This window comes from Ranitomeya imitator, chromosome 6 (assembly GCF_032444005.1).
Source record: "Ranitomeya imitator isolate aRanImi1 chromosome 6, aRanImi1.pri, whole genome shotgun sequence".
In the NCBI taxonomy this organism is placed as follows: domain Eukaryota; kingdom Metazoa; phylum Chordata; class Amphibia; order Anura; family Dendrobatidae; genus Ranitomeya; species Ranitomeya imitator.
In genome coordinates, this window is record NC_091287.1 from 476,496,484 (window position 1) to 477,627,238 (window position 1,130,755).

Consider the following 1,130,755-nt stretch of genomic DNA (forward strand, 5'->3'; position numbering starts at 1 on the left):
TAAAACTTAACATTTAATATGTATACCTCTAAAATTATGTGTACTTTAAAAACAATTTGGTGCTCATGTTTAACCGTGCACTAGACAAGAAAAATGGCATGATCTCACCCAATTGCTGTCTCTCTTCTTGTTATAGATTCTTGTGCTTATTGAGAGCACGGCGTGGGACGGAGACCAATAAACCTTTTCCAATGGGGGGGAGAAAAAAGATATAGGTGGGGGGGGAAGGGTTTGAAGCTATCTTCCCTGTCGTGCCCCGTGTATAAGACTCCCGCCCTCTTGGGAAGAGAAAGAGGACATATCATCCAGGGTGGTTATACTAACTAAAGGGCTTCACTAAGTAGGCTCAAACTTGGGGACTGCCCTTGTTAGGGCGGGAGTCTTATACACGGGGCACGACAGGGAAGATAGCTTCAAACCCTTCCCCCCCCCCTACCTATATCTTTTTTTTCCCCCCCATTGGAAAAGGTTTATTGGTCTCCGTCCCACGCCGTGCTCTCAATAAGCACAAGAATCTATAACAAGAAGAGAGACAGCAATTGGGTGAGATCATGCCATTTTTCTTGTCTAGTGCATGGTTAAACATGAGCACCAAATTGTTTTTAAAGTACACATAATTTTAGAGGTATACATATTAAATGTTAAGTTTTAGAGTCTAGTGGCTGGCTATGCTGGGTTGTTAGTTAAAAGTGGTCAGACGTGATTAGGAACGATACATTCTGTTTTTTTCTTTTTTCCTGCTGAATTCATATATTGATAAACGTTTTTGGCCTGATACCGGCCTGCCAGATGACAGCTGTTGCGATGTATATGGCTGCTGCGGATCATCTCCCTCCGCTTCTGAGCTACTGGCAGCGGCACCCTCTTCCCCCAATGGCTGCCAATCTGTGTCAACAACTGGGTCATCTATCACCTCCTCTTCAATGTCATGTGCAACTTTCTCTGTGTCACCGTGTAAGGTGCTATAGCGTTCTTGACAGGGCACCATAGTCTCATCAGGGTCAGATTCTGGCTCAGTACACTGCGAGGGCAATGTAGTGATCTGAGTCAATGGAACAGCATAGTAATCTGGCTGTGGCTGTGCATCAGTGCACTCCATGTCCGATTCATCTTGTAATGGGCAGTTAACAATTTCCCTTTCTAACCCAGGCGCGGTATGTGTAAAGAGCTCCTTGGAGTAACCTGTAGTGTCGCCTGACGCATCCTTCACTTTTGGCTTAGTTGAAGAACACAAGGAAACTTCTTGTTCCTGACCGGGAGCATCCACTGATGACTCGCTGCTTTTATATTTGGAACTTTCTGAAGAAGGGCTAAAAGAGCTAGAGGCTGAGTCAGCAAGGAAAGCCAAAACTTTTTACTGCTGCTCCGGCTTTAAAAGCTGTTTTTCTACTCCCAGATAAGGGAGCCTTCGAGGCCTTGTGTAGCCAGACGATGAAGCTGGCTCAACACCTCCAGCCTTAGGTGCTATTGTGCTTTTGCCACTACCACCAGATGCACCACCACCACCATCAGTACCAGCTGGCAACCACCGCCCACGGCCTCTTCCACCAGACTTCCTCATTTTTTGGAACATCTAACCAAAATAACAACCGTTATATGGTACTGTAAAACAAGGTAGAAGGTGTATATAAACTTGTTGAGAATTTAAATCTCCCTTTTTGTTTTGGGATACTGAACCAAAACTCAGGCCCTGTACATAAAACAACACAATGTAAGTGGCAGAAAGTGGCTGGCTGATATGCGACAAACTAATAGGACAGAAGTATATCCACTTTGTGAGAATTTGAATTCCCTTTTTTTTTGGGAGACTGAACCAAAACTCAGGCACAGTGTATATAACAACGCAATCTAAGTGGCAGAAAGTGGCTGGCTGATATACGGCAAACAAACAGGAATGAAGTATATCCACTTTGTGAGAATTTGAATCTCACTTTTTTTGGGAGACTGAACCAAAACTGAGGCCCAGTGTATATAACAACACAATGTAAGTGGCAGAAAGTGGCTGGCTGATATACGACAAACTAACAGGACAGAAGTATATCCACTTTGTGAGAATTTGAATTTCACTTTTTTGGGGGGAGACTGAACCAAAACTCAGGCCCAGTGTATATAACAATGCAATCTAAGTGGCAGAAAGTGGCTGGCTGATATACGGCAAACAAACAGGAATGAAGTATATCCACTTTGTGAGAATTTGAATCTCACTTTTTTTTGGGCGACTGAACCAAAACTCATATAAAGTAAGCTGCGGAGACAACATCACGTGTTTCTCAACGCAAGCAATGAATAGCCAGGCCTTTCCCCGGGAAGGAACAACCACGGGAAGGGCAGCATCCAATAAAGGAAAACATCCAATAAAGGAAAACCACCTATGCCAAGCATGGTATCCATCCACAGACAGCTGTTTCGGGGTTTTTGCCCCTCATCAGTGTGGAGTAGGAAACTGGCTATTAGGAGCAGTGCCTAGTAAAAGGCTGTGAAGGTACAGATGAATGACCTCGGGGAGACCAAAACATCCAACACCGCGGAGACACCATCACGTGTTTCTCAACGCAGTGATCCAGAATACAAAACTCAGGCCCAGTGTATATAACAAGGCAATCTAAGTGGCAGAAAGTGGCTGGCTGATATACGACAAACTAACAGGACAGAAGTATATCCACTTTGTGAGAATTTGAATCTCACTTTTTTGGGGGGAGACTGAACCAAAACTCAGGCCCAGTGTATATAACAACACAATGTAAGTGGCAGAAAGTGGCTGGCTGACATACGATAAACTAACAGGAATGACGTATTTCCACTTTGTGAGAATTTGAATCTCACAAAGTTTGGGGAGACTGAACCAAAACTCAGGCCCAGTGCATAAAACAACACAATGTAAGTGGCAGAAAGTGGCTGGAAGATATATGAAAAAATACAAGGCCTGTAGTACAATTTCAATCTCCCTACAATTATCTCAGGAAAAGTATGGCAGCAATAAAAAGGACTGCTGCACACAAAAGTGTAGACAAATAAACTAGATAACTGTGCAGAAAGGAGCAACAGGATTTTTGCTTTTAAAAAAGCAGTTGGTTTGCACAGCAGCGTGCAAACAGCAATGCAGCTATCAGGGAGCCTTATAAGGTAGCCTAAGCCTAATAAGCTACAGAGCTGATGCACAAAAATATAGCCTCCACTGTCCCTGCAAAAAAATGGTGGTGTTGGATAGTGGAAATCGCTACAGCACAAGCAGTTTCGGGGGTTAATCTTCCCTCCCTAACTATATCCCTTCTTCTGATGAAGCTGCAGCAACCTCTCCCTATGCTAAGATCGGCAGAAGTAAGATGGCGGTCGGCGTCCACACCCCTTTATAGCCCCCTGTGACACCGCAGAAAGCAAGCCAATCACTGTCATGCCCTTCTCTAAGATGGTGGGGACCGAGACCTATGTCATCACGCTGCCCACACTCTGCGTCCTCCTTCATTGGCTGAAAAATGGCGCTGAAAGCGTCATACAAAATGCGACTTTGGAGTGAAGATCGCCGACCTCATGGCTGATCCCACACTAGGATCGGGTCGGGTTTCACGAAACCCGACTTTGCCGAAAGTCGGCGATTTTTGAATTTGTCCGATCCGTTTCGCTCAACCCTAGCATGTACAACTCAATCACTGTCCATTCATTCCCACAGTGGCTGCCCTTGTTTTTTTCTGGAAGCTCCAAAGAAAATGAATGGATCTGCGGTGAGATATCTCTTCATTTTAAAATGGGGATAAGTTTACTATCAACAATAAAACTTCCTCATTCTTCCAATCATGCAGTTTCTAATGGTCAGACCTAAGCGATCACCTATACTGTGGAGCCCATGGATCAGTGATAACTTGTTTTAACCAAAGAACCCCATTAACCCCTTCACACCCGGAGCTTTTTTCGGTTTCATTTTTTGCTCCCCTTTTTCCAGAGCCATACATTTTTTATTTTTCTATCAATATGGCCATGTGAGGGCTTATTTTTTGCAGGACGAGTTGTACTTTTGAAAGGTACCATTGGTTTTACCATGTCGTGTAACAAAAAACAGGAAAAAAATTCCAAGTGCGATGAAATTGCAAAAAAAGTGCAATCCCACACTTGTTTTTTGTTTGGCTTTTTTGCTAGGTTAATTAAATGCGAAAACTGACCAGCCATTATGATTCTCCGAGTCATTACAAGTTCATAGACACCAAAAATGTCTAGATTCTCTTTTAATTAAATGTAAAAAAAAATCCAAAGTTTGCAAAAAAAAAAAAAAAAAAATTGAGCAATTTTTCGTTACCCGTAGCGTCTCCATTTTTCGTGATCTGTGGTCGGGTGAGGGCTTATTTTCTGCATGCTGAACTGATGTTTTTAATTATACCACTTTTGTGCAGATATGTTCGTTTGATCGCTCGTTATTGCATTTTAATGCAATGTCGCGGCGACCAAAGAAACGTAATTTTGGGGTTTCGATTTTTTTTTCTTGCTACACCTTTTAGCGATCAGATTAATCCTTTTTTTAATTGATAGATCGGGCGATTCTGAACGCAGCGATAACAAATATGTGTAGGTTTCAATTTTTTCATTGTTTCAGTTTTATTGGGGCGAAAGGAGGGTGATTTGAACTTTTATATTTTTTTAGATTTTTAACCCCTTTCTGTTATTGGACGTACTATTCCGTCCATGTGGGGTGGGCCTTAATTCCCAAGGATGGAATAGTACATCCAGCGCGATCGGCCACGCTCACGGGGGGAGCGCGGCCGATCGCGGCCGGGTGTCAGCTGCCTATCGCAGCTGACATCTGGCACTATGTGCAAGGAGCGGTCACGGACCGCCCCCAACACATTAACCCCCGGCACACCGCGATCAAACATGATCGCGGTGTGCCGGTGGTATAGGGAAGCATCGCGCAGGGAGTGGGCTCCCTGCGGGCTTCCCTGAGACCCCCGCAGCAACGCGATGTGATCGCGTTGCTGCGAGGGTCTCTTACCTTCCTTCCTTGCTGCAGACCCGGATCCAAAATGGCCGCGGCATCCGGGTCCTGCAGGGAGGGAGGTGGCTTACCAAGTGCCTGCTCAGAGCTGGCGCTTGGTAAGCCTGCAGCGCTGTAAGTCAGATCGCTGATCTGATAGAGTGCTGTGCAAACTGTCAGATCAGCGATCTGTGATGTTGCCCCCTGGGACAAAGTAAAAAAGTAAAAAAAAAAATGTCCACATGTGTAAAAAAAAATTAAAAAAAATTCCTAAATAAAGAAAAAAATATATATATTATTCCCATAAATACATTTCTTTATCTAAATAAAGAAAAAACCAAACAATGAAAGTACACATATTTAGTATCGCCGCATCAGTAACGACCCAACCTATAAAACTGTCCCACTAGTTAACCCCTTCAGTAAACACCGTAAAAAAAAAAAAAACGGGGCAAAAAACAACGCTTTATTATCATACCGCCAAACAAAAAGTGGAATAACACACGATCAAAAATACAGATATAAATAACCATGGTACCGCTGAAAATGTCATCTTGTCCCGCAAAAAACGAGCCACCATACAGCATCATCAGCGAAAAAATAAAAAAGTTATAGTCCTCAGAATAAAGCGATGCAAAAATAATTATATTTTCTATAAAATAGTTTTTATCGTATAAAAGCGCCAAAACATAAAAAAATATAAATGAGGTATCGCTGTAATCGTACTGACCCGTAGAATAAAACTGCTTAATCAATTTTACCAAACGCGGAACGGTATAAATGCCTTCCCCAAAAGAAATTCATAAATAGCTGGTTTTTGGTCATTCTGCCTCACAAAAATCGGAATAAAAAGCGATCAAAAAATGTCACGTGCCCGAAAATGTTACCAATAAAAACGTCAACTCATCCCGCAAAAAACAAGACCTCACATGACTCTGTGGACTCAAATATGGAAAAATTATAGCTCTCAAAATGTGGTAACGCAAAAAATTTTTTTTGCAATAAAAAGCGCGTGATGGCTGCAAATCATAAAAATCCGCTATAAAAGTAAATCAAAACCCGCTTCATCACCCCCTTAGCTAGGGAAAAGTTAAAAAATTTAAAAAATGTATTTATTTCCATTTTCCCATTAGGGTTAGGGTTAGGCCGGGGACACACACAACGTATAAAAAAACGGTCTGTTTTTGACGGACGAGAATCGCACAAATGTTCCCAAAACAGTGATCCGTGTGCAGTGCGAGGATGCGATTTTCTCGCATCAAATGATCCGTGTGACATCCATGTGACATCCGTATGGCATCCGTATGGTGAGATTTTCTCACACACTTGCAAAATGAGCAAATAATGGCTGAGCCATTCCTGTCACCTGCCCAATGCCTGAGAATTTCTCGCAAGTCACACTGATGGTCCGTGTGCTGTGCTATTTTTTCTCACCCCCATAGACTTTCATTGGCGATTCTCGGCCGAGAAACGCTGACAATCGCAGCATGCTGCGATTTCACTCGGATCCTGAATACGGCCGAGAAAATATCGGATGATGGGAGCTGCCCCATAGATTAACATTGGGACGAGTGCTATGCGATTTTTTATCGCATTGCACTCGTCCGTATTACGGTCTAGTGTGACCCCGGCCTTAGGGCTAGGGTTAGGGTTGGGGTTAGGGCTAGGGTTGGGGTTAGGGCTAGGGTTAGGGCTAGGGTTAGGGCTAGGGTTAGGGCTAGGGTTAGGGTTAGGGCTAGGGTTAAGGCTAGGGTTAGGGCTATGGTTAGGGTTGGGGCTAGGGTTAAGGCTACAGTTAGGGTTGGGGCTAAAGTTAGGTTTAGGGTTGGGGCTAAAGTTAGGGTTAGGGTTTGGATTATATTTACGGTTGGGAATAGGGTTGGGATTAGGGTTAGGGGTGTGTCTGGGTTAGAGGTGTGGTTAGGGTTACCGTTGGGATTAGGGTTAGGGGTGTGTTTGGATTAGGGTTTCTGTTATAATTGGGGGGTTTCCACTCTTTAGGCACATCAGGGGCTCTCCAAACGCGACATGGCGTCCGATCTCAATTCCAGCCAATTCTGCGTTGAAAAAGTAAAACAGTGCTCCTTCCCTTCCGAGCTCTCCCGTGTGCCCAAATAGGAGTTTAACCCAACATATGGGGTATCAGCATACTCAAGACAAATTGGACAACAACTTTTGGGGTCCAATTTCTCCTGATACCCTTGGGAAAATACAAAACTGGGGGCTAAAAAATAATTGTTGTGGGAAAAAAAATATTTTTTATTTTCACGGCTCTGCGTTATAAACTGTAGTGAAACACTTGGGGTCTCAAAGTTCTCACAACATGTCTAGATAAGTTCCTTGGGTGATCTAGTTTCCAATATGGTGTCACTTGTGGGGGGTTTCTACTGTTTAAGTACATTAGGGGCTCTGCAAACGCAATGTGACGCATGCAGACCATACCATCTAAGTCTGCATTCCAAATGGCGCTCCTTCCCTTCCGAGCCCTACCATGCGCCCAAACGGTGGTTCCCCCCACATATGGGGTATCAGTGTACTCAGGACAAATTGGACACAACTTTTAGGGTCCAATTTTTCCTGTTACCCTCGGAAAAATACAAAACTGGGGGGTAAAACATAATTTTTGTGGGAAAAAATGTTTGTTTTATTTTTACGGTTCTGCATTATAAACTTCTGTGAAGCACTTGGTGGGTCAAAGTGCTCACCACACCTCTAGATAAGTTCCTTAGGGGGTCTACTTTTCAAAATGGTGTTACTTGTGGGAGTTTTCGATGTTTAGGCACATCAGTGGCTCTCCTAATGCAACATGGCGTCCCATCTCAATTCCTGTCAATTTTGCATTGAAAAGTCAAACAGTGCTCCTTCCCTTCCGAGCTCTCCCATGCACCTAAACAGTGGTTTACCCCCAGATATGGGGTATGAGCGTACTCAGGACAAATTGTACAACAACTTTTTTGTCCAATTTCTTCTCTTACCCTTGGGAAATAAAAAATTGGGGGCGAAAAGATAATTTTTGTGAAAAAATATGATTTTTTATTTTTACGGTTCTGCATTATAAACTTCTGTGAAGCACTTGGTGGGTCAAAGTGCTCACCACACCTCTAGATAAGTTCATTAGGGGGTCTACTTTCCAAAATGGTGTCACTTGTGGGGGGTTTCAATGTTTAGGCACATCAGGGGCTCTCCAAACGCAACATGGCGTCCTGTTATGAAAGGCAATTCAGTACTACAATGGACATAGCGGTCAGAGCACATACAGTGATCTGACAATAACCCAAAATCATAGAACGAGCTCTGAGACGTGGGAACTCTGCAGACCGCATTCCCTAATCCTCTCCAAACAACACTAGAGGCAGCCATGGATTGCGCCTAACTCTGCCTAGGCAACTCGGCACAGCCTGAGAAACTAACTAGCCTGAAGATAGAAAATAAGCCTACCTTGCCTCAGAGAAATACCCCAAAGGAAAAGGCAGCCCCCCACATATAATGACTGTGAGTTAAGATGAAAAGACAAACGTAGAGATGAAATAGATTTAGCAAAGTGAGGCCCGACTTTCTTAACAGATCGAGGATAGAAAAGGTAACTTTGCGGTCTACACAAAACCCTAAAGAAAACCACGCAAAGGGGGAAAAAAGACCCTCCGTACCGAACTAACGGCACGGAGGTACACCCTTTGCGTCCCAGAGCTTCCAGCAACAAATTAGACAAGCTGGACAGAAAAAATAGCAAACAAATAGCAAAGAAGAACTTAGCTATGCAGAGCAGCAGGCCACAGGAATGATCCAGGGAAGAGCAAGTCCAACACTGGAACATTGACAGGAAGCCAGGATCAAAGCATTAGGTGGAGTTAAGTAGAGAAGCACCTAACGACTTCACCAGATCACCTGTGGGAGGAAACTCAGAAGCCGCAGTACCACTTCGCTCCACCAACAGACGCTCACAGAGAGAATCAGCCGAAGTACCACTTGTGACCACAGGAGGGAGCTCTGCCACAGAATTCACAACAGTACCCCCCCCTTGAGGAGGGGTCACCAAACCCCCAACAGAGCCCCCAGGCCGACCAGGATGAGCCACATGAAAGGCACGAACAAGATCGGGAGCATGGACATCAGAGGCAAAAACCCAGGAATTATCTTCCTGAGCATATCCCTTCCATTTAACCAGATACTGGAGTTTCCGTCTAGAAACACGAGAATCCAAAATCTTCTCCACAATATACTCCAATTCCCCCTACACCGAAACCGGGGCAGGAGGATCAACAGATGGAACCATAGGTGCCACGTATCTCCGCAACAATGACCTATGGAATACGTTATGTATGGAAAAAGAATCTGGAAGGGTCAGACGAAAAGACACAGGATTAAGAACCTCAGAAATCCTATACGGACCAATGAAACGAGGTTTAAACTTAGGAGAGGAAACCTTCATAGGAATATGACGAGAAGATAACCAAACCAGATCCCCAACACGAAGTCGGGGACCCACACGGCGTCTGCGATTAGCGAAACATTGAGCCTTCTCCTGGGACAAGGTCAAATTGTCCACTACATGAGTCCAAATCTGCTGCAACCTGTCCACCACAGTATCCACACCAGGACAGTCCGAAGACTCAACCTGTCCTGAAGAGAAATGAGGATGGAACCCAGAATTGCAGAAAAATGGCGAAACCAAGGTAGCCGAGCTGGCCCGATTATTAAGGGCGAACTCAGCCAAAGGCAAAAAGGACACCCAGTCATCCTGATCGGCAGAAACAAAGCATCTCAGATATGTTTCCAAGGTCTGATTGGTTCGTTCGGTCTGGCCATTAGTCTGAGGATGGAAAGCCGAGGAAAAAGACAAGTCAATGCCCATCCTACCACAAAAGGCTCGCCAAAACCTTGAAACAAACTGGGAACCTCTGTCAGAAACGATATTCTCTGGAATGCCATGTAAACGAACCACATGCTGGAAGAACAATGGCACCAAATCAGAGGAGGAAGGCAATTTAGACAAGGGTACCAGATGGACCATCTTAGAAAAGCGATCACAGACCACCCAAATGACTGACATCTTTTGAGAAACGGGAAGATCAGAAATAAAATCCATAGAGATATGTGTCCCAGGCCTCTTCGGGACCGGCAAGGGCAAAAGCAACCCACTTGCACGAGAACAGCAGGGCTTAGCCCGAGCACAAATCCCACAGGACTGCACAAAAACACGCACATCCCGCGACAGAGACGGCCACCAAAAGGATCTAGCCACCAACTCTCTGGTACCAAAGATTCCAGGATGACCAGCCAACACCGAACAATGAACCTCAGAGATAACTTTATTGGTCCACCTATCAGGGACAAACAGTCTCTCCGCTGGACAACGATCAGGTTTATTAGCCTGAAATTTTTGCAGCACCCGCCGCAAATCAGGGGAGATGGCAGACACAATTACTCCTTCCTTGAGGATACCCGCCGGCTCAGACAAACCCGGAGAGTCGGGCACAAAACTCCTAGACAGAGCATCCGCCTTCACATTTTTAGAGCCCGGAAGGTACGAAATCACAAAGTCAAAACGGGCAAAAAACAGCGACCAACGAGCCTGTCTAGGATTCAATCGCTTAGCAGACTCAAGATAAGTCAAGTTCTTATGATCAGTCAATACCACCACGCGATGCTTAGCTCCTTCAAGCCAATGACGCCACTCCTCGAATGCCCACTTCATGGCCAGCAACTCTCGGTTGCCCACATCATAATTTCGCTCAGCAGGTGAAAACTTCCTGGGAAAAAAAACGCATGGTTTCATCACTGAGCAATCAGAACCTCTCTGCGACAAAACAGCCCCTGCTCCAATCTCAGAAGCATCAACCTCGACCTGGAACGGAAGAGAAACATCTGGTTGACACAACACAGGAGCAGAAGAAAAACGACGCTTCAAGTCTTGAAAAGCTTCCACAGCAGCAGAAGACCAATTGACCAAATCAGCACCCTTCTTGGTCAAATCGGTCAATGGTTTGGCAATACTAGAAAAATTGCAGATGAAGCGACGATAAAAATTAGCAAAGCCCAGGAACTTTTGCAGACTTTTCAGAGATGTCGGCTGAGTCCAATCATGGATGGCTTGGACCTTAACAGGATCCATCTCGATAGTAGAAGGGAAAAAGATGAACCCCAAAAATGAAACCTTCTGCACACCAAAGAGACACTTTGATCCCTTCACAAACAAAGAATTAGCACGCAGGACCTGAAAAACTGTTCTGACCTGCTTCACATGAGACTCCCAATCATCCGAGAAGATCAAAATGTCATCCAAGTACACAATCAGGAATTTATCCAGGTACTCTCGGAAGATGTCATGCATAAAGGACTGAAACACTGATGGAGCATTGGCAAGTCCGAATGGCATCACTAGATACTCAAAATGACCCTCGGGCATATTAAATGCAGTTTTCCATTCATCTCCTCGCCTGATTCGCACCAGATTATACGCACCACGAAGATCTATCTTGGTGAACCAACTAGCCCCCTTAATCCGAGCAAACAAATCAGATAACAATGGCAAGGGGTACTGAAATTTAACCGTGATCTTATTTAGAAGGCGGTAATCTATACAAGGTCTCAGCGAACCATCCTTCTTGGCTACAAAAAAGAACCCTGCTCCTAATGGTGACGATGACGGGCGAATATGCCCCTTCTCCAGGGATTCCTTCACATAACTGCGCATAGCGGCGTGCTCAGGCACGGATAAATTAAACAGTCGACCTTTTGGGAATTTACTACCAGGAATCAAATTGATAGCACAGGAACGGACCGAAACGCGCGTTGGGGCGGGCACTCACCCCCCCTGGTTCTCCCACTACTATTTGCGTTATGTAAGTACTTGGTAACCATTTGTACTGTCGGCTAGGTTTATTGCATGGTGGCACATATTGGTTTATGGAGGATCAGTAGGACTTGGGCATTAACCCTTGAGGTCGGGGTCTATCTAAAATAAGAGTAGTATTAGAGTCACGCTATATATAGCTTTACTAATAGGTGGATATCTCCACATTACCTATCTGTGACTATCTATCCTGATTTGGACATATACGAGCCCACGCTGGAAAAATCCCGTTAAAATTAGGAGGGGGGATATGCAGTACGGGCCCATGTCCCTCTGATCGGAGGTACATATGTACCATTCCTTGGCCGTTTACAGGTTACAGCATGCTATTTGGTGCTTTATATGTGGTGGGTTGACTGGTGGGGGGTGGGGCCCCTGGTGTTATTATATTGTTCTCAGTGTGACTTCTATACACCTGATTTTGTCTCTTTGTGTATTTTAAAGTTTCTAATAAAGGATTTATACTTTTTATAGTGGACTTGTACATCATCTTTTCCCTATGGGAATTAACGTTGTAGTTTATGGATGTGTCCGTAATATAGGGTCTCCACATGGGATATTTAAATTATAAAAAGATTTCATATACATCTAAAAATATCTTAATGTCCCGTAATATGTGGTATAGTTGTCTATTAGTGATTTCGATAGTAGAAGGGAAAAAGATGAACCCCAAAAATGAAACCTTCTGCACACCAAAGAGACACTTTGATCCCTTCACAAACAAAGAATTAGCACGCAGGACCTGAAAAACTGTTCTGACCTGCTTCACATGAGACTCCCAATCATCCGAGAAGATCAAAATGTCATCCAAGTACACAATCAGGAATTTATCCAGGTACTCTCGGAAGATGTCATGCATAAAGGACTGAAACACTGATGGAGCATTGGCAAGTCCGAATGGCATCACTAGATACTCAAAATGACCCTCGGGCATATTAAATGCAGTTTTCCATTCATCTCCTCGCCTGATTCGCACCAGATTATACGCACCACGAAGATCTATCTTGGTGAACCAACTAGCCCCCTTAATCCGAGCAAACAAATCAGATAACAATGGCAAGGGGTACTGAAATTTAACCGTGATCTTATTTAGAAGGCGGTAATCTATACAAGGTCTCAGCGAACCATCCTTCTTGGCTACAAAAAAGAACCCTGCTCCTAATGGTGACGATGACGGGCGAATATGCCCCTTCTCCAGGGATTCCTTCACATAACTGCGCATAGCGGCGTGCTCAGGCACGGATAAATTAAACAGTCGACCTTTTGAGAATTTACTACCAGGAATCAAATTGATAGCACAATCACAATCCCTATGCGGAGGTAGGGCATCGGACTTGGGCTCATCAAATACATCCCGGTAATCAGACAAGAACTCTGGAACCTCAGAAGGGGTGGATGACGAAATTGACAGAAATGGAACATCACCATGTACCCCCTGACAACCCCAGCTGGACACCGACATGGATTTCCAATCTAATACTGGATTATGGGCTTGTAGCCATGGCAACCCCAACACGACCACATCATGCAGATTATGCAACACCAGAAAGCGAATAACCTCCTGATGTGCAGGAGCCATGCACATGGTCAGCTGGGTCCAGTATTGAGGCTTATTCTTGGCCAAAGGCGTGGCATCAATTCCTCTCAATGGAATAGGACACTGCAAGGGCTCTAAGAGAAACCCACAACGCTTAGCATACTCCAAGTCCATCAAATTCAGGGCAGCGCCTGAATCCACAAATGCCATGACAGAATACGATGACAAAGAGCAGATCAAGGTAACGGACAGAAGAAATTTTGACTGTACCGTACCAATGGTGGCAGACCTAGCGAACCGCTTGGTGCGCTTAGGACAATCAGAGATAGCATGAGTGGAATCACCACAGTAGAAACACAGCCCATTCAGACGTCTGTGTTCTTGCCGTTTAACTCTGGTCAAAGTCCTATCGCACTGCATAGGCTCAGGTTTAAGCTCAGGTAATACCGCCAAATGGTGCACAGATTTACGCTCACGCAAGCGTCGACCGATCTGAATGGCCAAAGACATAGACTCATTCAAACCAGCAGGCATAGGAAATCCCACCATGACATCCTTAAGGGCTTCAGAGAGACCCTTTCTGAACATAGCTGCCAGCGCAGATTCATTCCATTGAGTGAGCACGGACCACTTTCTAAATTTCTGACAATATACCTCTATCTCATCCTGACCCTGACAAAGAGCCAGCAAATTTTTCTCTGCCTGATCCACTGAATTAGGTTCATCGTACAGCAATCCGAGCGCCAGGAAAAACGCATCGATATTACTCAATGCAGGATCTCCCGGCGCAAGAGAAAATGCCCAGTCCTGAGGGTCGCCGCGCAAAAAAGAAATAACAATCAAAACCTGTTGAACTGGATCACCAGAGGAGCGAGGTTTCAAGGCCAGAAATAATTTACAATTATTTTTGAAACTCAGAAACTTAGTTCTATCTCCAAAAAACAAATCAGGAATAGGAATTCTTGGTTCCAACATAGCTTTCTGATCAATAGTGTCTTGAATCTTTTGTACTCTTGCCGAGAGCTGATCCACAAATGAAGACAGACTTCTAATGTCCATCGCTACACCTGTGTACTGAACCACCCAAATGTCTAGGGGAAAAAAAAAGGCAAAACACAGTGCAAAGAAAAAAAAATGGTCTCAGAACTTCTTTTTTCCCTCTATTGAGAATCATTAGTACTTTTGGCTTCCTGTACTGTTATGAAAGGCAATTCAGTACTACAATGGACATAGCGGTCAGAGCACATACAGTGATCTGACAATAACCCAAAATCATAGAACGAGCTCTGAGACGTGGGAACTCTGCAGACCGCAATCCCTAATCCTCTCCAAACAACACTAGAGGCAGCCGTGGATTGCGCCTAACTCTGCCTAGGCAACTCGGCACAGCCTGAGAAACTAACTAGCCTGAAGATAGAAAATAAGCCTACCTTGCCTCAGAGAAATACCCCAAAGGAAAAGGCAGCCCCCCACATATAATGACTGTGAGTTAAGATGAAAAGACAAACGTAGAGATGAAATAGATTCAGCAAAGTGAGGCCCGACTTTCTTAACAGATCGAGGATAGAAAAGGTAACTTTGCGGTCTACACAAAACCCTAAAGAAAACCACGCAAAGGGGGCAAAAAAACCCTCCGTACCGAACTAACGGCACGGAGGTGCACCCTTTGCGTCCCAGAGCTTCCAGCAACAAATTAGACAAGCTGGACAGAAAAAATAGCAAACAAATAGCAAAGAAGAACTTAGCTATGCAGAGCAGCAGGCCACAGGAATGATCCAGGGAAGAGCAAGTCCAACACTGGAACATTGACAGGAAGCCAGGATCAAAGCATTAGGTGGAGTTAAGTAGAGAAGCACCTAACGACCTCACCAGATCACCTGTGGGAGGAAACTCAGAAGCCGCAGTACCATTTCCCTCCACCAACAGAAGCTCACAGAGAGAATCAGCCGAAGTACCACTTGTGACCACAGGAGGGAGCTCTGCCACAGAATTCACAACAGCGTCCCATCTCAATTCCAGTCAATTTTGCATTGAAAAGTCAAATGGCGCTCCTTCGCTTCCGAGCTCTGTCATGCGCCAAAACAGTGGTTTACCCCCACATATGGGGTATCGGCGTACTCAGGACAAATTGTACAACATCTTTTGGGGTCCACTTTCTCCTTTTACCCTTGGTAAAATAAAACAAATTGGAGCTGAATTAAGTTTTTTTGTGAAAAAAAGTTAAATGTTCATTTATATTTAAACATTCCAAAAATTCCTGTGAAACACCTGAAGGGTTAATAAAGTTTTTGAATGTGGTTTTGAGCACCTTGAGGGTGCAGTTTTTAGAATGGTGTCACACTTGGGTATTTTCTATCATATAGACCCCTCAAACTGACTTCAAATGTGGTCCCTAAAAAAAAATGGTGTTGTAAAAATGGGAAATTGCTGGTCAACTTTTAACCCTTATAACTCCCTAACAAAAAAAAATTTTGGTTCCAAAATTGTGCTGATGTAAAGTAGACATGTGCGAAATGTTACTTATTAAGTATTTTGTGTGACATATCTCTGTGATTTAATTGCATAAATATTCAAAGTTAGAAAATTGCAAAATTTTCAAAATTTTCGCCAAATTTCAGTTTTTTTCACAAATAAACTCAGGTAATATCAAAGAAATTTTACCAATATCATGAAGTACAATATGTCACGAGAAAACAGTGTCAGAATCACTGGGATCCGTTGAAGCATTCCAGAGTAATAACCTCATAAAGGGACAGTGGTCAGAATTGTAAAAATTGGCCTTGTCATTAACGTGCAAACCACCCTTGGGGGTAAAGGGGTTAAACATTTTTATTTTTTTTTTGGCATGCTTCAATAGCCTCCATGGGAAGCTAGAAGCATCCACTACTCGATCACCTCTGCTACATAGAGGTGATGCACAGATCACCTCTATGCAGCAGAATTACAGGCTTGCTATGAGAGCCGACCACAGGGTGGCGCTCACAGCAATCAGCCATCACCAAGAATAGAGGTCTCGAGGAGGCCTCTGGTTGTGATAGCAATGCCCAGATGACCCCCGATCACGTGACGGGGTCAGCAGTGCGCGTACTCCCGGCCGCGCGGTCGGCAGTGCTTGATAAATGCCGCTGTCAGCATTTGACAGCGGCATTTAACTAGTAAAATGGGATCATGATTCCACTCGCGCCCTTTGTGAGCACATGTCAGCTGTTGAAAACAGCTGACATGTCGTGGCTTTGAGGTGGGCTCACCATCGGAGCCCACCTCAAAGCGGGGGATACTGCCAGCTGACATACCATTCCGTCAGCTGGCAGAAAGGGGTTAATGTAAAATACCGTAATTATTAGTGATGAGCGAGTATACTCTTTACTCGGGTTTCCCCGAGCATGCTCGGGTGGTCCCCAAGTATTTTGGCGTGCACGGATATTTAGTTTTCGTCACTGCAGCTGCATGATTTGCGGCTGATAGACAGGCTAAATACATGTGGAGATTCCCTATCAAACAGACAACCTCCACATGTATTCAGGCTCTCTAGCAGTCGCAAATCATGCAGATGCAGTGATTAAAACTAAATCTCCGAGCATGCCAAAATACTAGGAGACCACCCGAGCATGCTCGGGGAAACCCGAGTAACGAGTATACTCTCTCATCAATAGTAATTATACATCCCAGTTATGGGGGAGCATATTAGATGTGCAGGACCCGCCTGTGTTTTCCAGCCGATGCTCCACTATATTCAGGATAACTACTGACAGATATTTGCATATAGCTGTAGGGTGGGCCCCTAGCAATGTTGGACTGGGGTGACAAGGGCCCACCAATAATATTGACTTTGGGGGGCCCACTTTTCACCTGCATGCAAATATTATACTACTTTCGCTCACAAATTTACCTATATCTCTATATAATAATAAACTGGGTAGTGTGGTTAATGAATGATGAGATGCTGTTTTTTTCTGTACAGAGTGAATCAAATGAATTATGCCAAGTACTGCCCATACAGTGGGGTTGGGGGCCCAGATCTACACAGGGGTCCATAGGGGGATTCCCTTCCCCTGTTACCCTGTGGGCCAGTCCAAGCCTGGCCCCTATAGTCCATTCCCCTGGTGGGCCCCAGACACCCCAGTCCGACCCTGAGTGTACAGTACAATCACAGCAGGAGCCCACAGGATAGAAGAGATGGATTATACTAGCAGTAAATTCAAATAGAATAGGCAGATATATAGATGTCTGTGACAAATACAATTAGTACAGTGAGTGTGCAGCTTACAGTACATGAATTTAATGAATATACTGCAGATGAATTGCTGACTTTTCTGATATGTATCTACCGTATGTAATATATACAGTACACATCTCTACTATCCGTCGGCTCCTGCAGTGATTGTACTGTACACTGCAGATGAATTGCCGGCTTTTCTTCTATATATCTACAGTACGTAATATGTGTGTGTCACTGATATATATATGTATATATATATATATATATATATATATACATACAGTATATATATATACAGTATATATATATATATATATATATATATATATGTGCGTGATGCCCCAGGGTCCAGGCCAGAAGGGGGAGCTCTTAACCCGGATTAAGGGGAACTTCCCTATATTCTGGTCTGGAGGGAAAGGAAGTCAGTCAGTCTGTCAGAGGAGGCAGGAGAAGAGAGCAGTCAGACCTTGAGTGTCAGAAACACTGAAGGGGCCGTGTAGCCAGAGTTGCTGCAGCTCCTGGAGAAAGAGAACACAGAAGGAAAGGGCAGTTTGTAGAAAGTGTGCAGGAGAGCAAAGCACAGGAGAGAGACACCAGGGGAGGACAGCTGCGACTGGGCTGCCTCCCTGAAGAGTGCAAATACCGGTAGCCGGAAAACTGAGGTTGTATCGGACTCTAGGAGGCACAGCAGAAATTGGCAGGACAACTGGATTATAAATCACCTGTCTGCCTTAATACCCAGGAGACACAGTGGCACATAGAGCCCGGGTTCTGATAGAGACCCTATAAAAAGGCTCAAGTCACCTGTCATACGGGTTTGTATCCTAACCTATATGGAGGACAGAGAGAACTGTGATGACCTTATCAGAAGCCATAGGCAGTAAGGGACTACAACACCACCGTGCTTTGAGGAAGGCTTTCATCTCCACCTGGTAAAGGGGACTCTGGATTCTCTTCCAAGCCGGCCGGACCCTGCCTGTACCTGTGATCTGGTGCTCTGGACTGCAGTTGTCTGAAGCTACAGTAAACCAGGTAAAGAGACTGCAAACTACACACATCTACACACAGGAGCCCTGGGGACCTACTTCACCTGTGGGAAGTTATACCATCTAGCTGCCATACCATCACCCCAAAGGACCCCTTTAAGCAGCGTTGGTCCCTACTGACCAAATACCACAAATGGCGTCACGAACAAACTTTATTCTCAAAACCCCTTTAAAGACCATCCGTTTAACATGGGCACCCAGGGCCACGGACCGGGTCGCCGCCACTGTGACATTCCCCTTTGAGCCGATCGGACACGGTACCGAGTACCCCACGGCCCTGGTGGGCAACTCATATATATATATATATATATTCTATGTGTATATATCTATTCTATTCTAACCTGTCAGTGTGATTTTACTGTACATGGCACATGAATTGCTGCTTTTCAAAGAACATCGGGCATAAAAATCAGACAGCACTCACATGGTCTGAGTGCTGAGCGATTATTTCTCGCACCCGTAGGCTTGCATTAGCGAGTCTTGGTGACATTCGCAGCATGCTGCGTTTTTACACGCATGCAGAATATGGCTGAGAAAATAAACGCTGATGTGAGCTGCCCCATAGATGAACACTGGGCCGAGTGCTATGCGATGTTTCTCGCATAGCACTCGCCCTTATTCTACAGTAGTGTGACGCCGGCCTTCATCAGCCGCTCCTGCGCTGTAAATAAATAATTCCCTCAGATTTTTCATAACCTGCTAGGCAAAACTCACAGATGGGGCTACAACCCTCAGCAAGGCTGGTTAGCAAGAATAGAGGGGTCCCTTCACCGTATTTTTTAAAGAAATAATTTTAAAAAATGGCATAAGGTCCCCCCCATTTTTGTCAACCAGCCTTGCTAAAGCAGACAGCTGGGGGCTGGTATTCTCAGGCTGGTAAGGGGCCATGGATATTGCCCCCCCTGTCTAAAAATAGCAGCCCGCAGCCACCCAGAAAAGGCACATCTATTAGATGCGCCAATTCTGGTGCTCTGCCTGGCTCTTCCCACTTGCCCTGTAGCTGTGGCAAGTGGGGTTCATATTTGTGGGGTTGATGTCACATTTGTATTGTCAGGTGACATCAAGCCCATGGATTAGTAATTGAGAGGCGTCTATAATACACCTATCCATTGCAAATCCTATAGTTGTATGGTACATAAAGACACAGCCAGAATAAAGTCCTTTAGTAGAAATAAGACTAAACACAATTTTCTATTTTATTTAAAAATAACAAACACAGTTATACTTACCTAACGCCTGTTCCACTGAAGCCCTCATTCTCCTCCTTACTGCTGATAATATCTCTCCAAATCCCAGTCCTTCTCACCACATCCCCACAGTCACTTCTACTTCCCATCCGCAATCTGTCACAAATTTCCACAACCTTTCTAACCTTATACCCATTTACTCAGTCCCTGCTGCCCCAGTCCCTCTAACAGGAGCTCTATGGAACGCTTGCTCTGTCTGCAACAAACTTTCATATATTCATGATCTTTTCATCACTAACAAACTTTCCTTCTTCGGTATCAGAGAAACCTGTCTCACCCCCTCTGACACAGCCTCTCCAGCTGCACTTTCTTATGGGGGACTCCATTTTTTGACACAGCCCGCTCCAGCAGCAAGCATGATGGAGGAGTTGTTTTTTTCCTGGCGGATAACTGCTTCTTTATCCCAATTCCACTGCAACCCTCTGTTACTCTCCCTTTTTTTGAGGTACATTTTGTGCGCATTTATCCCCTCTCCAACCTCCAACTGGTTGGTTAATTAGCTCCCCCCAAGGGCCAGTCATCACATTTTTTGACCACTTTACCACATTGTATGTCATGGTTTAAAGGGAATCTGTCACTTCATTTTTCGCATAAATGCTGCGGCCACCGCCATTAGGGGCTTATCTACAGCATTCTGTAATGCTGTAGATAAGCCCCCGATGTAACCTGAAAGATAAGAAAAACAAGTTAGATTATACTCACCCAGGGGCGGTCCGGTGTGGTCCGGGTCCGATGAGTGTCGCAGGTCTGGGCCCGGCGCCTCCCATCTTCATGCGATGATGTCCTCTTCCTTGCTTCTTTCGCGGCTCCTGCGCACGCGTAATTCTCTGCCCTGTTGAGGGCAGAGCAAAGTACTGCAGTACGCAGGTGCCGGGAAAGGTCAGAGAGGCCCGGCGCCTCCACACTGCAGTACTTTACGCTGCCCTCAACAGGGCAAATCAGTACGCCTGCGCAGGAGCCGCGACAGAAGCAAGGAAAAGGACATCATCGCATGAAAATGGGAGGCGCCAGACCTAGACCTGCGACACTCATCGGACCCGGACCACACCGGACCGCCCCTCGGTGAGTATAATCTAACTTGTTTTTCTTATCTTTCAGGTTACATCAGGGGCTTATCTACATTATTATTATTATTATTATTATTATTTATTGTTATAGCGCCATTTATTCCATGGCGCTTTACATGTGAGGGGTATACATAATAAAAACAAGTTCAATAATCTTAAACAATACAAGTCATAACTGGTACAGGAGGAGTGAGGACCCTGCCTGCGAAGGCTCACAATCTACAAGGGATGGGTGAGAATACAGTAGGTGAGGATAAAGCTGGTCATGCAGCGGTTTGGTCGATCGGTGGTTACTGCAGGTTGTAGGCTTGTTGGAAGAGGTGGGTCTTCAGGTTCTTTTTGAAGGTTTCGATGGTAGGCGAGAGTCTGATGTGTTGTGGTAGAGGGTTCCAGAGTAGGGGTGATACGTGGGAGAAATCTTGTATACGATTGTGGGAAGAGGAGATAAGAGGGGAGTAGAAAAGGAGATCTTGTGAGGATCGGAGGTTGCATGTAGGTAAGTACCGGGAGACAAGGTCACAGATGTATGGAGGAGATAGGTTGTGGATGGCTTTGTACGTCATGGTTAGGGTTTTGTACCCGAGTCTCTGGGCAATGGGGAGCCAGTGAAGGGATTGACAGAGGGGAGAGGCCGGGGAATAGCGGGGGGACAGGTGGATTAGTCGGGCAGCAGAGTTTAGAATAGATTGGAGAGGTGCGAGAGTGTTAGAGGGGAGGCCACAGAGCAGGAGGTTGCAGTAGTCAAGGCGAGAGATGATGAGGGCATGGACTAGGGTTTTTGCAGATTCTTGGTTGAGGAATGAACGGATTCGTGAAATATTTTTGAGTTGAAGTCGGCAGGAAGTGGAAAGGGCTTGGATATGTGGTTTGAAGGAGAGATCAGCGTCAAGGATTACCCCGAGGCAGCGACCTTGTGGGACTGGGGAGAGTGGGCAGCCATTTACTGTAATGGATAGGTTCGTTGGGGGGGGTCGTGTGAGATGGGGGAAAGATGATAAATTCTGTTTTGTCCATGTTAAGTTTCAGAAATCTAACGGAGAAAGAACCTTTAGGGTATGTGCAAACGCTGCGTAAAATGCTGCGAATCCGCAGCTCCGGGTCCGCAGCAGTTTCCCATGAGTTTACAGTTCAATCTAAACCTATGGGAAACAAAAAACGCTGTGCACATGCTGCGGAAAAAAACGCGTGGAAATGCAGCGGTTAACATTCCGCAGCATGTCACTTGTTTCTGCGGATTCCGCAGCGGTTTTACAGCTGCTCCAATAGAAAACCGCAGTTGTAAAACCACAGTGAAATCCACAGAAAAAACACGGTAAATCCGCGATAAATCCGCAGCGGTTTTGCACTGCAGATTTATCAAATCCGTTGCGGAAAAATCCGCAGTGGACCAGAATATGTGTGAACATAGCCTTAAAGAAACTGTTCCTACTGTTGCCTTAAAGTTTATACACTGTGTGCAGAATTATTAGGCAAGTTGTATTTTAACCCCTTCGCGCCACGCGCCATACTAGTACTGCGCTGCCGGCACTGCATTTGTGCCAGCAGCAGTACTAGTACGGCGCACCGATCACCGCGGTCTCGCGCTGAGCGCCGCGGTGATCGGGTGCGGGTGTCAGCTGTATATGACAGCTGACACCACGCAGCAATGCCCACGATCGGCGCTATCGGCGATCACGGGCATTTAACCCCTCTGATGCCGCTGTCAGTAGTGACAGCGGCATAGAGGGGGATCGCGCAGGGACAGGGGCTCCCTGCGCTCTCCCACCGGAGCAACGCAATGAGATCGCGTTGCTCCGGTGACCCGGAAGGAGTCCCCGGATCCAAGATGGCCGCCGGACTCCTTCCGGGTCATGAAATGACCTGGCTAGCCGGCGCCTGCTAAGAGCAGGCGCTGGAAAGCCAGCTAAACTGCCTGTCAGATCGTTGATCTGACACTGTGCTATGCACAGTGTCAGATCAACGATCTGATCTAATACAGAGATGTCCCACCCTGGGACAATGGTAGAAAGTTAAAAAAAAAAAAAAATAGAATGTGTAAAAAAAAATTAAAAAAAATCCCCAAATAAAAAAAAAAAAACATTTCCCAATAAATCCATTTATTTATGTAAATTTAAAAAAAAACAATAAATGTACACATATTTGGTATTGCCGCGTCCGTAACGACCCGCTCTATAAAGCTATCCCACTAGTTAACCCCTTCAGTGAACACCGCAAAAAAAATAAATAAAAAACAAGGCAAAAAACATTGCTTTATTATCATACAGGCGAACAAAAAGTGGAATAACACGCAATCAAAACGACGGATATAAATAACCATGGTACCGCTGAAAACGTCATCTTGTCCCGCAAAAAAAAGCCACCATACAGCATCATCAGCAGAAAAATAAAAAAGTTATAGCTCTCAGAATAATGCGATGCAAAAACAATTATTTTTTTATATAAAATAGTTTTTATTGTGTAAAAGCGCCAAAACATAAAAAAAATTACATAAATGAGGTATCGCTGTAATCGTACTGACCTGAAGAATAAAACTGCTTTATCCATTTTACCACACGTGGAACGGTATAAACGCCCCCCCTAAAAGAAATTCAGGAATTGCTGGTTTTTGTTCATTCCGCCTCCCAAAAATCGGAATAAAAAGCGATCAAAAAATGTCATCTGGCCGAAAATGTTACCAATAAAAACGTCAACTCGTCCCGCAAAAAAACAAGATCTCACATGACTCTGTGGGCCAAACTATGGATAAATTATAGCTCTCAAAATGTGGTGATGCAAAAACTATTTTTTGCAATAAAAAGCGTCTTTTAGTGTGTGACAGCTGCCAACCCTAAAAATCCGCCAAAAAAACGCTATAAAAGTAAATCAAACCCCCCTTCATCACCCCCTTAGTTAGGGAAAAATAATAAAATGTAAAAAAATGTATTTATTTCCATTTTCCCATTAGGGTTAGGGTTAGGGCTAGGGTTAGGGCTAGGGCTAGGGTTAGGGCTAGGGTTAGGGCTAGGGTTAGGGCTAGGGTTAGGGTTAGGGCTACGGTTAGGGTTGGGGTTAGGGTTTCAGTTATAATTGGGGGTTTCCACTGTTTAGGCACATCAGGGGCTCTCCAAACGCGACATGGCGTCCGATCTCAATTCCAGCCAATTCTGCTTTGAAAAAGTAAAACAATGCTCCTTCCCTTCCGAGTTCTCCTGTGTGCCCAAACAGTGGTTCCCCCCAACATATGGGGTATCAGCGTTCTCAGGACAAGTTGGACAACAACTTTTGGGGTCCAATTTGTCCTGTTACCCTTGGGAAAATAAAAACATAGGGGATAAAATATCATTTTCGTGGAAAAAAAATATTTTTTATTTTCACGGCTCTGCGTTATAAACTGTAGTGAAACATTTGTTGGTTCAAAGCTCTCACAACACATCTAGATAAGTTCCTTGGGGGGTCTAGTTTCCAATATGGGGTCACTTGTGGTGGGTTTCTACTGTTTAGGTACATCAGGGGCTCTGCAAATGCAACATGACACCTGCAGTCCATTCCATCTAAGTCTGCATTTCAAATGGTGCTCCTTCCCTTCCGAGCTCTGCCATGCACTCAAACGGTGGTTCCCCCCCACATGTGGGGTATCAGCGTACTCAGGACAAATTGGACAATAACATTTGTGGTCCAATTTCTCCTGCTACCCTTGGGGAAAAAAAAATTGCAGGCTAAAACATCATTTTGTGGAAAGAAAAAAATGATTTTTTTAATTTTCACAATGCTACATTCTAAACAATTGGGGGTTAAAAGTGCTCACCACACATCTAGATAAGTTCCTTAGGGGGTCTTCTTTCCAAAATGGGGTCACTTGTGGGGGGTTTCCACTGTTCAGGCACGTCAGGGGCTCTCCAAATGCGACATGGCGTCCGATCTCAATTCCAGCCAATTTTGCATTGAAAAGTCAAATGGCACTCCTTCCCTTCCGAGCTTTGCCATGCACTCAAACAGTGGTTTATCCCCATATATGAAGTATCGGCGTACTCAGGACAAATTGCACAACAACTTTTGGGGTCCAAATTATCCTGTTACCTTTGGGAAAATAAAAAATTTGGGGCAAAAAGATCATTTTTTGTGAAAATTAATATAAAAATTTTTTTACGGCTCTACATTATAAACTTCTGTGAAGCTCTTGGAGGTTCAAAGTGCTCACCACACATCTAGATTAGTTCCTTAGGGGGTCTACTTTCCAAAATGGTGTCACTTGTGGGGGTTTCCACTGTTTAGGCACATCAGGGGCTCTCCAATCGTGACATGGGCTCCGATCTCAATTCCAGCAAATCCTGCATTGAAAAGTCAAATGGCGCTCCTTCCCTTCCGAGCTCTGCCATGTGCCCAAACAGTGGTTTACCCCCACATATAGGGTATCGGCGTACTCAGGACAAATTGTACAACGACTTTTGTGGTCCAATTTCTCCTGTTACCCTTGGTAAAATGAAACAAATTGGACCTGAAGTAAAAATTTTGTGAAAAAAAAGTTAAATGTTCCATTTTTTTAAACATTCAAAAAATTCCTGTGAAGCACCTGAAGGGTTAATAAACTTTTTGAATGTGGTTTTGTGTACCTTGAGGGGTGCAGTTTTTAGAATGTTGTCACTTTTGGGCATTTTCTGTCATATAGACCCCTCAAAGTCACTTCAAGTGTGAGGTGGTCCGTAAAAAAATGGTTTTGCAAATTTTGTTGCAAAAATGAGAAATCGCTGGTCAACTTTTAACCCATATAACGTCCTAACAAAAAAAAATTATGTTTCCAAAATTGTGCTGATGTAAAGCAGACATGTGGGAAATGTTGTTTATTAACTATATTATGTGATATAACTCTCTAATTTAAGGGCATAAAAACTAAGAGTTTGAAAATTGCTAAATTTTCATAATTTCCGACAAATTTTTGTTTTTTTCACAAATAAATGCAAGTCATATCGAAGAAGTTTTACCACTTTCATGAAGTACAATATGTCACGAGAAAACAGTGTCAGAATCACCAGGATCCGTTGAAGCGTTTCAGAGTTATGACCTCATAAATTGACAGTGGTCAGAATTGTAAAAATTGGCCCTGTCACTTAGGTGAAAACAGGCTTTGGGGTGAAGGGGTTAAAGGATTATTTTTATTATTGATCAACAACTATGTTCTCAATCAACCCAAAAGATTCGTAAATATCAAAGCTTAATATTTTTGGAAGTTGGAGTGGGTTTTTTTTTTATTTGGCTATCTTAGGAGGATATCTGTTTGTGCAGGTGACTAGTACTGTGCTGAATTATTAGGCAACTTAATAAAAACCAAATATATTCCCATCTCACTTGTTTATTTTCCCCAGGTAAACCAATATAACTGCACAAAATTTAGAAATAATCATTTCTGACTTCCAAATTAAAACCCCCCAAAATTAGTGACCAATATAGCCACCTTTCTTTACGATGACACTCAACAGCCTTCCATCCATAGATTCTGTCAGTTGCTTGATCTGTTTACGATCAACATTGCGTGCAGCAGCCACCATAGCCTCCCAGACACTGTTCCGAGAGGTGTACTGTTTTCCCTCCCTGTAGATCTCACATTTTATGAGGGACCACAGGTTCTCTATGGGGTTCAGATCAGGTTAACAAGGGGGCCATGTCATTATTTTTTTTTCTTTGAGACCTTTACTGGCCAGCCAAGCTGTGGAGTAGTTGGAGGCATGTGATGGAGCATTGTCCTGCATGAAAATTATGTTGTTCTTGAACGATACCGACTTCTTCCTGTACCACTGCTTGAAGAAGTTGTCTTCCAGAAACTGGCAGTAGGTCTGGGAATTGAGCTTCACTCCATCCTCACCCTGAAATGGTCCCACAAGTTCATCTTTGATAATACCAGCCCATACCAGTACCCCACCTCTACCTTGCTGGCGTCTGAGTCGGAGTGGAGATCTCTGCCCTTTACTGATCCAGCCTCTGGCCCATCCATCTGGACCATCAAGAGTCACTCTCATTTCATCAGTCCATAAAGCCTTTGAAAAGTCAGTCTTAAGATATTTCTTGGACCAGTCTTAACGTTACATCTTATGTTTCTTGTTCAAAGGTGGTCATTTTTCAGCCTTTTTTACCTTGGCCATGTCCCTAAGTATCGCACACCTTGTGCTTTTTGTTACTCCAGTAACGTTGCAGCTCTGAAATATGGCAACACAGGTGAAAAATGGCATCTTAGCAGCTTCACACTTGATTTTCCTCAATTCATGGGCAGTTATTTTGCGTCTTTTTTGCCCAACACGCTTCTTGCGACCCTGTTGGCTATTTGCCATGAAACGCTTGATTGTTCAGTGATCACGCTTCAAATGTTTGGCAATTTCAAGACTGCTGCTTCCCTCTGCAAGACATCTCACAATTTTGGACTTTCAGAGCCCGTCAAATCTCTCTTCTGACCCATTTTGCCAAAGGAAAGGAAGTTGCCTAATAATTAAGCACACCTTATATAGGGTTTTGATGTCATTAGACAACACCCCTCCTCACAGAGATGCACATCACCTGATTTACTTAATTGATAGTTGGCTCTCAAGCCTGAACAGCTGGGAGTAGGACAACATGAATAAAAAGTATCATGTGATCAAAATACAACTTGCCTAATAATTCTGCACATAGGGTATTTGTTTACAGAGACCGGAAGAAAAACCCATTTGGCGTGGCAGAACCTCGGGTCTGGTACATGCCTTGTAGCCTGCCCAAGACCTACATTGGGGGATAGCAAAAATGGGTCCCCCGAATCGTTGCTGCTGTTCAAAAATGTTATTAATAGACTTGAATATTAACTGCACAATTAAATGCACTACCTCCGTATAAAGAATGTTAAAATTGTTGCACTTTTAAGATAGTGAAAATTCTTAGCAGAGAGCTGATATAGTGCATGTTTGATTGTATAAAATATTAAAGTGAGAGTTTCATAGTATAGTATGTATCAGATAGGTAAAAATATGTAGTCAGAGAAGTTACCCTGTAAGATAAATAGATAGTGTTTTGTATGCAAGATAGGAAAAGAATAGTGTTGAACACTTTTGAGTAGGAAGTAGCAAATGAAAGTAAAGCTGGAAAATGAGGATAGTCACCGTTACATAGTATTAAAAGTTATTTATAAATTTTGTAAATATCTTTTGCAACGTTCAAGCATCAATTACCTCCCATAAAGGGTAGATCAAGTTAACCTGTTGCATGCATGCCAAAAATGTTTTCTATATCTTTTGATAACCTGTTATTGTTGTTTCCTTTTCCCAGTCTGGGAGTACTGGATTTAATGGGGGGGGAGTGTGATGCCCCAGGGTCCTGGTCGTCACAGTGTCATTGCTTTCCTCACAAGGAGAGTGATGTCACACTTGGAAGCGATGAAAGATCTCTTTAACAGGTAATCACCTTACACACAATGTGTTTACACTCCAGGCCAGAAGGGGGAGCTTTGAACCCGGATTAAGGGGAACTTCCTTATATTGTGGTCTGGAGGGAAAGGAAGTCAGTCAGTCTGTCAGAGGACAGAGAAGAGAGCAGTCAGACCTTGAGTGTCAGAAAGAGTGAATGGGCCTGCAGAGTTGCTGCAGCTCCTGGAGAAAGAATACAGAAGGAAAGGACAGTTTGTAGAAAGTGTGCAGGAGAGGAAAGCACAGAAGAGAGACACCAGGGGAGGACAGCTGCGACTGGGCTACCTCCCTGGAGAGCGCAGATACCGGTAGCCGGAAGACCGAGGTTGTGTCGGACTCTAGAAGGCACAGCAGAAACCAGGACAGCTGGATTATAAATCCAGTGGACAGACATTGAGGGATTCTGGTTAGTAGGGAGGTGATATCTGGTCCAGAGATGTAGATCTGTGTGTCATCAGCATAGAGGTGATACTGAAAGCCATGAGATTCTATGAGCTGTCCCAGGTCAAAGGTGTAAATGGAGAAGAGCAGGGGCCCAAGGACTGAGCCTTGTGGGACTCCGACATATAGGGGGCGAGGTGAGGAGGTGGTGTGTGAGTGGGAGATGCTGAATGTCCGGTCTGTTAGGTATGATGAGATCCAGGATAGGGCCAAGTCTGTGATGCCAAGGGATGAGGGGGTCTGTAATAATAGGGAATGGTCCACTGTGTCATAGGCAGCCGACAGGTCGAGGAGGAGGAGGACAGAGTAGTGTTGCTTGCTCTTGGCGGTTAAGAGGTCATTGGTGACCTTAGTTAGGGCAGTTTCAGTAGAATGGTGTGACCGGAAGCCAGATTGTAAGCGGTCAAAGAGGGAGCAAGAAGAGAGATGGGAGGACAGTTCAAGGTAAACGTGTTGTTCCAGTAGTTTGGAGGCATAAGGGAGAAGTGATATAGGGCGATAGCTAGATACAGAGGATGGGTCAAGAGAGGGCTTTTTGAGGATAGGTGTGATGGAGGCATGTTTAAAGCTTGAGGGGAAAACACCAGTTGTTAGTGATAGGTTGAAGAGATGGGTTAGGGTTGGGATGAAGACTGTGGTGAGGTTTGGGATGAGGTGGGATGGGAGCGGGTCAAGTGCACAGGTGGTGATGACATCATGACAGAATGAAGCAGATAAGCCCTTAATGGCGGTGGCCACAGCTTATATACGAAAATGAAGTGACAGATTCCCTTTAAGGAGGTTTTGAGCTGTCAAATTACCAAATTTATTTTTCCTGCGGATGCTGTATGAGAAATAAGGAAATAATATAATACAATATATAATGTGTTTCTACTTTTATGTTGATTTTGCATGATGTTCCTTTAAAGACATAAGTTATAAAACAAACTTTACTCCAATGTACCCTTAACCTTAAATTTTACTGCACAACCTATAAACTTGTGACCGGCCATGACTATGTCTGGCCCCTGTTTATTGGCCTTGTATACACAAAAGGTACAAGCATAATCAAGTCATTTCGTATATATATTTTTAAAACTCTTCTGTTCTTACCGAAGCAATAAAATGTTTGAATAAAGTTGTAAAAATGAGTTAAAATGTTTGTTATTGCTAAATAGTGATTATGGATCTGAGTTTAACTTTTGAAATGTGTTTAGCTTGAATATATTCTTTCCTAATTATTGCATTGAACACCTTTGCAGGCAACACGACACCCCTGAAGTGCAGCTCACAGTCAGTCGCAACCATCTCATCCTCTTCCTTCATTCGCTCCTGGACGTCTCGATCCACCTCAAGTTGCAGCTCCAGCTTGCTCTTTCTGTCACGTCCCTTCCCACAGATGAATGGGTTCGAGCTTGCGTCGAGCCATTTTTAAAGACACCTGATGCTCAGGCCCTGCTGTGGCACATGTTTCACTGCAAAACAAACAATGCCTATAGAGGAGGCGCAGCCTTTGCATGGGCCTTTCGGAGCCCGCCTCCACATGGTCAGCGTTCTCGCCACCATGGGAGCCTGAGGAAGGCTGGCCAGGCGATGTTCCAAGCAGCGTCTACTGGCCACACCACCCTGGATACATCCGATCTCAAAAGTAATGCAGGGCTGGGCATGGACACTACTTGGATGGGAGACCTCCTGGGAACACCAAGTGCTGTAGACCGTTTTGATGACATTTTGCCCCCTTGCCCAACTCGGCTAGTATGGAGCGGCGCCTTGCCAGACACCGACCTTACGTAACCTAGAGGTTGGAAGCCCCAAGCCCCACAAGGCCTCTGAGACTGTTTGCAGCTAAGGACGCTACCCTGCCGCCTCCTCGCATGCCTCACTCCGAGTAATCTGCCGTGGCTAGGAGTGCTTATTGACCCCGCAGTCCGCCTTCTGGAAATGATGACATTATAAGCATCCTGGACTGTGAAAGGGCCAGACTTTCAGCAGGCGCCCAGGAGATGATTTTTAGAGGCCGGTCGGCAGCAGTAACGTCTTTTTCTGCAAAGAAGCTTGTGTAACTAACCCAATCAGATGGCTGCCCAGGACCCATATTCAGGGCTAGGAAGGAGCGGGAGGGAGTTGGGGGTGTTTTCCTGCTAAGGCACAGAAATAGTCGTAATAAGACAGACAGGAGAGTCTGACGCATGGTGGCGCTGAGGCTGCAGGGGCAAATAAGGAGGTGTGGCCACGTGCAAGCATATGTGCATGCTCGCTTGTGTGTGAGTGCGCGCTTCCTAGGTGTGGCATGCTGCAGACAGTCATAGGGGTTGTTCCCTTTCATTATAAGTTCCTCCCAGCTTGCAGGCTATTAGAAAGCAACAAACCGCCCTGTTCTCACCCTACCTGGGTCCAAGGCTGCCACTAGAAATTTCGGGGCCCTATACTGGCAAAATTTTTGGGGCCCCCTTGAGACTCCGCCCAGGCTCCACAACAGCCCCGCCTCCACCCCTCGAACTGTCCACAGTCCCACCGCTCTCTCTTGAAAAAACTCCACTTCTCACCTATCACACATTAACAGTTCCCATCACCAGATCACACATATAGCTGGCAGCTTTTGTTTTGGCCAAAAGATTTTTTAAGCCGCCACCATAACACGGTAAACACTTTTGGCCGGGCCCTACTCTACTGTAACCCACTAAATATTTGTTAAAATATGCAATACAATTTAGGTATATGTTTATTTATTTTTCAATTTTTAAAATGACCAATAATATCACATACATTGAACAAATACCGCTACACCATGACCAGACCACATATTGCCACCAGTGACCGAATAATATCACATACAAGGAACAAATACCACCGCGCCATGACCAGACCACATATTACCACCACAAAGTGACCAAATAGCACATACAAGGGACAAATACCGAAACACCATGTCCAGACCACATATTACCGCCACATAGTGACTGAATACTACAATACTGATCAGTAATTTAAAAAAAATACAATACTATCACCATAAGTGCCATTATACACAGGAGATCTGTACTTAGTATGCAGTGTCTGTGTACAGGTAATACATTGATCACTGGTGACATTATACACAGGAGCTCTGTATATAATATACAGTGTATAATGTCAGTGTATAGGTAACACACTGACTCACCAGTGACGTCTCTAGGTGAAGTCCTTCATCTTTGTTTTTCATCTTTCATCCAGCACAGACCGCCATCACTTCTTCCAGCCAAGGCTCGTCTCTGCAGGAAATAACAGTTATCTCAAGCTCTACTTGCAGAACACATTTATTAATTTTTCCCAACTTCTACATTACACCACATGAAGAATAAAAGGCGACATAGTATCACTCTACACAGTAACCAGACCGCCCCCTATTTGAAACAGTATACTCAAAAAATAAAATAAATACATCACTGCAGTAATAATATCCCTTAATTAGCCCCTATGGTAATAATATTCCCCATCCTAGCCTCCGTGTGTCTCATTCCTGGCTTCAGTCATATGTTCTCCCATCCTGCCCTCATGAGTATCCATTCTGCCCCATATGATCTCCCCTTCCTGCCCCATCTGTCTCCATCGTATCCATCCTGCCCCATGATCCTGCCCCATCTGTCTCCAATCCTGCCCTATCTGTCTCCAATCCTGCCCCCAGTGTCTCCAAACATGCCCCCATGTCTTTCATGCTGCCCCGTGTCTCCAATCATGCCCTGTATCTCCATTCTGTCCGTGTCTCCAATCATGCCCGTATCTCCATTCTGCCCCCTATGTCTCGAGTCATGCCCCCATGTCTGCAATCCTACCCAGTGTCTCCAATCATGCCCTGTGTCTCCATTCTGCCCCATCTGTTTCCAGTCCTGCCCCGTCTGTCTCTAATCCTGCCCCATCTGTCTCCAATCCTGCCCCAGTGTCTCCAGTCATGCCCCCAGAGTCTCGTCATGACCCCAGTGTCTCTAGTCATGCCCCCAGTGTCTTCAGTCATGTCTCCAATCATGCCCCGTATCTCGCATTCTGCCCCATGTCCACTATTTTGCCCCATGTCCAGCATTCTGCCCCAATGTCCACCATTCTGCCCCATGTCCACCATTCCACCCCCATGTCCAGCATTCTTCCCCCATGTCCAGCATTCTGCCTCCATGTCCAGCATTCTGCCCCATGTCCACCATTCTGCCCCCATGTCCACCATTCTGCCCCATGTCCACCATTCTGCCCCATGTCCACCATTCTGCCCCCATGTCCACCATTCTGTCCCCATGTCCAGCATTCTGCCCCATGTCCAGCATTCTGCCCCCATGTCCACCATTCTGCCTCCATGTCCACCATTCTGCCCCCATGTCCAGCATTCTCCCCTCTTGTCCAGCATTCTGCCCCATGTCCAGCATTCTGCGCCCCATGTCAGCATTCTGCCCCCATGTCCACCATTCTGCCCCATGTCCAGCATTCTGCCTCCATGTCCACCATTCTGCCCCCATGTCCAGCATTCTGCCCCCATGTCCAGCATTCTGCCCCCATGTCCACCATTCTGCTCCATGTCCAGCATTCTGCCCCATGTCCACCATTCTGCCCCCATGTCCACCATTCTGCCCCATGTCCAGCATTCTGCCCCCATGTCCAGCAGTCTGCACCCATGTCCAGCATTCTCCCCCCATGTCCACCATTCTGCCCCATGTCCAGCATTCTGCCCCCATGTCCAGCATTCTGCCCCCATGTCCAGCATTCTGCCTCCATGTTCACCATTCTGCCCCATGTCCACCATTCTGCCCCCATGTCAAGCATTCTGCCCCCATGTCCACCATTCTGCCCCATGTCCAGCATTCTGCCCCATTTCCAACATTCTGCCCCCCGTGTCCAGCATTCTGTCCCATGTCCAACATTCTGCCCCCCGTGTCCAGCATTCTGTCCCCATGTCTCACAGTCTGCCCAGGGCCCTCCCGGATCTCCGCTCTCAAGAAAAAAAAAATTAAACAGTTCTTCTAACCTGGCTGTGCTCCTGCGGCGGACGAAGCTCCCTCCATGCAACTGAAGCCCGCACTCGCCGGCGACTGACAATGACATCAGATGCCGGCGATATGCAAGCTGCGGCTGACGTCAGCTGCCAGACTCCGATTGACTGGCGGCTGTTAACTATTGACGTGCGAGCCCGCACATCAATAGCTTAAAAACTGTTGCAGCAATGCTAAGGGCCCGGTTTAGCATGCCGGTAGGGGGCCAGTGAGCAGATGAGAAGGGGCCCAATGCAGGCCCCCTCTGCCCACTGGGCCCCATACGCCAGTCAGGGCAGCAATGCCCTGATGGCGCCCCTGTCCCGGTCCACCGGGGGGTCTCAGCGCTGCTCTAGGTCTATGGCAGCCGATCAGTGAGCTCAGCAGTTCTGAGGGGGGCGTCCTGCCTACAAACCCTTTAAGGGAGCCAGCAAAAAAGTGAAGTGAAAGGAAAGCACAAAAAGGCCTCTTGCTGAGCACTGTACAGGACAGGGCAGCCAGACTGCAAAGCAGAAATGCAGCAAGTAAGAGGCCTGTTTCTGCCTACTGCCACACCACCCTGAACATGCCTGATCTCGGAAAGTAAGGAAGGTCAGGCCTGGTTAGTACTTGGATGGACGACCACCTGGGAATACCAGGTGCTGTAGGCATTTGCTTTTTCCTACATACCTCCAGCAGGGATCACTCTCCTCTATGCCTTTTTTCCATTCCCTTTCACAAGGACACTCATGCCTCTTTCTTCTTTACATTTGCTTTCACTATTGCGCTATTTCATCCTTGCAAAATGCCAGCATCCTTCTCATCACCGTGGGCCTCCAGCATTGTTGCTTATTTACTTTTAATACTAGGCTTCTTTTCAACAGGACCAGCGCCTCCTGCGGGCTTGGAAGCAACAGCTGGCAACCTGGTGGCCAGTTTACAGGCAGAAGCAAACAGAACACCTTTGCAGGCAACACGACCCCCTGAAGAGCAGCTCACAGTCACAACATCAGTCACAGTCACAGTTGCAACATCTTACTCTCTTCCTTCATTCGCACCTGGACGTCTCGATCCGCCTCAAGTTGCGGCTCCAGCTGGCTCTTTCTGTCACGTTCCCCCCAGATGAATGGTTTAGCCTGCAGGAGACCCTGCATCGAGCCATTTTTAAAGACACCTGATGCTCAGGCCCTGCTGCGGCGGGTGTTTCACTGCAAAACAAACAACGCCTATAGTGGCAGCCTAGCCTTTGCATGGGCCCTTCGGACCCGACTCCACATGGTCAGAGTTCTTGCCACCATGCGAGCCTGAGGAAGGCTGGCCAGTCGATGGGCCAAGCAGCATCTACTGTGCACACCACCCTGGATACGCTTGATCTCGGAAGCAAAGCAAGGCTGGGCTTGGACAGTACTTGGAAGGGAGACCTCCTGGGAACACCAAGTGCTGCAGACCGTTTTGATGACATTTTGCCCCCTTTCCCAGTTCGGCTAGTATAGAGCGGCGCCTTGCCAGACACCGACCTTACATAACCTGTGCTCCTGCAACCCTCAACCTACTGTCTCCTTCCCCATAATCCTGTAGAATGTAAGCCCGCAAGGGCAGGGTCCTCGCCCCTCTGTATCAGTCCGTCATTGTTAGTTTGTTTACTGTATGTGATATTTGTAACTTGTATGTAACCCCTTCTCATGTACAGCACCATGGAATCAATGGTGCTATATAAATAAATAATAATAATAATAATAATAACCTAGAGGCTGGAAGCCCCAAACCCCACAAGGCCTCTGAGACTGCCGCTAAGGACGCTACCCTGCCGCCTCCTCGCATGCCTCACACCGAGATCCCTGCTGTGGCTAGGAGTGCTTATTGATCCCGCAGCCTGCCTTCTGGAAATGATGGCGTTATAAACATCCCGGACCGTGAAGGGGGCAGATTTTCAGCGGGAGCCCCAGGGATGATTTTTAGAATCTAACCGGCCGGCCGGCATCAGTAACGTCTTTTTCTGCAAAGAAGCTTGTGTAACTAACCCAATCAGATGGCTACCCGGGACCGAAATTCAGGGCTAGGAAGGAGCGGGAGGGAATTGGGGGGTGTTTTCCTGCTAAGGCACAGAAATAATCATAAGAAGAAGAAGAGAGTCTGACGCATGGTGGCGCTGAGCCTGCAGGGGCAAATAGGTGTGGCCACATGCAAGCATATGTGCGTGCTCGCTTGCGTGTGAGTGTGCGCTTCCTAGTTGTGGCGCGCTGCAGACAGTCAAAGGGGTTGTTCCCTTTCAATAAAAGTTCATCCCAGCTTGCAGGCTATTAGAAAGCAACCAACCACCCTGTACTCACCCTACCCGGGTCCACCAGAGGGTCTCAGCGCTGCTCTAGGTCTGTGGCATTAGCTGCGACGCTGACGTCACGTCGGCAGCCGATCAGTGAGCTCAGCGGCTCTGAGCAGGGTGTTCTGCCTACAAACACTTTAAGGGAGACAGCAAAAAAGTGAAGAGAAAGGAAAGCACAAAAGGGCCTCTTGCTGAGCACTGGACAGGGCAGCCAGACGGCAAAGTAGAAAAGCAGCAAGTGAGAGGCCTGTCTCTGCCTACAGCCACACCACCCTGAACACGCCCGATCTCGCCTGATCTTGGAAGCTAAGCATGGTCAGGCCTAGTCTTGGATGGGAGACTGCCTGGGAATACCAGGTGCTGTAGGCTTTTGTTTTTCCTTCCTTCCACCAGCAGGGGTCACTCTCCTCTATGCCTTTTTTCCATTCCCTTTCACAAGGGCACACATGCTTCTTTTTTCTTTTCATTTGCTTTCACTCTTGTGCTGTTCCATCCTTGCAAAATGCCAGCATCCTTCTCATCACCGTGGGCCTCCAGCATTGTTGCTTATTTACTTTTAATACTAGGCTTTTTTTCAACAGGAGCAGCGCCTCCTGCGGGCTTGGAAGCAACCGCCGGCAACCCGGCGGCCAGTTTACAGGTCAAAGCAAGCAGAACACCTTTGCAGGCAACACGACCCCCTGAAGAGCAGCTCACAGTCACTCGCAACCATCTCGCCCTCTTCCTTCATTCACTCCTGGACGTCTCGATCCATCTTAAGTTGCGGCTCCAGCTGGCTCTTTCTGTCACCTCCCCCCCAGATGAATGGTTTAGGCTATATTCACACTTTGCGGATTTTTCTGCGGATCCGCAGCGGATTTGACCGCTGCGGATCCGCAGCAGTTTCCCATGAGTTTACAGAACAATGTAAACCTATGGGAAACAAAAAACGCAGTGCACATGCTGCGGAAAAAACCGCGCGGAAACGCTGCGGATTACATTCCGCAGCATGTCACTTCTTTTCTGCGGATTTTCACCTGCTCCAATAGAAAACTGCAGATGAAAATCCGCAGAAGAAAACGCAGTAAAAAACGCGATAAATCCGCAGTAAAAACCGCAACGGGTTTTCACTGCGGATTTTGGAAATCTGCTGCGGAAAAATCCGCAGTGGAATCTGCAAAGTGTGAACATAGCCTAAGCCTGCAGGAGACCCATCGTTGAGCCATTTTTAAAGACACCTAATGCTCAGGCCCTGCTGCCGCGGGTGTTTCACTGCAAAACAAGCAACTCCTATAATGGCAGCCCAGCCTTTGCATTGGCCCTTCGGAGCCCGCCTCCACATGGTCAGAGTTCTCACCACCATGCAAGCCTGAGGAAGGCTGGTCAGTCGATGGGCCAAGCAGCGTCTACTGGCCACACCACCCTGGATATGCCCGATCTCGTCTGATCTCGGAAGCAAAGCAGGGCTGGGCTTGGACAGTACTTGAATGGGAGACCTCCTGGGAACACCAGGTTCTGTAGACTGTTTTGATGACATTTTGCCCCCTTGCTCAGCTCGGCTAGTATAGAGCGGCGCCTTGCCAGACACTGACCTTACATAACCTAGAGGCTGGAAGCCCCAAACCCCACAAGGCCTCTGAGACTGCCGCTAAGGACGCTTCCCTGCCGCTTCCTCGCATGCCTCACACCGAGATCCCTGCCGTGGCTAGGAGTGCTTATTAACCCCGCAGCCTGCCTTCTGGAAATGATGGCGTTATAAGCATCCCGGACCGTGAAGGGGGCAGATTTTCAGCGGGCGCCCCGGGGATGATTTTTAGAGGCTGGCCGGCCGGCAGGCAGCAGTGACGTCTTTTTCTGCAAAGAAGCTTGTGTAACTAACCCTATCAGATGCCTACCCAGGACCCAAATTCAGGGCTGCGGAGGAGCGGGAGGGAATTGGGGGGTGTTTTCCTGCTAAGGCACAGAAATAATCTTAAGAAGAAGAAAAAACAAGAGAGTCTGACGCATGGTGGCGCTGAGGCTGCAGGGGCAAATAGGTGTGGCCACATGCAAGCATATGTGTGTGCTCGCTTGCGTGTGAGTTTGCGCTTCCTAGTTGTGGCGCGCTGCAGACGGTCAAAGGGGTTGTTCCCTTTCAATAAAAGTTCATCCCAGCTTGCAGAATATAAGAAAGCAACAAACCACCCTGTACTCAACCTACCCGGGTCCACCGGAGGGTCTCAGCGCTGCTCTAGGTCTGTGGCATTAGCTGCGAAGCTGGCATCACGTCGGCAGCCGATCAGTGAGCTCAGCGGCTCTGAGCAGGGCGTTCTGCCTACAATCCCCTTAAGGGAGACAGCAAAAAAGTGAAGAGAAAGAAAAGCACAAAAGGGCCTCTTGCTGAGCACTGGACAGGACAGCCAGACTGCAGAGTAGAAAAGCAGCAAGTGAGAGGGCTGACTCTGTCTACAGCCACACCACCCTGAACCTGCCTGATCTCGGAAACTAAGCAGGGTCAGGCCTGGTTAGTACTTGGATGGGAGACCGCTTGGGAATACCAGGTGCTGTAGGCTTTTGTTTTTCCTTCCTTCCACCAGCAGGGGTCACTCTCCTCTATGCCTTTTTTCCATTCCCTTTCACAAGGGCACACATGCTTTTTCAATTTGCTTTCACTCTTGTGCTGTTCCATCCTTGCAAAATGCCAGCATCCTTCTCATCACCGTGGGCCTCCAGCATTGTTGCTTATTTACTTTTAATACTAGGCTTCTTTTCAACAGGACCAGCGCCTCCTGCGGGCTTGGAAGCAACCGCCGACAACCTGGTGGCCAGTTTACAGTTCAAAGCAAGCAGAACACCTTTGCAGGCAACACGACCCCCTGAAGAGCAGCTCACAGTCACTCGCAACCATCTCACCCTCTTCCTTCATTCGCTCCTGGATGTCTCGATCCGCCTCAAGTTTCGGCTCCAGCTGGCTTTTTCTGTCACTTCCCCCACAGATGAATGATTTAGCCTGCAGGAGACCCTGCGTCGAGCCAGTTTTAAAGACACCTAATGCTCAGGCCCTGCTGCCGCGGGTGTTTCACTGCAAAACAAGCAACGCCTATAGTGGCAGCCCAGCCTTTGCATGGGCCCTTCGGAGCCTGCCTCCACATGGTCAGAGTTCTCACCACCACGCGAGCCTGAGGAAGGCTGGCCAGTCGATGGACCAAGCAGTGTCTACTGGCCACACCACCCTGGATACGCCTGATCTCGGAAGCAAAGCAGGGCTGGGCTTGGACAGTACTTGGATGGGAGACCTCCTGGGAACACCAGGAGCTGTAGACCGTTTTGATGACATTTTGCCCCCTTGCTCAGCTCGGCTAGTATAGAGCGGTGCCTTGCCAAAGACCGACCTTACATAACCTAGAGGCTAGATGCCCCAAGCCCCACAAGGCCTCTGAGACTGCAGCTAAGGACGCTACCCTGCCGCCTCCTCGCATGCCTCACACCGAGATCCCTGCCGTGGCTAGGAGTGCTCATTGACCCCGCAGCCTGCCTTCTGGAAATGATGGCGTTATAAACATCCCGGACTGTGAAGGGGGCAGATTTTCAGCGGCTGCCCCGGGGATGATTTTTAGAGGCCGGCCGGCAGCAGTAATGTCTTTTTCTGCAAAGAAGCTTGTGTAACTAACCCAATCAGATGGCTACCCAGGATCCAAATTCAGGGCTGGGAAGGAGCGGGAGGGAATTGGGGGGTGGTTTCCTGCTAAGGCACAGAAATAATCATAAGAAGAAGAAAAAACAAGAGAGTCTGACGCATGGTGGCGCTGAGCCTGCAGGGGCAAATAGGTGTGGCCACATGCAAGCATATGTGCGTGCTCGCTTGCGTGTGAGTGTGCGCTTCCTAGTTGTGGCGCGCTGCAGACAGTCAAAGGGGTTGTTCCCTTTCAATAAAAGTTCATCCCAGCTTGCAGGCTATTAGAAAGCAACAAACCACCCTGTACTCACCCTACCCGGTTCCACCAGAGGGTCTCAGCGCTGCTCTAGGTCTGTGGCATTAGCTGCGACGCTGACGTCACGTCAGCAGCCGATCAGTGAGCTCAGCAGCTCTGAGCAGGGCGTTCTACCTACAAACCCTTTAAGGGAGACAGCAAAAAAGTGAAGAGAAAGGAAAGCACAAAAGGGCCTCTTAGGCTACGTTCAGATTAGCGTTTCCCGACGCTGCGTCGGGAAACGCAGCGGCGACGCACGCGTCATGCGCCCCTATGTTTAACATGGGGGACGCATGCGTTTTTCTTGTTGCGTTTTCCGACACGTGCGTCGTTTTTGACGCTAGCGTCGGACGCAACAAAATGCAACAAGTTGCATTTTTCTTGCGTCCGATTTTCGTCAAAAAACGACGCACGCTTCGCAAAAAGCAGCGTTTTTGCGTGCGTCGTGCGTTGCGTCGCCGACGCAGCGGCGCGCAACGCTAATCTGAACGTAGCCTTACTCAGCACTGGACAGGGCAGCCAGACTGCAAAGTAGAAAAGCAGCAAGTGAGAGGTCTGTCTCTGCCTACGGCCACACCACTCTGAACACGCCCGATCTCGTCTGATCTCAGAAGCAAAGCAGAGTCAGGCCCGGTTAGTACTTGGATGGGAGACCGCCTGGGAATACCAGGTGCTGTAGGCTTTTGTTTTTCCTTCCTTCCACCAGCAGGGGTCACTCTCCTCTATGCCTTTTTTCCATTCCCTTTCACAAGGGCACACATGCTTTTTTCATTTGCTTTCACTCTTGCGCTGTTCCATCCTTGCAAAATGCCAGCATCCTTCTCATCACCGTGCGCCTCCAGCATTGTTGCTTATTTACTTTTAATACTAGGCTTCTTTTCAACAGGACCAGCGCCTCCTGCGGGCTTGGAAGCAACCGCCGGCAACCTGGTGGCCAGTTTACAGGTCAAAGCAAGCAGAACACCTTTGCAGGCAACATGACCCCCCGAAGAGCAGCTCACAGTCACTCACAACCATCTCACCCTCTTCCTTCATTCGCTCCTGGACGTCTCGATCCGCCTCAAGTTGCGGCTCCAGCTGGCTCTTTCTGTCACTTCCCCCCCAGATGAATGGTTTAGCCTGCAGGAGACCCTGCATCGAGCCATTTTTAAAGACACCTGATGCTCAGGCCCTGCTACGGCGGGTGTTTCACTGCAAAACACACAACGCCTATAGTCGCAGCCCAGCCTTTGAATGGGCCCTTCGGAGCCCGACTCCACATGGTCAGAGTTCTCGCCACCACGCGAGCCTGAGGAAGGCTGGCCAGTCGATGGGCCAAACAGTGTCTACTGGCCACACCACCCTGGATACACCCGATCTCGGAAGCAAAGCAGGGCTGGGCTTGGACAGTACTTGGATGGGAGACCTCCAGGGAACACCAGGTGCTGTAGACTGTTTTGATGACATTTTGCCCCCTTGCTCAGCTCGGCTAGTATAGAGCGGTGCCTTGCAAGAGACCGACTTTACATAACCTAGAGGCTGGATGCCCCAAGCCCCACAAGGCCTCTGAGACTGCAGCTAAGGACGCTACCCTGCCGCCTCCTCGCATGCCTCACACCGAGATCCCTGCCGTGGCTAGGAGTGCTCATTGACCCCGCAGCCTGCCTTCTGGAAATGATGGCGTTATAAACATCCCGGACTGTGAAGGGGGCAGATTTTCAGCAGGCGCCCCGGGGATGATTTTTAGAGGCCGGCCGGCAGCAGTAATGTCTTTTTCTGCAAAGAAGCTTGTGTAACTAACCCAATCAGATGGCTACCCAGGATCCAAATTCAGGGCTGGGAAGGAGCGGGAGGGAATTGGGGGGTGTTTTCCTGCTGAGGCACAGAAATAATCATAAGAAGAAGAAAAAACAAGAGAGTCTGACGCATGGTGGCGCTGAGCCTGCAGGGGCAAATAGGTGTGGCCACATGCAAGCATATGTGCGTGCTCGCTTGCGTGTGAGTGTGCGCTTCCTAGTTGTGGCGCGCTGCAGACAGTCAAAGGGGTTGTTCCCTTTCAATAAAAGTTCATCCCAGCTTGCAGGCTATTAGAAAGCAACAAACCACCCTGTACTCACCCTACCCGGGTCCACCAGAGGGTCTCAGCGCTGCTCTAGGTCTGTGGCATTAGCTGCGACGCTGACGTCACGTCGGCAGCCGATCAGTGAGCTCAGCAGCTCTGAGCAGGGCGTTCTGCCTACAAACCCTTTAAGGGAGACAGCAAAAAAGTGAAGAGAAAGGAAAGCACAAAAGGGCCTCTTACTCAGCACTGGACAGGGCAGCCAGACTGCAGAGTAGAAAAGCAGCAAGTGAGAGGCCTGTCTCTGTCTATGGCCACACCACTCTGAACACGCCCGATCTAGTCTGATCTTGGAAGCTAAGCAGGGTCAGGCCTGGTTAGTACTTGGATGGGAGACCGCCTGGGAATACCAGGTGATGTAGGCTTTTGTTTTTCCTTCCTTCCACCAGCAGGGGTCACTCTCCTCTATGCCTTTTTTCCATTCCCTTTCACAAGGGCACACATGCTTTTTTCATTTGCTTTCACTCTTGAGCTGTTCCATCCTTGCAAAATGCCAGCATCCTTCTCATCACCGTGGGCCTCCAGCATTGTTGCTTATTTACTTTTAATACTAGGCTTCTTTTCAACAGGACCAGCGCCTCCTGCGGGCTTGGAAGCAACCGCCGGCAACCTGGTGGCCATTTTATAGGTCAAAGCAAGCAGAACACCTTTGCAGGCAACATGACCCCCCCGAAGAGCAGCTCACAGTCACTCACAACCATCTCACCCTCTTCCTTCATTCGCTCCTGGACGTCTCGATCCGCCTCAAGTTTCGGCTCCAGCTGGCTCTTTCTGTCACTTCCCCCACAGATGAATGGTTTAGCCTGCAGGAGACCCTGCATCGAGCCATTTTTAAAGACACCTGATGCTCAGGCCCTGCTGCGGCGGGTGTTTCACTGCAAAACAAGCAACGCCTATAGTGGCAGCCCAGCCTTTGCATGGGCCCTTCGGAGCCCGCCTCCACATGGTCAGAGTTCTCGCCACCACGCGAGCCTGAGGAAGGCTGGCCAGTTGATGGGCCAAGCAGTGTCTACTGGCCACACCACCCTGGATACACCCGGTCTCGGAAGCAAAGCAGGGCTGGGCTTGGACAGTACTTGGATGGGAGACCTCCTGGGAACACCAGGTGCTGTAGACTGTTTTGATGACATTTTGCCCCCTTGCTCAGCTCAGCTAGTATAGAGCGGTGCCTTGCCAGAGACCGACCTTACATAACCTAGAGGCTGGATGCCCCAAGCCCCACAAGGCCTCTGAGACTGCAGCTAAGGACGCTACCCTGCCGCCTCCTCACATGCCTCACACCGAGATCCCTGCCGTGGCTAGGAGTGCTCATTGACCCCGCAGCCTGCCTTCTGGAAATGATGGCGTTATAAACATCCCGGACTGTGAAGGGGGCAGATTTTCAGCAGGCGCCCCGGGGATGATTTTTAGAGGCCGGCCGGCAGCAGTAATGTCTTTTTCTGCAAAGAAGCTTGTGTAACTAACCCAATCAGATGGCTACCCAGGATCCAAATTCAGGGCTGGGAAGGAGCGGGAGGGAATTGGGGGGTGTTTTCCTGCTGAGGCACAGAAATAATCATAAGAAGAAGAAAAAACAAGAGAGTCTGACGCATGGTGGCGCTGAGCCTGCAGGGGCAAATAGGTGTGGCCACATGCAAGCATATGTGCGTGCTCGCTTGCGTGTGAGTGTGCGCTTCCTAGTTGTGGCGCGCTGCAGACAGTCAAAGGGGTTGTTCCCTTTCAATAAAAGTTCATCCCAGCTTGCAGGCTATTAGAAAGCAACAAACCACCCTGTACTCACCCTACCCGGGTCCACCAGAGGGTCTCAGCGCTGCTCTAGGTCTGTGGCATTAGCTGCGACGCTGACGTCACATCGGCAGCCAATCAGTGAGCTCAGCAGCTCTGAGCAGGGCGTTCTGCCTACAAACCCTTTAAGGGAGACAGCAAAAAAAGTGAAGAGAAAGGAAAGCACAAAAGGGCCTCTTACTCAGCACTGGACAGGGCAGCCAGGCTGCAAAGTAGAAAAGCAGCAAGTGAGAGGCCTGTCTCCGCCTACGGCCACACCACTCTGAACACGCCCGATCTTGTCTGATCTCGGAAGCTAAGCAGAGTCAGGCCTGGTTAGTACTTGGATGGGAGACCGCCTGGGAATACCAGGTGCTGTAGGCTTTTGTTTTTCCTTCCTTCCACCAGCAGGGGTCACTCTCCTCTATGCCTTTTTTCCATTCCCTTTCACAAGGGCACACATGCTTTTTTCATTTGCTTTCACTCTTGCGCTGTTCCATCCTTGCAAAATGCCAGCATCCTTCTCATCACCGTGGGCCTCCAGCATTGTTGCTTATTTACTTTTAATACTAGGCTTCTTTTCAACAGGACCAGCGCCTCCTGCGGGCTTGGAAGCAACCGCCGGCAACCTGGTGGCCAGTTTACAGGTCAAAGCAAGCAGAACACCTTTGCAGGCAACATGAGCCCCCGAAGAGCAGCTCACAGTCACTCACAACCATCTCACCCTCTTCCTTCATTCGCTCCTGGACGTCTCGATCCGCCTCAAGTTGCGGCTCCAGCTGGCTCTTTCTGTCACTTCCCCCCGAGATGAATGGTTTAGCCTGCAGGAGACCCTGCATCGAGCCATTTTTAAAGACACCTGATGTTCTGTCCCCACATGAGGCGAATGGAGGTGTGGTTGATTAATAAGTGTTGTGAGAGAGAAACGTACCTCCGTATTTCTTCGATGTGAGGCAGACAGGACCAATGCTGCTCAGCGTCTGAAGAGATGATGCACTCCAGGGATTGTGTAATCCAGACTTGTTTATTTTGTAGATCTGGACATACAGCGTATAACTGGTAATACAGAACTTCTCCAGAAATGCAGGGTAGACAGGGTACAGTAAGATGTAGCACCAAGTGTGTCTGCAAGTGTGAGCAGCATGAGAGAGTGGTCGAAAGACTGATGCCTTCCTAAGCCCAGTTCAAAAGCACGTCCTCTCACAACAGAAAGTAAACTGGAAATGGCTGCCAGAGGAAGAGAAGATTTGACCCCTGAACCGGATGTAAGACATGCCCACAAGAAATACATGAAAAACAAGCTGCCATACAGAAAAAGGCCATTGGGTGGCAGCAGAGTAAAATATAACAACATACATGGAAACTGAGGAATATACATGGAACAGCACACTCCCCGTCTGAAATTCCGTAAGGGATTTCACTATATCAATGTCCTTAAAAAGTCCAACAACCTAGAAAATGAAACCAAACATGCATGTAATGCAATAATAACTTTAAACAAGACATTAAGTCAGTTCCTGAGATAATTCAATGGAAAACCCATCTTCGGATCAGAGAAGCCGCACTAGGCCAAACTATCTCTGACCCACTGTAATCCAATGGACAAATAGTAGTGCAGTGTTCTGTTCATAGTTTATCCTACCGGAATGTCCTTGATAGTGAGTATTTTTTGGCAGACGTGCCAACCATGACAGTCTTTGTCTCCATGTGGCTTGTGATAAGATCTCGCAATGTGGACTAACCTTGCAATAGTCTTAATGAGTTTCATCCAATTGGAGAAGCGTTTGAAGCACTGGCAACCGAGGGTGGAGGTTGGTTTTGCATTCGTGGCCAGAGCACTGACCTCGGAGCGGACTTCTGGATCATCGTCCGGATCCTGGATGCTGAAGAATTCCTGAACACATTCACTTCCCTTCTGTTCCAGCAGAAACTTTGGACCTGAAAGCCAAGAAGAGTTAGCAAAGGAATTTATAGACATAGGTCTAGTGGCATGGTCGGCTGGATTAAGTTCAGATGGGATATAGTGCCACTGTTCAGGTTTGGAAGACCTTCTTATTCTCTCAATGCGGTTACTGACGTACACGTAGAAGCGCCTTGTTTGGTGTAGATGTAACCTAAGACAACTTTACTGTCACTGTAGTATTGTACGTCATCTATGTGAGTGTCCAGCTCATGCTGAATAAAGTCTGCGAGTTCTACTGCAAGCACAGCCCCACAGAGTTCCAGCCTGGGAATAGTGTGGTCAGGCTTGGGAGCCAACTAAGCTTTGCCGAAAACGAACCCAACATGATCTTGATTGTCAGATCCCGTTACCTTCAGGTAGACAACAGCTGCAATTGCCTCCGTGGATGCATCCGAGAACACATGGAATTCTGTCCTAGTGCTAGCAGCAAGTGAGATTCCAGCGTAGCATCTCGTTATATGGATTTTATCCAAGGCACACAAAGACTGCTTCCAGGTTTCCCATTTTGGTTCCTTATCAGGAGGTAGAGGGGTATCCCAGTCCTTGACAGTTTCAGACAGCTGTCTCAGAAGGGATTTACCTTGTATGGTAATTGGTGCTACGAATCCCAGTGGGTCATACAGGCTATTTACCACTGACAGGACACCACGTTTAGTGAATGGTTTGTCTGCACAGTTGATTTGGAATCCGAAGGTGTCGGCTGACAGGTTCCACCTCAGGCCTAAGCTTCTCTGCACAGGCGGACGGTCTGGTCCCAGGTCTATGTCCTTGAATCCAGGTGCGTGGTCGCTTGACTCAAAGGCTCTCATGACAGCTGGGCTGTTTGAAGCAATTTTGTGCAGTCTAAGCTTAGCTCGGTACAGCATATGTTGGGTCCTTTTGAGTAGGTCGATTGCAGCTTCTTCTGTAGGTAGAGATTTTAGTCCATCATCTACGTAGAAGTCTTTCTCTACAAAGTCTCTGGCATCTGTTCCATACTCGGACTCTCCTTCTTGTGCGGTTCTCCGCAGGCCATATGTTGCCACAGCGGGTGAAGGGCTGTTCCCGAATACGTGCACCCGCATGCGATACTCCACCATCTCTTTGCTGGGGTCATTGTCCTTGTACCACAGGAACCTGAGGAAATTCCTGTGGTCCTCTCGGACTATGAAACAGTGGAACATCTGTTCAATGTCGGCGGTGATGGCAATGGGCTCTTTCCTGAACCTCATCAACACTCCTACTAAGTTGTTTGTCAGATTAGGACCTGTGAGGAGGACATCATTGAGAGATACGCCTTGATGTTTGGCGCTTGAATCAAAGACAACTCTAATTTGTTTAGGTTTCTTCGGGTGATATACTCCAAATGAGGGTAGGTACCAGCACTCCTCATTTTCCTTTAAGGGAGACGCTGGCTCCGCATGGTTGTTATGGAATATTTTGCCCATAAAGGTGACAATGTGTTCTTTCATCTCCGGTTTATTGCTTAGCGTGCGCTGGAGAGAGTTAAATCTGGACAAGGCTTGTTCACGATTGTTCGGGAGCCTTACCCTGGTAGCTCGGAAGGGTAAGGGGAAAACCCAGTGATTGGTTTCGTCCTTAAGGAACTCATTGTCCATTATCCTGACAAATTCCTTGTCTTCCATAGATGGGGCTACTTTGTTGTCATCCTTAGTGGTATGAAACACCAATTTTCCCAAGTCGTCTGCATAGGGAGAAGGGATAACATCAGGCAGCTCTACGGAATCTGGAAGCTTTTCCTTCACCTCATAGTGATGAGGACATGGTTTGCAGAAGGTAGTGCGCCCGTCTCGGCGTACATACGTCTTAAAGGAGTAGACTCCTGTTTGGTCCAAGCATACATTTCCTATGACTACCCACCCCAAGTCAAGTCTCTGGGCGTAGGGGGCGTAGTCAGGACCATTACACTGTTGGCGGACCTTATGTATCCTCAAATTGTCTCTGCCGAGCAGAAGTAGGATTTCAGCATCTGTGTCCAAAGGTGGGATAACGCTGGCTAGGTGCCTTAAGTGTGGTTGGTGGAAAGCAGCTTCCGGGGTAGGGATCTCATCCCTTTGGTCTGGTATTTGATCGCATTCAATTAGCGTAGGTAGGGGTATTTCTACGTCTTCATTGACAGGAGAAGCGATGAAACCTTGTGCTCTTCTGCCGCTAGTCTCTATGCGCCCCGAGCAAGTATTCAGAGTGTAGGGCGTTGCTGGTCCCTTGATTCTAAAGGCTTCAAAGAACTTAGGTCCAGCTAGGGATCGATTGCTCTGATCGTCAATGATGGCATACATTTTTACAGCCTTCTCTGGTTGCCCTTCTGGATAGACTCTGATTAGGCATATCCTGGCACAGCATTTAGCACTTTGATTCTCCCCACATACCTCTGAGCATGAGCAGGACACAGCTGTGGTGGACTTGGCGTGATTCTGTGGCTCCCCGCCATGGTTTGTAGCGGGACTAGAGGTAACTGCAACTGCTGTTTCGCCGGTGACTGAGCCTGGGTGCAAGGCTGATGGGTGTCTGTCGCTATGACACTCTTCACACTTAGTGGCAGATTTACAGTCCTTGGCCATGTGTTCTGATGAAGCGCAGCACTTGAAACATACCCCAAGTTCGTTGAGGATTTTCTTGCGCTCCTGCATGGTTTTGGACCTGAAGCCTCTACATTTGTTCAGTGAGTGTGGTTTTTTGTGAATGGGACACTCACAATTTAAAGACTTATCCCTCGACGGAATAGTGTACTGCTTGTCGGCAGGTACTGCAGGTGATGGCAGGTTAGTTTTTCTGACGCTTACACTGTTCCTTGAGTCCTTGCGTCTATCTGCAACGCTTTCATACCTTGATGAAGGTGTTGCTGGAGCTGCAGTGTTAGACTCCAGGAAGTCGAGGCTAGGGTCGTTCCTCATTTGGGCTTGTTCGTCAATGAACTTGCAGAACTGAATGAACGGAGGAAAGGTGACGTCATGTGACCTTTTATACCTGGAGACACACACTGCCCACTTCTCTTGCAGACTATGTGGCAGCTTTGAGACGATTGGGTTCACCCAATGGGCAGTGTCCAGGTAGCACAGTCCTGACAGACGAGGGTCTCTTTTAGCAAGTTCCAGCTCCATAAGCAGATCACTTAAGTCCAGAAGCTTGTGGGCTTCCTTAAGGTTGATCCTTGGAACGTTCTGCAGTCTCTTGAATAGGGACTTTTCTATGGCTTCAGCGCTGCCGTAGGTTCTTTCAAGTCTCTGCCAGGCCGCAGCGAGACCTGCTTCAGCTTGCCCCACATAGACGGTCCTAAGACTCTTGATATGGTTTGTGGATTCAGGACCCAACCATTTTACCATGAGGTCGAGCTCCTGCTCCGCGGATAGGTTGAGATCAGCAATGGCGGCCTTGAAGGTTGCTTTCCAGGCTCTGTAGTTCTCTGCACGGTCGTCAAATTTTGAGAGGCTAGTGCTGATTAGCTCCCTGCTCACCATGAACCTGGCAAACTCGGACATGTCTGATCCTTCACTCCTTGTTACCATATTAGCTTGTGGTGCCCCTCGGGCGTATAAGCTGTGTGGCGTGGAAGGGTGAATTGTTCCCGGGTAGAATGATGTCGCTGCAGGGTTGAGCTGTGGTTTAACCTCTAGAGATTCCGATGACTGCTGCTTGAACTGTGGAGGCGGGCTGGAGTGTGCCTTGTGGTCGTCTTGCGATGATGATTGCTCCTGAGGGGGTACATCACGACGTTGGTCTTGGGTCTCTGTAGGGGCTGTGGGCGATACTGGCACCATAGGTTGGGCTGACTTGGACGTTTCCGCAATGTTGGGTTGAACGTCACTGGAGAAGGTGTGCGCTGCAGGTATCTGTTTCTGCACGTAGTCTCTGGTACGAACAGCTGGGTCGTCTTCTTCCTGTGGTGGCAGGCAAATTGGGTCGAGGTTTTGCTTCAATGCTTGCTCGAGTATTTTTACTTCGGCTAATGCAATTTCTTCCTCCATTTCTGTTTGAAGAATCCTTGCTTGAGCCTCTGCTTCTGTTTGAAGAATCTTTGCTCGAGCCTCTGCTTCTGCTCTCTTCGCTTCTGCTTCTGTTTGAAGAATCTTTGCTCGAGCCTCTGCTTCTGCTCTCTTCGCTTCTGCTTCTGTTTGAAGAATCTTTGCTCGAGCCTCTGCTTCTGCTTTCTTTTCGGTGTATAAACGTCTTAGTTTGGACCGCTCTGCATTTAAACGGGCCTCTAGGATTCTGTCCCTGAGGGCTGAAGTTCTTGAGCAGGATGATTTGTATGACCGAGCAGAGTGTTTAGACGAGGCTGACCTGTGCGATCTAGTTTCTTGCAGATGGGTGATACGAAGCTCCGCTTTATCTTTGGCGTCTTGCACGGCGGCGTCCCTTTCTCTGTCTGTGGAATCTGCCTTGCTTAACTCTGATAGGGCTTCGTCGATTTTAGATTCTTTTAGGAAGGCAGCATACTTTGTGGACAGTCTCTTGTATCTGCCGTGGGCCACGTCTAGCTGTCTTATAGTGTCCTGTAAACCCGCTGCATCATTTTTGTGGCGTTGGACGCTTGACATAAGGGAGGTGACTCGTTCCCATAGGTCATTAAGGTTGTCATTGAACTCATCCCTTGTGGAATGGTAATTCTCGAGGACCTTTAATGTTGGCTTGATGGAACGTACTGGTCGTGCATCTGGGTCTGCTGCAGAAGCAGGCTCTGCGTCCTGATCTTCATAATGGACAGTATCAGGTTGTATTTGCTCTGTTTCAGCATTGGGGAACTGCGTAAGGTCCTTTTCGGCCATTTTGATTTAAGGTGCGCTGTCCCTTTAAGAAACTGAACCTTTGAATTGGGTGCTGGAAATTGCGGTGCAGCTTAGTTGCGACCCCCTGATAAGATTCCCAAGGTGTTGTTGGAGAATTGTGGGGTTCTGCGGTCCGACGATCTGCAGCAGTGCGGTATAATACACAGAGAGTCTTTATGTACAATGCAGTCTGAGGTGATGCTGCAGGAGATTTCTTAGCAGAGCAGGGCTGCAGTATGTGAGCGGGCAGAGAGCGGGCACGTGAATAGTGATATAAGGGTGATTCTGGCCGGGCTTCAAGGCAGTCTTTTGACTGTTCTGTCCCCACATGAGGCGAATGGAGGTGTGGTTGATTAATAAGTGTTGTGAGAGAGAAACGTACCTCCGTATTTCTTCGATGTGAGGCAGACAGGACCAATGCTGCTCAGCGTCCAGAGAGATGATGCACTCCAGGGATTGTGTAATCCAGACTTGTTTATTTTGTAGATCTGGACATACAGCGTATAACTGGTAATACAGAACTTCTCCAGAAATGCAGGGTAGACAGGGTACAGTAAGATGTAGCACCAAGTGTGTCTGCAAGTGTGAGCAGTATGAGAGAGTGGTCGAAAGACTGATGCCTTCTTAAACCCAGTTCAAAAGCACGTCCTCTCACAACAGAAAGTAAACTGGAAATGGCTGCCAGAGGAAGAGAAGATTTGACCCCTGAACCGGATGTAAGACATGCCCACAAGAAATACATGAAAAACAAGCTGCCATACAGAAAAAGGCCATTGGGTGGCAGCAGAGTAAAATATAACAACATACATGGAAACTGAGGAATATACATGGAACAGCACACCTGATGCTCAGGCCCTGCAGCGGCGGGTGTTTCACTGCAAAACAAACAACGCCTATAATGGCAGCCCAGCCTTGGCATGGGCCCTTCGGAGCCCACCTCCACATGGTCAGAGTTCTCGCCACCACGCGAGCCTGAGGAAGGCTGGCCAGTCGATGGGCCAAGCAGTGTCTACTGGCCACACCACCCTGGATACGCCCAATCTCGTCTGATCTCGGAAGCAAAGCAGGGCTGGGCTTGGACAGTACTTGGGTGAGAGACCTCCAGGGAACACCAGGTGCTGTAGACCGTTTTGATGACATTTTGCCCCCTTGCTCAGCTCAGCTAGTATAGAGCGGTGCCTTGCCAGAGACCGACCTTACATAACCTAGAGGCTGGATGCCCCAAGCCCCACAAGGCCTCTGAGACTGCAGCTAAGGACGCTACCCTGCTGCCTCCTCGCATGCCTCACACCGAGATCCCTGCCGTGGCTAGGAGTGCTCATTGACCCCGCAGCCTGCCTTCTGGAAATGATGGCGTTATAAACATCACGGACTGTGAAGGGGGCAGATTTTCAGCAGGCGCCCCGGGGATGATTTTTAGAGGCCGGCCGGCAGCAGTAATGTCTTTTTCTGCAAAGAAGCTTGTGTAACTAACCCAATCAGATGGCTACCCAGGATCCAAATTCAGGGCTGGGAAGGAGCGGGAGGGAATTGGGGGGTGTTTTCCTGCTGAGGCACAGAAATAATCATAAGAAGAAGAAAAAACAAGAGAGTCTGACGCATGGTGGCGCTGAGCCTGCAGGGGCAAATAGGTGTGGCCACATGCAAGCATATGTGCGTGCTCGCTTGCGTGTGAGTGTGCGCTTCCTAGTTGTGGCGCGCTGCAGACAGTCAAAGGGGTTGTTCCCTTTCAATAAAAGTTCATCCCAGCTTGCAGGCTATTAGAAAGCAACAAACCACCCTGTACTCACCCTACCCGGGTCCACCAGAGGGTCTCAGCGCTGCTCTAGGTCTGTGGCATTAGCTGCGACGCTGACGTCACGTCGGCAGCCGATCAGTGAGCTCAGCAGCTCTGAGCAGGGCGTTCTGCCTACAAACCCTTTAAGGGAGACAGCAAAAAAGTGAAGAGAAAGGAAAGCACAAAAGGGCCTCTTACTCAGCACTGGACAGGGCAGCCAGACTGCAAAGTAGAAAAGCAGCAAGTGAGAGGCCTGTCTCTGCCTACGGCCACACCACTCTGAACACGCCCGATCTCGTCTGATCTCGGAAGCTAAGCAGAGTCAGGCCTGGTTAGTACTTGGATGGGAGACCGCCTGGGAATACCAGGTGCTGTAGGCTTTTGTTTTTCCTTCCTTCCACCAGCAGGGGTCACTCTCCTCTATGCCTTTTTTCCATTCCCTTTTACAAGGGCACACATGCTTTTTTCATTTGCTTTCACTCTTGCGCTGTTCCATCCTTGCAAAATGCCAGCATCCTTCTCATCACCGTGGGCCTCCAGCATTGTTGCTTATTTACTTTTAATACTAGGCTTCTTTTCAACAGGACCAGCGCCTCCTGCGGGCTTGGAAGCAACCGCCGGCAACCTGGTGGCCATTTTATAGGTCAAAGCAAGCAGAACACCTTTGCAGGCAACATGACCCCCCGAAGAGCAGCTCACAGTCACTCACAACCATCTCACCCTCTTCCTTCATTCGCTCCTGGACGTCTCGATCCGCCTCAAGTTGCGGCTCCAGCTGGCTCTTTCTGTCACTTCCCCCCCAGATGAATGGTTTAGCCTGCAGGAGACCCTGCATCGAGCCATTTTTAAAGACACCTGATGCTCAGGCCCTGCTGCGGCGGGTGTTTCACTGCAAAACAAACAACGCCTATAGTGGCAGCCCAGCCTTTGCATGGGCCCTTCGGAGCCCGCCTCCACATGGTCAGAGTTCTCGCCACCACGCGAGTCTGAGGAAGGCTGGCCTATCGATGGGCCAAGCAGTGCCTACTGGCCACACCACCCTGGATACGCCTGATCTCGGAAGCAAAGCAGGGTTAGGCTTGGACAGTACTTGGATGGGAGACCTCCAGGGAACACCAGGTGCTGTAGACCGCTTTGATGACATTTTGCCCCCTTGCTCAGCTCGGCTAGTATGGAGCGGTGCCTTGCCAGAGACCGACCTTACATAACCTAGAGGCTGGATGCCCCAAGCCCCACAAGGCCTCTGAGACTGCAGCTAAGGACGCTACCCTGCCGCCTCCTCGCATGCCTCACACCGAGATCCCTGCCGTGGCTAGGAGTGCTCATTGACCCCGCAGCCTGCCTTCTGGAAATGATGGCGTTATAAACATCCCGGACTGTGAAGGGGGCAAATTTTCAGCAGGCGCCCCGGGGATGATTTTTAGAGGCTGGCCGGCCGGCCGGCAGCAGTAATGTCTCTTTCTGCAAAGAAGCTTGTGTAACTAACCCAATCAGATGGCTACCCAGGATCCAAATTCAGGGCTGGGAAGGAGCGGGAGGGAATTGGGGGGTGTTTTCCTGCTGAGGCACAGAAATAATCATAAGAAGAAGAAAAAACAAGAGAGTCTGACGCATGGTGGCGCTGAGCCTGCAGGGGCAAATAGGTGTGGCCACATGCAAGCATATGTGCGTGCTCGCTTGCGTGTGAGTGTGCGCTTCCTAGTTGTGGCGCGCTGCAGACAGTCAAAGGGGTTGTTCCCTTTCAATAAAAGTTCATCCCAGCTTGCAGGCTATTAGAAAGCAACAAACCACCCTGTACTCACCCTACCCGGGTACACCAGAAGGTCTCAGCGCTGCTCTAGGTCTGTGGCATTAGCTGCGACGCTGACGTCACGTCGGCAGCCGATCAGTGAGCTCAGCAGCTCTGAGCAGGGCGTTCTGCCTACAAACCCTTTAAGGGAGACAGCAAAAAAGTGAAGAGAAAGGAAAGCACAAAAGGGCCTCTTACTCAGCACTGGACAGGGCAGCCAGACTGCAAAGTAGAAAAGCAGCAAGTGAGAGGCCTGTCTCTGCCTACGGCCACACCACTCTGAACACGCCCGATCTTGTCTGATCTCGGAAGCTAAGCAGAGTCAGGCCTGGTTAGTACTTGGATGGGAGACCGCCTGGGAATACCAGGTGCTTTTGTTTTTCCTTCCTTCCACCAGCAGGGGTCACTCTCCTCTATGCCTTTTTTCCATTCCCTTTCACAAGGGCACACATGCTTTTTTCATTTGCTTTCACTCTTGCGCTGTTCCATCCTTGCAAAATGCCAGCATCCTTCTCATCACCGTGGGCCTCCAGCATTGTTGCTTATTTACTTTTAATACTAGGCTTCTTTTCAACAGGACCAGCGCCTCCTGCGGGCTTCGAAGCAACCGCCGGCAACCTGGTGGCCATTTTATAGGTCAAAGCAAGCAGAACACCTTTGCAGGCAACATGAGCCCCCGAAGAGCAGCTCACAGTCACTCACAACCATCTCACCCTCTTCCTTCATTCGCTCCTGGACGTCTCGATCCGCCTCAAGTTTCGGCTCCAGCTGGCTCTTTCTGTCACTTCCCCCCCAGATGAATGGTTTAGCCTGCAGGAGACCCTGCATCGAGCCATTTTTAAAGACACCTGATGCTCAGGCCCTGCTGCGGCGGGTGTTTCACTGCAAAACAAACAACGCCTATAGTGGCAGCCCAGCCTTTGCATGGGCCCTTTGGAGCCCGCCTCCACATGGTCAGAGTTCTCGCCACCACGCGAGCCTGAGGAAGGCTGGCCAATCGATGGGCCAAGCAGTGTCTACTGGCCACACCACCCTGGATACGCCCGATCTCGGAAGCAAAGCAGGGTTAGGCTTGGACAGTACTTGGATGGGAGACCTCCAGGGAACACCAGGTGCTGTAGACCGTTTTGATGACATTTTGCCCCCTTGCTCAGCTCGGCTAGTATAGAGCGGTGCCTTGCCAGAGACCGACCTTACATAACCTAGAGGCTGGATGCCCCAAGCCCCACAAGGCCTCTGAGACTGCAGCTAAGGACGCTACCCTGCCGCCTCCTCGCATGCCTCACACCGAGATCCCTGCCGTGGCTAGGAGTGCTCATTGACCCCGCAGCCTGCCTTCTGGAAATTATGGCGTTATAAACATCCCGGACTGTGAAGGGGGCAGATTTTTAGAGGCTGGCCGGCCGGCCGGCCGGCAGCAGTAATGTCTTTTTCTGCAAAGAAGCTTGTGTAACTAACCCAATCAGATGGCTACCCAGGATCCAAATTCAGGGCTGGGAAGGAGCGGGAGGGAATTGGGGGGTGTTTTCCTGCTGAGGCACAGAAATAATCATAAGAAGAAGAAAAAACAAGAGAGTCTGATGCATGGTGGCGCTGAGCCTGCAGGGGCAAATAGGTGTGGCCACATGCAAGCATATGTGCGTGCTCGCTTGCGTGTGAGTGTGCGCTTCCTAGTTGTGGCGCGCTGCAGACAGTCAAAGGGGTTGTTCCCTTTCAATAAAAGTTCATCCCAGCTTGCAGGCTATTAGAAAGCAACAAACCACCCTGTACTCACCCTACCCGGGTCCACCAGAGGGTCTCAGCGCTGCTCTAGGTCTGTGGCATTAGCTGCGACGCTGACGTCACGTCGGCAGCCGATCAGTGAGCTCAGCAGCTCTGAGCAGGGCGTTCTGCCTACAAACCCTTTAAGGGAGACAGCAAAAAAGTGAAGAGAAAGGAAAGCACAAAAGGGCCTCTTACTCAGCACTGGACAGGGCAGCCAGACTGCAAAGTAGAAAAGCAGCAAGTGAGAGGCCTGTCTCTGCCTACGGCCACACCACTCTGAACACGCCCGATCTCGTCTGATCTTGGAAGCTAAGCAGAGTCAGGCCTGGTTAGTACTTGGATGGGAGACCGCCTGGGAATACCAGGTGCTGTAGGCTTTTGTTTTTCCTTCCTTCCACCAGCAGGGGTCACTCTCCTCTATGCCTTTTTTCCATTCCCTTTCACAAGGGCACACATGCTTTTTTCATTTGCTTTCACTCTTGCGCTGTTCCATCCTTGCAAAATGCCAGCATCCTTCTCATCACCGTGGGCCTCCAGCATTGTTGCTTATTTACTTTTAATACTAGGCTTCTTTTCAACAGGACCAGCGCCTCCTGCGGGCTTGGAAGCAACCGCCGGCAACCTGGTGGCCAGTTTACAGGTCAAAGCAAGCAGAACACCTTTGCAGGCAACATGAGCCCCCGAAGAGCAGCTCACAGTCACTCACAACCATCTCAACCTCTTCCTTCATTCGCTCCTGGACGTCTCGATCCGCCTCAAGTTGCGGCTCCAGCTGGCTCTTTCTGTCACTTCCCCCCCAGATGAATGGTTTAGCCTGCAGGAGACCCTGCATTGAGCCATTTTTAAAGACACCTGATGCTCAGGCCCTGCTGCGGCGGGTGTTTCACTGCAAAACAAACAACGCCTATAATGGCAGCCCAGCCTTGGCATGGGCCCTACGGAGCCCGCCTCCACATGGTCAGAGTTCTCGCCACCACGCGAGCCTGAGGAAGGCTGGCCAGTCGATGGGCCAAGCAGTGTCTACTGGCCACACCACCCTGGATACGCCCGATCTCGGAAGCAAAGCAGGGTTGGGCTTGGACAGTACTTGGATGGGAGACCTCCAGGGAACACCAGGTGCTGTAGACCGTTTTGATGACATTTTGCCCCCTTGCTCAGCTCGGCTAGTATAGAGCGGTGCCTTGCCAGAGACCGACCTTACATAACCTAGAGGCTGGATGCCCCAAGCCCCACAAGGCCTCTGAGACTGCAGCTAAGAACGCTACCCTGCCGCCTCCTCGCATGCCTCACACCGAGATCCCTGCCGTGGCTAGGAGTGCTCATTGACCCCGCAGCCTGCCTTCTGGAAATGATGGCGTTATAAACATCCCGGACTGTGAAGGGGGCAGATTTTCAGCAGGCGCCCCGGGGATGATTTTTAGAGGCTGGCCGGCCGGGCGGCCGGCCGGCCGGCAGCAGTAATGTCTTTTTCTGCAAAGAAGCTTGTGTAACTAACCCAATCAGATGGCTACCCAGGATCCAAATTCAGGGCTGGGAAGGAGCGGGAGGGAATTGGGGGGTGTTTTCCTGCTGAGGCACAGAAATAATCATAAGAAGAAGAAAAAACAAGAGAGTCTGACGCATGGTGGCGCTGAGCCTGCAGGGGCAAATAGGTGTGGCCACATGCAAGCATATGTGCGTGCTCGCTTGCGTGTGAGTGTGCGCTTCCTAGTTGTGGCGCGCTGCAGACAGTCAAAGGGGTTGTTCCCTTTCAATAAAAGTTCATCCCAGCTTGCAGGCTATTAGAAAGCAACAAACCACCCTGTACTCACCCTACCCGGGTCCACCAGAGGGTCTCAGCGCTGCTCTAGGTTTGTGGCATTAGCTGCGACGCTGACGTCACGTCGGCAGCCGATCAGTGAGCTCAGCAGCTCTGAGCAGGGCGTTCTGCCTACAAACCCTTTAAGGGAGACAGCAAAAAAGTGAAGAGAAAGGAAAGCACAAAAGGGCCTCTTACTCAGCACTGGACAGGGCAGCCAGACTGCAAAGTAGAAAAGCAGCAAGTGAGAGGCCTGTCTCTGCCTACGGCCACACCACTCTGAACACGCCCGATCTCGTCTGAACACGCCCGATCTCGTCTGATCTCAGAAGCTAAGCAGAGTCAGGCCTGGTTAGTACTTGGATGGGAGACCGCCTGGGAATACCAGGTGCTGTAGGCTTTTGTTTTTCCTTCCTTCCACCAGCAGGGGTCACTCTCCTCTATGCCTTTTTTCCATTCCCTTTCACAAGGGCACACATGCTTTTTTCATTTGCTTTCACTCTTGCGCTGTTCCATCCTTGCAAAATGCCAGCATCCTTCTCATCACCGTGGGCCTCCAACATTGTTGCTTATTTACTTTTAATACTAGGCTTCTTTTCAACAGGACCAGCGCCTCCTGCGGGCTTGGAAGCAACCGCCGGCAACCTGGTGGCCATTTTATAGGTCAAAGCAAGCAGAACACCTTTGCAGGCAACATGACCCCCCGAAGAGCAGCTCACAGTCACTCACAACCATCTCACCCTCTTTCTTCATTCGCTCCTGGACGTCTCGATCCGCCTCAAGTTGCGGCTCCAGCTGGCTCTTTCTGTCACTTCCCCCCCAGATGAATGGTTTAGCCTGCAGGAGACCCTGCATCGAGCCATTTTTAAAGACACCTGATGCTCAGGCCCTGCTGCGGCGGGTGTTTCACTGCAAAACAAACAACGCCTATAGTGGCAGCCCAGCCTTTGCATGGGCCCTTCGGAGCCCGCCTCCACATGGTCAGAGTTCTCGCCACCACGCGAGCCTGAGGAAGGCTGGCCAATCGATGGGCCAAGCAGTGTCTACTGGCCACACCACCCTGGATACGCCCGATCTCGTCTGATCTCGGAAGCAAAGCAGGGCTGGGCTTGGACAGTACTTGGATGGGAGACCTCCAGGGAACACCAGGTGCTGTAGACTGTTTTGATGACATTTTGCCCCCTTGCTCAGCTCGGCTAGTATAGAGCGGTGCCTTGCCAGAGACCGACCTTACATAACCTAGAGGCTGGATGCCCCAAGCCCCACAAGGCCTCTGAGACTGCAGCTAAGGACGCTACCCTGCCGCCTCCTCGCATGCCTCACACCGAGATCCCTGCCGTGGCTAGGAGTGCTCATTGACCCCGCAGCCTGCCTTCTGGAAATGATGGCGTTATAAACATCCCGGACTGTGAAGGGGGCAGATTTTTAGAGGCTGGCCGGCCGGCCGGCAGCAGTAATGTCTTTTCTGCAAAGAAGCTTGTGTAACTAACCCAATCAGATGGCTACCCAGGATCCAAATTCAGGGCTGGGAAGGAGCGGGAGGGAATTGGGGGGTGTTTTCCTGCTGAGGCACAGAAATAATCATAAGAAGAAGAAAAAACAAGAGAGTCTGACGCATGGTGGCGCTGAGCCTGCAGGGGCAAATAGGTGTGGCCACATGCAAGCATATGTGCGTGCTCGCTTGCGTGTGAGTGTGCGCTTCCTAGTTGTGGCGCGCTGCAGACAGTCAAAGGGGTTGTTCCCTTTCAATAAAAGTTCATCCCAGCTTGCAGGCTATTAGAAAGCAACAAACCACCCTGTACTCACCCTACCCGGGTCCACCAGAGGGTCTCAGCGCTGCTCTAGGTCTGTGGCATTAGCTGCGACGCTGACGTCACGTCGGCAGCCGATCAGTGAGCTCAGCAGCTCTGAGCAGGGCGTTCTGCCTACAAACCCTTTAAGGGAGACAGCAAAAAAGTGAAGAGAAAGGAAAACACAAAAGGGCCTCTTACTCAGCACTGGACAGGGCAGCCAGACTGCAAAGTAGAAAAGCAGCAAGTGAGAGGCCTGTCTCTGCCTACGGCCACACCACTCTGAACACGCCCGATCTCGTCTGAACATGCCCGATCTCGTCTGATCTCAGAGTCAGGCCTGGTTAGTACTTGGATGGGAGACCGCCTGGGAATACCAGGTGCTGTAGGCTTTTGTTTTTCCTTCCTTCCACCAGCAGGGGTCACTCTCCTCTATGCCTTTTTTCCATTCCCTTTCACAAGGGCACACATGCTTTTTTCATTTGCTTTCACTCTTGCGCTGTTCCATCCTTGCAAAATGCCAGCATCCTTCTCATCACCGTGGGCCTCCAGCATTGTTGCTTATTTACTTTTAATACTAGGCTTCTTTTCAACAGGACCAGCGCCTCCTGCGGGCTTGGAAGCAACCGCCGGCAACCTGCTGGCCATTTTATAGGTCAAAGCAAGCAGAACACCTTTGCAGGCAACATGACCCCCCGAAGAGCAGCTCACAGTCACTCACAACCATCTCACCCTCTTCCTTCATTCGCTCCTGGACGTCTCGATCCGCCTCAAGTTGCGGCTCCAGCTGGCTCTTTCTGTCACTTCCCCCCCAGATGAATGGTTTAGCCTGCAGGAGACCCTGCATCGAGCCATTTTTAAAGACACCTGATGCTCAGGCCCTGCTGCGGCGGGTGTTTCACTGCAAAACAAACAACGCCTATAGTGGCAGCCCAGCCTTTGCATGGGCCCTTCGGAGCCCGCCTCCACATGGTCAGAGTTCTCGCCACCACGCGAGCCTGAGGAAGGCTGGCCAATCGATGGGCCAAGCAGTGTCTACTGGCCACACCATCCTGGATACGCCCGATCTCGGAAGCAAAGCAGGGTTGGGCTTGGACAGTACTTGGATGGGAGACCTCCAGGGAACACCAGGTGCTGTAGACCGTTTTGATGACATTTTGCCCCCTTGCTCAGCTCGGCTAGTATAGAGCGGTGCCTTGCCAGAGACCGACCTTACATAACCTAGAGGCTGGATGCCCCAAGCCCCACAAGGCCTCTGAGACTGCAGCTAAGGACGCTACCCTGCCGCCTCCTCGCATGCCTCACACCGAGATCCCTGCCGTGGCTAGGAGTGCTCATTGACCCCGCAGCCTGCCTTCTGGAAATGATGGCGTTATAAACATCCCGGACTGTGAAGGGGGCAGATTTTTAGAGGCTGGCCGGCCGGCCGGCAGCAGTAATGTCTTTTCTGCAAAGAAGCTTGTGTAACTAACCCAATCAGATGGCTACCCAGGATCCAAATTCAGGGCTGGGAAGGAGCGGGAGGGAATTGGGGGGTGTTTTCCTGCTGAGGCACAGAAATAATCATAAGAAGAAGAAAAAACAAGAGAGTCTGACGCATGGTGGCGCTGAGCCTGCAGGGGCAAATAGGTGTGGCCACATGCAAGCATATGTGCGTGCTCGCTTGCGTGTGAGTGTGCGCTTCCTAGTTGTGGCGCGCTGCAGACAGTCAAAGGGGTTGTTCCCTTTCAATAAAAGTTCATCCCAGCTTGCAGGCTATTAGAAAGCAACAAACCACCCTGTACTCACCCTACCCGGGTCCACCAGAGGGTCTCAGCGCTGCTCTAGGTCTGTGGCATTAGCTGCGACGCTGACGTCACGTCGGCAGCCGATCAGTGAGCTCAGCAGCTCTGAGCAGGGCGTTCTGCCTACAAACCCTTTAAGGGAGACAGCAAAAAAGTGAAGAGAAAGGAAAGCACAAAAGGGCCTCTTACTCAGCACTGGACAGGGCAGCCAGACTGCAAAGTAGAAAAGCAGCAAGTGAGAGGCCTGTCTCTGCCTACGGCCACACCACTCTGAACACGCCCGATCTCGTCTGATCTCGGAAGCTAAGCAGAGTCAGGCCTGGTTAGTACTTGGATGGGAGACCGCCTGGGAATACCAGGTGCTTTTGTTTTTCCTTCCTTCCACCAGCAGGGGTCACTCTCCTCTATCCCTTTTTTCCATTCCCTTTCACAAGGGCACACATGCTTTTTTCATTTGCTTTCACTCTTGCGCTGTTCCATCCTTGCAAAATGCCAGCATCCTTCTCATCACCGTGGGCCTCCAGCATTGTTGCTTATTTACTTTTAATACTAGGCTTCTTTTCAACAGGACCAGCGCCTCCTGCGGGCTTGGAAGCAACCGCCGGCAACCTGGTGGCCAGTTTACAGGTCAAAACAAGCAGAACACCTTTGCAGGCAACATGAGCCCCCGAAGAGCAGCTCACAGTCACTCACAACCATCTCACCCTCTTCCTTCATTCGCTCCTGGACGTCTCGATCCGCCTCAAGTTGCGGCTCCAGCTGGCTCTTTCTGTCACTTCCCCCCCAGATGAATGGTTTAGCCTGCAGGAGACCCTGCATTGAGCCATTTTTAAAGACACCTGATGCTCAGGCCCTGCTGCGGCGGGTGTTTCACTGCAAAACAAGCAACGCCTATAGTGGCAGCCCAGCCTTTGCATGGGCCCTTCGGAGCCCGCCTCCACATGGTCAGAGTTCTCGCCACCACGCGAGCCTGAGGAAGGCTGGCCAGTCGATGGGCCAAGCAGTGTCTACTGGCCACACCACCCTGGATACACCCGATCTCGGAAGCAAAGCAGGGCTGGGCTTGGACAGTACTTGGATGGGAGACCTCCTGGGAACACCAGGTGCTGTAGACCGTTTTGATGACATTTTGCCCCCTTGCTCAGCTCGGCTAGTATAGAGCGGTGCCTTGCCAGAGACCGACCTTACATAACCTAGAGGCTGGATGCCCCAAGCCCCACAAGGCCTCTGAGACTGCAGCTAAGGACGCTACCCTGCCGCCTCCTCGCATGCCTCACACCGAGATCCCTGCCGTGGCTAGGAGTGCTCATTGACCCCGCAGCCTGCCTTCTGGAAATGATGGCGTTATAAACATCCCGGACTGTGAAGGGGGCAGATTTTCAGCAGGCGCCCCGGGGATGATTTTTAGAGGCTGGCCGGCCGGCCGGCAGCAGTAATGTCTTTTTCTGCAAAGAAGCTTGTGTAACTAACCCAATCAGATGGCTACCCAGGATCCAAATTCAGGGCTGGGAAGGAGCGGGAGGGAATTGGGGGGTGTTTTCCTGCTGAGGCACAGAAATAATCATAAGAAGAAAAAACAAGAGAGTCTGACGCATGGTGGCGCTGAGCCTGCAGGGGCAAATAGGTGTGGCCACATGCAAGCATATGTGCGTGCTCGCTTGCGTGTGAGTGTGCGCTTCCTAGTTGTGGCGCGCTGCAGACAGTCAAAGGGGTTGTTCCCTTTCAATAAAAGTTCATCCCAGCTTGCAGGCTATTAGAAAGCAACAAACCACCCTGTACTCACCCTACCCGGGTCCACCAGAGGGTCTCAGCGCTGCTCTAGGTCTGTGGCATTAGCTGCGACGCTGACGTCACGTCGGCAGCCGATCAGTGAGCTCAGCAGCTCTGAGCAGGGCGTTCTGCCTACAAACCCTTTAAGGGAGACAGCAAAAAAGTGAAGAGAAAGGAAAGCACAAAAGGGCCTCTTACTCAGCACTGGACAGGGCAGCCAGACTGCAAAGTAGAAAAGCAGCAAGTGAGAGGCCTGTCTCTGCCTATGGCCACACCACTCTGAACACGCCCGATCTCGTCTGAACACGCCCGATCTCGTCTGATCTCGGAAGCTAAGCAGAGTCAGGCCTGGTTAGTACTTGGATGGGAGACCGCCTGGGAATACCAGGTGCTGTAGGCTTTTGTTTTTCCTTCCTTCCACCAGCAGGGGTCACTCTCCTCTATGCCTTTTTTCCATTCCCTTTCACAAGGGCACACATGCTTTTTTCATTTGCTTTCACTCTTGCGCTGTTCCATCCTTGCAAAATGCCAGCATCCTTCTCATCACCGTGGGCCTCCAGCATTGTTGCTTATTTACTTTTAATACTAGGCTTCTTTTCAACAGGACCAGCGCCTCCTGCGGGCTTGGAAGCAACCGCCGGCAACCTGGTGGCCATTTTATAGGTCAAAGCAAGCAGAACACCTTTGCAGGCAACATGACCCCCCGAAGAGCAGCTCACAGTCACTCACAACCATCTCACCCTCTTCCTTCATTCGCTCCTGGACGTCTCGATCCGCCTCAAGTTGCGGCTCCAGCTGGCTCTTTCTGTCACTTCCCCCCCAGATGAATGGTTTAGCCTGCAGGAGACCCTGCATCGAGCCATTTTTAAAGACACCTGATGCTCAGGCCCTGCTGCGGCGGGTGTTTCACTGCAAAACAAACAACGCCTATAGTGGCAGCCCAGCCTTTGCATGGGCCCTTCGGAGCCCGCCTCCACATGGTCAGAGTTCTCGCCACCACGCGAGCCTGAGGAAGGCTGGCCAATCGATGGGCCAAGCAGTGTCTACTGGCCACACCATCCTGGATACGCCCGATCTCGGAAGCAAAGCAGGGTTGGGCTTGGACAGTACTTGGATGGGAGACCTCCAGGGAACACCAGGTGCTGTAGACCGTTTTGATGACATTTTGCCCCCTTGCTCAGCTCGGCTAGTATAGAGCGGTGCCTTGCCAGAGACCGACCTTACATAACCTAGAGGCTGGATGCCCCAAGCCCCACAAGGCCTCTGAGACTGCAGCTAAGGACGCTACCCTGCCGCCTCCTCGCATGCCTCACACCGAGATCCCTGCCGTGGCTAGGAGTGCTCATTGACCCCGCAGCCTGCCTTCTGGAAATGATGGCGTTATAAACATCCCGGACTGTGAAGGGGGCAGATTTTCAGCAGGCGCCCCGGGGATGATTTTTAGAGGCTGGCCGGCCGGCCGGCAGCAGTAATGTCTTTTTCTGCAAAGAAGCTTGTGTAACTAACCCAATCAGATGGCTACCCAGGATCCAAATTCAGGGCTGGGAAGGAGCGGGAGGGAATTGGGGGGTGTTTTCCTGCTGAGGCACAGAAATAATCATAAGAAGAAGAAAAAACAAGAGAGTCTGACGCATGGTGGCGCTGAGCCTGCAGGGGCAAATAGGTGTGGCCACATGCAAGCATATGTGCGTGCTCGCTTGCGTGTGAGTGTGCGCTTACTAGTTGTGGCGCGCTGCAGACAGTCAAAGGGGTTGTTCCCTTTCAATAAAAGTTCATCCCAGCTTGCAGGCTATTAGAAAGCAACAAACCACCCTGTACTCACCCTACCCGGGTCCACCAGAGGGTCTCAGCGCTGCTCTAGGTCTGTGGCATTAGCTGCGACGCTGACGTCACGTCGGCAGCCGATCAGTGAGCTCAGCAGCTCTGAGCAGGGCGTTCTGCCTACAAACCCTTTAAGGGAGACAGCAAAAAAGTGAAGAGAAAGGAAAGCACAAAAGGGCCTCTTACTCAGCACTGGACAGGGCAGCCAGACTGCAAAGTAGAAAAGCAGCAAGTGAGAGGCCTGTCTCTGCCTACGGCCACACCACTCTGAACACGCCCGATCTCGTCTGAACACGCCCGATCTCGTCTGATCTTGGAAGCTAAGCAGAGTCAGGCCTGGTTAGTACTTGGATGGGAGACCGCCTGGGAATACCAGGTGCTGTAGGCTTTTGTTTTTCCTTCCTTCCACCAGCAGGGGTCACTCTCCTCTATGCCTTTTTTCCATTCCCTTTCACAAGGGCACACATGCTTTTTTCATTTGCTTTCACTCTTGCGCTGTTCCATCCTTGCAAAATGCCAGCATCCTTCTCATCACCGTGGGCCTCCAGCATTGTTGCTTATTTACTTTTAATATTAGGCTTCTTTTCAACAGGACCAGCGCCTCCTGCGGGCTTGGAAGCAACCGCCGGCAACCTGGTGGCCATTTTATAGGTCAAAGCAAGCAGAACACCTTTGCAGACAACATGACCCCCCGAAGAGCAGCTCACAGTCACTCACAACCATCTCACCCTCTTCCTTCATTCGCTCCTGGACGTCTCGTTCCGCCTCAAGTTGCGGCTCCAGCTGGCTCTTTCTGTCACTTCCCCCCCAGATGAATGGTTTAGCCTGCAGGAGACCCTGCATCGAGCCATTTTTAAAGACACCTGATGCTCAGGCCCTGCTGCGGCGGGTGTTTCACTGCAAAACAAACAACGCCTATAGTGGCAGCCCAGCCTTTGCATGGGCCCTTCGGAGCCCGCCTCCACATGGTCAGAGTTCTCGCCACCACGCGAGCCTGAGGAAGGCTGGCCAATCGATGGGCCAAGCAGTGTCTACTGGCCACACCATCCTGGATACGCCCGATCTCGGAAGCAAAGCAGGGTTGGGCTTGGACAGTACTTGGATGGGAGACCTCCAGGGAACACCAGGTGCTGTAGACCGTTTTGATGACATTTTGCCCCCTTGCTCAGCTCGGCTAGTATAGAGCGGTGCCTTGCCAGAGACCGACCTTACATAACCTAGAGGCTGGATGCCCCAAGCCCCACAAGGCCTCTGAGACTGCAGCTAAGGACGCTACCCTGCCGCCTCCTCGCATGCCTCACACCGAGATCCCTGCCGTGGCTAGGAGTGCTCATTGACCCCGCAGCCTGCCTTCTGGAAATGATGGCGTTATAAACATCCCGGACTGTGAAGGGGGCAGATTTTCAGCAGGCGCCCCGGGGATGATTTTTAGAGGCTGGCCGGCCGGCCGGCAGCAGTAATGTCTTTTTCTGCAAAGAAGCTTGTGTAACTAACCCAATCAGATGGCTACCCAGGATCCAAATTCAGGGCTGGGAAGGAGCGGGAGGGAATTGGGGGGTGTTTTCCTGCTGAGGCACAGAAATAATCATAAGAAGAAGAAAAAACAAGAGAGTCTGACGCATGGTGGCGCTGAGCCTGCAGGGGCAAATAGGTGTGGCCACATGCAAGCATATGTGCGTGCTCGCTTGCGTGTGAGTGTGCGCTTCCTAGTTGTGGCGCGCTGCAGACAGTCAAAGGGGTTGTTCCCTTTCAATAAAAGTTCATCCCAGCTTGCAGGCTATTAGAAAGCAACAAACCACCCTGTACTCACCCTACCCGGGTCCACCAGAGGGTCTCAGCGCTGCTCTAGGACTGTGGCATTAGCTGCGACGCTGACGTCACGTCGGCAGCCGATCAGTGAGCTCAGCAGCTCTGAGCAGGGCGTTCTGCCTACAAACCCTTTAAGGGAGACAGCAAAAAAGTGAAGAGAAAGGAAAGCACAAAAGGGCCTCTTACTCAGCACTGGACAGGGCAGCCAGACTGCAAAGTAGAAAAGCAGCAAGTGAGAGGCCTGTCTCTGCCTACGGCCACACCACTCTGAACACGCCCGATCTCGTCTGATCTCGGAAGCTAAGCAGAGTCAGGCCTGGTTAGTACTTGGATGGGAGACCGCCTGGGAATACCAGGTGCTGTAGGCTTTTGTTTTTCCTTCCTTCCACCAGCAGGGGTCACTCTCCTCTATGCCTTTTTTCCATTCCCTTTCACAAGGGCACACATGCTTTTTTCATTTGCTTTCACTCTTGCGCTGTTCCATCCTTGCAAAATGCCAGCATCCTTCTCATCACCGTGGGCCTCCAGCATTGTTGCTTATTTACTTTTAATACTAGGCTTCTTTTCAACAGGACCAGCGCCTCCTGCGGGCTTGGAAGCAACCGCCGGCAACCTGGTGGCCATTTTATAGGTCAAAGCAAGCAGAACACCTTTGCAGGCAACATGACCCCCCGAAGAGCAGCTCACAGTCACTCACAACCATCTCACCCTCTTCCTTCATTCGCTCCTGGACGTCTCGATCCGCCTCAAGTTGCGGCTCCAGCTGGCTCTTTCTGTCACTTCCCCCCCAGATGAATGGTTTAGCCTGCAGGAGACCCTGCATCGAGCCATTTTTAAAGACACCTGATGCTCAGGCCCTGCTGCGGCGGGTGTTTCACTGCAAAACAAACAACGCCTATAGTGGCAGCCCAGCCTTTGCATGGGCCCTTCGGAGCCCGCCTCCACATGGTCAGAGTTCTCGCCACCACGCGAGCCTGAGGAAGGCTGGCCAATCGATGGGCCAAGCAGTGTCTACTGGCCATACCACCCTGGATACGCCCGATCTCGGAAGCAAAGCAGGGTTGGGCTTGGACAGTACTTGGATGGGAGACCTCCAGGGAACACCAGGTGCTGTAGACCGTTTTGATGACATTTTGCCCCCTTGCTCAGCTCGGCTAGTATAGAGCGGTGCCTTGCCAGAGACCGACCTTACATAACCTAGAGGCTGGATGCCCCAAGCCCCACAAGGCCTCTGAGACTGCAGCTAAGGACGCTACCCTGCCGCCTCCTCGCATGCCTCACACCGAGATCCCTGCCGTGGCTAGGAGTGCTCATTGACCCCGCAGCCTGCCTTCTGGAAATGATGGCGTTATAAACATCCCGGACTGTGAAGGGGGCAGATTTTCAGCAGGCGCCCCGGGGATGATTTTTAGAGGCTGGCCGGCCGGCCGGCCGGCAGCAGTAATGTCTTTTTCTGCAAAGAAGCTTGTGTAACTAACCCAATCAGATGGCTACCCAGGATCCAAATTCAGGGCTGGGAAGGAGCGGGAGGGAATTGGGGGGTGTTTTCCTGCTGAGGCACAGAAATAATCATAAGAAGAAGAAAAAACAAGAGAGTCTGACGCATGGTGGCGCTGAGCCTGCAGGGGCAAATAGGTGTGGCCACATGCAAGCATATGTGCGTGCTCGCTTGCGTGTGAGTGTGCGCTTCCTAGTTGTGGCGCGCTGCAGACAGTCAAAGGGGTTGTTCCCTTTCAATAAAAGTTCATCCCAGCTTGCAGGCTATTAGAAAGCAACAAACCACCCTGTACTCACCCTACCCGGGTCCACCAGAGGGTCTCAGCGCTGCTCTAGTTCTGTGGCATTAGCTGCGACGCTGACGTCACGTCGGCAGCCGATCAGTGAGCTCAGCAGCTCTGAGCAGGGCGTTCTGCCTACAAACCCTTTAAGGGAGACAGCAAAAAAGTGAAGAGAAAGGAAAGCACAAAAGGGCCTCTTACTCAGCACTGGACAGGGCAGCCAGACTGCAAAGTAGAAAAGCAGCAAGTGAGAGGCCTGTCTCTGCCTACGGCCACACCACTCTGAACACGTCTGATCTCGGAAGCTAAGCAGAGTCAGGCCTGGTTAGTACTTGAATGGGAGACCGCCTGGGAATACCAGGTGCTGTAGGCTTTTGTTTTTCCTTCCTTCCTCCAGCAGGGGTCACTCTCCTCTATGCCTTTTTTCCATTCCCTTTCACAAGGGCACACATGCTTTTTTCATTTGCTTTCACTCTTGCGCTGTTCCATCCTTGCAAAATGCCAGCATCCTTCTCATCACCGTGGGCCTCCAGCATTGTTGCTTATTTACTTTTAATACTAGGCTTCTTTTCAACAGGACCAGCGCCTCCTGCGGGCTTGGAAGCAACCGCCGGCAACCTGGTGGCCATTTTAGAGGTCAAAGCAAGCAGAACACCTTTGCAGGCAACATGACCCCCCGAAGAGCAGCTCACAGTCACTCACAACCGTCTCACCCTCTTCCTTCATTCGCTCCTGGACGTCTCGATCCGCCTCAAGTTTCGGCTCCAGTTGGCTTTTTCTGTCACTTCCCCCACAGATGAATGGTTTAGCCTGCAGGAGACCCTGCATCGAGCCATTTTTAAAGACACCTGATGCTCAGGCCCTGCTGCGGCGGGTGTTTCACTGCAAAAGAAGCAACGCCTATAGTGGCAGCCCAGCCTTTGCATGGGCCCTTCGGAGCCCGCCTCCACATGGTCAGAGTTCTCGCCACCACGCGAGCCTGAGGAAGGCTGGCCAGTCGATGGGCCAAGCAGTGTCTACTGGCCACACCCCCCTGGATACGCCCGATCTCGGAAGCAAAGCAGGGTTGGGCTTGGACAGTACTTGGATGGGAGACCTCCAGGGAACACCAGGTGCTGTAGACCGTTTTGATGACATTTTGCCCCCTTGCTCAGCTCGGCTAGTATAGAGCGGTGCCTTGCCAGAGACCGACCTTACATAACCTAGAGGCTGGATGCCCCAAGCCCCACAAGGCCTCTGAGACTGCAGCTAAGGACGCTACCCTGCCGCCTCCTCGCATGCCTCACACCGAGATCCCTGCCGTGGCTAGGAGTGCTCATTGACCCCGCAGCCTGCCTTCTGGAAATGATGGCGTTATAAACATCCCGGACTGTGAAGGGGCAGATTTTCAGCAGGCGCCCCGGGGATGATTTTTAGAGGCTGGCCGGCCGGCCGGCCGGCAGCAGTAATGTCTTTTTCTGCAAAGAAGCTTGTGTAACTAACCCAATCAGATGGCTACCCAGGATCCAAATTCAGGGCTGGGAAGGAGCGGGAGGGAATTGGGGGGTGTTTTCCTGCTGAGGCACAGAAATAATCATAAGAAGAAGAAAAAACAAGAGAGTCTGACGCATGGTGGCGCTGAGCCTGCAGGGGCAAATAGGTGTGGCCACATGCAAGCATATGTGCGTGCTCGCTTGCGTGTGAGTGTGCGCTTCCTAGTTGTGGCGCGCTGCAGACAGTCAAAGGGGTTGTTCCCTTTCAATAAAAGTTCATCCCAGCTTGCAGGCTATTAGAAAGCAACAAACCACCCTGTACTCACCCTACCCGGGTCCACCAGAGGGTCTCAGCGCTGCTCTAGGTCTGTGGCATTAGCTGCGACGCTGACGTCACGTCGGCAGCCGATCAGTGAGCTCAGCAGCTCTGAGCAGGGCGTTCTGCCTACAAACCCTTTAAGGGAGACAGCAAAAAAGTGAAGAGAAAGGAAAGCACAAAAGGGCCTCTTACTCAGCACTGGACAGGGCAGCCAGACTGCAAAGTAGAAAAGCAGCAAGTGAGAGGCCTGTCTCTGCCTACGGCCACACCACTCTGAACACGCCCGATCTCGTCTGATCTCGGAAGCTAAGCAGAGTCAGGCCTGGTTAGTACTTGGATGGGAGACCGCCTGGGAATACCAGGTGCTGTAGGCTTTTGTTTTTCCTTCCTTCCACCAGCAGGGGTCACTCTCCTCTATGCCTTTTTTCCATTCCCTTTCACAAGGGCACACATGCTTTTTTCATTTGCTTTCACTCTTGCGCTGTTCCATCCTTGCAAAATGCCAGCATCCTTCTCATCACCGTGGGCCTCCAGCATTGTTGCTTATTTACTTTTAATACTAGGCTTCTTTTCAACAGGACCAGCGCCTCCTGCGGGCTTGGAAGCAACCGCCGGCAACCTGGTGGCCATTTTATAGGTCAAAGGAAGCAGAACACCTTTGCAGGCAACATGACCCCCCGAAGAGCAGCTCACAGTCACTCACAACCATCTCACCCTCTTCCTTCATTCGCTCCTGGACGTCTCGATCCGCCTCAAGTTGCGGCTCCAGCTGGCTCTTTCTGTCACTTCCCCCCCAGATGAATGGTTTAGCCTGCAGGAGACCCTGCATCGAGCCATTTTTAAAGACACCTGATGCTCAGGCCCTGCTGCGGCGGGTGTTTCACTGCAAAACAAACAACGCCTATAATGGCAGCCCAGCCTTGGCATGGGCCCTACGGAGCCCGCCTCCACATGGTCAGAGTTCTCGCCACCACGCGAGCCTGAGGAAGGCTGGCCAGTCGATGGGCCAAGCAGTGTCTACTGGCCACACCACCCTGGATACGCCCGATCTCGTCTGATCTCGGAAGCAAAGCAGGGCAGGGCTTGGACAGTACTTGGATGGGAGACCTCCAGGGAACACCAGGTGCTGTAGACTGTTTTGATGACATTTTGCCCCCTTGCTCAGCTCGGCTAGTATAGAGCGGTGCCTTGCCAGAGACCGACCTTACATAACCTAGAGGCTGGATGCCCCAAGCCCCACAAGGCCTCTGAGACTGCAGCTAAGGACGCTACCCTGCCGCCTCCTCGCATGCCTCACACCGAGATCCCTGCCGTGGCTAGGAGTGCTCATTGACCCCGCAGCCTGCCTTCTGGAAATGATGGCGTTATAAACATCCCGGACTGTGAAGGGGGCAGATTTTCAGCAGGCGCCCCGGGGATGATTTTTAGAGGCTGGCCGGCCGGCCGGCAGCAGTAATGTCTTTTTCTGCAAAGAAGCTTGTGTAACTAACCCAATCAGATGGCTACCCAGGATCCAAATTCAGGGCTGGGAGGGAATTGGGGGGTGTTTTCCTGCTGAGGCACAGAAATAATCATAAGAAGAAGAAAAAACAAGAGAGTCTGACGCATGGTGGCGCTGAGCCTGCAGGGGCAAATAGGTGTGGCCACATGCAAGCATATGTGCGTGCTCGCTTGCGTGTGAGTGTGCGCTTCCTAGTTGTGGCGCGCTGCAGACAGTCAAAGGGGTTGTTCCCTTTCAATAAAAGTTCATCCCAGCTTGCAGGCTATTAGAAAGCAACAAACCACCCTGTACTCACCCTACCCGGGTCCACCAGAGGGTCTCAGCGCTGCTCTAGGTCTGTGGCATTAGCTGCGACGCTGACGTCACGTCGGCAGCCGATCAGTGAGCTCAGCAGCTCTGAGCAGGGCGTTCTGCCTACAAACCCTTTAAGGGAGACAGCAAAAAAGTGAAGAGAAAGGAAAGCACAAAAGGGCCTCTTACTCAGCACTGGACAGGGCAGCCAGACTGCAAAGTAGAAAAGCAGCAAGTGAGAGGCCTGTCTCTGCCTACGGCCACACCACTCTGAACACGCCCGATCTCGTCTGATCTCGGAAGCTAAGCAGAGTCAGGCCTGGTTAGTACTTGGATGGGAGACCGCCTGGGAATACCAGGTGCTGTAGGCTTTTGTTTTTCCTTCCTTCCACCAGCAGGGGTCACTCTCCTCTATGCCTTTTTTCCATTCCCTTTCACAAGGGCACACATGCTTTTTTCATTTGCTTTCACTCTTGCGCTGTTCCATCCTTGCAAAATGCCAGCATCCTTCTCATCACCGTGGGCCTCCAGCATTGTTGCTTATTTACTTTTAATACTAGGCTTCTTTTCAACAGGACCAGCGCCTCCTGCGGGCTTGGAAGCAACCGCCGGCAACCTGGTGGCCATTTTATAGGTCAAAGCAAGCAGAACACCTTTGCAGGGAACATGAGCCCCCGAAGAGCAGCTCACAGTCACTCACAACCATCTCACCCTCTTCCTTCATTCGCTCCTGGACGTCTCGATCCGCCTCAAGTTGCGGCTCCAGCTGGCTCTTTCTGTCACTTCCCCCCCAGATGAATGGTTTAGCCTGCAGGAGACCCTGCATTGAGCCATTTTTAAAGACACCTGATGCTCAGGCCCTGCTGCGGCGGGTGTTTCACTGCAAAACAAACAACGCCTATAATGGCAGCCCAGCCTTGGCATGGGCCCTACGGAGCCCGCCTCCACATGGTCAGAGTTCTCGCCACCACGCGAGCCTGAGGAAGGCTGGCCAGTCGATGGGCCAAGCAGTGTCTACTGGCCACACCACCCTGGATACGCCCGATCTCGTCTGATCTCGGAAGCAAAGCAGGGCAGGGCTTGGACAGTACTTGGATGGGAGACCTCCAGGGAACACCAGGTGCTGTAGACTGTTTTGATGACATTTTGCCCCCTTGCTCAGCTCGGCTAGTATAGAGCGGTGCCTTGCCAGAGACCGACCTTACATAACCTAGAGGCTGGATGCCCCAAGCCCCACAAGGCCTCTGAGACTGCAGCTAAGGACGCTACCCTGCCGCCTCCTCGCATGCCTCACACCGAGATCCCTGCCGTGGCTAGGAGTGCTCATTGACCCCGCAGCCTGCCTTCTGGAAATGATGGCGTTATAAACATCCCGGACTGTGAAGGGGGCAGATTTTCAGCAGGCGCCCCGGGGATGATTTTTAGAGGCTGGCCGGCCGGCCGGCCGGCAGCAGTAATGTCTTTTTCTGCAAAGAAGCTTGTGTAACTAACCCAATCAGATGGCTACCCAGGATCCAAATTCAGGGCTGGGAGGGAATTGGGGGGTGTTTTCCTGCTGAGGCACAGAAATAATCATAAGAAGAAGAAAAAACAAGAGAGTCTGACGCATGGTGGCGCTGAGCCTGCAGGGGCAAATAGGTGTGGCCACATGCAAGCATATGTGCGTGCTCGCTTGCGTGTGAGTGTGCGCTTCCTAGTTGTGGCGCGCTGCAGACAGTCAAAGGGGTTGTTCCCTTTCAATAAAAGTTCATCCCAGCTTGCAGGCTATTAGAAAGCAACAAACCACCCTGTACTCACCCTACCCGAGTCCACCAGAGGGTCTCAGCGCTGCTCTAGGTCTGTGGCATTAGCTGCGACGCTGACGTCACGTCGGCAGCCGATCAGTGAGCTCAGCAGCTCTGAGCAGGGCGTTCTGCCTACAAACCCTTTAAGGGAGACAGCAAAAAAGTGAAGAGAAAGGAAAGCACAAAAGGGCCTCTTACTCAGCACTGGACAGGGCAGCCAGACTGCAAAGTAGAAAAGCAGCAAGTGAGAGGCCTGTCTCTGCCTACGGCCACACCACTCTGAACACGCCCGATCTCGTCTGATCTCGGAAGCTAAGCAGAGTCAGGCCTGGTTAGTACTTGGATGGGAGACCGCCTGGGAATACCAGGTGCTGTAGGCTTTTGTTTTTCCTTCCTTCCACCAGCAGGGGTCACTCTCCTCTATGCCTTTTTTCCATTCCCTTTCACAAGGGCACACATGCTTTTTTCATTTGCTTTCACTCTTGCGCTGTTCCATCCTTGCAAAATGCCAGCATCCTTCTCATCACCGTGGGCCTCCAGCATTGTTGCTTATTTACTTTTAATACTAGGCTTCTTTTCAACAGGACCAGGGCCTCCTGCGGGCTTGGAAGCAACCGCCGGCAACCTGGTGGCCATTTTATAGGTCAAAGCAAGCAGAACACCTTTGCAGGCAACATGACCCCCCGAAGAGCAGCTCACAGTCACTCACAACCATCTCACCCTCTTCCTTCATTCGCTCCTGGACGTCTCGATCCGCCTCAAGTTGCGGCTCCAGCTGGCTCTTTCTGTCACTTCCCGCCCAGATGAATGGTTTAGCCTGCAGGAGACCCTGCATCGAGCCATTTTTAAAGACACCTGATGCTCAGGCCCTGCTGCGGCGGGTGTTTCACTGCAAAACAAACAACGCCTATAGTGGCAGCCCAGCCTTTGCATGGGCCCTTCGGAGCCCGCCTCCACATGGTCAGAGTTCTCGCCACCACGCGAGCCTGAGGAAGGCTGGCCAATCGATGGGCCAAGCAGTGTCTACTGGCCACACCACCCTGGATACGCCCGATCTCGGAAGCAAAGCAGGGTTGGGCTTGGACAGTACTTGGATGGGAGACCTCCAGGGAACACCAGGTGCTGTAGACAGTTTTGATGACATTTTGCCCCCTTGCTCAGCTCGGCTAGTATAGAGCGGTGCCTTGCCAGAGACCGACCTTACATAACCTAGAGGCTGGATGCCCCAAGCCCCACAAGGCCTCTGAGACTGCAGCTAAGGACGCTACCCTGCCGCCTCCTCGCATGCCTCACACCGAGATCCCTGCCGTGGCTAGGAGTGCTCATTGACCCCGCAGCCTGCCTTCTGGAAATGATGGCGTTATAAACATCCCGGACTGTGAAGGGGGCAGATTTTCAGCAGGCGCCCCGGGGATGATTTTTAGAGGCTGGCCGGCCGGCCGGCCGGCAGCAGTAATGTCTTTTTCTGCAAAGAAGCTTGTGTAACTAACCCAATCAGATGGCTACCCAGGATCCAAATTCAGGGCTGGGAAGGAGCGGGAGGGAATTGGGGGGTGTTTTCCTGCTGAGGCACAGAAATAATCATAAGAAGAAGAAAAAACAAGAGAGTCTGACGCATGGTGGCGCTGAGCCTGCAGGGGCAAATAGGTGTGGCCACATGCAAGCATATGTGCGTGCTCGCTTGCGTGTGAGTGTGCGCTTCCTAGTTGTGGCGCGCTGCAGACAGTCAAAGGGGTTGTTCCCTTTCAATAAAAGTTCATCCCAGCTTGCAGGCTATTAGAAAGCAACAAACCACCCTGTACTCACCCTACCCGGGTCCACCAGAGGGTCTCAGCGCTGCTCTAGGTCTGTGGCATTAGCTGCGACGCTGACGTCACGTCGGCAGCCGATCAGTGAGCTCAGCAGCTCTGAGCAGGGCGTTCTGCCTACAAACCCTTTAAGGGAGACAGCAAAAAAGTGAAGAGAAAGGAAAGCACAAAAGGGCCTCTTACTCAGCACTGGACAGGGCAGCCAGACTGCAAAGTAGAAAAGCAGCAAGTGAGAGGCCTGTCTCTGCCTACGGCCACACCACTCTGAACACGCCCGATCTCGTCTGATCTCGGAAGCTAAGCAGAGTCAGGCCTGGTTAGTACTTGGATGGGAGACCGCCTGGGAATACCAGGTGCTGTAGGCTTTTGTTTTTCCTTCCTTCCACCAGCAGGGGTCACTCTCCTCTATGCCTTTTTTCCATTCCCTTTCACAAGGGCACACATGCTTTTTTCATTTGCTTTCACTCTTGCGCTGTTCCATCCTTGCAAAATGCCAGCATCCTTCTCATCACCGTGGGCCTCCAGCATTGTTGCTTATTTACTTTTAATACTAGGCTTCTTTTCAACAGGACCAGCGCCTCCTGCGGGCTTGGAAGCAACCGCCGGCAACCTGGTGGCCATTTTATAGGTCAAAGCAAGCAGAACACCTTTGCAGGGAACATGAGCCCCCGAAGAGCAGCTCACAGTCACTCACAACCATCTCACCCTCTTCCTTCATTCGCTCCTGGACGTCTCGATCCGCCTCAAGTTGCGGCTCCAGCTGGCTCTTTCTGTCACTTCCCCCCCAGATGAATGGTTTAGCCTGCAGGAGACCCTGCATTGAGCCATTTTTAAAGACACCTGATGCTCAGGCCCTGCTGCGGCGGGTGTTTCACTGCAAAACAAACAACGCCTATAATGGCAGCCCAGCCTTGGCATGGGCCCTACGGAGCCCGCCTCCACATGGTCAGAGTTCTCGCCACCACGCGAGCCTGAGGAAGGCTGGCCAGTCGATGGGCCAAGCAGTGTCTACTGGCCACACCACCCTGGATACGCCCGATCTCGTCTGATCTCGGAAGCAAAGCAGGGCAGGGCTTGGACAGTACTTGGATGGGAGACCTCCAGGGAACACCAGGTGCTGTAGACTGTTTTGATGACATTTTGCCCCCTTGCTCAGCTCGGCTAGTATAGAGCGGTGCCTTGCCAGAGACCGACCTTACATAACCTAGAGGCTGGATGCCCCAAGCCCCACAAGGCCTCTGAGACTGCAGCTAAGGACGCTACCCTGCCGCCTCCTCGCATGCCTCACACCGAGATCCCTGCCGTGGCTAGGAGTGCTCATTGACCCCGCAGCCTGCCTTCTGGAAATGATGGCGTTATAAACATCCCGGACTGTGAAGGGGGCAGATTTTCAGCAGGCGCCCCGGGGATGATTTTTAGAGGCTGGCCGGCCGGCCGGCCGGCAGCAGTAATGTCTTTTTCTGCAAAGAAGCTTGTGTAACTAACCCAATCAGATGGCTACCCAGGATCCAAATTCAGGGCTGGGAGGGAATTGGGGGGTGTTTTCCTGCTGAGGCACAGAAATAATCATAAGAAGAAGAAAAAACAAGAGAGTCTGACGCATGGTGGCGCTGAGCCTGCAGGGGCAAATAGGTGTGGCCACATGCAAGCATATGTGCGTGCTCGCTTGCGTGTGAGTGTGCGCTTCCTAGTTGTGGCGCGCTGCAGACAGTCAAAGGGGTTGTTCCCTTTCAATAAAAGTTCATCCCAGCTTGCAGGCTATTAGAAAGCAACAAACCACCCTGTACTCACCCTACCCGAGTCCACCAGAGGGTCTCAGCGCTGCTCTAGGTCTGTGGCATTAGCTGCGACGCTGACGTCACGTCGGCAGCCGATCAGTGAGCTCAGCAGCTCTGAGCAGGGCGTTCTGCCTACAAACCCTTTAAGGGAGACAGCAAAAAAGTGAAGAGAAAGGAAAGCACAAAAGGGCCTCTTACTCAGCACTGGACAGGGCAGCCAGACTGCAAAGTAGAAAAGCAGCAAGTGAGAGGCCTGTCTCTGCCTACGGCCACACCACTCTGAACACGCCCGATCTCGTCTGATCTCGGAAGCTAAGCAGAGTCAGGCCTGGTTAGTACTTGGATGGGAGACCGCCTGGGAATACCAGGTGCTGTAGGCTTTTGTTTTTCCTTCCTTCCACCAGCAGGGGTCACTCTCCTCTATGCCTTTTTTCCATTCCCTTTCACAAGGGCACACATGCTTTTTTCATTTGCTTTCACTCTTGCGCTGTTCCATCCTTGCAAAATGCCAGCATCCTTCTCATCACCGTGGGCCTCCAGCATTGTTGCTTATTTACTTTTAATACTAGGCTTCTTTTCAACAGGACCAGGGCCTCCTGCGGGCTTGGAAGCAACCGCCGGCAACCTGGTGGCCATTTTATAGGTCAAAGCAAGCAGAACACCTTTGCAGGCAACATGACCCCCCGAAGAGCAGCTCACAGTCACTCACAACCATCTCACCCTCTTCCTTCATTCGCTCCTGGACGTCTCGATCCGCCTCAAGTTGCGGCTCCAGCTGGCTCTTTCTGTCACTTCCCGCCCAGATGAATGGTTTAGCCTGCAGGAGACCCTGCATCGAGCCATTTTTAAAGACACCTGATGCTCAGGCCCTGCTGCGGCGGGTGTTTCACTGCAAAACAAACAACGCCTATAGTGGCAGCCCAGCCTTTGCATGGGCCCTTCGGAGCCCGCCTCCACATGGTCAGAGTTCTCGCCACCACGCGAGCCTGAGGAAGGCTGGCCAATCGATGGGCCAAGCAGTGTCTACTGGCCACACCACCCTGGATACGCCCGATCTCGGAAGCAAAGCAGGGTTGGGCTTGGACAGTACTTGGATGGGAGACCTCCAGGGAACACCAGGTGCTGTAGACAGTTTTGATGACATTTTGCCCCCTTGCTCAGCTCGGCTAGTATAGAGCGGTGCCTTGCCAGAGACCGACCTTACATAACCTAGAGGCTGGATGCCCCAAGCCCCACAAGGCCTCTGAGACTGCAGCTAAGGACGCTACCCTGCCGCCTCCTCGCATGCCTCACACCGAGATCCCTGCCGTGGCTAGGAGTGCTCATTGACCCCGCAGCCTGCCTTCTGGAAATGATGGCGTTATAAACATCCCGGACTGTGAAGGGGGCAGATTTTCAGCAGGCGCCCCGGGGATGATTTTTAGAGGCTGGCCGGCCGGCCGGCCGGCAGCAGTAATGTCTTTTTCTGCAAAGAAGCTTGTGTAACTAACCCAATCAGATGGCTACCCAGGATCCAAATTCAGGGCTGGGAAGGAGCGGGAGGGAATTGGGGGGTGTTTTCCTGCTGAGGCACAGAAATAATCATAAGAAGAAGAAAAAACAAGAGAGTCTGACGCATGGTGGCGCTGAGCCTGCAGGGGCAAATAGGTGTGGCCACATGCAAGCATATGTGCGTGCTCGCTTGCGTGTGAGTGTGCGCTTCCTAGTTGTGGCGCGCTGCAGACAGTCAAAGGGGTTGTTCCCTTTCAATAAAAGTTCATCCCAGCTTGCAGGCTATTAGAAAGCAACAAACCACCCTGTACTCACCCTACCCGGGTCCACCAGAGGGTCTCAGCGCTGCTCTAGGTCTGTGGCATTAGCTGCGACGCTGACGTCACGTCGGCAGCCGATCAGTGAGCTCAGCAGCTCTGAGCAGGGCGTTCTGCCTACAAACCCTTTAAGGGAGACAGCAAAAAAGTGAAGAGAAAGGAAAGCACAAAAGGGCCTCTTACTCAGCACTGGACAGGGCAGCCAGACTGCAAAGTAGAAAAGCAGCAAGTGAGAGGCCTGTCTCTGCCTACGGCCACACCACTCTGAACACGCCCGATCTCGTCTGATCTCGGAAGCTAAGCAGAGTCAGGCATGGTTAGTACTTGGATGGGAGACCGCCTGGGAATACCAGGTGCTGTAGGCTTTTGTTTTTCCTTCCTTCCACCAGCAGGGGTCACTCTCCTCTATGCCTTTTTTCCATTCCCTTTCACAAGGGCACACATGCTTTTTTCATTTGCTTTCACTCTTGCGCTGTTCCATCCTTGCAAAATGCCAGCATCCTTCTCATCACCGTGGGCCTCCAGCATTGTTGCTTATTTACTTTTAATACTAGGCTTCTTTTCAACAGGACCAGCGCCTCCTGCGGGCTTGGAAGCAACCGCCGGCAACCTGGTGGCCATTTTATAGGTCAAAGGAAGCAGAACACCTTTGCAGGCAACATGACCCCCCGAAGAGCAGCTCACAGTCACTCACAACCATCTCACCCTCTTCCTTCATTCGCTCCTGGACGTCTCGATCCGCCTCAAGTTGCGGCTCCAGCTGGCTCTTTCTGTCACTTCCCCCCCAGATGAATGGTTTAGCCTGCAGGAGACCCTGCATCGAGCCATTTTTAAAGACACCTGATGCTCAGGCCCTGCTGCGGCGGGTGTTTCACTGCAAAACAAACAACGCCTATAATGGCAGCCCAGCCTTGGCATGGGCCCTACGGAGCCCGCCTCCACATGGTCAGAGTTCTCGCCACCACGCGAGCCTGAGGAAGGCTGGCCAGTCGATGGGCCAAGCAATGTCTACTGGCCACACCACCCTGGATACGCCCGATCTCGTCTGATCTCGGAAGCAAAGCAGGGCAGGGCTTGGACAGTACTTGGATGGGAGACCTCCAGGGAACACCAGGTGCTGTAGACTGTTTTGATGACATTTTGCCCCCTTGCTCAGCTCGGCTAGTATAGAGCGGTGCCTTGCCAGAGACCGACCTTACATAACCTAGAGGCTGGATGCCCCAAGCCCCACAAGGCCTCTGAGACTGCAGCTAAGGACGCTACCCTGCCGCCTCCTCGCATGCCTCACACCGAGATCCCTGCCGTGGCTAGGAGTGCTCATTGACCCCGCAGCCTGCCTTCTGGAAATGATGGCGTTATAAACATCCCGGACTGTGAAGGGGGCAGATTTTCAGCAGGCGCCCCGGGGATGATTTTTAGAGGCTGGCCGGCCGGCCGGCCGGCAGCAGTAATGTCTTTTTCTGCAAAGAAGCTTGTGTAACTAACCCAATCAGATGGCTACCCAGGATCCAAATTCAGGGCTGGGAGGGAATTGGGGGGTGTTTTCCTGCTGAGGCACAGAAATAATCATAAGAAGAAGAAAAAACAAGAGAGTCTGACGCATGGTGGCGCTGAGCCTGCAGGGGCAAATAGGTGTGGCCACATGCAAGCATATGTGCGTGCTCGCTTGCGTGTGAGTGTGCGCTTCCTAGTTGTGGCGCGCTGCAGACAGTCAAAGGGGTTGTTCCCTTTCAATAAAAGTTCATCCCAGCTTGCAGGCTATTAGAAAGCAACAAACCACCCTGTACTCACCCTACCCGGGTCCACCAGAGGGTCTCAGCGCTGCTCTAGGTCTGTGGCATTAGCTGCGACGCTGACGTCACGTCGGCAGCCGATCAGTGAGCTCAGCAGCTCTGAGCAGGGCGTTCTGCCTACAAACCCTTTAAGGGAGACAGCAAAAAAGTGAAGAGAAAGGAAAGCACAAAAGGGCCTCTTACTCAGCACTGGACAGGGCAGCCAGACTGCAAAGTAGAAAAGCAGCAAGTGAGAGGCCTGTCTCTGCCTACGGCCACACCACTCTGAACACGCCCGATCTTGTCTGATCTCGGAAGCTAAGCAGAGTCAGGCCTGGTTAGTACTTGGATGGGAGACCGCCTGGGAATACCAGGTGCTTTTGTTTTTCCTTCCTTCCACCAGCAGGGGTCACTCTCCTCTATGCCTTTTTTCCATTCCCTTTCACAAGGGCACACATGCTTTTTTCATTTGCTTTCACTCTTGCGCTGTTCCATCCTTGCAAAATGCCAGCATCCTTCTCATCACCGTGGGCCTCCAGCATTGTTGCTTATTTACTTTTAATACTAGGCTTCTTTTCAACAGGACCAGCGCCTCCTGCGGGCTTGGAAGCAACCGCCGGCAACCTGGTGGCCATTTTATAGGTCAAAGCAAGCAGAACACCTTTGCAGGGAACATGAGCCCCCGAAGAGCAGCTCACAGTCACTCACAACCATCTCACCCTCTTCCTTCATTCGCTCCTGGACGTCTCGATCCGCCTCAAGTTGCGGCTCCAGCTGGCTCTTTCTGTCACTTCCCCCCCAGATGAATGGTTTAGCCTGCAGGAGACCCTGCATTGAGCCATTTTTAAAGACACCTGATGCTCAGGCCCTGCTGCGGCGGGTGTTTCACTGCAAAACAAACAACGCCTATAATGGCAGCCCAGCCTTGGCATGGGCCCTACGGAGCCCGCCTCCACATGGTCAGAGTTCTCGCCACCACGCGAGCCTGAGGAAGGCTGGCCAGTCGATGGGCCAAGCAGTGTCTACTGGCCACACCACCCTGGATACGCCCGATCTCGTCTGATCTCGGAAGCAAAGCAGGGCAGGGCTTGGACAGTACTTGGATGGGAGACCTCCAGGGAACACCAGGTGCTGTAGACTGTTTTGATGACATTTTGCCCCCTTGCTCAGCTCGGCTAGTATAGAGCGGTGCCTTGCCAGAGACCGACCTTACATAACCTAGAGGCTGGATGCCCCAAGCCCCACAAGGCCTCTGAGACTGCAGCTAAGGACGCTACCCTGCCGCCTCCTCGCATGCCTCACACCGAGATCCCTGCCGTGGCTAGGAGTGCTCATTGACCCCGCAGCCTGCCTTCTGGAAATGATGGCGTTATAAACATCCCGGACTGTGAAGGGGGCAGATTTTCAGCAGGCGCCCCGGGGATGATTTTTAGAGGCTGGCCGGCCGGCCGGCCGGCAGCAGTAATGTCTTTTTCTGCAAAGAAGCTTGTGTAACTAACCCAATCAGATGGCTACCCAGGATCCAAATTCAGGGCTGGGAGGGAATTGGGGGGTGTTTTCCTGCTGAGGCACAGAAATAATCATAAGAAGAAGAAAAAACAAGAGAGTCTGACGCATGGTGGCGCTGAGCCTGCAGGGGCAAATAGGTGTGGCCACATGCAAGCATATGTGCGTGCTCGCTTGCGTGTGAGTGTGCGCTTCCTAGTTGTGGCGCGCTGCAGACAGTCAAAGGGGTTGTTCCCTTTCAATAAAAGTTCATCCCAGCTTGCAGGCTATTAGAAAGCAACAAACCACCCTGTACTCACCCTACCCGAGTCCACCAGAGGGTCTCAGCGCTGCTCTAGGTCTGTGGCATTAGCTGCGACGCTGACGTCACGTCGGCAGCCGATCAGTGAGCTCAGCAGCTCTGAGCAGGGCGTTCTGCCTACAAACCCTTTAAGGGAGACAGCAAAAAAGTGAAGAGAAAGGAAAGCACAAAAGGGCCTCTTACTCAGCACTGGACAGGGCAGCCAGACTGCAAAGTAGAAAAGCAGCAAGTGAGAGGCCTGTCTCTGCCTACGGCCACACCACTCTGAACACGCCCGATCTCGTCTGATCTCGGAAGCTAAGCAGAGTCAGGCCTGGTTAGTACTTGGATGGGAGACCGCCTGGGAATACCAGGTGCTGTAGGCTTTTGTTTTTCCTTCCTTCCACCAGCAGGGGTCACTCTCCTCTATGCCTTTTTTCCATTCCCTTTCACAAGGGCACACATGCTTTTTTCATTTGCTTTCACTCTTGCGCTGTTCCATCCTTGCAAAATGCCAGCATCCTTCTCATCACCGTGGGCCTCCAGCATTGTTGCTTATTTACTTTTAATACTAGGCTTCTTTTCAACAGGACCAGGGCCTCCTGCGGGCTTGGAAGCAACCGCCGGCAACCTGGTGGCCATTTTATAGGTCAAAGCAAGCAGAACACCTTTGCAGGCAACATGACCCCCCGAAGAGCAGCTCACAGTCACTCACAACCATCTCACCCTCTTCCTTCATTCGCTCCTGGACGTCTCGATCCGCCTCAAGTTGCGGCTCCAGCTGGCTCTTTCTGTCACTTCCCGCCCAGATGAATGGTTTAGCCTGCAGGAGACCCTGCATCGAGCCATTTTTAAAGACACCTGATGCTCAGGCCCTGCTGCGGCGGGTGTTTCACTGCAAAACAAACAACGCCTATAGTGGCAGCCCAGCCTTTGCATGGGCCCTTCGGAGCCCGCCTCCACATGGTCAGAGTTCTCGCCACCACGCGAGCCTGAGGAAGGCTGGCCAATCGATGGGCCAAGCAGTGTCTACTGGCCACACCACCCTGGATACGCCCGATCTCGGAAGCAAAGCAGGGTTGGGCTTGGACAGTACTTGGATGGGAGACCTCCAGGGAACACCAGGTGCTGTAGACAGTTTTGATGACATTTTGCCCCCTTGCTCAGCTCGGCTAGTATAGAGCGGTGCCTTGCCAGAGACCGACCTTACATAACCTAGAGGCTGGATGCCCCAAGCCCCACAAGGCCTCTGAGACTGCAGCTAAGGACGCTACCCTGCCGCCTCCTCGCATGCCTCACACCGAGATCCCTGCCGTGGCTAGGAGTGCTCATTGACCCCGCAGCCTGCCTTCTGGAAATGATGGCGTTATAAACATCCCGGACTGTGAAGGGGGCAGATTTTCAGCAGGCGCCCCGGGGATGATTTTTAGAGGCTGGCCGGCCGGCCGGCCGGCAGCAGTAATGTCTTTTTCTGCAAAGAAGCTTGTGTAACTAACCCAATCAGATGGCTACCCAGGATCCAAATTCAGGGCTGGGAAGGAGCGGGAGGGAATTGGGGGGTGTTTTCCTGCTGAGGCACAGAAATAATCATAAGAAGAAGAAAAAACAAGAGAGTCTGACGCATGGTGGCGCTGAGCCTGCAGGGGCAAATAGGTGTGGCCACATGCAAGCATATGTGCGTGCTCGCTTGCGTGTGAGTGTGCGCTTCCTAGTTGTGGCGCGCTGCAGACAGTCAAAGGGGTTGTTCCCTTTCAATAAAAGTTCATCCCAGCTTGCAGGCTATTAGAAAGCAACAAACCACCCTGTACTCACCCTACCCGGGTCCACCAGAGGGTCTCAGCGCTGCTCTAGGTCTGTGGCATTAGCTGCGACGCTGACGTCACGTCGGCAGCCGATCAGTGAGCTCAGCAGCTCTGAGCAGGGCGTTCTGCCTACAAACCCTTTAAGGGAGACAGCAAAAAAGTGAAGAGAAAGGAAAGCACAAAAGGGCCTCTTACTCAGCACTGGACAGGGCAGCCAGACTGCAAAGTAGAAAAGCAGCAAGTGAGAGGCCTGTCTCTGCCTACGGCCACACCACTCTGAACACGCCCGATCTCGTCTGATCTCGGAAGCTAAGCAGAGTCAGGCCTGGTTAGTACTTGGATGGGAGACCGCCTGGGAATACCAGGTGCTGTAGGCTTTTGTTTTTCCTTCCTTCCACCAGCAGGGGTCACTCTCCTCTATGCCTTTTTTCCATTCCCTTTCACAAGGGCACACATGCTTTTTTCATTTGCTTTCACTCTTGCGCTGTTCCATCCTTGCAAAATGCCAGCATCCTTCTCATCACCGTGGGCCTCCAGCATTGTTGCTTATTTACTTTTAATACTAGGCTTCTTTTCAACAGGACCAGCGCCTCCTGCGGGCTTGGAAGCAACCGCCGGCAACCTGGTGGCCATTTTATAGGTCAAAGCAAGCAGAACACCTTTGCAGGGAACATGAGCCCCCGAAGAGCAGCTCACAGTCACTCACAACCATCTCACCCTCTTCCTTCATTCGCTCCTGGACGTCTCGATCCGCCTCAAGTTGCGGCTCCAGCTGGCTCTTTCTGTCACTTCCCCCCCAGATGAATGGTTTAGCCTGCAGGAGACCCTGCATTGAGCCATTTTTAAAGACACCTGATGCTCAGGCCCTGCTGCGGCGGGTGTTTCACTGCAAAACAAACAACGCCTATAATGGCAGCCCAGCCTTGGCATGGGCCCTACGGAGCCCGCCTCCACATGGTCAGAGTTCTCGCCACCACGCGAGCCTGAGGAAGGCTGGCCAGTCGATGGGCCAAGCAGTGTCTACTGGCCACACCACCCTGGATACGCCCGATCTCGTCTGATCTCGGAAGCAAAGCAGGGCAGGGCTTGGACAGTACTTGGATGGGAGACCTCCAGGGAACACCAGGTGCTGTAGACTGTTTTGATGACATTTTGCCCCCTTGCTCAGCTCGGCTAGTATAGAGCGGTGCCTTGCCAGAGACCGACCTTACATAACCTAGAGGCTGGATGCCCCAAGCCCCACAAGGCCTCTGAGACTGCAGCTAAGGACGCTACCCTGCCGCCTCCTCGCATGCCTCACACCGAGATCCCTGCCGTGGCTAGGAGTGCTCATTGACCCCGCAGCCTGCCTTCTGGAAATGATGGCGTTATAAACATCCCGGACTGTGAAGGGGGCAGATTTTCAGCAGGCGCCCCGGGGATGATTTTTAGAGGCTGGCCGGCCGGCCGGCCGGCAGCAGTAATGTCTTTTTCTGCAAAGAAGCTTGTGTAACTAACCCAATCAGATGGCTACCCAGGATCCAAATTCAGGGCTGGGAGGGAATTGGGGGGTGTTTTCCTGCTGAGGCACAGAAATAATCATAAGAAGAAGAAAAAACAAGAGAGTCTGACGCATGGTGGCGCTGAGCCTGCAGGGGCAAATAGGTGTGGCCACATGCAAGCATATGTGCGTGCTCGCTTGCGTGTGAGTGTGCGCTTCCTAGTTGTGGCGCGCTGCAGACAGTCAAAGGGGTTGTTCCCTTTCAATAAAAGTTCATCCCAGCTTGCAGGCTATTAGAAAGCAACAAACCACCCTGTACTCACCCTACCCGAGTCCACCAGAGGGTCTCAGCGCTGCTCTAGGTCTGTGGCATTAGCTGCGACGCTGACGTCACGTCGGCAGCCGATCAGTGAGCTCAGCAGCTCTGAGCAGGGCGTTCTGCCTACAAACCCTTTAAGGGAGACAGCAAAAAAGTGAAGAGAAAGGAAAGCACAAAAGGGCCTCTTACTCAGCACTGGACAGGGCAGCCAGACTGCAAAGTAGAAAAGCAGCAAGTGAGAGGCCTGTCTCTGCCTACGGCCACACCACTCTGAACACGCCCGATCTCGTCTGATCTCGGAAGCTAAGCAGAGTCAGGCCTGGTTAGTACTTGGATGGGAGACCGCCTGGGAATACCAGGTGCTGTAGGCTTTTGTTTTTCCTTCCTTCCACCAGCAGGGGTCACTCTCCTCTATGCCTTTTTTCCATTCCCTTTCACAAGGGCACACATGCTTTTTTCATTTGCTTTCACTCTTGCGCTGTTCCATCCTTGCAAAATGCCAGCATCCTTCTCATCACCGTGGGCCTCCAGCATTGTTGCTTATTTACTTTTAATACTAGGCTTCTTTTCAACAGGACCAGGGCCTCCTGCGGGCTTGGAAGCAACCGCCGGCAACCTGGTGGCCATTTTATAGGTCAAAGCAAGCAGAACACCTTTGCAGGCAACATGACCCCCCGAAGAGCAGCTCACAGTCACTCACAACCATCTCACCCTCTTCCTTCATTCGCTCCTGGACGTCTCGATCCGCCTCAAGTTGCGGCTCCAGCTGGCTCTTTCTGTCACTTCCCGCCCAGATGAATGGTTTAGCCTGCAGGAGACCCTGCATCGAGCCATTTTTAAAGACACCTGATGCTCAGGCCCTGCTGCGGCGGGTGTTTCACTGCAAAACAAACAACGCCTATAGTGGCAGCCCAGCCTTTGCATGGGCCCTTCGGAGCCCGCCTCCACATGGTCAGAGTTCTCGCCACCACGCGAGCCTGAGGAAGGCTGGCCAATCGATGGGCCAAGCAGTGTCTACTGGCCACACCACCCTGGATACGCCCGATCTCGGAAGCAAAGCAGGGTTGGGCTTGGACAGTACTTGGATGGGAGACCTCCAGGGAACACCAGGTGCTGTAGACAGTTTTGATGACATTTTGCCCCCTTGCTCAGCTCGGCTAGTATAGAGCGGTGCCTTGCCAGAGACCGACCTTACATAACCTAGAGGCTGGATGCCCCAAGCCCCACAAGGCCTCTGAGACTGCAGCTAAGGACGCTACCCTGCCGCCTCCTCGCATGCCTCACACCGAGATCCCTGCCGTGGCTAGGAGTGCTCATTGACCCCGCAGCCTGCCTTCTGGAAATGATGGCGTTATAAACATCCCGGACTGTGAAGGGGGCAGATTTTCAGCAGGCGCCCCGGGGATGATTTTTAGAGGCTGGCCGGCCGGCCGGCCGGCAGCAGTAATGTCTTTTTCTGCAAAGAAGCTTGTGTAACTAACCCAATCAGATGGCTACCCAGGATCCAAATTCAGGGCTGGGAAGGAGCGGGAGGGAATTGGGGGGTGTTTTCCTGCTGAGGCACAGAAATAATCATAAGAAGAAGAAAAAACAAGAGAGTCTGACGCATGGTGGCGCTGAGCCTGCAGGGGCAAATAGGTGTGGCCACATGCAAGCATATGTGCGTGCTCGCTTGCGTGTGAGTGTGCGCTTCCTAGTTGTGGCGCGCTGCAGACAGTCAAAGGGGTTGTTCCCTTTCAATAAAAGTTCATCCCAGCTTGCAGGCTATTAGAAAGCAACAAACCACCCTGTACTCACCCTACCCGGGTCCACCAGAGGGTCTCAGCGCTGCTCTAGGTCTGTGGCATTAGCTGCGACGCTGACGTCACGTCGGCAGCCGATCAGTGAGCTCAGCAGCTCTGAGCAGGGCGTTCTGCCTACAAACCCTTTAAGGGAGACAGCAAAAAAGTGAAGAGAAAGGAAAGCACAAAAGGGCCTCTTACTCAGCACTGGACAGGGCAGCCAGACTGCAAAGTAGAAAAGCAGCAAGTGAGAGGCCTGTCTCTGCCTACGGCCACACCACTCTGAACACGCCCGATCTCGTCTGATCTCGGAAGCTAAGCAGAGTCAGGCCTGGTTAGTACTTGGATGGGAGACCGCCTGGGAATACCAGGTGCTGTAGGCTTTTGTTTTTCCTTCCTTCCACCAGCAGGGGTCACTCTCCTCTATGCCTTTTTTCCATTCCCTTTCACAAGGGCACACATGCTTTTTTCATTTGCTTTCACTCTTGCGCTGTTCCATCCTTGCAAAATGCCAGCATCCTTCTCATCACCGTGGGCCTCCAGCATTGTTGCTTATTTACTTTTAATACTAGGCTTCTTTTCAACAGGACCAGCGCCTCCTGCGGGCTTGGAAGCAACCGCCGGCAACCTGGTGGCCATTTTATAGGTCAAAGGAAGCAGAACACCTTTGCAGGCAACATGACCCCCCGAAGAGCAGCTCACAGTCACTCACAACCATCTCACCCTCTTCCTTCATTCGCTCCTGGACGTCTCGATCCGCCTCAAGTTGCGGCTCCAGCTGGCTCTTTCTGTCACTTCCCCCCCAGATGAATGGTTTAGCCTGCAGGAGACCCTGCATCGAGCCATTTTTAAAGACACCTGATGCTCAGGCCCTGCTGCGGCGGGTGTTTCACTGCAAAACAAACAACGCCTATAATGGCAGCCCAGCCTTGGCATGGGCCCTACGGAGCCCGCCTCCACATGGTCAGAGTTCTCGCCACCACGCGAGCCTGAGGAAGGCTGGCCAGTCGATGGGCCAAGCAATGTCTACTGGCCACACCACCCTGGATACGCCCGATCTCGTCTGATCTCGGAAGCAAAGCAGGGCAGGGCTTGGACAGTACTTGGATGGGAGACCTCCAGGGAACACCAGGTGCTGTAGACTGTTTTGATGACATTTTGCCCCCTTGCTCAGCTCGGCTAGTATAGAGCGGTGCCTTGCCAGAGACCGACCTTACATAACCTAGAGGCTGGATGCCCCAAGCCCCACAAGGCCTCTGAGACTGCAGCTAAGGACGCTACCCTGCCGCCTCCTCGCATGCCTCACACCGAGATCCCTGCCGTGGCTAGGAGTGCTCATTGACCCCGCAGCCTGCCTTCTGGAAATGATGGCGTTATAAACATCCCGGACTGTGAAGGGGGCAGATTTTCAGCAGGCGCCCCGGGGATGATTTTTAGAGGCTGGCCGGCCGGCCGGCCGGCAGCAGTAATGTCTTTTTCTGCAAAGAAGCTTGTGTAACTAACCCAATCAGATGGCTACCCAGGATCCAAATTCAGGGCTGGGAGGGAATTGGGGGGTGTTTTCCTGCTGAGGCACAGAAATAATCATAAGAAGAAGAAAAAACAAGAGAGTCTGACGCATGGTGGCGCTGAGCCTGCAGGGGCAAATAGGTGTGGCCACATGCAAGCATATGTGCGTGCTCGCTTGCGTGTGAGTGTGCGCTTCCTAGTTGTGGCGCGCTGCAGACAGTCAAAGGGGTTGTTCCCTTTCAATAAAAGTTCATCCCAGCTTGCAGGCTATTAGAAAGCAACAAACCACCCTGTACTCACCCTACCCGGGTCCACCAGAGGGTCTCAGCGCTGCTCTAGGTCTGTGGCATTAGCTGCGACGCTGACGTCACGTCGGCAGCCGATCAGTGAGCTCAGCAGCTCTGAGCAGGGCGTTCTGCCTACAAACCCTTTAAGGGAGACAGCAAAAAAGTGAAGAGAAAGGAAAGCACAAAAGGGCCTCTTACTCAGCACTGGACAGGGCAGCCAGACTGCAAAGTAGAAAAGCAGCAAGTGAGAGGCCTGTCTCTGCCTACGGCCACACCACTCTGAACACGCCCGATCTTGTCTGATCTCGGAAGCTAAGCAGAGTCAGGCCTGGTTAGTACTTGGATGGGAGACCGCCTGGGAATACCAGGTGCTTTTGTTTTTCCTTCCTTCCACCAGCAGGGGTCACTCTCCTCTATGCCTTTTTTCCATTCCCTTTCACAAGGGCACACATGCTTTTTTCATTTGCTTTCACTCTTGCGCTGTTCCATCCTTGCAAAATGCCAGCATCCTTCTCATCACCGTGGGCCTCCAGCATTGTTGCTTATTTACTTTTAATACTAGGCTTCTTTTCAACAGGACCAGCGCCTCCTGCGGGCTTGGAAGCAACCGCCGGCAACCTGGTGGCCATTTTATAGGTCAAAGCAAGCAGAACACCTTTGCAGGGAACATGAGCCCCCGAAGAGCAGCTCACAGTCACTCACAACCATCTCACCCTCTTCCTTCATTCGCTCCTGGACGTCTCGATCCGCCTCAAGTTGCGGCTCCAGCTGGCTCTTTCTGTCACTTCCCCCCCAGATGAATGGTTTAGCCTGCAGGAGACCCTGCATTGAGCCATTTTTAAAGACACCTGATGCTCAGGCCCTGCTGCGGCGGGTGTTTCACTGCAAAACAAACAACGCCTATAATGGCAGCCCAGCCTTGGCATGGGCCCTACGGAGCCCGCCTCCACATGGTCAGAGTTCTCGCCACCACGCGAGCCTGAGGAAGGCTGGCCAGTCGATGGGCCAAGCAGTGTCTACTGGCCACACCACCCTGGATACGCCCGATCTCGTCTGATCTCGGAAGCAAAGCAGGGCAGGGCTTGGACAGTACTTGGATGGGAGACCTCCAGGGAACACCAGGTGCTGTAGACTGTTTTGATGACATTTTGCCCCCTTGCTCAGCTCGGCTAGTATAGAGCGGTGCCTTGCCAGAGACCGACCTTACATAACCTAGAGGCTGGATGCCCCAAGCCCCACAAGGCCTCTGAGACTGCAGCTAAGGACGCTACCCTGCCGCCTCCTCGCATGCCTCACACCGAGATCCCTGCCGTGGCTAGGAGTGCTCATTGACCCCGCAGCCTGCCTTCTGGAAATGATGGCGTTATAAACATCCCGGACTGTGAAGGGGGCAGATTTTCAGCAGGCGCCCCGGGGATGATTTTTAGAGGCTGGCCGGCCGGCCGGCCGGCAGCAGTAATGTCTTTTTCTGCAAAGAAGCTTGTGTAACTAACCCAATCAGATGGCTACCCAGGATCCAAATTCAGGGCTGGGAGGGAATTGGGGGGTGTTTTCCTGCTGAGGCACAGAAATAATCATAAGAAGAAGAAAAAACAAGAGAGTCTGACGCATGGTGGCGCTGAGCCTGCAGGGGCAAATAGGTGTGGCCACATGCAAGCATATGTGCGTGCTCGCTTGCGTGTGAGTGTGCGCTTCCTAGTTGTGGCGCGCTGCAGACAGTCAAAGGGGTTGTTCCCTTTCAATAAAAGTTCATCCCAGCTTGCAGGCTATTAGAAAGCAACAAACCACCCTGTACTCACCCTACCCGAGTCCACCAGAGGGTCTCAGCGCTGCTCTAGGTCTGTGGCATTAGCTGCGACGCTGACGTCACGTCGGCAGCCGATCAGTGAGCTCAGCAGCTCTGAGCAGGGCGTTCTGCCTACAAACCCTTTAAGGGAGACAGCAAAAAAGTGAAGAGAAAGGAAAGCACAAAAGGGCCTCTTACTCAGCACTGGACAGGGCAGCCAGACTGCAAAGTAGAAAAGCAGCAAGTGAGAGGCCTGTCTCTGCCTACGGCCACACCACTCTGAACACGCCCGATCTCGTCTGATCTCGGAAGCTAAGCAGAGTCAGGCCTGGTTAGTACTTGGATGGGAGACCGCCTGGGAATACCAGGTGCTGTAGGCTTTTGTTTTTCCTTCCTTCCACCAGCAGGGGTCACTCTCCTCTATGCCTTTTTTCCATTCCCTTTCACAAGGGCACACATGCTTTTTTCATTTGCTTTCACTCTTGCGCTGTTCCATCCTTGCAAAATGCCAGCATCCTTCTCATCACCGTGGGCCTCCAGCATTGTTGCTTATTTACTTTTAATACTAGGCTTCTTTTCAACAGGACCAGGGCCTCCTGCGGGCTTGGAAGCAACCGCCGGCAACCTGGTGGCCATTTTATAGGTCAAAGCAAGCAGAACACCTTTGCAGGCAACATGACCCCCCGAAGAGCAGCTCACAGTCACTCACAACCATCTCACCCTCTTCCTTCATTCGCTCCTGGACGTCTCGATCCGCCTCAAGTTGCGGCTCCAGCTGGCTCTTTCTGTCACTTCCCGCCCAGATGAATGGTTTAGCCTGCAGGAGACCCTGCATCGAGCCATTTTTAAAGACACCTGATGCTCAGGCCCTGCTGCGGCGGGTGTTTCACTGCAAAACAAACAACGCCTATAGTGGCAGCCCAGCCTTTGCATGGGCCCTTCGGAGCCCGCCTCCACATGGTCAGAGTTCTCGCCACCACGCGAGCCTGAGGAAGGCTGGCCAATCGATGGGCCAAGCAGTGTCTACTGGCCACACCACCCTGGATACGCCCGATCTCGGAAGCAAAGCAGGGTTGGGCTTGGACAGTACTTGGATGGGAGACCTCCAGGGAACACCAGGTGCTGTAGACAGTTTTGATGACATTTTGCCCCCTTGCTCAGCTCGGCTAGTATAGAGCGGTGCCTTGCCAGAGACCGACCTTACATAACCTAGAGGCTGGATGCCCCAAGCCCCACAAGGCCTCTGAGACTGCAGCTAAGGACGCTACCCTGCCGCCTCCTCGCATGCCTCACACCGAGATCCCTGCCGTGGCTAGGAGTGCTCATTGACCCCGCAGCCTGCCTTCTGGAAATGATGGCGTTATAAACATCCCGGACTGTGAAGGGGGCAGATTTTCAGCAGGCGCCCCGGGGATGATTTTTAGAGGCTGGCCGGCCGGCCGGCCGGCAGCAGTAATGTCTTTTTCTGCAAAGAAGCTTGTGTAACTAACCCAATCAGATGGCTACCCAGGATCCAAATTCAGGGCTGGGAAGGAGCGGGAGGGAATTGGGGGGTGTTTTCCTGCTGAGGCACAGAAATAATCATAAGAAGAAGAAAAAACAAGAGAGTCTGACGCATGGTGGCGCTGAGCCTGCAGGGGCAAATAGGTGTGGCCACATGCAAGCATATGTGCGTGCTCGCTTGCGTGTGAGTGTGCGCTTCCTAGTTGTGGCGCGCTGCAGACAGTCAAAGGGGTTGTTCCCTTTCAATAAAAGTTCATCCCAGCTTGCAGGCTATTAGAAAGCAACAAACCACCCTGTACTCACCCTACCCGGGTCCACCAGAGGGTCTCAGCGCTGCTCTAGGTCTGTGGCATTAGCTGCGACGCTGACGTCACGTCGGCAGCCGATCAGTGAGCTCAGCAGCTCTGAGCAGGGCGTTCTGCCTACAAACCCTTTAAGGGAGACAGCAAAAAAGTGAAGAGAAAGGAAAGCACAAAAGGGCCTCTTACTCAGCACTGGACAGGGCAGCCAGACTGCAAAGTAGAAAAGCAGCAAGTGAGAGGCCTGTCTCTGCCTACGGCCACACCACTCTGAACACGCCCGATCTCGTCTGATCTCGGAAGCTAAGCAGAGTCAGGCCTGGTTAGTACTTGGATGGGAGACCGCCTGGGAATACCAGGTGCTGTAGGCTTTTGTTTTTCCTTCCTTCCACCAGCAGGGGTCACTCTCCTCTATGCCTTTTTTCCATTCCCTTTCACAAGGGCACACATGCTTTTTTCATTTGCTTTCACTCTTGCGCTGTTCCATCCTTGCAAAATGCCAGCATCCTTCTCATCACCGTGGGCCTCCAGCATTGTTGCTTATTTACTTTTAATACTAGGCTTCTTTTCAACAGGACCAGCGCCTCCTGCGGGCTTGGAAGCAACCGCCGGCAACCTGGTGGCCATTTTATAGGTCAAAGGAAGCAGAACACCTTTGCAGGCAACATGACCCCCCGAAGAGCAGCTCACAGTCACTCACAACCATCTCACCCTCTTCCTTCATTCGCTCCTGGACGTCTCGATCCGCCTCAAGTTGCGGCTCCAGCTGGCTCTTTCTGTCACTTCCCCCCCAGATGAATGGTTTAGCCTGCAGGAGACCCTGCATCGAGCCATTTTTAAAGACACCTGATGCTCAGGCCCTGCTGCGGCGGGTGTTTCACTGCAAAACAAACAACGCCTATAATGGCAGCCCAGCCTTGGCATGGGCCCTACGGAGCCCGCCTCCACATGGTCAGAGTTCTCGCCACCACGCGAGCCTGAGGAAGGCTGGCCAGTCGATGGGCCAAGCAGTGTCTACTGGCCACACCACCCTGGATACGCCCGATCTCGTCTGATCTCGGAAGCAAAGCAGGGCAGGGCTTGGACAGTACTTGGATGGGAGACCTCCAGGGAACACCAGGTGCTGTAGACTGTTTTGATGACATTTTGCCCCCTTGCTCAGCTCGGCTAGTATAGAGCGGTGCCTTGCCAGAGACCGACCTTACATAACCTAGAGGCTGGATGCCCCAAGCCCCACAAGGCCTCTGAGACTGCAGCTAAGGACGCTACCCTGCCGCCTCCTCGCATGCCTCACACCGAGATCCCTGCCGTGGCTAGGAGTGCTCATTGACCCCGCAGCCTGCCTTCTGGAAATGATGGCGTTATAAACATCCCGGACTGTGAAGGGGGCAGATTTTCAGCAGGCGCCCCGGGGATGATTTTTAGAGGCTGGCCGGCCGGCCGGCAGCAGTAATGTCTTTTTCTGCAAAGAAGCTTGTGTAACTAACCCAATCAGATGGCTACCCAGGATCCAAATTCAGGGCTGGGAGGGAATTGGGGGGTGTTTTCCTGCTGAGGCACAGAAATAATCATAAGAAGAAGAAAAAACAAGAGAGTCTGACGCATGGTGGCGCTGAGCCTGCAGGGGCAAATAGGTGTGGCCACATGCAAGCATATGTGCGTGCTCGCTTGCGTGTGAGTGTGCGCTTCCTAGTTGTGGCGCGCTGCAGACAGTCAAAGGGGTTGTTCCCTTTCAATAAAAGTTCATCCCAGCTTGCAGGCTATTAGAAAGCAACAAACCACCCTGTACTCACCCTACCCGGGTCCACCAGAGGGTCTCAGCGCTGCTCTAGGTCTGTGGCATTAGCTGCGACGCTGACGTCACGTCGGCAGCCGATCAGTGAGCTCAGCAGCTCTGAGCAGGGCGTTCTGCCTACAAACCCTTTAAGGGAGACAGCAAAAAAGTGAAGAGAAAGGAAAGCACAAAAGGGCCTCTTACTCAGCACTGGACAGGGCAGCCAGACTGCAAAGTAGAAAAGCAGCAAGTGAGAGGCCTGTCTCTGCCTACGGCCACACCACTCTGAACACGCCCGATCTCGTCTGATCTCGGAAGCTAAGCAGAGTCAGGCCTGGTTAGTACTTGGATGGGAGACCGCCTGGGAATACCAGGTGCTGTAGGCTTTTGTTTTTCCTTCCTTCCACCAGCAGGGGTCACTCTCCTCTATGCCTTTTTTCCATTCCCTTTCACAAGGGCACACATGCTTTTTTCATTTGCTTTCACTCTTGCGCTGTTCCATCCTTGCAAAATGCCAGCATCCTTCTCATCACCGTGGGCCTCCAGCATTGTTGCTTATTTACTTTTAATACTAGGCTTCTTTTCAACAGGACCAGCGCCTCCTGCGGGCTTGGAAGCAACCGCCGGCAACCTGGTGGCCATTTTATAGGTCAAAGCAAGCAGAACACCTTTGCAGGGAACATGAGCCCCCGAAGAGCAGCTCACAGTCACTCACAACCATCTCACCCTCTTCCTTCATTCGCTCCTGGACGTCTCGATCCGCCTCAAGTTGCGGCTCCAGCTGGCTCTTTCTGTCACTTCCCCCCCAGATGAATGGTTTAGCCTGCAGGAGACCCTGCATTGAGCCATTTTTAAAGACACCTGATGCTCAGGCCCTGCTGCGGCGGGTGTTTCACTGCAAAACAAACAACGCCTATAATGGCAGCCCAGCCTTGGCATGGGCCCTACGGAGCCCGCCTCCACATGGTCAGAGTTCTCGCCACCACGCGAGCCTGAGGAAGGCTGGCCAGTCGATGGGCCAAGCAGTGTCTACTGGCCACACCACCCTGGATACGCCCGATCTCGTCTGATCTCGGAAGCAAAGCAGGGCAGGGCTTGGACAGTACTTGGATGGGAGACCTCCAGGGAACACCAGGTGCTGTAGACTGTTTTGATGACATTTTGCCCCCTTGCTCAGCTCGGCTAGTATAGAGCGGTGCCTTGCCAGAGACCGACCTTACATAACCTAGAGGCTGGATGCCCCAAGCCCCACAAGGCCTCTGAGACTGCAGCTAAGGACGCTACCCTGCCGCCTCCTCGCATGCCTCACACCGAGATCCCTGCCGTGGCTAGGAGTGCTCATTGACCCCGCAGCCTGCCTTCTGGAAATGATGGCGTTATAAACATCCCGGACTGTGAAGGGGGCAGATTTTCAGCAGGCGCCCCGGGGATGATTTTTAGAGGCTGGCCGGCCGCCCGGCCGGCAGCAGTAATGTCTTTTTCTGCAAAGAAGCTTGTGTAACTAACCCAATCAGATGGCTACCCAGGATCCAAATTCAGGGCTGGGAGGGAATTGGGGGGTGTTTTCCTGCTGAGGCACAGAAATAATCATAAGAAGAAGAAAAAACAAGAGAGTCTGATGCATGGTGGCGCTGAGCCTGCAGGGGCAAATAGGTGTGGCCACATGCAAGCATATGTGCGTGCTCGCTTGCGTGTGAGTGTGCGCTTCCTAGTTGTGGCGCGCTGCAGACAGTCAAAGGGGTTGTTCCCTTTCAATAAAAGTTCATCCCAGCTTGCAGGCTATTAGAAAGCAACAAACCACCCTGTACTCACCCTACCCGAGTCCACCAGAGGGTCTCAGCGCTGCTCTAGGTCTGTGGCATTAGCTGCGACGCTGACGTCACGTCGGCAGCCGATCAGTGAGCTCAGCAGCTCTGAGCAGGGCGTTCTGCCTACAAACCCTTTAAGGGAGACAGCAAAAAAGTGAAGAGAAAGGAAAGCACAAAAGGGCCTCTTACTCAGCACTGGACAGGGCAGCCAGACTGCAAAGTAGAAAAGCAGCAAGTGAGAGGCCTGTCTCTGCCTACGGCCACACCACTCTGAACACGCCCGATCTCGTCTGATCTCGGAAGCTAAGCAGAGTCAGGCCTGGTTAGTACTTGGATGGGAGACCGCCTGGGAATACCAGGTGCTGTAGGCTTTTGTTTTTCCTTCCTTCCACCAGCAGGGGTCACTCTCCTCTATGCCTTTTTTCCATTCCCTTTCACAAGGGCACACATGCTTTTTTCATTTGCTTTCACTCTTGCGCTGTTCCATCCTTGCAAAATGCCAGCATCCTTCTCATCACCGTGGGCCTCCAGCATTGTTGCTTATTTACTTTTAATACTAGGCTTCTTTTCAACAGGACCAGCGCCTCCTGCGGGCTTGGAAGCAACCGCCGGCAACCTGGTGGCCATTTTATAGGTCAAAGCAAGCAGAACACCTTTGCAGGCAACATGACCCCCCGAAGAGCAGCTCACAGTCACTCACAACCATCTCACCCTCTTCCTTCATTCGCTCCTGGACGTCTCGATCCGCCTCAAGTTGCGGCTCCAGCTGGCTCTTTCTGTCACTTCCCGCCCAGATGAATGGTTTAGCCTGCAGGAGACCCTGCATCGAGCCATTTTTAAAGACACCTGATGCTCAGGCCCTGCTGCGGCGGGTGTTTCACTGCAAAACAAACAACGCCTATAGTGGCAGCCCAGCCTTTGCATGGGCCCTTCGGAGCCCGCCTCCACATGGTCAGAGTTCTCGCCACCACGCGAGCCTGAGGAAGGCTGGCCAATCGATGGGCCAAGCAGTGTCTACTGGCCACACCACCCTGGATACGCCCGATCTCGGAAGCAAAGCAGGGTTGGGCTTGGACAGTACTTGGATGGGAGACCTCCAGGGAACACCAGGTGCTGTAGACAGTTTTGATGACATTTTGCCCCCTTGCTCAGCTCGGCTAGTATAGAGCGGTGCCTTGCCAGAGACCGACCTTACATAACCTAGAGGCTGGATGCCCCAAGCCCCACAAGGCCTCTGAGACTGCAGCTAAGGACGCTACCCTGCCGCCTCCTCGCATGCCTCACACCGAGATCCCTGCCGTGGCTAGGAGTGCTCATTGACCCCGCAGCCTGCCTTCTGGAAATGATGGCGTTATAAACATCCCGGACTGTGAAGGGGGCAGATTTTCAGCAGGCGCCCCGGGGATGATTTTTAGAGGCTGGCCGGCCGGCCGGCAGCAGTAATGTCTTTTTCTGCAAAGAAGCTTGTGTAACTAACCCAATCAGATGGCTACCCAGGATCCAAATTCAGGGCTGGGAAGGAGCGGGAGGGAATTGGGGGGTGTTTTCCTGCTGAGGCACAGAAATAATCATAAGAAGAAGAAAAAACAAGAGAGTCTGACGCATGGTGGCGCTGAGCCTGCAGGGGCAAATAGGTGTGGCCACATGCAAGCATATGTGCGTGCTCGCTTGCGTGTGAGTGTGCGCTTCCTAGTTGTGGCGCGCTGCAGACAGTCAAAGGGGTTGTTCCCTTTCAATAAAAGTTCATCCCAGCTTGCAGGCTATTAGAAAGCAACAAACCACCCTGTACTCACCCTACCCGGGTCCACCAGAGGGTCTCAGCGCTGCTCTAGGTCTGTGGCATTAGCTGCGACGCTGACGTCACGTCGGCAGCCGATCAGTGAGCTCAGCAGCTCTGAGCAGGGCGTTCTGCCTACAAACCCTTTAAGGGAGACAGCAAAAAAGTGAAGAGAAAGGAAAGCACAAAAGGGCCTCTTACTCAGCACTGGACAGGGCAGCCAGACTGCAAAGTAGAAAAGCAGCAAGTGAGAGGCCTGTCTCTGCCTACGGCCACACCACTCTGAACACGCCCGATCTCGTCTGATCTCGGAAGCTAAGCAGAGTCAGGCCTGGTTAGTACTTGGATGGGAGACCGCCTGGGAATACCAGGTGCTGTAGGCTTTTGTTTTTCCTTCCTTCCACCAGCAGGGGTCACTCTCCTCTATGCCTTTTTTCCATTCCCTTTCACAAGGGCACACATGCTTTTTTCATTTGCTTTCACTCTTGCGCTGTTCCATCCTTGCAAAATGCCAGCATCCTTCTCATCACCGTGGGCCTCCAGCATTGTTGCTTATTTACTTTTAATACTAGGCTTCTTTTCAACAGGACCAGCGCCTCCTGCGGGCTTGGAAGCAACCGCCGGCAACCTGGTGGCCATTTTATAGGTCAAAGGAAGCAGAACACCTTTGCAGGCAACATGACCCCCCGAAGAGCAGCTCACAGTCACTCACAACCATCTCACCCTCTTCCTTCATTCGCTCCTGGACGTCTCGATCCGCCTCAAGTTGCGGCTCCAGCTGGCTCTTTCTGTCACTTCCCCCCCAGATGAATGGTTTAGCCTGCAGGAGACCCTGCATCGAGCCATTTTTAAAGACACCTGATGCTCAGGCCCTGCTGCGGCGGGTGTTTCACTGCAAAACAAACAACGCCTATAATGGCAGCCCAGCCTTGGCATGGGCCCTACGGAGCCCGCCTCCACATGGTCAGAGTTCTCGCCACCACGCGAGCCTGAGGAAGGCTGGCCAGTCGATGGGCCAAGCAGTGTCTACTGGCCACACCACCCTGGATACGCCCGATCTCGTCTGATCTCGGAAGCAAAGCAGGGCAGGGCTTGGACAGTACTTGGATGGGAGACCTCCAGGGAACACCAGGTGCTGTAGACTGTTTTGATGACATTTTGCCCCCTTGCTCAGCTCGGCTAGTATAGAGCGGTGCCTTGCCAGAGACCGACCTTACATAACCTAGAGGCTGGATGCCCCAAGCCCCACAAGGCCTCTGAGACTGCAGCTAAGGACGCTACCCTGCCGCCTCCTCGCATGCCTCACACCGAGATCCCTGCCGTGGCTAGGAGTGCTCATTGACCCCGCAGCCTGCCTTCTGGAAATGATGGCGTTATAAACATCCCGGACTGTGAAGGGGGCAGATTTTCAGCAGGCGCCCCGGGGATGATTTTTAGAGGCTGGCCGGCCGGCCGGCAGCAGTAATGTCTTTTTCTGCAAAGAAGCTTGTGTAACTAACCCAATCAGATGGCTACCCAGGATCCAAATTCAGGGCTGGGAGGGAATTGGGGGGTGTTTTCCTGCTGAGGCACAGAAATAATCATAAGAAGAAGAAAAAACAAGAGAGTCTGACGCATGGTGGCGCTGAGCCTGCAGGGGCAAATAGGTGTGGCCACATGCAAGCATATGTGCGTGCTCGCTTGCGTGTGAGTGTGCGCTTCCTAGTTGTGGCGCGCTGCAGACAGTCAAAGGGGTTGTTCCCTTTCAATAAAAGTTCATCCCAGCTTGCAGGCTATTAGAAAGCAACAAACCACCCTGTACTCACCCTACCCGGGTCCACCAGAGGGTCTCAGCGCTGCTCTAGGTCTGTGGCATTAGCTGCGACGCTGACGTCACGTCGGCAGCCGATCAGTGAGCTCAGCAGCTCTGAGCAGGGCGTTCTGCCTACAAACCCTTTAAGGGAGACAGCAAAAAAGTGAAGAGAAAGGAAAGCACAAAAGGGCCTCTTACTCAGCACTGGACAGGGCAGCCAGACTGCAAAGTAGAAAAGCAGCAAGAGAGAGGCCTGTCTCTGCCTACGGCCACACCACTCTGAACACGCCCGATCTCGTCTGATCTCGGAAGCTAAGCAGAGTCAGGCCTGGTTAGTACTTGGATGGGAGACCGCCTGGGAATACCAGGTGCTGTAGGCTTTTGTTTTTCCTTCCTTCCACCAGCAGGGGTCACTCTCCTCTATGCCTTTTTTCCATTCCCTTTCACAAGGGCACACATGCTTTTTTCATTTGCTTTCACTCTTGCGCTGTTCCATCCTTGCAAAATGCCAGCATCCTTCTCATCACCGTGGGCCTCCAGCATTGTTGCTTATTTACTTTTAATACTAGGCTTCTTTTCAACAGGACCAGCGCCTCCTGCGGGCTTGGAAGCAACCGCCGGCAACCTGGTGGCCATTTTATAGGTCAAAGCAAGCAGAACACCTTTGCAGGCAACATGACCCCCCGAAGAGCAGCTCACAGTCACTCACAACCATCTCACCCTCTTCCTTCATTCGCTCCTGGACGTCTCGATCCGCCTCAAGTTGCGGCTCCAGCTGGCTCTTTCTGTCACTTCCCCCCCAGATGAATGGTTTAGCCTGCAGGAGACCCTGCATCGAGCCATTTTTAAAGACACCTGATGCTCAGGCCCTGCTGCGGCGGGTGTTTCACTGCAAAACAAACAACGCCTATAATGGCAGCCCAGCCTTGGCATGGGCCCTACGGAGCCCGCCTCCACATGGTCAGAGTTCTCGCCACCACGCGAGCCTGAGGAAGGCTGGCCAGTCGATGGGCCAAGCAGTGTCTACTGGCCACACCACCCTGGATACGCCCGATCTCGTCTGATCTCGGAAGCAAAGCAGGGCAGGGCTTGGACAGTACTTGGATGGGAGACCTCCAGGGAACACCAGGTGCTGTAGACTGTTTTGATGACATTTTGCCCCCTTGCTCAGCTCGGCTAGTATAGAGCGGTGCCTTGCCAGAGACCGACCTTACATAACCTAGAGGCTGGATGCCCCAAGCCCCACAAGGCCTCTGAGACTGCAGCTAAGGACGCTACCCTGCCGCCTCCTCGCATGCCTCACACCGAGATCCCTGCCGTGGCTAGGAGTGCTCATTGACCCCGCAGCCTGCCTTCTGGAAATGATGGCGTTATAAACATCCCGGACTGTGAAGGGGGCAGATTTTCAGCAGGCGCCCCGGGGATGATTTTTAGAGGCTGGCCGGCCGGCCGGCCGGCAGCAGTAATGTCTTTTTCTGCAAAGAAGCTTGTGTAACTAACCCAATCAGATGGCTACCCAGGATCCAAATTCAGGGCTGGGAGGGAATTGGGGGGTGTTTTCCTGCTGAGGCACAGAAATAATCATAAGAAGAAGAAAAAACAAGAGAGTCTGACGCATGGTGGCGCTGAGCCTGCAGGGGCAAATAGGTGTGGCCACATGCAAGCATATGTGCGTGCTCGCTTGCGTGTGAGTGTGCGCTTCCTAGTTGTGGCGCGCTGCAGACAGTCAAAGGGGTTGTTCCCTTTCAATAAAAGTTCATCCCAGCTTGCAGGCTATTAGAAAGCAACAAACCACCCTGTACTCACCCTACCCGGGTCCACCAGAGGGTCTCAGCGCTGCTCTAGGTCTGTGGCATTAGCTGCGACGCTGACGTCACGTCGGCAGCCGATCAGTGAGCTCAGCAGCTCTGAGCAGGGCGTTCTGCCTACAAACCCTTTAAGGGAGACAGCAAAAAAGTGAAGAGAAAGGAAAGCACAAAAGGGCCTCTTACTCAGCACTGGACAGGGCAGCCAGACTGCAAAGTAGAAAAGCAGCAAGTGAGAGGCCTGTCTCTGCCTACGGCCACACCACTCTGAACACGCCTGATCTCGGAAGCTAAGCAGAGTCAGGCCTGGTTAGTACTTGGATGGGAGACCGCCTGGGAATACCAGGTGCTGTAGGCTTTTGTTTTTCCTTCCTTCCACCAGCAGGGGTCACTCTCCTCTATGCCTTTTTTCCATTCCCTTTCACAAGGGCACACATGCTTTTTTCATTTGCTTTCACTCTTGCGCTGTTCCATCCTTGCAAAATGCCAGCATCCTTCTCATCACCGTGGGCCTCCAGCATTGTTGCTTATTTACTTTTAATACTAGGCTTCTTTTCAACAGGACCAGCGCCTCCTGCGGGCTTGGAAGCAACCGCCGGCAACCTGGTGGCCATTTTATAGGTCAAAGCAAGCAGAACACCTTTGCAGGGAACATGAGCCCCCGAAGAGCAGCTCACAGTCACTCACAACCATCTCACCCTCTTCCTTCATTCGCTCCTGGACGTCTCGATCCGCCTCAAGTTGCGGCTCCAGCTGGCTCTTTCTGTCACTTCCCCCCCAGATGAATGGTTTAGCCTGCAGGAGACCCTGCATTGAGCCATTTTTAAAGACACCTGATGCTCAGGCCCTGCTGCGGCGGGTGTTTCACTGCAAAACAAACAACGCCTATAATGGCAGCCCAGCCTTGGCATGGGCCCTACGGAGCCCGCCTCCACATGGTCAGAGTTCTCGCCACCACGCGAGCCTGAGGAAGGCTGGCCAGTCGATGGGCCAAGCAGTGTCTACTGGCCACACCACCCTGGATACGCCCGATCTCGTCTGATCTCGGAAGCAAAGCAGGGCAGGGCTTGGACAGTACTTGGATGGGAGACCTCCAGGGAACACCAGGTGCTGTAGACTGTTTTGATGACATTTTGCCCCCTTGCTCAGCTCGGCTAGTATAGAGCGGTGCCTTGCCAGAGACCGACCTTACATAACCTAGAGGCTGGATGCCCCAAGCCCCACAAGGCCTCTGAGACTGCAGCTAAGGACGCTACCCTGCCGCCTCCTCGCATGCCTCACACCGAGATCCCTGCCGTGGCTAGGAGTGCTCATTGACCCCGCAGCCTGCCTTCTGGAAATGATGGCGTTATAAACATCCCGGACTGTGAAGGGGGCAGATTTTCAGCAGGCGCCCCGGGGATGATTTTTAGAGGCTGGCCGGCCGGCCGGCCGGCAGCAGTAATGTCTTTTTCTGCAAAGAAGCTTGTGTAACTAACCCAATCAGATGGCTACCCAGGATCCAAATTCAGGGCTGGGAGGGAATTGGGGGGTGTTTTCCTGCTGAGGCACAGAAATAATCATAAGAAGAAGAAAAAACAAGAGAGTCTGACGCATGGTGGCGCTGAGCCTGCAGGGGCAAATAGGTGTGGCCACATGCAAGCATATGTGCGTGCTCGCTTGCGTGTGAGTGTGCGCTTCCTAGTTGTGGCGCGCTGCAGACAGTCAAAGGGGTTGTTCCCTTTCAATAAAAGTTCATCCCAGCTTGCAGGCTATTAGAAAGCAACAAACCACCCTGTACTCACCCTACCCGAGTCCACCAGAGGGTCTCAGCGCTGCTCTAGGTCTGTGGCATTAGCTGCGACGCTGACGTCACGTCGGCAGCCGATCAGTGAGCTCAGCAGCTCTGAGCAGGGCGTTCTGCCTACAAACCCTTTAAGGGAGACAGCAAAAAAGTGAAGAGAAAGGAAAGCACAAAAGGGCCTCTTACTCAGCACTGGACAGGGCAGCCAGACTGCAAAGTAGAAAAGCAGCAAGTGAGAGGCCTGTCTCTGCCTACGGCCACACCACTCTGAACACGCCCGATCTCGTCTGATCTCGGAAGCTAAGCAGAGTCAGGCCTGGTTAGTACTTGGATGGGAGACCGCCTGGGAATACCAGGTGCTGTAGGCTTTTGTTTTTCCTTCCTTCCACCAGCAGGGGTCACTCTCCTCTATGCCTTTTTTCCATTCCCTTTCACAAGGGCACACATGCTTTTTTCATTTGCTTTCACTCTTGCGCTGTTCCATCCTTGCAAAATGCCAGCATCCTTCTCATCACCGTGGGCCTCCAGCATTGTTGCTTATTTACTTTTAATACTAGGCTTCTTTTCAACAGGACCAGGGCCTCCTGCGGGCTTGGAAGCAACCGCCGGCAACCTGGTGGCCATTTTATAGGTCAAAGCAAGCAGAACACCTTTGCAGGCAACATGACCCCCCGAAGAGCAGCTCACAGTCACTCACAACCATCTCACCCTCTTCCTTCATTCGCTCCTGGACGTCTCGATCCGCCTCAAGTTGCGGCTCCAGCTGGCTCTTTCTGTCACTTCCCGCCCAGATGAATGGTTTAGCCTGCAGGAGACCCTGCATCGAGCCATTTTTAAAGACACCTGATGCTCAGGCCCTGCTGCGGCGGGTGTTTCACTGCAAAACAAACAACGCCTATAGTGGCAGCCCAGCCTTTGCATGGGCCCTTCGGAGCCCGCCTCCACATGGTCAGAGTTCTCGCCACCACGCGAGCCTGAGGAAGGCTGGCCAATCGATGGGCCAAGCAGTGTCTACTGGCCACACCACCCTGGATACGCCCGATCTCGGAAGCAAAGCAGGGTTGGGCTTGGACAGTACTTGGATGGGAGACCTCCAGGGAACACCAGGTGCTGTAGACAGTTTTGATGACATTTTGCCCCCTTGCTCAGCTCGGCTAGTATAGAGCGGTGCCTTGCCAGAGACCGACCTTACATAACCTAGAGGCTGGATGCCCCAAGCCCCACAAGGCCTCTGAGACTGCAGCTAAGGACGCTACCCTGCCGCCTCCTCGCATGCCTCACACCGAGACCCGCAGCCTGCCTTCTGGAAATGATGGCGTTATAAACATCCCGGACTGTGAAGGGGGCAGATTTTCAGCAGGCGCCCCGGGGATGATTTTTAGAGGCTGGCCGGCCGGCCGGCCGGCAGCAGTAATGTCTTTTTCTGCAAAGAAGCTTGTGTAACTAACCCAATCAGATGGCTACCCAGGATCCAAATTCAGGGCTGGGAGGGAATTGGGGGGTGTTTTCCTGCTGAGGCACAGAAATAATCATAAGAAGAAGAAAAAACAAGAGAGTCTGACGCATGGTGGCGCTGAGCCTGCAGGGGCAAATAGGTGTGGCCACATGCAAGCATATGTGCGTGCTCGCTTGCGTGTGAGTGTGCGCTTCCTAGTTGTGGCGCGCTGCAGACAGTCAAAGGGGTTGTTCCCTTTCAATAAAAGTTCATCCCAGCTTGCAGGCTATTAGAAAGCAACAAACCACCCTGTACTCACCCTACCCGGGTCCACCAGAGGGTCTCAGCGCTGCTCTAGGTCTGTGGCATTAGCTGCGACGCTGACGTCACGTCGGCAGCCGATCAGTGAGCTCAGCAGCTCTGAGCAGGGCGTTCTGCCTACAAACCCTTTAAGGGAGACAGCAAAAAAGTGAAGAGAAAGGAAAGCACAAAAGGGCCTCTTACTCAGCACTGGACAGGGCAGCCAGACTGCAAAGTAGAAAAGCAGCAAGTGAGAGGCCTGTCTCTGCCTACGGCCACACCACTCTGAACACGCCCGATCTCGTCTGATCTCGGAAGCAAAGCAGGGTTGGGCTTGGACAGTACTTGGATGGGAGACCTCCAGGGAACACCAGGTGCTGTAGACAGTTTTGATGACATTTTGCCCCCTTGCTCAGCTCGGCTAGTATAGAGCGGTGCCTTGCCAGAGACCGACCTTACATAACCTAGAGGCTGGATGCCCCAAGCCCCACAAGGCCTCTGAGACTGCAGCTAAGGACGCTACCCTGCCGCCTCCTCGCATGCCTCACACCGAGACCCGCAGCCTGCCTTCTGGAAATGATGGCGTTATAAACATCCCGGACTGTGAAGGGGGCAGATTTTCAGCAGGCGCCCCGGGGATGATTTTTAGAGGCTGGCCGGCCGGCCGGCCGGCAGCAGTAATGTCTTTTTCTGCAAAGAAGCTTGTGTAACTAACCCAATCAGATGGCTACCCAGGATCCAAATTCAGGGCTGGGAGGGAATTGGGGGGTGTTTTCCTGCTGAGGCACAGAAATAATCATAAGAAGAAGAAAAAACAAGAGAGTCTGACGCATGGTGGCGCTGAGCCTGCAGGGGCAAATAGGTGTGGCCACATGCAAGCATATGTGCGTGCTCGCTTGCGTGTGAGTGTGCGCTTCCTAGTTGTGGCGCGCTGCAGACAGTCAAAGGGGTTGTTCCCTTTCAATAAAAGTTCATCCCAGCTTGCAGGCTATTAGAAAGCAACAAACCACCCTGTACTCACCCTACCCGGGTCCACCAGAGGGTCTCAGCGCTGCTCTAGGTCTGTGGCATTAGCTGCGACGCTGACGTCACGTCGGCAGCCGATCAGTGAGCTCAGCAGCTCTGAGCAGGGCGTTCTGCCTACAAACCCTTTAAGGGAGACAGCAAAAAAGTGAAGAGAAAGGAAAGCACAAAAGGGCCTCTTACTCAGCACTGGACAGGGCAGCCAGACTGCAAAGTAGAAAAGCAGCAAGTGAGAGGCCTGTCTCTGCCTACGGCCACACCACTCTGAACACGCCCGATCTCGTCTGATCTCGGAAGCTAAGCAGAGTAAGGCCTGGTTAGTACTTGGATGGGAGACCGCCTGGGAATACCAGGTGCTGTAGGCTTTTGTTTTTCCTTCCTTCCACCAGCAGGGGTCACTCTCCTCTATGCCTTTTTTCCATTCCCTTTCACAAGGGCACACATGCTTTTTTTCATTTGCTTTCACTCTTGCGCTGTTCCATCCTTGCAAAATGCCAGCATCCTTCTCATCACCGTGGGCCTCCAGCATTGTTGCTTATTTACTTTTAATACTAGGCTTCTTTTCAACAGGACCAGGGCCTCCTGCGGGCTTGGAAGCAACCGCCGGCAACCTGGTGGCCATTTTATAGGTCAAAGCAAGCAGAACACCTTTGCAGGCAACATGACCCCCCGAAGAGCAGCTCACAGTCACTCACAACCATCTCACCCTCTTCCTTCATTCGCTCCTGGACGTCTCGATCCGCCTCAAGTTGCGGCTCCAGCTGGCTCTTTCTGTCACTTCCCGCCCAGATGAATGGTTTAGCCTGCAGGAGACCCTGCATCGAGCCATTTTTAAAGACACCTGATGCTCAGGCCCTGCTGCGGCGGGTGTTTCACTGCAAAACAAACAACGCCTATAGTGGCAGCCCAGCCTTTGCATGGGCCCTTCGGAGCCCGCCTCCACATGGTCAGAGTTCTCGCCACCACGCGAGCCTGAGGAAGGCTGGCCAATCGATGGGCCAAGCAGTGTCTACTGGCCACACCACCCTGGTTACGCCCGATCTCGGAAGCAAAGCAGGGTTGGGCTTGGACAGTACTTGAATGGGAGACCTCCAGGGAACACCAGGTGCTGTAGACAGTTTTGATGACATTTTGCCCCCTTGCTCAGCTCGGCTAGTATAGAGCGGTGCCTTGCCAGAGACCGACCTTACATAACCTAGAGGCTGGATGCCCCAAGCCCCACAAGGCCTCTGAGACTGCAGCTAAGGACGCTACCCTGCCGCCTCCTCGCATGCCTCACACCGAGATCCCTGCCGTGGCTAGGAGTGCTCATTGACCCCGCAGCCTGCCTTCTGGAAATGATGGCGTTATAAACATCCCGGACTGTGAAGGGGGCAGATTTTCAGCAGGCGCCCCGGGGATGATTTTTAGAGGCTGGCCGGCCGGCCGGCAGCAGTAATGTCTTTTTCTGCAAAGAAGCTTGTGTAACTAACCCAATCAGATGGCTACCCAGGATCCAAATTCAGGGCTGGGAAGGAGCGGGAGGGAATTGGGGGGTGTTTTCCTGCTGAGGCACAGAAATAATCATAAGAAGAAGAAAAAACAAGAGAGTCTGACGCATGGTGGCGCTGAGCCTGCAGGGGCAAATAGGTGTGGCCACATGCAAGCATATGTGCGTGCTCGCTTGCGTGTGAGTGTGCGCTTCCTAGTTGTGGCGCGCTGCAGACAGTCAAAGGGGTTGTTCCCTTTCAATAAAAGTTCATCCCAGCTTGCAGGCTATTAGAAAGCAACAAACCACCCTGTACTCACCCTACCCGGGTCCACCAGAGGGTCTCAGCGCTGCTCTAGGTCTGTGGCATTAGCTGCGACGCTGACGTCACGTCGGCAGCCGATCAGTGAGCTCAGCAGCTCTGAGCAGGGCGTTCTGCCTACAAACCCTTTAAGGGAGACAGCAAAAAAGTGAAGAGAAAGGAAAGCACAAAAGGGCCTCTTACTCAGCACTGGACAGGGCAGCCAGACTGCAAAGTAGAAAAGCAGCAAGTGAGAGGCCTGTCTCTGCCTACGGCCACACCACTCTGAACACGTCTGATCTCGGAAGCTAAGCAGAGTCAGGCCTGGTTAGTACTTGGATGGGAGACCGCCTGGGAATACCAGGTGCTGTAGGCTTTTGTTTTTCCTTCCTTCCACCAGCAGGGGTCACTCTCCTCTATGCCTTTTTTCCATTCCCTTTCACAAGGGCACACATGCTTTTTTCATTTGCTTTCACTCTTGCGCTGTTCCATCCTTGCAAAATGCCAGCATCCTTCTCATCACCGTGGGCCTCCAGCATTGTTGCTTATTTACTTTTAATACTAGGCTTCTTTTCAACAGGACCAGCGCCTCCTGCGGGCTTGGAAGCAACCGCCGGCAACCTGGTGGCCATTTTATAGGTCAAAGCAAGCAGAACACCTTTGCAGGCAACATGAGCCCCCGAAGAGCAGCTCACAGTCACTCACAACCATCTCACCCTCTTCCTTCATTCGCTCCTGGACGTCTCGATCCGCCTCAAGTTGCGGCTCCAGCTGGCTCTTTCTGTCACTTCCCCCCCAGATGAATGGTTTAGCCTGCAGGAGACCCTGCATCGAGCCATTTTTAAAGACACCTGATGCTCAGGCCCTGCTGCGGCGGGTGTTTCACTGCAAAACCAACAACGCCTATAGTGGCAGCCCAGCCTTTGCATGGGCCCTTCGGAGCCCGCCTCCACATGGTCAGAGTTCTCGCCACCACGCGAGCCTGAGGAAGGCTGGCCAGTCGATGGGCCAAGCAGTGTCTACTGGCCACACCACCCTGGATACGCCCGATCTCGTCTGATCTCGGAAGCAAAGCAGGGCTGGGCTTGGACAGTACTTGGATGGGAGACCTCCAGGGAACACCAGGTGCTGTAGACTGTTTTGATGACATTTTGCCCCCTTGCTCAGCTCGGCTAGTATAGAGCGGTGCCTTGCCAGAGACCGACCTTACATAACCTAGAGGCTGGATGCCCCAAGCCCCACAAGGCCTCTGAGACTGCAGCTAAGGACGCTACCCTGCCGCCTCCTCGCATGCCTCACACCGAGATCCCTGCCGTGGCTAGGAGTGCTCATTAACCCCGCAGCCTGCCTTCTGGAAATGATGGCGTTATAAACATCCCGGACTGTGAAGGGGGCAGATTTTCAGCAGGCGCCCCGGGGATGATTTTTAGAGGCTGGCCGGCCGGCCGGCCGGCAGCAGTAATGTCTTTTTCTGCAAAGAAGCTTGTGTAACTAACCCAATCAGATGGCTACCCAGGATCCAAATTCAGGGCTGGGAGGGAATTGGGGGGTGTTTTCCTGCTGAGGCACAGAAATAATCATAAGAAGAAGAAAAAACAAGAGAGTCTGACGCATGGTGGCGCTGAGCCTGCAGGGGCAAATAGGTGTGGCCACATGCAAGCATATGTGCGTGCTCGCTTGCGTGTGAGTGTGCGCTTCCTAGTTGTGGCGCGCTGCAGACAGTCAAAGGGGTTGTTCCCTTTCAATAAAAGTTCATCCCAGCTTGCAGGCTATTAGAAAGCAACAAACCACCCTGTACTCACCCTACCCGAGTCCACCAGAGGGTCTCAGCGCTGCTCTAGGTCTGTGGCATTAGCTGCGACGCTGACGTCACGTCGGCAGCCGATCAGTGAGCTCAGCAGCTCTGAGCAGGGCGTTCTGCCTACAAACCCTTTAAGGGAGACAGCAAAAAAGTGAAGAGAAAGGAAAGCACAAAAGGGCCTCTTACTCAGCACTGGACAGGGCAGCCAGACTGCAAAGTAGAAAAGCAGCAAGTGAGAGGCCTGTCTCTGCCTACGGCCACACCACTCTGAACACGCCCGATCTCGTCTGATCTCGGAAGCTAAGCAGAGTCAGGCCTGGTTAGTACTTGGATGGGAGACCGCCTGGGAATACCAGGTGCTGTAGGCTTTTGTTTTTCCTTCCTTCCACCAGCAGGGGTCACTCTCCTCTATGCCTTTTTTCCATTCCCTTTCACAAGGGCACACATGCTTTTTTCATTTGCTTTCACACTTGCGCTGTTCCATCCTTGCAAAATGCCAGCATCCTTCTCATCACCGTGGGCCTCCAGCATTGTTGCTTATTTACTTTTAATACTAGGCTTCTTTTCAACAGGACCAGCGCCTCCTGCGGGCTTGGAAGCAACCGCCGGCAACCTGGTGGCCATTTTATAGGTCAAAGCAAGCAGAACACCTTTGCAGGCAACATGAGCCCCCGAAGAGCAGCTCACAGTCACTCACAATCATCTCACCCTCTTCCTTCATTCGCTCCTGGACGTCTCGATCCGCCTCAAGTTGCGGCTCCAGCTGGCTCTTTCTGTCACTTTCCCCCCAGATGAATGGTTTAGCCTGCAGGAGACCCTGCATCGAGCCATTTTTAAAGACACCTGATGCTCAGGCCCTGCTGCGGCGGGTGTTTCACTGCAAAACCAACAACGCCTATAGTGGCAGCCCAGCCTTTGCATGGGCCCTACGGAGCCCGCCTCCACATGGTCAGAGTTCTCGCCACCACGCGAGCCTGAGGAAGGCTGGCCAGTCGATGGGCCAAGTAGTGTCTACTGGCCACACCACCCTGGATACGCCTGATCTTGTCTGATCTCGGAAGCAAAGCAGGGCTGGGCTTGGACAGTACTTGGATGGGAGACCTCCAGGGAACACCAGGTGCTGTAGACTGTTTTGATGACATTTTGCCCCCTTGCTCAGCTCGGCTAGTATAGAGCGGTGCCTTGCCAGAGACCGACCTTACATAACCTAGAGGCTGGATGCCCCAAGCCCCACAAGGCCTCTGAGACTGCAGCTAAGGACGCTACCCTGCCGCCTCCTCGCATGCCTCACACCGAGATCCCTGCCGTGGCTAGGAGTGCTCATTGACCCCGCAGCCTGCCTTCTGGAAATGATGGCGTTATAAACATCCCGGACTGTGAAGGGGGCAGATTTTCAGCAGGCGCCCCGGGGATGATTTTTAGAGGCTGGCCGGCCGGCCGGCCGGCAGCAGTAATGTCTTTTTCTGCAAAGAAGCTTGTGTAACTAACCCAATCAGATGGCTACCCAGGATCCAAATTCAGGGCTGGGAGGGAATTGGGGGGTGTTTTCCTGCTGAGGCACAGAAATAATCATAAGAAGAAGAAAAAACAAGAGAGTCTGACGCATGGTGGCGCTGAGCCTGCAGGGGCAAATAGGTGTGGCCACATGCAAGCATATGTGCGTGCTCGCTTGCGTGTGAGTGTGCGCTTCCTAGTTGTGGCGCGCTGCAGACAGTCAAAGGGGTTGTTCCCTTTCAATAAAAGTTCATCCCAGCTTGCAGGCTATTAGAAAGCAACAAACCACCCTGTACTCACCCTACCCGGGTCCACCAGAGGGTCTCAGCGCTGCTCTAGGTCTGTGGCATTAGCTGCGACGCTGATGTCACGTCGGCAGCCGATCAGTGAGCTCAGCAGCAATGAGCAGGGCGTTCTGCCTACAAACCCTTTAAGGGAGACAGCAAAAAAGTGAAGAGAAAGGAAAGCACAAAAGGGCCTCTTACTCAGCACTGGACAGGGCAGCCAGACTGCAAAGTAGAAAAGCAGCAAGTGAGAGGCCTGTCTCTGCCTACGGCCACACCACTCTGAACACGCCCGATCTCGTCTGATCTCGGAAGCTAAGCAGAGTCAGGCCTGGTTAGTACTTGGATGGGAGACCGCCTGGGAATACCAGGTGCTGTAGGCTTTTGTTTTTCCTTCCTTCCACCAGCAGGGGTCACTCTCCTCTATGCCTTTTTTCCATTCCCTTTCACAAGGGCACACATGCTTTTTTCATTTGCTTTCACACTTGCGCTGTTCCATCCTTGCAAAATGCCAGCATCCTTCTCATCACCGTGGGCCTCCAGCATTGTTGCTTATTTACTTTTAATACTAGGCTTCTTTTCAACAGGACCAGCTCCTCCTGCGGGCTTGGAAGCAACCGCCGGCAACCTGGTGGCCATTTTATAGGTCAAAGCAAGCAGAACACCTTTGCAGGCAACATGACCCCCCGAAGAGCAGCTCACAGTCACTCACAATCATCTCACCCTCTTCCTTCATTCGCTCCTGGACGTCTCGATCCGCCTCAAGTTGCGGCTCCAGCTGGCTCTTTCTGTCACTTTCCCCCCAGATGAATGGTTTAGCCTGCAGGAGACCCTGCATCGAGCCATTTTTAAAGACACCTGATGCTCAGGCCCTGCTGCGGCGGGTGTTTCACTGCAAAACCAACAACGCCTACAGTGGCAGCCCAGCCTTTGCATGGGCCCTTCGGAGCCCGCCTCCACATGGTCAGAGTTCTCGCCACCACGCGAGCCTGAGGATGGCTGGCCAGTCGATGGGCCAAGCAGTGTCTACTGGCCATACCACCCTGGATACGCCTGATCTTGTCTGATCTCGGAAGCAAAGCAGGGCTGGGCTTGGACAGTACTTGGATGGGAGACCTCCTGGGAACACCAGGTGCTGTAGACTGTTTTGATGACATTTTGCCCCCTTGCTCAGCTCAGCTAGTATAGAGCGGTGCCTTGCCAGAGACCGACCTTACATAACCTAGAGGCTGGATGCCCCAAGCCCCACAAGGCCTCTGAGACTGCAGCTAAGGACGCTACCCTGCCGCCTCCTCGCATGCCTCACACCGAGATCCCTGCCGTGGCTAGGAGTGCTCATTGACCCCGCAGCCTGCCTTCTGGAAATGATGGCGTTATAAACATCCCGGACTGTGAAGGGGGCAGATTTTCAGCAGGCGCCCCGGGGATGATTTTTAGAGGCTGGCCGGCCGGCCGGCAGCAGTAATATCTTTTTCTGCAAAGAAGCTTGTGTAACTAACCCAATCAGATGGCTACCCAGGATCCAAATTCAGGGCTGGGAAGGAGCGGGAGGGAATTGGGGGGTGTTTTCCTGCTGAGGCACAGAAATAATCATAAGAAGAAGAAAAAACAAGAGAGTCTGACGCATGGTGGCGCTGAGCCTGCAGGGGCAAATAGGTGTGGCCACATGCAAGCATATGTGCGTGCTCGCTTGCGTGTGAGTGTGCGCTTCCTAGTTGTGGCGCGCTGCAGACAGTCAAAGGGGTTGTTCCCTTTCAATAAAAGTTCATCCCAGCTTGCAGGCTATTAGAAAGCAACAAACCACCCTGTACTCACCCTACCCGGGTCCACCAGAGGGTCTCAGCGCTGCTCTAGGTCTGTGGCATTAGCTGCGACGCTGACGTCACGTCGGCAGCCGATCAGTGAGCTCAGCAGCTCTGAGCAGGGCGTTCTGCCTACAAACCCTTTAAGGGAGACAGCAAAAAAGTGAAGAGAAAGGAAAGCACAAAAGGGCCTCTTACTCAGCACTGGACAGGGCAGCCAGACTGCAAAGTAGAAAAGCAGCAAGTGAGAGGCCTGTCTCTGCCTACGGCCACACCACTCTGAACACGCCCGATCTCGTCTGATCTCGGAAGCTAAGCAGAGTCAGGCCTGGTTAGTACTTGGATGGGAGACCGCCTGGGAATACCATGTGCTGTAGGCTTTTGTTTTTCCTTCCTTCCACCAGCAGGGGTCACTCTCCTCTATGCCTTTTTTCCATTCCCTTTCACAAGGGCACACATGCTTTTTTCATTTGCTTTCACTCTTGCGCTGTTCCATCCTTGCAAAATGCCAGCATCCTTCTCATCACCGTGGGCCTCCAGCATTGTTGCTTATTTACTTTTAATACTAGGCTTCTTTTCAACAGGACCAGCTCCTCCTGCGGGCTTGGAAGCAACCGCCGGCAACCTGGTGGCCATTTTATAGGTCAAAGCAAGCAGAACACCTTTGCAGGGAACATGAGCCCCCGAAGAGCAGCTCACAGTCACTCACAACCATCTCACCCTCTTCCTTCATTCGCTCCTGGACGTCTCGATCCGCCTCAAGTTGCGGCTCCAGCTGGCTCTTTCTGTCACTTCCCCCCCAGATGAATGGTTTAGCCTGCAGGAGACCCTGCATTGAGCCATTTTTAAAGACACCTGATGCTCAGGCCCTGCTGCGGCGGGTGTTTCACTGCAAAACAAACAACGCCTATAATGGCAGCCCAGCCTTGGCATGGGCCCTACGGAGCCCGCCTCCACATGGTCAGAGTTCTCGCCACCACGCGAGCCTGAGGAAGGCTGGCCAGTCGATGGGCCAAGCAGTGTCTACTGGCCACACCACCCTGGATACGCCCGATCTCGTCTGATCTCGGAAGCAAAGCAGGGCTGGGCTTGGACAGTACTTGGATGGGAGACCTCCAGGGAACACCAGGTGCTGTAGACCGTTTTGATGACATTTTGCCCCCTTGCTCAGCTCGGCTAGTATAGAGCGGTGCCTTGCCAGAGACCGACCTTACATAACCTAGAGGCTGGATGCCCCAAGCCCCACAAGGCCTCTGAGACTGCAGCTAAGGACGCTACCCTGCCGCCTCCTCGCATGCCTCACACCGAGATCCCTGCCGTGGCTAGGAGTGCTCATTGACCCCGCAGCCTGCCTTCTGGAAATGATGGCGTTATAAACATCCCGGACTGTGAAGGGGGCAGATTTTCAGCAGGCGCCCCGGGGATGATTTTTAGAGGCTGGCCGGCCGGCCGGCAGCAGTAATGTCTTTTTCTGCAAAGAAGCTTGTGTAACTAACCCAATCAGATGGCTACCCAGGATCCAAATTCAGGGCTGGGAAGGAGCGGGAGGGAATTGGGGGGTGTTTTCCTGCTGAGGCACAGAAATAATCATAAGAAGAAGAAAAAACAAGAGAGTCTGACGCATGGTGGCGCTGAGCCTGCAGGGGCAAATAGGTGTGGCCACATGCAAGCATATGTGCGTGCTCGCTTGCGTGTGAGGTTGCGCTTCCTAGTTGTGGCGCGCTGCAGACAGTCAAAGGGGTTGTTCCCTTTCAATAAAAGTTCATCCCAGCTTGCAGGCTATTAGAAAGCAACAAACCACCCTGTACTCACCCTACCCGGGTCCACCAGAGGGTCTCAGCGCTGCTCTAGGTCTGTGGCATTAGCTGCGACGCTGACGTCACGTCGGCAGCCGATCAGTGAGCTCAGCAGCTCTGAGCAGGGCGTTCTGCCTACAAACCCTTTAAGGGAGACAGCAAAAAAGTGAAGAGAAAGGAAAGCACAAAAGGGCCTCTTACTCAGCACTGGACAGGGCAGCCAGACTGCAAAGTAGAAAAGCAGCAAGTGAGAGGCCTGTTTCTGCCTACGGCCACACCACTCTGAACACGCCCGATCTCGTCTGATCTCGGAAGCTAAGCAGAGTCAGGCCTGGTTAGTACTTGGATGGGAGACCGCCTGGGAATACCAGGTGCTGTAGGCTTTTGTTTTTCCTTCCTTCCACCAGCAGGGGTCACTCTCCTCTATGCCTTTTTTCCATTCCCTTTCACAAGGGCACACATGCTTTTTTCATTTGCTTTCACTCTTGCGCTGTTCCATCCTTGCAAAATGCCAGCATCCTTCTCATCACCGTGGGCCTCCAGCATTGTTGCTTATTTACTTTTAATACTAGGCTTCTTTTCAACAGGACCAGCGCCTCCTGCGGGCTTGGAAGCAACCGCCGGCAACCTGGTGGCCATTTTATAGGTCAAAGCAAGCAGAACACCTTTGCAGGCAACATGAGCCCCCGAAGAGCAGCTCACAGTCACTCACAACCATCTCACCCTCTTCCTTCATTCGCTCCTGGACGTCTCGATCCGCCTCAAGTTGCGGCTCCAGCTGGCTCTTTCTGTCACTTCCCCCCCAGATGAATGGTTTAGCCTGCAGGAGACCCTGCATTGAGCCATTTTTAAAGACACCTGATGCTCAGGCCCTGCTGCGGCGGGTGTTTCACTGCAAAACAAACAACGCCTATAATGGCAGCCCAGCCTTGGCATGGGCCCTACGGAGCCCGCCTCCACATGGTCAGAGTTCTCGCCACCACGCGAGCCTGAGGAAGGCTGGCCAGTCGATGGGCCAAGCAGTGTCTACTGGCCACACCACCCTGGATACGCCCGATCTCGTCTGATCTCGGAAGCAAAGCAGGGCTGGGCTTGGACAGTACTTGGATGGGAGACCTCCAGGGAACACCAGGTGCTGTAGACTGTTTTGATGACATTTTGCCCCCTTGCTCAGCTCGGCTAGTATAGAGCGGTGCCTTGCCAGAGACCGACCTTACATAACCTAGAGGCTGGATGCCCCAAGCCCCACAAGGCCTCTGAGACTGCAGCTAAGGACGCTACCCTGCCGCCTCCTCGCATGCCTCACACCGAGATCCCTGCCGTGGCTAGGAGTGCTCATTGACCCCGCAGCCTGCCTTCTGGAAATGATGGCGTTATAAACATCCCGGACTGTGAAGGGGGCAGATTTTCAGCAGGCGCCCCGGGGATGATTTTTAGAGGCTGGCCGGCCGGCCGGCAGCAGTAATGTCTTTTTCTGCAAAGAAGCTTGTGTAACTAACCCAATCAGATGGCTACCCAGGATCCAAATTCAGGGCTGGGAAGGAGCGGGAGGGAATTGGGGGGTGTTTTCCTGCTGAGGCACAGAAATAATCATAAGAAGAAGAAAAAACAAGAGAGTCTGACGCATGGTGGCGCTGAGCCTGCAGGGGCAAATAGGTGTGGCCACATGCAAGCATATGTGCGTGCTCGCTTGCGTGTGAGTGTGCGCTTCCTAGTTGTGGCGCGCTGCAGACAGTCAAAGGGGTTGTTCCCTTTCAATAAAAGTTCATCCCAGCTTGCAGGCTATTAGAAAGCAACAAACCACCCTGTACTCACCCTACCCGGGTCCACCAGAGGGTCTCAGCGCTGCTCTAGGTCTGTGGCATTAGCTGCGACGCTGACGTCACGTCGGCAGCCGATCAGTGAGCTCAGCAGCTCTGAGCAGGGCGTTCTGCCTACAAACCCTTTAAGGGAGACAGCAAAAAAGTGAAGAGAAAGGAAAGCACAAAAGGGCCTCTTACTCAGCACTGGACAGGGCAGCCAGACTGCAAAGTAGAAAAGCAGCAAGTGAGAGGCCTGTCTCTGCCTACGGCCACACCACTCTGAACACGTCTGATCTCGGAAGCTAAGCAGAGTCAGGCCTGGTTAGTACTTGGATGGGAGACCGCCTGGGAATACCAGGTGCTGTAGGCTTTTGTTTTTCCTTCCTTCCACCAGCAGGGGTCACTCTCCTCTATGCCTTTTTTCCATTCCCTTTCACAAGGGCACACATGCTTTTTTCATTTGCTTTCACTCTTGCGCTGTTCCATCCTTGCAAAATGCCAGCATCCTTCTCATCACCGTGGGCCTCCAGCATTGTTGCTTATTTACTTTTAATACTAGGCTTCTTTTCAACAGGACCAGCGCCTCCTGCGGGCTTGGAAGCAACCGCCGGCAACCTGGTGGCCATTTTATAGGTCAAAGCAAGCAGAACACCTTTGCAGGCAACATGAGCCCCCGAAGAGCAGCTCACAGTCACTCACAACCATCTCACCCTCTTCCTTCATTCGCTCCTGGACGTCTCGATCCGCCTCAAGTTGCGGCTCCAGCTGGCTCTTTCTGTCACTTCCCCCCCAGATGAATGGTTTAGCCTGCAGGAGACCCTGCATCGAGCCATTTTTAAAGACACCTGATGCTCAGGCCCTGCTGCGGCGGGTGTTTCACTGCAAAACCAACAACGCCTATAGTGGCAGCCCAGCCTTTGCATGGGCCCTTCGGAGCCCGCCTCCACATGGTCAGAGTTCTCGCCACCACGCGAGCCTGAGGAAGGCTGGCCAGTCGATGGGCCAAGCAGTGTCTACTGGCCACACCACCCTGGATACGCCCGATCTCGTCTGATCTCGGAAGCAAAGCAGGGCTGGGCTTGGACAGTACTTGGATGGGAGACCTCCAGGGAACACCAGGTGCTGTAGACTGTTTTGATGACATTTTGCCCCCTTGCTCAGCTCGGCTAGTATAGAGCGGTGCCTTGCCAGAGACCGACCTTACATAACCTAGAGGCTGGATGCCCCAAGCCCCACAAGGCCTCTGAGACTGCAGCTAAGGACGCTACCCTGCCGCCTCCTCGCATGCCTCACACCGAGATCCCTGCCGTGGCTAGGAGTGCTCATTAACCCCGCAGCCTGCCTTCTGGAAATGATGGCGTTATAAACATCCCGGACTGTGAAGGGGGCAGATTTTCAGCAGGCGCCCCGGGGATGATTTTTAGAGGCTGGCCGGCCGGCCGGCCGGCAGCAGTAATGTCTTTTTCTGCAAAGAAGCTTGTGTAACTAACCCAATCAGATGGCTACCCAGGATCCAAATTCAGGGCTGGGAGGGAATTGGGGGGTGTTTTCCTGCTGAGGCACAGAAATAATCATAAGAAGAAGAAAAAACAAGAGAGTCTGACGCATGGTGGCGCTGAGCCTGCAGGGGCAAATAGGTGTGGCCACATGCAAGCATATGTGCGTGCTCGCTTGCGTGTGAGTGTGCGCTTCCTAGTTGTGGCGCGCTGCAGACAGTCAAAGGGGTTGTTCCCTTTCAATAAAAGTTCATCCCAGCTTGCAGGCTATTAGAAAGCAACAAACCACCCTGTACTCACCCTACCCGAGTCCACCAGAGGGTCTCAGCGCTGCTCTAGGTCTGTGGCATTAGCTGCGACGCTGACGTCACGTCGGCAGCCGATCAGTGAGCTCAGCAGCTCTGAGCAGGGCGTTCTGCCTACAAACCCTTTAAGGGAGACAGCAAAAAAGTGAAGAGAAAGGAAAGCACAAAAGGGCCTCTTACTCAGCACTGGACAGGGCAGCCAGACTGCAAAGTAGAAAAGCAGCAAGTGAGAGGCCTGTCTCTGCCTACGGCCACACCACTCTGAACACGCCCGATCTCGTCTGATCTCGGAAGCTAAGCAGAGTCAGGCCTGGTTAGTACTTGGATGGGAGACCGCCTGGGAATACCAGGTGCTGTAGGCTTTTGTTTTTCCTTCCTTCCACCAGCAGGGGTCACTCTCCTCTATGCCTTTTTTCCATTCCCTTTCACAAGGGCACACATGCTTTTTTCATTTGCTTTCACACTTGCGCTGTTCCATCCTTGCAAAATGCCAGCATCCTTCTCATCACCGTGGGCCTCCAGCATTGTTGCTTATTTACTTTTAATACTAGGCTTCTTTTCAACAGGACCAGCGCCTCCTGCGGGCTTGGAAGCAACCGCCGGCAACCTGGTGGCCATTTTATAGGTCAAAGCAAGCAGAACACCTTTGCAGGCAACATGAGCCCCCGAAGAGCAGCTCACAGTCACTCACAATCATCTCACCCTCTTCCTTCATTCGCTCCTGGACGTCTCGATCCGCCTCAAGTTGCGGCTCCAGCTGGCTCTTTCTGTCACTTTCCCCCCAGATGAATGGTTTAGCCTGCAGGAGACCCTGCATCGAGCCATTTTTAAAGACACCTGATGCTCAGGCCCTGCTGCGGCGGGTGTTTCACTGCAAAACCAACAACGCCTATAGTGGCAGCCCAGCCTTTGCATGGGCCCTTCGGAGCCCGCCTCCACATGGTCAGAGTTCTCGCCACCACGCGAGCCTGAGGAAGGCTGGCCAGTCGATGGGCCAAGTAGTGTCTACTGGCCACACCACCCTGGATACGCCTGATTTTGTCTGATCTCGGAAGCAAAGCAGGGCTGGGCTTGGACAGTACTTGGATGGGAGACCTCCAGGGAACACCAGGTGCTGTAGACTGTTTTGATGACATTTTGCCCCCTTGCTCAGCTCGGCTAGTATAGAGCGGTGCCTTGCCAGAGACCGACCTTACATAACCTAGAGGCTGGATGCCCCAAGCCCCACAAGGCCTCTGAGACTGCAGCTAAGGACGCTACCCTGCCGCCTCCTCGCATGCCTCACACCGAGATCCCTGCCGTGGCTAGGAGTGCTCATTGACCCCGCAGCCTGCCTTCTGGAAATGATGGCGTTATAAACATCCCGGACTGTGAAGGGGGCAGATTTTCAGCAGGCGCCCCGGGGATGATTTTTAGAGGCTGGCCGGCCGGCCGGCAGCAGTAATGTCTTTTTCTGCAAAGAAGCTTGTGTAACTAACCCAATCAGATGGCTACCCAGGATCCAAATTCAGGGCTGGGAGGGAATTGGGGGGTGTTTTCCTGCTGAGGCACAGAAATAATCATAAGAAGAAGAAAAAACAAGAGAGTCTGACGCATGGTGGCGCTGAGCCTGCAGGGGCAAATAGGTGTGGCCACATGCAAGCATATGTGCGTGCTCGCTTGCGTGTGAGTGTGCGCTTCCTAGTTGTGGCGCGCTGCAGACAGTCAAAGGGGTTGTTCCCTTTCAATAAAAGTTCATCCCAGCTTGCAGGCTATTAGAAAGCAACAAACCACCCTGTACTCACCCTACCCGGGTCCACCAGAGGGTCTCAGCGCTGCTCTAGGTCTGTGGCATTAGCTGCGACGCTGATGTCACGTCGGCAGCCGATCAGTGAGCTCAGCAGCAATGAGCAGGGCGTTCTGCCTACAAACCCTTTAAGGGAGACAGCAAAAAAGTGAAGAGAAAGGAAAGCACAAAAGGGCCTCTTACTCAGCACTGGACAGGGCAGCCAGACTGCAAAGTAGAAAAGCAGCAAGTGAGAGGCCTGTCTCTGCCTACGGCCACACCACTCTGAACACGCCCGATCTCGTCTGATCTCGGAAGCTAAGCAGAGTCAGGCCTGGTTAGTACTTGGATGGGAGACCGCCTGGGAATACCAGGTGCTGTAGGCTTTTGTTTTTCCTTCCTTCCACCAGCAGGGGTCACTCTCCTCTATGCCTTTTTTCCATTCCCTTTCACAAGGGCACACATGCTTTTTTCATTTGCTTTCACACTTGCGCTGTTCCATCCTTGCAAAATGCCAGCATCCTTCTCATCACCGTGGGCCTCCAGCATTGTTGCTTATTTACTTTTAATACTAGGCTTCTTTTCAACAGGACCAGCGCCTCCTGCGGGCTTGGAAGCAACCGCCGGCAACCTGGTGGCCATTTTATAGGTCAAAGCAAGCAGAACACCTTTGCAGGCAACATGACCCCCCGAAGAGCAGCTCACAGTCACTCACAATCATCTCACCCTCTTCCTTCATTCGCTCCTGGACGTCTCGATCCGCCTCAAGTTGCGGCTCCAGCTGGCTCTTTCTGTCACTTTCCCCCCAGATGAATGGTTTAGCCTGCAGGAGACCCTGCATCGAGCCATTTTTAAAGACACCTGATGCTCAGGCCCTGCTGCGGCGGGTGTTTCACTGCAAAACCAACAACGCCTACAGTGGCAGCCCAGCCTTTGCATGGGCCCTTCGGAGCCCGCCTCCACATGGTCAGAGTTCTCGCCACCACGCGAGCCTGAGGATGGCTGGCCAGTCGATGGGCCAAGCAGTGTCTACTGGCCATACCACCCTGGATACGCCTGATCTTGTCTGATCTCGGAAGCAAAGCAGGGCTGGGCTTGGACAGTACTTGGATGGGAGACCTCCTGGGAACACCAGGTGCTGTAGACTGTTTTGATGACATTTTGCCCCCTTGCTCAGCTCAGCTAGTATAGAGCGGTGCCTTGCCAGAGACCGACCTTACATAACCTAGAGGCTGGATGCCCCAAGCCCCACAAGGCCTCTGAGACTGCAGCTAAGGACGCTACCCTGCCGCCTCCTCGCATGCCTCACACCGAGATCCCTGCCGTGGCTAGGAGTGCTCATTGACCCCGCAGCCTGCCTTCTGGAAATGATGGCGTTATAAACATCCCGGACTGTGAAGGGGGCAGATTTTCAGCAGGCGCCCCGGGGATGATTTTTAGAGGCTGGCCGGCCGGCCGGCAGCAGTAATATCTTTTTCTGCAAAGAAGCTTGTGTAACTAACCCAATCAGATGGCTACCCAGGATCCAAATTCAGGGCTGGGAAGGAGCGGGAGGGAATTGGGGGGTGTTTTCCTGCTGAGGCACAGAAATAATCATAAGAAGAAGAAAAAACAAGAGAGTCTGACGCATGGTGGCGCTGAGCCTGCAGGGGCAAATAGGTGTGGCCACATGCAAGCATATGTGCGTGCTCGCTTGCGTGTGAGTGTGCGCTTCCTAGTTGTGGCGCGCTGCAGACAGTCAAAGGGGTTGTTCCCTTTCAATAAAAGTTCATCCCAGCTTGCAGGCTATTAGAAAGCAACAAACCACCCTGTACTCACCCTACCCGGGTCCACCAGAGGGTCTCAGCGCTGCTCTAGGTCTGTGGCATTAGCTGCGACGCTGACGTCACGTCGGCAGCCGATCAGTGAGCTCAGCAGCTCTGAGCAGGGCGTTCTGCCTACAAACCCTTTAAGGGAGACAGCAAAAAAGTGAAGAGAAAGGAAAGCACAAAAGGGCCTCTTACTCAGCACTGGACAGGGCAGCCAGACTGCAAAGTAGAAAAGCAGCAAGTGAGAGGCCTGTCTCTGCCTACGGCCACACCACTCTGAACACGCCCGATCTCGTCTGATCTCGGAAGCTAAGCAGAGTCAGGCCTGGTTAGTACTTGGATGGGAGACCGCCTGGGAATACCAGGTGCTTTAGGCTTTTGTTTTTCCTTCCTTCCACCAGCAGGGGTCACTCTCCTCTATGCCTTTTTTCCATTCCCTTTCACAAGGGCACACATGCTTTTTTCATTTGCTTTCACTCTTGCGCTGTTCCATCCTTGCAAAATGCCAGCATCCTTCTCATCACCGTGGGCCTCCAGCATTGTTGCTTATTTACTTTTAATACTAGGCTTCTTTTCAACAGGACCAGCTCCTCCTGCGGGCTTGGAAGCAACCGCCGGCAACCTGGTGGCCATTTTATAGGTCAAAGCAAGCAGAACACCTTTGCAGGGAACATGAGCCCCCGAAGAGCAGCTCACAGTCACTCACAACCATCTCACCCTCTTCCTTCATTCGCTCCTGGACGTCTCGATCCGCCTCAAGTTGCGGCTCCAGCTGGCTCTTTCTGTCACTTCCCCCCCAGATGAATGGTTTAGCCTGCAGGAGACCCTGCATTGAGCCATTTTTAAAGACACCTGATGCTCAGGCCCTGCTGCGGCGGGTGTTTCACTGCAAAACAAACAACGCCTATAATGGCAGCCCAGCCTTGGCATGGGCCCTACGGAGCCCGCCTCCACATGGTCAGAGTTCTCGCCACCACGCGAGCCTGAGGAAGGCTGGCCAGTCGATGGGCCAAGCAGTGTCTACTGGCCACACCACCCTGGATACGCCCGATCTCGTCTGATCTCGGAAGCAAAGCAGGGCTGGGCTTGGACAGTACTTGGATGGGAGACCTCCAGGGAACACCAGGTGCTGTAGACCGTTTTGATGACATTTTGCCCCCTTGCTCAGCTCGGCTAGTATAGAGCGGTGCCTTGCCAGAGACCGACCTTACATAACCTAGAGGCTGGATGCCCCAAGCCCCACAAGGCCTCTGAGACTGCAGCTAAGGACGCTACCCTGCCGCCTCCTCGCATGCCTCACACCGAGATCCCTGCCGTGGCTAGGAGTGCTCATTGACCCCGCAGCCTGCCTTCTGGAAATGATGGCGTTATAAACATCCCGGACTGTGAAGGGGGCAGATTTTCAGCAGGCGCCCCGGGGATGATTTTTAGAGGCTGGCCGGCCGGCCGGCAGCAGTAATGTCTTTTTCTGCAAAGAAGCTTGTGTAACTAACCCAATCAGATGGCTACCCAGGATCCAAATTCAGGGCTGGGAAGGAGCGGGAGGGAATTGGGGGGTGTTTTCCTGCTGAGGCACAGAAATAATCATAAGAAGAAGAAAAAACAAGAGAGTCTGACGCATGGTGGCGCTGAGCCTGCAGGGGCAAATAGGTGTGGCCACATGCAAGCATATGTGCGTGCTCGCTTGCGTGTGAGGTTGCGCTTCCTAGTTGTGGCGCGCTGCAGACAGTCAAAGGGGTTGTTCCCTTTCAATAAAAGTTCATCCCAGCTTGCAGGCTATTAGAAAGCAACAAACCACCCTGTACTCACCCTACCCGGGTCCACCAGAGGGTCTCAGCGCTGCTCTAGGTCTGTGGCATTAGCTGCGACGCTGACGTCACGTCGGCAGCCGATCAGTGAGCTCAGCAGCTCTGAGCAGGGCGTTCTGCCTACAAACCCTTTAAGGGAGACAGCAAAAAAGTGAAGAGAAAGGAAAGCACAAAAGGGCCTCTTACTCAGCACTGGACAGGGCAGCCAGACTGCAAAGTAGAAAAGCAGCAAGTGAGAGGCCTGTCTCTGCCTACGGCCACACCACTCTGAACACGCCCGATCTCGTCTGATCTCGGAAGCTAAGCAGAGTCAGGCCTGGTTAGTACTTGGATGGGAGACCGCCTGGGAATACCAGGTGCTGTAGGCTTTTGTTTTTCCTTCCTTCCACCAGCAGGGGTCACTCTCCTCTATGCCTTTTTTCCATTCCCTTTCACAAGGGCACACATGCTTTTTTCATTTGCTTTCACTCTTGCGCTGTTCCATCCTTGCAAAATGCCAGCATCCTTCTCATCACCGTGGGCCTCCAGCATTGTTGCTTATTTACTTTTAATACTAGGCTTCTTTTCAACAGGACCAGCGCCTCCTGCGGGCTTGGAAGCAACCGCCGGCAACCTGGTGGCCATTTTATAGGTCAAAGCAAGCAGAACACCTTTGCAGGCAACATGAGCCCCCGAAGAGCAGCTCACAGTCACTCACAACCATCTCACCCTCTTCCTTCATTCGCTCCTGGACGTCTCGATCCGCCTCAAGTTGCGGCTCCAGCTGGCTCTTTCTGTCACTTCCCCCCCAGATGAATGGTTTAGCCTGCAGGAGACCCTGCATTGAGCCATTTTTAAAGACACCTGATGCTCAGGCCCTGCTGCGGCGGGTGTTTCACTGCAAAACAAACAACGCCTATAATGGCAGCCCAGCCTTGGCATGGGCCCTACGGAGCCCGCCTCCACATGGTCAGAGTTCTCGCCACCACGCGAGCCTGAGGAAGGCTGGCCAGTCGATGGGCCAAGCAGTGTCTACTGGCCACACCACCCTGGATACGCCCGATCTCGTCTGATCTCGGAAGCAAAGCAGGGCTGGGCTTGGACAGTACTTGGATGGGAGACCTCCAGGGAACACCAGGTGCTGTAGACTGTTTTGATGACATTTTGCCCCCTTGCTCAGCTCGGCTAGTATAGAGCGGTGCCTTGCCAGAGACCGACCTTACATAACCTAGAGGCTGGATGCCCCAAGCCCCACAAGGCCTCTGAGACTGCAGCTAAGGACGCTACCCTGCCGCCTCCTCGCATGCCTCACACCGAGATCCCTGCCGTGGCTAGGAGTGCTCATTGACCCCGCAGCCTGCCTTCTGGAAATGATGGCGTTATAAACATCCCGGACTGTGAAGGGGGCAGATTTTCAGCAGGCGCCCCGGGGATGATTTTTAGAGGCTGGCCGGCCGGCAGCAGTAATGTCTTTTTCTGCAAAGAAGCTTGTGTAACTAACCCAATCAGATGGCTACCCAGGATCCAAATTCAGGGCTGGGAGGGAATTGGGGGGTGTTTTCCTGCTGAGGCACAGAAATAATCATAAGAAGAAGAAAAAACAAGAGAGTCTGACGCATGGTGGCGCTGAGCCTGCAGGGGCAAATAGGTGTGGCCACATGCAAGCATATGTGCGTGCTCGCTTGCGTGTGAGTGTGCGCTTCCTAGTTGTGGCGCGCTGCAGACAGTCAAAGGGGTTGTTCCCTTTCAATAAAAGTTCATCCCAGCTTGCAGGCTATTAGAAAGCAACAAACCACCCTGTACTCACCCTACCCGGGTCCACCAGAGGGTCTCAGCGCTGCTCTAGGTCTGTGGCATTAGCTGCGACGCTGATGTCACGTCGGCAGCCGATCAGTGAGCTCAGCAGCAATGAGCAGGGCGTTCTGCCTACAAACCCTTTAAGGGAGACAGCAAAAAAGTGAAGAGAAAGGAAAGCACAAAAGGGCCTCTTACTCAGCACTGGACAGGGCAGCCAGACTGCAAAGTAGAAAAGCAGCAAGTGAGAGGCCTGTCTCTGCCTACGGCCACACCACTCTGAACACGCCCGATCTCGTCTGATCTCGGAAGCTAAGCAGAGTCAAGCCTGGTTAGTACTTGGATGGGAGACCGCCTGGGAATACCAGGTGCTGTAGGCTTTTGTTTTTCCTTCCTTCCACCAGCAGGGGTCACTCTCCTCTATGCCTTTTTTCCATTCCCTTTCACAAGGGCACACATGCTTTTTTCATTTGCTTTCACACTTGCGCTGTTCCATCCTTGCAAAATGCCAGCATCCTTCTCATCACCGTGGGCCTCCAGCATTGTTGCTTATTTACTTTTAATACTAGGCTTCTTTTCAACAGGACCAGCGCCTCCTGCGGGCTTGGAAGCAACCGCCGGCAACCTGGTGGCCATTTTATAGGTCAAAGCAAGCAGAACACCTTTGCAGGCAACATGACCCCCCGAAGAGCAGCTCACAGTCACTCACAATCATCTCACCCTCTTCCTTCATTCGCTCCTGGACGTCTCGATCCGCCTCAAGTTGCGGCTCCAGCTGGCTCTTTCTGTCACTTTCCCCCCAGATGAATGGTTTAGCCTGCAGGAGACCCTGCATCGAGCCATTTTTAAAGACACCTGATGCTCAGGCCCTGCTGCGGCGGGTGTTTCACTGCAAAACAAACAACGCCTATAATGGCAGCCCAGCCTTGGCATGGGCCCTACGGAGCCCGCCTCCACATGGTCAGAGTTCTCGCCACCACGCGAGCCTGAGGAAGGCTGGCCAGTCGATGGGCCAAGCAGTGTCTACTGGCCACACCACCCTGGATACGCCCGATCTCGTCTGATCTCGGAAGCAAAGCAGGGCTGGGCTTGGACAGTACTTGGATGGGAGACCTCCAGGGAACACCAGGTGCTGTAGACCGTTTTGATGACATTTTGCCCCCTTGCTCAGCTCGGCTAGTATAGAGCGGTGCCTTGCCAGAGACCGACCTTACATAACCTAGAGGCTGGATGCCCCAAGCCCCACAAGGCCTCTGAGACTGCAGCTAAGGACGCTACCCTGCCGCCTCCTCGCATGCCTCACACCGAGATCCCTGCCGTGGCTAGGAGTGCTCATTGACCCCGCAGCCTGCCTTCTGGAAATGATGGCGTTATAAACATCCCGGACTGTGAAGGGGGCAGATTTTCAGCAGGCGCCCCGGGGATGATTTTTAGAGGCTGGCCGGCCGGCCGGCAGCAGTAATGTCTTTTTCTGCAAAGAAGCTTGTGTAACTAACCCAATCAGATGGCTACCCAGGATCCAAATTCAGGGCTGGGAAGGAGCGGGAGGGAATTGGGGGGTGTTTTCCTGCTGAGGCACAGAAATAATCATAAGAAGAAGAAAAAACAAGAGAGTCTGACGCATGGTGGCGCTGAGCCTGCAGGGGCAAATAGGTGTGGCCACATGCAAGCATATGTGCGTGCTCGCTTGCGTGTGAGGTTGCGCTTCCTAGTTGTGGCGCGCTGCAGACAGTCAAAGGGGTTGTTCCCTTTCAATAAAAGTTCATCCCAGCTTGCAGGCTATTAGAAAGCAACAAACCACCCTGTACTCACCCTACCCGGGTCCACCAGAGGGTCTCAGCGCTGCTCTAGGTCTGTGGCATTAGCTGCGACGCTGACGTCACGTCGGCAGCCGATCAGTGAGCTCAGCAGCTCTGAGCAGGGCGTTCTGCCTACAAACCCTTTAAAGGAGACAGCAAAAAAGTGAAGAGAAAGGAAAGCACAAAAGGGCCTCTTACTCAGCACTGGACAGGGCAGCCAGACTGCAAAGTAGAAAAGCAGCAAGTGAGAGGCCTGTCTCTGCCTACGGCCACACCACTCTGAACACGCCCGATCTCGTCTGATCTCGGAAGCTAAGCAGAGTCAGGCCTGGTTAGTACTTGGATGGGAGACCGCCTGGGAATACCAGGTGCTGTAGGCTTTTGTTTTTCCTTCCTTCCACCAGCAGGGGTCACTCTCCTCTATGCCTTTTTTCCATTCCCTTTCACAAGGGCACACATGCTTTTTTCATTTGCTTTCACTCTTGCGCTGTTCCATCCTTGCAAAATGCCAGCATCCTTCTCATCACCGTGGGCCTCCAGCATTGTTGCTTATTTACTTTTAATACTAGGCTTCTTTTCAACAGGACCAGCGCCTCCTGCGGGCTTGGAAGCAACCGCCGGCAACCTGGTGGCCATTTTATAGGTCAAAGCAAGCAGAACACCTTTGCAGGCAACATGAGCCCCCGAAGAGCAGCTCACAGTCACTCACAACCATCTCACCCTCTTCCTTCATTCGCTCCTGGACGTCTCGATCCGCCTCAAGTTGCGGCTCCAGCTGGCTCTTTCTGTCACTTCCCCCCCAGATGAATGGTTTAGCCTGCAGGAGACCCTGCATTGAGCCATTTTTAAAGACACCTGATGCTCAGGCCCTGCTGCGGCGGGTGTTTCACTGCAAAACAAACAACGCCTATAATGGCAGCCCAGCCTTGGCATGGGCCCTACGGAGCCCGCCTCCACATGGTCAGAGTTCTCGCCACCACGCGAGCCTGAGGAAGGCTGGCCAGTCGATGGGCCAAGCAGTGTCTACTGGCCACACCACCCTGGATACGCCCGATCTCGTCTGATCTCGGAAGCAAAGCAGGGCTGGGCTTGGACAGTACTTGGATGGGAGACCTCCAGGGAACACCAGGTGCTGTAGACTGTTTTGATGACATTTTGCCCCCTTGCTCAGCTCGGCTAGTATAGAGCGGTGCCTTGCCAGAGACCGACCTTACATAACCTAGAGGCTGGATGCCCCAAGCCCCACAAGGCCTCTGAGACTGCAGCTAAGGACGCTACCCTGCCGCCTCCTCGCATGCCTCACACCGAGATCCCTGCCGTGGCTAGGAGTGCTCATTGACCCCGCAGCCTGCCTTCTGGAAATGATGGCGTTATAAACATCCCGGACTGTGAAGGGGGCAGATTTTCAGCAGGCGCCCCGGGGATGATTTTTAGAGGCTGGCCGGCCGGCAGCAGTAATGTCTTTTTCTGCAAAGAAGCTTGTGTAACTAACCCAATCAGATGGCTACCCAGGATCCAAATTCAGGGCTGGGAGGGAATTGGGGGGTGTTTTCCTGCTGAGGCACAGAAATAATCATAAGAAGAAGAAAAAACAAGAGAGTCTGACGCATGGTGGCGCTGAGCCTGCAGGGGCAAATAGGTGTGGCCACATGCAAGCATATGTGCGTGCTCGCTTGCGTGTGAGTGTGCGCTTCCTAGTTGTGGCGCGCTGCAGACAGTCAAAGGGGTTGTTCCCTTTCAATAAAAGTTCATCCCAGCTTGCAGGCTATTAGAAAGCAACAAACCACCCTGTACTCACCCTACCCGGGTCCACCAGAGGGTCTCAGCGCTGCTCTAGGTCTGTGGCATTAGCTGCGACGCTGATGTCACGTCGGCAGCCGATCAGTGAGCTCAGCAGCAATGAGCAGGGCGTTCTGCCTACAAACCCTTTAAGGGAGACAGCAAAAAAGTGAAGAGAAAGGAAAGCACAAAAGGGCCTCTTACTCAGCACTGGACAGGGCAGCCAGACTGCAAAGTAGAAAAGCAGCAAGTGAGAGGCCTGTCTCTGCCTACGGCCACACCACTCTGAACACGCCCGATCTCGTCTGATCTCGGAAGCTAAGCAGAGTCAGGCCTGGTTAGTACTTGGATGGGAGACCGCCTGGGAATACCAGGTGCTGTAGGCTTTTGTTTTTCCTTCCTTCCACCAGCAGGGGTCACTCTCCTCTATGCCTTTTTTCCATTCCCTTTCACAAGGGCACACATGCTTTTTTCATTTGCTTTCACACTTGCGCTGTTCCATCCTTGCAAAATGCCAGCATCCTTCTCATCACCGTGGGCCTCCAGCATTGTTGCTTATTTACTTTTAATACTAGGCTTCTTTTCAACAGGACCAGCGCCTCCTGCGGGCTTGGAAGCAACCGCCGGCAACCTGGTGGCCATTTTATAGGTCAAAGCAAGCAGAACACCTTTGCAGGCAACATGACCCCCCGAAGAGCAGCTCACAGTCACTCACAATCATCTCACCCTCTTCCTTCATTCGCTCCTGGACGTCTCGATCCGCCTCAAGTTGCGGCTCCAGCTGGCTCTTTCTGTCACTTTCCCCCCAGATGAATGGTTTAGCCTGCAGGAGACCCTGCATCGAGCCATTTTTAAAGACACCTGATGCTCAGGCCCTGCTGCGGCGGGTGTTTCACTGCAAAACCAACAACGCCTATAGTGGCAGCCCAGCCTTTGCATGGGCCCTTCGGAGCCCGCCTCCACATGGTCAGAGTTCTCGCCACCACGCGAGCCTGAGGAAGGCTGGCCAGTCGATGGGCCAAGCAGTGTCTACTGGCCATACCACCCTGGATACGCCTGATCTTGTCTGATCTCGGAAGCAAAGCAGGGCTGGGCTTGGACAGTACTTGGATGGGAGACCTCCTGGGAACACCAGGTGCTGTAGACTGTTTTGATGACATTTTGCCCCCTTGCTCAGCTCAGCTAGTATAGAGCGGTGCCTTGCCAGAGACCGACCTTACATAACCTAGAGGCTGGATGCCCCAAGCCCCACAAGGCCTCTGAGACTGCAGCTAAGGACGCTACCCTGCCGCCTCCTCGCATGCCTCACACCGAGATCCCTGCCGTGGCTAGGAGTGCTCATTGACCCCGCAGCCTGCCTTCTGGAAATGATGGCGTTATAAACATCCCGGACTGTGAAGGGGGCAGATTTTCAGCAGGCGCCCCGGGGATGATTTTTAGAGGCTGGCCGGCCGGCCGGCAGCAGTAATGTCTTTTTCTGCAAAGAAGCTTGTGTAACTAACCCAATCAGATGGCTACCCAGGATCCAAATTCAGGGCTGGGAAGGAGCGGGAGGGAATTGGGGGGTGTTTTCCTGCTGAGGCACAGAAATAATCATAAGAAGAAGAAAAAACAAGAGAGTCTGACGCATGGTGGCGCTGAGCCTGCAGGGGCAAATAGGTGTGGCCACATGCAAGCATATGTGCGTGCTCGCTTGCGTGTGAGTGTGCGCTTCCTAGTTGTGGCGCGCTGCAGACAGTCAAAGGGGTTGTTCCCTTTCAATAAAAGTTCATCCCAGCTTGCAGGCTATTAGAAAGCAACAAACCACCCTGTACTCACCCTACCCGGGTCCACCAGAGGGTCTCAGCGCTGCTCTAGGTCTGTGGCATTAGCTGCGACGCTGACGTCACGTCGGCAGCCGATCAGTGAGCTCAGCAGCTCTGAGCAGGGCGTTCTGCCTACAAACCCTTTAAGGGAGACAGCAAAAAAGTGAAGAGAAAGGAAAGCACAAAAGGGCCTCTTACTCAGCACTGGACTGGGCAGCCAGACTGCAAAGTAGAAAAGCAGCAAGTGAGAGACCTGTCTCTGCCTAAGGCCACACCACTCTGAACACGCCCGATCTCGTCTGATCTCGGAAGCTAAGCAGAGTCAGGCCTGGTTAGTACTTGGATGGGAGACCGCCTGGGAATACCAGGTGCTGTAGGCTTTTGTTTTTCCTTCCTTCCACCAGCAGGGGTCACTCTCCTCTATGCCTTTTTTCCATTCCCTTTCACAAGGGCACACATGCTTTTTTCATTTGCTTTCACTCTTGCGCTGTTCCATCCTTGCAAAATGCCAGCATCCTTCTCATCACCGTGGGCCTCCAGCATTGTTGCTTATTTACTTTTAATACTAGGCTTCTTTTCAACAGGACCAGCGCCTCCTGCGGGCTTGGAAGCAACCGCCGGCAACCTGGTGGCCATTTTATAGGTCAAAGCAAGCAGAACACCTTTGCAGGCAACATGACCCCCCGAAGAGCAGCTCACAGTCACTCACAATCATCTCACCCTCTTCCTTCATTCGCTCCTGGACGTCTCGATCCGCCTCAAGTTGCGGCTCCAGCTGGCTCTTTCTGTCACTTTCCCCCCAGATGAATGGTTTAGCCTGCAGGAGACCCTGCATCGAGCCATTTTTAAAGACACCTGATGCTCAGGCCCTGCTGCGGCGGGTGTTTCACTGCAAAACCAACAACGCCTATAGTGGCAGCCCAGCCTTTGCATGGGCCCTTCGGAGCCCGCCTCCACATGGTCAGAGTTCTCGCCACCACGCGAGCCTGAGGAAGGCTGGCCAGTCGATGGGCCAAGCAGTGTCTACTGGCCATACCACCCTGGATACGCCTGATCTTGTCTGATCTCGGAAGCAAAGCAGGGCTGGGCTTGGACAGTACTTGGATGGGAGACCTCCTGGGAACACCAGGTGCTGTAGACTGTTTTGATGACATTTTGCCCCCTTGCTCAGCTCAGCTAGTATAGAGCGGTGCCTTGCCAGAGACCGACCTTACATAACCTAGAGGCTGGATGCCCCAAGCCCCACAAGGCCTCTGAGACTGCAGCTAAGGACGCTACCCTGCCGCCTCCTCGCATGCCTCACACCGAGATCCCTGCCGTGGCTAGGAGTGCTCATTGACCCCGCAGCCTGCCTTCTGGAAATGATGGCGTTATAAACATCCCGGACTGTGAAGGGGGCAGATTTTCAGCAGGCGCCCCGGGGATGATTTTTAGAGGCTGGCCGGCCGGCCGGCAGCAGTAATATCTTTTTCTGCAAAGAAGCTTGTGTAACTAACCCAATCAGATGGCTACCCAGGATCCAAATTCAGGGCTGGGAAGGAGCGGGAGGGAATTGGGGGGTGTTTTCCTGCTGAGGCACAGAAATAATCATAAGAAGAAGAAAAAACAAGAGAGTCTGACGCATGGTGGCGCTGAGCCTGCAGGGGCAAATAGGTGTGGCCACATGCAAGCATATGTGCGTGCTCGCTTGCGTGTGAGTGTGCGCTTCCTAGTTGTGGCGCGCTGCAGACAGTCAAAGGGGTTGTTCCCTTTCAATAAAAGTTCATCCCAGCTTGCAGGCTATTAGAAAGCAACAAACCACCCTGTACTCACCCTACCCGGGTCCACCAGAGGGTCTCAGCGCTGCTCTAGGTCTGTTCTGTGGCATTAGCTGCGACGCTGATGTCACGTCGGCAGCCGATCAGTGAGCTCAGCAGCAATGAGCAGGGCGTTCTGCCTACAAACCCTTTAAGGGAGACAGCAAAAAAGTGAAGAGAAAGGAAAGCACAAAAGGGCCTCTTACTCAGCACTGGACAGGGCAGCCAGACTGCAAAGTAGAAAAGCAGCAAGTGAGAGGCCTGTCTCTGCCTACGGCCACACCACTCTGAACATGCCCGATCTCGTCTGATCTCGGAAGCTAAGCAGAGTCAGGCCTGGTTAGTACTTGGATGGGAGACCGCCTGGGAATACCAGGTGCTGTAGGCTTTTGTTTTTCCTTCCTTCCACCAGCAGGGGTCACTCTCCTCTATGCCTTTTTTCCATTCCCTTTCACAAGGGCACACATGCTTTTTTCATTTGCTTTCACTCTTGCGCTGTTCCATCCTTGCAAAATGCCAGCATCCTTCTCATCACCGTGGGCCTCCAGCATTGTTGCTTATTTACTTTTAATACTAGGCTTCTTTTCAACAGGACCAGCGCCTCCTGCGGGCTTGGAAGCAACCGCCGGCAACCTGGTGGCCATTTTATAGGTCAAAGCAAGCAGAACACCTTTGCAGGCAACATGACCCCCCGAAGAGCAGCTCACAGTCACTCACAATCATCTCACCCTCTTCCTTCATTCGCTCCTGGACGTCTCGATCCGCCTCAAGTTGCGGCTCCAGCTGGCTCTTTCTGTCACTTTCCCCCCAGATGAATGGTTTAGCCTGCAGGAGACCCTGCATCGAGCCATTTTTAAAGACACCTGATGCTCAGGCCCTGCTGCGGCGGGTGTTTCACTGCAAAACCAACAACGCCTATAGTGGCAGCCCAGCCTTTGCATGGGCCCTTCGGAGCCCGCCTCCACATGGTCAGAGTTCTCGCCACCACGCGAGCCTGAGGAAGGCTGGCCAGTCGATGGGCCAAGCAGTGTCTACTGGCCATACCACCCTGGATACGCCTGATCTTGTCTGATCTCGGAAGCAAAGCAGGGCTGGGCTTGGACAGTACTTGGATGGGAGACCTCCTGGGAACACCAGGTGCTGTAGACTGTTTTGATGACATTTTGCCCCCTTGCTCAGCTCAGCTAGTATAGAGCGGTGCCTTGCCAGAGACCGACCTTACATAACCTAGAGGCTGGATGCCCCAAGCCCCACAAGGCCTCTGAGACTGCAGCTAAGGACGCTACCCTGCCGCCTCCTCGCATGCCTCACACCGAGATCCCTGCCGTGGCTAGGAGTGCTCATTGACCCCGCAGCCTGCCTTCTGGAAATGATGGCGTTATAAACATCCCGGACTGTGAAGGGGGCAGATTTTCAGCAGGCGCCCCGGGGATGATTTTTAGAGGCTGGCCGGCCGGCCGGCAGCAGTAATATCTTTTTCTGCAAAGAAGCTTGTGTAACTAACCCAATCAGATGGCTACCCAGGATCCAAATTCAGGGCTGGGAAGGAGCGGGAGGGAATTGGGGGGTGTTTTCCTGCTGAGGCACAGAAATAATCATAAGAAGAAGAAAAAACAAGAGAGTCTGACGCATGGTGGCGCTGAGCCTGCAGGGGCAAATAGGTGTGGCCACATGCAAGCATATGTGCGTGCTCGCTTGCGTGTGAGTGTGCGCTTCCTAGTTGTGGCGCGCTGCAGACAGTCAAAGGGGTTGTTCCCTTTCAATAAAAGTTCATCCCAGCTTGCAGGCTATTAGAAAGCAACAAACCACCCTGTACTCACCCTACCCGGGTCCACCAGAGGGTCTCAGCGCTGCTCTAGGTCTGTGGCATTAGCTGCGACGCTGACGTCACGTCGGCAGCCGATCAGTGAGCTCAGCAGCTCTGAGCAGGGCGTTCTGCCTACAAACCCTTTAAGGGAGACAGCAAAAAAGTGAAGAGAAAGGAAAGCACAAAAGGGCCTCTTACTCAGCACTGGACAGGGCAGCCAGACTGCAAAGTAGAAAAGCAGCAAGTGAGAGGCCTGTCTCTGCCTACGGCCACACCACTCTGAACACGCCCGATCTCATCTGATCTCGGAAGCTAAGCAGAGTCAGGCCTGGTTAGTACTTGGATGGGAGACCGCCTGGGAATACCAGGTGCTGTAGGCTTTTGTTTTTCCTTCCTTCCACCAGCAGGGGTCACTCTCCTCTATGCCTTTTTTCCATTCCCTTTCACAAGGGCACACATGCTTTTTTCATTTGCTTTCACTCTTGCGCTGTTCCATCCTTGCAAAATGCCAGCATCCTTCTCATCACCGTGGGCCTCCAGCATTGTTGCTTATTTACTTTTAATACTAGGCTTCTTTTCAACAGGACCAGCGCCTCCTGCGGGCTTGGAAGCAACCGCCGGCAACCTGGTGGCCATTTTATAGGTCAAAGCAAGCAGAACACCTTTGCAGGCAACATGAGCCCCCGAAGAGCAGCTCACAGTCACTCACAACCATCTCACCCTCTTCCTTCATTCGCTCCTGGACGTCTCGATCCGCCTCAAGTTGCGGCTCCAGCTGGCTCTTTCTGTCACTTCCCCCCCAGATGAATGGTTTAGCCTGCAGGAGACCCTGCATTGAGCCATTTTTAAAGACACCTGATGCTCAGGCCCTGCTGCGGCGGGTGTTTCACTGCAAAACAAACAACGCCTATAATGGCAGCCCAGCCTTGGCATGGGCCCTACGGAGCCCGCCTCCACATGGTCAGAGTTCTCGCCACCACGCGAGCCTGAGGAAGGCTGGCCAGTCGATGGGCCAAGCAGTGTCTACTGGCCACACCACCCTGGATACGCCCGATCTCGTCTGATCTCGGAAGCAAAGCAGGGCTGGGCTTGGACAGTACTTGGATGGGAGACCTCCAGGGAACACCAGGTGCTGTAGACTGTTTTGATGACATTTTGCCCCCTTGCTCAGCTCGGCTAGTATAGAGCGGTGCCTTGCCAGAGACCGACCTTACATAACCTAGAGGCTGGATGCCCCAAGCCCCACAAGGCCTCTGAGACTGCAGCAAAGGACGCTACCCTGCCGCCTCCTCGCATGCCTCACACCGAGATCCCTGCCGTGGCTAGGAGTGCTCATTGACCCCGCAGCCTGCCTTCTGGAAATGATGGCGTTATAAACATCCCGGACTGTGAAGGGGGCAGATTTTCAGCAGGCGCCCCGGGGATGATTTTTAGAGGCTGGCCGGCCGGCCGGCCGGCAGCAGTAATGTCTTTTTCTGCAAAGAAGCTTGTGTAACTAACCCAATCAGATGGCTACCCAGGATCCAAATTCAGGGCTGGGAAGGAATTGGGGGGTGTTTTCCTGCTGAGGCACAGAAATAATCATAAGAAGAAGAAAAAACAAGAGAGTCTGACGCATGGTGGCGCTGAGCCTGCAGGGGCAAATAGGTGTGGCCACATGCAAGCATATGTGCGTGCTCGCTTGCGTGTGAGTGTGCGCTTCCTAGTTGTGGCGCGCTGCAGACAGTCAAAGGGGTTGTTCCCTTTCAATAAAAGTTCATCCCAGCTTGCAGGCTATTAGAAAGCAACAAACCACCCTGTACTCACCCTACCCGGGTCCACCAGAGGGTCTCAGCGCTGCTCTAGGTCTGTGGCATTAGCTGCGACGCTGACGTCACGTCGGCAGCCGATCAGTGAGCTCAGCAGCTCTGAGCAGGGCGTTCTGCCTACAAACCCTTTAAGGGAGACAGCAAAAAAGTGAAGAGAAAGGAAAGCACAAAAGGGCCTCTTACTCAGCACTGGACAGGGCAGCCAGACTGCAAAGTAGAAAAGCAGCAAGTGAGAGGCCTGTCTCTGCCTACGGCCACACCACTCTGAACACGCCCGATCTCGTCTGATCTCGGAAGCTAAGCAGAGTCAGGCCTGGTTAGTACTTGGATGGGAGACCGCCTGGGAATACCAGGCTTTTGTTTTTCCTTCCTTCCACCAGCAGGGGTCACTCTCCTCTATGCCTTTTTTCCATTCCCTTTCACAAGGGCACACATGCTTTTTTCATTTGCTTTCACTCTTGCGCTGTTCCATCCTTGCAAAATGCCAGCATCCTTCTCATCACCGTGGGCCTCCAGCATTGTTGCTTATTTACTTTTAATACTAGGCTTCTTTTCAACAGGACCAGCGCCTCCTGCGGGCTTGGAAGCAACCGCCGGCAACCTGGTGGCCATTTTATAGGTCAAAGCAAGCAGAACACCTTTGCAGGGAACATGAGCCCCCGAAGAGCAGCTCACAGTCACTCACAACCATCTCACCCTCTTCCTTCATTCGCTCCTGGACGTCTCGATCCGCCTCAAGTTGCGGCTCCAGCTGGCTCTTTCTGTCACTTCCCCCCCAGATGAATGGTTTAGCCTGCAGGAGACCCTGCATTGAGCCATTTTTAAAGACACCTGATGCTCAGGCCCTGCTGCGGCGGGTGTTTCACTGCAAAACAAACAACGCCTATAATGGCAGCCCAGCCTTGGCATGGGCCCTACGGAGCCCGCCTCCACATGGTCAGAGTTCTCGCCACCACGCGAGCCTGAGGAAGGCTGGCCAGTCGATGGGCCAAGCAGTGTCTACTGGCCACACCACCCTGGATACGCCCGATCTCGTCTGATCTCGGAAGCAAAGCAGGGCTGGGCTTGGACAGTAGTTGGATGGGAGACCTCCAGGGAACACCAGGTGCTGTAGACTGTTTTGATGACATTTTGCCCCCTTGCTCAGCTCGGCTAGTATAGAGCGGTGCCTTGCCAGAGACCGACCTTACATAACCTAGAGGCTGGATGCCCCAAGCCCCACAAGGCCTCTGAGACTGCAGCTAAGGACGCTACCCTGCCGCCTCCTCGCATGCCTCACACCGAGATCCCTGCCGTGGCTAGGAGTGCTCATTGACCCCGCAGCCTGCCTTCTGGAAATGATGGCGTTATAAACATCCCGGACTGTGAAGGGGGCAGATTTTCAGCAGGCGCCCCGGGGATGATTTTTAGAGGCTGGCCGGCCGGCCGGCAGCAGTAATGTCTTTTTCTGCAAAGAAGCTTGTGTAACTAACCCAATCAGATGGCTACCCAGGATCCAAATTCAGGGCTGGGAGGGAATTGGGGGGTGTTTTCCTGCTGAGGCACAGAAATAATCATAAGAAGAAGAAAAAACAAGAGAGTCTGACGCATGGTGGCGCTGAGCCTGCAGGGGCAAATAGGTGTGGCCACATGCAAGCATATGTGCGTGCTCGCTTGCGTGTGAGTGTGCGCTTCCTAGTTGTGGCGCGCTGCAGACAGCAAAGGGGTTGTTCCCTTTCAATAAAAGTTCATCCCAGCTTGCAGGCTATTAGAAAGCAACAAACCACCCTGTACTCACCCTACCCGGGTCCACCAGAGGGTCTCAGCGCTGCTCTAGGTCTGTGGCATTAGCTGCGACGCTGACGTCACGTCGGCAGCCGATCAGTGAGCTCAGCAGCTCTGAGCAGGGCGTTCTGCCTACAAACCCTTTAAGGGAGACAGCAAAAAAGTGAAGAGAAAGGAAAGCACAAAAGGGCCTCTTACTCAGCACTGGACAGGGCAGCCAGACTGCAAAGTAGAAAAGCAGCAAGTGAGAGGCCTGTCTCTGCCTACGGCCACACCACTCTGAACACGCCCGATCTCGTCTGATCTCGGAAGCTAAGCAGAGTCAGGCCTGGTTAGTACTTGGATGGGAGACCGCCTGGGAATACCAGGTGCTGTAGGCTTTTGTTTTTCCTTCCTTCCACCAGCAGGGGTCACTCTCCTCTATGCCTTTTTTCCATTCCCTTTCACAAGGGCACACATGCTTTTTTCATTTGCTTTCACTCTTGCGCTGTTCCATCCTTGCAAAATGCCAGCATCCTTCTCATCACCGTGGGCCTCCAGCATTGTTGCTTATTTACTTTTAATACTAGGCTTCTTTTCAACAGGACCAGCGCCTCCTGCGGGCTTGGAAGCAACCGCCGGCAACCTGGTGGCCATTTTATAGGTCAAAGCAAGCAGAACACCTTTGCAGGGAACATGAGCCCCCGAAGAGCAGCTCACAGTCACTCACAACCATCTCACCCTCTTCCTTCATTCGCTCCTGGACGTCTCGATCCGCCTCAAGTTGCGGCTCCAGCTGGCTCTTTCTGTCACTTCCCCCCCAGATGAATGGTTTAGCCTGCAGGAGACCCTGCATTGAGCCATTTTTAAAGACACCTGATGCTCAGGCCCTGCTGCGGCGGGTGTTTCACTGCAAAACAAACAACGCCTATAATGGCAGCCCAGCCTTGGCATGGGCCCTACGGAGCCCGCCTCCACATGGTCAGAGTTCTCGCCACCACGCGAGCCTGAGGAAGGCTGGCCAGTCGATGGGCCAAGCAGTGTCTACTGGCCACACCACCCTGGATACGCCCGATCTCGTCTGATCTCGGAAGCAAAGCAGGGCTGGGCTTGGACAGTACTTGGATGGGAGACCTCCAGGGAACACCAGGTGCTGTAGACTGTTTTGATGACATTTTGCCCCCTTGCTCAGCTCGGCTAGTATAGAGCGGTGCCTTGCCAGAGACCGACCTTACATAACCTAGAGGCTGGATGCCCCAAGCCCCACAAGGCCTCTGAGACTGCAGCTAAGGACGCTACCCTGCCGCCTCCTCGCATGCCTCACACCGAGATCCCTGCCGTGGCTAGGAGTGCTCATTGACCCCGCAGCCTGCCTTCTGGAAATGATGGCGTTATAAACATCCCGGACTGTGAAGGGGGCAGATTTTCAGCAGGCGCCCCGGGGATGATTTTTAGAGGCTGGCCGGCCGGCCGGCAGCAGTAATGTCTTTTTCTGCAAAGAAGCTTGTGTAACTAACCCAATCAGATGGCTACCCAGGATCCAAATTCAGGGCTGGGAGGGAATTGGGGGGTGTTTTCCTGCTGAGGCACAGAAATAATCATAAGAAGAAGAAAAAACAAGAGAGTCTGACGCATGGTGGCGCTGAGCCTGCAGGGGCAAATAGGTGTGGCCACATGCAAGCATATGTGCGTGCTCGCTTGCGTGTGAGTGTGCGCTTCCTAGTTGTGGCGCGCTGCAGACAGTCAAAGGGGTTGTTCCCTTTCAATAAAAGTTCATCCCAGCTTGCAGGCTATTAGAAAGCAACAAACCACCCTGTACTCACCCTACCCGGGTCCACCAGAGGGTCTCAGCGCTGCTCTAGGTCTGTGGCATTAGCTGCGACGCTGACGTCACGTCGGCAGCCGATCAGTGAGCTCAGCAGCTCTGAGCAGGGCGTTCTGCCTACAAACCCTTTAAGGGAGACAGCAAAAAAGTGAAGAGAAAGGAAAGCACAAAAGGGCCTCTTACTCAGCACTGGACAGGGCAGCCAGACTGCAAAGTAGAAAAGCAGCAAGTGAGAGGCCTGTCTCTGCCTACGGCCACACCACTCTGAACACGCCCGATCTCGTCTGATCTCGGAAGCTAAGCAGAGTCAGGCCTGGTTAGTACTTGGATGGGAGACCGCCTGGGAATACCAGGTGCTGTAGGCTTTTGTTTTTCCTTCCTTCCACCAGCAGGGGTCACTCTCCTCTATGCCTTTTTTCCATTCCCTTTCACAAGGGCACACATGCTTTTTTCATTTGCTTTCACTCTTGCGCTGTTCCATCCTTGCAAAATGCCAGCATCCTTCTCATCACCGTGGGCCTCCAGCATTGTTGCTTATTTACTTTTAATACTAGGCTTCTTTTCAACAGGACCAGCGCCTCCTGCGGGCTTGGAAGCAACCGCCGGCAACCTGGTGGCCATTTTATAGGTCAAAGCAAGCAGAACACCTTTGCAGGGAACATGAGCCCCCGAAGAGCAGCTCACAGTCACTCACAACCATCTCACCCTCTTCCTTCATTCGCTCCTGGACGTCTCGATCCGCCTCAAGTTGCGGCTCCAGCTGGCTCTTTCTGTCACTTCCCCCCCAGATGAATGGTTTAGCCTGCAGGAGACCCTGCATTGAGCCATTTTTAAAGACACCTGATGCTCAGGCCCTGCTGCGGCGGGTGTTTCACTGCAAAACAAACAACGCCTATAATGGCAGCCCAGCCTTGGCATGGGCCCTACGGAGCCCGCCTCCACATGGTCAGAGTTCTCGCCACCACGCGAGCCTGAGGAAGGCTGGCCAGTCGATGGGCCAAGCAGTGTCTACTGGCCACACCACCCTGGATACGCCCGATCTCGTCTGATCTCGGAAGCAAAGCAGGGCTGGGCTTGGACAGTACTTGGATGGGAGACCTCCAGGGAACACCAGGTGCTGTAGACTGTTTTGATGACATTTTGCCCCCTTGCTCAGCTCGGCTAGTATAGAGCGGTGCCTTGCCAGAGACCGACCTTACATAACCTAGAGGCTGGATGCCCCAAGCCCCACAAGGCCTCTGAGACTGCAGCTAAGGACGCTACCCTGCCGCCTCCTCGCATGCCTCACACCGAGATCCCTGCCGTGGCTAGGAGTGCTCATTGACCCCGCAGCCTGCCTTCTGGAAATGATGGCGTTATAAACATCCCGGACTGTGAAGGGGGCAGATTTTCAGCAGGCGCCCCGGGGATGATTTTTAGAGGCTGGCCGGCCGGCCGGCAGCAGTAATGTCTTTTTCTGCAAAGAAGCTTGTGTAACTAACCCAATCAGATGGCTACCCAGGATCCAAATTCAGGGCTGGGAGGGAATTGGGGGGTGTTTTCCTGCTGAGGCACAGAAATAATCATAAGAAGAAGAAAAAACAAGAGAGTCTGACGCATGGTGGCGCTGAGCCTGCAGGGGCAAATAGGTGTGGCCACATGCAAGCATATGTGCGTGCTCGCTTGCGTGTGAGTGTGCGCTTCCTAGTTGTGGCGCGCTGCAGACAGTCAAAGGGGTTGTTCCCTTTCAATAAAAGTTCATCCCAGCTTGCAGGCTATTAGAAAGCAACAAACCACCCTGTACTCACCCTACCCGGGTCCACCAGAGGGTCTCAGCGCTGCTCTAGGTCTGTGGCATTAGCTGCGACGCTGACGTCACGTCGGCAGCCGATCAGTGAGCTCAGCAGCTCTGAGCAGGGCGTTCTGCCTACAAACCCTTTAAGGGAGACAGCAAAAAAGTGAAGAGAAAGGAAAGCACAAAAGGGCCTCTTACTCAGCACTGGACAGGGCAGCCAGACTGCAAAGTAGAAAAGCAGCAAGTGAGAGGCCTGTCTCTGCCTACGGCCACACCACTCTGAACACGCCCGATCTCGTCTGATCTCGGAAGCTAAGCAGAGTCAGGCCTGGTTAGTACTTGGATGGGAGACCGCCTGGGAATACCAGGTGCTGTAGGCTTTTGTTTTTCCTTCCTTCCACCAGCAGGGGTCACTCTCCTCTATGCCTTTTTTCCATTCCCTTTCACAAGGGCACACATGCTTTTTTCATTTGCTTTCACTCTTGCGCTGTTCCATCCTTGCAAAATGCCAGCATCCTTCTCATCACCGTGGGCCTCCAGCATTGTTGCTTATTTACTTTTAATACTAGGCTTCTTTTCAACAGGACCAGCGCCTCCTGCGGGCTTGGAAGCAACCGCCGGCAACCTGGTGGCCATTTTATAGGTCAAAGCAAGCAGAACACCTTTGCAGGGAACATGAGCCCCCGAAGAGCAGCTCACAGTCACTCACAACCATCTCACCCTCTTCCTTCATTCGCTCCTGGACGTCTCGATCCGCCTCAAGTTGCGGCTCCAGCTGGCTCTTTCTGTCACTTCCCCCCCCAGATGAATGGTTTAGCCTGCAGGAGACCCTGCATTGAGCCATTTTTAAAGACACCTGATGCTCAGGCCCTGCTGCGGCGGGTGTTTCACTGCAAAACAAACAACGCCTATAATGGCAGCCCAGCCTTGGCATGGGCCCTACGGAGCCCGCCTCCACATGGTCAGAGTTCTCGCCACCACGCGAGCCTGAGGAAGGCTGGCCAGTCGATGGGCCAAGCAGTGTCTACTGGCCACACCACCCTGGATACGCCCGATCTCGTCTGATCTCGGAAGCAAAGCAGGGCTGGGCTTGGACAGTACTTGGATGGGAGACCTCCAGGGAACACCAGGTGCTGTAGACTGTTTTGATGACATTTTGCCCCCTTGCTCAGCTCGGCTAGTATAGAGCGGTGCCTTGCCAGAGACCGACCTTACATAACCTAGAGGCTGGATGCCCCAAGCCCCACAAGGCCTCTGAGACTGCAGCTAAGGACGCTACCCTGCCGCCTCCTCGCATGCCTCACACCGAGATCCCTGCCGTGGCTAGGAGTGCTCATTGACCCCGCAGCCTGCCTTCTGGAAATGATGGCGTTATAAACATCCCGGACTGTGAAGGGGGCAGATTTTCAGCAGGCGCCCCGGGGATGATTTTTAGAGGCTGGCCGGCCGGCCGGCCGGCAGCAGTAATGTCTTTTTCTGCAAAGAAGCTTGTGTAACTAACCCAATCAGATGGCTACCCAGGATCCAAATTCAGGGCTGGGAGGGAATTGGGGGGTGTTTTCCTGCTGAGGCACAGAAATAATCATAAGAAGAAGAAAAAACAAGAGAGTCTGACGCATGGTGGCGCTGAGCCTGCAGGGGCAAATAGGTGTGGCCACATGCAAGCATATGTGCGTGCTCGCTTGCGTGTGAGTGTGCGCTTCCTAGTTGTGGCGCGCTGCAGACAGTCAAAGGGGTTGTTCCCTTTCAATAAAAGTTCATCCCAGCTTGCAGGCTATTAGAAAGCAACAAACCACCCTGTACTCACCCTACCCGGGTCCACCAGAGGGTCTCAGCGCTGCTCTAGGTCTGTGGCATTAGCTGCGACGCTGACGTCACGTCGGCAGCCGATCAGTGAGCTCAGCAGCTCTGAGCAGGGCGTTCTGCCTACAAACCCTTTAAGGGAGACAGCAAAAAAGTGAAGAGAAAGGAAAGCACAAAAGGGCCTCTTACTCAGCACTGGACAGGGCAGCCAGACTGCAAAGTAGAAAAGCAGCAAGTGAGAGGCCTGTCTCTGCCTACGGCCACACCACTCTGAACACGCCCGATCTCGTCTGATCTCGGAAGCTAAGCAGAGTCAGGCCTGGTTAGTACTTGGATGGGAGACCGCCTGGGAATACCAGGTGCTGTAGGCTTTTGTTTTTCCTTCCTTCCACCAGCAGGGGTCACTCTCCTCTATGCCTTTTTTCCATTCCCTTTCACAAGGGCACACATGCTTTTTTCATTTGCTTTCACTCTTGCGCTGTTCCATCCTTGCAAAATGCCAGCATCCTTCTCATCACCGTGGGCCTCCAGCATTGTTGCTTATTTACTTTTAATACTAGGCTTCTTTTCAACAGGACCAGGGCCTCCTGCGGGCTTGGAAGCAACCGCCGGCAACCTGGTGGCCATTTTATAGGTCAAAGCAAGCAGAACACCTTTGCAGGCAACATGACCCCCCGAAGAGCAGCTCACAGTCACTCACAACCATCTCACCCTCTTCCTTCATTCGCTCCTGGACGTCTCGATCCGCCTCAAGTTGCGGCTCCAGCTGGCTCTTTCTGTCACTTCCCGCCCAGATGAATGGTTTAGCCTGCAGGAGACCCTGCATCGAGCCATTTTTAAAGACACCTGATGCTCAGGCCCTGCTGCGGCGGGTGTTTCACTGCAAAACAAACAACGCCTATAGTGGCAGCCCAGCCTTTGCATGGGCCCTTTGGAGCCCGCCTCCACATGGTCAGAGTTCTCGCCACCACGCGAGCCTGAGGAAGGCTGGCCAATCGATGGGCCAAGCAGTGTCTACTGGCCACACCACCCTGGATACGCCCGATCTCGGAAGCAAAGCAGGGTTGGGCTTGGACAGTACTTGGATGGGAGACCTCCAGGGAACACCAGGTGCTGTAGACCGTTTTGATGACATTTTGCCCCCTTGCTCAGCTCGGCTAGTATAGAGCGGTGCCTTGCCAGAGACCGACCTTACATAACCTAGAGGCTGGATGCCCCAAGCCCCACAAGGCCTCTGAGACTGCAGCTAAGGACGCTACCCTGCCGCCTCCTCGCATGCCTCACACCGAGATCCCTGCCGTGGCTAGGAGTGCTCATTGACCCCGCAGCCTGCCTTCTGGAAATGATGGCGTTATAAACATCCCGGACTGTGAAGGGGGCAGATTTTCAGCAGGCGCCCCGGGGATGATTTTTAGAGGCTGGCCGGCCGGCCGGCCGGCAGCAGTAATGTCTTTTTCTGCAAAGAAGCTTGTGTAACTAACCCAATCAGATGGCTACCCAGGATCCAAATTCAGGGCTGGGAAGGAGCGGGAGGGAATTGGGGGGTGTTTTCCTGCTGAGGCACAGAAATAATCATAAGAAGAAGAAAAAACAAGAGAGTCTGACGCATGGTGGCGCTGAGCCTGCAGGGGCAAATAGGTGTGGCCACATGCAAGCATATGTGCGTGCTCGCTTGCGTGTGAGGTTGCGCTTCCTAGTTGTGGCGCGCTGCAGACAGTCAAAGGGGTTGTTCCCTTTCAATAAAAGTTCATCCCAGCTTGCAGGCTATTAGAAAGCAACAAACCACCCTGTACTCACCCTACCCGGGTCCACCAGAGGGTCTCAGCGCTGCTCTAGGTCTGTGGCATTAGCTGCGACGCTGACGTCACGTCGGCAGCCGATCAGTGAGCTCAGCAGCTCTGAGCAGGGCGTTCTGCCTACAAACCCTTTAAGGGAGACAGCAAAAAAGTGAAGAGAAAGGAAAGCACAAAAGGGCCTCTTACTCAGCACTGGACAGGGCAGCCAGACTGCAAAGTAGAAAAGCAGCAAGTGAGAGGCCTGTCTCTGCCTACGGCCACACCACTCTGAACACGCCCGATCTCGTCTGATCTCGGAAGCTAAGCAGAGTCAGGCCTGGTTAGTACTTGGATGGGAGACCGCCTGGGAATACCAGGTGCTGTAGGCTTTTGTTTTTCCTTCCTTCCACCAGCAGGGGTCACTCTCCTCTATGCCTTTTTTCCATTCCCTTTCACAAGGGCACACATGCTTTTTTCATTTGCTTTCACTCTTGCGCTGTTCCATCCTTGCAAAATGCCAGCATCCTTCTCATCACCGTGGGCCTCCAGCATTGTTGCTTATTTACTTTTAATACTAGGCTTCTTTTCAACAGGACCAGCGCCTCCTGCGGGCTTGGAAGCAACCGCCGGCAACCTGGTGGCCATTTTATAGGTCAAAGCAAGCAGAACACCTTTGCAGGCAACATGAGCCCCCGAAGAGCAGCTCACAGTCACTCACAACCATCTCACCCTCTTCCTTCATTCGCTCCTGGACGTCTCGATCCGCCTCAAGTTGCGGCTCCAGCTGGCTCTTTCTGTCACTTCCCCCCCAGATGAATGGTTTAGCCTGCAGGAGACCCTGCATTGAGCCATTTTTAAAGACACCTGATGCTCAGGCCCTGCTGCGGCGGGTGTTTCACTGCAAAACAAACAACGCCTATAATGGCAGCCCAGCCTTGGCATGGGCCCTACGGAGCCCGCCTCCACATGGTCAGAGTTCTCGCCACCACGCGAGCCTGAGGAAGGCTGGCCAGTCGATGGGCCAAGCAGTGTCTACTGGCCACACCACCCTGGATACGCCCGATCTCGTCTGATCTCGGAAGCAAAGCAGGGCTGGGCTTGGACAGTACTTGGATGGGAGACCTCCAGGGAACACCAGGTGCTGTAGACTGTTTTGATGACATTTTGCCCCCTTGCTCAGCTCGGCTAGTATAGAGCGGTGCCTTGCCAGAGACCGACCTTACATAACCTAGAGGCTGGATGCCCCAAGCCCCACAAGGCCTCTGAGACTGCAGCTAAGGACGCTACCCTGCCGCCTCCTCGCATGCCTCACACCGAGATCCCTGTCGTGGCTAGGAGTGCTCATTGACCCCGCAGCCTGCCTTCTGGAAATGATGGCGTTATAAACATCCCGGACTGTGAAGGGGGCAGATTTTCAGCAGGCGCCCCGGGGATGATTTTTAGAGGCTGGCCGGCCGGCCGGCAGCAGTAATGTCTTTTTCTGCAAAGAAGCTTGTGTAACTAACCCAATCAGATGGCTACCCAGGATCCAAATTCAGGGCTGGGAAGGAATTGGGGGGTGTTTTCCTGCTGAGGCACAGAAATAATCATAAGAAGAAGAAAAAACAAGAGAGTCTGACGCATGGTGGCGCTGAGCCTGCAGGGGCAAATAGGTGTGGCCACATGCAAGCATATGTGCGTGCTCGCTTGCGTGTGAGTGTGCGCTTCCTAGTTGTGGCGCGCTGCAGACAGTCAAAGGGGTTGTTCCCTTTCAATAAAAGTTCATCCCAGCTTGCAGGCTATTAGAAAGCAACAAACCACCCTGTACTCACCCTACCCGGGTCCACCAGAGGGTCTCAGCGCTGCTCTAGGTCTGTGGCATTAGCTGCGACGCTGACGTCACGTCGGCAGCCGATCAGTGAGCTCAGCAGCTCTGAGCAGGGCGTTCTGCCTACAAACCCTTTAAGGGAGACAGCAAAAAAGTGAAGAGAAAGGAAAGCACAAAAGGGCCTCTTACTCAGCACTGGACAGGGCAGCCAGACTGCAAAGTAGAAAAGCAGCAAGTGAGAGGCCTGTCTCTGCCTACGGCCACACCACTCTGAACACGCCCGATCTCGTCTGATCTCGGAAGCTAAGCAGAGTCAGGCCTGGTTAGTACTTGGATGGGAGACCGCCTGGGAATACCAGGTGCTGTAGGCTTTTGTTTTTCCTTCCTTCCACCAGCAGGGGTCACTCTCCTCTATGCCTTTTTTCCATTCCCTTTCACAAGGGCACACATGCTTTTTTCATTTGCTTTCACTCTTGCGCTGTTCCATCCTTGCAAAATGCCAGCATCCTTCTCATCACCGTGGGCCTCCAGCATTGTTGCTTATTTACTTTTAATACTAGGCTTCTTTTCAACAGGACCAGCGCCTCCTGCGGGCTTGGAAGCAACCGCCGGCAACCTGGTGGCCATTTTATAGGTCAAAGCAAGCAGAACACCTTTGCAGGGAACATGAGCCCCCGAAGAGCAGCTCACAGTCACTCACAACCATCTCACCCTCTTCCTTCATTCGCTCCTGGACGTCTCGATCCGCCTCAAGTTGCGGCTCCAGCTGGCTCTTTCTGTCACTTCCCCCCCAGATGAATGGTTTAGCCTGCAGGAGACCCTGCATTGAGCCATTTTTAAAGACACCTGATGCTCAGGCCCTGCTGCGGCGGGTGTTTCACTGCAAAACAAACAACGCCTATAATGGCAGCCCAGCCTTGGCATGGGCCCTACGGAGCCCGCCTCCACATGGTCAGAGTTCTCGCCACCACGCGAGCCTGAGGAAGGCTGGCCAGTCGATGGGCCAAGCAGTGTCTACTGGCCACACCACCCTGGATACGCCCGATCTCGTCTGATCTCGGAAGCAAAGCAGGGCTGGGCTTGGACAGTACTTGGATGGGAGACCTCCAGGGAACACCAGGTGCTGTAGACTGTTTTGATGACATTTTGCCCCCTTGCTCAGCTCGGCTAGTATAGAGCGGTGCCTTGCCAGAGACCGACCTTACATAACCTAGAGGCTGGATGCCCCAAGCCCCACAAGGCCTCTGAGACTGCAGCTAAGGACGCTACCCTGCCGCCTCCTCGCATGCCTCACACCGAGATCCCTGCCGTGGCTAGGAGTGCTCATTGACCCCGCAGCCTGCCTTCTGGAAATGATGGCGTTATAAACATCCCGGACTGTGAAGGGGGCAGATTTTCAGCAGGCGCCCCGGGGATGATTTTTAGAGGCTGGCCGGCCGGCCGGCAGCAGTAATGTCTTTTTCTGCAAAGAAGCTTGTGTAACTAACCCAATCAGATGGCTACCCAGGATCCAAATTCAGGGCTGGGAGGGAATTGGGGGGTGTTTTCCTGCTGAGGCACAGAAATAATCATAAGAAGAAGAAAAAACAAGAGAGTCTGACGCATGGTGGCGCTGAGCCTGCAGGGGCAAATAGGTGTGGCCACATGCAAGCATATGTGCGTGCTCGCTTGCGTGTGAGTGTGCGCTTCCTAGTTGTGGCGCGCTGCAGACAGTCAAAGGGGTTGTTCCCTTTCAATAAAAGTTCATCCCAGCTTGCAGGCTATTAGAAAGCAACAAACCACCCTGTACTCACCCTACCCGGGTCCACCAGAGGGTCTCAGCGCTGCTCTAGGTCTGTGGCATTAGCTGCGACGCTGACGTCACGTCGGCAGCCGATCAGTGAGCTCAGCAGCAATGAGCAGGGCGTTCTGCCTACAAACCCTTTAAGGGAGACAGCAAAAAAGTGAAGAGAAAGGAAAGCACAAAAGGGCCTCTTACTCAGCACTGGACAGGGCAGCCAGACTGCAAAGTAGAAAAGCAGCAAGTGAGAGGCCTGTCTCTGCCTACGGCCACACCACTCTGAACACGCCCGATCTCGTCTGATCTCGGAAGCTAAGCAGAGTCAGGCCTGGTTAGTACTTGGATGGGAGACCGCCTGGGAATACCAGGTGCTGTAGGCTTTTGTTTTTCCTTCCTTCCACCAGCAGGGGTCACTCTCCTCTATGCCTTTTTTCCATTCCCTTTCACAAGGGCACACATGCTTTTTTCATTTGCTTTCACTCTTGCGCTGTTCCATCCTTGCAAAATGCCAGCATCCTTCTCATCACCGTGGGCCTCCAGCATTGTTGCTTATTTACTTTTAATACTAGGCTTCTTTTCAACAGGACCAGCGCCTCCTGCGGGCTTGGAAGCAACCGCCGGCAACCTGGTGGCCATTTTATAGGTCAAAGCAAGCAGAACACCTTTGCAGGGAACATGAGCCCCCGAAGAGCAGCTCACAGTCACTCACAACCATCTCACCCTCTTCCTTCATTCGCTCCTGGACGTCTCGATCCGCCTCAAGTTGCGGCTCCAGCTGGCTCTTTCTGTCACTTCCCCCCCCAGATGAATGGTTTAGCCTGCAGGAGACCCTGCATTGAGCCATTTTTAAAGACACCTGATGCTCAGGCCCTGCTGCGGCGGGTGTTTCACTGCAAAACAAACAACGCCTATAATGGCAGCCCAGCCTTGGCATGGGCCCTACGGAGCCCGCCTCCACATGGTCAGAGTTCTCGCCACCACGCGAGCCTGAGGAAGGCTGGCCAGTCGATGGGCCAAGCAGTGTCTACTGGCCACACCACCCTGGATACGCCCGATCTCGTCTGATCTCGGAAGCAAAGCAGGGCTGGGCTTGGACAGTACTTGGATGGGAGACCTCCAGGGAACACCAGGTGCTGTAGACTGTTTTGATGACATTTTGCCCCCTTGCTCAGCTCGGCTAGTATAGAGCGGTGCCTTGCCAGAGACCGACCTTACATAACCTAGAGGCTGGATGCCCCAAGCCCCACAAGGCCTCTGAGACTGCAGCTAAGGACGCTACCCTGCCGCCTCCTCGCATGCCTCACACCGAGATCCCTGCCGTGGCTAGGAGTGCTCATTGACCCCGCAGCCTGCCTTCTGGAAATGATGGCGTTATAAACATCCCGGACTGTGAAGGGGGCAGATTTTCAGCAGGCGCCCCGGGGATGATTTTTAGAGGCTGGCCGGCCGGCCGGCAGCAGTAATGTCTTTTTCTGCAAAGAAGCTTGTGTAACTAACCCAATCAGATGGCTACCCAGGATCCAAATTCAGGGCTGGGAGGGAATTGGGGGGTGTTTTCCTGCTGAGGCACAGAAATAATCATAAGAAGAAGAAAAAACAAGAGAGTCTGACGCATGGTGGCGCTGAGCCTGCAGGGGCAAATAGGTGTGGCCACATGCAAGCATATGTGCGTGCTCGCTTGCGTGTGAGTGTGCGCTTCCTAGTTGTGGCGCGCTGCAGACAGTCAAAGGGGTTGTTCCCTTTCAATAAAAGTTCATCCCAGCTTGCAGGCTATTAGAAAGCAACAAACCACCCTGTACTCACCCTACCCGGGTCCACCAGAGGGTCTCAGCGCTGCTCTAGGTCTGTGGCATTAGCTGCGACGCTGACGTCACGTCGGCAGCCGATCAGTGAGCTCAGCAGCTCTGAGCAGGGCGTTCTGCCTACAAACCCTTTAAGGGAGACAGCAAAAAAGTGAAGAGAAAGGAAAGCACAAAAGGGCCTCTTACTCAGCACTGGACAGGGCAGCCAGACTGCAAAGTAGAAAAGCAGCAAGTGAGAGGCCTGTCTCTGCCTACGGCCACACCACTCTGAACACGCCCGATCTCGTCTGATCTCGGAAGCTAAGCAGAGTCAGGCCTGGTTAGTACTTGGATGGGAGACCGCCTGGGAATACCAGGTGCTGTAGGCTTTTGTTTTTCCTTCCTTCCACCAGCAGGGGTCACTCTCCTCTATGCCTTTTTTCCATTCCCTTTCACAAGGGCACACATGCTTTTTTCATTTGCTTTCACTCTTGCGCTGTTCCATCCTTGCAAAATGCCAGCATCCTTCTCATCACCGTGGGCCTCCAGCATTGTTGCTTATTTACTTTTAATACTAGGCTTCTTTTCAACAGGACCAGGGCCTCCTGCGGGCTTGGAAGCAACCGCCGGCAACCTGGTGGCCATTTTATAGGTCAAAGCAAGCAGAACACCTTTGCAGGCAACATGACCCCCCGAAGAGCAGCTCACAGTCACTCACAACCATCTCACCCTCTTCCTTCATTCGCTCCTGGACGTCTCGATCCGCCTCAAGTTGCGGCTCCAGCTGGCTCTTTCTGTCACTTCCCGCCCAGATGAATGGTTTAGCCTGCAGGAGACCCTGCATCGAGCCATTTTTAAAGACACCTGATGCTCAGGCCCTGCTGCGGCGGGTGTTTCACTGCAAAACAAACAACGCCTATAGTGGCAGCCCAGCCTTTGCATGGGCCCTTTGGAGTCCGCCTCCACATGGTCAGAGTTCTCGCCACCACGCGAGCCTGAGGAAGGCTGGCCAATCGATGGGCCAAGCAGTGTCTACTGGCCACACCACCCTGGATACGCCCGATCTCGGAAGCAAAGCAGGGTTGGGCTTGGACAGTACTTGGATGGGAGACCTCCAGGGAACACCAGGTGCTGTAGACCGTTTTGATGACATTTTGCCCCCTTGCTCAGCTCGGCTAGTATAGAGCGGTGCCTTGCCAGAGACCGACCTTACATAACCTAGAGGCTGGATGCCCCAAGCCCCACAAGGCCTCTGAGACTGCAGCTAAGGACGCTACCCTGCCGCCTCCTCGCATGCCTCACACCGAGATCCCTGCCGTGGCTAGGAGTGCTCATTGACCCCGCAGCCTGCCTTCTGGAAATGATGGCGTTATAAACATCCCGGACTGTGAAGGGGGCAGATTTTCAGCAGGCGCCCCGGGGATGATTTTTAGAGGCTGGCCGGCCGGCCGGCCGGCAGCAGTAATGTCTTTTTCTGCAAAGAAGCTTGTGTAACTAACCCAATCAGATGGCTACCCAGGATCCAAATTCAGGGCTGGGAAGGAGCGGGAGGGAATTGGGGGGTGTTTTCCTGCTGAGGCACAGAAATAATCATAAGAAGAAGAAAAAACAAGAGAGTCTGACGCATGGTGGCGCTGAGCCTGCAGGGGCAAATAGGTGTGGCCACATGCAAGCATATGTGCGTGCTCGCTTGCGTGTGAGGTTGCGCTTCCTAGTTGTGGCGCGCTGCAGACAGTCAAAGGGGTTGTTCCCTTTCAATAAAAGTTCATCCCAGCTTGCAGGCTATTAGAAAGCAACAAACCACCCTGTACTCACCCTACCCGGGTCCACCAGAGGGTCTCAGCGCTGCTCTAGGTCTGTGGCATTAGCTGCGACGCTGACGTCACGTCGGCAGCCGATCAGTGAGCTCAGCAGCTCTGAGCAGGGCGTTCTGCCTACAAACCCTTTAAGGGAGACAGCAAAAAAGTGAAGAGAAAGGAAAGCACAAAAGGGCCTCTTACTCAGCACTGGACAGGGCAGCCAGACTGCAAAGTAGAAAAGCAGCAAGTGAGAGGCCTGTCTCTGCCTACGGCCACACCACTCTGAACACGCCCGATCTCGTCTGATCTCGGAAGCTAAGCAGAGTCAGGCCTGGTTAGTACTTGGATGGGAGACCGCCTGGGAGTACCAGGTGCTGTAGGCTTTTGTTTTTCCTTCCTTCCACCAGCAGGGGTCACTCTCCTCTATGCCTTTTTTCCATTCCCTTTCACAAGGGCACACATGCTTTTTTCATTTGCTTTCACTCTTGCGCTGTTCCATCCTTGCAAAATGCCAGCATCCTTCTCATCACCGTGGGCCTCCAGCATTGTTGCTTATTTACTTTTAATACTAGGCTTCTTTTCAACAGGACCAGCGCCTCCTGCGGGCTTGGAAGCAACCGCCGGCAACCTGGTGGCCATTTTATAGGTCAAAGCAAGCAGAACACCTTTGCAGGCAACATGAGCCCCCGAAGAGCAGCTCACAGTCACTCACAACCATCTCACCCTCTTCCTTCATTCGCTCCTGGACGTCTCGATCCGCCTCAAGTTGCGGCTCCAGCTGGCTCTTTCTGTCACTTCCCCCCCAGATGAATGGTTTAGCCTGCAGGAGACCCTGCATTGAGCCATTTTTAAAGACACCTGATGCTCAGGCCCTGCTGCGGCGGGTGTTTCACTGCAAAACAAACAACGCCTATAATGGCAGCCCAGCCTTGGCATGGGCCCTACGGAGCCCGCCTCCACATGGTCAGAGTTCTCGCCACCACGCGAGCCTGAGGAAGGCTGGCCAGTCGATGGGCCAAGCAGTGTCTACTGGCCACACCACCCTGGATACGCCCGATCTCGTCTGATCTCGGAAGCAAAGCAGGGCTGGGCTTGGACAGTACTTGGATGGGAGACCTCCAGGGAACACCAGGTGCTGTAGACTGTTTTGATGACATTTTGCCCCCTTGCTCAGCTCGGCTAGTATAGAGCGGTGCCTTGCCAGAGACCGACCTTACATAACCTAGAGGCTGGATGCCCCAAGCCCCACAAGGCCTCTGAGACTGCAGCTAAGGACGCTACCCTGCCGCCTCCTCGCATGCCTCACACCGAGATCCCTGTCGTGGCTAGGAGTGCTCATTGACCCCGCAGCCTGCCTTCTGGAAATGATGGCGTTATAAACATCCCGGACTGTGAAGGGGGCAGATTTTCAGCAGGCGCCCCGGGGATGATTTTTAGAGGCTGGCCGGCCGGCCGGCAGCAGTAATGTCTTTTTCTGCAAAGAAGCTTGTGTAACTAACCCAATCAGATGGCTACCCAGGATCCAAATTCAGGGCTGGGAAGGAATTGGGGGGTGTTTTCCTGCTGAGGCACAGAAATAATCATAAGAAGAAGAAAAAACAAGAGAGTCTGACGCATGGTGGCGCTGAGCCTGCAGGGGCAAATAGGTGTGGCCACATGCAAGCATATGTGCGTGCTCGCTTGCGTGTGAGTGTGCGCTTCCTAGTTGTGGCGCGCTGCAGACAGTCAAAGGGGTTGTTCCCTTTCAATAAAAGTTCATCCCAGCTTGCAGGCTATTAGAAAGCAACAAACCACCCTGTACTCACCCTACCCGGGTCCACCAGAGGGTCTCAGCGCTGCTCTAGGTCTGTGGCATTAGCTGCGACGCTGACGTCACGTCGGCAGCCGATCAGTGAGCTCAGCAGCTCTGAGCAGGGCGTTCTGCCTACAAACCCTTTAAGGGAGACAGCAAAAAAGTGAAGAGAAAGGAAAGCACAAAAGGGCCTCTTACTCAGCACTGGACAGGGCAGCCAGACTGCAAAGTAGAAAAGCAGCAAGTGAGAGGCCTGTCTCTGCCTACGGCCACACCACTCTGAACACGCCCGATCTCGTCTGATCTCGGAAGCTAAGCAGAGTCAGGCCTGGTTAGTACTTGGATGGGAGACCGCCTGGGAATACCAGGTGCTGTAGGCTTTTGTTTTTCCTTCCTTCCACCAGCAGGGGTCACTCTCCTCTATGCCTTTTTTCCATTCCCTTTCACAAGGGCACACATGCTTTTTTCATTTGCTTTCACTCTTGCGCTGTTCCATCCTTGCAAAATGCCAGCATCCTTCTCATCACCGTGGGCCTCCAGCATTGTTGCTTATTTACTTTTAATACTAGGCTTCTTTTCAACAGGACCAGCGCCTCCTGCGGGCTTGGAAGCAACCGCCGGCAACCTGGTGGCCATTTTATAGGTCAAAGCAAGCAGAACACCTTTGCAGGGAACATGAGCCCCCGAAGAGCAGCTCACAGTCACTCACAACCATCTCACCCTCTTCCTTCATTCGCTCCTGGACGTCTCGATCCGCCTCAAGTTGCGGCTCCAGCTGGCTCTTTCTGTCACTTCCCCCCCAGATGAATGGTTTAGCCTGCAGGAGACCCTGCATTGAGCCATTTTTAAAGACACCTGATGCTCAGGCCCTGCTGCGGCGGGTGTTTCACTGCAAAACAAACAACGCCTATAATGGCAGCCCAGCCTTGGCATGGGCCCTACGGAGCCCGCCTCCACATGGTCAGAGTTCTCGCCACCACGCGAGCCTGAGGAAGGCTGGCCAGTCGATGGGCCAAGCAGTGTCTACTGGCCACACCACCCTGGATACGCCCGATCTCGTCTGATCTCGGAAGCAAAGCAGGGCTGGGCTTGGACAGTACTTGGATGGGAGACCTCCAGGGAACACCAGGTGCTGTAGACTGTTTTGATGACATTTTGCCCCCTTGCTCAGCTCGGCTAGTATAGAGCGGTGCCTTGCCAGAGACCGACCTTACATAACCTAGAGGCTGGATGCCCCAAGCCCCACAAGGCCTCTGAGACTGCAGCTAAGGACGCTACCCTGCCGCCTCCTCGCATGCCTCACACCGAGATCCCTGCCGTGGCTAGGAGTGCTCATTGACCCCGCAGCCTGCCTTCTGGAAATGATGGCGTTATAAACATCCCGGACTGTGAAGGGGGCAGATTTTCAGCAGGCGCCCCGGGGATGATTTTTAGAGGCTGGCCGGCCGGCAGCAGTAATGTCTTTTTCTGCAAAGAAGCTTGTGTAACTAACCCAATCAGATGGCTACCCAGGATCCAAATTCAGGGCTGGGAAGGAGCGGGAGGGAATTGGGGGGTGTTTTCCTGCTGAGGCACAGAAATAATCATAAGAAGAAGAAAAAACAAGAGAGTCTGACGCATGGTGGCGCTGAGCCTGCAGGGGCAAATAGGTGTGGCCACATGCAAGCATATGTGCGTGCTCGCTTGCGTGTGAGTGTGCGCTTCCTAGTTGTGGCGCGCTGCAGACAGTCAAAGGGGTTGTTCCCTTTCAATAAAAGTTCATCCCAGCTTGCAGGCTATTAGAAAGCAACAAACCACCCTGTACTCACCCTACCCGGGTCCACCAGAGGGTCTCAGCGCTGCTCTAGGTCTGTGGCATTAGCTGCGACGCTGACGTCACGTCGGCAGCCGATCAGTGAGCTCAGCAGCTCTGAGCAGGGCGTTCTGCCTACAAACCCTTTAAGGGAGACAGCAAAAAAGTGAAGAGAAAGGAAAGCACAAAAGGGCCTCTTACTCAGCACTGGACAGGGCAGCCAGACTGCAAAGTAGAAAAGCAGCAAGTGAGAGGCCTGTCTCTGCCTACGGCCACACCACTCTGAACACGCCCGATCTCGTCTGATCTCGGAAGCTAAGCAGAGTCAGGCCTGGTTAGTACTTGGATGGGAGACCGCCTGGGAATACCAGGTGCTGTAGGCTTTTGTTTTTCCTTCCTTCCACCAGCAGGGGTCACTCTCCTCTATGCCTTTTTTCCATTCCCTTTCACAAGGGCACACATGCTTTTTTCATTTGCTTTCACTCTTGCGCTGTTCCATCCTTGCAAAATGCCAGCATCCTTCTCATCACCGTGGGCCTCCAGCATTGTTGCTTATTTACTTTTAATACTAGGCTTCTTTTCAACAGGACCAGCGCCTCCTGCGGGCTTGGAAGCAACCGCCGGCAACCTGGTGGCCATTTTATAGGTCAAAGCAAGCAGAACACCTTTGCAGGGAACATGAGCCCCCGAAGAGCAGCTCACAGTCACTCACAACCATCTCACCCTCTTCCTTCATTCGCTCCTGGACGTCTCGATCCGCCTCAAGTTGCGGCTCCAGCTGGCTCTTTCTGTCACTTCCCCCCCCAGATGAATGGTTTAGCCTGCAGGAGACCCTGCATTGAGCCATTTTTAAAGACACCTGATGCTCAGGCCCTGCTGCGGCGGGTGTTTCACTGCAAAACAAACAACGCCTATAATGGCAGCCCAGCCTTGGCATGGGCCCTACGGAGCCCGCCTCCACATGGTCAGAGTTCTCGCCACCACGCGAGCCTGAGGAAGGCTGGCCAGTCGATGGGCCAAGCAGTGTCTACTGGCCACACCACCCTGGATACGCCCGATCTCGTCTGATCTCGGAAGCAAAGCAGGGCTGGGCTTGGACAGTACTTGGATGGGAGACCTCCAGGGAACACCAGGTGCTGTAGACTGTTTTGATGACATTTTGCCCCCTTGCTCAGCTCGGCTAGTATAGAGCGGTGCCTTGCCAGAGACCGACCTTACATAACCTAGAGGCTGGATGCCCCAAGCCCCACAAGGCCTCTGAGACTGCAGCTAAGGACGCTACCCTGCCGCCTCCTCGCATGCCTCACACCGAGATCCCTGCCGTGGCTAGGAGTGCTCATTGACCCCGCAGCCTGCCTTCTGGAAATGATGGCGTTATAAACATCCCGGACTGTGAAGGGGGCAGATTTTCAGCAGGCGCCCCGGGGATGATTTTTAGAGGCTGGCCGGCCGGCCGGCCGGCAGCAGTAATGTCTTTTTCTGCAAAGAAGCTTGTGTAACTAACCCAATCAGATGGCTACCCAGGATCCAAATTCAGGGCTGGGAGGGAATTGGGGGGTGTTTTCCTGCTGAGGCACAGAAATAATCATAAGAAGAAGAAAAAACAAGAGAGTCTGACGCATGGTGGCGCTGAGCCTGCAGGGGCAAATAGGTGTGGCCACATGCAAGCATATGTGCGTGCTCGCTTGCGTGTGAGTGTGCGCTTCCTAGTTGTGGCGCGCTGCAGACAGTCAAAGGGGTTGTTCCCTTTCAATAAAAGTTCATCCCAGCTTGCAGGCTATTAGAAAGCAACAAACCACCCTGTACTCACCCTACCCGGGTCCACCAGAGGGTCTCAGCGCTGCTCTAGGTCTGTGGCATTAGCTGCGACGCTGACGTCACGTCGGCAGCCGATCAGTGAGCTCAGCAGCTCTGAGCAGGGCGTTCTGCCTACAAACCCTTTAAGGGAGACAGCAAAAAAGTGAAGAGAAAGGAAAGCACAAAAGGGCCTCTTACTCAGCACTGGACAGGGCAGCCAGACTGCAAAGTAGAAAAGCAGCAAGTGAGAGGCCTGTCTCTGCCTACGGCCACACCACTCTGAACACGCCCGATCTCGTCTGATCTCGGAAGCTAAGCAGAGTCAGGCCTGGTTAGTACTTGGATGGGAGACCGCCTGGGAATACCAGGTGCTGTAGGCTTTTGTTTTTCCTTCCTTCCACCAGCAGGGGTCACTCTCCTCTATGCCTTTTTTCCATTCCCTTTCACAAGGGCACACATGCTTTTTTCATTTGCTTTCACTCTTGCGCTGTTCCATCCTTGCAAAATGCCAGCATCCTTCTCATCACCGTGGGCCTCCAGCATTGTTGCTTATTTACTTTTAATACTAGGCTTCTTTTCAACAGGACCAGGGCCTCCTGCGGGCTTGGAAGCAACCGCCGGCAACCTGGTGGCCATTTTATAGGTCAAAGCAAGCAGAACACCTTTGCAGGCAACATGACCCCCCGAAGAGCAGCTCACAGTCACTCACAACCATCTCACCCTCTTCCTTCATTCGCTCCTGGACGTCTCGATCCGCCTCAAGTTGCGGCTCCAGCTGGCTCTTTCTGTCACTTCCCGCCCAGATGAATGGTTTAGCCTGCAGGAGACCCTGCATCGAGCCATTTTTAAAGACACCTGATGCTCAGGCCCTGCTGCGGCGGGTGTTTCACTGCAAAACAAACAACGCCTATAGTGGCAGCCCAGCCTTTGCATGGGCCCTTTGGAGCCCGCCTCCACATGGTCAGAGTTCTCGCCACCACGCGAGCCTGAGGAAGGCTGGCCAATCGATGGGCCAAGCAGTGTCTACTGGCCACACCACCCTGGATACGCCCGATCTCGGAAGCAAAGCAGGGTTGGGCTTGGACAGTACTTGGATGGGAGACCTCCAGGGAACACCAGGTGCTGTAGACCGTTTTGATGACATTTTGCCCCCTTGCTCAGCTCGGCTAGTATAGAGCGGTGCCTTGCCAGAGACCGACCTTACATAACCTAGAGGCTGGATGCCCCAAGCCCCACAAGGCCTCTGAGACTGCAGCTAAGGACGCTACCCTGCCGCCTCCTCGCATGCCTCACACCGAGATCCCTGCCGTGGCTAGGAGTGCTCATTGACCCCGCAGCCTGCCTTCTGGAAATGATGGCGTTATAAACATCCCGGACTGTGAAGGGGGCAGATTTTCAGCAGGCGCCCCGGGGATGATTTTTAGAGGCTGGCCGGCCGGCCGGCCGGCAGCAGTAATGTCTTTTTCTGCAAAGAAGCTTGTGTAACTAACCCAATCAGATGGCTACCCAGGATCCAAATTCAGGGCTGGGAAGGAGCGGGAGGGAATTGGGGGGTGTTTTCCTGCTGAGGCACAGAAATAATCATAAGAAGAAGAAAAAACAAGAGAGTCTGACGCATGGTGGCGCTGAGCCTGCAGGGGCAAATAGGTGTGGCCACATGCAAGCATATGTGCGTGCTCGCTTGCGTGTGAGGTTGCGCTTCCTAGTTGTGGCGCGCTGCAGACAGTCAAAGGGGTTGTTCCCTTTCAATAAAAGTTCATCCCAGCTTGCAGGCTATTAGAAAGCAACAAACCACCCTGTACTCACCCTACCCGGGTCCACCAGAGGGTCTCAGCGCTGCTCTAGGTCTGTGGCATTAGCTGCGACGCTGACGTCACGTCGGCAGCCGATCAGTGAGCTCAGCAGCTCTGAGCAGGGCGTTCTGCCTACAAACCCTTTAAGGGAGACAGCAAAAAAGTGAAGAGAAAGGAAAGCACAAAAGGGCCTCTTACTCAGCACTGGACAGGGCAGCCAGACTGCAAAGTAGAAAAGCAGCAAGTGAGAGGCCTGTCTCTGCCTACGGCCACACCACTCTGAACACGCCCGATCTCGTCTGATCTCGGAAGCTAAGCAGAGTCAGGCCTGGTTAGTACTTGGATGGGAGACCGCCTGGGAATACCAGGTGCTGTAGGCTTTTGTTTTTCCTTCCTTCCACCAGCAGGGGTCACTCTCCTCTATGCCTTTTTTCCATTCCCTTTCACAAGGGCACACATGCTTTTTTCATTTGCTTTCACTCTTGCGCTGTTCCATCCTTGCAAAATGCCAGCATCCTTCTCATCACCGTGGGCCTCCAGCATTGTTGCTTATTTACTTTTAATACTAGGCTTCTTTTCAACAGGACCAGCGCCTCCTGCGGGCTTGGAAGCAACCGCCGGCAACCTGGTGGCCATTTTATAGGTCAAAGCAAGCAGAACACCTTTGCAGGCAACATGAGCCCCCGAAGAGCAGCTCACAGTCACTCACAACCATCTCACCCTCTTCCTTCATTCGCTCCTGGACGTCTCGATCCGCCTCAAGTTGCGGCTCCAGCTGGCTCTTTCTGTCACTTCCCCCCCAGATGAATGGTTTAGCCTGCAGGAGACCCTGCATTGAGCCATTTTTAAAGACACCTGATGCTCAGGCCCTGCTGCGGCGGGTGTTTCACTGCAAAACAAACAACGCCTATAATGGCAGCCCAGCCTTGGCATGGGCCCTACGGAGCCCGCCTCCACATGGTCAGAGTTCTCGCCACCACGCGAGCCTGAGGAAGGCTGGCCAGTCGATGGGCCAAGCAGTGTCTACTGGCCACACCACCCTGGATACGCCCGATCTCGTCTGATCTCGGAAGCAAAGCAGGGCTGGGCTTGGACAGTACTTGGATGGGAGACCTCCAGGGAACACCAGGTGCTGTAGACTGTTTTGATGACATTTTGCCCCCTTGCTCAGCTCGGCTAGTATAGAGCGGTGCCTTGCCAGAGACCGACCTTACATAACCTAGAGGCTGGATGCCCCAAGCCCCACAAGGCCTCTGAGACTGCAGCTAAGGACGCTACCCTGCCGCCTCCTCGCATGCCTCACACCGAGATCCCTGTCGTGGCTAGGAGTGCTCATTGACCCCGCAGCCTGCCTTCTGGAAATGATGGCGTTATAAACATCCCGGACTGTGAAGGGGGCAGATTTTCAGCAGGCGCCCCGGGGATGATTTTTAGAGGCTGGCCGGCCGGCCGGCAGCAGTAATGTCTTTTTCTGCAAAGAAGCTTGTGTAACTAACCCAATCAGATGGCTACCCAGGATCCAAATTCAGGGCTGGGAAGGAATTGGGGGGTGTTTTCCTGCTGAGGCACAGAAATAATCATAAGAAGAAGAAAAAACAAGAGAGTCTGACGCATGGTGGCGCTGAGCCTGCAGGGGCAAATAGGTGTGGCCACATGCAAGCATATGTGCGTGCTCGCTTGCGTGTGAGTGTGCGCTTCCTAGTTGTGGCGCGCTGCAGACAGTCAAAGGGGTTGTTCCCTTTCAATAAAAGTTCATCCCAGCTTGCAGGCTATTAGAAAGCAACAAACCACCCTGTACTCACCCTACCCGGGTCCACCAGAGGGTCTCAGCGCTGCTCTAGGTCTGTGGCATTAGCTGCGACGCTGACGTCACGTCGGCAGCCGATCAGTGAGCTCAGCAGCTCTGAGCAGGGCGTTCTGCCTACAAACCCTTTAAGGGAGACAGCAAAAAAGTGAAGAGAAAGGAAAGCACAAAAGGGCCTCTTACTCAGCACTGGACAGGGCAGCCAGACTGCAAAGTAGAAAAGCAGCAAGTGAGAGGCCTGTCTCTGCCTACGGCCACACCACTCTGAACACGCCCGATCTCGTCTGATCTCGGAAGCTAAGCAGAGTCAGGCCTGGTTAGTACTTGGATGGGAGACCGCCTGGGAATACCAGGTGCTGTAGGCTTTTGTTTTTCCTTCCTTCCACCAGCAGGGGTCACTCTCCTCTATGCCTTTTTTCCATTCCCTTTCACAAGGGCACACATGCTTTTTTCATTTGCTTTCACTCTTGCGCTGTTCCATCCTTGCAAAATGCCAGCATCCTTCTCATCACCGTGGGCCTCCAGCATTGTTGCTTATTTACTTTTAATACTAGGCTTCTTTTCAACAGGACCAGCGCCTCCTGCGGGCTTGGAAGCAACCGCCGGCAACCTGGTGGCCATTTTATAGGTCAAAGCAAGCAGAACACCTTTGCAGGGAACATGAGCCCCCGAAGAGCAGCTCACAGTCACTCACAACCATCTCACCCTCTTCCTTCATTCGCTCCTGGACGTCTCGATCCGCCTCAAGTTGCGGCTCCAGCTGGCTCTTTCTGTCACTTCCCCCCCAGATGAATGGTTTAGCCTGCAGGAGACCCTGCATTGAGCCATTTTTAAAGACACCTGATGCTCAGGCCCTGCTGCGGCGGGTGTTTCACTGCAAAACAAACAACGCCTATAATGGCAGCCCAGCCTTGGCATGGGCCCTACGGAGCCCGCCTCCACATGGTCAGAGTTCTCGCCACCACGCGAGCCTGAGGAAGGCTGGCCAGTCGATGGGCCAAGCAGTGTCTACTGGCCACACCACCCTGGATACGCCCGATCTCGTCTGATCTCGGAAGCAAAGCAGGGCTGGGCTTGGACAGTACTTGGATGGGAGACCTCCAGGGAACACCAGGTGCTGTAGACTGTTTTGATGACATTTTGCCCCCTTGCTCAGCTCGGCTAGTATAGAGCGGTGCCTTGCCAGAGACCGACCTTACATAACCTAGAGGCTGGATGCCCCAAGCCCCACAAGGCCTCTGAGACTGCAGCTAAGGACGCTACCCTGCCGCCTCCTCGCATGCCTCACACCGAGATCCCTGCCGTGGCTAGGAGTGCTCATTGACCCCGCAGCCTGCCTTCTGGAAATGATGGCGTTATAAACATCCCGGACTGTGAAGGGGGCAGATTTTCAGCAGGCGCCCCGGGGATGATTTTTAGAGGCTGGCCGGCCGGCCGGCAGCAGTAATGTCTTTTTCTGCAAAGAAGCTTGTGTAACTAACCCAATCAGATGGCTACCCAGGATCCAAATTCAGGGCTGGGAGGGAATTGGGGGGTGTTTTCCTGCTGAGGCACAGAAATAATCATAAGAAGAAGAAAAAACAAGAGAGTCTGACGCATGGTGGCGCTGAGCCTGCAGGGGCAAATAGGTGTGGCCACATGCAAGCATATGTGCGTGCTCGCTTGCGTGTGAGTGTGCGCTTCCTAGTTGTGGCGCGCTGCAGACAGTCAAAGGGGTTGTTCCCTTTCAATAAAAGTTCATCCCAGCTTGCAGGCTATTAGAAAGCAACAAACCACCCTGTACTCACCCTACCCGGGTCCACCAGAGGGTCTCAGCGCTGCTCTAGGTCTGTGGCATTAGCTGCGACGCTGACGTCACGTCGGCAGCCGATCAGTGAGCTCAGCAGCAATGAGCAGGGCGTTCTGCCTACAAACCCTTTAAGGGAGACAGCAAAAAAGTGAAGAGAAAGGAAAGCACAAAAGGGCCTCTTACTCAGCACTGGACAGGGCAGCCAGACTGCAAAGTAGAAAAGCAGCAAGTGAGAGGCCTGTCTCTGCCTACGGCCACACCACTCTGAACACGCCCGATCTCGTCTGATCTCGGAAGCTAAGCAGAGTCAGGCCTGGTTAGTACTTGGATGGGAGACCGCCTGGGAATACCAGGTGCTGTAGGCTTTTGTTTTTCCTTCCTTCCACCAGCAGGGGTCACTCTCCTCTATGCCTTTTTTCCATTCCCTTTCACAAGGGCACACATGCTTTTTTCATTTGCTTTCACTCTTGCGCTGTTCCATCCTTGCAAAATGCCAGCATCCTTCTCATCACCGTGGGCCTCCAGCATTGTTGCTTATTTACTTTTAATACTAGGCTTCTTTTCAACAGGACCAGCGCCTCCTGCGGGCTTGGAAGCAACCGCCGGCAACCTGGTGGCCATTTTATAGGTCAAAGCAAGCAGAACACCTTTGCAGGGAACATGAGCCCCCGAAGAGCAGCTCACAGTCACTCACAACCATCTCACCCTCTTCCTTCATTCGCTCCTGGACGTCTCGATCCGCCTCAAGTTGCGGCTCCAGCTGGCTCTTTCTGTCACTTCCCCCCCCAGATGAATGGTTTAGCCTGCAGGAGACCCTGCATTGAGCCATTTTTAAAGACACCTGATGCTCAGGCCCTGCTGCGGCGGGTGTTTCACTGCAAAACAAACAACGCCTATAATGGCAGCCCAGCCTTGGCATGGGCCCTACGGAGCCCGCCTCCACATGGTCAGAGTTCTCGCCACCACGCGAGCCTGAGGAAGGCTGGCCAGTCGATGGGCCAAGCAGTGTCTACTGGCCACACCACCCTGGATACGCCCGATCTCGTCTGATCTCGGAAGCAAAGCAGGGCTGGGCTTGGACAGTACTTGGATGGGAGACCTCCAGGGAACACCAGGTGCTGTAGACTGTTTTGATGACATTTTGCCCCCTTGCTCAGCTCGGCTAGTATAGAGCGGTGCCTTGCCAGAGACCGACCTTACATAACCTAGAGGCTGGATGCCCCAAGCCCCACAAGGCCTCTGAGACTGCAGCTAAGGACGCTACCCTGCCGCCTCCTCGCATGCCTCACACCGAGATCCCTGCCGTGGCTAGGAGTGCTCATTGACCCCGCAGCCTGCCTTCTGGAAATGATGGCGTTATAAACATCCCGGACTGTGAAGGGGGCAGATTTTCAGCAGGCGCCCCGGGGATGATTTTTAGAGGCTGGCCGGCCGGCCGGCAGCAGTAATGTCTTTTTCTGCAAAGAAGCTTGTGTAACTAACCCAATCAGATGGCTACCCAGGATCCAAATTCAGGGCTGGGAGGGAATTGGGGGGTGTTTTCCTGCTGAGGCACAGAAATAATCATAAGAAGAAGAAAAAACAAGAGAGTCTGACGCATGGTGGCGCTGAGCCTGCAGGGGCAAATAGGTGTGGCCACATGCAAGCATATGTGCGTGCTCGCTTGCGTGTGAGTGTGCGCTTCCTAGTTGTGGCGCGCTGCAGACAGTCAAAGGGGTTGTTCCCTTTCAATAAAAGTTCATCCCAGCTTGCAGGCTATTAGAAAGCAACAAACCACCCTGTACTCACCCTACCCGGGTCCACCAGAGGGTCTCAGCGCTGCTCTAGGTCTGTGGCATTAGCTGCGACGCTGACGTCACGTCGGCAGCCGATCAGTGAGCTCAGCAGCTCTGAGCAGGGCGTTCTGCCTACAAACCCTTTAAGGGAGACAGCAAAAAAGTGAAGAGAAAGGAAAGCACAAAAGGGCCTCTTACTCAGCACTGGACAGGGCAGCCAGACTGCAAAGTAGAAAAGCAGCAAGTGAGAGGCCTGTCTCTGCCTACGGCCACACCACTCTGAACACGCCCGATCTCGTCTGATCTCGGAAGCTAAGCAGAGTCAGGCCTGGTTAGTACTTGGATGGGAGACCGCCTGGGAATACCAGGTGCTGTAGGCTTTTGTTTTTCCTTCCTTCCACCAGCAGGGGTCACTCTCCTCTATGCCTTTTTTCCATTCCCTTTCACAAGGGCACACATGCTTTTTTCATTTGCTTTCACTCTTGCGCTGTTCCATCCTTGCAAAATGCCAGCATCCTTCTCATCACCGTGGGCCTCCAGCATTGTTGCTTATTTACTTTTAATACTAGGCTTCTTTTCAACAGGACCAGGGCCTCCTGCGGGCTTGGAAGCAACCGCCGGCAACCTGGTGGCCATTTTATAGGTCAAAGCAAGCAGAACACCTTTGCAGGCAACATGACCCCCCGAAGAGCAGCTCACAGTCACTCACAACCATCTCACCCTCTTCCTTCATTCGCTCCTGGACGTCTCGATCCGCCTCAAGTTGCGGCTCCAGCTGGCTCTTTCTGTCACTTCCCGCCCAGATGAATGGTTTAGCCTGCAGGAGACCCTGCATCGAGCCATTTTTAAAGACACCTGATGCTCAGGCCCTGCTGCGGCGGGTGTTTCACTGCAAAACAAACAACGCCTATAGTGGCAGCCCAGCCTTTGCATGGGCCCTTTGGAGTCCGCCTCCACATGGTCAGAGTTCTCGCCACCACGCGAGCCTGAGGAAGGCTGGCCAATCGATGGGCCAAGCAGTGTCTACTGGCCACACCACCCTGGATACGCCCGATCTCGGAAGCAAAGCAGGGTTGGGCTTGGACAGTACTTGGATGGGAGACCTCCAGGGAACACCAGGTGCTGTAGACCGTTTTGATGACATTTTGCCCCCTTGCTCAGCTCGGCTAGTATAGAGCGGTGCCTTGCCAGAGACCGACCTTACATAACCTAGAGGCTGGATGCCCCAAGCCCCACAAGGCCTCTGAGACTGCAGCTAAGGACGCTACCCTGCCGCCTCCTCGCATGCCTCACACCGAGATCCCTGCCGTGGCTAGGAGTGCTCATTGACCCCGCAGCCTGCCTTCTGGAAATGATGGCGTTATAAACATCCCGGACTGTGAAGGGGGCAGATTTTCAGCAGGCGCCCCGGGGATGATTTTTAGAGGCTGGCCGGCCGGCCGGCCGGCAGCAGTAATGTCTTTTTCTGCAAAGAAGCTTGTGTAACTAACCCAATCAGATGGCTACCCAGGATCCAAATTCAGGGCTGGGAAGGAGCGGGAGGGAATTGGGGGGTGTTTTCCTGCTGAGGCACAGAAATAATCATAAGAAGAAGAAAAAACAAGAGAGTCTGACGCATGGTGGCGCTGAGCCTGCAGGGGCAAATAGGTGTGGCCACATGCAAGCATATGTGCGTGCTCGCTTGCGTGTGAGGTTGCGCTTCCTAGTTGTGGCGCGCTGCAGACAGTCAAAGGGGTTGTTCCCTTTCAATAAAAGTTCATCCCAGCTTGCAGGCTATTAGAAAGCAACAAACCACCCTGTACTCACCCTACCCGGGTCCACCAGAGGGTCTCAGCGCTGCTCTAGGTCTGTGGCATTAGCTGCGACGCTGACGTCACGTCGGCAGCCGATCAGTGAGCTCAGCAGCTCTGAGCAGGGCGTTCTGCCTACAAACCCTTTAAGGGAGACAGCAAAAAAGTGAAGAGAAAGGAAAGCACAAAAGGGCCTCTTACTCAGCACTGGACAGGGCAGCCAGACTGCAAAGTAGAAAAGCAGCAAGTGAGAGGCCTGTCTCTGCCTACAGCCACACCACTCTGAACACGCCCGATCTCGTCTGATCTCGGAAGCTAAGCAGAGTCAGGCCTGGTTAGTACTTGGATGGGAGACCGCCTGGGAGTACCAGGTGCTGTAGGCTTTTGTTTTTCCTTCCTTCCACCAGCAGGGGTCACTCTCCTCTATGCCTTTTTTCCATTCCCTTTCACAAGGGCACACATGCTTTTTTCATTTGCTTTCACTCTTGCGCTGTTCCATCCTTGCAAAATGCCAGCATCCTTCTCATCACCGTGGGCCTCCAGCATTGTTGCTTATTTACTTTTAATACTAGGCTTCTTTTCAACAGGACCAGCGCCTCCTGCGGGCTTGGAAGCAACCGCCGGCAACCTGGTGGCCATTTTATAGGTCAAAGCAAGCAGAACACCTTTGCAGGCAACATGAGCCCCCGAAGAGCAGCTCACAGTCACTCACAACCATCTCACCCTCTTCCTTCATTCGCTCCTGGACGTCTCGATCCGCCTCAAGTTGCGGCTCCAGCTGGCTCTTTCTGTCACTTCCCCCCCAGATGAATGGTTTAGCCTGCAGGAGACCCTGCATTGAGCCATTTTTAAAGACACCTGATGCTCAGGCCCTGCTGCGGCGGGTGTTTCACTGCAAAACAAACAACGCCTATAATGGCAGCCCAGCCTTGGCATGGGCCCTACGGAGCCCGCCTCCACATGGTCAGAGTTCTCGCCACCACGCGAGCCTGAGGAAGGCTGGCCAGTCGATGGGCCAAGCAGTGTCTACTGGCCACACCACCCTGGATACGCCCGATCTCGTCTGATCTCGGAAGCAAAGCAGGGCTGGGCTTGGACAGTACTTGGATGGGAGACCTCCAGGGAACACCAGGTGCTGTAGACTGTTTTGATGACATTTTGCCCCCTTGCTCAGCTCGGCTAGTATAGAGCGGTGCCTTGCCAGAGACCGACCTTACATAACCTAGAGGCTGGATGCCCCAAGCCCCACAAGGCCTCTGAGACTGCAGCTAAGGACGCTACCCTGCCGCCTCCTCGCATGCCTCACACCGAGATCCCTGTCGTGGCTAGGAGTGCTCATTGACCCCGCAGCCTGCCTTCTGGAAATGATGGCGTTATAAACATCCCGGACTGTGAAGGGGGCAGATTTTCAGCAGGCGCCCCGGGGATGATTTTTAGAGGCTGGCCGGCCGGCCGGCAGCAGTAATGTCTTTTTCTGCAAAGAAGCTTGTGTAACTAACCCAATCAGATGGCTACCCAGGATCCAAATTCAGGGCTGGGAAGGAATTGGGGGGTGTTTTCCTGCTGAGGCACAGAAATAATCATAAGAAGAAGAAAAAACAAGAGAGTCTGACGCATGGTGGCGCTGAGCCTGCAGGGGCAAATAGGTGTGGCCACATGCAAGCATATGTGCGTGCTCGCTTGCGTGTGAGGTTGCGCTTCCTAGTTGTGGCGCGCTGCAGACAGTCAAAGGGGTTGTTCCCTTTCAATAAAAGTTCATCCCAGCTTGCAGGCTATTAGAAAGCAACAAACCACCCTGTACTCACCCTACCCGGGTCCACCAGAGGGTCTCAGCGCTGCTCTAGGTCTGTGGCATTAGCTGCGACGCTGACGTCACGTCGGCAGCCGATCAGTGAGCTCAGCAGCTCTGAGCAGGGCGTTCTGCCTACAAACCCTTTAAGGGAGACAGCAAAAAAGTGAAGAGAAAGGAAAGCACAAAAGGGCCTCTTACTCAGCACTGGACAGGGCAGCCAGACTGCAAAGTAGAAAAGCAGCAAGTGAGAGGCCTGTCTCTGCCTATGGCCACACCACTCTGAACACGCCCGATCTCGTCTGATCTCGGAAGCTAAGCAGAGTCAGGCCTGGTTAGTACTTGGATGGGAGACCGCCTGGGAATACCAGGTGCTGTAGGCTTTTGTTTTTCCTTCCTTCCACCAGCAGGGGTCACTCTCCTCTATGCCTTTTTTCCATTCCCTTTCACAAGGGCACACATGCTTTTTTCATTTGCTTTCACTCTTGCGCTGTTCCATCCTTGCAAAATGCCAGCATCCTTCTCATCACCGTGGGCCTCCAGCATTGTTGCTTATTTACTTTTAATACTAGGCTTCTTTTCAACAGGACCAGCGCCTCCTGCGGGCTTGGAAGCAACCGCCGGCAACCTGGTGGCCATTTTATAGGTCAAAGCAAGCAGAACACCTTTGCAGGCAACATGAGCCCCCGAAGAGCAGCTCACAGTCACTCACAACCATCTCACCCTCTTCCTTCATTCGCTCCTGGACGTCTCGATCCGCCTCAAGTTGCGGCTCCAGCTGGCTCTTTCTGTCACTTCCCCCCCAGATGAATGGTTTAGCCTGCAGGAGACCCTGCATTGAGCCATTTTTAAAGACACCTGATGCTCAGGCCCTGCTGCGGCGGGTGTTTCACTGCAAAACAAACAACGCCTATAATGGCAGCCCAGCCTTGGCATGGGCCCTACGGAGCCCGCCTCCACATGGTCAGAGTTCTCGCCACCACGCGAGCCTGAGGAAGGCTGGCCAGTCGATGGACCAAGCAGTGTCTACTGGCCACACCACCCTGGATACGCCCGATCTCGTCTGATCTCGGAAGCAAAGCAGGGCTGGGCTTGGACAGTACTTGGATGGGAGACCTCCAGGGAACACCAGGTGCTGTAGACTGTTTTGATGACATTTTGCCCCCTTGCTCAGCTCGGCTAGTATAGAGCGGTGCCTTGCCAGAGACCGACCTTACATAACCTAGAGGCTGGATGCCCCAAGCCCCACAAGGCCTCTGAGACTGCAGCTAAGGACGCTACCCTGCCGCCTCCTCGCATGCCTCACACCGAGATCCCTGTCGTGGCTAGGAGTGCTCATTGACCCCGCAGCCTGCCTTCTGGAAATGATGGCGTTATAAACATCCCGGACTGTGAAGGGGGCAGATTTTCAGCAGGCGCCCCGGGGATGATTTTTAGAGGCTGGCCGGCCGGCCGGCAGCAGTAATGTCTTTTTCTGCAAAGAAGCTTGTGTAACTAACCCAATCAGATGGCTACCCAGGATCCAAATTCAGGGCTGGGAAGGAATTGGGGGGTGTTTTCCTGCTGAGGCACAGAAATAATCATAAGAAGAAGAAAAAACAAGAGAGTCTGACGCATGGTGGCGCTGAGCCTGCAGGGGCAAATAGGTGTGGCCACATGCAAGCATATGTGCGTGCTCGCTTGCGTGTGAGTGTGCGCTTCCTAGTTGTGGCGCGCTGCAGACAGTCAAAGGGGTTGTTCCCTTTCAATAAAAGTTCATCCCAGCTTGCAGGCTATTAGAAAGCAACAAACCACCCTGTACTCACCCTACCCGGGTCCACCAGAGGGTCTCAGCGCTGCTCTAGGTCTGTGGCATTAGCTGCGACGCTGACGTCACGTCGGCAGCCGATCAGTGAGCTCAGCAGCTCTGAGCAGGGCGTTCTGCCTACAAACCCTTTAAGGGAGACAGCAAAAAAGTGAAGAGAAAGGAAAGCACAAAAGGGCCTCTTACTCAGCACTGGACAGGGCAGCCAGACTGCAAAGTAGAAAAGCAGCAAGTGAGAGGCCTGTCTCTGCCTACGGCCACACCACTCTGAACACGCCCGATCTCGTCTGATCTCGGAAGCTAAGCAGAGTCAGGCCTGGTTAGTACTTGGATGGGAGACCGCCTGGGAATACCAGGTGCTGTAGGCTTTTGTTTTTCCTTCCTTCCACCAGCAGGGGTCACTCTCCTCTATGCCTTTTTTCCATTCCCTTTCACAAGGGCACACATGCTTTTTTCATTTGCTTTCACTCTTGCGCTGTTCCATCCTTGCAAAATGCCAGCATCCTTCTCATCACCGTGGGCCTCCAGCATTGTTGCTTATTTACTTTTAATACTAGGCTTCTTTTCAACAGGACCAGCGCCTCCTGCGGGCTTGGAAGCAACCGCCGGCAACCTGGTGGCCATTTTATAGGTCAAAGCAAGCAGAACACCTTTGCAGGCAACATGAGCCCCCGAAGAGCAGCTCACAGTCACTCACAACCATCTCACCCTCTTCCTTCATTCGCTCCTGGACGTCTCGATCCGCCTCAAGTTGCGGCTCCAGCTGGCTCTTTCTGTCACTTCCCCCCCAGATGAATGGTTTAGCCTGCAGGAGACCCTGCATTGAGCCATTTTTAAAGACACCTGATGCTCAGGCCCTGCTGCGGCGGGTGTTTCACTGCAAAACAAACAACGCCTATAATGGCAGCCCAGCCTTGGCATGGGCCCTACGGAGCCCGCCTCCACATGGTCAGAGTTCTCGCCACCACGCGAGCCTGAGGAAGGCTGGCCAGTCGATGGGCCAAGCAGTGTCTACTGGCCACACCACCCTGGATACGCCCGATCTCGTCTGATCTCGGAAGCAAAGCAGGGCTGGGCTTGGGCAGTACTTGGATGGGAGACCTCCAGGGAACACCAGGTGCTGTAGACTGTTTTGATGACATTTTGCCCCCTTGCTCAGCTCGGCTAGTATAGAGCGGTGCCTTGCCAGAGACCGACCTTACATAACCTAGAGGCTGGATGCCCCAAGCCCCACAAGGCCTCTGAGACTGCAGCTAAGGACGCTACCCTGCCGCCTCCTCGCATGCCTCACACCGAGATCCCTGTCGTGGCTAGGAGTGCTCATTGACCCCGCAGCCTGCCTTCTGGAAATGATGGCGTTATAAACATCCCGGACTGTGAAGGGGGCAGATTTTCAGCAGGCGCCCCGGGGATGATTTTTAGAGGCTGGCCGGCCGGCCGGCAGCAGTAATGTCTTTTTCTGCAAAGAAGCTTGTGTAACTAACCCAATCAGATGGCTACCCAGGATCCAAATTCAGGGCTGGGAAGGAATTGGGGGGTGTTTTCCTGCTGAGGCACAGAAATAATCATAAGAAGAAGAAAAAACAAGAGAGTCTGACGCATGGTGGCGCTGAGCCTGCAGGGGCAAATAGGTGTGGCCACATGCAAGCATATGTGCGTGCTCGCTTGCGTGTGAGTGTGCGCTTCCTAGTTGTGGCGCGCTGCAGACAGTCAAAGGGGTTGTTCCCTTTCAATAAAAGTTCATCCCAGCTTGCAGGCTATTAGAAAGCAACAAACCACCCTGTACTCACCCTACCCGGGTCCACCAGAGGGTCTCAGCGCTGCTCTAGGTCTGTGGCATTAGCTGCGACGCTGACGTCACGTCGGCAGCCGATCAGTGAGCTCAGCAGCTCTGAGCAGGGCGTTCTGCCTACAAACCCTTTAAGGGAGACAGCAAAAAAGTGAAGAGAAAGGAAAGCACAAAAGGGCCTCTTACTCAGCACTGGACAGGGCAGCCAGACTGCAAAGTAGAAAAGCAGCAAGTGAGAGGCCTGTCTCTGCCTACGGCCACACCACTCTGAACACGCCCGATCTCGTCTGATCTCGGAAGCTAAGCAGAGTCAGGCCTGGTTAGTACTTGGATGGGAGACCGCCTGGGAATACCAGGTGCTGTAGGCTTTTGTTTTTCCTTCCTTCCACCAGCAGGGGTCACTCTCCTCTATGCCTTTTTTCCATTCCCTTTCACAAGGGCACACATGCTTTTTTCATTTGCTTTCACTCTTGCGCTGTTCCATCCTTGCAAAATGCCAGCATCCTTCTCATCACCGTGGGCCTCCAGCATTGTTGCTTATTTACTTTTAATACTAGGCTTCTTTTCAACAGGACCAGCGCCTCCTGCGGGCTTGGAAGCAACCGCCGGCAACCTGGTGGCCATTTTATAGGTCAAAGCAAGCAGAACACCTTTGCAGGCAACATGAGCCCCCGAAGAGCAGCTCACAGTCACTCACAACCATCTCACCCTCTTCCTTCATTCGCTCCTGGACGTCTCGATCCGCCTCAAGTTGCGGCTCCAGCTGGCTCTTTCTGTCACTTCCCCCCCAGATGAATGGTTTAGCCTGCAGGAGACCCTGCATTGAGCCATTTTTAAAGACACCTGATGCTCAGGCCCTGCTGCGGCGGGTGTTTCACTGCAAAACAAACAACGCCTATAATGGCAGCCCAGCCTTGGCATGGGCCCTACGGAGCCCGCCTCCACATGGTCAGAGTTCTCGCCACCACGCGAGCCTGAGGAAGGCTGGCCAGTCGATGGGCCAAGCAGTGTCTACTGGCCACACCACCCTGGATACGCCCGATCTCGTCTGATCTCGGAAGCAAAGCAGGGCTGGGCTTGGACAGTACTTGGATGGGAGACCACCAGGTGCTGTAGACTGTTTTGATGACATTTTGCCCCCTTGCTCAGCTCGGCTAGTATAGAGCGGTGCCTTGCCAGAGACCGACCTTACATAACCTAGAGGCTGGATGCCCCAAGCCCCACAAGGCCTCTGAGACTGCAGCTAAGGACGCTACCCTGCCGCCTCCTCGCATGCCTCACACCGAGATCCCTGTCGTGGCTAGGAGTGCTCATTGACCCCGCAGCCTGCCTTCTGGAAATGATGGCGTTATAAACATCCCGGACTGTGAAGGGGGCAGATTTTCAGCAGGCGCCCCGGGGATGATTTTTAGAGGCTGGCCGGCCGGCCGGCCGGCAGCAGTAATGTCTTTTTCTGCAAAGAAGCTTGTGTAACTAACCCAATCAGATGGCTACCCAGGATCCAAATTCAGGGCTGGGAAGGAATTGGGGGGTGTTTTCCTGCTGAGGCACAGAAATAATCATAAGAAGAAGAAAAAACAAGAGAGTCTGACGCATGGTGGCGCTGAGCCTGCAGGGGCAAATAGGTGTGGCCACATGCAAGCATATGTGCGTGCTCGCTTGCGTGTGAGGTTGCGCTTCCTAGTTGTGGCGCGCTGCAGACAGTCAAAGGGGTTGTTCCCTTTCAATAAAAGTTCATCCCAGCTTGCAGGCTATTAGAAAGCAACAAACCACCCTGTACTCACCCTACCCGGGTCCACCAGAGGGTCTCAGCGCTGCTCTAGGTCTGTGGCATTAGCTGCGACGCTGACGTCACGTCGGCAGCCGATCAGTGAGCTCAGCAGCTCTGAGCAGGGCGTTCTGCCTACAAACCCTTTAAGGGAGACAGCAAAAAAGTGAAGAGAAAGGAAAGCACAAAAGGGCCTCTTACTCAGCACTGGACAGGGCAGCCAGACTGCAAAGTAGAAAAGCAGCAAGTGAGAGGCCTGTCTCTGCCTACGGCCACACCACTCTGAACACGCCCGATCTCGTCTGATCTCAGAGTCAGGCCTGGTTAGTATTTGGATGGGAGACCGCCTGGGAATACCAGGTGCTGTAGGCTTTTGTTTTTCCTTCCTTCCACCAGCAGGGGTCACTCTCCTCTATGCCTTTTTTCCATTCCCTTTCACAAGGGCACACATGCTTTTTTCATTTGCTTTCACTCTTGCGCTGTTCCATCCTTGCAAAATGCCAGCATCCTTCTCATCACCGTGGGCCTCCAGCATTGTTGCTTATTTACTTTTAATACTAGGCTTCTTTTCAACAGGACCAGCGCCTCCTGCGGGCTTGGAAGCAACCGCCGGCAACCTGGTGGCCATTTTATAGGTCAAAGCAAGCAGAACACCTTTGCAGGCAACATGACCCCCCGAAGAGCAGCTCACAGTCACTCACAACTGTCTCACCCTCTTCCTTCATTCGCTCCTGGACGTCTCGATCCGCCTCAAGTTTCGGCTCCAGCTGGCTTTTTCTGTCACTTCCCCCACAGATGAATGGTTTAGCCTGCAGGAGACCCTGCATCGAGCCATTTTTAAAGACACCTGATGCTCAGGCCCTGCTGCGGCGGGTGTTTCACTGCAAAACAAGCAACGCCTATAGTGGCAGCCCAGCCTTTGCATGGGCCCTTCGGAGCCCGCCTCCACATGGTCAGAGTTCTCGCCACCACGCGAGCCTGAGGAAGGCTGGTCAATCGATGGGCCAAGCAGTGTCTACTGGCCACACCACCCTGGATACGCCCGATCTCGGAAGCAAAGCAGGGTTGGGCTTGGACAGTACTTGGATGGGAGACCTCCAGGGAACACCAGGTGCTGTAGACCGTTTTGATGACATTTTGCCCCCTTGCTCAGCTCGGCTAGTATAGAGCGGTGCCTTGCCAGAGACCGACCTTACATAACCTAGAGGCTGGATGCCCCAAGCCCCACAAGGCCTCTGAGACTGCAGCTAAGGACGCTACCCTGCCGCCTCCTCGCATGCCTCACACCGAGATCCCTGCCGTGGCTAGGAGTGCTCATTGACCCCGCAGCCTGCCTTCTGGAAATGATGGCGTTATAAACATCCCGGACTGTGAAGGGGGCAGATTTTCAGCAGGCGCCCCGGGGATGATTTTTAGAGGCTGGCCGGCCGGCCGGCCGGCAGCAGTAATGTCTTTTTCTGCAAAGAAGCTTGTGTAACTAACCCAATCAGATGGCTACCCAGGATTCAAATTCAGGGCTGGGAAGGAGCGGGAGGGAATTGGGGGGTGTTTTCCTGCTGAGGCACAGAAATAATCATAAGAAGAAGAAAAAACAAGAGAGTCTGACGCATGGTGGCGCTGAGCCTGCAGGGGCAAATAGGTGTGGCCACATGCAAGCATATGTGCGTGCTCGCTTGCGTGTGAGTGTGCGCTTCCTAGTTGTGGCGCGCTGCAGACAGTCAAAGGGGTTGTTCCCTTTCAATAAAAGTTCATCCCAGCTTGCAGGCTATTAGAAAGCAACAAACCACCCTGTACTCACCCTACCCGGGTCCACCAGAGGGTCTCAGCGCTGCTCTAGGTCTGTGGCATTAGCTGCGACGCTGACGTCACGTCGGCAGCCGATCAGTGAGCTCAGCAGCTCTGAGCAGGGCGTTCTGCCTACAAACCCTTTAAGGGAGACAGCAAAAAAGTGAAGAGAAAGGAAAGCACAAAAGGGCCTCTTACTCAGCACTGGACAGGGCAGCCAGACTGCAAAGTAGAAAAGCAGCAAGTGAGAGGCCTGTCTCTGCCTACGGCCACACCACTCTGAACACGCCCGATCTCGTCTGATCTCGGAAGCTAAGCAGAGTCAGGCCTGGTTAGTACTTGGATGGGAGACCGCCTGGGAATACCAGGTGCTGTAGGCTTTTGTTTTTCCTTCCTTCCACCAGCAGGGGTCACTCTCCTCTATGCCTTTTTTCCATTCCCTTTCACAAGGGCACACATGCTTTTTTCATTTGCTTTCACTCTTGCGCTGTTCCATCCTTGCAAAATGCCAGCATCCTTCTCATCACCGTGGGCCTCCAGCATTGTTGCTTATTTACTTTTAATACTAGGCTTCTTTTCAACAGGACCAGGGCCTCCTGCGGGCTTGGAAGCAACCGCCGGCAACCTGGTGGCCATTTTATAGGTCAAAGCAAGCAGAACACCTTTGCAGGCAACATGACCCCCCGAAGAGCAGCTCACAGTCACTCACAACCATCTCACCCTCTTCCTTGATTCGCTCCTGGACGTCTCGATCCGCCTCAAGTTGCGGCTCCAGCTGGCTCTTTCTGTCACTTCCCCCCGAGATGAATGGTTTAGCCTGCAGGAGACCCTGCATCGAGCCATTTTTAAAGACACCTGATGCTCAGGCCCTGCTGCGGCGGGTGTTTCACTGCAAAACAAGCAACGCCTATAGTGGCAGCCCAGCCTTTGCATGGGCCCTTCGGAGCCCGCCTCCACATAGTCAGAGTTCTCACCACCACGCGAGCCTGAGGAAGGCCGGCCAGTTGATGGGTCAAGCAGTGTCTACTGGCCACACCACCCTGGATACACCCGATCTTGGAAGCAAAGCAGGGCTGGGCTTGGACAGTACTTGGATGGGAGACCTCCTGGGAACACCAGGTGCTGTAGACTGTTTTGATGACATTTTGCCCCCTTGCTCAGCTCAGCTAGTATAGAGCGGTGCCTTGCCAGAGACCGACCTTACATAACCTAGAGGCTGGATGCCCCAAGCCCCACAAGGCCTCTGAGACTGCAGCTAAGGACGCTACCCTGCCGCCTCCTCGCATGCCTCACACCGAGATCCCTGCCGTGGCTAGGAGTGCTCATTGACCCCGCAGCCTGCCTTCTGGAAATGATGGCGTTATAAACATCCCGGACTGTGAAGGGGGCAGATTTTCAGCAGGCGCCCCGGGGATGATTTTTAGAGGCTGGCCGGCCGGCCGGCAGCAGTAATGTCTTTTTCTGCAAAGAAGCTTGTGTAACTAACCCAATCAGATGGCTACCCAGGATCCAAATTCAGGGCTGGGAAGGAGCGGGAGGGAATTGGGGGGTGTTTTCCTGCTGAGGCACAGAAATAATCATAAGAAGAAGAAAAAACAAGAGAGTCTGACGCATGGTGGCGCTGAGCCTGCAGGGGCAAATAGGTGTGGCCACATGCAAGCATATGTGCGTGCTCGCTTGCGTGTGAGTGTGCGCTTCCTAGTTGTGGCGCGCTGCAGACAGTCAAAGGGGTTGTTCCCTTTCAATAAAAGTTCATCCCAGCTTGCAGGCTATTAGAAAGCAACAAACCACCCTGTACTCACCCTACCCGGGTCCACCAGAGGGTCTCAGCGCTGCTCTAGGTCTGTGGCATTAGCTGCGACGCTGACGTCACGTCGGCAGCCGATCAGTGAGCTCAGCAGCTCTGAGCAGGGCGTTCTGCCTACAAACCCTTTAAGGGAGACAGCAAAAAAGTGAAGAGAAAGGAAAGCACAAAAGGGCCTCTTACTCAGCACTGGACAGGGCAGCCAGACTGCAAAGTAGAAAAGCAGCAAGTGAGAGGCCTGTCTCTGCCTACGGCCACACCACTCTGAACACGCCCGATCTCGTCTGATCTCGGAAGCTAAGCAGAGTCAGGCCTGGTTAGTACTTGGATGGGAGACCGCCTGGGAATACCAGGTGCTGTAGGCTTTTGTTTTTCCTTCCTTCCACCAGCAGGGGTCACTCTCCTCTATGCCTTTTTTCCATTCCCTTTCACAAGGGCACACATGCTTTTTTCATTTGCTTTCACTCTTGCGCTGTTCCATCCTTGCAAAATGCCAGCATCCTTCTCATCACCGTGGGCCTCCAGCATTGTTGCTTATTTACTTTTAATACTAGGCTTCTTTTCAACAGGACCAGGGCCTCCTGCGGGCTTGGAAGCAACCGCCGGCAACCTGGTGGCCATTTTATAGGTCAAAGCAAGCAGAACACCTTTGCAGGCAACATGACCCCCCGAAGAGCAGCTCACAGTCACTCACAACCATCTCACCCTCTTCCTTGATTCGCTCCTGGACGTCTCGATCCGCCTCAAGTTGCGGCTCCAGCTGGCTCTTTCTGTCACTTCCCCCCCAGATGAATGGTTTAGCCTGCAGGAGACCCTGCATCGAGCCATTTTTAAAGACACCTGATGCTCAGGCCCTGCTGCGGCGGGTGTTTCACTGCAAAACAAGCAACGCCTATAGTGGCAGCCCAGCCTTTGCATGGGCCCTTCGGAGCCCGCCTCCACATGGTCAGAGTTCTCACCACCACGCGAGCCTGAGGAAGGCCGGCCAGTTGATGGGTCAAGCAGTGTCTACTGGCCACACCACCCTGGATACACCCGATCTTGGAAGCAAAGCAGGGCTGGGCTTGGACAGTACTTGGATGGGAGACCTCCTGGGAACACCAGGTGCTGTAGACTGTTTTGATGACATTTTGCCCCCTTGCTCAGCTCAGCTAGTATAGAGCGGTGCCTTGCCAGAGACCGACCTTACATAACCTAGAGGCTGGATGCCCCAAGCCCCACAAGGCCTCTGAGACTGCAGCTAAGGACGCTACCCTGCCGCCTCCTCGCATGCCTCACACCGAGATCCCTGCCGTGGCTAGGAGTGCTCATTGACCCCGCAGCCTGCCTTCTGGAAATGATGGCGTTATAAACATCCCGGACTGTGAAGGGGGCAGATTTTCAGCAGGCGCCCCGGGGATGATTTTTAGAGGCTGGCCGGCCGGCAGCAGTAATGTCTTTTTCTGCAAAGAAGCTTGTGTAACTAACCCAATCAGATGGCTACCCAGGATCCAAATTCAGGGCTGGGAAGGAGCGGGAGGGAATTGGGGGGTGTTTTCCTGCTGAGGCACAGAAATAATCATAAGAAGAAGAAAAAACAAGAGAGTCTGACGCATGGTGGCGCTGAGCCTGCAGGGGCAAATTGGTGTGGCCACATGCAAGCATATGTGCGTGCTCGCTTGCGTGTGAGTGTGCGCTTCCTAGTTGTGGCGCGCTGCAGACAGTCAAAGGGGTTGTTCCCTTTCAATAAAAGTTCATCCCAGCTTGCAGGCTATTAGAAAGCAACAAACCACCCTGTACTCACCCTACCCGGGTCCACCAGAGGGTCTCAGCGCTGCTCTAGGTCTGTGGCATTAGCTGCGACGCTGACGTCACGTCGGCAGCCGATCAGTGAGCTCAACAGCTCTGAGCAGGGCGTTCTGCCTACAAACCCTTTAAGGGAGACAGCAAAAAAGTGAAGAGAAAGGAAAGCACAAAAGGGCCTCTTACTCAGCACTGGACAGGGCAGCCAGACTGCAAAGTAGAAAAGCAGCAAGTGAGAGGCCTGTCTCTGCCTACGGCCACACCACTCTGAACACGCCCGATCTCGTCTGATCTCGGAAGCTAAGCAGAGTCAGGCCTGGTTAGTACTTGGATGGGAGACCACCTGGGAATACCAGGTGCTGTAGGCTTTTGTTTTTCCTTCCTTCCACCAGCAGGGGTCACTCTCCTCTATGCCTTTTTTCCATTCCCTTTCACAAGGGCACACATGCTTTTTTCATTTGCTTTCACTCTTGCGCTGTTCCATCCTTGCAAAATGCCAGCATCCTTCTCATCACCGTGGGCCTCCAGCATTGTTGCTTATTTACTTTTAATACTAGGCTTCTTTTCAACAGGACCAGGGCCTCCTGCGGGCTTGGAAGCAACCGCCGGCAACCTGGTGGCCATTTTATAGGTCAAAGCAAGCAGAACACCTTTGCAGGCAACATGACCCCCCGAAGAGCAGCTCACAGTCACTCACAACCATCTCACCCTCTTCCTTCATTCGCTCCTGGACGTCTCGATCCGCCTCAAGTTGCGGCTCCAGCTGGCTCTTTCTGTCACTTCCCCCCCAGATGAATGGTTTAGCCTGCAGGAGACCCTGCATCGAGCCATTTTTAAAGACACCTGATGCTCAGGCCCTGCTGCGGCGGGTGTTTCACTGCAAAACAAGCAACGCCTATAGTGGCAGCCCAGCCTTTGCATGGGCCCTTCGGAGCCCGCCTCCACATGGTCAGAGTTCTCACCACCACGCGAGCCTGAGGAAGGCCGGCCAGTTGATGGGTCAAGCAGTGTCTACTGGCCACACCACCCTGGATACACCCGATCTTGGAAGCAAAGCAGGGCTGGGCTTGGACAGTACTTGGATGGGAGACCTCCTGGGAACACCAGGTGCTGTAGACTGTTTTGATGACATTTTGCCCCCTTGCTCAGCTCAGCTAGTATAGAGCGGTGCCTTGCCAGAGACCGACCTTACATAACCTAGAGGCTGGATGCCCCAAGCCCCACAAGGCCTCTGAGACTGCAGCTAAGGACGCTACCCTGCCGCCTCCTCGCATGCCTCACACCGAGATCCCTGCCGTGGCTAGGAGTGCTCATTGACCCCGCAGCCTGCCTTCTGGAAATGATGGCGTTATAAACATCCCGGACTGTGAAGGGGGCAGATTTTCAGCAGGCGCCCCGGGGATGATTTTTAGAGGCTGGCCGGCCGGCAGCAGTAATGTCTTTTTCTGCAAAGAAGCTTGTGTAACTAACCCAATCAGATGGCTACCCAGGATCCAAATTCAGGGCTGGGAAGGAGCGGGAGGGAATTGGGGGGTGTTTTCCTGCTGAGGCACAGAAATAATCATAAGAAGAAGAAAAAACAAGAGAGTCTGACGCATGGTGGCGCTGAGCCTGCAGGGGCAAATTGGTGTGGCCACATGCAAGCATATGTGCGTGCTCGCTTGCGTGTGAGTGTGCGCTTCCTAGTTGTGGCGCGCTGCAGACAGTCAAAGGGGTTGTTCCCTTTCAATAAAAGTTCATCCCAGCTTGCAGGCTATTAGAAAGCAACAAACCACCCTGTACTCACCCTACCCGGGTCCACCAGAGGGTCTCAGCGCTGCTCTAGGTCTGTGGCATTAGCTGCGACGCTGACGTCACGTCGGCAGCCGATCAGTGAGCTCAGCAGCTCTGAGCAGGGCGTTCTGCCTACAAACCCTTTAAGGGAGACAGCAAAAAAGTGAAGAGAAAGGAAAGCACAAAAGGGCCTCTTACTCAGCACTGGACAGGGCAGCCAGACTGCAAAGTAGAAAAGCAGCAAGTGAGAGGCCTGTCTCTGCCTACGGCCACACCACTCTGAACACGCCCGATCTCGTCTGATCTCGGAAGCTAAGCAGAGTCAGGCCTGGTTAGTACTTGGATGGGAGACCGCCTGGGAATACCAGGTGCTGTAGGCTTTTGTTTTTCCTTCCTTCCACCAGCAGGGGTCACTCTCCTCTATGCCTTTTTTCCATTCCCTTTCACAAGGGCACACATGCTTTTTTCATTTGCTTTCACTCTTGCGCTGTTCCATCCTTGCAAAATGCCAGCATCCTTCTCATCACCGTGGGCCTCCAGCATTGTTGCTTATTTACTTTTAATACTAGGCTTCTTTTCAACAGGACCAGCGCCTCCTGCGGGCTTGGAAGCAACCGCCGGCAACCTGGTGGCCATTTTATAGGTCAAAGGAAGCAGAACACCTTTGCAGGCAACATGACCCCCCGAAGAGCAGCTCACAGTCACTCACAACCATCTCACCCTCTTCCTTCATTCGCTCCTGGACGTCTCGATCCGCCTCAAGTTGCGGCTCCAGCTGGCTCTTTCTGTCACTTCCCCCCCAGATGAATGGTTTAGCCTGCAGGAGACCCTGCATCGAGCCATTTTTAAAGACACCTGATGCTCAGGCCCTGCTGCGGCGGGTGTTTCACTGCAAAACAAGCAACGCCTATAGTGGCAGCCCAGCCTTTGCATGGGCCCTTCGGAGCCCGCCTCCACATGGTCAGAGTTCTCGCCACCACGCGAGCCTGAGGAAGGCCGGCCAGTCGATGGGCCAAGCAGTGTCTACTGGCCACACCACCCTGGATACACCCGATCTCGGAAGCAAAGCAGGGCTGGGCTTGGACAGTACTTGGATGGGAGACCTCCTGGGAACACCAGGTGCTGTAGACCGTTTTGATGACATTTTGCCCCCTTGCTCAGCTCAGCTAGTATAGAGCGGTGCCTTGCCAGAGACCGACCTTACATAACCTAGAGGCTGGATGCCCCAAGCCCCACAAGGCCTCTGAGACTGCAGCTAAGGACGCTACCCTGCCGCCTCCTCGCATGCCTCACACCGAGATCCCTGCCGTGGCTAGGAGTGCTCATTGACCCCGCAGCCTGCCTTCTGGAAATGATGGCGTTATAAACATCCCGGACTGTGAAGGGGGCAGATTTTCAGCAGGCGCCCCGGGGATGATTTTTAGAGGCTGGCCGGCAGCAGTAATGTCTTTTTCTGCAAAGAAGCTTGTGTAACTAACCCAATCAGATGGCTACCCAGGATCCAAATTCAGGGCTGGGAAGGAGCGGGAGGGAATTGGGGGGTGTTTTCCTGCTGAGGCACAGAAATAATCATAAGAAGAAGAAAAAACAAGAGAGTCTGACGCATGGTGGCGCTGAGCCTGCAGGGGCAAATTGGTGTGGCCACATGCAAGCATATGTGCGTGCTCGCTTGCGTGTGAGTGTGCGCTTCCTAGTTGTGGCGCGCTGCAGACAGTCAAAGGGGTTGTTCCCTTTCAATAAAAGTTCATCCCAGCTTGCAGGCTATTAGAAAGCAACAAACCACCCTGTACTCACCCTACCCGGGTCCACCAGAGGGTCTCAGCGCTGCTCTAGGTCTGTGGCATTAGCTGCGACGCTGACGTCACGTCGGCAGCCGATCAGTGAGCTCAGCAGCTCTGAGCAGGGCGTTCTGCCTACAAACCCTTTAAGGGAGACAGCAAAAAAGTGAAGAGAAAGGAAAGCACAAAAGGGCCTCTTACTCAGCACTGGACAGGGCAGCCAGACTGCAAAGTAGAAAAGCAGCAAGTGAGAGGCCTGTCTCTGCCTACGGCCACACCACTCTGAACACGCCCGATCTCGTCTGATCTCGGAAGCTAAGCAGAGTCAGGCCTGGTTAGTACTTGGATGGGAGACCGCCTGGGAATACCAGGTGCTGTAGGCTTTTGTTTTTCCTTCCTTCCACCAGCAGGGGTCACTCTCCTCTATGCCTTTTTTCCATTCCCTTTCACAAGGGCACACATGCTTTTTTCATTTGCTTTCACTCTTGCGCTGTTCCATCCTTGCAAAATGCCAGCATCCTTCTCATCACCGTGGGCCTCCAGCATTGTTGCTTATTTACTTTTAATACTAGGCTTCTTTTCAACAGGACCAGGGCCTCCTGCGGGCTTGGAAGCAACCGCCGGCAACCTGGTGGCCATTTTATAGGTCAAAGGAAGCAGAACACCTTTGCAGGCAACATGACCCCCCGAAGAGCAGCTCACAGTCACTCACAACCATCTCACCCTCTTCCTTCATTCGCTCCTGGACGTCTCGATCCGCCTCAAGTTGCGGCTCCAGCTGGCTCTTTCTGTCACTTCCCCCCCAGATGAATGGTTTAGCCTGCAGGAGACCCTGCATCGAGCCATTTTTAAAGACACCTGATGCTCAGGCCCTGCTGCGGCGGGTGTTTCACTGCAAAACAAGCAACGCCTATAGTGGCAGCCCAGCCTTTGCATGGGCCCTTCGGAGCCCGCCTCCACATGGTCAGAGTTCTCGCCACCACGCGAGCCTGAGGAAGGCCGGCCAGTCGATGGGCCAAGCAGTGTCTACTGGCCACACCACCCTGGATACACCCGATCTCGGAAGCAAAGCAGGGCTGGGCTTGGACAGTACTTGGATGGGAGACCTCCTGGGAACACCAGGTGCTGTAGACTGTTTTGATGACATTTTGCCCCCTTGCTCAGCTCAGCTAGTATAGAGCGGTGCCTTGCCAGAGACCGACCTTACATAACCTAGAGGCTGGATGCCCCAAGCCCCACAAGGCCTCTGAGACTGCAGCTAAGGACGCTACCCTGCCGCCTCCTCGCATGCCTCACACCGAGATCCCTGCCGTGGCTAGGAGTGCTCATTGACCCCGCAGCCTGCCTTCTGGAAATGATGGCGTTATAAACATCCCGGACTGTGAAGGGGGCAGATTTTCAGCAGGCGCCCCGGGGATGATTTTTAGAGGCTGGCCGGCCGGCCGGCCGGCAGCAGTAATGTCTTTTTCTGCAAAGAAGCTTGTGTAACTAACCCAATCAGATGGCTACCCAGGATCCAAATTCAGGGCTGGGAAGGAGCGGGAGGGAATTGGGGGGTGTTTTCCTGCTGAGGCACAGAAATAATCATAAGAAGAAGAAAAAACAAGAGAGTCTGACGCATGGTGGCGCTGAGCCTGCAGGGGCAAATTGGTGTGGCCACATGCAAGCATATGTGCGTGCTCGCTTGCGTGTGAGTGTGCGCTTCCTAGTTGTGGCGCGCTGCAGACAGTCAAAGGGGTTGTTCCCTTTCAATAAAAGTTCATCCCAGCTTGCAGGCTATTAGAAAGCAACAAACCACCCTGTACTCACCCTACCCGGGTCCACCAGAGGGTCTCAGCGCTGCTCTAGGTCTGTGGCATTAGCTGCGACGCTGACGTCACGTCGGCAGCCGATCAGTGAGCTCAGCAGCTCTGAGCAGGGCGTTCTGCCTACAAACCCTTTAAGGGAGACAGCAAAAAAGTGAAGAGAAAGGAAAGCACAAAAGGGCCTCTTACTCAGCACTGGACAGGGCAGCCAGACTGCAAAGTAGAAAAGCAGCAAGTGAGAGGCCTGTCTCTGCCTACGGCCACACCACTCTGAACACGCCCGATCTCGTCTGATCTCGGAAGCTAAGCAGAGTCAGGCCTGGTTAGTACTTGGATGGGAGACCGCCTGGGAATACCAGGTGCTGTAGGCTTTTGTTTTTCCTTCCTTCCACCAGCAGGGGTCACTCTCCTCTATGCCTTTTTTCCATTCCCTTTCACAAGGGCACACATGCTTTTTTCATTTGCTTTCACTCTTGCGCTGTTCCATCCTTGCAAAATGCCAGCATCCTTCTCATCACCGTGGGCCTCCAGCATTGTTGCTTATTTACTTTTAATACTAGGCTTCTTTTCAACAGGACCAGCGCCTCCTGCGGGCTTGGAAGCAACCGCCGGCAACCTGGTGGCCATTTTATAGGTCAAAGGAAGCAGAACACCTTTGCAGGCAACATGACCCCCCGAAGAGCAGCTCACAGTCACTCACAACCATCTCACCCTCTTCCTTCATTCGCTCCTGGACGTCTCGATCCGCCTCAAGTTGCGGCTCCAGCTGGCTCTTTCTGTCACTTCCCCCCCAGATGAATGGTTTAGCCTGCAGGAGACCCTGCATCGAGCCATTTTTAAAGACACCTGATGCTCAGGCCCTGCTGCGGCGGGTGTTTCACTGCAAAACAAGCAACGCCTATAGTGGCAGCCCAGCCTTTGCATGGGCCCTTCGGAGCCCGCCTCCACATGGTCAGAGTTCTCGCCACCACGCGAGCCTGAGGAAGGCCGGCCAGTCGATGGGTCAAGCAGTGTCTACTGGCCACACCACCCTGGATACACCCGATCTCGGAAGCAAAGCAGGGCTGGGCTTGGACAGTACTTGGATGGGAGACCTCCTGGGAACACCAGGTGCTGTAGACCGTTTTGATGACATTTTGCCCCCTTGCTCAGCTCAGCTAGTATAGAGCGGTGCCTTGCCAGAGACCGACCTTACATAACCTAGAGGCTGGATGCCCCAAGCCCCACAAAGCCTCTGAGACTGCAGCTAAGGACGCTACCCTGCCGCCTCCTCGCATGCCTCACACCGAGATCCCTGCCGTGGCTAGGAGTGCTCATTGACCCCGCAGCCTGCCTTCTGGAAATGATGGCGTTATAAACATCCCGGACTGTGAAGGGGGCAGATTTTCAGCAGGCGCCCCGGGGATGATTTTTAGAGGCTGGCCGGCCGGCCGGCCGGCCGGCAGCAGTAATGTCTTTTTCTGCAAAGAAGCTTGTGTAACTAACCCAATCAGATGGCTACCCAGGATCCAAATTCAGGGCTGGGAAGGAGCGGGAGGGAATTGGGGGGTGTTTTCCTGCTGAGGCACAGAAATAATCATAAGAAGAAGAAAAAACAAGAGAGTCTGACGCATGGTGGCGCTGAGCCTGCAGGGGCAAATTGGTGTGGCCACATGCAAGCATATGTGCGTGCTCGCTTGCGTGTGAGTGTGCGCTTCCTAGTTGTGGCGCGCTGCAGACAGTCAAAGGGGTTGTTCCCTTTCAATAAAAGTTCATCCCAGCTTGCAGGCTATTAGAAAGCAACAAACCACCCTGTACTCACCCTACCCGGGTCCACCAGAGGGTCTCAGCGCTGCTCTAGGTCTGTGGCATTAGCTGCGACGCTGACGTCACGTCGGCAGCCGATCAGTGAGCTCAGCAGCTCTGAGCAGGGCGTTCTGCCTACAAACCCTTTAAGGGAGACAGCAAAAAAGTGAAGAGAAAGGAAAGCACAAAAGGGCCTCTTACTCAGCACTGGACAGGGCAGCCAGACTGCAAAGTAGAAAAGCAGCAAGTGAGAGGCTTGTCTCTGCCTACGGCCACACCACTCTGAACACGCCTGATCTCGGAAGCTAAGCAGAGTCAGGCCTGGTTAGTACTTGGATGGGAGACCGCCTGGGAATACCAGGTGCTGTAGGCTTTTGTTTTTCCTTCCTTCCACCAGCAGGGGTCACTCTCCTCTATGCCTTTTTTCCATTCCCTTTCACAAGGGCACACATGCTTTTTTCATTTGCTTTCACTCTTGCGCTGTTCCATCCTTGCAAAATGCCAGCATCCTTCTCATCACCGTGGGCCTCCAGCATTGTTGCTTATTTACTTTTAATACTAGGCTTCTTTTCAACAGGACCAGCGCCTCCTGCGGGCTTGGAAGCAACCGCCGGCAACCTGGTGGCCATTTTATAGGTCAAAGCAAGCAGAACACCTTTGCAGGCAACATGACCCCCCGAAGAGCAGCTCACAGTCACTCACAACCGTCTCACCCTCTTCCTTCATTCGCTCCTGGACGTCTCGATCCGCCTCAAGTTTCGGCTCCAGCTGGCTTTTTCTGTCACTTCCCCCACAGATGAATGGTTTAGCCTGCAGGAGACCCTGCATCGAGCCATTTTTAAAGACACCTGATGCTCAGGCCCTGCTGCGGCGGGTGTTTCACTGCAAAACAAGCAACGCCTATAGTGGCAGCCCAGCCTTTGCATGGGCCCTTCGGAGCCCGCCTCCACATGGTCAGAGTTCTCGCCACCAAGCGAGCCTGAGGAAGGCTGGCCAATCGATGGGCCAAGCAGTGTCTACTGGCCACACCACCCTGGATACGCCCGATCTCGGAAGCAAACCAGGGTTGGGCTTGGACAGTACTTGGATGGGAGACCTCCAGGGAACACCAGGTGCTGTAGACCGTTTTGATGACATTTTGCCCCCTTGCTCAGCTCGGCTAGTATAGAGCGGTGCCTTGCCAGAGACCGACCTTACATAACCTAGAGGCTGGATGCCCCAAGCCCCACAAGGCCTCTGAGACTGCAGCTAAGGACGCTACCCTGCCGCCTCCTCGCATGCCTCACACCGAGATCCCTGCCGTGGCTAGGAGTGCTCATTGACCCCGCAGCCTGCCTTCTGGAAATGATGGCGTTATAAACATCCCGGACTGTGAAGGGGGCAGATTTTCAGCAGGCGCCCCGGGGATGATTTTTAGAGGCTGGCCGGCCGGCCGGCCGGCCGGCAGCAGTAATGTCTTTTTCTGCAAAGAAGCTTGTGTAACTAACCCAATCAGATGGCTACCCAGGATCCAAATTCAGGGCTGGGAAGGAGCGGGAGGGAATTGGGGGGTGTTTTCCTGCTGAGGCACAGAAATAATCATAAGAAGAAGAAAAAACAAGAGAGTCTGACGCATGGTGGCGCTGAGCCTGCAGGGGCAAATTGGTGTGGCCACATGCAAGCATATGTGCGTGCTCGCTTGCGTGTGAGTGTGCGCTTCCTAGTTGTGGCGCGCTGCAGACAGTCAAAGGGGTTGTTCCCTTTCAATAAAAGTTCATCCCAGCTTGCAGGCTATTAGAAAGCAACAAACCACCCTGTACTCACCCTACCCGGGTCCACCAGAGGGTCTCAGCGCTGCTCTAGGTCTGTGGCATTAGCTGCGACGCTGACGTCACGTCGGCAGCCGATCAGTGAGCTCAGCAGCTCTGAGCAGGGCGTTCTGCCTACAAACCCTTTAAGGGAGACAGCAAAAAAGTGAAGAGAAAGGAAAGCACAAAAGGGCCTCTTACTCAGCACTGGACAGGGCAGCCAGACTGCAAAGTAGAAAAGTAGCAAGTGAGAGGCTTGTCTCTGCCTACGGCCACACCACTCTGAACACGCCCGATCTCGTCTGATCTCGGAAGCTAAGCAGAGTCAGGCCTGGTTAGTACTTGGATGGGAGACCGCCTGGGAATACCAGGTGCTGTAGGCTTTTGTTTTTCCTTGTCACTCCTTTTCTTTGTCACTCTCCTCTATGCCTTTTTTCCATTCCCTTTCACAAGGGCACACATGCTTTTTTCATTTGCTTTCACTCTTGCGCTGTTCCATCCTTGCAAAATGCCAGCATCCTTCTCATCACCGTGGGCCTCCAGCATTGTTGCTTATTTACTTTTAATACTAGGCTTCTTTTCAACAGGACCAGGGCCTCCTGCGGGCTTCGAAGCAACCGCCGGCAACCTGGTGGCCATTTTATAGGTCAAAGCAAGCAGAACACCTTTGCAGGCAACATGACCCCCCGAAGAGCAGCTCACAGTCACTCACAACCATCTCACCCTCTTCCTTCATTCGCTCCTGGACGTCTCGATCCGCCTCAAGTTGCGGCTCCAGCTGGCTCTTTCTGTCACTTCCCCCCCAGATGAATGGTTTAGCCTGCAGGAGACCCTGCATCGAGCCATTTTTAAAGACACCTGATGCTCAGGCCCTGCTGCGGCGGGTGTTTCACTGCAAAACAAGCAACGCCTATAGTGGCAGCCCAGCCTTTGCATGGGCCCTTCGGAGCCCGCCTCCACATGGTCAGAGTTCTCGCCACCACGCGAGCCTGAGGAAGGCCGGCCAGTCGATGGGTCAAGCAGTGTCTACTGGCCACACCACCCTGGATACACCCGATCTCGGAAGCAAAGCAGGGCTGGGCTTGGACAGTACTTGGATGGGAGACCTCCTGGGAACACCAGGTGCTGTAGACCGTTTTGATGACATTTTGCCCCCTTGCTCAGCTCAGCTAGTATAGAGCGGTGCCTTGCCAGAGACCGACCTTACATAACCTAGAGGCTGGATGCCCCAAGCCCCACAAAGCCTCTGAGACTGCAGCTAAGGACGCTACCCTGCCGCCTCCTCGCATGCCTCACACCGAGATCCCTGCCGTGGCTAGGAGTGCTCATTGACCCCGCAGCCTGCCTTCTGGAAATGATGGCGTTATAAACATCCCGGACTGAGAAGGGGGCAGATTTTCAGCAGGCGCCCCGGGGATGATTTTTAGAGGCTGGCCGGCCGGCAGCAGTAATGTCTTTTTCTGCAAAGAAGCTTGTGTAACTAACCCAATCAGATGGCTACCCAGGATCCAAATTCAGGGCTGGGAAGGAGCGGGAGGGAATTGGGGGGTGTTTTCCTGCTGAGGCACAGAAATAATCATAAGAAGAAGAAAAAACAAGAGAGTCTGACGCATGGTGGCGCTGAGCCTGCAGGGGCAAATTGGTGTGGCCACATGCAAGCATATGTGCGTGCTCGCTTGCGTGTGAGTGTGCGCTTCCTAGTTGTGGCGCGCTGCAGACAGTCAAAGGGGTTGTTCCCTTTCAATAAAAGTTCATCCCAGCTTGCAGGCTATTAGAAAGCAACAAACCACCCTGTACTCACCCTACCCGGGTCCACCAGAGGGTCTCAGCGCTGCTCTAGGTCTGTGGCATTAGCTGCGACGCTGACGTCACATCGGCAGCCGATCAGTGAGCTCAGCAGCTCTGAGCAGGGCGTTCTGCCTACAAACCCTTTAAGGGAGACAGCAAAAAAGTGAAGAGAAAGGAAAGCACAAAAGGGCCTCTTACTCAGCACTGGACAGGGCAGCCAGACTGCAAAGTAGAAAAGCAGCAAGTGAGAGGCTTGTCTCTGCCTACGGCCACACCACTCTGAACACGCCCGATCTCGTCTGATCTCAGAGTCAGGCCTGGTTAGTACTTGGATGGGAGACCGCCTGGGAATACCAGGTGCTGTAGGCTTTTGTTTTTCCTTCCTTCCACCAGCAGGGGTCACTCTCCTCTATGCCTTTTTTCCATTCCCTTTCACAAGGGCACACATGCTTTTTTCATTTGCTTTCACTCTTGCGCTGTTCCATCCTTGCAAAATGCCAGCATCCTTCTCATCACCGTGGGCCTCCAGCATTGTTGCTTATTTACTTTTAATACTAGGCTTCTTTTCAACAGGACCAGCGCCTCCTGCGGGCTTGGAAGCAACCGCCGGCAACCTGGTGGCCATTTTATAGGTCAAAGCAAGCAGAACACCTTTGCAGGCAACATGACCCCCCGAAGAGCAGCTCACAGTCACTCACAACCATCTCACCCTCTTCCTTCATTCGCTCCTGGACGTCTCGATCCGCCTCAAGTTGCGGCTCCAGCTGGCTCTTTCTGTCACTTCCCCCCCAGATGAATGGTTTAGCCTGCAGGAGACCCTGCATCGAGCCATTTTTAAAGACACCTGATGCTCAGGCCCTGCTGCGGCGGGTGTTTCACTGCAAAACAAGCAACGCCTATAGTGGCAGCCCAGCCTTTGCATGGGCCCTTCGGAGCCCGCCTCCACATGGTCAGAGTTCTCGCCACCACGCGAGCCTGAGGAAGGCCGGCCAGTCGATGGGTCAAGCAGTGTCTACTGGCCACACCACCCTGGATACACCCGATCTCGGAAGCAAAGCAGGGCTGGGCTTGGACAGTACTTGGATGGGAGACCTCCTGGGAACACCAGGTGCTGTAGACCGTTTTGATGACATTTTGCCCCCTTGCTCAGCTCAGCTAGTATAGAGCGGTGCCTTGCCAGAGACCGACCTTACATAACCTAGAGGCTGGATGCCCCAAGCCCCACAAGGCCTCTGAGACTGCAGCTAAGGACGCTACCCTGCCGCCTCCTCGCATGCCTCACACCGAGATCCCTGCCGTGGCTAGGAGTGCTCATTGACCCCGCAGCCTGCCTTCTGGAAATGATGGTGTTATAAACATCCCGGACTGTGAAGGGGGCAGATTTTCAGCAGGCTCCCCGGGGATGATTTTTAGAGGCTGGCCGGCCGGCCGGCAGCAGTAATGTCTTTTTCTGCAAAGAAGCTTGTGTAACTAACCCAATCAGATGGCTTCCCAGGATCCAAATTCAGGGCTGGGAAGGAGCGGGAGGGAATTGGGGGGTGTTTTCCTGCTGAGGCACAGAAATAATCATAAGAAGAAGAAAAAACAAGAGAGTCTGACGCATGGTGGCGCTGAGCCTGCAGGGGCAAATAGGTGTGGCCACATGCAAGCATATGTGCGTGCTCGCTTGCGTGTGAGTGTGCGCTTCCTAGTTGTGGCGCGCTGCAGACAGTCAAAGGGGTTGTTCCCTTTCAATAAAAGTTCATCCCAGCTTGCAGGCTATTAGAAAGCAACAAACCACCCTGTACTCACCCTACCCGGGTCCACCAGAGGGTCTCAGCGCTGCTCTAGGTCTGTGGCATTAGCTGCGACGCTGACGTCACGTCGGCAGCCGATCAGTGAGCTCAGCAGCTCTGAGCAGGGCGTTCTGCCTACAAACCCTTTAAGGGAGACAGCAAAAAAGTGAAGAGAAAGGAAAGCACAAAAGGGCCTCTTACTCAGCACTGGACAGGGCAGCCAGACTGCAAAGTAGAAAAGCAGCAAGTGAGAGGCTTGTCTCTGCCTACGGCCACACCACTCTGAACACGCCTGATCTCGGAAGCTAAGCAGAGTCAGGCCTGGTTAGTACTTGGATGGGAGACCGCCTGGGAATACCAGGTGCTGTAGGCTTTTGTTTTTCCTTCCTTCCACCAGCAGGGGTCACTCTCCTCTATGCCTTTTTTCCATTCCCTTTCACAAGGGCACACATGCTTTTTTCATTTGCTTTCACTCTTGCGCTGTTCCATCCTTGCAAAATGCCAGCATCCTTCTCATCACCGTGGGCCTCCAGCATTGTTGCTTATTTACTTTTAATACTAGGCTTCTTTTCAACAGGACCAGCGCCTCCTGCGGGCTTGGAAGCAACCGCCGGCAACCTGGTGGCCATTTTATAGGTCAAAGCAAGCAGAACACCTTTGCAGGCAACATGACCCCCCGAAGAGCAGCTCACAGTCACTCACAACCGTCTCACCCTCTTCCTTCATTCGCTCCTGGACGTCTCGATCCGCCTCAAGTTTCGGCTCCAGCTGGCTTTTTCTGTCACTTCCCCCACAGATGAATGGTTTAGCCTGCAGGAGACCCTGCATCGAGCCATTTTTAAAGACACCTGATGCTCAGGCCCTGCTGCGGCGGGTGTTTCACTGCAAAACAAGCAACGCCTATAGTGGCAGCCCAGCCTTTGCATGGGCCCTTCGGAGCCCGCCTCCACATGGTCAGAGTTCTCGCCACCAAGCGAGCCTGAGGAAGGCTGGCCTATCGATGGGCCAAGCAGTGTCTACTGGCCACACCACCCTGGATACGCCCGATCTCGGAAGCAAAGCAGGGTTGGGCTTGGACAGTACTTGGATGGGAGACCTCCAGGGAACACCAGGTGCTGTAGACAGTTTTGATGACATTTTGCCCCCTTGCTCAGCTCGGCTAGTATAGAGCGGTGCCTTGCCAGAGACCGACCTTACATAACCTAGAGGCTGGATGCCCCAAGCCCCACAAGGCCTCTGAGACTGCAGCTAAGGACGCTACCCTGCCGCCTCCTCGCATGCCTCACACCGAGATCCCTGCCGTGGCTAGGAGTGCTCATTGACCCCGCAGCCTGCCTTCTGGAAATGATGGCGTTATAAACATCCCGGACTGTGAAGGGGGCAGATTTTCAGCAGGCGCCCCGGGGATGATTTTTAGAGGCTGGCCGGCCGGCCGGCCGGCCGGCAGCAGTAATGTCTTTTTCTGCAAAGAAGCTTGTGTAACTAACCCAATCAGATGGCTACCCAGGATCCAAATTCAGGGCTGGGAAGGAGCGGGAGGGAATTGGGGGGTGTTTTCCTGCTGAGGCACAGAAATAATCATAAGAAGAAGAAAAAACAAGAGAGTCTGATGCATGGTGGCGCTGAGCCTGCAGGGGCAAATTGGTGTGGCCACATGCAAGCATATGTGCGTGCTCGCTTGCGTGTGAGTGTGCGCTTCCTAGTTGTGGCGCGCTGCAGACAGTCAAAGGGGTTGTTCCCTTTCAATAAAAGTTCATCCCAGCTTGCAGGCTATTAGAAAGCAACAAACCACCCTGTACTCACCCTATCCGGGTCCACCAGAGGGTCTCAGCGCTGCTCTAGGTCTGTGGCATTAGCTGCGACGCTGACGTCACGTCGGCAGCCGATCAGTGAGCTCAGCAGCTCTGAGCAGGGCGTTCTGCCTACAAACCCTTTAAGGGAGACAGCAAAAAAGTGAAGAGAAAGGAAAGCACAAAAGGGCCTCTTACTCAGCACTGGACAGGGCAGCCAGACTGCAAAGTAGAAAAGCAGCAAGTGAGAGGCCTGTCTCTGCCTACAGCCACACCACTCTGAACACGCCCGATCTCGTCTGATCTCGGAAGCTAAGCAGAGTCAGGCCTGGTTAGTACTTGGATGGGAGACCGCCTGGGAATACCAGGTGCTGTAGGCTTTTGTTTTTCCTTCCTTCCACCAGCAGGGGTCACTCTCCTCTATGCCTTTTTTCCATTCCCTTTCACAAGGGCACACATGCTTTTTTCATTTGCTTTCACTCTTGCGCTGTTCCATCCTTGCAAAATGCCAGCATCCTTCTCATCACCGTGGGCCTCCAGCATTGTTGCTTATTTACTTTTAATACTAGGCTTCTTTTCAACAGGACCAGGGCCTCCTGCGGGCTTCGAAGCAACCGCCGGCAACCTGGTGGCCATTTTATAGGTCAAAGCAAGCAGAACACCTTTGCAGGCAACATGACCCCCCGAAGAGCAGCTCACAGTCACTCACAACCATCTCACCCTCTTCCTTCATTCGCTCCTGGACGTCTCGATCCGCCTCAAGTTGCGGCTCCAGCTGGCTCTTTCTGTCACTTCCCCCCCAGATGAATGGTTTAGCCTGCAGGAGACCCTGCATCGAGCCATTTTTAAAGACACCTGATGCTCAGGCCCTGCTGCGGCGGGTGTTTCACTGCAAAACAAGCAACGCCTATAGTGGCAGCCCAGCCTTTGCATGGGCCCTTCGGAGCACGCCTCCACATGGTCAGAGTTCTCGCCACCACGCGAGCCTGAGGAAGGCCGGCCAGTCGATGGGCCAAGCAGTGTCTACTGGCCACACCACCCTGGATACACCCGATCTCGGAAGCAAAGCAGGGCTGGGCTTGGACAGTACTTGGATGGGAGACCTCCTGGGAACACCAGGTGCTGTAGACCGTTTTGATGACATTTTGCCCCCTTGCTCAGCTCAGCTAGTATAGAGCGGTGCCTTGCCAGAGACCGACCTTACAAAACCTAGAGGCTGGATGCCCCAAGCCCCACAAGGCCTCTGAGACTGCAGCTAAGGACGCTACCCTGCCGCCTCCTCGCATGCCTCACACCGAGATCCCTGCCGTGGCTAGGAGTGCTCATTGACCCCGCAGCCTGCCTTCTGGAAATGATGGCGTTATAAACATCCCGGACTGTGAAGGGGGCAGATTTTCAGCAGGCGCCCCGGGGATGATTTTTAGAGGCTGGCCGGCCGGCCGGCAGCAGTAATGTCTTTTTCTGCAAAGAAGCTTGTGTAACTAACCCAATCAGATGGCTACCCAGGATCCAAATTCAGGGCTGGGAAGGAGCGGGAGGGAATTGGGGGGTGTTTTCCTGCTGAGGCACAGAAATAATCATAAGAAGAAGAAAAAACAAGAGAGTCTGACGCATGGTGGCGCTGAGCCTGCAGGGGCAAATTGGTGTGGCCACATGCAAGCATATGTGCGTGCTCGCTTGCGTGTGAGTGTGCGCTTCCTAGTTGTGGCGCGCTGCAGACAGTCAAAGGGGTTGTTCCCTTTCAATAAAAGTTCATCCCAGCTTGCAGGCTATTAGAAAGCAACAAACCACCCTGTACTCACCCTACCCGGGTCCACCAGAGGGTCTCAGCGCTGCTCTAGGTCTGTGGCATTAGCTGCGACGCTGACGTCACGTCGGCAGCCGATCAGTGAGCTCAGCAGCTCTGAGCAGGGCGTTCTGCCTACAAACCCTTTAAGGGAGACAGCAAAAAAGTGAAGAGAAAGGAAAGCACAAAAGGGCCTCTTACTCAGCACTGGACAGGGCAGCCAGACTGCAAAGTAGAAAAGCAGCAAGTGAGAGGCCTGTCTCTGCCTACGGCCACACCACTCTGAACACGCCCGATCTCGTCTGATCTCGGAAGCTAAGCAGAGTCAGGCCTGGTTAGTACTTGGATGGGAGACCGCCTGGGAATACCAGGTGCTGTAGGCTTTTGTTTTTCCTTCCTTCCACCAGCAGGGGTCACTCTCCTCTATGCCTTTTTTCCATTCCCTTTCACAAGGGCACACATGCTTTTTTCATTTGCTTTCACTCTTGCGCTGTTCCATCCTTGCAAAATGCCAGCATCCTTCTCATCACCGTGGGCCTCCAGCATTGTTGCTTATTTACTTTTAATACTAGGCTTCTTTTCAACAGGACCAGCGCCTCCTGCGGGCTTGGAAGCAACCGCCGGCAACCTGGTGGCCATTTTATAGGTCAAAGCAAGCAGAACACCTTTGCAGGCAACATGAGCCCCCGAAGAGCAGCTCACAGTCACTCACAACCATCTCACCCTCTTCCTTCATTCGCTCCTGGACGTCTCGATCCGCCTCAAGTTGCGGCTCCAGCTGGCTCTTTCTGTCACTTCCCCCCCAGATGAATGGTTTAGCCTGCAGGAGACCCTGCATTGAGCCATTTTTAAAGACACCTGATGCTCAGGCCCTGCTGCGGCGGGTGTTTCACTGCAAAACAAACAACGCCTATAATGGCAGCCCAGCCTTGGCATGGGCCCTACGGAGCCCGCCTCCACATGGTCAGAGTTCTCGCCACCACGCGAGCCTGAGGAAGGCTGGCCAGTCGATGGGCCAAGCAGTGTCTACTGGCCACACCACCCTGGATACGCCCGATCTCGTCTGATCTCGGAAGCAAAGCAGGGCTGGGCTTGGACAGTACTTGGATGGGAGACCTCCAGGGAACACCAGGTGCTGTAGACTGTTTTGATGACATTTTGCCCCCTTGCTCAGCTCGGCTAGTATAGAGCGGTGCCTTGCCAGAGACCGACCTTACATAACCTAGAGGCTGGATGCCCCAAGCCCCACAAGGCCTCTGAGACTGCAGCTAAGGACGCTACCCTGCCGCCTCCTCGCATGCCTCACACCGAGATCCCTGCCGTGGCTAGGAGTGCTCATTGACCCCGCAGCCTGCCTTCTGGAAATGATGGCGTTATAAACATCCCGGACTGTGAAGGGGGCAGATTTTCAGCAGGCGCCCCGGGGATGATTTTTAGAGGCTGGCCGGCCGGCCGGCAGCAGTAATGTCTTTTTCTGCAAAGAAGCTTGTGTAACTAACCCAATCAGATGGCTACCCAGGATCCAAATTCAGGGCTGGGAGGGAATTGGGGGGTGTTTTCCTGCTGAGGCACAGAAATAATCATAAGAAGAAGAAAAAACAAGAGAGTCTGACGCATGGTGGCGCTGAGCCTGCAGGGGCAAATAGGTGTGGCCACATGCAAGCATATGTGCGTGCTCGCTTGCGTGTGAGTGTGCGCTTCCTAGTTGTGGCGCGCTGCAGACAGTCAAAGGGGTTGTTCCCTTTCAATAAAAGTTCATCCCAGCTTGCAGGCTATTAGAAAGCAACAAACCACCCTGTACTCACCCTACCCGGGTCCACCAGAGGGTCTCAGCGCTGCTCTAGGTCTGTGGCATTAGCTGCGACGCTGACGTCACGTCGGCAGCCGATCAGTGAGCTCAGCAGCTCTGAGCAGGGCGTTCTGCCTACAAACCCTTTAAGGGAGACAGCAAAAAAGTGAAGAGAAAGGAAAGCACAAAAGGGCCTCTTACTCAGCACTGGACAGGGCAGCCAGACTGCAAAGTAGAAAAGCAGCAAGTGAGAGGCCTGTCTCTGCCTACGGCCACACCACTCTGAACACGCCCGATCTCGTCTGATCTCGGAAGCTAAGCAGAGTCAGGCCTGGTTAGTACTTGGATGGGAGACCGCCTGGGAATACCAGGTGCTGTAGGCTTTTGTTTTTCCTTCCTTCCACCAGCAGGGGTCACTCTCCTCTATGCCTTTTTTCCATTCCCTTTCACAAGGGCACACATGCTTTTTTCATTTGCTTTCACTCTTGCGCTGTTCCATCCTTGCAAAATGCCAGCATCCTTCTCATCACCGTGGGCCTCCAGCATTGTTGCTTATTTACTTTTAATACTAGGCTTCTTTTCAACAGGACCAGCGCCTCCTGCGGGCTTGGAAGCAACCGCCGGCAACCTGGTGGCCATTTTATAGGTCAAAGCAAGCAGAACACCTTTGCAGGCAACATGACCCCCCGAAGAGCAGCTCACAGTCACTCACAACCATCTCACCCTCTTCCTTCATTCGCTCCTGGACGTCTCGATCCGCCTCAAGTTGCGGCTCCAGCTGGCTCTTTCTGTCACTTCCCGCCCAGATGAATGGTTTAGCCTGCAGGAGACCCTGCATCGAGCCATTTTTAAAGACACCTGATGCTCAGGCCCTGCTGCGGCGGGTGTTTCACTGCAAAACAAACAACGCCTATAGTGGCAGCCCAGCCTTTGCATGGGCCCTTTGGAGCCCGCCTCCACATGGTCAGAGTTCTCGCCACCACGCGAGCCTGAGGAAGGCTGGCCAATCGATGGGCCAAGCAGTGTCTACTGGCCACACCACCCTGGATACGCCCGATCTCGGAAGCAAAGCAGGGTTGGGCTTGGACAGTACTTGGATGGGAGACCTCCAGGGAACACCAGGTGCTGTAGACCGTTTTGATGACATTTTGCCCCCTTGCTCAGCTCGGCTAGTATAGAGCGGTGCCTTGCCAGAGACCGACCTTACATAACCTAGAGGCTGGATGCCCCAAGCCCCACAAGGCCTCTGAGACTGCAGCTAAGGACGCTACCCTGCCGCCTCCTCGCATGCCTCACACCGAGATCCCTGCCGTGGCTAGGAGTGCTCATTGACCCCGCAGCCTGCCTTCTGGAAATGATGGCGTTATAAACATCCCGGACTGTGAAGGGGGCAGATTTTCAGCAGGCGCCCCGGGGATGATTTTTAGAGGCTGGCCGGCCGGCCGGCCGGCAGCAGTAATGTCTTTTTCTGCAAAGAAGCTTGTGTAACTAACCCAATCAGATGGCTACCCAGGATCCAAATTCAGGGCTGGGAAGGAGCGGGAGGGAATTGGGGGGTGTTTTCCTGCTGAGGCACAGAAATAATCATAAGAAGAAGAAAAAACAAGAGAGTCTGACGCATGGTGGCGCTGAGCCTGCAGGGGCAAATAGGTGTGGCCACATGCAAGCATATGTGCGTGCTCGCTTGCGTGTGAGGTTGCGCTTCCTAGTTGTGGCGCGCTGCAGACAGTCAAAGGGGTTGTTCCCTTTCAATAAAAGTTCATCCCAGCTTGCAGGCTATTAGAAAGCAACAAACCACCCTGTACTCACCCTACCCGGGTCCACCAGAGGGTCTCAGCGCTGCTCTAGGTCTGTGGCATTAGCTGCGACGCTGACGTCACGTCGGCAGCCGATCAGTGAGCTCAGCAGCTCTGAGCAGGGCGTTCTGCCTACAAACCCTTTAAGGGAGACAGCAAAAAAGTGAAGAGAAAGGAAAGCACAAAAGGGCCTCTTACTCAGCACTGGACAGGGCAGCCAGACTGCAAAGTAGAAAAGTAGCAAGTGAGAGGCTTGTCTCTGCCTACGGCCACACCACTCTGAACACGCCCGATCTCGTCTGATCTCAGAGTCAGGCCTGGTTAGTACTTGGATGGGAGACCGCCTGGGAATACCAGGTGCTGTAGGCTTTTGTTTTTCCTTCCTTCCACCAGCAGGGGTCACTCTCCTCTATGCCTTTTTTCCATTCCCTTTCACAAGGGCACACATGCTTTTTTCATTTGCTTTCACTCTTGCGCTGTTCCATCCTTGCAAAATGCCAGCATCCTTCTCATCACCGTGGGCCTCCAGCATTGTTGCTTATTTACTTTTAATACTAGGCTTCTTTTCAACAGGACCAGCGCCTCCTGCGGGCTTGGAAGCAACCGCCGGCAACCTGGTGGCCATTTTATAGGTCAAAGCAAGCAGAACACCTTTGCAGGCAACATGACCCCCCGAAGAGCAGCTCACAGTCACTCACAACCATCTCACCCTCTTCCTTCATTCGCTCCTGGACGTCTCGATCCGCCTCAAGTTGCGGCTCCAGCTGGCTCTTTCTGTCACTTCCCCCCCAGATGAATGGTTTAGCCTGCAGGAGACCCTGCATCGAGCCATTTTTAAAGACACCTGATGCTCAGGCCCTGCTGCGGCGGGTGTTTCACTGCAAAACAAGCAACGCCTATAGTGGCAGCCCAGCCTTTGCATGGGCCCTTCGGAGCCCGCCTCCACATGGTCAGAGTTCTCGCCACCACGCGAGCCTGAGGAAGGCCGGCCAGTCGATGGGTCAAGCAGTGTCTACTGGCCACACCACCCTGGATACACCCGATCTCGGAAGCAAAGCAGGGCTGGGCTTGGACAGTACTTGGATGGGAGACCTCCTGGGAACACCAGGTGCTGTAGACCGTTTTGATGACATTTTGCCCCCTTGCTCAGCTCAGCTAGTATAGAGCGGTGCCTTGCCAGAGACCGACCTTACATAACCTAGAGGCTGGATGCCCCAAGCCCCACAAGGCCTCTGAGACTGCAGCTAAGGACGCTACCCTGCCGCCTCCTCGCATGCCTCACACCGAGATCCCTGCCGTGGCTAGGAGTGCTCATTGACCCCGCAGCCTGCCTTCTGGAAATGATGGTGTTATAAACATCCCGGACTGTGAAGGGGGCAGATTTTCAGCAGGCTCCCCGGGGATGATTTTTAGAGGCTGGCCGGCCGGCCGGCAGCAGTAATGTCTTTTTCTGCAAAGAAGCTTGTGTAACTAACCCAATCAGATGGCTTCCCAGGATCCAAATTCAGGGCTGGGAAGGAGCGGGAGGGAATTGGGGGGTGTTTTCCTGCTGAGGCACAGAAATAATCATAAGAAGAAGAAAAAACAAGAGAGTCTGACGCATGGTGGCGCTGAGCCTGCAGGGGCAAATAGGTGTGGCCACATGCAAGCATATGTGCGTGCTCGCTTGCGTGTGAGTGTGCGCTTCCTAGTTGTGGCGCGCTGCAGACAGTCAAAGGGGTTGTTCCCTTTCAATAAAAGTTCATCCCAGCTTGCAGGCTATTAGAAAGCAACAAACCACCCTGTACTCACCCTACCCGGGTCCACCAGAGGGTCTCAGCGCTGCTCTAGGTCTGTGGCATTAGCTGCGACGCTGACGTCACGTCGGCAGCCGATCAGTGAGCTCAGCAGCTCTGAGCAGGGCGTTCTGCCTACAAACCCTTTAAGGGAGACAGCAAAAAAGTGAAGAGAAAGGAAAGCACAAAAGGGCCTCTTACTCAGCACTGGACAGGGCAGCCAGACTGCAAAGTAGAAAAGCAGCAAGTGAGAGGCTTGTCTCTGCCTACGGCCACACCACTCTGAACACGCCTGATCTCGGAAGCTAAGCAGAGTCAGGCCTGGTTAGTACTTGGATGGGAGACCGCCTGGGAATACCAGGTGCTGTAGGCTTTTGTTTTTCCTTCCTTCCACCAGCAGGGGTCACTCTCCTCTATGCCTTTTTTCCATTCCCTTTCACAAGGGCACACATGCTTTTTTCATTTGCTTTCACTCTTGCGCTGTTCCATCCTTGCAAAATGCCAGCATCCTTCTCATCACCGTGGGCCTCCAGCATTGTTGCTTATTTACTTTTAATACTAGGCTTCTTTTCAACAGGACCAGCGCCTCCTGCGGGCTTGGAAGCAACCGCCGGCAACCTGGTGGCCATTTTATAGGTCAAAGCAAGCAGAACACCTTTGCAGGCAACATGACCCCCCGAAGAGCAGCTCACAGTCACTCACAACCGTCTCACCCTCTTCCTTCATTCGCTCCTGGACGTCTCGATCCGCCTCAAGTTTCGGCTCCAGCTGGCTTTTTCTGTCACTTCCCCCACAGATGAATGGTTTAGCCTGCAGGAGACCCTGCATCGAGCCATTTTTAAAGACACCTGATGCTCAGGCCCTGCTGCGGCGGGTGTTTCACTGCAAAACAAGCAACGCCTATAGTGGCAGCCCAGCCTTTGCATGGGCCCTTCGGAGCCCGCCTCCACATGGTCAGAGTTCTCGCCACCAAGCGAGCCTGAGGAAGGCTGGCCTATCGATGGGCCAAGCAGTGTCTACTGGCCACACCACCCTGGATACGCCCGATCTCGGAAGCAAAGCAGGGTTGGGCTTGGACAGTACTTGGATGGGAGACCTCCAGGGAACACCAGGTGCTGTAGACAGTTTTGATGACATTTTGCCCCCTTGCTCAGCTCGGCTAGTATAGAGCGGTGCCTTGCCAGAGACCGACCTTACATAACCTAGAGGCTGGATGCCCCAAGCCCCACAAGGCCTCTGAGACTGCAGCTAAGGACGCTACCCTGCCGCCTCCTCGCATGCCTCACACCGAGATCCCTGCCGTGGCTAGGAGTGCTCATTGACCCCGCAGCCTGCCTTCTGGAAATGATGGCGTTATAAACATCCCGGACTGTGAAGGGGGCAGATTTTCAGCAGGCGCCCCGGGGATGATTTTTAGAGGCTGGCCGGCCGGCCGGCCGGCCGGCAGCAGTAATGTCTTTTTCTGCAAAGAAGCTTGTGTAACTAACCCAATCAGATGGCTACCCAGGATCCAAATTCAGGGCTGGGAAGGAGCGGGAGGGAATTGGGGGGTGTTTTCCTGCTGAGGCACAGAAATAATCATAAGAAGAAGAAAAAACAAGAGAGTCTGATGCATGGTGGCGCTGAGCCTGCAGGGGCAAATTGGTGTGGCCACATGCAAGCATATGTGCGTGCTCGCTTGCGTGTGAGTGTGCGCTTCCTAGTTGTGGCGCGCTGCAGACAGTCAAAGGGGTTGTTCCCTTTCAATAAAAGTTCATCCCAGCTTGCAGGCTATTAGAAAGCAACAAACCACCCTGTACTCACCCTATCCGGGTCCACCAGAGGGTCTCAGCGCTGCTCTAGGTCTGTGGCATTAGCTGCGACGCTGACGTCACGTCGGCAGCCGATCAGTGAGCTCAGCAGCTCTGAGCAGGGCGTTCTGCCTACAAACCCTTTAAGGGAGACAGCAAAAAAGTGAAGAGAAAGGAAAGCACAAAAGGGCCTCTTACTCAGCACTGGACAGGGCAGCCAGACTGCAAAGTAGAAAAGCAGCAAGTGAGAGGCCTGTCTCTGCCTACAGCCACACCACTCTGAACACGCCCGATCTCGTCTGATCTCGGAAGCTAAGCAGAGTCAGGCCTGGTTAGTACTTGGATGGGAGACCGCCTGGGAATACCAGGTGCTGTAGGCTTTTGTTTTTCCTTCCTTCCACCAGCAGGGGTCACTCTCCTCTATGCCTTTTTTCCATTCCCTTTCACAAGGGCACACATGCTTTTTTCATTTGCTTTCACTCTTGCGCTGTTCCATCCTTGCAAAATGCCAGCATCCTTCTCATCACCGTGGGCCTCCAGCATTGTTGCTTATTTACTTTTAATACTAGGCTTCTTTTCAACAGGACCAGGGCCTCCTGCGGGCTTCGAAGCAACCGCCGGCAACCTGGTGGCCATTTTATAGGTCAAAGCAAGCAGAACACCTTTGCAGGCAACATGACCCCCCGAAGAGCAGCTCACAGTCACTCACAACCATCTCACCCTCTTCCTTCATTCGCTCCTGGACGTCTCGATCCGCCTCAAGTTGCGGCTCCAGCTGGCTCTTTCTGTCACTTCCCCCCCAGATGAATGGTTTAGCCTGCAGGAGACCCTGCATCGAGCCATTTTTAAAGACACCTGATGCTCAGGCCCTGCTGCGGCGGGTGTTTCACTGCAAAACAAGCAACGCCTATAGTGGCAGCCCAGCCTTTGCATGGGCCCTTCGGAGCACGCCTCCACATGGTCAGAGTTCTCGCCACCACGCGAGCCTGAGGAAGGCCGGCCAGTCGATGGGCCAAGCAGTGTCTACTGGCCACACCACCCTGGATACACCCGATCTCGGAAGCAAAGCAGGGCTGGGCTTGGACAGTACTTGGATGGGAGACCTCCTGGGAACACCAGGTGCTGTAGACCGTTTTGATGACATTTTGCCCCCTTGCTCAGCTCAGCTAGTATAGAGCGGTGCCTTGCCAGAGACCGACCTTACAAAACCTAGAGGCTGGATGCCCCAAGCCCCACAAGGCCTCTGAGACTGCAGCTAAGGACGCTACCCTGCCGCCTCCTCGCATGCCTCACACCGAGATCCCTGCCGTGGCTAGGAGTGCTCATTGACCCCGCAGCCTGCCTTCTGGAAATGATGGCGTTATAAACATCCCGGACTGTGAAGGGGGCAGATTTTCAGCAGGCGCCCCGGGGATGATTTTTAGAGGCTGGCCGGCCGGCCGGCAGCAGTAATGTCTTTTTCTGCAAAGAAGCTTGTGTAACTAACCCAATCAGATGGCTACCCAGGATCCAAATTCAGGGCTGGGAAGGAGCGGGAGGGAATTGGGGGGTGTTTTCCTGCTGAGGCACAGAAATAATCATAAGAAGAAGAAAAAACAAGAGAGTCTGACGCATGGTGGCGCTGAGCCTGCAGGGGCAAATTGGTGTGGCCACATGCAAGCATATGTGCGTGCTCGCTTGCGTGTGAGTGTGCGCTTCCTAGTTGTGGCGCGCTGCAGACAGTCAAAGGGGTTGTTCCCTTTCAATAAAAGTTCATCCCAGCTTGCAGGCTATTAGAAAGCAACAAACCACCCTGTACTCACCCTACCCGGGTCCACCAGAGGGTCTCAGCGCTGCTCTAGGTCTGTGGCATTAGCTGCGACGCTGACGTCACGTCGGCAGCCGATCAGTGAGCTCAGCAGCTCTGAGCAGGGCGTTCTGCCTACAAACCCTTTAAGGGAGACAGCAAAAAAGTGAAGAGAAAGGAAAGCACAAAAGGGCCTCTTACTCAGCACTGGACAGGGCAGCCAGACTGCAAAGTAGAAAAGCAGCAAGTGAGAGGCCTGTCTCTGCCTACGGCCACACCACTCTGAACATGCCCGATCTCGTCTGATCTCGGAAGCTAAGCAGAGTCAGGCCTGGTTAGTACTTGGATGGGAGACCGCCTGGGAATACCAGGTGCTGTAGGCTTTTGTTTTTCCTTCCTTCCACCAGCAGGGGTCACTCTCCTCTATGCCTTTTTTCCATTCCCTTTCACAAGGGCACACATGCTTTTTTCATTTGCTTTCACTCTTGCGCTGTTCCATCCTTGCAAAATGCCAGCATCCTTCTCATCACCGTGGGCCTCCAGCATTGTTGCTTATTTACTTTTAATACTAGGCTTCTTTTCAACAGGACCAGGGCCTCCTGCGGGCTTGGAAGCAACCGCCGGCAACCTGGTGGCCATTTTATAGGTCAAAGCAAGCAGAACACCTTTGCAGGCAACATGACCCCCCGAAGAGCAGCTCACAGTCACTCACAACCATCTCACCCTCTTCCTTCATTCGCTCCTGGACGTCTCGATCCGCCTCAAGTTGCGGCTCCAGCTGGCTCTTTCTGTCACTTCCCCCCCAGATGAATGGTTTAGCCTGCAGGAGACCCTGCATCGAGCCATTTTTAAAGACACCTGATGCTCAGGCCCTGCTGCGGCGGGTGTTTCACTGCAAAACAAACAACGCCTATAGTGGCAGCCCAGCCTTTGCATGGGCCCTTCGGAGCACGCCTCCACATGGTCAGAGTTCTCGCCACCACGCGAGCCTGAGGAAGGCTGGCCTATCGATGGGCCAAGCAGTGTCTACTGGCCACACCACCCTGGATACGCCCGATCTCGGAAGCAAAGCAGGGTTGGGCTTGGACAGTACTTGGATGGGAGACCTCCAGGGAACACCAGGTGCTGTAGACCGTTTTGATGACATTTTTCCCCCTTGCTCAGCTCGGCTAGTATAGAGCGGTGCCTTGCCAGAGACCGACCTTACATAACCTAGAGGCTGGATGCCCCAAGCCCCACAAGGCCTCTGAGACTGCAGCTAAGGACGCTACCCTGCCGCCTCCTCGCATGCCTCACACCGAGATCCCTGCCGTGGCTAGGAGTGCTCATTGACCCCGCAGCCTGCCTTCTGGAAATGATGGCGTTATAAACATCCCGGACTGTGAAGGGGGCAGATTTTCAGCAGGCGCCCCGGGGATGATTTTTAGAGGCTGGCCGGCCGGCCGGCCGGCCGGCCGGCAGCAGTAATGTCTTTTTCTGCAAAGAAGCTTGTGTAACTAACCCAATCAGATGGCTACCCAGGATCCAAATTCAGGGCTGGGAAGGAGCGGGAGGGAATTGGGGGGTGTTTTCCTGCTGAGGCACAGAAATAATCATAAGAAGAAGAAAAAACAAGAGAGTCTGACGCATGGTGGCGCTGAGCCTGCAGGGGCAAATAGGTGTGGCCACATGCAAGCATATGTGCGTGCTCGCTTGCGTGTGAGGTTGCGCTTCCTAGTTGTGGCGCGCTGCAGACAGTCAAAGGGGTTGTTCCCTTTCAATAAAAGTTCATCCCAGCTTGCAGGCTATTAGAAAGCAACAAACCACCCTGTACTCACCCTACCCGGGTCCACCAGAGGGTCTCAGCGCTGCTCTAGGTCTGTGGCATTAGCTGCGACGCTGACGTCACGTCGGCAGCCGATCAGTGAGCTCAGCAGCTCTGAGCAGGGCGTTCTGCCTACAAACCCTTTAAGGGAGACAGCAAAAAAGTGAAGAGAAAGGAAAGCACAAAAGGGCCTCTTACTCAGCACTGGACAGGGCAGCCAGACTGCAAAGTAGAAAAGCAGCAAGTGAGAGGCCTGTCTCTGCCTACGGCCACACCACTCTGAACACGCCCGATCTCGTCTGATCTCGGAAGCTAAGCAGAGTCAGGCCTGGTTAGTACTTGGATGGGAGACCGCCTGGGAATACCAGGTGCTGTAGGCTTTTGTTTTTCCTTCCTTCCACCAGCAGGGGTCACTCTCCTCTATGCCTTTTTTCCATTCCCTTTCACAAGGGCACACATGCTTTTTTCATTTGCTTTCACTCTTGCGCTGTTCCATCCTTGCAAAATGCCAGCATCCTTCTCATCACCGTGGGCCTCCAGCATTGTTGCTTATTTACTTTTAATACTAGGCTTCTTTTCAACAGGACCAGCGCCTCCTGCGGGCTTGGAAGCAACCGCCGGCAACCTGGTGGCCATTTTATAGGTCAAAGCAAGCAGAACACCTTTGCAGGCAACATGAGCCCCCGAAGAGCAGCTCACAGTCACTCACAACCATCTCACCCTCTTCCTTCATTCGCTCCTGGACGTCTCGATCCGCCTCAAGTTGCGGCTCCAGCTGGCTCTTTCTGTCACTTCCCCCCCAGATGAATGGTTTAGCCTGCAGGAGACCCTGCATTGAGCCATTTTTAAAGACACCTGATGCTCAGGCCCTGCTGCGGCGGGTGTTTCACTGCAAAACAAACAACGCCTATAATGGCAGCCCAGCCTTGGCATGGGCCCTACGGAGCCCGCCTCCACATGGTCAGAGTTCTCGCCACCACGCGAGCCTGAGGAAGGCTGGCCAGTCGATGGGCCAAGCAGTGTCTACTGGCCACACCACCCTGGATACGCCCGATCTCGTCTGATCTCGGAAGCAAAGCAGGGCTGGGCTTGGACAGTACTTGGATGGGAGACCTCCAGGGAACACCAGGTGCTGTAGACTGTTTTGATGACATTTTGCCCCCTTGCTCAGCTCGGCTAGTATAGAGCGGTGCCTTGCCAGAGACCGACCTTACATAACCTAGAGGCTGGATGCCCCAAGCCCCACAAGGCCTCTGAGACTGCAGCTAAGGACGCTACCCTGCCGCCTCCTCGCATGCCTCACACCGAGATCCCTGCCGTGGCTAGGAGTGCTCATTGACCCCGCAGCCTGCCTTCTGGAAATGATGGCGTTATAAACATCCCGGACTGTGAAGGGGGCAGATTTTCAGCAGGCGCCCCGGGGATGATTTTTAGAGGCTGGCCGGCCGGCCGGCAGCAGTAATGTCTTTTTCTGCAAAGAAGCTTGTGTAACTAACCCAATCAGATGGCTACCCAGGATCCAAATTCAGGGCTGGGAGGGAATTGGGGGGTGTTTTCCTGCTGAGGCACAGAAATAATCATAAGAAGAAGAAAAAACAAGAGAGTCTGACGCATGGTGGCGCTGAGCCTGCAGGGGCAAATAGGTGTGGCCACATGCAAGCATATGTGCGTGCTCGCTTGCGTGTGAGTGTGCGCTTCCTAGTTGTGGCGCGCTGCAGACAGTCAAAGGGGTTGTTCCCTTTCAATAAAAGTTCATCCCAGCTTGCAGGCTATTAGAAAGCAACAAACCACCCTGTACTCACCCTACCCGGGTCCACCAGAGGGTCTCAGCGCTGCTCTAGGTCTGTGGCATTAGCTGCGACGCTGACGTCACGTCGGCAGCCGATCAGTGAGCTCAGCAGCTCTGAGCAGGGCGTTCTGCCTACAAACCCTTTAAGGGAGACAGCAAAAAAGTGAAGAGAAAGGAAAGCACAAAAGGGCCTCTTACTCAGCACTGGACAGGGCAGCCAGACTGCAAAGTAGAAAAGCAGCAAGTGAGAGGCCTGTCTCTGCCTACGGCCACACCACTCTGAACACGCCCGATCTCGTCTGATCTCGGAAGCTAAGCAGAGTCAGGCCTGGTTAGTACTTGGATGGGAGACCGCCTGGGAATACCAGGTGCTGTAGGCTTTTGTTTTTCCTTCCTTCCACCAGCAGGGGTCACTCTCCTCTATGCCTTTTTTCCATTCCCTTTCACAAGGGCACACATGCTTTTTTCATTTGCTTTCACTCTTGCGCTGTTCCATCCTTGCAAAATGCCAGCATCCTTCTCATCACCGTGGGCCTCCAGCATTGTTGCTTATTTACTTTTAATACTAGGCTTCTTTTCAACAGGACCAGCGCCTCCTGCGGGCTTGGAAGCAACCGCCGGCAACCTGGTGGCCATTTTATAGGTCAAAGCAAGCAGAACACCTTTGCAGGCAACATGACCCCCCGAAGAGCAGCTCACAGTCACTCACAACCATCTCACCCTCTTCCTTCATTCGCTCCTGGACGTCTCGATCCGCCTCAAGTTGCGGCTCCAGCTGGCTCTTTCTGTCACTTCCCGCCCAGATGAATGGTTTAGCCTGCAGGAGACCCTGCATCGAGCCATTTTTAAAGACACCTGATGCTCAGGCCCTGCTGCGGCGGGTGTTTCACTGCAAAACAAACAACGCCTATAGTGGCAGCCCAGCCTTTGCATGGGCCCTTTGGAGCCCGCCTCCACATGGTCAGAGTTCTCGCCACCACGCGAGCCTGAGGAAGGCTGGCCAATCAATGGGCCAAGCAGTGTCTACTGGCCACACCACCCTGGATACGCCAGATCTCGGAAGCAAAGCAGGGTTGGGCTTGGACAGTACTTGGATGGGAGACCTCCAGGGAACACCAGGTGCTGTAGACCGTTTTGATGACATTTTGCCCCCTTGCTCAGCTCGGCTAGTATAGAGCGGTGCCTTGCCAGAGACCGACCTTACATAACCTAGAGGCTGGATGCCCCAAGCCCCACAAGGCCTCTGAGACTGCAGCTAAGGACGCTACCCTGCCGCCTCCTCGCATGCCTCACACCGAGATCCCTGCCGTGGCTAGGAGTGCTCATTGACCCCGCAGCCTGCCTTCTGGAAATGATGGCGTTATAAACATCCCGGACTGTGAAGGGGGCAGATTTTCAGCAGGCGCCCCGGGGATGATTTTTAGAGGCTGGCCGGCCGGCCGGCCGGCAGCAGTAATGTCTTTTTCTGCAAAGAAGCTTGTGTAACTAACCCAATCAGATGGCTACCCAGGATCCAAATTCAGGGCTGGGAAGGAGCGGGAGGGAATTGGGGGGTGTTTTCCTGCTGAGGCACAGAAATAATCATAAGAAGAAGAAAAAACAAGAGAGTCTGACGCATGGTGGCGCTGAGCCTGCAGGGGCAAATAGGTGTGGCCACATGCAAGCATATGTGCGTGCTCGCTTGCGTGTGAGGTTGCGCTTCCTAGTTGTGGCGCGCTGCAGACAGTCAAAGGGGTTGTTCCCTTTCAATAAAAGTTCATCCCAGCTTGCAGGCTATTAGAAAGCAACAAACCACCCTGTACTCACCCTACCCGGGTCCACCAGAGGGTCTCAGCGCTGCTCTAGGTCTGTGGCATTAGCTGCGACGCTGACGTCACGTCGGCAGCCGATCAGTGAGCTCAGCAGCTCTGAGCAGGGCGTTCTGCCTACAAACCCTTTAAGGGAGACAGCAAAAAAGTGAAGAGAAAGGAAAGCACAAAAGGGCCTCTTACTCAGCACTGGACAGGGCAGCCAGACTGCAAAGTAGAAAAGCAGCAAGTGAGAGGCCTGTCTCTGCCTATGGCCACACCACTCTGAACACGCCCGATCTCGTCTGATCTCGGAAGCTAAGCAGAGTCAGGCCTGGTTAGTACTTGGATGGGAGACCGCCTGGGAATACCAGGTGCTGTAGGCTTTTGTTTTTCCTTCCTTCCACCAGCAGGGGTCACTCTCCTCTATGCCTTTTTTCCATTCCCTTTCACAAGGGCACACATGCTTTTTTCATTTGCTTTCACTCTTGCGCTGTTCCATCCTTGCAAAATGCCAGCATCCTTCTCATCACCGTGGGCCTCCAGCATTGTTGCTTATTTACTTTTAATACTAGGCTTCTTTTCAACAGGACCAGCGCCTCCTGCGGGCTTGGAAGCAACCGCCGGCAACCTGGTGGCCATTTTATAGGTCAAAGCAAGCAGAACACCTTTGCAGGCAACATGAGCCCCCGAAGAGCAGCTCACAGTCACTCACAACCATCTCACCCTCTTCCTTCATTCGCTCCTGGACGTCTCGATCCGCCTCAAGTTGCGGCTCCAGCTGGCTCTTTCTGTCACTTCCCCCCCAGATGAATGGTTTAGCCTGCAGGAGACCCTGCATTGAGCCATTTTTAAAGACACCTGATGCTCAGGCCCTGCTGCGGCGGGTGTTTCACTGCAAAACAAACAACGCCTATAATGGCAGCCCAGCCTTGGCATGGGCCCTACGGAGCCCGCCTCCACATGGTCAGAGTTCTCGCCACCACGCGAGCCTGAGGAAGGCTGGCCAGTCGATGGACCAAGCAGTGTCTACTGGCCACACCACCCTGGATACGCCCGATCTCGTCTGATCTCGGAAGCAAAGCAGGGCTGGGCTTGGACAGTACTTGGATGGGAGACCTCCAGGGAACACCAGGTGCTGTAGACTGTTTTGATGACATTTTGCCCCCTTGCTCAGCTCGGCTAGTATAGAGCGGTGCCTTGCCAGAGACCGACCTTACATAACCTAGAGGCTGGATGCCCCAAGCCCCACAAGGCCTCTGAGACTGCAGCTAAGGACGCTACCCTGCCGCCTCCTCGCATGCCTCACACCGAGATCCCTGTCGTGGCTAGGAGTGCTCATTGACCCCGCAGCCTGCCTTCTGGAAATGATGGCGTTATAAACATCCCGGACTGTGAAGGGGGCAGATTTTCAGCAGGCGCCCCGGGGATGATTTTTAGAGGCTGGCCGGCCGGCCGGCAGCAGTAATGTCTTTTTCTGCAAAGAAGCTTGTGTAACTAACCCAATCAGATGGCTACCCAGGATCCAAATTCAGGGCTGGGAAGGAATTGGGGGGTGTTTTCCTGCTGAGGCACAGAAATAATCATAAGAAGAAGAAAAAACAAGAGAGTCTGACGCATGGTGGCGCTGAGCCTGCAGGGGCAAATAGGTGTGGCCACATGCAAGCATATGTGCGTGCTCGCTTGCGTGTGAGTGTGCGCTTCCTAGTTGTGGCGCGCTGCAGACAGTCAAAGGGGTTGTTCCCTTTCAATAAAAGTTCATCCCAGCTTGCAGGCTATTAGAAAGCAACAAACCACCCTGTACTCACCCTACCCGGGTCCACCAGAGGGTCTCAGCGCTGCTCTAGGTCTGTGGCATTAGCTGCGACGCTGACGTCACGTCGGCAGCCGATCAGTGAGCTCAGCAGCTCTGAGCAGGGCGTTCTGCCTACAAACCCTTTAAGGGAGACAGCAAAAAAGTGAAGAGAAAGGAAAGCACAAAAGGGCCTCTTACTCAGCACTGGACAGGGCAGCCAGACTGCAAAGTAGAAAAGCAGCAAGTGAGAGGCCTGTCTCTGCCTACGGCCACACCACTCTGAACACGCCCGATCTCGTCTGATCTCGGAAGCTAAGCAGAGTCAGGCCTGGTTAGTACTTGGATGGGAGACCGCCTGGGAATACCAGGTGCTGTAGGCTTTTGTTTTTCCTTCCTTCCACCAGCAGGGGTCACTCTCCTCTATGCCTTTTTTCCATTCCCTTTCACAAGGGCACACATGCTTTTTTCATTTGCTTTCACTCTTGCGCTGTTCCATCCTTGCAAAATGCCAGCATCCTTCTCATCACCGTGGGCCTCCAGCATTGTTGCTTATTTACTTTTAATACTAGGCTTCTTTTCAACAGGACCAGCGCCTCCTGCGGGCTTGGAAGCAACCGCCGGCAACCTGGTGGCCATTTTATAGGTCAAAGCAAGCAGAACACCTTTGCAGGCAACATGAGCCCCCGAAGAGCAGCTCACAGTCACTCACAACCATCTCACCCTCTTCCTTCATTCGCTCCTGGACGTCTCGATCCGCCTCAAGTTGCGGCTCCAGCTGGCTCTTTCTGTCACTTCCCCCCCAGATGAATGGTTTAGCCTGCAGGAGACCCTGCATTGAGCCATTTTTAAAGACACCTGATGCTCAGGCCCTGCTGCGGCGGGTGTTTCACTGCAAAACAAACAACGCCTATAATGGCAGCCCAGCCTTGGCATGGGCCCTACGGAGCCCGCCTCCACATGGTCAGAGTTCTCGCCACCACGCGAGCCTGAGGAAGGCTGGCCAGTCGATGGGCCAAGCAGTGTCTACTGGCCACACCACCCTGGATACGCCCGATCTCGTCTGATCTCGGAAGCAAAGCAGGGCTGGGCTTGGACAGTACTTGGATGGGAGACCACCAGGTGCTGTAGACTGTTTTGATGACATTTTGCCCCCTTGCTCAGCTCGGCTAGTATAGAGCGGTGCCTTGCCAGAGACCGACCTTACATAACCTAGAGGCTGGATGCCCCAAGCCCCACAAGGCCTCTGAGACTGCAGCTAAGGACGCTACCCTGCCGCCTCCTCGCATGCCTCACACCGAGATCCCTGTCGTGGCTAGGAGTGCTCATTGACCCCGCAGCCTGCCTTCTGGAAATGATGGCGTTATAAACATCCCGGACTGTGAAGGGGGCAGATTTTCAGCAGGCGCCCCGGGGATGATTTTTAGAGGCTGGCCGGCCGGCCGGCCGGCAGCAGTAATGTCTTTTTCTGCAAAGAAGCTTGTGTAACTAACCCAATCAGATGGCTACCCAGGATCCAAATTCAGGGCTGGGAAGGAATTGGGGGGTGTTTTCCTGCTGAGGCACAGAAATAATCATAAGAAGAAGAAAAAACAAGAGAGTCTGACGCATGGTGGCGCTGAGCCTGCAGGGGCAAATAGGTGTGGCCACATGCAAGCATATGTGCGTGCTCGCTTGCGTGTGAGGTTGCGCTTCCTAGTTGTGGCGCGCTGCAGACAGTCAAAGGGGTTGTTCCCTTTCAATAAAAGTTCATCCCAGCTTGCAGGCTATTAGAAAGCAACAAACCACCCTGTACTCACCCTACCCGGGTCCACCAGAGGGTCTCAGCGCTGCTCTAGGTCTGTGGCATTAGCTGCGACGCTGACGTCACGTCGGCAGCCGATCAGTGAGCTCAGCAGCTCTGAGCAGGGCGTTCTGCCTACAAACCCTTTAAGGGAGACAGCAAAAAAGTGAAGAGAAAGGAAAGCACAAAAGGGCCTCTTACTCAGCACTGGACAGGGCAGCCAGACTGCAAAGTAGAAAAGCAGCAAGTGAGAGGCCTGTCTCTGCCTACGGCCACACCACTCTGAACACGCCCGATCTCGTCTGATCTCAGAGTCAGGCCTGGTTAGTATTTGGATGGGAGACCGCCTGGGAATACCAGGTGCTGTAGGCTTTTGTTTTTCCTTCCTTCCACCAGCAGGGGTCACTCTCCTCTATGCCTTTTTTCCATTCCCTTTCACAAGGGCACACATGCTTTTTTCATTTGCTTTCACTCTTGCGCTGTTCCATCCTTGCAAAATGCCAGCATCCTTCTCATCACCGTGGGCCTCCAGCATTGTTGCTTATTTACTTTTAATACTAGGCTTCTTTTCAACAGGACCAGCGCCTCCTGCGGGCTTGGAAGCAACCGCCGGCAACCTGGTGGCCATTTTATAGGTCAAAGCAAGCAGAACACCTTTGCAGGCAACATGACCCCCCGAAGAGCAGCTCACAGTCACTCACAACTGTCTCACCCTCTTCCTTCATTCGCTCCTGGACGTCTCGATCCGCCTCAAGTTTCGGCTCCAGCTGGCTTTTTCTGTCACTTCCCCCACAGATGAATGGTTTAGCCTGCAGGAGACCCTGCATCGAGCCATTTTTAAAGACACCTGATGCTCAGGCCCTGCTGCGGCGGGTGTTTCACTGCAAAACAAGCAACGCCTATAGTGGCAGCCCAGCCTTTGCATGGGCCCTTCGGAGCCCGCCTCCACATGGTCAGAGTTCTCGCCACCACGCGAGCCTGAGGAAGGCTGGTCAATCGATGGGCCAAGCAGTGTCTACTGGCCACACCACCCTGGATACGCCCGATCTCGGAAGCAAAGCAGGGTTGGGCTTGGACAGTACTTGGATGGGAGACCTCCAGGGAACACCAGGTGCTGTAGACCGTTTTGATGACATTTTGCCCCCTTGCTCAGCTCGGCTAGTATAGAGCGGTGCCTTGCCAGAGACCGACCTTACATAACCTAGAGGCTGGATGCCCCAAGCCCCACAAGGCCTCTGAGACTGCAGCTAAGGACGCTACCCTGCCGCCTCCTCGCATGCCTCACACCGAGATCCCTGCCGTGGCTAGGAGTGCTCATTGACCCCGCAGCCTGCCTTCTGGAAATGATGGCGTTATAAACATCCCGGACTGTGAAGGGGGCAGATTTTCAGCAGGCGCCCCGGGGATGATTTTTAGAGGCTGGCCGGCCGGCCGGCCGGCAGCAGTAATGTCTTTTTCTGCAAAGAAGCTTGTGTAACTAACCCAATCAGATGGCTACCCAGGATTCAAATTCAGGGCTGGGAAGGAGCGGGAGGGAATTGGGGGGTGTTTTCCTGCTGAGGCACAGAAATAATCATAAGAAGAAGAAAAAACAAGAGAGTCTGACGCATGGTGGCGCTGAGCCTGCAGGGGCAAATAGGTGTGGCCACATGCAAGCATATGTGCGTGCTCGCTTGCGTGTGAGTGTGCGCTTCCTAGTTGTGGCGCGCTGCAGACAGTCAAAGGGGTTGTTCCCTTTCAATAAAAGTTCATCCCAGCTTGCAGGCTATTAGAAAGCAACAAACCACCCTGTACTCACCCTACCCGGGTCCACCAGAGGGTCTCAGCGCTGCTCTAGGTCTGTGGCATTAGCTGCGACGCTGACGTCACGTCGGCAGCCGATCAGTGAGCTCAGCAGCTCTGAGCAGGGCGTTCTGCCTACAAACCCTTTAAGGGAGACAGCAAAAAAGTGAAGAGAAAGGAAAGCACAAAAGGGCCTCTTACTCAGCACTGGACAGGGCAGCCAGACTGCAAAGTAGAAAAGCAGCAAGTGAGAGGCCTGTCTCTGCCTACGGCCACACCACTCTGAACACGCCCGATCTCGTCTGATCTCGGAAGCTAAGCAGAGTCAGGCCTGGTTAGTACTTGGATGGGAGACCGCCTGGGAATACCAGGTGCTGTAGGCTTTTGTTTTTCCTTCCTTCCACCAGCAGGGGTCACTCTCCTCTATGCCTTTTTTCCATTCCCTTTCACAAGGGCACACATGCTTTTTTCATTTGCTTTCACTCTTGCGCTGTTCCATCCTTGCAAAATGCCAGCATCCTTCTCATCACCGTGGGCCTCCAGCATTGTTGCTTATTTACTTTTAATACTAGGCTTCTTTTCAACAGGACCAGGGCCTCCTGCGGGCTTGGAAGCAACCGCCGGCAACCTGGTGGCCATTTTATAGGTCAAAGCAAGCAGAACACCTTTGCAGGCAACATGACCCCCCGAAGAGCAGCTCACAGTCACTCACAACCATCTCACCCTCTTCCTTGATTCGCTCCTGGACGTCTCGATCCGCCTCAAGTTGCGGCTCCAGCTGGCTCTTTCTGTCACTTCCCCCCCAGATGAATGGTTTAGCCTGCAGGAGACCCTGCATCGAGCCATTTTTAAAGACACCTGATGCTCAGGCCCTGCTGCGGCGGGTGTTTCACTGCAAAACAAGCAACGCCTATAGTGGCAGCCCAGCCTTTGCATGGGCCCTTCGGAGCCCGCCTCCACATGGTCAGAGTTCTCACCACCACGCGAGCCTGAGGAAGGCCGGCCAGTTGATGGGTCAAGCAGTGTCTACTGGCCACACCACCCTGGATACACCCGATCTTGGAAGCAAAGCAGGGCTGGGCTTGGACAGTACTTGGATGGGAGACCTCCTGGGAACACCAGGTGCTGTAGACTGTTTTGATGACATTTTGCCCCCTTGCTCAGCTCAGCTAGTATAGAGCGGTGCCTTGCCAGAGACCGACCTTACATAACCTAGAGGCTGGATGCCCCAAGCCCCACAAGGCCTCTGAGACTGCAGCTAAGGACGCTACCCTGCCGCCTCCTCGCATGCCTCACACCGAGATCCCTGCCGTGGCTAGGAGTGCTCATTGACCCCGCAGCCTGCCTTCTGGAAATGATGGCGTTATAAACATCCCGGACTGTGAAGGGGGCAGATTTTCAGCAGGCGCCCCGGGGATGATTTTTAGAGGCTGGCCGGCCGGCAGCAGTAATGTCTTTTTCTGCAAAGAAGCTTGTGTAACTAACCCAATCAGATGGCTACCCAGGATCCAAATTCAGGGCTGGGAAGGAGCGGGAGGGAATTGGGGGGTGTTTTCCTGCTGAGGCACAGAAATAATCATAAGAAGAAGAAAAAACAAGAGAGTCTGACGCATGGTGGCGCTGAGCCTGCAGGGGCAAATAGGTGTGGCCACATGCAAGCATATGTGCGTGCTCGCTTGCGTGTGAGTGTGCGCTTCCTAGTTGTGGCGCGCTGCAGACAGTCAAAGGGGTTGTTCCCTTTCAATAAAAGTTCATCCCAGCTTGCAGGCTATTAGAAAGCAACAAACCACCCTGTACTCACCCTACCCGGGTCCACCAGAGGGTCTCAGCGCTGCTCTAGGTCTGTGGCATTAGCTGCGACGCTGACGTCACGTCGGCAGCCGATCAGTGAGCTCAGCAGCTCTGAGCAGGGCGTTCTGCCTACAAACCCTTTAAGGGAGACAGCAAAAAAGTGAAGAGAAAGGAAAGCACAAAAGGGCCTCTTACTCAGCACTGGACAGGGCAGCCAGACTGCAAAGTAGAAAAGCAGCAAGTGAGAGGCCTGTCTCTGCCTACGGCCACACCACTCTGAACACGCCCGATCTCGTCTGATCTCGGAAGCTAAGCAGAGTCAGGCCTGGTTAGTACTTGGATGGGAGACCGCCTGGGAATACCAGGTGCTGTAGGCTTTTGTTTTTCCTTCCTTCCACCAGCAGGGGTCACTCTCCTCTATGCCTTTTTTCCATTCCCTTTCACAAGGGCACACATGCTTTTTTCATTTGCTTTCACTCTTGCGCTGTTCCATCCTTGCAAAATGCCAGCATCCTTCTCATCACCGTGGGCCTCCAGCATTGTTGCTTATTTACTTTTAATACTAGGCTTCTTTTCAACAGGACCAGGGCCTCCTGCGGGCTTGGAAGCAACCGCCGGCAACCTGGTGGCCATTTTATAGGTCAAAGCAAGCAGAACACCTTTGCAGGCAACATGACCCCCCGAAGAGCAGCTCACAGTCACTCACAACCATCTCACCCTCTTCCTTGATTCGCTCCTGGACGTCTCGATCCGCCTCAAGTTGCGGCTCCAGCTGGCTCTTTCTGTCACTTCCCCCCCAGATGAATGGTTTAGCCTGCAGGAGACCCTGCATCGAGCCATTTTTAAAGACACCTGATGCTCAGGCCCTGCTGCGGCGGGTGTTTCACTGCAAAACAAGCAACGCCTATAGTGGCAGCCCAGCCTTTGCATGGGCCCTTCGGAGCCCGCCTCCACATGGTCAGAGTTCTCACCACCACGCGAGCCTGAGGAAGGCCGGCCAGTTGATGGGTCAAGCAGTGTCTACTGGCCACACCACCCTGGATACACCCGATCTTGGAAGCAAAGCAGGGCTGGGCTTGGACAGTACTTGGATGGGAGACCTCCTGGGAACACCAGGTGCTGTAGACTGTTTTGATGACATTTTGCCCCCTTGCTCAGCTCAGCTAGTATAGAGCGGTGCCTTGCCAGAGACCGACCTTACATAACCTAGAGGCTGGATGCCCCAAGCCCCACAAGGCCTCTGAGACTGCAGCTAAGGACGCTACCCTGCCGCCTCCTCGCATGCCTCACACCGAGATCCCTGCCGTGGCTAGGAGTGCTCATTGACCCCGCAGCCTGCCTTCTGGAAATGATGGCGTTATAAACATCCCGGACTGTGAAGGGGGCAGATTTTCAGCAGGCGCCCCGGGGATGATTTTTAGAGGCTGGCCGGCCGGCAGCAGTAATGTCTTTTTCTGCAAAGAAGCTTGTGTAACTAACCCAATCAGATGGCTACCCAGGATCCAAATTCAGGGCTGGGAAGGAGCGGGAGGGAATTGGGGGGTGTTTTCCTGCTGAGGCACAGAAATAATCATAAGAAGAAGAAAAAACAAGAGAGTCTGACGCATGGTGGCGCTGAGCCTGCAGGGGCAAATTGGTGTGGCCACATGCAAGCATATGTGCGTGCTCGCTTGCGTGTGAGTGTGCGCTTCCTAGTTGTGGCGCGCTGCAGACAGTCAAAGGGGTTGTTCCCTTTCAATAAAAGTTCATCCCAGCTTGCAGGCTATTAGAAAGCAACAAACCACCCTGTACTCACCCTACCCGGGTCCACCAGAGGGTCTCAGCGCTGCTCTAGGTCTGTGGCATTAGCTGCGACGCTGACGTCACGTCGGCAGCCGATCAGTGAGCTCAACAGCTCTGAGCAGGGCGTTCTGCCTACAAACCCTTTAAGGGAGACAGCAAAAAAGTGAAGAGAAAGGAAAGCACAAAAGGGCCTCTTACTCAGCACTGGACAGGGCAGCCAGACTGCAAAGTAGAAAAGCAGCAAGTGAGAGGCCTGTCTCTGCCTACGGCCACACCACTCTGAACACGCCCGATCTCGTCTGATCTCGGAAGCTAAGCAGAGTCAGGCCTGGTTAGTACTCGGATGGGAGACCACCTGGGAATACCAGGTGCTGTAGGCTTTTGTTTTTCCTTCCTTCCACCAGCAGGGGTCACTCTCCTCTATGCCTTTTTTCCATTCCCTTTCACAAGGGCACACATGCTTTTTTCATTTGCTTTCACTCTTGCGCTGTTCCATCCTTGCAAAATGCCAGCATCCTTCTCATCACCGTGGGCCTCCAGCATTGTTGCTTATTTACTTTTAATACTAGGCTTCTTTTCAACAGGACCAGGGCCTCCTGCGGGCTTGGAAGCAACCGCCGGCAACCTGGTGGCCATTTTATAGGTCAAAGCAAGCAGAACACCTTTGCAGGCAACATGACCCCCCGAAGAGCAGCTCACAGTCACTCACAACCATCTCACCCTCTTCCTTCATTCGCTCCTGGACGTCTCGATCCGCCTCAAGTTGCGGCTCCAGCTGGCTCTTTCTGTCACTTCCCCCCCAGATGAATGGTTTAGCCTGCAGGAGACCCTGCATCGAGCCATTTTTAAAGACACCTGATGCTCAGGCCCTGCTGCGGCGGGTGTTTCACTGCAAAACAAGCAACGCCTATAGTGGCAGCCCAGCCTTTGCATGGGCCCTTCGGAGCCCGCCTCCACATGGTCAGAGTTCTCACCACCACGCGAGCCTGAGGAAGGCCGGCCAGTTGATGGGTCAAGCAGTGTCTACTGGCCACACCACCCTGGATACACCCGATCTTGGAAGCAAAGCAGGGCTGGGCTTGGACAGTACTTGGATGGGAGACCTCCTGGGAACACCAGGTGCTGTAGACTGTTTTGATGACATTTTGCCCCCTTGCTCAGCTCAGCTAGTATAGAGCGGTGCCTTGCCAGAGACCGACCTTACATAACCTAGAGGCTGGATGCCCCAAGCCCCACAAGGCCTCTGAGACTGCAGCTAAGGACGCTACCCTGCCGCCTCCTCGCATGCCTCACACCGAGATCCCTGCCGTGGCTAGGAGTGCTCATTGACCCCGCAGCCTGCCTTCTGGAAATGATGGCGTTATAAACATCCCGGACTGTGAAGGGGGCAGATTTTCAGCAGGCGCCCCGGGGATGATTTTTAGAGGCTGGCCGGCCGGCAGCAGTAATGTCTTTTTCTGCAAAGAAGCTTGTGTAACTAACCCAATCAGATGGCTACCCAGGATCCAAATTCAGGGCTGGGAAGGAGCGGGAGGGAATTGGGGGGTGTTTTCCTGCTGAGGCACAGAAATAATCATAAGAAGAAGAAAAAACAAGAGAGTCTGACGCATGGTGGCGCTGAGCCTGCAGGGGCAAATTGGTGTGGCCACATGCAAGCATATGTGCGTGCTCGCTTGCGTGTGAGTGTGCGCTTCCTAGTTGTGGCGCGCTGCAGACAGTCAAAGGGGTTGTTCCCTTTCAATAAAAGTTCATCCCAGCTTGCAGGCTATTAGAAAGCAACAAACCACCCTGTACTCACCCTACCCGGGTCCACCAGAGGGTCTCAGCGCTGCTCTAGGTCTGTGGCATTAGCTGCGACGCTGACGTCACGTCGGCAGCCGATCAGTGAGCTCAGCAGCTCTGAGCAGGGCGTTCTGCCTACAAACCCTTTAAGGGAGACAGCAAAAAAGTGAAGAGAAAGGAAAGCACAAAAGGGCCTCTTACTCAGCACTGGACAGGGCAGCCAGACTGCAAAGTAGAAAAGCAGCAAGTGAGAGGCCTGTCTCTGCCTACGGCCACACCACTCTGAACACGCCCGATCTCGTCTGATCTCGGAAGCTAAGCAGAGTCAGGCCTGGTTAGTACTTGGATGGGAGACCGCCTGGGAATACCAGGTGCTGTAGGCTTTTGTTTTTCCTTCCTTCCACCAGCAGGGGTCACTCTCCTCTATGCCTTTTTTCCATTCCCTTTCACAAGGGCACACATGCTTTTTTCATTTGCTTTCACTCTTGCGCTGTTCCATCCTTGCAAAATGCCAGCATCCTTCTCATCACCGTGGGCCTCCAGCATTGTTGCTTATTTACTTTTAATACTAGGCTTCTTTTCAACAGGACCAGCGCCTCCTGCGGGCTTGGAAGCAACCGCCGGCAACCTGGTGGCCATTTTATAGGTCAAAGGAAGCAGAACACCTTTGCAGGCAACATGACCCCCCGAAGAGCAGCTCACAGTCACTCACAACCATCTCACCCTCTTCCTTCATTCGCTCCTGGACGTCTCGATCCGCCTCAAGTTGCGGCTCCAGCTGGCTCTTTCTGTCACTTCCCCCCCAGATGAATGGTTTAGCCTGCAGGAGACCCTGCATCGAGCCATTTTTAAAGACACCTGATGCTCAGGCCCTGCTGCGGCGGGTGTTTCACTGCAAAACAAGCAACGCCTATAGTGGCAGCCCAGCCTTTGCATGGGCCCTTCGGAGCCCGCCTCCACATGGTCAGAGTTCTCGCCACCACGCGAGCCTGAGGAAGGCCGGCCAGTCGATGGGCCAAGCAGTGTCTACTGGCCACACCACCCTGGATACACCCGATCTCGGAAGCAAAGCAGGGCTGGGCTTGGACAGTACTTGGATGGGAGACCTCCTGGGAACACCAGGTGCTGTAGACCGTTTTGATGACATTTTGCCCCCTTGCTCAGCTCAGCTAGTATAGAGCGGTGCCTTGCCAGAGACCGACCTTACATAACCTAGAGGCTGGATGCCCCAAGCCCCACAAGGCCTCTGAGACTGCAGCTAAGGACGCTACCCTGCCGCCTCCTCGCATGCCTCACACCGAGATCCCTGCCGTGGCTAGGAGTGCTCATTGACCCCGCAGCCTGCCTTCTGGAAATGATGGCGTTATAAACATCCCGGACTGTGAAGGGGGCAGATTTTCAGCAGGCGCCCCGGGGATGATTTTTAGAGGCTGGCCGGCCGGCCGGCCGGCAGCAGTAATGTCTTTTTCTGCAAAGAAGCTTGTGTAACTAACCCAATCAGATGGCTACCCAGGATCCAAATTCAGGGCTGGGAAGGAGCGGGAGGGAATTGGGGGGTGTTTTCCTGCTGAGGCACAGAAATAATCATAAGAAGAAGAAAAAACAAGAGAGTCTGACGCATGGTGGCGCTGAGCCTGCAGGGGCAAATTGGTGTGGCCACATGCAAGCATATGTGCGTGCTCGCTTGCGTGTGAGTGTGCGCTTCCTAGTTGTGGCGCGCTGCAGACAGTCAAAGGGGTTGTTCCCTTTCAATAAAAGTTCATCCCAGCTTGCAGGCTATTAGAAAGCAACAAACCACCCTGTACTCACCCTACCCGGGTCCACCAGAGGGTCTCAGCGCTGCTCTAGGTCTGTGGCATTAGCTGCGACGCTGACGTCACGTCGGCAGCCGATCAGTGAGCTCAGCAGCTCTGAGCAGGGCGTTCTGCCTACAAACCCTTTAAGGGAGACAGCAAAAAAGTGAAGAGAAAGGAAAGCACAAAAGGGCCTCTTACTCAGCACTGGACAGGGCAGCCAGACTGCAAAGTAGAAAAGCAGCAAGTGAGAGGCCTGTCTCTGCCTACGGCCACACCACTCTGAACACGCCCGATCTCGTCTGATCTCGGAAGCTAAGCAGAGTCAGGCCTGGTTAGTACTTGGATGGGAGACCGCCTGGGAATACCAGGTGCTGTAGGCTTTTGTTTTTCCTTCCTTCCACCAGCAGGGGTCACTCTCCTCTATGCCTTTTTTCCATTCCCTTTCACAAGGGCACACATGCTTTTTTCATTTGCTTTCACTCTTGCGCTGTTCCATCCTTGCAAAATGCCAGCATCCTTCTCATCACCGTGGGCCTCCAGCATTGTTGCTTATTTACTTTTAATACTAGGCTTCTTTTCAACAGGACCAGGGCCTCCTGCGGGCTTGGAAGCAACCGCCGGCAACCTGGTGGCCATTTTATAGGTCAAAGCAAGCAGAACACCTTTGCAGGCAACATGACCCCCCGAAGAGCAGCTCACAGTCACTCACAACCATCTCACCCTCTTCCTTCATTCGCTCCTGGACGTCTCGATCCGCCTCAAGTTGCGGCTCCAGCTGGCTCTTTCTGTCACTTCCCCCCCAGATGAATGGTTTAGCCTGCAGGAGACCCTGCATCGAGCCATTTTTAAAGACACCTGATGCTCAGGCCCTGCTGCGGCGGGTGTTTCACTGCAAAACAAGCAACGCCTATAGTGGCAGCCCAGCCTTTGCATGGGCCCTTCGGAGCCCGCCTCCACATGGTCAGAGTTCTCACCACCACGCGAGCCTGAGGAAGGCCGGCCAGTCGATGGGCCAAGCAGTGTCTACTGGCCACACCACCCTGGATACACCCGATCTTGGAAGCAAAGCAGGGCTGGGCTTGGACAGTACTTGGATGGGAGACCTCCTGGGAACACCAGGTGCTGTAGACCGTTTTGATGACATTTTGCCCCCTTGCTCAGCTCAGCTAGTATAGAGCGGTGCCTTGCCAGAGACCGACCTTACATAACCTAGAGGCTGGATGCCCCAAGCCCCACAAGGCCTCTGAGACTGCAGCTAAGGACGCTACCCTGCCGCCTCCTCGCATGCCTCACACCGAGATCCCTGCCGTGGCTAGGAGTGCTCATTGACCCCGCAGCCTGCCTTCTGGAAATGATGGCGTTATAAACATCCCGGACTGTGAAGGGGGCAGATTTTCAGCAGGCGCCCCGGGGATGATTTTTAGAGGCTGGCCGGCCGGCAGCAGTAATGTCTTTTTCTGCAAAGAAGCTTGTGTAACTAACCCAATCAGATGGCTACCCAGGATCCAAATTCAGGGCTGGGAAGGAGCGGGAGGGAATTGGGGGGTGTTTTCCTGCTGAGGCACAGAAATAATCATAAGAAGAAGAAAAAACAAGAGAGTCTGACGCATGGTGGCGCTGAGCCTGCAGGGGCAAATTGGTGTGGCCACATGCAAGCATATGTGCGTGCTCGCTTGCGTGTGAGTGTGCGCTTCCTAGTTGTGGCGCGCTGCAGACAGTCAAAGGGGTTGTTCCCTTTCAATAAAAGTTCATCCCAGCTTGCAGGCTATTAGAAAGCAACAAACCACCCTGTACTCACCCTACCCGGGTCCACCAGAGGGTCTCAGCGCTGCTCTAGGTCTGTGGCATTAGCTGCGACGCTGACGTCACGTCGGCAGCCGATCAGTGAGCTCAGCAGCTCTGAGCAGGGCGTTCTGCCTACAAACCCTTTAAGGGAGACAGCAAAAAAGTGAAGAGAAAGGAAAGCACAAAAGGGCCTCTTACTCAGCACTGGACAGGGCAGCCAGACTGCAAAGTAGAAAAGCAGCAAGTGAGAGGCCTGTCTCTGCCTACGGCCACACCACTCTGAACACGCCCGATCTCGTCTGATCTCGGAAGCTAAGCAGAGTCAGGCCTGGTTAGTACTTGGATGGGAGACCGCCTGGGAATACCAGGTGCTGTAGGCTTTTGTTTTTCCTTCCTTCCACCAGCAGGGGTCACTCTCCTCTATGCCTTTTTTCCATTCCCTTTCACAAGGGCACACATGCTTTTTTCATTTGCTTTCACTCTTGCGCTGTTCCATCCTTGCAAAATGCCAGCATCCTTCTCATCACCGTGGGCCTCCAGCATTGTTGCTTATTTACTTTTAATACTAGGCTTCTTTTCAACAGGACCAGCGCCTCCTGCGGGCTTGGAAGCAACCGCCGGCAACCTGGTGGCCATTTTATAGGTCAAAGGAAGCAGAACACCTTTGCAGGCAACATGACCCCCCGAAGAGCAGCTCACAGTCACTCACAACCATCTCACCCTCTTCCTTCATTCGCTCCTGGACGTCTCGATCCGCCTCAAGTTGCGGCTCCAGCTGGCTCTTTCTGTCACTTCCCCCCCAGATGAATGGTTTAGCCTGCAGGAGACCCTGCATTGAGCCATTTTTAAAGACACCTGATGCTCAGGCCCTGCTGCGGCGGGTGTTTCACTGCAAAACAAGCAACGCCTATAGTGGCAGCCCAGCCTTTGCATGGGCCCTTCGGAGCCCGCCTCCACATGGTCAGAGTTCTCGCCACCACGCGAGCCTGAGGAAGGCCGGCCAGTCGATGGGTCAAGCAGTGTCTACTGGCCACACCACCCTGGATACACCCGATCTCGGAAGCAAAGCAGGGCTGGGCTTGGACAGTACTTGGATGGGAGACCTCCTGGGAACACCAGGTGCTGTAGACTGTTTTGATGACATTTTGCCCCCTTGCTCAGCTCAGCTAGTATAGAGCGGTGCCTTGCCAGAGACCGACCTTACATAACCTAGAGGCTGGATGCCCCAAGCCCCACAAAGCCTCTGAGACTGCAGCTAAGGACGCTACCCTGCCGCCTCCTCGCATGCCTCACACCGAGATCCCTGCCGTGGCTAGGAGTGCTCATTGACCCCGCAGCCTGCCTTCTGGAAATGATGGCGTTATAAACATCCCGGACTGTGAAGGGGGCAGATTTTCAGCAGGCGCCCCGGGGATGATTTTTAGAGGCTGGCCGGCCGGCCGGCAGCAGTAATGTCTTTTTCTGCAAAGAAGCTTGTGTAACTAACCCAATCAGATGGCTACCCAGGATCCAAATTCAGGGCTGGGAAGGAGCGGGAGGGAATTGGGGGGTGTTTTCCTGCTGAGGCACAGAAATAATCATAAGAAGAAGAAAAAACAAGAGAGTCTGACGCATGGTGGCGCTGAGCCTGCAGGGGCAAATTGGTGTGGCCACATGCAAGCATATGTGCGTGCTCGCTTGCGTGTGAGTGTGCGCTTCCTAGTTGTGGCGCGCTGCAGACAGTCAAAGGGGTTGTTCCCTTTCAATAAAAGTTCATCCCAGCTTGCAGGCTATTAGAAAGCAACAAACCACCCTGTACTCACCCTACCCGGGTCCACCAGAGGGTCTCAGCGCTGCTCTAGGTCTGTGGCATTAGCTGCGACGCTGACGTCACGTCGGCAGCCGATCAGTGAGCTCAGCAGCTCTGAGCAGGGCGTTCTGCCTACAAACCCTTTAAGGGAGACAGCAAAAAAGTGAAGAGAAAGGAAAGCACAAAAGGGCCTCTTACTCAGCACTGGACAGGGCAGCCAGACTGCAAAGTAGAAAAGCAGCAAGTGAGAGGCTTGTCTCTGCCTACGGCCACACCACTCTGAACACGCCTGATCTCGGAAGCTAAGCAGAGTCAGGCCTGGTTAGTACTTGGATGGGAGACCGCCTGGGAATACCAGGTGCTGTAGGCTTTTGTTTTTCCTTCCTTCCACCAGCAGGGGTCACTCTCCTCTATGCCTTTTTTCCATTCCCTTTCACAAGGGCACACATGCTTTTTTCATTTGCTTTCACTCTTGCGCTGTTCCATCCTTGCAAAATGCCAGCATCCTTCTCATCACCGTGGGCCTCCAGCATTGTTGCTTATTTACTTTTAATACTAGGCTTCTTTTCAACAGGACCAGCGCCTCCTGCGGGCTTGGAAGCAACCGCCGGCAACCTGGTGGCCATTTTATAGGTCAAAGCAAGCAGAACACCTTTGCAGGCAACATGACCCCCCGAAGAGCAGCTCACAGTCACTCACAACCGTCTCACCCTCTTCCTTCATTCGCTCCTGGACGTCTCGATCCGCCTCAAGTTTCGGCTCCAGCTGGCTTTTTCTGTCACTTCCCCCACAGATGAATGGTTTAGCCTGCAGGAGACCCTGCATCGAGCCATTTTTAAAGACACCTGATGCTCAGGCCCTGCTGCGGCGGGTGTTTCACTGCAAAACAAGCAACGCCTATAGTGGCAGCCCAGCCTTTGCATGGGCCCTTCGGAGCCCGCCTCCACATGGTCAGAGTTCTCGCCACCAAGCGAGCCTGAGGAAGGCTGGCCAATCGATGGGCCAAGCAGTGTCTACTGGCCACACCACCCTGGATACGCCCGATCTCGGAAGCAAACCAGGGTTGGGCTTGGACAGTACTTGGATGGGAGACCTCCAGGGAACACCAGGTGCTGTAGACCGTTTTGATGACATTTTGCCCCCTTGCTCAGCTCGGCTAGTATAGAGCGGTGCCTTGCCAGAGACCGACCTTACATAACCTAGAGGCTGGATGCCCCAAGCCCCACAAGGCCTCTGAGACTGCAGCTAAGGACGCTACCCTGCCGCCTCCTCGCATGCCTCACACCGAGATCCCTGCCGTGGCTAGGAGTGCTCATTGACCCCGCAGCCTGCCTTCTGGAAATGATGGCGTTATAAACATCCCGGACTGTGAAGGGGGCAGATTTTCAGCAGGCGCCCCGGGGATGATTTTTAGAGGCTGGCCGGCCGGCCGGCCGGCCGGCAGCAGTAATGTCTTTTTCTGCAAAGAAGCTTGTGTAACTAACCCAATCAGATGGCTACCCAGGATCCAAATTCAGGGCTGGGAAGGAGCGGGAGGGAATTGGGGGGTGTTTTCCTGCTGAGGCACAGAAATAATCATAAGAAGAAGAAAAAACAAGAGAGTCTGACGCATGGTGGCGCTGAGCCTGCAGGGGCAAATAGGTGTGGCCACATGCAAGCATATGTGCGTGCTCGCTTGCGTGTGAGTGTGCGCTTCCTAGTTGTGGCGCGCTGCAGACAGTCAAAGGGGTTGTTCCCTTTCAATAAAAGTTCATCCCAGCTTGCAGGCTATTAGAAAGCAACAAACCACCCTGTACTCACCCTACCCGGGTCCACCAGAGGGTCTCAGCGCTGCTCTAGGTCTGTGGCATTAGCTGCGACGCTGACGTCACGTCGGCAGCCGATCAGTGAGCTCAGCAGCTCTGAGCAGGGCGTTCTGCCTACAAACCCTTTAAGGGAGACAGCAAAAAAGTGAAGAGAAAGGAAAGCACAAAAGGGCCTCTTACTCAGCACTGGACAGGGCAGCCAGACTGCAAAGTAGAAAAGTAGCAAGTGAGAGGCTTGTCTCTGCCTACGGCCACACCACTCTGAACACGCCCGATCTCGTCTGATCTCGGAAGCTAAGCAGAGTCAGGCCTGGTTAGTACTTGGATGGGAGACCGCCTGGGAATACCAGGTGCTGTAGGCTTTTGTTTTTCCTTGTCACTCCTTTTCTTTGTCACTCTCCTCTATGCCTTTTTTCCATTCCCTTTCACAAGGGCACACATGCTTTTTTCATTTGCTTTCACTCTTGCGCTGTTCCATCCTTGCAAAATGCCAGCATCCTTCTCATCACCGTGGGCCTCCAGCATTGTTGCTTATTTACTTTTAATACTAGGCTTCTTTTCAACAGGACCAGGGCCTCCTGCGGGCTTCGAAGCAACCGCCGGCAACCTGGTGGCCATTTTATAGGTCAAAGCAAGCAGAACACCTTTGCAGGCAACATGACCCCCCGAAGAGCAGCTCACAGTCACTCACAACCATCTCACCCTCTTCCTTCATTCGCTCCTGGACGTCTCGATCCGCCTCAAGTTGCGGCTCCAGCTGGCTCTTTCTGTCACTTCCCCCCCAGATGAATGGTTTAGCCTGCAGGAGACCCTGCATCGAGCCATTTTTAAAGACACCTGATGCTCAGGCCCTGCTGCGGCGGGTGTTTCACTGCAAAACAAGCAACGCCTATAGTGGCAGCCCAGCCTTTGCATGGGCCCTTCGGAGCCCGCCTCCACATGGTCAGAGTTCTCGCCACCACGCGAGCCTGAGGAAGGCCGGCCAGTCGATGGGTCAAGCAGTGTCTACTGGCCACACCACCCTGGATACACCCGATCTCGGAAGCAAAGCAGGGCTGGGCTTGGACAGTACTTGGATGGGAGACCTCCTGGGAACACCAGGTGCTGTAGACCGTTTTGATGACATTTTGCCCCCTTGCTCAGCTCAGCTAGTATAGAGCGGTGCCTTGCCAGAGACCGACCTTACATAACCTAGAGGCTGGATGCCCCAAGCCCCACAAAGCCTCTGAGACTGCAGCTAAGGACGCTACCCTGCCGCCTCCTCGCATGCCTCACACCGAGATCCCTGCCGTGGCTAGGAGTGCTCATTGACCCCGCAGCCTGCCTTCTGGAAATGATGGCGTTATAAACATCCCGGACTGAGAAGGGGGCAGATTTTCAGCAGGCGCCCCGGGGATGATTTTTAGAGGCTGGCCGGCCGGCAGCAGTAATGTCTTTTTCTGCAAAGAAGCTTGTGTAACTAACCCAATCAGATGGCTACCCAGGATCCAAATTCAGGGCTGGGAAGGAGCGGGAGGGAATTGGGGGGTGTTTTCCTGCTGAGGCACAGAAATAATCATAAGAAGAAGAAAAAACAAGAGAGTCTGACGCATGGTGGCGCTGAGCCTGCAGGGGCAAATTGGTGTGGCCACATGCAAGCATATGTGCGTGCTCGCTTGCGTGTGAGTGTGCGCTTCCTAGTTGTGGCGCGCTGCAGACAGTCAAAGGGGTTGTTCCCTTTCAATAAAAGTTCATCCCAGCTTGCAGGCTATTAGAAAGCAACAAACCACCCTGTACTCACCCTACCCGGGTCCACCAGAGGGTCTCAGCGCTGCTCTAGGTCTGTGGCATTAGCTGCGACGCTGACGTCACATCGGCAGCCGATCAGTGAGCTCAGCAGCTCTGAGCAGGGCGTTCTGCCTACAAACCCTTTAAGGGAGACAGCAAAAAAGTGAAGAGAAAGGAAAGCACAAAAGGGCCTCTTACTCAGCACTGGACAGGGCAGCCAGACTGCAAAGTAGAAAAGCAGCAAGTGAGAGGCCTGTCTCTGCCTACGGCCACACCACTCTGAACACGCCCGATCTCGTCTGATCTCAGAGTCAGGCCTGGTTAGTACTTGGATGGGAGACCGCCTGGGAATACCAGGTGCTGTAGGCTTTTGTTTTTCCTTCCTTCCACCAGCAGGGGTCACTCTCCTCTATGCCTTTTTTCCATTCCCTTTCACAAGGGCACACATGCTTTTTTCATTTGCTTTCACTCTTGCGCTGTTCCATCCTTGCAAAATGCCAGCATCCTTCTCATCACCGTGGGCCTCCAGCATTGTTGCTTATTTACTTTTAATACTAGGCTTCTTTTCAACAGGACCAGCGCCTCCTGCGGGCTTGGAAGCAACCGCCGGCAACCTGGTGGCCATTTTATAGGTCAAAGCAAGCAGAACACCTTTGCAGGCAACATGACCCCCCGAAGAGCAGCTCACAGTCACTCACAACCATCTCACCCTCTTCCTTCATTCGCTCCTGGACGTCTCGATCCGCCTCAAGTTGCGGCTCCAGCTGGCTCTTTCTGTCACTTCCCCCCCAGATGAATGGTTTAGCCTGCAGGAGACCCTGCATCGAGCCATTTTTAAAGACACCTGATGCTCAGGCCCTGCTGCGGCGGGTGTTTCACTGCAAAACAAGCAACGCCTATAGTGGCAGCCCAGCCTTTGCATGGGCCCTTCGGAGCCCGCCTCCACATGGTCAGAGTTCTCGCCACCACGCGAGCCTGAGGAAGGCCGGCCAGTCGATGGGTCAAGCAGTGTCTACTGGCCACACCACCCTGGATACACCCGATCTCGGAAGCAAAGCAGGGCTGGGCTTGGACAGTACTTGGATGGGAGACCTCCTGGGAACACCAGGTGCTGTAGACCGTTTTGATGACATTTTGCCCCCTTGCTCAGCTCAGCTAGTATAGAGCGGTGCCTTGCCAGAGACCGACCTTACATAACCTAGAGGCTGGATGCCCCAAGCCCCACAAGTCCTCTGAGACTGCAGCTAAGGACGCTACCCTGCCGCCTCCTCGCATGCCTCACACCGAGATCCCTGCCGTGGCTAGGAGTGCTCATTGACCCCGCAGCCTGCCTTCTGGAAATGATGGTGTTATAAACATCCCGGACTGTGAAGGGGGCAGATTTTCAGCAGGCTCCCCGGGGATGATTTTTAGAGGCTGGCCGGCCGGCCGGCAGCAGTAATGTCTTTTTCTGCAAAGAAGCTTGTGTAACTAACCCAATCAGATGGCTTCCCAGGATCCAAATTCAGGGCTGGGAAGGAGCGGGAGGGAATTGGGGGGTGTTTTCCTGCTGAGGCACAGAAATAATCATAAGAAGAAGAAAAAACAAGAGAGTCTGACGCATGGTGGCGCTGAGCCTGCAGGGGCAAATAGGTGTGGCCACATGCAAGCATATGTGCGTGCTCGCTTGCGTGTGAGTGTGCGCTTCCTAGTTGTGGCGCGCTGCAGACAGTCAAAGGGGTTGTTCCCTTTCAATAAAAGTTCATCCCAGCTTGCAGGCTATTAGAAAGCAACAAACCACCCTGTACTCACCCTACCCGGGTCCACCAGAGGGTCTCAGCGCTGCTCTAGGTCTGTGGCATTAGCTGCGACGCTGACGTCACGTCGGCAGCCGATCAGTGAGCTCAGCAGCTCTGAGCAGGGCGTTCTGCCTACAAACCCTTTAAGGGAGACAGCAAAAAAGTGAAGAGAAAGGAAAGCACAAAAGGGCCTCTTACTCAGCACTGGACAGGGCAGCCAGACTGCAAAGTAGAAAAGCAGCAAGTGAGAGGCTTGTCTCTGCCTACGGCCACACCACTCTGAACACGCCTGATCTCGGAAGCTAAGCAGAGTCAGGCCTGGTTAGTACTTGGATGGGAGACCGCCTGGGAATACCAGGTGCTGTAGGCTTTTGTTTTTCCTTCCTTCCACCAGCAGGGGTCACTCTCCTCTATGCCTTTTTTCCATTCCCTTTCACAAGGGCACACATGCTTTTTTCATTTGCTTTCACTCTTGCGCTGTTCCATCCTTGCAAAATGCCAGCATCCTTCTCATCACCGTGGGCCTCCAGCATTGTTGCTTATTTACTTTTAATACTAGGCTTCTTTTCAACAGGACCAGCGCCTCCTGCGGGCTTGGAAGCAACCGCCGGCAACCTGGTGGCCATTTTATAGGTCAAAGCAAGCAGAACACCTTTGCAGGCAACATGACCCCCCGAAGAGCAGCTCACAGTCACTCACAACCGTCTCACCCTCTTCCTTCATTCGCTCCTGGACGTCTCGATCCGCCTCAAGTTTCGGCTCCAGCTGGCTTTTTCTGTCACTTCCCCCACAGATGAATGGTTTAGCCTGCAGGAGACCCTGCATCGAGCCATTTTTAAAGACACCTGATGCTCAGGCCCTGCTGCGGCGGGTGTTTCACTGCAAAACAAGCAACGCCTATAGTGGCAGCCCAGCCTTTGCATGGGCCCTTCGGAGCCCGCCTCCACATGGTCAGAGTTCTCGCCACCAAGCGAGCCTGAGGAAGGCTGGCCTATCGATGGGCCAAGCAGTGTCTACTGGCCACACCACCCTGGATACGCCCGATCTCGGAAGCAAAGCAGGGTTGGGCTTGGACAGTACTTGGATGGGAGACCTCCAGGGAACACCAGGTGCTGTAGACAGTTTTGATGACATTTTGCCCCCTTGCTCAGCTCGGCTAGTATAGAGCGGTGCCTTGCCAGAGACCGACCTTACATAACCTAGAGGCTGGATGCCCCAAGCCCCACAAGGCCTCTGAGACTGCAGCTAAGGACGCTACCCTGCCGCCTCCTCGCATGCCTCACACCGAGATCCCTGCCGTGGCTAGGAGTGCTCATTGACCCCGCAGCCTGCCTTCTGGAAATGATGGCGTTATAAACATCCCGGACTGTGAAGGGGGCAGATTTTCAGCAGGCGCCCCGGGGATGATTTTTAGAGGCTGGCCGGCCGGCCGGCCGGCCGGCAGCAGTAATGTCTTTTTCTGCAAAGAAGCTTGTGTAACTAACCCAATCAGATGGCTACCCAGGATCCAAATTCAGGGCTGGGAAGGAGCGGGAGGGAATTGGGGGGTGTTTTCCTGCTGAGGCACAGAAATAATCATAAGAAGAAGAAAAAACAAGAGAGTCTGATGCATGGTGGCGCTGAGCCTGCAGGGGCAAATTGGTGTGGCCACATGCAAGCATATGTGCGTGCTCGCTTGCGTGTGAGTGTGCGCTTCCTAGTTGTGGCGCGCTGCAGACAGTCAAAGGGGTTGTTCCCTTTCAATAAAAGTTCATCCCAGCTTGCAGGCTATTAGAAAGCAACAAACCACCCTGTACTCACCCTATCCGGGTCCACCAGAGGGTCTCAGCGCTGCTCTAGGTCTGTGGCATTAGCTGCGACGCTGACGTCACGTCGGCAGCCGATCAGTGAGCTCAGCAGCTCTGAGCAGGGCGTTCTGCCTACAAACCCTTTAAGGGAGACAGCAAAAAAGTGAAGAGAAAGGAAAGCACAAAAGGGCCTCTTACTCAGCACTGGACAGGGCAGCCAGACTGCAAAGTAGAAAAGCAGCAAGTGAGAGGCCTGTCTCTGCCTACAGCCACACCACTCTGAACACGCCCGATCTCGTCTGATCTCGGAAGCTAAGCAGAGTCAGGCCTGGTTAGTATTTGGATGGGAGACCGCCTGGGAATACCAGGTGCTGTAGGCTTTTGTTTTTCCTTCCTTCCACCAGCAGGGGTCACTCTCCTCTATGCCTTTTTTCCATTCCCTTTCACAAGGGCACACATGCTTTTTTCATTTGCTTTCACTCTTGCGCTGTTCCATCCTTGCAAAATGCCAGCATCCTTCTCATCACCGTGGGCCTCCAGCATTGTTGCTTATTTACTTTTAATACTAGGCTTCTTTTCAACAGGACCAGGGCCTCCTGCGGGCTTCGAAGCAACCGCCGGCAACCTGGTGGCCATTTTATAGGTCAAAGCAAGCAGAACACCTTTGCAGGCAACATGACCCCCCGAAGAGCAGCTCACAGTCACTCACAACCATCTCACCCTCTTCCTTCATTCGCTCCTGGACGTCTCGATCCGCCTCAAGTTGCGGCTCCAGCTGGCTCTTTCTGTCACTTCCCCCCCAGATGAATGGTTTAGCCTGCAGGAGACCCTGCATCGAGCCATTTTTAAAGACACCTGATGCTCAGGCCCTGCTGCGGCGGGTGTTTCACTGCAAAACAAGCAACGCCTATAGTGGCAGCCCAGCCTTTGCATGGGCCCTTCGGAGCACGCCTCCACATGGTCAGAGTTCTCGCCACCACGCGAGCCTGAGGAAGGCCGGCCAGTCGATGGGCCAAGCAGTGTCTACTGGCCACACCACCCTGGATACACCCGATCTCGGAAGCAAAGCAGGGCTGGGCTTGGACAGTACTTGGATGGGAGACCTCCTGGGAACACCAGGTGCTGTAGACCGTTTTGATGACATTTTGCCCCCTTGCTCAGCTCAGCTAGTATAGAGCGGTGCCTTGCCAGAGACCGACCTTACAAAACCTAGAGGCTGGATGCCCCAAGCCCCACAAGGCCTCTGAGACTGCAGCTAAGGACGCTACCCTGCCGCCTCCTCGCATGCCTCACACCGAGATCCCTGCCGTGGCTAGGAGTGCTCATTGACCCCGCAGCCTGCCTTCTGGAAATGATGGCGTTATAAACATCCCGGACTGTGAAGGGGGCAGATTTTCAGCAGGCGCCCCGGGGATGATTTTTAGAGGCTGGCCGGCCGGCCGGCAGCAGTAATGTCTTTTTCTGCAAAGAAGCTTGTGTAACTAACCCAATCAGATGGCTACCCAGGATCCAAATTCAGGGCTGGGAAGGAGCGGGAGGGAATTGGGGGGTGTTTTCCTGCTGAGGCACAGAAATAATCATAAGAAGAAGAAAAAACAAGAGAGTCTGACGCATGGTGGCGCTGAGCCTGCAGGGGCAAATTGGTGTGGCCACATGCAAGCATATGTGCGTGCTCGCTTGCGTGTGAGTGTGCGCTTCCTAGTTGTGGCGCGCTGCAGACAGTCAAAGGGGTTGTTCCCTTTCAATAAAAGTTCATCCCAGCTTGCAGGCTATTAGAAAGCAACAAACCACCCTGTACTCACCCTACCCGGGTCCACCAGAGGGTCTCAGCGCTGCTCTAGGTCTGTGGCATTAGCTGCGACGCTGACGTCACGTCGGCAGCCGATCAGTGAGCTCAGCAGCTCTGAGCAGGGCGTTCTGCCTACAAACCCTTTAAGGGAGACAGCAAAAAAGTGAAGAGAAAGGAAAGCACAAAAGGGCCTCTTACTCAGCACTGGACAGGGCAGCCAGACTGCAAAGTAGAAAAGCAGCAAGTGAGAGGCCTGTCTCTGCCTACGGCCACACCACTCTGAACATGCCCGATCTCGTCTGATCTCGGAAGCTAAGCAGAGTCAGGCCTGGTTAGTACTTGGATGGGAGACCGCCTGGGAATACCAGGTGCTGTAGGCTTTTGTTTTTCCTTCCTTCCACCAGCAGGGGTCACTCTCCTCTATGCCTTTTTTCCATTCCCTTTCACAAGGGCACACATGCTTTTTTCATTTGCTTTCACTCTTGCGCTGTTCCATCCTTGCAAAATGCCAGCATCCTTCTCATCACCGTGGGCCTCCAGCATTGTTGCTTATTTACTTTTAATACTAGGCTTCTTTTCAACAGGACCAGGGCCTCCTGCGGGCTTGGAAGCAACCGCCGGCAACCTGGTGGCCATTTTATAGGTCAAAGCAAGCAGAACACCTTTGCAGGCAACATGACCCCCCGAAGAGCAGCTCACAGTCACTCACAACCATCTCACCCTCTTCCTTCATTCGCTCCTGGACGTCTCGATCCGCCTCAAGTTGCGGCTCCAGCTGGCTCTTTCTGTCACTTCCCCCCCAGATGAATGGTTTAGCCTGCAGGAGACCCTGCATCGAGCCATTTTTAAAGACACCTGATGCTCAGGCCCTGCTGCGGCGGGTGTTTCACTGCAAAACAAACAACGCCTATAGTGGCAGCCCAGCCTTTGCATGGGCCCTTCGGAGCACGCCTCCACATGGTCAGAGTTCTCGCCACCACGCGAGCCTGAGGAAGGCTGGCCTATCGATGGGCCAAGCAGTGTCTACTGGCCACACCACCCTGGATACGCCCGATCTCGGAAGCAAAGCAGGGTTGGGCTTGGACAGTACTTGGATGGGAGACCTCCAGGGAACACCAGGTGCTGTAGACCGTTTTGATGACATTTTTCCCCCTTGCTCAGCTCGGCTAGTATAGAGCGGTGCCTTGCCAGAGACCGACCTTACATAACCTAGAGGCTGGATGCCCCAAGCCCCACAAGGCCTCTGAGACTGCAGCTAAGGACGCTACCCTGCCGCCTCCTCGCATGCCTCACACCGAGATCCCTGCCGTGGCTAGGAGTGCTCATTGACCCCGCAGCCTGCCTTCTGGAAATGATGGCGTTATAAACATCCCGGACTGTGAAGGGGGCAGATTTTCAGCAGGCGCCCCGGGGATGACTTTTAGAGGCTGGCCGGCCGGCCGGCCGGCCGGCCGGCAGCAGTAATGTCTTTTTCTGCAAAGAAGCTTGTGTAACTAACCCAATCAGATGGCTACCCAGGATCCAAATTCAGGGCTGGGAAGGAGCGGGAGGGAATTGGGGGGTGTTTTCCTGCTGAGGCACAGAAATAATCATAAGAAGAAGAAAAAACAAGAGAGTCTGACGCATGGTGGCGCTGAGCCTGCAGGGGCAAATAGGTGTGGCCACATGCAAGCATATGTGCGTGCTCGCTTGCGTGTGAGTGTGCGCTTCCTAGTTGTGGCGCGCTGCAGACAGTCAAAGGGGTTGTTCCCTTTCAATAAAAGTTCATCCCAGCTTGCAGGCTATTAGAAAGCAACAAACCACCCTGTACTCACCCTACCCGGGTCCACCAGAGGGTCTCAGCGCTGCTCTAGGTCTGTGGCATTAGCTGCGACGCTGACGTCACGTCGGCAGCCGATCAGTGAGCTCAGCAGCTCTGAGCAGGGCGTTCTGCCTACAAACCCTTTAAGGGAGACAGCAAAAAAGTGAAGAGAAAGGAAAGCACAAAAGGGCCTCTTACTCAGCACTGGACAGGGCAGCCAGACTGCAAAGTAGAAAAGCAGCAAGTGAGAGGCTTGTCTCCGCCTACAGCCACACCACTCTGAACACGCCCGATCTCGTCTGATCTCGGAAGCTAAACAGAGTCAGGCCTGGTTAGTACTTGGATGGGAGACCGCCTGGGAATACCAGGTGCTGTAGGCTTTTGTTTTTCCTTCCTTCCACCAGCAGGGGTCACTCTCCTCTATGCCTTTTTTCCATTCCCTTTCACAAGGGCACACATGCTTTTTTCATTTGCTTTCACTCATGCGCTGTTCCATCCTTGCAAAATGCCAGCATCCTTCTCATCACCGTGGGCCTCCAGCATTGTTGCTTATTTACTTTTAATACTAGGCTTCTTTTCAACAGGACCAGGGCCTCCTGCGGGCTTGGAAGCAACCGCTGGCAACCTGGTGGCCATTTTATAGGTCAAAGCAAGCAGAACACCTTTGCAGGCAACATGACCCCCCGAAGAGCAGCTCACAGTCACTCACAACCATCTCACCCTCTTCCTTCATTCGCTCCTGGACGTCTCGATCCGCCTCAAGTTGCGGCTCCAGCTGGCTCTTTCTGTCACTTCCCCCCCAGATGAATGGTTTAGCCTGCAGGAGACCCTGCATCGAGCCATTTTTAAAGACACCTGATGCTCAGGCCCTGCTGCGGCGGGTGTTTCACTGCAAAACAAACAACGCCTATAGTGGCAGCCCAGCCTTTGCATGGGCCCTTCGGAGCCCGCCTCCACATGGTCAGAGTTCTCGCCACCACGCGAGCCTGAGGAAGGCTGGCCAATCGATGGGCCAAGCAGTGTCTACTGGCCACACCACCCTGGATACGCCCGATCTCGGAAGCAAAGCAGGGTTGGGCTTGGACAGTACTTGGATGGGAGACCTCCAGGGAACACCAGGTGCTGTAGACCGCTTTGATGACATTTTGCCCCCTTGCTCAGCTCGGCTAGTATAGAGCGGTGCCTTGCCAGAGACCGACCTTACATAACCTAGAGGCTGGATGCCCCAAGCCCCACAAGGCCTCTGAGACTGCAGCTAAGGACGCTACCCTGCCGCCTCCTCGCATGCCTCACACCGAGATCCCTGCCGTGGCTAGGAGTGCTCATTGACCCCGCAGCCTGCCTTCTGGAAATGATGGCGTTATAAACATCCCGGACTGTGAAGGGGGCAGATTTTCAGCAGGCGCCCCGGGGATGATTTTTAGAGGCTGGCCGGCCGGCCGGCAGCATTAATGTCTTTTTCTGCAAAGAAGCTTGTGTAACTAACCCAATCAGATGGCTACCCAGGATCCAAATTCAGGGCTGGGAAGGAGCGGGAGGGAATTGGGGGGTGTTTTTTCCTGCTGAGGCACAGAAATAATCATAAGAAGAAGAAAAAACAAGAGAGTCTGACGCATGGTGGCGCTGAGCCTGCAGGGGCAAATAGGTGTGGCCACATGCAAGCATATGTGCGTGCTCGCTTGCGTGTGAGTGTGCGCTTCCTAGTTGTGGCGCGCTGCAGACAGTCAAAGGGGTTGTTCCCTTTCAATAAAAGTTCATCCCAGCTTGCAGGCTATTAGAAAGCAACAAACCACCCTGTACTCACCCTACCCGAGTCCACCAGAGGGTCTCAGCGCTGCTCTAGGTCTGTGGCATTAGCTGCGACGCTGACGTCACGTCGGCAGCCGATCAGTGAGCTCAGCAGCTCTGAGCAGGGCGTTCTGCCTACAAACCCTTTAAGGGAGACAGCAAAAAAGTGAAGAGAAAGGAAAGCACAAAAGGGCCTCTTACTCAGCACTGGACAGGGCAGCCAGACTGCAAAGTAGAAAAGCAGCAAGTGAGAGGCCTGTCTCTGCCTACGGCCACACCACTCTGAACACGCCCGATCTCGTCTGATCTCGGAAGCTAAGCAGAGTCAGGCCTGGTTAGTACTTGGATGGGAGACCGCCTGGGAATACCAGGTGCTGTAGGCTTTTGTTTTTCCTTCCTTCCACCAGCAGGGGTCACTCTCCTCTATGCCTTTTTTCCATTCCCTTTCACAAGGGCACACATGCTTTTTTCATTTGCTTTCACTCTTGCGCTGTTCCATCCTTGCAAAATGCCAGCATCCTTCTCATCACCGTGGGCCTCCAGCATTGTTGCTTATTTACTTTTAATACTAGGCTTCTTTTCAACAGGACCAGCGCCTCCTGCGGGCTTGGAAGCAACCGCCGGCAACCTGGTGGCCAGTTTACAGGTCAAAGCAAGCAGAACACCTTTGCAGGCAACATGAGCCCCCGAAGAGCAGCTCACAGTCACTCACAACCATCTCACCCTCTTCCTTCATTCGCTCCTGGACGTCTCGATCCGCCTCAAGTTGCGGCTCCAGCTGGCTCTTTCTGTCACTTCCCCCCCAGATGAATGATTAAGCCTGCAGGAGACCCTGCATTGAGCCATTTTTAAAGACACCTGATGCTCAGGCCCTGCTGCGGCGGGTGTTTCACTGCAAAACAAACAACGCCTATAATGGCAGCCCAGCCTTGGCATGGGCCCTACGGAGCCCGCCTCCACATGGTCAGAGTTCTCGCCACCACGCGAGCCTGAGGAAGGCTGGCCAGTCGATGGGCCAAGCAGTGTCTACTGGCCACACCACCCTGGATACGCCCGATCTCGTCTGATCTCGGAAGCAAAGCAGGGCTGGGCTTGGACAGTACTTGGATGGGAGACCTCCAGGGAACAACAGGTGCTGTAGACTGTTTTGATGACATTTTGCCCCCTTGCTCAGCTCGGCTAGTATAGAGCGGTGCCTTGCCAGAGACCGACCTTACATAACCTAGAGGCTGGATGCCCCAAGCCCCACAAGGCCTCTGAGACTGCAGCTAAGGACGCTACCCTGCCGCCTCCTCGCATGCCTCACACCGAGATCCCTGCCGTGGCTAGGAGTGCTCATTGACCCCGCAGCCTGCCTTCTGGAAATGATGGCGTTATAAACATCCCGGACTGTGAAGGGGGCAGATTTTCAGCAGGCGCCCCGGGGATGATTTTTAGAGGCTGGCCGGCCGGCCGGCCGGCAGCAGTAATGTCTTTTTCTGCAAAGAAGCTTGTGTAACTAACCCAATCAGATGGCTACCCAGGATCCAAATTCAGGGCTGGGAAGGAGCGGGAGGGAATTGGGGGGTGTTTTCCTGCTGAGGCACAGAAATAATCATAAGAAGAAGAAAAAACAAGAGAGTCTGACGCATGGTGGCGCTGAGCCTGCAGGGGCAAATAGGTGTGGCCACATGCAAGCATATGTGCGTGCTCGCTTGCGTGTGAGTGTGCGCTTCCTAGTTGTGGCGCGCTGCAGACAGTCAAAGGGGTTGTTCCCTTTCAATAAAAGTTCATCCCAGCTTGCAGGCTATTAGAAAGCAACAAACCACCCTGTACTCACCCTACCCGGGTCCACCAGAGGGTCTCAGCGCTGCTCTAGGTCTGTGGCATTAGCTGCGACGCTGACGTCACGTCGGCAGCCGATCAGTGAGCTCAGCAGCTCTGAGCAGGGCGTTCTGCCTACAAACCCTTTAAGGGAGACAGCAAAAAAGTGAAGAGAAAGGAAAGCACAAAAGGGCCTCTTACTCAGCACTGGACAGGGCAGCCAGACTGCAAAGTAGAAAAGCAGCAAGTGAGAGGCTTGTCTCCGCCTACAGCCACACCACTCTGAACACGCCCGATCTCATCTGATCTCGGAAGCTAAACAGATTCAGGCCTGGTTAGTACTTGGATGGGAGACCGCCTGGGAATACCAGGTGCTGTAGGCTTTTGTTTTTCCTTCCTTCCACCAGCAGGGGTCACTCTCCTCTATGCCTTTTTTCCATTCCCTTTCACAAGGGCACACATGCTTTTTTCATTTGCTTTCACTCATGCGCTGTTCCATCCTTGCAAAATGCCAGCATCCTTCTCATCACCGTGGGCCTCCAGCATTGTTGCTTATTTACTTTTAATACTAGGCTTCTTTTCAACAGGACCAGGGCCTCCTGCGGGCTTGGAAGCAACCGCTGGCAACCTGGTGGCCATTTTATAGGTCAAAGCAAGCAGAACACCTTTGCAGGCAACATGACCCCCCGAAGAGCAGCTCACAGTCACTCACAACCATCTCACCCTCTTCCTTCATTCGCTCCTGGACGTCTCGATCCGCCTCAAGTTGCGGCTCCAGCTGGCTCTTTCTGTCACTTCCCCCCCAGATGAATGGTTTAGCCTGCAGGAGACCCTGCATCGAGCCATTTTTAAAGACACCTGATGCTCAGGCCCTGCTGCGGCGGGTGTTTCACTGCAAAACAAACAACGCCTATAGTGGCAGCCCAGCCTTTGCATGGGTACTTCGGAGCCCGCCTCCACATGGTCAGAGTTCTCGCCACCACGCGAGCCTGAGGAAGGCTGGCCAATCGATGGGCCAAGCAGTGTCTACTGGCCACACCACCCTGGATACGCCCGATCTCGGAAGCAAAGCAGGGTTGGGCTTGGACAGTACTTGGATGGGAGACCTCCAGGGAACACCAGGTGCTGTAGACCGCTTTGATGACATTTTGCCCCCTTGCTCAGCTCGGCTAGTATAGAGCGGTGCCTTGCCAGAGACCGACCTTACATAACCTAGAGGCTGGATGCCCCAAGCCCCACAAGGCCTCTGAGACTGCAGCTAAGGACGCTACCCTGCCGCCTCCTCGCATGCCTCACACCGAGATCCCTGCCGTGGCTAGGAGTGCTCATTGACCCCGCAGCCTGCCTTCTGGAAATGATGGCGTTATAAACATCCCGGACTGTGAAGGGGGCAGATTTTCAGCAGGCGCCCCGGGGATGATTTTTAGAGGCTGGCCGGCCGGCCGGCAGCATTAATGTCTTTTTCTGCAAAGAAGCTTGTGTAACTAACCCAATCAGATGGCTACCCAGGATCCAAATTCAGGGCTGGGAAGGAGCGGGAGGGAATTGGGGGGTGTTTTCCTGCTGAGGCACAGAAATAATCATAAGAAGAAGAAAAAACAAGAGAGTCTGACGCATGGTGGCGCTGAGCCTGCAGGGGCAAATAGGTGTGGCCACATGCAAGCATATGTGCGTGCTCGCTTGCGTGTGAGTGTGCGCTTCCTAGTTGTGGCGCGCTGCAGACAGTCAAAGGGGTTGTTCCCTTTCAATAAAAGTTCATCCCAGCTTGCAGGCTATTAGAAAGCAACAAACCACCCTGTACTCACCCTACCCGGGTCCACCAGAGGGTCTCAGCGCTGCTCTAGGTCTGTGGCATTAGCTGCGACGCTGACGTCACGTCGGCAGCCGATCAGTGAGCTCAGCAGCTCTGAGCAGGGCGATCTGCCTACAAACCCTTTAAGGGAGACAGCAAAAAAGTGAAGAGAAAGGAAAGCACAAAAGGGCCTCTTACTCAGCACTGGACAGGGCAGCCAGACTGCAAAGTAGAAAAGCAGCAAGTGAGAGGCCTGTCTCTGCCTACGGCCACACCACTCTGAACACGCCCGATCTCGTCTGATCTCGAAAGCTAAGCAGAGTCAGGCCTGGTTAGTACTTGGATGGGAGACCGCCTGGGAATACCAGGTGCTGTAGGCTTTTGTTTTTCCTTCCTTCCACCAGCAGGGGTCACTCTCCTCTATGCCTTTTTTCCATTCCCTTTCACAAGGGCACACATGCTTTTTTCATTTGCTTTCACTCTTGCGCTGTTCCATCCTTGCAAAATGCCAGCATCCTTCTCATCACCGTGGGCCTCCAGCATTGTTGCTTATTTACTTTTAATACTAGGCTTCTTTTCAACAGGACCAGCGCCTCCTGCGGGCTTGGAAGCAACCGCCGGCAACCTGGTGGCCAGTTTACAGGTCAAAGCAAGCAGAACACCTTTGCAGGCAACATGAGCCCCCGAAGAGCAGCTCACAGTCACTCACAACCATCTCACCCTCTTCCTTCATTCGCTCCTGGACGTCTCGATCCGCCTCAAGTTGCGGCTCCAGCTGGCTCTTTCTGTCACTTCCCCCCCAGATGAATGGTTTAGCCTGCAGGAGACCCTGCATTGAGCCATTTTTAAAGACACCTGATGCTCAGGCCCTGCTGCGGCGGGTGTTTCACTGCAAAACAAACAACGCCTATAATGGCAGCCCAGCCTTGGCATGGGCCCTACGGAGCCCGCCTCCACATGGTCAGAGTTCTCGCCACCACGCGAGCCTCAGGAAGGCTGGCCAGTCGATGGGCCAAGCAGTGTCTACTGGCCACACCACCCTGGATACGCCCGATCTCGTCTGATCTCGGAAGCAAAGCAGGGCTGGGCTTGGACAGTACTTGGATGGGAGACCTCCAGGGAACAACAGGTGCTGTAGACTGTTTTGATGACATTTTGCCCCCTTGCTCAGCTCGGCTAGTATAGAGCGGTGCCTTGCCAGAGACCGACCTTACATAACCTAGAGGCTGGATGCCCCAAGCCCCACAAGGCCTCTGAGACTGCAGCTAAGGACGCTACCCTGCCGCCTCCTCGCATGCCTCACACCGAGATCCCTGCCGTGGCTAGGAGTGCTCATTGACCCCGCAGCCTGCCTTCTGGAAATGATGGCGTTATAAACATCCCGGACTGTGAAGGGGGCAGATTTTCAGCAGGCGCCCCGGGGATGATTTTTAGAGGCTGGCCGGCCGGCCGGCAGCAGTAATGTCTTTTTCTGCAAAGAAGCTTGTGTAACTAACCCAATCAGATGGCTACCCAGGATCCAAATTCAGGGCTGGGAAGGAGCGGGAGGGAATTGGGGGGTGTTTTCCTGCTGAGGCACAGAAATAATCATAAGAAGAAGAAAAAACAAGAGAGTCTGACGCATGGTGGCGCTGAGCCTGCAGGGGCAAATAGGTGTGGCCACATGCAAGCATATGTGCGTGCTCGCTTGCGTGTGAGTGTGCGCTTCCTAGTTGTGGCGCGCTGCAGACAGTCAAAGGGGTTGTTCCCTTTCAATAAAAGTTCATCCCAGCTTGCAGGCTATTAGAAAGCAACAAACCACCCTGTACTCACCCTACCCGGGTCCACCAGAGGGTCTCAGCGCTGCTCTAGGTCTGTGGCATTAGCTGCGACGCTGACGTCACGTCGGCAGCCGATCAGTGAGCTCAGCAGCTCTGAGCAGGGCGTTCTGCCTACAAACCCTTTAAGGGAGACAGCAAAAAAGTGAAGAGAAAGGAAAGCACAAAAGGGCCTCTTACTCAGCACTGGACAGGGCAGCCAGACTGCAAAGTAGAAAAGCAGCAAGTGAGAGACTTGTCTCTGCCTACGGCCACACCACTCTGAACACGCCCGATCTCGTCTGATCTCGGAAGCTAAGCAGAGTCAGGCCTGGTTAGTACTTGGATGGGAGACCGCCTGGGAATACCAGGTGCTGTAGGCTTTTGTTTTTCCTTCCTTCCACCAGCAGGGGTCACTCTCCTCTATGCCTTTTTTCCATTCCCTTTCACAAGGGCACACATGCTTTTTTCATTTGCTTTCACTCTTGCGCTGTTCCATCCTTGCAAAATGCCAGCATCCTTCTCATCACCGTGGGCCTCCAGCATTGTTGCTTATTTACTTTTAATACTAGGCTTCTTTTCAACAGGACCAGGGCCTCCTGCGGGCTTGGAAGCAACCGCCGGCAACCTGGTGGCCATTTTATAGGTCAAAGCAAGCAGAACACCTTTGCAGGCAACATGACCCCCCGAAGAGCAGCTCACAGTCACTCACAACCATCTCACCCTCTTCCTTCATTCGCTTCTGGACGTCTCGATCCGCCTCAAGTTGCGGCTCCAGCTGGCTCTTTCTGTCACTTCCCCCCCAGATGAATGGTTTAGCCTGCAGGAGACCCTGCATCGAGCCATTTTTAAAGACACCTGATGCTCAGGCCCTGCTGCGGCGGGTGTTTCACTGCAAAACAAACAACGCCTATAGTGGCAGCCCAGCCTTTGCATGGGCCCTTCGGAGCCCGCCTCCACATGGTCAGAGTTCTCGCCACCACGCGAGCCTGAGGAAGGCTGGCCAATCAATGGGCCAAGCAGTGTCTACTGGCCACACCACCCTGGATACGCCCGATTTCGGAAGCAAAGCAGGGTTGGGCTTGGACAGTACTTGGATGGGAGACCTCCAGGGAACACCAGGTGCTGTAGACCGTTTTGATGACATTTTGCCCCCTTGCTCAGCTCGGCTAGTATAGAGCGGTGCCTTGCCAGAGACCGACCTTACATAACCTAGAGGCTGGATGCCCCAAGCCCCACAAGGCCTCTGAGACTGCAGCTAAGGACGCTACCCTGCCGCCTCCTCGCATGCCTCACACCGAGATCCCTGCCGTGGCTAGGAGTGCTCATTGACCCCGCAGCCTGCCTTCTGGAAATGATGGCGTTATAAACATCCCGGACTGTGAAGGGGGCAGATTTTCAGCAGGCGCCCCGGGGATGATTTTTAGAGGCTGGCCGGCCGGCCGGCAGCAGTAATGTCTTTTTCTGCAAAGAAGCTTGTGTAACTAACCCAATCAGATGGCTACCCAGGATCCAAATTCAGGGCTGGGAAGGAGCGGGAGGGAATTGGGGGGTGTTTTCCTGCAGCATTGTTGCTTATTTACTTTTAATACTAGGCTTCTTTTCAACAGGACCAGCGCCTCCTGCGGGCTTGGAAGCAACCGCCGGCAACCTGGTGGCCAGTTTACAGGTCAAAGCAAGCAGAACACCTTTGCAGGCAACATGAGCCCCCGAAGAGCAGCTCACAGTCACTCACAACCATCTCACCCTCTTCCTTCATTCGCTCCTGGACGTCTCGATCCGCCTCAAGTTGCGGCTCCAGCTGGCTCTTTCTGTCACTTCCCCCCCAGATGAATGGTTTAGCCTGCAGGAGACCCTGCATTGAGCCATTTTTAAAGACACCTGATGCTCAGGCCCTGCTGCGGCGGGTGTTTCACTGCAAAACAAACAACGCCTATAATGGCAGCCCAGCCTTGGCATGGGCCCTACGGAGCCCGCCTCCACATGGTCAGAGTTCTCGCCACCACGCGAGCCTGAGGAAGGCTGGCCAGTCGATGGACCAAGCAGTGTCTACTGGCCACACCACCCTGGATACGCCCGATCTCGTCTGATCTCGGAAGCAAAGCAGGGCTGGGCTTGGACAGTACTTGGATGGGAGACCTCCAGGGAACACCAGGTGCTGTAGACTATTTTGATGACATTTTGCCCCCTTGCTCAGCTCGGCTAGTATAGAGCGGTGCCTTGCCAGAGACCGACCTTACATAACCTAGAGGCTGGATGCCCCAAGCCCCACAAGGCCTCTGAGACTGCAGCTAAGGACGCTACCCTGCCGCCTCCTCGCATGCCTCACACCGAGATCCCTGCCGTGGCTAGGAGTGCTCATTGACCCCGCAGCCTGCCTTCTGGAAATGATGGCGTTATAAACATCCCGGACTGTGAAGGGGGCAGATTTTCAGCAGGCGCCCCGGGGATGATTTTTAGAGGCTGGCCGGCTGGCCGGCCGGCAGCAGTAATGTCTTTTTCTGCAAAGAAGCTTGTGTAACTAACCCAATCAGATGGCTACCCAGGATCCAAATTCAGGGCTGGGAAGGAGCGGGAGGGAATTGGGGGGTGTTTTCCTGCTGAGGCACAGAAATAATCATAAGAAGAAGAAAAAACAAGAGAGTCTGACGCATGGTGGCGCTGAGCCTGCAGGGGCAAATAGGTGTGGCCACATGCAAGCATATGTGCGTGCTCGCTTGCGTGTGAGTGTGCGCTTCCTAGTTGTGGCGCGCTGCAGACAGTCAAAGGGGTTGTTCCCTTTCAATAAAAGTTCATCCCAGCTTGCAGGCTATTAGAAAGCAACAAACCACCCTGTACTCACCCTATCCGGGTCCACCAGAGGGTCTCAGCGCTGCTCTAGGTCTGTGGCATTAGCTGCGACGCTGACGTCACGTCGGCAGCCGATCAGTGAGCTCAGCAGCTCTGAGCAGGGCGTTCTGCCTACAAACCCTTTAAGGGAGACAGCAAAAAAGTGAAGAGAAAGGAAAGCACAAAAGGGCCTCTTACTCAGCACTGGACAGGGCAGCCAGACTGCAAAGTAGAAAAGCAGCAAGTGAGAGGCCTGTCTCTGCCTACGGCCACACCACTCTGAACACGCCCGATCTCGTCTGATCTCGGAAGCTAAGCAGAGTCAGGCCTGGTTAGTACTTGGATGGGAGACCGCCTGGGAATACCAGGTGCTGTAGGCTTTTGTTTTTCCTTCCTTCCACCAGCAGGGGTCACTCTCCTCTATGCCTTTTTTCCATTCCCTTTCACAAGGGCACACATGCTTTTTTCATTTGCTTTCACTCTTGCGCTGTTCCATCCTTGCAAAATGCCAGCATCCTTCTCATCACCGTGGGCCTCCAGCATTGTTGCTTATTTACTTTTAATACTAGGCTTCTTTTCAACAGGACCAGCGCCTCCTGCGGGCTTGGAAGCAACCGCCGGCAACCTGGTGGCCATTTTATAGGTCAAAGCAAGCAGAACACCTTTGCAGGCAACATGAGCCCCCGAAGAGCAGCTCACAGTCACTCACAACCATCTCACCCTCTTCCTTCATTCGCTCCTGGACGTCTCGATCCGCCTCAAGTTGCGGCTCCAGCTGGCTCTTTCTGTCACTTCCCCCCCAGATGAATGGTTTAGCCTGCAGGAGACCCTGCATCGAGCCATTTTTAAAGACACCTGATGCTCAGGCCCTGCTGCGGCGGGTGTTTCACTGCAAAACCAACAACGCCTATAGTGGCAGCCCAGCCTTTGCATGGGCCCTTCGGAGCCCGCCTCCACATGGTCAGAGTTCTCGCCACCACGCGAGCCTGAGGAAGGCTGGCCAGTCGATGGGCCAAGCAGTGTCTACTGGCCATACCACCCTGGATACGCCTGATCTTGTCTGATCTCGGAAGCAAAGCAGGGCTGGGCTTGGACAGTACTTGGATGGGAGACCTCCTGGGAACACCAGGTGCTGTAGACTGTTTTGATGACATTTTGCCCCCTTGCTCAGCTCAGCTAGTATAGAGCGGTGCCTTGCCAGAGACCGACCTTACATAACCTAGAGGCTGGATGCCCCAAGCCCCACAAGGCCTCTGAGACTGCAGCTAAGGACGCTACCCTGCCGCCTCCTCGCATGCCTCACACCGAGACCCGCAGCCTGCCTTCTGGAAATGATGGCGTTATAAACATCCCGGACTGTGAAGGGGGCAGATTTTCAGCAGGCGCCCCGGGGATGATTTTTAGAGGCTGGCCGGCCGGCCGGCAGCAGTAATGTCTTTTTCTGCAAAGAAGCTTGTGTAACTAACCCAATCAGATGGCTACCCAGGATCCAAATTCAGGGCTGGGAAGGAGCGGGAGGGAATTGGGGGGTGTTTTCCTGCTGAGGCACAGAAATAATCATAAGAAGAAGAAAAAACAAGAGAGTCTGACGCATGGTGGCGCTGAGCCTGCAGGGGCAAATAGGTGTGGCCACATGCAAGCATATGTGCGTGCTCGCTTGCGTGTGAGTGTGCGCTTCCTAGTTGTGGCGCGCTGCAGACAGTCAAAGGGGTTGTTCCCTTTCAATAAAAGTTCATCCCAGCTTGCAGGCTATTAGAAAGCAACAAACAACCCTGTACTCACCCTACCCGGGTCCACCAGAGGGTCTTAGCGCTGCTCTAGGTCTGTGGCATTAGCTGCGACGCTGACGTCACGTCGGCAGCCGATCAGTGAGCTCAGCAGCTCTGAGCAGGGCGTTCTGCCTACAAACCCTTTAAGGGAGACAGCAAAAAAGTGAAGAGAAAGGAAAGCACAAAAGGGCCTCTTACTCAGCACTGGACAGGGCAGCCAGACTGCAAAGTAGAAAAGCAGCAAGTGAGAGGCCTGTCTCTGCCTACGGCCACACCACTCTGAACACGCCCGATCTCGTCTGATCTCGGAAGCTAAGCAGAGTCAGGCCTGGTTAGTACTTGGATGGGAGACCGCCTGGGAATACCAGGTGCTGTAGGCTTTTGTTTTTCCTTCCTTCCACCAGCAGGGGTCACTCTCCTCTATGCCTTTTTTCCATTCCCTTTCACAAGGGCACACATGCTTTTTTCATTTGCTTTCACTCTTGCGCTGTTCCATCCTTGCAAAATGCCAGCATCCTTCTCATCACCGTGGGCCTCCAGCATTGTTGCTTATTTACTTTTAATACTAGGCTTCTTTTCAACAGGACCAGCGCCTCCTGCGGGCTTGGAAGCAACCGCCGGCAACCTGGTGGCCATTTTATAGGTCAAAGCAAGCAGAACACCTTTGCAGGCAACATGACCCCCCGAAGAGCAGCTCACAGTCACTCACAACCATCTCACCCTCTTCCTTCATTCGCTCCTGGACGTCTCGATCCGCCTCAAGTTGCGGCTCCAGCTGGCTCTTTCTGTCACTTCCCCCCCAGATGAATGGTTTAGCCTGCAGGAGACCCTGCATCGAGCCATTTTTAAAGACACCTGATGCTCAGGCCCTGCTGCGGCGGGTGTTTCACTGCAAAACAAACAACGCCTATAGTGGCAGCCCAGCCTTTGCATGGGCCCTTCGGAGCCCGCCTCCACATGGTCAGAGTTCTCGCCACCACGCGAGCCTGAGGAAGGCTGGCCAATCGATGGGCCAAGCAGTGTCTACTGGCCACACCACCCTGGATACGCCCGATCTCGGAAGCAAAGCAGGGTTGGGCTTGGACAGTACTTGGATGGGAGACCTCCAGGGAACACCAGGTGCTGTAGACCGTTTTGATGACATTTTGCCCCCTTGCTCAGCTCGGCTAGTATAGAGCGGTGCCTTGCCAGAGACCGACCTTACATAACCTAGAGGCTGGATGCCCCAAGCCCCACAAGGCCTCTGAGACTGCAGCTAAGGACGCTACCCTGCCGCCTCCTCGCATGCCTCACACCGAGATCCCTGCCGTGGCTAGGAGTGCTCATTGACCCCGCAGCCTGCCTTCTGGAAATGATGGCGTTATAAACATCCCGGACTGTGAAGGGGGCAGATTTTCAGCAGGCGCCCCGGGGATGATTTTTAGAGGCTGGCCGGCCGGCCGGCCGGCAGCAGTAATGTCTTTTTCTGCAAAGAAGCTTGTGTAACTAACCCAATCAGATGGCTACCCAGGATCCAAATTCAGGGCTGGGAAGGAGCGGGAGGGAATTGGGGGGTGTTTTCCTGCTGAGGCACAGAAATAATCATAAGAAGAAGAAAAAACAAGAGAGTCTGACGCATGGTGGCGCTGAGCCTGCAGGGGCAAATAGGTGTGGCCACATGCAAGCATATGTGCGTGCTCGCTTGCGTGTGAGTGTGCGCTTCCTAGTTGTGGCGCGCTGCAGACAGTCAAAGGGGTTGTTCCCTTTCAATAAAAGTTCATCCCAGCTTGCAGGCTATTAGAAAGCAACAAACCACCCTGTACTCACCCTACCCGGGTCCACCAGAGGGTCTCAGCGCTGCTCTAAGTCTGTGGCATTAGCTGCGACGCTGACGTCACGTCGGCAGCCGATCAGTGAGCTCAGCAGCTCTGAGCAGGGCGTTCTGCCTACAAACCCTTTAAGGGAGACAGCAAAAAAGTGAAGAGAAAGGAAAGCACAAAAGGGCCTCTTACTCAGCACTGGACAGGGCAGCCAGACTGCAAAGTAGAAAAGCAGCAAGTGAGAGGCCTGTCTCTGCCTACGGCCACACCACTCTGAACACGCCCGATCTCGTCTGATCTCGGAAGCTAAGCAGAGTCAGGCCTGGTTAGTACTTGGATGGGAGACCGCCTGGGAATACCAGGTGCCGTAGGCTTTTGTTTTTCCTTCCTTCCACCAGCAGGGGTCACTCTCCTCTATGCCTTTTTTCCATTCCCTTTCACAAGGGCACACATGCTTTTTTCATTTGCTTTCACTCTTGCGCTGTTCCATCCTTGCAAAATGCCAGCATCCTTCTCATCACCGTGGGCCTCCAGCATTGTTGCTTATTTACTTTTAATACTAGGCTTCTTTTCAACAGGACCAGCGCCTCCTGCGGGCTTGGAAGCAACCGCCGGCAACCTGGTGGCCATTTTATAGGTCAAAGCAAGCAGAACACCTTTGCAGGCAACATGAGCCCCCGAAGAGCAGCTCACAGTCACTCACAACCATCTCACCCTCTTCCTTCATTCGCTCCTGGACGTCTCGATCCGCCTCAAGTTGCGGCTCCAGCTGGCTCTTTCTGTCACTTCCCCCCCAGATGAATGGTTTAGCCTGCAGGAGACCCTGCATCGAGCCATTTTTAAAGACACCTGATGCTCAGGCCCTGCTGCGGCGGGTGTTTCACTGCAAAACCAACAACGCCTATAGTGGCAGCCCAGCCTTTGCATGGGCCCTTCGGAGCCCGCCTCCACATGGTCAGAGTTCTCGCCACCACGCGAGCCTGAGGAAGGCTGGCCAGTCGATGGGCCAAGCAGTGTCTACTGGCCATACCACCCTGGATACGCCTGATCTTGTCTGATCTCGGAAGCAAAGCAGGGCTGGGCTTGGACAGTACTTGGATGGGAGACCTCCTGGGAACACCAGGTGCTGTAGACTGTTTTGATGACATTTTGCCCCCTTGCTCAGCTCAGCTAGTATAGAGCGGTGCCTTGCCAGAGACCGACCTTACATAACCTAGAGGCTGGATGCCCCAAGCCCCACAAGGCCTCTGAGACTGCAGCTAAGGACGCTACCCTGCCGCCTCCTCGCATGCCTCACACCGAGATCCCTGCCGTGGCTAGGAGTGCTCATTGACCCCGCAGCCTGCCTTCTGGAAATGATGGCGTTATAAACATCCCGGACTGTGAAGGGGGCAGATTTTCAGCAGGCGCCCCGGGGATGATTTTTAGAGCCTGGCCGGCCGGCCGGCAGCAGTAATGTCTTTTTCTGCAAAGAAGCTTGTGTAACTAACCCAATCAGATGGCTACCCAGGATCCAAATTCAGGGCTGGGAAGGAGCGGGAGGGAATTGGGGGGTGTTTTCCTGCAGCATTGTTGCTTATTTACTTTTAATACTAGGCTTCTTTTCAACAGGACCAGCGCCTCCTGCGGGCTTGGAAGCAACCGCCGGCAACCTGGTGGCCAGTTTACAGGTCAAAGCAAGCAGAACACCTTTGCAGGCAACATGAGCCCCCGAAGAGCAGCTCACAGTCACTCACAACCATCTCACCCTCTTCCTTCATTCGCTCCTGGACGTCTCGATCCGCCTCAAGTTGCGGCTCCAGCTGGCTCTTTCTGTCACTTCCCCCCCAGATGAATGGTTTAGCCTGCAGGAGACCCTGCATTGAGCCATTTTTAAAGACACCTGATGCTCAGGCCCTGCTGCGGCGGGTGTTTCACTGCAAAACAAACAACGCCTATAATGGCAGCCCAGCCTTGGCATGGGCCCTACGGAGCCCGCCTCCACATGGTCAGAGTTCTCGCCACCACGCGAGCCTGAGGAAGGCTGGCCAGTCGATGGACCAAGCAGTGTCTACTGGCCACACCACCCTGGATACGCCCGATCTCGTCTGATCTCGGAAGCAAAGCAGGGCTGGGCTTGGACAGTACTTGGATGGGAGACCTCCAGGGAACACCAGGTGCTGTAGACTATTTTGATGACATTTTGCCCCCTTGCTCAGCTCGGCTAGTATAGAGCGGTGCCTTGCCAGAGACCGACCTTACATAACCTAGAGGCTGGATGCCCCAAGCCCCACAAGGCCTCTGAGACTGCAGCTAAGGACGCTACCCTGCCGCCTCCTCGCATGCCTCACACCGAGATCCCTGCCGTGGCTAGGAGTGCTCATTGACCCCGCAGCCTGCCTTCTGGAAATGATGGCGTTATAAACATCCCGGACTGTGAAGGGGGCAGATTTTCAGCAGGCGCCCCGGGGATGATTTTTAGAGGCTGGCCGGCTGGCCGGCCGGCAGCAGTAATGTCTTTTTCTGCAAAGAAGCTTGTGTAACTAACCCAATCAGATGGCTACCCAGGATCCAAATTCAGGGCTGGGAAGGAGCGGGAGGGAATTGGGGGGTGTTTTCCTGCTGAGGCACAGAAATAATCATAAGAAGAAGAAAAAACAAGAGAGTCTGACGCATGGTGGCGCTGAGCCTGCAGGGGCAAATAGGTGTGGCCACATGCAAGCATATGTGCGTGCTCGCTTGCGTGTGAGTGTGCGCTTCCTAGTTGTGGCGCGCTGCAGACAGTCAAAGGGGTTGTTCCCTTTCAATAAAAGTTCATCCCAGCTTGCAGGCTATTAGAAAGCAACAAACCACCCTGTACTCACCCTACCCGGGTCCACCAGAGGGTCTCAGCGCTGCTCTAGGTCTGTGGCATTAGCTGCGACGCTGACGTCACGTCGGCAGCCGATCAGTGAGCTCAGCAGCTCTGAGCAGGGCGTTCTGCCTACAAACCCTTTAAGGGAGACAGCAAAAAAGTGAAGAGAAAGGAAAGCACAAAAGGGCCTCTTACTCAGCACTGGACAGGGCAGCCAGACTGCAAAGTAGAAAAGCAGCAAGTGAGAGGCCTGTCTCTGCCTACGGCCACACCACTCTGAACACGCCCGATCTCGTCTGATCTCGGAAGCTAAGCAGAGTCAGGCCTGGTTAGTACTTGGATGGGAGACCGCCTGGGAATACCAGGTGCTGTAGGCTTTTGTTTTTCCTTCCTTCCACCAGCAGGGGTCACTCTCCTCTATGCCTTTTTTCCATTCCCTTTCACAAGGGCACACATGCTTTTTTCATTTGCTTTCACTCTTGCGCTGTTCCATCCTTGCAAAATGCCAGCATCCTTCTCATCACCGTGGGCCTCCAGCATTGTTGCTTATTTACTTTTAATACTAGGCTTCTTTTCAACAGGACCAGCGCCTCCTGCGGGCTTGGAAGCAACCGCCGGCAACCTGGTGGCCATTTTATAGGTCAAAGCAAGCAGAACACCTTTGCAGGCAACATGAGCCCCCGAAGAGCAGCTCACAGTCACTCACAACCATCTCACCCTCTTCCTTCATTCGCTCCTGGACGTCTCGATCCGCCTCAAGTTGCGGCTCCAGCTGGCTCTTTCTGTCACTTCCCCCCCAGATGAATGGTTTAGCCTGCAGGAGACCCTGCATCGAGCCATTTTTAAAGACACCTGATGCTCAGGCCCTGCTGCGGCGGGTGTTTCACTGCAAAACCAACAACGCCTATAGTGGCAGCCCAGCCTTTGCATGGGCCCTTCGGAGCCCGCCTCCACATGGTCAGAGTTCTCGCCACCACGCGAGCCTGAGGAAGGCTGGCCAGTCGATGGGCCAAGCAGTGTCTACTGGCCATACCACCCTGGATACGCCTGATCTTGTCTGATCTCGGAAGCAAAGCAGGGCTGGGCTTGGACAGTACTTGGATGGGAGACCTCCTGGGAACACCAGGTGCTGTAGACTGTTTTGATGACATTTTGCCCCCTTGCTCAGCTCAGCTAGTATAGAGCGGTGCCTTGCCAGAGACCGACCTTACATAACCTAGAGGCTGGATGCCCCAAGCCCCACAAGGCCTCTGAGACTGCAGCTAAGGACGCTACCCTGCCGCCTCCTCGCATGCCTCACACCGAGACCCGCAGCCTGCCTTCTGGAAATGATGGCGTTATAAACATCCCGGACTGTGAAGGGGGCAGATTTTCAGCAGGCGCCCCGGGGATGATTTTTAGAGGCTGGCCGGCCGGCCGGCCGGCAGCAGTAATGTCTTTTTCTGCAAAGAAGCTTGTGTAACTAACCCAATCAGATGGCTACCCAGGATCCAAATTCAGGGCTGGGAAGGAGCGGGAGGGAATTGGGGGGTGTTTTCCTGCTGAGGCACAGAAATAATCATAAGAAGAAGAAAAAACAAGAGAGTCTGACGCATGGTGGCGCTGAGCCTGCAGGGGCAAATAGGTGTGGCCACATGCAAGCATATGTGCGTGCTCGCTTGCGTGTGAGTGTGCGCTTCCTAGTTGTGGCGCGCTGCAGACAGTCAAAGGGGTTGTTCCCTTTCAATAAAAGTTCATCCCAGCTTGCAGGCTATTAGAAAGCAACAAACCACCCTGTACTCACCCTACCCGGGTCCACCAGAGGGTCTTAGCGCTGCTCTAGGTCTGTGGCATTAGCTGCGACGCTGACGTCACGTCGGCAGCCGATCAGTGAGCTCAGCAGCTCTGAGCAGGGCGTTCTGCCTACAAACCCTTTAAGGGAGACAGCAAAAAAGTGAAGAGAAAGGAAAGCACAAAAGGGCCTCTTACTCAGCACTGGACAGGGCAGCCAGACTGCAAAGTAGAAAAGCAGCAAGTGAGAGGCCTGTCTCTGCCTACGGCCACACCACTCTGAACACGCCCGATCTCGTCTGATCTCGGAAGCTAAGCAGAGTCAGGCCTGGTTAGTACTTGGATGGGAGACCGCCTGGGAATACCAGGTGCTGTAGGCTTTTGTTTTTCCTTCCTTCCACCAGCAGGGGTCACTCTCCTCTATGCCTTTTTTCCATTCCCTTTCACAAGGGCACACATGCTTTTTTCATTTGCTTTCACTCTTGCGCTGTTCCATCCTTGCAAAATGCCAGCATCCTTCTCATCACCGTGGGCCTCCAGCATTGTTGCTTATTTACTTTTAATACTAGGCTTCTTTTCAACAGAACCAGCGCCTCCTGCGGGCTTGGAAGCAACCGCCGGCAACCTGGTGGCCATTTTATAGGTCAAAGCAAGCAGAACACCTTTGCAGGCAACATGACCCCCCGAAGAGCAGCTAACAGTCACTCACAACCATCTCACCCTCTTCCTTCATTCGCTCCTGGACGTCTCGATCCGCCTCAAGTTGCGGCTCCAGCTGGCTCTTTCTGTCACTTCCCCCCCAGATGAATGGTTTAGCCTGCAGGAGACCCTGCATCGAGCCATTTTTAAAGACACCTGATGCTCAGGCCCTGCTGCGGCGGGTGTTTCACTGCAAAACAAACAACGCCTATAGTGGCAGCCCAGCCTTTGCATGGGCCCTTCGGAGCCCGCCTCCACATGGTCAGAGTTCTCGCCACCACGCGAGCCTGAGGAAGGCTGGCCAATCGATGGGCCAATCGATGGGCCAAGCAGTGTCTACTGGCCACACCACCCTGGATACGCCCGATCTCGGAAGCAAAGCAGGGTTGGGCTTGGACAGTACTTGGATGGGAGACCTCCAGGGAACACCAGGTGCTGTAGACCGTTTTGATGACATTTTGCCCCCTTGCTCAGCTCGGCTAGTATAGAGCGGTGCCTTGCCAGAGACCGACCTTACATAACCTAGAGGCTGGATGCCCCAAGCCCCACAAGGCCTCTGAGACTGCAGCTAAGGACGCTACCCTGCCGCCTCCTCGCATGCCTCACACCGAGATCCCTGCCGTGGCTAGGAGTGCTCATTGACCCCGCAGCCTGCCTTCTGGAAATGATGGCGTTATAAACATCCCGGACTGTGAAGGGGGCAGATTTTCAGCAGGCGCCCCGGGGATGATTTTTAGAGGCTGGCCGGCCGGCCGGCCGGCAGCAGTAATGCCTTTTTCTGCAAAGAAGCTTGTGTAACTAACCCAATCAGATGGCTACCCAGGATCCAAATTCAGGGCTGGGAAGGAGCGGGAGGGAATTGGGGGGTGTTTTCCTGCTGAGGCACAGAAATAATCATAAGAAGAAGAAAAAACAAGAGAGTCTGACGCATGGTGGCGCTGAGCCTGCAGGGGCAAATAGGTGTGGCCACATGCAAGCATATGTGCGTGCTCGCTTGCGTGTGAGTGTGCGCTTCCTAGTTGTGGCGCGCTGCAGACAGTCAAAGGGGTTGTTCCCTTTCAATAAAAGTTCATCCCAGCTTGCAGGCTATTAGAAAGCAACAAACCACCCTGTACTCACCCTACCCGGGTCCACCAGAGGGTCTCAGCGCTGCTCTAAGTCTGTGGCATTAGCTGCGACGCTGACGTCACGTCGGCAGCCGATCAGTGAGCTCAGCAGCTCTGAGCAGGGCGTTCTGCCTACAAACCCTTTAAGGGAGACAGCAAAAAAGTGAAGAGAAAGGAAAGCACAAAAGGGCCTCTTACTCAGCACTGGACAGGGCAGCCAGACTGCAAAGTAGAAAAGCAGCAAGTGAGAGGCCTGTCTCTGCCTACGGCCACACCACTCTGAACACGCCCGATCTCGTCTGATCTCGGAAGCTAAGCAGAGTCAGGCCTGGTTAGTACTTGGATGGGAGACCGCCTGGGAATACCAGGTGCCGTAGGCTTTTGTTTTTCCTTCCTTCCACCAGCAGGGGTCACTCTCCTCTATGCCTTTTTTCCATTCCCTTTCACAAGGGCACACATGCTTTTTTCATTTGCTTTCACTCTTGCGCTGTTCCATCCTTGCAAAATGCCAGCATCCTTCTCATCACCGTGGGCCTCCAGCATTGTTGCTTATTTACTTTTAATACTAGGCTTCTTTTCAACAGGACCAGCGCCTCCTGCGGGCTTGGAAGCAACCGCCGGCAACCTGGTGGCCATTTTATAGGTCAAAGCAAGCAGAACACCTTTGCAGGCAACATGAGCCCCCGAAGAGCAGCTCACAGTCACTCACAACCATCTCACCCTCTTCCTTCATTCGCTCCTGGACGTCTCGATCCGCCTCAAGTTGCGGCTCCAGCTGGCTCTTTCTGTCACTTCCCCCCCAGATGAATGGTTTAGCCTGCAGGAGACCCTGCATCGAGCCATTTTTAAAGACACCTGATGCTCAGGCCCTGCTGCGGCGGGTGTTTCACTGCAAAACCAACAACGCCTATAGTGGCAGCCCAGCCTTTGCATGGGCCCTTCGGAGCCCGCCTCCACATGGTCAGAGTTCTCGCCACCACGCGAGCCTGAGGAAGGCTGGCCAGTCGATGGGCCAAGCAGTGTCTACTGGCCATACCACCCTGGATACGCCTGATCTTGTCTGATCTCGGAAGCAAAGCAGGGCTGGGCTTGGACAGTACTTGGATGGGAGACCTCCTGGGAACACCAGGTGCTGTAGACTGTTTTGATGACATTTTGCCCCCTTGCTCAGCTCAGCTAGTATAGAGCGGTGCCTTGCCAGAGACCGACCTTACATAACCTAGAGGCTGGATGCCCCAAGCCCCACAAGGCCTCTGAGACTGCAGCTAAGGACGCTACCCTGCCGCCTCCTCGCATGCCTCACACCGAGACCCGCAGCCTGCCTTCTGGAAATGATGGCGTTATAAACATCCCGGACTGTGAAGGGGGCAGATTTTCAGCAGGCGCCCCGGGGATGATTTTTAGAGGCTGGCCGGCCGGCCGGCAGCAGTAATGTCTTTTTCTGCAAAGAAGCTTGTGTAACTAACCCAATCAGATGGCTACCCAGGATCCAAATTCAGGGCTGGGAAGGAGCGGGAGGGAATTGGGGGGTGTTTTCCTGCTGAGGCACAGAAATAATCATAAGAAGAAGAAAAAACAAGAGAGTCTGACGCATGGTGGCGCTGAGCCTGCAGGGGCAAATAGGTGTGGCCACATGCAAGCATATGTGCGTGCTCGCTTGCGTGTGAGTGTGCGCTTCCTAGTTGTGGCGCGCTGCAGACAGTCAAAGGGGTTGTTCCCTTTCAATAAAAGTTCATCCCAGCTTGCAGGCTATTAGAAAGCAACAAACAACCCTGTACTCACCCTACCCGGGTCCACCAGAGGGTCTTAGCGCTGCTCTAGGTCTGTGGCATTAGCTGCGACGCTGACGTCACGTCGGCAGCCGATCAGTGAGCTCAGCAGCTCTGAGCAGGGCGTTCTGCCTACAAACCCTTTAAGGGAGACAGCAAAAAAGTGAAGAGAAAGGAAAGCACAAAAGGGCCTCTTACTCAGCACTGGACAGGGCAGCCAGACTGCAAAGTAGAAAAGCAGCAAGTGAGAGGCCTGTCTTTGCCTACGGCCACACCACTCTGAACACGCCCGATCTCGTCTGATCTCGGAAACTAAGCAGAGTCAGGCCTGGTTAGTACTTGGATGGGAGACCGCCTGGGAATACCAGGTGCTGTAGGCTTTTGTTTTTCCTTCCTTCCACCAGCAGGGGTCACTCTCCTCTATGCCTTTTTTCCATTCCCTTTCACAAGGGCACACATGCTTTTTTCATTTGCTTTCACTCTTGCGCTGTTCCATCCTTGCAAAATGCCAGCATCCTTCTCATCACCGTGGGCCTCCAGCATTGTTGCTTATCTACTTTTAATACTAGGCTTCTTTTCAACAGGACCAGGGCCTCCTGCGGGCTTGGAAGCAACCGCCGGCAACCTGGTGGCCAGTTTACAGGTCAAAGCAAGCAGAACACCTTTGCAGGCAACATGAGCCCCCGAAGAGCAGCTCACAGTCACTCACAACCATCTCACCCTCTTCCTTCATTCGCTCCTGGACGTCTCGATCCGCCTCAAGTTGCGGCTCCAGCTGGCTCTTTCTGTCACTTCCCCCCCAGATGAATGGTTTAGCCTGCAGGAGACCCTGCATTGAGCCATTTTTAAAGACACCTGATGCTCAGGCCCTGCTGCGGCGGGTGTTTCACTGCAAAACAAGCAACGCCTATAGTGGCAGCCCAGCCTTTGCATGGGCCCTTCGGAGCCCGCCTCCACATGGTCAGAGTTCTCGCCACCACGCGAGCCTGAGGAAGGCTGGCCAGTCGATGGGCCAAGCAGTGTCTACTGGCCACACCACCCTGGATACGCCCGATCTCGTCTGATCTCGGAAGCAAAGCAGGGCTGGGCTTGGACAGTACTTGGATGGGAGACCTCCAGGGAACACCAGGTGCTGTAGACTATTTTGATGACATTTTGCCCCCTTGCTCAGCTCGGCTAGTATAGAGCGGTGCCTTGCCAGAGACCGACCTTACATAACCTAGAGGCTGGATGCCCCAAGCCCCACAAGGCCTCTGAGACTGCAGCTAAGGACGCTACCCTGCCGCCTCCTCGCATGCCTCACACCGAGATCCCTGCCGTGGCTAGGAGTGCTCATTGACCCCGCAGCCTGCCTTCTGGAAATGATGGCGTTATAAACATCCTGGACTGTGAAGGGGGCAGATTTTCAGCAGGCGCCCCGGGGATGATTTTTAGAGGCTGGCCGGCCGGCCGGCCGGCCGGCAGCAGTAATGTCTTTTTCTGCAAAGAAGCTTGTGTAACTAACCCAATCAGATGGCTACCCAGGATCCAAATTCAGGGCTGGGAAGGAGCGGGAGGGAATTGGGGGGTGTTTTCCTGCTGAGGCACAGAAATAATCATAAGAAGAAGAAAAAACAAGAGAGTCTGACGCATGGTGGCGCTGAGCCTGCAGGGGCAAATAGGTGTGGCCACATGCAAGCATATGTGCGTGCTCGCTTGCGTGTGAGTGTGCGCTTCCTAGTTGTGGCGCGCTGCAGACAGTCAAAGGGGTTGTTCCCTTTCAATAAAAGTTCATCCCAGCTTGCAGGCTATTAGAAAGCAACAAACCACCCTGTACTCACCCTACCCGGGTCCACCAGAGGGTCTCAGCGCTGCTCTAGGTCTGTGGCATTAGCTGCGACGCTGACGTCACGTCGGCAGCCGATCAGTGAGCTCAGCAGCTCTGAGCAGGGCGTTCTGCCTACAAACCCTTTAAGGGAGACAGCAAAAAAGTGAAGAGAAAGGAAAGCACAAAAGGGCCTCTTACTCAGCACTGGACAGGGCAGCCAGACTGCAAAGTAGAAAAGCAGCAAGTGAGAGGCCTGTCTCTGCCTACGGCCACACCACTCTGAACACGCCCGATCTCGTCTGATCTCGGAAGCTAAGCAGAGTCAGGCCTGGTTAGTACTTGGATGGGAGACCGCCTGGGAATACCAGGTGCTGTAGGCTTTTGTTTTTCCTTCCTTCCACCAGCAGGGGTCACTCTCCTCTATGCCTTTTTTCCATTCCCTTTCACAAGGGCACACATGCTTTTTTCATTTGCTTTCACTCTTGCGCTGTTCCATCCTTGCAAAATGCCAGCATCCTTCTCATCACCGTGGGCCTCCAGCATTGTTGCTTATTTACTTTTAATACTAGGCTTCTTTTCAACAGGACCAGCGCCTCCTGCGGGCTTGGAAGCAACCGCCGGCAACCTGGTGGCCATTTTATAGGTCAAAGCAAGCAGAACACCTTTGCAGGCAACATGAGCCCCCGAAGAGCAGCTCACAGTCACTCACAACCATCTCACCCTCTTCCTTCATTCGCTCCTGGACGTCTCGATCCGCCTCAAGTTGCGGCTCCAGCTGGCTCTTTCTGTCACTTCCCCCCCAGATGAATGGTTTAGCCTGCAGGAGACCCTGCATCGAGCCATTTTTAAAGACACCTGATGCTCAGGCCCTGCTGCGGCGGGTGTTTCACTGCAAAACCAACAACGCCTATAGTGGCAGCCCAGCCTTTGCATGGGCCCTTCGGAGCCCGCCTCCACATGGTCAGAGTTCTCGCCACCACGCGAGCCTGAGGAAGGCTGGCCAGTCGATGGGCCAAGCAGTGTCTACTGGCCATACCACCCTGGATACGCCTGATCTTGTCTGATCTCGGAAGCAAAGCAGGGCTGGGCTTGGACAGTACTTGGATGGGAGACCTCCTGGGAACACCAGGTGCTGTAGACTGTTTTGATGACATTTTGCCCCCTTGCTCAGCTCAGCTAGTATAGAGCGGTGCCTTGCCAGAGACCGACCTTACATAACCTAGAGGCTGGATGCCCCAAGCCCCACAAGGCCTCTGAGACTGCAGCTAAGGACGCTACCCTGCCGCCTCCTCGCATGCCTCACACCGAGACCCGCAGCCTGCCTTCTGGAAATGATGGCGTTATAAACATCCCGGACTGTGAAGGGGGCAGATTTTCAGCAGGCGCCCCGGGGATGATTTTTAGAGGCTGGCCGGCCGGCCGGCCGGCAGCAGTAATGTCTTTTTCTGCAAAGAAGCTTGTGTAACTAACCCAATCAGATGGCTACCCAGGATCCAAATTCAGGGCTGGGAAGGAGCGGGAGGGAATTGGGGGGTGTTTTCCTGCTGAGGCACAGAAATAATCATAAGAAGAAGAAAAAACAAGAGAGTCTGACGCATGGTGGCGCTGAGCCTGCAGGGGCAAATAGGTGTGGCCACATGCAAGCATATGTGCGTGCTCGCTTGCGTGTGAGTGTGCGCTTCCTAGTTGTGGCGCGCTGCAGACAGTCAAAGGGGTTGTTCCCTTTCAATAAAAGTTCATCCCAGCTTGCAGGCTATTAGAAAGCAACAAACCACCCTGTACTCACCCTACCCGGGTCCACCAGAGGGTCTTAGCGCTGCTCTAGGTCTGTGGCATTAGCTGCGACGCTGACGTCACGTCGGCAGCCGATCAGTGAGCTCAGCAGCTCTGAGCAGGGCGTTCTGCCTACAAACCCTTTAAGGGAGACAGCAAAAAAGTGAAGAGAAAGGAAAGCACAAAAGGGCCTCTTACTCAGCACTGGACAGGGCAGCCAGACTGCAAAGTAGAAAAGCAGCAAGTGAGAGGCCTGTCTCTGCCTACGGCCACACCACTCTGAACACGCCCGATCTCGTCTGATCTCGGAAGCTAAGCAGAGTCAGGCCTGGTTAGTACTTGGATGGGAGACCGCCTGGGAATACCAGGTGCTGTAGGCTTTTGTTTTTCCTTCCTTCCACCAGCAGGGGTCACTCTCCTCTATGCCTTTTTTCCATTCCCTTTCACAAGGGCACACATGCTTTTTTCATTTGCTTTCACTCTTGCGCTGTTCCATCCTTGCAAAATGCCAGCATCCTTCTCATCACCGTGGGCCTCCAGCATTGTTGCTTATTTACTTTTAATACTAGGCTTCTTTTCAACAGAACCAGCGCCTCCTGCGGGCTTGGAAGCAACCGCCGGCAACCTGGTGGCCATTTTATAGGTCAAAGCAAGCAGAACACCTTTGCAGGCAACATGACCCCCCGAAGAGCAGCTAACAGTCACTCACAACCATCTCACCCTCTTCCTTCATTCGCTCCTGGACGTCTCGATCCGCCTCAAGTTGCGGCTCCAGCTGGCTCTTTCTGTCACTTCCCCCCCAGATGAATGGTTTAGCCTGCAGGAGACCCTGCATCGAGCCATTTTTAAAGACACCTGATGCTCAGGCCCTGCTGCGGCGGGTGTTTCACTGCAAAACAAACAACGCCTATAGTGGCAGCCCAGCCTTTGCATGGGCCCTTCGGAGCCCGCCTCCACATGGTCAGAGTTCTCGCCACCACGCGAGCCTGAGGAAGGCTGGCCAATCGATGGGCCAAGCAGTGTCTACTGGCCACACCACCCTGGATACGCCCGATCTCGGAAGCAAAGCAGGGTTGGGCTTGGACAGTACTTGGATGGGAGACCTCCAGGGAACACCAGGTGCTGTAGACCGTTTTGATGACATTTTGCCCCCTTGCTCAGCTCGGCTAGTATAGAGCGGTGCCTTGCCAGAGACCGACCTTACATAACCTAGAGGCTGGATGCCCCAAGCCCCACAAGGCCTCTGAGACTGCAGCTAAGGACGCTACCCTGCCGCCTCCTCGCATGCCTCACACCGAGATCCCTGCCGTGGCTAGGAGTGCTCATTGACCCCGCAGCCTGCCTTCTGGAAATGATGGCGTTATAAACATCCCGGACTGTGAAGGGGGCAGATTTTCAGCAGGCGCCCCGGGGATGATTTTTAGAGGCTGGCCGGCCGGCCGGCCGGCAGCAGTAATGCCTTTTTCTGCAAAGAAGCTTGTGTAACTAACCCAATCAGATGGCTACCCAGGATCCAAATTCAGGGCTGGGAAGGAGCGGGAGGGAATTGGGGGGTGTTTTCCTGCTGAGGCACAGAAATAATCATAAGAAGAAGAAAAAACAAGAGAGTCTGACGCATGGTGGCGCTGAGCCTGCAGGGGCAAATAGGTGTGGCCACATGCAAGCATATGTGCGTGCTCGCTTGCGTGTGAGTGTGCGCTTCCTAGTTGTGGCGCGCTGCAGACAGTCAAAGGGGTTGTTCCCTTTCAATAAAAGTTCATCCCAGCTTGCAGGCTATTAGAAAGCAACAAACCACCCTGTACTCACCCTACCCGGGTCCACCAGAGGGTCTCAGCGCTGCTCTAAGTCTGTGGCATTAGCTGCGACGCTGACGTCACGTCGGCAGCCGATCAGTGAGCTCAGCAGCTCTGAGCAGGGCGTTCTGCCTACAAACCCTTTAAGGGAGACAGCAAAAAAGTGAAGAGAAAGGAAAGCACAAAAGGGCCTCTTACTCAGCACTGGACAGGGCAGCCAGACTGCAAAGTAGAAAAGCAGCAAGTGAGAGGCCTGTCTCTGCCTACGGCCACACCACTCTGAACACGCCCGATCTCGTCTGATCTCGGAAGCTAAGCAGAGTCAGGCCTGGTTAGTACTTGGATGGGAGACCGCCTGGGAATACCAGGTGCCGTAGGCTTTTGTTTTTCCTTCCTTCCACCAGCAGGGGTCACTCTCCTCTATGCCTTTTTTCCATTCCCTTTCACAAGGGCACACATGCTTTTTTCATTTGCTTTCACTCTTGCGCTGTTCCATCCTTGCAAAATGCCAGCATCCTTCTCATCACCGTGGGCCTCCAGCATTGTTGCTTATTTACTTTTAATACTAGGCTTCTTTTCAACAGGACCAGCGCCTCCTGCGGGCTTGGAAGCAACCGCCGGCAACCTGGTGGCCATTTTATAGGTCAAAGCAAGCAGAACACCTTTGCAGGCAACATGAGCCCCCGAAGAGCAGCTCACAGTCACTCACAACCATCTCACCCTCTTCCTTCATTCGCTCCTGGACGTCTCGATCCGCCTCAAGTTGCGGCTCCAGCTGGCTCTTTCTGTCACTTCCCCCCCAGATGAATGGTTTAGCCTGCAGGAGACCCTGCATCGAGCCATTTTTAAAGACACCTGATGCTCAGGCCCTGCTGCGGCGGGTGTTTCACTGCAAAACCAACAACGCCTATAGTGGCAGCCCAGCCTTTGCATGGGCCCTTCGGAGCCCGCCTCCACATGGTCAGAGTTCTCGCCACCACGCGAGCCTGAGGAAGGCTGGCCAGTCGATGGGCCAAGCAGTGTCTACTGGCCATACCACCCTGGATACGCCTGATCTTGTCTGATCTCGGAAGCAAAGCAGGGCTGGGCTTGGACAGTACTTGGATGGGAGACCTCCTGGGAACACCAGGTGCTGTAGACTGTTTTGATGACATTTTGCCCCCTTGCTCAGCTCAGCTAGTATAGAGCGGTGCCTTGCCAGAGACCGACCTTACATAACCTAGAGGCTGGATGCCCCAAGCCCCACAAGGCCTCTGAGACTGCAGCTAAGGACGCTACCCTGCCGCCTCCTCGCATGCCTCACACCGAGACCCGCAGCCTGCCTTCTGGAAATGATGGCGTTATAAACATCCCGGACTGTGAAGGGGGCAGATTTTCAGCAGGCGCCCCGGGGATGATTTTTAGAGGCTGGCCGGCCGGCCGGCAGCAGTAATGTCTTTTTCTGCAAAGAAGCTTGTGTAACTAACCCAATCAGATGGCTACCCAGGATCCAAATTCAGGGCTGGGAAGGAGCGGGAGGGAATTGGGGGGTGTTTTCCTGCTGAGGCACAGAAATAATCATAAGAAGAAGAAAAAACAAGAGAGTCTGACGCATGGTGGCGCTGAGCCTGCAGGGGCAAATAGGTGTGGCCACATGCAAGCATATGTGCGTGCTCGCTTGCGTGTGAGTGTGCGCTTCCTAGTTGTGGCGCGCTGCAGACAGTCAAAGGGGTTGTTCCCTTTCAATAAAAGTTCATCCCAGCTTGCAGGCTATTAGAAAGCAACAAACAACCCTGTACTCACCCTACCCGGGTCCACCAGAGGGTCTTAGCGCTGCTCTAGGTCTGTGGCATTAGCTGCGACGCTGACGTCACGTCGGCAGCCGATCAGTGAGCTCAGCAGCTCTGAGCAGGGCGTTCTGCCTACAAACCCTTTAAGGGAGACAGCAAAAAAGTGAAGAGAAAGGAAAGCACAAAAGGGCCTCTTACTCAGCACTGGACAGGGCAGCCAGACTGCAAAGTAGAAAAGCAGCAAGTGAGAGGCCTGTCTTTGCCTACGGCCACACCACTCTGAACACGCCCGATCTCGTCTGATCTCGGAAACTAAGCAGAGTCAGGCCTGGTTAGTACTTGGATGGGAGACCGCCTGGGAATACCAGGTGCTGTAGGCTTTTGTTTTTCCTTCCTTCCACCAGCAGGGGTCACTCTCCTCTATGCCTTTTTTCCATTCCCTTTCACAAGGGCACACATGCTTTTTTCATTTGCTTTCACTCTTGCGCTGTTCCATCCTTGCAAAATGCCAGCATCCTTCTCATCACCGTGGGCCTCCAGCATTGTTGCTTATCTACTTTTAATACTAGGCTTCTTTTCAACAGGACCAGGGCCTCCTGCGGGCTTGGAAGCAACCGCCGGCAACCTGGTGGCCAGTTTACAGGTCAAAGCAAGCAGAACACCTTTGCAGGCAACATGAGCCCCCGAAGAGCAGCTCACAGTCACTCACAACCATCTCACCCTCTTCCTTCATTCGCTCCTGGACGTCTCGATCCGCCTCAAGTTGCGGCTCCAGCTGGCTCTTTCTGTCACTTCCCCCCCAGATGAATGGTTTAGCCTGCAGGAGACCCTGCATTGAGCCATTTTTAAAGACACCTGATGCTCAGGCCCTGCTGCGGCGGGTGTTTCACTGCAAAACAAGCAACGCCTATAGTGGCAGCCCAGCCTTTGCATGGGCCCTTCGGAGCCCGCCTCCACATGGTCAGAGTTCTCGCCACCACGCGAGCCTGAGGAAGGCTGGCCAGTCGATGGGCCAAGCAGTGTCTACTGGCCACACCACCCTGGATACGCCCGATCTCGTCTGATCTCGGAAGCAAAGCAGGGCTGGGCTTGGACAGTACTTGGATGGGAGACCTCCAGGGAACACCAGGTGCTGTAGACTATTTTGATGACATTTTGCCCCCTTGCTCAGCTCGGCTAGTATAGAGCGGTGCCTTGCCAGAGACCGACCTTACATAACCTAGAGGCTGGATGCCCCAAGCCCCACAAGGCCTCTGAGACTGCAGCTAAGGACGCTACCCTGCCGCCTCCTCGCATGCCTCACACCGAGATCCCTGCCGTGGCTAGGAGTGCTCATTGACCCCGCAGCCTGCCTTCTGGAAATGATGGCGTTATAAACATCCTGGACTGTGAAGGGGGCAGATTTTCAGCAGGCGCCCCGGGGATGATTTTTAGAGGCTGGCCGGCCGGCCGGCCGGCCGGCAGCAGTAATGTCTTTTTCTGCAAAGAAGCTTGTGTAACTAACCCAATCAGATGGCTACCCAGGATCCAAATTCAGGGCTGGGAAGGAGCGGGAGGGAATTGGGGGGTGTTTTCCTGCTGAGGCACAGAAATAATCATAAGAAGAAGAAAAAACAAGAGAGTCTGACGCATGGTGGCGCTGAGCCTGCAGGGGCAAATAGGTGTGGCCACATGCAAGCATATGTGCGTGCTCGCTTGCGTGTGAGTGTGCGCTTCCTAGTTGTGGCGCGCTGCAGACAGTCAAAGGGGTTGTTCCCTTTCAATAAAAGTTCATCCCAGCTTGCAGGCTATTAGAAAGCAACAAACCACCCTGTACTCACCCTACCCGGGTCCACCAGAGGGTCTCAGCGCTGCTCTAGGTCTGTGGCATTAGCTGCGACGCTGACGTCACGTCGGCAGCCGATCAGTGAGCTCAGCAGCTCTGAGCAGGGCGTTCTGCCTACAAACCCTTTAAGGGAGACAGCAAAAAAGTGAAGAGAAAGGAAAGCACAAAAGGGCCTCTTACTCAGCACTGGACAGGGCAGCCAGACTGCAAAGTAGAAAAGCAGCAAGTGAGAGGCCTGTCTCTGCCTACGGCCACACCACTCTGAACACGCCCGATCTCGTCTGATCTCGGAAGCTAAGCAGAGTCAGGCCTGGTTAGTACTTGGATGGGAGACCGCCTGGGAATACCAGGTGCTGTAGGCTTTTGTTTTTCCTTCCTTCCACCAGCAGGGGTCACTCTCCTCTATGCCTTTTTTCCATTCCCTTTCACAAGGGCACACATGCTTTTTTCATTTGCTTTCACTCTTGCGCTGTTCCATCCTTGCAAAATGCCAGCATCCTTCTCATCACCGTGGGCCTCCAGCATTGTTGCTTATTTACTTTTAATACTAGGCTTCTTTTCAACAGGACCAGCGCCTCCTGCGGGCTTGGAAGCAACCGCCGGCAACCTGGTGGCCATTTTATAGGTCAAAGCAAGCAGAACACCTTTGCAGGCAACATGACCCCCCGAAGAGCAGCTCACAGTCACTCACAACCATCTCACCCTCTTCCTTCATTCGCTCCTGGACGTCTCGATCCGCCTCAAGTTGCGGCTCCAGCTGGCTCTTTCTGTCACTTCCCCCCCAGATGAATGGTTTAGCCTGCAGGAGACCCTGCATCGAGCCATTTTTAAAGACACCTGATGTTCAGGCCCTGCTGCGGCGGGTGTTTCACTGCAAAACAAACAACGCCTATAGTGGCAGCCCAGCCTTTGCATGGGCCCTTCGGAGCCCGCCTCCACATGGTCAGAGTTCTCGCCACCACGCGAGCCTGAGGAAGGCTGGCCAGTCGATGGGCCAAGCAGTGTCTACTGGCCATACCACCCTGGATACGCCTGATCTTGTCTGATCTCGGAAGCAAAGCAGGGTTGGGCTTGGACAGTACTTGGATGGGAGACCGCCTGGGAACACCAGGTGCTGTAGACTGTTTTGATGACATTTTGCCCCCTTGCTCAGCTCAGCTAGTATAGAGCGGTGCCTTGCCAGAGACCGACCTTACATAACCTAGAGGCTGGATGCCCCAAGCCCCACAAGGCCTCTGAGACTGCAGCTAAGGACGCTACCCTGCCGCCTCCTCGCATGCCTCACACCGAGACCCGCAGCCTGCCTTCTGGAAATGATGGCGTTATAAACATCCCGGACTGTGAAGGGGGCAGATTTTCAGCAGGCGCCCCGGGGATGATTTTTAGAGGCTGGCCGGCCGGCCGGCCGGTCGGCAGCAGTAATGTCTTTTTCTGCAAAGAAGCTTGTGTAACTAACCCAATCAGATGGCTACCCAGGATCCAAATTCAGGGCTGGGAAGGAGCGGGAGGGAATTGGGGGGTGTTTTCCTGCTGAGGCACAGAAATAATCATAAGAAGAAGAAAAAACAAGAGAGTCTGACGCATGGTGGCGCTGAGCCTGCAGGGGCAAATAGGTGTGGCCACATGCAAGCATATGTGCGTGCTCGCTTGCGTGTGAGTGTGCGCTTCCTAGTTGTGGCGCGCTGCAGACAGTCAAAGGGGTTGTTCCCTTTCAATAAAAGTTCATCCCAGCTTGCAGGCTATTAGAAAGCAACAAACCACCCTGTACTCACCCTACCCGGGTCCACCAGAGGGTCTTAGCGCTGCTCTAGGTCTGTGGCATTAGCTGCGACGCTGACGTCACGTCGGCAGCCGATCAGTGAGCTCAGCAGCTCTGAGCAGGGCGTTCTGCCTACAAACCCTTTAAGGGAGACAGCAAAAAAGTGAAGAGAAAGGAAAGCACAAAAGGGCCTCTTACTCAGCACTGGACAGGGCAGCCAGACTGCAAAGTAGAAAAGCAGCAAGTGAGAGGCCTGTCTCTGCCTACGGCCACACCACTCTGAACACGCCCGATCTCGTCTGATCTCGGAAGCTAAGCAGAGTCAGGCCTGGTTAGTACTTGGATGGGAGACCGCCTGGGAATACCAGGTGCTGTAGGCTTTTGTTTTTCCTTCCTTCCACCAGCAGGGGTCACTCTCCTCTATGCCTTTTTTCCATTCCCTTTCACAAGGGCACACATGCTTTTTTCATTTGCTTTCACTCTTGCGCTGTTCCATCCTTGCAAAATGCCAGCATCCTTCTCATCACCGTGGGCCTCCAGCATTGTTGCTTATCTACTTTTAATACTAGGCTTCTTTTCAACAGGACCAGGGCCTCCTGCGGGCTTGGAAGCAACCGCCGGCAACCTGGTGGCCAGTTTACAGGTCAAAGCAAGCAGAACACCTTTGCAGGCAACATGAGCCCCCGAAGAGCAGCTCACAGTCACTCACAACCATCTCACCCTCTTCCTTCATTCGCTCCTGGACGTCTCGATCCGCCTCAAGTTGCGGCTCCAGCTGGCTCTTTCTGTCACTTCCCCCCCAGATGAATGGTTTAGCCTGCAGGAGACCCTGCATTGAGCCATTTTTAAAGACACCTGATGCTCAGGCCCTGCTGCGGCGGGTGTTTCACTGCAAAACAAGCAACGCCTATAGTGGCAGCCCAGCCTTTGCATGGGCCCTTCGGAGCCCGCCTCCACATGGTCAGAGTTCTCGCCACCACGCGAGCCTGAGGAAGGCTGGCCAGTCGATGGGCCAAGCAGTGTCTACTGGCCACACCACCCTGGATACGCCCGATCTCGTCTGATCTCGGAAGCAAAGCAGGGTTGGGCTTGGACAGTACTTGGATGGGAGACCTCCAGGGAACACCAGGTGCTGTAGACTGTTTTGATGACATTTTGCCCCCTTGCTCAGCTCGGCTAGTATAGAGCGGTGCCTTGCCAGAGACCGACCTTACATAACCTAGAGGCTGGATGCCCCAAGCCCCACAAGGCCTCTGAGACTGCAGCTAAGGACGCTACCCTGCCGCCTCCTCGCATGCCTCACACCGAGATCCCTGCCGTGGCTAGGAGTGCTCATTGACCCCGCAGCCTGCCTTCTGGAAATGATGGCGTTATAAACATCCCGGACTGTGAAGGGGGCAGATTTTCAGCAGGCGCCCCGGGGATGATTTTTAGAGGCTGGCCGGCCGGCCGGCAGCAGTAATGTCTTTTTCTGCAAAGAAGCTTGTGTAACTAACCCAATCAGATGGCTACCCAGGATCCAAATTCAGGGCTGGGAAGGAGCGGGAGGGAATTGGGGGGTGTTTTCCTGCTGAGGCACAGAAATAATCATAAGAAGAAGAAAAAACAAGAGAGTCTGACGCATGGTGGCGCTGAGCCTGCAGGGGCAAATAGGTGTGGCCACATGCAAGCATATGTGCGTGCTCGCTTGCGTGTGAGTGTGCGCTTCCTAGTTGTGGCGCGCTGCAGACAGTCAAAGGGGTTGTTCCCTTTCAATAAAAGTTCATCCCAGCTTGCAGGCTATTAGAAAGCAACAAACCACCCTGTACTCACCCTACCCGGGTCCACCAGAGGGTCTCAGCGCTGCTCTAAGTCTGTGGCATTAGCTGCGACGCTGACGTCACGTCGGCAGCCGATCAGTGAGCTCAGCAGCTCTGAGCAGGGCGTTCTGCCTACAAACCCTTTAAGGGAGACAGCAAAAAAGTGAAGAGAAAGGAAAGCACAAAAGGGCCTCTTACTCAGCACTGGACAGGGCAGCCAGACTGCAAAGTAGAAAAGCAGCAAGTGAGAGGCCTGTCTCTGCCTACGGCCACACCACTCTGAACACGCCCGATCTCGTCTGATCTCGGAAGCTAAGCAGAGTCAGGCCTGGTTAGTACTTGGATGGGAGACCGCCTGGGAATACCAGGTGCTGTAGGCTTTTGTTTTTCCTTCCTTCCACCAGCAGGGGTCACTCTCCTCTATGCCTTTTTTCCATTCCCTTTCACAAGGGCACACATGCTTTTTTCATTTGCTTTCACTCTTGCGCTGTTCCATCCTTGCAAAATGCCAGCATCCTTCTCATCACCGTGGGCCTCCAGCATTGTTGCTTATCTACTTTTAATACTAGGCTTCTTTTCAACAGGACCAGGGCCTCCTGCGGGCTTGGAAGCAACCGCCGGCAACCTGGTGGCCAGTTTACAGGTCAAAGCAAGCAGAACACCTTTGCAGGGAACATGAGCCCCCGAAGAGCAGCTCACAGTCACTCACAACCATCTCACCCTCTTCCTTCATTCGCTCCTGGACGTCTCGATCCGCCTCAAGTTGCGGCTCCAGCTGGCTCTTTCTGTCACTTCCCCCCCAGATGAATGGTTTAGCCTGCAGGAGACCCTGCATTGAGCCATTTTTAAAGACACCTGATGCTCAGGCCCTGCTGCGGCGGGTGTTTCACTGCAAAACAAGCAACGCCTATAGTGGCAGCCCAGCCTTTGCATGGGCCCTTCGGAGCCCGCCTCCACATGGTCAGAGTTCTCGCCACCACGCGAGCCTGAGGAAGGCTGGCCAGTCGATGGGCCAAGCAGTGTCTACTGGCCACACCACCCTGGATACGCCCGATCTCGTCTGATCTCGGAAGCAAAGCAGGGTTGGGCTTGGACAGTACTTGGATGGGAGACCTCCAGGGAACACCAGGTGCTGTAGACCGTTTTGATGACATTTTGCCCCCTTGCTCAGCTCGGCTAGTATAGAGCGGTGCCTTGCCAGAGACCGACCTTACATAACCTAGAGGCTGGATGCCCCAAGCCCCACAAGGCCTCTGAGACTGCAGCTAAGGACGCTACCCTGCCGCCTCCTCGCATGCCTCACACCGAGATCCCTGCCGTGGCTAGGAGTGCTCATTGACCCCGCAGCCTGCCTTCTGGAAATGATGGCGTTATAAACATCCCGGACTGTGAAGGGGGCAGATTTTCAGCAGGCGCCCCGGGGATGATTTTTAGAGGCTGGCCGGCCGGCCGGCAGCAGTAATGTCTTTTTCTGCAAAGAAGCTTGTGTAACTAACCCAATCAGATGGCTACCCAGGATCCAAATTCAGGGCTGGGAAGGAGCGGGAGGGAATTGGGGGGTGTTTTCCTGCTGAGGCACAGAAATAATCATAAGAAGAAGAAAAAACAAGAGAGTCTGACGCATGGTGGCGCTGAGCCTGCAGGGGCAAATAGGTGTGGCCACATGCAAGCATATGTGCGTGCTCGCTTGCGTGTGAGTGTGCGCTTCCTAGTTGTGGCGCGCTGCAGACAGTCAAAGGGGTTGTTCCCTTTCAATAAAAGTTCATCCCAGCTTGCAGGCTATTAGAAAGCAACAAACCACCCTGTACTCACCCTACCCGGGTCCACCAGAGGGTCTTAGCGCTGCTCTAGGTCTGTGGCATTAGCTGCGACGCTGACGTCACGTCGGCAGCCGATCAGTGAGCTCAGCAGCTCTGAGCAGGGCGTTCTGCCTACAAACCCTTTAAGGGAGACAGCAAAAAAGTGAAGAGAAAGGAAAGCACAAAAGGGCCTCTTACTCAGCACTGGACAGGGCAGCCAGACTGCAAAGTAGAAAAGCAGCAAGTGAGAGGCCTGTCTCTGCCTACGGCCACACCACTCTGAACACGCCCGATCTCGTCTGATCTCGGAAGCTAAGCAGAGTCAGGCCTGGTTAGTACTTGGATGGGAGACCGCCTGGGAATACCAGGTGCTGTAGGCTTTTGTTTTTCCTTCCTTCCACCAGCAGGGGTCACTCTCCTCTATGCCTTTTTTCCATTCCCTTTCACAAGGGCACACATGCTTTTTTCATTTGCTTTCACTCTTGCGCTGTTCCATCCTTGCAAAATGCCAGCATCCTTCTCATCACCGTGGGCCTCCAGCATTGTTGCTTATTTACTTTTAATACTAGGCTTCTTTTCAACAGGACCAGCGCCTCCTGCGGGCTTGGAAGCAACCGCCGGCAACCTGGTGGCCATTTTATAGGTCAAAGCAAGCAGAACACCTTTGCAGGCAACATGACCCCCCGAAGAGCAGCTCACAGTCACTCACAACCATCTCACCCTCTTCCTTCATTCGCTCCTGGACGTCTCGATCCGCCTCAAGTTGCGGCTCCAGCTGGCTCTTTCTGTCACTTCCCCCCCAGATGAATGGTTTAGCCTGCAGGAGACCCTGCATCGAGCCATTTTTAAAGACACCTGATGCTCAGGCCCTGCTGCGGCGGGTGTTTCACTGCAAAACAAACAACGCCTATAGTGGCAGCCCAGCCTTTGCATGGGCCCTTCGGAGCCCGCCTCCACATGGTCAGAGTTCTCGCCACCACGCGAGCCTGAGGAAGGCTGGCCAATTGATGGGCCAAGCAGTGTCTACTGGCCACACCACCCTGGATACGCCCGATCTCGGAAGCAAAGCAGGGTTGGGCTTGGACAGTACTTGGGATGGGAGACCGCCTGGGAACACCAGGTGCTGTAGACTGTTTTGATGACATTTTGCCCCCTTGCTCAGCTCGGCTAGTATAGAGCGGTGCCTTGCCAGAGACCGACCTTACATAACCTAGAGGCTGGATGCCCCAAGCCCCACAAGGCCTCTGAGACTGCAGCTAAGGACGCTACCCTGCCGCCTCCTCGCATGCCTCACACCGAGACCCGCAGCCTGCCTTCTGGAAATGATGGCGTTATAAACATCCCGGACTGTGAAGGGGGCAGATTTTCAGCAGGCGCCCCGGGGATGATTTTTAGAGGCTGGCCGGCCGGCCGGCCGGCACCAGTAATGTCTTTTTCTGCAAAGAAGCTTGTGTAACTAACCCAATCAGATGGCTACCCAGGATCCAAATTCAGGGCTGGGAAGGAGCGGGAGGGAATTGGGGGGTGTTTTCCTGCTGAGGCACAGAAATAATCATAAGAAGAAGAAAAAACAAGAGAGTCTGACGCATGGTGGCGCTGAGCCTGCAGGGGCAAATAGGTGTGGCCACATGCAAGCATATGTGCGTGCTCGCTTGCGTGTGAGTGTGCGCTTCCTAGTTGTGGCGCGCTGCAGACAGTCAAAGGGGTTGTTCCCTTTCAATAAAAGTTCATCCCAGCTTGCAGGCTATTAGAAAGCAACAAACCACCCTGTACTCACCCTACCCGGGTCCACCAGAGGGTCTTAGCGCTGCTCTAGGTCTGTGGCATTAGCTGCGACGCTGACGTCACGTCGGCAGCCGATCAGTGAGCTCAGCAGCTCTGAGCAGGGCGTTCTGCCTACAAACCCTTTAAGGGAGACAGCAAAAAAGTGAAGAGAAAGGAAAGCACAAAAGGGCCTCTTACTCAGCACTGGACAGGGCAGCCAGACTGCAAAGTAGAAAAGCAGCAAGTGAGAGGCCTGTCTCTGCCTACGGCCACACCACTCTGAACACGCCCGATCTCGTCTGATCTCGGAAGCTAAGCAGAGTCAGGCCTGGTTAGTACTTGGATGGGAGACCGCCTGGGAATACCAGGTGCTGTAGGCTTTTGTTTTTCCTTCCTTCCACCAGCAGGGGTCACTCTCCTCTATGCCTTTTTTCCATTCCCTTTCACAAGGGCACACATGCTTTTTTCATTTGCTTTCACTCTTGCGCTGTTCCATCCTTGCAAAATGCCAGCATCCTTCTCATCACCGTGGGCCTCCAGCATTGTTGCTTATTTACTTTTAATACTAGGCTTCTTTTCAACAGGACCAGCGCCTCCTGCGGGCTTGGAAGCAACCGCCGGCAACCTGGTGGCCATTTTATAGGTCAAAGCAAGCAGAACACCTTTGCAGGCAACATGACCCCCCGAAGAGCAGCTCACAGTCACTCACAACCATCTCACCCTCTTCCTTCATTCGCTCCTGGACGTCTCGATCCGCCTCAAGTTGCGGCTCCAGCTGGCTCTTTCTGTCACTTCCCCCCCAGATGAATGGTTTAGCCTGCAGGAGACCCTGCATCGAGCCATTTTTAAAGACACCTGATGCTCAGGCCCTGCTGCGGCGGGTGTTTCACTGCAAAACAAACAACGCCTATAGTGGCAGCCCAGCCTTTGCATGGGCCCTTCGGAGCCCGCCTCCACATGGTCAGAGTTCTCGCCACCACGCGAGCCTGAGGAAGGCTGGCCAATTGATGGGCCAAGCAGTGTCTACTGGCCACACCACCCTGGATACGCCCGATCTCGGAAGCAAAGCAGGGTTGGGCTTGGACAGTACTTGGATGGGAGACCGCCTGGGAACACCAGGTGCTGTAGACTGTTTTGATGACATTTTGCCCCCTTGCTCAGCTCGGCTAGTATAGAGCGGTGCCTTGCCAGAGACCGACCTTACATAACCTAGAGGCTGGATGCCCCAAGCCCCACAAGGCCTCTGAGACTGCAGCTAAGGACGCTACCCTGCCGCCTCCTCGCATGCCTCACACCGAGACCCGCAGCCTGCCTTCTGGAAATGATGGCGTTATAAACATCCCGGACTGTGAAGGGGGCAGATTTTCAGCAGGCGCCCCGGGGATGATTTTTAGAGGCTGGCCGGCCGGCCGGCCGGCAGCAGTAATGTCTTTTTCTGCAAAGAAGCTTGTGTAACTAACCCAATCAGATGGCTACCCAGGATCCAAATTCAGGGCTGGGAAGGAGCGGGAGGGAATTGGGGGGTGTTTTCCTGCTGAGGCACAGAAATAATCATAAGAAGAAGAAAAAACAAGAGAGTCTGACGCATGGTGGCTCTGAGCCTGCAGGGGCAAATAGGTGTGGCCACATGCAAGCATATGTGCGTGCTCGCTTGCGTGTGAGTGTGCGCTTCCTAGTTGTGGCGCGCTGCAGACAGTCAAAGGGGTTGTTCCCTTTCAATAAAAGTTCATCCCAGCTTGCAGGCTATTAGAAAGCAACAAACCACCCTGTACTCACCCTACCCGGGTCCACCAGAGGGTCTTAGCGCTGCTCTAGGTCTGTGGCATTAGCTGCGACGCTGACGTCACGTCGGCAGCCGATCAGTGAGCTCAGCAGCTCTGAGCAGGGCGTTCTGCCTACAAACCCTTTAAGGGAGACAGCAAAAAAGTGAAGAGAAAGGAAAGCACAAAAGGGCCTCTTACTCAGCACTGGACAGGGCAGCCAGACTGCAAAGTAGAAAAGCAGCAAGTGAGAGGCCTGTCTCTGCCTACGGCCACACCACTCTGAACACGCCCGATCTCGTCTGATCTCGGAAGCTAAGCAGAGTCAGGCCTGGTTAGTACTTGGATGGGAGACCGCCTGGGAATACCAGGTGCTGTAGGCTTTTGTTTTTCCTTCCTTCCACCAGCAGGGGTCACTCTCCTCTATGCCTTTTTTCCATTCCCTTTCACAAGGGCACACATGCTTTTTTCATTTGCTTTCACTCTTACGCTGTTCCATCCTTGCAAAATGCCAGCATCCTTCTCATCACCGTGGGCCTCCAGCATTGTTGCTTATCTACTTTTAATACTAGGCTTCTTTTCAACAGGACCAGGGCCTCCTGCGGGCTTGGAAGCAACCGCCGGCAACCTGGTGGCCAGTTTACAGGTCAAAGCAAGCAGAACACCTTTGCAGGCAACATGAGCCCCCGAAGAGCAGCTCACAGTCACTCACAACCATCTCACCCTCTTCCTTCATTCGCTCCTGGACGTCTCGATCCGCCTCAAGTTGCGGCTCCAGCTGGCTCTTTCTGTCACTTCCCCCCCAGATGAATGGTTTAGCCTGCAGGAGACCCTGCATTGAGCCATTTTTAAAGACACCTGATGCTCAGGCCCTGCTGCGGCGGGTGTTTCACTGCAAAACAAGCAACGCCTATAGTGGCAGCCCAGCCTTTGCATGGGCCCTTCGGAGCCCGCCTCCACATGGTCAGAGTTCTCGCCACCACGCGAGCCTGAGGAAGGCTGGCCAGTCGATGGGCCAAGCAGTGTCTACTGGCCACACCACCCTGGATACGCCCGATCTCGTCTGATCTCGGAAGCAAAGCAGGGTTGGGCTTGGACAGTACTTGGATGGGAGACCTCCAGGGAACACCAGGTGCTGTAGACTGTTTTGATGACATTTTGCCCCCTTGCTCAGCTCGGCTAGTATAGAGCGGTGCCTTGCCAGAGACCGACCTTACATAACCTAGAGGCTGGATGCCCCAAGCCCCACAAGGCCTCTGAGACTGCAGCTAAGGACGCTACCCTGCCGCCTCCTCGCATGCCTCACACCGAGATCCCTGCCGTGGCTAGGAGTGCTCATTGACCCCGCAGCCTGCCTTCTGGAAATGATGGCGTTATAAACATCCCGGACTGTGAAGGGGGCAGATTTTCAGCAGGCGCCCCGGGGATGATTTTTAGAGGCTGGCCGGCCGGCCGGCAGCAGTAATGTCTTTTTCTGCAAAGAAGCTTGTGTAACTAACCCAATCAGATGGCTACCCAGGATCCAAATTCAGGGCTGGGAAGGAGCGGGAGGGAATTGGGGGGTGTTTTCCTGCTGAGGCACAGAAATAATCATAAGAAGAAGAAAAAACAAGAGAGTCTGACGCATGGTGGCGCTGAGCCTGCAGGGGCAAATAGGTGTGGCCACATGCAAGCATATGTGCGTGCTCGCTTGCGTGTGAGTGTGCGCTTCCTAGTTGTGGCGCGCTGCAGACAGTCAAAGGGGTTGTTCCCTTTCAATAAAAGTTCATCCCAGCTTGCAGGCTATTAGAAAGCAACAAACCACCCTGTACTCACCCTACCCGGGTCCACCAGAGGGTCTTAGCGCTGCTCTAGGTCTGTGGCATTAGCTGCGACGCTGACGTCACGTCGGCAGCCGATCAGTGAGCTCAGCAGCTCTGAGCAGGGCGTTCTGCCTACAAACCCTTTAAGGGAGACAGCAAAAAAGTGAAGAGAAAGGAAAGCACAAAAGGGCCTCTTACTCAGCACTGGACAGGGCAGCCAGACTGCAAAGTAGAAAAGCAGCAAGTGAGAGGCCTGTCTCTGCCTACGGCCACACCACTCTGAACACGCCCGATCTCGTCTGATCTCGGAAGCTAAGCAGAGTCAGGCCTGGTTAGTACTTGGATGGGAGACCGCCTGGGAATACCAGGTGCTGTAGGCTTTTGTTTTTCCTTCCTTCCACCAGCAGGGGTCACTCTCCTCTATGCCTTTTTTCCATTCCCTTTCACAAGGGCACACATGCTTTTTTCATTTGCTTTCACTCTTGCGCTGTTCCATCCTTGCAAAATGCCAGCATCCTTCTCATCACCGTGGGCCTCCAGCATTGTTGCTTATTTACTTTTAATACTAGGCTTCTTTTCAACAGGACCAGCGCCTCCTGCGGGCTTGGAAGCAACCGCCGGCAACCTGGTGGCCATTTTATAGGTCAAAGCAAGCAGAACACCTTTGCAGGCAACATGACCCCCCGAAGAGCAGCTCACAGTCACTCACAACCATCTCACCCTCTTCCTTCATTCGCTCCTGGACGTCTCGATCCGCCTCAAGTTGCGGCTCCAGCTGGCTCTTTCTGTCACTTCCCCCCCAGATGAATGGTTTAGCCTGCAGGAGACCCTGCATCGAGCCATTTTTAAAGACACCTGATGCTCAGGCCCTGCTGCGGCGGGTGTTTCACTGCAAAACAAACAACGCCTATAGTGGCAGCCCAGCCTTTGCATGGGCCCTTCGGAGCCCGCCTCCACATGGTCAGAGTTCTCGCCACCACGCGAGCCTGAGGAAGGCTGGCCAATTGATGGGCCAAGCAGTGTCTACTGGCCACACCACCCTGGATACGCCCGATCTCGGAAGCAAAGCAGGGTTGGGCTTGGACAGTACTTGGATGGGAGACCGCCTGGGAACACCAGGTGCTGTAGACTGTTTTGATGACATTTTGCCCCCTTGCTCAGCTCGGCTAGTATAGAGCGGTGCCTTGCCAGAGACCGACCTTACATAACCTAGAGGCTGGATGCCCCAAGCCCCACAAGGCCTCTGAGACTGCAGCTAAGGACGCTACCCTGCCGCCTCCTCGCATGCCTCACACCGAGACCCGCAGCCTGCCTTCTGGAAATGATGGCGTTATAAACATCCCGGACTGTGAAGGGGGCAGATTTTCAGCAGGCGCCCCGGGGATGATTTTTAGAGGCTGGCCGGCCGGCCGGCCGGCAGCAGTAATGTCTTTTTCTGCAAAGAAGCTTGTGTAACTAACCCAATCAGATGGCTACCCAGGATCCAAATTCAGGGCTGGGAAGGAGCGGGAGGGAATTGGGGGGTGTTTTCCTGCTGAGGCACAGAAATAATCATAAGAAGAAGAAAAAACAAGAGAGTCTGACGCATGGTGGCGCTGAGCCTGCAGGGGCAAATAGGTGTGGCCACATGCAAGCATATGTGCGTGCTCGCTTGCGTGTGAGTGTGCGCTTCCTAGTTGTGGCGCGCTGCAGACAGTCAAAGGGGTTGTTCCCTTTCAATAAAAGTTCATCCCAGCTTGCAGGCTATTAGAAAGCAACAAACCACCCTGTACTCACCCTACCCGGGTCCACCAGAGGGTCTTAGCGCTGCTCTAGGTCTGTGGCATTAGCTGCGACGCTGACGTCACGTCGGCAGCCGATCAGTGAGCTCAGCAGCTCTGAGCAGGGCGTTCTGCCTACAAACCCTTTAAGGGAGACAGCAAAAAAGTGAAGAGAAAGGAAAGCACAAAAGGGCCTCTTACTCAGCACTGGACAGGGCAGCCAGACTGCAAAGTAGAAAAGCAGCAAGTGAGAGGCCTGTCTCTGCCTACGGCCACACCACTCTGAACACGCCCGATCTCGTCTGATCTCGGAAGCTAAGCAGAGTCAGGCCTGGTTAGTACTTGGATGGGAGACCGCCTGGGAATACCAGGTGCTGTAGGCTTTTGTTTTTCCTTCCTTCCACCAGCAGGGGTCACTCTCCTCTATGCCTTTTTTCCATTCCCTTTCACAAGGGCACACATGCTTTTTTCATTTGCTTTCACTCTTGCGCTGTTCCATCCTTGCAAAATGCCAGCATCCTTCTCATCACCGTGGGCCTCCAGCATTGTTGCTTATCTACTTTTAATACTAGGCTTCTTTTCAACAGGACCAGGGCCTCCTGCGGGCTTGGAAGCAACCGCCGGCAACCTGGTGGCCAGTTTACAGGTCAAAGCAAGCAGAACACCTTTGCAGGCAACATGAGCCCCCGAAGAGCAGCTCACAGTCACTCACAACCATCTCACCCTCTTCCTTCATTCGCTCCTGGACGTCTCGATCCGCCTCAAGTTGCGGCTCCAGCTGGCTCTTTCTGTCACTTCCCCCCCAGATGAATGGTTTAGCCTGCAGGAGACCCTGCATTGAGCCATTTTTAAAGACACCTGATGCTCAGGCCCTGCTGCGGCGGGTGTTTCACTGCAAAACAAGCAACGCCTATAGTGGCAGCCCAGCCTTTGCATGGGCCCTTCGGAGCCCGCCTCCACATGGTCAGAGTTCTCGCCACCACGCGAGCCTGAGGAAGGCTGGCCAGTCGATGGGCCAAGCAGTGTCTACTGGCCACACCACCCTGGATACGCCCGATCTCGTCTGATCTCGGAAGCAAAGCAGGGTTGGGCTTGGACAGTACTTGGATGGGAGACCTCCAGGGAACACCAGGTGCGGTAGACTGTTTTGATGACATTTTGCCCCCTTGCTCAGCTCGGCTAGTATAGAGCGGTGCCTTGCCAGAGACCGACCTTACATAACCTAGAGGCTGGATGCCCCAAGCCCCACAAGGCCTCTGAGACTGCAGCTAAGGACGCTACCCTGCCGCCTCCTCGCATGCCTCACACCGAGATCCCTGCCGTGGCTAGGAGTGCTCATTGACCCCGCAGCCTGCCTTCTGGAAATGATGGCGTTATAAACATCCCGGACTGTGAAGGGGGCAGATTTTCAGCAGGCGCCCCGGGGATGATTTTTAGAGGCTGGCCGGCCGGCCGGCAGCAGTAATGTCTTTTTCTGCAAAGAAGCTTGTGTAACTAACCCAATCAGATGGCTACCCAGGATCCAAATTCAGGGCTGGGAAGGAGCGGGAGGGAATTGGGGGGTGTTTTCCTGCTGAGGCACAGAAATAATCATAAGAAGAAGAAAAAACAAGAGAGTCTGACGCATGGTGGCGCTGAGCCTGCAGGGGCAAATAGGTGTGGCCACATGCAAGCATATGTGCGTGCTCGCTTGCGTGTGAGTGTGCGCTTCCTAGTTGTGGCGCGCTGCAGACAGTCAAAGGGGTTGTTCCCTTTCAATAAAAGTTCATCCCAGCTTGCAGGCTATTAGAAAGCAACAAACCACCCTGTACTCACCCTACCCGGGTCCACCAGAGGGTCTCAGCGCTGCTCTAATTCTGTGGCATTAGCTGCGACGCTGACGTCACGTCGGCAGCCGATCAGTGAGCTCAGCAGCTCTGAGCAGGGCGTTCTGCCTACAAACCCTTTAAGGGAGACAGCAAAAAAGTGAAGAGAAAGGAAAGCACAAAAGGGCCTCTTACTCAGCACTGGACAGGGCAGCCAGACTGCAAAGTAGAAAAGCAGCAAGTGAGAGGCCTGTCTCTGCCTACGGCCACACCACTCTGAACACGCCCGATCTCGTCTGATCTCGGAAGCTAAGCAGAGTCAGGCCTGGTTAGTACTTGGATGGGAGACCGCCTGGGAATACCAGGTGCTGTAGGCTTTTGTTTTTCCTTCCTTCCACCAGCAGGGGTCACTCTCCTCTATGCCTTTTTTCCATTCCCTTTCACAAGGGCACACATGCTTTTTTCATTTGCTTTCACTCTTGCGCTGTTCCATCCTTGCAAAATGCCAGCATCCTTCTCATCACCGTGGGCCTCCAGCATTGTTGCTTATCTACTTTTAATACTAGGCTTCTTTTCAACAGGACCAGGGCCTCCTGCGGGCTTGGAAGCAACCGCCGGCAACCTGGTGGCCAGTTTACAGGTCAAAGCAAGCAGAACACCTTTGCAGGGAACATGAGCCCCCGAAGAGCAGCTCACAGTCACTCACAACCATCTCACCCTCTTCCTTCATTCGCTCCTGGACGTCTCGATCCGCCTCAAGTTGCGGCTCCAGCTGGCTCTTTCTGTCACTTCCCCCCCAGATGAATGGTTTAGCCTGCAGGAGACCCTGCATTGAGCCATTTTTAAAGACACCTGATGCTCAGGCCCTGCTGCGGCGGGTGTTTCACTGCAAAACAAGCAACGCCTATAGTGGCAGCCCAGCCTTTGCATGGGCCCTTCGGAGCCCGCCTCCACATGGTCAGAGTTCTCGCCACCACGCGAGCCTGAGGAAGGCTGGCCAGTCGATGGGCCAAGCAGTGTCTACTGGCCACACCACCCTGGATACGCCTGATCTCGGAAGCAAAGCAGGGTTGGGCTTGGACAGTACTTGGATGGGAGACCTCCAGGGAACACCAGGTGCTGTAGACCGTTTTGATGACATTTTGCCCCCTTGCTCAGCTCGGCTAGTATAGAGCGGTGCCTTGCCAGAGACCGACCTTACATAACCTAGAGGCTGGATGCCCCAAGCCCCACAAGGCCTCTGAGACTGCAGCTAAGGACGCTACCCTGCCGCCTCCTCGCATGCCTCACACCGAGATCCCTGCCGTGGCTAGGAGTGCTCATTGACCCCGCAGCCTGCCTTCTGGAAATGATGGCGTTATAAACATCCCGGACTGTGAAGGGGGCAGATTTTCAGCAGGCGCCCCGGGGATGATTTTTAGAGGCTGGCCGGCCGGCCGGCAGCAGTAATGTCTTTTTCTGCAAAGAAGCTTGTGTAACTAACCCAATCAGATGGCTACCCAGGATCCAAATTCAGGGCTGGGAAGGAGCGGGAGGGAATTGGGGGGTGTTTTCCTGCTGAGGCACAGAAATAATCATAAGAAGAAGAAAAAACAAGAGAGTCTGACGCATGGTGGCGCTGAGCCTGCAGGGGCAAATAGGTGTGGCCACATGCAAGCATATGTGCGTGCTCGCTTGCGTGTGAGTGTGCGCTTCCTAGTTGTGGCGCGCTGCAGACAGTCAAAGGGGTTGTTCCCTTTCAATAAAAGTTCATCCCAGCTTGCAGGCTATTAGAAAGCAACAAACCACCCTGTACTCACCCTACCCGGGTCCACCAGAGGGTCTTAGCGCTGCTCTAGGTCTGTGGCATTAGCTGCGACGCTGACGTCACGTCGGCAGCCGATCAGTGAGCTCAGCAGCTCTGAGCAGGGCGTTCTGCCTACAAACCCTTTAAGGGAGACAGCAAAAAAGTGAAGAGAAAGGAAAGCACAAAAGGGCCTCTTACTCAGCACTGGACAGGGCAGCCAGACTGCAAAGTAGAAAAGCAGCAAGTGAGAGGCCTGTCTCTGCCTACGGCCACACCACTCTGAACACGCCCGATCTCGTCTGATCTCGGAAGCTAAGCAGAGTCAGGCCTGGTTAGTACTTGGATGGGAGACCGCCTGGGAATACCAGGTGCTGTAGGCTTTTGTTTTTCCTTCCTTCCACCAGCAGGGGTCACTCTCCTCTATGCCTTTTTTCCATTCCCTTTCACAAGGGCACACATGCTTTTTTCATTTGCTTTCACTCTTGCGCTGTTCCATCCTTGCAAAATGCCAGCATCCTTCTCATCACCGTGGGCCTCCAGCATTGTTGCTTATTTACTTTTAATACTAGGCTTCTTTTCAACAGGACCAGCGCCTCCTGCGGGCTTGGAAGCAACCGCCGGCAACCTGGTGGCCATTTTATAGGTCAAAGCAAGCAGAACACCTTTGCAGGCAACATGACCCCCCGAAGAGCAGCTCACAGTCACTCACAACCATCTCACCCTCTTCCTTCATTCGCTCCTGGACGTCTCGATCCGCCTCAAGTTGCGGCTCCAGCTGGCTCTTTCTGTCACTTCCCCCCCAGATGAATGGTTTAGCCTGCAGGAGACCCTGCATCGAGCCATTTTTAAAGACACCTGATGCTCAGGCCCTGCTGCGGCGGGTGTTTCACTGCAAAACAAACAACGCCTATAGTGGCAGCCCAGCCTTTGCATGGGCCCTTCGGAGCCCGCCTCCACATGGTCAGAGTTCTCGCCACCACGCGAGCCTGAGGAAGGCTGGCCAATTGATGGGCCAAGCAGTGTCTACTGGCCACACCACCCTGGATACGCCCGATCTCGGAAGCAAAGCAGGGTTGGGCTTGGACAGTACTTGGGATGGGAGACCGCCTGGGAACACCAGGTGCTGTAGACTGTTTTGATGACATTTTGCCCCCTTGCTCAGCTCGGCTAGTATAGAGCGGTGCCTTGCCAGAGACCGACCTTACATAACCTAGAGGCTGGATGCCCCAAGCCCCACAAGGCCTCTGAGACTGCAGCTAAGGACGCTACCCTGCCGCCTCCTCGCATGCCTCACACCGAGACCCGCAGCCTGCCTTCTGGAAATGATGGCGTTATAAACATCCCGGACTGTGAAGGGGGCAGATTTTCAGCAGGCGCCCCGGGGATGATTTTTAGAGGCTGGCCGGCCGGCCGGCCGGCAGCAGTAATGTCTTTTTCTGCAAAGAAGCTTGTGTAACTAACCCAATCAGATGGCTACCCAGGATCCAAATTCAGGGCTGGGAAGGAGCGGGAGGGAATTGGGGGGTGTTTTCCTGCTGAGGCACAGAAATAATCATAAGAAGAAGAAAAAACAAGAGAGTCTGACGCATGGTGGCGCTGAGCCTGCAGGGGCAAATAGGTGTGGCCACATGCAAGCATATGTGCGTGCTCGCTTGCGTGTGAGTGTGCGCTTCCTAGTTGTGGCGCGCTGCAGACAGTCAAAGGGGTTGTTCCCTTTCAATAAAAGTTCATCCCAGCTTGCAGGCTATTAGAAAGCAACAAACCACCCTGTACTCACCCTACCCGGGTCCACCAGAGGGTCTTAGCGCTGCTCTAGGTCTGTGGCATTAGCTGCGACGCTGACGTCACGTCGGCAGCCGATCAGTGAGCTCAGCAGCTCTGAGCAGGGCGTTCTGCCTACAAACCCTTTAAGGGAGACAGCAAAAAAGTGAAGAGAAAGGAAAGCACAAAAGGGCCTCTTACTCAGCACTGGACAGGGCAGCCAGACTGCAAAGTAGAAAAGCAGCAAGTGAGAGGCCTGTCTCTACCTACGGCCACACCACTCTGAACACGCCCGATCTCGTCTGATCTCGGAAGCTAAGCAGAGTCAGGCCTGGTTAGTACTTGGATGGGAGACCGCCTGGGAATACCAGGTGCTGTAGGCTTTTGTTTTTCCTTCCTTCCACCAGCAGGGGTCACTCTCCTCTATGCCTTTTTTCCATTCCCTTTCACAAGGGCACACATGCTTTTTTCATTTGCTTTCACTCTTGCGCTGTTCCATCCTTGCAAAATGCCAGCATCCTTCTCATCACCGTGGGCCTCCAGCATTGTTGCTTATCTACTTTTAATACTAGGCTTCTTTTCAACAGGACCAGGGCCTCCTGCGGGCTTGGAAGCAACCGCCGGCAACCTGGTGGCCAGTTTACAGGTCAAAGCAAGCAGAACACCTTTGCAGGCAACATGAGCCCCCGAAGAGCAGCTCACAGTCACTCACAACCATCTCACCCTCTTCCTTCATTCGCTCCTGGACGTCTCGATCCGCCTCAAGTTGCGGCTCCAGCTGGCTCTTTCTGTCACTTCCCCCCCAGATGAATGGTTTAGCCTGCAGGAGACCCTGCATTGAGCCATTTTTAAAGACACCTGATGCTCAGGCCCTGCTGCGGCGGGTGTTTCACTGCAAAACAAGCAACGCCTATAGTGGCAGCCCAGCCTTTGCATGGGCCCTTCGGAGCCCGCCTCCACATGGTCAGAGTTCTCGCCACCACGCGAGCCTGAGGAAGGCTGGCCAGTCGATGGGCCAAGCAGTGTCTACTGGCCACACCACCCTGGATACGCCCGATCTCGTCTGATCTCGGAAGCAAAGCAGGGCTGGGCTTGGACAGTACTTGGATGGGAGACCTCCAGGGAACACCAGGTGCTGTAGACTATTTTGATGACATTTTGCCCCCTTGCTCAGCTCGGCTAGTATAGAGCGGTGCCTTGCCAGAGACCGACCTTACATAACCTAGAGGCTGGATGCCCCAAGCCCCACAAGGCCTCTGAGACTGCAGCTAAGGACGCTACCCTGCCGCCTCCTCGCATGCCTCACACCGAGATCCCTGCCGTGGCTAGGAGTGCTCATTGACCCCGCAGCCTGCCTTCTGGAAATGATGGCGTTATAAACATCCTGGACTGTGAAGGGGGCAGATTTTCAGCAGGCGCCCCGGGGATGATTTTTAGAGGCTGGCCGGCCGGCCGGCCGGCAGCAGTAATGTCTTTTTCTGCAAAGAAGCTTGTGTAACTAACCCAATCAGATGGCTACCCAGGATCCAAATTCAGGGCTGGGAAGGAGCGGGAGGGAATTGGGGGGTGTTTTCCTGCTGAGGCACAGAAATAATCATAAGAAGAAGAAAAAACAAGAGAGTCTGACGCATGGTGGCGCTGAGCCTGCAGGGGCAAATAGGTGTGGCCACATGCAAGCATATGTGCGTGCTCGCTTGCGTGTGAGTGTGCGCTTCCTAGTTGTGGCGCGCTGCAGACAGTCAAAGGGGTTGTTCCCTTTCAATAAAAGTTCATCCCAGCTTGCAGGCTATTAGAAAGCAACAAACCACCCTGTACTCACCCTACCCGGGTCCACCAGAGGGTCTCAGCGCTGCTCTAGGTCTGTGGCATTAGCTGCGACGCTGACGTCACGTCGGCAGCCGATCAGTGAGCTCAGCAGCTCTGAGCAGGGCGTTCTGCCTACAAACCCTTTAAGGGAGACAGCAAAAAAGTGAAGAGAAAGGAAAGCACAAAAGGGCCTCTTACTCAGCACTGGACAGGGCAGCCAGACTGCAAAGTAGAAAAGCAGCAAGTGAGAGGGCTGTCTCTGCCTACGGCCACACCACTCTGAACACGCCCGATCTCGTCTGATCTCGGAAGCTAAGCAGAGTCAGGCCTGGTTAGTACTTGGATGGGAGACCGCCTGGGAATACCAGGTGCTGTAGGCTTTTGTTTTTCCTTCCTTCCACCAGCAGGGGTCACTCTCCTCTATGCCTTTTTTCCATTCCCTTTCACAAGGGCACACATGCTTTTTTCATTTGCTTTCACTCTTGCGCTGTTCCATCCTTGCAAAATGCCAGCATCCTTCTCATCACCGTGGGCCTCCAGCATTGTTGCTTATTTACTTTTAATACTAGGCTTCTTTTCAACAGGACCAGCGCCTCCTGCGGGCTTGGAAGCAACCGCCGGCAACCTGGTGGCCATTTTATAGGTCAAAGCAAGCAGAACACCTTTGCAGGCAACATGACCCCCCGAAGAGCAGCTCACAGTCACTCACAACCATCTCACCCTCTTCCTTCATTCGCTCCTGGACGTCTCGATCCGCCTCAAGTTGCGGCTCCAGCTGGCTCTTTCTGTCACTTCCCCCCCAGATGAATGGTTTAGCCTGCAGGAGACCCTGCATCGAGCCATTTTTAAAGACACCTGATGCTCAGGCCCTGCTGCGGCGGGTGTTTCACTGCAAAACAAACAACGCCTATAGTGGCAGCCCAGCCTTTGCATGGGCCCTTCGGAGCCCGCCTCCACATGGTCAGAGTTCTCGCCACCACGCGAGCCTGAGGAAGGCTGGCCAATTGATGGGCCAAGCAGTGTCTACTGGCCACACCACCCTGGATACGCCCGATCTCGGAAGCAAAGCAGGGTTGGGCTTGGACAGTACTTGGATGGGAGACCGCCTGGGAACACCAGGTGCTGTAGACTGTTTTGATGACATTTTGCCCCCTTGCTCAGCTCGGCTAGTATAGAGCGGTGCCTTGCCAGAGACCGACCTTACATAACCTAGAGGCTGGATGCCCCAAGCCCCACAAGGCCTCTGAGACTGCAGCTAAGGACGCTACCCTGCCGCCTCCTCGCATGCCTCACACCGAGACCCGCAGCCTGCCTTCTGGAAATGATGGCGTTATAAACATCCCGGACTGTGAAGGGGGCAGATTTTCAGCAGGCGCCCCGGGGATGATTTTTAGAGGCTGGCCGGCCGGCCGGCCGGCAGCAGTAATGTCTTTTTCTGCAAAGAAGCTTGTGTAACTAACCCAATCAGATGGCTACCCAGGATCCAAATTCAGGGCTGGGAAGGAGCGGGAGGGAATTGGGGGGTGTTTTCCTGCTGAGGCACAGAAATAATCATAAGAAGAAGAAAAAACAAGAGAGTCTGACGCATGGTGGCGCTGAGCCTGCAGGGGCAAATAGGTGTGGCCACATGCAAGCATATGTGCGTGCTCGCTTGCGTGTGAGTGTGCGCTTCCTAGTTGTGGCGCGCTGCAGACAGTCAAAGGGGTTGTTCCCTTTCAATAAAAGTTCATCCCAGCTTGCAGGCTATTAGAAAGCAACAAACCACCCTGTACTCACCCTACCCGGGTCCACCAGAGGGTCTTAGCGCTGCTCTAGGTCTGTGGCATTAGCTGCGACGCTGACGTCACGTCGGCAGCCGATCAGTGAGCTCAGCAGCTCTGAGCAGGGCGTTCTGCCTACAAACCCTTTAAGGGAGACAGCAAAAAAGTGAAGAGAAAGGAAAGCACAAAAGGGCCTCTTACTCAGCACTGGACAGGGCAGCCAGACTGCAAAGTAGAAAAGCAGCAAGTGAGAGGCCTGTCTCTGCCTACGGCCACACCACTCTGAACACGCCCGATCTCGTCTGATCTCGGAAGCTAAGCAGAGTCAGGCCTGGTTAGTACTTGGATGGGAGACCGCCTGGGAATACCAGGTGCTGTAGGCTTTTGTTTTTCCTTCCTTCCACCAGCAGGGGTCACTCTCCTCTATGCCTTTTTTCCATTCCCTTTCACAAGGGCACACATGCTTTTTTCATTTGCTTTCACTCTTGCGCTGTTCCATCCTTGCAAAATGCCAGCATCCTTCTCATCACCGTGGGCCTCCAGCATTGTTGCTTATCTACTTTTAATACTAGGCTTCTTTTCAACAGGACCAGGGCCTCCTGCGGGCTTGGAAGCAACCGCCGGCAACCTGGTGGCCAGTTTACAGGTCAAAGCAAGCAGAACACCTTTGCAGGCAACATGAGCCCCCGAAGAGCAGCTCACAGTCACTCACAACCATCTCACCCTCTTCCTTCATTCGCTCCTGGACGTCTCGATCCGCCTCAAGTTGCGGCTCCAGCTGGCTCTTTCTGTCACTTCCCCCCCAGATGAATGGTTTAGCCTGCAGGAGACCCTGCATTGAGCCATTTTTAAAGACACCTGATGCTCAGGCCCTGCTGCGGCGGGTGTTTCACTGCAAAACAAGCAACGCCTATAGTGGCAGCCCAGCCTTTGCATGGGCCCTTCGGAGCCCGCCTCCACATGGTCAGAGTTCTCGCCACCACGCGAGCCTGAGGAAGGCTGGCCAGTCGATGGGCCAAGCAGTGTCTACTGGCCACACCACCCTGGATACGCCCGATCTCGTCTGATCTCGGAAGCAAAGCAGGGCTGGGCTTGGACAGTACTTGGATGGGAGACCTCCAGGGAACACCAGGTGCTGTAGACTATTTTGATGACATTTTGCCCCCTTGCTCAGCTCGGCTAGTATAGAGCGGTGCCTTGCCAGAGACCGACCTTACATAACCTAGAGGCTGGATGCCCCAAGCCCCACAAGGCCTCTGAGACTGCAGCTAAGGACGCTACCCTGCCGCCTCCTCGCATGCCTCACACCGAGATCCCTGCCGTGGCTAGGAGTGCTCATTGACCCCGCAGCCTGCCTTCTGGAAATGATGGCGTTATAAACATCCTGGACTGTGAAGGGGGCAGATTTTCAGCAGGCGCCCCGGGGATGATTTTTAGAGGCTGGCCGGCCGGCCGGCCGGCAGCAGTAATGTCTTTTTCTGCAAAGAAGCTTGTGTAACTAACCCAATCAGATGGCTACCCAGGATCCAAATTCAGGGCTGGGAAGGAGCGGGAGGGAATTGGGGGGTGTTTTCCTGCTGAGGCACAGAAATAATCATAAGAAGAAGAAAAAACAAGAGAGTCTGACGCATGGTGGCGCTGAGCCTGCAGGGGCAAATAGGTGTGGCCACATGCAAGCATATGTGCGTGCTCGCTTGCGTGTGAGTGTGCGCTTCCTAGTTGTGGCGCGCTGCAGACAGTCAAAGGGGTTGTTCCCTTTCAATAAAAGTTCATCCCAGCTTGCAGGCTATTAGAAAGCAACAAACCACCCTGTACTCACCCTACCCGGGTCCACCAGAGGGTCTCAGCGCTGCTCTAGGTCTGTGGCATTAGCTGCGACGCTGACGTCACGTCGGCAGCCGATCAGTGAGCTCAGCAGCTCTGAGCAGGGCGTTCTGCCTACAAACCCTTTAAGGGAGACAGCAAAAAAGTGAAGAGAAAGGAAAGCACAAAAGGGCCTCTTACTCAGCACTGGACAGGGCAGCCAGACTGCAAAGTAGAAAAGCAGCAAGTGAGAGGCCTGTCTCTGCCTACGGCCACACCACTCTGAACACGCCCGATCTCGTCTGATCTCGGAAGCTAAGCAGAGTCAGGCCTGGTTAGTACTTGGATGGGAGACCGCCTGGGAATACCAGGTGCTGTAGGCTTTTGTTTTTCCTTCCTTCCACCAGCAGGGGTCACTCTCCTCTATGCCTTTTTTCCATTCCCTTTCACAAGGGCACACATGCTTTTTTCATTTGCTTTCACTCTTGCGCTGTTCCATCCTTGCAAAATGCCAGCATCCTTCTCATCACCGTGGGCCTCCAGCATTGTTGCTTATTTACTTTTAATACTAGGCTTCTTTTCAACAGGACCAGCGCCTCCTGCGGGCTTGGAAGCAACCGCCGGCAACCTGGTGGCCATTTTATAGGTCAAAGCAAGCAGAACACCTTTGCAGGCAACATGACCCCCCGAAGAGCAGCTCACAGTCACTCACAACCATCTCACCCTCTTCCTTCATTCGCTCCTGGACGTCTCGATCCGCCTCAAGTTGCGGCTCCAGCTGGCTCTTTCTGTCACTTCCCCCCCAGATGAATGGTTTAGCCTGCAGGAGACCCTGCATCGAGCCATTTTTAAAGACACCTGATGCTCAGGCCCTGCTGCGGCGGGTGTTTCACTGCAAAACAAACAACGCCTATAGTGGCAGCCCAGCCTTTGCATGGGCCCTTCGGAGCCCGCCTCCACATGGTCAGAGTTCTCGCCACCACGCGAGCCTGAGGAAGGCTGGCCAGTCGATGGGCCAAGCAGTGTCTACTGGCCATACCACCCTGGATACGCCTGATCTTGTCTGATCTCGGAAGCAAAGCAGGGCTGGGCTTGGACAGTACTTGGATGGGAGACCGCCTGGGAACACCAGGTGCTGTAGACTGTTTTGATGACATTTTGCCCCCTTGCTCAGCTCAGCTAGTATAGAGCGGTGCCTTGCCAGAGACCGACCTTACATAACCTAGAGGCTGGATGCCCCAAGCCCCACAAGGCCTCTGAGACTGCAGCTAAGGACGCTACCCTGCCGCCTCCTCGCATGCCTCACACCGAGACCCGCAGCCTGCCTTCTGGAAATGATGGCGTTATAAACATCCCGGACTGTGAAGGGGGCAGATTTTCAGCAGGCGCCCCGGGGATGATTTTTAGAGGCTGGCCGGCCGGCCGGCCGGTCGGCAGCAGTAATGTCTTTTTCTGCAAAGAAGCTTGTGTAACTAACCCAATCAGATGGCTACCCAGGATCCAAATTCAGGGCTGGGAAGGAGCGGGAGGGAATTGGGGGGTGTTTTCCTGCTGAGGCACAGAAATAATCATAAGAAGAAGAAAAAACAAGAGAGTCTGACGCATGGTGGCGCTGAGCCTGCAGGGGCAAATAGGTGTGGCCACATGCAAGCATATGTGCGTGCTCGCTTGCGTGTGAGTGTGCGCTTCCTAGTTGTGGCGCGCTGCAGACAGTCAAAGGGGTTGTTCCCTTTCAATAAAAGTTCATCCCAGCTTGCAGGCTATTAGAAAGCAACAAACCACCCTGTACTCACCCTACCCGGGTCCACCAGAGGGTCTTAGCGCTGCTCTAGGTCTGTGGCATTAGCTGCGACGCTGACGTCACGTCGGCAGCCGATCAGTGAGCTCAGCAGCTCTGAGCAGGGCGTTCTGCCTACAAACCCTTTAAGGGAGACAGCAAAAAAGTGAAGAGAAAGGAAAGCACAAAAGGGCCTCTTACTCAGCACTGGACAGGGCAGCCAGACTGCAAAGTAGAAAAGCAGCAAGTGAGAGGCCTGTCTCTGCCTACGGCCACACCACTCTGAACACGCCCGATCTCGTCTGATCTCGGAAGCTAAGCAGAGTCAGGCCTGGTTAGTACTTGGATGGGAGACCGCCTGGGAATACCAGGTGCTGTAGGCTTTTGTTTTTCCTTCCTTCCACCAGCAGGGGTCACTCTCCTCTATGCCTTTTTTCCATTCCCTTTCACAAGGGCACACATGCTTTTTTCATTTGCTTTCACTCTTGCGCTGTTCCATCCTTGCAAAATGCCAGCATCCTTCTCATCACCGTGGGCCTCCAGCATTGTTGCTTATTTACTTTTAATACTAGGCTTCTTTTCAACAGGACCAGCGCCTCCTGCGGGCTTGGAAGCAACCGCCGGCAACCTGGTGGCCATTTTATAGGTCAAAGCAAGCAGAACACCTTTGCAGGCAACATGACCCCCCGAAGAGCAGCTCACAGTCACTCACAACCATCTCACCCTCTTCCTTCATTCGCTCCTGGACGTCTCGATCCGCCTCAAGTTGCGGCTCCAGCTGGCTCTTTCTGTCACTTCCCCCCCAGATGAATGGTTTAGCCTGCAGGAGACCCTGCATCGAGCCATTTTTAAAGACACCTGATGCTCAGGCCCTGCTGCGGCGGGTGTTTCACTGCAAAACAAACAACGCCTATAGTGGCAGCCCAGCCTTTGCATGGGCCCTTCGGAGCCCGCCTCCACATGGTCAGAGTTCTCGCCACCACGCGAGCCTGAGGAAGGCTGGCCAATTGATGGGCCAAGCAGTGTCTACTGGCCACACCACCCTGGATACGCCCGATCTCGGAAGCAAAGCAGGGTTGGGCTTGGACAGTACTTGGATGGGAGACCGCCTGGGAACACCAGGTGCTGTAGACTGTTTTGATGACATTTTGCCCCCTTGCTCAGCTCGGCTAGTATAGAGCGGTGCCTTGCCAGAGACCGACCTTACATAACCTAGAGGCTGGATGCCCCAAGCCCCACAAGGCCTCTGAGACTGCAGCTAAGGACGCTACCCTGCCGCCTCCTCGCATGCCTCACACCGAGACCCGCAGCCTGCCTTCTGGAAATGATGGCGTTATAAACATCCCGGACTGTGAAGGGGGCAGATTTTCAGCAGGCGCCCCGGGGATGATTTTTAGAGGCTGGCCGGCCGGCCGGCCGGCAGCAGTAATGTCTTTTTCTGCAAAGAAGCTTGTGTAACTAACCCAATCAGATGGCTACCCAGGATCCAAATTCAGGGCTGGGAAGGAGCGGGAGGGAATTGGGGGGTGTTTTCCTGCTGAGGCACAGAAATAATCATAAGAAGAAGAAAAAACAAGAGAGTCTGACGCATGGTGGCTCTGAGCCTGCAGGGGCAAATAGGTGTGGCCACATGCAAGCATATGTGCGTGCTCGCTTGCGTGTGAGTGTGCGCTTCCTAGTTGTGGCGCGCTGCAGACAGTCAAAGGGGTTGTTCCCTTTCAATAAAAGTTCATCCCAGCTTGCAGGCTATTAGAAAGCAACAAACCACCCTGTACTCACCCTACCCGGGTCCACCAGAGGGTCTTAGCGCTGCTCTAGGTCTGTGGCATTAGCTGCGACGCTGACGTCACGTCGGCAGCCGATCAGTGAGCTCAGCAGCTCTGAGCAGGGCGTTCTGCCTACAAACCCTTTAAGGGAGACAGCAAAAAAGTGAAGAGAAAGGAAAGCACAAAAGGGCCTCTTACTCAGCACTGGACAGGGCAGCCAGACTGCAAAGTAGAAAAGCAGCAAGTGAGAGGCCTGTCTCTGCCTACGGCCACACCACTCTGAACACGCCCGATCTCGTCTGATCTCGGAAGCTAAGCAGAGTCAGGCCTGGTTAGTACTTGGATGGGAGACCGCCTGGGAATACCAGGTGCTGTAGGCTTTTGTTTTTCCTTCCTTCCACCAGCAGGGGTCACTCTCCTCTATGCCTTTTTTCCATTCCCTTTCACAAGGGCACACATGCTTTTTTCATTTGCTTTCACTCTTACGCTGTTCCATCCTTGCAAAATGCCAGCATCCTTCTCATCACCGTGGGCCTCCAGCATTGTTGCTTATCTACTTTTAATACTAGGCTTCTTTTCAACAGGACCAGGGCCTCCTGCGGGCTTGGAAGCAACCGCCGGCAACCTGGTGGCCAGTTTACAGGTCAAAGCAAGCAGAACACCTTTGCAGGCAACATGAGCCCCCGAAGAGCAGCTCACAGTCACTCACAACCATCTCACCCTCTTCCTTCATTCGCTCCTGGACGTCTCGATCCGCCTCAAGTTGCGGCTCCAGCTGGCTCTTTCTGTCACTTCCCCCCCAGATGAATGGTTTAGCCTGCAGGAGACCCTGCATTGAGCCATTTTTAAAGACACCTGATGCTCAGGCCCTGCTGCGGCGGGTGTTTCACTGCAAAACAAGCAACGCCTATAGTGGCAGCCCAGCCTTTGCATGGGCCCTTCGGAGCCCGCCTCCACATGGTCAGAGTTCTCGCCACCACGCGAGCCTGAGGAAGGCTGGCCAGTCGATGGGCCAAGCAGTGTCTACTGGCCACACCACCCTGGATACGCCCGATCTCGTCTGATCTCGGAAGCAAAGCAGGGTTGGGCTTGGACAGTACTTGGATGGGAGACCTCCAGGGAACACCAGGTGCTGTAGACTGTTTTGATGACATTTTGCCCCCTTGCTCAGCTCGGCTAGTATAGAGCGGTGCCTTGCCAGAGACCGACCTTACATAACCTAGAGGCTGGATGCCCCAAGCCCCACAAGGCCTCTGAGACTGCAGCTAAGGACGCTACCCTGCCGCCTCCTCGCATGCCTCACACCGAGATCCCTGCCGTGGCTAGGAGTGCTCATTGACCCCGCAGCCTGCCTTCTGGAAATGATGGCGTTATAAACATCCCGGACTGTGAAGGGGGCAGATTTTCAGCAGGCGCCCCGGGGATGATTTTTAGAGGCTGGCCGGCCGGCCGGCAGCAGTAATGTCTTTTTCTGCAAAGAAGCTTGTGTAACTAACCCAATCAGATGGCTACCCAGGATCCAAATTCAGGGCTGGGAAGGAGCGGGAGGGAATTGGGGGGTGTTTTCCTGCTGAGGCACAGAAATAATCATAAGAAGAAGAAAAAACAAGAGAGTCTGACGCATGGTGGCGCTGAGCCTGCAGGGGCAAATAGGTGTGGCCACATGCAAGCATATGTGCGTGCTCGCTTGCGTGTGAGTGTGCGCTTCCTAGTTGTGGCGCGCTGCAGACAGTCAAAGGGGTTGTTCCCTTTCAATAAAAGTTCATCCCAGCTTGCAGGCTATTAGAAAGCAACAAACCACCCTGTACTCACCCTACCCGGGTCCACCAGAGGGTCTCAGCGCTGCTCTAAGTCTGTGGCATTAGCTGCGACGCTGACGTCACGTCGGCAGCCGATCAGTGAGCTCAGCAGCTCTGAGCAGGGCGTTCTGCCTACAAACCCTTTAAGGGAGACAGCAAAAAAGTGAAGAGAAAGGAAAGCACAAAAGGGCCTCTTACTCAGCACTGGACAGGGCAGCCAGACTGCAAAGTAGAAAAGCAGCAAGTGAGAGGCCTGTCTCTGCCTACGGCCACACCACTCTGAACACGCCCGATCTCGTCTGATCTCGGAAGCTAAGCAGAGTCAGGCCTGGTTAGTACTTGGATGGGAGACCGCCTGGGAATACCAGGTGCTGTAGGCTTTTGTTTTTCCTTCCTTCCACCAGCAGGGGTCACTCTCCTCTATGCCTTTTTTCCATTCCCTTTCACAAGGGCACACATGCTTTTTTCATTTGCTTTCACTCTTGCGCTGTTCCATCCTTGCAAAATGCCAGCATCCTTCTCATCACCGTGGGCCTCCAGCATTGTTGCTTATCTACTTTTAATACTAGGCTTCTTTTCAACAGGACCAGGGCCTCCTGCGGGCTTGGAAGCAACCGCCGGCAACCTGGTGGCCAGTTTACAGGTCAAAGCAAGCAGAACACCTTTGCAGGCAACATGAGCCCCCGAAGAGCAGCTCACAGTCACTCACAACCATCTCACCCTCTTCCTTCATTCGCTCCTGGACGTCTCGATCCGCCTCAAGTTGCGGCTCCAGCTGGCTCTTTCTGTCACTTCCCCCCCAGATGAATGGTTTAGCCTGCAGGAGACCCTGCATTGAGCCATTTTTAAAGACACCTGATGCTCAGGCCCTGCTGCGGCGGGTGTTTCACTGCAAAACAAGCAACGCCTATAGTGGCAGCCCAGCCTTTGCATGGGCCCTTCGGAGCCCGCCTCCACATGGTCAGAGTTCTCGCCACCACGCGAGCCTGAGGAAGGCTGGCCAGTCGATGGGCCAAGCAGTGTTTACTGGCCACACCACCCTGGATACGCCCGATCTCGTCTGATCTCGGAAGCAAAGCAGGGTTGGGCTTGGACAGTACTTGGATGGGAGACCTCCAGGGAACACCAGGTGCTGTAGACTGTTTTGATGACATTTTGCCCCCTTGCTCAGCTCGGCTAGTATAGAGCGGTGCCTTGCCAGAGACCGACCTTACATAACCTAGAGGCTGGATGCCCCAAGCCCCACAAGGCCTCTGAGACTGCAGCTAAGGACGCTACCCTGCCGCCTCCTCGCATGCCTCACACCGAGATCCCTGCCGTGGCTAGGAGTGCTCATTGACCCCGCAGCCTGCCTTCTGGAAATGATGGCGTTATAAACATCCCGGACTGTGAAGGGGGCAGATTTTCAGCAGGCGCCCCGGGGATGATTTTTAGAGGCTGGCCGGCCGGCCGGCAGCAGTAATGTCTTTTTCTGCAAAGAAGCTTGTGTAACTAACCCAATCAGATGGCTACCCAGGATCCAAATTCAGGGCTGGGAAGGAGCGGGAGGGAATTGGGGGGTGTTTTCCTGCTGAGGCACAGAAATAATCATAAGAAGAAGAAAAAACAAGAGAGTCTGACGCATGGTGGCGCTGAGCCTGCAGGGGCAAATAGGTGTGGCCACATGCAAGCATATGTGCGTGCTCGCTTGCGTGTGAGTGTGCGCTTCCTAGTTGTGGCGCGCTGCAGACAGTCAAAGGGGTTGTTCCCTTTCAATAAAAGTTCATCCCAGCTTGCAGGCTATTAGAAAGCAACAAACCACCCTGTACTCACCCTACCCGGGTCCACCAGAGGGTCTTAGCGCTGCTCTAGGTCTGTGGCATTAGCTGCGACGCTGACGTCACGTCGGCAGCCGATCAGTGAGCTCAGCAGCTCTGAGCAGGGCGTTCTGCCTACAAACCCTTTAAGGGAGACAGCAAAAAAGTGAAGAGAAAGGAAAGCACAAAAGGGCCTCTTACTCAGCACTGGACAGGGCAGCCAGACTGCAAAGTAGAAAAGCAGCAAGTGAGAGGCCTGTCTCTGCCTACGGCCACACCACTCTGAACACGCCCGATCTCGTCTGATCTCGGAAGCTAAGCAGAGTCAGGCCTGGTTAGTACTTGGATGGGAGACCGCCTGGGAATACCAGGTGCTGTAGGCTTTTGTTTTTCATTCCTTCCACCAGCAGGGGTCACTCTCCTCTATGCCTTTTTTCCATTCCCTTTCACAAGGGCACACATGCTTTTTTCATTTGCTTTCACTCTTGCGCTGTTCCATCCTTGCAAAATGCCAGCATCCTTCTCATCACCGTGGGCCTCCAGCATTGTTGCTTATTTACTTTTAATACTAGGCTTCTTTTCAACAGGACCAGCGCCTCCTGCGGGCTTGGAAGCAACCGCCGGCAACCTGGTGGCCATTTTATAGGTCAAAGCAAGCAGAACACCTTTGCAGGCAACATGACCCCCCGAAGAGCAGCTCACAGTCACTCACAACCATCTCACCCTCTTCCTTCATTCGCTCCTGGACGTCTCGATCCGCCTCAAGTTGCGGCTCCAGCTGGCTCTTTCTGTCACTTCCCCCCCAGATGAATGGTTTAGCCTGCAGGAGACCCTGCATCGAGCCATTTTTAAAGACACCTGATGCTCAGGCCCTGCTGCGGCGGGTGTTTCACTGCAAAACAAACAACGCCTATAGTGGCAGCCCAGCCTTTGCATGGGCCCTTCGGAGCCCGCCTCCACATGGTCAGAGTTCTCGCCACCACGCGAGCCTGAGGAAGGCTGGCCAATTGATGGGCCAAGCAGTGTCTACTGGCCACACCACCCTGGATACGCCCGATCTCGGAAGCAAAGCAGGGTTGGGCTTGGACAGTACTTGGATGGGAGACCGCCTGGGAACACCAGGTGCTGTAGACTGTTTTGATGACATTTTGCCCCCTTGCTCAGCTCGGCTAGTATAGAGCGGTGCCTTGCCAGAGACCGACCTTACATAACCTAGAGGCTGGATGCCCCAAGCCCCACAAGGCCTCTGAGACTGCAGCTAAGGACGCTACCCTGCCGCCTCCTCGCATGCCTCACACCGAGACCCGCAGCCTGCCTTCTGGAAATGATGGCGTTATAAACATCCCGGACTGTGAAGGGGGCAGATTTTCAGCAGGCGCCCCGGGGATGATTTTTAGAGGCTGGCCGGCCGGCCGGCCGGCAGCAGTAATGTCTTTTTCTGCAAAGAAGCTTGTGTAACTAACCCAATCAGATGGCTACCCAGGATCCAAATTCAGGGCTGGGAAGGAGCGGGAGGGAATTGGGGGGTGTTTTCCTGCTGAGGCACAGAAATAATCATAAGAAGAAGAAAAAACAAGAGAGTCTGACGCATGGTGGCGCTGAGCCTGCAGGGGCAAATAGGTGTGGCCACATGCAAGCATATGTGCGTGCTCGCTTGCGTGTGAGTGTGCGCTTCCTAGTTGTGGCGCGCTGCAGACAGTCAAAGGGGTTGTTCCCTTTCAATAAAAGTTCATCCCAGCTTGCAGGCTATTAGAAAGCAACAAACCACCCTGTACTCACCCTACCCGGGTCCACCAGAGGGTCTTAGCGCTGCTCTAGGTCTGTGGCATTAGCTGCGACGCTGACGTCACGTCGGCAGCCGATCAGTGAGCTCAGCAGCTCTGAGCAGGGCGTTCTGCCTACAAACCCTTTAAGGGAGACAGCAAAAAAGTGAAGAGAAAGGAAAGCACAAAAGGGCCTCTTACTCAGCACTGGACAGGGCAGCCAGACTGCAAAGTAGAAAAGCAGCAAGTGAGAGGCCTGTCTCTGCCTACGGCCACACCACTCTGAACACGCCCGATCTCGTCTGATCTCGGAAGCTAAGCAGAGTCAGGCCTGGTTAGTACTTGGATGGGAGACCGCCTGGGAATACCAGGTGCTGTAGGCTTTTGTTTTTCCTTCCTTCCACCAGCAGGGGTCACTCTCCTCTATGCCTTTTTTCCATTCCCTTTCACAAGGGCACACATGCTTTTTTCATTTGCTTTCACTCTTGCGCTGTTCCATCCTTGCAAAATGCCAGCATCCTTCTCATCACCGTGGGCCTCCAGCATTGTTGCTTATCTACTTTTAATACTAGGCTTCTTTTCAACAGGACCAGGGCCTCCTGCGGGCTTGGAAGCAACCGCCGGCAACCTGGTGGCCAGTTTACAGGTCAAAGCAAGCAGAACACCTTTGCAGGCAACATGAGCCCCCGAAGAGCAGCTCACAGTCACTCACAACCATCTCACCCTCTTCCTTCATTCGCTCCTGGACGTCTCGATCCGCCTCAAGTTGCGGCTCCAGCTGGCTCTTTCTGTCACTTCCCCCCCAGATGAATGGTTTAGCCTGCAGGAGACCCTGCATTGAGCCATTTTTAAAGACACCTGATGCTCAGGCCCTGCTGCGGCGGGTGTTTCACTGCAAAACAAGCAACGCCTATAGTGGCAGCCCAGCCTTTGCATGGGCCCTTCGGAGCCCGCCTCCACATGGTCAGAGTTCTCGCCACCACGCGAGCCTGAGGAAGGCTGGCCAGTCGATGGGCCAAGCAGTGTCTACTGGCCACACCACCCTGGATACGCCCGATCTCGTCTGATCTCGGAAGCAAAGCAGGGTTGGGCTTGGACAGTACTTGGATGGGAGACCTCCAGGGAACACCAGGTGCTGTAGACTGTTTTGATGACATTTTGCCCCCTTGCTCAGCTCGGCTAGTATAGAGCGGTGCCTTGCCAGAGACCGACCTTACATAACCTAGAGGCTGGATGCCCCAAGCCCCACAAGGCCTCTGAGACTGCAGCTAAGGACGCTACCCTGCCGCCTCCTCGCATGCCTCACACCGAGATCCCTGCCGTGGCTAGGAGTGCTCATTGACCCCGCAGCCTGCCTTCTGGAAATGATGGCGTTATAAACATCCCGGACTGTGAAGGGGGCAGATTTTCAGCAGGCGCCCCGGGGATGATTTTTAGAGGCTGGCCGGCAGCAGTAATGTCTTTTTCTGCAAAGAAGCTTGTGTAACTAACCCAATCAGATGGCTACCCAGGATCCAAATTCAGGGCTGGGAAGGAGCGGGAGGGAATTGGGGGGTGTTTTCCTGCTGAGGCACAGAAATAATCATAAGAAGAAGAAAAAACAAGAGAGTCTGACGCATGGTGGCGCTGAGCCTGCAGGGGCAAATAGGTGTGGCCACATGCAAGCATATGTGCGTGCTCGCTTGCGTGTGAGTGTGCGCTTCCTAGTTGTGGCGCGCTGCAGACAGTCAAAGGGGTTGTTCCCTTTCAATAAAAGTTCATCCCAGCTTGCAGGCTATTAGAAAGCAACAAACCACCCTGTACTCACCCTACCCGGGTCCACCAGAGGGTCTTAGCGCTGCTCTAGGTCTGTGGCATTAGCTGCGACGCTGACGTCACGTCGGCAGCCGATCAGTGAGCTCAGCAGCTCTGAGCAGGGCGTTCTGCCTACAAACCCTTTAAGGGAGACAGCAAAAAAGTGAAGAGAAAGGAAAGCACAAAAGGGCCTCTTACTCAGCACTGGACAGGGCAGCCAGACTGCAAAGTAGAAAAGCAGCAAGTGAGAGGCCTGTCTCTGCCTACGGCCACACCACTCTGAACACGCCCGATCTCGTCTGATCTCGGAAGCTAAGCAGAGTCAGGCCTGGTTAGTACTTGGATGGGAGACCGCCTGGGAATACCAGGTGCTGTAGGCTTTTGTTTTTCATTCCTTCCACCAGCAGGGGTCACTCTCCTCTATGCCTTTTTTCCATTCCCTTTCACAAGGGCACACATGCTTTTTTCATTTGCTTTCACTCTTGCGCTGTTCCATCCTTGCAAAATGCCAGCATCCTTCTCATCACCGTGGGCCTCCAGCATTGTTGCTTATTTACTTTTAATACTAGGCTTCTTTTCAACAGGACCAGCGCCTCCTGCGGGCTTGGAAGCAACCGCCGGCAACCTGGTGGCCATTTTATAGGTCAAAGCAAGCAGAACACCTTTGCAGGCAACATGACCCCCCGAAGAGCAGCTCACAGTCACTCACAACCATCTCACCCTCTTCCTTCATTCGCTCCTGGACGTCTCGATCCGCCTCAAGTTGCGGCTCCAGCTGGCTCTTTCTGTCACTTCCCCCCCAGATGAATGGTTTAGCCTGCAGGAGACCCTGCATCGAGCCATTTTTAAAGACACCTGATGCTCAGGCCCTGCTGCGGCGGGTGTTTCACTGCAAAACAAACAACGCCTATAGTGGCAGCCCAGCCTTTGCATGGGCCCTTCGGAGCCCGCCTCCACATGGTCAGAGTTCTCGCCACCACGCGAGCCTGAGGAAGGCTGGCCAATTGATGGGCCAAGCAGTGTCTACTGGCCACACCACCCTGGATACGCCCGATCTCGGAAGCAAAGCAGGGTTGGGCTTGGACAGTACTTGGATGGGAGACCGCCTGGGAACACCAGGTGCTGTAGACTGTTTTGATGACATTTTGCCCCCTTGCTCAGCTCGGCTAGTATAGAGCGGTGCCTTGCCAGAGACCGACCTTACATAACCTAGAGGCTGGATGCCCCAAGCCCCACAAGGCCTCTGAGACTGCAGCTAAGGACGCTACCCTGCCGCCTCCTCGCATGCCTCACACCGAGACCCGCAGCCTGCCTTCTGGAAATGATGGCGTTATAAACATCCCGGACTGTGAAGGGGGCAGATTTTCAGCAGGCGCCCCGGGGATGATTTTTAGAGGCTGGCCGGCCGGCCGGCCGGCAGCAGTAATGTCTTTTTCTGCAAAGAAGCTTGTGTAACTAACCCAATCAGATGGCTACCCAGGATCCAAATTCAGGGCTGGGAAGGAGCGGGAGGGAATTGGGGGGTGTTTTCCTGCTGAGGCACAGAAATAATCATAAGAAGAAGAAAAAACAAGAGAGTCTGACGCATGGTGGCGCTGAGCCTGCAGGGGCAAATAGGTGTGGCCACATGCAAGCATATGTGCGTGCTCGCTTGCGTGTGAGTGTGCGCTTCCTAGTTGTGGCGCGCTGCAGACAGTCAAAGGGGTTGTTCCCTTTCAATAAAAGTTCATCCCAGCTTGCAGGCTATTAGAAAGCAACAAACCACCCTGTACTCACCCTACCCGGGTCCACCAGAGGGTCTTAGCGCTGCTCTAGGTCTGTGGCATTAGCTGCGACGCTGACGTCACGTCGGCAGCCGATCAGTGAGCTCAGCAGCTCTGAGCAGGGCGTTCTGCCTACAAACCCTTTAAGGGAGACAGCAAAAAAGTGAAGAGAAAGGAAAGCACAAAAGGGCCTCTTACTCAGCACTGGACAGGGCAGCCAGACTGCAAAGTAGAAAAGCAGCAAGTGAGAGGCCTGTCTCTGCCTACGGCCACACCACTCTGAACACGCCCGATCTCGTCTGATCTCGGAAGCTAAGCAGAGTCAGGCCTGGTTAGTACTTGGATGGGAGACCGCCTGGGAATACCAGGTGCTGTAGGCTTTTGTTTTTCCTTCCTTCCACCAGCAGGGGTCACTCTCCTCTATGCCTTTTTTCCATTCCCTTTCACAAGGGCACACATGCTTTTTTCATTTGCTTTCACTCTTGCGCTGTTCCATCCTTGCAAAATGCCAGCATCCTTCTCATCACCGTGGGCCTCCAGCATTGTTGCTTATCTACTTTTAATACTAGGCTTCTTTTCAACAGGACCAGGGCCTCCTGCGGGCTTGGAAGCAACCGCCGGCAACCTGGTGGCCAGTTTACAGGTCAAAGCAAGCAGAACACCTTTGCAGGCAACATGAGCCCCCGAAGAGCAGCTCACAGTCACTCACAACCATCTCACCCTCTTCCTTCATTCGCTCCTGGACGTCTCGATCCGCCTCAAGTTGCGGCTCCAGCTGGCTCTTTCTGTCACTTCCCCCCCAGATGAATGGTTTAGCCTGCAGGAGACCCTGCATTGAGCCATTTTTAAAGACACCTGATGCTCAGGCCCTGCTGCGGCGGGTGTTTCACTGCAAAACAAGCAACGCCTATAGTGGCAGCCCAGCCTTTGCATGGGCCCTACGGAGCCCGCCTCCACATGGTCAGAGTTCTCGCCACCACGCGAGCCTGAGGAAGGCTGGCCAGTCGATGGGCCAAGCAGTGTCTACTGGCCACACCACCCTGGATACGCCCGATCTCGTCTGATCTCGGAAGCAAAGCAGGGTTGGGCTTGGACAGTACTTGGATGGGAGACCTCCAGGGAACACCAGGTGCTGTAGACTGTTTTGATGACATTTTGCCCCCTTGCTCAGCTCGGCTAGTATAGAGCGGTGCCTTGCCAGAGACCGACCTTACATAACCTAGAGGCTGGATGCCCCAAGCCCCACAAGGCCTCTGAGACTGCAGCTAAGGACGCTACCCTGCCGCCTCCTCGCATGCCTCACACCGAGATCCCTGCCGTGGCTAGGAGTGCTCATTGACCCCGCAGCCTGCCTTCTGGAAATGATGGCGTTATAAACATCCCGGACTGTGAAGGGGGCAGATTTTCAGCAGGCGCCCCGGGGATGATTTTTAGAGGCTGGCCGGCCGGCCGGCAGCAGTAATGTCTTTTTCTGCAAAGAAGCTTGTGTAACTAACCCAATCAGATGGCTACCCAGGATCCAAATTCAGGGCTGGGAAGGAGCGGGAGGGAATTGGGGGGTGTTTTCCTGCTGAGGCACAGAAATAATCATAAGAAGAAGAAAAAACAAGAGAGTCTGACGCATGGTGGCGCTGAGCCTGCAGGGGCAAATAGGTGTGGCCACATGCAAGCATATGTGCGTGCTCGCTTGCGTGTGAGTGTGCGCTTCCTAGTTGTGGCGCGCTGCAGACAGTCAAAGGGGTTGTTCCCTTTCAATAAAAGTTCATCCCAGCTTGCAGGCTATTAGAAAGCAACAAACCACCCTGTACTCACCCTACCCGGGTCCACCAGAGGGTCTCAGCGCTGCTCTAGGTCTGTGGCATTAGCTGCGACGCTGACGTCACGTCGGCAGCCGATCAGTGAGCTCAGCAGCTCTGAGCAGGGCGTTCTGCCTACAAACCCTTTAAGGGAGACAGCAAAAAAGTGAAGAGAAAGGAAAGCACAAAAGGGCCTCTTACTCAGCACTGGACAGGGCAGCCAGACTGCAAAGTAGAAAAGCAGCAAGTGAGAGGCCTGTCTTTGCCTACGGCCACACCACTCTGAACACGCCCGATCTCGTCTGATCTCGGAAGCTAAGCAGAGTCAGGCCTGGTTAGTACTTGGATGGGAGACCGCCTGGGAATACCAGGTGCTGTAGGCTTTTGTTTTTCCTTCCTTCCACCAGCAGGGGTCACTCTCCTCTATGCCTTTTTTCCATTCCCTTTCACAAGGGCACACATGCTTTTTTCATTTGCTTTCACTCTTGCGCTGTTCCATCCTTGCAAAATGCCAGCATCCTTCTCATCACCGTGGGCCTCCAGCATTGTTGCTTATCTACTTTTAATACTAGGCTTCTTTTCAACAGGACCAGGGCCTCCTGCGGGCTTGGAAGCAACCGCCGGCAACCTGGTGGCCAGTTTACAGGTCAAAGCAAGCAGAACACCTTTGCAGGCAACATGAGCCCCCGAAGAGCAGCTCACAGTCACTCACAACCATCTCACCCTCTTCCTTCATTCGCTCCTGGACGTCTCGATCCGCCTCAAGTTGCGGCTCCAGCTGGCTCTTTCTGTCACTTCCCCCCCAGATGAATGGTTTAGCCTGCAGGAGACCCTGCATTGAGCCATTTTTAAAGACACCTGATGCTCAGGCCCTGCTGCGGCGGGTGTTTCACTGCAAAACAAGCAACGCCTATAGTGGCAGCCCAGCCTTTGCATGGGCCCTTCGGAGCCCGCCTCCACATGGTCAGAGTTCTCGCCACCACGCGAGCCTGAGGAAGGCTGGCCAGTCGATGGGCCAAGCAGTGTCTACTGGCCACACCACCCTGGATACGCCCGATCTCGTCTGATCTCGGAAGCAAAGCAGGGCTGGGCTTGGACAGTACTTGGATGGGAGACCTCCAGGGAACACCAGGTGCTGTAGACTGTTTTGATGACATTTTGCCCCCTTGCTCAGCTCGGCTAGTATAGAGCGGTGCCTTGCCAGAGACCGACCTTACATAACCTAGAGGCTGGATGCCCCAAGCCCCACAAGGCCTCTGAGACTGCAGCTAAGGACGCTACCCTGCCGCCTCCTCACATGCCTCACACCGAGATCCCTGCCGTGGCTAGGAGTGCTCATTGACCCCGCAGCCTGCCTTCTGGAAATGATGGCGTTATAAACATCCCGGACTGTGAAGGGGGCAGATTTTCAGCAGGCGCCCCGGGGATGATTTTTAGAGGCTGGCCGGCCGGCAGCAGTAATGTCTTTTTCTGCAAAGAAGCTTGTGTAACTAACCCAATCAGATGGCTACCCAGGATCCAAATTCAGGGCTGGGAAGGAGCGGGAGGGAATTGGGGGGTGTTTTCCTGCTGAGGCACAGAAATAATCATAAGAAGAAGAAAAAACAAGAGAGTCTGACGCATGGTGGCGCTGAGCCTGCAGGGGCAAATAGGTGTGGCCACATGCAAGCATATGTGCGTGCTCGCTTGCGTGTGAGTGTGCGCTTCCTAGTTGTGGCGCGCTGCAGACAGTCAAAGGGGTTGTTCCCTTTCAATAAAAGTTCATCCCAGCTTGCAGGCTATTAGAAAGCAACAAACCACCCTGTACTCACCCTACCCGGGTCCACCAGAGGGTCTCAGCGCTGCTCTAGGTCTGTGGCATTAGCTGCGACGCTGACGTCACGTCGGCAGCCGATCAGTGAGCTCAGCAGCTCTGAGCAGGGCGTTCTGCCTACAAACCCTTTAAGGGAGACAGCAAAAAAGTGAAGAGAAAGGAAAGCACAAAAGGGCCTCTTACTCAGCACTGGACAGGGCAGCCAGACTGCAAAGTAGAAAAGCAGCAAGTGAGAGGCCTGTCTTTGCCTACGGCCACACCACTCTGAACACGCCCGATCTCGTCTGATCTCGGAAGCTAAGCAGAGTCAGGCCTGGTTAGTACTTGGATGGGAGACCGCCTGGGAATACCAGGTGCTGTAGGCTTTTGTTTTTCCTTCCTTCCACCAGCAGGGGTCACTCTCCTCTATGCCTTTTTTCCATTCCCTTTCACAAGGGCACACATGCTTTTTTCATTTGCTTTCACTCTTGCGCTGTTCCATCCTTGCAAAATGCCAGCATCCTTCTCATCACCGTGGGCCTCCAGCATTGTTGCTTATCTACTTTTAATACTAGGCTTCTTTTCAACAGGACCAGGGCCTCCTGCGGGCTTGGAAGCAACCGCCGGCAACCTGGTGGCCAGTTTACAGGTCAAAGCAAGCAGAACACCTTTGCAGGCAACATGAGCCCCCGAAGAGCAGCTCACAGTCACTCACAACCATCTCACCCTCTTCCTTCATTCGCTCCTGGACGTCTCGATCCGCCTCAAGTTGCGGCTCCAGCTGGCTCTTTCTGTCACTTCCCCCCCAGATGAATGGTTTAGCCTGCAGGAGACCCTGCATTGAGCCATTTTTAAAGACACCTGATGCTCAGGCCCTGCTGCGGCGGGTGTTTCACTGCAAAACAAGCAACGCCTATAGTGGCAGCCCAGCCTTTGCATGGGCCCTTCGGAGCCCGCCTCCACATGGTCAGAGTTCTCGCCACCACGCGAGCCTGAGGAAGGCTGGCCAGTCGATGGACCAAGCAGTGTCTACTGGCCACACCACCCTGGATACGCCCGATCTCGTCTGATCTCGGAAGCAAAGCAGGGCTGGGCTTGGACAGTACTTGGATGGGAGACCTCCAGGGAACACCAGGTGCTGTAGACTGTTTTGATGACATTTTGCCCCCTTGCTCAGCTCGGCTAGTATAGAGCGGTGCCTTGCCAGAGACCGACCTTACATAACCTAGAGGCTGGATGCCCCAAGCCCCACAAGGCCTCTGAGACTGCAGCTAAGGACGCTACCCTGCCGCCTCCTCGCATGCCTCACACCGAGATCCCTGCCGTGGCTAGGAGTGCTCATTGACCCCGCAGCCTGCCTTCTGGAAATGATGGCGTTATAAACATCCCGGACTGTGAAGGGGGCAGATTTTCAGCAGGCGCCCCGGGGATGATTTTTAGAGGCTGGCCGGCCGGCCGGCAGCAGTAATGTCTTTTTCTGCAAAGAAGCTTGTGTAACTAACCCAATCAGATGGCTACCCAGGATCCAAATTCAGGGCTGGGAAGGAGCGGGAGGGAATTGGGGGGTGTTTTCCTGCTGAGGCACAGAAATAATCATAAGAAGAAGAAAAAACAAGAGAGTCTGACGCATGGTGGCGCTGAGCCTGCAGGGGCAAATAGGTGTGGCCACATGCAAGCATATGTGCGTGCTCGCTTGCGTGTGAGTGTGCGCTTCCTAGTTGTGGCGCGCTGCAGACAGTCAAAGGGGTTGTTCCCTTTCAATAAAAGTTCATCCCAGCTTGCAGGCTATTAGAAAGCAACAAACCACCCTGTACTCACCCTACCCGGGTCCACCAGAGGGTCTCAGCGCTGCTCTAGGTCTGTGGCATTAGCTGCGACGCTGACGTCACGTCGGCAGCCGATCAGTGAGCTCAGCAGCTCTGAGCAGGGCGTTCTGCCTACAAACCCTTTAAGGGAGACAGCAAAAAAGTGAAGAGAAAGGAAAGCACAAAAGGGCCTCTTACTCAGCACTGGACAGGGCAGCCAGACTGCAAAGTAGAAAAGCAGCAAGTGAGAGGCCTGTCTTTGCCTACGGCCACACCACTCTGAACACGCCCGATCTCGTCTGATCTCGGAAGCTAAGCAGAGTCAGGCCTGGTTAGTACTTGGATGGGAGACCGCCTGGGAATACCAGGTGCTGTAGGCTTTTGTTTTTCCTTCCTTCCACCAGCAGGGGTCACTCTCCTCTATGCCTTTTTTCCATTCCCTTTCACAAGGGCACACATGCTTTTTTCATTTGCTTTCACTCTTGCGCTGTTCCATCCTTGCAAAATGCCAGCATCCTTCTCATCACCGTGGGCCTCCAGCATTGTTGCTTATCTACTTTTAATACTAGGCTTCTTTTCAACAGGACCAGGGCCTCCTGCGGGCTTGGAAGCAACCGCCGGCAACCTGGTGGCCAGTTTACAGGTCAAAGCAAGCAGAACACCTTTGCAGGCAACATGAGCCCCCGAAGAGCAGCTCACAGTCACTCACAACCATCTCACCCTCTTCCTTCATTCGCTCCTGGACGTCTCGATCCGCCTCAAGTTGCGGCTCCAGCTGGCTCTTTCTGTCACTTCCCCCCCAGATGAATGGTTTAGCCTGCAGGAGACCCTGCATTGAGCCATTTTTAAAGACACCTGATGCTCAGGCCCTGCTGCGGCGGGTGTTTCACTGCAAAACAAGCAACGCCTATAGTGGCAGCCCAGCCTTTGCATGGGCCCTTCGGAGCCCGCCTCCACATGGTCAGAGTTCTCGCCACCACGCGAGCCTGAGGAAGGCTGGCCAGTCGATGGGCCAAGCAGTGTCTACTGGCCACACCACCCTGGATACGCCCGATCTCGTCTGATCTCGGAAGCAAAGCAGGGCTGGGCTTGGACAGTACTTGGATGGGAGACCTCCAGGGAACACCAGGTGCTGTAGACTGTTTTGATGACATTTTGCCCCCTTGCTCAGCTCGGCTAGTATAGAGCGGTGCCTTGCCAGAGACCGACCTTACATAACCTAGAGGCTGGATGCCCCAAGCCCCACAAGGCCTCTGAGACTGCAGCTAAGGACGCTACCCTGCCGCCTCCTCACATGCCTCACACCGAGATCCCTGCCGTGGCTAGGAGTGCTCATTGACCCCGCAGCCTGCCTTCTGGAAATGATGGCGTTATAAACATCCCGGACTGTGAAGGGGGCAGATTTTCAGCAGGCGCCCCGGGGATGATTTTTAGAGGCTGGCCGGCCGGCAGCAGTAATGTCTTTTTCTGCAAAGAAGCTTGTGTAACTAACCCAATCAGATGGCTACCCAGGATCCAAATTCAGGGCTGGGAAGGAGCGGGAGGGAATTGGGGGGTGTTTTCCTGCTGAGGCACAGAAATAATCATAAGAAGAAGAAAAAACAAGAGAGTCTGACGCATGGTGGCGCTGAGCCTGCAGGGGCAAATAGGTGTGGCCACATGCAAGCATATGTGCGTGCTCGCTTGCGTGTGAGTGTGCGCTTCCTAGTTGTGGCGCGCTGCAGACAGTCAAAGGGGTTGTTCCCTTTCAATAAAAGTTCATCCCAGCTTGCAGGCTATTAGAAAGCAACAAACCACCCTGTACTCACCCTACCCGGGTCCACCAGAGGGTCTCAGCGCTGCTCTAGGTCTGTGGCATTAGCTGCGACGCTGACGTCACGTCGGCAGCCGATCAGTGAGCTCAGCAGCTCTGAGCAGGGCGTTCTGCCTACAAACCCTTTAAGGGAGACAGCAAAAAAGTGAAGAGAAAGGAAAGCACAAAAGGGCCTCTTACTCAGCACTGGACAGGGCAGCCAGACTGCAAAGTAGAAAAGCAGCAAGTGAGAGGCCTGTCTTTGCCTACGGCCACACCACTCTGAACACGCCCGATCTCGTCTGATCTCGGAAGCTAAGCAGAGTCAGGCCTGGTTAGTACTTGGATGGGAGACCGCCTGGGAATACCAGGTGCTGTAGGCTTTTGTTTTTCCTTCCTTCCACCAGCAGGGGTCACTCTCCTCTATGCCTTTTTTCCATTCCCTTTCACAAGGGCACACATGCTTTTTTCATTTGCTTTCACTCTTGCGCTGTTCCATCCTTGCAAAATGCCAGCATCCTTCTCATCACCGTGGGCCTCCAGCATTGTTGCTTATCTACTTTTAATACTAGGCTTCTTTTCAACAGGACCAGGGCCTCCTGCGGGCTTGGAAGCAACCGCCGGCAACCTGGTGGCCAGTTTACAGGTCAAAGCAAGCAGAACACCTTTGCAGGCAACATGAGCCCCCGAAGAGCAGCTCACAGTCACTCACAACCATCTCACCCTCTTCCTTCATTCGCTCCTGGACGTCTCGATCCGCCTCAAGTTGCGGCTCCAGCTGGCTCTTTCTGTCACTTCCCCCCCAGATGAATGGTTTAGCCTGCAGGAGACCCTGCATTGAGCCATTTTTAAAGACACCTGATGCTCAGGCCCTGCTGCGGCGGGTGTTTCACTGCAAAACAAACAACGCCTATAGTGGCAGCCCAGCCTTTGCATGGGCCCTTCGGAGCCCGCCTCCACATGGTCAGAGTTCTCGCCACCACGCGAGCCTGAGGAAGGCTGGCCAGTCGATGGACCAAGCAGTGTCTACTGGCCACACCACCCTGGATACGCCCGATCTCGTCTGATCTCGGAAGCAAAGCAGGGCTGGGCTTGGACAGTACTTGGATGGGAGACCTCCAGGGAACACCAGGTGCTGTAGACTGTTTTGATGACATTTTGCCCCCTTGCTCAGCTCGGCTAGTATAGAGCGGTGCCTTGCCAGAGACCGACCTTACATAACCTAGAGGCTGGATGCCCCAAGCCCCACAAGGCCTCTGAGACTGCAGCTAAGGACGCTACCCTGCCGCCTCCTCACATGCCTCACACCGAGATCCCTGCCGTGGCTAGGAGTGCTCATTGACCCCGCAGCCTGCCTTCTGGAAATGATGGCGTTATAAACATCCCGGACTGTGAAGGGGGCAGATTTTCAGCAGGCGCCCCGGGGATGATTTTTAGAGGCTGGCCGGCCGGCAGCAGTAATGTCTTTTTCTGCAAAGAAGCTTGTGTAACTAACCCAATCAGATGGCTACCCAGGATCCAAATTCAGGGCTGGGAAGGAGCGGGAGGGAATTGGGGGGTGTTTTCCTGCTGAGGCACAGAAATAATCATAAGAAGAAGAAAAAACAAGAGAGTCTGACGCATGGTGGCGCTGAGCCTGCAGGGGCAAATAGGTGTGGCCACATGCAAGCATATGTGCGTGCTCGCTTGCGTGTGAGTGTGCGCTTCCTAGTTGTGGCGCGCTGCAGACAGTCAAAGGGGTTGTTCCCTTTCAATAAAAGTTCATCCCAGCTTTCAGGCTATTAGAAAGCAACAAACCACCCTGTACTCACCCTACCCGGGTCCACCAGAGGGTCTCAGCGCTGCTCTAAGTCTGTGGCATTAGCTGCGACGCTGACGTCACGTCGGCAGCCGATCAGTGAGCTCAGCAGCTCTGAGCAGGGCGTTCTGCCTACAAACCCTTTAAGGGAGACAGCAAAAAAGTGAAGAGAAAGGAAAGCACAAAAGGGCCTCTTACTCAGCACTGGACAGGGCAGCCAGACTGCAAAGTAGAAAAGCAGCAAGTGAGAGGCCTGTCTTTGCCTACGGCCACACCACTCTGAACACGCCCGATCTCGTCTGATCTCGGAAGCTAAGCAGAGTCAGGCCTGGTTAGTACTTGGATGGGAGACCGCCTGGGAATACCAGGTGCTGTAGGCTTTTGTTTTTCCTTCCTTCCACCAGCAGGGGTCACTCTCCTCTATGCCTTTTTTCCATTCCCTTTCACAAGGGCACACATGCTTTTTTCATTTGCTTTCACTCTTGCGCTGTTCCATCCTTGCAAAATGCCAGCATCCTTCTCATCACCGTGGGCCTCCAGCATTGTTGCTTATCTACTTTTAATACTAGGCTTCTTTTCAACAGGACCAGGGCCTCCTGCGGGCTTGGAAGCAACCGCCGGCAACCTGGTGGCCAGTTTACAGGTCAAAGCAAGCAGAACACCTTTGCAGGCAACATGAGCCCCCGAAGAGCAGCTCACAGTCACTCACAACCATCTCACCCTCTTCCTTCATTCGCTCCTGGACGTCTCGATCCGCCTCAAGTTGCGGCTCCAGCTGGCTCTTTCTGTCACTTCCCCCCCAGATGAATGGTTTAGCCTGCAGGAGACCCTGCATTGAGCCATTTTTAAAGACACCTGATGCTCAGGCCCTGCTGCGGCGGGTGTTTCACTGCAAAACAAGCAACGCCTATAGTGGCAGCCCAGCCTTTGCATGGGCCCTTCGGAGCCCGCCTCCACATGGTCAGAGTTCTCGCCACCACGCGAGCCTGAGGAAGGCTGGCCAGTCGATGGACCAAGCAGTGTCTACTGGCCACACCACCCTGGATACGCCCGATCTCGTCTGATCTCGGAAGCAAAGCAGGGCTGGGCTTGGACAGTACTTGGATGGGAGACCTCCAGGGAACACCAGGTGCTGTAGACTGTTTTGATGACATTTTGCCCCCTTGCTCAGCTCGGCTAGTATAGAGCGGTGCCTTGCCAGAGACCGACCTTACATAACCTAGAGGCTGGATGCCCCAAGCCCCACAAGGCCTCTGAGACTGCAGCTAAGGACGCTACCCTGCCGCCTCCTCACATGCCTCACACCGAGATCCCTGCCGTGGCTAGGAGTGCTCATTGACCCCGCAGCCTGCCTTCTGGAAATGATGGCGTTATAAACATCCCGGACTGTGAAGGGGGCAGATTTTCAGCAGGCGCCCCGGGGATGATTTTTAGAGGCTGGCCGGCCGGCAGCAGTAATGTCTTTTTCTGCAAAGAAGCTTGTGTAACTAACCCAATCAGATGGCTACCCAGGATCCAAATTCAGGGCTGGGAAGGAGCGGGAGGGAATTGGGGGGTGTTTTCCTGCTGAGGCACAGAAATAATCATAAGAAGAAGAAAAAACAAGAGAGTCTGACGCATGGTGGCGCTGAGCCTGCAGGGGCAAATAGGTGTGGCCACATGCAAGCATATGTGCGTGCTCGCTTGCGTGTGAGTGTGCGCTTCCTAGTTGTGGCGCGCTGCAGACAGTCAAAGGGGTTGTTCCCTTTCAATAAAAGTTCATCCCAGCTTGCAGGCTATTAGAAAGCAACAAACCACCCTGTACTCACCCTACCCGGGTCCACCAGAGGGTCTCAGCGCTGCTCTAGGTCTGTGGCATTAGCTGCGACGCTGACGTCACGTCGGCAGCCGATCAGTGAGCTCAGCAGCTCTGAGCAGGGCGTTCTGCCTACAAACCCTTTAAGGGAGACAGCAAAAAAGTGAAGAGAAAGGAAAGCACAAAAGGGCCTCTTACTCAGCACTGGACAGGGCAGCCAGACTGCAAAGTAGAAAAGCAGCAAGTGAGAGGCCTGTCTCTGCCTACGGCCACACCACTCTGAACACGCCCGATCTCGTCTGATCTCGGAAGCTAAGCAGAGTCAGGCCTGGTTAGTACTTGGATGGGAGACCGCCTGGGAATACCAGGTGCTGTAGGCTTTTGTTTTTCCTTCCTTCCACCAGCAGGGGTCACTCTCCTCTATGCCTTTTTTCCATTCCCTTTCACAAGGGCACACATGCTTTTTTCATTTGCTTTCACTCTTGCGCTGTTCCATCCTTGCAAAATGCCAGCATCCTTCTCATCACCGTGGGCCTCCAGCATTGTTGCTTATTTACTTTTAATACTAGGCTTCTTTTCAACAGGACCAGCGCCTCCTGCGGGCTTGGAAGCAACCGCCGGCAACCTGGTGGCCATTTTACAGGTCAAAGCAAGCAGAACACCTTTGCAGGCAACATGACCCCCCGAAGAGCAGCTCACAGTCACTCACAACCATCTCACCCTCTTCCTTCATTCGCTCCTGGACGTCTCGATCCGCCTCAAGTTGCGGCTCCAGCTGGCTCTTTCTGTCACTTCCCCCCCAGATGAATGGTTTAGCCTGCAGGAGACCCTGCATTGAGCCATTTTTAAAGACACCTGATGCTCAGGCCCTGCTGCGGCGGGTGTTTCACTGCAAAACAAGCAACGCCTATAGTGGCAGCCCAGCCTTGGCATGGGCCCTACGGAGCCCGCCTCCACATGGTCAGAGTTCTCGCCACCACGCGAGCCTGAGGAAGGCTGGCCAGTCGATGGACCAAGCAGTGTCTACTGGCCACACCACCCTGGATACGCCCGATCTCGTCTGATCTCAGAAGCAAAGCAGGGCTGGGCTTGGACAGTACTTGGATGGGAGACCTCCAGGGAACACCAGGTGCTGTAGACTATTTTGATGACATTTTGCCCCCTTGCTCAGCTCGGCTAGTATAGAGCGGTGCCTTGCCAGAGACCGACCTTACATAACCTAGAGGCTGGATGCCCCAAGCCCCACAAGGCCTCTGAGACTGCAGCTAAGGACGCTACCCTGCCGCCTCCTCGCATGCCTCACACCGAGATCCCTGCCGTGGCTAGGAGTGCTCATTGACCCCGCAGCCTGCCTTCTGGAAATGATGGCGTTATAAACATCCCGGACTGTGAAGGGGGCAGATTTTCAGCAGGCGCCCCGGGGATGATTTTTAGAGGCTGGCCGGCCGGCCGGCCGGCAGCAGTAATGTCTTTTTCTGCAAAGAAGCTTGTGTAACTAACCCAATCAGATGGCTACCCAGGATCCAAATTCAGGGCTGGGAAGGAGCGGGAGGGAATTGGGGGGTGTTTTCCTGCTGAGGCACAGAAATAATCATAAGAAGAAGAAAAAACAAGAGAGTCTGACGCATGGTGGCGCTGAGCCTGCAGGGGCAAATAGGTGTGGCCACATGCAAGCATATGTGCGTGCTCGCTTGCGTGTGAGTGTGCGCTTCCTAGTTGTGGCGCGCTGCAGACAGTCAAAGGGGTTGTTCCCTTTCAATAAAAGTTCATCCCAGCTTGCAGGCTATTAGAAAGCAACAAACCACCCTGTACTCACCCTACCCGGGTCCACCAGAGGGTCTCAGCGCTGCTCTAGGTCTGTGGCATTAGCTGCGACGCTGACGTCACGTCGGCAGCCGATCAGTGAGCTCAGCAGCTCTGAGCAGGGCGTTCTGCCTACAAACCCTTTAAGGGAGACAGCAAAAAAGTGAAGAGAAAGGAAAGCACAAAAGGGCCTCTTACTCAGCACTGGACAGGGCAGCCAGACTGCAAAGTAGAAAAGCAGCAAGTGAGAGGCCTGTCTCTCCCTACGGCCACACCACTCTGAACACGCCCGATCTCGTCTGATCTCGGAAGCTAAGCAGAGTCAGGCCTGGTTAGTACTTGGATGGGAGACCGCCTGGGAATACCAGGTGCTGTAGGCTTTTGTTTTTCCTTCCTTCCACCAGCAGGGGTCACTCTCCTCTATGCCTTTTTTCCATTCCCTTTCACAAGGGCACACATGCTTTTTTCATTTGCTTTCACTCTTGCGCTGTTCCATCCTTGCAAAATGCCAGCATCCTTCTCATCACCGTGGGCCTCCAGCATTGTTGCTTATTTACTTTTAATACTAGGCTTCTTTTCAACAGGACCAGCGCCTCCTGCGGGCTTGGAAGCAACCGCCGGCAACCTGGTGGCCATTTTATAGGTCAAAGCAAGCAGAACACCTTTGCAGGCAACATGACCCCCCGAAGAGCAGCTCACAGTCACTCACAACCATCTCACCCTCTTCCTTCATTCGCTCCTGGACGTCTCGATCCGCCTCAAGTTGCGGCTCCAGCTGGCTCTTTCTGTCACTTCCCCCCCAGATGAATGGTTTAGCCTGCAGGAGACCCTGCATCGAGCCATTTTTAAAGACACCTGATGCTCAGGCCCTGCTGCGGCGGGTGTTTCACTGCAAAACAAACAACGCCTATAGTGGCAGCCCAGCCTTTGCATGGGCCCTTCGGAGCCCGCCTCCACATGGTCAGAGTTCTCGCCACCACGCGAGCCTGAGGAAGGCTGGCCAGTCGATGGGCCAAGCAGTGTCTACTGGCCATACCACCCTGGATACGCCTGATCTTGTCTGATCTCGGAAGCAAAGCAGGGCTGGGCTTGGACAGTACTTGGATGGGAGACCTCCTGGGAACACCAGGTGCTGTAGACTGTTTTGATGACATTTTGCCCCCTTGCTCAGCTCAGCTAGTATAGAGCGGTGCCTTGCCAGAGACCGACCTTACATAACCTAGAGGCTGGATGCCCCAAGCCCCACAAGGCCTCTGAGACTGCAGCTAAGGACGCTACCCTGCCGCCTCCTCGCATGCCTCACATCGAGATCCCTGTCGTGGCTAGGAGTGCTCATTGACCCCGCAGCCTGCCTTCTGGAAATGATGGCGTTATAAACATCCCGGACTGTGAAGGGGGCAGATTTTCAGCAGGCGCCCCGGGGATGATTTTTAGAGGCTGGCCGGCCGGCCGGCAGCAGTAATGTCTTTTTCTGCAAAGAAGCTTGTGTAACTAACCCAATCAGATGGCTACCCAGGATCCAAATTCAGGGCTGGGAGGGAATTGGGGGGTGTTTTCCTGCTGAGGCACAGAAATAATCATAAGAAGAAGAAAAAACAAGAGAGTCTGACGCATGGTGGCGCTGAGCCTGCAGGGGCAAATAGGTGTGGCCACATGCAAGCATATGTGCGTGCTCGTTTGCGTGTGAGTGTGCGCTTCCTAGTTGTGGCGCGCTGCAGACAGTCAAAGGGGTTGTTCCCTTTCAATAAAAGTTCATCCCAGCTTGCAGGCTATTAGAAAGCAACAAACCACCCTGTACTCACCCTACCCGGGTCCACCAGAGGGTCTTAGCGCTGCTCTAGGTCTGTGGCATTAGCTGCGACGCTGACGTCACGTCGGCAGCCGATCAGTGAGCTCAGCAGCTCTGAGCAGGGCGTTCTGCCTACAAACCCTTTAAGGGAGACAGCAAAAAAGTGAAGAGAAAGGAAAGCACAAAAGGGCAACTTACTCAGCACTGGACAGGGCAGCCAGACTGCAAAGTAGAAAAGCAGCAAGTGAGAGGCCTGTCTCTGCCTACGGCCACACCACTCTGAACACGCCCGATCTCGTCTGATCTCGGAAGCTAAGCAGAGTCAGGCCTGGTTAGTACTTGGATGGGAGACCGCCTGGGAATACCAGGTGCTGTAGGCTTTTGTTTTTCCTTCCTTCCACCAGCGGGGGTCACTCTCCTCTATGCCTTTTTTCCATTCCCTTTCACAAGGGCACACATGCTTTTTTCATTTGCTTTCACTCTTGCGCTGTTCCATCCTTGCAAAATGCCAGCATCCTTCTCATCACCGTGGGCCTCCAGCATTGTTGCTTATTTACTTTTAATACTAGGCTTCTTTTCAACAGGACCAGCGCCTCCTGCGGGCTTGGAAGCAACCGCCGGCAACCTGGTGGCCATTTTATAGGTCAAAGCAAGCAGAACACCTTTGCAGGCAACATGACCCCCCGAAGAGCAGCTCACAGTCACTCACAACCATCTCACCCTCTTCCTTCATTCGCTCCTGGACGTCTCGATCCGCCTCAAGTTGCGGCTCCAGCTGGCTCTTTCTGTCACTTCCCCCCCAGATGAATGGTTTAGCCTGCAGGAGACCCTGCATCGAGCCATTTTTAAAGACACCTGATGCTCAGGCCCTGCTGCGGCGGATGTTTCACTGCAAAACAAACAACGCCTATAGTGGCAGCCCAGCCTTTGCATGGGCCCTTCGGAGCCCGCCTCCACATGGTCAGAGTTCTCGCCACCACGCGAGCCTGAGGAAGGCTGGCCAATTGATGGGCCAAGCAGTGTCTACTGGCCACACCACCCTGGATACGCCCGATCTCGGAAGCAAAGCAGGGTTGGGCTTCGACAGTACTTGGATGGGAGACCTCCAGGGAACACCAGGTGCTGTAGACCGTTTTGATGACATTTTGCCCCCTTGCTCAGCTCGGCTAGTATAGAGCGGTGCCTTGCCAGAGACCGACCTTACATAACCTAGAGGCTGGATGCCCCAAGCCCCACAAGGCCTCTGAGACTGCAGCTAAGGACGCTACCCTGCCGCCTCCTCGCATGCCTCACACCGAGATCCCTGCCGTGGCTAGGAGTGCTCATTGACCCCGCAGCCTGCCTTCTGGAAATGATGGCGTTATAAACATCCCGGACTGTGAAGGGGGCAGATTTTCAGCAGGCGCCCCGGGGATGATTTTTAGAGGCTGGCCGGCCGGCCGGCCGGCAGCAGTAATGTCTTTTTCTGCAAAGAAGCTTGTGTAACTAACCCAATCAGATGGCTACCCAGGATCCAAATTCAGGGCTGGGAAGGAGCGGGAGGGAATTGGGGGGTGTTTTCCTGCTGAGGCACAGAAATAATCATAAGAAGAAGAAAAAACAAGAGAGTCTGACGCATGGTGGCGCTGAGCCTGCAGGGGCAAATAGGTGTGGCCACATGCAAGCATATGTGCGTGCTCGCTTGCGTGTGAGTGTGCGCTTCCTAGTTGTGGCGCGCTGCAGACAGTCAAAGGGGTTGTTCCCTTTCAATAAAAGTTCATCCCAGCTTTCAGGCTATTAGAAAGCAACAAACCACCCTGTACTCACCCTACCCGGGTCCACCAGAGGGTCTCAGCGCTGCTCTAAGTCTGTGGCATTAGCTGCGACGCTGACGTCACGTCGGCAGCCGATCAGTGAGCTCAGCAGCTCTGAGCAGGGCGTTCTGCCTACAAACCCTTTAAGGGAGACAGCAAAAAAGTGAAGAGAAAGGAAAGCACAAAAGGGCCTCTTACTCAGCACTGGACAGGGCAGCCAGACTGCAAAGTAGAAAAGCAGCAAGTGAGAGGCCTGTCTTTGCCTACGGCCACACCACTCTGAACTCGTCTGATCTCGGAAGCTAAGCAGAGTCAGGCCTGGTTAGTACTTGGATGGGAGACCGCCTGGGAATACCAGGTGCTGTAGGCTTTTGTTTTTCCTTCCTTCCACCAGCAGGGGTCACTCTCCTCTATGCCTTTTTTCCATTCCCTTTCACAAGGGCACACATGCTTTTTTCATTTGCTTTCACTCTTGCGCTGTTCCATCCTTGCAAAATGCCAGCATCCTTCTCATCACCGTGGGCCTCCAGCATTGTTGCTTATCTACTTTTAATACTAGGCTTCTTTTCAACAGGACCAGGGCCTCCTGCGGGCTTGGAAGCAACCGCCGGCAACCTGGTGGCCAGTTTACAGGTCAAAGCAAGCAGAACACCTTTGCAGGCAACATGAGCCCCCGAAGAGCAGCTCACAGTCACTCACAACCATCTCACCCTCTTCCTTCATTCGCTCCTGGACGTCTCGATCCGCCTCAAGTTGCGGCTCCAGCTGGCTCTTTCTGTCACTTCCCCCCCAGATGAATGGTTTAGCCTGCAGGAGACCCTGCATTGAGCCATTTTTAAAGACACCTGATGCTCAGGCCCTGCTGCGGCGGGTGTTTCACTGCAAAACAAGCAACGCCTATAGTGGCAGCCCAGCCTTTGCATGGGCCCTTCGGAGCCCGCCTCCACATGGTCAGAGTTCTCGCCACCACGCGAGCCTGAGGAAGGCTGGCCAGTCGATGGGCCAAGCAGTGTCTACTGGCCACACCACCCTGGATACGCCCGATCTCGTCTGATCTCGGAAGCAAAGCAGGGCTGGGCTTGGACAGTACTTGGATGGGAGACCTCCAGGGAACACCAGGTGCTGTAGACTGTTTTGATGACATTTTGCCCCCTTGCTCAGCTCGGCTAGTATAGAGCGGTGCCTTGCCAGAGACCGACCTTACATAACCTAGAGGCTGGATGCCCCAAGCCCCACAAGGCCTCTGAGACTGCAGCTAAGGACGCTACCCTGCCGCCTCCTCACATGCCTCACACCGAGATCCCTGCCGTGGCTAGGAGTGCTCATTGACCCCGCAGCCTGCCTTCTGGAAATGATGGCGTTATAAACATCCCGGACTGTGAAGGGGGCAGATTTTCAGCAGGCGCCCCGGGGATGATTTTTAGAGGCTGGCCGGCCGGCAGCAGTAATGTCTTTTTCTGCAAAGAAGCTTGTGTAACTAACCCAATCAGATGGCTACCCAGGATCCAAATTCAGGGCTGGGAAGGAGCGGGAGGGAATTGGGGGGTGTTTTCCTGCTGAGGCACAGAAATAATCATAAGAAGAAGAAAAAACAAGAGAGTCTGACGCATGGTGGCGCTGAGCCTGCAGGGGCAAATAGGTGTGGCCACATGCAAGCATATGTGCGTGCTCGCTTGCGTGTGAGTGTGCGATTCCTAGTTGTGGCGCGCTGCAGACAGTCAAAGGGGTTGTTCCCTTTCAATAAAAGTTCATCCCAGCTTGCAGGCTATTAGAAAGCAACAAACCACCCTGTACTCACCCTACCCGGGTCCACCAGAGGGTCTCAGCGCTGCTCTAGGTCTGTGGCATTAGCTGCGACGCTGACGTCACGTCGGCAGCCGATCAGTGAGCTCAGCAGCTCTGAGCAGGGCGTTCTGCCTACAAACCCTTTAAGGGAGACAGCAAAAAAGTGAAGAGAAAGGAAAGCACAAAAGGGCCTCTTACTCAGCACTGGGCAGGGCAGCCAGACTGCAAAGTAGAAAAGCAGCAAGTGAGAGGCCTGTCTCTGCCTACGGCCACACCACTCTGAACACGCCCGATCTCGTCTGATCTCGGAAGCTAAGCAGAGTCAGGCCTGGTTAGTACTTGGATGGGAGACCGCCTGGGAATACCAGGTGCTGTAGGCTTTTGTTTTTCCTTCCTTCCACCAGCAGGGGTCACTCTCCTCTATGCCTTTTTTCCATTCCCTTTCACAAGGGCACACATGCTTTTTTCATTTGCTTTCACTCTTGCGCTGTTCCATCCTTGCAAAATGCCAGCATCCTTCTCATCACCGTGGGCCTCCAGCATTGTTGCTTATTTACTTTTAATACTAGGCTTCTTTTCAACAGGACCAGCGCCTCCTGCGGGCTTGGAAGCAACCGCCGGCAACCTGGTGGCCATTTTATAGGTCAAAGCAAGCAGAACACCTTTGCAGGCAACATGAGCCCCCGAAGAGCAGCTCACAGTCACTCACAACCATCTCACCCTCTTCCTTCATTCGCTCCTGGACGTCTCGATCCGCCTCAAGTTGCGGCTCCAGCTGGCTCTTTCTGTCACTTCCCCCCCAGATGAATGGTTTAGCCTGCAGGAGACCCTGCATCGAGCCATTTTTAAAGACACCTGATGCTCAGGCCCTGCTGCGGCGGGTGTTTCACTGCAAAACCAACAACGCCTATAGTGGCAGCCCAGCCTTTGCATGGGCCCTTCGGAGCCCGCCTCCACATGGTCAGAGTTCTCGCCACCACGCGAGCCTGAGGAAGGCCGGCCAGTCGATGGGCCAAGCAGTGTCTACTGGCCATACCACCCTGGATACGCCTGATCTTGTCTGATCTCGGAAGCAAAGCAGGGCTAGGCTTGGACAGTACTTGGATGGGAGACCTCCTGGGAACACCAGGTGCTGTAGACTGTTTTGATGACATTTTGCCCCCTTGCTCAGCTCAGCTAGTATAGAGCGGTGCCTTGCCAGAGACCGACCTTACATAACCTAGAGGCTGGATGCCCCAAGCCCCACAAGGCCTCTGAGACTGCAGCTAAGGACGCTACCCTGCCGCCTCCTCGCATGCCTCACACCGAGATCCCTGCCGTGGCTAGGAGTGCTCATTGACCCCGCAGCCTGCCTTCTGGAAATGATGGCGTTATAAACATCCCGGACTGTGAAGGGGGCAGATTTTCAGCAGGCGCCCCGGGGATGATTTTTAGAGGCTGGCCGGCCGGCCGGCAGCAGTAATGTCTTTTTCTGCAAAGAAGCTTGTGTAACTAACCCAATCAGATGGCTACCCAGGATCCAAATTCAGGGCTGGGAAGGAGCGGGAGGGAATTGGGGGGTGTTTTCCTGCTGAGGCACAGAAATAATCATAAGAAGAAGAAAAAACAAGAGAGTCTGACGCATGGTGGCGCTGAGCCTGCAGGGGCAAATAGGTGTGGCCACATGCAAGCATATGTGCGTGCTCGCTTGCGTGTGAGTGTGCGCTTCCTAGTTGTGGCGCGCTGCAGACAGTCAAAGGGGTTGTTCCCTTTCAATAAAAGTTCATCCCAGCTTGCAGGCTATTAGAAAGCAACAAACCACCCTGTACTCACCCTACCCGGGTCCACCAGAGGGTCTCAGCGCTGCTCTAAGTCTGTGGCATTAGCTGCGACGCTGACGTCACGTCGGCAGCCGATCAGTGAGCTCAGCAGCTCTGAGCAGGGCGTTCTGCCTACAAACCCTTTAAGGGAGACAGCAAAAAAGTGAAGAGAAAGGAAAGCACAAAAGGGCCTCTTACTCAGCACTGGACAGGGCAGCCAGACTGGAAAGTAGAAAAGCAGCAAGTGAGAGGCCTGTCTTTGCCTATGGCCACACCACTCTGAACACGCCCGATCTCGTCTGATCTCGGAAGCTAAGCAGAGTCAGGCCTGGTTAGTACTTGGATGGGAGACCGCCTGGGAATACCAGGTGCTGTAGGCTTTTGTTTTTCCTTCCTTCCACCAGCAGGGGTCACTCTCCTCTATGCCTTTTTTCCATTCCCTTTCACAAGGGCACACATGCTTTTTTCATTTGCTTTCACTCTTGCGCTGTTCCATCCTTGCAAAATGCCAGCATCCTTCTCATCACCGTGGGCCTCCAGCATTGTTGCTTATTTACTTTTAATACTAGGCTTCTTTTCAACAGGACCAGGGCCTCCTGCGGGCTTGGAAGCAACCGCCGGCAACCTGGTGGCCAGTTTACAGGTCAAAGCAAGCAGAACACCTTTGCAGGCAACATGAGCCCCCGAAGAGCAGCTCACAGTCACTCACAACCATCTCACCCTCTTCCTTCATTCGCTCCTGGACGTCTCGATCCGCCTCAAGTTGCGGCTCCAGCTGGCTCTTTCTGTCACTTCCCCCCCAGATGAATGGTTTAGCCTGCAGGAGACCCTGCATTGAGCCATTTTTAAAGACACCTGATGCTCAGGCCCTGCTGCGGCGGGTGTTTCACTGCAAAACAAGCAACGCCTATAGTGGCAGCCCAGCCTTTGCATGGGCCCTTCGGAGCCCGCCTCCACATGGTCAGAGTTCTCGCCACCACACGAGCCTGAGGAAGGCTGGCCAATCAATGGGCCAAGCAGTGTCTACTGGCCACACCACCCTGGATACGCCCGATTTCGGAAGCAAAGCAGGGTTGGGCTTGGACAGTACTTGGATGGGAGACCTCCAGGGAACACGAGGTGCTGTAGACAGTTTTGATGACATTTTGCCCCCTTGCTCAGCTCGGCTAGTATAGAGCGGTGCCTTGCCAGAGACCGACCTTACATAACCTAGAGGCTGGATGCCCCAAGCCCCACAAGGCCTCTGAGACTGCAGCTAAGGACGCTACCCTGCCGCCTCCTCGCATGCCTCACACCGAGATCCCTGCCGTGGCTAGGAGTGCTCATTGACCCCGCAGCCTGCCTTCTGGAAATGATGGCGTTATAAACATCCCGGACTGTGAAGGGGGCAGATTTTCAGCAGGCGCCCCGGGGATGATTTTTAGAGGCTGGCCGGCCGGCCGGCAGCAGTAATGTCTTTTTCTGCAAAGAAGCTTGTGTAACTAACCCAATCAGATGGCTACCCAGGATCCAAATTCAGGGCTGGGAAGGAGCGGGAGGGAATTGGGGGGTGTTTTCCTGCTGAGGCACAGAAATAATCATAAGAAGAAGAAAAAACAAGAGAGTCTGACGCATGGTGGCGCTGAGCCTGCAGGGGCAAATAGGTGTGGCCACATGCAAGCATATGTGCGTGCTCGCTTGCGTGTGAGTGTGCGCTTCCTAGTTGTGGCGCGCTGCAGACAGTCAAAGGGGTTGTTCCCTTTCAATAAAAGTTCATCCCAGCTTGCAGGCTATTAGAAAGCAACAAACCACCCTGTACTCACCCTACCCGGGTCCACCAGAGGGTCTCAGCGCTGCTCTAGGTCTGTGGCATTAGCTGCGACGCTGACATCACGTCGGCAGCCGATCAGTGAGCTCAGCAGCTCTGAGCAGGGCGTTCTGCCTACAAACCCTTTAAGGGAGACAGCAAAAAAGTGAAGAGAAAGGAAAGCACAAAAGGGCCTCTTACTCAGCACTGGACAGGGCAGCCAGACTGCAAAGTAGAAAAGCAGCAAGTGAGAGTCCTGTCTCTGCCTACGGCCACACCACTCTGAACACGCCCGATCTCGTCTGATCTCGGAAGCTAAGCAGAGTCAGGCCTGGTTAGTACTTGGATGGGAGACCGCCTGGGAATACCAGGTGCTGTAGGCTTTTGTTTTTCCTTCCTTCCACCAGCAGGGGTCACTCTCCTCTATGCCTTTTTTCCATTCCCTTTCACAAGGGCACACATGCTTTTTTCATTTGCTTTCACTCTTGCGCTGTTCCATCCTTGCAAAATGCCAGCATCCTTCTCATCACCGTGGGCCTCCAGCATTGTTGCTTATTTACTTTTAATACTAGGCTTCTTTTCAACAGGACCAGCGCCTCCTGCGGGCTTGGAAGCAACCGCCGGCAACCTGGTGGCCATTTTATAGGTCAAAGCAAGCAGAACACCTTTGCAGGCAACATGAGCCCCCGAAGAGCAGCTCACAGTCACTCACAACCATCTCACCCTCTTCCTTCATTCGCTCCTGGACGTCTCGATCCGCCTCAAGTTGCGGCTCCAGCTGGCTCTTTCTGTCACTTCCCCCCCAGATGAATGGTTTAGCCTGCAGGAGACCCTGCATCGAGCCATTTTTAAAGACACCTGATGCTCAGGCCCTGCTGCGGCGGGTGTTTCACTGCAAAACCAACAACGCCTATAGTGTCAGCCCAGCCTTTGCATGGGCCCTTCGGAGCCCGCCTCCACATGGTCAGAGTTCTCGCCACCACGCGAGCCTGAGGAAGGCTGGCCAGTCGATGGGCCAAGCAGTGTCTACTGGCCATACCACCCTGGATACGCCTGATCTTGTCTGATCTCGGAAGCAAAGCAGGGCTGGGCTTGGACAGTACTTGGATGGGAGACCTCCTGGGAACACCAGGTGCTGTAGACTGTTTTGATGACATTTTGCCCCCTTGCTCAGCTCAGCTAGTATAGAGCGGTGCCTTGCCAGAGACCGACCTTACATAACCTAGAGGCTGGATGCCCCAAGCCCCACAAGGCCTCTGAGACTGCAGCTAAGGACGCTACCCTGCCGCCTCCTCGCATGCCTCACACCGAGACCCGCAGCCTGCCTTCTGGAAATGATGGCGTTATAAACATCCCGGACTGTGAAGGGGGCAGATTTTCAGCAGGCGCCCCGGGGATGATTTTTAGAGGCTGGCCGGCCGGCCGGCAGCAGTAATGTCTTTTTCTGCAAAGAAGCTTGTGTAACTAACCCAATCAGATGGCTACCCAGGATCCAAATTCAGGGCTGGGAAGGAGCGGGAGGGAATTGGGGGGTGTTTTCCTGCTGAGGCACAGAAATAATCATAAGAAGAAGAAAAAACAAGAGAGTCTGACGCATGGTGGCGCTGAGCCTGCAGGGGCAAATAGGTGTGGCCACATGCAAGCATATGTGCGTGCTCGCTTGCGTGTGAGTGTGCGCTTCCTAGTTGTGGCGCGCTGCAGACAGTCAAAGGGGTTGTTCCCTTTCAATAAAAGTTCATCCCAGCTTGCAGGCTATTAGAAAGCAACAAACCACCCTGTACTCACCCTACCCGGGTCCACCAGAGGGTCTTAGCGCTGCTCTAGGTCTGTGGCATTAGCTGCGACGCTGACGTCACGTCGGCAGCCGATCAGTGAGCTCAGCAGCTCTGAGCAGGGCGTTCTGCCTACAAACCCTTTAAGGGAGACAGCAAAAAAGTGAAGAGAAAGGAAAGCACAAAAGGGCCTCTTACTCAGCACTGGACAGGGCAGCCAGACTGCAAAGTAGAAAAGCAGCAAGTGAGAGGCCTGTCTCTGCCTACGGCCACACCACTCTGAACACGCCCGATCTCGTCTGATCTCGGAAGCTAAGCAGAGTCAGGCCTGGTTAGTACTTGGATGGGAGACCGCCTGGGAATACCAGGTGCTGTAGGCTTTTGTTTTTCCTTCCTTCCACCAGCAGGGGTCACTCTCCTCTATGCCTTTTTTCCATTCCCGTTCACAAGGGCACACATGCTTTTTTCATTTGCTTTCACTCTTGCGCTGTTCCATCCTTGCAAAATGCCAGCATCCTTCTCATCACCGTGGGCCTCCAGCATTGTTGCTTATTTACTTTTAATACTAGGCTTCTTTTCAACAGGACCAGCGCCTCCTGCGGGCTTGGAAGCAACCGCCGGCAACCTGGTGGCCATTTTATAGGTCAAAGCAAGCAGAACACCTTTGCAGGCAACATGACCCCCCGAAGAGCAGCTCACAGTCACTCACAACCATCTCACCCTCTTCCTTCATTCGCTCCTGGACGTCTCGATCCGCCTCAAGTTGCGGCTCCAGCTGGCTCTTTCTGTCACTTCCCCCCCAGATGAATGGTTTAGCCTGCAGGAGACCCTGCATCGAGCCATTTTTAAAGACACCTGATGCTCAGGCCCTGCTGCGGCGGGTGTTTCACTGCAAAACAAACAACGCCTATAGTGGCAGCCCAGCCTTTGCATGGGCCCTTCGGAGCCCGCCTCCACATGGTCAGAGTTCTCGCCACCACGCGAGCCTGAGGAAGGCTGGCCAATCGATGGGCCAAGCAGTGTCTACTGGCCACACCACCCTGGATACGCCCGATCTCGGAAGCAAAGCAGGGTTGGGCTTGGACAGTACTTGGATGGGAGACCTCCAGGGAACACCAGGTGCTGTAGACCGTTTTGATGACATTTTGCCCCCTTGCTCAGCTCGGCTAGTATAGAGCGGTGCCTTACCAGAGACCGACCTTACATAACCTAGAGGCTGGATGCCCCAAGCCCCACAAGGCCTCTGAGACTGCAGCTAAGGACGCTACCCTGCCGCCTCCTCGCATGCCTCACACCGAGATCCCTGCCGTGGCTAGGAGTGCTCATTGACCCCGCAGCCTGCCTTCTGGAAATGATGGCGTTATAAACATCCCGGACTGTGAAGGGGGCAGATTTTCAGCAGGCGCCCCGGGGATGATTTTTAGAGGCTGGCCGGCCGGCCGGCCGGCAGCAGTAATATCTTTTTCTGCAAAGAAGCTTGTGTAACTAACCCAATCAGATGGCTACCCAGGATCCAAATTCAGGGCTGGGAAGGAGCGGGAGGGAATTGGGGGGTGTTTTCCTGCTGAGGCACAGAAATAATCATAAGAAGAAGAAAAAACAAGAGAGTCTGACGCATGGTGGCGCTGAGCCTGCAGGGGCAAATAGGTGTGGCCACATGCAAGCATATGTGCGTGCTCGCTTGCGTGTGAGTGTGCGCTTCCTAGTTGTGGCGCGCTGCAGACAGTCAAAGGGGTTGTTCCCTTTCAATAAAAGTTCATCCCAGCTTGCAGGCTATTAGAAAGCAACAAACCACCCTGTACTCACCCTACCCGGGTCCACCAGAGGGTCTCAGCGCTGCTCTAGGTCTGTGGCATTAGCTGCGACGCTGACATCACGTCGGCAGCCGATCAGTGAGCTCAGCAGCTCTGAGCAGGGCGTTCTGCCTACAAACCCTTTAAGGGAGACAGCAAAAAAGTGAAGAGAAAGGAAAGCACAAAAGGGCCTCTTACTCAGCACTGGACAGGGCAGCCAGACTGCAAAGTAGAAAAGCAGCAAGTGAGAGTCCTGTCTCTGCCTACGGCCACACCACTCTGAACACGCCCGATCTCGTCTGATCTCGGAAGCTAAGCAGAGTCAGGCCTGGTTAGTACTTGGATGGGAGACCGCCTGGGAATACCAGGTGCTGTAGGCTTTTGTTTTTCCTTCCTTCCACCAGCAGGGGTCACTCTCCTCTATGCCTTTTTTCCATTCCCTTTCACAAGGGCACACATGCTTTTTTCATTTGCTTTCACTCTTGCGCTGTTCCATCCTTGCAAAATGCCAGCATCCTTCTCATCACCGTGGGCCTCCAGCATTGTTGCTTATTTACTTTTAATACTAGGCTTCTTTTCAACAGGACCAGCGCCTCCTGCGGGCTTGGAAGCAACCGCCGGCAACCTGGTGGCCATTTTATAGGTCAAAGCAAGCAGAACACCTTTGCAGGCAACATGAGCCCCCGAAGAGCAGCTCACAGTCACTCACAACCATCTCACCCTCTTCCTTCATTCGCTCCTGGACGTCTCGATCCGCCTCAAGTTGCGGCTCCAGCTGGCTCTTTCTGTCACTTCCCCCCCAGATGAATGGTTTAGCCTGCAGGAGACCCTGCATCGAGCCATTTTTAAAGACACCTGATGCTCAGGCCCTGCTGCGGCGGGTGTTTCACTGCAAAACCAACAACGCCTATAGTGTCAGCCCAGCCTTTGCATGGGCCCTTCGGAGCCCGCCTCCACATGGTCAGAGTTCTCGCCACCACGCGAGCCTGAGGAAGGCTGGCCAGTCGATGGGCCAAGCAGTGTCTACTGGCCATACCACCCTGGATACGCCTGATCTTGTCTGATCTCGGAAGCAAAGCAGGGCTGGGCTTGGACAGTACTTGGATGGGAGACCTCCTGGGAACACCAGGTGCTGTAGACTGTTTTGATGACATTTTGCCCCCTTGCTCAGCTCAGCTAGTATAGAGCGGTGCCTTGCCAGAGACCGACCTTACATAACCTAGAGGCTGGATGCCCCAAGCCCCACAAGGCCTCTGAGACTGCAGCTAAGGACGCTACCCTGCCGCCTCCTCGCATGCCTCACACCGAGACCCGCAGCCTGCCTTCTGGAAATGATGGCGTTATAAACATCCCGGACTGTGAAGGGGGCAGATTTTCAGCAGGCGCCCCGGGGATGATTTTTAGAGGCTGGCCGGCCGGCCGGCAGCAGTAATGTCTTTTTCTGCAAAGAAGCTTGTGTAACTAACCCAATCAGATGGCTACCCAGGATCCAAATTCAGGGCTGGGAAGGAGCGGGAGGGAATTGGGGGGTGTTTTCCTGCTGAGGCACAGAAATAATCATAAGAAGAAGAAAAAACAAGAGAGTCTGACGCATGGTGGCGCTGAGCCTGCAGGGGCAAATAGGTGTGGCCACATGCAAGCATATGTGCGTGCTCGCTTGCGTGTGAGTGTGCGCTTCCTAGTTGTGGCGCGCTGCAGACAGTCAAAGGGGTTGTTCCCTTTCAATAAAAGTTCATCCCAGCTTGCAGGCTATTAGAAAGCAACAAACCACCCTGTACTCACCCTACCCGGGTCCACCAGAGGGTCTTAGCGCTGCTCTAGGTCTGTGGCATTAGCTGCGACGCTGACGTCACGTCGGCAGCCGATCAGTGAGCTCAGCAGCTCTGAGCAGGGCGTTCTGCCTACAAACCCTTTAAGGGAGACAGCAAAAAAGTGAAGAGAAAGGAAAGCACAAAAGGGCCTCTTACTCAGCACTGGACAGGGCAGCCAGACTGCAAAGTAGAAAAGCAGCAAGTGAGAGGCCTGTCTCTGCCTACGGCCACACCACTCTGAACACGCCCGATCTCGTCTGATCTCGGAAGCTAAGCAGAGTCAGGCCTGGTTAGTACTTGGATGGGAGACCGCCTGGGAATACCAGGTGCTGTAGGCTTTTGTTTTTCCTTCCTTCCACCAGCAGGGGTCACTCTCCTCTATGCCTTTTTTCCATTCCCGTTCACAAGGGCACACATGCTTTTTTCATTTGCTTTCACTCTTGCGCTGTTCCATCCTTGCAAAATGCCAGCATCCTTCTCATCACCGTGGGCCTCCAGCATTGTTGCTTATTTACTTTTAATACTAGGCTTCTTTTCAACAGGACCAGCGCCTCCTGCGGGCTTGGAAGCAACCGCCGGCAACCTGGTGGCCATTTTATAGGTCAAAGCAAGCAGAACACCTTTGCAGGCAACATGACCCCCCGAAGAGCAGCTCACAGTCACTCACAACCATCTCACCCTCTTCCTTCATTCGCTCCTGGACGTCTCGATCCGCCTCAAGTTGCGGCTCCAGCTGGCTCTTTCTGTCACTTCCCCCCCAGATGAATGGTTTAGCCTGCAGGAGACCCTGCATCGAGCCATTTTTAAAGACACCTGATGCTCAGGCCCTGCTGCGGCGGGTGTTTCACTGCAAAACAAACAACGCCTATAGTGGCAGCCCAGCCTTTGCATGGGCCCTTCGGAGCCCGCCTCCACATGGTCAGAGTTCTCGCCACCACGCGAGCCTGAGGAAGGCTGGCCAATCGATGGGCCAAGCAGTGTCTACTGGCCACACCACCCTGGATACGCCCGATCTCGGAAGCAAAGCAGGGTTGGGCTTGGACAGTACTTGGATGGGAGACCTCCAGGGAACACCAGGTGCTGTAGACCGTTTTGATGACATTTTGCCCCCTTGCTCAGCTCGGCTAGTATAGAGCGGTGCCTTACCAGAGACCGACCTTACATAACCTAGAGGCTGGATGCCCCAAGCCCCACAAGGCCTCTGAGACTGCAGCTAAGGACGCTACCCTGCCGCCTCCTCGCATGCCTCACACCGAGATCCCTGCCGTGGCTAGGAGTGCTCATTGACCCCGCAGCCTGCCTTCTGGAAATGATGGCGTTATAAACATCCCGGACTGTGAAGGGGGCAGATTTTCAGCAGGCGCCCCGGGGATGATTTTTAGAGGCTGGCCGGCCGGCCGGCCGGCAGCAGTAATATCTTTTTCTGCAAAGAAGCTTGTGTAACTAACCCAATCAGATGGCTACCCAGGATCCAAATTCAGGGCTGGGAAGGAGCGGGAGGGAATTGGGGGGTGTTTTCCTGCTGAGGCACAGAAATAATCATAAGAAGAAGAAAAAACAAGAGAGTCTGACGCATGGTGGCGCTGAGCCTGCAGGGGCAAATAGGTGTGGCCACATGCAAGCATATGTGCGTGCTCGCTTGCGTGTGAGTGTGCGCTTCCTAGTTGTGGCGCGCTGCAGACAGTCAAAGGGGTTGTTCCCTTTCAATAAAAGTTCATCCCAGCTTGCAGGCTATTAGAAAGCAACAAACCACCCTGTACTCACCCTACCCGGGTCCACCAGAGGGTCTCAGCGCTGCTCTAAGTCTGTGGCATTAGCTGCGACGCTGACGTCACGTCGGCAGCCGATCAGTGAGCTCAGCAGCTCTGAGCAGGGCGTTCTGCCTACAAACCCTTTAAGGGAGACAGCAAAAAAGTGAAGAGAAAGGAAAGCACAAAAGGGCCTCTTACTCAGCACTGGACAGGGCAGCCAGACTGGAAAGTAGAAAAGCAGCAAGTGAGAGGCCTGTCTTTGCCTATGGCCACACCACTCTGAACACGCCCGATCTCGTCTGATCTCGGAAGCTAAGCAGAGTCAGGCCTGGTTAGTACTTGGATGGGAGACCGCCTGGGAATACCAGGTGCTGTAGGCTTTTGTTTTTCCTTCCTTCCACCAGCAGGGGTCACTCTCCTCTATGCCTTTTTTCCATTCCCTTTCACAAGGGCACACATGCTTTTTTCATTTGCTTTCACTCTTGCGCTGTTCCATCCTTGCAAAATGCCAGCATCCTTCTCATCACCGTGGGCCTCCAGCATTGTTGCTTATTTACTTTTAATACTAGGCTTCTTTTCAACAGGACCAGGGCCTCCTGCGGGCTTGGAAGCAACCGCCGGCAACCTGGTGGCCAGTTTACAGGTCAAAGCAAGCAGAACACCTTTGCAGGCAACATGAGCCCCCGAAGAGCAGCTCACAGTCACTCACAACCATCTCACCCTCTTCCTTCATTCGCTCCTGGACGTCTCGATCCGCCTCAAGTTGCGGCTCCAGCTGGCTCTTTCTGTCACTTCCCCCCCAGATGAATGGTTTAGCCTGCAGGAGACCCTGCATTGAGCCATTTTTAAAGACACCTGATGCTCAGGCCCTGCTGCGGCGGGTGTTTCACTGCAAAACAAGCAACGCCTATAGTGGCAGCCCAGCCTTTGCATGGGCCCTTCGGAGCCCGCCTCCACATGGTCAGAGTTCTCGCCACCACACGAGCCTGAGGAAGGCTGGCCAATCAATGGGCCAAGCAGTGTCTACTGGCCACACCACCCTGGATACGCCCGATTTCGGAAGCAAAGCAGGGTTGGGCTTGGACAGTACTTGGATGGGAGACCTCCAGGGAACACCAGGTGCTGTAGACCGTTTTGATGACATTTTGCCCCCTTGCTCAGCTCGGCTAGTATAGAGCGGTGCCTTGCCAGAGACCGACCTTACATAACCTAGAGGCTGGATGCCCCAAGCCCCACAAGGCCTCTGAGACTGCAGCTAAGGACGCTACCCTGCCGCCTCCTCGCATGCCTCACACCGAGATCCCTGCCGTGGCTAGGAGTGCTCATTGACCCCGCAGCCTGCCTTCTGGAAATGATGGCGTTATAAACATCCCGGACTGTGAAGGGGGCAGATTTTCAGCAGGCGCCCCGGGGATGATTTTTAGAGGCTGGCCGGCCGGCCGGCAGCAGTAATGTCTTTTTCTGCAAAGAAGCTTGTGTAACTAACCCAATCAGATGGCTACCCAGGATCCAAATTCAGGGCTGGGAAGGAGCGGGAGGGAATTGGGGGGTGTTTTCCTGCTGAGGCACAGAAATAATCATAAGAAGAAGAAAAAACAAGAGAGTCTGACGCATGGTGGCGCTGAGCCTGCAGGGGCAAATAGGTGTGGCCACATGCAAGCATATGTGCGTGCTCGCTTGCGTGTGAGTGTGCGCTTCCTAGTTGTGGCGCGCTGCAGACAGTCAAAGGGGTTGTTCCCTTTCAATAAAAGTTCATCCCAGCTTGCAGGCTATTAGAAAGCAACAAACCACCCTGTACTCACCCTACCCGGGTCCACCAGAGGGTCTCAGCGCTGCTCTAGGTCTGTGGCATTAGCTGCGACGCTGACGTCACGTCGGCAGCCGATCAGTGAGCTCAGCAGCTCTGAGCAGGGCGTTCTGCCTACAAACCCTTTAAGGGAGACAGCAAAAAAGTGAAGAGAAAGGAAAGCACAAAAGGGCCTCTTACTCAGCACTGGACAGGGCAGCCAGACTGCAAAGTAGAAAAGCAGCAAGTGAGAGGCCTGTCTCTGCCTACGGCCACACCACTCTGAACACGCCCGATCTCGTCTGATCTCGGAAGCTAAGCAGAGTCAGGCCTGGTTAGTACTTGGATGGGAGACCGCCTGGGAATACCAGGTGCTGTAGGCTTTTGTTTTTCCTTCCTTCCACCAGCAGGGGTCACTCTCCTCTATGCCTTTTTTCCATTCCCTTTCACAAGGGCACACATGCTTTTTTCATTTGCTTTCACTCTTGCGCTGTTCCATCCTTGCAAAATGCCAGCATCCTTCTCATCACCGTGGGCCTCCAGCATTGTTGCTTATTTACTTTTAATACTAGGCTTCTTTTCAACAGGACCAGCGCCTCCTGCGGGCTTGGAAGCAACCGCCGGCAACCTGGTGGCCATTTTATAGGTCAAAGCAAGCAGAACACCTTTGCAGGCAACATGAGCCCCCGAAGAGCAGCTCACAGTCACTCACAACCATCTCACCCTCTTCCTTCATTCGCTCCTGGACGTCTCGATCCGCCTCAAGTTGCGGCTCCAGCTGGCTTTTTCTGTCACTTCCCCCCCAGATGAATGGTTTAGCCTGCAGGAGACCCTGCATCGAGCCATTTTTAAAGACACCTGATGCTCAGGCCCTGCTGCGGCGGGTGTTTCACTGCAAAACCAACAACGCCTATAGTGGCAGCCCAGCCTTTGCATGGGCCCTTCGGAGCCCGCCTCCACATGGTCAGAGTTCTCGCCACCACGCGAGCCTGAGGAAGGCTGGCCAGTCGATGGGCCAAGCAGTGTCTACTGGCCATACCACCCTGGATACGCCTGATCTTGTCTGATCTCGGAAGCAAAGCAGGGCTGGGCTTGGACAGTACTTGGATGGGAGACCTCCTGGGAACACCAGGTGCTGTAGACTGTTTTGATGACATTTTGCCCCCTTGCTCAGCTCAGCTAGTATAGAGCGGTGCCTTGCCAGAGACCGACCTTACATAACCTAGAGGCTGGATGCCCCAAGCCCCACAAGGCCTCTGAGACTGCAGCTAAGGACGCTACCCTGCCGCCTCCTCGCATGCTTAACACCGAGACCCGCAGCCTGCCTTCTGGAAATGATGGCGTTATAAACATCCCGGACTGTGAAGGGGGCAGATTTTCAGCAGGCGCCCCGGGGATGATTTTTAGAGGCTGGCCGGCCAGCCGGCCGGCAGCAGTAATGTCTTTTTCTGCAAAGAAGCTTGTGTAACTAACCCAATCAGATGGCTACCCAGGATCCAAATTCAGGGCTGGGAAGGAGCGGGAGGGAATTGGGGGGTGTTTTCCTGCTGAGGCACAGAAATAATCATAAGAAGAAGAAAAAACAAGAGAGTCTGACGCATGGTGGCGCTGAGCCTGCAGGGGCAAATAGGTGTGGCCACATGCAAGCATATGTGCGTGCTCGCTTGCGTGTGAGTGTGCGCTTCCTAGTTGTGGCGCGCTGCAGACAGTCAAAGGGGTTGTTCCCTTTCAATAAAAGTTCATCCCAGCTTGCAGGCTATTAGAAAGCAACAAACCACCCTGTACTCACCCTACCCGGGTCCACCAGAGGGTCTTAGCGCTGCTCTAGGTCTGTGGCATTAGCTGCGACGCTGACGTCACGTCGGCAGCCGATCAGTGAGCTCAGCAGCTCTGAGCAGGGCGTTCTGCCTACAAACCCTTTAAGGGAGACAGCAAAAAAGTGAAGAGAAAGAAAAGCACAAAAGGGCCTCTTACTCAGCACTGGACAGGGCAGCCAGACTGCAAAGTAGAAAAGCAGCAAGTGAGAGGCCTGTCTCTGCCTACGGCCACACCACTCTGAACACGCCCGATCTCGTCTGATCTCGGAAGCTAAGCAGAGTCAGGCCTGGTTAGTACTTGGATGGGAGACCGCCTGGGAATACCAGGTGCTGTAGGCTTTTGTTTTTCCTTCCTTCCACCAGCAGGGGTCACTCTCCTCTATGCCTTTTTTCCATTCCCTTTCACAAGGGCACACATGCTTTTTTCATTTGCTTTCACTCTTGCGCTGTTCCATCCTTGCAAAATGCCAGCATCCTTCTCATCACCGTGGGCCTCCAGCATTGTTGCTTATTTACTTTTAATACTAGGCTTCTTTTCAACAGGACCAGCGCCTCCTGCGGGCTTGGAAGCAACCGCCGGCAACCTGGTGGCCATTTTATAGGTCAAAGCAAGCAGAACACCTTTGCAGGCAACATGACCCCCCGAAGAGCAGCTCACAGTCACTCACAACCATCTCACCCTCTTCCTTCATTCGCTCCTGGACGTCTCGATCCGCCTCAAGTTGCGGCTCCAGCTGGCTCTTTCTGTCACTTCCCCCCCAGATGAATGGTTTAGCCTGCAGGAGACCCTGCATCGAGCCATTTTTAAAGACACCTGATGCTCAGGCCCTGCTGCGGCGGGTGTTTCACTGCAAAACAAACAACGCCTATAGTGGCAGCCCAGCCTTTGCATGGGCCCTTCGGAGCCCGCCTCCACATGGTCAGAGTTCTCGCCACCACGCGAGCCTGAGGAAGGCTGGCCAATCGATGGGCCAAGCAGTGTCTACTGGCCACACCACCCTGGATACGCCCGATCTCGGAAGCAAAGCAGGGTTGGGCTTGGACAGTACTTGGATGGGAGACCTCCAGGGAACACCAGGTGCTGTAGACCGTTTTGATGACATTTTGCCCCCTTGCTCAGCTCGGCTAGTATAGAGCGGTGCCTTGCCAGAGACCGACCTTACATAACCTAGAGGCTGGATGCCCCAAGCCCCACAAGGCCTCTGAGACTGCAGCTAAGGACGCTACCCTGCCGCCTCCTCGCATGCCTCACACCGAGATCCCTGCCGTGGCTAGGAGTGCTCATTGACCCCGCAGCCTGCCTTCTGGAAATGATGGCGTTATAAACATCCCGGACTGTGAAGGGGGCAGATTTTCAGCAGGCGCCCCGGGGATGATTTTTAGAGGCTGGCCGGCCGGCCGGCCGGCAGCAGTAATGTCTTTTTCTGCAAAGAAGCTTGTGTAACTAACCCAATCAGATGGCTACCCAGGATCCAAATTCAGGGCTGGGAAGGAGCGGGAGGGAATTGGGGGGTGTTTTCCTGCTGAGGCACAGAAATAATCATAAGAAGAAGAAAAAACAAGAGAGTCTGACGCATGGTGGCGCTGAGCCTGCAGGGGCAAATAGGTGTGGCCACATGCAAGCATATGTGCGTGCTCGCTTGCGTGTGAGTGTGCGCTTCCTAGTTGTGGCGCGCTGCAGACAGTCAAAGGGGTTGTTCCCTTTCAATAAAAGTTCATCCCAGCTTGCAGGCTATTAGAAAGCAACAAACCACCCTGTACTCACCCTACCCGGGTCCACCAGAGGGTCTCAGCGCTGCTCTAAGTCTGTGGCATTAGCTGCGACGCTGACGTCACGTCGGCAGCCGATCAGTGAGCTCAGCAGCTCTGAGCAGGGCGTTCTGCCTACAAACCCTTTAAGGGAGACAGCAAAAAAGTGAAGAGAAAGGAAAGCACAAAAGGGCCTCTTACTCAGCACTGGACAGGGCAGCCAGACTGCAAAGTAGAAAAGCAGCAAGTGAGAGGCCTGTCTCTGCCTACGGCCACACCACTCTGAACACGCCCGATCTCGTCTGATCTCGGAAGCTAAGCAGAGTCAGGCCTGGTTAGTACTTGGATGGGAGACCGCCTGGGAATACCAGGTGCTGTAGGCTTTTGTTTTTCCTTCCTTCCACCAGCAGGGGTCACTCTCCTCTATGCCTTTTTTCCATTCCCTTTCACAAGGGCACACATGCTTTTTTCATTTGCTTTCACTCTTGCGCTGTTCCATCCTTGCAAAATGCCAGCATCCTTCTCATCACCGTGGGCCTCCAGCATTGTTGCTTATTTACTTTTAATACTAGGCTTCTTTTCAACAGGACCAGCGCCTCCTGCGGGCTTGGAAGCAACCGCCGGCAACCTGGTGGCCATTTTATAGGTCAAAGCAAGCAGAACACCTTTGCAGGCAACATGAGCCCCCGAAGAGCAGCTCACAGTCACTCACAACCATCTCACCCTCTTCCTTCATTCGCTCCTGGACGTCTCGATCCGCCTCAAGTTGCGGCTCCAGCTGGCTCTTTCTGTCACTTCCCCCCCAGATGAATGGTTTAGCCTGCAGGAGACCCTGCATTGAGCCATTTTTAAAGACACCTGATGCTCAGGCCCTGCTGCGGCGGGTGTTTCACTGCAAAACAAACAACGCCTATAGTGGCAGCCCAGCCTTTGCATGGGCCCTTCGGAGCCCGCCTCCACATGGTCAGAGTTCTCGCCACCACACGAGCCTGAGGAAGGCTGGCCAATCAATGGGCCAAGCAGTGTCTACTGGCCACACCACCCTGGATACGCCCGATTTCGGAAGCAAAGCAGGGTTGGGCTTGGACAGTACTTGGATGGGAGACCTCCAGGGAACACCAGGTGCTGTAGACCGTTTTGATGACATTTTGCCCCCTTGCTCAGCTCGGCTAGTATAGAGCGGTGCCTTGCCAGAGACCGACCTTACATAACCTAGAGGCTGGATGCCCCAAGCCCCACAAGGCCTCTGAGACTGCAGCTAAGGACGCTACCCTGCCGCCTCCTCGCATGCCTCACACCGAGATCCCTGCCGTGGCTAGGAGTGCTCATTGACCCCGCAGCCTGCCTTCTGGAAATGATGGCGTTATAAACATCCCGGACTGTGAAGGGGGCAGATTTTCAGCAGGCGCCCCGGGGATGATTTTTAGAGGCTGGCCGGCCGGCCGGCCGGCAGCAGTAATGTCTTTTTCTGCAAAGAAGCTTGTGTAACTAACCCAATCAGATGGCTACCCAGGATCCAAATTCAGGGCTGGGAAGGAGCGGGAGGGAATTGGGGGGTGTTTTCCTGCTGAGGCACAGAAATAATCATAAGAAGAAGAAAAAACAAGAGAGTCTGACGCATGGTGGCGCTGAGCCTGCAGGGGCAAATAGGTGTGGCCACATGCAAGCATATGTGCGTGCTCGCTTGCGTGTGAGTGTGCGCTTCCTAGTTGTGGCGCGCTGCAGACAGTCAAAGGGGTTGTTCCCTTTCAATAAAAGTTCATCCCAGCTTGCAGGCTATTAGAAAGCAACAAACCACCCTGTACTCACCCTACCCGGGTCCACCAGAGGGTCTCAGCGCTGCTCTAAGTCTGTGGCATTAGCTGCGACGCTGACGTCACGTCGGCAGCCGATCAGTGAGCTCAGCAGCTCTGAGCAGGGCGTTCTGCCTACAAACCCTTTAAGGGAGACAGCAAAAAAGTGAAGAGAAAGGAAAGCACAAAAGGGCCTCTTACTCAGCACTGGACAGGGCAGCCAGACTGGAAAGTAGAAAAGCAGCAAGTGAGAGGCCTGTCTTTGCCTATGGCCACACCACTCTGAACACGCCCGATCTCGTCTGATCTCAGAAGCTAAGCAGAGTCAGGCCTGGTTAGTACTTGGATGGGAGACCGCCTGGGAATACCAGGTGCTGTGTAGGCTTTTGTTTTTCCTTCCTTCCACCAGCAGGGGTCACTCTCCTCTATGCCTTTTTTCCATTCCCTTTCACAAGGGCACACATGCTTTTTTCATTTGCTTTCACTCTTGCGCTGTTCCATCCTTGCAAAATGCCAGCATCCTTCTCATCACCGTGGGCCTCCAGCATTGTTGCTTATTTACTTTTAATACTAGGCTTCTTTTCAACAGGACCAGGGCCTCCTGCGGGCTTGGAAGCAACCGCCGGCAACCTGGTGGCCAGTTTACAGGTCAAAGCAAGCAGAACACCTTTGCAGGCAACATGAGCCCCCGAAGAGCAGCTCACAGTCACTCACAACCATCTCACCCTCTTCCTTCATTCGCTCCTGGACGTCTCGATCCGCCTCAAGTTGCGGCTCCAGCTGGCTCTTTCTGTCACTTCCCCCCCAGATGAATGGTTTAGCCTGCAGGAGACCCTGCATTGAGCCATTTTTAAAGACACCTGATGCTCAGGCCCTGCTGCGGCGGGTGTTTCACTGCAAAACAAGCAACGCCTATAGTGGCAGCCCAGCCTTTGCATGGGCCCTTCGGAGCCCGCCTCCACATGGTCAGAGTTCTCGCCACCACACGAGCCTGAGGAAGGCTGGCCAATCAATGGGCCAAGCAGTGTCTACTGGCCACACCACCCTGGATACGCCCGATTTCGGAAGCAAAGCAGGGTTGGGCTTGGACAGTACTTGGATGGGAGACCTCCAGGGAACACCAGGTGCTGTAGACCGTTTTGATGACATTTTGCCCCCTTGCTCAGCTCGGCTAGTATAGAGCGGTGCCTTGCCAGAGACCGACCTTACATAACCTAGAGGCTGGATGCCCCAAGCCCCACAAGGCCTCTGAGACTGCAGCTAAGGACGCTACCCTGCCGCCTCCTCGCATGCCTCACACCGAGATCCCTGCCGTGGCTAGGAGTGCTCATTGACCCCGCAGCCTGCCTTCTGGAAATGATGGCGTTATAAACATCCCGGACTGTGAAGGGGGCAGATTTTCAGCAGGCGCCCCGGGGATGATTTTTAGAGGCTGGCCGGCCGGCCGGCAGCAGTGATGTCTTTTTCTGCAAAGAAGCTTGTGTAACTAACCCAATCAGATGGCTACCCAGGATCCAAATTCAGGGCTGGGAAGGAGCGGGAGGGAATTGGGGGGTGTTTTCCTGCTGAGGCACAGAAATAATCATAAGAAGAAGAAAAAACAAGAGAGTCTGACGCATGGTGGCGCTGAGCCTGCAGGGGCAAATAGGTGTGGCCACATGCAAGCATATGTGCGTGCTCGCTTGCGTGTGAGTGTGCGCTTCCTAGTTGTGGCGCGCTGCAGACAGTCAAAGGGGTTGTTCCCTTTCAATAAAAGTTCATCCCAGCTTGCAGGCTATTAGAAAGCAACAAACCACCCTGTACTCACCCTACCCGGGTCCACCAGAGGGTCTCAGCGCTGCTCTAGGTCTGTGGCATTAGCTGCGACGCTGACGTCACGTCGGCAGCCGATCAGTGAGCTCAGCAGCTCTGAGCAGGGCGTTCTGCCTACAAACCCTTTAAGGGAGACAGCAAAAAAGTGAAGAGAAAGGAAAGCACAAAAGGGCCTCTTACTCAGCACTGGACAGGGCAGCCAGACTGCAAAGTAGAAAAGCAGCAAGTGAGAGGCCTGTCTCTGCCTACGGCCACACCACTCTGAACACGCCCGATCTCGTCTGATCTCGGAAGCTAAGCAGAGTCAGGCCTGGTTAGTACTTGGATGGGAGACCGCCTGGGAATACCAGGTGCTGTAGGCTTTTGTTTTTCCTTCCTTCCACCAGCAGGGGTCACTCTCCTCTATGCCTTTTTTCCATTCCCTTTCACAAGGGCACACATGCTTTTTTCATTTGCTTTCACTCTTGCGCTGTTCCATCCTTGCAAAATGCCAGCATCCTTCTCATCACCGTGGGCCTCCAGCATTGTTGCTTATTTACTTTTAATACTAGGCTTCTTTTCAACAGGACCAGCGCCTCCTGCGGGCTTGGAAGCAACCGCCGGCAACCTGGTGGCCATTTTATAGGTCAAAGCAAGCAGAACACCTTTGCAGGCAACATGACCCCCCGAAGAGCAGCTCACAGTCACTCACAACCATCTCACCCTCTTCCTTCATTCGCTCCTGGACGTCTCGATCCGCCTCAAGTTGCGGCTCCAGCTGGCTCTTTCTGTCACTTCCCCCCCAGATGAATGGTTTAGCCTGCAGGAGACCCTGCATCGAGCCATTTTTAAAGACACCTGATGCTCAGGCCCTGCTGCGGCGGGTGTTTCACTGCAAAACAAACAACGCCTATAGTGGCAGCCCAGCCTTTGCATGGGCCCTTCGGAGCCCGCCTCCACATGGTCAGAGTTCTCGCCACCACGCGAGCCTGAGGAAGGCTGGCCAATCGATGGGCCAAGCAGTGTCTACTGGCCACACCACCCTGGATACGCCCGATCTCGGAAGCAAAGCAGGGTTGGGCTTGGACAGTACTTGGATGGGAGACCTCCAGGGAACACCAGGTGCTGTAGACCGTTTTGATGACATTTTGCCCCCTTGCTCAGCTCGGCTAGTATAGAGCGGTGCCTTGCCAGAGACCGACCTTACATAACCTAGAGGCTGGATGCCCCAAGCCCCACAAGGCCTCTGAGACTGCAGCTAAGGACGCTACCCTGCCGCCTCCTCGCATGCCTCACACCGAGATCCCTGCCGTGGCAAGGAGTGCTCATTGACCCCGCAGCCTGCCTTCTGGAAATGATGGCGTTATAAACATCCCGGACTGTGAAGGGGGCAGATTTTCAGCAGGCGCCCCGGGGATGATTTTTAGAGGCTGGCCGGCCGGCCGGCAGCAGTAATGTCTTTTTCTGCAAAGAAGCTTGTGTAACTAACCCAATCAGATGGCTACCCAGGATCCAAATTCAGGGCTGGGAAGGAGCGGGAGGGAATTGGGGGGTGTTTTCCTGCTGAGGCACAGAAATAATCATAAGAAGAAGAAAAAACAAGAGAGTCTGACACATGGTGGCGCTGAGCCTGCAGGGGCAAATAGGTGTGGCCACATGCAAGCATATGTGCGTGCTCGCTTGCGTGTGAGTGTGCGCTTCCTAGTTGTGGCGCGCTGCAGACAGTCAAAGGGGTTGTTCCCTTTCAATAAAAGTTCATCCCAGCTTGCAGGCTATTAGAAAGCAACAAACCACCCTGTACTCACCCTACCCGGGTCCACCAGAGGGTCTCAGCGCTGCTCTAGGTCTGTGGCATTAGCTGCGACGCTGACGTCACGTCGGCAGCCGATCAGTGAGCTCAGCAGCTCTGAGCAGGGCGATCTGCCTACAAACCCTTTAAGGGAGTCAGCAAAAAAGTGAAGAGAAAGGAAAGCACAAAAGGGCCTCTTACTCAGCACTGGACAGGGCAGCCAGACTGCAAAGTAGAAAAGCAGCAAGTGAGAGGCTTGTCTCTGCCTACGGCCACACCACTCTGAACACGTCTGATCTCGGAAGCTAAGCAGAGTCAGGCCTGGTTAGTACTTGGATGGGAGACCGCCTGGGAATACCAGGTGCTGTAGGCTTTTGTTTTTCCTTCCTTCCACCAGCAGGGGTCACTCTCCTCTATGCCTTTTTTCCATTCCCTTTCACAAGGGCACACATGCTTTTTTCATTTGCTTTCACTCTTGCGCTGTTCCATCCTTGCAAAATGCCAGCATCCTTCTCATCACCGTGGGCCTCCAGCATTGTTGCTTATTTACTTTTAATACTAGGCTTCTTTTCAACAGGACCAGCGCCTCCTGCGGGCTTGGAAGCAACCGCCGGCAACCTGCTGGCCAGTTTACAGGTCAAAGCAAGCAGAACACCTTTGCAGGCAACATGAGCCCCTGAAGAGCAGCTCACAGTCACTCACAACCATCTCACCCTCTTCCTTTATTCGCTCCTGGACGTCTCGATCCGCCTCAAGTTGCGGCTCCAGCTGGCTCTTTCTGTCACTTCCCCCCCAGATGAATGGTTTAGCCTGCAGGAGACCCTGCATTGAGCCATTTTTAAAGACACCTGATGCTCAGGCCCTGCTGCGGCGGGTGTTTCACTGCAAAACAAACAACGCCTATAATGGCAGCCCAGCCTTGGCATGGGCCCTACGGAGCCCGCCTCCACATGGTCAGAGTTCTCGCCACCACGCGAGCCTGAGGAAGGCTGGCCAGTCGATGGGCCAAGCAGTGTCTACTGGCCACACCACCCTGGATACGCCCGATCTCGTCTGATCTCGGAAGCAAAGCAGGGCTGGGCTTGGACAGTACTTGGATGGGAGACCTCCTGGGAACACCAGGTGCTGTAGACTGTTTTGATGACATTTTGCCCCCTTGCTCAGCTCAGCTAGTATAGAGCGGTGCCTTGCCAGAGACCGACCTTACATAACCTAGAGGCTGGATGCCCCAAGCCCCACAAGGCCTCTGAGACTGCAGCTAAGGACGCTACCCTGCCGCCTCCTCGCATGCCTCACACCGAGATCCCTGCCGTGGCTAGGAGTGCTCATTGACCCCGCAGCCTGCCTTCTGGAAATGATGGCGTTATAAACATCCCGGACTGTGAAGGGGGCAGATTTTCAGCAGGCGCCCCGGGGATGATTTTTAGAGGCTGGCCGGCCGGCCGGCAGCAGTAATGTCTTTTTCTGCAAAGAAGCTTGTGTAACTAACCCAATCAGATGGCTACCCAGGATCCAAATTCAGGGCTGGGAAGGAGCGGGAGGGAATTGGGGGGTGTTTTCCTGCTGAGGCACAGAAATAATCATAAGAAGAAGAAAAAACAAGAGAGTCTGACGCATGGTGGCGCTGAGCCTGCAGGGGCAAATAGGTGTGGCCACATGCAAGCATATGTGCGTGCTCGCTTGCGTGTGAGTGTGCGCTTCCTAGTTGTGGCGCGCTGCAGACAGTCAAAGGGGTTGTTCCCTTTCAATAAAAGTTCATCCCAGCTTGCAGGCTATTAGTAAGCAACAAACCACCCTGTACTCACCCTACCCGGGTCCACCAGAGGGTCTCAGCGCTGCTCTAGGTCTGTGGCATTAGCTGCGACGCTGACGTCATGTCGGCAGCCGATCAGTAAGCTCAGCAGCTCTGAGCAGGGCGTTCTGCCTACAAACCCTTTAAGGGAGACAGCAAAAAAGTGAAGAGAAAGGAAAGCACAAAAGGGCCTCTTACTCAGCACTGGACAGGGCAGCCAGACTGCAAAGTAGAAAAGCAGCAAGTGAGAGGCCTGTCTCTGCCTACGGCCACACCACTCTGAACACGCCTGATCTCGGAAGCTAAGCAGAGTCAGGCCTGGTTAGTACTTGGATGGGAGACCGCCTGGGAATACCAGGTGCTGTAGGCTTTTGTTTTTCCTTCCTTCCACCAGCAGGGGTCACTCTCCTCTATGCCTTTTTTCCATTCCCTTTCACAAGGGCACACATGCTTTTTTCATTTGCTTTCACTCTTGCGCTGTTCCATCCTTGCAAAATGCCAGCATCCTTCTCATCACCGTGGGCCTCCAGCATTGTTGCTTATTTACTTTTAATACTAGGCTTCTTTTCAACAGGACCAGCGCCTCCTGCGGGCTTGGAAGCAACCGCCGGCAACCTGCTGGCCAGTTTACAGGTCAAAGCAAGCAGAACACCTTTGCAGGCAACATGAGCCCCTGAAGAGCAGCTCACAGTCACTCACAACCATCTCACCCTCTTCCTTTATTCGCTCCTGGACGTCTCGATCCGCCTCAAGTTGCGGCTCCAGCTGGCTCTTTCTGTCACTTCCCCCCCAGATGAATGGTTTAGCCTGCAGGAGACCCTGCATTGAGCCATTTTTAAAGACACCTGATGCTCAGGCCCTGCTGCGGCGGGTGTTTCACTGCAAAACAAACAACGCCTATAATGGCAGCCCAGCCTTGGCATGGGCCCTACGGAGCCCGCCTCCACATGGTCAGAGTTCTCGCCACCACGCGAGCCTGAGGAAGGCTGGCCAGTCGATGGGCCAAGCAGTGTCTACTGGCCACACCACCCTGGATACGCCCGATCTCGTCTGATCTCGGAAGCAAAGCAGGGCTGGGCTTGGACAGTACTTGGATGGGAGACCTCCTGGGAACACCAGGTGCTGTAGACTGTTTTGATGACATTTTGCCCCCTTGCTCAGCTCAGCTAGTATAGAGCGGTGCCTTGCCAGAGACCGACCTTACATAACCTAGAGGCTGGATGCCCCAAGCCCCACAAGGCCTCTGAGACTGCAGCTAAGGACGCTACCCTGCCGCCTCCTCGCATGCCTCACACCGAGATCCCTGCCGTGGCTAGGAGTGCTCATTGACCCCGCAGCCTGCCTTCTGGAAATGATGGCGTTATAAACATCCCGGACTGTGAAGGGGGCAGATTTTCAGCAGGCGCCCCGGGGATGATTTTTAGAGGCTGGCCGGCCGGCCGGCCGGCAGCAGTAATGTCTTTTTCTGCAAAGAAGCTTGTGTAACTAACCCAATCAGATGGCTACCCAGGATCCAAATTCAGGGCTGGGAAGGAGCGGGAGGGAATTGGGGGGTGTTTTCCTGCTGAGGCACAGAAATAATCATAAGAAGAAGAAAAAACAAGAGAGTCTGACGCATGGTGGCGCTGAGCCTGCAGGGGCAAATAGGTGTGGCCACATGCAAGCATATGTGCGTGCTCGCTTGCGTGTGAGTGTGCGCTTCCTAGTTGTGGCGCGCTGCAGACAGTCAAAGGGGTTGTTCCCTTTCAATAAAAGTTCATCCCAGCTTGCAGGCTATTAGTAAGCAACAAACCACCCTGTACTCACCCTACCCGGGTCCACCAGAGGGTCTCAGCGCTGCTCTAGGTCTGTGGCATTAGCTGCGACGCTGACGTCATGTCGGCAGCCGATCAGTAAGCTCAGCAGCTCTGAGCAGGGCGTTCTGCCTACAAACCCTTTAAGGGAGACAGCAAAAAAGTGAAGAGAAAGGAAAGCACAAAAGGGCCTCTTACTCAGCACTGGACAGGGCAGCCAGACTGCAAAGTAGAAAAGCAGCAAGTGAGAGGCCTGTCTCTGCCTACGGCCACACCACTCTGAACACGCCTGATCTCGGAAGCTAAGCAGAGTCAGGCCTGGTTAGTACTTGGATGGGAGACCGCCTGGGAATACCAGGTGCTGTAGGCTTTTGTTTTTCCTTCCTTCCAACAGCAGGGGTCACTCTCCTCTATGCCTTTTTTCCATTCCCTTTCACAAGTGCACACATGCTTTTTTCATTTGCTTTCACTCTTGCGCTGTTCCATCCTTGCAAAATGCCAGCATCCTTCTCATCACCGTGGGCCTCCAGCATTGTTGCTTATTTACTTTTAATACTAGGCTTCTTTTCAACAGGACCAGCACCTCCTGCGGGCTTGGAAGCAACCGCCGGCAACCTGGTGGCCAGTTTACAGGTCAAAGCAAGCAGAACACCTTTGCAGGCAACATGACCCCCCGAAGAGCAGCTCACAGTCACTCACAACCATCTCACCCTCTTCCTTCATTCGCTCCTGGACGTCTCGATCCGCCTCAAGTTGCGGCTCCAGCTGGCTCTTTCTGTCACTTCCCCCCCAGATGAATGGTTTAGCCTGCAGGAGACCCTGCATCGAGCCATTTTTAAAGACACCTGATGCTCAGGCCCTGCTGCGGCGGGTGTTTCACTGCAAAACTAACAACGCCTATAGTGGCAGCCCAGCCTTTGCATGGGCCCTTCGGAGCCCGCCTCCACATGGTCAGAGTTCTCGCCACCACGCGAGCCTGAGGAAGGCTGGCCAGTCGATGGGCCAAGCAGTGTCTACTGGCCACACCACCCTGGATACGCCTGATCTTGTCTGATCTTGGAAGCAAAGCAGGGCTGGGCTTGGACAGTACTTGGATGGGAGACCTCCAGGGAACACCAGGTGCTGTAGACCGTTTTGATGACATTTTGCCCCCTTGCTCAGCTCAGCTAGTATAGAGCGGTGCCTTGCCAGAGACCGACCTTACATAACCTAGAGGCTGGATGCCCCAAGCCCCACAAGGCCTCTGAGACTGCAGCTAAGGACGCTACCCTGCCGCCTCCTCGCATGCCTCACACCGAGATCCCTGCCGTGGCAAGGAGTGCTCATTGACCCCGCAGCCTGCCTTCTGGAAATGATGGCGTTATAAACATCCCGGACTGTGAAGGGGGCAGATTTTCAGCAGGCGCCCCGGGGATGATTTTTAGAGGCTGGCCGGCCGGCCGGCAGCAGTAATGTCTTTTTCTGCAAAGAAGCTTGTGTAACTAACCCAATCAGATGGCTACCCAGGATCCAAATTCAGGGCTGGGAAGGAGCGGGAGGGAATTGGGGGGTGTTTTCCTGCTGAGGCACAGAAATAATCATAAGAAGAAGAAAAAACAAGAGAGTCTGACACATGGTGGCGCTGAGCCTGCAGGGGCAAATAGGTGTGGCCACATGCAAGCATATGTGCGTGCTCGCTTGCGTGTGAGTGTGCGCTTCCTAGTTGTGGCGCGCTGCAGACAGTCAAAGGGGTTGTTCCCTTTCAATAAAAGTTCATCCCAGCTTGCAGGCTATTAGAAAGCAACAAACCACCCTGTACTCACCCTACCCGGGTCCACCAGAGGGTCTCAGCGCTGCTCTAGGTCTGTGGCATTAGCTGCGACGCTGACGTCACGTCGGCAGCCGATCAGTGAGCTCAGCAGCTCTGAGCAGGGCGATCTGCCTACAAACCCTTTAAGGGAGACAGCAAAAAAGTGAAGAGAAAGGAAAGCACAAAAGGGCCTCTTACTCAGCACTGGACAGGGCAGCCAGACTGCAAAGTAGAAAAGCAGCAAGTGAGAGGCTTGTCTCTGCCTACGGCCACACCACTCTGAACACGCCCGATCTCGTCTGATCTCGGAAGCTAAGCAGAGTCAGGCCTGGTTAGTACTTGGATGGGAGACCGCCTGGGAATACCAGGTGCTGTAGGCTTTTGTTTTTCCTTCCTTCCACCAGCAGGGGTCACTCTCCTCTATGCCTTTTTTCCATTCCCTTTCACAAGGGCACACATGCTTTTTTCATTTGCTTTCACTCTTGCGCTGTTCCATCCTTGCAAAATGCCAGCATCCTTCTCATCACCGTGGGCCTCCAGCATTGTTGCTTATTTACTTTTAATACTAGGCTTCTTTTCAACAGGACCAGCGCCTCCTGCGGGCTTGGAAGCAACCGCCGGCAACCTGCTGGCCAGTTTACAGGTCAAAGCAAGCAGAACACCTTTGCAGGCAACATGAGCCCCTGAAGAGCAGCTCACAGTCACTCACAACCATCTCACCCTCTTCCTTTATTCGCTCCTGGACGTCTCGATCCGCCTCAAGTTGCGGCTCCAGCTGGCTCTTTCTGTCACTTCCCCCCCAGATGAATGGTTTAGCCTGCAGGAGACCCTGCATTGAGCCATTTTTAAAGACACCTGATGCTCAGGCCCTGCTGCGGCGGGTGTTTCACTGCAAAACAAACAACGCCTATAATGGCAGCCCAGCCTTGGCATGGGCCCTACGGAGCCCGCCTCCACATGGTCAGAGTTCTCGCCACCACGCGAGCCTGAGGAAGGCTGGCCAGTCGATGGGCCAAGCAGTGTCTACTGGCCACACCACCCTGGATACGCCCGATCTCGTCTGATCTCGGAAGCAAAGCAGGGCTGGGCTTGGACAGTACTTGGATGGGAGACCTCCTGGGAACACCAGGTGCTGTAGACTGTTTTGATGACATTTTGCCCCCTTGCTCAGCTCAGCTAGTATAGAGCGGTGCCTTGCCAGAGACCGACCTTACATAACCTAGAGGCTGGATGCCCCAAGCCCCACAAGGCCTCTGAGACTGCAGCTAAGGACGCTACCCTGCCGCCTCCTCGCATGCCTCACACCGAGATCCCTGCCGTGGCTAGGAGTGCTCATTGACCCCGCAGCCTGCCTTCTGGAAATGATGGCGTTATAAACATCCCGGACTGTGAAGGGGGCAGATTTTCAGCAGGCGCCCCGGGGATGATTTTTAGAGGCTGGCCGGCCGGCCGGCAGCAGTAATGTCTTTTTCTGCAAAGAAGCTTGTGTAACTAACCCAATCAGATGGCTACCCAGGATCCAAATTCAGGGCTGGGAAGGAGCGGGAGGGAATTGGGGGGTGTTTTCCTGCTGAGGCACAGAAATAATCATAAGAAGAAGAAAAAACAAGAGAGTCTGACGCATGGTGGCGCTGAGCCTGCAGGGGCAAATAGGTGTGGCCACATGCAAGCATATGTGCGTGCTCGCTTGCGTGTGAGTGTGCGCTTCCTAGTTGTGGCGCGCTGCAGACAGTCAAAGGGGTTGTTCCCTTTCAATAAAAGTTCATCCCAGCTTGCAGGCTATTAGTAAGCAACAAACCACCCTGTACTCACCCTACCCGGGTCCACCAGAGGGTCTCAGCGCTGCTCTAGGTCTGTGGCATTAGCTGCGACGCTGACGTCATGTCGGCAGCCGATCAGTAAGCTCAGCAGCTCTGAGCAGGGCGTTCTGCCTACAAACCCTTTAAGGGAGACAGCAAAAAAGTGAAGAGAAAGGAAAGCACAAAAGGGCCTCTTACTCAGCACTGGACAGGGCAGCCAGACTGCAAAGTAGAAAAGCAGCAAGTGAGAGGCCTGTCTCTGCCTACGGCCACACCACTCTGAACACGCCTGATCTCGGAAGCTAAGCAGAGTCAGGCCTGGTTAGTACTTGGATGGGAGACCGCCTGGGAATACCAGGTGCTGTAGGCTTTTGTTTTTCCTTCCTTCCAACAGCAGGGGTCACTCTCCTCTATGCCTTTTTTCCATTCCCTTTCACAAGGGCACACATGCTTTTTTCATTTGCTTTCACTCTTGCGCTGTTCCATCCTTGCAAAATGCCAGCATCCTTCTCATCACCGTGGGCCTCCAGCATTGTTGCTTATTTACTTTTAATACTAGGCTTCTTTTCAACAGGACCAGCACCTCCTGCGGGCTTGGAAGCAACCGCCGGCAACCTGGTGGCCAGTTTACAGGTCAAAGCAAGCAGAACACCTTTGCAGGCAACATGACCCCCCGAAGAGCAGCTCACAGTCACTCACAACCATCTCACCCTCTTCCTTCATTCGCTCCTGGACGTCTCGATCCGCCTCAAGTTGCGGCTCCAGCTGGCTCTTTCTGTCACTTCCCCCCCAGATGAATGGTTTAGCCTGCAGGAGACCCTGCATCGAGCCATTTTTAAAGACACCTGATGCTCAGGCCCTGCTGCGGCGGGTGTTTCACTGCAAAACTAACAACGCCTATAATGGCAGCCCAGCCTTTGCATGGGCCCTTCGGAGCCCGCCTCCACATGGTCAGAGTTCTCGCCACCACGCGAGCCTGAGGAAGGCTGGCCAGTCGATGGGCCAAGCAGTGTCTACTGGCCACACCACCCTGGATACGCCTGATCTTGTCTGATCTTGGAAGCAAAGCAGGGCTGGGCTTGGACAGTACTTGGATGGGAGACCTCCAGGGAACACCAGGTGCTGTAGACCGTTTTGATGACATTTTGCCCCCTTGCTCAGCTCAGCTAGTATAGAGCGGTGCCTTGCCAGAGACCGACCTTACATAACCTAGAGGCTGGATGCCCCAAGCCCCACAAGGCCTCTGAGACTGCAGCTAAGGACGCTACCCTGCCGCCTCCTCGCATGCCTCACACCGAGATCCCTGCCGTGGCAAGGAGTGCTCATTGACCCCGCAGCCTGCCTTCTGGAAATGATGGCGTTATAAACATCCCGGACTGTGAAGGGGGCAGATTTTCAGCAGGCGCCCCGGGGATGATTTTTAGAGGCTGGCCGGCCGGCCGGCCGGCAGCAGTAATGTCTTTTTCTGCAAAGAAGCTTGTGTAACTAACCCAATCAGATGGCTACCCAGGATCCAAATTCAGGGCTGGGAAGGAATTGGGGGGTGTTTTCCTGCTGAGGCACAGAAATAATCATAAGAAGAAGAAAAAACAAGAGAGTCTGACGCATGGTGGCGCTGAGCCTGCAGGGGCAAATAGGTGTGGCCACATGCAAGCATATGTGCGTGCTCGCTTGCGTGTGAGTGTGCGCTTCCTAGTTGTGGCGCGCTGCAGACAGTCAAAGGGGTTGTTCCCTTTCAATAAAAGTTCATCCCAGCTTGCAGGCTATTAGAAAGCAACAAACCACCCTGTACTCACCCTACCCGGGTCCACCAGAGGGTCTCAGCGCTGCTCTAGGTCTGTGGCATTAGCTGCGACGCTGACGTCACGTCGGCAGCCGATCAGTGAGCTCAGCAGCTCTGAGCAGGGCGATCTGCCTACAAACCCTTTAAGGGAGACAGCAAAAAAGTGAAGAGAAAGGAAAGCACAAAAGGGCCTCTTACTCAGCACTGGACAGGGCAGCCAGACTGCAAAGTAGAAAAGCAGCAAGTGAGAGGCTTGTCTCTGCCTACGGCCACACCACTCTGAACACGCCCGATCTCGTCTGATCTCGGAAGCTAAGCAGAGTCAGGCCTGGTTAGTACTTGGATGGGAGACCGCCTGGGAATACCAGGTGCTGTAGGCTTTTGTTTTTCCTTCCTTCCACCAGCAGGGGTCACTCTCCTCTATGCCTTTTTTCCATTCCCTTTCACAAGGGCACACATGCTTTTTTCATTTGCTTTCACTCTTGCGCTGTTCCATCCTTGCAAAATGCCAGCATCCTTCTCATCACCGTGGGCCTCCAGCATTGTTGCTTATTTACTTTTAATACTAGGCTTCTTTTCAACAGGACCAGCGCCTCCTGCGGGCTTGGAAGCAACCGCCGGCAACCTGCTGGCCAGTTTACAGGTCAAAGCAAGCAGAACACCTTTGCAGGCAACATGAGCCCCTGAAGAGCAGCTCACAGTCACTCACAACCATCTCACCCTCTTCCTTTATTCGCTCCTGGACGTCTCGATCCGCCTCAAGTTGCGGCTCCAGCTGGCTCTTTCTGTCACTTCCCCCCCAGATGAATGGTTTAGCCTGCAGGAGACCCTGCATTGAGCCATTTTTAAAGACACCTGATGCTCAGGCCCTGCTGCGGCGGGTGTTTCACTGCAAAACAAACAACGCCTATAATGGCAGCCCAGCCTTGGCATGGGCCCTACGGAGCCCGCCTCCACATGGTCAGAGTTCTCGCCACCACGCGAGCCTGAGGAAGGCTGGCCAGTCGATGGGCCAAGCAGTGTCTACTGGCCACACCACCCTGGATACGCCCGATCTCGTCTGATCTCGGAAGCAAAGCAGGGCTGGGCTTGGACAGTACTTGGATGGGAGACCTCCAGGGAACACCAGGTGCTGTAGACTGTTTTGATGACATTTTGCCCCCTTGCTCAGCTCGGCTAGTATAGAGCGGTGCCTTGCCAGAGACCGACCTTACATAACCTAGAGGCTGGATGCCCCAAGCCCCACAAGGCCTCTGAGACTGCAGCTAAGGACGCTACCCTGCCGCCTCCTCGCATGCCTCACACCGAGATCCCTGCCGTGGCTAGGAGTGCTCATTGACCCTGCAGCCTGCCTTCTGGAAATGATGGCGTTATAAGCATCCCGGACCGTGAAGGGAGTTGATTTTCAGCGGGCGCCCCAACGAAGGATTAGCGTCCGAAACGCGCGTCGGGGTGCTCTGTATCTTGGAGGGACGGACGATTACAGGTACTATTATTGATTTCTCGCATACCCTGTCACTCTGGGTTTACCTCCCTTTGGACACATCAGCCCAGTAGATTGATACACTGCGCATAAGTCCTTTTGTGGTGTTATATACATCTAGGCATATCCAACTACACTTTGTACTTCACATGCCATAACCTCGCATTATTGTTTGTGTGGCCTCCTTATCACCTCACTAGTGTGGACTGTATCATATCGTTGTTTATTTTTCTGCCCTTACATATATTTATTTCAAGCATCACACATCTTTTTTGGATTTTTGGTTTATATAGAGTTACCTTTTATATTCACTCTTTTTTGTATTTTTATACATTAACATATATTTGGTATATGTTGTGTTTTGGGAATTTTTGCAAAAGTTTGCACACCCTTTTCTTTATTTTGATTACAGGATTCAGTATTATGGAGATGTGATTACTATTTGTGTACATATGCACTATGCACTTTTTTCTTTGCGTGGTTGCACATAATAATTACCCCTTTTGGTAATTATTTTCCCTTGGTGTATATATAATGATTGGATAGCTACTTTTTCCTTTATCGGGCTGGTGTATGTCTTATCCTAAGGTTTAACTCCAATCTTATATGGTCCGTCCTGAAATATATATATATTATTTTAGAAATTTTATTCCTTTATATATTTCTTTTCTCCAAGTACAGGCACAGTGTTGGTGCCATTGCCATATATATCTAAATAAAGCCATTTTTTATATACTACTTTGTCCTCATTATTAGGCTGCCGTCACACTAGCAGTATTTGGTCAGTATTTTCCATCAGTATTTGTAAGCCAAAACCAGGAGTGGAACAAATAGAGGAAAAGTATAATTGAAACATATGCACCACTTCTGTATTTATCACCCACTCCTGGTTTTGGCTTACAAATACTGATGGAAAATACTGACCAAATACTGATAGTGTGACGGCAGCCTAAGGCCGGCGTCACACTTGCGAGTTTTACGGACGTAAGAGCGCAGAAACTACGTCCGTAAAACTCGCAAAAAATACGGCACAATTATTCTCTATGCCCCTGCTCCTATCTGCCGTATTAAACTGATCCGTATTATACGGCTTTCTACGGCCGTAGAAAATCGCAGCATGCTGCGTTTGTCACCGTATTGCGCAAATAAAACGTCAATGAAAGTCTATGGAAGCCCCAAAAATACGGATCACACACGGACCAGCAGTGTGACTTGCGAGGAATACGCAGCGGTGTTAGCGAGAAAAGCCGGCAATTCATTGCAGTGTACAGTAAAATCACACTGACAGCTTCCAGTAGAATAGGTAGAATAAATGTGTACACATAGAATAGGTATATATATATATATATATATATATATATATATATATATATATATATATATATATATATATATATATGTCAGTGAGACACATATATGTATATATTAATATTTCATCCAGCGCTGTTAGAGAGAAAAGCCGGTAATTCAATTACCGACTTTTGCTTTCTCCTTCCTAAACCCGACATGATAAGAGAACTGGTTTACATACAGTAAACCATCTCATATCCCCATTTTTTTTGCATATTCCACACTACTAATGTTAGTAGTGTGTATATGCAAAATTTGGCCGTTCTAGCTAATAAATTAAGGGGTTAAATGGCGGAAAAAATTGGCGTGGGCTCCCGCACAATTTTCTCCACCAGAGTAGTAAAGCCAGTGACTGAGGGCAGATATTAATAGCCTGGAGAGGGTCCATGGTTATTGCCCCCCCCCTGGCTAAAAACATCTGCCCCCAGCCACCCCAGAAAAGGCACATCTGGAAGATGCGCCTATTCTGGCACTTGGCCACTCTCTTCCCACTCCCGTGTAGTGGTGGGATATGGGGTAATGAAGGGTTAATGTCACCTTGCTATTGTATAGAGTGTTATTTAAAATATTTAACCTTGTTTTCGTTTGTGTCGTTCAAGTGTTCTCACCTCCCATAAAGGGAAGCATTGTTATATTTATTTGTTCTTTGCATTTCAAAAATTTGCATGTCTTTTGCTAACATGTATTGTTGTTTTTCTTCCCAGTCCAGGAGCACTGGATTTAACCGGGGGGGGGGGGGAGTGCAGCTCCTCAGAGACCTGGTCGTTGCAGTAATGTCGCTCTGCCACTAAGGGGAGTGATGGTACGTCTGATGGCACTAAAGGAGTTCACCTGACCAGGTATCACAGTCACACACTACACTTCACACTCCGGCCACTAGGGGGAGCAAAAGGTTCTATTTATTAGGCCACTCCTCACACTTTGGTAAAACTGGGGGTTGGATAGGAAATTAGTCAGAAGCTGGCTGGGTTTTGTCCAGGCAACATCCAGAGGCAGGGGGTGTTGCGGGGAAGATTCAGAGGGGTCCCTGTCAGGCGTGGGAACCTGGCAGTGACTTAGCGACAAGGACAGATCGTTACAGAGCTGCGCCTGCACTACCTTGCGGCGGCATCTAAAGGAAGGACACAAAGTGAAGTCTATTGTGGAGAAGTGAGAAACGAGATCAAAGCACAAAGGAGAACCAGTAGGAGTTGTGCCCCGAGATCGGCAACATCCTACTGAGGCGCGTAGCCGGTGGCCAGAACGCTGAGGAAGTAACTGACTCCAAGCATTACTTCAAACAGCGGCAGGACAGTTGATTACAGGTTGGCTGTCTAACATACATCACCTAAGAAGACATAGGGGCAAGCGTGGAGAGGGGCGTCTCTAGGGTCTCAGAATAGCTCCGAGCCTTCTCGTCAAATGGGTGCGTCCTAGCCATAACATACTGGGGGACGAAGCAGAACATCAGAATAGAAACGACAGTTGTGAGGACTATCCCGAATGCTCAGCAGGGAAGGACTGCAACACATAGGCGCTAGTTGGTAGGCACTGATTTCCACCTGCAAAGGGAACTCTGGATGTGCCTTCGGACCGGCCGGTCTCAGCCAGCCCTGTAAACAGTGCTCCGGATTGAGGATCCTGAAGTCACCAGTAAAGAGGTAAAGAGACTGCAGCCCTGTGTCCTCGTTATTAACTGCACCTCACACCATCGCCACCTACACTACTGGGAAGCCCTGGGGATATACTTCACCTGTGATAAGGTATACCATCTAGCTGCTATCACATCACCCCCAGCGGACCCCAAGCAGCGTCGGTCACTCTGACCAAATACCACAGGTGGCGTCACAAACACCTAACAACTTTTACCACCCTTTCATTGGGCGCCCCTTAGCAGGGTCACGGACCGGGTCCAGCCACCGTGACAATCCCAGAACTGAAATGACAGAAAAAAGACTCGCACATCCAAACTAGTGTGAATAGGTGCATACCAGGAGCAGCTACCTCCATACATAAATATACAAAAAAGGTTGCACTCTATCGTGCAAAAGCATGTCTAATGTGAAATATATGAAATATGAATAGCAAAATGGCTTTTGAACATTAGGAAAATATTTAAGAGACGCTTTGCACAGAATTTGATATAATCAAATAGTGTGAGCCCATCAACCAATCGTCAAGGTGGTCTCATAAAACTGATGGGTCCCTGATCTCCCTGTCCAAATGTGAACACTTACCGAAGGCCAATGTCTGTATGCCTGGGTGAATGTGGACACCTCTGTTCAGCAAAGCCTACATATGGGTTGACCGGGACCAAGTGTGATGAGATGCAATTAAAAACCATACAGACATTGGCCTTCGGTAAGTGTTCACATTTGGACAGGGAGATCAGGGACCCATCAGTTTTATGAGACCACCTTGACGATTGGTTGATGGGCTCACACTATTTGATTATATCAAATTCTGTGCAAAGCGTCTCTTAAATATTTTCCTAATGTTCAAAAGCCATTTTGCTATTCATATTTCATATATTTCATATTAGACATGCTTTTGCACGATAGAGTGCAACCTTTTTTGTATAATAATAATCCCAGAACTGAGACAGAGAGGACCGGTACCGAGAGAACCTGTGGCCTTGTGTCTGGGGGCGCTCCAGAGCATCATGTGTGGCCATTATACAGTATGGAGCATCATGTGTGGCTATTATACAGTATTGAGCATCATCTGTGGCCATTATACAGTATTGAGCATCATCTGTGGCCATTATACAGTATGGAGCATCATGTGCAGCCATTATACAGTATGGAGCATCATGTGGGGCCATTATACAGTATGGAGCATCATGTGGGGCCATTATACAATATGGAGCACTGTGTGGCCATTATACAGTATGGAGCATCATCTGTGGCCATTATACAGGATGGAACATCATGTGTGTTCATTACACAGTATGGAGCACTGTGTGGCCATTATACAGTATGGAGCACTGTGTGGCCGTTATACAGTATGGAGCATCATGTGCAGCCATTATACAGTATGGAGCATCATGTGGGGCCATTATACAGTATGGAGCATCATGTGGGGCCATTATACAATATGGAGCACTGTGTGGCCATTATACAGTATGGAGCATCATCTGTGGCCATTATACAGGATGGAACATCATGTGTGTTCATTACACAGTATGGAGCACTGTGTGGCCATTATACAGTATGGAGCACTGTGTGGCCGTTATACAGTATGGAGCATCATGTGTGGCCATTTTACAGTATGGAGCATCATCTGTGGCCATTATACAGTATGGAGCATCATGTGGGGCCATTATACAGTATGGAGCATCATGTGCGGTCATTATACAGTATTGAGCATCATGTGCGGTCATTATACAGTATGGAGCATCATGTATGGCCATTATACAGTATGGAGCACTGTGTGGCTATTATACAGTATGGAGCACTGTGTGGCCATTATACAGTATGGAGCACTGTGTGGCCATTATACAGTATGGAGCACTGTGTGGCCATTATACAGTATGGAGCACTGTGGGGCCATTATACAGTATGGAGCACTGTGTGGCCATTATACAGTATGGAGCACTGTGGGGCCATTATACAGTATGGAGCACTGTGTGGCCATTATACAGTATGGAGCACTGTGTGGCCATTATACAGTATGGAGCACTGTGGGGCCATTATACAGTATGGAGCACTGTGTGGCCATTATACAGTATGGAGCACTGTGGGGCCATTATACAGTATGGAGCACTGTGGGGCCATTATACAGTATGGAGCACTGTGTGGCCATTATACAGTATGGAGCACTGTGGGGCCATTATACAGTATGGAGCACTGTGTGGCCATTATACAGTATGGAGCACTGTGGGGCCATTATACAGTATGGAGCACTGTGGCCATATTTTTTTGTTTATAATTATTCTTTATGAACAGTGTGATCAGCAATGCTAAATGGGTGTGGTTGGGATGTGGATATGGGTGTGACTAGTTGTGAATGGGTGTGGTCAGAGGCATGGCCTAAAATTTGCCGCGTTGCGCGCCACATACTTTGTCCCTCTTTCCCGGTATGTCTTAGGGTATGTGCACACGATGCAGATTTGGTGCAGAAAAATCTGCTGCAGTTCTGCACTAAATCTGCATCTCCTGGCAGAATCTGCAGGTGCGTTTTTGATGCGTTTTTTGAGCACAAATCTGCACAAAAAACGCATAAAAAACGCACCTGCAGATTTCTGTTATGGAGGGGTGCAGAAACGCTGCAGAACTGCACAAAAGAAGTGACAGGCACTTCTTTGAAATCTGCAGCGTTTCTGCGCAGATTTTTCTGCACCATGTGCACAGCTTTTTTTTCACATTGATTTACATTGTACTGTGATCACAGTGCAGTTCTGCAGCGTTTCTGCTGCAGAAAAATCTGCTGCAGTTCTGCACTAAGGCTATATTCACACTTTGCGGGTTTTACCGCGGAACCGCCGCGATTTTGATGCTGCGGGTTCGCAGCAGTTTCCATAGCGTTTACAGTAACATGTAAACCCTATGGAAACCGCAAAACGCTGTGCACATGCTGCGGGAAAAACCGCGCGGGAACGCAGCGGTTTACAACCCGCAGCATGTCACTTCTTTGTGCAGAATCGCTGCGATTCTGCACCCATAGGAATACATTGAACCGCTTACTTCCCGCATGGGGCTGTGCCCACGTTGCGGGAAGTAAGCGGATAATGTGCGGTTCCTACCCGGGGTGGAGGAGAGGAGACTCTCCTCCAGGTCCTGGGAACCATATTTGGGGTTAAAAAATAAAAAATCTGGTTATACTCACCCTCTGATGTCCGGAGCTCCTGGGCGCTGCACGCGGCCGTCCGGTCAGAGTTGCTGTGCGACCAGGACCTGCGGTGACGTCGCGGTCACATGACCGTGACGTCACGAAGGGTCCTTCTCCCACAGCATCTTTGGAACCGGACCGCCGGGTGCAGCGCCCAGGAGATCCGGACATCAGAGGGTGAGTATAACCAATTTTTATTATTTTTAACATTACTATTGATGCTGCATATTGCTGCATATGCAGCATCAATAGTATAGGAGGAAACCCGCAGCGGAAAACGCGGAACAAACCGCGATAAATCTGCAGGGAGAACCGCAGTTGTTTTGCCCTGCAGATTTATCAAATCCGCTGCGGGAGAACCCGCAGGGACCCGACGCAAGGTGTGAACATAGCCTAAATCTGCATCGTGTGCACATACCCTTACAGTACAATGTAAATCAATGTGACAAAAAAAAAGCTGTGCACATGGTGCAGAAATATCCGCGCAGAAACGCTGCAGATTTGAAAGAAGTGCATGTCACTTCTTTTGTGCAGTTCTGCAGCGTTTCTGCACCCTCCATAATAGAAATCCATTGGAAAAAAACGCGCAAAAAACGCACCAAAAACGCGCAAATAACGCACCTGCGGATTCTGCCAGGAGATGCAGATTTAGTGCAGATTTTATGCAGAAAATTCTGCACCAAATCTGCATCGTGTGCACACAGCCTTATAGTCTCTAAGCGAATTGACAGCATCATTCTACTGTCCGTTCTGCTTTTCTTATTAGCACAGTGGCGCCCCCTCCAGCACAACTTCTGCACAACTGACACCACAAACATCTACATAGCAGGTCCTGGTTAGTCAGTTTCTCTATAGTCCCAGCACTAGGGTGGTGCGCAGACCGTCACATCACCAGCAGCTTCTGCCGCTTTTACGGAGTCTCTTCTTTCTTCTCAGGTGGAGCGCCAGTGTGTATTTATTTGTATTCTAAATAATAATAATAATAATAGATACGTCTGTCTTTGTGGTGTATGTGTGGCTGCTCCCGTCTTCTTCTAACATGACAAGACACGGGGATAACGAAGCGTTAATGGCCGGGACCGCCCCAGTACTAGGCGGTATTAGCAGAGTGAGCCCAGGAGCCGGCGCATGCGCGGTAAATCAGGAAGCCGGCTCTGTCCCTGGGGCTGGTTCCCTTGTTAAGGCTGTGCCGGTAATAACGCGACTGATTTCCGTCACTGAGATAACGGTGAGTGAAAGGCAAGTCCTGTATGGAATCTGTTCTGGTGACGCCGATAAGGAGTAGAGCTGTACTTGTGCTGCAAGCCTTGTATGTGTGCAAATAAAACCTGGGCCCCTCTGTCTCCCCAGTGACTGGCTGAAGCGCCTGCCCCCCCCCCCCCAGTGACTGGCTGAAGCGCCTGCCCCCCCCCCCCCCCCAGTGACTGTTTTAAGCGCCTGCCCTGCCCCCCATCCCTCTCCAGTGACTGGCTGAAGCGCCTGCCCCCCCCCCCCCAGTGACTGTTTTAAGCGCCTGCCCTGCCCCCCATCCCTCTCCAGTGACTGGATGAAGCGCCTGCCCTCCCCCCTCTCCATTGACTGTATGAAGCGCCTGCCCTCCCCCCTCTCCAGTGACTGGATGAAGCGCCTGCCCTCTCCAGTGACTGGATGAAGCGCCTGCCCTCCCCCCTCTCCAGTGACTGGATGAAGCGCCTGCCCTCCCCCCTCTCCAGTGACTGGATGAAGCGCCTGCCCTCCCCCCTCTCCAGTGACTGGATGAAGCGCCTGCCCTCCCCCCTCTCCAGTGACTGTATGAAGCGCCTGCCCTGCCCCCCCCCCCTCTCCAGTGACTGAATGTACCGCCTGCCCCCCCCCCCCCTCCAGTGACTGGATGAAGCGCCTGCCCTCCCCCCTCTCCAGTGACTGGATGAAGCGCCTGCCCTCTCCAGTGACTGGATGAAGCGCCTGCCCTCTCCAGTGACTGGATGAAGCGCCTGCCCTCTCCAGTGACTGGATGAAGCGCCTGCCCTCTCCAGTGACTGGATGAAGCACCTGCCCCCCCCCCCTCTCCAGTGACTGGATGAAGCGCCTGCCTCCCCCTCTCCAGTGACTGGATGAAGCGCCTGCCCCCCCCCCCCCTCCAGTGACTGGCTGAGGCTCCTGACCCCCTCTCCAGTGACTGGCTGAGGCTCCTGCCCCCCCCCCTTCTTTCCAGTGACTGGATGAAACGCCTGCCCCCCCTCCAGTGACTGGCTGAGGCTCCTGCCTCCCCTCCAGTGACTGGCTGAGGCTCCTGACCCCCTCTCCAGTGACTGGCTGAGGCTCCTGCCCCCCCCCCCCCCCTTTCCAGTGACTGGATGAAATGCCTGCCCCCCCTCCAGTGACTGGCTGAGGCTCCTGACCCCCTCTCCAGTGACTGGCTGAGGCTCCTGCCCCCCCCCCCTTTCCAGTGACTGGATGAAATGCCTGCCCCCCCTCCAGTGACTGGCTGAGGCTCCTGACCCCATCTCCAGTGACTGGCTGAGGCTCCTGACCCCCTCTCCAGTGACTGGCTGAGGCTCCTGCCCCCCCCCCCTTTCCAGTGACTGGATGAAATGCCTGCCCCCCCTCCAGTGACTGGCTGAGGCTCCTGACCCCATCTCCAGTGACTGGCTGAGGCTCCTGACCCCCTCTCCAGTGACTGGCTGAGGCTCCTGACCCCCTCTCCAGTGACTGGCTGAGGCTCCTGACCCCCTCTCCAGTGACTGGCTGAGGCTCCTGACCCCCCCCCCTTTCCAGTGACTGGATGAAACGCCTGCCCCCCCTCTCCAGTGACTGGCTGAAGCGCCTGCCCCCCCCCCTCTCCAGTGACTGGCTGAAGCCCCCCCCCCCTCTCCAGTGATTGGATGAAGCGCCTGCCACCCCCCCCCCCCCCCCTCCAGTGACTGGATGAATCATGTAGGCGCTGTCAAACAGCGGCTTTTAAATGGTTGCGACCAGTGTGTGCCTGTTGATCCGCCATCGCCTACCACAAGCCCTAATGTGGCTTCATCAACCGAAAAAGAACAAGCTTTGAGTCCGGTTAACATTGTTATGGCGGCGCCCGGCCACAGTACTGGAAGTGCGGCACTGGGGAACAAATGACTCCTCCTTTCAGGGTGGGACAGAGGCTGCGGCAGTGACCGCACTCTCTGCCCTCTAATTACATCTCCTTTGGGTATCCCAGCATGCACTGGGATTCTCAAAGCATCAAATAGCAAGTTTTAAAAAAAGTAACATATATATATAAAGTGGTTTGAGTAGGGAGATTTTAATGAAAGTACATTAGAAGAGCAATTAGATTATTACATTAAAATGAAACTTAGGATTACCGTAAATCAGTGTTAGTTTCGGAGCACTCCTTGTTTGTGTGAGAAGCTTAAAGCGGTTCTATTACTTCTCAGCGGTTCTATTACTTCTCAGCGGTTCTATTACTTCTCAGCGGTTCTATTACTTCTCAGCGGTTCTATTACTTCTCAGCGGTTCTATTACTTCTCAGCGGTTCTATTACTTCTCAGTGCTTCTATTACTTCTCAGCGCTTCTATTACTTCTCAGCGGTTCTATTACTGCTCAGCAGTTCTATTACTTCTCTGCGGTTCTATTACTTCTCAGCAGTTCTATTACTTATCAGCGCTTCTATTACTTCTAAGCGCTTCTATTACTTCTCAGCGCTTCTATTACTTCTCTGCGCTTCTATTACTTCTCTGCGCTTCTATTACTTCTCTGCGCTTCTATTACTTCTCTGCGCTTCTATTACTTCTCAGCCTTTTGCTCTAACGAATGGCAGCCCTCTAAAATAACTTGGCATTACTTAGCGCTCCAAACTTTGCCATTCCTGTGGTCTTATGGAAGGAATAACATCCTATCACTTCAGGCACTTCACCCAAGTACTGAAAAACCCATTATCGACAAATGTTTAGGACTCAACAGCGCAATTCCAATATTTTTTTTTTATCTAGGTCAAAATGGCAGAATGGCAAGAGTGTATGGAGTTTGCTGTCCTAGTGGCAAGAAAAGCCGGAGCGGTATGTATCCAAGAACGTCATTAGAATTAGTTTTTCCTTTAGTTGTCTACATTGCGCTATAACAGTGCCCCCCAACTCCTGTCCACCAGGCCCACCCACAGGTCATGTATTCAGACTTTCCTCAGTATTGTGTAGGGGATTGGGCAATGTGAAGGAAATCTGGGGAGCACTGCTATAAGAATGGTGGGTCCAATGCTTTGCAGGTGGTGTGTGCAGCACTGAAAGAGGACGTTTCTGTGATGGTGAAGAGCTCACCGGCAGATCTAGTGACGGCTACAGATCAGAAAGTTGAAGAGATGATCATCTCCTCCATCCGAGAGAAATATCCGTCTCACAGGCAAGGCTATATATAGTTATTGAATAATTTTGTCGAGCTTATGCGCCTGATTTATCAAAGCTTTCACCCTAGAATTCTGACATGAAAGCTTTTGAAAAATCGCAAAGTTTAGGCACAACTCCTACTTACACCTAATTTTTGCAACTGTTGGTGTGTTCATTAGTTTCTCCACTAAAATGGTTGGGACTGGCCGGGGGGCGTGGAGACCACTGCTCATCAAATTCGTGAAGAGCAGTGGCATTCGCTGTGCCACAAATGTTACTCCTGTAGGGACTGGAGTAGGATTTCTGGCGAGGCGCACACACAGGTGTGCGCCACTCTTACGGCACTCCTGATCCCATGCCTCTCCTTGAATCGGGAGCGTCTGACTCCAGCATGCCCCATGATAAGACCAGCGTGAATCGGGCCTTATAGATCCATTTGCGAAGATTAGAAAATATCTGCAGAATTTCTTAAAAGTGTAGCTTTAAAATGTGCACTATTTCTATTGTGCAAACTTTACTGTTGGTCAGTCTGTAACAAGTGCATTAAAGGGGTCTCCCAAAACTGGAAAATTGATAGGATAGCGTTAAAGGGATATTCCATAAATCACAATGTGGTCTTGTAATAATGTACACATCTACTAATTTTTGTGCAAATATAACCCATATTAAATCGGCCCCGTTTAGCACCTATCACCGCCCCTCCAAGCTCTGTTTTCCCTCCTGTTGCTATTGAAACTCTCCTATGGTAGTACAAATGGCCCTGGTGTGATATGTGCAGTCTCTCAGTTGGCATCCTTCCATCATAGCTCTGCCCTGTTATAGAGTGTTTAATGTGAGGGGCGACCACAGAAAGCCCTGGAGCCTCCTTCATTTTCGAGCAGAGCTCATGGCAGGAAGCAGCGGTAACATAGTAACATAGTAAGATAGTTAGTAAGGCCGAAAAAAGACATTTGTCCATCCAGTTCAGCCTATATTCCATCATAATAAATCCCCAGATCTACGTCCTTCTACAGAACCTAATAATTGTATGATACAATATTGTTCTGCTCCAGGAAGACATCCAGGCCTCTCTTGAACCCCTCGACTGAGTTCGCCATCACCACCTCCTCAGGCAAGCAATTCCAGATTCTCACTGCCCTAACAGTAAAGAATCCTCTTCTATGTTGGTGGAAAAACCTTCTCTCCTCCAGACGCAAAGAATGCCCCCTTGTGCCCGTCACCTTCCTTAGTATAAACAGATCCTCAGCGAGATATTTGTATTGTCCCCTTATATACTTATACATGGTTATTAGATCGCCCCTCAGTCGTCTTTTTTCTAGACTAAATAATCCTAATTTCGCTAATCTATCTGGGTATTGTAGTTCTCCCATCCCCTTTATTAATTTTGTTGCCCTCCTTTGTACTCTCTCTAGTTCCATTATATCCTTCCTGAGCACCGGTGCCCAAAACTGGACACAGTACTCCATGTGCGGTCTAACTAGGGATTTGTACAGAGGCAGTATAATGCTCTCATCATGTGTATCCAGACCTCTTTTAATGCACCCCATGATGTGTTCTACAGGATGAGGCTGTATACAGGGGGAGAAGAAGAGGGACTGAGAGTTGGGCCCCACTGATTTTCACATGGATTGCCTATATGTAAGAGAGGCCATGTTTATTTTATGGCTCTCTACATCAGTCACCTGGCTCAGATATATCCAGTTCTATACCCCCTAAATATTTAGTTCTCTTTTCTTTTGTGAAGTCTGGATTATTGGAAAACCTTATTCTGCCTGGCAGGTTTCCTAGCTGTGTCTGCAGTTACTTGCAATGTCACTGCTATGTATTTGGAAGGTCAAAGAGCACTTGCTGTACCTGACCATCCCGCCCTGAAATTATGGTGCACGACACGTGTCTGAAATATTTCCTTTATCTGTTCCAGTTTTATTGGCGAGGAATCCGTGGCTGCAGGTCAGGGGAGCACTTTGACGGACAACCCAACGTGGATTATCGATCCCATTGATGGCACCACTAATTTTGTTCACAGGTACATTTGTGAATTAGGGCACAGTTTAAGAGCCTATAGGTATGGGTTAGGGAACTAATCACCTGTAAGTTAACCCCTTAGCGACCACTGATTTGTCTTTTTAACAGCATCAGTTAAGGGTGCTTATTCCTCAGCACCACTTTTTAACGGCGTTGAGAAATAAAGGTATAGCGCCCCCCCCTGCGTCGGAAAATCTCCAGGGTCTCTGTTACCGGGGGTAGCTGAGACCCTGGAGAACATGATTTGTCAGTTTACACTGTCCCCAGTGTTGCGATTGCCCCTATTCACGGAATAATGGCGACCGCAGGAAAAAAGAAATGGTTTTCCATTTATTTCTCCTCTGATGTGATCCCCAAACGCTTTGATTCCAGCCAATTTTGCGTTCAAAAAGTCAAATGGTGCCCACTCCCTTCTGAACCATGACATGTGCCAAAACAGTGGCTTTCCCCCCCCCACATACAACAAATACCCTTGTGAAAATAAGTTAGGTTCCAAAGTAAATTTGTTGTGAAAAAAGTAAAATGTAAATTTTACACGTGATGCCCGGCACCCAGTCAGCGCTGGTGTCGCTGTCTTCGCCTCCTGTCGAAATGAATTGGATGTCTGAGATCAGCTGCAGCCTGGATTTCCCCTTCATGATCAGTTTGTGCGGAGACGGTGACTCCAGCGCTGATTGGGCGCCGGGCATCACATGTCAGTTCACGGCAGCACAACCCTGGGATCGTGAGTGCAGACACCGCTGGAACGGAGCCGGCGCAGGAGGGGAGTATAGTTTTTTCATTTTGTCAAGGCTAAGCATTTAGTTTACGAAGGGATTGTCCTAGTAGTGGACAACCCCTTTAAGAGAGTTACTTAAAGGGAATGTCTCACTAGGTTTGTTTTACTCTATGTAAGCCAGTATAAAGAACAGTTCCTTCTTCCAGCATCGTCTCTTTGCTTTGTCTTGGAGTCATTGCCACACAATCATCCATTATAAGGTGCAGCACAAGTCAAGCGTAGGGTCCTACTAGCCTTCTTCATTTACTCTGCATCAAAAGGTGTCAGTCACCAGAAGGTAGAGCCGCAGCCCGTGCCTAAAGCAGACTACACCGCTCCGCCTACACGGTGTAAGGTGTAAGATAGCGCTTACTGCATGTGTTTGAGGACACTCGCTTAGCAACGGGATTAAGGCACATGGGCACGTTTTTTTCACAAAACAGTCTATGCGGTTTATTTAGGCATCATAAACCGCCATGCTATACATCGCACACACATAGTTCATAGTACACGGCTTCAATCACTTTTCAGACACTACACCCGCCAGTACTCCTCTGACTAGCTCCCAGGGGTGTCCGTGCGCCACATCAATGTCTCTACTCCCATAGCACGACATTAAGTTGCAGTCTCTAAGCACGCCGGACCTCACTTCATCCAGTTACTGTCGGAGACCACACAGTTCATTAACTTCCATGGAACATCATAGGCACTAACAGTCTGTTCCACTGGCAGATACTCATCTGCCCATATCCCCCTTTATCTGGAGTTACGTTACAAGAGCTCCTGCTCCACATGCTGACTCCTCGTCAGTCCTCTCTCCCAGGGAAGCTGCCTAACTGGGATCACCGTCCTGGACAATGACTTGCTCACCAAGCCACCCGACAGTTCCAGACCCACCGAATGACGGTAGCTTCCCCAACACCGTAGCCGTCAAAGGCTCTGCAGGACCATGGCCTCACCCTGTGCTCTTCAGGAATCCAGCCCTACTCCCGGGACATTCCAACACAGAGGCCAACCAGGACCTCACACTCTGATCCTTCAGGTCCATACACTCTGACCATGTGACCAGACCTCAGGCACATTATATCACTGTAGCCACCCCCATAGGTGGGAGGTGTGTGTGGTTAGCCAGTCCCGCCCAGCTCTCTGACTATCTCTGTAAGCCTCCCTTTACAATTACACAAAGACTTGTGGGACTACAGGTCCCATAACAACCACATGACTGGCTTACAGCGCAGAGGTTCTCCTCTACGACACATACCAGCCATTCAGTCACCGTCTCATTATCACAGTTACGGCTGTGACTGCCATATACTCCCATGGCCTCAATACGCCTCCGTGCCTATTCTAAGGAGAACATACAGTGCCCCCTAGCTGCAACAGGGGTCACTGCTTCACAACGGCCATTGAATGTTAATAAGTAATTATGTGCACCCCATAGTCCCAATAAAGACTGTGGCTCAGAGAAACGTCCGCATTCTCCAAATATGTATATTCTACTTAAATATGACTGTCAAAGGAAAAATAACTTGCACCAAAGTAGTTTTTATTCCCCCCCCATCAAACATTTATTTATAAAGCATACGTCTTTGGGGCTGTATGTATACCATCCCATTGAATACAGAGCATCATTTTTAGTGTAGAGTAAGTGTTTTGCAAAAAATAAGGACATGGCAGATTTTTTTTTTTTTTAGAAATCCATCAACAACAAAAATGAATATACCATATTTTTCAGACTATAAGACGCATCCCAGGTTTAGAGAGCAGAAAATAGGAAAAACATTTTTCCTATTAATGAAAAAGTCCCTGGTGGTGTAAAGTGGAGGAGTCATTATCACTAATTTTTAATGTAGCAGGGTAGAATATGGATGTAATATAAATCTATGGTTAGTGTCTCTGCAGGGTATACTATACACCCTCAGCTCTGCTACGTGCACTTACAGACAAAGCAAAATGCACATGTTCACTGGCAGCAATTGAAACTGCAGATCCGTTCCAGAAACACACGGGTTGGTCCAAGATTTCTACTAGAGATTCCACAGAAAATATAGATCACATTCTTCCACTATATACGGTATTTACTGTGTGAATGAGCATAGTCACATGACAGTAGATTCCCTCATGCAAGAGAATCTGATCGATTATGCTAATGGTACTTTGATTACAGTTTGAGCCAAGTATCGTCATAGTGTGATTCGATTCTCTCGTCCGAAAGAATCATAGAGCAGGTGAGAAAATGAAGAACAAGATTTTTCATCTTTTCCATTGTGTGTGTGTCTGCAGAAATTGGACTGCACTTTGATGACATCCAACTGCAGTCCGATGTTTTCCATGCATCCATCACGATGAGATCCAATTTCTGAGTTAAATCGCAGTAAATAAGAAAACCATTTACAACCATTATAAACTAATAGAAAACTTATTGAAGACAAAAGCCTACATAATGACCTAGATAGAAATACTACACTATCTAAAATGGCTGAGCCTCACTGTCTAGCTGTAACAATGGCTTTTATTTTTCATTTGGGAAGCATGCACATTTCTAAATTTGTGTGCAAGAATATTAAACATACACTATATTTTATTACCATATATTATATATGCACCTACTGCTCAGAAAAATAAAGGGAACACTTAAACACAATGTAACTCCAAGTCAATCACACTTCTGTGAAATCCACCTATTCAGTTATGAAGCAACACTGATTCATCCATTTTTCCTGCTGTTGTGCAAATGGAACAGACAGCATTTAGAAATTATATTCAATTAGCAAGCCAACCTTTTTGACAGCTGTTTTGATCATTTTTGCATTTTGTCATTGCTCTCACCCCTAGAGGTGCTGTACAGTAGCATGAGGCGGTTTCTACAACCCACACAAGTGGCTCAGGTAGTGAAGCACATCCAGGATGGCACATCAATGCGAGCTGTAGCAAGAAGGGTAGCTGTCTGTCAGCACAGTGGCGAGAGCATGGAGCAGATACAAGGAGACAGGCCAGTACACCAGGAGAGGTGGAGAGGGTTGTAGGAGAGCAACAACCCAGCAGTAGGATCGGTACCACCTCCTTTATGCAAGTAGGACCAAGAGGAGCACTGCCAGGGTCCTGCAAAACGACCTCCAGCAGGCCGCAGGCCACTAACATCCATGTGTCTGCTCAAACGGTCAGAAACGGACTCCATTAGGGTGGTATGAGGGCCCAACATCCACAAATGGGTGATGTTCTTACAGTCCAACACCATGCAGGGCGATTGACATTTGCCAGAGAACGTCAAGATTGGCAGATTCGACATTGGTGCCCTGGACTTTTCACTGATGACAGCAGGTTCACACTGAGCACATATGCCTGATGTAGCACAGTTTGGAGACCCAGTGGAGAACATTCTGCTGCCTGCAACATCCTCCAGCATGACTGGTTTGGCAGTGGGTCAGTAATGGTGTGGGGAGGTATTTTTTTGGAGCGCCACACAGCCCTCCATGTGCTCGCCAGCGTTACCCTTACTGCCATTAGGTACCGGGATAAAATCCTCAGACCCCTTGTGAGACCAGATGCAGTGGGCCCAGGGTTTCTTCTGCTGCATGACAATGCTACGCCTTATGAGGCTGGAATGTGTCAACAGTTCCTGCATTATGAATACATTGATGCTATGGACTGGCCCGCCCGTTTCACAGACTTGAATCTAATCTAGCACCTGTAGGACATCATGTCACGTTCCATCCACCAACGCCACGTTGCACCACCGATGGTCCAGGAGTTGGCTTGACGCTTTAATCAAGGAGAACATTCGCCGTCTCAGCCGGACCATGCCCAGGCATTGTAGGGAGGTCAAACAGGCTTGTGGAGGCCTCACACACACTACTGAGCATCATTTCCTTGTCTTGAGGGATTTCCACTGAAGTTGGATCAACCTGTAATTTGAATTTGAGTATCGTTCCAAATCCAGACCTCCATGGGATAATAATTTTGATTTACATTGATTATTTTTATGTTTTATCGTTCTCAACACATTCCACTATGTAATGAATAAAGATTTGCAACTGGAATATTTCACGCAGTGAAATCTAGGATGTGTGATTTTAGTATCTTGGGTACACTTCAACTGTGAGAGACAGAATCTAAAAATAAACAGAAAATCGCATTGTATGATTTTTGCATAACTAATTTGCATTTTATTGTATTTATGGTATAAAAGACACCTGTCCACACACTCAATCAACCATACTCCAGTCTCTCCACCAAGACCAAAGAGCTGTCTAAGGACACCAGAGTCAAAATTGTGGGCCTGCAAAAGGTCGGGATGGGCTACAGGACAATAATCAAGCAGCTTGGTGAGAAGGCAACAGCTGTTGGCGCAATTATTGAAAAATGTTAAGAAACACAAATGGCTGTCAATCTTCCTTGGGCTGGGGCTCCATGCAAGATCTTGCCTCATGAGGTAAGGATGATTCTAAAAAAGTGTAGGATTCAGCCTAGAACTACACAGGAGCACCTGTTCAGTGACCTGAAGAGAACTGGGACTACAGTCTCAAACCTTACCATTAGGAACACAATATGCCGTCATGGATTACAATCCTGCAGGGCACACACGTTCCCCTTGCTCACTCCAGCACATGTCCAGGTCCGTTTGAAGTTCTCCAGTGACCACCTGGATGAACCAGAGGATGCATGGGAGAAGGTCATGTGGTCAGATGAGACCAAAATCAACTCCACTCGCCGTGTTTTGAGGAAGAAGGATGAGTACAACTCCCAAGTACACCCTCCACACCGTGAAGCATGGTGGAGGAAATGTCATACTTTAGGGGTGCTTTTCTGCAAAGATGACCGGATGACTGCACCATATTGAAGGGAGGGTGGATGGGGTCATGTATTGTGAGATTTGGCCAACAACCTTGAAGATGGGTCATGGCTGGGTCTTCCAGCATGACAGTCACCCGAAACACACAGCCAGGGCAACTAAGGCGTGTCTCCATAAGAAGCATTTCAAGGTCCTGCAGTGGCCTAGTCAGTCTCCAGACCTGAACCCAATAAAAAATTTTTGGAGGGAGCTGAAACTCAAATGTTGCAAAGCGACAGCCCCAAAACTTGAAAGATACGGAGGAAAGGGCCAAAATCCCTGCTGCAGAGTGTGCAAACTTGGTCAAGGACTAAAGGAAACATCTGACCTCTGTAATTGCAAGCAAAGGTTTCTGTATCAAATATTAAGCTCTATTTTTTTATTGTGTCAAATACTTTTTTGCATGCAATAAAATGCAAATTAATTACATAGAAATCATAGATGTACCGATCACATAAATCAGTGTCAGAGAACAGGAGAGAGCAAAGATCCCCTTTGTGGTTGGGAAGGACACCTTGGTAGCATTCTCCTCTGTACACACTTTTTATCCAGAGTTTTTCATGTAAGAAATGGAATGGACAATAGAAAAATACAAAATTGCTAAGTCATTAAAACCCAAAATACCATGGTCCTCAAGAATTTAATTGAATCCAGCTCCCTGGATGTTACTGGTATGGACTATATTGTGGTTTGGTGCATCTGTATACATTGTGACACACTGTATTAATGGTTCCATTTGTTCTCGTTTGTCAAGGTTTCCCTTTGTGGCTGTATCAATCGGTTTCACAGTGAATAAGCAGGTGAGTTGATTTGGTAACTTCAAAGCTTTTTTTTTTTTTTTTTTTTACTTCCAATGTCATCTTGGTTTAGAATCCCCAGTGCATGCTGGGTTACTTTAACAGAACCTCATCAGAAGTCCGGGGCTGTGGTTACTGTCACAGCTTTTTTTCTCCACACTGAATCGTCATCAGTGACATCTGTTTCAGGGACTAGTTTAGTCCTTGCTCTGTTGAGTATGTGCTGATCGTCAATTCTGTCATATGCTCAGTATGTACTCCTTGCTCTATATTTGATTGCACACTGACAGTGCGCTCCCTCTTTGGCTCTATATAGAAGTGATGAGCCGGAAAGAGAGCGCACTGTCAGTGCACCTTGTAAAGGAGAGACGCTGGCAATCAGAATAGAGACCAGGCCAACCCCTGAAACAGATGTAATTATGTCCCTTTTCAGGGCGGTGATGTCTCTTTCAGGGGTGAGTGCTCTCTTGCCTGCTCGTCACTTCTCCCTCCCCCAACCTCTCCAATATTCTTTAAAGGGAACCTGTCACCCCCAGAATGGAAGAATGGAAGTTGAGCTAAGCCTACCGGCATCAGGCTTATCTACAGCATTCTGTAATGGTTTTGTAAATTTTGTTGTAAAAATGAGAAATCGCTTGTCAACTTTTAACCCTTATAACTTCCTAACAAAAAAAATTTTGTTTCCAGAATTGTGCTGATGTAAGGTACACATGTGGGAAATGTTATTTTTATCGGTCGTCCATGACAGCACCACAGAGACAGGGGATCCGCCCTACAGGAACAGGAAACCTACAGATACATAAGGGCGGCACCTCTCCCGTGCATCAGTTAGATTCCTGTTCCTGGAGGACAGGTTGCCCTACAGATATCTGTACTTCATCTGGAGATACCCAGGCCGGCTGTCCGACACAGGTAGCGAGGGGGTCTCCTACCTCGGTCAGTGCGGGTCCCTGGAAGCGCCACGGTGGGTCCAGGGTAGGGCTCCACGGCAGTGAGTGGAGCGGAGTCCGGAGGATGTCCGTCTCCGGTTGCAAGCGACAGTGGTGAGTATTACCCACCGAATCCCCACCCCATCCCCCCGTGTCCGTCCAGTTTCCTCGGTGCCTCAACAAACAGCCCTGCGTCCCGTCAGTCATCCTGTCCGGGGCACGTGGCGGGGTCGGCCGGCCGGCGGCGCCGTGCCACAGCCTCCCTGCGCGTCCTGTTGTGGATTCTGTTTTTGGGCTCCCTCTGGTGGTTACAGATGGTACTGGGTGACTTTGTTCTCTGCGGTCTCTGGTGTCCACCTGTTCTATCAGGATATGGGAGTTTCCTATTTAACCTGGCTTTCTTGTCATTTCCTCGCCAGCTATCAATGTAATCAGTGTGTCTTGTTACCTCTGCTTCCCGCTTCTGTATTCTTCAGGACAAGCTAAGTTTTTGATTTTCCTGTTCCACGTTTTGCTTAATTTTAGTCTTAGTCCAGCTTGCAGATATGTGATTCCTTTTTGCTGGTTGCTCTAGTGGGCTGATATTACTCCTCATGTTCCATGAGTTGGAACATGAGTTCAAGTAATTTCAGGATGGTTTTTTGTAGGGTTTTTCGCTGACCGCGCAGTTCACTTTTGTATCCTCTGCTATCTAGCTTTAGCGGGCCTCATTTTGCTGAATCTGTTTTCATAACTACGTATGTGCTTTCCTCTCATTTCACCGTCATTACATGTGGGGGGCTGCTATTTCTGTGGGGTGTTTCTCTGGAGGCAAGAGAGGTCTGTGTTTCTTCTAATAGGGAAAGTTAGTTCTTCGGCTGGCGCGAGACGTCTAGAATCATCGTAGGCACGTTCCCCGGCTACAGCTAGTTGTGTGTTGAGGTTCAGGATCGCGGTCAGCTCAGTTTCCATCACCCTAGAGCTTGTTTTGTTTTTTTGTGCATGTCCTTTTGTCATCCCCTGCCATTGGGATCATGACAGTATAGCCGGCCAAAAAGTGGTAATCGTATTGGCTGAAGTAGGAGGAAAAGTAGTCTGAGGAAGTTTTTATTTTTTTTTTTCTGAGGGGGCCCTCAGAGTTTGCTGCATAGCCTTAATTGCAGCCTGGCTGCGTCTTACCTCCTCTTAATCCTTGAATGGCTCTGACCTCAGCTGTTTATCATGGACGTCCAGAGTTTGGCTTCCAGCCTGAATAATCTTGCTGCTAAGGTTCAAAATATACAAGATTTTGTTGTACATGCTCCTATGTCTGAACCTAGAATTCCTATCCCAGAGTTTTTTTCTGGAGATAGATCTAGTTTTCTGAATTTTAGGAACAATTGCAAGTTGTTTCTTTCTTTGAAATCTCGCTCTTCTGGAGACCCTGCTCAGCAAGTCAAGATTGTTATATCTTTCCTGCGGGGTGACCCTCAGAATTGGGCATTTGCATTGGCACCAGGGGATCCTGCGTTGCTCAATGTGGATGCGTTTTTTCTGGCATTGGGTTTGCTCTATGAGGAACCTAACCTAGAGATTCAGGCTGAAAAAGCTTTATTGGCTCTCTCTCAGGGGCAAGATGAAGCAGAAATATATTGTCAGAAATTTCGGAAATGGTCGGTGCTTACTCAGTGGAATGAGTGCGCCCTGGCTGCAAGATTCAGAGATGGCCTTTCTGAGGCCAGTAAAGATGTCATGGTGGGGTTCCCTGCGCCTACAGGTCTGAATGAGTCTATGACTATGGCTATTCAGATTGATCGGCGTTTACGGGAGCGCAAACCTGTGCACCATTTGGCGGTGTCTTCTGAACAGGCTCCTGAGACAATGCAATGTGATAGAATTCAGTCCAGAAGTGAACGGCAAAACTATAGGCGGAAAAATGGGTTGTGTTTTTATTGTGGTGATTCAGCTCATGTTATATCAGCATGCTCTAAACGCACAAAAAAGGTTGATAAGTCTGTTGCCATTAGTACTTTACAGTCTAAGTTCATTCTGTCTGTGACTCTGATTTGTTCATTATCAGCCATTTCCATCGATGCCTATGTGGATTCAGGCGCTGCCCTGAGTCTTATGGATTGGTCATTTGCCAACCGCTGTGGGTTTAGTCTGGAGCCTCTGGAAGTCCCTATTCCTTTGAAAGGAATTGACTCTACACCTTTGGCTATGAATAAACCTCAGTACTGGACACAAGTGACCATGCGTATGACTCCCGTTCATCAGGAGGTGATTCGCTTCCTGGTACTGTATAATTTACATGATGTCTTAGTGCTTGGTCTGCCATGGTTACAAACTCATAACCCAGTCTTGGACTGGAAAACGATGTCTGTGTTAAGCTGGGGATGTCAGGGGGTTCATGATGATGCACCTCCGATTTCTATCGCTTCATCTACTCCTTCTGAGGTTCCGGTATTTTTGTCTGATTATCGGGATGTTTTTGAGGAGCCTAAGCTCAATTCGCTTCCTCCTCACAGGGATTGCGATTGTGCTATAGATTTGATTCCTGGCAGTAAATTTCCTAAAGGTCGTTTGTTCAATCTGTCAGTGCCAGAGCATACTGCTATGCGGGATTATGTTAAGGAGTCCTTGGAAAAGGGACATATCCGTCCATCTTCGTCCCCTTTGGGAGCAGGTTTTTTTTTTGTGGCCAAAAAAGATGGTTCCTTGAGGCCTTGTATACATTACCGTCTTTTGAATAAGATTACAGTTAAATATCAGTATCCTTTGCCATTGTTGACTGATTTGTTCGCTCGCATTAAGGGGGCTAAATGGTTCACTAAGATTGATCTTCGGGGTGCGTATAATCTTGTGCGGATAAAGCAGGGTGATGAGTGGAAAACCGCATTTAATACGCCTGAGGGCCATTTTGAGTATTTGGTGATGCCTTTTGGACTTTCTAATGCTCCTTCTGTCTTCCAGTCCTTTATGCACGATATTTTCCGTGAATATCTGGATAAATTTATGATTGTGTATTTGGATGATGTTTTGGTTTTTTCGGATGACTGGGAGTCCCATGTTCAGCAGGTCAGGAAGGTGTTTCAGGTCCTGCGGGCCAATTCTTTGTTTGTAAAAGGTTCAAAGTGTCTCTTTGGAGTCCAGAAGATTTCTTTTTTGGGGTATATTTTTTCCCCTTCTACTATTGAGATGGATCCCGTCAAGGTTCAGGCTATTTGTGACTGGACGCAGCCTACATCTCTTAAGAGTCTACAGAAGTTCTTGGGCTTTGCTAATTTTTATCGTCGTTTCATAACTAATTTTTCTAGTGTTGTTAAGCCTTTGATGGATTTGACTAAGAAGGGTGCTGATGTTGCTGATTGGTCTCCTGCGGCTGTGGAGGCCTTTCAGGAACTTAAGCGCCGGTTTTCTTCTGCTCCTGTGTTGCGTCAGCCAGATGTTTCGCTTCCTTTTCAGGTTGAGGTTGATGCTTCCGAGATTGGAGCGGGGGCGGTTTTGTCACAGAGAAGCTCCGATTGCTCAGTGATGAAGCCATGTGCGTTCTTTTCTAGAAAGTTTTCGCCCACTGAGCGGAATTATGATGTTGGTAATCGAGAGCTTTTGGCCATGAAGTGGGCATTTGAGGAGTGGCGTCATTGGCTTGAGGGTGCTAGACATCGTGTGGTGGTCTTGACTGATCACAAAAATCTGATTTACCTTGAGTCTGCCAAGCGTCTGAATCCTAGACAGGCTCGTTGGTCACTGTTTTTCTCCCGTTTCGATTTTGTGGTTTCATACCTGCCAGGTTCAAAGAATGTGAAGGCGGATGCTCTTTCTAGGAGTTTTGTGCCTGACTCCCCTGGAAATTCTGAGCCCACTGGTATCCTTAGGGATGGGGTGATTTTGTCGGCTGTCTCCCCAGACTTGCGACGTGCTTTGCAGGAGTTTCAGGCGGATAAACCTGATCGTTGTCCGCCTGAAAGACTGTTTGTTCCGGATAATTGGACCAGTAGAGTCATCTCCGAGGTCCATTCTTCTGCGTTGGCAGGTCATCCTGGAATATTTGGTACTAGAGACTTGGTGGCCAGGTCTTTTTGGTGGCTTTCCTTGTCGAGGGATGTGCGTTCTTTTGTGCAGTCTTGTGAAGTTTGCGCTCGGGCTAAGCCTTGCTGTTCTCGGGCCAGTGGATTGTCACCTTTGCCTATCCCGAAGAGGCCTTGGACGCACATTTCCATGGACTTTATTTCGGATCTCCCTGTCTCTCAAAAAATGTCCGTCATCTGGGTTGTGTGTGACCGCTTTTCTAAGATGGTTCATCTGGTACCCTTGCCTAAGTTACCTTCCTCCTCTGAGTTGGTCCCTCTGTTTTTTCAGAACGTGGTTCGTTTGCATGGGATTCCGGAGAACATCGTTTCTAACAGGGGATCCCAGTTTGTGTCTAGATTTTGGCGGACGTTCTGTGCTAATATGGGCATTGATTTGTCCTTTTCGTCTGCATTCCATCCTCAGACGAATGGCCAGACGGAACGAACTAATCAGACCTTGGAAACTTATTTAAGGTGTTTTGTTTCTGCTGATCAAGATGACTGGGTTACCTTTTTGCCGCTTGCCGAATTTGCCCTTAATAATCGGGCTAGTTCTGCTACCTTGGTTTCTCCTTTCTTTTGTAATTCGGGGTTTCATCCTCGTTTTTCCTCTGGTCAGGTGGAGCCTTCTGATTGTCCTGGAGTGGACATGGTGGTGGATAGGTTGCATCAGATTTGGAGTCATGTGGTGGACAATTTGAAGTTGTCCCAGGAGAGGGCTCAGCAGTTTGCTAATCGCCGTCGCCGCGTGGGTCCTCGACTTCGTGTTGGGGACTTGGTGTGGTTGTCTTCTCGTTTTGTTCCTATGAAGGTCTCTTCTCCTAAGTTCAAGCCTCGGTTCATCGGTCCCTATAGGATCTTGGAAATTCTTAACCCTGTGTCGTTTCGTTTGGATCTCCCGGCATCGTTTGCTATTCATAATGTGTTCCATCGGTCATTGTTGCGGAAGTATGAGGTACCTGTTGTTCCTTCGCTTGAGCCTCCTGCTCCGGTGCTGGTGGAGGGAGAATTGGAGTATGTTGTGGAGAAGATCTTGGATTCTCGTGTTTCCAGACGGAAACTCCAATATTTGGTCAAATGGAAGGGTTATGGTCAGGAGGATAATTCTTGGGTGGTTGCCTCTGATGTTCATGCTGCTGATTTGGTCCGTGCATTTCATAGGGCTCATCCTGGTCGCCCTGGTGGTTCTCGTGAGGGTTCGGTGACCCCTCCTCAAGGGGGGGGGGTACTGTTGTGGATTCTGTTTTTGGGCTCCCTCTGGTGGTTACAGATGGTACTGGGTGACTTTGTTCTCTGCGGTTTCTGGTGTCCACCTGTTCTATCAGGATATGGGAGTTTCCTATTTAACCTGGCTTTCTTGTCATTTCCTCGCCAGCTATCAATGTAATCAGTGTGTCTTGTTACCTCTGCTTCCCGCTTCTGTATTCTTCAGGACAAGCTAAGTTTTTGATTTTCCTGTTCCACGTTTTGCTTAATTTTAGTCTTAGTCCAGCTTGCAGATATGTGATTCCTTTTTGCTGGTTGCTCTAGTGGGCTGATATTACTCCTCATGTTCCATGAGTTGGAACATGAGTTCAAGTAATTTCAGGATGGTTTTTTGTAGGGTTTTTCGCTGACCGCGCAGTTCACTTTTGTATCCTCTGCTATCTAGCTTTAGCGGGCCTCATTTTGCTGAATCTGTTTTCATAACTACGTATGTGCTTTCCTCTCATTTCACCGTCATTACATGTGGGGGGCTGCTATTTCTGTGGGGTGTTTCTCTGGAGGCAAGAGAGGTCTGTGTTTCTTCTAATAGGGAAAGTTAGTTCTTCGGCTGGCGCGAGACGTCTAGAATCATCGTAGGCACGTTCCCCGGCTACAGCTAGTTGTGTGTTGAGGTTCAGGATCGCGGTCAGCTCAGTTTCCATCACCCTAGAGCTTGTTTTGTTCTTTGTGCTTGTCCTTTTGTGATCCCCTGCCATTAGGATCATGACAGCGTCCTTGTGTGCTCTTTCCGGCGCCAGAAGTGACGCGGCGGGGCCGGGACCGGAAGTCGGACGCTGGTAAACCCATGCAAACCCCGAGCAGAAGACCCACGGACGCAGTGATAGCCCAGTCGCAGGACTTCATCTAGACTGAAGGATCCGGTTTGCTCCCCTAGTAATCCGGTACCTACCGCTGCTGCCTGGGTAAGAGACCTTCGTGAACGTGCTGATGCAGTCGTTTCCTATGTTTTCACCTTAGGGGAAAAAATGCGCTGGTAAAGGAAAGAAAGAGAAGTGTGCACTATGTGGTTGCCCTTTGCCAGACGCCTACCCTAAAAGACTGTGTCAGTCGTGTGTGCGACAGACGGTAGGGAGAAAAGGATATATATATATATATATATATATATATATATATATATATATATATATATATTTATATACACATGCGCACACACACACACACACAATATATATATATTTATTATATCTATAATATAACGCTGGGAGCGTCACTCTGTCCGAAGCCTTAATAGACTGCGCAGGCGCGACGCTCCTAGCGTTACATTATAGAAAAAATGCCGCCGAGAGGTGGGGGTCGGGAGCACGGAGACGCCGTCTACATATGTGCGCCCTGATTATGCAAATAATCCGCCGCCATAGTAAGTTTTTACTTCCACTATTCGTTTCGGGCGCCATTGTCTTGCTCCTGGTGGCGGAATCGGCGCCTGCGCAGTCCGCGCTTTCCGGCACCATTTTCTTGAAGACACACTGCTGTGTGTCTTCAAGAAAATGGTGCCGGAAAGCGCGGACTGCGCAGGCGCCGATTCCGCCACCAGGAGCAAGACAATGGCGCCCGAAACGAATAGCGTAAGTAAAAACTTGCTGTGCCATGAGGCTGTGGCACTTCATGCCACAGCAATTTGTTACTTACGCCATTCCTTTCCGGCGCCATTGTCTTGCTTCTCCCGGTGCCGGAATCGGCGCCTGCGCAGTCTGCGCTTACCGGCGCCATTTTCTTGAAGACACACAGCAGTGTGTCTTCAAGAAAATGGCGCCGGAAAGCACAGACTGCGCAGGCGCCGATTCTGGCACCAGGAGGAGCAAGACAATGGCGCCGGAAAAGAATCAGGTAGCGTAAGTAACAAATTGCTGTGCCATGAGGCTGTGGCACTTCATGCCACAGCTATTTGTTACTTACGCCACCTGATGGGGGTCATAAACCTTTATGGAGCAGCGTATGGGGCATATGGATGGGAGCAGCACATGACAGAACGGGGGCGCAGGATGGGAGCAGCACATGACAGAACGGGGGCGCAGGATGGCAGCAGCACATGACAACGGGGGCGCAGGATGGGAGCAGCACATGACAGAACGGGGGTGCAGGATGGCAGCAGCACATGACAGAACGGGGGTGCAGGATGGAAGCAGCACATGACAGAACGGGGGCGCAGGATGGGAGCAGCACATGACAGAACGGGGGCGCAGGATGGCAGCAGCACATGACAGAATGGGGGTGCAGGATGGCAGCAGCACATGACTGGATGGGGACGCAGGATGGGAGCAGCCAGTGACAGAATGGAGGCGCAGGATGGGTGCAGCACATGACAGAACGGGGGCGCAGGATGGGAGCAGCACATGACAGAACGGGGGCGCAGAATGGCAGTAGCACATGACAGAACGGGGGCGCAGGATGGCAGCAGCACATGACAGAATGGGGGTGCAGGATGGCAGCAGCACATGACTGGATGGGGACGCAGGATGGGAGCAGCCAGTGACAGAATGGAGGCGCAGGATGGGTGCAGCACATGTCAGAATGGAGGCGCAGGATGGGTGCAGCACATGTCAGAATGGGGGCGCAGGATGGGAGCAGCACATGTCAGAATGGGGGCGCAGGATGGGAGCAGCACATGTCAGAATGGGGGCGCAGGATGGGAGCAGCACATGTCAGAATGGGGGCGCAGGATGGGAGCAGCACATGTCAGAATGGGGGCGCAGGATGGGAGCAGCACATGACAGAATGGGGGCGCAGGATGGGTGCAGCACATGACAGGATGGGGACGCAGGATGGAGCAGCACATGACAGGATGGGGGCGCAGGATGGGAGCAGCACATGACAGAATGGGGGCGCAGGATGGGTGCAGCACATGACAGGATGGGGACTGTTGTGAATTCTGTTGTCGAGCTCCCTCCTGTGGTCGTGAATGGTTCTTCGGCGAGTTCTGTCTATGGGCTCCCTCTGGTGGCTATGAGTGAAGCTGCTGCTTCTGAGGTTCCGTACACAGGTGACATGGTTTATCCTTTGGTTGGCTGCTCTATTTAACTTCCCTCAGATCGTTACTCCATGCCAGCTGTCAATGTTTTTGCATTGCTTCAGTTCGCTCCTGGATCTCTCTGGTGACCTGCCTTCTCCTGCAGAAGCTAAGTTCCTGATAGTCATTATTTGTTCACTGTTTTCTTGTCCAGCTGGTTATCATCCTGATAGTCATTATTTGTTCACTGTTTTCTTGTCCAGCTGGTTATCATGATTTTGTCTTGCTAGCTGGAAGCTCTGGGATGCAGAGTGGCCCCTCCGCACCGTGAGTCGGTGCGGAGGTCCTTTTTGCACACTCTGCGTGGTCTTTTGTAGGTTTTTGTGCTGATCGCAAAGTTACCTTTCCTATCCTCTGTCTATTTAGTAAGTCTGGCCTCCCTTTGCTGAAACCTGTTTCATTTCTGCGTTTGTGACTTTCATCTTTACTCACAGTCAATATATGTGGGGGGCTTCCTTTACCTTTGGGGAATTTCTCTGAGGCAAGGTAGGCTTTATTTTCTATCTCTAGGGCTAGATAGTTCTTAGGCTGTGACGAGGCGCCTAGGTCTGGTCAGGAGCGCTCCACGGCTATTTTTAGTGTGTGTGATAGGATTAGGGCTTGCGGTCAGCAGAGCTCCCACATCCCAGAGCTCGTCCTGTATGAGGTTTAACTATCAGGTCATTCCGGGTGCTCCTAACCACCAGGTCATAACAGTGGACGCAGGATGGAGCAGCACATGACAGGATGGGGGCGCTCATAACAGTGGACGCAGGATGGAGCAGCACATGACAGCATGGGGGCGCAGGATGGAGCAGCACATACCAGGATGGAGACCATATACCAATATAAACGGGTTCAATAGCTAGTTATTATATATTCACACTATATATATATATATATATATATAAACTTTATATATATATAACTTTCTTTTTTGGACTATATATATATAGTCCAAAAAAGAAAGTGATTTTTATATATACATTTATTATATTATTATATATTCACACACAAAATATAAATATATATTTATTATATTATTACATATATATTTTGTGTGTGTGAATATATAATAATATAATATAATATAATATATATATATATATATAATTAGTCCAAAAAAAGAAAGTGATATATATATATATATATATATATATATATATATATATATATATATATATATATATTTATTATATATTCACACACACAAAATATATATGTGTATATATATATATATATATATATTTTATTGCGATAGTACTTGTTAAATTGCATAGTGTTCTTTCTGCTCCCATAGGTGGCGGAAGAGTCTCCCGGTTTTACTTCAAACCTTAGAGAGAGCATCAGGAGAGAAGTAAAGGATTCCCTAATATCCTTGTCCCAAGTGGAGCCTTCCAAGAGGAGAAGGGAACCTAGCATTTCAGATTCATCTACTGCCCCTAGGAAAGAATGTGGTTCGGGAGCCTCCATCTCCTCTGCATTCTCGTCAGAGGAGGATGCTAATCGATTTTGCTTCCCGCTAGACTAGATGGACAGGCTGATTAAATCAGTCAGATCCACCATGTGGGTGGCTGACGAAAAACCAGAACTTTCGGTGCAAGACCTAATGTTCGGCGGTCTAGACTTGAAAAAACGTAAATCATTTCCACTTAATGATAGAGTTCAGAACCTTATCAAAAGAGAGTGGAAAAAGCCAGAAAAAAGGGCTCCCTACCACCGGCTTTTAAACAGAGATATCCCTTTGAAGACCCTTTGGTGAGCACGTGGGATAAGGCGCCAAAAGTAGACGCAGCGGTAGCTAAGGCTTCTAAAAAATCCTCGATTCCCTTCGATGACATGGCTTCTTTAAAAGATCCTCTTGATAAGAAGGCAGATTCGTTTCTTAGAGGAACTTGGGAGATGTCGACTGGTGCTGTAAGACCTGCAGTAGCTGCGACATGCGCAGCCAGATCGATGATGGTCTGGCTGGACCAGCTAGAGTCTAAGCTAGAAGATGGAGACTCTAGGGAATCCATGTTAAAATCCCTGCCGACAATCCAGAATGCCGCTGCTTTTCTCGCCGACGCGTCCGCAGATTCTGCAAGGATGGCAGCTAGGGCTGCAGGGTTATCATGCGGCACACAGGGCCCTATGGCTGAAGTGTTGGCCCGGCAACATCCAGGCCAGATCCCGTCTTTGCTCTATTCCGTGCGAAGGAGAATACCTGTTCGGTCCGGTTCTAGATGAACTGCTGGAGAAGGCCGGAGACGAGAAAAAGAAATTTCCCAGTCTACCGGACACTTCTTATAGGCGTCATTTCACAGGGAAAATGTTCTTTCGCAGAAGGCCAGCCAGGGACCAATGCAGATGGGACGATAACAAGAAAAAAGGTACTGGATTCATGTTTGGAGGTGGGGAACACCAGGAACCATCCCGTGAGATCAAAAAGCCACCCCATTGACTAGTCGCCCCGGTGGGAGGTGGACTATGTGCCTTCTACCCAACCTGGTCAAAAATTTCCAGGAGCAATTGGATTTTGGAAATAATAGCTACAGGTCTACGGCTAGAGTTCTCTATCCCTCATAATTTCTTCAGAGTTACCCCGCTCAGGTCCTCTCCAGCAGAACAGGTGGCCCTGGAAACGGAAATTCACGACCTGCTCAGTAAGAGGGTCCTATCAGAGGTTCCGGAAGGAGAATGGGGTAAAGGATTCTACTCTCCTCTATTCCTAATACGTAAACCAGACAGCCTCTTCAGAACCATTATCAACCTTAGGGCTCTTAACAATTTTCTGACCATACAACCGTTTGAAATGGAGACTATTAATACTGCAGTAAAATTACTGTTTAAAAACTGCTTCATGGTGGTGTTGGATTTAAAGGACGCCTATTCCCATATCCCCATTTATACAGGACACCAACGATTCCTGAGGGTAGTGGTCCAGTTAGAGGGGGTGGTCAGACATTTCCAGTATAGGGCCCTCCCTTTTGGCATATCGGTCGCCCCCTGGGTATTTACTAAGGTCATGGCTGAGGTCATGGCCCACCTACATGAGTCTGACATTTTGGTAATCCCCTACCTCGACGATCTCCTTATCGTGGGTAAAACGGCGGATCACTGTTTAGAACAGTTGCAACTGTACCAGGAAAGAAATTGTATATGTATACATATATATATTGTTTTTCATGGTATTTAATGCACAAGAGGAAGTCTTTTTAGTATGTAAAGGAAATGGACGTTTAAATGTTTTATGTACTACTTTTTTTTTTAAAACCCATTCACGACATGCGTCGTACATGTACTGCGCATGTTGTGTCCCTCCCTTTGATGTGGGCTCCGGTGGTGAGCCCACATCTTTCCCGGCACATGTCAGCTGTTGTGAACAGCTGACATTTGGCTCTCACAGGTGCGGGTGGAATTGTGATCCACCCGTGGCGGTTAACCTGTTAAATGCCGCTGTCAATCTCTGACATCAGCATATAACTGGCGCAGGGCAGATCAAAGTACTGCAGTGCGCTGGTGCCGGGCCTTTTTGACCTTTCCCGGTGGCTCAAAAGGGTAGAGCAGTACGCCTGCGCAGGAGCGCGATGCCGGGGAGCCTGTGTGGATGGTGCAGGGTCGTGTCGGCCACACGAAGCAAGCAGGAAGGCGGCATATGGGAGGCGCCGGACCAAGAAGAGTGACACCCATCGGACCGGACCACCCCGCAGGTGAGTATAATAAAACTTATTTTTTTTCTCTTACAGGTCGGGTTGGGGGCAGATATATAGCATTATAGAATGCTGTATATCAACCCTGAAAGGTGATGGCCGCATCTTATATATCGACCAAAACTGCTGACAGGTTCACTTTAACCTACTGTAATCATAGGAGTTTCAGTCGCCATAAATGATTACCTGATAATTGTACAAGATAAAGTAGTAAATAACTTTTTTTTTTTAAATCCACAAACCCATATTGAGCAGAAAGAAGCTCCTTGCAGAATGACAGATTATTTTAGATTTCTAAGGTATAGAGTGTAGTGTTTAACCCCTTACTGACCTCGGACGGGATAGTACGCATTGATGCAGGGCTCCGCGGTGAGCCCGCATCAAAGCCGGGACATGTCAGCTGTTTTGAACAGCTGACATGTGCCCGCAATAGCGGCTGGTGACATCGCGATTCACCCGCCGCTATTAACTAGTTAAATGCCGCTGTCAAACGCAGACAGCGGCATTTAACTACCGCATCCGGCCGGGCGGCCGGAAATGAGCGCATCGCCGACCCCCGTCACATGATCGGGGGTCGGCGATGCTTCTCCATTGTAACCATAGAGGTCCTTGAGACCTCTATGGTTACTGATCGCCGGTAGCTGTGAGCGCCACCCTGTGGTCGGCGCTCACAGCACACCTGATTTTCTACTACATAGCAGCGAACATAAGATCGCTGCTATGTAGCAGAGGCGATCGTGCTGTGCCTGCTTCTAGCCTCCCATGGAGGCTATTGAAGCATGGCAAAAGTTAAAAAAAAAAAGTTAAAAAAAATTTGAAAAAAATATAAAAGTTTAAATCACCCCCCTTTCACCCCAATCAAAATAAATCAATAAAAAAAAAATCAAACCTACACATATTTGGTATTGCCGCGTTCAGAATCGCCCGATCTATCAATAAAAAAAAAGCATTAACCTGATCACTAAACGGCGTAACGAGAAAAAAAATCGAAACGCCAGAATTACGTTTTTTTGGTCGCCGCGACATTGCATTAAAATGCAATAACGGGCGATCAAATGAACGTATCTGCACCGAATTGGAATCATTAAAAACGCCAGGTCGGCATGCAAAAAATAAGCAGTAGACATGTTTTTGGGCGAGTTAACCCTTTAATTCGCTAGTTATTTTCATAGTGATTTTGCAGTCACATTGCAATTGCTTATAATATCTTGTAGACGGATCCAAGAAGTATCGTTTCTCCTTGCAGTGAGTGACATGTTAAGCATGCCGAGATGAGGAGACTTAAAGCCGCAATGCTCCTCTGGGAAATATGCAAATTGTCTCTTCAGAGAGGAAGAGGACTAGAACTCTAGTGCCACCTATAGGAAGTAGCGATCCTAACAGTCAATGTTGACCCTTTAACGACATTCTAGTTCTTTTCTTCTCTGGAGAGACAATTTGCAATATCTTGGAGTAAAACTTTGAAGGAGAGCCAACGTGTATAATATAATATAAATGTATTTTTTCACATGTGACTTTTTTTTTTTCTTCAGTTGGTTAAGACCGCAAAGTAATATTGTGTGAAGCCAGAACTAGGGGGAGCTTAACCCTTTCACGACATGCGCCGTACTATTACTGCGCATGTCGTGTCTCCCCCTTTGATGTGGGCAAAGTCGCGACATGTCAGCTGTTTTGTACAGCTCACATGTGCGCGCAATAGCGGCGGGTGAAATCGCGATTCACCCACCGCTATCAACCTGTTAAATGCCGCTGTCAAACGCAGACAGCGGCATTTAACCGGCGCTTCCAGCTGGGCGGCCGGAAATGACCTCATCGCCGACCCCCGTCACATGATCGGAGGTCGGCGATGCATCAGGATGGTAACCATAGAGGTCCTTGAGACCTCTATGGTTACTGATGCCATCCTGCTGTGAACGCCCCCTTGTGGTCGGCACTCATAGCACACCTGCATTTCTGCTACATAGCAGCGAACATCAGATCGCTGCTATGTAGCAGAGCCGATCGAGTGGTGCCAGCTTCTAGCCTCCCATGGAGGCTATTGAAGCATGGCAAAAGTAAAAAAAAAAATGTTTTTAAAAATATGAAAAAAATAAAAAAAATATGAAAGTTTAAATCACCCCCCTTTCGCCCCATCCAAAATAAAACAATAAAAAAAAAATCAAATCTACACATATTTGGTATCGCCGTGTTCAGAATCGCCCGATCTATCAAAAAAAAGCATTAACCTGATCGCTAAACAGCGTAGCGAGAAAAAAATTCGAAATGCCAGAATTACGTTTTTTTGGTCGCCGCGACATTGCATTAAAATGCAATAACGGGCGATCAAAAGAACGTATTTGCACAAATGTGGTATCATTAACCCCTTCATGACCAGGGGATTTTTCGTTTTTCCGTGTTCGTTTTTCGCTCCCCTCCTTCCCAGAGCCATAACTTTTTTATTTTTCCGTCAATTTGGCCATGTGAGGGCTTATTTTTTGCGGGACGAGTTGTACTTTTGAACGACATCATTGGTTTTAGCATGTCGTGTACTAGAAAACTGGAAAAAAATTCCAAGTGCGGTGAAATTGCAAAAAAAGTGCAATCCCACATTGGTTTTTTGTTTGGCTTTTTTGCTAGATTCACTAAATGCTAAAACTGACCTGCCATTATGATTCTCCAGGTCATTACGAGTTCATAGACACCAAACATGACTAGGTTATTTTTTATCTAAGTGGTGAAAAAAAATTCCAAACTTTGCTAAAAAAAAAAAAAAAAAAAATTGCGCCATTTTCCGATACTCGTAGCGTCTCCATTTTTCGTGATCTGGGGTCGGTTGAGGGCTTATTTTTTGCGTGCCGAGATGACGTTTTTAATGATAGCATTTTGGTGCAGATACGTTCTTTTGATCGCCCGTTATTGCATTTTAATGCAATGTCGCGGCGACCAAAAAAACGTAATTCTGGCGTTTCGAGTTTTTTTCCCGCTACGCTGTTTAGCGATCAGGTTAATACTTTTTTTTATTTGATCGGGCAATTCTGAGCGCGGCGATACCAAATATGCGTAGATTTGATATTTTTTTTATTGATTTATTTTGATTGGGGCGAAAGGGGGGTGATTTAAACTTTTATGTTTTTTTTATTTTTTTCACATTTTTTTAAACTTTTTTTTTTAACTTTTGCCATGCTTCAATAGCCTCCATGGGAGGCTAGAAGCAGGCACAGCACGATCGGCTCTGCTACATAGCAGCGATCTGCTGATCGCTGCTATGTAGCAGAATTGCACGTGTGCTGTGAGCGCCGACCACAGGATGGCGCTCACAGCGACGGGCAATCAGTAACCATAGAGGTCTCAAGGACCTCTATGGCTACAATGGAGACGCATCGCCGACCCCCGGACATGTGACGGGGGTCGGCGATGACGTCATTTCCGGCCGCCCGGCCGGAAGCGGTAGTTAAATGCCGCTGTCTGCGTTTGACAGCGGCATTTAACTAGTTAATAGGTGCGGGCAGATCGCGATTCTGCCCGCGCCTATTACGGGCACATGTCATCTGTTCAAAACAGCTGACATGTCCCGACTTTGGTGCGGGCTCACCGCGGAGCCCTGCATCAAAGCAGGGGAGCCGGCATCGGACGGTATAGTACGTCCGATGCCGGTAAGGGGTTAAAAACGTCAGCTCGGCACGCAAAAAATAAGCCCTCACACGACCCCAGATCACGAAAAATGGAGACGCTACGGGTATCAGAAAATGGCACTTTTTTTTAAGCAAAGTTTTGCATTTTTTTTTACCACTTTGATAAAAAAATAACCTAGTCATGTTCGGTGTCTATGAACTCGTAATGTCCTGGAGAATCATAACATCGGGTCAGTTTTAGCATTTAGTGAACCTAGCAAAAAAGCCAAACAAAAAACAAGTGTGGGATTGCACTTTTTTTGCAATTTCACCACACTTGGATTTTTTTTCCCATTTTCTAGTACAAGACATGGTAAAACCAATGATGACGTTCAAAAGTACAACTCCTTCCACAAAAAACAAGCCCTCACATGGCCATATTGACGGAAAAATAAAAAAGTTATGGCTCTGGGAAGGAGGGGAGCGAAAAACGAAAACACAAAAACGAAAAAGGGCCGCGGCATGAAGGGGTTAATAAAGACCTTTGTTATTGCCCTGATCAGGCAGGTGTATATAGCGGTCAGTACACCTAAGATGAAGATAATACGCCTCTGATAATTCGTGATCATTGGTCTGTTTCTACTAAAGTAAAGTGATCTGTCATGTTGGATTTTTTTCCCCCTTTAATTTATTCATTTATTTTTGGGCTAAAACTACAAGTGTATGGCATGATTGGCCAAATGTGGTTGATGACTTGCTACTGCTAAAGTGACCGCGGTAATCTGCCAGTTTAGCCCGCCTCTTAGATTATTCTTATGAACTATCTAATATTTGATTGTTTGTCCACATTCCAGCCAATACCTTCCTGCGTGTGCATTAGATAATCTGCACTTAGAGACTGCGAGCGTCCAGAATTTTAACACTTAAGGCCCCTTCACATTAAGCGACGCTGCAGCGATACCGACAACGATCCGGATCGCTGCAGCCTCGCTGTTTGGTCGCTGGAGAGCTGTCACACAGACCGCTCTCCAGCGACCAACGATGACGGTAACCAGGGTAAACATCGGGTAACTAAGCGCAGGGCCGCGCTTAGTAACCCGATGTTTACCCTGGTTACCATCCTAAAAGTAAAAAAAAACAAACAGTACATACTTACCTACCGCTGTCTGTCCTCCAGCGCTGTGCTCTGCTCTCCTCCTGTACTGTCTGTGAGCACAGCGGCCGGAAAGCAGAGCGGTGACATCACCGCTCTGCTTTCTGGCTGACCGACGCTCACAGCCAGTACAGGAGGAGAGCAGAACACAGCGCTGGAGGACAGACAGCGGTAGGTAAGTATGTAGTGTTTGTTTTTTTTACTTTTAGGATGGTAACCAGGGTAAACATCGGGTTACTAAGCGCGGCCCTGCGCTTAGTTACCCGATGTTTACCCTGGTTACCAGTGAAGACATCGCTGGATCGGTGTCACACACGCCGATCCAGCGATGTCCACGGGAGATCCAGCGACGAAATAAAGTTCTGGACTTTATTCAGCAACCAACGATCTCCCAGCAGGGGCCTGATCGTTGGTTGCTGTCACACATAACGATTTCATTAATGATATCGTTGCTACGTCACAAAAAGCAACGATATCATTAACAATATCGTTATGTGTGAAGGTACCTTTAGAAAAGTGGTTATTCCAACTTCCAGCCATTATGTCGGTTATTCAGAGAATAAGCCAATCCATCTCATGCTTACCGAGATCCACGGCTCTGTTGATTAGCTGTCCTGGAGCGATGCACAGGTGACGTCCCACCAAGCTGGGTAATCAAAAGAAGAGCCGCTGATGTTGGCAGATGGCGGTGTTTCTCAGGGCTCCCGTCCGGCTGGCGTATCGGAGCCACTGACGTGTGAAACCGGCCTTACTCAGCCGAGGTGCCGAAATGAGTGATGTAATCCTGCGTTTGTACATGTCTGAACACCTACCTAGATGCGGAGGTTGGCACCATGAGATGGCGCCCCCGCTCGTGGGTCGGCTATCCCTTTACTCCTATCTGACCCTAAGAAGACGTTTAGGCAGCCTCATCATATGGACAATTCTCCACTGCCATGTTATCACACATCGGTCTCTCCTGATGAACCTGTTTAAGGGGAAATGCGTTTAGAGCTACTAAGGAGTTTGTTTGATGTATCATGGCCTCGAATCGCTTGGATGCTGTACCACGAATGGACCGATAAGTGGAACTATATCTGTAGGATTGATCCAGTAATGGATTCTTTATCTGTCAGCACATAAAAAGTAATGATCGGTGGTTTCCTAGCGTGGCCATAGGAAACCTCTTTCTATGAAGGAATATCTTTTTCTGTGTGTGAGAGTTAATTATCTTATGCATTGGCACTTAACAGCATGTGACTCTTTTGAATATGTATATTTACCTCTATATTTAGATCTGTCCAGTACCATGGTTTTCTATTGTGTGATTATCCTCAACTTTGGAAGTAGGTTATCTGTCATTTATCCATGGCAGGGTCAGTAAAAATACATAACATTTGTTTGGTATCTTATGCATCGGATATTTGCATTTTTAAAATAATCATATGCTGACTTAGTGCTAAGTAACATTCAGATACCGGTATATCAATATTAATTCTTCCCTGGTGCTACAATGATTATGGGGGTATTTATCCCGTATGAATGATTTGCACTTGTCTGAACAATCTCCTTTTATTATATAATTTTTTCTATTTTTGGTACCACTGTGTATACATATTGGATACAGGCCATCTGGCCCTCTTTTTCTGACTAAACGTCTTCTTAGGTTCACATAGGGGTAAAGGGATAGCCGACGCACGAGCGGGGGCGCCATCTCATGGTGCCAACCTCCGCATCTAGGTAGGTGTTCAGACAGGCACAAATGCAGGATTTCATCACTCATCTCGGCACCTCGGCTGAGTAAGAATGTGATGGATGGTGCACTATCAGTACCCAGGACGGTAGGGTATTTTTTGAGGCTTCGTGTCCGCAGGGGCTATACTCTGCATATTATCCTCTGAGCAGAAATTGCTTTATGAGCTAAAAAAGTATCTTAGGAGTACTACTCTAACCCCGAGGCTATATGTCTATCACCACTGTAGACTCCCTTGGGTGGTAGATAGCCCTGTACAGTTTATATTTATATATATATTTTACACTTTTTTGTGATTTCTTTGTGTCCCCTTCATTGAGTAGGCATTTAGGTTGTTTTTATCATTAACTGAATAAAAGTTATATTTTAGAGAGGGTTTTCTAGTAGTAAGCAGTTATTTTATACCCTACAATATATTGGATGTTTGTAAGACAGTATGATGTAAAATATAAAATACCTAATTATCTCGCGGGTGCTCCATCGTTCCTTTTCTAACGTTGCACAGATGCCCTTTCCCCAGTATTCGAGCTTCCTCTTCCAGTGAGGTTGGGCACTTGATTGCTGCAGCCGTACACTAGGCACAGCGGTCAGTGATTGCCTGCAGCAGCCACATGAACATTCCTCTACAATAGAAAGCAGGCCGGGGACCCCAGGGAGAAGGATAGCAGTGGGAGTGTGGGAATGTACGTGTGGTTTTTATTTTCCACCATCCTGGACAGGTAACATTACCTGGGGATGTGATTCCTTTTAACCATTGACTTTTGATTGACCTCCTTTTTTCTCTGACATATCGATGTGATGAATCGAGGAAGCAGAGCATGTTTTGTGACATGGCCGTCTATCTTTTGACTACTTCTAGGTTGAATTTGGCGTTGTATACAGCTGTGTAGAAGACAAGATGTACAGTGGCAGAAGAGGAAACGGGGCTTATTGTAATGGCCAGAAATTGCAGATCTCCGGGCAGAAGGGTAAGTACCACTTTATAAATTGCTAAGCTTGATAATAACTTTTGGGTACTGTGTGTCATATGGCCCCACTAACTATGGTGTGCGGTGGGTACAATAATTGGCCTTTCATATGGGTTGCTTGTGGGAGTTTTGGTGCTGGTGCGGCTAATCCTGCTCCTTTACCTTGACGTAGGTCTATTTAATATTTGTTTTTTTATTCTAGGTATTCAGCTATTCATATTACAATCATGGATTTCTAAATTCTGGCATCATGTTTGTTTAAATTGTCCCTCCCTGTTGTGCCCTTACCGGTGTAATTTATACTTCCTTAATTGATCTGCCATTGTGAGACTTACCATTGATCACACTGGATGGCTTGTTTTTAACATTCTTTTTCTTTAGCGCTTGTATATTTAATAAAATCTCTATATTTGTATATGAGTATTATCTGCAATATTATTAGCTTTAAGAGAAATTTATAGTTTGTTTTTTTTTTTCATACTTTTTTGGTCCTTCATAATGCTTTTTATACTTTGGTAATTTATTATGGGTTTCATGGTCAAGAATTGGTTACTAATTGATGCTGAATTTGCTCTATATAAAGGCTCATTTAGAAGCCTGAACCTGGACCGCTAATGAAGATTGACAGCTTCATGTATTTCTTGGGTCAGGAGAGCCGAGGCCATGCGTTGCGGTCTGATCTCGGACAGACAGCCAGTTGCTCAACAGTCTGAGCACTAATGCAATCTATCTGTAGGATCAAACCTCCTACGCCATCATAGAAAGTTGAAATAAAATGATACCTTGATATCTGCGATCCAAAGTCTTATTCCTGAGAAATCCATGTGTGTGGTTTTTTGTTCTTCTAAATATGTAAATGTGAGATCTATGGGCCGGATATAGATCTCCCTGAGAATCTGCCTCCAGGGCGTATTTTAAATGAAAAGGGGCATATTACCAGTGTGATCATTCATTACTAGAGATGAGCGAATTTGCTTGGGTTCCCACTTATTTGGCATGCTATAGTGCTTGCTGGATAAGCTGCAGAGGTAACCCTGCTTCTCGGATCGCTCGGCTGATCGGCGACGCAGCTGCATGTGTTGCAGCTATGTCACTGTCGCAGCACATGCATGGAGAGCCTGGGTGTTGTGTGCATCAGCCATTGCAGAACGTTCCTCCGACAACCATTTACCGTACTGATAGCTGCCAAGGCTGTAAGTTCAGGGATTTCTGCACGTGGCGCTCATAGTGCATACTGAATAAATTTGAAATGTTTTGTAAAATTTGTTTCCGTTTTTTTTTCATTCTTTGCATATAAGTAAGATGTCTATCCATCCTGTGATGTTCATAATTCCATGACTTTACCTTCTTGCAACCTCAATGTTGAGGCATGTATAGAAATAGTTTGTTTTTGCTCCTGAGTTCTGGGAAAACAAAGATCATATGGAAGGAAGTAATTGTTTAAATTGGAATTTAGCAGCTCTCCCTGTATATAGTTTGGTGGGGAGCGGGGTGTAGTTATAACTTGGTTATGAATATTTTTTCCAGCTATATGCAATTGGTTTACAAAGAAAATTAATTTTTGGGTTTCTTACTTTCTAGACATCACAAAGTCAATGATTATTACAGAACTGGGATCAAATCGTGACCCTGACGTGATGAAAATTATTCTGTCCAACATGGAGAGACTGCTGTGTATTCCGATACATGGGTAATTATTGATACGTGTCTGTGTTGTGATGATGTTGTTGCGTTTTGTTTTGTTTTTTGTCCTTGGTAAAGACTTTTCTGGCAAATGGATTTATACCTTTTTTATGGTTGATAAAATAATATATTTTCGTTTTATGTTGACGTAGTGGTTCTCCTTCTGCATCATGCTTGCTAGACTGACTGCTGATGCTGTAGTTGCTGAAGCCTGTTGTGTGACGGTGTAAACATGAACGACTGGTCATTGTGGTGCTGAGGGAGACTAGTCAGTGGGGGCCATGTCACTGTAGGCATGAGACTGGTGCAAAATGAAATAGGTATTTTAAATGGGACCTGTCATGTCCCCTGTTGCTTTTAGGCTACATTCCCATGATGAGCGTTTGGTGAGGTTTTTTTTTATGTTGCAGATTTTCTGTACCCATTAGGTAAAGTAGGTTACTTGCCTTTTTCTGTGTGTGTGTGTGTGTGTGTGTGTGTGTGTGTGTGTTTATCACGTTTTTGATGCTGTGGTTTTTGTCTCTTGTTGGTATGTCATGCTTTAAAACTTCTTTTGTTTTTGATATTTCCTGACATTTGACTTTGACAAGAATAGAGGGGTGCCCTTGCAACGGTGTGGGATCCTCCCCATTTTTGACAACCAGTCAACCTAAAGCAGGCAGCTGGGGGCTGGTATTCTCAGGCTGGTAAGGGCCATGGATATTTGCCCCCCAGCCTAAAAATAGCAGTCTGCTGTTGCCCCAGATTAGGCGCATCTATTAAATGCACCAATTCTGGCCCTTTGCCCGACTCTTCCCACTTGCCCTGTGGTGGTGGCAAGTGGGGTTAATATTTGTGGGGTTGATGTCACCTCTGTATTGACCGTTGACATTAATTCCATGGGTTAGTAATGGATAGGTGTCTATACAACACCTATCCATTACTAATCCTATAGTTATAGTGTAAATAAACTCACAGCCTGAATAAAGTCCATTATTTGAAATAAAAAAACACTTTTATTTAAAATTAACAAACAGTTATACTTGCCTAACGCCAATTCCAGTGAAACCATAGTCTCCTGTGGAAAAAAAAACAACAAACAAACAAAAACCCATATCCCTGCCTGATAAATAGTTTTCAACGTAGACGGTGCCAAGATGCGACAGGGGAGTGGGCCAGAATGTCGAATTGAGGTGAAGGATATGGTTGTTTTTTTCTTGTGTTTTTTTTTTTTTTTTTTTTTTATAGGAGAGGATGGTTTCTATGGATTGGGCGTAAGGTGAGTGTAACTGCTTTCATAGACTTTCAGTATCATTTTTACTTTTCTGTCGATGGACCGGTGTAAAGGTACCTTCACACTGAGCAACTTTAGAACGATAACTATAGCGATCCGTGATGTTGCAGCGTCCTGGATAGCGATATCGTTGTGTTTGACACGCAGCAGCGATCAGGATCCTGCTGTGACATCGCTGGTCGGAGCTAGAAGGCCAGAACTTTATTTCGTCGCTGGATCACCCGCTGACATCGCTGAATCGGCGTGTGTGACGCCGATCCAGCGATGTGTTCACTTGTAACCAGGGTAAACATCGGGTTACTAAGCGCAGGGCCACGCTTAGTAACCCGATATTTACCCTGGTTACCATTGTAAATGTAAAAAAAAAAAAAAACACTACATACTTACATTCCGGTGTCTGTCGCGTCCCCCGGCGTCAGCTTCCCTGCACTGTGTCAGCGCCGGCCGGCCGTAAAGCAGAGCACAGAGGTGACGTCACCGCTCTGTTTTACGGCCGGTGCTTACACAGTGCAGGGAAGCTGAAGGCGGGGGACGCGACAGACACCGGAATGTAAGTATGTAGTGTTTTTGTTTTTTTTACAATGGTAACTAGGGTAAACATCGGGTTACTAAGCGCGGCCCTGCGCTTAGTACCCCGATGTTTACCCTGGTTTCCCGGGGACTTCGGCATCGTTGGTCGCTGGAGAGCTGTCTGTGTGACAGTTCTCCAGTGATCACACAACGACGAAACAGCGACGCTGCAGCGATCGGCATCGTTGTCTATATCTCTGCAGCGTCGCTTAATGTGACGGTACCTTAAGGAAATATTTTGTGCTTGTTGAATTGATGATTTTAGTGATCTAATTTTGACTGTAGTACATGTTTTGGTAGCTTTATTGTATTCAATTTCTTTGTAACCTGTTAAAAGGAGGGCGATTTGAATTTTTATATTTAAACATTTTTATTTTTTTTTTACGGACGGTATATTTTAAAAAATTGTTTATTTCTTGTTCTTTAATGTTTAGGCCCACTAACATACTTAAACCTTCAATCGTCCATATCGCTAATATTATATACTGCAATACATCAGTATTCAGTGTTAATCAGTTTCCTATTTGACCTGTGGCGCACCTCACATGAGCCCACTCCGTGCACTGGGATCGTCTCTATGACTAATGTATTCATCACGGGGTGCTAAAGGGATAATTGGCATTTAAAGCTGTAATCTACCTATTCTTGTACCCTCTAGTATCCGGGCCGTGGGGACAGCTGCTGTAGATATGTGCTTGGTGGCCACAGGAGGCGCTGATGCTTATTATGAGATGGGAATCCATTGCTGGGATGTGGCAGCTGCATCAGTTATTGTTACAGAGGCTGGAGGGCTTGTCCTGGATGCAAAAGGTCTGTATGTGCATAAAGTCCAAACTTCATGACCTTTCTGACATGTTTGTTTAGTAAGTACTTGCATTCTTCGTAAATTAACTATTTTGGAGCATCACTTCTTTAACTGTTTTGTGTTATTTCTCAGAGAGCAGGCCCAATTAAAACTTTTGGGGCCCCATGATTTCTATGTACACCCCTGAATATAGAGATATATATCTACAGTACAGACCAAAAGTTTGGACACATTTTCTCATTTAACCCCTTCACCCCCGGAGCTTTTTCCGCTTTTTCATTTTCGTTTTTTGCTCCCCTCCTTCCCAGAGCCATAACTTTTTTGTTTTTCCGTCAATATGGCCATGTGAGGGCTTATTTTTTGCGGGACGAGATGTACTTTTGAACGATACCATTGATTTTACCATGCCATGTAACAGAAAACGGGAAAAAAATTCCAAGTGTGATGAAATTGCAAAAAAAGTGCAATCTCACACTTGTTTTTTGTTTGGCTTTTTTGCTAGGTTCACTAAATGCTAAAACTGACCTGCGATTATGATTCTCCAGGTCATTACGAGTTCATAGACACCAAACATGTCTAGGTTATTTTTTATCTAAGTGGTGAGAAAAAATTCCAAATTTTGCTAAAAAAAAAAAAAAATGCGTGATTTTCCGATACCCGTAGCGTCTCCAATTTTCGTGATCTGGGGTCAGGTGAGGGCTTATTTTTTGCGTGCCGAGCTGACGTTTTTAATGATACCATTTTGGTGTAGATACGTTCTTTTGATCGCCCGTTATTGCATTTTAATGCAATGTCGCGGCGATCAAAAAAACGTAATTTTGGCGTTTTGATTTTTTTTCTCGCTACGTCATTTAGCGGTCAGGTTAATCCTTTGTTTTTATTGATAGATCGGGCGATTCTGAACGCGGCGATACCAAATATGTGTATGTTTGATTTTTTTTTTAATTGTTTTATTTTGATTGGGGCGAAAGGGGGGTGATTTGTACTTTTATATATTTTTTTTATATTTTTAATCACTTTTTTTTTTTTAATTTTGGCATGCTTCAATAGCCTCCATGGGAGGCTAGAAGCATGCATAACTCGATCGGCTCTGCTACATAGAGGTGAAGTACAGATCACCTCTATGTAGCAGAAATGCAGGGTTGCTTTGAACGCCGACCACAGGGTGGCGCTCAAAGCAATCGGCCATCAACAACCATAGAGGTCTCAAGGAGACCTCTGGTTGTTATGGCGATGCACTGCTGACCCCCGATCATGTGACGGGGGTCAGCAGTGAGAGCACTTCCGGCCGCGCGGCCGGGAGCGCTAGTTAAATGCCGCTGTCAGCGCTTGAAGGCGGCATTTAACTAGTTAATGGGCGCGGGCGGCTCGCGATTCCGCTCGCGCTCATTGCGCGCACATGTCAGCTGTACAAAACAGCTGACATGTCGCGGCTTTGAGGTGGGCTCACCGCCGGAGCCCACCTCAAAGCAGGGGATCTGCCAGCTGACGTACTATTCCGTCAGCTGGCAGAAAAGGGTTAAAGATTTTTCTGTATTTTCATGACTATGAAAAATGTACATTCACACTGAAGGCATCAAAACTATGAATTAACACATGTGGAATTATATACTTAACAAAAAAGTGTGAAACAACTGAAATTATGTCTTATATTCTAGGTTCTTCAAAGTAGCCACCTTTTGTTTTGATGACTGCTTTGCACACTCTTGGCATTCTCTTGATGAGCTTCAAGAGGTAGTCACCAGTAATGGTCTTCCAACAATCTTGAAGGAGTTCCCAGAGATGCTTAGCACTTGTTGGCCCTTTTGCCTTCACTCTACGGTCCAGCTCACCTCAAACCATCTCGATTGGGTTCAGGTCTGGTGACTGGAGGCCAGGTCATCTGGCGTAGCACCCCATCACTCTCCTTCTTGGTCAAATAGCCCTTGCACAGCCTGGCGGTGTGTTTGGGGTCATTGTCCTGTTGAAATATAAATGATGGTCCAACTAAACGGAAAGCGGGTGGAATAGCATGCCGCTGCAAGATGCTGTGGTGGCCATGCTGGTTCAGTATGCCTTCAATTTTTAATAAATCCCCAACAGTGTCACCAGCAAAGCACCCCCACACCATCACACCTCCTCCTCCATGCTTCACGGTGGGAACCAGGCATGTAGAGTCCATCCGTTCACCTTTTTCTGCGTCACACAAAGACACGGTGGTTGGAACCAAAGATCTCAAATTTGGACTCATCAAACCAAAGCACAGATTTCCACTGGTCTAATCTCCATTCCTTGTGTTCTTTAGTCCAAACAAGTCTCTTCTGCTTGTTGTCTGTCCTTAGCAGTGGTTTCCTAGCAGCTATTTTACCATGAAGGCCTGCTGCACAAACTCTCCTCTTAACAGTTGTTGTAGAGATGTGTCTGCTACTAGAACTCTGTGTGGCATTGACCTGGCCTCTAATCTGAGCTGCTGTTAACATGCGATTTCTGAGGCTGGTGACTCGAATAAACTTATCCTCAGAAGCAGAGGTGACTCTTGGTCTTCCTTTCCTGGGGCGGTCCTCATGTGAGCCAGTTTCTTTGCAGCGCTTGATGGTTTTTCCCAGTGCACTTGGGGACACTTTCAAAGTTTTCCCAATTTTTCAGACTGACCTTCATTTCTTAAAGTAATGATGGCCACTCGTTTTTCTTTACTTAGCTGCTTTTTTCTTGCCATAATACAAATTCTAACAGTCTATTCAGTAGGACTATCGACTGTATATCTACCAGACTTCTGCACAACACAACTGATGGTCCCAACCCCATTTATAAGGCAAGAAATCCCACTTATTAATCCTGACAGGGCACACCTGTGAAGTGAAAACCATTCCCGGTGACTACCTCTTTAAGCTCATCAAGAGAATGCCAAGAGTGTGCAAAGCAGTCATCAAAGCAAAAGGTGGCTACTTTCAAGAACCTAAAATATAAGACATAATTTCAGTTGTTTCACACTTTATTAAGTATATAATTCCACATGTGTTAATTCATAGTTTTGATGCCTTCGGTGTGAATTTACAATTTCCATAGTCATGAAAATACAGAAAAATCTTTAAATGAGGTGTCCAAACTTTTGGTCTGTACTGTATGTAGATTGTATGTATGTATACACTGAAGTATGCCTACAATACTCTGCTTTGTACCTATACTTGGGTATCCAAGTGCTTTGATTTTGAATAGTCTCCTTTTAAACATTTGAATATACAGCCGGGGGCTACATGGCGACTTTACTGTGTCACTTATTCATAGTTTAATATATGTTGCTGCTACGTCGCAGCCTAATACAAGTGAATGGTGTCCTATTGCGACTCCAAGGGTACTGGGACAAAAAGGCAGCTAAAAAAATCTGATGTGGTTGGACTTCATGCGACTTGTTTGTTGCAATGCGACCCTATTCACTTGCATTGATCTGCAATGTGGCAGCAACACTCGGCGATCTCTGGTTGCTCGATAGTCCCGAGCTACGCGGCGACAGCTATCTTCTTATTGCACTTTCTGATGATGCAAAGTAATTTTAAAAACATTTTAAAAGCTTTTCAGCCACTTCTGTCCATATTTCTCGCAGGAGGGCCTTTTGACATGATGTCCCGAAGAGTGATTGCAGCAAGCAGTAAGGAAATTGGAGAACGAATTGCCAAAGAACTTCAGATCATACCACTGGAGCGGGACGATATCAAGAAGGAGTAATGAAATGTGTTGTTTGTATATGCACTTCATTTCAGAATAAGCCATTTTGGAGCTATCTACTTTCTGGGATGATCACATGCTATATTTTACCGATTCCACAGAACTGAGCTATGTTAGCATTAGTAGGACAGGTGACCGCTGCAGCCACCACTTATTTACAAATGGCGTGCATGTGTCGCCTGCACCCAAAGACAGGAGGACCATTGCTGGGATAGCGGGGAACGATGAGGAGTAGTTTTACTGCCCTTGCTGCTGTTGTTTTTTTTCTATTGAATAACTCCCTCTAAAGAACAATTCCAGCACCATGTACAGAATTTTACAAGAAGCTCATTATTTATGCCCTAGGCTCCTGTGCCCAATGATTACTGGTCTTTGTCAGTGGGATATTCCTACAGCACCTGGACTTTGGTTAAGGGTAATAATAATAATAATCTTTATTTTTATATAGCGCTAACATGTTCCGCAGCGCTTTACAGTGTTGCACAAATTATCATCGCTGTCTGTTGTGAATTCTGTGGCAGAGTTCACTCCTGTGGTCACAAGTGGTACTTCGGCTGATTCTCTCTGGGATCTTCCGTTTGTGGAGGAAAGTGGTACTGCAGCTTCTGAGTTTCCTCCCTCAGGTGATCTGGTGAGCTCGTTAGCTTCTTCTCTACTTAACTCCACCTGATGCTTTGATCTATGCTTCCTGTCAATGTTTCAGTGTGGGACTTGTTTTTTCCCTGGATCATTCCTGTGGCCTGCTGCTCTGCAAAGCTAAGTTTTGCTTATGTTATTTTGTTGCTATTTTTCTGTCCAGCTTGCTTTATTGGTTTTTCTCGCCTGCTGGAAGCTCTGAGACGCAGAGGGACCACCTCCGTACCGTTAGTCGGTGCGGAGAGTCTTTTTGTCCCCTCTGCGTGGTTTTTTATAGGTTTTTGTGCTGACCGCAAAGTTATCTTCCCTATCCTCGTTCTGTTCAGCTAGTCGGGCCTCACTTTGCTAAATCAGTTTCATCTCTATGTTTGTGTTTTCATCTTACTCAGTCATTATATGTGGGGGGCTGCCTTTTCCTTTGGGGAATTTCTCTGAGGCAAGGTAGGCTTATTTTTCTATCTTCAGGATTAGCTAGTTTCTCAGGCTGTGACGAGGCGCCTAGGTTCTGGTCAGGAGCGCTCCACGGCTACCTTTAGTGTGGTTTGATAGGCTTAGGGATTGCGGTCTGCAGAGTTCCCACGTCTCAGAGCTCGTTCTATTATTTTGGGTTATTGTCAGTTCACTGTATGTGCTCTGACCTCCATGTCCATTGTGATTCTGAATTGCCTTTCATAACAGCTGTCCCCGATGGGGCTCACAATCTATAAGCCCTATCAGTATGTCTTTGGAATGTGGGAGGAAACTGGAGTGCCGGAGGAAACCCACGCAAACACGGAGAGAACATACAAACTCTTTGCAGATGTTGTCCTGAGTGGGATTAGAACCCAGGACCCCAGCGCTGCAAGGCTGCAGTGCTAACCAGGTAGCACTGCTAAGGCTAGGTTCACACTTGCGTTGTGCAGTCCATTCAACAAATCCGTTAAACGGACTGCACTAACGCAAGTGCCGACTTTGGCACTGCGCTAGCGCAGCGCAGATGGAGCATCTGCTAGCTCCATCTGCGCTAGGAGTGACGGACCCGGAAGCGCTGCAGGCCGCGTCTGGGGTCCGTCACTCAATGACGGCACATCGCTAGCGCACGCCCATTGTGGGCGTGCACTAGCGATGCATTCGCCATTACAAGTAATGGCGGCGTTAACGGACTACGTTATGCCACGGTATAACGTCCGTTAAACAGGTTCACACAACGCAGTGTGAATGCAGCCTTAGGGTAGATGACTCCTAAATGCAGGGGTCTGTATTTTTCTTTCCAAAGTAAAATATTTGTCCCTCTGAGTTCATAAAGTCTTACTAGAAAAAATGAAATGTGTTGAAGAATAGCAAATGGTTCGTAAGGTTGCCTATGCAAAATGTATTTATAGTAGATTTGTTGCCCACTCAAATGAAGTCGTATGTGAGCATCAAACTTATTCACCCACTGTACTGTATACCTCTTATACTGCACTGACCAATCTCCGTGTGTTTGTTAAACTGAAATAAAAAATATTTAATTTTAGTAAAGTTGTCAACCATGTAAATGCTAAATTAGCATATTAAAGGGTTAATACAGTAGCGTGGTGTTGGCCTCCACCCGAGCACAGCACCCTTTTTCTACACATCCTTCCCAGACAAGGTTGTAATTGCACGCTACGCCTGGCTTTCTTTCACTCCTCATTCAGATGAGGCTTGTTTGGCACAAGTAGAGGAAGGACATTAGTGATGGGGACCATCCATATTTAGGTACACCTTGAAGTGGAGAAAGGAGAAATTGCAAAACATATTTTGTGGTCCATTTTCCCGTATTTTCCCTTTTGAAAACTTGAGGCCAAAATAACATTTTTGTGGAAAAATGATACTTTTACATTGACTGAGATAAAATTTTACACAATTCTGTGAATCGCTTGAGGGTTAAAAAGGCTCACTATACCACTAGATGAATTCCTCAAGAGGTGTAGTTTCCAAAAGGGAGTCACTTATGGGTTTTGTTGCCGTTTTCGCATAGCAGGAGCATTTGCAATCTGTTTCAGCCAAAATTGTGCTCAAGTATTCACATGGCTCTACTTCCCTTCCAAGTCCTGTCGTGCGCCCAGTAGTTTTCCACCACATATGGGGTATCTGTATACTCAAGATATATTGCACAACAAATTGTATGATCCATTTTCTCCTGTCACCCTTATGAAAATGAAAAAGAGGCTGAAGCAATATTTTTGCTGGAAAAATTTATTTTTTTTCTTTTTCACAGGTCAACGTAATAAAATTCTGTCAAGTGCCTGTGGGTTTAAGGTACTGACCACTCCTCTAGATACATTCCTTGAGGGGTCTAGTTTTCTAAAATGAGGTTAGTTGTGGGGACTTTCCACTGTTTAGGCACGTCAAGGGCTCTGCAAATGCAACATGGCGTCTGCCATCTTTTCCAGCCAATTTTGCAGTCAAAATAGACGCTCCTTCCCTTCCAGGCCCTGCCGTGCACCCAAACAGTAGTTTGCCCCCACGTATGGGGTAGGCGCGTATTTGGAAGAAATTACACAACAAATGGTTCATTTTCTCATGTTACCCTTGTAAATATGAAAAATGTGGGGCTTAATTAACATTTTTGTGTGAAAAATTAAAATGTTCATTTTTTTTTTCCTTCCACATTGCTTTAATTCCTGTGAAGCGCCTAAAAAGTTAATAAGCTTCTTGACTGTGGCTTTAGGCACTTTGAGGGGTGCAGTTTTTAAAATGGTGTCACTTCTGGGTATTTTCTGTCATAGGCTATTTATTAACTATTTTGTGTGACATAACTCTGATTTAAGGGCATAAGAATAAAAAGTTTGAAAATGTAGACAGTTTCAAAATTTTTGCCAAATTTCCAATATTTTCCCAAATAAACGCAAGTTATATCAAACAAATTTTTACCATTATCATGAAGTACAATATGTCACGAAAAAATCAATCTCAGAATAAGTGGGATTTGTTGATGCGTTCCAGAGTTCTCTCATAAAGTGACAGTGGTCAGAAATTAAAAAATTAGCCTGGTCAGGAAGTTGGAAACAGGCTTCGGGGTGAAGGGGTTAAACGAGAAGTGAGTTTCAGTAATTCCATCTTTTGTTCTTTTTTGCTTATTTGTAACAGTCTAGTGTGTTGCTAGTAACCGAGAGATGATAGGTAGAATATGATTAGCTGGGTTTGTAAATCCCTCTAAAATGTGCAGCCAGTATTCTGCGATCATTCTTGTAGAAGGGTTTAAGCTTTCGGACAGAGCTCTTGCATCTGTGGAAGTTCATTATTGATGAAATTAGAAAAGGTTTTTTTCTTCTCTGAGGATTCATTCTTCATAAAAATCTAGATTCACATACAGCGGGATTTCTTGCTTAATTTTCTGTAGAAAAAAAAAAACATAAGCAATATCCAAGTAAAATTGTGGTCAGGTGCCAAACTGATAATGATTAATATAGAGTTAACCCAAACCACCAACCACCAGGGGTCACAAATTATGTTTTATAATTCAGCTGGAGTAGCTTTTAGCACAGGCTAAGTACATGGAGTGAATGGGCACAGCTGGTAACATCAACCACCAGCCCCTGCCCACCCTGCCATTCCACTGTGATATGGTAGCTCAGAAGCAGAATCCTCTTCAGTAACCACTGTTCTTTAGCCGGTTATGCTGCACCCCAGCCGGTATAGTTAGGCAAATGGACAATAATGTTAATTACTGCAGGTAGTGTTTAATTGCTCAATTTCACCCATAAACCATCGATTACAAAGAACATGTTCACCGTTATCATACAATATGCACAGGATCATGGAACTATAGAGCAAAATTCTATCATACCACTATGTACAATAACAAATTGTATTGTGGTACCGTGTTAGCCAGAAAAATCGATGTGAATACTTTTCTGCCCAATGATAACAGAAGTATTCTAGGAGTGATACCTTTATTGGCTAACCAGAAAATAATTTTCTGGTTAGCCAATAAAGGTATCACTCCTAGAATACTTATGTTATCATTGGACAGAAAAATATTCATACCATTAAAAAGTTCCCTGCAGGTCTAGGGCTGAATAGTATGTTCACATTTTACTACCTGGTGGTACTGGGTAGAAGAGGGGGCCTGCATGTAATTCCCTGGTGGTCTAGGTTAAAATAGAATACTGGTCTAGGGTACATGTGAACGTTGTATTTGGCTTTCCCTCATTTCCCGCGCAAATACAGATGAGTGCTGTGCAGGGAGAGGACCCTGTGGATGAGCACAGCACCCTCTTCTATTGCTCAGATTGCTTTCTACTGCAATTCAAAGCGGAGTTACTTCATTTACACATTGCTTTGCTCAAATGCGTATTGACCCTCAGAATCTACAAATTGTTACAAGACTCCTATTACGGAGTGAATTTCATACTGAACCCGGTATGTTAGAAGGCAGACTTCTTCCTATCGGCTTGTGTCTTCTCTAAAGGCTTAATGCCTGCAGCAAGGGCTCCAGCTAACCCTCGATCAGCACAGGAGTCTTGTTGCACACAACTTTGACCCAACTAAAACTGGCAGAAGCACAACTTAGGCTAGGTTCACACTAGCGTTGCGCCGCCCTGCGTCGGCGACGCAACGCGCGACGCACGTAAAAACGCGCGCGTTTTGCGACGCGTGCGTTTTTGACGAAAATCGGACGCACAGAAAATGCTACAATGTAGCGTTTTCCTGCGTCCGACGCTAGCGTCGGAAACGACGCACGTGGCGAAAAACGCCACCAAAACAACGCACGCGTCCCCTATGTTAAACATAGGGGCGCGTCGCCGCTGCGTCGCCGGCGCAACAGCGACGCACATTGGCGGAACGCCAATGTGAACGTAGCCTTAGTGGGGCTCTACTTTCCAGCTATAAACATTCATGAACATGGAGGTGTCATGGTGGCACCTGTCTCCCTTGGGCTCTCCTAGTGATAATGGATGCTTTATGTGGCAGGCTCTATGCCAATCTCTAAGTTGGGCTAATGGTTCAGCCATGTTTCTCTGTGACATTCTTCTCCGGCAGCTCCACCAGCTGTTTCAACCTGAAGCTGCTTCCTACAGTGTCCCCCACTATAAGAGCTTCACAGTAGCAGCCATTCTTTGCCTCGATGCTTTGCTGCCCTTTCCTTGTTCTTCCTCTCCTCGTCTACTTCTGATCTGCACAGTACTGTCAAGAGACTCAGTCTACACCCCCGGCAGAGAGATGTGCCACACTAGATGGGCATATGCCTGCACTGTTCCTGGTGGTGTCGGGACCAGCTTCAGAATGATTTGGCGTACAGCCACCCACCTTTTACTGTTGCACTATATAAAAACAGAACCCGTACATAATTGATATTTCTGTCTCTGTAACATCCTAAACTATAAAAATGATTTAGGCTATGTGCACACGTTGTGGATTTACTGCGGATCCGCAGCGTTATTTTTCCGTGCAGAAACACTGCAGATCCCCAAGTGATTTACAGTACAATGTAAATCAATGAAAAAAAAAATGCTGTGCTAATGGTGCAGAAAAGCGGCAGATTAAAAGAAGGAGCATGTCACTTTTGTGCGGATCTGCAGCGTTTTGGTACCCATTCCATTATAGAAATCCGCAGGGGTAAAAACGCCTGAAATCCGCACAAAATCTGCATAAAAAACGCATTAAATCCGCACCTGCGTTTTCTGCTAAGAGATGCAGAATCCGCACAAAAAATTCCAGAGGCAAATCCGCAACGTGTGCACATACCCTTAATTAAACTGCACTGTGGAATTCTGTTAAAAAAAAAAACTAAACAAATTGCTTCTCGTTATCCCACACCTTCCCCCCAAAAAAAATGCGGAATAAAAAGTATTCGTGTCACCCAAAAATAGCATTTCTGGCATATAAAGCCGGCACTTTTGATGAATTTGTTGAGCAGGAGTGACCCCGTCCCAGCTACTCTGAAATGGCGTGAGAAGGCCATTACCGTAATCATAATGTTTGCGCAGCTTTAAGTTGCACAAAACTGTTGTGACGTCTGAAAGCTTTTTCATCAATTTTGTGGCGTAAAAGCTTTTTTGAATTGGCCCCACGGTCTAAAAAAAAAAACAAAAGCACGGACATGTGAAGTGTCCTATAGACTGATTGGTACGTGTTCTATCAGTGAAAATCATGGATAAAATGCATGTAAAAAACAGACATTTATAGAACATAGCAAATAAAAATGTAAACACCAGGAGCTTTTTTAAAAGTTTCTCTCCCCTAAAAAATGGGATGAAAAATGGAAAAAAAAAGTTAATGGAAGCTCTTCTTGACAATTATTAAAATGTAAAAAAAAAAATTGTAGGATTATTGTGTGCCACTTTCCATCGAGTTGTGAAAAAGGCAGTGATATAGTTTTAATTCTTTACATGGAATAATTTTTACCAGGAGCTGGAATTTTTCTTCATGTTTTTCCCCAATAACTATTTACCCCAAGGCTGTGAAATAAAAAAAAGGTTTAATCCTAAAAAAAAAAAAAAGTCCCTGCTTCTGTAATAATTGGAAAAAATCTAATTATCCCACACAGTGAATGCTGCAAAAAGTAACAAAAAAACTGGTGTGCAAAACTGGCTCTGCCAATAATGGTACTGGCTGCAATTCAGGTTCAGTAAAAGACAATCCTGTATAAGCAAAACATGTATTTGTATAAATTATATCATTGTGTTACAAAACAAAACACAGATTAAAGACTGCAGTTTAAAGCTTCATAGAAATGTATTCACTTACAGTAAATGGAAAAGAAGCCAAAAAAAGTTTATTTTCAGCTGTCAGGAGCACAGACACATTGAAGTTTTGCCCTGATTTCTTACCAGGTGAAGTTTCTGTAGGTATTGTTCCTCTCTGTCCGCCCTACAGTTTTCTGGAATGGTTACGTTCCATCGTTGGAGCTCTACTTCCATTTCTTTTCCTGTATACAGATCAACTGGATCCAAGAAATTGGCATTTATCATTTTCACTAAGTATTCCTTGTCTTCTATTCTGTAACAAATGAAAAGTTTAAAACGCGATTGTGAACTGCAGATCAAAGTACGGCATTATTTTTTTTTCTTCAAGAGGACCTATCATTTCTGATAAAAATGCAAGAACTGACAGTTAATTGAATTATAAGAATCTTCTCAAATACTACATATATTCGATTTGTCTCAGGGATGCAGGTTTTTGTCCACGTTACCACAGTGAGCTCAAAATACCATGAGATTGTCTTACCTAGGAGATACCAACTATGAGAGCAAGAGCTTATTATATAAAGCATGTGAATGATAAATGGAGCTTTGTGATTAGATCTTCAGGATTAAGGCCGGAGTCATCAACTTGCCCATTTAAGTCACTAGTCTATTGAATGTAATAGGAGAATCGGTTAACCTATTTTTGTCATACAATTATCTAAAAAAACACAAACATGGTGAATTGTTTCAGTGAAAGTCCTTACGGTGATGCAGTTATGCTAGAGTAGCAACTCACTCGGGAAAGTCGGTAAACTAAAAAAACTGCTTTTGACTGTGCCAGTTCCTGCACAGACTAGAGATCTTGATCCACCGTCCCTAATTGTTCCTGTTAGTGGAGATTGCCCTAATCACAGACTAGAAGATGCAGCTCAGACCTAAACTGCCCAATATGCCATCAAGTGCTTCCTAAAGAACTGGAGAGCAGTGTACAGTGTAAATTACCTACAAAAGAGAAAGTGTGCTGAAAAAGGAACCCAGCATAGTAGAGAAAGAAATACAAAATAAAAGTATAAAGTATGTACAGTGGGGCAAAAAAGTATTTAGTCAGTCAGCAATAGTGCAAGTTCCACCACTTAAAAAGATGAGAGGCGTCTGTAATTTACATCATAGGTAGACCTCAACTGTGGGAGACAAACTGAGAAAACAAAATCCGGAAAATCACATTGTCTGTTTTTTTAACATTTTATTTTCATATTATGGTGGAAAATAAGTATTTGGTCAGAAACAAAATTTCATCTCAATACTTTGTAATATATCCTTTGTTGGCAATGACAGAGGTCAAACGTTTTCTGTAAGTCTTCACAAGGTTGCCACACACTGTTGTTGGTATGTTGGCCCATTCCTCCATGCAGATCTCCTCTAGAGCAGTGATGTTTTTGGCTTTTCGCTTGGCAACATGGACTTTCAACTCCCTCCAAAGGTTTTCTATAGGGTTGAGATCTGGAGACTGGCTAGGCCACTCCAGGACCTTGAAATGCTTCTTACGAAGCCACTCCTTCGTTGCCCTGGCGGTGTGCTTTGGATCATTGTCATGTTGAAAGACCCAGCCACGTTTCATCTTCAATGCCCTTGCTGATGGAAGGAGGTTTGCACTCAAAATCTCACGATACATGGCCCCATTCATTCTTTCATGTACCCGGATCAGTCGTCCTGGCCCCTTTGCAGAGAAACAGCCCCAAAGCATGATGTTTCCACCACCATGCTTTACAGTAGGTATGGTGTTTGATGGATGCAACTCAGTATTCTTTTTCCTCCAAACACGACAAGTTGTGTTTCTACCAAACAGTTCCAGTTTGGTTTCATCAGACCATAGGACATTCTCCCAAAACTCCTCTGGATCATCCAAATGCTCTCTAGCAAACTTCAGACGGGCCCGGACATGTACTGGCTTAAGCAGTGGGACACGTCTGGCACTGCAGGATCTGAGTCCATGGTGGCGTAGTGTTACTTATGGTAGGCCTTGTTACATTGGTCCCAGCTCTCTGCAGTTCATTCACTAGGTCCCCCCGCGTGGTTCTGGGATTTTTGCTCACCGTTCTTGTGATCATTCTGACCCCACGGGGTGGGATTTTGCGTGGAGCCCCAGATCGAGGGAGATTATCAGTGGTCTTGTATGTCTTCCATTTTCTAGTTATTGCTCCCACTGTTGATTTCTTCACTCCAAGCTGGTTGGCTATTGCAGATTCAGTCTTCCCAGCCTGGTGCAGGGCTACAATTTTGTTTCTGGTGTCCTTTGACAGCTCTTTGGTCTTCACCATAGTGGAGTTTGGAGTCAGACTGTTTGAGGGTGTGCACAGGTGTCTTTTTATACTGATAAGTTTAAACAGGTGCCATTACTACAGGTAATGAGTGGAGGAAAGAGGAGACTCTAAAAGAAGAAGTTACAGGTCTGTGAGAGCCAGAAATCTTGATTGTTTGTTTCTGACCAAATACTTATTTTCCACCATAATATGCAAAAAAAATGATAAAAAAACAGACAATGTGATTTTCTGGATTTTTTTTTCTCAGTTTGTCTCCCATAGTTGAGGTCTACCTATGATGTAAATTACAGACGCCTCTCATCTTTTTAAGTGGTGGAACTTGCACTATTGCTGACTGACTAAATACTTTTTTGCCCCACTGTACTTTTAGATATGTCACTTACTTCATAAAAAGAAAAATAAGGTAGTTGCAGAGTAAAGAAGAGAAACTGCAAGGAAATAAACCCTAGTTGCAATTTTTAAAGGGAACCTGTCACCCCCAAAATCGAAGATGAGCTAAGCCCACCGGCATCAGGGGCTTATCTCCAGCATTCTATAATGCTGTAGATAAGCCCCAGATGTATCCAGAAAGATAAGAAAAACAAGTTAGATTATACTCACCCAGGGGCGGTCCCGCTGCGGTGGGCGTCGCGGTCCGGTTCGGGGCCTCCTATCCTTCATAGGATCTTGGTCTTCACGCTGCGGCTCCGGTGCAGGTGTACTTTGTCTGCCCTGTTGAGGGTAGAGCAAAGTACTGCAGTGCGCAGGCGCCGGGCCTCTGACCTTTCCCGGCGCCTGCGCACTGCGCTACTTTGCTCTGCCCTCAACAGGTCAGACAAAGTACACCTGTGCCGGAGCCGCAGTGTGAAGACAAGAAGAGGACGTCATCGTAAGAAGATGGGAGGCACCAGACCGGACCGCTGTTTTTTTCATCTTTCATCAACAGTTTCAGTAGACCAAGAGGAAAAGTCAGTACCCTTCTTGCTCATATCAGTAAAAGGTTTGACTATGACTGAAAAGTTCTTAATGAACTTACAATAGTAATTAGTAAAACCTAAAAAGAATCTCTGTAAAGCTTTAAGATTAGTAGATTGTACCCAATCAAGGACAGCCTGTCCCTTAATGTGATTCATCTGGGCACAATTATAAGACCTACGTGGGGGAAAAACTTCACATTCAGTCTAAAAAAAAAAAAAAAAAAAAAACACTCGAAATTCTGAATAAAATCTGGAAGACAAGGTCTCATAGTTGACAGACTTTAGATAAGGGGAGAATTATCAATTGCGGTTATTTGAACAGGAGGACCAAGAGGTGAAACTGTGTATCCACACTGTTTAGCAAAATCACTCTCAATGAGATCTAAGGAGGAATCTGAGTCAACAAATGTAGAAGTAACTATAACTCCAGATTTGGTAACCAAAGACACTTGTAAAAAAAAAAACAGTAGTGTGCATGTGACATCACCTCAAAGTTTTAGAACCAGTGTCCTTAAATATTAATGATTCTTTCTTTCTCTTTAGCTTTAAGAAATTCATTATTTTATCGGAAACAATGAATCATCACATGACCCGTTTACCGCAGTGTAGACAGAACTGAGCAGGTGTTTCAAGTTTAATTACCTTCTTGGACTCTCTGCAGGCCCCAATTTGCATCTGTTCTCCTGCCTCAATAGGATGAGAGTGAGAAGTCACGAAAACACCCTCAAATGTTTTCTTATCCATAAGATGTCTATCCAAAAGCACTGCCAGTGACATGGCAGTGCAGTGAATAAATAAAACCTCGAAGTACAAAAAGTATGTACAGTTAGATAATATGCAGCATACTTCCTATAAGCAAACAAAAGGTAGATGCAGAGTAGAGTAAAGAACAGAAACAGCAAGGAGATAAACCCTAGCTGCAATTTCATTGACTGGCTTTAAAGGGAACCTGTCAGCAGGATTGTGCTGAGTAACCTACAGTGTCAGGTTGGCGGCGTTATACTGATTAAAATGATACATTGGTTGATGAAATCAGTCTTGTGGTTAGTGTTTAATCTTTATTTTCAGTTATGAGTTAATGATATGCTCGTGCTCTGGGGCTGCCTGTGTGGGGGGTCTTTATGTGATGCTCTGCTTAGGTATTCATCTGTATGGCTTGTGACAGGTCACTGATCCCTCACTGACCTGCCCCCTATTCTACATAATTAATATACCATATATACTAGAGCAGGGGTCTCCATCTCCAGGCCTCGAGGGCCGCCAACAGTGCAGGTTTTCAGGATTTCTTTAGTATTGCATCGGTGGTAATGTGATCATCTGCACAGGTGATGATTCCAACCCCTGTGCAATACTAAAGAAATCCTGAAAACCTGCACTGTTGGCGGCCCTCGAGGCCTGGAGTTGGGGACCACTGCACTAGAGTACAAGCTGAGTTTTCAGCACATTTTTTGTGCTGAAAACACCCCCCTCAGCTTCTACTCGATTCATTGTCCCAGAAGATGGAAGGGGAGCGGCAGCGGCGGAGCAGCGAGTCACCGGATGCAGGAGCAGGCTGCTGCGGCTAACTCCTGTGCCTGCTGCTAAAGAGAAATGTATATTCAGTGCGCTGGCAGGGAATATTCATTTCATTATTAATTTATTATCATTATTCATGATAAATCTGTCCGTAAGTGCATAGGTTGGTTCAGGTCTAAAGCCTCTTGAACCGACAGGATTTCTTCTGCTCAATGAGGTGGACTTGAAGGAGGACATGGCGTATAAGGTAGAACTTGTGATGGATCCTAGACATATCAGACATTGACGGCAACATTGCATTAAATGGAAGGGTTTCGACCTTGAGGATAATTGATCTGGAAGTTTTGCATGCACGTTGCGCTCGGCCCAGCGGAGAATGTGTGAGACCTCCCGCATCGCCACCCTACTGCAAGTACCCCCCTGATGGTTCATGTACGCCACAGCTGTGACGTCTGATTGAATTCGAATTGGGTGACCCGCAAGGAAATGACTCGGGGCAAATCTGATCGCTCGAATCTCCAAGATGTTTATCGGAAGTCTCGACTCCCACAATGACCAACATCCCTGGGCAGTGTGGTAGTGAAATACCGCTTCCCAACCACCAGCCAGTGAATTGGGAGAAAAGACGTTCCCTGGCTGAGAGATGACTCCAAAGTCCACCATTTGAGCGCTTGCCTAATCCGCAGGGTCAGAGAACATGGCCGATCGAGGGATAAGGGACTCCTGTCCCAATTGTCCAGTAGAGCCTGTTGTAAGGGACGGAGATGCAGTTGGGCGAAGGGAACCGCTTCCATTGCGGCCACCATTTTCCCCAGAATCCTCATGGCGAAACGAATGGAATGAGGGAAGGGACGACAAAGTGTCCGGGTTCCCTGTTGAAGCGCTTGGGCCTTGGATCGGGGAAGTAGGACCAGCCCCCTGGACATATCCAGGATCATGCCTAGGAAGGAGATTCATCGGGATGGAACGGGGGAGGACTTGTCCAAGTTGATTAGCCAGCCCAGGTGTGAAAGGGTATCCAAGGTAATGCTTGTTTCGCAGGCATGATAGACGACTTCCTGATCAAAGGTCCATCCTAAGTAGGGCAACACGACCACTCCTCGGGAATGAAGAGTGGCCATGACCGCCACCATGACCTTTGTGAATACCCTTGGCGCGGTGTCAAGGCCGTGAATTGAAAATGGTCCTCGTGGATGGCAAAACGCAGGAACCTTTGATGTGTCGGCAAGACTGGGATATGGAGATAAGCATCTTTGATGTCTATTGATGCTAAAAATTCTCTCTCCATTGAGGAGATGATTGACCGGAGGGATTCCATCCTGAAGTGCCGGACCTTTACATATTTGTTTAGGAGCTTTAGATCCAAAATAGGGCGCACCGTCCTGTCCTTTTTTGGAACGACGAAGAGGTTTTAGTAAAAACCTCTGAAATTCTCGTGCTCTGGAAGCGGAACAATGACCCCGTTTTGGCAAAGAGAATCGATGGCACGATAAAGCGCGCGAGACTGAGCTCCTGAACTTGGAAGACGAGAGGGAAAAAACCGAGCTGGAGGGGAGGAGGTGAATTCTATTTTGTAACCGGAAGTCACCAGGTCTCTGACCCATTCGTCGTGAATGACGGAAAGCCAGACATGTTGAAAGAGAAGCAGGCGTCCGCCTACTTTGGTGGTATCGACCGGAAGACTCCCCGAGTCATTGTGAAGGAAATCTGGAGGGCCTGGATCCCCTAGTTCTGGGTTGCCTAGGCTTACCTCGCCAGGACTGATTTGGCCTGTATGAGGGCCGAGAGTTTCTCTCTGTACGTGGAGAGCGTTCTGATCTGGACAAGGGTGTGGAGGAGGACCAGAAAGGGCTACTGCGAAAGGGCCGAAAGCAAAAATGTTGCTGACGATGAAAAGCAGTTTTAGGCCTGTGCTGCGGGAGGAATTTGCTTTTCCCTCCTGTAGCATCAGAAATAAGCTGGTCTAGTTTTTCTCCAAACAGACGTCCGCTCTGAAGAGGCAGAGAAATCAGAGACTTTTTAGAAGATGAGTCCGCGCGCCACTCTCTAAGCTATAGTGCTCTCCTAATGGTGACGGCGTTTGAGGCAGAAATTGTCGCACAGTCTGCTGCATCTGAAGACGCATACATCACAGTCTCCAGCCATAGCGATTTGTTTGGCGAGATCCGCCGCCTCAGACGGAAGAGCCTGGTCCTGAATGGATTTTGCAAGGGCATCTGCCCAGAAAACCATTGCTTTTGCGACCCATGCCGCAGCGAAGGAAGGGAATAGCGAGGAACCTGAGGCTTCATACACTGAGCGAGCCATGGAATCTATTTGGCGTTCTGTGGGATTTTTAATTGAAGCATCATCAGGTACAGACAAACGCGATACTGGAGGATCTACTAGTGGAAGTTCCATCCAATCTTTGACATGATCTGCGGAAAAGGGATACTTCGTTCCCAGGGTCTTTTTACCCATAAAGCGCTTATCCGGTCGCTTCCTGTGTTGCCTGACTATCTCCAAAAAGTCCGGATGAGAGGCGAACACCCTATGGGATCACTTGGTTCTTGTAAAAGAAACCGCATGATCCGGAGCCGAATTAGGGTCATCATCGACCTTTAGCGCATGATTGACAGCTTCAATGAGAGAATCCACAGTCGCTTGAAACTCCGGAGAATCCGGGTCCAAGGATGCCTCAGACTCATACTCAGAGTCATGATCGGTGTGAACCTCTGGAGAGGGTGAGCGAGAAGTGGAGCCATCAGAGGCTGAATGGCGTGGTGAATGCTTAGGAGAGGTAGTGCGGATCCGTTTTTTTGATGTCCGTACCTCCTTCCGGTGAGAGCGGCCCCTGCTGGCCGATGATTCCCTGTAATGGAGGGGTCTCTTAACCCAGTTAGATGAGTGCCCCGCTCCCCAGAGGGGTCATGGAGGGATTCAATCACTTTGGCCAGCGAAGCCATGGATTGTGACAGTGACGCAGCCCACTCAGGGGGACTAGATACACTGGGGTCGGTAGCAGCGGAGGACTCCTGGGCACATTGGGCATCACAGGCTGGGCAGAGAGGGGAGCTTTGAGGCCGAGGGAGAGGAGCCTGGCAGGTGGTACACGCAGTGAAAAAGGTAGTATGTACCTTTGTAGTCATTTTAGTCTTTGACTGCGACATGATGTACCCCAATATAATGAAAAAACACTGCTAGTGGAAGCGATGTGGGGTAAAGCTGCAGGGAAGCACCTAGTGCCGTCTCCTTACCCAGGTCCTGTGTCCCGCAATCCGAAGATGATGGCGCTGAGTAAACCGGCATCCAGGGCGACACGTGCAGAGGGCGGCAGAGCTGCTTGCAGTGGGAAAAAGATGGCGGCCGAGAGCTGGGAGGTAGTCTCGCAAGGAGCGAGAAGCGCCAGGACTGGGGGCAGAGCCGCTGGAGTGATGCGAGCGGTGGGCGGAGCTTACCGGGATGTGGCCTACACAAGGCCGAAGTCGGGGACTAAATTTATGGCTTCGGCCGGCGCGCACATGCGGACCGACGAGAAATGTGCCGCGGAGCTCTGCAGGGACCCTGCCGCTATAGAGCCCTTGTATGCCGCTGAAGAAACGACCCCTCCCGGTGCACTTACCCCGATAAGAGCAGGTCAGAGCTGTGCCCGGGGCAGTTAGGACGGTGCAAGGTTGGGGGAGCCTCCATCCACTGAAAGGGGGGTGGAGAGGAACCGTCCGCCTCCTTCCATCATCCGCTTTCAGTGGTGATGCAGTGGGGACTGCACAGATGCCACAATGGAAAGTGCCTCTGAACAGCCGAGGGTAAAACCTAGTGGGCAGGGCAAAATGTCCGGCAATGTGGCCTGGCTGCAGAAGAGGATACTGGAGGTACCACTCGAGTGCTCATCTGATAGAGAGGGGGGGGAGGGAGATCGGTGCCCTTGAAGGGGCATGTCACCACTAAAATCAGCCCAGGCAGTGGCATCCCACATTGCAGGAGAGGATACGGACAGGTCATACTCCCGTGTTCGCCTGTTGTTGGTTCGGGGAGATCGGAGCCTTGAAAGGTTCCGTCGCCCCTTCGTCCAGGTAAAAGGGATAAATTGTGGAAAATCCGAAAAAACTCTGGTCTGAATAGCAGACCCAGTGTGCGTCTTATGGACACTAAGCTTGAACTGGGGTGATTCTCTACTCTGCCCTCTCTTTCAAGCCACATATCCAAGCCCTTGCCTTCTACTGCCATCTCAAACTCAAAAATATTTCCCGAATCCGTGCTTTCCTTGACCGTGACACCGCAAAAACGCTAGTGCATGCCCTTATCTCCCGCCTCGACTACTGCAACCTCCTACTCTCTGGACTCCCCTCTAGCACTCTGGCATCACTCCAATCCATCCTACACTCTGCTGCCCAACTAATCTACCTGTCTCCCCGCTATTCCCCAGCCTCTCCCCTATGTCAAGCCCTTCACTGGCTTCCTATTGCCCAGAGACTCCAGTTCAAAACCCTCACAATGACATATAAAGCCATCCACAACCCGTCTCCTCCATACATCTGTGACATGGTGTCCCGGTACCTACCTACACGCAACCTCCGATCCCCTCAAGACCTCCTTCTCTACTCATCTCATCTCTTCTTCCCACAACCGCATCCAAGACTTCTCCCATGCTTCCCCCATACTCTGGAACTCTCTACCCCATCACATCGCCTATCATAGAAACCTTCAAAAAGAACCTGAAGACTCACCTCTTCCGACAAGCCTACAGCCTGCAGTGATCCTAAACTTACTGAACTGCCGCACAACCTTCCCTACCCTCTCCTAGTGTTTCATCACCCATCCCCTGCAGACTTTGAGCCCTCGCGGGCAGGGTCCTCCCTCCTTATGTACCCGTGTGCCTTGTTATTTGCCCCGTATTCACATGTAAAGCGCCATGGAATAAATGGCGCTATAAAAATGTATAATAATAAAATAATAATAATAACAGGGTCTCTGGAACCCAGCATGAGGGTAAATACTGCAGGGGAAGAGCTAACTTTTTTGTCTCAACTTAGTGTCAGCCTCCTAGTGACAGCAGCATAACACCCATGGTTCTGTGTCCCCCCAATGTGGCGAAGGAGAAATTAAAAATAGGTATATACTCACCCTCCGGCGTCCACCGAAGCTGTTCCGATGCGCGCGATGCTGCTGTCAGCTTCCGTTCCCAGTGACGCATTGCAAAATGACCCAGATGACTTAGCGGTCTCGCAAGGCTAGTTGTCAAAAATGAGGGAGACCCCACGCCATTTTTTTTAATCATTTATTTAAATAATTGAAAAAACAGCGTGGGGACCACTCTATTCTTGATAACCAACCTTGCAAAAGCTGACCGCTGGGGATTGCAGCCCCCAGCTGTGAGTTTTCTCTGGTTAGTTCAATAAAATAGGGGGGAACCCACGTCGAATTTGTCATTCATTTATTTCCGAACGATCGCAGCCGATGGCTGTGGAATACCCCGATCATCCGCACTACTGTCACTGTTATTAGCAACAGTAGGTGTCGGATGATGGGTGTAAAAGTCCCAAAAGCCACCACTTGCTATCGTGCGGACTTTACTATAATGGTCATCATTCTCTGCTCGCCGGCAGAGCAGGGGAGAATGATGACAGCCGGCTTCAGCACCAGCCGCCGGGGAACAGCGTTTACTGTAGTGCTTCTTCCCTGGCGGCCATATGTGTCACATGGAGGACATCAAAGTGTGTTCTCCGTGTGCGGGACATTTTGCAGTCCGTGCTGACGGCAAAAAACGGACATGTCAGTATGTTTTTCCCACGGACACATGGTCCGTGGAAACACACTGACTTGTGCAAAGACCCATTCATTTGAATGGGTCTACTTGTGTACGTGTGAAAATGATCACCACACGTACCGGAGACACAGATGTGTGAAAGGGGCCTCAAACAACCTCCTGGTACCCAGCAGGACAAAACTGCATTGTTCATTCAATAGACTATATTCCGCCATCTTTTATAACAAATTCACACTGTTGAGAGCAAGTTTACTGGATACAAAAACTAAAAATCTTACAAACCGATGGACTCAAACTCTCCTGTGATAATAACCAACAGAGTGGGAAAGGTCGCTATCATGTGGCCAAATTAAGTAACACTGGCAAAATACTTCTCGTACATTCAACATGGAAATTGCAACACCGAGAAAGAAAAGTTGTGAAATTATAGGATGTAATGACTGTTACGGATATGGAAATAATGAAAAAACAAACAAAATATTCAAAACATTTTGATCCATCAGTATCAAGTATGAACGTCAAGTGTAGAAATCCCCGCACAAACATGCCTCATCTGCTGTCAGTTATATTATTAATATTACCAGTGGAATGTTCTCCACTAGGGCACCTAAATTATTAAGATCACCAGTTGGCGGCGCCCTTTGCAGTTGCCGATCATTGGTGTACAAGATGTGAATTATGGGAGACAAGTCCGGAGACGCTGCAGGCCATGGTAGCACGTTCAGTCATCGCAGGCTGCTCACAGTAGCACAAGTGATCTGGGGACTGATGTTGTGTTGAAAAACAGCTCTTGGGGCACTTTGGAGATATGGCCGTACCACTGGTTCCACCACCGAGCTGTTAGTGGAATAAAGACGAGGGAGGTCTGGCTATCATGCATTATTCTACCCAGGGTCACTCCTGCCATGAAGTAAGAAGGGCATCTCACCCTAAGCAACTTGTCTGGTTCTCTGAACCAATTGTTCAGCTGGCTTGTAGAACCGGAAGAACTGTTATCTGCTTTTCATTGTGTCATGTCTTTCAGATCTATATGCAATTCAACATGTCGACATGTGAGTGGCAGAACCTCCAGGGCATAGAAGTCTAATTGCCTCCTCACCCTGACATGCAGCAGTGAGATGACGTCACCTCTTCACTGCTGCGCCATAGTGGTGATGTGGAAGGTGAGCACTTCATAGGACCTAAAGTTACAGTGGACTTTTATTGTAGATGGCAGGCAAAAGAGTGATGAACAGCATGGGGTGACTGAAGAGACAAGTGGATGACTTCACGCAACCCTGGTCCATGGTCCAGGTCTGTGCTCTCTGGCGGTAGACAGGAGTTAGGGAATCTAGAAGCTTAGGAAATTCCCATAAGGAGTTGTTTGGTTCCCCGGCCTGAGGTGACGTCTGTGTAGTGCACAGGTGACATCTCGCAAGCCTGAGATTCCGGAGAGTAAGGAAATTCCTGCAGCTCTGGTTCCTGCCAGAGAGCATTGACCTCCACCATAGATCGGGGTTGCGCGAAGCAATCTTCTCACTCTTGCAATGCGTCTCCTAAAGATTAGCGGAAGTGTGAGAGGGGCACAATATATAGAGGACAGTATGAGAGCGCATTGTAGGGGAGAGTGTGGAGAGGGTAGTATGGGGGGACAGTATGGAAACGTGACAGTGTGGGGGCACGGTAAAGAAAGGGTGAGATCAAGAGAGGACAGAATGGAGAGGCGGAAGTGTGGGGGGAAACAGTATAGAGAGGGGGCAGGATGATGAGACAGTAGAGGGACAATATGCAGTAAGACGGGGCAGTAATAATACTGCTTAATACTGTGATTCCTCCCTGATGAAAAAAAAAAATGATAAAAAGCCAACACAGTAACTAAGCCCCAGTATAATGTGAGCAGTTTATATTTAGGTCTGCAGATACAGTATGGCAAGTTTATTACATACTCTTTGGAGACCTTTTCTTCTGTGCTTTCTGCCTTCTCTGTGTGCAGCTTAAATTTGGAGCTCCGTAATTTAAAGAGTCCTAAAAATAAATTATATATTTGGTTTAACATTTGTGTATTTATTTCAGACATGTTTGATAGCATATTCTAGTCTATCTGTAAAAATAAAATTAAATTAATTTATGAACACAATAAAGGGGTTTACACATGATTAGTTCTCAGGAGTGCACCGCTCATGTCTCTCCTGACTTCCTGTTCACCAGGGGAGGTGTTCTCCTTAAGACTGACAGCTTGGACCAGCGGATTGGTGACTAGACTGGACCCAAGTGACTTGTTGAAAGGGAGGAGAGCATGAGCATCGAGCTGATCCCATCCAGCAAATACTTCAGAGTGGGCCTAAAGTATAGATCCTATATGCTCCTTGCTTAGGCTACCGGTCACTCGGTGGCTGCAGAGTGGCCATGAACTTTGGCAAAGAGCTGTAAACTAAAAAAAATAAAAATCCCTCTGTTGATGAGGTAAATTGCAAAGTTGTTTGTGCAAGCACCTTGCAATTTAGCAACTCGAGACAACCCATTTCATGGGGTTGTACCAAGTTTAGAAATTATCCTTGGGCTAAGATATAACATCCCGATCGCTGATAAACCCCCCTGATTCCAAGACCTGGGATATGAAGGGCCCTGTCTGAACGGAGCGGAGGTTGAGCCATGTACAACTCCTCTCCATTCATTCTCAGTGTGACCGCCAGAGATCACAAAGCGCTCTGCTCAACTGGACCCGCAGAAATGGAAGATAAAATGGACATGAAAAGTTACCTTCCAAGGGACCTGGCAACTCTTCAGATATGCCACTCCTGTACTTTATTCCATTATGCTGTAAGTATTAAATAACACATTAAAGAAGTTACAGGGTGCTTTAAAAGACATCTTTAGGAAGACGGCATTACCTGCAGAAGCTTCTGCAGTCTCCATACATCCCAGTCTCTCAAATAATAGAAACAGTCACGTGTGTGATGAGCGTGTAATCCCTTCCCTCGGCAGTCGTCAGAGAAGTCACATTCCTAAGAATAAAAGAGGAAATTAAATGTACTGAGGTCACTTCTATACATTCAGACATGACGGATAGATTTTTCTTGTAGATTTTGTACACATAGGTAAAGTGACTTATAGAGTGCGGGAATAGTCTTTGAGACTTCAGAAACTACTATTGAAACTTACTACCAAATCGGTCTTCCCATTAATTAAATCTTCCTTTCTTCAATCCATGTTGAGTGCAGCAGTCAGGCTCCTATTTCTATCCAACGAATAGGCTAATGACACTGCAATGGTGGCCCAACCTCCATAAATTTCTGTTCAAGACTCTTCTTGTGCTGCACCAGCTTCTTGGAATGCGCAACCAGGACAAGCAGTGTCCATTGGTTTTAAGAAACTCTAAAAATACATCTTAAGGCCCCCTTCACATGTCCATATAAACTGGTACCGGAAAAACTCTACAGGTGTCAGTGTTTTGGATCAGTGTGCCATTTTTTCTCCCATATGGCTTAAGAAAAAACAATTCCAAAGCTTCTACTGTACTTTGCAATGTTAAACTTGTACAGCACTGATGACATCCGTGCCCTGTACGTGTTTTACATGGACCATAAACTTGTACTGTCCCTTGTCATCCGTGCTGCTGGTAAAAAAAACAGACATGTCTCCGTGTGGTTTGCTTGGATACATGGTCCATACAAACATGGATATATGTGCAGCACCATAGATTATAATTGTATCTGTGAAAAAACGGACATGTAAAGGGGGTCTTATAGGCAGGCTGATCACATCACTAATGTAACATCATCCCTTGTTTTTACTCAAAATCTGATGCCTTTTTTTCAACATGATTTTCAGTATAAACCACACTCCATACACTCAGTATCACTACCTGTACATATACAGATTCTTGCTGGTGTCCAGTTCATGCAGCGATCCTGCATTATTAATTATAAATGATGACTGAGTGATTATAAAATACAAGCAAATTTTAATTCTTATGTCACCTGTAGAGTTAGTGTGAATCAATTCACATGACCCAGTCTCTTGATGTCAACAGTGATCTGCAGCCATAGGATGAGAGTCATGAGAACTACCTCTTACCCGACGCACCGAGGCTCTTCTGATGATTGGTGCAAAGTCACTGTGTGTTACTCCACCACGATGACATTATACCTGGTCGCGATAATCCACAGAGTAGCTGTGGATGCCATCAGGTAAGAGGCAATTCTCAGGGCTCCTCTGCAGCAATCACAGATTACTCACATGGCCAATGGAAAATTGATTGGCACCAACTGTAGTCATCCCTATTTTCTCACTCTTGTGACCAGAGCCTTCACTTCCATTATTGAGTAATGAGTTGCTCTGTAAGGTCTGATCTTGCTTGTACTTGTCACCTCTCAATGCTGCCGGATGTGTTGGTGCTATAGAAATAAAGATCATTAAATAATAACAAGTAAAAGATGGCACTTACAGATCCCTGATAAAAAGCTCTTCCACATCCTCCACAGAAATCATGCCGACACTGTGTGCACTTAAAATGTAGACATCCGCCTTCCCACAAATCAAACCGAAATCTGCAAGATGGACATTCTGTACGGAGGCACAAAAATAAAATGACCACAGGCAAGGTGGATTTTGTAAAACATTCTGGAAATTAGTATTACATTGAAAAATATTTTCCACTGTCAGGGTATCAAAATTCCTAATAAAATGTATTGCCACAAAACTGGCATTTTTTATTACATTATCTTAGGTCTTGCACATGGCAGCGCTTTGTGAGAGGTTGTATGACAGCAGAGTACCCTGTAGCTCTGTACTATGGCGCTGTTAGCAATCTGCGACTGCCACGTGGTTCATAGTGGTTTTAGAATAGCTCGATAATAGGCCATAAAAAGGAGCAGATCACAAAGTTATCTGAAGCAACTCCTACTTCAAAAACACAGAGGGTACAGCGGCATCTAAGAAACTGTGTGCACAAACCCTTAGGCCGGCGTCACACTTGCGAGTTTTACGGACGTAAGAGCGCAGAAACAACGTCCGTAAAACTCGCAAAACATACGGCACAATTATTCTCTATGCCCCTGCTCCTATCTGCCGTATTTTACGGATCCGTATTATACGGCTTTCTACGGCCATAGAAAATCGCAGCATGCTGCGTTTGTCACCGTACTGCGCAAGAAATACGCCAATGAAAGTCTATGGAAGCCTGAAAAATACGGATCACACACGGACCAGCAGTGTGACTTGCGAGAAATACGCAGCGCTGTTAGAGAGAAAAGCCGGCAATTCATTGCAGTGTACAGTAAAATCACACTGACAGCTTACATTAGAATAGGTAGAATAAATGTGTACACATAGAATAGGTATATATACAGTGGGGCAAAAAAGTATTTAGTCAGTCAGCAATAGTGCAAGTTCCACCACTTAAAAAGATGAGAGGCGTCTGTAATTTACATCATAGTTAGACCTCAACTATGGGAGACAAACTGAGAAAAAAAAATCCAGAAAATCACATTGTCTGTTTTTTTAACATTTTATTTGCATATTATGGTGGAAAATAAGTATTTGGTCAGAAACAAAATTTCATCTCAATACTTTGTAATATATCCTTTGTTGGCAATGACAGAGGTCAAACGTTTTCTGTAAGTCTTCACAAAGTTGCCACACACTGTTGTTGGTATGTTTGCCCATTCCTCCATGCAGATCTCCTCTAGAGCAGTGATGTTTTTGGCTTTTCGCTTGGCAACACGGACTTTCAACTAACTCCAAAGGTTTTCTATAGGGTTGAGATCTGGAGACTGGCTAGGCCACTCCAGGACCTTGAAATGCTTCTTACGAAGCCACTCCTTCGTTGCCCTGGCGGTGTGCTTTGGATCATTGTCATGTTGAAAGACCCAGCCACGTTTCATCTTCAATGCCCTTGCTGATGGAAGGAGGTTTGCACTCAAAATCTCACGATACATGGCCCCATTCATTCTTTCATGTACCCGGATCAGTTGTCCTGGCCCCTTTGCAGAGAAACAGCCCCAAAGCATGATGTTTCCACCACCATGCTTTGCAGTAGGTATGGTGTTTGATGGATGCAACTCAGTATTCTTTTTCCTCCAAACACGACAAGTTGTGTTTCTACCAAACAGATCCAGTTTGGTTTCATCAGACCATAGGACATTCTCCCAAAACTCCTCTGGATCATCCAAATGCTCTCTAGCAAACTTCAGACGGGCCTGGACATGTACTGGCTTAAGCAGTGGGACACGTCTGGCACTGCAGGATCTGAGTCCATGGTGGCGTACTATGTTACCTATGGTAGGCCTTGTTACATTGGTCCCAGCTCTCTGCAGTTCATTCACTAGGTCCCCCCGCGTGGTTCTGGGATTTTTGCTCACCGTTCTTGTGATCATTCTGACCCCACGGGGTGGGATTTTGCGTGGAGCCCCAGATCGAGGGAGATTATCAGTAGTCTTGTATGTCTTCCATTTTCTAATTATTGCTCCCACTGTTGATTTCTTCACTCCAAGCTGGTTGGCTATTGCAGATTCAGTCTTCCCAGCCTGGTGCAGGGCTACAATTTTGTTTCTGGTGTCCTTTGACAGCTCTTTGGTCTTCACCATAGTTGAGTTTGGAGTCAGACTGTTTGAGGGTGTGCACAGGTGTCTTTTTATACTGATAACAAGTTTAAACAGGTGCCATTACTACAGGTAATGAGTGGAGGAAAGAGGAGACTCTTAAAGAAGAAGTTACAGGTCTGTGAGAGCCAGAAATCTGGATTGTTTGTTTCTGACCAAATACTTATTTTCCACCATAATATGCAAAAAAAATGTTAAAAAAAACAGACAATGTGATTTTCTGTATTTTTTTTCTCAGTTTGTCTCCCATAGTTGCGGTCTACCTATGATGTAAATTACAGACGCCTCTCATCTTTTTAAGTGGTGGAACTTGCACTATTGCTGACTGACTAAATACTTTTTTGCCCCACTGTATATATATATATATATATATATATATATAAAATCAGTGAGACACATATATGTATATATATTAATATTTCATCCAGCGCGAGATTCAATTACCGGCTTTTGCTTTCTCCTTCCTAAACCCGACATGATATGAGACATGGTTTACATACAGTAAACCATGTCTTCTCCCCCTTTTTTTTTGCATATTCCACACTACTAATGTTAGTAGTGTGTATATGCAAAATTTGGCCGTTCTGTCTACTAAATTAAAGGGTTAAATGGCGGAAAAAATTAGCGTGGGCTCCCGCGCAATTTTCTCCGCCAGAGTAGTAAAGCCAGTGACTGAGGGCAGATATTAATAGCCTGGAGAGGGTCCATGGTTATTGGCCCCCCTGGCTAAAACACCTGCCCCCAGCCACCCCAGAAAAGGCACATCTGGAAGATGCGCCTATTCTGGCACTTGGCCACTCTCTTCCCATTCCCGTGTAGCGGTGGGATATGGGGTAATGAAGGGTTAATGCCACCTTGCTATTGTAAGGTGACATTAAGCCAAATTAATAATGGAGAGGCGTCAATTATGACACCTATCCATTATTAATCCAATACTAGGAAAAGGTTAAAAAACACAAACACATTATTAAAAATTATTTTAATGAAATAAAAACAAAGGTTGTTGTAATATTTTATAGAACGCCCAATCCAATCACTGAAGACCCTCGTTCTGTAACAAAAAAAACATAATAAACCAACAATATCCTTACCTTCCGCAGATCTGTAAAGTCCAACGATGTAAATCCATCTGAAGGGGTTAAAATATTTTGCAGCCACGAGCTGTGCTAATGCAACGTTGTTCGTGGCTGCAAAACCCCGGGGAATGAAGGTAAAGTAGGTCAATGACCTATATTTACCTGCATTTGCGGTGAGGCGCCCTCTGCTGGTTGTTCCTAGATCGTGGGAACTTTCCTAGAAAGCTCCCTGGCTCGAGATCATAAGAGGGCGCACTCTGCTGGTTGTCCTCATATGAACTCGAGCCTGGGAGCTTTCTAGGAAAGTTCCCACGATCTAGGGTGTTATGAACAGGTGATTCAGAACCCCAATGGACCTGGTGGTTATGAGCACAGAAAATGACCTGATAGTTGCTAATCACATAGGACGAGCTCTGAGACGTGGGAACTCTGCTGACCGCAATCCCTAATCCTATCACACCACACTAGAGGTAGCCGTGGATTGCTCCTAACGCTCCCTATGCAACTCGGCACAGCCTGAGAAACTAGCTAGCCCTGAAGATAGAAAAATAAGCCTACCTTGCCTCAGATAAATTCCCCAAAGGAAAAGGCAGCCCCCCACATATAATGACTGTGAGCAAAGATGAAAATACAAACACAGAGATGAAATAGACTTTAGCAAAGCGAGGCCCGACTTACTGAATAGACCGAGGATAGGAAAGATAGCTTTGCGGTCAGCACAAAAACCTACAAACAACCACGCAGAGGGCTCAAAAGACCCTCCGCACCGACTAACGGTACGGAGGTGCTTCCTCTGCGTCCCAGAGCTTCCAGCAAGCAAGACAAACGAATATAGCAAGCTGGACAGAAAAAATAGCAAACAAAAGTAACACAAGCAGAACTTAGCTTATGCAGGGCAGACAGGCCACAAGAACGATCCAGGAGAGAGCAAAACCAATACTGGAACATTGACTGGAGGCCAGGAACAAAGAACTAGGTGGAGTTAAATAGAGCAGCACCTAACGACTTAACCTCGTCACCTGAGAAAGGAAACTCAGAAGCCGCAGCCCCACTCACATCCACCAGAGGAAGCTCATAGACAGAACCAGCCGAAGTACCGCTCATGACCACAGGAGGGAGCTTGACCACAGAATTCACAACAGTACCCCCCCTTGAGGAGGGGTCACCGAACCCTCACCAGAGCCCCCAGGCCGACCAGGATGAGCCAAATGAAAGGCACGAACCAGATCGGCAGCATGAACATCAGAGGCAAAGACCCAGGAATTATCTTCCTGACCATAACCCTTCCACTTAACCAGGTACTGGAGTTTCCGTCTCGAAATACGAGAATCCAAAATCTTCTCCACTATATACTCCAACTCCCCCTCAACCAAAACCGGGGCAGAAGGATCAACGGATGGAACCACAGGTGCCACGTATCTCCGCAACAATGACCTATGGAACACGTTATGGATGGAAAAAGAAGCTGGAAGGGTCAAACGAAAAGACACAGGATTAAGAACCTCAGAAATCCTATACGGACCAATGAAACGAGGCTCAAACTTAGGAGAGGAAACATTCATAGGAATATAACGAGATGACAACCAAACCAAATCCCCAACACGAAGTCGGGGACCCACACAGCGCCTGCGGTTAGCAAAACGTTGAGCCTTCTCCTGAGACAATGTCAAATTGTCCACTACATGAGTCCAAATCTGCTGCAACCTATCCACCACAGTATCCACACCAGGACAGTCAGAAGACTCAACCTGCCCTGAAGAGAAACGAGGATGGAAACCAGAATTGCAGAAAAACGGCGAAACCAAAGTAGCCGAGCTGGCCCGATTATTAAGGGCGAACTCAGCCAAAGGCAAAAAGGACACCCAATCATCCTGATCAGCAGAAACAAAACATCTCAGATATGTTTCCAAGGTCTAATTGGTTCGTTCAGTCTGGCCATTTGTCTGAGGATGGAAAGCTGAGGAAAAGACAAATCAATGCCCATCCTAGCACAAAAGGCTCACCAAAACCTCGAAACAAACTGGGAACCTCTGTCGGAATCGATGTTCTCCGGAATGCCATGTAAACGAACCACATGCTGGAAGAACAATGGCACCAAATCAGAGGAGGAAGGCAATTTAGACAAGGGTACCAAATGGACCATCTTAGAAAAGCGATCACAAACCACCCAAATGACCAACATTTTTTGAGAGACGGGGAGATCCGAAATAAAATCCAAAGAGATATGCGTCCAGGGCCTCTTCGGGACTGGCAAGGGCAAAAGCAACCCACTGGTACGAGAACAGCAGGGCTTAGCCCGAGCACAAATCCCACAGGACTGCACAAACGAACGCACATCCCGTGACAGAGACGGCCACCAAAAGGATCTAGCCACCAAATCTCTGGTACCAAAGATTCCAGGATGACCAGCCAACACCGAACAATGAACCTCAGAGATAACTCTACTCGTCCATTTATCAGGAACAAACAGTTTCTCCGCTGGGCAACGGTCAGGTCTATTAGCCTGAAATTTTTGCAGCACCCGCCGCAAATCAGGGGAGATGGCAGACAAAATTACCCCCTCTTTGAGAATACCCGCCGGCTCAGGCAAACCCGTTGAGTCGGGCACAAAACTCCTAGACAGGGCATCCGCCTTCACATTTTTAGAGCCCGGAAGGTACGAAACCACAAAGTCAAAACGGGAGAAAAACAGCGACCAACGAGCCTGTCTAGGATTCAACCGTTTGGCAGACTCGAGATAAGTCAAGTTCTTGTGATCAGTCAAGACCACCACGCGATGCTTAGCTCCTTCAAGCCAATGACGCCACTCTTCGAATGCCCACTTCATGGCCAGCAACTCTCGATTGCCAACATCATAGTTACGCTCAGCAGGCGAAAACTTCCTGGAAAAGAAGGCGCATGGTTTCATCACCGAGCCATCAGAACTTCTTTGCGACAAAACAGCCCCTGCTCCAATCTCAGAAGCATCAACCTCGACCTGGAACGGGAGCGAAACATCTGGTTGGCACAACACAGGGGCAGAAGAAAAACGACGCTTCAACTCTTGAAAAGCTTCCACAGCAGCAGAAGACCAATTGACCACATCAGCACCCTTCTTGGTTAAATCAGTCAACGGTTTAGCAATACTAGAAAAATTATTGATGAAGCGACGATAAAAATTAGCAAAGCCCAGGAACTTTTGCAGACTCTTCAGAGATGTCGGCTGAGTCCAATCATAAATGGCCTGAACTTTAACAGGGTCCATCTCGATAGTAGAAGGGGAAAAAATGAAACCCAAAAATGAAACCTTCTGAACACCAAAGAGACACATTGACCCCTTCACAAACAAAGAATTCGCACGCAGGACCTGGAACACCATTCTGACCTGCTTCACGTGAGACTCCCAATCATCCGAGAAGACCAAAATATCATCCAAGTACACAATCAGGAATTTATCCAGGTACTCTCGGAAGATGTCATGCATAAAGGACTGAAACACTGATGGAGCATTAGAAAGCCCGAATTGCATAACCAGGTACTCAAAATGGCCCTCGGGCGTATTAAATGCTGTTTTCCATTCATCGCCCTGTTTAATACGCACAAGATTATACGCACCACGAAGATCTATCTTGGTGAACCAACTAGCCCCCTTAATCCGAGCAAACAAATCAGACAGCAGCGGCAAGGGGTACTAAAATTTGACTGTGATATTTTTAGAAGGCGGTAATCAATACAAGGTCTCAACTAACCATCCTTCTTGGCCACAAAAAAGAACCCTGCCCCCAATGGCAACGACGAGGGGCGAATATGACCCTTCTCCAAGGATTCCTTTACGTAACTCCGCATAGCGGCGTGCTCAGGTACAGACAAATTAAACAGTCGACCTTTAGGAAACTTACTACCAGGAATCAAATCGATAGCACAATCGCAATCCCTATGCGGAGGTAGGGCACTGGACTTGGGCTCATCAAATACATCCCGGTAATCTGACAAGAACTCTGGGACCTCAGAAGGGGTGGATGATGAAATAGACAGAAATGGAACATTACCATGTACCCCCTGACAACCCCAGCTGGACACAGACATTGATTTCCAATCTAATACTGGGTTATGGACTTGTAGCCATGGCAACCCCAACACGACCACATCATGCAGATTCTGCAACACCAAAAAGCGTATATCCTCCTGATGCGCAGGAGCCATGCACATGGTCAGTTGGGTCCAATACTGAGGCTTATTCTTGGCCAAAGGCGTAGCATCAATTCCTCTCAATGGAATAGGATGCTGCAAGGGCTCCAAGAAAAACCCACAGCGCCTAGCAAACTCCAAGTCCATCAAATTCAGGGCAGCGCCTGAATCCACAAATGCCATGACAGAAAAGGATGACAAAGAGCAGATCAAAGTAACGGACAAAAGAAATTTCGACTGTACCGTACCAATGGTGGCAGACCTAGCGAAACGCTTAATGCGCTTAGGACAATCAGAGATAGCATGAGTGGAATCACCACAGTAAAAACACAGCCCATTCCGTCGTCTGTGTTCTTGCCGTTCAGCTCTGGTCAAAGTCCTATTACATTGCATAGGCTCAGGTTTATGCTCCGGTAATACCGCCAAATGGTGCACAGTTTTACGCTCACGCAAGCGTCGATCGATCTGAATGGCCAAAGACATAGACTCATTCAGATCAGCAGGCATAGGAAATCCCACCATGACATCCTTAAGGGCTTCAGAGAGACCCTTTCTGAAAATTGCTACCAGAGCACATTCATTCCATTGAGTGAGCACAGACCACTTCCTAAATTTCTGACAATATACCTCTACCTCATCCTGACCCTGACACAGAGCCAGCAAGATTTTCTCTGCCTGATCCACTGAATTAGGTTAATCATAAAGCAACCCGAGCGCCAGAAAAAACACATCAATATCACATAATGCAGGATCTCCTGGCGCAAGGGAAAATGCCCAGTCTTGAGGGTCGCCACGTAATAAAGAAATAATGATCTTTACTTGTTGAACTGGGTCACCAGAGGAGCGGGGTTTCAAAGCCAGAAATAGTTTACAATTAATTTTTGAAATTCAGAAACTTAGCTCTATCTCCGGAAAATAACTCAGGAATAGGAATTTTAGGTTCTAACATAGGATTCTGAACCACTAAATCTTGAATGTTCTGTACACTTATAGCGAGATTATCCATCAAAGAGGACAGACCTTGAATGTCCATGTCTACACCTGTGTTCTGAACCACCCTGATGTAAAGGGGAAAAGAAAGACAAAACACAGTGCAAAGAAAAAAAATGGTCTCAGAACTTCTCTTTTCCCTCTATTGAGAAGCATTAGTACTTTTGGCCTCCAGTACTGTTATGAACAGGTGATTCAGAACCCCAATGGACCTGGTGGTTACGAGCACAGAAAATGACCTGATAGTTGCTAATCACATAGGACGAGCTCTGAGACGTGGGAACTCTGCTGACCGCAATCCCTAATCCTATCACACCACACTAGAGGTAGCCGTGGATTGCTCCTAACGCTCCCTATGCAACTCGGCACAGCCTGAGAAACTAGCTAGCCCTGAAGATAGAAAAATAAGCCTACCTTGCCTCAGATAAATTCCCCAAAGGAAAAGGCAGCCCCCCACATATAATGACTGTGAGCAAAGATGAAAACACAAACACAGAGATGAAATAGATTTTAGCAAAGTGAGGCCCGACTGACTAAATAGACCGAGGATAGGAAAGATAGCTTTGCGGTCAGCACAAAAACCTACAAACAACCACGCAGATGGCGCAAAAGACCCTCCGCACCGACTAACGGTACGGAGGTGCTTCCTCTGCGTCCCAGAGCTTCCAGCAAGCAAGACAAACCAATATAGCAAGCTGGACAGAAAAAATAGCAAACAAAAGTAACACAAGCAGAACTTAGCTTATGCAGGGCAAACAGGCCACAAGAACGATCCAGGAGAGAGCAAAACCAATACTGGAACATTGACTGGAGGCCAGGAACAAAGAACTAGGTGGAGTTAAATAGAGCAGCACCTAACGACTTAACCTCGTCACCTGAGGAAGGAAACTCAGAAGCCGCAGCCCCACTCACATCCACCAGAGGAAGCTCATAGACAGAACCAGCCGAAGTACCGCGAATGACCACAGGAGGGAGCTTGACCACAGAATTCACAACACTAGGGACAACCAGCAGAGGGCGCCTCACCGCAAATGAAGATAAATATAGGTCATTGACCTACTTTACCTTCATTCCCCAGGGTTTTGCAGCCACGAGCATCAATGCATTAGCACAGCTCGTGGCTGCAAAATATTTTAACCCCTTCAGATGGATTTACATCGTTGGACTTTACAGATCTGCGGAAGGTAAGGATATTGTTGGTTTATTATGTTTTTTTTGTTACAGAACGAGGGTCTTCAGTGATTGGATTGGGCGTTCAATAAAATATTACAACAACCTTTGTTTTTATTTCATTAAAATAATTTTTAATAATGTGTTTGTGTATTTTTTTAACCCTTTCCTAGTATTGGATTAATAATGGATAGGTGTCATAATTGACGCCTCTCCATTATTAATTTGGCTTAATGTCACCTTACAATAGCAAGGTGGCATTAACCCTTCATTACCCCATATCCCACCGCTACACGGGAATGGGAAGAGAGTGGCCAAGTGCCAGAATAGGCGCATCTTCCAGATGTGCCTTTTCTGGGGTGGCTGGGGGCAGGTGTTTTTAGCCAGGGGGGGCCAATAACCATGGACCCTCTCCAGGCTATTAATATCTGCCCTCAGTCACTGGCTTTACTACTCTGGCGGAGAAAATTGCGCGGGAGCCCACACCAATTTTTTCCGCCATTTAACCCTTTAATTTAGTAGATAGAATGTCCAAATTTTGCATATACACACTACTAACATTAGTAGTGTGGAATATGCAAAAAAAATGGTGATATGAGATGGTTTACTGTATGTAAACCATGTCTCATATCATGTCGGGTTTAGGAAGGAGAGAGGAAAAGCCGGCAATTGAATTACCGGCTTTAAACCTATCTAGCGCTGTTTGAAGTTAAAATATACATACATATATGTGTCTAATGACATTATATATATATATATATATATATATATACACACAGTGGGGCAAAAAAGTATTTAGTCAGCCAGCAATAGTGCACGTTCCACCACTTAAAAAGATGAGAGGCATCTGTAATTTACATCATAGGTAGACCTCAACTATGGGAGACAAACTGAGAAAAAAAAAATCCAGAAAATCACATTGTCTGTTTTTTTAACAATTTATTTGCATATTATGGTGGAAAATAAGTATTTGGTCAGAAACAAAATTTCATCTCAATACTTTGTAATATATCCTTTGTTGGCAATGACAGAGGTCAAACGTTTTCTGTAAGTCTTCACAAGGTTGCCACACACTGTTGTTGGTATGTTGGCCCATTCCTCCATGCAGATCTCCTCTAGAGCAGTGATGTTTTTGGCTTTTCGCTTGGCAACACGGACTTTCAACTCCCTCCAAAGGTTTTCTATAGGGTTGAGATCTGGAGACTGGCTAGGCCACTCCAGGACCTTGAAATGCTTCTTACGAAGCCACTCCTTCGTTGCCCTGGCGGTGTGCTTTGGATCATTGTCATGTTGAAAGACCCAGCCATGTTTCATCTTCAATGCCCTTGCTGATGGAAGGAGGTTTGCACTCAAAATCTCACGATACATGGCCCCATTCATTCTTTCATGTACCCGGATCAGTCGTCCTGGCCCCTTTGCAGAGAAACAGCCCCAAAGCATGATGTTTCCACCACCATGCTTTACAGTAGGTATGGTGTTTGATGGATGCAGCTCAGTATACTTTTTCCTCCAAACACGACAAGTTGTGTTTCTACCAAACAGTTCCAGTTTGGTTTCATCAGACCATAGGACATTCTCCCAAAACTCCTCTGGATCATCCAAATGCTCTCTAGCAAACTTCAGACGGGCCCGGACATGTACTGGCTTAAGCAGTGGGACACGTCTGGCACTGCAGGATCTGAGTCCATGGTGGCGTAGTGTGTTACTTATGGTAGGCCTTGTTACATTGGTCCCAGCTCTCTGCAGTTCATTCACTAGGTCCCCCCGCGTGGTTCTGGGATTTTTGCTCACCGTTCTTGTGATCATTCTGACCCCACGGGGTGGGATTTTGCGTGGAGCCCCAGATCGAGGGAGATTATCAGTGGTCTTGTATGTCTTCCATTTTCTAATTATTGCTCCCACTGTTGATTTCTTCACTCCAAGCTGGTTGGCTATTGCAGATTCAGTCTTCCCAGCCTGGTGCAGGGCTACAATTTTGTTTCTGGTGTCCTTTGACAGCTCTTTGGTCTTCACCATAGTGGAGTTTGGAGTCAGACTGTTTGAGGGTGTGCACAGGTGTCTTTTTATACTGATAACAAGTGTAGACAGGTGCCATTACTACAGGTAATGAGTGGAGGAAAGAGGAGACTCTTAAAGAAGAAGTTACAGGTCTGTGAGAGCCAGAAATCTTGATTGTTTGTTTCTGACCAAATACTTATTTTCCACCATAATATGCAAATAAATTGTTAAAAAAACAGACAATGTGATTTTCTGGATTTTTTTTTCTCAGTTTGTCTCCCATAGTTGAGGTCTACCTATGATGTAAATTACAGACGCCTCTCATCTTTTTAAGTGGTGGAACTTGCACTATTGCTGACTGACTAAATACTTTTTTGCCCCACTGTATATATATATATATATATATATTTTTTTTTTAACACATGGATCCCTTGTATTGCCGTATGTCGGATTTGCAAGCCTGAGAGAAAACCACGCAGTACAGATGCCATACGGATTACATATGGAGGATGCCATGCGCAAAATACGCTGACACACCCTGCCTACGGAGGAGCTACGGACCACTATTTTGGGGACTTTTCAGCGTATTACGGCCGTAATATACGGACCGTATTGTTTTACACTGTGTGTGACGCCGGCCTTAGAGTCACCAAACTAGAATGAAAATAATAGTCACCCACAGGCTTGATTGACATCACTTCCCGCCTGTATAGGATGCAGCAGTCAGAAGTGATGTCAACCAAGCAACTGTCGCAAGGAATAGTGCAAAGAATCAATTCACTACCCGAGAATCGGTCCGCACTCAGTACACTCGCAGCCTCATTTATATACATACTCAAAGCCGATTTTCTTTGCGATGCAATATCCATTTGTGACCAGGAAGGTTTTTGTATTTGTATGTAACCACCTTACCCAGAAATCTAATTAGTTTGAAGACACCACAGCTTCTGACAGGTTCCCGTTAAAGATGTGGGTCCATGCAGCTGGCAACAATTCTGACCCGTTAAGTCTTTTTTGTTAATTTTACTAGATTCCGATGAACTAAGTTGAGACGGAGGAGTGTCCACTAGTGATGAGCGAATATACTCGGTACTCGAGATTTCCAGAGCACGCTCGGGTGTCCTTCGAGTATTTGCAAGTACTCGGAGATTTAGTTTTCAGCGCCGCAGTGGAATGATTTACATCTGATAGCCAGCATAAGTACATGTGGGGATTCCCTAGCAACCAGGCAACCCCCACATGTACTTACACTGGCTAACAGATGTAAATCATTCAGCTGCGGCGCTGAAAACTAAATCTCCGAGTACTTACAAATACTCGGAGGACACCCGAGCGTGCTCTGGAAATCTCGAGTACCAAGTATATTCGCTCATCACTAGTGGCCACTCCTGCCCTTCAACTTCATCAAAAATACCAGCACCCTTTAAGCCAGAAATGTCACTCCAGTTCACTTGCAAGAGGCGGCAAATTAATTAAGTGGGGTGTGCCTCTTAATGAATTTGGTGCTTTCTATTTCAGCAAGGCTGGCGTAGAGTGATTGTGCGTTACACCAGTCTTTATGAATCTGCCCTTCTGTTTTTTACAGCCCTGCAGAATGTAATGATTTGGAAATCTCTTATAGCTCCTATATATTCACAATAGAACACAGATCTGAAGTTGAACATTTTTCCATTTCATTTAATAAAATTAACTCATTTAGAAATTGATGGCAACAACGCATCTTAAAAAAAGACATACCGGTAAGTAAGTGTTACTAATGAAAAACAGCTGGAGGGTCAATTTTTTATTAAATCACATGTCTATGTATAAAAACAACACAGAGAGGCAGAGTCTCTCATAAGCAAAGATGGTCAGAGGTTCAACAATCTGATTAGCTACATCAAATAATTGTGGAAAGAAAATCAAAAAAATTGTTCTTCAAATGTAAAATTGCAAATGCTTTGAATATCCTACCATCTCATTGAAAGATTCAGAGATTATGGAGAAATCCATGTGCACAGGGATCAGGTCGACCATCAATATTGGATAGTTTTGACCTACAGGTGGCATTACATTAACCCCTTCATGACCTTTGAGGTATATATGTCAGAGTGGCTGACTAATCATTTGGACGGCTGTATAGCTAGGAGGCCATGGAGTGGATCCTGGACTTGTCACCTGGAGCGCAGTTTTTGCCTGACAGGATAGCAGAAGGCCATTCACGTCACAGCCGATGCTTTGGGTGGAATCTAACTCTGTATACAACCAAAGTCGTCTCCCCAACGTGATTGCTCTACTCTGACAGGAATCACAGGGATAGTTGCACCTTTCCTCAGTGATCTGACCAGTTCCTAGCACACTGCACACACCCGTTCTTCTTAACTCTCCTGTGCTCCTGTCACATCTGTCTCTTACTAACTGCACTCCAAGATGGCCGCCTGCAACTCTCTGTCATCCTTCAGTTTTCCAACTGTCGCTGGTGGCAGCTCAAACTGGTTCTCTCCCTGTGTGCCATCTGACATACAGGTGACAGTCATATGAATCTGTAAACTGCTGCCATAATGGCTAAAACACCAATAACCTCTTTTATGTTTACACAGGTAAACAGGTGTGGAGTGGGAATCTTCATATACCCCCTCACACCTACAGTACCTTTGATGTGGGCTTGCACGTTTTCCCACACACGACGACTGATTTCATCAGCAATCTTGTGACTTTAACGGCTCCGCCTGTGGCTGTTAATTTGTTAAATCCCGTTTTCTGACCGCAGGATTAAGCAAGTCATTCATCCTACCCATCGGCGCCCCTGTCATGTGATCGCAGGGTGCCGATAGGTTGTCATGACAGCCAGGGGTCTGCTGAAGACCCCCCCAATTGTCATTACGATACTCCTGTGAATGCCGGTTCAAGACCGGTGTTCATATGAGATCATGACCTTTCAAGTCTCCTAAGGAGACAATGAAATACAGTAAAAAGTAAAAAAAAAAAAAAAAGTTCAAATCACCCCCCTTTTGCCCATTAAAAATGAAACAGTTAAAAATATATATATTTCATATCACTGTATTCGTAAAAGTCAAATCTATCAAAACATCAAATAAATTAATCCGATCAGTAAACAGCATAACAAGAAAAAAAACCAAAATGCCAGAATTATATTTTTTGGCCACCGCAACATTGCAATAAACTACAATAAGAGGCAATCAAAACATGGTATCAATAAAAACATCTGCTCAGGGTGCAAAAAATATGCCCTCACACAGACCCAGATCATAAAAATGAAAACGTGTCGGCTCTCAGAAAATGGCGACACAAGCAAATATTTTTTTTCTTACAAATTTCATAATTTTTTTTTTTAACCACTTTAATAAAAAAATTAAAAAAAATAAATACACGTTTGGTATCTGCATACTCGTACTGACCTAGGGAGTCATATTACCAGGTCAGTTTTACCGTACAGTGAACACGGTAAATAAAGAAACCTAGAAAACAATAATGGAATTGCACTTTTTTTTTTGCAATTTCAATGCACTTGGAATTTTTCCCTCCGCTTTCCAGTGCATCAGATGATAAAATGGTTGGTGACATTCAAACGTACAACTTGTCCTGCAAAAAACAAGACCTCGTACTGCTACAGGGATGGAAAAAAAAAAAAAAAAAGTTATGACTCTTGAAATAAAGGGAGGAAAAGAACGACAGTGCAACAAAAAAATGGAAAAATCACAAGATCATGCAGAGGTTAAAACAGTCATAATTCATGGAATGGGCTCAGGAACCCTTACAGAAATCATTATCTGTGAACATAGTTCACCATGCAAGCTACAAAAGCAAATATAAAGCTCTATAATTAAAAGAAGTCAAATATCAATACTATCCAGAAACGCTGCCGCCTTCCCTGGGCCACATCTCAAATAAGACACAGAATGGTGGAGCAGCGAGAAACCGACATCACACAAGAACTGGACAATTTTCTCTCTCAAAACTCCAGCAATTGGTCTTCTCACTTCACAGACGATTACCGAATTTTGTATGAAGAAGAGCGGATGCTACACAATGGCAGACACGGCCCGGGAACAACGTTTTCGAGATGTGTTGTTGCCATCAATTTCTAAACGAGTTCATTTTTTCACATGAAATGGAAAAATATTTACCGCAACTTCTTACTTCTGATACGTGATCTATGTTGTGAATAAAATATGGTTCTAAGATTTCCAAATCATTGTCTTCTTGTTTTCTTTACATTTCACACAGCGTCCCAACTTTTTTTTGCCACCGGGGTTGTATATTATATATATTTATGACATTCTCAGACCACTTCAAATATACCTAAGCAACAGTTATACATGAAAAGTTCCAATTATTTTTTTGTCCTTCCTACTAAAGCATGGAGTAAACCCACAATACTACTACCAATTCCATTCTTGGCAAGGTAAGCTTCGAGCTTCTTATCTTGATATTGCATCTTCCACATTCTAAACTCCTCACAGCTCAATATTTCGTGTACGTCTTCCCACTGTGGAACAGAAAATAAAGCATTTCAGAATCAAATTATGCTCAGTAAAAGATATCCTACGGCTAGTGATGAGCGATAAGGCTACTTTCACACTAGCGTCGGACTCGGCCCGTCGCAGTGCGTCGGGCCTAGGTTCCGGCGCTAGCAGTGAAACGGAGGCACAACGGAGGCAGCGGATGCATTTTTCCTGTGCATCCGCTGCCCCATTGTAAGGTGCGGGGAGGTGGGGGCGGAGTTCCGGCCGCGCATGCGCGGTCGGAAAAAGCGGTCCGTCGGCAGCAAAAAACGTTACATGTAACGTTTTTTGCTCCCGGTGGTCCGCCACAACACGGCGCAATTGTCGCACGATGGTTGCGACGTGTGTCAATGCGTTGCTAATGTTAATCTATGGGGCAAAAACGCATCCTGCAAACAACTTTGCAGGATGCGTTTTTTCCCATAAACGACGCATTGTGACGTATTGAAAAAAAACGCCAGTGTAAAAGTAGCCTTAGGCTTCTTTCACACTAGCGTCGGAATCTCCCCGTCGCAATGCGTCGGGGAGAGATTCCGACGCTAGCGTTTAACGCTTTGCACAATGGGTGCAGCGGATGCATTTTTCCGGCGCATCCGCTGCCCCATTGTAAGGTGTGGGGAGGTGCGGGCGGAGTTCCGGCCGCGCATGCGCGGTCGGAAAAAGCGGTCCGTCGGGAGAAAAAAACGTTACATGCAGGGTTTTTTTTTCCCGACGGTCCGCCAAAGCACGACGCATCCGTCGCAAGACGGATGCGAAGTGTGCAAATCCGTCGCAAATGCGTCGCCAATAGAAGTCTATGGGGAAAAAACGCATCCTGCAAGCACTTTTGCAGGATGCGTTTTTTCTGCAAAACGACGCATTGTGACGGATTTACAAAAAACGCTAGTGTGAAAGTACCCTAAGGCGTTATCCAATCATGCTCGGGTGCTAACCCAGTGACTTCAGCGTCCTCAAAAAATATGTTCTAGTCACCGCGGCTGCATGTTTCTTGGCTGTTCAACAGCCACAACACATGCAGAGATTGCCTAAGAAACTCGAAATCCCTCCATGTGTTGCGGCTGTCGAAAGATTTTAGCAATTTCATATAACGAGCCACACTTAGCACTCTAATCTACAAATAAAGGTCAAGCTTGAAGGTAAAGTCCAACAATTACTTCATCTATTAATACAATAGTATTTATTATGTAGCTAATGAATGGACTGTTATGAAACAGAACATAAATTGGGAAGAATTGGATTTGCTCCTTATAATCTGCTTCATGGATTTAGCTGGTGTGGTATTGAGTTTTAGTATTTCTCTGTAATATCTGCAATATTGTGCTGTAGTGATTATTCCTACCCAGTATTATTAATAGTAACTTAGTGGTAGGTTGGGGATGATACCATCTGTGCTAGTATACTAATTACTGTCGCTGCACTCATTTTCTTCTTTTATTTCTAGTCTTTTTATTTGAACTTTTTGCTTTATATCAAGTGTGATAACTTTCGACTCATAATTCACTGATGTTCAGGTAACAATATGAATCTTAACCGACCAGGCGAATTTCCATTTTTGTGCTTTCGTTTTACCCTTTTTTCCCCCCAAGAGCCACAACTTTTTTATTTTTTTATTTTCCAAACTACCTAGCTGTAATAGAGTTTATTTTTGCTGGAGGAATTTTTACTGCATTCATGATGCTCTTAGGGTAGAAAAGACGTTTTTGTTTGCATCTTTTTTTGTGATCTTTCCGCAACCGAACAAACAACTCCAATATTTTGATTTTCTTTTTATGAAGTCGACAGATTTGCTCAATTATTTTTTTTTATGTCACACAAGTTTATTTTTTTTTTAATTATTTTTAATAGGGGGAACAAGGAGTGACTTGAAATTATTTTAAAACTTTTTTTTTTTTTTTTAATTGCTCCTAGGGGACTTGAAACTGCAATTGTCCAATCGCTTACACTATATGCTGCAATACCACAGAACTCCAGAACATAGTAAAAAAAAATCACTGTTTTCCATTGTGAGGAGCTGGCGTTCTGACTATTGGACCAATTCACATAAAGCGGAATCCAGGGCTCTAAGGGCAGTCCCACACGTCCAGATAATTCCGGTACCGGAAAAAATAAATCGGTACCGGAATTATCCGTGTCTGTGTGCCCCTACGTTTCTGTGGCACATCAGTGTGGCACACGTGTGCCGCCCGTGTGCCCACTGGGTACCACACACACCGTACTGGGTACCACACGTACCAGCATCTGGTGCTGAAGCCCCATTCATATCTTCCCTGCAGCAGCGTTTGCTGTAGAGAAGATATGAATAATTGTGTTTAAAATAAAGATCTATGTGCCCCCCTCCCCCCCGCTGTTCTGAAAATACTCACCCGGCTCGCTCCCTCGCCGGCGCTGCTTCCAGTTCTGGCCGCATCTTCTCCTGTATGCGGTCACGTGGGGCCGCTCATTTACAGTAATGAATATGCGGCTCCACCCCTATGGGGGGTGGAGCCGCATATTCATGACTGTAATCGGCGGCACCACGTGACCGCTGATACAGTAGAAGATGCGGCCAGAACAGGAAGCAGTGCCAGCGAGGGAGCCAGGTGAGTATTTTAATAACAGCGGGTGGGCGCAAAGGGGGTGGGGTCATGGATCTTTATTTTAAACACAATTATTCATATCTTCTTTACAGCAAACGCTGCTGAAGGGAAGATATGAATCGCGGCTTCAGCACCAGTGGGGGGGGACAGCGCTTACTGTAACGCTGTCTCCTGCACGGCACACGGACTACACACGGACAACGTCCGTGTGCGGTACGTGTTTTACACGGACCCATTGACTTTAATGGGTTCGTGTAATACGTGCGCTCCCTCGAACACTGACATGTCTCCGTGTTTGGCACACGGAGACACGGTCCGCAAAAAATCAATGACATCTGAACAGATGCATTGATTTTAATGTGTCTACGTGTGTCAGTGGCTCTGGTACGTGAGGAAACTGTCACCTCACGTACCGGAGACACTGACGTGTGAAACCGGCCTAAGGGATACAGACTTGAGTTTTATTAGAGATTTGTTTGCTGGTGAGTTTAAGTGCCTTAATCTCACCTAGAAAGTGTTCAGCCTCTGGAATCAATGTTTCCATTCACTGACAGTAAGCAGCGGAAGACATGAGAACTGGATCTCATCAAAGGGAACCTGTCACCCCGCCCAGGTGGTTTTAACTAAAAGCCATCTTGTGCAGCACTAATGCTACATTCTGTCAAGGTGGGTCTTTTAGTTGGGGTCCCTTCCAACACCAAAATACTCATTTTTATAATTTTCCCCTCATACCCCTGTCCGAGGGGAATGTCTTTTCCCCCCGGGCACAAATGCCTCCCAGCTATCCATCAGCCCCTCCGTGCATCGGGCGCAACCTCCCCTGCAGTCATTAACGTCCCCGGCGCCTGCGCTGTAAGTTGCCATCATGTGATGGGAGTCGAAGGGCAGCACAAAGTGGGCATGCCCGAAAAAAAAACTACTGTTGTAGTGCCATATAATGTCTGCGCCGGAAATGATGCAGTCTCAGCCTCTAAGTCTGTATTAAAGATGGGAACTAAACATTGGACATAAAAATATGTCCAATGTCGAGAAGGGTTTAAAAGGGGTATATTCATCCTAAATATTTATGGAATTTCCACTTATTTAAGAGCTATCAAGTATTTATGGCATTCATTGGGGATGCTCCTTTAATTTATCCTAAGATTGCCACTGCAATTTGAAATAAAAACTCTATGGAAATCTATTAGCACCAAATAGTCTATCAAAATTGTGGACAGTGCAGTGCACATAGCCCATATAGAGAGCAGCCCATATAGAGAGCAGTGCCATCTATGTAGTCCCGATAGAGAGCAGTGCTGTGAATGTAGCTCCAATAGAGAACAATGCCATGTATGTAGCCCCAATTCAGAGCAGCGTCATGTATGTAGCCCCGATACAGAGCAGTGCCGTCTATGTAGAATAGAGAGCAGTGCTGTATATGTAGCCCCGATTCAGAGCAGCGCCATGTATGTAGCCCCGATAGAGAGCAGTGCTGTGTATGTAGCCCCGATAGAGAGCAGTGCCGTCTATGTAGAATAGAGAGCAGTGCTGTATATGTAGCTCCGATTCAGAGCAGCGCAGTGTATGTAGCCCCAATAGAGAGCAGTGCATGTATGTAGCCCCAATAGAGAGCAGTGCTGTCTATGTAGAGTAGAGAGCAGTGCTATGTATGTAGCCCTGATAGAGAGCAGCGCCATGTATGTAGCCCTGAGAGAGAGCAGCGCCATGTATGTAGCCCTCATAGAGAGCAGCCCCATGTATGTAGCTCTGAGAGAGAGCAGCGCCGTGTATGTAGCCCTGATAGAGAGCAGCACCATGTATGTAGCTCTAATAGAGAGCAGCGCCATGTATGTAGCTCCCAGGCTCGAGTTCATAAGAGGCGCTCTCTGCTGGTTGTCCTCATATGAACTCGAGCCTGGGAGCTTTCTAGGAAAGTTCCCACGATCTAGGGACAACCAGCAGAGGGCGCCTCACCGCAAATGAAGGTAAATATAGGTCATTGACCTACTTTACCTTCATTCCCCAGGGTTTTGCAGCCACGAACAACGTTGCATTAGCAAAGCTCGTGGCTGCAAAATATTTTAACCCCTTCAGATGGAGTTACATCATTGGACATTACAGATCTTCGGAAGGTAAGGATATTGTTGGTTTATTATTATTTTTTTGTTACAGAACGAGGGTCTTCAGTGAGTGGATTGAGCGTTGAATAAAATATTACAACAACCTTTGTGTTTATTTCATTAAAATAATTTTTGATAATGTGTTTGTGTTTTTTTTAACCCTTTACTACTATTGGATTAATAATGGATAGGTGGCATAATTGACGCCTCTCCATTATTAATCTGGCTTAATGTCACCTTACAATAGCAAGATGGCATTAACCCTTCATTACCCCATATCCCACCGCTACACGGGAATGGGAAGAGAGTGGCCAAGTGCCAGAATAGGCGCATCTTCCAGATGTGCCTTTTCTGGGGTGGCTGGGGGCAGGTGTTTTTAGCCAGGGGGGGCCAATAACCATGGACCCTCTCCAGGCTATTAATATCTGCCCTCAGTCACTGGCTTTACTACTCTGGCGGAGAAAATTGTGCGGGAGCCCACGCCAATTTTTTCCGCCATTTAACCCTTTAATTTAGTAGATAGAATGGCCAAATTTTGCATATACACACTACTAACATTAGTAGTGTGGAATATGCAAAAAAAATGGTGATATGAGATGGTTTACTGTATGTAAACCAGGTCTCATATCATGTCAGGTTTAGGAAGGAGATAGCAAAAGCCAGTAATTGAATTACCGGCTTTAAAGCTATCTAGCGCTGTATGAAGTAATAATATATATACATATATGTGTCTCACTGACATATATATATATATATAAATGTATATATATATATATATATATACCTATTCTATGTGTACACATTTATTCTACCTATTCTATTGTAACCTGTCAGTGTGATTTTACTGTACACCGCACTGAATTGCCGGCTTTTGTCTCTAACACCGCTGCGTATTTCTCGCAAGTCACACTGCTGGTCCGTGTGTAATCCGTATTTTTGGGGCTTCCATAGACTTTCATTGGCGTTTTTTTTTGCGCAGTACGGTGACAAACGCAGCATGCTGCGATTTTCTACGGCCGTAGAAAGCCGTATAATACGGATCAGTAAAATACGGCAGATAGGAGCAGGGGCATAGAGAATAATTGTGCCGTTTGTTTGGCGAGTTTTACGGACGTATCTTCTGCGCTCTTACGTCCGTAAAACTCGCTAGTGTGACTCCAGCCTAAGTCTGAAGCTCCATGCAGTTACAATGTTCTCCATTTGTTTGTGTGGCTTTCCTCCAGAATTACCACATGAAGGAAAAAAAATTACCGTAGATTGATTTATTGCCTAAAAGCCATCCTAAGGTTGCTTTCACTCATCAGTTTTTTGCCATCAGTCACAATCCGTCGAATTTTGAAAAAAAACAAATCCGTCGCAGATTGTGAAAAACTGATGCAACAGATCCGTTTTTTCGCCAGATCCAACTAGATGATCCAGCTAATTGGATCCTAAAAAAAAAAATATATATATGGATTCCGTCATTTGACGGATCCGGCGCCATAGGCTTCCATTCTAGCAAACAATGGAGGGCAATGGAGCTGTCGCTGTCCGTTTTTTGACGGACACAAAAAACGTTACTTTGTCCATTTTCTCCGGCCACCGGATAAACAATTTTCTACAGATTCGGCGAACGATGGATAAAATGTGAGGCCATCAGTTGCAATCTGTCGCTAATACAAGTCTATGAGAAAAAAATGGATCCGGTGGCAACTTTTGCAGGATCCGTTTCTTTTTTCAAAATTCGCCGGATTCTGACTGACGGCAAAAAACTGATGTGTGAAAGGGGCCGTAGTGTAGGCTCATGTGTCTGATCCTGACAAAAGGGAAACGTACAGGAGCAAATGACTGCATTTTAGGACCGTCATGAGACCATTTTTAAAATATTTATAAACAGTGGACAAAGCCTTTAAATGATGCACTTACTTGTTCCTTGCAGTTGAAACACGTGCTCTTGTTACATGTTGGACATTCCATTTGTAACGTGTCTCTTTCATGCAAAATGCCAAATGGACACTGAATGGAAAACAGATAAAAATGAGATAATAATGGTCTAAAATGAAAAACGTATTAGCTATAAAGATGGAATGAGTAATGTGGCTCTGTCAGAAGTCTCCTAGCAGCTCTAAAATGGCCACCATGGACAGGCGTAACGAAAGCCACTCCGCTTGCCAGGTCCCAGGTGTTGCCCGGGCCTTCATCTTTTAACCCCTGTATAGAGATCTGCACTTAAAAAGGAGACCCTGATCTGGGGACAAGCTGCTGAATGGTGGGGCAGGCTGGCAGGAGGGCTCAAGTAGCCAAATCAAAACCAAAAGGGCAGCAAAGATACAAAATCATCAGGCGGGAGAAACGTAAAACAATACAAGCTGAGGTCAAAACAGGAAAACACAAATACTATGCAGGAACAGAACCACAGCCCTTAACCAGAGGGGCACACAGCGAGATCTGGCAGCTTCTAGCAGTAAGCTGGAGGCTTAGTAGGCTGTGGCGCTTTCCAAGGCTGAAGGAAGGAGCTGATAACTTCAGCTGTACCGCACACACCCTGTCAGACTGGACGGCATTGCAAGATCCCAGTGGCTGGACAGAGCTGCGCTGTCCAGAACTTCTGGTTCTGGGATTTCTTCTATCACGAGCGCCGCCCACAGAGTGAATACAGCAGCATCTGGTCACAGAAGCAGACATGCAGGAGAAGGTTCTGGAGGAGATGTGACTGAATGATAATAAACTGACAGAGAGACAAATTAGGCTACTTTCACACTAGCGTTGCTTGGCGTAAGTCGCAATGCGTCGTTTTGGAGAAAAAACGCATCCTGCAAATGTGCCCGCAGGATGCGTTTTTTCTCCATAGACTTGCATTAGCGACGCATTGGCACACGTCACATCCGTCGTGCGACGGATGCGTCGTGTTTTGGCGGACCCTCGGCACAAAAAAACGTTACATGTAACTTTTTTTGCGCGTCGAGTCCGCCATTTTCGACCGCGCATGCACAGCCGAAACTCCGCCCCCTCCTCCCCGGATATTACAATGGGGCAGTGGATGCGTTGAAAAACTGCATCCGCTGCCCCCGTTGTTCATTTATTTCACAACGTCCGTTGGTACGTCGAGCCGACGCATGGCGACGGCCCCGTACCGACGCTAGTGTGAAAGTAGCCTTAAAGGGAACATTTCTAGTGTGGTCGCGTTAGTTCAGAATTTAAAGGCACATCTGAATGTAGTTGCCACATAGACCTTGTTCTGTACCATTCAGATAACCTGTGGGTTTGTCTTATGGACACATATGCTGCTTTGGTGCTCTGAAAGCAATAACACAATAACTATAATTAAAGATTAAATGTTTTTAAAGGAAATCTGTCACCAGGTTTTTGCCATCTCATTTGAGAGCAGAATAATATAAGGGCAGAGACCCCGATTCCAGGGATGTATCACTTACTGGGCTGCATCCTGCACTTTTAATTAAAAACGTTTTTTTCTGATGCAGATCTACCAGTCCTCTGAATGCCAAGATCTGTATAAACCCCGCCCACACCACTGATTGGCAGCTTTCTGTGTACACTGTGCACAGGCAGAACACTCCCAATCAGAGGTGGGGGTGGGGTCTGACTACTTGTCAGCAGGTTTACTAGTCCTTTATTGATTTTCTCCTGCTGATTAAAACAGTGAATTTATAAAAACTACAGCAACAGCCCAGTAAGTGACACATCACTGGAATCAAGATCTCTGCTCCTACATCATGGTGCTCTCAGATTAGATAGCAAAAACCTTGTGACAGATTCCGTTAAAAAAAATGAAAAAATGCTCCTATCTGATCATATCTTGTCACTTACATGACTGCACCAGCTGAAATTGGGCATCTCCAATAGCGCTCTGTCTCTGAGCTTACGTTGAAACAACTCATGTGTTTCTGAATCAAGATAGTGATGAATCTAAAACGACAGGACATATGGAGTCAGTGTGCACATTAGTTTTACAATTATGTGTGCAAAGTATGTTGGGATTTAATAATTTACAGAAACGTGTCTAGATGTTTAGCTAAGACATTTTTATGAACATATACAATAAAATGTTCAAAACTTATGTGGCTAACACATTTATATGTTCCATAGCATCACAGCACGCCGCCAGCGCTGGAGCCGCACACCGCACACAGCATATACTGTCGGTGATATCTTATCTTATCAGAAGGACTATTTGTCAGGTCACCTATACTGACCTAACATTCCAAGTGAATACTGATAAAGTCAAAATTGCTCTGAGGAAGGTCCTGACAGGACCGAAAACGTTCAGCAATTGACTGATTTCTCTGGATGTGAAATAAAAACTTCATAAAACAGTATAAAACTATTGAGTGCCAAGTTTTTCTACGCATTTAACACATTTATATGGTCACTGGTCAGACTGGTCCATTTGTCCCCCACTTTTCATATCCATTTTTATATGATACCTGTGTGTCCAGTAAGTTAAAAAACTCCATTGTTTCTTCCGAGTTGCCTTCTCTCTCCAGATCAGGCATTTTGCAGATAGGACACACCACATGGATAATACTTTTCTCTTTGATAATAGAGGAGAAATGATGAATGAAACACATTTCACAGAAGGCACAATTGCAGTGCGTCATCTTCACAAACTGAAAGACAAAAGAACAACCTCTAAGACATATGTGCCATATATATATACGGTGTATATATATATTAATATTTATATATATATATACAGTACAGACTAAAAGTTTGGACACACCTTCTCATTCAAAGATTTTTCTGTATTTTCATGACTTTGAAAATTGTACATTCTCACTGACGGCATCAAAACTATGAATTAACACATGTGGAATTATATACTTAACAAAAAAGTGTGAAACAACTGAAATTATGTCTTATATTCTAGGTTCTTCAAAGTAGCCACCTTTTGCTTTAATGACTGCCTTTTACACTCTTGGCATTCTCTTGATGAGCTTCAAGAGGTAGTCACCGGGAATGGTCTTCCAACAATCTTGAAGGAATTCCCAGAGATGCTTAGCACTTGTTGGCGCTTTGGCCTTCACTCTGCGGTCCAGCTCACCCCAAACCATCTCGATTGAGTTCAGGTCTGGTGACTGTGGAGGCCAGGTCATCTGGCGTAGCACCCCATCACTCTCCTTCTTGGTCAAATAGCCCTTACACAGCCTGGGTGTGTGTTTGGGGTCATTGTCCTGTTGAAAAATAAATGATGGTCCAACTAAACGCAAATCGGATGGAATAGCATGCCGCTGCAAGATGCTGTGGTAGCCATGCTGGTTCAGTATGCCTTCAATTTTGAATAAATCCCCAACAGTGTCACCAGCAAAGCTCCCCCACACCATCACACCTCCTCCTCCATGCTTCACGGTGGGAACCAGGCATGTAGAGTCCATCCGTTCACCTTTTCTGCATCGCACAAAGACACGGTGGTTGGAACCAAAGATCTCAAATTTGGACTCATCAGACCAAAGCACAGATTTCCACTGGTCTAATGTCCATTCCTTGTGTTCTTTAGCCCAAACAAGTGTCTTCCGCTTGTTGCCTGTCCTTAGCAGTGGTTTCCTAGCAGCTATTTTACCATGAAGGCCTGCTGCACAAAGTCTCCTCTTAACAGTTGTTGTAGAGATGTGTCTTCTGCTAGAACTCTGTGTGGCATTCACCTGGTTTCTAATCTGAGCTGCTGTTAACCTGCGATTTCTGAGGCTGGTGACTCGGATAAACTTATCCTCAGAAGCAGAGGTGACTCTTGGTCTTCCTTTCCTGGGGCGGTCCTCATGTGAGTCAGTTTCTTTGTAGCGCTTGATGGTTTTTGCAACTGCACTTGGGGACACTTTCAAAGTTTACCCAATTTTTCAGACTGACTGACCTTCAATTCTTAAAGTAATGGTGGCCACTCGTTTTTCTTTACTTAGCTGATTTTTTCTTGACATAATACAAATTCGAACAGTCTATTCAGTAGGTCTATCAGATGTGTATCCACCAGACTTCTGCGCAACACAACTGGTGGTCCCAACCCCATTTATAAGGCAAGAAATCCCATTTCCATTTCCGGTGACTACCTCTTGAAGCTCATCAAGAGAATGCCAAGAGTGTGCAAAGCAGTCATCAAAGCAAAAGGTGGCTACTTTGAAGAACCTAGAATATAAGACATATTTTCAGTTGTTTCACACTTTTTTGCTAAGCATATAATTCCACATGTGTTAATTCATAGTTTTGATGCCTTCAGTGTGAATTTACAGTTTTAATACAGTGTGAGCCGCAACGTCGCACAGAGATGTGGGTTTGAATAAACTACACACTTTTTTCACCTTGAAAAGGACTTGGAGTGCTGCCTTCTCTTTTCTATTTGGTATATATATATATATATATATGTATATATATATATATACACACATACATATACACATACACACACACACACACGCACACTGCATACCTACATCTCAACCCAAGCTACTCCCTTCCCTTTATTCCATGCTGTGACTGATTGGTTTGCTTTTATATAGCATTTAATTGTTTCTATACTTATATTTTATTAAAACAAAGTTTTTCCCTTTATTTGCCAATAGATATTGGGCGAAAATACAGCAACAATCTTCCAAACTAATGCATCTTTATTTCCTAACTAAACAGAGAATATACAGTGGCGTGTAAAAGTATTCACCCCCTTGGCATTTGTTAGTGTTTTGCTACCTCACAACCTGGAATTACCACTTTTTTTTTTTTAGGGTTTGCATCGGTTCATGTAAAGAACATGCCCACAACTGTGAGCCACACAAATAGGACAAAATAATAGTATGTTCACATTTGCGTTGTTGGGCGCAGAGTCGACGACGCAACCCACAACGCATATACAAAACGCAGCGTTTTGTGACGCATGCGTTGTCATAAAATAGTAAAGGTCAGGAATTTTGGTGCAGGGAAAATGCTACCAGTAGCGTCGTCCACGCCCTCTCTGGTGCATCAAAATGACGCATGCGTCGAAAAACGTATTACAACGCATACCGGCGCATGTCCATGCGCTCCCCATGTTAAAGATAGGGGCGCATGACGCATGCCTCGGTATCCGTCGACGATGCTGCGCCCAACAACGCAAATGTGAACATAGCGAAACTGAAAGTTTCAATGTGCATAACTTTTCACCCCCTAAATTCAGTACTTTGTAGAGCCTCCTGTTGCGGCAATTACAGCTGGAAGTTGCATTGGATAAGTCTCTATGAGCTTTCCACATCTTGCCACGTGGAAATTTGCCTCCTCACACATCCCCCTCGCTCACCATACTATCTCCACACATATTTCAGTGACCCTTACTTTTCACATTCTGTCGCCTCACACATTTCCCCCCTCCTTCCCTATACTGTCTCCTCACACATTTACCCCCACCATCACCATACTGTCTCCTCACACATTCCCCCATAGCATGCCAAACTGTTTCCTCAACCACTCCCTCCACTTCTGTTCTCCACCTAAAAATCTCATCATACATTTCACCTCTCCTACTCCACTCTGCATATCATCGCCTCACACATTTCACACATTCCCTCCCCATAATGTCTTCTCAAACTCCTCCTGTCCCCAGTATACTGTCCCCTTTCCTACAAGATTCCCCAATAAAGCTTTGACTTAGGGTATGTGCACACGTTGCGGATTTGGCTACGGATCCGCAGCGGAATGGCTGCTGCGGATTGGCAGCAGTTTTCCATCCGGTTTACAGTACCATGTAAACCTATGGAAAACCAAATCTGCAGTGCCCATGGAGCGGAAAATACCGCGCGGAAATGCTGCGTTGTATTTTCTGCAGCATGTCAATTTGTGTGGATTCTGCAACGTTTTACACCTGCTCCTCAATAGGAATCCGCAGGTGTCAAACCGCATGTGAAATCCACACAAAACACGCAGGAAATCCACGGTAAATCCACAGGTACAACGCAGTACGTTTTACCTGTGGATTTTTCAAAAACGGTGCGGAAAAATCCGCACACGAATCCGCAATGTGGACCACTTAACCTAGTGACTTTCACCGCCTATGCAGTGCAGGAAAGTTATGTCAGCAGCATAATCAAATTACCTGATCACGCTGCTGATGTTTCCTTGACATGGAAGTGCGGGAGTCAGGGTTTCATCTGTATGCAATTAAACTTAATTAGGTGAGCCGGCATGTTACACCTTCTCTGAGCTGGCTGTCAGCTTAAAGGGACACTGTCACCTGAATTTGGAGGGAACAATCTTTAGCCATGGAGGCGGGGTTTTTGGGTGTTTGATTCACCCTTTCCTTACCCACTGGCTGCATGCTGGCTGCAATATTGTATTGAAGTTCATTCTCTGTCCTCCGTAGTACATGCCTGCACTAGGTGCAATCTTGCCTTGCGCAGGCGTGTACTATGGAGGACAGAGAATGAACTTCAATCCAATATTGCAGCCAGCATGCAGCATGCAGCCAAGGAAAGGGTGAATCAAACACCCAAAAACCCCGCCTCCATGGCTGAAGATTGTTCCCTCCAAATTCAGGTGACAGTGTCCCTTTAAAAAGAGCCTTATCCCAAAAGGTGGCAGCAAAATACAACTGCCTTGGAGATACTTCTGACCGCCACATAAAATGACTTGATGACTGCGCCCAGGACAAATACTGCACCTGCCCCCCCCCCCCCCCCCAGCCTAGATATTCCCCTGCCAATGTCTAGATTTTGTCCTGTGCTACATTATTCTTATAAATCCTACATTTTGCTATGGTACCATGGACTTCATAATTTGACGTGACGCTCCACCTGGTGCATTAGTTTTTCGTGTTGTTGCATTTGTTTTATATTATTGCACTTAGTAATAGAAGAAAGGTAACCTTTGAATATGGGTATTGCTCACAGCATATCTGACACTCGTGTGACAGGTACTGGAGAGCGGAGCTGTAATCTGGGCAGGAAGAAACGGCTTCTCGAATATCCTCCGTTCTCCATGAGCCATTGTTGATCTTACATAAATCTTCATAGATTCTTTGTTTCCATTCTAATACCTGGGTTTGACAACAATTGAGAATATTTTCAGTTCTATTTATATTTGGAATATGTTAATAATAAATATATATATATATATTAAGGCCGGAGTCACACTAGACCGTAATACGGACGAGTAAAATGCGATAAAAAATGTATAAAATCATAGAGTGTTAGAGATGGAAGGGACCTCCAGGGTCATCGTGTCCAACCCCCTGCTCAATGCAGGATTCACTAAACCATCTCAGACAGATGTCTGTCCAGCCTCTTTTTGAAGACTTCCATTGAAGGAGAACTCACCACCTCTCGTGGCAGCCTGTTCCACTCATTGATCACCCTCACTGTCAAAAAGTTTTTTCTAATATCTAATCTGTATCTTCTCCCTTTCAATTTCATTCCATTCATTCTTGTGTTTCCATGTGCAAATGAAAATAAGGATGATCCCTCTACACTGTGACAGCCCTTTGGATATTTGTAGACAGCTATTACATCTCATCTTAGCTTTTTTTTTTTCAAGGGAAACATTCTCGGATCCTTTAATTGTTCCTCATAGGACATACTTTGCAGTCCACTCACCATCCTGGTAGCTCTTCTCTGAACTTGCTTCAGTTTTTCAATGAATTTTTAAAAATGTGGTGCCCAGAACTGGACATGAGTTTTGACCAAGGAGGAGTAGAGGAGGATAATTACTTTGTGTGATCTAGACTCTGTGCTGCTTCTCTTGATACATCCTAGAACTGTGTTTGCCTTTTTTGCTGCTGCATCCCACTGTTGACTCATGTGCAGTCTGTGATCTATTAGTATTTTTTACACGTGCTGTTGTCAGTTCTATTCCTCCCATTCTTCAGATGTACAGTAATTTTTGGTTTTCTTGCCCAGATGTAGAATCTTGCATATACCATTCTATTAGTCGCTGTCCATAGTTCTGACTCATTTTTATATTTACATTTCTGGTCCCCTCTCTGGATCCCCATTCCTCCACTTCTGTATTTGGTCCGACACAGGCTGTTTTAGTGATATGATGGAAGGTATTGCTTCTCTGGCTTAGTACAACAGCTAAGACAGCCCCCTTCTTTGTACTAGCTAAGTCAAAATTAGCATGATATGAGCTGATTTGATAAATACAGTATGTTCAATTCATTATGATTTCTAAGAAATTAACTATAATAAATAAATAATACTCTATAAAACTACTGGTGATGTGAAATAAAGAATACATTATATATACACAGTACTATAACCTCTAACACGATGAAGCAATAATTTTACATATGATAATAGTGAATCCAGAGCATAATAAGGTCAGCATATATAAAGCCCATACCATACATACATGCAAGTTATCAGTTGCATCTTCTTTCTTTTTGGGGGGAACGACAGTGCTTGGAATTTTATTGCCATTATCTGTTCGATAAAAATAAGTGATATATTATAAAAATACAACTGCAAACTTTAATTAGCTTTCTCCATTAGTTTTATCCTGAATCATTTAAGGCCAGTAACATGATCCATCATTTACTTTTCTTGAATATTATTAATTGAAGGGTGTTTTCCAGGATTGGGAAGAAAGTTTGCAGTCACGCTAGGCGAGCGCAGACTTCTGAATCCTAACAGCGTGTGGGGCGATCGCTGTCAGGATTCTCCGGTATTGTCCGTGATCTCAAGTATGAGATTTGATTGCGATCACGTGCCGACTAGATATACTCACCCTCGCTCAATAGAAGTGCGCAGGGAGAAGACGAGTACGTCTAGTCTGAATTTTGCCGGAAGACTGCAAATCACATATTTGTGCTTTCATGAACGCCGGCTCTCACCTGCAATACCGGAGAATCTGCACACGATCAGGATGCAGATGTCTGCAGTCACTCTCACTTTCACCCCAAGGCTGGACAACCCCTTTAAACTGTGCTGCACACTGCACTTTCTGTTCCTTTAAAAAAAAATGGACAGAGCAAAAACTAACGCACGTCTTCATTTGCTAATGCACTTTTGATATTCCTTAATGTTGCTACTGTACATTTGCACTTCTTCGATAAAACTATGGGAATTGGAAAAAAAAAACCTAATACAAAAAGTAAACTAACCAAAGAGTGCAGCAGCACACTGTATGTGCCAAGATGTATGTTAATATTGAATATGTGACATGTAAACTGCATCACTGCCATATAGAATATATTAGATGAATTACTTGGCCAATACAAGACTGGTGGCCAAACTCAAGTTGGCTAATTTTTGTGTTTTAAACCACCAACCGAAAAGTTGTTAAAAAAAAAAAATTGCTTTAACCCTGCTGTTGTCTTCGGTCTGGGGAGACCGATTTTGAAGTTTGCTATTTTTGGGGGTGTTCAAGATGCGGTTCTGAAACTTGTGGTTGATTGACTTAAATGAGGATGGGTCGGTCGGCCACAGGTTTCAAAGCCGCATCTTGAATATTTTAAAGAATATTGAAGTTCAAGGTCGGTCGTTTTTGTCTGAAGACAACAGCAGGGTTAAAAAGGCTCTTCCTACTTATTTCTATTGTAAAATGTCTTGATGTTCATACATATGCTCAGGCTTTGGAAAAAACATTTTTGCTGCTTTAAAATTTGGTGTGAGAAAAAGTTTGACATGTCTGAAGTGTTGCCTGACACTCCAAACTAGACACCGTCTAAAGGCGTCTTTCACATGTCCTGATATTTCCGGTACTGGAAAAACACTATCGGAGATATCTGTGTCCATGTGTCCATGTGTCCATGTGCTTCATGCTTGTGGCATACGTGTGACAATCGTTTTGCTTGGGTGGATATTAAAAATACACGGGAACCCATGCCATTTTTTAATTTATTTATTTATAAGGCAGCAGGCATCGGCTGATGAGTACTGGGGCATATTGATCAAAAGTATTCTATACGATCATCTGACTGCGCCCTAATTAAAGTTTACACCACATATTAGTTGGTTACTTTGTGCCACAACTATGACTGATTGTGCTGCATGTTAAACTATTAACCTCTTATTCAAGATCATGTCCCCTATTTGGATAACTCATAAAAAGTGGCTAAAACATATCAAATATTGTTCAAGTCATGAAAGAATTTTTTGGTATAAGATTTGCCAGAAATGTGGTGCACTTAACTTGTTTTTGTTTTTAAATGCTTTACAGTATCTGTAGCTTTTACTGCATTTTTCTCTATCCCTCACAAAACCAAAGACATGAGAAAAAAACTGGCAAAAATGCTTGTCACCCAAACTACGCATGTAAATATGAAAATCATGACATTGTTTATCGGCCCAAGACAGCCACAAATAAAATGTGTAGAAAATAATTACGGTGATTTTTTAAAGTCTTTTGGAAAATGTACTCATTAAATATTGAACTATTAAAAATACCAAATTACATTACCCATTGATTAACTTTTACCTTTCTTTTTACAGCAAAACCACAGCAAACAACGCTGAATGAAAATCTGAAACAATAGGATAGTAATAATGTTGCTATGCATGCTCATCATATCATTTGCCTTAACTGGAAAATATTAATATTTAATATTAAAGGTGAGTAACAGAATTATCAATTACACTTTTGTGCATTAAAGGGAATCTGTGAGCAGGTTTTTGCTGTGTATTCGGAGACCATCATGCTGTAGGGGTAGAGACCCAGACTCCTGTGATGTGTCACTTACTAGTCTCTGTTTTACTATTTCAATCAAATTTCAATTAAATTAGTGTTTTATGCGCAGAAGATTATCAGGGCTAGGTGTCTTTTGCCTCCTGGATCTGTGGACCTGAACTTAAAGGGAACCTGTCACCCCCAAAATCGAAGGTGAACTAAGCCCACCAGCATCAGGGGCTTATCTACATCATTCTGTAATGCTGTAGATAAGCCCCCCGATGTATCCTGAAAGATGAGAAAAAGAGATTAGATTATACTCACCCAGGGGCGGTCCCGGTTCTGTTCTGGTCCGATGGGCGTCGCGGTTCGGTCCAGCGCCTCCCATCTTCTTACGATGACGTCCTCTTCTTGTCTTCAAGCTGCGGCACCGACATACTTTATCTGCCCTGTTGAGGGCAGAGCAAAGTACTGCAGTGTGCAGGCGTCGGGAAAGGTCAGAGAGGCCCGGCGCCTGCACACTGCAGTGCTTTGCTCTGCCCTCAACAGGGAGATAAAGTACGTCTGCGCCGGAGCCGCAACGTGAAGACAAGAAGAGGACGTATCGTAAGAAGATGGGAGGCCCCGGACCGGACCGCGACACCCATCAGACCAGAACAGAACCGGGACAGCCCCTGGGTGAGTATAATCTCTTTTTCTCATCTTTCAGGTTACATCGGGGGCTTATCTACAGCAACCAGAATGCTGTACATAAGCCCCTGAAGCCGGTGGCCGCAGCTCATATTCTATTTTGGGGGTGACAGGTTCCCTTTATCAGCCTCACAGGCATATATCAGGCAGTCGAGTTTGAGGTCAGGAGACCTATGGGGAGTTTGTACATCGTAGTCGAGACTTGAGAAACACTGAGGCGTGAATCTGCCCTAATGCAAAAGTGCTGAGAAATATGGATCACCCCCATGGGGCCGTGGGGTAGTCGGTCCCGGGTCCTGCGGTTCACAGGGGGATAGCAAATAGATCAATGGCTGCACTCAACTGTACTAAAGCAAGGAAATGTGCGATACATGAAATGTGAATAGCATAATGGCTTGTGAAATCTATAATAATAATAATTTTTATTTATATAGCGCCAACATATTCCGCAGCGCTTTACAAATTATAGAGGGGACTTGTACAGACAATAGACATTACAGCATAACAGAAATACAGTTCAAAACAGATACCAGGAGGAATGAGGGCCCTGCTCGCAAGCTTACAAACTATGAGGAAAAGGGGAGACACGAGAGGTGGATGGTAACAATTGCTTTAGTTATTCGGACCAGCCATAGTGTAAGGCTCAGGTGTTCATGTAAAGCTGCATGAACCAGTTAACTGCCTAAGTATGTAGCAGTACAGACACAGAGGCTATTAACTGCATAAAGTGTATGAGAACATGATGCGAGGAACCTGATTGTTTTTTTTTTTTTTTTTATAAATAGGCCACACAGGGATGAAAAAAACACATGAGATGCTTAGCACAAGATTTGGCCAAAAAATGTGAGCCCATCCACCAATCGTCAAGGTAATCACATTTCATGTATCGCACATCTGATCTGAGATTACCTTGACGTTTGGTGGATGGGCTCACAATTTTTGGCCAAATCTTGTGCTAAGCATCTTATGTGTTTTTTTCATAGATTTCACAAGCCATTATGCTATTCACATTTCATGTATCGCACATTTCCTTGCTTTAGTACAGTTGAGTGCAGCCATTGATCTATTTGCCATGTAAGCTTTTTTTTGGTTATGCACCAGTTCAGACTAGATTGCTGTTCAGTCAGTTTTCCTATATTTACTGTTCACAGGGGGATGTCATGGTGGCTGACCCGGTCCGTGGCCCTGGGACGTCCGTGTAAAAGGGAAAGGTCTTTAAAGGGATAACGTTTGTGTTCGTGACGCCACCTGTGGTATTCGGTCAGGGTGACTGCTTTAAGGGGTCCGCTGGGGTGATGTTATGGCAGCTAGATGGTATACCTTCCCACAGGTGAAGTATATCCCCAGGGCTTTCCGGTGTGTAGATGATGGATGGTGTGAGGCGCAAAGAAGAACGAGGACAAAAGGTTGCAGTCTCTTTACCTTTACTGAAGACTTCAGCATCCACAGTCCAGGGCACCAGACCACAGGGCAGGCAGAGTCCAGCCGGTTTGGAGGCAAGTCCAGAGTCCCCTTGTCCAGGTGGAAATCAGTAGCCTTCCCTTGCGCTGCAGTGTTGTAGTTCCTTACTGCCTAAGGCTTCACATAAGGTCCTCACAGATGTAATGTCTCTCTCTCTTTCTGTCACCCATATAGGATAGGACAAACCCGTATGACTGGTGGCTTGAGGGTGTTTATAGGGACTCTAGCACGCCCCGGCCTCCATAGGTTGCCACCGTGCCTCCTGGGTGTAGGGCAGACAGGTAACTTGCAATTAGCTGTCCTGCCGGTCTCTGGAGCAAAGCATAAAGGTCGTTTGTTATGATGCGGTGGTTTAGGAGCAACATGGAACGAGCTCTGAAGGAAGTGGTATCTGTACTGACCGCAGTCCCTAAGCTCAACACAACACTAGAAGTAGCCGTGGGATGCTCCTAACTCTCCTTAGGCACCTCGTCACAGCCTAAGAGCTAACTACCCCTAAAGAGAGAAGCAGGAAAACTATCTTGCCTCAGAGAAAATCCCCAAAGGATAGATTAGCCCCCCACAAATAATGACTGTGAGAGGAGAGGGAAAAGACATACACAGAATGAAACCAGGAGGAGCACAGGAGGCCAGTCTAGCTTAATAGATAGGACAGGATGGAATACTGTGCGGTCAGTATAAAACACTACAAAAATCCATGCAGAGTTTACAAATAATCTCCACACCTGACTAAAGGTGTGGAGGGTAAATCTGCTTCCAAGAGCTTCCAGCAAGACAGAATAAATTCATGCTAATAAGCTGGACAAACATAGAAAGCACAGAACGGATAAGTCCACAATCTGTGGACAGAAAAGAGCAAGCAAGAACTTAGCTTTGCTGAACTGGTCAGGATAACAGGGAAATCCAAAGAGATGTGAATTCAACCAGGAACCATTTACAAGTGGCACTGGCTGAAGAAAGAGCCAGGCATAAATAGCCGAGCAGAAAAGACGATCAGTGGAACCAGCTGCTGACAGCTAAATCCAAGGAACAGCCATACCACTAGAAACCACAAGAGGGAGGCCAAGAGCAGAACTCACAAAAGTGCCACTTACAACCACCGGAGGGAGCCCAAGAGCGGAATTCACAACAGTACCCCCCCCATCCCTTGAGGAGAGGTCACCGAACCCTCACCAGAGCCCCCAGGCCGATCAGGACGAGCCAAGTGAAAAGCACGAACCAAATCGGTGGCATGGACATCGGAGGCAACAACCCAAGAATTATCCTCCTGGCCATAACCCTTCCACTTGACAAGATACTGAAGCCTCCGCCTCGAAAAACGAGAATCCAAAATCTTCTCAACCTCATATTCCAACTCTCCCTCAACCAACACCGGGGCAGGAGGGTCAACCGAGGGAACAACGGGCACCACATATCTCCGCAACAAAGATCTATGGAAAACATTATGAATGGCAAAAGAGGCTGGAAGAGCCAAACGAAAAGACACCGGATTAATAATTTCAGAAATTTTATAAGGACCAATAAACCGAGGCTTAAACTTAGGGGAAGAAACCTTCATAGGAACATGACGAGAAGACAACCAAACCAAATCCCCCACACGAAGCCGGGGACCAACACACCGACGGCGGTTAGCAAAACGTTGAGCCCTCTCCTGAGACAACGTCAAATTGTCCACCACATGAGTCCAAATCTGCTGCAGCCTGTCCACCACAGAATCAACACCAGGACAATCAGAAGGCTCAACCTGCCCTGAAGAAAAACGAGGATGAAAACCAAAATTAAAAAAGAAAGGTGAAACCAAAGTAGCCGAACTAGCCCGATTATTAAGGGCAAACTCGGCCAACGGCAAGAAAGACACCCAATCATCTTGATCAGCAGACACAAAGCATCTCAAATAGGTCTCCAAGGTCTGATTAGTTTGCTCAGTTTGGCCATTAGTCTGAGGATGAAATGCCGAAGAAAAAGACAAATCAATGCTCATCCTAGCACAAAAGGCCCGCCAAAACCTAGAGACAAACTGTGAACCTCTGTCAGACACAATATTCTCCGGAATGCCATGCAAACGAACCACATGCTGAAAAAACAATGGAACCAGATCTGAGGAGGAAGGCAACTTAAGGTACCTTCACACTAAACGACGCTGCAGCGATCCAGACAACGATCCGGATCACTGCAGCCTCGCTGTTTGGTCGCTGGAGAGCTGTCACACAGACAGCTCTCCAGCGACCAACGATGCCGGTAACCAGGGTAAACATCGGGTTACTAAGCGCAGGGCCGCACTTAGTAACCCGATGTTTACCCTGGTTACCATCCTAAAAGTAAAAAAAACCAAACGCTTCATACTTACCTTCTGCTGTCTGTCCCCGGCGCTGTGCTTCTCTGTACTGGCTGTGAGCACAGCGGCCGGAAAGCACAGCGGTGACGTCACCGCTTTGCTTTCCGGCCGCTGTGCTCACAGTGGGTGCAGGAAAGCACAGCGCCGGAGGACAGACAGCGAAAGGTAAGAATGAAGCGTTTGTTTTTTTTACTTTTAGAATGGTAACCAGGGTAAACATCGGGTTACTAAGTGCGGCCCTGCGCTTAGTAACCCGATGTTTACCCTGGTTACCAGTGAAGACATCGCTGAATCGGTGTCACACACGCCGATTCAGCGATGTGAGCGGGAGAGCCAGCGACCAAATAAAGTTCTGGCCTTCTAGCCCCGACCAACGACATCACAGCAGGATTCTGATCGCTGCTGCATGTCAAACTGAACGATATCGCTAGCCAGGACGCTGCAACGTCACGGATCGCTAGCGGTATCGTTTAGTGTGAAGGTACCTTTAGGCAAAGGTACCAGATGGACCATTTTAGAGAACCGGTCACAAACAACCTAGATAACAGACATCTTCTGGGAAACAGGAAGATCCGAAATAAAATCCATGGAAATATGCGTCCATGGCCTCTCAAAGACCGGCAAAGGCAAAAGCAACCCACTAGCACGGGAACAGCAAGGCTTGGCTCGGGCGCAAGTCCCACAGGACTGCACAAAAGCACGGACATCGCGCGACAAGGAAGGCCACCAAAAGGACCTAGCAACCAAATCTCTGGTACCAAAAATCCCAGGATGACCAGCCAACACTGAACAATGAACCTCAGAAATCACCCTACTTGTCCATCCATCAGGAACAAACAGCTTCCCCACAGGACAGCGGTCAGGCCTATCAGCCTGAAATTCCTGAAGCACCCGCCGCAAATCAGGGGAGATAGCAGAAAGAATCACCCCTTCCTTAAGAATGCCAACCGGCTCAAGGACTCCAGGAGAATCAGGCGAAAAACTCCTAGAGAGGGCATCAGCCTTAACATTTTTAGATCCCGGAAGATACGAGACCACAAAATCAAAACGGGAGAAAAACAGGAACCATCGAGCCTGTCTAGGATTCAGCCGCTTGGCCGACTCGAGGTAAATCAGATTCTTATGATCGGTCAAGACCACCACGCGATGCTTGGCTCCCTCAAGCCAATGTCACCACTCCTCAAACGCCCACTTCATAGCCAACAACTCCCGATTGCCGACATCATAATTGCGTTCCGCAGGCGAAAACTTTCTGAAAAAAAAAAAGCACACGGTTTCATCAAAGAACCATCAGACTCCCTCTGAGACAAAACGGCCCCTGCCCCAATCTCAGAAGTGTCGACCTCAACCTGGAAAGGAAGAGAAACATCCGGCTGACGCAACACAGGGGCAGAAGTAAATCGGCGTTTAAGCTCCTGAAAGGCCTCAACAGCCGCAGAGGACCAATTCGTCACATCAGCGCCTTTCTTCGTCAAATCAGTAAGGGGCTTAACCACACTGGAAAAGTTGGCAATGAAACGGCGATAGAAATTAGCAAAGCCCAAAAATTTCTGAAGGCCCTTCACAGATGTGGGTTGAATCCAGTCATGAATAGCTTGGACCTTAACAGGATCCATTTCTATAGACGAGGGAGAAAAAATAAAACCAAAAAAAAGAGACCTTCTGAACTCCGAATAGGCACTTAGATCCCTTCACAAACAAAGCATTATCACGAAGGATCTGGAACACCATCCTGACCTGCTTCACATGAGACTCCCAATCATCAGAAAAAATCAAAATATCATCCAAATATACGACCATGAATTTATCAAGATAATTGCGGAAAATATCATGCATGAAAGACTGGAACACAGATGGAGAATTAGAGAGCCCAAATGGCAACACAAGGTATTCAAAATGGCCTTCGGGCGTATTAAATGCAGTTTTCCATTCGTCACCCTGTTTAAAACGAACAAGATTATATGCCCCTCGGAGGTCAATCTTAGTAAACCAACTAGCCCCCTTAATCTGAGCAAACAAATCAGTAAAGGCCCCTTCACATTAAGCGACGCTACAGCGATACCGACAACGATCCGGATCGCTGCAGCGTCGCTGTTTGGTCGCTGGAGAGCTGTCACACAGACCGCTCTCCAGCGACCAACGATGCCGGTAACCAGGGTAAACATCGGGTAACTAAGCGCAGGGCCGCGCTTAGTAACCCGATGTTTACCCTGGTTACCATCCTAAAAGTAAAAAAAACAAACACTAGATACTTACCTACCGCTGTCTGTCCTCCAGCGCTGCGCTCTGCTTCTCTGCTCTCCTCCTGTACTGGCTGTGAGCCGGAAAGCACAGCGGTGACGTCACCGCTCTGCTTTCCGGCTCACAGCCAGTACAGGAGGAGAGCAGAGCACAGCGCTGGAGGACAGACAGCGGTAGGTAAGTATCTAGTGTTTGTTTTTTTTTACTTTTAGGATGGTAACCAGGGTAAACATCGGGTTACTAAGCGCGGCCCTGCGCTTAGTTACCCGATGTTTACCCTGGTTACCAGTGAAGACATCGCTGGATCGGTGTCACACACACCGATCCAGCGATGTCTCCAGGGAGTCCAGCGACGAAATAAAGTTCTGGACTTTATTCAGCGACCAACGATCTCCCAGCAGGGGCCTGATCGTTGGTCGCTGTCACACATAACGATTTCATTAACGATATCGTTGCTACGTCACAAATAGCAACGATATCGTTAACAATATCGTTATGTGTGAAGGTACCTTAAGCAAAGGCAAGGGGTATTGGAATTTGATAGTGATCTTATTAAGAAGACGATAATCTATACAGGGTCTCAAGGAGCCATCCTTCTTAGCAACAAAAAAGAAACCCGCTCCCAATGGTGACGAAGAGGGCCGAATATGCCCCTTCTCCAAAGACTCCTTAACATAACTCCGCATGGCGGCATGCTCTGGCACAGACAGATTGAAAAGTCGGCCCTTAGGGAATTTGCAACCAGGAATCAAGTTAATAGCACAATCACAGTCCCTGTGCGGTGGAAGGGAACTGGACTTGGGCTCATCAAATACATCCTGGAAATCCGACAAAAACTCAGGGACCTCAGAAGAGGGGGAAGAGGAAATTGACATCAAAGGAACGTCACAATGCACCCCTTGACAACCCCAACTAGTCACAGACATAGTTTTCCAATCCAGCACCGGATTATGTTCCTGTAACCATGGAAAACCCAGTACAACAACATCATGCAGGTTATGCAACACCAGAAAACGGCAATCTTCCTGATGTGCTGGAGCCATGTACATAGTCATCTGCATCCAGTACTGAGGCTTATCCTTGGCCAAGGGTGTAGCATCAATACCCCTCAAAGGAATAGGGCTCTGCAAAGGCTGCAAGGAAAAACCACAGCGCCTGGCGAATTCTAAGTCCATTAAGTTCAGGGCAGCGCCTGAATCCACAAATGCCATGACAGAAAAAGACGACAATGAGCAAATCAGGGTCACAAATAAGAGAAATTTAGGCTGTATAGTACTAATGGTAACAGACCTAGCGACCCTCTTAGTACGCTTAGGGCAATCAGAGATAACATGAGCAAAATCACCACAGTAAAAACACAGCCTATTCTGACGTCTGAATTCCTGCCGTTCTGTTCTAGTCAAAATCCTATCACATTGCACAGGTTCAGGACTCTGCTCAGAGAACACTGCCATATGGTGCACAGCTTTGCGCTCGCGCAGACGCCGATCAATCTGAATGGCTAGAGACATAGATTCGCTCAAACCAGCAGGCGTAGGAAAGCCCACCATAACATCTTTAAGGGCTTCAGAAAGACCTTTTCTGAAAATAGCAGCCAGAGCCTCCTCATTCCATTTAGTGAGCACAGACCATTTTCTAAATTTCTGGCAGTATAATTCTGCCGCTTCCTGACCTTGACACAAGGCCAACAGGGTTTTTTCTGCATGATCCACAGAATTAGGTTCGTCATACAATAATCCGAGCGCTTGAAAAAATGCGTCTACATTCAATAATGCCGGATCCCCTGTTTCAAGAGAAAAAGCCCAGTCTTGAGGGTCACCACGCAGCAAGGATATGATGATTTTTGCTTGCTGAATGGGATCACCAGAAGAACAGGGTTTCAAAGCAAAAAACAATTTGCAGTTATTTTTAAAGTTCAAAAACTTGGATCTGTCCCCAAAAATCAAATCAGGAGTAGGAATTCTAGGCTCTAAAGTTGGAGTCTCTACAACATAATCTTGGATACTCTGTACTCTTGCAGCAAGTTGATCCACACGAGAAAACAAACCCTGAACATCCATGCCAGAGCATATATCCAGAACCACCCAGAGATCAAGAGGAAAAAAGAGACAAACCAGAGCACAGAAAAAAAAATGGTTCAGAACTTTCTTTTCCTTCTTTTGAGATGCATTTAATTCATTTTTGGCCACTTGTACTGTTATGATGCGGTGGTTTAGGAGCAACATGGAACGAGCTCTGAAGGAAGTGGTATCTGTACTGACCGCAGTCCCTAAGCTCAACACAACACTAGAAGTAGCCGTGGGATGCTCCTAACTCTCCCTAGGCACCTTGTCACAGCCTAAGAGCTAACTACCCCTAAAGAGAGAAGCAGGAAAACTATCTTGCCTCAGAGAAAATCCCCAAAGGATAGATTAGCCCCCCACAAATAATGACTGTGAGAGGAGAGGGAGAAGACATACACAGAATGAAACCAGGAGGAGCACAGGAGGCCAGTCTAGCTTAATAGATAGGACAGGATGGAATACTGTGCGGTCAGTATAAAACACTACAAAAATCCACGCAGAGTTTACAAAAAATCTCCACACCTGACTAAAGGTGTGGAGGGTAAATCTGCTTCCCAGAGCTTCCAGCAAGACAGAATAAATTCATACTAATAAGCTGGACAAACATAGAAAGCACAGAACGGATAAGTCCACAATCTGTGGACAGAAAAGAGCAAGCAAGAACTTAGCTTTGCTGAACTGGTCAGGATAACAGTGAAATCCAAAGAGATGTAAATCCAACCAGGAACCATTTACAAGTGGCACTGGCACAGGCATAAATAGCTGAGCAGAAAAGACGATCAGTGGAACCAGCTGCTGACAGCTAAATCCAAGGAGCAGCCATACCACTAGAAACCACAAGAGGGAGCCCAAGAGCAGAACTCACAAAAGTGCCACTTACAACCACCGGAGGGAGCCCAAGAGCGGAATTCACAACAGTCGTTACTCCCTCGGTGTTCCTGCTACCGGGATTCTGCACCTCAGAAGGAGGCAGCCTGTTTAGGGCTGGTCCCCTTCTCATATCCTGTCCTTTGCTCTGACTTCCTTTACACTCTCTGCAATCTGTTCGGCTTTCTATCTGTCTGTTTCCTAGGAGCTGCAGCACTTTAGGCTACACGGCTTCCCTGCTTCCTTTCCCTCTGTCTACCTGATAGGACTCAACCCTTTCCCTCCAGATCAGGATGTTCTTATAGGGGAATTCACCTAAATCAGGCTTAGAGCTCCCCCTTCTGGCCTGGAGTGTGAACATGTTGCATGTATTGTGTTACCTGGATGTAGTTATCCTTAATTGCCTCCAAACGTAGCATCACTCTCCCCGAGAGTAAAGCAATACCAATGCGACAACCAGGACCCTGGGGCGCCGCAAATAGTTATCAAAAATACTAGGTTTTCTTCATCAGGGTTTAACAAAGAGGAGCCTTAGTTATACAGCAGAGGAGCAAGCTCTGGTTTCAGATCAGATCTGTGTATTCAAGGAAAGTAGAAATTCAATCTCACAATAAAGTACAACGCAAGGCGAAAAGCACCAGAATTCCTACATACAAAGACCCCCGGTGTAACAGGCCAGATTAACCCCCCGCCCAGAATATACCCGGGGTATAAATTGGACTAGGCTAGATTATACCCCTCCAGGTCAGAATATACCCCAGCTGCTGTAGATCAGAGCTTTCAGGTTTTTGAGAACCATTGAGTGATATACTCAATAACGGGGCCCCAGGCAGCACATTGGGTCCCAGGCAAGACACGGGGCCCTAGGTAGCACATGGGGGGGCAGAGACAGCGAACGGGGTTCCAGGCAGTATACGGGGCCCCAGGCAGCACACAGGGGCCCCTGGAAGCGCACAGGGCCCCAGGCAGCACATGGGGGCAGAGACAGCGAACGGGGTCCCAGGCAGCATACGGGGCCCCAGACAGCATACGGTGGGTAGAGACAGCAAACGGGGTCCCAGGCAATACACCAGGGCCCCAGGCAGTGCACAGGGCCCCAGAGAACACACGGGGCCCCAGACATCGCACAGGATTGAGTAATATACTCAAGAACACACAGGGGGTCCCACACAGTGCACGGGGGCAGAGACAGCACACAGGGTCCCTGTGCACTGTCTCTTCCCCCTTGTGCATTGTCTCTCCCCCTTGCATGCTGTCTCTACCCACCGTATGCTGTCTGGGGCCACGTGTGCTGCCTGGGACCCCGTTCGCTGTCTCTGCCCCCCTGTGCGCTGCCTGGGGCCCCGTTCTTGAGTATATCACTCAATCCTGTGCGATGTCTGGGACCCCTGTGCCATGTCTAGGGCCCCTTGCGCTGTCTGGGGCCCCATGCGCTGTCTCTGCCCCCCTGTGCACTGCCTGGGGCCCCTGTGTGCTGCATGGGGCCCCGTTATTAAGTATATCACTCAATGGTTCTCAAAAGCATTAAAAATTGGATCTACAGCAGCTGGGGTATATTGTGGCCCAGAGGGGTATAAACTGGCCTAGGCCACTTTAACCCTGGGTATATTCTGGGTGGGGGGGGGTTAATCTGGCCTGTTACACCGGGTTATTTAGTGCTTTTACATTTTTGTGCCTCAATGGCCATTTTTGAAAAGTATCAGGAAACGTTGGTAAATGTGCCAAGGCTGCGCCAATATTTTGGTGGTAAATATTGTTCAAAAGTAAATCAAGCAAGAGGCAATGCAAGAAAAAGAAAAGCGTCTTTAACATTTCTGTAATTCTAAAGCCATCTATATATATATAATTGTCTAAGGGGTACTTCCGTCTTTCTGTCTGCAACTTCCGTAACGGAAATCCTGCGTCGCTGATTGTCTCGCCAGCTGCCTGTCATGGCTGCTGCGACCAATCAGCGACGGGCACAGTCTGATTAACCCTCCCTACTCCCCTGCAGTCAGTGCCCGGCGCCCACATATTCCCCTCCACTCACTGCTCATACAGGGTTAATGCCAGCGGTAACGGGCCGCGGGCACTCCGAAACCGCTGCTATTAACCCTGTGTGACCAACTTTTTACTATTGATGCTGCATATGCAGCATCAATAGTAAAAAGATCTAATGTTCCAAAAAACAAACAAACGTTATTCTCACCCTCCGACGTGGCGCTGTCCTCGGCAGTGCAAGCGGCAGGTTCCGGTGCTAAGGATGGTATGCGAGAAGGACCTGCCATGACGTCACAGTCATGTGACCGTGATGTCATCACAGGTCCTGCGCTCATACCAACCCTGGGACAGGAAGCTGCCACGTGCACCGCACACAGGCGCCAGGACTCCAAAGCCCTTCAGAAGGTGAGTATGTTTATTTTTTATGTTAAGTCTTTTTTAACCTGTTACATACGTGATTGGGCAATATATTCTGTGGCTGGGCAATATACTACATGACTGGGCAATATACTACGTGACTGGGCAATATACTACGTAGCTGGGCAATATAGGAAATGATAGGAGAACAAAGAAGGACCACTGATCCAATGTATAAAGATATATAAACAACACGTTTTATTAATACATATAATACATATATAAAATACAAAAGAATATGGATACTTGGCAGATGGGACAGTACATAGACCAATATATGCACGGAACACCGATGCCCCAATGTATGTAAGAGGAGGACAGCAGTATATAATACTAATAATGATGACTCCCTATAGAGCATAGGAGATATACCTACATCATGATAAAATATCCAAAGAAAATCCACCTATAGCTCAAAATGATATACCTAAACTGCTATCCACCAAAAATGTAATACCAAAGGTATAGCTGGCTGCATAAATGGCTGTTGCTATATAATATTCATGCAACACTCAATAGACCGAAAAAGCGGCCAACCATAATGCAGGAAATAACCCCAGTACAGATATCTACAATAAAACTATACCTGTAGACATGGCGGCAGAGGTGCACGTGCACAAGGAACCTCGACGCGCGTTTCGCTGTCTCCTACAGCTTCGTCGGGCGGTAGCTGGGCAATATAGTACGTGGCTGGGCAATATACTACGTGGCTGGGCAATATACTACGTGGCTGTGCAATATACTACGTGACTGGGCAATATACTATGTGGCTGGGCAATATAGTACGTGACTGGGCAATATACTACGTGGCTGGGCAATATACTACGTGGCTGGGCAATATACTACGTCACTGGGCAATATACTACGTGACTGAGCAATATACTACGTGACTGGGCAATATACTACGTGACTGGGCAATATACTACGTAGCTGGGCAATATAGTACGTGACTGGGCAATATACTACGTGGCTGGGCAATATACTACGTGGCTGGGCAATATACTACGTGGCTGTGCAATATACTATGTAACTGGGCAATATACTACGTGACTGGGCAATATACTACGTGGCTGGGCAATATACTACGTGGCTGTGCAATATACTACGTGACTGGGCAATATACTACGTAACTGGGCAATATACTACGTGGCTGGGTCATATACTATGTGGGCTGTGCAATATACTACGTGGACATGCATATTCTAGAATCCCCGATGCGTTAGAATCGGGCTACCATCTAGTAGCTAATAATCTCCTTGTAATTACTGTCTAATGAGAGGATTCTGAGACTGTTATACAAAAATACAACTGACCTGGAAGCAGCTATGTCCTTGTGTATTTATTTTCATAGTATCTGTGGAACAGAAGAAAATGTTACGGTACAAAGGCTTATAGTATTATATATACCAAAGAATACAGCAGTGTACTGTGGGCTTCAAGATAATACGCAGAATATGCAAACAATGAATACATCAAATCTTAGCTGCATGACTGCTATATAGAATATGCATATAAAATCAGGGTACTTAATGCACATATTGGCTAGTAGCACAGTGTGATGGCTATCATATGGCGTAGGAACTAATATGGAGGGCCCTCATACAGTATGAGGGTTAATATGGGGGCCCCATATGGTGTAGGAACCATTGTGGGGGACACTCATACAGTTTGAGGGTGAACGTGGAGGCCATCATATGGTGTGGTAACTAACATGGGGACCCTCATACTGTATATCGTGTGGGAACTAATTTGGGGGACCCCCATACAGTTTGGGGGTTAATGTGGGGGCCATTGTAACAAAGTGGCACGGTGTTGTAGTCGTGGGTGAGTTCACTAAGCAGCAGTCAGTGAGAACCCTGGCACCTTGTATATGAAAGATAAATAACCAACTGTATAGCAGTACTAGGACTTTATCTGTTCCATGTTCACTTCTCCTTCCCAGGGCGGTGAAGAGACAGACAATGACACGTCCAATGCTTTTTATAATGAAAACATTTACTTGCAGAATAGATGTCTTCAGACACAGGTTACAAGCAGGTTCAGCAGTATCAATATCCTCACGCACAGGTTATAAGCAGCAGGCAGTCCTTCACATTCAGCACACACTCTGTCCTACGGTAGTTGCTGAACTCTAGTCTTGTCATGAGAAGCTGTGCTACTCGGATATGAATTCTATCCCTTCTCCACAGCCTCTATTCAGTCCTCAGCCTCAGCTGCTGACTCTCTTCCTGTGCACTAGTCCGCTCACCGTCTTGACCCTGTCTTGGTCTCAGGCTGCCAGACTCTCTTCTAGTACCCCAGCCTGCGCACCGTCTTGACCCTGTCTTGGTCTCAGGCTGCCGGACTCTCTTCTAGTACCCTAGCCTGCACACCGTCTTGACCCTGTCTTGGTCTCAGGCTGCCGTACTCTCTTCTAGTACCCTAGCCTGCGCACCGTCTTGACCCTGTCTTGGTCTCAGGCTGCCGGACTCTCTTCTAGTACCCTAGCCGTCGCACTGTCTTGACCCTGTCTTGGTCTCAGGCTGCTGGACTCTCTTCTATTACCCTAGCCCGCGCACCGTCTTGACCATGTCTTGGTCTCAGGCTGCCGGACTCTCTTCTAGTACCCTAGCCGTCGCACTGTCTTGACCCTGTCTTGGTCTCAGGCTGCCGGACTCTCTTCTAGTAGCCTAGCCCGCGCACCGTCTTGACCCTGTCTTGGTCTCAGGCTGCTGGACTCTCTTCTATTACCCTAGCCCGCGCACCGTCTTGACCCTGTCTTGGTCTCAGGCTGCCGGACTCTTGTACTCACGTGGATCCTTGACTCAATGTGTACTGGCCTCTTGTTTGAGCGCGCTTACACCATCACTGGTCCACACTGTTTCTTTAGTGCTGCTTTGCCTCTACAGGGCATCCTCAGGATGATACTCCCAGCAACTGACTCTGGTCCCAGAGGGCTGGAATCTACTCTTGCCCCATCTCTGCAACACAGCTTCTATTTGCTCCTTGCCCTGGGCATGGCCACCCAGGCACTGCACTCTATTCACTCCTTGCCCGGGGCATAGCTGCCCGGGCTCTGCTCCCTGACTTCCCTTATCTCCTCCCTCCAAGTTAACCCATGCCTGCTCGTAGTCTACCACTGCTCCCCTTCTAGTGCCTTCTGCTGCTGCCACCTAGTGACCGTCCTTTCACAACATTCACTCACATGCACAAGACATTTGCAGTATATTAGATTACACATGTGAGAATGAGTAGCAAGAGAAGAAGAGGTACCATACCACCCCGCTACACCATCATATGGTATGGAAACTAGCGTCAGACCCTCATACAGAATGGGGACTAATGTGGGGGCCATCATATAGTTTGCGGACTATTGGGGGGGCCCTCATGCAGTACGGGAGCTAATGTGGGGGCCATCATATGGTGTGGGAACTAATTTGGGGGACCCCATAGCGTATGGAAGTTAATGTGGGGGGTCATCATATGGTATGGAAACTAGTGCAGGACCCTCATACAGCATGGGGGCTAATGTGGGGGCCATCGTGCAGTATGGGAACTAGTGTGGGGGCCCTTAAAGTGAGGGAGCTACTGAGGGTGCTATCATACAGTCTGGGGGATATTATCAAATACAATAATCAGTAAGCATCTAATGCAATAAGTGGTCGAGAGCATGGTCAGAATATACCAAAACAACTCTCCCTATCATCAAGCAAATAAATATAAGCAGGAGTGTTGCTCCCAAATACAAATATACTACACCAGCGAAAAAAAGGGGAATATCGACACCAAAATGGGTAGACAAAATATAACAATATTTTATTAATAAATAAATACAACAGAAATAACAAACACATAAAAAAGCATGATAGACTGTAACAAAAATTCCACCATGCAGAGAGGAGGAAAACCAGCCAGTACACTAATGGTAAAGCACACAGATGCAAATAAGACCTGGGTAGATATCAGAAAAATTAATTTAAGTGATCCCGGATGTTAAAGTATCTACCATGAGGGATCATCCCTCCGGTGCCACAAAGGCGCCATATGATAGTTGGAGGTCATATAATCCTGGATATGCACGTATCACCAACGTACTGTATACTTACCCATCATAAGTCTGCATCAGCGTGGCCTTCCCACTACACCTGACGCTGTTTTGCGTTCGTAGCTTTTTCAAAGTTGGAGTGTTAATAGTGCCTCACTCATGTTGCGCTATTTATGGGATCAGGCACACCAGTGTAATTGGCGCATGCGCACCCGAATCACCCCACACAAAAGAGTGCACACTCTATAGGCGTCATGGTGCAGCGCGCATGGGGGCGAAAAAGCACACCCATGGTACCAGATATCCATCCGCGACGCACCTGTTAGACGCCATTGAGATTGAGCAGTTGAGCAGGGGGATATTATACAGTTTGTGATCTAAGTGAGGACCTTTATACAGTATGAGAACTTGTGTGAAGGGCAATATACTATGTAAAAAAAAGCATAGTTTAGTGTGTGACAGCAGCCAAGCATAACAACCTGAGATAAATCTGCAGTAAGTCTCGGCGCACATTTATCCTGAGTTCTACGCTGAGCGCTTAAACCATGGTTTCCTTGTAAATGTCTGAAATATGTGATTCAGATGGAACCACCAGTGGAAGATTCACTATAATGAGGCAGGTGAAGACACTGTGGACTGTTCATAAATTAGAAGGTAGCTGACAGCACCACCGATGGGAGGATGCCCGTCCTAATTCCACGGACCAAAGTGGAAGTGTACTTACCAAAGCAAAGTGAAGGACAGCATCCAATCCAGGTGAAAAAAGATTCCTTTATTGTGCCAAATATTGGCACAATAAAGGAATCTTTTTTCACCTGGATTGGAGACTGTGGACTGTGTCTGGCCTATGATCCCGCAGTGTCCATATTTTTAAGCATGCATAAAAGCACAGTGTTTTTGTACACCTCTGAAAAGAAAGACACCACTGAACAGAGGCAGAAGGAGTCCAGAGTAACTCTTCTGCCTCATAGTGATTGGGTCTGTTGGAGGCTTCATCTGAATCACATCACTTGGAGATTTAGAGCAAAGGATAAATATGATAAAAAATCTTATGTAAAATGTTCCCGATAAAAGCTTCAGCTTATTCCCCACTCAAGTCCGTCATCTGTCAGGCCCCCAGAAGAAATTCTGTGAATTCTGCCGTCCCAAATCCAAATGCCCCTCTTCCCTCTGAGCCCCAGTGTGCAGAAAGAATTTTCTTATTCATATTTGTCATCACTTTTTTCAATATTCTAACAAAGGCGATGTTAGGTGATACACAATGTGATTCACGAAAGATGGGTATTTATATGGTAAGAAAATAAAATGTATTTATTTTGGTCTGCATTTGAAGTAAATTCTTTTTGGTGTTTATACTGATTATACTTTTAGACCTTAAACTATACGATTTTCATTGTAGGTGTATGTTTATGTAGTAAGAGGCAAGATTGCTTCCATACACAATGCGATTTGCGTTATGTTGTTATTAGTCAGAACCTCCCACTCCCGTCTCCAAGACTTTACACATGCTGCACCGATTCTTTGGAATGCACTACCTAGGTTAATACGATTAATCCCCAATCCCCACAGTTTTAAGCGTACCCTAAAAACTCATTTGTTCAGACTGGCCTACCGCCTCAATGCATTAACCTAACGATCCCTGTGTGGCCTATTTATATATAAAAAAAAAAAAAAAAACAGGTTCCTCGCATCATGTTCTCATTCACTTTATGCAGTTAATAGCCCTCTGTGTCTATACTGTTACATACTTAGGCAGTTAACTGGTTCATGCAGCTTTACATGAACACCTGAGCCTTACACTATGGCTGGTCCGAATAACTAAAGCAATTGTTACCATCCACCTCTCGTGTCTCCCCTTTTCCTCATAGTTTGTAAGCTTGCGAGCAGGGCCCTCACTCCTCCTGGTATCTGTTTTGAACTGTATTTCTGTTATGCTGTAAGAGGGTGAACTGTAGTCCCACTGAGAGGGCACTAGGACCCTGTGGTTTTTGCCTGTTGCAGCAGAGGACAGACCTCCCAGAGACAATGTGTGCTGCGGGGTGGGGTCTAGTGTCTCGAGTGTAAAGTGAAAGTGAGAAGTGAGAGCTGAGAGAGAAAAGGCGGGAAGAAAAGGAGAAGCTGCTGTGAGATCTTAAAAAGAGACTGTGTGTGGATTTACTGCAAGTGTTTTTGGAGGAAAAGAAGCTTTTGAGAGACTTTTTGTTGCTAACGTTCCCCTGGAAAAGAGCTAACCTTTTGTTTAACTCTGTGAGAGACTTGTGTTGCTAACGTTTCCTGGAGAGGAGCTAACATTTTATCTAAGTAAAGACGGAGACTTTGCTAAGAACCCAGTACGAATTTGGAAGTCTGTGGATTCCCTGTGCATTGAGTGGAGAAACAAGTCTGGGCAGACTGCTGATACAGAGACGGACGGATTGTCGTGGAACCATTCCTAGGAGCTACAGAAGCAGAGACTACATCGTGAGACCACTAACTAAGTCCCCGGCGTTTGGGCTCGGCATCGGCCGACAAGACAAGAGGAGCTTGCTGTAACTTATTGGCGCTGAAGATAAGGATTGGCTGCAGCCTGTGCGGATTCCTGCCTGAGAGGAAATCCATCTCAGGATACGGTACCATAGTTATAGATACCCGGGTATCTCTGCTCAGAGTGTTAGATTGTTACTTTAGAGGTGTATCTTATATTAGAGTTGTGTAAGTTATACTCAATGTGCCATTCCAGGGGCTCCCTTAATAACACTACATTCAATTTACACTTGTTCCTGTTTTTAGTTGCCTGTTAGGTAAATTTCTTACTAGTCTGTTGTAGTATACAGTTCTCAGGAGACCTTGGAGTGGCACAGTGATTTCAGCTGCTGCTGAATTAGTGTATCTTTGGGGTGCATCTGCCTTAATATTCTCCATATTACCTTGATTAATTTGCCTTTGAGTAAATACCGTTGGAGATTTCTGCCTTGGTCTTGGTTTGTGACTCACTGGATCTTATTCGGACCTCTGGTCATTACATTTTTGGCGTAGTCGGCAGGATCCAGTGTTTGTCATGGACGGAGGCGAGGGTGGAAAGACCCCGCTGTATCCGCATCCTCCTCGGGGGTTGGGGTTCCCCTGGCAGCCGCTGCGACTCCGGGAGGGTATGTGCCTGTAGGAGCTTTACTTCAGCACATGCCGAAATACGATGGGCGCAATATGGCGTTGCAAGATTGGGCTGAGAGAATCCGGAGTATTCTGCGCATGTGTAATTTGACCCCCGCGTTACGCGCTGAGCTGGCATTAAATGCACTGGAGGGTGATATTAGGCGTATGGTGATGGTGCGTCCAGAATCAGAGAGGGATACATTAGAAAAGATTTTGGAACTGTTAGAGGGGAGTTTGGGGGGCCGAGCGCGTGTGGCCCAGCTTCGGTCCCTATTCTTTAATCGTCCCCAGAGAGAGTGTGAGTCCCTGATGCAGTACTCTAATATTTTACAAGAGATGTTGAATGAGATGCAGCGACTAGACCCGGGGGCCATGGGGGCGTTCCGGGAGGTAGACCGCTTGCTCCGGGACCAATTCATCACCGGTTTAGCCCATAGACTTCTCCGGGACAAGCTGTTGGAAATGGCCCGGGTTGCACCAGAGTTATCTTTCTGGCAGATTTACCGAGCTGCAGTGGAAAGGGAAGAGAAATCAGCCTATGTTCCCGAGGGGTCAGTGAACAGTGCCCAGCTGGAGGAAGGTGTGTCATCAGGGTCGGGGGGAGAGGGGCTGGTAAGCGTGGTACAAGCTTTGCGTGCTGAGGTGAAGGAGTTGAAGCTGAAATTGTCTCAACTGACAGTTGATCCCGCCTCTACCCCCTCACGGGAACCTCCTGCCCCACCCCCTGGAACGGTGACCCCGCAAATGGCCAGGTCGTCCTATCAGAATGAGTCAAGCCCTCGCCCACGAGGAACAATCACCTGCTGGAAGTGTGGCCGCCAGGGACACATCTCGCGTTACTGCCGGGTGCTTACAGCCCCAGAAACCCCGTCGCCGGCTTTAAACTTCCGGCCGCTGCCATGAGAGGGCAAGCAGCAGCGGCCCCACCCACACAAAGCCCTCGACGGAATGAACAAGATTTGTTTGCATGTAGTCCAGTGATAGAAGCAGAGTTTGAAGGGCGGAAGATGAGGTGCTTAGTTGACACGGGATCCGAATGTACTATAATGCCTCTAGAAGTATATGAGAGATACTTCAGTCGACTAGTGATTCCAGAGGATGGCCGAGTGATACGACTGACCGCCGCAAATAATGGTCAATTGTCAGTCAAAGGGATCGTGTGGATGCAACTAAAAATGTTTGGTCAAGAGCTGGGGCAGAAAGGGGTAGTACTGGTGGATCACCCCCCTAGAAGAGGGATGGAAGTGACGCTCGGAATGAACGTGCTGCGAGATTTGAATCACCAGATGTATGCCAGTGAAGGACCCCGATACTGGGCCCGTGCGACAAGACACCGACCCACACAGAGAATTCTACACCGTCCAGTGCTGAGTTGCGACTTGCTGAAAAGTGCGGTCCCAGGTGGCCGGGTGGGCCGGGTCCGAGTGACTTCGAGGGCCCCGATCCTGCTGGGACCCAGACAAGAGGAACTCTTAATGCTGCCTGTGGGAGCTGCACAGAGATTGAATGGGCTTGAAGTGCTACTTGAGCCCGCCCGAGAGGGTTCCTCATTTGCCAAGGTACATGTGGCCCGGTCTTTGGCGATTGTGAAGAATGGACGAGTGCCGGTCCGATGCATCAATGTTTTAGATGAAGCTGTTGCAATTCCCGCTGGGACCATACTGGCTGAACTGTTCGTGCCGGCAGAGAAGGTGCCGGAAAATGCAGGGTTCGAATTGCGACCAGACCAACAGTCATCCTGGACATTCGCGGTCGAGGTAGGCCGGACTGAACCTCCTACGGAGGAATGGAATGTTCATGTGATCATGGAGCAGATGGGAGTGGATCGGGAGAAGCTGACCCCCGTGCAGTTGGAGCGGTTGGAGAGAGTTTTGTGGGAACATCAAGAGACATTTTCCCGACATGGAGAGGACTTTGGGTGTACCCAGACGATTGAGCATGAGATTCCAACGGGGGATACTCCACCCATTAGAGAAAGATATCGTCAAATTCCTCCGGCGCTCTATCAAGAGGTGAAGAGCATGGTGGCCAGTATGCTGGACAACCAAGTGATCCGAGAGAGCCGGAGTCCCTGGGCGGCCCCTGTAGTCTTGGTCCGCAAGAAGGATGGGACACTCCGATTTTGTGTGGACTATCGGAAATTGAATGCCCACACCGTACGGGACGCATATCCTTTACCCCGTATTGAAGAATCCCTGTCGGCCCTGGGTCGGGCCAAGTATTTCTCAACGCTGGATTTGGCAAGCGGGTACTGGCAGGTCCCAATGGCTGAAAAAGATCGGGCCAAGACGGCGTTTGTCTTGCCAATGGGGCTCTTTGAGTTCAATCGGATGCCCTTTGGCCTCGCTACCGCCCCAGGAACCTTCCAACGCCTGATGGAACATTGCTTGGGCGATCTAAATTTTGAATCAGTCCTGATATATCTAGACGACATTGTGGTGTTCGGAACCTCATTTGAAGATCATCTGGAGAAGCTGCGTCAAGTTCTCCGGCGGCTCAAGAGCTACGGCCTGAAAATAAAGCCAAAAAAATGTCAACTGTTACGAAACCAGATTGAATATTTGGGGCATCTGGTGACCCCGGACGGGGTACTACCTTTAGCCAGTAAGATTAAGGCAGTACAAGAGTGGCCACCTCCTTGTGACCTGCGAGAAGTGCGGGCCTTCCTGGGCCTAGCAGGATACTATCGGCGGTTTGTGCCTAAATTCTCACAAGTGGTGAGTCCCTTGAATGAACTTTTGAGAGGGACAGCGCTGGGTCCTCGAAATCGCCCCATTCCATGGGGGCCCCTACAGAAAAAGGCATTTGATGGAGTGAAAACCGCCCTAACGAGTGCCCCATTGCTGGCCTACGCCCGGTTTGACACCCCTTTTTTGTTGTATACCGATGGTAGTCTTCATGGGTTGGGGGCAGTACTAGCACAGGTGCAGGACGGCCGAGAACGAGTGATTTCTTATGGCAGCAGATCTTTAAGAGACTCCGAGCGAAATCCGGCTAACTACAGCTCATTCCGGCTGGAATTGCTGGCCCTGGTGTGGGCAATGACAGAACGCTTCGCCGAGTATCTAACAGGAGCTGAGGTGCTAGTCATGACAGATAACAACCCGCTAGCTCACTTAGAGAATGCAAAACTGGGGGCGTTGGAGCAGCGGTGGGTCGCCAGACTGGCCAAGTTCAATTACCGCATTAAATTTCGCTCTGGTCGAGAGAACGGCAATGCAGATGCATTGTCAAGGGTGCCCCTTGGGTCATCCGGGGAAGATGTTGACGAACAACTTGAGGACACTGAAACTCCAGCTTTGGGGCAGATACCTATCTTCCAAAGTGTGGTACACTCAAGTGGGGTGGCCACCGGGATGCCCTGTGTACTGGGTAAAACACCCTCAGATTGGACAAGAGTCCAGGATGAGTGTCCGGACATTGCACTTGTGCGCCGTTGGGTACAAAACAAGGCCTGGCCCAGTGCAGAGGACAAGGCTCAGTTGTCCATGGAAGGAATGAAACTCCTTCGACAATGGGATAAATTGTGTGTGGAGCAAGGTCTTTTGTATCGTAAGGTGTACCTGCCATCGGAGCTGCAGCATCGGTACCAACTGATAATTCCTGTGGGGATGGGGCCGGTGGTCGCTCGTGAGGCGCATGAGAAGGGGGCCCATTTTGGAAGTGAAAAGACACTTCAGTGGTTGCAGCGAGTCCTCTACTGCCCTGAGTTGGGAGGGATGGTGGCCGACGCATGTCGGCAGTGCCGAATTTGTGGGCTCAACAAAAGCCCTGAGCAGCGGGCTCCCACACAGTCTATTAAGACTTCAGCTCCACTGGAGCTACTCATGATTGACTACGTGTTGATAGGGTACTCTACGTCAGGGTACTCCTATTGCCTGGTGATGACAGATCACTTTACCAAGTATGCTGTAGCGGTGCCGACAAGAGATCAGACGGCCAAGTCGGCGGCTGAGGCAGTGTGCCGACATTTCTTCCAAGTGTTCGGGTGTCCGCAGAGAATACATTCAGATCAAGGGGCCTGCTTTCAGGGGACGCTGATGAAAGAGTTGCACCAGCTCTATGGTATCGAGCAGTTGAGAACAACGCCTTACCACCCTCAGGGTAACGGGGCGTGTGAGCGTTTTAATCGGACCCTGTTGCAAATGTTGAGGTCCTTAGAGAGTCAGCAACAGACATGCTGGCCTGAGTATCTCCCCGAATTGATGTGGGCTTACAATAACAGGGTGCACAGTACTACTGGTTACTCACCACACATGTTGATGTTTGGTAGACCTGGCCGAGACGCAAAAAAGAAAAAGTAGGCGCGCACTTACCCTGTTGCGGTGAATATCACTTTATTAGGACATATAAACAAACGGATAGCAGGGAGGGATAGGGTCAGCCACGGACAACGATCGTTTCGTGCTCTACGGCACTTCAACGGGTCCTAATGCTGAGTGGAACAGGAAGGAGTTTTATAGACCCATCTGGATCCCAGACTCCTCCCCCTGGACTCCAAACATAAACAGTGTTACATTTAAAACAAAATGGTATTAAAAACAACAATAATAAAATAGCACATGCTGAGAACTACAAATAAACCGAATACAGCTTTTAGAAACCAAGATTGAGACACTTTTATAAGAAAACCGACATGAAAGAAAACCAGATGGTCCTGCTGCGTCTGCGCGCAGGATCCATCTGGCTTCTCTGCGCAGCAGGAGGCGGCGCAAATCCCCTCCTCCCTCAGGCAACGAGACCCGCTCCAAACCCGCAAATCTTAGTACTTGGGCATCTCCTGCATGGCAAGTGTGTAGATGGTCTATTAACCTTGGGGCTCCTTTCCCTGTTCTAATGGAGTAAAAATGCTCCCTAATCCGAACAAACAGTGGGCGGAAGGTTTTGCCAATATAGAAGCGTCTGCACGGACAAAAAAGAACATAGACGACATGGGTAGTCCTGCAAGAAATAAAGTCCCGTACAGTGTGCTGGATATGACCTACTCTAATTCTATTACCTGTATGATGGTACTTGCAGAAGTTGCAACCCCCGCATGTGAAGTTGCCTTTAGGGATACTATCTGTGAGCCAATTATTTTTGGTAGTGACAAAGCGGTTGCGGACTATGCTGTCTCTAATGTTTGTACTGCGACGGCTAGCAAAGAGAGGTCCCCTATCTATTATTTCTTTGAGGTCAGTATCTTGACGTAAAATACACCAATTTTTACGTATGACGGTTCTGATGTGGTTGTCAAGAGGGCCAAACTTAAAACTGAAGACAAACTTTTTTTCTTCTTTTTGTCTTTTTTTGGAGGTGGTGGAAACATCCGTGGCTGCTGCTTTATCGTAGGCATTTTTTAAAATAGATGGGGGGTACCCACGTTTCTTAAATCTTCCAATCAAATCGACTGACTGCTGCGCAAAACCTGCAGGATCACTATTGATTCTCTTAACCCTAAGAAGTTGACTATAGGGCAGAGATCCCTTCATGTATGGCGGATGAGCACTGTTATAATGTAATAAAGAATTACATGCCGAGGGTTTACGATATACTCTAGTGGAGATCCCCCCGTCCTCAATGCATAACTGGACATCCAAAAAGACCAAGTTGGTGCCTCCAAATTGCGAGGTAAACCCCATGTTCATGGTATTGGATGTCCCCAGGTACCTCACGAACTCCGTGAAGGCATCCTGGTGCCCATCCCACACCATGAACATGTCATCCACATACCTAGCATATAGCTTGATATGTCGAAGAAATGGGTTTTTGTTGGAATAAATATATTCCTCCTCAAACCTCGCAAGAAAGAGGTTTGCCAGGGTACATGCGACGGGGGTACCCATAGCGGTACCCACCGTCTGCAGGTACCACTGGCCGTCAAAAGAAAAAGCATTGTGTTCTAAAATGAACGAGAGTCCATCACAAATGAACTCCACAGTGTCATGACCAGTGGGAGTATTCTCCAAAATGCTTCTAATTGTTTCCACCCCCAACTTTTGTGGAATACGTGTATAAAGACTTTCGACATCAATCGAAGTCAGAGCATATGATTCCTGCCATTCAAAATCCTTAATCACATTCAGAAAGTCTCCCGTGTCTTTAATAAACGAAGGGACATCCAACAGCAGGGGGCGCAGCAGCCAGTCGATATAAGAGGAGATAGGCTCAGTTAACGAACCAACCCCTGACACTATGGGACGGCCAGGGGGGGCTTCCACTGATTTGTGTAATTTCGGTATGTGATACCAATGTGGGCGTCTCGAAAATCCGGTAGTAGCTTTTCAGCCTGTTTACAAGAAAACACCTTTTTATCCACAAAATCTCTTAGCAACGAACGCAAGAGATTTTTAAATTTTACCGTAGGGTCCCCCTTAAGCTTCAAATACGTTGTATCATCTGACAACTGTCTCAATGCCTCTGTTTTGTAATATTCTCTTGTAAGCAGCACCACGTTGCCACCTTTATCCGCACTACGGACAATCACATCAGACCAGCCCTGTATTTCACCCAAAGCTTGTTTTTCCTTTAAAAGAAGGTTTTCTATGGGCTTTTCATATATTAAAGCCTCCATGTCTTTTAAAACCTGCGATTGGAAAACATCTACAAGATTACCTGGGGCTACTGGGGGCATATAGGTAGATTTATTACCTCCAGTAAAAGGTGCAGTTACTTTATCTTTATGACTTGCAGAAACCGGAGTAATGCTCATAGAATCCAAAAGGTCACGGGTCTCTTCCCGCACATCACCAAATGGGTCCTCTGTGACAAAAAAGCCCAGGGGACCCACATGGCAAGGTGACTCACCTGGGAACACTTCACGGGGGGTGGCATGGTTACTAACTGCAGAAAACGACTTAAACAAATGGATCTTGCGAACCGCCTTGAAAAGGTCGATTTTAAAATCTACCAGATTAAATGGTTCTGCTATACAAAAATTCAATCCTTTGGACAACACCGACAGATGTGCTTCACTCAAGGTTCGTGGGGTTAAATTAACAACCGCTACTTCGTTGGCCGCCACGAAACTTGCCGCCTTTTTTTTGGAGTTTCTTCTGCCATTTCTCCTACCCCCTCGGCGCGTCCTGCGTCTAAAGGGGAAACACCTGAGATAGATGCTGGTGGCAATGGCATTTGGTTTTTAGATGTACAAGGATCCTCGGTAGCACTTGAGTCTGAGTCTGTTGTAAGGTAATCTTTTTTATTTTTGTTCTTTTTAAACAGGGACTTGTTACGTCCTTGTCCCTTGTTCTGATTCCATTTGTTGCGGGATCTGCGATGGCCTTCTGATAGGCTGCCTTTATTCCAAGTAAAAATTCTGTCTGTTTCAAAATCAATTTTGTCTCTTATAAATTTGTCTCTTTTCCTTTGCTTTATCTCATTTTGCAAAATGACCAGTTTTGTATCCAGTTTTTTGTCAATAATTGACCATTGTGTGTCAGACAACCTGGTTCTCAATTCTTCTTTAGTTTTAGTAAGTTCGGCTTTAGTGGCTTCATAATTAATAATGTTTTGCTTCAACGCGAGGCGGAGTAATTCCTGGGAGCATTGTAGTAAGATTTTCTCCCACTCTTTAATGAAGGATACATTATCTTTATATTGAGCCATTTCTTTTATGACACGCAGTCCACGCGGTACTCGACCGCACTCCATGTAGGACTTCAAAGAATTATTTGTCCAAAACAAATTTACCTCTCTTTCTGCGGCCATAAATAATTTGTGTTCCAGCGTCTTTGTGCTAAGTGAAAAAACGTTGTCGTGTAGTTCACATTCAGAAAAATAAGCATCCACACAGTCTTTATACACGTATTCCACAAAAGTTGGGGGTGGAAACAATTAGAAGCATTTTGGAGAATACTCCCACTGGTCATGACACTGTGGAGTTCATTTGTGATGGACTCTCGTTCATTTTAGAACACAATGCTTTTTCTTTTGACGGCCAGTGGTACCTGCAGACGGTGGGTACCGCTATGGGTACCCCCGTCGCATGTACCCTGGCAAACCTCTTTCTTGCGAGGTTTGAGGAGGAATATATTTATTCCAACAAAAACCCATTTCTTCGACATATCAAGCTATATGCTAGGTATGTGGATGACATGTTCATGGTGTGGGATGGGCACCAGGATGCCTTCACGGAGTTCGTGAGGTACCTGGGGACATCCAATACCATGAACATGGGGTTTACCTCGCAATTTGGAGGCACCAACTTGGTCTTTTTGGATGTCCAGTTATGCATTGAGGACGGGGGGATCTCCACTAGAGTATATCGTAAACCCTCGGCATGTAATTCTTTATTACATTATAACAGTGCTCATCCGCCATACATGAAGGGATCTCTGCCCTATAGTCAACTTCTTAGGGTTAAGAGAATCAATAGTGATCCTGCAGGTTTTGCGCAGCAGTCAGTCGATTTGATTGGAAGATTTAAGAAACGTGGGTACCCCCCATCTATTTTAAAAAATGCCTACGATAAAGCAGCAGCCACGGATGTTTCCACCACCTCCAAAAAAAGACAAAAAGAAGAAAAAAAGTTTGTCTTCAGTTTTAAGTTTGGCCCTCTTGACAACCACATCAGAACCGTCATACGTAAAAATTGGTGTATTTTACGTCAAGATACTGACCTCAAAGAAATAATAGATAGGGGACCTCTCTTTGCTAGCCGTCGCAGTACAAACATTAGAGACAGCATAGTCCGCAACCGCTTTGTCACTACCAAAAATAATTGGCTCACAGATAGTATCCCTAAAGGCAACTTCACATGCGGGGGTTGCAACTTCTGCAAGTACCATCATACAGGTAATAGAATTAGAGTAGGTCATATCCAGCACGCTGTACGGGACTTTATTTCTTGCAGGACTACCCATGTCGTCTATGTTCTTTTTTGTCCGTGCAGACGCTTCTATATTGGCAAAACCTTCCGCCCACTGTTTGTTCGGATTAGGGAGCATTTTTACTCCATTAGAACAGGGAAAGGAGCTCCAAGGTTAATAGACCATCTACACACTTGCCATGCAGGAGATGCCCAAGTACTAAGATTTGCGGGTTTGGAGCGGGTCTCGTTGCCTGAGGGAGGAGGGGATTTGCGCCGCCTCCTGCTGCGCAGAGAAGCCAGATGGATCCTGCGCGCAGACGCAGCAGGACCATCTGGTTTAAATGACAAAGTCGACATGTCGGTTTTCTTATAAAAGTGTCTCAATCTTGGTTTCTAAAAGCTGTATTCGGTTTATTTGTAGTTCTCAGCATGTGCTATTTTATTATTGTTGTTTTTAATACCATTTTGTTTTAAATGTAACACTGTTTATGTTTGGAGTCCAGGGGGAGGAGTCTGGGATCCAGATGGGTCTATAAAACTCCTTCCTGTTCCACTCAGCATTAGGACCCGTTGAAGTGCCGTAGAGCACGAAACGATCGTTGTCCGTGGCTGACCCTATCCCTCCCTGCTATCCGTTTGTTTATATGTCCTAATAAAGTGATATTCACCGCAACAGGGTAAGTGCGCGCCTACTTTTTCTTTTTTGCCATTTGGATTCTGCACACATTTTTCCTGGCAGCAGCACCCCGTTGATTCAGGTGTAAAGGATTCATACAGCCAGTATCACTTTCTGTGGTGCTAGACCGATATTATAATACGGTCACTGAGTTGGACCTTTGAGCAGTGCGGATGTGTGTTTTCTCTACTATTAGACCTGGCCGAGACATTGAGGATTTGAACATGCCAGATCCCTCCTCCGCCCCCCTTCGGACTGCATCCGAGTGGGTACGAGAGCATCGGCGGCGGTTGAGGGTGGTGCATCAGGTGGTGGGCGACCGTCTTCGACAGGTGGTCCATAAGGACACGCGACCTGTACAAACAGAGCTGTTCTCTCCGGGGGACAGAGTGTTGGTGAGGACAAAACGACGGTCAGGAAAGCTGAGTGACCGATGGGAGGCGATACCGTATCTGATAAAAAAACAGGTGAACCCTGAGATTCCAGTGTACGAGGTCAAACCGGTGGGGACAGGGGGGCCAACCCGTAATTTGCATCGTAACATGTTACAACGGTGCTGGTTTGAAGATTCGGCGCCTACTCCCCTAGAGCCAGAGGCCATGTTCCAAGGGGCGGAAGCTCTGAATGATCTTGAGTTTGATGGTGTGTTTACTCCTGCGTCTGCTTATTTGCCCCCTGTGACCGATCTGGCCTCGGGTGATGAGAATGTTGGGGATATGGAGGATGTTGTTGAGGAGAGTGCATCAGGTCAACTGCTTGGTCCTGACGCTGTATCACAGGACATCGAGCCGCAGGAGGAGACAACTCCACTTACGCCCACTGACACGACCATGGAAGAGACTCTAGCTCCCTCTAAGGTCGCACCTGTTGATGTAGGACTCAGGAGAACTACACGATCTACGGCAGGAATACCGCCTCAGCGATATGCTCAAGATGAATTTGAGTGGGAAGGTATGTCGAGGACGCCAACCTCTAGTGGGGTGGCATGTAAGAGGGTGAACTGTAGTCCCACTGAGAGGGCACTAGGACCCTGTGGTTTTTGCCTGTTGCAGCAGAGGACAGACCTCCCAGAGACAATGTGTGCTGCGGGGTGGGGTCTAGTGTCTCGAGTGTAAAGTGAAAGTGAGAAATGAGAGCTGAGAGAGAAAAGGCGGGAAGAAAAGGAGAAGCTGCTGTGAGATCTTAAAAAGAGACTGTGTGTGGATTTACTGCAAGTGTTTTTGGAGGAAAAGAAGCTTTTGAGAGACTTTTTGTTGCTAACGTTCCCCTGGAAAAGAGCTAACCTTTTGTTTAAGTCTGTGAGAGACTTGTGTTGCTAACGTTTCCTGGAGAGGAGCTAACATTTTATCTAAGTAAAGACGGAGACTTTGCTAAGAACCCAGTACGAATTTGGAAGTCTGTGGATTCCCTGTGCATTGAGTGGAGAAACAAGTCTGGGCAGACTGCTGATACAGAGACGGACGGATTGTCGTGGAACCATTCCTAGGAGCTACAGAAGCAGAGACTACATCGTGAGACCACTAACTAAGTCCCCGGCGTTTGGGCTCGGCATCGGCCGACAAGACAAGAGGAGCTTGCTGTAACTTATTGGCGCTGAAGATAAGGATTGGCTGCAGCCTGTGCGGATTCCTGCCTGAGAGGAAATCCATCTCAGGATACGGTACCATAGTTATAGATACCCGGGTATCTCTGCTCAGAGTGTTAGATTGTTACTTTAGAGGTGTATCTTATATTAGAGTTGTGTAAGTTATACTCAATGTGCCATTCCAGGGGCTCCCTTAATAACACTACATTCAATTTACACTTGTTCCTGTTTTTAGTTGCCTGTTAGGTAAATTTCTTACTAGTCTGTTGTAGTATACAGTTCTCAGGAGACCTTGGAGTGGCACAGTGATTTCAGCTGCTGCTGAATTAGTGTATCTTTGGGGTGCATCTGCCTTAATATTCTCCATATTACCTTGATTAATTTGCCTTTGAGTAAATACCGTTGGAGATTTCTGCCTTGGTCTTGGTTTGTGACTCACTGGATCTTATTCGGACCTCTGGTCATTACAATGCTGTAATGTCTATTGTCTGTACAAGTCCCCTCTATAATTTGTAAAGCGCTGCGGAATATGTTGGCGCTATATAAATAAAAATTATTATTAAAAATTATTATTAGTCGAATGCGTAACGCCTGTCTGTAACATCTTGAGATTATCAGTTTTCATATTTCGTATCATTTTTCATATTATGGAACAAACGGCCTTGGTTTTCTTCCTACATTTCTGTTGCTTTTAATTAGAACAGAGGAACCGATTCACAAAGACCAGCGTTTTGGATGTTGGTGCTGGAGTCAGACACTCCTGATTCATTGAGAGGCAGGCATGTCTGAAAAGTGGCGTGAACCTCACAACAGTCAGGGAGTAAAGTAAGATTTGTGGTGTAAGGAATGCCGCCACTTATCATAAATTTGATGAGCTGTGGTTCCCATGCCCCTGTTCTGCCCCAGCTGTGCCCACTTTATCAGATCTGGGTGAAAAAGTTGTGAGCCTGCCAAAAGTCGAAACATTTTAGCGCAAACTCACATTGCGCCAACATTTTCCAACTTTTCAAAACTTTTTATACCAGAATTCTGGTTTTAAAGTTTGATAACACTATGGACCAGATTTATCAAAGTGTCCGTCAAGGACACAGTATATTAAATGGAGACATAAAACAATAATGGCTTAATTATTATTTATGTTTATACTAATAACCATATAACCGTATACTGTAAATATGCATGTAAAATATGGACAATAAATGTATTCCTATCTAATTAAAGTGGTAATGACAGGAACCACCTTGATATAATCAGTGTTGTGACGCATACCCAAAAGCAAATGTAACAATGGAACTACAGAAAGATGGAGTAATGAAGGCAGTAGCCAACTTCATCCAACAAAAAAGCAGCCAAAAATTACAGAAGAAACTCTAGCTCTTTATTAGACTCAACAATCAAAAATATCAGCAAAGTGCAACATCAGAACATGGTTCTCCATATAATATGTGATCATCCAAACCTTCGCCTGTACTACCGATAGATGAAGATACAAACAAATTAATAAAAAGGGTAGACAGAATCAGAAGAGTTATAAATCACATATCAAATTTAGGTGGATGTTTAACCACCAGGACACACACAACCTATCCAAGATGTATACCAATAGGAATCACCAAGGCATGTGCTCGTGTGACCTGTGGTGCTACCCAATGAATAAAGTAGAGGCATGAAGAAGGAACCAAAATCCGCTGGTTCCGCCAACACCTCTGTCTTCCTCAGGGGTTTATTCTTGTTTTGCTATTGATGGCCATCACTGCTAACAGCAATAAACACTTGTTTCATTCCTTAGTTTTAGCTATATATAGTTTTACTACAACATGTGTCTACAGTATATCATAGTGAGGGACATCAGTATAACAGATGATCGGGAGGAAAGTTATTATACAATATAAACGATAAAAATGATGAGAACTTACGGGACTATGTTCTGGTCCTTGTGCGGGATGGCAGAGAATAGAGGTCGTAGAGAAAACACAATGACCATTATGCACTGTGCGGCTCCTCCTAGCACTGCCAGCTTCCTCACTGAATCACTCTCACAATCTTGATTCTGTTTTTTTTCTTGATGTAGTTTACAGGATTGGGAACTTCCTTATATGTATGCAAATGAAAAGTATAGGTTTATTGGGATAGCTTGTGCACAGAAACTGTGAAGGTTTCCATCAATGACTTACGTGTTATAACTATAATAAAATAACTTTCATAAGTGTGTGATGTTCTACACCGGACAAGGTACATACAAAGCTGTCATGTGATTCATAATGATCTTTAGGCTACATTGTCACTTTGTAATTTTTACTATCTGTGAGAAATTAGTCATTTTAGATGTAATCCTAGTTGCATTTGTTTTTTTTCTCATCTTTTTTTTTTTTTTTGCTAAAGAAGTGTGTTAGGCTACTTTCACACTAGCGTCGTTTTCAATACGTCGCAATGCGTCATTTAGGGGAAAAAACGCATCCTGCAAAGTTGTTTGTAGGATGCATTTTTGCCCCATATAGTAACATTACCGACGCATTGCGATGTATTGACACACGTCGCACACGTGCGACGGTTGCGCCGTGTTGTGGCAGACCGCCGGGAGCAAAAAACGTTAAATGTAACGTTTTTTGCTGCCGACGGACCGCTTTTTCCGACCGCGCATGTGCGGCCGGAACTCCGCCCCCACCTCCCCGCACCTCACAATGGGGCAGCAGATGCGCCGGAAAAATGCATCCGCTGCACCCATTGTGCGGCGCAACAAACGCAAGCGTCGGAATCTCGGCCCGACGCAATGCGACGGGCCAAATCCGACGCTAGTGTGAAAGTAGCCTTAGTTTCCAAACCAATAAAAAGACACCTGGACCTGGGAGGCAGTGACGTAACGAGTCCGATTGGGGCCTGGTGCAAAATTTAGACCCGACCCTCACTTGCATATTGATCCAAAGTGTGGGTCCTTGTAGCACTCTAAATCAGGGGTGTCAAACTGCATTCCTTGAGGGCTGCAAACAGGTCATGTTTTCAGGATTTCCTTGTACTGCACAGGTGATAATTTAATCACCTAAACAGATAATGAGTTGGTGATTAAATTATCACCTGTGCAGTACAAGGAAATCCTGAAAACATGACCTGTTTGCAGCCCTCGAGGAATGCAGTTTGACACCCCTGCTCTAGATCCTATAAAGACATACATGTCTGGACCCAGGAAGGACAAAGGATATTAAAGGAAGGGGCTCAGGATGGGCCACATTACTAAAGGAAGAATTCTAGGATGGGGATCCATATTACAGGAAGGGGTCAGGATCTGGGACACTTTTTCCACAAAAATCATCTTTTAGCACCAACTTTTTTATTTTCTCAACGGTAACAGGAGAAAATGGACCTCAAAATTTGTTGTGCAATTTCACCTGAGTACGGCAATACCCAATGTGTGGAGGGAGACCACCGTTTGGGCGCATGGCAGGACCTGGAAGGGAAGGAGAAAGGTTTGACTTTTTGAGCACAAAATTAGTTGTTGAGAAAACGGATGCCATGTCACATTTGGAAGGCCCCTGATGTGCCTAAACAGTAGAAACTCCCCCAAAGTGATACCATTTTGGAAACTAGACCCCCCAAGGAACTTATCTATATGTGTGGTGAGCACTGTAATTTGAACCACCAGGTGCTTTACAGAAGTAAAAAAAAAAAGAAACACATTTTGCCAGCAAAATTTTTCTTTTAGTCTCAATTTAGGCCATGTGCACACGTTGCAGATTTCCTGCAGATCCGCAGTGTTTTTTCCCGTGCAGAAACGCTGCAGATCTGCAAGTGATTTACAGTACAATGAAAATCAATGCAAAAAAAAAATTGCTGTGCTAATGGTGCTGAAAATGTAACTTCTTTTGTGCGGATCTTCAGCATTTTTGCTCCCATTCCATTATAGAAATCCGCAGGGGTAAAAACGCATGAAATCCGCACAAAATCCGCATAAAAAACACATTGAATCCGCACCTGCATTTTCTGCCAAGAGATGCAGAATCTGCATAAAAATTCCAGAGGCACATACCCTTATAGATTGGATTTTTACAGACGCGGCGATGCCAAACGTGTACTTTTAATTGTTTATTTTTTTTTTTTTTAACATAAAAAAGTGTATTTATTAGTGGATTTGTATTATTATTATTATTTTGTAATTTTTTAAATATATTTAATTATTGTTTCCTTTTTTACCTAGTCCCTTTATGGGTCTTTCACTTTTTTTCACTTTGCAGGTATAATTCATTGCAATGCACTAGCATTGCAGTGCATTATACCTATAAAAGCAGCTGACACCATGCTGTGAGCATGGTCTCACATGTTTTTTGTAGCTTGATGACTCGGGGGTCAACCCCAGGTTACCATGGCAACGATCGGGCCCCGCGATGACGTTGCGGGGATGCCGATCTGAAGGCAGAGGGCGCTCCCGTCCCTCTGCCTCACTCCTGTTTACACGCAGTAGTAGTTTAAATGCATGGCGGAGACAGTCCGTCCTGGCGCAGGAGCTGACACCCGGCCATGACGGACTATGTCCATCATCCATCATTAGTCATTAAGGGGTTAATGTATTCTTGATAAAATCACAGTTTTATCAGCTGGAGATCATCATTAGAGGACTAGTAAATGTGTTGCCATATAGTCCTCCATATTCAGGAGCTACGTATAACCCCGACCCCACCATTGAGTGACAGCTTTCTGCTTATGCACAGTGCACATAGAAAGCTGGCAATTAGTGATTTGGGCAGGGTTATCCAGAGCTCAGCATTCAGAGAACTGCTAAACCAGCAGATAAAACAGTGATTTTATCATAATAATAGCAAGCAGCCCGGTATCAGGGTCTCAGTCCCTACATTATCCTTGGGGTAGCAAAAAGCATATTGGGGTAGCAAAAAGCTTGTAACAAATTGCCTTTAACAAAATCAAAAGTTATCGGTTTGAATATGGCAATGGTCCCATAGGAAAAGTTTCCCAGTCTCATAGATGTATTATTTTACCATTAGTTTTATAGTTAACAAAATTTTAAAAATTAAATGATCAACAATTAAAAATGGTAAACATCGAAGAGGACACAAAATCTTTACTTCGCCTGCGAAAATGTTTTATTGTCCGATAGTAAAATCATTAAATCCTGGAAAGCAATTAATTATTTCTCAGCCGTAGAATAAAATGGCTCTCCCTTTTATTCTTAGGGAATCGCTAACTACAAAACAGCTGCAGCCCAAACTGACAGGTTATATCTGAGGGTATTAAAGGATATACGTGTGATGCTGGCATGTCTGGTTAAGTAGCAGATTGGCAGCGCAACATCAATAGTTCAGATCCCAGCCTAAAGCTATTCTTTACTAAATCAATGGCTTGGTGAGCTTATTCCTGGTAAAGCAAACATCAGCTGGGGTATGTCACCAAACATAGCAATGTCCTTGTTTCCAGAAATCCTCCCTGTACAAAATTTATGGGTGCCAACATGTCTGGGACATTACCTCATTGGAAATGGGTGAACAAGCTGGGTTACATTTACACCTCCAACACCCTGAATAGCACGCTTCAGTCTGACATATTTGTAAGCAAAAGCCATTCAACAAAGGCGATAGGTCAGAAAATGTAGTGTGAATCAAAAATTGTTTCCATGGTCTGCAGTGATCCATAATGCAGACGAAAGTCACATATTGTCCAAAAAGTATAGGCGCCTGACAGCAATCTCATAGAGGCACGCACTGTTCAATTCTCCAAGGAACACTCTTCGGAATAGTCAAATATGTGCGCAATAGACAACGTCCAAGTCCAGGGTGTTCAATTAAAACAAAATTTATTCTGCCATAAACATGAACCACGTTTTGACCAGCACTGTGTCTTTTTAAAGTGTTACGTATTAGTCCATACTAGACAGCTCCCTCACAAAGCAACCTTTGGTGCAGGCCAGTGTCAGGCGCAGAGCCCCTTCGTAAGTGCCAAACACACGGAGAATATTTACTCTGCTACCTAAATACTGTTTTTTCGGCTATATACAAATATAAATTTGTGTGTCTGCACTGACTCTATCAGAATCTATAGATAATGTGAAAGCTTTCACACACTTCAATTCAAGACTCAACAGTCAGACTCATATGAACAATAGTCTGCTGTTCTTCACCCACTGAAGAAAAACACAAATGCAATAATCAAGGTTCAGACAATAGCCTATGTCTCCTAAGCTACTGCTGGAAGGATGTAGAATTGTAGTCAGTGAGTGACAATGTTTTCATGACACTATATCTAATATTCTCCACCAGACTATTTAGAAGAGCTTCCACATTTCTGGGCTTTGCAACTTGTCTACATAGCTGTTCATGATCAGATGCAAAACAGTCAGGTCTGGGTCCTGCTTTGCCCCTGTCTATTTTGTGGTCTCCTGACACATAGCGAGGTGAACTAAAAGAGTTAGAGGCATCATGATTGGGTTCATCTTGTCACGGTGGGATCACTTTTACTTTCTTTTGATTAAAATAGTGTCAATCAAGTACCTGTTTGTTATTTACATGTACTATTAATATTTGCTTACTATAGGGTAACATCAGAAATATGCCAGAATGGTAACCCATGGTATATTCTCCTTCATGCTGTCATGCCCTGATCCATCTGCTTTCATCCACAGGTACGTCTGAACTATGTCTTAATCCAGCATACCCACTGCACCCCAGAATCCCATGTACTCCTCTTCCTCTATTCTAACTGGTAGGCTGCTGCTTTCTCCCTGATTCCATGTATCATACTTCAAATTTACTGAATGCATATTTGATATGTCCGTGCTCCTCACACCTAGGCCGTCCATCTCTCCATCTTATTCTGCCTCTTTCTTCAGCTTTGATGCGTAGTCAATTGTTATTTTAACTGCAATCTGTTAATTGCTCCATGCTGTGAACTATCCTCCTGCTTCCTCCTCCTTCCCTCTCTCTCACCTGGCTTCATTTCATGGACACTTGAATGGTATAAGTTGAATGGAGCAGGTCAGATATGATCTTGGACAGATTTGACATCATTTGAAGTGTAACATCAAAAATATACTAGAAATAGTCTAGAAATCGGTCAGTAGGTAAGACTAATCAATGTCTTCTAATTTTACGTCCCTTTTCTTTTCTTACCCTGCTCTTTAACCATGCTCACACTTGCCTTCACCATTTTTGCTCCACTAATTCTCACTCTCCTTCGCTATCCCAAACCCCTGCACCCTCGAACCAAATAACTATCTCTCCCTCTCTCTTACCCCCCTACCTCACTTCATCTGCAGACCTGCTCCTTAGCCTCAGACCTCTCCTACTAAAATACAATATGAGCTGATCACTCTCCTTCACCCACCTGCTTTCCCTTTCTCTGCTTCTTCTCAGTGCTGGTGACAATCCACCAATCCTGCCCCCCCCCGCCTCATACATCCCACTAATCCTCACCCCTATACTTCTCACACTAAGAGATACTACCGCAATCCCTCACACTTAAAATCTGTGCCACTGACCCCCACCCCCCTCCTTCCACTCTCTGGAGCACTTTAGAATGCCCACTCCTTCTGCAACAAGCTCCATGTGATCCACGATCTCTTTACTTCCAGCAACCTTTCCTTCCTGGCCATCACTAAGACCTGGCTGATGCCCCCCAACACGGCCTCCCCTGCTGCACTGAGTTATGGTGGCCTCCACCTTACCCACACTCCTCGCTCTGGCAACAGACATGGCGGAGGAGTGGGTTTCCTTCTTTCTAAAAACTGCTCCTTCAACCCTATCCAACCCCCACCCTCCCTTATCCTTCCTTTTTTCGAGGTTCACTCCATCTGTATCTATTCTCCCTCTAATATGGCTGTCATATACCAACCACCAGACTCAGCCACTGCCTTCATTGACCAATTCTCCACCTCGCTTCTTCATTTTCTCTCTGCTGACATCCCCACCATCATCATGGGTGACTTTAATGTGCCCACCTACACCCACCAGCCAGCAGCCTCCAAACTCCTGTCCCTTACCTCATCATTTGGACTTACTCAGTGGTCCTCCACTGCCACCCACACAGACAGACATACACTAGACCTCATCTTCACCCACCTCTGTTCCCTATCTAATCTCACAACCTCTCCCTTGCCCCTACCTGAACACCATCTACTCACCTTCTCATCCTTGTCCTCCTCACCTGCCCCCATGTCCAGCCACTAGCACATCCTCGCAGAAACCTCACACACCTTGACATTCACAGACTCTTAGACTCTCTTCTACCTCTGTCCTCCATATCTTCACTCCATGACACAGACAGCGCCACTGCTTTTAATAACACTACCCTCACATCAGCCATAGACTCAGTCACCGCTCTCATACATGGCAAAGTGCGACAAATCAATAGGCACCCTGGCACAACAATCTCACCAAAAAACTTTGATAAGCATCCAGGGTCACGGAGCAGCATTGGAAGAAAACACGCCTGCCAGACTACTTCACTGCTTTCAAACAAGCTACACTTGCCTTCAAATTAGCCCTCACCTCTGCTAAACAGACCTATTTCACAAACCTTGTATCTTCATTATCCTACAACCCAAAACAACTGTTCAGCACATTCAACTCTCTCCTCCGCCCTCCACTGCCACCTCCAACTCCCCTCATCTCTGCCAAGGACTTTGCCACCTACTTCAAAAATAAGATTGACCAAACAAGGCAAACCTTTACTGTTCCACCATCCCAACCACTCCATATACCAGACCTCTGCCCTTCCCTAATAACCTCCCTCTCCAACATCACTGAAGGAGAGCTTACTCACCTCCTTTCTAAATCACACCTCACCACCTGTGCACTTGACCCCATCCCTTCCCACCTCCTCCGCAACCTCACTAATATGCTGATTCCAGCCCTAACTCTTCTCCTCAACCTATCTCTATCTTCTGATACCTTCCCTTCTGCCTTCAAACATGCCACCATCACACCCATCCTCAAAAAACTAACCTTGACCCAACTGCAATGCGCAGCTATGGCCCCATATCACTGCTCCCGTTTGCTTCCAAACTCCTTAAGCAGCATGTCCATGCTCAACTTTCCTCCCACCTCTCATCTAACTCTCTTCTTGACAACCTCCAATCTGGCTTCAGCCCCCACCACTCCACCGAAACTGCCCTGACCAAAATTACTAATGAATTTCCTCTGCATTCGACACAGTCAACCACTGCTACAGTCAACCACTGCCTACTGCTACAGATTCTTTCTTTCCTTGGCATCAAAGACCTTGCCCTGTCCTAGATTGCCTCACATCTTTCCGACTGCCCATTTAGCGTTTCCCACTCCCACACTACCTCCTCACCCCGCCCTCTCTCTGTTGGAGTCCCTCAAGGCTCTGTCCTGGGGCCCCTAGTTTTTTTCCATCTATACCCTTAGCCTAGGACAATCCATAAAGTCCCATGGCTTCCAGTACCACCTGTATGCAGATGACACTCAGATCTACATCTCTGGCCCAGATGTCACCTCTCTGCAGTCCAAAATCCCAGAGTGTCTATCAGCCATATCCTCCTTCTTCACCTCTCGCTTCCTAAAACTCAATGTAGACAAAACTGAACTCCTCATCTTTCCTTCATCTCGCGTATCTCCACTACCCGACCTATCTATTATGGCTAACGGCTTCACGCTCTCTCCCGACCTGAAATCCGCTGCCTTGGAGTAACTCTTGATTCTGCCCTGTCTTTCAAACCGCATGTCCAAACTCTTGCCACCTCCTGTCGCTTCCAACTCAAAAATATTTCCAGAATCCGTCCCTTCCTCAGCCCTCAATCTACTAAAACTCTTGTGCATGCCCTCATCATCTCCCGCCTTGATTACTGCAACACCCTCCTATGCGGCCTCCCCGCTGACTCTCTTGCACCACTCCAGTCTGTCCTCAACTCTGCTGCCTGACTAATCCACCTCTCTCACCACTACTCCCCCTTTTCTCCCCTCTGCAAATCCTTCCACTGGTTCCCAATCCCCAACGAATCCAGTTCAAACTACTAACACTGACCTACAAAGCCATCCACAACCTGTCCCCTCCCTATATCTCTGAACTAATCTCCCAATTTCTTCCCTCACGTAATCTTTGATCCTCCCAAGACCTCCTTCTCCCCTCCACACTTATTCGTTCCTCACGCAACGCCTCCAAGATTTCTCCCGAATATCCCCCATCCTCTGGAATTCCACACCTCAACATGTCCGATTATCCACCACCCTCGGATCCTTCAGAGGGAACCTGAAAACCCATCTCTTCAGGAAAACTTACAGCCTGCAATAACCATTCTGCTGCCTCACGACCACCCGAGCTGCCGCCTCACCACCACCCGAGCTGCTGCACTTCCTACCTTCTGTCACTTCCCCATTATCCCATAGAATGTAAGGCTCCTCTCCCCTATGTACCAGTCTGTCATCGTAAATTTGTTTACTGTAAGCGATATCTATAACTTTGTATGTAACCCCTTCTCATGTACAGCACCATGGAATTAATGGTGTTATATAAATAAATAATAATAATAATATAGGGCATTTTTCATTTTGTTTTTATTCTACGATTTGTCTCTTTGAATATTCCAAAATACGCCCAAAAGAAACCATGGCTCCAATTCATCATTGCCTTTGCGCTTGATTTGTGTATTTTATGTTTTTTGTTTATACTCAATTTATTATTCTATTTGGGCCTTTTTATGTCTATTTTGTATGTACTTGTCTTTTTTCTTTTTGTTTTCCGCTTTGTGGATGGACTTTGCTTGATTTATCAATTGTGACTTTGTAAAAAGTCACAAAATTTGGCGCAACTTCACTACAGTCCCTTCACTGGTGTATTTGTGAGTCAGTGTTTTAGCACAATTTTTGCCCCATTTTGCAAAACATGTGACTTTTGGCCCCCAAAAGTCACAAAAATAGTTTACTTTTACTAGACATAAAATAGAACATTTTGACTTTGCTCAGACTTCATGAATCACGTGCATAATTTTGAAGAATTTGGGGCCAAAAACATCATCTAATTCCACAAGACAAAGAATGAAAGAGACTTAAAAAAGCGCAAATTAGGAATCAAGGACAAAGTGTATGAAGTATTCTTTCATTGTGTCATGACCCTGGACAGGATGGTTCCGTTTCCATCCTGGTCAGGTAAGGGTTAACTTTAGCTTGCCTCTCTTTGGTTCTGGGGCGGCTATATAATGTTGGCAGTTCCTGGGTTTGGTGTCGGTGATACTCCCGTGTATTCGGCTAGTGGTTGCTGACCAAGGTTACATCCGTAATTGTTGTGCTTCTGTGTCTGTGTGCCTTGCTGTGCAGTGTATGACCCGGTTCGTCCCCTGACTCTCGCCTCTGTATCCTGCTTTGTACTGCTCTGTCTCTCCTTGTTATCTGACCCCCTTGGCTTGTCTCCGTTTACTCTTTGTCTTATCCCTAGGTACTACACTCTCGTCTGACTTTTGACCCTCAGCTTTCCTTGACCACGTGTACTGTCTTTGCTTTGCACTCTGTGCATTCAGTTGCCTTCCCTGCACTCACGCGCGGTGGCTCCATCCCCTGGTCCTGTGCGCTGCTCAGTGCTTAGGGTACCATCACACTAAAACGACGCTGCAGCGATACGACAACGATCCCGATCGCTGCAGCGTCGCTGTTTGGTCGCTGAAGAGCTGTCACACAGACAGCTCTCCAACGACCAACGATCCCGGTCCCCTGGTAACCAAGGTAAACATCGGGTTACTAAGCGCAGGGCCACGCTTAGTAACTCGATGTTTACCCTGGTTACCAGAGTAAACGTAAAAAAACAAACACTACATACTTACCTTCCGTGTCTGTCCTCCGGCGCTGTGCTTTCCTCTGCACTGTCAGCGCCGGTCAGCTGTAAAGCAGAGCGGTGACCTCACCGCTGTGCTTTCCGGCTGGCCGGCGCTCACAGCCAGTGCAGAGAAGCACAGCGCCGGAGGACAGACACGGAAGGTAAGTATGTAGTGTTTGTTTTTTTTACGTTTACTCTGGTAACCAGGGTAAACATCGGGTTACTAAGCGCGGCCCTGCGCTTAGTAACCCGATATTTACCCTGGTTACCAGTGAAGACATCGCTGAATCGGCGTCACACACGCCGATTCAGCGATGTCAGCGGGAGATCCAGCGACGAAAGAAAGTTTCAAATGATCTGCTACGACGTACGATTCTCAGCGGGGTCCCTGATCGCAGTAGCGTGTCAGACACAGCGAGATCGTAAGGATATCGCTGGAACGTCACGGATCGTGCCGTCCTAGCGATCAAAATGCCACTTTGTGATGGTACACTTAGTCTCAGGTCCTTGTGCACAGCGTGCCTTGTCCCTGCACTCCCTGTGCTCGTTCACGTGACCACCTGATAGCGCCACCTAGGCAGCACCAGTGACACCACCAGTGTCATCCCACATTGCCCTTAGTAGTCGAACAGCTTCATAAGTTTTTTTTTTTTTTGCTGTTTTACCTACATTGAGTAAAGATCTGTAACAGGACCTCAACAAACCTGGGAAACACACATTCGCCAGAAGACTCGCTACACTTATCAGGAGGGCGTTAAACTAGAAGAAGAGGGGACGGGAAGAAAAACATTAGACTTGAACAAAGAAGACCCAGGAAAACATACTCAGAAGGGAGGTAAGAACATTTCTAAAGCAATCCACAGCGAGGAGATTGGAACAAAACAAAATCCTCTAAACTGCATGCTCGCAAACGCCAGAAGCCTGACAAACAAGATGGAAGAACTAGAAGCAGAAATATCTACAGGTAACTTTGACATAGTGGGAATAACCGAGACATGGTTAGATGAAAGCTATGACTGGGCAGTTAACTTACAGGGTTACAGTCTGTTTAGAAAGGATCGTAAAAATCGGAGAGGAGGAGGGGTTTGTCTCTATGTAAAGTCTTGTCTAAAGTCCACTTTAAGGGAGGATATTAGCGAAGGAAATGAGGATGTCGAGTCCATATGGGTCGAAATTCATGGAGGGAAAAATGGTAACAAAATTCTCATTGGGGTCTGTTACAAACCCCCAAATATAACAGAAACCATGGAAAGTCTACTTCTAAAGCAGATAGATGAAGCTGCAACCCATAATGAGGTCCTGGTTATGGGGGACTTTAACTACCCGGATATTAACTGGGAAAGTGAAACCTGTGAAACCCATAAAGGCAACAGGTTTCTGCTAATAACCACGAAAAATTATCTTTCACAATTGGTGCAGAATCCAACCAGAGGAGCAGCACTTTTAGACCTAATACTATCTAATAGACCTGACAGAATAACAAATCTGCAGGTGGTTGGGCATCTAGGAAATAGCGACCACAATATTGTACAGTTTCACCTGTCTTTCACTAGGGGCACTTGTCAGGGAGTCACAAAAACACTGAACTTTAGGAAGGCAAAGTTTGACCAGCTTAGAGATGCCCTTAATCTGGTAGACTGGGACAATATCCTCAGAAATAAGAATACAGATAATAAATGGGAAATGTTTAAGAACATCCTAAATAGGCACTGTAAGCGGTTTATACCTTGTGGGAATAAAAGGACTAGAAATAGGAAAAACCCAATGTGGCTAAACAAAGAAGTAAGACAGGCAATTAACAGTAAAAAGAAAGCATTTGCACTACTAAAGCAGGATGGCACCATTGGAGCTCTAAAAAACTATAGGGAGAAAAATACTTTATCTAAAAAACTAATTAAAGCTGCCAAAAAGGAAACAGAGAAGCACATTGCTAAGGAGAGTAAAACTAATCCCAAACTGTTCTTCAACTATATCAATAGTAAAAGAATAAAAACTGAAAATGTAGGCCCCTTAAAAAATAGTGAGGAAAGAATGGTTGTAGATGACGAGGAAAAAGCTAACATATTAAACACCTTCTTCTCCACGGTATTCACGGTGGAAAATGAAATGCTAGGTGAAATCCCAAGAAACAATGAAAACCCTATATTAAGGGTCACCAATCTAACCCAAGAAGAGGTGCGAAATCGGCTAAATAAGATTAAAATAGATAAATCTCCGGGTCCGGATGGCATACACCCACGAGTACTAAGGGAACTAAGTAATGTAATAGATAAACCATTATTTCTTATTTTTAGAGACTCTATAGCGACAGGATCTGTTCCGCAGGACTGGCGCATAGCAAATGTGGTGCCAATATTCAAAAAGGGCTCTAAAAGTGAACCTGGAAATTATAGGCCAGTAAGTCTAACCTCTATTGTTGGTAAGATATTTGAAGGGTTTCTGAGGGATGTTATTCTGGATTATCTCAATGAGAATAACTGTTTAACTCCATATCAGCATGGGTTTATGAGAAATCGCTCCTGTCAAACCAATCTAATCAGTTTTTATGAAGAGGTAAGCTATAGGCTGGACCACGGTGAGTCATTGGACGTGGTATATCTCGATTTTTCCAAAGCGTTTGATACCGTGCCGCACAAGAGGTTGGTACACAAAATGAGAATGCTTGGTCTGGGGGAAAATGTGTGTAAATGGGTTAGTAACTGGCTTAGTGATAGAAAGCAGAGGGTGGTTATAAATGGTATAGTCTCTAACTGGGTCGCTGTGACCAGTGGGGTACCGCAGGGGTCAGTATTGGGACCTGTTCTCTTCAACATATTCATTAATGATCTGGTAGAAGGTTTACACAGTAAAATATCGATATTTGCAGATGATACAAAACTATGTAAAGCAGTTAATACAAGAGAAGATAGTATTCTGCTACAGATGGATCTGGATAAGTTGGAAACTTGGGCTGAAAGGTGGCAGATGAGGTTTAACAATGATAAATGTAAGGTTATACACATGGGAAGAAGGAATCAATATCACCATTACACACTGAATGGGAAACCACTGGGTAAATCTGACAGGGAGAAGGACTTGGGGATCCTAGTTAATGATAAACTTACCTGGAGCAGCCAGTGCCAGGCAGCAGCTGCCAAGGCAAACAGGATCATGGGGTGCATTAAAAGAGGTCTGGATACACATGATGAGAGCATTATACTGCCTCTGTACAAATCCCTAGTTAGACCGCACATGGAGTACTGTGTCCAGTTTTGGGCACCGGTGCTCATGAAGGATATAATGGAACTAGAGAGAGTACAAAGGAGGGCAACAAAATTAATAAAGGGGATGGGAGAACTACAATACCCAGATAGATTAGCGAAATTAGGATTATTTAGTCTAGAAAAAAGACGACTGAGGGGCGATCTAATAACCATGTATAAGTATATAAGGGGACAATACAAATATCTCGCTGAGGATCTGTTTATACCAAGGAAGGTGACGGGCACAAGGGGGCATTCTTTGCGTCTGGAGGAGAGAAGGTTTTTCCACCAACATAGAAGAGGATTCTTTACTGTTAGGGCAGTGAGAATCTGGAATTGCTTGCCTGAGGAGGTGGTGATGGCGAACTCAGTCGAGGGGTTCAAGAGAGGCCTGGATGTCTTCCTGGAGCAGAACACTATTGTATCATACAATTATTAGGTTCTGTAGAAGGACGTAGATGTGGGGATTTATTATGATGGAATATAGGCTGAACTGGATGGACAAATGTCTTTTTTCGGCCTTACTAACTATGTTACTATGTTACTATGTAACATCACTGGCATCGAAAGTGAAGCCAAACTTATGTTAAGGACATCAATGGTTTGATTTCTTTACATGTGTAGATTAGATGGGTTGTTCCCGCCATCTGGTGAGAATTTCATGTCAATAGCACTTTCAGAAATATATTTACTTAGAAAATTGGTGACGTGTTCAATACTTATTTCACCCGCTGTATGTCTGAAGGGACAGACCAATCACTCAAGGGGAGTGGGGCAGGAGAAGGCTCTTGGACAGCCGAGATATATCAACTGAAAGGTTTCCTGTAGGCTACGGCTTCATTTTTCATTCCCCAATGTCTCATATCAGGACAATATACTTTACATAATTGAAAAACAGATGAATGATAATCAGATGTGAAGAAAAAATGAGTCACATTAACTTATGGCTTCACGTGTAATTTTATTTGTATAAATTGCATAGACCAAGTTCTGAGATTTCCCTAGCTCTTGTTAACGAAACCTGAAATGGCTCGTCTCTTATTTCTCACATTTATCTTAATCACATCCTTCTATAACGACAAGATGAACTTATAAATGTTCTAATCATGCAAGTGTTAAGCACAGACAATATCATCTGTTCGGGCGACACATTTTCTCACATCATCTCAGATGATTCAGTTACTGTCAGAATGTCAGTGCCCGTGTGAGAATGCGCTTGGCGTTGTGATGCCTCCTTGTGATCAGATTAACGTTTTATCTTCTGCAATTTCTAAATATGAGGTGGGATCATAATATCTTGAATGGTTTCCTGCAGGTCAGGAGGGCTCGTTAGTCAACATAACATTTCCATTCCCTGAAGTCCACCCAGCACATAGGGGAGGGGAAGAATGAACCCAGTGTCAGCACTGATGGGTGCAGCGATCTATAAATGACCGAGGGGCACCTGCAAATAGACAATCAGGGCTTGTCAACCGGACATATAACTACTAGTGATGTCACGAAGACACGACTGGTCATACGGCAATTTCAATGGTGAGTACTACATTATCATATTTTTGTGATATACCATATGTCAGAGGCGGACACACCATTGGTGCAGTCTGTGCACAGGGGCCCAAGAGGTAAGGGGGCCCATTTCCACACCCAAAGCAGGTAAAATTTTGCATTAGGAGGAGTCACTTGACTGTAAAGAGCCCAGATATTATTCCAAAATACAATATATAGAGCCCAAATGATGCCAAAATGCAGTGCTCAAGTAATGCTAAACAAATAATGTCTAAAATATATTTTTTATAAATATCTAATTTTATAACATAACAATGTATATTATATATAAAATGAGATACATAAAAAATATATTGTATATATTCTATATAAAATACGATATTACACGTAATAAGTATACATGTATTTTTATACTTTATTGTATTTAATAAAATGTATATGATTTTTAATTGTATAGGTCCAGACACCTGGGCAGACTATTTCCCATGTGCTAAAGGACAAAGCCAATCGCCCATTGAGCTTCACACGCGGTATATTAAGCATGATGTCAGCCTGCGACCATGGACCTTTTCCTACCGCGCAGCATCTTCGATGACTATTGCCAATGATGGCACTACGGTCAGAGTGATGTTTGATGGTTCATCAGGTGATCCTTTATTATATAAATGATGCTTCTATTTGTACAGGTGAATTGGCATAGCTCGCTGGACATAGAGGAGCTCCTGCACTTGGGGTCCCAGGACATATGTATCATCTATTGTAAACAATGAAAAGTTGATGCAATAGATGCTATAGAAATGAAATAAGGTAGAATTCAGACATTGTGGAAGAGTGAAGGCCACCAAAGAGAGGTAGGATAAATGTAATGCAAAAGTCGAATAGTTGCTGAATCCTATTTAGGTTTCCACAAACATTGTTAGTACCTTGTGGTATGGATACAAAAAAAGTCATCTGATAGAGAAGAGTGCAGAAGGAAACAAAACAGACTATAAAGGGTTATTGGAGTAAGTAGATGCCATGTAGATCTGCAGACTGAGGGGATAAAGCATCTTAATCTTGGTTTGTATTAGTGAGAGCCTCTGCTGGCAATTCCTTCAGGGTTTATGCCACTTTGGATGACAAAAATAGCACAGTCTGAGTCTATTTTGTAGTCAAAATTAGGAAAATCTTGACATAACCTCAGTGGACCTCATCATCCGTCAACCATGACACCAACGGTGTAACTAGAATCCTATTGGCCCCGAATCCCCGATGCAAAATTTGTACCTGGAACCCCGACACACACCCACACCTCTCAGCCCTGTACTTTGGTCGATGCATGGGCTCTTTTAGCGTTCTAAATCCTATAAGGACATATACCGGTAAGTTGCCCACCTCCCCCATTATTTAGTAATGTCCCCCCATCTTGAGCTCTTTCCTGGCATATCTGTGCCCCATCCTGGTACATCCAAGTATATATGTCCCTCACCCTGGCCCCATCCTGGTATGTACAGTATAAAAACAGTGGCTTGCGAAATTAGTTACCCTCTTGGCTTTTTACCTATTTTGTTACATTACAACCTTAGACTAAATAGTCTAAGTTGGTGAAGTGAAGTGACAAAAATATAGGCATAAATTAAATGTATGGGATCAAATAACTAAAAATTGATATGTGCTGTGCAAAAATCATTATGCTCAACCTCTACTCTATTCATTGTCTATGGGACTGCCAGATATAGCTGTAATGGCTATTTCTGGAAATCCCATACTCAATGAATGGATTGAAGATTGAGCATGCACATCTCTGTTTCATTCAAGCTGGAGCTGCAGAGTTACATTCTTGGGAATCACAGCCATGTTCTCAGAAATTCTGGAGGTCAATGTTTAGACCCTGAAATTCACCACCGATCCTATGACCTACAGCCTTCAGCCAAACATCTAGTGAACATCAGTGTCCTAAATTATCTTCTTGATCCTGACTCCTTAGGATATGTGCCAACAATCAGGAAGAGTGGTGTTTGGAACGCGGCTCGGAAACCCGCATCACATGTGAGTTTATGCAGCATTAAAAAGAACTACAGTGGGCATGTGATTTCTGTAAATCACATCAACTGTGTTTGTAATGTAGAAAGCAGCGTTTTGGACTCAAAGAAAATATGCTTTGTCCAAAACGCTACTATTCCTGATCGTGGACACACAGCCTTAGGAGACAGTGTCTGTGCAACCAATGTTACCATGATATTGAGCTACATCATAAAAGTCTCCTTTGTGACTTGTCCAAGAATGAAGAAAGTCTGATCTTCTCTTCTCTAGTGATAAAAGATGGCCCTCTTACTGGAAGCTACAGACTCCGCCAATTGCAGCTCCATTGGGGTTCTTCTGATGACCAAGGATCTGAACATGTAATAGATGGACTGAAATATGCAGGAGAGGTACTGGAAATAATATATATTGGTTACTTCATTTTAATTTTTAGGATATGCACCTAGGACCACTCCAAGAAGAGACAATATTATAAAACTCACCTTTTGGTGCGGATTACAAATTGTTCCTCCTTTTGGAGAAGGACATGCCCAAATGTGACAAGATTGTTTCAAGCATTTGGGACAGTCCTTGAAAATTTGTAACTTATGGCAACTATGGGAAAGGGATACCTGAGACAAATATGTTCTTCAATATTTAGGATTGATGGGTGTCCAAGCAGTCACACCCAAGGATAGAGATATGCCCATAATTTCCAAGATAGGAAAGAAATATGAATGAGGTTGTGAGGGTGTTGGGACAATACACCACCAGATGGATAAATAAGCACCTTTGAATGTATTTTCATTTGTTTCTTTTGATTTTTTGGAATGCCAAGCCAAGCGATACACAGCGGTTCACAATTTTTACTCATTTTCTGCAAATTTTTACACGAATTTCACATTATGTCATGTCCAAAAAAGCTATTTATATGCAGTGATACGGTTAATCTGCACATAAATATTCTTAACCAGATGGTGGCCCGATTCTAACACATCGGGTATTCTAGAATATGCATGTCCACGTAGTATATTGTTCAGCCATGTAGTATATTGCCCAGTCACGTAGTATATTGCCCAGTCACGTAGTATATTGCCCAGCTACGTAGTATATTGCACAGCAACGTAGTATACAGCACAGAGCCACGTAGTATATTGCCCAGCCACGTAGTATATTGCCCAGCCACGTAGTATATTGCCCACCCACGTAGTATATTGCCCAGCCACGTAGTATATTGCCCAGTCACGTAGTATATTGCCCAGCCACGTAGTATATTGCCCAGCCACGTAGTATATTGCCCAGTCACGTAGTATATTGCCCAGCCACGTAGTATATTGCCCAGTCACGTAGTATATTGCCCAGTCACGTAGTAAATTGCCCAGTAACGTAGTATATTGCCCAGTGACGTAGTGTACAGCACAGAGCCAGGTAGTATATTGCCCAGCTACGTAGTATACAGCACAGATCCACGTAGTATACAGCACAGTGCCACGTAGTATATTGTCCAGTCACGTAGTATATAACACTGCCCACACAGTATATAACAGTGGCCACGTAATATCTAGCACAGCCCACGGAGTATATCACACAGCCCACATAGTATATAACACTGCCTATGTAGTATACAGCACAGAGCCACGCGGTATCTAACACAGCCCATGTAGTATATAGCAGTGTGGGCACCATATCCCTGTTAAAAAAATAATGAAAATAAAAAATAGTTATATACTCACCCCCTGGGATCCACCGAAACTCCGGCGATACACACGCGGCTGCTGCCATCTTCCGTTCCCAGGATGTATTGCGAAATTACCCAGATGACTGAGCAGTCTCGCGAGACCGCTAAGTCTTCTGGGTAATTTTGCAATGCATCGCCGGGAATGGAAGATGGCGACAGGCGCTAGCGGCTCGGCGGACTACGGAGGGTGAGTATAGCAGGTTTTTTGTTTTTTATTATTTTTAACATTACATTTTTTACTATTGATGCCGCATAGGCAGCATCAATAGTAAAAAGTTGGGGACACACAGGGTTAATAGCGGCGGTAACGGAGTGCGTTACCCGCAGCATAACGCAGTGTTAGCGGTGGCTGGAGGGGAGTATGCGGGCGCCGGGCACTGACTGCGGGGAGTAAGGAGCGGCCATTCTCTTCCGGACTGTGCCCGTCGCTGATTGGTCGTGGCTGTTTTGCCGCGACCAATCAGCGACTTGGATTCCCTTGACAGACAGAGGCCGCGACCAATGAATATCTGTGACAGAAAGACAGACAGAAAGACAGACAGACAGAAAGACGGAAGTGACCCTTAGACAATTATATAGTAGATATCAAACGGCCTCTGCTTAGGTGCAGTCTTTACTATTTCATCAGAGTTGCAGCCAAACAGCAGCAGATCATTGACTGCAGCCAGCATGTGATATGATATTGTTCTGCCATTCTCATGGTACAGCTGCACAGACATCACTGGAACGGCGCAGCCGCAGGAGGTGAACATCTACTGTTTTTATTTTAACTCGGGTTCTGAATTTACTAAACCAGGGTTATCCATTAGCGGACATCCCCTTTAAAATCATGTCTGCCTGTCTTAATCAATGTGTGTGGAGCCGACTGACTGATGGTTGGGACAGATGTGGATTGCGCATGTCTGATTTCGGACTTCCAAACATATTGTTCTCTATGACAATGCCACCGACTGACTCATGTTCTGACGAGACACAGTAGTGCTCAGCGGATTGTGTATCTGAGTATTGGATATCGGCCAAAGCATCATTTGGTCTACAGCCATCTAATGTGTATGGTGCTCTACACATACGCGCTTCACCGACTGCAGAGCTCACTGACAATCAATGTGCCGGCGAGTGATTACAGTGTGCTCACTATATGGTGGTGATTATAATCGCTTTATGCACACCCCCTATGACTATTAGCAAGTGGCTACAGGAAGTATATACCGTATATACTCCAGTATAAGCTGACCTGAATATCAAAAAACTGGGAAAACTTATTGACTCAAATATAAGCATGGTATGCATGGTACCCTCATCCCTATCCCGATATGCATGGCCTCCTCATCCCCATCCTGGTACGCATGGCCCTCTCATCCTGATCCTGGTATTCATGGCCCCCTCATCCTTATCCTGGTAGGCATCGCCCCCTCAGCCCAATCCTGGTCTGCATGGCCCTCTCATCCTGATCCTGGTAATCATGGCCCCCTCATCCTGATCCTGGTAGTCATGGCCCCCTCATCCTGATCCTGGTAGTCATGGCCCCCTCATCCTTATCCTGGTAGGCATGGCCTCCTCAGCCCAATCCTGGTCTGCATGGCCTCCTCATCCCAATCCTGGTCTGCCTTTCCTCTTTATCCTTATCCAGCTGTGCATGGCACCCTCATCTTGGTATGCATGGCACCTTCATCCCCATCCTGGTATGCATGGTCCCCGATCAGAAAAACATAAGTCATCCTACTTACTTGCCCTGCGCTACCTCATAGTGTTCTATTCTGATGCCAATGGCTGATTTATGTTTGTAATGCAGTGACATTATGTGCTGTTTACAAGCAGAGGACTGCTGCCGAAATACTCATTGTTCTCCAAGCCGGGACTATGGGCGCATGGAGCAGTGAATATTCATTGATCATTCTATAGTGGGCACAGTAACCTCAGTCGCTGGCTTGCTGCAGGAATGAATATTCACTGCTCTCCCCACACGAATGGGATTGTAGAGCAGTGAACATTAATTCCCTTAAATAGTGGGCATACGTGATTGCCTGGCTGCTGTAGGAAGGCAACGGCTGCAACTACCGTGCCTGCTATTAAAGAGTAATGAATATTCTCTGCACTCCACGCCCATAGTCCCGGCGTGGAGAGCAATAAGTATCAGGTACAACACCACAAGTACAGAACTTTAGGTGGGTACACCCGAGAATAAAAGAGTAAATAGTCCTGGTATAATCTCACATACAAGAGAGTATTACCATAGATATTTTAAATATAAATACTAAATTAGATTAGATTATTTTAAGTATAAATACTAGATCAGTCCAATATACTCAATTTAATAACAATCATAATAAGAAAAATAGAAGTCACAGATTCCAGGTAAAGGCACATATCATATTGCACTTAGACCTGCAATATAACGACATAATTGTAGATGTTGTAGATGTATACATAGTGTATCAAAGGTATAAGATAGTGCAATGCAGTGAGAAGCCCATTGGAAATGCTTAGTCCAAGCGTAACGCGCGTCGGGTGTGGTGGGTCCCCGCACATTGTCCTAAGGTAATTATACCTCTCAGTCCTGATATGAGATAATGGGCTTCTGAATGCATTGCACTATCCTATACCTTTGATACACTATATATACAGCTACAATTATAATTATTGTAATACTATCTTGTATGTGAGGTTTATACCAGGACTATTTATTCTTTTATTCTCGGGGGTACCCACCTAATGTTCTGTACTTGTGGTGTTGTAATTTTTAACAGTTTACTGTAGCTGGTGTACAGCAATTTTCTTATCAGTTCTATTGTCTTTACCTTTTGTCACTGTCTTCTATTGTACATTTCTTTTATTTTTTTGTATTGTTTAGGCACAAATAAAGTGCTTTTCATTCATCGATAAAGTCATCTTACATAATGGAAACACACTTGTTTTGTTTTACAGTTACAATTTGTTCATTGGAATTCCAAGTACGATAATGTTACAGAAGCCAAGAAGAATCCTGACGGAGTGGCTATAATAGCTGTGTTTTTAAAAGTAAGATGAACTTTGAAGAATAATATCATTGATGTTATTGAATATTTGCATAGATGATGCAGTATGAGGCAAAAAAAGACTAAATGTTGTCATGCCATATTGGATGACAGTCATCCTTGTGCTTGCACCCAAATTTTTGCTCAAATTGCGACATTTCATTGTCAGTGCTACATTTATTAGTTTGACACTATAACATATTTCTGATTCTATTTCTATATAAAAGTCCTCTTTCTCTCAGAAGAGACAATTTGCATATTTAATCTCCCAGAGGAGCATGGAAGGCGTTTAAGTCTCCTCATACTGACGTGCCAGACCGGGCATGTCACTCTCTACAACGAGAAACCTTACCCCTTAGATCCCAGTGTTAGCCTCTCACCCAGCTAAATCAGATCTCATACTTTGTACTCATGAGGGGCAATACCCTGAAACACCGCATCTCCAATTTGAGATTTTGATTTGGCTTTTATCCTGTCATATTTCAAGGCTCGTTAAAGGGTTGGTAATGACTTGTAGGATTGCTACTTCCAATAGGTGGCACTAGAGTTCAAGTCCTCTTCCTCTCTGAAGAGACAATTTGCAAATTATATAGTCATAAACTAGTCATAAATTCTAGGTCTTGGGTGACTGTCTTAATCTTAAAGGCATGGAACAAATACATTTACCGTATGTTGAAACCATTATTAACTAGAAAGTCTCAATTTGCCAAATTTCTACATTCATGCGTGACATTTCATACATCCGTCTCACACTCTGTTCTAATGATATCTACAAATGAACATGTAGAAAAAGTCCAAATTTTTGCCAAAAAATGCTCATTTGAAATTGAATTATTGATCTCAGGTTGTTAGCTAATATGGTACTTGTACTATTGTGCTTAAAAAAAGTTGCATTGATATAATTTACTGCAAATTTATCATTAAGATGCGGAATTGGATAGGTAATAATTGTTAGATGGTTCTTGACCCACTGCGGCAACCTCAAATGATCACCGGAACTGTATTATTTCCCCCTGTACATGACTGGATCATGACTGGATCAGCTCTTGTCTCAAGACTGAGGCCAGAATGAATGGAGCAGTTTTTTGCACAGAAGTCATACATAGTAACATAGTAACATAGTTAGTAAGGCCGAAAAAAGACATTTGTCCATCCAGTTCAGCCTATATTCCATCATAATAAATACCCAGATCTACGTCCTTCTACAGAACCTAATAATTGTATGATACAATATTGTTCTGCTCCAGGAAGACATCCAGGCCTCTCTTGAACCCCTCGACTGAGTTCGCCATCACCACCTCCTCAGGCAAGCAATTCCAGATTCTCACTGCCCTAACAGTAAAGAATCCTCTTCTATGTTGGTGGAAAAACCTTCTCTCCTCCAGACGCAAAGAATGCCCCCTTGTGCCCGTCACCTTCCTTGGTATAAACAGATCCTCAGCGAGATATTTGTATTGTCCCCTTATATACTTATACATGGTTATTAGATCGCCCCTCAGTCATCTTTTTTCTAGACTAAATAATCCTAATTTCGCTAATCTATCTGGGTATTGTAGTTCTCCCATCCCCTTTATTAATTTTGTTGCCCTCCTTTGTACTCTCTCTAGTTCCATTATATCCTTCCTGAGCACCGGTGCCCAAAACTGGACACAGTACTCCATGTGCGGTCTAACTAGGGATTTGTACAGAGGCAGTATAATGCTCTCATCATGTGTATCCAGACCTCTTTTAATGCACCCCATGATCCTGTTTGCCTTGGCAGCTGCTGCCTGGCACTGGCTGCTCCAGGTAAGTTTATCATTAACTAGGATACCCAAGTCCTTCTCCCTGTCAGATTTACCCAGTGGTTTCCCATTCAGTGTGTAATGGTGACATTGATTCCTTCTTCCCATGTGTATAACCTTACATTTATCATTGTTAAACCTCATCTGCCACCTTTCAGCCCAAGTTTCCAACTTATCCAGATCCATCTGTAGCAGAATACTATCTTCTCTTGTATTAACTGCTTTACATAGTTTTGTATCATCTGCAAATATCGATATTTTACTGTGTAAACCTTCTACCAGATCATTAATGAATATGTTGAAGAGAACAGGTCCCAATACTTACCCCTGCGGTACCCCACTGGTCACAGCGACCCAGTTAGAGACTATACCATTTATAACCACCCTCTGCTTTCTATCACTAAGCCAGTTACTAACCCATTTACACACATTTTCCCCCAGACCAAGCATTCTCATTTTGTGTACCAACCTCTTGTGCGGCACGGTATCAAACGCTTTGGAAAAATCGAGATATACCACGTCCAATGACTCACCGTGGTCCAGTCTATAGCTTACCTCTTCATAAAAACTGATTAGATTGGTTTGACAGGAGCGATTTCTCATAAACCCATGCTGATATGGAGTTAAACAGTTATTCTCATTGAGATAATCCAGAATAACATCCCTCAGAAACCCTTCAAATATTTTACCAACAATAGAGGTTAGACTTACTGGCCTATAATTTCCAGGTTCACTTTTAGAGCCCTTTTTGAATATTGGCACCACATTTGCTATGCGCCAGTCCTGCGGAACAGACCCTGTCGCTATAGAGTCACTAAAAATAAGAAATAATGGTTTATCTATTACATTACTTAGTTCTCTTAGTACTCGTGGGTGTATGCCATCCGGACCCGGAGATTTATCTATTTTAATCTTATTTAGCCGGTTTCGCACCTCTTCTTGGGTTAGATTGGTGACCCTTAATATAGGGTTTTCATTGTTTCTTGGGATTTCACCTAGCATTTCATTTTCCACCGTGAATACCGTGGAGAAGAAGGTGTTTAATATGTTAGCTTTTTCCTCGTCATCTACAACCATTCTTTCCTCACTATTTTTTAAGGGGCCTACATTTTCAGTTTTTATTCTTTTACTATTGATATAGTTGAAGAACAGTTTGGGATTAGTTTTACTCTCCTTAGCAATGTGCTTCTCTGTTTCCTTTTTGGCAGCTTTAATTAGTTTTTTAGATAAAGTATTTTTCTCCCTATAGTTTTTTAGAGCTTCAATGGTGCCATCCTGCTTTAGTAGTGCAAATGCTTTCTTTTTACTGTTAATTGCCTGTCTTAATTCTTTGTTTAGCCACATTGGGTTTTTCCTATTTCTAGTCCTTTTATTCCCACAAGGTATAAACCGCTTACACTGCCTATTTAGGATGTTCTTAAACATTTCCCATTTATTATCTGTATTCTCATTTCTGAGGATATTGTCCCAGTCTACCAGATTAAGGGCATCTCTAAGCTGTTCAAACTTTGCCTTCCTAAAGTTCAATGTTTTTGTGACTCCCTGACAAGTCCCCCTAGTGAAAGACAGGTGAAACTGCACAATATTGTGGTCGCTATTTCCTAAATGCCCAACCACCTGCAGATTTGTTATTCTGTCAGGTCTATTAGATAGTATTAGGTCTAAAAGTGCTGCTCCTCTGGTTGGATTCTGCACCAATTGTGAAAGATAATTTTTCTTGGTTATTAGCAGAAACCTGTTGCCTTTATGGGTTTCACAGGTTTCTGTTTCCCAGTTAATATCCGGGTAGTTAAAGTCCCCCATAACCAGGACCTCATTATGGGTTGCAGCTTCATCTATCTACTTTAGAAGTAGACTTTCCATGCTTTCTGTTATATTTGGGGGTTTGTAACAGACCCCAATGAGAATTTTGTTACCATTTTTCCCTCCATGAATTTCAACCCATATGGACTCGACATCCTCATTCCCTTCGCTAATATCCTCCCTTAAAGTGGACTTTAGACAAGACTTTACATAGAGACAAACCCCTCCTCCTCTCCGATTTTTACGATCCTTTCTAAACAGACTGTAACCCTGTAAGTTAACTGCCCAGTCATAGCTTTCATCTAACCATGTCTCGGTTATTCCCACTATGTCAAAGTTACCTGTAGATATTTCTGCTTCTAGTTCTTCCATCTTGTTTGTCAGGCTTCTGGCGTTTGCGAGCATGCAGTTTAGAGGATTTTGTTTTGTTCCAATCTCCTCACTGTGGATTGTTTTAGAAATGTTCTTACCTCCCTTCTGAGTATGTTTTCCTGGGTCGTCTTTGTTCGAGTCTAATGTTTTTCTTCCCGTCCCCTCTTCTTCTAGTTTAACGCCCTCCTGATGAGTGTAGCGAGTCTTCTGGCGAATGTGTGTTTCCCAGGTTTGTTGAGGTGTAGTCCGTCTCTGGCGAGGAGTCCATCATACCAGTAATTCACACCGTGGTCCAGGAATCCAAATCCTTGTTGTCTGCACCATCGTCTTAGCCAGTTGTTTGCATCAAGGATCCTGTTCCATCTCCTGGTGCCATGCCCGTCTACTGGAAGGTTAGAAGAAAAAACTACCTGTGCATCCAGTTCCTTTACTTTCTTCCCCAACTCTTCAAAGTCCTTGCAGATTGTCGGTAGGTCCTTCCTTGCCGTGTCATTGGTGCCAACATGTATCAGAAGAAATGGGTGGACGTCCTTGGAGCTGAAGAGCTTTGGTATCCTATCGGTCACATCCTTGATCATCGCACCTGGAAGGCAGCATACTTCTCTTGCAGTTATGTCCGGTCTGCAGATGGCTGCTTCGGTGCCTCTCAGTAGTGAGTCTCCCACCACCACCACTCTTCGTTGCTTCTTGGCTGTACTTCTTGGCTAGTCCTTCCACTCTATTCTTAGTCTATGGCTGTGGTCACGCAAGCATAGATTCTCTAATGCGAGAGAATTGGATCGATTTTGTAAATGACACTCGCACCAAACTCTGATCAGAGTTTGATTATAGTGTCATTTCAATTTTTTCTCGTGCCAAATCGGTATGAGAGAAAAAATACTGATCAGCAGTGCCCAATAAAAGAACATTAGTCTGAGTACTATCTGATAAACATCAGATAGCGTTCGTCCTATGTTCACGTCCGTGTGAGCGAGCCCTTAGGTACAGCCTGAGAATGTAGCTGCATCGCTGATCTTGGATCACTACATTCTAGCCAAAAACAAAACCTAAGATAAAAATAAAGTGTGCAAATATCCTGCAGTAAATAAATAAATAGTACATGAAAATAACATAGGGTACTTAGTTAATATAATTTTGTTCAAAAAAGTAAAAGCCATCCCACCATGTCACGGTGACTCTATTCGGGACGGTCCTAACCTCTAGTATTAAAATCTTACTATATGTCAAATGACATAAATGTGAATAAGGGTCAAGCAGGACCGAGCCCCCGACTAATGGACACCCAGCCATGGGGAGCTATATAAATGTATTTTGCAGATATTGTTTTTTCTCTTAGGCTTTGTCTGTTTAGTGGCCAATGTGAACATGCACCTACACGCTGCATGTGTAAAGTGCCAGAGTGCGGTAGTCGTGGGTGAGCTGCTGCTCCATGTCGTCCTGACACTTTATAGAAAAATTGTGTTCTAGTTCAAATGTGCCGACGCTTGTAGGGTGTGTTACTCACTTATAGGTCGCAAGCCTCAGCTATCTCCAGGTGTTCAACTTCAGCAGCCGCCGCACATGAATCGGGGGATACCCAGTTCGCTTCAATACACAGGAGTTTACTTGACAGTTCAATTGCATCAGATTGTAACACGCAGTATCGGGAACAACACTCTCCTTTTCTTGTTTCCTTGGTACAGTACATTTCCAGCATTTCTATCTGTTCTTCCTGGATTATCCCTACATTCACTGATCCTGTCAGCCCCAGGGATTCCCAGTCCAGTTCCGCAGTACCCTCGATATCCTTTACCTTTCCCACATACAGTTCCACATCTATCTTCCCCTGTACAGAAGGACTTGAGGTGCTTGCCATAGCACCTGTATCGAGACTTGAGCTCCAGACAGGATGTCCGCAGGCAATTCTTGTAAGGCCTCGCATCGCCCAGAACAATATGTACTCGCTTTCACTATCAGCCCATTGCATCTTGCACTTGACCTTATCACTCTAGCTAATAAACTCTAATTCTATCTAGGAAGCAGAGTCCTGTGTCCCTATCACTAAGCCCTCCACCGTGTGGGCTAGTCCCAACCCTGAACTATATCTGCTCCTGCAGCCTGTTGTTGGGCAGATCTCTCTTACAAACACTATGCATCTTATAACAGTATACACTAAGCATAGTACACTTGCAATGCTTATCACATTCTCTTACCCTATACATATTCTCTTCTGTACACTACACACTTTATGCATAGCTTTTACATTACCTAATACATTACAGAACCACAGGACATAGTTTACACTTCCCATGACATGATTGGGTTTTTCAGGGGCAGGAACACGACGGCACAGTGCACACCCTTACACATGTATACCGGCTTATATTCCTGTTCATCTCTTTAGGTTTTTATTCTAGCCAGGGAGCGAGGTAGCAAATGCACCCCAACTCGGTTATCTCTCTGCAACTGGAAGGACATAAGTTTTATATGGCGCATGACAGTAGGAGACTATCACTGAATTTATTTTGTGGTGCAAAAGCTTTAAATAATTATGATTTTTTTTTTTAATAGGTTGGCAAAGTAAACCAGCAGCTGAAGGCAATTATAGAAGCACTGGACTGCATCAAGGCAAAGGTGTGTGATGAAATGATGGTTTACAGTACGAGGCATAAATACAAACTACAGTTTTTGTACATGCGGTGATTCTGCCTGTGTTCATTGAACCGTGCGGAATCACCGCATCCTATACATAGGACAGTGATATTTATCTTGTGGAGACTGAGTGTCTCCGCAAGATAATAGGCATGCTGCGGTCTAGAAAGACGCACCGCATGTGCGTATACGCAGGGAAGCTGGAGGTGTCTGTGCACGCATAGTGGAGATGATTTCATCAAATCCCCTCCACTATGCTGTAACATCTGGCTGTTGTGTATTGGACGCAGCGTCCAATCCGCAGCGTTTACTGACCGTGGAAACATACCCTTAAAGTTTACTGATCGAGACACATAAGGGCAAGGACTGGGCAGGGACCAATGGTCCGAAGAGAACGTATACATATTTGGTTTCCCTAAAACGGCAACAACCTGGATAATAAATAATTGTGATTTATGATGATCAATGTAAAAGAAAATGATAAACTGTTAATTTTTTTTGTATCCAAATAAAATTGTAAATCACTAACATGCATGTGCCAAAAGTGATATCTAAATGAAGTACAATTTATTCCACAAGTCCCAATACAGATATTTTGGATATATTCTAAACACATTTCACCTCTGGATTGCAAACATCAAAACATTGAAAACCTTTTCTTGTTGATTAAAGTCTATACTTTCAAGAGTAAAAAAAAAATAGTGTCGTGATCATTGTGCATTGGGTTTCTCTAACCCCTGGGTGATCAGCTGTTATTATAAGGGATACCTGTCCCTGGCTTTTCTTGTAGGCCACCTTGTAATGCATGGACAAAGCGCACAAATAAGTATGGAAGTATAGAACTGGTGCAGGGAGTCGAGCTGCTATACTGAAAGGCTGAAGCTCAATCTCCGAACATTTTTAGGTCTTATCTGCTCTCCTCGTTGCCTGGTTAGGGAATGATCATCAACTACTTCTACAAGTGTCATAAACCTTCAGGTAGAAACAAATTCTCCAGGTGTTGGCAATATTGATGCAGTGACATGCTCGTGTCCTCTCCTGCCAAATTGATGCAATGACATGCTCCTGTCCTCTTCAGCCAGATACTAAAAGTTTACTTTTTGCTCATAGTTTCGCAATGCTTTCAGAAGGCCCTAGAGAACTGTACTATTTTTGTCAGTAGCACAGCAATTAATCTCTTCCCCAGCCACTGACAAGTCGTATTCATGTAGTGATGTTACACTGGGATGATTTATAGTAAGGGTGGGCAATTAGTTTTGTCGAGTGGCCACGAGAGACTTACTGTTGTGGAGGACTGAGCCAATTGGTTGAAATTAATTCCGCTCCATATAAATATTACCATATTATTTTATATTAATATTGATGTAGAACTTATTGAGCAGAATAAAGTATGCCGACACCCCCTATATACAGCATAAGCCCCCAAACATAGCCCATCGTGTACACAGCCGATAGTGTATGCAGTATGATCTGACACACCGCCCCAATATACAGTATGAGCCCACACTCGAGCCCTAACATACAGCATGAGCCCCTTGCACTATATACAGCATGAGCCCCCACATAGCCTCCTTACATACAGGGTGATCTCACACAGAGGTCACCCTCCGCCTCTTCACACATATTAATAAAAAACCCGACATATCCACCTTGATCCAGTTTCCCCGGTGCTCTGCTCTGGTCTTTACTGTGTGCAGGGACATTTCACACAGCAGACGTGATGTATTGACATCGCGTCTGCTGTCTCAGTTGCACATGCTGAATGGTGGAAGAAGGAGCCGGCCGCTTCCTCCTCCTCCATTGTATTGGGATGCCGGGCGGGGGAAGTCGGCTTCATGGTGCAGCCTGTGACTCAATGTTTTCAGTCCTTCGGCTGTCTCTGTCCACAGATCAGACTGGAAAGCCAAAAGGCTGGATGTGGCCTGTGCGCCGCACTTTGCCCAAGTCTGATTTATAGGATATGCAGAACAATACGATGTTTGCTCCACTGGGGTTACTGGCAACATAGAAAATGTTTTACTACACCAAAGCTACTAGATTTGGTAATAGATAAGTTGCTTTTACATAATACCCTCATTTGTCTCAACGATCAGAACAAAATAACCATTTAACTTTTTCTAATTAAGGGAAGGAAAGCGCATTTCACAGATTTTGACCCTTCAATACTATTCCCTACATCCCGGGATTATTGGACATACCAAGGTTCTTACACAACTCCCCCATGTGAGGAATGTGTGACCTGGATACTCCTAAGAGAACCGATTACAGCCAGCGCAGAACAGGTAAGACGTCCTGACAGTTGTCACCATTATATATCAAATTCTTAGCAATTTTTAGCAGTTCCATAGAATTGGATGGAGAGGGCATTGGCCATTCCTGGGCCCAATACTTAGAAAAGTGAGGGTCTAATTAAGACTTCATGTATTACACATTTATAGTATATGTCTGGCTGTTCAATTTATTTCAAACATTGCTGTCATTTAATTCCAATTTATTATATTTTTTGCAGATGGAGAAACTTCGAAGCATTTTATCAACTATGGAGTGTGAAGCTCCAGTGCAAATGGCGAACAATTATCGACCCACCCAGCCCCTGAATGGGAGAGAAGTTAGAGCATCTTTTGACTAGAATATATGTCACGGAGGTGCCTGCTCTGACTTGCTACCTGCTAGTCCCAATAGCAGACCATTAAACAAATGCTAAGTTATACTTGCCTGAAAGGCCATGAGCTCCATTCGCTGGTGTACAATGGCCGCTTTACCTATTACATTTAATAAAGTTGGCCGGGTTACTGGGCGTTTCCATAACCGATAGACTTTGTTGTAGTGAAGGGAAGTGATGTCGCCTCTCTACTGAATTTAATGGAGAATTTCCCCAATAAAATAGTGAACAGATGTCATTGAACCCCTGATAACTGAAATTGTAGGAGGCGAGACACAAAGGACATGTGCCCGGCGCCATATCATTACATTGGTCTAATGTTTTGTTGGATCGCACTGAAAATACGCCGTCTTTACCTGCCCTTATTCATTTATGGCATATTCTGTGCATGTGCTACAATGTTTAAGAAGGGAATATCCCATTAGATAGATTTACCAACAAATACACTATATGGTCAGGATTCTCTAACAATAGCAACATGAAAATTTACCCAAACCTCACATTTCACAGCCAATATGATTTTTTTTGTTCCCCGCTTTCAAAAAGTGATTACTTCACTGCAGTAACACAGAAACATACTATTGACTAATAGAACAATTTGTATGTTTTGTGTAGAAGTCTCTACCCTGAGGCCACTCTTTATATTCACGTGTATTGATTTGTTGGTTTCTAATCACATAAACGTCAGTTTACCCTTTACAGATCACCAATGCAGATATGGCATTATACAAAAGTCCTAGTTTCTCATAACAAGAAACACAATATACTCATAGGTTTCAACACTCACTTGTGGAACAATTATTAATACTGTGGAATACCCAGACTAAAGAGGGCACAAAACATTTAGTAAAATCTTGTTGCGCAGTCCTCTGTTCACCTCACATGGTCACCAGCAGTAGTGTGTTTCTTCTCAAGCCTCGCTCCAATATCTCAATCTGTGCTGTATATCTGGCAGCAATCTTTCACTCATTCTCATACACCTTGTTTTCAAGTGTTCAGCTTCTCCTTCTCTATGGTTCAGTCCATTTGCACATTCACTCCCAAGCTAACATCCAGTGGGCAAACTACCGTATGTATGGGACAGCTAGCCCACACTTCAGACTCACTCACAGTCACACACAGTAGCACGGCCTTCTCAGTTTAGTTCTGATTTCAAGTGCTCTCTACTCCATGCGGTCCAGTCCAGCCAAGGCCTGCAAAGAACTCAACCTTACTGAACCTGGGCCACGCTAAATGGAGTCTGCCTCATCCCAAAAACTCAGCACATTTTCCATCACTAGTTTGACTATTTCTACAGGTTCAGCAGACTCTCTATAGCTAACCGCGCTGTCTGATGGTACACTATAGCAGTAGCTGACATGGTATTCCCTTTTCCATAGAGCCATACAAGCCACCATATCACGACTACCCAACTCCAGGTCATCAACTCAACAGCCACTGTCAGTCTTTCCTGCCTCTCTGCAGAAGGACGAGCTTGCTCCCCAATGGTGACTAAGTCTTGGCCTCTCACAAAGACACACATCTAAGTCTAGTATCTCATGCCATTCTTCTGAACTTTCAGATTAGCACTAAACCTTTTCCTTTTATGGGCTCATCATTGCCACTGCTGCTTCCTGACAGTCAACACTCCATACTAGCCAGAACCAGGTATTCCTAGGCCTAGCCCGTCCTTCATACACACTCCCATTCCTCACATGCAACAGCTCCTCAAGGCACCAGCAATCATTTTCTAGGTGACCTGCCAACAAAAACATACTGTATATGCAGTGCTGTATAACATTATAGGCATATTAATGACACAAGCAATATTGTCACATTCACTTAGAAAAATTGTAGTCCTTTATTGAAACTGTAACAGTAGCAAATGGGCTGTTTAGGCTGAAAATGGGGATCACACAATTCACCCTCCATACATAAAATACTGGAAAGCTTGACCAAACTAAAAAGGCCTTAACGGGGTTGTCCAATCTTTTGATGACATTTTGCAGTCACTCGATGTCTTCTGAGTCCTAACAGTGCACACTGTGCACACTGTCAGTATTGTCATGCACAGTGTGAGAAGACTAAGTGTAAAAGGAAGGTTATGAGGGGAAGGAGCCCAGACACTAGGGAAAGGGTGAGTGGATACCTCTAGCTCTGATAACACCCTACTTGCCCTACCATCCCTAAATTAGTTCCTCACCAATCGCTGAGCAGTAAACCTAAGGCCTTTATATCCCTAGAGCTAGGCCCTGGATAAGAATGGGGAAAGGATGTGAACTGGTCAATACCCACTGTAAACTAAAGACAAAAAGGTAGACAGACAAGGGAAATGAACATAGCTTGAGCAGACTCAGAGAGGTAACAGCAAACATCTTAAAACAGCTCCAGAGACTGCTATAGCTCCAAGCCTTCACAAGGGAAAACTGTGAATATATCGGCGACTCTCTGCAGCAGACTGGGAATTTATCAACACCCAGGTCCAGGTGTGTCAATTAGAGCTGAAGACAGGTTACCGCTGTGTCCAAGAGTCAGAAAGATTTAGGAGGCGTCTGTAATTCCAAACGCAGAGACCTTCTGCAGCCAGATGCAGAGTGACAAACTGTTGCATTTGACACACCCGTGACAAGTATTCACTAATATGCATATATAATATCTAGATATTCCTGGTTTCTTTCAATTAACTTGTATTGACAGAGGCCTAGCACATCTAGTTTGCACATGAGGGCATGCATGCAAATTGCATGCTTGCAGTCAGGGAACCGCTTGCTCTCATTGGCAATATAGGTGAATCCTGACAGCATGTTGACTGCACGCTGTCAGGATTCAGAAGGCCGTAGTCACATAGTGTGACTGCACACAACATTTATCAAAAGATTGGGCAACCCCTTTAAAAGAAACTTGTCAGCACAATATTTTTGTTATGATCCGACATCCCAGTAATGAGAAACTTATCGTAGTCTACAATAGAATGACCATTACAGGCACATCAGATCCCTACAAAAAAGAGCATTTTTATTAGGGGTCAAGCGACTGTGCAACTACCGTACTACTACTGTACTTTCATATGCAAGTTTGTGCAGATAGGTTCCATTTAATTATAAATTCTCTATGCTCTTCTTCATGTGTGCAATATTATTGATTTTTTAACTGCTTTTTCCAGAAATTCTAATTTCCGGCACCTGCGCCATTCTAAGCTTACCGTACAATATGCAGATAACAGCCACATTTAAGACCGTGAACAGTTGGAAATTGAAAGCAGGTGTTTGGAAATCAGCCTGTGGCACTGCTGAGGTGTTATGGAAGCCCAGGTTGCTTTGATAGCAGCCTTCAGCTCTTCTGCATTGTTGGGTCTGGTGTCTCTCATCTTCCTCTTGACAATACCCCGTAGATTCTCTATGGGGTTAAGGTCAGGCAAGTTTGCTGGCCAACCAAGCTCAGTGATACTGTTGTTTTTAAACCTGGTATTGTATTATTGTGGACACGTGCCAAGTCCTGCTGGAGAATGAAATTTCCATCTAGAAAAAGCTTGTCGGCAGAGGGAAGCATGAAGTGCTCTAAAATTTTTAAATGCTTATGAAGCCTTCGCAGGTGGTTTTTGTTATTCTAATTTACTGAGATAATGACTTTTGGGTTTTCATTGGCTGTAAGCCATAATTATCAACATTAACAGAAATAAACACTTGAAATAGATCACTCTGTTAGTAATGACTCTATATAATATATCAGTGTCACTTTTTGTATTGAAGAACTGAAATAAATTAACTTTTTGATGATATTCTAATTTTGTGAGAAGCACTTATAAATACATCACATAGGATACACTGAGATTGCTGTATGTACATCACATATGAGAATGAGACAGAGACTGCTACATATATCAGGAGACACAGAGACTGCTGTATATATCACAATGGAGACACCAAGACTGCTGTATACATCACATGTTATACACTGCAACTTCGAAGGCAGGAGTGCTTAGAGCACTTAAAGATGTTCTGATGCTAGCCACTAGTGATGAGCGAATATACTCATTACTCGAGATTTCCCGAGCACGCTCGGGTGTCCTCCGAGTATCTTCTCGGAGATTTAGTTTTCCTTGCAGCAGCTGAATTATTTACATCTGTTAGCCAGCTTGATTACATGTGGTGATTCCCTAGTAACCAGGCAACCCCCACATGTGCTTATGCTGGCTAGAAGCTGTAAATCATTCAGCTGCGGTGAAGAAAACTAAATCTCCGAGCACTTACAAATCCTCGGAGGATACCCGAGCATGCTCGGAAAATCTCGAGTAACGAGTACAGTACACAACACAACCAGCGGGAAGGCTGTGGGGGACGCCAGAAGGTAAGAATATCACGATTTTTTATTTTTTTAATTATTTTTAGCATTATATCTTTTTACTATTCATGCTGCATAGGAAGCATCAATAGTAAAAAGAAAGCAAGAGAGAGTTTCCCTGACGGGAAATATTTCCACGCATGCTCAGTTTCAAAAGACGGCATCCGTCGCTGGATTCCTGCTTTTGACAGTCAGCGACAGATCCTGCGCCCATAGGCTTCCATTATAGCCAATGACGGGCAGCACAGCATCCGGCGCTGAGCGATTTTCCGACGTACACAAAAAACTTTCTATGTGCGTTGTCTCCGCCCGACGGACAGCAATTTTACGACAGATCCAGCGTACGACGGATGGAAGGGAAGGTCATCCATCACAATCCGTCGCTAATACAAGTCTATGAGAAAAAAACGGATCCAGCAGGAACTTTTGCTGGATCCGTTTTTTTTCACAAAACGACTCATTGTGACAGAAAAAGAGAGATGGAAGTGTGAAAGAGGTCTTACACACAGTATACCTCAACTTTGTTCATTTAGTTTATTTGTCTGCTCTTACTTCTGCTATTAAATATCAAAACCGTTGCTCCAAATCAACCATCTGGAACAATTAAACACAGCATTACACAAGTAGACATGCCGTTGGAGAACTAAACCAACCGTCTATATCCAAAAATATATTCTAGGGAAGATTCCTGGCATTAACAATAAATCACATGATTTTTAGTTAAATGATGTAATTATTCACTAAATATGTAAAGGATATGGAATATATATTTTGATGGTTTATATCCTACATACTTGGATTGGTTCATGTTTTATTTAGTACGATTGGAATATATTCTATATCTGTCTAAAACCTAATAATAGATATTGTAGTAGTGCACATAAGGGAATAGCAGGAAGAGGAGGCAGTAGGGGGACACAGAGAGATTAGGACTACACCACAGTGTGGACCCAAGGCTGCATTTCATCACACAGAAGACATATTGTAAATGGCTCCCATTTTCATATGAGCTCCACCTGCACCCTTCCAGCTATTTCACCTTTGCCTCCAAGCCAAAAACATAGAAAAAATCCTTAAAAACAATTACTTTATTAGATATCTACTAAAAAATACCAACAAAAAAAACCCCGCACTATAGCAATATACATGTATAAATTAAAGCTGAACCCTATTGAGATGCTATCGCACACCTAACCTTTTATCTGCCTATCAGCGGAGGTTGGCACCCTATATAGGAACAAGAAATGGCGCCCCCGCTCCACAGCAGCTGTCCCTAGAAAATCCTACACTGTACCTAATGATTACCAAGGATAAACAGTCATTCAGTATAAGGTGTTGTAAATTATAGCTTAAGTAGGCTGAAGGATAGAAAAAGGTGGGTGAAAGTATGTAATTGTTTTTAAGGTTTTTTTCTATGCTTTGGCTACGTGACAAACCTTGATACTATTATATACAGACGCTTTTTGACCTTTGCCTCCCCCAAAATATCTAAGTGGCAGAAAGACATTGCCGAGTCTTTGATTGCCTGCAGCTCCTCGCACTTCTGTGTGAAGGTCCTTCCACATGTGTAGGGTAGCCTCCTCCTCAGCGGGGAACACAGTCTGTACTCTGCTCTCTGATTGGTGGGGCAGCATACTGCCCTGCTGCCTCCTGTGGCTGCCGCTCCACCAATCAGCATTGCTGTTCCTTAAAAGGTTACCAGGGCTGTCCGCTTATGATCCCGAATTCACTGGTTTAGCGGCTCTACTGACCACAGATTGGCAGCGTGACATGTCCTGACTCACAAGTGCCTCTACAGCAGACTGGCTAGATCTGTAATATGGTGATACGCCTGGGTCAGCATATCATATAAATGATTTACACACTAATCTATCTATATTATTATTTTTTTTCCTTTTGACACCTCATACACCGGTGAGATTTTCTTGTTAGATCCATATGGAGTTTTTGATCCCTTACTTGCTTTGAGCCTTTCCATGGATATAATATGTGTGCACATGACTCTTTTTCTCATATTTGAGGTTCATTTATAAGAATGCAGCATAGGAATTTCCATAGCCTAATAAATTTGATATAATTTTGCTTTACTTTTATAAAGTTTTCGCAAGCTGATTGAGCTGGGTCTTGCCTGCCCCATTGCTGTGAATTCTGCTCTTGGGCTCCCTCCGGTGGTTGTAAGTGGCACTTTTGTGAGTTCTGCTCTTGGGCTCCCTCTTGTGGTTTCAAGTGATATGGCTGCTCCTTGGAGTTAGCTGTCATCAGCTGCCTCCACTTATCGTCTCTTTTGCTCGCCTATTTAGGCCTGGCTGTTCCTTCAGCCAGTGCCACTTGTAAATGGTTCCTGGTTGGATTCACATCTCTTTGGAGTTCCCTGTTTTTTTTTTTTGTTCAAATAAATTTTTATTAAGAATAACAGTACAATTAACATGTTTCATTTGCATTTTCAATACAGAGTATTTCCCCCCTCTCCCTTCAAACAGCCCCCTTCGATCCCAAAGCCCCCCTCCCCCACCCCACAAAGCAGCTCGTCTTGTTAATTACTACCATCATTAAAACAATTGAGTGTCTAATCCCTCAACCAATCGTATAAGCCACACTTCACATTACTATCCCATAGCAATCCATGGAGACCACATTTTATTGAACGTTTCAGTTTTCCCTTTCTTCTTATAAATCCCTTTTTCTAGTGTCAGGCCCTGCTTCACATACTGGAGGAACTCTCCTCTTGACGGCGGCTCTTCCCTAATCCAGTTTCTAGCTATCACCTTCCTAGCCATTGTAGCATGGCTAAAGGGTTTGTGGTCGATGGGAGGTATGTGCCACATAAGTGCCTGATTGCTGTAATGTAGCCCGGAGTATTCCTTTCTTGCACATAATCTTGTATATGTGTTTCAGGACCTGTGGTAATGTCAGACCACATGGCTAATCATGTGATGGGTTACTGGGTGGGGTTAGCTCTTTATAAGACTGGCTAATCCTTTACACAGCAGATATGTGTGGAGGTGAAACCCTCCTGAGTGTGTTACGGCTTCAGGACTGAGCCGGATGAACTGGACACTTGCTTTTCTTTGCCTGAACCAAAGGCCCATTTTGCTTTCTGTTATTTGCCACATGGTTTATGAAGCAATAAACCCAGTGAACTTTAAAGGAACACGTCTCCTGAGTGCCAGCCGTCGCAGCTGAGTGAGTGAAATCCTTACACCATGTACAACAATCTAGCTATAGCTATCTTTAGATGTTTATCCACCCCAATCTCATCCACGCATCCCAACAAGCATACAACTGGATCCCTTGGCACCGTGCATCCATACGCACCTTCCATACGACTTAAAACTACCACCCAAAAGGCAACCAACCTCGGACATGTCCACATCATATGGAAAATGTCTGCATCCGTAGACCTACACCTCGGACATTCAGAGTCATTATGCAATCCTGCCTTATATAGCACCATCGGAGACCTATAAACTCTGTGTACCACATAAAGCTGTGACAATCTATACGGTTCACTCAGCGACAGTCTTGGGATCCATTCCAACACCGACTCCCAAGTCTCATTATCCATTGGGCCCAGATCTCTTTCCCATTTAGCTCTCGCCATTATTGGAAACCCCAATAGGAAAGTGTGCAACAGATCCCTGTACAGAGTGGATATGACTCCTCCAGTCGTCCCGTCATTACACACATACTCCAGTACTATATCCCTTTGAATCCTAATACCTCCGTTCCTACTCTGAGCTCCAAAGGCATGCCTCATCCGCAGATACTGATACTCCCCTGCATTTCCAAGGCCAAATTCCGCCTGCAATTGGGAGAATGATTTCAGTTCACCTTGCTCAATTATTTGATTCACATACTGAATCCCTTTGCCCAGCCATTCTATCAATACCCTTAATGCCTCAAATTCTTTCAGATTGTTATTATGCCATAGCGGCGAGTATCTAGTCAAGTCCGTGATCCCACGTACATGCCTCAATCTACTCCACAGCTTGCGTATCAACAGCAAAGTCGGGTATAGCTTCCCCAAACTCTCCAAGGATCCATCCTCCAAACATTGCACCACTGGCCTTCTTTTTGTCACCACTTCCATCAACCGCTGTACCGCTCCAGATGACCCTTCATGCGCCCAGCCCCTTAGATGCTGACTCTGGGCTGCGAGGAAGTACAATTCAGGGTTAGGCAATGCCAGACCCCCATCATCCTTGGGTCGCTGAAGTGTCTCTAGTTTAATACGCGGATGTTGCCTCCCCCAAATCAAGTTCCTAAACAGAGAGTTGATCTGTCTAAATTTCCCACGTGGCATCCAAACCGGTGCATTGTGAAGAATATACAGTATTTTTGGCATCAGAATCATTTTGATAAGATTCACCCTACCTACCACAGACAAATGTAGCTTGAGCCATGCATCCGCTTTTGCCTTGAGTGCACCCAAGATTGGAGTCAGATTCTCATGTATATAGTCAGTGACCGGCATAGATACCCATATTCCCAGGTACTTAAATTTACTCGTCACCTCCAGTCGCCCATTCTCCAATGGCTCCCCATCCACATCGTCCACCTTAAACAAGATAGACTTACTCCAGTTTATCCTAAGCCCCGACACTGATCCAAATCGTTCAATAATCCCAATGGCTCCTTCCAAGGATGCAACTGGATCTGCCAGAAACAACAAAATGTCGTCCGCATACAACGCCACCCTTTCTTCAATCACCCCATATTTAAATCCCGTCATCTCATCAGACCGTCGAAGCTTAGCAGCCAGCGGCTCCACTGCTAGAGCAAACAAAAGGGGGGAAAGTGGACACCCCTGCCTCGTCCCTCTAGCCAATTGTATGGTCCGTGACAACTCCCCATTTACCCTAACCCTGGCCATCGGCATCGAGTACATTAATTGAATCCAGGATATGAACTGCGGTCCAAACCCCATTCTTTGCAACACTTGCCAGAGATACCCCCACTCCACACTATCGAACGCCTTGTGGGCGTCTAAAGATGCAATAACTCTCTGGCCACAGTTATCAGCTCTGAGTTGCAAGTTTTGGAGTTCCCTGTTATCCTGACCAGTTCAGCAAAGCTAAGTTTTTGCTTGCTCTTTTCTGTCCATAGATTGTGGACTTATCCATTCTGTGCTTTCTATGTTTGTCCAGCGTTATCAGTATGAATTAATTCTGTCTTGCTGGAAGCTCTGGGAAGCAGATTTACCCTCCACACCTTTAGTCAGGTGTGGAGATTTTTTTTGTAAACTCTGCGTGGATTTTTGTAGTGTTTAATACTGACCGCACAGTATTCCATCCTGTCCTATCTATCAAGCTAGACTGGCCTCCTGTGCTCATCCTGGTTTCATTCTGTGTATGTCTTTTTCCTCTCCACTCTCAGTCATTATTTGTGGGGGGCTAATCTATCCTTTGGGGATTTTCTCTGAGGCAAGATAGTTTTCCTGCTTCTGTCTTTAGGGGTAGTTAGCTCTTAGGCTGTGACGAGATGCCTAGGGAGAGTTAGGAGCATTCCACGGCTACTTCTAGTGTTGTGTTGAGCTTAGGGACTGCGGTCAGTACAGTTACCACTTCCTTCAGAGCTCGTTCCATGTTGCTCCTAGACCACCGCATCATAACAGTACAAGTGGCCAAAAATGAATTAAATGCATCTCAAAAGAAGGAAAAGAAAGTTCTGAACCATTTTTTTTCTGTGCTCTCGTTTGTCTTTTTTTTCCTCTTGATATCTGGGTGGTTCAGGATATATGCTTTGGCATGGATGTTCAGGGTTTGTTTTCTCGTGTGGATCAACTTGCTGCAAGAGTACAGAGCATCCAGGACTATGTTGTCCAGACTCCGGCTTTAGAGCCTAGAATTCCTACTCCTGATTTGTTTTTTGGGGACAGATCCAAGTTTTTGAACTTTAAAAATAACTGCAGATTGTTTTTTGCTTTGAAACCCCGTTCTTCTGGTGATCTCATTCAGCAAGTAAAAATCATCATATCCTTGCTGCGTGGTGACCCTCAAGACTGGGCTTTTTCTCTTGAAACAGGGGATCTGGCATTATTGAATGTTGATGCATTTTTTCAAGCGCTCGGATTATTGTATGACGAACCTAATTCTGTGGATCATGCAGAAAAAAGTTATACTGCCAGAAATTTAGAAAATGGTCTGTGCTCACTAAATGGAATGAAGAGGCTCTGGCTGCTATTTTCAGAAAAGGTCTTTCTGAAGCCCTTAAAGATGTTATGGTGGGCTTTCCTACGCCTGCCGGTTTGAGCGAATCTATGTCTCTAGCCATTCAGATCGATCGGCGTCTGCGCGAGCGTAAAGCTGTGCACCATATGGCAGTATCCTCTGAGCAGAGTCCAGAACCTATGCAATGTGATAGGATTTTGACTAGAACAGAACGGCAGGAATTCAGACATCAGAATAGGCTGTGTTTTTACTGTGGTGATTCTGCTCATGTTATCTCTGATTGCCCTAAGCGTACTAAGAGAGTCGCTAGGTCTGTTACCATTAGTACTATACAGCCTAAATTTCTCTTATCTGTGACCCTGATTTGCTCATTGTCGTCCTTTTCTGTCATGGCATTTGTGGATTCAGGCGCTGCCCTGAACTTAATGGACTTAGAATTCGCCAGGCGCTGTGGTTTTTCCTTACAGCCTTTGCAGAGCCCTATTCCTTTGAGGGGTATTGATGCTACACCCTTGGCCAATGATAAACCTCAGTACTGGACACAGATGACTATGTACATGGCTCCAGCACATCAGGAAGATTGCCGTTTTCTGGTGTTGCATAACCTGCATGATGTTGTTGTACTGGGTTTCCCATGGTTACAGGAACATAATCCGGTGCTGGATTGGAAAACTATGTCTGTGACTAGTTGGGGTTGTCAAGGGGTGCATTGTGACGTTCCTTTGATGTCAATTTCCTCTTCCCCCTCTTCTGAGGTCCCTGAGTTTTTGTCGGATTTCCAGGATGTATTTGATGAGCCCAAGTCCAGTTCCCTTCCTCCGCACAGGGACTGTGATTGTGCTATTAACTTGATTCCTGGTTGCAAGTTCCCTAAGGGCCGACTTTTCAATTTGTCTGTGCCAGAGCATGCCGCGATGCGGAGTTATGTTAAGGAGTCTTTGGAGAAGGGGCATATTCGGCCCTCTTTGTCACCATTGGGAGCGGGTTTCTTTTTTGTTGCTAAGAATCAATACAGGGTCTCAAGGAGCCATCCTTATCGTCTTCTTAATAAGATCACGGTCAAATTCCAATATCCCTTGCCCTTGCTTACTGAGTTGTTTGCTCAGATTAAGGGGGCTAGTTGGTTTACTAAGATTGACCTCCGAGGGGCATATAATCTTGTTCGTATTAAACAGGGTGACGAATGGAAAACTGCATTTAATACGCCCGAAGGCCATTTTGAATATCTTGTGATGCCATTTGGGCTCTCTAATGCTCCATCTGTGTTCCAGTCTTTCATGCATGATATTTTCCGCAATTATCTTGATAAATTCATGGTCGTATATTTGGATGATATTTTGATTTTTTCTGATGATTGGGAGTCTCATGTGAAGAAGGTCAGGATGGTGTTCCAGATCCTTCGTGATAATGCTTTGTTTGTGAAGGGGTCTAAGTGCCTATTCAGAGTTCAGAAGGTCTCTTTTTTGGGTTTTATTTTTTCTCCCTCGTCTATAGAAATGGATCCTGTTAAGGTCCAAGCTATTCATGACTGGATCCAACCTACATCTGTGAAGGGCCTTCAAAAATTTTTGGGCTTTGCTAATTTCTATCGCCGTTTCATTGCCAACTTTTCCAGTGTGGTTAAGCCCCTTACTGATTTGACGAAGAAAGGCGCTGATGTGACGAATTGGTCCTCTGAGGCTGTTGAGGCCTTTCAGGAGCTTAAACGCCGATTTACTTCTGCCCCTGTGTTGCGTCAGCCGGATGTTTCTCTTCCTTTTCAGGTTGAGGTCGACGCTTCTGAGATTGGGGCAGGGGCCGTTTTGTTTTAGAGGGAATCTGATGGTTCTTTGATGAAACCGTGTGCTTTTTTTTCCAGAAAGTTTTCGCCTGCTGAACGCAATTATGATGTCGGCAATCGCGAGTTGTTGACTATGAAGTGGGCGTTTGAGGAGTGGCGACATTGGCTTGAGGGAGCTAAACACCGCGTTGTGGTCCTGACCGATCATAAGAATCTGATTTACCTCGAGTCGGCCAAGCGGCTGAATCCTAGACAGGCTCGATGGTCCCTGTTTTTCTCCCGTTTTGATTTTGTGGTCTCGTATCTTCCGGGATCTAAGAATGTTAAGGCTGATGCCCTCTCTAGGAGTTTTTCGCCTGATTCTCCTGGAGTCCTTGAGCCGGTTGGCATTCTTAAGGAGGGGGTGATTCTTTTTGCTATCTCCCCTGATTTGCGGCGGGTGCTTCAGGAATTTCAGGCTGATAGGCCTGACTGCTGTCCAGTGGGAAGCTGTTTGTTCCTGATAGATGGACAAGTAAGGTTATTTCTGAGGTTCATTGTTCAGTGTTGGCTGGTCATCCTGGGATTTTTGGTACCAGAGATTTGGTTGGTAGGTCCTTTTGGTGGCCTTCCTTGTCGCGCGATGTGCGTGCTTTTGTGCAGTCCTGTGGGACTTGCGCCCGGGCCAAGCCTTGCTGTTCCCGCGCTAGTGGGTTGCTTTTGCCTTTGCCGGTCCCTGAGAGGCCCTGGACGCATATTTCCATGGATTTTATTTCGGATCTTCCTGTTTCCCAGAAGATGTCTGTTATCTGGGTTGTTTGTGACCGGTTCTCTAAAATGGTCCATCTGGTACCTTTGCCTAAATTGCCTTCCTCCTCAGATCTGGTTCCAATATATTTTCAGCATGTGGTTCATTTGCATGGCATTCTGGAGAATATTGTCTCTGACAGAGGTTCTCAGTTTGTCTCTAGATTTTTGTGGGCCTTTTGTGCTAGGATGGGCATTGATTTGTCTTTTTCTTCGGCGTTTCATCCTCAGACTAATGGCCAAACTGAGCGAACTAATCAGACCTTGGAGACCTATTTGAGATGCTTTGTGTCTGCTGATCAGGATGATTGGGTGTCTTTCTTGCCGTTGGCCGAGTTTGCCCTTAATAATCGGGCTAGTTCGGCTACTTTGGTTTCACCTTTCTTTTTTAATTTTGGTTTTCATCCTCGTTTTTCTTCTGGGCAGGTTGAGCCTTCTGATTGTCCTGGTGTTGATTCTGTGGTGGACAGGCTGCAGCAGATTTGGACTCATGCGGTGGACAATTTGACGTTGTCTCAGGAAAGGGCTCAACGTTTTGCTAACCGCCGTCGGTGTGTTGGTCCCCGGCTTCGTGTGGGGGATTTGGTTTGGTTGTCTTCTCGTCATGTTCCTATGAAGGTTTCTTCCCCTCAGTTTAAGCCTCGGTTTTTTGGTCCTTATAAAATTTCTGAAATTATTAATCCGGTGTCTTTTCGTTTGGCTCTTCCAGCCTCTTTTGCCATTCATAATGTTTTCCATAGATCTTTGTTACGGAGATATGTGGTGCCCGTTGTTCCCTCGGTTGACCCTCCTGCCCCGGTGTTGGTTGAGGGAGAGTTGGAATATGAGGTTGAGAAGATTTTGGATTCTCGTTTTTCGAGGCGGAGGCTTCAGCATCTTGTCAAGTGGAAGGGTTATGGCCAGGAGGATAATTCTTGGGTTGTTGCCTCCGATGTCCATGCCACCGATTTGGTTTGTGCTTTTCATTTGGCTCGTCCTGATCGGCCTGGGGGCTCTGGTGAGGGTTCAGTGACCCCTCCTCAGGGGGGGGGGGAATACTGTTGTGAATTCTGCTCTTGGGCTCCCTCCGGTGGTTGTAAGTGGCACTTTTGTGAGTTCTGCTCTTGGGCCCCCTCTTGTGGTTTCAAGTGGTATGGCTGCTCCTTGGAGTTAGCTGTCATCAGCTGCCTCCACTTATCGTCTCTTCTGCTCGCCTATTTAGGCCTGGCTGTTCCTTCAGCCAGTGCCACTTGTAAATGGCTCCTGGTTGGATTCACATCTCTTTGGAGTTCCCTGTTATCCTGACCAGTTCAGCAAAGCTAAGTTTTTGCTTGCTCTTTTCTGTCCATAGATTGTGGACTTATCCATTCTGTGCTTTCTATGTTTGTCCAGCGTTATCAGTATGAATTAATTCTGTCTTGCTGGAAGCTCTGGGAAGCAGATTTACCCTCCACACCTTTAGTCAGGTGTGGGGATTTTTTTGTAAACTCTGCATGGATTTTTGTAGTGTTTAATACTGACCGCACAGTATTCCATCCTGTCCTATCTATCAAGCTAGACTGGCCTCCTGTGCTCATCCTGGTTTCATTCTGTGTATGTCTTTTTCCTCTCCACTCTCAGTCATTATTTGTGGGGGGCTAATCTATCCTTTGGGGATTTTCTCTGAGACAAGATAGTTTTCCTGCTTCTGTCTTTAGGGGTAGTTAGCTCTTAGGCTGTGACGAGATGCCTAGGGAAAGTTAGGAGCATTCCACGGCTACTTCTAGTGTTGTGTTGAGCTTAGGGACTGCGGTCAGTACAGTTACCACTTCCTTCAGAGCTCGTTCCATGTTGCTCCTAGACCACCGCATCATAACACCCCATACACTTGACCCGTCAGCCGTGTTGCCTGCCACGTCTGCCCTCTCCCCACAGGCAGCCACCATACCTTCATATCACCTTCATGACAGTCCAGAGACAACATATCCTGGGATCTGCTGTAAGTTAATGTCCTCCCATGTGCTAGCTCACCCTGGTATTGAACTAGGGGTGGACACAACATTGGTGCAACCGATGCATCCACACAGGAGCCCCAGAGGTAAGTGGGTCCATGTAAACCTCCAAAGCAGCTGGAATTATGCATTATGATGAGCTATTGAACTACAAAGGGGCCCCCATATACTATTCTTGCACATGGGCCCTCATCTGTCTGCCGTTGAATTGAATTAACAGTAGCTTGTCCACCACTGAAAAATTATCTGGAGTACAACATCACAATCCAGCCTTAAGAACCAAATATTACATTAAATTGTAACTGTGCTTTCAATTAACTACTCAAAATAAGCTGTACAGTGTTTGTACATAAGGAATGACATAGTTTCTAGCCATTATGTGCCTTCTCACTAGTTTTCACCTTTCTTCATGCTCTATTTGCAATTTGCATTCCACTGGGACAAGTTGGAGCCCCCCGTCAGGGTCGTGGGGTACTCGGTACCGGGTCCTGCGGTTCACAGGGGGGATGTCACGGTGGCTGACCCGGTCCATGGCCCTGGGACATCGGTATAAAAGGGAAAGATCTTTAAAGGGATAGAGTTTATGTTCATGATGCCACCTGAGGTATTCAGTCAGGGTGACCGACGCTGCTTTAAGGGGTCCACTGGGGTCATGTTATGGCAGCTAGATGGTATACCTTCCCACAGGTGAAGTATATCCCCAGGGCTTCCCGGTGTGTAGATGGTGGTATGGTGAGAGGCGCAGAGAAGAACGAGGACACAAGGTTGCAGTCTCTTTACCTTTACTGAAGACTTCAGCATCCACAGTCCAGGGAACCAGATCACAGGGCAGGCAGAGTCTGGCCGGTTTGGAGGCAAGTCCAGAGTTTCCTTGTCCAGGAGGAAATCAGCAGCCTTGCCTTGCCCTGTGGTGGTGTAGTCCCTTACTGCCTATGACTTCACATAAGGGTCTCACAGATGTGATGTTTCGCTCTCTCTGTCCCCCGTATAGGATAGGGCAAAACCCGTATGACTGGTGACTTGAGCCTGTTTATAGGGTGTCTTAGATAACCCGGCTCTGTGGGTGCCACTGTGCCTCCTGGGTGTAGGTGCGGACAGGTAACTTGCAATTAGCTGTCCTGCTGGTCTCTGGAATAAGGCGTAGAGGTCCTTACTCCCTCGGTGTTCCGGTTACCTGGATTCTGCGCCTCAGAAGAAGGCAGCCTGAGCGGGGCTGGTCCCCTTCTGTATCCTCTCCTTTGCTTACTTTCTTCACCCTCGCTGCAACAATGCAAATCTGCCTTTCAATGTCTCTTTCTGTGAGCTGCAGCTCTGAGGGCATGCACAGCTCTGTTGACCCTCTGCCCTCCTCAGACTGCTGTCTGGAACTTTCGGACTCACTTTCCCTACAGACTACTAGATATATATATATATATATATATATATATATATATATATATAGGGAGTGACCTAATAAATAGGAGCAGAAGCTCCCCCTGGTGGCCTGGAGTGTAAATGTGTTGCATGTTTGTAATACCTGGATGCAGTTATCCTTTCTTGCCCAGGACCCTGGGGCGCCACACAAGCTGTAGTGATTTTTCCTATAGACATCACATTGCAGGGAAAGGAATTCCTGCTCTTCATTCACTTTTTAGTCCATAGAGATGAGCTGCAGCAACATGAAGGACATTATACAGCAGAGCTGAGCTGTCTTCATCTGAATCAAGCTCTGATGTGAGGTAAAACACTTGTTATAGAACTCTGCATGATATTTTTCAGTCTGCCACAGTCAGTTCCCTTCCCTGCTCCTTACTCATCCTCCCCTTTCCATGGAGTATAATGATCTGTGTCACATGATACCTGCAGTCCATCTCTTCTGAACAAGATGGATTTGAGGTGCTTTTTCACAGTAGATGACAAGTTCGGGTAGCAGGGTAATGAGAAGAAATGTCTGATAAGTGGTTAAGGACTAGTGATGAGCGAATATACTCGTTACTCGAGATTTCCCGAGCATGCTCGGGGGTCCCATGAGTATTTTTTAGTGCTCGGAGATTTAGTTTTCTTCACCGCAGCTGAATGATTTGCATCTGTTAGCCAGCTTGATTACATGTGGAGATTCCCTAGCAATCAGGCAACCCCCACATGTACTTATGTTGGCTAACAGATGTAAATCATTCAGCTACTGCGAAGAAAACTAAATCTCCGAGCATTAAAAAATCCTCGGAGGACACCCGAGCGTGCTCGGGAAATCTTGAGTAAGGAGTATATTCGCTCATCACTATTAAGGACACTTATTTCTCTGATAAAATATATCAATAGAACAAGATATTAAGAAACTGTAAAGTGTGATGAAAGTACAGTTCCATTTGAAACAGTACCTTGCAATGAGAGGCACTAGCTGTTAGTTCCAAAACAAACACGAAGCATGATAACTAGAGCTGTTCTATAGACATAGCAGTAGAATGGGTTTACTACCCCACTGTGTCTGATGGAAGATTATGTGATCTGTCTGATAAATATAGACTCTAACATTCACTTAATCCGTACATTAAGACCCCCAGCTTTCCATAAAAAATGTTTAAATGATGTCAACCTCTAAAACAATCTGCAAGGACATTGAGGAAGAGCCAACGAGATAATGCTGTCACCGAGCCTCGATAATTGTACACAAAATATAAAAGAACAATATAAACATATGTTAAGAAAAGCAAGAGTTAATGGTTATAGCAAAATTAATTTCCATTAGATGTTCTCATGGCAGGGACAAAAGAATGTTTGTAGATTTGTACATATTAAACACTTGATTCTGGGATAGATAGAGTGAGACTGCAACCTTGGATTTATAAAGGACTTGTGTTATCAACCCCTGAGGGTTAGATAAGCAGGCATAATCGGGGGAGACATGTATGATAACTAACAGGAAGTTAATTGTGCAGATAGATATTAACTAATGAAAAGTAGACAAGTGTATCTGAGTGACTGTTGTATTCTAACAATATAAAAAGTTTTGCCACAATAAACCTGCAGCATATTCTGATACTTTTATTTATTTTCTTTATGCAAGTTAGTAACTGCTTTTACAGTGCCAGCAAATGCTATGAGACTATAGAAATCTTATTTACAGTTGTGCTCAAAAGTTTACATAGCCCGGCAGAATTTTTTATTTTTTGGCTTTTTTCAAAGAATATGAATGATAACACCAAAACCTTTTCTCCACTCATGGTTAGTGGTTGGGTGAAGCAATTTATTGTCAAACTACTGTGTTTTCTCTTTTAAATCATAATGACAACCCAAAACATCCAAATGACCCTGATCAAAAGTTCACACACCATATTTCTTAATACCGTGTATTGCCCCCTCTAACATCAATGACAGCTTGAAGTCTTTTGTGGTAGTTGTAGTTGAGGTTCTTTATTTTCTCAGATGGTAAAGCTGCCAACTCTTCTTGGCAAAAAGCCTTCAGTGCCTGTAAATTCCTGGTCTGTCTAGCATGAACTGGACTGAACAGGACTGTAGCCTTTCTGTGATCCCCTTGACTATGAGTAGTCTAACTCTGTTTTTGACTGACCTTATAGTATATGAATGTGGTTATTGCTCCAGCTGCAGTTTTGTCTTGTGATTCTGTCCCTGGTTTTAGACCCCTAGCTACTGACCTGGCTAGTTTGGGAACTAGATGAAATGACTAGTGCTAAGTTGGGTTGAGCGACTTTTACTTTTTTAGGGTCGAGTCGGGTTTCATGAAACCCGACTTTACCAAAAGTCGGCGACTTTTGAAAATGAACGATCCGTTTTGCTCAACCCTAGTGCTAAGTTAATCCGAGTTTGCCTTTTTGAGCTGATGTCTCATGTTTTACACATGCACTTAGTGTATTGGCATTACAAGTCTAGGAGACCTGCTCCTTTAAATTGGGACTATTTTTTAATGAGGCCCTCCTCCACGTCTCATCATCCACCGCCACAAGATCACCAGGATTAACGAGTTTTTTGCAAGGGTGTTTATGATGTTCGTAATACAAATATTTACACAGTATGTTGATGTGTACCCCACAGGAGAAAATATTTGTCAGCCCATGCACTTAGTGTATGGGCATTACAAGTGTAGGAGACTCGCTCCTTTATAATGGGACAGTTTTTTTTATGAGGCCCTCCTCCATGTTTCTTCCAAAGAGGGATTGGGGCGCGTGCAAATTTGGGTCAAGGCTGCCCTTGCATTCAATGCATAAGGAAACAGTATGGCAGGACCAACTGAAGAATGTGAAGTGGATTTTCCTGTGGCCATCCAGTACCTGGGTTCAAAGGCTTATTGGGGTGCATATGACTTGGTAGCAGGGCAGGCCTTGCAGTCAATACATAAGAAAACAGTATGGGAGTACAAAATGAATATTGTGAAGTGGATTTTCCTGTGGCCATCCAGTACCTGGGTTCAAAGGCTTATTGAGGTGCATATGACTTGGTAGCAGGGTGTTGTGATCAGGTAATTCAGTACCACAATGGACATAGAAGTCAGAGCACATACAGTGATCTGACAATAACCCAAAAACATAGAACGAGCTCTGAGACGTGGGAACTCTGCTGACCGCAATCCCTAATCCTCTCCAACCACACTAGAGGCAGCCGTGGATTGCGCCTAACGCTCCCTATGCAACTCGGCACAGCCAGAGAAACTAGCTAGCCTGAAGATAGAAAATAAGCCTACCTTGCCTCAGAGAAATACCCCAAAGGAAAAGGCAGCCCCCCACATATAATGACTGTGAGTTAAGATGAAAAGACAAACGTAGAGATGAAATAGATTTAGCAAAGTGAGGCCCGACTTTCTGAACAGAGCGAGGATAGGAAAGGTAACTTTGCGGTCAACACAAAACCCTACAAACAACCACGCAAAGGGGGCAAAAAGACCCTCCGTACCGACTAACGGCACGGAGGTACACCCTCTGCGTCCCAGAGCTTCCAGCAAGCAAGAAAAAACCAAATAAGCAAGCTGGACAGAAAAAAACAGCAAACAAAATAACAAAAGCGGAACTTAGCTATGCAGAGCAGCAGGCCACAAGAACGATCCAGGAGGAAGCAAGTCCAATACTAGAACATTGACTGGAGGCCAGGATCAGAGCACCAGGTGGAGTTAAATAGAGCAGCACCTAACGACTTCACCACATCACCTGAGGAAGGAAACTTAGAAGCCGCAGTACCACTCTCCTCCACCAACGGAAGCTCATAGACAGAATCAGCCGAAGTACCACTTGTGACCACAGGAGGGAGCTCTGCCACAGAATTCACAACAGTACCCCCCCTTGAGGAGGGGTCACCGAACCCTCACCAGAGCCCACAGGACGACCAGGATGAGCCATATGAAAGGCACGAACAAGATCGGGAGCATGGACATCAGAGGCAAAGACCCAGGAATTATCTTCCTGAGCATAACACTTCCACTTAACCAGATACTGGAGTTTCCGTCTCAAAACACGAGAATCCAAAATCTTCTCCACAATATACTCCCCCTCCACCAAAACCGGGGCAGGAGGATCAACAGATGGAACCATAGGTGCCACGTATCTCCGCAACAATGACCTATGGAATACGTTATGGATGGAAAAAGAATCTGGAAGGGTCAAACGAAAAGACACAGGATTAAGAACCTCAGAAATCCTATATGGACCAATGAAACGAGGCTTAAATTTAGGAGAGGAAACCTTCATAGGAATATGACGAGATGACAACCAAACCAAATCCCCAACACGAAGTCGGGGACCCACACAGCGTCTGCGATTAGCAAAACGTTGAGCCTTCTCCTGGGACAAGGTCAAATTGTCCACTACATGAGACCAGATCTGCTGCAACCTGTCCACCACAGTATCCACACCAGGACAGTCCGAAGACTCAACCTGCCCTGAAGAGAAACGAGGATGGAACCCAGAGTTGCAGAAAAACGGCGAAACCAAGGTAGCCGAGCTGGCCCGATTATTAAGGGCGAACTCAGCCAAAGGCAAAAAGGACACCCAGTCATCCTGATCAGCAGAAACAAAGCATCTCAGATATGTTTCCAAGGTCTGATTGGTTCGTTCGGTCTGGCCAGTAGTCTGAGGATGGAAAGCCGAGGAAAAAGACAAGTCAATGCCCATCCTAGCACAAAAGGCTCGCCAAAACCTCGAAACAAACTGGGAACCTCTGTCAGAAACGATATTCTCTGGAATGCCATGTAAACGAACCACATGCTGGAAGAACAATGGCACCAAATCAGAGGAGGAAGGTAATTTAGACAAGGGTACCAAATGGACCATCTTAGAGAAGCGATCACAAACCACCCAAATGACTGACATCTTTTGAGAGACGGGAAGATCTGAAATAAAATCCATAGAGATATGTGTCCAAGGCCTCTTCGGGACCGGCAAGGGCAAAAGCAACCCACTGGCACGAGAACAGCAGGGCTTAGCCCGAGCACAAATCCCACAGGACTGCACAAAAGAACGCACATCCCGTGACAGAGATGGCCACCAAAAGGATCTAGCCACTAACTCTCTGGTACCAAAGATTCCAGGATGACCAGCCAACACCGAACAATGAACCTCAGAGATAACTCTATTCGTCCACCTATCAGGGACAAACAGTTTCTCCGCTGGGCAACGATCAGGTTTATTAGCCTGAAATTTTTGCAGCACCTGCCGCAAATCAGGGGAGATGGCAGACACAATTACTCCCTCTTTGAGAATACCCGCCGGCTCAGATAAACCCGGAGAGTCGGGCACAAAACTCCTAGACAGGGCATCCGCCTTCACATTTTTAGAGCCCGGAAGGTACGAAATCACAAAGTCAAAACGGGAGAAAAACAGCGACCAGCGAGCCTGTCTAGGATTCAACCGTTTGGCAGACTTGAGATAAGTCAAGTTCTTATGATCAGTCAAGACCACCACGCGATGCTTAGCTCCTTCAAGACAATGACGCCACTCCTCGAATGCCCACTTCATGGCCAGCAACTCTCGATTGCCAACATCATAATTTCGCTCAGCAGGTGAAAACTTCCTGGAAAAGGAGGCGCATGGTTTCATCACCGAGCAATCAGAACTTCTCTGCGACAAAACAGCCCCCGTTCCAATTTCAGAAGCATCAACCTCGACCTGGAGCGGAAGTGAAACATCTGGCTGACATAACACAGGGGCAGAAGAAAAACGACGCTTCAACTCTTGAAAAGCTTCCACAGCAGCAGAAGACCAATTGACCACATCAGCACCCTTCTTGGTCAAATCGGTCAATGGTTTAGCAATACTAGAAAAATTGCAGATGAAGCAACAATAAAAATTAGCAAAGCCCAGGAACTTTTGCAGACTCTTCAGAGAAGTCGGCTGAGTACAATCATGGATGGCTTGGACCTTAACAGGATCCATCTCGATAGTAGAAGGGGAAAAAATGAACCCCAAAAATGAAACCTTCTGAACACCAAAGAGACACTTTGATCCCTTCACAAACAAAGAATTAGCACGCAGGACCTGGAACACCATTCTGACCTGCTTCACATGAGACTCCCAATCATCCGAGAAGACCAAAATATCAACCAAGTACACAATCAGGAATTTATCCAGGTACTCTCGGAAGATGTCATGCATAAACGACTGAAACACTGATGGAGCATTGGCAAGTCCGAATGGCATAACTAGGTATTCAAAATGGCCCTCGGGCGTATTAAATGCAGTTTTCCATTCATCGCCTCGCTTTATACGCACAAGATTATATGCACCACGAAGATCTATCTTGGTGAACCAACTAGCCCCCTTAATCCGAGCAAACAAACCAGATAACAGCGGCAAGGGGTACTGAAATTTGACCGTGATCTTATTTAGAAGGCGGTAATCTATACAAGGTCTTAGTGAACCATCCTTCTTGGCCACAAAAAAGAACCCCGCTCCCAATGGCGACGATGATGGGCGAATATGCCCCTTCTCCAAGGACTCCTTCACGTAACTCCGCATAGCGGCGTGCTCAGGTACAGATAAATTAAACAGTCGACCTTTTGGAAATTTACTACCAGGAATCAAATCGATAGCACAATCACAATCCCTATGCGGAGGTAGGGCATCGGACTTGGGCTCATCAAATACATCCCGGTAATCAGACAAGAACTCTGGGACCTCAGAAGGGGTGGATGATGAAATAGACAGGAATGGGACATCACCATGTACCCCCTGACAACCCCAGCTGGACACAGACATGGATTTCCAATCTAATACTGGATTATGGACCTGTAGCCATGGCAACCCCAACACGACCACATCATGCAGATTATGCAACACCAGAAAGCGAATATCCTCCTGATGTGCAGGAGCCATGCACATGGCCAGCTGGGTCCAGTACTGAGGCTTATTCTTGGCCAAAGGCGTAGCATCAATTCCTCTCAGTGGAATAGGACACTGCAAGGCCTCCAAGAAAAACCCACAACGCCTGGCATACTCCAAGTCCATCAAATTCAGGGCAGCGCCTGAATCCACAAATGCCATGACAGAATAGGATGACAAAGAGCAGATCAAAGTAACGGACAAAAGAAATTTTGACTGTACTGTACCAATGGTGGCAGACCTAGCGAACCGCTTAGTGCGTTTAGGACAATCAGAGATCGCATGAGTGGAATCACCACAGTAGAAACACAGCCCATTCTGACGTCTGTGTTCTTGCCGTTCAACTCTGGTCAAAGTCCTATCGCACTGCATAGGCTCAGGTTTATGCTCAGATAATACCGCCAAATGGTGCACAGATTTATGCTCACGCAAGCGTCGACCGATCTGAATGGCCAAAGACATAGACTCATTAAGACCAGCAGGCATAGGAAATCCCACCATGACATCCTTAAGGGCTTCAGAGAGACCCTTTCTGAAAATAGCTGCGAGCGCACCTTCATTCCATTGAGTGAGCACGGACCACCTTCTAAATTTCTGACAGTAAATCTCAATCTCATCCTGACCCTGACACAGAGCCAGCAAATTTTTCTCTGCCTGATCCACCGAATTAGGTTCATCGTACAGCAATCCGAGCGCCAGGAAAAACGCATCAATATTACTTAATGCAGGATCTCCTGGCGCAAGGGAAAATGCCCAGTCTTGAGGGTCGCCACGCAAAAAAGAAATAATAATTCTCACTTGTTGAACTGGGTCACCAGAGGAGCGAGGTTTCAAGGCCAGAAACAGTTTGCAATTATTTTTGAAATTCACAAACTTGGCTCTATCACCATAACACAAATCAGGAATAGGAATTCTTGGTTCTAACATAGGATTCTGAACCACCAAATCTTGAATCTTTTGTACATTTATAACGAGATTATCCATTGAAGAGCACAGACCCTGAATGTCCATGTCCACACCTGTGTCCTGAACCACCCAAATGTCTAGGGGAAAAAAAAGGCAAAACACAGTGCAAAGAAAAAAAAATGGTCTCAGAACTTCTTCTTTCCCTCTATTAGGAATCATTAGTACTTTAGGCCTCCAGTACTGTTGTGATCAGGTAATTCAGTACCACAATGGACATAGAAGTCAGAGCACATACAGTGATCTGACAATAACCCAAAAACATAGAACGAGCTCTGAGACGTGGGAACTCTGCTGACCGCAATCCCTAATCCTCTCCAACCACACTAGAGGCAGCCGTGGATTGCGCCTAACGCTCCCTATGCAACTCGGCACAGCCAGAGAAACTAGCTACGCTGAAGATAGAAAATAAGCCTACCTTGCCTCAGAGAAATACCCCAAAGGAAAAGGCAGCCCCCCACATATAATGACTGTGAGTTAAGATGAAAAGACAAACGTAGAGATGAAATAGATTTATCAAAGTGAGGCCCGACTTTCTGAACAGAGCGAGGATAGGAAAGGTAACTTTGCGGTCAACACAAAACCCTACAAACAACCACGCAAAGGGGGCAAAAAGACCCTCCGTACTGACTAACGGCACGGAGGTACACCCTCTGCGTCCCAGAGCTTCCAGCAAGCAAGAAAAAACCAAATAAGCAAGCTGGACAGAAAAAAAACAGCAAACAAAATAACTAAAGTGGAACTTAGCTATCCAGAGCAGAAGGCCACAGGAACGATCCAGGAGGAAGCAAGTCCAATACTAGAACATTGACTGGAGGCCAGGATTAGAGCACCAGGTGGAGTTAAATAGAGCAGCACCTAACGACTTCACCACATCACCTGAGGAAGGAAACTCAGAAGCCGCAGTACCACTCTCCTCCACCAACGGAAGCTCACAGACAGAATCAGCCGAAGTACCACTTGTGACCACAGGAGGGAGCTCTGCCACAGAATTCACAACAGCAGGGCAGGCCTTGCAGTCAATGCAACATTTTTCAGGAGGCCCTCCTGTACCTCTCGTGAAAGGGGTATTGGGGTGCGTTGTAATTCTTGGCAGCCCAGCCACTCACTGCATAAACATTAAAGATTAAGATTAAAAAGATTAATGTCGCCTGATGCCTCTCTAAAAATAGGCTTAGTGACTTTAAGAGTCCCTCCTTCCTAAATGAAACAAGATGGGTCTGCGTATGTGTCACACACCACATGGCCAGCTAGGGTTGTTAAATGTTACAATGACATTTCCCAGTGAATGCATTTGTATTGGTTGAAAGCAATGTTAAAGTTGAAAAACGCATCAAAAACGCTGCGTGTGAACATAGCCGAAGTGGTGGAGGAACAATTTGGTCTGGGGTTAATTATTTTGCCTTATTTACAAGTCATTACCCTGGAAAGGATGTACCTTAACCCCTTTACCCCCAAGGGTGGTTTGCACGTTAATGACCAGGCCAATTTTTACAATTCTGACCACTGTCCCTTTATGAGGTTATAACTCCGAAACGCTTCAACGGATCCTGGTGATTCTGACATTGTTTTCTCGTGACATATTGTACTTCATGATAGTGGTAAAATTTCTTTGATAGTACCTGCGTTTATTTGTGAAAAAAACGGAAATTTGGCGAAAATTTTGAAAATTTCGCAATTTTCAAACTTTGAATTTTTATGCAATTAAATCACAGAGATATGTCACACAAAATACTTAATAAGTAACATTTCCCACATGTCTCCTTTACATCAGCATAATTTTGGAACCAATTTTTTTTTTTGTTAGGGAGTTATAAGGGTTAAAAGTTGACCAGCAATTTCTCATTTTTACAACACCATTTTTTTTTAGGGACCACGTCTCATTTGAAGTCATTTTGAGGGGTCTATATGATAGAAAATGCCCAAGTGTGACACCATTCTAAAAACTGCACCCCTCAAGGTGCTCAAAACCACATTCAAGAAGTTTATTAACCCTTCAGGTGTTTAATAGGAATTTTTGGAATGTTTAAATAAAAATGAACATTTAACTTTTTTACACAAAAAATTTACTTCAGCTCCAATTTGTTTTATTTTACCAAGGGTAGCAGGAGAAATTGGACCCAAAAAGTTGTTGTCCAATTTGTCCTGAGTACGCCGATACCCCATATGTGGCAGTAAACCACTGTTTGGGCGCATGGGAGAGCTCGGAAGGGAAGGAGCGCTATTTGACTTTTCAATGCAAAATTGACAGGAATTGAGATGGGACGCCATGTTGCGTTTGGAGAGCCACTGATGTGCCTAAACATTGAAACCCCCCACAAGTGACACCATTTTGGAAAGTAGACCCCCTAAGGAACTTATCTGGATGTGTGGTGAGCACTTTGACCCACCAAGTGCTTCACAGAAGTTTATAATGCAGAACCGTAAAAATAAAAAATCATATTTTTTCACAAAAATTATATTTTTGCCCCCAATTTTTTATTTTTCCAAGGGTAAGAGAAGAAATTGGACCTCAAAAGTTGTTGTCCAATTTGTCCTGAGTACGCTGATACCCCATATGTGGCAGTAAACCACTGTTTGGGCGCATGGGAGAGCTCGGAAGGGAAGGAGCGCAGTTTGACTTTTCAATGCAAAATTGACAGAAATTGAGATGGGACGCCATGTTGCGTTTGGAGAGCCACTGATGTGCCTAAACAATGAAACCCCCCACAAGTGACACCATTTTGGAAAGTAGACCCCCTAAGGAACTTATCTAGAGGTGTGGTGAGCACTTTGACCCACCAAGTGCTTCACAGAAGTTTATAATGCAGAACCGTAAAAATAAAAAATCATATTTTTTCACAAAAATTATATTTTTGCCCCCAATTTTTTATTTTTCCAAGGGTAAGAGAAGAAATTGGACCTCAAAAGTTGTTGTCCAATTTGTCCTGAGTACGCTGATACCCCATATGTGGCAGTAAACCACTGTTTGGGCGCATGGGAGAGCTCGGAAGGGAAGGAGCGCAGTTTGACTTTTCAATGCAAAACTGACAGAAATTGAGATGGGACGCCATGTTGCGTTTGGAGAGCCACTGATGTGCCTAAACATTGAAACCCCCCACAAGTGACACCATTTTGGAAAGTAGACCCCCTAAGGAACTTATCTAGAGGTGTGGTGAGCACTTTGACCCACCAAGTGCTTCACAGAAGTTTATAATGCAGAACCGTAAAAATAAAAAATCATATTTTTTCACAAAAATTATATTTTTGCCCCCAATTTTTTATTTTTCCAAGGGTAAGAGAAGAAATTGGACCTCAAAAGTTGTTGTCCAATTTGTCCCGAGTACGCTGATACCCCATATGTGGCAGTAAACCACTGTTTGGGCGCATGGGAGAGCTCGGAAGGGAAGGAGCGCCGTTTGACTTTTCAATGCAAAATTGACAGGAATTGAGATGGGACGCCATGTTGCGTTTGGAGAGCCACTGATGTGCCTAAACATTGAATTCCCCCACAAGTGACACCATTTTGGAAAGTAGACCCCCTAAGGAACTTATCTGGATGTGTGGTGAGCACTTTGACCCACCAAGAGCTTCACAGAAGTTTATAATGCAGAGCCATAAAAATAAAACAAAATTTTTTTCCCACAAAAATTATTTTTTAGCCCCCAGTTTTGTATTTTCCCTAGGGTAACAGGAGAAATTGGACCACAAAAGTTGTTGTCCAATTTGTCCTGAGTACGCTGATACCCCATATGTGGGGGGGAACCACCGTTTGGGCGCATGGGAGGGTTCGGAAGGGAAGGAGCGCCATTTGGAATGCAGACTTAGATGGAATGGTCTGCAGGCGTCACATTGCGTTTGCAGAGCCCCTAATGTACCTAAACAGTAGAAACCCCCCACAAGTGACACCATTTTGGAAAGTAGACCCCCTAAGGAACTCATCTTGATGTGTTGTGAGAGCTTTGAACCCCCAAGTATTTCACTACAGTTTATAACGCAGAGCCATGCAAATAAAAAATATTTTTTTTTCCACAAAAATTATATTTTAGCCCCCAGTTTTGTATTTTTCCAAGGTTAGCAGGAGAAATTGGACCCTAAATGTTGTTGTCCAATTTGTCCTGAGTACGCTGATACCCGATATGTGGGGGGGAACCACCGTTTGGGCGCATGGGAGGGCTCGGAAGGGAAGGAGCATCATTTGGAATGCAGACTTAGATGGATTGGTCTGCAGGCGTCACATTGCGTTTGCAGAGCCCCTAATGTACCTAAACAGTAGAAACCCCCCACAAGTGACCCCATATTGGAAACTAGACCCCTCAATGAACTTATCTAGATGTGTTGTGAGAACTTTGAACCCCCAAGTGTTTCACTACAGTTTATAACGCAGAGCCGTGAAAATAAAAAATCTTTTTGTTTTCCCACAAAAATTATTTTTTAGCCCCCAGTTTTGTATTTTCCCAAGGGTAACAGGAGAAATTGGTCCACAAAAGTTGTTGTCCAATTTGTCCTGAGTACGCTGATACCCCATATGTTGGGGTAAACCCCTGTTTGGGCACACAGGAGAGCTCGGAAGGGAAGGAGCACTGTTTTACTTTTTCAACGCAGAATTGGCTGGAATTGAGATCGGACGCCATGTCGTGTTTGGAGAGCCCCTGATGTGCCGAAACAGTGGAAACCCCCCAATTATAACTGAAACCCTAATCTAAACACACCCCTAACCCTAATTCCAACGGTAACCCTAACCACACCTCTAACCCTGACACACCCCTAACCCTAATCCCAACCCTATTCCCAACTGTAAATGTAATCTAAACCCTAACCCTAACTTTAGCCCCAACCCTAACTGTAGCCCCAACCCTAACCCTAACCCTAATCCTAGCCCTAACCCTAGCCCTAACCCTAACCCTAACCCTAGCCCTAACCCTAGCCCTAACCCTAGCCCTAACCCTAGCCCTAACCCTAGCCCTAACCCTAGCCCTAACCCTAGCCCTAACCCTAACCCTAGCCCTAACCCTAACCCTAGCCCTAACCCTAGCCCTAGCCCTAACCCTAGCCCTAACCCTAACCCTAACCCTAGCCCTAACCCTAGCCCTAGCCTTAACCCTAGCCCTAACCCTAGCCCTAACCCTAGCCCTAGCCCTAACCCTAGCCCTAATGGGAAAATGGAAATAAATACATTTTTTTTTATTTTTCCCTAACTAAGGGGGTGATGAAGGGGGGTTTGATTTACTTTTATAGCGAGTTTTTTAGCGGATTTTTATGATTGGCAGCCGTCACACACTGAAAGACCCTTTTTATTGCAAAAAATATTTTTTGCAATACCACATTTTGTGAGCTATAATTTTTCCATATTTTGGTCCACAGAGTCATGTGAGGTCTTGTTTTTTGCGGGACGAGTTGACGTTTTTATTGAAAACATTTTTGGGCACGTGACATTTTTTTATCGCTTTTTATTCCGATTTTTGTGAGGAAGAATGACCAAAAGCCAGCTATTCATGAATTTCTATTGGGGGAGGCGTTTATACCGTTCCGCGTTTGGTAAAATTGATAAATCAGTTTTATTCTTCGGGTCAGTACGATTACAGAGATACCTCATTTATATCATTTTTTTATGGTTTGGTGCTTTTATACGATAAAAACTATTTTACAGAAAAAATAATTATTTTTGCATCGCTTTATTCTCAGGACTATAACTTTTTTATTTTTTTGCTGATGATGCTGTATGGCGGCTCTTTTTTTGCGGGACAATATGACGCTTTCAGCGGTACCATGGTTATTTATATCTGTCCTTTTGATCGCGTGTTATTCCACTTTTTGTTCGGCGGTATGATAATAAAGCGTTGTTTTTTGCCTCGTTTTTTTTTTTTTTTCTTACGGTGTTTACTGAAGGGGTTAACTAGTGGGACAGTTTTATAGGTCGGGTCGTTACGGACGCGGCGATACTAAATATGTGTACTTTTATTGGTTTTTTTTTTTATTTAGATGAAGAAATGTATTTATGGGAATAATATTTTTTTTTTTTTTCATTATTTTGGAATATTTTTTTTTATTTTTTTTACACATTTGGAAAATTTTTTTTTTACTTTTTTACTTTGTCCCAGGGGGGGACATCACAGATCAGTGATCTGACAGTTTGCACAGCACTCTGTCAGATCACTGATCTGATAGGAGTGCAGGCTGCTTCACAGTGCCTGCTCTGAGCAGGCTCTGTGAAGCCACCTCCCTCCCTGCAGGACCCGGATCCGCGGCCATCTTGGATCCGGGGCTCGAGCAGGGAGGGAGGTGAGGAGACCCTCGCAGCAACGCGATCACATCGCGTTGCTGCGGGGGGCTCAGGGAAGCCCGCAGGGAGCCCCCTCCCTGCGCGGTGCTTCCCTGCACCGCCGGCACATCGCGATCATCTTTGATCGCGGTGTGCCAGGGGTTAATGTGCCGGGGGCGGTCCGTGACCGCTCCTGGCACATAGTGCCGGATGTCAGCTGCGATAAGCAGCTGACACCCGGCCGCGATCGGCCGCGCTCCCCCCGTGAGCGCGGCCGATCGGCTATGACGTACTATCCCGTCCAGGGTCAGATAAGCCCAGGGCACCTCGACGGGATAGTACGTCTAAGGTCACAGAGGGGTTAATCTATTTTGGTTTCATTTTTGTATGTTTTTTGGTGCACCTGTAATAATGGCGTGAAACTCTGACAACATTGCTTACAGCTGTGACCTAGGAGTCAGTAATGCTTCCAGGGGCGATCCCCATGATGATCCCATGTCATTTGAGCAGTGTTTCCACCTTTTTCAGATGTTTTTAGACCTTAAAAGGACCCCCGGGGGCGATCGCGGTAAAAATTCTCAGGTCTCCCATAGACTTACATTGGGGTCATTGCTCGGGTCGAGTACCTGAGTATTCCAATCTGCTCGACCCGAGCAACGAGCACCCGAGCATTTTAGTGCTCACTCATCACTAGTAATAAGTCAATCAGAAGTAAACATGTTTGTTAAGAACTTAACAAGGGCTCTTGTCTTTATTTAGCACCTACTTTACAGTAGGATTTTTGGTCCAAGAAGACAAGAGCTTTAGCTCTTGCAACAGCAATGCAAGAGTCGTGTCCCCTTTCACCAAAAAAGATTTACATTAGTTTAAAGGGCTTGCCCTATATATTCTAAATCACTGGACTATCTTTAGGATTGGCATAAGCATAACAGATGGGTGGTGGTGACGGGTGTCAAGCTCCCATCATTCTACTATGTTTTGAACTATCCTAAAAAGAGGCCAATAATATAGAACTGTAATGTGGCTCTGTCAGTGGTCGCTTGGCTGCTCTAAAAATGGCAAAAATGGACAAGCTTTGCGCAAGCCACTCCAATCACTATATCCCAGGGGTAGTCCTGGCCTTCACCCTCTAGCCACTGTCTGGTCTTACCTAGGGACCCCTGAGCTGGGGCCATGGAATCAGTTGCTGGCTGGTGGTGCATACTGGCAGGAGTGGTCAGTTAGCAGGTCAGAGCAATGAGGACAGAAAACGTGCAAAATAATAAGACAGATATCAGGTCAAGGACAAAACAGGAAATTAATAAACAAGACAGGATCTGAGAGCACAGGCCTGAACCAGAGGAAGAACAAGACTATATCTAGCAGTTTCCAGCAGCAAGCTGGGAGCTTTAGTAGAATATGGTGCTTTCCAATTTGGCGAAGCAGGGAGCTTGATTACTCCAGCTATACAGCACACACAGCCATACTGCCAGACTCGCCAGGAGCTTCTGATCAAAACAACTTCTGCATCATTAATGGCGCCTGCTGAATGAACATGGCGGCATCTGGTGACAGAACCTAACATCGCAGGAGCAGGTCCCAGTGGAGATGTGACAGGACCTTACTGGACCAGCCCTTTAATAATTTTGCAAATAACAGCCATAGATTTTTTCTTTTCACTAGTAGTAGGCACCTTTACATGATTCACGGATCAAAAAATCACTTGGGATAGTATTTTTGGATAGTATTTTGATGTATGAATCCCCTGGACCAGACAAAAAAATAAATAACAGAAATTCATCACACAAAATCATTAATGTGCCATCGTAACAGATGGGCACACTCAATGAAAAAATCTCAGGGTAGGTTGAGAATGTCCTTAAACCACTGGTGAGAAAAATAGCCATCTATTAACAGGACACCAAAGACCTTTTGAAAAAAGCTATTTCACAATAGGTCTCCTCTCCAAGGGTATCATCTTAGCCACCATGAATGTGGAATCCCTATATTCTGATATTCCACATGAAGACGGACTAACCGCATGCCAAATGTTTCTTGAAGTTAATGGAACCCCTAATGAGTGTGTATTAAAACTCACCAGATTCATCCTCATGCATAACTTTTTCTATTTTGGTGAGGAGCTATAGCTACAACGCATTGGAACTGCTATGGGAAGCAAAATGGGACCACAGCATGCCAACCTTTTCATGGTTAATTGGAAAATTACTTTTTAGCTTCCTGCTACATCAAACCATTGGTCTATTTCTGTTAAATAAATGACATCTTAATAATCTTGACTGAGTCTGAATAAGAACTTATAAAATTCCATGAAAGTTTAAATACCTTTCTTTCCTCTATAAACTTGACATTAAACCACTCAAATATAGAGATTAACTTTCTGGAAATCCAACAGATAAGGATGAACACTTAATTTATCTCAAAAAGACATTTTTAAACAAAGTCTAGCACCCCAGCCCACCTTCACTGATGACCAGATTATTAGAGCCACAAGAATCCCTAGAAGTCAAATATTTCAATATGGAGAGAAAAATAATCTGTGGTAATAAACAGTCCACAGCTTGAAGTGCTGAGGAAAACTGCTAGAAAACTTCACCATATCCTACACAAAGATGACTGGCAAAAATAGTATTCAAATACTTTTCCTTGCTGTGCTACAGACAACCTCCAAATTTAAGAAATATATGATCAGAAGCTCAAGAGGAACTTATCCTTGCATTGTGAAGAGCTGGAAAATATGCACTCATGTAAAGACCAGAGACAGGACACAGATCCGCAACGCACAGCAGAACTATAAGATTCCTTGGACATTCACATGTTCTTCTTCCAATGTGGTGTACTTAATTCTGTGCACTATATGTTCTACTAGTGGTCTTTATGTGGGAGAAACAGGACAGAAACTGAGAGCAAGGATGAAACCTGGACACAACATAACCAAAATGAAAGTTGTTATATTAATATTTATTATTATAGCGCCATTTATTCCATGGTGGTTGATGATGGTTCCAAAGGGATATCCATAACAAAAAAACAAGTACAATAAACTTGAACAAAACAATTCACTGACTGATAGAGTAGAGAGGACCCGCGAGGTGTCACACACTATAAGGGATGGGTGAGGATACAGTAGGTGAGGATAGATCTGGTCATGCAACGGTATAGTGAAGCGAGGGTTGCTGCAGGTTTTACCTATCGGAAGAAGTAGGTCTTCAAGGTCCTTTTGAAGGTTTCCATGGAAGGAGAGAGCCTGATATGTTGGTATAGACAGTTCCAGGGTAGAGGGGGCGCACGGAAGAAATCTTGTATGCAATTGTGGGAAGAGGAGATGAAAGGGGAGTAGAGAAGGAGATCTTGTGTGAATCGGAGGTTGTACAGATAAGTACCGGGAGACTAGGTCACAGATGTATGGAGGAGACAGGTTGTGGATGTCTTTGTATGCCAAGGTTAGGGTTTAGAACTGGAGTCTCTGTGGCCATCTTTGTGACTCGCAGAAGACTATTGAGCCAGACTGAAGGAGGAAGTGAGAGATAGAAGCTTACAGACTGCTGAGTGGCAATGGGGATGTTGAAGTCACTCATGACGATAGTGGAGATGTCAGCTGAAATGAAATGAAGTAGCCAGATAGTGAAGTGATTGAAGATGGTGGTGGCTGGCCCTGGGGGACAGTAAAGGACGGTCAGTTGGAGGTTGGAGGGACAGCAGATGCACACACAGTGCACCTCAAAAGAAGGGTATTGGAGGGTGGAAGTGGTGTTTGGGTGAAGGATCAGGTATCTTACAGGAGAAAACCAGCTCCTCCGCCATGCTTGCTCTGGGACGGGGTGTGGGAAAGGTGGAATCCACCATATGAAAGTGCAGCTGGAGGAGCTGTGTCAGAGAGGGTGATACAGGTTTCGGTGATGGCGAGTAAGTAAAGTTTGTTAGTAGTGTTGAGCATTCCGATACCGCAAGTATCGGGTATTGGCCGATACTTGCGGTATCGGAAATCCGATACTGAGATCCGATACTTTTGTGGTATCGGGTATCGGTATCGGATCAATAGGGATGTGTAAAATAAAGAATTAAAATAAAAAATATTGATATGCTCACCTCTCCGGCGGCCCCTGGACATCACGCTGGTAACCGGCCGGCTTCTTTGTTTAAAATGAGCGCCTTCAGGACCTGCGAATGACGTCGCGGCTTCTGATTGGTCGCGTGCCGCCCATGTGACCGGCACGCGACCAATCAGAAGCCGCGACGTCATTCTCATTCACAAAACTCCTAATTCTAGGAATTAAGGACCTGCGAATGACGTCGCGGCTTCTGATTGGTCGCGTGCCGGTCACATGGGCGGCACGCGACCAATCAGAAGCCGCGACGTCATTCGCAGGTCCTGAAGGCGCTCATTTTAAACAAAGAAGCCGGCCGGTTACCAGCGTGTTGTCCAGGGGCCGCCGGAGAGGTGAGCATATCAATATTTTTTATTTTAATTCTTTATTTTACACATCCCTATGGATTCCAGGGCCTGAAGGAGAGTTTCCTCTCCTTCAGACCCTGGGAACCATGAGAATACCTTCCGATACTTGATGTCCCATTGACTTGTATTGGTATCGGATATCGGTATCGGCGATATCCGATATTTTTCGGGTATCGACCGATACTATCCGATACCGATACTTTCAAGTATCGGACGGTATCACTCAACACTATTTGTTAGTAATGAAAAGATGATGGATGTAGGAAAGTTTGTTGCAGACAAAGTGAGTGTTTCATATAGCTCCTGTTAGAGGGACTGGGGAAGTGGGGGCTGGGTGAATGGGTATAAGGTTAGAAAGGTTGCGGAAATGTGTGATAGGTCGTGGATGAGAGGTAGAAGTGATTGTGGGGATGTGGTGAGGAGGACCAGGATTGGGGGAGATATTACTGGCACTGAGGAGGAGCAGAGAAAGTGTTAGTAGATGGGAGCAGGACAGGGCATGAGGGGGCTGTCTGTGTTTGAAGACAGAGGATTGTATGTTGAGCAACAGTTCTGAAGAGGAGGTGAGATGGATAGTGAGGATGGAGGGAACGATAACCAGCTCCTTATTAGGTGTCGGGATTAGCTGGATTAGTTGAAAGTGGAGGACTATGGGGGTGAGAGTGAAAGCAAATACACACATTGTTGTTTACTGTGACTAAAGGTACCGTCACACTGGACGATATCGCTAGCGATCCGTGACGTTGCAGCGTCCTGGATAGCGATATCGTCCAGTGTGACAGGCAGCAGCGATCAGGCCCCTGCTGTGATGTCGTTGGTCGGGGCAGAAAGGCCAGGACTTTATTTCGTCGCTGGCTCTCCCGCTGACATCGCTGAATCGGCGTGTGTGACGCCGATTCAGCGATGTCTTCGCTGGTAACCAGGGTAAACATCGGGTTACTAAGCACAGGGCCACGCTTAGTAACCCGATGTTTACCCTGGTTACCATCGTTAAAGTAAAAAAAAACCACTGCATACTTACCTACCGCTGTCTGTCCCCGGCGCTCTGCTTCTCTGCTCTGGCTGTGAGAGCCGGGCAGCCGGAAAGCAGAGCGGTGACGTCACCGCTCTGCTTTCCGGCCGCTGTGCTTACACAGGGCAGAGAAGCAGAGCGCCGGGGACAGACAGCGGTAGGTAAGTATGTAGTGGTTGTTTTTTTTACTTTAACGATGGTAACCAGGGTAAACATCGGGTTACTAAGCGCGGCCCTGCGCTTAGTAACCCGATGTTTACCCTGGTTACCGGCATAGTTGGTCGCTGGAGAGCTGTCTGTGTGACAGCTCTCCAGCGACCAAACAGCGACGCTGCAGCGATCCGGATCGTTGTCGGTATCGCTGCAGCGTCGCTTAGTGTGACGGTAATTTAAGTTTCCAGTTACCTTCAGTTCCCTTTTGGTTCCATTCTGGTTTAATTCACTGCAACACACTTATATGATGCACTTAGAGAATGCAGGCGCAGACTGACGTCTATGCAGACTGAGTGCTCACAATATATTTGCAAACAATATTAAAACGCAACTTCGAATCACAAAAACACCAAAGAGTCTGGGGACAAAAATTTATGACAGTCTTTGATACCCTCTACACAGGACTAAATCTGCCAAAAGGATTTATGACTTACTACAAAATCTGATATGCAAATTGACCTCTTCAGAGGGGAAGAATACTTGAAATCTACAGCGCCTCCTGTTGGAAGTAGTGATCCTACAAGTCACAGTAGACCGTTTAGAGAGCCTTGCAATGCGACTTAGGATAAAAGACAAATCAGAATCTCAATTGGCAAACACAATGTTTTAGACTATAGGCCCTCATCAGTGCAAAGTATGAGAACTGATTAACTAGGTGAGAGGCTCTGGACTGAGGTCTAAGGAATAACGTTCCTTCTTGTGGAGAGTGACATACTGGTTTTGACATGCCAAGGTATGATACAAAATTTGAATACTGCTCCAGAGATGGCGAGGGTTTCAGGTCTCTGACCTAGCTATTGGGACAATTAAACTTTAACTTATCTGAGCTAATTAAGGATTCACTCTGTGAGCTCAATTTGTTTGCTTTCTAAGGCTACGTTCACATTTGCGTTGTGCGCCGCTGCATCGGCGACGCAACGCACAATGCAAACAAAAACGCAACAAAACGCACGCAAAAACGCTGCGTTTTGCGACGCATGCGTCGTTTTTTGCCGAAATTTGGACGCAAGAAAAATGCAACTTGTTGCGTTTTCTTGGCCCGACACTTGCGGCAAAAAAAACGCATGCGTCGCACAACGCATCACAAAAAGACGCATGCGTCCCCCATGTTAAATATAGGGGTGCATGACGCATGCGTCGCTGCTGCGTCGCCCGACGCAAACCCGACGCAAACATGCATAACGCTAATGTGAACGTAGCCTAAGTGTCCATTTATTAGGCCATGACTCTGCTCTTTCTGTGTATCTACTTGTGTTTCTTCACATACTTTGTTATACCAGATCCATAACCTAAAAAAATTGAGCCATAGGATATGTAGATAAATAGTAATAGTACATTTAAATAACATGGGGTACTTAGTTAACATTGTTTAGATCAAAAAGCAAAAATACGTAAAAGCCATCCCACCGCCACAAGGCGTACCTCAATCGGGACAGTACCCAACTCTTGTAGTTCACCTCACTATATGTCATCAGATGTAAAAATAGATAAGAGCAGAAGGCTATATAAACATAATAAACAGCTCAAAAGAGGCTGTACAAAGTACAAAAAAATCTAAACCAAAACCTAAAAAAATTGAGCCAGAGCAAAAGTTGGTATAAGTGCAATGCATAGGTGTGTATTCACATGGTGAACGATTTTTTTTAAATCAAAACAATGTTAGCTAAGTACCCTCTGTTATTTACAGGTGCTTCTCAAAAAATTAGAATATCATCAAAGAGTTAATTGATTTCAGTTCTTCAACATAAAAAGTGAACCTCATATATTATATAGAGTCATTACAGAGTGATCTATTTCAAGTGTTTATTTCTGTTAATGTTGATGATTATGGCTTACAGCCAATGAAAACCCAAAAGTCATTTTCTCAGTAAATTAGAATACTTTATAAAACCAGCTTAAAAATGATTTTAACATCCAAAATGTTGGCCTGGCCCGCCCGTTCCCCAGACCTGAATCCGATTGAACACATCTGGGACATCATGTCTCCCACCAACGTCACTTTACACCACAGACTGTCCAGGAGTTGGCGGATGCTTTAGTCCAGGTCTGGGAGGAGATCCCTCAGGAGACCATCCGCCGCTTCATCAGGAGCATGCACAGTCGTTGTAGGGAGATCATACAGGCACGTGGAGGCCACACACACTACTGAGCATCATTTCCTTGTCTTGAAGCATTTCCACTAAAGTTGGATAAGCCTGTAATTTGATTTTCTACATTGATTTTGAGCATAATTCCAAATCCAGACCTCCATGTGATATTCATTTTGATTTACATTGATCATTTTTATGTTTTATTGTTCTCAACACATTCCACTATGTAATGAATAAAGATTTGCAACTGAAATATTTCATTCAATGATATCTAGGATGCGGTATTTTAGTGTTCCCTTTATTTTTTTTAGCAGTGTATATAACATAATGCACCAGATGGGGCTCGCATGATAGGCAAAACCTATAAAACCGAAAAGCAAGATGGTTTCTTGAACTTATATGCATATATACAGATCAGATATCTTTTTATACTTTGGTGTGCCTACATATAATAAATGTCATTTGCCAAGATACTTGTCAATCCAAATGTCAGTGTTTCATTTTTATCATGTCAGGCAAGAAACTTTCCAAAAACTAGTATGTGTATATTCACCTACAGATCTGATATATCTTTGTGCGATTGTAAATGCATGAAATAAATTATATGCGCCAAGACACTTATCGATCACATGTCAGTTTTCAGTCTCTGTCCACCTTGCAGGATAAACAAGACATACAAGTTTAAGAACCTTCATTGCTTTATATACGTGAATGTATATATTCAAGGTGACATATCAGACATATCACATAGTAAATGACATGTGCCAAGATACTCCTCAGTCCACATGCTGTGTGGAGTGTGTCCTCTCATCCTGGGTGCTGCTCCTGGCTCTCAGGTTCCTCCCAGTCAGATGAAGACAGTGCGCTCAGCGCAGACAGTGAGCTCAGCGCAGACAGTGCGCTCAGCGTAGAGGCAGAGCCCCGCTGTGTCCCGGCTGCTGCTGGAGCTGATCACTTCTCTGCAGTAGGAAGCTTTGAAGAAGAGCGCGCTCAGCCAGGATTGGGTGAGTAACCTCCCTTCCCCCTCTCTTCCACAGACTGCAGAGAGGGGACCCCCTGTACTCTGATTGGAGGCCTGCCATTCCTTTTCTCTGTTGACTTCCTGTGATCGTGTTTGTACCATGCATGTTACTTTAGATACATGCACAGTATGAACGCAGGGGAAATAAAAGATAATCATTGACAGGAAGCAGGGGCCCCTTAGGGGAAGGGGGCCCTAGGCAAATGCCTAGTTTGCCTGCCCCTAAGGCGGCCCTGCGTATGTGTTACCATCAACAGCACCTATACAGTTGAGGAAATTAGCCACAGATTGAAAGCATGTTGCCATCTGCAAACAAATCTCTGGGGTTGGACTAGGCATCACAACCGGCTGCAAATGCCGCTGGAGCATGTAGCAGGGACTCCACACTAATTGGGATATGGCGGACTTTCCCACAAAGAACTGCATGTGTAGCAATGTGTAACTCTCCCATGTGGCCAAGAATCTGTCAAAGATTGTAGAAAACAAACAATATATACGTCAAATATATGTCACATAACGCAAAAGTAAACCGGAAAAACACAAGGCAAACAATTAGCTCTGAATAATAAGCAGCCTATGATCTATAGAAATGTCTTGTGCATATACCGCCTCAGGGAATGTGTACAAGACGCCGTTGTACCCGCAGAGTTTTTTGAAGCAAAAGACATTTCAGGAAAACTGTATCTGTCCTGAAGCATCTTCTATGGCATCTTTCAGTTCGTTTTTTTTTTTTGTCGTGGTTATCTCGGAAGCTTTTTAAAAAAATTTAATTGTGTATATAAACTACTGAGCGACTTCCAAACAGAACCTGCTTAAAGAATGTTCAGATCACTTTTTTTTTAAAGGCTTCACTCCTGAAGCAGATAAAAAAGATCAAAAAGATGGCTGTGATGAGCCGTGACATCAGTAACGGGGCTGCGGTTAAAAGAAGTGCCATGCTCATTCTTGGGCTGGCTTCCACACGGAGGCCACCCGATGTGTATGCTAACAGTTTACATTAAAAGAAGTTGGCTCCGCAACAACAACGGCAAAGATGCTGGCAAAGCGGCATTAGGAAAACAACCATAAAAACAATACAAAAGAGAAAAAACACTAAAAACATTTCTTCTGCTAGAAAAACTCTTTGGGTTTGCCTTAGTTTAAAAACCTGTGCACATAGCCACTAAGCAGAAACTCTCCAATTCTTCCTCCAAAACTGAAAACCTTGAGGTTCCGCTCAGTGGTTATGTGCACTCGGCATCTTCTGCAGTTGGTTTCACCAAGTAAAGCGTCTGAAAACTTTTCTTAAACCATTCACTTCACCATGAGACTGAGCTCAGAGCTGCACCGTGAGACTTTTTCTCACCGTGCCAGCTGTGATCTCACTGAGGTCACCGCAGTTCATGGCCTAGCTGCCAACGCAGCCTCAGTGACTGGCAGTAACCTCGTTGATGTCACCGCTTGTCACTGATGCTGCGCTAGCAGCAGCTCATTCCTCAGTGGTTCTCAGCCTGGATGGTCGCATCTTGGCACCGTCCAGGTTGAATACTGTTTATCAACCTTGACGGTGTCAAGATGTGACATTCCAGGCTGAGAACCACTGAGGAATGAGCTGCTGCGAGTGCAGACTCAGTGATATGGATTATGGCGTTGGACAGAATGACAGACAGGTGATGGCTACATTTAATTTTTTTTTTTTTTTACAGGAGACGAGGGCTTTAATGGAATGGGTGTTAAGTGAGTATAACTGTGTTTGTTATTTTTAAATAAAAAAGTAAAAGTGTGTTTTTTTTATTTCAAATAAAATACTTTATTCTGGCTGTTTATTTACAATACTAGATGGTGGCCCGATTCTAACGCATCGGGTATTCTAGAATATGCATGTCCACATAGTATATTGCACAGCCCACTTAGTATATTGCCCAGCCACGTAGTATATTGCTCAACCACGTAGTATATTGCCCAGCCACGTAGTACATTGCCCAGCGACGTAGTACATTGCCCAGCCACATAGTATATTGCCAAGCCACATAGCATATTGCCCAGCCACATAGTATATTGCCCAGCCACGCAGTATACAGCACAGAGCCACGTAGTATACAGCACAGACACGTAGTATACTGCCCAGTCATGTAGTATACTGCCCAGTCATGTAGTATACTGCCCAGTCAAGTAGTATATTGGCGAGTCACGTAGTATATTGCCCAGCCACGTAGTATACAGCACAGAGCCACGTAGTATACAGCTACAGCACAGACACGTAGTATACTGCCCAGTCACGTAGTATATTGCCCAGCCACGTAGTATATTGCCCAGCCACGTAGTTTATTGCACAGCCCACATAGTATAATGCACAACCCGCGTACTATATTGCACAGCCATGCACGCAGTATATAACACAGGCTACATAGTGTATAACAGAGGCTACATAGTGTATAACACAGGCCACGTAGTGTATAACACAGGCCACATAGTGTATAGCACAGCCCGCGTAGTACATTGCACAGCCCACGTAGTACATTGCACAGCCCGCGTAGTACATTGCACAGCCCGCGTACTATATTGCACAGCCCACGTACTATATTGCACAGCCCACATACTATATTGCCCAGCCACGTAGTATATTGCCCAAACACATAGTATATTGCGCAGCCACGTAGTATATTGCTCAGCCACATAGTATATTGCCCAGCCACATAGTATATTGCCCAGCCACGTAGTATATTGCCCAGCCACGTAGTATATTGCCCAGCCACGTAGTATACAGCACAGAGCCATGTAGTATACAGCACAGACACGTAGTATGCTGCCCAGTCATGTAGTATACTGCCCAGTCACATAGTATATTGGCAAGTCACGTAGTATATTGCCCAGCCACGTAGTATATTGCACAGCCTGCGTAGTATATTGCACAGTCCACATACTATATTGCCCAGCCACATAGTATATTGCCCAACCACGTAGTATATTGCCCAACCACGTAGTATATTGCCCAGCCACGTAGTATACAGCTATAGCACAGACATGTAGTATACTGCCCAGTAACGAAATATATTGGCCAGTCATGTAGTATATTGCCCAGCCACGTAGTATGTTGCCGAGCCAAGTAGTATATTGCACAGCCTGCGTAGTATATTGCACAACCCACATACTATATTGCCCAGCCACGTAGTATATTGCCCAACCACGTAGTATATTGCTCAGCCACGTAGTATACAGCTACAGCACAGACATGTAGTATACTGCCCAGTAACGAAATATATTGGCCAGTCATGTAGTATATTGCCCAGCCACGTAGTATGTTGCCGAGCCAAGTAGTATATTGCACAGCCTGCGTAGTATATTGCACAACCCACATACTATAGTGCCCAGCCACGTAGTATATTGCCCAACCACGTAGTATATTGCCCAACCACGTAGTATATTGCCCAGCCACATAGTATATTGCCCAACCACGTAGTATATTGCCCAGCCACATAGCATGTTGCCGAGCCACATAGCATATTGCCCAACCACATAGTATATTGCCCAGCCACGTAGTATACAGCACAGAGCCACGTAGTATACAGCTACAGCACAGACACGTAGTATACTGCCCAGTCATCAAGTATATTGGCCAGTCATGTAGTATATTGCCCAGTCACGTAGTATATTGCCCAGCCATGTAGTTTATTGCACAGCCCACATAGTATATTGCACAGCCCGCGCAGTACCACGCACGCAGTGTATAACACAGGCTACATAGTGTATAACACAGGCTACATAGTGTATAACACAGGCCACATAGTGTATAACACAGGCTACGTAGTGTATAGCACAGCCCGCGTAGTACATTACACAGCCCACGTAGTACATTGCACAGCCCACATAGTACATTGCACAGCCCGCGTAGTACATTGCACAGCCCGTGTACTATATTGCACAGCCCACGTACTATATTGCCCAACCATGTAGCATATTGCCCAGCCACGTAGTATATTGCCCAGCCACGTAGTATATTGCCCAGCCACGTAGTATATTGCCCAGCCACGTAGTATATTGCCCAGCCACGTAGTATACAGCACAGAGCCATGTAGTATACAGCACAGACACGTAGTATACTGCCCAGTCATGTAGTATACTGCCCAGTCATGTAGTATATTGGCCAGCCACGTAGTATACAGCACAGAGCCACGTAGTATACAGCTACAGCACAGACAAGTAGTATACTGCGCAGTCACAAAATATATTGGCCAGTCATGTAGTATATTGCCAAGCCACGTAGTATGTTGCCCAGCCATGTAGTATATTGCACAGCCTGCGCAGTACCACGCATGCAGTATATAACACAGGCCACATAGTGTATAACACAGGCCACATAGTGTATAACACAGGCCATGTAGTGTATAACACAGGCCACGTAGTGTATAGCACAGCCCACATAGTACATTGCACAGCCCACGTATTCCCCTCTGTTGGCCACCGGATCGAAGCGGTTACCGACGCTCCTCGCGCGTTCCGGTCTGAGGAGTGCATTGCGGTCTCCCGAGATGATGAAGTAGCGGTCTCGCGAGACCGCACGTCATCATCTCGCGAGACCGCAATGCATGGAGCTGTCACCGGGGCATCGCGAGGAGCGGGAAAGGCCTGTTCCTGATCCGACGGACGGTGAGTATATAACTATTTTTTATTTTTTTTATTATTTTTAACATTAGATCTTTTTACTATTGATGCGGCATAGGCAGCATGAATAGTAAAAAGTTGGTCACACAGGGTTAATAGCAGCGTTAACCGAGTGCTTTACACCGTGGTCAATGCTGCCATTAACCCTGTGTGAGCGCTGACTGGAGGAGAGTACGGAGCGGGCACTGACTGCGGGGAGGAAGGAGCGGCCATTTTTCCGTCGGACTGTGCCCGTCGCTGATTGGTCATGGCTGTTTTGCCATGACCAATCAGCGACTTGGATTTCCATGACAGACAAAGGCCACGACCAATGAATATTCGTGACAGACAGAAAGACAGACAGACAGACAGATGGAAGTGACCCTTAGACAATTATATAATAGACTAGATGGTAGCCCGATTCTAACGCATCGGGTATTCTAGAATATGTATGCGTAGTGTGTAACAGCCCACATAGTGTATAGCACAGCCCACGTAGTATATAGCACAGCCACATAGTACATTTCGCAGCCCACACAGTACATTGCGCAGCCCACGCAGTACATTGCACAGCCCACGTAGTATATTGGACAGCCCACGCAGTACATTGCGCAGCCTGTTGTGAATTCTGTGGCAGAGCTCCCTCCTGTGGTCACAAGTGGTACTTCGGCTGATTCTCTCTGTGAGCTTCCGTTGGTGGAGGTGAGTGGTACTGCGGCTTCTGAGTTTCCTTCCTCAGGTGATGTGGTGATGTCGTTAGGTGCTGCTCTATTTAACTCCACCTAGTGCTCTGATCCTGGCCTCCAGTCAATGTTCTAGTATTGGACCTGTTTCCTCCTGGATCGTTCCTGTGGCCTGCTGCTCTGCATAGCTAAGTTCCGCTTTTGCTATTTTGATTGCTGTTTTTTTCTGTCTAGCTTGCTATTTGTTTTTTCTTGCTTGCTGGAAGCTCTGGGACGCAGAGGGTGTACCTCCGTGCCGTTAGTTCGGTACGGAGGGTCTTTTTGCCCCCTTTGCGTGGTTTTTTGTAGGGTTTTGTGTTGACCGCAAAGTTACCTTTCCTATCCTCGCTCTGTTGAGAAAGTCGGGCCTCACTTTGCTAAATCTATTTCATCTCTATGTTTGTCTTTTCATCTTAACTCACAGTCATTATATGTGGGGGCTGCCTTTTCCTTTGGGGTATTTCTCTGAGGCAAGGTAGGCTTATTTTCTATCTTCAGGCTAGCTAGTTTCTCAGGCTGTGCCGAGTTGCATAGGGAGCGTTAGGCGCAATCCACGGCTGCCTCTAGTGTGGTTGGAGAGGATTAGGGATTGCGGTCAGCAGAGTTCCCACGTCTCAGAGCTCGTTCTATGTTTTTGGGTTATTGTCAGGTCACTGTATGTGCTCTGACTTCTATGTCCATTGTGGTACTGAATTACCTTATCATAACAGTACTGGAGGCCTAAAGTACTAATGATTCTCAATAGAGGGAAAAAAGAAGTTCTGAGACCATTTTTTTTTCTCTGCACTGTGTTTTGCCTTTTTTTTCCCCTAGACATTTGGGTGGTTCAGGACACAGGTGTAGCGATGGACATTAAAGGTCTGTCTTCATGTGTGGATCAGCTCACTGCAAGAGTACAAAATATTCAAGACTTTGTGGTTCAGAATTCTATGTTAGAACCAAGAATTCCTATTCCTGATTTGTTTTTTGGAGATAGAACTAAATTTCTGAGTTTCAAAAATAATTGTAAACTATTTCTGGCTTTGAAACCTCGCTCCTCTGGTGACCCAGTTCAACAAGTTAGGATCATTATTTCTTTTTTACATGGCGACCCTCAGGACTGGGCATTTTCTCTTGCGTCAGGAGATCCTGCATTAAGTAATATCGATGCGTTTTTCCTGGCGCTCGGATTGCTGTACGATGAGCCTAATTCAGTGGATCAGGCAGAGAAAAATTTACTGGCTCTGTGTCAGGGTCAGGATGAGATAGAGGTATATTGTCAGAAATTTAGAAAGTGGTCCGTACTCACTCAATGGAATGAAGGTGCGCTCGCAGCTATTTTCAGAAAGGGTCTCTCTGAAGCCCTTAAGGATGTCATGGTGGGATTTCCTATGCCTGCTGGTCTGAATGAGTCTATGTCTTTGGCCATTCAGATCGGTCGACGCTTGCGTGAGCGTAAATCTGTGCACCATTTGGCGGTATTATCTGAGCATAAACCTGAGCCTATGCAGTGCGATAGGACTTTGACCAGAGTTGAACGGCAAGAACACAGACGTCTGAATGGGCTGTGTTTCTACTGTGGTGATTCCACTCATGCTATCTCTGATTGTCCTAAACGCACTAAGCGGTTCGCTAGGTCTGCCACCATTGGTACGGTACAGTCAAAATTTATTTTGTCCATTACCTTGATCTGCTCTTTGTCATCTTATTCTGTCATGGCATTTGTGGATTCAGGCGCTGCCCTGAATTTGATGGACTTGGAGTATGCTAGGCGTTGTGGGTTTTTCTTGGAGCCCTTGCAGTGTCCTATTCCATTGAGAGGCATTGATGCTACGCCTTTGGCCAAAAATAAGCCTCAGTACTGGACCCAGCTGACCATGTGCATGGCTCCTGCACATCAGGAGGTTATTCGCTTTCTGGTGTTGCATAATCTGCATGATGTGGTCGTGTTGGGGTTGCCATGGCTACAAGTCCATAATCCAGTATTAGATTGGAAATCCATGTCTGTGTCCAGCTGGGGTTGTCAGGGGGTACATGGTGATGTCCCATTTCTGTCTATTTCGTCATCCACCCCTTCTGAGGTTCCAGAGTTCTTGTCTGATTACCGGGATGTATTTGATGAGCCCAAGTCCGATACCCTACCTCCGCATAGGGATTGTGATTGTGCTATCGATTTGATTCCTGGTAGTAAATTCCCAAAAGGTCGACTGTTTAATTTATCTGTGCCTGAGCACGCCGCTATGCGGAGTTATGTGAAGGAGTCCTTGGAGAAAGGGCATATTCGCCCGTCATCGTCGCCATTAGGAGCAGGGTTCTTTTTTGTGGCCAAGAAGGATGGTTCGCTGAGACCTTGTATAGATTACCGCCTTCTAAATAAGATCAATGTTAAATTTCAGTACCCCTTGCCGTTGTTATCTGATTTGTTTGCTCGGATTAAGGGGGCTAGTTGGTTCACCAAGATAGATCTTCGTGGTGCGTATAATCTTGTGCATATTAAGCGAGGCGATGAATGGAAAACTGCATTTAATACGCCCGAGGGCCATTTTGAGTATCTAGTAATGCCATTCGGACTTGCCAATGCTCCATCAGTGTTTCAGTCCTTTATGCATGACATCTTCCGAGAGTACCTGGATAAATTCCTGATTGTGTACTTGGATGACATTTTGATCTTCTCGGATGATTGGGAGTCTCATGTGAAGCAGGTCCGAACGGTGTTTCAGGTCCTGCGTGCTAATTCTTTGTTTGTGAAGGGATCAAAGTGTCTCTTTGGTGTTCAGAAGGTTTCATTTTTGGGGTTCATCTTTTCCCCTTCTACTATCGAGATGGACCCTGTTAAGGTCCAAGCCATCCATGATTGGACTCAGCCGACATCTCTGAAAAGTCTGCAAAAGTTCCTGGGCTTTGCTAATTTTTATCGTCGCTTCATCTGCAATTTTTCTAGTATTGCTAAATCATTGACCGATTTGACCAAGAAGGGTGCTGATCTGGTCAATTGGTCTTCTGCTGCTGTGGAAGCTTTTCAAGAGTTGAAGCGTCGTTTTTCTTCTGCCCCTGTTTTGTGTCAACCAGATGTTTCGCTTCCATTCCAGGTCGAGGTTGATGCTTCTGAGATTGGAGCAGGGGCTGTTTTGTCGCAGAGAAGTTCTGATTGCTCGGTGATGAAACCATGCGCCTTCTTTTCCAGGAAGTTTTCGCCTGCTGAGCGAAATTATGATGTTGGCAATCGAGAGTTGCTGGCCATGAAGTGGGCATTCGAGGAGTGGCGTCATTGGCTTGAAGGAGCCAAGCATCGCGTGGTGGTCTTGACTGATCATAAGAACTTGACTTATCTCGAGTCTGCCAAGCGGTTGAATCCTAGACAGGCTCGTTGGTCGCTGTTTTTTGCCCGTTTTGACTTTGTGATTTCGTACCTTCCGGGCTCTAAAAATGTGAAGGCGGATGCTCTGTCTAGGAGTTTTGTGCCCGACTCTCCGGGTTTATCTGAGTCGGCGGGTATTCTTAAAGAGGGAGTAATTGTGTCTGCCATCTCCCCTGATTTGCGGCGGGTGCTGCAAAAATTTCAGGCTAATAAACCTGATCGTTGCCCAGCGGAGAAACTGTTTGTCCCTGATAGGTGGACGAATAAAGTTATCTCTGAGGTTCATTGTTCGGTGTTGGCTGGTCATCCTGGAATCTTTGGTACCAGAGAGTTAGTGGCTAGATCCTTTTGGTGGCCATCTCTGTCGCGGGATGTGCGTTCTTTTGTGCAGTCCTGTGGGATTTGTGCTCGGGCTAAGCCCTGCTGTTCTCGTGCCAGTGGGTTGCTTTTGCCCTTGCCGGTCCCGAAGAGGCCTTGGACACATATCTCTATGGATTTTATTTCAGATCTTCCCGTCTCTCAAAAGATGTCAGTCATTTGGGTGGTCTGTGATCGCTTCTCTAAGATGGTCCATTTGGTACCCTTGTCTAAATTACCTTCCTCCTCTGATTTGGTGCCATTGTTCTTCCAGCATGTGGTTCGTTTACATGGCATTCCAGAGAATATCGTTTCTGACAGAGGTTCCCAGTTTGTTTCGAGGTTTTGGCGAGCCTTTTGTGCTAGGATGGGCATTGACTTGTCTTTTTCCTCGGCTTTCCATCCTCAGACTAATGGCCAGACCGAACGAACCAATCAGACCTTGGAAACATATCTGAGATGCTTTGTTTCTGCTGATCAGGATGACTGGGTGTCCTTTTTGCCTTTGGCTGAGTTCGCCCTTAATAATCGGGCCAGCTCGGCTACCTTGGTTTCGCTGTTTTTCTGCAACTCTGGGTTCCATCCTCGTTTCTCTTCAGGGCAGGTTGAGTCTTCGGACTGTCCAGGTGTGGATACTGTGGTGGACAGATTGCAGCAGATTTGGACTCATGTAGTGGACAATTTGACCTTGTCCCAGGAGAAGGCTCAACGTTTCGCTAATCGCAGACGCGGTGTGGGTCCCCGACTTCGTGTTGGGGATTTGTTTTGGTTATCTTCTCGTCATATTCATATGAAGGTTTCCTCTCCTAAGTTTAAACCTCGGTTCATTGGTCCGTATAGGATTTCTGAGGTTCTTAATCCTGTGTCTTTTCGTCTGACCCTTCCAGATTCCTTTTCCATACATAACGTATTCCATAGGTCATTGTTGCGGAGATACGTGGCACCTATGGTTCCATCTGTTGATCCTCCTGCCCCGGTTTTGGTGGAGGGGGAGTTGGAGTATATTGTGGAGAAGATTTTGGATTCTCGTGTTTCAAGACGGAAACTCCAGTATCTGGTTAAGTGGAAGGGTTATGCTCAGGAAGATAATTCCTGGGTCTTTGCCTCTGATGTCCATGCTCCCGATCTTGTTCGTGCCTTTCATATGGCTCATCCTGGTCGTCCTGGGGGCTCTGGTGAGGGTTCGGTAACCCCTCCTCAAGGGGGGGGTACTGTTGTGAATTCTGTGGCAGAGCTCCCTCCTGTGGTCACAAGTGGTACTTCGGCTGATTCTCTCTGTGAGCTTCCGTTGGTGGAGGTGAGTGGTACTGCGGCTTCTGAGTTTCCTTCCTCAGGTGATGTGGTGATGTCGTTAGGTGCTGCTCTATTTAACTCCACCTAGTGCTCTGATCCTGGCCTCCAGTCAATGTTCTAGTATTGGACCTGTTTCCTCCTGGATCGTTCCTGTGGCCTGCTGCTCTGCATAGCTAAGTTCCGCTTTTGCTATTTTGATTGCTGTTTTTTTCTGTCTAGCTTGCTATTTGTTTTTTCTTGCTTGCTGGAAGCTCTGGGACGCAGAGGGTGTACCTCCGTGCCGTTAGTTCGGTACGGAGGGTCTTTTTGCCCCCTTTGCGTGGTTTTTTGTAGGGTTTTGTGTTGACCGCAAAGTTACCTTTCCTATCCTCGCTCTGTTCAGAAAGTCGGGCCTCACTTTGCTAAATCTATTTCATCTCTACGTTTGTCTTTTCATCTTAACTCACAGTCATTATATGTGGGGGCTGCCTTTTCCTTTGGGGTATTTCTCTGAGGCAAGGTAGGCTTATTTTCTATCTTCAGGCTAGCTAGTTTCTCAGTCTGTGTCGAGTTGCATAGGGAGCGTTAGGCGCAATCCACGGCTGCCTCTAGTGTGGTTGGAGAGGATTAGGGATTGCGGTCAGCAGAGTTCCCACGTCTCAGAGCTCGTTCTATGTTTTTGGGTTATTGTCAGGTCACTGTATGTGCTCTGACTTCTATGTCCATTGTGGTACTGAATTACCTTATCATAACAGCAGCCCACGTAGTATATTGTCTATAGAAAAAACAGCCGCACACTCAAGACTTGCAGGTTTTTACGTGAAAGTTGTATTTTTTATTATTAGTACAGGCATCACCAAATGCTTATTAGTGTTCAGAGAAAATGACGGATACTTTAAGTTACGGTTAACGTTTCGACCAAGGCTGGTCTTTGTCAAAACCATACTTCTAATGGAGGGTAGAAAAGGTGCAGAAGCAGTCTAGAGTAGGCGAAGTCTGCAAGGGTCCTGTAGCACTGAGTCCGTCACCACGTAGTATATTGCACAGGCCACGTAGTACATTGCACAGGCCACACAGTACATTGCGCAGCCCACGCAGTACATTGCGCAGCCCACGTAGTACATTGCGCAGCCCACGTAGTACATTGCGCCGCCCACGTAGTACATTGCGCCGTCCACGTAGTACATTGCACAGCCCACGTAGTACATTGCACAGCCCACGTAGTACGTTGCCCAGCCACGTAGTACATTGCCCAGCCACGTAGTACATTGCGCAGCCCACGTGTCACGCCGTTAACGGCGATAAAGGGGCAGGACGGTGTACTGGAACCCGCACCTGTCCCTGCCACTATAATGGGGCCCTGGCTTTCCCTTATCTCAGGGGTACTTATGATGGATAGGAGGCCTGAGCCGCCAGCGTATCCCTGTCTCCTGTGCAGACCCTATCAGTGGCCCCCTCTCCCCCCAAGGGAAGTGGACTGTTCCAGTGTATAAATACAACAAATAACAGGGTATACAGACAAGGTAACTAAAAGTCTCAAACTCACCAAATGCTCACACAACTACAGAGGTAACACAGAGAAGGGAAGAGAAGGAAAAAACTAGGAAGGAAAACGGGTTTAACATGCAACCAAAACAGCAGACACCAATCTCTGTAAATAAACCTCCAAGCTCATAATACCACGTTCCTTCTCTCTCCAAGCCAGGCAGCTGAACTGATCATTGACACTAGCTGTAGTCAAGGCTGGGTCTATATAGAGGAGGAGATTACAAAATCCACTTCAGCTGAGAGACCCAGCTCTCAGCAACAAGGTTAACTTCTGCACTGCTGGCACAAAGCAGCCAGGTCAGAATACAGAAGAAGAGCTTCTGTTCACTGTGTGTGAACGAGGCCCAGAGCGCTGCGGTTCTCTGGAACCTCTCTGTCACGGTAGCCCCGTGACAGTACCCCCCCTTCTAAGAGGGACCTCCGGAACCTCAGGACCAGGTTTCTTAGGATGAGCTGTATGAAATGTCCGAACCAACCTAACTGCATGAACTGTTATGATACGGTGGTCTAGGAGCAACATGGAACGAGCCCTGAAGGAAGTGGTAACTGTACTGACCGCTGTCCCTAAGCTTAACACAACACTAGAAGTAGCCGTGGAATGCTCCTAACTCTCCCTAGGCATCTCGTCACAGCCTAAGAGCTAACTACCCCTAAAGATAGAAGCAGGAAAGCTATCTTGCCTCAGAGAAAATCCCCAAAGGATAGATTAGCCCCCCACAAATAATGACTGTGAGCGGAGAGGAAAAGACATACACAGAATGAAACCAGGATGAGCACAGGAGGACAGTCTAACTAAATAGATAGGACAGGATGGAATACTGTGCGGTCAGTATAAAACACTACAAAAATCCACGCAGAGTTTACAATAAATCTCCACACCTGACTAAAGGTGTGGAGGGCAAATCTGCCTCTCAGAGCTTCCAGCAAGACAGAATTAATTCACACTGATAAGCTGGACAAACATAGAAAGCACAGAATGGAAAAGTCCACAATCTGTGAACAGAAAAGGGCAAGCAAAAACTTAGCTTAGCTGAACTGGTCAGGATAACAGGGAACTCCAAAGAGATGTGAATCCAACCAGGAACCATTTACAAGTGGCACTGGCTGAAGATAGAGCCAGACTTAAATAGCCGAGCAGAAGAGACGATAAGTGGAGGCAGCTGATGACAGCTAACTCCAAGGAGCAGCCATACCACTAGAAACCACAAGAGGGAGCCCAAGAGCAGAACTCACAAAAGTGCCACTTACAACCACCGGAGGGAGCCCAAGAGCGGAATTCACAACAGTACCCCTCCCTTGAGGAGGGGTCACCGAACCCTCACCAGAGCCCCCAGGCCGATCAGGACGAGCCAAGTGAAAAGCACGAACCAAATCGGTGGCATGGACATCGGAGGCAACAACCCAAGAATTATCCTCCTGGCCATAACCCTTCCACTTGACAAGATACTGAAGCCTCCGCCTCGAAAAACGAGAATCCAAAATCTTCTCAACCTCATATTCCAACTCTCCCTCAACCAACACCGGTGCAGGAGGGTCAACCGAGGGAACAACGGGCACCACATATCTCCGCAACAAAGATCTATGGAAAACATTATGAATGGCAAAAGAGGCAGGAAGAGCCAAACGAAAAGACACCGGATCAGTGGCGTAGGAAGGGGGGGGCGGGGGGGGCGGGCCGCCCCGGGCGGCACAATGCGGGGGGCGGGCATCTAGCCCTGCTGGCACAAGCATCTTTTCAGTCAGTGCAGGGCCAGGCAGTGCAGGCACATCGGGGTTAAGAACGCAGCCAGTGTAACATTGTTTGTGGGCATAGAGAGCACGTTCTCCTGCTCTGCTCTCCCGCCCGCCCCTCGCTGGCTGCTGAACTTATCAGGACAGGCAGATTCCGGAGGAGCCTCTTGCAGCCCTGAGTGAGTGTGATGTATCGCTGTATTCTGACAGTCTGGGTGACCTGGGGCGGCCACAGCTGATATACTGTATATTATATACTTCAGCAGCCGCCCAGGCCCCCAGCACCTGTCCTGTATATGTATATACTGTATCTGTACACGTAGTATATTGCCCAGCCACGTAGTATACAGCACAGACACGTAGTATACTGCCCAGTCATGTAGTATACTGCCCAGTCACATAGTATATTGGCAAGTCACGTAGTATATTGCCCAGCCACGTTGTATATTGCACAGCCTGCGTAGTATATTGCACAGCCCACATACTATATTGCCCAGCCACGTAGTATATTGCCCAACCACGTAGTATATTGCCCAAACCACGTAGTATATTGCCCAGCCACGTAGTATACAGCTACAGCACAGACATGTAGTATACTGCCCAGTAACGAAATATATTGGCCAGTCACGTAGTATGTTGCCCAGCCAAGTAGTATATTGCACAGCCTGCGTAGTATATTGCACAACTCACATACTATATTGCCCAGCCACGTAGTATATTGCCCAACCACGTAGTATATTGCCCAACCACGTAGTATATTGCCCAGCCACATAGTATATTGCCCAACCACGTAGTATATTGCCCAGCCACATAGCATGATGCCGAGCCACATAGCATATTGCCCAGCCACATAGTATAATGCCTAGCCACGTAGTATACAGCACAGAGCCACATAGTATACAGCACAGACACGTAGTATTCTGCCCAGTCACATAGTATATTGCCCAGCCACGTAGTATACAGCACAGAGCCACGTAGTATACAGCTACAGCACAGACACGTAGTATACTGCCCAGTCATCAAGTATATTGGCCAGTCATGTAGTATATTGCCCAGTCACGTAGTATATTGCCCAGCCATGTAGTTTATTGCACAGCCCACATAGTATATTGCACAGCCCGCGCAGTACCACGCACGCAGTGTATAACACAGGCTACATAGTGTATAACACAGGCTACATAGTGTATAACACAGGCCACATAGTGTATAACACAGGCCACGTAGTGTATAGCACAGCCCGCGTAGTACATTACACAGCCCACGTAGTACATTGCACAGCCCACATAGTACATTGCACAGCCCGCGTAGTACATTGCACAGCCCGCGTACTATATTGCACAGCCCATGTACTATATTGCCCAACCATGTAGCATATTGCCCAGCCACGTAGTATATTGCCCAGCCACGTAGTATATTGCCCAGCCACGTAGTATATTGCCCAGTCACGTAGTATATTGCCCAGCCACGTAGTATACAGCACAGAGCCATGTAGTATACAGCACAGACACGTAGTATACTGCCCAGTCATGTAGTATATTGGTGAGCCACGTAGTATATTGCCCAGCCACGTGGTATACAGCACAGAGCCACGTAGTATACAGCTACAGCACAGACAAGTAGTATACTGCCCAGTCACAAAATATATTGGCCAGTCATGTAGTATATTGCCCAGCCACGTAGTATGTTGCCCAGCCATGTAGTATATTGCACAGCCTGCGCAGTACCACGCATGCAGTATATAACACAGGCCACATAGTGTATAACACAGGCCACATAGTGTATAACACAGGCCATGTAGTGTATAACACAGGCCACGTAGTGTATAGCACAGCCCACATAGTACATTGCACAGCCCACGTATTCCCCTCTGTTGGCCACCGGATCGAAGCGGTTACCGACGCTCCTCGCGCGCTCCGGTCTGAGGAGTGCATTGCGGACTCTCGAGATGTTGAAGTAGCGGTCTCGCGAGACCGCACGTCATCATCTCGCGAGACCGCAATGCATGGAGCTGTCACCGGGGCATCGCGAGGAGCGGGAAAGGCCTGTTCCTGATCCGACGGACGGTGAGTATATAACTATTTTTTATTTTTTTAATTATTTTTAACATTAGATCTTTTTACTATTGATGCGGCATAGGCAGCATGAATAATAAAAAGTTGGTCACACAGGGTTAATAGCAGCGTTAACCGAGTGCTTTACACCGTGGTCAATGCTGCCATTAACCCTGTGTGAGCGCTGACTGGAGGAGAGTACGGAGCAGGCACTGACTGCGGGGAGGAAGGAGCGGCCATTTTTCCGTCGGACTGTGCCCGTCGCTGATTGGTCATGGCTGTTTTGCCATGACCAATCAGCGACTTGGATTTCCATGACAGACAAAGGCCGCGACCAATGAATATCCGTGACAGACAGAAAGAAAGACAGACAGACAGATGGAAGTGACCCTTAGACAATTATATAATAGACTAGATGGTAGCCGATTCTAACGCATCGGGTATTCTAGAATATGTATGCGTAGTGTGTAACAGCCCACATAGTGTATAGCACAGCCCACGTAGTATATAGCACAGCCACATAGTACATTGCGCAACCCACGCAGTACATTGCGCAGCCCACGCAGTACATTGCACAGCCCACGTAGTATATTGGACAGCCCACGCAGTACATTGCGCAGCCTGTTGTGAATTCTGTGGCAGAGCTCCCTCCTGTGGTCACAAGTGGTACTTCGGCTGATTCTCTCTGTGAGCTTCCGTTGGTGGAGGAGAGTGGTACTGCGGCTTCTGAGTTTCCTTCCTCAGGTGATGTGGTGATGTCGTTAGGTGCTGCTCTATTTAACTCCACCTAGTGCTCTGATCCTGGCCTCCAGTCAATGTTCTAGTATTGGACCTGTTTCCTCCTGGATCGTTCCTGTGGCCTGCTGCTCTGCATAGCTAAGTTCCACTTTTGCTATTTTGATTGCTGTTTTTTTCTGTCTAGCTTGCTATTTGTTTTTTCTTGCTTGCTGGAAGCTCTGGGACGCAGAGGGTGTACCTCCGTGCCGTTAGTTCGGTACGGAGGGTCTTTTTGCCCCCTTTGCGTGGTTTTTTGTAGGGTTTTGTGTTGACCGCAAAGTTACCTTTCCTATCCTCGCTCTGTTCAGAAAGTCGGGCCTCACTTTGCTAAATCTATTTCATCTCTACGCTTGTCTTTTCATCTTAACTCACAGTCATTATATGTGGGGGCTGCCTTTTCCTTTGGGGTATTTCTCTGAGGCAAGGTAGACTTATTTTCTATCTTCAGGCTAGCTAGTTTCTCAGGCTGTGCCGAGTTGCATAGGGAGCGTTAGGCGCAATCCACGGCTGCCTCTAGTGTGGTTGGAGAGGATTAGGGATTGCGGTCAGCAGAGTTCCCACGTCTCAGAGCTCGTTCTATGTTTTTGGGTTATTGTCAGGTCACTGTATGTGCTCTGACTTCTATGTCCATTGTGGTACTGAATTACCTTATCATAACAGCAGCCCACGTAGTATATTGTCTATAGAAAAAACAGCCGCACACTCAAGACTTGCAGGTTTTTACGTGAAAGTTGTGTTTTTTATTATTAGTACAGGCATCACCAAATGCTTATTAGTGTTCAGAGAAAATGACGGATACTTTAAGTTACGGTTAACGTTTCGACCAAGGCTGGTCTTTGTCAAAACCATACTTCTAATGGAGGGTAGAAAAGGTGCAGAAGCAGTCTGGAGTAGGCGAAGTCTGCAAGGGTCCTGTAGCACTGAGTCTGTCACCACGTAGTATATTGCACAGGCCACGTAGTACATTGCACAGGCCACACAGTACATTGCGCAGCCCACGCAGTACATTGCGCAGCCCACGTAGTACATTGCGCAGCCCACGTAGTACATTGCGCCGCCCACGTAGTACATTGCGCCGTCCACGTAGTACATTGCACAGCCCACGTAGTACATTGCACAGCCCACGTAGTACATTGCCCAGCCACGTAGTACATTGCCCAGCCACGTAGTACATTGCGCAGCCCACGTGTTACGCCGTTAACGGCGATAAAGGGGCAGGACGGTGTACTGGAACCCGCACCTGTCCCTGCCACTATAATGGGGCCCTGGCTTTCCCTTATCTCAGGGGTACTTATGATGGATAGGAGGCCTGAGCCGCCAGCGTATCCCTGTCTCCTGTGCAGACCCTATCAGTGGCCCCCTCACCCCCCAAGGGAAGTGGACTGTTCCAGTGTATAAATACAACAAATAACAGGGTATACAGACAAGGTAACTAAAAGTCTCAAACTCACCAAATGCTCACACAACTACAGAGGTAACACAGAGAAGGGAAGAGAAGGAAAAAACTAGGAAGGAAAACGGGTTTAACATGCAACCAAAACAGCAGACACCAATCTCTGTAAATAAACCTCCAAGCTCATAATACCACGTTCCTTCTCTCTCCAAGCCAGGCAGCTGAACTGATCATTGACACTAGCTGTAGTCAAGGCTGGGTCTATATAGAGGAGGAGATTACAAAATCCACTTCAGCTGAGAGACCCAGCTCTCAGCAACAAGGTTAACTTCTGCACTGCTGGCACAAAGCAGCCAGGTCAGAATACAGAAGAAGAGCTTCTGTTCACTGTGTGTGAACGAGACACAGAGCGCTGCGGTTCTCTGGAACCTCTCTGTCGCGGTAGCCCCGTGACAGTACCCCCCCTTCTAAGAGGGACCTCCGGAACCTCAGGACCAGGTTTTTTAGGATGAGCTGTATGAAATGTCCGAACCAACCTAACTGCATGAACTGTTATGATACGGTGGTCTAGGAGCAACATGGAACGAGCCCTGATGCAAGTGGTAACTGTACTGACCACAGTCCCTAAGCTTAACACAACACTAGAAGTAGCGGTGGAATGCTCCTAACTCTCCCTAGGCATCTCGTCACAGCCTAAGAGCTAACTACCCCTAAAGATAGAAGCAGGAAAGCTATCTTGCCTCAGAGAAAATCCCCAAAGGATAGATTAGCCCCCCACAAATAATGACTGTGAGTGGAGAGGGAAAAGACATACACAGAATGAAACCAGGATGAGCACAGGAGGACAGTCTAACTAAATAGATAGGACAGGATGGAATACTGTGCGGTCAGTATAAAACACTACAAAAATCCACGCAGAGTTTACAAAAAATCTCCACACCTGACTAAAGGTGTGGAGGGCAAATCTGCCTCCCAGAGCTTCCAGCAAGACAGAATTATTTCACACTGATAAGCTGGACAAACATAGAAAGCACAGAATGGAAAAGTCCACAATCTGTGAACAGAAAAGGGCAAGCAAAAACTTAGCTTAGCTGAACTGGTCAGGATAACAGGGAACTCCAAAGAGATGTGAATCCAACCAGGAACCATTTACAAGTGGCACTGGCTGAAGATAGAGCCAGACTTAAATAGCCGAGCAGAAGAGACGATAAATGGAGGCAGCTGATGACAGCTAACTCCAAGGAGCAGCCATACCACTAGAAACCACAAGAGGGAGCCCAAGAGCAGAACTCACAAAAGTGCCACTTACAACCACCGGAGGGAGCCCAAGAGCGGAATTCACAACAGTACCCCCCCCCCCCTTGAGGAGGGGTCACCGAACCCTCACCAGAGCCCCCAGGCCGATCAGGACGAGCCAAGTGAAAAGCACGAACCAAATCGGTGGCATGGACATCGGAGGCAACAACCCAAGAATTATCCTCCTGGCCATAACCCTTCCACTTGACAAGATACTGAAGCCTCCGCCTCGAAAAACGAGAATCCAAAATCTTCTCAACCTCATATTCCAACTCTCCCTCAACCAACACCGGTGCAGGAGGGTCAACCGAGGGAACAACGGGCACCACATATCTCCGCAACAAAGATCTATGGAAAACATTATGAATGGCAAAAGAGGCAGGAAGAGCCAAACAAAAAGACACCGGATCAGTGGCGTAGGAAGGGGGGTGCGGGGGGGGGGAGGGCCGCCCCGGGCGGCACAATGCGGGGGGCGGGCATCTAGCCCTGCTGGCACAAGCATCTTTTCAGTCAGTGCAGGGCCAGGCAGTGCAGGCACATCGGGGTTAAGAACGCAGCCAGCGTGACATTGTTTGTGGGCGGAGAGAGCACGTTCTCCTGCTCTGCTCTCCCGCCCGCCCCTCGCTGGCTGCTGAACTTATCAAGACAGGCAGATTCCGGAGGAGCTCCTTGCAGCCCTGAGTGAGTGCGATGTATCGCTGTATTCTGACAGTCTGGGTGACCTGGGGCGGCCACAGCTGATATACTGTATATTATATACTTCAGCAGCCGCCCAGGCCCCCAGCACCTGTCCTGTATATGTATATACTGTATCTGTACAGTCTGTATGACAGTATATATAATATATATATACAGGACAGGTGCTGGGGGCCTGGGCGGCTGCTGAAATATATACACTGCACAGTACCATCACTCCCCTGTATATATATACCGCACTGTACCACTGCCCTGTATATATACACCGCACAGTACCACTGCCCTGTATATATACACCGCACTGTACCACTGCCCTGTATATATACACTGCACAGTACCACTGCCCTGTATATATACACCGCACTGTACCACTGCCCTGTATATATACACTGCACAGTACCACTGCCCTGTATATATACACTGCACAGTACCACTGCCCTGTATATATACACTGCACAGTACCACTGCCCTGTATATATACACCGCACTGTACCACTGCCCTGTATATATACACTGCACAGTACCACTGCCCTGTATATATACACTGCACAGTACCACTGCCCTGTATATATACACTGCACAGTACCACTGCCCTGTATATATACACTGCACAGTACCACTGCCCTGTATATATACACTGCACGGTACCACTGCCCTGTATATATACACTGCACAGTACCACTCCTCCTGTATATATACACTGCACTGTACCACTGCCCTGTATATATACACCGCACTGTACCACTCCTCCTGTATATATACATTGCACAGTACCACTGCCCTGTATATATACACTGCACAGTACCACTGCCCTGTATATATACACTGCACAGTACCACTGCCCTGTATATATACACAGCACAGTACCACTGCCCTGTATATATACACCGCACTGTACCACTCCTGTATATATACACTGCACAGTACCACTGCCCTGTATATATACACTGCACAGTACCACTGCCCTGTATATATACACTGCACAGTACCACTGCCCTGTATATATACACCGCACAGTACCACTGCCCTGTATATATACACCGCACAGTACCACTGCCCTGTATATATACACCGCACAGTACCACTGCCCTGTATATATATACCGCACAGTACCACTGCCCTGTATATATACACCGCACAGGACCACTGCCCTGTATATATACACTGCACAGGACCACTGCCCTGTATATATACACTGCACAGTACCACTGCCCTGTATATATACACTGCACAGTACCACTGCCCTGTATATATACACTGCACAGTACCACTGCCCTGTATATATACACTGCACAGTACCTCTCTTCCTATCCTGTATATATACATTGCACAGTACCTCTCCTATCCTGTATATATACACTGTAGAATTTGCAATAGCTGTCACTCATGTTAGAAGTGAAATCTGGCATTGTACTATACCTAGATTTCTCTGCCGTATCTGGGCATCATGAATCGTGGTGTGTGTTAAAGGGGGGACCCACTGAGACTCTTTTGCCCGGGGCCCTCAAAAACCTGGAGCCAGCCCTGGGGGTGGGTCACCGGGCCGCGGCCGGCGCTGCAGCTGTTTAACGCTATTGACGTGCGGGCCCGCGCCTGCACATCAATAGTTAACAGCCGCCAGCCAATCTAAGGCTGGCAGCTGACGTCAGTCCCAGTGTGCATGTCGCCGGCGTCTGACATCATTGTCAGTCGCCGGCGAGTGCACGTTTCAGCTGCGTGGAGAGAGCAGGAGCACGGTCAGGAAAGCAGAACTTGGTTTTTTTCTGGCAGTCCCGATCATGTGATGGTAACATTCACCGGCGAAACAATTAAAGTTCTACATCTGAGGTCTTATTCCTTCTGGGGGGGGGTGGGGGGGGGGTTGGGGTTGGAGGGCGCCAAGCTCGGGAACAGCCCCGGGCGGCAAAAGCTCTAGCTACGCCTCTGCAACGGATTAATAATTTCAGAAATTTTATAAGGACCAATAAACCGAGGCTTAAACTTAGGAGAAGAAACCTTCATAGGAACATGACGAGAAGACAACCAAACCAAATCCCCCACACGAAGCCGGGGACCAACACACCGACGGCGGTTGGCAAAACCTTGAGCCCTTTCCTGAGACAACGTCAAATTGTCCACCACATGAGTCCAAATCTGCTGCAGCCTGTCCACCACAGAATCAACACCAGGAAAATCAGTAGGCTCAACCTGCCCAGAAGAAAAACGAGGATGAAAACCAAAATTACAAAAGAAAGGTGAAACCAAAGTAGCCGAACTAGCCCGATTATTAAGGGCAAACTCGGCCAGAAAGACACCCAATCATCCTGATCAGCAGACACAAAGCATCTCAAATAGGTCTCCAAGGTCTGATTAGTTCGCTCAGTTTGGCCATTAGTCTGAGGATGAAACGCCGAAGAAAAAGACAAATCAATGCCCATCCTAACACAAAAGGCCCGCCAAAATCTAGAGACAAACTGAGAACCTCTGTCAGACACAATATTCTCCAGAATGCCATGCAAACGAACCACATGTTGAAAAAATAATGGAACCAGATCTGAGGAGGAAGGCAACTTAGGCAAAGGCACCAGATGGACCATCTTAGAGAACCGGTCACAAACAACCCAGATAACAGACATCTTCTGGGAAACAGGAAGATCCGAAATAAAATCCATGGAAATATGCGTCCAGGGCCTCTCAGGGACCGGCAAAGGCAAAAGCAACCCACTAGCGCGGGAACAGCAAGGCTTGGCCCGGGCGCAAGTCCCACAGGACTGCACAAAAGCACGCACATCGCGCGACAAGGAAGGCCACCAAAAGGACCTAGCAACCAAATCTCTGGTACCAAAAATCCCAGGATGCCCAGCCAACACTGAACAATGAACCTCAGAAATTACCTTACTTGTCCATCTATCAGGAACAAACAGCTTCCCCACTGGACAGCGGTCAGGCCTATCAGCCTGAAATTCCTGAAGCACCCGCCGCAAATCAGGGGAGATAGCAGAAAGAATCACCCCCTCCTTAAGAATGCCAACCGGCTCAAGGACTCCAGGAGAATCAGGCGAAAAACTCCTAGAGAGGGCATCAACCTTAACATTCTTAGATCCCGGAAGATACGAGACCACAAAATCAAAACGGGAGAAAAACAGGGACCATCGAGCCTGTCTAGGATTCAGCCGCTTGGCCGACTCGAGGTAAATCAGATTCTTATGATCGGTCAGGACCACAACACGGTGTTTAGCTCCCTCAAGCCAATGTCGCCACTCCTCAAACACCCACTTCACAGCCAACAACTCCTGATTGCCGACATCATAATTGCGTTCCGCAGGCGAAAACTTTCTGGAAAAAAAAAGCACACGGTTTCATCAAAGAACCATCAGACTCCCTCTGAGACAAAACGGCCCCTGCCCCGATCTCAGAAGCGTCGACCTCAACCTGAAAAGGAAGAGAAACATCCGGTTGACGCAACACAGGGGCAGAAGTAAATCGGCGTTTAAGCTCCTGAAAGGCCTCAACAGCCTCAGAGGACCAATTCGTCACATCAGCGCCTTTCTTCGTCAAATCAGTAAGGGGCTTAACCACACTGGAAAAGTTGGCAATGAAACGGCGATAGAAATTAGCAAAACCCAAAAAGTTTTGAAGACCCTTCACAGATGTGGGTTGGATCCAATGTAGATACAGGGTGCACTCTAGCCGTAAATAAAATTAAAATTAAAGAAAGGGGGAAGCGTGCAAGGCCAAGTCCACTATGATATAGCACGAAAAAGGAAGAAAAAAGAATGGACTAAATCAGGCCTGCACAACCAAGTAACAAAAATACCAAAACATGTTTATTGAACACCACAAAAAACACTTAAAGACATTTAAAATACAACCGTGTGTAAAACACCCCAGTATATCCTGATAAGTAAACAGCAATCCATATATAATGTATAACATCCGACCATCCTAAATATATAATTATATATGCCAATAGACCTAGATATACCATACAAGGGAGCAATGTAATATAATATCATATGCAAACCAAGGTACACAGAATACAGAAATCAAAATACATTACCAATTAGTGGCAGAGTTAATAGTGAGTGAGTCACCAAAAAATGTGACCCAGGTAAGATATGACCTAAGTAAGTAAAGCAAAGCTCCCCTGTGGAAGATCTATGAAGTCGGCATGCCGCCGAATACATACTCAGCTGGGTCTAAAGTCATGATGGATGCGATCCAGAGGGTCAGAGGATAAAGATACAGCTGCAGAGCCACATGCCATGAATGGCCAGCCAGTGGTCAGGAGGGGGTGTAAAAGCAGAGCCCCACGCGTATCGCCGCCGCAGCGGCTTCGTCAGGGGAAGTGGGGTATGTGGTGTTCAACCCACATATAAATAGGAGCATAAACCTGTGTAATAACATACCGGTGTGCCACTCCACGAAGCGGAAAGGAGGAGGCGGAGTAGAAGTCAGCCGCATATGGAAGAGGAGAAGATGTACGGAGGCCTCCGTAGGACAGAGCCGGCGCACATGCAGATGCGGCTCCATGCTCGAGCCGCACTGCGCATGCGCCAAGAGGGCAGAGCCGCAATGAAACGGGCAGAGCGCCGGAATACTGAAAACAAAAAACAGAAAGTGTATGGTGGGAGGCAAACCCCCCCCCCAGACAGAGAGAGAGGAAGGAAGTAGTCAATGTAGACATACCATGACACCCCCAGAGGAAACCTACTAGATAGGTGATAGGGTACATGTGAAGATGGATAACAATGTATCACAATAGAAAACTCTTGGACAACGAACCGGACCTAAAAAGAAAAGCATGTTACCAAAAGACACACATATTAATGATATTAGACCAATAATATTAAATTGAAACCTATATGCTAATAAAGAGAACTCAAAATATGAGTCCAAAGTGTCTCTTATGTATATCCATGGAGGCGATTCTTCACACGCACAATAGTCCTCCACTGATTGGCGTAAGCCTCAGAGGACCAATTCGTCACATCAGCGCCTTTCTTCGTCAAATCAGTAAGGGGCTTAACCACACTGGAAAAGTTGGCAATGAAACGGCGATAGAAATTAGCAAAACCCAAATATTTTTGAAGACCCTTCACAGATGTGGGTTGGATCCAGTCATGAATAGCTTGGACCTTAACAGGATCCATTTCTAAAGACGAGGGAGAAAAAATAAAACCCAAAAAAGAGACCTGAACTCCGAATAGGCACTGAGACCCCTTCACAAATAAAGCATTATCACGAAGGATCTGGAACACCATCCTGACCTGCTTCACATGAGACTCCCAATCATCGGAAAAAATCAAAATATCATCCAAATATACGACCATGAATTTATCAAGATAATTGCGGAAAATATCATGCATGAAAGACTGGAACACAGATGGAGCATTAGAGAGCCCAAATGGCATCACAAGGTATTCAAAATGGCCTTCGGGCATATTAAATGCAGTTTTCCATTCGTCACCCTGTTTAATACGAACAAGATTATATGCCCCACGGAGGTCAATCTTAGTAAACCAACTAGCCCCCTTAATCTGAGCAAACAAATCAGTAAGCAAAGGCAAGGGGTATTGGAATTTGACCGTGATCTTATTAAGAAGACGATAATCAATACAGGGTCTCAAGGAGCCATCCTTCTTAGCAACAAAAAAGAAACCCGCTCCCAATGGTGACGAAGAGGGCCGAATATGCCCTTTCTCCAAAGATTCCTTAACATAGTTCCGCATGGCGGCATGCTCTGGCACAGACAGATTGAAAAGTCGGCCCTTAGGGAACTTACAACCAGGAATCAAGTTAATAGCACAATCACAGTCCCTGTGCGGAGGAAGGGAACTGGACTTGGGCTCATCAAATACATCCTGGAAATCCGACAAAAACTCAGGGACCTCAGAAGAGGGGGAAGAGGAAATTGACATCAAAGGAACGTCACTATGTACTCCTCGACAACCCCAACTAGTCACCGACATAGTTTTCCAATCTAGCACCGGATTATGTTCCTGTAACCATGGAAATCCCAGTACAACAACATCATGCAGATTATGCAACACCAGAAAACGGCAATCTTCCTGATGTGCAGGAGCCATGTACATTGTCATCTGCGTCCAGTACTGAGGTTTATCCTTGGCCAATGGTGTAGCATCAATGCCCCGCAAAGGAATAGGGCTCTGCAAAGGCTGCAAGGAAAAACCACAGCGCCTGGCGAATTCTAAGTCCATTAAGTTCAGGGCAGCGCCTGAATCCACAAATGCCATGACAGAAAAGGACGACAATGAGCAAATCAGGGTCCCAGATAAGAGAAATTTAGGCTGTATAGTACTAATGGTAACAGACCTAGCGACTCTCTTAGTACGCTTAGGGCAATCAGAGATAACATGAGCCGAATCACCACAGTAAAAACACAGCCTATTCTGACATCTGAATTCCTGCCGTTCTAATCTAGTCAAAATCCTATCACATTGCATAGGTTCAGGACTTTGCTCAGAGGATACTGCCATATGGTGCACAGCTTTGCGCTCGCGCAGACGCCAATCAATCTGAATGGCTAGAGACATAGATTCGCTCAAACCGGCAGGCGTAGGAAAGCCCACCATAACATCTTTAAGGGTTTCAGAAAGACCTTTTCTGAAAATAGCAGCCAGAGCCTCTTCATTCCATTTAGTGAGCACAGACCATTTTCTAAATTTCTGACAGTATAACTCTGCCGCTTCCTGACCTTGACACAAGGCCAACAGGGTTTTTTCCGCATGATCCACAGAATTAGGTTCGTCATACAATAATCCGAGCGCTTGAAAAAATGCATCTACATTCAATAATGCCGGATCCCCTGTTTCAAGAGAAAAAGCACAGTCTTGAGGGTCACCACGCAGCAAGGATATGATGATTTTTACTTGCTGAATGGGATCACCAGAAGAACGGGGTTTCAAAGCAAAAAACAATTTGCAGTTATTTTTAAAGTTCAAAAACTTGGATCTGTCCCCAAAAAACGAATCAGGAGTAAGAATTCTGGGCTCTAAAGCCGGAGTCTGGACAAAATAGTCCTGGATACTCTGTACTCTTGCAGCAAGTTGATCCACACGAGAAAACAAACCCTGAACATCCATGCCAAAGCATATATCCTGAACCACCCAGATATCAAGAGGAAAAGAAAAAAAAAAAAGACAAACTAGAGCACAGAAAAAAAAAATGGTTCAGAACTTTCTTTTCCTTCTTTTGAGATGCATGTAATTCATTTTTGGCCACTTGTACTCTTATGATACGGTGGTCTAGGAGCAACATGGAACGAGCCCTGAAGGAAGTGGTAACTGTACTGACCGCAGTCCCTAAGCTTAACACAACACTAGAAGTAGCCGTGGAGTGCTCCTAACTCTCCCTAGGCATCTCGTCACAGCCTAAGAGCTAACTACCCCTAAAGATAGAAGCAGGAAAGATATCTTGCCTCAGAGAAAATCCCCAAAGGATAGATTAGCCCCCCACAAATAATGACTGTGAGTGGAGAGGGAAAAGACATACACAGAATGAAACCAGGATGAGCACAGGAGGCCAGTCTAACTAAATAGATAGAACAGGATGGAATACTGTGTGGTCAGTATAAATCACTACAAAAATCCACGCAGAGTTTACAAAAAATCTCCACACCTGACTAAAGGTGTGGAGGGCAAATCTGCCTCTCAGAGCTTCCAGCAAGACAGAATTAATTCACACTGATAAGCTGGACAAACATAGAAAGCACAGAATGGAAAAGTCCACAATCTGTGAACAGAAAAGGGCAAGCAAAAACTTAGCTGAACTGGTCAGGATAACAGGGAACTCCAAAGAGATGTAAATCCAACCAGGAACCATTTACAAGTGGCACTGGCTGAAGATAGAGCCAGACTTAAATAGCCGAGCAGAAGAGACGATAAGTGGAGGCAGCTGATGACAGCTAACTCCAAGGAGCAGCCATACCACTAGAAACCACAAGAGGGAGCCCAAGAGCAGAACTCACAAAAGTGCCACTTACAACCACCGGAGAGAGCCCAAGAGCGGAATTCACAACAATGGACATCGGCAGCATGTACCCACATCCTCTCCTCAGGACCGTACCCTCTCCAGAGTACAAAATATTGTAGGGACCGACGAACTAAACGAGAATCCATAACCCTGGAAATCTGGAACTCGAGATATCCATCAACAAGGACCAGAGATGGAGGTGAAGGGGAAGGATTGGATGACGCCACAACCTTCTTGAGTAAGGAGCGATGAAAAACATTATGGATCTGAATTTACGACGGCCACAATCCTGTAAGGGCCAATGAACCTAGGGCCCAATTTCCACGAGGGAACTCTCAGCTTAATATTTTTCGAGGACAACCAAACCCAATCACCCACACACAGGTCCAAACCTTTCACACGTCTCTGATCAGCCGCATTTTTATACCTGGAACCCATCCTCTTTAATTTATCAAGAACCCCTTGCCATACAGACGTGATGGATGAAGAAAACCTCTCCTCTTCAGGAACACCTGAGGAATCCCTCCTATTAAATGAACTTAATTGAGGATGAAAACCATATGCCCTGAAAAACGGGGACTTACCAGTAGACTCATGAGTACGATTGTTTATAGCAAATTCTGCTAGCGGTAAGTATTTAACCCAGTCCTCCTGATTCTCTGAGATGAAACACCTGAGATAAGTTTCAAGATATGATTTACGCGTTCAGGCTGACCATTGGATTGAGGATGAAAAGCTGAAGAAAACGACAAATGAGTCTCCAGCCAGCTGCAGAAAGCCCTCCAATACTTAGAAATAAACTGCACCCCACGGTCTGAGACAATATCTGAAGGAATACCATGCAGTCTCACAACCTCCTTGATAAAGACCTGGGCCAGTCTTAGCATTTGGTAACACGGGGAGCGCAATGAAGTGAGACATCTTGCTAAATCTATCAACTACGACTAAAATAACTGTATTACCCTCCAAAACCGGTAAGTCAGTGATGAAGTCTATTGACAAATGAGTCCAAGGTCTATTGGGAATCTCCAAAGGTTGGAGAGACCCAGATGGGCGAGAACGAGAGGACTTGGAACGCGCACACACACTGCAGGCAGCGACATATTGCTGTACATCATGTCTTACCCCAGACCACCAAAAATGCCGAGAGAGTAGGTCCACCGTAGTAGGTCCGCGGTAACCTTACTTCCAGGTACTCAGGGTGTCCAGCCAAAACCAAGTCATGATGCTCATTTATGACCCTGAGACGGAGATTAGCTGGAACAAAAAGTTTACCTAACGGACAGGCTGCTGGGGCGTCCCCCTGTGCCTCTATCACCTCTTTCTCAAGATCAGAATTAATTGCGGCGACTACTACACCCTTCTGCAGTATAGGACCTGGTTCACAATTATCCCCACCCCCACGGGAAACAACGGGATAACGCGTCAGTCTTGACATTCTTACTTCCTGGCCTGTACGTAATGTAGAAATTGAACCTGGCGAAGAACAGAGACCACCTTGCTTGCCTAGGAGTGAAACGCTTTGCCGATTCTAAATACAACAGATTTTTGTGATCTGTGATCACCATGACAGGGTGAAGTGCTCCCTCCAAAAAATGACGCCATTCCTCAAATGCCCATTTTATTGCCAACAGCTCTCTGCTACCAATATCATAATTCTTCTCCGTAGGAGATAATTTTCTCGAGAAAAATGCACACGAACGCCACTTACTCAGAGAAATCCCCTGTGATAATACAGCTCCCACCCCTACCTCAGAGGCATCCACCTCTACCACAAATGGCTGAGTGATGTCAGGCTGTATTAATATGGGTGCAGTGGAAAAACACTTTTTCAAAGTTTCAAAAGCCTTACAGGCCGCACTGGACCATACAGAGAAGTCCGTGCCTCTTTTGGTGATGTCTGTCAATGGTTTGGCTACCACTGAAAAGTCTTTAATAAATTTGCGATAGAAATTTGCAAAACCTAAAAACCTCTGTAAAGCCTTAAGGTCCTCAGGACGATCCCACTCCAAGACCGCCCTGACCTTAGCCGGATCCATACGAAAACCTGTGGAGGACAAAAAAATAACCCAAAAACGGAATCTCTTTAACTGCGAACATGCATATCTCAATTTTGGCAAATAATTTATTGTCCCTGAGTACCTGGAGAACCTGCCTAACATGAACATGATGAGACTTGAGGTCAGGAGAATAAATTAAGATGTCATCGAGATATACCACCACAAACCTACCAATCAGGTGACTAAGTATATCGTTGACAAAGTGTTGAAACACGGCAGGGGCATTACATAACCCAAAAGGCATAACCAGGTTCTCATAGTGCCCCTCTGGAGTATTAAATGCCGTCTTCCATTCATCCCCCTCCCTCATGCGAATGAGATTATATGCCCCCCTGAGATCCAATTTGGAGAACCACCTAGCCCCCACAATTTGATTAAAGAGATCCGGAATAAGAGGGAGCGGAAAAGAATCCCGGACCGTAATTTGGTTCAATTCGCGAAAATCCAAGCATGGGTGTAAACCCCCGTCTTTCTTCACAAAGAAGAACCCAGCCGCAATGGGAGACGAAGACGGCCTGATATGACCTTTGGCCAGACTCTCCGTGATATAATCCTTCATGGCTTGTCTCTCAGGGGCAGAGATGTTGTAAAGCCTACTCTTAAGGTACCGTTACACTCAGCAACTTTGCAAAGAGAACGACAACGATCCGTGACGTTCAGTGTCCTGGATAGCGATCTCGTTGTATTTGACACGCAGCAGCGATCTGGATCCCGCTGTGCCATCGCTGGTCGGAGCTAGAAGTCCAGAACTTTATTTGGTCATCAGGTCGGCGTGTATCATCACGTTTGACATCAAAAGCAACGATGCCAGCAATGTTTTACATGGAGCTAACAACCAGCAAGAACGATAAGTGAGTCGCCGTTACGTCACTGGATCGCTCCTGCATCGTTCTGGAGTTGCTGTGTTTGACGTCTCTACAGCGACCTAAACAGCGACGATCCAGCGATCGGCTCGTTGTCTATATCGCTGCAGTGTCACTGAGTGTGACGGTACCTTTAGGCAGTTTAGCACCAGGAATGAGAAGTATGGCGCAATCATATGGGCGGTGTGGAGGTAGCTCCTGACTTCCCTCTTCAGAGAATACATCCTCAAAATCTGAGATGAATTCTGGTAGAACCTGAGAAGCCACCCCGGCCAGCCGAGTGCCCAAGCAATGTTCCTGGCAAAACTCACTCCATTTAGTAACCTCTCGAGTCTGCCAGTCTAGCACCGGATTGTGTAGCGTGAGCCGGGGCAAACCGAGAACTATAGGCGATGGTAATCCCCCCAACACATAACAATCTATTGACTCGGAGTGCAACGCCCCTATTTGAAGGCTCACCCCTCGGACAATCTGGGTGAAAGTCCCTTGGCTCAAAGGTGCAGAGTCAATCGCAATTATGGGTATGGGTTTAGGCAACTCCTGAGTTTTAAACCCCTGGGCCCGCACGAACCTAGCATCAATTAAATTAAACCCTGCCCCAGAGACTAAGAAGGCAGAAACTATGAGTTTATTTTCACCAAGACGAATATCGGCAGGTAAGAAAAATTGTGGCTTACCTATGGAGGACACAAGTACACCCGAGTTGCCAACCTCCCCACAACCCGGGCTCACTAGTTTTCCGGCGGTTGTCTTCTAGATGGACACACATACGCATAATGATTCTTTCTGCCACAGAAAAAACATACACCTCCCTTACGCCGTACTACTGCTGTCCCTTTAGAACGAGTTGCGCCACCTAACTGCATAGGTTCCCCTAGAGACTCAGGTTCTGGTAACTCCAAATTCGAATCACCCTTAAAAAGCAGCGTCTCCTTAAGTCTCTGGCGCAGGCGGCGGTCTACACGAATCGCTAGAGACATAGCAGCCTCCAGAGAGGCTGGTCTCTCCTGTAGGGCGAAGGCATCTTTTATCTTATCAGATAATCCCTGATAGAATTGACTGTGAAGTGCAGGATCATTCCACATAGTATCAGTAGCCCATCTCTGAAACTCAGAGCAGTAATCCTCCACTGGCCGATCTCCCTGCTGGAGATGACGTATTGTGGACTCAGCGAGGGAGATGCGGTCAGGATTATCATACACATGACCCAAGGCTTGAAAAACTCCTCCACGGTCCATAACGGCAAAGCGTCAGAGGGAAGTGAAAATGCCCAGGCTTGGGGATCACCTCCTCAGAACCTGAAGTGTGGGGACGCAACCTAAAGTATAATTTACAGGCCTCCCTGAATGTAACAAACTTGTCGTGCCCCCCAGAGAACCTGTCAGGTAATGCAATCTTAGGCTCCAATGAAGCTTGTGGAGGTGTAGCAACCCCTGCAGTGGCCACTGGAGTGCACTGTACAACCGCCGAGCGGAGGTCAGCCACCTCTATACTGAGTTGCTGCAATTGTCCAGCTAACGCAGCAATGGGGTCCATATTGGACCAAGAAAATTCTTTATGGTCAGTGATACTGTCACGCCGTTAACGGCGATAAAGGACGGCGTACTGGGACCCGCACCTGCCCCTTCCACTATAATGGGGCCCTGGCTTTCCCTTTATCTCAGGGGTACCTATGATGGTTAGGAGGCCTGAGCCACCAGCAGATCCCTATCTCCTGTGCAGGCCCTATCAGTGGCCCCCTCTCCCCCAAAGGGAAGTGGACTGCACCAGTGTATAAATACGACAATTAAACAGGGTATGCAGACAAGGTAACTGAAAGTCTCAAACTCACCAAATGCTCACACAACCACAGAGGGAACACAGAGAAGGGAAGAAAAGGAAAAAACTAGGAAGGAAAACAGGTTTAACATGCAACCAAAACAGCAGACACCAATCTCTGTAAATAAACCTCCAAGCTCATAATACCACGTTCCTTCTCTCTCCAAGCCAGGCAGCTGAACTGATCACTGACACTAGCTGTAGTCAAGGCTGGGTCTATATAGAGGAGGAGATTACAAAATCCACTTCAGCACTGCTGAAGAACTCCTGCACTGCTGGCACAAAGCAGCCAGGTCAGAATACAGGAGAAGAGCTTCTGTTCACTGTGTGTGAATGAGGCCCAGAGCGCTGCAGTTCTCTGGAACCTCTCTGTCCGGTAGCCCCTTGACACCACGTAGTACATAGCGCAGCCCACGTAGTACATTGCGTAGCCCACGTAGTACATTGCGCAGCCCACGTAGTACATTGCGCAGCCCGCGTATTATATTGCGCAGCCCGCGTATTATATTGCGCAGCCCACGTAGTACATTGCGCAGCCCGCGTATTATATTGCGCAGCCCACGTAATATATTGCGCAGCCCATGGAGTATATTGCGCAGCCCACGGAATATATTGCACAGCCCACGGAGTTTATTGCGCAGCCCACGGAGTATATTGCGCAGCCCACGTAGTATATTGCGCAGCCCATGGAGTATATTGCGCAGCCCACGGAATATATTGCACAGCTCACGGAGTATATTGCGCAGCCCACGTAGTATATTGCACAGCCCACGTAGTATATTGCCCAGCCACGTAGTATATTGCACAGCCCACGTAGTATATAGCAATGTGGGCATCATATCCCTGTTAAAAAAAAGAATTAAAATAAAAAATAGTTATATACTCACCCTCCGTTGGCCCCTGGATCCAGGAAGAGGTTACCGACGCTCCTCGTGGGCTCCGGTCTCAAGAGTGCATTGCGATCGCAATGCATGGCGCGGTCACCGGAGCGTCGTGAGGAGGGGCCGACGGACGGTGAATATATAACAATTTTTTATTTTTTAAAATTATTTTTAACATTAGATCATTTTACTATTGATGCCGCATAGGCAGCATCAATAGTAAAAAGTTGGTCACACAGGGTTAATAGCAGCGGTTACGGAGTGCGTTACCAGCGGCATAACGCGGTCCGTTACCGCCGGCATTAACCCTGTGTGAGCGGTGACTGGAGGGGAGTATGCGAGAGCCGGACACTGACTACTGGGAGTAAGGAGCGGCCATTTTCTTCCGGACTGTGCCCGTCGCTGATTGGTCGTGGCTGTTTTGCAGTGACCAATCAGCGACTTGGATTTCCATGACAGACAGAGGCCGTGACCAATGAATATCCGTGGCAGACAGACAGAAGGACAGAAAGACGGAAGTGACCCTTAGAAAATTATATAGTAGATAACTAAAGGATTAGTAATGGATAGGTGTCTTATAGATGCAGTTATTTGGGGTCCGTGCCTGAACAGTAGTGGTTCGGTACACACCCTGAACTTTTCTGTTCAGGTTCGCCCATCTCTAATAATCATTTTAGAACTGAAAACAGTCTGACAATAGATTCACAGAGGGGCAGACACTTCCCTGTTGCTGTTTTTTCATATTTTCTAAACAAAACTGACATTTTCAATAACGATAAAATAATGTATTTGTAACACATAAAAATCTATTTTTTATTTTATAAAGCTGTGGATGAATAACATGCAGAATCAAGCAGCATAGCAGAGAATAATAAGTGTACTATTACGTGTTCACCAGCAGATGTCGACATCGAGGCAATACCCAGTGATTGAAAGCAGCGACAGCCGAGAAGTGAAGTAGCATTTCTACTAATCCACCAGCAGAGGGCAGCAGAACACCAGCTAAGTAATGTTATCCCATCCTAATTAAAAAACAGATCACACAAGCGCAGCTCCAAGTCTGGAAACCACAAGGTCAATGTCTGTTTTATTGCAATGCATGGGATTAGGTGTTATTTTTGGATTTTACGGCCCGGAGGGAGGCAAGGTAGGTGCATGATCATAGCTGGGTGGTTTAGGGGCAATGGGTCCTGTCTTTTGGTGTCCATGCCATGCATAGCAAGGGAGACTTGGCATTCCTGGTATGATCCGATGGTGCGTGTAAGCCTGGCATGTAATGGATGCTGCGAGGAGGGCACAGGTTGGAAAGAGCAAGAGATGAAGAAATGATCCATGAGATGCCATTGCTGTGTACAGTCTAGTGCCCGGATGGTTGGCAGGAGGGGGCACCAGCTGGCACTGGGCTCTGGATTCCTACAAGTGATGGCTGTACATAGAACAGGGGCTTCAGCTCTATGGGAACGAACAAGGCAGATGTGTCCTCAGGCATCTTCTCACTTTCTATGTGACAAAAACCTCTAAGTGGAAGGTGACACTGAGATACCAGTCATGGATGTCATAGGATGGCGATGACAGAGACAGGAGGAAGGCATCACTGATTGAGCAGTAGAAAATCCTTGTCTAGGACAATCTGAAGGATGTCTGTGTGATGGGGGCACTGTAGGTAAGCTGAACGTGATTTTGGTAATGAGAGGTCATGACCTGGTTAAGTATATGTGTAACTGATGTGTACTGTATAGTGTATATACTGCTGTGTACTGTATAGTGTGTGTATGCTGCTGTGTACTGTATAGTGTGTGCATGCTGCTGTGTACTGTATAGTGTGTACATGCTGCTGTGTACTGTATAGTGTATATACTGCTGTGTACTGTATAGTGTGTATGCTGCTGTGTACTGTATAGTGTGTGTATGCTGCTGTGTACTGTATAGTGTGTACATGCTGCTGTGTACTGTATAGTGTGTGCATGCTGCTGTGTACTGTATAGTGTATATACTGCTGTGTACTGTATAGTGTGTGTATGCTGCTGTGTACTGTATAGTGTGTACATGCTGCTGTGTACTGTATAGTGTGTGTATGCTGCTGTGTACTGTATAGTGTGTGTATGCTGCTGTGTACTGTATAGTGTGTACATGCTGCTGTGTACTGTATAGTGTGTGTATGCTGCTGTGTACTGTATAGTGTGTGTATGCTGCTGTGTACTGTATAGTGTGTACATGCTGCTGTGTACTGTATAGTGTGTGTGTATGCTGCTGTGTACTGTATAGTGTGTACATGCTGCTGTGTACTGTATAGTGTGTGTATGCTGCTGTGTACTGTATAGTGTGTGTATGCTGCTGTGTACTGTATAGTGTGTGTATGCTGCTGTGTACTGTATAGTGTGTGTATGCTGCTGTGTACTGTATAGTGTGTGCATGCTGCTGTGTACTGTATAGTGTGTGTGCTGCTGTGTACTGTATAGTGTGTGCATGCTGCTGTGTACTGTATAGTGTGTACATGCTGCTGTGTACTGTATAGTGTGTATACTGCTGTGTACTGTATAGTGTGTGCATGCTGCTGTGTCCTGTATAGTGTGTATATGCTGCTGTGTACTGTATAGTGTGTACATGCTGCTGTGTCCTGTATAGTGTGTATATGCTGCTGTGTCCTGTATAGTGTGTATACTGCTGTGTACTGTATAGTGTGTACATGCTGCTGTGTCCTGTATAGTGTGTATATGCTGCTGTGTACTGTATAGTGTGTGTATGCTGCTGTGTACTGTATAGTGTGTGTGTATGCTGCTGTGTACTGTATAGTGTGTGTATGCTGCTGTGTACTGTATAGTGTGTGTAACTTATGTGTCCTGTATAGTGTGTAACTGATGTGTACTGTATAGTGTGTACATGCTGCTGTGTACTGTATAGTGTGTACATGCTGCTGTGTACTGTATAGTGTGTACATGCTGCTGTGTACTGTATAGTGTGTGTAACTTATGTGTCCTGTATAGTGTGTAACTGATGTGTACTGTATAGTGTGTACATGCTGCTGTGTACTGTATAGTGTGTACATGCTGCTGTGTACTGTATAGTGTGTACATGCTGCTGTGTACTGTATAGTGTGTACATGCTGCTGTGTACTGTATAGTGTGTGCATGCTGCTGTGTACTGTATAGTGTATATACTGCTGTGTACTGTATAGTGTGTGTATGCTGCTGTGTACTGTATAGTGTGTACATGCTGCTGTGTACTGTATAGTGTGTGTATGCTGCTGTGTACTGTATAGTGTGTGTATGCTGCTGTGTACTGTATAGTGTGTACATGCTGCTGTGTACTGTATAGTGTGTGTATGCTGCTGTGTACTGTATAGTGTGTGTATGCTGCTGTGTACTGTATAGTGTGTACATGCTGCTGTGTACTGTATAGTGTGTGTGTATGCTGCTGTGTACTGTATAGTGTGTACATGCTGCTGTGTACTGTATAGTGTGTGTATGCTGCTGTGTACTGTATAGTGTGTGTATGCTGCTGTGTACTGTATAGTGTGTGTATGCTGCTGTGTACTGTATAGTGTGTGTATGCTGCTGTGTACTGTATAGTGTGTGCATGCTGCTGTGTACTGTATAGTGTGTGTGCTGCTGTGTACTGTATAGTGTGTGCATGCTGCTGTGTACTGTATAGTGTGTACATGCTGCTGTGTACTGTATAGTGTGTATACTGCTGTGTACTGTATAGTGTGTGCATGCTGCTGTGTCCTGTATAGTGTGTATATGCTGCTGTGTACTGTATAGTGTGTACATGCTGCTGTGTCCTGTATAGTGTGTATATGCTGCTGTGTCCTGTATAGTGTGTATACTGCTGTGTACTGTATAGTGTGTACATGCTGCTGTGTCCTGTATAGTGTGTATATGCTGCTGTGTACTGTATAGTGTGTGTATGCTGCTGTGTACTGTATAGTGTGTGTGTATGCTGCTGTGTACTGTATAGTGTGTGTATGCTGCTGTGTACTGTATAGTGTGTGTAACTTATGTGTCCTGTATAGTGTGTAACTGATGTGTACTGTATAGTGTGTACATGCTGCTGTGTACTGTATAGTGTGTACATGCTGCTGTGTACTGTATAGTGTGTACATGCTGCTGTGTACTGTATAGTGTGTGTAACTTATGTGTCCTGTATAGTGTGTAACTGATGTGTACTGTATAGTGTGTACATGCTGCTGTGTACTGTATAGTGTGTACATGCTGCTGTGTACTGTATAGTGTGTACATGCTGCAGTGTACTGTATAGTGTGTGCATGCTGCTGTGTACTGTATAGTGTGTGCTGCTGTGTACTGTATAGTGTGTACATGCTGCTGTGTACTGTATAGTGTGTATACTGCTGTGTACTGTATAGTGTGTGCATGCTGCTGTGTACTGTATAGTGTGTGTATGCTGCTGTGTACTGTATAGTGTGTGTGTATGCTGCTGTGTACTGTATAGTGTGTGTAACTTATGTGTCCTGTATAGTGTGTAACTGATGTGTACTGTATAGTGTGTACATGCTGCTGTGTACTGTATAGTGTGTACATGTTGCTGTGTACTGTATAATGTGTTCATGCTGCTGTGTACTGTATAGTGTGTGTATGCTGCTGTGTACTGTATACTGTGTACATGCTGCTGTGTACTGTATAATGTATACATGCTGCTGTGTACTGTATAGTGTGTGCTGTTGTGTACTGTATAATGTATACATGCTGCTGTGTACTGTATAGTGTGTACATGTTGCTGTGTACTGTATAATGTGTTCATGCTGCTGTGTACTGTATAGTGTGTGTGCTGCTGTGTACTGTATAGTGTGTGTATGCTGCTGTGTACTGTATACTGTGTACATGCTGCTGTGTACTGTATAATGTATACATGCTGCTGTGTACTGTATAGTGTGTGCTGCTGTGTACTGTATAATGTATACATGCTGCTGTGTACTGTATAGTGTGTACATGTTGCTGTGTACTGTATAATGTGTTCATGCTGCTGTGTACTGTATATTGTGTGTATGTTGCTGTGCACTGTATACTGTGTACATGCTGCTGTGTACTGTATAGTGTGTGTATGCTGCTGTGTACTGTATAGTGTGTGTATGCTGCTGTGTACTGTGTAGTGTGTGTATGCTGCTGTGTACTGTATAGTGTGTGTATGCTGCTGTGTACTGTATAGTGTGTGTATGCTGCTGTGTACTGTATAGTGTGTACATGCTGCTGTGTACTGTATAGTGTGTGTATGCTGCTGTGTACTGTATAGTGTGTGTATGCTGCTGTGTTCTGTATAGTGTGTGTATGTTGCTGTGTACTGTATAGTGTGTGCATGCTGCTGTGTACTGTATAGTGTGTACATGCTGCTGTGTACTGTATACTGTGTACATGCTGCTGTGTCCTGTATAGTGTGTTTATGTTGCTGTGTACTGTATAATGTGTGTATGCTGCTGTGTTCTGTATAGTGTGTGTATGTTGCTGTGTACTGTATAGTGTGTGTATGTTGCTGTGTACTGTATAGTGTGTACATACTGCTGTGTCCTGTATAGTGTGTTTATGTTGCTGTGTACTGTATAGTGTGTGTATGCTGCTGTGTACTGTATAGTGTGTGTATGCTGCTGTGTTCTGTATAGTGTGTGTATGCTGCTGTGTACTGTATAGTGTGTGTATGTTGCTGTGTACTGTATAGTGTGTACATGCTGCTGTGTCCTGTATAGTGTGTTTATGTTGCTGTGTACTGTATAGTGTGTGTATGCTGCTGTGTACTGTATAGTGTATGTATGCTGCTGTGTACTGTATATTGTGTGTATGTTGCTGTGTACTGTATAATGTGTTCATGCTGCTGTGTCCTGTATAGTGTGTTTATGTTGCTGTGTACTGTATAGTGTGTTTATGTTGCTGTGTACTGTATAGTGTGTGTATGTTGCTGTGTACTGTATAGTGTGTGCATGCTGCTGTGTACTGTATAATGTGTTCATGCTGCTGTGTCCTGTATAGTGTGTGTATGTTGCTGTGTACTGTATAGTGTGTATGCTGCTGTGTACTGTATAGTGTGTGCATGCTGCTGTGTACTGTATAATGTGTTCATGCTGCTGTGTCCTGTATAGTGTGTGTATGTTGCTGTGTACTGTATAGTGTGTATGCTGCTGTGTCCTGTATAGTGTGTGTATGCTGCTGTGTACTGTATAGTGTGTATGCTGCTGTGTCCTGTATAGTGTGTGTATGTTGCTGTGTACTGTATAGTGTGTATGCTGCTGTGTACTGTATAGTGTGTTCATGCTGCTGTGTACTGTATAGTGTGTATGCTGCTGTGTACTGTATAGTGTGTGCATGCTGCTGTGTACTGTATAATGTGTTCATGCTGCTGTGTCCTGTATAGTGTGTGTATGTTGCTGTGTACTGTATAGTGTGTATGCTGCTGTGTACTGTATAGTGTGTGCATGCTGCTGTGTACTGTATAATGTGTTCATGCTGCTGTGTCCTGTATAGTGTGTGTATGTTGCTGTGTACTGTATAGTGTGTGCATGCTGCTGTGTCCTGTATAGTGTGTGTATGTTGCTGTGTACTGTATAGTGTGTTCATTCTGCTGTTTACTTTATAGAACTTTTGACTGCACCATCAAACTAATTAGAGTGTATCTCAATTGTACACAATATCCTTGTGCGGTAGACTCAATTGTCTGGTGTCTTTTGCATTTTTTTGTGTGTACTGCACTGTCATTAGGTGACGGTTGCTTGTTTTTTAAATATGGTATTGTTATTAATAAAGTTCGTGTTTATACCTTTTTAATGAAGCTTCCATTTGACCTCTTGGTTCGTATCTGATTATTATATGGAGGTATATGTGATTGTTTGTGACTGACAGCAGTCACTAAAATGAAGCTGGAAATTTTGATATGTACTTTATAGCGTGTGTATGCTGCTGTTTACTGCATAGTGTTTACATGCTGCTGTGTACTGCATAGTGTGTACATGCTGCTGTGTACTGTATAGTGTGTACATGCTGCTGTATACTGTGTTATGTGTACATGCTGCTGTGTACTGTATAGTGTGTACATGCTGCTGTGTACTCTATAGTGTGTACACGCTGCTATGCACTGCATAGTGTGTGCATGCTGTTGTGTACTGTATAGTGTGTACATGCTGCTGTGTACTCTATAGTATGTGTATGCTGCTGTGTACTGTATAGTGTGTGCATGCTGCTGTGTACTGTGTACATGCTGCTGTATACTGTATAGTGTGTGTATGCTGCTGTGTACTGTGTACATGCTGCTCTGTGCTGTATAGTGTATACATGCTGCTGTGTACTTTATAGTGTGTACATGCTACTGTGTACTGTATAGTGTGTACATGCTGCTCTGTGCTGTATAGTGTGTACATGCTGCTGTGTACTTTATAGTGTGTACATGCTGCTGTGTACTGTGTACATGCTGCTGTGTACTGTATAGTGTGTGCATGTTGCTGTGTACTGTATTGTGTGTACTCTGTAGTGTGAATATACTGCTGTTTCCTGTATAGTGTGTATAAACTGCTGTGTACTGTATAGTGTGTGTATGCTGCTGTATACTGTATAATGTATACATGTTGCTGTGTACTGTATAGTGTGTATATGCTGCTGTGTACTCTATAGTGTGAATATACTGCTGTGTACTGTATAGTGTGTATAAACTGCTGTGTACTGTATAGTGTGTACATGCTGCTGTGTACTGTATAGTGTGTACATGCTGCTGTGTACTGTGTAGTGTGTACATGCTGCTGTGTACTGTATAATATATACATGCTGCTGTGTACTGTATAGTGTGTATATGCTGCTGTGTACTCTATAGTGTGAATATACCGCTGTGTACTGTATGGTGTGTATATACTGCTGCATACTGTATAGTGTGTATATACTGCTGTACACTGTATAGTGTGTACATGCTGCTGTGTACTGTATAGTGTGTACATGCTGCTGTGTACTGTATAGTGTGTATGCTGCTGTGTACTGTATAGTGTGTACATGCTGCTGTGTACTGTATAGTGTGTATGCTGCTGTGTACTGTATAGTGTGTACATGCTGCTGTGTACTGTATAGTGTGTATGCTGCTGTGTACTGTATAGTGTGTACATGCTGCTGTGTACTGTATAGTGTGTGTATGCTCTTGTGTATACTTTATAGTGTATGCTTGCTGCTGTGTACTGTATAGTGTGTATATGCTGCTGTGTTCTGTATAGTGTGTACATGCTGTTGTGTACTGTATAACGTGTGCATGCTCTTGTGTATACTTTATAGTGTGTGCATGCTGCTGTGTACTGTATAGTGTGTGCATGCTGCTGTGTACTGTATAGTGTGTACATGCTGCTGTGTACTGTATAGTGTGTACATGCTGCTGTGTACTGTATAGTGTGTATATGCTGCTGTGTACTGTATAGTGTGTATATGCTGCTGTGTTCTGTATAGTGTGTACATGCTGTTGTGTACTGTATAATGTGTGCATGCTCTTGTGTATACTTTATAGTGTGTGCATGCTGCTGTGTACTGTATAGTGTGTGCATGCTGCTGTGTACTGTATAATGTATACATGATGCTGTGTACTGTATAGTGTGTATATGCTGCTGTGTACTCTATAGTGTGAATATACCGCTGTGTACTGTATGGTGTGTATATACTGCTGCATACTGTATAGTGTGTATATACTGCTGTACACTGTATAGTGTGTACATGCTGCTGTGTACTGTATAGTGTGTACATGCTGCTGTGTACTGTATAGTGTGTATGCTGCTGTGTACTGTATAGTGTGTGTGCTGCTGTGTACTGTATAGTGTGTATGCTGCTGTGTACTGTATAGTGTGTACATGCTGCTGTGTACTGTATAGTGTGTACATGCTGCTGTGTACTGTGTAGTGTGTATGCTGCTGTGTACTGTATAGTGTGTACATGCTGCTGTGTACTGTATAGTCTGTATGCTGCTGTGTACTGTATAGTGTGTATGCTGCTGTGTACTGTATAGTGTGTACATGCTGCTGTGTACTGTATAGTGTGTGCTGCTGTGTACTGTATAGTGTGTACATGCTGCTGTGTACTGTATAGTGTGTGCTGCTGTGTACTGTATAGTGTGTACATGCTGCTGTGTACTGTATAGTGTGTGTATGATGTGTGTTGTATAGTGCAGAGGTCTCAAACGGTATTCCTCGAGGGCTGCAAACCATGCGTTTCTTCAAGATTTCCTTAACTTTGCACAAGGTCCTGGAATCATTATTTGTGTAGGTGATTAAATTATCACCTGTGCAGTACAAGGAAATCCGGAAAACACGACATGTTTGCAGCCCTCGAGGAATGCAGTTTGACACCCCTGCTATAGTGTGTGCATGCTGCTGTGTAATGTATAGTGTGTGTATGCTCTTGTGTATACTTTATAGTGTATGCTTGCTGCTGTGTACTGTATAGTGTGTACATGCTGCTGTGTTCTGTATAGTGTGTACATGCTGTTGTGTACTGTATAACGTGTGCATGCTCTTGTGTATACTTTATAGTGTGTGCATGCTGCTGTGTACTGTATAGTGTGTACATGCTGCTGTGTTCTGTATAGTGTGTACATGCTGTTGTGTACTGTATAACGTGTGCATGCTCTTGTGTATACTTTATAGTGTGTGCATGCTGCTGTGTACTGTATAGTGTGTACATGCTGCTGTGTTCTGTATAGTGTGTACATGCTGTTGTGTACTGTATAACGTGTGCATGCTCTTGTGTATACTTTATAGTGTGTGCATGCTGCTGTGTACTGTATAGTGTGTGCATGCTGCTGTGTACTGTATAGTGTGTGCATGCTGCTGTGTACTGTATAGTGTGTGTATGTTGCTGTGTACTGTATACTGTGTACATGCTGCTGTGTACTGTATAGTGTGTACATGCTGCTGTGTACTGTATAGTGTGTGTATGCTGCTGTGTACTGTATAGTGTGTGCATGCTGCTGTGTACTGTATAGTGTGTACATGCTGCTGTGTACTGTATAGTGTGTACATGCTGCTGTGTACTGTATAGTGTGTACATGCTGCTGTGTACTGTATAGTGTGTGTATGCTGCTGTGTTCTGTATAGTGTGTGCATGCTGCTGTGTACTGTATATTGTGTGTATGTTGCTGTGTACTCTATAGTGTGTATATGCTGCTGTGTACTGTATAGTGTGTATGCTGCTGTGTACTGTATAGTGTGTGCATGCTGCTGTGTATTCTATAGTGTGTGTATGCTGCTCTGTACTGTATAGTGTGTGTATGCTGCTGTGTACTGTATAGTGTGTGCATGCTGCTGTGTACTGTGTAGTGTGTGTATGCTGCTGTGTACTGTGTAGTGTGTGTATGCTGCTGTGTACTGTATAGTGTGTGTGCTGCTGTGTTCTGTATAGTGTGTACATGCTGCTGTGTAATGTATAGTGTGTGTATGCTCTTGTGTATACTTTATAGTGTGTGCTTGCTGCTGTGTACTGTATAGTGTGTACATGCTGCTGTGTTCTGTATAGTGTGTACATGCTGTTGTGTACTGTATAACGTGTGCATGCTCTTGTGTATACTTTATAGTGTGTGCATGCTGCTGTGTACTGTATAGTGTGTACATGCTGCTGTGTTCTGTATAGTGTGTACATGCTGTTGTGTACTGTATAACGTGTGCATGCTCTTGTGTATACTTTATAGTGTGTGCATGCTGCTGTGTACTGTATAGTGTGTACATGCTGCTGTGTTCTGTATAGTGTGTACATGCTGTTGTGTACTGTATAACGTGTGCATGCTCTTGTGTATACTTTATAGTGTGTGCATGCTGCTGTGTACTGTATAGTGTGTGCATGCTGCTGTGTACTGTATAGTGTGTGCATGCTGCTGTGTACTGTATAGTGTGTGTATGTTGCTGTGTACTGTATACTGTGTACATGCTGCTGTGTACTGTATAGTGTGTGTATGCTGCTGTGTACTGTATAGTGTGTGCATGCTGCTGTGTACTGTATAGTGTGTACATGCTGCTGTGTACTGTGTAGTGTGTACATGCTGCTGTGTACTGTATAGTGTGTGTATGCTGCTGTGTTCTGTATAGTGTGTGCATGCTGCTGTGTACTGTATATTGTGTGTATGTTGCTGTGTACTCTATAGTGTGTATATGCTGCTGTGTACTGTATAGTGTGTATGCTGCTGTGTACTGTATAGTGTGTGCATGCTGCTGTGTACTCTATAGTGTGTGCATGCTGCTGTGTACTGTATAGTGTGTGCATGCTGCTGTGTACTGTATGGTGTGTACATGCTGCTGTGTACTGTATGGTGTGTACATGCTGCTGTGTACTGTATAGTGTGTGCATGCTGCTGTGTTCTGTATAGTGTCTGCATGCTGCTGTGTACTGTATAGTGTGTATATGCTTCTATGTCATGTATAGTGTGTATATGCTGCTGTGTACTGTATAGTTTGTATATGCTGCTGTGTGTTGTATAGTGTGTGCATGCTGCTGTGTACTGTATAGTGTGTGCATGCTGCTGTGTACTGTATAGTGTGTGCATGCTGCTGTGTACTGTATAGTGTGTGCTGCTGTGTACTGTATAGTGTGTGTATGCTCCTGTGTACTGTATAGTGTGTGTATGCTGCTGTGTACTGTATAGTGTGTGCATGCTGCTGTGTACTGTATAGTGTGTGCATGCTGCTGTGTACTGTATAGTGTGTGCATGCTGCTGTGTACTGTATAGTTGTGTGCTGCTGTGTACTGTATAGTGTGTGTATGCTCCTGTGTACTGTATAGTGTCTGTATGCTGCTGTGTACTGTATAGTGTGTGCATGCTGCTGTGTACTGTATAGTGTGTGCTGCTGTGTACTGTATAGTGTGTGTATGCTCCTGTGTACTGTATAGTGTGTGCATGCTGCTGTGTCCTGTATAGTGTGTGCATGCTGCTGTGTCCTGTATAGTGTGTGTGTGCTGCTGTGTACTGTATAGTGTGTGCATGCTGCTGTGTACTGTTGTATTATGGTGGACCATATGACCTCTGGATTTTATGTAGCATTGTTCCATGATGGTGTCTACCTTGCCCCACACCAGGAACGTTTGCTCAAATCAGTGTGTTCTTTATTCTTGGTGTTGCGTAGTTTTGTATGTCTTTGTATGACCTGTAAGCCTCCAGTTAGTTCTGGTGATAACTTGTTGTGGGTCTGCAGAGCTGAGGGTGTATTTATTATGTGTATCATCTGTATACAGAGGAACTTACAGACCATGAATAGGAGGAGTACGGAGGATAGTCACTGGAGTGTAAGTCATCAGGCTGGTACTTTAAAAAAGGACGGGTTCATTTCTACTCTCCGCCCCGAAACAGGCTGATCTCTGAGAGCCAACCCCACCTGCTGAAATCTGAGGGCGATGGAGGTGGTGGGACCCTATAAAGCCCCATGAGAAAAGCCTGGTGGCTGATACTCACTCACTGGCAACCAGCAGAAGGACCTGTCCATCAGGAGGAGCTAAGATCAGAAGATAATGGCACATACATGGGGATATGGTCCTGGCATTGGTGAGTGATGGGACATGTGCCCTTCTTCTTGACACCTACGTTAGAAGAGCAGGTTGTGGCATGCGAACTAATGAGGTTTATTTCTGAAACCATTAACTAAGTCTTGTGTAATATTTGGGTTGACAGGTTGTTGGCCATTTTGGGGGGATAACGTGGAGGACAACTTCTATTTTTGATTTCTCCATCTTCTATATCTAGTCAGTCCGTATGGGTTTTCATGGCTGTCCTCTCGCCATAAATAGAGGGGTCTGGTTTTTTTCATTGCAGTAGATTGCCTTTTCATTATCATGGAGAGTTTCCCTCCGGGCAGCAGCGTTGGAGAGACACATCCAACTAATTGCATTTGGACGTGTTTCAATAACCTAATTATTCATCCGACACTCAATAATAAAGGGAAGTAACAGATCTCGAAAATATCATCACGAGTCCTTTAAGAGAACTTACGTGCACAGACCAGTATTCATTTCCTAGAGGTTTAGGAATTTTATGTTGTGTTACCTTGAGTCATCTCCGTCCCTGCTAAGATTTTCCAGCTCTCCGTCTTTATTCTAGCGTGACCTTGAAATGACAAGATTGCTAGAATTAAGATAATCTGCCATATTTTTAGCATTTCCTCGAGCTGCCTCTTGTTCCTAACCTATTCCGGGCTAATTATTGGTTTCGCGATGTTGTACATCCCCGTGTAGGGTTTCCTGAGCAAAGTCACAACGTGGAAATGGAAATCTCCTGAATGAGTTAATGTCGCGTTAAGGATTACTCCAGCAAATTCAATATTAACTTTTTAAAAGCTACTGATTAGACTTTGAAAGATTTTGCAAGATTTGTTGAATTGTGACCTTGAAACACCTTGTCAGGATTCGCGTTGTGTCCATCCCTGCCTGTATCCACTATGGATGGGGCCGTCACCATATGCTACAATGGCTCTTATTGGACATTTACACTAATGGCTTTTTCTTCTAATAGGACCCAACACCTGGCACCATTCCTTTCCGATTGCTCTGGATGATCATCAGTCCCCTATAGATATCAAAACAAGTGACGCCAAATACGACTCGGCGCTTAAACCATTGAGTATTAGCTATGACCCCTCCACGGCAAAAGGCATCGTAAATAATGGCCATTCCTTCAATGTTGAGTTTGACGATTCACAGGACAAATCAGGTCAGTTTTTTGGTTTTCCGGATATTGATTTCTCTTTATCATTTACAATCATTGATGCTGAGATCGGGAGAAGATATTGTATTGTAATGGATTGTGTTATCAATGGGAATTCTTGGGGAGTTCATATAATATAGGATAACGTAACCCAGCTCGTTAGTCCATCATTCAACCGTTAACATTCATCCATTCATTCACTCACTCATTGGTACTGATGATATTTCTGTGACGTCAGGCACGTATTTGATACTTAAGAAGCCTTCATGCCTCACTCAGACGTCCATTTTTGTCTTGTACATGAATGAAAAAGGAAGGCTTTCCATCAGTATGCCGAATCAGAGTTTGGTCAGAATGTCAGGCTTTTCTGTCAGTGCAGCCGTACAGGGGCCCAAGAGGTAAGGGGGCCGCTTATACCTCCAAAGCAGGTGGATTTGTGCATTATGATGAGCTATTGGGCTGCAGAGGGCCCGTGTATTGCTCTTGCACAGGGGTCTCTTCTGTGTGGTCAGTTGCAAAGCTTCTCCTACCCACTGATGCCATCCCTGATTTTCACACACTCAAAGACTTGCATCAGAAACTGACATCTCTGAGACCTTTTTATGCAGAGACGCTGTCTGCGAAGAAATGTACAGCCCCATAAATTATAATTTATTTCATATAATATTTATACAGTGCCATCATATTCCGCAGCGCTGTACGTATAATATCACTAATGTCCCCATTGGGGCTCACAATCTACATTCCCTATCAGTATTTCTTTGAAGGAAAACACGGGGAGAACATACAAACTCGTTACAGATGTTGTCCTTGGTGGGATTTGAACCCAGGACCCCAGCGCTGGCAAGGCTGCAGTGCTAACCACTGAGCCACCATACAGTGCTAACCACTGAGCCACCATACAGTGCTAACCACTGAGCCACCATACAGTGCTAACCACTGACCCACCATACATTGCTAACCTCTGAGCCACCATACAGTGCTAACCACTGAGCCACCATACAGTGCTAACCACTGAGCCACCATACAGTGCTAACCACTGAGCCACCATACAGTGCTAACCACTGAGCCACCATACAGTGCTAACCACTGACCCACCATACATTGCTAACCTCTGAGCCACCATACAGTGCTAACCACTGAGTCACCATACAGTGCTAACCACTGAGCCACCATACAGTGCTAACCACTGAGCCACCATACAGTGCTAACCACTGAGCCACCATACAGTGCTAACCACTGACCCACCATACATTGCTAACCTCTGAGCCACCATACAGTGCTAACCACTGAGCCACCATACAGTGCTAACCACTGAGTCACCATACAGTGCTAACCACTGAGCCACCATACAGTGCTAACCACTGAGCCACCATACAGTGCTAACCACTGAGCCACCATACAGTGCTAACCACTGAGCCACCATACAGTGCTAACCACTGAGCCACCATACATTGCTAACCTCTGAGCCACCATACAGTGCTAACCACTGAGTCACCATACAGTGCTAACCACTGAGCCACCATACAGTGCTAACCACTGAGCCACCGTGCTGCCAGTATAGTAGGTAATAGCATATGGCCATCGCTTGTTGATTGGACCACCACAGATCCTCAGGGCAAAGGGGCTGCAGTGCTAGGTAAATTAATTAAGCGCTGCAGCTCATTTGTACAGAGAACACAGGACGGCCATCTTCACTTGCTTCCCATCCTCACATCACCACTTCTGTACCTTCAGTCTCATGCTTGGGGGGCCAGATCCCACCTTATCCTGGAATATACCGAACAATTACATGATGGGAATACTCCTTTATCCTATGACGCTGATTATTCCATATATAACGTTACCAATACAGCTCCTGGACCCGGACACCTGTAGAAGTCTCTTCCGTATCCCCCCAGGACACGGGCACACAGCCACACTGTGCTCCGCTGTGAGTGACAGCCTGTTCTGCTGGAGGGCGGTGTATGCGGCTCTGCACCTGCAGATACAGGCGGCACAGTCATTGTTACTGCTTATCTGTTAGAGATATGTTGTGTACACAGCTTAGAAATGTTCAGCTACTGTAATACAGAGACATTTCCTGATCCCAGGCAGCCGACATTCATATCATGTGTCAGTGTTCACTGCAGAAACCAGAAATGATCATTATTAGCTGTAAATGTGTAACGTCCTTATAGCGGTAATATACCAGCCGTATACATAACCCTACGGGGCGGGCGGCTGTCTGTACTCCATATACTCCATTCTGTGCTATATACTACGTGGGCTGTGCTATATACTACGTGGGCTGTGCTATATACTACGTGGGCTGTGTTATATACTACGTGGGCTGTGCTATATACTACATGGGCTGTGTTATATACTACGTGGGCTGTATGCTACTTGGCTGTGCTATATTTCTCTGCTGTATCTGTGCATCATGAATCGTGGTATGTGTTAAAGAGGGGAGCCCACTGAGACTCTTTCGCCCCGGGGCCCTCAAAAACCTGGAGCCGGCCCTGGCTTTACTGATTGTTCGCGGCCGCGTGACCAATCAGCAGCAGGCACAGTCTGGCCGCGAATTGGCGCGCAATTTGAACCACGCTTCGCTAATTGGTCACGACCGGCTGCCCGAATCCTGTGTATAAATTGCATTATTCGGAAAACTTCCTAAATAAACTACATACATATTCTAGAATACCCGATGCGTTAGAATCGGGCCACCATCTAGTCTATCTATCTATAGAAAATATATATAGGGAGAAAAATACTTTATCTAAAAAACTAATTAAAGCTGCCAAAAAGGAAACAGAGAAGCACATTGCTAAGGAGAGTAAAACTAATCCCAAACTGTTCTTCAACTATATCAATAGTAAAAGAATAAAAATAGATAAATCTCCAGGTCCGGATGGCATACACCCACGAGTACTAAGGGAACTAAGTAATGTAATAGATAAACCATTATTTCTTATTTTTAGGGACTCTATAGCGACAGGGTCTGTTCCGCAGGATTGGCGCATAGCAAATGTGGTGCCAATATTCAAAAAGGGCTCTAAAAGTGAACCTGGAAATTATAGGCCAGTAAGTCTAACCTCTATTGTTGGTAAAATATTTGAAGGGTTTCTGAGGGATGTTATTCTGGATTCTCAATGAGAATAACTGTTTAACTCCATATCAGCATGGGTTTATGAGAAATCGCTCCTGTCAAACCAATCTATTCAGTTTTTATGAAGAGGTAAGCTATAGACTGGACCACGGTGAGTCATTGGACGTGGTATATCTCGATTTTTCCAAAGCGTTTGATACCGTGCCGCACAAGAGGTTGGTACACAAAATGAGAATGCTTGGCCTGGGGGAAAATGTGTGTAAATGGGTTAGTAACTGGCTTAGTGATAGAAAGCAGAGGGTGGTTATAAATGGTATAGTCTCTAACTGGGTCGCTGTGACCAGTGGGGTACCGCAGGGGTCGGTATTGGGACCTGTTCTCTTCAACATATTCATTAATGATCTGGTAGAAGGTTTACACAGTAAAATATCGATATTTGCAGATGATACAAAACTATGTAAAGCAGTTAATACAAGAGAAGATAGTATTCTGCTACAGATGGATCTGGATAGGTTGGAAACTTGGGCTGAAAGGTGGCAGATGAGGTTTAACAATGATAAATGTAAGGTTATACACATGGGAAGAAGGAATCAATGTCACCATTACACACTGAAGTATTCATCTATTATCTATCTATTATCTATCTATCTATCCATCTATTATCTCTCTCTATATCTCTCTATTTTCTATCTATCCATCTATCATCTATCTATTCATCTATTATCTATCTATCTAGCTATTATTTATCTATCTATCTATTTATTCATCTATTATCTATCTATCATCTGTCTATCCAGTATCATCTATCTATTCATCTATCTATCTATCTATCTATCTATCTATCTATCTATCTATCTATCTATCTATCCATTATCTGTCTATCCATCTATTATCTATCTATCTATCTATCTATTTATTCATCTATTATCTATCTATCCATTTATCTATTTATTTTCAATCTATCTATCATCTATCTGTCTCTCTATCTATTTATCTTATCTATCATCTATCTATCTATTATCTATTCATCTACTATCTATCTATCTATTATCATCTATCTATCATCTATTATCTATCTATCTATTTTCTATCTATCTATCTATCTATCTATCTATCTATCTATCTATCTATCTATCTATCTATCTATCTATCTATCTATCTATTATCATCTATCTATTCATCTATTATCTATCTATCCATCTATTATCTATCTCTCTATTATCTATCTATCTATCTATCTATCTATCTATCTATCTATCTATTATCTATGTATTCATGTATCTATCTACCTATCTATTATCTATCTATCTATTTACATAGTTACATAGTTATTAAGGTGGAAGGAAGACTTTAAGTCCATCTAGTTCAACCCATAGCCTAACCTAACTTGCCCTAACATGTTGATCCAGAGGAAGGCAAAAAAAAACCCATGTGGCAAAGAATAAGCTCCACATTGGGGAAAAAAATTCCTTCCCGACTCCACATATGGCAATCAGACTAGTTCCCTGGATCAACGCCCTATCAAGGAATCTAGTATATATACCCTGTAACATTATACTTTTCAAGAAAGGCATCCAGTCCCCTCTTAAATTTAAGTAATGAATCACTCATTACAACATCATACGGCAGAGAGTTCCATAGTCTCACTGCTCTTACAGTAAAGAATCCGTGTCTGTTATTATGCTTAAACCTTCTTTCCTCCAGACGTAGAGGATGCCCCCTCTTCCCTGTCTCAGGTCTATGATTAAAAAGATCATCAGAAAGGTCTTTGTACTGTCCCCTCATATATTTATACATTAAAATAAGATCACCCCTTAGTCTTCATTTTTCCAAACTAAACAGCCCCAAGTGTAATAACCTATCTTGGTATTGCAGACCCCCCAGTCCTCTAATAACCTTGGTCGCTCTTCTCTGCACCCGCTCTAGTTCAGCTATGTCTTTCTTATACACCGGAGACCAGAACTGTGCACAGTATTTTAAGTGTGGTCGAACTAGTGACTTGTATAGAGGTAAAATTATGTTCTCCTCATGAGCATCTATGCCTCTTTTAATGCATCCCATTATTTTATTTGCCTTTGTAGCAGCTGCCTGACACTGGCCACTGAATGAGTTTGTCATCCACCCATACTTCCAGAAGTATGGGAGAAGTCGGCCCAGTTCTGCAGGAACCCAAACCCCTCCTTCCTACACCAATTCTTGAGCCACTTATTAACCTCCCTAATCTCCCGTTGCCTCTCTGGCGTGGCACGTGGTACAGGCAGTATTTCGGAAAATACCACCATGGAGGTCCTTGCTTTCAGCTTGCAGCCTAATTCCCTGAAATCATTTTTAAGGACCTTCCACCTACCTCTAACTTTGTCATTAGTGCCAATGTGCACCATGACTGCTGGGTCCTCACCAGTCCCTCTCAGTAATCTGTCCACCCGATCAGCGATGTGTTGGACTCGAGCGCCAGGTAGGCAGCACACCGTTCGACGAGCCCTGTCTTTGTGACAGATTGCCCTATCTGTTCCCTTAATAATTGAGTCCCCCACTACCAGCACCTGTTTGGCCTGCCCTGCTCTCCTATTTCCCTCCTTACTGTAGCAGTCACTCCTCCGGCTTTCAGAGGACATGCCTGGTTGCAGCAGTGTTACCCCTGTACTGGCACCCCCTCATCTGCCAACTTGGCAAACTTATTGGGGTGTGCCAGATTAGGACTAGCCTCCCTGGCACTCTTCCCTCTACCCTGTTTCCTAACTGTCACCCAGCTTGCTATTTCATCGTCCTGCAGCTCCATCCCACCATCCCCCCCTCATCTGTCCCATTGAGTGTCTGCTCAGTGAGCAGAAGACTCCTTTCCATATTGTCAATGGATCTCAGTGTTGCCAGCTGCACATTTAGATCCAGAATCTGGGCTTCCAAATGCACAGCGTGCTCACATCTCGCACAGCAGTATGCACCCTCGACCGGCTGATCAAGGACTGCATACATGTGGCAAGATGTGCACTGGATGGCATTAACAATAGTGGAGCACATTTTCTAAAGATTTTTTTTTCTCTATTTCCCCTCAACAGCAATCCACCTTGCTGTTCAAATGCACTTCCATTCATATTCATCTATTATCTATCTATCTATCTATCTATCTATCTATCTATCTATCTATCTATCTATCTATCTATTATCTGTCTATCTATTATCATCTATCTATTATCTATCTATCTATTTATTATCTATCCATCTATTATCTATCTATCTATCTATCTATCTATCTATCTATCTATCTTTCTATCTATCTATTATCCATCTATCTATCCATCTATATATCTATTTTCTCTCTATCTATCATCTGTCTATCTATATATCCATATATTATCTATCTATCTATCTATCTATCTATTTATTTATCTATTCATCTATTATGTATCTATCCATCTGTTATCTATCATCTATCTATCTATCTATCTATCTATCTATCTATCTGTCTGTCTATGTCTATTATCTATCTATCTATTCATCTATTATCTATCCATCTATTATCTATCTATCTATTATCTATCTATCTATTTATTCATCTATTATCTATCTATCTATCTATCTATCTATCTATCTATCTATCTATCTATCTATCTATCTATCCATCTATCTATCAATCTATGTTCTATCTATCATCTATCTGTCTATCTATTTATCTATCTGTCTGTAATCTATCTATTATCTATCAATCTATTCATCTATTATGTATCTATCTATCTATTAATCTATCTATCTATTATTTATCTATCTATTCATCTATTATCTATCTATCTATCTATCTATCTATCCATCTATCTATCCATCTATTATCTATCCATCTATCTATCATTTATCAATATATCCATCTATTATCTATCTATCTATCTATCTATCTATCTATCTATCCATCTATTATCTATCTATCTATCTATCTATCTATCTATCCATCTATTATCTATCTATCTATCTATCTATCTATCTATCCATCTATTATCTATCTATCTATCTATCCATCTATTATCTATCTACCTATCTATCTATCTATCTATCTATCTATCTATCTATCTATCTATCTATCTATCCATCTATTATCTATCTATCCATCTATTATCTATCTATCTATCTATCTATCTATCTATTTATCTATCTTTCCATTCCTCGCCAGCTCTCACGCTATAATAACGAGTTGTACAAGTCCTCACATTCCTCACATATGACAGGTAGCGCCCATCCCGGATCCGGGGTCATTGTAGGATTTATTGACTGCACTAAGTGCAGGAACAGTATAAAAATCCAGTTTATAAGATCGTTATTGTTCACCTTGAGAATCACCGGTTCAAGAAGATCATCTGTTTTATAGAAAGAGGCATTTACTGTTCCCCACATCTGCACATTGTCCACCATCCTTGCTGGTTCACCTTGGGGGGCTGCAGGGTGGGTGGGGATATGGTGGTAAGTAATAACAGTGTTTCCTGCGGAGCGCAGCAGCCATTAGTATCTGTGTGATGCTGCGTTCCTGCTAACAGCTTGCAGAGTCCCCAGACAGATATAAGGAGCATGTTGGTAGCAATAAATTAAGCTGTTAATTATTGCACTCATTAATATCCCTGCCTGCAGGTGTTTTACACATGGACAAGGTGGCGGATTATGGCTGCGGCTGTGCGGGAAGAGCTGGAGAACTTTGCTGCTAACATTGTGTGTGCATTGCGGCAGTGTCGGCTCGCTAGTTGGAGGGGCTGTTCAGGTCTTTGTGCTTGATCACAATAGTGTATAGTGTATCAGCGTGGCCCCCCAGTCTGTAGGATGGAATGAGTCACCAAAATAATTTGGTGGATAGATCCACAATTGGATGTAAGTACCCGTCCTCCTGAAATGTAGCTATTAGGTGACCGAGTTTATTATAGTATGAAGGGAAAGTGGCGTGCACCTCGATCTATCCCCTGTGCATACGCCGTATACATATAGTACAAGGCAGGAAGGGGTTAATGGTGGCATGAACAGTTCTGCCGCTTTCTAACATGGTTTTGTATGTCATATTCTCAGTCTTCCAATTTTTGCGTGAATTTATTAAATTAGTTATTGTTTCTGTGCAGAGGGTGCAAACATTAGACACAAAGGTAAAACTCCTTCTAATGTGTTCCCGGATTTAAAGCCATCAACCCAAGTCCTGCACTCATCATCTTTAATGGGTAAAATGGCAAACACAAAAACAACTGTATGTTCTCCAGAGCAGGCGCAGATATGAAATGAGGCTGGGGACGTAGACTCTGATTTAGTAACGGAACCTGATAGTAAATGTGCAAGGGCAAAACTTAGTGGGCGATTGCCGTAACAGCGGGGCAGTAATGGCAATCTATCAGGCTGCGATGAATAATTTGATGAGGACCGTGACTGGAAGGGTAGAAAGCACCACCTCGATGACTGAAACACAAGGTATGTGATGCAATCACCCAAGGATAAAAAGTGTTTTTTAAGATAAGAAGTAGAACGTTTTGCTTGAGAAGACCATGACAGTCATGCACATTGCACCACTGGCAAGACATTTGGGGCAGTTTAATATCGAAAAAGGACGTGACAGGTTCCGTTAAGGTCCAGTTGTCCAGATTTCAACACAATGACAGAACTGGGTCTATAAATGGGTCATGTACGGGGGACAGCCAGAATTTTCGATGTATAGACATAATCAGGTCATTCCAATCCCCATACAGATCTCAGTTAGGAAAGATACTTCATTATACATTAGAAATGGCGGGATGTCTCCATTCTCATAGTGTCAACTACCTACCCAACAAGAACATTTATTAGATGCGCTGTTTAAATTAATATAGTCTCGAGCAAATATCCGTGTAATTATTAGATTTGGTTTAGTGACTTCAGTGGATTAGTAAGTGAATACAGATGGATCGCAGTTTTGTCCTTTGAACCAACATATCAAACAAGACAACTAGTTTGAAGGCCTTAATTCCCAATGAGGAGGCTTTATGTAGACCTACAGCTTGGATGGTACAGACACAGGAGGTAGCTGCATATTGCATGGTTCCATCACCCTACAGTGACCATCTTGGGTCATGGGGCCTTCACACTGACCTCATTTACTTTTGTTTCTATAAGACATCAGGCAGAGACCTGTGAGACCTCTGAAGTTAGGTCAACTATGGCTCCTGCACCACTTATAGGTACACACCAATAATACACACCCCTCTACAGTGAAATTGCAACACCATGAAGGAAAACTTGTGTAATTATATAAATAACAGGAAGGATAGACATGTTACTGATTTGAAAATGATGAAAAAAATGGAAAAAGAATTTTTAAAAATATATCGATTTATGGCAGGATATCACTGAGGTTATTAGTGGTTGTCTGAAGAAAAATCTGCTACGCTGAATCCACTTGGGCAGATAAATTATGAAGATCCACTGCTGGCAGCTCCCTTTGCAATTGTCCACTAATGATGTCCCAGATGTTCTTCATGGGAGAGACAAGTCCAGAGATGCTGTAGGCTATGGTAGCACATTTTGCCACGCAGGATGCTCACATCAGCATGAGCAACATTGCGTCCTGGAGATTTATTACTGAGAAATGGCTCCTGAGACACTTGCATGTTCCTTGGTGAAGGCCTCTTCATCATGTTGCCTATTTCGTCTCCAGACCAGTCTACAACTATCATTTCTTCCAAGACAAATCAGGATTTATTGCTGAAGAGGATAGACATCCATTGCTGTTTTGCTGTACACTATGATAGCCTGAAATCGGTGGCATGAGTTCAATGCAACAGATTTGCTTGTAGCCCAATGTCAGACAAATGCCTTCTGATATCTTATGTAGACGCCTTTAGTCTTCATTCCATGTACAGTTCAGAGTTACATTGATTTAGTTGTAGAATTGGTGGTACAACCATTTCTCCAAAACATCTCAATAGCCATTTTTCAACACAATAACAACAACAGGCCACATATTTCTCTTGCTACTGTGAGGAGCCTGCATGGTCTAAATGTGTTACCATGGCCTGCAGCGTGTCCAGACTTGTATACCATAAAGCACATCTGAGATGTCATTGGTCGGAAATTGCAAAGAAGCTGCCAGCAGCAGATCTTGATGATTTTCAAAATTGCATTCTGCGTGACAGAACATTCCTCAGACTATTATTAATAATCTCATTTATAGCAGCCAAGACGGGCAAATGCGGGGTTTCCTCACGTTGCGTTCGTACTCGATACTGAATACGTTTTGAAAATGTTTCCATTTTCTCATCAATTGCATATCATTAGCATGTTTATCCATCCTGTGATTTCCATCATTCCACAACTATTCCTTCTCGGAGTTGCAATTTCAATGTTGAGGTTGTGTATGTCATCCAACAGAACCACTGTGAAAAATAAATGTCAATGCCAGGAAAAAGATTTGGGGCCTGAATAATTTGTATGTAGAGGAATCAATACCTGTCACCTTTATTGAGTTGCCTGTTTTTATCATTATTGGACTTCATTACGTGTTGCAGCAATTTATTAGCTTTGTAATAGAGCCGTTGAATTATGCTTATTATGTGCCTATGTGTCATACCTGGTACCAACAATATCATTTAGTGGCTCCATAGAGAGCCTTTATCTACGGTAATAATGACCCCTGGCGTTATAAATAATGCGATGTGTAGCCTCCCATTGTAGTAGTTTGTGAAAGTATTACCAAGAACAAGGGCGTCCACTGTTCCCGTCCTTCTCCCGTCCTTCTCTATTTGCCTATGACTTTGCCTGCCTCGTAACAAAGCTTTCTTTGTCCGTGTTTATTTAACTGTCCGCTGTGTCACTTCGTGAGCAGAAAATTGTTAACAAGCTGTCAGGATGAGAGTCGTCAAACACGCTCAAAATCCAAAATTAATTCACCGAGATAAAATAAATACTGAACCTCTGAACCTTGTCATATTTTATGGCTTTTGATATGTTATGTACATAGATGTGTAATATTCTGCTCCCCTTTAATTATATACAGTGCCTTGCGAAAGTATTCGGCTCCCTGGAACTTTTCAACCTTTTCCCACATATCATGCTTCAAACACAAAAACAAAGATACCAAATGTAAATTTTTGGTGAATAATCAACAACAAGTGGAACAGAATTGTGAAGTTGAACTAAATTTATTGGTTATTTTAAACTAGATGGTGGCCCGATTCTAACGCATCGGGTATTCAAGAATATGCATGTCCACGTAGTATATTGCCCAACCACGTAGTATATTGCCCAGTCATGTAGTATATTGCCCAGTTACGTAGTATATTGCCCAGTCACGTAGTATATTGCCCAGTCATGTAGTATATTGCCCAGTCATGTAGTATATTGCCCAGTTACGTAGTATATTGCCCAGTCATGTAGTATATTGCCCAGTCATGTAGTATATTGCCCAGTTACGTAGTATATTGCCCAGTCACGTAGTATATTGCCCAGTCACATAGTATATTGCCCAGTCATGTAGTATATTGCCCAGTTACGTAGTATATTGCCCAGTTACGTAGTATATTGCCCAGTCACGTAGTATATTGCCCAGCCACATAGTATATTGCCCAGTCATGTAGTATATTGCCCAGTTACGTAGTATATTGCCCAGTCACGTAGTATATTGCCCAGTCATGTAGTATATTGCCCAGTTACGTAGTATATTGCCCAGTTACGTAGTATATTGGCCAGCCACGTAGCATATTGCCCAACCACGTAGTATATTGCCAAGTCACGTAGTATATTGCCCAGTCACGTAGTATATTGCCCAGCCACGTAGTATATTGCCCAGTCACATGGTATATTGCCCAGCCACGCAGTATATTGCCCAGTCACGTAGTATATTGCCCAGCGACGTAGTATTCAGCATAGAGCCACGTAGTATATTGCCAAGTCACGTAGTATATTGCCCAGTCACGTAGTATATTGCCCAGCCACGTAGTATATTGCCCAGTCACGTAATATATTGCCCAGCGACGTAGTATTCAGCACAAAGCCACGTAGTATATTGCCCAGTCACGTAGTATATTGCCCAGCGACATAGTATTCAGCACAGAGCCACGTAGTATATTGCTCAGTCACATAGTATATTGCCCAGCCACGCAGTATATTGCCCAGTCACGTAGTATATTGCCCAGCCACGCAGTATATTGCCCAGTCACGTAGTATATTGCCCAGCGACGTAGTATTCAGCATAGAGCCACGTAGTATATTGCCCAGTCACGTAGTATATTGCCCAGTCACGTAGTATATTGCCCAGTCACGTAGTATATTGCCCAGCCACGTAGTATATTGCCCAGTCATGTAGTATATTGCCCAGTCACATAGTATATTGGCCAGCCATGTAGTATATTGCCCAGTCACGTAGTATATTGCCCAGCCACATAGTATATTGCCCAGCAACGTAGTATATTGCCCAGTCACATAGTATATTGCCCAGCGACGTAGTATTCAGCACAGAGCCACGTAGTATATTGCCCAGTCACGTAGTATATTGCCCAGCCACATAGTATATTGCCCAGTCACGTAGTATATTGCCCAGCGACGTAGTATTCAGCACAGAGCCACGTAGTATATTGCTCAGCCACATAGTATATTGCCCAGCGACGTAGTATATTGCCCAGCCACGTAGTATTTTGCCCAGTCACGTAGTATATTGCCCAGTCACGTAGTATATTGCCCAGCGACGTAGTATATTGCCCATCGACGTAGTATATTGCCCAGTCACATAGTATATTGCCCAGTCACATAGTATATTGCCCAGTCATGTAGTATATTGCCCAGTTACGTAGTATATTGCCCAGTCATGTAGTATATTGCCCAGTCATGTAGTATATTGCCCAGTTACGTAGTATATTGCCCAGTCACGTAGTATATTGCCCAGTCACATAGTATATTGCCCAGTCATGTAGTATATTGCCCAGTCATGTAGTATATTGCCCAGTCATGTAGTATATTGCCCAGTTACGTAGTATATTGCCCAGTCACGTAGTATATTGCCCAGTCACATAGTATATTGCCCAGTCACGTAGTATATTGCCCAGTTACGTAGTATATTGCCCAGTTACGTAGTATATTGCCCAGTTACATAGTATATTGCCCAGTCATGTAGTATATTGCCCAGTCATGTAGTATATTGCCCAGTTATGTAGTATATTGCCCAGTCACGTAGTATATTGCCCAGTCACATAGTATATTGCCCAGTCATGTAGTATATTGCCCAGTTACGTAGTATATTGCCCAGTTACGTAGTATATTGCCCAGTCACGTAGTATATTGCCCAGCCACATAGTATATTGCCCAGTCATGTAGTATATTGCCCAGTTACGTAGTATATTGCCCAGTCACATAGTATATTGCCCAGTCATGTAGTATATTGCCCAGTTACGTAGTATATTGCCCAGTTACGTAGTATATTGCCCAGCCACGTAGCATATTGCCCAACCACGTAGTATATTGCCAAGTCACGTAGTATATTGCCCAGTCACGTAGTATATTGCCCAGCCACGTAGTATATTGCCCAGTCACATGGTATATTGCCCAGCCACGCAGTATATTGCCCAGTCACGTAGTATATTGCCCAGCGACGTAGTATTCAGCATAGAGCCACGTAGTATATTGCCAAGTCACGTAGTATATTGCCCAGTCACGTAGTATATTGCCCAGCGACATAGTATTCAGCACAGAGCCACGTAGTATATTGCTCAGTCACGTAGTATATTGCCCAGCCACGCAGTATATTGTCCAGTCACGTAGTATATTGCCCAGCGACGTAGTATTCAGCATAGAGCCACGTAGTATATTGCCCAGTCACATAGTATATTGCCCAGTCACGTAGTATATTGCCCAGTCACGTAGTATATTGCCCAGTCACGTAGTATATTGCCCAGCCACGTAGTATATTGCCCAGTCACGTAGTATATTGCCCAGTCACATAGTATATTGGCCAGCCATGTAGTATATTGCCCAGTCACGTAGTATATTGCCCAGCCACATAGTATATTGCCCAGCAACGTAGTATATTGCCCAGTCACATAGTATATTGCCCAGCGACGTAGTATTCAGCACAGAGCCACGTAGTATATTGCCCAGCCACATAGTATATTGCCCAGCAACGTAGTATATTGCCCAGTCACATAGTATATTGCCCAGCGATGTAGTATATTGCCCAGCCACGTAGTATTTTGCCCAGTCACGTAGTATATTGCCCAGTCACGTAGTATATTGCCCAGTCACGTAGTATATTGCCCAGTCACATAGTATATTGCCCAGCGACGTAGTATATTGCCCATCGACGTAGTATATTGCCCAGCGATGTAGTATATTGCCCAGTCACGTAGTATATTGCCCAGTCACGTTGTATATTGCCCAGACACGTAGGTATATAACACTGCCCATGCAGTAATTAGCAGTGTGTGCACCATATCCCTGTTAAAAAAATAATTATAGTTATATACTCACCCCTGGGATCCAGCGAAGCTGTGCGATGTGGCCGCCATCTTCCATTCCCAGGATGCAGAGTATAGGTGAGTATAGCAGGTTTTTTGTTTTTTTATTATTTTTAACATTACATCGTTTTACTATTGATGCTGCCTATGCAGCATCAATAGTAAAAACTTGGTCACACAGGGTTAATAGCAGCGGTTACGGAGTGCGTTACCCATGGCATAGCGCTGTCCGTTACCGCTGGCATTAACCCTGTGTGAGTGGTGACCGGAGGGGAGTATGGAGCGGGCGCTGACTGCGGGGAGTATGGAGCGGGGAGTATGGAGCGGGCGCTGGGGACACTGACTGCGCCGCAGGGAGTATGGAGTGGGGAGTATGGAGCGGGCACTGGGGACACTGACTGCGCCGCGGGGAGTATGGAGCGGCTCTGGGGACACTGACTGCGCCGCAGGGACTATGGAGCGGCTCCGGGAACACTGACTGCGGGGAGTATGGAGCGGCCATTTTCTTCCGGTCTGTGCCCGTCGCTGATTGGTCGTGGCTGTTTTGCCGCGACCAATCAGCGACTTGGATTTCCAGGACAGACAGAGGCCGCGACCAATGAATATCCGTGACAGACAGAAGGACAGACGGAAGTGACCCTTAGACAATTATATAGTAGATTTTTGTGGAAATTCAAAAACTGAAAAGTGGGGTGTGCAATATTATTCGGTCCCTTTACTTTCAGTGCAGCAAACTCACTCCAGAAGTTCATTGTGGATCTCTGAATGATCCAATGTTGTCCTAAATACCTAATGATGATAAATATAACACACCAGTGTGTAATCAAGTCTCCATATAAATGCGCCTGCTCTGTGATAGTCTCAGGGTTCTGTTTGAAGCACAGAGAGCATCATGAAGACAAAGGAACACAACAGGCAGGTCCATGATACTGTTGTGGAGAAGTTTAAAGCCAGATTTTGATACAAAATGATTTCCAAAACTTTAAACATCCCAAGGAACACTGTGCAAGCGATCATATTGAAATGGAAGGAGTATCATACCACTGCAAATCTACCAACACGCGGCCGTCCCTGTAAACTTTCATCTGAAATAAGGAGAAGACTGATCAGAGATGCAGCCAAGAGGCCCATGATCACTCTGGATGAACTGCAGAGATCTACAGCTGAGGTGGGACAGTCTGTCCATAAGACAACAATCAGTCGTACACTGCACAAATCTGGCCATTATGGAAGAGTGGCAAGAAGAAAGCCATTTCTCAAAGATATCCATAAAAAGTGTCTTTTAAAGTTTGCAACAAGCCACCTGGGAGACACACCAAACATGTGGAAGAAGGTGCTCTGGTCAGATGAAACCAAAATCCAACTTTTTGGCAACAATGCCAAACGATATGATTGGCGTAAAGGCAACACAGCTCAACACCTTGAACACACGATCCCCACTGTCAAACATGGTGGTGGCAGCATCATGGTTTGGGCCTGTTTTCTTCAGCAGGGAAGGGACAGGGAAGATGGTTAAAATTGATGGGAAGATGGATGGGGCCAAATACAGGACCATTCTTGAAGAAAACCTGTTGGAGTCTGCAAAAGACCTGAGACTGGGACGGAGATTTGTCTTCCAACAAGACAATGATCCCAAACATAAAGCAAAATCTACAATGGAATGGTTCACAAATAAACGTATCCAGGTGTTAGAATGGCCAAGTCAAAGTTCAGACCTCAATCCAATCAAGAATCTGTGGAAAGAGCTGAAAACTGCTGTTCACAAACGATCTCCATCAAACCTCACTGAGCTGGAGCTGTTTGCCAAGGAAGAATGGGCAAGAATTTCAGTCTCTCGATGTACAAAACTGATAGAGACATACCCCAAGCGGCTTGCAGCTGTAATCGCAGCAAAAGGTGGCGCTACAAAGTATTAAGTTAAAGGGGCCGAATAATATTGCACGCCCCTCTTTTCAGTTTTTGAATTTCCACAAAAAGTTAAAATTACCAATACATTTCGTTCAACTTCACAATTGTTTTCCACTTGTTGTTGATTCTTCACCAAAAATTTACATTTAGTATCTTTATGTTTGAAGCATGATATGTGGGAAAAGGTTGAAAAGTTCCAGGGAGCCGAATACTTTCGCAAGGCACCGTAGGTCTGTTTACTATTCTGCTTACATGGATTTGGCATTATTCTTATTTAGACAATGATTAAATTACATCATATACATTGAGTGGAGAACCATGTCAGTGAAGAACACTATGTTATCATTCCTGACCTTCTGATTTCCATTAGTCTTCCTCTTTTCCCCTTTCCCTGTGTTTAATCATTTAATTGAAATGCTTCATGCTTAAAAGCTATGTACACCTTTGCAAAGATTTCTTTTATTGTTCATTTGCTTTTTAAGGTACCTTCACACATAACGATATTGTTAACGATATCGTTGCTTTTTGTGACGTAGCAACGATATTGTTAAGGAAATCGTTATGTGTGACAGCGACCAACGATCAGGCCCCTGCTGGGAGATCGTTGGTTGCTGAACAAAGTCCAGAACTTTATTTCGTTGCTGGATCTCCCGTGGACATCGCTGGATCGGCGTGTGTGACACCGATCCAGCGATGTCTTCACTGGTAACCAGGGTAAACATCGGGTAACTAAGCGCAGGGCTGCGCTTAGTAACCCGATGTTTACCCTGGTTACCAGCGTAAAAGTAAAAAAAAACAAACACTACATACTTACCTACTGCTGTCTGTCTCCGGCGCTGTGCTTCTCTGCACTCCTCCTGCACTGGCTGTGAGCGTCGGTCAGCCGGAAAGCAGAGCGGTGACGTCACCGCTCTGCTTTCCGGCCGCTGTGCTCACAGCCAGTGCAGGAGGAGTGCAGAGCACAGCGCCGGGGACAGACAGCGGTAGGTAAGTATGTACTGTTTTTTTTTTTTTACTTTTACGCTGGTAACCAGGGTAAACATCGGGTTACTAAGCGCGGCCCTGCGCTTAGTAACCCGATGTTTACCCTGGTTACCCGGGGACTTCGGGATCGTTGGTCGCTGGAGAGCTGTCTGTGTGACAGCTCTCCAGCGACCAAACAGCGACGCTGCAGCGATACGGATCGTTGTCGGTATCGCTGCAGCGTCGCTTAATGTGAAGGTACCTTTAGGTGCAAAGTTAAGCAATTTTCTAAATAGTTCTCATTAATATTATTTTTCCATTTTGCTACTGCAGATTCTGTAAGTCCTAGAATGTAGTTGAATGATCTGCAAAAAAAATACAAATCTGTCAGAGCTCCTGCTCCTGACAACCACCTTCATACCACTCCCTCCTCTCAGTCTTATAGATAGCAGGAGGAGGAGGAGGAGGGAGAGGGTTGTACACAGATCAGGAATGAAGAGAGAGAAAGCATGTAAAGCTTTATGGAGAGCAGAGAAAATAGACTATAGACAATGCACGAAACACATGGAAAGGAAACACCCCTGCCATGCCACTTCCACCCCAACTACTCTCAAATTGGTGTAAAAAAAAACCCAAAATTGCAAAATGTAGGTACAACTCTTACTTTTCCTACATTTAGCATCTTTACGCCAGTTTCTCCCAGCTTGGCCAAAATGGGTGGTGTTGAGGCAAGACAGGGGCGCAGCGGTGTGCATGACACCATAGTCCATCTAATTTATGACTAGCTGTGGCGTTCCGTACTCCACAAATCTCACTCCAGTACCTGACTGGAGTGAGATTTTTGGTGTACTGCTTGGATATAGTAGTATAGCGCACCACTATTCAGGTGTGCATCTCTTCATGAATCAGGATCATGACTCCACCATGCCCCATAATCAAGACCAGGGAATTTTCTGGGCCATCATGAGTATCTGACTCCACCATGCCCCATAATCAAGACCAGGGAATTTCCTGGGCTATCAAGAGTATCTGACTCCACCATGCCCCATAATCAAGATCAGGGAATTTCCTGGGCTGTCATGAGTATCTGATTTCACCATACCCCATCATCAAGACAGGAGAATTTCCTGGGCTACCATGAGTATCTGACTCTACCATGCCCTATCATCGAGACCAGAAACTTTCCTGGGCTGTCATGAGTATCTGATTCCACCATGCCCCGTCATCAAGACAGGAGAATTTCCTGGGCCGTCATGAGTATCTGACTCCGCCATGCCCCATCATCAAGACCAGAAAATTTCCTGGGCCATCATGAGTATCTGACTCCACCATGCTCCATTATCAAGACCAGCAAATTTTCTGGGCCATCATGAGTATCTGACTCCACTCTGCCCCATCATCAAGACCAGGGAAATTCCTGGGCTATCATAAGTATCTGACTCCACCATGCCCCATAATCAAGACTAGAGAGTTTCCTGGGCTACCATGAGTATCTGACTTTACCATGCCCCATAATCAAGACCAGAGAATTTCCTGGGCCGTCATGAGTATCTGATTCCACCATGCCCCATCATCAAGACCAGAAAATTTCCTGGGCCATCATGAGTATCTGACTCCACCATGCTCCATTATCAAGACCAGCAAATTTTCTGGGCCATCATGAGTATTTGACTCCACCATGCCCCATAATCAAGACTAGAGAGTTTCCTGGGCTACCATGAGTATCTGACTTTACCATGCCCCATAATCAAGACCAGAGAATTTCCTGGGCCGTCATGAATATCTGATTCCACCATGCCCCATCATCAAGACCAGGGAATTTCCTGGGCCGTCATGAGTGTCTGACTCCACCATGCGCCATAATCAAGACCAGAGAATTTCCTGGGCTACCATGAGTATCTGACTTTACCATGCCCCATCATCAAGACCAGAGAATTTTCTGGGCCGTCATGAGTATCTGACTCCACCATGCCCCTTCATCAAGACCAGAGAATTTCCTGGGCCGTCATGAGTATCTGACTCAACCATGCCCCATAATCAAGACCACGGGATTTATGGGCCATCATGCTTTAAGAATAGATAGTAGGCATGTAGTTCCAAGATTCCACCCCCACCTTCCCTCCAACTCCAATAGTTAATAAATACAGAAATATGTTGCTTACAGAGAGCTTTTCCTTTAAATTTTTTAAAATGTTTTAGTCTTGAAAATTCAGTAAAAATATGGGACTTTTTTCAACTATTCATTACAAAAAAAAAAGTTGATGCGTCTGTGATTTTGTTTAATCTTGAGGAGATTGAGAAGATTATTATGATGTAATTATCATCATTTTACAGTTCATAGTTAATGCAGCTAATGTGTTCGTACTAGTATCCGAGGCATATGCATCACTTAGAATTTCAACATTTCATCTATTTTTTTAGTTGCTGTCTCCATAGAGAATTTTGGTTGTCTGCGATTTTTTTGACCAGCACCATAGCTGTGTTTTCATAATTTCTGGAAAAGAATTACTTTGGTCAATAGATGATATTGTCTAGAACCGGTTATGAAGGCAACAAGTCATTAGATAATACTTTTTCAAGAACAAGAATCTTCCATCTATTTTATCTTGATATGAAGAATTTCATAACAGACCTGTGAAGTCGTTCCTCACAGTCCATCAGAAATCCAGTTTATTGAGCCAGGACTAATATAGAATAGAGGATATTGCATATTACGGGATAATTCACAGATAAATCTCCATATTTTTTTTTCCATATAGTTGCCTGAACTATTATATGATATCTTAATAATCATCACAATATGAAGGATATATTGTCTAGTGATAATAGGGTTACTGAAGTCTTTTCCCAAAATTTAAAGAAAAAGAATTGTTAATATAAAATAAAGCTATTATTGCATCAGATTTAAAATCAAACATATTATTAATCAAACATATTATTAATTGTGTACATCATATGATATTTACCTGATGCTGACACTTACAGTGCTACTCTATGTCATGATAAACTCCTGATGTGCGTTTCGCCTAACCACCGGCTTCTTCTGGTGGTATAAAAAATATCAACACTTGTCCATTGCTGCCCCCAACCTTTATTTTTCACTAAATCCTTTGAAATAAAATTAAATTTGATAAGTTCAAGAGCATTTGTTTTTTTAACTAAATCTAAAGCTAAAGTTTTAAAATGTATTAATGTCTCTCCTCTCTCTATCTTCCTTCAGAGATGTGGACAGACCTCTCTTTTTAAGACAACCCCTTTAATAATAGAATAATAATAATAGAACTCTTTTATAACCTCTTGTTTTCCCTATTGAAAGTGCCTTATAAAGTAAATTTGTGCTTTTAATTTGCTGTTTACATCTCATCATGCAAAGTATTTGCTTGCTTGTGCCAGTTATTCTTAGACCTTGGTGCATTGCAGCATACAGCACTGCAGACATTTCAGAGCTTGCCCAAATGAATTCACCTAATCAAAGAACTTCAAACTGCAGTTTTGGTGGTCAATGTCACTCATAGGACGAACCACGCTACTAATGTTACTAACCCCATACGTAAGACAGGTTTGCCTAAGCCTTTATGCTGTTCTGCTTTCCATTGGATCCCCTTAGATCTGCTACACGTATAAGTCATGTTACTAGTAAAAAACAAACAAAAAACAATATTTCATGCATTGGCTTAAAGGGAATCTGTTGACAGTTTTTTTCTATGTAATCTGAGAGCATCATGATATAGAGGCAGAGACCCTGATTCTAGCGATGTATAAATTACTGGGCTGCTTGGTGCGGTTTTGATATAATTCTTGTTTTTTCTGTTCTAGATCTAGCAGTGGTTAGAATTCTGATCTGTGTATAGCCCCGCCCACACCTCTGATTGGCAGCTTCCTCTGTGCATTGTCAGCGACCTGCCAATCAATAGTTTGGGGGTGGGGTTATGCAGATTAGCTGGACTGGTCTGCACCTGAGAGCTAGTCATGCAATGATAATATCCTGCTGATAAAACAGTGACTGTATTGAAACTACAGCACACAGACCAATAAGTGACACATCCCTGGAATCAGGCTGTCTTACTCTATATTGTGCTGCTCTTAGATTAAATAACAATAACCTACTGGCAGATTCCCTTTAAGTAGAGGAAGACATATTGTCCCAGCACATCAAGATAATTCCTTTTTATGGTTCTTTTCTAATGAAATTTGAACTTAAACTGCACAATAATAACAACATTGTTTTACTAGAATCTAATTACTGCTTCGCTATTGAACAGCCTAATGGCATCTCCAGAGTCAGGTTTCTTGCCGCCTAAAATGGGAAAGAATGTAGAAGATGTAGCAATGGAGCGATTAGCGGCTCTTCTCTATCCGGACAGTTACATGCTGCCGTCATCTTTGAAGTTTTTTGCGGCGTGTACTTTTTTTTCAGTGTCAATCAAGGCAGATAGCAATCACTTAGAAATCCGTATTATCAGTGTCGGACAGAATGTGTGATTACTTCCTCTGCTCATCATCCTGTACACATGACATAACATCAATAAGGTCCCATAGATTTTCCGTGAATCATCCTATAAGAAGTAGGCCCCAGGGACAAGTCAGCCATTGGCTTCAAGGTCAGCGGTAAATGGGGTTTTCTCCTGCTGAATCTTAGGGGGTCTTTTTGTTTTTAGAACCATATAAAGGTGTTAGTTTTTGGTCCCCCTGGGTTCAGATATGCATTGGACTTCCCATCATGATTTACCACCTGGGATATCTGCGGTTTTACATTATAGATGAGGTTTGTAAAATGTCAATCACGCATTGCAAAGAAAATCCGCCCCATGAATTTACCTTTTCAAATTTTTCTTGCTGATTTTAGCCCTTGCCCAGTAAATCCACTGAATTTCTTCAGTGAAAACCTGGTGAAATCAAAACGATTTGTTGAGGAATCGCTCAAGAATATTTGTTGTGGAAATGTGACGTAGTCTTAGGAGTTCCGTAACAATCGGATGGTTTTGGACGGATAGCACTTGTCCCCATGTTCTTCTACGGGCCGATTTTTTCCACATCAGACTGCTCTCGGATGACATCTGAGTGCAGTCCGATCAGAGGTTGATCAGAGTGTGATTTGCATAATTGACCTGATTTTTTCAGATGAGAAAAAATGCGATCGTCAGTAGCTTCATCTGGTAGAATCGGGTTGATACAAATCGCACTCTGATCAAACTTTGAGTTTGGTCAGAGTGTGATCATAGTGCGCTCCAGGTCTCTCAGATGAAGGAAAAATGTTCTCCATGTCCTCCATTCTGTCAATGCGTGGAAATCGGACTGCACTCAGATGTCATGCGAGTGCAGGGCAATGTTTTCCATACATTCATTGACTTGCATGTCTGGTTGCAATCTGAATATCGGATCAATCTCACGATTGCAGTGATATTTTTCCAAGATCAGCTCTGTCTGAGGAAAAAAATCGGACATGTGCACGGCCCCACAGAAAAACATGGGGACAAGTGCTAGATGAAATATATGACAGACAGCACTCATCTGATTATTACGGTCGTCTGCACAAGCCCTTATAGTAATACATTTTATAAATTATAGGTGACCTCAGCAGTTTACATTTTGAGTTAGACCTGTGCGTTTTTCCTGCCCGCACATTCTGGCCTACAATCTGAGCCTGTATCACGGTCATGCCCTGCAGATCACATGCACAATAGACAATATACAAAACTAATTACAAAATGCCAGAATGGCTGCACAATGGAGCATTGTGACGCCCCAGGCTGATGCTCGGACACAGGAGACAATTGTCGTTGTATCTGCGATGGCCGGTGACAATGTCCAGCAGCAGCTTTGTATTTAGCACTTCTGTTATATTATAATTTCACGTATTATTGGTAGCGATCTACATGAGCAGCATCAGAGGGAGGAGTGTACACGACTGTTATCTCCGGGATCTGCGATGAGCAGAATGGTGGCTCAGTGGGTAGCACTGTATGGTGGCTCAGTGGGTAGCACTGTATGGTGGCTCAGTGGGTAGCACTGTATGGTGGCTCAGTGGGTAGCACTGTATGGTGGCTCAGTGGGTAGCACTGTATGGTGGCTCAGTGGGTAGCACTGTATGGTGGCTCAGTGGGTAGCACTGTATGGTGGCTCAGTGGGTAGCACTGTGTGGTGGCTCAGTGGGTAGCACTGTGTGGTGGCTCAGTGGGTAGCACTGTATGGTGGCTCAGTGGGTAGCACTGTATGGTGGCTCAGTGGGTAGCACTGTGTGGTGGCTCAGTGGGTAGCACTGTATGGTGGCTCAGTGGGTAGCACTGTATGGTGGCTCAGTGGGTAGCACTGTGTGGTGGCTCAGTGGGTAGCACTGTATGGTGGCTCAGTGGGTAGCACTGTATGGTGGCTCAGTGGGTAGCACTGTGTGGTGGCTCAGTGGGTAGCACTGTATGGTGGCTCAGTGGGTAGCACTGTGTGGTGGCTCAGTGGGTAGCACTGTGTGGTGGCTCAGTGGGTAGCACTGTATGGTGGCTCAGTGGGTAGCACTGTATGGTGGCTCAGTGGGTAGCACTGTGTGGTGGCTCAGTGGGTAGCACTGTATGGTGGCTCAGTGGGTAGCACTGTATGGTGGCTCAGTGGGTAGCACTGTATGGTGGCTCAGTGGGTAGCACTGTGTGGTGGCTCAGTGGGTAGCACTGTGTGGTGGCTCAGTGGGTAGCACTGTATGGTGGCTCAGTGGGTAGCACTGTATGGTGGCTCAGTGGGTAGCACTGTATGGTGGCTCAGTGGTTAAGGAGAGTTACCTTGCAGCTCTGGGGTCCTGGGTTCAAATCCCACCAAGGACATCATCTGCAAGGAGATTGTATGTTCTCCCTGTGTTTGCGTGGGTTAACATCAGACATACTGGTAGGGAATGTAGATGTGAGCCATAAAGGTGATTGTGATGATGTCTGAAAAGCGCTATGGCATTAATGGCGCTATGTAAGTGAGTGAAATAAATAAAACTGCAATATATAGCTGTACAAATAATGTACCTGAAGTAGGAGCCAGAATTGGAAATGACCTTGGTCATCATGTGTAGTCCTATGGAAGTTTTAGTAGGGTCCCTCTATAATCTGGGGGAAATAGATCTTTATGCATCTGAATAAAGGGGTGAAGGCTACACTACAGTGGGGCTCCATATGTGAGGTTGTACAAAACTGTAGCTCGCCTGATATCATCAGGCGTTTACAAAAGCAAGCACAGACTTACAGCTATAGAAAATAAAAAAACTCAATAAGACTTTATTTTTTCTCTGTCACATTCATTATGAAGATTTCTTAAAACTAGTGCAGAGGAAGAGTAGAACAAAGCAGCCAATCAGATTGATGCTTCTGTTTTTCTCAGGCCATTTTGAAAATTGAAGCAATGTGATTGGCTGCCGTAAAAAAATGTCTTTGCTGTTCTTGCGTAAAAGCACTTCTACAGTGTTCATTTTAGGACATGGTCACAAATCAAAGTCAAACATCAGAAATAACATCAGAAATACTCTGTCTGATACCTGATTCTGATACTTGACTCTGATACCTGACCACTGTGCACTTCTAATTCTCTGAGTATTCTGCATGGTTATCTGATAATAATCATACATATGTAGTCACAATCAGAATGCTAAAAGTGAAGAGATTGTCCAAGGACAATAACCCCTGCCCTCTCATGGAATGGGGATATCATAGAAAAGAAGAAGGGGCTCATTCTTTGGATCCACACTATGTAGGAGAATGAAGACATACTCAGCTCCATACCTAGTCATTTCCTTTTAGAGGCCAGTTTATATTATTTATTATGCCAGCATATATTAGCGTCATTAATTACACAGCACTCTACAGACATCATCATGGCTGTCACCATAGAGTATTTAGACTGTGAGCTCCTATCAGTCTGGTTTTGGAGTGTGGGAGGAAACTCACACAAATAACATACAAACTCCTCGCAGATGTTGTCCATGGAGGAGGACTGAACTCCGGGCCACCGTTCTGCCCTGTATACCATATTTCTACATGCCTGCAATGGTCAGTGCTGAGGACTAATCCTTCAAGCTGACTGCCAGAACTGAAAAAGGCTGGACCTTTAATAGTAAACCTCCCCAAAATGGTTTCCTTAATCCCGGGGGACTTCTGATTACTCCAGTGTTTGTTCCAATATAAGGTTTCTATGCACCTGGGTGACGTCTGAGGCTTTATTGTACTTCTTTCCCTCCAGGCTCCTTATGAATTGTGCCATGTTCCATCAGATGCCGTACGATTTAGCATTTCTCTGTAGTATAGTGCGGTCCTGTACACGGTAATATAGTGCGTCTTTGACTACATGGTACAGATCCATTGGGTCTCTGGCTCTCTTCACTGGTCGGGACATTTAGCCTCCGCTCCTTTAGATTTCCATTTGGTAGACATGAAATCCTTGAAGCTACGGACAGATCCCGAGCTATGTAGGTCCTTGGTCAAAATTGTCTCAAGTGAGCCCCCTGCTCATCTAGACTTTTTTCCTTCTCTTTACAAGAATTGTAACTTTTTTTTATTTTTCGTTCTATTCATTTCTCTCACGGCTTTTTTTTCCGGTACCAGATGTAGATTTTATCACTACCATTTTGGGATCCTAGCTACTTACTGATCTCTTTTTAGTCTATAAACAAAGTGATCGAAAAATTGGGCCGTTTCAATCTTCCATGTTGGTGTTAACCACATGGGGTAAATATTAGGAAATATTATATGTTGGGGCAGTTACGTATGTGGCAATGCCAATTAAGTTTATTTTCTATTTGCTTTAGATACTAATTGCATTATGGTAAGAGAAAGGGGGCAAGGTAAACTTTTACATATTTTTTAAGAAATATCTACATATTGTATTGGCCCTTAGGAGACTTGAATCAAGGATTGCTTGTACAATACACTGTAATACTATAGTATTGCAGTGTATTGAAAAACTAGTTGTACAAACATGGCAGACAAGGGGGTCTTCAGTAGGCCTTCCAGCTGTCGTGTCAATGCCAGGGACCCTTTGGCTCATTTCCAACTTCTTAAGTACTGCTGTCTTGATTGTCAGCGGCATCTATTAGGTTAAACTGCTGCAGAATTAGCTCTGATCACAGCACTTAGGCTACTTTCACACTAGCGTCGTGCACTGCACGTCGCTATGCATCGTTTTGGTGAAAAAACGCATCCTGCAAAATTGCTTGCAGGATGTGTTTTTTCTCCATAGACTAACATTTGCGACGCATTGCCACACGTCGCAACCGTCGTGAGACGGTTGCGTCGTGTTGCGTCGGCACCAAAAAACGTTGCATGTAATGTTTTTTGGTGCGTCGTGTGCAGCTTTTCTGTCCGCGCATGCGCGGCCGGAACTCTACCCCCACCTCCCCGCAACTCACAATGGGGCAGCGGATGCATTGAAAAACTGCATCCGCTGCCCCCGTTGGGCGGCGCTTGCATAGTACAATCATGGCCAAAAGTTTTGAGAATGACACCAAAATTATATTTTCACATGATCTGCTGCCCTCTGTTTTTTATTAGTGTTTGTCTGATGTTTATATCACATACAGAAATATAATTGCAATCATATTATGAGTACCAATAGGTTATATTGACAGTTAGAATGAGTTAATGCAGCAAGTCAATATTTGCAGTGTTGACCCTTCTTCTTCAAGACCTCTGCAATTCTCCCTGGCATGCTCTCAATCAACTTCTGGACCAAATCCTGACTGATAGCAGTCCATTCTTGCATAATCAATGCTTGCATTTTGCCAGAATTTGTTGGTTTTTGTTTGTCCACCCGTCTCTTGATGATTGACCACAAGTTCTCAATGGGATTAAGATCTGGTGAGTTTCTAGGCCATGGACCCAAAATCTCTATGTTTTGTTCCATGAGCCATTTAGTTATCACCTTTGCTTTATGGCAAGGTGCTCCATCATGCTGGAAAAGGCATTGTTGGGCGCCAAACTGCTCTTGAACGGTTGGGAGAAGTTGCTCTTGGAGGACATTCTGGTACCATTCTTTATTCATGGCTGTGTTTTTAGGCAAGACTGTGAGTGAGCTGATTCCCTTGGCTGAGAAGCAACCCCACACATGAATGGTTTCAGGATGCTTTACAGTTGGCATGAGACAAGACTGGTGGGAGCGCTCACCTCTTCTTCTCCGAATAAGCTGTTTTCCAGATGTCCCAAACAATCGAAAAGGGGATTCATCAGAGAAAATGACTTTGCCCCAGTCCTCAGCAGTCCACTCCCTGTACCTTTTGCAGAATATCAGTCGGTCCCTGATGTTTTTTCTGGAGAGAAGTGGCTTCTTTGCTGCCCTCCTTGAAACCAGGCCTTGCTCAAAGAGTCTCCGCCTCACAGTGCGTGCAGAAGCACTCACACCAGCCTGCTGCCATTCCTGAGCAAGCTTGGCACTGCTGGTAGTCCGAACCCGCAGCTGAAACAGTTCAAAGATACGGTCCTGGCGCTTGCTGGTCTTTCTTGGGCGCCCTGGAGCCTTTTTGACAACAATGGAAGCTCTCTCCTTGAAGTTCTTGATGATGCGATAGATTGTTGACTGAGGTGCAATCTTTGTAGCTGCGATACTCTTCCCTGTTAGGCCATTTTTGTGCAGTGCAATGATGGCTGCACGTGTTTCTTTAGAGATAACCATGGTTAACTGAAGAGAAACAATGATACCAAGCACCAGCCTCCTTTTAAAGTGTCCAGTGATGTCATTCTTATGTAATCATGACTGATTGATCGCCAGCCCTGTCCTCATCAACACCCACACCTGTGTTAATGGATCAATCACTAAAACGATGTTAGCTGCTCCTTTTAAGGCAGGACTGCAATGATGTTGAAATGTGTTTTGGGGGTTAAAGTTCATTTTCTGGGCAAATATTGACTTTGCAAGTACAGTAATTGCTGTTAAGCTGATCACTCTGACATTCAGGAGTATATGCAAATTGCCATTAAAAAAATGAAGCAGTAGACTTTGGAAAAATTAATATTTGTCTCATTCTCAAAATTTTTGTCCATGACTGTATGCGTCGTAACGTCGGACCGACGCAGTGCGACGGCCCCGTACCGACGCTAGTGTGAAAGTAGCCTTAGTCTGGGGTGGTGGCTGTATAATACAAATTACACCGGTGGTGTATCGATGAGCCCACTCCATGCATGCAGGGCAACGTACATCTCCTGTACACGTATGGCAGATGTCGCAAGTGGAAACCTGGACAGAATGGCCTCCTCAGGTGCCATGGGTCGTCTTCGCACTTGCCCGAGTTCACTGGGTGCTTGCTCTTATCGGAGGACATCATATCTATGTCTTACATGAACAACCTACAGATTTCAATACTCAACTTCTAATTCTTATCTCCAGAACAATGACTTTCCATACTGTTACAGTCTGATATCAGCGCACAAAAATGGAACGAGGCAGAATGTCTGGTCAGTGTGGGATATGGGACAGAGATTATTCAAGAGGAAATATGTTTCCGCCGTGCATTTCCAATGCTGTTCATTATCTTTTATGTCCTACTCCTGAACAATAGGTGCCGGCTCCTACGTGACGGCTGGTACCGTAGCGCCTTATACAAACAGTAAGGTGTTATCTGCCGGGACGCCCAGTACACCGACACAAAGGATTATTTAACTTCTGGATTGCCTGTCACTAGATACACATGGTTACAAATTTCTGCCAAACTGGCTCAGAGATTTCAGGTTTTTTTGAGAACCATGAAACACTACAGGCAGCATTAGGTTACATTCACACCCTACAGAAGGATTAATTCAGATTTAGTAGAGGGGATAAGGTTGCCCTTCTGGGTTGATTTGAGAGCTAAGGTTTAGTCATTGAACCTGTCGTGTGTGGCTGTTTGAACTTAACATTTACGGTAGTTATTATAATTGTAAAATTCCGTTTAAACAGTCAGTGAGGCATCTTCTTCCATACTGTGGGTACATTTTTCTATCATTATTATGGCCGAAACACCTGGACTTCCCGTTGACTGAACTCAGATCACCGTAGAACCCATGATGATTTACGTTTGGTTTAGAAGAACCATTAGAGGTCCAGATATTGAGATTTCATTCTGTCAACATAAAAAGTGTTGTCACCCCAGTATTACCCAGATGGGAACTAATGCGACCTTGAGGAAGGTCTAATGGCCACCATGGTAATTGTCACCAATTTTCCCAAGGAACTGCAATGTAATTTTTACGGTTTCTCTTCAATGGAAGGTCCCTCCAACATCCCAGATGGAGCATATCCCACTACTTGCTTCCAGGACCCCAGTTTTTTAAATATCTATGGCATCACCATAAAATCTGCGCCATCATGGAGGTTTATTTAGGTTTATGAATTTTCCCTTTTTTACTTTATCTTATTCCTTGACAAAATCACCCTCATTATCAGTGATAGGCATTTTCTGTAGATATTGAAATACCCCTTTAATCTTCAGTCATCTCTCATTGTAGTGCAAATAAGTGCAGGTACCTCTTAAATGAAGTAATGTATTCTTGGCACTCATAACCTTTCAGCCCTGGTACAAGAAGTGGAATTAATTGGTTTTATCCCAATCATTCCATGAATTTAGTAGGTTTGAATATTAAAATGGCGTCAGTCTGGGTCCTGCTGAGCACTGATATGCCTTGTGCAGGAGGGTAGGGCACTATGCGTGACAAAGATAATGTGTCAGATATTCACAAATCATGCTGTGGGCCTCATCATCCTACGAAGTAAACATATTTACTGCTCCAGGTTTTCTATATCTTCTTATAATGTGTGAGGGGACTGGTTCTTCCCATTATGGTTTTGTCACTGACCCTCTTCTATGTTCTGTAAGGTGGTCTTTGTGATGATCTTCCTTGATTCTAGATTACTCAACCTTCTAACTCTAATATTATTAGTTTTAGTACCAGGAACCATTCTCTACATTACTTAATGTTCTACAACCTATGTGCTGATTTTCAACTACCGTACTTGAAAAAGACCCACCTTGGGTCGAAACATATTTTTTATGGCAGAATAAACTTCATCTCTTTTACAACTTCGCCCTGGATTGGAAGCTGTCTACACTATTTGTTAGCTGCCTATATCACTGAGTGGGTTCCTTGGTCAATATGGACATCCGCCCTACACAGTGAGTGCTGCCTCCATGATAGCTAGAGTCAGCCGTCAGATTCCATTCGGGAAGAATAAAATCAGTCCCAATGGAACGTGCTCCAATTGATGGTAAAAGACAATATGCTCTGAGGTCTCTCCAGATCCCAAATGGTAAAAAATGGAGAAAAGAGGGTAAAACATAGCATACATTATGTCCTAAACCCTGAACTATCTGTACACCGCCACCTCAGCTATTTGTTTCTCCATGTGAAGGACCATGTGAAGAATGGCACAGAGGACTGGGGAGCTGCAGAGGCAGAGGTGGTCTGAGGATAGGGCCTAGGAAAGGTGACCGTAAGGTATTTTATTATTTTGACTCACAAAAGAAGGCCGTCAAATTTCTGACACGAGGCTGCCATTTTGCTAAACTCATGCAAATTGAATCCTCAAAAACGGCACCTTCCGGAACCTAAAATTTTGGAGAAATCTTTAACGAATTGGATATGTTGTGGATCGATTCACTTATCTCTAAATACAGTGCTTACAATTCTGCAAACTTCAGAGCAGAAATCTCCCAGCATTCCTGGCTCACAGAGGGTGACTTTCGGTGCAGATGTTGACGTACCGTGCCGATTTTGCATGTACTTTTTTCGTGTATAATTTCATCCTTGCAATACACACACTTGTAAGAATTATCACCATGCAGTGCTGACATCTACTTAATGGCTCCTCCCCTGGTAACTGCTGACTTCTGTGGCTCCCAGTTGCTTTATTTAGGAGCCTGCAACAATTTTCTGACACTTTTGGCTAAATGATAGCAACAAATGGCGACTCTCAATCTGTTTTCTGTTTTATGACGCTGTTCTCACCTGACATATGATCAGGTACAAGCAGAGTTCAGAAGCCGCATTCCTCCCTCCACGTACATCACTCGTCAGACATGTAATGAGGGTATTGATTTAACCATAAATTTGGCTTCTTAGTTAAAGCAATGTTTATGGGGCCAGATTTCTGGTGCGGAGACATTGAATAGAATGTTGTATACTGAGCCCCATAAGCCCCCGCGGTTTTATAGCTACAGACAGAAAAGTAGTTGTGAGCTGTGACAGGTACGAACCTGACGGAGGCTGGGAAACGTGCTGGAGATAGAAGCAATGCTGCATTCTATAATATGGCCTGTGCCTTGCTGATCTCCGCAGCACGTGCCGCGGAGAACACACATAATGGTGCAGCACTTGGGGGTTCTCTAGCATTAATAAAAATGTCCATATGTATTTCATATAATAAAGGATGTATCCTGTAGTGTAGATGAGGCCATAGATTTACATATGTATTTCTGATGCAGTTACGTGGGCTCTATGAATTCTAATGAGGGGATATTGCATTGCATATCACCTCTTGGGCTCATTTATCATACAGTATAATATATCTATATGGGTGGACATTTTTGCAGTATTGAGAAGGCTGGTGTGACTGTGACTGTGGGCTCTGGTGCTGTCATTACCGCAGTACTAGCCCACATGGTCTTCAAAAAGATGCCATTGATAAAATATGAGGATCACACCATCATGGCTAATTAGAATTGATTTACTTATAAAAAAAAATATGGGGCCGGAAATAGAGCGGGGAAGAAACAAAAGAAAAAAATGTCAGATTCAAGAGAACAGCAGCATTTTCACCATGTGATTTATTTATGGCAAGTGACCGGTCCTCGTTAAAGGTTTTTATGGGTCTTTAAAGAGAATCTGTTAGCAGGTTTTTGCTATGTAATCTGAGATGTAGGGGCTGAGACACTGATTACTGGGCTGTGTGTTTCTGTTTCAATACAATCAGTGTTTTATCAGCAGGACATTATCACTACAGGACTAGGTGTCTCGTGCCTCCTAGTCAGCTGCTCTGTGCAGCACACAAAAAACAGTGATTGCATCAAAATGACAGAAAGCAGCCTAGTAAGTGACACATAGCTGGAATCAGGCTCTCTGACCCTACATCATGCTGCTCTCAGATTACTGTATGAAAATCTGGCGACACATTCCCTTTAATAATGATGACCTATGGTTAGGACAGGTCATCAATATCAGATTGGGAAGGTCTGACACACTCATGTATAAATGGAACTTCCCGTAGGAAGTGTCAGAGATACTGATGATGATGTGAATGTGATACATTGGCAAAGTGTGTGTTGTATTGGACAGTTATACAGTATGGTGTATGTTGAAGCTATCTAATGTAACATTTGTAACATGGCCGCCAAAACTACTACGTGCCATTTATAATAATTGTGTAATATTAGGGGCAGAAGGTCCAGGGTGCAATTATTACCCCTCCACTCCTTATAACTATGTGAAGTATATACCTCGTTAATGTACATTACAAGTATCATCATGTCCATTAATATAACAAAAAGCTTATTGGAGTCTGATTGTATGTGTGCTATGGATGATGGTTGCGTATTCATAGTAACATAGTAACATAGTTAGTAAGGCCGAAAAAAGACATTTGTCCATCCAGTTCAGCCTATATTCCATCATAATAAATCCCCAGATCTACGTCCTTCTACAGAACCTAATAATTGTATGATACAATATTGTTCTGCTCCAGGAAGACATCCAGGCCTCTCTTGAACCCCTCGACTGAGTTTGCCATCACCACCTCCTCAGGCAAGCAATTCCAGATTCTCACTGCCCTAACAGTAAAGAATCCTCTTCTATGTTGGTGGAAAAACCTTCTCTCCTCCAGACGCAAAGAATGCCCCCTTGTGCCCGTCACCTTCCTTGGTATAAACAGATCCTCAGCGAGATATTTGTATTGCCCCCTTATATACTTATACATGGTTATTAGATCGCCCCTCAGTCGTCTTTTTTCTAGACTAAATAATCCTAATTTCACTAATCTATCTGGGTATTGTAGTTCTCCCATCCCCTTTATTAATTTTGTTGCCCTCCTTTGTACTCTCTCTAGTTCCATTATATCCTTCCTGAGCACCGGTGCCCAAAACTGGACACAGTACTCCATGTGCGGTCTAACTAGGGATTTGTACAGAGGCAGTATAATGCTCTCATCATGTGTATCCAGACCTCTTTTAATGCACCCCATGATCCTGTTTGCCTTGGCAGCTGCTGCCTGGCACTGGCTGCTCCAGGTAAGTTTATCATTAACTAGGATCCCCAAGTCCTTCTCCCTGTCAGATTTACCCAGTGGTTTCCCATTCAGTGTGTAATGGTGATATTGATTCCTTCTTCCCATGTGTATAACCTTACATTTATCATTGTTAAACCTCATCTGCCACCTTTCAGCCCAAGTTTCCAACTTATCCAGATCCATCTGTAGCAGAATACTATCTTCTCTTGTATTAACTGCTTTACATAGTTTTGTATCATCTGCAAATATCGATATTTTACTGTGTAAACCTTCTATCAGATCATTAATGAATATGTTGAAGAGAACAGGTCCCAATACCGACCCCTGCGGTACCCCACTGGTCACAGCGACCCAGTTAGAGACTATACCATTTATAACCACCCTCTGCTTTCTATCACTAAGCCAGTTACTAACCCATTTACACACATTTTCCCCCAGGCCAAGCATTCTCATTTTGTGTACCAACCTCTTGTGCGGCACGGTATCAAACGCTTTGGAAAAATCGAGATATACCACGTCCAATGACTCACCGTGGTCCAGCCTATAGCTTACCTCTTCATAAAAACTGATTAGATTGGTTTGACAGGAGCGATTTCTCATAAACCCATGCTGATATGGAGTTAAACAGTTCTTCTCATTGAGATAATCCAGAATAACATCCCTCAGAAACCCTTCAAATATTTTACCAACAATAGAGGTTAGACTTACTGGCCTATAATTTCCAGGTTCACTTTTAGAGCCCTTTTTGAATATTGGCACCACATTTGCTATGCGCCAATCCTGCGGAACAGACCCTGTCGCTATAGAGTCCCTAAAAATAAGAAATAATGGTTTATCTATTACATTACTTAGTTCTCTTAGTACTCGTGGGTGTATGCCATCTGGACCTGGAGATTTATCTATTTTAATCTTATTTAGCCGGTTTCGCACCTCTTCTTGGGTTAGATTGGTGACCCTTAATATAGGGTTTTCATTGTTTCTTGGGATTTCACCTAGCATTTCATTTTCCACCGTGAATACCGTGGAGAAGAAGGTGTTTAATATGTTAGCTTTTTCCTCGTCATCTACAACCATTCTTTCCTCACTATTTTTTAAGGGGCCTACATTTTCAGTTTTTATTCTTTTACTATTGATATAGTTGAAGAACAGTTTGGGATTAGTTTTACTCTCCTTAGCAATGTGCTTCTCTGTTTCCTTTTTGGCAGCTTTAATTAGTTTTTTAGATAAAGTATTTTTCTCCCTATAGTTTTTTAGAGCTTCAATGGTGCCATCCTGCTTTAGTAGTGCAAATGCTTTCTTTTTACTGTTAATTGCCTGTCTTACTTCTTTGTTTAGCCACATTGGGTTTTTCCTATTTCTAGTCCTTTTATTCCCACAAGGTATAAACCGCTTACACTGCCTATTTAGGATGTTCTTAAACATTTCCCATTTAATATCTGTATTCTTATTTCTGAGGATATTGTCCCAGTCTACCAGATTAAAGGCATCTCTAAGCTGGTCAAACTTTGCCTTCCTAAAGTTCAGTGTTTTTGTGACTCCCTGACAAGTCCCCCTAGTGAAAGACAGGTGAAACTGTACAATATTGTGGTCGCTATTTCCTAGATGCCCGACCACCTGCAGATTTGTTATTCTGTCAGGTCTATTAGATAGTATTAGGTCTAAAAGTGCTGCTCCTCTGGTTGGATTCTGCACCAATTGTGAAAGATAATTTTTCTTGGTTATTAGCAGAAACCTGTTGCCTTTATGGGTTTCACAGGTTTCTGTTTCCCAGTTAATATTCCTCAGAGTCTGTACAGTCAGGACTCCGGAGGGAAGTGTGACCGACCATACAGCCCTTCACAACCTCACTAGGAAAAATCTATAATGATGCATTTAAGCAGATTGGCAGGAGATACATGTCACAACTCATTTGGTTAATTAATGCTGATTCTTAAGCCCTGGGCTATCTTTGAAGGCAGAGTCTTAGTGGGTCAATTGTCTCTAAGCGTTTATTATAAGAACATGAGGATGCGCATTGCCTCTGCCATAGATACGTAGGCACTGAGCTCTTGTTTCTTCCTGAATTACAGTACTTAAAGGTGGACTTCTAGAAGGAACTTACAGATTGAAGCAATTCCACTTTCATTGGGGGTCTTGTGATGGACAGGGGTCCGAGCATACCATTAATGGACGGAAATATGAGGCAGAGGTAAGCGTGGACGGAGCAAGATGACAAATGTGGAAATGCTCTTGTAATGTGGTCATTATTGAGCGGTGTGGGAAAGTGGCCTCCTCTACTCTCCGATGAGCACCTTCTACCTGGTCTCTGCAGGATGATTGATACTGAATTATAGTCATGTTATTATGTAATAAGAAGCTTCAGATTTTGTATTCTAAACTACGAAAATCACTTTGCTTCTTGTAAAATTATTACAACTCTGAAGGACAAGTCACAGTGCCGAGGACCACGCATGATCATCCAGGCAACAGACGAGTTTCTTTTATTTTGATCAAGTCTGATATCATTCATGCATTATTAAACATCATAACTTTATTGTTCCCATGTCCTCTAAACTAAAATAAGATCACATCCATATAGAAACTACCACCAAAACTGGAGGAAAATGTATCCAAAAATGTAAAAGTCGGTTCCATTGTAGCAACACTATCCAACAGTATCAACTTATCAAGTAGACATAACACATAACACTAATGTGCATGTCTAGGCACAATGTCGTCCAATAGCGAATTAGATCTCCACATAGATCAACAGGTGTCCAATTAATCTGGTCTTCAAGAATCCAAGATATTCTTGATGACATTGGACAAGTGCCACAACTACATGGTTTACATAAATTGCTGAGAAAGCCACCAGGCGTGAACCTAATTATAAGCATTGCTAAAGCAGTGAGGAACCAAACACCTTGGCATGTTTCACCCTCCTCTAGCTTCATCAGGAGGTGTGATCAGGTACAAACATAAAACTAGGTTAAATAATCACAATTTGCTTGGATCATGTACATTTATACTGATCTATCACCCATGATCCTGTAAACCATACTATGAGATGTTTTGTATCATGTCACTATAAATATATTCTATCACTTATCTTACATGGCACGGTGCTATTTATTATAGGAGTGGAATACAGTGAGGCTTCGGAGGATCAGCCATTGTTGTGGTTTTGCTTTGTCTTTATCTCTGATTCTCTGCACAATATTAACTTTGTGTCTTTGGCGTTTCCTTGGCAGCTTCACTTGGTCCACTGGAATACAAAGTACAGCAGTTTTGGCGAAGCTGTGAAACATTGTGATGGACTTTCGGTAGTTGGTGTATTCCTGCAGGTAAGGAAAAATAAATTAGCTAATTCAAAATATTAATATTGGATCATGGGCGGACATACTTGGGCACAGGGGCCCAAGAGGTAAAGGGGCCACTTCTACTCCCAAAGGTGAAATTGTGCCTTCCCGTGACATCTGAATGACTCCCTAGTATATAACAGTGTCCATAAATCCTCCCAAAAAAACAGAAGGGTCTGTCATCACTTGTATACAGAGCGCTAAAGCCTAACATGCAAGAAAGTTGTGTAGTTCTTGTGCCCATGAAATGTTGTTCCAGTTGTGACCCGTAACTTTTATCATCTGGCTACGTTACTTGATGTGTATTGTCACTGGCCTGCAATGCCCCCGTACCCCAAGTCTGTAGACGTCCCATTACCACAGTATGGTGACTGTGCTTACACCCTGACATACTAGACTATCTAACCTCTTACCACCGTGGGCGAGTTTTGTTTTTGCACATTTGTTGTTTATTTCCCTTTTTACAAAGAGCTATAACTTTTGTGAGATTTTGATTCTTTTGTGTGAAGAGTTGCAGTTCTGAATTACGCCATTTACTTTACCATATAATGAACTGAAAAAAAAAGTCCTGGGGAAGTGAAATAGTGAAAAATAAATTCCACCGTGGATTATTGGCTTTCAATTTTACGGTGTAAAAATTACCCGGCGACATGATTCTTCTTTGTGAAAAACACAGTCATTAGTGTCACCATTTTGTAAGACCCCATAACTTTGTATTTTTTCCATCGATAGAGCTGAGCTTGGTTCTATGCATGCTAAGCTGTAGTTTTTACTGATACTATATTGGGGTACAACTGATGTTTAGATTGCATTTTATGTCGGAGGTGCTGCGACCAAAAAACAGCAATTTTGGCATTTCGATTTTGTTTTAACTTTATGACATTTATCTTATTTGCTAACTAAGTTTATATTTTGATAAATTGAACTAGCTCCGATGACTGCTGTTAGCTTGCTTCACACCCGCACCCGCTATGGGAACAATATCGTCAAGCTTCACGGGTTTAAAGAGGACCTGTCAGGTTCCCCAAGCCTCCTATACCGCCATCACTACTTTACATAGCCCTGACCTACGGTTCCTCGCCCTATTTCCTTGATGTCCCAATCAAGTATGAATACGTGAGCAAAAAAAATGATTCCGCTCACTAATGACTTTGTCTGGATCGCCGGGGTTCTGATTCATCCTGGAAAAGTCTACAGACTCTGTAACAATCGAAAAGGGAGATATGTAATGTAGTGGTGGAGGGAGATAATGGAGAGGAAGATAATGTAGTGGTGGAGGGAGATAATGGAGAGGAAATAATGTAGTGGAGGTGATCGTTTCCCTTTAAGAAATAAAGGTCACATTTTGTGTGTGATAATAGTAATAAAGATGGAGATAGTTCTAACAATTGTGGGTGTATTGTGATTCCATACACGCACCATACATGCCACTGTTTTGGGTAGTTGTTTGTAGACTAAACAGATCCAGTTTGACCAGTCACCCGTCCCATCTTCTCTTCTTGTCCTATCCGCTTCCTAAGAATGGTGTTGTTATATGCTTTATAACTCTGGTTATTATACGACAGTCACAGTAAAGATTTTGCTTTAGGTACAAGTTTACAGATCTGAACATTTGTACCGTATGTTTATTTTGTATACTGTAATTTATTTTATTTTTTTTTGCAATGAAAATTGAAATACCACATTTTTGCAATATTTCATATTGTAAATAATAATAATGAAAGTGTTTTTGAGGAAATACTTTGCTTTAATATCTTTGTAAGATTGGGATTTTTTTTAAAAGTTGTGTTGTCAGGGTGCTTGCAGATTTATTTTGCTCCGCTGGCTTGGAGGTATTTTCTCACGGTTGCTTCTCAGGAGTGCACTACTCTCCAGCCGCCTAGCCTTTTGCTGGTTACTGAATGATTGCCACATGGGACCTGTGTCATGATTGCGCCACTGCCTCGTACTGTGCGCTCTCCCAAGCTGCAGGCAGAGGCAGCCTCGCCTCTGCAGCACAAGAGGAGCGCAGTAGCACTAAAGCTGGCCGGATTGGGAGCTAACTGTGCACTCTCGCGATCCAGTCAGCTTTAGAGCAGCGCTTACAAGCTCCATAGCAAAGAGCTTGTAAGCGCTCCACTCCTCGCCTAGGACACTAGCTGCCACTGCGGTCTATCAGCTAGGTAATGAGAGAGAAGTAAATAATAAAATAAAAATCACTCCATTCTTGAGACCAGAGAGAATTTAAAATAAATTTAAAAATTGTAAAGTTACTTGTTTTCACATTAAAGAACTTGAGAATAACCCTTTAACCATGTCATTGTCACCTGAGCTCCCACAATGCACAGCACTCCAGTAACATGACTCTAGAAGAACTCTTAATGTAGTATTTTGCATATAAACCCAATAAAACCTTATACATTTATAAGATAAATAAGGCAAAACTATAAACCATGGTGCTTAATATTACACATGCAGGCTTACACATTATGAAGTGAAAAGTCAGTTTAGAGCCAAGCTCTCCTTTAAGAAGAATATGATTTGAGAATGATATTAGACATGATATTGTACGGGCAGAAATTATAATGGACTTCCTTGATGTTCTGAGCTTCTAAAGCTAATGTAGCTTTGCCGCTCACAGGTTCGTGCCTGCTGGCGTAGGGATCAATAATCCCATTTCTTAGCTTTTCTATTTGAATTACAGTCTGTAGAGTAATTGACTTATTTTCCTCACACAGCAGAACTTAAGTTCTGTAAATGGTGATAATCCCTAAAGAAAGACACTATATGCCTAAATAATATAATATTTTTGATTAATAAAATACACGTACACATATAATAAATAGTGGCCTGGAACACAATATCCAGGTCTTTTACTTCAGATTTGTCAGTGTCACTTCACAGAAACCACAGGCCAAGGTTATCCTCACACTGACTACCACAATAGGTGGTAACATAGCATAACATACTAACTTCGCAAACTTGTCAGGAGGAGGGAAACACCATGCCTTACTCTTCTACCCTACTGGGTCTACTGTCGGGAAACCCCTGTGATATCACTCCTACGCCTGTCTACTCGCTAATGCCCGAAGACCAATTATTCCAGTCACGTTACGGCACAGTCAACTGCCGTCTATATGATAAAAGCTAGTTTCTCCTAAGTTGAAGCTTAGTTGAGCCCCTTCTTGATAGAGCTATTGCCTTCCCCACAGCTGAAGTTTCTTGCAACTCTCCTTGCCTTTTGGCAGGGTTGACCTTGCCTTTAGCTAAAGATTCTCTTAGCTTGTCACACCTGTGACTCTATGTAGGCACTCTCGGCCCACGTTACTCAGTGTCAAGTGTTTTTCCTGTCAGTTTACAGTCTACATTCAGGTGACTATGTGACAACTTTCTTAGGCTGCACCACTTTGTCACTTTCATCATCAGGGTCCTCAAGGAACACCTCTGCATAGAATCCCCTTAGGCACAACATAACCTGCTTTAGTCTCCAGCGCATCAACACCAACACTGTCAGTTTACCATCTACTCTCTGGTGACTATGTGCCAACTTTCTTAGGCGGCACCACTTTATCACTTTGGTGATCAGGGTCCTCACAAAACTCAATGAACACCTCTGCATAGTATCCCCTTAGGCACAACATAACCTGCTTTTGTCTCCAGCGCACCAACACTTGCACGATTGACCAGTTCGAACAGTTACATAGGCTGCTAAACACCACTCATGGTCCTACAGCTCTTTAATCTGGTGACAAACCATGATCTCTCACTTCCTATCAACATCGTGGCTCAGTGCTCAAGAGTCACAAGTCTGACATTCACATCAGTGTCAGATGCCCCCTAGGCCCACACTGACTAAATCACTTCCTCATGTTAGCTAACATGAGACATCAACATTCCGGGTGTCAGTCATCGTGACAGGACATGGCAGCACTACTTACCAGTTGATACAACCACGGACCTAAAGGTGCACACATACATCACACTCCAGCATTTATATATAAGGCAATACAAAATAACTCAAAAAATGTCACATAAGACATTGATTTATTGGGTGGTGGGCATAATGTTTGCCTTCTTTACAGTATATCATATGCCATAATATTCTGATTGATAGAGGTATGGCCTCAGAAACCCTTGCTAATCCCCAAAATATGAATTGAGCCTTTTTGCAGTTGTGCTGGGAAAATTTGTAAAGGAGACACATTTCTTAATTAGCACTGAGAAGCCTCAATAAGAGTCAGAGAAGTTAAACTCCCGCCAATGTAGAAGCGTTGGCATATCCTACCGATATCCCATTACTTTATAAAATAGGAAAATCCCTTGGGAGATCCAATCACATGTGATTGTTTATATACAATATAATGGAATTATCTATTATTTTTTAGCGTTCAGCTAACTTTTCCCCTTTTACGTTTAGTTTGCTTTGTGCAAAAAAAAAATCATCAAAACGAAATTCTAAGTGCTCTCTGACCTTTAATGACTATAATTACTGCTTTGCTTCAGAGACTAAAACAAAAATTATTAACCTTAAGTGAAAGTCAATTGCCTGTTGTGTGTCATTATACCGGTTTACGTTGTATTATGTTGTTACGTGTCGTGATTTCAAGTCATGTGTGTGCATTACAGGTCGGCAAAACCAATCCTGGGCTGCAGCAAGTGATTGATGCCTTATCATTAATTCCAACAAAGGTAATGATCGGCGTTTCTATCTTCCCTGTCACATACTAAGAGACTGACATGTTGGGCATTTGTGGGATTCAGTTCTAATTATGGAATATATTCAGTAGCACGGAATTAAAAAAACGATATGATCTTTGAACTCGTACACGCTGAGGACACCATATGACGCGGCTGCCAAATATATCGAATGTAATGTCGCAGGTTTATTTTGTATAGTCAACAGCACCACATTAACGTTGATAAAGGCCTTTAAGCTAAAAAGCAAAAATGTCCGCTGATCCACAATCAGTATCCAAAAAATCTGACTTGTATAAGGCGAATCTGATTTGTATAAGGCGAATCTGAGAGTCTTATCTTCTGATAGGTCAGATTCGTATTCATACCCCTGTTCTTCATGAGAACACCCCAAAAATGGTCATAAAAACCCAATTTGAGGCAAATCAGTGCTTTGGTTGGACTAATATGAATCTCTTTCTATCCATTATGCTGTATGATTGTTAATTCCTAAATATCCTTATCCTTTTAGGGAAAAGAGGCACCTTTCCATAATTTTGATCCTTCAGGTTTACTTCCAAAATCCTTGGATTTTTGGACCTATAAGGGATCCCTGACTACACCTCCTCTCCTGCAGTGTGTCACCTGGAACGTCCTTAAAGAGCCAATTGATATGAGCAGTGACCAGGTGTGTAATCTGTCGATTATTTACTGATATTTTGAAGTTCATTTAAAAAATTGATGGTGATCATAATTCATTCATTCATTCATTCATATGGTTTTGGATTCTGCATCCTCTCCTAATTGTAATTTTAAATCTATCTTTATACCAGTCAGAGCTCAGACTTTTTGGAACAGAAGTCCAATTCTGCTACATAGCTACAGAGGTAAATGAAAAGTTTTTTCTGCCTGTAGCCACCACTAGGGGGAGCTTAATGCATACTGTTGTATTAGTAAGGTCAAAATATAAGTAGAGTGCAGTAAGCCGCTAGTGGTGGCTGCAGGAAAGACCATATCAGTGGCTGACAACTTCCTTTCTATAAGTGTTCCGAGAGAGGTAGCTGTCAGTCACTGATGGGACCACCTACTGGACCAAAAATCCCGAATTCAATAATGAGAAAACAGGTTATACTGAATCATTTTTAACAAAATGATATATCAGTCTGCGGAGCTCCTCCTGCTCTGTAATAGGCTGCCTGCAGATTGGACTGTAATATCATAGTGATTGGTTCCCTTTAAAAAGCAAAAAATTTGGAGCTCTGTGTTAGTAAAGCAACTCTGACTGATATATAGTAGGATATGAATCAATACAAAAATGTTGGTCTTATAAAGTTTGTCACCAGGATATGTCATCACTGTATGATTAAGGGGGTTCTGACTGGTGGGATGCCCCCCCAATTCTGGAAATGAAGGGACCGAAGCTCTGTATTCAATGAAAAAAGGACACCCAGCTGTGAAGGGCAGTGCTGCAGCCCCCCACAAACCTGGTGTCTGAAAATCACAAGGGAAACCGCTAAACTAAACTAAAGTTAATAAACTATATTCTTGAGAAGACAGAAGAGTTTTATGCGCCTAATGATTCAATTAAGGATGCCCCTATTAGTGCTACTTGCTGGAGTGGAGAGTGGCTACAAAGCGCACCTCTGATTTCGGAGGGCCCAGCATGCCCCATTGAGAGCGTGAGGGCAAGATTTCCGTGGGAACTGTGCAATATTTTATTAGTCCTTTTGTGGTCATAATGGAGAAATGAACACTTGTAAGTAGTGGGTACCCCAACAAATAACAGCTGAGGTCTCAGCAGTGTCATTTTTAAGGGACATCACAGATATTTAAAGGTTACGCGATTCATGCTGCCCAAACCACGCGCACCATGAACCAGAGCCAGGTATGTCATACTCTGAAATGCTTTGGCGTTTCATAGAAAATATAGTTTATAGAACCGGCCCAGAACTTTAGGAGGAACTGTGACTTGTCCTGCACGTACCTCAGCTGGCTTCTCCCTGCACCAACTAACAGGGAGAGACACCTATGAATCACCTGGAGGAGAGCCGGGAAAAGTCGGCCATAGGGAGACGTGACTAATCTGGCGCAGTCTCTGCACACTATGTTTTATCTGAAAGTTTCAGGGAAAAACATACCTGTCTGCAGTGGAGCCACCAGACTCTGATTCATCGTGCTTGTGGTTTGAGTGACATGAATCTGGTGACAGGTTCCCTTTACAGTATATTATCCAGAGCAAAGGGTGCTGTGTTGTGGTTTACGTGGGATCTTACACCTAAATTCAAGGTAGTTGCAAAAAACAAAAGAAATACCTAATAAAACCACTGAGTGTGCAAGAAGAAAACAGTTTGATTATTGCTCAGGGCCAACAGTTAGTGTGTAATAATTCATCTCGTGTCATAATACAGATGCATGCTGAGATGTAAGCTGTGTATCAGAAAAAAAATATGTTTTAGGCAGTGATAAGCGCTGAGAAGCAGCTAACTAACGTAAGCAACTTAAGATTTTGACATCGTTCGTGACTTTCATTTTTCATCACAGAGGAAACTCCCTTATCTCAGACCAACAGTGACACACAGCCACCAGAGGCCCTCTGATAAACTCCGTGCCCCGCTAATGTTCACCCACGATGTCCTTTATTCTTAAGACATACCCGAGTATAATATTTCCCAGAGTACTAATTGTATTGATAGTATTCAGGTCACCGTCAGTGGTTCTGCGCCCGTGCTAGCGTGCCTTCTGCTATTGGCATGACAATTCATGTCATGTTCCAGCTTTGATTAAAATATTAAAAACTCCAAAATGAGTCTTTATATTCAAATAATTGTCACAAACTCTGCAGAAATGTGTTTCAGCTTCGTGATTTTCATTTTAGCAAGTTGGTATTTTGCAAAAATAGTAAGCAAGGCTGCATTCACACAGGCTCATTTAAGCCATGGCCAATTTAGCAAGCTGCCCATGGGGTATCCGTTAGCAAATGTTTGCATGTAGCACTCAACTTTTACCAGGTCACACATCCTCTGTCCCTGCATTCCATGCTCCCAACATGGACACTGGGACGCTAAGAATCCCAACATCACACAGAAGAAACCGTAAGACGATAGTTTCTGTGAGGCATTGCTGATGCCCAGGAGATTTGTAAACTCTTCTTGAAGTTCAGGAGATCTCCTCATTTTTCCGAGAGCCTTCCAGATAATTCGTGAGATATGGCAAGCAACCTGCACAGATCAGCATAGGACAGATCCATAATATGTCTGCCTGCGTAATCTGTAATAAGCATTTTGGATTATCTGCTTCTATTACAGCAAGCCCTGATACCAGCAGTTTAACCCCCTCAGGTGCTGTGGTGAACTGTGACCTCAGCATCTAAGCGGTTGGATGGACAAGAGAATCTTTTTTACACCCATTGAGCCCCTGCAACATGATCTGAGTAAGGCAGGGGTCACACTTATTACTGCAATGCGAGAAACTCGGGCGAGTCTCTCGCAGCCACATGCTCTGGTCCGAACCGGGTATTGAGGGGAGAGACTCGCGAGAGTTTCTCGCATTGCCGTTGCAAGTGTGACCCCGGCCTAACTCAGAGGGTTATTTAATGGCAGACATTTGGGGACCCCGATTGCATCTTCACAATGAGGGTAGGAGGAAACAGCAAGAGATCATAATAGGATGTTTTAGGGTCACACGTAAAAGTTTTCTTCTCTTTTATTTAAGTAAATTCCCACTTCTTATCTTTATATTTTTCTAATATATTTCTTTAGCACCATTAGCTTCCATAGCTGGTTATATTGGGGTACCACATTGTAACAATTACAGAAGACAGTGGAGTGGAGTACAGTGTATAAATCTACAAATCCTTTATACAAGTCTGACATTCAGATACCAAATGTGTATGATTTAAAATGTATAAAATTGCTAAAAAAAATATGTGTTCTGAACTTGTAATGTTCCTCCAAGACCCAGATATGGTGAAACAATAACATGGATGCTAACATGTGCAGTTGTCAAAAACTTTATTAATTTTTCCACAGGGCTAACAACATTTTTTTTGTTCATTTTAGATGTCAAAACTGCGAGGCCTTTACTTCAATCATGAAAATGACAGCCCTTGCCACATGGTGGACAATTATCGCCCACCACAGCCACTGAAGGGCCGAGAAGTTAGAGCCTCCTTCCACTAGGACCAGTAGTCAGGACCATCTGTGCCGAGATCACAGTTGGACGTTTGCTCCTATGTTTCATTATCTCTGGCGGCACAAACTGGTAGCAGTTTTACACGAAATCTCTAATCCCTTAGTGAGTATTAGGATCTGATTAATGAAATGTGAAAGTCAACAGACGTAGGCAAATCATTTATAATGTGAGACGTTGCTTAGAGCTTAATCAACAGTAGCCTCTACTGATTTACTTCCACAAGTAATGTTGCACTAACATGGCGGGCGGTGGGTGGGGTATTTGCTTTGTCCGTAAGATTTAAGAATATGTCTTAAAAAGAAAACTTGAAGTACAAACACTGCTATATATGACTTAATGTGAATTTGTGCGTTTTAAAATCTCATCTATTTGTTGCATAAATATAATATATAGATTTTAATAGGAGTGTATATATTTTAAAAGTATATGACAGAATATAAATTAAAAGTCTTATTGGTGCTTACTTTGCACTTAATGTGAAGAAAAAGGAGATTATAAATGTATTTTTCGATACCTTAATAAATATTGCTACTGCAAACCATTGCGAGTGTTGGTTTTATACACTTACATACAGTCGATAACTTAGAATCTGTACTAAATTAAAATGTTTATGTCATATTTCTGGACGTCGATGGACAATTATCACCATTAGCATCAGTATAATATTTGCAGCTTAGCTCATCCATGATATTGTGGTGCCAAATTACAGCACTGTAAATCCTGTATATTTTTTATCTGATCTTTATCATTGATTATCTGGTGTGGAAGATTAGCTGGGTAGCAGCAGGAAAAATGGGAGCAGATGGAATCAGAGAGTGACACAGAAGGTCAGTTCAAATCGCGCTTATTCTGTTCTTTATTGATGGCCTACGGAATAATGTAAGTCTACGTTCCCACCATGAGTTTTTGATGTTGCACATTCTCACCCATTAACTACCCATTAAGTAAAATAGGTTTATTGCATTTTTTCGAAAATATGCAGTGTAAAAAAAAATCACCAAAAACTCATCATGGCAACGTAGCCTAAAGATTTTACATCCAGGTACAAAACACAAATGAACCAGCTAGACATAATTTTCTCTGACCAATCACCTGAAAGAAGGAAACAAAAAGGACCCTCTACCTTACACTAGTAGCATCAACTGGAGACTAGCTGTCCTCAGTACCAGGGCCTCAAGAACAGACACCTTCTGTCCAGAATATACTGTATATACTGTATATGTATGTATGTGTGTATATGTAGTCAACTGCCATTGTGGACTTTCTATAATATTAAAGGGAACCTGTCACCCCAAAAATTGCGGGTGAGGTAACCCCACCGGCATCAGGGGCTTATCTGCAGCATTCTGTAATGCTGTAGATAAGCCCCTGATGTTACCTGAAAAAGGAGAAAAAGACGTTATATTATACTCACCCAGGGGCGGTCCCGCTGCTGGTCAGGTCGGATGGGCGTCTCCGGTCCGCTGCGGCGCCTCCTATCTTCTTTCCATGACGTCCTCTTCTGATCTTCAGCCACGGCTCCGGCGCAGGCATACTTTGCTCTGCCCTGTTGAAGGCAGACAAAGTACTGCAGTGCGCAGGCGCCGGGCCTCTGACCTTTCCGGCGCCTGCGCACTGCAGTACTATCCTCTGCCCTCAAGAGGACAGAGCAAAGTACGCCTGCGCCGGAGCCGTGGCTGAAGATCAGAAGAAGACGTCATGGAAAGAAGATAGGAGGCGCCGCAGCGGACCGGAGACGCCCATCCGACCTGACCAGCAGCGGGACCGCCCCTGGGTGAGTATAATATAACATCTTTTTCTCCTTTTTCAGGTAACATCGGGGGCTTATCTACAGCATTACAGAATGCTGCAGATAAGCCCCTGATGCCGGTGGGATTACCTCACCCGCGATTTTCGGGGTGACAGGTTCCCTTTAATAATAAAGTAGAAACTTTCAAGGCGTTAGCAGAAGAAAGATAGTGACCTGATGTAATAATAATAATAATCTTTATTTTTATATAGCGCTAACATATTCCGCAGCGCTTTACAGGTTGCACACATTATCATCACTGTCCCCGTTGGGGCTCACAATCTAAATTCCCTATCATTATGTCTTTGGAATGTGGGAGGAAACCGGAGAACCCTGAGGAAACCCACGCAAACAGGGAGAGAACATACAAACTCTTTGCAGATGTTGGCCTTGGTGGGGTTTGAACCCAGGACTCCAGCTGCAGCGCTAACCACTGCGCCACCGTGTATAACAGGCATGAACGTACCGTAAATCCCATGAATTAGCACAAAGACATCGATGGATAAAATCCATCTTCTTAATCATATTGACAAATTAAAACCTGCAAGAAGCCATGGAAGTAATGTCAGGAAGCGTAAACCGGCTACGACCATTTCGTGATAGATTATGCTTCTATTAGCTGGAAACACATCCGACCCATTTGGGTATCCATGTAAATAATTAACATGCTGTCAAGAGAAAAATACTGGGACATAAGGGGCAATTCATTAGTTTTTCACTAGAGCTTTCAAAAGTCAACAACACGAGATTTCGTTAAAAAAAATACAACTTCTCATCTTAGTCGAAGTGGGTGGAGTTGGTACGGGATGGCAGAGTGGCGACTCCTGCTCGTCAAATAAATAAGCGTCGGCATTCGCTGTGGCACAAATCTTACTCCAGGAGAGGTTGGAGTAATATTTGTCGTGATGCACATGCTGCTATGCACCTCTCCTGATATATTAAGAGGTGTGAGCCTCATGATTGTCTGCTCAAAAACATCCCCTCACCAAGACTTGCTAGAGAATCGCCGGTCTTGATGAATCGCCCCCTTATTAGACTTTACTGGTTGGAAAGTCCAGATGAATACAAAGTGGATCCGTTAGATGTAGACTAAATGAGTGTTTGATTGTAAAAGAGTTATAAAGTCCATGCAACGCGTTTCAACTTGTTTCATTGGTGTCTTCATCAGGCACTTTGTATTCCATCTTTATTTCCCCAAACAGTAGCCCAAGACTAAACGGCACCATATACATTAAACTAATGTTGGACAATATAGATGGGTACAGGTGACAGTCTAATGTATATGAGGGCCCCAGACACTGTCCTTAGGGATGAGATATATACTTTCTGGAGCCTCATAAGCGTATGAGAGGAATCTGAGGAAATATAGCAATCCCCGACTTCTTGTCCTATCACTATCTCCAACTGGCAGCACACATAGTAACTAGTAAGGTTGAAAAAGGTAGAACTATATCTACTATAATTTAGTCTAACATACTTTAGTGTTGTATGGGCTTGAAACTGGTAATACCTATAGATCACGAGGCTTAGAAAAATACAATTGACCTTCCTACGATATAAAATATAAGCACCCTTTACTTTATCTTCTAATAGTCACATAGAGAGGTTCAGTCTAGGCCACTAGAGCTCTTCTGTTGGGCCCACAGCGGACATGATATTGGAATCCAAAACTCCCAGTAGAAGATATAGGCCCCGTTGCATCAAAGCAATTTTGCCAGATTTCTGGCATAAATTGCTTTAAAATTTAGCAACATTTTTGTAGTTGTGTAATCTCATTTTTTCACTTTTGCCATTTTCTTCCTGCTCTGCCATACAGATTACTACACAATTAAAAGAGGACATGTACATGATCTGTAGAGATAGAGGGGGGTTATTTGGTGGACCCAAAGAATCCCAATAGGATCAGGTAACAACAAATGAATGAATTGCTATATTATGCATTTGCAACATTTTGGGAGCTTATCTTTCAGCAGAAAATTTTAATTTGTAACTACTTAGATTCAGTGAGTCATGATGCAGAATAACATGTCAGTTCTCACATTCTTTACAGGTGCTGACTAACTTTATCACAAGGGGAACGTAGTTGAATTTATTTTGCCATAATCTTTCCACAGTGAAAAGCTTCCAAGGCTGCGTAGTTCCATAAGCTCAAAAATATATTACAGCTATATTGTAGTAATATTATTGATAGTAACATAGTAACATAGTTAGTAAGGCCGAAAAAAGACATTTGTCCATCCAGTTCAGCCTATATTCCATCATAATAAATCCCCAGATCTACGTCCTTCTACAGAACCTAATAATTGTATGATACAATATTGTTCTGCTCCAGGAAGACATCCAGGCCTCTCTTGAACCCATGGACTGAGTTCGCCATCATCACCTCCTCAGGCAAGCAATTCCAGATTCTCACTGCCCTAACAGTAAAGAATCCTCTTCTATGTTGGTGGAAAAACCTTCTCTCCTCCAGACGCAAAGAATGCCCCCTTGTGCCCGTCACCTTCCTTGGAATAAACAAATCCTCAGCGAGATATTTGTATTGTCCCCTTATATACTTATACATGGTTATTAGATCGCCCCTCAGTCGTCTTTTTTCTAGACTAAATAATCCTAATTTTGCTAATCTATCTGGGTATTGTAGTTCTCCCATCCCCTTTATTAATTTTGTTGCCCTCCTTTGTACTTTCTCTAGTTCCATTATATCCTTCCTGAGCACCGGTGCCCAAAACTGGACACAGTACTCCATGTGCGGTCTAACTAGGGATTTGTACAGAGGCAGTATAATGCTCTCATCATGTGTATCCAGACCTCTTTTAATGCACCCCATGATCCTGTTTGCCTTGGCAGCTGCTGCCTGGCACTGGCTGCTCCAGGTAAGTTTATCATTAACTAGGATCCCCAAGTCCTTCTCCCTGTCAGATTTACCCAGTGGTTTCCCATTCAGTGTGTAATGGTGATATTGATTCCTTCTTCCCATGTGTATAACCTTACATTTATCATTGTTAAACCTCATCTGCCACCTTTCAGCCCAAGTTTCCAACTTATCCAGATCCATCTGTAGCAGAATACTATCTTCTCTTGTATTAACTGCTTTACATAGTTTTGTATCATCTGCAAATATCGATATTTTACTGTGTAAACCTTCTACCAGATCATTAATGAATATGTTGAAGAGAACAGGTCCCAATACCGACCCTGCGGTACCCCACTGGTCACAGCGACCCAGTTAGAGACTATACCATTTATAACCACCCTTTGCTTTCTATCACTAAGCCAGTTACTAACCCATTTACACACATTTTCCCCCAGACCAAGCATTCTCATTTTGTGTACCAACCTCTTGTGCGGCACGGTATCAAACGCTTTGGAAAAATCGAGATATACCACGTCCAATGACTCACCGTGGTCCAGCCTATAGCTTACCTCTTCATAAAAACTGATTAGATTGGTTTGACAGGAGCGATTTCTCATAAACCCATGCTGATATGGAGTTAAACAGTTCTTCTCATTGAGATAATCCAGAATAACATCCCTCAGAAACCCTTCAAATATTTTACCAACAATAGAGGTTAGACTTACTGGCCTATAATTTCCAGGTTCACTTTTAGAGCCCTTTTTGAATATTGGCACCACATTTGCTATGCGCCAGTCCTTCGGAACAGACCCTGTCGCTATAGAGTCCCTAAAAATAAGAAATAATGGTTTATCTATTACATTACTTAGTTCTCTTAGTACTCGTGGGTGTATGCCATCCGGACCCGGAGATTTATCTATTTTAATCTTTTTTAGCCGGTTTTACACCTCTTCTTGGGTTAGATTGGTGACCCTTAATATAGGGTTTTCATTGTTTCTTGGGATTTCACCTAGCATTTCATTTTCCACCGTGAATACCGTGGAGAAGAAGGTGTTTAATATGTTAGCTTTTTCCTCGTCATCTACAACCATTCTTTCCTCACTATTTTTTAAGGGGCCTACATTTTCAGTTTTTATTCTTTTACTATTGATATAGTTGAAGAACAGTTTGGGATTAGTTTTACTCTCCTTAGCAATGTGCTTCTCTGTTTCCTTTTTGGCAGCTTTAATTAGTTTTTTAGATAAAGTATTTTTCTCCCTATAGTTTTTTAGAGCTTCAATGGTGCCATCCTGCTTTAGTAGTGCAAATGCTTTCTTTTTACTGTTAATTGCCTGTCTTACTTCTTTGTTTAGCCACATTGGGTTTTTCCTATTTCTAGTCCTTTTATTCCCACAAGATATAAACCGCTTACACTGCCTATTTAGGATGTTCTTAAACATTTCCCATTTATTATCTGTATTCTTATTTCTGAGGATATTGTCCCAGTCTACCAGATTAAGGGCATCTCTGTATGCTGTATGCTGTATGCAGCCTAGTTTCCTTGCCGTCATACTGGCTCTGTACTCTCTGTCCATCTGGTGCCTATTTCATGGCATTTTACTGCTTTACCATCTGACTAGATATGATGTAGTGTGTAAGCTCTTATGGTCAGGGCAAGTTTTAGGCAAAGTTTAAAATGGGGCCCCAAATGCTAACATATTGCACATCACACAGAAGCATTTCGGTTGTATTTACAAGCGCTGAGTTCAGGCCGCTAAATGAGTGTGATCGACAATATTGAAGTCGTTCAACGCTTGTTTCCTGGCTTCTTTACACCGGCTCAAGAATAATAATGGGGACAGACTGATTGCTAACAGATCACCATGCAGTATCATGTAATCAGCAGCACATCTACACCGGTGATGTGCTGCTGAGAACAAAGATTTTTGTTCCTGCATAAACAATCCAATCACTGGATGAATATGCAGCATTTTACAGTACTTGTTTAGTATAATACACCCCATAGTCCTCCATATAGTATAATACATTCCTCAGTCCTCCATATAGTGTTATACACTTCCCATAGTCTTCCATATAGTATAATACACTCCTCATAGCCCTCCATATATTAAAATACACTGCTCAATCCTCCATGTAGTATAATACACTCCTCATAGTCCTCCAGATAGCATAATACACTCCTCACAGTGCTCCATATAGTACAATGCACCGCCATAGTCATCCATGTAGTACAATTCATTTCCCATAGTTTTTCATATAGTATAGTGTATACCCCATAGTCCTCGATATAGTATAATGCAGCCCACATACAGTATAATGCAGCCACCACCCCACAGAGTATAAGGCAGCCACCCCACAGAATATAATGCAGCCAACCCACAGAGTATAATGTAAACCCCCATAGAATATAATGCAGCCCTCCTCATATAGTATAATGTAGTCCCCTCATAGAGTATGGTGCAATCACCCCTCATAGAATATAATTATAATACAGCCCCCATAGAATATAATGTAGCCCTGAATAGAATATAATACAGCCCACCTCCCCATTGAATATAATATAGCTCCATCAAAGAGTATGATGCAATCATCCCTCATAAAATCTAATACAGCTCCCCCATAGAATATAATGTAGCCCACCATAGAAAATAATACAGCTCACCTCCCCATAGTATATAATGTAGCCCCCCATAGAATATAATGCAGCCCCCCATAGAAAAATATAGCACAGCCTCCCCCATAGAATATAGTGTACCCCCATAGTATATAACACAACCTCCCCATAGAATATAATGTATAATGTACCCCCCAATATATAATACAGAAACATAGTATATAACACAGCCTCCCCCATAGAATATAATGTACCCCATAGTATATAACACAGCCTCCCCATAGAATATAATATACCCCCCAATAGTATATAACACAGCCTCCCCCATAGAATATAATGTACCCCCATATTATATAACACATCCTACCTCATAGAATATAATGTATAATGTACCCCCTAAATATATAATACAGCCACATAGTATATGTCACAGCTTCCCCCATAGAATATAATATACCCCCATAGAATATAACATCCTCCCCATAGAATATAATATACCCCAATAGTATATAACACAGCTACATAGTATATAACACAGCCTCCCCATAGAATATAATATACCCCCATAGTATATAACACAGCCTTTCCATAGAATATAATATACACCCCAATAGTATATAACACAGCCACATAGTATATAACATAGCCTCCCCCATAGAATATAATATACCCCCATAGTATATATCACAGCCTGCATAGTATATAGCACAGCCCGCATAGTATAAAACAGAGTCCACATAGTATATAGCAGAGCCTGCATAGTATATAACACAGTCCGCATAGTATATAGCACAGCCCGTGTAAAATATAACACAGCCCACATAGTATATAGCACAGCCACATAGTATATAACAGCCCACGTAGTATATAGCACAACCACATAGTATATAGCACAGCGACGTAGTATATAGCACAGCCCACGTAGTATATAGCACAGCCATATAGTATAACACAGCCCAAGTAGTATATAACACAGCCCACGTAGTATATAACACAGCCACGTAGTATAACCAAACCCGCGTAGTATATAACACAGCCACGTAGTATATAGCACAGCCACGTAGTATATAACACAGCCCACGTAGTATATTGCACAGCCCATGTAGTATTTAGCACAGCCATGTAGTATAACACAGCCACGTAGTATATAACACAGCCACATAGTATATAGCACAGCCATGTGGTATATAACACAGCCACGTAGTATATAACACAGCCCACGTAGTATATAGCACAGCCCACGCAGTATATAACACAGCCCATGTAGTATACAGCACAGCACACATAGTATATAACACAGCCCACGTAGTATATAGCACAGCCCACATAGTATATAGCACAGCCATATAGTATTACACAGCCCAAGTAGTATATAACACAGCCCACGTAGTATATAACACAGCCACGTAGTATAACACAACCCGCGTAGTATATAACACAGCCACGTAGTATATAGCACAGCCACGTAGTATATAACACAGCCCACGTAGTATATTGCACAGCCCACGTAGTATTTAGCACAGCCATGCTGTATAACACAGCCACGTAATATATAACACAGCCACATAGTATATAGCACAGCCATGTGGTATATAACAGCCACGTAGTATATAACACAGCCCACATAGTATATAGCACAGCCCACGCAGTATATAACACAGCCCATGTAGTATACAGCACAGCCCACATAGTATATAACACAGCCCACGTAGTATATAGCACAGCCCACGTAGTATATAGCACAGCCATATAGTATAACACAGCCCAAGTAGTATATAACACAGCCCACGTAGTATATAACACAGCCATGTAGTATAACACAACCCGCGTAATATATAACACAGCCACGTAGTATATAGCACAGCCACGTAGTATATAACACAGCCCACATAGTATATTGCACAGCCCACGTAGTATTTAGCACAGCCATGTAGTATAACACAGCCACGTAGTATATAACACAGCCACATAGTATATAGCACAGCCATGTGGTATATAACACAGCCACGTAGTATATAACACAGCCCACGTAGTATATAGCACAGCCCACGCAGTATATAACACAGCCCATGTAGTATACAGCACAGCCCACATAGTATATAACACAGCCCACGTAGTATATAGCACAGCCATGTAGCATATAACACAGCCCACGTAGTGTAGAGTGTTTGCTCTTATGGTCAGCAGGGTCCTCTCTCTCTCCTGTAGAGTGTTTGCTCTTATGATCAGCAAGGTCCTCTCTCTCCTGTAGAGTGTAAGCTCTTATGGTCAGCAGGGTCCTCTCTCTCTCCTGTAGAGTGTTTGCTCTTATGATCAGCAGGGTCTTCTCTCTCCTGTAGAGTGTAAGCTCTTATGGTCATTATGGTCAGCAGGGTCCTCTCTCTCTCCTGTAGAGTGTAAGCTCTTATGATCAGCAGGGTCCTCTCTCTCCTGTACAGTGTAAGCTCTTATGATCAGTGGGGTCCTCTCTCTCTCCTGTAGAGTGTAAGCTCTTATGGTCAGCAGGGTCCTCTCTCTCCTGTAGAGTGTAAGCTCTTATGATCAGCAGGGTCCTCTCTCTCCTGTAGAGTGTAAGCTCTTATGGTCAGCAGGGTCCTCTCTCTCTCCTGTAGAGTGTAAGCTCTTATGATCAGCAGGGTCCTCTCTCTCTCCTGTAGAGTGTAAGCTCTTATGGTCAGCAGGGTCCTCTCTCTCCTGTAGAGTGTAAGCTCTTATGATCAGCAGGGTCCTCTCTCTCCTGTAGAGTGTAAGCTCTTATGGTCAGCAGGGTCCTCACTCTCTCCTGTAGAGTGTAAGTTCTTATGGTCAGCAGGGTCCTCTCTTTCCTGTAGTGTGTAAGCTCTTATGGTCAGCAGGGTCCTTTCTCTCTCCTGTAGAGTGTAAGCTCTTATGGTCAGCAGGGTCCTCTCTCTCCTGTAGAGTGTAAGCTCTTATGATCAGCAGGGTCCTCTCTCTCCTGTAGAGTGTAAGCTCTTATGATCAGCAGGGTCCTCACTCTCTCCTGTAGAGTGTAAGTTCTTATGGTCAGCAGGGTCCTCTCTTTCCTGTAGTGTGTAAGCTCTTATGGTCAGCAGGGTCCTCTCTCTCTCCTGTAGAGTGTTTGCTCTTATGATCAGCAAGGTCCTCTCTCTCCTGTAGAGTGTAAGCTCTTATGGTCAGCAGGGTCCTCTCTCTCTCCTGTAGAGTGTTTGCTCTTATGATCAGCAGGGTCTTCTCTCTCCTGTAGAGTGTAAGCTCTTATGGTCATTATGGTCAGCAGGGTCCTCTCTCTCTCCTGTAGAGTGTAAGCTCTTATGATCAGCAGGGTCCTCTCTCTCCTGTACAGTGTAAGCTCTTATGATCAGCGGGGTCCTCTCTCTCTCCTGTAGAGTGTAAGCTCTTATGGTCAGCAGGGTCCTCTCTCTCCTGTAGAGTGTAAGCTCTTATGATCAGCAGGGTCCTCTCTCTCCTGTAGAGTGTAAGCTCTTATGGTCAGCAGGGTCCTCTCTCTCTCCTGTAGAGTGTAAGCTCTTATGATCAGCAGGGTCCTCTCTCTCCTGTAGAGTGTAAGCTCTTATGGTCAGCAGGGTCCTCACTCTCTCCTGTAGAGTGTAAGTTCTTATGGTCAGCAGGGTCCTCTCTTTCCTGTAGTGTGTAAGCTCTTATGGTCAGCAGGGTCCTTTCTCTCTCCTGTAGAGTGTAAGCTCTTATGGTCAGTGGGGTCCTCTCTCTCTCTCTCCTGTAGAGTGTAAGCTCTTATGATCAGCAGGGTCCTCTCTCTCCTGTAGAGTGTAAGCTCTTATGGTCAGCAGGGTCCTCTCTCTCCTGTAGAGTGTAAGCTCTTGTGGTCAGCAGGGTCCTCTCTCTCTCTCGTGTAGAGTGTAAGCTCTTATGATCAGCAGGGTCCTCTCTCTCCTGTAGAGTGTAAGCTCTTATGGTCAGCAGGGTCCTCTCTCTCTCCTGTAGAGTGTAAGTTCTTATGGTCAGCAGGGTCCTCTCTCTCTCCTGTAGAGTGTAAGTTCTTATGGTCAGCAGGGTCCTCTCTCTCCTGTAGAGTGTAAGCTCTTATGGTCAGCAGGGTCCTCTCTCTCCTGTAGATTGTAAGCTCTTATGGTCAGCAGGGTCCTCTCTCTCTCCTGTAGAGTGTAAGTTCTTATGGTCAGCAGGGTCCTCTCTCTCCTGTAGAGTGTAAGCTCTTATGGTCAGCAGGGTCCTCTCTCTCCTGTAGAGTGTAAGCTCTTATGGTCAGCAGGGTCCTCTCTCTCTCCTGTAAAGTGTAAGTTCTTATGGTCAGCAGGGTCCTCTCTCTCCTGTAGAGTGTAAGCTCTTATGGTCAGCAGGGTCCTATCTCTCTCTCCTGTAGAGTGTAAGCTCTTATGACCAGTAGAGTACTCTCCCTCCTGTAGAGTGTAAGCTCTTATGGTCAGCAGGGTCCTCTCTCTCCTGTAGAGTGTAAGCTCTTATGGTCAGCAGGGTCCTCTCTCTCTCCTGTAAAGTGTAAGTTCTTATGGTCAGCAGGGTCCTCTCTCTCCTGTAGAGTGTAAGCTCTTATGGTCAGCAGGGTCCTCTCTCTCTCCTGTAGAGTGTAAGCTCTTATGGTCAGCAGGGTCCTCTCTCTCCTGTAGAGTGGAAGCTCTTATGGTCAGCAGGGTCCTCTCTCTCTCCTGTAAAGTGTAAGTTCTTATGGTCAGCAGGGTCCTCTCTCTCCTGTAGAGTGTAAGCTCTTATGGTCAGCAGGGTCCTATCTCTCTCTCCTGTAGAGTGTAAGCTCTTATGACCAGTAGAGTACTCTCCCTCCTGTAGAGTGTAAGCTCTTATGGTCAGCAGGGTCCTCTCTCTCCTGTAGAGTGTAAGCTTTTATGCTCAGTGGCTTTCTCTCTCTCTCCGTATATATTGTCAGGCTTTCCAATATTGAAATGCGTGCAAGTTTATTGCCGCAAATCTAATTTCTTTGGGAAAATTTGTCAAAGACAACAAATTTCAGGATCCACTTATCTCTACACCTGACCAACTTTTATTGAATTAGACGAGCATTTAATGACCTGCAAAGAAGCTCCATCTTCCTCTATCTATTCTTGCTCACAACACCTAAGCAAAAGAGGAAAAAAAAGTATTTCATACACTGCCAATTTTGCATGTTTTCCCACCTACAAAGAATGTAGAGGTTAGTAGTTTTTATTGTAGTACTGCTTCAACTGTGTCAAAACCAGAAAATCACATTGTATGATTTTTTTAAATAATTAAATTGCATTTTATTGCATTAAATAAATATTTGCTCACTTGCCAACCAATTCTGGCTCTCACAGACCTGTTAGTTTTTCTTTAAGAAGCCTCCTACTCTGCACTCATTACCTGTATTAATTGCACCTGTTTGAACTCGTTACTAGTGTAAAAGACACCTGTACACAAACTCAATCACACTCCAACCTCTCCAACATGGCCATGACCAAAGAGCTGTGTAAGGACATCGGGGACAAAATTTTAGACTTGCAAAAGGCTGTAACGGGCTATATGACAATAGGCAATCAGCTTGGTGAGAAGGCAACAACTGTTGGTGAAATTATTAGAAAATGGGAAAAGCAGAAGATGACTATCAATCTTCTGCGATCTGGGGCTCCATGCAGGATCTCGCCCTGTGGGGCAAGGATGATTCTGGGAAAGGTCAGGAATAAGCCCAGAACTGCACAGGAGGACCTGATCAATGACCTGAAGAGAGCTGGGACCACAGACGCAAACATTAAAATTAGTAACACACGGTGCTGTCATGTATTAAAATCTTGCAGGGTACACAAGGTCCCCCTGCTTTCACCAGCATATGTCCAGGCCCATTTGAAGTTCGCTAATGACCATCTGGATGACAAAGATGAGGCACTGGAGAAGGTCAGGTGGTCAGATGAGACCATAATAGAACTTTTTGGTATCAACTCCACCCTCCATATTTGGAGGAAGAAGATGGATGAGTACAACCCCAAAAAACTCCGTCCCATCTGTGAAACATGGTGGGTGAAACATCAAACTTTAGGGGTGCTTTTCTACAAAGTGGATAGACACTCCTGCCGGGGATTCAACTGCCTCTGCTGATGTCACGACTACAGAGCAGAGGCTTCTTTTCTGGTCTTCTATGTAAATGGGGCGGGACTTACGAGGTCATTCTGATTGACAGCTGGATGTCAGCTGCCTAACTGGGGGAGCCGGCTGTCATTCAGAATGACCTCAGAAGTCCCGCCCTGTCGCGTCAGCAGAGGGAACTGAATCCCTGGTAGCAGTGGTCTGTTACCTCTCTGTAACAGGAAGATTGGCGCCATGCACAACAGGCAGGTAAGTTGTAATTACCTGCCTGTTAGTGCCTAGATACATTTTGAGTCCCGGATATCTCCTTTAAGGGAGGATTTACATGAAAAAGCTTTGAACTTACTTTTGTATAGGTCATTTATGTACCTTTATTAATAAGCCATGTTTTAAGCCATGATTAATTGTAAAGTGCTGCGGAATATGTTGGCGCTATATAAATAAAAATTATTATTATTATGTTTTCCCTTAGATGTCTCTTCTCAAGACTAGATAAATGTAATCTAGTGTTTCTTCCCAAGTAAGATCCTCCATGTTCCTTATCAGTATTCTAGCTCTTCTTTGTACTCAGCTCAATCACCAAGGCATGTTTTTTTATGAACTGCTGCCCAGAACCCGATGAGGCAGCGCTAAAGCTTTCAAAGTGTTAGTATTCTGTTCCTGTCCGGACAATATCCTGCTGGTCTTACAAGCAGCAGATTGACATTGCATGCTGTTATTTAGTCTGTGATCTACAAGTACATCCAGATTCTTCTCTACAAGTGATTCTCCTAGTTTTACCCCCGTGCAACATATAATGCTACATATTATTAGTGCCTAGATGCATAACATTACATTTAATCAATTTAAACCTCTTCTGTTAAAGGGGATGTCTCCTCACCAGTCTATAACCTGTATGGCCACATTAATAGTTTTGATGGGTCAAATGTGACAGATTCCCTTTAAAGGGAACCTGGCAGGTCCCCCGTGTCCCCAGAAACACCAGCAGTTGTGTCTACATGCACACAACTTCTTTCTCTCACTGCATTGATCCTATGAAGTCGGGTGTATGTGTGCCGGCTTCAGAAAGGTGCACTGCACATGATCGGAAGTCTTCTACAAAGGATGAGAGTGCACAAAGATCATTCATACGTGAGATATGTATAGCACTGGCGATGACGACGGCTCTTGTAAGCCATGTTATCACGCCAACAGATGCATGATAACACACTAAGTGAGCCTGCTAGTCTGGGGAAACTAATACCCCATCGACTAGTCAAAGGCCTCATTTGCAGATCTTAAACGGACTTTAGCAATACTTTTCCGAAAGATCTCTTTTTGTGTTTAATGTAATAAAGAGACTGTTAGGCAGGGCATTTATCTGTGTAGGGCAGCACAGTGGCTCAGTGTGCACTGCAGCCTTGCAGCGCTGGAGTCCTGGGCTCAAATACCACCAAAGTCAACATTTGAAAGGAGTTTGTATGCTCTCCCCGTGTTTGCGTGGGTTTCTGACGGTTTCTCCAGTTTCCTCCCACACTCCAAAGACATCCTGATAGGGAATCTAGATTGTGAGCCCCGATATAGCACTGTGGAATTAATGGCGCTATATGGGTAGAATAAATATAAACCAAAAATAAATGTAGACACCACTGTTGGTGGTTCTGGGGGCACAGGTTCCCTTTAAGTGAATACCCAAACACTCAGCCAGCCTGTAACTTATGAACATCTTCCATAGACTGCACTATACCACATAGCTTAGTGTCATCTGCAAATGTAGAAACAACACTATTAATCCCGTTTTCTATAAAATTAATAAATAACTTGAATAATAGCAGATGCAGTACTACCGATCCTTGGACTACACCACTTATACCAGGGAGCATTCAAAGTACCAGTCATTCATCACAGTTCTCTGGTTGTGGTCTTTGAGACAGTTTTCAATCCAATTCCAAACCTTACTTTCCAGGCCAATAGATATTTTATTTCCCTATTAAGTGATTAATGTGCAACAGTTTCAAATGTCTTTGCAAAGTCCAAAAACACTATATTCACAACTACACCGCTGTCTAGGTTTTTACTCAACTCATTATAAAAAATTATTTTATTAGTTTGAAAACTTTTCTCCTTCATAACACAGTGCCCCGCTATCACTTGTAATCTTATGTTTTACAACATACTCCTCTATATAGTCCCTTACAAGCCCCTCAAACATTGGTGTCTGCAACAGATGTTAATCTTACTGGTCTGTATTCACCTGGAAAAGACCTAGAGCCCTTTGTGAAATTGGGCTCCACATAAGATTTATGCCATCTCCTCGGCACAGTACTAGACGATACACAAGGACGCAGCAATAACTGACCTGAGTTACTAGGGCTAGGTTCACATTGCGTTAATGGGTGCCCACTAGCGAACTCCGTTACATGGCGCAATTGTCGCAATTAGCTAGCGCACCCATTGACTGCAATGTGCTAACGGATCTCTAGCGCATCGCTAGCGCATGCCATTTTCGGCACGCTTGCAGCGTCCGAGGTCCGTTCCTCGCTAGCGCAGATCGGGTATCTGCGCTAGCGGGATCGCCAAACGCAATCCCTTTTGGGACATTGCATTAGCACAATCCGCTAGCGAATGCGCTAAACGGATTGCCCTAACGCAATGTGAACCTAGCCTTAAGAACTCTTGGATTCAGCTCCTCTCGGTACAGGACCTTGTTGATATTGATTTTTTGTAACTTAGTTTAAATCAGGCCTACATTTAACCAACTGAGTATTATTTAACATATTAATATAGATGCATTTATTTGCAGGTTACAGATTGTACCCCAATAAAAAGTCAGCTCAGTGGTCTACTAACCCAAATCTTAAAACTTAAAGGGTTATTTTTTTAACTATGGGCATGAAACAAGCAGGTAGTTGTACCCATCACCGTTTTCCGCTGGCGCAGAGTGGTCATAGATTCAGCTGCTTCCGCTGATGTCACCTCGACAGAGCAGCAGGTTCAGTTCAGCTCTGCTCTGTTGACAGGACGTGACTGTCGACGTCATGCTGCAGGGAGCCGGAAGTCAATCAGTATGACATTGGTTGTCACACTCTGTCCAAAGAGCAGGCCAAAAAAGAAAGAGCTGCTTTGTTGACATTGAGCAGCTTGATCGCCTGCAGGAGTGGTCAATAGCTGCTCTGTGCCAGCTTCAGGTAGCAGCTACCAACCTGTTAGTTTTTAAAACACATAGTAAAAAAAAATTAGCCCTGGATATATCATTTATGCCTTGTATTAAACTCCATAATTTCCCACTGTCTCTTTTAGGTCATGGCACAGGCAGAATTACAGAGAATACTACTTTGGAGGTCTCTCCCTTCAGCTTACAGACTAATTCTTCGAAATGATTCTTTCTTAAGGATCCTCCACCTACCATTTATTATATCACTCCTTCCCGTGTGGATCATGACAGCTAGTTCATCACCAGACTCCGTAGTAGTTATAAACTTGTTCCACCACATGCTGAACCCTGGCATCGGGGTGACGGCAAACCATTTGGTTGAGGTGGCCCTGGTGGCAAATCATTCTACTGTCTTATGATTATAAAATTCCCAATTACCAGCTGGGCTATTCTCCCAGCTCTTAGGAACAGCAGTATCCACTAGAGTTGTCATTTCTGAGATTGATATCTTTGCATCTTCACGCAATTTGCCAATTTTGCTTGGAAGTGCAGAAACAGGAGTCCCCTTCCACACAACCTATTTCCACTCTCCCTTTGTACATCAGAATAATAAAATCTAGAGAAAAATTAAGCATTTACAAGTGTTGTTTTTATTTCAACTCCTTTGTTTAACTCTCCCACTTCGTTCACAAACCACTTACAGAGATAGGAGATGACAGTTGGTACTGATAAGCTTCTATGTAGAGGGGAGAGAAGAAGGAGGAGGAAGAGGGAGGAGCACAAGAGCCAGAACCTCCTCCTCCGCTTTCCTCACTTCTACATTTTATTTGGAACACAAGTATTTGGTAAAACAGACAAGTGCGGTTTGGCCCCTCAGACCTGGCAGCCTCATTTTCTGGCTACTGTAGGTACTATATACAGTAAGCTGTACTACAATCAACAGTCAATTCATCCACAGATAAAATGTGTTTCAGTAACCACTATCTATTGTTTGAGAGTCTTGAGATGTCAGCGCCCACACGAGTGATATGAAAACTAAACGTGATGTGTTAGCCATGCGTGTTGGAGAACTGTCAGATCAAACTCCAACCAGACAGCTCAGATGAGCCAAAAGCACTATCAGGCGATGTTATTTTTGGAAATTCCATGTGTCCATTCATAACCAATAATAACTTTGTGTTATCTTCATTGAGCTGATCATTATTCCTGCCTATGGCTTATATTAGCCTATTTCTCATGTATACATTAAACTTATTATATTAAAAAGAGCATAATAACAGCTCCATCATGTATACCTCAGGCTCAGGATTATGGTAATATTGGAAATAGTTTTTTAACTTGTAGCCGACCATCAGACATTCAATAGCCTATTCAGACAGGTAGACCGCACTTCCATACACACAGAACTGAAGATCTGCTGCTAGAGAATGTGAGGTGTGCTACCGAAATCAATGATCTTCTATGCACACAGAAAGATTGTTAAGATGATTGCTCTATGTGCATAGAATATCATTGTTCTTAGCATCACATCTCCATTTACACAGGACCATGCACTGCTGAGAATGATAATCTCTAAGCTATCTTAAAAGTGATTTTTGTCTCGCTCGTTCATTGGGGAATTCATAACGGCTGTTTAGACCAGTCAATTTTTTGGACACTAATGTTCTTAGGGGGGCGTGGCTTAGGCGCAGGTGATGTAGGTCGCAAAACGTGCGAGCTCCTGAGGTAACGCAACATATAAACGCGACTTTTTAGAAAATTTTTGCTTCCATTCATATTTACTTTTATTCAGAAATTTATTGTGCACATTTTGAGACATTATTCGCCTTAATCGGATAATCCTAGGATTGTTTATCCTGTTTTGAAGATGACAGACTTAAAATGGCATCATCAAACGGCTTGTCCCTGTGAGTGACTAATTTTCTGAGGTAAAATAAACTACAGGACTACAATTTTTCTTTTTAAACATTGTATTTTTTATTTTTTAAATACATTTGTGTGGATTTATGACATTTTTAAAGCAATTCTTGCTTTTAGTGCCTTTTTTCTAGTTTAGCTGTTTTACCTGGTGTCTGTGAGGTCGCTATTATTACCTCAGTAACCTCTATTGCTCTGCTGAAGACATTGTGTTATTTTCTATTAATAACACCACTGGAGGGTTGTTTTTTGTTTTTTTTTTGGGGGGGGGTTGCCCCTGGCCATCTGGGGGGAGGGAGGGTATATCCTTTCTTTTGATCAAATTTGTACCAGGCACATCATCTTTGAGGGCCCTGTCATGGCCTGTAATAAGCGCTGGTGGTCCGGCATTTTTTCCCTCAGTGACATCACCGCTAATCGGGCAGTGTGACAGACTACCAAGAAACACCTCCCTAGACCTTCCTTAGGTGTGCCCCTGCCCAACCGGAGTTGTTTCGCCCCCTTTTGACAATGATTGGACCTGGCACACAGGGGGTGAGGATTCTGTCAGGGTCCTCTCCAGGCACCATCTTCCTTCATCTCAGTGACATTACTGCTAATCGGGCGGTGTCACAAACTACAACGGGACACCTCCCTGGACCTTCTTTGGGTGTGCCCCTGCTCTACCAGGGGGGGGGGTTTGCCCCCTTTTAACTGTATTTGCACCTAGCACACCGGGGTGAAGCTTCTACAGCGCACCGCTCCAAGCACCAGCTTCCTCCCCGTCAGTGATGTAATCGCTGCTTGCGATATTCTAGTAAGTGCTCAAATTGCTTCGGAACCACTTCAGAAGACTTCCTTGGGGTTGCCCCTTGTGAATCGGGGGTCTGAAATCTATTTTGCTTCTGTTTTCATTGGGCACACCGCCTGGGAAGATCCTGTCAAGGACTGTTGTTTCCATCTACTGGAGGCTGCAGAAGATTACAGCCGCTCTGTCTTTGCATAATATTGACTGATTGCTTGCTTGGTTTCATTGAGGGTGGGGAAGGGGTGGGTACTTTTGTCTGAACAGGTTTTTTTGGTACATTTCTTTTTAGCAGTTACTTTTAATAAAGTGGGAGTTGGTTGTGATTAATATAATAATGATAAAATATATATATAAAAATAATAGAATAACTGAATATATTAAATACAATACAGATCAAATTAATACACATAAATAATTAATAATAATAATTATATAAAGCTTATAACAAATTTGTATTGTATATTTATATATCTACCTACTTACATATTAGGTATTGTTTTGCTTTGGTTGGCACTTGCTCCATCTCACCTCTAAATAGCCTATGGCTAAATCTTCCGCATCTTCTAGAGCTAAAAAACAAAATAAGGACCCACGAGGTACTCGGATAATTTGCTGAGTCTAGTTAAGTCTCGTTCTCCTTTTGAGTGAGAGCTCTCACAGTCCTCTATCAAGGCCCTGTCTCATTCTGCGTCCACGCCTAAAGCTTGCTTAGCAGAGCTCGGTGTGGAACTTCCATCTTCACTCATTCCTACTGAGACCATGGACCTCTCTTCCGCTTCAAAGAGGAAGGGTTCCTCGAGTTGGGGGGGAATGCGGTACTTCATTACCAATTCTTCGGAAGAGGACTCTACTAATTACGCTCCCTATCTTAGACCAAAAAAGTCCAACCCAAGGACCGAGGAACCATCTGTGTCTTCCCTGTCTTGTACCTTTCATGATTCAACGTCGCTTGAGGCGTGGATGAATACTCTGGTTGATAAAATTAGCGCCAGGTTGCGTCTTGATATGGACAACCAGACAAAAATATATCAGGAGACTCTAGAGTTTTTCACTTCTCGGTTGGATAACCATGAAGTTAGACTGGGAGAATTGGAAAAGACACATGCACTAAGTAAGAGATTAGTCAGTTGAAGCTTAAGTTGGCAGATCTAGGGGACTGATCCAGTCGTAACAACATTAAAATTAGAGGTATATCTGAAGATATTTTGCCCATTAAGCTCCCTGAGTTTGTTAAGGGGATTTTTAGGAGGATGATTCCCAATCTTTCGGATATGGATCTCATTATAGATCGTATCCATCGTCTTCCTAAGCCTCCTTCTGTCCCTAAAGACCTCCCTAGAGATGTTATCATGAAAATTCACTTTTATCATATTAAAGAGAAAATACAAAACCTGGTCAAAATTAAAGGAGGATTCCCGGAACCCTATCACCATCTTTAGTTGTTTGCTGACCTGTCCAAAGCAACTTTTGAGGGTCGGAGGCACTTTAGATCACTCACCTCCATGCTGAGAGAGAAAGGCCTTCCTTACAAGTGGGGTTTTCCTCTGAGGCTCATCTTTAATTATAGGGGGGAAATGCAGTTTTTCTTACACCTGAGGAGGGTCTCCTATTTTTTAAATCCCACGGTGTTATATCTTCCGTTCCTGCATCTATTTCCACAGGTCCAGGCCATGTCACTTGAGCTCAATTTGTCATTTTTTGATTTGCGTACCTGGGTTTTCTAATATTGTATGATATTGTGCTTCTATTATTCATTTGTTCAATCTTAAATGTTTGTTATGGGTACTAATGAGGGTCTCCTTGGCCTTGCGCTGCACGGACTTTTCCCCCCGGTACAAGAAGGAAAGCCATTTTCTTGGTTTACCTCTAATGCTCTAGTACTGTAAAGTTTAAACTTTGTACTTTTCTTTGTATATTTAGTCTTGGTAGTGATTTCTTTATCTTGTTACTTTCCAGCCAGTGATTGCCTACTAACGCCAATTTTTTCTTTCTTTTTTCTCTCATGGTGCTTTCTTTGGTTACCTATAATGTGAGGGGTCTTAATAGCCCGAATAGACGTTTTTCCTTTGAGACGCAAATTAATAAATTTGTTGCGGATGTGGTGTGCCTGCAAGACACTAAATTTAAGATACATAATCATCCTGCATTTGCCCTAAAAAATTACCCACATGTTTTTGAAGCCTTGGGTCCCTCTAAAAGGTCAAGCGTTATGACCCTGATCAGAGATTCCTTGCCATTTTAACTATTGGGGGAATTGGTTAATGTGAATGGTCATTTTCATGTCCTTGTTTGCAAGTTAAATTCCCAAATTTACACAATTGTAAATATTTATACTCCTAATAAGGGTCAAATTAAATTTTTAGATAAGTTGCTGAAAAAAATTGAACCACTTAAAAAAGGCATTCTTTTACTTTTAGGAGACTTTAATTTGGTCCCTGATAATATACTTGATGCCTCATCCTCAAATAGGATTAACTTACCCTCCTTAAATAATTGGCTTTTTACTCACGAACTTTATGACATCTTTAGATGTTTAAACTTCACTTCAAGGGAATACACGCATTTTTCTGACTCCCATTTGTCAGCTTCTCGCATTGATCTGATATTATCAGATGTGTCCTCCCTCCCTAGATTTTCCTCTCTATCCAATGGTAATAAATCCATTTCGGATCATGCCCCTGCCATAGCCAAATTGATTGAAGGTCACTCTATTAATAATCAACCGTTGTGGAAGTGTAATGCTTCTATTTTTCAAAATCCTACATACCATGAGGACATTTCTAGATCTCTTAACCTTTATTTTTCTGAGAATGTGTATGACCCTTCCAAGCCATTCCTCGAGTGGAGCCCGCACAAGGCGGTTCTACGTGGCACTCTCATTCATATTTCCTCCCGTATTAAAAATTTTAACCGACAAATGATTAAACGTTTACAAGCGTTGATTAAAGAGAAGGAGTTGGAGCTGGCATTGGCCAATAGCCCAACCCCTTGTTCCAAAACTTTGACTTATTTATCCCATCTTAGGAATGAATTGAGGGCCACAATTTTTTCATTTTATGACTCTGCGGTCAAACAATAAAAACTCAATCATTATATGTCCCTTAACAAGCCCACTCGTTTTATGTTCAATAAAATGAAAAAGGTTAGAATACGAAACCGAATCGACAAGATCATTTCTCCTAAGGGCATTTCTCTCATCCACCCACAGGACATTGCAAATGAATTTGCACAATATTTCAATCAATTATATAATTTGCGGTCTGATCCCTCTCTTCCCATTCCAGGTGTGAGATCTGTTGATGACTTTTTCTCTTCTGTCAATATTCCACAACTTGATTCCATGGATGCAGACTTTTTGGCTGCTCCTTTTACTGCAGAAGAGATTAGTGACACAATAAAACAATTGAAATCTTATAAGGCCCCTGGTCCTGATGGTTATAGCAATAATTATTATAAATCATTCCGTGAAATTCTTGTCCCCCATTTAGTTCATATTTTCAATGCCGCTGCGTCCGTTGGCTCTTTCCCTAGGGAAAATTTGGATGCCACAATTATACTTATTCCAAAGCCTCATACTGCCGTATTTTCCGGCGTATAAGACGACTGGGCGTCTAAGACGACCCCCCAACTTTTCCAGTTAAAATATAAAATCTTCTTAAAAGTCGGGGGTGGTCTTATACGCTGTATGTCGTCTTATAGGGCCTGTGACTAATGTGCCTTTTTTTGGGGGGGAGTGGTCCCAATGATGGAGGGGGCGTCTCACAGGAAAGTGTGAGTGGAGTATGCTCCATTACCTCACATTGTAGCATGCGCCGCCCCCAGCAGCCATTTTCCCGGAGGCCACCGCATCGCAGCAATGGAGCTGCCGGCGCCTCCGGGCTTTCAGGAGATGCGGGAGGAGCCCCGACTGACTCTGTGGGAAGATACGCCACCTCTGCCGCCCCACAGCACAGAGCCCCGACGCTGTACCAAGAGGAACCGCCGCCCCACAGCACCCACGCGGCACAAAGAGGAGCAGCCGCCGCCGCTCCCCAGCAACCCACGCTGACGCTGGCTGCAGCTACAATGTGAGGTAATGGGGCATACTCCACTCACACTTTCCTGTGAGACGCCCCCTCCGTCATCGGGACCACTCCCACCCACCATATACACGTACAAGACGATTCCCGGCGTATAAGACGACCCCCGACTTTTAAGAAGATTTTCAGGGGTTAAAAAGTCATCCTATACGCCGGAAAATACGGTAATCCTGATCAAATACTTAATTACTGTCCCATTTCATTAATTAATACTGATCTCAAAATTTATTCCAAAGCCTTAGCTAACCGCCTTAACCTTATTTTGCCCAAATTAATTTCCACGGACAAGATTGGATTTATCAAGCACCGGCAATCAATTGAAGGCACCAGGAGGTTGATAAATATTATTAAATTAATTCCCCAAAAATTAACTCCACTTTAATTTCCCTTGATGCATAGAAAGCATTTGATCGCTTAAATTGGACTTTTCTCAAATGTTCCCTACAAAAATTAGGCTTTGATTTGGACTTTATAAATAAAATTATGGCTTTATATTCTGATCCTCAGGCAAAAATTTATATTAAAGGGAACCTGTCACCTGAATTTGGTGGGACCGGTTTTCGGTCATATGGGCGGAGTTTTCGGGTGTTTGATTCACCCTTTCCTTACCCGCTGGCTGCATGCTGGCCGCAACATTGGATTGAAGTTCATTCTATGTCCTCCGTAGTACACGCCTGCGCAAGGCAAGGCTTTTATAAATTGTTGATGACATTTTTACAGTAATGATAAAACATTCATACAATAATGTGTGTCGGAGTCTAAGAAGGACACCAGGAGCAATCTAAAATATGTCTATAAATAAGGCAAAGGACAGGAAGGGGGGGGGGGTCAAGCACAAAAATGCCAACATAAATCATAAAAATAAATTGTGCAGATGCGACCAAATTATAGAGTATATAAAATCCAATAGTTTATTAAAAAATCATACGTAAATTACATAAATAAATAGACCAGCTGAAAAAAATTCAGCGGTGCATAGAGCAAACATTATGCATGGGAGAGGAAAAAATAATAATACAGAAACCTCTATATAAAGATAAAATGCAGAAGACAATGATATAAGATTACAGCCTAAGTTTATTGGTAACGAAAGTATAATACCAAGTGTAATACTACCAACAAAACTGCAAGATGAAGTATAATTGCCTGTTTTTGAATGTGCAAAGTAATATATACGGTAATAAGGTACATGTGCAAGATAGAGGTAGAAGTAAACGCAGTGGTAGTTACCCAAGCATATGTGTGTTCAACCGTGTCCACTGCACGCGTCTCGGCACCCCCCCCGAAAGAAGGGGCCACCACAGTAATCTCTGGCCCCTGGAGCTGTGAGTACTGCACCATGCCTGACGGCATCTGCGACTCTTCTTTTGATTAGGCGGCCTGGTGGGACTTCATTATTGCGGTGTTACGAACAAGTGATGAACAATGCTGCTACAGGCCGGCTTATGAAACGTAGAGCCAGGAATACCGTCAGGTTCAAGGGGGCTCTCATTGTCATATGCTCCAGATTTTGGCTGATCCAGTGACAACGACGGTCACGATCTTCCAGGAAGAAGACCTAAAGGGGTATTCCCATCTCGAAGATCCTATCCCAATAATAATATTAGCAAATACCTTCAATTAAAAATGTAGTACAGTTCTCCTGATAAGTTACTTCACCTACCCCATATGTAGGCCATTGTGGTAGCTTAAAGGGACTCTGTCACCTGAATTTGGAGGGAACAGTTTTCAGCCATAGAGGCGTGTACTATGAAGGACAGAGAATGAACTTCAATCCAATATTGCAGCCAGCATGCAGCCAGCGGGTAAGGAAAGGGTGAATCAAACACCCCAAAACCCCGCCTCCATGGCTGAAAATTGTTCCCTCCACATTCAGGTGACAGAGACCCTTTAAGAATCCATGATTACGACCACTAGCATCTAACTAACTCTCTATTAAGTGGTTGTAACCATGGGTATTTGAAATGCCTGCACATGAGGAAAGAGAAACAAGTTATCAGGAGAACTATACGACCTCTGTAATTGGAAGTATTTGCTTAAATTATTATTATATTATTATTACACCTACTACATATTGGGATAGGATCTTCGAGATAGGAAAACCGCTTTAAGTACAACATATTAGTAGATAAGATAAGACATAAGAAATATTCTACTAAACATTGAATTATTATGCTCCAGATTGTGACTGACTCAGTGACCATGACGATCATGGTCTTCCAGGAAGAAGACTTTACACTTTATACCTATGGATGACGCTGAAATAAGAAACCCCCAAATAATGAAAGCTAAACATCAGCCAGATTCCCATATTACTTCTACTTACTTTACATTTTAATTTTACATTTTACACCGATCACCCCAGTAATTTGCAAACACCAAGCCTCTATAGCATAACTGTCCCCTACAATGTCATTTCTAACACACTGTCAAGAAATGGTTAAAGACTATGTTCCCTCTTATTTTGTGAACAGAAAATTTGTCCTTGAGGATAAAGGAAGGAATCGGGTGCCATGCTCTGCCCTGCCAATTATTATATCAGCATGAGAAAACCATTCAAATTCCACACACAAAAAAAAAATCATGTCCCATTCTGGCAGTCGTGCATATTTTCAGCTTGGCTCAATGATTACCAGAGAAGGTACTGACAATTATGTTCTAATTTATTTGTTATTATTCATCATCTTGGATAACTTCCTCTTTTCTACCCTCAAATAAAATGCAACAAGTGCTTTATGGAGTAGATTTATGATCTTACTTTGATTTATGGCTGCTTACTAACACCAATCAGAGGCCATGAGACCCAAATAAATGAAGATATTTGTCTAAGACAAATTATATTTTGAGCGACCAGTGGAAACTTCTCATTATTCCAGGTCTGGCCTGAGAAAACCCTAATGCCGGTTTGGGGCTGTTGTATTACTTGCCAGTCATTCAGTTGTTTCCATGCAATACAAAGGATGGACTGAATCTGCTCGGTCGAGCGTGTAATTATAGGCCGTACAGAGGTAGCAGTAGTGCCTGGTGGTTGATGGTATGGGAAGCTCAATATTCTTTCGAAGACACCAGTATTATACGTGGCACATAGTAATGGAGAGGCCATGTCACATATTTTGGAGTGAGGCCAATGAGTGTAAAGTTACATCTTCGATATAACTCTTCCAACATACTGCATATTGTCTTAGATACAAAATCCATATGTCCCTATAGGGCACATGGAAAAGGAATGCTTTGATAAGAGAAAATCCTTTGGTTAGAAGGAGCCTGTATATGTAATCTGGTGTCCTTTAGGGAGACAATATGACTGATTCTTATGAGGCAGTGTAGCTGGCACTCATGTGGGCAATGTACTGCCCTATGGAAGTAGTAGGACACTTTTATTAGGGAAATGTACCTGCTATTGCTATGGTGGAATTTTAGTTGGCACTACCATGGGTGTTGTGAATTCTGTTGTCAAGCTCCCTCCTGTGGTCATGAATGGTACTTCGGCTGGTTCTGTCCATGGGCTTCCTCTGGTGGTTGTGAGTGGGGCTGCGGCTTCTGAGGTTCCTTCCACAGGTGACGAGGTTAATTCGTTAGCTGGCTGCTCTATTTAACTCCACCTAGATCATTGCTCCATGCCACCTGTCAATGTTCCAGTATTGGTCTAGTTCACTCCTGGATCGTTCTTGTGACCTGTCTTCCCAGCAGAAGCTAAGTTCCTGCTTGTTTTTCTCTGGTTTGCTATTTTTCTGTCCAGCTTGCTATTTTGATTGTTGTCTTGCTTGCTGGAAGCTCTGGGACGCAGAGGGAGCGCCTCCGCACCGTGAGTCGGTGCGGAGGGTCTTTTTGCGCCCTCTGCGTGATCTTTTTGTAGTTTTTTGTGCTGACCGCAAAGCTACCTTTCCTATCCTCTGTCTGTTCAGTAAGTCGGGCCTCACTTTGCTAAATCTATTTCATCTCTGTGTTTGTAATTTTCATCTTTACTCACAGTCATTATATGTGGGGGGCTGCCTTTTCCTTTGGGGAATTTCTCTGAGGCAAGGTAGGCTTTATTTTTCTATCTTAAGGCATAGCTAGTTTCTTAGGCTGTGTCGAGTTGCATAGGGAGCGTTAGGAGCAATCCACGACTATTTCTAGTGTGTGTGATAGGATTAGGGATTGCGGTCAGCAGAGTTCCCACGTCTCAGAGCTCGTCCTATATTATCAGTAACTATCAGGTCATTCCGTGTGCTCTTAACCACCAGGTCCATTATTGTCCTGACCACCAGGTCATAACAGTACAGGTGGCCTCAATAGAGGGATAAGAGAAGTTCTGAGACCATTTTTTTTTCTTTGCAGTGTGTTTTGTCTCTCTTTTCCCCTTTACCTCTGGGTGGTTCAGGATACAGGTGTAGATATGGACATTCAAGGTCTGTCCTCTTGTATGGATAATCTCACTGCAAGGGTACAAAACATTCAAGATTTTGTGGTTCAGAATCCAATGTTAGAGCCTAGGATTCCAATTCCTGATTTGTTTTTTGGGGATAGATCTAAGTTTCTGAATTTCAAAAATAATTGTAAATTGTTTCTTGCTTTGAAACCTCGCTCCTCAGGTGACCCTGTTCAACAAGTGAAAATCATTATTTCTTTGTTATGTGGCAACCCTCAAGACTGGGCATTTTCCCTTGCGCCAGGAGATCCGGCATTGCGTGATGTTGATGCGTTTTTTCTGGCTCGGATTGCTTTATGATGAACCTAATTCAGTGGATCAGGCAGAGAAAATCTTGCTGGCTCTGTGTCAGGGTCAGGATGAGGTAGAGATATATTGTCAGAAGTTTAGGAAGTGGTCTGTACTCACTCAATGGAATGAATGTGCCCTGGCAGCAATTTTAAGAAAGGGTCTCTCTGAAGCCCTTAAGGATGTCATGGTGGGATTTCCCTTGCCTGCTGGTCTGAATGAGTCTATGTCTTTGGCCATTCAGATCGATCGACGCTTACGTGAGCGTAAAGCTGTGCACCATTTGGGGGTATTATCTGAGCATAGACCAGAGCCTATGCAATGTGATAGGACTTTGACCAGAGCTGAACGGCAAGAACACAGACGTCGGAATGGGCTGTGTTTTTACTGTGGTGATTCCACTCATGCTATCTCCGATTGTCCTAAGCGCACTAAGCGTTTTGCTACGTCTGTCACCATTGGTACGGTACAGTCGAAATTTCTTTTGTCCGTTACTCTGATCTGCTCTTTGTCATCCTATTCTGTTATGGCATTTGTGGATTCAGGCGCTGCTCTGAATTTGATGGACTTGGAGTTTGCTAGGCGCTGTGGTTTTATCTTGGAGCCCTTGCAGTATCCTATTCCATTGAGAGGAATTGATGCTACGCCTTTGGCCAAGAATAAGCCTCAGTACTGGACCCAATTGACCATGTGCATGGCTCCTGCACATCAGGAGGATATCCGCTTTCTGGTGTTGCATAATCTGCATGATGTGGTCGTTTTGGGGTTGCCATGGCTACAGGTCCATAATCCAGTATTGGATTGGAAATCTATGTCTGTGTCCAGCTGGGGTTGTCAGGGAGTACATGGTGATGTTCCATTTTTGTCTATTTCGTCATCCACCCCTTCTGAGGCCCTGGAGTTTTTGTCGGATTACCGGGATGTATTTGATGAGCCCAAATCCAGTGCCCTACCTCCTCATAGGGATTGCGATTGTGCTATCAATTTGATTCCTGGTAGTAAGTTTCCTAAGGGCCGACTGTTCAATTTATTTGTGCCAGAGCATGCCGCTATGCGGAGTTATGTAAAGGAATCCTTGGAGAAGGGTCATATTCACCCGTCGTCGTCACCATTGGGAGCAGGGTTCTTTTTTGTGGCCAAGAAGGATGGTTCTTTGAGACCTTGTATTGATTATCGCCTTCTTAATAAGATCACAGTCAAATTTCAGTACCCTTTGCCGCTGCTGTCTGATTTATTTGCTCGGATTAAGGGGGCTAGTTGGTTCACCAAGATAGATCTTCGTGGTGCGTATAATCTTGTGCATATTAAACAGGGCGATGAATGGAAAACAGCATTTAATACGCCCGAGGGCCATTTTGAGTACCTGGTTATGCCATTTGGGCTTTCCAATGCTCCATCAGTATTTCAGTCCTTTATGCATGACATCTTCCGAGAGTCCCTTGATAAATTTCTGATTGTATATTTGGATGATATTTTGGTCTTCTCGGATGATTGGGAGTCTCACGTGAAGCAGGTCAGAATGGTGTTCCAGGTCCTTCGTGCGAATTCTTTCTTTGTGAAGGGGTCAAAGTGTCTCTTTGGAGTTCAGAAGGTTTCATTTTTGGGTTTCATTTTTTCCCCTTCTACTATCGAGATAGACCGTGTTAAAGTCCAGGCCATTTATGATTGGACTCAGCCAACATCTGTGAAGAGTCTGCAAAAGTTCCTGGGCTTTGCTAATTTTTATCGTCGCTTCATCAGTAATTTTTCTAGTGTTGCTAAACCGTTGACTGATTTGACCAAGAAGGGTGCTGATGTTGTCAATTGGTTTTCTGCGGCTGTGGAAGCTTTTCAGGAGTTGAAGCGTCGTTTTTCTTCTGCCCCTGTGTTGTGCCAGCCAGATGTTTCGCTTCCGTTTCAGGTCGAGGTTGATGCTTCTGAGATTGGAGCAGGGGCTGTTTTGTCGCAAAGAAGTTCTGATGGCTCGGTGATGAAACCATGTGCCTTCTTTTCTAGAAAGTTTTCGCCTGCTGAGCGTAATTATGATGTTGGCAATCGAGAGTTGTTGGCCATGAAATGGGCATTCGAGGAGTGGCGTCATTGGCTTGAAGGAGCCAAGCATCGCGTGGTGGTCTTGACGGATCACAAGAATTTGACTTATCTCGAGTCTGCCAAACGGTTGAATCCTAGACAGGCTCGTTGGTCACTGTTTTTCTCCCGTTTTGATTTTGTGGTTTCGTACATTCCAGGCTCTAAGAATGTGAAGGCTGATGCCCTGTCAAGGAGTTTTGTGCCCGACTCTCTGGGTGTTCCTGAGCCGGCGGGTATTCTCAAAGAGGGGGTAATTTTGTCTGCCATCTCCCCTGATTTGCGGCGGGTGCTGCAAAAATTTCAGGCTGATAGACCTGACCGTTGCCCAGCAGAGAAACTGTTTGTCCCTGATAAATGGACTAGTAGAGTTATCTCTGAGGTTCATTGTTCGGTGTTGGCTGGTCATCCGGGAATCTTTGGTACCAGAGATTTGGTGGCTAGATCCTTTTGGTGGCCGTCTTTGTCGCGGGATGTGCGTTCTTTTGTGCAGTCCTGTGGGACTTGTGCTCGGGCTAAGCCCTGCTGTTCTCATGCCAGTGGGTTGCTTTTGCCCTTGCCGGTCCCGAAGAGGCCCTGGACGCATATCTCTATGGATTTTATTTCGGATCTCCCTGTCTCTCAAAAGATGTCGGTCATTTGGGTGGTTTGTGATCGCTTCTCTAAGATGGTCCATTTGGTACCCTTGTCTAAATTGCCTTCCTCCTCTGATTTGGTGCCATTGTTTTTCCAGCATGTGGTTCGTTTACATGGCATTCCGGAGAACATCGTTTCGGACAGAGGTTCCCAGTTTGTTTCGAGGCTTTGGCGAGCCTTTTGTGCTAGGATGGGCATTGATTTGTCTTTTTCCTCGGCTTTCCATCCTCAGACAAATGGCCAAACCGAACGAACTAATCAGACTTTGGAAACATATCTGAGATGCTTTGTTTCTGCTGATCAGGATGATTGGGTGTCCTTTTTGCCTTTGGCTGAGTTTGCCCTTAATAATCGGGCCAGCTCGGCTACTTTGGTTTCGCCGTTTTTCTGCAATTCTGGTTTCCATCCTCGTTTCTCTTCAGGGCAGGTTGAGTCTTCGGACTGTCCTGGTGTAGATACTGTAGTGGATAGGTTGCAGCAGATTTGGACTCATGTAGTGGACAATTTGACATTGTCCCAGGAGACGGCTCAACCTTTCGCTAACTGCCGGCGCTGTGTGGGTCCCCGACTTCGTGTTGGGGATTTGGTTTGGTTGTCGTCTCGTTATGTTCCTATGAAGGTTTCCTCTCCTAAGTTTAAGCCTCGTTTCATTGGTCCGTATAAGATTTCTGAGGTTCTCAATCCTGTGTCGTTTCGTTTGACCCTCCCAGCTTCTTTTGCCATCCTTAATGTATTCCATAGGTCATTGTTGCGGAGATACGTGGCGCCTGTGGTTCCATCCGTTGATCCTCCTGCCCCGGTGTTGGTTGAGGGGGAGTTGGAGTATGTGGTGGAGAAGATTTTGGATTCTCGTATTTTGAGACGGAAACTCCAGTACCTGGTCAAATGGAAGGGTTATGGTCAGGAAGATAATTCCTGGGTCTTTGCCTCCGATGTTCATGCTGCCGATCTGGTTCGTGCCTTTGATTTGGCTCGTCCTGGTCGGCCTGGGGGCTCTGTTGAGGGTTCGGTGACCCCTCCTCAAGGGGGGGGGGTACTGTTGTGAATTCTGTTGTCAAGCTCCCTCCTGTGGTCATGAATGGTACTTCGGCTGGTTCTGTCCATGGGCTTCCTCTGGTGGTTGTGAGTGGGGCTGCGGCTTCTGAGGTTCTTTCCACAGGTGTCGAGTTTAATTCGTTAGCTGACTGCTCTATTTAACTCCACCTAGATCATTGCTCCATGCCACCTGTCAATGTTCCAGTATTGGTCTAGTTCACTCCTGGATCGTTCTTGTGACCTGTCTTTTCAGCAGAAGCTAAGTTCCTGCTTGTTTTTCTCTGGTTTGCTATTTTTCTGTCCAGCTTGCTATTTTGATTGTTGTCTTGCTTGCTGGAAGCTCTGGGACGCAGAGGGAGCGCCTCCGCACCGTGAGTCGGTGCGGAGGGTCTTTTTGCGCCCTCTGCGTGGTCTTTTTGTAGTTTTTTGTGCTGACCGCAAAGCTACCTTTCCTATCCTCTGTCTGTTCAGTAAGTCGAGCCTCACTTTGCTAAATCTATTTCATCTCTGTGTTTGTAATTTTCATCTTTACTCACAGTCATTATATGTGGGGGGCTGCCTTTTCCTTTGGGGAATTTCTCTGAGGCAAGGTAGGCTTTATTTTTCTATCTTTAGGGCTAGCTAGTTTCTTAGGCTGTGTTGAGTTGCATAGGGAGCGTTAGGAGCAATCCACGGCTATTTCTAGTGTGTGTGATAGGATTAGGGATTGCGGTCAGCAGAGTTCCCACGTCTCAGAGCTCGTCCTATATTATCAGTAACTATCAGGTCATTCCGTGTGCTCTTAACCACCAGGTCCATTATTGTCCTGACCACCAGGTCATAACACATGGGCATTCTATGATATGCATTATCTTATTTTTTCTGTGCTGGGTAAAGCTATGTTCATATTGAAATTTTACCATAAAGGGGTTCTCAAAGAATGAGATAGAATGGAGTCCCTGATATTCTTCAAACTGCAGCACGTCCAGGTTACGTGTCAATACAGGATGCAGACTGAAGACATACAGCTCCCAAGATGTGTCTCTAAACCGATAAGAGCCGTATCACACATACCCCATCGGCGGCTGCGATACGTGAAGACATATGTTTTAAACCCCGTTCAGCTGGCGAGGAGATCTCTACCTTTATCCTCCTTCGCTGTCACTTAACCGCTTTATAGCAGGGCCCCCTGAGGAAGGACATCTCCGAAACGCGCGTTTGGGTGGGTTGGAGCCGGCGCTCTCCCCGTGTCTGCAGCTGGTAAGGTGCTCTTTGGCTAGTTTCTTTCTATATACACTCTCACTATCTGTCTCCATTTGTTTATGGACTCAGGTTATATACGTCTGTATATTTAGGTGCCTTGGTACGGAGCATGTAGTACTTTATATTACCTTATACATGCTATGCATCTTGCTTGGCTGCTGATATGTGGTGCGTGCCTGCTCCATTTGCACTGTATATGATGTTCGCATCTTTTTTTACCTATTACTGTCATTCCCCTTGTGCTGTCATATTTATATATTTAATAAAATTGGTTGTATATTACTTTGTGGACTTTCTGCACCATTTTTTTCTGTGGTTGTTTGCTTTATAGCAGGGCACAGAGACTGACTGTATCCAACTGTAAAACAAATAAAGATTGAGGAGGATGAAGCTGGAGATAATCCTCATTGTTCTGAGCAAAGAAGAGATATATTTCTTCATATATGACAGACAAGCTCCTGTCTGCTGACTGAGGTAGCTGTGTGTTTTCAGCCTGCATGCCGATCCTGGCATGTGACTAGGATAGACTGTGGATTGAATTTTTTCAGGGACACAATTTTATCTCATTCTTGGAGAATCTCTTTAAATGGTTTTATACTGTACAAGACGTACTGATCATTGGGGCCCAACCAATCCAGAGAACCAGGCTTTGCAGAACCCCTTCTTGAATGGAGCAAAGGGGTGAATGCTTAAGCTCCACTCCATTCATTGCCCATAGGTCTTCTTTAAGTAGATGAGGCAGCAGCAGTGATTACCGTGTACAGTTGTGCTCAAAAGTTTACATACCCCGGCAGAATTTTTGCTTTCTTGGCCTTTTTCAGAGATTATGAATGATAACACCAAAACTTTTCTTTTTCTCCACTGGTAAAGCCATTTATTGTCGAACTACTATGTTTCTCTTTTTAAATCATAATGACAACCCAAAACATCCAAATAACCCTGATCAAAAGTTCACATACACCATTTCTTAATATCATGTATTGCCCCCTCTAACAGCAATGACAGCTTGAAGTCTTTTATGGTAGCTGTGGATGAGGTTCTTTATTTTCTCAGATGGTAAAGCTGCCCACTCTTCTTGGCAAAAAGCCTCCAGTTCCTGTAAATTCCTGGTCTGTCTAGCATGAACTGGGCACTTGAGATCTCCCCAGAGTGGCTCAATGATATTGAGGCCAGGAGACTGAGATGGCCACTCCAGGACCTTCACTTTGTTCTGCTGTAGGTCGACTTGGCCTTGTGTTTTGGATTGTTGTAATGTTAGAACTTCCAAGTATGTCCCATGCGCAGCTTCCGGGCTGATAATTGCAAGTTTCCCTCCAGTATTTGTTGAGAACGTGCTGCATTCATATTTCCTTCAAGTTTGACCAAGTTTCCTGTGCCTTTGTAGCTCACACATCCCCATAATTCAGCGATCCACCTCCGTGCTTTGCTGGTGTTCCTTTTATCACAGGCCTTGTTGACCTCTCTCCAAATGTAACACTTATGGTTGTGGCCAAAATGTTCAATTTTGGTCTCATCGCTGCAAATTACCTTGTTCCAGAAGTTTTGAGACTTGTCTATATGCTGTATTGCGTATTGTAGACGAGATACTTTGTGGCATTTGCTCAGTAATGGCTTTCTTCCGGTGACTCGACCATGCAGCCCATTTTTCTTCAAGTGCCTCCTTATTGTGCACCTTTAAACAGCCACACAGCTAGTTTTCAGAGAGTCCTGTATTTCAGCTGATGTTATTTGTGGGTTTTTCTTTGCATCCCAAACAATTTTCCTGGCAGTTGTGGACGATATTTTTGTTGGTCAACCCGACTGTGGTTTTGTTTTTACAGAGCCCCTGATTTTCCATTTGTTAATCAAAGTTTGAACGCTGCTGACTGGCATTATCAATTCCTAGGATATCTTTTTTGCATGCCTTTCCTGTTTTATACAGTTCAACTACCTTTTCCGGTAGATCCGTTGACAATTATTTTGCTTTCCCCATGACTCACAATCCAGAAATGTCAGTGGCTGGATGAAAGATCCCAGAAACTCATTCTGCTTTTATGCACGCACACTGATTACAAGCAAACAGGTCACAGGTGAGGATGTTACCTTTAGTAGCCATTCAAACCCATTTCTGTCAACTTCTGTGCATGTTATCAGGCCAAAATCACCAGGGTATTAAACTTTTAATCAGGGTCATTTGGATGTTTTGGGTTGTCAATATGATTTAAAAAGAGAAAACACAGTAGTTTGACAATAAATGGCTTCAGCCAACCACTAATCATGAGTGGAGAAAAAGTTTTGGTGCTATCGTTCATATTCTCTGAAAAAAAGGCCAAGAAAGCAAAAATTCTGCCGGGTATGTAAACTTTTGAGCACAACTGTATATGGCATGATGACCCAGATGTTTTATCTGCCACCATGCACACCTGATGCACATCAGCAAACAGAAATGTAATGCCTGAATGTAGATTCTGTTGTGTGCATACTATGTACTTTCTCTTGCAGATAAACTGAGCCCAGACTCTGTGGAGTTCTGTGTCGGCAGATTGGACCAATGGCACAAGAACTGGCTCAGATTGCTGTGGGCATAGTGTATAATTCAGCCTCCAGTGTAATGTCAGAGAGGGTATTCAGCATAGCAGGTGACTTTGTCATGCCTAAGCAGACTAGATTGTCCACCGCAAGAGTGGAAATTCTTACATCAGGCATTGTTCAGTGCCAATTATCATCGACCTACAGCTGATGTTAATGATTATATCGGCCATAGCATCTACCTGCCTGTCCATTGTGTTCTACACTGTTCTGCTGCCGCCAGTGCTGATGCCCCCACCTAGTCGGCTTGGCACTGCTGGCCCTTAACAGACCAGACATCCTTTTTCATTTCTCATCATATTCTATACTGTACAGTTGCTGTCTCCACCACTGCCACATACATCCTTCCTATCCATTGTGTACTATACTACACTTTACTGCTTCTACCGGGATTGCCGGTGCTGGTTCTACACAGCCAGGTATCTTCGTAAGGGTTCCATCATATTCTACACTGCAAGGTTGCTGCTCTTGCCACTTCCAATGTCACTTCTGATAGACAGCCAAACACAGCTCCTTCTCCTTGGTGTAATTTACCTATACTATTGTACTGTTGTCACAAAATAGATCACAAAAGAGATCTTTATTGCGCAGCTTCATAAAGAGCCATAGCGTCTTCAGTTTCAAAACAGCAAACCTGTTGCTACTCCCCAAAAAAGGGATACGCTTGTACAATTTTTTAAGAAGCCTTTGGTTTGCTTCTTCACTTTCAAAATGACTTGTTAAACAGCCATTGTTATACCTGTTGCTGATGCCAAAGTAGTGAATTTTTGGAAGACTTGTTAAAAAGCTATAGCTTCTTCATTTACAAAAACAACAAACCTGTTGTTATGCCTCAAACAGGGATAATTTTTGAGCCATGCTTTTCAAAAAGCCGTGACTTCTTTTCTTTGTATAAACACACAGGGATAATTCTTGAACCAATTTTATATGTAAAAGAAAAAGCTTGTTAGAGCAATGTGTTATTAAACATTCTGTCGATTATCACATATAACCTTCCATTTACCCCAAGACTATGTTTGCAGTAAGGAGCTTGACAGGGGTTCAGTACAATCCAAAGAGACTTTACAGTGTTTCACACATCTATTTGATTTGATTCGCTGCAAATTTAATTTTTCAAAAAAAAATTTGGATAAAGCTGCCAAATTTGAATTTCAAAAGATTTCCTCTTCTCTAGACGACAGTCAAGTTTTTATCTTTTGCAGGCAATAAACTACTGTAATAATCTGTAACATTTGTAATATCCCCTCCAACTCTAGCAACGACGTGCCTGTTTTACAGATACTCTTCCATTGCCTTGTATGTCTCCTCTCTCTATGCAGTTCTAGTTTACTGTTTCTCTCTGCGTATCCTATGGGAAAGCCGTGCTGTTCAAACAGAATTTAGGTTTCTTCCAACTCCTTACTGCTGGGTCAAATCAGTCTCATTCAGTCTGATCCCTTGAATGGTGCCTACTTTGTCTGGAACATAAAGTCACGGGCTCCATTACTGGGTGTTTAAGCATTTCTCATATACGGTGAAACGTCCATAGTGCCATATACTGAACTCTCTCTACGGAGCCATTGATCTTCACAGTTCTGGGATTATAAAATGTCTAATCGTAGATAACTTCTTCTTATTATTTATTATTTATAGTTCCTTGACTTTAAAGCTAGAATACCTTGTAAAGGTTCAGTAATTTCTCTATTATTAAGGATATTCAGGACAAACAAAGCCCCTCCGGGAATATGAAACGGATTTATGTTCCGCCATGCTGAGCAGAACGCAAAGTATAGTTTTACTTTCCTGTCGTATGAGACAAAGACCTGCAGGAAAGCCACTTTTAGCCGCCCTTCAAGAGCTCTGCCCGCTGGTTTTCTCAATCTACCCAGCTACAAGATTGTTCAGAGTGATTGCAGTCTTACTTTACCTATCAGACCGTGGGTGTTCTGCCAGCTGCAGACACACATCTCATTGTCCTGGATGTTCTCATAAATAAAACTCACTTCTCACCTTCTCTCTTAAGCATATGCAGAGCTTCTGAAGGCTTTATATAGAAGAAGAGGTTTATCCATTGTTATAGCTCCTGAACAAGTAGAAAATGCCAGAAAATCATGTCACAGAATCATAGGGATCTGTACTAATGACTTGACGTGACAATACAAAATGTAAGTGATTACTGAGGCTGTACAGTCTATTAAGCACAAAATGTACTTAAAGATTTACTATAAAGGGGATTGTGCGTCATGTAATAACTAGCTATTGAACCCGTTCTACGCCCGGGTGGCGAGCATTTATATTGGTATATGGTCTCCATCCTGGTATGTGCTGCTCCATCCTGCGCCCCCATCCTGTCATGTGCTGCACCCATCCTGTGCCCCCATTCTGACATGTGCTGCTCCATCCTGCGCCCCCATTCTGTCATGTGCTGTTCCCATCCTGCCCTCCCGTTCTGTCATGTGCTGCTCCCATCCTGCTCCTCCATTCTGTCATTTGCTGCTCCCATCCGGCGCCCCGATCCTGTCATGTGCTGCTCCCATCCTGCGCCCCCGTTCTGTCATGTGCTGCTCCCATCCTGCGCCCCCGTTCTGTCATGTGCTGCTCCCATCCTGCGCCCCCATTCTGTCATGTGCTGCTTCCATCTTGCACCCCCGTTCTGTCATGTGCTGCTCCCATCCTGCACCCCCGTTCTGTCATGTGCTGCCCTATTCTGTCATGTGCTGCTCCCATCCTGCCCTCCCGTTCTGTCATGTGCTGCTCCCATCCTGCTCCTCCATTCTGTCATTTGCTGCTCCCATCCTGCGCCCCGATCCTGTCATGTGCTGCTTCCATCCTGCACCCCGTTCTGTCATGTGCTGCTGCCATCCTGCGCCCCCGTTCTGTCATGTGCTGCTCCCATCCTGCGCCCCCATTCTGTCATGTGCTGCTTCCATCTTGCACCCCCATTCTGTCATGTGCTGCTGCCATCCTGCACCCCCGTTCTGTCATGTGCTGCCCTATTCTGTCATGTGCTGCTCCCATCCTGCGCCCCCGTTCTGTCATGTGCTGTTCCCATCCTGCGCCACCGTTCTTTAATTTGCTGCTCCCATCCATATGCCCCATACGCTGCTCCATAAGATGCGCCATAATATATGCCCCGTATCAGGGGGCGTAAGTAACAAATAGCTGGGGCATGAAGTGCCACAGCCTCACGCCACAGCAATTTGTTACTTGCGCCACCTGATTCCTTTCCGCCGCCATTTTCTTGGTCCTCCTGCTGGCGGAATCGGTGCCTGCGCAGTCCGCGCTTTCCGGCGCCATTTTCTTGAAGACACATTGCAGGTGTGTCTTCAAGAAAATGGCGCCGGAAAGCGCGGACTGCGCAGGCGCCGATTCCGCCAGCAGGACCAAGAAAATGGCGGCGGAAAGGAATCAGGTGGCGTAAGTAACAAATTGCTGTGGCATGAAGTGCCACAGCATAATCAGGGCGCAAATATGTGCACGGTGTCCCCCTGCTCTCGACCCCCTGCTCCCGGCAGTCCGCGCCTTCCGGCGCCATTTTTTTTTTCCTGACACTCTATAAGGTAACGCTAGGAGCATCGCGCCTGAGCTGTCTATAAAGGCTTCGGACAGAGTGACGCTCCCAGCGTTATATTATAGATACCATTAAGTGAAAGAGGCAAAAATATAGAGACTTTTGTGTAAAGGTATACGTTCCTTACACTTGGATTTGATGCAAGATGCAGTTAAATTCAGAACCGAATTTTCACCCCAAGGCAGTGATGGCACATTTCTATTGTACACCCGCTCATCACTAGTAGCAAATCGACGTGTTTCTGCAGGTAGCCTTAATCATGGTATTGGATAGCTTGGTCTCATTTGATAGATAATGTGATAAATTGGCAATCTGCAAATCACTTCATGTTATTTAGAAACTATGTTGTCTTGCTCCTGAAAAATCAGTCCAAAGTTCAGGCCACAATGTGTTTCCTTATGTGTAAGTAAAGAGAACCTGTCATCAGGTTTTTGTTACATCATCTGAGAGTAACTTAATGTAGGGAAAGAGACCCTGATTCCAGTGATGTATCACTTAGTTTACTGGGTGCAGCAGTTGTGATACAATGAGAGTTATATATGCTGTAGATGTAGCAGTCCTCAAAAGCTATCCCTAACCACGCCCGCATCACAGCTGTCTGTGTACATTGTATATTGACAGTAAGTTGCTAATTAGTTCCGGGGGTGTGACTGGACCAGGAGGCACATAAAAGTAGTCATAAAACACTTTATACTAGCATACTAGCATTGTACCTGGTACTGGTACAGTGCCTGAGAAAATAAATTTGATTTCATATGCAAATGAGGAGCTGGCTGAAAGGTGGCTGCGTGTGTGGGGCACACAGTGGACGTGCGCGTTTTCTTGCCTGTCTCCTTTCTTCTGACGCCACTCAATGCACTTCCATTGGCTGACAGCCAACTCAGCGGTGCATCTGTGCATCGACGGCTGCTATTCAGTATGTTAGGGTATGCTTACTGTAGCCCTATGCTCAGGGTAAACTCACTGTAGCTGTATGCTCAGGGTATGCTCACTGTAGCCGTATGCTCAGGGTATGATCACTGTAGCCGTATACTCAGGGTATGCTCACTGTAGCCATATGCTCAGGGTATGCTCACTGTATTTGTATGCTCAGGGTATGCTCACTGTACCCGTATGCCCATGGTATGCTCACTGTAGCCGTATACTCAGGGTATGCTCACTGTAGTTATATGCTCAGGGTATGATCACTGTAGCCGTATACTCAGGGTATGCTCACTGTAGCTGTATGCTCAGGGTATGCTCACTGTAGCCCTATGCTCAGGGTATGCTCACTGTAGCTGTATGCTCTCTGTAGCCCTATGCTAAGGGTATGCTCACTGTAGCTTTATGCTCAGGGTATGCTCACTGTACCCGTATGCTCAGGGTATGCTCACTGTAGCAGTATACTCAGGGTATGCTCACTGTAGCCATAAGCTCAGGGTATGCTCACTGTAGCCGTATGCTCAGGGTATGCTCACTGTAGCCATATGCTCAGGGTATGCTCACTGTAGCCGTATGCTCAGGGTATGTTCACTGTAGCCGTATGCTCAGGGTATGCTCACTGTAGCCGTATGCTCAAGGTATTCTCACTGTAGCCGTATGCTCAGGTTATGCTCACTGTAGCCATACGCTCAGAGTATACTCACTGTAGTCGTATGCTCAGGGTATGCTCAATGTAGCCATATGATCATGTATATTCACTGTAGCCGTATGCTCAGGGCAGGGCCGGACTGGCCATCTGGCAATTCTGGCAAATGCCAAAAGGGCCTGTCTGGTCATGGGCTACCTTGTCGGCTACGTTGTTAACCCCTTTCTGACCTCGGATGGGATAGTACGTCCGAGGTCAGATCCCCCGCTTTGATGCGGCGGTGAGCCCGCATCAAAGCCGGGACCTGTCAGCTGTTTTGAACAGCTGACATGTGCCCGCAATAGCGACGGGTGACATCGCGATTCACCCGCCGCTATTAACTAGTTAAATGCCGCTGTCAAACGCTGACAGCGGCATTTAACCGATGCTTCTGGCCATCCGGCCGGAAATGAGCGCATCACTGACCCCCGTCAGATGATCGGGGGTCAGTGATGCATCAGAATGGTAACCATAGAGGTCCTTGAGACCTCTATGGTTACTGATCCCGGCTAGCTGTGAGCTAGCACACCTGCAATTCAGCTTCATAGCAGCGATCTGATGATCGCTGCTATGTAGCTTAGCCGATCGAGTTGTGCCAGCTTCTAGCCTCCCATGGAGGCTATTGAAGCATGGCAAAAGTTAAATAAAACAAAAAATATGAAAAAAATTAAAAAAACTATAAAAGTTTAAATCACCCCCCTTTCGCCCCATTCAAAATAAATCAATAAAAAAATATCAACATTGCATTAACCCCTTAATCCCATATGATGTACTATCCCGTCGAGGTGCCCTGGGACTTAATTCCCAGTGACGGGATAGTAAGTCATATGCGATCGGCCGCGCTCACGGGGGGAGCGCGGCCGATCGCGGCCGGGTGTCAGCTGCCTATCGCAGCTGACATCCGGCACTATGTGCCAGGAGTGGTCACGGACCGCTCCCGGCACATTAACCCCCAGCACACCGCGATCAAACATGATCGCGATGTGCCGGCGGTATAGAGAAGCATCGCGCAGGGAGGGGGCTCCCTGCGGGCTTCCCTGAGCCCCCCGCAGCAACGCGATGTGATCGCGTTGCTGTGAGGGTCTTACCTCCCTCCCTGCCAGCTCCAGACCCAGATCCAATATGGCCGCGGCATCCGGGTCCTGCAAGGAGGGAGGTGCCTTCACAGAAGCCTGCTCAGAGCAGGCACTGTGAAGCAGCCTGCACTTCTCTCAGATCGGTGATCTGACAGAGTGCTGTGCAAACTGTCAGATCATCGATCTGTGATGTCCCCCCCAAAGTAAAAAAGTTAAAAAAATTTTTTCCAAATGTGTAAAAAAAAATAAAAAAAAATATTCCAAAATAATGAAAAAAAAAATAAAAATATTATTCCCATAAATACATTTCTTTATCTAAATTTTAAAAAAAAACAATAAAAGTACACATATTTAGTATTGCCGCGTCCGTAACGACCCGACCTATAAAACTGGCCCACTAGTTAACCCCTTCAGTAAACACCGTAACAAAAAAAAAAAGAGGCAAAAAACAACGCTTTATTATCATACCGCCGAACAAAAAGTGGAATAACACGCGATCAAAAAGACAGATATAAATAACCTTGGTACCACTGAAACCGTCATCTTGTCCCGCAAAAAACGAGCTGCCATACAGCATGATCAGCAAAAAAATAAAAAAGTTATAGTCCTCAGAATAAAGCGATGCAAAAATAATTATTTTTTCTATAAAATAGTTTTTATCGTATAAAAGCGCCAAAACATAAAAAAATAATATAAATGAGGTATCGCTGTAATTGTACTGACCCGAAGAATACAACTGCTTTATCAATTTTACCAAACGCGGAACGGTATAAACGCCTCCTCCAAAAGAAATTCATGAATAGCTGGTTTTTGGTCATTCTGCCTCACAAAAATCGGAATAAAAAGCGATCAAAAAATGTGACGTGCCCAAAAATGTTAACAATAAAAACGTCAACTCATCCCGCAAAAAACAAGACCTCACATGACTCTGTGGACCAAAATATGGAAAATTTATAGCTCTCAAAATGTGGTAACGCAAAAAATATTTTTTGCAATATAAAGCGTCTTTCAGTGTGTGACGGCTGCCAATCATAAAAATCCACTAAAAAACCCGCTATAAAAGTAAATCAAACCCACCTTCATCACCCCCTTAGTTAGGGAAAAATTAAAAAAATGTATTTATTTCCATTTTCCCATTAGGGCTAGGGTTAGGGCTAGGGTTAGGGTTGGGGCTAGGGTTAGGGCTAGGGTTAGGGTTAGGTCTAGGGTTAGGGCTAGGGTTAGGGTTAGGGTTGGGGCTAGGGTTAGGGCTTGGGTTAGGGTTAGGGCTAGGGTTAGGGCTAGGGTTGGGGCTAGAGTTAAGGCTACAGTTAGGGTTGGGGCTAAAGTTAGGGTTAGGGTTGGGGCTAAAGTTACGGTTAGGGTTTAGATTACATTTACGGTTGGGAATAGGGTTGGGATTGGGGTTAGGGGTGTGTCAGGGTTAGAGGTGTAGTTAGGGTTACTGTTGGGATTAGGGTTAGGGGTGTGTTTGGATTAGGGTTTCAGTTATAATTGGGGGGTTTCCACTGTTTAGGCACATCAGGGGCTCTCCAAACGCGACATGGCGTCCGATCTCAATTCCAGCCAATTCTGCGTTGAAAAAGTAAAACAGTGCTCCTTCCCTTCCGAGCTCTCCCATGTGCCCAAACAGGGGTTTACCCCAACATATGGGGTATCAGCGTACTCAGGACAAATTGGACAACAACCTTTGGGGTCCAATTTCTCCTGTTACCCTTGGGAAAATACAAAACTGGGGGCTAAAAAATAATTTTTGTGGAAAAAAAAAAGATATTTTATTTTCACGGCTCTGCGTTATAAACTGTAGTGAAACACTTGGGGGTTCAAAGTTCTTACAACACATCTAGATAAGTTCCTTGGGGGTCTAGTTTCCAAAATGGGGTCACTTGTGGGGGGCTTCTACTGTTTAGGTACATTAGGCGCTCTGCAAACGCAATGTGACGCCTGCAGACCATTCCATCTAAGTCTGCATTCCAAATGGCGCTCCTTCCCTTCCGAGCCCTTCCATGCATCCAAACGGTGGTTCCCCCCACATATGGGGTATCAGCGCACTCAGGACAAATTGGACAACAACTTTTGGGGTCCAATTTCTCCTGTTACCCTCGGGAAAATACAAAACTGGGGGCTGAAAAATAATTTTTGTGGGAAAAAATTTTTGTTTTATTTTTACGGCTCTGCATTATAAACTTCTGTGAAGCCCTTGGTGGATCAAAGCGCTCACCACACATCTAGATAAGTTCCTTAGGGGGTCTACTTTCCAACATGGTGTCACTTGTGGGGGGTTTCTACTGTTTAGGTACATTAGGGGCTCTGCAAACGCAATGTGACGCCTGCAAACCATTCCATCTAAGTCTGCATTCCAAATGGCGCTCCTTCCCTTCCGAGCCCTTCCATGTGTCCAAACGGTGGTTCCCCCCCACATATGGGGTATCAGCGCACTCAGGACAAATTGGACAACAACTTTTGGGGTCCAATTTCTCCTGCTACCCTCGGGAAAATACAAAACTGGGGGCTAAAAAAATAATTTTTGTGGGAAAAAATGTTTGTTTTATTTTTACGGCTCTGCATTATAAACATCTGTGAAGCCCTTGGTGGGTCAAAGAGCTCAAAACACATCTAGATAAGTTCCTTAGGGGGTCCACTTTTCAAAATGGTGTCACTTGTGGGGGGTTTCAATGTTTAGGCACATCAGTGGCTCTCCAAACGCAACATGGGGTCCCATCTCAATTCCTGTCAATTTTGCATTGAAAAGTCAAACGGCGCTACTTCCCTTCCGAGCTCTCCCATGCGCCCAAACAGTGGTTTACCCCCACATATGGGGTATCAGCGTACTCAGGACAAATTGTACAACAACATTTGGGGTCCAATTTCTTCTCTTACCCTTGGGAAAATAAAAAATTTGGGGTGAAAAGATAATTTTTTTTTAAAAATATGATTTTTTATTTTTACGGTTCTGCATTATAAACTTCTGTGAAGCATTTGGTGGGTGAAAGTGCTCACCACACCTCTAGATAAGTTCCTTAGGGGGTCTACTTTCCAAAATGGTGTCACTTGTGGGGGGTTTCAATGTTTAGGCACATCAGTGGCTCTCCAAACACAACATGGCGTCCCATCTCAATTCCAGTCAATTTTGCATTGAAAAGTCAAATGGCGCTCCTTCGCTTCCGAGCTCTGTCATGCGCCCAAACAGTGGTTTACCCCCACATATGGGGTATCGGCGTACTCAGGACAAATTGTACAACAACTTTTGAGGTCTATTTTCTCCTGTTACCCTTGGTAGAATAAAACAAATTGGAGCTGAAGTAAATTTTTTGTGAAAAAAAGTTAAATGTTCATTTTTATTTAAACATTCCAAAAATTCCTGTGAAGCACCAGAAGGGTTAATAAACTTCTTGAATATGGTTTTGAGCACCTTGAGGGGTGCAGTTTTTAGAATGGTGTCACACTTGGGTATTTTCTATCATATAGACCTCTCAAAATTACTTCAAATGAGATGTGGTCGCTAAAAAAAAATGGTGTTATAAAAATGAGAAATTGCTGGTCAACTTTTAACCCTTATAACTCCCTAACAAAAAAAAAAATTTTGGTTCCAAAATTGTGCTGATGTAAAGTAGACATGTGGGAAATGTTACTTATTAAGTATTTTTTGTGACATATCTCTGTGATTTAATTGCATAAAAATTCAAAGTTGGAAAATTGCGAAATTTTCAACATTTTCGCCAAATTTCCGTTTTTTTCACAAATAAACGCAGGTAATATCAAAGAAATTTTACCACTATCATGAAGTGCAATATGTCTTGAGAAAACAGTGTCAGAATCACTGGGATCCGTTGAAGCGTTCCAGAGTTATAACCTCATAAAGGGACAGTGGTCAGAATTGTAAAAATTGGCCCGGTAATTAACGTGCAAACCACCCTTGGGGCTTAAGGGGTTAAAATGCAATAACGGGTGATCAAAAGAACGAATCTGCAAAAAAATGGTATAAATAAAAATGCCAGCTCAGCACGCAAAAAAATAAGCCCTCAACCGACCCCAGATCATGAAAAATGGAGACGCTACGGGTATCGGAAAATGGCGCAATTTTTTTTTCTAGCAAAGTTTTGAATTTTTTTTCACCACTTAGATAAAAGACAACCTAGACATGTTTGGGGTCTATGAACTCGTAATGACTTGGAGAATCGTAATGGCAGGTCAGTTTTAGCATTTAGTGAATCTAGTAAAAAAGCCAAACAAAAAACAAGTGTGGGATTGCACTTTTTTTGCAATTTCACCGCACTTGGAATTTTTTTTCCGTTTTCTAGTACAAGACATGCTAAAACCAATCATGTCGTTCAAAAGTACAACTTGTATCGCAAAAAATAAGCCCTCACATGGCCATATTGATGGAAAAATAAAAAAGTTATGGCTCTGGGATGGAGGGGAGCGAAAAACGAACACGGAAAAACGGGAAATCCAAGGTCATGAAGGGGTTACCAGATTTGGTGTTCTCAAGACTCCCATACTGTTAAGAGTTGTGACGGAGCACAAAGTCTCTGACTCCATCACTTACCCCAGCATGTCATGGGTATCATTAGAAATATTGGTGTTGTAGTAAATCTTGCTCAGGGTATGCTTACTGTAGCCGTATGCTCACTGTAGCTGCATGCTCAGGGTATGCTCACTGTATCCATATGCTCAGGGTATGCTCACCGCAGCCGTATGATAAGGATATGCACACTGTAGCTGTATGGTCGGGGAATGCTCACTGTAGCCATATGCTCAGGGTATACTCACTGTAGCCTTATGCTCAGGGCATGTTCACTGTAGCGATATGCTCATGGTATGCTCACTGTAGCCATATGCTCAGGGTATGTTTACTGTAGCCGTATGCTCAGAGTGTGCTCACTGTAGCCTTATGCGCAGGGTATGCTCACTGTAGCTGTATTCTCAGGGTATGCTCACTGTAACCATATACTCAGGGCATCCTCACTCTAGCTGTATGCTCAGGGTATGCTCACTTTAGCCGTATGCTCAGGGTATGCTCACTGTAGCCTTATGCTCAGGGTATGCTCACTGTTGCCGCATGATCAGAGTATGCTCACTAAAGCCATGTGCTCAGGGTATACTCAATACAGCCATATGCTCAGGGTATGCTCACTGCAGCTGTGTGATCAGGGTATGCTCACTGTAGCCGCATGCTCAGGGTATGCTCACTGTAGCTGTATTCTCAGGGTATGCTCACTGTAGCCATATACTCAGGGCATGCTCACTCTAGCTGTATGATCAGGGTATGCTCACTTTAGCCGTATGCTCAGGGTATCCTCACTGTAGCCTTATGCTCAGGGTATGCTCACTGTTGCCGCATGATCAGAGTATGCTCACTAAAGCCATGTGCTCAGGGTATACTCAATACAGCCATATGCTCAGGGTATGCTCACTGTAGCTGTGTGATCAGGGTATGCTCACTGTAGCCGCATGCTCAGGGTATGCTCACTGTAGCCGCATGCTCAGGGTATGCTCACTGTAGCCATGTGCTCAGGGTATGCTCAATAAAGCCATATGCTCAGGGTATGCTCACTGTAACTGTGGGCTCAGGGTATGCTCACTGTAGCAATGTGCTCAGGCTATGCACACTGTAGCCGTGTGCTCAGGGTATGCTCACTGTAGCCGTGTGCTCAGGGTATGCTCACTGTAGCCATAAGCTCAGAGTATACTCACTGTAGCCATATGGTCAGGGTATGCTCACTGTAGCCGTATGCTCAGGGTATGCTCACTGTAGCTGTATGCTCAGGGTATGCTCACTGTAGCCATATTCTCAGGGTATACAGCAGTCTAGAACAAAAGGCACCGCACAGCTGATCCTCAATCACTAGCGGTATCTTCAGTGCATAGTAACTTCTCTAGGATCCAACTACCAGGTAGAGGTGCACGCATGAAACAAGTACAAACCACTGGCAATACGTAGAAAGAAGCGGCAACACTCACCGGTCCTGTGTGGTCTGAATCATTTATTAGAAGAGTGCATACACCGCGTCTTCACGGCATCGGGATACAAACAAGGAAGGAGGTGAGCAGGATGTGACGACGGCCGTTTCGTGCCGACAGTAGCGCTTCCACGGGTCACTGTATCCCGATGCCGTGAAGACGCGGTGTATGCACTCTTCTAATAAATGATTCAGACCACACAGGACCGGTGAGTGTTGCCGCTTCTTTCTACATATTGCCATATTCTCAGGGTATGCTCACTGTAGTCATATGCACAGGGTATGCTCACTGTAGTCATATACTCAGGGTATGCTCACTGTAGCCATGTGCTCAGGGTATGCTCACTGTAGCTGTGTGCTCAGGGTATGCTCACTGTAGCTGTCGGCTCAGGGTATGCTCACTGTAGCCATATGATCAGAGTATGCTCACTATAGCCATGTGCTCAGGATATGCACACTGTGGCCGTGTGCTCAGGGTATACTCACTGTAGCCATATGCTCAGGGTATGCTCACTGTAGCCGTATGCTCAGGGTATGCTCACTGTAGTCATATGCTCAGGGTAAGCTCACTGTATACTTGTAACAGGCTACAGATAGAATTCTTAAGAATACTGGATTCCACAGGTGCTGCTTAAAGCCTCTGCACACTTTTCGGCATTTCAGTCTTGAGTGTGACCGTATACCGCAGGGATGACACCTGTTATGCCAGTAATTTTCTAGTTACGCTACATGCCTTTTGGTAACTATAGTTCTGTAAGGTTATCAAGTTTTAATCTCGTATAAATATAAATGATAAATGGTATATTGGTTAATGATTAATTATATGCTTATTACAAACAACATTTCACTTTGCTCATCTTTTTCATCTATGACTATGAGGTTAGTAATGGAGGTGTCTTATAGATGCGTCTCTATTACTAACCCCTGGACTTGATGTCAGCTGCCAATACAAAGCTAACATCAACCCCAATGCTGTTATTCCACTTGCCACCGCACCAGGGCAAGTAGGAAAAGCAGGAAAAAGCAGAAGCTAAGCAACATTATTGACTCATCTTGTGGATGCGCCAATTGTGAGGTGGCTGCTAGCTGATTTTTTCAGTCTGGGAGGGTGCCAATATGCATGGCCCATTCCTAGCTTAATAATAATATCAGTCTGTAGTTGACTGCCTAGCCTTTGCTGGTTATTAATTATAGGAAGGCCCCACATCTTTTTTTGAATGGGTCCTCCATTTTATAACCAGTAAAGGCTAAGTATATAGCTGTGAGCTGATATTAATAGCCTGGGAAATTCCATGTTTATTACCCCCTTCCCAGGCTATAAACATCAGCTCTAAGCTGTCAGTTTTCCCTCAGCTGGTTATAAAAATTGCAGGGGACCCGGCACCATTTTTTTCTTTAAATAAGATATTTATGACTTAAATACATGTACAGTAAGCTACTCACAAAAAGCATTCATTATATATCTCACTTACATCTATCTATCTATCTATCTATCTATTGAAGAATATTTTATTGGAAAAGTATCTTTTAATGACAGAGAATTATTCTATGTAAAAGCTAATGTTAAAAGCGCATTTCATTCACATGTCATACGGATGCTAGGTGAGAAGAATTACATTGTACTCACTTGACACAAGTCCGACTTTTCAAGAACAACATTGGACCGATTTTATTAAGGGTGATGAATATGAGCTCTAACAGTACTCTGATTCCAGGAGGGATGTTTCACTCAGTTGTCATCAATAGGGCTTTAATAGTCAATAGTTTATTCCTTGTCAAGGAACAGAAACAGAAAAAGCAAAAACCAAACATAAATAAGAAACTTAGACATTTTAATTTGGGTCTAGGAGGAATCAGAAGGAAACAGGAGATTTTATCTAAACAGACTGACATTTTCAACATTGGTTTGACATGCGCAAGTAGGTCACTGTGATGATCGCTTTTGATCATGATAACAGATTACTCTATGCAGAAGGAAGGGGGATGGAATATTTAAGAAAGTGCTGATTTGTGGGAATTAAACAGTCTATGTGGTGACTTACCGTCACTACTTGTAAAAATAACTAGCAGTGACAGGTGACGGGAACATCGTATACAATTCTCAACTTCAGATTTTTACACAGACACAATAGAAAAAAAGAAGCAAAATCAAGGATTTAGACATAGACATTGCAGCAGTATAATATTAATATTTTCTGACAGCTAATTAAAGTTTAATTAAAAGAAGATTTTAAAGAAAATTTATCACAATGTTTTTGCTATGTAATCTGAGAGCACGATAATGTAGGAGAAGAGTCCCCGATTCCAGCGATGTGACTTACTGGCAGGGCCGTATTTAGAGTTTCTGCTGCCCTAGGCACTTTGAGTGCTGCCTCCCCTTTGGTGAGTATGACACTATCGGCAGTGACTTTGTCAAAAATCGCTGATGTGAAAGTCGCCTTTTGCAGCAGATCCGGCAGTTTTTCCGCATCTGCCGCCTAACGGATCACTTACGGCAACACTGTGTTCGGCCTCATTCATTCCCTATGGGATTTGTGGACATTTGCGGCACTTGCCGAGATCTGGCAAATGCGGTATCATACCTCCCAACTTTTGAAGAAGGGAAAGAGGGACAAAGTTTGCGGCGCGCATAGCGCACCGCGGCAAATTTTAGGCCATGCCTCTGACCACACCCATTTCACAACCAGCCACACCCATATCCATGCCCCAACCACACCCATTTAGTACTGCTGATCACACTGTTTCATAAACAATAATTATAAACAAAAAATATGGCCACACAGTGCTCCATACTGTATAATGGCCACACATGATGCTCAATACTGTATAATGGCCCCACATGATGCTGCGTACAGTATAATGGCCACACATGATGCTCAATACTGTATAATGGCCACACATGATGCTCCATACTGTATAATGACCCCACATGATGCTCAAAACTGTATAATGGCCTCACATGATGCTGCGTACAGTATAATGGCCACACAGTGCTCTATACTGTATAATGGCCACACAGTGCTCCATGCTGTATAATGGCCCCACATGATGCTCAATACTGTATAATGGCCACACAGTGCTCTATACTGTATAATGGCCACACAGTGCACCATACTGTATAATGGCCACACAGTGCACCATACTGTATAATGACCACACAGTGTTCCATACTGTATAATGATCACACAGTGCTCAATACTGTATAATGACCACACATGATGTTCCATATTGTATAATGATCACACAGTGCTCAATACTGTATAATGGCCACACATGATGTTCCATATTGTATAATGGCCACGCATGATGTATAATGGCCACACATGATGCTGAATACGGTATAATGGCCACACATGATGCTCAATACTGTATAATGTGTTGTGAATTCCGCTCTTGGGCTCCCTCCGGTGGTTGTAAGTGGCACTTTTGTGAGTTCTGCTCTTGGGCTCCCTCTTGTGGTTTCTATTGGTGTGGCTGCTCCTTGGAGTTAGCTGTCATCAGCTGCCTCCACTTATCGTCTCTTCTGCTCGGCTATTTAGGCCTGGCTCTTTCTTCAGCCAGTGCCACTTGTAAATGGTTCTTGGTTGGATTCACATCTCTTTGGAGTTCCCTGTTATCCTGACCAGTTCAGCTAAGCAAAGTTTTTGCTTGCTCTTTTCTGTGCATATATTGTGGACTTATCCATTCTGTGCTTTCTATGTTCGTCCAGCTTATCAGTGTGAATTAATTCTGTCTTGCTGGAAGCTCTGGGATGCAGATTTGTCCTCCACACCTTTAGTCAGGTGTGGAGATTTTTTGCAAACTCTGCGTGAATTTTTGTAGTGTTTTATACTGACCGCACAGTATTCCATCTTGTCCTATCTATTTAGCTAGACTGGCTTCCTGTGCTCATCCTGGTTTCATTCTGTGTATGTCTTTTCCCTCTCCACTCACAGTCATTATTTGTGGGGGGCTAATCTATCCTTTGGGGATTTTCTCTGAGGCAAGATAGCTTTCCTGCTTCTTTCTTTAGGGGTAGTTAGCTCTTAGGCTGTGACGAGATGCCTAGGGAGAGTTAGGAGCATTCCACGGCTACTTCTAGTGTTGTGTTGAGCTTAGGGACTGCGGTCAGTATAGTTACCACTTCCTTCAGAGCTCGTTCCATGTTGCTCCTAGACCACCGTATCATAACAATAATGGCCACACCGTGCTCTATACTGTATAATGGCCACACATGATGCTCCATGCTGTATAATGGCCACACATGATGCTCCATACTGTATAATGGCCATTCAGTGCTCTATACTGTAAAATGGCCACACATGATGCTCCATACTGTATAATGACCACACATGATGCTGCATACTGTATAATGACCCCGCATGATGCTCAATACTGTATAATGACCTCACATGATGCTCCATACTGTATAATGGCCAGGCATGATGCTCCATACTGTGCAATGTCCCCCTCCCATCTTGTATGCATGGATCATCTCCCCCTCACATCTTGTATGCATGGCTCATTTCCCCCCTCCCATCCTGTATGCATGGCTCATCTCCCCCCTCCCATCCTGTGTGCATGGCTCATCTCACTCCCCTCCTCCCATCCTGTATGCATGGCTCATCTCCCCTGCTCTTCTGTATGCATGGCTCATCTCACCTCCCCTCCTCCCATCCTGTATGCATGGCTCATCTCACCCCCCTCCCATCCTGTATGCATGGCTCATCTCCCCTCCCATCCTGAATGCATGGCTCAACTCACCCTCCCATCCTGTATGCATGACTCATCTCACCCCCCTCCCATCCTGTATGCATGGCTCATCTTTCCATCCTGTATGCATGGCTCATCTCACCCCAATCCTGTATGCATGGCTCATCTCACCCCCCTCCCATCATGTATGCATGGCTCATCTCCCCCCCCATCCTGTATGCATGGCTAATCTCCCCCCATCCTGTATGCATGGCTCATCTCCCCTCCCCTCCTGTATACATGGCTTGACTCCCCACTTCCATCTTGCATGGCTCGGCTCCCCATCCTCCTTCATCCTCCCCAGTCCTCCCTGGCTGTCACACTCACCTTTTCCACACCGCGCGACGAACATCCCTCCAACTCTGTCCCGGCGCAGCACCTTCTTCCTGCGTGAGCGGTCACGTGGTACCACTCATTAAGGTCATGAATATGCATCCATATTCATCACCTCAATGAGTGGTACCACGTGACCACTCACACAGGACGAGCGCTGAGACCAGGCATTGCTGGAGTAGGGTGAGTATGACTTCTTCAAGGAGGCAGGGAGGCAGGCAGGCGGGCGGCCGGGGGGGGGGGGGGGTGGTGGTGACCCCGGACTTTAACTAAAAAAATAACAGAAAAAAAAATGCTCAGGTGACGCCCCCCGCATCGTCCCGCCCTAGGCACGTGCCCTTAAGTGACTAGTGGCAAATACGGCCCTGCTTACTGGGCTGTGCTGTACTGTTTCAATACAATCAGTGTTTTGGCAACATGAGTTTATCGCTGCAGGACAACTGACCTCGTGCCTTCTAGTCCAACTACACTCCCAGCACTGATTGGCACCTCTCTGTCGCTATGCAATGTATGCAGAAAATTGCTCATCAGGGGTGTGAACGGATTTTTATCGGGCTCAATAACTGAGGTCTGATATATCTGCAGCAGAGAAAACTGTGACTATCGTAAATGCTGCACCCAGTACATTAAGTGATACATTGTTGGAATCTTGGGCCTCTACACCGTGCTGCTGTCAGATTACATAGCATACATCAGATTACATAGCATTACATAGCAAACACCTGCTGATGGATTCCATGTAAAGGGAATCTGTCACTAGTCATCAGGGACAGAATGGAAGTGAAATTCAGCCTTGGCATTTGAAAGTACATAGGCCCATGTTGTTCCTCCCTCTGATGTTCCATTTCTACTATACCCTGAGGATGCTGCTGCTGTTAACAGACAATGCAGCCCATGACTGGACCAGCCCATCTGGCATTTGCCAGAATTACCAGATGGCCAGCTCGGCTCTGCTACTCATCTTGTAAGACTGAATCCAAGAGCATTGTAAAATCACTTGTTGGGCTTCTTGCTGTACTTTAGTTAATATCACTATTTTATCTTCTGCAGCTCTGCTAGTCTTCTCAATAGTGAGCTCTGTATAACCCTGCCAATGCAATGATTAACATCTTTCTGCCTACACTGTGCATAGACAAAAAGCTGTCAATCCGTGACTAGGCACGGGAATAGACAGAGTCCTTTTGTGTGGCCAAACTGTAAAGTAGTTTCTGACAACATATGGGGTGTTGTTACATTTTGGAGAAATTGTGTCACAAATTGTGGGGTCTATTTTCACCTGTTATCCCTTATGAAATTGAAAAATCTGAGGCTAAAACAACATTTTAATGAAATAAATGTCATTTTTTATTACTTTCATGGCCCAAATAGTATTTCATTTTGTCAAAATGCTCACTACACACCTATATGAATTAATTGAGGGGCATATTGTGTAAAATGGGTCATTTTTGACGTGATTCTGCTTTTTAGTAAATCAATGTTTCTCTTAATGTCATATAGCACTTGCAAACCATTACAGCAAAATCTGCACTCCAAAATGATGTGCTTTCCTTTTGAGCAGTATTGTGTGCCTAAATGGTTGCTTCTGACCACATATGGGTTATTGGCGTACACAGTACAAATTGCAATACTAAGTTTGGGGTCTATTTTCTCCTATTAAACCTTGTTAAAATAGAAAAACTGGGGCTAAAACAATATTTTAGGGCAAAAACATAATTTTTCACTTTCACAGTCCAATGTTATAAAATTCTGTGAAGCATTTGTGAGTTCAAAATGCAAAATACACTCCTTCTCCACTATGTGTGCAGGGACGCCTCCTGCTTCCCTGCAGAGACGGACATGTGGCGTATCTTTCAAGACCGCAGCATGTCAATCTATCTTGCAGAGACGCTCTGTCTCCGCAAGATAAATTTCCAGTCCAATGTATTGGGAGAGGTGATTCTGCATGGTTCAGTGAACACATGTGGAATCACCTGCGTTCAAAAGCCGGCAGCGCTTTGGACCGAGCGGACATGTGCTGTGTCCAAAGCGCTGCCGGTTCCTGACGGTGGAAACATACCCTGAAAATGGAACATGACTGCCGCATTCTACTACAGATAAAATTTTGCTCCAAATGACTAATGATGCCACTTCCTTTCCGAGCCCTGCAATGTGCCCAAACATCAGTTTGTAACCATATATTGGGTATTGCTTGTTTGAAAGAAATTGAGTAACAAATTCTGGGGTACATTTTTTCCTGAAAAAATTGGAGCGAAATCATTTTAGTGGAAAAAATAGGGTGCTGGTCACACACAGGTAGTGCACAGTGTCTGGCTTACAGCATAAATAGTAAGAAACTAAAAAATGATAGTGTTGGCCCCTTAAAAATAGTCTGGATGAAATGGTGGATGAGGATGAGGAAAAAGCCAATTTGCTAAATGACTTTTTTCATCAGTATTTACACAAGAAAATTCCATGGCAGACAATATGATCAGTGATAACAAAAATTATCCACTAAATGTCACCTGCTTAACCCAGCAGGAAATACGGCGGCGTCTAAAAATCACTATAATTGACAAATCTCCGGGCCCAGATGGGATACAGCCCCGAGTACTGCAGGAATTAAGTACAGTCATTGATAGACCATTATTTTTAATCTTTAAAGACTCCATAGTAACAGGGTCTGTACCACAGGACTGGCGTATAGCAAATGTGGTGCCAATATTCAAAAAGGGGACAAAAACTGAACTCGGAAATTATAGGCCAGTAAGCTTAACGTCTACTGTGGGTAAAATCCTGGAGGGCATTCTAAGGGATGCTATACTGGAGTATCTGAAGAGGAATAACCTCATGACCCAGTATCGGCACGGGTTTACTAGGGACCGTTCATGTCAGACTAATTTGATCAATTTCTATGAAGAGGTAAGTTTCGGACTGGACCAAGGGAACGCAGTGGATGTAGTGTATATGGACTTTTCAAAAGCTTTTGATACGGTGCCGCACAAAAGGTTGATACATAAAATGAGAATAATGGGGATAGGGGAAAATATGTGTAAGTGGGTTAAGAGCTGGCTCAGGGATAGGAAACAAAGGGTGGTTATTAATGGAGCACACTCGGACTGTGTAGCGGTTAGCAGTGGGGTACCACAGGGGTCAGTATTGGGCCCTCTTCTTTTTAACATATTTATTAATGACCTTGTAGGGGGCATACAGAGCAGAATTTCAATATTTGCAGATGACACTAAATTTTGCAGGATAATCAATACAGAGGAGGATAATTTTATATTACAGGATGATTTATGTAAACTAGAAGCTTGGGCTGACAAATGGCAAATGATCTTTAATGGGGATAAATGTAAGGTCATGCACTTGGGTAGAAGTAATAAAATGTATAATTATGTGCTTAAATCTAAAACTCTGGGCAAAACCGTCAATGAAAAAGACCTGGGTGTATGGGTGGATGACAAACTAACATTTAGTGGCCAGTGTCAGGCAGCTGCTACAAAGGCAAATAAAATAATGGGATGCATTAAAAGAGGCGTAGATGCTCATGAGGAGAACATAATTTCGCCTCTATACAAGTCACTAGTTCGACCACACTTAGAATACTGTGCACAGTTCTGGTCTCCGGTGTATAATAAAGACATAGCTGAACTAGAGCGGGTGCAGAGAAGAGCGACCAAGGTTATTAGAGGACTGGGGGGTCTGCAATACCAAGATAGGTTATTACACTTGGGGCTATTTAGTTTGGAAAAACGAAGACTAAGGGGTGATCTTATTTTAATGTATAAATATATGAGGGGCCAGTACAAAGACCTTTCTAATGATCTTTTTAATCATAGACCTGAGACAGGGACAAGGGGGCATCCTCTACATCTGGAGGAAAGAAGGTTTAGGCATAATAACAGACGCGGATTCTTTACTGTAAGAGCAGTGAGACTATGGAACTCTCTGCCGTATGGTGCTGTAATGAGTGATTCATTACTAAAATTTAAGAGGGGGCTGGATGCCTTTCTTGAAAAGTATAATGTTACATGTTATATGTATTAGATTCCTTGATAGGGCATTGATCCAGGGAACTAGTCTGATTGCTGTATGTGGAGACAGGAAGGAATTTTTTCCCCAATGTGGAGCTTACTCTTTGCCACATGGGTTTTTTTTTTTTGCCTTCCTCTGGATCAACATGTTAAGGCATGTTAGGTTAGGCTATGGGTTGAACTAGATGGACTTAAAGTCTTCCTTCAACCTTAATAACTATGTTACTATGTTACTAGTAGGTACGCCCATACTACTAGATTAGGTGGGCTGCCCAGCACTATAAAAGTGCACCCCATGAAGACAGACACTGTAGTTTACAAGGCCAACATTGATAGGACCGGCTATACCTTAAATTTATATAATGTACAAATAATATATGTAAAATATATTTGAGGTATTGGTCAATATTTTGACCATAATACACAAGCTTGCACGTTCTAATACTAAATGTAAAAGCAAAGCCACAAAAAGAAAAATTAGAGTTACCCCAAAATATGAAGAATTAACACAGCAAAAAATGGCAACTGTATTTACCTGCACAGATCTCAGAACTAATGTACTCAGGATGTAATCAGGATGCAGCAAACCCACATAATAAAGATGACAGTTGGAGCGACCCTTCAGGGCAGGGGGGGTACTCGGTACCGGGTCCTGCGGTTCACAGGACGATGTCACGATGGCTGACCCGGTCCGTGGCCCTGGGACGTCCGTGTAAAAGAGAAAGGTCTTTAAAGGGATAAAGTTTATGTTCGTGACGCCACTTGTGGAATTCGGTCAGGGTGACCGACGCTGCTTTAAGGGGTCCGCTGGGGTGATGTTATGGCAGCTAGATGGTATACCTTCCCACAGGTGAAGTATGTCCCCAGGGCTTCCCAGTGTGAAGATGGTGGTATGGTGAGTTGCGCAGAGAAGAACGAGGACACAAGGTTGCAGTCTTTTTACCTTTACTGAAGACTTCAGCATCCACAGTCCAGGGCACCAGACCACAGGGCAGGCAGAGTCCGGCCTGTTTGGAGGCAAGTCCAGAGTCCCCTTATCCAGGTGGAAATCAATAGCTTTCCCTTGCGCTGTAGTGGTGTAGTCCCTTATTGCATAAGCTTCAAATAAGGTCCTCACAGATGTGGTGTCTCTCTCTGTTCCCCGTAGTAGGATAGGACAAAACCCGTATGACTAGTGACTTGAGCCTGTTTATAGGGTCTCTAAGATAACCCGGCTCTGCAATTAACTGTCCTGCCGGTCTCAGAAGTAGGGCATAGAGGTCCTCACTACCTCGGTGTTTCGGCTACCGATTTTATGCCCTCAGTAGGAGGCAGACTATTCGGGGCTAGTCCCCTTCTGGTTTCCTCTCCATTGCATTGCTTTCCTTCACGCATACTGCAATACAATTCTGCCTTCAAAATGTCTCTTTCTGGGAGCTGCAGCTCTTAGGGCATGCACAGCTCCGTGGACCCTGTGTCCTCCTCAGACTGCTATCTGGAACTTTCTAACTTTTCCTACAGACTAGCAGTTATATATACAGTTGTGGCCAAAAGTATTGACACCCCAGCAATTATGTCAGATAATACTCAGTTTCTTCCTGAAAATGATTGCAAACACAAATTCTTTGTTATTATCTTCATTAAATTTGTCTTAAAAGAAAAAACACAAAAAGAATTGTCCTAAAGCCAAATTGGATATAATTCCACACGAAACATAAAAAAAGGGATGAACAAAAGTATTGGCACTGTTCGAAAAATCAAGGGATGCTTCTCTAATTTGTGTAATTAACAGCACCTGTAACTTACCTGTGGCACCTAACAGGTGTTGGCAATAACTAAATCACACTTGCAGCCAGTTGACTAACTTGATTAAAGTTGACTCAACCTCTGTCCTGTGTCCTTGTGTGTACCACATTGAGCATGGAGAAAAGAAAGAAGACCAAAGAACTGTCTGAGGACTTGAGAAACCAAATTGTGAGGAAGCATGAGCAATCTCAAGTCTACAAGTCCATCTCCAATGACCTGAATGTTCCTGTTGTGAATTCGGCTCTTGGGTTCCCTCCAGTGGTTGTAGGTGGGAATGCAGTTGTCTCTGAGTCACAGTCCTGGCCAGGTGTATCTGCTAATTGCTGTTCTGACTGGGATATTTAAGTGTGCAGGATTCATTAGCCCTTGCCAGTTGTCAATGTTCCTTGTGAAGTGTTGGATCACTTTCTGGCTTCTCCTGATGGCTGCCAAATTCAGCAAAGATAAGTGTTTGGTTTTTTTGTGTCTGTGGCACACTGCTGTGTGCTTGTTTTTGTTTGTATTCCTGCTCTGATTGTAGGATTCGCTGGAGTTGCAGATATACGCTCCTACATCTTTAGTTAAACAGGAACACATGGGCTACTTGCACAGTGAACAAGTCTCTTGGTGGTGTGTGAACATGATCATACAGACTTGTTCACTGTGCAAGTAGCCCATGTGTTCCTGTTTCCATAATTGTTCTCTTGTGTCTACAAGACTGGGGAGTTCCACCACTCCTCTTGGGCTATCTGCACAAAAGCTGTTCTACCCTGTATGCACACATGGATTTTTCCTCTCTGAACCCTGTTCACACAGGTAATATACAGATGATCAGGTTTTTAAATACATCAGATAGGGATTGCATACATTAGTTAGGACTGCTCTGATAAGGGTATACCGTGAAGTTTGGTAGAGCAGCTTAGTATACATTTTTTGCAAAAAACGTATCAACCAAATACCCTGTTTTTTACATCTTTTACTAGCACTTGCGGATTACTGCAACATTTTTTCAAACTGAGTGTTTTTGGTTTTACTATTGTCTTTTGTGTCTTCATCTTTAGTTAAACGTAGGAAGTTTTGGTATATGCTGCTGTGGATATTTTTGAAGGGTTTTAATACTGACCGCACAGAACTCTGTCCTATCCTGTCCTATTTAGCTAAAGTGGCCTCCTGTGCTAAATCCTGTTTTTTCTGCCTGTGTATGTTTTTTCCTCTCCGACTCACCGCCAATATTTGTGGGGGGCTGTCTATCCTTTGGGGATCTGCTCTGAGGCAAGATAGTATTCCTATTTCCATCTTTAGGGGTATTTAGCCCTCCGGCTGTGACGAGGTGTCTAGGATTGTTAGGTACACTCCACGGCTACTTCTAGTTGCGGTGTTAAGTTCAGGATTGCGGTCAGTATAGTGACCACCTTCTCCAGTGAAAGTTCTCATGCTGACCAAGGTCACCGGATCATAACATGTTCCTGTGTCTACCGTGCGCAGTGTCATCAAGAAGTTTAAAGCCCACGGCACTGTGGCTAACCTCCCTAGATGTGGATGGAAAAGAAAAATTGACAAGAGATTTCAACGCAAGATTGTGCGGATGTTGGACAAAGAATCTCGACTAACATCCAAACAAGTTCAAGCTGCCCTGCAGTCCGAGGGTACAACAGTGTCAACCCGTACTATCCGTCTGCGTCTGAATGAAAAGGGACTGTATAGTAGGAGACCCAGGAAGACCCCACTTCTTACCCCGAGACATAAAAAAGCCAGGCTGGAGTTTGCAAAAACTTACCTGAAAAAGCCTAAAACGTTTTGGAAAAATGTTCTCTGGTCAGATGAGAGAAAAGTAGAGCTTTTCGGGCAAAGGCATCAACATAGAGTTTGCATGAGAAAAAAAAGAGGCATTCAAAGAAAAGAGCTTGGTCTCTAGTCTACAGTCAAACATGGCGGAGGTTCCCTGATATTTTGGGGTTGCTTTGCTGCCTCTGGCACTGGACTGCTTGACCGTGTGCATGGGATTATGAAGTCTGAAGACTACCAACAAATTTGCAGCATAATGTAGGGCCCAGGGTGAGAAAGCTGGGTCTCCCTCAGAGGTCATGGGTCTTCCAGCAGGACAATGACCCAAAACACACTTCAAAAAGCACTAGAAAATGGTTTGAGAGAAAGCACTGGAGACTTCTAAGGTGGCCAGCAATGAGTCCAGACCTGAATCCCATAGAACACCTGTGGAGAGATCTAAAAATGGCAGTTTGGAGAAGGCACCCTTCAAATATCAGCGACCTGGTGCAGTTTGCCAAAGAAGAATGGTCTAAAATTCCAGCAGAGCATTGTAAGAAACTCATTGATGGTTACCGGAAGCGGTTGGTCGCAGTTATTTTGTCTAAAGGTTGTGCAACCAAGTATTAGGCTGAGGGTGCCAATACTTTTGTCTGGCCCATTTTTGGCGTTTTGTGTGAAATGATCAATGTGTTGCTTTTTGCTTCATTCTCTTTTGTGCTTTTTCATTTAAGACAAATTAAATGAAGATAATAATACCAAACAATTTGTGATTGCAATCATTTTCAGGAAGAAACTGAGTATTATCTGACAGAATTGCAGGGGTGTCAATACTTTTGGCCACAACTGTATATGGGGAGTCACCTAGTAAATAGGATCAAAAGCTCCCCCTGGTGGCCTGGAGTATGAATATGTTGCATGTTTGTGATACCTGGATGCAGTTATCCTTTCTTGTCTCCAAACGTAGCATCACTCTCCCCTAGAGGAAAGCAATACCACTATGACGACCAGGACCCTGGGGCGCCAAAGCAGCAACACAGGTGAATCCAAATGTACAACGTTCATGATGAATTTGAGAATGGCCAACGTTTTCCGAACAAGTTTGCTCATCTCTATTTATTAACTATTTTGTGTGGTTTGACCATCTGTTTTAATGGCATAAAAACTAAAATTTTAAAAATGCTAAATTTTTCAAAATGTTCACCAACTTTTAGATATTTTTTATAAATAAATGCAAATCATATCAACCTAGATTTACCCTAAGGGTTCATACCGACATAACTTTTCTGTGTAGAAGTGTCGAAGATCACATCCGATTTCTTCCTCTTAATGAGTGGTCCGCACAAAACCAAAGAGGCTTGTCCGACATTGATCCAAGTATTGACAAAAAGTCTATGGATCCATGAAAATCGGATAGCAGTCTGAGGTCATCCATGTGCTGTCCATTTTTCATGGACTATTTAACTTGAAAAGCTTGAGAACTCTCCATCAGTTTTTTCATCCCAAAAAATTGATGCAATTCTGAATACTGATGGTAAAAACTGAGCAAACGGAAAAAAATTACCAATTATGGGATTGACAAAGCTATGGTTAGGTGGATTCAAAACTGGTTAAGTGATCGTACTCAAAGAGTGGTAATAGTTGCACATCCATTTGAAAGAGTGTTTTAAGTGGGGTACCACATACCTCTTTCCTGACCCCAGTGTTAACATTTTTATAATTGATCTAGTTAAGGGGACTGAAGGTAAACTGATCAAATTGGCAGACAATGTAAAGCTAGAAGGTATAGCTAACACTAGAGAAGACAGAGAAACAATTCAGAAGGATCTGAATAAGCTAGAACAATGAGTAGCGACTAATAGAATGGTATTTAACAGGGGAAATGCATGATTCTATATGTGTGCAAGAAAAACAAAAATTGCATCTACAGAATGTGAGGAATAGAACTAAGCAACAGCACGTGTGAAAAAGACTTGGGTATACTAATAGATCACAGACTGCGCATGAATCAACAGTGTGATGCAGCAGCAAAAAGGCAAACACAGTTCTAGGATATATTAAGAGAAGCATAGTCTAGATCACGTGAAGTAATTATCCCCCTCTCCTCCTCCATGGTCAAACCTCATCTGAAGCATTGTGCCCAGTTCTGGTCACCACATTCTGAAAAAAACATTGAAAAACTGGAGCATGTTCAGAGAAGAGCTACCAGGATGGTGACCGGACTGCAAACTATGTCCTATGAGGAACAGTTAAAGGATCTGGGAATGTTTAGCTTGCAAAAAAGAAGGCTTAGAGGAGATGTAATAGCTGTCTACGAATAGCTGAATAGCTGAAGGGATGTCACAGTGTAGAGGGATCATCCTTATTCTCATTTGCACATGGAAATACGAGAAGCAATGGACAGATGGTGAGTTCTCCTTCAATGAAAGTCTTCAAACCAAGGCTGGACAGACATCTGTCTGAGATGGTTTAGTAAATCTTGCATTGAGCAGGGGATTGGACACTATGACCCTTTAGGTCCCTTCCAACTCTAACATTTTATCAGTCTGATGATTCTATGATGACACTCTGATCAGAAACACCCTAACATAAAGTACCATGTGTCACGAAAACACTGCTTTGGCTAGAACGGTTCAAAGAAGTTGCTCATGCTGAAAAAAACATGGTAGCTTTTTTCCAAAAACGGCTTCACATCTGTCCATTGGTTGTGTTTTATTTTGTTTTATTATTTATTTATGCTTCAAATCTGCATTAAAGTGAATAGGGTTGAGTAGCAATACTACTCACATCCTTAGAAAATACTGTATTTGCCACTTTTTTGAAAGTAAGCAGACATGCTTCTCTTATACAGGATAACTTCTTTGAACAACGTTGAACATTTAGAATGAATTAAAAACTGAGCTCTATTACATATGACTGTGAGGTTCCACAATTGGGGGGAAAATACAGTATATATCATATATGCACAATTATTTAAAGAGATACAATATGGAAACTTCTATGTAAAATTCAAATAAATGACTCGTCTTGCACCTATAAAAACATAAACATACGTATCCTACAGTCACAACACAAGAAGAGATCCAAGGAAAGTTCCACTATATCATGCAAGATTAATGTGGAAGTAGTTATGTATACACTAAAGAGGAACATCACATTTGCTATACTAACATATCGCTTGGTTTGTAGCATAAGACAATTCATATACGGTATTTGTTGCGACCTGAAATGGAACAAAGTCGTTCGACGGCTCTACGCTGTCAAACATGTACAGCTAAAACTATACACGAGAACACTATGTACCTACCACTGAGAATAAGAAAGGACATCTTGTCATGACCCCATTTAAAAAAAAAACAACAAACGCTGGAGCATAAAATAGTTAAATATTTAGCAAGGTTGAACAAAGACCATCAAGTTCACCGGAGGGATGGAAACTGGTAAAGGATACAACCATAAGGCATGAACCAGTCTGCTCTAAAAGGGTAAATTTTCGCCCCTCATACCAATTGTTGATCAACTAGATGAACATTAAGAAAACTTATTTTATGCATTTACATAAGTATTTGTTTTATTTTCTTCTTAAAAATCAACCAATCTTTTCATTAAATCAACTTTTTTTCTCTGACCAGCTTTTGAGATAACCTACTCTACAGATGAATAATTCTCATGGTATAGATGCCTTGTCTCCTATGGAAATAGAGACTTCTTTTCTCCAGATGGAAGGAATGCCAGGAACTTTTACATGAAACAGCTTTTGACCATATTTTTATATGGGACATTTAATTAGCTGTGCAAGTTAATCGTGTCCACCTTAGACGTCTCTTTTCAAGACAAAAATAAATGCAAATCACTAAATCTTTCCTCCTCTGTTTTGTGGCTCTTTTTTACACTTTTTCTAACTCCTTCTCATCCTTTCTATGACTTGGCACATAGAATTGAATGGCGTGCTCCACATGGTGTCATACGAACGCTGTGTAAAGTGGTAGTAATACGAGTCCATATTTCTATTTTCTCATGACAATATCCTGTTGGCTTTAGAAAAAGCTGATTAACTTTGTGTGGTGTTGTTTAGTCTGTCAATTACACCCAGGTCCTTCTCTACAAGTGACTCTCCTAGTTTTATTCACCTGAGAATACATGGTTCCCACAGATGTCCAAACACATAACTGTTCATTTTATCCACACTGAACCTCATCTGGCAAACTGATGCCCAAACACTAAATTTTTCCATGTCGTCGACTGCCTTGCTGAACTGAATGTGACTGATTTCATTGGATTGCAGACATTATGCAGTTTCAGGTCTTGCATGTACCAGCATGGGAAACTGGCTGAGAATATAATCTCCCATTATTTGAATGTTTGTAAAATGTAATTAGAAATACAAATATTTCTTTGGGATCACCAGCAATTTTTCTTTGAGAATGTTGTAGTATACTAGTAATGGATTCTCCTTACATGCACCTCATATAATTATTTTCATCGACTGTTGACCATTTATTATAAACTTATAACCAGAGACAATTCAGATTAGTAGTCATTTGCCACAACTCTCTGGGTACAAACTTTGAGTCAGTTTTTGACCAATTACAAACCTTACTTTCTGAACCAATGGACCTAAATTTACAGAATAGGAGTCTGTGTCTATGTGGCTACCCCAGACTTGTACTCTCTTTTTTTAGAAAATCAAATCAGGTTAGTTTGACACCTTCTAAAACCTTGTTAGATCTTATTATTTTACTTTCTACCACATATTGTACATTGTACGTGTATATAATCCCTTACAAGCCCCTTCGAATTTTTTTCTACACTGTATATTAAGCTTACTATTCTATAATTACCAAGGAAAGTTCAGGATGTCTTTTTGAAAATAGGCACCACATTAGCCTTCCGCCAGTTCCTTGGCACTGTACCAGTCACTAAAGAGCCTCTTAAAGTACTTAAAGTATGAACACGGGACAGCAATAACTGAGTTAAGTTGCTTAAGAACTCTTGGACGCAGCCCAACTGGGCCCAGGATCTTGTTCACATTGCTCTAATTTAACGTAACTTGGACCATATCTGCATTTAGCCAACTGGGTATATTAAATGATGTATTAAGCTCAATGAAATCGACTACGTTCGCCTCTCTCTCCTTGGTATATGCAAAGAGAAGAACACATTTAGTAATTTTATCTTATCTTTACCCTCAGTGGAAAACTCCCCATTACCATTATTTCGGGGACTTATTTTTACTGGCCTTGTTTTTTGTTTTATTTATATGTTTAAAAAAATTGTTTGGATTTTTCTTTCTTTCCTTGCCTTCGGCAGTTCATTTTGTACTTTAGCTCATTTGATTGTTTGTTCACAGATATCATTCAGCTCTGTAGTTTTTAAATGCTAGAGCCGACCCCTCAGATATAAATATATATTTTTCTTTTAATGTATTTTAGTGTTTCGCACACCCTTTTTCCAAGAGCCATAATTTCTTTTTAATTTTTATGTTGACAAAGCTATATAAGGGCTTGCTTTTTCAAGATGAGTTGTATTTTTGAATGACACCGCTCAGTTTACCATACAATGTATTGAAAAATTGGAAAAAAATCCAAGTGAGGTGGAATGGTGAGAAAATGCAATTCCGCCATTGTTTTTTGGGTTTTGTTTTTATTGTGCAGCAAACAAGACTTGCCAGCATGATTCTCCAGATCAGCATAAGCACAATGATACCAATGTATGTTTTATTTTTATATTTTAGTGGTTAAAAAAATTCAGATCCTTGTGAATAATATCTGTGTTTGTGCTGCCATTATCTGACTCTTGTAACGTTTTTAACTTCATGTCCATGAACTTGCTTTTTGTGGGCTGAGCTGACATGTTTGGGTGCATATAAAATTTTGAGCGCTTGTGTATTGTATTTTTTATGGAAAAGAGGCAAAGTGTGTTAACTGAAAAACAGAGATTCTGCTGTATAAATTTTGTTTTTGTATTTTCGCCATTTAACTTATGGATACATAATTTTAACCCCTTCATGACCTATGACAGATAGGTATGTCATAGGTCGTGTATCCCACTTTGATGCAGGCTCCAGCTCTGAGCCTGCATCTTTTCGGGCACATGACAGCTGATCTGATTAACTGTCCTGTGACCCAAGCAGCCGCAGGTGGAATCGCAATCCATCCATGGTTGTTAACATGTTAAATTCCGCTGTCAATCTTTGATAGAGGCATTTAAAATGAGGGTTCCGGAAGTGAGTCGTAGCGCCAATGTGTTTGTGATGTGCCTGTCATTGCAGATCTGCTATGAGCACCGCCTCGTGTCTGGCGTTCTTAGCAGATGATGATTTTTGCTACATATAGCACAAGCGATCAGAAGATCACAGCTTCAAGTTTCCTAAAGAGACTATTGAAGCAAGTGAAGAGTAAAAAACAATTGTAGAAAAAATTGTTTTAAAAGATATTAAAAAAATTATAAAAGTTCATTTGCCCCATTCAAAATGAAACAGTAATAATAATTTTAAAAAATACACATATTTGGTATCACTGTGATCAGAAATGCCCTCTCTATGAAAATATAAAAACAATGAATCCAATTTTAGAAGGCCAGAATTCCAATTTTATGGAAGCAAATCAAATGCAATGACAGGCGATCAAAACATACCAATCAAAATAATATCAACAAAAATGTCAGCTCAGCGCACAAAAAATAAGTCCTCACCTAGCCCCAGATCTCGAAAAAAATGGAGACGCTACGGGTCTCGTAAAATGGAACCACATATTTTTTACAAACTTTGTTTTTTTTCCATCACTTAAATAAAAAAGAACTTTTACATGTTTGGTATCTGCGTACTCGTAATGACCTGGAGAAACATAATGGCAGCTCAGTTTTAGTATTTAGTGAACATGGTAAGAAAAAGAAAAACCATTGTGGAATTGCACTATTTTTTTGCAATTTAACCATACTTTAATTTTTTTTCCCCGCTTTCCAGTACACTTTATAGTAAAATCAATGGTGTTGTTAAAGTACAACTCATCTCACAAAAACAAGCCCTCATATGGCCATATTGACGGAAAAATGTTATGGGAAGAAAAGGAGGTAAAAATAAAAACGCAAAAAATGGAAAATCCCAAGATCGTGAAGGGGTTAAATTTTGATAGATTAGACTTTTTCAGAATTGAAATGACAAAATAGTTCATTTTTACAATGTTTAAATTGATAAAATTCACAGGAGGAACAGTATAAAATGTCAGCCACGGGTGCCCTCAGCAGGATCTTGGCTGCCATTATCCTGGAGCCATTACACAGAGATTACACTGTGATTAAATCTTGATTATTTTTGTATTGCTGGACTTCAAGTCAGCCTGCTACCCAGGGTTTTAATGCTATTTACCTGCAGATTAACCCCTATCTTTGTATATTAACACTATTTGCAGGTAAATAGTGTTTCTCGTGATGACAGATAGCCTTTAAACTCATGTTAAAGAAGTTGTCCTTTACTTGGACAATTTCTTGTCATACCCCTCATTTGGTCCCCATAAAATAATAAAGCTTATACTCACCTCCCGTGCTGGCACCCTTCCCGCGGCGTCGGCACTCACTATCCCGAGAGAGTGTGACACGTGATGACGGTGCCCAATCAGCTGTCTCCGGTTGAATTGAGCATGAAATAGAAATCCAAGATGAGCTGCAGCCCGTACTTCCTCTTCCTGTTCGATTTGTCCAAAGTCGGAGACTGTGATGCAAACGCTAATTGGGCGCCGGCGTCATGTATCACAACTAGGGTTGAGCGACCTTGACCTTTTTAGAGTCGAGCCGTGTTTCGCGAAACCCGACTATCTTAGATGTCGAGTCGAGTGGAATCGGCCAATTATCGTGAAAAGTCGGGTATCGACCGAAACACGAAACCCAATGCAAGTCAATGGGGGAGCATAGTCGGCAGTGAGTGGAGGCCAGGAAAACACCTACACTGCCCATTTTAATGGCAAAAACATCCATTCTTGTTACAGAAGCTTGTCAATCGTAATTTATCTTATAATAATTGGAAGGCATTTGAAATTGGGGGTCATTTGGCTAAAGTTGTGGGGGGTAGGGCTGGTTCAAGTAATTAGTGGGCCCATTATATCTGGACGACGTCACGGCAGTGGAGCAGGGAGAGGTAAGTATTTCAACTTTGCAAGTGCTGCGATCCTGAGCAAGCAGGGGGGGCCCACTCGTTGGCATTGGCACTGGCACAGGGCCCCTCAAAGTACAGCGGTGTGTTTGCACGGCGGGGGCGCCTCCCACCGGCAGCAACACTTTTGCGTACTATGAGAGGCCCTGTGCCAGTGACGTCGCCAACTAGTATTCCTCCCCCCACCTGATGAAGGAACCTGCACTTTCATCTGCACCTTCCTCTTTGTCCCCGTGTAAGGTGGTATGGTATGCGGGAAGAGGAACCTGACTTTCAGCAGGGTCACAATCTTGCTGTGTAGCGTGCACGGGGAATGTTGCGTTATGGGTCAATGTACCAGCAGACTCATCTATCACTGGCTGGGCAATGGGCAGGATGAGGAGGAAACACAGATATAGGCCCAAAGAATAAAGTGGGCTAAATGCAGTTCAAAATTGGTAACACAGGACTAACCAGGGGGCATTGCAGTGGAGGACAACTGGAATGAGAGGCTGACACAGAGAGTAGGCCCAAATCAGTAAGTAGTCGAAATGCAGTTCAAAATTGGCAACAGTAGTAAACAGGCGGCACAGCTTTGTTCAGTGGAGGAGAACAGCAAGGAGTGGCAGACACCGATAGTAGGCCCCAACCCAACTAGTAGGCCAAATGCAGTCTAACATTAACAACTACTTAACGAGAGCCTGAAAATGGAATTTCAGGACAGGAAACCAGGAGAACAGCAAGGAGCGGCAGACACTGTTAGTAGGCCCCAAACCAACTAGTACGCCAAATGCAGTTGTTCCATTTAACCACTATTTAACAAGAGCCTGAAGATAGAAGCTCAGGAAAGGCAACCTGGAGAACACCTTGGAGTGGAAGACACCGTCTCTACACCCCATACCCAATTTGTAGGCCTAATGCAGTGTAGTTTCCAACAACTACTAAACGAGACTCGGAAGACCGAAGCAATGGCGAGGAAACCTGGGGAACACCTTGGAGTGGAACACACCGTCTCTACACCCCATACCCAATTTGTAGGCCTAATGCAGTGTAGTTTTCACCAAATACTAAACGAGAGTAGGAAGATCGAAGCAATGTGGACGAAACCTGGGGAACACCTTGGAGTGTAACACACCGTCTCTCTACACCCCATACCAAATTTGTAGGCCTAATGCAGTGTAGTTTGCAACAACTACTAAACGAGAGTAGGAAGATCGAAGCAATGTGGACGAAAACTGGGGCACACCTTGGGGCGGCAGACACCGTTTGTAGGCCCTACCAAAGTTGTAGCCACAATGCAGTTTTAAAATTCCTAGAGGCTGAAAACAAGACTATTGACGCTCAGCTTTTTTCAAAGGAACACAGCTGTATTGAGTGGCGCAGACAGACACAGGTAGTAGGCCTTAAACCAAAAATGTGGTTCACTGCAGCTTAAAAAAGGTTACAGGGGTACACAGGCAGCATTGCTCTGGGCAGTGGAGGACAATTTCAATAGTGGACCGCAGACAGACTTTGTACGCCTACTATTAAAAAAAGGATGCTCTATGCAATTAAAAATAGGTTCCAGGTGTACACGGGCAGCAGTGGTCTGGTCAGTGTAGGAGTAGTAGAAAGAATGGGCCACAGACAGGCTTCGAAGGCCTAACATAATAAAATATTGGGCTGTAGGCACTTTTAAATAGGTTCCAGGGGTACACGGGCAGCAGTGGTCTGGTCAGTGTAGGAGTAGTAGAAAGAACGTGCCGCAGACAGGCTTCGAAGGCCTAACATGAAAAAATATTGGGCTGTAGGCACTTTAACATTGGTTCCAGGGGTACACGGGCAGCAGTAGACTGGTCAGTGTAGCAGTAGTAGAAAGAACGGGCCGCAGACAGGCTTCGAAGGCCTAACATAAAAAAATATTGGGTTGTAGGCACTTTTAAATAGGTTCTATGGGTACACGGGCAGCAGTGGTCTGGTCAGTGTAGGAGTAGTAGAAAGAACGGGCCGCAGACAGGCTTTGAAGGCCTAACATAAAAAAATATTGGGCTGTAGGCACTTTAACATTGGTTCCAGGGGTACACGGGCAGCAGTGGTCTGGTCAGTGTAGGAGTAGTAGAAAGAACGGGCCGCAGACAGGCTTCGAAGGCCTAACATAAAAAAATATTGGGCTGTAGGCACTTTAACATTGGTTCCAGGGGTACACGGGCAGCAGTAGACTGGTCAGTGTAGGATTAGTAGAAAGAACGGGCCGCAGACAGGCTTCGAAGGCCTAACATAAAAAAATATTGGGCTGTAGGCACTTTTAAATAGGTTCCAGGGGTACACGGGCAGCAGTGGTCTGGTCAGTGTAGGAGTAGTAGAGAGAACGGGCCGCAGACAGGCTTCGAAGGCCTAACATAAAATAATATTTTGCTGTAGGCACTTTAACATTGGTTCCAGGGGTACACGGGCAGCAGTAGACTGGTCAGTGTAGGAGTAGTAGAAAGAATGGGCCGCAGACAGGCTTTGAAGGCCTAACATAAAAAAAATTCGGCTGTAGTCACTTTTAAATAGGTTCCAGGGGTACACGGGCAGCAGTGGTCTGGTCAGTGTAGGAGTAGTAGAAAGAACGGGCCGCAGACAGGCTTCGAAGGCCTAACATAAAAAAATATTGGGCTGTAGGCACTTTAACATTGGTTCCAGGGGTACACGGGCAGCAGTAGACTGGTCAGTGTAGGAGTAGTAGAAAGAACGGGCCGCAGACAGGCTTCGAAGGCCTAACATAAAAAAATATTGGGCTGTAGGCACTTTTAAATAGGTTCCAGGGGTACACGGGCAGCAGTGGTCTGGTCAGTGTAGGAGTAGTAGAAAGAACGGGCCGCAGACAGGCTTCGAAGGCCTAACATAAAAAAATATTGGGCTGTAGGCACTTTTAAATAGGTTCCAGGGGTACACGGGCAGCAGTGGTCTGGTCAGTGTAGGAGTAGTAGAAAGAACGGGCCGCAGACAGGCTTCGAAGGCCTAACATAAAAAAATATTGGGCTGTAGGCACTTTAACATTGGTTCCAGGGGTACACGGGCAGCAGTAGACAGGTCAGTGGAGGCCTAGTGGAAGGATGGACCACAGACAGGCTTCGAAGGCCTAACATAATAAAATTTGGCTGTTGGCAATTTAACATTGGTTCCAGGGGAACACGGGCAGCAGTAGACAGGTCAGTGGAGGCCTAGTGGAAGGAGGGACCGCAGACAGGCTTCGAAGGCCTAACATAATAAAATTTGGCTGTTGGCAATTTAACATTGGTTCCAGGGGAACACGGGCAGCAATAGACAGGTCAGTGGAGGCCTAGTGGAAGGAGGGACCGCAGACAGGCTTCGAAGGCCTAACATAATAAAATTTGGCTGTAGGCAATTTAACATTGGTTCCAGGGGAACACGGGCAGCAGTAGACAGGTCAGTGGAGGCCTAGTGGAAGGAGGGACCGCAGACAGGCTTCGAAGGCCTAACATAATAAAATTTGGCTGTAGGCAATTTAACATTGGTTCCAGGGGAACACGGGCAGCAGTATACAGGTCAGTGGAGGCCTAGTGGAAGGATGGACCGCAGACAGGCTTCGAAGGCCTAACATAATAAAATTTGGCTGTTGGCAATTTAACATTGGTTCCAGGGGAACACGGGCAGCAGTAGACAGGTCAGTGGAGGCCTAGTGGAAGGATGGACCGCAGACAGACTTCGAAGGCCTAACTGTTATGAACAGGTAATTCAGAACCACAATGGACATTGAAGTTCAGAGCACACAAAGTGAACTGACAAATACCAAAAACAAAGGACGAGCTCTGAGACGTGGGAACTCTGCTGACCGCAATCCCTAATCCTAACACACCACACTAGAGGTAGCCAAGGATTGCGCCTAACGCTCCCTATGCAACTCGGCACAGCCTGAGAAACTAACTAGCCCTGAAGATAGAAAAATAAGCCTACCTTGCCTCAGAGAAATTCCCCAAAGGAAAAGGCAGCCCCCCACATATAATGAATGTGAATAAGATGAAAATACAAATACAGAGATGAAATAGATTTAGCAAAGTGAGGCCCGACTTACTGAATAGACCGAGGATAGGAAAGATAGCTTTGCGGTCAACACAAAAACCTACAAACAACCACGCAGAGGGGCAAAAAGACCCTCCGCACCGACTAACGGTACGGAGGTGCTCCCTCTGCGTCTCAGAGCTTCCAGCAAGCAAGAAAAACCAATATAGCAAGCTGGACAGAAAAATAGCAAACAGAAATAACACAAGCAAAACTTAGCTTATGCAGGATAGAAAGGCCACAGGAACGATCCAGGAGGAAGCAAGACCAATACTAGAACATTGACTGGAGGCCAGGATCAAAGCACCAGGTGGAGTTAAATAGAGCAGCACCTAACGACTTAACCTCATCACCTGAGGAAGGAAACTCAAAAGCCGCAGTACCACTCTCATCCACAGAAGGGAGCTTGGCCACAGAATTCACAACACCTAACATAATAAAATTTGGCTGTAGGCAATTTAACATTGGTTCCAGGGGAACACGGGCAGCAATAGACAGGTCAGTGGAGGCCTAATGGAAGGATGGACCGCAGACAGGCTTTGAAGGCCTAACATAAAAAAATATTGGGCTGTAGGCACTTTTAAATAGGTTCCAGGGGTACACGGGCAGCAGTGGTCTGGTCAGTGTAGGAGTAGTAGAAAGAACGGGCCGCAGACAGGCTTCGAAGGCCTAACATAAAAAAAATATTGGGCTGTAGGCACTTTAACATTGGTTCCAGGGGTACACGGGCAGCGGTAGACTGGTCAGTGTAGGAGTAGTAGAAAGAATGGGCCGCAGACAGGCTTCGAAGGCCTAACATAAAAAAATATTCGGCTGTAGTCACTTTTAAATAGGTTCCAGGGGTACACGGGCAGCAGTGGTCTGGTCAGTGTAGGAGTAGTAGAAAGAACGGGCCGCAGACAGGCTTCGAAGGCCTAACATAAAAAAATATTGGGCTGTAGGCACTTTAACATTGGTTCCAGGGGTACACGGGCAGCAGTAGACTGGTCAGTGTAGGAGTAGTAGAAAGAACGGGCTGCAGACAGGCTTCGAAGGCCTAACATAAAAAAATATTGGGCTGTAGGCACTTTTAAATAGGTTCCAGGGGTACACGGGCAGCAGTGGTCTGGTCAGTGTAGGAGTAGTAGAAAGAACGGGCCGCAGACAGGCTTCGAAGGCCTAACATAAAAAAATATTGGGCTCTAGGCACTTTTAAATAGGTTCCAGGGGTACACGGGCAGCAGTGGTCTGGTCAGTGTAAGAGTAGTAGAAAGAACGGGCCGCAGACAGGCTTCGAAGGCCTAACATAAAAAAATATTGGGCTGTAGGCACTTTAACATTGGTTCCAGGGGTACACGGGCAGCAGTAGACAGGTCAGTGGAGGCCTAGTGGAAGGATGGACCACAGACAGGCTTCGAAGGCCTAACATAATAAAATTTGGCTGTTGGCAATTTAACATTGGTTCCAGGGGAACACGGGCAGCAGTAGACAGGTCAGTGGAGGCCTAGTGGAAGGAGGGACCGCAGACAGGCTTCGAAGGCCTAACATAATAAAATTTGGCTGTAGGCAATTTAACATTGGTTCCAGGGGAACACGGGCAGCAGTAGACAGGTCAGTGGATGCCTAGTGGAAGGAGGGACCGCAGACAGGCTTCGAAGGCCTAACATAATAAAATTTGGCTGTAGGCAATTTAACATTGGTTCCAGGGGACCACGGGCAGCAGTATACAGGTCAGTGGAGGCCTAGTGGAAGGATGGACCGCAGACAGGCTTCGAAGGCCTAACATAATAAAATTTGACTGTAGGCAATTTAACATTGGTTCCAGGGGAACACGGGCAGCAGTAGACAGGTCAGTGGAGGCCTAGTGGAAGGATGGACCGCAGACAGACTTCGAAGGCCTAACTGTTATGAACAGGTAATTCAGAACCACAATGGACATTGAAGTTCAGAGCACACAAAGTGAACTGACAAATACCAAAAACAAAGGACGAGCTCTGAGACGTGGGAACTCTGCTGACCGCAATCCCTAATCCTAACACACCACACTAGAGGTAGCCAAGGATTGCGCCTAACGCTCCCTATGCAACTCGGCACAGCCTGAGAAACTAACTAGCCCTGAAGATAGAAAAATAAGCCTACCTTGCCTCAGAGAAATTCCCCAAAGGAAAAGGCAGCCCCCCACATATAATGAATGTGAATAAGATGAAAATACAAATACAGAGATGAAATAGATTTAGCAAAGTGAGGCCCGACTTACTGAATAGACCGAGGATAGGAAAGATAGCTTTGCGGTCAACACAAAAACCTACAAACAACCACGCAGAGGGGCAAAAAGACCCACCGCACCGACTAACGGTACGGAGGTGATCCCTCTGCGTCTCAGAGCTTCCAGCAAGCAAGAAAAACCAATATAGCAAGCTGGACAGAAAAATAGCAAACAGAAATAACACAAGCAAAACTTAGCTTATGCAGGATAGACAGGCCACAGGAACGATCCAGGAGGAAGCAAGACCAATACTAGAACATTGACTGGAGGCCAGGATCAAAGCACCAGGTGGAGTTAAATAGAGCAGCACCTAACGACTTAACCTCATCACCTGAGGAAGGAAACTCAGAAGCCGCAGTACCACTCTCATCCACAGAAGGGAGCTTGGCCACAGAATTCACAACACCTAACATAATAAAATTTGGCTGTAGGCAATTTAACATTGGTTCCAGGGGAACACGGGCAGCAATAGACAGGTCAGTGGAGGCCTAATGGAAGGATGGACCGCATACAGGCTTCAAAGGCCTAACATAATAAAATTTGGCTGTACGCAATTTAACATTGGTTCCAGGGGAACACGGGCAGCAGTAGACAGGTCAGTGGAGGCCTAGTGGAAGGAGGGACCGCAGACAGGCTTCGAAGGCCTAACATAATAAAATTTGGCTGTAGGCAATTTAACATTTGTTCCAGGGGAACACGGGCAGCAGTATTCAGGTCAGTGGAGGCCTAGTGGAAGGAGGGACCGCAGACAGGCTTCGAAGGCCTAACATAAAAAAAATTGGGCTGTAGGCACTTTATAATTGGTTCCAGGGGTACACGGGCAGCAGTAGACAGGTCAGTGGAGGACTAGTGGAAGGAGGGACCGCAGACAGGCTTCGAAGGCCTAACATGAAAAAAATTGGGCTGTAGGCACTTTTAAATAGGTTCCAGGGGTACACGGGCAGCAGTGGTCTGGTCAGTGTAGGAGTAGTAGAAAGAACGGGCCGCAGACAGGCTTCGAAGGCCTAACATAAAAAAATATTGGGCTGTAGGCACTTTAACATTGGTTCCAGGGGTACACGGGCAGCAGTAGACTGGTCAGTGTAGGAGTAGTAGAAAGAACGGGCCGCAGACAGGCTTCGAAGGCCTAACATAAAAAAATATTGGGCTGTAGGCACTTTTAAATAGGTTCCAGGGGTACACGGGCAGCAGTGGTCTGGTCAGTGTAGGAGTAGTAGAAAGAACGGGCCGCAGACAGGCTTTGAAGGCCTAACATAAAAAAATATTGGGCTGTAGGCACTTTAACATTGGTTCCAGGGGTACACGGGCAGCAGTAGACTGGTCAGTGGAGGCCTAGTGGAAGGAGGGACCGCAGACAGGCTTCGAAGGCCTAACATAAAAAAAATTGGCTGTTGGCAATTTAACATTGGTTCCAGGGGAACAAGGGCAGCAGTAGACAGGTCAGTGGAGGCCTAGTGGAAGGATGGACCGCAGACAGGCTTCGAAGGCCTAACATAATAAAATTTGGCTGTTGGCAATTTAATATTGGTTCCAGGGGAACACGGGCAGCAGTAGACAGGTTAGTGGAGGCCTAGTGGAAGGAGGGACCGCAGACAGGCTTCGAAGGCCTAACATAATAAAATTTGGCTGTTGGCAATTTAACATTGGATCCAGGGGTACACGGGCAGCAGTAGACAGGTCAGTGGAGGCCTAGTGGAAGGAGGGACCGCAGACAGGCTTCGAAGGCCTAACATAATAAAATTTGGCTGTTGGCAATTTAACATTGGTTCCAGGGGAACACGGGCAGCAGTAGACAGGTCAGTGGAGGCCTAGTGGAAGGAGGGACCGCAGACAGGCTTCGAAGGCCTAACATAATAAAATTTGGCTGTTGGCAATTTAACATTGGTTCAAGGGGAACACGGGCAGCAGTAGACAGGTCAGTGGAGGCCTAGTGGAAGGAGGGACCGCAGACAGGCTTCGAAGGCCTAACATAATAAAATTTGGCTGTTGGCAATTTAACATTGGTTCCAGGGGAACACGGGCAGCAGTAGACAGGTCAGTGGAGGCCTAGTGGAAGGATGGACCGCAGGCAGGCTTCGAAGGCCTAACATAATAAAATTTGGCTGTTGGCAATTTAACATTGGTTCCAAAGGAACACGGGCAGCAGTAGACAGGTCAGTGGAGGCCTAGTGGAAGCAGGGACCGCAGACAGGCTTCGAAGGCCTAAGATAATAAAATTTGGCTGTTGGCAATTTAACATTGGTTCCAGGGGAACACGGGCAGCAATAGACAGGTCAGTGGAGGCCTAATGGAAGGATGGACCGCATACAGGCTTCAAAGGCCTAACATAATAAAATTTGGCTGTAGGCAATTTAACATTGGTTCCAGGGGAACACGGGCAGCAGTAGACAGGTCAGTGGAGGCCTAGTGGAAGGAGGGACCGCAGACAGGCTTCGAAGGCCTAACATAATAAAATTTGGCTGTAGGCAATTTAACATTTGTTCCAGGGGAACACGGGCAGCAGTATTCAGGTCAGTGGAGGCCTAGTGGAAGGAGGGACCGCAGACAGGCTTCGAAGGCCTAACATAAAAAAAATTGGGCTGTAGGCACTTTATAATTGGTTCCAGGGGTACACGGGCAGCAGTAGACAGGTCAGTGGAGGACTAGTGGAAGGAGGGACCGCAGACAGGCTTCGAAGGCCTAACATGAAAAAAATTGGGCTGTAGGCACTTTTAAATAGGTTCCAGGGGTACACGGGCAGCAGTGGTCTGGTCAGTGTAGGAGTAGTAGAAAGAACGGGCCGCAGACAGGCTTCGAAGGCCTAACATAAAAAAATATTGGGCTGTAGGCACTTTAACATTGGTTCCAGGGGTACACGGGCAGCAGTAGACTGGTCAGTGTAGGAGTAGTAGAAAGAACGGGCCGCAGACAGGCTTCGAAGGCCTAACATAAAAAAATATTGGGCTGTAGGCACTTTTAAATAGGTTCCAGGGGTACACGGGCAGCAGTGGTCTGGTCAGTGTAGGAGTAGTAGAAAGAACGGGCCGCAGACAGGCTTTGAAGGCCTAACATAAAAAAATATTGGGCTGTAGGCACTTTAACATTGGTTCCAGGGGTACACGGGCAGCAGTAGACTGGTCAGTGGAGGCCTAGTGGAAGGAGGGACCGCAGACAGGCTTCGAAGGCCTAACATAAAAAAATTTGGCTGTTGGCAATTTAACATTGGTTCCAGGGGAACAAGGGCAGCAGTAGACAGGTCAGTGGAGGCCTAGTGGAAGGATGGACCGCAGACAGGCTTCGAAGGCCTAACATAATAAAATTTGGCTGTTGGCAATTTAACATTGGTTCCAGGGGAACACGGGCAGCAGTAGACAGGTCAGTGGAGGCCTAGTGGAAGGAGGGACCGCAGACAGGCTTCGAAGGCCTAACATAATAAAATTTGGCTGTTGGCAATTTAACATTGGTTCCAGGGGTACACGGGCAGCAGTAGACAGGTCAGTGGAGGCCTAGTGGAAGGAGGGACCGCAGACAGGCTTCGAAGGCCTAACATAATAAAATTTGGCTGTTGGCAATTTAACATTGGTTCCAGGGGAACACGGGCAGCAGTAGACAGGTCAGTGGAGGCCTAGTGGAAGGAGGGACCGCAGACAGGCTTCGAAGGCCTAACATAATAAAATTTGGCTGTTGGCAATTTAACATTGGTTCAAGGGGAACACGGGCAGCAGTAGACAGGTCAGTGGAGGCCTAGTGGAAGGAGGGACCGCAGACAGGCTTCGAAGGCCTAACATAATAATATTTGGCTGTTGGCAATTTAACATTGGTTCCAGGGGAACACGGGCAGCAGTAGACAGGTTAATGGAGGCCTAGTGGAAGGAGGGACCGCAGACAGGCTTCGAAGGCCTAACATAATAAAATTTGGCTGTAGGCAATTTAACATTGGTTCCAGGGGAACACGGGCAGCAGTAGACAGGTCAGTGGAGGCCTAGTGGAAGGAGGGACCACAGACAGGCTTCGAAGGCCTAACATAATAAAATTTGGCTGTTGGCAATTTAACATTGGTTCCAGGGGAACACGGGCAGCAGTAGACAGATCAGTGGAGGCCTAGTGGAAGGATGGACCGCAGACAGGCTTCGAAGGCCTAACATAATAAAATTTGGCTGTTGGCAATTTAACATTGGTTCCAAAGGAACACGGGCAGCAGTAGACAGGTCAGTGGAGGCCTAGTGGAAGCAGGGACCGCAGACAGGTTTCGAAGGCCTAAGATAATAAAATTTGGCTGTTGGCAATTTAACATTGGTTCCAGGGGAACACGGGCAGCAGTAGACAGGTCAGTGGAGGCCTAGTGGAAGCAGGGACCGCAGACAGGCTTCGAAGGCCTAACATAATAAAATTTGGCTGTTGGCAATTTAACATTGGTTCCAGGGGAACACGGGCAGCAGTAAACAGGTCAGTGGAGGCCTAGTGGAAGGAGGGACCGCAGACAGGCTTCGAAGGCCTAACATAATAAAATTTGGCTGTAGGCAATTTAACATTGGTTCCAGGGGAACACGGGCAGCAGTATACAGGTCAGTGGAGGCCTAGTGGAAGGAGGGACCGCAGACAGGCTTCGAAGGCCTAACATAAAAAAATTTTGGGCTGTAGGCACTTTAACCCCTTCATGACCCAGCCTATTTTGACCTTAAAGACCTTGCCGTTTTTTGCAATTCTGACCAGTGTCCCTTCATGAGGTAATAACTCAGGAACGCTTCAATGGATCCTAGCGGTTCTGAGATTGTTTTTTCGTGACATATTGGGCTTCATGTTAGTGGTAAATTTAGGTCAATAAATTCTGTGTTTATTTGTGATAAAAACGGAAATTTGGCGAAAATTTTGAAAATTTCGCAATTTTCACATTTTGAATTTTTATTCTGTTAAACCAGAGAGTTATGTGACACAAAATAGTTAATAAATAACATTTCCCACACGTCTACTTTACATCAGCACAATTTTGGAAACAAAATTTTTTTTTGCTAGGAAGTTATAAGGGTTAAAATTTGACCAGCGATTTCTCATTTTTACAACGAAATTTACAAAACCATTTTTTTTAGGGACCACCTCACATTTGAAGTCAGTTTGAGGGGTCTATATGGCTGAAAATACCCAAAAGTGACACCATTCTAAAAACTGCACCCCTCAAGGTGCACAAAACCACATTCAAGAAGTTTATTAACCCTTCAGGTGTTTCACAGCAGCAGAAGCAACATGGAAGGAAAAAATGAACATTTAACTTTTTAGTCACAAAAATGATTTTTCAGCAACAATTTTTTTATTTTCCCAATGGTAAAAGGAGAAACTGAACCACGTACGTTGTTGTCCAATTTGTCCTGAGTACGCTGATACCTCATATGTGGGGGTAAACCACTGTTTGGGCGCACGGCAGGGCTTGGAAGGGAAGGAGCGCCATTTGACTTTTTGAATGAAAAATTGGCTGCACTCTTTAGCGGACACCATGTCACATTTGGAGAGCCCCCGTGTGCCTAAAAATTGGAGCTCCCCCACAAGTGACCCCATTTTGGAAACTAGACGCCCCAAGGAACTTATCTAGATGCATAGTGAGCCCTTTAAACCCCCAGGTGCTTCACAAATTGATCCGTAAAAATGAAAAAGTACTTTTTTTTCACAAAAAAATTCTTTTAGCCTCAATTTTTTCATTTTCACATGGACAACAGGATAAAATGGATCCTAAAATTTGTTTGGCAATTTCTCCTGAGTACACCGATACTTCACATGTGGGGGTAAACCACTGTTTGGGCACATGGTAAGGCTCGGAAGGGAAGGAGCGCCATTTGACTTTTTGAATGAAAAATTATCTCCATCGATAGCGGACACCATGTCGCGTTTGGAGAGACCCTGTGTGCTTAAACATTGGAGCTCCCCCACAAGTGACCCCATTTTGGAAACTGGACCCCCCAAGGAACTTATCTAGATGCCTAGTGAGCACTTTAAACCCTCAGGTGCTTCACAAATTGATCCGTAAAAATGAAAAAGTACTTTTTTTTCACAAAAAATTTATTTTCGCCTCAATTTTTTCATTTTCACATGGGCAATAGGATAAAATGGATCCTAAAATTTGTTGAGCAATTTCTCCCGAGTACGCCGATACCTCATATGTGGGGGTAAACCACTGTTTGGGCACACGGCAGGGCTCGGAAGGGAAGGCGCGCCTTTTAACTTTTTGAATGGAAAATTAGCTCCAATTGTTAGCGGACACCATGTCGCATTTGGAGAGCCCCTGTGTGCCTATGCAATGGAGCTCCCCCACAAGTGACCCCATTTTGGAAACTAGACCCCCCAAGGAACTTATCTAGATGCATACTGAGCACTTTAAACCCCCAGGTGCTTCACAGAAGTTTATAATGCAGAGCCATGAAAATAAAAAATAATTTTTCTTTTCTCAAAAATGATTTTTTAGCCTGGAATTTCCTATTTTGCCAATGGTAATAGGAGAAATTGGACCACAAATGTTGTTGTCCAGTTTGTCCTGAGTATGCAGATACCCCATATGTGGGGGTAAACCACTGTTTGGGCGCACAGCAGGGCTCAGAAGGGAAGGCACGCCATTTGGCTTTTTAAATGGAAAATTATCTCCAATCATTAGCGGACACCATGTCGCGTTTGGAGAGCCCCTGTGTGCCTAAACATTGGAGATCCCCCACAAATTACCCCATTTTGGAAACTAGACCCCCAAAGGAACTAATCTAGATGTGTAGTGAGCACTTTGAACCCTCAAGTGCTTCACAGAAGTTTATAACGCAGAGCCATGAAAATAAAAAAAAAAATTATTTTCTCAAAAATGAATTTTAGCCCGCAATTTTTTATTTTCCCAAGGGTAACAGGAGAAATTTGACCCCAAAAGTTGTTGTCCAGTTTCTCCTGAGTACGCTGATACCCCATATGTGGGGGTAAACCACTGTTTAGGCACATGCTGGGGCTCGGAAGTGAAGTAGTGACGTTTTGAAATGCAGACTTTGATGGAATGCTCTGCGGGCGTCACGTTGCGTTTGCAGAGCCCCTGATGTGGCTAAACAGTAGAAACCCCCCACAAGTGACCCCATTTTGGAAACTAGACCCCGAAAGGAACTTATCTAGATGTGAGGTGAGCACTTTGAACCCCCAAGTGCTTCACAGAAGTTCATAACACAGAGCAGTGAAAATAATAAATACGTTTTCTTTCCTCAAAAATAATTTTTTAGCCCAGAATTTTTTATTTTACCAAGGGTTACAGGAGAAATTGGACCACAAAAGTTGTTGTCCAGTTTCTCCTGAGTACGCTGATACCCCATGTGTGGGGGTAAACCACTGTTTGGGCACACGTGGGGGCTCAGAAGGGAAGTAGTGACTTTTGAAATGCAGACTTTGATGGAATGGTCTGCGGGCGTCACATTGCGTTTGCAGAGCCCCTGGTGTGCCTAAACAGTAGAAACCCCCCACAAGTGACCCCATTTTGGAAACTAGACCCCCAAAGGAACTTATCTAGATGTGTGGTGAGCACTTTCAACCCCCAAGTGCTTTACAGAAGTTTATAACGCAGAGCCGTGAAAATAATAAATACGTTTTCTTTCCTCAAAAATAATTTTTTAGCCCAGAATTTTTTATTTTCCCAAGGGTTACAGGAGAAATTGGACCGCAAAAGTTGTTGTCCAGTTTCTCCTGAGTACGCTGATGCCCCATGTGTGGGGGTAAACCACTGTTTGGGCACACGTGGGGGCTCAGAAGGGAAGTAGTGACTTTTGAAATGCAGACTTTGATGGAATGGTCTGCGGGCGTCACGTTGCGTTTGCAGAGCCCCTGGTGTGCCTAAACAGTAGAAACCCCCCACAAGTGACCCCATTTTGGAAACTAGACCCCCCAAGGAACTTATCTAGATATGTGGTGAGCACTTTGAACCCCCAAGTGCTTCACAGACGTTTACAACGCAGAGCCGTGAAAATAAAAAATCATTTTTCTTTCCTCAAAAATGATGTTTTAGCAAGCAATTTTTTATTTTCTCAAGGGTAACAGGAGAAATTGGACCCCAGTAATTGTTGCGCAGTTTGTCCTGAGTATGCTGGTACCCCATATGTGGGGGTAAACCACTGTTTGGGCACACGTCGGGGTTCGGAAGTGAGGGAGCACCATTTGAATTTTTGAATACAAGATTGGCTGGAATCAATGGTGGCGCCATGTTGCGTTTGGAGACCCCCTGAAGTGCCTAAACAGTGGAAACCCCTCAATTCTACCTCCAACACACCCCTAACCCTTATCCCAACTGTAGCCGTAACCCTAATCACAACCCTAACCCCAACACACCCCTAACCACAACCCTAACCCCAACACACCCCTAACCCTAACCACAACCCTAATTCCAACCCAACTCTAAGGCTATGTGCCAACGTTGCGGATTCGTATGAGATTTTTCAGCATCATTTTTGAAAAATCCGCGGGTAAAAGGCACTGCGTTTTACCTGTGGATTTACCGTGGATTTCCAGTGTTTTTTGTGCGGATTTCACCTGTGGATTCCTATTGAGGAACAGGTGTAAAACGCTGCGGAATCCGCACAAAGAATTGGCATGCTGCGGAAAATACAACGCAGCGTTCCCGCGCGGTATTTTCTGCACCATGGGCACAGCGGATTTGGTTTTCCATATGTTTACATGGTACTGTAAACCCGATGGAACACTGCTGCGAATCCGCAGCGGCCAATCCGCACCGTGTGCACATAGCCTAATTCTAAAGGTATGTGCACACGCTGCGGAAAACGCTGCGGATCCGCAGCAGTTTCCCATGAGTGTACAGTTCAATGTGAACCTATGGGAACCAAAAATCGCTGTACACATGCTGCGGAAAAACTGTACGGAAACGCAGCGGTTTACATTCCGCAGCATGTCACTTCTTTCTGCGGATTCCGCAGCGGTTTTAGAACTGCTCCAATAGAAAATCGCAGTTGTAAAACCGCAGTGAAATGCGCAGAAAAACCGCGGTAAATCCACGATAAATCGGCAGCAGTTTAGCACTGTGGATTTTTCAAATCCGCTGCGGAAAAATCCGCATAGGACCAGAATACGTGTGCACATACCGAAACCCTAACCCTAGCCCTAACCCTACCCCTAACCCTAACCCTAACCCTAGCCCTAACCCTACCCCTACCCCTAACCCTAGCCCTAACCCTACCCCTACCCCTAACCCTACCCCTAACCCTAACCCTACCCCTAACCCTAACCCTACCCCTAACCCTACCCCTAACCCTAACCCTAGTTCTTACCCCAACCTTAGTGAAAAAAAAAAAAATTCTTTATTTTTTTTATTGTCCCTATCTATGGGGGTGACAAAGGGGGGGGGTCATTTACTATTTTTTTTATTTTGATCACTGAGATAGGATATATCTCAGTGATCAAAATTCACTCTGGAACGAATCTGCCGGCCGGCAGATTCGGTGGGCGCACTGCACATGCGCCCGCCATTTTGGAAGATGGCGGCGCCCAGGAAAGAAGACGGACGGACCTCGGGCGGCCAGGTAAGTATAAGGGGGGGGAGATCAGGGCACGGGGGGGGCGTCGGAGCACGGGGGGGTGGATCGGATCATGGGGGGGGTGGATCGGAACACGGGAGGGAGGATTGGAGCACGGGGAAGGATTGGAGCACGGGGTGAGGTGTTATGGCTGGCAATCAGGCAACACAGCGTGCAGTAATCAGCGCACATACAGAGATCTGGCAATAACCCAAAACAATAGGACGAGCTCTGAGACGTGGAATCTCTGTAGACTGCAGTACCTGATCTATCCTCACACAACTGGAAGCAGCAGTGGATTGCGCCTATCCACTACCTATGCAACTCGGCACTGCCTGAGGAGCTGACTAGCCTGAAGATAGAAATACAAGCCTGACTTACCTCAGAGAAATACCCCAAAGGAATAGGCAGCCCCCACATATAATGACTGTTAGCAAGATGAAAAGACAAACGTAGGAATGAAATAGATTCAGCAAAGTGAGGCCCGATATTCTAGACAGAGCGAGGATAGCAAAGAGAACTATGCAGTCTACAAAAAACCCTAAAACGAAAACCACGCAAAGGGGCAAAAAGACCCACCGTGCCGAACTAACAGCACGGCGGTGCACCCCTTTGCTTCTCAGAGCTTCCAGCAAAAGATAATAACAAGCTGGACAGAAAAAACAGAAAACAAACTAGAAGAACTTATCTAGCAGAGCAGCAGGCCCAAGGAAAGATGCAGTAGCTCAGATCCAACACTGGAACATTGACAAGGAGCAAGGAAGACAGACTCAGGTGGAGCTAAATAGCAAGGCAGCCAACGAGCTCACCAAAACACCTGAGGAAGGAAGCCCAGAGACTGCAATACCACTTGTGACCACAGAAGTGAACTCAGCCACAGAATTCACAACAGTACCCCCCCCTTGAGGAGGGGTCACCGAACCCTCACCAGAACCCCCAGGCCGACCAGGATGAGCCACATGAAAGGCACGAACAAGATCTGGGGCATGGACATCAGAGGCAAAAACCCAGGAATTATCTTCCTGAGCATAACCCTTCCATTTGACCAGATACTGGAGTTTCCGTCTAGAGACACGAGAATCCAAAATCTTCTCCACAATATACTCCAATTCCCCCTCCACCAAAACAGGGGCAGGAGGCTCCACAGATGGAACCATAGGTGCCACGTATCTCCTCAACAACGACCTATGGAATACATTATGTATGGAAAAGGAGTCTGGGAGGGTCAGACGAAAAGACACCGGATTGAGAATCTCAGAAATCCTATACGGACCAATAAAACGAGGTTTAAATTTAGGAGAGGAAACCTTCATAGGTATATGACGAGAAGATAACCAAACCAGATCCCCAACACGAAGTCGGGGTCCCACACGGCGTCTGCGATTAGCGAAAAGCTGAGCCTTCTCCTGGGACAAGGTCAAATTGTCCACTACCTGAGTCCAGATCTGCTGCAACCTGTCCACCACATTATCCACACCAGGACAGTCCGAAGACTCAACCTGTCCTGAAGAGAAACGAGGATGGAACCCAGAATTGCAGAAAAATGGAGAGACCAAGGTAGCCGAGCTGGCCCGATTATTAAGGGCGAACTCAGCCAACGGCAAAAATGACACCCAATCATCCTGGTCAGCGGAAACAAAACATCTCAGATATGTTTCCAAGGTCTGATTGGTTCGTTCGGTCTGGCCATTAGTCTGAGGATGGAAGGCCGAGGAAAAAGATAGGTCAATGCCCATCCTACCACAAAAGGCTCGCCAGAACCTCGAGACAAACTGGGAACCTCTGTCAGAAACAATATTCTCAGGAATGCCATGTAAACGAACCACATGCTGGAAGAACAAAGGCACCAAATCAGAGGAGGAAGGCAATTTAACCAAGGGCACCAGATGGACCATTTTAGAAAAGCGATCACAGACCACCCAAATGACAGACATCTTTTGAGAAACGGGAAGGTCAGAAATGAAATCCATCGAAATATGTGTCCAAGGCCTCTTCGGGACCGGCAAGGGCAAAAGCAACCCACTGGCACGTGAACAGCAGGGCTTAGCCCTAGCACAAATTCCACAGGACTGCACAAAAGCACGCACATCCCGTGACAGAGATGGCCACCAGAAGGATCTAGCAACCAACTCCCTGGTACCAAAGATTCCTGGATGACCGGCCAGCACCGAACAATGAAGTTCAGAGATAACTTTACTAGTCCACCTATCAGGGACGAACAGTTTCTCGGCCGGACAACGATCAGGTTTATTAGCATGAAATTTCTGCAACACTCTCCGCAAATCAGGGGAGATGGCAGACACAATGACTCCTTCCTTGAGGATACTCGCCGGCTCAGATAACCCCGGAGAGTCGGGCACAAAACTCCTAGACAGAGCATCCGCCTTCACATTTTTAGAGCCCGGAAGGTATGAAATCACAAAATCAAAACGAGCAAAAAACAACGACCAACGGGCCTGTCTAGGATTCAAGCGCTTGGCAGACTCAAGATAAGTAAGGTTCTTATGATCAGTCAAAACCACCACGCGATGCTTAGCACCCTCAAGCCAATGACGCCACTCCTCGAATGCCCACTTCATGGCCAGCAACTCTCGGTTGCCCACATCATAATTACGCTCAGCAGCAGAAAATTTCCTGGAAAAGAAAGCACATGGTTTGAACACTGAGCAACCAGAACCTCTCTGTGACAAAACCGCCCCTGCACCAATCTCAGAAGCATCAACCTCGACCTGGAACGGAAGAGAAACATCAGGTTGACACAACACAGGGGCACAGCAAAAACGACGCTTCAACTCCTGAAAAGCTTCCACGGCAGCAGAAGACCAATTAACCAAATCAGCACCCTTCTTGGTCAAATCGGTCAATGGTCTGGCAATGCTAGAAAAATTACAGATGAAGCGACGATAAAAATTAGCAAAGCCCAGGAATTTCTGCAAACTTTTTAGAGATGTCGGCTGAGTCCAATCCTGGATGGCCTGAACCTTAACCGGATCCATCTCGATAGTAGAAGGGGAAAAGATGAACCCCAAAAATGAAACTTTCTGCACACCGAAGAGACACTTTGATCCCTTCACGAACAAGGAATTAGCACGCAGTACCTGGAAAACCATTCTGACTTGCTTCACATGAGACTCCCAATCATCTGAGAAGATCAAAATGTCATCCAAGTAAACAATCAAGAATTTATCCAGATACTCACGGAAAATGTCATGCATAAAAGACTGAAAAACAGATGGAGCATTGGCAAGTCCGAACGGCATCACCAGATACTCAAAATGACCCTCGGGCGTATTAAATGCCGTTTTCCATTCATCTCCCTGCCTGATTCTCACCAGATTATACGCACCACGAAGATCAATCTTAGTAAACCAACTAGCCCCCTTAATCCGAGCAAACAAGTCAGAAATCAATGGCAAGGGATACTGAAACTTAACAGTGATCTTATTAAGAAGGCGGTAATCAATACACGGTCTTAGCGAACCATCCTTCTTGGCTACAAAAAAGAACCCTGCTCCCAATGGTGACGACGATGGGCGAATATGTCCCTTCTCCAGGGACTCCTTCACATAACTGCGCATAGCGGTGTGTTCAGGTACGGACAAATTAAATAAACGACCCTTAGGGAATTTACTACCAGGAATCAAATCGATAGCACAATCACAATTCCTATGCGGAGGAAGGGCATCAGACTTGGACTCTTCAAATACATCCTGAAAGTCCGACAAGAACTCTGGGATGTCAGAAGGAATGGATGACGAAATAGACAAAAATGGAACATCACCATGTACTCCCTGACAACCCCAGCTGGTTACTGACATAGAGTTCCAATCCAATACTGGATTATGGGTTTGTAGCCATGGCAACCCCAACACGACTACATCATGCAAATTATGCAGTACCAAAAAGCGAATAACTTCCTGATGTGCAGGAGCCATGCACATGGTCAGCTGGGCCCAGTACTGAGGCTTATTCTTGGCCAGAGGTGTAGCATCAATTCCTCTCAACGGAATAGGACACCGCAAAGGCTCCAAGAAAAATCCACAACGTTTAGCATAATCCAAATCCATCAGATTCAGGGCAGCGCCTGAATCCACAAACGCCATGACAGAATATGATGACAAAGAGCACATTAAGGTAATGGACAAAAGGAATTTGGACTGTACAGTACCAATAACGGCAGAGCTATCGAACCGCCTAGTGCGTTTAGGACAATTAGAAATAGCATGAGTAGAATCACCACAATAGAAACACAGTCTGTTCAGACGTCTGTGTTCGTGCCGTTCTACTTTAGTCATAGTCCTGTCGCACTGCATAGGCTCAGGTTTACTCTCAGACAATACCGCCAGATGGTGCACAGATTTACGCTCGCGCAAGCGACGACCGATCTGAATGGCCAAGGACATAGACTCATTCAAACCAGCAGGCATAGGAAATCCCACCATTACATCCTTAAGAGCTTCAGAGAGACCCTTTCTGAACAAAGCCGCTAGTGCAGATTCATTCCACAGAGTGAGTACTGACCATTTTCTAAATTTCTGACAATATACTTCTACATCATCCTGACCCTGGCATAAAGCCAGCAGATTTTTCTCAGCTTGATCCACTGAATTAGGCTCATCGTAAAGCAATCCCAGCGCCTGGAAAAATGCATCAACATTACTCAATGCAGAATCTCCTGGTGCAAGAGAAAACGCCCAGTCCTGTGGGTCGCCGCGCAAAAAAGAAATAATAATCAAAACCTGTTGAATAGGATTACCAGAAGAATGAGGTTTCAAGGCCAAAAATAGCTTACAATTATTTCTGAAGCTCAGGAACTTAGTTCTGTCACCAAAAAACAAATCAGGAATCGGAATTCTTGGTTCTAGCATCGATTTCTGATCAATAGTATCTTGAATCTTTTGTACATTTACAACGAGATTATCCATTGAGGAGCACAGAGCCTGAATATCCATGTCCACAGCTGTGTCCTGAAGCACTCTAATGTCTAGGGGAAAAAAAAGACTGAAGACAGAGCTAAGAAAAAAAAATGATGTCAGGATTTCTTTTTTCCCTCTATTGGAAATCATTGATTGGCTCCTTGTACTGTTATGGCTGGCAATCAGGCAACACAGCGTGCAGTAATCAGCGCACATACAGAGATCTGGCAATAACCCAAAACAATAGGACGAGCTCTGAGACGTGGAATCTCTGTAGACTGCAGTACCTGATCTATCCTCACACAACTGGAAGCAGCAGTGGATTGCGCCTATCCACTACCTATGCAACTCGGCACTGCCTGAGGAGCTGACTAGCCTGAAGATAGAAATACAAGCCTGACTTACCTCAGAGAAATACCCCAAAGGAATAGGCAGCCCCCACATATAATGACTGTTAGCAAGATGAAAAGACAAACGTAGGAATGAAATAGATTCAGCAAAGTGAGGCCCGATATTCTAGACAGAGCGAGGATAGCAAAGAGAACTATGCAGTCTACAAAAAACCCTAAAACGAAAACCACGCAAAGGGGCAAAAAGACCCACCGTGCCGAACTAACAGCACGGCGGTGCACCCCTTTGCTTCTCAGAGCTTCCAGCAAAAGATAATAACAAGCTGGACAGAAAAAACAGAAAACAAACTAGAAGAACTTATCTAGCAGAGCAGCAGGCCCAAGGAAAGATGCAGTAGCTCAGATCCAACACTGGAACATTGACAAGGAGCAAGGAAGACAGACTCAGGTGGAGCTAAATAGCAAGGCAGCCAACGAGCTCACCAAAACACCTGAGGAAGGAAGCCCAGAGACTGCAATACCACTTGTGACCACAGAAGTGAACTCAGCCACAGAATTCACAACAGTGAGGGATCGCTGTGCGGGGGGGGTGGATCGGAGCACGGGGGGGGGGGGTCGCTGTGTGCGGGGGGGGGATCGGAGTGCGGGGGGGTTTGATTGCAGCACAGGGGGTGTGATTGGTGCACGGGGAAGCGGACAGGAGGACGGGGGAGCGGAGCACAGGACGGAGGGGAGCGGACCACAGATCGGGGGGCTGGGGGGGCGATCGGAGGGGTGGGGTGGGTGCACATAAGTGTTTCCAGCCATGGCCGATGATATTGCAGCATCGGCCATGGCTGGATTGTAATATTTCACCAGTTTTTTAGGTGAAATATTACAAATCGCTCTGATTGGCAGTTTCACTTTCAACAGCCAATCAGAGCGATCGTAGCCACGAGGGGGTGAAGCCACCCCCCCTGGGCTAAACTACCACTCCCCCTGTCCCTGCAGATCGGGTGAAATGGGAGTTAACCCTTTCACCCGGCCTGCAGGGACGCGATCTTTCCATGACGCATATGCTGCGTCATGGGTCGGAATGGCACCGACTTTCATGACGCAGCGTATGCGTCAAAGGTCGGGAAGGGGTTAACATTGGTTCCAGGGGTACACGAGCAGCAGTAGACTGGTCAGTGGAGGCCTAGTGGAAGGAGGGACCGCAGACAGGCTTCAACGGCCTAACATAATAAAATTTGGCTGTTGGCAATTTAACATTGGTTCCAGGGGAACACGAGCAGCAGTAGACAGGTCAGTGGAGGCCTAGTGGAAGGATGGACCGCAGACAGGCTTCGAAGGCCTAACATAATAAAATTTGGCTATAGGCAATTTAACATTGGTTCCAGGGGAACACGGGCAGCAGTAGACAGGTCAGTGGATGCCTAGTGGAAGGATGGACCGCAGACAGGCTTCGAAGGCCTAACATAATAAAATTTGGCTGTAGGCAATTTAACATTGGTTCCGGGGGAACACGGGCAGCAGTAGACAGGTCAGTGGAGGCCTAGTGGAAGGAGGGACCGCAGACAGGCTTCGAAGGCCTAACATAATAAAATTTGGCTGTTGGCAATTTAACATTGGTTCCAGGGGATCACGGGCAGCAGTAGACAGGTCAGTGGAGGCCTAGTGGAAGGAGGGAACGCAGACAGGCTTCGAAGGCCTAACATAATAAAATTTGGCTTTTGGCAATTTAACATTGGTTCCAGGGGAACATGGGCAGCAGTAGACAGGTCAGTGGAGGCCTAGTGGAAGGAGGGACCGCAGACAGGCTTCGAAGGCCTAACATAATAAAATTTGGCTGTAGGCAATTTAACATTGGTTCCAGGGGAACACGGGCAGCAGTAGACAGGTCAGTGGAGGCCTAGTGGAAGGAGGGACCGCAGACAGGCTTCGAAGGCCTAACATAATAAAATTTGGCTGTTGGCAATTTAACATTGGTTCCAGGGAACACGGGCAGCAGTATACAGGTCAGTGGAGGCCTAGTGGAAGGATGGACCGCAGACAGGCTTCGAAGGCCTAACATAATAAAATTTGGCTGTAGGCAATTTAACATTGGTTCCAGGGGAACACGGGCAGCAGTAGACAGGTCAGTGGAGGCCTAGTGGAAGGAGGGACCGCAGACAGGCTTCGAAGGCCTAACATAATAAAATTTGGCTGTTGGCAATTTAACATTGGTTCCAGGGGAACACGGGCAGCAGTAGACAGGTCAGTGGAGGCCTAGTGGAAGGATGGACCGCAGACAGGCTTCGAAGGCCTAACATAATAAAATTTGGCTGTAGGCAATTTAACATTGGTTCCAGGGGAACACGGGCAGCAGTTGACAGGTCAGTGGAGGCCTAGTGGAAGGATGGACTGCAGACAGGCTTCGAAGACCTAACATAATAAAATTTGGCTGTAGGCAATTTAACATTGGTTCCAGGGGAACACGGGCAGCAGTAGACAGGTCAGTGGAGGCCTAGTGGAAGGATGGACCGCAGACAGGCTTCGAAGGCCTAACATAATAAAATTTGGCTGTAGGCAATTTAACATTGGTTCCAGGGGAACACGGGCAGCAGTTGACAGGTCAGTGGAGGCCTAGTGGAAGGATGGACTGCAGACAGGCTTCGAAGACCTAACATAATAAAATTTGGCTGTAGGCAATTTAACATTGGTTCCAGGGGAACACGGGCAGCAGTAGACAGGTCAGTGGAGGCCTAGTGGAAGGATGGACCGCAGACAGACTTCGAAGGCCTAACATAATAAAATTTGGCTGTAGGCAATTTAACATTGGTTCCGGGGGAACACGGGCAGCAGTAGACAGGTCAGTGGAGGCCTAGTGGAAGGAGGGACCGCAGACAGGCTTCGAAGGCCTAACATAATAAAATTTGGCTGTTGGCAATTTAACATTGGTTTCAGGGGAACACGGGCAGCAGTAGACAGGTCAGTAGAGGCCTAGTGGAAGGAGGGAACGCAGACAGGCTTCGAAGGCCTAACATAATAAAATTTGGCTGTAGGCTATTTAACATTGGTTCCAGGGGAACACGGGCAGCAGTATTCAGGGCAGTGGAGGCCTAGTGGAAGGAGGGACCGCAGACAGGCTTCGAAGGCCTAATATTAAAAAAATTGGGCTGTAGGCACTTTATAATTGGTTCCAGGGGTACACGGGCAGCAGTAGACAGGTCAGTGGAGGGCTAGTGGAAGGAGGGACCGCAGACAGGCTTCGAAGGCCTAACATAAAAAAAATTGGGCTGTAGGCACTTTATAATTGGTTCCAGGGGTACACGGGCAGCAGTGGTCTGGTCAGTGGAGGAGTAGTAGAAAGAACGGACCGCAGACAGGCTTCGAAGGCCTAACATAATTAAATTGGGCTGTAGGCAATTTATAATTGGTTCCAGGGGTATACGGGCAGCATTGGTGTTGTCAGCGGAGGCCGATTGTAATGAGTGTCTGCCAGTTAGTAGTCCCAAACAATAAATACATGTTAATCTCTCGCATGACAACAAAACGAAACCACCAAAGGGTGCAATCATTCGGTACTGGGGTGGGCTCCTCTGCGTAGTTTCAGACCTAGTAATTTGGCACAAAGTATTTACTTGGGTAAATATAGGACACTGCCCCTGACTATGTTAAGTACCATCATACATGTCAACACAATGGTATTGTCAGTGGCAGGAATTTACGGATGTCAGCGCATAGACTAAACATTGGTGGAATTGTGAGAGATAATTGTGCAAGTGGTTTAGCAATGTTTGAGCTGGGTGTGGGGGAACTCTCTTGTGGCCGGCGGTACAGGCCCAGGGCCCCTCATGTTACAACAGTGTGTCTGACGTTGGGTGCGCACCACCACCGCCAGAGACACTTTATTGTACTATGAGGGACCCAGTGGCAGTGCCGTCCACCAAAAGCGGGCACACCCACCTCTTCAGACAAACAGCACTCTCACGGGTGCTGGCGCCAAGTGGCGATACCACGGCCCCGTGTGGGGAGTTTGGCCATTTAGGGAGGTGTAAACATGTCATATACTGGACAATCAGGTGCTGCAAATTACGAGATTGCAAAAGTCATTCAGAATAGCCCACAGGCAAGACCTTTTCATAGGAAAGCTAGGTGTCGGCCGGGCAAGGTGGGGCAAAAGATTTTGAAATCCAGTTGTGGTTCATTTTAATGAAGGTTAGATCATCTACATTTTGGGTAGCCAGACGAGTCCTTTTTTCGGTTAATATTGAACCTGCAGCACTGAATACTCTTTCGGATAGGACACTAGCTGCCGGGCAAGCAAGCTCCTGCAATGCATATTCTGCCAATTCTGGCCAGGTGTCTAATTTGGATGCCCAGTAATCAAATGGGAATGATGGTTGAGGGAGAACGTCGATAAGGGATGAAAAATAGTTAGTAACCATACTGGACAAATGTTGTCTCCTGTCACTTTGAATTGATGCTGCAGTACCTGTCCTGTCTGCGGTCATAGCAAAATCACTCCACAACCTGGTCAGAAAACCCCTCTGTCCAACTCCACTTCTGATTTCTGCCCCTCTAATACCTCTGGTCTGCTGGCCCCTGCAGCTCGTGTGAGAACGATCACGGGCGCTGTGTGCTGGGAATGCCTGAAGCAAACGGTCAACAAGAGTTGATTGTTTGGTTGCTAATATTAGTTCCAAGTTCTCATGTGGCATAATATTTTGCAATTTGCCTTTATAGCGAGGATCAAGGAGGCAGGCCAACCAGTAATCGTCATCGTTCATCATTTTAGTAATGCGTGTGTCCCTTTTGAGGATACGTAAGGCATAATCCGCCATGTGGGCCAAAGTTCCAGTTGTCAAATCTGTGGTTGTGATTGGTTGAGGGGCAGTTTCAGGCAAATCTACGTCACTTGTGTCCCTCACAAAACCAGAACCCGGCCTTGCCACGCCACCAATTTCCAATGCCCCCGGGAAAGCTTCCTCATTAAAAATATACTCATCCCCATCATCCTCTTCGTCCTCCACCTCCTCTTCACCCGCTACCTCGTCCTGTGCACTGCCCTGACCAGACAATGGCTGACTGTCAACAAGGCTTTCCTCTTCCTCTGGTGCAGACGCCTGATCCTTTATGTGCGTCAAACTTTGCATCAGCAGACACATTAGGGGGATGCTCATGCTTATTATGGCGTTGTCTGCACTAACCAGCCGTGTGCATTCCTCAAAACACTGAAGGACTTGACACATGCCTTGTATCTTTGACGACTGCACACCTGACAACTCCATGTCTGCCATCCTACTGCCTGCCCGTGTATGTGTATCCTCCCACAAAAACATAACAGCCCGCCTCTGTTCACACAGTCTCTGAAGCATGTGCAGTGTTGAGTTCCACCTTGTTGCAACATCTATGATTAGGCGATGCTGGGGAAGGTTCAAAGACCGCTGATAGGTCTGCATACGGCTGGAGTGTACAGGCGAACGGCGGATATGTGAGCAAAGTCCACGCACTTTGAGGAGCAGGTCGGAGAACCCAGGATAAGTTTTCAATAAGCACTGCACCACCAGGTTTAAGGTGTGAGCCAGGCAAGGAATGTGTTTCAGTTGGGAAAGGGAGATGGCAGCCATGAAATTCCTTCCGTTATCACTCACTACCTTGCCTGCCTCAAGATCTACTGTGCCCAGCCACGACTGTGTTTCTTGCTGCAAGAACTCGGACAGAACTTCCGCGTTGTGTCTGTTGTCGCCCAAACACTTCATAGCCAATACAGCCTGCTGACGCTTGCCAGTAGCTGGGCCATAATGGGACAACTGGTGTGCAACAGTGACAGCTGCCGATGGAGTGGTTGGGCGACTGCGGTCTGTGGAAGAGCTCTCCCTTCTGCAGGAGGACGAGGAGGAGGAGGGGGTGCAAACGCCTACAGCCAACTGTTTCCTAGACCGTGGGCTAGGCACAACTGTCCCGAAATTGATGTCCCCTGTGGACCCTGCATCCACCACATTCACCCAGTGTGCCGTGATGGACACGTAACGTCCCTGGCCATGCCTACTGGTCCATGCATCTGTAGTCAGGTGCACCTTTGTACTCACAGATTGCCTGAGTGCATGGACGATGCGCTCTTTAACATGCTGGTGCAGGGCTGGGATGGCTTTTCTCGAAAAGAAGTGTCAACTGGGTAGCTCGTAGCGTGGTTCAGCGTACTCCATCAGGGCTTTGAAAGCTTCGCTTTCAACTAACCGGTAGGGCATCATCTCTAACGAGATTAGTCTAGCTATGTGGGCGTTAAAACCCTGTGTACGCGGATGCGAGGATAAGTACTTCCTTTTTCTAACCAGAGTCTCATGTAGAGTGAGCTGGACTGGAGAGCTGGAGATCGTGGAACTAGCGGATGTGCCGGTGGACATGGCAGACTGAGAGACGGTTGGAGACAGTATTGTTTCCGCCGGTGCCCTAGATGCAGTATTTCCTCCTACGAAACTGGTGATTCCCTGACCCTGACTGCTTTGGGCTGGCAAAGAAACCTGCACAGATACTGCTGGTGGTGCGGAAAATGGTGGCCTTACAGTGACGGAAGGGATGTAGCGTTGCTGACTAGCTTCATTGGCCGAGGGTGCTACAACCTTAAGTGACGTTTGGTAGTTAGTCCAGGCTTGCAAATGCATGGTGGTTAAATGTCTATGCATGCAACTTGTATTGAGACTTTTCAGATTCTGACCTCTGCTTAAGCTAGTTGAACATTTTTTACAGATGACTTTGTGCTGATCAATTGGATGTTGTTTAAAAAAATGCCAGACTGCACTCTTTCGAGCCTCGGATCCCTTTTCAGCCATTGCAGACTGAGCTTTAACCGGATGGACACGCTGTCCTCCAACAGTTTTTGGCTTTGCCACGCGTTTTGGGCCAGATACTGGCCCGGCAGATGGAACCTGTTGCAATGTTGATGCCTGCTGCGGCCCCTCCTCCTCCGCTTCAGAACTACTGCCGCCTGCACCCTGTTCCCCCAATGGCTGCCAATCGGGGTCAACAACTGGGTCATCTATAACCTCCTCTTCTAGCTCGTGCGCAACTTCGTCTGTGTCACCATGTAAGTCGGTGGTAGAGCGTTCGTGATGGGGCAACATAGTCTCATCAGGGTCTGATTCTGGATCAGTACCCTGCGAGGGCAATGTTGTGGTCTGAGTCAAAGGACCAGCATAGTAGTCTGGCTGTGGCTGTGCATCAGTGCACTCCATGTCAGATTCAACTTGTAATGGGCATGGCCTGTTAACTGCTTCACTTTCTAAGCCAGAGACGGTATGTGTAAAAAGCTCCATGGAGTAACCCGTTGTGTCGCCTGCTGCATCCTTCTCTGTTGTTGTTTTTGCTGAAGAGGACAAGGAAGCGACTTGTCCCTGACCGTGAACATCCACTAACGACGCGCTGCTTTTACATTTACCAGTTTCAAAAGAGGAGGCAAAAGAGCTAGAGGCTGAGTCTGCAAGGTAAGCCAAAACTTGCTCTTGCTGCTCCGGCTTTAAAAGCGGTTTTCCTACTCCCAGAAAAGGGAGCGTTCGAGGCCTTCTGTAGCCAGACGAAGAACCTGGCTCCACAGCTCCAGACTTAGGTGCAATATTTCTTTTCCCACGACCACCTGATGCTCCACTACCACTACCATCATTACAAGCTGACAATGAACGCCCACGGCCACGACCTCTTCCACCAGACTTCCTCATTGTTTTAAAAACTTAACCAAAGTAACGGTATTTGTTGCTGTCAAACAACTTACACGGTGAGCTATAACTTCAGTATGATTTCGATATCCCTTTACAGGTTGGTGAGACCGCAAGGAAAATCAGGCACAATGTTACACACTCTGTTTTCTGTGGCACCAAATCAGAGAGATGCCACACACGCAGGACTGTCACTCAAGCACAAATGTCAATATTAATCTCCCACTGTATTTTTTTTTTTTAAGGAGAGAATTTAGAAAGCAAAAAAAAAAATTGCCTTCCTATGGCCCAGTGCCCACTATTTGAGAGAGAGAGATGGCACACCCAGGAGTCAAGACTGGCACACAAGCAGAAAGGGCAATATTAATCTCCCACTGATTTTTTTTTTTTCAGGGAGACTTTAGAAACAAAATAAAATAAAATGATTTTTTTAAGGAAGAATTTAGAAACCAAAAAAAAGTAAAATGATTTTTTCAGGGAGAATTTAGAAACCAAATAAAAAAAAATTGCCTTTCTATGGCCCAGTGCCCACTATTTGAGAGAGAGAGATGGCACACCCAGGAGTCAAGACTGGCACACAAGCAGAAAGGGCAATATTAATCTCCCATTTTTTTTTTTTTTTTTTTTCAGGGAGACTTTAGAAACAAAATAAAATAAAATTATTTTTTCAGGAAGAATTTAGAAACCAAATAAAATAAAAGGATTTTTTCCGGGAGAATTTAGAAACCAAAAAAAATTAATAGGCTTTCTATGGCCCACTGAGTGAGAGATGGCACACACAGGAGTCAGGAGTGGCACACAAGCCCAGAGGCCAATATTTATCTCCCACTGATTGATTTATTGATTTTTTCAGGTAGAATTTAGAAACCAAATCAACCAAAAAAATAAATAGGCTTTCTATGGCCCACTGAGTGAGAGATGGCACACACAGGAGTCAGGAGTGGCACACAAGCCCAGAAGCCAATATTTATCTCCCACTGATTGATTTATTGATTTTTTCAGGTAGAATTTAGAAACCAAATCAACCAAAAAAATTAATAGGCTTTCTATGGCCCACTGAGTGAGAGATGGCACACACAGGAGTCAGGAGTGGCACACAAGCCCAGAGGCCAATATTTATCTCCCACTGATTGATTTATTGATTTTTTCAGGTAGAATTTAGAAACCAAATCAACAAAAAAAATTAATAGGCTTTCTATGGCCCACTATGTGAGAGAGATGGCACACACAGGGATGGCACTCTAGCAGAAATGCCAATCTTAATCTCCCACAACTTATTTTTTGTAGGGAGAATTAAAATAAATAAATAAATAAAAGGGACTGTCCTGCAATTACTATCTCCCTGCAGTAATCTCAGCCAGCTATGGCAGGCAGCAATAAGGAGTGGACTGATGCACAAATTAAATAAAAAGTGTGGACAAACAAAAAAGATAGCTGTGCAGAAAGGAAGGAACAAGAGGATTTGTGCTTTGAAAAAAGCAGTTGGTTTGCACAGCGGCGTACACACAGCAATGCAGCTATCAGGGAGCCTTCTAGGGCAGCCCAATGAGCTACAGCGCTGAGAAAAAAAAAATGTAGCTTCCACTGTCCCTGCACACCGAAGGTGGTGTTGGACAGTGGAAATCGCTACAGCACAAGCGGTTTGGGGGTTAATGGACCCTGCCTAACGCTATCCCTGCTTCTGACGAAGCGGCAGCAACCTCTCCCTAAGCTCAGATCAGCAGCAGTAAGATGGCGGTCGGCGGGAACGCCTCTTTATAGCCCCTGTGACGCCGCAGACAGCAAGCCAATCACTGCAATGCCCTTCTCTAAGATGGTGGGGACCAGGACCTATGTCATCACGCTGCCCACACTCTGCGTTCACCTTCATTGGCTGAGAAATGGCGCTTTTCGTGTCATTGAAACGCGACTTTGGCGCGAAAGTCGCGTACCGCATGGCCGACCCCGCACAGGGGTCGGGTTTCAAGAAACCCGACTTTGCCAAAAGTCGGCGACTTTTGAAAATGAACAACCCGTTTCGCTCAACCCTAATCACAACAACTGCACGGGATCTCTGGGAGAGCAAGTGCCATGGGAATAGCGCTAGCATGAGAGGTGAGTATAAGCTTTATTATTTTATGGGGGCCAAACATTTTGATCGAGAAGGGGCTGTTCTAGTAGTGGACAAATCCTTTAAATAGTAATCATTACACAGCTACCATCATTGACTGTGATTCTGGTTAACCCCATATAAAGTTTAACTATTTTAGTAGGATTCTTGTGACATTTTATTAAATGCATTTTACATCATAAGCATGGCCCATCAACAACAAGCAACACAGCAAAGGGATCTCATTGTTGAATATTATCAATCAGCAGAAGGTAAACAATTTTTTTCAAGGCATTAGATATGTCATAAAACAATGTGAAGATTGTCATCAGGAAGTGACTTAAATTTGGTACAACAGTGAGTGGCATCATCTGGAACTAGACATCCCATAAAAAATGATAAAAAAGCAAGAAAAAAAATGGTCTGGGAGGCCGTCTAGAGGCTTACAGTAACAGTAAAGGAGCTACAGGAATTTATGGCAAGTACTAGTTGTGTACTGAGTTTAACAATTATCCCCGGTATTCTTCATAAATTCAAAAGGTACATCCCCAAATTATTCTCTTACAGGTGTGCATTTTTATGCAACCCCATTATTTTAGTTGTTTTGATTTTTTTTTATTTCAAGGTGTGCACGCTAAATTATGCAATCTCCATATACAATTTTATTAGATCAAAATAATTGCAAAAGACACACTATGCAATAGATTAAAAACACTTAAAGGTTTGGTCCCCTTTCAGCAAACTTTTGCCCATATGCTCATGTACTTCTAGAAAAAACAACTGAACTTTACTTACACTCCAGCACTGTGTCACTGCCATTGTCTCGGCCTTAGCTGTTTGGCTGCAGTGGCGATGTCATGTCAACACTGAGCTCAGTGAGTTGTCACATCTAAAATAGCCAAGCAACTAAGCTCAGTGATTGGTTGCAGCGCTGCCTATGTGACGTCAATGCTGCAGCCATACAACAGAGACCAAACAACAGAGACTGAGGGGAGAGTGAATAAAGCTCAGAATTTTTTTTTTAACTTTTTTACGAGTATCTGAGCATAGGGGCAAAAGTTTGTTGAAAGTAAAAATCGCCCTTAAAAACACCAAAAAAGAGAGTTCAAGCCATGGATAGGTGTTATGGCTCCTTGACACCTGCAACCAAAACAAGGCTTGATGAAGTTAAAGCTTGGTGCCCAGAAAAATGATTTATAATTTACAAGAGAATATTTAGACTGGCGTTAATGATCTCTTACGGAATTAACAATACATAACAATACAGTAGAACGTAAAACGAGTTAATTAGAAAATAAGTAATGGAATAAAATAAAGAATCTAAGAATCAATGGCACACACAAACTAATGTGACATACTGTATAGATACAAATAGTAGAAGGAATCATTGGGCGAGAAGCAAGGTAGCATGATGTCCTAAATCCCAGGTATATCACTGCAAAGATGCAACCCCTGAGGAAGCCATATCTTAACATGGGAATTTAGCATGTGGTAATAAAAATGTGTTAAAAAATTCTCTCTCTCTCTCTCTCTCATTATTCTGGCATTTGGCAAATATTAATAATTATGATAATCCTAATTGGCCTCAAACGGGAAAGGTTTATTCTGATTTCATGTCAGATATTGAGAAAAACATGCAGATGTGTCTTTTTATATAGTGTATGGAAACTTATTTCAACTGTGTATGGTCCAACAGAAAAAAGTAAGTAAGGCTTAATCCTTACATGTGAATTCTGAGTTAGGGCATGTTTGTGGATGTATGGTTAAAATGATTGACAAGGGAACATGATCTATGAATTTTTCATAGATTCTCCCTTTTCATTCAATTAGCTTAGAATTTGGTGCTTCAGTCAATCCCTAAAGCAGGCAATGGCTATAATAGGATCAGGTGGGATGCTGAGAAGTAATACATTTATGTTTGAAAATAGATCCTTAGATTAAGTGAAGAGGAGAATAAAATAAATTACAAATATTTGACATCAAACATGTGAGTGCACTGGCTGTGAACTACAGAAGCAATCATGGTCTGATTGTAATTTACAGCTGCACACTTTCTTGCTGTCTAAATAGAATTCAGTGGCCTAGATATATTAGAAAGTCTCATAGAAAAGAGGATCACAAGAGTTGGTCATAGATAGGAGATCTAAACCATCTTTCAAATGCTTGGCTGATAGATCGTATGAGTACAACTTTGGCCATCAGAAACTAGGCTTTAAAATGTACCATTGATTAAAGACCGCCAAAGTCTGGACAATAAATGCAATGCTGATCACTGAAGAGTGGAAGTTGTGTGTCCTACTGGTCCCCAGGGAAGGAAACTGCATATACTACTTGTCATCTGGGCTTCTGCCCTGAAATATTGCATAAATGGCTGACACTGAGGTCACTGTGACTGCTACTTATGGTTAAACTATGAAAATACAAAGTAATAAAACCAGGTAGAACATTTAATTGTGTCATCTTTAGTTATATTATCCAGTGCCACTGAGACTGAAATTCAGTCCTGCCATTTGAAAGTACACCACTGTTTGAGGTGTATGCCACATGCGTACAAAAGGTCAATGACCAAATAATCATTCATTCATCATATAAGACCATTATACCAGTATAACACTCATACAATTACTAGACAAAATAAAGTTATTAAACTCAATATTACTAAAAATAACACTATGTGAGAGAAAAAAAATACCACCACACCATGACCACACATTATCATCACATACTGAATGAAGATTATAACCATACAGATCAGTAACAAAAGACAGCGTACTAAGTCCAATATTATCATGACCTTTGTATTATAAGCGACAAATAATGCAGCCAAACCATAATCACAAATTGCCATTATATACAGTAGAGATAATACCACCATAATGATCATTAACAAAAAAAAATTGTACTACCACTGATATTACCACCATGCAGTGACCATATAATGGTAGATATCAGTTCTATAGAACTCTGTGGACCACACACAGTATTGTGCAAAAGTTTTTCGTGTGGAAAAATGCTGCAAAGTAAAGTTGTTTTAAATACATTTGTTAATAGCTTATTTTCACCAATTAACAAAATGCAAAGTGAATGAACACAAGAGAAATCTAAATCAAATCAATATTTGGTTTGACCTTCTTTGCCTTCAAAACAGCATCTCCTAGGTACCAAACATGGTCGTTCCAAACATCTTGTAGAACTAACCACAGATCTTCTATGTCTGAGGCTTGTACAAATCTGTTGTGAATTCTGTGGCTGAATTCACTCCTGTGGTCACAAGTGGTACTGCAGCCTCTGAGCTTCCTCCCTCAGGTGTTCTGGTGAGCTCGTTAACTGCTTCATTACTTAACTCCGCCTGATGCTGCTATCCTTGCTCCTTGTCAATGTTTCAGTGTTGGATCTGAGCTTCTCCTGATTGTTCCTGTGACCTGCTGCTCTGTATAGCTAAGTGCTTTTTGCTTTTTTGTTGCTTTTTTTCTGTCCAGCTTGTCTTTTGTTTTGCTGGAAGCTCTGAGACGCAAAGGGTGTACCGCCGTGCCGTTAGTTCGGCACGGTGGTTTTTTTTTGCACCCTTTGCGTGGTTTTGCTTTAGGGTTTTTTGTAGACTGCAAAGTTCGCTTTACTGTCCTCGCTCTGTCCTAGAATATCGGGCCCCACTTTGCTGAATCTATTTCATCCCTACGTTTTGTCTTTTCATCTTACTCACAGTCATTATATGTGGGGGGCTGCCTTTTCCTTTGGGGAATTTCTCTGGGGCAAGTCAGGCCTATTTTTCTATCTTCAGGCTAGCTAGTTTCTTAGGCTGTGCCGAGTTGCCTAGGTAGTTGTTAGGCGCAATCCACAGCCGCTTTTAGTTGTGTTTAGGATAGGATCAGGTGTGCAGTCTACAGAGTTTCCACGTCTCAGAGCTCGTTCTTGTATTTTTGGGTATTTGTCAGATCACTGTGTGCGCTCTGATCGCTAAGCACACTGTGTTTCTGGATTGCCTTCATAACACCTGTCATTAGCAAACATAACAGTACAAGGAGCTAAACTAATGATTTTCAATAGAGGGAAAGAAAAAGTTCTGACATCATTTTTTTTTTTTTTCTGCTCTGTGTTCACTTTTTTTTTTTCCCCTAGACATTTGGGTGATTCTGGACACAGGTGTGGACATGGATATTCAGGGTCTGTGCTCTTCAATGGATAATCTCGTTATAAATGTACAAAAAATTCAAGATACTATTGATCAGAAATCTATGTTAGAACCAAGAATTCCTATTCCTGATTTGTTTTTTGGAGATAGAACTAAGTTTCTAAGTTTCAAAAATAATTGTAAGCTATTTCTGGCCTTGAAACCTCATTCTTCTGGTAATCCTATTCAACAGGTTTTGATTATTATTTCTTTTTTGCGCGGCGACCCTCAAGACTGGGCATTTTCTCTTGCGCCAGGAGACCCTGCATTGAGTAGTGTCGATGCGTTTTTCCTGGCGCTCGGATTGCTGTACGATGAGCCTAATTCAGTGGATCAGGCTGAGAAAAATTTGCTGGCTTTGTGCCAGGGTCAGGATGATATAGAAGTATATTGTCAGAAATTTAGGAAATGGTCAGTACTCACTCAGTGGAATGAATCTGCGCTGGCAGCTTTGTTCAGAAAGGGTCTCTCTGAGGCTCTTAAGGATGTCATGGTGGGATTTCCTATGCCTGCTGGTTTGAATGAGTCTCTGTCTTTGGCCATTCAGATCGGTCGACGCTTGCGCGAGCGTAAATCTGTGCACCATTTGGCGGTACTGCCTGAGGTTAAACCTGAGCCTATGCAGTGCGATAGGACTATGACTAGAGTTGAACGGCAGGAATACAGACGTCTGAATGGTCTGTGTTTCTACTGTGGTGATTCCACTCATGCTATTTCTGATTGTCCTAAGCGCACTAAGCGGTCCGCTAGGTCTGCCGTCATTGGTACTGTACAGTCCAAATTCCTTCTGTCCATTACCTTGATATGCTCTTTGTCGTCGTTTTCTGTCATGGCGTTTGTGGATTCGGGCGCTGCCCTGAATCTGATGGATTTGGATTATGCTAAACGTTGTGGGTTTTTCTTGGAGCCTTTGCGGTGTCCTATTCCATTGAGAGGAATTGATGCTACACCTTTGGCCAAGAATAAACCTCAATACTGGGCCCAGCTGACCATGTGCATGGCTCCTGCACATCAGGAAGTTATTCGCTTTCTGGTGTTGCATAATCTGCATGATGTGGTCGTGTTGGGGTTGCCATGGCTACAAACCCATAATCCAGTATTGGATTGGAATTCCATGTCGGTATCCAGCTGGGGTTGTCAGGGGGTACATTGTGATGTTCCATTTTTGTCGATTTCGTCATCCACTCCTTCTGAGGTCCCAGAGTTCTTGTCTGATTATCAGGATGTATTTGAAGAGCCCAAGTCCGATGCTCTACCTCCGCATAGGGATTGTGATTGTGCTATCAATTTGATTCCTGGTAGTAAATTCCCTAAAGGTCGATTATTTAATTTACCCGTGCCCGAACACGCCGCTATGCGCAGTTATGTGAAGGAATCCCTGGAGAAGGGACATATTCGCCCATCTTCATCACCACTGGGAGCAGGGTTCTTCTTTGTAGCCAAGAAGGATGGTTCGCTGAGACCGTGTATTGATTACCGCCTTCTTAATAAGATCACTGTTAAATTTCAGTATCCCTTGCCATTGTTATCTGACTTGTTTGCTCGGATTAAGGGGGCTAGTTGGTTCACTAAGATAGATCTTCGTGGTGCGTATAATCTGGTGAGAATCAGGCAAGGAGATGAATGGAAAACTGCATTCAATACGCCCGAGGGTCATTTTGAGTATCTAGTGATGCCGTTCGGACTTGCCAATGCTCCATCTGTGTTTCAGTCTTTTATGCATGACATCTTCCGTGAGTATCTGGATAAATTCCTGATTGTTTACTTGGATGACATTTTGATCTTCTCAGATGATTGGGAGTCTCATGTGAAGCAGGTCAGAATGGTTTTTCAGGTCCTGCGTGCTAACTCTTTGTTTGTGAAGGGATCAAAGTGTCTCTTCGGTGTGCAGAAAGTTTCATTTTTGGGGTTCATCTTTACCCCTTCTACTATCGAGATGGATCCAGTTAAGGTCCAAGCCATCCAGGATTGGATTCAGCCGACATCTCTGAAAAGTCTGCAAAAGTTCCTGGGCTTTGCTAATTTTTATCGTCGCTTCATCTGTAATTTTTCTAGCATTGCCAAACCATTGACCGATTTGACCAAGAAGGGTGCTGATTTGGTTAATTGGTCTTCTGCTGCTGTGGAAGCTTTTCAGGAGTTGAAGCGTCGTTTTTGTTCTGCCCCTGTGTTGTGTCAGCCAGATGTTTCTCTTCCGTTCCAGGTCGAGGTTGATGCTTCTGAGATTGGAGCAGGGGCGGTTTTGTCACAGAGAGGTTCTGATTGCTCAGTGATGAAACCATGTGCTTTCTTTTCCAGGAAGTTTTCGCCCGCTGAGCGTAATTATGATGTGGGCAATCGAGAGTTGCTGGCCATGAAGTGGGCATTCGAGGAGTGGCGTCATTGGCTTGAAGGAGCTAAGCATCGCGTGGTGGTATTGACTGATCATAAGAACTTGACTTATCTCGAGTCTGCCAAGCGCTTGAATCCTAGACAGGCCCGTTGGTCGTTATTTTTTGCCCGCTTCGACTTTGTGATTTCGTACCTTCCGGGCTCTAAAAATGTGAAGGCGGATGCTCTGTCTAGGAGTTTTGTGCCCGACTCTCCGGGTTTATCTGAGCCAGCGGGTATCCTCAAGGAAGGAGTCATTGTGTCTGCCATCTCCCCTGATTTGCGGCGGGTGCTGCAAAAATTTCAGGCGAATAAACCTGATCGTTGTCCAGCAGAGAAACTGTTCGTCCCTGATAGGTGGACTAATAAACTTATCTCTGAACTTCATTGTTCGGTGTTGGCTGGTCATCCTGGAATCTTTGGTACCAGAGAGTTAGTGGCTAGATCCTTCTGGTGGCCATCTCTGTCACGGGATGTACGTACTTTTGTGCAGTCCTGTGGGATTTGTGCTAGGGCTAAGCCCTGCTGTTCTCGTGCCAGTGGGTTGCTTTTGCCCTTGCCGGTCCCAAAGAGGCCTTGGACACATATTTCGATGGATTTCATTTCTGACCTTCCCGTTTCTCAAAAGATGTCAGTCATTTGGGTGGTCTGTGATCGCTTTTCTAAAATGGTCCATCTGGTGCCCTTGGCTAAATTGCCTTCCTCCTCTGATTTTGTACCTTTGTTCTTTCAGCATGTGGTTCGGTTGCATGGCATTCCTGAGAATATTGTTTCTGACAGAGGTTACCAGTTTGTTTCAAGGTTTTGGCGAGCCTTTTGTGGTAGGATGGGCATTGACCTATCCTTTTCCTCGGCTTTCCATCCTCAGACTAATGGCCAGACCGAACGAACCAATCAGACCTTGGAAACATATCTGAGATGTTTTGTTTCTGCAGACCAGGATGATTGGGTGTCCTTTTTGCCGTTGGCTGAGTTCGCCCTTAATAATCGGGCCAGCTCGGCTACCTTGGTTTCTCCATTTTTTTGCAATTCTGGGTTCCATCCTCGTTTCTCTTCAGGACAGGTTGAGTCTTCGGACTGTCCTGGTGTGGATTCTGTGATGGATAGGTTGCAGCAGATCTGGACTCAGGTAGTGGACAATTTGATCTTGTCCCAGGAGAAAGCTCAACTTTTCGCTAATCGCAGACGCCGTGTGGGTCCCCGACTTCGTGTTGGGGATCTGGTTTGGTTATCTTCTCATCATATTCCTATGAAGGTTTCCTCTCCTAAATTTAAACCTCGTTTTATTGGTCCGTATAGGATTTCTGAGGTTCTCAATCCTGTGTCTTTTCGTTTGACCCTCCCAGACTCCTTTTCCATACATAATGTATTCCATAGGTCGTTGTTGCGGAGATACGTGGCACCTATGGTTCCTTCTGTTGAGCCTCCTGCCCCGGTTTTGGTGGAGGGGGAATTGGAGTATATTGTGGAGAAGATTTTGGATTCTCGTGTTTCTAGACGGAAACTCCAGTATCTGGTTAAATGGAAGGGTTATGCTCAGGAAGATAATTCCTGGGTTTTTGCCTCTGATGTTCATGCTTCCGATCTTGTTCGTGCCTTTCATGCGGCTCATCCTGGTCGGCCTGGGGGCTCTGGTGAGGGTTCGGTGACCCCTCCTCAAGGGGGGGGGGTACTGTTGTGAATTCTGTGGCTGAATTCACTCCTGTGGTCACAAGTGGTACTGCAGCCTCTGAGCTTCCTCCCTCAGGTGTTCTGGTGAGCTCGTTAACTGCTTCATTACTTAACTCCGCCTGATGCTGCTATCCTTGCTCCTTGTCAATGTTTCAGTGTTGGATCTGAGCTTCTCCTGATTGTTCCTGTGACCTGCTGCTCTGTATAGCTAAGTGCTTTTTGCTTTTTTGTTGCTTTTTTTCTGTCCAGCTTGTCTTTTGTTTTGCTGGAAGCTCTGAGACGCAAAGGGTGTACCGCCGTGCCGTTAGTTCGGCACGGTGGGTATTTTTTGCCCCCTTTGCGTGGTTTTGCTTTAGGGTTTTTTGTAGACTGCAAAGTTCGCTTTACTGTCCTCGCTCTGTCCTAGAATATCGGGCCCCACTTTGCTGAATCTATTTCATCCCTACGTTTTGTCTTTTCATCTTACTCACAGTCATTATATGTGGGGGGCTGCCTTTTCCTTTGGGGAATTTCTCTGGGGCAAGTCAGGCCTATTTTTCTATCTTCAGGCTAGCTAGTTTCTTAGGCTGTGCCGAGTTGCCTAGGTAGTTGTTAGGCGCAATCCACAGCCGCTTTTAGTTGTGTTTAGGATAGGATCAGGTGTGCAGTCTACAGAGTTTCCACGTCTCAGAGCTCGTTCTTGTATTTTTGGGTATTTGTCAGATCACTGTGTGCGCTCTGATCGCTAAGCACACTGTGTTTCTGGATTGCCTTCATAACACCTGTCATTAGCAAACATAACACAAATCCTTCTGTCTCTTCAATGTAATCCCACATTTCCCACCCTATAATGTTGAGATCAGGAGTCTGTGGGGGTCCATATCATCTTTTCCTGGACTCTTTGTTCTTTATGCCAAAGATAGATCTTATTGACATTGGCTGTATGTTTGGTGTCATTGTCCTGCTACAGAGTAAATTTGGAGCCAATTAGATGCCTATTTGATGGTGTGAATGAAAATAGATGATAAATTAATGTATAACAGCAATAAAGTTATATTGATTTGAATCAGCCTTCCAATGGACTGTATCTACAGGAACGCAGAACAAAGGGGGCTTCCCCTGGAATACAGAGGTGTCAACCATGACACCTCAGCTTCCTGACTCTGAGCTTCAAACTGTTAGTAGATGGTCAGTAACCAAGCAGAATATTCCTCAATTACTATATGAAGCAGGGCTGGGGGAGGAAAAAGGTTTAATATGCAAGGTAGTTGCCTCTAATTAGCCCACAGTCCAGTTACAACACAACAATTTTAATATTACAATCTAGGCCGCCCTGGAAACACGAACCCAGGGTCAGACGTATAAAATCTGGGTTACACAAAAAGAAAAGTGTGGGGGTCTGGCTATGCTAATTGTGATCCATGATTCATTCTCTTCTTCCCCCAAGGAAACAGAACAACAACTAGGTATTATTCTGTTATTTTGTTCTGTAAATTAACCCTTGCAGGCTCACCCACGTCATGTGCTAAGAAGTGTGTACGTTAGAGATGGCATTGCATGATGGTTAAGTATCTGTCTGTATTTCTCCGCATTGACACTGCTAATCCTTACCAAATCCCCAAGTTCATTTGCTGAAATGCAGCTCCAAACTAGTAAGGAACCACCATGCTTCTCTGTTGCCTGCAGACTCTCATTATTGTACCTCTCTACAGCCCAAAGTCAACAAACTGTCTACTGTTACATCAAAATAGGCTAAAAAATGACTCTTTAGCCCAGAGCACTTGATGCCATTTTATGCACGCCAGATGCTATGTTTTGTGCATAGTTGAGTTACTTGTGTCCATGCTTATAATAATAATAATCTTTATTTTTAATATAGCGCTAACATATTCTGCAGCACTTTACATACATTATCATCGCTGTCCCCGATGGGGCTCACAATCTAAATTCCCTAACAGTACGTCTTTGGAATGTGGGTGGAAACCTGAGTACCCGTAGAAAACGCACACAAACACGGGGAGAACATACAAACTCCTTGCAGATGTTGTCCTTGGTGGGATTTGAATCCAGGACTCCAGCGCTGCAAGGTTGCAGTGCTAACCACTGAGCCACCGTGCTGTTCGGTGCTTATGGCATTTGGCCACAATTAGTGATGATGAGCGAATATACTCGTTACTTGAGATTTCTCAAGCATGCTTGGGGGTCCTCCGAGTATTTTTTAGTGCTCGGAGATTTCGTTTTTCTTGCCACAGCTGAATGATTTATATCTGTTAGCCAGCATAAGTACATGTTGCGGTTGGCTGGTTGCTACGGAACCAGGTGTATCCACGTTTTGCAATTTGGGCTGGGCTATTTAGTCCTACTTTATCCTTTAGTCAGTGCCAGTTGTCCATTGTTTTTGGAGGATTCACATCCATACCTGGTCTCTCCTGTTTTGCTGTTCATTTCAACAAAGATAAGTTCTGGCTTTGTTTTTGCTGTCCACCTGCTGGGGACCTTATAGTTCTGTGCATTTTCATGTTTTGTCTTGTCCAGCTTTGTCTGTGAAGGATTTTTTGCAGCCAAGCTGTGTCTCTGGAGATGCAGATATACCCTCCATGTCTTTAGTCAGATGTGGAGATTTGTATTTTCTGTGGTGGATATTTTCTAGTGTTTTAATACTGACCGCATAGTACTCTGTCCTATTCTTTCTTTTAGCTAGAATGGCCTCCTATGCTAAATCCTGATTTCAAGTCTGCGTATGTTATTTCCCTCTCCTCGCACAGTCAATATTTGTGGGGGGCTGTCTATCCTATGGGGATTTTCTCTGAGGCAAGATAGTTTTCCCGTTTCTGTCTTTAGGGGAAGTTAGTTCTTAAGCTGTGTCGAGGGGTCTAGGGAGTGTTAGGTACTCCCCACGGCTACTTCTAAGTTCAGGGTTTGCGGTCAGTACAGGTACCACCTTCTCCAGAGTACATCTCATGCTGCTCCTAGGCCACCAGATCATAACAGCGACCCGCAGGATTGGGCATTTTCCCTGGAATCTGGGAATTCGGCTTTGCTTGATGTAGACTCCTTTTTTCAGGCTTTGGGATTCTTATATGATGAACCTAATTCTGTGGATCAAGCTGAGAAGACCTTGTTGGCCCTGTCGTAGGGTCAAGAGGCAGCAGAATTGTATTGTCAGAAATTCAGAAAATGGTCGGTGTTGACTAAATGGAATAATGATGCTTTGGCGGAAATTTTCAGAAAGGGTATTTCTGAATCCGTTAAAGATGTTATGGTGGGGTTTCCCACGCCTTCCGTTCTGAGTGATTCTATGTCTCTGGCCATTCAGATTGACCGGCGCTTGCGGGAGCGCAGAACTGTGCGCGCTGTGGCGTTATCCTCAGAGCAAATTCCTGAGCCTATGCAGTGTGATAGAATTCTGTCTAGAACGGAACGACAAGGTTTCAGACGTCAGAATAGGTTGTGTTATTATTGTGGCGACGCTTCTCATGTCATTTCTGTCTGCCCTAAGCGGACAAAGAGGATCGCCAGTTCAATTACCATCAGTACTGTACAACCTAAATTTTTGTTATCTGTGTCCTTGATCTGCTCATTTTCATCTCATCATTTTCTGTCATGGCGTTTGTGGATTCAGGCGCCGCCTTGAACTTAATGGACTTTGAGTTTGCCAAGTGTTGTGGTTTTCCCTTGCAGCCTTTGCAGAACCCTATTACTTTAAGGGGCATTGATGCTACACCCTTGGCTAAAAATAAGCCCCAGTTTTGGACTCAGGTGACCAAGCGCATGGCGCCAGTCCATCAGGAAGATTGTCGATTTCTGGTGTTGCATAATTTGCATGATGCTATCGTGCTGGGTTTTCCGTGGTTGCAGGTACATAATCCTGTGTTGGATTGGAAGTCCATGTCTGTGACTAGTTGGGGTTGTCAGGGGGTTCATAATGATGTTCCTTTGATGTCAATCTCCTCTTCTTCCTCTTCTGAAATTCCAGAGTTTTTGTCTGATTTTCAGGATGTATTCGATGATCCCAAGTCCAGTTTCCTTCCACCACACAGGGACTGCGATTGTGCTATTGACTTAATTCCAGGCTGTAAGTTTCCTAAGGGTCGACTTTTCAACCTGTCTGTGCCTGAACATACCGCCATGTGGAGCTATATTAAGGAGTCTTTGGAGAAAGGGCATATTCAACCTTCACCGCTGGGAGCGGGGTTCTTTTTTGTTGCTAAAAAAGATGGTTCCTTGAGAACATGTATTGATTATCGCCTCTTGAATAAGATCACGGTCAAGTTTCAATACCCTTTACCTTTGCTTTCCGATTTGTTTGCTAGGATTAAGGGAGCTAGTTGGTTTACTAAGATTGACCTTCGGAGGGCATATAATCTTGTTCGTATTAAGCAGGGTGATGAATGGAAAACTGCGTTTAACACGTCCGAAGGCCATTTTGAATACCTTGTGATGCCATTCGGACTCTCTAATGCTCCATCTGTTTTTCAGTCCTTCATGCATGATATCTTCTGGACTTATCTTGATAAATTCTTGATTGTATATTTGGACGATATTTTGATTTTTTCCAATGATTGGGAGTCTCATGTGCAACAGGTCAGGATGGTTTTTCAGATCCTTCGTGACAATGCTTTGTTTGTGAAAGGGTCTAAGTGTCTCTTTGGGGTGCAGAAGTTTTCTTTTTTGGGCTATATTTTTTCTCCCTCGTCTATAGAGATGGATCCGGTTAAGGTTCAGGCCATTCATGATTGGATTCAGCCCACATCCGTGAGGAGCCTTCGGAAATTTTGGGGTTTTACAAATTTTTATCGCCGTTTCAATGCTAATTTTTCCAGCGTGGTTAAACCCTTGACCGATTTGACAAAGAAAGGCGCTGATGTGGCGAATTGGTCCTCTGCGGCTGTCTCTCCCTTTCAGGAGCTAAAACGTCGATTTACTTCTGCTCCGGTGTTGCGCCAACCGGATGTTTCTCTTCCATTTCAGGTTGAGGTTGACGCTTCTGAGATTGGGGCAGGGGCCGTTTTGTCTCAGAGGGATCCTGTTGGTTCCTTGATGAAACCGTGTGCCTTCTTTTCCCGTAAGTTTTCGCCTGCTGAACGCAGTTATGATGTCGGCAATCGAGAGTTCATGGCTACATTGGCGACATTGGCTTGAGGGAGCTAAGCACCGTATTGTGGTCTTGACCGATCATAAGAATCTGATTTACCTCGAGTCTGCCAAACGGCTGAATCCAAGACAGGCTCGATGGTCATTGTTTTTTTCCCGTTTTGATTTTGTGGTCTCGTACCTTCCGGGTTCTAAGAATATTAAGGCTGATGCCCTCTCTAGGAGTTTTTTGCCTGATTCTCCTGAGGTCTTAGAACCGGTCGGTATTCTGAAAGAAGGGGTGGTCCTTTCTGCCATTTCCCCTGATTTACGACGGGTTCTTCAGGAATTTCAGGCTGACAAACCTGACCGCTGTCCTGTGGGGAAACTGCTTGTTCCTGACAGATGGACTAGTAGAGTGATTTCTGAGGTTCACTGTTCCGTGTTGGCTGGTCATCCTGGCATTTTTGGTACCAGAGATTTGGTTGGTAGGTCCTTTTGGTGGCCTTCTTTGTTGCGTGATGTGCGTTTTTTTGTGCAGTCCTGTGGGACTTGTGCGCGGGCCAAGCCTTTTTGTTCCCGTGCTAGTGGGTTGCTTTTGCCCTTGCCTGTCCCTGAGAGGCCCTGGACGCATATTTCGATGGATTTTGTTTCTGATCTTCCGGTCTCCCAGAAGATGTCTGTTATCTGGGTTGTTTGTGACCGGTTCTCTAAGATGGTTCATTTGGACGCCTTGGCCTAAATTGCCTTCCTCTTCAGATTTAGTTCTGTTGTTTTTTCAGCATGTGGTTCGTTTGCATGGTATTCCGGAGAATATTGTGTCCGACAGAGGTTCCCAGTTTGTTTCTAGGTTTTGGTGGGCCTTTTGTGCTAGGCTGGGCATTGATTTGTCTTTTTCTTCTGCATTTCATCCTCAGACAAATGGCCAGACCGAGCGAACTAATCAGACTTTGGAGACTTATTTGAGATGCTTTGTGTCTGCTGATCAGGATGATTGGGTGGCTTTCTTGCCATTGGCCGAGTTTGCCCTTAATAATCGGGCTAGTTCGGCTACTTTGGTTTCGCCTTTCTTTTGTAATTTTGGTTTTCATCCTCGTTTTTCTTCTGGGCAGGTTGAGCCTTCTGACTGTCCTGGTGTGGATTCTGTGGTTGACAGGTTGCAGCAGATTTGGGCTCATGTGGTGGACAATTTGGTGCTGTCTCAGGAGGAGGCTCAACGTTTTGCTAACCGTCGTCGGTGTGTTGGTTCCTGGCTTCGGGTTGGGGATCTGGTCTGGTTGTCTTCCCGTCATGTTCCTATGAAGGTTTCTTCCCCTAAGTTTAAGCCTCGGTTTATTGGTCCTTATAAGATTTCTGAGATTATTAATCTGGTGTCTTTTCGTTTGGCGCTTCCGGCCTCTTTTGCTATCCATAATGTCTTCCATAGATCTTTATTGCGGAAATATGTGGTGCCCGTTGTTCCCTCTGTTGATCCTCCGGCCCCTGTGTTGGTTGATGGTGAGTTGGAGTATGTGGTTGAGAAGATTTTGGATTCTCGTTTTTCGAGACGGAGGCTTCAGTATCTTGTCAAATGGAAGGGTTATGGCCAGGAGGATAATTCTTGGATTTTTGCCTCTGATGTCCATGCTGCTGATTTGGTCTGTGCCTTTCATCTGGCTCATCCTGATCGTCCTGGGGGCCCTGGTGAGGGTTCGGTGACCCCTCCTCAAGGGGGGGGGTTACTGTTGTGAATTCTGCTCTTGGGTTCCCTCCAGTGGTTGTAGGTGGGAATGCAGTTGTCTCTGAGTCGCAGTCCTGACCAGGTGTATCTGCTGATTGCAGTTCTGACTGGGATATTTAGGTGTGCAGGATTCTTTAGTCCTTGCCAGTTGTCAATGTTTCTTGTGAAGTGTTGGATCACTTTCTGGCTTCTCCTGCTTAGCTGTCAATTCAGCAAAGATAAGTGTCTGGTTTTTGTTTCTGTGGCACACATGCAGTGTGCTTATATTCTGTGCTATTCATTTGTTTTTCTCTTGTCCAGCTTAGACTGTGTCCGTGTTTTCTCAGTCTTGTTGGATTCTCTGGAGTTGCAGATATACGCTCCACATCTTTAGTTAGATGGTGGAGTTTTTGTATTTTCTGCTGTGGATATTTTTGGAAGGATTTTTAATACTGACCGCTTAGTATCCTGTCCTATCCTTTCCTATTTAGCTAGTGTGTGCCTCATTTGCTAAATCCTGTTTCCTGCCTGCATGTGTCTTTTCCTCTACTACTCACAGTCAATATTTGTGGGGGGCTGCCTATCCTTTGGGGTTCTGCTCTGAGGCAAGGTAGTAATTCCTATTTCTATTTTTAGGGGTATTTAGTCCTCTGGCTGTGTCGAGGTGTCTAGGTTTTGTTAGGCACACCCCACGGCTACTTCTAGTTGTGGTGTTAAGTTCAGGGTTTGCGGTCAGTATAGTTACCACCTTCTTCAGTGAAAGTTATTCATGCTGCTCCAAGGTCACCTGATCATAACAGCAGACGCCCAAGACGGACTGGATATGGCATAGTTGGAACGCCCCCAGACACAGGGCCATGAGTTCTCGGTACCAGGCCTCTCTGGTTCGGTTCTGAGGCTGTCATGGTGGCTAGACCCGGTCCGTGACCCTGCTAAGGGGCGTCCAGTAAAGAAGTTTGTACAGTCTGTCAGAGGTTCGTGACGCCACCTGTGGTGTTCGGTCAGGGTGACCGACGCTGCTGTGGGGTCCGCTGGGGTGATGGAATGGCAGCTGGATGGTATACCTTCCCACAGGTGAAGTAAATCCCCAGGGCTTCCCAGTAAGGTGGATGGTGATGGTGTAAGGCGCAATCAATAACGAGGACACAAGGTTGCAGTCTCTTTACCTTTTACTGAAGGCTTCAATACACTCAGTCCAGAGCACGTTCAACCAGGCTATCAGAGACCGGCCGGTCCGATGGGCACATCCAGAGTTTCCCTCGCAGATGGAAATCGTTGCCTACCAATAGCGCCTGTGTGTTGTAGTCCTACCCTGCTGAGCATTCGGAATAGTCCTCATAACTGCTGTTTCTCTTCGTTCTTTCTCTACAGCTTTCTCTCTCTCGTTCTTTGGTTCCAGATGTTGCTAGTTTCTAACGTCCCCCAGATATGTTATGGCTAGGACGCCACCCGTTTGACGGGAAGGCTTGGAGGTCTTCCGGGACCCTAGAGACGCCAACCTATAATCAATTGTCCAGCGGAATTTGAAGTAAGGCCTGATTTTGCCTTCCTCTCTCGGCACGACTCTTACTGGCTCTCCTTTGTGCTGATCTCGTTTACACTGTTCCACAATATTCTTCCCCTCTTGTCTCTTTCTTAGGACACCGCCGCAAGGTGTGCAGGCGCGGTTCCGTTACGTTCTGTTCGCTAGGCACCTGCCAGGTTCCCACGCCTGACAAGGACCCCCTGTGCCTTCTCCCTGCAACACCCCCTGCCACGGGATGTTGCCTGGTTCCAACCCAGTCAGCTTCTGACTAACTTCCTCCCCAGCCCCTAGTTTTACCAGTGTGAGGAGTGTCCCAATAAATAAAGCCTTTTGCTTCCCTTAGTGGCCGGAGTGTGAAGTGTAATGTGTTCTGGTGATACCTGGTCAGGAGAACTCCTTAGTGCCATCGGACGTAACGCTACTCGCCTTGGGGCCATACTGCAACGACCAGGTCTCTGGGGCGCTGCATATACACTGGTCAGGCAGGGTAAGGTGGAAACACAGGACAGGCAGGGTATGGTGGACACACAGGACAGGCAGGGTAAGATGGATGCATAGGACGGAGCAAGGTACGGCAGAAACACAGGACAGGCAGGGTATGACGGACGCACAGGACAGAGCAAGGTGTGAAGGGACCTGGGTCAAATGAGGACAAATGACAATCAGGCAATGAGGCAGAGGAAGAGTTACCATAAATAGAAGAGACGCAGAAGGACTTCTGGGTCAGGGTCCTCCAGGGTCAAAGAGAGAAGCGGCGTGCCAGTATATCAAAAGGGGAAGTGCTCGTGCGCAGAGGGAGCTGGAGTGCAAGGTGTGCACGCGCAGCCGGCGGAATACCAGAAGCTGCGGTGAGTCATGAAGAGAAGGAAGAATGTGTGCCTGCAGGGGGGGCGCGGCGAAGCAGGTAAGTATGCCGGCGATCTGAGAAGGGAGCGAAAGGCAGAGCGGCAGGCCGGGCAGCAGGAGCGGCAGCGCAGAGCGGCGGCGTGACAATCTATAATATAAGGCTGGGAGCGTCACTCTGTCTGAAGCCTTTATTGACTGCGCAAGCGCAAGCGCCAGCGCAGTCTGGACCCCACAGAGTGACGCTCCCAGGAGGTCGCGGTATGCGTAAACACTGAACGCACACCACGATCTCCAACGGAGAGGCAGGGATGCATCAGGAGGGTGAGTATGCTATATTCACCTGTCCCGTTCCAGCGCTGCGTGCGGCTCCGTTTTCCGGGTCCTCTGCCTGTGACATTCACAGTTCAGAGGGCGTGATGACGCGCTTAATGTGCGCCGCCCTCTGACTGAACAGTCACAGCCAGAGGACGCGGAAGAAGCGGCACGCAGTGCTGGAACGGGACAGACAGGTGAATATAGCAAGTGTCGGGGGCCTGAGCTAGTGGCGATACCGGCACCTGACCCCCACAGCGCGCCGGTGTCCCTGCCTGCTCAGGCCCCCCAGCACTCGGCGCCCAGCGACGATAGGTGAGTATGTTATTTTTTTTATATATATCGCAGCAGCATACATGGCATATAATACTATGGAGCATGTTATGGGGGCCATAAACCTTTATGGAGCAGTGTACGGGGCATATACTATGGAGCATCTTATGGGGGCCATCAACCTTTATGGAGCAGTGTACGGGGCATATACTATGGAGCATCTTATGGGGGCCATAAACCTTTATGGTGCAGTGTACGGGGCATATACTATGGAGCATCTTATGGGGGCCATAAACCTTTATTGAGCAGTGTACGGGGCATATGGATGGGAGCAGCAAATTACAGAACGGTGGCGCAGGATGGGAGCAGCAAATGACAGAACGGGGGCGCAGGATGGAAACAGCACCTGACAGAATGGTGGCGCAGGATGGGAGCAGATATGACAGAATAGGGCAGCACATGACAGAACGGAGGTGCAGGATGGCAGCAGCACATGACAGAACGGGGGCGCAGGATGGAAGCAGCACATGACAGGATGGGGACGCAGGATGAGTGCAGCACATGTCAGAATGGAGGCGCAGGATGGGTGCAGCACATGTCAGAATGGAGGCACAGGATGGGTGCAGCACATGTCAGAATGGAGGCACAGGATGGGTGCAGCACATGTCAGAATGGAGGTGCAGGATGGGTGCAGCACATGTCAGAATGGGGGGCACAGGATGGGTGCAGCACATGTCAGAATGGAGGTGCAGGATGGGTGCAGCACATGTCAGAATGGGGGGCGCAGGATGGAGCAGCACATGTCAGAATGGGGGCGCAGGATGGGTGCAGCACATGTCAGAATGGAGGCGCAGGATGGGTGCAGCACATGTCAGAATGGAGGCGCAGGATGGGTGCAGCACATGACAGAATGGAGGTGCAGGATGGGTGCAGCCCATGTCAGAATAGAGGCGCAGAATGGGAGCAGCACATGTCAGAATGGGGGTGCAGGATGGGAGCAGCGCATGTCAGAATGGGGGCGCAGGATGGGAGCAGCACATGACAGAATGGGGGCGAAGGATGGGTGCAGCGCATGACAGGATGGGGGCGCAGGATGGAGCAGCACATGACAGGATGGGGGCGCAGGATGGAGCAGCACATGACAGGATGGGGACGCAGGATGGAGCAGCACATGACAGGATGGGGGAGCAGGATGGAGCAGCACATGACAGGATGGGGACGCAGGATGGAGCAGCACATGACAGGATGGAGACCATATAATATAAATGTTCGCCACCCGGGTGTAGAATGGGTTCAATAGCTAGTATATATATATATATATATATATATATATATATGAGGACGGAGTGTCAGCGTTAATGTATTTTCACTTTGATAATACTGCAATTTTGGAATAAAAAACAAACTATGCTGCCAGGCATAATTAGCTTTCATTTGCAGCTGCTTATAAAGTGCCTGCTGATAATGGTGGCTTTATTTTTGTGGGTTTCTATTCGTACTTTTTGTTGTACATATATGACTTTTTAAACACAAATTTAATGTTTTCGGTGGTGACATGACCTAGAAACAGCAATTCTGGAATTTTTTTGTGTGGGCTCAATAGCAAATTAATTTTATTGTACAGTGCTACCAATTAAGTGTACGTTTTCTTATTTTTGAAACTGTTATTTAAGGGATAAATCATTTTTAATTGAGAATTGTTTTTCCAATATGTTTCAAACTTTTTTACATTTTTCTTTTAACCGCGGTAGGATGCTACCTAAGGGATCAGTTGATCGCTTATAAGACACAATGTAATACTTTTGTACACCACTGTTTTATGCCACTGACTAGAAATGAGTGGATTGTTCTGTTACGGATCAACTTCAAGATGAATTTCCTTAAATTTGCAGGTCTTCACAAATTTGAACAATGTGCTTTTCGATAAACATGGATCACATGAAGAAACAAAAAGGCCTGACACAATTTCTTACACCTCTGAAGACTGCAAGAGTATGAGAGCGTGCTAATGACGTCAGGCGCAGGATTCCCTATAATGCCCAGCAGTTATCACATCACATGGCCTAACACAGTCCTTAAGGTGGACTATCAAAGCTGCCATAAAAGATGAGGGATAGAATAAAAACTAAACCTGATCATGGTGTACAACTGCAGTGAAGAATCAAATTTAAAATGGAAGTGGAAGTTCTGTGTATAATAATATTGAAGATAGGGAGGTGCTGGACCTGCAAAGTCAGTGTGGTTGTGAAATGATTGTTTTGTGATATACTGCAGTTAAAACACCTTTAGCATTATTTTTTGTTCTTTCCTCTATCCTAATTTTGATACTAAATAAAATTCCTGAAGCCATGGCTTATATATCACAGAAAATGTGCTTCCTGGCTTGTGAGAAGCACAAGCCGTATTTTATTTTTTATTAAACATAAAAAGAAAATCTCCAGAATCCAGGAATGTAAGCACAACTGTCTACTCACGCAGTGTGCTTGTTGAAGACCTCAAAAGGGGTTAAACATAGTCCTAGAAGACCTCAAAGTGTTATACAAATGTTTTCTGGGCAATTAGAAACTTTGTAATATTGAGATTCATAGCTACTTTATTTGAAATTGATTGATTTTTAAGGGAAAATATGACAAAGACAGCGAATTCCAATTTCAAAAGATTTGCCCAATGCCTATCTCTATTTTTCACCATACAACTTCTTGCCAGCATAAAAATATTGTTTTGTCACATTCTAAAGGCCATAAGCTACAAAGGAAAGTGTTCTTTACAGTTAGAGCAGTCAGTCTGTTGAATGCCCGACCACAAGAGGTATAAGGGTATGTGCCTGCAGTCAGTGATTGGCAGAGCTTTGGGCACAGCACATATGCGCTGCGTCCAAAGTGCTGCCGGCTTTTGAACGTAGGTGATTCCCCATGTGTTCAGTGAACCGCGCATAATCACCATGTCCAATACATTGTAAGGGTACAGTCACACCATCAGTATTTGGTCAGTATTTTACACCAGTATTTGTAAGCCAATACCAGGAGTGAAACAATCAGAGGAAAAGTATGATAGAAAAACGTCACCACTTCTGTATTTATCACCCACTCCTGGTTTTGGCTTACAAATACTGATGTAAAATACTGACCAAATACTGAACGTGTGAATGTGGCCTAAGGGTGACATTTATCTTGCGGAGACTCACGTCTCCGCAAAATAAATAGGTACGCTGCTGTCTGGAAAGAGGCGCCGCATGTCTGTCTCCGCAGGTGATCCGTCTGTGGGTGTCGGTTTCTTGAAATCCCATCCACTATGCTGTAACATCTGGCCGCTGCCGGTTGAATGCTGCAGATCTACGCAGCATCCAACCCACGGCATTTACTAACCGTGGGAGTGAACCTTTAATTGCAGACACTATAAGAGCATATAAAAAAGGCCTGGATCGTTTTGTCACAAGAAATGGCATTATGGGTTAGAAATAATCTAGTGATCTAGAATGTGGTGAAAGATGGAATTTTACCTATGTCTTTTTTCAACCTATGCAAGTACTGTATATACCGGTAAGTAACATTTTTATTTTTCCATTGATGGAACTATAGGAGGATTTGTTTTTTTTATTGGTACAATTTTGTGATACAAATTACTTTTGGGCCACTTTACATTTTTGGGAGGTGAAATAATAAAAATTAACAATTCTGTTGTTTATATTAACCCTGTAGGATAAAAAACATTTTAGAGGACAGGTCATGATGATTTTGATGATACCATTATTGTGTAATTTTCATACTCTTCACGTGATGAAGTCTTTGTTTCTTTCTATTTTTCTTTTCTTTCTATCTTTCTTTCTCTTTCTTTCATTCTTCTAGCTTCTAGTTTTTTAACTCATAGCATGTCCTATTCTTGTCCATTTTTGTAAATCACACTTGACCTTATAAGTCTATGAGGAACCATCAAAGATGGATAAATAAAGAAAAGCATCTAATTTATTGTTAGGGCTAGCGGAACGCACCAAATAATTAGAGAAAAGCAATAAGGTGCGTTCGCAGCCCGGGGTCCACCGTGCAGAGATGGAACCAGCTGCTAAGCAATGACGGACTATATGGCGGTACAATCAGGATACACTCACGGGTTAGCTTCACTCTGCGTGAAAGAAGCGAACCCTGTTGCGTCACAGGGCCGCAGTACCGCACGTGACAGAAATAATAATTAGGTACCACGAGAGTGCATGCGGTGCCACACTGACGGACGCCACTAACCACCCAGACTTGGGTTTGGAAAGCGTAGTGATAGCGCACGGCGCCGCACTGACGGTCACAGTAATAGATGCTGTTTGTGTACCAAACAACGGAATGTGCTAACGAAATGTCCAAAAAGGGATTGCGTTTAGAACAGACCCTGAACGCTGGGACATCGCTGACGCATGCCAAAAAACGTTAGCGATGCGTTAGTACATTGCGGTCAATGGGTGCCCTAACGGATCCGTTACATAGCGTTAATTGCGCCAATTGTGCCATGTAACGGATTCCATTAGTGGACACCCACTAACGCAATGTGAACCCAGCCTAACCCTTTGCACAGAATCAGACTGAGCAAGACGCTAGGACTGACGTCTCCACTGAGCAGGCTCCACTGATGCAGAGAGACTTCAGCAGACATGGTTCGAGATTCCCACTGTGCAGCGGTGGGAACTCGACTCCTAACATTTATATCAACTTTCTATCTGTTTTTAACTGATCAATTGCTAAACATTGATAGAAAAAAATGTTCAGGTAGTTACCTCCTGGTGTAAGGTAGGAATGGTTTAAAAGCAGGCATTGGGGTATGGGAAGAAACCTGACTACTCAGAGAGGGAACATGTCACCAATATTCTGAAATATTTAATTTAGTTCCTGAACCAAGTCATAAAGTTTGTCTTCATTTTAAATGAAGTGAAGTGGATATCATAAACATTTGGAGCTAGAATGTAATCTGTACGGCTCAGCGCGGCTGCTATCTGACGCCTAACCATTCATAGACGTCTGTCCTGGTTGATAGTGTGCCACACCTTTTATATAGAGATGACCTTATATTGATGAGCTGTAAATAATTCACAATTTGTATTTGCAAATAGGGCTGGCTTTAGAATTGCCCTGGAAAAAAGTAAAAGTTGGACCCCAAATGCACCATTGCACAAACATTTAGGGTATGTGCACACGTCAGGATTTTTTCCTGACAAAATCCTGAGAATTCTGCCAGAAATTCGCATTTTTTTCGCACGGATTTCTCGCGGAATTTGCGCGGTTTTTGCGCGGAATTTTTGCGGATTTTTTGCGTTTTTTTTTTTCCTGAATGTCATTTTTGCTATGGAATCCGCAAAAAATCTGCAAAAAGAATGAGCATGTCCGTTCTTTTTGCGGAATGCGTTTTTTTTTACCGGATTTATAGCGTTTTTATAGCGAAATTCCGCAAAAAAAAAACGCTAAAAATCCTGACGTGTGCACATACCCTTAGGGTGCATTTACACAAGCTGATTTAATTCCAGTGACAATCTTACTGGTGAGATGGAGCACAGGAGGAAGTGCTATTTTGTGTGTGTGCTTTGGTCGGCGCATGCGCCGCTATGGACATACTTCACCAACCGAGTTTCTCATGATTGGCCAGCAATTACTTTATATACCAACCTCATTGCCAAGATTAGCCACGTCTCCTGATGAAGACACAAACAAAATGCGAGTAGAGGTGGCCGGCAGGGGTCCGTGTACTACATCTAACCAGTAAGGGTACCGTCACACAGTGGCATTTTGATCGCTATGACGGCACGATTTGTGACGTTCCAGCGATATATCCGTGACGTTCCAGCAATCTCGCTGTGTCTGACACGCTCCTGCGATCAGGGACCCCGCTGAGAATCGTACGTCGTAGCAGATCGTTTGAAACTTCCTTTCGTCGTATAGTGTCCCGCTGTGGCGGCATGATCGTATGGTGTAACAAAGGTGTGCACGATATTGTATATGATGTGCGCATAGTAACCAACGGCTTCTACATCGCACATACGTCATGAAATTATCGCTCCAGCGTCGTACATTGCAAAGTGTGACAGCAGTCTACGACGCTGGAGCGATATTGTTACGATGCTGGAGCGTCACGGATCGTGCCGTAGTAGCGATCAAAATGCCACTGTGGGACGGTACCCTAAGTCTTTCTACATTTTACATTACTTTATCTCACACATGGCTTAGCACTATTTGCACTATCTAGCACTTTATTATCGTACTGTCTATTACACTGAGCCAGTCTCTATTTTTTTAGCACTGTCTCATTAGGTGGATAACTAAATGGTATTGACAGCTTGTGTATTATCCCCAATAATTTTAAGGGTAATTTCTTTGTATATCTGAGGTGCTAGACTTTACAATTTTTGTTACTGGTTGTTTAAGACTTAATTTTGTATACCCTTGTAATCCTGCTTCAGCAGTTTTTATTCTGTTTAATGATTATTTATGTATTCTACTAAAATAAAATGTATTATTTGGTTTAAAATATTCTATGCCTCCTCCATTGTTTTGACTGATTGGCGGAAGCTGATGTTGTCGTCTAATCTACTGTATATTGAATTTTTGTTTTTATTTAACCCCATTCTTACATTGATATTTCAGTGTTTAAAGGGACAACATCAGTAAAGGTTTTAGTGAGTTTTATGAGAAGGAGTATTGACAGTGCAGTCAACCAATGACTGCTTCTCAGAAAGTCACATGTTATGAGAAGGAGCTAACTGCTATGAGACAGTAAGATTTGAGTCAGTCAGAAGAGAATGGTGATGGCAGCAAGGACTGGAATGTGAGACTCTGACAGGAGAAAGGCCTCTACAGGGATCTGAACCCTGCCACAGGGAGATAGAGGGGAAGGCAGCGGAAAGCCGCCATTATGAGAGGATTTTCACTGCATTCCTGGGAGAGCAAGTTGCTTCAGAGGGAAGAAAATATCTCAGCCACTGAGGGTCTCCACAGAGAGAGAACCTGAAAGCAGCCAATATCACACTGAGAAACTACCTGTTAGGTGTCGAGTTCCCGTCTCTGCACAGGGGGAATCTCGAACCACCTCTGCTGCGGTCTCTCATTCTTCTCCAGCCACAGTGGAGCCTGCTCAGCAAAGACATCAGTCCCAGCGTCTGGCTCAGGCTGATACTGGGCGACTGGTTACTACTATTCTTCCAGGCTCTGCCTTTGTAGCCAGTACTGGTCAGCGACGAGTAGACGTCTCTGGGACTAAGTCCTGCTTTTCCCCTTCTGAGCATGCCCAGGGTAAGACCTCTCATTGGAGGTCGGGGGTCACATGCTCAGATACTGCAGCAGCTCCCATTGGTCCTCTAGGAAGGTCCTGAAGTTGCTCAGGTACTGTAGCAGCTCCCATTGGTCCTCTAGGAAGGTCCTGAAGTTGCTGCAGCTATAAAAGGTTCACATGGCCGCAAGGCCATGTGCTAGCATCAAACCAATGTCTATGAGCTCAATGCCAGTGTGGTGATGTCTGGATGCAGTTAGGGTTTAGCTGAAATAAGCCCCTAGAATACCGGCACCTCCGGTGAGGAGTTTGTATGAGTGTATCCAGGGACTTGGCTGAAATAAGCCGCTAGAATACCGGCACCTCCGGTGAGGAGTTTTTTGTCTGTTTTCTCTGACTGCATGACCACAGTTTGCTCTGGTTGGTAGCTGTGTACTTCTGTGAGGTTAACAGGGCACATAATCTTGTTCCTAGTGACTCTGTGGAGTTAACAGAGTTTGCTTATACCGCCATATAGCGCCGCCATTTGCCAGTAGCAGATTCCTCTCCTGCACGGCGGACCCTGGGTTGTGAACGCACCTAATAATACATATATATACTCCGCCAACCCTAACATAATACTAGCGCCAGGGTCTGACTAGTAAATGGCGGATAAACAGCAATCCTTGCAGTACATCCAGCAGCTGGGGGTAGGTTGGTGGCTCTCGAGCGCAGAACCTCAGCTGTGGATGTTATCGCGGTTGCTGTTCAGGCTGCTAGCGTGGCTGCTGTAACCTTGTCCATGGCCACCCCTGTTCCGACTCTATCTTGCCTCCCGCTGACAGAAAAATGTTCTGGTGTTCGTAAATCTTGTAGGGGTTTTGTGAGCCAGTGCTCTATATATCTCAAGCTCTTGGCGGCACGTTTCCCCACAGAGCGGGCAAAGGTGGGATTTATTGTGTCTCTCCTGTCGGACAGGGCATTGGAGTGGGCTACGCCGCTTGGTACCGTGGCGATCATGAGGTGTAGAGTGCTCCGCTGTTCTTGAGCACTCTGAAACAGGTCTTTTTAGGGCCTCGAGTCACCCATAATATGGTGCTCCAACTGTTGGCATAGACTCAGGGCTAGTCCTTGGTCAGCCATTTTGCCGTCCACTTCAGCACCCTAGCATCTGAGTGGGAGTGGTCAGATAAAGACCTTATCCCTATATTTTGTAGGGGGCTGGCTGACCACGTAAACGACGCTCTGGCCACAAGGGAGATTCCTGCCACACTGGAGGAGTTAATAGCTGTGTCTACCCATATTGACCTCCGTTTTCACGAGCGGAGGTTAGAGTGGGCCCAGTCCAGGCAGAGGTTTCGGCTGGCTCCCACCTTCGCCAAACCTTTGGAATCTCTGGTCCTGGTCCCTGAGTCACATGAGGCCATAGAAGTGTCACGAGCGGGATCTAAGTCCCGGACCGCTCATGCACTCAACGTCTGCCACATTTGCCAGCAGTCAGGACATCTTGCCACCAGATGTTCACAGCGGTCGAGGAAACGTCAGCGTCTAGTGGTAGTAGGTGGAGGTACACTAGACACGGCGACATTTGTCTCCAAATTCTCCTTTAAGGGGACAATTACAATAGGCTCATTCACTCACTTGGTAGAGCTCTGTGTGGATTCTGGTAGGAGGGCAATTTTATGTCTTCTGCCTTCACCCAATGTCACGCAATACTCTTGGTAATGCTAGCTCAACCAGTAACTGTGCGAGTGGTGAATGGGTCGACACTGCCCTTACAGATTACACACCAGACCATCCCTTTCACTCTGTCCTTGTCACCATCTCATCAGGAGATTATATCTCTGCTCATCATTCCTGGGGGAATTGATGAAGTCCTGTTAGGGATGCCTTGGCTACGGTATCACTCTCCTCATATCAAGTGGCCCACAGGCAGAATTTTGGGATGGGGTGAATCTTGTGGGGGTAGATGTCAGAGGGAGAGCATTCAGAATGCTACAACTGAGGTACCCGCAGATCTATCCTCTCTGCCCAAGCAATATTGGCTCTATGGGCTGCGGAGACCCTTCTGCCTCACCGCCTATATGACTGTCCTATTGACCTCTTGCGTGGTGCTGAGCCTCCCCGGGGTCGAGTCTATCCGTTATCTCTCCCTGAGACCGAGGCAATGTCTCAGTACTTCCAGGAAAATCTGGCAAGAGGATTCATTAGAAAGTCAGTGTCACCTGCAGTGGCTGGGTTCTTCTTCGTGCAGAAGAAGAACAGGGAACTATGTCCATGCATAGACTACAGGGGTCTTAATGCCATCACCGTTAAGAATAAATATCCTTTGCCACTGATATCTGAGCTTTTTTGATAGGCTTCAGGGAGCAAGGGTGTTTACTAAATTAGATTTGCGGGGTGCTTGCAACCTGTTATGCATCCTTGAGGGGGACGAATGGAAGACGACTTTTAAAAGGGGGCTCGCTTTCCCTTCCAAGTATTCACAGACCACAAGAATTTGGTTAATTTACAGACCGCCCAGGGGCTAAATTCTCGCCTGGCCAGATGGTCCTTGTTCTTCTCTCGGTTCCATTTCACCCTCCATTTTCCTTTCGGGGAGAAGAACATGTGCTAGTATCAAACCAATGTCTTTGAGCTCAGCACCAGTGTGGTGATGTCTGGATGTGGTTAGGGTTTGGCTGAAATAAGCCCCTAGAATACCGGCACCTCCAGTGAGGAGTTTGTATGAGTGTATTCAGGGACTTGGCTGAAATAAGCCGCTAGAATACTGGCACCTCCGGTGAGGAGTTGTTTGTCTGTTTTCTCTGACTGCATGACCACAGTTTGCTCTGGTTGGTAGCTGTGTACCTCTGTGAGGTTAACAGGGCACAGCATCTTGTTCCTAGTGACTCTGTGGAGCTAACAGAGTTCGCCATATAGTGCCGCCATTTGCCAGCAGCAGGTTCCTCTTCTGAACGGTGGACCCCGGGTTGCGAACGCACCTAATAATACATATATATATACTCGGTGCATTCCGCCAACCCTAACACTGCCTGTCTGCAAATGTTTATCTGTAAGGAATAGGCTGACCCGTTTACCTCACAACTGTATATAGTTATCTACCAGATTACCTCGAGTAAAATCAGTTCTAAATACAAGCTGCCTCTGTCATCTCTGGGGAAATATCTACATATAGTCGGTTGGCTCATCACATTTTTTTTTTAGTTTGTCACCACCATTGAACTGAACTTACTGTACTATTTGATCTGATTTAACGGAGAAAAATGCCCCGACAGTGTATCAATGATCTGATCAGATTCTGCTATATGTGCGGTTCTTTTACACCAAAAGGTCAAGTACATTCAATCACTCATGTCATGATATTAAAAAGATGTACCAGATGTACTTTAAATGTCCACTTGGTGATCAAGACCAAAACTGGGCCCCTCATGTAATATGCTCAATTTGTTCAAATGGTCTTCATGACTGGTTGAATATGAAGAAAGTGGCTATGCCATTTGCTGTTCCCATGAGTTGGAGAGAACCCAAAAATCATAGTAATGAATGACTGCTACTTTTGTTTTGTCAAACTGAAGGGCTTTTCTACAAAGAACAAATACAAGATTAATTACCCTGAACTTGAATCTGTAATTAGGCCAGTTCCACATGATGGTACCTTGCCAATTCCTGTATCACCGTTGTCTAGATTCGAGATGAAAATGACTAGAATATGAAGACTATGGAGCTGAAGCTACTGGTAAAGACATGGAGACCTCAAATCAAGATGAGTATGTACCTGATGGAGCAGCCGATGCTTATCTAACATTGGGAGGAGAAGTGTAAAAAATGCTTTAAAAGTTAACTACCCCCAAATTTATGGTTAAGATACCACATTTCATAAATTTGGGCTGATGGAGTTCAAATGAGTTGATCAAGCATTTGTCATAAAATATGCTCTTTTTGATAAATGTTGGCCACAATATTTGGACTATATAACTGCTTAGATACATAGCCCCCTCACTGTACACGGATGCATTTTCACTTAAGCTGACATTTAAGTTATAAAGGCTGGTGATATAATAACAAACACCTCAGTCTATTCTCTGATTGGTATGATGCTGCGAGCATAATTGAATCATTTATTACATTAACCGCGCCATCTGTTCCTGAGCTCCTCTGTAAATACAGAGTGTACTTTCTGCCTGTGTCGCAGCCACTTTGTATTTCCAATATTTGCTAAACTCAATTTTAAGGACTATGGATCAGAACAGGATTTTGTATTCTCTCAGTGAAAGCTCAGAAGAAGCATAGAAATTCCCCAAACACAATCTATGACTGGTATGTAATGCAAACAATAAAGAAAAAATAGGTAAGTCCAAATGACTAAACCTCATGTACAGTACATCATGTCCCAGTCGCTGCGCTCAATATCTGTATTAACAGCTGCTCTCTGCTACATGCGTGATATAAGGGAGGCTTGGCTTCAAGGTAAAAGCTTTCCTCTACGATCTCTACCGGGCAGAAGGTCCATAACATTTTTCTCATATTTCTAAAACATAATGATTATACCATAAAACAGTCAACTTAAAGTGAACCTGTCAGTAAGAACATGCCTAGGAAACCTGAGCAACTGCAGGATAAGGCAGGGACAAACATTTCCAGTAATATCAACTCAGTCGTTATCTGTCACTCTGTTGTACAGCCAATGGATTTGATGTTGCAGTAGACAGCATGAGATTACTAAACCCAATGATTGACTGCAGTGGTGACGTGTTGTAGACTTAGTCACCATTGCAGCGCTGTCAACAAAGACCTGTGGGGAGCAGCGGCACTGGAGTTTTAGGGGCGTCAACAAGTAGGCACTGTTTACTTTGCTGTTTTAAAGCATAAGCAGGTTTGGGTCCTCAGGGTTCATGTCAGTAAGAATGTGCCTAAGAAACCTGAAGTACTGCCATAACGTGGAGAGGAGCACAGTTTCAATAACACCTATTCTGTCATTATCCGTCGCTCTGTTGCGTGTTTTATTCATATGCAAATTAGCCTCATATGTGCACTTGCATTCCTAACTTCTCTGTGCTTTTTCCCACTGGCGCCGCCTCCATTCTTGAGTTACAGTATAGATAGTGGGTGTGCTGCTGCATGACTTCAACTCTGCTCTCCACTGATGATCAGGAAGATTGGGTGGAACTGGCAGGAAGAAGCAAAGAGGAGCCATGACTGCAAGTGCACTTGTGAGGCTAATTTGTTTATGAATAAAACATACATTTCCACGGAACAGAGTACCAGATAATGACAGAAAAGGTGTTATTGGAATTGTGCTTCCCTCCACTTTACAGCAGTTTTTCAGGTTTCTAAGGTACATCCTTACTGACAGTTATTCTGAGGAGCCAAGGCTGCTTATGCTCCAAAATAACAAAATTATCATTGCCTACTTGTTCAAGACCCTGCAACTCCAGTGCCGCCTGTCTACTGCTCCCCACCAGTCTTTGTTGGCTGTGGTGACTTCAAGTTTACAATACATCACCATTGCAATCAATCATTGGGCTTAGTAATCTTGTGTTGCCCACCTTAGTATCAAGACGATTGGCTGCAGTAGTCACGTTATATGATATCACCGCATGATGCCAGTGCATGAACGTGCACATTATCGTAACCCCCTTAACAGGGCTGACAATCGTTTCACAAATTCCAGGACCTCTGTAAAAATGGGACCCATTTTTGCTCTGTCCGTTAAAAAATAATGTAAGGTGGCCATGATTTTTTTGAAACAGAAGAAACTTATACAGATAATTTTGACTAAAATTCATTATTGTGCAATTTAGAGTGACTGCAGCTGATATCTACATATCAGAATTATGGGCTGTAGACATGGATCACTGATAATCATCATGATTTATAATGTTTTTTTTCAATGTGTCTGTAAAAAATACTGTCCGTTCGTTCTCCCTGGGTCATGGGACCTGTCTGGTCCCCCATTCTTCCCCCCAACAACACTGGACGCAGCCTCGACAGTTCCGGACCCTGCATGACGCAGGTACCCGCAGCTCAGTCTTCCTCCTTACAAGGTCTAAAGAGACTAGAATAAAAGAATTGAGTTTCCTGGACAAATTCAAGCAAATCTGTGAACACGACTTTTTGTAGATTCGATCAATGAAACTCTATGGGCTAGTGTGCTGTCCAAGGAAAAAACAGATAGCAAAGTGACATGTCACACAGATGTGTGAATGTAGTTTAACACTTGGCACAGAAAACTTTAAGGATGACCCAGGTCATAGAATACCCCATGTCCACGCTATACCCAAGGTTAAAGCGGCCTAGGCCATTTCATACCCCCTCATGCCAGATTATATCCCCCTTGATATCAGAAGCATTGAATTATATGCACAAGAATTACCGTATTTTTCGCTTTGTAAGACGCTCCAGATTATAAGACGCACCCCAAATTTTGAGGAGAAGAATAGGAAAAAACTTTTTTTTAATAAATTGGTGGGGCGTCTTATAATCCATGCGTCTTATTACTTACCAGGGGTTGTGGCTGCGGTGGATCAGGGTCCCAGGGTCGTTGCTGGAGGCAGGAGTGGAGCATTGCTGCAGGCTGGGATGAGGGGGTCTGCAGGGCTGTCTCCGGTGCTGCGGGGGGCTCTGGCGACATTTTGCAAAAGATCAGAGCCCCCCGGCACTTCTTCCATGCGTTCCTGTATTACTGACTCCGGGAAAATGGCCGCTGGAATCTCAGGAGATGAGATCTTCCATTCGTTCCTGTATGACTGACTCCGGGAAAATGGCCGCCGGAATCTCGAGAGATGAGATCTCAGCGCTGAAATCTCATCTCCCGAGATTCCGGCGGCCATTTTCCCGGAGTCAGTCATACAGGAACGCATGGAATAAGTGCCAGTGGGCTCAGGTCTTTCACAAAATGTCGCCAGAGCCCCCCGCAGCACCGGAGCCTCCAGCATCACCCGGGGCAGCAGCGGTGGCGGGCCAGGTGACAGCGGTGGTGGGCGGCAGCGTTGGTGAGTGGCGGTGGTGGCGGGCCGCAGCAGCGGCGGACACCCCCTCATCCCAGCCTGTAAGTGGTATATCCGCTTTGTAAGACGCACCCCCATTTCCCCCCCAAATTTGGGGGAATTAAAGTGCGTCTTACAAAGTGGAAAATAAGGTACTTAATTTTTCAGCATCTTATTGGAGTTCAGGTTTGTCAGGTAAGTTATGTGAGAAGATAACTGACATAAATCTTAACATTCTAAACACACAGACTTTTATTACTTGAACCATAAAAACTTAAATCAGTAAAAATATTAGACTTCCACAAAAACATTTATGAGGTTATAACTCTGGAACGCTTCAACGGATCCCGGTGATTCTGACAAAGTTTTCTCGTGACATATTGTACTTCATGATAGTGGTAAAATTTCTTTGATATTACCTGCGTTTATTTGTGAAAAAAATGGAAATTTGGCGAAAATTTTGAAAATTTCGCAATTTTCCAAATTTGAATTTTTATGCAATTAAATCACAGAGATATGTCACAAAAAATACTTAATAAGTAACATTTCCCACATGTCTACTTTACATCAACAAAATTTTGGAACAAAATTTTTTTTTGTTAGGGAGTTATAAGGGTTAAAAGTTGACCAGCAATTTCTCATTTTTACACCATTTTATTTTAGGGACCACATCTCATTTGAAGTCATTTTGAGGGGTCTATATGATAGAAAATACCCAAGTGTGACACCATTCTAAAAACTGCACCCCTCAAGGTTCTCAAAACCACATTCAAGAAGTTTATTAACCCTTCAGGTGCTTCACAGGAATTTTTGGAATGTTTAAATAAAAATTAACATTTAACTTTTTTTCACAAAAAATTTACTTCAGCTCCAATTTGTTTTATTTTACCAAGGGTTACAGGAGAAAATGGACCCCAAACATTGTTGTACAATTTGTCCTGAGTACGCTGATACCCCATATGTGGGGGTTAACCACAGTTTGGGCGCATGGCAGAGCTCGGAAGGGAAGGAGCGCCATTTGACTTTTCAATGCAAAATTGACTGGAATTGAGATGGGACGCCATGTTGCGTTTGGAGAGCCACTGATGTGCCTAAACATTGAAACCCCCCACAAGTGACACCACTTTCGAAAGTAGACCCCCTAAGGAACTTATCTAGAGGTGTGGTGAGCACTTTGACCCACCAAGTGCTTCACAGAAGTTTATAATGCAGAACCGTAAAAATAAAAAATCTTTTTTTTTCACAAAAATTATATTTTTGCCCCCAATTTTTTATTTTCCCAATGGTAAGAGAAGAAATTGGACCACAAAAGTTGTGGCACAATTTGTCCTGAGTACTCTGATACCCCATATGTGGGGGTAAACCATTGTTTGGGCGCATGGGAGAGCTCGGAAGGGAAGGAGCGCCGTTTGACCTTTTAATGCAAAATTGACAGGAATTGAGATGGGATGCCATGTTGCGTTTGGAGAGCCACTGATGTGCCTAAACATTGAAACCTCCCACAAGTAACACCATTTTGAAAAGTAGACCCCCTAAGGAACTTATCTAGATGTGTGGTGAGCACTTTGACCCAATAAGAGCTTCACAGAAGTTTATAATGCAGAGCCGTAAAAATAAAACAAAAATTTTTTCCCACAAAAATAATTTTTTAGCCCCCAGTTTTGTATTTTCCCGAGGGTAACAGGAGAAATTGGACCCCAAAAGTTGTTGTGCAATTTGTCCCGAGTACGCTGATACCCTATATGTGGGGGAGAACCAGCGTTTGGGCACATGGGAGGGCTCGGAAGGGAAGGAGCGCCATTTGGAATACAGACTTAGATGGAATGGTCTGCAGGCGTCACATTGTGTTTGCAGAGAACCTAATATACCTAAACAGTAGAAACCCCCCACAAGTGACCCCATATTGGAAACTAGATCCCCCCACGAACTTATCTAGATGTGTTGTGAGAACTTTGAGCCCCCAAGTGTTTCACTACAGTTTATAACGCAGAGCCGTGAAAATAAAAAATCTCTTTTTTTCCCACAAAAATTATTTTTTAGCCCCCAGTTTTGTATTTTCCCAAGGGTAACAGGAGAAATTGGACCCCAAAAGTTGTTGTCCAATTTGTCCTGAGTACGCTGATACCCCATATGTTGGGGTAAACTCCTGTTTGGGTACACGGGAGAGCTCGGAAGGGAAGGAGCACTGTTTTACTTTTTCAATGCAGAATTGGATGGAATTGAGATCGGTCGCCATGTCGCGTTTGGAGAGCCCCTGATGTGTCTAAACAGTGGAAACCCCCCAATTATAACTGAAACCCTAATCCAAACACACCCCTAACCCTAATCCCAACGGTAACGCTAACCACACCTCTAACCCAGACACACCCCTAATCCTAATCCCAACCGCAAATGTAATCCAAACCCTAACTTTAGCCCCAACCCTAACTGTAGCCTTAACCCTCACCCTAGCCCCAACCCTAGCCCTAACCCTAGCCCTAACCCTAGCCCCAACCCTAACCCTAGCCCTAACCCTAGCCCTAGCCCTAACCCTAACCCTAGCCCTAACCCTAGCCCTATCCCTAACCCTAGCCCTAACCCTAGCCCTAACCCTAGCCCTAACCCTAATGGGAAAATGGAAATAAATACATTTTTTAAATTTTTTAATTTTTCCCTTAGTAAGGGGGTGATGAAGGGGGGTTTGATTTACTTTTATAGCGGGTTTTTTAGCGGATTTTTATGATTGGCAGCCGTCACACACTGAAAGACTCTTTTTATTGCAAAAAATATTTTTTGCATTACCACATTTTGAGAGCTATAATTTTTCTATATTTGAGTCCACAGAGTCATGTGAGGTCTTGTTTTTTGCGGGACGAGTTGACATTTTTATTGGTAACATTTTCGGTCACGTGACATTTTTTGATCGCTTTTTATTCCGATTTTTGTGAGGCAGAATGACCAAAAACCAGCTATTCATGAATTTCTTTTGGGGGAGGCGTTTATACCGTTCCGCGTTTGGTAAAATTGATAAAGCAGTTTCATTCTTCGGGTCAGTACGATTACAGCGACACCTCATTTATATCATTTTTTTATGTTTTGGCGCTTTTATACGATAAAAACTATTTTATAGAAAAAATAATTATTTTTGCCACGCTTTATTCTGAGGACTATAACTTTTTTATTTTTTTGCTGATGTTGCTGTATGGCAGCTCGTTTTTTGCGGGCCAAGATGACGCTTTCAGCAGTTCCATGGTTATTTATATCCGTCTTTTTGATCGCGTGTTATTCCACTTTTTGTTCGGCAGTACGATAATAAAGCGTTGTTTTTTGCCTCGTTTTTTTTTTTTTTCCTTACGGTGTTTACTGAAGGGGTTAACTAGTGGGACAGCTTTATAGGTCGGGTTGTTACGGACGCGGCGATACTAAATATGTGCACTTTTATTGTTTTTTTGTTTTTTTTTTAGATAAAGAAATGTATTTATGGGAATAATATATATATTTTTTTTCATTATTTAGGATTTTTTTTTTTTTTACACACTTGGAACTTTTTTTTTTTACTTTTTTACTTTGTCCCAGGGGAAGACAATACAGATCGGTGATCTGCCAGTTTGCACAGCACTCTGACAGATCACCGATCTGTCAAACAGCGCTGCAGCGTTACCAAGTGCCTGCTTTGAGCAGGCACTTGGTAAGCCACCTCCCTCCCTGCAGGACCCGGATCCGCGGCCATCTTGGATCCGAGACTTGCTGCAGGGAGGAGGTAAGAGACCCCCGGAGCAACGCGATCACATCGCGTTGCTGCGGGGGTCTCAGGGAAGCCCGCAGGGAGCCCCCTCCCTGCGCGATGCTTCCCTGCACCACCGGCACATCGCGATCATCTTTGATCGCGCTGTGCCGGGGGTTAATGTGTCCCGGGGCGGTCCGTGACCGCTCCTGGCACATAGTGCCGGATGTCAGCTGCGATAAGCAGCTGACACCCGGCCGCAATCAGCCGCGCTCCCCCCGTGAGCGCGGCCGATCGCGCTGGACGTAATATTCCGTCCTTGGGAATTAAGGCCCACCCCACATGGACGGAATATTACTTCCAATGGCAGAAAGGGGTTAATAATTATCATTTATTTATTTTACTTGCTTATATAGCGCCATCATATTCCACAGCACTTTACAGACATTATCATCACTGTCCTCACTGGGGCTCAACATCTATGTTCCCTATCAGGATGTCTTTGGGTGTTGGAGGAAACTGGAGAACCTGGAGGAAACCCCCGCAAACACGGGAGAACATACAAACTTCCAGCAGATATTGTCCTTGGTGGGATTTGAATCCAGAACTTCAGAGCTACAAAGCAGCAGTGCTAACCACTGAGCTGTCCATCATCATTGCACAGTTCATAGTAAGTGCTATTCGTGTGTTCGTAATGGCATCTGAACAAGCCATTACCATATGTCATTAAATCCTGGATTTACAGCAGTTTACCTCCCTTAAGGCTCTATTTCTGATTTGCCCTGAGTTCAACTGACTAGCTGCAATGATATCTTCCATACAATGAACATAGAGAAAATAAGATTATGCTCCCTATCGTTATGTCTCGGGCCATCTTAGTAGCATGGATGACATTTTTGAGATGTACAATGAAGCGTAGCTGTGAATCCATGTTTGCGGGTGAAATAGTAAAACACTTACTAGAAGCAGACTATCTCTTTCTTTCTTGTGAGTTATCAACACATAAAACATTGTGTGGGAAAGGACTCTGATAAGTGGAGAAAGATGCACTTTTCTTTAGTAAGATATATTAAAAATCTATGCATGCAGTATTGATTTATAGAGAAGATTTTTTAATAAAAAAGTAACACCTTGAAAACAAAAACAATCAATTATCTTACTATGGTACTCATGGTGACATACACATTCTAAATGCCAAAAAAGCAGAGATGCCCAGAAGACCCATATTTTGCCATTGAGCCCTGTGAGTTCTTTGGGCTTATTTGCAAAAAACATTCCAGACCAAGTGGATTTGATTCATGTTTTCATGCTCACAATTGACAACCTCGATATTATTGGAGTTACTGCTGACTGATGTTCAACCATCACAATATTCTCATTGCAACCTCAATAGCTGCCGAATCATCATGAAGACCATCTTCACTTTCATCTAAATAATTATGACACCCCAGCTGCAGCTCCGAACATCTAATTTTTTTTCTCCAAAACAATCTTCAATCTGAACCTGTTGAAGTTGGCCAGGTTGTGTATGTGCCTCTTGTTGCATATGACACTTGTGGGCTGATACACATAGTACCCAGGAGCCTCACTCATGTGAACAAGGTATTTCCAGACAATAAGGTTAGTAGCCGTTTTTTTTTATATGTTTTGCAGGGATTCATGTTTAGCAGTAGGCGATCACTTAGCATATGCATAGGTTTTGTTGCAAAAAGCAAGGTAAGGTTAATTGCTTTTCTCCACTCTCCAAATGAAAATGTTTTCTCCAGCATAAGAAAATAAAACATAACAGCTTTTCTTCAGCACAAAACATAAGGTAAACCACTCAGTCAATATGTCAGGGTAGGCACAGTGCAGTAACATGGTTGTACTCACACCACAGCGGGGCTTTAGTTGTCGCAGACACAGTCTGGAAATCAACACTGACTTCTCTTGAGATCCGATCCCCCAGAGAAGCGTCCACCTCCCAGTCCACTCACATTTGCTGGTCACTCAGCAGCTCCAACACACAGACTGCTGAGCTTCCCCAGCTGACTGACCAACAAATCAACACAGGGCCTGGCTCAAGACATAGCTAGTCAGGTGCACATAATCCGGACCCTCATAAACAATCAATAATTTAAGGTCATCTTTTTCTTTTTTTACATCTTCCATTACGTCTTCACACTCTTGGAAATTTTTACTGTGGGTGATGCAGAGAAGTCGGTGACAATCAGGGACGTCCACCCAGATGTAGTTCACTTTATACCTGAAGTCAGAAATACATGTGTCAATTATTGTACAGTTTGTCTCTTCATCTTTTTTTAATGGTTTCTAAATAGTGATGAGCGAATATACTCGTTACCCGAGATTTCCCAAGCACGCTTGGGTGACCTCCGAGTATTTCTTAGTGCTCGGAGTTTTAGTTTTCCTCACCTCAGCTGAATGATTTACAGCTATTAGCCAGCTTGATTACATGTGGGGATTCCATAGCAACCAGGCAACCCCCACATGTACTTATGCTTTCTAACAGATGTAAATCATTCAGCTGCAGCGATGAAAACTAAATCTCTGAGCACTAAAAAATACTCTGAGGACCCCCAAGCGTGCTCGAGAAATCTCGAGTAACGAGTATATTTGCTCATCACTATTTCTAAATAATGTCATCGAGATTTTACCCTTTGGATGTAGAATACACCCTTGTCTCCTTACCTTATTTATCACTGGCGGGACCCAAAACCCATGGCTAAAGGAATTATCATCATACAGTTAGGGCCAGAAATATTTGGACAGTGACACAATTTTCGCGAGTTGGGCTCTGCATGCCACCACATTGGATTTGAAATGAAACCTCTACAACAGAATTCAAGTGCAGATTGTAACGTTTAATTTGAAGGGTTGAACAAAAATATCTGATAGAAAATGTAGGAATTGTACACATTTCTTTACAAACACTCCACATTTTAGGAGGTCAAAAGTAATTGGACAAATAAACATAACCCAAACAAAATATTTTCATTTTCAATATTTTGTTGCAAATCCTTTGGAGGCAATCACTGCCTTAAGTCTGGAACCCATGGACATCACCAAACGCTGGGTTTCCTCCTTCTTAATGCTTTGCCGGGCCTTTACAGCCGCAGCCTTCAGGTCTTGCTTGTTTGTGGGTCTTTCCGTCTTAAGTCTGGATTTGAGCAAGTGAAATGCATGCTCAATTGGGTTTAGATCTGGAGATTGACTTGGCCATTGCAGAATGTTCCACTTTTTGGCACTCATAGTAACATAGTTAGTAGTAAGTAAGGCCGAAAAAAGACATTTGTCCATCCAGTTCAGCCTATATTCCATTATAATAAATACCCAGCTCTACGTCCTTCTACAGAACCTAATAATTGTATGATACAATATTGTTCTGCTCCAGGAAGACATCCAGGCCTCTCTTGAACCCCTCGACTGAGTTCGCCATCACCACCTCCTCAGGCAAGCAATTCCAGATTCTCACTGCCCTAACAGTAAAGAATCCTCTTCTATGTTGGTGGAAAAACCTTCTCTCCTCCAGACGCAAAGAATGCCCCCTTGTGCCCGTCACCTTCCTTGGTATAAACAGATCCTCAGCGAGATATTTGTATTGTCCCCTTATATGCTTATACATGGTTATTAGATCGCCCCTCAGTCGTCTTTTTTCTAGACTAAATAATCCTAATTTCGCTAATCTATCTGGGTATTGTAGTTCTCCCATCCCCTTTATTAATTTAGTTGCCCTCCTTTGTACTCTCTCTAGTTCCATTATATCCTTCCTGAGCACCGGTGCCCAAAACTGGACACAGTACTCCATGTGCGGTCTAACTAGGGATTTGTACAGAGGCAGTATAATGCTCTCATCATGTGTATCCAGACCTTTTTTAATGCACCCCATGATCCTGTTTGCCTTGGCAGCTGCTGCCTGGCACTGGCTGCTCCAGGTAAGTTTATCATTAACTAGGATCCCCAAGTCCTTCTCCCTGTCAGATTTACCCAGTGGTTTCCCGTTCAGTGTGTAATGGTGATATTGATTCCCTCTTCCCATGTGTATAACCTTACATTTATCATTGTTAAACCTCATCTGCCACCTTTCAGCCCAAGTTTCCAACTTATCCAGATCCATATGTAGCAGAATACTATCTTCTCTTGTATTAACTGCTTTACATAGTTTTGTATCATCTGCAAATATCGATATTTTACTGTGTAAACCTTCTACCTTCTACCATGAACTCCTGGGTAGCTTTGGATGTATGCTTGGGGTCATTGTCCATCTGTACTATGAAGCGCCGTCCAATCAACTTTGCAGCATTTGGCTGAATCTGGGCTGAAAGTATATCCCGGTACACTTCAGAATTCATCCGGCTACTCTTGTCTGCTCTTATGTCATCAATAAACACAAGTGACCCAGTGCCATTGAAAGCCATGCATGCCCATGCCATCACGTTGCCTCCACCATGTTTTACAGAGGATGTGGTGTGCCTTGGATCATGTGCCGTTCCCTTTCTTCTCCAAACTTTTTTCTTCCCATCATTCTGGTACAGGTTGATCTTTGTCTCATCTGTCCATAGAATACTTTTCCAGAACTGAGCTGGCTTCTTGAGGTGTTTTTCTGCAAATTTAACTCTGGCCTGTCTATTTTTAGTATTGATGAATGGTTTGCATCTAGATGTGAACCCTTTGTATTTACGGTCATGGAGTCTTCTCTTTACTGTTGACTTAGAGACAGATACACCTACTTCACTGAGAGTGTTCTGGACTTCAGTTGATGTTGTGAACGGTGTTGTGAGTTCTGTTTTTGGGCTCCCTCTGGTGGTTACTGATGGTACTGGGTGACTTGTCTTTCCTGGGTCTCTGGGTTCCACCTGTTCCATCAGGATATGGGAGTTTCCTATTTAACCTGGCTTTGCTGGCATTTCCTCGCCGGTTATCAATGTATCCAGTGTGTCTTGTTACCTCTGCTCCCTGCTCCTAGAACCTTCTGGTCAAGCTAAGTTTGGATTTTCCTGTTTTGGTGTTTTGCTTTATTTGGTTTTTAGTCCAGCCTGCAGATATGTGATTCTCTGCTGCTGGTTGCTCTAGTGGGCTGAAATTGCTCCTCATGTACCATGAGTTGGCACATGAGTTCAAGTAATTTCAGGATGGTTTTTTGAAGGGTTTTTCGCTGACCGCGCAGTTCACTTTTGTATCCTCTGCTATCTAGCTTTAGCGGGCCTCATTTTGCTGAAACTGTTTTCATACTGCGTATGTGCTTTCCTCTCATTTCACTGTCATTATATGTGGGGGGCTGCTATTTCTGTGGGGTATTTCTCTGGAGGCAAGAGAGGTCTGTGTTTCTTCTAATAGGGGTAGTTAGATCTTCGGCTGGAGCGAGACGTCTAGGATCATCGTAGGCACGTTCCCCGGCTACTTTTATTTGTGTGTTAGGTTCAGGGTCGCGGTCAGCTCAGGTTCCATCGCCCTAGAGCTTGTTTGTATCTGTGCTTGTCCTTTAGTGATCCCCTGCCATTGGGATCATGACAGTATAACCGGCCCACAAAGTGTTAATTGTATTGGCTGAAGTAGGAGGATAAGTAGTCTGAGGAAGGTTTTTTTTTTTTTTTTTTCTCTTTCCCTCAGAGTTTGCTGCCTAGCCTTATTGCAGCGTGGCTACTTCCTCCTCCTCTTAATCTTTGAATGGCTCTGATCCCAGCTGTTTATCATGGACGTCCAGAGTTTGGCTTCCAGCCTGAATAATCTTGCCGCTAAGGTTCAAAATATACAGGATTTTGTTGTACATGCTCCTATGTCTGAACCTAGAATTCCTGTCCCAGAGTTTTTTTCTGGAGATAGATCTCGTTTTCTGAATTTTAGGAACAATTGCAAGTTGTTTCTTTCTTTGAAATCTCGCTCCTCTGGAGACCCTGCTCAGCAAGTCAAGATTATTATATCTTTCCTGCGGGGTGACCCTCAGGATTGGGCATTTGCATTGGCACCAGGGGACCCTGCGTTGCTTAATGCGGATGCGTTTTTTCTGGCATTGGGTTTGCTCTATGAGGAACCTAACCAAGAGATTCAGGCTGAAAAAGCTTTGTTGGCCGTCTCTCAGGGGCAAGATGAAGCAGAAATTTATTGTCAAAAATTTCGGAAGTGGTCGGTGCTTACTCAGTGGAATGAGTGCGCCCTGGCTGCAAGGTTCAGAGATGGCCTTTCTGAGGCCATTAAAGATGATATGGTGGGGTTCCCTGCGCCTACTGGTCTGAATGAGTCTATGACTATGGCTATTCAGATTGATCGGCGTTTACGGGAGCGCAAACCTGTGCACCATTTGGCGGTGTCGTCTGAACCGTCACCTGAGATAATGCAATGTGATAAAATTCAGTCCAGAAGTGAACGGCAAAATTATAGGCGGAAAAAAAGGTTGTGCTTTTATTGTGGTGATTCAGCTCATGTTATATCAGCATGCTCTAAACGCACAAAAAAGGTTGATAAGTCTGTTGCCATTAGTACTTTACAGTCTAAGTTCATTCTGTCTGTGACTCTGATTTGTTCATTATCATCCATTTCCGTCGATGCCTATGTGGATTCAGGCGCTGCCCTAAGTCTTATGGATTGGTCATTTGCCAATCGCTGTGGGTTTAGTCTGGAGCCTCTGGAAGTCCCTATTCCTTTGAAGGGAATTGACTCTACACCTTTGGCTATGAATAAACCTCAGTACTGGACACAAGTGACCATGCGTATGACTCCTGTTCATCAGGAGGTGATTCGCTTCCTGGTACTGTATAATTTGCATGATGTCCTAGTGCTTGGTCTGCCATGGTTACAAACTCATAATCCAGTCCTTGACTGGAAATCGATGTCTGTGTTAAGCTGGGGTTGTCAGGGGGTTCATGATGATGCACCTCCGATTTCTATCGCTTCATCTACTCCTTCTGAGATTCCTGTGTTTTTGTCTGACTATCGGGATGTTTTTGAGGAGCCTAAGCTCAGTTCGCTTCCTCCTCACAGGGATTGCGATTGTGCTATAAATTTAATTCCAGGCAGTAAATTTCCTAAAGGTCGTTTGTTCAATCTGTCAGTGCCAGAGCATACTGCTATGCGGGATTATGTTAAGGAGTCTTTGGAAAAGGGACATATCCGTCCATCTTTGTCCCCTTTGGGAGCAGGTTTTTTTTTCGTGGCCAAAAAAGATGGTTCCTTGAGGCCTTGTATATATTATCGTCTTTTGAATAAGATTACCGTAAAATATCAGTATCCTTTGCCATTGTTGACTGATTTGTTTGCTCGCATTAAGGGGGCTAAATGGTTCACTAAGATTGATCTTCGGGGTGCATATAATCTTATACGAATAAAGCAAGGTGATGAGTGGAAAACCGCATTTAATACGCCTGAGGGCCATTTTGAGTATTTGGTAATGCCTTTCGGACTTTCTAATGCTCCTTCAGTCTTCCAGTCCTTTATGCACGATATTTTCCGTGAATATCTGGATAAATTTATGATTGTGTATTTGGATGATATTTTGGTTTTTTCTGATGACTGGGAGTCTCATGTTCAGCAGGTCAGGAAGGTGTTTCAGGTCCTGCGGGCCAATTCCTTGTTTGTAAAAGGCTCAAAGTGTCTCTTTGGAGTCCAGAAGATTTCTTTCTTGGGGTATATTTTTTCCCCTTCTACTATTGAGATGGATCCCGTCAAGGTTCAGGCTATTTGTGACTGGACGCAGCCTACATCTCTTAAGAGTCTACAGAAATTCTTGGGCTTTGCTAATTTCTATCGTCGTTTTATAACTAATTTTTCTAGTGTTGTTAAGCCTTTGACGGATTTGACTAAGAAGGGTGCTGATGTTGCTAATTGGTCTCCTGCGGCTGTGGAGGCCTTTCAGGAACTTAAGCGCCGGTTTTCTTCTGCTCCTGTGTTGCGTCAGCCAGATGTTTCACTCCCTTTTCAGGTTGAGGTTGATGCTTCCGAGATTGGAGCGGGGGCGGTTTTGTCACAGAGAAGCTCCGATGGCTCAGTGATGAAGCCATGCACGTTTTTTTCTAGAAAGTTTTCGCCGGCTGAGCGGAATTATGATGTTGGTAATCGGGAACTTTTGGCCATGAAGTGGGCATTTGAGGAGTGGCGTCATTGGCTAGAGGGTGCTAGACATCGTGTGGTGGTCTTGACTGATCACAAAAATTTGATTTACCTTGAGTCTGCCAGGCGTCTGAATCCTAGACAGGCGCGTTGGTCACTGTTTTTCTCTCGTTTCAATTTTGTGGTTTCATACCTGCCAGGTTCAAAGAATGTGAAGGCGGATGCTCTTTCTAGGAGTTTTGTGCCTGACTCCCTTGGAAATTCTGAGCCCTCTGGTATCCTTAGGGATGGGGTGATTTTGTCTGCTGTCTCCCCAGACTTGCGACGTGCTTTGCAGGAGTTTCAGGCGGGTAAACCTGATCGTTGTCCGCCTGAGAGACTGTTTGTTCCGGCTAATTGGACCAGTAGAGTCATCTCCGAGGTCCATTCTTCTGCGTTGGCAGGTCATCCTGGAATATTTGGTACTAGAGACTTGGTGGCCAGGTCTTTTTGGTGGCCTTCCTTGTCGAGGGATGTGCGTTCTTTTGTGCAGTCTTGTGAGGTTTGTGCTCGGGCTAAGCCTTGCTGTTCTCGGGCCAGTGGATTGTTGTCACCTTTGCCTATCCCGAAGAGGCCTTGGACGCACATTTCCATGGACTTTATTTCGGATCTCCCTGTCTCTCAAAAAATGTCCGTCATCTGGGTTGTGTGTGATCGCTTTTCTAAAATGGTTCATCTGGTACCCTTGCCTAAGTTACCTTCCTCCTCTGAGTTGGTCCCTCTGTTTTTTCAGAATGTGGTTCGTTTGCATGGGATTCCTGAGAACATCGTTTCTGACAGGGGATCCCAGTTTGTGTCTAGATTTTGGCGGACGTTCTGTGCTAAGATGGGCATTGATTTGTCCTTTTCGTCTGCATTCCATCCTCAGACGAATGGCCAGACTGAACGAACTAATCAGACCTTGGAAACCTATTTAAGGTGTTTTGTTTCTGCTGATCAGGATGACTGGGTTACCTTTTTGCCGCTGGCCGAATTTGCCCTTAATAATCGGGCTAGTTCTGCTACCTTGGTTTCTCCTTTCTTTTGTAATTCGGGGTTTCATCCTCGTTTTTCCTCTGGTCAGGTGGAACCTTCTGATTGTCCTGGAGTGGACATGGTGGTGGATAGGTTGCATCGGATTTGGAGTCATGTGGTGGACAATTTGAAGTTGTCCCAGGAGAAGGCTCAGCAGTTTGCTAATCGCCGTCGCCGCGTGGGTCCTCGACTTCTTGTTGGGGACTTGGTGTGGTTGTCTTCTCGTTTTGTTCCTATGAAGGTCTCTTCTCCTAAGTTCAAGCCTCGGTTCATCGGTCCCTATAGGATCTTGGAAATTCTTAACCCTGTGTCGTTTCGTTTGGATCTCCCGGCATCGTTTGCTATTCATAATGTGTTCCATCGGTCGTTGTTGCGGAAGTATGAGGTACCTGTTATTCCTTCGCTTGAGCCTCCTGCTCCAGTGCTGGTGGAGGGAGAATTGGAGTATGTTGTGGAGAAGATCTTGGATTCTCGTGTTTCCAGACGGAAACTCCAGTATTTGGTCAAGTGGAAGGGTTATGGTCAGGAGGATAATTCTTGGGTGGTTGCCTCGGATGTTCATGCTGATGATTTGGTTCGCGCTTTTCATAGGGCTCATCCTGGTCGCCCTGATGGTTCTCGTGAGGGTTCGGTGACCCCTCCTCAAGGGGGGGGTACTGTTGTGAGTTCTGTTTTTGGGCTCCCTCTGGTGGTTACTGATGGTACTGGGTGACTTGTCTTTCCTGGGTCTCTGGGTTCCACCTGTTCCATCAGGATATGGGAGTTTCCTATTTAACCTGGCTTTGCTGGCATTTCCTCGCCGGTTATCAATGTATCCAGTGTGTCTTGTTACCTCTGCTCCCTGCTCCTAGAACCTTCTGGTCAAGCTAAGTTTGGATTTTCCTGTTTTGGTGTTTTCTTTATTTGGTTTTTTAGTCCAGCCTGCAGATATGTGATTATTGCTGCTGGTTGCTCTAGAGGACTGAAATTGCTCCTCATGTACCATGAGTTGGCACATGAGTTCAAGTAATTTCAGGATGGTTTTTTTAAGGGTTTTTCGCTGACCGCGCAGTTCACTTTTGTATCCTCTGCTATCTAGCTTTAGCGGGCCTCATTTTGCTGAAACTGTTTTCATACTGCGTATGTGCTTTCCTCTCATTTCACCGTCATTATATGTGGGGGGCTGCTATTTCTGTGGGGTATTTCTCTGGAGGCAAGAGAGGTCTGTGTTTCTTCTAATAGGGGAAGTTAGATCTTCGGCTGGAGCGAGACGTCTAGGATCATCGTAGGCACGTTCCCCGGCTACTTTTATTTGTGTGTTAGGTTCAGGGTCGCGGTCAGCTCAGGTTCCATCGCCCTAGAGCTTGTTTGTATCTGTGCTTGTCCTTTAGTGATCCCCTGCCATTGGGATCATGACAGGAGCCTAAGCTCAGTTCGCTTCCTCCTCACAGGGATTGCGATTGTGCTATAAATTTAATTCCAGGCAGTAAATTTCCTAAAGGTCGTTTGTTCAATCTGTCAGTGCCAGAGCATACTGCTATGCGGGATTATGTTAAGGAGTCCTTGGAAAAGGGACATATCCGTCCATCTTTGTCCCCTTTGGGAGCAGGTTTTTTTTTCGTGGCCAAAAAAGATGGTTCCTTGAGGCCTTGTATAGATTATCGTCTTTTGAATAAGATTACCGTAAAATATCAGTATCCTTTGCCATTGTTGACTGATTTGTTTGCTCGCATTAAGGGGGCTAAATGGTTCACTAAGATTGATCTTCGGGGTGCGTATAATCTTATACGAATAAAGCAAGGTGATGAGTGGAAAACCGCATTTAATACGCCTGAGGGCCATTTTGAGTATTTGGTAATGCCTTTCGGACTTTCTAATGCTCCTTCAGTCTTCCAGTCCTTTATGCACGATATTTTCCGTGAATATCTGGATAAATTTATGATTGTGTATTTGGATGATATTTTGGTTTTTTCTGATAACTGGGAGTCTCATGTTCAGCAGGTCAGGAAGGTGTTTCAGGTCCTGCAGGCCAATTCCTTGTTTGTAAAAGGCTCAAAGTGTCTCTTTGGAGTCCAGAAGATTTCTTTCTTGGGGTATATTTTTTCCCCTTCTACTATTGAGATGGATCCCGTCAAGGTTCAGGCTATTTGTGACTGGACGCAGCCTACATCTCTTAAGAGTCTACAGAAGTTCTTGGGCTTTGCTAATTTCTATCGTCGTTTTATAACTAATTTTTCTAGTGTTGTTAAGCCTTTGACGGATTTGACTAAGAAGGGTGCTGATGTTGCTGATTGGTCTCCTGCGGCTGTGGAGGCCTTTCAGGAACATAAGCGCCGGTTTTCTTCTGCTCCTGTGTTGCGTCAGCCAGATGTTTCGCTCCCTTTTCAGGTTGAGGTTGATGCTTCCAAGATTGGAGCGGGGGCGGTTTTGTCACAGAGAAGCTCCGATTGCTCAGTGATGAAGCCATGCGCGTTTTTTTCTAGAAAGTTTTCGCCGGCTGAGCGGAATTATGATGTTGGTAATCGGGAACTTTTGGCCATGAAGTGGGCATTTGAGGAGTGGCGTCATTGGCTAGAGGGTGCTAGACATCGTGTGGTGGTCTTGACTGATCACAAAAATTTGATTTACCTTGAGTCTGCCAGGCGTCTGAATCCTAGACAGGCTCGTTGGTCACTGTTTTTCTCTCGTTTCAATTTTGTGGTTTCATACCTGCCAGGTTCAAAGAATGTGAAAGCGGATGCTCTTTCTAGGAGTTTTGTGCCTGACTCCCTTGGAAATTCTGAACCCACTGGTATCCTTAGGGATGGGGTGATTTTGTCTGCTGTCTCCCCAGACTTGCGACGTGCTTTGCAGGAGTTTCAGACGGGTAAACCTGATCGTTGTCCGCCTGAGAGACTGTTTGTTCCGGATAATTGGACCAGTAGAGTCATCTCCGAGGTCCATTCTTCTGCGTTGGCAGGTCATCCTGGAATATTTGGTACTAGAGACTTGGTGGCCAGGTCTTTTTGGTGGCCTTCCTTGTCGAGGGATGTGCGTTCTTTTGTGCAGTCTTGTGAGGTTTGTGCTCGGGCTAAGCCTTGCTGTTCTCGGGCCAGTGGATTGTTGTCACCTTTGCCTATCCTGAAGAGGCCTTGGACGCACATTTCCATGGACTTTATTTCGGATCTCCCTGTCTCTCAAAAAATGTCCGTCATCTGGGTTGTGTGTGATCGCTTTTCTAAAATGGTTCATCTGGTACCCTTGCCTAAGTTACCTTCCTCCTCTGAGTTGGTCCCTCTGTTTTTTCAGAACGTGGTTCGTTTGCATGGGATTCCTGAGAACATCGTTTCTGACAGGGGATCCCAGTTTGTGTCTAGATTTTGGCGGACGTTCTGTGCTAAGATGGGCATTGATTTGTCCTTTTCGTCTGCATTCCATCCTCAGACGAATGGCCAGACTGAACGAACTAATCAGACCTTGGAAACTTATTTAAGGTGTTTTGTTTCTGCTGATCAGGATGACTGGGTTACCTTTTTGCCGCTGGCCGAGTTTGCCCTTAATAATCGGGCTAGTTCTGCTACCTTGGTTTCTCCTTTCTTTTGTAATTCGGGGTTTCATCCTCGTTTTTCCTCTGGTCAGGTGGAACCTTCTGATTGTCCTGGAGTGGACATGGTGGTGGATAGGTTGCATCGGATTTGGAGTCATGTGGTGGACAATTTGAAGTTGTCCCAGGAGAAGGCTCAGCAGTTTGCTAATCGCCGTCGCCGCGTGGGTCCTCGACTTCTTGTTGGGGACTTGGTGTGGTTGTCTTCTCGTTTTGTTCCTATGAAGGTCTCTTCTCCTAAGTTCAAGCCTCGGTTCATCGGTCCCTATAGGATCTTGGAAATTCTTAACCCTGTGTCGTTTCGTTTGGATCTCCCGGCATCGTTTGCTATTCATAATGTGTTCCATCGGTCGTTGTTGCGGAAGTATGAGGTACCTGTTGTTCCTTCGCTTGAGCCTCCTGCTCCAGTGCTGGTGGAGGGAGAATTGGAGTATGTTGTGGAGAAGATCTTGGATTCTCGTGTTTCCAGACGGAAACTCCAGTATTTGGTCAAGTGGAAGGGTTATGGTCAGGAGGATAATTCTTGGGTGGTTGCCTCTGATGTTCATGCTGATGATTTGGTTCGCGCTTTTCATAGGGCTCATCCTGGTCGCCCTGGTGGTTCTCGTGAGGGTTCGGTGACCCCTCCTCAAGGGGGGGGTACTGTTGTGAGTTCTGTTTTTGGGCTCCCTCTGGTGGTTACTGATGGTACTGGGTGACTTGTCTTTCCTGGGTCTCTGGGTTCCACCTGTTCCATCAGGATATGGGAGTTTCCTATTTAACCTGGCTTTGCTGGCATTTCCTCGCCGGTTATCAATGTATCCAGTGTGTCTTCTTACCTCTGCTCCCTGCTCCTAGAACCTTCTGGTCAAGCTAAGTTTGGATTTTCCTGTTTTGGTGTTTTGCTTTATTTGGTTTTTAGTCCAGCCTGCAGATATGTGATTCTCTGCTGCTGGTTGCTCTAGTGGGCTGAAATTGCTCCTCATGTACCATGAGTTGGCACATGAGTTCAAGTAATTTCAGGATGGTTTTTTGAAGGGTTTTTCGCTGACCGCGCAGTTCACTTTTGTATCCTCTGCTATCTAGCTTTAGCGGGCCTCATTTTGCTGAAACTGTTTTCATACTGCGTATGTGCTTTCCTCTCATTTCACTGTCATTATATGTGGGGGGCTGCTATTTCTGTGGGGTATTTCTCTGGAGGCAAGAGAGGTCTGTGTTTCTTCTAATAGGGGTAGTTAGATCTTCGGCTGGAGCGAGACGTCTAGGATCATCGTAGGCACGTTCCCCGGCTACTTTTATTTGTGTGTTAGGTTCAGGGTCGCGGTCAGCTCAGGTTCCATCGCCCTAGAGCTTGTTTGTATCTGTGCTTGTCCTTTAGTGATCCCCTGCCATTGGGATCATGACAGAACGGGTTCTTCTTCACCAAATTAAGTATGCGGCGATCATCCACCACTGTTGTCATCCGTGGATGCCCAGGCCTTTTTGAGTTCCCAAGCTCACCAGTCAATTCTTTTTTTCTCAGAATGTACCCAACTGTTGATTTTGCTACTCCAAGCATGTCTGCTATCTCTCTGATGGATTTTTTCTTTTTTTTCAGCCTCGGGATGTTCTGCTTCACCTCAATTGAGAGTTCCTTTGACCGCATGTTGTCTGCTCACAGCAACAGCTTCCAAATGCAAAACCACACACCTGGAATCCACCCCTGACCATTTAACTACTTCATTGATTACAGGTTATCGAGGGAGACGCCTTCAGAGTTAATTGCAGCCCTTAGAGTCCATTGTCCAATTACTTTTGGTCCCTTGAAAAAGAGGACGCTATGCATTACAGAGCTATTATTCCTAAACCCTTTCTCCGATTTGGATGTGGAAACTGTCATATTGCAGCTGGGAGTGTGCACTTTCAGCCCATATTATATATATAATTGTATTTCTGAACATGTTTTTGTAAACAGCTAAAATAACAAAACTTGTGTCACTGTCCAAATATTTCTGGCCCTAACTGTATCTGAAAGTGCAAGCTCACCGTTTTCTTTTTTTTTTTTACAAATAATATTTAATCCTTGATTTCTCTGTTGTCTACTAAGCAAATCCACTCATATATAGTAAGGCTGTGTGTTTCATACATATCAACTTATTTGACTGAGCACCATGCAATGCTCTATTTACCCTGCGGGTGTGCTGCAGGAGAACTACACACTTGCCATGTGGTTCTATGACACAGAGTAGAGCTGACACCTGATGATCCCAGGAGTGAGGTACAGTACAATCAGCTAGTGATGAGCGAGTTTACTCGTTGATCAGGTTTCCCAGAGCATGCTCAGGTGGTCTCCGACTATTTTGTAGTGCTCGGAGACTTAGTTTTCGTCGCTACAGCTGCATGATTTGCGGTTGCTAGACAGGCTGAGTACATGAGGGGATTCCCTAACAAACAGGCATACCTCACATGTATTCAGCCTGTCTAGCAGCCGCAAATCATGCAGCTGGGGAGAAGAAAACAAAATCTCCGAACACTACAAAATACTCGGAGACCACCCGAGCGGGCTCTGGGAAACCGGATCAACGAGTATACTCGCTCATCACTACAATCAGCCTATTATTGGGGGACCCTGAAAAACAGAAAAAAGCTATTTCAAAGTGGATACTTCTATTACTGTTGGAAAATGGTCAAAAAGGCAATTCTATACTGTTTCTCCAATAGTTATGTATTACTATATAGTGAACCTAATAATGAGGTCAGTTTGGACACATAACAAGGTCACATCTGAAAGACACTGGGGAAAAGTCTCTTCACCATATGAAATCGTTAAAGTAATATTCAATTTGCAGCATGAGACATTCTAAAAGCCTCCTTAGAATACAGATCTGGTTTCATCCTAGAATTATCATAGGGGTTTAAGTTTCTAAAACTGGAGCACACAGTGGAATCCCAGAGGTTGTAATTGGAAATGGCTATCCCAGAACATTTATAAGAGTTATGTAATTCACATTTGACAAGTGTTATATAAAGAGACACACATTTACCTACAATGACTTACATGCAACCTTTTCACTCCATGCTTTTCTTCTATTTTAATGTCAGGCTAAATTATGTACAGTGTATATATATATATATATATATATATATATATATATATATATACATATATATATATACAGTGCCTTGTGGGAAAAGGTTGAAAAGTTCCAGGGAGCCGAATACTTATATATACAGCTCTGGCAAAAATTAAGAGACCACTGCAAAATGTTCAGCTGACTTTTCTCTTTATAGGTATACTAGCTGAAGAGCCCGGCGTTGCCTGGGCATAGTAAATATCTGTGATAGTTATAACACCTTGCTTCTCTTATTTTCCCATCACGCCTCTCATTTAGCACCTCACTTCTCTTATTTTCCCATCATGCCTCTCATTTTCCCCCTCACATCTTTCATTTTCCCCCTCACATCTCTCATTTTCTCCCTCACACCTCTCATTTTCCCCCTCATTCCTCTCATTCCCCCCTCACTCCTCTCATTCCCCCCTCACTCCTCTCATTCCCCCCTAACGCTTGTCATTTCGACCTCACATCTGTCATTTTCCAATCACTACACTATTTTCCCTCACTCCTCTCATTTTGCACTCACACCTTTTCACTTTCACCTCACACTTCGAATTTTCACCTCATACCTCTCATTTTCACTTCACACCTCTCATTTTCCCCTCAGTATATACATGTCTCCCTTATATATATTATACACCTGTATGTCATCTCCTGTATATAATATATACCTGTATGTCATCTCCCCTGCAAATAGTATTTACCTGCTGTATGTCATCTCCAGTATATTGTATATACCTATGTGTCATCTCCTCCTGTATATAGTATATACCTGTATGTCATCTCCTGTTATGATCTGGTGGCCTTGGAGCAGCATGAGACGTACTCTGGAGAAGGTGGTCCCTGTACTGACCGCAAACCCTGAACCTAGCAGCGCAACTAGAAGTAGCCGTGGGGGGTACCTAACACTCCCTAGACCCCTCGGCACAGCCTAAGATCTAACTACCCCTAAAGACAGAAACAGGAAACCTATCTTGCCTCAGAGAAAATCCCCAAAGGATAGATAGCCCCCCACAAATATTGACTGTGAGAGGAGAGGGAAATAACATACGCAGATATGAAATCAGATTTTAGCATAGGAGGCCATACTAGCTAAAAAGAAAGAATAGAAGAGAGTACTATGCGGTCAGTATAAAAACACTAGAAAATATCCACCTCAGAAAATATGGATCACCACATCTGACTAAAGACATGGGGGGTATATCTGCATCTCCAGAGAAATAGCTAGGCTGCAAAAAATCCTTCACAGACCAAGCTGGACAAGACAAAAACATGAAAATGCACAGAACTATAAGGTCCACCGCAGGTGGACAGCAAAAACAAAGCCAGGACTTATCTTTGTAGAAAAACACAGCAAACTGGATAGACCAGCAGGGAAGTGAATCCTTCCAGAACAATGGACAACTGGCACTGACTAAAGGATCCAGCAAAGCTATATACCCCAGTCAGTTTTGCAATTAGTAGATACACCTGTCCACTCCTGCAGTCCAGGCACAACTGCATTACCCTCTACAACCACCGGAGGGAGCCCAAAAGCTGAATTCACAACAGTACCCCCCCCCTTGAGGAGGGGTCACCGAACCCTCACCAGAACCCCAAGATGAGCCCGATGAAAGGCACGAACCAAATCAACGGCATGGACATCAGAGGAAGAAACCCAAAAATTATCCTCCTGGCCATAACCCTTCCACTTGACAAGGTACTGAAGCTTCCGCCTCGAAAAACGGGAATCCAAAATCTTCTCAACAACATATTCCAACTCCCCATTGACCAATACAGGGGCCGGAGGATCAACAGAGGGAACAACGGGCTCCACATATTTCCGCAACAAAGATCTATGGAAGACATTATGAATAGCAAAAGAGGCCGGAAGTGCCAGGCGAAAGGACACCGGATTAATAATCTCAGAAATCCTATAAGGACCAATAAATCGAGGCTTAAACTTAGGGGAAGAAACCTTCATAGGAACATGACGGGAAGATAAAAAAAACCAGATCACCAACCCGAAGCCGGGAACCAACACACCGACGACGGTTAGCAAAACGCTGAGCCTCCTCCTGAGACAGCACCAAATTGTCCACCACATAAGCCCAAATCTGCTGCAACCTGTCGACCACAGAATCCACACCAGGAAGGTCAGAAGGCTCAACCTGCCCAGAAGAAAAACGAGGATGAAAACCAAAATTACAAAAAAAAGGCGAAACCAAAGTAGCCGAACTAGGCCGATTATTAAGGGCAAACTCGGCCAATGGCAAAAAAGCCACCCAATCATCCTGATCAGCAGACACAAAGCATCTCAAATAGGTCTCCAAGGTTTGATTAGTTCGCTCAGTCTGGCCATTTGTCTGAGGATGAAATGCAGAGGAAAAAGACAAATCAATACCCAGCTTGGCACAAAAGGCCAGCCAAAACCTAGAAACAAACTGGGAACCTCTGTCGGACACATTCTTCGGAATACCATGCAAACATACCACATGCTGAAAAAACAACGGAACCAAATCAGAAGAAGAAGGCAATTTAGGCAAAAGCACCAAATGAACCATCTTAGAAAATCGGTAACAGACAACCCAGATAACCGACATTCTTTGGGAAACAGGAAGATCGGAAATAAAATCCATAGAAATATGCGTCCAAGGTCTCTCAGGGACCGGCAATGGCAAAAGCAACCCACTAGCGCGCGAACAGCAAGGCTTAGCCCGCGCACAAATCCCACAGGACTGCACAAAAGAACGCACATCCCGTGACAAAGAAGGCCACCAAAAGGACCTACTAACCAAATCTCTGGTACCAAAAATCCCAGGATGGCCAGCCAACACAGAACAATGAACCTCAGAAATCACTTTACTAGTCCATCTATCAGGAACAAACAGTTTCCCCACAGGACAGCGGTCAGGCTTATCAGCCTGATATTCCTGAAGAACCCGTCGCAAATCAGGGGAGATGGCAGAAAGAATCACCCCTTCCTTCAAAATGCCGACCGGCTCAAGAACCCCAGGGGAATCAGGAAAAAAACTCCTAGAGAGGGCATCCACCTTAACATTCTTAGTACCAGGAATGTACGAGACCACAAAATCAAAATGGGAGAAAAACAGGGACCATCGAGCCTGTCTAGGATTCAGCCGTTTGGCAGACTCGAGGTAAATCAGATTCTTATGATCGGTCAGGACCACAATACGGTGCTTGGCCCCCTCAAGCCAATGTCGCCACTCCTCAAATGCCCACTTCATAGCCAACAACTCCCGATTGCCGACATCATAATTGCGTTCCGCAGGAGAAAACTTCCGAGAAAAGAAGGCACACGGTTTCATCAAGGAACCATCAGATTTCCTCTGAGACAAAACGGCCCCTGCCCCAATCTCAAATGCGTCAACCTCAACCTGAAATGGAAGAGAAACATCTGGCTGACGCAACACAGGGGCAGAAGTAAATTGGCGTTTAAGCTCCTGAAAGGCAGAAACAGCCGCGGAGGACCAATTCGTCACATCAGCGCCTTTCTTGGTCAAATCGGTTAGAGGTTTAACCACACTGGAGAAGTTGGCAATGAAACGACGATAAAAATTAGCAAAGCCCAAGAATTTCTGAAGGCTCTTCACAGATGTGGGCTGAATCCAATCATGAATGGCCTGAACCTTAACCGGATCCATTTCTATAGATGAGGGAGAAAAAATGAAACCCAAAAAAGAAACCTTCTGCACTCCAAAGAGGCACTTTGACCCCTTCACAAACAAAGCATTATTACGGAGGATATGAAATACCATCCTGACCTGTTTCACATGAGACTCCCAATCATTGGAAAAAATCAAAATATCATCCAAATATACAACCATGAATTTATCAAGATAACTCCGAAAGATATCATGCATGAAGGATTGGAACACAGATGGGGCATTATAGAGTCCGAATGGCATCACAAGGTATTCAAAATGGCCTTCAGGTGTATTAAATGCAGTTTTCCATTCGTCACCCTGCTTGATACGAATAAGATTATATGCCCCTCGAAGGTCAATCTTAGTAAACCAGCTAGACCCCTTAATCCTAGCAAACAAATCAGTAAGCAAAGGCAAGGGGTATTGAAATTTAACCGTGATCTTATTCAAGAGGCGATAATCAATACAGGGTCTCAAGGAGCCATCCTTCTTGGCAACAAAAAAGAACCCCGCTCCCAATGGTGAAGAAGATGGACAAATATGTCCTTTCTCCAAAGACTCCTTAATATAGCTCCGCATGGCGGTATGTTCAGGCACAGACAGGTTGAAAAGTCGGCCCTTAGGGAACTTACAACCTGGAATCAAATCAATAGCACAATCACAGTCCCTATGCGGTGGAAGGGAACTGGATTTGGGCTCATCGAATACATCCTGGAAGTCAGACAAAAACTCAGGAACTTCAGAAGAGGGGGAAGAGGAGATTGACATCAAAGGAACCTGATCATGAACCCCCTGACAACCCCAACTAGTCACAGACATGGATTTCCAATCTAACACCGGATTATGTAGCTGCAACCATGGAAAACCCAGCACAATATCATCATGCAAATTATGAACACCAGAAAACGACAATCTTCCTGATGAGCTGGCGCCATGCGCATGGTCAGCTGTGTCCAAAACTGAGGTTTATTTTTAGCCAACGGTGTAGCATCAATGCCCCTCAAAGGAATAGGGTTCTGCAAAGGCTGCAAGGGAAAACCACAACATATGGCAAATTCTAAGTCCATTAAGTTCAGAGCGGCGCCTGAATCCACAAATGCCATGACAGAAAATGATGACAATGAGCAGATCAAGGTCACAGATAACAGAAATTTAGGTTGTATAGTACCGATGGCAACAGAACTAGCGATTCTCTTAGTACGCTTAGGGCAATCAGAAATAACATGAGCAGAATCACCGCAGTAAAAACGCAACCTATTCTGACGCCTGGATGTTTGACATTCAGCTCTAGACAAAATCCTATCACACTGCATAGGCTCAGCACTCCGCTCAGAGGACAACGCCACAGTGTGCACAACTCTGCGCTCGCGCAAGCGCCGATCAATATGAATGGCCAGAGACATAGAATCACTCAGACCAGCAGGCGTGGGGAACCCCACCATAACATCTTTAACGGATTCAGAAAGACCCTTTCTGAAAATTGCCACCAAGGCATCCTCATTCCATTTAGTCAGTACAGACCATTTTCTAAATTTCTGGCAATACAATTCTGCCGCTTCTTGACCTTGACACAGGGCTAACAAGATTTTCTCAGCCTGATCCACAGAATTAGGCTCATCATACAACAACCCCAATGCCTGAAAGAACGAATCAACTTTAAGCAAAGCAGGATTGCCAGATTCCAGGGAAAATGCCCAATCCTGTGGGTCACCACGCAACAGAGATATGATGATTTTAACCTGCTGAATAGGATCACCAGAAGACCGGGGTCTTAATGCAAAAAAACAGTTTACAGTTATTTTTGAAACTCAAAAATTTGGATCTGTCACCAAAGAATAAATCCGGAGTGGGAATCTTAGGTTCTAAGGCAGGAGTCTGAACAATGAAATCTGAAATACCCTGTACCCTAGCAGCAAGCTGATCCACCCGAGAAACTAACTCCTGAACATTCATGTTAATACTAGACTCCGTAGCCACCCAGAGGGAGGAGCAGACCAAACAGGCTAAGGAAAAAAAAATGGCTCAAAATCATTCCACCCTTCTTCTGAGATGCAATTAACTCATTGTTGGCCAGTTGTACTGTTATGATCTGGTGACCTTGGAGCAGCATGAGACGTACTCTGGAGAAGGTGGTCCCTGTACTGACCGCAAACCCTGAACCTAGCAGCACAACTAGAAGTAGCCGTGGGGGGTACCTAAGACTCCCTAGACCCCTCGGCACAGCCTAAGATCTAACTACCCCTAAAGACAGAAACAGGAAACCTATCTTGCCTCAGAGAAAATCCCAAAAGGATAGATAGCCCCCCACAAATATTGACTGTGAGAGAAGAGGGAAATAACATACGCAGATATGAAATCAGATTTTAGCATAGGAGGCCATACTAGCTAAAAAGAAAGAATAGAACAGAGTACTATGCGGTCAGTATAAAAACACTAGAAAATATCCACCGCAGAAAATACGTATCACCACATCTGACTAAAGACATGGGGGGTATATCTGCATCTCCAGAGAAATAGCTAGGCTGCAAAAAATCCTTCACAGACCAAGCTGGACAAGACAAAAACATGAAAATGCACAGAACTATAAGGTCCACCGCAGGTGGACAGCAAAAACAAAGCCAGGACTTATCTTTGTAGAAAAACACAGCAAACTGGAGAGACCAGCAGGGAAGTGAATCCTTCAAGAACAATGGACAACTGGCACTGACTAAAGGATCCAGCAAAGCTATATACCCCAGTCAGTTTTGCAATTAGTAGATACACCTGTCCACTCCTGCAGTCCAGGCACAACTGCATTACGCTCTACAACCACCGGAGGGAGCCCAAAAGCTGAATTCACAACAATCTCCCCTGTAAATAGTATATACCTGCTGTATGTCATCTCCGGTATATTGTATATACCTATGTGTAATCTCCCCTGTATATAGTATATATGTGTGTGTCATCTGCTCCTGTATATAGCATATACCTGTATGTCATCTCCCCTGTATATAGTATATACCTGTATGTCATCTCCCCTGTATATAGTATATACCTGTATGTCATCTTCCCTGTAAATAGTATATACCTGCTGTATATCATCTCCTCCTGTATATTGTATATACCTATGTGTCAACTCCTCCTGTATATAGTATATACCTGTATGTCATCTCTTCTGTGTATAGTATATACCTGTATGTCATCTCCTCCTATATATAGTATATACCTGTGTGTCCTCTCCTGTATATAGCATATACCTGTATGTCATCTCCCCTGTATATAGTATGTACCTGCTATATGTCATCTCCTCCTGTATATACCTGTGTGTCATCTCCTCTTTTATATAGTATATACCTGTATGTCATCTCCTCCTGTATATAGTATATACCTGTATATAGTATATACCTGTATGTCATCTCCTCCTGTATATAGTATATACTTTTGTGTCATCTCCTCTTATATATAGTATATACCTGTATGTCATCTCCTCCTGTATATAGTATGTACCTGCTGTATGTCATCTCCCCCTGTATATACCTGTATGTCATCTCCTCTTATATATAGTATATCCCTGTATGTCATCTCCTCCTGTATATAGTATATAACTGTGTGTCATCTCCCCTGTATATAGTATATACCTGTATGTCATCTCCTCCTGTATATAGTATATACCTGTAAGTCATCTCCTCTTGTATATAGTATATATCTGTGTGTCATCTCCTCCTGTATTAGACCTCGTTCACACGTTATTTGGTCAGTATTTTTACCTCAGTATTTGTAAGCTAAATTGGCAGCCTGATAAATCCCCAGGCAACAGGAAGCCCTCCCCCCTGGCAGTATATATTAGCTCACACATACACATAATAGACAGGTCATGTGACTGACAGCTGCCGTATTTCCTATATGGTACATTTGTTGCTCTTGTAGTTTGTCTGCTTATTAATCAGATTTTTATTTTTGATGGATAATACCAGACTTGTGTGTGTTTTAGGGCGAGTTTCATGTGTCAAGTTGTGTGTGTTGAGTTGCGTGTGGCGACATGCATGTAGCGACTTTTGTGAGATGAGTTTTGTGTGGCAACATCCGTGTAGCAACTTCTTGTGTGTCGAGTTGCATGTGACAGGTTAGTGTAGCAAGTTGTGTGCAGCAAGTTTTGCGCATGGTGAGTTTTGTGCGTGGCGAGTTTTATGTGTGGTGCGTTTTGAATAGGTGCAACTTTTGTGCATGTGGCAATTTTTCCACGTGTGCAAGTTTTGCGTGTGGCGAGTTTTCCATGAGGTGAGTTTTGCACGTGTGGCTAGTTTTGCGTGAGCCTAGTTTTGCATGTGGCGAATTTTGCGTGTGGCGAACTTTGAGTGGCGACTCTTGTGTTTTGACTTTTATGTGGTGAAATGTGTGCTGAGGGTGGCATATGTGTTCAAGCACGTGGTAGTGTGTGGCGCATTTTGTGTGTGTGTTCATATTCCCGTGTGTGGTGAGTATCCCATGTCGGGGCCCCACCTTAGCAAGTGAACGGTATATACTCTTTGGCATCATCTATCTCATTCTTTAAGTCCTCCTTATTCACATCTGGCAGCTGTCAATTTGCCTCCAACACTTTTCCTTTCACCTTTTCCCCATTAAAATTGTTTAGTGAATTGGAACGCGCGAGGTTTAAATTTCGCCTCACAACATAGCCAATGATGCTCTCGGGGTCCAGACGTGTGACTGTGTGAAATTTTGTGGCTGTAGCTGCGACGGTGCAGATGCCAATCCCGGACATGCACACATACACACACACACACACACACACACACACACACACTTTCAGCTTTATATATTAGATTTTTTATAGGTATATTTTTGAGCGACATTGGAGCGGGATTTAAACACCGCTTCACTGATTGGTCGCGCCCAGCCAGCCACGACCAATCAGCGACAGGCGCAGTCCGGCCACGAATTGGCGTGGGATTTGAACCACGCTTCACTGATTGGTGGCGCCCTGCCGGCCGCGACCAATCAGCGACATTGGCGCGGGATTTAAACACCGCTTCGCTGATTGGTCGTGCACGGTGTTTAAATCTGGCGCTAATGTCGCTGATTGGTCGCGGCTGGCCAGGCACGACCAATCAGCGAAGCGAGGTTCAAATTCATTGCTGATTTAAACACCGCTTCGGTGTCTGGTTGCCGCCGGCCGGCCATGACCAATCAGCGACAGGCGCAGTCCGGCCGTGAATTGGCACGGGATTTGAACCACGCTTCGCTGATTGGTCGCTCTCGGCCGGCCGCGACCAATCAGTGATATTGGCACGGGATTTAACCCCTTCATGACCTTGGGATTTTCCGTTTTTACGTGTTCATTTTTCGCTCCCCTCCTTCCCAGAGCCATAACTTTTTTTCTCCGTCAATATGGCCATGTTAGGGCTTATTTTTTGCAGGACAAGTTGTACTTTTGATCAACATCATTCATTTTACCATGTCATGTACTAGAAAATGGGAAAACAAAATTCCAAGTACAGTGAAATTGCAAAAAAGTGCAATTCCATGCGTGTTTTTTGTTTGGCTTTTCTGCTAGGTTCACTAAATGCTAATACTGATCTGGCACTATGATTCTCCAGGTCATTGCAAGTTCATGGACACCAAACATGTCTAGGTTATTTTTTATCTAAGTGGTGAAAAAATATTCAAAACTTTGCTAAAAAAATATAAAAAATTGCGCCATATTCCGATACCCATAGCGTCTCCATTTTTTCTGATCTGGGGTCAAGTGAGAGCTTATTTTTTGCGTGCTGAGCTCACATTTTTAGTGATACCATTTTGGTGCAGATACGTTCTTTTGATCGCCTGTTATTGCATTTTAATGCAATGTCGCGGTGACCAAAAAAAGTTACTCTGGTGTTTCAAATTTTTTTCTCGCTACGCCGTTGAGCTATCAGGTTAATCCTTTTTTTATTGATAGATCGGACGATTCTGAATGTGGCGATACCAAATATGTGTATATTTGATTTTATTTTTATTGTTTTATTTTGAATGGGGCGAAAGGGGGGTGATTTAAACTTTTATATTTTTTTTATTTATTTCATATTTTTTTAAACATTTTTTTTACTTTTGCCATGCTTCAAGCCTTTATCTTTGTGAGCCTTTATCTTTGTGAGTTATAAACTCTGTGCCATACTGCTAGTCATTCTGACCCAGGACCCATCTTCGATTGATCATTCTGTACTTTTGATCACTTCTCCTTATAACTCTCCGCAAAGATCTCACTATCCTCTATTTCTGTCTCCTCTCTCGTTAGGGACACCCACTTCATGTGGTACTGCTCACGTTGGACCTTAGGTATTCTTTTTACCCACTTTGGACCCTTTCTAACTTCCTGACAGGAAACAAACTATGTCTCTTCATCTTAGCCCATTCTGGGCTAGTCCCAACCATTAACTCTCACTTTCCCTACTGTCGAACAACACACATCATTAAATTAAGACCATATAGCGCAATTCACATTACACATTACATTGGAGGACATTGTGCAATATGTCCTTCACTTTACATGTTGCTCAAAGATTTTTTTTTATTTTAGAGGGCAATGCATATTACAACTTTTAAGTTAAAAGAAATTCTAATGTTAGTCAGTAGAGTGTCTTCTTTTTGGGCCATATAATTTCTTAAACAGTTATTTTGTCATTTCTAGGACTGTATTTGATTTTCAAGGTATAAAAATGTGTCACTACTTTAAATCGGTGCTCAAGTGGGGTCACAAGTCATAGTAATTAGTAGAAAAAACTTGGCATTCAAACTGGATGATGATTAGATAAAGTGTTAATGCAGTCCACAATTAGTACATAACCACAGACGTTTAGGTCGTTTGGTAATATACCAAAAAATACATACATTTGTAAGGTAACCAAAGTATATACATCCATAGCAAACAATGTGAAGAATTGTTACTATACTAATTGTGAACTGCCTTAAAACTTTACCTACTCAACATCCAGTTTTAGTGGCAAGCTTATTCTACTAATTACTTGTATTTGCTTTTCAGACCAGGGTGAATCGTATTAATAATGTGACATACAAATGCATTGCATAAGTAGTTAATATAACTACTGCCATAACATGAAAATACACATCTGCATAAGTTCACCCAGCAGTTTTCGCTTAACCTTTAAAACCTAGCCTGACGTCATTAGTCTTTAGTGTTTTTTGTCAATAGTTTTTTTTTTATCTTTATCTATAGTAGTTAAAATTATTCATGTCTTTATTTCTAATTTCTAATTTATGTGTAGACATCTTTAGGCGTCTTTCTTTTTTAAAGGCACAATTTTGTCTTTGCTTTTGAGCAGTTGATATGGTAGAAAAAAAATATGTTTCAGATTAAATAGGGTGTGCAAGAATGAGAAAAAAATGTATATTTGCTGCAGTATTTCAATGGATTTGAAAAATATGTCTAAACTGAATAAAAGCTCTTTAGCTCTTACAGTTGTATCACTACTATTTGTAGGTTTCTATGGCAATCTTGGATATTTTATGAGGTATCATGCATTAAAAGAAATTATGTATTTTACCTTCTGATCTATTAATATTCTTAATGATTCAAGCAGTATAATGAATTTAGCTCATCTAGTCTATGGGTACTTTTCAGGGAGTGTGCTTTAGGAGCACCCTTAGCTGTTGCTGTAAGAATACAATCATGTGAAAAAAATAAGAACACCCTAGAAAATGTTTCTAACATCTGTGGACAAATCAAAATTCAATGGCAAAAGTTATGGCATTAAATAAAAAAAATAATAGGACAAACACTTAAATTCCAAATACAAGAAAAGTAAATTCAATCTGCATTTCTTATTACCTTAAAGAGGTGGTCTGAAGGCAAAGTTATTTTCATTCTAAATCCCTATCTATTTAGTGTCATAACGTAACCTATTTTCTAAAATACTTGCATTACAAATTCCCTATACCTCACTACCTACACTATCTAGCATCTTTTCAATTTCTTTTCCCTACTTCCTTTATGTTGATTTTTTGTTTGAGAATCCCAGTACATGTTAAGATACTCAAACTAAGTATTTTCAGTGGACAGAGGGTGCGATTACTTCTGCAGCCTCGACCTCTCTCTAAAATGAAGCTTTATCAGTGATGCTTGTTTCAGGGGCTGAGCTAGTCCCTGCACCCTGTTCACTGTTCAATGTGCACAATGACAGTGCGCTGCCTGTTGCCGGCTCAGATTAGCAGTAGTGAGTCAGCAACAGAGTGCGTTGTGAGAATACCCAGCGTGCAGAAACCAGCGCTATCCTCACAAGTAACGTGAGTGGTTTCTGCAAGCTGAGTATTCTTACACTGCTCTGTTGCCAGATTGTTACTTTTGATGTTAGCCTGCACTATAAAGCGTACTGTCATTGTGCACATCACACAGTGGACAGATTACAGGGACTAGCCCAGCCCCTGAAACGTTCTTCATTGATGATGCTTTGTTTTACAGAGGAGACAGCCGCTGCCGCAGTGACCTCAGTCTCTGCCCACTGATAAAGATTTGTTTAAGTATCCCAGCTTGCGCTGAGATTCTCAAATGATGCGTGATCATAAAGGAAGTAGGGAAAAAATAGAATAGCAGTCAGATAGTGTAGTTAGGGAAGGTTAGGAAAAATTTAATGTGTGTCCCACTTTCTTATGTTTCAAAGTTGGGAGGTATGTTATAAAAAAACAAAATCTCAGTTACACGGACCCTTACTATTCCTATCAAACAGTGAATTGTAATTCTGTGCTTTTTGTTATTTATTTATTTTTTTGAAATTTCACAATACCTTGTCTTTCATCAGGTTGCCAGGCACTTTAGACAGTTGCTAAGCATTTACCATATGCAGTACAAGTGTGGGCTATTAGAAGCATGGTGCAGACCAGCAGCTATCTGTCATCCTATCCTAGCAAGGTAAATTAGACATAAGCTTGTACTGCAACATCCCAATATATTAATTTAACTTCATGCAAGTGATGGTTAAGGTCAATCAAAAGGATGAAGTCACAACGCTATAAATATGTAGTAGTAAAGAAAGGGCACATTGTCCGGAGATCATCTAGGTAGGTCATTTAATAATAGATGTTCTTAAAGAAGAACTGAAATCTGAAGTATTTTCTTCTCTTTGATGTGAGCTTACTTTGTATCCTCGCGAAAAAGAGAACATCTCATCTCATCAAAGGATGTTACAGTGTAGAGGGATCATCTGTATTCTAATTTGCACATCCAAACACGAGAAGCAATGTAATGAAAGTGAAAGGGAGAAGATACAGATTAGATATTAGAAAAAACTTGACAGTGAGGTGATCAATGAGTGGAACAGGCTGCCACGATAGGTGGTGAGTTAATAATAATAATAATAATAATAATTTTTATTTATATAGCACCTACATATTCCGCAGCACTTTACAATTAAGCGGGGACATGTACAGGCAATAAATTCAGTACAAGTTAAGACAATTTAAACAGTGACATTAGGGGTGAGGTCCCTGCTCGCAAGCTTACAATTTACAAGGAAATGGGGGCACACAATAGGTGAAAAGTGCTTGTTATTTCACAGTTCTTCAATGGAAGTCTTCAAACAGAGGCTGGACAGACATCTGTGAATCCTGCGCTGTATTCAGCAGAGAGTTTGACCTGATGGTCCCTGAGGTCCCTTCCAACTCTAACATTCTATGATTCTATGATCTCAAGACCTTTGGTTACGTCATTGGCTCCTTTCATGTCTTATGAACTAAATGTCTTAGGTTTTAGTTTCTCCTGCAATACCAATACAGACAAGGTTGGTAATTTTCACAAGCTAGTGATGGCTTTGCGAAGGCATGAGGGCATGGTAGTGGAGTAGATGATGACAACGAAATGTAGGACTAGACGTTAAAACAACTTTTGGAACTGTGCAATGTCTTGTGTTCCAGCTGGTAGATTTAAAGAAATTCACAAAGGCCAGGGAGCCCCATAGGGCATACAGGCCACATGGCAATACAGAGGGTGGGGAGTAATGCATTAAGGAATTTGAAAAGAATGATAGGGATACATGTGAAGCGTTTGAGATTGGAGGGGAGGGTTTGAGAACAGTGCTGCTGCAGATTTGGGATAATAGGAGGAGGAGCCATGACAGACCTTGCGGCTTTGATGGAGTTGGTGAGGGCTGCCACCACAATCCATGGTTCCAAGCTGGTGCAGGAGCAGTTTGAAGCGACCTGTACATCCCTACCTGCTGCTGAGACATGTCCAGCTAAGCCCGCATTGTGTGCTCTGCAGTCCTGGCTGCCATAGCCTTACTCACTCGATGAAGAGAGACAGAGCAGGAGCCACTCCAGGAGCCCCCTCAGGGACCCTATCAGGCCAGGGGAGCAGCAAGAGTCTGCGGCTCTTTCTCGATTCCCCAGGAGGAATTCTCATCGGAGCCGCTGCCTACCAAAAGTAGGTATTTCCAAGCTGCAACCAACTTCCGGTTCGCTGCCAGCAAGGTCCCAGACCAGTATTGGGGTGGCCCCCGGTATCTGCCGGCTGGGGGACAAACCCAGAAGTGGGAGAGCATTGGATAAGCCCTCTTGTGGGCAACAAGGGGGGGTTGTGGCCTTCCTCTGGAGTGCGGCCTGCTAGGCTCTGGTCCCCGGTAGTGGTGACCTATAGAGTGGGTTTGGCCAGGGGTCAAACCTAGCACTGGAGGGATCAGTTGGCAGGGAGGGATGCGGCCAGGACAAGTGCCGAGGTGTCAGCTGGGGATCAAACCAGGCATCCAGAGAGGTGTGAGAGGCCTCCTGCAGGCAACAGGGGGTGTTTGAGGCAGCTGATGGGTCGGTGGTGGGAGCAGAGTGTCACTGGTCCCCGGATCCAGCTGAGGCCCATGGGGCATCCAGTCCCTCAGGGCCCTCTACAGTTGATGGGTCAGGAGTAGAAAACAGCGGGTGGAATAAAATGAGCAAGGTGTGATGACCATGGAGGTGGAACGTAGATGGCGCTGGGCAATTTATTCTGCAGCCTTATCAAGGTCTGATGATGTCATGCGGAGCACTGAGTCCAGTGGGGAAGAAGACGAGATTTCTCCTGGAGCATCAGTGGATGAATGAGTCACATCAGGAGATGTCACATCTAGTCTGAAATTTCTCCGAGGCAGCTTAGTGAAGAGAAATCAATTGTTGCTAATTTACCTGTTGTGGGGGGAGTGTTGGTAGTGAGTTAGGGATTAATAATGTTTGGGTCATTGCTAGAGTTAGTCAAGGGTGGAATATGGGAGGGCCTGATTTGTGAAGTCAGTTATTGTGGGTGTTACAGGGTTTAGCATCACAGCAGGCTGTAGTTAGTGATCCCCAATCTCTGATGGGGGCATGGGTGTCCCCTGTGGGTTTTGTGGGTTGGGACAGGTTGAGGACATCACACAAGATACTGTGGTGGTTGAGCAACAGAGTGGATCTTTGGTATAATGTCAGAAAAAAGTTCTAGTGAGAAGGAGAAGGAGGATGAGGTGTGCTTTAGGACAATAGGGCATGTGGTGTATGTATGATTTGAAGGCCTGTTGGTGGCTCACTTGAAGGAGGTTATGGATAAAATTAGGAAAGGAGATTTTGTAGAAATATACTCTTTACTTCTGCTAGAATAACTTAATTAGAAGAAGGTTAAGTGTAGTGATTCAAAAAAGGAAAAGGATGATGAAGAATAGCGTAGGTATTGGTTAATTCTGAGGACATTTACAAATTGATTACATGCATTTGCAATTTTGGCAAGTGTGATTGGGGAAAAGGAGCCATAGCACTGATTGCCTCTTTTTGGATACATGGATGCGATAGGGGAGGCTTATAGCAGTTTAGGCAGAAAAAGGCCATGAGGTCTGGCATGCGATAGGATCATAAGTATTTTTCCTTATGGATATGTTTGATGGCAGCTCCCTTGTCTCAGCCCTTTCAGGGAGGTGCAGGGGGTTCTAGTTCAGCAAGAAGATCCTCAGTGACTCAAAAGAATGGTTTCTGTTGGCAGTTTAACAAAGGGCAGTGCAAGTTTGGGGCAACATGTAACTTTAAAAATAAGTGTTCTGGTTGTGTGGGCAGTCATGGACTCACCAGGGGCTTTAAGCGTTCAAAGGGAAAGTCAGGGGAAGTCACTGGAAAAAGGGAGGACCCCGGTGGAGGTCGTGATGATGATTCTGTTTTTAATTAGTTACCCAGATTCTGAGTCTGCGGATTTATTCAAGTTTGTTTTTTTAGAAGGATTCAGGATTCCATTTGATCCCGGGGTACCTATATTTTGGCTGAGAAATTTGAAGTCAACAAGACAGCGTCTGGGGGTGGTGAAGAAAAAGCTAACTTTGGAAGAAGAATTGGTCATTTCTAGTAGCCGGAGTTAAGGATTTCCCCTTTGGGAGTTGTTCCTAAATGGGAACCTAATAAGTTTCAGCTTATCCATGCCCTATCCCTCCCTATTCGATGAATGACAGTATTTCGATGGAGTTATCATCAGTGTCATATGTTTTGTTTCACAGGGCATTGGATTTGGTAAGGACAGCAGGGCCAGGGGCTTTAATTTTTGTGATTGCCTCAGGTTATGTGTATAATATTTAAGTAAAGGCTGCTGTGGCCATTTAGCCCAAGTCACAAGCAGTTACAGTATGTGTTCATTTCAATGGGTCAATTTGAAAGGGAAGGAACTGGTTGGGAGGGAACTGTATGACTAAATCCCTCCTGGGATTGTCATGCAGATTGGTGATGCTGGTCCAGTTATGGTTTACACCAACATAATATTAATCGCTCAGTATTTTCCTAACAAAGCTGTTAGGAAAATACTGGCCACAAAGACATGACGACAAGATTTCTCATTGACATGCCTAGATATGGGCAACCGCAAAGTCAACATCATCATTTCCAGGAGAGCAGTCAGGAAATGGCAGAAGAAAGGAAGAGACAGAAAGCATAGTCTGGAGCAAGTTACACAACAGGACCAGGCGAAGGACTATCAATAACAGGTGTAGCTTTCAAGTGTTAAGGCAAGAACATAGTGAGAAGTAGCAAGGAATCAAAACTAGTACCACAAATACCACGCATAGTATCCAAAGGGACCAGACAGGAGCATAGTCAAAAATAGCCAGAAGTCAGGACCAGAAAAACTATAACAAGTTCTTAGGATCTCATTCAAGCACCAAAGCAGGCAGGTAGTCACGTAACAAGGCAGATATCAGGAACAGAAGAAAAAAAATATTAATTGAAAAATGGTAAAAAAAAAACCCCCACTGATTATTACCAGTTAATCGGAAGCAGGGCGATTACCCTTTATATAGGTCACCAGGCAAAATGTCATCTTTGAGAGACACCCCATTGCAAGACCAACCCATGAAGACACTATCTCACAATTTATAGAGTTAAAGCTCCTGATACATTTTTGGCTCCAGAAGCCAGGGGATACCTTCAGAGGTTTTGATGGGTAAGAGCTGTGTTTACCAAGGTGCTTTCACATTGCGTTCTGGCACCCGTTTGGTGTCCCAGGGGCCTATGTCCGAATTCATACAAACCAGATTTGGACAGGGCTATAGACTATAATGGTGCCTGCAGAGCGAACGAGTGTTAGCGCATACGTCCGAATCCTGTTTTGTGGGGGGGTTCGGGTGTAAGCATCGACAGGGCCACATAAGGAGTGCTGGAATGCAATGTGAAAGCACCCTCAGGCTGAAGGTTTTAATCTTATGGCTGATTGCTACAGGTCCCTTGCCTGTTTGTTCGGCTTTTCGATTGAATACAATAGTAATGGGAAAATCCAGACTGCTAAACATTACAAAGACACAGGAAACAGTTACTGAAAGTTTTCTTGATATCTTACATCTGTGGAAGGAAATGATTCATCTGAGTCCATAATCACATAGAAATTCATAATTTTATAGTGTGATAATAATCTCTGGTTTATTGATTATTCTTACTAATTTTAAATCAACAATATTGCAAAGTGCTTGTAACTATAAAGTGCATGTTATTAAAAATCCTCCCTGTTATCAAGAACAGACATATTTTTTTTTTGGTATTTACTGTTTGTTGCTTAGTTACAGCCACTGCTGCAGTCATGGCTGGCAGTGGGGTAACTGGAGACCTTTAATCCCGAGGTGAAGATTTGGACTTGCCCCCTAAACCACCACCCTACACTAGCATGTTGCACAGATGCCTGGGTACCATTAGGGTTGATAGAGTCTGTGTTAGCCTCCAATTCAAAAAAATATGTCAATAAGATTATTTTGTAAATAATAAAATAATATAATAATATAACAAATATTATCCCCATTCTATTACTGAGCAAAGTCAATCATGCCAAAATTAATACACCAATAATACCACATACAAGAGTCAAATGCTGCCATACCATGACCATACGTTAACACCACACAGTCTGAATAAACCACCATCCTGTTAGTGAAGAAAATCCACTATATCAAGACCAATATTACCAATAATTAGAGTTGAAGGACTTTTACTTTTTTCGGATCGAGTCGGGTTTCGCGAAACCCGACTTTGTCAAAAGTCGGGTCGGGTGAAATCAGCTGATTATTGCGAAAAGTCGGGGGCCGACTGAAACACGAAACCCAATGCAAGTCAATGGGGAATCAAAATCGGCAGTGAGTGGAGGACAGGAAAACACCTACAGTGCCCATTTTAATGCCAAAAACATCGATTCTTATTACTTAAGCTTGTGTGGCACCCCTAGGGGTATTTGCCACAAAAATAGTTACTGACACTAAACACAAATATTAAGATAGCAAAACTGCACTACCACCTCCGGCCAGAAGGGGGAGCTCCAGAGACTCCCCTTAATCCATTCTGGTCTGAGAGAAGAAATGGCAGTTGGGCTAAGGAGCTGATAGTGAGAGGTCATACAGCTGAATTTCTAACAGCCCTATGACGGTTTCCAGGCCCAAATCACCAGCCTGAGGAGAAGAGGGACAGAGAAAAGGGACATTGTGAGAACCGGGTAGCATTAATCACTACCCAGAACAGGCGCAAAGACGGATACCGGATCCGTGGCTGTATTCATTATATATAATACAGCAACCGGAAAAACGTGAGGTGATATCAGCTTCACTAGGGTCGGACGCAGCAACAGACACAGAGTTCAGCGGTACTCCCGGAGGGGGTAAGCCGATAAAAGGACTCGGGTTGCCCGTCGAACCAGGACCCGGAGGGGACAGATTGGGCCGGCAGCCAGTTCACATACAGCAGCAGAGCCACACAGAAATTGCGCACAATAAGAGGCGAAGACCCCGGCAGGGTCAAAGTAACTCAGAGTTCCCATACAGACGCCGGTGACAGGACTGGTTGTAAATCCTTTTATGTTAAAGTAAACTGGTTAAACGTTTCAGTGCCTCAGTCTTTCATTTGGACAATAGCCATCTATCCAGGATTGGGATCATCACCGCTGGGAGAACCTGCTGCTGATCAAGTAAGTGCCTGTCCCCTCACGATACCCCTTACACTGTGCATTGCCTGAGGCCACAGCACCGGGTCAAGCCACCTGTGACATTCCCCTCAAGAGACAGACCCTATTGGTCCGGTGCTGGGTACCCCGGTCTCTCGGGCGTCACAATTGGCGTCACGAACAGGATAGAGCCAGCCCATATACCGGGTATTGTGTGCCGTGATTGGAGCCCAAAACTGTGAAAACTTGGATGAAAAATCTTGAAAATTGACTTTATTAAAGAAAAATCCATTCCCCATTGAAAACTATTGAAAGTGACTTTTCCCCATTGGTTATAATGGAGTAAAGATGGCCGCCATCCCCTGAGGTAATCACCTCATAACCGTTAGGCACGAGACTGTTAATTGAGCTACGCCATCACCTGAGCCCCAGTCTAACTGAAAAACTTCAGAATCCGCCATTACAGAGCGCGCGGCCGTCAGGAGCAGCAGGGGGCGTGTCATTGTGGGCGGCACCAAGCTGAGCGCTCTGACATCAGAGCAAGGGGAAAATCGATCCTGCTGCACAGCGGAACGAATCTACACTATCCCGACGGAAGCGGAGGACCGGAAGGGTCCGGATTAACTAAGGGGGCACAGTATGTCGCAGCACGGAGATGCCGCAGCATCCGGCGACGCTAATGCAGCTGAAAGACAGAGTGTCGATAGAGAGTCCGGTAGCGCAGCGGTGCAAGGAGTGGCGCCCATCATACCGGTGCTGATGCCATATACCCCGGGTCGCCCATGGCTTCCAATGTATGAAGGTGAGCCTAATATCCTTGACGATTTCAGAGAAAAGATGCTGGCTCATTTTGACATGTTCCCCATGGGTGAAGTTCAGCGTGTTAGTCTCCTGATGATGCAGTTAAGTGGCCATGCTAAGCGAGAAGTCACAGCATGGGCAGCTGATCTAAAAGGCACTGTTGAACGCATATTTGCTGGATTAAAAGCTACATTTGAAACCACTGCCAGCAGCAAAGCTAAAGTACGATTCTTTAATTGCAAACAAAAAGTTAATGAGGGCGTGAGAGACTTTGCCTTAAACCTGCAGGAAGCCCTAAAATCACTTACACTGGCTGAACCCATTTTTAATACCGGAGCGGATAAACTGCTAAGAGATCAATTTATTGAGGGACTCTACACCCCTTCTCACCGGGGGCATGTGAGCATGCTTGTTTTTAAGAACCCTGAATTGACATTTGCTCAATTAAAGGAGAGCGTTATACGTCTCCAGCTGGCAGAGGCACCTCGAGATCAGGAGCCTGCGCAACTCATGGCAGAGGCTCCTCAACAACATGGAGTACCAGTGACATCAGCTATGTCCGGGGCCATTGCTAAGCCCCTGGGGCCCAGTACTAATGAGGCTTTTCAACAAAAGCTTGACTCTTTAACTGATGTTGTTGCTTCAATGGCTAAAACCATGCAGGAGATGAGAGGACCCAAGATGGAGTTGGCAAACCGTAGAGAGGATGTTCCATGGATGAGACCCCGGAAATACCCGACATGGAGAGGACGACCCCGCGACCGCTACCAACCGGATGGACAGCCCATTTGCCGCCGTTGCCAGCAGCCAGGCCACTTTGCACGAGATTGTGATTTAAACGGGAATCCCCTGGGAATGCGGGCCGCTTCCCAGGAATGAACTTTCAAGGCCCAACACCCTGGCACGACAGGTACATCGGAAGACGACCCATTATCCCTATCGTGCTGGACGGAATGCCCCTCTACGCTTTGCTGGACACAGGTTCCCAGATTTCATCTATACCGTATATCCTTTATAAGAGGTACTGGGCTGATGCAGATATTGATAAAGGGCCCTCTGATGTTGAACTAGATATATGGGCCAGTAATGGTAAGTTGGTACCGAAACTAGGATTCAGGGAGATGACCATAAAGATTGGTAAAGTAGAATTGAAGAAACAGGGTATAATTGTTGTTGATGTTGACCGGCGGAACTGTGAACCAACTGTATTGATAGGAATGAATGTGTTAGAGAACTGCTTTTCCGAAGTCATTTCTGTCTTACAGCAAATTGCTGAAACTGCCCAATCCTGCCAGCAGAGAGTTCTCCAAAGGGAAATAAAAGTATTGATGTTAAGGCAACAGGTAGAAGTTGCAGGTGGAGAAATCGGCAGTGTGAGGGTAAGTGATCCAACGTCTATTGTAATCCCACCAAAAACAGAAATGCTGGTATGGTGTAGAGCAGCCATTGGTACTAAGGGACGAGATTATCAAGCCTTAATAGAACCAGTGTACACCGACAGCAGGCCCACTATACTCACAGCACGAGGTATAGTCGAGGTACACCGGGGACGAGTGCCGGTACGACTTTTGAACTGTGGAGAGGAAGAGGTCACTTTGCCAAGGTATGCTACAATGGCAAAGCTATATACTGTTGACAACAATGCCATCACAACCATTGAGCCCTTAGAACCAACCTGTCAGGTGGAAGGCAATGGCTCAGATGGAGAAATGGAGGATTGGTGCCAACAGCTACACGTGGGCATAAATTCAACACCTACCCATCAAAAACAAGGGGTGTATAGGCTAGTGACGGAATATGAACAAGTCTTCAGTAAACACCCATTGGACTTCGGACGGATAGAAGGGGTAGAACACACAATCCCCACAGGTGACCATCCCCCAATAAAAGAAAGATATAGACCCATACCGCCCGCTCACTATCAATGTGCAAAAGATATGCTGAGGGAAATGAAACAGGCCGGGGTAATAAGAGACAGCTGTAGCCCCTGGGCGGCCCCTCTAGTGCTTGTCAAAAAAAAGGACGGAACCATGAGAATGTGCGTAGACTACCGGCGGATTAATAACATCACCCATAAAGACGCCTACCCCTTGCCTAGGATAGAAGAGTCCTTGACTGCTTTGAAATCTGCTAATTATTTTTCCACCTTAGACTTAACAAGCGGGTATTGGCAAGTCCCTGTGGCTGAGAGAGATAAGGAAAAGACAGCATTCACCACACCAATGGGTCTAAGTGAATTTAATCGCATGCCATTCGGACTCTGCAACGCATCCGGTACCTTCCAGCGGCTGATGGAATGCTGCCTCGGACACAAGAACTTCGAGACCGTCCTCCTGTACCTAGATGATGTGATCGTCTACTCAAAGACTTACGAACAACACTTAATAGACCTGGCAGAAGTGTTCGAAGCCTTATCCAGGTATGGCATGAAAATCAAGCCATCCAAATGTCACCTTCTCAAGCCAAAGGTACAGTACCTGGGACACATCGTGATTTCGGAGGGAGTAGCACCGGATCCCGAGAAAATAAGCGCCATAAGGGATTGGCCAAGACCTACCAACGCAAAAGAAGTGAGGCAATTCCTGGGATTGGTGGGTTACTATCGCAGATTTATAAAAGGATTTACCAAATTGGCAGCACCCTTGCAAGACACCTTGGTAGGGCAGACGAAGAAACCTTCAAACCGAAACCCTCCTTTTCAGTGGAACGATGAAAGGGAAGACTCCTTTGAACAACTAAAGAAGGCACTAACCGGAGAAGAGGTTCTGGCATACCCAGATTACCATCAACCTTTCATCCTCTACACCGATGCCAGTAATGTGGGACTAGGAGTGGTGCTGTCACAAAAGCAAGAAGGTCGGGAGAAAGTCATCGCCTTTGCAAGTAGAAAGCTCCGGCCTACTGAAAGAAATCCAGAAAATTATAGCTCCTTCAAATTGGAACTACTGGCAGTAGTTTGGGCTGTGACTGAACGTTTCAAACACTATCTGGCTGCTGCAGAATTTATTGTCTATACTGACAACAATCCGTTGACCCACCTGGACACAGCCAAATTAGGTGCGTTAGAACAGCGATGGATAGCCCGGTTATCTAATTACAACTTCAAGATCAAGTATCGAGCAGGTCGCAAGAATGGAAATGCCGATGCCCTATCCCGGATGCCACACTTGAGAGATGTAGAAGAAGAAACGGGGGAGCTTGAAGAAATTGAACTACCAGCCTTCCATCATCCCAAGGCAAAACATCATCAGTCAAGTACCTATCAGAAACAACAAGAGGTGAATTTTAATCCGTTAGCACACCATAGATGGGCTGACACTCAAGACAGCAATCCGGCTGTGAAGTTGGTGAAGGAACTGCTGACTGAGCAAAGTGCATATCCCGATGAGGATGCCCCAGAAGAGACGCATCAACTCTGGAAAGAGAGAGGCAAAATGTTCCTGTATCAAGGGAAGCTCTGTAGAAGGTACACCAATCCGAAAACACATGAATTGGTTTGGCAGATTATCGTGCCTAAACAAGATGTCAAGATGGTCCTCGAAGCTTACCATAATGGTGCTGGTCACTTCGGTTGGAAAAAGTTAGAAGTACTTCTAAGAGAAAGATTTTATTGGGTCGGGATGAGAAAATCAATCGAACAGTGGTGCAGAAATTGTGGCCCGTGCAACCTCAGAAGAAACGATCAAAAGAACCAAAGAGCACCACTGCAGCCCATAATCACCAAACAACCACTTGAACTTGTAGCCATTGACCACGTGAAGTTGACACCAAGCCGGTCTGGCTATGTCTATGCCTTGACCATCGTGGACCATTATTCACGCTTCTTGGTAGTAGTACCCGTAAAAGATCTGACAGCAAAAACAGCAGCCAAAGCATTCCAAACGTACTTTTGTAGACCCCATGGATATCCGGAACAGGTTCTCACTGACCAAGGTACAGCCTTTGAATCAGAGATCTTCAGAGAATTCTGTAATATGTATGGTTGCAAAAAGATCCGGACGACGGCCTATCATCCACAAACAAACGGCTTATGCGAGAAGATGAACCATATTATAATAGACCTACTAAAGACTTTACCTGAGACAGAAAGGAATCAATGGCCAGAGAAATTGCCTCACTTGGTAGATCTATATAATCATGTCCCGGTAAGCTCCACCAACTGCACCCCAGCTTACCTTATGCGTGCAAGACCCGGCCAATTACCAATCGATCTAGAAATGGGAATTCTGAAACCAGACGCAGAAGTTCAAGACTCCAATTGGGATATCATACGGCAAAAGCAGTATCGCCAAGTGCAAGAGAGTGTGGAAAGAAGCCTTCAGCAAACTAGAGAAAGACAAGAGCGAACTTTCAACCAGAATGCTCTAGCGACCCCATTAAGACCGGGTGACCAAGTGCTCAAGAGAAATCGTCGAACCAATAAACTAGACAATCAGTGGGAAGCCGTACCCTACACAGTTTTACCAACAAGAATGGATAATCCTAAAATGTGTCTCATTAGCAAAAACGGAGGCCTAACATCTGTACTAGTGTCAAGAGACAATCTTAAATTGTGTCCGGAAGCATTGAAAGAGCCAGAAGTTGTCCAGCCAGAACCAGAAGTTATTCAACCCATACTGGTCCAACCAGTAAAGGAAAAAGAAGAGAAAATGTATCACACCTGTATAGGAGACTTTCCCAAAACCCTACTAACATACCATGGTGCAGTAGTGGTTCCCATGGTGGCCTTTTACCCAACACCGAACCCAATACCAGAAGTCCCAAGACAGGAAGAGGCTGACCCCGTACTACAGGAGGTTCCAGGCCAGGAAGAACAGATTCCTGATCAGAGTAATCTCATTCACGGTGGACTTGCCAACTCCATAGTCATGGAATTATCTTTAGCAGAGCGGGCAGATACTACATCCGCAGTAGACAGTAGTACACCACATGAAGAGATACCGCTATTACGTAGATCACAGCGTAGTACCCAGGGCCAATTACCGGCCAGGTATGCAGATTACCAACTATAAAGCTCATAATGTGAATTGTATATATGTTATGCCATATATAGTTAAACAGAAAATGTAGTATAGTCATTGTTATCAGTCTGCAACGTTTAAGCCCAGTACCTACAGAGACTTGTCTGTATGAACTTCTTGCATATTCTTGAACTTGTTATCAGCCCGGAGGCACTAAATCAAAGCTCCGGAAAGACTGCTTTTTGAACTTTGCTTTTTGCTCTTTTTGAACTTTCTTTAGACTTTCTATTGAGTACCTTCAAGGGTAGAACTGTATTAATGGACGCTATTTGAAGTGACTTTTTACAGAACTCTATTTTTGTTTCCTTGAGTGGTTTTTGTAACTTTTCATTTTTAAGACTCTGTACATATTAATTGTTATTTCAAAATATTATCGTCCCACAGTCCCGGAGTACTGTTCTTAACTAAGGGGGAATGTGGCACCCCTAGGGGTATTTGCCACAAAAATAGTTACTGACACTAAACACAAATATTAAGATAGCAAAACTGCACTACCACCTCCGGCCAGAAGGGGGAGCTCCAGAGACTCCCCTTAATCCATTCTGGTCTGAGAGAAGAAATGGCAGTTGGGCTAAGGAGCTGATAGTGAGAGGTCATACAGCTGAATTTCTAACAGCCCTATGACGGTTTCCAGGCCCAAATCACCAGCCTGAGGAGAAGAGGGACAGAGAAAAGGGACATTGTGAGAACCGGGTAGCATTAATCACTACCCAGAACAGGCGCAAAGACGGATACCGGATCCGTGGCTGTATTCATTATATATAATACAGCAACCGGAAAAACGTGAGGTGATATCAGCTTCACTAGGGTCGGACGCAGCAACAGACACAGAGTTCAGCGGTACTCCCGGAGGGGGTAAGCCGATAAAAGGACTCGGGTTGCCCGTCGAACCAGGACCCGGAGGGGACAGATTGGGCCGGCAGCCAGTTCACATACAGCAGCAGGGCCACACAGAAATTGCGCACAATAAGAGGCGAAGACCCCGGCAGGGTCAAAGTAACTCAGAGTTCCCATACAGACGCCGGTGACAGGACTGGTTGTAAATCCTTTTATGTTAAAGTAAACTGGTTAAACGTTTCAGTGCCTCAGTCTTTCATTTGGACAATAGCCATCTATCCAGGATTGGGATCATCACCGCTGGGAGAACCTGCTGCTGATCAAGTAAGTGCCTGTCCCCTCACGATACCCCTTACACTGTGCATTGCCTGAGGCCACAGCACCGGGTCAAGCCACCTGTGACATTCCCCTCAAGAGACAGACCCCATTGGTCCGGTGCTGGGTACCCCGGTCTCTCGGGCGTCACAATTGTCAATCTTAATTTACTTTATAATAATAGTTAGGCATTAAAAACTGGGGGTCATTTGGCTAAAGTTGTGGGGGGTAGGGCTGGCTCAAGATTTTTGTGGTCCCAGGAATCGCGGAATACGTTACGGCAGTGGAGCAGGGAGAGGCAAGTATTTAAACTTTGCAAGTGCTGTGATCCAGAGCAAGCAGGGGTGGGGGGGGGGCACTCATTGGCACTGGCACAGGGCCCCTCATAGTACGGCAGTGTGTTTGACGGCGGGTGGCGCCTCCCACTGGCAGAGACACTTTTGCGTACTATGAGGAGCCCTGTGCCAGAGACGTCGCCAACGAGTATGCCCCCCTTCACCTGATGAAGGATCCTTCACTTTCATCTGCACCTTCCTCTTTGCCCTGGTGTAAGGTGGTATAGTATGCGGGAAGGGGAACCTGACTTTCAGCAGGGTCAGATTCTGGCTGTGTAGAGTGCAAGGGGAATGTAGTGGTCTGGGTCAATGTACCAGCAGACTCATCTAGCAGTGGCTGGGCAATGGGCAGGATGAGGAGGAAACACAGATATACAGTAGGCCCAAATAATAAAGTGGGCTAAATGCAGTTCAAAATTGGTAACAGGACTAAACAGGCGGCATTGCTTTGTTCAGTGGAGGACAACTGTAATGAGTGGCAGAAACAGTTGGTAGGCCCAAATAATAAAGTAGGCTAAAAGCAGTTCAAAATTGGTAACAGGACTAAACAGGCGGCATTGCTTTGTTCAGTGGAGGTCAACTGTAATGAGTGGCAGACACAGATAGTAGGCCCAAATACAAAAGTAGGCTAAATGCAGTTCAAAATTGTTAACAGGACTAAACGGGCGGCATTGCTTTTTTCAGTGGACAACTGTAATGAGTGTCAGACACAGTTAGTAGGCCCAAATAATAAAGTAGGCTAAATGCAGTTCAAAATTGGTAACAGGACTAAACGGGTGGCATTGCTTTGTTCAGTGGAGGACAACTGTAATGAGTGGCAGACACAGATAGTAGGCCCAAATACTAAAGTAGGCTAAATGCAGTTCAAAATTGGTAACAGGACTAAACGGACGGCATTGATTTGTTCAGTGGAGGACATCTGTAATGAGTGGCAGACACAGTTAGTAGGCCCAAATACTAAAGTAGGCTAAATGCAGTTCAAAATTGGTAACAGGACTAAACGGGCGGCATTGCTTTGTTCAGCGGAGGACAACTGTAATGAGTGGCAGACACAGTTAGTAGGCCCAAATAATAAACTAGGCTAAATGCAGTTCAAAATTGGTAACAGGACTAAATGGGTGGGATTGCTTTGTTCAGTGGAGGACAACTGTTATGAGTGGCAGACACAGTTAGTATGCCCAAATACTTAAGTACGCTAAATGCAGTTCAAAATTGGTAACAGGACTAAACGGACGGCATTGCTTTGTTCAATGGAGGACAACTGTAATGAGTGGCAGACACAGTTAGTAGGCCCAAATACTAAGTAGGCTAAATGCAGTTCAAAATTGGTAACAGGACTAAATGGGCGGGATTGCTTTGTTTAGTGGAGGACAACTGTAATGAGTGGCAGACACAGTTAGTATGCCCAAATACTTAAGTACGCTAAATGCAGTTCAAAATTGGTAACAGGACTAAACGGACGGCATTGCTTTGTTCAGTGGAGGACAACTGTAATGAGTGGCAGACACAGTTAGTAGGCCCAAATAATAAAGTAGGCTAAATGCAGTTAAAAATTGGTAACAGGACTAAATGGGCGGCATTGCTTTGTTCAGTGGAGGACAACTGTAATGAGCGGCAGACACAGTTAGTAGGCCCAAATAATAAAGTAGGCTAAATGCAGTTAAAAATTGGTAACAGGACTAAATGGGCGGCATTGCTTTGTTCAGTGGAGGACAACTGTAATGAGTGGCCGACACAGTTAGTAGGCGCAAATACTAAAGTAGGCTAAATGCAGTTCAAAATTGGTAACAGGACTAAACGGGCGGCATTGCTTTGTTCAGCGGAGGACAACTGTAATGAGTGGCAGACACAGTTAGTAGGCCCAAATAATAAACTAGGCTAAATGCAGTTCAAAATTGGTAACAGGACTAAATGGGCGGGATTGTTTTGTTCAGTGGAGGACAACTGTAATGAGTGGCAGACACAGTTAGTATGCCCAAATACTTAAGTACGCTAAATGCAGTTCAAAATTGGTAACAGGACTAAACGGACGGCATTGCTTTGTTCAATGGAGGACAACTGTAATGAGTGGCAGACACAATTAGTAGGCCCAAATACTAAAGTAGGCTAAATGCAGTTCAAAATTGGTAACAGGACTAAATGGGCGGGATTGCTTTGTTCAGTGGAGGACAACTGTAATGAGTGGCAGACACAGTTAGTAGGCCCAAATAATAAAGTAGGCTAAATGCAGTTAAAAATTGGTAACAGGACTAAATGGGCGGCATTGCTTTGTTCAGTGGAGGACAACTGTAATGAGTGGCCGACACAGTTAGTAGGCGCAAATACTAAAGTAGGCTAAATGCAGTTCAAAATTGGTAACAGGACTAAATGGGCGGCATTGCTTTGTTCAGTGGAGGACAACTGTAATGAGTGGCAGACACAGTTAGTAGGCCCAAATAATAAAGTAGGCTATGTTGTAAACAACGGCACCGCGCTCGGGTTATAAAAGAAATGCCATTACCCTAATACCCCTGGATATGCTGATGAACACGTATGTCCTGCTGACAACAAGATATGGGCTGTTGCACTAACGTCAGGGGCTGCACTGCTATGTGCTTACAATGAGCCCCTTCTAGGAAACAATACTTAGGGGCCAAAAAGAAAAAAAGAAGGAAAGGAAGAGGTTCCTTACCGTGAATGACAATACTGGGCACACTCCGCTGCTGATGGGCGTATGAACGGATGAGGCACAGTCATGGACGCTGGCAATGATCAGAGGGTGGGCACGCAGGAGCGTGTGTGGTCGGGCGGTAGGGATGCAGCACAATCCGGGCCAGCTGGCGATGACCGGAGGGTGGGCACACAAGAGCGTGTGCGGACGAGCGGTATACAGTGCCGCTACTGAGTGCAGAGCCAGGGAACGTCCCGGCCGGAGGCGTCCCTGGTTGCACTAGGAAACCAAGATGGCCGACGCTGACAAGCAGCGTGTGACGTCACAGGCCTACGGAGGCTCCCGAGGACCAAAAGGATTACCAACGCGTTTCAAAGGGTGAGCGCCCTTCTTCATCAGGGTTATGGCCCCGCAGGAGGACTCCTCAACTAAATACCTTTGCTCGTCCTATATCCTCACCCACCGAGAAACATTGCCCACCCCAGTGTCTAGAATGACCAGTGCCCTATAATATCTATTGACATCTCTTGCTCATCTCCCAATCCACAGCGCTGAGTAGGCAAAGTCTAAACTGTAATTGGAACACATGACCCACACCTAAAAACTAAAGAATAAATAAATAAAAAATGGCATCCGTGAGCCGCCAAACAGGGAAAATGATCCAAAAATATATGAAATGCAAGTATAAAATTTACTTTATTAGGTGCAAAATTGCTGCTAAAATTGATGGCTTTATTATTAAAACATGCGTTCAATTTAGCTTAAAAATATATATGTAGAGATATACCACCACAATAAAAAAGTGCAATGTATTACTTCAAAAAAAAATAAAAAAAATTTTTATTTTAAAATAAAAGATACAAAATGCATATATTTATTTATTTATTAAGAACGTATATGGGCCTATTAATGCATAATGAATTATGCGTCACCCTCTCCCCGCAATATGCAACTGCGTGAGAAAGGTGGGTTGGAGCTTATCAGTATACCTAACCTCGTCAGATCTAATGAGGCCGCCCATATTCATAATATTAGAATTAAAAATAAGATATCTGATACTACTAAAATAACATGTCCGGCTTGCCACTACCGCCATTAAAATACATATAATTCGAAATCATGATTAAGACCCCTAGGGGTAAGGCAATCTAGCCTAAATATCCACTCTGACTCTACTTTAGACATTTGTCTAAGCAGTGTCTACTGGCCAAACCACCCTGGATACACCCGATCTCGGAAGAAAAGCAAGGCTGGGCTTGGACAGTACTTGGATGGGAGACCTCCTGGGAACACCAGGTGCTGTAGACTGTTTTGATGACATTTGTTACTATCCAACATAGAAGAGGATTCTTTACTGTTAGGGCAGTGAGAATCTGGAATTGCTTGCCTGAGGAGGTGGTGATGGCGAACTCAGTCGAGGGGTTCAAGAGAGGCCTGGATGTCTTCCTGGAGCAGAACAATATTGTATCATACAATTAGGTTCTGTAGAAGGACGTAGATCTGGGGATTTATTATGATGGAATATAGGCTGAACTGGATGGACAAATGTCTTTTTTCGGCCTTACTAACTATGTTACTATGTTACTATGTTTCAGAAAATTGCCCCCCCTCACATTTTGGCGGACTTTTTGAATCCCACAAAAACGGACATTTTTCATATTTCCATTATGTTCCTCCTTAAAATGACGAGAGAGGGGGTGACCCAGGAACCCCTTCTGAATATTCCTAAGGTGCTCCTTGATCCGTACCATTAGTCTTCTCTTGGTTCTACCCACATAAAGTTTGCCGCACGGACATTGAATCAAATAAATGATACCTGTTGAGTAACACGTGATTTTATCCCGAATGCTGAATGTTTCTGTGCCAGCAGAGTCTTTGAATGTGACTTGGCACCTCCTCTCAATACCCGTATGTGTGCAGCAGTAGCACCCTCCACACGGCATGAAACCTCCGTTAGGTTCAGGTTTCTGGCTTGCCGGCTGGACTTGTGTATTATAAGCCAATTTGGCTGTGGGAGCTAACAGATTGGTCAACGTCCGAGCCTTTCTGTACACAAATCTTGGATGTACAGGTAGATGGTCCCCTATGATTCTGTCCTTCTGCAGGATTGCCCAATGTTTACGAATAATCCCCTGGAACTGCCTAAAACCAGCATGGAACTGCGTTATAATAGGCAGTTGTTTGATTTGATCAGGAATGGATGCTGTTCCTTGGGGAACGGATTCAGATTTATGAATCAAGGAGCTCCTAGGTATGGCTCTTACTTCATTAGCTGCTTGTTCCACCAATGGCATAGGGTAACCTTTCTCCAGGAATTGTTGTGTAAGATGTCCTGATTCCAAATCAAAATCCTCTAAGTTGGTACAATTACGTTGAATTCTAGTGAATTGTCCCTTCGGAATATTGGTGAGCCACACCGGAAGGTGGCAGCTGCTGGTATGGATGAAGCTATTCGAGTCCACCTCCTTCCGGTAACATTTGGTACGAAGATGACCCTCTTTAATAAAAATAGTCAAGTCCAAGAAGTTAATGGTACTGTCACTTATAGTGGGTGTAAACTCTAAGCCAAAATTGTTAATATTCAGGCCACCAATGAATGAGTCCAAGTCCACTCTAGATCCATCCCAAATCAAGATGACGTCGTCTATAAATCGACGTCATAGTATCACTCCCGTGCGTGGCTGGCCTTTATCGTAGATGGCTGACTCCTCCCACTTGGCTACTTATAGGTTAGCGAATGCGGGAGCAAATCGCGTCCCCATTGCCGTGCCCCATTGTTGTAGAAAAAAATGACCCTCGTACATAAAATAGTTATGTTGGGCAATGAACATAATACACTCCTGTATATACTCGATTTGAATTGAAGAGTACGTGCCTAGTTTATGAAGAAAATGCCCAGACGCCTGGCAACCCATCTCCTGATTGATAACGGTATATAGGGATTTAATGTCCAAAGTTACCAGAATATATTCGGGCTTCCACTTAATCGTCTCCAATATCTCCAGAGTATGGCCCGTATCCTTTAAATATGCCGGAATAAGGGACATACATTTTTGGAGATGAGTGTCCACATATTTTGACAAACTGGCCGTGAGGCTTCCAATACCCGAAATAATCGGCCTTCCTGGGGGGTCCGTCAGGCTTTTGTGAATCTTGGGTATATGGTAGAAGAAGGCCACACTAGGATTGGAGTTGATAATGAACATCCATTCTTTTTTATTGAGGATACCCAATGATTTCCCCTTTTGGCCTAAAAGATTCAATTTCCTCACATATTGTGGTGTGGGGTCCCCACATAGCTTCCTATAGGTGATAGTGTCACCCAGAAGTCTTTCCGCTTCCTCTTGATACTTTATCCTGTCCAGAATCACAATTCCGCCACCCTTGTCTGCCGGGCGGACTATGATATCATTATTAGTCTGCAGATTCTTTAGGGAGGTCCTTTCTCGAGGATTTAAATTACTAGGTGTGTACATTCTTTTACCTTTCTGTAACTTCCTAATATCTGCGGTCACTAGAGTGTCGAAAGTGTGGAACATATTAGAGTATTCTTGTATGGGATTAAAGGAAGACGGATTCGATAATGTGGTATGGATGAATTTGGATATTTCTGGAGTGCTGGCCGTAGTACTCATACGTTCCCTTTTCAAAAAGTATTTCTTCAGAGCCAGATTACGTAGGAATTTTTTCATCCCAATGTATAAGTCAAATGGTTTGGCATGGGTAGATGGAGCAAACTTTAGACCTTTCTGCAGGAGGGAAATATCGTTATCCGTAAGCTGGTATGAACTCAGATTGTATACCTTTTGGGAGTTTGTAACCCCACCCCCTATTTTCTTTTTGGCGAGTTTCCCTCCCCTCTTACCTCTTTTGGTTTTGAAGGTCTTACCCAAAAAAAATCCTTGCTAAGTGGTATATGCCCCCCTGTTCCCTTGGTACCTTTGGATGTTGGGGCAGGGCCTTTTCCCTTTGTATTGGGCTTAAAACTTTTACTAATTGTGTTTTTTAAAGTAAATGTCCTTAATTTAGTGGATGTCGTACATAAAATAGTTATGTTGGGCAATGAACATAATACACTCCTGTATATACTCGATTTGAATTGAAGAGTACGTCCCTAGTTTATGAAGTTCATACGCCCATCAGCAGCGGAGTGTGCCCAGTATTGTCATTCACGGTAAGGAACCTCTTCCTTTCCTCCTTTTTTTCTTTTTGGCCCCTAAGTATTGTTTCCTAGAAGGGGCTCATTGTAAACTAAACCAGTGGCATAGCTAGGTACAGGGGTGGGCTCCTCTGCTGAGTAGCAGACTGTGGTAGTAGGTGCAAAGTATTAACTGGTCTAAATGGAGGCCAGGGCCCCTGTATATTTTAACTATCATCTATCATTTCAACAAATTTGTATTGGCAGTGCCATTTATGGATTTAACAGCACAGACTACACAGTAGTGGAGAAGGGAGAGGTAAGTATTGCAAGTGGTAGAGCACTGTTCGAGCTGGGGGGGAACACTCTCTCGTGGGCGGCGGTAATGGCACAGGGCCCTTCATATTACGACGGTGTGTCTGACGTTGGTTGTGCACCACCACCGTCAGAGACACTTCATTGTACTATGAGGAACCCTGTGTCAGTGCCATTGCCCAAGAGTGGGCACACCCACCTGTCCAGGCAAACGGCACTCGCACGGGTGCTTGCGCCAGGTGGTGACCACGGCCCTGTGGGGGGAGTCAGCCCATTTAGGGAGGTATAAAAATGGCCTATGGTGGACATTCAGCAGCTGCAAATGGAGGAATTGGAGAAGTCAGTAAGAGGAGGCCAAAAGCAAGACATTTTTCCGGCAAGCTACGTGTCAGCAGGGGAAGGTGGGGCAAAATAATTTGACCTCCAGCCTTACGTGCTATTGTGCTTTTGCCACTACCACCAGATGCACCACCACCACCACCATCAGTACCAGCTGGCAACCACCGCCCATGGGCTCTTCCACCAGACTTCCTCATTTTTTGAAAAATCTAACCAAAATAACAACCGTTATATGGTACTGTAAAACAAGGTAGAAGGTGTATATAAACTTGTTGAGAATTTAAATCTCCCTTTTTTTTGGGGGGAGACTGAACCAAAACTCAGGCCCAGTGTATATAACAACTCAATCTAAGTGGCAGAAAGTGGCTGGCTGACATACGATAAACTAACAGGACAGAAGTATATCCACTTTGTGAGAATTTGAATCTCACTTTTTTGGGGGGAGACTGAACCAAAACTCAGGCCCAGTGTATATAACAACTCAATCTAAGTGGCAAAAAGTGGCTGGCTGACATACGACAAACTAACAGGACTGCAGTATATCCACTTTGTGAGAATTTGAATCTCACTTTTTTGGGGGGAGACTGAACCAAAACTCAGGCCCAGTGTATATAACAACACAATGTAAGTGGCTGGAAGATATATGAAAAAATACATGGACTGTAGTACAATTTCAATCTCCCTACAATGATCTCAGGAAAAGTATGGCAGCAATAAAAAGGACTGCTGCACACAAAAGTGTGGACAAATAAACAAGATAACTGTGCAGAAAGGAGCAACAGGATTTTTGCTTTTAAAAAAGCAGTTGGTTTGCACAGCAGCGTGCAAACAGCAATGCAGCTATCAGGGAGCCTTATAAGGCAGCCTAATAAGCTACAGAGCTGATGCACAAAAATATAGCCTCCACTGTCCCTGCAAAAATATGGTGGTGTTGGACAGTGGAAATCGCTACAGCACAAGCAGTTTGGGGGTTAATCTTCCCCTCCTAACTATATCCCTTCTTCTGATGAAGCTGCAGCAACCTCTCCCTATGCTAAGATCGGCAGAAGTAAGATGGTGGTCAGCATGCACGCCCCTTTATAGCCCTTGTGATGCCGCAGAAAGCAAGCCAATCACTGTCATGCCCTTCTCTAAGATGGTGGGGACCGAGACCTATGTCATCATGCTGCCCACACTCTGCGTCCTCCTTCATTGGCTGAAACATGGCGCTGAAAGCGTCATATGAAACGCGACTTTTGTGCGCAGATCACCGACCTCATGGCCGATCTTACGCTAGGATCAGGTTAACTTTGCCGAAAATCAGCGATTTTTGAATTTGTCCGATCCGTTTCGCTCAACCCTACCAATAATATCAGATACAAGGGATAAATACGACCACACCATGACCTTATTACAATATTAAGACTAATATTACCCCATATAATGAACGAACAGTTAAAAAATATCAGTATGCACAGTACACAGAGACTCATTCGAGAAGGCTCCACGGCCTTCAATATCCACATAAGGGCCCCCAATGATTATAAGCAGGAACTGCACTGATAATAGCAGTTAAAATTGTATATGTGCTCTGTGTATACCTGTGTGTATGCACACTATCTATACATATGTGTAATTGTATGTTTGTATGTGCTCTGTGTGTACATACAGTATGTGTGTATGTATGTCCTCTCTCTATATATATTGTAGTGCAGTGGGGTTGGTGCAGTGTGACAGACATGCAGTGACCCAGGAAAGTTCAATTACAAAGTATATTTTAATGGTCAGTAGTGAGCATTCCGATACTGCAAATATCGGGAATCGGCTGATAGTCGCTGTATCGGAATTCCAATACCGAGTTCCGATACTTTTGCTATATCAGATACCAGAATCGGAAGTTCCTATAGTGCAATGATGCACTATAATGGAGTGTGGGCGGTGTGTGGGCGGAGACTGCATGTGTGGGTGCGGGCGGGGTCTGTGCGTGACGGTGGGGGGGTCTGTGCATGCCTGCCGGGGGTCTGTGCGGCGTGCCGGGGCTCTGTGCGTGTGTGCTGGGGCTCTGTGAGGGCCTGCCAGGGCTCTGTGCGTGTGTGCCGGGGCTCTGTGCGGGCCTGCCGGGGCTCTGTGCGGCGTGTCGGGGCTCTGTGCGGCGTTGTATGTATGTAGCATGTATGTAACATGTATGTAGTATGTATCATGTATGCAACATGTATGTAGCATGTATGTAGCATGTATGTAGTATGTATGTAGTATGTATGGTTTTTTTTTTCATTCAACACATTAGCTGGATGATGGGACTACTGCTGTCCCATCAGTGGCTAATGTGTCAGTCACTGTCACTGTAGTAGGCATCGTCCGATGGGACTTGTAGTCCCATCGGACGATGCCTGCATGCAGGCACAGAACCCCGGAACGCCACACAGAGCCCCGGCACCCCGCACAGAGCCCCGGCACCCAGCACAGAGCCCCGCACGCCGCACAGAGCCCCAGCACGCCCCACAGAGCCCCGGCACGCCGCACAAAACCCCGCATGCCGCACAGAGCCCCGCACGCAGCACAGAGCCCCGGCACACCGCACAGAGCCCCGCACGCCACACAGAGCCACGCATGCCGCACAGAGCCCCGCACGCCGCACAGAGCCCCGGAACGCCGCACAGAGCCCCGGCACACACGCACAGAGCCCCGCACACTGCACAGAGCCCCGGCTTGCCACACAGAGCCCCGACACGCTGCACAGACCCCTGAGAGGCCCGTACAGATCCCCGGCAGGCCCGCATAGACCCCGCCCGCGCACACAGACACGCACAGTGTCCGCCCACGCACCACCCACACTCTTCCCCCTCCGGAACAGGATGTAGAAGGACAGAAAGGGCTTATTTACATTTCGATATTTGTGTCCCATTGACTTGCATTGGTATCGGGTATCGGCGATATCCGATATTTTTTGGATATCGGCTGATCCAATCCGATACGATACTTCTGGATATTGGAAGGTATCGCTCAACTCTAATGGTCAGCGTACTTACAAGCAGAAAGTAAATAGGATCCTCCAGATCGCAGCAGGGCAAACAAGATAGTCCTTACCCGGGACCGATTACCGTGGGCGACTGCACTGCCGTGTACGCTGAGGGGTGCCAGGCCTTTTGGCTCCGCTTGGCTCTGTGTTGCTTCACACAGGTTGAACTATGGCATGCTTGCAAAACCAAACTGACACCCTCTACTGCAGGGTTTTTACAAGGAACTTGTGGCCATAGGCCACATGGAAGACCCATCCGGGAGGAAACGTACCGCACCACTACCATCCTGTAGTCTGTTTCAAAAATAAAAGCCCATGGCAGGTTTTCCTAAATCTGCCTTGAACAAATAGCTTGCTCAAGACTAACACTTCCTTTTATTTTGCATTGCAATCACAGCTATGCCTGTGACTGCAATGCACTCCCGCGGCCACAGTACGCTTTTGTGTGCATCCTGGGGGACACATAGCGACCCTCGCATATGACACCAGTCACTGCCTCACAATATATATATACACATATATATTAATTTATCAAATGTTATCCATAAAGTCAATAGCTGACACTTCATACCACAATACACACAAAATTTCGGACTTACATGTGAATAGCCAATGTAGCGGACCAAAATATCAAATATAAAATCAAATTTTATTAATGAAGTTTAAAAATAACACATTAAAATAGAAATCTCAAACACAGAGTGCCCAGAAGGGGGAAGAGCAAACCATCCTGTATAGTAAGTATGAGGTGGATGTAAAGTATACTTGTGCTCAAGCCTAATAAAGTAAGAATCACGCTAATGAAAATCATAAAGGGTGCCTTCTTACACAATATATGGGGTATGTCAAGGTCTCAGAGACACCAGAAAGCCAAAATAGACAAATCCAAAATAGAAATTGTGCAATACATATACATTTGAAGGATTATATAAATACCATATGGGCTGCTGGTGTATCAGAGAAAAAGACACAGGGTCTCCCAAGAACAATCAGAGAAAAGTATATACAAGTAAGTATGAGATTAGAAAGTGCATGATTAAAAGTATAACAGGGTACAATACCTGAAGCTGGAGCACAGTGTGAAGATGGACCCCAACGCACGTTTTGCAGTCGCTTCTTCCAGGAGGCGTATATATGTGTATGCGCTAATGATAATGTACATATGTGATAATGTACATATGTGCGTATGTATGTGCCCAGTGTACACATGTGCATGTGCTATCTGTTTATACATGTGTGTATTGAGTGCAGAGTAGGAGGGCATCTTACAGAAAAACTAACAGGTCTGTGAGAGACATAATTCTTGCTGGTTGGTAGGTGATCACACTGTATGCTTATTTTATGCAATAAAATGCAATTTAATTATCTAAAAATCAAACAATATGATTCTCTGTTTTTTATTTTTAGATTCTGTCTCTCACAGTTGAAGTGTACCTACGATAAAATTTACAGACCTCTCCATTCTTTGTAGGTGGGAAAACTTGTATATCAAATTCTTATTTTCCCCACTGTAGGTTAAGTGTCCCTTTTTATGACCCTGATATTGTAATATGATTTCACATTGTGGCCCCATAGACTAATAATGTCTTATGTGGACCTCATATAGAACGTAAAGGGGTTTTGCCATCTCCAAGATCTTACCCCAATATGTAGTAGGTATAATGTAATAATAATATAATACCTCCAGTTAGAAATGTAGTATAGTTTTTCTAATTCTCTATGTCTCCTTCCTCATGTGCAAGCATTGCAGGACCTTAGGTATCAATGGTTACGTCCACTGCTATAGTGACAGTTAGTTAACTAGTTGCTGGAGGTCGAAATCATGGATACTTAAGGTCCTGTAATGCCTTTCTTCAATTGCAGAGACATTAAGGCTATATGCACACGTTCAGGATTTCTTGCAGAAATTTCTTGAGCAAAACCGGACATTTTCTGCAAGATGTGTTTTTTTCGCGTTTTTGATGCATTTTTTCCAGAGGTTCCCAATGCATTAAATAGCGGGAAAAACGTGAAAAATCCACAAAATTAATGAACATGCTGCGTTTATTACCGCGATGCGTTTTTTTCGCGGAAAAAAAAAACGCATCATGTGCACAAAAATTGCGGAATGCATTCTAAATGATGGGATGCATAATGTATGCATTTTTCATGCATTTTTATAGCGAAAAAATGCAAAAAACCCCCCGCAAAAATCCGCAACTTGTGCACACAGCCTTAGAATCAAAAAACTATTCTACATTTCTAATTGGAGTTCTTTGCTAATGTTATTATTATTACACCTACTACATATTTGGATAGGATCTTTGAGATGGGAATACCCTTTTATGTCCCCCTATATCAGGGGTGTCAAACTGCATTCCTCGAGGGCTGCAAACAGGTCATGTTTTCAGGATTTCCTTGTACTGCACAGGTGATAATTTAATCACCTACACAAATAAGGAGTTGGTGATTAAATTATCACCTGTGCAGTACAAGGAAATCCTGAAAACATGACCTGTTTGCAGCCCTCGAGGAATGCAGTTTGACACCCCTGCCCTATATGACCCCCATTTAGTAATAATGTCCTACAAATCTGGCCCCATAAAGTAACACTGTTGAATAATTCTTGCCCCCTAATAGTTATGTCATCCAATTCTGTTAACATGTGGTAATAATGACCTCCAATTCTGGTCCCATAAATTAGTAATGTCCTCCAATTCTGGACCCTATAAATTTATGTCCTCAAATTTTGGCTCCTGTAGTACAGTACTATTGTGCCCCTATATTGCACCCATTTTGTCTCCAAAGTGCTTCTCTACTATTAAAAAATAAATCCCTAATTCTTGCCTGTCTTTGCTCCCACCCCGCACCTCCTGCAAACATTATCATTACACCCAGGGTTGAACTGGCCCATCAGAGAACCGGAGAATCCTCCGGTGGGCCCTGGCTTCTCCTTCAGGAGAGTTCATAGTGCAAACCTTGCAGTTGCTATGGGGCTCGTCAGTGGGGGAGAAAGGTGGGCCCTTAGAATCAAATCCTCTGGTGGGCCCAATGTTCTTCAGTCTGACACCGATTACACCCCTGCTGACTGGTCTCCTATGCAAAGTGCACAGCAATTATAATCTCATTCTATTAGCATTTGTAAGTGCTGCTTTGAAGCTGTTCAGCCACCTTTATGCATTTCTGATGCTGAAGTGGCAGAGTTGCTTGCAGCTTTGAAAAGTGCACAGTTTGGGGTCTTTCTGATACTGAAAACTATCAATCGGGAGCAAACTGACCTTGAAAAGCATGAAACCAGTAGGCAGAGGAGCATTGTGCTCCTGTAGAAAGATTATGGGACAAACTCTTTAAAGGTGTTGTCCTCTACTCAGACAACCCCTTCTCATCCCTCATGTTTGGCTCCTTTAAAATAAAAACACTTATTCTCCCCTCCTATGTGGATGCCGTTCCAGCAATGTTGGTACTCACGTTCTCGGGGCTCATGTGGAGTTGTTATATCACAAGAAACCTGCGCCCAATCAGCACCGGCTTCACTGTCCCCAACTTCGGACAAATTGAACATCAAGAGGAAGTAAGAGAGTAGCCACAGCCTTGACTTCATGTTGATGTTCAATACATCTATGGGGGTAGGGATGCAGTGAAGTCGACACTGATTGGGTGCAGTGCTCATGTAACAACCTCGGAATGTGAATGCCGACACCGCTGGATCGGTACCGACACAGGTGGTGAGTATAGGTGTTTTTATTTTAACTGGACCAAATATGAGGAACGAGAAGGGGTTTTCCAAATAGTGGACAACCCCTTGAACATAAAGTTTTTTGAAGCCACCATAAATAATGTAGAGGGTATGCAAAATTGTTTAATGGCCACTTTTATTTTCAATTCTTTAGCACAATGTTGATTACTACGAGTAGCATAAGGAAGTTAGATCTAGGACTTTAGGGATTCTAAACATTTTAGCCTTGCAGCTATTCAGTTTGAGGTGGTTCCCAAATGTACATTTTTGAAGCCCAATTGAGGGACACATTCTTCCCCCTTTTTTTTACGTTTCCTTTGATTCAAAGTAAGACAGTTAAACATTGTTAATAAGTTACATATTCTCTTTAATGTTGGACTTTATTTATGCTATCAAGCTTGAGAACATTTGAGGATGCTGCGGAACATATTACTGTGCAGTCTTTCTGAGATCATTATTATGGACACCGGCAGCCTAAGATTATTATTACCTTTTCCATTAATGGAGGCTTCCACCAGTTCTGTTGGTTGGCACTTTGTAGTGCGGTTCAGTAATAGCATAGTGAAATGTTTCATTAATATGTTATTTAACCAGTGACCTTTATCCAGTGTGGGAAAAGTAAATGGTGCATAGCGAATGCTAAGTGGACTTCAGACTCCATGAGAATAAATGTCACTAATAGATTTAAGATATGGTGTAAAATAAGGCCACACATTCAGTATTATTCAATGCAGACATTGTGTTACTCTGAATTTTATTATATAGTAATATATTAATTTTGTTGTATACAGTAATATACTATTTTTAAGCATTTATCACTAATGTTTACAATGTGTTGTATGATTCAGGGTATTCTACAGTAGATGATTTTCTCAAAGTGAAGTCTTGTAAATGATCGCTATCATATAAAAAAAAAATTGCATAATACAGCAAATAAAAGAAACAGACACACAAAGACAGAGCTGCTGATTTCTTTTTTTTTACTTTACCAAGTTCAGTTCCAGATCCACACTTACACCACTCAGTACTGGTATAAAACATCCTCCATGCTGCTGCCGACACTTGCTCCCAGGACCACCCAAGAATGTGTTCTTTAAATACCTAAGAACGCCCCAAAAGGTCCATTTTTGAGTTTGGTTTTACTAAGCCAGGCAACTTTTGGAGTCTGGGTCATGGAATTTGGACTGCCCTAGCAATATTAGCATTGTTGGTTGCTGCTTCTCAGGGACTTCTACACAGAAGTAGGGGAGCAGGATATTATCTTCTTCCTGTGCTATGTCTGGGGGCCATCATAGCAATTTGTCTTCTCCTCTCCTGATGATGAGCTCAGGGACAACTGACAATTAGAGATGAAAGGGAAAACTGCTGAGAAATGCAATATACAAGTCCTAAATAGTGAAATTTTTTGGGAGCAAGTGGACCTTCTACAGGAACCAAAAAACCCAATCACAAATAATCCGGAATCTCAGAAAAGTATATAAACCAAAACAGAAAACAGAAATACCTAAAAAATAACTTTTAATAGTATCATTTAAAAAGACTATATTTATCCAAGATATTAATAAAACAGTATTAAAAGTACCTAGTGGACCCTAGAACGAACTACAATGAGTCCTACCTGGCAGTGGAGGTTGGCACCCTACTTTTCTGCGGTTGGCGCCCCCACTCCTCGACGACTTACCCTTTAAGGGCCTATTAAGGACCTATAATAAAGGAAAGGCTAAATAGGCCCTATTATCAACACCTAGACTAGTACCCTGCCTACCAGTGGAGGTTGGCACCCTAATTTGCTGCGGTAGGCGCCCCCACTCAACGGCGGCTAGCCCTAGGATCCCTAATAATCCCTATAGTTCGGGATAGACAAAAAGATTTTGTCCCACAAACACCACCGATACCGGGGGAAGAAAAGAAAAAAACTGAAAAAATAACATAATAAAGCCAAAAAAAAACAATGTCAAAAATAACAAAAACGAATGTCACTGTATTCAATAAATGTATCATAGAGGGTGTAGAATCTGCCGAGTTTTGGGGTGCCAGTTAATACTAATTAACAAGAGCTACTGGATCTTTAAAAGGGGGTTTATTACAAACAAGGTATTTACAATGACATACATATGGGAAGTCTAACTAAGGGACAAGGGTAAATTAAAGGGAAGAGGTAATAGGAGAGGGTAGAGGAAACTGGGATGTGGGGAAAGAGAAGACACATAACTGATTCTTACATATATATAAAACCAATGCACATCCACACCCACATACAAGCCATGACTCCACCCTAGCTTCTGGTATCTTCTGTGGCAAATGTCCAATCATCTTCTGGCAATGTGAACACTGTCATTGGCTGCAGTAATCATCACCTTCCTTTGGATGGCATCCTTGTACTTGGGAAGAAAGTTCTTGTTTAGGACAGTTCAATCCCATTTGACCTGGCTCCAACATGTCCATTCAAAGAACAATGGTTTATCACCCAAACACCACAGGCACTGTGTATCAATATACATATCCATAGGCCGAAGACAGGATGTCTAGCTCAAGACCAGTGGCTTATAATGGAAACCCACAGGAGTTGTGTTCATATGTAGATAATGATAGGTCACCAACAAGATAGAGGCTATTGATTCAAGATTTCCACAGTGTACACCTATATCCTCCATTAGGTTGGAGGGCCAATATTCATTTAGTACATAGATGCACCTCTGTCTTATCACTAAACAAAGGACATCACACAAAAGAACACAGGCCTGACTGCCTAATAGGTTCACACAGTCTTGTATCTGGTTTATCTCATCAACAGAGTCCAGGAAATATTCAGCACTCAGAAGTTCAATATATCTCAGTGATTTCTATGATACGTGCATTGTCCATGTTGACTCCAACATACGCCCCTTTGTGTCTGAATGACACAAAACTGTTAAGAGGCCACGAATCCAGAATCCTCTTCGCCACTGTAGTTGATTCTTCTTAGGGCAAGGAGTCTTGACACATTCACTCACCATCTGCCAACATTCACTACAAAAATTAACTTTGCTATAGCTTGATTTCTATTCCCACTAGGATTTTCCTATTTTGTTTCATTCTGGAATCATACAGTCTTTCCTACTGTACCCTCTTCTGTCACAGTTCTCACATATTACAATTTCCTCTAGCTCAATGGGACTTTTTACATTTGTGTCACATGATGCAATTTTAACAGCGGTTTGTTCTTTCACATTTAAGATCTGAATCGTCGTATATAAGTAACAGATCACATAACACATGTATATTTTGCAGCAGGGACAAATAGAGAGAAATAATGAGTAGTACAAAAAAATCAGATGGATTAAATAATTCAGAATGCAGTTTGCTGTATTTGAATGACAAATTATTACCTCCCACCAATAACCCTTAGCATTGTTTTCCAATAGATAGGTAACCTCCTAATTCATTTTGATCATGATGTTTGTTAGTCATATTTTGAGACAATCCCCTTCTGCTTTGAATATATCTAATAAATTCAGAACATGAATAGTTCACAACAATATATCACATGCGACTCATGCTGCTAATGTAGACTCTGTTGCTGCACACGGTATCAATAGATAAGGGGTATCCAATGCCCGGTTAAAACATGGCCTTCCACGAGTTTTTAGATACAGGTTAATCCATGTCAAGAAGATGTTCCATAAAATTTGTTTATGAATCAAATTGCCATCAAATCATAGCTTATCCAGGATGCAAATTTATGCTCCATCATAGATCCTGGAAATAAAGAACAAGAGCAGTATCAGATTCTTAGCAGTTGTAATCTATATATTGTTTCTTTTACAAGAATTAAAAAAAATAAAAATAAATAAATAACTTGGAAAAATAAATTCCAAAAATAAAATTTTAAATACAAATATTCTAACACCATTTCATTTATGGTATTCCATGGTAAATGTTACACTTACGCCCCTTTGATACCAAAACTTGGTATAAAACAAAAAGAAAGGGAGAAAAAATAGAATTTAAATGTGAGGTAAGAAAATTTCAAAATAATGATTAGGGATGTTAAAAAGAAAAAAAGAAAAAAAGAAAAATTCTGAGCGGCAAGAAAATGTAAAAGAAAAAATTTGCACAGGAAGACGTAAAACAGACAAACATAAAACAATTAGGGCAACTCAACTTTATCTGTCTCAATGAAGACTAAAGATGAACAAAGTGGTTAAGCTGGATCTGCAGATTTCATATAGAAACCTCAGCTTTGCACTAGTTGGCACTATTATGTAAATAAACTATCCAACTTCAGGTCCTGAGTGCAGACTATTACCTGTGAAACAAGAAAAAGAGCATACATACACAACAAACAATCATGCATTAGGTAAATACAATACACAGTCATCACAATGGGACGACTACTCGTTTAATTGTTTGCAAACAATTACTTAAACCTTTAACCTTGAGCTCATTGTCTAAACCACGTGGATTTAAATTTGGCCTTATGAATGCATTCATATAGTTAATTATTGCAGATAAATAACCTGTTTCATCTATGGATACAGTGCTGTATATGTCCTGTTGAACAAAACACATTGGTTAATCTCCTTGCTTTAATATCACATGATACATGGTCTCCAGTCTAAAAAGAAACAGACATAGTTAGAACACAAATTCAAACCATACCCAAAACATAACTTTATCCTGTCCATTATCCATATGCTAATTGATTCACTTCTAACATGGCAGCCAAAGTCCCTCTATGTTTACCCAACCATATTAGCAAATGGTGCTGGGCAGTTTAGCAACAGCGGTAGGGCCATTTGTGACCAACTCCAAAATAACCAGAATGGTAGAGATACCCATGGATCGATCATAGGGATATTAGCACCTTCCTTTTGTTGTTTATTATATGACCTCTCCTGACGTTTTCCTGTCTTACTTTTGTCATTTGGGCTCCGCAATGTTTCTGGTTTTGGTGCATTTGTATCAGGGTCAGTTTCTACATTACCTATCTCCTCAAATGTCTCTATGAACTCTGTGTTATAGGAGATACTTTCCTCTTCAGCCTCAACACTATCAATTTCTTGGTGCAACAAATGACTTTTTCTATCTGGGTACATGTTAGGTGTATTACAATAGCGTTTAATGTGTCCTGGTTGACCACATTTATAACAATACCTAACATATCCTTGCCTCCTGGGTCTGTATACAGCAGATACATTTTCTGACAGTTCATATTGCTCCTTAGACTCATTACACCAGTCCCTAAGTATATTCACAAAGTTTTCATAGGAGCTAGTATTCCTTAGAGTCATTCTTGTGGTGTAATCTACATTACAATGATTTGCCATTGAACATAGGAAATTAGCATCATCCTGAGACATTTCCAGACAGTTGTAAACAGTCCTATATAGGGACAGATAATTATTACAAAAGAGCAACGGATCATCATATCGCCTGAATCTTGTCATTGCTAGGGCATTTTCACCTCTAATGTCTCGTCCACCTATGATGCGTTGTAATTCCTTCCTTCTTATCTCTGCACCACTACAACTATCACCCATTTGTTCTGTTTTTAGTTGTCCTGCAATTGGCCCTGGAAGCCAAACTTGTAATAGAGACCAAGCATTTTTATTGTTCAGATTATACTGTTGGACAACATGTTCAAATCTATTGGACAGAATGACTGGAGAAATATGTGACTCAAATTTACCAAGAAGTTGACACAGATGAAGCTTCTCAGAAATAGTGAGCAATGGAGAATTATCAATCAATGGAGATCTATATCCGGCATCCATTGTACCCTCATTAGAAAGAATACATACATTGACTGTCTCAGTGCTGCATTTCTTTGATGTAAGAGACTGTATACATTGCTCTTTGTTATGCAATTGACAATTAGCTTTATCCAGTTGACGCTCCAGTGTTGCAATTAACTTCTCCATTTGACTATTTTTCAGTTCTAAAGAATAAACCTGAGCTGCATGTGAAGTGACACTCAGCCTACACTCCTTCAATTGTTCCTCCAACTGTCTATTTATCACAGCTAATTCATTTACATCTGATTGCAAACCATGTATTTTACTAGTTGTATTGTCAGAAATTCCAATAACAGAATCACTAATTTTCTCTATGTCCTCTTTGACTTGTAGCCTTTGCATCAAATAATTTGCTTCTTTTAAATCAGCCAACTCTTTCATCTTCAGCAACACTGAAATTTCATTGCTTAACTTTTCCTTTTTCAAATTCTTGCTCAGCACTTTACTATTCAACTTATTATTAAAGATTTTACATTGGGCTATCAAGTCATTGTACTGGACTTCCAAAGATTTATCGACACTGACATGGTAAACAGCAGAGGCGTACTTCTTCACAAACTTTTCCACAAACTCCATTTTTAGCAACAAACTGCAAATACTTTACAAAACAAAATTACAAAGTGAAAGAACTAAAAACTAGACTTTACACTACAAACTTCCCAAAAGTCTAAACTCTTTTCTCAAATACTCCTACACATAGAAAACACAGATCCAATTCTGATATAAAATACTGTCCTATCCACAAAAGATATTTCCCTTTTGCTAAATGCATCCAACAACAAATTGTCTATACAACACAATATACACAAGCGCACAAATTAATCTACAAGTAAATTCTTTACTCACCAATCTTTTCTTTTAAATCAAGATCCAGACTCCTCGATTCTTTGGTTTCCACACTTTTTCCAAATGTGAAATAATGCAGATTAATTTCTTGCGGATTCTCTTTGGAATTTAATCACAGTCCCATCTGGGTCGCCAAATGTAGAATCTGCCGAGTTTTGGGGTGCCAGTTAATACTAATTAACAAGAGCTACTGGATCTTTAAAAGGGGGTTTATTACAAACAAGGTATTTACAATGACATACATATGGGAAGTCTAACTAAGGGATAAGGGTAAATTAAAGGGAAGAGGTAATAGGAGAGGGTAGAGGAAACTGGGATGTGGGGAAAGAGAAGACACATAACTGATTCTTACATATATATAAAACCAATGCACATCCACACCCACATACAAGCCATGACTCCACCCTAGCTTCTGGTATCTTCTGTGGCAAATGTCCAATCATCTTCTGGCAATGTGAACACTGTCATTGGCTGCAGTAATCATCACCTTCCTTTGGATGGCATCCTTGTACTTGGGAAGAAAGTTCTTGTTTAGGACAGTTCAATCCCATTTGACCTGGCTCCAAAATGTCCATTCAAAGAACAATGGTTTATCACCCAAACACCACAGGCACTGTGTATCAATATACATATCCATAGGCCGAAGACAGGATGTCTAGCTCAAGACCAGTGGCTTATAATGGAAACCCACAGGAGTTGTGTTCATATGTAGATAATGATAGGTCACCAACAAGATAGAGGCTATTGATTCAAGATTTCCACAGTGTACACCTATATCCTCCATTAGGTTGGAGGGCCAATATTCATTTAGTACATAGATGCACCTCTGTCTTATCACTAAACAAAGGACATCACACAAAAGAACACAGGCCTGACTGCCTAATAGGTTCACAAAGTCTTGTATCTGGTTTATCTCATCAACAGAGTCCAGGAAATATTCAGCACTCATAAGTTCAATATATCTCAGTGATTTCTATGATACGTGCATTGTCCATGTTGACTCCAACAGAGGGTAAGCCAAAAATGCTATGATGGAAGCAATATATTTCCCTCCAGATAAATATTGATATAGCCCAAATACGGGTATACTGGGTGCAATAATATTAATGTCCACAGACAATAACCCAGCACTTAAATGAAATCCACTCTTGTGACACTACATAATATACCAAATGCTCAATATAAAGTAGCAAGTAGTGTGTGTCCATAAATATGGCGCCACCACCATGACAAAGAGTGGACAAAAGAACAACTTAAGAGACAGCCACTGGAATCACAGTCACCACTTGGTAATGGAGTGGCGAAGGCTCATTAGAGTATAAAGCATGAGGCAATCGTCCTGATAATGCAAAAATAGACAGTCAGGATTAGACATCACCAGTGTACTCATCTATTTGCTGTATTCTCATGATTAGGATCCAGCTGCTGCCACAAAATACAGAGCGGTTACATATGGATGGACATCACCAGCATCTGTGACGCGTTTCCCCCCCATAGGGAATGGCGGGGGTTCATCAGGGGTAATATATTCGTGCACAAGATGAAAGTACTGTTGCGGCCACAACAGTACTTTCATCTTGTGCACGAATGCTTTATACTCTGATGAGCATTCGCCACTCCATTACCAAGTGGTGACTGTGATGTTATGAACTGGTGATTCAGAAACACAATGGACCTGGTGGTTAAGAGCACACAAAGTGACCTGATACTAATAACATAGGACGAGCTCTGAGACGTGGGAACTCTGCTGACCACAATTCCTAATCCTATCACACCACACTAGAGGTAGCCGTGGAGCGCTCCTGACCAGACCTAGGCGCCTCGGGCACAGCCTGAGAAACTAGCTAGCCCTGAAGATAGAAAAATAAGCCTACCTTGCCTCAGAGAAATCCCCCAAAGGAAAAGGCAGCCCCCCACATATAATGACTGTGAGTAAAGATGAAAATAAAAACACAGAGATGAAATAGATTTTAGCAAAGTGAGGCCCGACTTACTGAATAGACCGAGGATAGGAAAGATAGCTTTGCGGTCAGCACAAAAACCTACAAACAACCACGCAGAGGGCGCAAAAAGACCCTCCGCACCGACTAACGGTACGGAGGTGCTCCCTCTGCGTCCCAGAGCTTCCAGCAAGCAAGAAAAACCAATATAGCAAGCTGGACAGAAAAAATAGCAAACAAAAGTAACACAAGCAGAACTTAGCTTATGCAGTGAAGACAGGCCACAAGAACGATCCAGGAGAGAGGAAGACCAATACTGGAACATTGACTGGAGGCCAGGAACAAAGAACTAGGTGGAGTTAAATAGAGCAGCACCTAACGACTTAACCTCGTCACCTAAGGAAGGAAACTCAGAAGCCGCAGCCCCACTCACATCCACCAAAGGAAGCTCATAGACAGAACCAGCTGCAGTACCACTCATGACCACAGGAGGGCGCTTGACCACAGAATTCACAACAGTACCCCCCCCTTGAGGAGGGGTCACCGAACCATCACCAGAGCCCCCAGGCCGACCAGGATGAGCCAAATGAAAGGCACGAACCAGACCGGCAGCATGAACATCAGAGGCAAAGACCCAGGAATTATCTTCCTGACCATAACCCTTCCACTTAACCAGGTACTGGAGTTTCCGTCTCGAAATACGAGAATCCAAAATCTTCTCCACTATATACTCCATCTCCCCCTCAACCAAAACCGGGGCAGGAGGATCAACGGATAGAACCACAGGTGCCACGTATCTCCGCAACAATGACCTATGGAATACATTATGGATGGAAAAAGAAGCTGGAAGGGTCAAACGAAAATATACAGGATTAAGAACCTCAGAAATCCTATACGGACCAATGAAACGAGGCTTAAACTTAGGAGAGGAAACTTTCATAGGAATATAACGAGACAACAACCAAACCAAATCCCCAACACGAATTCGGGGACCCGCACAGCGCCTGCGGTTAGCGAAACGTTGAGCCTTCTCCTGGGACAATGTCAAATTGTCCACTACATGAGTCCAAATCTGCTGCAACCTATCCACCACAGTATCCACACCAGGACAGTCAGAAGACTCAACCTGCCCTGAAGAGAAACGAGGATGGAAACCAGAATTACAGAAAAATGGCGAAACCAAAGTAGCCGAGCAGGCCCGATTATTAAGGGCGAACTCAGCCAAAAGCAAAAAGGACACCCAATCATCCTGATCAGCAGAAACAAAACATCTCAGATATGTTTCCAAGGTCTGATTGGTTCGTTCAGTTTGGCCATTTGTCTGAGGATGGAAAGCCGAGGAAAAAGACAAATCAATGCCCATCCTAGCACAAAAGGCTCGCCAAAACCTCGAAACAAACTGGGAACCTCTGTCAGAAACGATGTTCTCCGGAATGCCATGTAACCGAACCACATGCTGGAAAAACAATGGCACCAAATCAGAGAAGGAAGGCAATTTAGACAAGGGTACCAAATGGACCATCTTAGAGAAGCGATCACAAACCACCCAAATGACCGACATCTTTTGAGAGACGGGGAGATCCGAAATAAAATCCATAGAGATATGTGTCCAGGGCCTCTTCGGGACCGGCAAGGGCAAAAGCAACCCACTGGCACGAGTACAGCAGGGCTTAGCCCGAGCACAAATCCCACAGGACTGCACAAACGAACGCACATCCCGCGACAGAGAAGGCCACCAAAAGGATCTAGCCACCAAATCTCTGGTACCAAAGATTCCAGGATGACCAGCCAACACCGAACAATGAACCTCAGAGATAACTCTACTCGTCCATTTATCAGGGACAAACAGTTTCTCCGCTGGGCAACGGTCAGGTCTATTAGCCTGAAATTTTTGCAGCACCCGCCGCAAATCAGGGGAGATGGCAGACAAAATTACCCCCTCTTTGAGAATACCCGCCGGCTCAGGCAAACCCGGAGAGTCGGGCACAAAACTCCTAGACAGGGCATCCGCCTTCACATTCTTAGAGCCCGGAAGGTACGAAAACACAAAGTCAAAACGGGAGAAAAACAGCGACCAACGAGCCTGTCTAGGATTCAACCATTTGGCAGACTCGAGATAAGTCAAGTTCTTGTGATCAGTCAAGACCACCACGCGATGCTTAGCTCCTTCAAGCCAATGACGCCACTCCTCGAATGCCCACTTCATGGCCAGCAACTCTCGATTGCCAATGTCATAATTACGCTCAGCAGGCGAAAACTTCCTGGAAAAGAAGGCACATGGTTTCATCACCGAGCCATCAGAACTTCTTTGCAACAAAACAGCCCCTGCTCCAATCTCAGAAGCGTCAATCTCGACCTGGAACGGGAGCGAAACATCTGGCTGGCACAACACAGGGGCAGAAGAAAAACGACGCTTCAACTCTTGAAAAGCTTCCACAGCAGCAGAAGACCAATTGACCACATCAGCACCCTTCTTGGTTAAATCAGTCAACGGTTTGGCAATACTAGAAAAATTATTGATGAAGCGACGATAAAAATTAGCAAAGCCCAGGAACTTTTGCAGACTCTTCAGAGATGTCGGCTGAGTCCAATCATAAATGGCCTGAACTTTAACAGGGTCCATCTCGATAGTAGAAGGGGAAAAAATAAAACCCAAAAATGAAACCTTCTGAACACCAAAGAGACACTTTGACCCCTTCACAAACAAAGAATTTGCACGCAGGACCTGGAACACCATTCTAACCTGCTTCACGTGAGACTCCCAATCATCCGAGAAGACCAAAATATCATCCAAGTATACAATCAGGAATTTATCCAGGTACTCTCGGAAGATGTCATGCATAAAGGACTGAAATACTGATGGAGCATTAGAAAGCCCGAATGGCATAACCAGGTACTCAAAATGGCCCTCGGGCATATTAAATGCCGTTTTCCATTCATCGCCCTGTTTAATACGCACAAGATTATACGCACCACGAAGATCTATCTTGGTGAACCAACAAGCCCCCTTAATCCGAGCAAACAAATCAGACAGCAGCGGCAAGGGGTACTGAAATTTGACTGTGATTTTATTTAGAAGGCGGTAATCAATACAAGGTCTCAGCGAACCATCCTTCTTGGCCACAAAAAAGAACCCTGCTCCCAATGGCGACGACGACGGGCGAATATGACCCTTCTCCAAGGATTCCTTTACGTAACTCCGCATAGCGGCGTGCTCAGGCACAGATAAATTAAACAGTCGACCCTTAGGAAACTTACTACCAGGAATCAAATCGATAGCACAATCGCAATCCCTATGCGGAGGTAGGGCACTGGACTTGGGCTCATCAAATACATCCCGGTAATCCGACAAGAACTCTGGGACCTCAGAAGGGGTGGATGATGAAATAGACAGAAATGGAACATCACCATGTACCCCCTGACAACCCCAGCTGGACACAGACATAGACTTCCAATCCAATACTGGGTTATGGACTTGTAGCCATGGCAACCCCAACACGACCACATCATGCAGATTCTGCAACACCAAAAAGCGAATATCCTCCTGGTGCGCAGGAGCCATGCACATGGTCAGTTGGGTCCAGTACTGAGGCTTATTCTTGGCCAAAGGCGTAGCATCAATTCCTCTCAATGGAATAGGATACTGCAAGGGCTCCAAGAAAAACCCACAGCGCCTAGCAAACTCCAAGTCCATCAAATTCAGGGCAGCGCCTGAATCCACAAATGCCATGACAGAATAGGATGACAAAGAGCAGATCAAAGTAACGGACAAAAGAAATTTTGACTGTACCGTACCAATGGTGGCAGACCTAGCGAACCGCTTAGGACAATCGGAAATAGCATGAGTGGAATCACCACAGTAAAAACACAGCCCATTCCGACGTCTGTGTTCTTGCCGTTCAGCTCTGGTCAAAGTCCTATCACATTGCATAGGTTCAGGTTTATACTCAGATAATACCGCCAAATGGTGCACAGTTTTACGCTCACGTAAGCGTCGATCGATCTGAATGGCCAAAGACATAGACTCATTCAGACCAGCAGGCATAGGAAATCCCACCATGACATCCTTAAGGGCTTCAGAGAGACCCTTTCTGAAAATTGCTGCCAGCGCACATTCATTCCATTGAGTGAGCACAGACCACTTCCTAAACTTCTGACAATATATCTCTACCTCATCCTGACCCTGACACAGAGCCAGCAAATTTTTCTCTGCCTGATCCACTGAATTAGGTTCATCATAAAGCAATCCGAGCGGCAGAAAAAACGCATCAATATTACATAATGCAGGATCTCCTGGCGCAAGGGAAAATGCCCAGTCTTGAGGGTCGCCATGTAATAAAGAAATAATGATCTTAACTTGTTGAACTGGGTCACCAGAGGAGCGGGGTTTCAAAGCCAGAAACAGTTTGCAATTATTTTTAAAATTCAGAAACTTAGCTCTATCTCCAGAAAACAAATCAGGAATAGGAATTCTAGGTTCTAACATAGATTTCTGAACCATAATGTCTTGAGTTTTTTGTACTCTTGCAGTGAGATTATCCACACAAGAAGACAGACCTTTAATGTCCATCACTACACCTGTGTCCTGAACCACCCAAATGTCTAGGGGAAAAGAAAGGCAAAACACAGTGCAGAGAAAAAAAAATGGTCTCAGAACTTCTCTTTTCCCTCTATTGAGAAGCATTAGTACTTTGGGCCTCCAGTACTGTTATGAACTGGTGATTCAGAAACACAATGGACCTGGTGGTTAAGAGCACACAAAGTGACCTGATAGTTACTAATAACATAGGACGAGCTCTGAGACGTGGGAACTCTGCTGACCGCAATCCCTAATCCTATCACACCACACTAGAGGTAGCCGTGGAGCGCTCCTGACCAGACCTAGGCGCCTCGGGCACAGCCTGAGAAACTAGCTAGCCCTGAAGATAGAAAAATAAGCCTACCTTGCCTCAGAGAAATTCCCCAAAGGAAAAGGCAGCCCCCCACATATAATGACTGTGAGTAAAGATGAAAATACAAACACAGAGATGAAATAGATTTTAGCAAAGTGAAGCCCGACTTACTGAATAGACCAAGGATAGGAAAGATAGCTTTGCGGTCAGCACAAAAACCTACAAACAACCACGCAGAGGGCGCAAAAAGACCCTCCGCACCGACTAACGGTACGGAGGTGCTCCCTCTGCGTCCCAGAGCTTCCAGCAAGCAAGAAAAACCAATATAGCAAGCTGGACAGAAAAAATAGCAAACAAAAGTAACACAAGCAGAACTTAGCTTATGCAGTGAAGACAGGCCACAAGAATGATCCAGGAGAGAGCAAGACCAATACTGGAACATTGACTGGAGGCCAGGAACAAAGAACTAGGTGGAGTTAAATAGAGCAGCACCTAACGACTAAACCTCGTCACCTGAGGAAGGAAACTCAGAAGCCGCAGCCCCACTCACATCCACCAAAGGAAGCTCATAGAACCAGCCGCAATACCACTCATGACCACAGGAGGGAGCTTGACCACAGAATTCACAACACTGTGATTCCAGTGGCTGTCTCTTAAGTTGTCCTTTTGTCTACTCTTTGTCATGGTGGTGGCGCCATATTTATGGACACACACTACTTGCTACTTTATATTGAGCATTTGGTATATTATGTAGTGTCACAAGAGTGGATTTCATTTAAGTGCTGGGTTATTGTCTGTGGACATTAATATTATTGCACCCAGTATACCCGTATTTGGGCTGTATCAATATTTATCTGGAGGGAAATATATTGCTTCCATTATAGCATTTTTGGCTTACCCTCTATGATACATTTATTGAATACAGTGACATTCGTTTTTGTTATTTTTGACATTGTTTTTTTTTGGCTTTATTATGTTATTTTTTCAGTTTTTTTCTTTTCTTCCACGGGTATCGGTGGTGTTTGTGGGACAAAATCTTTTTGTCTATCCCGAACTATAGGGATTATTAGGGATCCTAGGGCTAGCCGCCGTTGAGTGGGGGCGCCTACCGCAGCAAATTAGGGTGCCAACCTCCACTGGTAGGCAGGGTACTAGTCTAGGTGTTGATAATAGGGCCTATTTAGCCTTTCCTTTATTATAGGTCCTTAATAGGGCCTTAAAGGGTAAGTCGTCGAGGAGTGGGGGCGCCAACCGCAGAAAAGTAGGGTGCCAACCTCCACTGCCAGGTAGGACTCATTGTAGTTCGTTCTAGGGTCCACTAGGTACATTTAATACTGTTTTATTAATGTCTTGGATAAATATAGTCTTTTTAAATGATACTATTAAAAGTTATTTTTTAGGTATCTCTGTTTTCTGTTTTGGACCTTCTACAGGAATTGGTGCAGGACTTTATATGTGACACTACACCCACAAAGATCTTCACTGGTCCGATGCTCCCAAGCTACAGTTCTCATAGAACAAAAAGAGCAAAGGAACATGCAATAACGCAGGGATCACAAAAATATCACAAAGTTTATTAATAACATATTTCAAGCCACATATACAAATTTAAAAACACTTAAAAAACAACACAAACGAAAATAATACAAGTTAACCCAAAAGAAACCACACAGAGTTCCCAAGCCCCACCTCACTCCTCATTAGAGCTGAACCTTTCCTATTATTAATCTGGCAACAAATATTATCAAACAATAACTTGCTCTAATATACCTGCAGATGCATGAGCAAAGATCCCCAATCCAAAGAGAAAGATATTATTAAGGGGGTACTGCAGGAACAAACAAAGCTATTGTCGAGCCCAAAGGGAGGTATATATAATCCTATAAAGAACCCACAATAATCACAATCATAATACACCCCAACTGGACAGGCTCATATTACATGATCAAGGTACAATCATACCGCTCCGGAGAACATTTTGCGAGGAGGCAGCCGGTTCCCATGTGGTCAAAACCCGACGCGTGTCGTCACAATAGTGACTTCATCAGGGGTAACAAGGATACTGTGGCTAACAAACACTGAATTATATAGTCATCACTTACTTAACGATCACATACAGCTGTGTAGGGTATCCGCAAGGCGCCAGTCACTCCAGCACGATCCCCGAATGCCGGCGTCCCGGAAGTCCTAACTGCGCATGCACGGTGGTCACCTAGACAACATGACTCCACCATACATCGCGCACATACAAAGGCGTGATGAGAACAATCATCCACCGTAACTAGCAGAGTCTGCCCAATCCCCCGCATCACTGGAGGTAAATGATCTCAAAATATTCCCAATCAAGGGCCCCCGTATCCACTATATCCTGACGTAAGTCCGGAAGTGCCCATATCCCCGCAAGGCGGGGGAATAGTTTCCATGGTACCGCACCAAACAAACCTTTTGTGCGCAAACTCCAAACCATCGCCGCACATCCAACGCATGCGCGCCCCACTCTCTGGTATATTGAAGAAGGGACAAACACCGGGACGGTGCGCCGCTACGACGGGGCCCCATCGCGCATGCGCACCGCCCACAATTGGCCCAACCTCAAAGGTACTACCTAAGTACTCATCGCTCGAAACACCAGGACAACCCCTTATCATAGGCTCCTCCCAGTGGACTCCTAAGTCCCCAAACAGAGGCAGGTATAGACCCACATACACAATACTGATGGAAAAAGTGGGTCAAACATTAAATCATAGCCACTAACACCCCTCTATTTAGTATACAACCCATAGCCCAAAAATTATACATAGGGTGATATTCAAAGACCCATTGTTTTTGTATCCACTTGTCTCAATAGAGCCTATCATGCCACAAACCCTGACTACCGCAAGGTGTAAACAGAAGCATAAATGGAGGAGCCCTAAAGGGTAAATACAGACCGGCATAAGATCTATACCATTTATCTTGTAAAGTTTTAGTTGTTTTTAATTATATATAAAATACATATAAATCCCATACCCCAGAAGACAACCAAAGACCAATATAACTTGACACTTATTTGGCCGCACCACTGAAAGATCCAGAAATAACGAGGCTAAATGGAAAGGAGTACACAAGAAAACAAATGCCTCTCAAAGTTGTTTATAAAACCCCGTAAATAACAGTTCTTCATTCAGTCCCCTCGGTGCGAGACTTTTCAATCTGTAGATCCATTTGGATTCACAACGTAACAGTTGATTAGTCAGATTGCCTCTTCTGATGGTGGCATTCACGTTCTCAAGTCCCATCACTTTCAGGCCTCCAGGGTTACCACTATGCGCTTCCAGAAAATGTCTCGCCACTGATGTCAATTTCTTCCCCCTTAAGAGGTCCCGTCCAGCCATGTTGATATTCGAAATGTGCTGCTGACATCTCCTCCTCAGTTGTTGGGATGTCTGGCCCACATATAGTTTAGGGCAATCACATATTAGCACGTACACAAGATTTGTCGACCTGCAGTTGAAATAACAATTGCATTTAAGCGGAAATGGTAATATATCAATCAAAATTTCCTCTCGTGCAATCATAAATTGGCACACATTGCACCCCCCACAGGGAAAAGTGCCCCTAATTTTCTGACCTGTCCTTAGTTTATTTTTGGGGCGTTGATAGTGACTGTGACACAATTGATCTTTCAAATTAGTGGCCCTTCTTGCCACCACTTTAGGAGATGGTGTAATGTGTAGTGCCAATTTGGGTTCACTGAGAAGAATGTTCCAGTTCTTATTCAAAACTCTGTAAATCTCAGACCACTGATTATTATAGGTCGTAATCAAACAGAGCGGTTGAGTTGATTCACGCTCCTGTCGACAAAAAAGGCTAGATCTATCCTTTTGCTTCGCAGCCTGAAACCCCCGAGAAACGATTTTCCGCGGGTATTACCTACTGGTGAAACGTGTAGTAAGATCTCCCGCCAGTCTTAAAAAGTCATCAGTGGAACTACAATTCCTGCGAAGTCTCAAAAACTGACCTTTAGGTATACCTTTCTTCAGATGCACCGGATGAAAACTGGAATAATGAAGAAGGTTATTTGTAGCAGTCAATTTCCGATATAAGCAGGAAGAGACACGATTTTCTTCTATTGTGAGCTTGATGTCCAAGAAGTCTATGGTTTGTGAGGAGATAACAGAGGTCAGTTTAATGTTGAGCATGTTAGAGTTCAAGTCCTCAATAAATTCCTCACAAGCAGATTGTGACCCCGTCCACAAGAACACCACGTCATCTATATATCGTCGCCAAGTGGCAACATTACTTGAAAACATTACATGTTTATACACCACGGTCTCCTCCCACCACCCCAAAAAGAGGTTTGCGTATGAGGGCGCACACCGCGCCCCCATCGCAGTCCCGGAGATTTGTCTATAGTACTTTCTATCGAAGACAAAATAATTTTTATCCAAGACAAAATGCAACAATTCCAGTAGGAAAAGATCATGCTCACCATTCCCATGTTGTTTATTCAGGTGGAAGGAGACCGCTCGAATGCCAAGGTCGTGGGCTATGCTTGTGTACAAGGATTCAACATCCAAACCAACCAGCAGGGTACCCTCCCGTACCGTCAAGTCTTCAAGATGCATCATTAGATGTGCTGAGTCCCTTATGTAGGAGTCCAAGGAAAGGGCCAGGGGTTGCAAAAAATGGTCTAAATAAATACATGGTCTTTCCATAATGCCACCAATACCGGACACTATCGGCCTCCCCGGAGGCCTGTCAAGTGACTTGTGGACTTTCGGCAATATATAGAACGTGGGAACCACCGGATGGTGAGTAACCAGAAACTCCGCTTCCCTCTTATTCAGAATCCCCTCTCTCGTAGCCTCTCTTATAAGATGATCCAGTTTACCCTTAAATACCCAAGTAGGGTCCGAGGGAAGAGCATGATAGTTGTTTGTATTGTTCAATTGTCGCAGCACTTCAATCAAATACATTTCATGAGGCCAAAGAACAACATTCCCTCCTTTGTCTGCCTCACGGACTAGGAATTCTGTGTTATTACTCAGCTCCTTCAAGGCTCTCCTTTCTCCAATACTCAAATTGTTATGTTTTAGGTTGTCCAGTTTTAAAGCTTCGATGTCTCTGCAGACACTCTCGAAAAAAATCTGTACAGCTGGACAGAGTGAGAATGATGGTGTCGCCTGTGATGGAGACCTTCTAGTGAACCTAGTCCGGTCTGGTGTACTATCACTTTCCTGTAGCAGTTCCAGGAGATCCCTGAGTGTTTGTCTCTCATCCTCAGGAAGTGAGTCCACCAGAGAGGGTTTGTGGTACAAAATTTTAAACGTCATCTTCCGGCAAAACAGGTACAGGTCTTTGACCAACGTAAATTTATCTAAGTGGTTCGTAGGTGAGAACGAAAGTCCCTTCGTCAGAACAGATCTTTCTAAGTCTGACAAAACATGAGCGGAGAGATTAATAATTTGTAATTCTTCAATCTTGGAGTGTGTTGATATACTCCCCACGGCTATCGCCTCCGATTGAATCTTGTCTCTCTCTTGTGTATCGGAGACCAATTGTGACGATTCTTGCCTTTTTGTCGTGTGGGTCCGTGACTTACGTCTCCCCCTCCTCCTCCTACGCCGCCTACGGCTCCCTCCAGGTCGCTCATGTCCGAAGACAAAAAATCACTGGAGGAAAGTTCACCTCTTGGCAACTGTACAGATCCATTGCCACTCGGGCCTACTTGGGTTCTGGCAGTATATCGTCTGTTACCATGATGTACCCATTTGAACACTTGATCTTTACCAAAGTCCATTTTATCCCTGTAGAATTTATTCCTCTTTCCACTGATTATATTTTTCTCAAATTCATCAAGCGTCTTCTTTAATTTTGTAAGAAAAGGGTTAACCAACGTTTCTTTATCAAACGCCTCCAATTTGCCTTCATTAATTTTAATATCCTCTTTTATTTTTATTAGGAGCATTTGATCATGTTCAATGAGCATGTCCATCAGGATCCCTGAACACTGCAAAAGCCCTGTCTCCCAGACCTTTTTAAATGACCCCGTAACTTCCCAAGCCAGAAAGATCTGCACCCGCAGGCCCCTGGGCACCAAACCCGTTTTCTTATATTCCCCAAGGCTTCTCACATTCCACCATACACGGGTCAAAGTCTTATGCAAGTTAGTAATTTCCAAAGAAACTGTTTGAAAATCTGGATTAACACTAGACGCCATTACTTCATCACAAGATGTTGAAAAAATACCATGTGCCTGCTGGCTCCAAGCATCCTCCCTAGCTGTCAGATCCATAATGTAATTTTATTCAATATAATAACTACACCAATAGTACAGTACAGACGTGCCAACACTCAAGAAACGGGGGTCACAGGAACCACCCTAAAAAAGTACAATAGTAAGTTACTCAGACGAGGGCACCATCCAATATTCTAATACCTGTGCTCAACCTGCTGCATGTCAAATACAAGACGCATAGAACAAAAAGAGCAAAGGAACATGCAATAACGCAGGGATCACAAAAATATCACAAAGTTTATTAATAACATATTTCAAGCCACATATACAAATTTAAAAACACTTAAAAAACAACACAAACGAAAATAATACAAGTTAACCCAAAAGAAACCACACAGAGTTCCCAAGCCCCACCTCACTCCTCATTAGAGCTGAACCTTTCCTATTATTAATCTGGCAACAAATATTATCAAACAATAACTTGCTCTAATATACCTGCAGATCCATGAGCAAAGATCCCCAATCCAAAGAGAAAGATATTATTAAGGGGGTACTGCAGGAACAAACAAAGCTATTGTCGAGCCCAAAGGGAGGTATATATAATCCTATAAAGAACCCACAATAATCACAATCATAATACACCCCAACTGGACAGGCTCATATTACATGATCAAGGTACAATCATACCGCTCCGGAGAACATTTTGCGAGGAGGCAGCCGGTTCCCATGTGGTCAAAACCCGACGCGTGTCGTCACAATAGTGACTTCATCAGGGGTAACAAGGATACTGTGGCTAACAAACACTGAATTATATAGTCATCACTTACTTAACGATCACATACAGCTGTGTAGGGTATCCGCAAGGCGCCAGTCACTCCAGCACGATCCCCGAATGCCGGCGTCCCGGAAGTCCTAACTGCGCATGCACGGTGGTCACCTAGACAACATGACTCCACCATACATCGCGCACATACAAAGGCGTGATGAGAACAATCATCCACCGTAACTAGCAGAGTCTGCCCAATCCCCCGCATCACTGGAGGTAAATGATCTCAAAATATTCCCAATCAAGGGCCCCCGTATCCACTATATCCTGACGTAAGTCCGGAAGTGCCCATATCCCCGCAAGGCGGGGGAATAGTTTCCATGGTACCGCACCAAACAAACCTTTTGTGCGCAAACTCCAAACCATCGCCGCACATCCAACGCATGCGCGCCCCACTCTCTGGTATATTGAAGAAGGGACAAACACCGGGACGGTGCGCCGCTACGACGGGGCCCCATCGCGCATGCGCACCGCCCACAATTGGCCCAACCTCAAAGGTACTACCTAAGTACTCATCGCTCGAAACACCAGGACAACCCCTTATCATAGGCTCCTCCCAGTGGACTCCTAAGTCCCCAAACAGAGGCAGGTATAGACCCACATACACAATACTGATGGAAAAAGTGGGTCAAACATTAAATCATAGCCACTAACACCCCTCTATTTAGTATACAACCCATAGCCCAAAAATTATACATAGGGTGATATTCAAAGACCCATTGTTTTTGTATCCACTTGTCTCAATAGAGCCTATCATGCCACAAACCCTGACTACCGCAAGGTGTAAACAGAAGCATAAATGGAGGAGCCCTAAAGGGTAAATACAGACCGGCATAAGATCTATACCATTTATCTTGTAAAGTTTTAGTTGTTTTTAATTATATATAAAATACATATAAATCCCAAACCCTAGAAGACAACCAAAGACCAATATAACTTGACACTTATTTGGCCGCACCACTGAAAGATCCAGAAATAACGAGGCTAAATGGAAAGGAGTACACAAGAAAACAAATGCCTCTCAAAGTTGTTTATAAAACCCCGTAAATAACAGTTCTTCATTCAGTCCCCTCGGTGCGAGACTTTTCAATCTGTAGATCCATTTGGATTCACAACGTAACAGTTGATTAGTCAGATTGCCTCTTCTGATGGTGGCATTCACGTTCTCAAGTCCCATCACTTTCAGGCCTCCAGGGTTACCACTATGCGCTTCCAGAAAATGTCTCGCCACTGATGTCAATTTCTTCCCCCTTAAGAGGTCCCGTCCAGCCATGTTGATATTCGAAATGTGCTGCTGACATCTCCTCCTCAGTTGTTGGGATGTCTGGCCCACATATAGTTTAGGGCAATCACATATTAGCACGTACACAAGATTTGTCGACCTGCAGTTGAAATAACAATTGCATTTAAGCGGAAATGGTAATATATCAATCAAAATTTCCTCTCGTGCAATCATAAATTGGCACACATTGCACCCCCCACAGGGAAAAGTGCCCCTAATTTTCTGACCTGTCCTTAGTTTATTTTTGGGGCGTTGATAGTGACTGTGACACAATTGATCTTTCAAATTAGTGGCCCTTCTTGCCACCACTTTAGGAGATGGTGTAATGTGTAGTGCCAATTTGGGTTCACTGAGAAGAATGTTCCAGTTCTTATTCAAAACTCTGTAAATCTCAGACCACTGATTATTATAGGTCGTAATCAAACAGAGCGGTTGAGTTGATTCACGCTCCTGTCGACAAAAAAGGCTAGATCTATCCTTTTGCTTCGCAGCCTGAAACCCCCGAGAAACGATTTTCCGCGGGTATTGCCTACTGGTGAAACGTGTAGTAAGATCTCCCGCCAGTCTTAAAAAGTCATCAGTGGAACTACAATTCCTGCGAAGTCTCAAAAACTGACCTTTAGGTCTCCGGAGCGGTATGATTGTACCTTGATCATGTAATATGAGCCTGTCCAGTTGGGGTGTATTATGATTGTGATTATTGTGGGTTCTTTATAGGATTATATATACCTCCCTTTGGGCTCGACAATAGCTTTGTTTGTTCCTGCAGTACCCCCTTAATAATATCTTTCTCTTTGGATTGGGGATCTTTGCTCATGCATCTGCAGGTATATTAGAGCAAGTTATTGTTTGATAATATTTGTTGCCAGATTAATAATAGGAAAGGTTCAGCTCTAATGAGGAGTGAGGTGGGGCTTGGGAACTCTGTGTGGTTTCTTTTGGGTTAACTTGTATTATTTTCGTTTGTGTTGTTTTTTAAGTGTTTTTAAATTTGTATATGTGGCTTGAAATATGTTATTAATAAACTTTGTGATATTTTTGTGATCCCTGCGTTATTGCATGTTCCTTTGCTCTTTTTGTTCTATGCGTCTTGTATTTGACATGCAGCAGGTTGAGCACAGGTATTAGAATATTGGATGGTGCCCTCGTCTGAGTAACTTACTATTGTACTTTTTTAGGGTGGTTCCTGTGACCCCCGTTTCTTGAGTGTTGGCACGTCTGTACTGTACTATTGGTGTAGTTATTATATTGAATAAAATTACATTATGGATCTGACAGCTAGGGAGGATGCTTGGAGCCAGCAGGCACATGGTATTTTTTCAACATCTTGTGATGAAGTAATAGCGTCTAGTGTTAATCCAGATTTTCAAACAGTTTCTTTGGAAATTACTAACTTGCATAAGACTTTGACCCGTGTATGGTGGAATGTGAGAAGCCTTGGGGAATATAAGAAAACGGGTTTGGTGCCCAGGGGCCTGCGGGTGCAGATCTTTCTGGCTTGGGAAGTTACGGGGTCATTTAAAAAGGTCTGGGAGACAGGGCTTTTGCAGTGTTCAGGGATCCTGATGGACATGCTCATTGAACATGATCAAATGCTCCTAATAAAAATAAAAGAGGATATTAAAATTAATGAAGGCAAATTGGAGGCGTTTGATAAAGAAACGTTGGTTAACCCTTTTCTTACAAAATTAAAGAAGACGCTTGATGAATTTGAGAAAAATATAATCAGTGGAAAGAGGAATAAATTCTACAGGGATAAAATGGACTTTGGTAAAGATCAAGTGTTCAAATGGGTACATCATGGTAACAGACGATATACTGCCAGAACCCAAGTAGGCCCGAGTGGCAATGGATCTGTACAGTTGCCAAGAGGTGAACTTTCCTCCAGTGATTTTTTGTCTTCGGACATGAGCGACCTGGAGGGAGCCGTAGGCGGCGTAGGAGGAGGAGGGGGAGATGTAAGTCACGGACCCACACGACAAAAAGGCAAGAATCGTCACAATTGGTCTCCGATACACAAGAGAGAGACAAGATTCAATCGGAGGCGATAGCCGTGGGGAGTATGTCAACACACTCCAAGATTGAAGAATTACAAATTATTAATCTCTCCGCTCATGTTTTGTCAGACTTAGAAAGATCTGTTCTGACGAAGGGACTTTCGTTCTCACCTACGAACCACTTAGATAAATTTACGTTGGTCAAAGACCTGTACCTGTTTTGCCGGAAGATGACGTTTAAAATTTTGTACCACAAACCCTCTCTGGTGGACTCACTTCCTGAGGATGAGAGACAAACACTCAGGGATCTCCTGGAACTGCTACAGGAAAGTGATAGTACACCAGACCGGACTAGGTTCACTAGAAGGTCTCCATCACAGGCGACACCATCATTCTCACTCTGTCCAGCTGTACAGATTTTTTTCGAGAGTGTCTGCAGAGACATCGAAGCTTTAAAACTGGACAACCTAAAACATAACAATTTGAGTATTGGAGAAAGGAGAGCCTTGAAGGAGCTGAGTAATAACACAGAATTCCTAGTCCGTGAGGCAGACAAAGGAGGGAATGTTGTTCTTTGGCCTCATGAAATGTATTTGATTGAAGTGCTGCGACAATTGAACAATACAAACAACTATCATGCTCTTCCCTCGGTCCCTACTTGGGTATTTAAGGGTAAACTGGATCATCTTATAAGAGAGGCTACGAGAGAGGGGATTCTGAATAAGAGGGAAGCGGAGTTTCTGGTTACTCACCATCCGGTGGTTCCCACGTTCTATATATTGCCGAAAGTCCACAAGTCACTTGACAGGCCTCCGGGGAGGCCGATAGTGTCCGATATTGGTGGCATTATGGAAAGACCATGTATTTATTTAGACCATTTTTTGCAACCCCTGGCCCTTTCCTTGGACTCCTACATAAGGGACTCAGCACATCTAATGATGCATCTTGAAGACTTGACGGTACGGGAGGGTACCCTGCTGGTTGGTTTGGATGTTGAATCCTTGTACACAAGCATAGCCCACGACCTTGGCATTCGAGCGGTCTCCTTCCACCTGAATAAACAACATGGGAATGGTGAGCATGATCTTTTCCTACTGGAATTGTTGCATTTTGTCTTGGATAAAAATTATTTTGTCTTCGATAGAAAGTACTATAGACAAATCTCCGGGACTGCGATGGGGGCGCGGTGTGCGCCCTCATACGCAAACTAGAGTTGAGCGACCTTGACCTTTTTAGAGTCGAGCCGGGTTTTGCGAAACCCGACTATGTCCAAAGTCGGGTCGAGTGAAATCGGCCGATTATGACGTAAAGTCGGGATCGACCGAAACACGAAACCCAATGCAAGTCAATGGGGCAGCATAGTCGGCAGTGAGTGGGGGCCAGGAAAACACCTAGAGTGCCCATTTTAATGTCAAAACCATCCATTCTTCTTAATGAAGCTTGTCAAGCGTAATTTACCTTATAATAATTGGAAGGCATTTGAAATTGGGGGTCATTTGGCTAAAGTTGTGGGGGGTAGGGCTGGTTCAAGTAATTAGTGGGCTCAGGAAATCTGGACCACGTCACGGCAGTGGAGCAGGGAGAGGTAAGTATTTCAACTTTGCAAGTGCTGTGAACCTGAGCAAGCAGGGGGGGCCCACTCGTTGGCATTGGCACTGGCACAGGGCCCCTCAAAGTACAGCGGTGTGTTTGCACGGCGGGGGCGCCTCCCACCGGCAGCAACACTTTTGCGTACTATGAGAGGCCCTGTGCCAGTGACGTCGCCAACTAGTATTCCTCCCCCCACCTGATGAAGGAACCTGCACTTTCATCTGCACCTTCCTCTTTGTCCCCGTGTAAGGTGGTATGGTATGCGGGAAGAGCAACCTGACTTTCAGCAGGGTCACAATGTTGTTGTGTAGCGTGCACGGGGAATGTTGCGTTATGGGTCAATGTACCAGCAGACTCATCTATCACTGGCTGGGCAATGGGCACGATGAAGTGGAAACACAGATATAGGCCCAAAGAAGAAAGTGGGCTAAATGCAGTTCAAAATTGGTAACACAGGAATAACCAGGGGGCATTGCAGTGGAGGACAACTGGAATGAGAGGCTGACACAGAGAGTAGGGCCAAATCAGTAAGTAGTCGAAATGCAGTTCAAAATTGGCAACCGTAGTAAACAGGCGGCACAGCTTTGTTCAGTGGAGGAGAACAGCAAGGAGTGGCAGACACCGATAGTAGGCCCCAACCCAACTAGTAGGCCAAATGCAGTCTAACATTAACAACTACTTAACGAGAGGCTGAAAATGGAATTTCAGGACAGGAAACCAGGAGAACAGCAAGGAGTGGCAGACACCGATAGTAGGCCCCAAACCAACTAGTACGCCAAATGCAGTTGTTCCATTTAACCACAATTTAATGAGAGCCTGAAGATAGAAGCTCAGGAAAGGCAGCCTGGTGAAAACCTTGGAGTGTAACACAACCTGTCTCTACACCCCATACCAAATTTGTAGGCCTAATGCAGCGTAGTTTCCACCAACTACTAAACGAGAGCCGGAAGATCGAAGCTCATGAAAGGCAACCCGGGGAACACCTTGGAGTGTAACACAACCTCTCTCTACACCACGAAAGGGCTGATTCTTAGGAAGGAAGGCTGTTGTAAATAAGCATTGCGCGTCCGAGGGTGATTATATTCTTATTCGGTATCTACTCACCCTCGGACGCGCCATGCTTCTTGATTTGTAATTAATGTTTATTTGCAATGTGCTTTTGACTTACTCAATTATTTTTTTAATTATTGATTTTATTAAATTAATAGTTTAACATCTTATTGGAAATAATTTAAAGGAGACGCGACAGGACAACACTCGGTGGATGCCATATCTGTGTTAACAACTCCAAAAAACTTTCAGTTAACTTCTTGCAGGAGAAAGAAATTGTAGCTGTTGGACCTTTGTAGTACAGTTCCAGATATTTGTTGTGTGTTTGTTTTGATTGTTAAAATGTCTGCATTTGAGATCTCAACACGATCTTATTTTTTATAATCAAATTAATTTTTTAAATATTTTATTAGGTTGGTTCAAGGGGTACACGGGCCGCAGTAGACAGGTCAGTGGAGGCCTAGTGGAAGGAGGGACCGCAGATGCGCCACTGTTTCACCCATACACAATTAGTAGGCCTAATGCAGCGTAGTTTCCAACAGCTACTAAACGAGAGCCGGAAGATCGAAGCTCAGGAAAGGCAACCTGGGGAACACCTTGGAGTGTAACACACCATCTCTCTCCACCCCATACCCATTTTGTAGGCCTAATTCAGCGTACTTTTCTACAACTACTAAACGAGAGCATGAAGATCGAAGCTCAGGAAAGGCAACCTGGTGAAAACCTTGGAGTGTAACACAACCTGTCTCTACACCCCATACCAAATTTGTAGGCCTAATGCAGCGTAGTTTCCACCAACTACTAAACGAGAGCCGGAAGATCGAAGCTCATGAAAGGCAACCCGGGGAACACCTTGGAGTGTAACACAACCTCTCTCTACACCACGAAAGGGCTGATTCTTAGGAAGGAAGGCTGTTGTAAATAAGCATTGCGCGTCCGAGGGTGATTATATTCTTATTCGGTATCTACTCACCCTCGGACGCGCCATGCTTCTTGATTTGTAATTAATGTTTATTTGCAATGTGCTTTTGACTTACTCAATTATTTTTTTAATTATTGATTTTATTAAATTAATAGTTTAACATCTTATTGGAAATAATTTAAAGGAGACGCGACAGGACAACACTCGGTGGATGCCATATCTGTGTTAACAACTCCAAAAAACTTTCAGTTAACTTCTTGCAGGAGAAAGAAATTGTAGCTGTTGGACCTTTGTAGTACAGTTCCAGATATTTGTTGTGTGTTTGTTTTGATTGTTAAAATGTCTGCATTTGAGATCTCAACACGATCTTATTTTTTATAATCAAATTAATTTTTTTTATATTTAATGATGTTGGTTCAAGGGGTACACGGGCAGCAATAGACAGGTCAGTGGAGGCCTAGTGGAAGGAGTGACGGCAGACAGGCATCAAAGGCCTAACATTGGGCTGGCTGTAGGCAAGTTAAAATTGGTTCCAGGGGAACACGGCCATCAGTGGCCTGGTCAGTGTAGTTGTAGTTGAAAGAACGGGACGCAGACAGGCTTCGAAGGCCTAACATAATAACATAGGGCTGGCTGTAGGCAAGTTAAAATTGGTTCCAGGGGAACACGGCCATCAGTGGCCTGGTCAGTGTAGTTGTAGTTGAAAGAACGGGACGCAGACAGGCTTCGAAGGCCTAACATAACAAACTTGGGCTGGCTGTAGGCACTTTTAAATTTGTTCCAGGGGTACATGGGCAGCAGTGTATGGTCAGTGGAAGTCTAGTGGAAGGAGTGACCGCAGACAGGCTTCCAAGGCCTAACATAACAAACTTGGGCTGGCTGTAGGCACTTTTAAATTGGTTCCAGGGGTACACGGGCAGCAGTGGTCTGGTCAGTGGAAGTCTAGTGGAAGGAGTGACCGCAGACAGGCTTCCAAGGCCTAACATAACAAACTTGGGCTGGCTGTAGGCACTTTTAAATTGGTTCCAGGGGTACACAGGCAGCAGTGGTCTGGTCTGTGGAAGTCTAGTGGAAGGAGTGACCGCAGACAGGCTTCGAAGGCCTAACATAACAAACTTGGGCTGGCTGTAGGCACTTTTAAATTGGTTCCAGGGGTACACGGGCAGCAGTGGTCTGGTCAGTGGAAGTTTAGTGGAAGGAGTGACCGCAGACAGGCTTCCAAGGCCTAACATAACAAACTTGGGCTGGCTGTAGGCACTTTTAAATTGGTTCCAGGGGTACGCGGGCAGCAGTGGTCTGGTCTGTGGAAGTCTAGTGGAAGGAGTGACCGCAGACAGGCTTCGAAGGCCTAACATAACAAACTTGGGCTGGCTGTAGGCACTTTTAAATTGGTTCCAGGGGTACACGGGAAGCAGTGGTCTGGTCAGTGGAAGTCTAGTGGAAGGAGTGACCGCAGACAGGCTTCGAAGGCCTAACATAACAAACTTGGGCTGGCTGTAGGCACTTTTAAATTGGTTGCAGGGGTACACGGGCAGCAGTGGTCTGGTCAGTGGAAGTCTAGTGGAAGGAGTGACCGCAGACAGGCTTCGAAGGCCTAACATAACAAAATTGGGCTGGCTGTAGGCACTTTTAAATTGGTTCCAGGGGTACATGGGCAGCAGTGTATGGTCAGTGGAAGTCTAGTGGAAGGAGTGACGGCAGACAGTCTTCGAAGGCCTAACATAACAAAATTGGGCTGACTGTAGGCACTTTTAAATTGGTTCCAGGGTAACACGGCCAGCAGTGGCCTGGTCAGTGTAGTAGTTGTAGAAAGAAGGGACCGCAGACAGGCTTCGAAGGCCTAACATAACAAAAATGTCAAAACAATGGTATTGTCAGTGCCAGGCATTGAAGGATGTCAGCGCCTAGACTACACATTGGTGAAGCTGTGAGAGATAATTTTGCTAGTGGTAGAGCACTGTTTGAGCTGGGGGGGGGAACTGTCTTGTGGCCGGCGGTACAGGCACAGGGCCCCTCATATTACAACGGTGTGTCTGACGTTGGGTGCGCACCACCACCGCCAGAGACACTTTATTGTACTATGAGGGACCCAGTGGCAGTGCCGTCGACCAAAAGCGGCCACACCCACCTCTTCAGACAAACAGCACTCTCAAGGGTCCAAGCGCAAAGTGGTGATAGCACGGCCTCGTGTGGGGAGTTTGGCCATTTCGTGAGGTGGAAACATGTCGTATGCTGGACAATCAGGTGAAGAAAATTACGAGATTGGAAAAGTCATTCAGAATAGTCCACAGGCAAGACCTTTTCATAGGAAAGCTAGGTGTCAGCCGGGCAGGGTGGGGCAAAAGATTTTGAAATCCAGTTGTGGTTCATTTTAATGAAGGTTAGATCATCTACATTTTGGGTAGCCAGACGAGTCCTTTTTTCTGTTAGTATTGAACCTGCAGCACTGAATACTCTTTCTGATAGGACACTAGCTGCCGGGCAAGCAAGCTCCTGCAATGCATATTCTGCCAATTCTGGCCAGGTGTCTAATTTGGATGCCCAGTAATCAAATGGGAATGACGGTTGAGGGAGAACGTCGATAAGGGATGAAAAATAGTTTGTAACCATACTGGACAAATGTTGTCTCCTGTCACTTTGAATTGATGCTGCAGTACCTGTCCTGTCTGCGGTCATAGAAAAATCACTCCACAACCTGGTCAGAAAACCCCTCTGGCCAACGCCACTTCTGATTTCTGCCCCTCTAACACCTCTGGTCTGCTGGCCCCTGGAGCTCGTGTGAGAATGATCACGGGCGCTGTGTGCAGGGAATGCCAGAAGCAAACGGTCAACAAGAGTTGATTGTTTTGTTGCTAATATTAGTTCCAAGTTCTCATGTGGCATAATATTTTGCAATTTGCCTTTATAGCGAGGATCAAGGAGGCAGGCCAACCAGTAATCGTCATCGTTCATCATTTTTGTAATGCGTGTGTCCCTTTTGAGGATACGCAAGGCATAATCCGCCATGTGGGCCAAAGTTCCCGTTGTCAAATCTGCGGTTGTGCTTGGTTGAGGGGCAGTTGCAGGCAAATCTACGTCACTTGTGTCCCTCAAAAAACCAGAACCCGGCCTTGCCACGCCACCAATTTCCCGTGCCCCCGGGAAAGCTTCCTCATTAAAAATATACTCATCCCCATCATCCTCCTCATCCTCCACCTCCTCTTCGCCCGGTACCTCGTCATGTACACTGCCCTGATCAGACAATCGCTGACTGTCATCAAGGCTTTCCTCTTCCTCTGGTGCAGACGCCTGATCCTTTATGTGCGTCAAACTTTGCATCAGCAGACGCATTAGGGGGATGCTCATGCTTATTATGGCGTTGTCTGCACTAACCAGCCGTGTGCATTCCTCAAAACACTGAAGGACTTGACACATGTCTTGAATCTTCGACCACTGCACACCTGACAACTCCATGTCTGCCATCCTACTGCCTGCCCGTGTATGTGTATCCTCCCACAAAAACATAACAGCCCGCCTCTGTTCGCACAGTCTCTGAAGCATGTGCAGTGTTGAGTTCCACCTTGTTGCAACGTCTATGATTAGGCGATGCTGGGGAAGGTTCAAAGAACGCTGATAGGTCTGCATACGGCTGGAGTGTACAGGCGAACGGCGGATATGTGCGCAAAGTCCACGCACTTTGAGGAGCAGGTCGGATAACCCCGGATAACTTTTCAGGAAGCACTGCACCACCAGGTTTAAGGTGTGAGCCAGGCAAGGAATGTGTTTCAGTTGGGAAAGGGAGATGGCAGCCATGAAATTCCTTCCGTTATCACTCACTACCTTGCCTGCCTCAAGATCTACAGTGCCCAGCCACGACTGCGTTTCTTGCTGCAAGAACTCGGACAGAACTTCCGCGGTGTGTCTATTGTCGCCCAAACACTTCATAGCCAATACAGCCTGCTGACGTTTGCCAGTAGCTGCCCCATAATGGGAGACCTGGTGTGCAACAGTGGCAGGTGCGGATGGAGTGTTTGTGCGACTGCGGTCTGTGGACGAGCTCTTGCTTCTGCAGGAGGACGAGGAGGAGGAGGAGGAGGAGGGGGTGCGAACGGCTACAGACAACTGTTTACTAGACCGTGGGCTAGGCAGAACTGTCCCAAACTTGCTGTCCCCTGTGGACCCTGAATCCACCACATTTACCCAGTGTGCCGTGATGGACACGTAACGTCCCTGGCCATGCCTACTGGTCCATGCATCTGTTGTCAGGTGCACCTTTGTGCTCACAGATTGCCTGAGTGCATGGACGATGCGCTCTTTAACATGCTGGTGGAGGGCTGGGATGGCTTTTCTGGAAAAAAAGTGTTGACTGGGTAGCTCGTAGCGTGGTACAGCGTAGTCCATCAGGTCTTTGAAAGCTTCGCTTTCAACTAACCGGTAGGGCATCATCTCTAACGAGATTAGTCTAGCTATGTGGGCGTTCAAACCCTGTGTACGCGGATGCGAGGCTAAGTATTTCCTTTTTCTAACCATAGTCTCATGTAGGGTGAGCTGGACTGGAGAGCTGGAGATCGTGGAACTAGCGGGGGTGCCGGTGGACATGGCAGACTGAGAGACGGTGGGAGATGGTATTGTTGCCGCCGGTGCCCTAGATGCAGTGTTTCCTACTACGAAACTGGTGATTCCCTGACCCTGACTGCTTTGGCCTGGCAAAGATACCTGCACAGATACAGCAGGTGGTGCGCTAAATGGTGGTCCTACACTGCCGGAAGGGATGTTGCGTTGATGACTAGCTTCATTGGCCGAGGGTGCAACAACCTTAAGGGACGTTTGGTAGTTAGTCCAAGCTTTCAAATGCATGGTGGTTAAATGTCTATGCATGCAACTAGTATTGAGACTTTTCAGATTCTGACCTCTGCTTAAGGAAGTAGAACATTTTTGACAGATGACTTTGCGCTGATCAATTGGATGTTGTTTAAAAAAATGCCAGACTGCACTCTTTCTAGCATCGGATACCTTTTCAGGCATTGCAGACTGAGCTTTAACCGGATGGCCACGCTGTCCTCCACCAGGTTTTGGCTTTGCCACGCATTTTGGGCAAGATACGGGCCCGGTAGATGGAACCTGTGGCGATGTTGATGCCTGCTGCGGCCCCTCCTCCTCCTCTGCTTCAGAACTGCTGCCGCCTGCACCCTGTTCCCCCAATGGCTGCCAATCGGGGTCAAGAACTGGGTCATCTAATAACTCTTCTTGTACCTCCTGCGCAACTTCGTCTGTGTCACCGTGTCGTTCGGTGGTATAGCGTTCGTGATGGGGCAACATAGTCTCATCAGGGTCTGATTCTTGATCAGCACCCTGCGAGGGCAATGTTGTGGTCTGAGTCAAAGGACCAGCATAGTAGTCTGGCTGTGGCTGTGCATCAGTGCACTCCATGTCAGATTCAACTTGTAATGGGCATGGACTGTTAACTGCTTCACTTTCTAAGCCAGGGACGGTATGTGTAAAGAGCTCCATGGAGTAACCCGTTATGTCGCCTGCTGCATTCTTCTCTGTTGTTGTTTTTGCTGAAGAGGACAAGGAAGTGACTTGTCCCTGACCGTGAACATCCACTAACGACGCGCTGCTTTTACTTTTACCAGTTTCACGAGAGGAGGCAAAAGAGCTAGAGGCTGAGTCAGCAAGATAAGCCAAAACTTGCTCTTGCTGCTCCGGCTTTAAAAGCGGTTTTCCTAATCCCAGAAAAGGGAGCGTTCGAGGCCTTGTGTAGCCGGACGACGAACCTGGCTCCACAGCTCCAGACTTAGGTGCAATATTTTTTTCCCCACGACCACCTGATGCTCCACCACTACCACTACCCTCATTACCAGCTGACAATGAACGCCCCCGGCCACGACCTCTTCCACTAGACTTCCTCATTGTTTTAAAAACGTAACCAAACTAACGTTATTTGTTGCAGTCACACAACTTACACGGTGAGCTATAACTTCAGTATGATTTAGCTACCCCTTTACAGGTTGGTGAGACCACAGCGAAAATCAGGCCCAATGTTACACACTCTGTTTTTGGTGGCTGCAAATTAGAGAGATGCCCCACACGCAGGACTGTCACTGAAGCACAAATGTTAATATTAATGTCACACTATTATTTTTTTTTTATTTTTATTTTTTTCAGGAACACTTTAGAAACCCCCCCCAAAAAAAAAAATAGATTTTTGCAGGGAGAATTTAGAAAACAAATGTAACAAACTATATGCTTTCTATGGGCCACTGAGTGAGAGATGACGCACACAGGAATCAGGAGTGGCACACAAGCCCAGAGGCCAATATTTTTCTACCAATGATTGATGGAGTTATTTTCTCTGGTAGATTTTGGAACCCAAATCAAGGAAAAAAAATATAGGCTTTCTATGGACCACAATTGGAGAGAGAGAGAGAGAGAGAGAGAGAGAGATGGCACACCCAGGAGTCAAGACTGGCACACAAGCAGAAAGGCCAATATTAATCTCCCATTTTTTTTTTGGGTTTGTTTTTTTTTTTTTTTTTTTCAGGGAGACTTTAGAAAAAAAAATAATAAAAAAAATATGATTTTATCAGGAAGAATTTAGAAACCAAATAAAATAAAATGATTTTTTCAGGGAGAATTTATAAAACAAATAAAAACAAAAATAGGCGTTCTATGGCCCACTGACTGAGAGATGACGCACACAGGAGTCAGGAGTGGCACACAAGCCCAGAGGCCAATATTTTTCTACCAATGATTGATGTAGTTATTTTCTCTGGTAGATTTTGGAACCCAAATCAAGGAAAAAAAATATAGGCTTTCTATGGACCACAATTGGAGAGAGAGAGAGAGAGAGAGAGAGAGAGATGGCACACCCAGGAGTCAAGACTGGCACACAAGCAGAAAGGCCAATATTAATCTCCCACTGTTTTTTTTGGTTGTTTTTTTTTTTTTTTTTTTCAGGGAGACTTTAGAAAAAAAAATAATAAAAAAAATATGATTTTATCAGGAAGAATTTAGAAACCAAATAAAATAAAATGATTTTTTCAGGGAGAATTTATAAAACAAATAAAACCAAAAATAGGCGTTCTATGGCCCACTGACTGAGAGATGACGCACACAGGAGTCAAGACTGGCACACAAGCAGAAAGGCCAATATTAATCTCCCACTGTTTTTTTTTTTTTTTTTTCAGGGAGACTTTAGAAAAAAAAATAATAAAAAAAATATGATTTTATCAGGAAGAATTTAGAAACCAAATAAAATAAAATGATTTTTTCAGGGAGAATTTATAAAACTAATAAAACAAAAAATAGGCGTTCTATGGCCCACTGAGTGAGAGATGACGCACACAGGAGTCAAGACTGGCACACAAGCAGAAAGGCCAATATTAATCCCCCACTGTTTTTTTTGTTTGTTTTTTTTTTTGTTTTGTTTTTTTCAGGGAGACTTTAGAAAAAAAAATAATAAAAAAAATATGATTTTATCAGGAAGAATTTAGAAACCAAATAAAATAAAATGATTTTTTCAGGGAGAATTTAGAAAACAAATAAAACCAAAAATAGGCTTTCTATGGCCCACTGACTGAGAGAGAGAGAGAGATGGCACGCTTAGTACTGGCACACAAGCCCAAAGGGCAATATTAATCTCCCTTTTTTTTTCAGGGAGAATTTCTAAAACCCAAAAAAAAAAAAAAAATAGGCTTTCTATGGCCCACTATTTGTGAGAGAGATGGGACGCTCAGGACTGGCACAGATGGCACGCTCAGGACTGGCACAGAAGCCCAGAGGCCAATATTAATCTCCCTTTTTTTCTGGGAGAATTTATAAAACCAAAAAAATATTTAAATAGGCTTTCTATGGCCCACTATTTGTGAGAGAGATGGCACGCTCAGGACTGGCACAGATGGCACGCTCACAACTGGCACACAAGCCCAGAGGCCAATATTAATCTCCCTTTTTTTCAGGGAGAATTTATAAAACCAAAAAAAAAATTAAATAGGCTTTCTATGGCCCACTATTTGTGAGAGAGATGGCACGCTCAGGACTGGCACAGATGGCACGCTCACAACTGGCACACAAGCCCAGAGGCCAATATTAATCTCCCTTTTTTCAGGGAAAATTTATAAAACCAAAAAAAAAATTAAATAGGCTTTCTATGGCCCACTATTTGTGAGAGAGATGGCACGCTCAGGACTGGCACAGATGGCACGCTCACAACTGGCACACAAGCCCAGAGGCCAATATTAATCTCCCTTTTTTCAGGGAAAATTTATAAAACCAAAAAAAAAATTAAATAGGCTTTCTATGGCCCACTATTTGTGAGAGAGATGGCACGCTCAGGACTGGCACAGATGGCACGCTCACAACTGGCACACAAGCCCAGAGGCCAATATTAATCTCCCTTTTTTTCAGGGAGAATTTATAAAACCCAAAAAAAAATAAAATAGGCTTTCTATGGCCCACTATTTGTGAGAGAGATGGCACACTCAGGACTGGCACACAAGCCCAAAGGCCAATATTAATCTCCCACTGTATTTTTATCAGGGAGAATTTATACACCCCACAAAAAAAAATACAGAAAAATGAAAAGGCTTTCTATGGCCCACTATGTGAGAGAGATGGCACACACAGGGATGGCACTCTAGCAGAAATGCCAAATTGCCAATCTTAATCTCCCACCAAAAAAAAAAAAAAAAAAAAAAACAGGGAATGTCCTACAATTACTATCTCCCTGCCTGCAGTAATCTCAGCCAGGTATGGCAGGCAGCTACTATCTCCCTGCCTGCAGTAATCTCAGCCAGGTATGGCAGGCAGCAATAAGGAGTGGACTGATGCACAAATCAAATAAAAAGTGTGGACAAACAAAAAAGATAGCTGTGCAGAAAGGAAGGAACAAGAGGATTTGTGCTTTGAAAAAAGCAGTTGGTTTGCACAGCGGCGTACACACAGCAATGCAGCTATCAGGGAGCCTTCTAGGGCAGCCCAATGAGCTACAGCGCTGAGGGGAAAAAAAAAAAAAAAACTTCCACTGTCCCTGCACACCGAGGGTGGTGTTGGACAGTGCAAATCGCTGCAGCACAAGCGGTTTTGTGGTTAATGGACCCTGCCTAACGCTATCCCTGCTTCTGACAAAGCGGCAGCAACCTCTCCCTAAGCTCAGATCAGCAGCAGTAAGATGGCGGTCGGCGGGAACGCCTCTTTATAGCCCCTGTGACGTCGCAGACAGCAAGCCAATCACTGCAATGCCCTTCTCTAAGATGGTGGGGACCAGGACCTATGTCATCACGCTGCCCACACTCTGCGTTTACCTTCATTGGCTGAGAAATGGCGCTTTTCGCGTCATTGAAACGCGACTTTGGCGCGAAAGTCGCGTACCGCATGGCCGACCCCGCACAGGGGTCGGATCGGGTTTCATGAAACCCCGACTTAGCCAAAAGTCGGCGACTTTTGAAAATGTTCGACCCGTTTCGCTCAACCCTAACGCAAACCTCTTTTTGGGGTGGTGGGAGGAGACCGTGGTGTATAAACATGTAATGTTTTCAAGTAATGTTGCCACTTGGCGACGATATATAGATGACGTGGTGTTCTTGTGGACGGGGTCACAATCTGCTTGTGAGGAATTTATTGAGGACTTGAACTCTAACATGCTCAACATTAAACTGACCTCTGTTATCTCCTCACAAACCATAGACTTCTTGGACATCAAGCTCACAATAGAAGAAATATCGTGTCTCTTCCTGCTTATATCGGAAATTGACTGCTACAAATAACCTTCTTCATTATTCCAGTTTTCATCCGGTGCATCTGAAGAAAGGTATACCTAAAGGTCAGTTTTTGAGACTTCGCAGGAATTGTAGTTCCACTGATGACTTTTTAAGACTGGCGGGAGATCTTACTACACGTTTCACCAGTAGGCAATACCCGCGGAAAATCGTTTCTCGGGGGTTTCAGGCTGCGAAGCAAAAGGATAGATCTAGCCTTTTTTGTCGACAGGAGCGTGAATCAACTCAACCGCTCTGTTTGATTACGACCTATAATAATCAGTGGTCTGAGATTTACAGAGTTTTGAATAAGAACTGGAACATTCTTCTCAGTGAACCCAAATTGGCACTACACATTACACCATCTCCTAAAGTGGTGGCAAGAAGGGCCACTAATTTGAAAGATCAATTGTGTCACAGTCACTATCAACGCCCCAAAAATAAACTAAGGACAGGTCAGAAAATTAGGGGCACTTTTCCCTGTGGGGGGTGCAATGTGTGCCAATTTATGATTGCACGAGAGGAAATTTTGATTGATATATTACCATTTCCGCTTAAATGCAATTGTTATTTCAACTGCAGGTCGACAAATCTTGTGTACGTGCTAATATGTGATTGCCCTAAACTATATGTGGGCCAGACATCCCAACAACTGAGGAGGAGATGTCAGCAGCACATTTCGAATATCAACATGGCTGGACGGGACCTCTTAAGGGGGAAGAAATTGACATCAGTGGCGAGACATTTTCTGGAAGCGCATAGTGGTAACCCTGGAGGCCTGAAAGTGATGGGACTTGAGAACGTGAATGCCACCATCAGAAGAGGCAATCTGACTAATCAACTGTTACATTGTGAATCCAAATGGATCTACAGATTGAAAAGTCTCGCACCGAGGGGACTGAATGAAGAACTGTTATTTACGGGGTTTTATAAACAACTTTGAGAGGCATTTGTTTTCTTGTGTACTCCTTTCCATTTAGCCTCGTTATTTCTGGATCTTTCAGTGGTGCGGCCAAATAAGTGTCAAGTTATATTGGTCTTTGGTTGTCTTCTGGGGTATGGGATTTATATGTATTTTATATATAATTAAAAACAACTAAAACTTTACAAGATAAATGGTATAGATCTTATGCCGGTCTGTATTTACCCTTTAGGGCTCCTCCATTTATGCTTCTGTTTACACCTTGCGGTAGTCAGGGTTTGTGGCATGATAGGCTCTATTGAGACAAGTGGATACAAAAACAATGGGTCTTTGAATATCACCCTATGTATAATTTTTGGGCTATGGGTTGTATACTAAATAGAGGGGTGTTAGTGGCTATGATTTAATGTTTGACCCACTTTTTCCATCAGTATTGTGTATGTGGGTCTATACCTGCCTCTGTTTGGGGACTTAGGAGTCCACTGGGAGGAGCCTATGATAAGGGGTTGTCCTGGTGTTTCGAGCGATGAGTACTTAGGTAGTACCTTTGAGGTTGGGCCAATTGTGGGCGGTGCGCATGCGCGATGGGGCCCCGTCGTAGCGGCGCACCGTCCCGGTGTTTGTCCCTTCTTCAATATACCAGAGAGTGGGGCGCGCATGCGTTGGATGTGCGGCGATGGTTTGGAGTTTGCGCACAAAAGGTTTGTTTGGTGCGGTACCATGGAAACTATTCCCCCGCCTTGCGGGGATATGGGCACTTCCGGACTTACGTCAGGATATAGTGGATACGGGGGCCCTTGATTGGGAATATTTTGAGATCATTTACCTCCAGTGATGCGGGGGATTGGGCAGACTCTGCTAGTTACGGTGGATGATTGTTCTCATCACGCCTTTGTATGTGCGCGATGTATGGTGGAGTCATGTTGTCTAGGTGACCACCGTGCATGCGCAGTTAGGACTTCCGGGACGCCGGCATTCGGGGATCGTGCTGGAGTGACTGGCGCCTTGCGGATACCCTACACAGCTGTATGTGATCGTTAAGTAAGTGATGACTATATAATTCAGTGTTTGTTAGCCACAGTATCCTTGTTACCCCTGATGAAGTCACTATTGTGACGACACGCGTCGGGTTTTGACCACATGGGAACCGGCTGCCTCCTCGCAAAATGTTCTCCGGAGCGGTATGATTGTACCTTGATCATGTAATATGAGCCTGTCCAGTTGGGGTGTATTATGATTGTGATTATTGTGGGTTCTTTATAGGATTATATATACCTCCCTTTGGGCTCGACAATAGCTTTGTTTGTTCCTGCAGTACCCCCTTAATAATATCTTTCTCTTTGGATTGGGGATCTTTGCTCATGCATCTGCAGGTATATTAGAGCAAGTTATTGTTTGATAATATTTGTTGCCAGATTAATAATAGGAAAGGTTCAGCTCTAATGAGGAGTGAGGTGGGGCTTGGGAACTCTGTGTGGTTTCTTTTGGGTTAACTTGTATTATTTTCGTTTGTGTTGTTTTTTAAGTGTTTTTAAATTTGTATATGTGGCTTGAAATATGTTATTAATAAACTTTGTGATATTTTTGTGATCCCTGCGTTATTGCATGTTCCTTTGCTCTTTTTGTTCTATGCGTCTTGTATTTGACATGCAGCAGGTTGAGCACAGGTATTAGAATATTGGATGGTGCCCTCGTCTGAGTAACTTACCAAGCTACAGTTCTCCTCACCTCCCAGATTTGTAACAGAAAGCAACGGGTGTCATGAGTTCTCAGCCTGATCAAGTCAGACACATCAGAGCTCAACAGCTAAAAATGGCTGTTTTTCACCTTCCCTGCCTGTTGGCTTTTTTACCCTTCTATGATGCAGCCTTCTGATAATTGGTCAACATTATACATGGGGGAAAAGTAAACACCCAAAAAAGAAGACTTCCTGTAACCTCCCTTTTGTTGAAGTGGAAATTACCATTTTGGGCACTGTGAAATTCAGAAGCCCATATTTGCACAATGCCGTGCAGAAAAAAAAATCCCAAAAATATTATATATATTCAGCGCTTCAACCACTCAATGATAAGGTATGCCGTTCCAAATGACAAAGGAGTGAAAGGTTTTCTTTATGCTGAATCAAAATCTGAAAGCTGTAAGATTTTTTCAGCACTGAGTCTCTCACTACCAGATGATGAATTCCTATCACAACACTAGGTATTGCTTTTCTACAGTTTGTTGTTTATTTATTGGATATGAGTGCATTTCATGTTTTTATGCATTTACTTTATATGGTGGCCATGCAGTTTCTGATGTGTTGCATATTTTATTTGCTGCTCTGCTTGTCAGGAAGAACAATTTTTACTTTAGAGATCTGAATGTAGGTCACCTGATTAGTGAAAAGCATTTATAAAAGCAAGTGAATATCTAAATCTTTGTGGGCATAAAAAAGCATCCACCACATGGCCTCATATTTTATTCTCTTGCTTTAAAAATTTAAATTCTTTTGAGCAAATTTACATTACAATTATTGTAATCCCACTAAGACTACCGAGAAGCAGTAAATTTACATGGAGCTGACAAAAAACATTCCGCAAAGTGAACAGTAGATATATGCAAAGATGTATGATAATGAGGACAATCTGGGCTGTCGCCAAGGGGCCCAAGGCTCTGGGTGAGCCCGTGGCAGATTGCCTTAACTGTAATGGTTTGTGCGCCGCAATCGGTGGCGCTGATCCCCGAGCAGGCAACTTTCCTGAAGCTCCGGTGAATGGCACTGCGGCTTCAAGAGATCACCCGTCACCTTTTCTGTGACATGCCGGCGATAGGCAATGTGATTGGCTCTTACTGTAATAGGAGGCTATATGGGGCTCACACTGTAGAGGCTATGTAAGGGTTCATACTTTATATAGGAGATTGTGTGGGGGCTCGTACTATATAGGAGGCTGTATAGGAGATTATACTGTATATAGGATCCTATGTGGGGGGCTCATACTGCATATAGGAGACTCATATTGTATATATGAGGTTACTTGGGAGCTCATCTATATATATAATTGTCTAAGGGTTTTTCCGTCTGTCTGTCTGTCTGTCTTTCTGTCTGTCTGTCTTTCTGTCTGTCTGTCTGATTCAGCGACGGGCACAGTATCGACGTAGATGACATAATGGTTGCCATGGCGACGATGATGTCATAAAGGTTGCCTCGACCAATCAGCGACGGGCACAGTCTGCCGCGAATTCTGGAATCATCATTGTCCATATACTACGGGGACATGCATATTCTAGAATACCCGATGCGTTAGAATCGGGCCACAATCTGTCTGTCTGTCTGTCCTGGAAATCCCACGTCTCTGATTGGTCGAGGCCACCAGGCCTCGACCAATCAGCGACGGGCACAGCATGGCGACGATGATCTCATAAAGGTTGCCTCGACCAATCAGCGACGGGCAGAGTCTGCCGCGAATTCTGCAATCATCATTGTCCATATACTACGGGGACATGCATATTCTAGAATACCCGATGCGTTAGAATCGGGCCACAATCTAGTACTGTATATGGGGCTAAGTGGGGGCTGACACTGTATATAGGAGGCTATATGGGGGCTCACACTGTATATAAGAGGCTGTGTGAAGGATCATACTGTTTATAGGAAGCTGTATGGGGATCATACTGTTTATAGGATCTTATGCGGGGCCCATATTGCATACAGGATGCTCGTATTATATACGAGTGGGCTCATACTGTATATATGAGGCTAATTGGGAGCTCATACTGTCTATGGGGGCTATATGGGGCTTATACTGTATATAGGAGGCTATGGGGGCTCATAATGTATACAGGAGGCTATGTGGGGATCATACTTTATATAGTAGGCTATATGTGGAGTCATACTGTATATAGGGGCTATGGGGGCTCATACTGTGTATATAAGGCTATATGGGGGCTTATGCTGTATAAAGGAGTCTATGTGAGGGCTCATACTATATTTAGAAGGCTATGTGGGGGCTCACACTGTATTTAGGAGGCTAGGTTAGGGCTCATTCTGTATATTGGGGCTATGTAAGGGCTCACATATATATAGGGTGGCTTTGTAAGTGTTTATACTGTATATAGGAGCTGTGTGTGGGCTCAAACGGTATATAGAGGCTGTGTATTGGCTCATACTGTATATAGGGTGGCTGTGTGTAGGCTCATACACTATATAGAGGGGCTATGTGTAGGCTCATACTGTATAAGGGGGTCAGCATAATTAATTCTGCTCAATATTAATCCCTTCGCGACATGCGCCGTACTAGTACTGTTCTGCAGGAGATGCCTTCACGCAAAGAGCAATACTAGTACAGTGCCACGATCATGCAGCCTCACACTAAGTGCCGCGGAGATCACCTGCGAGTGTTAGGCTACTTTCACACTAGCGTTGTTTGGCCTCCGTCGCAATGCTTCGATTTGGAGAAAAAACGCATCTTGCAAAGTTGCCCGCAGGATGCGTTTTTTCTCCTTAGACTTTCATCAGCGATGCATTGCGACGGATTGCCACACGTCACATCCGTCGTGCGATGGATGCATCGTGTTTTGGCGGACCGTCGGCACAAAAAAATGCTACATGTAACTTTTTTTGTGCGTCGTGTCCGCCATTTCCAACCGCGCATGCGCGGCCGGAACTCCGCCCCCTCCTCCCCAGACCTTACAATGGGGCAGAGGATGCGTTGAAAAACTGCATCCGCTGCCCCCATTGTGCTTTTACTTCACAGCATGCGTCGGTACGTCGGCCCGACGCACTGCGATGAGCCCATACTGACGCTAGTGTGAAAATAGCCTTAGCCGAATGTGGCAGCTGACACCGATCGTGGGCATTTAACCCCTCTGTCAGTAGTGACAGCGGCATAGAGAAGCATCCATCAGAACAACACAATGTCATCGCATTGTCCTGATGGTCTCAATGGAGAACCCCGGGGTCCTTCTGGGTCCTGCAAGGAAGGTGGCTTGTGAGCACCTGCTGAGAGCAGGCACTGGCATGCCTCCTTCCCTGCCTGTCAGATCCTGATCTGATACTCTGCAGTGCAGAGTGTCAGATCAGTGATCTGATGTAAAGAAGTAATGTCCCATACTGTGACAATGTAATAAAGTAAAAAAATATATAAAGTGTAAAATTATTTTAAAAAAATCCCCAAATAAATAAAAAAATAAAAAAATATTCTACCAATAAATACATTTTTTCTGTAAATAAAAAAACAATGAAAGTACACATATTTGGTATCTCCGTATCTGTAACAACCCGTTCTATAAAACTATCCCACTAGTTAAGCCCTTCAGTGAAAACTGTAAGAAAAATAAATAAAAAGGAGGCAAAAAACAATGCTTTATCATCATACCGCCGAACAAAAAGTGCCATAAAACGCGACCAAAAAGAATGATGTAAATAAATATGGTACCACTGAAAACGTCATCTTGTTCCGCACAAAACAAGCCACAGACAGCTTCATCAACAGAAAAATAAAAAAGTTATAGCTCTCAGAATAAAGCTATGCAAGAATAATTATTTTTTCTGTAAAATAGTTTTTATTGTGTAAAAGCAAAACATTAAAAAAATACATAAATGTGGTATCGCTGTAATCGTACTGACCCGAAGAATAAAGATGCCTTACCAATTCTAACACACGCGGAACGGTATAGAAAATTAAGCAATTCCTGAATTGCTGGTTTTTGTTCATCCTGTCTCCCAAAAATTGGAATAGAAAGCGATCAAAAAATGTCATGTGCCCAAAAATGGTACCAATAAAAATGTCAGCTTGTCCCGAGCCCTTACATGGCCAGAGTAACTTTGCTGCCTCACTATAGTGAATGGATCCATCGGGGGTTTCATCTGAATCATGTCACTCAGAGATTTAAATGGAAACCCCAAAGTAAGTGCTCAGTGTAGAACGCCGGATAACTGTGATCCCAAATGTTATGTAAAATGTTCCCAATAAAAGTTTCCACTCAATCCACAAAAAAAAGCAAGACCCCACTCAGGTCTGTCATCTGTTATCAGAAATAAAGGGGCTTCCACGTTACTGGTAGCACAAAGGCTCTGGAAAAGTTAAATGGCTTCTCGCTACCACAAAGAAATTCAGCAAATTCTCTGCTCCCAACTCCAAAGGCTCCCCTCTCTACTGACCCCCAGTGTGCAAAATGGGGTCACTTGAGGGGGATTCTGCTTTTCTAGCACTTAGGGGCTCTTTATATGGAATCCACAAACTAGTCTAGGAAAATCTGCGCTCCAGGAGGCAAATAGTGCTCTGTTCCTCCTGAGTCACTCCATATGGCAAAGTAGTACTGTACAGCCACATATGGGGTATTTCTACATTCAGCAGAAATTTTGGGACAAATCCTGGTGCCATTTTTACCCATTTCCCATTATGAAAATGTAAAACTTCGGGCTAACACACTATCTTGGAGGTAAAAATGTAAATTATCTTTTCTTCACTGCCCAATGGTGTAAAAGTTTGTGATACACCTGTGGTGTCAATATAATCACTGCACCCCTAGATGAATTCATTGACAGGTTTAATTGGCAAAATGGGGTCACTTATGGGTGGTCTCCTGTTCTGGCACCTCAGGGGATCTGTCAGTGTAACATGGCATCCTCAAACAAGTGCAGCAAAATGCACTGTAATATGTGTTGTGAATTCTGTGGCTGAGTTCACTTCTGTGGTCACAAGTGGTATTGCAGGTGTTTTGGTGAGCTCGTTGGCTGCCTTGCTATTTAGCTCCACCTGAGTCTGTCTTCCTTGCTCCTTGTCAATGTTCCAGTGTTGGATCTGAGCTACTGCATCTTTCCTTGGGCCTGCTGCTCTGCTAGATAAGTGCTTCTAGTTTGTTTTCTGTTTTTTCTGTCCAGCTTGTTATTATCTTTTGCTGGAAGCTCTGAGAAGCAAAGGGGTGCACCGCCGTGCTGTTAGTTCGGCACGGTGGGTCTTTTTGCCCCTTTGCGTGGTTTTCGTTTTAGGGTTTTTTGTAGACTGCATAGTTCTCTTTGCTATCCTCGCTCTGTCTAGAATATCGGGCCTCACTTTGCTGAATCTATTTCATTCCTACGTTTGTCTTTTCATCTTGCTAACAGTCATTATATGTGGGGGCTGCCTATTCCTTTGGGGTATTTCTCTGAGGTAAGTCAGGCTTGTATTTCTATCTTCAGGCTAGTCAGCTCCTCAGGCAGTGCCGAGTTGCATAGGTAGTGGATAGGCGCAATCCACTGCTGCTTCCAGTTGTGTGAGGATAGATCAGGTACTGCAGTCTACAGAGATTCCACGTCTCAGAGCTCGTCCTATTGTTTTGGGTTATTGCCAGATCTCTGTATGTGCGCTGATTACTGCACGCTGTGTTGCCTGATTGCCAGCCATAACAGTACAAGGAGCCATTCAATGATTTCCAATAGAGGGAAAAAAGAAATCCTGACATCATTTTTTTTTCTTAGCTCTGTCTTCAGTCTTTTTTTTCCCCTAGACATTAGAGTGCTTCAGGACACAGCTGTGGACATGGATATTCAGGCTCTGTGCTCCTCAATGGATAATCTCGTTGTAAATGTACAAAAGATTCAAGATACTATTGATCAGAAATCGATGCTAGAACCAAGAATTCCGATTCCTGATTTGTTTTTTGGTGACAGAACTAAGTTCCTGAGCTTCAGAAATAATTGTAAGCTATTTTTGGCCTTGAAACCTCATTCTTCTGGTAATCCTATTCAACAGGTTTTGATTATTATTTCTTTTTTGCGCGGCGACCCACAGGACTGGGCGTTTTCTCTTGCACCAGGAGATTCTGCATTGAGTAATGTTGGTGCATTTTTCCAGGCGCTGGGATTGCTTTACGATGAGCCTAATTCAGTGGATCAAGCTGAGAAAAATCTGCTGGCTTTATGCCAGGGTCAGGATGATGTAGAAGTATATTGTCAGAAATTTAGAAAATGGTCAGTACTCACTCTGTGGAATGAATCTGCACTAGCGGCTTTGTTCAGAAAGGGTCTCTCTGAAGCTCTTAAGGATGTAATGGTGGGATTTCCTATGCCTGCTGGTTTGAATGAGTCTATGTCCTTGGCCATTCAGATCGGTCGTCGCTTGCGCGAGCGTAAATCTGTGCACCATCTGGCGGTATTGTCTGAGAGTAAACCTGAGCCTATGCAGTGCGACAGGACTATGACTAAAGTAGAACGGCACGAACACAGACGTCTGAACAGACTGTGTTTCTATTGTGGTGATTCTACTCATGCTATTTCTAATTGTCCTAAACGCACTAGGCGGTTCGATAGCTCTGCCGTTATTGGTACTGTACAGTCCAAATTCCTTTTGTCCATTACCTTAATGTGCTCTTTGTCATCATATTCTGTCATGGCGTTTGTGGATTCAGGCGCTGCCCTGAATCTGATGGATTTGGATTATGCTAAACGTTGTGGATTTTTCTTGGAGCCTTTGCGGTGTCCTATTCCGTTGAGAGGAATTGATGCTACACCTCTGGCCAAGAATAAGCCTCAGTACTGGGCCCAGCTGACCATGTGCATGGCTCCTGCACATCAGGAAGTTATTCGCTTTTTGGTACTGCATAATTTGCATGATGTGGTCGTGTTGGGGTTGCCATGGCTACAAACCCATAATCCAGTATTGGATTGGAACTCTATGTCGGTAACCAGCTGGGGTTGTCAGGGAGTACATGGTGATGTTCCATTTTTGTCTATTTCGTCATCCATTCCTTCTGACATCCCAGAGTTCTTGTCGGACTTTCAGGATGTATTTGAAGAGTCCAAGTCTGATGCCCTACCTCCGCATAGGAATTGTGATTGTGCTATCGATTTGATTCCTGGTAGTAAATTCCCTAAGGGTCGTTTATTTAATTTGTCCGTACCTGAACACACCGCTATGCGCAGTTATGTGAAGGAGTCCCTGGAGAAGGGACATATTCGCCCATCGTCGTCACCATTGGGAGCAGGGTTCTTTTTTGTAGCCAAGAAGGATGGTTCGCTAAGACCGTGTATTGATTACCGCCTTCTTAATAAGATCACTGTTAAGTTTCAGTATCCCTTGCCATTGATTTCTGACTTGTTTGCTCGGATTAAGGGGGCTAGTTGGTTTACTAAGATTGATCTTCGTGGTGCATATAATCTGGTGAGAATCAGGCAGGGAGATGAATGGAAAACGGCATTTAATACGCCCGAGGGTCATTTTGAGTATCTGGTGATGCCGTTCGGACTTGCCAATGCTCCATCTGTTTTTCAGTCTTTTATGCATGACATTTTCCGTGAGTATCTGGATAAATTCTTGATTGTTTACTTGGATGACATTTTGATCTTCTCAGATGATTGGGAGTCTCATGTGAAGCAAGTCAGAATGGTTTTCCAGGTACTGCGTGCTAATTCCTTGTTCGTGAAGGGATCAAAGTGTCTCTTCGGTGTGCAGAAAGTTTCATTTTTGGGGTTCATCTTTTCCCCTTCTACTATCGAGATGGATCCGGTTAAGGTTCAGGCCATCCAGGATTGGACTCAGCCGACATCTCTAAAAAGTTTGCAGAAATTCCTGGGCTTTGCTAATTTTTATCGTCGCTTCATCTGTAATTTTTCTAGCATTGCCAGACCATTGACCGATTTGACCAAGAAGGGTGCTGATTTGGTTAATTGGTCTTCTGCTGCCGTGGAAGCTTTTCAGGAGTTGAAGCGTCGTTTTTGCTGTGCCCCTGTGTTGTGTCAACCTGATGTTTCTCTTCCGTTCCAGGTCGAGGTTGATGCTTCTGAGATTGGTGCAGGGGCGGTTTTGTCACAGAGAGGTTCTGGTTGCTCAGTGTTCAAACCATGTGCTTTCTTTTCCAGGAAATTTTCTGCTGCTGAGCGTAATTATGATGTGGGCAACCGAGAGTTGCTGGCCATGAAGTGGGCATTCGAGGAGTGGCGTCATTGGCTTGAGGGTGCTAAGCATCGCGTGGTGGTTTTGACTGATCATAAGAACCTTACTTATCTTGAGTCTGCCAAGCGCTTGAATCCTAGACAGGCCCGTTGGTCGTTGTTTTTTGCTCGTTTTGATTTTGTGATTTCATACCTTCCGGGCTCTAAAAATGTGAAGGCGGATGCTCTGTCTAGGAGTTTTGTGCCCGACTCTCCGGGGTTATCTGAGCCGGCGAGTATCCTCAAGGAAGGAGTCATTGTGTCTGCCATCTCCCCTGATTTGCGGAGAGTGTTGCAGAAATTTCAGGCTAATAAACCTGATCGTTGTCCGGCCGAGAAACTGTTCGTCCCTGATAGGTGGACTAGTAAAGTTATCTCTGAACTTCATTGTTCGGTGCTGGCCGGTCATCCAGGAATCTTTGGTACCAGGGAGTTGGTTGCTAGATCCTTCTGGTGGCCATCTCTGTCACGGGATGTGCGTGCTTTTGTGCAGTCCTGTGGAATTTGTGCTAGGGCTAAGCCCTGCTGTTCACGTGCCAGTGGGTTGCTTTTGCCCTTGCCGGTCCCGAAGAGGCCTTGGACACATATTTCGATGGATTTCATTTCTGACCTTCCCGTTTCTCAAAAGATGTCTGTCATTTGGGTGGTCTGTGATCGCTTTTCTAAAATGGTCCATCTGGTGCCCTTGGTTAAATTGCCTTCCTCCTCTGATTTGGTGCCTTTGTTCTTCCAGCATGTGGTTCGTTTACATGGCATTCCTGAGAATATTGTTTCTGACAGAGGTTCCCAGTTTGTCTCGAGGTTCTGGCGAGCCTTTTGTGGTAGGATGGGCATTGACCTATCTTTCTCCTCGGCCTTCCATCCTCAGACTAATGGCCAGACCGAACGAACCAATCAGACCTTGGAAACATATCTGAGATGTTTTGTTTCCGCTGACCAGGATGATTGGGTGTCATTTTTGCCGTTGGCTGAGTTCGCCCTTAATAATCGGGCCAGCTCGGCTACCTTGGTCTCTCCATTTTTCTGCAATTCTGGGTTCCATCCTCGTTTCTCTTCAGGACAGGTTGAGTCTTCGGACTGTCCTGGTGTGGATAATGTGGTGGACAGGTTGCAGCAGATCTGGACTCAGGTAGTGGACAATTTGACCTTGTCCCAGGAGAAGGCTCAGCTTTTCGCTAATCGCAGACGCCGTGTGGGACCCCGACTTCGTGTTGGGGATCTGGTTTGGTTATCTTCTCGTCATATACCTATGAAGGTTTCCTCTCCTAAATTTAAACCTCGTTTTATTGGTCCGTATAGGATTTCTGAGATTCTCAATCCGGTGTCTTTTCGTCTGACCCTCCCAGACTCCTTTTCCATACATAATGTATTCCATAGGTCGTTGTTGAGGAGATACGTGGCACCTATGGTTCCATCTGTGGAGCCTCCTGCCCCTGTTTTGGTGGAGGGGGAATTGGAGTATATTGTGGAGAAGATTTTGGATTCTCGTGTCTCTAGACGGAAACTCCAGTATCTGGTCAAATGGAAGGGTTATGCTCAGGAAGATAATTCCTGGGTTTTTGCCTCTGATGTCCATGCCCCAGATCTTGTTCGTGCCTTTCATGTGGCTCATCCTGGTCGGCCTGGGGGTTCTGGTGAGGGTTCGGTGACCCCTCCTCAAGGGGGGGGTACTGTTGTGAATTCTGTGGCTGAGTTCACTTCTGTGGTCACAAGTGGTATTGCAGTCTCTGGGCTTCCTCCCTCAGGTGTTTTGGTGAGCTCGTTGGCTGCCTTGCTATTTAGCTCCACCTGAGTCTGTCTTCCTTGCTCCTTGTCAATGTTCCAGTGTTGGATCTGAGCTACTGCATCTTTCCTTGGGCCTGCTGCTCTGCTAGATAAGTGCTTCTAGTTTGTTTTCTGTTTTTTCTGTCCAGCTTGTTATTATCTTTTGCTGGAAGCTCTGAGAAGCAAAGGGGTGCACCGCCGTGCTGTTAGTTCGGCACGGTGGGTCTTTTTGCCCCTTTGCGTGGTTTTCGTTTTAGGGTTTTTTGTAGACTGCATAGTTCTCTTTGCTATCCTCGCTCTGTCTAGAATATCGGGCCTCACTTTGCTGAATCTATTTCATTCCTACGTTTGTCTTTTCATCTTGCTAACAGTCATTATATGTGGGGGCTGCCTATTCCTTTGGGGTATTTCTCTGAGGTAAGTCAGGCTTGTATTTCTATCTTCAGGCTAGTCAGCTCCTCAGGCAGTGCCGAGTTGCATAGGTAGTGGATAGGCGCAATCCACTGCTGCTTCCAGTTGTGTGAGGATAGATCAGGTACTGCAGTCTACAGAGATTCCACGTCTCAGAGCTCGTCCTATTGTTTTGGGTTATTGCCAGATCTCTGTATGTGCGCTGATTACTGCATGCTGTGTTGCCTGATTGCCAGCCATAACAAATATGGAGCTACTTCCCTTCTGAGCTCTGCACTGTGCCTCAAAAGTAGTTTTTGACCACATATGGGGTATCGGTGAACTCAGGAGAAATTGCACAACAAACTGTATGGTGCAATTTCTCCTGTTACACTTATGAAGATGCAAAATATGGAGCTAAAAAAGATTTATTTTGGAAAAATGTATTTTATTTTATTTCCATGGCTCTACGTTATAAACTTCCGTGAAGCACCTGTGGGTTCAAGGTGCTCAATACACATGTAGATAAGTTCCATAAGGGGTCTAGCTTCCAAAATTGTGTCATTTGTTGGGGGTTTCCACTGTTTAGTTGGAGAGTGGTGGCCTTATGTTCCACATAAGTTAGTGTGGCTGTAGGACAACCTCACACATATTGGGTTCATTGAAAATAACCCCTGCAGTGGACAAATCACCTGTTTGGGTTCCTGGATAATTATCCAGAAACCCAAAATGCACCGTTTTCCATTTTGGGTACAGTAAAATTGATGACAATTCTATGGGTTAGTTTGTATTTTGGGTTCTGTTCCAAATACTAATTTAGTAATTTTTAATTACCAATTTCCATAAATTAGTATTCAGAAATAAAAACGCATCTTTTTTAGTATGTGACTGAGGGGTTACCCAGTATGCAGCCGAGTTTAATATGTAATTTTCATGACTGAACTCTAGATCTACAGAGATATTAAATATGAACGCATAACTATTCTGGACCACCATGAATTATGGATGTCAAAATCACCAGGGACCCCCAGAATATTCTAAGAATATGCGTATTAACCATTTAAAGTGTAACTTTCATTTAAGAAAATATTTATTATGTCACAAGGAAATTAGTGGGGGTTAAGATGCTGAGACCCCCACCGACTATTAAAATGAATCATCAGAAGCACTAAGAGTGTTACTCACATTTCCTGACTAGGGCGGAGGGCGCCACTCCAGTAAGCAAGGATCACCTTTAGTATGCTATGTGCAGTAAGGAACCCAAGAAAGAAGAAAAAGAGGCAGGGATCACTCATAGATATAAAATGTAAAACATTTTTACCTTTATTAACATGCAGCAAAACACTTCAATGGTAAAAACATTAAAAAGCCTAAACTAAAGGCACACATAACAACAAGCCTATAATAAGGCTGTGACGGTCCCACCACACTCATGAACCTAGCCCAGCAGATAAAGTGCATACGTAAAATACTCGCAAAAAAACACTTGGATTAAATATTAATAGAGCCCACTACTTGAACTGTGCTGTCCAAGTAAAATGAAAAGATACCTTAGTTTGCCAAGTATTTTTTATCTATGCAGCCACATGCCCAACAAGCATGCACAAAGCAAAAGATATAAGACTCTAGCATTTCTGATATGTGTGAACCACAACTCTCCCATCAAGTTTGCATTTACTTCACTGCTATCCTGCGGTTAACCACTTCCTTTCTACAAGTTCCAGTTTGCATAAATGGGTATAAACCATAACTTTTTACCAGATTGCTATTTCATCCATTACTCCATTGTGTAACCTCACCTCTACAAGTAAGTACCAGCTGCCATTACATCACTGTTATCATGTTATTAGTTCAAGATTGTCGTGACATCTGTTGTTCCCATTTGTATCCTTACACCCAGCTCTGCTTCACCTGGTGCTTCCTGCTCTGCTTGTCTGTTTGCAAGTCCTGCATGTCCCATTGTCCTGGTCTTTGCTGATCCATGTGCCATTCAGAAGGGCCCATTTCCATGTTTCAGGCTTTCAGCCAAGCTGCTCACACAAACTTATGGCTTAGAGCAGGTGGGGAATCTCAGGCCCCAGGACCATTTATGGCCCTCGATGACCTTTTATCAGGCCCCCGAGCAGATTCTCAGGGACCGCATTCTTGGGAAGGGAGGTGTATTTTGATCACAACCAGCTCATTCATTTCTTCTTGTTCTGGTAGCACACATATACAGTGTTCACTACTGAACAATGAAGGGCATGCAATGAAAGATTACGTCCTGACACCAGTGCCACAGTCATGATGCACTTTGTGAGCATAGTTTGTACGGCCCCCTGAAGGATGGTATAAATATCCAAAAAGCTCTTGGCAGATTCCCCTCCCCTGCTTTAAGGGTTTCTGCTCCAGTTTGAATCAGCTCAGCCAAAATAGCTGCAGCTGAGGGGGGAGTCGAGTGGCCGCCTCCACATTTCCTATATACCACATATAAATCGACTCACTTGCTCTGCACCACCATGGGTAATAGAATTTAATCTTATGTATTGACTTTACTACTGCCGATTCATATGTGGTATATAGGAAATGTGGCCAAAATATATATACAGTGGGGCAAAAAAGTATTTAGTCAGTCAGCAATAGTGCAAGTTCCACCACTTAAAAAGATGAGAGGCGTCTGTAATTTACATCATAGGTAGACCTCAACTATGGGAGACAAACTGAGAAAAAAAAATCCAGAAAATCACATTGTCTGTTTTTTTAACATTTTATTTGCATATTATGGTGGAAAATAAGTATTTGGTCAGAAACAAAATTTCATCTCAATACTTTGTAATATATCCTTTGTTGGCAATCACAGAGGTCAAACGTTTTCTGTAAGTCTTCACAAGGTTGCCACACACTGTTGTTGGTATGTTGGCCCATTCTTCCATGCATATCTCCTCTAGAGCAGTGATGTTTTTGGCTTTTCGCTTGGCAACACGGACTTTCAACTCCCTCCAAAGGTTTTCTATAGGGTTAAGATCTGGAGACTGGCTAGGCCACTCCAGGACCTTGAAATGCTTCTTACGAAGCCACTCCTTCGTTGCCATGGCGGTGTGCTTTGGATCATTGCCATGTTGAAAGACCCAGCCACGTTTCATCTTCAATGCCCTTGCTGATGGAAGGAGGTTTGCACTCAAAATCTCACGATACATGGCCCCATTCATTCTTTCATGTACCCGGATCAGTCGTCCTGGCCCCTTTGCAGAGAAACAGCCCCAAAGCATGATGTTTCCACCACCATGCTTTACAGTAGGTATGGTGTTTGATGGATGCAACTCAGTATTCTTTTTCCTCCAAACACGACAAGTTGTGTTTCTACCAAACAGTTCCAGTTTGGTTTCATCAGACCATAGGACATTCTCCCAAAACTCCTCTGGATCATCCAAATGCTCTCTAGCAAACTTCAGACGGGCCCGGACATGTACTGGCTTAAGCAGTGGGACACGTCTGGCACTGCAGGATCTGAGTCCATGGTGGCGTAGTGTGTTACTTATGGTAGGCCTTGTTACATTGGTCCCAGCTCTCTGCAGTTCATTCACTAGGTCCCCCCACGTGGTTCTGGGATTTTTGCTCACCATTCTTGTGATCATTCTGACCCCACGGGGTGGGATTTTGCGTGGAGCCCCAGATCGAGGGAGATTATCAGTGGTCTTGTATGTCTTCCATTTTCTAATTATTGCTCCCACTGTTGATTTCTTCACTCCAAGCTGGTTGGCTATTGCAGATTCAGTCTTCCCAGCCTGGTGCAGGGCTACATTTTTGTTTCTGGTGTCCTTTGACAGCTCTTTGGTCTTCACCATAGTGGAGTTTGGAGTCAGACTGTTTGAGGGTGTGCACAGGTGTCTTTTTATACTGATAACAAGTTTAAACAGGTGCCATTACTACAGGTAATGAGTGGAGGAAAGAGGAGACTCTTAAAGAAGAAGTTTCAGGTCTGTGAGAGCCAGAAATCTTGATTGCTTGTTTCTGACCAAATACTTATTTTCCACCATAATATGCAAATAAATTGTTAAAAAAACAGACAATGTGATTTTCTGGATTTTTTTTTCTCAGTTTGTCTCCCATAGTTGAGGTCTACCTATGATGTAAATTACAGACGCCTCTCATCTTTTTAAGTGGTGGAACTTGCACTATTGCTGACTGACTAAATACTTTTTTGCCCCACTGTAGCTGTTTGGAGTCTGAAGGTCTTTTCCTTGAATTTTTTTGCTGGTAGCTGGTTGCACCCATTAAAAATCTACCATGACCAATATATGCCTCGCAGCTGAGCCAATTCATTAGTCACTAATGATTTAATATTTATAGCAGTAATTTTACCTCTCTCTTACTTTATTTACCCACGGTGCTTTGCATTGTGAGCGGTACTCATCATCTTGGATTTTTTATCACTGACCCAGTATATGAAAGATTACGCCCAAAAAGTGCATCATGACTGTGGCACTGGTTTCAGGACGTAATCTTTCATTGCATGCCCTTCAGTGTTAAATAGTTAACACTGTGTGTGTGTGCTAACAGAGCAAGAAGAAATTAATGAGCTGGTTGCAATCAAAGTACACCTCCCTGCCCAAGCATGGCCCTGGAGCCTGAGATTCCCCACCCCTGCCTTAAAGTCAGAAACTTATTTCATAACTCAGCGTTGCTCAAAAAAATTGCCACTTTTCAAACCTTTTACCCCCGTTTTCTTGTTTAACTGCTTTATGAATTGGTCCTAGCTTCTTTTTTAATGTGTAGGGATCTGCCACAACTATTAGTTATTACCAAACACAATCTCCACTAGTGTGGTATTCCCATAGCTGGTAAACTAGCAGCATGTAACGTCTTTTTGCCAACCAAATTTTTTCATAGCAACACAAAAGAAGAATGTAGAAGTACAGAATGGCACATAAAAATAAAACTGGGATGGAAAGATATGCAAATAAGCTCACTTTTAGGGCTCATTCACATGTCCGATTTTTCCACGTACGAGAAAAACGGACCGATCATTCTGATCAGACTTTGATTAAATTTTGAACCAAGTTGGATCAGAGTGTGCGATTTGTTTTCTTCATACGTGGAGAAATAAAAAAAATCGTTTCTCCACCTTCTCCATTCTGACAGTTCGTGAAAAAAATCAGACCAAGTGCGGTCTGACTTGCACTTGCATTGACTTGCATTGCTGATTTTGATCTGGCCTTGATCAAAATCAGACATGTCTCGGCAATTTTCCATGGACCTGTCTGTCCGCAAAAATTCATGAACATATGAATGGCCCTTAGACTATCACAGTGAAAAACACGGATGGCACTGATACGTGAAAATTGGAATGAGCCTTTACTAGAGATCCCATGAAATGGTCCATAGAAAGAAGTGATCTATTCCAGCTTGGAAGAATCTACATACCATGTCCACGTCCTGATCTAAGCCGGAGATACTGCCTTGACACATTTTCTGTAAGTACTGGTATTGTATTGTGCTGTAGCTCATTATCTTAATTTATTTCTTTTTTCCAGTGTCCTAGTAAATAATGTATCTTATTTACTTGAATAAAACAGGAAATATACTGCATCATTTATTTATGATGCAATTATGTTTAATGAACATTTAGAGAATAAAAGAGCAGTAAACCAGCTCTATAATGCGCAGTTCCTTTTTGTATTAGTATACCATTTACTGCTAAATATCCTCACACATTAGCAGTTCAATGTTGAGATCCGAAGCTAATAAAAGTAAATACTAACATCTACCAAAGGGAAAGCTTGGTGGCTTCTCGTATGCTTATCCTTCAATATTGTTGGAAAAAAATGCTCATATGGAGCTGTCATCTATAAACATAAGTAATGGCTTCGTAAATCCCCTTTCAATTTGCCCTATTAGATAGAGCATTTAGTGGTTAAAAATGAGGATTACCCACTAATTAATAGTCTCACACTGGCAGACCTGATTCATCCATGTAATAAACAGTCAGCTATTCATTAGGATTGCCAGTATTTCATATAACATTTTCCCTGCAGTGATATTTATAGTGAATTACTAGCAGGAATCTCAAGTGAGGCCTAATGCGAAGAGCGGATCTCTGAGCAGACATAAAATCGATTTGATAACACTTATAGGGAAAACATACTGTACATAGCGTTAGAATGTATGCATATGTTGAACGAAACGCATGGGAACATCTATTGTTCAATGTTAGGCAGCAATCCGCCATCACATCAAGATATTCTTTTACTCACTGTGAATTTCATCAACTCTTGCACTCGCTTTCAAATAGTCAAAAAACCCAATACATTTGTATTTTATTTGTTTAAAGACGACCTTTTACCAAATCTTTCATGTTGAAATGGACACAGGATGTAATAGTGGGCGCAGAGCTGAATGAAACTATTTTTTTTTATTTTGCATCTCCGTTATGGAGATACTAGCAATAAAAGATTTTGGGACTTCGACAGTTAATTTTTTCTTCAAGCCAGGTGGGTGTTACCAGAAAGATTTCACTGGGGGTGTGTACTTCTTCCTCTTTTTGACGCTGACCAATTAAAAGAAGGTAGCAACATACGGGAGAAAGAAGAACACGCCCCCAACTTGCAATGACAAACAGTATGCTTTCTTCATTGCAAAGTGATGACATGCTAGAGCACAAAAAACCTAATTGTGATTAAAGAGAATCTGCCAGCAGCATAATGTAGGGGCAGAGAGCCTGATGCCAGGGATATATCACTTACTAAGCTATGTGCTGTAGTTTCAATACAATCAATGTTTTATCAGTATCAATTTATCACTTCCGGACTAGGTCACATGCAGGTTGTGTGCAAGCCAGTCCAGCTAATCTGTATAACCTAGTCCACAGGTCCCCAACCTGTAGCTCGAGATCCACATGTGGCTCGCAGTCCCATGAATTGTGGCTCGCGACTGTCTGCCCATTTGGTGCATTAGCTCCAGGTCTAGGAAACAGGTATGAAGAGGACACATCTAAAAATGGTGAATTTTGTGAGCAGCCCTGCACAGAAGAGCAGATCTGGATTTACATATACTGGTCTTAGGGGTTTAGAGATAATTTAGGTATGGTACACTGGAGACAGGATGATACTACCGGTCAGAAGATTTGGTTGAAGATAGATGTGACAGTGTGTTGGGATTGCTGGATGGGAGAATACTTATTGGGGGTATTGAGATCAGTGGGAGAAAATATAAAAGACAGCCATGTTGCAGCCATCTTGCTTTGCAGTTTATCTGAGACATACAGTGCAATGCCCTAGAAACATGTCGACCAGGCTAGTATATGAGCACCACAGAATAAAGGAACTGGTACAGGGCTCCACTGAAGGTGATGGTGGAAGGGAACAGTAGAAGTTCTCTCCACTGAAGGTGGCAGTGGAATTGCTCTTGAAGCGACGGATGCAAGGTCACAAGACAAGGAAACTATAGGATGTTCCTGATGCCACAGATTGGGACACAACCCCTTTATGACCAATGATGTATATTTACGTAATCACTCATGTCCCCGCCAGGGCTCGGCCTTCATCTTTCTCCTCACTTGATGGCTAATTTAATCAGCCATCAAGTGCCTATAACAGCTGCAGGTGTTTCTGAGATTCGCCCGCAGGTTTTAACGAGTTAAATGTTGCTGTCAATCATTGACAGCAGCATTTAACACATGTCGGCCGGGAGCGTGTCACAACCTAAACCCAGGAACCCATGGAAGCTTGTATAACGCGAAACGGCCGTCGTCCTTTTACTTGCACTGTCCCTGCCCTTATTACCTTGTCCATGAATTTATATTGTAAATAAAGGACTAAGGTTTCTTCGTCACATAACGACGAAAGTGTTGCTGCTTTTGTTAAGTCCTTCTCAGTCCCTGGCTTACTAGAGGTAGGGATCCTGAGTAAATGACACGCAAACAAGGTATTGTGTGATCATATACAGGGGAAGCCCAGGAGCACATCTCTCTCTCTGGGCTTTGCCCTCCCTTTATATAGAAAAGAATTATTCTTTTACAGACATGCGCACAAGCGCTCATATTTCACTATCTCTTACATAAACAATCTATACCAGTCTTTATCAGTAGAAAGTTACATCATCTGGAAGGTGAATGAAAGGCTGCTATTGAAAGAAGGAATGCACACATGATTACTTCCATAAAAGGAAATGTCAAGTCAGCAGAAATGTATCTTGTTGTAAGCGAGATTTCTCAGGAAGAAGACAAGATGGATTCCTTTAGTTCAGTCTGATCTCCACAATTCCCCCCTTTGACATTTTCTTTTATTTATTTTATTACCACAGGGCCAAAGACAAAGCCTTTATTTGGTATTACACATGTACATGCTTGTATTCAATAAGAGAATCAAATCTAGTATTAATTCTTCCGTTTAACTCTCGCAACCTTTTCTTTGTTTTGCAATAAGTATAGATATTACAAAGGGATAGCAAAATAAGCGCAATAATCAGTATTAGCAAAGGATAACATAAGAGAAGAAGGAAAAAAAACTTTATACTCTTGCATCTATTACACAAAGTTTATCTGTGCATACTGAGATACTCTTGAGCACAATCTGGAATAGTACGTATATGACTACAATAATCATAACTATATGTATTATGCTCTGCATAATCCCAGCAACCCACCCACCGATTCCTCTGAACCAGTTGGCTGGGTTAAGAAAAGAAAAGGTATCTGTCCACCAGCTATCCTTATTCTGGTCATTGTCTTTGTCATACTGATCTCTGAGTCGTTGTACGTCCTTTAATTTAAATGTCATACTCATAGTACTATTCGGGTCTATATAATGACAGCAGGTGGGTCCGATGATTTGACACATACCCCCTTGTGAGGCAGTTAGGTAATCCAATACCAGGGTATGTTGGTTAGTGACTATTATAAGCTGATTCTGTACAGCTATACTAGTGTTTAGTATATCCAATATATCCCAGATCTGATCATCTAGATAATCCGTGGCTCTAACTAATTTATCCCACATCTGTGTTAACATAGGATAAATAAAAATGGTACTAGCAATTTTGTTAGGAATTCCCATTTGTACTATATGTGGCCTCCCCGAGGGACGTGGTGAGTTATCTGCAGCTCTTTTATACAGTGTGTGCTTGGGCACGGCTTGCATATTCACTTGTTTATTTGAAATTATGAATGTAGCCGGGGTTAGGCGTCCTAATGTACAAGTACCCTTTATACCTACGGAAAGCCATTTATATGCTCCTTCTCCGCATATCCAAAATGTACCTTCAGGCAGATCCCATAGAGCTGAGTGCTGCAATACCAATCTGTGAGCCAAGTCCACAAATCTAGATACATTCTGAAGCATACACCAAGAGGGTTTTTGTCCCAAGGGGCTACAGTACCCGGCTGCGGGATTCCCACATACAGGCATTCCTTTGATATACTCATCGGATTCATTACAAACCAGGTTCCCCAGCTTACTTGTACAACTGTTTGCATCACCTTGGGGGAACAATTTAGAATGTTTCCATTTTCTATTATGTATGTATTTTTCCAATACTACAGGTTTGAAAGCATCAGAGGGGGGGACGGTTGTACTGAAACTAAGCTGTAGATTTTCTGTGGGGACCTGTCCTAAATTAGTTAATCCAGTCTTATTTCTAGGTACCCATTTTCCTCCCCTAAATGCTAAATATTGTAGATGTGTGTTACTCCCTGAGAGATTACCCTGCCACCAAGGAAATTCTACCCATCCCACAATTGGTATGGCGATTGTAGTATTCCACAGTCTAGCATTACCAATTTGGTTGTTGGCCAGGTTGTCTGAACAATTAGGCCAAGCGAATATTTCTTCTGCTAATACGGGAACTGCTAGAAAAGGTATACTTGTGGCTGATACCGGCGAATGGGTACAGATCCAACAATCTGTCAGGGTTTGTGTATTGTTTAACAAGTCATGCACTAATTTTCTATGATGTTGTACGAATCTATTGTTCAAAGGGGCTAGAGAATTCAGTCTATCCCACGCCTCCGTTGAGGTTATCATTATTAACATCAATATCATGAGTTTATACTGCTTTTCTTGCAATGGCTTGCATGTATCCATGATGCCTTTCCTTCAAGCTTGACTGATGTAGGTGTTGTCAACAGGACTTGGAAGGGTCCGTCAAACCTTGGTTCTAGAGCCTTTCTGGTGTGTCTTTTTACATAGACTTGATCACCTGGTTCCAACTTGTGACTTCCTTCTGTGTTGTCAGGATCTGGAAGGGAAGCAAAAACTTGTGCATGCACCTTAGTTAATTGTTTCTGAAGATTTTGCACATAAGAAGTCAATGACTCAATATTTAACACAAGTTGCTGTGGAAAATAACATCCTAAATTGGCAGTCCTGCCAAACAAAATTTCATATGGAGACAGTTTAGTCTTACCCCTTGGGGTATTGCGTATTGAGTAAAGGGCCAGTGGAAGGCATTCTGTCCAAGGCTTTCCTGTTTCAGCCATGGCTTTCTGTATTTTTAATTTTAAAGTTCCATTCATGCGTTCCACCTTACCAGAACTTTGAGGATGGTACGGAGTGTGTAACTGACTTTCAACACCCAACATTTTCAGTACATTTTGAAATATTTCTCCAGTAAAATGAGTACCCCTATCTGACTCGATCACTTCAGGGAGACCGTAACGGGGTATCAGTTCGGCAACTAGCTTTACAGCAGTGTTTTTAGCTGAAGCCTTCCGAACTGGATAGGCCTCTGGCCACCCCGAGAACATGTCCACACATACCAACACATACTCATACCCATTACTTTTTGGCAGCTGGATAAAGTCTATTTGTAATCGCTGAAACGGGTAGAGAGGTCGGACGTGGTGCTTCATAGGGGTCTTTGTTGTCTGTCCGGGATTATGTGCCAGGCATATAGCGCATGCAGCACAATAGTCTCTTGCATAGTTGCCAAAACCTGGAGCCAACCAGACTTGCTTTGCCAGTAGTGTCATTGCATTTGCAGACACATGAGTAGGGTGGTGCAGTCCACCAACTACAATCGGATACCAGGCTCTAGGTAGACATATTAGTCCATCTTTCTTCCAAATTCCCGCTTGTTCTTCTGCCCCTTCCTTTTTCCACCTGTCCCTCTCCTCTTCTCCTGCATCTTCCTGTGCTTGTCTCAGTCTATCTTCAGTATTTTCTGTGGGGTTTACAGTATGAACCTGTTGTAAGGGTTTGACAGCTGCTGCTTTGGCTGCTTTATCAGCCCTATCATTTCCCCTAGATTCCCTAGTGTCGAGTCTCACATGTGCAGCTACCTTGATTACTGCTACTTCTTTTGTTTCTTGTGCAGCCTCTAAGATCTGTTTGATCAGAGAAGCATGTTTTACAGGTTGTCCTGACGCTGTCATGTAACCTCTAGCTCTCCAGATTACTCCAAAATCAAACACAATACCATGTGCATACCTAGAATCAGTGTATATATTAGCTGTCTGGTTCTCAGCTATTTTAAGAGCTTCAATCAATGCTGTTAGTTCTGCTTCTTGTGCAGACTGTTTCGGTGGAAGTGGTTCTGCTTTGAGAGTTTCAGATTCTGACACAACTGCATACCCTGTATGGAAGTTACCTGTGTCATCTGCAAACCTACTACCATCTATAAACAGCTCTAAATCTGGATTTTGAAGTGGTGTTTCGGATACATTGGGTAAGCCTACCGTTTCTTGTAAAATGAGCTCTGTACAATCATGTGTGTCTGTAGGGAAAAAATTTGCGTGTGGATCAGTGTCCTTATTCCCCCCTTCAGACTCGAGAGGTAGCAGTGTAGCTATATTGAGAGTCTGAAGCCTAGCAAATGTGATAGTAGAGGGGAGCAACAAAGAACACTGTAGCCGCAAATGTCTGGCCATGGAAATGTGTTTTGGTTGGACCTGGTTTAATATCCCATAAACATCATGTGTAGTTTGAACTGTGAGTGGATACTCTAGAACAATTTCTGATGCTTTGTCCAACAATAGTGAGACAGCAACAACTACACGTACACAGGTTGGCGCTGCTCTAGCTACGGGATCTAACCTTGCTGAAAGATATGCAATTGGTCTTTGTTTCCCTGCATGCTTCTGGGTAAGAACTCCTGTAGCATGGGAATCAACTTCTGCAGCCATAAGCTGAAACGGTTTGGTGTAGTCTGGTAGCCCTAACGCTGGAGCTGAAACAAGGGCATCTTTTAATTGTTGGAACGAAATCTGACCTTCTTTTGTCAACAAATAAGGTTCACTTTTTACACAGTCATACAGTGGTTGCATTAGTTGACTGGCATGTATAATCCATTGTCTACAATGAGACACTATTCCTAAAAATGCTCGTAGCTGTTTATGATTTCTAGGCTCATTCATCTGTCTTATTGCTTCAGTTCTTTGTGGTGTAAGATGCTTTTTACCTTGAGAAATGCAATGACCTAGAAAGACCACTTTGGTCTGACAAACTTGTAGCTTTTGTCTATTCACTTTACACCCTTCTTTTTCTAAAAAACATAGTAAACTCACAGTGGACCTTTCTGCAGTTTCTAGATCTGGGCAGCAAAGTAGTAGGTCATCCACATACTGCAAAATTACTACCTGTGGTTCGGGTTCAAACCTCTGAAGGACTGTTTGTAGGGCATTTGAATAAAGAGTAGGGGAGTGTATCATTCCCTGTGGAAGGCGTGTCCACGCCAACTGTTTGCCCTTAAATGTAAATGCAAACAAATGCCAACTATCTTGGTGTAAAGGAACCGAGAAAAATGCATTTGAAAGATCTATTACAGTAAATACTTGAGAACTGGCTGGTATCTGTGATAGTAACGTATGAGGATTGGGTACAACTGGGGTGATTGGATCTAGAACTTTGTTTATTTCTCTTAAATCATGTACCATACGATATTTGGGCATAGAACTCTTATCAAGAGTTCTCTTTTTGACTGGATACAGAGGAGTGTTAGCAGGTGATTGTATCTCTACCAAAACTCCTTTCTCTTTATATCCCTCTATCTGTTTTGTAATCGCTAGTTCCTGCTGGGCACTCACAGGGTATTGTCTGAGCTGTGGGAGAACAGTTCCTGGTTGCACAGATAGTTTTACAGGAGAGATATGCAATAGTCCCACATCGGTGTCACCCTGTGCCCACAGTGTTTCTGGGACCATTGAGAGGTCTAGATCTGTGGTGTACTCTTTTTCTTCAGCATAATCCTCAAAAGCCTGAATTCTAACATATTGTTCTAATGTTTCTGCATCATCAGGGATAGTCAGTATAACTGTGCCATCTTCCCTAAAATTGATGTTAGCTTCTAATTTCTTTAGGACATCAGTTCCTAACAAACATGTTGGGGCACCTCTGGCATACAAAAATCTGGATGCAAAACATTTAGGTCCTAATGAGACCTCTAGGGGCACAGTATATGGCAGTGTTCGAATTACCCCATCATAACCCTCAGCAAAAGTTGTTTGTTCTGAAATATCTTCCGGATTCGGAAGAAAATCTTGATTCAAAATTGAGGAAGTTGCACCTGTATCTATCAAAAATGGAATCTCTCTCCCCCCCACATTCACCTGTATCATAGGTCTTCTAGCTGGTAGGGAAGTTTGTAACACATCGAGTCAATCTGAATCTGGTATGGGACCATCTATGATGGTAGATTTCTGCTGGTTGTCCGTTTGGGGAGGGTTATTTCTGGGAACAAATTTGCCTGACTTTATATCTGCCAACTTCTTCCTGCACTCTCTTTGGAAATGACCTGGCTTTTTACAGTAGTGGCAAGGAAAGTTGTGTCTCACTCTTCCTCCTGTATTAGCTTGTGCTATTCTAACAGGCTTACGATTCTCTCTCATATCCATGACTATTCCTAAACATCGTTGTTTCACAATATTTGGTTGTTCAATTGTTCTCCAATCTGGAGTAGAGGATTTAAATTTTTCTCTGATTTTCGGATCTAGCCCCTCTATTAATTGTTTTGTAAAAAGTCTCCTTACTGAAGCATCAGTCAAATCCAATCCTTCATCCCTAAAGCTATTTTCTAATTCTTGACTATATTCTTCAATACTTTGCCCAAATTTCTGCATAATCACACCCGTAGATCCCCTTTCCCTCTGTTTTTCTCTCATGAAAATTATCAATGCCTCTGTGAACTGGGTACCTGATGCTTCTGTCTGTAAGGCACCCCCTTCTGCCACTGGTCTATTGGGCTGTAGGTGTGTCAATAATTCCTGAAAAAGTCCGGGGGACATTTTCATTCTACATAATTCTTCCCCGTCCGCCCAGACCCCAGCATGAGTCTGCATGATTTGTTGTATGTATTGTGCAAATCGGATGGGATATTGAGTGGGATCAGGCGCATTATGCAGGAGGGACATACCTTCAGCAGGGGACCAAGGAAAATACTGTCGGGTCTGGTGATATCTAGTTCCCATTACCCCGTCAGCACCAGGTTCCCTAAAGGGTCTTGGTACTACCCTAACAGGGGCAAGTACAGCTCCATGTCTAGGTGTACCACAGACTAGGCAATCATTTCTCCAATCTGGATTTTGTTGTCCACAGTGTGAACATACCCATCCTCCTACCCCACCAAGATTGGGATACAAGGCTGGAAATTGTTTTCCTCCTTCTGCTCCTCCAGATGGTACAAATGATTGGGCTTTTGGATCTAGGTAAGGTGGTGGGATTATGTCACAACTTTTTCCCTTCCCCATAATCCATTTGGAAGTGTCTGGATCATACTTCCAATTCTCCTCTTTAGCTGTTTTTGAGACCTCTATCATACAGTGTATGATTTCTTCCCACCCATTGTCTTTGATAATTCCACCTCGTTCTTTACTCAGTTTTTCCCATTCTGTACTGAACATAAGTGCTTCTGAAATTCCCAATTTTTCTCTTACCCTTCTAATCTGACTTCTAACTGTCTTCCCACATCTTTCCTGTATGATATCTGCTGCTTCCACTTGTCCTAAGACGGTTTTTGTCTGTTTATTTCCCATTTTTCTTTTTTATTTTTTTTCAATATTAGCTATTTCTACCCCAGGTGACGTTTGGACAATCACTTATCCTAGGTGATGTCTCGTTGCCTTCTCTCCTAGGGAGCTAAAATATTGAAGGGCTGATCTGCTCCATTCTTTCTAATGTGCAGAATGTACTTAAGTGCTATTATGCACGCAAACAGACCCAGCAACACCATACAGATCACAAAACTTTCTGTGTCAGTTAGCATACTTGTCCCAGGCTCATGGACCCGCGTCCTGGGCTCATTCTATCAAACCTTATCCAGAAATGAAGGAGGTTAAGCACTTAAATGAGAGTCAAGCATGGGCGGAGGTCTCCCCGAAAGGACGCAACCACATGACCCAGTTAGGCTGACTTCCGTGTATAAGGCTTATACCCCAACTATTTCGGCTTATTTTTCTACGCACTTTTGCTCTTCTTTCACAACATACCACAACCTTCACACTGTTCACACACTGCCAGGGACAGGACTCATAAATCTATACAATATAGTAACCCGAGTTTTATAGGTATCTACTCACTACTAGACTAACCCAGCGTGACACGGCTCATAGAGATCTTTCGGATAATACAAGGCAGATAAAAGAGAACTAATAATGTCTCTTACCTGGCCAGGTTTTTCAGTTCATTTGCCGTCCATTATCCCAGATCTCCATTGTCCGTATCTGCAGGTGAATCTCGAGCAAATACTCTCATCTCGGGTCCCTGTTCGGTGCGCCAAAGAAATGTTAAGTCCTTCTCAGTCCCTGGCTTACTAGAGGTAGGGATCCTGAGTAAATGACACGCAAACAAGGTATTGTGTGATCATATACAGGGGAAGCCCAGGAGCACATCTCTCTCTCTGGGCTTTGCCCTCCCTTTATATAGAAAAGAATTATTCTTTTACAGACATGCGCACAAGCGCTCATATTTCACTATCTCTTACATAAACAATCTATACCAGTCTTTATCAGTAGAAAGTTACATCATCTGGAAGGTGAATGAAAGGCTGCTATTGAAAGAAGGAATGCACACATGATTACTTCCATAAAAGGAAATGTCAAGTCAGCAGAAATGTATCTTGTTGTAAGCGAGATTTCTCAGGAAGAAGACAAGATGGATTCCTTTAGTTCAGTCTGATCTCCACACTTTCTTCTTCCTTTGGATATTACCAGGTTAGTTTTACCATAAAGTGAACATGGTAAATAAAAAAACCTAAACTCAATTGTGACATTGAACTTTTTTTGCAATTTCACTGCACTTGGAATTTTTTACCATTTTCCAGTACACTACGTGGTAAAATCAAAGGTGTCGTTCAAAAATACAGTTCATCCCGCAACAAACAAGCACTCATTCGGCTGTATTGATGGAAAAATAAAAAAAATAATGGGTCTTAGAAGAAGGGAAGGAAAAAACGAAAGCGGAAAATCACCCAGGGGTTAAGAGGTTAAAGGCTATATACAAAAACTCCCAAAAGAGACTACACAAAAGGTCGAAGTCACAATCTCTGATCCATACAGATATAATAAACATGAAACATTTAAAGTGACAAATAATGAGACATTACAAGATTGGTACATCAATCCTGCAGCATCAAGTACCATGACAAGTGATAGAGGCTTTTTCATAGAATTTGAATTAAATAATAAGGAAATAATTTATTGTGTTGATAGAAGCAGTTTAGCTGCAGAAGTTAGTTATGGAGTCTTCATGTGCACCAGTAACAATTATTTTAATGTATCCATACCAGTAAAAGATGTGTTGTATGTACCCAGTCTAGAAGGAAGAATGTTATCTGGAAAGCTAAAGAACAAGTGTGCTATCCTGGATAGAAAATGGATGATAGACCCTGACAAAGTAGATGAGCATTTTTATTTTCACAGTACAGTAAAGAAACAGGGGAGATCTTGCACACTATGACGTAAAGACTATATCCAAAATTCCAAATAAGGCATAGACATTTATGTTACATAATACTTATGAACAAATGGACAAAGGTACTGCAAGTCCAAACACTATAATTAATTAGATAGAAACAAACCCAGATACAGACCAACGCACTCAACAAGAACCACCTGTACTTCTCTTTCACAAGACACGACCAGTAACTGTATATGTACCCACCCCATTAACAGGGTAGGCAGTAAACCTGTAAGAAATTGGGTAGATTGTAAAGGGTGTTATTTCCTTTAGAGGCAACTATTGATCACCTGCAAAATGTTAGGAGGAGGAAGGCCCAGGACACCAAAAAGCTTGTTGAGCTGCTATAAATAGGATTTAGTATGAGTACCTCATATCTACTAGTCACACCACAGTAAGAACAGAAATAAGTAAAGCAACATTTCAGGTATTAAATGCTTCACCAGGCATTTCAGCAAGGGTAATTGGTAATAAGTAAGAGAGATCCAGGGAATGGGGTAGGCTTCCATAAAAGGCAACAATAACACAATCTTACATCCCACTTGTTTGTGACATGTAGAATTGTGTCCTGGTTTTTCTTTGAGGGAGCCCTAAGGTGTACTCTGGATCTCCCAAACTTATGTGCAGCAACCCTTGCTTACACACCTGGTGAAGATTGTTATACCTGAAATGTCACACCATTTATTTCTGTATTTACTGTGGTATAATTAGTGGTGTAAGGAGGCTAATGGCCGTGTAATCAATGGGAGGTATGTGTCGCAGAGATGGCTGCTTCCTGCAATGCAACCATGAGTATTTTGCTTTAGGGCACGTGAGCACTAAGATGTCGTTTAGTGCACCTGGGTCCGGGTTGCGGGTAGCTATGAGAGATGGGCGGGTTTGGCCACCCATATACCTCACCTCTGGGTGTGGTTACAGCTTATGTAATGGAGGCTGTTGTTTGGCACAGGGGCTGTGGCTGGAGGTGTGGAGACCTCCATGGTCTGTATGCAGAGAGGGAGAAGTCTTCCTGTGTATGTGGCTCCAGAACGAGCCTGAGTGCTGGATATTACCCCAGCCTGTGTGCCAACAGGCCTGATTGAGTAGCATCCTGCCAGGACCTGTGTGAAGTCAGGGTCATGTTACCTGGCCATGTGAGTTAGTGGCTGCTGGTGTCTTGGAAGAGCAGGAACTCCCACATAGCTCTTGCAGGAGCTAGAGGACTGTGCTATGGACACTGATGCTTTGTTTTTGCCTGCCCTAAGGGCTGTTTTTCCTTTCTGTTGGTGCTTCCGGGGTTATGAAGCAAATAAACCCATATGTACTTTGAAAGGAACATGCCTCCTGTCTGCCTCCTGATGCACCCGATTGAGTACAACCCTTACAGTGGATATGAGATACTTACAATAAATCCTATTTAAAGCATCTCTGGGTGTCTCTTGATATGCAGTTCCTTCCTGTATTTATATCTTTGGGAAGGCATATCTCAGCACTCAGAAGAGGCAGCCAATAAATGGATAATGGCTGACAAGAAGAAAAGACTTCCAAGGGAAATAAAACAGTAGGACTATTGAAAGGTTCGTTGAAGAAGGCGGGAGAATCAGAAAGCATAGCATGACAGATGAAACTGCTGAGGGAACAGGTAAAAAGCTGAGAGAAAGCTTGGTAGATAAAGAGCAAGAGAGCAATATGTATGCAGAAGAAAGAAATGGCTTGCGACAGGAAGTGTTAGGAGTCAAGAAAAAAAAGGAAACAGACATGACCCACCTCTTCCGGCAAGCCTACAACCTGCAGTAACCACCAATCGACCAAACCACTGCACGACCAGCTCTATCTTCACCTACTGTATCCTCACCCATCCCTTGTAGATTATGAGCCCTCGCGGGCAGGGTCCTCTCTCCTCCTGTACCAGTTGTGACTTGTATTGTTCAAGATTATTGTTCCTGTTTTTATTATGTATACCCCTCCTCACATGTAAAGTGCCATGGAATAAATGGCGCTATAATAATAAATAATAATAATAATGATCATTATCAAAAAGACCTCTCTGGAGAGATGAGCAAATAATTTTGAGTAAAGTTGAACTACTTGAATTTTACAAACATCCGCGTTCACCAAAATGCTGATTTTTTGTTATTCATTCACTTCAGTGGCTGACATTTTGTAAACCGGATAGGGCCATCAAAAGAATAAAAATAAAAAAATCCTTATTTTCACTTCACTGCTCAACTCTCCGACCCCTCTGCTTCTCACTGTCACCTGTTCTTGTCACACGTTGTAACGTAATAACATTATGGGCACTAGCGCCGAACCCTTATAGACCTCATCAGAATTACAGGAACAGGAACAATTATGGAAACAGGAACACATGGGCTACTTGCACAGTGAACAAGTCTGTATGATCATGTTCACCACACCTCTTTTGTGTCTTCAGGTTTCTTGGTGGTGTGTGAACATGATCATACAGACTTGTTCACTGTGCAAGTAGCCCATGTGTTCCTGTTTCCATAATTGTTCTCTTGTGTCTACAAGACTGGGGAGTTCCACCACTCCTCTTGGGCTATCTGCACAAAAGCTGTTCTACCCTGTATGCACACATGGATTTTTTCCTCTCTGAACCCTGTTCACACAGGTTATATACAGATGATCAGGTTTTTAAATACATCAGATAGGGATTGCATACATTAGTTAGGACTGCTCTGATAAGGGTATACCGTGAAGATTGGTAGAGCAGCTTAGTATACATTTTTTGCAAAAAACGTATCAACCAAATACCCTGTTTTTTACATCTTTTACTAGCACTTGCGGATTACTGCAACATTTTTTCAAACTGAGTGTTTTTGGTTTTACTATTCTCTTTTGTGTCTTCAGGTTTCTTGGTGGTGTGTGAACATGATCATACAGACTTGTTCACTGTGCAAGTAGCCCATGTGTTCCTGTTTCCATAATTGTTCTCTTGTGTCTACAAGACTGGGGAGTTCCACCACTCCTCTTGGGCTATCTGCACAAAAGCTGTTCTACCCTGTATGCACACATGGATTTTTTCCTCTCTGAACCCTGTTCACACAGGTTATATACAGATGATCAGGTTTTTAAATACATCAGATAGGGATTGCATACATTAGTTAGGACTGCTCTGATAAGGGTATACCGTGAAGATTGGTAGAGCAGCTTAGTATACATTTTTTGCAAAAAACGTATCAACCAAATACCCTGTTTTTTACATCTTTTACTAGCACTTGCGGATTACTGCAACATTTTTTCAAACTGAGTGTTTTTGGTTTTACTATTCTCTTTTGTGTCTTCAGGTTTCTTGGTGGTGTGTGAACATGATCATACAGACTTGTTCACTGTGCAAGTAGCCCATGTGTTCCTGTTTCCATAATTGTTCTCTTGTGTCTACAAGACTGGGGAGTTCCACCACTCCTCTTGGGCTATCTGCACAAAAGCTGTTCTACCCTGTATGCACACATGGATTTTTTCCTCTCTGAACCCTGTTCACACAGGTTATATACAGATGATCAGGTTTTTAAATACATCAGATAGGGATTGCATACATTAGTTAGGACTGCTCTGATAAGGGTATACCGTGAAGATTGGTAGAGCAGCTTAGTATACATTTTTTGCAAAAAACGTATCAACCAAATACCCTGTTTTTTACATCTTTTACTAGCACTTGCGGATTACTGCAACATTTTTTCAAACTGAGTGTTTTTGGTTTTACTATTCTCTTTTGTGTCTTCAGGTTTCTTGGTGGTGTGTGAACATGATCATACAGACTTGTTCACTGTGCAAGTAGCCCATGTGTTCCTGTTTCCATAATTGTTCTCTTGTGTCTACAAGACTGGGGAGTTCCACCACTCCTCTTGGGCTATCTGCACAAAAGCTGTTCTACCCTGTATGCACACATGGATTTTTTCCTCTCTGAACCCTGTTCACACAGGTTATATACAGATGATCAGGTTTTTAAATACATCAGATAGGGATTGCATACATTAGTTAGGACTGCTCTGATAAGGGTATACCGTGAAGATTGGTAGAGCAGCTTAGTATACATTTTTTGCAAAAAACGTATCAACCAAATACCCTGTTTTTTACATCTTTTACTAGCACTTGCGGATTACTGCAACATTTTTTCAAACTGAGTGTTTTTGGTTTTACTATTCTCTTTTGTGTCTTCAGGTTTCTTGGTGGTGTGTGAACATGATCATACAGACTTGTTCACTGTGCAAGTAGCCCATGTGTTCCTGTTTCCATAATTGTTCTCTTGTGTCTACAAGACTGGGGAGTTCCACCACTCCTCTTGGGCTATCTGCACAAAAGCTGTTCTACCCTGTATGCACACATGGATTTTTTCCTCTCTGAACCCTGTTCACACAGGTTATATACAGATGATCAGGTTTTTAAATACATCAGATAGGGATTGCATACATTAGTTAGGACTGCTCTGATAAGGGTATACCGTGAAGATTGGTAGAGCAGCTTAGTATACATTTTTTGCAAAAAACGTATCAACCAAATACCCTGTTTTTTACATCTTTTACTAGCACTTGCGGATTACTGCAACATTTTTTCAAACTGAGTGTTTTTGGTTTTACTATTCTCTTTTGTGTCTTCAGGTTTCTTGGTGGTGTGTGAACATGATCATACAGACTTGTTCACTGTGCAAGTAGCCCATGTGTTCCTGTTTCCATAATTGTTCTCTTGTGTCTACAAGACTGGGGAGTTCCACCACTCCTCTTGGGCTATCTGCACAAAAGCTGTTCTACCCTGTATGCACACATGGATTTTTTCCTCTCTGAACCCTGTTCACACAGGTTATATACAGATGATCAGGTTTTTAAATACATCAGATAGGGATTGCATACATTAGTTAGGACTGCTCTGATAAGGGTATACCGTGAAGATTGGTAGAGCAGCTTAGTATACATTTTTTGCAAAAAACGTATCAACCAAATACCCTGTTTTTTACATCTTTTACTAGCACTTGCGGATTACTGCAACATTTTTTCAAACTGAGTGTTTTTGGTTTTACTATTCTCTTTTGTGTCTTCAGGTTTCTTGGTGGTGTGTGAACATGATCATACAGACTTGTTCACTGTGCAAGTAGCCCATGTGTTCCTGTTTCCATAATTGTTCTCTTGTGTCTACAAGACTGGGGAGTTCCACCACTCCTCTTGGGCTATCTGCACAAAAGCTGTTCTACCCTGTATGCACACATGGATTTTTTCCTCTCTGAACCCTGTTCACACAGGTTATATACAGATGATCAGGTTTTTAAATACATCAGATAGGGATTGCATACATTAGTTAGGACTGCTCTGATAAGGGTATACCGTGAAGATTGGTAGAGCAGCTTAGTATACATTTTTTGCAAAAAACGTATCAACCAAATACCCTGTTTTTTACATCTTTTACTAGCACTTGCGGATTACTGCAACATTTTTTCAAACTGAGTGTTTTTGGTTTTACTATTCTCTTTTGTGTCCTCATCAGAATTACAGTAGATGTCCCGGCCTAGTGTGAGATGTCTGGGAATTTCATCATGAGTGACAGTGATCAGAGGATGATGATGGGGCCTGGAGAGGTGAGCGGTAAGGTGAGTATAAAGATTTTTTTTAACTTTTGACATCTTATATTTTTAATTCTCTGGGGTTAGAGCATTCTTCAGAGCACAATAAGAGACATTACATTATTGGAAATTAACTTAAGAGAATCGAATTTCCGGAGATAATATGTTCAAATAGGCAAATTCAAACTTTGAAGTAAAAGAAAAAAATGGTACAAGACCACAAGCAACTCACCAGACCCATAGATGCACGGAACTTCGTGAAGACAAGAGGAGGTGAGGAGAAAAATTGGGATTTTTTTTTGGGGGGGGAATGAATAAAAAAAAACTCCATAAAAATAGTGAACCTCTGAGGTTAAAGTGGCGCTTTCGATCTGACATACGATCTTTATCAAAGCTTTCATAAAGATCGTATGTCAGATCGAAATGTGTCGCTTTAACCCCAGAAGTTCACTTTGTGTATGGAGTTTTTTTAATCATTCCCAATGTGGATCAATAAAGTTTGATAAGAATTTTTTAAGAAGCTGGAACATCCTCCCATTTTTTCAAATTCAAATTTTGCCTGATCCCTTCATTACTTCTCTGGAGGTGAACATTGGAAATGTTAGACAAGCCGTGATAAACATTTATGCAAAGTCACTGACTGCAGAGAGAGACATTCTGGCCTGATAAAGAAGGTGTGCCTAATGGGTTAAGTCTTAGCTGTTTAGGTAGGGTATTGGAGAATACAATAACTGCAGGCTTATGTTGTACAGTAACTTTCTTTAGCCGACAGCATATAGTGCTGTGTTAAGGTACCTTCACACTAAACGATATCGCTAGCGATCCGTGACGTTGCAGCGTCCTCGCTAACGATATCGTTTAGTTTGACACGCAGCAGCGATCAGAATCCTGCTGTGATGTCGTTGATCGGGGCTAGAGGGCCAGACCTTTCTTTGGTCGCTGGCTCTCCCGCTGACATCGCTGAATCGGCGTGTGTGACACCGATTCAGCGATGTCTTCGCTGGTAACCAGGGTAAACATCGGGTTACTAAGCGCAGGGCCGCGCTTAGTAACCCGATGTTTACCCTGGATACCATCCTAAAAGTAAAAAAAACAAACGCTTCATACTTACCTTCCGCTGTCTGTCCTCGGCGCTGTGCTTACCTGCACTCACTGTGAGCACAGCGGCCGGAAATCAGAGCGGTGACGTCACCGCTGTGCTTTCCGGCCGCTGTGCTCACAGCCAGTACAGAGAAGCACAGCACCGGGGACAGACAGCCGAAGGTAAGTATGAAGCGTTTGTTTTTTTTACTTTTACGCTGGTAACCAGGGTAAACATCGGGTTACTAAGCGCGGCCCTGCGCTTAGTAACCCGATGTTTACCCTGGTTACCGGCATCGTTGGTCGCTGGAGAGCGGTCTGTGTGACAGCTCTCCAGCGACCAAACAGCGACGCTGCAGCGATCCGGATCGTTGTCTGGATCGCTGCAGCGTCGTATAGTGTGAAGGTACCTTTAGCCACAGATTACTTGACCTTTCTGGTTTGTTTGTTTTTTCTGCCTCTTTTCATGCAATCTCCATGTTGTGATGATGCAGATGATAGTTCCTGTATGTCCCAAGTAAAAGAGTTCATTCTCCCACAATGTGTAATTCCATGAATGATTATGCTGCAACCTGAAATCGGCTACTGTTCTAAATATCATATTACTCTGAAACATACTTTGGAAAGCTAGCCAAAGACTTTGTGTCTAGTCTGAAAATTTGGCCAGTGACTAGTTAGATGTGATCCCTGCTAGACTTTGTGTATACATGAGGAGAGACCTGTCAATCGACTGGAACGGAGGCGAGAAAAATCTGGCAGGGGATGGCATCAGACTAGTCAAGTCTGTCCCTACAGTCCAATGCCTGCTTTAAAAAGTATGTTTTCTCTGAACATTTCACAGTAAAACATATCTGGCTTCAATCATACTACCAGGTTCCAATTCAAGGTGTGTGAGGTTTGAGCAGCATGAATCTAATGACAGGTTCTGTTTAAGGTCAGAAACAAAAAAGTTTAAACATTGCTAATTTTATTTCAAATGATAAAATCCAGAATGTGTGCAATTCTACAAAGGCAGCAGAATATTTCCCCGCATTACAGAACAAATGTCCCAACCTTGTTTTACCCATGAATCATTATGCATACACATAACCAAATTACAGGTATAGAAAAAGTTCAGCGACTGTACATATCAATCATTTACAACACAAACCTTACTGTTGTACCATGTTTGCTCCAAATAATCTGATTTCCATTCTGTTTGATAGTAAATAGTAAGAATAAAGCACTGATTGAAGCAGTAAAGCCTCACAGTTAACATGCCGCTGTGAGGACAAATCTCCTAATAGGTTACTGATTACTACGTCTTGACTTTTATACCATAATGAATCATTCAAATTAAGCTGAAAAAATCGAAAATATTGCTAAATTGGCAAAAAAGTAAACAGTAACTGGATAATAAAGGGATTGTGGGATAAGCAGGGTGTGGGTCATTAAACCCTGGACCTTACACCACAATTGGAATCTGAAGTGGAACTAATAATTTAAAAATATTTAATAGAAAGGGTGCTAATATCCCTGCATAAGTACTGATCAAGAGATCATTAAAAAAAGGGGTGTTTTAAAGAGGTGGTCCGAAACACAAATTAATTTTCATTCTAAATACTTATCTATTTAATGCCCTAATCTAATCTCTTTTCTAATATATTTCAATTAAAAAGCCCCCATAATTTTCTCGCTACACTAGCTGCTTTGTTTTATTTTTTTACAACTTCCTTTTTGATGAAGCTGCATTTGAGAATCCCAGTGCATGCTGGGATACTCAAATGAAAGGCCACAAGGGCTTCAGTCACCGCTGAAGCATCTGCCCCATCCCAAAAATGAAATGTCTTCAGTGACCTCTGTTTCAGGGGCTGCGCTAGACCCTGCTCCACTGAGAATTCATTGGTTGTCAATTCTGACATTTGCTCATAAGATTCTTGTCACTGTTGCACAGTGACAGTGCACTCTCTCTCCTGCTCTGATCAGAAGTAAGGAGCTGACAAAAGAGCACATTGTCAGTGCGCAGCGCCACCCCGAAAGTGGCGTCACAGCCGGTGAGAGAACACACTGTCACTGTGCAACAGTGACAAGACACTACTGAGCCTACATTCGAATTGACAACCAACGCATGGTCAGTAGAGCAGGGACTTGCCCAGCTCCCCAAATGGAGGTCATTCACGATGGTTCAATCTTCAAATGAAGCATTATCAAAAAAGAATTAATAAAAACTAAAAAAAAATGAAGCAGTTATTGAAAGAATGGTAGGAACTTTTTAATTGAACTATATTAGAAAATAGATTAGATTATGGAATTAAAAAGAAAGGCATTCATTTGTGTTTCGAACCTCCTCTTTAATGTTGGAATTTAGCAATCTTTTCTTTTAAAGGGACACTGTCACCTGAATTTGGAGGGAACAATCTTCAGCCATGGAGGCGGGGTTTTGGGGTTTTTGATTCACCCTTTCCTTACCCGCTGGCTGCATGCTGGCTGCAATATTGGATTGAAGTTCATTCTCTGTCCTCCGAAGTACATGCCTGCACAAGGTGCAAGATTGCCTTGTGCAGGCGTGTACTATGGAGGACAGAGAATGAACTTCAATCCAATATAGTAACATAGTAACATAGTTAGTAAGGCCGAAAAAAGACATTTGTCCATCCAGTTCAGCCTATATTCCATCATAATAAATCCCCAGATCTACGTCCTTCTACAGAACCTAATAATTGTATGATACAATATTGTTCTGCTCCAGGAAGACATCCAGGCCTCTCTTGAACCCCTCGACTGAGTTCGCCATCACCACCTCCTCAGGCAAGCAATTCCAGATTCTCACTGCCCTAACAGTAAAGAATCCTCTTCTATGTTGGTGGAAAAACCTTCTCTCCTCCAGACGCAAAGAATGCCCCCTTGTGCCCGTCACCTTCCTTGGTATAAACAGATCCTCAGCGAGATATTTGTATTGTCCCCTTATATACTTATACATGGTTATTAGATCGCCCCTCAGTCGTCTTTTTTCTAGACTAAATAATCCTAATTTCGCTAATCTATCTGGGTATTGTAGTTCTCCCATCCCCTTTATTAATTTTGTTGCCCTCCTTTGTACTCTCTCTAGTTCCATTATATCCTTCCTGAGCACCGGTGCCCAAAACTGGACACAGTACTCCATGTGCGGTCTAACTAGGGATTTGTACAGAGGCAGTATAATGCTCTCATCATGTGTATCCAGACCTCTTTTAATGCACCCCATGATCCTGTTTGCCTTGGCAGCTGCTGCCTGGCACTGGCTGCTCCAGGTAAGTTTATCATTAACTAGGATCCCCAAGTCCTTCTCCCTGTCAGATTTACCCAGTGGTTTCCCGTTCAGTGTGTAATGGTGATATTGATTCCTTCTTCCCATGTGTATAACCTTACATTTATCATTGTTAAACCTCATCTGCCACCTTTCAGCCCAAGTTTCCAACTTATCCAGATCCATCTGTAGCAGAATACTATCTTCTCTTGTATTAACTGCTTTACATAGTTTTGTATCATCTGCAAATATCGATATTTTACTGTGTAAACCTTCTACCAGATCATTAATGAATATGTTGAAGAGAACAGGTCCCAATACTGACCCCTGCGGTACCCCACTGGTCACAGCGACCCAGTTAGAGACTATACCATTTATAACCACCCTCTGCTTTCTATCACTAAGCCAGTTACTAACCCACTTACACACATTTTCCCCCAGACCAAGCATTCTCATTTTGTGTACCAACCTCTTGTGCGGCACGGTATCAAACGCTTTGGAAAAATCGAGATATACCACGTCCAATGACTCACCGTGGTCCAGCCTATAGCTTACCTCTTCATAAAAACTGATTAGATTGGTTTGACAGGAGCGATTTCTCATAAACCCATGCTGATATGGAGTTAAACAGTTATTCTCATTGAGATAATCCAGAATAACATCCCTCAGAAACCCTTCAAATATTTTACCAACAATAGAGGTTAGACTTACTGGCCTATAATTTCCAGGTTCACTTTTAGAGCCCTTTTTGAATATTGGCACCACATTTGCTATGCGCCAGTCCTGCGGAAGAGACCCTGTCGCTATAGAGTCCCTAAAAATAAGAAATAATGGTTTATCTATTACATTACTTAGTTCTCTTAGTACTCGTGGGTGTATGCCATCCGGACCCGGAGATTTATCTATTTTAATCTTATTTAGCCGGTTTCGCACCTCTTCTTGGGTTAGATTGGTGACCCGTAATATGGGGTTTTCATTGTTTCTTGGGATTTCACCTAGCATTTCATTTTCCACCGTGAATACCGTGGAGAAGAAGGTGTTTAATATGTTAGCTTTTTCCTCGTCATCTACAACCATTCTTTCCTCACTATTTTTTAGGGGGCCTACATTTTCAGTTTTTATTCTTTTACTATTGATATAGTTGAAGAACAGTTTGGGATTAGTTTTACTCTCCTTAGCAATGTGCTTCTCTGTTTCCTTTTTGGCAGCTTTAATTAGTTTTTTAGATAAAGAATTTTTCTCCCTATAGTTTTTTAGAGCTTCAATGGTGCCATCCTGCTTTAGTAGTGCAAATGCTTTCTTTTTACTGTTAATTGCCTGTCTTACTTCTTTGTTTAGCCACATTGGGTTTTTCCTATTTCTAGTCCTTTTATTCCCACAAGGTATAAACCGCTTACACTGCCTATTTAGGATGTTCTTAAACATTTCCCATTTATTATCTGTATTCTTATTTCTGAGGATATTGTCCCAGTCTACCAGATTAAGGGCATCTCTAAGCTGGTCAAACTTTGCCTTCCTAAAGTTCAGTGTTTTTGTGACTCCCTGACAAGTCCCCCTAGTGAAAGACAGGTGAAACTGTACAATATTGTGGTCGCTATTTCCTAGATGCCCAACCACCCGCAGATTTGTTATTCTGTCAGGTGTATTAGATAGTATTAGGTCTAAAAGTGCTGCTCCTCTGGTTGGATTCTGCACCAATTGTGAAAGATAATTTTTCTTGGTTATTAGCAGAAACCTGTTGCCTTTATGGGTTTCACAGGATTTTGTTTTGTTCCAATCTCCTCGCTGTGGATTGTTTTAGAAATGTTCTTACCTCCCATCTGAGTATGTTTTCCTGGGTCTTCTTTGTTCAAGTCTAATGTTTTTCTTCCCGTCCCCTCTTCTTCTAGTTTAACGCCCTCCTGATGAGTGTAGCGAGTCTTCTGGCGAATGTGTGTTTCCCAGGTTTGTTGAGGTGTAGTCCGTCTCTGGTGAGGAGTCCATCGTACCAGTAATTCACACCGTGGTCCAGGAATCCGAATCCTTGTTGTCTGCACCATCGTCTTAGCCAGTTGTTTGCATCAAGGATCCTGTTCCATCTCCTGGTGCCATGCCCTTCTACTGGAAGGATAGAAGAAAAAACTACCTGTGCATCCAGTTCCTTTACTTTCTTCCCCAACTCTTCAAAGTCTTTGCAGATTGTCGGTAGGTCCTTCCTTTGACATGTTGGTCATTGGTGCCAACATGTATCAGAAGAAATGGGTGGACGTCCTTGGAGCTGAAGAGCTTTGGTATCCTATCGGTCACATCCTTGATCATCGCACCTGGAAGGCAGCATACTTCTCTTGCAGTTATGTCCGGTCTGCAGATGGCTGCTTCTGTGCCTCTCAGTAGTGAGCCTCCCACCACCACCACTCTTCGTTGCTTCTTGGCTGTACTTTTTGCTGTCACTTGTTGCTGTGTGCCCTTTTCTTTTTTGCTTGCTGGTATTGCAGCCAGCATGCAGCCAGCGGGTAAGGAAAGGGTGAATCAAAAACCCAAAAACCCCGCCTCCATGGCTGAAGATTGTTCCCTCCAAATTCAGGTGACAGTGTCCCTTTAAGGGCTTGACTAAGATTGTTATTTAAATTGTCTAAAAAGCAGGGGATGCAATTAAATAACAAAAAAAATCAACATATACTCAGCAGGTAAATCCCAATCCTCTCCAGCTCTGTCTCACCTTTGATCCTGCTAGCCTTTATTAGCTATTCCTGCAGTGATGACATTCCGACTATCTTCAGGTGACTGCTGCAGCCAATCACTGGCCTGAGTGCAGCGGTCCAGAGTCCTTGTCGTTGCAGTAATGTCGCTCTGCCACTAAGGGGAGTGATGTTATGTCTGATTGCACTAAAGGAGTTCACCTGACCAGGTATCACAGTCACACATTACACTTCACACTCCGGCCACCAGGGGGAGCAAAAGGCTCTATGTATTAGGCCACTCCTCACACTCTGGTAAAACTGGGGGTTGGACAGGAAGTTAGAGAAAAAAGCAGCCTGGGAGAGCTCCAGGGAGGACCTGTCAGGGGTGGGTTCCTGGCAGGTACCTAGCAGAAAGGACAGATCGTTACGGAGCTGCGCCTGCACTACCTTGCAGCGGCATCCTAAGGAAGGACACGAAGCGAAGTATATTGTGGAGAAGTGAGAAACAAGATCACAGCACAAAGGCGATAGAACAAGTAGGAGTCGTGCCCCGAGATCGGCAACATCCTACTGAGGCGCGTAGCCGGTGGCCGGAATGCCGAGGAAGTAACAGACTTCAAGCATTACTTCAAACAGCGGCAGGACAGTTGATTATAGGTTGGCTGTCTACCTTAAATCACCTAAGCAGACATAGGAGGCAATTGTGGGAGAGGGGCGTCTCTAGGGTCTCAGAATAACTCCAGGCCTACCCGTCATACGGGTGCGTCCTAGCCAGATAAACTGGGGGACGGAGAAGAGAGAACAGATACGACAGTTGTGAGGACTATCCCGTGGTGCTCAGCAGGGAAGGACTACAACACACAGGCGCTAGTTGGTAGGCACTGATTTCCACCTGCAAAGGGAACTCTGGATGTGCCTTCGGACCGGCCCGTCTCAGCCAGCCCTGTTAGCAGTGCTCTGGATTGCGGATCCCGAAGTCTTCAGTAAAAAAGGTAAAGAGACTGCAACCCTGTGTCCTCATTATTAACCGCGCCTCACATCATCACCCCCTACACTACTCGGAAGCCCTGGGGAAGCACTTCACCTGTAGAAAGGTATACCATCTAGCTGCCATAACACCACCCTAGTGGACCCCAAGCAGCATCGGTCACCCTGACCGAATACCACAGGTGGCGTCACGATCCCTTGACAAACTTTCATCACCTTTCATTGGACGCCCCTTAGCAGGGTCACGGACCGGGTTAAGCCACCGTGACAACCCCAGGACCGAGACAGAGAGGACCTGGTACCGAGTACCCCGCAGCCCTGCGTCTGGGGGTGCTCCAACTTGGCTTTCCGAACAGGATGTACTTAAGCCTGAAGAATCAGGTCATGTTTGCCTTAGAACTGTGTAAGAATTGTGCTTGAACTGTGGCTTATTGCAAAGACTGTATTGCCACTTGCCGCAAAGATTCCCGCCAAAACCGCCGCCATTGCCGCGCCACGAGGAGCGCGGGAGAAGAAGGAGAGCGTGCCATGGGAGGAGATCGCGAAACGGCGCCAAAAGTAGCGACTGCTCTCTCCGACTATGGCTGCAGGATGACGAGCTCAGGAATGCAGGAGCTCAAACCCCAGAAAGTGGAGGAGTCGCGTGTGTGTGCCACCGCAGATCAAGGAGCAAAGATGGCGACCAGCGGGTGCCTGAACGACGACGAAGTGACCCAGGGCCACCCCAGCACACCGGAGGCGAACCAGAGCCTGCCGCTACTGGAGGCGTCAGACCTCCCGCCTCCGAGCGTGGAGCCGGCAACGGTGAAGAAATGGAAGTTGGAGCTGTGCAAGAAGGTCACACAGGAGGAACCATGGTCAGAGCCGTAGCGGACTCCAGTGTCCTCGTCAGCGGAGCCGATCGACATCGGTGGAACCACATCAGACGCAGGTACCAAAAACGACCCTGCCCCACGACCAATCCAGCTCCGGTGACCGCTCCCCATCCCGTCCATGACCGGTCTTCCACCGCCGAGATCGTGGAGGCAGCCCTTTACGCTATGAAAGGGATACTGCCCCCGCTACCGATGTCTATGGGCGAACCGTTAGATGTGAGTCACGAGGGGGTGATCTTTGAATGGGATGCTCCAAGGATCCAACCAGACGGGTCCAGACAGGAGGGCTCTTACGTCATCGGGCTCACCTGGGAGCAGTATAAACGATGCTTAGTCTCACAATGGAAAGACCGGGGACGAACGGAACAGACTGCCCAACCAGAGGTACAAAAGCCCCACACCAACCGCTGCCCTAAGAGTGCAGTGAAACGAGGGATAGTACTAGCCTTTCACCCGAGAAGAAGATGCGGCTTTATACTGGAGCCAGGGCTGCCGACTGAAGTCTTCGTTACTAGCTGTAACGTGGAAGCCCAGTCCCACAGCGTACCTCCTACCCGAAACTTAAGTAAGAACCACAGGTACACTAATTACTATATGCCAAATAATAAAATCAATAAAAAATAATAAAATCTTGATTCAAATGCCAGTGACTAGTGTCCTGTGGAGAGAAATGTGGAAACCACCACCGTACTGAGAGAAAGCAACCACAGCCAATATAGAAAAGTCAAAAAAGATCTCCCAAACAGGAATAAGATTAAAATGCCTTTATATATATATTTGGCAAATATTAAAATAGAAAATACAGATAAAATATAGACACATGTGCGCACAATGGGAAAATATTTTTTGTATAATAAAATCGATATCAACAATGGTACAGGCTGACCCTTTAAAAATATATTGTATTTAAATAACGGGTTCAAACATCACCCCAAGATGACATATATTGTTAACTGGATTTGCATGTAGCCAAAAAATCGGCATATATTCAAATACACACTCCTTAATGCAATATGTGCAAAATTATAGCAAGTAATAACTTATATGTGCAATATAGCAATATAAAGTGCAAAAAAAAGGAAAAGGTTGAGTATAACCATGAAGTATACTGGATTGTGCCAGAAAGTGCTATGTGCAAAAAATAGTTGTAAAAACGTGGGAACTATAAAAACCGCAGAGTGCAAAAAACATGCAGGTTTAACTGCTATAGGTGAAGTATAAACTGAACCACAGTGAGCAGAAAGGCCTATAAGGAAGTTACTATTAATTTGGGCAGTGTAAAGTTACACAATACACATTTATGTGCCAATAATAATTATTCCAATCTATCACCATAAGAGCCGGATATAAAGCAGCTAAATTGCCACCATATGGCTCCAATAATGTGGTTCTAATCTGCCACTAATGGAGCCAGATATAGATCGGTATAGCCACTCTCCGGTCCAAACACACTCTAGATCCAAGAGACCAGAGGACCGGATACTAATCCAGCCAATATGGTACAATACAGGGGGAAGTACTGAATCTCCAATATACCTGTGAAAGTGGGGTCAGCCGAATCCCAAAGAAACGCACCCCGACGTGCGTTTCGGATTACTATCCTTCGTCAGGGGGTAACCACTGTCTCCAATGTACAGCCTTTTATGCGCCTCCAAATCCGAGCGCTGCGGCCCGGATGTAGTTGGCGCATGCGCGGTTGCACAGATCAGGAACTTCCGCCGCCCGCGTCATGCCGCCGGACGTACGGGATCAGAGTACCCGACGTCACCCAGCAACAGGAACGCTAAACGGCGGAGATACATCACGGCAACCAGGCATGCGCTCCACCAGGAGCCGAGTCTCAGGCAGGTGGGCGTATCAGATGAGCCTATCAGTGTCAGAAAATATATATATACCGCAACGTCCAACATATATCTAGCACTATGTGAGACATAGAATATCTACTGCACCATTAAGATATATAGGCGCGGGCATGGATGTATAGAGAAAAAGGGTAAAAATACATAATTAAGGAAATAAAGAAAAAATAAATGAAATTATTTGTGATGAATATATACAAATGGCTAGAACAAATATAACAGGTGCATCAGGCACATAGCCACAAGGAAAAGAAGATATACCCTCCCACTATATGTCACCCATGCAAGAGTTGCATATGTAAATGTAACCCGCACATGTATAAATATGAAAAAAGCGGTAATAGGAAAAATAAAGGACTTTTTGGTAATATATATGGAATAGTTAGGATTAGTATATGGGGTATGTGCATCAGACATATGGCTAAAAGGAGGAAAAAAAAAAAAATAAATAAATTTTTTCTCTTTTTTTCCCCCCCTCGCTGTATAATATGAAAAAAATGTCACATATACCGTAATGCATACATGTGTAAATGTTAACCGTACAGTGATGCAAAATAACATAAAATATAGCGTATCACATGTTTGTCCGTTATGCACATCTGTACATATACATAAATGTATATAATATTTTATACAGGACATTCAGATAGGATCCGGAAACATCTTAAGCCACCAGCCACAACGCCCCGATCCCAGCATCCATCACCGGAATGTCATCACGAAGATCAGAAGAAATGGACATAGAGGTAAGTAGACACTAGGGTGATAAAAGATATATGTTACTATAAATGAAAATTACAGCATATATTAACTATAAAAGGCTTAAAATATACAGTAGCGTAAATAAAAACTAAAACATGTCATTCTATCCATGCTTACATAGGTATATACTGGTGAACAATTAATATAAAAACAGTTAAAAAATATATGTATTTGTTAGGAAAAGTACTTAAGTAAAAAAAATTTATCCATAAAAAACTTAAAAGACTTCAATAAAATCTAAAATTGGTCCATCGTTATTAAAGGAAGGGAGCAAAGCTCAGATTCTCATTTAGACCCTTGGGTGACACCGTATCCAGGGTCCAGATCCACTTGATCTCCATTCTGGCAAGTGGTATCCCAATCTCGCCACCACGCTCATCCTGGATAATAGTGTCAATTCCAATAAATTTCAAGTCAGATGGATCACAATTATGGTGAGTGCGGAAGTGCTTCGGAAGTGTTTTTAATTCTGATGTGTCCGCCACATCTTTTGCAGCAAGTATCCCCCGCACATGTTCCCTTACTCTAACCTTAAATTGTCTGGTTGTCATGCCTACATAAATCAGTGGGCAAGGGCACACTGCGTAGTAGATCACGGCCTTTGATGCGCACGTAATAGCGTGTTTAATTTTAAATGTGCACGTCCCACTCGAATCCGTAAATGTTCCAGCTCTCATCACATTTGGGCAAGCCACACATTTACCGCACTCTCTACACCCCAATGGTCGTCTGCTATTATCCAGAAAAGAACTGACAGTTGGTTCAAATTTGTAATGGCTTTTAATTAGATAGTCCCTCAAATTTTTGGATCTCCGATATGTTATACTTGGTCCATCACCCACATACTGAGCCAAAAGATGACCTTCAATCCGCTTATTAAATTCCAGGATGAACTTGGTAAGATTCTGAAAACGGCCCTTGAATGTGGTGTAATCACGAAAGAATTATGTGCAGCATTACATGTACCTGAACCTGTGATACCAACCTTATACTTGTTACCTAAGGTTCATAAAAACCAGATTAATCCGCCTGGGAGACCGATTATTTCAGGTTGTGGCAATTACCTTGAAAAAATCAATAAATTTATTGACTCCAGGCTTCAACCAATGGTTACGGAGCTTCCTTCATATATCAAGGACACCAACGATTTTCTGAGAAGGATTGATGGATTACATGTTGGTGTGGAGACTCTCCTAGTGTCATGTGACGTGGAGAACCTCTACACGAACATTCGCCATCATGATGGTGTCGCTGCAGCTAAATACTTCCTGGAGTCCTCTTTTTTGCCAGAACCCATGAGGGAATTTGTTGTCCAGCTGCTTGAATTTGCTTTATCAAAAAATTTTTTTCTTTTTAAGGGGTCCCTCTACCTACAGCTCCGGGCACCGCTATGGGTGCTTCCTTCGCACCGGCGTATGCAAATTTATTCCTGGGGCTGTGGGAGAGGGACCTCTTTATGTCTGGACTCATGCCGTCGGTGGACCGCATCCCATTGTGGGTGCGGTTCATCGATGACATATTTTTTATTTGGCAGGGCCCAGCAGATGCTTTATGTAATTTTATGGAACAGCTGAACAACAACTCCCGTAATCTACACCTGAGATATAAATTCAACGCCAACGAGATGGAGTTCCTGGATGTACGCATCTATAGGAATAGTGATGACTGTCTCTCTAGCGACATTTTCCGGAAGACAACAGCGGTCAATTCCCTACTGCACGCAACGTCCTCCCATCGCCATACGATGATCAATGCTATTCCGATTGGACAGTTCTTACGGCTGCGGAGAATATGTTCCAATGATGCAGATTTTGAGGAACAATCGGCAATATTAAAAGAAAGATTCATAGAAAGGGGCTATAGCCGCCGATCAATTAAAAGGGGATATAACAGAGCAAAAAATACTACTCGGCACCAGGCACTTTATGGCAACAAACCTCAAAAAATGAATCAAAAAGTAAGATTCATCACACAATTCAATGGGCAAACAGAAATGATGAGGGCCCAACTACTTAAATCATGGGACATCCTTAAGTCTGACCCAATTTTGGCTCAGTATGTGGGTGATGGACCAAGTATAACATATCGGAGATCCAAAAATTTGAGGGACTATCTAATTAAAAGCCATTACAAATTTGAACCAACTGTCAGTTCTTTTCTGGATAATAGCAGACGACCATTGGGGTGTAGAGAGTGCGGTAAATGTGTGGCTTGCCCAAATGTGATGAGAGCTGGAACATTTACGGATTCGAGTGGGACGTGCACATTTAAAATTAAACACGCTATTACGTGCGCATCAAAGGCCGTGATCTACTACGCAGTGTGCCCTTGCCCACTGATTTATGTAGGCATGACAACCAGACAATTTAAGGTTAGAGTAAGGGAACATGTGCGGGGGATACTTGCTGCAAAAGATGTGGCGGACACATCAGAATTAAAAACACTTCCGAAGCACTTCCGCACTCACCATAATTGTGATCCATCTGACTTGAAATTTATTGGAATTGACACTATTATCCAGGATGAGCGTGGTGGCGAGATTGGGATACCACTTGCCAGAATGGAGACCAAGTGGATCTGGACCCTGGATACGGTGTCACCCAAGGGTCTAAATGAGAATCTGAGCTTTGCTCCCTTCCTTTAATAACGATGGACCAATTTTAGATTTTATTGAAGTCTTTTTAGTTTTTTATGGATAAATTTTTTTTACTTAAGTACTTTTCCTAACAAATACATATATTTTTTAACTGTTTTTATATTAATTGTTCACCAGTATATACCTATGTAAGCATGGATAGAATGACATGTTTTAGTTTTTATTTACGCTACTGTATATTTTAAGCCTTTTATAGTTAATATATGCTGTAATTTTCATTTATAGTAACATATATCTTTTATCACCCTAGTGTCTACTTACCTCTATGTCCATTTCTTCTGATCTCCGTGATGACATTCCGGTGATGGATGCTGGGATCGGGGCGTTGTGGCTGGTGGCTTAAGATGTTTCCGGATCCTATCTGAATGTCCTGTATAAAATATTATATACATTTATGTATATGTACAGATGTGCATAACGGACAAACATGTGATACGCTATATTTTATGTTATTTTGCATCACTGTACGGTTAACATTTACACATGTATGCATTACGGTATATGTGACATTTTTTTCATATTATACAGCGAGGGGGGAAAAAAAAGAGAAATTTTTTTTTTCCTCCTTTTAGCCATATGTCTGATGCACATACCCCATATACTAATCCTAACTATTCCATATATATTACCAAAAAGTCCTTTATTTTTCCTATTACCACTTTTTTCATATTTATACATGTGCGGGTTACATTTACATATGCAACTCTTGCATGGGATATATATATATATATATATATAGTGGGAGGGTATATCTTCTTTTCCTTGTGGCTATGTGCCTGATGCACCTGTTATATTTGTTCTAGCCATTTGTATATATTCATCACAAATAATTTCATTTATTTTTTCTTTATTTCCTTAATTATATATTTTTACCCTTTTTCTCTATACATCCATGCCCGCGCCTATATATCTTAATGGTGCAGTAGATATTCTATGTCTCACATAGTGCTAGATATATGTTGGACGTTGCGGTATATATATATTTTCTGACACTGATAGGCTCATCTGATACGCCCACCTGCCTGAGACTCGGCTCCTGGTGGAGCGCATGCCTGGTTGCCGTGATGTAGCTCCGCCGTTTAGCGTTCCTGTTGCTGGGTGACGTCGGGTACTCTGATCCCGTACGTCCGGCGGCATGACGCAGGCGGCGGAAGTTCCTGATCTGTGCAACCGCGCATGCACCAACTACATCCGGGCCGCAGCGCTCGGATTTGGAGGCGCATAAAAGGCTGTACATTGGAGACAGTGGTTACACAAAGGATAGTAATCCGAAACGCGCGTCGGGGTGCGTTTCTTTGGGATTCGGCTGACCCCACTTTCACAGGTATATTGGAGATTCAGTACTTCCCCCTGTATTGTACCATATTGGCTGGATTAGTATCCGGTCCTCTGGTCTCTTGGATCTAGAGTGTATTTGGACCGGAGAGTGGCTATACCGATCTATATCTGGCTCCATTAGTGGCAGATTAGAACCACATTATTGGAGCCATATGGTGGCAATTTAGCTGCTTTATATCCGGCTCTTATGGTGATAGATTGGAATAATTATTATTGGCACATAAATGTGTATTGTGTAACTTTACACTGCCCAAATTAATAGTAACTTCCTTATAGGCCTTTCTGCTCACTGTGGTTCAGTTTATACTTCACCTATAGCAGTTAAACCTGCATGTTTTTTGCACTCTGTGGTTTTTATAGTTCCCACGTTTTTACAACTATTTTTTGCACATAGCACTTTCTGGCACAATCCAGTATACTTCATGGTTATACTCAACCTTTTCCTTTTTTTTGCACTTTATATTGCTATATTGCACATATAAGTTATTACTTGCTATAATTTTGCACATATTGCATTAAGGAGTGTGTATTTGAATATATGCCGATTTTTTGGCTACATGCAAATCCAGTTAACAATATATGTCATCTTGGGGTGATGTTTGAACCCGTTATTTAAATACAATATATTTTTAAAGAGTCAGCCTGTACCATTGTTGATATCGATTTTATTATACAAAAAATATTTTCCCATTGTGCGCACATGTGTCTATATTTTATCTGTATTTTCTATTTTAATATTTGCCAAATATATATAATAAAGGCATTTTAATCTTATTCCTGTTTGGGAGATCTTTTTTGACTTTTCTATATTGGCTGTGGTTGCTTTCTACCCGAAACTTGTACAGAGGGTACCATGTGACCTACACCCGCCACTGGAGTGAGCGAGAATGTTATGCCAAGAAAGTCAAATGATGTGAGCCTGTGGTAGCGCCATCTATTGTCACGGCTGAAACTAATGGCAGTACCTCTCCAGCCTCCGAACTCGCGGGGCCCAGTACAACTACCACTGCGTGTAGCGTCCTGCTTACGGAGTCTGCCACTAAAACTGACGTCAGTACCCAGACCACTAATGACTTGATTGTGCCTGAGAGACAACTCAAAGACGTCCATACAGCATCGGATGAGAGCATGGAGCCAGACCTTCCCGGGTCAGGAAGTGTTCACTACCGACTGATGTCTTGTCTTGTCACTTACTATAGAAATAAACCTCAAAACCCTGAATATGTATATAGTTAACTGTTTCCTGCTCATTGCTGCTTTAAACCCGCTTAGGGTTAATTCCTAAAGGGATCCCTTTGTTTACCCGGGGTCCCTAGTGTTTCTAAGTTTTTGCACAAGTTGTATGGTTATCAAGAGACTACCGAATCATGGACGGTGAATGATTCACAAACTGGTTCTGTAAATAGTTCGCACCTCCTTAGAGGTGCTCTCTACTGGTTTTACAAGGAAAGAAGACTTTGCGAAGAAACTATTCCTGATGACGACGTGAAAGTTTCTCGTGTCTTAAAGTTTATTAGTGGCTTGTTGATTGTTTGCACTACCTCAGACAAGACTGATTTTTCCTTTTAAAGGGAATGTTACTTGTTGCCTTTTGATAATGTTGCCTTAAGTAGTAAGATAGCAATAATGTTTACATAGTAGATAAGATGTAGCTAGAAAGTTAGTAAGTGAACCCATAGGGGTTAGTGAGTCCTCCTGAAAACCATAGAGAGATGGTTGATAGGTCTCATGTTGTGAACCGAGAAGAAGAGATGCAGTAGGCCCAGACAAGTAGCTAGGCGGTACTGCATATGTGAAGTCGAAGAAGTGAAGAAAAAGGTTACATTTGTACCATAGCGTTTTATAGTAGGCCTTTAGTGGGTTCAGCCTATATACCCTTAAAGGAAAAGTTAAATTATTGTTCCAAAATTTGCACTTAGTAGAATACCCGGCTGGGTAAAGGAAATTATTTATAGTCAGTAAATTAGAATGTTATTTAAAATATTTTACTATGTTTCTGTTTGTAACATTCAAGTAACCTCACCTCCCATAAAGGGAAGCATTGTAATATTTACTTGTTCATAGCATTTCAAAATTTTGTATGTCTTTTGCTAACATGTATTGTTGTTCTTCTTTTCCCAGTCCGGGAGTACTGGATTTAACCAGGGACAAGTGCAGCGGCCCAGAGTCCCGGTCGTTGCAGTAATGTTGCTCTGCCACTAAGGGGAGTGATGTTATGTCTGATTGCACTAAAGGAGTTCACCTGACCATGTATCACAGTCACACATTACACTTCACACTCCGGCCACCAGGGGGAGCAAAAGGCTCTATGTATTAGGCCACTCCTCACACTCTGGTAAAACTGGGGGTTGGACAGGAAGTTAGAGAAAAAAGCAGCCTGGGAGAGCTCCAGGGAGGACCTGTCAGGGGTGGGTTCCTGGCAGGTACCTAGCAGAAAGGACAGTTCGTTGCGGAGCCGCGCCTGTACTACCTTGCGGCAGCATCCTAAGGAAGGACACGAAGCAAAGTATATTGTGGAGAAGTGAGAAACAAGATCACAGCACAAAGGCGATAGAACAAGTAGGAGTCGTGCCCCGAGATTGGCAACATCCTACTGAGGCCCGTAGCTGGTGGCCAGAACGCCGAGGAAGTAACAGACTTCAAGCATTACTTCAAACAGCGGCAGGACAGTTGATTATAGGTTGGCTGTCTACCTTAAATCACCTAAGCAGACATAGGAGGCAATTGTGGGAGAGGGGCGTCTCTAGGGTCTCAGAATAACTCCAGGCCTACCCGTCATATGGGTGCGTCCTAGCCAGATAAACTGGGGGACGGAGAAGAGAGAACAGATACGACAGTTGTGAGGACTATCCCGTGGTGCTCAGCAGGGAAGGACTACAACACACAGGCGCTAGTTGGTAGGCACTGATTTCCACCTGTAAAGGGAACTCTGGATGTGCCTTCGGACCGGCCGGTCTCAGCCAGCCCTGTTAGCAGTGCTCTGGATTGCGGATCCCGAAGTCTTCAGTAAAAAAGGTAAAGAGACTGCAACCCTGTGTCCTCGTTATTAACCGCGCCTCACATCATCACCACCTACACCACTTGTGAGTCCAGTGATTGGTTGTAGTAGTAGTCAGAAAATAATCACTGCAGGACAGTAGAAACAGATACAAATGTATCCAGTCTAGGTAAGATTCTTTGTGCTAAATATCCTGGATTTTAGATAAATACACTGTAGCAAACCAACAGAGACACTGATATTTAAAGATTAAACATTAATATCAGCTAATAATGTTAATGGCACTTCCAATCAAGCCTCTTGTTTCTACTCTCCCCTCTTTCATTAAGGACTAGTGTTGAGCGATACCTTCCGATATCGGAAAGTATCGGTATCGGATTGGATCGGCCGATATTCAAAAAATATCGGATATCGCCGATACCGATACCCGATACCAATGCGAGTCAATGGGACGAAAATATCGGAATTAATATGAACCCTTTCTTTCCTTGTAGGTTCATTCTACATGAAGGAAAACAAGTAAGAATAATGTAGGCTGTATTGGGGGAGGTGGCGAAGACATTAAAGGCATAGAGGTTGAGCCCAATCAAATAGAATAGCATGAATTTAATTTTTTTTAAGACGTACGGAGTTACAAAGATATTGACTATGTTAAGATTTTTTTTATTTTGTCAGATATTGATGTTTCACTACTTCCACGCCCTTCACCTTTTTTTTTAACTTTTCCCACACTTTCTTCTTCATCATCATCAGCAGCATCTTTGACATCAACTTCTTCTTCACCTTCTTCATCTTCTTCATCTTCTACCTATTTTTTTTGTTGTTACATTCTTCATATTCTTTTTATTCAACTATTATTCTTCTTCATATTCTACTTCTTCATCATAATTTTTTTTGTGACAGGCATTCCTGTAGTTGTTATTTATAAAATTTTGAAGATTACCCCTTCCGTTCTGCCTATCACAAAAGAGTTACATTTGTCCGCGTTCAGTTTGGCCTGCAGCATCAGGCTTTATCCAGGGGCACCATGAGGAGGAACGGACTCACCCCCATACACTGCTTAGTCTTCTTCTGCTTATAATTTAGATAATATCTTTTGCTCTGATATTAAGTGTTATGCTTAATGTTCTTCTGCTCTTTGTTCTGCAGCCTCTTGTTCTTCTGCTTCCTGGTCTTCCATGTCGTCGACTCCAGGGTCGTTGTCTCCAGGGTCGTCGTCTCCAGGGTCGTCGTCTCCGGAGTCGTCGTCGTCGTCATCGGGGTGGTCTTCAGGGTCATCGTCTCCAGGGTCGTCGTCATCTCAGTGGTTGTCGTCTCTGGTGTCGTCGTCATCTTAAGGGTGGTCTTCCAGGTCGTCGTCCTTAGGGTCTTGAACTTGGAAATGTAGCAGAAGGTACAAAAAGGCTGAGAAAATGCCGAGAACCAGCTGATGGAACTGGAACTCAGATGGCTACCCGAAGGTCCAAGAGCCAATGGAACTACCGAGGACCAGCTGACGTTACTTGAACCCGGTTACTAAGCAGGAGGTACCTGTGCCAGAAAGCACTACCAAGGACCACCTGACGTTGGTGGAACTCGGATACCCAGAAGGAGGCACCTAAGCCAAAGGCTCTGCCCGGAACCAGCTGATGGTACTGGAACCAGGATGGGGAGCAGAAGGTACAAGAGCAAAAGACACTGCCGAGAACCAGCTGACGGTACTGGAACCCGGATGCGTTGGCCACGTTTGCAAGAGCCAATGGCACAACCAGGATGTGGACCAGAAGGTCCACAGGAGAAGAGAGAACAGCTAGGCCGCGAGGCTGCCGCAGTTACCGAACACCAACAGTCCTACAGGGGGAGCTTGGCCTACTGGCACTACAGAACCAGCCTTGATTGCCACTTCCCACAGCCCACATAGGAATCTCCTAAACTGGAGGCACCATGGAGTTGGCTAACCCGACCGCAACATGACGGGACAACGTATAGGCGTGTAAGTGACCTTGACTCTACCCGGAACCAGCTGACGGTGCTGGAACCAGGCTGGGCAGGAGGGAGTACCCGTGACAAAGACACTGCCGAGAACCAGCTGACGGTACTGGAACCCGGATGTGTTGCCCAAGTGTGCAAGAGCCAATGGCACGACCGAGGACCAGCTGACGGTGCTGGAACATGGTTACTAAGCATGAGGTACCCGTGCTAAAAAGCACTACCAAGGACCGCGTGATGTTGGCGGAACTCGGATACCCAGAAGGAGGCACCTAAGCCAAAGGCTCTGCCCAGAATCAGCTGACGGTGCTGGAACCAGGATGTGGACTAGAAGGTCCACAGGAGAAGAGAGAACAGCTGGCCGCGAGGCTGCCGCAGTTACCGAACACCAACAGTCCTACAGGGGGAGCTTGGCCTACTGGCACTACAGAACCAGCCTTGATTGCCACTTCCCGCAGCCCACATAGGAAGCTCCTAAACTGGAGGCACCATGGAGTTGGCTAACCCGACCGCAACACGACGGGACAACGTATAGGTGTGTAAGTGACCTTGACACTACCCGAAACCAGCTGACGGTGCTGGAACCAGGCTGGGCAGGAGGGAGTACCCGTGACAAAGACACTGCCGAGAACCAGCTGATGGTACTAGAACCCGAATGCGTTGACCAAGTGTGCAAGAGCCAATGGCACGACCGAGGACAAGCTGACGGTGCTGGAACACGGTTACTAAGCAGGAGGTACCCGTGCTAAAAAGCACTACCAAGGACCTCCTGACGTTGGCGGAACTCGGATACCCAGAAGAAGGCACCTAAGCCAAAGGCTCTGCCCGGAACCAGCTGACGATGCTGGAACCAGGATGTGGACCAGAAGGTCCACAGGAGAAGAGAGAACAGCTAGGCTGCGAGGCTGCCGCAGTTACCGAACACCAACAGTCCTACAGGGGGAGCTTGGCCTACTGGCACTACAGAACTAGCCTTGATTGCCCCTTCCCGCAGCCCACATAGGAAGCTCCTAAACTGGAGGCACCATGGAGTTGGCTAACCCGACCAAAACACGATGGGACAACGTATAGGCGTGTAAGTGACCTTGACACTACCCGGAACCAGCTGACGGTGCTGGAACCAGGCTGGGCAGGAGGGAGTACCCGTGACAAAGACACTGCCGAGAACCAGCTGACGGTACTGGAACCCGGATGCATTGCCCAAGTGTGCAAGAGCCAATGGCACGACCGAAGACCAGCTGACGGTGCTGGAACACGGTTACTAATCATGTGGTACCCGTGCTAAAAAGCACTACCAAGGACCGCCTGACGTTGGCAGAACTCGGATACCCAGAAGGAGGCACCTAAGCCAAAGGCTCTGCCCGGAACCAGCTGACGGTACTGAAACCAGGATGGGGAGCAGAAGGTCCACAGGAGAAGAGAGAACAGCTAGGCCGCGAGGCTGCCGCAGTTACCGAACACCAACAGTCCTACAGGGGGAGCTTGGCCTACTGGCACTACAGAACCAGCCTTGATTGCCACTTCCCGCAGCCCACATAGGAAGCTCCTAAACTGGAGGCACCATGGAGTTGGCTAACCCGACCGCAACACGACGGGACAACGTATAGGCGTGTAAGTGACCTTGACACTAACCGGAACCAGCTGACGGTGCTGGAACCAGGCTGGCCAGGAGGGAGTACCCTTGACAAAGACACTGCCGAGAACCAGCTGACGGTGCTGGAACCAGGATGTGGACCTATTCAAGATTGTCTTCCTAGAACCCCAACTAGCGGTGTTGGAGCAAAGGGTCAGCAGGGGGAGCAGAGTGTAGGCCGAAGCCTGCACTGGAGGCAGCTTTGTGTCTGTGTGGCGTTTGCAGGACACGTTGCCGACTACACAGCAGGGGAACAGCTGGCGTTGCTGAAACCCACTGACACATTGGCGGGTGTTTTGCTCTGTGCAGCCAGCACTTCCGGGCACCAACTGGCAGTGTTAGAGCCCAGGGTATGCAGGAGGAGCAGAGTGTAGGCCGAAGCCTAAATTAACCAATTTCAAAGGTAAACTTTAACACCCATCAGGTGTTACAAACTAGAAGAGCTACACCTTGTGCAGCAGTAATGCTGCACAAGTAAAAGGTTGCTCTTTAAATTTTGCTCCTTGCACACGCTGAATGAAACACGTCAAATAATTTAGCCCCTTATACAGTCAAACTGTCTTGGAGGCGTGAGTTGCCTTCTTAATGAGACGCAGAACAGCTGTCAAAAATCCCACCTTGGTGCTGGGCGCAGCCTCCTGAGCGTCGTTATTTGCTGTACAGGAGTCTGCGCTGCTGTGTTATCCCTTGGCCATGCGCTGTTAGCGCTGCCCGTCTTCTGACCTCATTTCATGTCGGCCGGTGCGGCTAGCGATGCCCATGAATCCCAGCCCCGCAGTGTCTTTTCATTAATTCACACAGCGGGGCTGGGATTCATGGCCTTGCGCAGTAAATAGGTTCACCTCTCACTCATATCCTTACACCTGCTTCAGACTGGGCGGCCTCCGCTGATCCCTTATCGCATGCCACGGCCATGAGGCTGCACACTCTGAAGAAGGCGGAAGGAGATGAGTGAAGACAGGCAAAGATATGCACTGCTCATGCCCATCAATCACACCCTCGCAGTCCAATAAAATAAGACACCGAGGGGCGTTGTGTCGGGCATGGCGGACGCACAGGCGCAGCCAGCCAAGCAATGATGTCAGAAGACGGGCAGCGCTACCAAGGGGGTTGCTGCGTGCCATTACAAAGGAAAGTCACACCTCAGGTACGGGGGACACATTTTAGACATGTTGAGTTCGACGTGTGCAAGGAGAATAACTTAATGAGCCACCTTGTACAAATGCAGCATTACTGCTGTACAAGGTGGCTATTATATATTCAAACGCCTGGGGGGGGGACAGGTTCCCTTTAATTTCAGTTCTGGTGTCAGCGTGGCGTTTGCAGGACACGATGTCAGCTACACAGTAGGGGAACAGCTGGCGTTGCTGAACCCCACTGACACATTGGCTGGTGTTTTTCTCTGTGCAGCTAGCACTTCCTGGCACGAACTGGCGGTGTTAGAGCCCAGGGTCAGCAGGAGAAGGGGAGGAGCAGAGTGTAGGCCGAAGCCTGCACTGGAGGCAGTTTTAGGTCTGTTGTGTCTGCGTGGCGTTTGCAGGACACGTTGCCGGCTACACAGCAGGGGAACAGCTGGCGTTGCTGAACCCCACTGACACATTGGCTGGTGTTTTTCTCTGTGCAGCTAGCACTTCCGGGCATGAACTGGCAGTGTTAGAGCCCAGGGTCAGCAGGAGGAGGAGAGGAGCAGAGTGTAGGCCGAAGCCTGCACTGGAGGCAGCTTTAGGTCAGTTGTGTCTGCGTGGCGTTTGCAGGACACGTTGCCGGCTACACAGCAGGAGAGCAGCTGGCGTTGCTGAACCCCACTGACACATTGGCGGGTGTTTTGCTCTGTGCAGCTAGCACTTCCGGGCACCAACTGGCAGTGTTAGAGCCCAGGGTATGCAGGAGGAGCAGAGTGTAGGCCGAAGCCTAAATGAACTAATTTCAAAGGTAACCTTTAACCACCCATCAGGTGTTACAAACTAGAAGAGCCACACCTTGTGCAGCAGTAATGCTGCACAAGTAAAAGGTTGCTCTTTAAAATTTGCTCATTGCACACGCTGAATGAAACACGTATAAAATTTAGTCCCTTATACAGTCAAACTGTCTATGAAGGCATGACTTGCCTTCTTAATGAGACGCAGCACAGCTGTCACAAATCCCACCTTGGTGCTGGGCGCAGCCTCCTGAGCGTCGTTATTTGCTGTACAGGAGTCTGCGCTGTTGTGTTATCCCTTGGCCATGCGCTGTTAGTGCTGCCCGTCTTCTGACCTCATTTCATGTCGGCCGGTGCTGTTAGCGATGCCCATGAATCCCAGCTCCGCAGTGTCTTTTCATTAATTCACACTGCGAGGCTGGGATTCATGACCTTGCGCAGTAAATAAGTTCGCCTCTCACTCATGTCCTTACACCTGCTTCAGACTGGGCGGCCTCCGCTGATCCCTTATCGCATGCCACGGCCATGAGGCCGCACAGTCTGAAGAAGGCGGAAGGAGATGAGTGAAGACAGGCGAAGATATGCACTGCTCATGCCCATCAATCACGCCCTCGCAGTCCAAAAAAGTAAGACACCGAGGGGCGTTGTGTTGGGCATGGCGGACGCACAGGCGCAGCCAGCCAAACAATGATGTCAGAAGACGGGCAGCGCTACCAAGGGGGTTGCTGCGTGTCATTACAAAGGAAAGTCACACCTCAGGGATGGTTTCATGGTCTCAGGGGACACATTTTTTACGTGTTGAGTTTGACATGTGTAAGGAGAAACCTTGTACAAATGCAGAATTACTGCTGTACAAGGTGGCTGTTATACATACAAATGCCTGGGGGGGGCAGGGTCCCTTTAATTTCAGTTCAGGTGTCTGCGTGGCGTTTGCAGGACATGATGCCGGCTACACAGTAGGGGAACAGCTGGCGTTGCTGAACCCCACTGACACATTGGCTGGTGTTTTTCTCTGTGCAGCCAGCACTTCCGGGCACGAACTGGCGGTGTTAGAGCCCAGGGTCAGCAGGAGGAGCAGAGTGTAGGCCGAAGCCTGCACTGGAGCAAGTTGAAAGGGAACCTTTAACCCCCTCCCCCCAGGCGTTTGTTGCTGAAAGAGCCATCTTGTACAGCACTAATGCTGCAAAAGGAAAAGGTGGCTCTTTTAATTGTGCTCCTTGCAAACGCTGAACTAGACACTCATGTAATGTGTCCCCTCACACCATAAAACCGTCCCGGAGGTGGGACTTTCCTTTGTAATGTGACGCAGCACAGCCGTCATTCCTACCCCCTTGGTGCCATGCGACGCCTCCTCAGCGTTGTTTTAATCTGTCCCGGAGCCTGCGTTGTAATGTTATCCCTTGGCCATGCACACTTAGCGCTGCCCTTCTTCTGACATCATTTGGTGTCAGGATGGCTGCGCCTGTGCATCCACGCTGCCCGAGATCCCACCTCGCAGTGTCGTCTAATGTAATCCCACTGCGGGCCTGGGATCCATGGGCATGCGCAGTGCATATCCTCGCCTCTCACTCCCCTCCTTCCGGCTTCTTCAGACTGTGCGGCGTCACGGCCGTGGCCTGCTATTAGGGATCAGCTGACGCCGCACAGTCAGATCAGCTCGGCCAGCGTGGACACACAGATGCAGCCAGCCCAACACCAAATGATGTCAGAAGACGGGCAGCGCAAACTGTGCATGGCCAAGGGATAACATAACGGGTCCATGACAGAATCAAACAACGCTGAGGAGGCGGCACACGGAGCCAAGGGGGTAGGAATGACGGCTGTGCTGCGTCACATAACAAAAGAAAGTCCCACCTCCCGTACGGTTTAACGGTGTGAGAAGACACATTTCATAAGTTTTAGGTTCAGCGGGTGCAAGGAGCACAACGAAAATAGGCACCTTTTCCTTGTGCAGCATTACTGCTGCACAAGGTGGCTCTTTCAGTAACAAACGCCTGGGGAAAGGGACAGGTTCCCTTAAATTTAAGTTGTGCCAGCGTGGCGGTCGCATGACACGTTGCCGGATACACAGCAGGGGAGCAGCAGGCGTGATCGAACCCCACTAACACATTTGCCGAGGTGTTTGGCTCTGTGCAAACAGCACTTCTGGGCAGCAACCAGCAGTGTTGGAGCACAGGGACAGCAGGAGGAGCAGAGTGTAGGCCGAAGCCTGCACTGTAGGCATGTAAATGTCTGTTAGTGTGCCAGCATGGCGATCGCATGACATGTTGCTGGATACACAGCTGGGAATCAGCTGTCGTTACTGAAACCCAATAACACGGCAGCAAGTGTTAACTGTGCAGCCAGCACTTCCAGGCACCAACTGGCGGTGTTAGAGCCCAGGGACAGCAGGAGGAGCAGATTGGAGGTATTGCCGCACACACAGCTGGGAAACAGCTGACGTTACTGAACCCCAATAACAGAGGAGCGACTGTTGACTGTGCGCACAGCACTTCCAGGCACCGACTGGCGGTGTTAGAGCCCAGGGACAGCAGGAGGAGCAGATTGGAGGTATTGCTGCACACACAGCTGGGGAACAGCTGATGTTACTGAACCTCAATAACAGAGGAGCGACTGTTGACTGTGCGGACAGCACTTCCAGGCACCAACTGGCGGTGTTAGAGCCCAGGGACAGCAGGAGTAGCAGAGGAACAGAGTGTAGGCCGAAGCCTGATTGGAGCAACTTGAAAGGGAACCTTTAACCCCCCCCCAAGGCGTTTGTAGCTGAAAGAGCCATCTTGAGCAGCACTAAGGATGCAAAAGGAAAAGGTTGCTCTTTTATTTATGCTCCTTGCAAACACAGAACTAAACACTTATAAAATGTGTCCCCTGATACCGTGAAACCGTCCCGGAGGTGGGAATTTGCTTCGTAATGGGACACAGCACAGCCGTCATTCCTACCCCCTTGATGCCGTGTGCTGCCTCCTCAGCGTAGTTTGAAGCTGTCACAGAGACTGCGCTGTAATGTTATCCCTTGGCCATGCACACTTAGCGCTGCCCGTCTTCTGACATCATTTAGGTGTCAGGCTGACAGTGCCTGTGCGTCCACGCTGCCCGAGATCCCACCTCGCAGTGTCGTCTAATGTAATCCCACTGCAGGCCTGGGATCCATGGGCATGCGCAGTGCATATCCTCGCCTCTCACTCCCCTCCTTCTTCACGGCCGTGGCATGCTATTAGGGATCAGCTGACGGCGCACAGTCTGAAGAAGGCGGAGGGAGATGAGCGAGAGCCTGAGGTGAAGATATGCACTGCGCATGCCCATGGATCCCAGGCCCGCAGTGTGATTAAATCAGAAGACACTGCGAGGCGGGATCTCGAGCAGCGCGGCCGCACAGGCGCAGCCAGCCTGACACCAAATTATGTCAGAAGACAGGCAGCGCTAAGTGTGCATGGCCAAGGGATAACAGAACAGCGCAAGCTCCGTGACAGCTTAAAACAACGCTGAGGAGGTGGCGCACGGCACCAAGGGGGTATGAATGACGGCTGTGCTGCGTCACATTACGAAGGAAAGTCCCACCTCCGGGACGGTTTAACGGTATCAGTGGACACATTTTATAAGCGTTTAAGTGTTAAGTTCTGCGTGTGCAAGGAGCTAAACTAAAAGAGCTACCTTTTCCTTGTGCAGCATTACTGCTGCACAAGGTGGCTCTTTCAGTAACAAACGCCTGGGGGGGACAGGTTCCCTTACATTTCAGTTGTTGTGTCAGTGTGGTGGTCGCAGGACACATTGCCGGCTACACAGCTGGGGATCAGCTGACGTTACTGAAACCCAATAACACTGGGTCGTATGTTTTGACTGTGCAGCCTGCACTTCTGAGCCTCAACTGGCAGTGTTGGAGCCCAGGAATTACAGTTCAGGTGGTAGAAAGATGAACACATCAGGAGACCTGGATGACACCCAATTATTTAATCAGGCAGAGGAGTGGCAAATTCCTGCGAGATCCAGGCCTGGTTCATTTTCAGAAAAGTAAGCCGGTCAACGTTATCGGAGGATAGTCGCATGCGACGATCTGTTAGTACACCACCTGCGGCACTAAAGACGCGTTCCGATAAGACACTAGCCACAGGGCAAGCCAGCAGAGAAGAGCCGTCTGGGAGTACAATAAGAGGGCAAGACATGTAGTCTGTCACCATCTGACAGAACCATTGCCTCCTGCTGACTGGAGCCGCCGGTGATGGTGTAGACATTTGGGGCGGGCACACAAAACTGTGCCACAGTTGGGCCATACTGGTCTTGCCTTGGGCAGAGGCACTGCTTCTGCTCCCTCTTTGTGCAGAGCCTCCTCCACTGCCTCGACGCACTGAGCTGCTTTGTAAAGCACTAGCAGCATTCCTCTCAGTTGGACTGGAGAAGATGATGGAATTCACCAGTGTGTCTTGGTACTCCCGCATTTTACGCTCCCGGGTCAACGGTGAGATGAGGTTTTGTACGTTGTCCCGATAGCGAGGATCGAGGAGGGTGTACACCCAATAATCAGGCATGTTGAGAATGTGGGCGATGCGGCGGTCGTTTCTCAGGCACTGCAGCATGAAATCAACCATATGCTGCAGACTGCCAACTGGCCAAGAAACGCTGTCCCCTGCTTCAGACGTGATCTCTGCCCGCTCTTCATCACCCCACCCTCGCTGTACACACTGACTACTGGACAATTGTGTAACTCCCTCCTCTGGAAGGAGGTCTTCCTCGTCCATTGACTCCTCATCCTCCTCACAAAGTGTCCCCTGCCTACGACTTTGTGAGGAACGTGGCGCTGACTGTCCAGAAGCTGATGGAAGTGGTGACTCCTCATCCTCCACCTCTTCCACAACATCATCCCTTAGCGCTTGCAGTGTTTGTTGAAGCAGGCAGATAAGGGGGACAGCCATGCTGACTAGTGCATCATCTGCACTCGCCATCCGCGTGGAATAATCGCAGGGACGCAAAACCTGGCAGACGTCCTTCACAGTGGCCCACTCTGTGGTTGTGAAGTCTGAACGGCGTGCAGTGCGACTTCTTTGCGCCTGATGCAGCTGGTACTCCATTACTGCTTGCTGCTGCTCACACAACCGCTCCAACATATGTAATGTGGAATTCCACCTGGTAGGTAGGTCACATATGATGCGATGTTCCGGAAGGCGGAATCAGCGCTGCAGACATGCAATGCGCGATCTTGCCGTGCTGGAACGCCGCAAGTGAGCACACTCTAGGCGGACCTTGTGCAGCAGTGCATCAAGATCCGGATAGTCCCTCAGAAAACTCTGCACAACCAAATTGAGCACATGTGCCAGACATGGGATGTGAGTAAGGTTGACAATGGCCAAAGCTGCCACCAGATTTCGACCATTGTCACACACTACCATGCCTGGCTGGAGATTCGCTGGCACAAACCACACATCGTTCTCCTGCTTGATGGCATTCCAGAGCTCCTGCGCTGTGTGGCTTCGATTCCCCAAAGAAACTATTTTCATGACGGCCTGTTGACGTTTGGCCACGGCTGTGCTCATGTCAGTCGTAACAGGTAAACGTTCAGGGGTCCATGTGGAGGTGGACTGTGACGGCTCCTGCAGCGATGATTCTGAGGAACTTGTGTATGAGGAGGAGTCAATGCGTACAGACTGGATTCCTGCAATCCTTGGAGTGGGCAGGACACATCCTGCGCCACTCGCACGATCTGTACCCGGCTCAACAACATTAACCCAATGGGCAGTGAGGGAAAGGTATCGCCCCTGTCCATCTTGACTGGTCCACGCATCGGTGGTGAGGTGGACCTTGCTACTGACGGCGTTCAGTAGCACGTGTTTTAGGTGTCCCTCCACATGCTTGTGCAGGGCAGGGACAGCTTGCCTGCTGAAATAAAAGCGGCTGGGCACATTGTACTGTGGGACTGCCAATGCCATCAAGTCACGGAAGCTGTCAGTCTCCACCAGCCTGAATGAGAGCATTTCCAGTGATAGAAGTTTGGCAATGCCTGCATTCAGAGCCTGTGCTCGGGGGTGGTTTGCCGAGAATGGACGCCTTTTCTCCCATGCCTGTACTACCGATGGCTGTAGACTGGGCTGGGAGTGTGAGGATGACTGGGAACGTGGTGCTGTGGGTGGAATTACAGTGGGTCTCTGGACAACAGTGCCAGAGGCTCTTCCATGGTGATCCTGGGAGGAAGCCAAACCAGCTGTGTGTGAGCTGGAGGAAGAGGCAACACGAGCTGAAGAGGTGGTAGCTGCCGCTGTTGGTTGGCCTAGGTCTTCAGTGTGTTTTTGTAACTCCACCGCGTGCCTGGTCCGCACATGTTTCCACATATTTGTGGTATTGAGGTTGCTGACACTTTTCCCTCTTTTGACTTTCTGATTACACAGCTTGCATTTGACAAAGCAAATGTCATCTGCAACTGTGTCAAAAAAGGACCAGGCACTGCAAGTCTTGGGAGCACCCTTTTTGGCTTTTGGAAGAGACAAGCTCCTAACGGGTGCCAAAGTGGAGGCTACAGGCTCCGCAGTCTTCCCCCTCCCTCTCCCTCTTTGGCCCGTTCGGGGAATCTCTTCCTCAGAGCTGCTCCCACCAGCTTCCTGTACCCCACGCCACGATGGGTCAAGGACCTCATCATCTACATTACCCTCTGCCACCAACTGCTCCTCCTGGGTAGTCTCGGCAGCACAGTACGCACCAGAAAGCGCCACCTGAGTCTCATTATCAGATGCGTACTGCGCTGTGGTGACCGGAGGCACTGGCCCACCCGCCTCTTCAGAGTCAGAGAGACAAAGCTGTTGGGCATCACTGCACACTGCCTCTTCTTCCATTTGTCCAATGCTGCTTGGCTGGCCCCCTGTTTCCAAGCCAAGAGATTCAGAGAACAGAAGTAGAGACGGCTCCTGTCCTGGGCTCTCTGACTGCCTGGCCAATTTGGCAGGTGGTGAAGAGACAGATAGCTGCTCTCCAGTGCTCAGTGCCTGAGAGGATGTGGCACTAATTGAAGTTGATGTGTTAGCTGCCATCCATCCGAAAACGGCTTCAATTTGATCTTCACGCAGCAGCGGTGTACGGCGCTCTCCTACAAAGCTGCGCATGAAGGACTGTTCCCTGCTGAAACTGGGTGATGATGAGTCACCGGTGCCCGCAGCAGGCACAGAATCACCACATCCTCTCCCTGCTCCACGCCCACGCCCATGTGCCTTACTCCCTGCCCTCTTCATCTTGGTTGACAGATAAAGATAAGCAGAAAAGTACTAAAGGCTTAGTGTGCTTATTCCTGAAATGCTCCTCCTAACAGGTATAAGAAACACTAATTTTCTAAAGTGTGGACTAGACTTTATTATGAGCTAATGTGGCCTACACAACTGTGAAGTGGTGTGTTTGGTGAACTTTACTTTGTTTTTTTGGGGGGGCAGATCTGACTACAGAGCGAGTTTCACTCACACGGAGACCATGCAGACAGCCGTAAACGGCACTGCAAGGCCCAAAAACCCTCCTCTATGTTATCCTATGTAGTATTTTTCCACTATTTAGCTGGATACGGGTGGAAAGCCACTAATAGGAAATATTTGAAAAAAATGTGCAGCAGGCTGCACTAATAGCAAAAAAGGACAATGTATTTTACGGTATGAGGCAGTGACGCACCCTGAGCTGAATACAAGCGGCTGTGGCTGCACACAGACTACAGGGCGAGCTGCACCCACACCGAGACCGTGCAGACAGCCGTAAACGGCACTGCAAGGCCCAAAAAACCTCCTCTATGTGATCCTATGCAGTGTTTTTCCACTATTTAGCTGGATACGGGTGGAAAGCCACTAATAGGAAATTTTTGAAAAAATGTGCAGCAGGCTGCACTATTAGCAAAAAAGGACAATGTATTTTACGGTATGAGGCAGTGACGCACCCTGAGCTGAATACAACCGGCTGTGGCTGTACACAGACTACAGGGCAAGCTGCACTCACATGGAGACCGTGCAGACAGCCGTAAACGGCGCTGCAAGGCCCAAAAACCCTCCTCTATGTTATCCTCTGTAGTGTTTTTCCACAATTTAGCTGGATACGGGTGGAAAGCCACTAATAGGAAATTTTTGAAAAAATGTGCAGCAGGCTGCACTATTAGCAAAAAAGGACAATGTATTTTACGGTATGAGGCAGTGACGCACCCTGAGCTGAATACAACCGGCTGTGGCTGCACACAGACTACAGGGCGAGCTGCACTCACACGGAGACCATGCAGACAGCCGTAAACGGCGCTGCAAGGCCCAAAAACCCTCCTCTATGTTATCCTATCTAGTGTTTTTCCACAATTTTGCTGGATACGGGTGGAAAGCCACTAATAGGAAATTTTTGAAAAAATGTGCAGCAGTCTGCACTATTAGCAAAGAAGGACAATGGATAGAACAGTATGAGGCAGTGTGAACCCCCCTGAGCTGAATACAACCGGCTATGGCTGCACACAGACTATAGAGTGAGCTGCACACACACACACAAGAGCAAGGTGAACAAACAGCGGTTGCTAAATTAGCCTGGGAAAAGCGCAATGAAGCAATTCGCTATCTCAACTGGCCCTCAGTTAGAACACAGCGTCCTGTCCCTAACTGAAATCACAGCAGAGTGAGCGCAAAATGGCGGCAGCGTTTTTTATAGTGCATCATGACATTATTTCAGCAGCCAAACACAGCCTTGCCAGTAGTTACATGCCCACCATGCTGAACAGGATGTGCCCACACTTGCAATTATTCCTCATTGGCTGAATTCGTGCAGTTTGAATTCTGGGGCCTGGGCATTTCCGATTCCGGTATCCGATATGCGGTAAATATCGGAACTCGGTATCGGAATTCCGATACCGCAAATATCGGCCGATACCCGATACTTGCGGTATCGGAATGCTCAACACTATTAAGGACACAAAGCAGGCTCTAAAAAGGCTTGAAGAGCTTCACCTTGATGATAAAATGCTGATGGTGCCCGCAGTTTGGTCCTCTTTTTCTCTGAAGAGGCAATTTGCATATAATATTTCCCAGAGGAGCATTGCACGACGAATAAGCCTCCTTACCCTGACAAGCCAGAGCTGGTATGTCATTCTCCATAAGGAGAAACAATACCCCTTAAACCCCAGTCCAGAGCCTCTCATCTAGCCAAATTAGTTCTCACGCTTCGCACTGACGAGGGCCAACAGCCCGAAACACTGTGTCTGCGAATTGAGATACTGATTTGGCTTTTATCTAAGTCATATTGCACGACTCGTTAAAGGGTTGATTGTGACTTGTAGGATCGCTACTTCCAACAGGTGGCGCTATAGAGTTTAAGTCCTCTTTTTCTTTGAAGAGGAAATTTGCATATTATATTTCCCAGAGGAGCATTGCACGGCGACTAAGCCTCCTTACCTTGACAAGCCAGAGCTGGTATGTTACTCTCCATAAGGAGAAACGCTGCCCCTTAGACACTGGTGAGAAGGAGACAGCTATTGGTGCAATAATAAGAAAATGGAAGAAATATAAAATGACTCAATTGACATTGATCTGGGGCACCATGCAAAATCTCACCACATGGGGCATCCTTGATCATGAGGAAGGTGAGAGACAATCCTAAAACTACACGATTGGGGAACGTGTTAATGATCTCAAGGCAGCTGGGACCACAGTCACCAAGAAAACCATTGGTAACACTTTAGTGCAGCTATTAAAAACATGGCTGCCCCTCCCCCCGACATGCCCCTGATAGAAGTTGGTGGCAAAATGCACGTCGGGGTGAGGGGACAATGGGGTGATCACACCAACCCTGGATATTAATTACAACTTGTCGCAAGATAAAGATGCACATAGCAGATTTTTATTATATATGCATGTTCTTGTCTATTGCCTGGATGGTCACATTCTCCTGAAGGACAGTTGTTTAGAACAACATAGTGTATTGATTCACATTTCATTCACATGTCATTTACAGTATAGGTGTTTATCAGATAACCTACATTACTTTACCTTCCCCGGTCTTGTCCTGTCTCACGTCTTTGCAGAGTACCTTGGACAGGCCAGTACATAAGAGTTATACATAGTATTTACTTCTTTGTGCACACTCCTTTTAAGTGATTAATTCTAAACTATATTAAGCCAGGTGTACTATAAGGAGATTTAGAAACATGGGATGGCACAGTACTGTTTAAATACCAGCATACCCATTTTATCCTTAATATTATTTTTCACCTATCAGTGTCCTCTATCTTACATTTTTGTTTGTTTTGTTACTGTTTTTAATCATTTGTGATTTAATAAAAAAAAATCTTTTAATCATGGATCTCTTCTGTACTCCATCTTCAGTACAATTGGTTAAAGTTCTTGGTGTTGATTTGTAAAGATGTCTGAGCATTGCCAAGAAAAGCACTCCACTTTAACATAAAAAGTAACATCTGCCGAATGCTATTAAAGATACCAAATGACCTTTTTTGCATACTTCAAGATTCCTGGTTACCTCCTAAGGTCACAGGAAAATTCCTAATTTGTAGAGTTGAAAAAGAATATATCATTGAAATGAATCCAAGGGATAGGAGATGCTATACATACTGTACAGACATAGTCTGACAAATTCCTTTTGTTCTAGGAGGGTCACTTTATGTGATAACCTTTTAAAGGGACTCTGTCACCTGAATTTGGAGGGAACAATTTTCAGCCACAGAGGCGGAGTTTTCGGGTGTTTGATTCACCCTTTCCTTACCCGCTGGCAATCTTGCCTTGCGCAGGCGTGTACTATGGAGGACAGAGAATGAACTTCAATCCAATATTGCAGCCAGCGGGTAAGGAAAGGGTGAATCAAACACCCGAAAACCCCGCCTCTATGGCTGAAAATTGTTCCCTCCAAATTCATGCGACAGAGTCCCATTAAGTTTCGGATTAAGTGGACTAAAGCTCCCATCTTGATTAGTAGACACTAGATCCACATTAGTTTTGCATGGTGGGAGGTGGCAACTCATTGTTCCCTTGATGTTATATCAATCTTTTGTCATTTTTGACAATTATTTTGCAGTTGGCATAAAGCCAACGCCATGCTGCCTATATATAAAATACAGGAAGAAAAAGTATACATCCAATATGGACGCCACCTGAAAACTTTTAAAAACTTAAAAACCAAACAATTGTTAAAACTTTTATTATATTCGCGATTCTAAAGGTACCGTCACACTCAGCAACTTTCCAACGATCACGACCAGTGATATGACCTGGCCGTGATCGTTGGAAAGTCCTTGTGTGGTCGCTGGAAAGCTGTCACACAGACAGCTCTCCAGCGACCAACGATGCCGGCCGGCCGTAAAGCAGAGCACAGCGGTGACGTCACCGCTGTGCTTTACGGCCGGTGCTCACAGTCAGTGCGGGAAGCTGACGGCGAGGGACGTGACAGACACCGGAATGTAAGTATGTAGTGTTTTTTTTTTTTTTTACATTTACAATGGTAACCAGGGTAAACATCGGGTTACTAAGCGCGGCCCTGCGCTTAGTAACCCGATATTTACCATGGTTACCAGTGAACACATCGCTGGATCGGCGTCACACACGCCGATCCAGCGATGTCAGCGGGTGATCCAGCGACGAAATAAAGTTCTGGACTTCTAGCTCCGACCAGCGATGTCACAGCAGGATCCAGATCGCTGCTGCGTGTCAAACACAACGATATCGCTATCCAGGACGCTGCAACGTCACAGATCGCTAGTGATATCGTTGTAATGTTGTTCAGTGTGAAGGTACCTTAAGTCAGGCCTCCATGAATCTATATCACTACCTTGGACAACCTTTTTAACTGTTTTGCCATTTTCACTTCTTTTGTAGTTTCATGTGGGAATAAAAGGACTAGAAATAGGAAAAACCCAATGTGGCTAAACAAAGAAGTAAGACAGGCAATTAACAGTAAAAAGAAAGCATTTGCACTACTAAAGCAGGATGGCACCATTGAAGCTCTAAAAAACTATAGGGAGAAAAATACTTTATCTAAAAAACTAATTAAAGCTGCCAAAAAGGAAACAGAGAAGCACATTGCAAAGGAGAGTAAAACTAATCCCAAACTGTTCTTCAACTATATCAATAGTAAAAGAATAAAAACTGAAAATGTAGGCCCCTTAAAAAATAGTGAGGAAAGAATGGTTGTAGATGACGAGGAAAAAGCTAACATATTAAACACCTTCTTCTCCACGGTATTCACGGTGGAAAATGAAATGCTAGGTGAAATCCCAAGAAACAATGAAAACCCTATATTAAGGGTCACCAATCTAACCCAAGAAGAGGTGCAAAACCGGCTAAATAAGATTAAAATAGATAAATCTCCGGGTCCGGATGGCATACACCCACGCCACGAGTACTAAGAGAACTAAGTAATGTAATAGATAAACCATTATTTCTTATTTTTAGTGACTCTATAGTGACAGGGTCTGTTCCGCAGGACTGGCGCATAGCAAATGTGGTGCCAATATTCAAAAAGGGCTCTAAAAGTGAACCTGGAAATTATAGGCCAGTAAGTCTAACCTCTATTGTTGGTAAAATATTTGAAGGGTTTCTGAGGGATGTTATTCTGGATTATCTCAATGAGAATAACTGTTTAACTCCATATCAGCATGGGTTTATGAGAAATCGCTCCTGTCAAACCAATCTAATCAGTTTTTATGAAGAGGTAAGCTATAGGCTGGACCACGGTGAGTCATTGGACGTGGTATATCTCGATTTTTCCAAAGCGTTTGATACCGTGCCGCACAAGAGGTTGGTACACAAAATGAGAATGCTTGGTCTGGGGGAAAATGTGTGTAAATGGGTTAGTAACTGGCTTAGTGATAGAAAGCAGAGGGTGGTTATAAATGGTATAGTCTCTAACTGGGTCGCTGTGACCAGTGGGGTACCGCAGGGGTCAGTATTGGGACCTGTTCTCTTCAACATATTCATTAATGATCTGGTAGAAGGTTTACACAGTAAAATATCGATATTTGCAGATGATACAAAACTATGTAAAGCAGTTAATACAAGAGAAGATAGTATTCTGCTACAGATGGATCTGGATAAGTTGGAAACTTGGGCTGAAAGGTGGCAGATGAGGTTTAACAATGATAAATGTAAGGTTATACACATGGGAAGAGGGAATCAATATCACCATTACACACTGAACGGGAAACCACTGGGTAAATCTGACAGGGAGAAGGACTTGGGGATCCTAGTTAATGATAAACTTACCTGGAGCAGCCAGTGCCAGGCAGCAGCTGCCAAGGCAAACAGGATCATGGGGTGCATTAAAAGAGGTCTGGATACACATGATGAGAGCATTATACTGCCTCTGTACAAATCCCTAGTTAGACCGCACATGGAGTACTGTGTCCAGTTTTGGGCACCGGTGCTCAGGAAGGATATAATGGAACTAGAGAGAGTACAAAGGAGGACAACAAAATTAATAAAGGGGATGGGAGAACTACAATACCCAGATAGATTAGCGAAATTAGGATTATTTAGTCTAGAAAAAAGACGACTGAGGGGCGATCTAATAACCATGTATAAGTATATAAGGGGACAATACAAATATCTTGCTGAGGATCTGTTTATACCAAGGAAGGTGACGGGCACAAGGGGGCATTCTTTGCGTCTGGAGGAGAGAAGGTTTTTCCACCAACATAGAAGAGGATTCTTTACTGTTAGGGCAGTGAGAATCTGGAATTGCTTGCCTGAGGAGGTGGTGATGGCGAACTCAGTCGAGGGGTTCAAGAGAGGCCTGGATGTCTTCCTGGAGCAGAACAATATTGCATCATACAATTATTAGGTTCTGTAGAAGGACGTAGATCTGGGTATTTATTTATTATGATGGAATATAGGCTGAACTGGATGGACAAATGTCTTTTTTCGGCCTTACTAACTATGTTACTATGTTATTTGTTTTGCTTTTTTTCTTACTTGATGCTGAAGATTATACATTGTTCATTAGCAATTTACAGTGCACCAAGAACAATGGCAAATAAATTGTTCCCAAAACTTTACATACTAAACTTTTGGCTGCCATCATAATAGTATATTATATATATTAGCTATATAATAGTTGTAGACATTTATTTGATAACATTTTTTAAATAAAACAATGGAAAAGTTGATGAAATGGGCACTTCATATACAATAACAAAGGTCAACCAGCACTTAAAGTTATTTTCCTTCTTACTACTTGAACTTATAGATTATGTTTCCTGTATCTATTCGCTTTAAAAATGTTGCCGTTTTCTTAATATGTCTCTGGATGAAATACTTGTATCATACTTTCCACAAAAAGATAATGGACTCAGCATCCTTCCTATTCTGCTGCCTATCTGTCGTTCGAGATGTTTAAATAATTGCTTTTTCCTCTTGTATAATGTGATCATTGATAGGATTCTATAACTAGAACAACAATTATCTACCCATTACTATATGTGTATGTGTTCGCATTGGGTTTTTTTAAAGCTCAACATGCCTGAATGAACATAAGGTAATGGGGTACTGTCACCTGCAAACAAATAATAGCACTGTTAGAAAATGTTAGGAATGAGGCTGATGAATAGACAGCCAAGTTTTTAAAGGGAACTTGTCAGAACCTTCCCCACCTCCACCAACATTTTAACAAATGTAGTCCTTTAAAAGATAAGCTAAATGGACCCCTTTATCACCCCAAAGTGTTGCTCCAGCAGCAAAAAATTGTGTTTTAATATTTAGTCTGGAAGTGCATTTGGGCGTGACAATGCACTTCTAGCTTCTCAGTCTCCACTGTATTTCCTATCACCAGCACCATGCTGGCAACTCTGTAGGAATGCAGTAGGGTCTTACTCTTTTTCCGGCTGTCGATTTACAAAACTCCACCTAACTTCAGGGAAAACTCACTCATAAGATACATGGATAAAATCGTGACAAATCTGTTTTTATGGGTTAACACAGTGAATTGATGAAATACAAGGATGGTAAAAAAAAGCAATAATTCACCTTGTACAACATGAGCACAAACTGGTATTTTGACACTGAGTCACTTCTCACGGCCAAGCCGTGAGATGGATTAGTCAAGAAGGTCAAAAGCTAGGAAGGTACATCAGAAACAGAAGGAAGAGACAAAGATTTAGTCAGGTAATGTTCTGAGGTCAGAATGCCAGGAGGGTAGCAGATCAGAGCAGAAGGGGCTAAACAGACATACATTCAGCTACTGAGTGGTTTGTCTTTCTGTGGCTTGCATTCTGTTTGTAGATCTTTTGTTGCCTGACCTTGGACCTCTTTCTCACCATCTCTGTCTGTTTACAAAGTGTAAAATGAGAGCAGCTTAGTTAAGTAGTCTGGCAATCACCTGGATAATGAACACCTGGAGACAGCCAGCACCTCCCTGTCTCAGATTGGACTGCCGGCCTGTCAATCAACACTCTGACAGCTAAGCAAGCCCCTGCACCAAACTGGATGAATAAACTGTCAATCAAAATACTGACAGCTTCAGCACGCTCCTGTACCAGAATGGATAGCTGAACTGTCAGTAACTGCATTACAGGCACACTGAGGGGTAGAACAGTGATAGGTTTAAACTACACCCCTAGTGCTAAGAAATATAATGTAAAAGGCCTGGCTGCTAAGGCAAAATCAAATAGTCCCATTTCTCTTAAGTAATACTAAACATGAGTAAATTGATTACATGTGGATTAATTCTGCATTTAATTTTTAAAATTTGCTAAACTAGTCAAATTTGAACAATTTCTGATTTGAGTCATGCAAATTACCTAAAATGGCTGCTCTCATTTTACACTTTGTAGAATACTGCATTAGCCAAAGAAAGATCACATGATCTTGGGTGCAGACGTGTGGGCTCCCACATAATGCCTTACAGCTTTCACATGATATAGGAAGTTAGTATCAAAGCCTTTATAACAGCGGAAGTAAGAAATGCAGCGGACATTTTGTACTGATCCTGGACAGTAAGAGGAGTTCACAGCTCACAGTTTAGCAATAGAGACATCTAGATATCCATAAAACATTGAATAAACATTACAGATATTGTGTGACAGCATAGTAGTAAAAACAGCTACCATCCATTTATTCCTAGCCATTTACAGTATGTAGAGGTCAGTTTTACATTGCTAAGGCTGTGTTTGCATTCAAGAGCTTGAAGTGAGTTGAATACAGTTCTAGGTTTGACACTAGACGCTGCTTATGGACAAGCCACGAGGGAGGGTAGTCTAATGATGTGGAGTCAGATACCAAGATAATATGTTGTAAATTGAAGTGGAAAGAGAAAGGTGAAGTCTGGTCATGGTCCAAGGTCAGAATACCAGAAAGATAGTGGATCAAAGCAAAAGGGCTAAGCAAACAGATAGTCAGAATGAGGTCCAAGGTCAGGCGGAAATAGATCAACAAACAGAGCACAGAAAAACAAGACAAACAGCAGCTCTAAGCAAATGTTATGATTGGCATAGATCTGGGACTGACAGCTTAGTGAAGTATATGGGTAATCACATAGAACAGGGAACAACTGAAGGAAGCTCAGCAGATCCCAGTCTCAGACTGGAAGGTTGAGCTTTCTATCAAAATACTGATAGCTTAGTAAGCCCCTGCACTAGATTGGGTGACTGAGTTGACTATCAAAATACTGACAACTTAGCACACCCCTGCACTAGATATGATGACTGTGCGCTCACTAACTGCATCCAAGACACACTGAGTGGAAAAATTGTGAAAGTAGGTGACCTCAAAGTATTAACTAACACTTGAGTCCTTTCCATTGTTAGGAGTCGAGTTCCGGCCGCTGCACAGGGGGAATCTCAAATCATGTCTGCTGCGGTCTCCCATTCTTCCCCAGCCACAGTGGAGCCTGCTCAGCGGAGACGTCGGTCCCAGCGTCTCGCTCAGTCTGATTCTGTGCAAAGGGTTACTGCTGCCTTTCCAGGCTCTGCCATTGTAGCCTGTATTGATCAGACCCTCTGTGTCTATACTGCCACATACTTAGGCAGTTAACTGGTTCATGCAGCTTTACATGAACACCTGAGCGTTACACTATGGCTGGTCCGATTAACTAAAGCAATTGTTACCATCCACCTCTTTTGTCTCCCCTTTTCCTCATAGTTTGTAAGCTTGCGAGCAGGGCCCTCATTCCTCTTGGTATCTATTTTGAACTGAGATTTCTGTTATGCTGTAATGTCTATTGTCTGTACAAGTCCCCTCTATAATTTGTAAAGCGCTGCGGAATTTGTTGGCGCTATATAAAATTATTACTATTATTATTATTTTTCTTATCAGCGGCGAGCAGACGTCTCTGGGACTAAGTCCTGCTTTTTCCATTCTGAGCATGCCCAAGGGAAGACCTCTCAGTGGAGGTCTGGGGTCAGATGCTCAAGTACTGCAGCAGCTCCTATTGATCCTCTAGGAAGGTCCTAAAGTTGCTCAGTTACTGTAGCAGTTCTCATTGGTCCTCTAGGAAAGTCCTGAACTTGCTGCAGCTATAAAAGGTTTGCATGGCCGCACGGCCATGTGCTAGTATACTCTTGTTTACGTGTGTGTGTTGTGAGTGAAAGTCGCTCTTTAAACATTCCCTCCCTTGTGTTTGAATGCTCGCATAAGGAGGATGATTGTAAGCTAGCGCCCGACTTGTTACCAACACAAGTACACAAACTGTTCTTTCACACAGGGTGAAGCTAATCAGTTTGTGTATCCTCATTGTACCGCCATATAGTCTGTCATTGCTTAGCAGCAGGTTCCATCTCTGCACGATGGACCCCGGGCTGCGAACGCACCTTATTCCTTTTCTCTAATTATTTGGTGCGTTCCGCTAGCCTTAACATCCATTTTCAACTTTTTCACTTTATTTCATTGTCTACATCACTATATTTATTATATATTTTTTCATTATTTTGTCTATGCTTAGTCTATTACAACTATTTCTTTGTTACCTATTCAGATAGTGTGCTCTAGTTTTGACTGGCTGGCATTTTTGTACCTGTAATTCTCTCTTCGTCCTTACCCTTGACACATCATGGATGAGTGCAGCATGAGGACACGTTGGAACTAAGCAGTGTGACTGTGTCATTATTGGGAAGTGATTGATATTTTATATTTATATCAGAGAAAAATTGAAATCCGTAAGGCCTATTAAGGGAGGGAGCATTCACCTCAGTCCCCCCTCCTCTCTTGCACAAAATCTCTAGGAGAAAGAGCTTACAATCTTATACCCTTTTGGTAATAGGACCACATAAATTAGCTAACAAGTGACAAAATTAATCAAAACTTCCTTTGAGGCTGGGACAACCTGTGGTGACCAAATATTTAAAACACGATATCTGTTGAGGGAAGAGGTCAGGAATAGGGTTGAGCGAAACGGGTCGGCCAGATTCAGAAGTCGCCGACTTTTGGCAAAGTAGGGTTTCATGAAACCCGACCCCTGTGTGGGGTCGGCCATGAGGTCGGCGATCTTCTGAACTGGAATCGGAATTCCGATACCGATTCCCGATATGTTTAAGATATCGGGAATCGGTATCGGAATTCATATTAATGTGTAAAATAAAGAATCAAAATAAAAAATATTGACATACTTACCCTCGGACGCGCCCTGGTTGTAAATGGGAGCCTTCCTTCCTAAGAATGAGCGCCTGAAGGGCCTTCGATGACGTCGCGGCTTGTGATTGGTCGCGTGAGCGGTCACATGGGCGTCACGCGACCAATCACAAGCCGCGACGTCATCTAAGGTCCTTCAAGCGCTGATTCTTAGGAAGGAAGGCTGCGGGTTAGAACCAGGACGCGTCCGAGGGTGAGTATATTCCTAATAGGTATATACTCACCCTCGGACGCGTCCTGGTTCTAACCCGCAGCCTTCCTTCCTAAGAATCAGCGCTTGAAGGACCTTAGATGACGTCGCGGCTTGTGATTGGTCGCGTGACGCCCATGTGACCGCTCACGCGACCAATCACAAGCCGCGACGTCATCGAAGGCCCTTCAGGCGCTCATTCTTAGGAAGGAAGGCTCCCGGTTACAACCAGGGCGCGTCCGAGGGTAAGTATTTCAATATTTTTTATTTTGATTCTTTATTTTACACATTAATATGGATCCCAGGGCCCAAAGGAGAGTTTCCTCTCCTTCAGACCCTGGGAACCATTAGAAACCCAATGCACTGCATTGGGTTTCGTGTTTCGGCCGACCCCGACTTTTCTATAGGATCGGCCGATTTCACTCGACCCGACTTTTGAAAAAGTGGGGTTTCGTGAAATCCGACCCGATCCTATAAAAACAAAAGTCGCTCAACCCTAGTCAGGAAGACTGAGATTTGTGGATTCAATAGGATGGGAAGTGAAAATCTAACACCTTTTGAGGAAACTTGACATCTGCAACTACACACTTGGGTATCAGTGGAAAGTTATGAATATTGGGTTTAGTATTGATCAGATTTTGATGGTACATACATTTTCAACTTCAGGAATAATAGAGGAAGAATATGCATATTTTTCACAACGGTGACACATGCCAATTACCCCAAAATAACAGTGGCCAGATCGCTGACAACAGCCATGACATTTTTCAATTGGATTACTTCCATCTGCAAAGCTCTGAAAGCATTTCAGTGATGCTAGGTTTAGTTATTTTCTTTTGTTTATCCTTTTATTTTATGTAATTGTATACGCTGTATAGTTTTGTTCACTTTGTAAAATCTTTTGTGATTTTTTAATAAACACTGCCTATCTTTCTGGATTAAATATAATATTTAATAGTTCTGTTCCTTTTGTTCTGGAAACTGCACTCCATACGCAACCTGTATGATGTCCAGTCGGCCTGTAAATGGTTGGTGATGACAGCGAGCAGTTAGTTTTGCTATTGCAGAGCTGGCAGCAACCGTAATAGGGGCATATACATATATTTCATGCTTTGGAATTGGAGGTGTATATACCATGTGCTCACTGTCAGTCCTCCAAACACCGGCCTATTAGTGGAAACAGCCTGCAGCCTCCTCCGTTAATCGTGAATTGCGTAATTGTCCTATTGATAATAGGGGGCAGCAGAGGCCTGTTTATGACAAAAAGGTAACAGCATGGTGGGTTCAATGTGACCCCCCACCGGCTGTGGTCTTTGACATTCTATAAGATTGTTATTTTATACATATGCATAGTGGGGAAAATAAGTGTTTGATACGCTGTCGATTTTGCAAGTTTTCCCAACTACAAAGAATGGAGAGGTCGGTAATTTTTATTGTAAGTACACTTCAACTGAGAGACAAATTCTAAAAATAAAAATGGAAAATCACATTGTATGACGAAATAAGTATTTGATCACCTACCAATCAGCAAGAATTCTGGCTTTCACAGACCTTTTAGTTTTTCTTTATGAAGCCCTACTCTGTAATCATTACCTGTATTAATTGCACCTGTTTGAACTCATTAATCATATAAAACACACCTGTCCGCACAATCAATCACACTCCCATCTCTCCACCATTTCCAATAACAAAAAGCTGTCTTAGGACCGGGTACAAAATTGTAGACCTGCACAAGGCTGGGATGGTCTACATGACAATAGGCAACGAGAGGGAATCCTTTTGGCAGTTGAAGGATAAAGAGGCATATATCATGCTGCCTCATAACCCTACTGCTAGGTTTGCAGGAATTCTTGGTGAAATTTTGGATAGAGCCTTAACACAGGGAATCATCCCTAAAAACTCCTGGAACAAGGTAATTTGGAGTGATGAGATCAAAATTGAACTTTTGGCTACAACCATAAACGTTACATTTGGAGAGAGGTCAACAAGACCTATGATGAAATGAACACCATTCCTACTGTAAAGCACAGAGGAGGATCGTTGATATTTTGGGAATGTGTGAGCTACAAAGGCACAGGAAATGGTCAAAGTTGAAGGAAAGATGAATGCAGCATGTTATCAACAAATACTGGAGGCAAATTTTCACTCATCAGTCCATGCTGTGCATGGGACGTACTTGGACGTTCCAACATGATAACGATCCAAAACACAAGGCCAAGTCGACCTGCCATTGGCTACATCAGAAAAAAGTGAAGGTTCTGAAGTGGCCATCTCAGTATACTGACCTCAATAGCCCCATCCAGAGAGCAAATTCTTTTCATCCTCAAAAATTGTCCAATTGGTACCCCCTTATTGTTGAGGATACATGTGCTGAGGTAGCATGTAAGAGTGAGTTCACCGAAGTCTCTTTATGGAAAACATCACTTTGAACATTCCCCGCATTGTCCACCAAAATTTTGATGTCCAAAAAGTCAATCTCTAAAAAGATGACCTCTGTTGGCAAGAAGAAACACATGTGTAGGGTACCAGGAACGAGAGTAAGGTGCCTGTTATGTAGCCAGCAGTGGGCAACGGACCAGATGCAGGGACCGACTCCAGAAGATGCGTAATGCGAGCTGTCACATGGGGAGAGGTGTGTGAGGATTGATATAGCTGCAGTGAAGCCCACACATGGGCAGTAGCAATGGGTTATTTGAAGTGTGTGTCCTGATTTCAATAATGTGGGGGAAGCCCGTAACAGTCGGAAAACGTGAACTGTATTGTATAGGTTGTGAGGGAAGCCTGCATAGGTCAGAGAATGTGAGCTTGTATATTGAAAGGTGCTAATAGTGTAATGTCTCATAAAAAGAGATGATGTGGGGATAAAGATATAGAAAAAAGTGTAAGGTGTTGATGTTGGTTAAATGATATAGAATAAAGATATGAAATAAAGATATAGGATTAAAAATGTAAAAATAAGGTGTTAATATTGGACAAAAAGGTGGGAAAAAGAAGAGGGGAAAAAGGAAAGAGGACAGATGAAAGAAAGGGAACGATGCAGTGGGGAAGGGGGGAAAACAAAGGGGGAAAAAAGGGAGTTGTTGGGGAGTGAGGGAGAGTTAAAAGGTGAGAGTCAGAAGAAGGGCCTCGGGAGGAAAGTTGAGTAATTGGGAAGCACTTACCAAGGCAGGCCTTGGGGAGGAAGGAGAAGAAGGATCTTGCTAGGTTAAGGAGGTGGTTGTAATTGTGACGACCGAGAGACCGGGGTACCCAGCACCGGACCAAAGGGGTCTGTCTCTTGAGGGGGATGTCACGGGTGGCTTGACCCGGTGCTGTGGCCTCAGGCAATGCACAGTGTAAAGGGTATCGTGAGGGAACAGGCACTTACTTGATCAGCAGCAGGTTCTCCCAGCGGTGATGATCCCAATCCTGGATAGATGGCTATTGTCCAAATGAAAGACTGAGGCACTGAAACGTTTAACCAGTTTACTTTAACAAAAAAGGATTTACAACCAGTCCTGTCACCGGAGTCTGTATGGGAACTCTGAGTTACTTTGACCCTGCCGGGGTCTTCGCCTCTTATTGTACGCAATATCTGTGTGGCCCTGCTGCTGTATGTGAACTGGCTGCCGGCCCAATCTGTCCCCTCCGGGTCCTGGTTCGACGGGCAACCCGAGTCCTTTTATCGGCTTACCCCCTCCGGGAGTACCGCTGAACTCTGTGTCTGTTGCTGCGTCCGACCCTAGTGAAGCTGATATCACCTCACGTTTTTCCGGTTGCTGTATTATATGTAATGAATACAGCCACGGATCCGGTATCCGTCTTTGCGCCTGTTCTGGGTAGTGATTAATGCTACCCGGTTCTCACAATGTCCTTTTTCTCTATCCCTCTTCTCCTCAGGCCGGTGATTTGGGCCTGGAAACCGTCATAGGGCTGTTAGAAATTCAGCTGTATGACCTCTCACTTTCAGCTCCTTAGCCCAACTGCCCAACTGCCAGTTCTTCTCTCAGACCAGAATGGATCAAGGGGAGTCTCTGGAGCTCCCCCTTCTGGCCGGAGGAGGTAGTGCAGTCTTGCTATTTTAGTATTTGTATTCAGTGTCAGTAACTATATTTGTGGCAAATACCTCTAGGGGTGCCACATTCCCCCTTAGTTAAGAACAGTACTACGGGACTGTGGGACGATAACATTTTGAAATAACAATTAATATGTACAGAGTCTTAAAAATGAAAAGTTACAAAAACCACTCAAGGAAACAAAAATAGAGTTCTGTAAAAAGTCACTTCAAATAGCGTCCATTAATACAGTTCTATCCTTGAAGGTACTAGGAAAGGCACTGCACTTTGTGTCCAAGAATTTAGTTCCATTTTTCCAATGGAGTTATCAATATAACGTCTAAAGAAAGTTCAAAAAGAGCAAAAAGCAAAGTTCAAAAAGCAGTCTTTCCGGAGCTTTGATTTAGTGCCTCCGGGCTGATAAAAAGTTCAAGAATATGCAAGAAGTTCATACAGACAAGTCTCTGTAGGTACTGGGCTTAAACGTTGCAGAATGATAACAATGACTATAGTTTTATAGTTGGTAATCTGCATACCTGGCCGGTAATTGACCCTGGGTACTACGCTGTGATCTACGTAACAGCGGTATCTCTCCATGTGGTGTACTACTGTCTACTGCGGATGTAGTATCTGCCCGCTCTGCTAAAGATAATTCCACGACTATGGAGTTGGCAAGACCACCGTGAATGGGATCACTCTGATCAGGAATCTGTTCTTCCTGGCCTGGAATCTCCTGTAGTACGGGGTCAGCCTCTTCCTGTCTTGGGACTTCTGGTATTGGGTTCGGTGTTGGGTAAAAGGCCACCATGGGAACCACTACTGCACCATGGTATGTTAGTAGGGTTTTGGGAAAGTCTCCTATACAGGTGTGATACCTTTCCTCTTCTTTTTCCTTTACTGTTTGGACCTGCATGGGTTGAATAACTTCTGGTTCTGGCTGGACAACTTCTGTCTCTTTCAATGCTTCCGGACATAATTTAAGATTGTCTCTTGACACTAGTACAGATGATAAGCCCCCATTTTTGCTAATGAGACACATTTTAGGATTATCCATTCTTGTTGGTAAAACTGTGTAGGGTACGGCTTCCCACTGATTGTCTAGTTTATTGATTCGACGATTTCTCTTGAGCACTTGGTCTCCCGGTCTTAATGTGGTCGCTAGAGCATTCTGGTTGAAAGTTCGCTCTTGTCTTTCTCTAGCTTTTGCCGTATGATATCCCAATTGGAGTCTTGGACTTCTGCGTCTGGTTTCAGAATTCCCATTTCTAGATCGATTGGTAATTGGCCGGGTCTTGCACGCATAAGGTAAACTGGGGTGCAATTGGTGGAACTCACCGGGACATGATTATACAGATCCACCAAGTCAGGCAATTTCTCTGGCCATTGATTCCTTTCTGCCTCAGGTAAAGTCTTTAGTAGTTCTATTACAATATGGTTCATCTTCTCGCATAAGCCGTTTGTTTGTGGATGATAGGCCGCCGTCCGGATCTTTTTGCAACCATACATATTACAGAATTCTCTGAAGATCTCTGATTCAAAGGCTGTACCTTGGTCGGTGAGAACCTGTTCCGGATATCCATGGGGTCTACAAAAGTACGTTTGGAACGCTTTGGCTGCTGTTCTTGCTGTCAGATCTTTTACGGGTACTACTACCAAGAAGCGTGAATAATGGTCCACGATGGTCAAGGCATAGACATAGCCGGACCGGCTTGGTGTCAACTTCACGTGGTCCATGGCTACAAGTTCAAGTGGTTGTTTGGTGATTATGGGCTGCAGTGGTGCTCTTTGGTTCTTTTGATTGTTTCTTCTGAGGTTGCACGGGCCACAATTTCTGCACCACTGTTCGATTGATTTTCTCATCCCGACCCAATAAAATCTTTCTCTTAGAAGTACTTCTAACTTTTTCCAACCGAAGTGACCAGCACCATTATGGTAAGCTTCGAGGACCATCTTGACATCTTGTTTAGGCACGATAATCTGCCAAACCAATTCATGTGTTTTCGGATTGGTGTACCTTCTACAGAGCTTCCCTTGATACAGGAACATTTTGCCTCTCTCTTTCCAGAGTTGATGCGTCTCTTCTGGGGCATCCTCATCGGGATATGCACTTTGCTCAGTTAACAGTTCCTTCACCAACTTCACAGCCGGATTGCTGTCTTGGGTGTCAGCCCATCTATGGTGTGCTAACGGATTAAAATTCACCTCTTGTTGTTTCTGATAGGTACTTGACTGATGATGTTTTGCCTTGGGATGATGGAAGGCTGGTAGTTCAATTTCTTCAAGCTCCCCCGTTTCTTCTTCTACATCTCTCAAGTGTGGCATCCGGGATAGGGCATTGGCATTTCCATTCTTGCGACCTGCTCGATACTTGATCTTGAAGTTGTAATTAGATAACCGGGCTATCCATCGCTGTTCTAACGCACCTAATTTGGCTGTGTCCAGGTGGGTCAACGGATTGTTGTCAGTATAGACAATAAATTCTGCAGCAGCCAGATAGTGTTTGAAACGTTCAGTCACAGCCCAAACTACTGCCAGTAGTTCCAATTTGAAGGAGCTATAATTTTCTGGATTTCTTTCAGTAGGCCGGAGCTTTCTACTTGCAAAGGCGATGACTTTCTCCCGACCTTCTTGCTTTTGTGACAGCACCGCTCCTAGTCCCACATTACTGGCATCGGTGTAGAGGATGAAAGGTTGATGGTAATCTGGGTATGCCAGAACCTCTTCTCCGGTTAGTGCCTTCTTTAGTTGTTCAAAGGAGTCTTCCCTTTCATCGTTCCACTGAAAAGGAGGGTTTCGGTTTGAAGGTTTCTTCGTCTGCCCTACCAAGGCGTCTTGCAAGGGTGCTGCCAATTTGGTAAATCCTTTTATAAATCTGCGATAGTAACCCACCAATCCCAGGAATTGCCTCACTTCTTTTGCGTTGGTAGGTCTTGGCCAATCCCTTATGGCGCTTATTTTCTCGGGATCCGGTGCTACTCCCTCCGAACTCACGATGTGTCCCAGGTACTGCACCTTTGGCTTGAGAAGGTGACATTTGGATGGCTTGATTTTCATGCCATACCTGGATAAGGCTTCGAACACTTCTGCCAGGTCTATTAAGTGTTGTTCGTAAGTCTTTGAGTAGACGATCACATCATCTAGGTACAGGAGGACGGTCTCGAAGTTCTTGTGTCCGAGGCAGCATTCCATCAGCCGCTGGAAGGTACCGGATGCGTTGCAGAGTCCGAATGGCATGCGATTAAATTCACATAGACCCATTGGTGTGGTGAATGCCGTCTTTTCCTTATCTCTCTCAGCCACAGGGACTTGCCAATACCCGCTTGTTAAGTCTAAGGTGGAAAAATAATTAGCAGATTTCAAAGCAGTCAAGGACTCTTCTATCCTAGGCAAGGGGTAGGCGTCTTTATGGGTGATGTTATTAATCCGCCGGTAGTCTACGCACATTCTCATGGTTCCGTCCTTTTTTTTGACAAGCACTAGAGGGGCCGCCCAGGGGCTACAGCTGTCTCTTATTACCCCGGCCTGTTTCATCTCCCTCAGCATATCTTTTGCACATTGATAGTGAGCGGGCGGTATGGGTCTATATCTTTCTTTTATTGGGGGATGGTCACTGGTGGGGATTGTGTGTTCTACCCCTTCTATCCGTCCGAAGTCCAATGGGTGTTTACTGAAGACTTGTTCATATTCCGTCACTAGCCTATACACCCCTTGTTTTTGATGGGTAGGTGTTGAATTTATGCCCACGTGTAGCTGTTGACACCAATCCTCCAATTCTCCGTCTGAGTCGTTGCCTTCCACCTGACAGGTTGGTTCTAAGGGCTCAATGGTTGTGATGGCATTGTTGTCAACAGTATATAGCTTTGCCACTGTAGCATACCTTGGTAGAAAGAAGTAGCAGACAAAGAATAAATAAATAGTAAAAAATAAAATATAAAAAAAAATAAATAAAAAATAGGGCCAAAATAAAACCCCCAAAAAAAAAAAAAAAAAAAAAAATATATATATATATATATATATATATATATATATATATATGTATGAGTGAAACAGAAACCACTATATAATGGTTGAATGGCAGACCATTCGGTAGATTAATAGTGTAGAACCCGATGTATGGAAACCAATACCAATATATAAAATGGAGAAAATATATATATATATATATATATACATATATATATATATATATATATATATAATAAAAATTAAATAATATGGAGATGGAAAAAATTATATAAAAATTATAAGAAGACCAAAAATATAATAAAATGCCTTTATTCAAGTAGATATACAATGGGCAATAAATGGTAACAACATATGTGCCTGTAGCTGGAGGAACGCATATACAAAAATAATATCAGCAAAAATTAGCAATAAAAAATGGACATACAAGGAGGATAAGTAAATACAGGAAAAAATGCCATACAATAATTGGAGATAGAAAACACTCTGCATAAGATATGCAAAATATAACAAAAAGCTCATATAGATCCTATATGTATAATAAATATATATGTGAAAATGTGTAAAAATATATATATATATATATATATATATATAAAAATTATAAAAAATGGACATGTGCTGTATGTATACAAAAACTAAAGTGAATGTGTAGAAATAATACGTGTAAATGGAGTGAAAAAAATATATAGGTGTGCAACCTAATATGTGAACACTGAGATAAAAATAACTCATTAATATAAGGTGAACAATGAAAAAATAAATAAATAGAAACCAAAGTAAACAGTGCAATATATAGTGCAAATATATATATATATATATATATATATATATATATATATTTATATATATATATATATACAGCTCCTAAGAACCAATGTGAAATACACTGTCCATGTAGAAAATTATATATATATATTTACATATATGACTGTAGTAATAAAATATGAGCGTAGCAGCAAAATATATTGTACAGCTAACTATATATATCCAATGGTGTAGGACTGGCCCACAAATATAAAGTGCAGTGTGCTTGTATAACAAGTCAATGGCGACCATTAATGATACAGCATAGGCCAGAGACAATGGGGTCAAATGCTAACTATATATATCCAATGGTGTAGGACTGGCACACAAATGTAAAGTGCAGTGTGCTTGTATAACAAGTCAATGGCGACCATTAATGATACAGCATAGGCCAGAGACAATAGGGTCAAATGCAGAGTTCCATACAAAAATATAAATGATTACCTCCTCCTAAAAAAGTCAGATCCTCCAGGTACAGAGCACCCCGACGCGCGTTTCGGACCGTGTCCTTCGTCAGGGAGTGATGTACTGGAGGAAAGGGCCGGGTATATATGCGATAAAGGATCCTATCAATGAGGGGAGCAGAGGCAGTACCGGCGCATGCGCCGCCGGAAGGACCCGGAAGTGCGCGATACCCCCGCCATGCAGCCCGGCAAAGGATGCCATGGCAACAACGACGCAGGATGCACAACAAACGGGACCCAGGCGGCGCATGCGCACAGCGACGGCACCCGATCATCAGACAGGGTAAGTATCCTGGCAGCCAATGGAGGAAGCGGAGGCGAGGCGGCGCGCACGTCACCCAAGAGACCCAAAATGTGCAGAGCCCGCGCCCCGCAGCACGGCAGATGCCATGGCAACGCAACGCGGGACGCACAAAATGGAAAACCCAGGTAGCGCGCGCTCACAGCGACAGCTACACAACATGGGCAAATAAAAAAGTGGGCATATATTTACATAATAATCCGTATATATAGAAGATGCAATTCATGGCAAAAAAAAGGAAAAAGCATAAAAAAGCATAAAAAAGCATCAATATGTGTCGGTCACATCACTACACATATGATGGGAAGATAACACATAACACAGCCTGTATATATAATTGTAAATGTCCCTAATTAGATGGAAGTTATACCCAAATATTGGCACATGAAAAAACAAAAATAAAACAATGTAATGTAACCAAATATAAAAACTGTAGCGCCATGATGCTTTTGAAGATGATGGATATATCACTGGAATGCTTTTGGAGATGGTAACTGTATCACTGGAATAGATTAAGTTCAGCTTTAAGCATGATGACATAAATGCACCAGGAAGTCCAGGATGAGCCATAGAATGTCAAGATGAATACAAGATAATAACTAGATAGGAGAATAAAAATGAATAATGTTAAAATCATAAATGTATATAGCATGAATAAAAAAAGAGAGAAGAAAAAATAAATAATAATAAAAAATAAAATAAAAAATAATAATAATAAAAAAAAAAAAAAAAAAAAAAAAATAATGATAGATAAATAAAAAATAATAAAAAAAAATAATAAAAAATAATAAATAATAAATAAAAAATAAAAAATAATAATAAATAAAAATAAAATTAAACATAAAAATAATAAAAATAATAAATATAAAAATAATAATAATAAAAATAAATATAAATAAAAATAAAAAATGAAAAATAAATAATAAATGAAAAATAATAAGATAGATAAATAAATATGAAGTAATACCAATAAATAGCCACAACCTAGAGCATACAAAGCATAAAACACCAAATGTACACTGGTATAGAGAAGTATAGAAAAATAGTAATATACATGTATATATGTATACATACGTGTACATACGCACCTATGTATGCACCCATAAAGTAGGATAATGGGTTTAAAAATATATATACGCTAACCTACTCACAGCGATGGCTAAGAAATATGATAGATAATGTAATAAAAAGCTATATACATGTGTGCATAAAAAAGGAGGCCGGTTCAATTAAAATTACAAAAGAGATAAAAAGATAAAAAGATAATGGTTCACAAAAAAGCAGCAAAATTAAAATTCTCATTGAGGCCTAATGGAGAAACAGTTTTGAGGGTCCAGATCCATTTCGATTCTAGTCTTGCCAGTGGTATACTTATCCTCCCACCCCTGGGGGTGGGTTTAATGGCATCAATACCAATGATTCGTAGCAGAGAAGCATCTGATGCATGATGTATCCTTCAATATCCTTGGCAGCGGTGATGCCCAGAACGTGTTCTCGAACTCTGATTTTAAATTGGCGGGTAGTTAAACCAATATAAATCAGAGAGCACGGGCAGGTGGCATAACAGATCACCGCCTTAGTAGTGCACGTTATAAAGGACCCAATTTTGAAGGTATTTTGGCCATCAGAGCTAGTGAAATTCTGAGCCCTCCCCACATTGGGGCATGCTACGCACTTACCGCAAGGACGACAGCCTGTTAATGGTTTGAAATCAGATAGAAAGGAATGAGATTCATTGACATAGTGGCTTTTGACCAATTTGTCGCCGAGATTGGTGGCCCTTCTAAAAGTGATACTGGGTTTAGGCCCAATATATTGAGATAAAATAGGGTCTGTTTGTAAAATAGGCCATGATTTTTCCAAATATTTCCTCATCAGCTCCGTCTGTCCGTTATACTGCGTAATAAATCTTACTCTTCGGTTTGGTGTGATGGATCTTGGGGAGTAAAGTGCCTGATGACGGGTAGTATTTTTGGCACGGTTATAAGCTCTCTTGATTGAGCGATGGCTGTAGCCTCTTTCCAAAAACCTCATTTTAAGATCCTCAGCCTGTTTGTCAAAGTCTTCATTGGTAGAACAAATCCTGCGAAGTCTTAGGAATTGACCTATGGGGATAGAACGTATCATCGCTGGTGGATGTGAGGACGAGGCATGAAGAAAAGAATTCACGGATGTCGTCTTGCGGTATAAATCCGTTTGGAGGCAGTCATCAATATCTCTATAGACCCTGACATCCAAGAAATCAATCTGATCTTTGTTATGTTGGTGAGTCAAACGTATATGGTATGGGTTTTGATTCAGGGAAATCATAAACTCATACATAGTAACATAGTAACATAGTTAGTAAGGCCGAAAAAAGACATTTGTCCATCCAGTTCAGCCTATATTCCATCATAATAAATACCCAGATCTACGTCCTTCTACAGAACCTAATAATTGTATGATACAATATTGTTCTGCTCCAGGAAGACATCCAGGCCTCTCTTGAACCCCTCGACTGAGTTCGCCATCACCACCTCCTCAGGCAAGCAATTCCAGATTCTCACTGCCCTAACAGTAAAGAATCCTCTTCTATGTTGGTGGAAAAACCTTCTCTCCTCCAGACGCAAAGAATGCCCCCTTGTGCCCGTCACCTTCCTTGGTATAAACAGATCCTCAGCGAGATATTTGTATTGTCCCCTTATATACTTATACATGGTTATTAGATCGCCCCTCAGTCGTCTTTTTTCTAGACTAAATAATCCTAATTTCGCTAATCTATCTGGGTATTGTAGTTCTCCCATCCCCTTTATTAATTTTGTTGCCCTCCTTTGTACTCTCTCTAGTTCCATTATATCCTTCCTGAGCACCGGTGCCCAAAACTGGACACAGTACTCCATGTGCGGTCTAACTAGGGATTTGTACAGAGGCAGTATAATGCTCTCATCATGTGTATCCAGACCTCTTTTAATGCACCCCATGATCCTGTTTGCCTTGGCAGCTGCTGCCTGGCACTGGCTGCTCCAGGTAAGTTTATCATTAACTAGGATCCCCAAGTCCTTCATTTAGGGAATCCATGGATCCCTGCCAGATCAGAAAAATGTCGTCAATGTACCGTGCCCAAAAAAGGACACGGTCCATTGACGACGACTGATCCGACAGGAAGAGGTCCCTCTCCCACAGCCCCAGGAAGAGATTAGCATATGCAGGTGCAAAAGAAGCACCCATTGCTGTCCCCTGGAGCTGTAGGTAGAGGGACCCCTTGAAAAGAAAAAAATTATTTGTTAAAGTAAAATCCAATAACTGTTTAACCAAGATGTTGGTTTGGGTAGACGCCATAGATGTTTGCATGAAGAAATGAGCTGCCCGTAGGCCATCACTGTGGCGGATGTTAGTGTACAATGACTCTATGTCACATGTGACTAAGAGTGTATCCGGACCCACATGTAATCCATCAATTTTCCTAAGAAAGTCGTTCGTATCCTTGATAAAGGAGGGTAGTGTTTCCACCAGCGGCTGCAGCTCAGATTCAACGAATTTATTCACATTCTCCAGATAGTTACCACAACCGTTGATAATCGGTCTACCAGGGGGGGTTGTCTGATTTTTATGGACTCTAGGCAGCAAGTAAAGGGTGGGAATGGAGGGCTCACGCATTTGTAAAATATTAAATACATCATTCGTAATAGATCCACCCTCCTTAGCCCTCCTCAGGATGGTAAGTAACTCAGTTTGAAATTTAATTAAAGGATTATATGTCAATCTCTTATAACAAGAGGCATCATGCAATTGACGAAAAGCCTCAGCCTCATATAACGATTTAGGCCAGATTACCACATTCCCACCCTTATCTGCTGGTTTGTAAACCACATCCTGGAGTCCCTGTAATCTTTTTAGGGCCAAATTTTCCTCTCTAGTCAAATTAGTGACTTCCGGATAACGTGGTATGGTCTCAAGGTCTTTACTAACCATCCTGACAAATACCTCAACAGTAGGACAAGAAGACAGTGGAGGAAATTTTTTGGACTTAGGTTTGATGGAAGGGGGAATCTTACCTCCTGGGGGGGTGTCATGTTCCCGTTTCAATTCTTCAAGGATAGCTAACGTCTCTTGTTCTGTTTCTGTTGGAAATAATTTCAGGAGAGTTTCATCATGAAAGTGACGCTTAAAAATAAGTTTCCTGGCAAAGAGATGTAAATCTTTAATTGCCAGAAACTGATCAAAGTGTGCAGTTGGACAAAACATAAGACCCTTACATAGTAGATCATTTTCAACAGACGAGATAGTGTGTGTGCTCAAGTTGATTACCTTAAGATTGTTCCCATGATTTTCGGGAGAGTATCTGAAGGATCTCTTAGATGGTGGAAAACGTAAATTACGTTTCCGTTTAAGACCCTTACATAGTAGATCATTTTCAACAGACGAGATAGTGTGTGTGCTCAAGTTGATTACCTTAAGATTGTTCCCATGATTTTCGGGAGAGTATCTGAAGGATCTCTTAGATGGTGGAAAACGTAAATTACGTTTCCGTTTAGGAGTAAAATTTAAATGTGAGGCTGAAGACAGGGTATCGGATATATCACTCATCGAAGGGTTTGATGATATCGAAGGGGTCCGATTTTCACTAGCGTCTCGTGTGTCGTCTCTGGGTAGTTGTTTGCGCCACTTGTATGCTCTTCCCAGGTTGAAATCCTTCTGATCTCTCGCAAGCTTATTAGCCTGATTGGTTTGTATATCTTTTACCCACTGGGTAATAAGTTTGTCCAATTGTGCGTCTATTGAATTCAGTTGTTCCGTAGACAATTTAGTCTTAGCATCCACATAGGCAGCATCCAAAGAATTGTCAATCCCCAATATAGTATTAGAATGAAATTTAATCAGGAGTTCCATCAGTCTTTTAGACGTGTCGTTACAAATATGTTCCCAATCCTTAATAAAGCTGTCGTCATTTACCAAAAATGCAGGTGTAACCTGGATCCTCAGACCCCTGGGGATTAATTGTTTCTGGATGTAATTTTCTAAAAAGGCCTGATTCCACCATGTACGAGTCCTTCTATATGTCAGATTTTTAATCGATTTGAATAAATTATCAAATTGTGAACCATTTGGTGTAAATGTATTAGCATTGATGTTACCAAAAACTTCATTAATTTGGCCTTTCCAAGACATCTATCTAGTCTTGAAATCCATACTTAAGGAGCGGAAGCAAGCCTGTGCAAAACACAGAAGATTAGTAGAAAGAAGTAGCAGACAAAGAATAAATAAATAGTAAAAAATAAAATATAAAAAATAATAAATAAAAAATAGGGCCAAAATAAAACCCAATATATATATATATATATATATATATATATATATATATATATATATATATATATATATATATATATATATATATATATATATGTATGAGTGAAACAGAAACCACTACTTAATGGTTGAATGGCAGACCATTCGGCAGATTAATAGTGTAGAACCCGATGTATGGAAACCAATACCAATATATAAAATGGAGAAAATATATATATACAGTTAGGGCCAGAAATATTTGGACAGTGACACAAGTTTTGTTATTTTAACTGTTTACAAAAACATGTTCAGAAATACAATTATATATATAATATGGGCTGAAAGTGCACACTCCCAGCTGCAATATGATAGTTTCCACATCCAAATCGGAGAAAGGGTTTAGGAATCATAGCTCTGTAATGCATAGCGTCCTCTTTTTCAAGGGACCAAAAGTAATTGGACAATGGACTCTAAGGGCTGCAATTAACTCTGAAGGCGTCTCCCTCGTTAACCTGTAATCAATGAAGTAGTTAAAAGGTCAGGGGTGGATTCCAGGTGTGTGGTTTTGCATTTGGAAGCTGTTGCTGTGAGCAGACAACATGCGGTCAAAGGAACTCTCAATTGAGGTGAAGAAGAACATCCTGAGGCTGAAAAAAAAGAAAAAATCCATCAGAGAGATAGCAGACATGCTTGGAGTAGCAAAATCAACAGTTGGGTACATTCTGAGAAAAAAGGAATTGACTGGTGAGCTTGGGAACTCAAAAAGGCCTGGGCGTCCACGGATGACAACAGTGGTGGATGATCGCCGCATACTTAATTTGGTGAAGAAGAACCCGTTCACAACATCAACTGAAGTCCAGAACACTCTCAGTGAAGTAGGTGTATCTGTCTCTAAGTCAACAGTAAAGAGAAGACTCCATGACAGTAAATACAAAGGGTTCACATCTAGATGCAAACCATTCATCAATACCAAAAATAGACAGGCCAGAGTTAAATTTGCAGAAAAACACCTCAAGAAGCCAGCTCAGTTCTGGAAAAGTATTCTATGGACAGATGAGACAAAGATCAACCTGTACCAGAATGATGGGAAGAAAAAAGTTTGGAGAAGAAAGGGAACGGCACATGATCCAAGGCACACCACATCCTCTGTAAAACATGGTGGAGGCAACGTGATGGCATGGGCATGCATGGCTTTCAATGGCACTGGGTCACTTGTGTTTATTGATGACATAAGAGCAGACAAGAGTAGCCGGATGAATTCTGAAGTGTACCGGGATATACTTTCAGCCCAGATTCAGCCAAATGCTGCAAAGTTGATTGGACGGCGCTTCATAGTACAGATGGACAATGACCCCAAGCATACAGCCAAAGCTACCCAGGAGTTCATGAGTGCCAAAAAGTGGAACATTCTGCAATGGCCAAGTCAATCTCCAGATCTAAACCCAATTGAGCATGCATTTCACTTGCTCAAATCCAGACTTAAGATGGAAAGACCCACAAACAAGCAAGACCTGAAGGCTGCGGCTGTAAAGGCCTGGCAAAGCATTAAGAAGGAGGAAACCCAGCGTTTGGTGATGTCCATGGGTTCCAGACTTAAGGCAGTGATTGCCTCCAAAGGATTTGCAACAAAATATTGAAAATAAAAATATTTTGTTTGGGTTATGTTTATTTGTCCAATTACTTTTGACCTCCTAAAATGTGGAGTGTTTGTAAAGAAATGTGTACAATTCCTACATTTTCTATCAGATATTTTTGTTCAACCCTTCAAATTAAACGTTACAATCTGCACTTGAATTCTGTTGTAGAGGTTTCATTTCAAATCCAATGTGGTGGCATGCAGAGCCCAACTCGCGAAAATTGTGTCACTGTCCAAATATTTCTGGCCCTAACTGTATATATATATATAATAAAAATTAAATAATATGGAGATGGAAAAAATTATATAAAAATTATAAGAAGACCAAAAATATAATAAAATGCCTTTATTCAAGTAGATATACAATGGGCAATAAATGGTAACAACATATGTGCCTGTAGCTGGAGGAACGCATATACAAAAATAATATCAGCAAAAATTAGCAATAAAAAATGGACATACAAGGAGGATAAGTAAATACAGGAAAAAATGCCATACAATAATTGGAGATAGAAAACACTCTGCATAAGATATGCAAAATATAACAAAAAGCTCATATAGATCCTATATGTATAATAAATATATATGTGAAAATGTGTAAAAATATATATATATATAAAAATTATAAAAAATGGACATGTGCTGTATGTATACAAAAACTAAAGTGAATGTGTAGAAATAATACGTGTAAATGGAGTGAAAAAAACATATAGGTGTGCAACCTAATATGTGAACACTGAGCTAAAAATAACTCATTAATATAAGGTGAACAATGAAAAAATAAATAAATAGAAACCAAAGTAAACAGTGCAATATATAGTGCAAATATATATATATATATACAGCTCCTAAGAACCAATGTGAAATACACTGTCCATGTAGAAAATTATATATATATATTTACATATATGACTGTAGTAATAAAATATGAGCGTAGTAGCAAAATATATTGTACAGCTAACTATATATATCCAATGGTGTAGGACTGGCCCACAAATATAAAGTGCAGTGTGCTTGTATAACAAGTCAATGGCGACCATTAATGATACAGCATAGGCCAGAGACAATGGGGTCAAATGCTAACTATATATATCCAATGGTGTAGGACTGGCACACAAATGTAAAGTGCAGTGTGCTTGTATAACAAGTCAATGGCGACCATTAATGATACAGCATAGGCCAGAGACAATAGGGTCAAATGCAGAGTTCCATACAAAAATATAAATGATTACCTCTTCCTAAAAAAGTCCGATCCTCCAGGTACAGAGCACCCCGACGCGCGTTTCGGACCGTGTCCTTCGTCAGGGGGTGATGTACTGGAGGAACCGGCCGGGTATATATGCGATAAAGGATCCTCTCAATGAGGGGAGCAGAGGCAGTACCGGCGCATGCGCCGCCGGAAGGACCCGGAAGTGCGCGATACCCCCGCCATGCAGCCCGGCAAAGGATGCCATGGCAACAACGACGCAGGACGCACAACAAACGGGACCCAGGCGGCGCATGCGCACAGCGACGGCACCCGATCATCAGACAGGGTAAGTATCCTGGCAGCCAATGGAGGAAGCGGAGGCGAGGTGGCGCGCACGTCACCCAAGAGACCCAAAATGTGCAGAGCCCGCGCCCCGCAGCACGGCAGATGCCATGGCAACGCAACGCGGGACGCACAAAAAGGAAAACCCAGGCAGCGCGCGCGCACAGCGACAGCTACACAACATGGGCAAATAAAAAAGTGGGCATATATTTACATAATAATCCGTATATATAGAAGATGCAATTCATGGCAAAAAAAAGGAAAAAGCAGAAAAAAGCATAAAAAAGCATCAATATGTGTCGGTCACATCACTACACATATGATGGGAAGATAACACATAACACAGCCTGTATATATAATTGTAAATGTCCCTAATTAGATGGAAGTTATACCCAAATATTGGCACATGAAAAAACAAAAATAAAAAATAAAACAATGTAATGTAACCAAATATAAAAACTGTAGCGCCATGATGCTTTTGAAGATGATGGATATATCACTGGAATGCTTTTGGAGATGGTAACTGTATCACTGGAATAGATTAAGTTCAGCTTTAAGCATGATGACATAAATGCACCAGGAAGTCCAGGATGAGCCATAGAATGTCAAGATGAATACAAGATAATAACTAGATAGGAGAATAAAAATGAATAATGTTAAAATCATAAATGTATATAGCATGAATAAAAAAAGAGAGAAGAAAAAATAAATAATAAGAAAAAATAAAATAAAAAATAATAATAATAAAAAAAAAAAAAATAAATAAAATAAAAAATAAAAAATAATAATGATAGATAAATAAAAAATAAAAAATAATAAAAAATAATAAAAAATAATAAATAATAAATAAAAAATAAAAAATAATAATAATAATAAATAAAAATAAAATTAAACATAAAAATAATAAAAATAAATATAAAAATAATAATAATAAAAATAAATATAAATAAAAATAAAAAATGAAAAATAAATAATAAATGAAAAATAATAAGATAGATAAATAAATATGAAGTAATACCAATAAATAGCCACAACCTAGAGCATACAAAGCAGAAAACACCAAATGTACACTGGTATAGAGAAGTATAGAAAAATAGTAATATACATGTATATATGTATACATACGTGTACATACGCACCTATGTATGCACCCATAAAGTAGGATAATGGGTTTAAAAATATATATATACGCTAACCTACTCACAGCGATAGCTAAGAAATATGATAGATAATGTAATAAAAAGCTATATACATGTGTGCATAAAAAAGGAGGCCGGTTCAATTAAAATTACAAAAGAGATAAAAAGATAAAAAGATAATGGTTCACAAAAAAGCAGCAAAATTAAAATTCTCATTGAGGCCTAATGGAGAAACAGTTTTGAGGGTCCAGATCCATTTCGATTCTAGTCTTGCCAGTGGTATACTTATCCTCCCACCCCTGGGGGTGGGTTTAATGGCATCAATACCAATGATTCGTAGCAGAGAAGCATCTGATGCATGATGTATCCTAAAATGCTTCGGAAGGGTCTTGAGTGTGGATAGATCTTCAATATCCTTGGCAGCGGTGATGCCCAGAACGTGTTCTCGAACTCTGATTTTAAATTGGCGGGTAGTTAAACCAATATAAATCAGAGAGCACGGGCAGGTGGCATAATAGATCACCGCCTTAGTAGTGCACGTTATAAAGGACCCAATTTTGAAGGTATTTTGGCCATCAGAGCTAGTGAAATTCTGAGCCCTCCCCACATTGGGGCATGCTACGCACTTACCGCAAGGACGACAGCCTGTTAATGGTTTGAAATCAGATAGAAAGGAATGAGATTCATTGACATAGTGGCTTTTGACCAATTTGTCGCTGAGATTGGTGGCCCTTCTAAAAGTGATACTGGGTTTAGGCCCAATATATTGAGATAAAATAGGGTCTGTTTGTAAAATAGGCCATGATTTTTCCAAATATTTCCTCATCAGCTCCGTCTGTCCGTTATACTGCGTAATAAATCTGACTGTTCGGTTTGGTGTGATGGATCTTGGGGAGTAAAGTGCCTGATGACGGGTGGTATTTTTGGCACGGTTATAAGCTCTCTTGATTGAGCGATGGCTGTAGCCTCTTTCCAAAAACCTCATTTTAAGATCCTCAGCCTGTTTGTCAAAGTCTTCATTGGTAGAACAAATCCTGCGAAGTCTTAGGAATTGACCTATGGGGATAGAACGTATCATCGCTGGTGGATGTGAGGACGAGGCATGAAGAAAAGAATTCACGGATGTCGTCTTGCGGTATAAATCCGTTTGGAGGCAGTCATCAATATCTCTATAGACCCTGACATCCAAGAAATCAATCTTATCTTTGTTATGTTGGTGAGTTAAACATATATGGTATGGGTTTTGATTCAGGGAAATCATAAACTCATTTAGGGAATCCATGGATCCCTGCCAGATCAGAAAAATGTCGTCAATGTACCGTGCCCAAAAAAGGACACGGTCCATTGACGACGACTGATCCGACAGGAAGAGGTCCCTCTCCCAAAGCCCCAGGAAGAGATTAGCATATGCAGGTGCAAAAGAAGCACCCATTGCTGTCCCCTGGAGCTGTAGGTAGAGGGACCCCTTGAAAAGAAAAAAATTATGGGTTAAAGTAAAATCCAATAACTGTTCAACCAAGATGTTGGTCTGGGTAGATGCCATAGATGTTTGCATGAAGAAATGAGCTGCCCGTAGGCCATAACTGTGGCGGATGTTAGTGTACAATGACTCTATGTCACATGTGACTAAGAGTGTATCTGGACCCACATGTAATCCATCAATTTTCCTAAGAAAGTCGTTCGTATCCTTGATAAAGGAGGGTAGTGTTTCCACCAGCGGCTGCAGCTCAGATTCAACGAATTTATTCACATTCTCCAGATAGTTACCACAACCGGAGATAATCGGTCTACCAGGGGGGGTTGTCCGATTTTTATGGACTTTAGGCAGCAAGTAAAGGGTGGGAATGGAGGGCTCACGCATTTGTAAAATATTAAATACATCATTCGTAATAGATCCACCCTCCTTAGCCCTCCTCAGGATGGTAAGTAACTCAGTTTGAAATTTAATTAAAGGATTATATGTCAATCTCTTATAACAAGAGGCATCATGCAATTGACGAAAAGCCTCAGCCTCATATAACGATTTAGGCCAGATTACCACATTCCCACCCTTATCTGCTGGTTTGTAAACCACATCCTGCAGTCCCTGTAATCTTTTTAGGGCCAAATTTTCCTCTCTAGTCAAATTAGTGACTTCCGGATAACGTGGTATGGTCTCAAGGTCTTTACTAACCGTCCTGACAAATACCTCAACAGTAGGACAAGAAGACAGTGGAGGAAATTTTTTGGACTTAGGTTTGATGGAAGGGGGAATCTTACCTCCTGGGGGGGTGTCATGTTCCCGTTTCAATTCTTCAAGGATAGCTAACGTCTCTTGTTCTGTTTCTGTTGGAAATAATTTCAGGAGAGTTTCATCATGAAAGTGACGCTTAAAAATAAGTTTCCTGGCAAAGAGATGTAAATCTTTAATTGCCAGAAACTGATCAAAGTGTGCAGTTGGACAAAACATAAGACCCTTACATAGTAGATCATTTTCAACAGACGAGATAGTGTGTGTGCTCAAGTTGATTACCTTAAGATTGTTCCCATGATTTTCGGGAGAGTATCTGAAGGATCTCTTAGATGGTGGAAAACGTAAATTACGTTTCCGTTTAAGACCCTTACATAGTAGATCATTTTCAACAGACGAGATAGTGTGTGTGCTCAAGTTGATTACCTTAAGATTGTTCCCATGATTTTCGGGAGAGTATCTGAAGGATCTCTTAGATGGTGGAAAACGTAAATTACGTTTCCGTTTAGGAGTAAAATTTAAATGTGAGGCTGAAGACAGGGTATCGGATATATCACTCATCGAAGGGTTTGATGATATCGAAGGGGTCCGATTTTCACTAGCGTCTCGTGTGTCGTCTCTGGGTAGTTGTTTGCGCCACTTGTATGCTCTTCCCAGGTTGAAATCCTTCTGATCTCTCGCAAGCTTATTAGCCTGATTGGTTTGTATATCTTTTACCCACTGGGTAATAAGTTTGTCCAATTGTGTGTCTATTGAATTCAGTTGTTCCGTAGACAATTTAGTCTTAGCATCCACATAGGCAGCATCCAAAGAATTGTCAATCCCCAATATAGTATTAGAATGAAATTTAATCAGGAGTTCCATCAGTCTTTTAGAAGTGTCGTTACAAATATGTTCCCAATCCTTAATAAAGCTGTCGTCATTTACCAAAAATGCAGGTGTAACCTGGATCCTCAGACCCCTGGGGATTAATTGTTTCTGGATGTAATTTTCTAAAAAGGCCTGATTCCACCATGTACAAGTCCTTCTATATGTCAGGTTTTTAATCGATTTGAATAAATTATCAAATTGTGAACCATTTGGTGTAAATGCATTAGCATTGATGTTACCAAAAACTTCATTAATTTGGCCTTTCCAAGACATCTCTCTAGTCTTGAAATCCATACTTAAGGAGCGGAAGCAAGCCTGTGCAAAACACAGAAGATTAGTAGAAAGAAGTAGCAGACAAAGAATAAATAAATAGTAAAAAATAAAATATAAAAAATAATAAATAAAAAATAGGGCCAAAATAAAACCCAATATATATATATATATATATATATATATATATATATATATATATATATATATACAGTGGGGCAAAAAAGTATTTAGTCAGTCAGCAATAGTGCAAGTTCCACCACTTAAAAAGATGAGAGGCGTCTGTAATTTACATCATAGGTAGACCTCAACTATGGGAGACAAACTGAGACAAAAAAATCCAGAAAATCACATTGTCTGTTTTTTTAACATTTTTTTTGCATATTATGGTGGAAAATAAGTATTTGGTCAGAAACAAACAATCAAGATTTCTGGCTCTCACAGACCTGTAACTTCTTCTTTAAGAGTCTCCTCTTTCCTCCACTCATTACCTGTAGTAATGGCACCTGTTTAAACTTGTTATCAGTATAAAAAGACACCTGTGCACACCCTCAAACAGTCTGACTCCAAACTCCACTATGGTGAAGACCAAAGAGCTGTCAAAGGACACCAGAAACAAAATTGTAGCCCTGCACCAGGCTGGGAAGACTGAATCTGCAATAGCCAACCAGCTTGGAGTGAAGAAATCAACAGTGGGAGCAATAATTAGAAAATGGAAGATATACAAGACCACTGATAATCTCCCTCGATCTGGGGCTCCACGCAAAATCCCACCCCGTGGAGTCAGAATGATCACAAGAACGGTGAGCAAAAATCCCAGAACCACGCGGGGGGACCTAGTGAATGAACTGCAGAGAGCTGGGACCAATGTAACAAGGCCTACCATAAGTAACACACTACGCCACCATGGACTCAGATCCTGCAGTGCCAGACGTGTCCCACTGCTTAAGCCAGTACATGTCCAGGCCCGTCTGAAGTTTGCTAGAGAGCATTTGGATGATCCAGAGGAGTTTTGGGAGAATGTCCTATGGTCTGATGAAACCAAACTGGAACTGTTTGGTAGAAACACAACTTGTCGTGTTTGGAGGAAAAAGAATACTGAGTTGCATCCATCAAACACCATACCTACTGTAAAGCATGGTGGTGGAAACATCATGCTTTGGGGCTGTTTCTCTGCAAAGGGGCCAGGACGACTGATCCGGGTACATGAAAGAATGAATGGGGCCATGTATCGTGAGATTTTGAGTGCAAACCTCCTTCCATCAGCAAGGGCATTGAAGATGAAACGTGGCTGGGTCTTTCAACATGACAATGATCCAAAGCACACCGCCAGGGCAACGAAGGAGTGGCTTCGTAAGAAGCATTTCAAGGTCCTGGAGTGGCCTAGCCAGTCTCCAGATCTCAACCCTATAGAAAACCTTTGGAGGGAGTTGAAAGTCCGTGTTGCCAAGCGAAAAGCCAAAAACATCACTGCTCTAGAGGAGATCTGCATGGAGGAATGGGCCAACATACCAACAACAGTGTGTGGCAACCTTGTGAAGACTTACAGAAAACGTTTGACCTCTGTCATTGCCAACAAAGGATATATTACAAAGTATTGAGATGAAATTTTGTTTCTGACCAAATACTTATTTTCCACCATAATATGCAAATAAAATGTTAAAAAAACAGACAATGTGATTTTCTGGATTTTTTTTTCTCAGTTTGTCTCCCATAGTTGAGGTCTACCTATGATGTAAATTACAGACGCCTCTCATCTTTTTAAGTGGTGGAACTTGCACTATTGCTGACTGACTAAATACTTTTTTGCCCCACTGTATATGTATGAGTGAAACAGAAACCACTACTTAATGGTTGAATGGCAGACCATTCGGTAGATTAATAGTGTAGAACCCAATGTATGGAAACCAATACCAATATATAATATGGAGAAAATATATATATATATATATATATATATATAATAAAAATTAAATAATATGGAGATGGAAAAAATTATATAAAAATTATAAGAAGACCAAAAATATAATAAAATGCCTTTATTCAAGTAGATATACAATGGGCAATAAATGGTAACAACATATGTGCCTGTAGCTGGAGGAACGCATATACAAAAATAATATCAGCAAAAATTAGCAATAAAAAATGGACATACAAGGAGGATAAGTAAATACAGGAAAAAATGCCATACAATAATTGGAGATAGAAAACACTCTGCATAAGATATGCAAAATATAACAAAAAGCTCATATAGATCCTATATGTATAATAAATATATATGTGAAAATGTGTAAAAATGTATATATATATAAAAATTATAAAAAATGGACATGTGCTGTATGTATACAAAAACTAAAGTGAATGTGTAGAAATAATACGTGTAAATGGAGTGAAAAAAATATATAGGTGTGCAACCTAATATGTCAACACTGAGCTAAAAATAACTCATTAATATAAGGTGAACAATGAAAAAATAAATAAATAAAAACCAAAGTAAACAGTGCAATATATAGTGCAAATATATATATATATATATATATATATATGTATATATATATATATACAGCTCCTAAGAACCAATGTGAAATACACTGTCCATGTAGAAAATTATATATATATATTTACATATATGACTGTAGTAATAAAATATGAGCGTAGTAGTAATTTACGTTTTCCACCATCTAAGAGATCCTTCAGATACTCTCCCGAAAATCATGGGAACAATCTTAAGGTAATCAACTTGAGCACACACACTATCTCGTCTGTTGAAAATGATCTACTATGTAAGGGTCTTATGTTTTGTCCAACTGCACACTTTGATCAGTTTCTGGCAATTAAAGATTTACATCTCTTTGCCAGGAAACTTATTTTTAAGCGTCACTTTCATGATGAAACTCTCCTGAAATTATTTCCAACAGAAACAGAACAAGAGACGTTAGCTATCCTTGAAGAATTGAAACGGGAACATGACACCCCCCCCAGGAGGTAAGATTCCCCCTTCCATCAAACCTAAGTCCAAAAAATTTCCTCCACTGTCTTCTTGTCCTACTGTTGAGGTATTTGTCAGGACGGTTAGTAAAGACCTTGAGACCATACCACGTTATCCGGAAGTCACTAATTTGACTAGAGAGGAAAATTTGGCCCTAAAAAGATTACAGGGACTCCAGGATGTGGTTTACAAACCAGCAGATAAGGGCGGGAATGTGGTAATCTGGCCTAAATCGTTATATGAGGCAGAGGCTTTTGGTCAATTGCATGATGCCTCTTGTTATAAGAGATTGACATATAATCCTTTAATTAAATTTCAAACTGAGTTACTTACCATCCTGAGGAGGGCTAAGGAGGGTGGATCTATTACGAATGATGTATTTAATATTTTACAAATGCGTGAGCCCTCCATTCCCACCCTTTACTTGCTGCCTAAAGTCCATAAAAATCAGACAACCCCCCCTGGTAGACCGATTATCTCCGGTTGTGGTAACTATCTGGAGAATGTGAATAAATTCGTTGAATCTGAGCTGCAGCCGCTGGTGGAAACACTACCCTCCTTTATCAAGGATACGAACAACTTTCTTAGGAAAATTGATGGATTACATGTGGGTCCGGATACACTCTTAGTCACATGTGACAGAGTCATTGTACACTAACATCCGCCACAGTGATGGCCTACGGGCAGCTCATTTCTTCATGCAAACATCTATGGCGTCTACCCAGACCAACATCTTGGTTGAACAGTTATTGGATTTTACTTTAACCCATAATTTTTTTCTTTTCAAGGGGTCCCTCTACCTACAGCTCCAGGGGACAGCCTTTTTTGGGCACGGTACATTGACGACATTTTTCTGATCTGGCAGGGATCCATGGATTCCCTAAATGAGTTTATGATTTCCCTGAATCAAAACCCATACCATATACGTTTGACTCACCAACATAACAAAGACCAGATTGATTTCTTGGATGTCAGGGTCTATAGAGATATTGATGTCTGCCTCCAAACGGATTTATACCGCAAGACGACATCCGTGAATTCTTTTCTTCATGCCTCGTCCTCACATCCACCAGCGATGATACGTTCTATCCCCATAGGTCAATTCCTAAGACTTCGCAGGATTTGTTCTACCAATGAAGACTTTGACAAACAGGCTGAGGATCTTAAAATGAGGTTTTTGGAAAGAGGCTACAGCCATCGCTCAATCAAGAGAGCTTATAACCGTGCCAAAAATACCACCCGTCATCAGGCACTTTACTCCCCAAGATCCATCACACCAAACCGAACAGTCAGATTTATTACGCAGTATAACGGACAGACGGAGCTGATGAGGAAATATTTGGAAAAATCATGGCCTATTTTACAAACAGACCCTATTTTATCTCAATATATTGGGCCTAAACCCAGTATCACTTTTAGAAGGGCCACCAATCTCGGCGACAAATTGGTCAAAAGCCACTATGTCAATGAATCTCATTCCTTTCTATCTGATTTCAAACCATTAACAGGCTGTCGTCCTTGCGGTAAGTGCGTAGCATGCCCCAATGTGGGGAGGGCTCAGAATTTCACTAGCTCTGATGGCCAAAATACCTTCAAAATTGGGTCCTTTATAACGTGCACTACTAAGGCGGTGATCTATTATGCCACCTGCCCGTGCTCTCTGATTTATATTGGTTTAACTACCCGCCAATTTAAAATCAGAGTTCGAGAACACGTTCTGGGCATCACCGCTGCCAAGGATATTGAAGATCTATCCACACTCAAGACCCTTCCGAAGCATTTTAGGATACATCATGCATCAGATGCTTCTCTGCTACGAATCATTGGTATTGATGCCATTAAACCCACCCCCAGGGGTGGGAGGATAAGTATACCACTGGCAAGACTAGAATCGAAATGGATCTGGACCCTCAAAACTGTTTCTCCATTAGGCCTCAATGAGAATTTTAATTTTGCTGCTTTTTTGTGAACCATTATCTTTTTATCTTTTTATCTCTTTTGTAATTTTAATTGAACCGGCCTCCTTTTTTATGCACACATGTATATAGCTTTTTATTACATTATCTATCATATTTCTTAGCCATCGCTGTGAGTAGGTTAGCGTATATATATATTTTTAAACCCATTATCCTACTTTATGGGTGCATACATAGGTGCGTATGTACACGTATGTATACATATATACATGTATATTACTATTTTTCTATACTTCTCTATACCAGTGTACATTTGGTGTTTTCTGCTTTGTATGCTCTAGGTTGTGGCTATTTATTGGTATTACTTCATATTTATTTATCTATCTTATTATTTTTCATTTATTATTTATTTTTCATTTTTTATTTTTATTTATATTTATTTTTATTATTATTATTTTTATATTTATTATTTTTATTATTTTTATGTTTAATTTTATTTTTATTTATTATTATTATTATTATTTATTTTTTATTTATTATTTATTATTTTTTATTATTTTTTATTTTTTATTTATCTATCATTATTATTTTTTATTTTTTATTTTATTTATTTTTTATTTTTTATTATTATTATTTTTTATTTTATTTTTTCTTATTATTTATTTTTTCTTCTCTCTTTTTTTATTCATGCTATATACATTTATGATTTTAACATTATTCATTTTTATTCTCCTATCTAGTTATTATCTTGTATTCATCTTGACATTCTATGGCTCATCCTGGACTTCCTGGTGCATTTATGTCATCATGCTTAAAGCTGAACTTAATCTATTCCAGTGATACAGTTACCATCTCCAAAAGCATTCCAGTGATATATCCATCATCTTCAAAAGCATCATGGCGCTACAGTTTTTATATTTGGTTACATTACATTGTTTTATTTTTTATTTTTGTTTTTTCATGTGCCAATATTTGGGTATAACTTCCATCTAATTAGGGACATTTACAATTATATATACAGGCTGTGTTATGTGTTATCTTCCCATCATATGTGTAGTGATGTGACCGACACATATTGATGCTTTTTTATGCTTTTTTATGCTTTTTCCTTTTTTTTGCCATGAATTGCATCTTCTATATATACGGATTATTATGTAAATATATGCCCACTTTTTTATTTGCCCATGTTGTGTAGCTGTCGCTGTGCGCGCGCGCTGCCTGGGTTTTCCTTTTTGTGCGTCCCGCGTTGCGTTGCCATGGCATCTGCCGTGCTGCGGGGCGCGGGCTCTGCACATTTTGGGTCTCTTGGGTGACGTGCGCACCGCCTCGCCTCCGCTTCCTCCATTGGCTGCCAGGATACTTACCCTGTCTGATGATCGGGTGCCGTCGCTGTGCGCATGCGCCGCCTGGGTCCCGTTTGTTGTGCGTCCTGCGTCGTTGTTGCCATGGCATCCTTTGCCGGGCTGCATGGCAGGGGTATCGCGCACTTCCGGGTCCTTCCGGCGGCGCATGCGCCGGTACTGCCTCTGCTCCCCTCATTGATAGGATCCTTTATCGCATATATACCCGGCCGGTTCCTCCAGTACATCACCCCCTGACGAAGGACACGGTCCGAAACGCGCGTCGGGGTGCTCTGTACCTGGAGGATCGGACTTTTTTAGGAGGAGGTAATCATTTATATTTTTGTATGGAACTCTGCATTTGACCCTATTGTCTCTGGCCTATGCTGTATCATTAATGGTCGCCATTGACTTGTTATACAAGCACACTGCACTTTACATTTGTGTGCCAGTCCTACACCATTGGATATATATAGTTAGCATTTGACCCCATTGTCTCTGGCCTATGCTGTATCATTAATGGTCGCCATTGACTTGTTATACAAGCACACTGCACTTTATATTTGTGGGCCAGTCCTACACCATTGGATATATATAGTTAGCTGTACAATATATTTTGCTACTACGCTCATATTTTATTACTACAGTCATATATGTAAATATATATATATAATTTTCTACATGGACAGTGTATTTCACATTGGTTCTTAGGAGCTGTATATATATACAGTGGGGCAAAAAAGTATTTAGTCAGTCAGCAATAGTGCAAGTTCCACCACTTAAAAAGATGAGAGGCGTCTGTAATTTACATCATAGGTAGACCTCAACTATGGGAGACAAACTGAGAAAAAAAAATCCAGAAAATCACATTGTCTGTTTTTTTATCATTTTTTTTTGCATATTATGGTGGAAAATAAGTATTTGGTCAGAAACAAACAATCCAGATTTCTGGCTCTCACAGACCTGTAACTTCTTCTTTAAGAGTCTCCTCTTTCCTCCACTCATTACCTGTAGTAATGGCACCTGTTTAAACTTGTTATCAGTATAAAAAGACACCTGTGCACACCCTCAAACAGTCTGACTCCAAACTCCACTATGGTGAAGACCAAAGAGCTGTCAAAGGACACCAGAAACAAAATAGTAGCCCTGCACCAGGCTGGGAAGACTGAATCTGCAATAGCCAACCAGCTTGGAGTGAAGAAATCAACAGTGGGAGCAATAATTAGAAAATGGAAGACATACAAGACCACTGATAATCTCCCTCGATCTGGGGCTCCACGCAAAATCCCACCCCGTGGGGTCAGAATGATCACAAGAACGGTGAGCAAAAATCCCAGAACCACGCGGGGGGACCTAGTGAATGAACTGCAGAGAGCTGGGACCAATGTAACAAGGCCTACCATAAGTAACACACTACGCCACCATGGACTCAGATCCTGCAGTGCCAGACGTGTCCCACTGCTTAAGCCAGTACATGTCCAGGCCCATCTGAAGTTTGCTAGAGAGCATTTGGATGATCCAGAGGAGTTTTGGGAGAATGTCCTATTGTCTGATGAAACCAAACTGGAACTGTTTGGTAGAAACACAACTTGTCGTGTTTGGAGGAAAAAGAATACTGAGTTGCATCCATCAAACACCATACCTACTGCAAAGCATGGTGGTGGAAACATCATGCTTTGGGGCTGTTTCTCTGCAAAGGGGCCAGGACAACTGATCCGGGTACATGAAAGAATGAATGGGGCCATGTATCGTGAGATTTTGAGTGCAAACCTCCTTCCATCAGCAAGGGCATTGAAGATGAAACGTGGCTGGGTCTTTCAACATGACAATGATCCAAAGCACACCGCCAGGGCAACGAAGGAGTGGCTTCGTAAGAAGCATTTCAAGGTCCTGGAGTGGCCTAGCCAGTCTCCAGATCTCAACCCTATAGAAAACCTTTGGAGGGAGTTGAAAGTCCGTGTTGCCAAGCGAAAAGCCAAAAACATCACTGCTCTAGAGGAGATCTGCATGGAGGAATGGGCCAACATACCAACAACAGTGTGTGGCAACCTTGTGAAGACTTACAGAAAACGTTTGACCTCTGTCATTGCCAACAAAGGATATATTACAAAGTATTGAGATGAAATTTTGTTTCTGACCAAATACTTATTTTCCACCATAATATGCAAATAAAATGTTAAAAAAACAGACAATGTGATTTTCTGGATTTTTTTTTCTCAGTTTGTCTCCCATAGTTGAGGTCTAACTATGATGTAAATTACAGACGCCTCTCATCTTTTTAAGTGGTGGAACTTGCACTATTGCTGACTGACTAAATACTTTTTTGCCCCACTGTATATATATATATATATATTTGCACTATATATTGCACTGTTTACTTTGGTTTCTATTTATTTATTTTTTCATTCTTCACCTTATATTAATGAGTTATTTTTAGCTCAGTGTTCACATATTAGGTTGCACACCTATATATTTTTTTCACTCCATTTACACGTATTATTTCTACACATTCACTTTAGTTTTTGTATACATACAGCACATGTCCATTTTTTATAATTTTTATATATATATATATTTTTACACATTTTCACATATATATTTATTATACATATAGGATCTATATGAGCTTTTTGTTATATTTTGCATATCTTATGCAGAGTGTTTTCTATCTCCAATTATTGTATGGCATTTTTTCCTGTATTTACTTATCCTCCTTGTATGTCCATTTTTTATTGCTAATTTTTGCTGATATTATTTTTGTATATGCGTTCCTCCAGCTACAGGCACATATGTTGTTACCATTTATTGCCCATTGTATATCTACTTGAATAAAGGCATTTTATTATATTTTTGGTCTTCTTATAATTTTTATATAATTTTTTCCATCTCCATATTATTTAATTTTTATTATATATATATATATATATATATTTTCTCCATTTTATATATTGGTATTGGTTTCCATACATCGGGTTCTACACTATTATTGTAGCATACCTTGGCAAAGTGACCTCTTCCTCTCCACAGTTCAAAAGTCGTAGCGGCACTCGTCCCCGGTGTACCTCGACTACCCCTCGTTCTGTGAGTATAGTGGGCCTGCTGTCGGTGTACACTGGTTCTATTAAGGCTTGATAATCTCGTCCCTTAGTTCCAATGGCTGCTCTACACCATACCAGCATTTCTGTTTTTGGTGGGATTACAATAGATGTTGGATCACTTACCCTCACACTGCCGATTTCTCCACCTGCAACTTCTACCTGTTGCCTTAACATCAATACTTTTATTTCCCTTTGGAGAACTCTCTGCTGGCAGGATTGGGCAGTTTCAGCAATTTGCTGTAAGACAGAAATAACTTCGGCAAAGCAGTTTTCTAACACATTCATTCCTATCAATACAGTTGGTTCACAGTTCCGCCGATCAACATCAACAACAATTATACCCTGTTTCTTCAATTCTACTTTACCAATCTTTATGGTCATCTCCCTGAATCCTAGTTTCGGTACCAACTTACCATTATTGGCCCATATATCTAGTTCAACATCAGAGGGCCCTTTATCAATATCTGCATCAGCCCAGTACCTCTTATAAAGGATATACGGTATAGATGAAATCTGGGAACCTGTGTCCAGCAAAGCGTTGAGGGGAATTCCATCCAGCACGATAGGGATAATGGGTCGTCCTCCGATGTACCTGTCGTGCCAGGGTGTTGGGCCTTGAAAGTTCATTCCTGCGAAGCGGCCCGCATTCACAGGGGATTCCCGTTTAAATCACAATCTCGTGCAAAGTGGCCTGGCTGCTGGCAACGGCGGCAAATGGGCTGTCCATCCGGTTGGTAGAGGTCGCGGGTCGTCCTCTCCATGTCGGGTATCTCCGGGGTCTCATCCATGGAACATCCTCTCTACGGTTTGCGAACTCTATCTTGGGTCCTCTCATCTCCTGCATGGTTTTAGCCATTGAAGCAAAAACATCAGTTAAAGAGTCAAGCTTTTGTTGAAGAGCCTCATTAGTACTGGGCCCCAGGGGCTTAGCAATGGCCCCGGACATAGCTGATGTCACTGGCACTCCCTGTTGTTGAGGTGCCTCTGCCATAGGTTGCGCAGGATCCTGATCCCGAGGTGCCTCTGCCAGCTGGAGACGTATAGCTCTTTCCTTTAATTGAGCAAATGTCAATTCAGGGTTCTTAAAAACAAGCATGCTCACATGCCCCCGGTGAGAAGGGGTGTAGAGTCCCTCCATAAATTGATCTCTTAGCAGTTTATCCGCTCCGGTGTTAAAAATGGGTTCAGCCAGTGTAAGTGATTTAAGGGCTTCCTGCAGGTTTAAGGCAAAGTCTCTCACGCCCTCATTAACTTTTTGTTTGCAATTAAAGAATCGTATTTTAGCTTTGCTGCTGGCCGTGGTTTCAAATGTAGCTTTTAATCCAGCAAATATGCGTTCAACAGTGCCTTTTAGATCAGCTGCCCATGCTGTGACTTCTCGCTTAGCATGGCCACTTAGCTGCATCATCAGGAGACTAACACGCTGAACTTCACCCACGGGGAACATGTTAAAATGGGCCAGCATCTTTTCTCTGAAATCGTCAAGGGTATTAGGCTCACCTTCATACATTGGAAGCCACGGGCCACCCGGGGTATATGGCATGAGCACAGGCATGATGGGCGCCACTCCTTGCACCGCTGCGCTACCAGACGCTCTATCGACACTCTGTCTTTCAGCTGCATTAGCGCTGCCGGGTGCTGTGGCGTCTCCGTGCTGCGACATACTGTGCCCCCTTAGTTAATCCGGACCCTTCCGGTCCTCCGCTTCCGTCGGGATAGTGTAGATTCGTTCCGCTGTGCAGCAGGATTGGTTTTCCCCTTGCTCTGACGTCAGAGCGCTCAGCTTGGTGCCGCCCACAATGACACGCCCCCTGCTGCTCCCGCCCGCCGCGCGCTCTGTAATGGCGGATTCTGAAGTTTTTCAGTTAGACTGGGGCTCAGGTAATGGCGTAGCTCAATTAACAGTCTCGCGCCTAACGGTTATGAGGTGATTACCTCAGGGGATGGCGGCCATCTTTACTCCATTATAACCAATGGGGAAAAGTCACTTTCAATAGTTTTTAATGCGAAATGGAATTTTCTTTAATAAAGTCAATTTTCACGATTTTTCATCCAAGTTTTCAAAGTTTTGGGCTCCAATCACGGCACACAATACCCGGTATATGGGCTGGCTCTATCCTGTTCGTGACGCCAATTGTGACGCCCGAGAGACCGGGGTACCCAGCACCGGACCAATGGGGTCTGTCTCTTGAGGGGGATGTCACGGGTGGCTTGACCCGGTGCTGTGGCCTCAGGCAATGCACAGTATAAAGGGTATCGTGAGGGAACAGGCACTTACTTGATCAGCAGCAGGTTCTCCCAGCGGTGATGATCCCAATCCTGGATAGATGGCTATTGTCCAAATGAAAGACTGAGGCACTGAAACGTTTAACCAGTTTACTTTAACAAAAAAGGATTTACAACCAGTCCTGTCACCGGAGTCTGTATGGGAACTCTGAGTTACTTTGACCCTGCCGGTCAAAGGCCTAACTTCCTATCCAGGCCACCAGTTTTACCTAAATGTGAAGAGTGCCTTAATAAATAGGAGCATAGCTCCCCCTGGTGGACTGGAGTATGAAATGTGTTGTATGTTTGTGGTACCTGGTAAAGAGATCTCCTTTATTGCCTCCAAACGTAACATTACTCCCCCCTAGAGGAAAATGATATTACTGCAACGACCAGGACCCTGGGGAGCTGCATGGACTGCACGTAAAATCCAATCATATCTAAACAAGCATTCAATATCTAAATAAATAAAGGTAAATAAATAAATCTAAACAAGGTCCATGATACAACGCAGCCACGTGTGTGTACAGTACCTCGGAAAAAGCAAAGCTGAGTAATCAAACTAATACCTTGATATAGCAGAGCCAAACATGCAGAGAACACCTTGTAAAAGTAATGTTGGATTGGCTTACAGAGGTCTTGATGTAGCAGAGCAAAATTGGAACAGTAATTCTGGACTGACAAACAGACAGCTTAAATATCAGAGCCCAATGGTAGCAGAGCTGGATTAGTCTGGAGAGTCTGCAGGATGTAGACCTAAATACTCATGTGGAAGCTGTATGAGCCAGCCTTTAAAGGCCTAGAAAAGTGATTGGCATCATTATAAACCTATCCATTTTACAGCCGAGAGAGCTGGCTGGTGGAAAAGGATTGTTGCAGGACAGGTGAGTAATATTGGCACAAATATATTGTACATTTTGCAAGTGTGGAATAGGTGAAATTTTAGGCTGTCTTCTCTAAGTTTACATTGTCTAAAGATTAGACAATTTTATTAAATCGGACCCTGTGTACATCGTTTTTTAGAGTAAACTGAGTAAATACATATTAGAGTGTTAAAGTAAGTAACATTATTCTATATCTTGGCACACCATATGAAAAAGTTTTGTATGTATAAATGAAGGACTTTACCAAAAGTGAATTAAACTGCACTGTAGGAAAGTCTAAGAGCTATTATCTCCTACATAACAAGACTTGGCACACTTGTCAATTTTTTTCAGGACTTGTCAGCCTGATAGAATTACTCCAAGGGTATCATGGGAACTTATCCAAGAAGTCAAAAGATATTGCTAAATGACATTTAAAGAATTGAAGGCCTCTTTCACATCACAAATGGCCAGCCTTCAGGAGACTTGGAAAAGACATGAAAACTTGCATTTATGAAAGTGACTCCTATGTAATGGTGCTGCTCTGGGATGTCATAATTTTGATGGACAAAAGATCAGAAGTCTGCCTCAGTTCACAAGGATCACAGGAGTTATAGTAGAAGATGTAAGGTCATTTTTATTGAGGCGTACAAAATAATGAGTTCCAATACAAGATTAGTAGATAGTCATATTTACCCCTTAGACCCCAGTCCAGAGCCTCTCTCCTAGCCAAATTAGTTCTCATGCTTCGCACTGACGAGGGCCAACAGCCCGAAACACCGTGTCTGCGAATTGAGATGCTAATTTGGCTTTTATCCTAAGTCATATTGCAAGACTCGTTAAAGGGTTAATTGTGACTTGTAGGATCGCTACTTCCAACAGGTGACGCTATAGAGTTTAAGTCCTCTTTTTCTCTCTTTTTCTCTGAAGAGGCAATTTGCATATTAGATAGTAATGATTTTTTATGCCATCGTTTTTCCAAATTAAAAGTTTATAACATTTCTGCATACTCACATGGAAAACCTGTCGTGCCAATTTACTCCCCTAAACTTCCACCAATACCCCTTATTGGAGGGAAATAGATTTATAAATATTTAAGTGGTGTATGCAGATTACTGCTAAACAAGCGGTGGTATTGCTTTCTTGGAGCATCATAACAAATTAGCTCTGGCAGAATCTGTTTCTTACATAGTGAAGCAAGATATACTGTCTTAAAGTGAGCCTGACAGCTGATACATGCTGCCCAATACATGGGCAGCATGAATCAGGCACTGGTTGTATGATCTCAGCCAGGTATGTTTGACTTTAAAACACTGCAGCATTTCAGAAAGAAAACATACTTTAGAAGCTGCCGGGGACCGAGCCGCGCTTGACACTAGTTGGGCAGGTTGGCCAGGCGTCTATGTGTGCATATCAGTTGAGAGCTGTCAATTCAGGGCATAGGGTGATGAGAAACTGCTGAGGATACAATTGTCTGACAAGTCTTCAGTCCAGCTCAGGATCTGACAGCGTTTAATGTATATTTTTTCTGTAATGCCGCAATGTTTCAGAGTCAAACATACCTGGCTGAGATCATACATCCATGGATCAGGCAGCTTATATCTGCTGTCAAGTTCACTTTAATCTACACAGGGTCCATGTTCCAGAAAGAACATATTTGGGGACTGACTACCATGCCTCTTCAGCAGAACGGCACCACCCTTATGACTTTTCAGTGGTAATTTGCATGCAGAACATGATTTGTTTAAGCTCTTTTATAGGGGCATGTTTATAAAACCATTCTCCACCAGTATAAGTTATTGATGGCAAGAGCCAGACTTTGTAGTGAATCCCTGTTTTGGCTAATCAAGTTGTTATGAGCGATGTTCTCCATGACATCTGCCCAAATAGGGCAGATAACAAGGGCTGTCCTAATAGGGCACAATCTGATTGGGACTAAAGTAACTAGATGTGCAGGTGCTTCCGGCCATCACTTATGGTTTCCAGATCTTTCAGCGAGTACCACAAGATTTGAATTTCACCGATGCAAAGATGCACTTGGCTTCCATTCTCAGAAAAAGTGTGACAAGCGGAGGGTCGGTTGTGACAATGCAAAAATATTACATCACAAAGACTCTTTCTGCGCAAATGACTATAATTTTCAATCTACTGTATTCAATGGTTCCTTGTAGCCAAACATTGTATTTTGAAAGTTCTCCGGAAAAATCAGTCCTGGGCTACCGATTATTTGCATTAATGCGCTGAAATCAAATCCTTACTGTGTTCTTTTTTTCCCTCTAAAATAGTATTTTGGAGAATAAGGGACAAATTTGAAGACCAGGATAATCTATGTCTAGTGGATAGCTATAGGATAACTGACTTATTCTGCTGAATGATCAGAAATGTGTCGTTCTCTCGGTTGGTTCGCTAACTTTTCCACTTCTCACTTCTTTTCCCCATTAGTACGGCATGTTGCACTAAATATCAATAAAGAGCTAAGAAAACCTCCAACTAAACAGTCTCATTAAGCTGCCCACTAAGTGCAATGCTTTCATTATGCTGGCCAAGTTCTCCCAGAATGTCTATATTGTATGATCCCTATGTAATTAGAAAGTCAGCAGTGCAGTCATGTGATAACACAACAATGATATCAGCATCTGTATGTGCACAATAGCACTTGGACACCCCGGCATGAAATCTCCAAATCTGCCATCTTTAATTGGATATTCATTTCTTGAACCAAAAGAAAAAAACAAAACAGAAAGCATGAAATCCTAAAGGTTCGTGCACAAGCCACCAGCCAGTTTCTAAAGGAGAATACCAGTGCTTATATGGAGTTTGATACAGCATAAGATGATTTTGCCCAGATGTTTAAAGAACTTGACATAAGAAAAGCTCTGTATGTGTGAAATTGGACACATGCAGATGTAGAATAGAGGTTTCATGGACTTGTATAGCAGCCTATTTTTTCTAAAGGACCTTCGGTTCGGCTCGATCTAGACTTGATATGAATGACAAGTACAAGTTTATATAAATCCACCAGGGTCTTCTCTGCCATTATCTTGATAGTATTAAGCCATCAGGTTGCTGCTCTCCCTTTTCACCTTGTTACTTCTATTCTTCTGACCATGATGTCCTTCTCCAGTGATTGCTCTCTTCATATGAGGTGCCTAAAGTAGGCAAGTCATAGCTTGGTGATCCTTGCTTCGAGTGGCATGTCTGGCTTAATTTGTTCCAAAATTGCTTTTTTATGTTCTTCTTGCCATCATTGGTATTGTTGACATCCTTGCCCAGTATCACATTTAGAAGACATTGATGATTCTTCTGTCCTGTTTCTTTATCGTCCAGGTTTAATATTCATATGTTACCACAGAAAAGTCCAAACTATGTATGAGTCGTGTCTTCATTGCCAGTGAAATGCTTCTCGATTTGAAGACCTTGTCCAGTGACTTCATTGTTGATTTCCCCATAGCTATTCACCTATTGACTTCAGGTGTCGTCGCTGCATCTTGAGCGATCAGTGATCCAAGTAGGTTGAAGTCCTTTACAACTTCCAGTTCGTCGCTGTCAATCTCAAATGTGCCCCGATCGTACCTGGTAGTAGTCAATATCTTTATTTTCTTTGTATTGAGTAGCTGTCTCATTTTATAGCTCTCCAGAGCCGTATATTAAGTTATTTTGTAATTCAAGAGATGAATAGAGATGGGTGGACCCAAGGATGTTCCGGCTGGTTCGGCCGAACAGTTAAAAGAAGTTTGGGTACTAGAACAGTAACCGGACCTAACCCTGAACCCCATTCACATGAATGGGGGGCCCGAACATCCAGTGTTTGACACGTTGTCATGTGCATGATAGCTCAGAAAACACTGCTTCTGATCGGCAGTAAAATCATTACCGCTAATCAGACAGCCACGGTTCCAATGCTGTAAAATGACAGCATGAGCCCGCAGCTGAGATCAAAGGAAAAAAGTTTACCTCTAGTGATGAGCGAGTATACTTGTTGCTCGGGTTTTCCCGAGCATGCTCGGCTGATCTCTGAGTATTTGTTAGTGTTCGGAGATTTAGTTTTAGCTGAAAAATTTACAGCTATAAGCTTGAATACATGCGAGGATTCCCTAGCAACCAGGCAACCCCCACATGTACTCAGGCTGGATAGTAGCTGTAAATCATTCAGCTGCAGCGATGAAAACTAAATCTCCGAACACTAACAAACACTCGGAGACCACCCGAGCGTGCTGGGGAAAACCCGAGCAATGAGTATACTCACTCATCACTATTTACCTCCAGTCACTGGCATCGACTGAAGGGACTACTATTCCCATCAACCTATACCTGCTGTTGCTAACAACAGGCAGCGACTGATCGAAGTATTAATCAAACGGCGCCTGCACTATAAATAAATAATTTTAATAAAATCTGGCTTGTACTCTATTGTACTTTTGATAACCAGCCAAGCAAAACTGACAACTGGGGCCTGCAACCCTCAGGTGTCAGCGTTAACAAGGCTGGTTATCAAGAATAGAGAGGCCCCAAGCTGCTGTTTTTTTTTAATTATTTAAATAAATAATTAAAAAAAACCTTTGGGGACCCACCCATTTTTTGACAACCAGCCAAGCTAAAGCAGACAGCTGAAATATTTGAGATACCACCTGTTAGGAGTCGAGTTCCCGCTGCTGCACAGGGGGAATCTCGAACCATGTCTGCTGCAGTCTCCCATTCTGCATCGGCCGCAGTGGAGCCTGCTCAGCAGAGACGTCGGTCCCAGCGTCTCACTGAATCTGATACTGTGCAAAGGGTTAGTGCTGCCTCTCCAGGTTCTACTATTGTACCCTGCACTGGTCTGCGGCGAGCAGGCTTTTCTGGGACTAAGTCCTGCTTTGCACACACTGAGCATGCCCAGGGTAAGATCTCTCAGTGGAGGTCAAGGGTCACATGCTCAGGTACTGCAGCAACTTCCATTGGTCTTCCAGGAAGGTCCTGTACCTGATCAAGTTCTGTGGAAGCCTTCCATTGGTCCTTCTGGGAAGGTCCTGTAGGTGCTACAGCTATAAAAGGTTCTCATGACCGCATGGCCATGCGCTAGTATCAAATATGTATGAGCTCAGTGCCTGTGTGGTCATGTGTGTGGTCAGGGACCCGGCTGAAATAAGCCCCTAGAATGCTGGCACCTCCGGCGAGGAGTTTTGTGTATGCAGTCAGGGACCTGGCTGAAATAAGCCTCTAGAATGCTGGCACCTCCGGCGAGGAGTTTATGTCTGAATTCAGGGCTGGCTAATAGCCATTAGAATTCCGGCTCCACTGGAGAGAAGCTGCGTGTTGGTTGGACTGCATGACCACTGTCGGCTCTACACAGTAGCTGTGTCCCCTGTGAGATAAACAGGGCACAGCGTTCTCTTTTCTATGGGCTCTGTGAAGTAACAGAGTTCGTTTGTACTAATTTGCTTCGCTGCCTTGCTTAGCAGCAGGTTCTTCCCTGCACGGTGGATCCCGGGTTGCGAACGCACCTATCTCATTTAATAAATATATTCGGTGCAATCCGCCAACCCTAACACCACCTGAGCATGCTTGGGAAATCTCGAGTAACGTCTATACTCGCTCATCACTACTCGCAGCCACTCAGAAAAGGCGCATCTATTAGATGCTCTAATTCTGGCATTTTGCCTGGCTCCTCCCACATGCCCTGTGATGGTGGTAAGTGGGGTTCATATTTATGAGGTTGATGTTACCATTTTATTGTCCGGTGACATCAAGCCCACGGCTTAATAATGGAGAGGCATCTATAAGAATCCTATAAGTGATGAGGGAGTATACTCGTTGCTCGGGATTTCCCGAACACGCTCGAGTGGTCTCCGAATATTTGTGACTGCTCGGAAATTTAGATTTTGTTGATACAGCTGCATGATTTATGGCTGCTAGCCAGCATGAGTACATGTGGGGGTTGCCTGGTTGCTAGGGAATCCCCACATATAATCAAACTGTCTAGTAACCGCAAATCATCCAGCTATGGCAAGGAAAACTAAATCTCCGAGCAGTCACAAATACTCGGAGACTACCGGAGCATGCTCGGGAAAACCTGAGCAACGAGTATACTCGCTCATCCCTAAATCCTATCCATTACTAATCCTATAGTTATATTGTACATAAACATGCAGCCACAATAAAGTCCTTTATTTAAATAAAAAACACTTTAATTTTTTTATTTAAAAATAACAAACTTAGCTATACTCCACTAATGCCCATTTTATTGAAGCCATCGTCTCCTGTAAAAAACATAAAATAATAAACAACAAAAATACTCACCAAATGCCCTATTCCACTGAAGCCGACATTTCCTGTAAAAAAAAAAAACAGCAACCATATCCCTCACCTGTCCGACATTCTGTCCCCCACTGTAATCCATGTCTGGGGGTACACAGTTTTCAACCTGGACGGTGCCAAGATGTGACCGTTAAGGCTGAAAGCCACTGAAGAATGAGCTGCTGCAAGTGCAGCCTCAGTGACTAGCGGTGGCATCATAAAGGTTACCGCAGGTCACTGAGACTGCATTCCCAGCTGGGCAAATGAACTGTGGTGACCTTTGTGAGATCAATGGACCTTCAATAGGATAAGGAGATGACGTCACTTAGCCACGCCAGTCAACCTGCAAAACCTGATGTGTAGCGCAACAGTACAATGGAAGGCAACAGACTGAGGTGAAGGAAGCAGAACCTGGGATACACAGGACAGGTGTGTAACAAGAGAACTGAAGAATTAACCAAATTTATTAAAAGGCTCACATCTCTTGAATTTGGCTCATCTTTTGTCATCACACTCTTCATCAAGATTTGAAAAAAAACCCGCAGTCTTGATGAAGCTGGGTCTATGTTGTTTTCCTCCTACATTCAGCGTATCTACCAAAAGAGATGTCTTTATTTGTGTAAGTAATATTTTATTGAGGGAAAGAAAACCTAAAGAAATGGCAGGGTGACTGGGGCATCCAAGCAACAAGTTGGTGTTGCAGCTGCTGAGACCTAGGTCCAAAAGTTACCCTGGTGAGAGAATAAATGGCACTCTTATAGATAGGTGCACAAATAGGGTCCCAAACCTTATAATGTAAAGATGTACTCGCTGTAAGTGATTGCAGGTAAGGTGGATGCAGTGTCCAACTGGTAGAAGCCTGAGTACTAGGGTTGAGCGAAACAGATCGGCACTTTTCAAAAGTCGCCGACTTTTAGCAAAGTCGGGTTTCGTGAAACCCGACCCGATCCCACTCTGGGATCGGGTCGGCGATCTATAGTCCAAAGTCGGGTTTTTTTTATATATATATATATATATATATATATATATTTATATTTACCTCAGGGCGATATAGCAGAAAAGCCGGTAATTCAATTACCGGCTTTTCATTTCTCCTGCCAAAACCCGACATGATATGAGACATGGTTTACATACAGTAAACCATGTCATATCCCCCATTTTTTTGCATATTCCACACTACTAATGTTACTAGTGTGTATATGCAAAAATTCAGCGCTCTAGCTCTTAAATTTAAGGGTTAAATCGCGGAAAAAATTGGCGTGAGCTCCCGCGCAATTTTCTCCGCCAGAGTAGTAAAACCAGTGAATGAGGGCAGATATTAATAGCCTGGAGAGGGTCCACGGTTATTGCCCCCCCCTGGCTAAAAACATCTGCCCCCAGCCACCCCAGAAATGGCACATCTATAAGATGCGCCTATTCTGGCACTTGGCCACTCTCTTCCCATTCCCGTGCAGCGGTGGGATATGGGGTAATGAGGGGTTAATGCCACCTTGCTATTGTAAGGTGACATTAAGCGAGATTAATAATGGAGAGGCGTCAATTATGACACCTATCCATTATTAATCCAATTGTATGAAAGAGTTAAAAAAAATACACACACATTATTAAAAAGTATTTTAATGAAATAAACACACCGTTTGTTTTAATATTTTATTATACAGGTAATCCACCTGAAGACCCTCGTTCTGTAACAAATAAAAAATAATAAACCAACAATATACATACCTTCCATAGATCTGTAACGTCCCACGTTGTAAATCCATCTGAAGGGGTTAAAATATTTTACAGGCAGGAGCTCTGCTAATGCAGCTGTGCTCGTGGCTGTAAACCCCAGCGAATGAAGGTAATGTAGGTCAATGACCTGTAGTTACCTTCATTCGCGGTGATGCGCCCCCTGCTGGATGTCCCTGGAGTGTGGGAAAAGTTCCCAGGCTTGAGGTCATATGAGGACATCCAGCAGGGGGCGCATCACCGCGAATGAAGGTAACTACAGGTCATTGACCTACATTATCTTCATTCGCGGTGTTGCGCCCCCTGCTGGATGTTCCTGGAGCGTGGGAAAAGTTCCCAAGCTCGAGGTCATATGAGGACATCCAGCAGGGGGCGCATCACCGCGAATGAAGGTAACTACAGGTCATTGACCTACATTACCTTCATTCACTGGGGTTTACAGCCACGAGCACAGCTGCATTAGCAGAGCTCCTGCCTGTAAAATATTTTAACCCCTTCAGATGGATTTACAACGTGGGACGTTACAGATCTATGGAAGGTATGTATATTGTTGGTTTATTATTTTTTATTTGTTACAGAACGAGGGTCTTCAGGTGGATTGAGCGTACAATAAAATATTAAAACAACCTGTGTTTTTATTTCATTAAAATACTTTTTAATAATGTGTGTGTTTTTTTTAACCATTTAATGCAAATGGATTAATAATGGATAGGTGTCAGAATTGACGCCTCTCCATTATTAATCTGGCTTAATGTCACCTTACAATAGCAAGGTGACATTAACCCTTCATTACCCCATATCCCAACACTACACGGGAATGGGAAGAGAGTGGCCAAGTGCCAGATTAGGCTCATCTTCCAGATGTGCCTTTTCTGGGGTGGCTGGGGGCAGATGTTTTTAGCCAGGGGGGCCAAAAACCGTGGACCCTCTCTAGGCTATTAATATCTGCCCTTAGTCACTGGCTTTACTACTCTGGCGGAGAAAATTGCGCGGTAGCCCACGCCAATTTTTTCAGCGATTTAACCCTTAAATTGCCTTTAACCCCTAAATTTAATAGCTTTCAGCAATTTAAGGGTTAAATCTCAGAAAAAATTGGCATGGGCTCCCGCGCAATTTTCTCCGCCAGAGTAGTAAAGCCAGTGACTGAGGGCAGATATTAATAGCCTAGAGAGGGTCCACGGTTTTTGGCCCCCCCCTGGCTAAAAACATCTGCCCCCAGCCACCCCAGAAAAGGCACATCTGGAAGATGCGCCTATTCTGGCACTTGGCCACTCTCTTCCCATTCCCGTGTAGCGGTGGGATATGGGGTAATGAAGGGTTAATGTCACCTTGCTATTGTAAGGTGATATTAAGCCAGATTAATAATGGAGAGGCGTCAATTCTGACACCTATCCATTATTATTCCATTTGCATTAAATGGTAAAAAAAACACACACATTATTAAAAAGTATTTTAATGAAATAAAACACAGGTTGTTTTAATATTTTATTGTACGCTCAATCCACCTGAAGACCCTCGCTCTGTAACAAATAAAAAATAATAAACCAACAATATACATACCTTCCGTAGATCTGTAACGTCCCACGTTGTAAATCCATCTGAATGGGTTAAAATATTTTACAGACAGGAGCTCTGCTAATGCAGCTGTGCTCGTGGCTGTAAACCCCAGCGAATGAAGGAAATGTAGGTCAATGACCTGTAGTTACCTTCATTCGCGGTGATGCGCCCCCTGCTGGATGTCCTCATATGACCTCGAGCCTGGGAACTTTTTCCCACGCTCCAGGGACATCCAGCAGCGGGCACATCACCGCGAATGAAGGTAACTATAGGTCATTGACCTACATTACCTTCATTCGCTGGGGTTTACAGCCACGAGCACAGCTGCATTAGCAGAGCTCCTGTCTGTAAAAATGTTTAACCCCTTCAGATGGATTTACAACGTGGGACGTTACAGATCTACGGAAGGTATGTATATTGTTGGTTTATTATTTTTTATTTGTTACATAACGAGGGTCTTCAGGTGGATTACCTGTATAATAAAATATTAAAACAAACGGTGTGTTTATTTCATTAAAATACTTTTTAATAATGTGTGTGTGTATTTTTTAACTCTTTCATACAATTGGATTAATAATGGATAGGTGTCATAATTGACGCCTCTCCATTATTAATCTGGCTTAATGTCACCTTACAATAGCAAGGTGGCATTAACCCTTCATTACCCCATGTCCCACCGCTACACGGGAATGGGAAGAGAGTGGCCAAGTGCCAGAATAGGCGCATCTTACAGATGTGCCTTTTCTGGGGTGGCTGGGGGCAGATGGTTTTAGCCAGGGGGGGGGCAATAACCGTGGACCCTCTCCAGGCTATTAATATCTGCCCTCAGTCACTGGCTTTACTACTCTGGTGGAGAAAATTGTGCGGGAGCCCACGCCAATTTTTTCCACGATTTCACCCTAAAATTTAAGAGCTAGAGTGCCGAAATTTTGCATATACACACTACTAACATTAGTAGTGTGTAATATGCAAAAAAAAAAAGGGGGATATGACATGGTTTACTGTATGTAAACCATGTCTCATATCATGTCGGGTTTTGGCAGGAGAAATGAAAAGCCGGTAATTGAATTACCGGCTTTTCTGCTATATCGCCCTGAAGTAAATATATATAAAAAAAAACAAAAACATAGACTTGCATTGGGTTTCGAGTTTCGGCCGATCTCCGACCCCGACTTTTCAATTGGATTGGCCGATTTCACTCGACCCGACTTTTGAGAAAGTCTATCTAGACATTTGTAGATTTTCCAAATGCAAAAGATGTTTGTGATCGGCAATTACCATGATCGGATGAACTGCCCCCTCCAAAAAATGTTGCACTCCTGAAAACCCCAAACCCTATTACCAATGTCATAGCTCTTCTCGGCGGACAACAGTTTCTTTGAAAAGTATGCACATGGACGCCATTTACTTGAAGATGAACCCTGCGATAATGTAGCCCCAACTCCCACTTCTTTTGGGTCATGTGCGTTGCTATGCTCCTGACTTACCCTTACTGTATCTGTTTCCTCCCCCACTCAGGAAGTTGCGAGGCCGAAGTGTATAGGATTACATTAACCAGAAAGACAAGGGAAGACAGATGGCATGCAGGTGGTGCATGAGTTTCATCGATGGACCCACTCTGCCACACACTGGACCTACCATGGATGGGCACGACTAAGAAGCTTCCTTGATGTTCACTGGAAACTCTAGCGGTGAGGTCATGCTTGTGTGGCAGATCACTGCCAGGTGCCAGTCCTGGGCGTGTGCGGCAGAAGCTGACCCCAAGTATCTAACTGTATACTCAGATTCCTGGACAGAGGAGGACATCCTCTGGAACAATTTCAGACTGTGAAGACAGGATGGCCACTTGGGACGGATTCGGACTGTGCAGGCAGGATGGCCACTTGGGACAGGTTCAGACTGTACAGTCACCGGATAGCAGACGGGACCGCCACAAGTACAGGTTAGACACACTGGTCTTAGAAAACATTTTAAGTACTGAACTAATGGGATGCAGGATATGGGAAACATTAGCAGACTAGGGACAGGGGACCTGGCAATATGCAGTTGCAACACTAAACCACCTAACAGTAACTATAGAGGTTGCTCAGGCACCTCTCATTTGGGGGGGTGCCTTATATAGCAAATTCCTACCAGCTATTGACTGGGAGACATCTTGCAGAAGTACACATTAACAAAGGGCCTCCAAGATGTCAGCTGGGTGCATTTAGCATGTGCGTGCTCTGCCCCTTTAAGAACAAGGGAGCACACAGTGCGGCGTGTACAGCAGCAGACAGGAAATATGCCAGAACCACGCTGCACAGCCATGGTGGTGAGTAAGCTGGTGTTCCTGCATGGAGGTTGAAGGGGACACCATGCAAGGTTGCCGTCAGCAGCACTATGAGGATAAATGAAAACTGCAATTATACAAAATTCACTCACCAAGCAACAGAGTGGAACACAGGAGATGGTAAGGTAGGTGAAACCAAATAGGAGAGGATGAGAATGAACACGCAAACAAACTCCACCCAGAAATCTCCAGAACAACTCTCCAAATGCCATCTCCAAACCAGGCAGAATTAACTATCACTGGCAATTCCCAAACACCAGTGGCCAACATATATAGCAGAGGGGAGTAGCCAACACTGAGCAACACTGAAAAACTGAGGCAATCCATGATAAAGAGCTCCAGAAATTCAGCTAAACTGATTAAGGCTACGTTCACATTGGCGTTCCGCCAATGTGCGTCGCTGTTGCGTTGGCGACGCAGCGGCGACGCAGCGGCGACGCGCCCCTATGTTTAACATAGGGGACGCGTGCGTTTTTTGGGTGGCGTTTTTCGGCACATGCGTCGTTTCCGACGCTAGCGTCGGACGCAAGAAAATGCAACAAGTTGCATTTTCTGTGCGTCCGATTTTCGTCAAAAAACGACGCACGTGTCGCAAAACGCAGCGTTTTTGCACGCGTTTTTGGTGCGTCGTGCGTTGCGTCGCCGACGCACCGGCGCGCAACGCTAATGTGAACGTAGCCTAACCATATCACTGTCAGAAATGAAAACCTGCACGGTTTAGTATGATAGTGAAGCAGTTCTAACCAGTGTAGGAGTTTGGGGAACCAGACACTGCATTCTTCTGGCCCCCCTCTGTCGTGGTATCTCCATGACATTATCTTATCCAATTACCACTGCTCCACTGATTCTGGAAGTTTCTCTTTTTCCCTCCAAAACACACAGCCAGGGTAACAAAGGAGTGGCTTTGAAAGAAGCATTTCAAGGTATTGGAGTGACCTGGCCATTCTCCAGACCTGAACCCAATAGGAAAATCTTTAGAGGGAGCTGAAACTCAATTTTGCCCAGCGACAGCCACAAAACCTGAAAGATCTGGGGAAGATCTGTATGGAGGAGTGGGCCAAAATCCCAGCAGCAGTGTGTGCAAACTTGGTCAAGAACTACAGGAAACGTCAGACCTTTGTAACTGCAAACAAAGGTTTCTGTAACAAATACAGTATTAAGTTATGTTCTTCTATTGTATCAAATACTTATTTCATGCAATAAAATGTAAACTATGTAGAAATCATACAATGTGATTTTGTTTTTTATTTTCAGATTCCGACCTCTTCATTCTTTGTAGGTGGGAAAACTTGCTAAATCGGCAGTGTATTAAATACTTACATTCCCAACTGTATGTAATTACTTAGTTGAAGGGCAATTTGCATCTTTATTACCTGGGAGCATAACTTTGGAATGGAGGGGCACAGAAGGAAAAGAAAACTGTTCCAGAATCAGTAAAATAGCAGCAGTTGGAGGAGAATCCAGTAACAGGTCTTTTGTAAGTGGAATATTTGAAAACCCTTTTAATTGCAATTTAATATCTGCCTTGATGTGTTCATGTTTCCAAACCTTTGATGCCTGTATCTACTATTTCTACCTGCTAGCTGCATTGGACATGTGAGCCAACAATTGCACCTGAAATAATATTCCTAGCCAAGACTGCATTTTTTCAGATTTCCATAGTTTTCTTATCGCAAACATTTGCCCATGAAACATGAGTGTCAATGAGACTTTTGTGTTAGCAGACTGCAATCTAGTGGGACATGTACAGGCTTTCCCCAGTTAAAGGGAACCTGTCACCCCGTTTTTTGAGATTGAGCTATAAATACTGTTAAATAGGGCCTGCGCTGTGTGTTCCTATAGTGTATGTAGTGTACCCCGATTCCCCACCTATGCTGAGAAATAACTTACCAAAGTCGCCGTTTTCGCCTGTCAATCAGGCTGGTCAGGTCGGGAGGGCGTGGTGACATCGCTGGTTCTTCCTCAGCTTTACGTTGGTGGCGTAGTGGCGTAGTGGTGAACAAGCAGCGCGCGATCTGCGCTGTAATCCCTTGCATCGGTGGGGGCGGCCATCTTCCTGGGGCCGCGTGTGCGCATTAGAGATCGCGGCGGCCATTTTCCCAAAGCCGAATTTGATGAAGATAAGAGTTTAGGCTCCATGACAGCGGAGAACAACATCCCCTGAGCTCCAGATACACGTCACACTATGTTTTGTATAATGGAGGCATCGCCGTGTGTTTCACTTTACAGTATCATTATGGGCTGGAAACTTATAAATAATACTGGGTCTGCAATAAAATAATTTATACTTTGTAAGAGTATGTTCACATGTAACATTTTTTTAATGGATTTTCCATCTGGAATGCAAAGGAATGCAAATCTAGCAAGAAAGCTAGGAAGGTCTTTAATACTTTTCTAACCTCATCAACCTTTAATTTTTAGGCCAGAAATGTGTCTTTGCAGATTTTTCGATATGTAGAATGTCAGTTTCACTCTTGTAAATATTGCAGATTTATTGCAGAACCAATAGACAAGACTAACATTCATAATAAATACACAGGAAGGATACAATGGAACTAGAGTGAGTACAAAGGAGGGCAAAAAAATTAATAAAGGGGATGGGGAACTACAATACCCAGAGAGATTAGCAAAATTAGGATTATTTAATCTAGAAAAAAGATGACTGAGGGGCGATCTAATAACCATGTATAAGTATATAGGGGACAATACAAATATCTCTCCGAGGATCTGTTTATACCAAGGAAGGTGACGGTCACAATGGCGGGATTCTCTGCGTCTGGAGGAGAGAAGGTTTTTCCACCAACATAGAAGAAGATTCTTTACTGTTAGGGCAGTGAGAATCTGGAATTGCTTGCCTGAGGAGGTGGTGATGGCGAACTCAGTCGAGAGGTTCAAGAGAGGCCTGGATGTCTTCCTGGAGAGTAACAATATTGTATCTTACAGTTATTAGGTTCTTTAGAAGGTGGTAGGTCTGGGGATTTATTCTATTGGCTGAACTGGATGAACAAATATCTTTTTTCGGCCTTGCTAACTATGTTACTATGTTACAAAAAAATGTTACACAAGATGGTGGCATTTGTTGTGGGTCTGCTATGGAAATGCAGAAAAATCAGCAAGAAAAGACACAGAAACATTTACTCACCTCCACCAGTGATTTCTCCAGTCCCAGCAGGACTTCTATGCCAGTCCCCCTGCATCCTGGTCATCTGTGCAGATGCTGCATCCCCATGTGACAGTTGCAGCCAATCAGGGGTACAGAAATTATGTGGGATGGAATTCCGGAATGGAGGGCCGAAATAAGCTGGAACCAGAGAATTACTTGCAAATCCTCAGGAAAATTGCATAGAGAAAAGCCATAGTGATTGTGGATTTGCTGATGCTGACTTCCCTGTGGATTCTTGCAGGTTTGCTGTGTCACATCTTAGGTATACAGTTTTCACATATTAGTAAAAGATTGCAAACTAAATAGCAGGAACTGTGCTAGAATGGAATTTTAACCCCTTCATGACCAGGGGATTTTTCGTTTTTCCGTGTTCGTTTTTCGCTCCCCTCCTTCCCAGAGCCATAACTTTTTTATTTTTCCGTCAATTTGGCCATGTGAGGGCTTATTTTTTGCGGGACGAGTTGTACTTTTGAACGACATCATTGGTTTTAGCATGTCGTGTACTAGAAAACGGGAAAAAAATTCCAAGTGCGGTGAAATTGCAAAAAAAGTGCAATCCCACATTGTTTTTTTGTTTGGCTTTTTTGCTAGGTTCACTAAATGCTAAAAATGACCTGCCATTATGATTCTCCAGGTCATTACGAGTTCATAGACACCAAACATGATAAGGTTATTTTTTATCTAAGTGGTGAAAAAAAATTCCAAACTTTGCTAAAAAAAAAAAAAAAAAAAAATTGCGCCATTTTCCGATACTCGTAGCGTCTCCATTTTTCGTGATCTGGGGTCGGTTGAGGGCTTATTTTTTGCGTGCCGAGATGACGTTTTTAATGATAGCATTTCGGTGCAGATACGTTCTTTTGATCGCCCGTTATTGCATTTTAATGCAATGTCGAGGCGACCAAAAAAACGTAATTATGGCGTTTCGAGTTTTTTTCCCGCTACGCTGTTTAGCGATCAGGTTAATACTTTTTTTTATTTGATAGATCGGGCAATTCTGAGCGCGGCGATACCAAATATGCGTAGATTTGATATTTTTTTTATTGATTTATTTTGATTGGGGCGAAAGGGGGGTGATTTAAACTTTTATGTTTTTTTTATTTTTTTCACATTTTTTTAAACTTTTTTTTTTAACTTTTGCCATGCTTCAATAGCCTCCATGGGAGGCTAGAAGCAGGGACAGCACGATCGGCTCTGCTACATAGCAGCGATCTGCTGATCGCTGCTATGTAGCAGAATTGCACGTGTGCTGTGAGCGCCGACCACAGGGTGGCGCTCACAGCGACGGGCAATCAGTAACCATAGAGGTCTCAAGGACCTCTATGGCTACAATGGAGACGCATCGCCGACCCCCGGACATGTGACGGGGGTCGGCGATGACGTCATTTCCGGCCGCCCGGCCGGAAGCGGTAGTTAAATGCCGCTGTCTGCGTTTGACAGCGGCATTTAACTAGTTAATAGGTGCGGGCAGATCGCGATTCTGCCCGCGCCTATTACGGGCACATGTCAGCTGTTCAAAACAGCTGACATGTCCCGGCTTTGGTGCGGGCTCACCGCGGAGCCCTGCATCAAAGCAGGGGAGCCGGCATCGGACGGTATAGTACGTCCGATGCCGGTAAGGGGTTAAAATACGTTGTAAGTCATGTATAGCTAATGCCTTTGCTCTGTCTTGCCCAGTTTCCATTTCTTCTTTACAGTCAGAATGCCTCAGCATACCGCACTCTTCAGTTGAACAAAACACCCTGAAAATACTGTACATGGACTCGTCAGAGAGGGAAAAAGAAGGGTCATAGCATATCCATCAATTGAATGAAAAAGGTCTACTGTATTTATTAAAGGGATTTTCCCAGAAACAAAAGTATATTTTAATCAATAGATTTTGGAATAATAATAATTTTCACAATTCGATGTGTTTAAAAATAATGTCCCCGTGCTGAGATAATCTTATAAATGTGTCCCTGCTGTGTGCTGTGTAATGGCCATGTCTGACAGTGCAGGAACATGGTCTGATCATACCACACCTCCTGGGCAGGGGAAGAGAGAAAAACTATACAGACAGGACAGCATGAGATCAAAGCTGATTCTTATTGTGAGGTAAAACATTTTACTTCCTGTTTTTAAACAATGTTTTACCTCAAAGAAAGAATCAGCTGTGGTCCCCTGCTGTCCTGTCTGTATAGTTTTTCTCTCTTTCCCTGCACAGTATTCATCATTTTTATAAAATACTAGATGGTGGCCCCATTCTAACGCATCGGGTATTCTAGAATATGCATGTCCTCATAGTATATTGCCCAGTCACATAATATATTGACCAGCCACATACTATATTGTCCAGCCACATACTATATTGCCCAGGCACGTACTATATTGCCCAGCAACGTAGTATATTGCCCAGCCACGTAGTATATTGGCCAGCCACGTAGTATATTGGCCAGCCACGTAGTATATTGCCCAGCCATGTAGAATATTGCCCAGCCACATAGTATATTGCCCAGCCACATAGTATATTGCCGAGTCACGTAGTATATTGGCCAGCCACGTAGTATATTGCCCAGCCACGTAGTATATTGGCCAGTCACGTAGTATATTGCCCAGTCACATAGTATATTGCACAGCCACATAATATACAGCACAGAGCCACGCAGTATATTGCCCAGAAACGTAGTATATTGCTCAGTCACGTAGTATATTGCCCAGCCACGTAGTATATTGCCCAGCCACGTAGTATATTGCCCAGCCACGTAGTATATTTCCCAGTCACGTAGTATATTGCCCAGTCACGTAGTATATTGCACAGCCACGTAGTATATTGCCCAGCCACGTAGTATATTGCCCAGTCACGTAGTATATTGCACAGTCACGTAGTATATTGCCCAGTCACGTAGTATATTGCACAGCCACATAATATACAGCACAGAGCCACGTAGTATATTGCCCAGAAACATAGTATATTGCTCAGTCACGTAGTATATTGCCCACCCACGTAGTATATTGCCCAGTCACGTAATATACAGCACAGAGCCACGTAGTATATTGCCCAGCCACGCAGTATATTGCACAGCGACGTAGTATACAGCACAGAGCCACGTTGTATATTGCCCAGCCATGTAGTATATTGCCCAGTCACATAATAATAATCTTTATTTTTATATAGCGCTAACATATTCCGCAGCGCTTTACAGTTTGCACACATTATCATCACTGTCCCCAATGGGGCTCACAATCTAGATTCCCTATCAGTATGTCTTTGGAATGTGGGAGGAAACCGGAGTACCCGGAGGAAACCCACGCAAACACAGAGAGAACATACAAACTCTTTGCAGATGTTGTCCTGAGTGGGATTAGAACCCAGGACTCCAGCGCTGCAAGGCTGCTGTGCTAACCACTGCGCCACCGTGCTGCCCTATACAGCACAGAGCCACGTAGTATATTGCACAGCGACATAGTATACAGCACAGAGCCACGTAGTATATTGCCCAGCCACGTAGTATATTGCCCAGTCACGTAGTATATTGCCCAGCCACGTAGTATATTGCCCAGCCACGTAGTATATTGCCCAGTCACATAGTATACAGCACAGACACGTAGTATATTGTCCAGCCAGGTAGTATATTGCCCAGCCACGTATGTAACAGGTTAAAAAATAAAAAAGAAACATACTCACCATCCGAAGAGCCCGTTGTAGTTCCGCTGCTTGTGAGCGGTGTCCGGTCCCAGGATTGGTATGAGCGCAGAACCTTCCATGACGTCGCGGTCACATGACCATGACGTCATGGAAGGTCTTTCTCCCATAGCATCTTTGGAAGCGGAACCTGCCGCTTGCAGTGCCGAGGAGAGGACGCGACGGTGGAAGGTGAGAATAAGGTTTTTTTATTATTATTATTATTTTAAACATTAGATCGTTTTACTATTGATGCTGCATACGCAGCATTAATAGTAAAAAGTTGGGGACACACAGGGTTAATAGCGGCGATAACGGAGTGCGTTACCCGTGGCATAACGCGGTCCGTTACCGCCGGCATTTAGCCTGTGTTAGCATGACCGGAGGGGAGTATGCGGGCGACAGGCACTGACTGCGGGGAGTAAGGAGCGGCCATTTTCTTCCGGACTGTGCCCGTCGTTGATTGGTCGCGGCAGCCATGACAGGCAGCTGCCGAGACCAATCAGCGAATGAATAACCGTGACAGAAGGACAGACAGACAGACGGAAGTGACCCTTAGACAATTATATAGTAGATTCAGACTACTCTCAACCATTAATTCAAAGAGTCCATAAAAAGAAAATCCGATATCAGTTGGGCGACATCTGTGCCCATGAGTCCAGTCTGATTTTCACGGACTGACAGACTGGAGAATTTTTTTTTCCCCATCTTCTCCACATCTGAGAAAATCGGATCACACTATAATCACACTCTGATCACACTCTGTGTCAGAATGTAATTATTATAATCGGCCCGATTCTCTTGGATGAGAGAAACACGGTGGTGTGACCCTAGTCTAGGAAGTTGCAAATAATGAGCATATTACTGTAGGAACCAATTACCAGGACCACAGTGTGGAAACGTATGTAATGTACAGACATATGTGAGCAGCCGTTACAGATATTGTAGATATATAAAGAAGTGAATAAGGAGAATTGCAGGTAGCCCATCAATAAAGGGGGAAATCAAGAAAGTTGTGACATTTTGTTCTTTAGCTAGAGGGTGTGGTTCACAGGGCAATAATGCAGATTTTCTTAGACAAGTGGTTTTCAAGGATAGCACTCGTACCTGTGATATTCTATGGGGCTGTGCACATATCCAATTTTTTCCTTGGACCAAGTGGTCGGTTGAAAAAATAGAAAGAAGTTCAATTTTGATCTGAGTGTGCATAGGTCTGTAAAAAACACAGGACTGCACTCAAATGATACAGTCATGTGAACCTACCCTAAGACAAAATCCTGTCAGCATCGCCCCCTTGTTAAAAAGCATAAAAATTTGCAGTAAAAAAAAGGCCCATATCTCTGGAAGCGTATGGTGGATTGAAAAAAAAAAGTACACTCAGGGGAGCAGAGGGAGTAAAAGACAAGCTTCTTTAGACAGGTCCTCTTTAAAGGGGTTTCCTCAATATCCTATAAGACAGGTGATAACTTACTGATAACTAGGGGTTCAACCGTTGCTGCCCCCAGTGATCCCTAGAGTACACTTCTTCCTTTCGCTCTTTTAAAGTTAGAGAGCTTTAGACTCAGAATTTACCCTAACCCCAGATTTATGACTTTAGTAAATCTGATCCTTTAGTGTCACAGTGAATCCTGTCTCCTGTCCAGAGGCCTGGCAATGGCACACAAGATGTAAGCATGTCTTGTGGTAAGGACTAGGGATGAGTGAATATACTCGTTACTCAAGATTTCTCGAGCATGCTCAGGGGTCCTCGGAGTATTTTTTAGTACTCGGGGATTTAGTTTTTCTTGCCACAGCTGAGTGATTTACATCTGATAGCCAGCATAAGTACATGTGTGTACCAGGCAACCCCCACATGTACTTATGCTGGCTAACAGATGTAAATCATTCCACTACGGCAAGAAAAACTAAATCTCCGAGCACTAAAAAATACTCAGAGGACCCCCGAGCGTGCTCGAGAAATCACGAGTAACGAGTATATTCGCTCATCACTAGTAAGGACGTGAAGTATAATAACCTTTGAGGATCAATGGCTACCACTACTGTCTGCCTGGCAAGGTTAAGGTAGTGGGCTCCATCGAGACACTATGCAATCCTATTACATACATATCAGAAGCAAAAATACATCTCATCTGGATTTTAGCTCAGATATCTATGCTTATAACATTTGTGGCAGTAGCCGATAAGAAGGGAAGGACAGCTCACCTGAGGGATTAGGGTACCAATAGCACAGAGGCTTGTGGTACTGCAAGATCCACAAAAAATCAAAATCCAGCAAGAGGATTCATAAAAAAAATCACCTTTATTACAACTTGTTAAAATCTGTGTAGAGAAAATCCTTCCAGCGCCATAGAAAAATTTGACAAGTTTCCGACACAATCTTTAGTCATTACCTTACACCAAGCCAATGAGTAAAGACGTTTCTGAAACACGTCTGATTTTTCTATGGTGTTGGATGGATTTTTTTCTTCATTGATTTTAAGATGTTATAATAAAGATGATTTTTATGGATCTTCTTGCTAAATTTTGCTTATTTTTGTCAATAATTTCATAGAATTTAATAGAGCTGTAAATATAAATTTTGTGTACTCCATTCCTAAATATTTAAAGTAAAAAACTTCAAAGTCACAAAATTATTTATAGCAAACAAATGTTGGTACAGAATGGATTTTCTTCCTAAGAGTTACAGATGTCACTCGGTGTTCTGTGGAAGCATCCTGTCAATTTATAAACTAATTTTCCTTTCCCACGAAGACTTCGCTAATATAATATAATATAATATAATAATTGTGACTTCCATCAACAAGAGAACAGACGTGACATTACACCAGAAACAAACAGACATATTCTACAATTCTAATTTCCCAATTACAAGATGTCACTTGCCTCTGTACAGTTTTGTAAAAATGTTTTTGACTGTACGATTCTATACAGAAAAATTAAATAACTGAAGTCAGCTGGATGTAGAGATACATGCAAGTCTCTGGGAATTAGTAGCCATAACTGAAATGAGCCAATAATTATAAATCAAGAATGCAAGAAAGAGATGAGAGACAGTAATGAGAAACGTTGACATTATGCACATTGACAGCAGTAATAAATCCTGTTTATGACATTTTCTACAGTGTTTGACCCCGGAGATATTCACTATTAGCTGAGATATGGCTCGTTTTCATAAAACTGCTTCTTGGTCAGAGTAACGTTTTCATGTCGGTGCTTCAGATCCATTCAATGAAATCTCTTCCAAATTATGTAAACCTAAAAACATTGAGAAAAGTTTTCTCCATGGACTTGTGCACATGACCGTATGTCGATCTGAGTGCGATCTGACAAAACATCGGATCGCACTCAGATCAATGTTGTTACATACAGTCATGGCCAAAAGTACTGACACCCCTGCAATTCTGTCAGATAATATTCATTTTCTTCCTGAAAATGATTGCAAACACAAATTATTTGGTGTTATTATCTTCATTTAATTTGTCTTAAATGAAAAAAATACCAAAAGAATTGTCCTAAAGCCAAATTGGAAATAATTCCACACCAAACATATAGAAAAATAGGGTGGACAAAAGTATTGGCACTGTTCAAAAAATCATGTGATGCTTCTCTAATTTGTGTAATTAACAGCACCTGTAACTTACCTGTGGAACCTAACAGGTGTTGGCAATAACTAAATCACACTTGCAGCCAGTTGACATGGATTAAAGTTGACTCAACCTCTGTCCTGTGTCCTTGTGTGTACCACATTGAGCATGGAGAATAGAAAGAAGACCAAAGAACTGTCTGAGGACTTGAGAAACCAAATTGTGAGGAAGCATGAGCAATCTCAAGGCTACAAGTCCATCTCCAAAGACCTGAATGTTCCTGTGTCTACCGTGCGCAGTGTCATCAAGAAGTTTAAAGCCCATGGCACTGTGGCTAACCTCCCTAGATGTGGACAGAAAAGAAAAATTGACAAGAGATTTCAACGCAAGATTGTGCAGATGTTGGATAAAGAACCTCGACTAAAATCCAAACAAGTTCAGGCTGCCCTGCAGTCCGAGGGTACAACAGTGTCAACCCGTACTATCCGTCGGCGTCTGAATGAAAAGGCACTGTATGGTAGGAGACCCAGGAAGACCCCACTTCTTACCCCGAGACATAAAAAAGCCAGGCTGGAGTTTGCCAAAACTTACCTGAAAAAACCTAAAACGTTTTGGAAGAATGTTCTCTGGTCAGATGAGACAAAAGTAGAGCTTTTTGGGCAAAGGCATCAACATAGAGTTTACAGGAGAAAAAAAAGAGGCATTCAAAGAAAAGAACACGGTCCCTACAGTCAAACATGGCGGAGGTTCCCTGATGTTTTGGGGTTGCTTTGCTGCCTCTAGCACTGGACTGCTTGACCGTGTGCATGGCTTTATGAAGTCTGAAGACTACCAACAAATTTTGCAGCATAATGTAGGGCCCAGTGTGAGAAAGCTGGGTCTCCCTCAGAGGTCATGGGTCTTCCAGCAGGACAATGACCCAAAACACACTTCAAAAAGCACTAGAAAATGGTTTGAGAGAAAGCACTGGAGACTTCTAAGTTTGCCAGCATTGAGTCCAGACCTGAATCCCATAGAACACCTGTGGAGAGATCTAAAAATGGCAGTTTGGAGAAGGCACCCTTCAAATATCAGGGACCTGGAGCAGTTTGCCAAAGAAGAATGGTCTAAAATTCCAGCAGAGCATTGTAAAAAACTCATTGATGGTTACTGGAAGCGGTTGGTCGCAGTTATTTTGGCTAAAGGTTGTGCAACCAAGTATTAGGCTGAGGGTGCCAATACTTTTGTCTGGCCCTTTTTTGGAGTTTTGTGTGAAATGATCAATGTTTTGCTTTTTGCTTCATTCTCTTTTGTGTTTTTTCATTTAAGACAAATTAAATGAAGATAATAATACCAAATAATTTGTGTTTGCAATCATTTTCAGGAAGAAAATGAGTATTATCTGACAGAATTGCAGGGGTGTCAAAACTTTTGGCCATGACTGTAGATCCGTGCTCCTATCTAATTTTTTCCACGAGCCAAGCCAGTCCAAGAAAAAATAAAATCATAGCATGCCGTGTTTTGATCCGATATTTGGATTGCACTCAGCCATGCAAGTCATTGGGAAACCATCGGGCCGCACTCGGATGACAACTGAGTGCATGCTGATTTTCATGGACTGACAGAATGGAGAAGAATGAGAGAGGTTTTTTTTCCATTTTCTCATCTATGAGAATTAGGCCGGCGTCACACTACCGTATTTTACGGACGTAAGAGAGGTGCTGAAAATACGGATTGCATACGGTACAATGCTTCTCTATGCCCCAGCTCCTATCAGCTGTATTTTACTGATCCGTATTATACGGTCTTCTACGGCCGTAGAAAATCACAGCATGCTGCGTTTGTCACCGTATTGCGCAAAAAATACGCCAATGAAAGTCTATGGGGGCCAGAAAAATACGGATTATACACGGACCAGCAGTGTGACTTGCGAGAAATACGCAGCGGTGTTCTATAGAAAAGCCGGCAATTCAGTGTGGTGTACAGTAAAATCACACTGATATGTGTCATTGAGATAGATATATATATATATATATATTTATTAATATTTCATCCAGCGCGAGATAGCTTAAAAGCCGGTAATTCAATTGCCGGCTTTTGCTATCTCCTTCCTAAACCCGACATGATATGAGACATGGTTTACATACAGTAAACCATGTCATATCCCCATTTTTTTTTGCATAATCCACACTACTAATGTTAGTAGTGTGTATGTGCAAAATTTGGGCTGTCTAGCTATTAAATTAAAGGGTTAAATGGCGGAAAAAATTGGCGTGGGCTCCCGCTCAATTTTCTCAGCCAGAGTAGTAAAGCCAGTGACCGAGGGCAGATAGCCTGGAGAGGGTCCATGGTTATTGGCCCCCCCTGGCTAAAAACATCTGCCCCCAGCCACCCCAGAAAAGGCACATCTGGAAGATGCACCTATTCTGGCACTTGGCCACTCTCTTGCCATTCCCGTGTAGTGGTGGGATATGGGGTAATGAAGGGTTAATGTCACCTTGCTATTGTAAGGTGACATTAAGCCAGATTAATAATGGAGAGGCGTCAATTATGACACCTATCCATTATTAATCCAATAGCATGAAATGGTTAAAAACACACACACATTATTACAAAGTATTTTAATGAAATAAACACACAGGTTGTTGTAATATTTTATTCCACTCTCAATCCACCTGAAGACCCTCGACCTGTAACAAATTAAAAATAATAAACCAGCAATATCTCATACCTTCCGTCGATATGTCCCACAATGTAAATCCATCTGAAGGTGTTAAATGATTTTACAGGCAGGAGCTCTGCTAATGCAGCTGTGCTCATGCCAGTAAAACCCCAGCGAATGAATGGAAAGTAGGTCAATGACCTGTAGTTACCTTTATTCGCGGTGATGCGCCCTCTGCTGGATGTCCTCATATGACCTCGAGCGTGGGAACTTTTATGAATATTTTCCCAGCCTCGAGGTCATATGAGGACATCCAGCAGAGGGCGCATCACCGCGAATGAAGGTAACTACAGGCCATTGACCTACTTTCCATTAATTTGCTGGGGTTTTACTGGCATGAGCACAGCTGCATTAGCAGAGCTCCTGCCTGTAAAATAATTTAACCCCTTCAGATGGATTTACATCGTGGGACATATCGACGGAAGGTATGAGATATTGTTGGTTTATTATTTTTAATTTGTTACAGGACAGGTCGAGGGTCTTCAGGTGGATTGAGAGTGGAATAAAATATTACAACAACCTGTGTGTTTATTTCATTAAAATACTTTGCAATATTGTGTGTGTGTTTTTTTTAACCATTTCATGCTATTGGATTAATAATGGATAGGTGTCATAATTAACGCCTCTCCATTATTAATCTGGCTTAATGTCACCTTAAAATAGCAAGGTGACATTAACCCTTCATCACCCCATATCCCACCGCTACATGGGAATGGGAAGAGAGTGGCCAAGTGCCAGAATAGGCGCATCTTACAGATGTGCCTTTTCTGGGGTGGCTGGGGGCAGATGGTTTTAGCCAGGGGGGGCCAATAACCGTGGACCCTCTCCAGGCTATTAATATCTGCCCTCAGTCACTGGCTTTACTACTCTGGAGGAGACAATTGCGCGGGAGCCCACGCCAATTTTTGTCCGCCATTTCACCCTTTAATTTAATAGCTAGACAACCCAAATTTTGCACATACACACTACTAACATTAGTAGTGTAGATTATGCAAAAAAATGGGGATATGACATGGTTTACTGTATGTAAACCATGTCTCATATCATGTCGGGTTTAGGAAGGAGATAGCAAAGCCGGCAATTGAATTACCGGCTTTTAAGCTATCTCGCGCTGGATGAAATATTAACCCTCCGTCACATACAATATTCGGACTAACGAGTTCACATACAATGTGCCTGTCAGGCGCCTGCTGGAAAAATACCTATAATATCTAATGTTTGCAATTTCAGTGCTCTAAAAGTGATCAGTGACCTTCATAGGGATGTAATAAAAGAGACTACACATAATCAGTTGCAAAAAAAACCATTTACTTAACATAAAACTAATAACTATGAAATACAAACTTTTCAAAACTCCCGCCAAATAGTCCCCAGTTCGACTCTCTCAAAAAAATGTACAAAGAAAATTTTTGAACACAAACTTAATTTTAAGGTACCTTAAGTACTATTAAAAACATATTCAATCAGAAGTAGATGCTGAGGTTTCCCCAGAAAAGTCACACTTGCAGAGCAAATAGCAAGAATTACACACCATTTTTGCATGTGTCAGGCAAATTGCTTTATGACATTTGAGACATTCATAATTTGAAAGCCTTCTGGTTCCGCTTTCCGTTTGGCAGGTGGTGCACCTCCTTCTTTTGTGAGGTGGTGCAGATGGTGACTTTTCACCATCATCTTCTGGGCGGAACCTTTTGAGCTGAACTTGAAGGCGAGAGGGGATACCGATTGTTTTCACGCTTCTCCTGCGTAGCTCTCCAAGTACTAGTTCATGGGCCAATTTTTTCAGATACAATCGTCTACGGAGTGGTTCAAGCTTGTTTTCAAGATAAATTACTTGTGAATTTATACCACCCAAATTCAACATAGCAAAAAATATGACCATTGGCCAGCGTTTGATGTTTCTGCTGACGTTGAAAGTGGAGCACATCTGATCTGCTGTATCCACACCCCCTTTGGTGGCATTGTAAAATGTAATTATCTCCGGGTTTTTTTCTGCTCCAGTCCCAGGATCGATGGCAGCATCATGAAGTGTTGATAGAAGAAGTACGATTTTTTTGGCATGTGGTACATAGGAAACTAAAGCCTTTCCATTATGGAATGCAAACATACTGCTGTACTGTTGTCTCTCTTTCACACTTACAAACTGTGGCGGCAATTCCCTTTTGTTTTTTTCTTACAGTTCCCACATATGACAGCTTCTGAATTTTCAGATAATCAATCAGATCACAACTTGTAAACCAATTGTCAGCTGTAATATTGCGACCCGATCCAAATAAGGGTTCAGCCAGTCTTTTTACAACATCAATGGGTTTGTTGCTCACACAGTAAGGACCTTCTGGTTGTTTTCCTGCATAAACTTCCAGGTTGTAAGTGTAGGTCTTACTGGCATCAACAAGGGCATAAATTTTTATTCCATATTTGTTTGGCTTTGATGGAATATATTGACGAAAGGCACATCTACCACGAAAACCAGGGAGCATTTCGTCAATAGTGAGATTCTCTCCAGGGTAATAACTTTGTTTACAGTTTACAACAAATCTTTGAAATATATCACGAATTGGAGCAAGTCGGTCATGTGTTTTGCGTTCGGTTCGGGTAGTTCTGTCGTCAAACCGAAGGCAACGAGTTAGAATCTTGAATCTGTTTATGGACATAACAAGGCTAAATTTTTCAACTTCATCTCCATCTTTACCCCAAAGTTCCTCCAAACTTTGTCTATTTGCCCTATAAGCTCCTGCAAGGTACAGTAATCCAAAAAAAGCACGCAGTTCTATTTAATCTGTGGGCTTGATGGTTCTGTTGCAGATGTACTTGTCCTTTATAATGTCTATATATTGGTTGGTATATGTGACAATAGAGTCCAGAATGTCATCTGTAAATATACTGTTCCAGCATTCAACTGCAGTTTTTGCATTACGTGCAGTTCCTATTACTGCAGGAAGGTGAGTAATAATGTTTAAAGGTTCCCTACGTTTTTTTCTGGAATGGCTTCTTGTTCCATTTAGTATTTTTATCTTTTCCAATATAATATGATCCAACTTCTTCATCCTCACCACTGTCACCATCTTGCTCTGTTTCAGAATCCAGGACACATTCTTCCACCTCATCATGAGAATCAATCTCACTTTCCTCTCCTAAATCCTAATTCAGTGTGAGGTCTCTATCATCTAACAGCATGTTTGTTACTTCTTCAACATCAAGTTGTTTGGATAAATTGTACATTTTCCTCTCTATTTCAGCAGATAATCTGAATCAAGAGAAGGAATATGTTAGGGAACTACTGTATATGCCTGAGCAGCACACTTTCTTTTATAAAATCTCCCTTATTTCTATGAAATATCCTCACATTTTGTGCTATACATTCATAAAACAAGCTAAATAAACTATTGTGATGAATAAAAACATAAAATACCAACCTTACTGAATGTGACGTATTCACATACAATGAGCCTGAGAGATCTGTGCAGCTATATCCTCTCCCCTGAAGCTCTGAAATCCAACTGTGATATCAGGTTTCACAGACCTTCAAGAGACAGGAGACTACCTGGAGGGAGGGGGTTTCCTCACAATCTGGTGAGGAAGGAGAAATGAAAGTAAAAGAGAAGCGCCTGTCAGATCAGTTGTATGTGACGGAGGGTTAATATATATATATATATGTGTCTCACTGACATATATATAGACAGTACATATGTTTTTATGTTTTTGGGAGCACATGGATCCATTGTATGTCCGTATGTCGGTTTTGCAAGCCTGCGAGAAAATCCATACGGATTACATACGGAGGATGCCATGCGCAAAATACGCTGACACACCCTGCCTACGGAGGAGATACGGACCACTATTTTGGGGACTTTTCTGCATATTACGGCCGTAAATTACGGACCGTATTTTTATACGCTGAGTGTGACGCCGGCCTTAGAGTCTGAACAGATTGCGATTTGCATAATTGACTACATTTTCTCTGATGAGAAAATATAAGCTGATGTGACCTTAGCCTAAGGGCGCAGTCAGACGGCCGTGTAACATGGACAATGATCACATCACAATGCTCAGACTTGCCGGCGACTTTCCTGACTCGGGAGTGACAGCCACATAGAAATACATACTGTCGAGTCAGGAGAGCAGATGGCCAGTCCGAGTATTGTGATGTGATCCTCGTCTGTGTTATACAGCCATCTGACTGCGCCCTAAAATGAGAATTTCTACACCTGTGAATAACAAATGTGGCCTTACTTCTATGATTATTACTTTATAAAATTATATTATTTCAGTGACTAGTAACCAATGCAAAGCAACGGCCTTTATCTTATATAGGTGACCACCATCTCTGTGCTTATGTGACAGTATAATACAGTGGTCGTCATCCCATGTCTGGCTATGTAAGGCCATAGACAGATTAGACCTACATATTTGGAATTTACCCAGCATATACACCCATGGATTGCTTTACCTATGGCTTTTTCAGTTGAGGTGAAGCTCATGGTTAGATGTGCCTCACTAAGTCTTGATGCGTAGCTGTGGCAAATTGCCGGCAATTTTATCTGCGCTGGTAATCAAGAATAGAGAGAACCATCAAGAATAGAGAGGACCCTATGCCATTTTTAATTTTATTTATTAGCTAAATGGGCAGGCGCCGGCTGGTCAATACTCTCATCAGCGTCGCCTGTTCTCGCTTCTATCAGTAAGACCAGGCTTACGTTGATGAGAGTTGCACTCATCCGCCAATGCCTGACTGGGGGTAACCTTTTCACTGACGGTCACAGCTGCTGGCTCACACACTGTGACAGTGTGGGAACCGCAGCACTATGACCGGTAGTCAGAGCCGTGTTTCTCACACTGTCATACAGATGACAATGTGGGAAACACCGGATGTTCGGATCCCCCATTCATTTGAAAGCGGTTCGAGCTCAGGTTCGAGTTCGGGGACGGTTCTGGGACCCTAACCAAAGTTTTTTTTTAAGTTTGGCCACATCCGACAGACTTGAACATCCACCAATCCGTCTATCACTATTCTCGAGCAAAAAAAACTCTAATAGCAATGAAAGTTTTTTTTATTCAGTGCAGTGGTATAGGCATATAGCTATTATACACCTATTCATACATTTGAATGTAATGACCAAAAGGGAATTAATTTAGTCGCGGCGTGTTTTCGACCACATATAATGTATAAGCATAAAAACAACCTTCCTTTACTTAAACAGTTTAAATGTATTTGCTTCAACTAACTGTTATAGTCGGCCTTGATTTTTTAAGACACGTCAATAAAATTGTTACTTAGCTGCATTCTGTCTTAAAGAGGAGTTAATCATCACTGATCTTCGATGTCTCTTGCAGAATATTGAGCAATTATACAAGCCAAATCCAAGTCTCAGAAACAATGTATGTGCCTTTGATTGAATTTACCAGTTTTATTACAAAATGCCAATCCCTTTCTACAATGATTTGTTCCATGTCACAGAAATCAATAATACAACTCTTAGGCCATGTTCATATGTTCAGTATTTGGTCAGTATTTTACATCAGTATTTATTAGGACAGGGTCATACTAGCGAGTTTTACGGACGTATGAGAGGCGCAGAAAATACGCATTGCACACGGACCAATGATTTTCTATGGGGCAGCTCCTATCTGCCGTATTTTACGCATCCGTATTATACGGTATTGTACGGCCGTAGAAAATCGCAGCATGCTACGCTTGTCAGCGTATTGCGCAAAAAATCCACCAATGAAAGTCAATGGGGGCGAGAAAAATACGGATTACACACGGACCAACAGTGTGACTTGCGAGAAATACGCAGCGGTGTTCTCTAGAAAAGCCGGCAATTCAGTGCGGTGTACAGTAAAATCACACTGACAGGTTAGACTAGAATAGCTAAAATAAATGTCTACACATAGTATAGGGGTATATATATATATATATATATATATATAGTTCAGTGAGACACACACACATATATATATATATATATATATATATATATATATATATGTATATGTATATTTCATACAGCGCTAGATAGCAGAAAAGCCGGTAATTCAATTGCTGGCTTTTGCTATCTCCTTCCCAAACCCGACATGATATTAGACATGGTTTACATACAGTAAACCATTTCATATCCCTTCTTTTTTTACATATTCCTCACTACTAATGTTAGTAGTGTGTATGTGCCAAATTTGGGGGCTCTAGCTGTTAAAATAAAGGGTTAAATTGCGGAAAAAACTGGCTCCCACGCAATTTTCTCCGCAAAAGTGGTAAAGCCAGTGACTGAGGGCAGATATTAATAGCTTAGAGAGGGACTATGGTTATAGGACCCCCTGGCTAAAAACATCTGCCCCCAGCCACCCCAGAAAAGGCACATCTGTAAGATGCGCCTATTCTGGCACTTAGCCTCTCTCTTCCCACTCCCCTGTAGCGGTAGGATATGGGGTCGGTACACAGAGCAGCAGTGTAGTTGCGAGGATAAGCGGGAATCACAGTCAGGATATAGTCAGAGGTTGGTACACGGAACAGCAGTGTAGTTGCGAGGATAGGCGGGAATCTTAGTCAGGGTATAGTCAAATGTCGGTACATGGAGCAGCAGAGTAGTTGGGAGGATAAGCGGGAATCGTAGTCAGGATATAGCCAGAGGTCGGTTCATGGAGCACCAGTGTAGTTGGGAGGATAAGCGGGAATCGTAGTCAGGATATAGCCAGAGGTCGGTTCATGGAGCACCAGTGTAGTTGGGAGGATAAGCGAGAATCATAGTCAGGATCTAGTCAGAAGTCGGTACACAGAGCAGCAGTGTAGTTGCGAGGATAAGCAGGAATCATAGTCAGGATATAGCCAGAGGTCGGTACACGGAGCAGCACTGTAGTTGGGAGGATAAGCGGGAATCGTAGTCAGGATATAGCCAGAGGTCGGTACACGGAGCAGCAGTAGAATCTTGACGATAAGCAGCAGGTGAAAAGAAGTTAGACTAAAGGCTGGGAGCTCAGTAATCTCACAATGAAGGAGGTGAAGTGCCAGGTTTAAGTAGGATGCTCAGTCGAGATTACAAGGTGAGCCAATCAGGAACTTGGGGGAGACATCAGGAACTCAGGTTGGAGAAATCAGGAACAATACAGGTACTACTTTCTGACTTAGCAAGGAACGGTTGAGCGAGCTTCAACAGGGAAGAGTTGATGCCTGGTGCACAAGATCTGCTGGTTTCAAATCCTGACACTTAAGGTACCTTCACACTAAACAACTTCACAACGATATCGCTAGCGATCCGTGACGTTGCAGCGTCCTGGCTAGCGATATTGTTGTGTTTGACAGGCAGCAGCGATGAGGATCCTGCTGTGCCATCGTTGGTCGCTGCAGAAAGTCCAGAACTTTATTTCGTCGCTGGACTCCCTGCAGATATCGCTGAATCGGCGTGTGTGACGCCGATTCAGAGATGTCTTCACTGGTAACCAGGGTAAACATCGGGTTACTAAGCGCAGGGCCGCGCTTAGTAACCCATGTTTACCCTGGTTACCAGCGTAAAAGTAAAAAATCAAACACTACATACTTACCTTCAGCTGTCTGTCCCCGGCGCTGTGCTTCTCTGCACTCCTCCTGCATCCTGTGTCAGCGTCGGCCAGCCGGAAAGCACAGCGGTGACGTCACCGCTGTGCTTTCAGGCCGCTGTGCTCACAGTCAGTGCAGGAAGCAGAGCGCCGAGGACAGACAGCGGTAGGTAAGTATGTAGTGTTTGTTTTTTTTACTTTTACGATGGTAACCATGGTAAACATCGGGTTACTAAGCGCGGCCCTGCAGAGCTCAGAAATCTAACCCCGCCCACACCACAGCCTTCTGTGTACATTGTATATTGATAGCAAGCTGTTAATCAGTCTTGGAGGTGTGGTCAGACCAGGAGGCATGAAAGCTGTAGTCCTGTAGTGATAATCTCCTTCTGATAAACACTCATTATGTTAAAACAGCAACCTAATAATTGACACATCACTGAGATCAGTCTCTCAGCCCCCACCTCATGCTACACTCGATTTACAAAGCAAAACACATGCTGACGTTCACCTGAGGGGGGTTTTGTAGCTAATTATGAAGTTACTAGATGGTTACTAGATTCTAACGCTTCGGGTATTCTAGAATATGTATGTCGTTTATTTATGACGTAAACGTGAGTGAACTATGTGGTACTGTGACTGACAGAACTTGTTCAGTAAACATGACTGAACTACGTGGCACTGTGACTGACAGAACTTGTTCAGTAAACGTGAGTGAACTATGTGGCACTCTGACTGACAAAACTTGTCCAGTAAACGTGACTGAAATACGTGGCACTGTGACTGACAGAACTTGTTCAGTAAACGTGAGTTAACTTGTGGCACTGTGACTGACAGAACGTGTTCAGTAAACGTGACTGAACTACATGACACTGTGACTGACAGAACTTGTTCAGTAAACATGAGTGAGCTACGTTGCGCTGTGAGTGGGGGTTAAACTCCGTGCCAATATTGCTGGTTGGTTGCGGCGCGACCAATCAGCGACGCAGGATTTCCGTTACAGACAGACAGAATTAGACGATTATATAATAGATTGTAACACCACAGGTTCCTGGTCGTTACAGTGGTATTGCTTTCCTCATGGGGAGAGTGATGTCACGCTTGGAAGCAAGGAAGGATCCCTTTAACAAGTATCCAGCACATACAACACCGTTCTGACTCCAGGCCAGAAGGGAGAGCTCTACACCCGACTTCAGGGGAGCTGCTCTCTCTGGTTGGGAGGAAGAGTCAGTTGCTAGGCTGTTGCTAGGCAGTTGGGGAGAGTTAGACAGTTGGTTAGAGGAGAGCGAGGAGTGAGGAAGGAAAGCTGGGGCCGTGCAGATGAGGGATTCTGCAGCTCCTGGGAGGGAAAAAGAGAGCAGAACAACTTGTAAAGAGACTGAAAGGAGGAATGAGCCAAGGTGAAGTGAAGAGCTGGAGAGAGAAGTTGCGACTGAACTTCCTCCATGCTGAGCGCATATACTGGTATCCGGAAGACCGAGGTTGTGGGGGTAACTTCATGCCCCACGGCAGAAATCGTCAGACAGCTAGATTTCAAGATACCTGTCCACCATTAACACCCGAGGACACAGTAATAGATAGAGCCCGGGTCGTGACATAGATCCTGTAAAAAGGCTCGAGTTACCTGTTGTACGGGTTAGTGTCCTATCTAAAGGGGGCCAGAGAGAAAATGTGAGGACCTTGTGTGAGACCTAAAGCAGCAAGGGACTACACCACAGCGCTAGAGGGAAGGCTTCCAACTCCACCTGGTTAGGGGGATTCCTGAGACGTTTCCAAGCAGGCCGGACCACCACCAGCACCTGTCATCCGGTACCCTGGACTGTGGCTGCCTAAATCATACAGTAAAGAGGTAAAGAGACTGCAACCTTATGTCATCCGTTTCTTTCTACACCACCTACCGGCTACCACCTGTCCCTACTACACCGGAAGCCCTGGGGACCCAGCTACACCTGTGGGAAGCCATACCATCCCTGCTGCCATAATATCTCCCCAGAGTACCCCTTTAAGCAGTGTCAGTCACCACTGACCGAATATCACAGGCAGCGTCACGAACATTGATTATTTTACAAATCCCTTAGAAGACTTTCCCTTTAACATGGGCGCCGAGGTCTACGCAGCGGGTCACCGCTGCCGTGACACATCCCTTTAACCCCTTTCTGGCATATGACGTACTATCCCGTCGAGGTGGGGTGGGCCCATATGACCACCGACGGGATAGTACGTCATAGCGATCGGCCGCGCTCACGGGGGGAGCGCGGTCGATCGCGGACGGGTGTCAGCTGCCTATCGCAGCTGACATCCGGCGCTATGTGCCAGGAGCGGTCACAGACCGCTCCCGGCACATTAACCTCCGCCACACCGCGATCAAACATGATCGCGGTGTGCCGGCGGTACAGGGAAGCATCGCGCAGGGAGGGGGCTGCCTGCGGGCTTCCCTGAGCCCCCCGGAGCCCCCCCGAGGGTCTCTTACCTCCTTCCTCGTTGCAGGCCCCGGATCCAAAATGGCCGCGGCATCCGGGTCCTGCAGGGAGAGAGGTGGCTTCACAGCGCCTGCTCAGAGCAGGCACTGTGAAACCTGGAGCTGTGCATGTTAGATGCCCTTCCCCCCCTGGAGCAATGTTGTAGTGTAAAAAAAAATTTTCACATGTGTAAAAAAATTAATTAAAAAATCCCCCAAAAATTCCACCCCCCAAAAAAAATATTGTTCCTATAAATACATTTCTTTATCTAAATAAAAAAAACAATAAAAGTACACATATTTAGTATCGCCACGTCCGTAACGACCCCACCTATAAAATTGTCCCGTTAGTTAACCCCTTCAGTGAACGCGGTAAAAAAAAAATGAGGCAAAAAACAACGCTTTATTATCATACCGCCAAACAAACAGTGGAATAACACGCAATCAAAAAGACGGATATAAATATCCATGGTACCACTGAAAATGTCATCTTGTCCCGCAAAAAACGAGCCGCCATTCAGCATCAACAGCAAAAAAATAAAAAAGTTATAGTCCTCAGAATAAAGCGATGCAAAAATAATTATTTTTTCTATAAAATAGTTTTTATCGTATAAAAGCACCAAAACATAAAAAAATGATATAAAATCGCTGTAATCATACTGACCCGAAGAATAAAACTGCTTTATCCATTTTACCAAACGCGAAATGGTATAAACGCCTCCCCAAAAATTGTCACGTGACCGAAAATGTTACCAATAAAAACGTCAACTCGTCCCGCAAAAAACAAGACCTCACATGACTCTGTGGACCAAAATATGGAAAAATTATAGCTCTCAAAATGTGGTAACGCAAAAAATATTTTTTGCAATAAAAAGCGTCTTTCAGTGTGTGACGGCTGCCAATCATAAAAATCCGCTAAAAAACCCGCTATAAAAGTAAATCAAACCCCCCCTTCATCACCCCCTTAGTTAGGGAAAAATTTTAAAAAATGTATTTATTTCCATTTTCCCATTAGGGTTAGGGCCAGGGTTAGGGCTAGGGTTGGGGCTAGGGTTAAGGCTACAGTTAGGGTTGGGGCTAAAGTTAGGGTTAGGGTGGGGGCTAAAGTTAGGGTTAGGGTTACATTTACGGTTGGGAATAGGGTTGGGATTAGGGTTAGGGGTGTGTCAGGGTTAGGAGTGTGGTTAGGGTTACTGTTGGGATTAGGGTTAGGTGTGTGTTTGGATTAGGGTTTCAGTTATAATTTGGGGGGTTTCCACTGTTTAGGCACATCAGGGGCTCTCCAAACGCGACATGGCGTCTGATCTCAATTCCAGCTAATTCTGCGTTGAAAAAGTAAAACAGTGCTTCTTCCCTTCCGAGCTCTCCCGTGTGCTCAAACAGGGGTTTACCCCAACATATGGGGTATAAGTGTACTCAGGACACATTGGACAACAACTTTTTGGGTCCAATTTCTCCTGTTACCCTTGGTAAAATACAAAACTGGGGGCTAAAAAATAATTTTTGTGGGAAAAAAAGATTTTTTATTTTCACGGCTCTGCGTTATAAACTGTAGTGAAACACTTGGGGGTTCAAAGTTCTCACAACACATCTAGATAAGTTCCTTGGGGGGTCTAGTTTCCAATATGGGGTCACTTGTAGGGGGTTTCTACTGTTTAGGTACATTAGGGGCTCTGCAAACACAATGTGACGCCTGCAGACCATTCCATCTAAGTCTGCATTCCAAATGGCGCTCCTTCCCTTCTGAGCCCTCCCATGCGCCCAAACGGTGGCTCCCCCCCACATATGGGGTATCAGCGTACTCAGGACAAATTGGACAACAACTTTTGGGGTCCAATTTCTCCTGTTACCCTCAGGAAAATACAAAACTGGGGGCTAAAATATAATTTTTGTGGGAAAAAAATTTTGTTTTATTTTTACGGCTCTGCTTTATAAATTTCTGTGAAGCCCTTGGTGGTTGAAAGTGCTCACCACACATCTAGATAAGTTCCTTAGGGGGTCTACTTTCCAAAATGGTGTCACTTGGGGGGGGTTTCAATGTTTAGGCACATCAGTGGCTCTCAAAATGCAACATGGCGTCTCATCTCAATTCCTGTCAATTTTGCCTTGAAAAGTCAAACGGCGCTCTTTCCCTTCCGAGCTCTCCCATGCACCCAAACAGTGGTTTACCCCCACATATGGGGTATCAGCGTACTCAGGACAAATTGTACAACAACTTTTGGGGTCCAATTTCTTCTCTTACCCTTGGGAAAATAAAAAATTGGGGGCAAAAAGATAATTTTTGTGAGAAAATATGATTTTTTATTTTTACGGTTCTGCATTATAAACTTCTGTGAAGCACTTGGTGGGTCAAAGTGCTCACTACACCTCTAGATAAGTTCCTTAGGGGAACTAGAGGCACAGGAACGTTTCTAAGTGTTTTACGTCTTGACTTGTTTTACTTGATTATTTTCCAGTCCTCCATGTATTGGATTGTAGGCACTTATTTGCACAATGCATCCAGGAGAACAGAGTAGTAGTACGAGTCTTGTTTCTATAACAACACTAAACCTAACAGGACAAATACAAGGAAATGAAGAAAGCTGTGTATTTTTAAAATGACGTCATTGAAAATCTACTCCATAACTGAGAAAAACCTATTTGAAAATCTGGACTGCAAAAAATGAAGCTTTTTCCTTTGCAGTGTATAGCACTACCAAAATCCAAGATATCCACATATTATCATCAGTCAGTTATTGAGACATGTACATGGGGGGGCACATGTAAGAGGCGGCCAGAGAGGATCATTTGTAGCAGCAGTTTTCCCTTAGGCAGGATGCCCACGTTGCGAATTCGAGGCAGGATTTTCTGCTTTGTATCTGCTTTGTTTCTGCAGCATTCTCGCTGCATTTCTCCTCAAAATCCGAATGTGTTACATGTGACTTTGTTGCGTATTTCATCCTATGCATTAGAACAGTGAAGACCGTAATAAAATCCCCCAAAATAATTGGTACTGTGGATTTTAAAATCCAGACACCTGGACAATTTATGTGCATACATTTTTTTAAATGCCATTAAAGGGAACCTGTCACACCCAAAATCGTTTATGGGGTAAACCCACCGTCATCAGGGGCTTATCTACAGCATTCTGTAATGCTGTATATAAGCCCCCGATGTATCCTGAAAGATGAGAAAAAGAGGTTATATTATACTCACCCAGGGGCAGTCCGGTCCGGCGCCTCCCATCTTCTTACGATGACGTCCTCTTCTTGTCATCACGCTGCGGCTCCGGCGCAGGTGTACTTTGTCTGTCCTGTTGATGGCAGAGCAAAGTACTGCAGTGCACAGGCGCCAGGGCCTCTCTGACCTTTCCCAGCGCTTGCGCACTGCAGTACTTTGCTCTGCCCTCAACAGGACAGACAAAGTACGCCTGCGCTGGAGCTGCGGCGTGAAGACAAGAAGAGGACGTCATCGTAAGAAGATGGGAGGCCCCGGACCGCGACGCCCATCGGATCCGGAATGCTGTAGATAAGCCCCTGATGCTGGTGGGCTTACCTCATATACGATTTTGGGGGTGAAAGAGTCCCTTTAATTTAGCTGTTACTGAATTGCACTGCATTTCTTCTGTACAGATATCTGCAATGTGTGAATATGAGCTGAGGGGGTTAGGATCACAGAAGTTAAAGAACAAAGGAACTTTTCAAAGTGCTAAGAAAGCATAGAGAGCACCCAAACTATTTATATGTGCATGTAGTTCTTTCAAAGACAAGTCCAGAAATACCTTTACATGCTCAGTCCGTTCAACCGCTACTGAGAAATCAGAGATAAAACTGATATGCAAATAAGGCTAAAGAGCTATTGTAGATCTGAAGCTTCTGTCACTCCAGCTCTATTCTTTGCCCAGTTCTGCCTCCTCCTGTTTGACTGACAGCTGCTTTGCCTGATGTCACAGAGCATAGAGGCCATCAGTCAAGCATGAGGAGGGGTGCTGGACTGTGAGTAGAGCTGGAGTGACGTAGGTTTCAGATCTACAAATACCTCAGTAGATTCAATTCATGCACACACTGTTTTTTAAGTAATTGGGGATAAAACTGGTCATGGAAAGGCATCCTGGACTTGTCTTTGAAAGAGCTGCATTAAATTAGTTTGGGTCATCTAAGTAGTTTGGGAGAGGTGAAATCCTGATGACTGAATCCCCCTTAAATATAATGAACAAAGTAGTATTGGCGCTTATTTTGGGCAGAACAACAATCAGTAAGGCACTGCCCCGTCCCTTCTGTAGGCCGTGCTTCTACTGCCGACCACCTCCTTTCCAACGATGATGGCCTCTATTCAGTCAATACTGAGATCCTGAACGGCCTATGTGTGGAACCATTATCATCATCACGGTAGGGCACTTGGAGGGCACATAAATCCTTGGTATTGAAAGGGGGACATTTTCTTTAAAACCGGTTTCACACATCTGTGTTTCACGTTCTGAGGGGCATATATGAGACCTGTGGCTGGTCCGCCCATCCGAGAGAATCAAGTCAATTATGAAAACCAAACTCTGATGAAAAGCATTTCTCCATCTTCTCCATTTGGTCAGTCCATAAAAATGGGACAGCGCTCAGATGTCACCCGAGTGCAGTCCAATGGTTTCACAGCACTCATTGACTTGCATGGCCGAGTGCGTTCTGAATATTGAATGGAAATAGAGCATGCTGTGATTTTTTTCCTGTGCAGAGCCACATAAGCTAACATTTGTCTTTGTGCAATATCATGTTTTAATCGAACCGAATATACGTTGTTCTACACGAGTCCTAAGGCTGGATTCATAGAAGCAGTTTCATGCATTGTGTGGATTGAGTCCAGAAAAACTACACTGGACCGAAAAGTGAGGTGTCGCTGATCATGGGGCAAATGAGGCTCAAATGAAAGCTATTAAAAGCAAACACAATTTCAAAACAGCACTTAAAGGGATCAACGAGAAAGTTAATTAAACCCTATGGCTCCAGCAAATTGCCGGTTAACTGTTTTTCTGGGAATGACATAAAGTTTGCTTGAAAGTAATTAACAAAGTAATTATATTTATTAAACATGATGAAAATGGGTCCTGAAACGATCCATTACAAGCAGTAATTACAACAACAATCAGTCCGTCTAATGTTTTCGGCACCAAAACTAATGGGCACTAAACAAGGGTTTAGACACACATTAACCAAATTATTGCTGGTTTTGGTGCAAAAGCGGTAAAATAACCCAGCAGCCATCAATCATTCAGAGATCGGGGGCCTGAAGGTCAGAGGGAAAAGGCGCTGCTGCTCTCTGGTTTCCCTCCAGGCATCGGAAGGTCATCGTGTCCTAGCGTTCTTACAGCGTATGCATCCCCTGGTGGTGGAGAATTACCGCGGACAGCTCAGCACTTTACAATAATAAAAGGACTCAAATTGTGCTTTTCCATGATGAAAATTGCAAGTGAGCAGCGTCCTGGAAGAGTGAAATGGAAATGAGAAGATAGTGATATGACGACGCCTCGCCGGGCGGTGTAGCACTTGTAGTGTTGGCCCTTTTTCTTAGCTATTTGTAGCATCCGGTACTATTGCTGCAATGCACTGATGGATCGATGTTTTTAAAGTTTTAAAACTAAAAATAATGTCACAATAAATGAATAATACATATTTGAAATACCCGGTGCCCTAATTTTTTATATTTTTATCAAGTATTTTAACTATATATTATACATTTATTGAAGCATTTTTATTGCACTTGTTGCCAGTAACTTGTGATTTCCTTATCTGGCTCCATCATTCTCCATGAGGCTGTATATTGGACACGAGTAGTGATGAGCGAATATACTTGTTACTCCAGATTTCTCGAGCACGCTCGGAGGTCCTCCGAGTATTTTTTAGTGCTCGGAGATTTTGTTTTTCTTGCCGCAGCTGAATGATTTACAGCTATTAGCCAGCTTGATTACATGTGGGGATTCCCTAGCAACCAGGCAACCCCCACATGTACTTATGCTGGCTAACAGATGGAAATCATTCAGCTGCGGCAAGAAAAACTAAATCTCCGAGCACTAAAAAATACTCGGAGGTCACCCGAGCGTGCTCAGGAAATCTCGAGTAACGAGTATATTCGCTCATCGCTAACGGAGACGCGAACATATTATTCGAGCACGCTGAAGACACTTGGTTAACACCTGAGCATGCTTACATAACACCGTATCCGAGCACAATCGCTCATCACTAGTAGGCAACCATTGAGCCTAAAGCCATATTCACATTGTTCACTATTCACTATCATGCACATCCATGACAATGGCTGCTGCTTTTACTGTCAGGTGCCGCGTTTCCACATTTACATTTTATGATTTCTCTGTGTCCTTTAGCTACAGATGTAGATCTAGCAGCAGTGATTGGTTATTTTTAAGGGATTAAGGGTCACAGTGAGATTTCCATTACAGTATCGAGCACTGTCTGCGGATTTAGACAAGGGCCATCTGTGCCCATTTGCTGTACTGAACATGGAAAGCTTTTATTACTGAAACACCAGTTTATTTTTTTCAAGAAGCTGTGTGCAGCCAGGTGCAAATATGCCAGGTCCACGGCCGGAGATATACAGTCAAGATTTATTTCTATATCTTTTAAAATTACATAGACCTTGATCGTACTAGTGCTGAACTTTATGTTTTTTTATACACATTACATTATCGTTTAATTTAAAGATGTGAAGGAACAGATCCAATGATCTTATTGATTTTTAAAGATGACCACCCTTTCATTTTGTCGCCATAGTAAACCTGGTTATTCAAGTCAATGAAAAATAAGATTACAACATAATTCATATTTTCAATTCAACTTTTATCGATTCCAGTTGTGAAAGATGAGTATAGCTAGCTACCCTGATATGAAAACAGAATCCACAATATGTATGTGCGTGCTTGTGTATGAATATATGATATATATATACATATATATATATATATATACACCACTGTTGAGTATATATACAGTGTATGCGTACATATATATATATATATATATATACACACACATACACTCACAAATATTAATGGATTTTATTTGATATATCAAAAGCATTTGCGATGTGCAAGGCAAATCATTCTTGTTTTCTAATTAGCTGCAGATATCCACAGCTCAGGTGGGAGACTCCACAAAACTGGCTTTTATATAAGGGTGGCAAAAAGAAAGTAATAAGAAGTCCTGTTGGCAGTTCACAAAAAGCCATGTAGGGAACACAGCTAACAAGTGGAAGAAGGTGCTCTAGTCAGATGAGACAAAAGTAGAACTTCTTGGGCAAAATGCCAAACACTTTTTGTGGAAAACTAACACTGCACATGACTCTTAAATCACCATCCCCACCGTTAAACAAGGTGGTAGCTGCATCATGCTGTGTGGATGCATTTCTTCAGCAGAGACAGTGAAGCTGGTCAGAGTTTGTGGGAAGATGGATGACGCTTAATGCAGGGCAATTAATGAGGAAGACCTGTTAGAGGCCAAATATACCCAAATGATCAGTTGTATAATGTGGTGTAACATACAGGTCCTTCTCACAAAATTAGAATATCATCAAAAAGATTAATTCAGTTCTTCAATATAAAAAGTGAAACTCATATTATATAGAGTCATTACAAACAGAGTGATCTATTTCAAGTGTTTATTTCTGTTAATGTTGATGATTATGGCTTACAGCCATTGACAACCCAAAAGTCATTATCTCAGTAAATTAGAATACTTTATAACACCAGCTTGAAAACTTATTTTAAAATCAGAAATGTTAGTCTACTGAAATGTATGTTCAGTAAATGCACTCAATACGTGGTCAGGGCTCATTTTGCATCTATTACTGCATCAATGCGCCGTGGCATGGAGGCGATCAGCCTGTGGCACTGTTGAGCTGTTATGGAAGCCCAGGTTGCTTTGATAGCAGCCTTCAGCTCGTATGCATTGTTGGTTCTGGTATCTCTCATCGTCCTCTTGACAATACCCCATAGATTCTCTATGGGGTTAAGGTCAGGAGAGTTTGCTGGCCAATCAAGCACAGTGATACTGTTGTTTTTAAACCAGGTATTGGTGCTTTTGGCAGTGTAGACAGGTGCCAATTCCTGCTGGAGAATGAAATTTCCATCTCCAAATAGTTTTTTCGGCAGAGGGAAGCATTAAGTGCTCTAAAATTTCATGGTAGATGGCTGTGCTGACTTTGGTCCTGATAAAACACAGTGGACCTACACCAGCAGATGACATGGCTCCCCAAACCATCACTGATTGTGGAAACTTCACACTAGACCTCCAGCAGCTTGGATTGTGGCCTCTCCACTCTTCCTCCAGACTCTGGGACCTTGATTTTCAAATGAAATGCAAAATTTATTTTCATCTGAAAACAACACCTTGGACCACTGAGTAAAGGTACCGTCACACTAGACGATATCGCTAGCGATCCGTGACGTTGCAGCGTCCTGGCTAGCGATATCGGTGACGTCACCGCTGTGCTTTCCGGCCGCTGTGCTTACACAGGGCAGAGAAGCAGAGCGTCGAGGGACAGACACCGGAATGTAAGTATGTAGTGTTTTTTTTTTTTTACTTTTACGCTGGTAACCAGGGTAAACATCGGGTTACTAAGTGCGGCCCTGCGCTTAGTAACCCGATGTTTACCCTGGTTACTGGCATAGTTGGTCGCTGGAGAGCTGTCTGTGTGACAGCTCTCCAGCGACCAAACAGCGACGCTGCAGCGATCCGGATCGTTGTCGGTATCGCTGCAGCATCGCTTAGTGTGACGGTACCTTAACAGTCCAGTTCTTTTTCTCCTTGGCCCAGGTAACACTTCTGGCATTGTATATTGTTCATGAGTGGCTTGACATAAGGAATGTGACACTTGTAGCCCATGTCCTGGATACGTCTGTGTGTAGTGGCTCTTGAAGCAATGACTCCAGCAGCAGTCCACTCCTTGTGAATCTCCCCCACATTTTTGAATGGCCTTTTCATAAGAATCCTTTCAAGGCTGTGGTTACCCAGTTGCTTGTGCACCTTTTTCTACCACACTTTTTCCTTCCACTCTACTTTCCATTAATATGCTTGGATACAGCACTCTGTGAACAGCCAGCTTCTTTGGCAATGACCTTTTGTGGCTTACCCTCCTTGTGGAGTGTGTCAGTGACTGCCTTCTGGACATCTGTCAAGTCAGCAGTCTGATAGTGGAGCCTACTGAAACTAACTAAGGGAACTTTTTAAACTCTTAGGAAACTTTTGCAGGTGTTTTTTGTTAATTCTAATTTACTGACATAATGACTTTGGGTTTTCATTGGCCATAAGCCATAATCATCAACATAAACAGAAATAAACACTTGAAATAGATCACTCTGTTTGTAATGACTCTGTATAATATATGAGCTTCACTTTTTGTATTGAAGAACTGAAATAAGTTAACTTTTTGATGATATTCTAATTTTGTGAGATGTACCTGTATATATCTGTGTATTCTATGTGCAGCACCCCAGAGTCCTGGTCATTGCAGTAATGTCGTTCTTCCACCAGGGGGAGTGATGTTACGTCTGATGGCACCAAAGGAGTTCACCCTGGCAGGTATCACAGCCACACACACACTTCACACGCCGGTCCACCAGGGGGAGCTAAGGGTTCTGTTCACTAGGCCACTCCTCACATAGGGTAAAACTGGTGGGTTGGTTAGGAAGTTAGAGAGAGACAGAAGCTGACTGGAGGGAGAAGGAGAGAGTCAGTCAGAGAGAGTCGGAAGGAGGGAAGCAGACTGGGCTCGGCCCAGGGAATACCTGTCAGGCAGACAGAGGAAAAAGGAAGAACATCAGAGGCTCAGTAGGAAAGAAGGACACGGAGCTGCGCCTGCAACCCATGCGGCAGCCTCCTAAGAAAGGACACGAAGGGAAGTGTGCTGTAATGAGTGAGCACAGAAGTCATAGCAGCAGGAGTGAAACATCAGTGGGAGACCAGCTAGTAGCAGGCTGCCTCCATCTGAAGCGCAGATCCGGTGGCCGGAACACCGAGGGAGTAATAGACTCTACGCTTTACTTCAGAGACCGGCAGGGCAGTCGATTCCAAGTTGGCTGTCCGACCTAAACACCTAAGCAGACACGGTGGCAATAGCAGAGGAGGGGCGTCACTAGGGTCCCTATAAAATAGCCTCAGGCCATCACCGTCAAACGGGTTTGTCCTATCCATCTAGGGGACAGAGAGAGAGAGAATTAACAACAGTGAGGACCTTATGGTAGCTAATGCAAGTAGGGGCCTACTATGTTACTGTGCGCAAGGGGAAGGCTACTGATTTCCACCTGGATAAGGGGACTCTGGAATTGCAATCAGACCGGCCGGATCCTGCCTACCCTTTCATCCGGCACTCTGGACTGTGGATGCTGAAGCCTTCAGTAAAGGTAAAGAGACTGCACCCATTGTGTCCTCGTTATTTGCCGTGCCTTACATCATCCACCATCAACATCTACACTTCTGGGAAGCCCTGGGGATATACTTCACCTGTGGGAAGGTATACCATTTAGTTGCCATTCCATCACCCCAGCGGACCCCTAAGCAGCGTCGGTCACACTGACCGAATACCACAGGTGGCGTCATGAACACTACCGTTATGTACTGACTCTGCCTTTTATTGGGCGCCCCTCATCGGGCCACGGTCCGGGTCGGGCCACCGTGACATCCTCGCTGAGGGAACTGAAGGACCCGGTACCGAGTACCCCATTGCCCTTATGTGGGGGTGATCCAAATCTTGGCGTCATGAACAGGATCTACTTAAGCCTGAAGAATCGGGTCATGTGTGCCTTAGAACTGTACCAGAATCGTATTTGAACTGTTTGTGCTTAAAGCTGTGTATTGCCATTTACCGCCAAAAATTCCTGCCCAAACTGCCGCCATTACCGCTCCATGAGGAGCTCTGGAGAAGAAGGGCGTGGAGTTGTGGGCGTGAACGAACTGAGAAGCACGAAAAACAATGGCCGCCCAGTCTAAATATTATTGTATCTTAAGGACGTGTCCGTCAGCAGCCGAGATCCGCCTCCTGATTCTCTATCGAGGGCAGAAAAAGAATAAAGAAGAAGAAGGGACTGACATGGCGACCCCCAGGCGTCCACGTGGAAACGTTCTGGCCCAGCATGAGCCCTCATCGAAGGAAGAGGACTCAGGCCCACCATCGCAAGAGGGGCCCGATGGCCAGTCCTTGGGCAGTTGGTTGGCCATGGCCAAGTCCCGACGGCTGGTCTCCTGTCGGAGAAATGCTCAGAGGGGGGCGCGACCCGCGTTGCTGCTGGCTACGGTCTTCCCCTGTGCAGAGGAGACCGACCGCGGTGAAGTTTACCCCCACACGGATACTAGCCCTGGCCATACCTCGGCGATTCGCCTGTCTCCTGCATCCGCTCCGTTGCCTGCTGTGGCTATGGGAGATTCAACTGCACTCCTACCCGGTCAGGAGTCGCGAGGGCCAGACCTTAGGGTCCTTCCTTGGATGGAGTACTGGCGGCACTGGATGGCGGAATGGAGGGAGGAAGCTGGAAGAGAGATCCGGATCGCTCCGCAGGACGACCCCCCGCCGAAATGAAGTGTTGTCGTGACCTTTCATCCCCAGGAGGGAAGGGGGTTCATCCAAGAGATCGGACTGCCAGTGAGGGTGCACGTCGATCGGGACGAGGTAGAGCCCTGCTGGTGAGAGGAAGATGCTGACTATGATTTGCGGCCCGGGGATGCCATAACCTATACCTGGTGGCAAAGAGGAAATGGTTGGTGGGCTCGGGACGTCCAGCGGTGTGCAGCTCTCCTGGCAGTGCCTACGGATCAGAAAACCGAACTCATTGCAGAAACAACGTCTGCGACTCCCGCTTCTCAAGACCACGCGGTTCGAACCCTCGTTCTACCCTTTCTCGGCCGAGAGGGGTGGTGTGCAAGGTAAAGCCACTACAGTCGTTTAAATAAACCTCGGAAAACCAAAACTGTATATAGTTCTTTTAAATTGTTCTTTCTTTGCTGCTTCAAACCCATCCATGGTTAATCCTTAACCCCTTAGTGACAGAGCCAATTTGGTACTTAATCACAGAGCCAATTTTTGCAATTCTGACCACTGTCACTTTATGAGGTTATAACTCTGGAACGCTTCAACGGATCCCGCTGATTCTGAGATTGTTTTTTCGTGACATATTGTAATTCATGTTAGTGGTAACATTTCTTCGATATTACTTGCGATTATTTATGAAAAAAACGGAAATATGGCGAAAATTTTTAAAATTTTGCAATTTTCAAACTTTGTATTTTTATGCCCTTAAATCAGAGAGATATGTCACGAAAAATAGTTAATAAATAACATTTCCCACATGTCTACTTTACATCAGCACAATTTTGGAAACAAAATTTTTTTTGTTAGGGAGTTATAATGGTTAAAAGCTGACCAGCAATTTCTCATTTTTACAACACCATTTTTTTTAGGGACCACATCACATTTCAAGTCATTTTGAGGGGTCTATATGATAGAAAATACCGAAGTGTGACACCATTCTAAAAACTGCACCCCTCAAGGTTCTCAAAACCACATTCAAGAAGTTTATTAACCCTTTACGTGCTTCACAGGAACTGAAACAATGTGGAAGGAAAAAATGAACATTTAACTTTTTTTTGCAAACATCTTAATTCAGAACCATTTTTTTTATTTTCACAAGTGTAAAAACAGAAATGTAACCATAAATTTTGTTAGGCAATTTCTCCTGAATATGCCAATACCCCATATGTGGGGGTAAACCACTTTTTGGGCGCATCGCAGAACTTAGAAGTGAAGGAGCGCCGTTTGACTTTTTCAATGCAGAATTGGCTGGAATTGAGATCGGACGCCATGTCTCGTTTAGAGAGCCCCTGATGTGCCTAAACAGTGGAAACCCCCCACAAGTGACACCATTTTGGAAACTAGACCCCTTAAGGAACTTATATAGATGTGTGGTGAGCACTTTGAATCCCCAAGTGCTTCACAGAAGTTTATAATGTAGAGCCGTGAAAATAAAAAATCGCTTTTGTTTACACAAAAATGATCTTTTCGCCCACAAATTCTTATTTTCACAAGGGTAACAGGAGAAATTAGACCACAAAAGTTGTTGTGCGATTTCTCCTGAATACGTCGAAACCCCATATGTGAGGGTAAACCACTGTTTGGGCGCACCGCAGAGCTTGGAAGTAAAGGAACGCCGTTTTACTTTTTCAATGTAGAATTGGCTGGAATTGAGATTGGACGCCATGTCGCGTTTGGAGAGCCCCTGATGTGCCTAAACAGTGGAAACCCCCCACAAGTGACCCCATTTTGGAAACTAGACCCCTTAAGGAACTTATCTAGATGTGTGGTGAGCACTTTGAACCCCCATGTGCTTCACAGAAGTTTATAATGTAGAGCCGTGAAAAAAAAAATCACATTTTTTCTACAAAAATGATCTTTTTGCCCACAAATTTTTATTTTCACAAGGGTAACAGGAGAAATTAGACCACAAAAGTTGTTGTGCAATTTCTCCTGAGTACGCTGATACCCAATATGTGGGGGTAAACCACTGTTAGGGCGCACCGCAGAGCTTGGAAGAGAAGGAGTGCCGTTTTACTTTTTCAATGTAGAATTGGCTGGAATTGAGATTGTACGCCATGTCGCATTTGGAGAGCCCCTGATGTGCCTAAACAGTGGAAACGCCCCACAAGTGACACCATTTTGGAAACTAGACCCCTTAAGGAACTTATCTAGATGTGTGGTGAGAACTTTGAATGCCCAAGTGCTTCACAGAAGTTTAGAATGCAGAGTCGTGAAAATAAAAAATATTTTTTTTTCCACAAAAAAGATATTGTAGCCCCCAAGTTTTTATTTTCACAAGGGTAACAGGAGAAATTGGACTGCAATAATTGTTGTCCAATTTATCCCGAGTACGCTGATGCACCATGTGTGGGGGTAAACAACTGTTTGGGCGCACGGCAGAGCTCGGAAGCGAAGGAGCGCCTTTTTGGAATGCAGACTTTGATAGAATGGTCTGCGGGCATTATGTTGCGATTGCAGAGCCCCCGATGTACCTAAACTGTAGTAACCCCCCACAAGTGACCCCATTTTGGAAACTAGACCCCCCAAGGAACTTATCTAGATGTGTGGTGAGAACTTTTAATGCCCAAGTGCTTCACAGAAGTTTAGAATGCAGAGTCGTGAAAATAAAAAATATTTTTTTTTTCACAAAAAAGATATTGTAGCCCCCAAGTTTTTATTTTCACAAGGGTAACAGGAGAAATTGGACCACTAAAGTTGTTGTCCAATTTATCCCAAATATGCTGATGCACCATATGTGGGGGTAAACCACTGTTTGGGCGCACGGCAGAGCTTGGAAGGGAAGGAGCGCCTTTTTGGAATGCAGACTTTGATAGAATGGTCTGTGGGCATTATGTTGCGATTTACTGTGTAATGCACTCTGTATAATTCTTGCTGTTATGTCCCAGTTATTTATGTGATTGCACCCTGTATGTGCATATACTGAAATGCTGTTATTCTTTACAGTTTTTCACCAGTCATCCACTATGATCAGTCATTCACTATGATTATTCACTGAACATCCACCTTGTACATCAACATCATTCACTATTTGATCATCTACTATGAATACTGTCCACCATTGTTGTTCAACGTTATAGTTTTGGTTATCATCACCCTAATAAATAAGACTTAAGCATCAACACAGTCTGTTTACTGGGATGTGGATGAAGGTTTAGCCGTATGTTGGAATCCACACAGCATCCTACGTGGAGGAAGGCAGAACATCAACCCTAACCTCAAACCCAACCCTAATCCCAATACACCCCTAATCACAACCCTAACCCTAACCCTAATCACAACCCTAACCTTAACCCTAAACCCAAACCTAACCCTAATCCCAAGCGTAACCCTAATGCCAACCTTAACCCTAATACCAACCGTAATCCAAACCCTAACCCTAATCCCAACTCTAACCCTAACTTTAGCCCCAACCCTAGCCCTAACTTTAGCCCCAACCCTAACCATAGCCGTAAGGCTACTTTCACACTTGCGTCGTTTGGCATCCGTCGCAATCCGTCGTTTTGGACAAGAAACGGATCCTGCAAATGTGCCCGCAGGATGCGTTTTTTGCCCATAGACTTGTATTGCCGACGGATCGTGACGGATGGCCACACGTCGCGTCCGTTGTGCACTGGATCAGTTGTGTTTTGGCGGACCGTCGGCACAAAAAAACGTTCAATGAAACGTTTTTTTGTACGTCGCACCCGCCATTTCTGACCGCACATGCGTGGCCGTAACTCCGCCTCCTCCTCCCCAGGACATAGATTGGGCAGCGGATGCGTTGAAAAACTACAGCCGCTGCCCACGTTGTGCACAATTTTCACAATGTGCGTCGGTATGTCGGGCCGACGCATTGCGACGGCCCCGTACCGACGTAAGTGTGAAAGAAGCCTAACCCTAAATTTAGCCCCAACCCTAACCCTAAATTTAGCCCCAACCCTAACCCTAAATTTAGCCCCAACCCTAGCCCTAACCCTAGCCCTAACCTTAGCCCTAACCCTAACCCTAGCCCTAACCCTAGCCCTAACCCTACCCCTAACCCTAACCCTACCCCTAACCCTAACCCTAGCCTTAACCCTACCCCTAGCCCTAACCCTACCCCTAACCCTAGCCCTACCCCTAACCCTAGCCCTAACCCTACCCCTAACCCTAGCCCTAACCCTACCCCTACCCCTAACCCTACCCCTAACCCTACCCCTAACCCTAATTTTAGCCCCAACTGCTGTTCTCCTGCCGGCCAGCAGATGGAGACAGATGGCGGGCGCACTGCGCATGCGCCCGCCATTTTCTTTTGCCGGCGGCCAGGAGGAGCAGCAGGAGGATCCAGGGACGCAGGTGAGTATTGTAGGGTCCCCGAATCCCCCTATTTCTCTGTCCTCTGATGTGCGATCACATCAGTGGACAGAGAATTACACTTTGCTTTTTTTTTTTTGCGGTCGCCGGTAAACAGTTAATTACCGGCGATCGCAAAACAGGGGTCGGTAAAACCGACCCCGATCATGCTCTTTGGGGTCTCGGCTACCCCCGGCAGCCGAGACCCCAAAGATTCTCGCGGGGCCGGCCGGCGGGCGCACTGCGCATGCGCCCGCCATTTTTAAGATGGCGGCACCCACCGGGAGCCACGAGGAGCACCGGGGGAGATAGGTAAGTATTGGGGGGCCACCTGGGACCCCTTTTCTCTGTCCTCCGATGTGCGATCACATCGGAGGACAGAGAAATTAAAAAGAGATTGCTTTTTTTTTTTTTGCGATCGCCGGTAAACGGTTAATTACCGGCGATCGCAAATGCGGGGAGGGTAAAAAAAACCCCGAATCATGTTCTCTGGGGTCTCGGCTACCCCCGGCAGCCGAGACCCCGGAGAAAATCCGACTCTGGGGGGCGCTATTTACTTTTTCCACAGCGCCGTTAATTAACGGCGCTGTGGTTTAAGTACCCTTAGCGGCCGCCGTTAAAAGGCGTATCAGCGGTCGCTAAGGGGTTAAAGGGATCCCTTCATTTACCCAGGATCCCTATTTGTTCCAGTTTTTGCACAAGTTCTTATTGGTTTGAGTTTGCATCATTGTTACACAAAAGAACATTGAAAATCATGAACTGTGCATGATTAGAACTTGTTTGTACATAGTTTGCACCTTCTTAAAGGTGCTCTCTACTGGTTTTACAAGAAGGAAGACTTTGCGAAGAAACTGTTCCTGATGACGACGTGAAAGTTTCTATGGTCTTAAAGTTTATAACTGACTTGTTGATTGTTTGCACTACCTCGGAAAAGACTTGAGTTTCCTCTTAAAGGGAATGTTCATTTGTTGCACCGTGATAATGTTGCTTTGAGAAGTTAAACAGTAATAAAGTTTACATAGTGATAGTATGTAGCTAGATAGTGATAGAATGTTTAATGACGTACTAGGAAAGAAAATGCAGTAGGCCCGTGGGGGTAGACAGATAGTCCTGTATATGTAGAAGAAAGATGAGGAAAATGTTGATTTGCACTTTAAGGGTCAATGATAGTATACCCCTAGAGGGTAATTGCACTTAGTAGATAGAATACCTGTATGGGTACTTATGTTCCATAGTAAAATGGTAATTGTCTCTGTTCTATTTTGCCTTAAAGGGTAATACGCACAATGTAAATATGTTCTTGTTTGCAACGTTCAAGTGTTCTCACCTCCCATAAAGGGAAGCACTGTTAAATTAATTTGTTTCATAGCATTTCATTAATTTTGCATGTCTTTTGTTAACCTGTAATTGTTGTGTTCTTTTCCCAGCCCCGGAGTGCTGGATTTAACGGGGGGGGGGGGGGGGGGGGGTGCAGCGCCCCAGAGTCCTGGTCGTTGCAGTAAAGTCACTCTTCTACCAGGGGGAGCGATGTTACGTCTGATGGCACCAAAGGAGTTCACTCTGCCAGGTATCACAGCCACACACACTTCACACGCCGGTCCACCAGGGGGAGCTAAGGGTTCTGTTCACTAGGCCACTCCTCATACAGGGTAAAACAGGAGGGGCGTCACTAGGGTCCCATAAAATAGCCTCAGGCCATCACCGTCATACGGGTTTGTCCTATCCATCTGGGGGACAGAGAGCGAGAGAAGTAACAAGAGTGAGGACCTTATGGTAGCTAATGCAAGTAGGGACTTACTACGTTACTGTGCGCAAGGGGAAGGCTCCTGATTTCCACCTGGATAAGGGGACTCTGGAATTGCCATCAGTCCGGCCGAACCCTGCCTACCCTGTCATCCGGCACTCTGAAGCCTTCAGTAAAGGTAAAGAGACTGCACCCATTGTTTCCTCGTTATTCACCGCGCCTTACATCATCCACCATCAACATCTACACACTGGGAAGCCCTGGGGATATACTTTATCTGTATACCATCTTAAACTGTAAAGCGCTGCGGAATATGTTGGCGCTTTATAAAAAAAGATTATTATTATTATCTAGCTGCCATTCCATCACCCCAGCGGACCCCTAAGCAGCGTTGGTCACTCTGACCGAATACCACAGGTGGCGTCACGAACACTACCGTTATCTACTCACTCTGCCTTTTATTGGGCGCCCACGGTCCGGGTGCCACGGTCCGGGTCGGGTCACCGTGACATCCTCGCTGAGGGAACTGAAGGACCCGGTACCAAGTACCCCATTGCCCTTATGTAGGGGCTATCCATATGTGTATATATTTATTCTATCTATTCTATTGTAACCTGTCAGTGTGATTTTACTGTATGCAGCACATGAATTGCCAGCTTTTCAAAAAACACAGAGGCTTAAAAATCGGACAGCACTCGCATGGTCCGAGTGCTGTGCGATTTTTTTTTTCTCGTACCCATAGGCTTCCACTGGTGAGTCTCGGCCGAGTCTCGGTAACAATTTCAGCATGCTGCGATTTTACTCGCAAGATGAATACACCCGAGAGAATAAATGGTGATGTGAGCTGCCTCATAGATTAGCACTGGGCCAAGTGCTATGCGATGTTTTCTCGCATAACATTCGCCCGTATTATATGGAAGTGTAACGCCGGCCTTATGGAAAAGGTTTTCCCTGCAACAAAGGTGCACCCGAACCTGTGTTCATGACTAAGGGTTGGACGGTTAATTATTATTTACTGGTTTCCACCAGGTTTTGGAGCTCCAAGAACAGGAACCTCTTTACAAAAAGTTATTTGTTGTAATTCTTTTTAATAAAAGGCTGATTTGGCCAATTTATTCAAAGAAAAAGGTGTACGAATGTTCATTTGGGGGGAAGGGGTGTTCCGTGGGAGCGGGGCAGGATTGTTAAAGGTTGGGGTGGATATTGAAGGGAGTTAGTTGGAAGGAAGCATCTACAATACCGCAGTCATGTCAAGGTTAAATGCCACCTCCACCATAGCGCTACACTAAAACATGAGGCACAGTTTAGACTATGAAATGTACATGTCAAACATAAGATAAGGCACCTTCCCAACCAAAACAACACATCAATATCACATGTATGTTTTCATGGACTTTTCATGTACCACGTTTGATATTTAATGTAGCTTAATGGGGCGTCACAGGTTCTGTAATCTACCATTTCCTAAAATATAAAGGCAACTATATATTCATTTTTACAAAGAAAAACCCGTTACTTTTTTAACACATTATATCCATTCATGTTCAAATCAAGCCAATACGCACTCCAGAGAAGTAAAAAAGAAAAAACACCGAGTAAAACAAAAACTGCAATGCTTGCCTTGACTGTTATTTTTTTCAATTAAAAAAAAAATAATAAATACAAATAATGTCAAATTACAAATAGACTTGTATCAGAAAGCTCCAGAAGTGCAGATTGTCTTGCGTCATTATACATTTACATTTTTTTCACGCTGAATAATTGGTACATTTCTGAAAATAACTGTTTATTCAGATATCTGAATAGACTGTAAAACTGAGCGCTTCCAGCAGTGATCATGACTCATGCTTGACAGGCAATATTTTCAAAGTCATTCTCATTTGATTTAGTGACTAAGAGTTATATTTCGTGAAAAATACTGAAACTTGGAGGCTTAAATAAAGGAACAGAACATATGTTGTACTAACGTCACTTGCAACGCAAACTTGTAATGAGACCTATGAAGCTACCGCTATGTCCTCACCTCACTTCGAAACTGGGGTCTTTATGTTTGCACTGAAATTACTGACCTAGAAAAATAGGCAATAGGCAAGACAGGCAGCTGCCTAGGGACAGCGATGGACTGAATAATAAGGCATTAGGTAAATATCACATAACCTATGGCAGTGAGCCGGCAACTCTTTGGATAGTGTGATAACTTCTTGTAATTTAGGTGTAATGTCTACAACGAATGCAAGTAATAAGTGATCAAATGCATTTTATTACATTCTAGCAAGAGTGGCATGGTGTTACCATTTGGTAAAAGCACATCATTTTAAACATTAAGGGGCTCAGACCATTCTAAAAAAAAACAGATTTTGTCAAGCAATATTGAGGGTTTTTTAACCCCTTCATGACCCAGCCTATTTTGACCTTAATGACCTGGCCGTTTTTTGCAATTCTGACCAGTGTCCCTTTATGAGGTAATAACTCAGGAACGCTTCAACGGATCCTAGCGGTTCTGAGATTGTTTTTTCGTGACATATTGGGCTTCATGTTAGTGGTAAATTTAGGTCAATAAATTCTGCGTTTATTTGTGATAAAAACGGAAATTTGGCGAAAATTTTGAAAATTTCGCAATTTTCACATTTTGAATTTTTATTCTGTTAAACCAGAGAGTTATGTGACACAAAATAGTTAATAAATAACATTTCCCACATGTCTACTTTACACCAGCACAATTTTGGAAACAACATTTTTTTTTGCTAGGAAGTTATAAGAGTTAAAATTTGACCAGCGATTTCTCATTTTTACAACGAAATTTACAAAACCATTTTTTTTAGGGACCACCTCACATTTGAAGTCAGTTTGAGGGGTCTATATGGATGAAAATACCCAAAAGTGACACCATTCTAAAAAATGCACCCCTCAAGGTGCTCAAAACCACATTCAAGAAGTTTTTTAACCCTTCAGGTGCTTCACAGCAGCAGAAGCAACATGGAAGGAAAAAATGAACATTTAACTTTTTAGTCACAAAAATTATCTTTTAGCAACATTTTTTTTATTTTCCCAATGGTACAAGGAGAAACTGAACCACGAAAGTTGTTGTCCAATTTGTCCTGAGTACGCTGATACCTCATATGTGGGGGTAAACCACTGTTTGGGCGCACGGCAGGGCTTGGAAGGGAAGGAGCGCCATTTGACTTTTTGAATGAAAAATTGGCTCCACTCTTTAGCGGACACCATGTCACGTTTGGAGAGCCCCCGTGTGCCTAAAAATTGGAGCTCCCCCACACGTGACCCCATTTTGGAAACTAGACGCCCCAAGGAACTTATCTAGATGCATAGTGAGAACTTTGAACCCCCGGGGGCTTCACAAATTGATCCGTAAAAATGAAAAAGTACTTTTTTTTCACAAAAAAATTCTTTTAGCCTCAATTTTTTTCATTTTCACATGGGCGACAGGATAAAATGGATCCTAAAATTTGTTGGGCAATTTCTCATGAGTACACCGATACCTCACATGTGGAGGTAAACCACTGTTTGGGCACATGGTAAGGTTCGGAAGGGAAGGAGCGCCATTTGACTCTTTGAATGAAAAATTATCTCCATCGTTAGCGGACACCATGTCGTGTTTGGAGAGCCCCCGTGTGCCTAAACATTGGAGCTCCCCCACAAATGACCCCATTTTGGAAACTAGACCCCCCAAGGAACTTATCTAGATGCATATTGAGCACTTTAAACCCTCAGGTGCTTCACAAATTGATCTGTAAAAATGAAAAAGTACTTTTTTTTTTCACAAAAAAATTCTTTTCGCCTCAGTTTTTCATTTTCACATGGGCAATAGGATAAAATGAATCCTAAAATTTGTTGGGCAATTTCTCCCGAGTACGCCGATACCTCATATGTGGGGGTAAACCACTGTTTGGGCACACGGCAGGGCTCGGAAGGGAAGGCGCGCCATTTGACTTTTTGAATGGAAAATTAGCTCCAATTGTTAGCGGACACCATGTCGCGTTTAGAGAGCCCCTGTGTGCCTATGCATTGGAGCTCCCCCACAAGTGACCCCATTTTGGAAACTAGACCCCCCAAGGAACTTATCTAGATGCATATTGAGCACTTTAAACCCCCAGGTGCTTCACAGAAGTTTATAATGCAGAGCCATGAAAATAAAAAATAATTTTTCTTTCCTCAAAAATGATTTTTAGCCTGGAATTTCCTATTTTGCCAAGGGTAATAGGAGAAATTGGACCGCAAATGTTGTTGTCCAGTTTGTCCTGAGTACGCTGATACCCCATATGTGGGGGTAAACCACTGTTTGGGCGCACGGCAGGGCTCGGAAGGGAAGGCACGCCAATTGGCTTTTTAAATGGAAAATTAGCTCCAATCATTAGCGGACACCATGTCACGTTTGGAGAGCCCCTGTGTGCCTAAACATTGGAGATCCCCCACATATGACCCCATTTTGGAAACTAGACCCCCAAAGGAACTAATCTAGATGTGTGGTGAGGACTTTGAACTTCCAAGTGCTTCACAGAAGTTTATAACGCAGAGCCATGAAAATAAAATAAAAATTTTATTTTCTCTAAAATGATTTTTTAGCCTGCAATTTATTATTTTCCCAAGGGTAACAGGAGAAATTTGACCCCAAAAGTTGTTGTACAGTTTCTCCTGAGTACGCTGATACCCCATATGTGGGGGTAAACCACAGTTTGGGCACATGTCGGGGCTCGGAAGTCAAGTAGTGACATTTTGAAATGCAGACTTTGTTGGAATGCTCTGCGGGCGTTACGTTGCGTTTGCAGAGCCCCTGATGTGGCTAAACAGTAGAAACCCCCCACAAGTGACCCCATTTTAGAAACTAGACCCCGAAAGGAACTTATCTAGATGTGAGGTGAGCACTTTGAACCCCCAAGTGCTTCACAGAAGTTTATAACACAGAGCAGTGAAAATAATAAATACGTTTTCTTTCCTCAAAAATAATTTTTTAGCCCAGAATTTTTTATTTTCCCAAGGGTTACAGGAGAAATTGGACCCCAAAAGTTGTTGTCCAGTTTCTCCTGAGTACGCTGATACCCCATATGTGGGGGTAAACCACTGTTTGGGCACACGTCGGGGCTCAGAAGGGAAGTAGTGACTTTTGAAATGCAGACTTTGATGGAATGGTCTGCGGGCGTCACGTTGCGTTTGCAGAGCCCCTGGTGTGCCTAAACAGTAGAAACCCCCCACAAGTGACCCCATTTTGGAAACTAGACCCCCCAAGGAACTTATCTAGATATGTGGTGAGCACTTTGAACCCCCAAGTGCTTCACAGACGTTTACAACGCAGAGCCGTGAAAATAAAAAATCATTTTTCTTTCCTCAAAAATGATGTTTTAGCAAGCAATTTTTTATTTTCTCAAGGGTAACAGGAGAAATTGGACCCCAGTAATTGTTGCCCAGTTTGTCCTGAGTACGCTGATACCCCATATGTGGGGGTAAACCACTGTTTGGGCACATGTCGGGGCTCGGAAGTCAAGTAGTGACGTTTTGAAATGCAGACTTTGATGGAATGGTCTGCGGGCGTCACGTTGCGTTTCCAGAGCCCCTGGTGTGCCTAAACAGTAGAAACCCCCCACAAGTGACCCCATTTTGGAAACTAGACCCCCCAAGGAACTTATCTAGATATGTGGTGAGCACTTTGAACCCCCAAGTGCTTCACAGACGTTTACAACGCAGAGCCGTGAAAATAAAAAATCATTTTACTTTCCTCAAAAATGATGTTTTAGCAAGCAATTTTTTATTTTCTCAAGGGTAACAGGAGAAATTGGACCCCAGTAATTGTTGCCCAGTTTGTCCTGAGTACACTGATACCCCATATGTGGGGGTAAACCACTGTTTGGGCACACGTCGGGGCTCGGAAGGGAAGGAGCACCATTTGACTTTTTGAATAAAAGATTGGCTGGAATCAATGGTGGCGCCATGTTGCGTTTGGAGACCCCCTGATGTGCCTAAACAGTGGAAACCCCTCAATTCTTACGCCAACACACCCCTAACCCTTATCCCAACTGTAGCCGTAACCCTAACCACAACCCTAACCGCAACACACCCCTAACCACAACCCTAACCCCAACACACCCCTAACCCTAACCACAACCCTAATTCCAACCCAACCCTAACCCTAAGGCTATGTACCCACGTTGCGGATTCGTGTGAGATTTTTCCGCACCATTTTTGAAAAATCCGCGGGTAAAAGGCACTGCGTTTTACCTGCGGATTTACTGCGGATTTCACCTGCGGATTCCTATTGAGGAATAGGTGTAAAACGCTGCGGAATCCGCACAAAGAATTGACATGCTGCGGAAAATACAACGCAGCGTTTCCGTGCGGTATTTTCCGCACCATGGGCACAGCGGATTTGGTTTTCCATAGGTTTACATGGTACTGTAAACCTGATGGAACACTGCTGCGGATCCGCAGCGGCCAATCCGCTGCGGATCCGCAGCCAAATCCGCACCGTGTGCACATAGCCTAATTCTAAAGGTATGTGCACACGCTTTGGAAAACGCTGCGGATCCGCAGCAGTTTCCCATGAGTTTACATTTCAATGTAAACCTATGGGAAACAAAAATCGCTGTACACATGCTGCGGAAAAACTGCACGGAAACGCAGCGGTTTACATTCCGCAGCATGTCACTTCTTTCTGCGGATTCCACAGCGGTTTTACAACTGCTCCAATAGAAAATCGCAGTTGTAAAACCGCAGTGAAATGCGCAGAAAAACCGCGGTAAATCTGCCATAAATCCGCAGCGGTTTAGCACTGCGGATTTATCAAATCCGCTGCAGAAAAATCCGCAGAGGACCAGAATACGTGTGCACATACCGAAACCCTAACCCTAACCCTAACCCTACCCCTAACCCTATCCCTACCCCTACCCCTAACCCTAACCCTACCCCTACCCCTAACCCTAACCCTACCCCTAACCCTAACCCTACCCCTACCCCTAACCCTACCCCTACCCCTACCCCTAACCCTACCCCTACCCCTAACCCTAGTTCTAACTCCAACCTTAGTGAAAAAAAAAAAAAAATTCTTTATTTTATTATTGTCCCTATCTATGGGGGACAAAGGGGGGGGGGGGGGTCATTTACTGTTTTTTTATTTTGACCACTGTGATAGATTATATCACAGTGATCAAAATTCACATTGGAACGAATCTGCCGGCCGGCAGATTCGGCGGGCGCACTGCGCATGCGCCCGCCATTTTGGAACATGGCGGCGCTCGGGGAAGAAGACTGACGGACCCCGCCAGGATCGGTAAGTATAAGGGGGGGAGATCAGGGCACAGGGGGGGGAGATCAGGGCACGGGGGGGCGTCGGAGCACGGGGGGGGAGGGATCGGAGCATGGGGGAGAGTGATCGGTGTGCGGGCGGGTGGATCGGTGTGCAGGGGGGGGGGATCGGTGTGCAGGGGGGGTGGTTCGGAGCACGGGGGGGGATCGGAGTGCGGGGGGGTTTGATTGGAGCACGTGGGGGTGTGATTGGAGCACGGGGGAGCGGACAGGAGGACGGGGGAGCGGAGCACAGGACGGAGGGGAGCGGACCACAGATCGGGGGGCTGGGGGGGCGATCGGAGGGGTGGGGTGGGGGCACATTAGTATTTCCAGCCATGGCCGATGATATTGCAGCATCGGCCATGGCTGGATTGTAATATTTCACCATTTTTTTAGGTGAAATATTACAAATCGCTCTGATTGGCAGTTTCACTTTCAACAGCCAATCAGAGCGATCGTAGCCACGAGGGGGTGAAGCCACCCCCCCTGGGCTAAACTACCACTCCCCCTGTCCCTGCAGATCGGGTGAAATGGGAGTTAACCCTTTCACCCGATCTGCAGGGACGCGATCTTTCTGTGACACAGCATATGCGTCACAGGTCGGATTGGCACCGACTTTCATGACGCATACGCTGTGTCACAGGTCGGGAAGGGGTTAACTGCTCAGCCGATTCAGGACAGTGATCACAGTGATTGCAGGAGCCAAGGGCACAAACCCGCGGTATTCAAGAAATGGGGGCACCGCTCCGCCAGTGTAATCCAGTTGATTCACGTTTTATTTGCATACATTCTAAATAAACTATAAGGCTAAGTTCACACTGGCCTTTTTTTATGCGTTTCTTTAATGCAAATTTTCAGCTACTTTTTACAGTTTTTTGACATCAGGATTTTGGGTGTTTTTTTTCACAATGGAGCATGTCACTTCTTTAACTATTTTTTAAGTGTTTTTCACATATTGAAATGAATGGGTGGTGAAAAAAAAAAACAATTAAACAATGCATCAAACACACAGGTATGAGATTTTGCTGCGTTTTTTGTTCCATAACCAAAACCTGATTCTATAGAAATAGAAATTTTTTTTTTCAACACTAAATTTTATCAGGATGCACTAGAGACAAATCTAGTGTGCCAAAACCACAGAAAAAAACAAGGAAATATGCTTTTTTTCCTGCAGCTTCTTTCCTGCTAAGAAATCAGGTTTTTCTGCAGAAAACCACGCTGAGAAAACGCCTAGTGTTAACTTACCCTTTATGTGCCATGGGTACACCTTGACGCTAGTGGGATGGCTTTTATGCTTTTTTAATCAAAAACGGTGCCTAATGACATTTATATGCCCTATTGCTTATACTTTTTTACTTACAGCAGGGAATATGCTCATTTTGTTTCTGTCTTAGTTTTTATCTGTTTAATGGCCAGTGTGAACATGCTCCTATTTTGTATGCATACCAACTTATACTCCAGTTATTTTTTTCGGTTAATATTCATGTACAGTGTAGAAAAGCATTACAAGGTCAAACCAATAGAAATTTCCAAGGTCTTGTGGATATAAACTTGGTTTCAATTTAACCATTTAATACCTCAGCCCATTCCATAGCTAAAAAGAATGCATCTGGCTAGAACAAGCAGACAATTAGCAGTTTGTCAGAAGTTGTATGGACAAGTGACTTGGGATTTGAGGACCCTAAAGTGTTTTTTGTGACCCAGTTATAACTTAACTCATGCTGCCCAAACTGCGGGAAGCATGAATCAGAAGCCGGGCTGCACGATTGCAGCCAGTTGTATTGTTGTACTTTACAGGTCTGGGCGGAGGAAATAGCTAAAGACGAGACTAGTCTCGGTCCACCTCAGGCCAGTTTGTCCCAGATCAGCAGCAGGTAATTGACAGGTCTCTCCCATAGAGAACGACTTACCAATAGTTAAGTTCCCTTAAGGGAAGAAGGAGAGAAAATAGTGCTTTCTGAATGTAGTATAATGAAAAATGTTAAAACCAAAGAAAGGTAATTTTCTCACCTGATTGAGTTGCACACATTAGCACACAACTCCGAGAGCACGTAAGCTAGATCCAATAGGTGCAGACAACATAGTTTACTTGCGGAAAATCCTCCAAGGGAGTTCCAGCAGTGTGCAATTAGGGTAGAAATATCAGATGAATGGAGCGCCCATGGAAGCAAATATTATGGATGAAAATAGTATAAAAAAAATAAAATAATTTATTAAAAACAGAATGCGTTTTGGCGTATCCAGCCTTCCTCGGGTGTCTGAAAGTTGGTCAGTATTAGGTGTCGAGTTCCCGCCTCTGCACAGGGGGAATCTCGAACTACCTCCGCTGTAGTCTCCCATTCTTCTCCAGCCACAGTTGAGCCTGCCCAGCAGAGACGTCGGTCCCAGCGTCTGACTCAGGCTGATACTGGGCGACTGGTTACTACTGTACTGTTCACTTATACTGCCATATAGCGCCGCCATTTGCCAGCAGCAGGTTCCTCTCCTGCACGGTGGACCCCGGGTTGCGAACGCACCTAATAATACATATATATATATATATATATATATATATATACATATATATATATATATATACATATATATATATATATATATATACATATATATATATATATATATATATACATATATATATATATATATATACATATATATATATATATATATATACATATATATATATATATATATATATACTCGGTGCGTTCCGCCAACCCTAACAGTCAGTATACTGTGCTTTTATATAGCTATCCCCATATGAAGTAGAAAGAGATATGAATATATATACATATATATATATGTTTCATGTTATTTTTATATATATATATATATATATATATGAGTATTTATATATATATATATATATGTTATAGGTATATATAAGCCCAGTGTATTGACCAACCTTCAAACACCTGAGGAAGGCTGAATAAGGCTCAAACACATTCTGTTTTTAATAAATGATTTTACACGGGCAGCACGGTGGCGCAGTGGTTAGCACTGCAGCGCTGGAGTCATGGGTTCAAACCCCACCAACGACAACATCTGCAAAGAGTTTGTGTGGGTTTCCTCCCACATTCCAAAGACATACTGATAGGGAATTTAGAATGTGAGCCCCATCGGGGACAGCGATGATAATGTGTGCAAACTGATGAAGAAGTGTGAAATATGCGTTGGAGCGGATGTACAGTGGTGTTCAAAAGTCCTGCAAAGGTATTGGATAAATTGATTTTTCAAGTTTTAAACGTTTTCTGTCGAATATCTTCGATGCTAATATCACATATTATATATGGTTTTGTTCAGAATACAATTTTACATTCTCTCCCTGTAATATTTTTAGCTTTTGAAGCAGTTTTGCCTGATATTATTGCAACAATATGGGAATTGAAAGCACAACTAAATATTGTACAGCTTTAGATCCAAAATTAGCCAATCACAGATGAGGTTCTTCTGACCAATCATAACCTGGATATGGCAGCCAATCACATTGCATTACATTGCATCACATCTGCTGCTTTGTTTGTTTGTTTTATCTGTTGGTCTATCTAGTGAATCATACTGTAGAGTTTTATGATGGGAGCCTTCAGATTGTAAAGCAGTTAATACAAGAGAAGATAGTATTCTGCTACAGATGGATCTGGATAAGTTGGAAACTTGGGCTGAAAGGTGGCAGATGAGGTTTAACAATGATAAATGTAAGGTTATACACATGGGAAGAAGGAATCAATATCACCATTACACACTGAACGGGAAACCACTGGGTAAATCTGACAGGGAGAAGGACTTGGGGATCCTAGTTAATGATAAACTTACCTGGAGCAGCCAGTGCCAGGCAGCAGCTGCCAAGGCAAACAGGATCATGGGGTGCATTAAAAGAGGTCTGGATACACATGATGAGAGCATTATACTGCCTCTGTACAAATCCCTAGTTAGACCGCACATGGAGTACTGTGTCCAGTTTTGGGCACCGGTGCTCAGGAAGGATATAATGGAACTAGAGAGAGTACAAAGGAGGGCAGCAAAATTAATAAAGGGGATGGGAGATCTACAATACCCAGATAGATTAGCGAAATTAGGATTATTTAGTCTAGAAAAAAGACGACTGAGGGGCGATCTAATAACCATGTATAAGTATATAAGGGGACAATACAAATATCTCACTGAGGATCTGTTTATACCAAGGAAGGTGACGGGCACAAGGGGGCATTCTTTGCGTCTGGAGGAGAGAAGGTTTTTCCACCAACATAAAAGAGGATTCTTTACTGTTAGGGCAGTGAGAATCTGGAATTGCTTGCCTGAGGAGGTGGTGATGGCGAACTCAGTCGAGGGGTTCAAGAGAGGCCTGGATGTCTTCCTGGAGCAGAACAATATTGTATCATACAATTATTAGGTTCTGCAGAAGGACGTAGATCTGGGGATTTATTATAATGGAATATAGGCTGAACTGGATGGACAAATGTCTTTTTTCGGCCTTACTAAGTATGTTACTATGTACTATGTTAGATTTTTGTCAGCGGAGGATCGTGTGCGAGTTGTGGTGCTACATGAAGAGGGTTATACTGGCCCCCAGATCGCAAGGAAGGTCGGCTGTAATCAGAGTACAGTCGTAAGAATTTTGCAGAAACATAAGCAGCTTGGAATCACCCAGGACAGGCCCAGATCTGGTCGGCCCAGAAAGTCAACTAAAAGGGAGGATAGAGTACTGATAAGAACATCCCTTGCCAATCGAAAGCTCACCTCTCCTCAGCTTCTGCGAGAATGGCAAGAAAAGTGCAATATTGAGGTAGCAACATCAACTGTTAGGAAGAAATGTTTGGAAGCAGGATTGAGAGGGTGCAAGGCCCGAAAGAAGCCATTGATGACAGCCATACAAAGACAAAGGCGAAAACTGTGGGCATTGAAATATTTAAAATGGAGGAAGGAGGAGTGGGAAAAAGTGCTATTTAGTGATGAAAGCACTTTTTGCATTTTAGGAAATGATGGCAAGTCTTATGTGAGAAGGTTCCCACATGAAGAGTACAAGCCAGAGTGTTTGAGCTCCTCTGTGAAACATCCGATGAAAGTAATGGTCTGGGGCTGTATGGCAGCCAATGGTGTTGGAAGGCTTCATATTGTGGAGGGTATGGTTAATGCAAAAAAATACATAGACATCCTTAATAAGAAAATGCTTCCTTCTGCTCAACACCTCTTTTCAGGGGATTACATCTTCCAGGATGATAATGCTCCTTGTCACAGAGCTAAGACAGTAACGGAATGGAAAAAAAAGAACAAGGTGGCTACTATTGACTGGCCAGCTCAGTCCCCGGACCTCAATCCAATTGAAAATTTGTGGCACAAGGTATCATTAGAGATATCTAGAAAACAGCCAAGGACCAAGAGTGAGTTGATTGAGGCTCTGATACAGGCCTGGAACCACATCATCACTCGTGAACATCTGCAGAAGCTTGTTCACTCAATGCCACAGAGATGCAAGCTGGTGCTCAAGAGCAAAGGCTGGCCAATAAAGTATTAGAAGCTAAAGATGCACTCAAAAGTCCCTTTTCAGGACTCTGAATTAAATAAAAAATAATAAATCTTAAAAAGTTAAATTTAAGTCTGTGTGAACTTGCATTGGAAGTTAATGAACTTAGAAACCTGTTCCCCATTCTACACACTGTACTGGTGTAGGTATGGTTATGCTGTAAAAAAAAATATCAAAAATGCGCATACCATAACAATTTATACACTTGGGACATTCAAAAATGAGTATGGCATACAATGAGGGATTACAAAAACATATATGTTCCACCAGTTTCACTGTAGAGATGCAGAAGTATGAAACATATAGTTTTCTTCACGCCTATGCAGGATTTTTGAACACCATTTGTATATGAGGCCAATATACAGAGTTCTTACACATAGTTACAGTTTGTATCTTACTACATGATTGAATACTATCATCAGTTATATGATACTGAATCATGCTAAGAAATCATTGATACCGTATTTATGAGTAATTTAATAAGAGTAACTCACTTTAATCTTAATTTCTTTAATAAAATCAATAGTACAAAAATAAGGAAATTTATAATATATATTACCAGAGAAATCTGCTTCTTTCTCTGACAGGACTGATAATTAGTTTTCAAAATCCTCAAATCTCCGTTAAAAGTGGTATTCAATGAAAACAGATTTTTACAATACTGAGAAAAGAGATGACAGCTGCTACTGGATATTCGGGTTCCTGTTAGGCAGTGGGGAGCCAGCTGTCAATCAGCATGATATCTGCAATCACACCCCATCATTAGAGCAGAGCAGAAGAGTTGCTTGTTTAGATGTTCTTTTGCATACTTCTGATGCTGAATTTTATGGTGAGGACGCAGGAGAGGTTTTCTTCTGATAACTCTTGCATTAAGGCAATATTTGTGCAGGGGTCTTTAGACAGTAGAACGATGTACCAGAACTCCAGAGTTTGCTAAATTTTTCTGAAGGTCTTTTGCAGTCATAAAAGTTATGATTTGCCTGTCTAGCAATCCCACAGGCAGCTCTCACCGAAATTTCCCTTGGTCTTGCAGACCTTATCTTTACTTCCACTGTTCCTGTTAGCTGCTTTGTGGACTTCCACCATTTTCATTATCAGAGTGCTGGGCAGCTGTTTAGAAGAACCCAAGTCTGCATTTTTTGGCCTGTAGGGGGTATGGTAAAATGTGTTTGTCATTGCCCTTTTTCCCTTGTTCCGGTGCCGTATGTTATTAGTGTATGTGTATAGGTTAACATGTGGTGATATAGATACACGATTTAAGTGTACTATCACCTCGTATAAAAAGGTACTGCTACACAATCAGGTGTATTACCATGTCTTGCTCTGATAATCAGGGAAAGCGTAGTACTCAAGTTTTCGCTTAAGATGGAGTACCTTAGAATAGATACAGTTACTGTAGGAGGGGTCAGCTGCAGCTTAGGGAAGGAGTGTTTCTTGTATCTAGTAGAAGGGCCCGAGTGCCCAGACAGTCCACATGGGTTTAAGTGCCCAGGACATTAGCAACTACCACAAAATGTTATTTGACTTAAAGGAGAGAGCCCAGCCATCCACAGCATCAGACCAGAAAAGCGGATGCCAGCACAGCATTAAGAAAGAAGACAGTACACGGGCAAAGGTAGCCCTAGAATGTGGCTTATATATATAACTTATAGCTTGGGCAGATGTCCTCAGTATTGGGGCAAAACGGTGGCTGAGGCAGAACCAAGAAGCAGTGAGCTGGGAGCAGAACAGCACTTGGGATTTAACAGAGCACAATACTGAAGGGCAGGTAATTCGCCAGGTGGCAACTAGCTTTGGAGGAGGATACTCTTTTGTCTGGGGTGAAGCAGATGGAGGAGAACCTAACCGTAGAATAGCTGAATTGGGAGGACACTGAGGACTCATGCCGCACGGTCCAACCATGGTATGAGTTATGTGAAAGGAAGGAAAATGCAGGGAGAGAAGAGGAAATGTGTAATGCTGATTCCATTGTAACTGCTATAAAAGATCTGGATGTGCTGCGTAGAGCTTACAGTAAAGTTGTTGATTTGAAAGTTGTAAAGGACTGTGTCTCAACCCTTATTACACCGACTGATGGGGACCAACAGCAAAACAGAGGTGACCCTCATGGTGCAGAGGATGGAGCCACAGGTACACAAAGTAACGGACATTATTTTCATATGGTGGGGGCCAGGGCACAGATACACCAGAGAGTTCAGGCAAAAAAATTACTTGGCACTCAGTATTTGAAAAAAATGATTCCTTCTTTACTGTACATCCAGACCAAATAGATTAAATTAAACGTTTTTGTTGAATATGCAAAGGACTTGCGACAGGAATGGCGCTGAGTGCCTCGGTAAGACATATGGCAAGCCCACCCTTCAGTAGGAACTCCCAGGAGGGGGAAAGCTAATGTCACCCTGTGGGGCTGTGACGTGATAAGAGATGATCAGCACTCCAGTACTTGGCAGGAAACTTGCAAAGGGGATGATGCTTATTACCCAGGTCCGTCATGTGGCGATACCACCGGTGAGTGAGAGGGCTATGAAGGAGGTTGCAAGTCCTTTGCATATTCAAGTAGCGCTGTTCCTCTCCTGTTATGTGAATAGCCCCACCAGGTGCAGTTGGCATTACCATCACCAGACTGCATACAGCCGCCTTTATTCCCATAATTTCACATGACATCCAACACAAAACTGTTAACTGTGGATTCACTTTCTTCAACCGGGATATTATAACAAACTGTTTCTTTTCCACATTTCTCCAATAAGGATATTCTGATGAAGGTCCTACGATGGACCAAAATTGTTTAATTTAATCTATTTGGTCTGGATGAACAATAAAGAAGGAATATTTTTTTTCAAATACTGAGTGCAAAGTAATTTTTTTGCCTAATAGTATGGGTTGGACACTCGACTTGAGCACCACCAGCAGCATTATTCCAGAGTGCCGGGTTATTAATTTCCATTTACACCGGAGAGTTCAGCCATGACTACTGCCCTGGGCCAGCCCCTTCCAGGCACATGGTAAGAGGAGGCTGGGTTTTATAAAGCTGGGAAATTTGCATCACCTGGCCTTTCCTAACGATGATAGTGAACAAGCCATAACCCTAACAGGCTAATTAAGGTCTGAAACCTTGGTCACAGTTATCTGAGCACACAAATCTCCAAGAGTGCCCAAACCTGGTGATTATTATTGTCTGTACTATATAGCACGCACTTGCTAGTCCAACTTTACCACCTCCTGTGATACACAGCTCACTGTCAACTGCGGTGTGGATGCGGCTACATTTCTCAGCTCTGCTTCATGATTTATTTATGAACTCTAAAGGGCTTTCACATTACGTTCCAACACCTGATCGTTCGCCCTTCCTGGCTTATGTCCGAACTTCCAGCAAAATGGGATTCGGATGTATGTTCCAATGGGGCCATAGACTTTAATGGTGCTGTTAGAGTGAATGTGTGTTCTTCCATGCTACATTTTCGGGCGTAGAGGCCTATTGGCCTACTGTCTACTAAGTATGGATGTCTGCCTCCAGTAAGCATACATGCTTGAAAATGCCTACTGGCATTATTATAGTCAATAGTCAGACGTATGCCCCGATGGGGCCACTGAATGGGTGCCAGAACACAATGTAAAAGTACCCTAATTGTGTCAGAACCGCTGCAGTGAACTAAGTGATACATCATATTCATGGTCTCTTTGCCTACATTATGCTGCCCTCAGATGAGGTAGCAAAAACCTGCTGACAGATTCCCTTTAAGGACTAGAGCCAAGGTAATAGACAATGCTACCACAGAAAAGCTGAGAGATGACCACATAAAGAACAAAAAGGCACACGAGCTAAACCAGAATCAGAGAACTGTCAGCCATTCAGGTGCTTCACAGGAATTAAAACAAAGTGGAATTAAATAATACAAAAATTATAATCTTTACTCTAAAATGTTACTTTTGCTTCAATTTTTTTAATTTTTACAAAGAATAGTACAGTAAGATGGACCCCACAATTTGTTACCTAGTTTTTTCTGACACCGCCAATGCCCCCATGTGGCCAGAGACCTCTGTTTGGATAAATGGCAGGGCCTCCGAAGGGAAGGAGCAACCTTTGAATTTGAAACATACAGTAAATTTGGCTGAAATAAATTGCGGGCACCATGTCACATTGTCAGGGCTACTAAGCCACCCAAACAGCAGAAAACCCCAACATGTGAATGTATTTTGGAAACTACACTCCTCAGGGATTGTATCCAGGGGAATATTGAGCATTTTGAAGTCACAAGTATTATATCGAATTTGATAACATTAGATCGTCATATTGAAAATTGTCTCTTTTTTTGCAGTAAAATGTTGCCTTAGCCCCAAATTTGTCACTTTTCTCAAGAGGTAACGTAAAAAAGCGGGCCACACAGTTTGATACCCACTTTCTTCTAAGAGAAGACATGTAGTCAAAAAGTTCTGTTTGGACACATGGCATGACTCAGAAAGAAGTGACACTTCCTATTTGGAATGAAAATTTGGCTGGAATAGATTGCAGACACCATGTCCCATTTGCAGAGCCCCTGAGTTCCCAAAACAGCAGGAACCTCCACAAGTGACCCCATGTTAGGGACAAGGAATTCATCTAGGGGAGTGCTGAAGTTGTTGAACCCGTAGGCACTTCACAGAACTTTTTAGAATGTGGATGTAAAAGCCCAAAATTATGCTTTTTCTGCTAAAATGCAGTTTTAGCCCCAAATTTGTAATTTTCACAATAGATAATAGGAAAAAAACTGATTTCATAATTTGTTTTGAAATTTCTTCCAAACACAAAGATACCTAATATATGGTTAAAAACTGATGTTTGGACATCTGGCAGGGCTCAGAAAGGAAAGTGCGCTACATGATTTTTGGGACGTAAATTAGCCTGGAAATCCCACATAAGTGATCCCATTTTGGAAACTAGACCCCTCAAGGAATTCATCTAGGCGTGTACTGAGCATTTTTAAGCTACAAGTGAATCATAACACTTTATAACACTTAGATGTGCAAACACTCTTTCCACAAGAGTTAACAGGAGAAAATGGACAACATAGTTTGTTATGCAATTTTTGATGAACATGGCAGTACCCCATGGGGAGGAGACATTTGGATTTGGGAGCTCAGATTTCACTGGATTTTATTTGAGGGGGCAGGAGCCATGTCACTTTTCCAGAGTCTTTGTTCTGCCAGTAACATGGGAACCCCTATAATTCCAGTGACAGATGAAGAATCTGAGTGAGGGCTGGTTTTGTGCAGGGTAAATTATGGGTTTTATTGGTAGTATTTTGGGGTACATACTTTTTTTTGATCACTTCTAGTATAAGGCTGGATTACATTCTTGTGTTCTACGCGTCACTGAGCATTTACGATGGGGTTTCCATATAAACCCCACAAAAATGCAATTCAGACCTCCGACGGAATTAACCATCATAATGAGGCAGATAGAGACACTTCATACTCTGTTTGGCATCTGTTCCAGTAGTATCTATCTTTTTATGCATTTACAGAACTGTGGTGGTCCACACTTGTGGGCTAAAAAGATGCTTAAAATGATTGGACTTGCCCGAACAGAGACCAGTCCAAAGGGACTGCATCTGCCTCATAAGTGAGTGGTTCAATCAAAGGTTTTGTTTGAATTGTGGTTTTGGGGATTTACACAGAAACCCCAACATAAGTGAGTCACCAGCCTGGGCAGTGGGGTACTCGGTACTGGGTCCGGTCGCAATTAAAGGGGATGTCACGGTGGCTGCGACCCGGTCCGTGGCCCTGAGCGCTCAAGCTAAAGTTTATGTAAGTTCGTGACATGACCTGTGGTTCTCGGTCAATAGGACCGACGCTGCTTAAAGGGGTCCTCTGGGGTGATGTTGTTGCAGCAAGACGGTGACGCTTCCTATTTACTCCCACTGTGGAACATGTATAATATTTACTTTGATTGTTGGGTCTCATGCACTGCAATACTTGTGTACTGCAGTGCTGCTGACTAGTGATGAGTGAGCATGTTCGTTGCTCGGGTTTTCCGGAGCATGCTCGGGTGGTCTCCGAGTATTTTGTAGTGCTCAGAGATTTAGTTTATGTTGACTCAGCTGCTTGATTTACGGCTGCTAGCCAGCCTGAGTACATGTGGGGGTTGCCTGGTTGCTAGGGAATCCCCACATGTATTCAAGCTGTCTAGCAGCCGTAAATCATGCAGCTGCGTCAACAAAAACTAAATCTCTGAGCAGTCACAAATACTCGGAGACCACCTGAGCATGCTTGGGAAAACCCGAGCAACAAGTATACTTGCTCATCACTACTGCTGACCTGTCAGTGAGTCACTAATAGAGCCTGTAAGACCCAGGTAATAGTGGGATCTCACAGACCACCATATTTTAGGGTGAACTTAGTGTACAATGACAACAATCAGCACCGGTGAATATGATCGCGGTAGGTCGGTCTGGGCATAGGGGGTCTTTTAACCCCCTTTTACTCACTTAGATACTGCTGTCGCGATTGACAGTGTTATTTAAGGGCCTAAAACAGCCTCAATCGTTAACAAAACTGGATGGGGCCAATGTCACCCATGGGAATTTCAGCTGCGGGGGGCGCTATTCACTTATTCCCCATCAGTGTTTTAACCCTAGAATGCGTGACCATAGAAATCTACACTATTACGTACCTGGGGCCTTTGAGGCCTGTTTTCAAATAACATGGAATAACTCAAAAAAAATTTTTTTCAAAGTTATTTGAAAGTAAGCATGCATTCCCACTAGCTCTGGGGTCAGCCTGGACGGGATTTCGTAATGGATCTGACCTCCTGGTGACCCCGGCTAAGGCTGGTAGAACGCGTACCTGGGGCCTCGCAGGCCTGTCAGGTTACTTTTTTATTATTTTCTGTAAAACTACTTTAGTTACAATTTTGAAACTCTAGGTATTCCTCAGCTATATAGTTGTTAGTAATTTCCAGTTGTTCGTATATTTTTATGTTATAGGCATTTCGTATAGCAACGCTTTTTTTGTGACTACCCCATATTCACGTACCTGGGGCCTTTTAGGCCTGTGTGCAAATAACATGGAATAACTCAAATAAAAATACTTTTCAAAGTTTATTTTAAATTTGCAAAGTAAGGATCTATTCCCACTAGCGCTGGGGTCCACCAGGAGGGGATCCGTAATGGATCTGACCTCCTGGTGACCTCAGCTAAGGCTGGTGGAATCCCGGCATTCCATCAGCCTTAGCTGGAGTTACCAGGAGGTCAGATCCATTATGGATCCCATTCTGGTGAACCCCAGTGCTACTTGGAACATAGCCTAAGATGTGTATAATTCCAAAAAAAAAATTATGTACATAAAACAACAAAAATGTAACTAAACGGGCACGCCCAATATATTCACTCAGTACAATTTTTTATGATGGATACATTTTTTCTTATAAAAAGTTTTTACATAAAGTCTGTAGCAAACTTGGTGCAGGAATATTTATTTTCCACTTTACATATTCCCCCGACAATTCTTGCATATTATTTTTTCTTCAGAATGTTCCCTGCATACATTTTGTCCGCAAGTAGAACAGAAACGCTCCGATTTTCTTTCTTTCTTTGCTGGACAAATATAGCAGCGCTTTCTTTCTTTTTCTCTTTGCTCTGGCTGTTCCTGAAAGCATATTCCACATCGGATCATTGCCTCTGTAATTTGCCTTGATAAGCATTTTGTGCTGCTTCTCTCTAGCATAGTAGCATCAAAATTTCATAACAAAGTTCTGTCAAAAATAGACGTCTCTTGTCATTCCTGTTGGCATGGAATTCTGGATTAGTTTGACAATAAACATTGTAGCTATTGAGGGATGACACATCAAGGATATTGGAAAAAAGGGCAACAGGCCAACGTTTAGTCTGCCTTTTACACGAATATTCAGTAATCATTTCGTCCATCTTGTCGACACCTCCTTTTGTCTTATTATAATGAAGTATAATTTCAGGTTTTTGTATCCTGTCATTGGTGTCAATACTTTCATCGTGATGCATTGTGCTCAGTAATATCACAGATTTTTCTTTCTTGGCTTTATAGGACACCATTGTTGCCTCATTGCAGAAACCGAATACACTCTCGTAGATTGGTCGCTGTGCATTGTGCTTCATTATTGGTGGAATTTCGCGGCGGTTTGGTCTCATTGTACCAACAAGTGTTAGTTGTTTCTGAAGCAAAAAATTGGCCAGTTCTAAATAATTATCCATAGTGATATTTTTTCCAGAATGGAAAATTGGTAAAGCTAGTGTTTTCACTATGTTGGAACATAGATCTTTCTGGACTGGAGCGTCAGCTTCTTTTCCACAGTAAATCATGCCATTCATCCCATAATAAGTTGCTGAATCGCACATCCAGAAAATTTTTATGCCGTATTTAGCTGGCTTACTGGGCATATATTGGATAAATTTGCAACGTCCCCTAAAGGCAAGAAGTTGTTCGTCCACTGTCACATATTCGCTAGAATTGTAAAGTTTGTAACAGTTCTTGATAAAAAGATTCCATATATAGCTAATAGGCGCTAATTTATCGGTTGCCAACCTCACAGGCCGAGTTCTCTTTTCATCAAAACGAATGCATCTCCAAATAGCCTCAAATCTATCTACGGATATAGTGGCTTTGTAATGTGGATCTGCAAATGGGTTCAGAAATAACTCTCTGATTGGCACATCATATGATTTAGTCGACCCTGCCAGAAGAGTAAAGCCAATATAGGCATATACAGTTAGGGCCAGAAATATTTGGACAGTGACACAATTTTCGCGAGTTGGGCTCTGCATGCCACCACATTGGATTTGAAATGAAACCTCTACAACAGAATTCAAGTGCAGATTGTAACGTTTAATTTGAAGGGGTGAACAAAAATGTCTGATAGAAAATGTAGGAATTGTACACATTTCTTTACAAACACTCCACATTTTAGGAGGTCAAAAGTAATTGGACAAATAAACATAACCCAAACAAAATATTTTTATTTTCAATATTTTGTTGCAAATCCTTTGGAGGCAATCACTGCCTTAAGTCTGGAACCCATGGACATCACCAAATGCTGGGTTTCCTCCTTCTTAATGCTTTGCCAGGCCTTTACAGCCGCAGCCTTCAGGTCTTGCTTGTTTGTGGGTCTTTCCGTCTTAAGTCTGGATTTGAGCAAGTGAAATGCATGCTCAATTGGGTTTAGATCTGGAGATTGACTTGGCCATTGCAGAATGTTCCACTTTTTGGCACTCATGAACTCCTGGGTAGCTTTGGATGTATGCTTGGGGTCATTGTCCATCTGTACTATGAAGCGCCGTCCAATCAACTTTGCAGCATTTGGCTGAATCTGGGCTGAAAGTATATCCCGGTACACTTCAGAATTCATCCGGCTACTCTTGTCTGCTCTTATGTCATCAATAAACACAAGTGACCCAGTGCCATTGAAAGCCATGCATGCCCATGCCATCACGTTGCCTCCACCATGTTTTACAGAGGATGTGGTGTGCCTTGGATCATGTGCCGTTCCCTTTCTTCTCCAAACTTTTTTCTTCCCATCATTCTGGTACAAGTTGATCTTTGTCTTATCTGTCCATAGAATACTTTTCCAGAACTGAGCTGGCTTCTTGAGGTGTTTTTCTGCAAATTTAACTCTGGCCTGTCTATTTTTGGTATTGATGAATGGTTTGCATCTAGATGTGAACCCTTTGTATTTACTGTCATGGAGTCTTCTCTTTACTGTTGACTTAGAGGCAGATACACCTACTTCACTGAGAGTGTTCTGGACTTCAGTTGATGTTGTGAACGGGTTCTTCTTCACCAAATTAAGTATGCGGCGATCATCCACCACTGTTGTCATCCGTGGACGCCCAGGCCTTTTTGAGTTCCCAAGCTCACCAGTCAATTCCTTTTTTCTCAGAATGTACCCAACTGTTGATTTTGCTACTCCAAGCATGTCTGCTATCTCTCTGATGGATTTTTTCTTTTTTTTCAGCCTCGGGATGTTCTGCTTCACCTCAATTGAGAGTTCCTTTGACCGCATGTTGTCTGCTCACAGCAACAGCTTCCAAATGCAAAACCACACACCTGGAATCCACCCCTGACCTTTTAACTACTTCATTGATTACAGGTTAACGAGGGAGACGCCTTCAGAGTTAATTGCAGCCTTTAGAGTCCATTGCCCAATTACTTTTGGTCCCTTGAAAAAGAGGACGCTATGCATTACAGAGCTATGATTCCTAAACCCTTTCTCCGATTTGGATGTGGAAACTATCATATTGCAGCTGGGAGTGTGCACTTTCAGCCCATATTATATATATAATTGTATTTCTGAACATGTTTTTGTAAACAGCTAAAATAACAAAACTTGTGTCACTGTCCAAATATTTCTGGCCCTAACTGTAGTTCCTCTTTAGTTAAATTTTTCCAAGTTTTTTTTTTTTCCGAAGCAATACGTTTACCTTCCACATTCGTACACAAAACTACCTCATCTGCAATTTCATCTGAAACAAATTTATTGAAAACATCTTTTTTGGACATGAATTGGGAAATTCCGACAGCTCCTTGAGGAACTCTAATAATGTTATGTGATGGGGTGCGTGCATGAGCCACAGCAGTACTGTTCCAAAAAACATTTGTTTTAGATGTTCTACTTGCACATTCTGCTGGATCCATTACTTCTTCATCATCTGAGGAATCGCTGGATGATGAAGTTGATACATTAGCTGGTGGAATATACTCTTCATCCGACAAAGAAATGTCATTGTCTTCATCACTATTGAAAATAATCGCCTCAATTTCTTGGACAGTCAATCCCCTTGATGTAGACTGTGCCATTGTAATCTTAGATGTGAGTAAACTAAAATGAAAAGTAAAAAATAAAGATTACAATCAGGCTTGTGCACTATACACTGTGTGTGCTAAGACTTTGTTAGTGTTTGTGTGCTTAGGGTAAAGTACAGCCCCCCCTACTCTTACCTTCAACAGATCACTTTCTTGTAAGTGCAGTAGAAGCCTCTGGTTTTGGAGCTCAGAAAGGTTCTTTGTTACAGACCAAAGAAAGCTGACTTCTTCCTCCAAAGTCTCTCCAGCAACTAGGATTTAGGACTAAAGGACCTGTACTGACATCATAATCACGTTACTTTGTGAGGGGAAACTCCCTTCCACACTCTTCCCAGCAACAGCCATCGACCAATAGTCATAAAGACTGAGTCATAAGTTCTTCCCCAACAACAGTACAGACAAAAAGACTGAGGAGTACATGTAAACCAAAGCAGGCCTTAAAGGCCCCAGGTACGTGAATCTGGGGTAGTCACAAAAAAGCGTTGCTATACGAGATGCCTATAACATAAAAATATATGAACAACTGGATATTACTAACAACTATATACCTGAGGATTACCTTGAGTTTCAAAGTTTTACAGATAATAGAAAACAAGTAACCTAGCAGGCCTGCGAGGCCCCAGGTACGCGTTCTAGGGTTTTAAAACACTGATGATTGAATAAGGCCCTTTAATGGGGTTTTTTAATGTGTATCGGCGGTCGTTAAGGGGTTAAATATTAAATTAAATGAGTGAAAAGGCACAGCGTCCTTCAGGTGGTCATGTAAAATGTAGGTATCAGCAACCACGTTGGTTGTAACACAAGAATATTGTTACATGCATGACCCATACACGAATATATGACTTCAATATTGCACAATATACTGAGAAAGTCATCTTTGATTTTTTTTTCTGTGTGCCATCAGAAAATGGTTGTTGATCCCTGCTGTGTGGTTGTACCGAACAAAATATATCAGCTTGAACCAAGTCACTTGATGAGGAGCTTAACTCAGTAATTGCCCATCCGGCCGACATGACATTTACTGTATATGAGCAATTTATATGCTGATTACACAGTCTGCATTACCAGGTTAGTTGTCTGTATACAAGTGATACGGTTAAGTATATTTAAGGTGTAAATATGTTGTTCCTTATTATAAAAGCAGCCATTTTATGGTCCTCACATTCCTTCTTATTTACTAAATGAGGCTCATAAAGTGCCCGAAACAGAAGACCAGCAATCTACAATCTAGTCAATGATTATTGTGAGTGCACACATGACTTCAACGTCTACAATAACACAAAAGTAGTATTTAAAAAAATAAAGAATTAAAAAACAAAATATAGACCATATACTGTAGCAGTAAAGACCTTGGCTACTGGCAAATATTGCCAAAATATGTTTATAATTTTATCATTCAAAGGTGAAGGGGTTTCTAGGTGGTAATGTAAGAATTTGGCTTTAAGGAGGGTAAAAAGGCTGGGAATCGCCAAATCTAAACCATCAGAATTATTGATGTCTTGTGCACAAGATACATGACCACTGCAGCCAATCAACGGCGTCAGCTGGGAAGATTTCTCATATGGCACTTGACTGCTGAGGCCACTGATTAGCTGAGGCAGTGAGGAGACTTACGGACAATATGACATCACTTCTGGTACGATCGGTGCCAACAAAACTCTAGCAGAAGGGGTGGGGTAATATGGCAAATAATGATAATTTAGTTTATGACTTTAGAATATGTTATTATATTGGCTTATATTATGAACTCAAGACCCCTCCTCCTCACTTTTTGGCAACTGCTGCGTCAAGGTGAACAAATCCTATTTGACAATTATGGCAACCTAAAATTTTTAAATAGGGTGGGAGGCTGAAATACAACTGACTACAAAGGCCACCAATGGAAGATTGACGTCCCATAGTGACCCTTCCATTTGTACACCTCGATTAACCCCACCTACCCATCAATCAGGTAAGCCCTACAACCTCCTTGTTGTCTCCCGCTCAAAAGACTCTTAACAGTTAACCCCTAATAAACCAAAGTTTGGGACTAGCATCCCTCTTAAATCATGGGCCTTGCCTTGAGCACAGTCTGGGTCATTATAATCCCTGAGAAAAAATAGAAAAAAGATATTTCCAGCTCCTGGTAAAATGTCTTTAAAGTTTATTCCATCATAGATTAAAAACTATCATTCTGATGCAAAGCAGAAATGCAGAAAGCGACACATTTCGATCAGATGTTCTTTGCCAAAGCTAGTCCATAAAGAGCACAGCATGCACCTTAAATACATGTGTAAACAATTAGCACATCAAAAACAGGTGGTGCAAACATGCAAATTCTGCAAATACATTTCTAGCGCAAATATTAAAAATACAGAAAGACAATGGATGAAATGAAGGCACAAATAGTTATCATCAAAAACCTTTTGTATCAAGAAGAAAAAGAAAAATTTTTTTTTGAAAAATTGTGCTAATAATGAAGCGCAATTTTACTCTTCAAATGTAAACTTTGGGGAAAGTGAGTGATCAGGTTGAAGATCCAAAAAGCCTCCCTGGTTAGGAGGTGTCTTCTTAGGTCTCCACTTAGGGCAGATTTAGATATTTGTTCCAAATCGCATATTTGTAGCGCAGTGACTTGTTTCTGATGCACAGAAATAATGTGTTTAGCACCAGAAGAAATATGGCAGCCCGAGCTGTTACTGGCATTAATGTCATTCAGATGTCCTCAGATGCAAACTTTTAATTTCCATACCTTACATCCAATCTACATCTTATTGCAATCAATATATTCGAACTGTTTGAAGTCATATTTTTGACTATTGTCATAATTGAAAAAAGGTGCACATTGTGATGCATGCGTGCATGGCTTACACCGCTGCACACCGCAGCAGAAAAACCTCTATGGGCAAGCCATGTCTTTTTGTATCATTGCTAGATCAGTGAGGAAAAAACTGGGAGAAAGAAGATTGCCCAGTGAGGGTGTGTTCTTAGCCACTTCTCCACACCCGGAATACAGGATAGAGGAGCGTCATCCTCCTGCAATATGGGAACATTTTTAAGAATGATTTGTTTGATTTTAGAAAATTGGGAACTAAGTTGGGTAGAAATAATAGGTTTATCAAATTTATTCTTTCTCGGAAATGTGGTTCTGTTGTTGTAATCAATAAGTTCTGAGCAGTTTTTATTTGCGACAATGTTTTAGCTCTACTCAACATCCAATTAGAATAACCATGATTCTTTAATCAATGTTAAGTTGTGATATTTTCTCATTACAATCAGAGGAATTACTACAGTTATGCTTGACATGAATATATTCACCGACAGGGATTGCCTTTGCAACATGTTTCGAATGGCTGCTTTTAGCATGCATGATGGAATTGCCTACTGAAGATTTACGAAAAATGGAACCAATGATAAAATCCCCAGAAACACCTGCAAATTTAAATCAAGAAAAGAAATATCAAAATGGTGATGAACCAATGTAAAACACAAATTACCAAAGAATGGTATGGCAGACACATCGCCACGTCATATGAGCAGTGCATCATCAATGTATCTACTGTACAACTCAATGGAAGCAGAAAAACGATTGTGGGGAGAATAAAGAAACAGCTCTTCCCAGTATGCCATAACTAGATTTGCCAAAGATGGAGAAAATTTGGCACCCATGGGAACGCCTCTGTGCTGTAAATAAAAAAGCTCATCAAATACAAAAAATTGTGCCTCATCAAAAAAATGGTTACCTGGACAATATACTAATGTAAAGCTAGGGTGTAGTTAATAAATTTATCCAGATGAAATATCAGAGTTTCAATGGCTACATGCTGTGGTATTGATGTATAAAGTGAAGTAACATCACAACTAATCAATATAAATTTGTCAGACCATAATTTTTTAGAAAATTGATCTAGAATATCTCAAGAGACTCTAATATAATCAGGTGATCTCTGTGCTAAAGGTTGAAGTAATGAATCAAACGACTCACTTAAATATTCATTTGTTGAGCCTATGCCAGTTATAATAGGTCTCATGGGGGGGATATTTATTCCTTTTAAAACTTTCAGAAGAGCATGTAAGGTTGGGATTATAGGATTTTTTACAATTAGATCCATTTGTTTCTTGGATAAAACTCCCAACGAAAAACCTTCATTTATCAAAGTGAGTAATGTTGCTGAAAAATTATGTGTAGGATCTGAAGGTAATTTATTGTAAATGGTTGGATCATTGAGCATTTTGACAATTTCAGAATGATAAACAACAGAGTCCGTAATTACCACCAAACCGCCTTTATGAGACATTTTCACAATAATGTCATCCATACGTTTTAATTCACACAGAGCCCTGTTTTGAGAAAATGAAAGGTTAGTTGCAAAAGAAATGTTACGTGTGTCATTATATAATACTCTCAGTTCTTTTTCGACTACATTATTGAATTTTTTTCCATGAATTCAGCTCATGACTGGATGAGGTTAAAAGTAAGGATTTTTTGTTTTAAAGGCACTTGCTTGATTTACATCCTGAATATTAAATGAGTCCTTGAAACAAACAGTGAACACCTGCTCCTGAAAACTGAAATAACGATATATATTGGTGGTTTCACTGGGTACAAAAACACACGTCTTGTTTCCAAAAATGTTTTTTAATAGTCAAATTCCGAATGAAGCGGGTAATGTCCAAGATGGTAGAAAACAAATTAAAGGTTATTTCAGGGATGAAATTTAAACCATCTGATAGAAGTTTGGTTTGATCTGGAGTTGGAATATGTGATAAAATATTTAGCACATTGGATTCCTCATTCAAAACTAAAGATTTTTTCTGTATTTGTTGAGTTCTCACCTTCCCGCACATGGGGAATCTCGAACCATCTCCGCTGCGGTCTCCCATTCTTCTCCAGCCGCAGTGGAGCCTGCTCAGTGGTGACGTCGGCCCCAGCGTCTGGCTCAGCCTGATACTGTGCAGATGGTTGCTGCTGCATATCCAGGCTCAGCCATTGCAGCCAGTACTGGTCAGCGGCGAGCAGACGTCTCTGGGACTAAGTCCTGCTTTTCCCCTTCTGAGCATGCTCGGGGTAAGACCTCTCATTGAAGGTCGGGGGTCACATGCTCAGGTACTGTGGCAGCTCCCATTGGTCCTCTAGGAAGGTCCTGAAGTTGTTCAGATACTGTAGCAGCTCCCATTGGTCCTCTAGAAAGGTCCTGAAGTTGCTGCAGCTATAAAAGGTTTGCTTGGCCACACGGCTATGCGCTAGTATCAGCCTATGTAGCTTTAGCTACTCATTGGTTTTGTCTGCTTGTGGTCAGGGTCCGGCTGAAATAAGCTAAATAGCAAAGCCACTAGAGACTCAAGGTTTACAAAAAATTCAATTTTCAACAGCAGAAAAAAAGGCAGCAACACCTACCTGCCCAGATCTTGGAACAAATGCACTGCAGGGTGCAGCCAGCCCATAAAGCAAGATGTTAGCAACACAGGTGCAAAATACCAGATCAACAGCCACTCTCCACATACCCACTAACTATCGAAAAGTAGGGGCGTGACTAATAGGTTGTGAACCAGACACTATGCAGTACCATTGTGTGAACAACGCCCTATGTGGGCCTTTATTGTGCAATTGTATACTGGGCAGTCACCCCCTCCAGGAGTGGGTATGTGGAGAGTGGCTGTTGATCTGGTATTTTGCACCTGTGTTGCTAACATCTTGCTTTATGGGCTGGCTGCACCCTGCAGTGTATTTGTTCCAAGAGGCGGCTGAAATAAGCCACTAGAATACTGGCACCTCTGGTGAGGAGTTTCTATGGTGAATTCAGGGCTGGCATAAAGCCATTAGAATTCCGGCTCCACCGGAGAGGAGGTGTTTGTGTGCTTACTACTCCCTGACCACTGATTGCTTTTGCTCTGTTAGGTAGCTGTGTTCCCCTGTGACGCTAACAGGGCACAGCGTTTTCCCTTCTGTTTGACTTTGTAAAGTAACAGAGTTCACTTCTACCGCCATATTGTGCCACCATTTGCTAGCAGCAGGTTGGTCTCCTGCATGGTGGACCTTGGGCTGCGAGCGCACCAATAATAATATCTAAATATACCCGGTGCGTTCCGCCAGCCCTAACAGTATTGTTCCTTGGTTTCTTCTTATGTCTCCATCCTCCATGTCTCCTGCGCTTTAAAAAAAAGCATTCCAGTCTTTGGAAGCTTTAGTTGATTTGTATTAGCGTGTGCCATTGTAGTGATCAGTATCACAATTATTGGAAATGCAATCAGATAGATCAGAGTCAGTAGAGCCGAAACTCACATGATTACTGTGAAAAGTTGGATGTCTCCTTTTCTTTAAAAATAGAACTTGGAGTTCGAGAAACAGAGTTATTTTTGTTCCAATCATACACACATTGATTAGAATAATCATTTGAATCTCTGAGGAATTTGTGTTTTTTATGTTAGTAATATTTTCTTCCAATTTGGAGATTGACTTGTTAATTTTATTGCAAGATTCCTCAAAATCAAAAGCAGTGGATGCATTTTCAAAAACTTTTTTAGTAGATTTAATTTTGTTTTATTCTTCATGTCTCACAATGAGACGCATAATGTTCAGTGAGCAATTGGATAATGCTTTATTCCATTGATTCATAAATCCTCATTGAAAATAGTGAGGGGCATCTTTTTTATGGCTCATACCCATAGGTGGGAAAAATGTTCCGATATCAGGACTGAAAAGACAGATGAGTGTCATGCCGGTACAATCTGATTTTTGAACAAAAGAAGAAGAAAAGATGCATACCCACAAAATTGGGAAGACCCAAAATAAAATGAAAATATATCATTTTATTTGTCAGCATAAACACATGCAACAAGACAGACAAATAAAAACATTTAAAAACACCAAAGCATGGTCAAATGACTAGATATGCCCATGATATGCCAATAACTAACCTGCACTAGATTCAATCAGCAATATAACAATTTAAAGCCCCTAAATGTTAAGCATATATATTCAAAGTATTCAATGCATCAATCTACAGCAATAATGTACCAAATGGCAATGAAATTAAGAACAAAAATTGTTCTAAAGTGCACACATGCAGTGGACCAGAAAAATGGCCCTATAAATGTCAACAGAAGCAGATAAAAGATTTTTAGTATATGAAAATCAATGAAGACAAACATTCACTGCTTGGATTACATCCATGAGTCACAGCCTGGAATTCAAACCTATTAGGCTGCCATCACACTATCAGTATTCGGTCAGTATTTTACATCAGTATCTGTAAGCCAAAACCAGGAGTGGAACAATCAGAGGAAAAGTATAATAGAAACATATGCACCACTTCTGTATTTATCACCCACTCCTGGTTTTGGCTTCCAAATACTGATGTAAAATACTGACCTAATACTGCTAGTGTGATGGGAGCCTTAGTGTACATAAGGAGGATTCATAAATGGAGCCATATAAGCTGAAAGAAGCTAGGAGGGTGCAGACCCCACGCGTATTGCCACCACAGCATGTGTGGCTTCTTCAGGGAAAATGTCTGTTATGCATTGCATGTGGAGAGTATATATACATTGCCCAAGTGAAAAAATCAATTAAATAATCATCATACATAAAGATTACCAACCAGAGGAGACGGCATGTGTGCTCAGGATGGTAACCGCCATATTGTCAATAACCAGGCATCCATAAAGTTTGTTGTGATGTGCTTTGCGCATGCAGCACAGAAACGTAAAGTGCGCATGCACCAAAGAAATGCAATTTGCGCATGCGCAAAAGATATTGTTGGACAAACATATTGGCGCGCACATATTCTGACACAATTTGCTTTCCCTCTGCTGGTTATGAAAATTAAGAGGGAGCCCACACCATTTTTTTCAGAAAAATAATATTTTATTAATTAAATACATGTACAGTAATTTGCACACACACTGTACTAATTGTACTTGTTACAGACATCTATATATCTGCCTATTCTATTTCTATTCACTGTATGTAATCCATCTCTTATATCCTGTCGGCTCCTTCTGTGATTTTATAGTACACGGCAGATGAATTGCCGGCTTTTCTTTGATGTATCTATGTAATATATATACATATATATGTGTGTGTGTCACTGACATCTATATATCTATGTATTCTATGTGTATATATCTATTCTGTCTATTCTATTCTAATCTGTCAGAGTGATTTTACTGTATGTGGCACATGAATTGCCGGCTCTTCAAAGGACACCAGTGCGTAAAAATCGGACAGCAGTTGCATAGGCTTGTATTGTCGAGTCTAGTCTGAGATACGAAGACAATCGCAGCATGCTGCGATTCTTTTCTCAGTCCGTTATCAGCTGAGAAAAAAAATTGCAGATGAGATATAACCCACTGAATAACATTGGTCAGAGTGCAATCCGATTTTTTTATCGAAATGCACTCGTCCGTTTTTCTTGCAAATGTGTATGAGTATGTATGAGTATGTATGCAGTTTGGAATGAGTGTATAAATCTGCATGAGGTGGAGACCTGAGAAGACGCCTCCTAGCCAGGGAGGCTTTTTGGATCATCAACCTGGGCACTCACCTTCCCCAAAGTTTAAATTTGAAGAGTGAAATTGAGCATCATTATTAGCACAATTTTTCAAAATATTTTGTTTTCTTTCTTTTTCTTCCTCATACAAAAGGTTTTTTTATGTTAATTATTTGTGCCTTCGTTTTCATCCATTGTCTTTCTGTATTTTTAAAGTCTGCACTAGAATTGTCTTTGCACAATTTGCATGTTTGCACCACCTGTTTTTGATGTGCTAATTATCTACACAGGTATTTACGGTGCATGCTGTGCTCTTTATGAACTAGCTTTGACAAAGAATGGTTTCATCCGCTCGAAACGTGTCGCTTGTTGCAGAGTGCGTCTTCTTGCAGTCACCACTGTACTTAGGAGAGCTTCAATCAGCAAGATATCTTGAGTAAACAGTATTTACTTCATACTGGATAAACATGAGATACAATTCAGTGTCACACAGTCCGTGCACTGAAGACAACACATTCATGAAGAAAAGCAAAACCGAAAGTAAGAAAACAACCAACCACTGAGAGCTTCCCTCCCCAAATTACAGCAAGTATATGACTTTACACACTATCGCCATCTGCTGTCTGGTTAGTATAAAGTCCTCCTTTCACTTATAATAAGTCCTAATCTGTTGCATATGCCAACACCCTTTCTCAACATTAAGGACTTATTCAATCAAACCCAACTTTTTTATTAGTCTCTGATGTTTATCAGCATTCAACGCCTTCGTGAAAATGTCTGCTGTCATTTCTTCAGTAGGACAGTACTCTAACGTCAAGACTCCGTGTTCCTGATGATCTCTCAAGAAATGATATTTCACATCAATATGCTTGGTTCTTGGATTGACTCTTTCCATCTGAGCAAGAACAAGACATCCTTGATTGTCCTCTTTTAGTTTTGTTGGTGCCAACTGTGGTTGTCCTAATTCTGTCAACAATTGTCTTAACCACAGTACTTCTTGACTCGCATGTGCTGCGGCAACATATTCTGCTTCTGTTGAAGATAGTGTCACAATTGACTGTTTCTTACTTGTCCAACTTATTGGTCCACCTGAGAGGAAAAAAATATGTCCACTGGTAGATCTTCTGTCAGTTGGATCTCCAGCCCAATCTGCATCAACATATCCTGTTAAAATGCAATCATCGCTTGTGGGTAATTTCAGCTTAACATTGCTAGTTCCTTTCAAATAACGTATTACTCTCTTCACGGCATTCCAATCAGCTTTATTTGGTTTTGATACCTCTCTACTCAGGATTCCTACTGCTGCTGCGATGTCTGGTCTTGTAACGGTCGCTAGATACAGTAGTTTTCCTATTGCTGTTCTGTATTCTTCATTATTTGGTAGCATATTTTGTTCACTGTTCATCTCTTTGAGATAATTAGTTTCCATTGGAGACTTTACTGTTTTTGCATCCTTTAATCCAAATTTTTCTGTTATGTCTTGAATCATGTGATTTTGATTCAGTAGGAAACTTCCATCTTCTTCTCTTTCTACTTGTATTCCTAGGTATTGTTTTACATTTCCCAAGTCTTTGATTTCAAAATGTTGCTTCAGGATTTTTAGAATGTTTTCGTTATCCCTTTCTTGTTCAAAACAAATCAAAATGTCGTCTACATATATGAGTATGTAAATCCATCTATTAATCAGCCTTTTTGTGTATAAGCATGGATCAGCTTTGCTTCTTTGAAATTTTTCATTTGTAAGTACTTCTGTGATTTTGTCATTCCACGCTTTAGCTGCTTGCTTTAAACCATATATGCTTTTCTGTAGTTTACAAACTTTGTTTGGATTTCTTTCATCTTTGAATCCTGGAGGTTGTTCCATATAAATGTCTTCTGTTAAATCTCCATTCAGAAAAGCTGTCTTTACATCCAGATGTCTCAGTTGCATCTGTTTCATTGCTGCAACTGTAAATAAAGTTCTTATTGTAGTGTGTTTGACAACTGGAGCGAATGTTTCATCATAGTCTTCTCCATATTTTTGAGAATACCCTTTAGCTACGAGTCTTGCTCGGTATCTTTCAGCTGTGCCATCTGTTTGGTATTTAACTTTAAAAATCCATTTACATCCTATGGTTTTTCTTTCTTCTGGTAAATCTGTCAGTGTCCATGTATTTGAATCTTGCATGGATTTAATTTCTGTTTCTATTGCTTCTATCCATTTATTAGCTTCTTCCACTGGAAGTTTAGATATTTCCTCCCAAGAAGTAGGCTCATAGATTTTTCTTGTGCTTGTCTTGTATGAGAGACGTTTTGGTGGTTTTCCTTTGTTCTCTCTCATTGAACGTCTTGGTTCTGTGTCTGTTTGTAGTTGTGATTCTTCACTTTCAGTATTTTGTTCTTCATTAACTTCTGCTTCTTTCTCATCAGATATTTCTTCAGTTGTGTCATTATTGGTTTTCTCATTTTTTGTTTCAACTGAAATCATAATATCTTCATTCAAATCTTCAATGAATGTCACACTGTTACTCACCGTAACTCTGTCTGTTTTGGGATCTAGGATTCTGTATCCTTTGCAATTTTCACTATATCCAACAAATATTCCTTCCATGGATCTGTTTTGAAGTTTGGAACGTTTTTCTGTTGGAATGAATATGAAAACTTTACATCCAAAAACTTTTAAATGATTGACACTTGGTTTCATACCTTGCCATAGTTCATATGGAGTTTTCGTCAGTTTTCTGGAAAAAAGTCTGTTCTGTAGATAAGTAGCTGTCATTGCTGCCTCACCCCAATTTTTCTCTGGTAGTTTGGAATCCGTCAGCATACATCTTATCATCTCTGTTAGAGTTCTGTTTTTCCTTTCTGCTACTCCATTTTGTTCAGGTGTGTATGGAACAGTTTTCTGGTGTTCTATCCCATTTTGTCTTAAGTAGTCTTCTATTCTGTGACTTGTAAATTCACCTCCATTATCACTTCTGATGACAATTGGCTTCCTTTGAAATTTGTTACTTGATCTTGTTACATAGTCTACAAGTTTATCAAAAACTTCACTTTTGTTTTTAATTAAGTATGTGACTGTGTATCTTGAGTAATCGTCTATAAAAGTCAACATGTATCTATTGCCTCCTGATGTAGTCACTTTCATGGGTCCACATACGTCAGTATGCACCAAATCAAGTGGTCTTTCGCTTTTCATCTCACTTTCTTTTGGAATAGATATCCTTGTGGCTTTGAATTTTATACAACAATCACATCTTATGGTAATTGAGCAATCTGATATCTTTAAATCTTTTGTCAATTCTTTTCTCTGTATTTCCCTTATACTGTCAGGGTGTCTATGTCCTAGACGTCTATGCCACATGTGAATACAGTTTTTGTGATCATGTGTACATACCTTCATCTGTTCCTTTGGTGTGTCAAAATGATATAATTGTTCATCTGCCTTGACTTTGGTTATCACCTTGTTTCCTGCAATAATTGCACACTCATTGTCTTTGAATTTCACTGTAAGTCCTTTTGCTGTTAAACGTTTCACAGATAATAATCCGCCTTCCAATTTTGGAACATACAACACATCTTGTACAAGTATCTTTGAATTTTGTCCGAACTTGTTTGAACAATTTAGCATACCTTGTCCGATACCTTCTGCGGTTATTTTGCTTCTTTCTTATTAAATCAAGATCAGTAAAGAAATTCTTGTCACTTGTCATATGACTCGTTGCTCCTGAATCAATAAACCAACCAAGTGATGATTTCTTGTCTGTTACTTTAAATGTGCCATTCCAATTATTCTCACATGAATCGGAAATTGTGTTTTTTACTTTCTCTGTATGCTTTTTATGTTGTAATTTTTGTTGTTCTACTTTCCATATGGTACAGTCTTTCTTTAAATGACCTTTTTTCTTACATCTGAAGCATTCTCTTGTCTCTTTATTATAGGGTTTTTGGAATTCTGTAGCTTTAAGAGCGTTTTCACTGTCCTTTTCAGTAGAAGAATCATGTCTTTGTTCTTTTCTTCTCTGATATTCATCTATTAGTCTTGTTTTCACAAAATCTAATGTAATGTCAGTTTCTGGTCTCGTCTCAAGGGCATTTATCAAGGCTGTATACGAATCTGGTAAACTGCACAACAATATAGCTGCTACATGACTTTCTTTAATATCTTCACCAATAGATCTTAGCTGTGATATCACTTCCATCATTGAGAATATGTGCTTCTGCATATCGTCATTTGCACTCAATCTCATACTGTACAGCTTTCTTAATAAAAACAACTTGTGATTCAAGCTAGGTCTTTCATACAGTTTTCTTAATGCTTCCCACATTCCCTTAGCTGTTTCTTCATTTCTTATATGTATTAATTGAGCATCATCCACTAATAAGCTAATGGTTGCTCTCGCTTGTATATCCTTCTTATCCCATGTCTGATTATCTTGATCTGGTCTTGCTGTAACAATTACTTCCCATAGATCATCCTTAGATAACAACATCTCTACTTTGAATTTCCATAACTGATAATTTTCACTATTCAGTTTAGCTACTGTAAATTTCAGTTCTGTGTTACTCATCATCTTTATATAGTCTTACTTGTTTAGAGAGTTGTACTGAAGATATTCTCCTGTATGTCCTGTGAATTCTCTGCAATTATATCCAGCTCCTGGGATGCTGAATTCCTCTGTCACTCTGTATCTGAATTTAGTTCCTTCTGTTTACAGAGCTTATCTGTGTGCTCCGTTATCTGGGCTATAAACCAGGATCCTTCTGCCTGAGCTTGTAGTGCAGACCTGTAGTGTTTGGGGTGCCTGGGTTGCCTGGAGTTATCTGGGGTGCCTGGGGTTATCTGGGATTATCTGGGCCCATAACCTGTTGCAGAGTGCGTCTTCTTGCAGTCACCACTGTACTTAGGAGAGCTTCAATCAGCAAGATATCTTGAGTAAACAGTATTTACTTCATACTGGATAAACATGAGATACAATTCAGTGTCACACAGTCCGTGCACTGAAGACAACACATTCATGAAGAAAAGCAAAACCGAAAGTAAGAAAACAACCAACCACTGAGAGCTTCCCTCCCCTCATTACAGCAAGTATATGACTTTACACACTATCGCCATCTGCTGTCTGGTTAGTATAAAGTCCTCCTTTCACTTATAATAAGTCCTAATCTGTTGCATATGCCAACATCGATTTCTGCAAGAGTTCGCGGCGGCCATTTTCCCAAAGCTGAGATGCAAACTTGGCTTTGGGAAAATGGCCGCCGCGATCTCTTCTGCGCACGCGCGGCATCCCACGGCCATTTTCCTGAAGCCCCGTGCAGCAGAGCACTCCATCTGCGCACGCGCGGCCCCAGGAAGATGGCTGCCCCCACCGATGACAGGGGGTAATAGCGCAGATCGCGCGCTGCTTCTTCACGTGCACGCAGTGGATTCGTCACTGCGACATGCGCACACCACTACGCCACCAACGGAAAGCTGGGGAAGAAAATAGCGATGTCACCACGCCCACCTGACCAGACCAGCCTGATTGACAGGCGAAAACGGCGACTTTGGTAATGTATTTCTCAGCATAGGTGGGGAATCAGGGTACACTACATACACTATAGTAACGCACAGCGCAGGCCCTATTTAACAGTATTTATATCTCAATCTGAAAAAACGGGGTGACAGGTTCCCTTTAAGTTTTATTGAATTATGACTCCTTTTTATGGTATTATATAATGGAATTTTTCAGCTAAATGAAACCAATGAATATTTGGCATTATGTAGAGATTAGGGTCAATTTTGTAAAGTTTCAGAAAACCCCTCTTTCTGTGCCCTTGTCTTCATTCATTGCATAAAAATATATGTTCCTTTAATAATAAGGAAGGAGAAAAGTTAAACATTTTGAATGGAAGCACAATGTTTAGCATCTCTTGTCTAATAGGGGAGTAACTAGAAATGTATGCCTTTTTTCTTCATAGATTTTATATAATTGATAAGGATATGTGAATTGGTCAAGCTGCTGTACATTGTACTCTTAGGGTGTCACGAGTGTGTCACATCCTCCTGGGTGATCTGTGGTTAGGTGATTTTTATATATTGTGAATCGCAGGTCTTTCATTTAGCCTGCGTGTTTTGTTCCTCATTTTAAATGGACTGTTTCCTTAGGCACTGAAGAGGTTAACGACTCTTTATATGCTGGTTCGAGACATGCAGCTCCTTCTCACAGCTGCTCCTCAGATGTTCCTTTTCTCTCTATAAAACCTGACCATACCTTCTCATCCCTGCCTGTGAAAGTTTTGCTTTCTGGCTTGCTGGAGTTGGTGTGCTGAAATAGAAGTTCGTAGTTGCTGCTGGAGATTGTTGTGTGGTGTTTTGGGGTGTATACTTTCTCCATCATCCTACTCTCATTTGGTTTGTACATTCCTAGCCTAACCTTTATTCCTCTCTACCCTGGGTGAATGTTTTTGTATGTAAGTTGCTTTTTGTTATCCCTGTTTGTCTTAAGTGTACATACAGTAACATATCTGTCCCAGGCCTCCTGGGGAGGAGACAGTTTATGACATTAACAGTAGCATAGAAAGGTTGGAGACAGGGATAGTTAGAGTCTCACTTCCAGGGACAGTTTGAGGCCCTCCTTCCTTACCGAAGGCCATCTTAGCAAGGTATAGGGTGCTTTCACATTGCGTTTCTGCACCTGTTCAGTGGCCCCATTGTAGTTTACATCCGAAGCCCCCACAAAATGTGGTTTAGAAATATGCACCGACGGGGCCGTAGCTTGTAATGGTGATGGCAGAGCGAATGTGTGCTTTGACGTGCACCATTTTCAGGAGTATATGCCTACAGTAGGTGGACACTTAGACGCAGTCTACTACGTCTAGGTGTCCATTTCCAGTAGGCGTACACTCTCGAAAATGATGCACATCAGAGTGCATGTGCACGCTCCCATCACCATTACAGTCTATGGCTCCGTTTACGCATACGTCTGAACGCAATGTTAAAGCACCCCTACTGCATGTGTCTGGGAAATGATCATTGAAATGCTTCAGATACGTAGTGTTTTATCACCTAACGTGCTTTATGCTGCATGCACAAATGATAGCGCCCTTTATTGATTATCGCAGCCAATTTAGGTTTCCTTTTAAATCAATGTCACTTTTAATGTAAAAGGTCACTGTAACCCTTTTATACAGAGTTATTACGGTCAGTAGAGATCTTGTGATATAAAAAAGCTGAACATCCACTACTTGTCCTGCTGATAATATTGGTGTCTTGTTGCACATGTGTCTTAAGGTACCGTCACATTTAGCGACGCTGCAGCGATCTAGACAACGATGCCGATCGCAGCATCGCTGTGTGGTCGCTGGAGAGCTGTCACACAGACAGCTCTCTAGCGACCAACGATGCCAAAGTCCCCGGGTAACCAGGGTAAACATCGGGTTACTAAGCGCAGGGCCGCGCTTTGTAACCCGATGTTTACCCTGGTTACCAGTGTAAATGTAAAAAAACCCAAACACTACATACTTACATTCCAGTGTCTGTCGCGTCCCCCGGCGTTCTGCTTCCCTGCACTGTGTAGGCGCTGGCCGTAAAGCACAGCGGTGACGTCACCGCTGTGCTCTGCTTTACGGCCGGCGCTGACAGTGCAGGGAAGCAGAACGCCGGGGGACGCGATGGACACCGGAATGTAAGTATGTAGTGTTTGTTTGTTTTTTACATTTACACTGGTAACCAGGGTAAATATCGGGTTACTAAGTGCGACCCTGCGCTTAGTAACCTGATGTTTACCCTGGTTACCAGTGAAGACATCGCTGAATCGGCGTCACACACGCCGATTCAGCGATGTCAGCGGGTGATCCAGCGACGAAATAAATTTCTGGCCTTCTAGCTCCGACCAACGATGTCACAGCAGGATCCAGATCGCTGCTGCGTGTCAAACACAACGATATCGCTATCCAGGACGCTGCAACGTCACGGATCGCTAGCGATATTGTTGTTAAGTTGTTCAGTGTGAAGGTACCTTTAGATGTAAACCTTGAACCATTGTATTAATATTGGGTAGCACAGGAATGTTGGTGCTTGAACGACGTTCATCGAGCGATTGTAAGGCGACACATCCATACACATTTTCCGTGATATTGAACTATCTTATTTTGAAAAAATATTCCCAGAAATGTATTTTATTCAGGTTTCTGCCCCCCACCAAAAAAATTCAAATATGGTCAACTTCTTTTCAAATGATGACGGTTCATGTAACATTTTTACTTTATGGATGATCCTTCTGGCCGAAACTGTTCATTTTTTAGGGCGTCCTTTAAAATTATTACAGTATTTGCAATCATAAAGACAATCCTCAGCTATAGCTACACCATGTTTTTTTACAAAGGCTTCTTTATGAGACCCCGGTATACAATGCAGCAGTTATGAGTAATCTCTCACGAGAAGCTATTTTGTAATTATTTACCAATATAATCCTCATTCATCATAGTCTTATTACATACCAATAAAACATCATTTTTAATGAAAAAATATAAAATCAACTGTACATAATAGTAAACATAGTACAACAATGTATATATTATAAAGATACCTATGAATATAGGGAAATAAAGTACTGTCATATAAGGAACATGTGTTCTAATATGTTTCTTCCACATTAATACAGGGTCATAAGGGAACCTTAGGTCCACAAAAATATCCAACACTATACATGACAAATTCTATTTCCAAGAAAATGCCTATTACTAGCAATAGGTCTTGTATGTGTTGTACAATACCCATGCCGCAGCAAAAACAGTAATGCGCATAGATATGAATTACTATCAATTCAGCACGCATGAACGTAAGGATAGACAACTCAATCAGGCAAGTATCCATTCCGAAGGTTGAGATTTGTGTCTTATAGAAAATGTAATAATAGATATAGGGTGATAGTCCTGAATCAATATATAGGGACTATAGAAAATTCATAAGGTTAGTGTTACTGCATTTACTGGTTTCAGGCTGCAGATAGATTCCCTCAGAAAGTGAATGGCATGGAATAATTAGAATGGGCAAACCATTACGTCTCTTAATGAACTAAGCCATGACAAGGCATGAATGCATGCAGTGAGGTTCAAGGTCAGGGGCTTTCGGGTCGTAAAACATGCAGAGACAACCAATTAATTAATTAAAATGTCACCCTGATTTTTCAATATTGGGGTCGATTATGAAGGGTGGCATAGCGCATACTCGCACTACACCAGACTTGAAGGCGTAGAAGGCACCATATTCATTAAGAGGCTTACGCAAGTTTAACAATTTGGCGTTTCTTCTGAGGGGCATGTGCCTTCTTGAGTCGTGACTGAAATGCTTCAGAATATAGTTGAAGACTAGAGTAGCATTTCCGGCATACACGCCTTCACTTTTGTTGAATTTGATGGATCGGCGTGATGCAGCTGATTAAAATTGTCATGAAAAACGCCCAAAGTGGCAACATGTTTGTGCAACTCCCCGTTGCACAAAAAGTTTGTGAATTTTCAAAGTTTTTACAACAGTTTCATCTTTGATGAATCAGCCTCATTTTTGTTTATTTCATGGTATCCATTTGATACAATTGCAAAATATACATATTAAAGCATTGATTGCTTTCTTACAAGCATCAACCTGGATGGGCATGGAATCAATACGTTTTGCCGGCTTGCTCTTTGGCGTATTGGCCACACTTGACACATCTCAAACCCAGTGTTCTTAGGTGGGCTGTTAAGAGAAACATCTACTTTATTCATAGAAGATGGAGCTCGTTCTCACACTAACTAGACCTAAGATTGTCAGACTAAAAAGACATCTGGATGTTTCCTTGGCCCAATCAGTCACCTGACATGAATCCCATAAAACATGTCTGGGATTTGCTCTATCGTACAGAGACACAACGTTCAAGAAAACTTGCTTCCATGGTGAGCTTCGAGATTATATTCATGCCGAGTGGTCAAACATTCAACAGGTCAAGAGAGCAAGACTCATTGATTCCATGTCCAACCACGTTTAGGCTTTGAAAAAAGCAAAAGGTGGCACGACTTAGCATTAATTTACATATTTGGCAGATACTAAAAAATAAAAGACAATATCCAAAAATAAGAGTGTCTCTTTGGTCATGGGAAGTCCTTGCATATTAAAAAGGCATTAAAATAGAGTATGATGAACTGTAGACAAGTGTTTTAAAATAGATATTGCGCTTACTATCTAACGTGACCTCTACCTTGTTGATTAAGTTCCTCCCAGAAATCTCTAGAGTCCATTAAGTCTGTATGTATTTATTAGCAATCCTACACAGTAAAGATGAGACGAGGTCAAATCATTGTGATCGTTGCTTACAATCTGCATGTTACACTAAGAACCATGTAGGTTACTGTTTCTCTGAAAAACTGTCAGCGCTCCCTCCGCTCAGAGGTTCGTTACTGCTCTGCCAGGCCCATTAATATTCTCCAAAGACTGCAGATCACTTTTTCTGCAGGTAATGCCTGTGCTTCATGTCGACCTTCACAACATTAATTACTGCTGACAGAACTTGTGAAAAATGAAGTTACTAATGTCTTTTACAATAATAGAACAAAGAGATTTAACTTGGTTAGAAATGATTATCTAGGCCCTGGATTAAAACCAGGGTCTGTGCCAGAATCAAAGTAATTAGTGACCAGTCTAAAAGAAAAACCTAATTACCATTAAATGTTCTCAATAGTTCACTCTTTTATGTGTATACAATGATATTTCAGTAAAGATCATGGACACCTTAGACATGGAAAATATGATTTTTACATGTATTAGTGCAATTATATTAACTAACGTTAATCACTAAGTTTCCGTCTGAAATCTTCATTCATTCATTTTCAGACCCTCCAACATACAGTTTCCAGTTTGCTCTGTTCTGTTCTGTTGTTGTCCAAGACTTTTATACTGCTGATATATTATTCTTTCCTATTCCCTCTTCAGGTGCTTTCCTCCTTTTCTATAGTCTGTTGTCTCTGACAACCATGAGACTGTATAGGCTTTCTCTCCTTTCACCCCCCCCCCCCCCCTTCTACTGTCTCTATCACTGAGAGAAGGGAGGGTGAAAGCAGAAAGACATGTCAGAACTGAGCAGGAACTTTGGTGAACTTATAACATTTTTAGAAAGCACTCAGCTAGATATAAGACTTAAGGACTTTCTGCAGCAGTAAAATGTTACAACATTTTTAATTAACACTATTTACGTAGAAGGTTGCTTACCTTCTGCGTGATGGTGCAGAGCCTTTAAATTAAATGTTATAATCTGTATCACGAGTTTACAACCTTTTCTGCTTCAAGTTCCACATTTTATCACACTCAATGTCCACAAAAAAAATTAAAATATTGCTTCTTTTGGAGACTTATACATAGAATCGATATTTTTTTACTGAAATCTGCAAGAAATTAACTTAAAAATCTGGATGAAAGCTGCTCAGAGAAATTCTGTACAGGATGTATAATATGTACATTTTGATTCTGATTTCACAGTAAATTTCATTCCTACACAATGTAATTAAAGAAATCCGCAGCACAGATTTCAGAGAAAGGATGGAAGTGCTGCAGAATTAAAAATCAGTATTCCATGTTAATTACCACAGTGAAAATCTAAGCATATAGTCAGCACTTGGTAAAATCACACGACATATTTTCCAGTTGTAAGCACAGAAAATCTGCAGCTGATATGCCCTGTGTGCCCTCAGCCCGAGGGAAACTTATGCCATAAATATCTGAATTTCATGTTCTCCTACATCCATCTTTTTGGAGACTATTGGGGAGTCTGGCTGCACAAGTACATAGGTTTCCCATTACAGATTAGGGAAGCTACAGAAGCTGTGGAGCATACAGGGGTAATCTTGGAAATCAGGGCCACATCAACATTTTGGTTGCCTTCAAAGAGCCAATTGAAATTGTAATGCAGAAGTCCATGCAACTCAGTATGCATTGTAATACATAGACTGGTCATGGGCTATAAGAGGGCTGTCCCTGGACAGCAGGGCTAAGAAAATGTCCCTGGGTTGTAGAGCTAAGAAAGCTGTTCCTGGGTAGTTGTGCTTAGAGTGCTGTCCCTTGGTTGTATGACAAAAAGAGCTGTGCCTAGATAGTAGGGCTAAGAGCTGTCTCTAGGTAGCAGGGTTAAAACTGCTATTCCTCTCTAGTAGGGCTAATAGCACTGTCCCTGAATAGTAGGTCTAAGAGAGCTGTGTCTGGTTAGTAGGGCTAAAGATCTGTCCCTGGGTAGCAGGACTAGGACAGCTGCTTTTGGGCAGTAATGCTAAGAGCACTGTACTTGCAAAAAAAAGTGTTGGCTGACTGCATTCATTTTTTGTGCTGGTTAACTGCATTCACCATTTGTGCTGGCTGACTGTGATCACTGCATTCGTCATTTGTGCTGGCTGATTGTGATCACTGCATTCACCATTTGTACTGGCTGACTGTGATCACTGCATTCATTATTTGGGCTGGCTGATTGTGATCACTGCATTCACCATTTGTGCTGGCTGATTGTGATCACTGCATTCACCATTTGTGCTGGCTGATTGTGATCACTGCATTCGTCATTTGTGCTGGCTGATTGTGATCACTGCATTCACCATTTGTGCTGGCTGACTGTGATCACTGCATTCATTATTTGGGCTGGCTGATTGTGATCACTGCATTCACCATTTGTGCTGGCTGACTGTGATCACTGCATTCACCATTTGTGCTGGCTGACTGTGATCACTGCATTCATCATTTGTGCTGGCTGATTGTGATCACTGCATTCATCATTTGTGCTGGCTGACTGTGATCACTGCATTCATTATTTGTGCTGGCTGACTGTGATTACTGCATTCACCATTTGTGCTGGCTGATTGTGATCACTGCATTCATCACTGGTGCTGGCTGATTGTGATCACTGCATTCATCATTTGTGCTGGCTGATTGTGATCACTGCATTCACCATTTGTGCTGGCTGACTGTGATCACTGCATTCACATTTGTGCTGCCTGACTGTGATCACTGTTATGACCTGGTGGTTAGGAGCACCCGGAACGACCTGATGGTTAAACTCACACAGGACAAGCTCTGAGAAGTGGGAGCTCTGCTGACCGCAACCCCTAATCCTATCACACAACTAGAAATAGCCGTGGAGCGTACCTAACACGACCTAGACGCCTCTTCACAGCCTAAGAGCTAACTAGCCCTAAAGATAGAAAATAAAGCCCACCTTGCCTCAGAGAAATTCCCCAAAGGAAAAGGCAGCCCCCCACGTATATTGACTGTGAGTTAAGATGAAAGTCACAAACACAGAAATGAAACAGGTTTTAGCAAAGGGAGGCCAGACTTACTAAACAGACTGAGGATAGGAAAGGTATCTTTGCGGTCAGCACAAAACCCTACAAAAAGACCACGCAGAGTGTGCAAAAAGACCTCCGTACCGATTCACGGTGCGGAGGTGCCACTCTGCATCCCAGAGCTTCCAACTAGCAAGGCAAAATCATGATAGCCAGCTGGACAAGGAAACAATGAACAAATAATTAACTTAGCAGGGGCTTAGCTTCTGTTGGAGTAGACAGGACACCAGAAAGATCCAAGAGCGAACTGAACCAGTACAAGAACATTGACAGCTGGCATGGAGTAACGATCTGAGTGGAGTTAAATAGAGCAGCCAGCCAAAGAATAACCTACGTCACCTGTGGAAGGAACCTCAGAAGCAGCAGCTCCACTCACAGCCACCAGAGGGAGTCCATGGACAGAACTCGCCGAAGTACCATTCATGACCACAGGAGGGAGCTCGATAACAGAATTCACAACAGTACCCCCCCCCCCCCCTTGAGGAGGGGTCACGGAACCCTCACCAGAGCCTCCAGGCCGATCAGGACGAGCCAAATGAAAGGCACGAACCAGATCGGCAGCATGAACATCAGAGCCAAAAACCCAGGAATTATCTTCCTGACCATAGCCCTTCCACTTGACCAGGTACTGGAGTTTCCGTCTCGAAATACGAGAATCCAAAATCTTCTCCACCACATACTCCAACTCCCCCTCGACCAACACCGGGGCAGGAGGATCAACGGAGGGAACCATAGGCGCCACGTATCTCCGCAATAACGACCTATGGAACACATTATGGATGGCAAAAGAAGTTGGAAGGGCCAAACGAAATGACACAGGATTGAGAACTTCAGAAATCTTATACGGACCAATGAAACGAGGCTTAAACTTAGGAGAGGAAACCTTCATAGGAACATGACGAGATGACAACCAAACCAAATCCCCAACACGAAGTCGGGAACCAACACAGCGCCGGCGGTTAGCGAAACGTTGAGCCTTCTCCTGGGACAATGTCAAATTGTCCACCACATGAGTCCAAATCTGCTGCAACCTGTCCACCACCGTATCCACACCAGGACAGTCCGAAGGCTCAACCTGCCCTGAAGAGAAACGAGGATGGAAACCAGAATTACAGAAAAAAGGCGAAACCAAAGTAGCCGAGCTGGCCCGATTATTAAGGGCGAACTCAGCCACAGGCAAGAAGGACACCAAATCATCCTGATCAGCAGAAACAAAGCATCTCAGATATGTTTCCAAAGTCTGATTAGTTCGTTCGGTTTGGCCATTTATCTGAGGATGGAAAGCCGAAGAAAAAGACAAATCAATGCCCATCTTAGCACAAAAGGACCGCCAAAACCTCGAAACAAACTAGGAACCTCTGTCCGAGACGATGTTCTCCGGAATGCCATGCAAACGAACCACATGCTGGAAAAACAATGGCACCAAATCAGAGGAGGAAGGCAATTTAGACAAGGGTACCAAATGGACCATCTTAGAGAAGCGATCACAAACCACCCAAATGACCGACATCCTTTGAGAGATAGGGAGATCTGAAATAAAATCCATGGAAATATGCATCCAGGGCCTCTTCGGGACCGGCAAGGGCAAAAGCAACCCACTGGCACGAGAACAGTAGGGCTTAGCCCGAGCACAAGTCCCACAGGACTGCACAAAAGAACGCACATCCCGTGACAAAGAAGGCCACCAAAAGGATCTAGCCACCAAATCTCTGGTTCCAAAGATTCCAGGATGACCCGCCAACACCAAACAATGAACCTCAGAGATAACTCAACTAGTCCATCTATCAGGAAAAAACAGTTTCTCCGCTGGACAACGGTCCGGTCTATCAGCCTGAAACTTCTGCAGCACGCGCCGTAAATCAGGGGAGATGGCTAACAAAATTACCCCCTCTTTGAGAATACCCGCCAGCTCAGGAACACCCGGAGAGTCAGGCACAAAACTCCTTGACAGGGCATCAGCCTTCACATTCTTAGAGCCCGGAAGGTACGAAACCACAAAATCAAAACGGGAGAAAAAGAGCGACCATCGAGCCTGTCTAGGATTCATCCGTTTGGCAGACTCGAGATAAGTCAAATTCTTGTGATCCGTCAAGACCACCACGCGATGCTTGGCTCCCTCAAGACAATGTCGCCACTCCTCGAATGCCCACTTCATGGCCAACAACTCTCGATTGCCAACATCATAATTGCGCTCAGCAGGCGAGAATTTTCTAGAAAAGAAGGCACATGGTTTCATCACCGAGCCATCAGAACTTCTTTGCGACAAAACAGCCCCTGCTCCAATCTCAGAAGCATCAACCTCGACCTGAAACGGGAGCGAAACATCTGGCTGGCACAACACAGGGGCAGAAGAAAAACGATGCTTCAACTCCTGAAAAGCCTCTACAGCCGCAGAGGACCAATTGACCACATCAGCACCTTTCTTGGTCAAATCAGTCAACGGTTTAGCAACACTAGAAAAATTAGAGATGAAGCGACGGTAAAAATTAGCAAAGCCCAGGAACTTCTGCAGGCTCTTCACAGATGTCGGCTGAGTCCAATCATAAATGGCCTGAACTTTAACAGGGTCCATCTCGATAGTAGAAGGGGAAAAAATGAAACCCAAAAATGAAACCTTCTGAACCCCAAAGAGACATTTCGACCCCTTCACAAACAAGGAATTCGCACGAAGGACCTGGAACACCATTCTGACCTGCTTCACATGAGACTCCCAATCATCCGAAAAGACCAAAATATCATCCAAATATACAATCATGAATCTATCCAGGTACTCTCGGAAGATGTCATGCATAAAGGACTGAAACACAGATGGAGCATTAGAAAGCCCGAATGGCATAACCAGGTACTCAAAATGGCCCTCGGGCGTATTAAATGCTGTTTTCCATTCATCGCCCTGTTTAATTCGCACAAGATTATACGCCCCTCGAAGATCTATCTTGGTGAACCAACTAGCCCCCTTAATCCAAGCAAACAAATCAGACAGCAGTGGCAAAGGGTACTGAAATTTGACTGTGATCTTATTAAAAAGGCGGTAATCAATACAAGGTCTCAAAGAGCCATCCTTCTTGGCCACAAAAAAAGAACCCTGCTCCCAACGGTGATGACGACGGGCGAATATGACTTTTCTCCAAGGATTCCTTTATATAACTCCGCATAGCGGCGTGCTCTGGCACAGATAAATTAAACAGTCGGCCCTTAGGAAACTTACTACCTGGAATCAAATTAATAGCACAATCGCAATCCCTATGAGGAGGTAAGGCACCGGATTTGGGCTCTTCAAATACATCCCGGTAATATGACAAAAACTCAGGGACTTCAGAAGGAGTAGAAGGTGAAATTGACAGCAATGGAACATCACCATGTACCCCCTGACAACCCCAGCCGGACACAGACATAGATTTCCAATCCAATACTGGATTATGGACCTGTAGCCATGGCAACCCCAAAACGACCACATCATGCAGATTATGCAACACCAAAAAGCGAATATCCTCCTGATGTGCAGGAGCCATGCACATGGCCAATTGAGTCCAGTACTGAGGCTTATTCTTGGCCAAAGGCGTAGCATCAATTCCTCTCAATGGAATAGGATACTGCAAGGGCTCCAAGAAAAAACCACAGCGCCTGGCAAACTCCAAGTCCATCAAATTCAGGGCAGCGCCTGAATCCACAAATGCCATTACAGAATAGGATGACAGAGAGCAAATCAGAGTAACGGACAAAAGAAATTTAGACTGTACCGTACCAATGGTGGCAGACCTAGCGAACCGCTTAGTGTGCTTAGGACAATCTGAGATAGCATGAGTGGAATCACCACAGTAAAAACACAGCCCATTCTGACGTCTGTGTTCTTGCCGTTCAGCTCTGGTCAAAGTCCTATCACATTGCATAGGCTCAGGCCTATGCTCAGAGAATACCGCCAAATGGTGCACAGCTTTGCGCTCACGCAAGCGCCGATCGATCTGAATGGCCAAGGACATAGACTCATTCAGACCAGCAGGCGTGGGAAATCCCACCATGACATCCTTAAGGGTTTCAGGAAGACCCTTTCTGAAAATTGCCGCCAGGGCACACTCATTCCACTGAGTAAGCACAGACCACTTTCTAAACTTCTGACAGTACACCTCCGCTTCATCCTGACCCTGACACAAAGCCAGCAAGATTTTCTCTTCCTAATCCACTGAATTTGGTTCATCATAAAGCAATCCAAGCGCCAGAAAAAAATGCATCTACATCACGCAATGCAGGATCTCCTGGTGCAAGGGAAAATGCCCAGTCTTGAGGGTCACCACGCAACAAAGAAATAATGATTTTCACTTGTTGAACGGGGTCACCAGAGGAGCGGGGTTTCAAAGCTAGAAACAGTTTACAATTATTTTTGAAATTCCGGAACTTAGATCTATCCCCAGAAAACAAATCAGGAATTGGAATTCTAGGCTCTGACATCGGATTCTGAACCACAAAATCTTGAATGTTTTGTACCCTTGCAGTGAGATGATCCACACAAGAGGACAGACCTTGAATGTCCATATCTACACCTGTGTCCTGAACCACCCAGAGGTTTAGGGGAAAAGAAAGACAAAAAACACAGCAGAGAAAAAAAATGGTCTCAGAACTTCTCTTATCCCTCTATTGAGATGCATTAATACTTTGGGCTAGCTGTACTGTTATGACCTGGTGGTTAGGAGCACCCGGAACGACCTGATGGTTAAACTCACACAGGACAAGCTCTGAGAAGTGGGAGCTCTGCTGACCGCCACCCCTAATCCTATCACACAACTAGAAATAGCCGTGGAGCGTACCTAACACGACCTAGACGCCTCTTCACAGCCTAAGAGCTAACTAGCCCTAAAGATAGAAAATAAAGCCTACCTTGCCTCAGAGAAATTCCCCAAAGGAAAAGGCAGCCCCCCACATATATTGACTGTGAGTTAAGATGAAAGTCACAAACACAGAAATGAAACAGGTTTTAGCAAAGGGAGGCCAGACTTACTAAACAGACTGAGGATAGGAAAGGTATCTTTGCGGTCAGCACAAAACCCTACAAAAAGACCACGCAGAGGTGCCACTCTGCATCCCAGAGCTTCCAACTAGCAAGGCAAAATCATGATAGCCAGCTGGACAAGGAAACAATGAACAAATAATTAACTTAGCAGGGGCTTAGCTTCTGCTGGAGTAGACAGGACACCAGAAAGATCCAAGAGCGAACTGAACCAGTACAAGAACATTGACAGCTGGCATGGAGTAACGATCTGAGTGGAGTTAAATAGAGCAGCCAGCCAAAGAATAACCTACGTCACCTGTGGAAGGAACCTCAGAAGCAGCAGCTCCACTCACAGCCACCAGAGGGAGTCCATGGACAGAACTCGCCGAAGTACCATTCATGACCACAGGGAGGAGCTCGATAACAGAATTCACAACAGATCACTTCATTCACCATTTGTGCTGGCTGACTGTGATCACTGCATTCACATTTGTGCTGGCTGACTGTGATCACTGCATTCACATTTGTGCTGGCTGACTGTGATCATTGCATTCACCATTTGTGCTGGCTGACTGTGATCACTGCATTCACCATTTGTGCTGGCTGACTGTGATCACTGCATTCACATTTGTGCTGGCTGACTGTGATCACTTCATTCACATTTGTGCTGGCTGACTGTGATCACTTCATTCACCATTTGTGCTGGCTGACTGTGATCACTGCATTCACCATTTGTGCTGGCTGACTGTGATCACTGCATTCACATTTGTGCTGGCTGACTGTGATAACTTCATTCACCATTTGTGCTGGCTGACTGTGATCACTGCATTCACATTTGTTCTGGCTGACTGTGATCACTGCATTCACATTTGTGCTGGCTGACTGGGATCACTGCATTCACCATTTGTGCTGGCTGACAGTGATCACTGCATTCACCATTTGTGCTGGCTGATTGTGATCACTGCATTCACCATTTGTGCTGGCTGACTGTGATCACTGCATTCACCATTTGTGCTGGCTGACTGTGATCACTGCATTCACCATTTGTGCTGGCTGTCTGTGATCACTGCATTCATCATTTGTGCTGGCTGACTGTGATCACTGCATTCTTTATTTGTGCTGGCTGGCTGACTGTGATCACTGCATTCATCATTTGTGCTGGCTGATTGTGATCACTGCATTCACCATTTGTGCTTGCTGACTGTGATCACTGCATTCACTATTTGTGCTGGCTGATTGTGATCACTGCATTCACCATTTGTGCTGGCTGATTGTGATCACTACATTCATCATTTGTACTGGCTGACTGTGATCACTGCATTCATCATTTGTGCTGGCTAACTGTGATCACTGCATTCTTTATTTGTGCTGGCTGGCTGACTGTGATCACTGCATTCATCATTTGTGCTGGCTGATTGTGATCACTGCATTCACCATTTGTGCTGGCTGATTGTGATCACTGCATTCACTATTTATGCTGGCTGACTGTGATCACTGCATTCACCATTTGTGCTTGCTGACTGTGATCACTGCATTCACCATTTGTGCTGGCTGATTGTGATCACTGCATTCACCATTTGTGCTGGCTGACTGTGATCACTGCATTCACCATTTGTGCTGGCTGATTTTGATCACTGCATTCACCATTTGTGCTGGCTGACTGTGATCACTGCATTCACATTTGTGCTGGCTGACTGTGATCACTGCATTCTTTATTTGTGCTGGCTGGCTGACTGTGATCACTGCATTCATCATTTGTGCTGGCTGATTGTGATCACTACATTCACCATTTGTGCTGGCTGACTGTGATCACTGCATTCACCATTTGTGCTGGCTGATTGTGATCACTGCATTCACCATTTGTGCTGGCTGACTGTGATCACTGCATTCACATTTGTGCTGGCTGACTGTGATCACTGCATTCACCATTTGTGCTGGCTGACTGTGATCACTGCATTCACCATTTGTGCTGGCTGACTGTGATCACTGCATTCACATTTGTCCTGGCTGACTATGATCACTGCATTCACCATTTGTGCTGGCTGACTGTGATCACTGCATTCACATTTGTGCTGGCTGACTGTGATCACTGCATTCACCATTTGTGCTGGCTGACTGTGATCACTGCATTCACATTTGTCCTGGCTGACTGTGATCACTGCATTCATCATTTGTGCTGGCTGATTGTGATCACTACATTCACCATTTGTGCTGGCTGACTGTGATCACTGCATTCACCATTTGTGCTGGCTGATTGTGATCACTGCATTCACCATTTGTGCTGGCTGACTGTGATCAGTGCATTCACCATTTGTGCTGGCTGATTGTGATCACTGCATTCACCATTTGTGCTGGCTGACTGTGATCACTGCATTCACCATTTGTGCTGGCTGATTGTGATCACTGCATTCACATTTGTCCTGGCTGACTGTGATCACTGCATTCATCATTTGTGCTGGCTGATTGTGATCACTACATTCACCATTTGTGCTGGCTGACTGTGATCACTGCATTCACCATTTGTGCTGGCTGATTGTGATCACTACATTCACCATTTGTGCTGGCTGACTGTGATCACTGCATTCACATTTGTGCTGGCTGGCTGACTGTGATCACTGCATTCACCATTTGTGCTGGCTGACTGTGATCAGTGCATTCACCATTTGTGCTGGCTGATTGTGATCACTGCATTGACCATTTGTGCTGGCTGACTGTGATCACTGCACTCACCATTTGTGCTGGCTGATTGTGATCACTGCATTCACCATTTGTCCTGGCTGACTGTGATCATTGCATTCACATTTGTGCTGGCTGATTGTGATCACTGCATTCACCATTTGTGCTGGCTGACTGTGATCACTGCATTCACCATTTGTGCTGGCTGACTGTGATCACTGCATTCACATTTGTGCTGGCTGACTGTGATCACTGCATTCATTGTTTGTGGTGGCTGACTGAGATATCTGCGTTAGCTGTTTGCGCTGGCGGCTGACTATGATCACAGCGTTCACTGTTTTTGCTGGCTGTCTATCATCACTGCATTCATCATTTGTGCTGGCTAACTGCATTCACGATGTGCACTCTTCACTCTAACACATAGAGCAACTGCTCCCTGTGCCAGCATCATCACCTCTGCTAAGCACTAGGGGCTGGTACTTACTAGTGGAGGTGGTGCAAGTATAGGAGGCGGCTGCCATCTTTGATTTTGAGCTACAGCGCACACTTCAATACGGTTCCAAGCTACTCTCCACTTTCCCTGTGCAGAGAGCTGGTCGGAGCAATGTTGAAGTGTGTCCAAACCTTGCTGGCCGCATAGAATGACATGGGTGGGACGAATTTGGCCCACGGGAGTTGAGTTTGACACCTATGTTGTAAATCCTACCTTTTCTATGACGAAAAGACAACCACTCTGCCATTTCTTGACAGCACTCAATTCTTTGCAACAGAAGGCTTTGCATCCGTAGGTTGTCTATCTTTTGTCTTTTGTCAATCTTTTGACAGTTTGTGTAATCAGGACACAGACAAGCATGCAAATTCATCAACCATGTTTTTTTTGAACCACGCTTTTTGCACAGAGACACCTTTCCAAACAATATGAGACTGGACTAAAATTAAGAGGCCTTGCCTGAATGCTGAGAGCAGCGTCATAGCGTATAATGTAGTTACCAGTTGTAGTTTACTTACATTTACCAAAAAGTATTTATCCTATTGTTGTCTATGACCAATCTTCATTTTTTATTTTTTAAAGAGAATAAATCAGTAGGAATTCATCCCTCCCCCCAAACTACTCATTTGGGCATACAGTTACTTCAAAGACTAGTCCAGCAACACCTCTACATGGTCAGTCCGTTCCTCTGTTACTGAGAAATCAGCATTTGAATTGTTATGCAAATGAGGCTGAAGTCCTAGAGTAGATCTGGAGCCTTTGCCACTCCAGCTCAATTTCCCACAAAGCGCCGCTCCTCCGGCATGACTGACAGCTTCCATGCTGTTGTGACTTCAAGCAAAGAAGTTATCAGTCAAGAAGGAGGAGGCAGTACTTGGCTGGGAATAGAGCTAAGTGGACTTGTGTTTAAAAGAGCTACATGCACATGTAAATAGGGGTGTGAAATACCGCTAACATATTCCCTTTAAAATTATACAAAATTATACTTAACCCCTTCCCACAAAAGGTTGCTGCACTAACATCCTGGGAAGGGCTCCTCAGTAGACATGAGCAAATCAGTCAAAATTTTAATTCACCTGTTATCGCAGATTTTCCTGGGTAATTTGAATCATGGAGAAGTCATTCCCCTCAAATTTAATTACCCTTATTATGACCTGAGATCCCTGCAGAGGCCAAAGAGCACAATAAACATAATGTGTAAAAAATAAAGAAAATCGGTATACTCACCGCTCACCTCTCCCGACCATCCGCTCCTCACCGCCACCCATCCAGTCCTAGTTGCATTATTGAATCGTCGATGGTCATAGAGAAAGGATTCTCATGCTAGGCCGGTGCATCCTGGTTTGACAGGCCTAGGAGGGATCTGCGCATGCAACCTCAAAATTCATGGCCCAAGCTGAGATGTAATGGGAAAAACTAGCATGTAAATGCCAAAAGTTGCAAAAATTGCGAGAAAATTTTGTGACTTTTCTAAATTTTTATGACTTTTTTTTGGCATAAAAGCTTTGCTGAATTGGGCCCACAGGTTTCTTATATCCATGTGCCTACATTAATGCAGATTTATGAAACTAGCCTTGCCATCTCAGGTAAAATTTCTAAGTAAAAAAAAAGATGCAATCCCTTTCAATAGATTTAGGAGCTGAATGGGAGAAGCTTCCAACAGAGTAAAGGATGAGCTACTCGATAACGGTATAGGAAATTGTGTAGAAGAGCCGTTCCTGGGTTTGTGTTAGCATTAGCACTTCGCAGGGAAGACAGCTATATGCTGTGCAAACACGTCTTATTCTAATAAAAATGGAACTTGAGACATGTCGCTAAATACAAGCTGCAACATTTATCTTAATCAGAAAACATCACAGATCTGAATAGCTGTAATGCCTCCATATTGACAGCTCATTTATCATGTTGGTATATATATATATGATTGAGGATAACAACGGATTTAGTGACTCAAAGAAAATGTCCCTGTAACCTTAACCCTTTGATAATGCAGTAAGAAATATTGCTGTATCTGAGGCAGAAATGCATGTAATAGCCAAGTAATATGGAAGGGGGCATACAGTGGCATGCAAATTTTGACATCCCTGGTCAAAATTACTATGATTGTGAACAGTTAAGCAAGTTGAAGAAGAAATTATCTCAAAAATGACTAAAGTTAGAGATGACCCATTTCCTTTGTATTTTAGGCAAAAAAATACTGTGTATATATATATATATATATATATATATATATATATATATATATATATATATATATATATATATAGTCATTTTTACATTTTAAAAATTACAAAAAGAATAATGGGCCAAGGCAAAGTTTTGGGCACCCTTGGAGATTTGTGTGCTCAGATACCTTTGACCAAGGGTTCAGACCATAATTAGCCTGTTAAGGTTATGGCTTGTTCACTATCATAAGTTGCTCAATAATATCCACAAAATGTAGTGATTCATGGCACTTTCTGTGTTACACAGTTCAAACCACTTACTTAGACTCAGGCCGGTTTCACACGTCAGTGGCTCCGGTACGTGAGGTGACAGTTTCCTCACGTACCGGAGACACTGACTCACGTAGACACATTAAAATCAATGTGTCTTTGCACATGTCAGCGTGTTTTCACGGACCGTGTGTCCCTTTGAAAAACACGAAGACATGTCAGTGTTCGTGGAAGCGCACGGATCACACGGACCTATTAAAGTCAATGGGTCCGTGTAGAACACGTACCGCACACGGATGCTGTCCGTGTGCAGTCCATGTGCCGTGCAGGAGACAGCGCTACAGTAAGCGCTGTTCCCCCAGCGTGGTGCTGAAGCCGCCATTCATTTCTTCATTCCAGCAGCGTTCACTGGAGAGAAGATATGAAAAATCTTTTTTCTTTTTCTTTTGGTGTTTAAAAAAAAGATCCCTGTCCCCAACCCCTCCCACCCCCTGTGCGCCCCTTCCCCCTCCCGCTGTTAATAAAATACTTACCCAGCTCCCTCGCTGCTTCCTCTCCTCGCCGCAGCTCCTCCTGTATGAGCGGTCACGTGGTGCCGCCCATTACAGTGATGAATATGCGGCTCCACCCCTAAACACAAAAAAAAAAAAAAGATTTTTCATATCTTCTCTCCAGCGAATATTTTGCCAACCATTAAGCATGGGAGTGGAGCAATCATGTTTTAGGGTTGTGTTGCAGCCAATGGCACAAGGAACATGTCATGGGTAGAGCGAAGAATAGATTCCATGAAATTTGAACAAATTCTTGATGCAAACATAACATCATCTGTAAAAAAGCTGGATGGCTTCTAAAAATGGATAATGATCCTAAACACACGTCAAAATACACAATAGACCCATAGGGGTGGAGCCGCACATTCATCACTGTAAATGAGCGGCCCCACGTGACCGCTCATACAGTAGAAGGTGCGACCAGGACAGGAAGCAGCGCCAGCCAGCGAGGGAGCCGGGTGAGTATTTTAAGAACAGTGGGCGGGCGCACAGGGGGTGGGAGGGGGTGGGGACATGGACCTTTATTTTAAACACGAGAAACAACAAAAAAAGGATTATTCATATCTTCTTTACAGCAAACGCTGCTGCAAAGAAGATATGAATCGTGGCTTCAGCACCACGTGGGGGGGACAGCGCTTACTGTAGCGCTGTCTCCTGCATGGCACACGGACTGCACACGAACAACGTCCGTGTGCGGTACATGTTTTACACGGACCCATTGACTTTAATGGGTCCGTGTAATCCTTGCACTCCCATGAACACTGACATGTCTCCGTGTTTGGCACACGGAGCCACGGTCCGCAAAAAATCAATGACATCTGCACAGATGCATTGATTTGAATATGTCTATGTGTGTCAGTGGCTCCGGTACGTGAGGAAACTGTCACCTCACGTACCGGAGCCACTGACGTGTGAAAGTGGCCTAACAGAGTCCGAACCGTGACCATCCAGTTACTCCGAGTCTAGTCCATGCCTGCGATCCTCAGCAGCTGCAGTACCAGGGACTGCCTAGGAGTGGTACCTGGCAGCTACCTGCAGCTTAAGTCTAACTCCACCATCAGGCTCTATAGCAAAGACATGGTAGCCCCTTAGGCACTCCTTTCCTAGGTAAGCTCAGCTCTGTTGCACAGTGGGTCCACGAATCATGAATCATACATGTGATGAATATTATTTTCATTTTTTGGATCATGGATTTTTTATTTACAATATCTTTAATAAAATTTTTATCCACTGTTTGCAAATTTCCTAAAAACTAATCTGTTGTAAGGTTTACTCTTTCGAATCAGACTACAGCACAAAATATGGACACAGACCCTGATTCCAGCACTATACCACTTACTGACTTCTTGCTGTAGCTTTGATAAAACACTGTTTAATCTACCAATCCATTTTCCAGGAAACTTTTCATGTAGGAATGCTCAGACCTGACACGCAAGATGGTGCACCACCACATTATGGGTGTCAGGTCCGATCATTGCTACATGAACAGTTTCCTGGAAAGTGGATTGGTCGTCGTGGGCCAGTTGAATGGCCACCAAGGTCTCCCCCTGAGACTTTTATCTTTTGGATCATCTAAAGGCAACTGTCTGTGCTGTGACGATATGAAATGTGCAGCATCTGAAACAACCAATACTGGAAGCCTGTGCTAGCATTTCTTCTGCGGTGTTGCTATCAGTGTGTCAAGAGTGGGAGAAGAGGGTTGTATTGACAAGCCAACACAATAGGCAGCACTTTGAATACATTTTATAAGTGGTCATAAGCTTGTAAATAAATCATGAAAGAATAAAGTTATGTTAAAACAAAGCACACCATTATTTTTCTTGTGAAATTCTCGATTAGTTTGATGTCACATGACCCTTTCCCCATTAAAAAAATAAAGTTGGATCCAAAATGGCCGACTTCAAAATGGTCGCTATGGTCACCACCCATCTTGAAAGGTTCCCCCCTCCCATATACTAATGTGCCACAAACAGGAAGTTGATATCATCAATCATTCCCATTTTATTTAGGTGTATCCATATAAATGGCCCACCCTGTATATATTATTATTTATTTATATAGCACCATTAATTCCATGGTGCTGTACATGAGAAGGGGGTTACGTACAGAGTTATAGATATCTTTTACAGTAAACAAATTTACAGTGACAGACTGGTACAGAGGGGAGAGGACCCTATCCTTGCAGACTTACATTCTATGGGATAATGGAGAAGAGACAGAAGGTCAGGGGTGCTGCAGCTCTGGTGGTGGTGAGGCGGTAGCTCTGGTGGTGGTGAGGCGGCAGCTCTGGTGGTGGTGACGCGGCAGCTCTGGTGGTGGTGAAGCAGCAGTTCTGGTGGTGGTGAGGCGGCAGCTCGGGTGGTTGATGACGTGGCGGCAGCTCTGGTGGTGGTGACGCAGCAGCTCTGGTGGTTGGTGATGTGGCAGCTCTAGTGGTTGGTGACGTGGCAGCTCGGGTGGTGGTGAGGCGGTAGCTCTGGTGGTGGTGACGCGGCATCTCGGGTGGTGGTGAGGCGGCAGCTCTGGTGGTGGTGACGTGGCATCTCTGGTGGTTGGTGATGTGGCATCTCGGGTGCTGGTGAGGCGGCAGCTCTGGTGGTGACGCGGCAGCTCTGGTGGTTGGTGACGTGGCAGCTCGGGTGGTGGTGAGGCGGCAGCTCTGATGGTGACGTGGCAGCTCTGGTGGTGACGCGGCAGCTCTGGTGGTTGGTGATGTGGCATCTCGGGTGCTGGTGAGGCGGCAGCTCTGGTGGTGACGTGGCAGCTCTGGTGGTTGGTGACGTGGCAGCTCGGGTGGTGGTGAGGCGGCAGCTCTGGTGGTGGTGACACGGCATCTCGGGTGGTGGTGAGGCGGCAGCTCTGGTGGTGGCGCAGCAGCTCTGGTGGTGACGCGGCAGCTCTGGTGGTTGGTGATGTGGCATCTCGGGTGCTGGTGAGGCGGCAGCTCTGGTGGTGACGTGGCAGCTCTGGTGGTTGGTGACGTGGCAGCTCGGGTGGTGGTGAGGCGGCAGCTCTGGTGGTGGTGACACGGCATCTCGGGTGGTGGTGAGGCGGCAGCTCTGGTGGTGGCGCAGCAGCTCTGGTGGTGACGCGGCAGCTCTGGTGGTTGGTGATGTGGCATCTCGGGTGCTGGTGAGGCGGCAGCTCTGGTGGTGACGTGGCAGCTCTGGTGGTTGGTGACGTGGCAGCTCGGGTGGTGGTGAGGCGGCAGCTCTGGTGGTGGTGACACGGCATCTCGGGTGGTGGTGAGGCGGCAGCTCTGGTGGTGACGCGGCAGCTCTGGTGGTGGTGACGCGGCAGCTCTGGTGGTGGTGAGGCGGCAGCTCGGGTGGTGGTGAGGCGGCAGAATGGTTATTGCAGGCTGTAGGCTTTCCTGAAGAGATGGTTTTTCAGGTTCCGTCTGAAGGATCTATATAGGATATATAAAAAAGTTGCTCAGGCAGAAATGACCACTAGGCAGTTCCCCTTCAACTTCTCCCTGGCTGGCTTAACTTCATTGACAGGTCTTTCCCTAGATCCCATCACTAGGACATACTATCACTTTATGACCTGTGGTGGAACAAGCTCTGGGATTCCCAGCGATCCTAAAATGTGTGGGCTGATTCAGTTTCCCGTTTACAGCCTCAGTCAGCCTGTGCTGTAGTTTCCCTGCACAGGGGGTAATCAGTGCAGGAACAACTGTGAAGGGGCTGCAGAGCTAAGTCTGCAAGCCCCTCCATCCCTCTTAGGAATGGTGGCGTCCCAAAGAAGAAAATATGCCATCACTTTATGAAATGAGAATACCCCTTTAAGGACTGTGACTCCCTATTGTTTCTTTAGCATCATAACTTGTAAAGGATATTTTATATTCTGTTTTTTTAATTTTGCTGAAATTTGTTCACAAAATCTTCTATCATCATTTACCTTTAAAACACCATTTATTATAGGGGGCTGAACATTTATTGTTTATATATAACATTTATGGCCATATTAATGGTATTGGAACTTGGTGCTGTCCTTAGCAGAACCTACCAGAAGCCATCCAAGACAGCCGGAAGTGCGAGCCAAAAAGAAGCAAATGAAATCTGAATCTATTTTGGGCACTCAGTGAATCATATTTTCCCTTTAATGTTACAGGGCCATGTGAGCCGAAAATGCCAGTGACACCGATGACTTCTCGCTGCTGTTTACTGAGTCCTGACATCTTTCATGTAACGTCTGAGCTGTCCAACAATGATGCACATCAATGCATTCATATGGTTCTACTAAGTTATTGAATTTCTCTGATAACTCTTGATAAAACGTTTGAAATAAAAGTAGTAATAATTTAAATAACGAAAGAGAGAAAAAGAAAGAGAGAAAGAAACTGAAAGAGAGAAATAAAGAAAGAAAGAGAAAAAGAAAGAGAAATGAAAAAAGAAAAAGAAGGAAACAAAGAAAGAAAAAGAAAAAAAGAGAAAAAGCAAAAAAGAAAAAGAAGGAAAGAAAGAAATGAAATAGAAGCATGTCACATACATGGACATATCATATTCCTGCAGCATATAAAAATAAAACATTCTAATGTTGCTCAGGTCCAGAGGTGTATTTAGTGGTGCCAGGGCCCCACAGTAGACTTTTGAATGGGCGCCCATTAAAATTCCACGTATTATCCTATCCTGTGAGCAGCACATATCAGGAGGGTCATATAATGTGTGTTTGAACTATAGGATGCACCTTACCATACGAAGCCCCCAAGGTCTAGACATCATAAAATAGAAAAAAAACATGTTATATTTTAAGCTATTAAATCTTTGATGGTAGCAAAAACAAGTGTGGGGGGGTTCAATATCACAAATTTTTGGATTCTAAGAATAGGAAGGTAACAGTTGACAGTAAGCCACTGTTAGGCCGGCGACACAAGAGCGTATAACACGGCCAAGTGCTGTGCAATAAAACATCCCATAGCTCTCGACCCAATGTTATACTACAGGCAGATCACATCTGTGATTATTTTCTCATGCTGCGACTGGCAGTGAGACTCGTCTCACTAGCACCCATACAGGTCTTTGGGTGAGTGTGAAACATCGGCCTGCAGTCGGATGTCATCCCAGTGCAGCCCGATATACGGTGAGTCAGGCTAGGGAGGAGATGGAGAAAATATTTTCTCCATCTCCTCCACACCTGTGCTGTGATTCTGTCTTGAGAGAGGATTGGAGTTCAGAGCACTGACACTGGGCTCAGAAGCCGAGTGTCATTAGCATATCACATCCGATGCTCTACAAGACTGTGATTCTAGCCTTAGGCTATGTGCACACGTTGCAGATTATTTGCGGTTTTCTAGCGTAATTGCGCTATAAAAACGCTATAAAACCGCAAATAATCTGCATACATTAAGCATCCTATCATTTTTAATGAAATCCGCAATTTCTGTGCACATGATGTGCGTTTTTCCGCATGAAAAACGCATTGCGGAAAAATAATGAACCTGCTCATTAATTTTGCGTTTTTTCGCAGTTTTCCCACTGTCTAATGCATTGGGAAATGTCTGGAAAAAACCGCGCAAAAAACGAGTCAAAACCGCGCAAAAAAACGCATGCGGATTTCATGCAGAAATCTGCCAGAAATGTCCGGATTTTCACAGGAATTTTCTGCATGAATTCCTGAACGTGTGCACATAGCCTTAGTGTTTCTATGCAGCATGTGCATTATACTCACCCAGCTCCACAGCATCCACATTATACACATACATTCAGCACCGCACAGTAGATGTATACACTCTCTGCTGCCCAATCTGTATATGTACACATAGAGTAGCGACCAAAAGTTTTGCATTTTTTTAAAGTATGATTCCTTATATTTTGCCTATTTTGTTATGGAAAGTCGAATTTTGCCTAAAATGTTTGTTTTTTTTGTTTGTGTGTTTTTTGGTTAAAACATGGCAAAGACAAAGCCAAAATTATCACCAGACATCTGAAAGCTTATTATTCTAAGAGTGAAGTCAGGAAAAAGCCAAAAAGAGGTAGCTATGGAATTCAATTCTTCTCAGAGTCAAGTGTGACATACAATAAAGAAAGAAAAAGACGGCCATGGATCAGCCGACAAACCTAGTGAATGACCACAGAAAACGTCATTCAAAGTTGATCACATTATTAAGAAAAAGTCAGGATCTGATGTCCATAAAAGTGCTATTCAGATTTCGCATGAAATGAATGAAGAATATGGGGGTCAAAGTGAGTCACCAAACTGTGGTGCGACGGCTAGGAGCAGTAGGGTTGAATGTACAAGTTCCAGTCAAGAAGCCTTTCATCTCTGCAAAGAATCAGAAGGTCCGATGAGTTCGCCAAAGAACACAGCTAATGGAAAGAGACAGATTGGTCTAAGGTGTTGTGGTCGGATAAATTGAAGTTCAATCTGTTTGATAGTGATGACAAGCACTATATAAACCGCCCAGTAGTGATGTAAGGTATCAAACCCCTACAGTGAAACATGGTGGTGGCAATGTCATAGTTTGGGGCTGCTTTTCTGCACCTGCCATTGGCCCTCTGCATAGAATTGATGCAAATATGAATGCTACCATGTACGAGGATATACTGGAGAATGTAATGCTGCCACATGGTAAAACCAAAGTAGGAACGGGCTGAAAATCCTAAGCTCATATCCAATTTAGTCAAAAATTGGTTAGCAAAGAAAAATATTTGCCTGTTGCAATGGCCAAGCCAATCACCTGATTTACACCCTTTAGTGCACCCATAGCAATAAAGATGAATTGTTTACAGATTTGCAAATGGAATAGAGCAAGATCCCTCAGGATGTCTTGAAGACCTAAGTGGCTTCAATGCCCGTCGGTGTGGCGTAGTAATAAAGCAAGAGGTTATGCTACAAAATACTAAGTTATGACACTGCATACAATGAATTACTCTCTATGTTGTGATCAATAAATAGTATATGATAAACTTTTGGCAGTCAGTTTTCTTTAATTAACCCCTTAGTGACAGAGCCAATTTGGTACTTAATGACCGAGCCAATTTTTGCAATTCTGACCACTGTCACTTTATGAGGTTATAACTCTAGAACGCTTCAACGGATCCCGCTGATTCTGAGATTGTTTTTTCATGACATATTGTACTTCATGTTGGTGGTAACATTTCTTCGATATTACTTGCGATTATTTATGAAAAAAATGGAAATATGGCGAAAATTTTTAAAATTTTGCAATTTTCAAACTTTGTATTTTTATGCCCTTAAATCAGAGAGATATGTCACGCAAAATAGTTAATAAATAACATTTCCCACATGTCTACTTTACATCAGCACAATTTTGGAAACAAATTTTTTTTTTGTTAGGGAGTTATAAGGGTTAAAAGTTGACCAGCAATTTCTCATTTTTACAACACCATTTTTTTTAGGAACCACATCACATTTGAAGTCATTTTGAGGGGTCTATATGATAGAAAATAATGAAGTGTGACACCATTCTAAAAACTACACCCCTCAAGGTTTTCAAAACCACATTCAAGAAGTTTATTAACCCTTTACGTGCTTCACAGGAACTGAAACAATGTGGAAGGAAAAAATGAACATTTAACTTTTTTTTGCAAACATCTTAATTCAGAACCATTTTTTTTATTTTCACAAGTGTAAAAACAGAAATGTAACCATAAATTTTGTTATGCAATGTCTCCTGAATACGCTAATACCCCATATGTGGGGGTAAACCACTTTTTGGGCGCACCGCAGAACTTAGAAGTGAAGGAGCGCCGTTTGACTTTTTCAATGCAGAATTGGCTGGAATTGAGATCGACGCCATGTCACGTTTAGAGAGCCCCTGATGTGCCTAAACAGTGGAAACTCCCCACAAGTGACACCATTTTGGAAACTAGACCCCTTAAGGAACTTATCTAGATGTGTGGAGAGCACTTTGAACCCCCAAGTGCTTCACAGAAGTTTATAACGTAGAGCCGTGAAAATAAAAAATCGCTTTTGTTTACACAAAAATTATCTTTTCGCCCACAAATTTTTATTTTCACAAGAGTAACAGGAGAAATTAGACCACAAAAGTTGTTGTGCAATTTCTCCTGAGTACGCTGATACCCAATATGTGGGGGTAAACCACTGTTAGGGCGCACCGCAGAGCTTGGAAGAGAAGGAGTGCCGTTTTACTTTTTCAATGTAGAATTGGCTGGAATTGAGATTGGACGCCATGTCGCGTTTGGAGAGCCCCTGATGTGCCTTAACAGTGGAAACCCCCCACAAGTGACACCATTTTGGAAACTAGACCCCTTAAGGAACTTATCTAGATGTGTGGTGAGCACTTTGAACCCCCATGTGCTTCACAGAAGTTTATAACGTTGAGCCGTGAAAAAAAAAATCGCATTTTTTCTACAAAAATGATCTTTTTGCCCCAAAATTTTTATTTTCACAAGGGTAACAGGAGAAATTAGACCACTAAAGTTGTTGTGCAATTTCTCCTGAGTACGTCGATACCCAATATGTGGGGTAAACCACTGTTTGGGCGCACCGCAGAGCTTGGAAGAGAAAGAGTGCCGTTTTACTTCTTCAATGTAGAATTGGCTGGAATTGAGATCGGACGCCATGTCGCGTTTGGAGAACCCCTGATGTGCCTAAACAGTAGAAATCCCCCACAAGTGACCCCATTTTGGAAACTAGACCCCCCATGGAACTTATCTAGATGTGTGGTGAGAACTTTGAATGCCCAAGTGCTTCACAGAAGTTTATAATGCAGAGTCGTGAAAATAAAAAATATTTTTTTTTCCACAAAAAAGATTTTTTAGCCCCAAGTTTTTATTTTCACAAGGGTAACAAGAGAAATTGGACCCCAAAAGTTGTTGTCCAATTTGTCCTGAATATGCTGGTACCCCATATGTGGGAGTAAACCACTGTTTGGGCGCACGGCAGAGCTCGGAAGGAAGGAGCGCTGTTTTGGAATGCAGACTTTGATAGAATGGTCTGCGGGCATTATGTTGCGTTTGTAGAGCCCCTGATGTACCTAACCAGTAGAAACCCTCCACAAGTGACCCCATTTTGGAAACTAGACCCCCCAAGGAACTTATCTAGATGTGTGGTGAGAACTTTGAATGCCCAAGTGCTTCACAGAAGTTTAGAATGCAGAGTCGTGAAAATAAAAAATATTTTTTTTTTCCAAAAAAAAGATATTGTAGCCCCCAAGTTTTTATTTTCACAAGGGTAACAGGAGAAATTGGACTGCAATAGTTGTTGTCCAATTTATCCCGAGTACGCTGATGCGCCATATGTGGGGGTAAACCACTGTTTGGGCGCACGGCAGAGCTCGGAAGGGAAGGAGCGCCTTTTTGGAATGCAGACTTTGATAGAATGATCTGTGGGCATTATGTTGCGATTGCAGAGCCCCTGATGTACCTAAACTGTAGTAACCCCCCACAAGTGACCCCATTTTGGAAACTCGACCCCCCAAGGAACTTATCTAGATGTGTGGTGAGAACTTTGAATGCCCAAGTGCTTCACAGAAGTTTAGAATGCAGAGTCGTGAAAATAAAAAATATTTTTTTTTTCACAAAAAAGATATTGTAGCCCCCAAGTTTTTATTTTCACAAGGGTAACAGGAGAAATTGGACCACTAAAGCTGTTGTCCAATTTATCCTGAGTATGCTGATGCCCCATATGTGGGGGTAAACCACTGTTTGGGCGCACGGCAGAGCTCGGAAGGGAAGGAGCGCCGTTTTGGAATGCAGACTTAGATAGAATGGTCTGTGGGCTTTATGTTGCGTTTGCAGAGCCCCTGATGTACCTAAACAGTAGTAACCCCCCACAAGTGACCCCGTTTTGGAAACTAGACCCCCCAAGGAACTTATCTAGATGTGTGGTGAGAACTTTGAATGCCCAAGTGCTTCACAGAAGTTTATAATGCAGAGTCATAAAAAAAATATATATATATATTTTTCCACAAAAAGGATTTTGTAGCCCCCAAGTTTTTATTTTCACAAGGGTAACAAGAGAAATTTGACCCCAGAAGTTGTTGTCCAATTTATCCCGAGTATGCTGATGCCCCATATGTGGGGGTAACCCACTGTTTGGGCGCACGGCAGAGCTCAGAAGGGAGGGAGCACCATTTGACTTTTTGAGCGCAAAATTGGCTGTCGTGTTTGGAGACCCCCTGTTGTACCTAAACAGTGGAAACCCCCCAATTCTAGCTCCAACCCTAACCCCAACACACCCCTAACCCTAATCCCAACCTGATCCGTAATCCTAATCACTAACCCTAACCATAATCACAACCCTTACCCCAAAACAACCCTAATGTCAACCCTCACCATAACCCTAATCAAAACCCTAAATCCAACACACCCCTAATCCTAATCTCAACCCTAACCTCAAACCTAACCCTAATCCCAATACACCCCTAATCACAACCCTAACCTTAACCCTAATCCCAAACCTAACCCTAATCCCAAGCGTAACCCTAATGCCAACCCTAACCCTAATACCAACCCTAATCCAAACCCTAACCCTAATCCCAACTCTAACCCTACCTTTAGCCCCAACCCTAGCCCTAACTTTAGCCCCAACCCTAACCCTAGCCCTAAGGCTACTTTCACACTTGCGTCGTTTGGCATCCGTCGCAATCCGTCGTTTTGGACAAGAAACGGATCCTGCAAATGTGCCCGCAGGATGCGTTTTTTGCCCATAGACTTGTATTGCCGACGGATCGTGACAGATGGCCACACGTCGCGTCCGTCGTGCACTGGATCAGTGTTTTGGCGGACTGTCCACACAAAAAAAACCTTCAATGTAACGTTTTTTTGTACGTCGCATCCGCCATTTCTGACCGCGCATGCGTGGCCGTAACTCCGCCCCCTCCTCCCCAGGACATAGATTGGGCAGCGGATGCGTTGAAAAACTACATCCGCTGCCCACGTTGTGCACAATTTTCACAACGTGCATCGGTATGTCGGGCCGATGCATTGCGACGGCCCCGTACCGACGTAAGTGTGAAAGAAGCCTAACCCTAAATTTAGCGCCAACCCTAACTCTAAATTTAGCCCCAACCCTAACCCTAAATTTAGCCCCAACCCTAACCCTAAATTTAGCCCTAACCCTAGCCCTAACCCTAGCCCTAACCCTAGCCCTAACCCTACCCCTAACCCTACCCCTAACCCTAGCCCTAACCATAGCCCTAACCCTAACCCTACCCCTAACCCTAACCCTACCCCTAACCCTAGCCCTAACCCTACCCCTAACCCTACCCCTAACCCTAGCCCTAACCCTACCCCTAACCCTAACCCTACCCCTAACCCTAACCCTAGCCCTAACCCTACCCCTACCCCTAACCCTAACCCTACCCCTAACCCTAACCCTAGCCCTAACCCTACCCCTAACCCTAACCCTAGCCCTAACTCTACCCCTAACCCTAGCCCTAGCCCTACCCCTAACCCTAACCCTACCCCTAACCCTACCCCTAACCCTACCCCTAACCCTACCCCTAACCCTACCCCTAACCCTACCCCTAACCCTACCCCTAGCCCTAACCCTAACCCTACCCCTAACCCTAATTTTAGCCCCAACTGCTCTTCTCCTGCCGGCCGGCAGATGGAGACAGATGGCGGGCGCACTGTGCATGCGCCCGCCATTTTCTTTTCCCCAGAAGACGCCGGCGGCCAGGAGGAGCAGCAGGAGGACCCAGGGACACCGGTAAGTATGATAGGGTCCCCGAATCCCCCTATTTCTCTGTCCTTTGATGTGCGATCACATCAGAGGACAGAGAATTACACTTAGCTTTTTTTTTTTTTTTGCGGTCGCCGGTAAACAGTTAATTACCGGCGATCGCAAAACAGGGGTCGGTAAAACCGACCCCGATCATGCTCTTTGGGGTCTCGGCTATCCCCGGTAGCCGAGACCCCAAAGATTCTCCCGGGGCCGGAGAGAAGATGGCGGCGCCCACCGGGAGCCACGAGGAGCATCGGGGGAGACAGGTGAGTATCGGAGGGCTATCTGGGACCCTTTTCTACCCTTTTCTCTGTCCTCCGATGTGCGATCACATCGGAGGACAGAGAAATTAAAAAGAAATCGCGTTTTTTTTTTTTTTTTGTGATCGCCGGTAAACGGTTAATTAACGGCGCTGTGGTTTAAGTACCCTTAGCAGCCGCCGTTAAAAGGCGTATCAGCGGTCGCTAAGGGGTTAAATGACCATATCTATATTCTAAAGTATTTTGGTTAAAATGAATGCCTTGTATGATGACTAGTGATGGGCGAGCAGTAAAATGCTCGGGTGCTCGTTGCTCGGGTCGAGCAAATTGGAATACTTGGGTACTCGGCCAGAACAACGAGCCCAATGTAAGTCTATGGGAGACCCGAGAATTTATACCGTGATCCCCCGGGGGTCCTTTTAAGGTCTAAAAACATCTGAAAATTATGGAAACACTGCTCAAATGACACAGGGACCTCATGGGGATCGCACCTGGAAGCATTCCTGACTCCTAGATCACAGCCTTAATCATTTTTTTCCCAGATTCATGCCATTTTTCCCGGTGCCACAAAAAACACATGAAAACGAAACCAAAACTGGTTTTGCTTGGAAACATGTCAAGGTACATCCTTTGCAGGTTAATGACTTGCCTGTAAGGCCAAATATTTAACCCCTGACTAGTGTTGAGCGATACCGTCCGATATTTGAAAGTATCGGTATCGGATGGTATCGGCCGATATCCGAAAAATATCGGATATCGCCGATACCGATATCCGATACCAATACAAGTCAATGGGACACAAATATCAGAAGGTATCCTGTAATGGATCCCAGGGTCTGAAGGAGAGGAAACTCTCCTTCAGGCCCTGGGATCCATATTCATGTGTAAAATAAAGAATAAAAATAAAAAATATTGATATACTTACCCTCTGACGCGCCCTGGTTGTCACCGCTGCAACCGCCTTGCTTTCGTTCCGAAGAATGAGTGCGTTAAGGGCCTTCTATGATGTCGCGGCTTGTGATTGGTCGCTGAGCGGTCATGTGACCGCCAACGCGACCAATCACAAGCCGCGACATCATCGAAGGTCCTTAACGCGCTCATTCTTAGGAATGAGTGCGTTAAGGACCTTCGATGACATCACGGCTTGTGATTGGTCGCGTGAGGGCGCGTCAGAGGGTAAGTATATCAATATTTTTTATTTTTATTCTTTATTTTACACATGAATATGGATCACAGGGCAGTATGTGGGTTCCAAGGCTTATTGGGGTGCATATGAATTGGAAGCAGGGCAGGCCTTGCATTCAATGCAACACTTTTTCAATCTTAGGAATGAGCGCGCTAATGACCTTTGATGACGTCGCGGCTTGTGATTGGTCGCGTGAGCGGTCACATGACCGCTCAGCGACCAATCACAAGCCGCGACGTCATCGAAGGCCCTTTACGCACTCATTCTTCGGAACGAAAGCAAGGCGGTTGCAGCGGTGACGACCAGGGCGCGTCAGAGGGTAAGTATATCAATATTTTTCATTTTTATTCTTTATTTTACACATTAATCTTAATCCCGATACCGATTCCCGATATCACAAAAATATCGGAACTCGGTATCGGAATTCCGATACCGCAAATATCGGCCGATACCCGATACTTGCGGTATCGGAATGCTCAACACTACCCCTGACCGAAAATTTCTTCTGCCACTTAGGCTTAGTTCAGACGCTGTGTTTTTGAAGCGTTTTTCAACTTTAACATTGCTTTCAACCACTACAAATGCATTCACTGGGAAATGTAATTGTAACATTTAACACCCCTAGCTGGCCATGTGGTGTGTACGAAGGAGGGACTCTTAAAATCACAGAGCCTATTTTTACTGGTGCATCAGGTGACATTAATCTTCTTAAAGGGCCATTATGAAACAGTGGGTCTCCTAAGCTGCTGTAGCCTATGCTGTGAGTGGATGGGCTGTCAACAATTACGACGCACCACAATACCCCTTTCATAAGATGTCCAGGAGGGCCTCCTGAAAAAGTGTTGCATTGAATGCAAGGCCTGCCCTGCTACCAATTCATATGCACCCCAATAAGCCTTGGAACCCACATACTGGATGGGCCCAGGAAAATCCACTTCACAATATGCATTTTGTGCTCCATACTCCTCTGTTTTATACATTGACAGGAAGGCGAGCCCTGCTGCCTAGTCATATGCACCCCATTAGTCCTTGGAACCCACATAGTGCATGTGCCCAGGAAAATCCATTTCACAAAATGCATTTTGTGCTCCATACTCCTTGGTTTTATAAATTGTCAGAAAGAGGGCGGCGCTGACTGTCCAGGTATAGAGGGAGCGTCCTCCCGTAGATGAAAAAATCCTCTGCACGCTTTGACTGGAATAATCGGCGGGGAGCCTCGGCTGATGGCGCCGCCGTGCAGTAGCATATTGATGCACAGGTGACGGCACCACTAAACCACGCCCCCCACTCATTTTTTCCCTGACATATTGACTTGCATTGATGATTTTGATCCGACCCTTGGATCAAAGTTGGGTGTGAGGATCTGAGGTTGTGGGTTTTAATAATCACCTAGGCAGGTTAATGATGCAACTATTTTTTATTTCTTACGTCCACGGTTTTACAATAACTCTGGGTATATGGCCAAAATACAATGTCTCCAGTCCACAAGATCCCTTCCCTGAGGCCGGTAGTCCCACTGCCCCTGTACCAGGTGATACTCACTCTCTCCCAACTTTAGGTTGGCCCACAGATTTCGTTCCTCCTGCCAGTATAGTCTGTAGTCATAGTCCATGCTTCTTCAGATGACAGGTAACCCATTCAAACCCCATGTATCCAGCAGCAACAGTTCCAGTGAAGAAAGTTCCTGCAATCCAGATGATAGATCCCTCAACAGTAGCCAGCAACCGATCTTCAAAACTCAATAGGCCTTACATCCATGTGCTCCAGGATGTGATCCACGATTCTCTCCCTTTGACGTTACTCACCCCACTCCATGACTAAACATTGGCTTCTGCCCCTCTCCCTGGAATCAACCCCCTGAATGGGCAGAAGTGTACAAACATTTGTTTTTAGCTCAAAGAATGAAGAATATTCCAGCAGCTCATCACCTAGAATTGCATATGAGACTTCCCTGTGATGATGGCTCTCCTGAGTCTACTATTCCCATCTGCACAGTGGACCTAGTGGATGGAAGAACAATGGCTTGAGACCCTGAGATACTGATGAGAATAATAGAATGTTTTACATTTACATTTAGCAATCTCCTGTTTGGCAAAATTGTTGGTACCCCTCGTTTAATGACAGAAAAACTCACAATGGTCACAGAAATAACTTGAATTTGACAAAAGTAATAATAAATTAAAAATCTATGAAAATGAACAAATGAAAGTCATACATTGCTTTTCAACCATGCTTCCACAGAATTTAAAAAAAAATTAAACTCAAGAAATAGGCCTGGACAGAAATAATGGTACCACTAAAAATAATGTGACAAAAGGGACATGTTAAATCACGGTGTGTCAGATAATTAGCATCACGAGTGTCTACAATCTTGGAATCAGTGAGTGGGCCTTTATATAGGGGTACAGAAACTCACTGTGCTGTTTGGTGACATGGTGTGTATCACACTCAACATGGACCAGAGGAAGCGAAGGAAAGAGTTGTCTCAGGAGATTAGAAAGAAAATTATAGACAAACATGTTAAAGGTAAAAGTTATAAGACCATCTCCAAGCAGCTTAATGTTCCTGTGAATACAGTTGCACATATTATTCAGAAATTTAAGATCCATGGGACTGTAGCCAACCTCGCTGGACATGGCCGTAGGAAGAAAATTAATGGCAAATCAAAGAGATGGATAATATGAATGGTAACAAAAGAGCCCAGAAAAACTTCTAAACAGATTAAAGGTGAACTTCAAGCTCAAGGAACATCAGTGTCAGATTGCACCATCCCTCGTTGTATGAGCCAAAGTTTACTTCATGGGAAACGATCAAGATCAAGAAGGACACCAATGTTGAAAAAAATCATAACAAAGCCATACTGGAATTTGCCAAACTTCATCTTGACAAGCCACAAAGCTTCTGGGAGAATGTCCTATGGACAGGCGAGACAAAAATGGAACTTCTTGGCAAGGCACATCAGCTCTATGTTCACAGACGGAAAAATGAAGCATATCAAAAAAAGAGCACTGTCCCTACTGTGAAACATGGAGGAGGCTCTGTTGTGCTCTGGTTATGTTTTGCTGCATCTGGCACATGGTGTCTAGAATCTGTTCAGAGTACAATGAAATCTCAAGACTATCAAGGGATTCTAGAGAGAAATGTGCTGCCCAGTGTCAGAAAGCTTGGTCTCAGATGCAGGTCATGGGTTTTGCAACAGGATAATGACCCAAAACACACAGCTAAAAATACCCAAGAATGGCTAAGAGGAAAACATTGGACTGTTCTGATGTGGCCTTCTATGAGCCCTGACCTAAATCCTATTGATCATCTTTGGAAAGAGCTGTTACGTGCCTTCTGGAAAAGGCAACCTTCAAACACGAGACAACTGGAGCAGTTTGCTCTTGAGGAGTGGGCCAAAATACCTGTCGAGAGGTGCAGATTCAGAAGTCTCATTGACAGTTACAGGAATCGTTTGATTGCAATGATTACCTCAAAAGGTTGTGCCACAAAATATTAAGTTAAGGGTACCATCATTTCTGTTCAGGCCTATTTCATGAGTTTTTTTTTTTTTTTTTTAATTCTGTGGAAGCATGGTTGAAAAGCAATATCTGACTTTCATTTACTCATTTTCATAGATTTTTTATTTATTATTACTTTTGTCAAATTCAAGTTCTTTCTGTGACCAATGTGGGTTTTTCTGTCATTAAACGAGGGGTACCAACAATTTTGACCACGTGTGTACATAAGATCCAAGCAGCATGTCTTGCTCTGCTTGCTGTCACTGAATGGAAACCTTGATTCCTAAGGCTGAACTGATGAACAAGCAAATCTCTAATAAAACACAATAATATCGACATAACCAGTGCTCCGTGTAAAAAGTCACTTAACCCCTTCCCGACCTGTGATGCCACGTAGGCGTCATGAAAGTCGGTGCCAATCCGACCTGTGATGCCTGTGTGGCGTCATGGCAGGATAGCGTTCCTGCAGATCAGGTGAAAGGGTTAACTAAAATTTCACCCGACCTGCAGGGACAGGGGGAGTGGTACTTCAGCCCAGGAGGGGGTGGCTTTGCCCCCACGTGGCTACGATCGCTCTGATTGGCTGTTGAAAGTGAAACAGACAATCAGAGCAATTTGTAATATTTCACCTATGAAATTTGGTGAAATATTACAATCCAGCTATGGCCGATGCTGCAATATTATCAGCCATGGCTGGAGACCGCGATCTGCCCCCTCCACCGACTGACAGCGGCGATCTGCCACCGCTGTCAGTCTTTCCTCCCCACCGTTCTGTGCTCCGCTGCCCTCCTCTCCCCTCCGCCTGCCCCCGGCCTCCCCTCCACCCCTCCCCCCCCCGCTGTCCGATCCCATCCCCCCATACTTACCAAGTCCCAGTGTCCCTCCCGGTGTCCATCCGCCTTAAGCGATGGGTGCCGCCATCTTCCAAAATGGCGGGCGCATGCGCAGTGCGCCTGCCGAATCTGTCGGCCCGGCAGATTCATTCCAGGCACATTTTGATCACTGTGATAGGTTCTATCACAGTGATCAAAATTAAAAAAAATAGTAAAAAGAGCCCCACTTATCACCCCCATAGGTAGGGAAAATAATGAAATAAAGAAAATATTTTTATTTTTCCACTAGGGTTAGGGTTAGAACTAGGGTTAGGGTTAGGGCAACGGTTAGGGTTGCAATTATGGTTAGGTTTGAAATTAGGGTTAGGGTTAGAATTAGGGTTAGAATTAGGCTATGTGCACACGGTACAGATTGGCTGCTGTGGATTCGTGGCAGTTTTCCATCACGTTTACAGTACCATGTAAACCTATGGAAAACCAAATCCGGTGAGCTCATGGTGCAGAAAATACCGTGTGGAAACGCTGCATTGTGTTTTCTGCAGCATGTCAAGTCTTTGTGTGGAATCCGCAGCGTTTTATACCTGTTCCTCAATTGGAATCCGCAGGTGAAATCCACACAAAATACACTGGAAATCCAAGGTAAATCCGCAAGTAAAACGCAGAGCGTTTTACCTGCGGATTTTTAAAAAACGGTTTGGAAAATTCCGCACACGAATTCGCAACGTGTGCACATAGCCTTAGGGTTAGGGCTGGAACTAGAGTTAGGATTGGAATTAGGGTTAAGATTAGGGTTAGGGGTGTGTTGAGGTTAGGATTAGGCTTGTGGTTAGGGTTATGGTTAGGGTTGGGATTAGGGTTGGTTGCGTGTTGGGGTTAGGGTTGTGGTTAGGGTTAGGATTAGGGTTGTGGTTAGGGGTGTGTTGGGGTTAGGGTTGTGATTACGGTTATGGTTAGAGTTGGGATTAGGGTTAGGAGTTAGAATTGAGGGGTTTCCACTATTTAGGCACATCAGGGGTCTCCAATCACGACATGGCGCCACCATTGATTCCAGCCAATCTTGCATTCAAAAAGTCAAATGGTGCTCCCTCCCTTCCGAGCCCCGACGTGCGCCCAAACAGTGGTTTACCCAAACATATGGGGCATAAGCTTACTCAGGAAAAATTGTACAACAATTTTGGGGGTCTAATTTCTCCTGTTATCCTTGGAAAAATAAAAAATGGGGGATAAAAAATTATTTTTGTGGGAAAAATAAGATTTTTTATTTTCACGACTGCGTTATAAAATTATTGGGGGCTCAAAGTGCTCACCACACATCTAGTTAAGTTCCTTGGGGGGTCTAGTTTCCAAAATGGGGTCACTTGTGTTGGGTTTCTACTGTTTAGGTATATCAGGGGCTTTGCAAACGCAATGTGACGTCCGCAGACTTTTCCATCAAAGTCTGCATTTCAAAACGTCACTACTTCCTTTCCGAGCCCCGACGTGTGCCCAAACAGTGGTTTACCCCCACATATGGGGTATCAGCGTACTCAGGACAAACTGGACAACAACTATTCGGATTCAGTTTCTCCTGTTACCCTTGTGAAAATAAAAAATTGTGGGCTAAAAAATCATTTTTGAGGAAAAAAAATGATTTTTTATTTTCACGGCTCTGCGTTATGAACTTCTGTGAAGCACTTGGGGGTTCAAAGTTCTCAACACACATCTAGATAAGTTCCATGGGGCCTCTAGTTTCCAAAATGGGGTCAATTGTGGGGGGCTTCTACTGTTTAGGCACATAAGCTAGGAGAACAACTCATATATATAAATCTAAAATATAACTTTTATTAGACCATGTTAAAATATCTAATGGATAATGACGTCGCTTGTGAACAGTGCCAAAAAAAAGTGCTCATATAACCAGTGCTCTATTAAAAAAATGGTTTTGTCTCACCAAATAGTCCTTATTCCGGGAGTATCCACTGCAATACCTCGGGGGGAGGGGGAGAAAAATGTCTCTATACTACCCCAGTCGTGCCCCTGCGTGGCTCCCGCCCTAACAAGGGCAGTTCCCAAGTCAGTCTAATGTATTGTACCCACCACGATAAGGTAACCTTCCCTGGGACATTTTTCTCCCCCTCCCCCCGAGGTATTGCAGTGGATACTCCCGGAATAAGGACTATTTGGTGAGACAAAACCATTTTTTTAATAGAGCACTGGTTATATGAGCACTTTTTTTTGGCACTGTTCACCCTTGTGAAAATAAAAAATTGCAGGCTAAAAAATCATTTTTGAGGAAAGAAAAATGATTTTTTATTTTCATGGCTCTGCGTTATAAACTTCTGTGAAGCACTTGAGGGCTCAAAGTGCTCACCACACATCTAGTTGAGTTCCTTGGGGGGTCTAGTTTCCAACATGGTGTCACTTGTGGGGGGAGTTGAAATGCTTAGGCACACAGGGGCTATCCAAACGTGACATGGTGACCGCTAACAATTGGAGCTAATTTTTCATTCAAAAAGTCAAATGGCGCTCCTTCCCTTCCGAGCCTTGCCGTGTGCCAAACAGTGGTCACTGGTTTACCCCAACATATGGGGTATCAGTGTACTCAAGAGAAATTGCCCAACACATTTTAAGATCCATTTTATCCTGTAGTCCATGTGAAAATGAAAAAATTGAGGCTAAAATATTTTTTTTGTGAAAAAAAGTACTTTTTTATTTTTACGGATCAATTTGTGAAGCACCTGGGGTTTGAAAGTGCTCACTATGCATCTAGATAAGTTCCTTGGGGGGTCTAGTTTCCAAAATGGGGTCACTTGTGGGGGAGCTCCAACCTCTAGGTCCACTAAAGATTGGAGCCAACTTTTCATTCAAAAAGTCAAATGGCGCTCTTTCCCTTCCGAGCCCTGTCGTGCGCCCAAACAGTGATTCCCCCCAACATATGGGGTATCAGCGTACTCAGGACAAATTGTACAACAACTTTCGGGGTCCAGTTTCTCTTTTTACCCTTGGGAAAATAAAAAAATTGTTGCTAAAAGTTCATTTTTGTGACTAAAAAGTAGAATGTTCATTTTTTCCTTCCATGTTGCTTCTGCTGCTGTGAAACACCTGAAGGGTAAACAAACTTCTTGAATGTGGTTTTGAGCACCTTGAGGGGTGCAGTTTTTAGAATGGTGTGACTTTTGGGTATTTTCAGCCATATAGACCCCTCAAACTGACTTCAAATGTAAGGTGGTCCCTAAAAAAATGTTTTTGTAAATTTTGTTGTAAAAATGAGAAATCGCTGGTCAAATTTTAACCCTTATAACTTCCTAGCAAAAAAAAAATTTTGTTTCCAAAATTATGCTGATGGAACGTAGACATGTGGGAAATGTTATTTATTAACTAATTTGTGCCACATAACTCTCTCGTTTAACAGAATAAAAATTCAAAATTTGAAAATTGCTAAATTTTCGCCAATTTTTAATTTTTTCCCCCAAATAAACGCAAAAAGTATCGACCTAAATTTACCACTATCATGAAGCTCAATATGTCACGAAAAAACAATCTCAGAATCGTTAGGATCCATTGAAGCGTTCTTGAGTTATTACCTCATAAAGGGACACTGGTCAGAATTGCAAAAATGGGTTAACGCAATGGACTCTACTCTATGTGCATTGGTCCAATAGTCTTTAGTAGATGGCCAGCTCCTCACATAGGGAATGTCTCTGATATTTTCTATGGACTACATGGTCTGGGTAAAAAGTCGGACATATGAATAGCCCCATAGAATATCATGAATACCAGTGCTATACCAGTGCTATACATGAAAACCATGGATAAATCTCCCATGTGAAAATCAGATATCTGAATAAGCCCTTAACCACACTGGCATTAGTGTCAAACAATAGTAAGATCAAATGTCTTCAAACCTATTAAAGGGATTCAAGGAGCTAAAAGGGGTATCAGCATCACTGTTCTGCCTCCGCCATCTAATATTGTTACCCTGATTATCTGTTTGCATAATTGCAGGTTTCTCAGTATAGATGGTCATATCTTTATTTGTTTTTAGTGCTTTGGCTCCCTCTAGCGGTCAGAGTTATGTTGACAGTTCAATCTTCTGTGTTTGTATTATCCATGTCTGATTCTCCTCCTCCATTGCAATGCATTATGGTAGCTCAGCTTCCATTTCCCTCCATTTTTTCCTTTCACTTTCCTCAGTCTGCCTTCAAGGAAAGACGCTTCACTTCATCCCCCTTGCGATTGCATTGCCGGTATGTCTTTATGCTTCCTATAGATATTTCTGCTCCATATTTGCCTAGCCTAGCCAGTTGTACTCCCAGTTCAGTTTCTAGCCTTCTAAATGTTATGCATAATGTATATCATGTGTATTATGTATCTGTTCTATACCATGCACTGATTCTATGTATATCATTGTTCACAGTTTCACCGCATCAATATACCACTATGTTTAATAAAGCACAGACTCAACCACAGTCTCCTTATTGGACCCCGGTATAGCGGTTTAGCTGACTGTATAGCTACGTATGAGCCTGCCTCAGCTAGTGAGGACAGAACAATCACTGACGGACATAGTCAGGAGAGGCCCCTGTGCAAGAACAGTATATGGACCCTTTGCAGCCCAATAGCTTAACACAATGCACAATTCCACCTGCTTTGGAAGTGGAAATGGACCTCATACCTCCTGGGTCCCTGTGTGAACGCGTAGGTTGTACCAATGATATGTCCACCTCGGAGCGACCCTGTCAACTGTGTCTCATATTGTTCAACCACAATTTAAGACACATTCCATAAACAACAGTCGCGTTCTTTCTGAAATAAACAAAAGAAGCTCATTTTTATTTGTACTCTCACACAGCCCTTTCACACACCCATATTTTATACAACCATGTTCACCTGTGACCTCTCTACGGTCTGAGCAGTTATCTGTATTTACAAGCTACAAAGCGGAATTGCTTCCCCTATAAAAATAGACATGCATATAAAAATGTAAAGAATTTGACAATACAGAAAAGTAAATATCTGTACAAAGTGTTGTGTAAGCAGTACAGACCCCTACGTGTAAGGCCGGCTTCACACTCAGCGTATGAAAATATGGTCCCTATATTACGGCCTTAATACGCTGAAAAGTCCCGAAAATAGTGGTCCGTAGCTCCTCCGTAGGCAGGGTGTGTCAGCGTTTTTTGCGCATGGCATCCTCTGTATGTAATCCGTATGGCATCCGTACTGCGTGTTTTTATCGCAGGCTTGCAAAACCGACATACGGCTATACAAGGGATCCATGTGTAAAAAAAACAAAAAAACATATATACTGTCTATATATATATATATATATATATATATATATATATATGTCAGTAGACACATATATGTATATATATTATTATTTCATACAGCGCTAGATAGCTTTAAAGCCGGTAATTCAATTACCGGCTTTTGCTTTCTCCTTCCTAAACCCGACATGATATGAGACATGGTTTACATACAGTAAACCATCTCATATCACCATTTTTTTTTGCATATTCCACACTACTAATGTTAGTAGTGTGTATGTGCAAAATTTGGCCGTTCTAGCTAGTAAATTAAGGGGTTAAATGGCGGAAAAAATTGGCGTGGGCTCCCGCACAATTTTCTCCGCCAGAGTAGTAAAGCCAGTGACTGAGGGCAGATATTAATAGCCTGGAGAGGGTCCACGGTTATTGGCCACCCCCCTGGCTAAAAACACCTGCCCCCAGCCACCCCAGAAAAGGCACATCTGGAAGATGCGCCTATTCTGGCACTTGGCCACTCTCTTCCCATTCCCGTGTAGCGGTGGGATATGGGGTAATGAAGGGTTAATGCCACCTTGCTATTGTAAGGTGACATTAAGCCAAATTAATAATGGAGAGGCGTCAATTATGACACCTATCCATTATTAATCCAATACTAGTAAAGGGTTAAAAAAAAACACAAACACATTATTAAAAATTATTTTAATGAAATAAAAACAAAGGTTGTTGTATTATTTTATTTAACGCCCAATCCACTCACTGAAGACCCTCGTTCTGTAACAAAAAAAACATAATAAACCAACAATATCCTTACCTTCCGCAGATCTGTAAAGTCCAACGATGTAAATCCATCTGAAGGGGTTAAAATATTTTGCAGACACGAGCTTTGCTAATGCAACGTTGCTCATGTCTGCAAAACCCCGGAGAATGTAGGTAAAGTAGGTAATTGACCTATATTTACCTGCATTTGCGGTGAGGCGCCCTCTGCTGGCTGTTCCTAGATCGTGGGAACATACCTATTCTATGTGTACACATTTATTCTACCTATTCTACTGTAACCTGTCAGTGTGATTTTACTGTACACCGCACTGAATTGCCGGCTTTTCTCGCTAACACCGCTGCGTATTTCTCGCAAGTCACACTGCTGGTCCGTGTGTAATTCGTATTTTTGGGGCTTCCATAGACTTTCATTGACGTTTTATTTGCGCAATACGGTGACAAACGCAGCATGCTGCGATTTTCTACGGCCGTAGAAAGCCGTATAATACTGATCAGTTTAATACGGCAGATAGGAGCAGGGGCATAGAGAATAATTGTGCCGTATGTTTTGCGAGTTTTACGGACGTAGTTTCTGCGCTCTTACGTCTGTAAAACTCGCAAGTGTGAAGCCGGCCTAAGAGTTCAGTAGTGTTTGCTTATGGCAATGATGTGAATGTAAATACTTGTGTTTTGCGCTAAAACAAAGGCTATGCAACATCAACATACCCAGACTAGTGATGGGCGAACCCAAACAGTAAAGTTCGGGTTCCATACCGAACACCTACTATTTGGGTACGGGCCCCGAACACAGACTTCTCCAAGAAGGGGGTTTTCCACTCTGTCGTTTGCATGACGGCGCGAGAAACACCGGCTGTTCTGATCAGTGGTAAGATTATAGCAATATGCTGAAAAAAAAAAGACTAAATAGCCACAGCCAGCTCACCGATCCACGCAGGTGCACGGAACTTCATCTCGGACCAGGATGAGTGAATAGCAGAAGGAATAGAAGAAAGGCGTTCCAGCTCCTTTAAAAATTTCAAAAACGTTATTTCTCCATTAAAATGCGAAACAGCAATCCTTGCCTTAGTGCGAAAATGTGAGTGCAGAGTACATGCGACGCGTTTCGATCTAAATGATCTTACTCACTGCATTGAGTAAGATCATTTAGATCGAAACGCGTCGCATGTACTCTGCACTCACATTTTCGCACTAAGGCAAGGATTGCTGTTTCGCATTTTAATGGAGAAATAAAGTTTTTGAAATTTTTAAAGGAGCTGGAACGCCTTTCTTCTATTCCTTCTAAGATTATAGCAGCCTGTAAGAGATCTGCATGAGCCAGCAGCTGTGACCTGAGGTAAAAAGTTTACGGTCAGTCATAGAGGTGTCTGCTGATGGGAGTACTACTCCCATCAGGGTAGATAAATAATCTTAAAAAACGGCGTGGGCTCCCCCCCCCCATTTTTGACTACCATCCAAGCTAAAGCAGACAGCTGGGGGCTGGTATCCTCATGCTGGTAAGGGGCCATGGATATTGCACCCCCAGCCTAAAAAGAGCTGCCTGAACCACGCCAAAAGACGTGTATCTATTATATGTCCCAATTTTGGTGCTTTGCCCTGCTCTTCCTAATTGCCCTGTGGCGGTGGCAAGTGGGGTAATATTTGTGGGGTTGATGTCACCTTTGTATTGTCAGGTGACATAAAGCCCAGAAGTTAGTAATGGACTGGCGTCTATAAGATGCCTATTCATTACTAACCTAATAGTCATATTGCAAATAAAAAACACCCAGAATAAAGTCCTTTATTTTAAATAAAAATCCACACCCTGTTTTACAAATTTATTTTAAAATAACAAGTAACCTTATACTCACCTTACGCTGCTTTCATTGAGGCCCATATGTCCCCTGTGAAAAAAGAAAAATAGTAAATAAAAATATATCCTTCAGCTGTCTGAAGGAAAGATGCGTCACGCCGCAATCCATGTCTGCGATATGTGGTTTACAACCTGGACGGTGCCATGATGCAACCAGCCAGGCTGAAAACCACCGGACAATGTGGTGCTGTGAGCGCAGCCTCAGTGACTAGCGGTGAGTCATCGAGGTCACTGAGGCTGCGTTCCAAGCTCACCACTGAGGCTGCGTTCCAAGCTCACCACTGAGGCTTGTCACTTCTGGCTTGATTTTTTTCATAGCATACTAATTGTATCCTGAAATAGAACTTGGGCAGCCCCTTCAGAATATGTAATGTTTATTGTTGTATCTTGCCCTGTTGTCTTGCTGTAAGCTCCGGATAATTCAGAGTTGTGTGTCGGCAAGTCAAGTGTATGCAAATCCAAAGTAAATGTTCCCTCCTGTCCATTCCCATAATCCTGCCCACCCCTCTTCATTGGTGATAGTTAGGGTGTAGTCAGACTGTATTACTTGCGAGAGGATGACATCGCAATCATCGGGCTGGTGGCTCTTCTGAACTGAGCATGACAGCATGTATTTCTATGCAGCTGTGATATACAGGTCAGCAGAGCCGTCGGCCAGTCCCTGTATTGCGAGGCCATCATCGCATGAATAATATGGCAGTCGGACAGCACCCTATCACTGACGCCGGTGCAGAGATGGTGGGCAGGATTACGGGTGCGGGTGACTAGCCGACACGGGACTCTGAATTCTCAGGAGCTTACAGCAAGACAACAGGGCAAGGTACAGCAATAAACAATACATATTATGAAGGAGCTGCCCAAACCTTTTTCAGGATACTATCAGTACGGTATATAAAAAATCACCTAACAGATTCCCTTTAATTAGTGGAGGCATAGCCTTACAGAAGACCTTTCCAAATAGTCATATTGAAAAAACACACAAGGTAATAAAGTGTTTGCAGAGCGGAATAAAACTTTTTTTTTCTCTTAATTTTGCCTCTGCGGTTTGGAGCTATTAGCAAAGTATTGGCACACAATGAGTTAACTTTTGTTAAGTCCAAGTGGGTGTTACCAAAGAGCAACTCATACAGGAAGAAGTACCTACCACTGCTTGGGCTTAAAAAAAGTTAACTCATTAGTTGGCAAATATTTTGATCGCTAATATTTTTGCAACAGAGAGGGAAGATTGAAAACAAACAAAAATGTTTTAGTCCATTCTGCAGGAAAGTTGCCTTGGTTGTCACAGCTGGGACACGGAGCAATAAATTTCCCCCTTACACCCATTCTGTGGTCATCTGACCGCTGAGACCTGTGATTATCTGACGTGGTCAGGTGACTGGAAGAGAACATCACTGCATGTGCCTCTGTTGACATCCCATTTAAAAGACCACTTTGGTATGAGGGGGTGGATGAAGATTCCCGCTCCACACCTGTTTACCTGTGTAAACATAAAAGAGGTTATTGGTGTTTTAGCCATTAGATGGCAGCAGTTTACAGATTCATATGACTGTCACCTGTATGTCAGATGGCACACAGGGAGAGAACCAGTTTGAGCCGCCACCAGCGACAGTTGGAAAACTGAAGGATGACAGAGAGTTGCAGGCGGCCATCTTGGAGTGCAGTTAATAAGAGACAGATGTGACAGGAGCACAGGAGAGTTAAGAAGATGTAGAATGCTAGCAGGGGTGTAGGATGCAGTGACACACAGGAGGCAGAGCAAGAGTTAGCAGGTTCTTTATATATAAACAGTAATGGTACAAGCAGGGGGGTAAAGGATGTGAACTTGAGGATGGGGGAAAGTCAAATGCAGAAGAAAGTAACAGGTTAACTTATCAGTCTCTGTGCACTGGAGAAATGGCTGGAAGATCCCTCGGCGGTGCAGCAGGCTGCATGAGATGTCTCCGATCCGGTCCCGCAGAAGGGCGATGCACTGTCTCCTGGTGACGACGAATCTTCGGGGTCCTTCAGCACGTTATCTCCTGATCCGGGCACATGGTGGGGTAGAGATGATGGTTGGCGGCACAGTGGAAGAAGTGGAAAGTTCAGTAGACAAGGCCTAAGCTGAAGCACACAGTCCAGCAGACGCAGCTATAGGCACGAGCCGGTCCTTAGCAGGCACCGCAAGGATGGGACTAAGCAGTGCCTCCGCAGTGGTGAGCGAAGCCAAGGCATGCACACTATCCTGGTCACTACCCGGTGTCGGCAGTATCGCTAGCCAGGGATATAAGGACAGCTAGCTGGCATGGGTCTATCGAGAGGGAGTCAACCATCTCACTACTCACAGGCTCATTTCCCGCCAAATGTCCCGACTTCCCGCTCCGACAGCTATTTGTGTCGAACCCGCCCCCATCAGTCAGGTGTCCTGAACTGCTCCGGTCCGAAATCTCTTCCCCCTGAAACACTGGTGACAGTCCAGACAGTTCCGGCCCAGACACGCAAGATAGACGGCAGGTTTGGCTCTCCGCCCTACAAAGCATGGGTGTGTGCAGTGTGCTAGCAGCTTGTCAGATTACTGAGGAAAGGTGCAACTGTCCCTGTGATTCCTGCCAGAGAAGAAGAATCACGTTGGGGAGACGACTTTGGTTGTATGCGGAGTTTGATTCTACCCAAAGGAAAGGCTGTGACGTGAATGGCCTTCTGTTAGCCTCTCAGGCGAAACTGCACTCCAGGTGACAAGCCCAGGATCCACTCCACGGTCTCCCAGCTAAACGGACGTTCGGACGATTAGACAGACACTTCTGTGTTCAGTTAACTGCCAGTAAGTCCTGAGCTCAGGCCCCACCACAGGGATCCCGGTGGGTGCATACACGCAGACTTTAGAGAGAGTTTAGAGTTTGGAGCCAAACCTAACTTCTCAGTTAGAGACATTGTTTGCTAAGAGGACTGTGTGAACCTTAGCATAACAGAATTGTAATTTTAGAGAATTGTTAAGTTTGTGAATCTCTGCGCTGCACCCCTGCAGGGGACGCATCTTGCACTCATTTAATTACACCCCTGTTCTGAGTAACTCCCGGTTACGGCATTAGGCAGAACCACAAGTCAGGCAAATTATAGTGTACCCAATAGAAAATACTGGGCCAAACGCTTGTGCAGTGCAGGGGTACTAGTTGATCTGGGATAGGTGTGTATGATAGTTAACTGTGTTTTTTTCTTGCATTTCCGGGGTAACACAGTTTTCGGTGTTAGGGTACGTGCACACGCTGCGGAAAGGTGTGCGGATTTTTTCCGTACCGATTTTGGTAAATCCGTAGGAAAACCGCACTGCTGATTTATTGCGGAATTACTGCGGT

At 46.9% G+C, this 1,130,755-nt stretch overlaps 5 protein-coding genes, 221 non-coding genes and 118 pseudogenes across 230 annotated transcripts; 342 read left to right on the forward strand and 2 right to left on the reverse strand.

Moving 5' to 3' along the window:
• Window positions 1-37,425: 37,425 nt before the first annotated feature.
• On the forward strand, window positions 37,426-37,545 carry LOC138644092 (5S ribosomal RNA; annotated as a pseudogene).
• Window positions 37,546-38,464: 919 nt separating this feature from the next.
• On the forward strand, window positions 38,465-38,573 carry LOC138644187 (5S ribosomal RNA; annotated as a pseudogene).
• Window positions 38,574-39,214: 641 nt separating this feature from the next.
• On the forward strand, window positions 39,215-39,324 carry LOC138644253 (5S ribosomal RNA; annotated as a pseudogene).
• Window positions 39,325-40,534: 1,210 nt separating this feature from the next.
• On the forward strand, window positions 40,535-40,653 carry LOC138643956 (5S ribosomal RNA). The gene has a single exon (XR_011314463.1). It is a non-coding gene; the product is annotated as a 5S ribosomal RNA (ribosomal RNA).
• A 641-nt stretch (window positions 40,654-41,294) lies between these two features.
• On the forward strand, window positions 41,295-41,404 carry LOC138644189 (5S ribosomal RNA; annotated as a pseudogene).
• Window positions 41,405-42,315: 911 nt separating this feature from the next.
• On the forward strand, window positions 42,316-42,434 carry LOC138644102 (5S ribosomal RNA; annotated as a pseudogene).
• A 642-nt stretch (window positions 42,435-43,076) lies between these two features.
• LOC138644212 (5S ribosomal RNA) lies at window positions 43,077-43,186 on the forward strand (annotated as a pseudogene).
• Window positions 43,187-44,098: 912 nt separating this feature from the next.
• LOC138643926 (5S ribosomal RNA) lies at window positions 44,099-44,217 on the forward strand. The gene has a single exon (XR_011314434.1). It is a non-coding gene; the product is annotated as a 5S ribosomal RNA (ribosomal RNA).
• A 7,352-nt stretch (window positions 44,218-51,569) lies between these two features.
• Window positions 51,570-51,689, forward strand: LOC138644134 (5S ribosomal RNA; annotated as a pseudogene).
• A 911-nt stretch (window positions 51,690-52,600) lies between these two features.
• On the forward strand, window positions 52,601-52,719 carry LOC138644138 (5S ribosomal RNA). The gene has a single exon (XR_011314584.1). It is a non-coding gene; the product is annotated as a 5S ribosomal RNA (ribosomal RNA).
• Window positions 52,720-53,360: 641 nt separating this feature from the next.
• On the forward strand, window positions 53,361-53,470 carry LOC138644274 (5S ribosomal RNA; annotated as a pseudogene).
• Window positions 53,471-54,389: 919 nt separating this feature from the next.
• Window positions 54,390-54,508, forward strand: LOC138644099 (5S ribosomal RNA; annotated as a pseudogene).
• A 634-nt stretch (window positions 54,509-55,142) lies between these two features.
• LOC138644258 (5S ribosomal RNA) lies at window positions 55,143-55,252 on the forward strand (annotated as a pseudogene).
• An 898-nt stretch (window positions 55,253-56,150) lies between these two features.
• LOC138643914 (5S ribosomal RNA) lies at window positions 56,151-56,269 on the forward strand. The gene has a single exon (XR_011314423.1). It is a non-coding gene; the product is annotated as a 5S ribosomal RNA (ribosomal RNA).
• Window positions 56,270-56,910: 641 nt separating this feature from the next.
• Window positions 56,911-57,020, forward strand: LOC138644190 (5S ribosomal RNA; annotated as a pseudogene).
• A 931-nt stretch (window positions 57,021-57,951) lies between these two features.
• On the forward strand, window positions 57,952-58,090 carry LOC138644089 (5S ribosomal RNA; annotated as a pseudogene).
• A 641-nt stretch (window positions 58,091-58,731) lies between these two features.
• LOC138643993 (5S ribosomal RNA) lies at window positions 58,732-58,851 on the forward strand. Its single transcript, XR_011314498.1, has one exon. It is a non-coding gene; the product is annotated as a 5S ribosomal RNA (ribosomal RNA).
• Window positions 58,852-60,513: 1,662 nt separating this feature from the next.
• LOC138644238 (5S ribosomal RNA) lies at window positions 60,514-60,623 on the forward strand (annotated as a pseudogene).
• An 893-nt stretch (window positions 60,624-61,516) lies between these two features.
• LOC138644082 (5S ribosomal RNA) lies at window positions 61,517-61,635 on the forward strand (annotated as a pseudogene).
• Window positions 61,636-62,269: 634 nt separating this feature from the next.
• Window positions 62,270-62,379, forward strand: LOC138644144 (5S ribosomal RNA; annotated as a pseudogene).
• A 916-nt stretch (window positions 62,380-63,295) lies between these two features.
• LOC138644060 (5S ribosomal RNA) lies at window positions 63,296-63,434 on the forward strand (annotated as a pseudogene).
• A 641-nt stretch (window positions 63,435-64,075) lies between these two features.
• Window positions 64,076-64,185, forward strand: LOC138644239 (5S ribosomal RNA; annotated as a pseudogene).
• Window positions 64,186-65,104: 919 nt separating this feature from the next.
• Window positions 65,105-65,243, forward strand: LOC138644086 (5S ribosomal RNA; annotated as a pseudogene).
• Window positions 65,244-65,884: 641 nt separating this feature from the next.
• Window positions 65,885-65,994, forward strand: LOC138644240 (5S ribosomal RNA; annotated as a pseudogene).
• Window positions 65,995-66,913: 919 nt separating this feature from the next.
• On the forward strand, window positions 66,914-67,032 carry LOC138644150 (5S ribosomal RNA). Its single transcript, XR_011314585.1, has one exon. It is a non-coding gene; the product is annotated as a 5S ribosomal RNA (ribosomal RNA).
• Window positions 67,033-67,673: 641 nt separating this feature from the next.
• LOC138644163 (5S ribosomal RNA) lies at window positions 67,674-67,783 on the forward strand (annotated as a pseudogene).
• Window positions 67,784-68,706: 923 nt separating this feature from the next.
• LOC138644174 (5S ribosomal RNA) lies at window positions 68,707-68,815 on the forward strand (annotated as a pseudogene).
• Window positions 68,816-69,456: 641 nt separating this feature from the next.
• LOC138644234 (5S ribosomal RNA) lies at window positions 69,457-69,566 on the forward strand (annotated as a pseudogene).
• A 922-nt stretch (window positions 69,567-70,488) lies between these two features.
• LOC138644162 (5S ribosomal RNA) lies at window positions 70,489-70,607 on the forward strand. The gene has a single exon (XR_011314586.1). It is a non-coding gene; the product is annotated as a 5S ribosomal RNA (ribosomal RNA).
• Window positions 70,608-71,248: 641 nt separating this feature from the next.
• On the forward strand, window positions 71,249-71,368 carry LOC138644040 (5S ribosomal RNA). Its single transcript, XR_011314543.1, has one exon. It is a non-coding gene; the product is annotated as a 5S ribosomal RNA (ribosomal RNA).
• A 909-nt stretch (window positions 71,369-72,277) lies between these two features.
• LOC138644173 (5S ribosomal RNA) lies at window positions 72,278-72,396 on the forward strand. Its single transcript, XR_011314587.1, has one exon. It is a non-coding gene; the product is annotated as a 5S ribosomal RNA (ribosomal RNA).
• Window positions 72,397-73,037: 641 nt separating this feature from the next.
• Window positions 73,038-73,157, forward strand: LOC138644041 (5S ribosomal RNA). The gene has a single exon (XR_011314544.1). It is a non-coding gene; the product is annotated as a 5S ribosomal RNA (ribosomal RNA).
• A 913-nt stretch (window positions 73,158-74,070) lies between these two features.
• Window positions 74,071-74,189, forward strand: LOC138644185 (5S ribosomal RNA). Its single transcript, XR_011314588.1, has one exon. It is a non-coding gene; the product is annotated as a 5S ribosomal RNA (ribosomal RNA).
• Window positions 74,190-74,830: 641 nt separating this feature from the next.
• Window positions 74,831-74,940, forward strand: LOC138644222 (5S ribosomal RNA; annotated as a pseudogene).
• A 923-nt stretch (window positions 74,941-75,863) lies between these two features.
• Window positions 75,864-75,982, forward strand: LOC138644197 (5S ribosomal RNA). Its single transcript, XR_011314589.1, has one exon. It is a non-coding gene; the product is annotated as a 5S ribosomal RNA (ribosomal RNA).
• Window positions 75,983-76,623: 641 nt separating this feature from the next.
• Window positions 76,624-76,743, forward strand: LOC138644042 (5S ribosomal RNA). Its single transcript, XR_011314545.1, has one exon. It is a non-coding gene; the product is annotated as a 5S ribosomal RNA (ribosomal RNA).
• A 913-nt stretch (window positions 76,744-77,656) lies between these two features.
• On the forward strand, window positions 77,657-77,775 carry LOC138644209 (5S ribosomal RNA). Its single transcript, XR_011314590.1, has one exon. It is a non-coding gene; the product is annotated as a 5S ribosomal RNA (ribosomal RNA).
• A 641-nt stretch (window positions 77,776-78,416) lies between these two features.
• Window positions 78,417-78,526, forward strand: LOC138644223 (5S ribosomal RNA; annotated as a pseudogene).
• Window positions 78,527-79,449: 923 nt separating this feature from the next.
• On the forward strand, window positions 79,450-79,568 carry LOC138643930 (5S ribosomal RNA). Its single transcript, XR_011314439.1, has one exon. It is a non-coding gene; the product is annotated as a 5S ribosomal RNA (ribosomal RNA).
• Window positions 79,569-80,209: 641 nt separating this feature from the next.
• Window positions 80,210-80,329, forward strand: LOC138644043 (5S ribosomal RNA). The gene has a single exon (XR_011314546.1). It is a non-coding gene; the product is annotated as a 5S ribosomal RNA (ribosomal RNA).
• Window positions 80,330-81,242: 913 nt separating this feature from the next.
• On the forward strand, window positions 81,243-81,361 carry LOC138644100 (5S ribosomal RNA; annotated as a pseudogene).
• Window positions 81,362-81,995: 634 nt separating this feature from the next.
• LOC138644046 (5S ribosomal RNA) lies at window positions 81,996-82,115 on the forward strand. Its single transcript, XR_011314548.1, has one exon. It is a non-coding gene; the product is annotated as a 5S ribosomal RNA (ribosomal RNA).
• A 913-nt stretch (window positions 82,116-83,028) lies between these two features.
• On the forward strand, window positions 83,029-83,147 carry LOC138644221 (5S ribosomal RNA). Its single transcript, XR_011314591.1, has one exon. It is a non-coding gene; the product is annotated as a 5S ribosomal RNA (ribosomal RNA).
• A 641-nt stretch (window positions 83,148-83,788) lies between these two features.
• On the forward strand, window positions 83,789-83,898 carry LOC138644224 (5S ribosomal RNA; annotated as a pseudogene).
• A 923-nt stretch (window positions 83,899-84,821) lies between these two features.
• Window positions 84,822-84,940, forward strand: LOC138644232 (5S ribosomal RNA). Its single transcript, XR_011314592.1, has one exon. It is a non-coding gene; the product is annotated as a 5S ribosomal RNA (ribosomal RNA).
• Window positions 84,941-85,581: 641 nt separating this feature from the next.
• On the forward strand, window positions 85,582-85,701 carry LOC138644047 (5S ribosomal RNA). Its single transcript, XR_011314549.1, has one exon. It is a non-coding gene; the product is annotated as a 5S ribosomal RNA (ribosomal RNA).
• A 913-nt stretch (window positions 85,702-86,614) lies between these two features.
• LOC138644244 (5S ribosomal RNA) lies at window positions 86,615-86,733 on the forward strand. Its single transcript, XR_011314593.1, has one exon. It is a non-coding gene; the product is annotated as a 5S ribosomal RNA (ribosomal RNA).
• A 641-nt stretch (window positions 86,734-87,374) lies between these two features.
• LOC138644225 (5S ribosomal RNA) lies at window positions 87,375-87,484 on the forward strand (annotated as a pseudogene).
• Window positions 87,485-88,407: 923 nt separating this feature from the next.
• On the forward strand, window positions 88,408-88,526 carry LOC138644257 (5S ribosomal RNA). The gene has a single exon (XR_011314595.1). It is a non-coding gene; the product is annotated as a 5S ribosomal RNA (ribosomal RNA).
• A 641-nt stretch (window positions 88,527-89,167) lies between these two features.
• LOC138644048 (5S ribosomal RNA) lies at window positions 89,168-89,287 on the forward strand. Its single transcript, XR_011314550.1, has one exon. It is a non-coding gene; the product is annotated as a 5S ribosomal RNA (ribosomal RNA).
• Window positions 89,288-90,200: 913 nt separating this feature from the next.
• LOC138644101 (5S ribosomal RNA) lies at window positions 90,201-90,319 on the forward strand (annotated as a pseudogene).
• Window positions 90,320-90,953: 634 nt separating this feature from the next.
• LOC138644049 (5S ribosomal RNA) lies at window positions 90,954-91,073 on the forward strand. Its single transcript, XR_011314551.1, has one exon. It is a non-coding gene; the product is annotated as a 5S ribosomal RNA (ribosomal RNA).
• A 913-nt stretch (window positions 91,074-91,986) lies between these two features.
• Window positions 91,987-92,105, forward strand: LOC138644269 (5S ribosomal RNA). Its single transcript, XR_011314596.1, has one exon. It is a non-coding gene; the product is annotated as a 5S ribosomal RNA (ribosomal RNA).
• Window positions 92,106-92,746: 641 nt separating this feature from the next.
• On the forward strand, window positions 92,747-92,856 carry LOC138644226 (5S ribosomal RNA; annotated as a pseudogene).
• Window positions 92,857-93,779: 923 nt separating this feature from the next.
• Window positions 93,780-93,898, forward strand: LOC138644275 (5S ribosomal RNA). The gene has a single exon (XR_011314597.1). It is a non-coding gene; the product is annotated as a 5S ribosomal RNA (ribosomal RNA).
• A 641-nt stretch (window positions 93,899-94,539) lies between these two features.
• On the forward strand, window positions 94,540-94,659 carry LOC138644050 (5S ribosomal RNA). The gene has a single exon (XR_011314552.1). It is a non-coding gene; the product is annotated as a 5S ribosomal RNA (ribosomal RNA).
• Window positions 94,660-95,568: 909 nt separating this feature from the next.
• On the forward strand, window positions 95,569-95,687 carry LOC138644276 (5S ribosomal RNA). Its single transcript, XR_011314598.1, has one exon. It is a non-coding gene; the product is annotated as a 5S ribosomal RNA (ribosomal RNA).
• A 641-nt stretch (window positions 95,688-96,328) lies between these two features.
• On the forward strand, window positions 96,329-96,448 carry LOC138644051 (5S ribosomal RNA). Its single transcript, XR_011314553.1, has one exon. It is a non-coding gene; the product is annotated as a 5S ribosomal RNA (ribosomal RNA).
• A 913-nt stretch (window positions 96,449-97,361) lies between these two features.
• On the forward strand, window positions 97,362-97,480 carry LOC138644277 (5S ribosomal RNA). Its single transcript, XR_011314599.1, has one exon. It is a non-coding gene; the product is annotated as a 5S ribosomal RNA (ribosomal RNA).
• Window positions 97,481-98,121: 641 nt separating this feature from the next.
• LOC138644227 (5S ribosomal RNA) lies at window positions 98,122-98,231 on the forward strand (annotated as a pseudogene).
• A 919-nt stretch (window positions 98,232-99,150) lies between these two features.
• On the forward strand, window positions 99,151-99,269 carry LOC138643637 (5S ribosomal RNA). Its single transcript, XR_011314223.1, has one exon. It is a non-coding gene; the product is annotated as a 5S ribosomal RNA (ribosomal RNA).
• A 641-nt stretch (window positions 99,270-99,910) lies between these two features.
• LOC138644052 (5S ribosomal RNA) lies at window positions 99,911-100,030 on the forward strand. The gene has a single exon (XR_011314554.1). It is a non-coding gene; the product is annotated as a 5S ribosomal RNA (ribosomal RNA).
• A 909-nt stretch (window positions 100,031-100,939) lies between these two features.
• Window positions 100,940-101,058, forward strand: LOC138643642 (5S ribosomal RNA). The gene has a single exon (XR_011314227.1). It is a non-coding gene; the product is annotated as a 5S ribosomal RNA (ribosomal RNA).
• Window positions 101,059-101,699: 641 nt separating this feature from the next.
• LOC138644053 (5S ribosomal RNA) lies at window positions 101,700-101,819 on the forward strand. Its single transcript, XR_011314555.1, has one exon. It is a non-coding gene; the product is annotated as a 5S ribosomal RNA (ribosomal RNA).
• A 913-nt stretch (window positions 101,820-102,732) lies between these two features.
• LOC138644112 (5S ribosomal RNA) lies at window positions 102,733-102,841 on the forward strand (annotated as a pseudogene).
• A 641-nt stretch (window positions 102,842-103,482) lies between these two features.
• On the forward strand, window positions 103,483-103,602 carry LOC138644054 (5S ribosomal RNA). Its single transcript, XR_011314556.1, has one exon. It is a non-coding gene; the product is annotated as a 5S ribosomal RNA (ribosomal RNA).
• A 913-nt stretch (window positions 103,603-104,515) lies between these two features.
• On the forward strand, window positions 104,516-104,634 carry LOC138643653 (5S ribosomal RNA). Its single transcript, XR_011314238.1, has one exon. It is a non-coding gene; the product is annotated as a 5S ribosomal RNA (ribosomal RNA).
• Window positions 104,635-105,275: 641 nt separating this feature from the next.
• On the forward strand, window positions 105,276-105,385 carry LOC138644228 (5S ribosomal RNA; annotated as a pseudogene).
• Window positions 105,386-106,268: 883 nt separating this feature from the next.
• On the forward strand, window positions 106,269-106,387 carry LOC138643965 (5S ribosomal RNA). Its single transcript, XR_011314472.1, has one exon. It is a non-coding gene; the product is annotated as a 5S ribosomal RNA (ribosomal RNA).
• Window positions 106,388-107,270: 883 nt separating this feature from the next.
• On the forward strand, window positions 107,271-107,389 carry LOC138644033 (5S ribosomal RNA). The gene has a single exon (XR_011314536.1). It is a non-coding gene; the product is annotated as a 5S ribosomal RNA (ribosomal RNA).
• Window positions 107,390-108,031: 642 nt separating this feature from the next.
• Window positions 108,032-108,141, forward strand: LOC138644256 (5S ribosomal RNA; annotated as a pseudogene).
• Window positions 108,142-109,060: 919 nt separating this feature from the next.
• LOC138644158 (5S ribosomal RNA) lies at window positions 109,061-109,169 on the forward strand (annotated as a pseudogene).
• Window positions 109,170-109,810: 641 nt separating this feature from the next.
• LOC138643994 (5S ribosomal RNA) lies at window positions 109,811-109,930 on the forward strand. The gene has a single exon (XR_011314499.1). It is a non-coding gene; the product is annotated as a 5S ribosomal RNA (ribosomal RNA).
• Window positions 109,931-110,843: 913 nt separating this feature from the next.
• Window positions 110,844-110,962, forward strand: LOC138643665 (5S ribosomal RNA). Its single transcript, XR_011314244.1, has one exon. It is a non-coding gene; the product is annotated as a 5S ribosomal RNA (ribosomal RNA).
• Window positions 110,963-111,603: 641 nt separating this feature from the next.
• On the forward strand, window positions 111,604-111,723 carry LOC138644095 (5S ribosomal RNA; annotated as a pseudogene).
• Window positions 111,724-112,636: 913 nt separating this feature from the next.
• Window positions 112,637-112,755, forward strand: LOC138643677 (5S ribosomal RNA). The gene has a single exon (XR_011314245.1). It is a non-coding gene; the product is annotated as a 5S ribosomal RNA (ribosomal RNA).
• A 641-nt stretch (window positions 112,756-113,396) lies between these two features.
• LOC138644062 (5S ribosomal RNA) lies at window positions 113,397-113,516 on the forward strand. The gene has a single exon (XR_011314562.1). It is a non-coding gene; the product is annotated as a 5S ribosomal RNA (ribosomal RNA).
• A 919-nt stretch (window positions 113,517-114,435) lies between these two features.
• LOC138643932 (5S ribosomal RNA) lies at window positions 114,436-114,554 on the forward strand. Its single transcript, XR_011314441.1, has one exon. It is a non-coding gene; the product is annotated as a 5S ribosomal RNA (ribosomal RNA).
• A 641-nt stretch (window positions 114,555-115,195) lies between these two features.
• On the forward strand, window positions 115,196-115,315 carry LOC138643972 (5S ribosomal RNA). Its single transcript, XR_011314478.1, has one exon. It is a non-coding gene; the product is annotated as a 5S ribosomal RNA (ribosomal RNA).
• A 919-nt stretch (window positions 115,316-116,234) lies between these two features.
• On the forward strand, window positions 116,235-116,353 carry LOC138643690 (5S ribosomal RNA). Its single transcript, XR_011314247.1, has one exon. It is a non-coding gene; the product is annotated as a 5S ribosomal RNA (ribosomal RNA).
• Window positions 116,354-116,994: 641 nt separating this feature from the next.
• On the forward strand, window positions 116,995-117,114 carry LOC138643995 (5S ribosomal RNA). Its single transcript, XR_011314500.1, has one exon. It is a non-coding gene; the product is annotated as a 5S ribosomal RNA (ribosomal RNA).
• Window positions 117,115-118,033: 919 nt separating this feature from the next.
• On the forward strand, window positions 118,034-118,142 carry LOC138644159 (5S ribosomal RNA; annotated as a pseudogene).
• A 641-nt stretch (window positions 118,143-118,783) lies between these two features.
• LOC138643996 (5S ribosomal RNA) lies at window positions 118,784-118,903 on the forward strand. Its single transcript, XR_011314501.1, has one exon. It is a non-coding gene; the product is annotated as a 5S ribosomal RNA (ribosomal RNA).
• A 913-nt stretch (window positions 118,904-119,816) lies between these two features.
• LOC138643701 (5S ribosomal RNA) lies at window positions 119,817-119,935 on the forward strand. The gene has a single exon (XR_011314248.1). It is a non-coding gene; the product is annotated as a 5S ribosomal RNA (ribosomal RNA).
• A 641-nt stretch (window positions 119,936-120,576) lies between these two features.
• On the forward strand, window positions 120,577-120,696 carry LOC138644127 (5S ribosomal RNA; annotated as a pseudogene).
• A 909-nt stretch (window positions 120,697-121,605) lies between these two features.
• Window positions 121,606-121,724, forward strand: LOC138643712 (5S ribosomal RNA). Its single transcript, XR_011314249.1, has one exon. It is a non-coding gene; the product is annotated as a 5S ribosomal RNA (ribosomal RNA).
• Window positions 121,725-122,365: 641 nt separating this feature from the next.
• LOC138644063 (5S ribosomal RNA) lies at window positions 122,366-122,485 on the forward strand. Its single transcript, XR_011314563.1, has one exon. It is a non-coding gene; the product is annotated as a 5S ribosomal RNA (ribosomal RNA).
• Window positions 122,486-123,404: 919 nt separating this feature from the next.
• On the forward strand, window positions 123,405-123,523 carry LOC138643937 (5S ribosomal RNA). Its single transcript, XR_011314445.1, has one exon. It is a non-coding gene; the product is annotated as a 5S ribosomal RNA (ribosomal RNA).
• A 641-nt stretch (window positions 123,524-124,164) lies between these two features.
• Window positions 124,165-124,284, forward strand: LOC138643973 (5S ribosomal RNA). Its single transcript, XR_011314479.1, has one exon. It is a non-coding gene; the product is annotated as a 5S ribosomal RNA (ribosomal RNA).
• Window positions 124,285-125,203: 919 nt separating this feature from the next.
• LOC138643723 (5S ribosomal RNA) lies at window positions 125,204-125,322 on the forward strand. The gene has a single exon (XR_011314250.1). It is a non-coding gene; the product is annotated as a 5S ribosomal RNA (ribosomal RNA).
• A 641-nt stretch (window positions 125,323-125,963) lies between these two features.
• LOC138643998 (5S ribosomal RNA) lies at window positions 125,964-126,083 on the forward strand. The gene has a single exon (XR_011314503.1). It is a non-coding gene; the product is annotated as a 5S ribosomal RNA (ribosomal RNA).
• Window positions 126,084-126,988: 905 nt separating this feature from the next.
• LOC138643931 (5S ribosomal RNA) lies at window positions 126,989-127,107 on the forward strand. Its single transcript, XR_011314440.1, has one exon. It is a non-coding gene; the product is annotated as a 5S ribosomal RNA (ribosomal RNA).
• Window positions 127,108-127,748: 641 nt separating this feature from the next.
• Window positions 127,749-127,868, forward strand: LOC138643975 (5S ribosomal RNA). The gene has a single exon (XR_011314481.1). It is a non-coding gene; the product is annotated as a 5S ribosomal RNA (ribosomal RNA).
• A 919-nt stretch (window positions 127,869-128,787) lies between these two features.
• Window positions 128,788-128,906, forward strand: LOC138643734 (5S ribosomal RNA). The gene has a single exon (XR_011314255.1). It is a non-coding gene; the product is annotated as a 5S ribosomal RNA (ribosomal RNA).
• A 641-nt stretch (window positions 128,907-129,547) lies between these two features.
• Window positions 129,548-129,667, forward strand: LOC138643999 (5S ribosomal RNA). Its single transcript, XR_011314504.1, has one exon. It is a non-coding gene; the product is annotated as a 5S ribosomal RNA (ribosomal RNA).
• Window positions 129,668-130,572: 905 nt separating this feature from the next.
• Window positions 130,573-130,691, forward strand: LOC138643745 (5S ribosomal RNA). Its single transcript, XR_011314265.1, has one exon. It is a non-coding gene; the product is annotated as a 5S ribosomal RNA (ribosomal RNA).
• Window positions 130,692-131,332: 641 nt separating this feature from the next.
• LOC138644064 (5S ribosomal RNA) lies at window positions 131,333-131,452 on the forward strand. The gene has a single exon (XR_011314564.1). It is a non-coding gene; the product is annotated as a 5S ribosomal RNA (ribosomal RNA).
• Window positions 131,453-132,371: 919 nt separating this feature from the next.
• LOC138643938 (5S ribosomal RNA) lies at window positions 132,372-132,490 on the forward strand. Its single transcript, XR_011314446.1, has one exon. It is a non-coding gene; the product is annotated as a 5S ribosomal RNA (ribosomal RNA).
• Window positions 132,491-133,131: 641 nt separating this feature from the next.
• Window positions 133,132-133,251, forward strand: LOC138644065 (5S ribosomal RNA). Its single transcript, XR_011314565.1, has one exon. It is a non-coding gene; the product is annotated as a 5S ribosomal RNA (ribosomal RNA).
• A 924-nt stretch (window positions 133,252-134,175) lies between these two features.
• On the forward strand, window positions 134,176-134,294 carry LOC138643902 (5S ribosomal RNA). Its single transcript, XR_011314412.1, has one exon. It is a non-coding gene; the product is annotated as a 5S ribosomal RNA (ribosomal RNA).
• A 641-nt stretch (window positions 134,295-134,935) lies between these two features.
• LOC138644066 (5S ribosomal RNA) lies at window positions 134,936-135,055 on the forward strand. The gene has a single exon (XR_011314566.1). It is a non-coding gene; the product is annotated as a 5S ribosomal RNA (ribosomal RNA).
• Window positions 135,056-135,974: 919 nt separating this feature from the next.
• Window positions 135,975-136,093, forward strand: LOC138644132 (5S ribosomal RNA). Its single transcript, XR_011314583.1, has one exon. It is a non-coding gene; the product is annotated as a 5S ribosomal RNA (ribosomal RNA).
• A 641-nt stretch (window positions 136,094-136,734) lies between these two features.
• On the forward strand, window positions 136,735-136,854 carry LOC138644000 (5S ribosomal RNA). The gene has a single exon (XR_011314505.1). It is a non-coding gene; the product is annotated as a 5S ribosomal RNA (ribosomal RNA).
• A 913-nt stretch (window positions 136,855-137,767) lies between these two features.
• On the forward strand, window positions 137,768-137,887 carry LOC138644133 (5S ribosomal RNA; annotated as a pseudogene).
• Window positions 137,888-138,518: 631 nt separating this feature from the next.
• Window positions 138,519-138,638, forward strand: LOC138644085 (5S ribosomal RNA; annotated as a pseudogene).
• Window positions 138,639-139,546: 908 nt separating this feature from the next.
• On the forward strand, window positions 139,547-139,665 carry LOC138643756 (5S ribosomal RNA). The gene has a single exon (XR_011314273.1). It is a non-coding gene; the product is annotated as a 5S ribosomal RNA (ribosomal RNA).
• A 641-nt stretch (window positions 139,666-140,306) lies between these two features.
• Window positions 140,307-140,426, forward strand: LOC138644001 (5S ribosomal RNA). The gene has a single exon (XR_011314506.1). It is a non-coding gene; the product is annotated as a 5S ribosomal RNA (ribosomal RNA).
• A 909-nt stretch (window positions 140,427-141,335) lies between these two features.
• LOC138643767 (5S ribosomal RNA) lies at window positions 141,336-141,454 on the forward strand. The gene has a single exon (XR_011314282.1). It is a non-coding gene; the product is annotated as a 5S ribosomal RNA (ribosomal RNA).
• Window positions 141,455-142,095: 641 nt separating this feature from the next.
• Window positions 142,096-142,215, forward strand: LOC138644002 (5S ribosomal RNA). Its single transcript, XR_011314507.1, has one exon. It is a non-coding gene; the product is annotated as a 5S ribosomal RNA (ribosomal RNA).
• Window positions 142,216-143,124: 909 nt separating this feature from the next.
• LOC138643778 (5S ribosomal RNA) lies at window positions 143,125-143,243 on the forward strand. Its single transcript, XR_011314293.1, has one exon. It is a non-coding gene; the product is annotated as a 5S ribosomal RNA (ribosomal RNA).
• Window positions 143,244-143,885: 642 nt separating this feature from the next.
• Window positions 143,886-144,005, forward strand: LOC138644003 (5S ribosomal RNA). Its single transcript, XR_011314508.1, has one exon. It is a non-coding gene; the product is annotated as a 5S ribosomal RNA (ribosomal RNA).
• A 913-nt stretch (window positions 144,006-144,918) lies between these two features.
• On the forward strand, window positions 144,919-145,037 carry LOC138643789 (5S ribosomal RNA). The gene has a single exon (XR_011314303.1). It is a non-coding gene; the product is annotated as a 5S ribosomal RNA (ribosomal RNA).
• Window positions 145,038-145,678: 641 nt separating this feature from the next.
• LOC138644191 (5S ribosomal RNA) lies at window positions 145,679-145,788 on the forward strand (annotated as a pseudogene).
• Window positions 145,789-146,711: 923 nt separating this feature from the next.
• Window positions 146,712-146,830, forward strand: LOC138643795 (5S ribosomal RNA). Its single transcript, XR_011314308.1, has one exon. It is a non-coding gene; the product is annotated as a 5S ribosomal RNA (ribosomal RNA).
• Window positions 146,831-147,471: 641 nt separating this feature from the next.
• On the forward strand, window positions 147,472-147,591 carry LOC138644004 (5S ribosomal RNA). Its single transcript, XR_011314509.1, has one exon. It is a non-coding gene; the product is annotated as a 5S ribosomal RNA (ribosomal RNA).
• A 909-nt stretch (window positions 147,592-148,500) lies between these two features.
• LOC138643796 (5S ribosomal RNA) lies at window positions 148,501-148,619 on the forward strand. Its single transcript, XR_011314309.1, has one exon. It is a non-coding gene; the product is annotated as a 5S ribosomal RNA (ribosomal RNA).
• Window positions 148,620-149,260: 641 nt separating this feature from the next.
• Window positions 149,261-149,380, forward strand: LOC138644005 (5S ribosomal RNA). Its single transcript, XR_011314510.1, has one exon. It is a non-coding gene; the product is annotated as a 5S ribosomal RNA (ribosomal RNA).
• A 909-nt stretch (window positions 149,381-150,289) lies between these two features.
• Window positions 150,290-150,408, forward strand: LOC138643797 (5S ribosomal RNA). The gene has a single exon (XR_011314310.1). It is a non-coding gene; the product is annotated as a 5S ribosomal RNA (ribosomal RNA).
• A 642-nt stretch (window positions 150,409-151,050) lies between these two features.
• Window positions 151,051-151,170, forward strand: LOC138644006 (5S ribosomal RNA). Its single transcript, XR_011314511.1, has one exon. It is a non-coding gene; the product is annotated as a 5S ribosomal RNA (ribosomal RNA).
• A 909-nt stretch (window positions 151,171-152,079) lies between these two features.
• LOC138643803 (5S ribosomal RNA) lies at window positions 152,080-152,198 on the forward strand. The gene has a single exon (XR_011314316.1). It is a non-coding gene; the product is annotated as a 5S ribosomal RNA (ribosomal RNA).
• A 641-nt stretch (window positions 152,199-152,839) lies between these two features.
• On the forward strand, window positions 152,840-152,949 carry LOC138644192 (5S ribosomal RNA; annotated as a pseudogene).
• A 923-nt stretch (window positions 152,950-153,872) lies between these two features.
• Window positions 153,873-153,991, forward strand: LOC138643892 (5S ribosomal RNA). Its single transcript, XR_011314402.1, has one exon. It is a non-coding gene; the product is annotated as a 5S ribosomal RNA (ribosomal RNA).
• Window positions 153,992-154,632: 641 nt separating this feature from the next.
• LOC138644007 (5S ribosomal RNA) lies at window positions 154,633-154,752 on the forward strand. The gene has a single exon (XR_011314512.1). It is a non-coding gene; the product is annotated as a 5S ribosomal RNA (ribosomal RNA).
• Window positions 154,753-155,661: 909 nt separating this feature from the next.
• LOC138643804 (5S ribosomal RNA) lies at window positions 155,662-155,780 on the forward strand. The gene has a single exon (XR_011314317.1). It is a non-coding gene; the product is annotated as a 5S ribosomal RNA (ribosomal RNA).
• Window positions 155,781-156,421: 641 nt separating this feature from the next.
• LOC138644010 (5S ribosomal RNA) lies at window positions 156,422-156,541 on the forward strand. The gene has a single exon (XR_011314514.1). It is a non-coding gene; the product is annotated as a 5S ribosomal RNA (ribosomal RNA).
• A 915-nt stretch (window positions 156,542-157,456) lies between these two features.
• Window positions 157,457-157,575, forward strand: LOC138643805 (5S ribosomal RNA). The gene has a single exon (XR_011314318.1). It is a non-coding gene; the product is annotated as a 5S ribosomal RNA (ribosomal RNA).
• Window positions 157,576-158,217: 642 nt separating this feature from the next.
• LOC138644011 (5S ribosomal RNA) lies at window positions 158,218-158,337 on the forward strand. The gene has a single exon (XR_011314515.1). It is a non-coding gene; the product is annotated as a 5S ribosomal RNA (ribosomal RNA).
• Window positions 158,338-159,250: 913 nt separating this feature from the next.
• LOC138643806 (5S ribosomal RNA) lies at window positions 159,251-159,369 on the forward strand. The gene has a single exon (XR_011314319.1). It is a non-coding gene; the product is annotated as a 5S ribosomal RNA (ribosomal RNA).
• Window positions 159,370-160,010: 641 nt separating this feature from the next.
• On the forward strand, window positions 160,011-160,120 carry LOC138644193 (5S ribosomal RNA; annotated as a pseudogene).
• Window positions 160,121-161,043: 923 nt separating this feature from the next.
• On the forward strand, window positions 161,044-161,162 carry LOC138643807 (5S ribosomal RNA). The gene has a single exon (XR_011314320.1). It is a non-coding gene; the product is annotated as a 5S ribosomal RNA (ribosomal RNA).
• Window positions 161,163-161,803: 641 nt separating this feature from the next.
• LOC138644012 (5S ribosomal RNA) lies at window positions 161,804-161,923 on the forward strand. Its single transcript, XR_011314516.1, has one exon. It is a non-coding gene; the product is annotated as a 5S ribosomal RNA (ribosomal RNA).
• Window positions 161,924-162,832: 909 nt separating this feature from the next.
• LOC138643808 (5S ribosomal RNA) lies at window positions 162,833-162,951 on the forward strand. The gene has a single exon (XR_011314321.1). It is a non-coding gene; the product is annotated as a 5S ribosomal RNA (ribosomal RNA).
• A 641-nt stretch (window positions 162,952-163,592) lies between these two features.
• Window positions 163,593-163,712, forward strand: LOC138644013 (5S ribosomal RNA). Its single transcript, XR_011314517.1, has one exon. It is a non-coding gene; the product is annotated as a 5S ribosomal RNA (ribosomal RNA).
• Window positions 163,713-164,621: 909 nt separating this feature from the next.
• On the forward strand, window positions 164,622-164,740 carry LOC138643809 (5S ribosomal RNA). The gene has a single exon (XR_011314322.1). It is a non-coding gene; the product is annotated as a 5S ribosomal RNA (ribosomal RNA).
• Window positions 164,741-165,382: 642 nt separating this feature from the next.
• LOC138644014 (5S ribosomal RNA) lies at window positions 165,383-165,502 on the forward strand. Its single transcript, XR_011314518.1, has one exon. It is a non-coding gene; the product is annotated as a 5S ribosomal RNA (ribosomal RNA).
• Window positions 165,503-166,411: 909 nt separating this feature from the next.
• Window positions 166,412-166,530, forward strand: LOC138643811 (5S ribosomal RNA). The gene has a single exon (XR_011314324.1). It is a non-coding gene; the product is annotated as a 5S ribosomal RNA (ribosomal RNA).
• Window positions 166,531-167,171: 641 nt separating this feature from the next.
• On the forward strand, window positions 167,172-167,281 carry LOC138644194 (5S ribosomal RNA; annotated as a pseudogene).
• A 923-nt stretch (window positions 167,282-168,204) lies between these two features.
• LOC138643900 (5S ribosomal RNA) lies at window positions 168,205-168,323 on the forward strand. Its single transcript, XR_011314409.1, has one exon. It is a non-coding gene; the product is annotated as a 5S ribosomal RNA (ribosomal RNA).
• A 641-nt stretch (window positions 168,324-168,964) lies between these two features.
• Window positions 168,965-169,084, forward strand: LOC138644016 (5S ribosomal RNA). Its single transcript, XR_011314520.1, has one exon. It is a non-coding gene; the product is annotated as a 5S ribosomal RNA (ribosomal RNA).
• Window positions 169,085-169,993: 909 nt separating this feature from the next.
• On the forward strand, window positions 169,994-170,112 carry LOC138643893 (5S ribosomal RNA). Its single transcript, XR_011314403.1, has one exon. It is a non-coding gene; the product is annotated as a 5S ribosomal RNA (ribosomal RNA).
• A 641-nt stretch (window positions 170,113-170,753) lies between these two features.
• Window positions 170,754-170,873, forward strand: LOC138644017 (5S ribosomal RNA). Its single transcript, XR_011314521.1, has one exon. It is a non-coding gene; the product is annotated as a 5S ribosomal RNA (ribosomal RNA).
• Window positions 170,874-171,782: 909 nt separating this feature from the next.
• Window positions 171,783-171,901, forward strand: LOC138643812 (5S ribosomal RNA). The gene has a single exon (XR_011314325.1). It is a non-coding gene; the product is annotated as a 5S ribosomal RNA (ribosomal RNA).
• A 641-nt stretch (window positions 171,902-172,542) lies between these two features.
• LOC138643961 (5S ribosomal RNA) lies at window positions 172,543-172,662 on the forward strand. The gene has a single exon (XR_011314468.1). It is a non-coding gene; the product is annotated as a 5S ribosomal RNA (ribosomal RNA).
• A 909-nt stretch (window positions 172,663-173,571) lies between these two features.
• Window positions 173,572-173,690, forward strand: LOC138643813 (5S ribosomal RNA). Its single transcript, XR_011314326.1, has one exon. It is a non-coding gene; the product is annotated as a 5S ribosomal RNA (ribosomal RNA).
• A 2,413-nt stretch (window positions 173,691-176,103) lies between these two features.
• Window positions 176,104-176,213, forward strand: LOC138644195 (5S ribosomal RNA; annotated as a pseudogene).
• Window positions 176,214-177,136: 923 nt separating this feature from the next.
• Window positions 177,137-177,255, forward strand: LOC138643814 (5S ribosomal RNA). The gene has a single exon (XR_011314327.1). It is a non-coding gene; the product is annotated as a 5S ribosomal RNA (ribosomal RNA).
• Window positions 177,256-177,896: 641 nt separating this feature from the next.
• On the forward strand, window positions 177,897-178,006 carry LOC138644214 (5S ribosomal RNA; annotated as a pseudogene).
• A 919-nt stretch (window positions 178,007-178,925) lies between these two features.
• LOC138643815 (5S ribosomal RNA) lies at window positions 178,926-179,044 on the forward strand. Its single transcript, XR_011314328.1, has one exon. It is a non-coding gene; the product is annotated as a 5S ribosomal RNA (ribosomal RNA).
• Window positions 179,045-179,685: 641 nt separating this feature from the next.
• Window positions 179,686-179,795, forward strand: LOC138644215 (5S ribosomal RNA; annotated as a pseudogene).
• A 915-nt stretch (window positions 179,796-180,710) lies between these two features.
• LOC138644126 (5S ribosomal RNA) lies at window positions 180,711-180,829 on the forward strand. Its single transcript, XR_011314582.1, has one exon. It is a non-coding gene; the product is annotated as a 5S ribosomal RNA (ribosomal RNA).
• A 641-nt stretch (window positions 180,830-181,470) lies between these two features.
• Window positions 181,471-181,580, forward strand: LOC138644216 (5S ribosomal RNA; annotated as a pseudogene).
• A 915-nt stretch (window positions 181,581-182,495) lies between these two features.
• LOC138643816 (5S ribosomal RNA) lies at window positions 182,496-182,614 on the forward strand. Its single transcript, XR_011314329.1, has one exon. It is a non-coding gene; the product is annotated as a 5S ribosomal RNA (ribosomal RNA).
• Window positions 182,615-183,255: 641 nt separating this feature from the next.
• LOC138644146 (5S ribosomal RNA) lies at window positions 183,256-183,365 on the forward strand (annotated as a pseudogene).
• Window positions 183,366-184,276: 911 nt separating this feature from the next.
• LOC138643817 (5S ribosomal RNA) lies at window positions 184,277-184,395 on the forward strand. Its single transcript, XR_011314330.1, has one exon. It is a non-coding gene; the product is annotated as a 5S ribosomal RNA (ribosomal RNA).
• Window positions 184,396-185,036: 641 nt separating this feature from the next.
• Window positions 185,037-185,146, forward strand: LOC138644164 (5S ribosomal RNA; annotated as a pseudogene).
• Window positions 185,147-186,069: 923 nt separating this feature from the next.
• Window positions 186,070-186,188, forward strand: LOC138643818 (5S ribosomal RNA). The gene has a single exon (XR_011314331.1). It is a non-coding gene; the product is annotated as a 5S ribosomal RNA (ribosomal RNA).
• Window positions 186,189-186,829: 641 nt separating this feature from the next.
• Window positions 186,830-186,939, forward strand: LOC138644147 (5S ribosomal RNA; annotated as a pseudogene).
• A 927-nt stretch (window positions 186,940-187,866) lies between these two features.
• LOC138644113 (5S ribosomal RNA) lies at window positions 187,867-187,975 on the forward strand (annotated as a pseudogene).
• A 641-nt stretch (window positions 187,976-188,616) lies between these two features.
• Window positions 188,617-188,726, forward strand: LOC138644249 (5S ribosomal RNA; annotated as a pseudogene).
• Window positions 188,727-189,653: 927 nt separating this feature from the next.
• On the forward strand, window positions 189,654-189,772 carry LOC138643819 (5S ribosomal RNA). The gene has a single exon (XR_011314332.1). It is a non-coding gene; the product is annotated as a 5S ribosomal RNA (ribosomal RNA).
• Window positions 189,773-190,413: 641 nt separating this feature from the next.
• LOC138644148 (5S ribosomal RNA) lies at window positions 190,414-190,523 on the forward strand (annotated as a pseudogene).
• Window positions 190,524-192,187: 1,664 nt separating this feature from the next.
• On the forward strand, window positions 192,188-192,297 carry LOC138644149 (5S ribosomal RNA; annotated as a pseudogene).
• Window positions 192,298-193,216: 919 nt separating this feature from the next.
• LOC138644114 (5S ribosomal RNA) lies at window positions 193,217-193,325 on the forward strand (annotated as a pseudogene).
• A 641-nt stretch (window positions 193,326-193,966) lies between these two features.
• LOC138644229 (5S ribosomal RNA) lies at window positions 193,967-194,076 on the forward strand (annotated as a pseudogene).
• Window positions 194,077-195,003: 927 nt separating this feature from the next.
• On the forward strand, window positions 195,004-195,122 carry LOC138643887 (5S ribosomal RNA). Its single transcript, XR_011314397.1, has one exon. It is a non-coding gene; the product is annotated as a 5S ribosomal RNA (ribosomal RNA).
• Window positions 195,123-195,763: 641 nt separating this feature from the next.
• Window positions 195,764-195,873, forward strand: LOC138644151 (5S ribosomal RNA; annotated as a pseudogene).
• A 919-nt stretch (window positions 195,874-196,792) lies between these two features.
• LOC138643820 (5S ribosomal RNA) lies at window positions 196,793-196,911 on the forward strand. Its single transcript, XR_011314333.1, has one exon. It is a non-coding gene; the product is annotated as a 5S ribosomal RNA (ribosomal RNA).
• Window positions 196,912-197,552: 641 nt separating this feature from the next.
• LOC138644018 (5S ribosomal RNA) lies at window positions 197,553-197,672 on the forward strand. The gene has a single exon (XR_011314522.1). It is a non-coding gene; the product is annotated as a 5S ribosomal RNA (ribosomal RNA).
• Window positions 197,673-198,581: 909 nt separating this feature from the next.
• Window positions 198,582-198,700, forward strand: LOC138643822 (5S ribosomal RNA). Its single transcript, XR_011314335.1, has one exon. It is a non-coding gene; the product is annotated as a 5S ribosomal RNA (ribosomal RNA).
• A 641-nt stretch (window positions 198,701-199,341) lies between these two features.
• On the forward strand, window positions 199,342-199,451 carry LOC138644196 (5S ribosomal RNA; annotated as a pseudogene).
• A 1,672-nt stretch (window positions 199,452-201,123) lies between these two features.
• LOC138644152 (5S ribosomal RNA) lies at window positions 201,124-201,233 on the forward strand (annotated as a pseudogene).
• Window positions 201,234-202,152: 919 nt separating this feature from the next.
• Window positions 202,153-202,261, forward strand: LOC138644116 (5S ribosomal RNA; annotated as a pseudogene).
• Window positions 202,262-202,902: 641 nt separating this feature from the next.
• On the forward strand, window positions 202,903-203,012 carry LOC138644230 (5S ribosomal RNA; annotated as a pseudogene).
• A 927-nt stretch (window positions 203,013-203,939) lies between these two features.
• LOC138643888 (5S ribosomal RNA) lies at window positions 203,940-204,058 on the forward strand. The gene has a single exon (XR_011314398.1). It is a non-coding gene; the product is annotated as a 5S ribosomal RNA (ribosomal RNA).
• A 641-nt stretch (window positions 204,059-204,699) lies between these two features.
• On the forward strand, window positions 204,700-204,809 carry LOC138644153 (5S ribosomal RNA; annotated as a pseudogene).
• Window positions 204,810-205,728: 919 nt separating this feature from the next.
• On the forward strand, window positions 205,729-205,847 carry LOC138643904 (5S ribosomal RNA). Its single transcript, XR_011314414.1, has one exon. It is a non-coding gene; the product is annotated as a 5S ribosomal RNA (ribosomal RNA).
• Window positions 205,848-206,488: 641 nt separating this feature from the next.
• On the forward strand, window positions 206,489-206,598 carry LOC138644198 (5S ribosomal RNA; annotated as a pseudogene).
• A 931-nt stretch (window positions 206,599-207,529) lies between these two features.
• Window positions 207,530-207,648, forward strand: LOC138643823 (5S ribosomal RNA). Its single transcript, XR_011314336.1, has one exon. It is a non-coding gene; the product is annotated as a 5S ribosomal RNA (ribosomal RNA).
• Window positions 207,649-208,289: 641 nt separating this feature from the next.
• On the forward strand, window positions 208,290-208,409 carry LOC138644020 (5S ribosomal RNA). The gene has a single exon (XR_011314523.1). It is a non-coding gene; the product is annotated as a 5S ribosomal RNA (ribosomal RNA).
• A 909-nt stretch (window positions 208,410-209,318) lies between these two features.
• Window positions 209,319-209,437, forward strand: LOC138643824 (5S ribosomal RNA). The gene has a single exon (XR_011314337.1). It is a non-coding gene; the product is annotated as a 5S ribosomal RNA (ribosomal RNA).
• Window positions 209,438-210,078: 641 nt separating this feature from the next.
• On the forward strand, window positions 210,079-210,188 carry LOC138644255 (5S ribosomal RNA; annotated as a pseudogene).
• Window positions 210,189-211,111: 923 nt separating this feature from the next.
• Window positions 211,112-211,230, forward strand: LOC138643894 (5S ribosomal RNA). The gene has a single exon (XR_011314404.1). It is a non-coding gene; the product is annotated as a 5S ribosomal RNA (ribosomal RNA).
• Window positions 211,231-211,871: 641 nt separating this feature from the next.
• Window positions 211,872-211,991, forward strand: LOC138644021 (5S ribosomal RNA). Its single transcript, XR_011314524.1, has one exon. It is a non-coding gene; the product is annotated as a 5S ribosomal RNA (ribosomal RNA).
• A 909-nt stretch (window positions 211,992-212,900) lies between these two features.
• LOC138643825 (5S ribosomal RNA) lies at window positions 212,901-213,019 on the forward strand. The gene has a single exon (XR_011314338.1). It is a non-coding gene; the product is annotated as a 5S ribosomal RNA (ribosomal RNA).
• A 2,413-nt stretch (window positions 213,020-215,432) lies between these two features.
• On the forward strand, window positions 215,433-215,542 carry LOC138644199 (5S ribosomal RNA; annotated as a pseudogene).
• Window positions 215,543-216,465: 923 nt separating this feature from the next.
• LOC138643826 (5S ribosomal RNA) lies at window positions 216,466-216,584 on the forward strand. Its single transcript, XR_011314339.1, has one exon. It is a non-coding gene; the product is annotated as a 5S ribosomal RNA (ribosomal RNA).
• A 641-nt stretch (window positions 216,585-217,225) lies between these two features.
• Window positions 217,226-217,335, forward strand: LOC138644217 (5S ribosomal RNA; annotated as a pseudogene).
• Window positions 217,336-218,250: 915 nt separating this feature from the next.
• On the forward strand, window positions 218,251-218,369 carry LOC138643827 (5S ribosomal RNA). Its single transcript, XR_011314340.1, has one exon. It is a non-coding gene; the product is annotated as a 5S ribosomal RNA (ribosomal RNA).
• A 641-nt stretch (window positions 218,370-219,010) lies between these two features.
• LOC138644218 (5S ribosomal RNA) lies at window positions 219,011-219,120 on the forward strand (annotated as a pseudogene).
• Window positions 219,121-220,035: 915 nt separating this feature from the next.
• On the forward strand, window positions 220,036-220,154 carry LOC138643891 (5S ribosomal RNA). The gene has a single exon (XR_011314401.1). It is a non-coding gene; the product is annotated as a 5S ribosomal RNA (ribosomal RNA).
• A 641-nt stretch (window positions 220,155-220,795) lies between these two features.
• LOC138644219 (5S ribosomal RNA) lies at window positions 220,796-220,905 on the forward strand (annotated as a pseudogene).
• Window positions 220,906-221,820: 915 nt separating this feature from the next.
• On the forward strand, window positions 221,821-221,939 carry LOC138643829 (5S ribosomal RNA). The gene has a single exon (XR_011314341.1). It is a non-coding gene; the product is annotated as a 5S ribosomal RNA (ribosomal RNA).
• A 641-nt stretch (window positions 221,940-222,580) lies between these two features.
• LOC138644154 (5S ribosomal RNA) lies at window positions 222,581-222,690 on the forward strand (annotated as a pseudogene).
• Window positions 222,691-223,613: 923 nt separating this feature from the next.
• On the forward strand, window positions 223,614-223,732 carry LOC138643830 (5S ribosomal RNA). The gene has a single exon (XR_011314342.1). It is a non-coding gene; the product is annotated as a 5S ribosomal RNA (ribosomal RNA).
• A 641-nt stretch (window positions 223,733-224,373) lies between these two features.
• Window positions 224,374-224,483, forward strand: LOC138644213 (5S ribosomal RNA; annotated as a pseudogene).
• A 915-nt stretch (window positions 224,484-225,398) lies between these two features.
• Window positions 225,399-225,517, forward strand: LOC138643831 (5S ribosomal RNA). The gene has a single exon (XR_011314343.1). It is a non-coding gene; the product is annotated as a 5S ribosomal RNA (ribosomal RNA).
• A 641-nt stretch (window positions 225,518-226,158) lies between these two features.
• LOC138644165 (5S ribosomal RNA) lies at window positions 226,159-226,268 on the forward strand (annotated as a pseudogene).
• A 919-nt stretch (window positions 226,269-227,187) lies between these two features.
• On the forward strand, window positions 227,188-227,296 carry LOC138644117 (5S ribosomal RNA; annotated as a pseudogene).
• A 641-nt stretch (window positions 227,297-227,937) lies between these two features.
• Window positions 227,938-228,047, forward strand: LOC138644251 (5S ribosomal RNA; annotated as a pseudogene).
• Window positions 228,048-228,974: 927 nt separating this feature from the next.
• LOC138643832 (5S ribosomal RNA) lies at window positions 228,975-229,093 on the forward strand. The gene has a single exon (XR_011314344.1). It is a non-coding gene; the product is annotated as a 5S ribosomal RNA (ribosomal RNA).
• A 641-nt stretch (window positions 229,094-229,734) lies between these two features.
• On the forward strand, window positions 229,735-229,844 carry LOC138644155 (5S ribosomal RNA; annotated as a pseudogene).
• Window positions 229,845-231,508: 1,664 nt separating this feature from the next.
• LOC138644156 (5S ribosomal RNA) lies at window positions 231,509-231,618 on the forward strand (annotated as a pseudogene).
• A 919-nt stretch (window positions 231,619-232,537) lies between these two features.
• Window positions 232,538-232,646, forward strand: LOC138644118 (5S ribosomal RNA; annotated as a pseudogene).
• Window positions 232,647-233,287: 641 nt separating this feature from the next.
• LOC138644231 (5S ribosomal RNA) lies at window positions 233,288-233,397 on the forward strand (annotated as a pseudogene).
• Window positions 233,398-234,324: 927 nt separating this feature from the next.
• Window positions 234,325-234,443, forward strand: LOC138643924 (5S ribosomal RNA). The gene has a single exon (XR_011314432.1). It is a non-coding gene; the product is annotated as a 5S ribosomal RNA (ribosomal RNA).
• A 641-nt stretch (window positions 234,444-235,084) lies between these two features.
• On the forward strand, window positions 235,085-235,194 carry LOC138644157 (5S ribosomal RNA; annotated as a pseudogene).
• A 919-nt stretch (window positions 235,195-236,113) lies between these two features.
• LOC138643905 (5S ribosomal RNA) lies at window positions 236,114-236,232 on the forward strand. Its single transcript, XR_011314415.1, has one exon. It is a non-coding gene; the product is annotated as a 5S ribosomal RNA (ribosomal RNA).
• Window positions 236,233-236,873: 641 nt separating this feature from the next.
• LOC138644200 (5S ribosomal RNA) lies at window positions 236,874-236,983 on the forward strand (annotated as a pseudogene).
• Window positions 236,984-237,914: 931 nt separating this feature from the next.
• LOC138643901 (5S ribosomal RNA) lies at window positions 237,915-238,033 on the forward strand. Its single transcript, XR_011314411.1, has one exon. It is a non-coding gene; the product is annotated as a 5S ribosomal RNA (ribosomal RNA).
• A 641-nt stretch (window positions 238,034-238,674) lies between these two features.
• On the forward strand, window positions 238,675-238,784 carry LOC138644201 (5S ribosomal RNA; annotated as a pseudogene).
• A 921-nt stretch (window positions 238,785-239,705) lies between these two features.
• Window positions 239,706-239,824, forward strand: LOC138643834 (5S ribosomal RNA). Its single transcript, XR_011314346.1, has one exon. It is a non-coding gene; the product is annotated as a 5S ribosomal RNA (ribosomal RNA).
• Window positions 239,825-240,465: 641 nt separating this feature from the next.
• Window positions 240,466-240,585, forward strand: LOC138644083 (5S ribosomal RNA; annotated as a pseudogene).
• A 923-nt stretch (window positions 240,586-241,508) lies between these two features.
• On the forward strand, window positions 241,509-241,627 carry LOC138643936 (5S ribosomal RNA). Its single transcript, XR_011314444.1, has one exon. It is a non-coding gene; the product is annotated as a 5S ribosomal RNA (ribosomal RNA).
• A 641-nt stretch (window positions 241,628-242,268) lies between these two features.
• On the forward strand, window positions 242,269-242,378 carry LOC138644202 (5S ribosomal RNA; annotated as a pseudogene).
• Window positions 242,379-243,297: 919 nt separating this feature from the next.
• On the forward strand, window positions 243,298-243,416 carry LOC138643912 (5S ribosomal RNA). The gene has a single exon (XR_011314421.1). It is a non-coding gene; the product is annotated as a 5S ribosomal RNA (ribosomal RNA).
• A 641-nt stretch (window positions 243,417-244,057) lies between these two features.
• On the forward strand, window positions 244,058-244,177 carry LOC138644084 (5S ribosomal RNA; annotated as a pseudogene).
• A 919-nt stretch (window positions 244,178-245,096) lies between these two features.
• Window positions 245,097-245,215, forward strand: LOC138643835 (5S ribosomal RNA). The gene has a single exon (XR_011314347.1). It is a non-coding gene; the product is annotated as a 5S ribosomal RNA (ribosomal RNA).
• A 641-nt stretch (window positions 245,216-245,856) lies between these two features.
• Window positions 245,857-245,966, forward strand: LOC138644245 (5S ribosomal RNA; annotated as a pseudogene).
• Window positions 245,967-246,879: 913 nt separating this feature from the next.
• Window positions 246,880-246,999, forward strand: LOC138644023 (5S ribosomal RNA). The gene has a single exon (XR_011314526.1). It is a non-coding gene; the product is annotated as a 5S ribosomal RNA (ribosomal RNA).
• A 923-nt stretch (window positions 247,000-247,922) lies between these two features.
• On the forward strand, window positions 247,923-248,041 carry LOC138643836 (5S ribosomal RNA). The gene has a single exon (XR_011314348.1). It is a non-coding gene; the product is annotated as a 5S ribosomal RNA (ribosomal RNA).
• Window positions 248,042-248,682: 641 nt separating this feature from the next.
• LOC138644067 (5S ribosomal RNA) lies at window positions 248,683-248,802 on the forward strand. The gene has a single exon (XR_011314567.1). It is a non-coding gene; the product is annotated as a 5S ribosomal RNA (ribosomal RNA).
• Window positions 248,803-249,691: 889 nt separating this feature from the next.
• Window positions 249,692-249,810, forward strand: LOC138643837 (5S ribosomal RNA). Its single transcript, XR_011314349.1, has one exon. It is a non-coding gene; the product is annotated as a 5S ribosomal RNA (ribosomal RNA).
• A 641-nt stretch (window positions 249,811-250,451) lies between these two features.
• LOC138644203 (5S ribosomal RNA) lies at window positions 250,452-250,561 on the forward strand (annotated as a pseudogene).
• Window positions 250,562-251,484: 923 nt separating this feature from the next.
• Window positions 251,485-251,603, forward strand: LOC138644044 (5S ribosomal RNA). Its single transcript, XR_011314547.1, has one exon. It is a non-coding gene; the product is annotated as a 5S ribosomal RNA (ribosomal RNA).
• Window positions 251,604-252,244: 641 nt separating this feature from the next.
• On the forward strand, window positions 252,245-252,364 carry LOC138644069 (5S ribosomal RNA). Its single transcript, XR_011314569.1, has one exon. It is a non-coding gene; the product is annotated as a 5S ribosomal RNA (ribosomal RNA).
• A 913-nt stretch (window positions 252,365-253,277) lies between these two features.
• LOC138644024 (5S ribosomal RNA) lies at window positions 253,278-253,397 on the forward strand. The gene has a single exon (XR_011314527.1). It is a non-coding gene; the product is annotated as a 5S ribosomal RNA (ribosomal RNA).
• Window positions 253,398-254,320: 923 nt separating this feature from the next.
• LOC138643838 (5S ribosomal RNA) lies at window positions 254,321-254,439 on the forward strand. The gene has a single exon (XR_011314350.1). It is a non-coding gene; the product is annotated as a 5S ribosomal RNA (ribosomal RNA).
• Window positions 254,440-255,080: 641 nt separating this feature from the next.
• LOC138644070 (5S ribosomal RNA) lies at window positions 255,081-255,200 on the forward strand. Its single transcript, XR_011314570.1, has one exon. It is a non-coding gene; the product is annotated as a 5S ribosomal RNA (ribosomal RNA).
• Window positions 255,201-256,093: 893 nt separating this feature from the next.
• Window positions 256,094-256,212, forward strand: LOC138643839 (5S ribosomal RNA). The gene has a single exon (XR_011314351.1). It is a non-coding gene; the product is annotated as a 5S ribosomal RNA (ribosomal RNA).
• A 653-nt stretch (window positions 256,213-256,865) lies between these two features.
• On the forward strand, window positions 256,866-256,975 carry LOC138644205 (5S ribosomal RNA; annotated as a pseudogene).
• Window positions 256,976-257,898: 923 nt separating this feature from the next.
• Window positions 257,899-258,017, forward strand: LOC138644056 (5S ribosomal RNA). Its single transcript, XR_011314558.1, has one exon. It is a non-coding gene; the product is annotated as a 5S ribosomal RNA (ribosomal RNA).
• Window positions 258,018-258,658: 641 nt separating this feature from the next.
• On the forward strand, window positions 258,659-258,778 carry LOC138644071 (5S ribosomal RNA). The gene has a single exon (XR_011314571.1). It is a non-coding gene; the product is annotated as a 5S ribosomal RNA (ribosomal RNA).
• An 889-nt stretch (window positions 258,779-259,667) lies between these two features.
• On the forward strand, window positions 259,668-259,786 carry LOC138643928 (5S ribosomal RNA). The gene has a single exon (XR_011314437.1). It is a non-coding gene; the product is annotated as a 5S ribosomal RNA (ribosomal RNA).
• A 641-nt stretch (window positions 259,787-260,427) lies between these two features.
• Window positions 260,428-260,547, forward strand: LOC138644025 (5S ribosomal RNA). Its single transcript, XR_011314528.1, has one exon. It is a non-coding gene; the product is annotated as a 5S ribosomal RNA (ribosomal RNA).
• A 927-nt stretch (window positions 260,548-261,474) lies between these two features.
• LOC138643840 (5S ribosomal RNA) lies at window positions 261,475-261,593 on the forward strand. The gene has a single exon (XR_011314352.1). It is a non-coding gene; the product is annotated as a 5S ribosomal RNA (ribosomal RNA).
• Window positions 261,594-262,234: 641 nt separating this feature from the next.
• LOC138644072 (5S ribosomal RNA) lies at window positions 262,235-262,354 on the forward strand. Its single transcript, XR_011314572.1, has one exon. It is a non-coding gene; the product is annotated as a 5S ribosomal RNA (ribosomal RNA).
• An 893-nt stretch (window positions 262,355-263,247) lies between these two features.
• Window positions 263,248-263,366, forward strand: LOC138643841 (5S ribosomal RNA). The gene has a single exon (XR_011314353.1). It is a non-coding gene; the product is annotated as a 5S ribosomal RNA (ribosomal RNA).
• A 641-nt stretch (window positions 263,367-264,007) lies between these two features.
• LOC138644206 (5S ribosomal RNA) lies at window positions 264,008-264,117 on the forward strand (annotated as a pseudogene).
• A 923-nt stretch (window positions 264,118-265,040) lies between these two features.
• On the forward strand, window positions 265,041-265,159 carry LOC138644068 (5S ribosomal RNA). The gene has a single exon (XR_011314568.1). It is a non-coding gene; the product is annotated as a 5S ribosomal RNA (ribosomal RNA).
• A 641-nt stretch (window positions 265,160-265,800) lies between these two features.
• LOC138644073 (5S ribosomal RNA) lies at window positions 265,801-265,920 on the forward strand. The gene has a single exon (XR_011314573.1). It is a non-coding gene; the product is annotated as a 5S ribosomal RNA (ribosomal RNA).
• An 889-nt stretch (window positions 265,921-266,809) lies between these two features.
• On the forward strand, window positions 266,810-266,928 carry LOC138643929 (5S ribosomal RNA). Its single transcript, XR_011314438.1, has one exon. It is a non-coding gene; the product is annotated as a 5S ribosomal RNA (ribosomal RNA).
• Window positions 266,929-267,569: 641 nt separating this feature from the next.
• LOC138644026 (5S ribosomal RNA) lies at window positions 267,570-267,689 on the forward strand. The gene has a single exon (XR_011314529.1). It is a non-coding gene; the product is annotated as a 5S ribosomal RNA (ribosomal RNA).
• A 927-nt stretch (window positions 267,690-268,616) lies between these two features.
• LOC138643842 (5S ribosomal RNA) lies at window positions 268,617-268,735 on the forward strand. Its single transcript, XR_011314354.1, has one exon. It is a non-coding gene; the product is annotated as a 5S ribosomal RNA (ribosomal RNA).
• Window positions 268,736-269,376: 641 nt separating this feature from the next.
• Window positions 269,377-269,496, forward strand: LOC138644058 (5S ribosomal RNA). The gene has a single exon (XR_011314560.1). It is a non-coding gene; the product is annotated as a 5S ribosomal RNA (ribosomal RNA).
• An 897-nt stretch (window positions 269,497-270,393) lies between these two features.
• On the forward strand, window positions 270,394-270,512 carry LOC138643843 (5S ribosomal RNA). Its single transcript, XR_011314355.1, has one exon. It is a non-coding gene; the product is annotated as a 5S ribosomal RNA (ribosomal RNA).
• A 641-nt stretch (window positions 270,513-271,153) lies between these two features.
• LOC138643967 (5S ribosomal RNA) lies at window positions 271,154-271,273 on the forward strand. The gene has a single exon (XR_011314473.1). It is a non-coding gene; the product is annotated as a 5S ribosomal RNA (ribosomal RNA).
• A 919-nt stretch (window positions 271,274-272,192) lies between these two features.
• Window positions 272,193-272,311, forward strand: LOC138643845 (5S ribosomal RNA). Its single transcript, XR_011314357.1, has one exon. It is a non-coding gene; the product is annotated as a 5S ribosomal RNA (ribosomal RNA).
• Window positions 272,312-272,952: 641 nt separating this feature from the next.
• On the forward strand, window positions 272,953-273,072 carry LOC138643960 (5S ribosomal RNA). The gene has a single exon (XR_011314467.1). It is a non-coding gene; the product is annotated as a 5S ribosomal RNA (ribosomal RNA).
• Window positions 273,073-273,991: 919 nt separating this feature from the next.
• LOC138643846 (5S ribosomal RNA) lies at window positions 273,992-274,110 on the forward strand. Its single transcript, XR_011314358.1, has one exon. It is a non-coding gene; the product is annotated as a 5S ribosomal RNA (ribosomal RNA).
• A 641-nt stretch (window positions 274,111-274,751) lies between these two features.
• LOC138644260 (5S ribosomal RNA) lies at window positions 274,752-274,862 on the forward strand (annotated as a pseudogene).
• Window positions 274,863-275,755: 893 nt separating this feature from the next.
• On the forward strand, window positions 275,756-275,874 carry LOC138643847 (5S ribosomal RNA). The gene has a single exon (XR_011314359.1). It is a non-coding gene; the product is annotated as a 5S ribosomal RNA (ribosomal RNA).
• A 641-nt stretch (window positions 275,875-276,515) lies between these two features.
• LOC138644167 (5S ribosomal RNA) lies at window positions 276,516-276,625 on the forward strand (annotated as a pseudogene).
• Window positions 276,626-277,518: 893 nt separating this feature from the next.
• LOC138643848 (5S ribosomal RNA) lies at window positions 277,519-277,637 on the forward strand. Its single transcript, XR_011314360.1, has one exon. It is a non-coding gene; the product is annotated as a 5S ribosomal RNA (ribosomal RNA).
• Window positions 277,638-278,278: 641 nt separating this feature from the next.
• On the forward strand, window positions 278,279-278,398 carry LOC138643968 (5S ribosomal RNA). The gene has a single exon (XR_011314474.1). It is a non-coding gene; the product is annotated as a 5S ribosomal RNA (ribosomal RNA).
• A 919-nt stretch (window positions 278,399-279,317) lies between these two features.
• Window positions 279,318-279,436, forward strand: LOC138643849 (5S ribosomal RNA). The gene has a single exon (XR_011314361.1). It is a non-coding gene; the product is annotated as a 5S ribosomal RNA (ribosomal RNA).
• Window positions 279,437-280,077: 641 nt separating this feature from the next.
• Window positions 280,078-280,187, forward strand: LOC138644168 (5S ribosomal RNA; annotated as a pseudogene).
• Window positions 280,188-281,080: 893 nt separating this feature from the next.
• LOC138643850 (5S ribosomal RNA) lies at window positions 281,081-281,199 on the forward strand. The gene has a single exon (XR_011314362.1). It is a non-coding gene; the product is annotated as a 5S ribosomal RNA (ribosomal RNA).
• A 641-nt stretch (window positions 281,200-281,840) lies between these two features.
• On the forward strand, window positions 281,841-281,960 carry LOC138644079 (5S ribosomal RNA; annotated as a pseudogene).
• A 919-nt stretch (window positions 281,961-282,879) lies between these two features.
• On the forward strand, window positions 282,880-282,998 carry LOC138643851 (5S ribosomal RNA). Its single transcript, XR_011314363.1, has one exon. It is a non-coding gene; the product is annotated as a 5S ribosomal RNA (ribosomal RNA).
• A 641-nt stretch (window positions 282,999-283,639) lies between these two features.
• LOC138644243 (5S ribosomal RNA) lies at window positions 283,640-283,749 on the forward strand (annotated as a pseudogene).
• A 919-nt stretch (window positions 283,750-284,668) lies between these two features.
• On the forward strand, window positions 284,669-284,787 carry LOC138643852 (5S ribosomal RNA). Its single transcript, XR_011314364.1, has one exon. It is a non-coding gene; the product is annotated as a 5S ribosomal RNA (ribosomal RNA).
• Window positions 284,788-285,428: 641 nt separating this feature from the next.
• On the forward strand, window positions 285,429-285,539 carry LOC138644261 (5S ribosomal RNA; annotated as a pseudogene).
• An 893-nt stretch (window positions 285,540-286,432) lies between these two features.
• Window positions 286,433-286,551, forward strand: LOC138643911 (5S ribosomal RNA). Its single transcript, XR_011314420.1, has one exon. It is a non-coding gene; the product is annotated as a 5S ribosomal RNA (ribosomal RNA).
• Window positions 286,552-287,192: 641 nt separating this feature from the next.
• Window positions 287,193-287,312, forward strand: LOC138644027 (5S ribosomal RNA). The gene has a single exon (XR_011314530.1). It is a non-coding gene; the product is annotated as a 5S ribosomal RNA (ribosomal RNA).
• Window positions 287,313-288,235: 923 nt separating this feature from the next.
• LOC138643853 (5S ribosomal RNA) lies at window positions 288,236-288,354 on the forward strand. The gene has a single exon (XR_011314365.1). It is a non-coding gene; the product is annotated as a 5S ribosomal RNA (ribosomal RNA).
• Window positions 288,355-288,995: 641 nt separating this feature from the next.
• Window positions 288,996-289,105, forward strand: LOC138644169 (5S ribosomal RNA; annotated as a pseudogene).
• An 893-nt stretch (window positions 289,106-289,998) lies between these two features.
• Window positions 289,999-290,117, forward strand: LOC138643855 (5S ribosomal RNA). Its single transcript, XR_011314366.1, has one exon. It is a non-coding gene; the product is annotated as a 5S ribosomal RNA (ribosomal RNA).
• A 641-nt stretch (window positions 290,118-290,758) lies between these two features.
• LOC138644028 (5S ribosomal RNA) lies at window positions 290,759-290,878 on the forward strand. The gene has a single exon (XR_011314531.1). It is a non-coding gene; the product is annotated as a 5S ribosomal RNA (ribosomal RNA).
• A 923-nt stretch (window positions 290,879-291,801) lies between these two features.
• On the forward strand, window positions 291,802-291,920 carry LOC138643857 (5S ribosomal RNA). The gene has a single exon (XR_011314368.1). It is a non-coding gene; the product is annotated as a 5S ribosomal RNA (ribosomal RNA).
• A 641-nt stretch (window positions 291,921-292,561) lies between these two features.
• Window positions 292,562-292,681, forward strand: LOC138644081 (5S ribosomal RNA; annotated as a pseudogene).
• An 897-nt stretch (window positions 292,682-293,578) lies between these two features.
• LOC138643858 (5S ribosomal RNA) lies at window positions 293,579-293,697 on the forward strand. Its single transcript, XR_011314369.1, has one exon. It is a non-coding gene; the product is annotated as a 5S ribosomal RNA (ribosomal RNA).
• Window positions 293,698-294,338: 641 nt separating this feature from the next.
• Window positions 294,339-294,448, forward strand: LOC138644170 (5S ribosomal RNA; annotated as a pseudogene).
• An 893-nt stretch (window positions 294,449-295,341) lies between these two features.
• LOC138643859 (5S ribosomal RNA) lies at window positions 295,342-295,460 on the forward strand. The gene has a single exon (XR_011314370.1). It is a non-coding gene; the product is annotated as a 5S ribosomal RNA (ribosomal RNA).
• Window positions 295,461-296,101: 641 nt separating this feature from the next.
• LOC138643969 (5S ribosomal RNA) lies at window positions 296,102-296,221 on the forward strand. The gene has a single exon (XR_011314475.1). It is a non-coding gene; the product is annotated as a 5S ribosomal RNA (ribosomal RNA).
• Window positions 296,222-297,140: 919 nt separating this feature from the next.
• LOC138643860 (5S ribosomal RNA) lies at window positions 297,141-297,259 on the forward strand. The gene has a single exon (XR_011314371.1). It is a non-coding gene; the product is annotated as a 5S ribosomal RNA (ribosomal RNA).
• A 641-nt stretch (window positions 297,260-297,900) lies between these two features.
• On the forward strand, window positions 297,901-298,020 carry LOC138644055 (5S ribosomal RNA). Its single transcript, XR_011314557.1, has one exon. It is a non-coding gene; the product is annotated as a 5S ribosomal RNA (ribosomal RNA).
• A 919-nt stretch (window positions 298,021-298,939) lies between these two features.
• Window positions 298,940-299,058, forward strand: LOC138643861 (5S ribosomal RNA). The gene has a single exon (XR_011314372.1). It is a non-coding gene; the product is annotated as a 5S ribosomal RNA (ribosomal RNA).
• Window positions 299,059-299,699: 641 nt separating this feature from the next.
• LOC138644171 (5S ribosomal RNA) lies at window positions 299,700-299,809 on the forward strand (annotated as a pseudogene).
• Window positions 299,810-300,702: 893 nt separating this feature from the next.
• On the forward strand, window positions 300,703-300,821 carry LOC138643862 (5S ribosomal RNA). Its single transcript, XR_011314373.1, has one exon. It is a non-coding gene; the product is annotated as a 5S ribosomal RNA (ribosomal RNA).
• Window positions 300,822-301,462: 641 nt separating this feature from the next.
• LOC138643970 (5S ribosomal RNA) lies at window positions 301,463-301,582 on the forward strand. Its single transcript, XR_011314476.1, has one exon. It is a non-coding gene; the product is annotated as a 5S ribosomal RNA (ribosomal RNA).
• A 911-nt stretch (window positions 301,583-302,493) lies between these two features.
• On the forward strand, window positions 302,494-302,612 carry LOC138643863 (5S ribosomal RNA). The gene has a single exon (XR_011314374.1). It is a non-coding gene; the product is annotated as a 5S ribosomal RNA (ribosomal RNA).
• A 641-nt stretch (window positions 302,613-303,253) lies between these two features.
• On the forward strand, window positions 303,254-303,363 carry LOC138644172 (5S ribosomal RNA; annotated as a pseudogene).
• Window positions 303,364-304,256: 893 nt separating this feature from the next.
• Window positions 304,257-304,375, forward strand: LOC138643864 (5S ribosomal RNA). The gene has a single exon (XR_011314375.1). It is a non-coding gene; the product is annotated as a 5S ribosomal RNA (ribosomal RNA).
• Window positions 304,376-305,016: 641 nt separating this feature from the next.
• LOC138643971 (5S ribosomal RNA) lies at window positions 305,017-305,136 on the forward strand. Its single transcript, XR_011314477.1, has one exon. It is a non-coding gene; the product is annotated as a 5S ribosomal RNA (ribosomal RNA).
• A 919-nt stretch (window positions 305,137-306,055) lies between these two features.
• On the forward strand, window positions 306,056-306,174 carry LOC138643865 (5S ribosomal RNA). Its single transcript, XR_011314376.1, has one exon. It is a non-coding gene; the product is annotated as a 5S ribosomal RNA (ribosomal RNA).
• Window positions 306,175-306,815: 641 nt separating this feature from the next.
• LOC138644029 (5S ribosomal RNA) lies at window positions 306,816-306,935 on the forward strand. The gene has a single exon (XR_011314532.1). It is a non-coding gene; the product is annotated as a 5S ribosomal RNA (ribosomal RNA).
• Window positions 306,936-307,850: 915 nt separating this feature from the next.
• LOC138643866 (5S ribosomal RNA) lies at window positions 307,851-307,969 on the forward strand. Its single transcript, XR_011314377.1, has one exon. It is a non-coding gene; the product is annotated as a 5S ribosomal RNA (ribosomal RNA).
• A 641-nt stretch (window positions 307,970-308,610) lies between these two features.
• LOC138644030 (5S ribosomal RNA) lies at window positions 308,611-308,730 on the forward strand. Its single transcript, XR_011314533.1, has one exon. It is a non-coding gene; the product is annotated as a 5S ribosomal RNA (ribosomal RNA).
• A 919-nt stretch (window positions 308,731-309,649) lies between these two features.
• Window positions 309,650-309,768, forward strand: LOC138643868 (5S ribosomal RNA). Its single transcript, XR_011314379.1, has one exon. It is a non-coding gene; the product is annotated as a 5S ribosomal RNA (ribosomal RNA).
• A 641-nt stretch (window positions 309,769-310,409) lies between these two features.
• LOC138644031 (5S ribosomal RNA) lies at window positions 310,410-310,529 on the forward strand. Its single transcript, XR_011314534.1, has one exon. It is a non-coding gene; the product is annotated as a 5S ribosomal RNA (ribosomal RNA).
• Window positions 310,530-311,444: 915 nt separating this feature from the next.
• On the forward strand, window positions 311,445-311,563 carry LOC138643869 (5S ribosomal RNA). Its single transcript, XR_011314380.1, has one exon. It is a non-coding gene; the product is annotated as a 5S ribosomal RNA (ribosomal RNA).
• A 641-nt stretch (window positions 311,564-312,204) lies between these two features.
• Window positions 312,205-312,324, forward strand: LOC138644032 (5S ribosomal RNA). Its single transcript, XR_011314535.1, has one exon. It is a non-coding gene; the product is annotated as a 5S ribosomal RNA (ribosomal RNA).
• A 915-nt stretch (window positions 312,325-313,239) lies between these two features.
• LOC138643870 (5S ribosomal RNA) lies at window positions 313,240-313,358 on the forward strand. Its single transcript, XR_011314381.1, has one exon. It is a non-coding gene; the product is annotated as a 5S ribosomal RNA (ribosomal RNA).
• A 641-nt stretch (window positions 313,359-313,999) lies between these two features.
• LOC138644034 (5S ribosomal RNA) lies at window positions 314,000-314,119 on the forward strand. The gene has a single exon (XR_011314537.1). It is a non-coding gene; the product is annotated as a 5S ribosomal RNA (ribosomal RNA).
• A 915-nt stretch (window positions 314,120-315,034) lies between these two features.
• Window positions 315,035-315,153, forward strand: LOC138643871 (5S ribosomal RNA). Its single transcript, XR_011314382.1, has one exon. It is a non-coding gene; the product is annotated as a 5S ribosomal RNA (ribosomal RNA).
• Window positions 315,154-315,794: 641 nt separating this feature from the next.
• Window positions 315,795-315,914, forward strand: LOC138644088 (5S ribosomal RNA; annotated as a pseudogene).
• Window positions 315,915-316,837: 923 nt separating this feature from the next.
• On the forward strand, window positions 316,838-316,956 carry LOC138643925 (5S ribosomal RNA). Its single transcript, XR_011314433.1, has one exon. It is a non-coding gene; the product is annotated as a 5S ribosomal RNA (ribosomal RNA).
• A 641-nt stretch (window positions 316,957-317,597) lies between these two features.
• Window positions 317,598-317,717, forward strand: LOC138644074 (5S ribosomal RNA). Its single transcript, XR_011314574.1, has one exon. It is a non-coding gene; the product is annotated as a 5S ribosomal RNA (ribosomal RNA).
• Window positions 317,718-318,626: 909 nt separating this feature from the next.
• Window positions 318,627-318,745, forward strand: LOC138643872 (5S ribosomal RNA). The gene has a single exon (XR_011314383.1). It is a non-coding gene; the product is annotated as a 5S ribosomal RNA (ribosomal RNA).
• Window positions 318,746-319,386: 641 nt separating this feature from the next.
• On the forward strand, window positions 319,387-319,496 carry LOC138644262 (5S ribosomal RNA; annotated as a pseudogene).
• A 923-nt stretch (window positions 319,497-320,419) lies between these two features.
• Window positions 320,420-320,528, forward strand: LOC138644175 (5S ribosomal RNA; annotated as a pseudogene).
• Window positions 320,529-321,169: 641 nt separating this feature from the next.
• On the forward strand, window positions 321,170-321,289 carry LOC138644035 (5S ribosomal RNA). Its single transcript, XR_011314538.1, has one exon. It is a non-coding gene; the product is annotated as a 5S ribosomal RNA (ribosomal RNA).
• Window positions 321,290-322,204: 915 nt separating this feature from the next.
• Window positions 322,205-322,323, forward strand: LOC138643873 (5S ribosomal RNA). The gene has a single exon (XR_011314384.1). It is a non-coding gene; the product is annotated as a 5S ribosomal RNA (ribosomal RNA).
• A 641-nt stretch (window positions 322,324-322,964) lies between these two features.
• On the forward strand, window positions 322,965-323,084 carry LOC138644094 (5S ribosomal RNA; annotated as a pseudogene).
• Window positions 323,085-324,003: 919 nt separating this feature from the next.
• LOC138643895 (5S ribosomal RNA) lies at window positions 324,004-324,122 on the forward strand. The gene has a single exon (XR_011314405.1). It is a non-coding gene; the product is annotated as a 5S ribosomal RNA (ribosomal RNA).
• A 641-nt stretch (window positions 324,123-324,763) lies between these two features.
• LOC138644272 (5S ribosomal RNA) lies at window positions 324,764-324,873 on the forward strand (annotated as a pseudogene).
• A 919-nt stretch (window positions 324,874-325,792) lies between these two features.
• Window positions 325,793-325,911, forward strand: LOC138643874 (5S ribosomal RNA). The gene has a single exon (XR_011314385.1). It is a non-coding gene; the product is annotated as a 5S ribosomal RNA (ribosomal RNA).
• Window positions 325,912-326,552: 641 nt separating this feature from the next.
• LOC138644075 (5S ribosomal RNA) lies at window positions 326,553-326,672 on the forward strand. Its single transcript, XR_011314575.1, has one exon. It is a non-coding gene; the product is annotated as a 5S ribosomal RNA (ribosomal RNA).
• Window positions 326,673-327,561: 889 nt separating this feature from the next.
• On the forward strand, window positions 327,562-327,680 carry LOC138643875 (5S ribosomal RNA). The gene has a single exon (XR_011314386.1). It is a non-coding gene; the product is annotated as a 5S ribosomal RNA (ribosomal RNA).
• A 641-nt stretch (window positions 327,681-328,321) lies between these two features.
• LOC138644207 (5S ribosomal RNA) lies at window positions 328,322-328,431 on the forward strand (annotated as a pseudogene).
• Window positions 328,432-329,354: 923 nt separating this feature from the next.
• LOC138643876 (5S ribosomal RNA) lies at window positions 329,355-329,473 on the forward strand. Its single transcript, XR_011314387.1, has one exon. It is a non-coding gene; the product is annotated as a 5S ribosomal RNA (ribosomal RNA).
• Window positions 329,474-330,114: 641 nt separating this feature from the next.
• LOC138644076 (5S ribosomal RNA) lies at window positions 330,115-330,234 on the forward strand. Its single transcript, XR_011314576.1, has one exon. It is a non-coding gene; the product is annotated as a 5S ribosomal RNA (ribosomal RNA).
• Window positions 330,235-331,123: 889 nt separating this feature from the next.
• Window positions 331,124-331,242, forward strand: LOC138643877 (5S ribosomal RNA). Its single transcript, XR_011314388.1, has one exon. It is a non-coding gene; the product is annotated as a 5S ribosomal RNA (ribosomal RNA).
• Window positions 331,243-331,883: 641 nt separating this feature from the next.
• On the forward strand, window positions 331,884-331,993 carry LOC138644208 (5S ribosomal RNA; annotated as a pseudogene).
• A 923-nt stretch (window positions 331,994-332,916) lies between these two features.
• Window positions 332,917-333,035, forward strand: LOC138643898 (5S ribosomal RNA). The gene has a single exon (XR_011314407.1). It is a non-coding gene; the product is annotated as a 5S ribosomal RNA (ribosomal RNA).
• A 641-nt stretch (window positions 333,036-333,676) lies between these two features.
• LOC138644246 (5S ribosomal RNA) lies at window positions 333,677-333,786 on the forward strand (annotated as a pseudogene).
• A 919-nt stretch (window positions 333,787-334,705) lies between these two features.
• Window positions 334,706-334,824, forward strand: LOC138643879 (5S ribosomal RNA). The gene has a single exon (XR_011314390.1). It is a non-coding gene; the product is annotated as a 5S ribosomal RNA (ribosomal RNA).
• Window positions 334,825-335,465: 641 nt separating this feature from the next.
• On the forward strand, window positions 335,466-335,585 carry LOC138644078 (5S ribosomal RNA). Its single transcript, XR_011314577.1, has one exon. It is a non-coding gene; the product is annotated as a 5S ribosomal RNA (ribosomal RNA).
• An 893-nt stretch (window positions 335,586-336,478) lies between these two features.
• On the forward strand, window positions 336,479-336,597 carry LOC138643881 (5S ribosomal RNA). Its single transcript, XR_011314391.1, has one exon. It is a non-coding gene; the product is annotated as a 5S ribosomal RNA (ribosomal RNA).
• A 641-nt stretch (window positions 336,598-337,238) lies between these two features.
• On the forward strand, window positions 337,239-337,348 carry LOC138644210 (5S ribosomal RNA; annotated as a pseudogene).
• A 923-nt stretch (window positions 337,349-338,271) lies between these two features.
• On the forward strand, window positions 338,272-338,390 carry LOC138643882 (5S ribosomal RNA). The gene has a single exon (XR_011314392.1). It is a non-coding gene; the product is annotated as a 5S ribosomal RNA (ribosomal RNA).
• A 641-nt stretch (window positions 338,391-339,031) lies between these two features.
• LOC138644247 (5S ribosomal RNA) lies at window positions 339,032-339,141 on the forward strand (annotated as a pseudogene).
• Window positions 339,142-340,064: 923 nt separating this feature from the next.
• Window positions 340,065-340,185, forward strand: LOC138644090 (5S ribosomal RNA; annotated as a pseudogene).
• A 641-nt stretch (window positions 340,186-340,826) lies between these two features.
• On the forward strand, window positions 340,827-340,936 carry LOC138644248 (5S ribosomal RNA; annotated as a pseudogene).
• A 919-nt stretch (window positions 340,937-341,855) lies between these two features.
• LOC138643883 (5S ribosomal RNA) lies at window positions 341,856-341,974 on the forward strand. The gene has a single exon (XR_011314393.1). It is a non-coding gene; the product is annotated as a 5S ribosomal RNA (ribosomal RNA).
• Window positions 341,975-342,615: 641 nt separating this feature from the next.
• On the forward strand, window positions 342,616-342,725 carry LOC138644211 (5S ribosomal RNA; annotated as a pseudogene).
• Window positions 342,726-343,644: 919 nt separating this feature from the next.
• On the forward strand, window positions 343,645-343,753 carry LOC138644160 (5S ribosomal RNA; annotated as a pseudogene).
• A 641-nt stretch (window positions 343,754-344,394) lies between these two features.
• Window positions 344,395-344,514, forward strand: LOC138643957 (5S ribosomal RNA). The gene has a single exon (XR_011314464.1). It is a non-coding gene; the product is annotated as a 5S ribosomal RNA (ribosomal RNA).
• A 919-nt stretch (window positions 344,515-345,433) lies between these two features.
• On the forward strand, window positions 345,434-345,542 carry LOC138644119 (5S ribosomal RNA; annotated as a pseudogene).
• A 641-nt stretch (window positions 345,543-346,183) lies between these two features.
• On the forward strand, window positions 346,184-346,303 carry LOC138643958 (5S ribosomal RNA). Its single transcript, XR_011314465.1, has one exon. It is a non-coding gene; the product is annotated as a 5S ribosomal RNA (ribosomal RNA).
• A 923-nt stretch (window positions 346,304-347,226) lies between these two features.
• On the forward strand, window positions 347,227-347,335 carry LOC138644120 (5S ribosomal RNA; annotated as a pseudogene).
• A 641-nt stretch (window positions 347,336-347,976) lies between these two features.
• LOC138644128 (5S ribosomal RNA) lies at window positions 347,977-348,096 on the forward strand (annotated as a pseudogene).
• Window positions 348,097-349,015: 919 nt separating this feature from the next.
• LOC138643884 (5S ribosomal RNA) lies at window positions 349,016-349,134 on the forward strand. The gene has a single exon (XR_011314394.1). It is a non-coding gene; the product is annotated as a 5S ribosomal RNA (ribosomal RNA).
• Window positions 349,135-349,775: 641 nt separating this feature from the next.
• Window positions 349,776-349,895, forward strand: LOC138643959 (5S ribosomal RNA). Its single transcript, XR_011314466.1, has one exon. It is a non-coding gene; the product is annotated as a 5S ribosomal RNA (ribosomal RNA).
• A 919-nt stretch (window positions 349,896-350,814) lies between these two features.
• On the forward strand, window positions 350,815-350,923 carry LOC138644121 (5S ribosomal RNA; annotated as a pseudogene).
• A 641-nt stretch (window positions 350,924-351,564) lies between these two features.
• Window positions 351,565-351,684, forward strand: LOC138644129 (5S ribosomal RNA; annotated as a pseudogene).
• Window positions 351,685-352,597: 913 nt separating this feature from the next.
• Window positions 352,598-352,716, forward strand: LOC138643885 (5S ribosomal RNA). The gene has a single exon (XR_011314395.1). It is a non-coding gene; the product is annotated as a 5S ribosomal RNA (ribosomal RNA).
• A 641-nt stretch (window positions 352,717-353,357) lies between these two features.
• Window positions 353,358-353,477, forward strand: LOC138644036 (5S ribosomal RNA). Its single transcript, XR_011314539.1, has one exon. It is a non-coding gene; the product is annotated as a 5S ribosomal RNA (ribosomal RNA).
• A 7,625-nt stretch (window positions 353,478-361,102) lies between these two features.
• IMPA1 (inositol monophosphatase 1) lies at window positions 361,103-403,248 on the forward strand. Of its 2 annotated transcripts, none has more exons than XM_069731562.1 (9): window positions 361,103-361,217; window positions 363,936-364,001; window positions 364,205-364,338; window positions 366,244-366,348; window positions 372,690-372,735; window positions 392,971-393,079; window positions 394,661-394,769; window positions 397,264-397,415; window positions 400,991-403,248. In XM_069731562.1, exons 2-9 carry the CDS (start codon window positions 363,942-363,944, stop codon window positions 401,110-401,112), a joined length of 837 nt encoding a protein of 278 aa, XP_069587663.1. In that variant the 5' UTR covers window positions 361,103-361,217; window positions 363,936-363,941; the 3' UTR covers window positions 401,113-403,248. The 2 variants fall into 2 exon arrangements, with proteins under 2 accessions (XP_069587663.1, XP_069587664.1); XM_069731563.1 differs by having other exon boundaries at window positions 361,107-361,206.
• Window positions 403,249-403,936: 688 nt separating this feature from the next.
• On the reverse strand, window positions 403,937-607,727 carry LOC138642934 (E3 ubiquitin-protein ligase RNF31-like). 2 transcript variants are annotated; one of them, XM_069731560.1, is made up of 15 exons: window positions 488,817-488,855; window positions 470,006-470,046; window positions 456,450-456,495; window positions 454,383-454,453; window positions 452,899-453,069; window positions 448,508-448,690; window positions 447,891-447,989; window positions 445,989-446,078; window positions 439,290-439,392; window positions 423,348-423,466; window positions 421,792-421,905; window positions 421,661-421,718; window positions 420,847-420,925; window positions 408,528-408,696; window positions 403,937-405,088 (listed from the first exon to the last, which is right to left on the reverse strand). In XM_069731560.1, exons 2-15 carry the CDS (start codon window positions 470,039-470,041, stop codon window positions 405,035-405,037), a joined length of 1,392 nt encoding a protein of 463 aa, XP_069587661.1. In that variant the 5' UTR covers window positions 470,042-470,046; window positions 488,817-488,855; the 3' UTR covers window positions 403,937-405,034. The 2 variants fall into 2 exon arrangements, with proteins under 2 accessions (XP_069587661.1, XP_069587662.1); XM_069731561.1 differs by lacking the exon at window positions 488,817-488,855 and adding an exon at window positions 607,507-607,727 and having other exon boundaries at window positions 403,938-405,088.
• On the forward strand, window positions 503,332-523,176 carry LOC138642933 (carbonic anhydrase 3-like). Its single transcript, XM_069731559.1, has 7 exons — window positions 503,332-503,441; window positions 503,872-504,060; window positions 505,707-505,825; window positions 510,079-510,171; window positions 516,677-516,739; window positions 518,884-519,039; window positions 519,267-523,176. Exons 1-7 carry the CDS (start codon window positions 503,402-503,404, stop codon window positions 519,384-519,386), a joined length of 780 nt encoding a protein of 259 aa, XP_069587660.1. The 5' UTR covers window positions 503,332-503,401; the 3' UTR covers window positions 519,387-523,176.
• On the forward strand, window positions 593,175-652,092 carry LOC138642937 (carbonic anhydrase 2-like). 3 transcript variants are annotated; one of them, XM_069731566.1, is made up of 8 exons: window positions 593,175-593,281; window positions 604,429-604,620; window positions 605,584-605,781; window positions 641,442-641,560; window positions 642,603-642,695; window positions 647,316-647,378; window positions 647,896-648,051; window positions 651,422-652,092. In XM_069731566.1, the coding sequence occupies exons 2-8, from the start codon at window positions 604,587-604,589 to the stop codon at window positions 651,539-651,541; spliced, it is 783 nt and encodes a 260-aa protein (XP_069587667.1). In that variant the 5' UTR covers window positions 593,175-593,281; window positions 604,429-604,586; the 3' UTR covers window positions 651,542-652,092. The 3 variants fall into 3 exon arrangements, with proteins under 3 accessions (XP_069587667.1, XP_069587665.1, XP_069587666.1); XM_069731564.1 differs by having other exon boundaries at window positions 593,183-593,797; window positions 604,314-604,620; XM_069731565.1 differs by having other exon boundaries at window positions 593,183-593,797.
• Window positions 652,093-832,481: 180,389 nt separating this feature from the next.
• LOC138644237 (5S ribosomal RNA) lies at window positions 832,482-832,591 on the forward strand (annotated as a pseudogene).
• Window positions 832,592-859,602: 27,011 nt separating this feature from the next.
• On the reverse strand, window positions 859,603-861,222 carry LOC138641481 (uncharacterized). The gene is made up of 3 exons (XM_069728979.1): window positions 860,715-861,222; window positions 860,244-860,378; window positions 859,603-859,726 (listed from the first exon to the last, which is right to left on the reverse strand). Exons 1-3 carry the CDS (start codon window positions 861,199-861,201, stop codon window positions 859,701-859,703), a joined length of 648 nt encoding a protein of 215 aa, XP_069585080.1. The 5' UTR covers window positions 861,202-861,222; the 3' UTR covers window positions 859,603-859,700.
• Window positions 861,223-1,130,755: the final 269,533 nt, after the last annotated feature.

What these genes read in the sequence shown, in the direction of transcription:
- LOC138642934 (XM_069731560.1), bottom strand. Translation starts at nt 470,041, where the DNA reads ATGAAAATAAATACACAAGGACATAGCTGCTTCCAG. An exon ending in AAGGACATAGCTGCTTCCAG is followed by an intron (nt 456,496 to 470,005) that starts GTCAGTTGTATT and finishes CTATTGTTTCAG; the next exon opens with ATTTTCATTCAGCGTTGTTT. An exon ending in AGCAATACCCATATTCAAAG is followed by an intron (nt 448,691 to 452,898) that starts GTTACCTTTCTT and finishes TTTGTCTTTCAG; the next exon opens with TTTGTGAAGATGACGCACTG.
- LOC138642933 (XM_069731559.1), top strand. Translation starts at nt 503,402, where the DNA reads ATGTCACGAAGACACGACTGGTCATACGGCAATTTCAATG. An exon ending in TAATAGCTGTGTTTTTAAAA is followed by an intron (nt 510,172 to 516,676) that starts GTAAGATGAACT and finishes TTTTTTTAATAG; the next exon opens with GTTGGCAAAGTAAACCAGCA. An exon ending in TGGACTGCATCAAGGCAAAG is followed by an intron (nt 516,740 to 518,883) that starts GTGTGTGATGAA and finishes TTTCTAATTAAG; the next exon opens with GGAAGGAAAGCGCATTTCAC.
- LOC138641481 (XM_069728979.1), bottom strand. Translation starts at nt 861,201, where the DNA reads ATGTATTTGATTGAAGTGCTGCGACAATTGAACAATACAAACAACTAT. An exon ending in GAATAAACAACATGGGAATG is followed by an intron (nt 860,379 to 860,714) that starts GTGAGCATGATC and finishes CACAAACCATAG; the next exon opens with ACTTCTTGGACATCAAGCTC. An exon ending in GAAGAAAGGTATACCTAAAG is followed by an intron (nt 859,727 to 860,243) that starts GTCAGTTTTTGA and finishes TTTCAACTGCAG; the next exon opens with GTCGACAAATCTTGTGTACG.
- LOC138642937 (XM_069731566.1), top strand. Translation starts at nt 604,587, where the DNA reads ATGGCACATACATGGGGATATGGTCCTGGCATTG. An exon ending in GGGATATGGTCCTGGCATTG is followed by an intron (nt 604,621 to 605,583) that starts GTGAGTGATGGG and finishes TTCTTCTAATAG; the next exon opens with GACCCAACACCTGGCACCAT. An exon ending in TATCATTAATTCCAACAAAG is followed by an intron (nt 647,379 to 647,895) that starts GTAATGATCGGC and finishes TTATCCTTTTAG; the next exon opens with GGAAAAGAGGCACCTTTCCA.
- IMPA1 (XM_069731562.1), top strand. Translation starts at nt 363,942, where the DNA reads ATGGCAGAATGGCAAGAGTGTATGGAGTTTGCTGTCCTAGTGGCAAGA. An exon ending in ACCACTAATTTTGTTCACAG is followed by an intron (nt 366,349 to 372,689) that starts GTACATTTGTGA and finishes TCGTTTGTCAAG; the next exon opens with GTTTCCCTTTGTGGCTGTAT. An exon ending in CTGTGTATTCCGATACATGG is followed by an intron (nt 394,770 to 397,263) that starts GTAATTATTGAT and finishes TGTACCCTCTAG; the next exon opens with TATCCGGGCCGTGGGGACAG.